The 1023148-nt window shown below is 37.4% G+C and overlaps 10 protein-coding genes, 1 long non-coding RNA gene, 1 other non-coding gene and 5 pseudogenes across 34 annotated transcripts; 8 read left to right on the forward strand and 9 right to left on the reverse strand.

The window, feature by feature from the left end:
* Positions 1-7905: 7905 nt before the first annotated feature.
* On the forward strand, positions 7906-177238 carry RAB3GAP1 (RAB3 GTPase activating protein catalytic subunit 1). Of its 3 annotated transcripts, XM_037850358.1 has the most exons (25): positions 7906-7968; positions 8075-8130; positions 14720-14795; positions 61242-61374; positions 71183-71261; positions 119227-119346; positions 120378-120543; positions 127490-127589; positions 140118-140199; positions 141726-141794; positions 142904-142977; positions 145184-145276; positions 145738-145907; positions 147851-147937; positions 148840-149012; positions 153661-153715; positions 153960-154331; positions 161114-161251; positions 164384-164611; positions 171423-171519; positions 171617-171720; positions 171855-171970; positions 173410-173512; positions 175909-175929; positions 176761-177238. In XM_037850358.1, the coding sequence occupies exons 1-25, from the start codon at positions 7951-7953 to the stop codon at positions 176995-176997; spliced, it is 2967 nt and encodes a 988-aa protein (XP_037706286.1). In that variant the 5' UTR covers positions 7906-7950; the 3' UTR covers positions 176998-177238. The 3 variants fall into 3 exon arrangements, with proteins under 3 accessions (XP_037706286.1, XP_037706287.1, XP_037706288.1); XM_037850359.1 differs by lacking the exon at positions 175909-175929; XM_037850360.1 differs by lacking the exons at positions 7906-7968; positions 8075-8130; positions 14720-14795; positions 61242-61374; positions 71183-71261 and adding an exon at positions 78674-82087.
* LOC119544813 (ubinuclein-1-like) lies at positions 80297-84525 on the reverse strand. 2 transcript variants are annotated; one of them, XM_037850357.1, is made up of 3 exons: positions 83877-84525; positions 80766-83784; positions 80297-80675 (listed from the first exon to the last, which is right to left on the reverse strand). In XM_037850357.1, exons 1-3 carry the CDS (start codon positions 84123-84125, stop codon positions 80626-80628), a joined length of 3318 nt encoding a protein of 1105 aa, XP_037706285.1. In that variant the 5' UTR covers positions 84126-84525; the 3' UTR covers positions 80297-80625. The 2 variants fall into 2 exon arrangements, with proteins under 2 accessions (XP_037706285.1, XP_037706284.1); XM_037850356.1 differs by having other exon boundaries at positions 80561-83784.
* On the reverse strand, positions 100858-103662 carry LOC119544816 (zinc finger and SCAN domain-containing protein 16-like). The gene is made up of 2 exons (XM_037850362.1): positions 102649-103662; positions 100858-101078 (listed from the first exon to the last, which is right to left on the reverse strand). Exons 1-2 carry the CDS (start codon positions 103580-103582, stop codon positions 101065-101067), a joined length of 948 nt encoding a protein of 315 aa, XP_037706290.1. The 5' UTR covers positions 103583-103662; the 3' UTR covers positions 100858-101064.
* On the reverse strand, positions 153440-183567 carry LOC119544817. 4 transcript variants are annotated; one of them, XR_005218923.1, is made up of 8 exons: positions 183319-183567; positions 183113-183194; positions 181603-181749; positions 180755-180940; positions 176943-177046; positions 170647-170663; positions 164768-164833; positions 153440-154675 (listed from the first exon to the last, which is right to left on the reverse strand). It is a non-coding gene; the product is annotated as an uncharacterized LOC119544817 (long non-coding RNA). The 4 variants fall into 4 exon arrangements; XR_005218924.1 differs by having other exon boundaries at positions 170493-170663; XR_005218922.1 differs by lacking the exon at positions 170647-170663.
* A 10370-nt stretch (positions 183568-193937) lies between these two features.
* On the reverse strand, positions 193938-556769 carry ZRANB3 (zinc finger RANBP2-type containing 3). Of its 6 annotated transcripts, none has more exons than XM_037850112.1 (21): positions 556740-556769; positions 522894-523052; positions 422622-422640; positions 394236-394414; positions 391283-391514; positions 360764-360849; positions 299478-299649; positions 298206-298340; positions 278475-278594; positions 276213-276332; positions 273359-273538; positions 272387-272539; positions 251895-252309; positions 248939-249136; positions 234361-234452; positions 228553-228654; positions 227284-227426; positions 209449-209559; positions 207954-208356; positions 196786-196917; positions 193938-194825 (listed from the first exon to the last, which is right to left on the reverse strand). In XM_037850112.1, the coding sequence occupies exons 2-21, from the start codon at positions 523043-523045 to the stop codon at positions 194709-194711; spliced, it is 3261 nt and encodes a 1086-aa protein (XP_037706040.1). In that variant the 5' UTR covers positions 523046-523052; positions 556740-556769; the 3' UTR covers positions 193938-194708. The 6 variants fall into 6 exon arrangements, with proteins under 6 accessions (XP_037706040.1, XP_037706038.1, XP_037706039.1 ...); XM_037850110.1 differs by lacking the exon at positions 556740-556769 and adding an exon at positions 556273-556315; XM_037850111.1 differs by lacking the exon at positions 556740-556769 and adding an exon at positions 556121-556190.
* Positions 294009-295627, reverse strand: LOC119544639 (annotated as a pseudogene).
* On the forward strand, positions 297178-297765 carry LOC119544640 (spindle and kinetochore-associated protein 2). Its single transcript, XM_037850115.1, has one exon. The coding sequence runs from the start codon at positions 297183-297185 to the stop codon at positions 297546-297548; it is 366 nt and encodes a 121-aa protein (XP_037706043.1). The 5' UTR covers positions 297178-297182; the 3' UTR covers positions 297549-297765.
* Positions 529042-529145, forward strand: LOC119545009. The gene has a single exon (XR_005219004.1). It is a non-coding gene; the product is annotated as a U6 spliceosomal RNA (small nuclear RNA).
* On the forward strand, positions 544927-545569 carry LOC119543685 (annotated as a pseudogene).
* Positions 556770-557066: 297 nt separating the features above from the next.
* Positions 557067-762318, forward strand: R3HDM1 (R3H domain containing 1). 10 transcript variants are annotated; one of them, XM_037848731.1, is made up of 28 exons: positions 557067-557219; positions 605726-605806; positions 645130-645332; positions 646695-646905; positions 657791-657832; positions 658314-658403; positions 662367-662478; positions 663572-663650; positions 670984-671043; positions 671127-671267; positions 674733-674841; positions 675297-675392; positions 677419-677456; positions 677543-677593; positions 677700-677926; positions 680039-680293; positions 682921-683072; positions 686216-686332; positions 688549-688842; positions 699176-699299; positions 712609-712763; positions 715866-716017; positions 743455-743558; positions 745583-745755; positions 751244-751388; positions 759546-759628; positions 760073-760157; positions 760914-762318. In XM_037848731.1, the coding sequence occupies exons 4-28, from the start codon at positions 646735-646737 to the stop codon at positions 761273-761275; spliced, it is 3417 nt and encodes a 1138-aa protein (XP_037704659.1). In that variant the 5' UTR covers positions 557067-557219; positions 605726-605806; positions 645130-645332; positions 646695-646734; the 3' UTR covers positions 761276-762318. The 10 variants fall into 10 exon arrangements, with proteins under 10 accessions (XP_037704659.1, XP_037704657.1, XP_037704655.1 ...); XM_037848727.1 differs by lacking the exons at positions 557067-557219; positions 605726-605806 and adding exons at positions 558922-559025; positions 633437-633692; XM_037848729.1 differs by lacking the exon at positions 605726-605806.
* Positions 578106-578786, reverse strand: LOC119543890 (annotated as a pseudogene).
* LOC119543686 (dolichol phosphate-mannose biosynthesis regulatory protein-like) lies at positions 605438-622145 on the reverse strand. Its single transcript, XM_037848627.1, has 3 exons — positions 622000-622145; positions 606327-606414; positions 605438-605599 (listed from the first exon to the last, which is right to left on the reverse strand). The coding sequence occupies exons 1-3, from the start codon at positions 622143-622145 to the stop codon at positions 605438-605440; spliced, it is 396 nt and encodes a 131-aa protein (XP_037704555.1).
* A 15345-nt stretch (positions 762319-777663) lies between the features above and the next one.
* On the forward strand, positions 777664-863450 carry UBXN4 (UBX domain protein 4). The gene is made up of 13 exons (XM_037849322.1): positions 777664-777817; positions 793743-793845; positions 796734-796762; positions 798088-798206; positions 798854-799031; positions 815435-815528; positions 849675-849729; positions 850516-850680; positions 851402-851529; positions 858364-858466; positions 860196-860327; positions 860872-861074; positions 862792-863450. Exons 1-13 carry the CDS (start codon positions 777736-777738, stop codon positions 862928-862930), a joined length of 1530 nt encoding a protein of 509 aa, XP_037705250.1. The 5' UTR covers positions 777664-777735; the 3' UTR covers positions 862931-863450.
* Positions 863451-877897: 14447 nt separating this feature from the next.
* Positions 877898-931883, reverse strand: LCT (lactase). 2 transcript variants are annotated; one of them, XM_037850157.1, is made up of 17 exons: positions 931244-931883; positions 921237-921316; positions 917227-917310; positions 914065-914167; positions 912770-912848; positions 908967-909690; positions 904728-905373; positions 901461-902999; positions 900494-900762; positions 899618-899908; positions 896956-897154; positions 895048-895250; positions 892994-893103; positions 890549-890683; positions 881105-881328; positions 879475-879705; positions 877898-878864 (listed from the first exon to the last, which is right to left on the reverse strand). In XM_037850157.1, the coding sequence occupies exons 1-17, from the start codon at positions 931881-931883 to the stop codon at positions 878644-878646; spliced, it is 5778 nt and encodes a 1925-aa protein (XP_037706085.1). In that variant the 3' UTR covers positions 877898-878643. The 2 variants fall into 2 exon arrangements, with proteins under 2 accessions (XP_037706085.1, XP_037706086.1); XM_037850158.1 differs by having other exon boundaries at positions 877899-878864; positions 879475-879702.
* On the forward strand, positions 919797-920688 carry LOC119544668 (annotated as a pseudogene).
* A 1769-nt stretch (positions 931884-933652) lies between the features above and the next one.
* MCM6 (minichromosome maintenance complex component 6) lies at positions 933653-983123 on the reverse strand. Of its 2 annotated transcripts, none has more exons than XM_037850228.1 (17): positions 982949-983120; positions 980735-980881; positions 979572-979682; positions 978028-978277; positions 975572-975737; positions 975164-975309; positions 974229-974379; positions 971122-971263; positions 967041-967182; positions 966175-966282; positions 965032-965187; positions 963277-963405; positions 961840-962001; positions 941344-941479; positions 940601-940756; positions 937083-937222; positions 933653-934166 (listed from the first exon to the last, which is right to left on the reverse strand). In XM_037850228.1, exons 1-17 carry the CDS (start codon positions 983053-983055, stop codon positions 934050-934052), a joined length of 2466 nt encoding a protein of 821 aa, XP_037706156.1. In that variant the 5' UTR covers positions 983056-983120; the 3' UTR covers positions 933653-934049. The 2 variants fall into 2 exon arrangements, 1 of the variants encoding a protein (XP_037706156.1); XR_005218911.1 differs by lacking the exon at positions 933653-934166 and adding an exon at positions 938030-938197 and having other exon boundaries at positions 937091-937222; positions 982949-983123.
* Positions 950182-951014, forward strand: LOC119544470 (annotated as a pseudogene).
* Positions 983124-1023148: the final 40025 nt, after the last annotated feature.

Genomic DNA, 1023148 nt, shown 5'->3' on the forward strand with positions numbered 1-1023148 from the left:
TAGTTTCTAGTGTATTAGAATAGCTAGAAGGAAACACCTGAATCTGTTGAACTTAATCCAGTGAACTTGATTCTTGATGATGATCTTATAACTATACAGTTTTTTTTTTGTTTTTTTTTAGTGCAGTGCCTTCTAATGTATTTTTTTTTAATTCAGTTTTAATGAAATATATTCACATACCATACAGTCATCCATGGTATATAATCAACTCTTCACAGTATGATCATATAGTCATACATTCATCACCACAATCTATTTCTGAACATTTTCCTTATATCAGAAAGAATCAGAATAAGAATAAAAAATAAAAGTAAAAAAGAACACCTAAACCATCCCCTCCATCCCACCCTATTTGTCATTTAGTTTTTATCCCCATTTTTCTACTCATCCATTCATGCACTAGATAAAGGGAATGTGATCTACAAGGTTTTCACAATCACACTGTCACCCCTTGTAATCTACATTATTATATAATTGTCTTCAGGAGTCTGGACTACTGGGTTGGAGTTTGGTAGTTTCAAGTATTTACTTCTAGTTATTCTAATACATTAAAACCTAAGAGCTGTTAACTATATAGTGCATAAGAATGTCCACCAGAGTGACCTCTCAACTCCATTTGAAATCTCTCAGCCACTGAAACTATTTCGTCTCATTTTGCATCCCCCTTTTGGTCAAGAAGATATTCTCAATCCCATGATGCCGGGTCCAGATTCATCCCTATAACTATATAGCCTTTAACATGTGACCGTGTGATTGTGAAAACCTGTGATTGATGCTCCCTTTTTCCAGTATATGGACAGATAAGTAACAAAATAAGGACATAAAATATATATATAAATAATAGGAGGGGGATGGGGGTATGAGATATTTTGGGTGTTCTTTTTTATTTTTATCTTTTTCTTTATTTTGAAGTAATGAAAATATTCTAAAATAAATTGTGGTGATGAACGCACAACTATATGATGATACTGTGAGCCACTGATTGCATACTTTGTATGGATTATATGGTGTGTGAATATATCTCAATAAAATTGCATTAAAAAAAAAAAGACCCATGCCAATTGAGTTGGGCCATACCTTAACTGTAGTAACCTCATCAAAATGTCCTGTTTACAATGGGTTCACACCCCACAGGAATGCATTAAGTTAAAGAACATGTTTTTCTGAGGTACATCTAGCTCCACACCACCACAATGGTCTAGGTGCAAGATCCTCTTCAGTTCATTAAACAGATCAGACTTTCCTATCTTAGAGCCTCTGGATTTGCTATTCCCTCTGCTTAGAAGTCTTCCCCACTCCCCATCTGGCTGCTTCCATCTTATCCTTCAGCTCTCCTCCAAGATTCTTCTCGTCAAGGTTACCTTTGACCTCCACTTTGCTCAATCCAATAATCAATTCTTTGTCTTGCTCTTATGAGACCAATCAGTGCTATTTGATCCCTTCCTTCCTCTTGAAACATTTTCTTTACTTGGCTTCCATAATATCACATTCTCCAAGTTTTGTTATACCTCACAGGTCATTTAAGTCTTTTTTTTTTTTTGATGTTTCCTCTTGTTTTTCCAACCCCTAGATGTTGGGATGTCCTAGGACACATTTCACAGACTACTCCATCTATACTTCCCAAATGATCTCATCTGGTCTAATTGCTACCACCTCCCAAGTTTATTCCTCTGGCTTGGACCGCTCCATTTAAGTTCTAAACCATATTACAAAGATTTCCATTTGGGTACCTTATAAGAAACTCAAACATGACATGTCCAAAAATGAATCTCGGATCTTCCTCAACCTCCACCACCACCCACAAGTTACTCCCTCCATCAACCCCCACTTCACCATCTTGGTAAATGGCAACACTGTCCTATTTTCTTTGGCCAAAACACCATGGAATCACATCTGAATCCCCTTGTTATTTCACACTTCCAGTCAAACAACAAATTCTATTGACTTTACCTTCAAAGTACACAGAGTCTTGGCTATATGCCAAAATGACCCAAAAGACAGATTAAAAGGGATCCCACAGGCCAAATCAGAAACAACTTGTGCTGGTTTGAATCTATTACTGCCCCCCCCCCCAACAAAGTCCATGTTCTTTAATGTAATCTTGTTGGGAGCCTACTTTTTAGTCTTTTGATTTGGTTAGAACCTTTTGATTGATTGTTTCCATGGAGATGTGACCCACTCAACTGTGGGACTTTGATTAAATTATTTCCATGGAGAGCTCAAGAGCTACAGATGCTGATGCTTGGAGACACTTGGAGATGCAGACAGAAGGACATTTGGAGATGCTAAGCTAAGAGATGGAGCCCAGAGTTTGCCCCGGAAAAGCTAAGAGGGGACTCCATATGCTTAGAGAGAAACACCCTAGAGGAAGAGGCAAAGATGTACAGGAGTGAAGACAGAAGCCCAGAGACATTTTGGAGAAAGCCATTTTGAAATACAATCCAGGAGCAAAGGACCAGCAGAGGCCAGCCATGTGCCTTCCTAGCTGACAGGGTGTTTCGGATGCCATCGGCCATTCTTCAGTGAAGGTATTCTCTTGTTGATGCCTTAGTTTGGACACTTTTATGGCCTCGGAACTGTAAATTTGTAACCTAATAAATCCCCATATAAAAGCCAATCCATTTCTGGTATTTTGTATAATGGCGGTATTAACAAACTGGAATACAACCTGAGCATTAAAATAAATATAGTGACAGATTATAGGTTTGCTAGGTTTCAAAGTACTTCCTCACAAGATACTTATTAATTATAAAAAGAAAAGAATACCATTAGAGTGGAGAAGCTGGGCAAATACCACCTTAATCAAGTGTTCAAAATGAGTGTTATTGATAATGGGGCAAATTGGTATCATGCACTCCCAAATAGGATGCAACGAGAACATGTCATTTCCATGATGTATCTTCCAAACATGCGTAACATGAATCTAATCATGAGGAAACATCAGAAAAACCCAACTGAGAGATGTCTACAAAATAACTGTCTTGTAATTGTTAAAATTTCAAGGTCATCATGGTCAAGAAATGACTGAAGATCATGTTAAGAATTAAGGAGACTCCCCCTGAGTACCTCTTTGTTGCTCAGATGTGGCCCTCTCTCTCTCTAACTGAGCCATCTCGACAGGTGAACTCGCTGCCCTCCCCCCTATGTGGGACCCGACTCCCAGGGTTGTAAATCTCCCTGGCAATGCAGAATTTGACTCCCAGGGAGGAATGTGGACCCGGCATCGTGGGACTGAGAGTATCTTCTTGACCAAAAGGGGGATGCAAAATAGACGAAATAGTTTCAATGGCTGAGAGATTTCAAATGGGTTGAGAGGTCACTCTGGTGGACATTCTTATGCACTATATAGGTAACACCTCTTAGGTTTTAATGTATTGGAATAGCTAGAAGTAAATACCTGAAACTACCAAACTCCAACCCAGCAGTCTGGACTCCTGAAGACAATTATATAACAATGTAGATTACAAGGGGTGACAATGTGATTGTGAAGACCTTGTGGATCACACCCCCTTTATCTAGTGTATGGATGAGTAGAAAAATGGGGATAAAAACTAAAGGACAAATGGGGTGGGATGGGGGGGATGATTTGGGTGTTCTTTTTTCACTTTTAGTTTTTATTCTTGTTCTGGTTCCTTCTGATGTAAGGAAAATGTTCAGAGATAGACTGTGGTGATGAATGCATAACTATGTTATCATACTGTGGACAGTGGATTGTATACCATGGATGATTGTATGGTGTGTGAACATATTTCAATAAAACTGAATTTAATTAAAAAAAAAAAAGAACTTAAAAAAAAAAAGAATTAAGGAGACTGAAGAGACATGTTAACTAAATGCAGTACATGATTCTGAACTGGATTTTTTTTCTATAAAAAATATTATTGGGACAATTGGCGAAACATGAATGAAATCTGAGGATTAGATGGTTTTGATGTTAATTTCCTGATTTTGTCACTCACATTGCAGTTATGAAGGAGAATATCTGTGTTCGTAGGATATAGACACTAAAGTATTTGGGGAGATGGGGTATCAGAGAAGCAATTTACTCTCAAGAGGTTCAGGGAAAAAGGGTTCTTTGTACCGCACTTGCAAATTTTCTGAAAGTTCATTATTGTTTCAAAAATAAAATAAAAAAGAAAGAAACACGAAAGAAAAAAGATATATACAAGTCGGATCCCTCTTTACTCCTTCCACTTTTATCACTCTGATATGAGTCACTATTTGAATATTGTAATGGATCCCAAATTACTTCTGACCTTGCCCATACAGAATATTCTCAATTTTGCATCTGGGATAATCTTTTTAAAAGTTAGATTATATTATCCCTTGGGTTAAAGCCCTCTAAATGGCTTCCCAGTTTACTTTGAGTAAAAGCCAAAATAGAGCGATAACCTACATATCCTTCCAAGCCCTGGCCCCTGATTACTCTCTGAATTCATGGACCACCATTCCAGCTACCCCTCTTGCTATTCTTCCCACAAGTCAGTCACAGCTCAGCACTGGTTATTTATTCTTTATTTGTCACCAGTTTACTAGAATGTAAGCTTCACAAGGTCAGGGACTTTGTTTTGTTCATTGCAGGCTTCCCAATGCTTACACCAGTGCCAGGAACATTGTCGGATTGCTATAGACTCAATCAATAATTAATCTAAACTATGACTTGAAATGAATGACTCAATCTTAGCCTAAATGTCTCTTCCTAGATCACCTGCTTTAGCATGGGTTGTCTTCCCCTTTTTATGCCTTATTGCAACCACTGACCTGTTCTCCTTCATAGTGATCCCCATCCTATAATTACCTGCCTGTTCAATTTCTTATTTATTGTCTGACAGTAACCTTGAGGAAGGGGCGGTCTTTTTCTGTATACTCCATGCCTTTCAAAATGCCTGTCATATAGAACATGCTCCATAAATGTTTGTGGAATGAATGGAAACCCTGCATAATAATCCTTTTGTTTTTGTTGTTTATTTAAAGATCATGGAAAGGTATTTTAATAGTTTACTGATACAGGTAGCACCTCTCCTTTCTGTTGGTACAGCAAATTTCTAGTTTTCCTACTAGAACCCGAGTTCCTTGAAGTCAGGAGCTATATCTAGTATATATCTTCAGATCCCCAGAGCCTAGTGACTGTCTTTCAGTGGTGTTTAATAACTGCTTGTGGATGAATGAAGGTGCAAGTTTAGACTGCTTGGGAAAGACTAATGCAGAAAGAAACCAAGACTAATGTACTGGACAGAAATTGAAAGAGCATTTACAGATAGGGTTCAAGACTTAGCACTGGCAAGTGCAGAATTCTTCTGACCTTTGGTACCCTCATCTGCATCACCAAATTTCTGATATCTCTAACAGTTATTTAAAAATCAAGTTTTTTTTTTTTTACTATTTTCTTAGTTTGTTTTTTTCATTTTTTTATTATATATATGTGATAGTTTCAAAGTGCGATTTAACAAGTAGTTAGAGAGCAAATTTCAAAGAATGTTATGGGTTATGGTACCATAGTTTCAGTTATTTCCTTATTGTGAAATACACACACACACACACACACATACACACACACACATACACATACAGAAAAGTGCTAACTTTCAAATTACAATTTAACAAGTAGCTATAGAGCTACCTTGTCTGTTGTATCCCTTTCTCTGGTTTAATCACTTTCCCAATCTTCAGGGAGGTCTAGGCAGTACCGCCCTAACTTGTTCATGTTGAAAACGGGTGTCGACATTATGGGAAAGGAGGACACATCTGGTTGATGTTCTTGAAGAGGTTGTTGCCTCTGGATTTTGGAACTTATTTGGCATAGGAACACTCTGGAGGATTTAATTTTCTGAAAAATAAGCTTAGTGAGTGAAACTTTTATAGAGTCTCTGATAGGGACGTGGGTATTCTTTAGGGTTTTTGGGACTACTGTTGATTCGGGCTTGTCATACTTTGGCCATTTGGGATATCTAGCTGAAGCTTGCATAGGAGTTACCTTCAGGATAGCCTCTTGACTCTATTTGAAATCTCTTAGCCACTGAAACTTTATTTTATTGCCTTTCTTTTCCTGTTTTTGGTCAAAAAAGGCATTCTCAATCCCTTGATTCCACAGTCAGGCTCATTCCTGAGATCGGTGTCTCTCGTCACCAGGGAGACTCACTCACCTGGGAGTCCTGTCCCACTTTGGGGGGAGTATGATGAATTTATTTGCAGGGTTGGCTTAGAGAAAGCAACAAAAGAGGTTCTCTGAAGGTGACTCCTAGGCATAACTATAGGTAGGCTTAGCCTCCCCTTTATAGCCATAAGTTTTACCTGAGCAAGCCTCAAAATTGAGGGCTTGACTTACTAAGTAAAGGATTCCTAATTTCACATAGCATATGTTCTGTCCAAAATAAACAATCAATGTCTCACATTACCTCTACTTAGTTCTATAATCATTATCACTCTCCATTTTAAACAATGCTTATGACCCAAAACACCTGAAAGCTTTTATCAGTCCTTAATTATTTATCCCCAAATCAAGGCTTTTTTATTGCTGCAGCTGTATTTCTTAGTTTCCTACCCCAAATATCCTCTTCAGGCTTGCAGAACTGAAATGAGATTCACTTTTTAAAATTTTAATTACAGAGTTAACAGTATCATAAACACGCATGTACCCATAACCTGGCGTAAACAACTAATCCACTCAAAGCCAAACTTTTTCATTCCTAGCTTCACCCACTTCGTCAATTCCATTATTTTGAAGCAAATTCCAGACATGGTATCTGTATTAGTTAGGGTTTTCTAGGGAAACAGAATCAATGAGAGGTGTCTCTATCAGATTTCTAAAAGTGACTCACACAACTGTAGGTATGCAGGATTCCAAATTCTGTAGAGCAGTCAGCAAACTGTCAGCTCCAAGGAAGATGTCCGATGAACTCCTCAGGAAATGAACTGGGATCTTTGACGAACGTGTTTGATGAACTCCTCAGGAAACGAACCGGAAACTTCCACGAACTCCTCAGGAAGCGCTTCACTGGGCAGCTGAAGAAGTGAAGGTCCTCCAACTGTCTTGCTTATAAGTCTTCAGCTGATTAATTGGATTAAATCCAGCCAATTGCATTCTCTCATTGTGCAAGACGCCCTTTGGTGAGTCCTCAGTCACAGCTGCAGTCAATTGACTGATGATTTAATCAGCCAGCCTGTTGGTCTACTAACCAGCCACAAATGTCCTCTCAGCAATTGTTAGGCCAGTGTTTGCTTGACCAGACAGCTGGGTACTATCACCTGGCCAAGATGACACATGAACCTAACCATCACAGTATCTTTTCATTTGTAAATTTCATTATTTATAAAATATAATTATTAACTGCTAGCTGACATCCCCTCTGTTCTTGGACTGCTTAAAAATGAAGCATTCATTGAACAACAAGTTGGTTTTTCCAGAACCCAGATAACTAGTAGAATTATTCCATCTTATGACTCGACAAAACTGGGTAAATTCTTTCGGGGGGTTTGGGGATAGGTGGGTATTACAGCCCCTACCTCAGTGCTTTGCAATCAATAAATAGTGAAGAAAAGCAAAGCCAATATGCTTTAGTTTTTTTAATACAATCTCATCCACGTGAGTCTAGGGCCTGTCCTTCCTACTTGTTTCTGTTCCCTTCCTGAACTCATTTCTCAACTTGCTATTTTAAAATTTTATTAAACCAACTAAAGTAGGGGGAGTTTGAGGGCCGACTAAGTTCCTCCTGCCCGGGGAACCGAGAACATTCTTTTTTTTTTTTTTTTTTTTTCCTTTTAAATCTTACAAATTCGGTTTGAGAGGACTTGCGCAAGCATAATTTGCTAACGGAGGCAGGGCTGCACTAAGTGGGCAGAGCTGCACTAAGTGGGCAGGGCTTAGCGGAGGCCCCGCCCTCTTCTTTTCGTTCCCTTGCCCTTTCTCTCTCCTTCCCGGCAGCCTTAGCGCCCGTCCCGGCGCTTTTCAAGATGGCGGCGGACAGCGAGGTGCGGTGTTGGCTCCTTTCCTAACTATCCCTGCCTCTGTGTTCGTTTTGTCCGCGTCAGCGTCCCGAGCTTAGTCTCTTACTTCTTCTCTTTCCCCTTCCCGCAGCCCGAGTCCGAAGTGTTTGAAATCACGGACTTCACCACTGCCTCGGAATGGGAAAGGTGAGTCACATCACTGGTTACTAGTATCTGGGCCGGCGTCACCCCACCGCTTCCGCAAACTAGACACAACACAGGTGAAGCCACTTTTGCATGAAAAGTAGGACCAGTGTAGCCTCCGGTGCTCCTCCGCAGCTTTTCTCTTGCCAGCTGTAACCCTCTTCCGCGTCTCGCGTCTGACAAGCGCCGGCCCGCCCGCATCAGCCAAATCCCCGAGACTCGGATTCTGAGAAAGTTTTATTTTATTTTCTCTACTCTCAAACCACTTTCCTTTTCCGAGGCTACCACTTGCGTTCCTATTTTCATTTCCCTTTGAAATTTATTTATTATAAGCAATAATTTCACAGCTGCTTTTCCTTTCGTTTACATTACATTTCAGGAGAAGGTCTTTCTTCGTAGTATTGTGGTTGTCTATCTGTCACACTCCCACTATCTCCATCCTGTCTTTTAGAATGGCCTTTTTAAAAAAAGTCGGCATATGGCTCTGGAACGCTTTGATTCAAGTTGTTATATTTTGGTGGATAATGTGCTCAGGCTTCTTGTGCCTACCAAACTCCACCGAAGAGCTGTCTGGGTGAAACTGTTGTATCACTGAAATTACTTGAAAGCCAAAGTTGTGGAGGAGTGATATCCTCAGTGGAGAAGTTTTTCTGTTCATTGGCACAAAAGCTTCAGTTTTCTGGGTATGGAGGTCTGTATTTAACTTATTGCAACATTTATAGTCTTTTCTGTATGGGAGAGAGAATTTGTGGATGCCATGTAATTAGATGCCATGGGCAATATAAAAAAATTCCTGGCGGAGTAATAGTTTAACCTGTTGTATCCCAACCTACTAAGAAAGTTGGTAAGGCATAATCCCACTGTGAAGGCTTTATTGATTAGGTAGAATGTGTCCAGAACTGTACTAAGAAAAAAACAAAAAGACTTGATGCATATATGTTTAAAAAACAAACAGCAAATAAGTAAATTGTAAACCAAGTGGTACTAACTATAAAAATAGAAGTTCAAATAAAGGTGAGATTGTTATGGACTACTGTTGTTGGACGTGTTTTCATAGAGAAGAGGAAATGAACTGGATCTTGAAAGTGGGAACGCGTAAGAAGGGACTGACATGAACAGAAAACACATAGGTGAAAATGAACTTTTGGAATTACATAAAGAAATATGTTTTTTACTGGAGTGAAGGCTATCTGTTGAAGGGAAATAAGGAAGAAGGTTTTAAGAAAGATGGGATCAGGTTATGGACAGCCTCCAAAGCTAAGTAAAGGAATCTAGGTTTGGTGCTTTTGGGCCAGGGATGCTCAAGTTTTAGTGGGCATCATAATCACAGATTGCAGGGCTTTACCCTCGGAGTTTCTGGTTCACTAGGTGTGTGGTGGGACCTGAAGATGTACCTTTCTGACAAGTTCCGAGGTGATTTGGCTGCTGCTGGTCAGGACACTTCACAAAGGAAGAACCACTGTTTTAGGCAATAGTGAGATAAATTTTAGAGTGAAAGATTTTAGTGGTGAAGTGATACAAGAATTGTTTCAGGAGATAAAGTAAAATTAAAGCCAGCGACTTGCTCATCTATAATTAGGATGGGAGAAAGGGAGGATGGAAGGGAGAATTGTAAGACATTTCAAAGAAGATTTAGATAGATAAACTGGATGAAATGTAGAATAGGAAACTGAAACATGCAGTAGCGGTTTCTTCCCTGAAAAATGAAGATAAAGTGGCAGAATGGGAAGAGGTCAGATTTGGACCTTTTGAGTTTGAAATAGTAACTCACTGACTTGAAGGGAGGTAGAAAAGTGTAACTCAAGTCTTGGGGGAGGAGAATGAGGAAACGTCAGGGTTTTGAATGGAGGAAAGATCACTTTCCCCTAGCTAGATATTTAAATTATCTTATATTAGAGTATTAAATCCTTAACTTCTCATACAGAAATAATTGTTACCACAGTTATCAGAACTGCCTTGAAGTAGGACATTTGCTTTTTGGCTTTTATGCTTTTGGTTCTAGAGTGAAACTTGTGTCTTATAATTCACGAGAAAATGTTGAAGACTTTGTGGTCGCTTAAATCTTGAGTTTATTGTTTGAATGAAAGGTCTTGTCCGTATATTATAAGCCATACGGACAACTTTGTTAAGAGAACTAAAGCCTATAACTCTTTTTATCATTTGTCCTTTGAGGAAATATTTATTGAGCACCCAAGTGTCAAACACAGTGCAGAACAGCAGGGATGTGGTGGTTTGTAAAAGCAGGTATGTTTCCTGCTCTTATGGAATATACAGTCTAGTAGAAAAGGCAGATATGAATCAAATAATGATACAAATGAGTCTGTAATTACAAAATGAAATAAGAGCTAGGAAGGGAAAGAATCCTGACCTTATAAGTGCATGTAACAAAGGAACATTATATAGAATGAGGAGTCAGAGCAAATAAACCTTTAAGATCTGAAGAGTGAGCTTTTAGGGGAAAAGTTATTAAATTTTTCTCCAAATCGCCATACTTATAGGATGGAGTCTATATTTTCTCTTTTAGATGGGTAGAATTCATGCAATAAGTATTTTAAGATGTTCCTTTTTTTAATGTGAGAGTTATATTACATTATTTTTATTATAATAGATTATTACTGTAGAATAAAAAAATTACTTGTAGTCTTACTAACAGAAGATAACTACTGTTTACATTTTGATGTTTTTCCTTCTAATCTGTGTGTGTTGTAGACTTTTTTGGATCAAACCATATCAATGCTTTTTATACTTTTTTCTTTTAATGTATGAATGCTTGTTTATTTTCTTAAACATTCTTCAGGACATGATCTTTAGTGGGTATGTATTAGTCCATTGAATAGATACACCATTACTAATTTAATTTAACAACTGTTTACTGCAGTTTAATGTTAATGTAGATTTAAGTTTTAACCTTCATAAATGCAGTGTACATTTTATATGCAAATTTTTGCCCACATAAGGATATATTTTTAAATTTATTTCTGTTTTGTAAACATGTTAATTTGTTTCAAGAACATTGATTTTCAAAACTGATCATTTTCATTTGACTCAACTCCCCCAAAGTGAATTAGTATATTAATTCTGCCTTTAATTTTAACGAAGACTAATTAGAGGGTTCAGTTGAATCATAATTTATCATTACTATGATTATTTTGCAACAGAAATGTAAATATTAATTTATAATGTTACAAAAGGAAAAATCTGATGCCTTTGAATATGATTTTTTAACACCACATGGTTTTATTTTTGTCACTGACAGTATGCACACACTGCAATTGCATCATTTTGTTTGATTTCCTTAAATATTATTTAAGTATACATTAAAAATATGTTTACATTTCAGAAATGTAACACATTAAAGAAGCCCTCTATAAACATAATCAATTTATTTTCCTGCTTCGTTTCATACATACATAACTTAATCTACAAAAGCATAAATAAAAACTATCAACTGGTAAGGTCTTGAAACGATACACAAATTTTGCTTGAATTAAGAGCCTGACAAAAGTGTTTTCTTTATATGATTTAATTAATGCACAGTTTTTGCAGTGTTTATTAGTCAAATGACTTATTGCCACAAGTTATTGTCTCCCAATCAGAACTGCCAATAATGGACCTTCCAGTGGATTTGATAAAGATGCCATTTGTTTAAAAACCCAAAATAGTCAAAAGACTAGATTTTTAACAGTAGAGAAATTACTAAGCTTCACTGAACCCACTTTAGCAAAAGTGAACAAAAGAATGCTACTAAAGAGTGAATGCTTGTTCTATCATTTAAATGTAAACTTAAGAAGTCTAAAATTTAGGAAACAATAAAATAGGATTAAATTCATATTAATCTTGTGAAAAATCTTCTATTGAGATTCTGTTACAGGAAGAGAATCAACACTTTCCTGACCTTTATTCAAGATTTACTATTTAAGCACCCAAATTACTTTTATGTAGTAAAATAAAAAAGGAGTTTCGCCTGTGACTTTCATTTTTTTAAAATAATTTTTTTGTTATGGAATGTAACATAGATAGATAGAAGTGGTAACTTTCCAAGTGCAACTTAAGTAGGTAGCAAATTTCAAAGAATGTTATGGGTTACAGTTCCAGTTTATTTCCTTATTGTGAAATATAACATATATGCAGAGAGGTAATAACTTTCAAAGTATAATTTAACAAGTAGTTATATAGGAAATTTCCAAAAATGTTACGAGTTACAGTACCATAGTTTCAGTTATTTTCTAATTGTGAGATAAAACTACAAAAAGGTGATAACTTTCAAATTACAATTTAACAAGTGGCTATAGAGCAAATTTCAAAGAATGCTATGGGTTAGAGTTCCACCATTTCAGTTCTTTCCTTCTAGCTATTCCAATACCCCAGCAACTAAGAAAAAGAAAATTATATAGAGATTCAGTATTCATAATCCTTTGTTAAATTCCATCTTATCTGTTGTTGCCCCTTCCTCTAGTTCAATCACTTTCCTGGTCTTTGGGGATGTCTAGGGAGTGACCACTCTAATTTGTTCTTGTTGAAAAGGGGTGTCTACATTATGGGAAAAGGGGACACATCTGGTTGATGTTCTTAAAGAGGCTATTGCCCTGTGTTTCATTTTATAAATTATTTTTTAGGCCTTAATTTGTGGGTTATAAAACTTAGAAAGTAAAACATTCTCATTAGATTTAAATGAATCAAAGTACAGATGGTACTAAGTTAAGTTACTGTCATTATTTTTAAAATCTAAGTTTCTGAAAGTTTTATTTTTCAGTAAAAAAAATGAACAGGTTCACTTTAACTGCCAGCCAAACTTTATGTTTATAAAACTAAATATTCTTTGTTAAAGAGATCACAAGAAATGCTTTCCATACTCTTATTTAAAAAAAAAATACCACAAATTCTGATGTATGTAATGAATCTAAAAAATTCACAAATGGTGGCTGAAATTTTGTCACTGTTCAGCCCAACACAACTTAAATCCACAATCATTATGCATAAGCAGTTCAAAATTAAAGTTTATAATAGAGATGTCAAGAAGTCATAACTACTACATCACTACTGAAGGCAGAGCAGATGTGCACATTTGATAGACTGCTTAGAAAATAAAGCTGTCATCAGAGCTGTAAATAAGGAATACATAAATACATACACAGCAATACCAAAGCATTAGGGCCATAAAAAAAAATAAGATGTGAAGTAAACACATTTCATTATTTTTAAAATCTAAGTTTCTGAAAGTTTCCACTGATTTATAAAACTATGGTTTTATAATTCTTTTAAAAAGGAAAATGATTCTACGCTGCTCCATGCAGTGATTTTGGTCTACATTCTTGACTACAATATAATCTTTAAATCCTCTTGCAGAGCTGGACATATCTCATCAGGGTTTCTCCAGAAAATCAACTTGTCATAGTTTCGGCAGCTGTAAGTCCTTGGGACGTTAGCCACCATAAATTCGCCTCAGTTTTCTTGGCAGTAAACTAATAGCCTCAGTAGTACATGTCACTGTTGTGACTAGTGCTTCGGTGGCCTTGTGAAGTTCCTTAATAACTGATGATAAGCTTTTGGGTTACTTGCTTGTTCACAAAGCCGTACACAAATAGAGTTTGCATATTTAAGCAGGTATTTAAAATTCTTGAAATCTCAAGCAGAACATCCATGGACTCCCGAACTGCATTCAGATTCACCGCTGGGGCTGCACCTGTGGTTGCCTCGCCAGTGTCGCTACTTCTGGCAGAACTCAGGCCTCTCTGCTGCCTTTGAATATAATTATTTGCCTTAATTTACCTGGGCAGTACTGTCTAAGTGTTTTAGGACAGCAGTATTGATGAAAGATTGCATCATACGTGTTAACTTATAAAAGTCAGCTTCTTAGAGTAATAGCAACTCTTATGAAAATGTTGTGTAATATGTATTTACCACTACCACTGAGATTTGACAAGTTTTCATATGCTGCTTTTGAACATGTTGCTAATCAAAATTCAGTTTTTTTTAATAGGTCTGCTTGATCATTAGATTTAGGTATTAGATAATAGTCTTTAAATCTGTTTGTCACTTGTTCCTTAAATCTTCTGGTCAGCTGTGCCTTAAAACTTGTTTTATTTTAATGAGTAGAATTTCCAAATAATGTGTTTTTTTGGGGGTGGGGTGGGAGGGATGGAATAAATCTGGGCATTCCTACATCTATTTAAAGGAAAAGTTGGTTTACAGTAGGTCAGTTTGGGCCAGAGGTAGATTATTGGTAGCATAATGATCTTTAATAGTATTTTAGTGTGTCAGTTTTTGTATCTATTCTTAATTTATGATATTTACTTTAATATAGGAAAATGTATTAACTCTTAATTTATATTTTATAGAAGGTAGAATGCCTTTGGATGTGCAGTCAACTTAAAAAAAAAAATCAAAATCTAAGAATTTTCAAGCTAAAGATTATTTCTGCTTTTATTCCCCATCTGTAAATTAGGTTAACAGTAGTAAACTTACTGAGCTTTCTCTGTGATAAAAATGTTAAAATAAAATAAAAAAAAAAATCCTTTTTAAAGAGCTCCTGTAACAGGAACTGATATGCTGTGTTATGTATTTAGAAAGTTCTTTTCCCCCTCTTTCCTAGGTTTATTTCAAAAGTTGAAGAAGTCTTGAATGACTGGAAACTAATTGGAAACTCTTTGGGAAAGCCACTTGAAAAGGTCAGAACTGTTTGCTGGTCTCTCTAAATGAGTATTTACCTTGAAACCTCGATTTTTAAACCCTTGCTGCGTTTGACACATTTTAATTAAATATTTTTTAAAGTTATATATAATTTATAAACATTATCAAATGGCATCTGGAAGTACTTGAATATGAATCTGTCGCAAATGTGAAACTTGTGAAATTTTTTTAAAATAATAAAGTTTTATATATATATAATATCATTCTTTGTGAGGGATTTTGTTATGTTTTTCCTGATGTTTCTCTCTTGCCTTTTCACTTAAATGCTAGCAAGTCTTTTTTCACAGATTTTTAGATAGAGAAATATTGGAATTACCAGCTTGTTGGCTTGAATATTTTTCTTAATTAATGAGAAAAAATCTTGGTCTTACAATTGACTTTCTGTAGATAGCTTTTTTATTCAATTTTTGTATTTTATGGTACCACTAATAGTATTGTTCCTTGCTCTTGTTCCTCTTCCCCTTTTTAAAACCTTATATGGATGCTTTGAGAATATTTAAGCATGAAAAATTATTCTACAAAATTGAAATGGGACTTTAATTCTAATCTAATTCTTAGGTATTGGTGTTTTTACTCATAAACCACATTGCAGAAGATGGTACTCTGAGAAGAACTAAATTTTTCTATTTAACTTAAGGGAACTAACATTTTGATAAGCTTATGTAGATGCTTAGTTTTTAATTAATATTTACCTTTGAAGTAAAATCAGTCATTTTTATTACAAAATTGTTATTAGCTCTACAGTTTACCCCTTTGCAAGGAACTCTGTTTTCACTATTTGCTTCTTAGAGTTTTTCAGCTTCCTGGTGATGTAAGCAGAACTATCAAAAAAGCTTTTCTTTATCCGTATAAATATGAGCAGAAAAAGTAACACTACATGTAGAAATCACGTATCATTTAAAGACTTAACTGAAATATATAGAGTAAATTGATTTACTGTTTTAAAATATTTTTACATTTACATTTTTGAATAAAGGGGAAATGTAAAGTTATCAAACAAAACTTTTTACTGCACTTATTGAAACAAATACATAGTGACAATCGATATGGAAGCCAGTAAGATTGAAGGCAAAACAAGCTGGATATAGCTGGAGTGGGAATTGATTTATGTTACAAAAAGAGAGCTAAACCGATGCTGTGAGTGCCGATATTATATTCCTTAATTCTTTATTTTACAAATATTTACTAAGTACCTGCTCTGTACAAGGTGTGAAGAAATAGTGAAATAAGATCTGTGCTGCCATAGAAATGCTAGTCAATTCTAGTGAGGGCACAAAGTAATAAAGAAGTAAATAAGATTAAAATTTTACATGCTTAATTCAATTTGGGGGTTTAAGTTGGGTAATGTGTCAGATTAATAGTGTATTGACAGGCATTTAATAGGGGCTAAAGAAGTTTTAGCTCTCCAAGGGGGAGAAGCCCCTCAGTAGATGGTAGTAAATGAGATAACCTGGAAAACAGCAGATTTCAAGGGGAGCTGTAACAATGATAAATAAGGTTAAAGAAAGCCTCAAGGATAGGCATTATTCAGCAAACAAAAGAAAGTTTGAAGAATGCCTTGATAAGAGATTTTAATTTATGTGAAGGATGTTGTTTACCAGATCTATTCCTTCACTGAAGGGATTTAAGAGAAGTGGTTTATTTAAAACCTTTAATTATTTCAAACATATACGAAATTAACAAAATAGGTTAATGAACCGCATGTATCCTTCACCCAGTTTCATGATTAATATTTTGCCATTATTGTTTCATTAAAACTCTCCCTGCCTCCCACCCACCCCATAGACCTTTTTCACAGTTTTGTTTTTAAGTAAAATTTACATATATTCTAATGCTCAAAACTTGACTGTTTGATTTTTTTTTTAATCATCATTTTATTGAGATATATTCACATACCACGCAGTCATACAAAACAAATTGTACTTTCGATTGTTTACAGTACCATTACATAGTTGTACATTCATCACCTAAATCAATCCCTGACACCTTCATTAGCACACACACAAAAATAACAAGAATAATAATTAGAGTGAAAAAGAGCAATTGAAGTAAAAAAGAACACTAGGTACCTTTGTCTGTTTGTTTGCTTCCCCTACTTTTCTACACATCCATCCATAAACTAGACAAAGTGGAGTTTGGTCCTTATGGCATTCCCAATCCCACTGTCACCCCTCATAAGCTACATTTTTATACAACTGTCTTCGAGATTCATGGGTTCTGGGTTGTAGTTTAATAGTTTCAGGTATCCACCACCAGCTACCCCAATTCTTTAGAACCTAAAAAGGTTGTCTAAAGTGTGCGTAAGAGTGCCCACCAGAGTGATCTCTCGGCTCGTTTTGGAATCTCTCTGCCACTGAAGCTTATTTCATTTCCTTTCACATCCCCGTTTTGGTCAAGAAGATGTTCTCCATCCCACGATGCCGGGTCTACATTCCTCCCCGGGAGTCATATTCCACGTTGCCAGGGAGATTCACTTCCCTGGGTGTCTGATCCCACGTAGGGGGGAGGGCAGTGATTTCACCTTTCAAGTTGGCTTAGCCAGAGAGAGAGGGCCACATCTGAGCAACAAAGAGGCATTCAGGAGGAGACTCTTAGGCACAAATACAGGGAGGCCTAGCCTCTCCTTTGCAGCAACCGTCTTCCCAAGGGTAAAACTTATGGTAGAGGGCTCAACCCATCAAACCACCAGTCCCCTATGTCTGTGGTCATGTTAGCAACCATGGAGGTGTGGTAGGCGAATACCCCTGCATTCTCCACAGGCTCCTCAAGGGGGCACTACATCGTTTTTTTTTTTTTTTTTTTTCCTTGTTTGTCTTTTTTCTTTTTTTTTTTTTTTTTTACTTTCCCTTCTTTTTTCAAATCAACTGTATGAAAAAAAAAGTTAAAAAGAAAACAAACATACAATAAAAGAACATTTCAAAGAGACCATAGCAAGGGAGTAAGAAAAAGACAACTAACCTAAGATAACTGCTTAACTTCCAACATGTTCCTACTTTACCCCAAGAAAGTTACATACTATAGCAACATTTCAGTGAACTTGTTCCTACTACATCCATCAGAAATTAACAGACCATAGTCATTTCTGGGCATCCCCAGAACGTTAAATAGCTTATCTGTTCTTCTTGGATTATTGTTCCCCCTTCCTTAATTGCTCTCTACTGCTAGTTCCCCTACATTCTACATTATAAACCATTTGTTTTACATTTTTCAAAGTTCACATTAGTGGTAGCATATAATATTTCTCTTTTTGTGCCTGGCTTATTTCGCTCAGCATTATGTCTTCAAGGTTCATCCATGTTGTCATATGTTTCACCAGATCGTTCCTTCTTACTGCCGCGTAGTATTCCATCGTGTGTATATACCACATTTTATTTATCCACTCATCTGTTGATGGACATTTGGGTTGTTTCCATCTCTTGGCAATTGTGAATAATGCTGCTATGAACACTGGCGTGCAGATATCTGTTCGTGTCACTGCTTTCCGATCTTCCGGGTATATCCCGAGAAGTGCAATCGCTGGATCGAATGGTAGCTCTATCTCTAGTTTTCTAAGGAACTGCCAGACTGACTTCCAGAGTGGCTGAACCATTATACAGTCCCACCAACAATGAATAAGAGTTCCAATTTCTCCACATCCCCTCCAGCATTTGTAGTTTCCTGTTTGTTTAATGGCAGCCATTCTAACCGGTGTTAGATGGTATCTCATTGTGGTCTTAATTTGCATCTCTCTAATAGCTAGTGAAGCTGAACATTTTTTCATGTGTTTCTTGGCCATTTGTATTTCCTCTTCAGAGAACTGTCTTTTCATATCTTTTGCCCATTTTATAATTGGGCTGTCTGTACTATTGTCCTTGAGTTGTAGGATTTCTTTGTATATGCAAGATATCAGTCTTTTGTCAGATACATGGTTTCCAAAAATTTTTTCCCATTGAGTTGGCTGCCTCTTTACCTTTTTGAGAAATTCCTTTGAGGTGCAGAAACTTCTAAGCTTGAGGAGTTCCCATTTATCTATTTTCTCTTTTGTTGCTTGTGCTTTGGGTGTAAAGTCTAGGAAGTGGCCTCCTAATACAAGGTCTTGAAGATGTTTTCCTACATTATCTTCTAGGAGTTTAATGGTACTTTCTTTTATATTGAGATCTTTGGTCCATTTTGAGTTAATTTTTGTGTAGGGGGTGAGGTAGGGGTCCTCTTTCATTCTTTTGGATATGGATATCCAACTCTCCCAGCCCCATTTGTTGAAAAGACCATTGTGGCTCAGTTCGGTGACTTTGGGGGCCTTATCAAAGATCAGTCAGCCATAGATCTGAGGGTCTATCTCTGAATTCTCAATTCGATTCCATTGATCTATATGTCTATCTTTGTGCCAGTACCATGCTGTTTTGGCAACTGTGGCTTTATAATAAGCTTCAAAGTCAGGGAGTGTAAGTCCTCCCACTTCGTTTTTCTTTTTTAAAGTGTCTTTAGCAATTCGAGGCATCTTCCCTTTCCAAATAAATTTGATAACTAGCTTTTCCAAGTCTGCAAAGTAGGTTGTTGGAATTTTGATTGGGATTGCATTGAATCTGTAGATGAGTTTGGGTAGAATTGACATCTTAATGACATTTAGCCTTCCTATCCATGAACATGGAATATTTTTCCATCTTTTAAGGTCCCCTTCTATTTCTTTTAGTAGAGTTATGTAGTTTTCTTTGTATAGGTCTTTTACATCTTTGGTTAAGTTGATTCCTAGGTACTTGATTTTTTTAGTTGCTATTGAAAATGGTATCTTTTTCTTGAGTGTCTCTTCAGTTTGTTCATTTCTAGCATATAGAAACATTACTGACTTATGTGCATTAATCTTGTATCCCGCTACTTTGCTAAATTTGTTTATTAGCTCTAGTTGGTGTATCGTTGATTTCTCAGGGTTTTCTAGATATAAGATCATATCATCTGCAAACAATGACAGTTTTACTTCTTCTTTTCCAATTTGGATGCCTTTTATTTCTTTGTCTTGCCGGATTGCCCTGGCTAGCACTTCCAGCACAATGTTGAATAACAGTGGTGATAGCGGGCATCCTTGTCTTGTTCCTGATCTTAGAGGGAAGGCTTTCAGTCTCTCACCATTGAGTACTATGCTGGCTGTGGGTTTTTCATATATGCTCTTTATCATGTTGAGGAAGTTTCCTTCAATTCCTACCTTTTGAAGTGTTTTTATCAAAAACGGATGTTGGATTTTGTCAAATGCTTTTTCAGCATCTATTGAGATGATCAATTGATTTTTCCCTTTCGAGTTTTTAATGTGTTGTAATACATTGATTGTTTTTCTTATGTTGAACCATCCTTGCATGCCTGGAATGAACCCCACTTGGTCATGGTGTATGATTTTTTTAATGTGTCTTTGGATTCGATTTGCAAGTATTTTGTTGAGGATTTTTGCATCTATATTCATTAGGGAGATTGGCCGGTAGTTTTCCTTTTTTGTAGCATCTTTGCCTGGTTTTGGTATTAGATTGATGTTAGCTTCATAAAATGAGTTAGGTAGTGTTCCATTTTTTTCAATGTTTTGAAAGAGTTTGAGTAAGATTGGTGTCAGTTCTTTCTGGAAAGTTTGGTAGAATTCCCCTGTGAAGCCATCTGGCCCTGGGCATTTATTTGTGGGAAGATTTTTGATGACTGATTGGATCTCTTTGCTTGTGATGGGTTGGTTGAGGTCTTCTATTTCTTCTCTGGTCAGTCTAGGTTGTTCATATGTTTCCAGGAAATTGTCCATTTCTTCTACATTATCCAGTTTGTTGCCATACAGTTGTTCATAATATCCTCTTATACTTTTTTTAATTTCTTCAGGATCTGCAGTTATGTCACCTTTTTCATTCATTATTTTGTTTATATGGGTCTTCTCTCTTTTTGATTTTGTCAGTCTAGCTAGGGGCTTGTCAATCTTGTTGATCTTCTCAAAGAACCAACTTTTGGTGATATTTATCCTTTCTATTGTTTTTTTGTTCTCTATGTCATTTATTTCTGCTTTAATCCTTGTTATTTCTTTTCTTGTACTTGGTTTAGGATTGGTTTGCTGTTCATTTTCTAGCTTCTTCAGTTGATCCATTAGTTCTTTGATTTTGGCTCTTTCTTCCTTTTTAATATATGCGTTTAGTGCTATAAATTTCCCCCTTATCACTGCTTTTGCTGCATCCCATAGGTTTTGGTATGTTGTGTTCTCATTTTCATTCGTCTCTATATATTTAGCAATTTCTCTTGCTATTTCTTCTTTAACCCACTGATTGTTTAGGAGTGTGTTGTTTAACCTCCAGGTATTTGTGAATTTTCTAAGTCTCTGATGGTTATTGACTTCTAATTGTATTCCATTGTGGTCAGAGAATGTGCTTTGAATAATTTCAATCTTTTTAAATTTATTGAGGCTTGTTTTATGTCCCAGCATATGATCTATTCTGGAGAAAGTTCCGTGAGCACTAGAAAAGTATGTGTATCCTGGTGATTTGGGATGTAATGTCCTGTAGATGTCTGTTAAATCTAATTCATTTATCAGATTGTTTAGGTTTTCAATTTCCTTATTGGTCTTCTGTCTGGTTGATCTATCTATAGGAGAGAGTGATGTGTTGAAGTCTCCCACAATTATTGTGGAAACATCAATTGCTTCCTTTAGTTTTGCCAATGTTTCTCTCATGTATTTTGTGGCACCTTGATTGGGTGCATAGACATTTACGATTGTTATTTCTTCTTGCTGAATTGCCCCTTTTATTAGTATGTAGTGGCCTTCTTTGTCTCTCAAAACATCCCTGCATTTGAAGTCTATTTTATCTGAGATTAATATTGCTACACCTGCTTTCTTTTGGCTGTAGCTTGCATGAAATATTTTTTTCCATCCTTTCACTTTCAGTTTCTTTGTGTCCCTGTGTCTAAGATGAGTCTCTTGTATGCAACATATTGATGGTTCATTTTTTTTGATCCATTCTGCGAATCTATATCTTTTAATTGGGGAGTTTAATCCATTTACATTCAACGTTAAAACCGTGAAGGCATTTCTTGAATCGGCCATCTTATCCTTTGGATTATGTTTGCCATATTTTTCCCTCTCTCTATTAATATCCTTTATTGTACCCATACCGAATCTCTTTAGTACTGAACCTTTCTCCAAGTCTCTCTGTCCTGTCTTTGTTTCTCTGTCTGTAGGGCTCCCTTTAGTATCTCCAGTAGGGCAGGTCTCTTGTTAGCAAATTCTCTCAGCATTTCTTTGTCTGTGAAAAATTTAAGCTCTCCCTCAAATTTGAAGGAGAGCTTTGCTGGATAAAGTATTCTTGGCTGGAAATTCCTCTCACTCAGAATTTTAAATATATCGTGCCACTGCCTTCTTGCCTCCATGGTGGCTGCTGAGTAGTCACTACTTAGTCTTATGCTGTTTCCTTTGTATGTGGTGAATTGCTTTTCTCTTGCTGCTTTCAGAACTTGCTCCTTCTCTTCTATGTTTGACAGTGTGATCAGTATATGTCTCGGAGTGGGTTTTTTTTGGATTTATTCTATTTGGAGTTCGCTGAGCATTTATGATTTGTGTATTTATGTTGTTTAGAAGATTTGGGAAGTTTTCCCCAACAATTTCTTTGAATACTCTTCCTAGACCTTTACCCTTTTCTTCCCCTTCTGGGACACCAATGAGTCTTATATTCGGACGTTTCATGTTATCTATCATATCCCTGAGGTCCATTTCGAGTTTTTCAATTTTTTTCCCCATTCTTTCTTTTATGTTTTCATTTTCCATTCTGTCATCTTCCAGGTCACTGATTCGTTGTTCAACTTCCTCTAGTCTTGTACTATGAGTGTCCAGAATCTTTTTAATTTGGTCAACAGTTTCTTTAATTTCCATAAGATCATCCATTTTTTTATTTAGTCTTGCAATGTCTTCTTTATGCTCTTCTAGGGTCTTCTTGATTTCCTTCATATCCCGTACTAGGGTCTCATTGTTCATCTTTAGTTCTTTGAGTAGCTGCTCTAGGTGTGTCTCTTCTGGTCTTTTGATTTGGGTGCTTGGGCTTGGGTTATCCATATCGTCTGGTTTTTTCATATGCTTTATAATTTTCTGTTGTTTTTGGCCTCGTGGCATTTGCTGACCTTGATAGGGTTCTTTTAGGGTTTGTAGACCAGTTGAAGTCCTTATCTCTAATTTATCAGATCTACAGCTTCGTGGAGTACACTTTCTCTAACTAACCAGCAGGTGGCGTCCACGAGCCACCTGTTCTCCACAAGCCAGATCTCCCCTGCTTAGCCTTTTTGGTGAGTGGGGGAGTGAGTCTTGTGGGGCCCAATTGGTGTCCCAAGCTTGCGTGTGTAGTTGGTGTTGCCTGCCCTGTATGTGGGGCGTGTTTCTGGGCAGTCGGGGAGGGGGGGGTGGCCCTAACAATCAAATCTCCCTGATGATCCTAGAGTTTTAAAGCTACTGCAATAGTCTAATCCTTCAGTTCAGTCCTGCCACAGTTTGTCTCTGCCACTGACCCACAAGTCTTTGGTATTGGCGTATGGCTCCTGAGACTTGCAAGTGGGCCCCTCTTCCAGGCTGTGCACCCCGGGTCCTCTGTTGAGGGATGACTGTGCTATGTCGCAGGTGAGTGCCGTCCCCCCAGGGCAGTTCTGGGCTGCTGGGCTGTGTTGGGAGGCTCCCAGTCTGCTCAAATGATGGCTGAATGGGGCTCTGTTAATTCACACTGCTCCCCCTTCCCAGCTCTGGGACATTCAGCTGAGGTTGCAGGGAAGGCGAATGTCCACGCCCAGTTTTGTGGTGTGTGCCTGTTACTTGAAGCACTTCCGTCACACTGGGTTGTCTGGGGCAGCTCTGGGCTATGGGGCTGGCGATGGGCAGGAGTGTTTCCTGTCCTCCAGGATGGTGGCTGTGAGCGGACACTCCCCTTTTCTTGGGAAGTTGTGTTGTTTGGTGAATTTTCTCAGCCACTGGATTATTGCCTTTTGTCTCAGAGCTCTCTTAGTTCTGCTCTTGACTTGACGTGCCCAAATTTCAATTCTTTGAAGCTTTCTGTATTGAGCTTCTTAGAGTAATTGTTTTAGAAAAAGCAAAAAGGATTTAAAAAAAAAAAAAAAACAAACAAAAAAACAAACAAACAAACAAACAAAAAAAAACGGCCCTCCTCAGAGATCTAATGGGTTATTGAAATGCTAATAGACAAAGCAACCAGGGCCATTAAGGAAAGGTGCCCAGGGCAGAGAGATCAGCCTTGCTTCGGGATTTGCATATGCGCCTCAAGGCCTGATCTCCGCCCTTCCCCTTTCTGTGTTCACCAGAACTCCAAAAATCCTCTGCTTTTATTTTGGAGTTTTTCGTGTTGTTTTTTTTTCTATGCCTGTCTCCTCTCTGCTGGGCTGGCTGCTCTCAGAGTCTCTGCTGTCTGGCCTCAGTCTATCTATGGTTGGAGTTTGAATCAGTAGAATGAGTTTCCGGTAAGAGCAGCCACTGCAATTCTCCCTTCTCCTTCCTGGAGCTGACAGCCCCTCCTCCCCCGGACTGAGCCTGGCAGGGAGGGGCGCGGGTCCCCTGGCCGCAAAAACTTACAGATTTCGCTGATCTCAGCAGTTCCACGTTTTCATGAGTGTTGTATGAAGTATGCCCAAAGACAGATTGCTCTGTGGTGTCCAGTCCACGCAGTTCCTGGCTTTTTACCTACTTTCCTGGAGGAGTAACTAAAACATACAGCTCACCAGTCTGCCATCTTGCCCCGCCTCCTTGACTGTTTGATTTTGACAGTCGGTTACAACTGTGTAACTCACACTCCTATAAAGCTGTGAGACATTTCATCACCCCATAAAAATCCCTAGTGATCTTTCCAGTAAATCCTCATGCTCCTTACTCCCCCTTCCCTCTCCCAGACATCTGTTGTTGTTTTTTTTTTTTTAAACCCTAGATTGCTTTTGCCTGCTCTCGGATTTCACATATATGGAATCACACTGTGTCTTCTCTTTGTTTCTGGCTTCTTTTACTCCTCATAATGTTTTCAACAGTCATCTAGGTTGTATTTTCTTTTTAATTCTGAATAGGATTCTGCTGCATGAATATACCAAAATTTGTTGTGCTTGATAGACATTTGGGTTGTGTCCAATTCCTGGCTATTATGAATAAAGCTGCCTTGTATGAGGCTTGTTTTTGGATATATGTTTTTATTTCTTTGGGGTAAATAGGTAGGAGGGGAAAAATTGGGTCAAAGGATGATTATGTATGGGTCAAATGTATGATTAACTGTAAGAAGCTGCTAATGCTATTTGTACCACTTTAACACCCCCCCCCCCGCCAACAATACATGACAATCTGGGTTGCTTCACATTCCTACCAACAACTGGTTATAATCAGTCTTCTAAAGTTTAGTCATTATAAGGGGTATGCAATTTGTAGTTTTGTTTGCATTTCTGTGATGAATAATTGATGTTGAATACTTTTGTCATGTGCTTATTAGCCATTTGTATATCTTTGTGAAATGTCTGTTCAAGTTCTTTAAAAAATGGGGTTGTCTTTATTGAATTGTAGGAGTTCTTTTAGCTGTTCCATAAATTCTGTTTTTAAGTTCTCTCTCAGATAGTTTTGCTAGGTTGTAAAGATATTCTTTTTGTATTCTTTTCTAGAAGCTTTATCATTTTAGCTTTTATTTAGGTCTGATCAGTTTCGAGCTAATATTTGAGTATGGTATGAGGTAGGCATGGTTCAAATTTTTTTGCATATGGATATCCTGTTGTTCTATTTGTTGAACCATTTGTTGAAAAGACTTCTTCCTCCATCGAGTTCTAGGACCATTTGTTGAAAAGACTTCTTTCTCCATCGAATTGCTTTGTGACCTTTGTCAAGCTGTTGATCCAAGGGATCTACTTCTGGAGTCCATTGTGTTTAATTATCTTAATTACTATGTAGTTTAGGGTTTCTTATGCTTGGCACTATTAAAATTTTGAACTGGTTTTGTTGTGGAGGGCTATCCTGTACATTGTGGAATATTTAACAGTGTGCCTGGCCTCTACTTAACTAGATACCAGTAGCACCCTCCCAATTTGACAGCCAAAAATGTCACCAAGCATTGTCAGATGTCTCCTGGTGGGCAATATTGCCACCAGTTGAGAACCACTGTATGGCTTTCTGGTAAACTCTAAAGCCAGGTAATGTAAATCCTCTAGGTTTTGCTGTTGTTCCCAAGATTATTTTGCCTATTCTAGGTTCTTTACATTTTGCTTATTCTAGGTTATTATTTTGGAATAAGCTTGTCAACTTCTATAAAAAAAGGATATTGCATTGAATTGATAGATTACTTTGGGGAGAAGTGACATTTTAACAGTCTTGTAACTTCCAGACATGTACGTGGTACATCTCCCTGTTTGTTTAGGCCATCTTTAATTTCTCTTATTAATGTTTTATAGTTTTTGGTGTAGAGGTCTAGCATGTCTTTTGTTAAATGTATTAATGAATTGTATATTGTGTGATGTAATTGTAATTGTTCAATTTTGTTTTCCAGTTGGTTATTACATAGAAATACAAAAAAATTTTGTATGTTGACTTTGTATCCTGAGACTTTGTTAAACTTACTCATTATTCATAAATTTTTTGTGAATTCTTTTGTATTTTCTGCATTAATAATCATGTTGTCTGCAAACAGAGACAATTTTTCTTATTACTTCTCAATATTTATACCATTTATTTCTTGTTGCTCTAACCAGGACCATCAGTAAAATGTTGAATGGAAGTGCTGAGAATGGATATCCTTGCCTGTCCCCCAATCTTAGGGGGGAAATGTTCAGTGTTTCAAAACTATGTTAACTGTAAGGTTTTCATAGATACTGTTCATCAAACTTGAAGAAATTCCTTTCTATTGTTAGTTTGTTGAAAAGTTGTTTTTTTTTTTAAATTGTGAATGGGTGTTTAATTTTTGCCGAATCTTTCTGCATCTATTGAGATAATCATATGGTTTGTCTTTTTTTTTTGTTCTGTGAATATGATGAATTATATTAATTTTTTTTTTGCCTTTTTCAAACTTAATTTTATTGAGATTGTTCGCATACCACACAATCATCCAAAGATCCAAAGTGCACAATCAGTTGCCCGCGGTACCATCATACAACTGTTCATCCATCAACACAATTAATTTTTTTTAATTTTTAGAACATTTTCATTACTCCAGAAAAGAAATAAAGACCAAAAAAAAAAAACCTCCTCAAATCCTCCCATACCCCTAACCATCCCTCCTCCATTCTTGACTCATAGTATTGGTATGATACATTTGTTACTGTTCATGAAAGAATGTTAAAATACTGCTAACTATAGTACATAGTCTGCAATAGGTATATTTTTTCCCTATATACTCCTCTATTATTAACTTCTGGTTATAGTGTCATATATTTGTTCTATTCATGAAAGAGATTTCTAATATTTCTACAGTTAATCACCGACATTGTCCACTACAAGATTCACTGTTTTATACGTTCCCATATTTTAACCTCCAACTTTCCTTCTGATGACATACATGACTCTAAGCTTCCCCTTTCCGCCACATTCACACACCATTGAGCACTGTTAGATATTCTCACAATAACGTGCTACTGTCACCTCTGTCCATTTCCAAACACTTAAGTTCAATGTAGTTAAACATTCTGTTCATAATAAGCAATCCCTCCCTATTCTTTAGCCTTGTTCTATATCCTGGTAACTTACATTTCATGTCTATGAGTTTACATATTATAATTAGTTCATATCAGTGAGACTGTACAATAGTTGTCCTTATGTCTGACTTACTTCACTCAATGTAGTGCCTTCAAGATTTATCAGCCCATTTTTTTTAAGATGGTTTTGTTCACCCACCATACATTCAATCAATGGTTCCCTGTATAATCATGTATTTTTGTATTCACCACCTTCACCACTATCTATATAACTACATCTCCATTTCTTCCACAAAGGAGAAAGAGTCAAAGAAGGTAGAGAGACAAAAGAAAAAGAAAGAAAAAAAAGTGACAGCTAAAAAGCAACAGAAGGAAAGACAGAATTAAACTAAAGTAGAATAAAAGAGTCAGACAACATCACCCATGCCAAATTTCCCATATCCCTTCCTTATATCCTCCTCTTATAGGCATTTAGCTTTGGTATATTGCCTTTGTTACATTAAAGGAAGTGTGATACAATGTTCTGTTAGCTATAGTCTCTGATTATTAAGTATCTTGGTATAAGTCTATTCAAATCTATTCTGTTTGGGTTATGCTGTGCTTCTTGGATCTGTAATTTTATATCTTTCGTAAGAGATGGGAAATTTTCATTGATTATTTCCTCTGTTATTTCTTCTGCTGCTTTTCCCTGTTCTTCTCCTTCTGGGACACTCATGACACATACATTCATGCGCTTCATGTTGTCATTCTGTTCCCTGAGATGATGTTCATATTTTTCCATTCTTTTCCCTATCTGTTCTTTTGTATGTAGGAATTCAGGTGTCTTGTTCTCCAGTTCCTGAGTGTTTTCTTCTGCCTCTTGAGATCTGCTGTTGTGTGTCTCCATTGTGTTTTTCATGTTTTGTGTTGTGCTTTTCATTTCCATAGATTCTGCCAGTTTTTTCAAACTTTCAGTTTCTACCTTATGTTTGCCCAATGTTTCCTTCATCTCTTTTGCCATTTCTTCCCTGTACTCATTGATTTGGTTTTGGGTTGATTTAGCATATTTCTTTGAAAATCTTTAATAGATATTTTCATTAAAGTGAAACAATATCTCAGCTGTAACTTGATTGAGGTGTAAGTTTGTTCCTTTGTCTGGGTCATGTTTTTGTTTTTCTTAGTGTAGTTTATAGTTTTCTGTTGTCTAGGCATCTGGTTTCCTTGGTTACCCCAATCAGATTTTCTCAGACCAGAATGGGTTCAGATCTCAGAATGGGGTTATATTCAGTTTCAGATTTCCCTGAGGGTGTGTCTTAGAGATTGACAGACTCTCCTGTGAGGTCTCTAGCCACTGTTGTTTTCCTAACCTGCCCAGTAGGTGGTGCCTGTCAGCCTGTCGCTACTGACTGGTGTAAGGGGGTGTGACCCCTTTAGTTTCTGTTTTGGCTGTTTTCCCCCAGGCTCTGGGGTCTGAGATCTGAAGGGAAGGGGCGGGAGTAGAGGTGAGCCCCACCTCCTTCCTCTTTGGGAAGATACACCCCTAGGGAGTTATCTTCTGCATTTGAATTGTTTCTTTGTCTCTCTGACTCTGTTATCTCCACCCTGTCTGGGTCAAAGCGCTGCAAACTGAAAATGGCTGAGGCTCTCTCCACTGGGCCACTCAGGTTGAAAGAGAGAAAAAGGGAAAGAAAGCCCCCTTTCAGAGCCAGCCCATGGCCCACAGTTTTGCCTGTCAGTCAGAGAGAACACCTGGTCTTCTGGGCTGCCTTTCCTGACACAGTTTTCTGGCTCTTTAAGGTCATTCGTCACTAAAAGCCTCTGTTTGCTTGTTGTAGGTTTGTCTGTGTTTGTATCTTGGATTCAGCAGTCCACATTTGTTAATTAAGATACCAGTTGGAGCTGGGCTGAGCTATATTTGCCTGCTCCTGACAGGGGCTGCTGATTTCTCCTACAGCAAGGTTTTGGAGCTCAGCCTGCCATGGCGGAAGGGATCTCCCAGCTTGGGTCTGTAGTTTTTACGTAGATTTTATGCTGTGATTTCAGCCATTCCACTGAATCCAGATTGGTGTACGATGTGTGAACAGTCATGGTTGGCCCCCAGAAGTTATTCCAGATTATTTAATAGTTGTTCCTAGTTGTTTGTTAGTTGCTCTAGGGGACTAACTAAATTCTACTCCTCTCTATGCCACCATCTTTCCCCTCCCACATTGATTGAGTTTTAAAATTAAGTATTTATTTTATTCAGGAAGGTGTAGGTTTACAGAAAAATCATGCAGGAAATACAGTGTTCCCATATATCCCCTTTCTCACACAGAGAGTTTCCCTGTTATTACCACTTTGCATTTTTGTGGTACCTTTGTGAAAATTGATGAAATAGTATTATCACAATTATATTTTAGTCTGTAGTTTAAATTTGGCTCCGCTGTGTTGTACAGTTCTATGGTTTTTCAGAATTTTTATTGTGGTAACATGTATACAACCTAAAATTTCCCATTTTAACTGCTTTCAAATATAAAATTCAGTGGTGTTAATTACATTCACAATGTTGGTGTTACCATCACCACCATGCATTACCAAAACTTCTCTGTCACTCCAAACGGAAACTCTGTACCAATTAAGCATTAACTCCCCAATTTCCCCACCCTACCCCTGCCCCGGTAATCAGTATTCTAGTTTCTGAATTTGCATATTCTAATTATTTTTATAAGTGAAGTCATACAGTATTTGTCCAAAAAGTTTGAAAACTTAGACAAAAAGCTACAAACATGTAGTCTCATCTTTCATGGCTAAACTCCTCTTCAGTTTCCACTTGCATTTGCCCAGTCTCGAGAGTCTTTGAAAATTGACTTTTTGTCCAGATTTATGTTTTTTATGGGAGGGAGGATTCATCTGACCAAGCTCCTTTGCTATTACCAGAAACCTGAAGTGTTGGGAGATGATTTTAAGAGGAGAGGAAATGATGGTCATTAAACATCACCTATGGTACTGTGCACTACAATGGGGACTTTGCTTGTTAAACTGTTTAATCCTTAGACAGATTTGAGTGATGAGGTAATACCCCCATTTTATAGATGAGAAATGAGTCTTTGGATGTTTCTAGTAATTTGCCCAAAGTCAGTCTGCCAATAGGTGATAATAAGTGAGATTAAATCTAGATCTCACTTGCCTTTAAAACCCATGTTATTTTTATTTTACTCTGCTATCTTTGGTTTCAGTGATTTAATCAAGTAAACAAAATTTCTCCGAGGATTTGAATAGGTTGGTAAAGCAGATTTTTGGAATTTTAGCATCTTGGGCTTAATAAAGTAGATCAAAGTCTAGAGTGGTTTGGGTATGAGCTGCTTGAAGGCTGGGGGACTAAGTAAATGAACTTTTAAATTCCTTTTAGCCGTGTAATTTCATTTTCTATGTAGCTACCAAAATTTACAGGTTTTTTAAATGAGATATTAAGTTTAGATACATCATGAACTGTTAATAGCACTGTTTAGTCAGTGTTATTGACTCTTATCCTACTGGAAAATTTATGGAAGAATCATTAACTTTAGAATATTAATAGAAGGATAATGACTATAGTAGTATTGACATGAGTTCAGATTTTTCATACCAGTAGGTTGGAATGACATACTTCAGTACTTAAAATTTAAAATAAATGTAAATAATGTGTTTTCGCTTTTAAGAGAAACTTTCCAAACTGAGTTATAAGAGCAGGACAAACTTGGGACTGGTATACTCATTATAAATAATTTAGATTCATTTGCATTTTTGTAGCACATTTAAATGTTTTATGGATTATTATGATGGGAAAGTGGTGATGTTTCTTGAAATTGGACAGTTGAAGACCAGACACTGATGAGAATGCAGAGTTTCTGTAATCCAAATGAGTGCAACATTGTGCTGCCCGTGACTTTTTTTTGGAATAGGACTATTTAAAATAAGGTTTATAGTCTTATTTTTTCTTCAACTTTTATTTTGCCTTTAAATAGTAACTATAGTGGCTATTTCTTCCTAGGATATTATACAGAAGGAAAAAAATCAGTATTTTATTATATTTCCTATTATTTTAAACTGTAAGTTTTTGAAGTTTGTTGTTGAAGTTTTTATAGTAATACAAAATGTCAGGATATATCTTTGAGAGGCAGCATAGCATAATGATGAAGAGTATGGGCCCCAAAGTCACACTGCTTATGTTGGAATTATTATTTTTATTATTGACACTCTACTTTAGAACTATTCACCAGAGGTTCTAAAATTATATTTGCTTTTAAGTGGAGGAGAATATAAGACGTTAAATTACTTAACTTTTTTTTTGCAGTGAAAATGATTTATTGTTTCCTTAGAGCACCTAACTGTTAAAGGATTAAAAAAAAAGCTTTATGTAATGTATTTTGGCTGAAATAACTCAGTTATAATCTGGGATAAATGAGGGATATTGGTATATACATGATAAGTTCTGTTATTTTCTGGTTATTATATTCTTATAAATTTTGAGACTTTTCTCTTACTGTCTAATTATAGCACATTTTCAATGTGGTAAGGAACATTATCAACAGACATTTTACTTTGAACTAAATTTGATACGGGATGTGTCATTAAAACAAATAGATGAACACAAAAATCTTTATAAACAAACAAAAAAGGACCTAGCTGAAGCCATTTACTCACTCATTGTAGATTCTATTTATGTAATAAAATTGTTCTGCAGCATAACTCTAAAGAACAATCAGAAATCCGCCACCTGAGCTATTCTAAGTTAATGCTTAATTTCATTACCTGATGCCTTAACTTATATTTTATTACTTAGCTCTGTATAGATCACATTTCTTTATGACAAGTGTGACAAAATATATTTTTAGCAAAAAAATAGATTTTCAAACCATTATCATTCATGGGGGAATTTTGGCAATTCATTCTCTGTTGCTATGACTTAACTTTTTTTCTCTCTCCAGCATACAGACAGAAGATATGCTCCAATACCATTAGTAATAATAGTCCTTTTCTAGTTCATTTATTAAATATGTAAAACACATTGTTTTGTACGTTGTATGTTCTCAGTAAACATTTGCTGATTGGTGGCCTCCACAGGATGTGTGATGTGGTGGTTTGAATGTATTATGTCCTCCCAAATGCCATTACTTTGATGCAGTCTTGTGTGGGCAGATGATTGGTGTTGATTAGATTGTAATTCTTTGAGTGTTTCCATGGAGATATGACCTACTCAACTGTAGGTGGTAACTCTGATTGGATAGTTTCCATTGAGGTGTGGCCCCACCCATTCAGCATGGGCCTTGATTGATTCACTGGAGCACTGTATAAGCTCAGGCAGAAGGAGCAATCTTGCTACAGCCAAGAGAGACACTTTGAAGAACGCACAGGAGCTGAGAGAGGAGCTTCAGCTTACAGAGACATTTTGGAGATGGCCTTTGAAAGCAGTCTTTTGCTCCGGAGAAGCTAAGAGAGGACAAACGCCCCAAGAGCAACTAAAAGTGACATTTTGAGGAGCTATAGCCTAGGGAGGAACGTCCTGGGAGGAAACCATTTTGAAACCAGAACTCTGGAGCAGACGCCAGCCACGTGCCTTCCCAGCTAACAGGTTTTCCGGATGCCATTGGCTGTCCTCCAGTGAAGGTACACCCAATTGTTGATGTGTTGCCTTGGACGCTTTATGGCCTTAAGACTGTAAATGTGTAACCAAATAAACGCCCTTTATAAAAGCCAATCCATTTCTGGTGTTTTGCATTCTGGCAGCATTAGCAAACTAGAACGTGTGATTAGCCCCTTGAACTTGTGTTCCCCACCTTTGCATAGTAAGATACACTATGTAAACAGATTACATTTACTTACCTGGAGTTTTTGTTAAAAGTATGGCGATAGTGGCATTTTCAAAAGCATTTTATTAAAGGTAGAAAGTCTTTTTTCCAGATGATCTGGTACTTTTTATAGTAAGTGTTGGTAATGAAATTTCTCTGATTTGAGTTTTGTAAATAACTATTTTTCTTTATTTTCTGTTTTTTTCCTTCTTTGATTCAATTAATATTCTAATGAATAATTTATGCACAGCACTTGGCAGGTTTTATGGATGAGTCATTTTCTAAAAGGGTTGTTGAGAATTTTGATTGCATTTTTATATGGAGGAAAATGTTTCCAGGCTAGAACACAAAACCTTTATTAAAATTTTCTTCCTATTTCTAGGACCATGTTGTAAGAGACCCTTCTTTATCCACTTCCGTTTATTTATTTGCCTTGTTAGTTCATTCATTCATTCATTCATTCATTTGCAAGTGCCCTTTATGCACCCAATATTGTTCCCCCACTTACTGTTTATCAGAACGATCTTCTCCTGCTACACTTCGTCATATCTGAATTGTTACATCCTTTACTCTTGCTCTGTGATAATTTTATACATTCCTCAGTTATCAGTGTTCTCTTTGTTATTCCCTCCATGAAAGGTAAAAACAATGACTTGGAGTTGTTCAGGCAGCTAATCCCAAGCCAGCTCTCTGAACTCTGAACTTGTTTAAAAAACTCATAGTGGAAGTTAGGTTTTCCCATGTTACTTGAATTGAAAGTTCAGCCGCCTTAAAGAATAATTAGGTCTTTGTGGACAGACATATATGTAATGGGTATTCTTAATTTGAAGTCTTGGGTCTCCTTAAATTACATATGCATGCTTACTTTTGAATGTGAATATGCATAATTTTGGGGGGAGATCTGTAGCTTTCATCACTAACTCAAAGGAGCCTAAGACCTAGAAAAACTTAAAAGCCACTGTTTTAAATTTTAACTTGTATGCATTCATTTATTATTTTTCTAGTTAACATATTTACTTTTGGTGGAATACATATGCAAAGGCTTACTGGAACATGAATTTTGGGGACAGTATATATGATGGAGATTGTTGGTCTGTGTGGTACCATTAGGAAGTAATAGCTTCCTCTTATCTGTTTGGGAAAAGGGGTGATAATTTTTAAGCTGGTGAAATTTGCCCTTAATATCTTCCTACCTACTTAGCCTTTTGTCAACTCCTGTTTATCCTGAACCTTGAGGCCCAGAGCCTCAAATTTTGCCAGCTTACAGGTTGAATGCTCCAAAATTACCTACTTCTTTCATTTGTTTCCTGTCTTTAGCCCCCATCTCTAAAATACAATGCTAATCTCTCTTTATTAAGTAGAATGCAGTCTTACTAATTTAATATTTGAATGGATGATATTCACTTGACCTTTCAGAGATTGTTTTAGTTCCATATTTTACTAAAATGATAAAGGAACATAAAAGTGAAATAGAAAGTGTTAATTTTCTAAGCTCAGAGCTCCTTATCTTAAGAAGGACTAAAGTTAGGCACAGAAACTGCTTTTGGGCTCCTAGCCTTGCATTCCTTTTCAGTATTTAGTTCCAATACCTGAAGTTTTTATTAGTTTTAAAAGAATCCTTATAGAATTTCAGAAAAATGAATGAAGGTAACTAAACATTTTTGGATTCTATGGAGAAATATTTTGGAGCAGAATTTGTATCATATGATCTAGGAGGTTGTTGTCCTATGGAGTGAACACTCCGAAATTGTTTTCACTGTCCTTTCATTTTTCTACATTTGAACCCAAAATCTTTCGATTACATTTATTTATTTTATTTATTTATTTATTTATTTTTTGAATTATTTTTTTTTAATCATCATTTTATTGAGATATATTCACATACCACGCAGTCATACAAAACAAATTGTACTTTCGATTGTTTACAGTACCATTACATAGTTGTACATTCATCACCTAAATCAATCCCTGACACCTTCATTAGCACACACACAAAAATAACAAGAATAATAATTAGAGTGAAAAAGAGCAATTGAAGTAAAAAAGAACACTGGGTACCTTTGTCTGTTTGTTTGCTTCCCCTACTTTTCTACACATCCATCCATAAACTAGACAAAGTGGAGTTTGGTCCTTATGGCATTCCCAATCCCACTGTCACCCCTCATAAGCTACATTTTTATACAACTGTCTTCAAGATTCATGGGTTCTGGGTTGTAGTTTAATAGTTTCAGGTATCCACCACCAGCTACCCCAATTCTTTAGAACCTAAAAAAGGTTGTCTAAAGTGTGCGTAAGAGTGCCCACCAGAGTGATCTCTCGGCTCGTTTTGGAATCTCTCTGCCACTGAAGCTTATTTCATTTCCTTTCACAGCCCCCTTTTGGTCAAGAAGATGTTCTCCATCCCACGATGCCGGGTCTACATTCCTCCCCGGGAGTCATATTCCACGTTGCCAGGGAGATTCACTTCCCTGGGTGTCTGATCCCACGTAGGGGGGAGGGCAGTGATTTCACCTTTCAAGTTGGCTTAGCCAGAGAGACAGGGCCACATCTGAGCAACAAAGAGGCATTCAGGAGGAGACTCTTAGGCACAAATACAGGGAGGCCTAGCCTCTCCTTTGCAGCAACCGTCTTCCCAAGGGTAAAACTTATGGTAGAGGGCTCAACCCATCAAACCACCAGTCCCCTATGTCTGTGGTCATGTTAGCAACCATGGAGGTGGGGTAGGCGAATACCCCTGCATTCTCCACAGGCTCCTCAAGGGGGCACTACATCTTTTTTTTTTTTTTTCCTTGTTTGTCTTTTTTCTTTTTTCTTTTTTTTTTTTTTAACTTTCCCTTCTTTTTTAAATCAATTGTATGAAAAAAAAAGTTAAAAAGAAAACAAACATACAATAAAAGAACATTTCAAAGAGACCATAACAAGGGAGTAAGAAAAAGACAACTAACCTAAGATAACTGCTTAACTTCCAACATGTTCCTACTTTACCCCAAGAAAGTTACATAATATAGCAACATTTCAGTGAACTTGTTCCTACTACATCCATCAGAAATTAACAGACCATAGTCATTTCTGGGCATCCCCAGAACGTTAAATAGCTTATCTGTTCTTCTTGGATTATTGTTCCCCCTTCCTTAATTGCTCTCTACTGCTAGTTCCCCTACATTCTACATTATAAACCATTTGTTTTACATTTTTCAAAGTTCACATTAGTGGTAGCATATAATATTTCTCTTTTTGTGCCTGGCTTATTTCGCTCAGCATTATGTCTTCAAGGTTCATCCATGTTGTCATATGTTTCACCAGATCGTTCCTTCTTAGTGCCGCGTAGTATTCCATCGTGTGTATATACCACTTTTTATTTATCCACTCATCTGTTGAAGGACATTTGGGTTGTTTCCATCTCTTGGCAATTGTGAATAATGCTGCTATGAACATTGGCGTGCAGATATCTGTTCGTGTTACTGCTTTCCGATCTTCCGGGTATATACCAAGAAGTGCAATCGCTGGATCGAATGGTAGCTCTATATCTAGTTTTCTAAGGAACTGCCAGACTGACTTCCAGAGTGGCTGAACCATTATACAGTCCCACCAACAATGAATAAGAGTTCCAATTTCTCCACATCCCCTCCAGCATTTGTAGTTTCCTGTTTGTTTAATGGCAGCCATTCTAACCGGTGTTAGATGGTATCTCATTGTGGTCTTAATTTGCATCTCTCTAATAGCTAGTGAAGCTGAACATTTTTTCATGTGTTTCTTGGCCATTTGTATTTCCTCTTCAGAGAACTGTCTTTTCATATCTTTTGCCCATTTTATAATTGGGCTGTCTGTACTATTGTCATTGAGTTGTAGGATTTCTTTGTATATGCAAGATATCAGTCTTTTGTCAGATACATGGTTTCCAAAATTTTTTTCCCATTGAGTTGGCTGCCTCTTTACCTTTTTGAGAAATTCCTTTGAGATGCAGAAACTTCTAAGCTTGAGGAGTTCCCATTTATCTATTTTCTCTTTTGTTGCTTGTGCTTTGGGTGTAAAGTCTAGGAAGTGGCCGCCTAATACAAGGTCTTGAAGATGTTTTCCTACATTATCTTCTAGGAGTTTTATGGTACTTTCTTTTATATTGAGATCTTTGGTCCATTTTGAGTTAATGTTTGTGTAGGGGGTGAGGTAGGGGTCCTCTTTCATTCTTTTGGATATGGATATCCAACTCTCCCAGCCCCATTTGTTGAAAAGACCATTATGGCTCAGTTCGGTGACTTTGGGGGCCTTATCAAAGATCAGTCGGCCATAGATCTGAGGGTCTATCTCTGAATTCTCAATTCGATTCCATTGATCTATATGTCTATCTTTGTGCCAGTACCATGCTGTTTTGGCAACTGTGGCTTTATAATAAGCTTCAAAGTCAGGGAGTGTAAGTCCTCCCACTTCGTTTTTCTTTTTTAGTGTGTCTTTAGCAATTCGAGGCATCTTCCCTTTCCAAATAAATTTGATAACTAGCTTTTCCAAGTCTGCAAAGTAGGTTGTTGGAATTTTGATTGGGATTGCATTGAATCTGTAGATGAGTTTGGGTAGAATTGACATCTTAATGACATTTAGCCTTCCTATCCATGAACATGGAATATTTTTCCATCTTTTAAGGTCCCCTTCTATTTCTTTTAGTAGAGTTATGTAGTTTTCTTTGTATAGGTCTTTTACATCTTTGGTTAAGTTTATTCCTAGGTACTTGATTTTTTTAGTTGCTATTGAAAATGGTATCTTTTTCTTGAGTGTCTCTTCAGTTTGTTCATTTCTAGCATATAGAAACATTACTGACTTATGTGCATTAATCTTGTATCCCGCTACTTTGCTAAATTTGTTTATTAGCTCTAGTAGGTGTATTGTTGATTTCTCAGGGTTTTCTAGATATAAGATCATATCATCTGCAAACAATGACAGTTTTACTTTTTCTTTTCCAATTTGGATGCCTTTTATTTCTTTGTGTTGCCGGATTGCCCTGGCTATCACTTCCAGCACAATGTTGAATAACAGTGGTGACAGCGGGCATCCTTGTCTTGTTCCTGATCTTAGAGGGAAGGCTTTCAGTCTTTCACCATTGAGTACTATGCTGGCTGTGGGTTTTTCATATATGCTCTTTATCATGTTGAGGAAGTTTCCTTCAATTCCTACCTTTTGAAGTGTTTTTATCAAAAAGGGATGTTGGATTTTGTCAAATGCTTTTTCAGCATCTATTGAGATGATCAATTGATTTTTCCCTTTCGAGTTTTTAATGTGTTGTAATACATTGATTGTTTTTCTTATGTTGAACCATCCTTGCATGCCTGGAATGAACCCCACTTGGTCATGGTGTATGATTTTTTTAATGTGTCTTTGGATTCGATTTGCAAGTATTTTGTTGAGGATTTTTGCATCTATATTCATTAGGGAGATTGGCCGGTAGTTTTCCTTTTTTGTAGCATCTTTGCCTGGTTTTGGTATTAGATTGATGTTAGCTTCATAAAATGAGTTAGGTAGTGTTCCATTTTTTTCAATGTTTTGAAAGCGTTTGAGTAAGATTGGTGTCAGTTCTTTCTGGAAAGATTGGTAGAATTCCCCTGTGAAGCCATCTGGCCCTGGGCATTTATTTGTGGGAAGATTTTTGATGACTGATTGGATCTCTTTGCTTGTGATGGGTTGGTTGAGGTCTTCTATTTCTTCTCTGGTCAGTCTAGGTTGTTCATATGTTTCCAGGAAATTGTCCATTTCTTCTACATTATCCAGTTTGTTGCCATACAGTTGTTCATAATATCCTCTTATAATTTCTTCAGGATCTGCAGTTATGTCACCTTTTTCATTCATTATTTTGTTTATATGGGTCTTCTCTCTTTTTGATTTTGTCAGTCTAGCTAGGGGCTTGTCAATCTTGTTGATCTTCTCAAAGAACCAACTTTTGGTGATATTTATCCTCTCTATTGTTTTTTTGTTCTCTATGTCATTTATTTCTGCTTTAATCCTTGTTATTTCTTTTCTTGTACTTGGTTTAGGATTGGTTTGCTGTTCATTTTCTAGCTTCTTCAGTTGATCCATTAGTTCTTTGATTTTGGCTCTTTCTTCCTTTTTAATATATGCGTTTAGTGCTATAAATTTCCCCCTTAGCACTGCTTTTGCTGCATCCCATAGGTTTTGGTATGTTGTGTTCTCATTTTCATTCGTCTCTATATATTTAGCAATTTCTCTTGCTATTTCTTCTTTAACCCACTGATTGTTTAGGAGTGTGTTGTTTAACCTCCAGGTATTTGTGAATTTTCTAAGTCTCTGATGGTTATTGACTTCTAATTGTATTCCATTGTGGTCAGAGAATGTGCTTTGAATAATTTCAATCTTTTTAAATTTATTGAGGCTTGTTTTATGTCCCAGCATATGATCTATTCTGGAGAAAGTTCCGTGAGCACTAGAAAAGTATGTGTATCCTGGTGATTTGGGATGTAATGTCCTGTAGATGTCTGTTAAATCTAATTCATTTATCAGATTGTTTAGGTTTTCAATTTCCTTATTGGTCTTCTGTCTGGTTGATCTATCTATAGGAGAGAGTGATGTGTTGAAGTCTCCCACAATTATTGTGGAAACATCAATTGCTTCCTTTAGTTTTGCCAGTGTTTCTCTCATGTATTTTGTGGCACCTTGATTGGGTGCATAGACATTTACGATTGTTATTTCTTCTTGCTGAATTGCCCCTTTTATTAGTATGTAGTGGCCTTCTTTGTCTCTCAAAACATCCCTGCATTTGAAGTCTATTTTATCTGAGATTAGTATTGCTACAACTGCTTTCTTTTGGCTGTAGCTTGCATGAAATATTTTTTTCCATCCTTTCACTTTCAGTTTCTTTGTGTCCCTGTGTCTAAGATGAGTCTCTTGTATGCAACATATTGATGGTTCATTTTTTTTGATCCATTCTGCGAATCTATATCTTTTAATTGGGGAGTTTAATCCATTTACATTCAACGTTAAAACCGTGAAGGCATTTCTTGAATCGGCCATCTTATCCTTTGGATTATGTTTGCCATATTTTTCCCTCTCTCTATTAATATCCTTTATTGTACCCATACCGAATCTCTTTAGTACTGAACCTTTCTCCAAGTGTCTCTGTCCTGTCTTTGTTTCTCTGTCTGTAGGGCTCCCTTTAGTATCTCCAGTAGGGCAGGTCTCTTGTTAGCAAATTCTCTCAGCATTTCTTTGTCTGTGAAAAATTTAAGCTCTCCCTCAAATTTGAAGGAGAGCTTTGCTGGATAAAGTATTCTTGGCTGGAAATTCCTCTCACTCAGAATTTTAAATATATCGTGCCACTGCCTTCTTGCCTCCATGGTGGCTGCTGAGTAGTCACTACTTAGTCTTATGCTGTTTCCTTTGTATGTGGTGAATTGCTTTTCTCTTGCTGCTTTCAGAACTTGCTCCTTCTCTTCTATGTTTGACAGTGTGATCAGTATATGTCTCGGAGTGGGTTTTTTTGGATTTATTCTATTTGGAGTTCGCTGAGCATTTATGATTTGTGTATTTATGTTGTTTAGAAGATTTGGGAAGTTTTCCCCAACAATTTCTTTGAATACTCTTCCTAGACCTTTACCCTTTTCTTCCCCTTCTGGGACACCAATGAGTCTTATATTCGGACGTTTCATGTTATCTATCATATCCCTGAGGTCCATTTCGAGTTTTTCAATTTTTTTCCCCATTCTTTCTTTTATGCTTTCATTTTCCATTCTGTCATCTTCCAGGTCACTGATTCGTTGTTCAACTTCCTCTAGTCTTGTACTATGAGTGTCCAGAATCTTTTTAATTTGGTCAACAGTTTCTTTAATTTCCATAAGATCATCCATTTTTTTATTTAGTCTTGCAATGTCTTCTTTATGCTCTTCTAGGGTCTTCTTGATTTCCTTCATATCCCGTACTATGGTCTCATTGTTCATCTTTAGTTCTTTGAGTAGCTGCTCTAGGTGCTGTGTCTCTTCTGGTCTTTTGATTTGGGTGCTTGGGCTTGGGTTATCCATATCGTCTGGTTTTTTCATATGCTTTATAATTTTCTGTTGTTTTTGGCCTCGTGGCATGTGCTGAACTTGATAGGGTTCTTTTATGGTTTGTAGACCAGTTGAAGTCCTTATCTCTAATTTATCAGATCTACAGCTTCGTGGAGTACACTTTCTCTAACTAACCAGCAGGTGGCGTCCACGAGCCACCTGTTCTCCACAAGCCAGATCTCCCCTGCTTAGTCTTTTTGGTTAGTGGGGGAGTGAGTCTTGTGGGGCCCAATTGGTGTACCAAGCTTGCGTGTGTAGTTGGTGTTGCCTGCCCTGTATGTGGAACGTGTTTCTGGGCAGTCGGGGAGGGGGGGTGGCCCTAACAATCAAATCTCCCTGATGATCCTAGAGTTGTAAAGCTGCTCCAATAGTCTAATCCTTCAGTTCAGTCCTGCCACAGTTTGTCTCTGCCACTGACCCACAAGTCTTTGGTATTGGCGTATGGCTCCTGAGACTTGCAAGTGGGCCCCTCTTCCAGGCTGTGCACCCCGGGTCCTCTGTTGAGGGATGACTGTGCTATGTCACAGGTGAGTGCCGTCCCCCCAGGGCAGTTCTGGGCTGCTGGGCTGTGTAGGGAGGCTCCCAGTCTGCTCAAATGATGGCTGAATGGGGCTTTGTTAATTCACACTGCTCCACCTTCCCAGCTCTGGGACATTCAGCTGAGGTTGCAGGGAAGGCTAATGTCCACGCCCAGTTTTGTGGTGTGTGCCTGTTATTTGAAGCACTTCCGTCACACTGGGTTGTCTGGGGCAGCTCTGGGCTATGGGGCTGGCGATGGGCAGGAGTGTTTCCTGTCCACCAGGATGGTGGCTGTGAGCGGACACCCCCCTTTTCTTGGGAAGTTGTGTTGTTTAGTGAATTTTCTCAGCCACTGGATTATTGCCTTTTGTCTCAGAGCTCTCTTAGTTCTGCTCTTGACTTGACGTGCCCAAATTGCAATTCTTTGAAGCTTTCTGTATTGAGCTTCTTAGAGTAATTGTTTTAGAAAAAGCAAAAAGGATTTAAAAAAAAAAAACAAAAAAAAAAAACGGCCCTCCTCAGAGATCTAATGGGTTATTGAAATGCTAATAGACAAAGCAACCAGGGCCATTAAGGAAAGGTGCACAGGGCAGAGAGATCAGCTTTGCTTCGGGATTTGCATATGCGCCTCAAGGCCTGAGCTCCGCCCTTCCCCTTTCTGTGTTCACCAGAACTCCAAAAATCCTCTGCTTTTATTTTGGAGTTTTTCGTGTTGTTTTTTTTCTATGGCTGTCTCCTCTCTGCTGGGCTGGCTGCTCTCAGAGTCTCTGGTGTCTGGTCTCAGTCTATCTATGGTTGGAGTTTGAATCAGTAGAATGAGTTTCCGATAAGAGCAGCCACTGCAATTCTCCCTTCTCCTTCCCGGAGCTGACAGCCCCTCCTCCCCCGGGACTGAGCCTGGCAGGGAGGGGCGCGGGTCCCCTGGCCGCAAAAACTTACAGATTTCGCTGATCTCAGCAGTTCCACGTTTTCATGAGTGTTGTATGAAGTATGCCCAAAGACAGATTGCTCTGTGGTGTCCAGTCCACGCAGTTCCTGGCTTTTTACCTACTTTCCTGGAGGAGTAACTAAAACTTACAGCTCACCAGTCTGCCATCTTGCCCCGCCTCCTCTACATTTATTTTTAAAACCCTTAATTACAAAATTAATGTTCAGTGTAAATAAATCAGATGATGTATGTATTTTTTAAGTGATAGTCCCCTCCTTATTACTTACCCCCATTTACTTTCTAGAGCTAACAACTTTTAGCAGTTTGCTGTTCTCTTTTAGATGCTTTTCTGTCCTTATATAGTTGTGTATATGCACTACATTTGAGAAAAGATGCCTTCACATTATGTATCTTGTATTGCAGCCATCTTATTAAAATTCAATTTTATTGAGATATATTCACATACCATGCAGTCATACAAAGCATACATTCAGTTCACAGGATCATTATATAGTTCTGTGTTCATCACCAAAATTAATTTTTGAACATTTTCATTACCACACACACAGAAATAATAAAAATAAAAAATAAAGTGAAAAAGAACAATTAAAGTAAAAAAGAATACTGTGTGCCTTTTTTTTGTCCCCATTTTTCTACTCATCCATCCATATACTGGACAAAGGGGAATGTGGTCCGTATGGTTTTCCCAGTCACATTGTCACCCTTCATAAGCTACATTTTTATATAATCGTCTTCAAGATTCAAGGGTTCTGGGTTGTAGTTGGATAGTTTCAGGTTACTGCTAGCTATTCCAATTCATTAGAACCTAACAAGGGTTGTCTATATTGTGCCTAAGAGTGCCCACCAGAGTGATCTCGGCTCGTTTTGGAATCTCTCTGCCTTTGAAACTTATTTCATTTCATTTCACATGCCCCTTTTGGTCAAGAAGATGTTCCCCATCCCATGATGCTGGTTCTAGATTCCTCCCTGGGAATCATAGTCCACGTTGCCAGGGAGATTTACTCCTCTGGGTATCAGATCCCATGTAGAGGGGGAGGGCAGTGATTTCACCTGCCAAGTTGTGCAGCCATTTTTTTGTTTAAAGTTTGTATCTTGTGGGCATCTTTCCAAGACACGGCATGGACATCTATCTCATTCTTTTAGTGGTTGCATTGTAATTCATTTTATGACCATATCATAAGGTATTTATACATATCCTCATTGAAAGATATTGGGTTCCCAGTTTTCACTGTTACATTACTATTGTAGTAAGCATTATTGTACATAACCTTGTATACTTATGTGAGAATTTCTGTAGCACAGATTCCTAAAAGTAGAATCATGGGGTCAAAGGGAATGTGATTTTTATTTTAACAGATATAGCCATGTTGTCTGCCAAAAAAGAATCGAACTGAATCAATTTGAACTCTGCTCACAGATAGTATATGAAAGCACCCGTTTCCCCATGCCTCCAAGACTTTATATTCTTTTTTGTTTTACTGGTTTGCATTGATGGTATTTTTTCCCCAATAGCATCCCATTTTTAACACCTTGCAAGGTTGACATTCATTTGTTCTCCCTCATGTAAAAATGTATTTGTACATTTTATCACAATTGTTGAGCACTGTAGGTTTCACTGAGTTATACAGTCCTAGTCTTTATTTTTCTTCTTTCCTTCTGGTTTCCCACATGCTCCTAACCTTCCTGTTTAAACCGTGATCACTGTCATCTTTGTTCAGCGTACTTACATTGCTGTGCTACCATCACCCAAAATTGTGTTCCAAGCCTCTTACTCCTGTCTTTTCCTTTCTTGTCTGTAGTGCTCCCTTTAGTGTTTCCTGTGGAGCAGGTATCTTGTTCACAAACTATGTCATTGTCTGTTTGTCAGAGAATATTTTAAACTCTCCCTCATATTTGAAAGACAGTTTTGCCGGATATAGGATTCTTGGTTGGCGGTTTTTCTCTTTCAGTATCTTAAATGTATCACCCCACTTCCTTCTTGCCTCCATGGTTTCTACTGAGAAATCCCCACATAGTCTTATCAAGCTTCCTTTGTTTGTGATGGATTGCTTTTCTCTTGCTGCTTTTAGGATTCTCTTTTTGTCTTTGATGTTTGATAATCTGATTATTAAGTGTCTTGGCGTAGGTCTATTCAGCTCTATTCTGTTTGGTGTATGCTGCACTTTTTGGATCTGTAATTTTATGTCTTTCATAAGAGATGGGAAATTTTCATTGATTATTTCCTTTATTATTGCTTCTGCCCCTTTTCCCTTCTTCTGGGACACCCATGACACATACATTCATGGGCTTCATGTTGTCATTCAATTCCCTGAGACGTTTGTCATATTTTTCCATTATTTTCCCTATCTTCTTTTGTGTATAGGATTTCAGGTGCCTTGTTCTCCAATTCCTGAGTGTTTTCTTCTGCCTCTTGAGATCTGCTGTTGTATGTCTCCGTTGTGTTTTTCATCTCTTGTGTTGTGCCTTTCATTTCCATAGATTCTGCCAGTTGTTTTTCAAACTTTTGATTTCTATCTTATGTTCACCCAGTGTTTTCTTTATAGCCTTCATCTCTTTTGTTATGTCTTCCTTGGACTCGTTGATTTGTTTTTTGATTGGATTTAGCGTATCTCTTTGAAAATCTTTAATAGATTGTTTCATTAAAGTGAAACAATATCTCAACTGTATCTTGATTGAGGTGTAAGATTGTTCCTTTGACTGGGCCATATCTTTGTTTTTCCTAGTATAGATTATAGTTTTCTGTTGTCTACCCATCTGGTTTCCTTGGTTACCCCAGTCAGATTTTCCCAGACCAGAACAGGTTCAGGTCTTAGAATTGGGTTATATTAAGGGTGTATCTTAGAGAAATGACAGACTTTCCTGTGAGGTTTCCAGTCTCTGTGTTTTTCCTAACCTGCCCAGCAGGTGGTGCCTGTAAGCCTGTCGCTCCTGACTGGTGTAAGAAGATGTTTTGGCTGTTTTCCCCCAGGCTCAGGGGTCTGAGTTCTGAAGGGAAAGCCAGCCCTAGAGCTGGGCCCCGCCTGCTTCCTCTTAGGGAAGATACACCCCCTAGAGAGTTATCTTCTGCATTTGAGTAGCTTCTTTGTCTCTGACTCTGTTATCTTCACCCTGTCTGGGTCAGAGTGCTGGGAACTGAAAATGGCTGAGGCACTCTCCACTGAACCACTCAGGTTAAAAAAGAGAGAAAGGTAAAGAAAGCCCCCTTTCAGAACCAGTTCATGGCCCTCTAGCTTTGCCTGTCAGTCAGAGAGCCCCTGGTCTTTCTGGCTCTTTAAGGTCAGTCATCTCTAAAAGCGTCTGTCTTGCTTGTTAGGGGTTTTGTCTATGTTTGTAGCTTGTGTTCAGCAGTTAATTAAAACCCCAGTTGGAGGTGAGCTGGGCTGTATTCACTGGCTCTGGGAATGCTGGTTTCTCCTACAGTGAGGGCTTTCAGCTCAGCCTGCTGTTTGAGGGAGGGGACTCCCAGCGTGGTTCTGCAGTTTTTACTTATAGATCTTATGCCGCGGTCTTAGCCATTCCACCCAATATAGGTTTATGTATGATGTGTGCACAGTCACAGTTGTCCCCCAGCAGTTGTTCCAGAATATTTACTAGCTGTTCTTGGTTATTTATCAATTGTTCCAGGGGACTAACTAAATTCCACTCTCTGTATGCCACCATCTTGCCCCTCCTGCCTACATTAGTTTTTTAAGGTAGCTTTATTGAGACATTAATTCACGGATCACACAGTTCACCCATTAAAGTGTACAATTAACTGGTTTTTAATATATTCACAGATACATGCAACCATCACCCAAGTCAGTTTTAGAACATTGCAGCACATCACAGATAAACCCTGGATCCCAGTCAAGATGGCAGAGTGAGAAGCTACAGGGCTCTGTTTGCCCACAAAAGTTTGAACAACCAGCAAGAACTGGCAGAATGATCTTTGTCAAAGCTCCAGAAAACAGTTAAAAGGCACATTTAAGTGCCTGTCTCTAAACTCTGAGATGCTGATCCCTTAGTGTATAACCTGATTGGTCTCTGAAACGATGCGTATCTCTGAGACACCTGAAACTCAGAGCTAGAGCTCGGCAGATATGAATGTCAGTATTAGTGCATACAGCAACTGTTGAAAAAAAAAGCTGAAAAAGAGCCCAGACTTCAATTAGTGATATGAATGAAGCAGATCTGGTTAAGACTAGGGCAAACCGGGCCAAAGGGTAAAGGTCGAAACTGACTGTGTCTTAAAACTTCAACTTCCATATGAGACCAAGGGAAGAGATGTCTATTTGGTGCAGGATCTATATTTTCTAAACAGTATAACTCTACAGTTGGTTTGTTCAAACACCACAATTACATGGAACTTTGAATAGGAAGTGAGATATGGTAGGTTAGTATAGATAAGAGTGAAATAGTGACACATCCCAAAGTAATTTGAGCAGATAATAAAACATATATTTACAGCCTCCCCCCCCCCCCCCGCCCCGAGTTGCTGGGGGAAGGTGCAGAAGTGTTGGACTTCCTCAACCGGACTGGTGTTGATGTTGTCACAAACATTGGGACTGGCACTTTGATGTGCTGAGCCCTTGATAGTGGGACTTGCCCTTATGAAGCTCGTTACTGCAAAGGAGAGGCTGAACTTGCATATAATTGTGCCTAAGAGTCTCCCCTTGAGTACCTCATTGTTGCTTAGATGTGGCCCTCTCTGTCTCTAACTGAGCCACCTCGGCAGGTGAACTCACTGCCCTCCCTGGTGCGTGGGACCTGACTCCCAGGGGTGTAAATCTCCCTGGCAACGAAGGATATGAGTCCCGGGGATGAATCTGGACCTGGCATCATGGGACTGAGAATATCTTCTTGACCAAAAGGGGGATGCAAAATGAGACAAAATAGTTTCAGTGGCTGAGAGATTTCAAATGGAGTCAACAGATCACTCTGGTGGAGATTCTTATGCACTATATAGATAACACCTCTTAGTTTTTAATGTATTTGAATAGCTAGAAGTAAATACCTGAAACTACCAAACTCCAATCCAGTAGTCTGGACTCCTGAAGATGATTATATAATAATGTAGATTACAAGGGGTGACAGTGTGATTGTGAAAATCTTGTGGATCACACTTCCTTTATCTAGTGCATGGATGGATGAGTAGAAAAATGGGGATAAAAACTAAATGACAAATAGGATGGGATGTGGGGGATGGTTTGGGTGTTCTTTTTTTACTTTCTTTTTTTATTCTTATTCTGATTCTTCTGATGTAAGGAAAATGTTCAGGAATAGATTGTGGTGGTGAACGCATAACTATATGATCGTACTGTGAATGGTTGATTGTATACCATGGATGATTGTATGGTATATGAATATATTTCAATAAAACTGAATTAAAAAAAAAGACACATTAAAAGTTAAGCATTGAATTAAGAAAAAGTCTGCTTAAAAGCAGTTGGATCTTGTGGAGCCTTGGCTGGTCCTTCCTCCACCCATCATCAGATCAGTGTCGTGATGGCCCAGGCTCACAGTGTGGATCTCTGAAACCAGTTTTGCAGGGAGCAGAGTAACCCTTGTGCACGTACTAGAAGCATGTATGTCTGGCCCAGTCTGTCTGGCGGTGGCCTGAGGGGCTTGCTGTCCTAGAAGTTGCCCTGCTTATGTAAGTTCGCTCACCCAAGCTTTCCTGTAGTATGCTGTGGGAGGGCAATCAAGTTGTGCTGCCTGAGACAAGGGATTGCTGATCATAGGGCATACAGTACTGTGCTCAGGACTGTAAGGAAACTGCTAGGAAAGAGGGTACATTCCTGTCCTTGTAAACAGGGGAATTCCCAGGGCTACATGCTTGTCCAAGACAAGACGTGTGCACAAAGCATCAGGGGGACTCCTATGCTTTAAGCTGAAACTACTCTCAAAATCATTGTATGAGCCCGAAAGGAAAGCACGTGCACAGGTCAGTCTTCAAAGACTGGGAATGGTGTTTCTTTTTCCTTTTTTTTTTTTTTTTTTTTTACATTAGCTCCTGGCATTCAAGGAAAGCTCTGTCATAACACTTAACTGGATACAAGCTGAAGGAACAGACTCCTCAGAGTCTAAAATTCCAACAATAACACATTAGAATATCAAAAAATGTCAAGGCTTCAACAAAATGATACAAAACTTATAAAGAAATGAGAACCAGTGACCCCAGGCAAAGAAGATTAAAGCTTTAGAAACTATCAAAGATGAGGACAGACCTGGGATAAACCAGAAAAAGACTTTTAAAACAGTTCTAATTATGCTCAAAGAGCTGAAGGAAAACATAGACAAGTAACTAAAGGAAATCAGGAAAACAGTAGATGAACACAAAGAGAATATTAATAGGAAGAGATGGGAATTATGAAAAGAAACCAAACAGCCAAAGATCACACAGTAACGGAACTTACAAATTCACTGGAGGGCTTGAATAGCAGATTGGAGCTGACAGAAGAATCAGAGAACTTGAAGATAAGACAATTGAAATCATTTAGTCTGAGAAGCAGAAAGAAGAAAGAATGAAGAAAAATGAACTGAGCCTCAGTAGCTTGTGGGACACCAGCAGACATACCAATACACATGTTGTGGTATTTCCAGGAGGAGAAGAAAGTGAAAGGGGCAGAGACAATAATCAAAGAAATAATGGCTGCCATCTTCCCAAATTTATCATCACTTAGCTGTACAATCCTTATCACTCTCCATTTTAAACAATTCTCATGACCCAAAACACCTTGTAGCTCCTGTCAGCCCTCAATTATTTGTCCCTAGTATTTGTGTAATACTAGTATGGTATTCCTATTAATTATAGTCCCTAGTATGTAATGTGTATATTTTTTCCATATACCCTTCTGTTGTCAACTCTCTGCATTAGTGTCATACCTTAGAAATATATCATGCAAGAATCTATATTTGTGGTGCTGATCTGTGGGAAACATGCCTTTAAACAACCACTTTCAATCCTATTCAACTTCATTACATCTCTGATATTTATAATCCCATTAAGAAACCATCATCACCCCTATTCATTACCATACTTTTGAATTACCATCGACATATCTGAACATATTCGATTATCATTCCCCCTCACTTGCTCATGTCTATTACTAGGTCCCCAATATTCTACATTATAATACATTGATTTTACCTTGTTCAGATAGTTCATAAAAGTGGCAATATACAATCTCTCTCCTTTTGTGTCTGACTTATTTCCCTCAGAATTATATTTCCAAGGTTCTTGCATGTTGCCATATGTTTCAGGACCTTGTTGCTTCTTACTGCTGCATTATATTCCATAGTATTTATATACCACATTTTGTTTATCCACTTGTCTGTTGAAGGACACTTGGATTGTTTCCATCTCTTGGCAATTATGAACAGTGCTGCTGTGAATATCGGTATACAAATGTCTGTTCATGTCACTGCTTTCGAATCTTCTGGGTATATGTCAAGAAGTGGAATTGCCAGATCATGGGGTAATTCAATATCTAGTTTTCTGAGAAGCTATCAAACTGTCTTCCAGAGGGGCTGTACCATTATACAGTTCTACCAGCAATGAATAAGGGTTCCAATTTTCCACAACCTCTCCAGCATTTGTAGTTTCCTCTTTGTTTGATGGCATCCATTCGTATTGGTGTGAGATGTTATCTCATTGTGGTCTTGATTTGCATCTCCCTAATAGCTGGTGAAGACGAACAATTTTGCTGTGTTTTTTACCCAGTTGTGTTTCCTCTTCATAGAAATGTCTTTTCATATATTTTGCCTATTTTATAATTGGGCTGTTTGTACTATTGTCATTGAGTTGTACCATTTCTTTATGTATGCAAGATATCAGTCTTATCAGATACATGGTTTCCAAAAATTTTCTCCCATTGCAATGGCTGCCCCTTCACCTTTTTGATAGATTCCTTTGAGGTACAGAAGCTTTTGATTTTGAGGAATTCCCATTTATCTGTTTTTTCTTTTGTTGCTTGTGCTTTGCATGTAAGATCTAAGAAGTGACCTCCTAATGCTAGGTCTTGAAGATGTTTTCCTACATTATCTTCTAGGAATTTTATGTTACTGTATCTTATATTGAGGTCTTTGATCCATTTGAGTTAATTTTTGTATACGGTGTGAGGTAGGGGTCCTCCTTCATTCTTTTTGTTATGGCTATCCAGTTCTCCCAGTTCCATTTGTTGAAGAGACTGTTCTGCTCCAGTTCATTGGATTTGTGGGCTTTATAAAAAATCAGTTAACTATGTATCTGGGGGTTTATTTCTGAACTCTCAGTTCAATTCTATTGATCAATATGTCTGTCTGTATGCCAATACCATGCTGTTTTGACCACTGTATCTTTATTATACTACGCTTCAAAGTCTGGAAGTGTAAGTCCTCCCACTTCAATCTTTCTTAAGATGCTTTTGACAATTTGAGGCCCCTTTTCCTTGCAAAATAACTAGCTTTTCCAAGTGTGCAAAGTAGGTTGTTGGAATTTTTATTGGAATTGCATTGAATCTGTGGATTAATTTGGGTAGAATTGACATTTTAACAATGTTTAGTCTTCCTATTCATGAGCATGAAATATTTTTCCACCTATTTAGGTCTTTTTCTATTTCTTTTAGTAAAAGATTGTAGTTTTCTGTGTAGAGGTCTTTTACGTCCTTGGTTAAGTTTATTCCTAGTTACTTGATTTTTTTTTAGTTGCTGTTGTGAATGGATTTTTTTTTTTTTTTATTGCTTCTTCAGTTAGCTCATTACTAGTGTATAGGAAGATTACCAACTTATGTGCATTAATCTTATATCCTGCCACTCTGTTGAATTTGTTTATTAGCTCAAGTAGCTTTGTGGTTGATTTCTCAGGGTTTCCTAAATATAAGATCCTATCATCTGCAAATAATGACAGTTTTACTTCTTCCTTTCTAATTTTGATACCTTTTATGTCTTTGTCTTGGCAGATTGCTCTAGCTAGAACTTCTAGCACAATGTTGAATAATAGAGGTGACAGTGGCCATCCTTGTCTTGTTTCCAATCTTAGGGGGAAGGCTTTCAGCCTCTCACTGTTGAGTACTGTGCTGGCTGTGGGTTTTCATATATGCCCTTTATCGTATTGAGGAAGTTTCCTTCAATTCCTACTTTTGAAGTGTTTTTATCAAAAAGGAATGTTGAATTTTATCAGATGTTTTTTCAGCATCTATTGAGATGATCATTTGATTTTTCCCTGTTGGTTTGTTAATGTGTTGAATTACATTAATTGATTTTCTTATGTTGAACAAAACTTGTATGCCAGGAATGAACCCCACTTGGTTGTGGTTTATAATTTTTTTAATGTGCCTTTGGATTCGATTTGCAAGTATTTTGTTTAGGATTTTTGCATCTATATTTATTAGGGAGATTGGCATATATTTTTCCTTTTTTTGTGGTATCTTTATCTGGTTTTGGTATCAGAGTGATATTAGCTACATAAAATGAGTTAGGTAGTGTTCCATTTTCTTCAATTTTTTAAAAGTGTTTGAGCAGAAATAGTGTCAGTTCTTTTTGGAAAGTTTGGTAAAATTCTCCTGTGAAGCCATCTGGTCCTGAGCTTTTATTGTAGGTAGATTTTTGATGACTGATTGAATCTGTTTGCTTGTGATTGGTTTGTTGAGGTCTTCTATTTCTTTGTGGATCAGTCTAGGATGTTCGTATGTTTCCGGGAAATTGTCCATTTCTTTTAAATTGTGTTGCTTGTTGGCATGCAGTTCATAGTATCTTGTTATGCTTTTTGTTATTTCTTTGGGATCTGTAGTAGTTATCTCCTTCTCTTATCTGTTTCTGTTTATTTGGGTCTTCTCTCTTTTTGACTTTGTCAGATCTGTCAATCTTTTTGATCTCGAAGAACCAACTTTTGGTTTTATTTATTCTTTTTTTGTTGTTGTTCTCCAGCTCATTGATTTCTGCTTTAATATTGGTTATTTCTTTTCATCTACTTGCTTTAGTGTTAGTTTGCTGATCATTCTCTAGCCTCTTCAGTTGTTCAGTTAGGTCTTTAGTTTTAGTACTTTCTTGCTTTTTGATATGTAAATTTAGAGCTATAAGTTTGCCTCTCAGCATTGCCTTTGCTGCATCGCATAGGTTTTGATATGTTGTGTTCTCAATTCCATTCGTCTCTAGAAATTTACTGATTTCTCTTGCAATTTCTTCTTTGACTCACTGGTTGTTTAGGAGTGTGTTGTTTAATCTCCATATGTTTGTGAAAGATCTGGTTCTTTGGTGGTTGTTGATTTCTGGTTGCATTCCATTGTGGTCAGGAATGTGCTTTGAATAATTTCAGTCTTTTTAAATTTATTAAGACTTGTTTTGTGCCTCAGCATATGATCTATCCTGGAAAACGTTCCATGGGCACTAGAGAAGAAGGTATATTCTGGTACTTTGGATGTAAGTACAATCTATATATGTCTGTTAGGTCTAATTAATTTATCATATTGTTTAAGTTCTCAATTTCCTTATTGGTCCTCTCTCTAGTTCTATCTATAGAAGAGAGTGGTGAATTGAAGTCCCCCATTGTTATTTTAGATGTGTCTATTGTTCCCTTCAGTTTAGCCAATGTTTTTCTCAGGTATTTTGGAGCTCGTTGATTGGGCACATGTGCTGGTTTCGATGTATTATGTCCCCCAAAACGCCATTATCTTTGATGTAATCTTGTGTGGGCAGATGTATTATTGTTGATTAGATTGTAATTCTTTGAGTGTTTCCTTGGAGATGTGACTCATGCAACTGTCAGTGATGACTCTGATTGGATAGTTTCCATGGAGGTGTGACCCCACCCATTCAGGGTGGGTCTGAATTAGTTCAGTGGAGCACTGTATAAGCTCAGACAGAAGGAGTGACATTGCTGCAGCCAAGAGGGACACTTTGAAGAATGCACAGAAGCCGAGAGAGGAGCTGCAGATGAGAGACAGTTTGAAGATGGCCGTTGAAAGCAGTCTTTTGCTCCAGAAAAGCTAAGAGAGGACAAACACCCCAAGAGCAACTAAGAGTGGCATTTTTGAGGAACTGCAGCCTAGAGAGGAACGTCCTGGGAGAAAGCCCTTTTGAAACCAGAACTTTGGAGCAGATGCCGGCCACATGCCTTCCCAGCTAACAGAGGTTTTCCGGACATCATTGGCCATCCTCCAGTGAAGGTACCCAATTGTTGATGTGTTACCTTGGACACTTTATGGCCTTAAGACTGTAACTGTGTAACCAAATAAACCCCCTTTTACAAAAGCCAATCCATCTCTGGTGTCTTGTGTTCTGGCAGCCTTAGCAAAGTAGAACAGCACATAAACATTTTATTTCTTCTTGATGAATTATCCCTTTTATTAATATATAGGGTCCTTCTTTGTCTCTTATGACCTCTTTGCATTTTAATTCTATTTTGTCCGATATTAGTATAGCTATCCCAGCTTTCTTTTGATTGCAGTTTGTATAGTATATTTTTTTCCATCCTTTCACTTTCATTCTCTTTGTGTCGCAGGGTCTAAGACAAGTCTCTTGTCAACAGCCGATCAATGGGTCATATTATTTAATCCATTCTACCAGTTTGTGTCTTTTAATTTGGAAAGTTTAATCCATTCACATCCAGAGTTATTACTGTGAAGGGAGTTCCTGAACCAGCCATCTTATCCTTTGGATTTTAGTTGTTAGATGTATTTTTTTTCCCTCTCTCTTTTTTTCCTTTAATAATGCTTCAGTTCTGTGTTCTTCTCTAGACCTCTCTCTCCTTTCTCCTTTGGTGGAACTCCTTTTAGTATTTCTTGCAGGGCAGGTTTCTTGTTAACAAATTCAGTGTTTCTTTGTGAAAATTTTAAATTTTCCCTCAATTTTGAAGGAGAGGTTTGCTGCATCAAGAATTCTCAGCTGGCAAGTTTTCTGTTTAAGAATCTGAAATATGTCATACCACCACCTTCTTGCCTCCATGGTGCCCGCTGAATAGTCAGTACTTAGTCTTATGTTGTCTCCCTTCTGTGTGGTGAATTGCTTCTCTCTTGCTGCTTTCAGAAGTTTCTCCTCCTCTTCACCATTTGACAATCTAATCAGTATATGTCTCGGAGTAGGTTTGTTTGGATTTATTCTGTTTGGAGTTCCTTGTGTATCTTTGATTTGTATGTTTATGTCATTTAGCATGTTTGAGAAGTTTTCCTCAACTGTTTCTTGAAGCACTCTTCCTAGCCATTTACCCTTCTCTTCTCTTTTTGGGACACCAGTGATATCTGTATTTGTTTGCTTCATAGTCATCATTTCTCTGAGATCCATTTAAAATTTTTTGTTTTTTTTCCCCATTTGTTCTTTTGTGTTTTCACATTCAGTTATCTGTCCTCAAGTTCACTTATCCTTCCTTCTGCCTCTTCAAATCTGCTGTTGTTTGTCTCTAGCATATATATATATATGTATATTTATATGTATATGTATATTTATTTTATATATATATTTCTTTTATTGAGGTTGTTCAGATACCATGCAACTATCCGAAGATCCAAAGTGTATAATCAGTTGCCCACGGCACCACCATACAGCTGTGCATCCATCAACACAATTTTTTTTTTTCAATTTTTAGAACATTTTCACTACTCCAGAAAAGAAAGAAAGACAAAAAAAAGGAAACTCAGATCCTCCCATACCCCTAACCAAGCCCCCCCCCCTCCATTATTGATTCATAGTTTTGGTATAGTACATTTATTACTGTTGATGAAAGAATGTTGAAATACTAACTGTAGTATATAGTTTGCAATAGGTATATATTTTTTCCCTATATGCCTCTATTATTAACCTCTAGTTATAGTGACATACATTTGTTCTAGTTTGTGAGAGAGATTTCTGCTATTTGTGTAGTTAATCATGGACATTGTCTACCCCAAAATTCACTGTTTTATACATTCCCATCTTTTAACCTCCAACTTTCCTTCTGGTGACATGCATGACTCTGAGCTTACCCTTTCCACCACCTTCACACATCTTTTAGCAGTGTTAGTTATTCTCATTACATGCTACCATCACCCCTGTCCATTTCCAAATATTTTAAGTTCACCCTAGTTGAACATTCTGCTCATGATAAATAACCGCTCCCCATTCTTTAGCCTCATTCTATATCCTGGTAGCTTGTATTTCCTATCTATGAGTTTACATATTATAATTAGTTCATATCAGTGAGACCCTGTAATATTTGTCTTTATGTGTCTGCCTTATTTCACTCAATATAGTGCCCTTAAAGTTTCTTCATCAACCCATTTCTTTTAAGATGGTTTTGTTCAAACATTATACATTTCGTCCTAAGTATCAATTGTTGGTTCCCTGTATAGTCACGTATTTATGTATTGAGCACCATCGCCACTCTATGTAGGACCTTTCTTCCACAAAGACGGAGGAAGAGTCAAAGAAGGCGGAGAGGGAAAAGAAAAAGGCAAGAGAGAGAAAAACAACCAACCAACCAAAAAAACTTGATAGCTAGAAGGTGACAAATGGAAAGATAGCATTTAACCTACAGTAGAATAAGGAGTCAGATAACATCACCAATGCCAGGAGTCCCATACCCTTCCCCTATTCCCCCCTCCCCGTATGCATCTAGCTTTGGTATATTGCTTTTGTTACGTTAAAGGAAGAGAAATACGTTTCTGTTAATTCTGGTCTCTAGTTTGCATTGATTATATTTTCCTCCCAATCCCACCCTATTTTTTACACCTTGCAGTGTTGACATTCATTTGTTCTACCTCATGTAAAAACATGCTTTTACCTTTTTTTTTTTTTTCCAATCGTTGAGCACCCTAGGTTTCCCTGAGTTACACAGTCCCAGTCTTGATTGTTTGTCTTTTGTTCTGGTGTCCCACATGATCCCAGCCTTTCTCTTTCAGCCATATTCACAGTCATCTTTGTTCAGTGTACTTACATTGCTGTGCTACTATCTCCCAAAATTGTTTTTCAAACCTCTCACTCCTGTCTTTTCCTTTCTGTTTGCAGTACTTCCTTTAGTGTTTCCTGTAGAGCAGGTATCTTGTTCACAAACTCTGTCATTGTCTGTTTGTCAGAGGATATTTTAAGCTTTCCCTCATATCTGAAGGATAGTTTTGCTAGATATAGGATTCTTGGTTGGTGGTTTTTCTCTTTCAGTATCTTAAATATATCACCCCACTTCCTTCTTGCCTCTGTGGTTTCTATTGAGAAATCCCCACATAGTCTTATCAAGCTTCCTATGTATATGATAGATCGCTTCTCTCTTGCTGCTTTCAGGATTCTCTCTTTATCTTTGATGTTTGATAATCTGATTATTAAGTGTCTTGGCATAGGCCTATTCAGATCTATTCTGTTTGGGGTATGCTGCTCTTCTTGGATCTGTAATTTTATGTCTTTCATAAGAGATGGGAAATTTTCATTGGTTATTTCCTCTGTTATTGCTTCTGTCCCTTTTCCCTTCTCTTCTCCTTCTGGGACACTAATGACACGTAAATTCTTGCTTTTCATTTTGTCTTTAAGTTCCTGGAGATGTTGCTCATATTTTTCCATTCTTTTCTCTATGTGTCGTTTTGTGTGTAGGCTTTCAGATCCCTTGTTCTCCAGTTCCTGAGTGTTTTCTTCTGCCTCTTGAGATCTGCTGTTGTATGTTTCCATTATGTCTTTCATCTCTTTGTTGTGCCTTTCATTTCCATAGATTCTGCCAGTTGGTTTTTCAACTTTGAATTTGTACCTTATGTACGTCCTGTGTTTTCATTGTATGGTTCAGCTCTTTCACCATATCTTCCCTAACGTTTTCAAATTGACTTATCATTAGTTGTTTCAATTCCTGCATCACAGTTGAAGTGCGAATTTGTTCCTCTGACCGGACCATAACCTCATTTTTCTTGGTGTAGGCTGTAGTTTTCTATTGTCTAGGCATGGTTTCCTTGGTTACCTAATCAGGCCTCCCCAGACCAGAATGGCCTAAGGTCTCAGAAGGAAGAAATATTCAGTATCTGGTTTCCCTGAGGGTGTGTCTTAGAAAATTGGTACACCCTCTGATGCCTCCGGTCACTGTGCTTTTCTGCCCAGCAGGTGGCGCCTGGTATCCTATAATTCTTGACTGGTGTAAGGAGGTGTGGCTCTTTTTCCCCAAGTTCTGAATGAAAGGCAGGTAGTAGAGCTGGGCCCCACCCCTTTCCTCCTAGAGAAGATAGACCCCCTATGTGGAGGTCATTAGCATTTCAGTGGTCTCTGTCTGCCTGTGCTATACCCTTGCCTGGGTCACAGAACTGGGAACTGAAAATGGTTGAGGCTTTCTCCACTGAGCTGAAAAAGGAACAGAGAGTCCCCTTCAGAGCTAGTCCGAGGTGACCCTCTGGCTCTGCAAGGTCAGTCATCACCCAAAGCCTCTGTCTACTTGTTGGGGTTTCATACCTTGTAGTGAGCAGTTCACACTCGCTAATTAATCCAGTTGGAGCTCAGCTGAGCTATATTTGCTTACTGGGAGAAAGCTTCTCTCTGGCACCAGGAGGCTTTGTAGCTCGGGCTGTGGGGGAGGGGTCTCCTGATTTGGATTGGCAGTTTTTACTTACAGATATTATGCTGTGATTGCGGGCATTCCTCCCAATTCAGGTTGGTGTATGGTGAGTGGACGGTCACGTTTGTCCCCCTGCAGTTATTCCGGATTATTTACTAGTTGTTTCTGGTTTTTTTAGTTGCTCCAGAGGGACTCCTTAGCTTCTTCTCCTCTCTATGCCGCCATCTTAGATCCTCCCTCTAGTATATTTTTAATTTGAGCCACAGTGTCTTTTATTTCCATAAGGTCTGTTATGGAAAGAGCAAATTAGCTCTTTCAGATTCTTCTTTATGGTCTTGTAGAGTCTTCTTGATTTTCTTTGTCTTTAGCCATGTCATTGAAATTTGGAGATTTGTTTGTACTTCTTTAATTAATTGCTGCAAATTTTGTGTCTCTTGTGGCTTTTTAATTTGTTCGTTTTGCCTAGCCATATCTTTTACTCCTTCAAGTGCTTTGTAATTTTCTGTTGGCCTTGGAGCATTTGTTTGTCTTGATAGGGTTATTTTGGAAATGCAGAATTATATGAGCATTTATGTATAATTTAGTTTGCTGGAGTGCCATTTCCCAATTCCACCAGCAGGTGGTGCTCTTGAGATACAGCTTCCTGGAGTGTAGTTTTCCTAACCTACCAGCAGGTGGTGCTCTCAAGTAGGTCTTCTGGAACTTCTCCTGTGTGATGGTCAGTGTCCAAACTGGATGGGGAACCGATCAGTGTACCGGATCTCTGTGTGTACTGGGTAATGCCTGTCCTGGGACTGTGATGCCGGCCCTGAGCAGGTAGTCAGGGAGTCCGATCAAGGGTACCCTGCAGATGGAGCGTGGGCCCTCCCTACTAGTTCTCTGCCTGCCTTGCTCCTGGGAGTCTCTGGGGTGTGGGTGGGAGCGGCCCCTGATCGCTTGTATGGCACTTGCCTCCTTCCCTGCTTCTCACTGTTGCCCTCCCCGTCGGACTTCCGTGGAGGGGGAGAGCAATCACTGCCCACCGGATCCTTCACAGGAGCTCCCTGCTGTCTCATTGTGGGCGATCACCCTCCAGCAGACTGTCAAGGTAGATGCACAGGAGTGGAGAGCTGCTGCTGCTCACTCTCTTGCCCGGTGATGGTTTTGCTGCTGCCAGGTGGGGTTGGGGGTGGCGGTCTGAGGCAGAACAAACTCAACTGGGTCCAGCTGCCATCTCTTCTCCGTTTTTTTTGTCAGTGTCACCTCCACGTACTGTGGGGGACCCTTTATGGCAGGTCACACTGAAACTGCAGTCCCTGATGTCCTCTCGTCCCTTTCTAGTTAGTTTCACGGAGGAGGAGAAGCCCGTTGCACCTCACCTATTCCACCATCTTCCTGGAAGTCCACTAGATTAATTTTGATGAACTAGAGTTATGTCTGCTTCTAAAAGTAAATATATGCCATACTGGAATTTGGTGTCCTGACTATACGAATTGAAGGAGGGAGATTATAGAGTTCTGTTTTTGAGTTGAGGTAAATTTTCTTGAAAAGTCTGTTTTGGGGACAATTCGGATGCCTTGACTTTATTGAAGATAAGCTATCTCTTTGAGATAGCTATTGGTAAGGTGGACATTAGTACCTTCAATCTAGTAGTAGTGTCAGACAAGGAACTCTATCATTTCAAAAGAACATTTCAAGCTTTACTTCAAGCTTGAAAAAGGGAATTATCTCATTTTCTATACTTCTCCCCCTTCCATACTTTTAGCCTTATCTGCTCTATAAGTTATTCTCCTAGCAAACCAAGCTGTTATGTACTAAATTATATTACTTATTGCAGCTTCAGACTTTTGTTGTAGGCCGCCATGTATGCCTTAATTTTACACAGGTTAACCTCACTTTAAGGAAAGCCCATATATAAACATCATTATTTGTCATATGTATCATACCTGGTGATTATTCTCCTAGTAAAAGGATTGCTGTTTGATGTATTTTGTAATAAGTTATCCCTAGGACATTTAAAATAAGATTCAACTTAATTTAGAATTGTAAATAACTTGCCAGGAAAATATATAACCATTCAAGTGTTATATATTAGTTACAGTCATGAAAATTTTTTTTTTTTTTTTTTTTTTTTTAGTTCAGTAAGTCACAGAATCACTGATTATATATTTTCTGTCTAGTTTGTAACTATCTCTTTACTTGATTGGTATTTCCTGCCTCATAGTGGTGCTATGCCGTAATGACTGTTTTATCTCTCCATGTAAAGAATAGTTATGGGATGTTAGAGGCCTGATGTTGGAAAATTCTCCTGTATGGTTATGATATATAAGTAATGGACTGTTTTGAACTCTTAATTAAAATATGTTTTCAAATAGTTCCTGTTGAAATGAAAAGATTTGAATGTTAAAGCTTGATAAAGCACTTTGCAGAAACTTCTTAAATAAATAATTGCTGTAGATCGTATTTCACTTGAATTGATTTTACAGACTGCTTCCTTTGGAAGCAGTTTCTGGTGTCCAGTAGTGCTGTGTGCTCTAATACATAGTGATACCAGGCTTGAGCTTTTTATAACAAAGGTTTATTTTATTGCCATGTCAGTTCTTAATTTAATACATTTATTAAGGACTTGTGAAATCTTATAAAATTGTGAAATTTAATCATTTTCTGTTAAAAAGTAACTATGGTAGAAATTCTGCTATTGACAGGAAGGTTTTTATTTGCATGTGAAAAGGTGTTGAATGTACTTTATATTCGTGATTCATATACTGACATCTTCCAGGAAAATTATTGGAATATTATATGTTTGTATGTTACTTGATAGTTAATAGTTTAGGAGAATTCTCTTTTTAAAGGATCACTGTGGTAAATCATTTATAAAGCAGTGTCCTGTTAGTTTTATTTACTTAAATATTCTTTTTCTTTTTTCTTTCATTATATAGAGCATAGCTATAGATCGAAACTTTTAGATTAATGGGCAGAGAAAGGGGAAAATCCCTGTAGTTAATAAATGTAATAAACATAAACATATTGAATACTTTAAAGTGAATATTCTTCCATTTTATTTTTAAATACAGGGTATATTTACTTCCTGCACCTGGGAAGAGAAATCAGATGAAATTTCCTTTGCTGATTTCAAGTTCTCAGTCACTCACCATCATCTTGTACAAGAGTCCAGTGACAAAGAAGGAAAAGATGAATTGGCAGAAGGTAAGTTTTTACTGCATATTTCTTAAGTTGACTTTTGAGAGTGTTTATCATTTTGGATCATGAATTTAGCTCTCTTAATTCAGCATTATCCTGTGGAAATGTTTTGCATGTGCAAAGTTGTTTCACTACCTCTGAAATAAGAGTGTAGTCTTTTCAGAGAAAGAATTACTGTGTCATTCACTTTAAGACAAATTAAGTCAGCACTTATTTATTGAGTAAATAACATGTGCTAGGAACTCTGCTAAGCCTTGTTGAACACAAACTTAAGAAACTTACTTTACATAAGGGAGGTAAGATCTATATTGAAATAACAATAATAGAATGGTAAGTGCCATCCCAAAGTACAGATAAAAGTCAACTGGAGGGAAAAAGATCACTTTTAATTGGAAGAATTCAGAGAACATGTTATAGAGAGTGAGGCAATTGAACTGGGCCTTGAAGGATTAAAACAAAGAAAATCTGTATTGATTATTTAGTGTGGTTTTAGCTTTGCCTCAAACTTTGGAGTCAGACCAAGTGGATTAAATTCTGGCTCTTATACTTATTGGCTACTTGATCTAAGTTTCTCATTTGTAAAATGAAGTAATACTAATTGGAGGGCTGTTGTGATGTTTTAATGAGATATTATACACAAGCATCTCTCCCATTAACCTGGCCTATTCTAGCTAATCAGTAAATGATTGCTATTAGGTCAAATCTTCCAAAATCTTCTGGTCCTGAGTTAGTGAACAAGGTATTGCATAAACATGAATTTTGGAGCTCTCAGTCAGATACACTTTTTTGTTCACTAAGAAAATAAATATGTAGAATATGTGTTGTTTTTCTTGTCAAAACAGATTTTTAAGTGTAGCTGTGAAATAGTCTTGCCTTTTTTTATGTAGAAATAGAATCGTATTACCTTTTCTATTATATATAGTTTTCTTCCAAACAAAACAGTGCGCATTTGTATTCAGATTCATAAACTAGGACATATATCATTACAGTGTATACACATGTGGAAGACTGTAGTGCAGGAAGTAAAATAATCAAAATATAAATAAGTGTACATTAGGAATAAGGGGATGAGGTAAATGTATGCAGTTGGTGGGAAATCTGATAGTAGTCCTGGGATGTCTGTTTCTAGCATTCCACTGATTAACGAAGGAAACTGTTCAAGATAGAGGATTTTTAAGTGCTCTTAATTTGAGGAAAGATCATACATGAAGGAAAAGCTGTTGTTGTAATAAGTTCTTTCTTTAAGAGGGTTTAAAACTAAAGGAAGCTTAGAATAAGTGTTTTTGAGATGAACATATGAAGGGGACTGTGATATAAGAAAAGATGAATATTTGAATTTAAGATCCTTAAGGCTTTATTGTTGCGTGTATGTTTGTACTATGTAGTTTTCTTTTCATTTGGATGTGTAAGTTATACAGAAGCCATCAACTCAGTTAATGTGCAGATACACATTTGTTTAAAAGTATATGTCATCAGAGGTCAGATTTGCGTGCTGCTCTGTTATTTAGTTGGAGTTGCTTATTGTTTTTAATTAAATAGAGAGTCAAGTCATTACTGTTCTCCTATTTATTCTTTTAGCAAATTAACAAAATATAAATATCTTAAGCAATTATAACTATATAGTACAAGGAAATGTTTTTGTTATGAACAGTTTAGATTACTTTTTATGCTTTGGATTATGCATTTATGAGTATAAATAATGATCATTGATATTAGTATTTTGTTATGAATACTGATTCAAGTGCTTAAAGATATATGGGTTAGAAGTTGTAAGCTGGTCAGAGGGGCCAAAAAAAGTTAACCATGGGAGGTGATATGAATTGATAGACTGCTAAATAGAATTTTTTTTCAATGTAATTTTGTTGAGATATATTAACACACCATACAGTCCATCTAAAGAATACAATCAGTGGCTCACAGTATCATTACGTAATCGTAAATTCATCACCACAATCAATTTTAGAACATTTTCATTACTACAAATATATATATATAAAAGGAAATCCAAAACATCCCACACCCCTATACACCCCTGTTGTTGTTGACCCCTGGTATTGGTGTGATACATTTGATACTATTGATGAAAGAATATTAAGATATTACTATTAATTATAGTCCATAGTTTGCAGTAGATGTACTTTTTCCCATGTACTACTTTAATGTTAACTCCTGGTAATAGTGTCATACATTTGTTCTAGTTCTTGACAGAACTTTTTTTTTTTTTTTTCATCTTCATTTTATTGAGATATATTCACATACCACGCAGTCATACAAAACAAATCGTACTTTCGATTGTTTACAGTACCATTACATAGTTGTACATTCATCACCTAAATCAATCCCTGACACCTTCATTAGCACACACACAAAAATAACAAGAATAATAATTAGAGTGAAAAAGAGCAATTGAAGTAAAAAAGAACACTGGGTACCTTTGTTTGTTTGGTTCCTTCCCCTATTTTTCTACTCATCCATCTATAAACTAGACAAAGTGGAGTGTGGTCCTTATGGCTTTCCCAATCCCATTTTGACAGAACTTTTTAATATTTGTACTGTTAATCACAGTCATCATCCACCACAAGATACACTGTGTTATACATTCCAATGTTTTAACCTCTAGCTTTCCTTCTGGTGACATACATGACTCTTGAACTACCCCTTTCAACCACATTCACACACAATTCAGCACTATTAATTATACTCACCATAATGTGCTGCTATCACCTGTATCTGTTTCCAAATGTTTAAATTCAACCTTTTTAAAAATTCTGCATTTATTAAGAAACTCGTCCCCATTCTCTGGCCTCATTCTATCATCTAGTAACCTGTATTCTAGATTTTATTTGTATGAGTCTACTTATTATAATTAGTTCATATTAGTGAGATCATACAATATTTGGCCTTTTGTGTCTGACTGACTTTACTCAACATAATGTCCTCAAGATTCATCCATTTTGTTGCATGCTTCAGGACTTGATTCCTTCTCACTGCTGAATAATATTCCATTGTATGTATATACCACATTTTGTTCCATTCATCCATTGATGGACACTTGCATTGTTTCCATCTGTTAGCAGTTGTGAATAATGCCAGTATGATCATTGATGTGCAAGTGTCTGTTTGCACCCTTGCTTTTAGATCTTCTCTGTATATACTGAGTAGCAGGATTGCCAGATCATAAGGCAACTCTGTACTTAGCCTTCTGAGGAACCTCCAAACTGTCTTCCACAGTGGCGGCACCACTTTACATTCCCATCAGCAGTGAGTAAGTGTTCCTTTTTCTCCACATCCCCTCCAACACTTGTAGTTTTCTGTTTGTTTGATAGCGGCCATTCAGGTAGGTGTGAAGTGATATCTCATTGTGGTTGCGATTTGCGTTTCCCTAATAGCTAGGGAAGATGAGCATCTTTTCATGTGCTTTTTAGTCATTTATATATTTCCTCTTTGGAAAAATGTCTTTTCATGTTTTGCCCATTTTTAAATTGGTTTGTCTTTATTGTTGAGTTATAACATTTCTTTATATATTATGGATATCAAACCCTTACCAGATATGTGGTTTCCAAATATTGTCTCCCTTTAAGTCGGCTGCCTGTCCATCCTTTTAACAAAGTCCTTTGAAACACAGAAGTATTCAGTTTTAAGGAGGTCCCATTTATTATTTTTTTTCTTTCATTGCTTGTGCTTTGGGTCTAAAGTCTAAGAAACTACCACCTATCACTAGATCTTGAAGATGTTTCCCTGTATATTCTTCTGGGAGTTTTATGGTACTGACTCTTACATTTTAGTCTTTGATCCATTTTGAATTAAGTTTTGTATAGGGTGTGAGATAATGGGTCCTCTTTCATTCTTTTGCATATGGATATCCAGTTCTCCCAACATCATTTATTGAAGAGACTGTTCTGTCTTAGTTGAATGGATTTGGGAACCTTGTCAGATATCAGTTTTGACGTAAATGTGAGGATCTATTTTTGAACTCGGTTTTATTCCATTGATCAATATGTTTTCTTTATGGCATTGTTTTGACCACTATGGTTTTATAATATGCTTTTAAGTCCAGAAACATGAGTCCTTTTACTTCATTCTTCTTTTTCAAGATGGTTTTGGTTATTTGAGGCCCCTTACCCTTCCAAATAAATTTGATAGTTAGCTTTTCCCTTTCTGCGTAGTAGGCTGTTGGAATTTTGATTGGTATTGCGTTGAATCTTTAGATCATTTTGGGTAGAATTGATATCTTATTGACATTTAGCCTTCCTGTCCATGAACATGGAATGTCTTTCTGCTTATTTAGGTCTTTGAACTCTTTTAGCAATGTTTTGTAGTCTTCTGTGTACAGGTCCTTTACATCCTTGGTTAAGTTTATTCCTAGATATTTGATTCTTTTAGTAGCTATTGTAAATAATATATTTTTTCTTGATAACCTCCTCAGATAGCTCCTTACTAGTGTATAGAAACCATACTGATTTTTGTTTGTTGATCTTGTATTCTGTGACTTTGATGAACTTGTTTTTTAGCTCAGGTAGCTTTGTTGTAGATTTTTCAGGATTTTCTGAATCCTGAAAAAAATCATATTGTTGGCAGATAGTGGAAGTTTTGCTTCTTCATTTCCAATTTGAATGCCTTTTATTTCTTTTTCTTTCCTAATTGCTCTAGCTAGAACTTCTAGCGCAATGTGAAATAACAGTGGTGACAGCGGGCATCCTTGTCTTGTACTTAATCTTAGAGGGAAAATTTCAGCCCCGCACTGTTGAGTACGACATTAGCTGTGGGTTTTTCATTTATGCTCTTTTTCATGTTGATGTAGTTTCCTTGTATTCCTACCTTTCAAAGTGTTTTTTTTTTTTTAAGAAAGGATGCTGAGTTTTTTCAGATGCCTTATCGACATCAATTTTGATGATTATCTGCTTTTTCCCCATTGACTTTTTTATGTGGTGTATTACAGTAACTGATTTTCTTGTGTTGAACCATCCTTGCATACCTGGAATAAAACCTACTTGATCATGGTGCATAATTTTTTTCATGTGCTGTTGGATTCAATTTGCAAGTTTTTTTTTGTTTGATTATTTGTTTTTGAGGATTTTTGCATCTATATTCATTAGAGTGATTGGTCTGTAACCAATCTCTGTAGTTTCTTTTCTTGTAGTATCTTTGTCAGGCTTTGGTATTAGGGTGATGTTGGCTTCATAGAATGAGTTAATTAGTGTTACATCTTGTTCAATTTTTTTGATGAGTATGAGCAGGAATGGTGATAATTCTTCTTGGAATGCTTGGTAAAATTTGCCTTTGAAGCTATCTGGTCCAGATTTTCTTTTGTTGGGAGATTTTTGATTGATTCATTCTCTTTACTTGTGATTGGTTTGTTGAGGTGTTTTATTTCTTCTGAAGTCAGTGTAGGTTGTTGATGTGTTTCTTGGAAGTTGTCCATTTCATTTAATTGTCTACTTTGTTGCCATACAGTTGTTCATAGTATCCTCTTATGATCTTTTTAATTTTCGGGGGTTTGTGGTCATAACCCCTTTCTCATTTTTAATTTTATTTGTTTTCGTCTTCTCTCTTTTTGTCTTTGTTCGTTTAGCTAAGGGTTTGTCAATTTTATTGATCTTCTCAAAAAACCAGTGTATGGTTTTATTGATCTCTATTGTTTTATTTATTTATTTTTCATTTCATTTAACTCCTCTAATCTTTGTTATTTCTATCGTTCTGCTTGCTTTAGGATTTGTTTGCTGTTCTTTCTCTAGGATCTCCAGTTGTTCAATTAGGTCTTTGGTTTTCGCTGTTCCTTTCTTTTGCAGTAGGCATTTAGGGCTATAAATTTCCATCTCAGCCTTGCCTTCGCTGCATCCTACAAGTTTTGGTATGTTGTGTACTCTTGTACATTTGTCTCGAGATACTTACTGATTTCTCTTGCAGTTTCTTGTTTGATCCACTGAATGTTTAAGAACATATTTAACCTCCATATATTTGTGAAATTTCTGGTTCTCCAGTTACTGATTTCCGGCTTCATTCTGTTATGATCAGAGCAAGTGCTTTGTATAATTTCAATCTTTTAAAATTTATTAAGGTCTGTTTTGTGCCTGTATGTGATCTATCTCGGAGAATGTTCCATAAGCACTTCAGAAGAATGTATTTCCTGCTGTTTTGGGGTGCAGGGTTCTATATATTGTCTGTTAGTTCTAGTTCACTGATCTTGTTATTTGGGTCTCTGTTTCCTTACTTATCTTCTGTTTAGATGTTCTATCTAATGAAGAGAGTGATGTATTGAAGCCTCCCACTGTTACTGTAGAGACATTATTACCCCTTTTAGTTTTGCCAGTGTTAGCTTTATGTACTTTAGGGTACCTTCATTAGGTGCATGTAATATTTATCATTGTTATTTCTTCTTGGTGAATTGCCCGTTTTATTAATATATAGTGTCCTTCATTGTCTCTTATAACATTTTTCATTTAAAGTCTGTTTTGCCTGATATTAGCATTGCTACTCCAGCTTGTTTTTGGTTACCGATTGTGTGGAATATCTTTTTCTATCCTTTCGCTTTCCACCTGTTTGGATCTTTGGGTCTCAAATAAATGAGTCTTTTGTAAACAGCATATAGGTGGATCATATATATGTATGTGTGTGTGTGTGTGTGTGTGTGTGTGTGTGTGTGTATGTATATTATCCATTCTGCCAATCTGTCTTTTGATTGAAGAGTTTAACATTCAGTGTTATTACTGTAAAAGCCATATTTACTTTGACCATTTTATTCTTTGACTTTTGTCATCTATCATTTTTCTCTCGACTTATCTTTCTTGTTACCCTTACTGATAACCATTATTTCTGTACTCTCCTCCTAGCCTCTCTCTCCTGTCTTTGTTTTTCAGCCAGCAGAACTTCCTTTAGTATTTCTTGCAGGGCAGGTGTCCTGTTAACAGACTCTCTCAGCTTTTGTTTAACTGTGAATATTTTAAACTCTCCCTCACTTTTGAAGGACAGCTTTACTGGATAAAGAATTCTTGGCTGACATTTTTTTTCTTTCAGTATCTTAAATATATCGTTCCATTGCCTTCTCGCTTCTGTGGTGTCTGATAAGAAGTCAGCACTTAGCTTTATGTGCCTCCCCTTGTATGTCGTGAATTGCTGTTTTCTTGCTGCTTTCAGGATTCTCTCTTTCTCTTTGGCGTTTGACAGTATGGTTAGTATGTGTCTTGGAGTGTGTCCATTCGGATTTATTGTATTTGGAGTACACTGGGCTTGTTTGATTTGAATATTTATAGCTTTTATAAAGATTGGGAAATTTTCAGCCATTATTACCTATAATGGTCTTCCTGTCCCTTTTTCCTTCTCTTTTCTTTCTTTGACACCTAGAATGTGTATGTGTGAGCCCTTTGTGTTGCCAGTCATTTTCCTGGGACCCAGCTCAAATTTTCCCGTTTTTTTTTTCCCCATTTGTTCTTTTGTGTGTTTGAATTAGGTTGCTTTGTCCTCTAGTTCACTGATCCTTTCTTTATCTCTTCAGATCTGCTGTTGGTTGTCTCTAGTATATTTTTAATTTCATCTGTGGTGTCTTTCATTTCTGTAAGATCCGCTGTTTTTCTGTGTATTCTTTCAAATTTTTCTTTATGTTCTTCTAGTGACTTCTTAATATCCTTTATCTCTGTAAGCATCTTGTTGAAATTATTTAGGAGATTTGTTTGAACATCTTGGATTAGTTGTTCCAAATTCTTTATCTCCTCCGACTTTTTAATTTGATCATTTGGCTTGTCTATATCTTCTTAATTCTTAATATGCCTTGTAATTTGTTGCTGGTTTCTGGGCATCTGATTATCTTGATTATTTTGAAGGTTGGTTTCCCTCTCTTTTCTAAGATTTTGTTGTTGATTAGGTTTATATTGAAAGTTTCCTGTGGCACTTAATTCATCAGTATTTCACAGCTAAACCAGGGCCAGGGTCCCACACAGGGGGTGCAGACCTGTTCCAAAGGGCCTTAGGGAGATGGTCAAGAAAGCAGCTTCTCAGATTGCACTTTCCCAGCCTTCACAGCAGTTGTCAATCTTCAGTAACGTATTCCCCACAACCCTGACTCTCCTAGGCTGCAGCAGTCAGCGGTCTGGGTCTGGGCTGGCAGGGTCCTGGGTGACCTGGAGCTGCCAATTTCAGGGGTAGGAGATGGGTGGTGGGAACTGCGGTGGAACTCAGTCACTCGCTGCAGCTTTTCTCTTTGTGGAAATAGTGCCGGCCAGCAGTTGGAACAGGATGGCTCTATGTCCCCAACTTTTCCCAAGGGAGGGTCTCCCTGTCTCACCCAGCCCACTGCAGACAGCTGGGTGAGAACCATGTGCAGCTGGAGCTGCTGGCCTCGGGTGGGGAATGGATGTGAGGCAGCACAGTGGAGATCAGTCTTCTGCTGCAGTTTCTCTGTTTCTGGAAATAATGTAGCTGTGGCTTCTGGGCTCCTGCATGAGAAGGGTCTAGGTTGCAGGACCAACAGTTGGACCAGGACTGCTGTGCATCTTGCCAGCTGGCAAGAACCAGGCCCACCCACAGCTGCTGGCCTCCCAGGTGGGGCCTGGGCACTGGGCTCTGCAGTGGAGAACAGTTTCTTGCCATAGTCTCTCTTTGTGGAAATAATGGTGCTGCGGGAACAATAGGGTTAACTTTGCTGGCCAGTGGTTGGAACAGAGCTGTGCCACATCTTGCCAGCCAGTGAGAACCAGGCTCATCCTCAGCTGCCGGCCTCAGGGGTGGAGGATGGGCACTGGGTACTGTGGTCAAGTTTACTCACCCCAATGTCTTAGTCATAGTTTCTCCATTTTTTTCATCCATCTCTTCCTTATATGTTGCAGTGGTTCTTCCCTGGTCTGCTGAGCCCCAGAACTGTTGGTTTGGACAGTTTCTACCTATTCTCTAGGTTGAAGAGTGATTTCTGCCTTTCCTTATTTCACCATCTTCCCAGGATTTCCCTAAATAGAATTTTGAAGAAAAAAGAAACAATGGGAGGGAAAGAAGATTAAATGAAAAATGGCTTTCTAGTATGGATAAGGAATTGTTTGAGTCACAACTTGGAGAAAGAAAAATAGTATAAGCACAGTTTAAGGAATGTGTCCTAGTTTGCTAATGCCGCCAGAGTGCAGAACAGCAGAAATGGATTGGCTTTTATAAAAGAGGGTTTATTTGGTTACACAGTTACAGTCTTAAGGCCATAAAGTGTCCAAGGTAACACATCAGTAATCCGGTACCTTCACTGGAGGATGGCCAGTGGTGTCCGGAAAACTTCTGTTAGCTGGGAAGGCACGTGGCTGGCGTCTGCTCCAAAGTTCTGGTTTCAAAATGGCTTTCTCCCAGGACGTTCCTCTCTAGCAAGCTTGCTCCTCTTCAGAACGTCACTCACAGCTGCACTGAGTTCCTTCTCTGAGTCAGCTCATTTATATCGCTCCACTGATCAAGGCCCACCCTGAATGGGTGGAGCCATGCCTCCATGGGAATATCTCATCAGAGTCATCACCCACAGCTGGGTAGGGCACATTCCAAGCAAATCTAATCAGCACCAAAACATCTGCCGCAGAAGACTACATCAAAGATAATGGCGTTTGGGGGACACAATACATTCAAACTGGCACAGAATGGCATATGTCTTTTTTAAAGACTGACTTTGTTTAAAGATTAAAGAGAGAGAGAGAAGTAACCCTCACCTCCACTCTCCGAACTAGCCCTAGAAACAAGTCTTTAAACAATTGCAAAACTATGTGGACTAGCAAGATATGTGTTTCCTCAAGGAATATTATAAAATTCTGCATTAGAATGAACATACTAACGTTGTCATTATCAACTGTTTTTATAGATGTAATTCCACAAGCTATGCAAGATTTGTTGTGTATGAACAACGACTTTCCTCCAAGAGCACACTGCCTAGTAAGATGGTATGTATACATTTGCTCGGGTATCTTCTTAGTATGTGTATTACTGAAGTCTCAAGACCATCCTCAGATTTGACAGTTCACTTGGAGGATTCACAGGAATCAGCGTATGGTTGTACTTAGGGCTATGGTTTATTACAGCAAAAGGATACAAAGCAAAATTAGCAAAGAGAAAAGGCCCATGGAGCAAAGGCCAGAGTAAACCAGGTGCAAGTTTCCAAGAGTCCTCCCAGTGGAGTCACACAGGGCCTGCTTAATTCCCCCAGCAAGAAGTTGTGACAACACATGCAAAGTGTCATCTATAAGGAAAGCTTATTGTAGGCTCAGTGCTAAGGGATTTTATTGACAGCGGATCATGTAGGTACCCTGTGACTAGCACATACCAAAATTCCAGACTCCTGGAAGAAAAGTGAGTGGTCAGCATCAGTTTAGTCACAGTGAGCCATTTTTATCAATTCCAGAAATGGTGGGAACCCTCCCGAAATCCAAGTTCCCAGATGCTAGCCGGTAGCCAACTTTGCAAGCAGGCCTGCTGTTAACTCTTTTCTGCACAGTATGTTTCATAATCTGGTGTACTGCCTAACTATAAATCTAATAACTAGCATAGAATACTTAATACTTATTGTTCCTTAACCGGCATTGAACACTCAATGCTTGTTGGAAATTGAATCGAAGTAAAATGTTGATCACAAACATTAGTTATGATAAAATTGAGTCTCACTTGTATCTAAATTGTAAAGGTGTTATATTAAGTATAAGAGGTATATCTTAATGAAAAGTGTCTTTGAACTTTATTTTTGGGGATGTGGGGAGAGTTAAAACATACCACCACCAAAATGGGCACATTATGAATGTACAGTCAAGAAAGGAGATCCAGTTGAATAAAGTTTATATACTGGTTTTAAAAACTCTGAACTTAATTTAAAAAAAATTTAAAATTCATTAAATTATCAGTTATTTTAATCTTTCCTGATTCTCTGCTGATCTTTTAAAATGTGAATGCGTACATTTTATGTGACTAAGTACACCAGAAAGTAATATGCTGGCACAGAGTATGGACTTTGCATATGTTCATTCATTCAATATTAATTGAACACCTACTCTTGAGCCAGGCACTGAGTCAGACAAAGTTAATGTTTAATTCCTAGCTATCTCTGAAATCTTGTACAAGTTCCTGAATTTCTCTGAGTTTGTTTGTAGATTGGTAAAGTCAGTAAAATAAATAATATCCACCTGTTAGGGTAGTTGTGAGGGTTAAATAGGGTTATAGCACATAGTATGAATGCTGTTATATAATTTCTGTTGAGCTTTTTCTTTTTTTTTATTCAATTTTATTGAGATATAGTCACATACCATGCAGTCATACAAAGCGTACAATCAGTTGTTCACAGTATCATCACATAATTGTGCGTTCATCACCAAAATCAATTTTTGAACATTTTCATTACCACACACACAGAAGTAATAAGAATAAAAATTAAAGTGAAAAAGAACAATTAAAGTGAAAAAGAACAATTAAAGTGAAAAAGAACAATTAAAGTAAAAAAGTACACTGGGTGCCTTTGTTTTTTTTTTTGCCCCCATTTTTCTGCTCATCCATCCATACACTGGACAAAGGGGAGCGTGATCCACATGGCCTTCCCAATCACATTGTCACCCCTCATAAGGTACATTTTTATACAACCGTCTTCAAGATTCAAGGGTTCTGAGTTGTAGTTTGATAGTTTCAGATATTTACTGCTAGCTATTCCAATTCATTAGAACCTAAAAAGGGTTGTCTATATTGTGTGTAAGAGTGCCCACCAGAGTGACCTCTCGGCTCCTTTTGGAATGTCTCAGCCACTGAAACTTATTTCATTTCATTTCACATCCCCCCCTTGGTCAAAAAGATATTCTCCATCCCATGATGCCAGGGCTAGATTCCTCCCCAGGAGTCATATTCCACATTGCCCGGGGATTTACACCCCTGGGTGTCAGATCCCACATAGTGGGGAGGGCAGTGATTTCACCTGCCAAGTTGGCTTAGCTAGAGAGAGAGGGCCACATCTGAGCAACGAAGAGGCATTCAGGAGGAGACACTTAGACACAATTGTAAGCAGGTCTGGCCTCTCCCTTGCAGCAACAGTCTTCCCAAGGGCAAGTCCTGTGGTAGAGGGCTCAGCCCATCAAGCCACCAGTCCCCTATGTCTGTGAGGACATCAGCAACCATTGAGGTGGGGAAGCCCAGCACCCCTGCCTTCTTCCCAAGCTCTGTTGAGCTTTTTAATATGTATTTTCTACAACTGTGTGTGGTGTATAGTTCATGGTTTAAAAATATTATATTTGTGTATTGATATAAATAACTTCTTAGGTTTTAAAACATCTTTCCATTTACTTGTTAAAAATTTTAAGTTGATATACAGTAAAATTGATTTTTTTAGTGACAAATTCTGTGAAAGTTAACATATATAGATTTTTATTACCACCACCACAATCAGGATATAGAACAGTTCCATAGCCCCCAAAAAACTCCCTCCTGCTGTGCCTTAGTAGTCATAGATTTCTCACATCCTTGTAACCCCTGGCAATTACTCTGTCATTATAGTTTAGTCTTTTGTGAGAAAATCATATAAATCTTTACTCCGTATATGCCTTTGAGATCCTTTGAAGTAGTCGTTTGTGTCAATCATTTGTTCCTTTTTATTGCTGAGTACTCTTTCATTGTAAGGATGTAGCACCATCTGTTCATTCATCTATTGAATGTTAGGATTGCTTCCACTTTTGGGTATTTATGAATATAGTTGTTACAAGTGTTTGATTACAGATTTTTGTGTGAATGTAGATTTTCAGTTCACTTAAGTAAATATCTAGAGTGGGATTGCTAAGCAATATGTTAAGTATATGTTTAACTTTATAAGAAAGTGTCAAACTGATGTCTAGCATGGCTATTACATTTTCATTCCCACCGACACTGTGTGTGAGTTCCATTTGCTCTGCATCCTCACCAATACTTGGTACTAACAGTATTTTTATTTTAGCTCTTCTAATAAGTGTGTAGTGATATCTTATTCTAGTTTTAATTTGAATTTTGAACATCTTTTCAAGTGCTTATTTGCCCATTATATATACTCTATGGTGAAGTGTCTAAGTCTTTAGCTCACTTATAAATTGGGTTGTTTTCTTTCTGTTCAGTTTTTCTTTCCTGTTAACTGTAGACTCTAGTTTACATTGATAGTATTTTTTTTCCCAATACCCCCCATTTTTAACACCTTGCAAGGTTGACATTCATTTGTTCTCCCTCATGTAAAAACATATTTGTACATTTTATCACAATCGTTGATCACGCTAGGTTTCACTAAGTTATATAATCCCAGTCTTTAACTTCCCTCTTTCCTTCTGGTGTCCCACATACCCCTAGCCTTCCTCTTTCAACCATAGTCACAGGTATCTCCTTTCAGTGTACTTACATTATTGTACTACCGTCACCCAAAATTTGGCTCCAGACCTCTCATTCCTGTCTTTTCCTATCTATCTTTAGTGCCCCCTTTAGTATTTCCTGTAGAGCAGGTATCTTGTTCACAAACTCGGTCATTGTCTGTTGGTCAGAGAATGTTTTAAGCTCTCCCTCATATTTGAAGGACAGTTTTGCTGGATATAAGATTCTTGGTTGGCGGTTTTCTTTTACAGTATCTTAAATATATCACACCACTTCCTTTTTCCATGGTTTCTACTGAGAAGTCTGCACAGTCTTATCAAGCTTCCCTTGTATGTGATGGATCGCTTTACTCTTGCTGCTTTCAGGATTCTCTGTTTGTCTTTGGTGTTTGGTAAGCTGATTAAGTGTCTTGGCATAGGTCTATTCAGATAGAAATTTTCAGTGATTATTTCCTCTATTATTGCTTCTGCCCCTTTTCCCTTCTCTTCTTTGGGACACCCGCGACATGTACATTCATGTGCTTCATGTTGTTGTTCAATTCCCTAAGACACTGCTTGTATTTTTCCATTCTTTTCCCTGTGTGTTCTTTTGTGTGTGATTTCAGGTGTCTTGTTCTCCAGTTCCTGAATGTTTTCTTCTTCCTCTTGAAATCTGTTGTATGTCTCCATTGTGTTTTTCATCTCTTGTGTTGTGCCTTTCGTTTTCATAGGTTCTGCCAGTTGTTTTTTCAAACTTTCATACTTTCGAGTTCTTCCTTATGTTCTCCCAGTGTTTTCTTTATATCCTTCATCTGTTTTTCCATATCTTTCCTCAACTCATTGAATTGATTTAGCATATTTATTTGAAGATCTTTAATTCGTTGTTTCAGTTCCTGTATCTCAGTTGAAGTGTAAGTTTGTTCCTTTGACTGGGCCATGTCTTCATTTTTCCTGGTGTGATTTGTAGTATTCTGTTGTCTAGGCATCTGGTTTCCTTGGCTACTCCAATCAGATTTTCCTAGACCAGAAGAGACTTGGGTCTCAGGAGGGGGCTATGTTCAGAATCAGGTTTCCCTGAGCGTGTGTCAAGATTGACACACTTTCCTGTGAGGCCTCTAGCTGCTGTGCTTCTCCTAACCTGTCCAGCAGGTGGCATCTGTCAGCTTGTCGCTCCCCCCTGGTGTAAAGAGGTGTGGTCCCTTTAATTCTCTGCTTAGGTTGTTTCTGGATTCTTTGTTTACCCCCAGCTCTGGGGTCTGAGTTCTGTCGGGAGGGCAGGTGCTTGAGCTGGGCCCCGCCTCCCTCCTCTTAGGGAAGATACACCCCCTCTTCTGCACTTCAATTACTCCTTTGTCTCTCTGACTCTGTCAGCTCCACCCCTGTCTGGGTCAGCATACCAAGAATTGAAAATGCTTGAGGCTTTCTCTTCTGAGCCACTAAGACTGAGAGAGGAAAAAAGGGGAAAGAAAGCCCCTTTTCAGAGCCAGTCTCCGGCCCCCCAGTTTCGACTGTTGGCCAGAGATAGTACCTGGTCTTATGTGCTCCTTTTCCTGAGACACAACTGTTTTCCAGTATCCTAAGCTTAGTCATTTCCAAAAGCCTCTGGATTTATTTTCTCTGTCATCCCTACCTCCTCTTCACTGGGAGTGACCTCAGGGTACTTTGCTGCTTGTTAGAGGTTTGCCTGTGTTTGTAGCTTGTGTTCAGCAGTCCGCATTTGTTAATTAAATCTCCAGTTGGAGCTATGTTGAGCTGTTTTTGCTTTCTCCTGGCAGGGACTGATTCTTTCACCTACAGTGAAGTTTTGCAGCTCAGCCTGCCAACAGGGGTGGGACAGGGGGGCGTGTGGGGGCTCCCAGCGCAGTTCTGCAGTTTTTACTTCCAGCTTTTATGCTGTGATCTCAGCCATTCCACCCATTCCAGACTGATGTACGGTATATGGACAGTCACGGTTTTTCCCCAGCAGTTGTTCCAGATCATTTGTTAATTGTTCCCGGCTATTTACTCTACTGTTCAGTTTTGAGAGTTCTTTATATATTTTGAGTACAAGTTATATTTCAGATGTGTGGTTTGCAGATATTTTTTCTCAGACTGTAGCTTATCTTTTTCTTCTCTTAGCAGTTTCTTTTCCAAAACTAAAATTTACAGATTTGATGAAGTTCAGTTTATCAATTTTCTAACTTTTGGCTCAGGTTTTGGTGTTATGTTTAAAATCTCTGCTTTGGTTCATAAAAGCTTTCTCCTATTGTTTTTAAATAACTTTAATTTTGGGACAATTTTATATTTATGGGAAAGCTGCAATACCCCTCACTCAGTTTTTACTTTTGTTATAGTACATTTTGTCAAAATTGACAGGTTAACATTGTACATTATTTAGCTAAACTTGATTTGACTAGTTTTCCATTAATGTCCATTTTCTGTTCTAGGATCCAGTCCAGGCTACCAAATTGCATTTATCATCATGTCTCCTTAGTTTCCTCTGGTCTTTCAGGGTTTCTTAGTCTTTCTATGTTTTTCATGGCTTTGACAGTTTTGAGGAGCACTGGGTTTCATATTTTGTAGAATATCCCTCAAATTGAATTTGTCTAGTGTTTTTCTCATCTTTAGCCTGGGATTATGGGTTTTTAGGGAAGAATATCACAGAGGTGATGTGCCCTTTTCATCTCATCATCTCAGAGGGTTCCTGCTATCAACATGACTCATTCCTGATGATGTTAACCTTGATCACCTGGACAGTTCTCCTGTTTTGTACTGAAAGTTTTGCCTTTTGATTTAGGTCTAGTAAACACTTCAGTTTAATTTTTGTGTAAGATATGAGGTGTACATCACAGCTCTTTTTTTTGCATATGGATATCCATTTATTCCAACACCATTTATTAAAGAATATCCTTTCTCTGTTGAATTGCTTTTACACCTTTATTTGCCCTTGTTGTGTAGGTCTATGTCTGGATGCTCTAGTTGGTTTCATTGACCTGTGTGTCTTCCCCTTATCAATACCATACTGTTTTTGTTTCTGTAGCTTTATAATAAGCCTTAAAATGGGATAATGTGATTCCTACCACTTTTTTCTTCTTTTTCAGAATTGTTTTAGCATTTCTCATTCCTTTGCTTTTCTGTTTGCATTTTAGAATTGGTTTATCTGTATCTGTAAAAAGTCCTGCTGGGATTTTGATTGTAATTGCCTTAAATCTGTAGATTAGTTGGGGAGACTGACATCTTTATTATCCTGAGTCTTCTATTTTATGAATGTGGTAGATGTCTCCAAGTCTCCAATTATTTAGGTTTTTTTTTTTTTTTTTTTGTCAGTGTTTTGTAGTTTTTAGCATACCAATCCTGAATGTTTTCTTAGAATTATACCTAAGTATTACTTTATTTTGTCTTTTTTTTTAAGGAGTTTTAAATGGTATTATTTTTAAAATTTTGGTTTTCCATTGTAGGAATATGATTGTTTTTTGTGCATTGATCTGGTACCCTGTGATGTTGCTAAACTCAATTATTAGTTCTAAGAGGTTGTAATTTTCTGGGTAGACAATTATGTTGTCTGTGAATAAGGATAGTTTTATTTCTTTCTTTCCAATCTCTCTCTTTCCCCCCGCCCCTTGTTTTTTTTCACTGGCTAGGACTTTCAGTAAAATATTTAATAGGAGTGGTGAGAGTGGTTTTCAGTAGGAAAACATATGCCATTAAGTATTTTGCTAACTGTAGGTTCTTCGTAGATGCTCTCTATCAGGTTGAGAAAATTTCCTTTTATTCCTAGTTTGCTGAGTTTTTATCGTGGATAGATATTGAATTTTTTTTTTTTTTTTTTTTGGAAACCTCAAAACAATTTATTGAGTTGCTTTATACAAGACTTAACAGTTTCCACACCACCCCCCAACACCAACATAGTAGCTGCACAAAAGCCACACCCCCTTTCACACCGGAGAAACGGCCACCCCCCCCAGGAAGTGCTCGGGGACTCTGCTGCACCCAGGAGATCCCCACAGCAGCCCCCAGGCCCGGAGCCCCCTCCACCCCACCCTCCGCTGCAGCCGTGGCCTGACGTTCTGCTTTGCCATGGCTGTTTAATCACTCACTCTCTCGTGACCACAAATAAAGCATGAACAAGAAAAAGAAATCTCAAACTCCCCATCAAAGAAACATTTCCCTGAGGCAAGAGGCATCACTAGATTCCTAAAAATGAGGGTATCTGCTTCAGCTGCACCCTCAGTGGTGGGTAGGCAGAGGGAGCACGGGGGAAAGGAGAGGACTGGTCTGGTGCCTGGGGTGCTTACGGGAGAGAAGCCTGGGGAGTCCCTGCCGCTCGGCACTCACGGATGGCCCCGCTCGGCTTTGCGCTCAGCCATACAAACCTCTTCTTTGGCTCTTTTGCTACTACCTAATACTATTCTGTAAACAAACTGGAAATCCAAGTTGCAAAAAATATATATAATAAAAGGATAAGGAATCCACTTAGCCCAATGTGAAACACTTATTGGTTCTTACATAAAAAAGATGTCAGAGCAGAGTCCTGGCTGAATAGCTGGAGATGGTCTTGGTCCCCTAGAGGGAAACAGAGACAGCCAGCAAACCTCTACACGAATTAGCAGTTACTGAGCATTGTAGCCTGTGAGTCAGTAACCAAAAGAGCTGTCAGTGTCTTCACACAGGCATACATTCTGAGGAAGCTGTTTACTCATCTTGTATTTGAAAAAACTTAGCTGGAGCAGCCAGTTCAAGCATACCTCACGGCACAGACTTCACAGGAGCAGGCAAATGCTCCCAAGTCCTTGAGAAATAGCCACCAGCCGAGTGTGAGTGGCTTGGTGATCTGGGAGCTCTGGAACAACACTCTCAGTCTCTGATCCATGTTCCGAGCTTGTCTGCATGTCACCCTAAGTTAACACAGACCCTGGGCATCAAGGCCTGTTTCCACACAGCAGGCGCTCCACGGAGGCCTGTTACTGCAGCTCTAAGAATGATTTCTAAGAATAGAACAAACCGGAATGTCTCTCCATGACCTGGAACCCCTCGGATCCATTGCTCACAAAGAGATGAAGAAGGGCTTTGGGGCTCTGGAGTCTACCTGCATAAACTCTGGGAAAACAAAACTGGGGCCCCGGCTGACTTGGGAACTGGGTTTTCAGGGCCCAGATGACCCTCAAGTCAGGACAGCACAGATTATAGTGTGCAACTGTAAAAAACTCAAAACTGGCTATGTCTTAAATACAGACATATCTTTAAAAAAGGTCTTCCTCTGACACACAGAGGGCTGAAACGGACGTGCTGTCTAATGCTGCTCCACCACAAAGGCACTGGAATTATGTCTTCCTGCAATACGACGTGCGAAGAACAGTCCCATTCTATCCAATGCGTTTAATGGTAATGATGAAAACTGAGCCAAAAATAAGTGTTTTTAAAAATCCTATCACAACTGTTGAATCTACAAAGATCTCTTCCCTAAAAGAGCTTCATTGTCATGTTCAGAGGAGAAACTGGCTCCCCACAATGAACACCCGTTAGGTGTTCTTGATATTTTTTCAAAGGGACAAGACTGGTTTCCCAGCTGCGGCTCTTGTCCTGCTGGGCTCACAGCCGGGGGGTCACACTGTGGCCAGAAGGGCCGTGAGATACCCTGACCAGATAAGGGGTCAGGCAGATTGAAAACACAAGGGTACGCGCTGCCACACCACGCTGCTCCCCTCCTCCCCCATCACAGCCCAGTGTCCCTGTCCCAGAGCTGCCCTTCTGACGATTGTCCAGCAACAGAGCCGCAAGGTGCGGAGCACCAGGTAAGGAAGTGCCTCCTGAGCAGCACGGGGCTGCTCCCTAGTTGAGGCACATCAGAAGTGCCAAGAAACACTCCACTCAAACTCACGCCTTCTCCAGAAGAAAGCCAACCGGCACCAAGAGCACAGTGAGAGGATCAGCATCTGAGCCTCCGTGTCCAGCCTCCACCCAGACCCGAGTCAGTCGAGCCTTTCTTCCAGAGGGGTCACAATTTCCGTGGTACACTGGGCCCTTTCCCATGAAGCTGAGAAGCATCTGGCAGACTCTGCGGGATATGGGTGGACAAGGCAGAGTGTGGGAGAGGCGCTGCGTGGTGCGGGCTGGGGTGCAAGCCAGCCAGAAGACTGTGGCTGAGGCCATGGTGGAAAGTCCCAGGGGCAGGCCCTGTGACGATGGCGTCCTTGGAGACCCCTGCTTTGGCAGAGGAGTCAGCACTGAAGGAGAGCACATGGAGAGGAAATGGGACAGGGGCTATAATGCCCAGAGAGTTCGAGTTCATGGCCCCAGGCAGCTTTGGGCTGCTGGACTTATAGGAAGGAGACAGCAGGTTTAAGGGAGAGGAGCTGGTCAGCAGCACAGCCCCACTGGTTCCTTTTGGCAAGGAGGTAGATGACGTCACGCTGCTCACCAAGGTGGGCTTCAGTGAGGAGGTCAGCAACTTTGCCACTCCTTGGGTCCCCCCACCAGAATCTCCATTTGGACCTCCCGGAGGTGCCACCAGCGTCAGCTTCTGGGAAACAGGTGGCTTTTTCACTGCTGAGCTTGGGCTGGGCCGGGTGGTGGGCTGTCCTGCAGAGGAAGGCTGCACACCTGGGAGCAGGTTCCCGGAAGCGGAGCCCTGGACTGGCACCCCTCCGGAGGGAGAGTTGCCCGAAGAAGCCCCGTGTTTGGAGAGTGAGCTGGCAAAGGGACTGTTCCTGTAGGGTGGTCCTGAAGCGCTGGCCGCATGCTGTTTTGCTGCATGGCTCAGGGGAGTGGAGGAGGAGGCTAGGTTCTTATGGGAGCCGCTGCTGGGGACTGGCGTGGCCCCCGAAGAGGCTGACGTGGAGGGATGGAAGCCCTGGCCTTTGGTGGCCGTCTTTACCAGCTGGAGGAGAGAACGATGACACTGCGGAGTGGGAGCCTTGGGGCCTTGGAGCTTACTGGCAAGCGGGGCTGGGGCAGTGAAGCTCTTCTGCTGTTGAGCGCCTGCGTGAAGGGCTTTAACTTGGGGGCCAGGGGCTGGAGCTGCCACCTGGGGTCCGTGAGGCGTCCGTGGCAAGCTGTGGTGCTTTGCCTTGGGCTGGTGCACCTCCGGCAGGCTCTTACTGACGGGAGCCTGACAGCACAGCTCTTTGTAGCCAGAACTCTCTGTTTTTTTCTCCTGAGAGGACTGCCCCAGTGCCAGAGCCTGTTCAGCCAGAAAATTGAGGGGTGACTGCAAGGAGCTAGAGGGTGGTGGAGCAGAAGGGTTGGGCTTTGGAAAGTTCCTTTTTTCTTCTGTACATGTAAGACCTGCGGCTTTTTCTACAGGTACTTTTGAGGGCAGAGGCGATGTGAACTCAGAGCCCCCACTTGTTCTGCTGTTCAACGCAGCCAGCTCCTTGGACACGGCTTCCAACGAGGAGGCTGAACTCTGGATTAAGTCTTCGTCCAGCGAGTCCTCCAGGTGGATGGGAGCAGGACTGGTGAGGCTGCCAGGGGCCTGCGATGAGAGCTCCCTGCTTGGGGCCCCGATGCTCAGGCCTCCTCCCTGATGTTCTGAAGGCAAAGCCACAGGGCCACTGATCTGGCCCGATGGGATGGAAACCTTTTTATCAGGCTTAGTGGATGATTCCTTCACTTTGATCTTTGAAGGGACCATTACTTTCTTCTTGGTCAGGATTGATGTCAGGTGCCTGTGGCCTCGTCTGCTCTCCTTGAACAGAGTCCTGGCCTGCATCCAGCCTTTGGGCCACAAAGGTTTGACTTCGGTGTCTAGAAACGCCTTCACGTAGTCCTCCAAAGACTGTGCCTTGCTCCTCTCCAGATCATAGCTCTCCAGTTTTAATTTCACCACTTGGCAGAGCAGCTCCCTGATCTCATCATTCCATTGGAATTTCTTCCGGGGTCCCATGAGCTGCCTGCCCCCCTTTTCTTCATCTTCTTCCTCGTCAGAACAAATCCGTTCTCTCTGCTCCTTGTCTTTCTCCTCTTCCAGCATCTTAGCAACCTTTGCTTGTGTGTGTGCCTGGCATTCGTCCTGGTACTTGGCCATCTGCTCTGGCATCGCCCTGCCAATGGCTTCTTTCAGCTTCTGGAGAGGTTCCTTCAGACGCCCGCCCTGCTCGTAGAGATGAAGTTTCCGAGCCCGTTTGACCAGAGTGTCCTTGCTGCAAGGTAGGAACGAAGCGAGATAGGCATATACTCCAGAGCGGATTTGGCTGCTCAGCTCCCGAGTCTGCACCTCTATGTCGAACAGGAGGCCGTTGATACCCTGGGTGAAGAACTTCTGTGTGCTCTCTCCCTCGGCAGCACGGGCGGCCTGAGCCAGTTCCTTAATGCGCTTCTCCAGGGGTGCTGTCAGGCCTTCGGGGAGGGCAGACGGCTGCCTGAACTCCTGGTCCAATCCCACCCCGAGGGAGTCGCTTTCATCGTCCATGTCACAGAAGGGGCTTCCTTCTGGAGACTCACTGAGCAGCTGCTCCAGGTCCAAATCAGTCAGCGAGTCCATGGCAGTGGCCGCCTGAAGCAAGTCATTGTCAGAAGTGGAGCCAAAGAGGGAAAGCAAGGGGTCGGAGGTGCCTTCCGATTCCCGCAGGCCATGTGCTTCCGCGGACGAGGCCATCACAGACTTATGCTCCTCATCCCTCTTTTTCTGAGCCTCTTTCTCCTTCTGAAATTTCTTTAACATCTCTTTAACGCTTAAAGCCCCAGAATATTTCTTTTTCTTCTTCTCCTTATTGGCATTGAGGGCTGTGAAGCCGGCTTTGGAAAACTTGGACTTTTTCGATTTCTTCTCCTTGTCATAAATGTCATCTTTTTTCTTCTTCTTTATCTTCTCACCACCTTCCTTCAACTTCCGCTTCTTTGGGGACTTTTTCTTCTTTTCTTTAATGAAGTCATCCTCAGATTCTGATGCTTGTCTAAACTGCAGGGTTCCTGAGTTAATGTAAAATCCTCCATACTTTGTAGTCAAAGAAGCAGGAACAAGCTCATCATATGCCTCAGAGTTATCGATGAAGGAATCAGATTCATCATAACCATACCCCATGTCAATCAAGTCCTGCATTCGGTCTTTTCTACGTTTCTTTCCACCATATTTTTCTTCAAATTTCCGGGCAAGGGCCTCCACTTTATGCCTTTCCTTTTCTTCATCATTGAAAGGATCCAAGAGGTCTGTCTTCTGTAAAGAGTCCATTTCCACAAAAAGTAAGTCATGAAAGACTCCCGCAATCCTATTCATAGAACCTTCACTGACCACTCAACACCTATAAACTTGTCTCCAGGCTGCAGGCCTCTCACTTTCCCTCGTAGATTTTTCACCAACTCTGGGTAGAAGAACTCTGGGCAGCGCTTGTGATCTGGTTCAAAGAGGGTGAGTGCGATTCGAACAGCTGCATCCGCCGGCTCCGAGTCCTGGTGCTGCTCTGCTCCCCCAGCCTCCTCCTTCCGGGATTTCTTCAAAAATGCCGGATTCAGAGAACCTGGGAGAGAGGTGAACTGGACTCTGTGGGGCTCCGACATGGCTACCGACAAGTCTTGGTGGTTGTCACTGCATGGCTTCTTTGTCCCCGGCGCCGGCTACAGCCCCGCGGGCCACGCGCGTCCCCCTGCGGCTGTCCTCATGCCGGACCGGGCCCCCGGGCTGCGGCGCGGCTAGCGACCGGCTCCCGAGCCATGGCTCCCGGCGGGCGGCCGGCCGGCGCCGCGGCCCATGGCCGGGCCCACGCGCGCCGCCGGCGAAGGCGAGAGCGCAGAAGTGCCGCCTCGGAGTCCGCGAAGCAACTCCGGGGACGGCGGGGCAGGCTGCCGGCGGGCGCCCTGGAGGAACCCGCTGCGCCGGACCCGCGCCCCGGACCGCTCGCTGCCCGAAAGCCGGCTGCGAGGGCGCGCCAGAGAAGCCAGGCGGCGGCAGGACGGACCCCCTCGCCCGTCGACGAGCGCGGCCCCCGGTCCCCAGCGCCGAGACGAAGAGGGACCGGGGCCTCCTGGGCTGCGGCCAAGCGGAGCCCGCCGCTCGCGGGACCCCCGGCTCCGGTGGCGCCGGCTTCCGGGCCGCACCGCGGTCTGTCAGGGGAGCTCCGGGCGCAGCGACGGAGCCGGTCGGCGCCTCAGGCTCGGGAATGGCCCCGCGGCCCGCGCGCGACTAACGGCCGAAACGGAAGCGCCGGAGGGGGAGGGCGCCGGTGTCCAGGGCCCCGGGGAGCGGGGCGGGCCTCAAGGCCGGCTCCCTCGCACGCTTGGCCGTCCGCACCGTCGTCGCCACCGCCGCCTCAGATCGCGGGTGTTTCGTTGTCACGAGCCGGAGCGGTGAGGAGAAGGCAGGGAAAGAGCCGGGAGTCTCCGGGATCCGGCTCGCGGAGACCGCGGCAACCGAGTCCAGATTTTGAATTTTGTTAAATGCTTTTCTTGCTTCAATTGATATTCTCATTTGGTTTTTCTTCTTTAGATATTTAATATGGTGGATTGCACTGGTAGATTTTTAGATCTTTATTCATCCTTTTATTCCCAGTATAAACCCTTCTTGTTCATAGTGTAATATTTTTAATTAATATTTTATAATATTGCAGCATTTGATACGCTGATGTTTTGTTGAGGACTTTAACTCTCTGTGTGGGGTATTAGTTTGTAGTTTCCTTACACTTTCTTTGTCTGGTTTGGTATTAGATAATGTTGGTGTACTGGTTTGGATGTATTATGTCCCCCAAAACGCCATTATCTTTGATGCAGTCTTGTGTGGGCAGGAAATGTATTGGTGTTGATTGGGTTGGAGACTTTTGATTGGATGTTTCTGTGGAGATGTGCTCACTCAGCTGTGGGTGAGATCTTTCATTGGATAATTTCCATGGAGATGTGGCCCTGCCCATTCATCATGGGCCTTGATTAGTTTACTGAAGCACTATATAAGCTCACACAGAAGGAGCAAACTTGCTACAGCCAAGAGAGACACTTTGTAGAACAGACAGGAGCTGAGAGAGGAGTTTCAGCTTACAGAAACATGTTGGAGACGGCCTTTGAAAGCAGACTTTTGCTCCAGAGAAGCTAAGAGATGACAGATGCCCCCAAGAGCAACTAAGAGTGACATTTTTGAGGAGCTGAAGCCTAGAGAGGAACATCCTGGGAAAAAGCCATTTTGAAACCAGAACTCTGGAGTAGATGCCAGCCACATGCCTTCCCCGCTAACAGAGGTTTTCAGACACCATTGACAATCCTTCAGTGAAGGTACCTGATTGCTGATGTATTACCTTGGACATTTTATGGCCTTAAGACTGTAACTGAGTAACCAAATAAATCCCCTTTTATAAAAGCCAATCCGTTTCTGGTATTTTGTATCCTGGCAGCATTAGCAAACTAGAACAGTTGGCCTCATAAATTTTGTTGGGAAGTGTTTCTTCCTTTTCTGTTCTGTGGAAGAGATTGTGTAAAATTGGTATTATCTCTTTAAATGTTTGGTAGAATTTGCCATTGATATAATCAGTTCACTGAGGTGGGACATTCCCTTTCAGGGCTTAGGCTTTGAGCAGAAGTTTCAAGTCCAGTTCCTTGCCTCATGTATGCCTATTTCCTGGCATGACATTCAAAACATTACGGCCTATGTACTGGTTTGGATTGATGGAAAGTCCATGCACAGACAATGCTTGAATAAATCTAAAGGATACAGAAGAAAGATGATGCATTTAGGATACATAATAGAGAGATTGATGACATCATCCAAAAGATAGACAGCTTTCTAGATCCAGTGCCTTATAAGGAAGTGCATAGTTGTGGACCATAATGTCTAAGAGATATTATGCTTCTGGAAGCATAATTTCCAGGCCTAACTTTGTTTGTATTTATCATGAGGCTGTTGGATTCTTGGACATAACATAACCTGGTTACATGCCAGATACCTCCTCCTCTGGGTATACCTCATCAATCTCAGAGTTATGTAATTCACATTATCACTGCTAGATTAAAATACATGGTATTTTCAGGCCTAAATAGCCTCCTCAGTCTATCACAGCATGGTCAAAGTATATTCCTAAACTTATTGTTGAATTACAATAAAGGTCAGTTGTGCGAACATCTCTGTGAATCGTACTAACAGGCTTTTAGCAGCTAAAAGGCTTATCCTGCAAACTCCCAACCATTAGGGCCTATATTAAGAGCTGATAATCTCCTGGGTTTCTTCAGTGTTGCCTTGCATTTTACTTCTACCCTTCAGTTCCCTCTTTGTTTCTGTCACCCAGGAATCTCCTTTTTATTCTTTGAAGTTTGGGTATGTATTTTTAAAACATTTTAATATTTTATCAGGCTTTTCTGCATGTTTTGGGGAAGTAGTCTGTGTCATGTCAATCTGTCATATTGTTGGAAGTTACATCCAGTTTTTTCTCGTTTGAGCTTTGTTAGATTAGAGAGCCAAATATCAAACTTTGAGAATTGTTTGAAAACTAGGTATATTAAAAGTGTATGTGCCGGAGATTTTTGGCAAGTAAGAAAAGGCATCAAATTGGAAAGGAAGAGTAAAACTCTCTATTTGCAGATTGCATAATTCTTAATATACAAAACCCCACATAACCCATAAGAAAACTACTAGAATGAATAAACAAATTCATCAAAGTGGCAGGCTCCATGAGTAACACACAAATATCAGTTGTGTTTCTATATACTAGCAAAGAATATTTTGAAATGAAAGTTTAAAAAAATGATGCTATTCACAATAGCTCCTAAAAGAATAAAGTACCCAGGAATAAATTTAACTAAGGAGGTGAAGGACCTGAACACAGAAAACTACAAAACGCTGCTGAGAGAAATTATAGACCTAAATAAATGGCAAGACATTCCATGAACAGAAAGATTTAATATTATTAAGATGCCAGTATCACCCAAAGCAATTTACAGATTCAATGCAATACCTGTCTAAATCCCAGCACCCCCCCCTTTTTTTTTTTTTTGCAAAAAATGGAAATTTTGATCCTCAAATTCATGTCGAACTGCAAGGGGCTTTGAATACAGAAATCAATAATGCAAAGGAAGAACAAAGTTGGAAGTCTTAAAACTTAGTACAAAGCCACAGTAATCAAAACAATGGTACTGGCATAAAAGTAGACATATAGACCAATGGAGTGGAATTGAGAATTCAGAGATAAACCATACATCTATGGTCAACCGAGTTTTGACAGAAGTGTCTGTTAAATACATTAATTGGGGGAAAAAAAGGTTTCTTCAACCAATGGTGCTGGGAAAGCTGGATATGCACGTGCAAATGAATAAAGTTGAGCTCCTACCTCAGAACATATACTAAGTTTACTCTAAATGGATCAAGGACCTAAACTTTAAAAGCTAAAGCCATGAAATTCCTAGAAGAAAACATGGGGATGGGTGGGTGGGAGTCTTTTTAACCATGGATTTGGATTAGATAAGACACCAAAAGCAAGAGCAACAGAAGAAAAAGTAGATAAAATGGATTTTGTCAAAATTAAAATTTTTTTATACATGAAGGGACACTGTCAAGAAAGTGAAAAAACCTGTGGAATGAGAGAAAACAATTGCTTAACCATGTGTGCTGGTTTGGATGTATTATGTCCCCCAGAATGCCATGTTCTTTGATACAATCTTGTGGGGCAGATGTATTAGTGTTGATTAGGTTGGAATCCTTTGATTGAGTGCTTCCATGGAGATGTGACCCACCCAACTGTAGATGATAACTCTGATTAGATAATTTCCATGGAGGTGTGGCCCCACCTATTCATCATGGGCCTTGATTACTTAACTGGAGCCGTATAAAAGCTCAGACAGAAGGAGCTTGCCACTGCAACTTACAGAGACATTTTGAAGATGGCCTTGAAAACAGAGTTTTGCTGATGCTTTGGAGGTACTAGTCCAGAGTTTGCCCCGACAAGCTGACACAGAGATTTTTGGAGAACACCATTTTGAAACACAACCTGGGAACAAGCAGACGCCAGCCAAGTGCCTTCCCAGCTAACAGGTTTTCTGGATGCCGGTGGCCTTTTTCCAGTGAAGGTACCTATTGTTGATGCCTTACCTTGGATACTTTATGTCCTCAAGACTGTAACCTTGTAACCAAATAAACCCTCTTTATAAAAGCCAATCTATTTCTGGTATTTTGCAAAACTGGCAGCATTAGCAAACCGAACACCATGTATCTGAGGATTTAATATCCAGAATATATAAAGAAGTGCTACAACTCAATAACAAAACGACAAAACACTCCACTAAAAAATGGGCAAATGACTTGAATAGAGATTTCTCCAAAAAAGATATACAACAGTCCAGAAAGCACATGAAAAACTGTTCAACATATTTCGTCATCAGGGAAATGTAAGCCAAAATTGTAATGAGATACTATTTCACACATATTCTAGTTTGCTAATGCTGCCTTTTTGAAAAACACCAGAAATGGATCAGCTTTTATAAAGGGGGTTTATTTGGTTGCAAAGTTACAGTCTTAAGGCCATAAAGTGTCCAAGGTAAATCATCAACAATCAGGTACCTTCAATGGAGAATGGGCAGTGGTGTCCAGAAAACCTCTATTAGCTGGGAAGGCACGTGGCCGGAGTCTGCTCCGGAGTTCTGGTTTCAAAATGGCTTTCTCTCAGGATATTCCTCTCTAGGCTTCACCTCCTCAAAAATGTCACTCTTAGTAGCTCTTGGGGCATTTGTCCTCTCTTAGCTTCTTTGGAGCAAAAGTCTGCTTTCAAAGGCTGTCTCCAAATGTCTCTGTAAGCTGAAGCTCCTCTTTCAGCTCCTGTGCATTGTTCAATGTGTCCCTCTTGGCTGTAGCAAGCTTGCTCCTTCTGTCTGAGCTTATATAGTGCTCCAGTAAACTAATCATGCTGAATGGGCAGGCCACACCTCCAAGGAATTAACCAGTGAAAGATCTTGCCCACAGTTAAGTGATCACATCTCCACAGAAACATGCAATCAAAAGTCTCCAAACCGATCAATACCAATACGTTTCCTGCCCACACAAGACTGCATCAAAGATAATGGTGTTTTGGGGGACATAATACATCCAAACCAGCACAACACACATTAGGATGACACTTACTAAATAAACAGAAAATAGTGGTCTTGGCAAAGATGTGGAAAAATTAGAATACTTATACACTCTGGGTGGGATTGTAAAATGTTGGCAACACCATGGAAGTCAGTTTGGCAGTTCCTCATAAAGTTGAAAATAGAATTACCATACAACTCTGTAAATCCCGTTTCTTGGTGTATACCCAAAGGCATTGAAAGCAGGGATTCAAACAGGTATTTGTATACCAGTGTTTACAGCAGCATTATTCACAATAGCCAAAAGGTAGAAGCGACCCAAGTGTCCATCAGCAGATCAATATATAAGCATAATGTGGTATATACACACAATGAAATATTATTCAGCCATGAAAAGGAATGAAGATCTGGTATATGGTATGATATGAATGAACCTTGAAGACATCATGTTGACAGAAGTGAGCTAGACAATAGAACATGAATATCGTATGATCTCACTTATATGAAATACCTAGAAGAAGCAAATTTCAGAGGGACAGATAGTAGATTATAGATTATCACGATCTGGGGAGGGAAGGGGAAGCGGGAGTTATTGCTAAATGACTAGATGCAGAGTTTGTATTTGAGGTGATAAAAAAGCTGGATTAATGGATGTTGGTGTTGGTAGCATAATATTGTGAATGTAATTAACACCACTGATTTGTACACTTGAAAGTGGTTAAAATGGGAAATTTTGAGTTTATGTATGATACTATAATAAAAGGTTTTTAGAAAAGTATTTTATTTTATTCAGCAAACATTACTTTTAAACATTTACAGTGAGTCAAACTCTGGGATACCAAGGTAAGAGGTGGTTCTTACCTCAGTAAGCTTTGAGGGTAGTTCGGTATCAAATAAAATAGACAACTATAGCACTGTATGCAAAATGTTCTAATGGAGAGCTGCACAAGGTTTGATGCAGACTCATAGGAGTTGCCCCTAATTTAGACACATCAGGTCAGAAAAATGTTTTCAGAGGAGGTGATACCTTATCTGAATCCTGACAGACAAATGAGAATAAATCTGATAAAATCAGGTAAAAAGATATTAAAGGCAGAAGGAAGAGCTTTAGTAGACGTAAGGATGCCTAAATGAACTTGAAAACTGCATGCAAGCCTTGAGTATAACAGCAGAGGGTTGGGAATGGAAAAAGATAGAAACAACTTGATATTGGGGTATTTTGGGTCTCATGTATACAGGACATCAAAAGTTGATTTCACAGTTTTCTCATACTTCAGTTTTTCTCTTAGAAATTTTTTTTTATGTTTTAATGCAATTTTATTGAGATATAATCACATAACATACAGTCATTCCAAGTGTACAGTCAGTTAACAGTATTGTCATATAGTTGTACATTGAGTGTACACCACAAAGTTTGAACAATTTCATTATCCAAAAAATAAAGATTAAAATAAAAAGGAACATCCCAAACATCCCATTCCCTTCCTCCCCTCCAGTGTTCATTTAATTTTTTTCAGCCAATTTATTTTTGACAAGTCTGGAAAGTCCACTCAATTGGGAAAGAATAATCTCTTCAACATATGGTACTAGGATAACTGGATATTCATACGCAAAAAAAAAAAAAAAAAAAAAAAAGAGGACTCCTCTCTCACACCATACACAAAAATTAACTCAAGATGGGTCGAAGACCTAAATATAAAATCCAGGACTATCAAACTCCAGAAAAAAACTATAGGGAAACATCTTCAGGTTCTTGTGTTAGATAGTGGTTTCGTAGACTTTACACTTAAACCATCAGCACCTAAAGAAAAAAATTGTTAAATGGGACCTTATCAAAATTAAAAACTTTTATGGATCAAAGGGTTTAACATGAAAGTGAAAAAAGAATCTACTCAGTGGAAGAAAATATTTGGAAACTACATATCCTCTAAGGGTTTAATATCCAGGATATATGAAGAAATCCTACAACTCAACAATAAAAAGATAAGCAACTCAATTAAAAAATGAGCAAAACACTTGAATAGATATTTCTCCAAAGGGGATACACAAATGACCAAAAACCACACGAAAAGATTCTCAATATCATTAGCTAATAGGTACATGCAAATCAGAACCACAGTGAGATACCATCTCACATTGAAGAGAATGGCTACTAGTTAAAAACAAGAAAAGTATAAGTGTTGGGGAGGATGTGGAGAAATAGGAACACTCAATTATTGCTGGTGGAAATGTAAAATGATGCAGCTGCTGTGGAAGACAGTTCGACAGTTCCTAAGAAAGCTAGGTATAGAATTACCATGTGACCCAGCAGGGACCTGAACAGATATTTGTGCACTGATGTTCATAATGGCATCATTCACATTGCCAAAAAATGGCAGCAATCCAAGTGTCCATCAACTGTTGAATGGATATACAAAATGTGGTATATACATATAATGGAACACTACTCAGCATTAAAAAAGAATAAAGCTCTGATGCATGCAAGAACATGGATGAACCTTGAAGATGTCAGGTTGTATGAAATAAGCCAGTCACAAAAGTACAAGTACTTTATGGTCTCACTGATACAAAATAATTAGAATAAGCAAACTCATAGAATCAGAATCTAGAATATAGGTTACCAGGGGCTAGGTTGGAGGTAGGGAATGGAGAGTTAATGTTTAAATTGTACAGAGTTTCTCTTTGGGTCTATTGTAAAATTTTGATAATAGGTGGTGGTAATGGTAACACAAAGTTGCAAATATAATTAATCATACTGAATTGTATATGTAAAAGGGAATTTTAGGCCATGTGTATGCTATTTGAATAAAAATTAAAAGAAAAAATCATCTAGGACCACGTTAACTACAGGGCAATAAAATTACAGTTTAACAAAAAAACAAAAAGGATGGTTTAAAATCTATGCCCATGGAAATAAGGACAGTGGAGCACTGCACTTTTGATCTGGTTAAGGAGAAATCAGTTAAAATGGAAATTACAAACCATTGCAAAATGAAAAGCATTAAGACCTATATGTATCAAAACCAGTGGGGTGTAGCCAAACTAGTATTCAGAGGAAAATGCATGGCCTTAAATGAATTTATTAGAAATCAAAATTGAAAACAAAGAAACTAAGCTTTCAAGAGTCTCGGTGAAAGCACACAAAATAAGCTCAAATGATAGTAAAAGAAAGTAATTAATAAAGTCAGTAATCAATGAAAGAAAATACAAAAAATAGAGTTGAGCAATACACAAAAAACAACTTCTTTGCAGTGACCAACAAATTAGACAAATGTTCTTTCTGATAAAAAGAGAGGGGAGACATAAATAATGATAGGAATAAGCTTCAGCTCCAGATTAAAATTTTTAACAAATAAATTTTCAAAACAGAAACAATTATTTGGTAGGCATTCATAAATTACCAAAATTGTGTAAGAAAAGGTATAGGAGTGGTATGGTCCAATAGCCATAGAAGAACGTGGAAGGGTAGTCAAAGATCTACCTTTAAAATTTGTTGCAGGCAGCCTCTAAAATGGCCCATAATAACACCTACTGGTATTCACACCCTTGTGTAATCTCCTCCCTTTGATGGTGGCTGGACTAGCAACTCACTTCTAGCCAATAGACTGCATTAAAAGTGATGGGATATTACTTTCAAGGTTAGGTTACAAAACAGTCACTCCTGTTTTGCTACATGACTCTCTCCCTTAGTGAAGCCAGGTTGTGAGCTGCCCTGGGGAGAGTTCCATCTGCCAAGGAACTGAGGGGAACTCTGGCCAACAGCCCATGAAGAACTGAAGTCTTGAGTCAGACAACCCACAGGAAATTGCATCTTGCCAACAGCCTCGTGAATGAGGTTGGAAATGTATCCTCCCTCTAGATAGCCCTAAGATGACTGAAATCCCAGCCAACACCCTGATTGCAGCCTGTGAGAGATCCATGCTTAGTTTCTTGATCTACAGAAATTATGAGTTAATAAATGTTTGTTGTTTTACACCATTAATTTGTTACACAGCAATATATAACTAATACAAAAGTAAGTCCCAGGCCCAGATGATTTTCTATATTATGTTAACACTTCCTGAGCATAGAAAAAGATGGATGGCTCTTCACCTTCATTTTGGAAGTTAGCCGAACTCTGATATCAAAGGTGGACAGGAAGAGGATATATGAAGAAGATGATAAGTGAATCACTTTACAAACACCCAAGAAAAAGTCATAAACAAACATTTAACAAGTGAAATCTAACAACATGGTAATTGAATATTAAATTGTAACCATGTAGAAATTACTTCCAAGAAAGTAATACTTAAAAAAAAATATATATATTTAGTACTTATTATGTACTAAATTTAGGCTCTATCGTAGGTACTTTACATGTATTTAGTGGTTTAACCTGCATAATAACCTAATCATGTAGCACCTATTGTTTAAACCCAATTATATATTTGATGAGACTGAAGGGGAGAAGTTACACAAGTCTCAGCATTACCCTGATGATAAAACCAGAACATTACAAGAAAGGAAAACTAAAAATGAATATCTCTTATGAATATAGATGCTAAAATTCTCAACAAAATATTAGCAAATGGAATCCAACAATATATTACTGAACCTTTCTCCATATCTCTCCTTTCTTTGTTTCTCTGTCGGTAGGGCTCCTTTTAGTATCTGAAGTAGGGCAGGTCTTTTATTAGCAAAATCTCTCAGCATTTGTCTGTCTGTGAAAAATTTAAGCTTTCCCTCAAATTTGAAGTAGAGTTTTGCTGGATAAAGAATTCTTGATTGGAAATTTTTCTCTCTCAATTTTAGATATGTCATGCCACTGCCTTCTCACCTCCATGGTGGCCGCTGAGTAGTACTACTTAGTCTTATGTTGTTTCCTTTGTATGTGGTGAATTGCTTTTCTCTTGCTGCTTTCAGAACTTGTTCCTTCTCTTCCGTATTTGACAGTGTGATCAGAATGTCTCAGAGTGGGTTTATTTGGATTTATGCTATTTGGAGTTTGCTGGGCATTTATGCTTTGTGTATTTATATTGTGTAGAAGGTTTGGGAAGTTTCCCCAACAATTTCTTTAAATACTCTTTCTAGACCTTTACCCTTCTCTTCCCTTTCTGGAATACCAGTGAGTCTTATATTTGGACATTTTATTTTATCTGTCACATCCCTGAGGTCCATTTCAATTTTTTCGATTTTTTCCCTTATTCTTTCTTTTGTTCTTTCATTTTCTGTTTTGTCCTCCTCCAGGTCACTGATTCGTTGTTCAGCTTCCTCTGGTCTTGTACTATGAGTATCCAGAATCTTTTTAATTTGGTCAACAGTTTCTTTTATTTCCATAAAATCATCTGTTTTTTTATTTAGTCTTGCAATTTCTTCTTTATGCTCTTCTGGGGTCTTCTTCGTGTCCTTTATATCCTGTGCCATGCTCTTGTTGTTTGTCTTTAGTTCTTTGATTAATTGCTGCAAGTACTTCATCTCCTCTGATCTTTTGATTTGGGTGTTTGGGTTTGGGTTATCTGTATTGTTTGTTTTTTTCATATGCTTTAAAATTTTCTGATGTTTTTGGCCTCTTGGCATTTGTTTAACTTGATAGGGTTCTTTTAAGACATGTAGGCTAATTCAAAGACTTATCTCTAATTTGTCAGATCTTCAGCTTGGTGGCATACTCTTTAACCAGCAGGTGGCATCCGTGAGCCACCTATTCCCCTCAAGCCAGTTCTCCCCAACTTTGTCTTTGTGGTGTGTGGGGGTCTGGTTCTTGTGGGGTTCCAATTGGTGTACCAAGTTTGGGTGTGTTGTTGGTGCTGTCCGCCCTGAATGTGGAGTGTGTGTCTGAGCGGTTAGGGAGGGAGGCAGTTTTAATAATCAAACCTCCCAGGTGTTCTGGAGATTTAAGGCTGTTGCAAGTCTAAACATTCATTTCAGTCTTGCCACAGATTGTCTCTGGCGCTGACTCACAAGTCCTTGGTATTGGTGTATGGTCCCTGGGATTTCCCAGTGGGTCCCTCTTCCAAGCTGTGTCCTCCTAGGGCCTCTGCAGAGGGAACGCTGTACTACATAATAGGTGAGCACTGTCCCCCAAGGGAAGTTCTGGGCTGCCGGCCTTGTAGGTGCGTTCCCAGCCTGCTGTAAGGATAGCTGTATGGGGTGTGTTAATTTCCCCCTTTTCGCAGAGCTCCGCATACCTAGCTCTGGGACAATTAGCTGTGAGTACGCGAAAGGCTATTGTCCATGCCCAATATTGTGGCATGTGTGTGTTGCTGGAAACACTTCTGTCATACTGGTTTTTTTGGCGTGGCTCTGGGCTGTGGCACCGGTGCTGAGCAGGAGCGTTTCCAGCCCACTGGGAAGATGGCTGTAAGGGGCATGGTTATTTTCCCCTTTTGGCTCCCCTCTGCCTTCCTCTTTCTGAGACAATTAGCAGTGGGTGTGCAAAAGGCTATCGTCCACGCCAGATGTTGAGACGTGGCACAGCCCGTTCCTGTCGTGCTTCACTGTGCGGTTCTGACTGCCGTATCCGCAACCGTTTTTGGGTTTTTTTACAAAAGAACTAGTCCGACTCCAAATGCCAACCTATGGTTTCCCCACATCACAGTGTGGCTACTCAGCAGGCTTATTCACTTGTTTCAGAAAGTAGACTCCCGGTTTCACCAAGTGCCCGGTCCCTGTGGATTTAGCAGACCTTGTCCAGCTGGTGCATCGCTGGAACTAGTGTTCTGGGTGACTTGCTGGCTTTTATCTAGTATGTTTCACGAAGGTGTTTTTTTACCCTGTCTCTCTTAGCCACCATCTTCTGGAAGTCCTCTAGAAAATTTTTATTGTAGTTGTTAAAAACGAAAATTCTTAACATTTTCATGGATACAAATTACTTTTCATGTTTCGTATCAACTAAAGAATAATATACAAAAGTTTTTCGTCTAGAAACACTGACTTAAAATTAAAGTCAATATGAAAACAATATTGGAACCTTATGTAAAATATTTATTTATACCATATATTTATGGTTCGTTTAGATTGACCCAGTCAGAATTAGATAAATTAACATATGAGGAAATACAATTTTGCTATTTATGTCAAATGCTAAATCTTGCCAGTTTATAAACTATTTTTATATCTTCTAGTTTACTTTTTGTACAAAGCACCTGTCAGATTGCCTGTAAACCTGTTTAATTTTTTTAAGGGTGTTTTATAAAAGTGGTCTTTAAAAAATATGTATGTATGATCAGCTTTATGGTCTAGGCAAGCTAATTGATCTTTTTTTTAAAATTCAGTTTTATTGAGATGTATTCACATACCATGCAGTCATCCGTGGTGTACAATCTGTTGTTCATAGTACCATTATATAGTTGTGCATTCATTACCACAATCCATTTTTGAACATTTTCATTACCACACACCAAAAAGAATAAGAATTAAAGTTAAAGTAAAAAAGAACACCCAGAACATCCCATTCCCCCCGTCGCTCCCTATTATTCATTTACTTTTTGTCCTCATTTTTCTATTCGTCTGTCCATACACTGTATAAAGGTTGTGGGAGCCACAGAATTTTCACACTCACACAGTCACCCAGTATAAGCTATATAGTTAAACCGTCGTCTTCAAGAATCAAAGCTACAGGGTTGCAGTTCAACAGTTTTAGGTATTTCCCTTCAGCTATTACAATACACTAAAAACTAAAAAAGGGTAACTATATAATGCATAAGAATAACCTCCAGAATCACCTCTTGACTCTCTTTGAGATCTCTCAGCCACTGAAACTTTATTTTGTTTCATTTGTCTTCCCCCTTTGGGTCCAAGAAGGCTTTCTCAATCCTACGACACCAGGGTCAAGCTCATCACCGGAGTCATATCCCCTGTTGCCAGGGAGACCCACACCCCTGGGAGTCATGTCCTACATAGTGGGGAGGGCAATGAATTTATCTGCAGAGTTGGCTTAGAGGCCACATCTGAGCAACAAAAGAGGTTCTCTGGGGGTGACTCTTAGGCACCATTTTAAGTAGGCTTAGCCTCTCCTTTGCAGCAACAAATGTCATAAGGGCCAGTCCCAATGTTGAGCGGTCGGCTTTCCAAATTGCTAGTTCCTAATGCTTGTGAGAATATCATCAATTCCCCAGGTGGGGAAATTTAATATTACCATGTTTTCCCCCAGTCCCTCAAGGGGGCTTTGCAAATACATTCTTATTCTTTGCCTAAATTACTCTGGGATGTATTGGGGCTCCACAACTAGCCTGTACAAACCAACCAGATTTCACTCCCTGTTGAATGTTCCATGTAATTATGTTGTTTGAATAAACTGACAAGTTAAATCATATAGTATGTTACAAACAATATAGATTTTTGCACCTAATAAATGTCTCTTCCTTTGGTCTCACTAAGAAGTTGAAGTTTTAAAAATGCCGTCAGTATCATCCTTTACCCTTTAATCTGATTTACCTTAGTCCTAACCAAGTCTATTTAGTTCATATCTGTAATTGAAGTCTTTTTTTTAAATATTCATTTTATTGAGACATACATACCACACAGTCATACAAAACAAATTGTACATTCGATTGTTCACAGCACCATTAGAGAGTTATACATTCATCACCAAAATCAGTCCCTGACACCTTCATTACCACACACACAAAAATAACAAGAATAATAATTAAAGTGAAAAAGAGCAATTAAAGTAAAAAAGAACACTGGGTGCCTTTGCCTGTTTGTTTGTTTGCTTCCTTCCCCTATTTTTCTACTCATCCATCCATAAACTAGACAAAGGGGAGTGTGGTCCTTATGGCTTTCCCAATCCGATTGTCACCCCCTCATAAGCTACATTTTTATACAATTGTCTTTGAGATTCATGGGTTCTGGGTGTTGTAGTTTGATAGTTTCAGGTATCTACTATCAGCTACGCCAGTTCGTTAGAATCTAAAAGGGGTTGTCTATATTGTGCATAAGAGTGCCCACCAGAGTGACCTCTCAGCTCCTTTTGGACTCTCTCTGCCACTGTAACTTATTTCATTTCCTTTCACATCCCCGTTCTGGTCAAGAAGATGTTCTCCATCCCATGATGCTGGGTCTACATTCCTCCCTGGGAGTCATATTCCACGTTGCCAGGGAGATTCATTCCCCTGGGTGTCAGATCCCACGTAGGGGGGAGGGCAGTGATTTCACCTTTCATGTTGGCTTAGCTAGAGAGAGAGGGCCACATCTGAGCAACAAAGAGGCATTTGGGAGGAGGATCTTAGGCACAATTATAGGGAGGCTTATCCTCTCCTTTGCAGCAACAGCCTTCCCAGGGGCAAGTCCTGTGGTAGAGGGCTCAACCCATCAAACCACCATTCCCCAAGTCTCTGGGCATGTTAGCTACCAACGAGGTGGGGCAGGCCAATACCCGTGCATTCTCCACCAGCTCCTCAAGGGGGCTCTGCATATTTTTTCCTTGTGTTTTTTTTTTTTAAACTTTTTGTTTCTAAATCAACTATGAAAAATAAAAAAAATTAAAAAAAAAATTAAAAAAAAACATGCAATAATAGAACATTTCAAAGAGACCATAACAAGGGAGTAAGAAAAAGACAACTAACCTACGATAACTGCTTTACTTCCAACATGTTCCTACTCTACCCCAAGAAAGTAACCTAATATAGCAACATTTCTGTGAACTTGTTCCTGCTATACCCATCAGAAATTAACAGACCATAGTCATTCCTGAGCATTCCCAGAACGTTAAATTTACCCATGATAGCTTATCGGTTCTTATTGGATTATTGTTCCCCCTTCCTTTATTACTCTCTGTCGCTAGTTCCACTACATTCTACATTATAAACCATTTGTTTTACATTTTTCAAAGTTCACATTAGTAGTAGCATATATTTCTCTTTTTGTGCCTGGCTTATTTCGCTCAGCATTATGTCTTCAAGGTTCATCCATGTTGTCATATGTTTCATGACATTGTGCCTTCTTACTGCCACATAGTATTCCATTGTGTGTATATACCACATTTTATTTATCCACTTCTCTGTTGAAGGACATTTGGGTTGTTTCCATCTCTTGGCAATTGTATGCTGGCATAATGCTGCTATGAACATACATGGCATGCAGATATCTGTTCGTGTCACTGCTTTCCGGTCTTCCGGGTATATACCGAGAAGTGCAATAGCTGGATGGAAGTGTAACTCTATATCTAGTTTTCTAAGGAACTGCCAGACTGACTTCCAATTGGCTGAACCATTATACAGTCCCACCAACAATGAATAAGAGTTCTAATTTCTCCACATCCCCTCCAGCATTTGTAGTTTCCTGTTTGTTTAATGGCAGCCATTCTAATAAGTGTGAGATGGTATCTCATTGTCGTCTTAATTTGCATCTCTCTAACAGCTAGTGAAGCTGAACATTTTTTCATGTGTTTCTTGGCCATTTGTATTTCCTCTTCAGAGAACCGCATTCATATCTTTTGCCCATTTTATAATTGGGCTGTTTGTATTATCGTCATTGAGTTGTAGGATTTCTTTATATATGCAAGATATCAGTCTTTTGTCAGATACATGGTTTCCAAAAGTTTTTTCCCATTGAGTTGGCTGCCTCTTTACTTTTTTGACAAATTCCTTTGAGGTACAGAAACTTCTAAGGTTGAGGAGTTCCCATTTATCTATTTTTTCTTTTGTTGCTTGTGCTTTGAGTGTAACGTCTAGGAAATGGCCGCCTAATACAAGGTCTTGAAGATGTTTTCCTACATTATCGTCTAGGAGTTTTATGGTACTTTCTTTTTTATTGAGCTCTTTCGTCCATTTTGAGTTAATTTTTGTTTAGGGTGTGAGGTAGAGGTCCTCTTTCATTCTTTTGGATATGGATATCCAACTCTTCCAGCCCCATTTGTTGAAAAGACCATTATGACCCAGTTCAGTGACTTTGGGGGCCTTATCAAAGATCAGTCGGCCATAGATCTGGGAGTCTATCTCCGAATTCTCAATTCGATTCCATTGATCTATATGTCTATCTTTGTGCCAGTACCATGCTGTTTTTTTTTTTTTTTTTTTTTAACATTAAAAAAGATCCTTTGTTTTAATTGTTTCAAATGCTTTGGACAATTGCTTAGATAATTATGCCATAAAACAGATGTTAGTGTGAAACTTGATGTTTTAAACATTTTTATCAGTTGGTGTATAACATTCAAAGTAAATTTACATTTTTGTTTTTAAAGGAGCATTATGCTCAAAAGATAATAAAAGTTCAGTTTATCTTGATGGTGTTGTAAGGAATGATTTAAGATTCACCTTGCTCTAGTAGCAGATATAAAAATGATTCTGATGGTTTTCCTGATCTCAAACACAATACAAAATACAGTGTGCATAATTAATATTGTCAAGTGATATGAAGAGATTAGATCACTTCTTTGCTGACTGTTTTGGTGATGGCTATTTCTAGAACCCACCAGGGAACCAGAGATTTTTGGGATCTTGATGGTTCTGTGAATTTGAAAGTGCTGGGTTTGTGGTCACAATTCCTGTCAATCTGTGAATTCTGAAATTAGGGATGTAAAACAATTGCAAATACATGAAATACTAATGCATTCAGAAGCCGAAAAGGAAACAAAACAAAATAAAACAAAAATCTGGATTATTCACTATCCTAAAGTATTGGTATCCTAAGAGTTCCAGTTTTTTATTAGTGTAGTGTATCTGACAGGGGATGCTACTCTTTAAAGGCAATCATACTCTTTTAATAGAGGGTAGGTGGTAATTTTAGTTTTCAATTTAGATTGGGTTATTGTATTTACTTTAATAATCATCTTCCTCCAATTATAGTATATGCCTTTTTTATCAGGCTGAAAAAAATGCCATGAAGTTATTACTAAATTATTTTCTTTTAGGGTGTTTGCATTTTATCTCCTGTTGCCATTGCAGTCTCCTCAGGTGTTTAGCTACCTTTCTGAACTCAGAGTCACATAAAATCAAGGCTGGAAGGTATCTTACCAGTGATTGATTTAGAACAGCAATGGCCACTAGAACTTTCTACGATGATAGACATGGTCAATATCTATGCTGTCCAATACAGTAGTCACTAGCTACACGTGCCTACTGAGAACTTGTAACGTGGTTAATGTGACTGAGGAACTGAATTTTCTATTTTATTTAATTTGAATAAATTTGAGTTTAAAATTAAATAGCCACAAATGCCTATGGCTACCATATTGGCCAGCACAGTTCTGGCTTAACCTCCTTCCATCTCCCTCCATTTACAATGACCTGAGACCCATAAAAGAAGTGTCTTATCCAAAGTTACAGATCCCTAACACTCTATTATCCCCCTTTCCAGCAGCTCCTGATAGTCAGTTAACTACTTTTTCTTCCATTTTAATGTTTTCCTCAGTCTGCTATCTTTTCTGATGGCTTCCTTTTTTTTTTTTCTTTTAAATCATTGGTCAAACAAAATTATCACACCCCCATTTGATAAAAAAAGGGATAAATATTTAGACTGTTATATAAGTAATGATGACAAACAAATCATTGGCATTGTTTTAGTTCTTAATTTCAAAAGCAGTTTTCATCTATTTTAATTCATCCTCACAACATACCTGCTATGTCTCTAATTTCATCTGCACTTTACAGAAGGGGAAAAGAAGGCAGAGAAAAAATTTTAATGTCTCTCTTAAAGTCATACACTGAGTGGTCAGGTTAAAAGGGGCTAGAGCAAAGAGAGATGGGATTTACTGTGTTTCAACTAGGAAACATTGACATCTTGGGCTGCAAGTGAACAGTATTGTCAGTGGACAAGGCTTTCTAAAATGGTAATTCTTAATTTCTCCCCCAAACTGAACTAATTTAGAAATAGAGAGAAATTTTACTCAGGTAGATTCTTGGATGCCAGGGAAGATTTAATAAAGATTTAAGCTTTGCCTACATTCAGGAAACTTACAAGATCTCTAAGGTAGATTGTCTGCTAACTGATTAGGCCTGAATATCTAAAGAACTTTTCATTCTTTCACCATATTAATAGTGCTTGTTTGCCGTATGAACTCTTTGATGTCGAATAAGGGCTGAACTTACGCGGAAGGGTCTCCCACACTCATCACATTCATAGGGTTTCTCACCTGTGTGGATTCTCTGATGCTGAATAAGACCTGTGCGTCCACTGAAATCTTTCCCACATTCTTTACATTTATAGGGTTTCATTCCAGTGTGTACTCTGTGATGTCCAATAAGATGTGAGCGTTGATTGAAGGCTTTTCCGCATTCATCACATTTATAGGGCTTCTCTCCAGTGTGAATTCTCCTGTGTTTACTAAGGTCTGAGCTTTGACTGAAACTTTTTCCACATTCATCACATTTATACCGTCTTCTTTCTCTCTGTTGCCACTCTAACCTGCCCTCACTTTCAATAGCAACTCTGGATTCAGGATGCTGAGGAACCTCTTTGTTAAATCTAATGTTTATCTCCTCAAGGAATTCCATGTCTTTGGGCATATCCTCCTTCTGGTTCAACTCTTCTTTCTTAGTCTTGGTTTTATCACCATTCCTTTGGGACTCCCTAGATTCCTGCTCCAGCTGGGTCTTCTTGGGATGGAGCTGGTCAGTCAGTGACTCATGTGGCTTTTCCAAGGGGACCAACTTGTCCAACAGTATATCCTGTCTTTCTGAATTGGCTGGGACCTGCTTTCGGGGTTCATCAAGCTCTCTCTCCAGATCCTCCAGCACAGTCACCGCCTCCTCTCCAGTCTCTGGATGGTGTGCTTGCACCCATGCTTGCAGGTCCCTGGGAAGAATGCTCAGGAACTGTTCTAGCACCAGCAGGTCTAAAATTTGCTCCTTGGTATAATACTCTGGCCTCAGCCATTGGCGGCAAAGCTCCCAGAGCTGGGTAAGAGCTTCACGGGGTCCAGGTGCATCCTGATAGCAGAGCTTCCTGAAGCGCTGCCTGAAGAGGTCTCTCCTGTGAGGACTGTACTTTTGTGAAACGGAGTAATGGTCCTCTACCTTTATCATCAGAAGTCCATTCTGTTCCTCAGGTTCCAGGGCTGTGGCCATTCCGGGCTTTGTTGTTGAGGAGATTAATCCTCTATCTGGAACTCACTAGCACGAAGAGGAACAGGTGCAACAGCTGGGGTCAGCTGGGCGCCCCGAACAAAAAAAAGCACCATGCTGTTTTGATAACTGTGGCTTTATAATAAGCTTCAAAGTCAGGGAGTGTAAGTCCTCCCACTTTGTTTTCCTTTTTTAGAGTGTCTTTAGCAATTCGAGGCATCTTCCCTTTCCAAATAAATTTGATAACTAGCTTTTCCAAGTCTGCAAAGTAGGTTGTTGGAATTTTGATTGGGATTGCATTGAATCTGTAGATGAGTTTGGGTAGAATTGACATCTTAATTACATTTAGCCTTCCTATCCATGAACATGGAATATTCTTCCATCTTTTAAGGTCCCCTTCTATTTCTTTTAGTAGGGTTATGTAGTTTTCTTTGTATAGGTCTTTTACATCTTTGGTTAAGTTTATTCCTGGGTACTTGATTTTTTTAGTTGCTATTGAAAATGGTATCTTTTTCTTGAGTGTCTCTTCAGTGTGTTCATTTCTAGCATATAGAAACATTACTGACTTTTGTGCATTAATCTTGTATCCCGCTACTTTGCTAAATTTGTTTCTTAGCTCTAGTAGCTGTATCATTGATTTCTCAGGGTTTTCTAGATATAAGATCATATCATCTGCAAACAATGACAGTTTTACTTCTGCCTCTCCAATTTGGATGCCTTTTATTTCTTTGTCTTGCCGGATTGCCCTGGCTAGCACTTCCAGCACAATGTTGAATAACAGTGGTGATAGCGGGCATCCTTGTCTTGTTCCTGATCTTAGAGGGAAGGCTTTCAGTCTCTCACCATTGAGTACTATGCTGGCTGTGGGTTTTTCATACATGCTCTTTATCATCTTGAGGAAGTTTCCTTCAATTCCTACCTTTTGAAGTGTTTTTATCAAAAAGGGATGTTGGATTTTGTCGAATACTTTTTCAGCATCTATTGAGATGATCATTTGATTTTTCCCTTTTGATTTGTTAATGTGTTGTAATAAATTGATTGATTTTCTTATGTTGAACCATCCTTGCATGCTTGGAATGAATCTCACTTGGTCATGGTGTATGATTTTTTTAATGTGCCTTTGGGTTCGATTGCAAGTATTTTCTGGAGGATTTGTGCATCTATATTCATTAGGGAGATTGGCTGGTAGTTTTCCTTTTTTGTAGTATCTTTGCCTGGTTTTGGTATTCGATTGATGTTAGCTTCATAAAACGAGTTAGGTAGTGTTCCATTTTCTTCAATGTTTTGAAAGAGTTTGAGTAAGATTGGTGTCAGTTCTTTCTGGAAAGTTTGGTAGAATTCCCCTGTGAAGCCATCTGGCCCTGGGCATTTATTTGTGGGAAGCTTTTTGATGAGTGTTTGGATCTCTTTGCTTGTGATGGGTTGGTTGAGGTCTTCTATTTCTTCTCTGGTCAGTCTAGGTTGTTCATATGTTTCCAGGAAATTGTCCATTTCCTGTACATTATCCAGTTTGTTGGCATACAGTTGTTCATAGTATCCTCTTACAATTTTTTAGAATATCTTTGGGCTCTTCAGTAATGTCACCTTTCTCAGTCATCATTTTGTTTATCTGGGTCTTCTCTCTTTTTGATGTTGTCAGTCTAGCTAGGGTCTTGTCAATCTTGTTGATCTTCTCAAAGAACCAATTTTTGGTGTTATTTATCCTCTCTATTGTTTTTTTGTTCTCTATGTCATTTATTTCTGCTTTAATCCTTGTTATTTCTTCTACTTCTTTTAGGATTGGTTTGCTGTTCATTTTCTAGCTTCTTCAGTTGATCCATTAGTTCTTTGATTTTGGCTCTTTCTTCCTTTTTAATATATGCATTTAGTGCTATAAATTTCCCCCTCAGTACCGCTTTTGCTGCATCCCATAGGTTTTGGTATGTTGTGTTCTCATTTTCATTCGTCTCTATATATTTAGCAATTTCTCTTGCTATTTCTTCTTTAACCCACTGATTGTTTAGGAGTGTGTTGTTTAACCTCTAGGTATTTGTGAATTTTCTAAGTCTCTGATGGTTATTGACTTTTAGTTGTATTCCATTGTGGTCAGAGAATGTGCTTTGAATAATTTCAATCTTTTTAAATTTATTGAGGCTTGTTTTATGTCCCAGCATATGATCTATTCTGGAGAAAGTTCCGTGAGCACTAGAGAAGAATGTGTATCCTGGTGATTTGGGATATACTTTTCTATATATGTCTATTAAATCCAATTCATTCATCAGATTGTTTAGGTTTTCAGTTTCCTTATTGGTCTTCTGTCTGGTTCATCTATCTATAGGAGAGAGTGATGTGTTGAAGTCTCCCACAATTATTGTGGAAACATCAATTGCTTCCTTTAGTTTTGCCAGTGTTTCTCTCATGTAATTTTTGGCACCTTGATTGGGTGCATAGACATTTACGATTGTTATTTCTTCTTGTTGAATTGCCCCTTTTATTAGTATGTAGTGGCCTTCTTTGTCTCTCAAAACATCCCTGCATTTAAAGTCTGTTTTATCTGAGATTAATATTGCTACACGTGCTTTCTTTTGGCTGTGGCTTCCATGGAATATTTTTTTCTATCCTTTCACTTTCAATTTCTTTGTGTCCCTGTGTCTACGATGAGTCTCTTGTATGCAACATATTGATGGTTCATTTTTTTGATCCATTCTGCGAATCTGTATCTTTTAATTGGGGAGTTTAATCCACTTAACATTCAACGTTATAACCGTGAAAACATTTCTTGAATCAACCATCTTAACCTTTGATTTATGTTTGTCATATGTATTTTTCTCTCTTGTCTATTAATATCCTTTAATGTACCCACACCAAATCTATTTAGTACTGAACCTTTCTCCATGTCTCTCTCTCCTTTCTTTGTTTCTCTGTCTGTAGGGCTCCCTTTAGTATCTGAAGTAGGGCAGGTCTCTTGTTAGCAAATTCTCTCAGCATTTGTTTGTCTGTGAAAAATTTAAGCTCTCCCTCAGATTTGAAGGAGAGCTTTGCTGGATAAAGTATTCTTGGTTGAAAACTTTCCTCACTCAGAATTTTAAATATGTCCTGCCAGTGTCTTCTCACCTCCATGGTGGCTGCTGAGTAGTCACTACTTAGTCTTATGCTGTTTCCTTTGTATGTGGTGAATTGCTTTCTTCTTGCTGCTTTCAGAACTTGCCCCTGCTCTTCCGTATTTGACAGTGGGATCAGAATATGTCTCGGAGTGGGTTTATTTGGATTTATTCTATTTGGAGTTCACTTGGCATTTATGATTTGTGTATTTATGGTGTTTAAAGAATTTGGGAAGTTTTTCCCAACAGTTTCTTTGAATACTCTTCATAGACCTTTACTCTTTTCTTCCCTTTCTGGAACACCAATGAGTCTTATATTGGGACGTTTTATATCATCTATCACATCCCCTGAGGTCCGTTTTGATTTTTTCGATTTTTTTCCCCATTCTTTCTTTTGTGCTTTCATTTTCAGTTCTGTCATCTTCCAGGTCACTGATTTGTTGTTCAACTTCCTCTAGTCTTGTACTGTGAGTGTCGAGAATCTTTTTAATTTGGTCAACAGTTTCTTTAATTTCCATAAGATCATTTGTTTTTTTATTTAGTCTTTCAATGTCTTTTTTATGCCCTTCTAGGGTCTTCTTGATGTCCTTTATATCCTGTGCCATGCTCTTCTTCATGTCCTTTATATCCCGTGCCATGGTCTCATCGTTCATCTTTAGTGCTTTGATTAGTTGTTCTAGGTACTGTGTCTCCTGTGATCTTTTGATTTGGGTGCTTGGGCTTGGGTTATCCATATCATCTGGTTTTTTCATATGCTTTAATATTTTCTGTTGTATTTGACCTCTTGGCATTGCGTAACTTGATAGGGTTCTTTTAGGATTTGTAGACCAGTTGAAATCCTTATCTAATTTGTCAGATCTACAGGCTTCGTGGAGTACACTTTCTCTAACCAGCAGGTGGCATCCATGAGCCTCCTGTTCCCCTCAAGCCAGTTGTCCCCCGCTTTGCCTTTGTGGTGAGTGGGGGCGTGAGTCTTGTGGGGTCCAGTTGGTGTATCAAGCTTGCGTGTGTGGTTGGTGTTGCCCGCCCTGTATATGGGGCTTGTGTCTGGGCAGTCAGGGAGGGGGGGACGGCTCTAACAATCAAATCTCTCTGGTGTTCCTGGAGTTTTAAAGCTGCTGCAGTAGTCTAACTCTTCAGTTCAGTCCTTCCACGGTTTGTCTCTGCCACTGACCCACAAGTCTTGGTATTGGCGTATGGCCCCTGAGACTTGCGAGTGGGTCCCTCTTCCAGGCCGTGCACCCCCTGGTCCTCTGTTGAGGGATGACTGTGCTATGTCACAGGTGAGTGCCGTCCCCCCAGGGCAGTTTTGGGCTGCTGGGCTGTGTAGGGAGGCTCCCAGTCTGCTGAAATGATGGCTGAATGGGGCTTTGTTAATTCACACTGCTCCACCTTCCCAACTCTGGGACAATCAGCTGAGGTTGCAGGGAAGGCTAATGTCCACCCCCAGTTTTGTGGTGTGTGCCTGTTATTTGAAGCACTTCCGTCACACTAGGTTGTCTGGGGCAGGTCCGGGCTATGGGGCTGGCGACGGGCAGGAGTGTTTCCTGTCCACCAGGATGATGGCTGTGTGCGGACACCCCCCTTTTCTTGGGAAGTTGTGGTGTTCAGTGAATTTTCTCAGCCACTGGATTATTGCCTTTTGTCTAAGAGCTCTTTTAGTTCTGCTCTTGTCTTGACCTGCCCAAATTGCAAGTCTTTGAGGCTGTCTGTATTGGGCTTCTTAGAGTAATTGTTTTAGAAAAAGAAAAAAAGATTAAAAAAAAAAAGGGGGCCCTCCTTGCAGATCTAATGGGTTATTGACATGCTAAGAGACAAAGCAATTAGGGCCATTAAGGAAAGGTCCATGGGGCAGAAAGATCAGTTTTTCTTCAGGATTTGCATATGAACCTCAGGGCCTGAGCTCTGCCCTTCCCCTTTCTATGTTCACCAGAACTCCAAAATGCTTTTGCTTTTCTTTTTGGGTTTTTCTTGCTGTTTTTTGCTATCCCTATCTTCTCTCTGCTGGGTTGGCTGCTCTCAGATTCTTTGCTGTCTGGTCTCAGTCTATCTGTGATTGGAGTTTGGATCTGTAGAATGAGTTTCCGATAAGAGCCACCACTGCAGTTCTCCCGTCTCGTTCCCAGCGCTGACGGCCCCTCCTCCCATGGGACTGAGCCTGGCAGGGAGAGGCTCGGGTCCCCTGGCCACAAAAACTTTCAGATTTTGCTGATCTCAGCAGTTCGACGTGTTCGTGAGTGTTGTGTGAAGTATGCCCAAAGTCAGATTGCTCTGCGGTGTCTAGTCCACACATTTCCTGGCTTTCTACCTACTTCCCTGGAGGAGTAACTAAAACATACACCTCACCAATCCGCCATCTTGCCCCACCCTCCTCTAATTGAAGTCTGATCTCTTTTTTCAGACTCCTTACGTTACTGTATGGGGTAATGCTGACATTCATAGCTGCCAGACTCTGGCTCTGAGTTTCAGGTATTATATAGATACCCAAAGTTCCAGGGTTTCCAGGTATTTTCTCTGATTGAGTCAGCTGTCTTTTCATCTTTTTTAGAAAGTTCTTTGATGCATTAAAGTATTCAGTTTGCGGAGGTTCCATTTTTCTATTTGTTCTTCTGTTGCTTGTGCTTTGGGTGTCAAGTCTAAGAAACCTCTGCCTACCACAAGATCTTGAAGATGCTTCTCTGCATTTTCTTCTCGAAATTTTGTGGTCCTAACTCTAATGTTTAGACATTTGATCCATTTTGAGTTAATTTTTGTATAAGGCATGAGATATGGGTCCTCTTTCATTCTTTTGGATATGGATATCCAGTTCTCCCAGCACAATATGTTGAAGAGAGAATGTGATATTTTTGAGAAACTAGTATTTTTGATTATTTATAAGGACATGTAAAATGTTTTCATTCTTTCAAAAGCAAGTGTTCATAGGGCTTCTGGTAATGGCAACGTGAAGTGAGTGGTCATTGATTCTTCTCTGCCAGAGAAAAAACACAAGTATAAAACAGGACAGAATTGTCAAAACCAACCATTTCTCGGCACTGAAAATTGCCCAAAGGCAGACAACAGAGTCAGAAAACTACTTAAACTTTAGTTACATTGTGTTCACATGTAAACTGTCTTCGGGCTGAGACATAGTGGCCAGTTTTTTTTTTTTTTTTAATTCAATTTCATTGAGATACATTCCCACACCACAGACTCATCTAAAGTGCACAATCAGCTGTTCACAGCACCACCACGCAGCTGTGCTTTCATCACCCCAATCCATTCTTTGAACAACCTCCTTGTACAAGAAAAAGTGAAAACAAAAATAAAAAATAACAGTAAAGAAGAACACCCAAAACACCTTCCCACCCCACTTCTCACCCAGTTTTTTGTCCCCATTTTTCCACCCATCCATCCACACACTGGACAAAGGGAGTGTGATCCACGAGGATTTCACAATCACACTATCACCTCCTGTAAGCCACTTTGCCATACAGTCATCTTCAAGAGTCAAGGCCACTGGGCTGCAGCTTGACAGCCTCAGGTATTCACTTCTAGCCATTCCAATGCATCAAAACCTAAAAAGGGCCATCTATACAGTACACAAGAATGCCCTGTGGTGGGCATTTTGAGGGCAGTTGATGTGTGGCCTTGAGACACTGCATTGCCTCTTTTGAAAGCCTGAGCCCGCTCCTCAGCTTTCTCCCTTCATCTCACAACCATATCCCCCAGTGAGAATGCTAATTCACCAGCTGCCTGCCTTGACAGATTCAATAACAAGGGGAAAGACAGTACAGAAATGAGGTGGCACTGTATAGAAGGTAACATGGAGCTGAGGAAAGCTAAGAGGGATGACCAGAAGCTGAAAGGGAGAAATGTCAGCTCATTTCCTAATGACACTACTTCTCCACTGCAGAAAACTGCAAAAACCAGGGCAGTGTAAATTGCTCTGGTTGTTGATGACATTGTCAAAGGCATAAATAGCAACAATTTGGAATGTCAGCTCCAAGCTATTCAAGTTGCTAGGAAACTGCTTTCTAGGGAAAAACAGCCCCCCAAAGACAACATAATCCACTTCTTGGGCAGAAGTAATTGTATTCCCCATTCTGTTTGAATCTACTTGGTTGCTCAGTAACATTGCTTCTAGGACATCATTACTGATCAAGGCTGTGGTAGAGGGAGGTGCTGTCCCAGCACTTATTTCTCTGTTGGCATCTTCTAATGCTCACGTCAGTAGACATGCAGTATGGGCTCTAGGAATCACTGTTGCTGAGGGCTTAGCTTTCTGAGACTTGGTTATCAAGTATGCTGCAGTTGATTCTTTGTTGGCTCTACTTATAGTTCCTGATATGTCATTTTTAGGATGTGGTTACTTTTGGAATCTTACCTGGACTCTTTCAGACCTTTGTTGAAACAAGAATCCTATACTCCCATTAGATGCTGTTGGGTATTCTTCATCTACTGTATCATAAAGATCCAGAAGTCCTACAGATGCATACCTGCTGGGCTATTTCCAACCTTACTGCTGGTGCAAATTAACATATTGAATAGGCTGTTGAACACAGAAGTTGCGCCCCAGCTTGTGAAACTTCTAGGAGGTACTAAATACCCATTGTGACTCCTATGCTAAGAGCCCTAGGGTGTGTTATCACTGGGACAGATGAGCAAACTCAAGTTGTAATAGATGCAGGAGCACTTGCCTTCTTTCCCAGCCTGCCAACAAACCCCAAAACTAGTATTCAAAAGGAAGCTTCATGGGCAGTGTTAAATAGCAGAGATGGCAGTCAGGACCAGATGTATCAAATAGTGAGTCGTGGATTAGTCCCATTCATCACTGACATTCTCCAAGGCAGATTTTAAGACACAAAAGGAAGCTGTATGGGTTGTGACCAAGTGTACAAATGGTAAAATAGTTCAGATTCTATACTTCGTCCATTGTGGCGTAATAGAACCATTGATGAGCATTTTCAGTGTGAAAGAAATAAAAGTTACTGTCATTATTCTGGGTGTCATTTCAAATATCTTTCAGGCTACTGAGAAACTAGGTGTAACTGAGAAACTTAGTACAGTGATTGAAGGAAGTGGAGGCTTGGGCATAATTGAAGCTCTTCTAAGCCATGAAAACAGAATCTGTGTACAAGCCTTCATTAAGCTTGACTGAGAAGTATTTCTCTGTAGAGGAAGAAGATCAGAATGTTGTGTCAGAAACTACCTCTGAGGGCTATAGCTTCCAAATTCAGACTGGTACTTCTGGAACTTTAACTTTCAGATTGTTCAGCTGAGGTGTAAAATTGTTTGTTGAGTGCTATGTTTGGTATAAGTGTGTCTTACTGTGTCTCTACTAAGAACTCTTTTTAAATGTGATTTGTTAATTAGCATTTTTTACAGTGAAACTGTACTTGAACAGCTCCAAACTGTTACACTCTATGACACCTAATAATAAGTTTTTTATTTCTATTTAGAATTTCCTATCTTGTGGTGTTCTGTAAATAAAGATTAAATTCTACTCTTTTCTTAAAAAAAAAATGAGAATGGGTACATGTAATGGGAGTCCCCACATGAAGAGAAAGGGTCAGGAAAAAATTTGACGAGGTGATGTCTAAATACTTCCTAAATTTGATGAAAACATTCCCTTAGGGATCCAGGAATCTCAGTGAACCCCAAGTAGAATAAACACCAAAGAAAAACACACCTAAATGTATTATTGTCAAACTGATGAAACCCAAATAGTAATAGGAGGTAGCTTTTTAGACCTTACACCCAAAGCACAAGCAACAAAAGAAAAAAATAGATAAATGGGAACTCCTCAAAATCAAAAGCTTCTGTGCCTCAAAAAACTTTGTCAAAAAGGTGAAGAGGTAGCCAACTCAATGAGAGAAAATATTTGGAAACCATGTATCTGATAAGAGACTGATATCCTGCATATATGAAGAAATCCTACTACTCATTGACAGTAGTAGAAATAGCCCAATTATAAAATGGGCAAAGATATGGAAAGGTATTTTTCCAAAGGGGAAATACAAATGGCTAACAAACACATGAAAAGATGTTCACGTTCACTAGCTATTAGGGAAATGCCAGTCAAATCCACAATGAGATACCACCTCACACCAATAAGAATGGCTGACATTAAACAAACAGGAAACAACGAATGCTGGCAAGGATGTGGAAAGATTGGAACTCATTCATTGCTGGTGGGAATGTATAATGGTATAGCTGCTGTGGAAGACAGGTTGCTGGTTTCTCAGAAAACTAGATATTGAATTACCCTGTGATCCAGCAATTCCATTTCTTGGTATATACCCAGAAGATTTGAAAGCAGTAACACAGACACATTTGTACACTGAAGTTCATAGCAGCTTTGTTCACAATTGCCAAGAGATTGAAACAATACAAGTGTCCTTCAACAGATGAGTAGATAAACAAAATGTGGTATATACATACTGTGGAATACTATGTAGCAGTAAGAAGGAACATAGTGCTGAAACATGGCAACATGGAGGAATCTTGAAGATATAATTCTGAGTGAAATAAGTCAGACGCAAAAGGAGAGATATTGTATGTTATTACTTCTATGAACTCTCTGAACAATGTAAAATCAGTGTCCTATAATGCAGAGTATTGGGGACCTAGTGATAGACAGAAGCTAGTGTGGGGGAATTATAATCTAATATGTTCAAATATGTTTGTTAAGATGGTGAATTCAAAGGTATGGGAATGGATAGAAATGATGATTGTTAATGGGATTATAAGTATCAGAGCTGTATTGAAGGTGAATAGGATTGAAAGGGGTTTTTTTAAAGGCATGTTTCCCACAGATCAGCACCACAAATATACATAGGTGCTTGCATGATATACTTCTAAGGTATGACACTAGTACAGACAGTTGAAAACAGAAGGGTATATGGGAAAAATCTACCCATTGCATATTATTGATTATGATTAATAGGAATACCATACTAGTATCACACACATAATGAAGACAAATAATTAAGGGCTGACAAAAGCTGAGAGGTGTTTTAGATCATGAGAATTGTTAAATAATCGAGAGTGATGAGGATTGTACAACTAAGTGATGATAATGTGAGATATTGATGGAATATCATGGACATAACTTACGCTATGTGAACTTAGGAACCCCCTGCTTTGTAAGTCAAGTCCTCAATCTTTTTTTTTTAAGTTTGATTTTATTGAGATATATTCACATACCATGTAGTCATACAAAGTGTACAGTCATTTGTTCACAGGACCATTATGTAGTTGTGTGTTCATCACCAAAGTTAATTTTTGAACATTTTCATTACCACACACAGAAAAATAATTAGAATAAAAATTAAAGTGAAAAAGAACAATCAAAATAAAAAAGATCACTGGATGCCTTTCTTGTTTTTCCCCATTTTTCTATTCATCCATCCATACACTGGACAAAGGGGAGTGTGGTCCATACGGCTTTTCCAATCACATTGTCACCCCTCTTGAGCTACATTTTTATACAATCGTCTTCAAGATTCAAGGGTTCTGGTATGTAGTTTGATAGTTGCAGGTATTTAGTGCTAGCTTTTCCAATCCATTAGATCCTAACAAGGGTCGTCTATATTGTGCGTAAGAGTGCCCACCAGAGTGACCTCTCAGCTTCTTTTGGAATCTCTCTGCCACTGAAGCTTATTTCATTTCCTCTCACATCCCCCTTTTGGTTAAGAAGATGTTCCTCATCCCACGATGCCGAGTCTAGATTCCTCTCCAGGAGTCATATTCCACGTTGCCAGGGAGACTGACTCCCTTGGGTGTCAGAAGGCCCTTGATCTTGAAGCTTGCTCAGGTGAAACTTACGATTGTAAAAGGGAGGCTAAGCCCACCTATAATTATGCTTAGGAGTCACCTCCGGAGAACTTCTTTTGTTGCTCAATTGTGGACTTTCTCGCTCTAAACCTAACTCTGCAAATAAATTCATCACCTTCCACCCCAACGTAGAACAAGACCCCCAGATGATTGAGTCCTCCTGGTGACATGGGACACAGATTCCAGTAATGAGCCTGACCCTGGCATCAAGGGATTGAGAATGCCTTTTTGACCAAAAGCGGGGGGAAAAAGGTAACAAAATAAGGTTTCAGTGGCTAAGAGAATTCTAAGAGAGTCAAGAGAATATCCTGGAGGTTATTCTTCTGTAAGCTTCACCTAGATATGCCAACTGACCACAGTATGATAAACCCAAGTCAACGGTACTCCCCCAAACCCGAAAGAATACCCGGAACCCCATTTGAGACCCTATAAAAGTTTCACTCACTAACAATAACAGGCCAGTGCTTGCTTGACCAGAAAGCTGGTAACCATTACCTGGCCATTACAGAAGGATATTCAGGTTTCTACGTTTTCACAGTTAAAAACTGTACATATATCTTTCTGCATTTGTATGAATATTTTTGTTTTATGTATAAATATATATATACACACACACATATACATACATATTTGGAATTAGTTTGAGGTTTGGGGATTTAAATAATGATATATTCTGCCCTTTGCCTTCCAAAAAATGTTTTTAAAGTTTATATACCACCTCCAGTGGAATTTTTCAACAGTTGCGAGCACTGAATCTTGTCAGTATTTTATATTTTTTGCCAACTTGGTAGGTAAACAGTGGTATCTTACTTTAATTTTCCTATCACTAGTGAGATGTTGAACATCTTTTAATATGTTCATTAGTGTTCTGGTTTGCTAATGCTGCTCATTATGTAAAACACCAGAAATGGATTGGCTTTTATAAAAGGGGGTTGATTTGGTTTCACATTTATAGTCTTTAAGGCCATAAAGTGTCAGCAATCAGGCACCTTCACTGGAGGATGGCGAATGGCGTCCTGAAAACCTCTGTTAGCTGGGAAGGCACGTGGCTGGTGTCTGCTCCAGAGTTCTGGTTTCAAAAAGGACATTCCTCTCTCAGCAACTCTGCATTTTTCAGAGTGTCCCTCTTGGCTATAGCAAGCTTGCTTCTTCTGTCTGAGCTTTTGTTAGGGCTCCAGTGAACCAATCAAGGCCCACGCTGAATGGGCGGGGCCATGCCTCCATGGAAATTATCCAGTAAGAGTTATCACCTACAGTTGGATGGGTCACATCTCCATGGAAACACTCAATCAAAGAATTACGATCTAATCAATACTGTCTGCCCACATAAGATTACATCAAAGATAATAGCGTTTTGGGAGATATAATACATTCAAACTGGCACAATTAGCGATTTATATTTCTTTTCTATTGAATGTTTGTTCATTGTTGCTTATTCTTTTAAACCTCCCTGCTTACTGTTTGTTTACTTGATAAAGGCATGGTGTCAAGCCTCAAGTAGATCTAATAGGGAAAGTAAATCATTGTCTTATATTGATGTTTTAAAAATCATAATAGAATTAAAACTCTAGAATTCAGAGAAGACATTTAGGTGGGGTGGTAGGGTGGCATTTGACGTACACCTACAAGGAATGGATCTAGCAGAATTTGGATATTCAGTGTTTCCAGTTAGAGGAAACAAAGATATAGGGGAAACAAGAAGCTATATTGTAGAAAAACAGAAAGCAGTTCAGTTGGGTTTATTTTTTTGTTAATGGGAGTATATACTGGCAGAAGTGTCCCCTCCCTCCCAAAAGGAGAGGTAGGTTGTGAAAACTATCAGTATTAAAAATACACATGTTCTTTTATCGAGCAATTTAGCTTCTACTTATAGAAATACACAGTTGCAGTATTGTTTGCAATAGCATAAAACTAGAAACAATGTACTGATGAGTTGGGGATTAGCCTTTGAAAAGGAGGTACAGAGAGGTACATATAGTATAATCATATGTGGGGGTGGAGTGAGTACAAGAACAGATAGAATTTTTTTGGAAGAATACCCACTAAAACTGTTGACAGTGGTTTCACTCTGGTGTGGGGAATGCCATTGGGGAATGTTCTCTCATTTTGTTTTGTTTTTTCCTTCTATGGACATTTAAAAAAAAAAAAAACTTTATATTTAGAAACCTTCAGAACTTAAAATGTATAGTTTTGGTTCTTTCCTTTATTTTGCTTCCTGTATGTAACTAATTTTGATTTCAGGGGTAGAAGAGTGGAGGCAAGGTGAGATGAAAAGAGACGTTTTTATCATGTAAACAATAAACAGATCATAGATTATACTGTTCCTTCTGTTTTTTGTCTTTATTTACTGCTATTTGGGGAATTTCTTGAGGAACAGTGTTCATAAAAATAAGCATTCCTAACTCTTTACATATCCTAACATTAAAATAAATTAAACAACAAGAAACATCTTTCATAAGTTTTTTTTTTTTTTTAAAGTATTAAGTAAAAATACATTGAGGAGGAGGAACAGAATGGCAAACTGTGGTGTATGCATACAGTGGAATATTGAGCAACTACGAGGAGTGAAGCTGTGAGATACACAACAAGGTGAATGGATCCTGTACACAGTATTTGAGTGAAGTATGCCAGAAATAAAGGCAAACACTATAATGCCTCACCAATATGGACTGACTACAATGTGTAAACTCAGAATTGAATCTTAGAACATAGCCTAACGTGGACATGATTATTGTAATAGTCCCTAGATTGTCAGCTCTTACAGCAGTCAACTGTGTTCCTGAATTGTAATGCCTGTCTCTAAACTCTGAGATGCTGATCCCTTAGTGTATAACCTGGTTGGTCTCTGGAACAATGCGTATCTCTGAGACACCTGAAACTCAGAGCTAGAGCTCGGCAGTTATGAATGTCAGTATTAGTGCATACAGCAACTATTTAAAAAAAAGCTGAAAAAGAGCCCGGACTTCAATTAGTGATATGAACAAAGCAGATCTGGTTAAGACTAGGGCAAACCGGGCCAAAGGGTAAAAGTTGAAACTGACTGTGTTTTAAAACTTCGACTTCCAAGTGAGGCCAAGGGAAGAGATGTCTATTTGGTGCAGGATCTGTATTTTTTAAACAGTATAACTCTACAGTCGGTTTGTTCAAACACCACAATTACATGGAACTTTGAATAGAAAGTGAGATACGGTAGGTTAGTATAGGTTAGAGTACAATAGTCACACACCCCAAAGTAATTTGGGCAGAGAATAAAAACTATATTTACAGCCCCCCCCCCCCCCCCGAGGAGCTGGGGAAAGGTGCAGAAGTGTTGGTCTTCCTCACCTGGACTGGTGTTGATGTTGTCACAAACATTGGGACTGGCACTTTGATGTGCTGAGCCCTTGATTGTGGGACTTGCCCTTATGAAGCTCATTACTGCAAAGGAGAGGCTAAACTGCATATAATGGTGCCTAAGTTTCCCCCTGAGTACTCAGATGCGGCCCTCTCTCTAACTGAGCCACCTTGGCAGGTGAACTCATTGCCCTCCCCACTACGTGGGACCCGACTCCCAGGGGTGTAATGCTCCCTGGCAACGCAGGATATGACTCCCGGGGATGAATCTGGACCCGGCATCGTGGAATTGAGAATATCTTCTTGACCAAAAGGGGGATGCAAAATGAGACGAAATAGTTTCAGTGGCTGAGAGATTTCAAATGGAGTCGAGAGGTCACTCTGGTGGACATTCTTATGTACTATATAGATAACACCTCTTAGGTTTTAATGTATTTGAATAGCTAGAAGTAAATACCTGAAACTACCAATCTCCTGAAGACGATTATATAATGTAGATTACAAGGGATGACGGTGTGATTGTGAAAACCCTGTGGATCACACTCCCTTTATCTAGTGTATGGATGGATGAGTAGAAAATGGGGATAAAAACTAAATGACAAATAGGGTGGGATGGGGGAGATGATTTGGGTGTTTTTACTTTTTTTTTTATTCTTATTCTGATTCTTTCTGATGTAAGGAAAATGTTCAGAGAGAGATTCGGGTGATGAATGCATAACTATATGATCATACTTTGAACAGTTGATTGTATACCATCGATGATTGTATGGTATGTGAATATATTTCAATAAAACTGAATTAAAAAAAATACATTGAGGAGTAGTTAGACTAATTTTCAGTAGGCAAGATTATGAACTTGTACTTATATCTTGGTAAAATTTGGTTGGAAATATGTAGCTTTTAAAAGACTTGACAATTAAATGAGACAACTAAGTCATCATTGTAAGATAGTTAAATAAAGAGTGAATTTTCTGATGATTTGTGACTTCTATCTAATAGAGTTATTGAGTTAAAGAATGTAAGCATTGCTTAATTAGGATACTTAATTGTGTTCTCACTTTTAGATAGCAGGAGGATACATAGAATGGTCATTATTTTCCTGCCATTTAGGAACTCTATTACAGAACTTTATCTTTCCATATGGGCAGAAATGATGTAGTCATTAATTAAAGCAAGATTGAGTGCTTGCTCTGTTTTATCTGAGAATCTTAACTTTTAAGACAAAACTATTATTTGATGTTATTTTGTCATTTCAGCAAATTGCTTCAAGTTTGTAAAGCTAGAGGTGAGATCATTGGTGAATAATGGAAGTGCTTCTCTAACAAAGGAAATTCTGTCTTTTTAGGTTAACTTGGCTAATTATGGATTTTTGTATTTTGAAGTTTTCCTCTATTTAACAGCATTGATTCCTTTTTTAAGGTATGGACTGCGTGAGTTCGTGGTGATTGCCCCTGCTGCAAACAGTGATGCTGTTCTCAGTGAATCGAAGTCCAATCTTCTTCTGAGTTCTGTTTCTATTGCTTTGGGAAATACTGGCTGGTAGGTGGGCATTTTGAAAAAATTATAGACAGTAAGGTTAGAAACTTTTAAATTAAAATTTATGAAGGAAAGCACTTGCTGAATAGTAATATTGTTATTACAATTAGAAACTTAGAATATATACTGGAAATTTGTTGTATAAGGACAAAATTAATGAAATCCTCACTATTTAGCATATAGTGACTTTCCTCAATAAGAGGAAAACTTATTGAAAATATTCAGTGTGTATTTAAGATGAAGAAGAAATTGGACTATCGTGCTTTGCTTTTCTAAAGTTTAGTTTATTTACGTTTTATTATAAAATCTAATTTTAAAACTTGAGGACTTTTAAGTAAATCTGTTTAAAAACTAATTTTCACATCGTTTTAGGCTCTTTTCTAAAATGGAAGTATTTAAGAACATGAAATTTGATTAAACACTATTATGCTATTTTGAGTTGTGTTTCCTTTGCATATGAAATAGACTAATAGACTCTAAATGTAAACTTACTGGAGAAAATTAATTTATTAGAGTGAATGTCCTTTGTAAATATCCTAAATGAATAATTTGGAGTCTTTTTTAAAAGGATGATTTAGAATATTTACTAATGTAACATTATTAGCTTGGGAAGGTATTTGTATCTGAATAGTGAAGTTAAAAACTATTATTTCACTACCATGTTGTTTTAATATGAATTATATATTACCTGTAAATCAGATTTTGTTATGAATTTGGGAAGACTAATATGATTTTTTTTCCTTTCAAGAAAAATTTCATTCTGCAATTTTATGAGCTTTAGCCACTTTTAAACAGTTTTTTGACTGAAGTGTCACTAGTTTAGTTTATTATTCTAAGGAGAAACGTTACCAGGAGTTGCTTCAATGTAAATACAAATCTGTATTTTTGACTAGCTCCTTGTTTAGTGCTTTTAAATATTTGAGATTAAAAAAATTTACCAATTAAACAACGTAACATCGGAAATTTTGGAGATTTTTGAGTTATTCAATGTTTAAGGAACTTGAGATTTATTCCCATTTAATTATATCTTGCAGTCAGGTGCCACTCTTTGTGCAAATACATCACAAATGGCGAAGAATGTATGTGGGAGAATGTCAGGGTCCTGGTGTCCGAACTGATTTTGAAATGGTTCATCTTCGAAAGGTGCCAAATCAGTATACTCATTTGTCAGGTCTGCTGGACATTTTCAAATCAAAGATTGTAAGTTGGCATGGATATTGTCCATCTTATCTGGGATCCAGATAAAAGTAGCAATTTGGTAATTTTATTTAGCATATAGTGACTTTTCTCTGTAATAATGATATTATTGCTTAAAAGAAGAAGAAATTAATTGACTTCATGAAGTACTGTGGATCTTTAAAGAAACAAAATATCCAATTGGATTTTGGTTCATTAATGGTAAAGAAAGGAAACTGAGTTTTTTTGTTGTTTTCTTCATTTTGTTGACATTTATCCATGATATCTCTTTCTATTCATGTTCTGTATTAGTAATATTGCCAGCCTCCGCAAATTCATAGGCTGCGGGGGGCACTTGCTTAGGGCTTTGAGCTAAGGGCTTTTGAGCTCCTTGAGGCCTGAATACCTTGGGTTCTGAATTACTTTGTTTGTTTTTCCAAGTCTTCATTTTATTTTTAAGGTTAATCTAGCTTATGGTCTATGACTGAGAGCATTAGGGCTAAAAGGGACATGCTAAATGTACTATTTGTCTTGTATTAAAAGATTATCACAGGGAGATGGAGGTTTGCTTGGTCTCTGTGGGAAAAATTAGGGTTTAAGTTGAGGAGCTAAGTGTGAATACGTCTACAAAAGAGAGCAAAGCCAGACATGCACGTGGCAGAGGGAATCCTCCATTTATAGAAATATTACCCTTAGGGTATAAGTTGCAAATTTAAAGTTGGGGTAGTTTTAATGCTAAAGTTGACATCATCTCAGTTAGGTCTAACTTGATTAACAGATTGACATCATGTGCCTCCTTATGTGTTTCATTGAAAAGTTTATATGATCACCTGTGTGGAATTCCTGCCAAAAAATATTTAACATAAATCAAAACATGAGAAAATAATCACATGTAGTCAAAGTGAGCCATATTGTGCAAACTAACTGATCTGGATGCTTTAAAACTGTCAGTATCGTGAGAGCAAAGCAAAGTCTGGGGAACTATCTAGATTAAAGGAGACTAAAGAGACATGACAGATACATGCATGCATGATCCTTGATTGGATCCTTGATCAAAACAAAATAGCTATGAAGGACACTATTGGGACAGTTTTAACATGGACTGTAAATTAGAAAATATATCAATGTTAAGTGTTTTGAGTATGATAATTGTGTTATGGTTTTGAGGATAATAATATCCTTGCTCTTAGGAATAAAATGCTAAAGTATTTAGGGGTGAATTGTGATTCCTGCAATTTACTTTCAAAAGGTTCGGCAAAAATGTTTTTTTAAAAGATATATATAGTATATGTATTATACTATATATAGTGAGAGAGTGTGCACAGATGTGCGAGAGAGAGAGAGAAGGGAGGGAGGGTGAGAGAGAGAGAAAGCAAATGTGGCAAAATGTTAGTAATTGGTGAAGTTGGTGAAAGGCATATGGGTGTTCATCATACTAGTTTTGTAGCCTTTCCAAAGACTTGAGAATTTTAAAAAGGAAAACATTTACAAAGGAAAAATTGCTGACATTTCTTTTTAAATAGATATTGTTTATTTGAAGGATATTTAGGATTAGGACTTAGTTTCATAAAAATATGTTTTAGTGTTGAAACCCTAAGTAGTGTAGTGGTAGGAATACCACCACCCAGATGAATTAGGTTGGCATAGAAAAAAAAAGTGATATTTATAACAGGTTAGGAAATTTAATGTCAGAGCTTCCTTTTAACCCTCAGTCCCTCTCCTCAAAATAACTACTATTACCAATTTCTTTGTGATTGTCTCCATTAAAAAAAAAAAATCAAAGAGTTACAGATATAGATGTAATTTTCTCTTCAAAAATTTCTGGGCTCCGAATGCCTTAAGTGCTTGCTTACTTCTACATGTGATATTTTGGGACATTTTTGAAAAGGAAATTGTGTTCATTTCTACTACATTAGTTTTCCTTTCCTCTATCCAGAAAATTTCAGTTATTTAAAAATTTTTTAGATCCAATTTCTGGTCACATGCAAGTATTAATACTTTCTTTCTTCTTAAATAAATATTAGTGTATGTTATTTTCATGGTTTTTTTGTGTCACTCATCTATGTAGTAAACTTCTCTTCTAGAACTTGGGACTACCCTGATCTGTGAAACCTGACTTAGATTTTGACCTTTTTCTGGTTGTAGTTTTAATAAAAAAGTGTTCTTAATTAGTTTATCCCATCATCTCTCAAAACTTTCACAAAACTCTACCAAAAATGAAACATCTCTCAAAATTGATTTGATGGGAATTGAACATAAAATAATTGAGATTGGTTTGGGTACTTTAGAGGTTTTATGTAGTTAAAACTACCCAATCTGTGAATCTTTTCTTCTGTTTTAAAAGAATGACTTTTTTTGGTTGTTTTCCAGATTCTCTTAATTTTTTAAGAAATTTTGTGTCTATGCTCGTGAAGGATATTGGACTTTTGTTTCTTTCTTATTAATACCTTTGGTTTGATATCAGAGAATGTTGGCTTCAAAAATACATGCCCTTCTCTATTTCTGAAAGAGTGTGTGTAAGATTGTTATTATTTCTTACTACATATTTGACAGAATTCGTCGTTGAAATCAGCTGGGCAAAGTTGTGGCAAAGTTTTAAGTTTCAAATTCAATCTCTTTAAAAAAGAATGATTTTTAAACATCTAGAAGAGCTCCAGGGCACTCATTCTTCACTGGCTTGTTTATTTCATTTTCACATAGATTTAATTATTTTTAAAGATTGCCTTCTTTTAAAAAAATTTTTATTTTGAAATACTTTCAAACTTACACGACAGTTGCAAAAATAATATAAACCCCAGACCTACTTCAACATACTTCTGTTCCCCCAGATGTCAAAATCTACCAATTTTAACTTTTTGTCATATTTTGCTGTATAACTGTAGCCAGCTATCCATCATTCTTTAGTCTGTCTGTCTGCTAATACATTTTCTGAACACTTGAATGTAGGTTGTGTATATCATGCTCCTTGAACTCTTAATACTGCCATGACATTCCCTAAGACCGTGGATATTCACTTAGGTATCCACCTTAAGTTCAGTTATCAAGTTCAAGATACTTGACATTGATATAAAGCTTACAGTCTACATTCCAATTTTTTAGTAGGTTCTAAGTCCTTTTGAATTGTCTCTCCTTTTTTAGATCTTATCCAGGATCATGTATTGCCTTTATTTGTCATAGTCTCTTTCGTTGCTCTTTCTTTATTTTTTATTGTGTGAACATACATACAACATAAATTTTCCCATCTCAGCCACTTCCAAGCATACCATTCTGTGGGAATAATCACATTCACTGTATTGCAGTACCTTCACCAACTTCCATTAATAAACTTTCCCAGCTCCTCAAACATATCCTATACCCGTTTTGCATTAACTCCCCACTCTCCCTGCCCTCCAACCCCTTGCATCCCATAATCTAACTTCTGTCTCTCATCAGCTTGTATATTCTCTGATGTTTTCTTTGTAGTTAACATGGGGCTTAAATTCAGCAGCCTAAATTTGCAACAATCTTACTTGCTTTGATACCAACTTAACTTCAATAGCATATATACACTGTCTTCCTATACCTCTTTGTCCCCTACCTTTATGTAGTACTTGTCACTAGTTACTTGTTAATACATTATGAGCCCCAAACCACTGATTTATCGGTACATTTTATTAATCTTTTAGATCCCATAGGAAGTAAAAAGTGAAGTTACAAATAAAAAATATGATAGTACTGGTATTTATATTTACCCGTGTTGTTACCCTTACTAATCTTAATTTCTTCATGCAGCTTTAATCTATTTTTTATTGTCCTTTCCTTTCAACCTCTATAACTCTCTTTAGCATCTCTTATAGAACTGGTGTAGTGGTGACAAACTACCTTAGCTTTTGTGGGAATGTTTTAATCTCTCCCTCATGTTTGAAGGACAGTTTTGCCAGATACTGGAATTCTTGGATGGAAGTTTTTTGCTCTCAGCAGTTTAAATATGTCATCCTACTGCCTTCTTGCCTCCATGGTTTGTGATGAGAAATCAGCATATAATCTTATTGAGGCTTCTTTGTATGTGACATATTTCTTCTCTCTTGCTGCTTTCAGAATTCTCTCTCTATCTTTGGCATTTGATAGTTTGATTATAACATGGCGTGTTATGGGTCTATTTGGGTTTTTCCTATTTGGAGTTCATTGAGCATCTTGGATGTTATTTTCATGTCTTTTGTTAAATTTGGGAAGTTGTCATTCATTATGTCTTCAAATATTCTCTCTGCCACTTTCTCTGTTTCTTCTCCTTCTGGGACTCCCACAGTGTGTTTATCGATATAGTTGATGGTGTCCCACAGGTTCCTCAGACTCTGTTCATTTTTCTTCATCCGTTCTTCTTTCTGCTCCTCAGACTGGATGATTTCAATTGTCATGTCTTCAGGTTCACTGATTCTTTCTTCTGCCAATTCCAATCTGCTGTTGAACTCCTCCAGGGAATTTTTATGTTCTGTTTCTGTGGTCTTCAGCTCTGTTTGATTTCTTCTCATGATTTCCATCTCTGTGTTGACCTTCTGTGAAAATCTATGATTTTCCTGATTTCCTTTAGGTCTTTGTCCATGTTTTCCTTTAGCTTTTTGAGCATATTTAGGACCATTTTTGAAAAGTCTTTATTTGGTATATCCCAGGTCTGGTCCTCCTCTTTGATGGTTTCTAGTACTTTAATCTTCTCCTTTGCCTGGCCATTGCTTCCTGCTTCTTGGTATGTTTTGTAACATTTTGTTGAAACCTGGATGTTTAGGTATTTTAATGTGTTATCATTGGAATTTAGACTCTAAGGTATCTGCTCCTTAAAGCTTCTATCCAGCTAATGTTATGACAGAGCTTTCCTTGAATGCCAGGGTTAACAACAATAACAAAGAAGCAATAAAGAGAACAGATCAGTCTGTGTGAGTGCTTGTCTTCAGGTGTTATCTATACATTGAGTTTGGAGAATATCTCCTGGCCAAAATGTAGGGGCCTCCTTGGTCCTTTCTGTGCATGTGTCTTGTCTTGGGCATGTGTGGTTTGACGTTAGGGATTTCCCCATTTGCACAGGTAAGAATACCCCCTCATTACTAGGATACAGTTTCCTCCTGGTCTGGGCACTACACTGTACATTCTCCATCCAACAGTTCCCTGTCTTGGGCATCCACTTGACTGCTGTCCCACAGAGATATTTGGGATTGCTCTGTGAGCCACCTTCTACACAAGTTCTTGGACTATGAGTCTCTCAAGCCACCACCAGACAAATTGGGCCAGTTGTACATGCTTTAGTATGTGTACGAGGGTTACTCTGCGCCCTTTGGAACCAGGACCAGGGATCCACACTGGGAGTACAGGCCAGTTCTGTACCGGGTAAGGGAAAGGGGAGGGACTAGCCAGGGTACCACATGATCCTATTTTATTTATGTAGTCTTTGGTCACCCTTTTACTACAGACCTTTAATTGTTCTATGGAATTCTCAGAAAGATGTTTCTACTAGTTCTTGCTGGTTGTTCAAAGCTTCTGTGACTGGGAGGAGTCCTGAAGCTTCTCCATCCACCATCTTGATTGGGGCAGGCCTCCTAGCTATTTCTTTTTGGTTATCTCTTTCTATATTTATTTACATTGGTAAGTGACTGGAACAGAGGTTATATGTCAAAGTGACCTTGTTTATGGTTTCTAGACCACTTGCACCTTTTTTTGGATAAACTCTGATTTGATCTCTGTTCCTGACTAAAAAGTTGATATATGTCCCGACCAGTCAGAATCCTACCTTGCTTTTCCAGTACACAGCAGCCCCAAATTGAACCAGGTTTTTCTTTGACAGCTACCTTAAATTGTGACTTCAGATTGAGTTTGCAGTTAGTTAAAGATACTAGTGAGTTTTATAGATGCTGCAGCTAAGCTAAATGCCACCCCCCCTTTTTTGCTACTCTGTAGTGTAGTCTGCTGACCAGCAGCATCAGCAGCAGTTAGAAACTTGTCAGACGCAAGGAGAACACTACTGACTCTGCATTTTCACTATATCCCTAGGCAGTTCCTATGTACATTCAAGTCCTAGTTCATATTAATGTAGGTTAAGTATTATGAAGGAAAGCTGCGATCATAGGATGTTTGGATGACAGTGTTAATTTTCATGATTTTTAATTAGTTTAAAAGTAAATCTAAGTTTTGTGTTGTTCACTGATTCATTATATAATCTCTTCTGCATGAGTGACTAGTTATTTATTTTAGTCTAAAATTCTGATTACTTATTTCAACTGTCTTGAGTTTGAATTCATTTTCTTTTTAAAAAAGCTGTCTTCCGCACCTTGTCTTACTTGAGAAGTGAACCACATTTTTTTTCACATTCAGCTTGTGTGAAGTGAATAGCAAAGAGTTATATCTGTGTAATTAAAATTATATAAAATACTTTGAAAGATCATTTTGCTTAATAGAATTTAATATCCCATTTCCATGTAGTAATTTAAGCAGCTTTTATATTAGAGTAAAAGTTAATTTGCTCTCTGGCATTGTTTCCAAAACTTTTTTTTTCCTGCACAACTTTTTCTTCAACTGAAAACATATAAACACACACACATACACATAAATATACAGTGATTCCTTCAAAGAGTTTACCTTCCCTTTTTTTTAAGACAGTCTAACATTTGCTAGAGGTACCCCTTTTGACAAGGTCTTCTCTTTTCTCTGATTCACCTTTTGTAAATTTTGAAAGATTCTGGTTTGTAAGAATTCATCCCATAAAAATGATTTCCTGACTTCTCCACATTTAGCTCTAATATGTAGTGACTTATTTTTCTTTTTTAATGGCTAGAATGTTGTGCTTTGTGAATACATGCTATTATTATCTAACACCATAATTTGCAAATCCAGGTTTCAAAAAGGTAGGTTTTTATCCATTGCCTATGTTTGAAATTTTGGTGTTGGAACTTACGTAGAACAAGTATAGCAGTATTTACATGGCATTGTCTCTGCATTTCTTTCCTAGGGATGTCCTTTAACTCCATTGCCTCCAGTTACTATTGCTATTCGGCTTACCTATGTTCTTCAGGATTGGCAGCAGTATTTTTGGCCTCAGCAACCCCCAGGTAAGATTTAGAACTATATTTAACTTATTGAATATAAATGGAAAAGTAAATGTACTCAGAAACTAAAATTATTTGACAGTTTGTTTCAATTGTTTTAAATTACAAATACTTGTAATTTTAAAAAAATGTAATATTGCAGATCTCATTGCTTTATCATTTTATTCCTTTTTTCTCTTATACAAGTTCTGTAGGTTGTTCTAGAGACAAAATTACTTTATATTGGACAATCTGTCTTTCAAAGCTAATATTATTTATATAACATCCCCTGTGGTGGAACATCATGTGCTGTAGATTAGTATGTAGTGAGTGACTAAAATGATTCTAGATTATAATAAGAGATTATAAAATGATTCTAGATTATAATAAGAGAAGCCACTCTTACATGCTGAGAAAATAGGTATAAGGAGAACTGTGTAGAGAATAGAATTTGAAGAAGGTAGGTAAATAAGGAAGGAAGCAGAGAAGAAAATAATTATGTGTATATACATACCCAGTTATGATGGGAAGAAGTGTAGAGTATTGTACTTTAACTTGCATCTTATAAAAGTGTAATTAAAATCAGTGTTCCTGTTATCATTGATACATTGATTTGTAGCCTATATAGGCTAGGCTGTGCTAGGGACACAAATGTGAATCAGGCATTACCTCAGTTCTAGAGAAACTCAGCCTGATGGGCATATAGCTTAATTAAGTAAGGTTTTGGATCCTGAGCATGTCTCTCACATATAACTGAAATTATATTCAATTGATTCTTTTTTTTAATTCATTTTTATTGAGATATATTCACATACCATGCAACAATCGATTCTTAATAAAGAAATTTATTACAAACTTATAGTTACAAGATTTTTAGTAGCCTGAAAACATTTTTCAGTCTACCTTCCCCAAAGAGAAATAAATTAAAATAATAATCTTTACTGTTTATTTTTGTTTCTAGTAATTGATTATATATAGGATTCAAAATAATGAATCAGAAGGCTTGGGTTGATGTTAAAATTAATATAGTACTTCCTTTTCTTTTGGCATTTATATGTACTACTATTGATATATTTTATGTACCACTGAAAATTTGTAACTCTAATGTATAATAAATGAAGTGCATCTAAAATATAGCAAAGGGAAATAAAAGCTAAGCTGAGTTTTATATTAGAAGAAGACTCAAATGTTTGTGTTGGCAGTTTTAGTTCAGACGTCTATACCCATTGGACAGTTTGTAGTCTGCTTCCACTTAGAAGTGTCCATTCTTAACTTCCTTGTACTTTTTTCCAAGGCTACTCTGTTACTGAGCAGTTTTAAGGATTTCCCAAGGTTGTATGGGAGGTTGGTCAAATAAGTAGCCCAAGAGCTAGAATCTTTGCGTTATAATTCTGATTGCCCTTAAGGCCTTTGTTAATGTTCTATTGCCCACTTTTAAAAATGGGGATTAAAATACTAGCCGTTCTCCGTCAGTGGACTGAGGGCAATATAAATTCTTAACATTTTTCTCTTAAGAGGAAAAGGGACTGAACATGTACTCTGGGCCAGATACTGTGCTTACCGTTTTTATATACTATTTCAGTTAATTCCCATTTTCTTATGAGACGGGTATTATCTTTCTTTTATAGAGTACACAACTGGCCCAAGATCATGCTGACAACAGATGATAAAGTTGGGATTTAAACACTGGGCAGACTGTAAATCCCATGTTCTTTTCCTCTCCAATGTTATTTCTCAACTTTTAATTTAGTTGAAATCTTTCTACAGTTTTATTTTAGTACTAATTTTTAACTTCCTGATTTCCCTAAATTTGCTTCACGTAAATTTTAGAGCTCTTAAATATATCTGGTAATAAAGCTAGTCATTGTAGCTTTTTTTTTTGTTTGCATCAATCTTTTTGTTTTGTTTTGTTTTGTTTTTTAATGCAATTTTATTGAGATATATTCACATAACATACAATCCTTCAAAGTGTACAATCAGTTGTTCATAGTTGTGCATTGATCACCACAATCTTTGAAAATTTTCATTACTCCAAAAAATAAAATAAAAATTAGAATAAAAAAGAACATCCAAAACTCCATTCCCCTCCTCCCCTCATTGTTCATTTACTTTTTTTTCATATTCATTGTTTTTTTAACTTATCAAAAAATTAAAAAAACAATAAAAAAATTTTCAAACAAAATCAAAACAAAGGCAGAAGAAAAAACAAATAACCTAAAATAACTATATTACTTCAAACATGTTCCTACCCTACCCCAAGAAAATAGACTACAACCCAAAAAAGGAACAAGAAAAACAAATAACCTGAAATAACTACATTTCTGTGCACTTGTTCCTACCATACATCCAGAAATTAATAAACCATATTTGTTCCTGAGCATTCCAAGAACATTACGTTTACCCTCCATAATTTATCTGTTCTTATCAGATTATCGTTCCCCCTTCAGTATTTGCTGTCTATCGCTAGGGCCCCTACCAATATAAAACATTTATTTTACATTTTTCAGTGTTCACGTTAGTGGTAATATACAATATTTCTCTTTTTGTGCCTGGCTTATTTCGCTCAGCATTATGTCTTCAAGGTTCATCCATGTTGTCATATGTTTCATGACATCATTCCTTCTTACTGCCGCATAGTATTCCATCGTGTGTATATACCACATTTTGTTTATCCACTCATCTGTTGAAGGGCATTTGGGTTGTTTCCATCTCTTGGCAACTGTAAATATTGCTGCCATGAACACTGGCATGCAGTTATCTGTTCGTGTCACTGCTTTCAGATCTTCCAGGTATATACCAAGAAGTTCCATTGCTGGATCGAAGAGTAACTCTGTATCTAGTTTTCTAAGGAACCACCAGACTGTCTTCCAGAGTGACTGTACCAGTATACAGCCCCATCAACAATGCATAAGAGTTCTAATTTCTCCACATCCTCTCCAGCATTTGTAGTTACCTGTTTGTTTAATGGCAGCCAATTAATAGGTGTGAGATGGTATCTCATTGTGGTCTTAATTTGCATCTCCCTAATAGCTAGTGAATATAAACATTTTTTTCATGTGGTTTTTGGCCGTTTGTATTTCCTCTTCAGAGAACTGTCTTTTCATATCTTTTGCCCATTTTATAATTGGGCTGTCTGTACTATCGTCATTGAGTTGTAGGATTTCTTTATATATGCAAGATATCAGTCTTTTGTTAGATGCATGGTTTCCAAATATTTTTCCCATTGAATTGGCTGCCTCTACACCTTTCTGACAAATTCCTTTGAGGTACAGAAGCTTTTAAGTTTGAGGAGTTCCCATTTATCTATTTTTTCTTTTGTTGCTTGTGCTGTGGGTGTAAGGTCTAGGAAGTGACCTCCTAATACAAGGTCTTGAAGATGTTTTCCTACATTATCTTCTAGGAGACATGGTACTGTCTCTTATATTGAGGTCTTCAATCCATTTTGAGTTAATTTTTGTGTAGGGTGAGGTAGAGTTCCTCTTTTATTCTTTTGGATATGGATATCCAGCTCTCCCAGCCCCATTTGTTGAATAGACTGTTATGATCCAGTTCACTGGTTTTGGGGGCCTTATCAAAGATCAGTCGGCCATAGATCTGGGGGTCTGTCTCTGAATTCTTAATTCAATTCCATTCATCGATATGTCTGTCTTTGTGCCAGTACCATGCTGTTTTGATAACTGTGGCTTTATAATAAGCTTCAAAGTCAGGGAGTGTAAGTCCTCCCACTTCGTTTTTCTTTTTTAGAATGTTTTTAGCAATTTGAGGCATCTTCCCCTTCCAAATAAATTTGATTGCTAGCTTTTCCAAGTCTGCAAAGTAGGTTGTTGGAATTTTGATAGGAATTGCATTGCATCTGTAGATGAGTTTGGGTAAATTGACATCTTAATGACATTTAGCCTTCCTATCCGTGAACAGGGAATATTTTTCCATCTTTTTAGGTCCCCTTCTATTTTTTTTAGTAAAGTTATGTAGTTTTCTATGTATAGGTTTTTTACATCCTTGGTTAAGATTATTCCCAGATACTTGATTTTTTTAGTTGCTATTGAGAATGGTATCTTTTTCTGTCTCTTCAGTTAGGTCATTTCTAGTATATAGGAACATTACAGACTTATGTGCATTAATCTTGTATCCCACTACTTTGCTATTATTAGGTCTAATAGGTGTGTTGTCGATTTCTCAGGGTTTTCCAGAGATAAGATCATTTTATCTGCAAATAATGACAGTTTTACTTCTTCCTTTCCAATTTGGATGCCTTTTATTTCTTTTTCTTGGCGATTGCTCTGGCTAGCACTTCTAGCACAATGTTGAATAACAGTGGTGACAGCGGGTATCCTTGTCTCGTTCCTGATCTTAGAGGGAAGGCTTTCTTTCAGTCTCTCACCATTGGCTGCTATGCTGGCTGTGGGTTTCTCATATATGCCCTGTATCATATTGAGGAAGTTTCCTTCAATTCCTACCTTTTGAAATGTTTTTATCAAAAAAGGATGCTGGGTTTTGTTGAATTATTTTTCAGCATATATTGAGATGATCATTTGAATTTTCCCTTTTGATTTGTTAATGTTTTGTATTATATTGATTGATTTTGTTATGTTGAACCATCCTTGCATGCCTGGAATGAACCCCACTTGGTCATGGTGTATGATTTTTTTAATGTGTCTTTGGATTCGATTTGCAAGTATTTTGTTGAGAATTTTTGCATGTATATTCATTAGGGAGGTTGGCCTGTAGTTTTCCTTTCTTGTGGCATCTTTACCTGGTTTTGGTATTAGAGTGATGTTAGCTCCATAAAATGAGTTAGGTAGTGTTCCATTTTCTTCAGTGTTTTGAATGAATTTAAGTAAGATAGATGTCAGTTCTTTTTGGAAAGTTTGGTAGAATTCCCCTGTGAAGTCATCTGGCCCTGGGCATTTATTTGTGGGAAGCTTTTTTATGATTGATTGGATCTTTTGCTTATGATTGGTTGGTTGAGGTCTTCTATTTCTTCTCTGGTCAGTCTGGCTTGTTCTTGTGTTTCCAGGAAATTGGCCATTTCCTCTACATTATCTAGTTTGTTGGCATACAGTTGTTCATAGTATTCTCTTACAATTTTTTAGATTTCTTTGGGATCCACAGTAATGTCCCCTCTCTCATTTTTTATTTTGTTTATTTCGGTCTTCTGTCTTTTTTATTTTGTCAGTCTAGCTAGGGACTTGTCAATCTTGTTGATCTTCTCAAAGAACCAACTTTTGGTGCTATTTATTTTACTGTTTTTTTTGTTCTTTATGTTATTTATTTCTACTTTAATCCTTGTTATTTCTTTTCTTCTATTTGGTTTAGGATTAGTTTGCTGTTCATTTTCTAGCTTCTTCAGTTGTTCCATTAATTCTTTGATTTTAGCTCTTTCTTCCTTTTTTAATTTATGCATTTAGAGCTTTAAATTTTCCCCTCAACACTGCCTTTGCTGCGTCCCATAAGGTTTTATATGTTGTATTCTCATTTGCATTTATTTCTATGTATTTAGCAATTCCTCTTGCTATTCTTCTTCAACCCACTGATTATTTAGGAGTGTGTTGTTTAACCTCCAGATATTTGTGACTTTTCTAAGTCTCTGATGGTTATTGACTTCTAATTGTATTCCATTGTGATCAGAGAATGTGCTTTGAATAATTTCAATGTTGTAAAACTTATTGAGGCTTGTTTTATGTCCCAGCATATGATCTATTCTGGAGAAAGTTCCATGAGCACTAGAGAAGAATGTGTATCCTGGTGATTTGGGATGTAGTGTTCTATATATGTCCCTTAATTCAGATTCATTTATCAGATTGTTTAAGTTTTCAGTTTCCTTATTGGTCCTCTGTCTTGTTGATTTATCTATAGGATAGAGTGATGTATTGAAGTCTCCCACAATTATTGTGGAAACATCTGTTGCTTTCCTTCAGGTTTGCCAGTGTTTGTCTCATGTATTTTGGGGCACCTTGATTGGGTGTATAGACATTTATGGTTGTTATTTCTTCTTGTTGAATTGTCCCTTTTATTAATATATAGTGACCTTTTTTGTCTCTTATAACATCCTTGCATTTAAAGTCTATTTTATCTGAGATTAATATTGCTACTCCTGCTTTCTTTTGGCTGTAGCTTGCATGGAATATTTTTTTCTACGCTTTCACTTTCAATTTCTTTATGTCCCTGTGTCTAAGATGAGTCTCTTGTAAGCAACATATTGATGGTTCATATTTTTAAAAAAATTTTTTTATTGAGATATTTCGCATACCACATAATTATCCAAAGATCCAAAGTGTGCCATCAGTTGTCCACAGTATGATCATACAGCTGTGCATCCATCACCACAATTTTTTTTTCTATTTTAAGAACCTTTTCATTACTGCAGAAAAGAAATAAAGACAAAAAAAAAAAAAAAAACAAGGAAATTCAGATCCTCCCATATGCCTAACCACCCCCTCTCCATTATTGATTCATAGTTTTGGTATAATACATTTGTTGCTATTGATGGAAGACTGTTAAAATACTACCAACTCTAGTATATGGTTTGCAATAGGTATATATTTTTCCTAAATGCCCCTCTAGTATTAAGTTCTAGTTATAGTATCATACATTTGTTCTATTTCATGAGAGAGATTTCTGATATTTGTACAGTTTCATGGACCTTGTCCCCCACAAGATTCACTGTTTTATACATTCCCATCTTTTAACTTCTAACTTTCCTTCTGGTGATATACTTGACTCTGAACTTACCTTTTCCACCCCATTCACACACCACTCATTACTGTTAAAGTTATTGTCACAATGTGCTACCATCACCTCTGTCCATTTCTAAGCATTTAAGTTCACCCTAGTTGCACATTCTGCTCATAATGAGCAACCGCTCCCCATTCTTTAGCCTTGTTATATATCCTGGTAACTTGTATTTCTTGTTTATGAGTTTACATATTAAAATTAGTTCATGTCAGTGAGACCCTGCAGTATTGGTCCTTCTGTGTCTGTCTTATTTCACTCAATATAGTGCCCTCAAAGTTTCTTCATCAACCCATTTTTTTTAAGATGATTTTGTTCACATACCATACATTCCATCCTAAGTAAACAATCTTTGGTTCCCTCTATAGCCACATATTTATGTGTTACCACCATCACCACTATCTCTATAAAGACATCTCCATTTCTTCCACAAAGAAGGAGGAAGAGTCAAAGAAGTTAAAGAAACAAAAAGAAAAAAGAAAGAGAGAAACAAGACAAAACAAAACAAAACATGATAGCTAGGAAGCAACAAAAGGAAAGATAGCATTAATCTAAAGTAGAATAAAGAGTCAGATACCACCACCAAGGCCAAGAGTCCCATACCCTTCCCATATGTTTCCCCCCCATATGCATTTAGCTTTGGTATATTACCTTTGTTACAGAAGGAAGCATAATGTTTCTGTTAATTATAGTCTCTAGTTTGCATTGATTATATTTTCCCCCAATCCCACCCTATTTTTAACACCTTGCAGTGTTGACATTCATTTATTCTATGTCACGTAAAAACATATTTGTACCTTTTATCACAATCATTGAGCAGCATAGGTTTCCCTGAGTTATACAGTTCCAGTCTTTATCTTTCCTCTTTTCTTCTGGTGTCCCACATGCTCCTAACCTAACCCTTTCAACCATATACTCACAGTCATCCTTATTCAGTGTTATTACATTGCTGTGCTACTGTCTTCCAATTGTTTTCCAAACCTCTCACTCTTGTCTTTTCCTTTCTGTCTGCAGTGCTCCCTTTAAATTTCCTGTAGAACAGTTATCTTGTTCACAAGCTCTTGTCATTGTCTGTTTGTCAGAGAATCTTTTAAACTCTCCCTTATATTTGAAGGACTGTTTTGCTGTATGTAGGATTCTTGGTTGGTGGTTTTTCTCTTTCAATATCTTAAATATGTCACACCATTTCCTTCTTGCCTCCTTAGTTTCTATTGAGAAATCTGCACATGGTCTTATTAAGCTTCCTTTGTATGTGACAGATCACTTTTCTCTTTCTGCTTTCAGGATTCTCTCTTGATCGTTGACGTTTGATAATCTGGTTATTAACTCTTGGCTTAGGCCTATTCAGATCTATTCCATTTGGGGTACTCTGAACTTCTTGAATCTGTAGTTTTATGTCTTTCATAAGAGATGGGAAATTTTTGTTGATTATTTCCTCTATTATTGCTTCTGCCCCTTTTCCCTTCCCTTTTCCTTCTGGGACACCAATGACATGTACAGTTCTGCATTTCGTGTTGTCATTTAATTCCTGGAGATGTTGCTCATATTTTTCCATTCTTTTCTCTATCTGTTCTTGTGTGTAAGCTTTCACGTGTCTTGTTCTCCAGTTCCTGAGTGTTTTTTCTGTCTCTTGAGGTCTGTTGTATGTTTCCATTGTGTCTTTCATCTCATGTGTTACGCCTTTTATTTCCATAGATTCTGCCAGTTTTTTTGAACTTTCAGTTTCTACCTTATGTATGCTCAGTGTTTCCGTTATATGCTTCATCTATTTTGCCATATCCTCTGTAAACTTTTTAAATTGATCTAGTATTAGTTGTTTCAATTCCTGTATCTCAGTTGAAGTGTAAGTTTGGTCCTTTGACTGGGCCATAACTTTGTTTTTCTTAGTGTAGGTTGTAGTTTTTTGTTGTCTAGACATCTGGTTTCCTTGGTTACCCCAATCAGGTTTTCCCAGACCAGAACAGGCTCTGGTCTCAGAAGGAGGCAGTAGTATCACATCTCCCTGAGGGTGTGTCTTAGAATATTGATTCACCCTGTGAGGTGCTTTTTTCCCCATCAGGTGGCGCTTGTTGGCTGGTAGCTCCAGACTGGTATATCGAGGTGTGGCCCTTGGTTGTTTTCCCCCAGGCTCTGGGATCTGGTTCTCAATGGAAGGCAGGTAGTAGAGCTGGGCCCCACCTCTTTCCTCTTAGTGAAGATATCCCCCTAGGAAGAGGTCATTAGCATTTGAATAGATGTGCTGTCTCCACCCTTGTCTGTGTCAGAGTGCTGGGAACTGAAAATGGCTGAGGCTTTCTCCACTGAGCCAAAAAAGGGACAGAAATCCCCCCTTCAGGGCCAGTTCATGGCCACCCTGTTTCACCCATCGGCCAGAGACAGCACCCAGTCCTCTGGGCCCCACCACCCTCCCAGGTCTCCAAGGTCAGTTGTCACCAAAAGCCTCTTACTGCTTGTTGGGGATTCATAGCTTGTATTGAGCTGTGCATGTTTGCTAATTAAAACCCCAGTTGCAGCTCAGTTGAGCTATGTTCACTTGCTCGGAGAGTGCTGCTCTCCAGCACCACGAGGCTTTGCAGTTCAGGCTGTGAGGGGAGGGGGCTCCTGGCTTAGATCCACGATTTTTACTTACAGATTTTATTCTGCAATCTCAGGCATTCCTCTCAATTCAGGTTGGTGTATGATTAGTGGACGGTCACTTTTGTCCTACCACAGTTATTTCGGATTATTTACCTGTTGTTCCTAGTTTATTAGTTCCAGGGGGACTAACTAGTTTCCATTCCTCTCTATGCCGCCATCTTAGACTCACTTCTCTGGTTCATAGCTTTTAATCCCTTCTGCCAATCTACATCTTTTAATTGGGGAGTTTAATCCATTCACATTCAGTGTTATTACTGTGAAGGCATTTCTTGACTCAGCCATCCTATCCATTGGTTTATGTTTGTCAGATATCTTTTTTCCCACTCTCTCTTTATTTCCTTTAACATACCCTTTCTAAATCTCTTTAATTATGAACTCTTCTCCATACCTCTTTCTCCTTTCTTTGTTTCTCTGACAGTAGAGCCCCCTTTTAGTATCTCAAGTAGGGCAGGTCTCTTGTTAGCAAATTCTCTTCAGCATTTGTTTGTGAAGATTTTAAGCTCTCCCTCAAATTTCAAGGAGAGCTTAGCTGGATAAAGAATTCATGGTTGGCAATTTTTCTGTTTCAGAATTTTAAATATGTCATACCACTGCCTTCTCACTTCCATGGTGGCCGCTGAGTAGTCACTGCTTAGTCTTATCTTGTTTCCCTTGTATGTGGTGAATTGCTTCTCTCTTGCTGCTTTCAGAACTTGTTCCCTCTCTTAAGCATTTGACAGTCTGATCAGAATATGTCTTAGAGTGGGTTTATTTGGATTTATTCTGTTTGGATTTCTTTGGGCGTCTATGATTTGCGTATCTATGTTGTTTAGAAGGGTTGGGAAGTTTTCCCCAACAATTTCTTTGAATACTCTTCCTAGACATTTACCCTTCTCTTCCCCTTCTGGAGCACCAATGATTCTTATATTTGCATGCTTTCTGTTGTCTATCATATCCCTGAGATACATTTTGATTTTTTTTCTCCATTCTTTCTTTTGTACTTTTATTTTCCTTTCTGCACTCTTCCAGTTCACTTATTCTTTCTTCAGCTTCCTCTAGTCTAGTACTGTGTGTATCCAGAATCTTTTAAATTTGATCAAGTTTCTTTTATTTACATAAGATTGTTTTCTTAAAATTTACACTTGCAAATTCTTCTTTATGCTCTTCTTGGGTCTTCTTCATGTCCTTTATATGCTGTACCATATTGTTGTTGTTTGTGATTACTTCTTTGATTAATTGTTCCAAGTACTGTGTCTCTTCTGATGTTTTGATTTGGGTACTTGGGTTTGGGTGATCCATATCATCTGGTTTCTTCATATGCTTTAAAAATTCTCTGTTGTCTTTGGCCTCTTGGCATTTGCTTATCTTTATAGGGTTCTTTTAGATTATGCAGGCTTATTTGAACAATTATCTATAATTTGTCAGAGCTATAGCTTGGTGGAGTGTACTTTCTCTAACTTACCAATAGATGGTGCCCCCAAGCCACCTATTACCCTCAAGCCAGTTCTCCCCACCTTCCTCTGTGTGGCAAGTGGGGGTCAGATTCTGTAGGGGTCCAATCAGTGCACCAAATTTCCGTGTGTAGTTGGTGCAGCCAGCCCTGAAACTGGGGAGTGTGCCCTTTGCAGTTAGGGAGGGAAGGCAGCTTTAAGACTCATCTCCCAGCCGTTCTGAGAGGCTTAATGCTGTTGCATGAGTCGAACCCTTTGGCTCAAACTCCCCACAGTCTCTCTGCTGTGGGCCCACAAGTCCCTAGGATTCATGTAGGGCCCTTGGGACTTCCATGCAGGACCCCGTCTCCAAGCCATGCCCTCCACAGGCCTCCATGAAGGGAAGACTGGGCAATGTCACAGGTGAGTGAAATCCTCTAGGGAAGCTCTCAGCCATCGTGTAGCGCAGGGGCATTCCCAGCCCACTGAGAAGATGGCTATACGGGACATGGTAATTTCCCCCTTCCACGGACCTCTGCCTTCCTAGCTCCAGGATAATTAGCTGCAGGTGTGCAAAAGGCTGTTGTCCACTCCAGATACTGAGGCGTGTGCCTGGGGCATGGAAGGCACTCTACACTGTGCTCGACTGCGTGGCTCTCGCTGCTGCATCTGCAGCTGCTTTTGGGGTTTTTAAACTAATCCGTCTCCAAATGCTGACTCCTGGTTTCTCCGGACTGTGTCATGGCTGCTGTTTCTCCAGCAGCCTCACTCACTTGTTTCTGAGCACAAACTCTTGGTTTCACCAAGTCCACAGCCCCTGTGGATTTAATGGACCTTGTCCAGCTGGTGCAATGCTGGAACTGGTATTCTGGTGCACTTTCTGTCTTTTACCTAGTGTTTTTCACAGAGAAGTGTTTTGCTCTATCATTCATAATCTGCCATCTTGGATCCTCCAGCATCATTCTTGAGTTGGAAAAATGGGATGAATTGACTTGAGAAAATTTATTGAATAAGTCTTTGAGTCATATAAAGTGACTAATTTTAATAAATTAGAGTGTAGATAATTGTCAAAAATTATTTTAGCAAATCTGGGGAGTGTTCATAACTCAACAGTAGATTTTAATTTAATTCATAGTATAGTGTGTATCATTACAAACAACCATCTATATTATTTCAAAGAGAAATAAATCCTCTTCATGTCTTTTAGAAGTGTTTATTACTTCTTTAGGAGGAGTAGAACCAAGTGGGGTGATTTACCCTCTAAATTCCCCTCTACTCTTACACACCAGTCATAATGGAAAGGAGTTTCTTTTCCGAACTTTAAATATTTACAGGTACTTTCAAGCAAAATACAGTTTTATTAATGATAGGAAATTTGCTATTCACAAATTCTTGATAGCAAAACTGATGAATGTAGGGTTGGTGATTTAATTTTCTTTTCGATAATATTAATCACATTCTTAGAAAATGAAAAATGTTTACAGAAATGTGTCTTAAGTAATATTTAAGACATCTGTCAAAAGGGGTAAAATGGAGAATGCGTGGCTTGAATGAAACATTGGATATATAGGAAATAAGGTGGTGTATTTACTATGTTGTTCTCATAGGAAGTCTTTTGTTCCTGATTGCTTGCTGTCTAACTTGCTATTTGCACAATATGTGTTGTATGCCCTTTTAAAGCTTTAATGTCCCAGAGGGCTTACCCTAAGTAGATAAAATACTTATTTGTCCTTTTTTTTTGGCCAAATAATGGAAAAACATTTCCTTTGTTTAGATATAGATGCCCTTGTAGGAGGAGAGGTTGGAGGCCTGGAATTTGGCAAGTTACCATTTGGTGCCTGTGAAGATCCTATTAGGTGAGAATTTCATTCTGTCATTTGAGTATGGGATTATTTCACTTTTAAATTTACAGTGATATTGCATTGTATTGATTAATGCTTTCTAAGACTGTAGCCTGTTGAAACAATGTAGGACTTGAAATAAAGACCTAACACCTAATAATATATAGATCTTTTTCACTGTAACTTAAGAAATAAAAGAGTTTTTAAAGTAATACATAAACTGTTTAGATTGCCATTTATTGATTAGTCATTATAGAAATGATTCTTGGTATATTTTTGGGGGGAAAATGTAAATATTGAAAAGTACAGAGAATATCACAAGCATTCATTTATTCATCACCCAGAATTAATAGCCCTTTACATTTTGTATTGGTGCAGAGTACTGGCCAAAAGAAAAGAATAGGCAACAGAGCCTGTACATGGTCCACAAAGCCTAAAATATTTACTATTTTGCCTTTTTAGAAAAAAGTTTACCAACCCCTAATGTCTAGTAATTTTTTTATTCAGATAAAATTAACAAACCATAAAATTTATGATTTAAAGTATACATTTCAGTGGTTGTTAGTATTCACAAAGTTGCACAACCATTATTACTATTTCCAGAATATATTCATCACCCCAAAAAGAAGCCCCATACCTGTTAGCAGTTGCTGCTCATTCTTCTCTCCTCCCAGCTCTTAGCAATTGCTAATTTGCTTTCTGTGTCTGTGAATTTACCGATTCTGTATATTTCATATAGAGTCAGAGAATATGTGGCCTTTTGTGTTTGACTTCTTTCATTTAATGTAAACATTTCAAGGTTAATTAATCTTATAGCATGAATTCATGTAGGACTTTCATTCTTTTTTAATTAATTTTTTTGTAGTTACATATATATGCCATAAAACTTGCCACTGTAACCACTTTTAAGTGTACAGGTCAATGGCATTGATTATATTTGCAATGTTATGTTACCATCACCACCTACCATAACCAAAACTTCTTCATATCTCAAAACAGGAACTCTGTATCCATTAAGCAATAACTCCTCTTTTCTCCTCTCCCCATGCCCTGGTAACCTCTAATCTGTTGTCTGTCTCCATGAATTTGACTATTCTAGATATTTCATATAAGTGGAATAATACAACATTTGCCCTTTTGTGTCTGACTTATTTCATTTAGCATATGCATAGTGTTGTCAAGTTTCATCCATATTGTAGCATATATCAGAACAGAACTTCATTCCATTTTATGAATGTATATAGCAAATTTTGTTTATCCATTCATCATCTGATTGATATTTGGGCTATTTCTAATTTTTTGACTACTGTGTATAACATGATTTTTTAATGTTTACAAAATGTTTACTTCATATGGGTGTATTACCATTTTGCCATACCAGTTGTTTTCAGTTTTATTGTATTAAAAATACCATTAGTTTTAACATACGTGTATGTACATATCTTCTTACTTAGGATAAATTTCTAGACGTATAATTGCTGAGTCAGAGAATATATGCAGTTTTAAAGCTCTTGGATATATTTTATGTTTGCTTATTTTAGTGAACTCCATTTAGCAACTACATGGCCTCACCTGACAGAAGGGATCATTGTGGATAATGATGTTTATTCGTAAGTATGTTAAGAGTAGTGCATTGAGATTCAGAAACTTCATTAGAATAAATTAACTGCTAAATGATTAGCAATTTTCCTTTTTTTTACATCACTTTCTGAAAAGGTTTATTTTTCTATTTTTAAAGATCACTTCTTTAGATAGTTTAATATGTAGTAGACTGTGGGGATGTGATCCTTAGGTCAGGGATAATGAGCAATCTGAATCTTTTTTGGTTTTAGCAAAATAGAGGCCTCTAAGTTTGGGATTCAGTGCGTAATTCTGTTGAACTTTACTGAGCTGGTAAGAAGCATTTCATGAAGTACTTATGAAGACATGAAGTTTATAAGAATGTTTTGGAATAATATCTGATCATAAATAGTAAAACATAAATATAAAACATCCATTCAAACACTCCTTGAACAGCAGCTTGAAAATTATAGCAAGAATTATCCAGGAACAATGTGGAGAAAGAAGGCAACTTATATAAGCACCTTCTCATGTTCGAGGCAGAACAGTGAGAAATAGAATACCTTTTCTTTTCCTAAGTTAAGTAAATTTGTTGTATTTGCTCATCATAATAAAAAACATGAGTGCTTAATTTAGAGAGGTTAAAAAGAAAAGAAAGTAAAGACCATGTATAATCCTATCACTTGAAATAGGAGTTAAAAAGGGTTTATTTTTCTACAATTTAAGTTATATGTTAATTTGCTGTATTCATTTAACATATTTTATCTTTTTATGTCAATAAATATAGCTCTGTGTTGTCATTTTTGAAATGGCTGAATTGTATTCCATTAATTGAATGTGCTATAATTTATTTATTTGGTAAAATAGGGCATTTTTGATCTTGTGCAAATTTCTGTAGTCTCTTTTTTTATTAATATAAAAAACAGATTCTTTATTTCTCATTCCTTTTTTATTGTTCTTTATATGTAATTCTCATTAAGTTTTATCACTATACATTACCTCTTCAGAATCATTTTTATGTTTTTTGATAAGTTTAAATTATTTGCTTTTATGCATTTTTGTCTAAGAAATTTTAAGAGATTTTATTTTATTTTTTAAAATCCATGAATCTTGCAAATTGTTATAATTAGGATCTTATGTTTACTGTTTTGTGTTTTAGTGATTTGGATCCTATTCAAGCTCCCCATTGGTCTGTTCGAGTTCGAAAAGCCGATAATCCTCAGTGTTTGCTAGGTAAGGTATATTGCATTCTTTTCCAGAGATACCACCACTCAGCTTATCTTCCGAATCAGGAACACTGTGTACATTCTTTTTTTCCTTCTTCTTCTTTTTTCTTTTTTTGTTTAAAAAAATATTTTTATTAGAGAAGTTGTAATAGAGTTCCTATATACCGCCCTATTATTAACACCTTGCATTGTTGTGGTATTTTGTTAAAATTCATGAAAGAACATTTTTATAATTGTACTGTTAACTGTAGTGCATCATTTACAATAGGGTGCACTGTGTTGTGCAGTCCTGTTTTTTTTTTTTTAATTTTTATTATAGTAATATATATGACCTAAAATTTCCCCTTTTAACAACATTTACTTATGTAATTCAGTGCTGTTAATTATGATCATGGTGTTGTGCTACCATGAATATGTATCCTTTATACTATATTTTACCTGCACAAAAAGGAATTTTTTTTTTACATTTATGACCTTGGTTAATATCATCTATACCATTTGTTTCTTTGATTTTTATATCTTTGCTAATTGAAGTGACTCTAATTAGCTCTTCAATAGCTCTAGCAGGATTTCCATCTTGTTTTTCAGTTTTAACCTGAAGAATTCTACACCTCAGAATTCTCCAGTATTTTCCCATTACTGGAGTTTTATTCTTTTGATGTTTTTGTGTTATTTCTTTACCTTCCTCCTGTGGTTTGCCTCTTCCATTCCAGTTAGTGGAGCCTTGTTTGATTTTTGTTGTCCCACTGGACCTGTGGAACATGATGGGAGGAGCACTGATTTTGACAGTCTGCACTGTAGCCCCTCTGTAGAGTTGTATCATCTCTGCAAGCTTATTTTCTGATATGAGAAAGGGGGTGAAAATAATCTTGCATACCTTACAGGTTCTTTGAAGAATCGTGAAATAACACAAATAGGAACTTTGAAAAACATCAGTTTTTCAAAATGTCAGCCGCTATTCAGATGGTCTTATTTTCGCACATGTGGAATTGTCTTTCCCTTCCCATTTTTGTTAGTGTATCTCCTGTGAAATCTTACGAACCCATCTCCTCAGTGTGCTTTTCCATTTTTTTCTGTTATCTTTACTGCATGTGGAAATATTTTCTTTATTTCTTGTGTTCATCTATGTCATCTTTACTCCATACCACCTGGTATATTATTATTCAACTGATGAGTCCCTGAATATTTTCTGATGATAGTAATGATGCATTTCTATAAAGCATTATTTTCTTGAGCTCTCTATTACTCATCTTACACTGTTCATCAAATGCTAATTAATTAGCACTTGCCATTTTTGTTAAGTATATATTCGGGAACACGGATGTTAAAAGGTAAAATTCCTGCCCTTGGTGGCTTAATCTAGGGCTTAAGGGAGAAAGTATAGGTTTGACATCAAGAACTTTGGAGTTTACAGATCTTGATTCAAATTCTAGATCCACCAGTTTGGGCAAAGTTTCTTAATCTCTTCAAGCCTCAATGTCCTTCTCAGTAAAACATACTTCATAGGGTTGTTGTGAGGATCAAATGGTGTGTGTAATAACAAAATAGATGATGAATTGTAAAGCTTAGATCTACTCTGTTGATTATTAATCAGTAATTTTAGTACTGATAGTTCTTATTAAGCTATAATTTCGTTGTGCAAACAAATCTCTTTGCAGCTGTTTTAGAGATGTCAAACTCCTTTCTCCCCTTATAATAATGACACAAAGCATACCATTAATATGTAGCAGAAGATGTGATAACTGTCAACTTGCATGATTTCTTAATACTCTAGAAAAACATCTTCAGAATTTCTTTTATATATTTTTTAATGGGTTCAAAATTCTAATAGGGTGGCATTTGGGAAAAGAATAATACTATATACATACTTAATCTGGTTACAGAACTTCACGGTAATAGATACTACTTCTCATTGGAGCACATAATAAGTGTTTAATATTATGTACAATTATTTTTGCCTTTTATTCTAGAGGAATTTCTAAGGAAAAAAAATTTTTAATATCCTGGGACATGGAAAACGGAGAATGAAGAACCAGTCTAACTTTAAAATAGGATTAATTTTTGGCTTCTCAACATGGAAAAACAGAGTTTTTTTTTATTTTTTCCCTACCGTATCTTAGTTAATAGCGTTTGTGAAGAGATAGGTACTTTAATGTATAGGACTGATTTCTTTCAGAGAAGTGTGAAAAATGAATAACTTTTTTTCCATGTAGGTGATTTTGTCAGTGAATTTTTTAAAGTTTGCCGTCGAAAGGAGTCAACTGATGAGATTCTTGGACGCTCCACATTTGAGGAAGAAGGAAGAGGTGACCTACTTTTTTTGTTGTTTAGGATCATTTTCAACTAAGCTTTTTATTTGGCACATTTTTCCAGCAACTTTTCATCTATTTTCTGATTTTGAATTAAGCTGGAGAAGCTAGTTTTAATGGACTAGACAGATGCCATTTCTATCCAGACTACAAACTGAGCTTAAGACATTAAGTGCATTTAATAAGCTCTTTCCAACAAAACTGCAGGATGTTTTGAAAAGCAGAATTTTAAAGGTTGGCCTTTGAAGTCCCTTGGGGAGAAATAATTTGCATGCAATATTTGTCATTCATGCTTGCATGTAAAGCTGAACCATGTGTATTAAAATTTTATAATTCTGAGACCATGTAACCCTGGTGGAAAGAGTGACTAAAATATTCTACACAGTCTTCGATTTACTCATCACTTTAACCTGCTAAGGTAAATAATACAATTTGTATGCATTCTGTTCTTTTTATAGAAATTGCTGATATAACTCATGCTTTGTCAAAGTTGACAGAGCCAGCACCAGTTCCAATTCACAAATTATCAGTTTCAAACATGGTACACACTGCAAAGAAGAAAATACAAAAACACAGAGGTGCAGAAGAGTCACCACTGAATAATGATGTCCTCAATACTATTCTCTTGGTAAGTAAATGTGTCTCTATATGCTTATATACCTAATCATTTATTCATCATATATTAAGTTCCTTCTATGTGGCAGGCACTGGATTTGGGAATATAAAATAAGTAAAACAGCAGGTCTCCACAGAGTGTTCCTAGTGTAGTGGGAAGGAGGAAAGTAAATTAGGAATTATAATACTAAGTTGCATATGAAAAGTCAGCAGAAGGGCTATGAGAGCACAGCAGAGGATGCATCTGTCGTTGTCTGGGCAGTAAGGATCAGGGAAGGTTTCGTAAAGAGGGGCACTTGAGCTGAATCTTGAAGAGAAGGCTTTAGAAGCAGGGGAATAGCAGAGGCTTGAGAGAGCGTATTGAGCACTTTGGTATATTGTAGGGTGTTTCCTTGGGAGTGGCCAGGAATGAGATTGAAGAGATAGCAAATAAACTGACATGCTGAAGCACTGGACTTTATTTTGCAATCTAATACAATTTTAAGCAGATGGTTGACGTGATTAGAATTGTCTTTTTGAAAGCTTCCTTTGACAACAATATAGAGAAAGTTTCATAGTGAGTACTAGAGGAGGGTAGAAATAGAGGTTTAGGATGGTGGAAAAGGGCCGAGCCTTGGAACCACACACACCAGGGCTTAATCCTGACTTAGTGCATGATTTTTATTAAGTTGTCTAAATTCAGTTTCCTTATCTATAAAAATGAGGCTAATAAAAACCTCATGAGATTTTTCATGAGTATTAAAGGATCTTCAGTTACACTGCCTGGCATATAATTGGCCTTGATAAATGAGAGCCACTTTTATTAGAATTGTAGTTATAATCTTTCTTCTGCCTATTTTTGCATTAAGACAATCCTGGGAAAAACCTTCCAAAGTAGTGTAATGAAAAAAAACACCAAACTTTGAAACTTGATGTTAATCTTACCTTGTCTGTCCATTTGTCTGAATAAGGTGCTCTTTTTGTATCTGTATGATATATATGGACAATGTTATCTAGCTTACACAATGGTATGAGAATAAGATAATGTTTGTAAATGTGCCTATTACTGGGTTTTGGCACATCATAGATCCTCTATTTAAAAAAAATATGTTGAGCATGGTCTGTAGTATGTATGCATAATAAAAGCAATTACGAGTCAGCAATACCACAAAACAGTTGGGAGGAAGAGCAATAAGAGGACTAAATATCAATTTCTGTGGATTAAGTTCCTTCTTAAGAATGTTGCCTTAGAGATTTTATTCAAATTATATAGCTCAGAGTCATAAACATTGAATTTTTTGTCCAAATCTGTGCCCATCAGAAATTTCTACCAGTAGCACCAAGTTAACACTTTGAGTCACTTAGAATGAGTAAGTAATTATGTATATAAATGAATGGAGTGACAAGAAGTTACTCACCATCACCACCTCATACCACCCCCACATACATTAACATATAAACAGAAGCCACGTGGAAAGATGCACTGGTTCTTATAGGTTTATGCTGCTTCCCGCTTTCTAAGGGTACTTCATTTAATGAAATTATGAGTCTTGAATAGCATATCTTTAGTCTTTCATATATGAAGATTTATGGATGTTGTAATTCTACAGAACCTCATGAATATATGGATGTTTTTAAGTTTTCTTTTACAGTTTTGCCTTTTTAATAATACATTTAAAAAATCTAATGGCTTTGGATGAGAACTGAAATAGCATTGGAGAGATTTCAGTTTTGCATTTTGTTCAGCTCACAGAATCAGATGGTTATTTTTCTCTTAAGAAAAATCTCTCTCTGAAATTGGCTAGTCACTGAAACCTTACATTCGAGTTAGATAGAACCAGCTGGCCAGCACAATGGGAACATTTCCATTGTTTTAACAGCAAAACCAGAAAAATGTCAAATAATGTCAGTATGATTTATAAATGTCAACAAAATAGGAAATTTGGTCTAACATATGAATATTTTCTTCTCTCCAAGTTCTTATTCCCTGATGCTGCTTCTGAGAAACTATTAGATGGAACTATTACAACAGACAATAATCCTCCATCAGACAGTGAAGAATATGTAAGTTGATTTGGAGTTCAGTATTAACATTTTATTAAAATGTAATAAATTTCTAGGAGTTTATTATATTTCTAATGTAGTAGCATAAGTTATCTTTTTATTTTACAAAGCAGCTCAGGAAAACTGAATGGAGATCATGGCCTCCACTCAGATAATGACCTGTTTTAGAACATTGGCCTAGATAGGTATTTTGAGTAGCAAGAGTTTTTCTGGAAACAGTGAAAAAATAGCATCAACATACTGTACATAGTTGTAGGATTTTCCTCAGATGTTGTGCAACATCAGTTCTCTGTATTTCAGAACTTTATTTCAGAACTAGAGAGTGAATGGAGAGCTCTTTAATGAAGTAAAATGTAGAATTTTCATGTTCCCCTTATCCAGAGGTCTTTGATAAGTGGAGAAATGAGAGCATTTAAAAGACACGGGTAGGGATACATTAAATTGTTTATAGTAGCTATTATTGAGAAGTAGATTTCATGAAGTGAGGGGAAAAGCAGAGGCTTATACATTTTTAGTTCATACAATTCTGATTTTATGTTGTTTTTTCTTTTTTCTTGTTTTTTTTTCTTTTTCTTTTTTTTTTTTTTTTACAATAAGTGTGTACTCCTTTTTAATTAAGAAAAGATTTTTAAAACAGTATGAAGTTTGGAATACATCTTAAAGATTTCAAACTATAACTTTAGCCTAACTAAACTATAGCTCATTTTTTTGATCCCTGTGGAAATCCTGAAAACAGAAATGCCTGAGAACAGTTAGGAAGTAATGTATTAGGCATTTGATAAAATCTAGTTTTGGTAGGCTAGGCTAATTTTAGTATTGAAATCTCTCCTACCCACTTTTTCATCATATATGTAAAAATGTTGTTAACAAGTTTTGCTTTGTTTCTGTTTTGTTAAATTTAGAATCTCTACAATCAGTTCAAATCTGCACCATCCGACAGTTTAACATACAAATTGGCTTTGTGTCTTTGTATGATCAATTTCTACCATGGAGGGTTGAAAGGAGTGGCACACCTCTGGCAGGAATTTGTTCTTGAAATGCGTTTCAGATGGGAAAACAACTTTCTGATTCCAGGGTAATAATTTGAATTTCAGTTTCTGGTTGTATAAATTGGACTTTGGTTTGTTAGCCGACATTTGACTTTTAACCCATTAATTCTTCCCTTCTAGGAAATCTGTCTTAAGAAAGTAGTAAGAAACATGGACATGATTTATGTAGAGGTATTCACTGCAGCAAATCTATCATAGGAAGAAAAAAAGGGAAACAACCTGAGTATCAAACAGTAAATGAATGTATAAATAAATTATATCTGTCTCTGATGGAATATTATGGAGCCATTACATATTTTTCCCCAAGAATCTTTTAATAATGTTCCTAATGTGTTGTCAAGTAGAACATAGTATTGCATATGCAGAGTGCTTTCAGTTATCCTAATATTTATGTATGGAAAAAATATTGGAAAGAGATGCAGCCAAGGGTTGACAGTGGCTTTTCCCTATGTTGAAAATTATATTTTTATTTTGTTTTTTATGTATTTCCCACATCTTCTGCAGTGACCATATATTTTGTAATTGTAGGGGAAACATCTTTGGAGTTCATTATAAGTAATTTTTTATAGTAATTTTTTGTGCATAAATCATATTGACGTTTCATTTAATAAGATAAATTTTAATTAGCGTATCTTTTGATATTGCCTAGGTCTGTGCTCATCTACCCATGCTAAGGGAAGATGTTGTGATATGAGTAATCAAAAATTGTGACTGATCCCAAAACATTTACTGTTATGTCATTTGCTAGTCTCTGCTTAACGAGATTCATTCTTAGGACTAACCAGTTTGTTCTGGAACTTACTAATTTAAGACGGATTTAGTAACATGTTGAATATGAGGGCATATCTTTGGCTGATTGCCTGGGAACCTCATGGTTTAGATCTAGAGGCAATCTGGAATGGAGACCCACTGGCTAAAGAGAGATGGAGAAGTTGGTTTTTATAGTGGAAATGCACACTAATAATTGAGATCTGAATGCATAGACAAATTTTTGTGTGTGTGTGGTGTGAAATACTGTATTTAACTTATTGAGGAAGGTTTAGAGACTTTTTCTTTCTGCATGTTTGTAGACATGGCCCCAAATCATAATGGGACATCTTTAAATTTCTTTTAGCTTAAGAGCATCACTAGTTTGCCATTATGTATTGAAGTATTGTATTATGTTTGTTGTTGTTGGTTTGTGTACCAAGAGGATACAACAGTGACTCTTTTTGATATTTTAGGCTTAGTTGTTCCCTCTCTGGAGCTCACTTACCTTAGCTATGGAAATCTAGTTTTGACTGTTTTTTAATTTTTTTTTTTTAATTTTGAAATAAATTCAAAGTTATAGGAACAGTTGCAAAAACAATACTAACCCCATACACAGAATTCCATCATACCCTGACTCCCCTCCCCCGATAGCCCAATCCACCAACTTTAACATGCTGTCACATCGCTATTTCTTTCCCTCCCTCCCTGTCTATCATCCATCATCTTTTGCTCTGTCTTCTGAACATGAGAGCTAGCTGCTCACACCCTTGAACAAACACTATAATTCACATATACACTTCCCATGAATAAGAACATTCTTTTATGCAATCCCATTAAGCACAGCTAAGAAGTACAAGAGATTCAACAATGATACAAAGCTTACATTCTATATTTCCTTTTCCTTATGTCTCAACTGTGACCCTCTGAGCCTCCTGTCTCATCCAGGTTCATCCTTGGCATTCAGTTGTCATCTATTTAGACTTTTTTTTTTTTTTCCAATTGTGGAAACATATATACAGCCTAAATCTTCCCATTCCACCCCCTCCCTAGCCTTCCATTAGTGGGATTAATCACATTTAGAATGTTGTAATGCTCTTTCCCACTGTCCATTACTAGAAATTTCCCTTCACCTCAAACAGCAACCCTACACTCATTTCTTAACTCCCCATTGCCCCTTCCCCCATTTCTCTTAACCAATACTCTACTTTTTATCTCTATGGTTATATTCTCTAATAATTTCTTTGTGTTCACTGTGGGGCTTAAAATTAACCTCTTAAATCCATAACAATCTTGTTTTTCTTTGATACCACCTTCATTTCATTCCCCCACCTTTATATAGTTGTCTAAAATTACATATTTTATGTTGAGTTCAAAACCACTGATTTGTCATTAGAGTTTGTGTATTTTATATCATGTAGGAAGTAAATAGTGGAGTTACAGTTCAAAATTATTGACTTCTGTTTGTATTCCATTGTTGTTGGAGAATGTGCTTTGAGTATATTCAATTTATTTATTTATTTATTTAATTTCTTGAGGCTTGTTTATGTCCTAGCTTATGGTCCCTTCTGGAGAAAGATCCGTGATCACTAGAGAAAAATGAGTGTCCTGGTGATTTGGGATGTATGGTACTATATATGTCTGTTAAAATTCTCTATATCTCTTTCTCCTTTCTTTGTTTCTCTGTTGGTAGGGCTCCTTTTAGAATCCGAAGTAGGGCAGGTCTTTTATTGGCAAAGTCTCTCAGCATTTGTTTGTCAGTGAAAAATTTAAGCTCTCCCTCAAATTCGAAGGAGAGTTTTGCTGGATAAAGTATTCTTGGTTGGAAATTTTTCTCTCTCAGAATTTTAAATATGTCATGCCACTGCCTTCTCGCCTCCATGGTGGCCGCTGAGTAGTCACAACTTAGTCTTATGTTGTTTCCTTTGTATGTGGTGAATTGCTTTTCTCTTGCTGCTTTCAGAACTTGCTCCTTCTCTTCAGTATTTGAGAGTCTGATCAGAATATGTCTCGGAGTGGATTTATTTGGATTTATTCTATTTGGAGTTTGCTGGGCATTTATGCTTTGTGTATTTATATTACGTAGAAGGTTGGGGAAGTTTTCCCCAACAATTTCTTTGAATACTCTTTGTAGACCTTTACCCTTCTCTTCTCCTTCTGGGATACCAATGAGTCTTAACTTTGGGCGTTTTATTTTATCTATCGTATCCCTGAGATCCATTTCGATTTTTTCGATTTTTTTCTCCATTCTTTCTTTTGTTCTTTCATTTTCTGTTCTGTGGACTTCTACGACACTGAGATGTTGTTCAGCTTCCTCTAATCTTGTGAATATCCAGAGTCTTTTTAATTTGGCCAACAGTTTCTTTTATTTCCATAAGATCTTCTATTTTTTTATTTACTCTTGCAATTTCTTCTTTATGCTCTTCTAGGGTCTTCTTTATGTTGCTTATATCCTGGGCCATGGTCTTCTTGATGTCCTTTAAATTCTTTGCCATGTTTTCATTCCTCGATTGTAGTTCTTTGATTAATTCTGCCAAGTACCGTGTGTCTTCTGATATCTTGATTTGTGTGTTTGGAGTTGGATTCTCCATATCGTCTGGTTTTATCATATGCATTAAGATTTTCTGTTGTTTTTGGCCTCTTGGCATTTGTTTTGCTTGACAGAGTTCTTTCAAGCTGTAAAAAAAAAAAAAGGGTATCGATCTAATTTTTCAGGAACACAGTTTGGTGACGTACACTTTCTCTAACTAACCAGCAGGTGGCATCTGTGAGTCACCTATCCCCTCAAGTCAGTTCTCAACCTTGTTCTCGCGGTGTGTGGGGAAGTGATCTTGTGGGGTTCAGTTGGAGAACTTAGTTTGGGTGTGTTGCTGGAGCCATCTGCCCTGAATGTGGGGCATGTGTACGGGTGGCCAGGGAGAAAGGGCAGCTTTAATATTCAAATCCCCCAGGTTCCCGGAGATTCAAGGCCTCCACAAGAGTCTAAGCCTTCATTTCATTTCAGCCCCAGACCCTCTCTCTCGCTGTCCCACAAACCACTGGACTTGGCTTAGCGTCCCTGGGTTCTCCGAGCGGGTCCCCCTTCCCAGCTGCAATCCTCCAGGAGCTAAGCCGAGGGAATGCCTTGCTACCTCACCAGTGCGCGCCATCCCTCAAGGGAAGCCCCAGACTGCCGGGCTGTGCAGCGGTGCTCTCAGCCTCAAGCAAAAATGGCCGAACGGGGCATCTCAGCCCCCTCCTCCTTGCACAGTTCCTCCTTTCCAGCTCCGGGACAACTGGCGGGGCTTTTGGCTATGGGCACGGCCCTGGGAAGGAGTTTATCCAGCCCTCTGGGAAGGCAGCGGCGAGCCGCGGGGTTTCTTTCAGCTTCCGGCTCTCCCCTCCGTTCCCCCGGCCCCGAGGGTATCTGCAGCGGACTATCCCCCAGGCCAGACACCGAGAGGCCAGCCCAGCCCCCTCTTGCTGTGTTTTACTGTGTGGTTCCCACTCCCGCAACTGCAGCCGCTCCTGGGTTTTTCCTTTTTTTTTTTTTTTTTTTTTTTTTTTTTAAAAAAAAGCCAGTCCATCTCCAAATGCCAAGCCCTGACTTCCCCACAATGCCGCACGGCTGCGGGTCTTCCAGCCAGCTTACTCACTCGTTTCAGAATGCAGACTCCTGGTTTCACCAAGTATACGGTCCCTGTGATACTAGCAGACCTCGTCCGGCTGGCGCATCGCTGTAACCAGTATTCTGGGTCACTTTCTGGTTTTTATCTAGTGTTTTTCATGGAGGTGTTTTTTGCCCTGTCTCACCTAGCCACCATCTTAGTTTCTCCTAGTTTTGACTTCTTAATAGTATGACTAAAAATTATGGTTGTATGAAAAATATGCATATGTGAAGCAATTTTATTAAAATTAAGCTCTTTTCCCACTTATTTTATTTGATAGATTAGCAAGTGGACCTCCAGATCTAAGATGTTGTTTACTGCATCAGAAACTACAGGTAAAGATTTCCTAAGGACATTATATAAATGTGGTCTTGATTTAATTGTCACTTATTCTAGGACTAAATGTAATAATGGATCATAGACTATTCTCATTGTGTTGTTGCAGGTTACTAGGAGAGTGTAATTCACAGCAAAGTCCTGAGGAAGGGTGGAGAATGAATATTAAATATTCAAGGAATGGATAGATTTTATTTTTACTGCAACTAATTGAAATATAAATGTTATTTTTATTTTCTTAAGATGTTAAATTGCTGTATTGAAAGAAAGAAGGCCCGTGATGAGGGGAGAAAGTCAACTACTTCAGATAATGTGACTAATATATATCTAGGGAATACTGGAAGAGCTGGAGAACAGTTGAGTGTTGATAATCTGAAAGATATAGATAAGGAAAAAGGAGAGATGGGAAAATCTTGGGATTCCTGGAGTGACAGTGAAGAAGAATTTTTTGAATGCCTAAGTGATACCGAAGAATTTAAGGGAAATGGACAAGAGAGTGGTAAGAAAGGAGGACTTAAGGAAACAGCAAATTTAAGGCCAGAAGGACGTCTCCATCAGCATGGGAAACTTACACTGCTACATAATGGAGAACCTCTCTACATTCCAGTAACCCAGGTACGACACAGACTGGCTTTTCAGAATTTAATTATTCTATTTTATTGTTTATATAATTTCATTTTAGTAGATGTAGCTTTTGGGTAGGGGCAATTGTTTAAAATTATGTTTCTGAAATTGAAAGATGTTTTGAAGTTAATATAGTGCCTCATGATGTGAAAGGTGATCTGTTATTTCTTAAACTTAGTGTTGAGTGCTCAAGTATCTCAAAAACAAAATCCAAAAATAAGAATGAACAAAATTGTTACAATAATTATGAGTATTAGTTTTTAACTGTTTTTTACTGTCATAACTGCAGTTTGAAGCCATTTTAACCATTGAGAAGAACAGCAACAACTCAGCACCTAAGTAAGAACAGAACAGTTTTTTTTTTAATTATTAGAGAAGTTGAAGGTTTACAGAAAACTCATGCAGAAAACAGAGTTCCCATATACAACCCCCCCCCCCACTTTTTCCTCTTATTGGTACCTTTGTTACAATTGATGAAACAGTTTTATAATTATACAATTAACCATAGTGTATAGTTTATATTAGGGTTCACTGTATTGTACAGTTCTATTTAAAAAAAAATTTATTCTAGTAACATATATACAATCTGAAACTTCCCCTTTTAACCATGTTCAAATATATAATTCTTTGGTGTTAATTATATTAATAGTGTTGTGCTATCATCCCCACCATCCATTACCAAAACGTTTCCATCACCCCAAACAGAAACTCGGTACCATTTAAGCATAACTCCCCATTCCCTACCCTGACCCCTGGTAACCTATATTCTAGATTCTGACCCTATGAATTTGTTTATTCTAATATTTCATTTAATGAGATCATACAATATTTTCAGTCATTAGACTTGCTCTCATTAGAATTACTCCAAGATATATGTGATTTTTTAAAATGTAAATAATATTTTAAATTTCATTTTCTGATTTTTTCCTGTGATACATATAGACAGTTGATTTTTGAGTATTGACCTTGGATCTAGCAGTCTTGCTACTTTCACTTATTATTTCCAGTAATTCTTTTGGGTTTTCTGTGTACACAATCATGTCATCTGTTAAAGAAAATTTTAATTTTGATTCTTTCACTCTTGATGCCCTTTAATTCTTTTTAATTTTTCCCCATATTGGGCTGGTTAGGTAACTTCCGGTACAGTGTTGAATAGTGGGCATTCTTGTCTTCTTTCCATCCGCATCAGGAAAGCTTTCAGTACTCACCATTGCCTAACACTCAGGGTGTCTGATGTAGATATCATTATGCATGTTTCTCTTCTTGTGGTTTGCTGAGTTTTTATCATTAACAGGCATTGCATTCTTTTTCTGCCTATTGAGGTAATCATATTATTCTCCTTTATTCTGTTAATGTGGTGAATTACATTGATTTTTGAGTGTTGAAACATCCTTGCATTCCTGGAATAAATCTCATGTGGGCACGATGTGGTACCCTTTTTATATTGCTAGATTTGATATGTTAATATTTTGTTTTGGATTTTTGTACCTGAGATACTGGCCTATAAATTTCCTTTCTTCTAATGTCCTTGTCAGGGAAGTGTCTCCTCTTTTTTACTATGCTCTGGAAGAATCTGTGTAAGGTTGGTGTTATTCCTTCTTTAAATGTTTGAGAAACTTTACCAGTGAAGCCACTCAGAACTTGGAATTTTGTTTGCAGGAATGCTTTTAATTATAGGCTTAATTTTAAATTAAATTTCTTTAATAGATATAGGACTGTTTTAATTTTTTTCCCCCAGTTCCAGGGCTCTCTCTTCCAGCTTACTAACTTACGTTTTTGCTGTATTCATATTGCTGACAGGGCGACACAGGAATGAGACACAGACACAAAGCTAAGAATTAAGGGAGCAGGGGGCCCACTTGCATCTCGTGCTAAGTGGACGACAGTGCAGCCTTGCTCCAGCTATTTATTTCAGAAGATCAGGTGTATATGCTAAAGGTGCTCAGGTGGGGGAGAGCCCACCAAATACTTATGTTTACATCAGGTGCATACAATCTAGGTTTAAGACAATGGTAGTCACAAGACACACATCTTTACAGGGCGGGCCTGCATGGCATTCTATGCAGGCCTGCAGCTCAGCATTCTAAGCCACCACCCCAGATATTCCTCAGGCAACATGGAAGACTCAGTTCCCCACATATTCATGTGTCTTTTTGAGTTTTTCTGGCTTGTTTCATTTTGCTTTGGGGGTTTAAATAATCACATTTTTTATTTCCAAGTTCTCGAAATGGTTCTTTTTCATGAAGAAACTGTTCTTTCATGTAAATGCAGTGTTTTCTGAATTTTCTGATTTTGATTTTCCATTGCACACAGGATGGTTACACTGACAAGTTACTGTTGATAATAAAGCTATTATTCTAAGCTTTATTTTAGAAAAGGTACTATTGTAGAGCAATAGTGGAGGTTTAGTTTAGTGGGGTTTGTTGTTTTGTTTTAACTGTCATGACTAACACAGAACTTTACTTAATTTTAAAATTATTTATTTTAGGCTTTATCAAACTTGTAAAGAATGGTATAGCATAATGGTTAGGAACACAGTCTGTGGGGTTGGATTGCCTGGGTTCAAATTCCATTTCTACTACTTACCAGCTGATTGATTTAGGGTAGTTATTTAACTTCTCTTTGTTTTAGTTTCTTCAGCCATAATATAGGTTCATGTAATAACTACATTATAAAGAAATTGTGAGGTTTAAATGAAATAGTACACATTAAGCAAATAACACAATGTCTACTCTAAAATAAGTACTGAATTTTTAGCTATTACTTTTCTGAGGAATTTTTCTTATGCAAGTGGCTAGCTAGTGCTATTTCTCAAGATGCAAGGATTTACTTAAAAGAATTTGTAACACATCTTTATATTTTGAAATGTATTCAGTTGATGAATTGTAATATTTGTACAATAGGATGTTTGGTTTCCTTTATGTCCCTCAACTTGGATTTTTTGACAGTATATGATTATCTGTTTAAAGAGTTGTGAATTTTAATGAATTTCCATTTATCTTGAAGTAGGTGATAATTTTAAACCTGGATTCTGTTTACTTTATTATCTATATTTATATTCTTTCTTAGGTGGTAGAACTTACAAGATTTGTTTCCTTGTTTGACAGCCTTTATGCTGTTTACTTCATTATTCTCCTTTAAAATTAAATTAGATCCTAGGCATTTCATTGTTAAATTTTAATTTTTGAACAGAATGTTCTAATGTTAGAATCAAGTGTGTAATCGTTCTGATCTTGTTGTGGAGCATGTGACTAGTATTGAGGTCTTTTGGTATGGGCCTGCATGTGGGGATCTAGCAGAAAGGAATTTCCATCCTGGCACCAGCACTTATTAACAGTATTGCTTGTAGAAGCAATGTTGCCTTTCTGAGCTTTGTTTTTCTCGCCTAAAAAAACAGTAATAGATTAGTTTGAATTTTCTAGACTTTTATGTAAATGGAATAAAGGTGTGCTTTCTTTTTTGTCTGCATTCTTTCAGCAAAATTATTTTGAGGTTCACGCATGTTGTTTATCAGTAGTTCATTCATTTTTATTGCTTAGTGGTTTTCTGTTGTATGAATATTTCATAGTTTGTTTATTCATTCACTCTTTGATGGATATTCTAGAAATAGGCGTAAGGGAAATCTTTGGGGGTAACCGATATTTTCATTATCTTGATTGTGGTGATGGTTTCAGGGGTGTGTGTGTGTATGTGTTTCTGTGTATGTATATGTCAAAACTTACCAGATTGTACGCTTTAAATTATTTTATCAATTAAACTTTTAAAAAGCTTAAGAAATTAAGTTGTCATATGATCAGTGCTTGTCAGGAGGAAAAAAATGAAAGTATTTCTATCTTGTTCCAGCATATTCCCAGTTTAAAACTCTGTTTAATAAACAAATATTGAATACTTAACTTTCTCTTCCCATGTTTTAATTAATAGTAGTTCCTATTTTTAGTGAGATAGTTACTTATTTGTTGTCCTGTTTGTGTTAATAGAGAGTCTGAGAAAGCGCTTCTGGAAGCTCAGACTTTCTCTTTCTTGAAATAAAAATAATGCTCTTTAATTTAGTGCTTTATTTTTTTTTCAAAAGTATATATCCCCCCCCCCCCCCCAGTGATTTTAGATGCTTAAATTTCCACATTCAAATTCATACCTCAAATCTGGAATAATTTAAACTTTTTTTTCCCAGCATGTATTATACATATTTAGAGATTAATTTTTATACCCTTACTTTTAGATAGAGCTGGGCAAAGTTTTAGTCCACTTCACTACCTTACATTAAAGTTAATTTTATTTGAATTATACCATTATATTTGTGCTTTTACAAAGTAGGTGGAATTCAAAATTATATTAGTTGAAACCCATATAATTTCATATGGTATCAGCTTATAATGTTCCATTAAAGTTGCCTGCTCCACTAAAACAAAACAAAACAGTAAGACTTTACATTGCTTCTTAAGGATTCAAACACTCTTAAACTAGTAGTTCTTAAAGTCAGTATCAGACAGATGTCCTGGATTCTCTTCTTGGTTTGCCTGGTGGTTTTGCTACTTGGTGATCTTGGGCAAGAAGCTTTATGCTCTGCAACTCAGTTTTATTGCTTGTAAAACCTCTGACTATCTCATAGGGATCACATCAGACGAGATACATGAGAAAGCTGTGGCATATTCAGAAGTGGTATATATGAAACTGTATGGTCATCATGCTGCTTGTGCTTAGTCTCCTCTTTACTACCGTGTTCCTCTTCACTTACATTTGGCTGAGATTCCCAGTGGGAGGCTTACTCAGCATCCTCTCATCCCTTCCTTCCTTCTCTCCTGTTCTGTGATTTCAGCACCCTAAGACAATGAAAAGTAGCTCCTTCTTAATAGAAAGAATAAAGGCTTCTGCTTTTGAGTTTATTGCTTCATAAGAGATTCATATAACTTGTGAACTTTACTGAGATATTTTGATAAAATAACAGTCATAGAGAAAACAGAATATACAGCTTTTAATATAACATTAAGTATTTTATCTTTGATTGCTACTGTTTATTAAGTACATGCAGGATTTATTCTTCACAACAACCCTATGATATAGCTTATATTATTATACTCATTATATTTGGAGAAAGAGAAGTTGAGCAGTTGCCCAAGGTCACATAGCTGGGATTCAAACACAGGCATATTGTCTCAGGATCCCAAGCTTTTAACCTATATGTATATTACTTTGCTGCTTATAATTCAATCCTGAGTTCAGTAAAGGCCCAGGCTATATTTTTGATGTGAGACTCCTGCTTGCTACTTGTCAGGTAATTAAAAGTAACACATGTTCATTGTAGAGAAATAAAATAAACACTCATAATTCCATAATCCAGAGATAATCATTGTTAGAATAGTTCCCTCCTGTTTTTTTTCTGTATTGAATCATTATTTTTCTACTGTTGACTATTCATATTCTTTCCACTTTTCACACTATTATAAATTATGCTGTGGTGATATTTCTAGAAGTGTAACTATTGGGTCAGGGGCATGATCATAAATGTTTCACATATATTGATTGCCAGACTGTTGTTCAGGAAGGTTTTACTCTTTATATTTTCTCCAGCAGTGTCTGACGTGCTCATTTTAGGTTTGACTGTTTCAAAAATGAGGATGAGAGAAATGTTCTGTTCTTTACTTTGTTGCTTATGTCTTGAATGCCATAGCTTTACCGTGCTTCTACTTTATTTCTGACAGGTACTTTTGTGAACAATTATTTATATTTAAGGCAGTGGTTCTCAACTGGGGAGGGATTTTGCCTCCCAGGGAACATTTGGCAATTTCTAGAATATTTTGGGGTTGTCACAAGGTGGGGTGTTACTACAAGTATCCATTAAGTAGAGGCTAGGGATGCTGCTAAACATCCCACAATGCATAGGACGGCTCCCCACAACAAGGAGTCACCCAGCAAAAAAGTCAGCAGGAACCCTGCTTTACATTAAGCCCCTGAAACCTAGAAGGAATCTATTTATTGACAAGATAATCTAAACACTTATTCCTTCTGCTAGGTTTTACCTTATTCTCATCTAGGAATAGAAATATTCATGTTTTTCTGGCTTTAACAAGAAAGCAGATAATCTTTCTGTTTCTTCATATTTCAAATGTAATATCTAATAGAATCAATTCTCAGAACTTCCCTAAGCCCCTTTGAACAGCTTTGAAATGTTTCGCTCTCTTAATAATTTTGTAGTTACATTTTCCTTGAGATTTGCCTTACCTGCTTCTTTATTTGGGATTACTACTAAAACATATAATGTTTCTGTCCTTAAAAACAAAAGCCTAAACTCATTACAACTCCTCTAACATCAGTTTTATTTATTTGGAGTTTTTTTGTTGGGTTTCATTTCATTTGCCTTTATTTTTATGTATTTCATTTTCTTTTCTCATTATTTATAATAAAAACCTTGTTGCAACTAGTAAAGACATAATAGGATTCTTAGGATTTCATTTCTTTACCATTAATAGTCAGGAAAATTTTCAGCAGACCCAAATCTCTGTCTTTTAGCTGTCAATCCTTGTGGAGAGAAACATGGCAATCTTATTAGAAGGAGAGCACTAGGTGGGGAGGGGGGTTGCTGAAAGTCATATTCATTCTTTTTAATTTATCACTTTTTAATGTAGGTTCTGAAAATTTTCCATTTCTGTGAAGTCTTTAAATACATATCTTGTGACTGCTAGAGCTGAAATATTGTCGTCTTTATTCTATTTTTATAGTTCTGCTTTTTCTAAAAAAAAGGCTATTCATGAGCTTTGTCCTTTTGTGCTTCACAGGAACCGGCACCTATGACAGAAGATCTGCTGGAAGAGCAGTCAGAGGTGTTAGCTAAATTGGGGACCTCAGCGGAAGGGGCCCACCTCCGAGCACGCATGCAGAGTGCCTGTTTGCTCTCAGACATGGAATCTTTTAAGGTGGGTCATACTTTCACAGCTCAGCAGTCTATTTTGAACTATTCCGGGATGAAACTCGAAAAGTCAGTCTACAAAGTGGCATGAAGGACTGAGTATCTTTTTTTATTAAGTGCTTTGATTTCATTAGTAGTTACAACAACACCCTATCACTATTCTCCAAAGGACATAGTCAAACTTGTTTCTTAAGTTTAATAAAAGAAAACCAATCTTTGTATAATAATTGAAAATTGAGAATTGAATCATTTCTATATGTATATTGCAATGGTTTCTTCCTTTGTGTGTTGTTCAGCCAATTTAATGCATGGCTTTTAGGAAACCCTTTAGAATATAATGTAGGTGACTTCATTCAACAAACTTTTGAGGGCCTATTGTGTGCCTTACACTGTGATTACATGAGTAAGAAATGGGTAATTATAGTATGTGTTGGGTTTTATTATGAAGGCAAGATAAAAGAAAGAGACTAACTTGATTGATTGGTCACAGAAGGTTTCTTAGAAGGTTGTCCTTTGGGATGAGTAGGCATTTGCCACCTGGAGAAGAATATTTTAGGCATAGATATAGATCTCTATCTAGAACACAGAGTGCTAACGTTTGGTTTCTTTTTAGACTGAAAACCTAGAAATGAAGGAAGAAGAAAGGACCTTTGTGCCTGAATTATATATTCCTGAAAGCAGAGGCAAATCTCATATTAAAAAAAAAAAAAAAAGCCGGTCGGGTAGCCTGCTGGGTTATAAGACAGCCCTTACCTATTTACCTGTTGGTGGTATACTAGGCCCAGCCTTTTCTCCATAACCACCTGCTGCCTGTGATGGCCTCCATATCTTCAATCCATAGTCCCCACTCATTCCTGCTTCTGTGCTAGGCGGTCCTGCCTGAGTCTGATTTTTCTCTGAAATACTTGTACTTACTTATAAAAGCATAAATAGCCCATGATCACCTATGCCACTTTCATCCTTCCCTGATAGCAGATTTAAGTGACAATAAAAGGGAGCTTTTTTATTCCCTATTTATTTCCCCCAACTTTACTAAAAGGAATAATCTTTAGAAAACCTCTTAGGGGCTGCATGTTTTTCTTAGAGACCAAAAAGGTATAGAAAATCTGTGAATTATCTTGTGCAATGAGACAAGAAATGAGATGTTTTTTTTTTAAAAAAAAAAGAAATTGGTGGCAGTGGATAAAGAAAAGCCAGTTGGCTTTCAGGGCATGTGTAAAAATCAAAAAGATAGAAAAGGGAATTGGCTCAGGGTGTGTCTGCACAATAGGAAGTACTAGACTCAGCAGTGGTGTTTCTTCACTTGACCCCTAGCTGCCTTCCTAATCTGTCCCTGTCCTGCCTCAGTGTCCCTGCAGAGGCATGAATAGGAGGAAGTTCTAAGTTGGGTATGTTTGCCCCTCAATGTAATTGCTTTAACACTCTGCTTCAGCAAAACTGTGCTTCAGTAGATCTTTTGTACTAACTTGGGCAGCTACAAATCTTTCATAGCATTGTTTTAATTAGAAAACTGGTTATATTTCAGATAGTCAACTTACACATCTGTCCCTGTATGGGAATTAGATAATATATTTAGGGAAATACACAGTCAGTCACTCTAAAATAGGTATGGTTGCCTTTCCCTTTTGTATAGGGATGACTTCGTATCAGGGGCCCTTGGTAGAGTCCCTAGAACTTTGGTTGGATGTGACTGAGGCACCTGTACTCAGAAAGAAAAGAAAACAAGCCACAGCTGAAGTGAGCCTTGGCCCAGAAGGAATGATTCTGGTGTGAAATATCTTTCTTTAACATAATCTATAATGTAGGAGTTGAATATTATTTTCTTTTTGATTAATTTGGCTCCGTTCACCGAAGGCCTTTCTCTAGTTTCCCAAGATGTTTTAGTGAGGTGTGTTGCCTGGTTCAGATCCATATCTTTCTACATGAATCCTGTGTCAGTGGGTGCCATGCAGTAACTGTCACCCATTGTATGCAGCTCACAGCAGTTCTCTGTTGCCATAGATCATGCCACAGGCCTTACAAGTTTATGTTACTGACAGTCAGTTAAGAACCCTCCTCTGATTCCTCATGTCCTCAGGGTCATTTCCTACACTTGGGGGATGTTTAAAGCTTGTAGCAGTGCGCTCAATAGGAGAAATTGGCAGTTTTGCCCTCCACATGTAAGACCGACCATTCTTATCATGTGATTTTCATTTTTGTCTAAGGTTAATTTAATTTTTAAAAAAGGAAAGAAAAATAACCCTCTTCTTAGCACTTCTTTATTATTGTTGGTATTACTTACTGTTGTAAGAAATTAAATATACTGCTTAATAAGCAAGAATATGATGTGCTATAGAATATAACATAAAGAATACGTTTTAACGTCTGTACACATATCCTTTGAGTACTAAGGGGATGATGCATTTACCCATCCATGGGACTCAACATGAATGCATTGTCTCCATGCCCTACCACTAACACTGCGAAGCCTCTTTTTTGCTCACTTTAAAGTTTTTGGCATACATCATCGTTAATTACATAGAATTATCCACTGAATAATACTTTTACCTAATTAGCTTGGTTTTCAGAAGGCTGAGAAACAATACTTTGAATTCTGATTCCTTAACAGCACAAAAACAATTTATATGATGGCAATCTGTTATATAAAGCACAAGTATTTGAGGGCTGAAAAGAACATTTTGGAGCTTAGTCAATATTTACTGCAGTACCAGTATTGATTTATTGAGGAAAAAGGGCAGAAATTTTCCACCATTGTGTTGTTGTTACTCTGATCATGTTATGTATTATTTAATTTACTTGATGAGATTCTTTTGATACTTACTCTAAGTACTGAGTAGTTATTACACTATATTACACTAAGTTATGTAACTTACCTGATTAAGAAAATTATTTTCATTTTACATCAAATTTTTATTTCCAAATTCATCAAATGAAAATGTTATTCTATAAAACAGCAAAAATTAAATGCTCTTTGTACTTTAACATCTGACCTGTTCTAAAGAGGACATCAAACTCATTTCATATATAAGACTGTAAAGACTAGATAGGCTTTTTGTGAAGGTGTGGTTTTGCTAACACAGGTTTATTTAGTAACCACTGGTTTTTATTTGATTCTGCTAAATGTTTTACCTTATTTTAGGCAGCTAATCCAGGTTGTTTTCTGGAAGATTTTGTGAGGTGGTATTCACCCCGGGATTACATTGAAGAGGAGGTGATTGATGAAACTGGCAAAGTAGTTCTGAAAGGAGAACTTAGTGCTCGAATGAAGATTCCGAGCAATATGTGGGTAGAGGCCTGGGAAACTGCGAAGCCAATTCCTGCTAGAAGGCAGAGGAGACTCTTTGATGATACACGGGAAGCAGAAAAGGTAATTGAGTCTCTCATACTAGAATTCTAATTATCATTCTAGCATTTTAATTCTAGTTATTATTCTGATTATTTTCATTTAATAGATACGAGATTTTAGGACTAGTTGCAAATACATCAAAGAAGAAAGCCATGAATACTCTGAGGGAATGCTTACCATTAGACTGTCTCATGGTACATGTCCAATGCCTTAAAAATGGGGATGTCCTTTGGCCCAGCAATTCTATTAACAAAAATTGAGGAAATAGTGAGAAGTACACAGTGTTCTGTATACAAGAATGTTCATTAAATTTCTGTAGTGTAAGAGTAGCAATAACCAAAGTTTCCAAAGGTAGTGCCTTTGTTCAATAAATATGTTACATCTCTTAGTGGACTAATTTGCCAGTATTTAAAAAACATTTCTAGGTCTGGAAAGTAGTAGCAGGTGCCTGATATCAAATTGCCCAACGTGGTCTTCCATCTTCTCCAGCCCCCAAATCCATAACAACAAGTAGAGCAAATGAATCCACAAATGATCCAGACCCATGCCTTCAGCATCACTAGGAGACAGAGAAATAAACCAAATTCTAACGGAGCACCCACTGCTCTAAGCTTGTACATGCAGAGAATGGGTTAGGGAGGCGTAAGGAGAAGATACAGCACACTGAGAGCACTCACAGTCACCCTTGAAAGAAAGATCCCAACACTAAGAGCCAGAGTACACGGGTTGGGCTTGGTAGTTCACAGCACTGACTACAGGGAGGTGGCCTCAAAGTAAGCAGGACTAGAAGTGGAGCACTGAGTCATTACCTTTGGGAGAATCAGATATATAGAGAAGGAATGATACCTCTTAGAAACAGGCAGTGATTGGAGAATAGGGATTAAGAGGGGAAAATTAAGGATCCTGCAGAAATGAAAGAGAAACAAGACATACCAGCCCCTCCCTTCCTCCATCATATATTAAAGAAACTGCAGAGAGCACTTTCAAACTGTGTATGAAATTACTATGACTAGAAAAGAGCAGACCACACTGATACAATAGTACTGAAAAAAAACCCCCAGAAAATGTGAATCAGATAACTTAAACTAAGGAAAGTATTTCCCAGTAAACTGACCATAAAGCAGAAGAAAACTGTAATGTAATACTTCAGACTAATTTAGATATCCTCAAATAAGCATGAGTGATAACTGAACATCATCTTTGTTAGAAATGTTAAAACCAAGACAAAAATGGACAAAAAAGAAAAAAAAATCCTAACTGATTTAACTTGGGATAGAAACGGAAGAAAAGGACAGAAGCATATTGAAAATGCAAGACTAAGTTATAAGAGGCCCAATGGAGACTAGATTTATATATAAATTTTTTTAAGAAATTTTATTTTGAGATAAATTCAAACTTACAGAAACAGTTGCAAAAACAGTACAAACCCCATACATAGAACTCCAGCATACCCTGACCCCCTTCCCCCAATACCCCGATCCAGCACCTTTAACATCCTGTCACACCACCATTTCTTTCTTTCTGCCCCTCTCTCCCTCCCTGTCATCCATAATCTATAGCTCTGTCCTCTGAGCAAGCTGCACACATCTTTGAACAAACAATATAATTCACATATACCTTTCCCATGGACAAGAACATTCTTTTATGCAATCCCATTAAGTGCAACTAAGAAGTTCAAGAAATTCAACATTGATACAAAGCTTACATTCTATATTTCCTTTTTTTTTTTTTTTTTTCACTTCAGTCCCGTCTGTGTCCCTTTGAGCCTCCTCTCCTCCATCCTCAGATCCCATCCAGGATCATCCTTAGCATTTAATTGTCATCTATTTAGACTGTTTTTTTTTTTTTTTTTTTTTTTTTTTCAATTGTGGAAACATATATACAGCCTAAATCTTCCCATTCCACCCCCTCCCTAGCATTTCATTAGTGGGATTAATCACATTTAGAATGTTACAATGCTATCACCTTCCCACCAACCATTTCTAGACGTTTCCTCTCACCCCAAATAGAAACCCTACACTCATTTTGTAACTCCCCATTGCCCCTTCCCCCACTTCTAGGAACCCCTACTCTACTTTTCATCTCTATGGTCATATTCTCTGATACTTTCTTTGTGTTTACTGTGGGGCTTAAATTTAACATCTTAAATCTGTAACAATCTTGTTTTTCTTTGATACCAACTTAACTTCAGTATGACACATAAACTATGTTCCTGTACTCATTCCCCCACCTTTATGTAGTTCTTGTCAAAAATTAGATATTTTACATTGAGTCCAAAACCACTGATTTATCATTACACTTTATGTATTTTAGATCCTGTAGGAAGTAAATAGTGGAGTTACAAATCAAAAATACAGTAGTACTGGTATTTATATTTACCATGTGATCTTTACTGGTAATCTTTATTTCTTCATGTAGTTTCAGTCAATTGTTTAGTGTCCCTTCCTTTCAGCCTGCTCAACTCCCTTTAGCATTTCTTACAGGACTTATCTACTGGTGGTGAAGTCCCTCAGCTTTTTTCTCTGTCGATAGGGCTCCCTGTAGTATTTGAAGTAGGGCAGGTCTTTTATTTAGCAAAATCTCTCAGCATTTGTTTGTCTGTGAAAAATTTAAGCTCTCCCTCAAATTTGAAGGAGAGTTTTGCTGGATAAAGTATTCTTGGTTGGAAATTTTTCTCTCTCAGAATTTTAAATATGTCATGCTACTGTCTTCTCGCCTCCATGGTGGCCGCTGAGTAGTCACTACTTAGTGTTATGTTGTTTTCTTTGTATGTGGTGAATTGCTTTTCTCTTGCTGCTTTCAGAACTTGCTCCTTCTCTTCAGTATTTGACAGTCTGATCAGAATATGTGTTGGAGTGGGTTTATTTGGATTTATTCTATTTGGAGTTTGCTGGGCATTTATGCTTTGTGTATTTATATTGTGTAGAAGGTTGGGGAAGTTTTCCCCAACAATTTCTTTGAATACTCTTTCTAGACCTTTACCCTTCTCTTCCCCTTCTGGGACACCAATGAGTTTTAAATTTGGACATTTTATTTTATCTATCATATCCCTGAGATCCATTTCGATTTTTTTCTCCATTCTTTCTTTTGTTCTTTCATTTTCTGTTCTGTGGTCCTCGAGGAGGCTGAGTCATTGTTCAGCTTCCTCTAATCTTGTCTTATGATTATCCAGAGTCTTTTTAATTTGGCCAACAGTTTCTTTTATTTCCATAAGATCTTCTATTTTTTTATTTACTCTAGCAATTTCTTCTTTTTGCTCCTCTAGGGTCTTCTTTATGTCCTTTATATCCTGTGCCATGCTCTTGTTGCCTGTCTGTAATTCTTTGATTAATTGTGCCAAGTACTGTGTGTCTTCTGATCTTTTGATTTGGGTGTTTGGGTTTGGGTTCTCCATATCATCTGGTTTTATCATATGCTTTAAGATTTTCTGTTGTTTTTGGCCTCTTGGCATTTGCTTTACTTGATCCCTAATTTGTCAGAACTGCAGCTTGGTGGCGTACACCTTCTCTAAATAACCAGCAGATGGCGTCTGTGAGTCGCCTATTCCCCTCAAGTCAGTTCTCCCCAACTTTGTCTTTGTGGTTTGTGGGGGTCTGATTTCTTGTGGGGTCCAATTGGTGCACCAAGTTTGGGTGTGTTGTTGGTGCTGTCCGCCCTGAATGTGGGGCGTGTATCTGAGCGGTTAGGGAGGCAGGGCAGCTTTAATAATCAAACCTCCCAGGTGTTCCCGGAGATTTAAGGCTGTTGTAGGAGCCTAAGCCTTCATTTCAGTCTTTCCACAGATTGTCTCTGCCACTGACCCTAAAGTCCTTGGTATTTGTGTAGGGTCCCTGGGATTTCCGAGCAGTTCCCCCTTCCCAGCTGTGCTCTTCCAGGACCTCTGCTGAGGGAAGGCTGCACCGCGTCACAAGTGTGCGCCGGCCCGCCTGCCAGGCTGTGCAGGGGCGCTCCCAGCCCGCTTCAGAGATGGTTGAATGGGACGCGTGAACTTCCCCCTTTTCGCACAACTCCGGGACAATCAGCTGTGGGTGCATTAAAGGCCACCGTCCACGGCTGATATTGTGGCGTGTGTGCAGTGCTGTGGGAAAGACTCCCTGTCACACTGGGTTTCTTGGCGCGGCTCTGGGCTGTGGGTCTGGCCCAGGGCAGGAGCACCCCCCACCCCCTCTGGGGAGATGGCTGCAAGGAATGCGTTTTTTTTCTCCTTTTGGCTCCCCTCTGCTCCCCTGGTCTCGAGACAATCAGCAGTGGGTGTGGGAAGGGGTATCCTCCATGCCAGACACCAAGGCATTAGCCCAGCCCGCTCCTGCCGTGCCTCACTGTGTTGCTCTCCCTGTCTTATCTGTAGCTGCTCCTGGGCTTTTTTTTTTTTTTTTAAAGTAGTCCATCTCCAAATGCCAGCCCACCGGTTCCCCACCGGACTTTCAGCTGGCTCACTTACTCATTTCAGAATGCAGGTTCCTGGTTTCACCAAATGCACGTTCCCTATGGATTTAGCAGACCTTGTCTGGCTGGTGCGATGCTGGAACTGGTGTTCTGGGTCACTTTCTGGTTTTTATCTAGTATTTTTCACAGACGTGTTTTTTTGCCCTGTCTCACCTAGCCACCATCTTAGGTTCTCCTATATATAATTTAATCAAAAGGCATTGAGGAAAGGCAGGAAAACTGCAAAGTGAATGAAAATGAGATAAAAATACAAGGAGTTGGAGAGGATGTAGTAGAAATGGAAGATAGGAAAAAAAGGAATATATCCTTTTTATTAGAGTCCTTGAAGAAGAAAAGTAAAACACTATAACAGAACTAATATTTAAAATTGTAATCTAAGAAAAGTTTTTGGAAATAAAAGAAAACCTGAATCTATACTTTCAAAGGGCTTATCAAATGTAGGGGAAAATTGACCAAGGAATATGAACTCTGAAATTTATCACTATAAAATGATTAAATCTTCAGGACCTCCAGGCAAAAAGATGAAATAACTTATAAGGACAAGGGAACTAGACAGGCATGAGATATATATGCAGCACAATACAAAGCAAAGCAATGTGGAGCAACATTTTCAAGAAATTTAAGGAAAAAGTGTGAACCAAGTATTTTATATCCAGTCAGAGATCAAGACTAAAGAAAAAGTTTTTCCTGAGTTTTGCACAAACAAATGTATACATGTGCCCTTCCTAAAGAATCCTGTAGAGCTACACTGTCCAATAGAACTTTCTGCAGTACTAGAAAGTTTTATATCTGTGCTATCCAGAATGGTAGCCAATGGCCACATTAGCTTTATGAGCACTTGAAATGTGGCTAGCATGACTGAGGAATTGAGTTTTTAAAATGGCCACCTGCAGCTAACGGCTACCTTATTTGAACAGCACTGTATAAGAGGGAGAACTTCATTCAACCAAGAGATGTCTAAAGGCAAAAGGACCCATGATAAACTTAATTGTAGAGCTAAGACTAAATCAAGGGTGGGAATGTGGGTAGAAGAAGAGTATGTAAAAATTATTATATATTTGGACAAAGTAGAAAGAATGCAACAAAAGGAACTGGGATGAGTAGGGACAGAGAATGGCTAATTCCATATTTAGGTATATACTTTAGGGAAACTGTTCTACATATGCACCAGAAATTAATTTATTAGAACATTATTTGTAATAGTCAAAAATGGGGAAAAAAACAAAATCCCATCATCATTAGAGCAACTTTTTAGTACAGCAGTGAAAACAAATCAATTCAGCAGGTAGCAAGATATGTGAATCTCAAAAACAATGCCGGATGAAAAAAGTCAATGAATATAAACAGAAGCGATCCATTTCTATAAAAGTCAAAACCAGTCAAAACTTAATATATTGTTTAGGGCTACAAACATATGTGAAAAAACTATTTAAAAAAAAAAAATACTATTATTTACCTCAGGTGCCGGGGGAGAGAGGGAGACTTGATCAGCAAGGGCGGCAGGACTTGAGAAAGACTGGTAGGGTTCTGTTTCTTAAGCTGGGTGGTAGGTAAAGAGGTGCTTCTCTTTTCTTTAAACTATTTATAAATGTTTTTGTATATATACTTACCACACAAATCTTTAAAGCTACAAAATAAAAACCCACCATGAATCATTAAGTGAACAAACCAAGTTACAAAACAGTATGTATAGTATCAATTTTTGTTGAGAAACTACATATGCATTTCTCTCTCTTGTGTTTAAATGGGCATAGAAACAAACCTGAGAGGAAAAATAAAAAATTATGTTGTTCCTTGGGAAATAAGATTTAAGGAGAATTTCTACATTATATTTCTCTGTATTTTTATAATTAGAAAAATAAGACCAAAAAAAAAAGGTGGAAGGTCACTAGCAATGTTTAGAAATACTGAGAAAAGCAGGTTGCAAAACAGTATTTTACATACTTATTGTTAGTGCACTTATTATATTATGTGTGTTCTGTCTTTACAAGTCTTGGAATGAAAATCCACCAGTGTTAACAATTGCTCTCTGTAGGTGGTATAATTTACAGATGGTTTTAATTTTCTTTGTGTTTTTTAAATTTGCATGTAATACATCTGTAACCAGAAAAAAAAGAATATTTGTCATGTAATAATGATTGCAGTTTTAAAAATGATTCTGTCTTAAAGATTGAATCTTAAAACTCCTAAGTGGTTTTGGTAGTACTAATTTGGGTGTAGTAACCACTTACTTGGATGAGTAGAGTAGTTCAGTACTCAGTTGAAAGGAGAGCTCTTTTCTCCCCTTACTATGGATGTGGTTCAGTAGTCCACAGGATTTTGTACTTATGTACATTCTTTGACACCTGTGCTGATCAGTAATGTAACTTCTTTGTGCCTCCTTCAGGTACTACACTACCTGGCAATCCAGAAACCTGCAGACCTTGCTCGGCACCTGTTACCTTGTGTAATTCATGCAGCTGTACTCAAGGTAAAGGAAGAAGGTAAATGTCTTATTTGATTAGTCATTAGTTCATTTTCAAAATGAAAGTATATTTTGCCTAACTTATTTAATGATCACGTTAATATTTTTAAAAATAGAAAGTGTGGAAAACATTTCTTCAGTAAAGAAGATTATAAAGCAGATAATATCCCATTCCAGTAAAGTTTTGCACTTTCCCAATCCAGAAGACAAGAAATTGGAAGTAAGTTTGACGTACTATCAGAATCTTGCCAAGTGTTTTCCCCACTTGGCAATAATTATTTTAAACATACATTTTTAAAAGTCTTTGCTTTTTTCCTGTCTTCTAATGTGTGTGTCTTCTTTTTCCACTGTTAGGAAATCATCCATCAAATTACTAATGTGGAAGCTACAATTGCTAGAGCCCGATCACTAAAAGCCAAGTTTGGAACTGAGAAATGTGAACTAGAGGAGGAAAAGGAAGATCTAGAAAGGTAATTGCTACTTGGATAACAGTTTTATCTGTACCAGTCTCTTTCAAAAAATTTTAATAGAATATTGAGATTCTTTTGTGGCATTCGTATATTGTTTGAAATAAGCATTGGCTATAGGCAGAGAAATATTATCATAGGATTTGACCTCTACTGTATTTCTGAGTTTTTGCCAGGTGTTTCCATTCCTTCCTACTTTTAGAAACAGTCCACCAGAGTCCTTTTTTCTAGGGATTTCTCTGTTTGCTCTTGGAGAGATGTGCTATCTGCAGTTTCCTATGGAGGAGCTATCAATTATGTTCCCCCAAGCTTTGCTTTCAGCATATGCTTTGAAACTATTTCTGCTCACTAATCCTAGTCAATTGTTTTATTTTAAACAACATTTGTGATATCTGAGGTGCATGTCTGATATACTTTGCAAATATGTTTTGAAAGAGTGACCAGATGGCCTTTCCCAGATGAAGCACATGATTGTGAGGCTTCTCCTCTCAGGCAGCCTGGCACTCATACCAGTCGAACCTCTGCCACTGTGAATCCCTGTCCATTTTTGCCCTTGGTACTTCAAAGGACAATGTTATTTTAATATGTGATGGAGAAAGTGTTTCCATTTATCTTGTTTAGCAGCCTGAATTAGTCATATTTTAAAAATTTGTCATCAGCTTTAAAAGTTCCACAAGAAAGGGCATTATTGATGCTAAATAATTAGTATCATATGATAAGGCATTTACTATAGCTTTGAACAAATTCTTGCTTGAATTTTGTCTTTCGTCAAGTGAAATTTTCTGCTAGCCTTTTTTGCTCTTGAAAATTCCTTCCATTTAAATGAGAAGAATAAACTCTAATCAAGGGAATCGTTTCCAAAGTAGCAGGAGGAATTGGTGAGCAGGTGGTACAGGCATGGGGTCTCTGTGCCCGTGACTGTTCTCTGTAGCACCACTAATTAGCTGTGCCTTCCTTGCAGTGCTTCCGGCACATCATGGCACAGATTGCAGTTGAGACTTTGCCTAGCAAAACATATATTTTAAGCATATACATACACACACATACACAAACACACAGAAAGCACTCAAAAGGACAAGAACTAGAAATATGGATCATTGCTTTGCTGGATAAATAAAACTGGGTATCTGTTGTCCCAAAGGGAAAAAAAAAGGTTATTTAGTGTAGCATTTTCTAAGCTTTTAGTTTGAGAAAAGATAGACTGAATATTTCTTCCTACACTTTGACAGAGACGCTTTTAAAAATTTTTATGAAAAGGCAGTAAAATTGTCTGTTGATTCATTCCAAATATCAGTCTATCCTATTATAAAATGTCCACTCCAGTCTTGTGAGGTTTAGCCAGTACCGATTTGAGGATTTTCCAACAAAATCAGTTTGGGAGGATTGACACCACGTAAACTGAGCAGATTGCTTTCCATCCTTTCACTACTTCTCTCTCCTAGGTTTGTAAGTTGCCTCCTGGAGCAGCCTGAAGTGTTAGTCATTGGTGCAGGAAGAGGACATGCTGGCAGGATTATTCACAAGTTGTTTGTGAGTGCTCAGAGGGTATGTGAAACCCCTTATTTACTGTATCGTGATCTCTCCTGACCTCTACTCAGTAAGATGCAGTTTTAACTTCCACACACAGCTGAGTGTAAACCTGGGCATTGGATTTGAACAATGAAGAAATATTGTCTCTTATTGCAGTTTTAAGTCTTTGAAAACCAATTTTCTTTGCTACAAGTGGTTTAAGTAAAATAAGTATATTTAAGGACCTAAATTTCAGCAATTAGAAGGATCTGAATTCATTGTCCTAGAAACTTGTAAGTGCTCAATTAGCCAAGGCCAGTGAGACATTAGAATTCAGTTTTAGCATCTTTAAATCCCATCTTCTATAGATGGATTCACAACTTAGCTTGAATTGTATTTGTAACTCTAATTATTCTTGTAATGGTGAAGAGATCTAAATTTAAAGATTTCCTAAAAAAGGAAGAGAAATATTTCAGATTTTTAGGACTATAAAACCTGTAGTATATGAAGCTTCAGCATAGAAAGATAGCCCAATTCGGAAATTATCTTTACCTCTAGTAGCGAAAGTGAAGATTTAACAAATATGTAGTACCTTCTGACTTCAAAAAATATTAAAGTTGAATTTTTATGAAGGTGAGATTAGTTACACTTGGTCCCAGTATTTTCTTAGTGGTAAACAAAGATCTTGATTACTGGTTAAGAGGCACTGTTATCCCAGAGATGAATCTTATTTCAGAGCTTATTAATATTAGAAACTGATAAAAGTGAAATAACAATAAATATAGGTTGCTGTATCTTGACATAGTGATGACACTGGAAGGACCTAGTGTTGAGGGTGTAATGCTCAGAGTCAAATAAGAAAAATAATTTTCATGGGTTTACACCTGGACTACTTCCTAATCCCCATTGACTCAGTCTGAAGTACATCTAGGAACAGATTCATGATCATGACTGAATACTCAATTTTTAGCTTTTGCTAAAAATTTATAGGGAAATTCTCTAAATTTAAGATTTTCAAGTTAAAAATTTTTTTTATTTCCTTATAAATTAGAGTTCTAGAAAACAATAGATAAGATGTGCTTTTATTTATTTTGCTTTTGTCTCTGGCATGAAACCGAAAACCTAGTTTGTTTTCACGTCCTCTGTAATATATTCATCAGCTATCTAGCCAGATGCTTACAAGTACATTTCTTTATTATCAGCAATATGAATTTTTTCTCATATTGTGAAAGCTCTTTTGACCATTTTTAAAAAAAATTGTGTGTTAAGGTTTAAAATCTCAAGTATTTATATTTTTAAAGCTGAAAAAAGTTACTTGTTTTGGACAATTAAGCAGAAATTTCCCCCAAAATGGAAACAGCCTTTTTTCCCCTAGAGTATAAGTAAAGTGTCATAAAATTTTTTGGGCAATACAGAAAATTATGAAGAAGAAATTAATTGCATAATTTCACTACCTACTGATGCTTGTTAAGATTTAACATTTAGTATAAATAGATACATGGATATTTTATAAAAACGATATTAATTATCCTTGCTTTCTACGTAATTGTTAAGATATCGTTCTACATCAGTAAATATGAGAGTACATCATCTTTTTAATGGCCCCATTGTATTTCATTATGCAAACAGCTTAATTCTTTGGTAACGAATATTTAAATTGTATCTTTATCACACATTATATATAATTTTAAGAGATTTCAAGCTTTCAAACCTTGTAGGGAATTTTTTAGTGAATTGGTACACTTTGTAATCCATAAAACAAACATCTGGTTGGTGCATTTTTAAACTCAGCTCTTAATGTGTGGCTAATATAAACTGCAAAAGTTTATTCATGTAACTTCATAATTAACTGATATACTTTATGTCCGTTTTACTAATACATCAAGATTTTTCACTGAATTTTTTATAGCATATGGGAGTTTTATATATTTAAAACTTCCTTAAAACTAAATTTTTAAGACACTTGATCATGTGATGTATATGCTTCTGTATGATATATACATATTTAAGTGGAATTCAGCAAATTGATGATTGGATTTTGCTTCAGTCTTGCTAAACTGAATAACTTAGATATCTATTCTTAAATTCTTTTGGATTATCTATTTTTGAAGCCATGAGCACCTTTTTTTAGCATCTTTATTTATTTAGTAGAAGAACAAAATTTTTATTATCTCATTTTCCCATTAAATGACACTTTGTACCTCACCTGTTGGATCATCAGATGCCTGAATAGTGGGATATGTCTGCTCTATTTGACAGCTAGGGTGTTGTGTGTGGTGTGACTTTGTCTTGATAGTCTTTTGCTAGGGTCATATTCCTTAATGTAGTGCATGCTGTCTCTGAAATAACCTTGAAATCTCTTGTCTAGCCCTTTTAAAATCATCTTGCTTGTTTCTCTTTCATCACTGTTTCTTTTCTCACCCTTTCTCAAGCTGACTGAATCTTCTGATGAGGTAACAAAATAGCCTTTGTCCCTCATAGTTTCTTGTTCCTTCCCATCCCTCTAACTTCATAAGGTCATTAAGACTAACCACCTCTTTGACAGTCTGGATTTGGCATACCTTTCTTGCTGATGTTCAGCATAACATGGTTTCATGTTTCCATTTTTTCGCAAACTTCTAGTATTGATTCAAAGAAACATAGTAATCACAGTTAAAAACGAAGACCCTAATTGACTCTGTCTTTTATGAAATTTTAATGAAAGTAGAAGATGCCTTTAATATTGGGAACTTCTCTTTCGTAGCTATTGCTAACATGGAACTTTGTCACTTCTGGATCATATTAGTGGTCCAGCAAAAAAAAAAAAAAAAAATCCGTTTCCCAGGTTGTAATTTGGTGAATGAACCTTAAAGAGAACTGAATTAAAGAACAGAGATAAAAATCATCTTTCTAGGCTCTGGAGAGCAATAACTCCTTACTGGAGTCAGGACATCAGACTTGGACTTGGGTCATTGCTAAAGAAATATATAGAAACCAGTGCAACCCCATCATCCCTTTTCATCAGCTATCTGAATATGGCCCTCACTTTTTCAAAGTATATTGCCTGACAGTCATTATCCTTCTGTCTCTTTCATGAATTTATTTTCCTCTGACTGCTCATGCAGTGTTTCAAGCTTGCATTTTTCTATGTTGTGTGTCTTGAGTAATCATAACATAGCTGACAGCATTACTGAGTACTATAGAACATTTTGATGTATATTAAAATGTGTATTCACCTGTCCTTCAAAACTATCTAAGTTCAGCATTTGAATCCCTCTTAAATTTAGCATTTGATTCTATTCAAGGCTGCAGCCATGGCTCCACCAGAGGAGGAACTGAAGAGAATGGGCTCCCCAGAAGAAAGAAGGCAGAATTCAGCGTCTGACTTCCCACCCCCTGCTGGCCGGGAAGTCATTTTGCGAACCACTGTGCCCCGCCCCGCCCCGTACTCCAAAGCCCTGCCCCAGAGGATGTATAGTGTTCTCACCAAAGAGGACTTTAGACTTGCAGGTGCCTTTTCATCAGATACCTCCTTCTTCTAATTCTTTTCTGTTACCTCATTTGTGGCTTCAGAGACAGTGCTGACTCCTTCTGTGGGAGGGAGGTTGTGCAGTCAGAACCTGAGAGGCCATGGAGAGGGTCCTGTCCAGTTGAATGATCTATAATCATACCAGCATCTGAAAGGTTTTCCAGTGCCAAGTTTGGGCTCTTTGTGTCTTGATGGGGCAGAGGGAATGGGCTTGAGCTATTAAAAGATTTCAGCTCCAAAGAGATGGCCTTTCTGTGGGGTGGGATGGGGGGTGGGGGCAGTGAGGCGAAGGGGACAAGAGCAAGCAGTGCTCACTGTACTCCCTCCAGTGGGATGGGGTTTATTGGACTCTTTTCTGTGACTGTCCTCTAGGCTACTGCCTTGGATTCATAGTCTGTGTAAACACTTAATGGTTATATTTATTATTACCAAGTATGCAAAATAGAATGTCTCTTAACTCAGATTTCTGGATATTTAGTGGTAGCTTCTATTCTCAAAATCTGTGTTTAAAAAATACTAAATGATATTCTGTTTATTCACTCACATGGTGGTCATCTTTATTGTACTAATTAACTTTTGATGAGCATTTTGAATATTCTAGGGGAAAACGTAGAATTTCATGTAGTTTTGTGTTTTTCCATGTAACTAAGTGTATTCCCTCTGATAAAACTATATATTTAATGTCATTGCAAATTAGTTTTATATGTATCTTTTTAAAGATATGTTTTTTTATTATTCGTTTTGCTTTTGGTTGCCATATAAGATTTCAACCTGTACATGGTTCCTCTCTTCTTGCTGTACAGCATGCATTCCATTTTTGTTGTTGCTGGCTGAATACTGTATTTAATGAAGTAGAGATGAGCACATGCTAAAAATATTAGCCTTGGTCCATACAGATTATCATGCAGTTAGTATAATTTGGTTTATGTGCTAATGTAATGAGTAGAGAATTAAATTTAATGTTTTACTTTCGTACTTTAGGGGATGTGTAGCACCTACTATAACAACAATATAGTTCTAGTTATAAGAGGATCAGGATTTATTATTAAGACTGTGTTGCTATATGACCTCTGTTTGGTAATCTTAAATTTATTTTTAAGCCTAAAATTCTACTTCAATCCAAAGTCAAAAATGCTTATACTGAAGCAAAAACCTTGCCTAGGTAACTTTAAATAATTAATAGAGCTGTGTAAACCCTGTGTTATATTATTTTTGTAAAAAAAAAAAAAGACAACAACCTATCTATATACATACATGTATAAATGAAGTAGGAATGCCCTGGTTGCTTACAGTGCTTTTGTCTGAGATGCTGGTCTTTATTGCAAGTGGCAAACCATACATGTGCAGGCCTGAAGAGTGACAAAATTGAAGAGGAAAATAGAAGATGTATTTTTCAAGTACAAAGTTTGTCTGCTTTCTAAAGAGGAAACTTCTTAATAACCAGGAAAAATTACGCAAAGAAGAGGATGGACTTTAAAAGAGCTTCGTGAATCTAATAAAAAGGCGAGTATTTCTTTGGTGGCTAATTTGCTCTTATTTTCCCCACTCAACTGGGCATTTCAAATTTTAATTCACTTAGTTTTGTGTTGTCTCAGATCTTCCTAAGTATTAGCAACCTACTGAATCTTGCCAAGCAAGGGTCTGAAGAACACTCTTCTCTGTCCCTTTTTTTTGTTAATGACAATTACCCCTTTTTACTTTTGTTATAGTTTTATGCTTGTTTATTTCACAGTCATTTTTAAGTGCCTACTTTGTATCAGGTACTTTAGTAGGCAGTGAGGGTAAAATTGAAACCCTCTTTTCAGTGACCTTCCCATCAGGTACGGAAGACAGCACGGCCATAGAAGGCAGCGTACAGTCAACTCAGCTGTATGAACTGGAGGTCCAGCATTCATCCTATAAATTCATCCATGTAACCACTGACAATAGAGAGTGATAAATGGAATAATAGTGGGTACAAGGTGTTTTAGGAGAGGTTTTTCACTCAGGCTTTGGTGATCAGGAATACCATCCCAGAGGAAGTGATTTCTAGATTGAGATGAGAAAATGAGTAGGAGCTGATAAAGGATTGGGGAGAGTAAAGTATGGTAAATTGTTTGCAAAGAACCCCAGTAATTCATGATTCTTGCATGCACGTCTCTATTTGTTGTGACTATATGGCTGCTCCAATCAAGCAGCAGAGCTTATTTCTCCACCCCTTGTATCTGGACATAGCCATGACCTTCTTTGGTCAGTGGGACATTAGCAAACATGAAACAGGCAGAGACTTGAAAAGTACTTGCACATTGGGGCTTGCCTTCTCTTCCTGTTGGGAACAGGGGAAGGATTGGAAGAGGTTTACAGGTGGAAGAAACAGAATGGACAAAAACCCAGAATAAAGAGAAAATGTGGTATGTTTAGGGAGTAACCAGCATTTCACTTCATCTGGAGTGCAGAAGTATGAGAGGGAAAGGACAAGAAATGAAGATGGTGAGGTAAACTGAGGCATTAGATTAAGATGTTCTGTGTAAGCCATAGCAGGCTATATCTTCAGGGCAGTGGTGAGTGCTGAAGGGTTTTAAGCAGGGGAGTGACATGGTGAGCTTTAGAAAGATTGCACTAGTGTAGTGCAAATGTAGTGGAGAGGCTGAGTGTATAAGAAAATTCAGATTTCTGTTCAGGTTTGAATTTTCAAAACTCTAAACATTTAAACATTTATTCTGTTCATTTCATTAGTTTGGCAAGTATTTACCATGTACCTACTATGTGCTGGGTACTGTTCTAGGCACTGGGAGTACAGCTGTTAACAAAACATAAAAAATGACCTTGCCCTCAAGGGTGGAGACTGATTGGGACACCAAATATAAATGGATTTTCTAAGGCAGGGAGAGGGCTTTTTAGATAGGTGATGAGGGACGGCATGGGAAGTGGTGGCATTTGGGCAGATGCGACCTGAGCGAAGTGAAGGAGCAGCCATGTGAATGTGTGGGAGATGATTCCAGACAGGAAATAGCAAATGTAAAGCCTTGAGATGGAAGTAAACTTTATTACTGGAGGAACAGAGAAGAGGCCAGTGTGGTTGGAGTAAGTGAAGGGAAGAGGGGTTGGAAATAAAGTCGGACAGTTGGGCAAGGGACAGATTACATAAAGCTTTAGGAGTTTGGATATGATTTGTTGATTGAAAGAAGTCAATGGAGAGTATAGAACAGGGCTGTGTTTGAAAAAATCACCATAGCTACTGTGTGGAGGGCATGGGACAGGAGGGTAAAATGTGGATAAGGGAACAAACATGGAGCCACTGTTCCATCTGTTTAAACCAGCAGACAGTCCTATCCACTGCCCTTACTCTAATTGCCAACCTTCTTGGCCAGGTTAATGGCTGGCAGTTGGCACTCAACAAATGCCAGATGAATGAGTGCCTCTCTGTTGTGTCTGAATCTTCTAGCCTCTAATCTTTGGCCATTGGACACAGTGAAACCAGAACATTTCAGAATATTAGCTCCTGAAAGCCAAAGGACTGCTGCCAGCATTTCTCTAGCTCTGAGATGTGGGACTTGGCATCAGACAATGAAACTGGACTTGGCTTTTGAAATGCAAAATAAAACGAGTCTATATTAGCATGACTTCTTTGCCAGGAGTTTTTCCGTTGGAACTTTGTGATTGTCTGACAAGTGGTCATGGATAAATCCCCGCAAAATGAACAGTCTCCCTACTGCATGGAACATTCCTGGGGTTAGCTCATCAGCTAAAGAAGGCGGTAGAACACAAAGAGCCCTACTTGGGCTGCCTACCTGAAGGGCCGGAAGATGGCCCAGGGCCCGGTGTCTGGGCTGTGCTCCTCTTCTCCTCTCCCGGGCGCCCGTCATCAGGCGAGGGCCTCCAGCAGCTCAGCAGAGATCCAGGTTCCAACTCAGAACATCCTCCTCCCTGCGGCTTCTCCATCAAATGAGCAGCTCTAAAGAACTTGAGTTTCTTCCCTACCAGGTTGGAAAAAAACTGAAGTTTCTTTCATGCAGAACCATAGAATATTGTTTATTGTTTCTAAGTTTTCAGGTTTGTCTTCGTCTTTGTCCCAGAATAAAATTGTTCCCTAAACCCTCTGTGAGCTTCCATTTCCTCCTCTGCCAAGTAGGTCCAAAAATAACTACTCAACCGGTTGTTTAAAGATCAAACAAGATATATTTGAAATGAAAAATGCCCAGCATGGTACAGGGAACTTAGTTGTTTCGTAAAGACAATTGTTCAAACTAACTTTGCTAAATGACACATGAATGATTAGCCGTCAGTATAAACTCCAGTTTAATGTGAGGATGCATCTAACCAGTGTTTGTGAGATGACTGCCTAAATGATCCCATAACAAGATTATTTTCTAAATCTACAACCGCATCAAATAAACTCCTTTCTTTTATTCCTTTTCTCTCCTTGAGTCACAGGCTTCAAGGAGGAAATTGCATACAAAGGATGAGGAGGTTTTGGTGACAGAAAGGGCTGGGGCTGGGACGTGAGGGCAGGGTTGTAGGGGTGTTCAGGCCAAGGGGGTTATTTGTGCTGAGACTTTGAGGCAGTGTTCAGTGTGGCTGGGGCAGAGTGTGAGTGAAGAGGCTGCAGAGGAAAGGGTGGTCAGCTCGAGAACCTCACCTGCCAGTTATGGAGTCCGGACCTTATTCTGTGAAAAATGGAGCAGCTCTGACAGGTTTCCAGTAGGGGGAGAGAGGGCACAAGGCTGGATACACCTGGCAGAGAGTTTGTGCAGTGATTCCAGCAAGAGTTGGCAGCAGCCTTGACCTGCGGAAGTGGCCGGGGAGAGAATCTTAAGAAGAAAAAACTGACAGGACTTGGTGAAGGCTGGATGTGGGCAGTGAAACCAGGGCAAATAATGGATGCCCAGCTACAAACCCTGAGGGATGCTGGCTCCTGGTCCAGAGTCTGGCACATAAACAGCTCAGCCTGCCAAGATGGAGCCCAGTGGCCAGAGCTGTTGCTCTCATTGCCCTCTCCACAGTGACCTGCCGCATTCCCAGTATGCAGACCCATGGTGGGATGATGTTACACAGGGAAGTACCTACGGCTAACAGCACTCAGTCTTCCCTGTTACCTGTCTGCTAGTGAAAAGGGGTCATACCAGAGGAGGGGAGTGAGCACTGCTGCTACTTACCTTTCCTTAAACAGCCTCTAAAACATTTGCTTATTTTAAACACTTGTTGGAAAAGTGACATTGGCTCCCAGCAGAGGCCAGTCAGACCTGGGTAATAAGTTAGGACATAGATCACAACTTTTCTTAAGTTCTTCAGCCAATTGACAGTTTGAGTAAATAATGACTTGCCAGTGCTATTTATTCACATTTTTTCTCAGCCCTATTTCTGGCCCAGCACACTTTATTTTTGTCCAAGTTATATAAGGAGGGAACTGCATTCTTAGTAACCCACTATCACACTCCTGTGCTATCATGCCTCCATGAAAAAAGGAAATATTTTTAGAGTGTGAATTTCCCAAACATTCTCAACTATTCTGGGACTGAAACCATAATGTCATGGAGGGAAATGACAGTGGGGAGAGGGCCCAGCCTGCTGCCTCCACCGAGGCTGAAACCTGATTTGCAGGGCTTCTGTCCTCCCCCGCCCCCCTGCACCAGTCCTGGCCCTTCTTGGCAAGTGGCAGGAGGTTCTTTTCCACAAAGGGATTCAGGAGCTTGGGAATATTCTTAATTGCTTTTCTTTATTCCTGTGGTTTCAGGCTGTTCAGTAGATTGAGAAAAACAACTCCAAGGAAGGAACCTTTCTTCTTAAGCACTCTCTAGGGACAGACTGAATTCCCTGTAGGAGACTAAAACCACTTTTAATAAGTTTGAAAAGCCCCTTCCCTGCCATTGGGAGGCTTGTGCAGCTTAATTGGATGTGGTGTAAGACGCAGCCAACCATGCTCAGTAAGGTGTGAGCTGAGCTGGTGCAGCCTTAATGGGATGTGAGTCTCCACTTAGCTGCAGGAGGTCCACAAAAGTACATATGCCCCCAAAGGCCCAGGTGTCTCAGGCCCTGTCATCTAGTGGACCTGTGTATTTCATTAGTTTATCGGATCCCTAGGAATCTCCTGGTTGAAAACTGCTTCTGGAAGATGGTGTACAACCAACTGGCAGGAAAAGTTGACCCACCTCTAGGTGTCTGAAGGCTGCTGCGAGGGGTCCAAGAAGGACCTATCTAGGCTGTAACGGAGGTAAATTAATTCCACAAGTCCTGTAAGAAAATCAGGATAAAATGAAGGTTTCATCTGAGACCTTTGCAAATATCTGAATGATTATATTAGGGTTCTCCAGAGAAACAACCAACAGGATAGAGAGACTAAAAAAATGGCTCTCACAATTTGGTGGCGGGCCAGTCTGAACTCCACAAGGCAGGCTGCAAGCTGGAAACTCCAACAAAGGTGATGTTGAAGTCTTCATCACCTGTTGAAGGTGATGTCTGAATTCCCCCAGGGAAGTGGGCTGGCTAGAAATACCAGCAAGAGCCAGTGTTGAAGTTGAGGCAGAAATTCTTCATCTGACCTCTGAAACCCTTGGTTCTGGCTTTTAAGACAGCTAACTGATTGGATGAGGAGATTACCCACGTTGCCAAGGGCAATCACTTTTGCTGACTGTAGATGCAACCAACTAATTGTGGATGCAAATTCCATAATGAAAAACCCTCACAGTAACAAGCAGGCCAGTTTTTCACCAAATAACTGGACACTATAACCTAGCCAAGTTGACACATGAAATTAACTATCACAATGATTTTAGAGCATATAATTTTTCCATAACTTAATAAACTCATTCAGAGTTTCTCAAACCTTAACAATGCAAGGTGCCTCTTAAAGGAACAAACTTCTTGCATACCCTGGCATTTGTCTTTGGATAACTCAGTAGTCCTGTGATAGAAATCTCAACTCTAAAGGTGGGCACCAGAATCTCTCTGCAGCTCTTACTTATAAGGTGCTCCCTTGAGCCAGAATAGTACATAAGCATTTTTATACATTATCATTGAAATGGAAAAATGCTTTTAAAAGAATCAAGAGAACTCAAAGATCCCTAAGACTACATCCTCAGACCCTGGGGTGTGGAAGGGAGGCCTGTGGAATCCAGATGGAAACACAGTAGGTTAGCTTGTTTAATGCTCACAATCTGAAAAATTAGTAACATCCAGCAGAAACCTTGTTCACATGCTCTCCGAGAGTCTACTGCTTATCAGATGGTCCTGCCCTGGGTGGTGCTCAGTCCTCAGCCTCCTTCTGTCCCTCTGTGAAGACGACAATTCAAAGTGTGTTTGTGATTGGCAGGTGAGCTCTCAGGGTCAGTGACAGGAGGCACTGAAGCCAGAGGGCCTCGCTACATCCATGGAGGTTTACAGGTTTAGTTCAGTTGCATGTCTAGGATGCACCCAACGGAGTCAGGATGAGTGGTCACTCGTCATGTGGCTGGGGCATGGGTTTAAATCGTGCCTGGAGGTGAGACGGCTAGTGAGTAAATTGGGCTGACCACCCAGCAGCTGCCTCTGGTGTGGACTATAGGCTCATTGTAAAAATTGGCCCTGTAAAGAAAGCTGGCTATGGCAGAGAAGGGATGTAATAAAATGATGGTACTGAGGAAAGAGAAATTTAGGGTAAATTAAAGAGTGGTTTTCAAATTTTTGGTTGGTTAGTGTTTTAGTTTGCTAATACTGCGGAATGCAAAACACCAGAGATGGATTGGCTTTTATAAAAAGGGGGTTTATTTGGCTACACAGTTACAGTCTTAAGGCCATAAAGTGTCCAAGGTAACACATCAGTAATTGGGTACCTTCACTGGAGGATGGCCAATGGGGTCCGGAAAACTTCTGTTAGCTGGGAAGGCACATGGCTGGCGTCTGCTCCAAAGTTCTGGTTTCAAAATGGCTTTCTCCCAGGACATTCCTCTCTAGCAAGCTTGCTTCTCTTCAAAACATCACTCACAGCTGCACTGAATGCCTTCTCTTTCAGTCAGGTCATTTATATGGCTCCACTGATCAAGGCCCACCCTGAATGGGTGGGGCCATGCCTCCATTGGAGTATCTCATCAGAGTCATCACCCACAGCTGGGTGGGGCACATTCCAAGCAAATCTAATCAATCAGCACCAAAACGTCTGCCCCACAAGACTACATCAAAGATAATGGCGTTTGGGGGACACAATACATTCAAACTGGCACAGTTAGTGACGTACTATATACTTTGACTATAATGTAGCATTAAGTGGCAGAACCTTATAAATAATTTAAGCTTGTATTTACATTAGGGGTCACTTATATTTTTCAGTTTTTACAGGGAAGTGATAGGTTACAGTGATTTAGTTGAGGTGTTCTGATTGCAAGGAATAGAGAGACCCACTAGCTAATGTAAGAATTCATGGGGAGTAATGAGGGCCTGCTCATTTGATGTCTAAAGTCCAGAGTTGGACCCTAACTCCTTGCATTTGGGGTCAGAAAGCTTGGGCATACTTGGCAGTCTGGAGGATTGTGTTTGGCTAAATCTGGTTAAGAAAACTTGTTAAATAAGACACAAAGAGTATAACCATAAAGGAAAACATTAATAAATTCGGCTACATCAATATTGAGGGCTTCTGCTCAATAAACACCATAAAGAATGTGAAGAGACAAGCTACAAACTGGAAATAGATAACTGCATATACAGAACCAACAAAGGATTAATGTCCAGAACATATTTCTTAAAATCCCTCCAGTGATCAGTAAGAAAAGATTAAATATCTAATAGGAAAACAGGCAAAAAAAAAAAAAAAAAAAAAAAAGAGTCATGAATAGGTCTATCACAGAAAAGGAAATAAATAAGAACAAGCAAAACACACCTGAGGAGATGTTCAAGTACATTAGTTATTTACGAAATGCAAATCAAAATCGCAATGAGAGCAGGTGACCGAGATGGCAGCATGGGACACTTTGGAGGTGCCCGCCAACAGAATCTTTGAACAACTAGAGAGAAGTGGCAGAGTCCCCTTCCTCTCAGCTGCAGAAAACAGTTAAAGGGCCACAGTAACTGGGAGAGCACCAAATCAAGAAATCACAACTTTAAAATGTTAGGAAAAGCTCATGGGAACCTTGCTGGCCCTCCCTTCCCAGTTCAGTGTGGAGCCGGCCTGGGCTCTCAGCTTGGGTCCCTGGCCTGATTCTGGAGAAAGAAGAGTAACTCCTACATGCACACTGGGGTGCCTGCATGTTGATGCCAATTCACTGGGTGGGGGGTGGCGGCCTAAAGACTAAACCAGGAAACTCCTCAGTGGCTCACTCTTCCAGAACTTGCCCTGCTAAAACACTGTAAGAACCAATCAGATCAAAGCAGCATGGGACAAAGAATTACCAGCTTTAATACCTCTACTCTGGAGGGTAGAGTAGTCTATTTGGATAAAAGGGGCAATTATACTCTGGTGAAAAGGGGAATTCCTAAAGCAATGAGAGCATTTGTAGGACAAGATGCATGCTCAGAAGAGAACAGAGAGGACCCTGTGCTTTCACATGAGGCTGATTTTCTTGGAAGGATGAAATGGACAAATTCCTAGAAACACACAAACCACCGACACTGACTCAGGAAGATACACAGGATCTCAAGAGACCAATAACTAGTAGAGAGATGGAATCAGTAATCAAAACCTCCCAATAAAGAAAAGCTGAGGACCAGATGGCTTCATATGGGAATTTTACCAAACAGTCCAAGAAGAAGTAACACCAATCCTGCTCAAAATTTTCCAAAACTGAAGAGGCGGAACACTCCCTACCTACTCTATGAGGCCATTATCACCCTAACAACAAAACAAAGATACATGAAAAGAAAATTATAGACCACAATCCCTAATGAATATAGAGGTGAAAATCCTCAACAAAATCCAGCAAATGGAATCCAACAAACAGCATATTAAAAAAATTATACACCTTGATCAAGTGGGATTTATCCTAAGTATGCAAGGGTATTTCAACATAAGAAAACCAATTAATGTAATATACCACATTAACAAATGAAGAAAGAAACCCACATCAATTTCTTCAATTGATGTAGAAAAGGTATTTGACAAAATCCCGGATCCCTTCTTGAAAAAAAACAAAAAAAAACAAACAAACAAACAAACAAAAAAACACACATGGAAAACTAGGAAAAGAAGAAAACTTCCTCAACCATGATAAAGGGCATATATGAAAACTTCAATGCTAACATCATACTCTTTGAGGAAAGACCAAAAGCTTTCCCTTTAAGATAAGGAACAAGACAAGGATGCCACTGTCACCACTGTTTTCAACATTGTACTGAAGGTTCCAGCCAGAGCAATTAGGCAAGAGAAAGAAATAAAAGGCATATAAAATGGAAAGGAAGAGGTGAAATTCCCTAACTGCAGATGACATGATCCTATACACAGAAAATCATGAAAGATCTACAAAAAACCTACTAGAACTAATAACTGAATTTAGCACAGTGTCTGGGTACAAGTTCAACATGCAAAAATCACTGCTAGTTCTATATACTAGTGATGAACAACATAAAGAAGAAATTAAGAAAAAATTCCATTTACAGTAACAACTAGGAGAATCAAATATCTTGGAATGCATCTAACCAAGGATATAAAGGATTTATTCACAGAAACAACAGAACATCACTAAAAGAAAGCAGAGAAGACCTAAACAAATGGAAGCATATACTGCATTCATGAATTGGAAGACTAAATATTGTTAAGATGTCAATTCTACCCAAAGAGATTTACAGATTCAACACAATCCCAATCAAAATTCCAACAGCCTTCTCTGCAAAAATGGAAAAGCCAGTCATCAAAAATCATTTTTAAGGGGAAGGGGCCCCAAATAGCCCAAACCATCTTAAAAAAAAGGAATGAAGTTGGAGGACTCACATTTTGCTATTTTAAAACTTAATACAAAACAACAGTGGTCAAAACAGCCTGGTACTGGTACAAGAACTGATATATAGACCATTGGAATTGAATTGAGAAGTTAAGAAACAGACCCTTACATCTGTGGTCATTTGGTTTTTGACAAGGGTGCCAAGTCTACTCCATTGGGAAAGAAGAGTCTCTTCAACAAATGTGCTGGGAAAGCTGGATATCCATATGCAAATGAATGAAAAAGGACCCATATCACAAACCATATATGAAAATTAATTCAAAATGGTTGAAAGACCTAAATATAAGAACCAGGACCATAAAACTCCCAAAAGAAGATGTGGGGAATCATCTTCAGGACCTTGTGGAAGACAATGGTCTCTTAGACTTTATGCCAAAAGCACAAGCAACAAAAGAAATAAATAGATAAATTAAACCTCATCAAAATTAAAGACTTTTGTGCATCAATGGACTTCATCATAAAGGAAAAAGTTTACTTACTGAGAGAAAATATTTGGCAACCACATATCCAATAAGGGTTTAATATCCAGGATATATAAAGAAATCCTACAATTCAACAACAAAAAGACGACAACCCAATTAAAAAATGGACAAAAGTCTTCAATAGACATTTCTCCAAAGAAGATACAAATGGCCAAAAAGCACACAAAAAGATGCTCAACATCATTACCCATTAGGGAAATGCAAATCAAAGCCATAACAAGATACCATATCATACCTACTAGAATGGCTACTACTTAAAAAACGGAAAATAACAAGTGCTGGAGAAGATGCAGAGAAATAGGAACACCCATCCACTATTGGTAGGAATGTAAAATGGTGCAGCTGCTGTGGAAGACAGATTGGCAGTTCCTCAGAAAGTTAAGAATACAATTATCACATGATCTGGCAATCACACTTATAGATATATACCCCAAAGAATTGAAAGCAAGGACTGGAGCAGATATTTGCACACTGATGTTCACAGCAGCATTACTTACAATTGCCAAAAGATGGAAGTAACCCAAATGTCCATCAACTGATTATTGGATAAACAAAATGGGACATGTATATACAATGTAATGTTATTCAGCTATAAGAAGGAATGAAGTTCTGATCCATGCAACAACATGGATTAATTTTGAAGACATCATGTTGAGTGAAATAAGCCAGACATAAAAGGACAAATACCGTTTGATCTCGCTGATATGAAATAATTAGAATGAGCAAATTCAAAGAGTCAGAATCCAAAATATATGTTACCAGGGGACAGGGTGGGGTAGGTAATATGGAAGCAATGCTTAAATTGTACAGTTTCTATTTGGGATGATGGAAAAGTTTTGGTAACGGAAAACCAACCATTTGGTAATCGGTGGTGGTGATGGTAGCACAACATTGTGAGCACAATTATATATTACATATATATTTGTGGTTAAAGGGGGAAATTTTAGGTTGAATATCTGTTACTAGAATAAAAATAAAAGTTAAAAACAACATAGGAATTGCTTTAGTTTCCTAGGCTGCTGAACCAATTACCTATGAAATGGGTTGGGTTAAACAATGGGAATTATTTCACTCACAGTTTTGAGGCTCAGAGAAACTCCAAATCAAGGCTTCATCAAGGCGATGCTTTCTCCCTGAAGGCTGTGGTGTTCTGGGCTGGCTGCTGGTGATCCTTAGTTCCTCTGTCACGTGGCAAGGAACATGGCAGCATCTCCTGTTCTCTTTCTTCTCTTCCTGATTCTGTTTCATCGTCCTGTTTTCTGTGGCTTTCTCTCTCTCTGCCTGAATTTCATTCTCTTATAAAGGATGCCAGTAATGGGATTAAGACCCATGCTGACTGATGTGGCCTGCCTCTCTCAGCCAACTCTGCAGGTGAACTCACTACCCTCCCCCCTATGCGGGACATGACTCCCAGGGGTGAGCCTGGACCTGGCATCATGGGATGGAGAAAGCCTTCTTGACCAAAAGGGGAAAGAGAAATGAAACAAAATAAAGTTTCAGTGGCTGAGAGATTTCAAATAGAGTTGAGAAGTCATTCTGGAGGTTATTCTTATGCATTATATAGATATTCCTTTTTAGTTTTTAGTGTATTGGAATAGCTAGAAGGAAATACCTGAAACTGTTGAACTTTAATCCAGTTCCCTTGATTCTTGAAAATGACTGTATAACTAAAAGCTATAGCTTTTACAGTGTGACTGTGTGATCTTGAAAACCTTGCAACTGACACTCCTTTTATCTAGTGTGTGGACAGATTAGTAAGAAAATTAAGACAATAAATAAGTAAATAATAGGGGGGAATAAGGGGTATGGGATGTCTTGGGTGTTCTTTTTTATTTTTATTCTTACTTTAATTTTTTTTGGAGTAATGAAAATGTTCAAAAATTGACTGTGGTGATGAATGCACAACTACATGGTGAGACCGTGAACTACTGATTGTACACTTTGGATGATTATCTGGTAGGTGAATATATTTCAATAAAATTGCATTTTAAGAAAAGATCCATGCTGATTGAGGTGGGACATACCTTAACTGAAGTAAGTTACAATGGGTTTACACCCACAGGAATGGATTAAATTTAAGCACATTTTTCTGGGGTACACAGAGCTTCAAACCACCACACTCCACCCTCTGGACCCAAAAAACATGTTCTTTCTATATATAAGCTACATTCACTCCATCACAATATCCCAATGCTGAGTATAAATGCTTAGTATAAAGTCTCATCAAAATTGGTTATGGGTGTAGTCAGTCCTGGGGCACAATTCCCCTCTGTCTGTGGACCCATGAAACCTAGAGAACAAATTATCTACTAACTTCCAATATACAATAGAGTGACAGGCATAGGATAAACATTCCTATTCCAATAGGGAAAAACTAGAGGGAAAACAGGGGTCATCCCTCCCAAACATTTCCAAAACCCCGCAGGGCATACTCCATTAGATTTCAAGGTCTGCGAGTCATCTATGGAACAATGTTTTGTCCTCCAAGCCTGAAGAAGTGGCAGTCTCGTGGTGAATTTAGAAGGCAGGAAGCATGAAAGGCCCGACCCTCATCCTCTACCTCTCTCTACTCAGCCCATCAACAGGGCTGGGGCTTTCTGTTCAGTCACTTTAGGTGCTAAGGAGACAGACACTTGGGCTGCTTTCTAAAGACAGGCCTAGGGTTCCTTCTCTCGTCTGTACGATGAGCCCAAGGGACCGTGGCCTGGTTTTGGGCTAAGCATCCTGCCTTCCAGGGTAGGTTAGGCTCCCACTTCGCTGAGTAAGAGCTGAGCCAGGGTCCAGACTGGACATGGTGGAACCTGGCACTGGAATGCTTGACTGTGGCTGCAGATCCACACCGCGCTTTCCTATTCTACTTCATTAATATTCCTCAAAACTGACATTTGATTTCCAGCTGACTCTCTTTTCTCAACTGCTTCCAGATTTGATGTGGGGAGGAAGGCATAAAGAATTATCACCTCTAAACCTTCCAATAACAGTTTTCAAAACAAAAATACATCATCAGCAGCATAGCAATGTTTCATGTATGTCTTTTTAAAATATCAATTTGATAAAAGTCAAGGCATAAGTTAAGTCATTCCTCTAGAGAATATTCTGTGGAAAGCAGGTAAGACATCATGCAGGCTTACACAGGTGGTTCTTAAGCTGAAGTGTAGCCATCTGGAGTTACAACCAAGAACAGTGGGTGTGTGGTATCTGTGTGCAAACTATATGTGCTGAGCACTTGCTAGTTACTATGATAGTATTTTCTTTAGCTCATTTTGTAGGCCAAGTCAAAACTTTGTGCATCTTTCTTAAAAAGACTTTGCCATATAGATAATATACAATTTGGGGTTTCTACAATCTAATGATAAAATCTGGTGGTAGAGAAGGCAGATGTGTAAGAGCAGAGAGACTGTGAAGTACAAATACTTTAACAAATGCAGAATAATTAACAATATTTTTAAGGCATTCCATATGTCAATTTCCAGAAAAAAGCTATAAATACAGAAAGGCAGGGGGTCGGAACCTAGAATGCATTTCAATATTGATAACATTTGCTGGTAGTAAATATGAACACAACTAGGGCAGCAAAATAACTTAACAATATAAAGCAAGTGACAAACTTGAGAAGGGATGGGACATTTTTCCAGTGATTGGGTATTTAAATAGATTTCTGCAGGGACTAGAAGCTCACAATTTTCCAGTTCAAAAGATTAAAAGGAAGAATGAGAGACAGGTCAATAATATGCAACAGGAAATGAGATATTATTTCTAAAATCTATTTCTGATGTTTGATATCCATGATTCCATATCCTATAAGTAAACATATTGTTCCAGTTTACTCTGAAGGGTTTAAAGACTGATCTTTTTTGACATATCAAGTGCTTCATACTTTCATTTCTAAAAAATAAATATTTCTAAAGAATAAATATTTTAAATGTTTCACTCAAGGATCTGGAGAAGAGATTCACTCTGTTAGCAAGGTAATCTGGGCAAAAAATCCTTTTTCCCATCCAGTTAAGAAAATGTAGAAAGGTATTCATTCATTTGTCACAGGAAAATCTCCCCAATACACATGAAACTGTGATTAATGCTGAAAATGGGTTTCTTTAAAAATCCCAAACCAAATCACTTCTATGGCTCTGGGGCTGCTAAAAGCAATTTTATGGGTCATCAGAGACTGTCTGCAGACGGCAAACACAAAAGAAAGCAAGACTGTGTGTGGTTCGGTCCGTGAGTCAGCCCTGCTCAGGGGGTCCTAACCACCCACAGCCAAATCAGCTCCGTGTCTCAGGTCGGGGAAAGGCACAGCCTCCGCTGCCCCCACGGCCTCATTTCTCAGCGCAGACAGTCTATGCTTCCGGAGTGCAAACACTCTCTGACTTGTTCCCCAGCCATCACTTCCTAGTTCTGTTCCCTGGATCAGAGCCTTTTCTTTTCTAAGGCTAAACTGCGCCTTGTAACTTCTTTGAGTCTTTTCAGAGCTGGGTCCATCCTTCTTCACTTAATCTATGGTAGCAACTGTCTTCCACCCTGTGGAGCATCCTGCTCTTCTCTTTCTGCACCCAGGCCTCGGATGCTTGCACTGACACTTTCCTTGTCCCTCTATCGCAAGCTTCCATTTACAATCCTTAGTAGCAGTTTCTCTTTCACAGTGTGACGATGAAAACCCAGCCTCCCTGAATTGCCCCAGCAGGATCTATCTACTGAAGTCTTTCCATTAGATCTCAATGTGCTGCAGAAGTAAAGTGGATCATATTAGGGAAGGCAGAGCAGGAAAGGATGGGGATGAGCCAGTCACCATCCTGGGTGCAAATGCTTGTTTTTCCTGACAACTTAATTGGTCTGACTTTTGAAACCTGGTGTAAAGAGAGACCATCTTCATGAACCATTTCCTCTCAAACCATCATAAATTGCCCACATTTGCAAACTTCCTCCCTAGAATTACTGTCTCTGTTTGATCAAAAAGCAAGCTACACTCAAATTTGACCTACTTAGAGCATACTTTCACTTGCAAACATCACATGCTGGAGGAAAGCCTGCAGGCTTCTCTGCTTTCAATCTTGCAGAATCCAAAGTTACCCTGGAAATGAGGCAGAAACCTGCAAAGAGCTTGAGCAGCAAAGCAGAAAGGAGGCCAAAGAAGGCCCAAATGAATTTATAAAATAAACACTATTTTATGTTACATGAGTTAATTATAAACTTAGACACAATTCTGGAAGGAAAATTCATGATTGTAGAATCTTTCTAAAAATAATTCCTTTATGTTGTAAAACACTGGCTGCTAAGTAAAACTGGAAAATGCTCAAGCTAATGAGGTTTACTTCAAAACAGTATTTACAAACAGTGCTGTCTGTGAATGTAATTCTTTCTTAGATCTGTATTTCTGAGCCTTAACCTCTCATGATTCTGACATATTGCAGGATTATGCCCTGGTTTTATTTCATGATTTTTTTTTTTAAATATAAATCACATTTTCATATTACCATTGTGCTTTTTAAAGTATATATCATCTGACCATGCTTTACTATAAAGTATTTGATCAACACAACTTTTTTAAAAAGAGGTACTGGAAGTAAACTTTTTAATGAGATAGGATTTTAAAAACAGAAAATGATAACCATGAGGCAAAGAGTGCTTTGATAGTAAGGCTAGTTTTATGCATTTCAAAAATAAAAATAAAATGAAGCTTAAAAACATTTACATATTATGTTTTCAGGTTTTTAATAGTTTCAAGAATTACTTTACCCAGAACTCCCAAATTGTTCACAAACCCCACAGGTATAATTAGCTTATTTTCAATAGCATCTTTTCAATAAAGATGGAAGGCTAACAAATTTAAAAAAAGCAACAACCTAAAATGTGTATCCCAAGCCCATTTTGGATGCATTCAGTGAGCAAAGATCTTCTGCATACCAGGCAGGGTGGTCATGCTTGGCCCAGAATTCCTGAATTAAGGATAATTTGTCTACAAAATGTCCCTTATGGGTATGCAATGTTCCATTTATAACTACAAAACAGTCCAAAATGAATACTAATCCAGCAGCATTTTTCAGGTGATCCAAAGTATATTTTTCAAACACAACTGATGCATAATACAGTGATTAAGGTATACCAGGTAGACATGCAGGCTTAACAGAGCCTTGCTGGACCACAATTGAGCATATGCTTAAAATCAACAAGACCTCAGAGTATTTAGTATTGTATCTCAGTTTCTATTAAGAAGTTTCAAAAGATATTTCACACCAAAAGTCCTCACTATAAAGTAAAGGGCATTGATTTCTTGATCATGATTCTGAAAAGTTTTGTTCTCACAAAATTAGACAAATATTTAAAAAATGTGATCAACTCTTCCACATAAACCATTTGCCATCCATTCAAGTATTTTTTACACTTGACAGCTTTACCAAAAATCGTGTGATGTCAGATCCATGCTTTGATGCTAGAGACTGTCTTCTCACCTGGCTCCTTTCTTTGGCTTGTTTGGCAGTTCTCTAAAAGTTAAAAAAATATTCACGCATATGTATGTTAGAAAAAAAGCCACTGGTTACGGAAGCTCAAAAACTCTATTTTGTCAGTCTGGAAACATCTGCCTGTCACCATACCCACTTGCAAGTGCTTTGCCATCTGGGGCTGTCTGGGGCTACCCACACCACAAGGCAGAGGAGCAGTAGCTCTGGTAAGTGCCCTGAGGGTCTAGGTTCATGAGGACGATTCTGAGGTGAAAACACACAGCTTTGGGGGCTGTCCTACCACCAGCTGAGACCATGAATGCGGGGGCTAGAAGAGGCCCTGATCCTTCTCATCCAAGTGGGAGCTCATACGGCACCTTGGGATTTTCCAGAGCACAGTAGGCAGAAGGCCCTCACTTCCTATTTTCTGGGCCTAGAGCCATTCCCAACTCAATAGCCAAGCCAATGCATAAAAACAAAATGAGATAGATCAGAACAGGGTTCCTTTTCTGCCTCCACAAGTAAAATTTTTCATAAAAATCTAAAAAAGGAATTATAAAACAGCCTGCATTTTTTTCACTATTTCATAATTCTCTTATAGGTCTTGAATTTGTACATAATTTGCACAGGTGAGAAATCAGATAGGTTTTTCCCAAATTTGAACTCCATGTGTGCAAGAAGTGATCTTGGTGGAAGGGGTAGGGAGATTTAAAACTAAAAATAAACAAATAAAAAAACACCTGCCTCTATGACACGATTCCATTTATGTAAAATTATATTTGTGAAGACATTGTGGAATCTAAAATATTAAAAGAAGGATAATAGGGAGCTCATTCAATACGGACAATGGCAAAGAATGTGAATGTTCTCAAAAGATTAAATACAACTGATGAGCGTTTTCTAAAAACATCAGTGTCTCTAGTAAACAAGCCTACAAACTGATGGCAGGGCATTTCTCTCCCACCACATTAGCGCTCACCGGTGAAGGCTGATGGACACGCTACTCTGCTGCCAAGGTGGGGGGAGCACCACAGGGTATGATCCTTTGGAAAACTGTTGCAATAAATTCCTACAGTTTCCAAAACATCCAAACACTTTGACTCAGCGATTTTATATCCTTTAAAGAAAGGACTCAAACTGTAGAAACAGTTTTGCATACAAAAAATGTCCTTGGCAGAATTATATAAGAGAGCACAAAATGGGAATGACTTGAATGCTCATCACTGTGAGAATGGGGAAGCAAACTGCAGTAGAATATTATGCAGAATATTATGCAGCCATTGTAGATGATGAACATTATGAATGGCTGGAGAACATGGGAAAATGTTTAAATCTTGCCATAAGTAAAAAAAAAGCTGGCTATAAAGTCACATACTGAATATATGCTTCTTTCTAAGATTATCTCAATAGGTAGGTTCTACTGTCTTTTGCTGGACTGCCTGTTAAACATTCATCCTGGTAGACAAATGATGTAGTAATAGATCATATCTCCCACTTTAAACAATAGGTAATTGCTCCATGATATACCAACATTAATGGGTTTCATACTTAGGCCAGCAGTGCAGTCTTTGCATGTTGGACGGATGGTCCTAGAGATAATTTATCAATGTTCTCAGATATTTTCAGGATGTCCTTACTAGAAATGCAAACATGACTCATTGACCCAATTCACCCCAATTCACCAAACTTCTGGTTTGTGGGCCTGGATCTCTTCTAGGCTATGCAATATATAAGATGTGTTCATTTTCTTTTAGGTCGTGGTGAAAATTTCCTCATCCTAAAATGAATTTTAAGGGAAATAGCTTCTCTTGCATCTGTGACTAAGAACTTACATAGGCCTCAAGATGAAACCCAAGCATTAGGTGACCACAGGAATAAAAAGCACCTCTCATTAGCCAGACCAGCGATATCGATTCATACATGTAATCTTCCACACCTATACACAAAATTTTCAGTCTGATTTCTCTGTGTGGAGTCAAACCCGTCTGTGGGCTTCACTGACCTCTCTGTGACAGACTGTACAGAGAGTCTGAAGGTTGTCCAGGGAGCACTGCCCTCCTCCACTGTAGACTGGCTTGATGTGATCCACCTGCCAGAAATGTCCTTCCCCTGGGTTTCTTATAATTTCATTTAGCTGCAATAAGAAAACAAGGTCAGCAATTTTCAACATACACTATGGGAATTGTTGGTTTTTGCATTGTGCAATATGTGTATACAGCAAAATCACAGGGAAAAATACATTAGGAAGGTTCTTTATAGCTTTTTATTGTGAGTGGGGAAAAAACCTCTGGGTTAACAATTTGAAGGCAACAAAATAGCCTTCTTAAAAAGTTTTTTTTTCCTTACCTCAACCATTTTGAAAAAATTTACAAGTAGAAAATACCCAAAATCCTGAAAGATTGGGAAAAATCAGTTGCTTTTGCACCTTTGGGTTAGTTTACACATTAAGTGAAACAAAACAGAAAAGAATAAGGACAAATTGGAAATTAATATCTTCTGAGTATTACTGACCCAAACAATCTTTTCATTGTTGAACTAAATGCACCTGTTATTTTTACCAGTGATGGTTTAAATATTAATAACTATCATCTGGGATTTTTATGCTATTCACCAAAAACTTTCCAAGTTACATGGACCGCAATGAAATTTCTAGAACAAATCTCTCTAACTTGCATATTTGGAATAAGCAAAGACAGCATGTAAAGCAGTCACTATTTAGGCCAGTCCATAAATACACATTTTATATTTAACCAATGATGCCCTATATTAAAATGAGATGTTATTTTAGCATTTTACCTGAGGTTATAAAACCAACTCAGACCGTAACAGTGCAATTGTTTGAATATCACAAAAATGAGTATGGAGGTCATTTTTATTTCCTTGGTCTTGGCAAGGAAGAAGTTATAATTGGCCAATTTCATGGCTGCTAGTTGTGGGAACCTTCGACATCGTTCTAAAGCACTGTTAAGAGCTTGTCAGACCAGCGGGGCGGTACGGTGACCTGGTCGATGGTGCTCGGCCCACAAGGGGCCCAGAGACTCCAAGAGTTAGCAGGCAAGCTGAAGCTGTGCACTGTATCCAGGTGCACTTTGTTACAGCTTGCCTTACGTTCTCCACCATACTGAACTTTCCAAATTCAATTAGAAGATACATACTGATTTATATTTTTCAGGTTGGTATTGTTATAAGAAACCACAAATGACAGTCTTGTGCATCAAGCAAATGGCATGTAGTCAGAAAAAAAAATCCATTTTGTTTCTGCCTTCTGTAACCAATTCCTTTGCTCTGACAGACTTTACGATCCAGAAGGTGCTTCTTTATTCTTCCCTAGTAGTTCTATAGCATATCACCTGGGCTACTCTCCAGCATTCTGAATTCACCTCTTGAAAGAAGCTCTCCCTCTCTGACTAGCCTTCCCAATCAGAGGCCTGAGGTGCTATGTATCCTCTGGGTACTTTTGTATTTGACATACATTTATGTTACTTCTGCATTCCTAGACAGGCTGCTTTGAAAATGTCCTTGAGTCGTTTCATCGTGTACCTTCTGGAAGCCTCTGCACAGGCAGCAGACAGGAACTGGAGCCTGGACAGCACCCCTACAAGGGAGGCAATATGATCCTCTACAATTAGACCAAAAAATCTTTCAGGAACTCTGGATATCATTAGAGAAATATAGTATTTCACCAGCTCTCAAAGACACTTTGCGGAAATGAGTATTAATTCGATTCTAATTCAGCAATACCAGGTAAATTAAAATATATGATTTATATAACTAGTAGGAATTTATCCAATATTTTAATGGGTCAAGAGTGATCCTTTTTAAAATTGTGGTAAAATATATATAATACATAAAATATAATGAAATGTAATATATAGCATAAAATTTGCCACCTTAACCATTTTTACGTGTACAATTCATGGCATTGATTACCTTCACAATCACCACTATCTATTTCCAAAATGTGTCACTGCTCCAAACAGAAACTCTACCTATTAAGCAGTCACTCCCCATTCCCCACCTCCTCTCAGCCCCTGCTCACCTTTAATCTACTTCTGCCTCTATGAATTTGCCAATTCTAGATATTTCATGTAAGTGGAATCATGCAAGATTTGTCCTTTTGTGCCTGGCTTGTTTCATTGGCATAATGTTTTAAAGTTTAATCCATGTTGTATGTATCCTGTGTCAGAACTTCAATCCTTTTCATGACTGAATAATATTCTATTATATGTATACACCACATTATTCATCTCTTGATAGACACCGGGTTGTTTGCACCTTTGGGCTATTGTGAATAATACTGCTATACACCTTGGTGTACAAGTACCCGTTTGAGAGGAGTAAGCCTTTTTAATTAAGCATGCTACAAAATCACACATTTTGCTGTAGTTTGAAATTTTGGAATGACTAGGTATTAAGATTAAAAATCCAACTAAGTTTTGGAAAGCCAAGTGAGTATCAATGATAGTGTGCTAAGAATAATATTTTGTCATAAATTGCTCTAGGATTACATTTTACAATGGAACGAACGTATCCAAGCACCTTCTATTGTAATGAACTATGTTTTTGAAGACTCTTGTCATTAATATTAACAACATGAAAAGTGGAACAACTAGACAAAAGGTTCCTCCTCATGCAACGTACCATCTGTTAAGATCTCTTCCCAAAGTAACTGAATCAGAATCTAATTAATCTTCTAGATCTTACAACCATTATTCAGGAAATATGAGAGGACAGAAGAACATGTTAAACAACACCATGAGGATACAGAAAGACAAATTCAGAATGTGGGAAATCCTACTGTCAAATGTTTCAGTTCCTTCAACAATCAGTGCTATACAATAAAGAAGGGAGGCGGGGCAAGATGGCGGACTGGTGAGCTGTATGTTTTAGTTACTCCTCCAGGAAAGTAGGTAGAAAGCCAGGAACTGCGTGGACTGGACACCACACAGCAATCTGACTTTGGGCATACTTCATACAACACTCATGAAAACGTGGAACTGCTGAGATCAGCGAAATCTGTGAGTTTCTGTGGCCAGGGGACCCGCACCCCTCCCTGCCAGGCTCAGTCCCATGGGAGGAGGGGCTGTCAGCTCCCGGAAGGAGAAGGGAGAACTGCAGTGGCAGCCATTATCGGAAACTCATTCTGCTGATCCAAACTCCAACCATAGATAGACTGAGACCAGACACCAGAGAATCTGAGAGCAGCCAGCCCAGCAGAGAGGAGACAGGCATAGAAAAAAACAACACGAAAAACTCCAAAATAAAAGCGGAGGATTTTTGGAGTTCTGGTGAACATAGAAAGGGGAAGGGCAGAGCTCAGGCCCTGAGGCTCATATGCAAATCCCGAAGAAAAGCTGATCTCTCTGCCCTGTGATCCTTTCCTTAATGGCCCTAATTGCTTTGAATCTTAGCATTTCAATAACCCGTTAGATCTCTGAGGAGGGCCCTTTTTTTTAATCCTTTTTTCTTTTTCTAAAACAATTACTCTAAGAAGCCCAGTACAGAAAGCTTCAAAGACTTGCAATTTGGGCAGGTCAAGACAAGAGCAGAACTAAGAGAGCTCTGAGACAAAAGGCAATAATCCAGTGGCTGAGAAAATTCACTAAACACCACAACTTCCCAAGAAAAGGGGGGTGTCCGCTCACAGCCATCATCCTGGTGGACAGGAAACACTCCTGCCCGTCGCCAGCCCCATAGCCCGGACCTGCCCCAGACAACCCAGTGTGACGGAAGTGCTTCAAATAACAGGCACACACCACAAAACTGGGCGTGGACATTAGCCTTCCCTGCAACCTCAGCTGATTGTCCCAGAGTTGGGAAGGTGGAGCAGTGTGAATTAACAAAGCCCCATTCAGCCATATTTCAGCAGACTGGGAGCCTCCCTACACAGCCCAGCAGCCCAGAACTGCCCTGGAGGGACGGCACTCACCTGTGACATAGCACAGTCATCCCTCAACAGAAGACCTGGGGTGCACAGCCTGGAAGAGGGGCCCACTTGCAAGTCTCAGGAGCTATACGCCAATACCAAGGACTTGTGGGTCAGTGGCAGAGACAAACTGTGGCAGGACTGAACTGAAGGATTAGACTATTGCAGCAGCTTTAAAACTCTAGGATCACCAGGGAGATTTGATTGTTAGAGCCACCCCCCCTCCCTGACTGCCCAGAAACACGCCCCATATACAGGGCGGGTAACACCAACTACACACGCAAGCTTGGTACACCAATTGGACCCAACAAGACTCACTCCCCCACTCACCAAAAAGGCTAAGCAGGGTAGAACTGGCTTGTGGAGAACAGGTGGCTCGTGGACGCCACCTGCTGGTTAGTTAGAGAAAGCGTACTCCACGAAGCTATAGATCTGATAAATTAGAGATAAGGACTTCAATTGGTCTACAAATCCTAAAAGAACCCTATCAAGTTCAGCAAATGCCAAGAGGCCAAAACCAACAGAAAATTATAAAGCATATGAAAAAACCAGACGATATGGATAACCCAAGCCCAAGCACCCAAATCAAAAGATCAGAAGAGACACAGCACCTAGAGCAGCTACTCAAAGAACTAAAGATGAACAATGAGACCATAGTACGGGATACAAAGGATATCAAGAAGACCCTAGAAGAGCATAAAGAAGACACTGCAAGACTAAATAAAAAAATGGATGATCTTATGGAAATTAAAGAAACTGTTGACCAAATTAAAAAGATTCTGGACACTCATAGTACAAGACTAGAGGAAGTTGAACAACGAATCAGTGACCTGGAAGATGACAGAATGGAAAATGAAAGCATAAAAGAAAGAATGCGGAAAAAAATTGAAAAAATCGAAACGGACCGCAGGGATATGATAGATAATATAAAACGTCCAAATATAAGACTCATTGGTGTTCCAGAAGGGGAAGAAAAGGGTAAAGGTCTAGGAAGAGTATTCAAAGAAATTGTTGGGGAAAACTTCCCAAATCTTCTAAACAACATAAATACACAAATCATAAATGCTCAGCGAACTCCAAATACAATAAATCCAAATAAACCCACTCCGAGACATATTCTGATCCCACTGTCGAACACAGAAGAGAAGGAGCAAGTTCTGAAAAGCAGCAAGAGAAAAGCAATTCACCACATACAAAGGAAACAGCATAAGACTAAGTAGTGACTACTCCGCAGCCACCATGGAGGCAAGAAGGCAGTGGCACGATATATTTAAAATTCTGAGTGAGAAAAATTTCCAACCAAGAATACTTTATCCAGCAAAGCTCTCCTTCAAATTTGAGGGAGAGCTTAAATTTTTCACAGACAAACAAATGCTGAGAGAATTTGCTAACAAGAGACCTGCCCTACTGGAGATACTCAAGGGAGCCCTACAGACAGAGAAACAAAGAAAGGACAGAGAGACTTGGAGAAAGGTTCAGTACTAAAGAGATTCGGTATGGGTACAATAAAGGATATTAATAGACAGAGGGGAAAAATATGACAAACATAAACCAAAGGATAAGATGGCTGATTCAAGAAATGCCTTCACGGTTATAACGTTGAATGTAAATGGATTAAACTCCCCAAGTAAAAGATATAGATTTGCAGAATGGATCAAAAAAAAAAATGAACCATCAATATGTTGCATACAAGAGACTCATCTTAGACACAGGGACACAAAGAAACTGAAAGTGAAAGGATGGAAAAAAATATTTCATGCAAGCTACAGCCAAAAGAAAGCAGGTGTAGCAATATTAATCTCAGATAAAATAGACTTTAAATGCAGGGATGTTTTGAGAGACAAAGAAGGCCACTACATACTAATAAAAGGGGCAATTCAACAAGAAGAAATAACAATCATAAATGCACCCAATCAAGGTGCCACAAAATACATGAGAGAAACACTGGCAAAACTAAAGGAAGCAATTGATGTTTCCACAATAATTGTGGGAGACTTCAACACATCACTCTCTCCTATAGATAGATCAACCAGACAGAAGACCAATAAGGAAATTGAAAACCTAAACAATCTGATAAATGAATTAGATTTAACAGATATATACAGGACATTACATCCCAAATCACCAGGATACACATACTTTTCTAGTGCTCACGGAACTTTCTCCAGAATAGATCATATGCTAGGACATAAACAAGCCTCAATAAATTTAAAAAGATTGAAATTATTCAAAGCACATTCTCTGACCACAATGGAATACAATTAGAAGTCAATAACCATCAGAGACTTAGAAAATTCACAAATACCTGGAGGTTAAACAACACACTCCTAAACAATCAGTGGGTTAACGAAGAAATAGCAAGAGAAATCGCTAAATATATAGAGACGAATGAAAATGAGAACACCAACATACCAAAACCTATGGGATGCAGCAAAAGCAGTGCTAAGGGGGAAATTTATAGCACTAAACGCATATATTAAAAAGGAAGAAAGAGCCAAAATCAAAGAACTAATGGATCAACTGAAGAAGCTAGAAAATGAACAGCAAACCAATCCTAAACCAAGTACAAGAAAAGAAATAACAAGGATTAAAGCAGAAATAAATGACATAGAGAACAAAAAAACAATAGAGAGGATAAATATCACCAAAAGTTGGTTCTTTGAGAAGATCAACAAGATTGACAAGCCCCTAGCTAGACTGACAAAATCAAAAAGAGAGAAGACCCATAGAAACAAAATAATGAATGAAAAAGGTGACATAACTGCAGATCCTGAAGAAATTAAAAAAATTATAAGAGGATACTATGAACAACTGTATGCCAACAAACTGGATAATGTAGAGGAAATGGACAATTTCCTGGAAACATATGAACAACCTAGACTGACCAGAGAAGAAATAGAAGACCTCAACCAACCCATCACAAGCAAAGAGATCCTATCAGTCATTAAAAATCTTCCCACAAATAAATGCCCAGGGCCAGATGGCTTCACAGGGGAATTCTACCAAACTTTCCAGAAAGAACTGACACCAATCTTACTCAAACTCTTTCAAAACATTGAAGAAAATGGAACACTACCTAACTCATTTTATGAAGCTAACATCAATTGAATACCAAAACCAGGCAAAGATGCTACAAAAAAGGAAAACTACCGGCCAATCTCCCTAATGAATATAGATGCAAAAATCCTCAACAAAATACTCAAAATGGATGAAAGATCTCAATATAAAAGAAAGTACCATAAAACTCCTAGAAGATAATGTGTCCAAAGACACATTAAAAAAATCATACACCATGACCAAGTGGGGTTAATTCCAGGCATGCAAGGATGGTTCAACATAAGAAAATCAATCAATGTATTACAAAACATTAACAAGTCAAAAGGGAAAAATCAATTGATCATCTCAATAGATGCTGAAAAAGCATTTGACAAAATCCAACATCCGTTTTTGATAAAAACACTTCAAAAGGTAGGAATTGAAGGAAACTTCCTCAAGATGATAAAGAGCATATATGAAAAACCCACAGCTAGCATAGTACTCAATGGTGAGAGACTGAAAGCCTTCCCTCTAAGATCAGGAACAAGACAAGGATGCCCGCTGTCACCACAGTTATTCAACATTGTGCTGGAAGTGCTAGCCAGGGCAATCCGGCAAGACAAAGAAATAAAAGGCATCCAAATTGCAAAAGAAGAAGTAAAACGGTCATTGTTTGCAGATGATATGATCTTATATTTAGAAAACCCTGAGAAATCGACGATACAGCTACTAGAGCTAATAAACAAATTTAGCAAAGTAGCGGGATACAAGATTAATGCACATAAGCCAGTAATGTTTCTATATGCTAGAAATGAACAAACTGAAGAGACACTCAAGAAAAAGATACCATTTTCAATAGCAACTAAAAAAATCAAGTAGCTAGGAATAAACTTAACCAAAGATGTAAAGGCCTATACAAAGAAAACTACATAACTCTACTAAAAGAAATAGAAGGGGACCTTAAAAGATGGAAAAATATTCCATGTTCATGGATAGGAAGACTAAATGTCATTAAGATGTCAATTCTACCCAAACTCATCTACAGATTCAATGCAATCCCAATCAAAATTCCAACAACCTACTCTGCAGACTTGGAAAAGCTAGTTATCAAATTTATTTGGAAAGGGAAGATGCCTCGAATTGCTAAAGACACTCTAAAAAAGAAAAACGAAGTGGGAGGACTTACACTCCCTGACTTTGAAGCTTATTATAAAGCCACAGTTGTCAAAACAGCATGGTACTGGCACAAAGATAGACATATAGATCAATGGAATCGAATTGAGAATTCAGAGATAGACCCTCAGATCTATGGCTGACTGATCTTCGATAAGGCCCGCAAAGTCACTGAACTGAGTCATAATGGTCTTTTCAACAAATGGGGCTGGGAGAGTTGGATATCCATATCCAAAACAATGAAAGAGGACCCCTACCTCACCCCCTACTCAAAATGGACCAAAGATCTCAATATAAAAGAAAGTACCATAAAACTCCTAGAAGATAGTGTAGGAAAACATCTTCAACACCTTGTATTATGCGGCCACTTCCTATACTTTACACCCAAAGCACAAGCAACAAAAGAAAAAATAGATAAATGGTAACTCCTCAAGCTTAGAAGTTTCTGCACCTCAAAGGAATTTCTCAAAAAGTTAAAGAGGCAGCCAACTCAATGGGCAAAAGTTTTTGGAAACCATGTATCTGACAAAAGACTGATATCTTGCATATATAAAGAAATCCTACAACTCAATGACAATAGTACAGACAGCCCAATTATAAAATGGGCAAAAGATATGAAAAGACAGTTCTCTGAAGAGGAAATACAAATGGCCAAGAAACACATGAAAAAATGTTCAGCTTCACTAGCTATTAGAGAGATGCAAATTAAGACCACAATGAGATACCATCTAACACCGATTAGAATGGCTGCCATTAAAGAAACAGGAAACTACAAATGCTGGAGGGGATGTGGAGAAATTGGAACTCTTATTCATTGTTGGTTGGACTGTATAATGGTTCAGCCACTCTGGAAGTCAGTCTGGCACTTCCTTGGAAAACTAGATATAGAGTTACCATTCGATCCAGCGATTGCACTTCTCGGTATATACCCGGAAGGTCGGAAAGCAGTGACACGAACAGATATCTGCACGCCAATGTTCATAGCAGCATTATTCACAATTGCCAAGCGATGGAAACAACCCAAATGTCCTTCAACAGATGAGTGGATAAATAAAATGTGGTATATACACACGATGGAATACTATACTGCAGTTAAGAAGGAACGATCTCGTGAAACATATGACAACATGGATGAACCTTGAAGACATAATGCTGAGCAAAATAAGCCAGGCACAAAAAGAGAAATATTATATGCTACCACTAATGTGAACTTTGAAAAATGTAAAACAAATGGTTTATAATGTAGAATGTAGGGGAACTAGCAATAGAGAGCAATTAAGGAACAGGGAACAATAATCCAAGAAGAACAGATAAGCTATTTAACGTTCTGGGGATGCCCAGGAATGACTATGGTCTGTTAATTTCTGATGGATATAGTAGGAACAAGTTCACAGAAATGTTGCTATATTAGGTAACTTTCTTGGGGTAAAGTAGGAACATGTTGGAAGTTAAGCAGTTATGTTAGGTTAGTTGTCTTTTTCTTACTCCCTTGTTACAGTCTCTTTGTAATGTTCTTTTATTGTATGTTTGTTTTCTTTTTAACTTTTTTTTCATACAGTTGATTTAAATAAGAAGGGAAAGTTAAAAAAAAAAAAAAGAAAAACAAGGAAAAAAATATGTAGTGCCCCCTTGAGGAGCCTGTGGAGAATGCAGGGGTATTGGCCTACCCAACCTCGATGGTTGCTAACATGACCACAGATATAGGAGACTGGTGGTTTGATGGGTTAAGCCCTCTACCATAGGTTTTACCCTTGGGAAGATGGTTGCTGCAAAGGAGAGGCTAGGCCTCCCTATAATTGTGCCTAAGAGCCTCCTCCCGAATGCCTCTTTGTTGCTCAGATGTGGCCCTGTCTCTCTAGCTAAGTCAACTTGAAAGGTGAAATCACTGCCCTCCCCCCTACATGGGATCAGACACCCAGGGTAGTGAATCTCCCTGGCAACGTGGAATATGACTCCCGGGGAGGAATGTAGACCTGGCATCGTGGGACGCAGAACATCTTCTTGACCAAAAGGGGGATGTGAAAGGAAATGAAATAAGCTTCAGTGGCAGAAAGATTCCAAAAGGAGCCCAGAGGTCACTCTGGTGGGCACTCTTACGCACACTTTAGACAACCCTTTTTAGGTTCTAAAGAATTGGGGTAGCTGGTGGTGGATACCTGAAACTATCAAACTACAACCCAGAACCCATGAATCTCGAAGACAATTGTATAAAAATGTAGCTTATGAGGGGTGACAATGGGATTGGGAAAGCCACAAGGACCACACTCCACTTTGTCTAGTTTATGGATGGATGAGTAGAAAAATAGGGGAAGGAAACAAACAGACAAAGGTACCCAGTATTCTTTTTTACTTCAACTGCTCTTTTTCACTTTAATTATTATTCTTGTTATTTTTGTGTGTGTGCTAATGAAGGTGTCAGGGATTGATTTAGGTGATGAATGTACAACTATGTAATGGTACTGTGAACAATCGAAAGTGCGATTTGTTTTGTATGACTGTGTGGTATGTGAATATATCTCAATAAAATGAAGATAAAAAAAAAATAAAGAGATGGGGTGCTGATATGGACTAAATGGAACTAAGAGGCATATAGACCAAATGCAATGTGCAGGGACATCTTTTGATGCTAATTTGAAAGAAGTAAGTATAAAAAGACATTTTTGAGACAACATGGGAAACAAAAAAAATGGACTTATTATTAAGGAATTATAATTGTGTTTGGTGTGATAATGGGTACCAGGATTATGGTTAAAAAAAAACAAGTCCTCATCTGTTATGTTGTCTGGGATTTGCTTTAAAATATTCCAGGAGAAAAAAAAGAAGTGAGGGGAGGGACTGATGAAACAAGAATGGCAAAATATTGATAATTGTTGGATCTGTGTGATAGGTAAACAGGTTCATTATTCTCTCTACTTTTATATATATATATTTAAAATTCCCAAATTAAATAGTTAACAAAGGAAGTTAGCAATTCAATATTGTTTACTCAGAACACTGCTGCTGTCCATCTGTCAGACGATTATATTATAATTTACCTGTTCTAATGGAAGTTTTGAGGTCCAGGTAATATCCAGAAAATTCTTCCTCTGACTTTTAGGAGCATCTCTCAGACGCAAAAAGAGTTCTTGTGCATTCAGATTACACAGCTGACACACGCCATGTTCAACCTCAAATACTTTGGCTCTCAGGTAACTGTTATGAGATCGAATCCAAAATTCCTCCTGACATTTTAGAGAGCAAAACCGTGAATCCCAAGCATTAACTTTACACTCTTGCTTGGTTGGGCAAGTGGGTTGCTGACAGTGCAGGCAAAGTGGATTTCCTTCATTATTCACAGCTTGCAAATAGCCTTTGGATGTAGAAGGTTTCACAAGGAGATCAGCTTGGGCTGTGCAGGGATTTAGAAATGGGACACAGGCTCCATCTTCAAGAAATTTTCTATAATTGAACAAAACATTTAGTAGGTAACTAATGAACAATTACTCTAGTGTGAATAGTTACTGCTTCAGTTAACAGTCCTCAAAGCTTCTATACTGATTAGCAGTAAACACAGGACCCACAGATTTTGTGATTCAGTGTGGAAAAGAAATAGCTTTAGTCAGCATTTTATATTCTATGCCAAGCAAAGGAGAGTGGTGTGTTAAAAAAAAAAAAACAACTGATTTGAATAGGAATATGTTACCTCTCATGGCAAGACAGATGCCTTCAGGTTAAACAACCAGAACTTGAAATATCAGGAAAGGTTAGAAAATGAGAAGTTATAAAATGCTTCTTCAGGCCAGGAAAGAACAAAGTGGCCACTCTAGACTAATGTAAAACCCCCGATTCTTAGTGGCCACCTGGTTCTCTGAGTGTGTTGGGTCATATACCTCATTAGAAGAGAGAGGCCATTACCAAGGTTCTAGGGTTGCTCTCTCCCAGCCTCTCTTCAGGACACAGTCTTCACATCAGTTAAGTGACAAAACAAAGTGGTTGACAGTGTTGATAGGGATTTGGACAGAAGAACTGCTGAGTATCGTGCCTCCTACAGATAAACTCCAAGCCGATCAAATTAAAATTAGAATTAGAACATGATAGGACATGTGTTCAATTTGTTAGAAGAAAGGAAAAAGTACAGTATTCATTTATACCAAAAGCCCTTTGTGGGAATTAACACAGCAGCCTTGCCTATTTCTCGCGGTTGATTGCTTGAAGGATTAAAAGAAAAACTTCCTATGATAGACAGAGCTCAAGACTGGGAAACAGAGCCCAGATCTTGACCTCAGGTCTGTTAGCACCGACCACCGGGGACTGGGATAAGTCGCTTACCCAATTGGTCCCAGTGTCTTTCCTCAACTCTAATTTCTAAATTAGATAATGAGGAGTTCATATGCCTCATGGAGTTAAGAGGACCAATTGGCTACTGTATTGTGAAAGCTCTTTGTAAACTGTAAAGCGGCCACACAAATGTAAGGCATTATCATAAAAATTCATACATAACTGTAAAGGAGTCGCCTTATTCCTACTGTGTCCCAGTAGTAAAATCCTTACTTGGTGGAAGGGTCCTGAGGTCTTGATTCCTTTGTGATCCGACGGACATGGCCCCCATCATTCTTCACCTTGTCCATTGAAGCTACGGCAACATCTTCCTTGGTTATGTACCTAAAATAATTACATGTTAAATAACAGTTTCGCTATTTCACGTTTGCATCATTCCTTGCAAAAGCAACAGGAAGAAAAGAAGACACAAGTCTACTCGTGTTGATTTACAAGTTAAGAAGTGGAATGCTAGCCTTTATCCTGGCTTCCGTTATGTGCAAAACATATTTCTGTGTTCCAAATTAGTTTCTCCAGGATTTATTTTTCTAAGAAATCCAAGAGTCCTTTGATATCTTTTGGACCATTTTCATTTAAGGGGAAAAAGGAGAGGGTACAGGAAGAAGAAATGGTCAAATGCACACACAACTCACAGCCTTAAGCAAACAGCTTTCCAAGCTGTCAGGAAATCTCGAACTGCATTTTTACCTCCCTCCTGGCTTCCCTTTAAGGTGTCTCTAAATCACCTTACTCAGTTATAATGGCGATATCACTGTATTTGGGTAAAGCAATTCTCTTTTTAGTTAATCAAGTTCAAGCACATCTTCCATAATCTTAAGGTTTTTTCCATTACTATGAGCCCATACACAGTTTATAGAATCTCCCACTCAAATAAAGCCACTCTTGATGTGGGAGTCAGAAGCTTATTATACAACACTATCAATAATACACAATGGTTTAGGGGACTTGAAGTAAAGAGGAAATTTATTCTGATTAAAGGTGATGGGAAATTTCAGCAGGTAAAATTCAATGACCCAATTAATTCCTTCTAATTAGCATGGCCCAGTTTCTCTGGTAGTTTATACCAATTGTAGATTTTTAAAAATTAGTTTAAACACTAATTTCTTTATATTTTTGAGTATTTCTTTATTTGGTAGCTTGACAGTAAATTAAAGTTAAATCACAATGGAATTGTGTCATTGTAGATAAAACTTTAGAAACTTGCTTTTGCCAAGGTGAATTTAATTATAAACAGATTTCCTTCTTTTTATAAGCTATTCTTATTAATTTTTTATTAGGATATACATGCACATGAGTTAAAATTTAAAAGGTGGACTCTAATATAAATGGTGAAGAGTTAAGTTTCTTTACCACTCCTATCCTTTAGCCATCTTGTGTCCTGCCTCAGAGTTACCTCTGTTGCCAAGGTTTTTTTTTCATTTATTTATTTTTTCCCTTCATCAGAGAAATTGTGGGTTTACAGCATGTGTAATATATAGGATTCCCATATGCCATTCCCCCCCACCAACACCTTGCACAGGTGTGGAACATTTGTTACAGCTGATGATAGCACATTTTAAAAATTGTACTGTTAGAGTCCATGGTTTAACTTAGGGTTCACTGTTTGTGTAGAGTAGTTCCATAGAATGTTTATTCTATTACCATATATACAATCTAACATTTCCCCCTTTAATCATATTCACATATATATTACAGTGCTGTTAATTACATTCACAATGTTGTGCTACCATCAGAAGCAGTTTATTTTTTTCTGTTATAGGTTTATAAATTAATATCTTTGCATCTTAATTGAAATATAATTTACATGCCATAAAACTCACCATCTGAAGTTTACAATTCAGTGGATTTTAGTATATTCACAAGGTTGTGCAACCATCAGTCAACACTCTCTAATCCCACAACATTTCCTTTACCCCCAAAAGAAGTCCTGTACCCATTATCAATCACTCCCAATTATGCCTGTACTTTTTAAAAACAAATAGTACATAGTAAACTCAATAACCTGCACCTTGCCCTTTTTACTTAAATATGCATCTCCAAGATTTTTCCCTATTAGTATATACAGAGTTGCCCTATTATCTTTAATGGCTGCATGTAACTCCATGATGTGGATAAACCCTGCAATATATCCAACCAGTCTCTGATTAATAGGCATTTAGGTCATTCCAGTCTTTACTATCACAAGCAATGCTGCAATGAATATGATCATACATGATATTTTATAAAAGTTAAGCATATATAAAATAAACTCCCAGAAGTATGGCTTGCTGGGTCAAAGGTTATGGTGCTTTAAATTTGGAAAGATCATGACAAATTATTCTCCTTTGAGTTTGTGCCAATGTACATGTCCACCAGCAATGCAGGAGAGTACCTGTTTCCTCACACTTTCACTAGGTATGTCAATAAAAAGGAATGTCATTAAAAAAAAAAACAACTCTGCTAATAGTGATGGGTACCTCATTATAGCTTTAAATTTGTGTTTCTCCTATTAAAAGTAAAGGTGGAAAAAGGTTTAGAGGAGGCAGGGCAAGATGGCAGACTGGTGAGCTGTATGTTTTAGTTACTCCTCCAGGAAAGTAGGTAGAAAGCCAGGAACTGCGTGGACTGGACACCACAGAGCAATCTGACTTTGGGCATACTTCATACAACACTCATGAAAACGTGGAACTGCTGAGATCAGTGAAATCTGTAAGTTTTTGCAGCCAGGGGACCCGCGCCCCTCCCTGCCAGGCTCAGTCCCGTGGGAGGAGGGGCTGTCAGCTCCGGGAAGCAGAAGGGAGAAGTGCAGTGGCAGCCCTTATCGGAAACTCATTCTACTGATCCAAAATCCAACCATAGATAGACTGAGACCAGACACCAGAGAATCTGAGAGCAGCCAGCCCAGCAGAGAGGAGACAGGCATAGAAAAAAAACAACACGAAAAACTCCAAAATAAAAGCGGAGGATTTTTGGAGTTCTGGTGAACATAGAAAGGGGAAGGGCCCTGAGGTGCATATGCAAATCCCGAAGAAAAGCTGATCTCTCTGCCCAGTGGACCTTTCCTTAATGGCCCTGGTTGCTTTGTCTCTTAGCATTTCAATAACCCATTAGATCTCTGAGGAGGGCCCGTTTTTTTTTCTTTTTTTTTTTTTAATCCTTTTTTCTTTTTCTAAAACAATTACTCTAAGAAGCCAATACAGAAAGCTTCAAAGACTTACTGTTTGGGCAGGTCAAGTCAAGAGCAGAACTAGGAGAGCTCTGAGACAAAACGCAATAATCCAGTGGCTGAGAAAATTCACTAAACACCACAACTTCCCAAGAAAAGGGGGGTGTCCGCTCACAGCCATCATCCTGGTGGACAGGAAACACTCCTGCCCATCGCCAGCCCCATAGCCCAGAACTGCCCCAGACAACCCAGTGTGACAGAAGCGCTTCAAATAACAGGCACACACCACAAAACTGGGCGTGGACATTAGCCTTCCCTGCAACCTCAGCTGATTGTCCCAGAGTTGGGAAGGTAGAGCAGTGTGAATTAACAAAGCCCCATTCAGCCATCATTTCAGCAGACTGGGATCCTCCCTACACAGCCCAGCAGCCCAGAACTGCCCTGGGGGGACGGCACTCACCTGTGACATAGCACAGTCATCCCTCAACAGAGGACCCGGGGTGCACGGCCTGGAAGAGGGGCCCACTTGCAAGTCTCTGGAGCCATACGCCAACACCAAGGAATTGTGGGTCAGTGGCAGAGACAAACTGTGGCAGGACTGAACTGAAGGATTAGACTATTGCAGCAGCTTTAAAAGTCTAGGATCACCAGGGAGATTTGATTGTTAGAGCCACCCCCCCCTCCCTGACTGCCCAGAAACACGCCCCATATACAGGGCAGGCAACACCAACTACACACGCAAGCTTGGTACACCAATTGGACCCAACAAGACTCACTCCCCCACTCACCAAAAAGGCTAAACAGGGGAGAATTGGCTTGTGGAGAACAGGTGGCTCGTGGACGCCACCTGCTGGTTAGTTAGAGAAAGTGTACTCCACGAAGCTGCAGATCTGATAAATTAGAGATAAGGACTTCAATTGGTCTACAAATACTAAAAGAACCCTATCAAGTTCAGCAAATGCCACGAGGCCAAAAACAACAGAAAATTATAAAGCATATGAAAAAACCAGACGATATGGATAACCCAAGCCCAAGCACCCAAATCAAAATCCAGAAGAGACACAGAACCTAGAGCAGCTACTCAAAGAACTAAAGATGAACAATGAGACCATAGTACGGGAGATAAAGGAAATCAAGAAGACCCTAGAAGAGCATAAAGAAGACATTGCAAGACTAAATAAAAAAATGGATGATCTTATGGAAATTAAAGAAACTGTTGACCAAATTAAAAAGATTCTGGACACTCATAGTACAAGACTAGAGGAAGCTGAACAACGAATCAGTGACCTGGAAGATGACAGAATGGAAAATGAAAGCATAAAAGAAAGAATGGGGAAAAAAATTGAAAAAATCGAAATGGACCTCAGGGATATGATAGATAATATGAAAAGTCCAAATATAAGACTCATTGGTGTCCCAGAAGGGGAAGAAAAGGGTAAAGGTCTAGGAAGAGTATTGAAAGAAATTGTTGGGGAAAACTTCCCAAATCTTCTAAACAACATAAATACACAAATCATAAATGCTCAGCGAACTCCAAATAGAATAAATCCAAATAAACCCACTCCGAGACATATACTGATCACACTATCAAACACAGAAGAGAAGGAGCAAGTTCTGAAAGCAGCAAGAGAAAAGCAATTCACCACATACAAAGGAAACAGCATAAGACTAAGTAGTGACTACTCAGCAGCCACCATGGAGGCAAGAAGGCAGTGGCACGATATATTTAAAATTCTGAGTGAGAAAAATTTCCAGCCAAGAATACTTTATCCAGCAAAGCTCTCCTTCAAATTTGAGGGAGAGCTTAAATTTTTCACAGACAAACAAATGCTGAGAGAATTTGCTAACAAGAGACCTGCCCTACTCGAGATACTAAAGGGAGCCCTACACACAGAGAAACAAAGAAAGGACAGAGAGACCTGGAGAAAGGTTCAGTACTAAAGAGATTCGGTATGGGTACAATAAAGGATATTAATAGACAGAGGGGAAAAATATGACAAACATAAACCAAAGGATAAGATGGCTGATTCAAGAAATGCCTTCACGGTTATAATGTTGAATGTAAATGGATTAAACTCCCCAATTAAAAGATATAGATTCGCAGAATGGATCAAAAAAAATGAACCATCAATATGTTGCATACAAGAGACTCATCTTAGACACAGGGACACAAAGAAACTGAAAGTGAAAGGATGGAAAAAAATATTTCATGCAAGCTACAGCCAAAAGAAAGCAGGTGTAGCAATATTAATCTCAGATAAAATAGACTTCAAATGCAGGGATGTTTTGAGAGACAAAGAAGGCCACTACGTACTAATAAAAGGGGCAATTCAGCAAGAAGAAATAACAATCGTAAATGTCTATGCACCCAACCAAGGTGCCACAAAATACATGAGAGAAACACTGGCAAAACTAAAGGAAGCAATTGATGTTTCCCCAATAATTGTGGGAGACTTCAACACATCACTCTCTCCTATAGATAGATCAACCAGACAGAAGACCAATAAGGAAATTGAAAACCTAAACAATCTGATAAATGAATTAGATTTAACAGACATATACAGGACATTACATCCCAAATCACCAGGATACACATACTTTTCTAGTGCTCACGGAACTTTCTCCAGAATAGATCATATGCTAGGACATAAACAAGCCTCAATAAATTTAAAAAGATTGAAATTATTCAAAGCACATTCTCTGACCACAATGGAATACAATTAGAAGTCAATAACCATCAGAGACTTAGAAAATTCACAAATACCTGGAGGTTAAACAACACACTCCTAAACAATCAGTGGGTTAACGAAGAAATAGCAAGAGAAATTGCTAAATATATAGAGACGAATGAAAATGAGAACACAACATACCAAAACCTATGGGATGCAGCAAAAGCAGTGCTAAGGGGGAAATTTATAGCACTAAACGCATATATTAAAAAGGAAGAAAGAGCCAAAATCAAAGAACTAATGGATCAACTGAAGAAGCTAGAAAATGAACAGCAAACCAATCCTAAACCAAGTACAAGAAAAGAAATAACAAGGATTAAAGCAGAAATAAATGACATAGAGAACAAAAAAACAATAGAGAGGATAAATATCACCAAAAGTTGGTTCTTTGAGAAGATCAACAAGATTGACAAGCCCCTAGCTAGACTGACAAAATCAAAAAGAGAGAAGACCCATAGAAACAAAATAATGAATGAAAAAGGTGACATAACTGCAGATCCTGAAGAAATTAAAAAAATTATAAGAGGATACTATGAACAACTGTATGCCAACAAACTGGATAATGTAGAGGAAATGGACAATTTCCTGGAAACATATGAACAACCTAGACTGACCAGAGAAGAAATAGAAGACCTCAATCAACCCATCACAAGCAAAGAGATCCAATCAGTCATCAAAAATCTTCCCACAAATAAATGCCCAGGGCCAGATGGCTTCACAGGGGAATTCTACCAAACTTCTTCAAGACCTTGTATTAGGTGGCCACTTCCTAGACTTTACACCCAAAGCACAAGCAACAAAAGAAAAAATAGATAAATGGGAACTCCTCAAGCTTAGAAGTTTCTGCACCTCAAAGGAATTTCTCAAAAAGGTAAAGAGGCAGCCAACTCAATGGGAAAAAATTTTTGGAAACCATGTATCTGACAAAAGACTGATATCTTGCATATATAAAGAAATCCTACAACTCAATGACAATAGTACAGTCGGCCCAATTATAAAATGGGCAAAAGATATGAAAAGACAGTTCTCTGAAGAGGAAATACAAATGGCCAAGAAACACATGAAAATATGTTCAGCTTCACTAGCTATTAGAGAGATGCAATTTAAGACCACAATGAGATACCATCTAACACCGGTTAGAATGGCTGCCATTAAACAAACAGGAAACTACAAATGCTGGAGGGGATGTGGAGAAATTGGAACTCTTATTCACTGTTGGTGGGACTGTATAATGGTTCAGCCACTCTGGAAGTCAGTCTGGCAGTTCCTTAGAAAACTAGATATAGAGCTACCATTCGATCCAGCGATTGCACTTCTCAGTATATACCCGGAAGATCGGAAAGCAGTGACACGAACAGATATCTGCACGCCAATGTTCATAGCAGCATTATTCACAATTGCCAAAAGATGGAAACAACCCAAATGTCCTTCAACAGATGAGTGGATAAATAAAATGTGGTATATACACACGATGGAATACTACGCGGCAGTAAGAAGGAACGATCTCGTGAAACATATGACAATATGGATGAACCTTGAAGACATAATGCTAAGTGAAATAAGCCAGGCACAAAAAGAGAAATATTATATGCTACCACTAATGTGAACTTTGAAAAATGTAAAACAAATGGCTTATAATGTAGAATGTAGGGGAACTAGCAATAGAGAGCAATTAAGGAACGGGGAACAATAATCCAAGAAGAACAGATAAGCTATTTAACGTTCTGGGGATGCCCAGGAATGACTATGGTCTGTTAATTTCTGATGGATATAGTAGGAGCAAGTTCACAGAAATGTTGCTATATTAGGTAACTTTCTTGGGGTAAAGTAGGAACATGTTGGAAGTTAAGCAGTTATCTTAGGTTAGTTGTCTTTTTCTTACTCCCTTGTTATGGTCTCTTTGAAATGTTCTTTTATTGTATGTTTGTTTTCTTTTTAACTTTTTCTTCATACAGTTGATTTAAAAAAGAAGGGAAAGTTAAAAAAAAAAAAAAAGGAAAAAAAAAAAAGATGCAGTGCCCCCTTGAGGAGCCTGTGGAGAATGCAGGGGTATTCGCCTACCCCACCTCCATGGTTGCTAAGATGACCACAGACATAGGGGACTGGTGGTTTGATGGGTTGAGCCCTCTACCACAGGTTTTACCCTTGGGAAGACGGTTGCTGCAAAGGAGAGGCTAGGCCTAAGAGCCTCCTCCCGAATGCCTCTTTGTTGCTCAGATGTGGCCCTGTCTCTCTAGCTAAGCCAACTTGAAAGGTGAAATCACTGCCCTCCCCACTACGTGGGATCAGACACCCAGGGGAGTGAATCTCCCTGGCAACGTGGAATATGACTCCCGGGGAGGAATGTAGACCTGGCATCGTGGGACGGAGAACATCTTCTTGACCAAAAGGGGGAGGTGAAAGGAAATGAAATAAGCTTCAGTGGCAGAGAGAATCCAAAAGGAGCCAAGAGGTCACTCTGGTGGGCACTCTTACGCACACTTTAGACAACCCTTTTTAGGTTCTAAAGAATTGGGGTAGCTGGTGGTGGATACCTGAAACTATCAAACTACAACCCAGAACCCATGAATCTCGAAGACAGTTGTATAAAAATGTAGCTTATGAGGGGTGACAAGGGGATTGGGAAAGCCATAAGGACCACACTCCACTTTGTCTAGTTTATGGATGGATGAGTAGAAAAATAGGGGAAGGAAACAAACAGACAAAGGTACCCAGTGTTCTTTTTTACTTCAATTGCTCTTTTTCACTCTAATTATTCTTCTTGTTATTCTTGTGTGTGTGCTAATGAAGGTGTCAGGGATTGATTTGGGTGATGAATGTACAACTATGTAATGGTACTGTGAACAATCGAAAGTACGATTTGTTTTGTATGACTGCGTGGTATATGAATATATCTCAATAAAATGAATATTAAAAAAAAAAAAAAAAAAAGACATAATGCTGAGCAAAATAAGCCAGGCACAAAAAGAGAGAGATTGTATGTTACCACTAATGTGAATTCTGTGAAAAATGTACAATGTTTTATACTGTAGAATTTAGGGGACCTAGAGATACCAATTAGTGGAGGGGGAATGATAATCTAATAAGAACAGATAAACTATGGAGGGTAATCTCAATGTTATGGGAATGCTCAGGAATGATTATGGTTTGTAAACTTTCTTGGATATAGTAAGATCATGTTGGAAGCAACAGAGTTATTTTAGGTTTTTTTTTTCTCTTATTCCTTTGTTTTCTTAGGGGTTGTTAATTTTCTTGGGGTATGGTAGGAACATGTTGGAAGCAAAGTAGTTATTTTAGGTTATTTGTTTTCCTTAATCCATTGCTTTGTTTGAAATGTTGTGGGGTTTTTTTGTTTGTTGTTTGCCTGTTTGTTTTTAATTTTTTGATAAACAAAGTTAAAAAATTGAAAAAAAATCAGTAGAAAAATGGGAGTAAAAACTAAATGACAAATAGGGTGGGATGGGGGGATGGTTTGGGTATTCTCTTTTCACTTTTATTTTTTATTCTTATTCTGATTCTTTCTGATGTAAGGAAAATGTTCAGAAATAGATTGTAGTGATGAACGCATAACTATATGATCATACTGTGAACAGTTGATTGTATACCATGGATGACTGTATGGTTTGTGAATATATTTCAATAAAACTGAATTAAAAAAAAAAAAAAAGGTTTAGAAGTGGAGACAGGATAATAAATCATGGGGTGATGTGGTACAGGATATTGGCCCCACCCAAAGATATCCATGTCCTGAACCTCAGAAACTGTGAATGTTACTTTAAATGGTAAAAGGGTTTTTTTCATATGACTGAGTTAAGGATCTTGAGAAGGGGACATTATCCTGGATTTTCTTGGTGGAACCAATGTCATAAAACTTGTCCTTATAAAAGAGAGGTGGGGAGTTAAGAGCCAAAGGAGTTGTGATGATGGAATCACAGATGAGAAAGAGATTGGAAGATGATACATTGCTGCCTTTGAGGATGGAGTAAAGGGCATGAGCCAAGGAATGAAGGTGACCTCTACAAGCAGTTAATGGCAAAGAAACATTCTCCACTAGAACCTCCAGAAGGAATGCTTAATTTTTACCCAGAGAGAAATGTTTTGAACTTCTGACCTCCATAATTATATTATAACCAACTTTTTTTAAGTCACCACATTTATGGCAATCTCTTATTGCAGCAATAGGTAACTAATAGGGGTGGTATATATTATTCCTACCTGTTTATGGGACAGAGGATTTTAATCATGCATGCTCTCTTCCAATCAGAGAAGTGAACATTTATCTCAGCTCCTAATCCAACTGCTAGAAAGTGGAAGGTTTGACTCTGATCCAAAAATATCAGGGACTGTATCATTAGCTATCAATTATCCAAATACATAGAATAAAAGTGTCATTTTCCTGTAACTGCTTTTTTCCTACTCCTCTTCAGGAGAACTTTATTAGAGTTCCACTAATCAAATTAAGTTCAGAAAATATATGATGCCTTAAGATGTAAATGCCTGTTGTGGTAGACAGAATAACAGTCCCCCAAACATGTCCACATCCTAATCCTTGTAGCCCATGTCACCTGTGACCAAAGGGACTTTGAAGATATAATTAGGGCTAAGAATCTTGAGATGGGGAAATTACCCTGGATTATCCTGGAGGATCCAATACATTATAATTACAAAAGCCCTTAGAGGTATAGTAAAGGCCCTAACAGCTGTTGCTGGCTTTGAGAAATGGAGCAAGAGGATCATGAGCTAACTACTGTTGGAACCTTTAGAAGCTGTGAACCACCCTCAGTTAATAGCCAACAAGAAATAGGGACCTTAGTCCTATAATGGCAAGGAATAAAATTCTGCCTACAGCCTGATTGAGCAAGGAAATGGACTCCTGGCTCCATTTCTTTGTCTCCCCTTAGTTTTAGCCTGGTGAGACCTATGTTGGATTTCTGTCCTAAACAACTGTAAGATAGATTGGTGCTAAGTCATTAAATTAGTGGAAATTTATTACTTCACTAATAGAAAACTAACAACCCCTTTTTAGTTTTAACAAACTAAGTGATAGTATAGGTTGGGTTTCCACAAAAGCCTCTTGTGATGTGGCCAGATCCTAGAAGATAGTGTTCATGTGATACATCTAGGGGAGTGGGACCACTGGCATCCAAGCACAGCACATGGCAGATGAGGTCATAGGGTCAGAAAGGATTTGAGGCACAGATACTGGCTGCTGAACAACCTAAAAAATAGAGTGAAATGAACATCACCTTTCACTGCATAGCATGATAACATCTACATTTATAGAAACACACTCAATGCTGTGATAATAGAGGATGGTTCAAAGGAGACTTAAGTCAAGCTTTGAGAATGGAGGCCTAGATTAAAAAAAAATATTTGAGGTTTGGAAAGAAAAGAACTTGATCTAAATTTCCTGGGAGTCATGTCTTCCAAAGAGATGCAAACTTGGTGAATTCTACTGTTGTGCCAGTTTGAATGTATTGTGTCCCCCAAATGCCATTATCTTTGTGGTCTTGTGTGGGGCAGACGTTTTTGGTGCTGGTTGGATTTGCTTGGAATGTGCCCCACCCAGCTGTGGGAGATGATTTTGATGAGATGTTCCCATGGAGGCATGGCCCCACCCATTGAGGGTGGGCCTTGATCAGTGGGGCTATATAAATGAGCTGACTCAAAGAGAGGGAAGAGAGTGCAGCTGGGAGTGGTGTTTTGAAGAGAAGCAAGCTTGCTAGAAAGGAACATCCTGGGAAAAAGCCATTTTGAGGCCGGAGCTTTGGAGCAGAAGCCAGCTGCCTTCCTAGCTAATAGAGGTTTTCCGGACACCACTGGCCGTCCTCCGGTGAAGGTACCCGACTGCTGAGGTGTTACCTTGGATGCTTTGTGGCCTTAAGACTGTAACTGTGTAGTGAAATAAACCCCCGTTTTATTAAAAAAAAAAAAAAAAAAGTAAAGGTGAATATCTTTTCATATGTTTGAATTTTCTACTTGGGTGTCTTTATTTCAAAAAGAAGTTAAACTACAGTGAATTCTTTCAGAGTTCCTCAACTTTTACTCTTTAGTTCCTAAACTTCTCTGCCCCCATTTCTTCAACCATTTTATTTGCTTGACAAAAACCTTTCCCTAAAGTATTTCTGTGGATTCTAAATGAATTCAAAAGCTTCCTAAGCTTTGAGGGGGAAAGGGATATTAAGCTTTGCCTCAGGTATTATTCGATGTTTAAAAGCTTAGAAACATAATTCAGTAATTTTAAAAGGTGCTCAGAAATCGATTGAGAGATCCAGGAGCTAAAAATAAATTCTTGCTTTCCCATAAGGCATTAGCATAAATTTTTGTAAACCACAAGAAACAGACCAATCAACCCCAAAGTAAGGGTTGACAACTTTCCAAACCCAGTTGCAAGTTACCAACATGTAATTTTCCATTGAGGTTTGCTAGGAACTTCCTATAAGTATATTAACTCTCAAAAGGATTATGGTAAATCCCAATTTTGACATATAGGAAAGGGAGAATGTTGTCAGGTAAACTAATTCCTGCATAAGGATGAAGACAGAAGATGGCAATTTTTGCAGGGCAAGAGGGGTGTGCCTTGGAAAGGGGCCAATACCATTGAAAACGATCCTGGGCTTTAGGTTGCTTATCTGCTTTGGAGATCAGCTGTGGCTACAGGTTAACTAGTTGGCAGCCTAAACCCAACAAAGCTCCAACTGAAACAGGTCTGCCTTTCAAAAGGGAATTCAGCCAGGAACTAAAACAATGGCTGGTGATCATGGCTTCCATTCACATTTAGGTGTGAGCTACTAAAAGCTGCCTAAAAGCTCTGAGTTTGCATGGGGTTTGCCAACTGGTGGATGCCACTGGAGATTAATCCAGTTGGAGATGTAGTCATTGCTTTTGGGAGAATCCCCAAATGTCTGAACCTAAATGTCTTTTTTCTGGGGCATTCAATTTTTTCAGAAATGAATTCTCTAATATGGGAAATAAATGTGGCTGCTGGCATTCTGGAAGCATAGCAAAAGAGTCTGGTGAGGTTAGTTTTCAATATAATTCTTTTCCTTTGATCTCCACTGAGTCTGGTGTTTCCAAGTCTGGAGCCTCTGTGGTTCAATTTCCAGGAAAATAGAAGGGAAATGGATCCAGCGTCTTAACTGCTCTGCATACAGACTTCCAATCACTGCTGTTATTCAGCCCCATCTTTCACATCTGCTTTCAGAAATACATGGTTACTCCAATTTACTGACATTTAACGGGGTTGCGCAGCAAGAATAAGGTGTTTCCTGATGGTATACCCCCTCTGCAGGTACACGGATTTCATATTTCTGGCTCTGCTAAATCATTTTCCCTAGAAGCCTGCCTTTCTTCCACCTCTCATCAATTTATTCACCAAGATCTCTCTCTATACCTCCTAAATACCTCTCCTCTTCATTTTCTTTCCCTTTTCCCCATTGCTAATGCCTTAATGCCTTGATAAAGTGCTCATATTTTTTTCCAGGGGTACTACAACAGTAGTCTTTTAACTTGTGTGGTAGGCAGAATTCTTAAGACGTCCCCCCACAATTCTTGTCCCCTGGTTATTCAACCAAACACTAATCTAGATACTGCTATAAAGGGACTCTGCATATATAATTAAGGTTACTAATGAAATGACCTTAACATAGGGCCGAGTACCTGGGTGAATTCAATGCATTCATACAACCTCTTATAAGCAGCAGCAGAAGACAGAAGAGTCAGAGAGATGAGGTAGAATGGGAAAGAACAGAGAATGAGGCAGAAGGGGAAGTCAGAAAGATACTAAGCATGAGAAGGATTCAAGGCACTGAGCTGGCTGTGAGATGCAGGAGCCCAGGGACTAGGACTGAAGCATGGCCTCTAAGAGGTAAGAGCAGCCCCCAGCTGGAAGTCAGCAAGGAAACTGGACCTCAGTCCTCCAACTGCAAGGAACTGAATTCTGCTAACAGACTGAATGAAGTTGGCACTGGATTCTTTCTAGAGCCTCTGGAAAAGAGCCCAGCCAGCTGACACTTTGATTTAGGCCTTGTCAAAGCCAGAGCGGAAAAGCTGGTGGTGACAGCTTGGACTTCTGACCGACAGAACTGTGAGATGATAAATCTGCATTGCTTTAATCTGCTAAACTTGTGGTAATTTGCTACGGCAACAATAGGAAACTAATAAAACTTGTTTCCCTACTTCCATTCTTGCTCTTTTCAATCTAATCTTTCAATTGCTGCCAGAATGAGCTCTAAAAAAATACAAATCTAATTATTTACTTCACTGCTTATTAATACAAGTTATATACTTATTATATCATCTACATAAATTATATAAATAACACTGTGTGTCTGACTTTGGATTGTACTGGTTTTGTGAGTCTACTTTGGCTTTTATACATGATCAACCATTTTTCTTAGGTGGCACCTTAAGTGGTCATCCATGTCTGATAGAGAAGGAATATGGGGAGGGTAATTCTAGAAATGGTTGGAGTGGGCTGTAAATTCAGTTAAGAAGGAAATTATGGTCATGCAAGAAAGAGAACACTAATACTTCACAAAGGCTGTGGTTGCAAAAATGAGAAAATGTAGAGGCTGGAAGAAGTATTGAGAAAAAATAGGCAGCATACTTTTTGACACGTGTGTATATATGTGTGTATGTGTGTGTGTGAATGTACATGTACAAATATATACACACATATTTTAAATACATTTTTATATAAAATAATACATGCTCATGGGAAAATTTCAACCAGTACAGAAGAGTTTAGGCAAGAGTCTAAAACTGGCAGCTAATGGCTAAATTCAACCGGTCAAAGGCCTTTTTTGACTCATATAGTATTTTTTTTTTAATCTGAATTTGAATGGCTTTAGAGAGGTCACACATTTCCCAATTTGCCATAGTCCCATCCCCATACCCCCTCATTTTCTAGTTTTACACCTGATCTCATCTATTCATTTATGGTTCCTGACTTGCCTTTAGGCACAGGACTTTGTGATCCTGGCATAAAGCATAAAGTAAAAGTCCCTACCACCTGTATAACCCCCAGCTACTATGCTTTAAAGCATAATTTCTCAACAGCAGCACCATTCACATTTTAACACAGGTCATTCTTGTTTGGGATTTAGTCCTGTTCATTGTAGGATTTTTGTAACGTCTTTAGCCTCTCCCCACTAGATGCCCCCAGCCATGACAGTCTAAATGTCTCCAGATATTGCCCCCTGTTCTGGTTTGCTAAAGCTGCTCTTACGCAAAATACCAGAAATGGATTGGCTTTTATAAAGGGGATTTATTAGGTTACACATTTACAGTTCTAAGGTCATAAAAATGTCCAAACTAAGGCATCAATAAGATGATACCTTCACTGAAGAAAGGCCACTGGTGTCCAGAACACCTCTGTCAGCTGGGAAGGCACATGCCTGGCATCCGCTGGCCCTTTGCTCCCGGGTTCTGGTTTCAAAATGGTGTCTCCAAAATGTCTCTGGGCTTCTGTCTCTCTTAGCTTCTCTCTCTCAGCTCCTGTGCATCCTTTGCTTATTCTCCCAGGGCATCTCTCTAAGCATCTGGAGGTCCTCTCAGCTTCTCCGTGACAAACTCTGGGCTTCATCTCTTAGCTTAGCATCTCCAAAGTTCTGTCTGCCTATCCAAGCGTCTGGGTCTGTGTCAGTCCCTAAGCTCTCTTAAGGACTCCAGTAAACTAATCAGGACCCACCTTGAATGGGCGGGATCACACCGCCATGAAAATAATCTAATCAAAAGGTCTCACCCACAGTTGGGCAGGCCACATCTCCATGGAAACAACCTAATCAAAAGATCTTACCCATAATAAGTCTGCACCCACAAGACTGGATTAAAAGAACATGGCTTTTGTAGGGGACATAATATATTTAAACCAGCACACCCCCTGTTGAGAATCACTGAGAACCAAGAAAACCTCTGGAAAGAATGTCTAAGGTATAGTTTCAGATACTTTGTCAATATTAGCAATCATATATATTTGTATCTCCATCCTTTTCTTTTTTCTTTTTAGAGAAGTTGTGGGTTTATGGAATAATCATGCATAAAATACAGGATTCCCATATGCCAACTCACCACTAACACCCTGCATTGGTATGGAATATTTGTTACAACTTATGATAGCACATTTTAAAAACTGTACTATTAATTAAAGTCCATGGCTTAACTTAGGGTTCACTGTTTGTGTGGTGTAGTTCCATGGATTTTTAAAAAAATTTTATTCTATTGCCATATATACAATCTAACATTTTCCCTTTTACATATATATATATATATATATACACACACACACACACATATATATACACACAATTTCCAACCTTTATTACAGTATTTTTACCCTTAAACAATCTATCATGAGTATCACCCTGTGATCTCACATACACACATATTATACCCCACATCCTGAAACAGCTGAAGACATTTTCACCGTATGGTGATATAATAATTTATTTAATCAGCCTTCCACCTACCCACACCCATTTGATGGATTTTTTTTCACCTGTGTGCAATGAAAAGGCTAGAGAACAGAGACCATAAGATGATGGAATGTAAATATGAGGAGAGATTAGAGGTATATGAAGACAGCAAGATATAAAAGGGCTTTCTCTGCTGATGCTGTTGTTTGGTTTGTTGCTTTGACAAGAACTGGAACATGGAATTTCTGCCCACTTTTCCTGACAATCCTTGCTTCATACTAGGGGAAGAGTCTACAGAGACTGGGGATTTGAGATCACACCAGGGAAAACCTGAGCTAGGTGAAGAAGATTGTGATGCCAGAAAGGAGAGAAAGTATACAGAAATTAGAAAGGAGCCTCTAATGATAAAAGCAAATGGTCACAAAGGTTCAACAGTTAACCTTTCCTTTGATTTGCTTTCCAGCCATGGGCATGATAGATACCTTCCACCATGAGGGTGGCGGTGCACTCAATTAGAACCAGTTCCCCTGTTGCGTGGCATCCAAAATTCATTCCACAGAAAGGAGAGGCTAAACTTGCATATGACTGTGCCTACAAGTATCCCGAGTACCTCTTTGTTGCTCAGATGTGGCCCTCTCTCTCTAACTAAGCTACCTCGGCAGGTGAACTCAATGCCTTCCCCCTATGTGGGACCTGACTCCCATGGTTGGAAATCTCCCTGGCAACGCAGGATATGACTCCTGGAGATGAATCTGGACCTGGCATCATGGGTTTGAGAACATCTTCTTGACCAAAAGGGGGATGCAAAATGAAACAAAATAAAGTTTCAGTGGCTGAGAGATTTCAAATGGAGTCGAGAGGTCACTCTGGTGGACATTCTTATGCACTATATAGATAACACCTCTTAGGTTTTAATGTACTGGAATAGTTAGAAGTAAATACCTGAAACTACCAAACTCCAACCCAGCAGTCTGGACTCCTGAAGACAATTATATAATAATGTAGATTACAAGGGGTGACAGTGTGATTGTGAAAACCTTGTGGATTGCAATCCCTTTATCTAGTGTATGGATGGATGAGTAAAAAATGGAGACAAAAACTAAACAAAAAATAGAGTGGGATGGGGGGATGATTTGGGTGTTCTTTTTTACTTTCATTTTTTATTCTTATTCTGATGTTCTTTTTTATTTTCATTTTTTATTCTTATTCTGATTATTTCTGATGTAAGGAAAACGTTCAAGAAACAGATTGGGGTGATGAATGCATAACTATATGATGGTACTGTGAAAGCTGATTGTACACCATGGATGACTGTATGGTATGTGAATATATTTCAATAAAACCGAATTTAATTAAAAAAATAATTCATGCCACAGGCACACAGGGCAGACAGGGTCCAGAGGAATGCTCTGATGTTCTAAGACGGAAACATCTTCCTGTTGTTAGTAAGTGTCCCAGGCTTGACAGGTCAGGGGTTGTACCAATCTGTGACTCTGGTCTTTGCTGATATGTGGGACTCACAGTAGGCAAGGTCTAGACATGCTGTTTGTTTGTTTGTTTTTTTTTTTTTAAGCACATTTGATAAAATTCAGAAAATATCTAGTTACGTTGCTATAAAATAAGTTGCCATTTTACCTATTATTTCCCCCTAACTCACTAGGATTTCTTCAGTGGTTACATAAAATGCCTCAGATCCCCTGTAGAAATGACTACAAAGAGTGATAAAAACACAAAACAGGAAAAGAATGACAACTGATACCTTTTGGTGCTATTTTGTTTGGTTTGTTGCTTTGTGATCTCTTCCAAAGCAAGAATTGGACTATGGAATAGTTGCCCACTTTTCCTGATAAGCCTTTGCTTCATGGCAGTTAGACTACTCCATTCTCGAGCAAACCTCAAAATCTGGTGGAAAATGAGATAATGCAAAGAGTTAACAGCTCACCAGGTATTTTTCTTTGAAAGTTAGGCTATTTACAACATCAAAAAACTAAACTTTTATTACATCCCCAAAATAGTCTTTTGGGGTCCACAGTGTAAAGCTTTCTTGAATTTGATGCAGCTTTCATATCTGTGTTGTGAAAGAGACCTCTTTCAGTCCACAGACTCTCTAAGGGCAAGTTCTACAGCACCCAGCATATCCGTTTTTACAAGAATAGGACCAAGAGCGGTAACCTGCTTAGTGAGCCTGTGTGAGACACGTGCAGCACAGTGGCCAAGGCAAAACTGGGTAACCTGGTACTGTGGTGGTGACAGAGCAGCCAGGTGGCATCTGACCACAGCTTTGTACCTGACTAAATTATACCCAAAGAACAATCAGTACATCTGGGAAATGTTAATTAGGGTTACATATAATCTTACTTATTAGTCAATTATATGTAACTGGCTATTTTCTGAGAATCAGAGAGTCATGATTAGTCACTGCTACCATTTCCTCTAAGATGGGTGTAGCACCCCCACAGGCAATGTTTCATTTCCACTGAAAGGGTAACAAAAGATCCTGAGTTTCTTGTAAAAATGGTACCTGCATGCTGGGTCTGTCTCTGTCCATGTTGACCCTTCTTAGCAATGAAGTAAATGGTCACAGCTCAGAATCAAGTTCTCCCTGGCTGGGACTTGGCCGGGAGCTGCACACTGGTGTTTCTGAAAATGTGCATGCCACCCAACATGGCATTATCCCTGCTTTCAGAATGTGTCATTGTTAGAACTTAACCTTAAAGGATAAAATGGGATTCTATCAGATACAAATATCACAGTTGCTAATCCTGTGAATGAGAAATTAAATGATGTGAGAATGATTCTATCCACAGAAACAGCAACTCTAGGTGTGATCATTTGCCAAGGAAACAGATTTCACATTTATTTTTAGTTCTGGGGTAATTAATAAGCACTGTCTGAATTGATTAAAACACAACCAGTGATTTGACTCTGCAATAGGCCATGAAGCACTCTGCTTTTATTAAAACCAAAAGGATCATTAAAGTTACTAAGCAAATATTTATTTCAAATAAATGCACAGGACTATTCTTACCAGTGAGCGATTTTGTTTTAGCTGAAAGCTTGCTGGTAAATCCTCCCAAAGGTCTAATTTTATATCCAAAGGAATGAAATTACAGTTCATCTGTTTCCCATCCTGATGATAGATTAGGAAAACATTATTAATCATTTTATCTATAGGCAGTAATAATTATTTTAAAAGAAAGAATATTATTATGGCATTATATTCCCAGTCTCCTACAAGATAAACTGAAGTGGCATATTTTAGACAGGGTCCACCCTAAACAGTTGCCCAGAAAGGCTGTGAGTCGAGGAGGAGACAGCAGACTCTGGGTTACCCTCCGCTGCCTCCACTGCCTTCTGGGATGCTGGGTACATCCTGCCCTGTCGTACTCTTCTCTAGTGCCTAATTTTAGAAATACGAGTCAAAAACAATGAAATGTGAACACTGAAAATCAATACAGAATAATATTATGCCTTGAAATTAGTCATAGTGTACTCATTCCAAAATTCATAAACTTCTTTATAATCACTGAAAAAATGTAAGTATAATATCAAATAAGCACATCAAGAAATAGTCTAAATCACCGCCTCCAAATGGGATAATACACCCCATCCATTGTCACGGGAGCAATGGAAGTGAGGAAAAGTAGAAAAAGCAATTTTACAGAAATGATTTTAAAATTTGCTCCTTGAAAGCTATATTGATCTGTGAGGACTGCTTGCCAATCGGACCTGAGACCCCTGACAACCTGGAGCATAAATGGAAAGTAAGCAGAACTGTGTTTAGGTCCCAATAATCAGCTGCACAATATCCTAAAATCTTCAGAGTAAAAAGTGCCATGTAGAGGGGTGGAGTTGGTTAAACACAAGTAGAGGTATTTCTTTTTAAAGGGGGGAAAATAAGCTCTGTATATGAAATTCTATTGTATCACCAATAGTTGTACTCCTTTTTCTCTCAGTCAAAGTGAAATGCAATAGTTCCCATAATACTTTAGGGGGAAAAATATGCAAAAAGTACTTACATGTTGATTAAGAGTTTAGATACATAATTGTTATTCTAAAAGCTGTATTAGACTTGGGATTCTGGCTGAAATGAACAGTTCTTTAGAGAACTACTAATACGACATAGGATGCTAAGTGTCTGTTATAGCTCTTTCTTTTAAGGAGTGTGCTTTTAGGGAGTGAACTAGGGATTTTAATCCAAATTTCTACTTCTAGAATTTACTTCAGTTCTTCTAAGTGAAAAGAGGAAGCTTCCATCTCAACTCTACTGTAGCTTGAAAAGACATGTATGCATTTCATTTGTGAGTGTCTTGTATTTAGAAAATTAACAGAGTGGTAACATTTTATGGTATTTAGAACAGTCATAAAAATGTACTTGAGACCATCAGCAGAGACCTCAAGAAGGTAAGGTGGCCTCTGCTACATAGGTTGGGTGGAAGAGCCAGAACACAAGCCTGCCAGGCTGTCAGCATAGTTTGACTTGGCAGCAGGCACACTCTCAGTACTATGACCCTGAGGCAGGGTTTTCTCTGAACAGAGCAAAACATTTCAAGAGTTTAAGTCTTCTGAGTCTCTGTGGTGTGCTCTGTCTGGAGTCCTGAAGCCCCTCAAGAAGGCATCTCCTTCTAAAGGGAATACTGTACTATTAAAAGGGAATACTGTGTTATTACACTGCACCCCATCTATGTATATTTTAATTTGGTTTAGTAGAAAACTTGACACTGAGAGTTTGGTCAGCTCCAACACAGCTGACAAGTTATCTTTAAAAACACATTTGTTCATCACTGCCCTCCCCCTACGTGGGACCTGACTCCCAGGGGTGTAAATCTCCCTGGCAACGCAGGATATGACTCCTGGGGATGAATCTGGACCTGGCATTGTGGGGTTGAAGATATCTTCTTGACCAAAAGGGGGATGCAAAATGAGACGAAATAGTTTCAGTGGCTGAGAGATTTAAAATGGAGTCAAGAGGTCGCTCTGGTGGACATTCTTATGCACTATATAGATAACACCTATTAGGTTTTTTTTTGTTTTTTTGTTTTTTTCATTTGAAAATATACCTTTTAGAAAAGTTAAAATGTGAAAAAGAAAAAACAATGTTTATCTTAAAATCAAAGATGTAGAACACATATGAGAATTAAAGAAGAGACATTTGCTTGTCAAAGGTTCTTTGATTACCTTATTTCAATTTCAAAGTAAAGGCCAGTGCATTATTGGTGCAGTCTTAAATAGCCAAAAGAAGTGTCTAAAGAGGCAGCTTTAAGGTTAAATGTCAACTAGCAGGACACCGAACTGACCTGGTGGCTGTGCCTCCGGATTTACCGCCAGTGTGTGTGAGACTCCGCTGCATCAGAACCACCCCTTGCTCACACAGGGCGGACTTTAGATCCTGGCTGGATTATTGCAAGAATCTCCACACTGGTTTCTCTACCTCCATCTTGCCATTCTACAGTCTGTTTTCCACACAGCAGCCCGAGTGATCACTGTTGTGCTACCATCTCCCAAAATTGTGTTCCAAACCACGCACTCCTGTCTTCTATCACCCTGTAGCGCTCCCTTTAGTACTTCCTGTAGGGCAGGTGTCTTGTTCACAAAGTCTCTCATTGTCTGTTTGTCAGAAAATATTTTGAGCCCTCCCTCATATCTGAAGGACAGCTTTGCTGGATACAGGATTCTTGGTTGGCGGTTTTTCTCTTTCAGTATCTTAAATATATCACACCACTTCCTTCTTGCCTCCATGGTTTCTGCTGAGAGATCCGCACATAGTCTTATGAAGCTTCCTTTGTATGTAATGGATCGCTTTTCTCTTGCTGCTTTCAGGAGTCTCTCTTTGTCTTTGACATTTGATAATCTGATTATTAAGTGTCTTGGCGTAGGCCTATTCATATCTCTTCTGTTTGGAGTACGCTGAGCTTCTTGGATCTGTACTTTTATGTCTTTCATAAGAGATGGGAAATTTTCATTAATTATTTCCTCTATTATTGCTTCTGCCCCTTTTCCCTTCTCTTCTCCTTCTGGGACACCAATGATACGTACATTATTGTACTTTGTTTCATCCTTGAGTTCCTGGAGACGTTGCTCATATTTTTTCATTCTTTTCTCCATCTGCTCCTTTGCGTGTAGGCTTTCAGGTGTTTTGTTCTCCAGTTCCTGAGTGTTTTCTTCTGCCTCTTGAGATCTGCTGTTGTATGTTTCCTTGTGTCTTTCATCTCGTGTTGTGCCTTTCATTTCCACAGATTCTACTAGTTGTTTTTTTGAACTTTTGATTTCTGCCGTATACATGTCCAGTGCTTCCTTTACAGCCTCTATCTCTTTTCCAATATCTTCTCTAAACTTTTTTATTTGATTTAGCATTAGTTTAAATTCCTGTATCTCAGTTGAAGTGTACGTTTGTTCCTTTGACTGGGCCATAACTTTGTTTTTCTTAGTGTAGGTTGCAATTTTCTGTTGTCTAGGCATGGTTTCCTTGGTTATCCAAATCAGGTTTTCCCAGACCAGAACAGGCTCAGGTCCCAGAGGGAAGAAATATTCAGTATCTGGTTTCCCTGAGGGTGTCTTAGAAAATTGCTCCACCCTGTGATGCCTCAAGTCACTGTGCTTTTCTGCCCAGCAGGTGATGCCTGTTAGCCTATAATTCTTGACTGGTGTGAGGAGGTATGGCCATGTTCCCCCAGGCTCTGGGGTCTGGTTCTGAATGGAAAGGGCCCCACCCCTTTCCTCCTAGAGAAGACAGACCCCTCAGGTGGAGGTCATTAGCATTTCAATGGTCTCACTCTCTGCTTGTGCTGTCTCCACCCTTCCCAGAGTCACAGCCCTGAAAACTGAAAATGACTGGGGCTTTCTCCACTGAGCCGAAAAAGAAACAGATAGTCCCCTTCAGACCCAGTCCAAGGCGACCCTCTGGCTCTCCAAGGTCAGTAGTCACCCAAAGCCTCTGTGTGTTTTTTGGGGATGCGTACCTGTAGTGAGCAGTTCACACTCGCTACTTAAAACCCCAGTTGGAGCTCAGCTGAGCTATATTCGCTTGCTGGGAGAGAGCTTCTCTCTGGCACCACGAGGCTTTGCAGCTCGGGCTATGGGGAGGGGGTCTCATGACTTGGATCCGCAGGTTTTACTTACAGATTTTATGCTGTGTTCTTGGGCATTCCTCCCAATTCAGGTTGGTGTATGATGAGTGGATGGTCTCGTTTGTCCCCCCGCAGTTATTCTGGATTATTTACTAGTTGTTTCTGGTTTTTTGTAGTTGTTTCCCTATTAGGTTTTAATGTATTGGAATAGCTAGAAGTAAATACCTAGAACTACCAAAGTCCAACCCAATAGTCTGGACTCCTGAAGATGATTGTATAATAATGTAGATTACAAGGGGTGACAGTGTGATTGTGAAAACCTTGTGGATCACACCCCCTTTATCTAGTGTATGGATGAGTAGAAAAATGGGGACAAAAACTAAATGACAAATAGGGTGGGATGAGGGGGGATGGTCTGGGTGTTCTTTTTTTACTTTTATTTTTTATTCTTATTCTGATTCTTTCTGATGTAAGGAAAATGTTCAGAAATAGATTGTGGTGATGAATGCATAACTATATGATCGTACTGTGAACAGTTGATTGTATACCATGGATGACTATGGTATGTGAATATATTTCAATAAAACTGAATAAAAAAAAAAACACATTCGCTCAATAACTAGATGGCCTATAAGTTTAAACAGTTAATGAATATTATTTTATTACATCTCTAAAGATTAGAAATTTGAAATTTTAGGCCAAACAAAAATATTCATAATCTCAGCAAAGTTTTCCTCAAATACTCAAACTAGTTACCTAGGTCAAAGATTCCTATATGGTCCCTGAAGGTCCAAAGATTCCTGTATGATCCTCAGAGGGTCCAAAAGGTCAAAAGTGTTTTTTTAATAATATTAAGACATGATTTGCCTACTTCACTCTCATTCTTTCTCGAGTGTATAGTGAAGTTTTCCAGAAGACACATGATGTCTGATAGGACAACAAATTGGATGCAGAAGCAGATATGAGAATTCAGCTGTCTTCTATTAAGATTTACTGTGAAAAATGTAAAACAATGCCATTCTTCTCACTAAATATTTAGAAAATATAATTATTTTTCATAAAAATATGCTATGTACATAAATATATAATGGGTTTATTATTTTTCAAAAGAATCAATAAATGAGTAATTTCTAGAGTTTCTATTTTAACTCTGAATACAGTAAATATCAGTAGCTATAACCCACATAAACAAAAGCTCTGTGGGGGTCCTCAATAATTTTTAAGAGTGCAAAGGGGTCCCAAGAGTAAAAAGTTTGAGCACTGCTAACCTCTAGGCTGTGGCAGGAGTGCGAGCAGTCATATGTCTAATGCTTCCTAGTTCACTTCCAGGGACAGGCAGGACCAGGCTTCTGTAGGGCTGCCGCTACTGCTAACTGCCAGCCCAGGAGCTGACATTCATTGTGGGTTTACTATGGGTAGCATCATGCTAAGTGCTTTTCACGAATTAGCTCATTCTATTCTTGCAACAACTCTTCTCCACATTTTACAGCTGAGGAAAATGAGGCACAGAGCAGTTAAGTAATGTGCCCAAGATTACACAGTTGGTAACAGAAAGATTTGAACTGAGATGGTCTAGCCCTGAAACCTATGTTCTTAACTACTAAGCAGTCTCACTGGCTTTAGATTTCACATGGGAATCTGAGAGTTAGCTTTCAATGGAGGAAAAAACTAGATATCTATCTCATCGTTAATAAAATTAAATATCTCCATTGAAACATGAAAAATGGAAGCCTTTTATATATTTCAACCTACAGGATCTGCATGCTTACCTTAGTATAGAGATGAATCCGGTCAGTATTCTTACTTGCACAGAACATTAAGATATCATACACTGGCAAAGTGTCGGAACTCTTCAACTCTTCTAATAAAGGAGACAAAAGAGAACTTGAAGGCTTATCTACCTTCTGTCCAAAATAGCTTATTTTAATCATTGGCTGGTTAGCATAACAAAATCACTATATCACAAGAATCAATATATTTGACAAAGAACATGTGACTGGGCTTGAAATAAAATTACTATGGTAAGCCATCTAACAGCATATCAGCTTATATGGTAGCTAGTTGCTTTTCATTTTTGCTAATGACCCAACATGATAAACAGACTCAGAATTAGTTGAAGAGACATGCATTAGGCATTAGGGAGAATTGCCCGATAGCAAGAATTGTTATTGGTCTTGAAAGAGTCTAGAATCTATCCCTTTTCCTAGAGTGGCTTTAAGTTGAAACTGAATGGGCACTGTTTTGATTATCAGCAGAAATACAGCTATGTTGGAAAGCCACTTAAATGTACAGCTTGTTGCCTCACATTCACAAAAGGAGGTGAGTGGACCAGCTTCTTTTCTGATAACCTCTTTTTATTTAACTCCTTTCTCAATTCCCACTGTGTAATATACAGTACTCTTTAGGAGAAATAGGGTTAGACTGAACCCAGGTCCAAATAATAATTACAGTTAACACTTATTGAGTACTTAAAATATGCCAGGTACTGTTAACATATTAACATACATTGACTCGCCCAGATTTTAAGCAACTCTCAGAATAAGTAGTGTGTTTTACAGATGAGGAAACTGAGGCACATTATCTTTCCCAAGATCACATGCTAGTAAGAGGATGTAAACCCAGTAATCTAGCTTCAGAGCCTGTGCTTTTAACCTCTGCAATAGTTCTTTAGTGATCTTTGAAAGTACTTTCCCAGCTCTAGAAATCTATGGCTTGTTTGCTATTCTACTTGACAATAGCATCATTATTATTTTTCTGGCCAAGGCATTGGCCACTTCACAAACTTGGTTTGTGGATTATTCCTGTATTTCATAAATCCAAAAATGCACATTTTTTTTCACTTTAACAGTTTATGTTTAAAGTTTTTCCCTTTAACATCTCTGAAACTGGCATATCTCACAGCCAATAATCATGACATCTTATAATCACCGCTGGCCAGGTGGCAGGTTTGAAGTAGCTGTCATTGCTTTAGCATGCATGGGCTTAGTCATAGCTGTTACACTGTCATCACTTCAATACTGCACTTGAGGTATATGTATTGTTTTTTTTTTTTTTTTTTTAATTGGGATTGTTCAGATATCATACAATTATCCAAAGATCCAAAGTGCACAATCAGTTGCCCCTGGTACCCTCATACACCTGTGCATCCATCACCACACTTAATTTTTGTTCAATTTTTAGAACCTTTTCATTACTCCAGACAAGAAATAAAGTGAAAGATGGAAAAAAAAAAAAAAAGAAAAAGAAAAGGAAACTTGAATCCTCCTATATCCCTAACCAACTCCCCTCAATTGTTGACTCGTACTGTTGGTATAGTATATTTGTTACCGTTTATGAAAGAATGTTGAAACACTACAAACTGTAGTATATAGTTTGCAATAGGTATATATTTCTTCCCTATATGCCCCTCTATTATAAACTTCTAGTTGTATTGTCATACATTTGTTCTGGTTCATGGAAGAGTTTTCTAATATTTGTACAGTTAATCATGGACATTGCCCACCACAGGATTCAGTTTTATACATTCCCATCTTTTGACCTCCAACTTTCCTTCTGGTGACATATATGACTCTAAGCTTCCTGTTTCCACCTCATTCACGTGCCATTCAGCACTGTTAGTTATTCTCACATCTTGCTACCGACACCTCTGTTCATTTCCAAACATTTAAGTTCATCCTAGTTGAACACTGTGCTCATACTAAGCAACCACTCCCCATTCTTAAGCCTCGTCCTATATCTTGGTACCGTATATTTCATGTCTGTGAGTTTACATATTATAGTTAGTTCTTATCAGTGAGACCCTGCAGTATTTGTCCTTCTATGTCTGGCTTATTTCACTCAGTATATTGCCCTTGAGGTTTTGACATCAACCCATTTCTTTTTTTTTTAAGATGGTTTTGTTCACACTCTATACATTCCATCATAAGTAAACAATCGATGGTTCTCTGTATGGTCACATATTTATGTGTTCAACACTATCTTTATAAGGGCATCTACATTTCTTCCACAAGGCAGGAGGGAGAGTCAAAGAAGGTAGAGAGGGAAAAGAAAGAGGAAAAAAATGACAGCCAGGAAGTAGCAAAAAGAAAAGCAACCCCAAATCGAAGTAGGGTAAAGAGTCAGACAACACCACCAATGTCAAGTGTCCAACACGCCTTCCCTATCCCCCCCATCTGCATTTACCTTGGTATATTGCCTTTGTTACATTAAAGGAAGCATAATACAATGATTGTGTTAGCTACAGTCTCTAGTTTACATTGATTGCATCCCTCTCCCAATGCCTCCCCATTTTTAACACCTTGCAAGGTTGACATTTGCTTGTTCTCCCTTGTAAAAGAACACATTTGTACATTTTATCACAATTGTTGAACACTCTAGATTTCACCAAGTTAGACAGTCCCAGTCTTTATCTTTCCTCCTTTCTTGTGGTGTCTCACATGCTCCCAATCTTCCTCTCTCAAACATATACATAGCTATCTTTGTTCAGTGTACTTACATTGCTGTGCTACCATCTCCCAAAATTGTGTTCCAAACCACGCACTCACGTCTTCTCCTATCACTCTGCAGTGTTCCCTTTAGTATTTCCTGTAGGGTGGGTGTCTTGTTCACAAAGTCTCTTATTGTCTGCTTCTCAGAAAATATTTTGAGCCCTCCCTCATATTTGAAGGACAGCTTTGCTGGATATAGGATTCTTGGTTGGCAGTTTTTCTCTTTCAGTATCTTAAATATATCACATCACTTCCTTCTTTCGTCCATGGTTTCTGCTGAGAGATCTGCACATAGTCTTATTAAGCTTCCTTTGTATGTGATGGATTGCTTTTCTCTTGCTGCTTTCAGGAGTCTCTCTTTGTCTTTGACATCTGATATTCTGATTATTAACTGTCTTGGCACAGGCCTATTCAGATCTATTCTGTTTGGAGTACGCTGTGCTTCTTGGATCTGTAATTTTATGTCTTTCATAAGAGATGGGAAATTTTCATTGATTATTTCCTCTATTATTGCCTCTGCCCCTTTTCCCTTCTCTTCTCCTTCTGGGACACCAATTATACGTAGACTGTTGTACTTTGTTTCATGTTTTTTTTTTTTTTTTAATCTTCACTTTACTGAGATATATTCACATACCATGCAGTCATACAAAACAAATTGTACATTCGATTGTTCACAGTACCATTACATAGTTGTACATTCATCACCTAAACCAATCCCTGACACCTTCATTAGCACACACACAAAAATAACAAGAATAATAATTAAAGTGAAAACGAGCAATTGAAGTAAAAAAGAACACTGGGTACCTTTGTCTGTTTGTTTCCTTCCCCTATTTTTCTACTCATTGATCCATAAACTAGACAAAGTGGAGTGTGGTCCTTATGGCTTTCCCAATCCCATTGTCACCCCTCATAAGCTACATTTTTATACAACTGTCTTCAAGATTCACGGGTTCTGGGCTGTAGTTTGATAGTTTCAGGTATCCACCACCAGCTACCCCAATTCTTTAGAACCTAAAAAGGGTTGTCTAAAGTGTGCGTAAGAGTGCCCACCAGAGTGACCTCTCGGCTCCTTTTGGAATCTCTCTGCCACTGAAGCTTATTTCATTTCCTTTCACATCCCCCTTTTGGTCAAGAAGATGTTCTCCATCCCACGATGCCAGGTCTACATTCCTCCCTGGGAGTCATATTCCACGCTGCCAGGGAGATTCACTCCCCTGGGTGTCTGATCCCACATAGGGGGGAGGGCAGTGATTTCACCTTTCAAGTTGGCTTAGCTAGAGAGAGAGGGCCACATCTGAGCAACAAAGAGGCATTCGGGAGGAGGCTCTTAGGCACAATTATAGGGAGGCCTAGCCTCTCCTTTGCAGCAATCGTCTTCCCAAGGGTAAAACCTATGGTAGAGGGCTCAACCCATCAAACCACCAGTCCCCTATGTCTGTGGTCATGTTAGCAACCATCGAGGTTGGGTAGGCCAATACCCCTGCATTCTCCACAGGCTCCTCAAGGGGGCACTACATATTTTTTTCCTTGTTTTTCTTTTTTTTTTTTTTAACTTTCCCTTCTTATTTAAATCAACTGTATGAAAAAAAAGTTAAAAAGAAAACAAACATACAATAAAAGAACATTACAAAGAGACTGTAACAAGGGAGTAAGAAAAAGACAACTAACCTAACATAACTGCTTAACTTCCAACATGTTCCTACTTTACCCCAAGAAAGTTACCTAATATAGCAACATTTCTGTGAACTTGTTCCTACTATATCCATCAGAAATTAACAGACCATAGTCATTCCTGGGCATCCCCAGAACGTTAAATAGCTTATCTGTTCTTCTTGGATTATTGTTCCCCGTTCCTTAATTGCTCTCTATTGCTAGTTCCCCTACATTCTACATTATAAACCATTTGTTTTACATTTTTCAAAGTTCACATTAGTGGTAGCATATAATATTTCTCTTTTTGTGCCTGGCTTATTTCGCTCAGCATTATGTCTTCAAGGTTCATCCATGTTGTCATATGTTTCACGAGATCGTTCCTTCTTACTGCAGTGTAGTATTCCATCGTGTGTATATACCACATTTTATTTATCCACTCATCTGTTGAAGGACATTTGGGTTGTTTCCATCTCTTGGCAATTGTGAATAATGCTGCTATAAACATTGGCGTGCAGATATCTGTTCGTGTCACTGCTTTCCGACCTTCCGGGTATATGCCGAGAAGTGCAATCGCTGGATCGAATGGTAACTCTATATCTAGTTTTCCAAGGAAGTGCCAGACTGACTTCCAGAGTGGCTGAACCATTATACAGTCCCACCAACAATGAATAAGAGTTCCAATTTCTCCACATCCCCTCCAGCATTTGTAGTTTCCTGTTTCTTTAATGGCAGCCATTCTAATCGGTGTTAGATGGTATCTCATTGTGGTCTTAATTTGCATCTCTGTAATAGCTAGTGAAGCTGAACATTTTTTCATGTGTTTCTTGGCCATTTGTATTTCCTCTTCAGAGAACTGTCTTTTCATATCTTTTGCCCATTTTATAATTGGGCTGTCTGTACTATTGTCATTGAGTTGTAGGATTTCTTTATATATGCAAGATATCAGTCTTTTGTCAGATACATGGTTTCCAAAAACTTTTGCCCATTGAGTTGGCGGCCTCTTTAACTTTTTGAGAAATTCCTTTGAGGTGCAGAAACTTCTAAGCTTCAGGAGTTCCCATTTGTCTATTTTTTCTTTTGTTGCTTGTGCTTTGGGTGTAAAGTCTAGGAAGTGGCCACCTAATACAAGGTCTTGAAGATGTTTTCCTACATTATCTTCTAGGAGTTTTATGTTACTTTCTTTTATATTGAGTTCTTTTGTCCATTTGGAGTTAATTTTTGTGTAGGGTGTGAGGTACAGGTCCTCTTTCATTCTTTTGGATATGGATATCCAACTCTCCCAGCCCCATTTGTTGAAAAGACCATTATGACTCAGTTCAGTGACTTTGGGTGCCTTATCAAAGATCAGTCGGCCATAGATCTGAGGGTCTATCTCTGAATTCTCAATTCGATTCCACTGATCTATATGTCTATCTTTGTGCCAGTACCATGCTGTTTTGGCAACTGTGGCTTTATAATAAGCTTCAAAGTCAGGGAGTGTAAGTCTTCCAACTTCGTTTTTCTTTTTTAGAGTGTCTTTAGCAATTCGAGGCATCTTCCCTTTCCAAATAAATTTGATAACTAGCTTTTCCAAGTCTGCAAAGTAGGTTGCTGGAATTTTGATTGGGATTGCATTGAATCTGTAGATGAGTTAGGGTAGAATTGACATCTTAATTACATTTAGCCTTCCTATCCATGAACATGGAATATTTTTCCATCTTTTAAGGTCCCCTTCTATTTCTTTTAGTAGAGTTATGTAGTTTTCTTTGTATAGGTCTTTTACATCTTTGGTTAAGTTTATTCCTAGGTACTTGATTTTTTTAGTTGCTATTGAAAATGGTATCTTTTTCTTGAGTGTCTCTTCTGTTTGTTCATTTCTAGCATATAGAAACATTACTGACTTATGTGCATTAATCTTGTATCCCGCTACTTTGCTAAATTTGTTTATTAGCTCTAGTAGCTGTATCGTCGATTTCTCAGGGTTTTCTAGATATAAGATCATATCATCTGCAAACAATGACAGTTTTACTTCTTCTTTTCCAGTTTGGATGCCTTTTATTTCTTTGTCTTGCCGGATTGCCCTGGCTAGCACTTCCAGCACAATGTTGAATAACAGTGGTGACAGCGGGCATCCTTGTCTTGTTCCTGATCTTAGAGGGAAGGCTTTCAGTCTCTCACCATTGAGTACTATGCTGGCTGTGGGTTTTTCATATATGCTCTTTATCATATTGAGGAAGTTTCCTTCAATTCCTACCTTTTGAAGTGTTTTTATCAAAAATGGATGTTGGATTTTGTCAAATGCTTTTTCAGCATCTATTGAGATGATCATTTGATTTTTCCCTTTTGACTTGTTAATGTGTTGTAATACATTGATTGATTTTCTTATGTTGAACCATCCTTGCATGCCTGGAATGAACCCCACTTGGTCATGGTGTATGATTTTTTTAATGTGTCTTTGGATTCGATTTGCAAGTATTTTGTTGAGGATTTTTGTATCTATATTCATTAGGGAGATTGGCCAGTAGTTTTCCTTTTTTGTAGCATCTTTGCCTGGTTTTGGTATTCGATTGATGTTAGCTTCATAAAATGAGTTAGGTGGTGTTCCATTTTCTTCAATGTTTTGAAAGATTTTGAGTAAGATTGGTGTCAGTTCTTTCTGGAAAGTTTGGTAGAATTCCCCTGTGAAGCCATCTGGCCCTGGGCATTTATTTGTGGGAAGATTTTTGATGACTGATTGGATCTCTTTGCTTGTGATGGGTTGATTGAGGTCTTCTATTTCTTCTCTGGTCAGTCTAGGTTGTTCATATGTTTCCAGGAAATTGTCCATTTCCTCTACATTATCCAGTTTGTTGCCATACAGTTGTTCATAGTATCCTCTTAAATTTTTTTTTAATTTCTTCAGGATCTGCAGTTATGTCACCTTTTTCATTCATTATTTTGTTTATATGGGTCTTCTCTCTTTTTGATTTTGTCAGTCTAGCTAGGGGCTTGTCAATCTTGTTGATCTTCTCAAAGAACCAACTTTTGGTGATATTTATCCTCTCTATAGTTTTTCTGTTCTCTATGTCATTTATTTCTGCTTTAATCCTTGTTATTTCTTTTCTTGTACTTGGTTTAGGATTGGTTTGCTGTTCATTTTCTAGCTTCTTCAGTTGATCCATTAGTTCTTTGATTTTGGCTCTTTCTTCCTTTTTAATATATGCGTTTAGTGCTATAAATTTCCCCCTTAGCACTGCTTTTGCTGCATCCCATAGGTTTTGGTATGTTGTGTTCTCATTTTCATTCGTCTCTATATATTTAGCAATTTCTCTTGCTATTTCTTCGTTAACCCACTGATTGTTTAGGAGTGTGTTGTTTAACCTCCAGGTATTTGTGAATTTTCTAAGTCTCTGATGGTTATTGACTTCTAATTGTATTCCATTGTGGTCAGAGAATGTGCTTTGAATAATTTCAATCTTTTTAAATTTATTGAGGCTTGTTTTATGTCCTAGCATATGATCTATTCTGGAGAAAGTTCTGTGAGCACTAGAAAAGTATGTGTATCCTGGTGATTTGGGATGTAAAGTCCTGTATATGTCTGTTAAATCTAATTCATTTATCAGATTGTTTAGGTTTTCAATTTCCTTATTGGTCTTCTGTCTGGTTGATCTATCTATAGGAGAGAGTGATGTGTTGAAGTCTCCCACAATTATTGTGGAAACATCAATTGCTTCCTTTAGTTTTGCCAGTGTTTCTCTCATGTATTTTGTGGCACCTTGATGGGGTGCATAGACATTTACGATTGTTATTTCTTCTTGCTGAATTGCCCCTTTTCTTAGTATGTAGTGGCCTTCTTTGTCTCTCAAAACATCCCTGCATTTAAAGTCTATTTTATCTGAGATTAATATTGCTACACCTGCTTTCTTTTGGCTACAGCTTGCATGAAATATTTTTTCCATCCTTTCACTTTCAGTTTCTTTGTGTCCCTGTGTCTAAGATGAGTCTCTTGTATGCAACATATTGATGGTTCATCTCTTTTTATCCATTCTGCGAATGTATATCTTTTACTTGGGGAGTTTAATCCATTTACATTCAACGTTATAACCGTGAAGTCATTTCTTGGATCAGCCATCTTATCCTTTGGTTTATGTTTGTCATATTTTTCCCCTCTCTCTATTAATATCCTTTATTGTACCCATACCGAATCTCTTTAGTACTGAACCTTTCTCCAAGTCTCTCTGTCCTTTCTTTGTTTCTCTGTCTGTAGGGCTCCCTTGAGTATCTCCAGTAGGGCAGGTCTCTTGTTAGCAAATTCTCTCAGCATTTGTTTGTCTGTGAAAAATTTAAGCTCTCCCTCAAATTTGAAGGAGAGCTTTGCTGGATAAAGTATTCTTGGTTGGAAATTTTTCTCACTCAGAATTTTAAATAAATCGTGCCACTGCCTTCTTGCGTCCGTGGTGGCTGCTGAGTAGTCACTACTTAGTCTTATGCTGTTTCCTTTGTATGTGGTGAATTGCTTTTCTCTTGCTGCTTTCAGAACTTGCTCCTTCTCTTCTGTGTTCGACAGTGTGATCAGAATATGTCTCGGAGTGGGTTTATTCGGTTTTATTCTATTTGGAGTTCGCTGAGCATTTATGATTTGTGTATTTATGTTGTTTAGAAGATTTGGGAAGTTTTCCCCAACAATTTCTTTGAATACTCTTCCTAGACCTTTACCCTTTTCTTCCCCTTCTGGAACACCAATGAGTCTTATATTTGGACGTTTTATATTATCTGTCATATCCCTGCGGTCCGTTTCGATTTTTTCAATTTTTTTCCGCATTCTTTCTTTTATGCTTTCATTTTCCATTCTGTCATCTTCCAGGTCACTGATTCGTTGTTCAACTTCCTCTAGTCTTGTACTATGAGTGTCCAGAATCTTTTTAATTTGGTCAACAGTTTCTTTAATTTCCATAAGATCATCCACTTTTTTATTTAGTCTTGCAATGTCTTCTTTATGCTCTTCTAGGGTCTTCTTGATATCCTTTGTATCCCGTACTATGGTCTCATTGTTCATCTTTAGTTCTTTGAGTAGCTGCTCTAGGTGCTGTGTCTCTTCTGTTCTTTTGATTTGGGTGTTTGGGCTTGGGTTATCCATATCGTCTGGTTTTTTCATATGCTTTATAATTTTCTGTTGTTTTTGGCCTCGTGGCATTTGCTGAACTTGATAGGGTTCTTTTAGGATTTGTAGACCAATTGAAGTCCTTATCTCTAATTTATCAGATCTATAGCTTCGTGGAGTACACTTTCTCTAACTAACCAGCAGGTGGCGTCCACGAGCCACCTGTTCTCCACAAGCCAGTTCTCCCCTGCTTAGCCTTTTTGGTGAGTGGGGGAGTGAGTCTTGTGGGGTCCAATTGGTGTACCACGCTTGCGTGTGTAGTTGGTGTTACCCGCCCTGTATATGGGGCGTGTTTCTGGGCAGTCAGGGAGGGGGGGTGGCTCTAACAATCAAATCTCCCTGGTGATCCTAGAGTTTTAAATCTGCTGCAATAGTCTAATCCTTCAGTTCAGTCCTGCCACAGTTTGTCTCTGCCACTGACCCACAAGTCCTTGGTATTGGCGTTTGACTCCTGAGACTTGCAAGTGGGCCCCTCTTCCAGGCTGTGCACCCCCGGTCCTCTGTTGAGGGATGACTGTGCTATGTCACAGGTGAGTGCCGTCCCTCCAGGGCAGTTCTGGGCTGCTGGGCTGTGTAGGGAGGCTCCCAGTCTGCCGAAATGATGGCTGAATGGGGCTTTGTTAATTCACACTGCTCCACGTTCCCAACTCTGGGACAATCAGCTGAGGTTGCAGGGAAGGCTAATGACCACACCCAGTTTTGTGGTTTGTGCCTGTTATTTGAAGCACTTCCGTCACACTGGGTTGTCTGGGGCAGCTCTGGGCTATGGGGCTGGCGACCGGCAGGAGTGTTTCCTGTCCACCAGGATGATGGCTGTGAGCGGACACCCCCCTTTTCTTGGGAAGTTGTGGTGTTTAGTGAATTTTCTCAGCCACTGGATTATTGCCTTTTGTCTCAGAGCTCTCTTAGTTCTGCTCTTGTCTTGACCTGCCCAAATTGCAAGTCTTTGAAGCTTTCTGTATTGGGCTTCTTAGAGTAATTGTTTTAGAAAAAGAAAAAAGGATTTAAAAGACAAAAAAAAAAAAAGTGCCCTCATCAGAGATCTAATGGGTTATTGAAATGCTAAGAGACAAAGCAATTAGGGCCATTAAGGAAAGGTCCACAGAACAGAGAGATCAGCTTTTCTTCAGGATTTGCATATGAGCCTCAGGGCCTGAGCTCTGCCCTTCCCCTTTCTATGTTTACCAGAACTCCAAAAATCCTCCGCTTTGATTCTGGAGTTTTTCGTGTTGTTTTTTTCTATGCCTGTCTCCTCTCTGCTGGGCTGGCTGCTCTCAGATTCTCTGGTGTCTGGACTGTCTATGGTTGGAGTTTGGATCAACAGAATGAGTTTCTGATAAGGGCTGCCACTGCAGTTCTCTTTTCTCCTTCCCGGAGCTGACAGCCCCTCCTCCCATGGGACTGAGCCTGGCAGGGAGGGGGTGCGGGCCCCCTGGCCACAAAAACTTGCAGATTTCGCTGATCTCAGCAGTTCCACGTTTTCATGAGTGTCGTATGAAGTATGCCCAAAGTCAGATTGCTCTGTGTTGTCCAGTCCATGCAGTTCCTGGCTTTCTACCTACTTTCCTGGAGGAGTAACTAAAACATACAGCTCACCAGTCCGCCATCTTGCCCCGCCTCACTGTTTCATGTTTAAGTTCCTGGAGACGTTGCTCATATTTTTTCATTCTTTCCTCCATCTGCTCCTTTGTGTGTAGGCTTTCAGGTGTTTTGTTCTCCAGGTCTTGAGTGTTTTCTTCTGCCTCTTGAGATCTGCTGTTGTACGTTTCCATTGTGTCTTTCATTTCCATATATTCTACTGGTTGTTTTTTTGAACTTCCAATTTCTGCCTTATATATACCCAGTGTTTTCTTTACAGCCTCTGTCTCTTTTGTGAAATATTCTCTAAACTCTTTGAATTTATTTTACATTAGTTGTTTAAATTCCTCTATCTCAGGTGAAGTGTACGTTTGTTCCTTTGACTGGGGCATAGCTTCGTTTTTCTTAGTGTAGGTTGTAGTTTTCTGTTGTCTAGGCATCTGACCTCCTAGGCCACCCCAATCAGGTTTTCCCACATGAGAACAGGCTCAGGTCACAGAAAGAGGTAATATTTCAGTATCTGGTTTCCCTGATGGCTCTTCTTAGAGGATTGAGACACCTGTGCTTTTCTGCCCGGCAGGTGCACCTGTCAGCCTGTCTCTGCCTGTGTAAGAGGGTGTGGCCTGTGGCTCTCCTCCCTCAGGCTTTGGGGTCTGGTTCCGGAAAGACTGAAAGACAGACAGTAGAGCTGGTCCCCTCCCTTTCCTCTTGGGAAGCTATGCCCCCTCCAGAGATGTCATTTGCATATCAATAAGTTCTTTGTTTCTGTGACTGTGCTGATTCAAGTGTTTTGGTTTTAAAATGTCTGAGGCTGTCTTTACTGGAAAGCGCTGTGAGCTGAGAACAGCTGAGGTTTTCTCCACAGAGAGAGAAAGGGGCAGAAAAACTCCCAGGTTCACCCGTCAGCGAGAGATAGCACCCAATCCTCTGGGCTCCCTATCCTGAGACAGATATGTCCCCCGATTCTCCCAAGGTCAGTTGTCACCAAAAGCCTCTGTCTGCTTGTTGAGAATTCGCTGTCTGTATTGAGTAGTTAATATTAAAAACTCACTTGGAGCTGGGCTGAGAGAGCGCACCGCGCGGCTTCTGTGAGGGAGGGGCTCTTGGCTCTCGGCTCTCGGGTCCGGCTCTCAGCGTGGGTTCGCAGTTTTACTTACAGATTTTATGCTGTGATCTTGGGCATTCCTCCCAATTCAGGTTGGTGGATGATGAGTGGACAGTCACGTCTGTCTCCCCGCTGTTATTCCAGGTTATTTACTAGTTTTTTGGTCATTTATGAATTGTTCCGGGGGGGGACTAAGTCTTCCACTCCTCTCTATGCCGCCATCTCCTCTGTCTCTCTCTATATGTATTGTTTTAACTACATATGTTGAGGTTAATTACCTTTAAAATTTCTTCAAAATTATTGAAATGAAATGTCATATACACCAAAAAGCTTAACACAGCAAATAAGTATCACTGAAAGAATAGTTAAAATTTAATATTTTCTTGCAAAGGAATAACTGAGTGTTTCATGGAACCTGAGAAGAATAGATCCCTGCAAGGGGAGGAAGGTGTTTTACATTTGGTTACTGTGATGTGCAAAGGGTTGCATGTTATGTGGCAAGCAAAGCAACTGAGGCAGGCTAAACAGTCAAATCCCTCAGGATAGATGAAAGGAATGTCAAAGCAACAGAGAGAGGTATGGCCCAGTCTGGACAAAGTTAAAGGATTGTATCATAATTTAATTGGCAGGGCTTTTTTCTTTCTTAACAGTACAGAAAATAAGAGTACTTCACAATCAGTGTGTCTTTAGAATTGAAGACCTATGGTTAATGCATTAATGCTTAAAGATCAGAAGTCATCCTCTAATAAAGCACTGAGAGAACAATTCCAACATCAGTTGATATTCATTCTTTGTAGCTAGTAGCTACTTTGGGGAACATGTTTCTCCTTTTAGTGTTTCCATAAAGTATAATTTAATGTTTGGATTCTAAAGATGCATCTTTTGAGGATACAGCCATTTATCCCAAACCCTAGAATTCAAGTTAGAACAAAATTCTTGCAGACTAGTATATATCACTCTGGTGTTCTAAGAGAGCACGTGTGGGTAGAACAAGCATTGTAACAGAGAGTGCCTCCTCTGTCTTCTTTCTGTTTCTCACGAGTATCTATATTACCAGGGAGATGTGAAACACAGCACTTGTGTGGAGTCAAAAAATAAAAAGAAAAGGAAGTGGATATATGCACAGGGGGAAATTCTGGCAGTGGATGAAGCTAATACAAATTTCACTAGCAGAATAGAATTTCTAAAGGTCTAGAGATTTCAAAAGGTATTTATGAGCTAACATTTGTCTTCATCAAGGGACTGATTTACAACTAACAAGCCAATAACAAGCCCCTTTCCCTGCTCTGGGACAGACTCATTCCCAGTCTGCTGTTCAGTTCACTGAGCCGTAGGCTGTCCTACAAGAGCTTCATCAGCACTGAGGGCTTTTTCACAGTAGGAACAAGGAAACTAGAGACACAAAAGAGTATACCCCACCTAAGGGGGTACTGTCTACTTAAAGGCCGCTAAAATTAATAGAACTAAACAGGATCCATTCCAAGATTACTGTTCGGGAAAACCTTGAGGAATTAGAGGGAAGGAAGGTGGAGGGAAAAGGAAAAGAGGATGCCTTGAGCTCAGAAATTCTTACATGAACATTTTGTTTTAAAGCTATGAATCTGACTCCAAATTATATCAGTGTTTAATAGCAACTAATGTATAAGGGAACTTTAACAGTCTCATCCCAACAATTTTGGGTTTGTTATAATGAGAACATCAGTCTGTGGGTTACTATGGTCACTAACTGAGTAATAAGGAAAATAATCCAAAAGTACTCACAATCTTTTGCCAGCTGGCCCATAAAAGACTGTGATGTATGACCTACAGGCTGGTATTTGCTAACCACCACAGCTATAAATAATGAATGGAATCAACCAACAAGTAAATAAATCCAAAATACTCCACAGTTGGCTCCAAAAGCAATCATGATTCATATAGCCTTAAAATTATGTTCCTTAAAAATATTTTCTTAAAAAAAAACTCCACCAAATTTTAAAATATCACAAGTAAATGTAACTAATTAAAAGAAATTCATATGTAAAGGATTAACAGTCTGCCAAGTGGCTGTTAACAATCTGCTGAACTTACTATATTGTCTAAAAGAACTTCCCAGACATCCCCAAAACAACATCCTGGCCGTGTGAATGGACTCAGCTTGGCTGAGGCTGGGTGAAAGACCTGGGGCGGCACACATAGCTACTCATCAGTTTTGTGTGTGTATGACATCTGAACACCAACAGACATACTCAGCTCTCCAGCCATCTGGTCTACAAGTATGTGGGTACAAATGGTTGGCATATTTAATATACGAGGGAATAAAAGGATGCTGGAACAAGGAAGGAAACTCAAATCTAATAAATATCTTATGTGTTAAAAAACATGGCTATTATTTAGACTGCAGAAATGGAAACAAGACTTACCATTACGTGGCTGGGGTGTGAGACCATCTTCCCCTTCAATTTTTGATGGCTCTTCCTTGCTCTCAGCCAATGGTTCAGCTTCTGACTGTGCAAGGGCTTGTTTTTCACAATCAAAGCTAGCTCCAACTCCTTTGGAGGTATCTTTCTGAGAACCATCCTTCCTATTTTTGTTTTTACCCTGGGTATGGTTGAGGCTATCTATTTGTTAAAACCAAACAAATAATTTATAGTTAAATTTAGATGCAGTCATTATTTACTTTAAGCCTTGTTAAAAAAAGTAGGGTAAAAAAAATCATAGCTAAGTCTTATAAAAAGAAAAAAGGAACAATGTTTGCTCATTCTTTCAAAACTTATTTATTGAGAGCTTACTACATGCCAGGTTCTATGTTCTTTCTAGGTGCTGGAAAGACAGCAAGGAACAAGATTAGTTAAGTCCCTGCTTCCTAGAGATTACATTCTAAGTGGCAGAGACAGACAATAACTGGGTAAACAAATAATCGCTGTCTTTTCAGATAAAGAGAATATAACAGGTTTTCTATGAGTAAGGGCTGGGGGACGGGAACACTAATTAGCAAAAGCCACCAGGGCACAGCTCTAGGACCAGGCTGGTTTGAGCTGCAAGCTGTTCATGAATCCCAAAAGCCTGGCTCAGGGGCCTATATTCTGGGATTAGACACTAAATGTTCCTGGCAGACAGTAGAAGGTTTTATGCAAAGGACTAATAATGATTTAAGTTTTTAAAGGCTCACTCTGGCTTTTTGTGTAGAGAAGGACTATAAGGGCGGTCAGAGAAGAAGGAGGGAGACTAACAGAGAGGCTAATGAGGTCTAGGAGAGAGATGATGGCTTTCAGTAAGACGGTATCAATGAAGATAAAATGGTTGGAACAAAGATACATTTTGGAGATTATACCAACAGAACTTGTCAATAGATGAAAGTGGTGAGTGAGGGAGGAATCAAGGACACTGCCTAGGTTTTAGCATGATGTAAGGAAGATGGAGGAGGAGATTTGGGTGTTAGAATGTGGTGGTGCAGGTGGTAAATCAATTCTATGATGACATATTAAGCTTAAGAACCCCATTAGAGACCCAGGTGGAACTGTTCCATAGGCTGCTGGATATATCCAGCCTGGAATTCATGTGAGAGATAAAAATCTGGGAGATATGAGCTATACGGTGATAAGTATAAACTACATATGTGAAGATAAGAACTAAGCAAAGGAAGAAGTGTTACAGAATGATAATAGTGCATTTGATATATACTATACCAAATTTTATCTAATGCAGTAGATAATAGACCAGCAACCTTTATAGGACTGCACTATTCAAACATTGCTCCTTTAATTTTTTTTATTCCCACGCTTTCTTCAAAGTATTATATGCAAGCATTGTTTAAATATTTAGGTGAATTAGAATTAATTCTGCTTCTCAGTACTTTTGGGGTACATCCAAATCAAGGTTGGAAATCACTATGTCAAATTATAACAAGTTAAACCTAATAATTATAACTTTTATATACAATAGTATCAGTTAGTTTGACTATATTTTTTTCTTAATTAGACTATCATATTCACAAAAGGTAGGGTTTTTTTTTGTTTGTTTTGTTTTGTTTTGTTTTAATTTTTAAGCTGCTTGTCAGCTTGCTTATAAGTCTAGGATCTTTCACTGTTGCCCTAGGTATCACAAAGGAAAAATCAAAACTTTAAAGCTCATATTATCTATGATTTTTTTTTGTTAAATCACTGAACTTACATACTTAATGTGAACTGGTACTATTTTATAGTCACACGATACTTTATTTTTACTGCTTATAGCAGTTGCAAATTAATGAGACGATACTAACTGTGACAGGGATCTTATATGGAACAAATTTTTGGTTCCAATTTAATTCATAGACAACAGGTGCTCATATTACAAATATAACTACCCAGATGGCAGACTTGTCAGTTTTGGTAGGAACACCCAGAACTGAAAGAGGAAAGACTCAGACGCTGATTACATTTTCCTTCAGATCAGAGCTAAGACAGAGAGGAGAGCAAGCAGATAGGAAGGAATTGCAATATCAGAGTGTGTACCTTAGTTGAATCTTTGTTAATATCAATACTCTGAAGAATTAAAGTATGATGGAAAACCAGAAACATACAATTATTACAACTCATAAAATAAAATGAGTATTTCTAGCTTCTAAAACTGTCAAACTAGGCATTTTTCATTACCATAAAAATCTCCTCTAAAATTAGAAACAAGAATACTAATGATGTTTCTTAAGATAACCATAAGCATTAATAACCATTTCAAAACCTAAAAATTAGAAAATGGCATACCATGCTACAAAAACATACCTCAAAAACTCATGATCTCTACCTTAAAAATAGTACATTTAGGGAAAGAATAAACTCATAAAACAGACATCAAATTGGCTCCTAAAAGAAGAAAATCTATAGAATAATTTCTGTGATTTGTCATGCAAAAATCATGGCACAATTTGTATATTTACCAGGCAAAGAAGCTACACTGGATTATTTTGCTATTTAAATATTTTTAAAAAATCTATAATTTCTTTAAAAACAAGTAATATCGACAAAGGAAAGAAAACAGCACATTTATGACTATAAGGCATATTTACTGCCATAGCAACAGAGCTTCTATTCCTGCCCACTGAAATCACATTCTGCTGACATTAATCAGAAATGTCCATTTGTGCCAAATTAATGCCATGTCACAGGCACTTGGGGATGCAAATTCTTGACAGAACTGGGACCTTTTCACATTCCAAAGGGGGATAAATTCACAGTCTTCACTATGGAAGTTCTTACTCCAGCTTCAAAGCTAAAGTCAATGCCGAGTCACACTAACATGATAGCAGCAGTCTTCTCTAAATGCAGCAGGGTGGCTACTTAAGTCATCTGAAGACACCACTGCCAGTCCCACCTCCATGGTTACCCACCATGTACTCACCAGCACGGCCTTGAGGATTCTCACACATTTCACAGTAAGGTAATACTGAACTATTGATAAAGGTGCAGAAACCACACTGCCAGCCTGTCCCAGGAAGGGATGGGGCAGGCGCCTGGGACTTGGCCTCTTGGACACCGTCCGTGAGTGGAGCTTTGGACTGTCTGGACCAGGATGGTTTCTCATCTGGAGGACTGCAGCAGTCATGGGTGGTGACTGACTTCACTCTTTTAGCTTCAGGTTCAAAATTACTTTCATAATCAGTGGTATCTCTTGCTGCTACTTTTGTAGGATCTGATGCCTCTACAGTATTTTTCTCCTGGAATATCTTTGATTCATCACAGGAGGTCACCAACTGTCTTTTCTTAGGTTGTGGTAAAAAGAATGATCGAATATCATGCTGCTTTTCTTTTTCAAACTAGGAAAAGCAAACAGTTATCAAATTAAGAAGCAATCTTATATGTTCTTCCTAAATGAAATAGCTTAACAAAATAGTTTCATTAATCATATTCCTTGTTCCTTTGAATATCTTTTTGGAAATGAATTCAATTATGTCATGCAACTTTTTTTTAGTGATTACTATATGCCAAGCACAGTCTCTGAGGTAGGCACTATTGTTATTCCATTGTTTCAGATGAGGAACCTGAAGCTTTAGAAAGGTTACATAATTTGCCTTGAGTGTTTATGTAATAAAAATACATTACTGATAAACTATCTGGTCTAGATGTATGTCAGAGAAACAAGCCAACTGTGTATTTAAATATTTCAAGTCAATCAAGAACCCAGAAAAATGCTTTCACACAAACTACAAATACAATTTTCATAAACATACATTATTCATATTAAAATTTTCTCTATACCTCAAAGCATCAAATAGCATTAAGGCTAATAATTTAACAGCCTGTTTAACAGACACATTCTAATAATTATCTTGTTGTCAAGAAATATATTTCTCTTTTCTATGAACAGCTACTTCATCTCATGTCTTTCATCTTCCTTTCAGCATGTAAATTTCAATCTCCCAATTAGAAAGGTAGGATATCTATCTCTACAACTGTTTAGCTACCAGGTAAAGTAAACAAAGGAGTTAATTTTATAGAAATTCTGCTAAAGGATGTATTGGGTAACATGTTGGACTGTCGCAGACTGCATTTGCAAAGAAGGCCACACCAATATCTATCCCATCTCACGTGCTGTTTTTCCAATGTGACACTGACATACCTCCTTTGAATAGTGCAACCTACGTCCCTTCCCTTGAACCTAAGTTAAGCTGTGTGACTTCTGAAGCTAGGTCATTAAAGGCAATATGGCTTCCACTTGGCTGGCAGTCTGTCCCTCCATCCCTCTTTCTTTCTCTCTCTCTTTTTTTTTTAACAGTTTTATTCACACACCATACAATCCATCCTAAGTGTACAATCAACGGCTCCTGGTATAATCACATAGTTATGCATTCACTATATGAGAACATTCTCATTTCTTCTGAAAAGAAAGGAAAAAAAAAATCCATATCCCCTATTATTGACATTTAGCCTTGGTGTAGTACTTTTGTTACAATTAATGAAAGAATATTACTTCACTGTTAACTACAGACCTTAGTTTGCATTAATTATATTTTTCCCATATGCTACCCCATTATTAACACCTTATAATAGTGATATACATTTGTCCTAGTTCACGTGAAAAATTTTTTATATTTGTACAATTAGCCACCGTTATTGTCCACTTTAGGTTTCGCTAAATTATACAGTCCTAGTTTTTATCCTCTAGCTTTCTTTTTGGTGACATATGTGACCCTTGCCTTCCTCTTTCAACCATACTCACAGTCAACTTTGTTCATTATACTTACAGCATTGTGCTACCTATGACACAGTATTGTGCTATTCTTTTCTGAACCTTTTATAATCAACCTTACTGACCTCTTTCTCTCAGGATGCCTGCCCTTGGAACCTAGCTAACATGTTGTGGGAAAGCCCAGAGCACACAGAGAGGCCATGTGCGGGTGTTCCAGCTGACAGTCCTAGAGAGGCCCCCAGGTGACAGCCAGCATCACCTGCTGTGCCAGTCTGAATGTATTGTGTCCCCCAAACGCCATTAACTTTGATGTAATCTTGTGTGGGCAGACGTTATCAGTTTTGATTAGATTTCCTCTAGTGTTTCTTTGGAGCTGCGCCCCACCCAGCTGAGGGTGATGACTCTGATTGGATATTTCCATGGAGGTGTGGCCCCACCCATTCATGGTGGGCCTTGATCAGTGGAGCCATATAAATGAGCTGACTGGCAGAGGGAACTCAGTACAGGTGTGAGTGATGTTTTGAAGAGGAGCTACAGCCAAGAGGGACACTTGGAAGAAAGCACAGGAGCTGTAGGCGAGAGACAGTTTGAAGACAGCTGTTGAAAGCAGACTCTTGTTCCAGAGAAGCTAAGAGAGGACGAATACCCCAAGTGCAGCTGAGAGTGACATTTTTGAGGAACTGTGGCCTAGAGAGGAACGTCCTGGGAGAAAGCCATTTTGAAACCGGAACTTTGGAGCAGACGCCAGCCACGTGCCTTCCCAGCTAACAGAGGTTTCCCAGACACCATTTGCCATCCTCCAGTGAAGGTACCCGATTGTTGATGTGTTACCTTGGACACTTTATGGCCTTAAGACTGTAACTGTGTAACCAAATAAACCCCCTTTTATAAAAGCCAACCCATCTCTGGTGTTCTGCATTTCGGCAGCATTAGCAAACTAGAACACCTGCCATAGTTTCAGCTGAATCATCCAGACTCTTCTGAGTCTTCCAGTCAAACAGAGAAAGGACGTTTCTGTTGTGCCTTCATTGAATTATTTACCCCCAGAAATCATAAGAGTTAATACATGGCTATTGACTTAAAGTCACTAAATTTTGGGGTAATTTGTTATGAAGGAATAGATAACTAAGACAGACTCTGCAGATAATGGTAGCAAAATACCATATATTTTAAAGCGATATTTTACATAATGAATCTTATCTGTACTTCTTAGTAATAGTACTCTGTAATAAGTACAGTTTAGGCTTTTCCTGTATTGGTAAAATTAAAATATATATTATCATAGGGAAAACGTTCCTTTGTCCCCATCCACTACCACCACCAATAATGTACAACTTTTATTTTGAATGCCTGTTATTTATACACACTCACATGCTGTGGAACTTGTGGAAGTTACAGAGTTTAGGTGAATATATAAAGGATGAAACAATTAACCATGAGAAAATTTTTTTAAATGATGCATAAGGAAAATTCTAAGAAGAGGATGAAGGAATGCAGAGATTAGTAGACTAATGGAGTTTGGTATTTTAAAAAAGGTAAAGAAACAAAGACAGTTAAACATTTAAAGAAAATGTTCTACTTGATATAATAGGACAGCAAAGAGGGCTTGCAGAACTTTGAAAATACTAGCAAACATTCAGCAAATATGAACCAATTCTATCAGGTATTCCTAGTTAAACCATGTTGATTTCATAAGGGAAGAAAACTTTCTGAGCCCTTGCATATCTGAAAATGACTTGATTTTGCCATCCCCTGTAATCAGCAGTTTTGCTGGACACATGATTCTCCTCAAATATTTAAAGGCATTATTCTATTTCTTCTGACATCCGGTCATGTTGATGAGAAGAATGATGTCAGTCTGACTGCTGTTCCTTTACAGACTACAAACTTTTTCTTCTTTTTAGAAGCTTTCAGAGCCTTCTTTTGATTTCTGTAGCTCTGAAATTTCACTATGATCTATATCTATATCCATATCATCTACATGCTTTTAAAAAAATCCTGCCTCAGACTCTAGCACACCTTATTAATTTTAGATAATATTAGTTTTAACTCTTGGAAATTTCTACCACTCTTTGATAGTTTCCTCCTCTTCATTTTCTCTTTTTTCTTTTTCTGGAATTCCTGTTAGTGGAATATTGGACCTAGACAGATGTTCCATGTCTCATCTTTTACTCTCATATTTTCCTTTTGTCTTTTTGCTCTCTAAAATCTGGGAAGTTTCTTCTACTTAATCTTTCAATCCTTCTGTAGAATTTAGTTTGGCAGTCATGTTTTTAATTTCTAAAATTTCCTTCTTGTTCCTTGTTCCTTTTTCACAGTATTCTGATCTTATTTATGTTTGCAATATCATTTCAAATCTGGCTTCTAATTAGGGTTTTTAAAAAGTTATTTTCTGGATCAGTTTTTGTATTCATAATTTTCTTGCTACAGATTTTCTCCTCAAATATCCAATGGCTTTTGATTATTGCTTCATATGTAGGATTGAAGAAGTAGGAAGGCTGCCTGGGAACCCAGGGTATATGAGGATTATCACTAAGAAGACTTGACAGGGCATACTGATTGAATGAGAGGGGTGAGAAAGATGCAGGGGTCCAGAGTGATTCTCAGGCTCCTACATTTCTGACTTGTAATCCTGTAGGGATGAGATTCTCAATTACTATAACAGGGAAAACAGGAAGATAAGCAGGCTCATTAGAAGGCAAAAAGAGAAAAGGAAATGAGTTCATTTTTGGACATGTGTGGGGACTGGTTGGATATACAAGGAAATAAGCTAGTCACAGGTCTGGTGTTCAAGAGAAAAACTGGATTAGGACATATGGGAGCCTCTGACATATAGAGGTGGTTAAAGCCTTATGTTTGGAGGTCATCACATGTGGACAGAGCAGGAAGTAAGAAAAGATGAAAGTCAAGGACAGAAAGCAGGAGAACAAAATCAAGGATGGAATGAGGAAAAGATACCCAGGAAGAAAACTAAAAAGGAAAAGTACGTGAGGTAGAAAAATCAGGAGAGTTGTGGCTTTGTGTGTGTGTTTTGGTTTTCCATTCATTGTGCTAGGTGTTCAATGGGCACTTTCAATCAAAAAAGCTCACATCCTTTAGTTCTGGGAAATTTTCTTATTTTTTCTTCCTCTTTCTCCTCTGTCTTTTCTTTTTGGAATGCCCATTAGGCAAAGAGCTTCCGAAATAATCATGTGATTTTCTTTCCTTTCCCTTCGATTTTCCATCTCTGTTTATTTGTTCTACTTTCTGAGTGATTTCCTCAACATTAGTTTCATTCTTTCTTTCTTTAATAATGATTTCTGGTATCACAGTTTTAATTTTAAGAGCTATTCCTTGTTCTCTGATTTTTCCCTTTTCCTGGTCTTGTTTCATGGGTGCAGTATCTTCTTTTATTTCTCTGTTGATGTTAATGGTAGTTTAGTTTTAGTCTTTTTTTTTTTTCCAAACCCCTTCTCTTGACTTGCATGTTTATTTTGTCTCTGTTTTCATGTTAGAGGCTTTCCTCAGTGCCTGGTGGCTTTCGCTATCTATTCGGATGTAAGAGTAAGACACTAAAACACTATTGGAAATGCCACATGGGAAACTTCACTGTAGGGCCATCAGTGACTGTTTTGTTGGGGCATCACTTTCAGTTGTTTTGTTTTTTGTTTTTTGCAGCTGATCTTCCTAATTAAACTATTTTTTTTTTTTAAGAATTTCTTTTACTATTTTAGCAATGACAAATTGTGGAAATAGCATCTGAGAAATCCTCATACAAGTTCTGGAGGCAGAGCTGGGAGTAAAGGTTAGCAGAGACTGACAGTAATCAGAAATTGATGCACATCTCTGCTACTATGAGGAATAACTCTCAGCCTACTGAAGTAATCAGTGTAGGTGCTATTCTGAAAACACATGCTACTTGGGTAACAATAAATTGAGAATTTAGAACATAAATCCTGAAAATGAGGATATGGGGGTAAAAGGAATCATTTTATATGATTTTGGAGAATCAAAAAAGACAAAAAGTAGCAATGACTTTAGCTAATGTTATAACAGCTAAATTGGACAATGATGAAAGTTGTCACAGGTAGTGAACCTTAAAAAAGAAAACCTTAAAAGATTTCTGGCCACAGGGATGCCAGAAGCTATAAGTCCTAATAAGAATAAAGATTTCCTCTGAGGTAATCAATTAGAAACCTGATCCATATTATCAGTTATGCTTTCTGATCTGGGTTGGCTGATGAGGTTTCTTTGACATCTGATAGGAAACAGGAAAAGGGAAAATCTCTCTGACACATCCTAACAATAATTATATACATTGGATGAGACTAGAGAAGGATTACTGGATTACAGAATAAAATTCTTAACTTGGGATTCATGGGCCTTTCACAAGATCTGGGATGGCTTTCAGAAGCCTAGAAAACCCCTGAAATTGTCTATAAAATGTTTTCTATATTGTATATGCAGTTTTCTTGGGAGTGGTTCTATTCTCTCTCCTTATTCTCAAAGGGATTCAAGATTCAACAAAGGTTAAGAGCCATTGAATTAGAATAACACTGTGGTCTTAATAGCTACATTTCTTTCCCTAATTTTACCTAGGTAAAGAGGGCTTGAGAGTTCATATGTGAATGTACACATGGACTGTGAACCTGTTTTAAAGGGGGAACAAATACATAAATTCTCTAAATACTTAATGGGAACCACCCTGGTCTCTCTAAAATAATAATTTGTGGACATAGAATACTACCATCACAGCAAATGAGTAACTTCTGTGTAGGCATGAAATGTGCTCACTTAGCTCATTTGTCTACTGTCACCGGAGTAGCCTCTCACAAGAACTAGCACAGGTAAAAAGTGAGAAACTACTGAGGAGGTGCGCAAAAGACAGCGTGTGGATTCTAATGACTAGGAATGTATAGGCGACCCACTGTACCGGCAGGACTCAAGGTGTGATACTCAGGTCAGTCTGAAACAAAACCTATACCCTAGATGTTCTGAGAAAGAGACATAGCACCATCAATTTATGGAGATTCCAGGAGATATTTAGGACATGTCTGGTTAAGAAAAGAAGAAACTGACTTTTAACAAGACACTGATTTGTAGTTACTACATATAAACGAAAAATTTTTGTATCTGCAAGATGCTTCTTACTTTTCTTCCTTTTTTACAAATTGTTTTATGAAGTAAAGTATCCACTTTTAGTAGAGATGGTGATACTGTTCCTAGAGAATTCACTGACTAAAGCATCTGAGAAAGAAAAGTAATTGTAAATAAAATGCTCCCCAAATAAACATTTATTTCCCCCAAAATATTAGATGCATCAATAATAGACTCCCCCGACCTTTAGAGGCAGGAGGAAGCTTCATCTGTGTCACCAAAATAGACCAGAATCCTCAATTACAACAGCCATGCTGTCAGTTAAATACTCAGAGCCCAGACTGTTTTGACAGATCTATGCTTTTAAAATTACTGACTTTATCAGCATTTCTTAGTAGGAAAGATGGGTAAGAAGACAAAAGACTAATAAAATATATTTTATGGGCTATAAAGTTTTGTTACTTAACAAGACAAAACTAAAGTCTTTTGTCTTTTCTAACTGCATTCTTTGCATCTAGAAAAAAGACTTTATCATAACAAAATTCACTATGACTATTTGTCCTTGTAAAGAATTAACCACATTGATGTGTGATAAATAAAGAACTGAAATGCAGCTGTTCTAGTTTGCTAATGCTGCCAGAATGCAAAACACCAGAAATGGATTGGCTTTTATAAATGGGGTTTATTTGGTTACACATTTACAGTCTTAAGGCCATAAAGTGTCCAAGGTAAGTCATCAATAATCGGGTATCTTCACTGGAGGATGGCCACTGGTGTCCGGAAAACCTCTGTTAGCTGGGAAGGCATGTGGCTGGTGTCTGCTCCAAAGTTCTGGTTTCAACATGGCTTTCTCCCAGAACATTCCTCTCTAGGCTGCAGTTCCTCAAAAATCTCACTCTCAGTTGCTCTTTCAGTGTTTGTCCTCTCTTAGCTTCTCTGGAGCAAGAGTCTGCTTTCAACAGCCGTCTTCAAACTGTCTCTCATCTGCAGCTACTCTCTCAGCTTCTGTGCATTCTTCAAAGTGTCCCTCTTGGCTGTAGCAAGCTCGCTCCTTCTGTCTGAGCTTATATAGTGTTCTAGTAAACTAATCAAGGCCCATGCTGAATGGGTGGGGCCACACCACCACGGAAATTATCCAATCAGAGTCATCACCCACAGTTGGGTGGGTTGCATCTCCATGGAAACACTCAAAGAATTACAAGCTAATCAACACTAATACGTCTGTCCACACAAGATTATATCAAAGATAATGGCATTTTAGGGCACATAATACATTCAAACCAGCACAGCAGGTGTTTCTAAATAGGAGGGTTAAACTAAGTCTACACTAATTTTTATTACAAGACTTATGTGAAAACTATAGCTAAGCCAACATGTCCATATCATAAGGAATGTGAAGGATAGAAGAACATATTCCTCTCTTCCATTATATAGTTAACACTATAAATATAGATGTTCCTTTTTGTAATTCAATATTGTTTTTGAAAAAAAAAAAGAAAAAATATTGCTTTTGGGGAGAAGTGCTGGGAATAAAAAGTGCAAAATGCTTAAGATGGCAAAATGTATGTTTTTATCTGAAGAGTTCAGGGACCTAATCTATTTGCTTTATTTTGTAGGAGGGTAAACTGCTGGTTTTTTAGAGACAAATCTCCCAGCCATGATAATAGGATTAAAAGTCTGTTACCAAACTGAAGGAGAGGAAAAGGAAATTTAGTAAAACTAATAAAAAACAGTAAAGCACTTCAAAGCCTGGAGCTATTCTAGCAAAGCACTCACCATCAACAAAAGGCACTGATGTTGGATTTAATAGACTGTGATCAAAGGGCAGCCATTCATGTCATTCATCTCCTATTCCTAAAAGAAGTAATAAAACCTCTTTTTTACAAGTGGGTAATTGGGAGATCTTGCTGGTCTCTTGAATGACAGACGATTGATGGCTGGTCATGCCACTGGAACTAAAAAGACTTCACTAACATATTTGTAAACAAGCCAAAAGCATGTGTTTTCAAAGGATATAGAGTGACAGAGATAGGGTTTTAGTCATTTAAATGAAAAAAGAGGATTTAAATTATCCTAAAAAAGAAAAGAATGACTGAATTTATCAGATTTTGCAAAATGTCCATTGCCACATATTTAAATAAAATTTTTTGACAGTGATCCTGACTTAGATACGAGTTTTTCTCTGTAGACACAGAGAAAACAAAACAAACAAACAAACAAAAACAGCACTCTGTTTAAAAAAGCAAAGTGGTAAAAAAAAAAGAAAATGTTACTACTTATTTTTAAAGATGACATCAAAAAGCTGTACATGCAAATGTCTCTGGGAAATGCCGTTTCTTCTAACAGGGACCATTAGAATGTACAGCAAAATGTTATATAATAAAATGTATAGATCATTGGAATGTGACTCAGTGCATTAAATTCATCAATCATTTTCTTGTGTGTGCCTATGTGCCATTATCTTTCTTAAGATGGAGGTCTGACTCCCAAATGCCTTTTCAACATCAGCTGAATGGTTCAGATGCTTCTCAAACTCAAGATGTCATGAATGAACCTTTTACCTCTGTCCTTAAGCCAGCTCTTCTCCAACCACCACAATTTCTCTTGGCTCTTCACTGCTTACCAAATTAACTGTAAAGTCCTCTACGATGAAACCTCTAGTTTTAGACTAAACTGGATAACCTCCTATTGCTTCAGTTTGTTCCCTCCTTACTTGTTTGTATGTCTTAGTTGTGGCATTTCCACTAAATGCCTGCTTCAGTTCTACCATTGAGTAAGAAAAAAGAGAAAACAGAAAGATAAAGAGTTTCATTTCTTGGGATAGGTATATTTGTGGGTGAATTCATTTATTTTTATTTGTTGGTAAAACAATTTTATATAATAAGTACTTTATTAAAATACATTAAAAAGAAAACAATCAATCCGATACCCTCAAAGCCTCTCTACGTTACCTTGTCCCTCCAAATAAATGTGATCTCGCTCACTTCACTTCCCTACAACTTTCTTTTTATATTGGTTGTGGTACAGCTTTTAAATATAGTTCTGGTTTTCATTTTATGTAGTTTTATGCACTTGACTTATTTTTCTACAATCTGCAACTTCCTTGAGGACAGCAAAAAGGAGGCTATCAGGTACAAAAAAAAGTTCCCACTTCCTGCTTCCTGTCAAGCCTTTCTCTCAAAGTCCTGGTACAATGACTATCACATAGTAAGTGTTTAATAACGTTAGTTCTTCCACTGATTCCTAGGAATTCTATGCTGTCTTTCTCTACTGAAACTGAGAAAGATAAAGGCCGCTTTTCAGTCAGCAGCCTTTCTGATATGGTTGGTCAGGCCCTCTGTCCAGAAGCTTCTCGACCACTATTCAGCAGGCCTTCTCCTGACTTTCTGAAGTGCCCATGTCCTCCCCTGGCTCACTCCCCTGCACTCTTCTGCCTATGTGCAGAAACACAGGGTTTCACCTCAAACCTCATTTTGCTGACTTCATCTCTGAAACATCTCTGAATTTTTCTTTTCTTCTCCACTGTTCTCCTAACCACTGTTGGGAGTTCAGGTGGAGTTCAGTGCCCCAGATCCCTTCTGGGGATCCCTGACAAAGGAGCCTTACAAATACCAACAGTGTTAGGGATAAAAAGGAACTGCCTTCATTAATAGATCTGTAAGTGCCTGATAGAACCACAGGAAAATTTTGGCAAAAGCTGTATTAAAGAACCCAGCTAAAACCCTAAGTGAAATGAGACTTCCTAGGCAGGGATGACGGCATGGCCTGCCAAGGCAGGCTGTCTCACTCTTACTGTGGAGACAGAAAGTGCAGGAGAGGCAGGGCTATGAGAGCACTCATCTTAAAGGCACAGTAATCCAGCAGCACTGAACTTGGGCTCTGAAATCTCAAGAGTAAAAACTCTTCCTCCAGGGACAGGGAGAGAAGCCCAGAGGGGCGATATGCATCTCACAAACACCAGCTAAACCGAAGTGAAGTGTTTCAATGTTCTATTCATTCCACAGATATTTACTGAGGGCCCACTAGGCACTAACTCTAAAGTTTATAGTATAGTATATGGTATGAGGGCTGACTCTGGAGCAGAAAGGCTTGGGTTCAAATTCCAGCTCTGTCACTTAGTGGCTGCATGAACTTGGGCAGATTACTTAGCCTTTCTGACCTTCAGTGGGACATGGCAACAGTTTCTGCCTCCTGGTGTTGCTGTAATTTTAAATAAGATCAGGAATTAAGGGCTTAGCATAGAGGTTGCACAGACAAATTACTATGTGTTAATTATTATTGAGTGTTATGAAGTCATAAAGGTCAACAAGACAATTAAATGCCTAATAATATCACAATGTGATGTAAGCTATGACAAATATTTGTATGTTTCTATTTGTAAGGATGAGACCACCCTCTTATCCTTATTATTAGGCTTTTATGTAGACTAATTACATAATACAGAGTGGTTTGAACTTCCGAAATAAATATTAAATAAATATCTAATTTAAGATTTGTTAGCCCTAAGGAACTAGTACTTTAGTATAATCAGAAATAAGGGATTTCAGACAAGAGATTTAGACTTCTCAAATACCACAGCTCCCTTGGTCATCTTTTTTCTCAAAGGAGAGAAGAACTCAAAGCCCAGGAGCAAAGCACCCAGGGGCACCCAGGGGCAGGAAGAGAGTCAGCAGGCCTGCACCCTGGTTCCCTAGCAGCTGAAGCCATCGTGCTCTTCTTCACCCTGCCATTCCATCACATTTTTTTTTTTTGGTACTACCACTTTTTCAATTCGACAATACATGGAAGAACAAAGTTATTTTTTATTTGCCTGTTTTAGCCCACAAAACAAACATTTCATACAGATGTTGGCATTTAATTAAAAATGCAAAATTTGTTTTGTAATTTAAGGGAATAGTTTTAAATTTCATATTTAATTTCACATATTATGAAATTTTAAAAATATAATGAAGAGCTCTCCTTCCCAACAATAAAGGGTATTTATACCAGACCAGCAATCATCTCATAAATCGTTAATGCAAATGTAGGTATCTGAAGTTAAATTTGCTTTGGGTGAAGAATGGTCTAGAAGCACATAAGGACAGAAGACCAGGGGAGCCAGGCCACAGCAGCCGGTTCTAAGGCAGGATTAGGAAGGTTGGCAACTAGGGAGAAAGGAAACTGAGATATACTGAACAAAGAACACCCAAAATGAAAATGGTAAGGAAAGCAGAGACTGCAGTGTGGGATGGAGCAAGAGTTGACAAGAAGTGACCAGGAGTAGCAGTTCTGTAGTAATTTGGGAACTACCTGGAGATCCATTCCAAAATGAAAAGAGATCTATTGCCTAAAGTAACAAAATGGAGGCAGGTCTGGCATACTGAGATTCTAAGAAGAAAAGCCAAGCAGAAAGAAGATTCATCCTAAGCAAGAGTGGGACTTGTAACCTACACTGTTAGAGTCCTTTCTTTTGCTCACCTATGAATCATTTATACACCAAGTTTCTCATAAGGTACTTTATGGTATATAATGGATGAAAGGTACCTTAGGAGCTAGATCTAGAAGCTGGAACTCAAATATCTGGATAAATTATGCTGATGATTGTTCATTAATGGAGATAAGGCTGAAGAGGTTAGGAAAAGGCCCTAGAGAGGTTAAGAGAAGGGGTCAAGTTTCCTACAGTAATAGAAAAGGAGAGGACACTCCTTATAAGGAAGCTTCAATCTGAATACTCCATTCAGTACATTTTATTGAGAAGCAACATTTAATCACTTGGAAATGACTATATACATTAATATAATTCAACCTTTCTCTCCTTCCATCTAGAGACCTATTTTTACCAACCAGTGGAAGCCATTGTAGAAAAATGAAAACACCTCAATCAAAAGAATACTTATAATGCATATTCAGAAATAGTAGAAGATAGAAGTAGAAAGAGATATCATGCACATTCAGAAGTAGACCAAGGGAAGAAGCTGAGAGAAACTGCACTGCATCTAAGGCAGTGACCCTGGCAACCAACTCCCAGGCAGGACTGGTTACAACTTGGCTGTGCAGAAGTATCTCTCCTTGTGGTAGATTTTTTTGTCTTAATTTGAGTTGCATTTCAATTTGAATTTCATTTGGCTTACTAAATCATTTCTTAAAAATGTAAATATATCAAAGATGGGTAAACAATTATGACTGATAGATCTGTGTGAGTTAGTTCTGTGCAGAGGTATTATTAAAAATATTTAACAAGTACAGCAGGGGCATTAGCCAATGTCAGTAGTCCTAGAGGCCCCATGCTATGCTGGATATTCACCCTTTAGTTTTGGGATCATAGGAAGGTCCAGAAAGCCCTAGTGATGGCGTGAAGGAATACAAAGAGGGGATTGAAGAAGCGGCTATTTATAAAACATTACAAAAATAGTTCAGTATTTCAACACCCATTACACTTATACCAGTACACACAAGTCGAATACGAACCCTGGTCTATGGATTTTTTAGTGAGCTGAGTAATGTGGTAGAAAGAGAATTCTGATTGGCAGAGAAGATAATGCAATTCCGCAGGGCAATGAGCCCCTGGGGAGAAAAAGTCAGCAGATACCAAAACTAATTGAGAAATTTTGTCCAGGACAATTTTTTTTCCCATTCTTCTCCTCCTCCTCTTCCCATCCACAGGTCTCCCTACCCCTAGGACCCATAATCATGCTAATATTAGGTTCTGGGGTCAATTTACAAAAAAAAAAAAAAAAAGAAAAATTGTCAAAAGCCCATATGCTACATTGACTTATTTGCCCAGAAACCAAAAGTCAATCAGCCTGGAACCCAATTTACTGAAGATCAATTTGCAAATTTACTAAATTCATTGTTATTCTAAAAATCATTTATAGAGTCCACAGCATTTTGAATGTGATGGATGGCAGGGTAAAGAAGACCATGATGGCATCAGCTGCTAGGGAACCAGGGTGTGGGCCTGGTGACTCTCTTCCTGCCCCTGCCTACTCCTGGCTGTTCTGCTCCTGGGCTTTGAGGCCTCCTCTCCTTTGAGACTCTCAGTCTTGCCTTACCTAGGGTTGATGGGCTGGCCCGAGTCCTGTGCTAACATACACAATCCCTTCTTCCTGCAGTGGAAGTCTCCACTCTTTGCCCAGCCCCCTTCATCTGCAGCAGCAGGGAGATGGGACACAGATAAAGGGAACATTCCTGAGAATGGTGATACCAAAGAAATATTCACATACTGTTAAAATCGTACAATTAGAACACGATAAACTTTTTAGTTAAACGGGATTTTTATAGTTATTGAAACGTGGTTAAATTTGACAAAATTGGAAGAATCCTAAAACTCCTAAAGGTTGGGAAAACATTTTTAAGGTTTTTAAAAAAGAATCAGAAAGAAAACAGGAACAGGAAAATTCCTGTATGAAATGCTGAAGTTTGGGCTAAATTTCCTTAGGACCTTTCAACAAATTGCACATTTCTTAAAATGTATGAGGGCGGTGGGTGTAAAGACAGAGAGTGATTAGAGGGCATGATCACCTAATCATTCAGAGCACATTTCACACGCTGGCCAAAAATAAACACACATAAACAAAGCAAAACAAATGATCTCTATATTGATAACACTCTGATTTATATTAAGACATGGAAGATAACACCTAACTCAGGGAAACAAAATTAGGTAATAGTGATTTTTGAAAATCTTTGTACATAAATATTTTTTTTCTTCAGATAACTTTTAAAAACAATTAACATGTTCTATTTTGCTAATGCTGCCAGAATGCAAAACACCAGAGATGGATCGGCTTTTATAAAGGGGGTTTATTTGGTTACACAGTTATAGTCTTAAGGCCATGTCCTAGTTTGCTAATGCTGCAGAATGCAAAACACCAGAGATGGATAAGCTTTTATAAAACGGGGGTTTATTTCACTACACAATTACAGTCTTAAGGCCACAAAGCGTCCAAGGTAACACATCAGCAATCGGGTACCCTCACCGGAGGATGGCCAATGGCCTCCGGAAAACCTCTGTTAGCTAGGAAGGAAGCTGGCATCTGCTCCAAAGCTCCGGCCTCAAAACGGCTTTCTCCCAGGACATTCCTCTCTAGCAAGCTTGCGCCTCTTCAAAACATCACTCCCAGCTGCACTCTCTTTTCTCCCCCCAAGTTAGCTCATTTATATAGCTCCACCGATCAAGGCCCACCCCGAATGGGTGGGGCCTCGCCTCCATGGGAACATCTCATCAGAATCATTGCCCACAGCTGGGTGGGGCACATTCCAAGCAAATCCAACCAGCACAAAACTTCTGCCCCACAAAACTACAAAGACAATGGCATTTGGGGGACACAATACATTCAAACTGGCACAGGCCATAAAGTGTTCAAGGTAACACATGAGCAATCAGGTACCTTCCTCTGGAGGATGGCCAATGGTGTCTGGAAAACCTCCGTTAACTGGGAAGGCACATGGCTGATGTCTGTTCCAAAGTTCTGGTTTGAAATGGCTTTTTCCCAGGATGTTCCTCTCTAGGTTGCAGTTCCTCAAAAATGTCACTCTCAGTCGCTCTTGGGGCGTTTGTCCTTTCTTAGCTTCTCTGGAGCAAAAGTCTGCTTTCAATCGCCATCTTCAAACTGTCTTTCATCTGCAGCTACTCTCTCAGCTTCTGTGCATTCCTCAAAGTGTCCCTCTTGGCTGTAGCTCCTCTTCAAAATTTGATTCCCAGCTGCTCTTGAAAATGTCACTCTCAGCTGCACTGAGTTCCTTCTGTCAGCTCATTTATATGGCTCCAGTGATTTAATTTAGACCTACCCTGAATGCGTGGGGTAACACCTCCATGGAAGATATCCAATCAGAGTCATCACCCACAGCTGGGTGGGGCGGTGCATCTCCAGGGAAATACTCAAAGGATTACAATCTAATCAACACTGATACCTCTGCCCACACAAGATTACATCAAAGATAATGGCGTTTTGGGGGACATAATACATTCAAACCAGCACACATGTATATGAGATGTGTTTCAGATTCTTAATTCCCATTTTAGAAACTCTTAAACATAGTTTGAAAGTTTAGGAATTTTAGAGAAAGAGTATCTAAAGATGATATTGCAGTTATATATTTTTAAATACCTAGAACATCTGATTTTTTTATTGACCAGAAGATAATATAATAAAAACTATTTAAGGGAAAATTATTACTTAAATTTTTAAAAAGTGGTAAAAATAATCCCACTATTTTTTAGTAATATTTGACAGAATGGCATTCTAGTAAACTAGCAAAAAACAAAACAAAACAAAATACACTTATTAGCACTCTGAATAAGCTACATTAAAAATTTAATAGGATTCCACACAAAAACTACGTTTTCATGGATCTAAACTTTACATTAAAATTTTAAAATTGCATTATGAGAAAAAGTGCAGTCTTTAATTTTATTCCTATAATTTCTGATCATTTCTTTGAAAAATTAAAATTAAATTCCCCATAACTCTTATATCATATTACCCAAAAAGAGATAGGAAAAAAAAAAAAAGCAGTTCAAATGACTATAAACTTCTCTGATATTTATTTCTTTTCAGTTTATATATGGTCTTCAAATATGACTTGTGGAGTGGGGGGAGGTTAAATACAGAACTGTGCAGAGAATATAAAACATCAATATATTCATCATTCAAAATTTACAAATACTAATATTGTAAAATTTACTTCTGATCCTTTTTTAAAATAAAAGAAAACATTTCTGATAAAGCTGACATCCCATTTTTACTCCTTCCCAGTCCTTGTTCTTCTCTTCCAGAGGCAACCAATATTATAAATTTGATACACATTCTTCCAGTCAATGTTTACATATTTTATTTCATATACATGCATTCATAAATACATAATATTAGTTTGTGTGCTATTTTAAAAATAACATAATATTTTCAAGATCTGGTCATGTCGATACATCTAAATCTAATTTATTCATGTTAACTTTTTTTGTTTTAATTCAGAAAGTACAAAAAGATACAAATGTAAACTTTTAAATAGTATCTCATGATATGATTATTTGTTGATTCACTCTCCAACTGACAGACATTTCCATTTTTTTGCATCTTAAAAAGTAATGCAATAAACATCCTTGTGCATGTATCCTTATACACATGTGTGAGACTATGTTCCTAGCAATAAAATTGTTAGTTGGAGGTGTGCCAGTTTGGATATATTATGTCCCCTCAAAATCATATACTTTAATGCAATCTTGTGGGGGCAGATTAATTAATCTTTTTGATTAGGGTGTGACCTCTTGAATGAATGTTTTCATGGAGATTTGGCCCCATCCAATCCTGATTGGTTTACTGGAGTCCTTTAAAAAGAGCCAGCACAGGCCCCGAGGCTTGCTGATGCTTTGAGATGCTAACCTAGAGTTTGCTCTGGAGAAGCTAAGAGAGGAAAAAATGCCCCAAGAGCAGCTGAGAGAGACTTTTGGAGAGACACTTGGGAGCTGACAGAGTTGCTCAGAGATGCTTGGAGTTGTGGACAGAAGGACATTTGGAGATGCTAAGCTAAGGATGCACAAGAGCAGGGAGGGAGTTGAAACACAACTTGGGACCAGCAGATGCCAGCCACATGCCTTCCCAGCTGACAAGAGGTGTTCTGGATGCCACTGGCCATTCTTCAGTGAAGGCATCCTCTTGTTGATGCCTTAGCTTGAACACTTTTATGGCCTCAGAACTGTAAATCTGTAACTTAATAAATCCCCTTTATAAAAATCAATCCATTTCTGGTATTTTGCATAACAGCAGCTTTAGCAAACCGGAACAGAGGACATCTTCATCTTTATTAATATTGCCTAATTGTTCCCCTAAGTGGTTATAAAAATTTATATTCCCTCCAAACAGTGTATGAGAGTTCCTGTTTCCCTACTTTGTGCTGTCAAATGTTTTCATTGTTGCTAATCCAATGGGTGTAAAATGGTACTCATTTTTGTTTTAATTTATTTTATTGAACACACACAATAAATAAATACAGCTGCTTATTTCTGCAAAAGATAAAAAGCAGGAAGGATTCAATCAGAAACTAATAAAAATGGTTACCTACAGGGAATGAATGGTAACAGAAATAGGAATGAGAGTAAGACTTGTCTGGATATACCTTTTTTATATAGTTTTGATTGAACTATTTAATTGTTTGAAATACTCAAAAAATAAAGTTAAACATAAAAAGGTTTAAAAAAGTAAATCCTAAACTTAAATACACACAGAAACAAATGAACCTAAATGCACATCAAAATTATAAGATAACCACATAGAAAAAAAGAATTAATTCAAGTAACTTTGAACATGATATCCTGACCTTCAGTGAGATATATCTGGAATTGCAAAGAAATCTTGAATTATACTCAGCAGTTGGTAATGGTATCGGTGTGGTAATTTTAAAAGTATTTTGCATGTATGAAGGATAGAGCAAATGAGTAAGTGTATTGATGATGTTAGGAACCAGGGTTCTTGTTGCATAAGGGAAATATAAACATTTATATTTGTATAGATATTTGGGGAAAGTAAGGAAGAACCTTGTGGTGCTGGATTTGAACTGGAAGGATTAGTATGAACTTACAACTAAAAATTACATGCACACACAATACATACACATATATATTTTTCTCTCCCTAAATGAGAATTTCTGCATATTAAACAAACTCAAAAGAAAACCAAGTTAGAAAAATATTTTTATAGCCCATAACTGACAAATATCTGATTTCCTTAATATAAAAAGAACATGTAAATCAACATGAAAATCATGAAACCACCAATGGAAAAACAGAGGTGCACATGGCATGTCAGAAAAAAAATTAAAAAGACCAACATATGAAACGATGCTTCTCTTTGCAATCAAAGAGAAATGTGAGTCAGGATAATAGGACAGTATCATTTACTAAGCATATTGTAAAAAAAATTTTAAAAATAAGACTGATAAAAGCCAATGTTAGCAAGGATGTGAGGAAATAGTCCCTCTCACATGATGTTAGTGGTGATGGGAATTGATACAACCATTTTGATCAGCAGTTCGCAACAATGATTAAAATTCCAAATGCATTTACCTTTGGACCTAACAAATTCTCTTTAGGAATTAACCTTATTGATATTCTCACAGAAATACAGAAAATTTTAAGTATAGCACTGCTTGCAACTAGAAAATAGAAAGATAAATCAGTGTTTTATTTAACATGTACATCCATCAGGGGCTGATCAAGTAAACAATGATTCAGGCATATAATCTAGCACTACATGATTGTTATAAGAATGAGGTAGACTTTTATATGCTGGTATGGAAAGATACTCAAGGCAGATTAAGTGAAAAAAATGCATGATGTAATTTCATGCATGTGTTTTAAAGTGCATACACACATACATACTTGTATATTTGTGTATATTCATAGGACATTTTATGAAAAAGAAGAAACTGTTAATAGCATACACATCTGTTTATACACACATATCTATCTATGCAAATGTGTATGTATACAGCTGTGCAAAGTGAAAAAGAGCTAGAAGCAATGACATCCCAGAGCAATTAAAAAAAAATTTCGATTTCTAAATACCATTCCACACTAAAAGGAACCAGGGTTCCTTAAAGAAATGGCCTGTTCTATATCTGAAACAAAGAAAATACAAGGTGAACCTGGAATATATTGCTTGCCAAGAAGTAAGAAAGCAATCAGAGAATTATGGGAACCTGTAAAAAAGGAATAGGAGCTAACTTAAAGGAACTTCCATTAGCCAGATCAGAGCTTTAATAAAAAAGGATTATAACACATTAAATAATTGATGATGATAACAATAACAATAATAATAGAATCTTCAAGTCTGCAGTGATTTTTTTTAAGTAGAGGAAGTAAAATTCTTCTTTACAGAAAAGTGTCAGCTAATAAGTATAGAAGGAATGATGAAATCAGAAAAACCACTATTTCGAAGCTAATTCAAGCAAAGTAAAACCACTGGGTAGAAGGTTTTGGGAATAGGACATTTGTGATCTCAAAGTATCATACCAGATTACTTGTTAAATGTAAAGGGAAAAAGGTACCTAATACAATTTGCCTTACTTTTTAGTGAGGCAGAGCTTCTTTTCCTGTTTATTGGCTATCTGGGTCTCCTCAGATGTTCACATTCTTTGCCTGTTTTTCTATTGGCTTGTGTTTTTACTAATTGGTTTGTATTACTTCTTTATATACTTTAGACATTCAATGCAAATACTTTCACTAAATCTGTGACTTGTTTATAGTACATTTTGTAGAACAATAGTTTTTTATTTTTCTATAGTCAAATATCTCCATCTTTTTCTTCATGGTTTGTGCATTTTGTGCCAAATTTAATGCATCCTTCTCTACCCTTGGGGTCATAAAGATAGCCTTGTATATTTTCTTCTGCAGGTTGGATCCTATTCAGCCGGTTTATCTAAGAAACTGAACAATGACTGCTAAAAACCAACTCTGTTGGAAGATACAAGCCAGTGCTGTAGCCTCCTTCTACCAATGTTATTTTTTGGTTCAAGGGGTTTTCCACATCTAGGTGAAGTCTCCCTCCCTTCAACAGCATGAATAATTGAGAATTGCTATTTAAAACAACACACGACACAGTTATAGTTTCAGGATACTAAACAGATAGAAAAAATAAGTCATATAAACTTACATGAGTGAACAAAATTTCATTCTTGAGCTCTTCAGAACTTTCACGTGGTGTCCAAGCTTCAGCAAATTTCAGGAAATCCCATTTTTCCTTATCAGTTTCCTCAGCCTGAAGTTGTTCCTTCCTACCATTCAAGGTGCTCCCTGTAACCTGAGCCTGTAAGGTTGATAAGCATGTGAATTTTACCACAGATCACCACTAAAAGCCATTTTAACTGCTGACATTCACTAAGCAATAACTTGACTTTGCACTGAAATCACAAGCTATCCACAAAGAGAATCATATTGTTTAACATATTATGGGCTTTGGTAAGATAATTATTCAAATTTACAATCAAAATACCAAATCAAAGATTCTCATGCTTAATGAGGAAAAGGTCTAACTAGAGAAGTTATACTATATGCTCTGGTCATGAAAACTTTTGTTGCAATATTTATATAATTTGAAATGTAACCTACATATGACTGGCCATTTGAATATCTACACCCCAGTGCTTGAAAACATGCTGTAATTCTTAGTCAAGTCCTTTCTATAAATTTCCTCAAGGTTGGGGAGAAGAGACAGCTGAAGGGACAGAGTAAACACTGTCCTTCCTACCTTTTCTAGAGTCTGGGTACAGGCTGTCATCTGTCCAGAATTAGTTGGGAACTCAAGAATCCTTCTGAGAAACAATTTATTCTTAGATCACGGAAGGGAGCTGTGGTTTGAAAGCATTATGGTTCTTTGCTAGCTGACACTATAATTCTAGCCTCTAAAGTGGTGGAAGCAGGGTTTGGAAGAGAGGAGGAATACATGTAAATGCATGCCTCTCTCTTTTACAGAGGACAGCAGGTAGGGCACTACTGATGGGAGCCTTATCTGAACTTGGTCTGTTGACTTGGTATAGTAAAGGAGCCTTTGCCAGAAACAATCAAGTTCAGCCCTAATTCATGCAGCCTATGGACCACAATGAGTAAGTTTAAATTCAAGCTTTACCTTGCGATTCAACATTCCCCACATAAGGGTGTCTAGAGTTCCATTCGCAATGAGGTAGTGAATATTCACAGAACTGCACTGCCCAATTCGGTGAGCACGGTCTTCTGCTTGTTTTATATGTCCAGGGTCCCAGTACAGTTCAGCAAATACAACATGAGTGGCAGCAGTAAATGTTAAACCCTAACCAAAGAAATTGTGATGCAAATAAACAGAACTTAATATAGAGCCACATATAATAAAGTTTTTCTGAACATGTTAAGTGGACAAGAGAACGCTGACTCAAAAAAAACCTACAAATCAATCTTTCATTTTAAGCCAAATTAAGAGAAATTTACTTCATGACAGGCAAACGACTGCTTATTGCAAGACAGCCAGGTGAACTAAAAACACAAAAACAAACAAACAAACAAAACCACATTTAAAAGGTAAAAAATCAACTTGAGATATATACACACACACACACACACACACACACACACACACACACACACACATAAAATCACCTCACCCTCAGGTAAAGACTGGATTCACATTACCAGTGGAAAACTGAATAAAATACATTAGAAACTAGAATATAATTTCTTACACATGGTATCCATAGCAACTAGGCAGAAAGCACCAATATCTTCTATTCATTTAATTCATACTGCCATGTTATAAAGCAAGAAAATCATGTCTTTAAGTCATACTGTTTTCTTCCTGTGAAATTTCTTGTTACATCCTGAACCCTAAAGTTTATTGCCATTTGTCTGTCTGTCTGTCTCTCTCTCTCTTTCTCTCTCTATATATAGAGCATTGTATTTTATGTGAGTTTGAAATAATAGGACATTAAAAATATTAATTATCTCATTTTGTAATCAATATACAAAATAATGCAAATCTCCTCAAACTAAAAATATGACGAAATGCATGATTTTAAAGCTGGAAGACTGACTGAAGTGTGAACCATGCTTATGCTATTGCCATTTAGAAGCAAATGATGTTAGGTGGTCTACAGAAATACTCACCATGCTTTGGGAGTATCATCTAATCCACACAGTGGTTTACATGCACTGGAACTTCTGTGAGTGACTTTTGTGGCTGCCTTTTAATATACATTGTTATTATAACTTAATATATTTTTATATCCCACAACAAAATCATACTAGCATTCACTAAATGGTGGCACTAGTCTCAAACTGAAAAACTCCCTGAAAAGCAGTCATTTTGGAACAATTGTTAAATGGAACAAAAACGATGGAGAGAGTCAAACAATCACCATGTTAAACTATGCTGCAATTTAGGAAAGGAAATTCCATATAACATTGGAGATAATGCTGAAAAAATAAGGAACAGTTTTTTAAGTATGTAAAAAGCATATACAAAAGAAGAAAAAGCATCATATGACCCTACAGGAATAAAGGGAAAATATACTGGCAAGATCAACATCACTCTAAGATGTTCCTAAACTACAGTGGAAGATATACAAGCAACAATAACACAGCCCTCTCTACTTTCCTTTATTCTTATGAAGATATTAGTCATCAAATACATGAATTTGAATTATACAAGGTCTTCAGGCATATAACCTTGAATAAAATGTGAGTGCCCTGTTCATTGTTAATTTTAAAAAGCCTTTTATCAAGCCATTCCCAGACTCTCCTGTGTGGCTTTCTCCTACATATCATTTCCCCTGCTATAAGTACTTTGTTTCTAATTTTAAAAACCCTTTTTTTGACAATATTCTTTATGGCTGGAATATTATAAAACTCAGATTCCTGGAAACTTAATCTAATGTGAGGGAAGTGTTGAGACAACCTTCATTTTGGTTAGAATTCCTAGTGAGTTCTACATCTGCCTCATTCTCATGGACTTGCTATATACATGTAATTTCACCTACGCCAACTAGGTGGGTAAAAGCAAATCCTTGAACCCTGGTCCAGATTCCAGAGTCCCCAGAAGTTGCCAGATTTGGCATGTACCAGGTTGAATGCACATCAGTACACTGAATTACTTTTCCCTACGTTAAATACTCTGGCTTAGATATTTATATCAAAACATTTTCGAATATTAGGCAGGAAAAAAGTCCAGAAGGATCCCCTCTCACGTAGTGTGCTTTCCCCAATATCTATTCTTTCCTTTTCCCTTTGAAACATAACACCTGACTTTTAGCAGTGATACCTGGAATAAAGATTACATTTGTAGCCTCCTTTTCTCTAGCCTGTTGCCTGGATTGCAGATGTGAGAGAAGAGCTCTAACAGCTATCTTAGATAAGAGCCACTAGGACTTAGATAAGAGATAGATACTAGGACTGGTGTAGCAGAAGGCTAGAAGGGGCCTACATCCTAATGATCTGTGGAACCACTGGGCTAGACTTGGACTGTCTACATGAGAGAATAAAACTTTGTGCCCTTAAGTTACTCTTAATTTGGGTTTTCATTTACTTGCATCCAAACCTAAACCTAACTGAAACATATGGGTAAGCCAAGGCAACTCCATAAAAAGTTCTGAGACAAGTTCTTTTCCCTCAGACCCTGATGAAACACAACAAAGTAGGGTAAATGCTATAAAAAAGGTATGAGAAAATTCTGTGTAAATGCAAAGAAAGGAAAAGGGTCTTTGAAAAATTTTGACCTTAATTAATCAGTTAATTTCAAATTAATTAAACTCTTCTAGGAAATTCTTTCCTTGGCAGTTTAGGAAGATTTGAATCAAAGATTTTGAGGCTTTCTATTATACTTCCTAGCACTCTCTTAAGTAGAATGAATATTTATTACACCAGATATCCAGATATAAATGTTATAATTGTGGATAATGCCCTTTTTATTATTTCAACAACATTTCATTATCCAATTTTGAGCTGAAGTTTCTTACCTGACCAGCAGCCTGAATGCTTAGGATAGCCACACGAGTATCAGGATCCTTTTGAAATTGATTAACTAGGTGTATTCTTTCTGAAGATGGAACACTTCCATCTATTCTAACGTAGCGAGTCTGGTGTTAACAAGGGAAACAGCAATGTTAGGAGAAGCTCCTATGTACCCATCTCATTTTATATATTTTGCATCTTATTTTTATGTTCACATTAAAAATGGAAATTGGTTACAATGACAGGCTGGTAAATGTTATATAAGAAGAATCTTAACCAAATTTCTCAACTTCTTATAACAATTTCTTCTTTTTTTAATCTTTTAAGCTACTTGAAGGTAGGATCTATGTCTAATTCATCTTTATACCATCAATGCCAAGGGCAATATCTTGCATATTAGAAGTGTCACTTATCTTTGCTGAATTAAGTTAAACGTGTCTCCAGTAAAATTCTGTGTAATCTGATATGCAAACTTTAAATGATAGATAAGACTAATTTTAAAGTTACAGGATCACAAACTGCAAACTAAAAACAATCCTGACATGCAAGAAAGGGGAAAGATGATTCTGCCCACATACTTTCCACATATAAAGGATTTATAAAGTTTAGTATATTTATTTCTGAACTATCTCAAATATTACTTGGGGAAAAATCTTTCTTAATCTATGATTTGAGTTGTCTTTTTTTCAAACTATTACACATAAAAGAAATACGTGATCATTTCCATTGAGGTGGGAACAAGACACGCATAGAAGTAGGGAAACGATAAAGGCAAAGCTGCTCAGAGCTCTCTTGAAGGATGAATAAGTTGAGAAAAGGAAGCAAACAGCATGTATTAGAAATAGCTAAAAAGAACTCATTACTCAACTTCTTAAAAACAAGTATAAGTTCTGGGTTTCAAATAGTTTCATTCATATGCGTACATCTTTGGAAAACTCAGCCTTAAATAGATGAATCACACAAATATTCACTTTTATAAAGGAATAGCCAAGTTAATGATTAAATAGAAAGTCCTTATTAACTTATTATGTCTTCAAAAAACAGATATAAATTGACCACTGATCCTTTTAATATCCATTAAGGGAGGCTATAAAATCCTCTGAGGGTCTTTCTGAAGAAAACACATTATCAGTCAGGCTAGGGAGGGTTTAGGAGAAATTCACCACTAATTCCATAACCACCTACACTGTTAACTCTTACTATGTTAAATGGCATCCTAAACACATCAGTGAAGACAGATTGCTATTATCTGAAGCAGTTCTAAGAGTTTTAAGGTATAATGGAATAGATTAGAAAATATTATAAATCTAACTATTCTTTAATCATTTAAAAATTATTTCTAAGGCTAATTAACTCTTCCTTGGAGGGTGTTTTTACAGGTACTATATGATAATCAATTAGAAAACATCTTTTAATGTACAGTACTTTATCATATTATAAATCTTTCTATGCAGGAAATGCTAGGATTACTTCTTTTATAATATTAATGAACATATTAGCTGATATTGAAAACATTGTACACAAAGATTAAGAAAAACATGACTTCAACTCTTCCATTTAGAAATCTACCTACTCAAGCAAGTATCTTTGCTTCTACATGTATATTAAGCTCAAATAATTTGCCAGGAAATTTATTTTAGCTGCTTCTGAGCCTCCCTAAAAGCTCTCAGCATTTAAAAAGAACAAATGGAAGACACTGTTACTGACAGGACTGTTAGATAACAAGGTGGATCTAAGAAGATGTTAATAAGGAGGCAGGTTTGGTGGAGTTAACGAGATAAATTACCTGGTCTATATGTTTCAAATTAATTAATAATCATATTCTGTAGAATGTTTGTTGTCTGTAAATTTAAAAAGTATGACTGAAGTTGGGCAATAAAATTGGCTGAATTAATTCTTCCTTTCCCCTCTACATCACCCACATTTAAGGCACCTTTGCATGTAGACAAAAATTTTAACTTTTAACTGACTGTACCCTCTCAAATGGTATACCCAGGAACAAAATCAGAGTTCACATTATAGTCTATTAAGGTAGCATATCTAATCAATAGAGATCATTTGATCAGTGTAAAATCCTAAGACTGACATAAAAGCGAAAATTTAATAGTGTATCATAATAATAGTATAATTTACAAAAGAAATATGAGTAATAATTTATATACCATCACCTAAAGAAGACAAAAAAGCTCAATTATAAGACTACAACTGTTGTTTAGCTATTAAATTCTACATTATAAAAAGTGTTTTTTTAAAAAATGGTAACATACCTTGTTTTCTATGACTGCTTCTGTGCAAGCTTGCAGCATGCTCAAATGGTGAGCAAAAACCAGAAATTTTAGTGAATCATTCTGAAGCATCATCTTAATATAATCTTTTACAGCACCTGCCTAAATATTAAAAGTTAAACCTTATTAATGTTGTAAAAATGTGTATTAAAATAATGTCATTTTCTTTTAATAAAGCAAGAGACTTCTTAAGAATCAATGTATTTCTATGAACTTTTAACTGCTTTGTTCACTAAGTAACCAAAGGAAGTACAAGTACACAGTTAAGAGGCCTGTGGTAGAAGAGGGACAAGAGGGTAAAAAACTCAGGGGACAAGCAATGGGGACTCCCAATTTCATAAGCCAAGCCCTTGATCTTAAGGTTGACCCTTATGAGAATTATTTCTGTAATGGCGAAGCTAAGCCTACTTACAAACGTGCCTAAGAGTCACACCCAGAGAGCCTCTTTTGCTGCTCAGATGTGGCCTAAGTCAAACTCTGTAAATAAACTCATAACCCTCCCCTCTACATGGGACATGATTCCCAGGGGTATAACTCCCCCTGGCAACATGGGACATGACTCCCGGGGATGAACCTGGCCCTGACATTGTGGGATTGACAATGCCTTCTTGACCAAAAGGGGGAAAAGAAATGTAACAAAATAAGGTTTCAGAGGCTGAGAGATTTCAAATAGAGTCAAAAGGTCATTCTGGAGATTACTCTTACTCAAGCTTCAATAGATATTGCAAACTTCCATGCTATGCCAAGCTCCAACCAACAGCATTCTTGATAATCCTAAAGAAAATCCAGGGCTCTATCTAAGACTCTAAAAAACTTTTACTTATTAAGTTTATTTTCCAGGAACTTAAAACTCCCAGATTGTTCCTTAGCTAGATAAGCCCTGAAACTTAGAAGTACCAGTTTCTCCCAAAACATCCACCAGCTGCATTCCCCTATACCATAGTATCGACACCCCTTTTCAACATGAAAAAATTAGAACCATTATTAGCAAATATCCCTGAAGATTGAGAGGATGAGCAAATGAGAGGGAGGAGTTATGACAGAGAGGTTAGGATTCAACAAATGATTAAGACTACAGAATCATTATATAGCTACTTTTTTTTTAGTTTTGGGTATATTAGAACAATCAGAAGGAAATACCTGAAACTGTGGAACTGCAACCCATACTATACTTTGAAATTTGCTCTATGACTACTTGTCAAACTGTACTTTGAAATTTATCACTTTTCTGCATATATGTTGTATTTCACAATAAAAAATGTTTTTTTTTTAAAACTGAGAGGTAAAAAAGAACAAGACAAATTAGGAGTTAAAACAAACAAACAAAAACAAAACAAGAAGAGTTTCCATGGAAAGGAGGTAGTCAAATAGGCTATATATGGCCCAGGAAGGGGTTGGTACTTTTGTTTAGAGGGAGATTTTCAAAAAAGTTCACATAGAAGACTAAAAAGAATAGAGCTAAGGAAAAAAAATTGAAGAAAAGAAAGCAGAAGTATTAAGAATAGCATATTTTTCAGGGAACACTGGAAAAAGGAGAATAAGAAAGCAGGTACTGAAGCTTAAGGATTAAGGAAAGTTGGTTTATGCCTTTTTAAAATTAAAATATAGGTAGGTTTACAAACAGGCAGTTAAAGGAGTAAATGGGTTAAGAGAAATGGAAAATGAGATTCAGCTTGTCTACGGGACAGAGACGGTCTTACAAGAGGCTGGAGTGATGGCATCAAGAGCACAGGAAGGAGCCTTCATATTGTTGGTGGAATGTAAAATGGTGCAGCTGCTGTAGAAAACAGTTTGGTGGTTCCTCAAGTTAAACCTAGAATTACCAAGTGACCCAGCAATTCCACTTCTAGATACATCACCAAGAGTTGAAAGCAGGGGCTTGCACAGATATTCGTGCACTGATGTTCACAGCAGCATTATTCACAATAGCCAAAAGTAGAAACAACCCAAGTGTCTACCAACAGATGAATGGTTACACAAAATATGGTAATATTACACAAAATAAGGAAATATTAGTAAGCCACAAATAGTTAATACAGTAGTTATACAATAGTTGATTCAGTGCAACAATGTTCCAGATCCTCTCTCCTCACATCCCACACAGGGTTAAACAGAGAGTAGCTGGAACAAAGGAACCCCACACATTGATGATAGTTGTATCTTACAGCAATTACAGGGATTAATTGAAAGTTATGTAATATACGCTGGGATCTGCCCCTCTCCCTCAGCCTTCTTATCTCCACAGGTCCCAAAACACACAGACTGGCTTATGCCCTCTAGGAGGGTAGAACAGAATCATAAAATTATTATTTTCTGGAGAAGAGAAAAGGCACTGACATTAGGGGTTCTCCAAGACATCCCAGCAAGATCACTCTTCATTGAAGACCATAGTCTACCAGTCACATCCACACACAGTTTCCAGCCAACGTTTAGTGTCTTCCTTGTAAATACAAACAAAGAGCCAAGGATCACCAGACATTTGTGGAAAGCATCCACTATGAACAGATCAACTACGCAGAGAGAAGAAACCAGAAGATAATTACATTTGTAAAACAAGAACAGGATGCTACAAAAAAAAGGAACTTTCAGAGGGAAAAAAGTACTCTTGGAAATTAAAAAGATAATAGCAGAAATTAAAAATTCACTGGTTTATGAAGTTGAAGAAATCTCCCAGTAAGTAGATGAAAACTAACAGAAAAAAACGAGAAAATTAAAGGACAAGAACACAAGGTCAATATATGAATAAGAGGACTTCCACAAAGCAATACAGAAAACAGAGGAAAGGAAATAAAAAAAAAAATGAAGAAAAAGTCACTGAACTGAAGGACCTGAGTTCCAAAATGGAACGGGTCTATTGAGAATCCTTCACAATGGATTAAAATGGACCCAGAGCAAGAAAACTGGGGGAATGTTCTTTCAGGGAGGGGGAGGAAAAGATTTTAAAAAATCAAACTAGGATAAAAATTTCAAGTGGCATTGGACTTCTCAACATTGATACTAGAAATTAGAAGGTAGAAGAATGCTGCCCTCAAAATTCTCTGGAAAAAAAACAAGATTTCTAACTAAGAATCCCACATCCAGACAAATTGAAAATCCAGTGTAAAGGTAGAATAAAGACATTTTCAAATATGGAAGGGCTCAAAAATTTTATCTCCAATGTAACCTTTGTTAGGATGCTCTGAAGAATGTGCTCCAGAAAACAAGGGAGTAAATGAGTAATGACAAGATCCAGGAAAGAGGGATTCATCACAAGGGAGAAATAAAGAAAACTGCTGAAATGAGAGGTCTGCAGCAGACCTAAAGAACAACAGTTCAAACTGGAACAGATCAGAAAGCTCCAGGGAATCTGCCTTAAGAAGATGAAATTAATGTAATACCTGATGTTTAAAGATATTGGAAGGATATGTAAATAACTAGGGGAGGATTTGAGAATGGATTAGTGGTAAGTACTAAGCAAGAGAAAAAAAAAGCTTGACAATAACTTGAAAGAAAACAAATGTATTGTGGAAGAAAGAAAACATATTTATAGTATATGACATTCTTCACCTATAAACACTGTATAGTTATAATAAGTAGTGAATATTGATCAAACCAAAATTAGTATGAGTTATTATAAAATTAGTAAAACTATAACTGATTGCCTATATATCTAGCTAGCTATAACTTTATTGAAAGGACAGGAATATGGGGAGGTACATGTGTGGAAAAGGCAGAGGAGTGAAAGAGCTAAAATTTTGCTTTTATATTAAGAAGCCAATTAATTACAGCTAAACTTGCAAATTGAAAGGTAATAAAATCAAGAAGCACTAAAAGCATGTTATTGAGGAATTTGAAGTAAATACTAGAAGAATCAACTAAAAGAATAAAAAAGTGGTGGCCTCTAGGGAATAAGGTTGGAATGACTTAATTTTCCTCTGCTTGCTAAACCACGATCATATGGAACTCTGATGATGATAATTTAAAAACTAAATAAAAAACATTAGAAAAGAAAAAAATATTAGGGGCATTTTAAAACCGAAAAGTACCTATTTAAAATTCATGCATTTGAATGTAAAATCGCAAGATTGGTTCAGCAAGCTATATTTATATGTCTAAATTTTCTAAACAATAGAAATTCATCACATAATGAGAATTAAGGACATTAAGAACTTTAGCCTTGAATTTCAGTGCCCCAGAAAGTTCAAATGAAGCCCACTCAAAACAAGGAGCTATAAATTCCAGACACGTCGTCATGGCAACTAAATCACTTTAATAAAATGCATATTTGCCTAAAGAGCTGTATTTACTGTGATTACCCTTTCAAAAAGTACATGCCAAGTTGGAATATTTTAAAGGTAAATTCATTTACTATCCATTCCAATTTACTAACTATACAATCATTATACTCCCTGTCCCAGATGCATTCCCCGCCTCCTCCCAAGCAAGTTGTTTCTACCAGAGACGTCCCCACCCCATCAACACCAGAGCTGCTGATGCCAAAGCCCAAAGGTCTCTCCCTCCCCCTCCTTCCTACCACTGCATCCTAAAGACTTAGTTATTATTATATTATATAGTTCAATTACATAATTGGCTAAACAGGCTCCTGGGACCTAACATAGCAAGTTAACCATCGTTTGTGATATTGTTTCTAGGAGTAAATGTGTTTAGAGTTCCAAAATCTCTAGCAACAAATGAACTTTTAGGATACAATCTCTTTGGTTGCGGACTGCATAGGTTTGCATTTAAAAATGGACTATACCTGAATTTTAACTATCTTAATTTGATTCTAATTAAAACTGTCACTGCATGGTCATATCTTAAAAGTTATCTGAGGGGGAAATTACTTGCAAACTATCTTAAGTTGATATTACATGGAGTGGCAGCTCCTCATGATGATCAGGATTTTGGTCTATGCAGGTTCAGGTTTCATAGAAGTTGCAGGAAACACATGTATTCACAACTCTATTTAACTGAAATAAGGCTGATAGCAATGCTTCTGGTACTTATGAGGCCTAATTTACATAATATTGAAGGCTACACACTATATCTCATTTAAAGAAATGCAGAAATGAAGAGATACATTTAATATTCAATTCTTATTTTTTTATGAAGTCCAATTTATCTATTTTTTTCTTTTATTATAAGCATGTGCTTTTGGCATATCTAAGAAATCACTGGCTAGTCCATAGCCATGAAGATTTACACTTACGTTTAGTTCTAAGGATTTTACAATTTTTGCTTTTTTTTTTCTGGAATCTTTTTTTTTATTACTCATTTGCCCATATATTGGGTAAAGGGAGTGTCAGTCATAAGGTTTCACAATCACACAGTCACATGTTAAAAGCTGTATCGTTATACAATTATCATGAATCAAGTCTACTGGATTATAGTTCAACAGGTTCAGGTATTTCTTTCTAGCTATTCTAATACACTAGAAGCGAAAAAGGAATATCTACATAATTCTTAAGAATAACCTCCAGAATGACTGCTCAACTCTATTTGAAATCTCTTAGCCACTGACATTTTATTTTCTTTCATTTCTTTTCCCCCTTTTGGTCACGAAGGCTTTCTCAATCCTGTGATGCCAGGGTCAGGCTCATCCCTGGGAGTCATGTCCCACGTTGCCAGGAAGACTTACACCTATGGGAGTCAGGCCCCGTGTATGGGATAGGGCAGTGAGTTTATTTGCAGAGTTGGCTGAGAGAGAAAGGCCACATCTTAGATTCAATTTAAGTTACGTTTTGCATATGGCATGAGGCAGAGGTCCAACTTCATTCTTTCGCACGTGGACATCCAGTTGCCCCAGCATGATTGTTAAAAAGACTACTCTTTCCCAGCTTAATTGTCTTAGCACCCTTCTCAAAAATCAATTGATTTTAAAAGTGAGGCTATATTTCTGGATTCTCAAATTTATTCCATTGATCCATAAGTTCATCCTCATGCAGTACCACACTATCTTGAATACTATAATTTGTTTTTAATATGCAATTTTCTTGAGGTATGTTCACGTACCAGATAATCATCCAAAGTGTATAATCTGGTTCACAGTATCATCATACAGTTGTGCATTTGTCACCAAAATCAATTTCTGAACATTCTCATTACTCCACAAAAAAATAAAAATAAAAATAAAAAAGAAAAGAACACTCCAAACATCCCATGCCCCTTATCCACCCCCCCCATTATTTACTTATTTTTTTGTCTTTGTTTTATTACTCATCTGTCCATACACTGGATAAAGGGAGCATCAGTCACAAGGTTTTTGCAATTACACAAGTCACACCTTATGAGTTATACACAACCATCTTCAAGAATCAAGACTACTGGATCATAGTTCAACAGTTTCAGGTATTTATTTCTAGCTATTACAATACACTAAAAACTAAAAAGGATATCTATATATAATGCATGAGAATAACCTCTAGAATGATCTCTCAACTCTGTCTGAAATCTCTCAGTCACTGAAACTCTTTTTTTGTTTCATTTCTCTTCCCCCTTTTGGTCTAAGGCGGCTTTCTCAATCCCACAAGCCAGGGCCAGGCTCATCCCTGGGAGTCATGTCCCACATAGCCAGAGAGACTTACACCCCTGGGAGTCATGTCCCATGTAAGGGAGAGGGCAGTGAGTTTACCTGTCGAGTTGGCTTAGAGAGTGAGGCCACATGTGAGCAACAAAAGAGGTTCTCTGGGGGTGACTCTCAGGCACAACTGTAAGTATGCTTAGCTTCTCCTTTGCAGTAACAAGCTTCATAAGGGCAAGCCCCAAGATCAAGGACTTGGTGTATTAAACTGGTAGTCCCCAATGCTTGCAAGAATATCAGGAATTCGCCAGGTAGGGAAGTTTAATATTTCCACATATTTCAAACATGTTCTTTAGCAATGTACGAATGTCTAGAGAATTTTCAAGGGGAACCCCTTGAGGCGATCTCTCATCCTCATCATTTATCTAGTTCACCTCATACTGCTTCTTATCATTTACTTATTTTGTGATAAATGATTTATCTTTTATCCTTTAAAGTTATTGTTAATGAGGAAAGGGAAGTACCAAAATAAAGGAGAATATGCATTTCTTATTCATTCTCTAGCACCCATGCCTGTAACCCACCACCAAAAAAAAAAAAAAAAAAAAAAAAGGCTAGAAATTTGTCTTCCACTATCACTTTCCCTTAGCCCATGGTTCTTATTTTAGAGATATTTTCTTATCTTTAGGCTTGTTTTATTTCCCTTATAAATATATTTGTAATCAGAAATCTAACATTTCTAATATATTTAACCTTTTCACACTGAGTCCACAAGCAGCCCATTATACACTGAGAAGTAAACAGCACCCTGAGAAGAAATATACCTGAGAAGTATACAATACCTTGAGAAGAAATCAATCACAGTTTAATCTCTTAACCAACAAGATTTTACAAAAAGAAACCAGAATCCTAAACTTTCCAGAAAACTAACATCCTTCCTTCCTCCCTTACTGTCCCGTCCTTTTCTTCCAATCAATCAATCAATCAATCATTTATTTTTGGCAAGGACAGATGAGACAGAACATTACCATGAATGACATACTCCTTTGGGTTTACTGAAATTTTGACAAAGTTACACAGTAAATCCAATAGTGTTATGGACTTAAATAAAAATAGTTTTCATGAAAGTTTATTTCATGTAAGTTTGACCATGCTCAAAACAGGTAATATAATTTTTAAAAACCAAAGTTAATTTTAAGAAAAATTCTCAATTCCTTCCTAAATTCTGTCTACTGATCATGTCAATAAGGCAATCTCTTTGTACTACTAAAAAAATAAAAAAGGCATAAATAAACCTTATTTGGCTGTTAAAAATTACCACACATAGAACATACAAACTTTTATTTGTATGTACCATCTCCAAGACTGTACAAAGATGGTGAAAAATCACAAATAGGGAAAAAGCATCACCTTAAATCCATGGTCACTACAAACATTAAACTTCTTCAGCTATCCTAGTGGATAATGGCTAATCTCAAAGACTCTGGAGCCAGACTGCCTGTGTTTGTATCCTGGCTCTATCATTTACAAGTTGAGAATCCTTGAGCAAGTCACTGAAACTTTGTGCTTCAGTTTCCCCATCTGTTAAAGGAGAAAAAAAGTACCTACACTCATAGGGCTGTGGTGAGAATTATCAGTACTCAAAATATGCATGGAACAGTGCTTGGCACATAGTAAACATTGTAAAAGTAGCTATAATTAACTAATACAGTTCTCTAGTCAGTTGCAAAAACAATTTCAACCTTTTCTACTTTCCTCAAAATCAGAGCCAATGCCTCCTTGCTGACTCTCAGTCTTCCCAATGCCCAGAGAAAGCAGAATTATCTGACAATCCATTATCTTTCCTTACTTTTCTTCATTCTCCATCCTTTCCTTTTATACCCAAAGAGGTAGCTCTCCTTTTCTCTATGGCAAATCCCCCCACCTGTAATTCCAAACTTTCCACTCCTGCCACCTCAAAAACTTTACACCACTCCTCCTTCTCTAGTAGATACTGCCTCAAGTTTCATAAAGCCTTCCTCCATTCCATGTCTCATACAGTTAAAATACTCTTTCCTCCTCTGAAATTGGTAACATTATTGTTTTATTTGCACTTTACTGATTATTACTGGTCATCTCCTTCCCAATGAATGGGAAGGAGATTGTACCAGTTCAGAGATAGAAATCTTTTCCTAAAATTCAGAAATGGCACAGGAAAAAGGACTCTTAAGTCTCATGATCCCAGTTGCTTTGCAGCAGGGATTACTGCCCTAACTTCAATTCATCACACTGTATATTATAAATACAATTCCACCTGTGTTAAACTGCTGAGGCAACTAAAGAGAGAACATATTTTGTGCATAATGGAAATGTGTTAAAGCAATTTTCCCTGTGGAAAGTTTCTAAGGCACAAGTAATGCTGCCATCCCCAAAGTGACAATAAATTTAAATTACGGGTTGGTATGAATCATTTTCATAGAAAAATAACTGGCACTCCTCTTAAAATGGGTTTCTCTAAAAAATGAATTATTGTTTTAATGTACCCAAAAATATTTGAGAATTGGCCAAACTATATATACTACTTATACCTGTGCTTTTGTTTTTTCTTTCTGGCGGAGTATCATACTTATCCTAAATCTAAAAAAACAACAACAAAAAACCAGCCCATTTTGTCCATATTACTCTGAACAAACACTACAAAGCAATAAAAATAGCAATATAGAAGAAGAAAAGTAATTTTCTTAATTATCTGAGATCCTCAATTACTGTGACTTTTCATCAGTAACACTGATTATTCTAGGCTCATTTAATTTGTTTAATTAGTCTATCATACTAGGCATTTAAGAAATACTGAAAAAGAGATCTCAAATTAATAATGTAATAACAAAACTAAGGAGATAATAACATACTTAAAACTTATGTAGCCTCTGTCTTCCTAAGAATTACAAGAACTTTCTTTGATGTCCTTGCAGGAAATCTCAAAAGGTGGACAGGCATAATTGTTTACATAGCACATGGATGATATGTCAATATCATAATTTTACTGTATACCACCATATAATATATTAAAAATTGTCATAGCAATATGACCTAATTCACTGATATGATTTAATTTGAAACACTGTCATTGTCTTCCCATCTCTTTAGAAGTATTATAAGATATGAGGAAAAGAAGAGAAAAGATTGTAGCAGAGGAAGAAATCTCCTATCCTGGAGATCCGTAAAAATAGGATCATTGGAGATCCATTAGTCTGGAAGGATTTAGGCACAACTGTTAGAGCAAATGAAGAGGACAGATAACCCTGCAAAGGTCCTAAATTAACAAAATTAATTCTGATCCACAATTAACAAACAGTATTAAAATAAAATCACATAAATGTATTCATTTCCTCAGAAGATCAGACAAAATACAAGACTTTATACTTTAAATATTAATTTAATACATTTATTATGGAGCCAGAGTCTTATATTCAGTACATACCACAAATAATGAAGAAGTCATTTTACTGTGGGTAAATAGTTGACTATTTATTTTTACTTTTTCCAACAGACTACAAGTTCCTAGAGAGGGGACACTGTCTCATTCACCATTCCTCCCTAGCACCAAGCATGATCCTTGCCACATAGGCACTCAATAAATATCTAATGAATAAGTCAGGAAAACACGTAGACAAAGAAAGGAAGCCAGGCAGTCAGTTGATCATGCTGGTGAATCAATGGTTATTCAACACTAGTATGAAGATAAAATAGAAACCAGTTCGTAAACTGTGGTATTTCAGAAGTCATTTATGAATTGGTTTGGGAGAATTCTGAATCACATTGTATTATAGAAATGTTAAACGTAATAGATAACTACCTACCTCCCTGAAAGCTTATTTGATCTATAAGGTAGGTAAATTGTATTACTTACAGTTTCTATAGACTCTTAACTACTAGATACCAATAACATTTCTGGGAAAAAAATGTATTAACAATTTCATTTTGGCAATGCCATTAACTAATTATTTCTGGGTACCACCCAGCAATAGGAATACACAGTTCCAATTTGCATCGGTGGTTGAAGACAGAGGTTCTAGTGGAAAAGGAATGAAAAATGACTAAAGACTCTAAGGAATTGGGGTGGGAGGGATTGGCCTTCTGCTGCCACCAACCTTTGGGAATATTATGCAATCTGAGGGCAACGGACTTTTTATCTCCTTTTTTTTTCTTCAAGGATCCTAGATATTAGGAGGCAACTTCCCACTTGCCAAAACCTCTTGCTTTTAACTAGGGTTTCTCATCACAGACAGGAAACTATCTAAAATGTTCTCATAAATATTCATCTCTCTTAAGCAGTCATTTCTATACTCAGTATTAAGTACAAAGAAGCCAAGCAAGCAAGCAAATAAACAAAAAACAAGAATAGTTATTAACTTTAAGAAAAACAACAGCTGTCAAAGAAAGGAAATATAATTATAGATCAACTGAGAAATGTTTAACAGAGTCATTATCCTGTAAACAATGAACACTTAGCAAACCAAAAATTATGATATGGGAAGATGGAGGAGGAGGAATGTATTGCAAATATTTTCTTCCAGTCTGAGCCTTGCATTTTCATTTTCATAATGGTGTCTTTTGTACCTCATAGGCCTTTTTTTTTTTTAACTCAAGTTTTAAAAATTTGAGTACCAATTATTTCCTTTAAGGTTTGTGCTTTTTGTTTCCTATCTAAAAAAATCTCCCTACTCAAAGGAAGTGAATATTTTCATGTATGTTTTCTACTACAACTTTCATATTTAAGTTTATAATTTCCGTCAAATTTACTTTTTTGTTTATGGTGTAAAATAATAGTCAAGCTTTATTTTTTCCTATGGATATCCAATTGTCCTAATACCATTAGTTGAAAAGACTATCATTTCCCAATTGAGTTATCTTGTCTCCTTTCCTAAGATCTATTGACAATCTGTGGGAGGGTTTATTTCTGGACACTGTTTCTTATTCATTAATCTACGTATCTATTCTTATACCAATCCCAAAGAGTCTTGATTACTGGAACTTTATAGTAAGTATATATCAAATAGTGGGAGTCTTCCAACTTTATTTAAAATTATTTTGGCTATAGTAAATTCTCTGCATTTCCACATAAATTTTACATCTACTTTGTCAATTTCTACAAAAATTTACATTCTATTGAATATTCTACTATTCTATCAAATATATAAATTAATTTACACACAACTGACATCTTAGCAAAACTGAATCTTCTGATCCACAAACATGGTCTATCTTCTCATTTATTTAAGTTTGCGTTACTTTCTCTAAACAATATTTTACAGTTTTCAGTCCGTGTATTTTGTTCAATTTATTCCAAAGCAGTTCGTGTGTTTCCATGCTACTGTAAATTGCATTTTTTAAATTTCAATTTCCAATTTTTCATTGCTAGTTTACAGAAATACAACTGATTTTTGTACATTGAACATGAATCCTGTTACCTTGATAAATTCATTACTTCTAATAGCCTTTTTGAAGTTTTCTTGGATTTTCTATGTAGACAAAGATGATGTCTAGACATTTTTACTTCTTTTTAAATCTGTATGAATTTTATTTCTTTTTCTAGCCTTATTGTACAGCTAAGACCACCAAATCTATGTTAAATAGAAGTTTGAGAGCAGACATCCTTGATTTGTTCCCAACCTTAGGGGAACAGCATTTAGTCATTCAATATTATTTTGATGTTAGTTGTAAATTTTTCAAAGACGCCTTTTATTGGGAAGAGAAAGTGCTTTCTATTCCAAGTTGGCTGAGAGGTTTTATCATGAATGGAGGTTGAATTTTGGCAAAAGCATTTATTGGGATAATCATATCATTTTCCTTATTTACTTTCTTGATGTGGTGAACTACAGTGATGGATTTATCCAATGTTAAACCAACCTTAGATTCCTGGTCTAAACAGATCAAATTAGATTCCTGGTATACAGAACAATCATGCATAAAATACAGGATTGCCATATACCATCCCACCACTAACACCTTGCATTGTTGTGGAACATTTGTTATAATTGATGACAGCACTTCTCCTATAATTGGACTATTTTTTTCAACAATAGTTACCTTTGTTACAATTGATGAAAGATTATTAAAATAGAACTATTAACTGTTGTCCATGTACATTAGGTATATTTTTCCTAAATACCACTCTATTATTAACACCTTGTATTAGTGTCATACATTTACCATTATTCATGAAAGAACATTCTTGTACTTGTATTATTAACTATAGTCCATCATCTGCAATAGGGTTCACTGTATTATATAATTCTATGTTTTATCTTTTAATTTTTATTCTGGTAACATATATGATCTAAAGTTTTCTCTTTAAACCACATTTACCTAGACAGTTCAGTGCTGTTAATTACACATAATAATGTGCTACCATCACCACCATCCATTTCCAAACTTTTATAATCAACTTATATAGAAATTCTGTATAAATTAATCATCAACACCCATTCTCTAACTCCAATCGATCCCCTAGTGACTTATATTCTAGATTCTAGCTCTATGACTTGGCTTATTCTAATTACTTCATATCAGTGAGATCATACAATATTTGTCCTCTTGTGTCTGGTTATTTTCACTCAATATGATGTCTTCAAGGTTCATCGAGGCTGTAGCATGTTTCTGACTTTGTTCCTTTACATGGCTGTATAATATTCCACTCATGTATATACTCCTATTTGCTAATACATTCATATGTTGATGGAACACTTGGGCTGCTTCCATATTTTGGCAATTGTGAATAATGCCACTATGAACGTCAGTGGGCAAATATCTGTTCATGTCCATCCTTTCAATTCTTTTGAGTACATACCTAGAAGTGGCTTCTTGGGTCATGATAATTCTATACTTAACTTTCTGAGGAACTGCCAAACTGTTTTCAACATTGATTGCACCATTTTATATTCCCACCAGAAATGAATGACTGTTCCTATTTCTACACGTACTCTTCAACACTTGCAGTTTTTAGTTGTTTTTTTTAATAATAGCCATTCTAGAGGGTGTGAAATGATATTTCATTTTGTTTTGATTTGTTTTTCCCTAATAACTAGTGATGTTGAGCATCTTTTCCTGTGCATTTTAGCCATTTGTATATGCTTTTTGGAGAAATGTCTATTCAAGTCTTTCACTCATTTTTAAATTCTCTTTTGAGTTGTAATATTCTTTATATATTCTGGATTTTCAAACCTTATTGGATACGTGTTTTTCAAACATTTTCTCCCATTGAGTAGGTTGTGTTTTTTCACTTTTGTGACAAAGTTCCAAAATGATACGCAAAAATTTTTACTTTTGAGGAGGTACCATTCATCCGTTTTTAATTTTACTGCTTGCACTTTGGGTATAGAGTCTAAGAAACCACTGCCCAATACAAGTTCCTGAAGATGCTACCCTACATTTTCTTCTAAAAGGTTTATAGTCCTAGCTCTTATATTTAGGTCCTTGATCCATTTTGAGTTAATTTTTGCATATGGTGTGAGATAGGGTCCTCTTTCATTGTTTTGAATATAGATATCCAATTCTCTCAACACCATTTGTTGAAGAGAATATTCTGTCCTAATTGGGTGGAATTGGCAGACTTAACAAAAAATCAATTGGCCACAGATGCAAACAAGGGTCCACTTCTGAACTATTAATTCAATTTCATTGGTTTATATATCTATCCTTGTGATACTACCATGCTGTTTTGACCACTGTAGCTTTGGAATACGCCTTAAAATCAGGAAGTGTGACTCCTCCAAATTCGTTCTTTTTCATGATGGTTCTACATATTGGATCCCATTACCCTTCCAAATAAATTTGATGGTTGGCTTTTCCATTTTTGCAAAGTAAGCTGTTGGAATTTTTATTGGGATTGCATTGAATCTGTAAATCATTTTGGGTAAAACTGACATCTTAATAAAATCAAGTTTTCCAATCCTTGAACACAGAATGTCCTGCCATTTATTTAGGTCTTTGATTTCTTTTAGCAATGTTTTATAGTTTTCCATGTATAAGTCCCTTACATCCTCAGTTAGATTTATTCCTAGATATACGATTCTTTTAGTTGCTATTGTAAATGGAATTTTTTCCTGTTTTCCTCCTCAGATTGCTCATTGCTAGTGTCTAGAAACACTACTGAATTTTGCTGTTGATTCTTGTTCACTGCTACTTTGCTGAATTCGTTTATTAGCTCTAGTCACTTTGTTGTAGTTTTTTTGGAGCTTCTATATATAGGATCATGTCATCTGCAAATCAGGCACAATCAGTATCTTGTGTGATTGAAAAAAAAAAAAAAGATTTGTCTAAGTTAGACAAGGAGGCCAAGGTCATAACCACAATGAGAACATGAGGCTAGATAGCTATGGGGCACAATGGATTCAAACTGAATGAAATGTTACATTAACTCACCTATCCTGTGTGTATCAGGATCTAACCTCTTGCAAACCTTATTCAGCATGGACTTGACAAACACTACTTACCATCTGCTTCTCTGACCACATGATAAAGGACAGTTAAGTTAATGCTTGAGTAAAAAAAGCCACATATTGTTGTACTATATGTAATTAGCAAGTTTCAATTATGAAAATGTTCCATAACTGAATTTCAACAATTCTCAAAAAACATTCCAAAATCCTCTAAGAGTTCTTAGGAAGATATAATACCTGGCATTCCCCTCCAAAACAGGAATTTAACTCTTCTTTGCGTTACTGTTGAATATCTGAAGTTAAATGTATATGATCTCATAATGAGTAACCTCAAAATTTTACTAACCTGCTAAATAAAACTGAAAGGACCACAGAAATTCCGAGATAACACCAAAATATTTATCTAGGATTATTAAAGAAAGGATAGCACTTTGGTAGCCTTTTCAGAAAAAAAATCCCAAATCTCACAAGGGTAAACATAAGCATGTGGCATTTTACATTGTACCAACTGCATTATAGTAACTCAACAAAAAAGCATAATTACCATAACTTCTTGTTGAACTTTATAAGTTGAAATGACATATTTGCCCTCAGCAGCTACCATTCCAAACCCCCGGGGTATTCTCTGGTGAGACAACCTGTACAATGACTGCTCGTTTAGAAACATTTCAGATCATTCCCATTTTCTTGAATCATAATTTGCTTTTTCACTTTCAGGTTTTTAAATTTTGCCCCTTCTCATACAGATGAAACCAGTCCTTCTACTGACAAATATACAACACTGTTCACTCCTAAATATTCTGTAAGATGACCAAATTCTGGCTTGTTTGCAATTAGCTCTTCTTTTGTGGAAATGTTTACTGCCATGCAGCACGGATATCTAATTGGCTCGGTGAGCCTACTCGAATGTACCTCCTTTACACCAGATTCCTTGAGTAATTTTATTATGGGAGAGATGGTACTGCCTCTCACAATAGAATCATCTACAAGAACATTTTTTTCCCCTATAAAACTCTGTGACAATACTTCATATTTTTTTGCAACACTAAGTTGTCTTAACCACATATTGGGCTGAATGAAGTTTCTTCCCACATAGTTTTTACACAGCACTTCTACATATGGAAGTGCACACTTTACTGTGTAACCAAGGGCGTACATTCTGGAACAGTGCTGATCAAATATGCAACCACAGTTGTTTTGATTCCCAACTACTAACTGCAATATCTTACCATGTAAACCATTTGGCCTTCAAATATACTATCTGGTATTGCAAAATAAACATATTCAAATGGACAAAAAGCCATTGGGCCATTGGATTTCCTTCAGACCTTGATATAGTATAAAGAGTTTGGACATTAAGTCTGGATATTTTCACAATTTCTCCAGGCAAGACTTCATGGTAGTATATTGCACAAATAGGTAAAAATCTTCAAGATTCTGAAGATACTATCCATCCTTCCATTTCTGAGAGTTTTTTTGCTTTTTCATTTATATCAGATACAGGAATAAGGCAACCAATGCATAGAGGCTGATTTCCATAAAGATCCTGGACAGCATAAGTAACACCTCTGTGCATGATAAGCAAGGAGTATACTATAGCGGCCTCCTTCATTAAGATTTTAATCCTTACTACCCATTCTTAGTGTTACCTCATTCCCAAGGAGGGTTATATGCCAGTAATTGAGTAATCATTTTACTACTGGAACTTGTTGACAGACCAACACAATGACACAGAATCTTTTTCCTTAATTGGATGCATTTACCCATTCACCATTTTTTGCCACTGCTAATTTCCCAAGAACTGTTTCAACAACAAAAGGCTGAAAATTTTCTAATTCAGTTTCCTGTATGTCCAATTTCAATATTTGAAGTAAATAATTTCTTTATTCACAGTTTCCTGTAGTGGCATACCTTATATGTCCAATTTCAAGATTTGAAGTATATAATTTCTTTAAATTGTTTTCATTAAAGATGTGATTTAAAAGACCCATACCCTTACAAGATCAACAGTAAAAATGTATCTTGTGTGTTTTGAATGTTGGCACTGTAATCCCATCGCTGGTCACAATGGCAGCACTCTCCTGAGTCCAGTGCTGCAGCCCCACAAGTCCCAGGGTGATCACATGTGGCACACCTAGCTGCATGGGCCACTCTCCCGAGGCGATGCAGCCCAACATGCCACATTCCTCTCAGATCCCCAACCCCTCCAGCTCCATGTCACTGCCAAAAGCACGTGGAGGGACATGCTGCCAAGCCTAGGCACAGGCACCAACCAGCAGCCCTTGGCCCATGTGTACCAAATGACAGTGGCAGTGGCTTCCTTCCCAGGGACGCAACCCTCACTACTCTGTTATGTTTCTTTTCATACTTCTTTATGCTTACGAATTATTTTTGTAATATCCTTTATCTCTATATTTTTTTCATCTCCTTGAACTGATTTAGGTGATTTGTTTGAATTTGAGTAGTTCAAAATTCTGCCTCTCCTCTGAAGCTTTAATTTGTTCTCTTGACTAAGCAATAGCTTCCTGTTTCTTAGTTTGGCTTGTAATATTTTGCTGATGTCTAGGCATCTGATTCTTGATGAGTTAATTCTGCAGGTTCATTTCTTCCTCTTGTCCAGGGTTTTGTTCTTGATTGGCTTTGTGTTAAGGATCTTCTTTGATGTCTGGTCCAACTTATTCCAGACCTTTGGAATAGCCCATGATTAATTGATCCAATTTTCGAAGCTCTTCTTCATCTGATTCGTGCCCTGCATGTATGGTACAATTTTTAAGACTGCACTTTCTGTGTAATTATTTCACCTCTAGGAGAAAGCTTTCTTCTTCTATTCCTTCTCCAGGAATCCTGATCTGTTCTGTTTGTTTCGTGTAGAATTTCCTATGCTTTTCATATGACTCAGCAGTCCAATTCTTAGGTATTTGACGAAGGGATAGCAGTTTTATTTATAATAGCCCAAGCTGGGAATACCCCAAATGTCCCTTTATTTAGGAAGGAATAAAAAAAAATTGTTTCCTATCCATACACTGGAATACTGCTCTGCAATACAAAGGAAAACACAAATGACATATGCAACAACCTGGATCAGTCTCAAAGGTTTACGCTAAGTGAAAGAAGCCACTTAGGTCATATGCTTTATGATTCCATTTTTGTGACATTCTGAAAAATGTAAAGTTATAGTGATAGAAAGTTGATCCATGATTGCTAAGGGCTAGAGATAGGTAGGAGAGAAATGACCGAAAAAGGGCATAAGAAAATTTTGGGGGGTGACGGAAATATTCTATATCTTGACTAAAGTGGTAACTACCTCACTGCATACATTTGTCAAGCCTCATCAAGCTATAAATCTTAAAAGATTAAATTGCCCTGTATGTAAATTATACCTCAATAAACCTCTCTTAAAAAGTATAAGGGTGACTGACAAGCTTAGATAAGGGATAGTGCTGATGGAAGCAATATTTTGTGACATTAATGGCAATGAATTGTAAACTTGAAGGTGGTTTAAAACTCTTATAATGTGTATACATATATATATATATTCATTTCTGCAATTTTTAAAAAAATTAACATCCCCCCACCCCCCAGTTTACTTTATAAAACTCTCAGAATTGTAAAAAGATGACATTCATTAGTATTTACACATTCTATCATGCTGGTTACAAAAACAAACAACATATGATGAATTTACTTGATTGTCACACTGAGATTTAAAAACTCTAACACCCTCTAAACTGCATGTTTAGACAAATAAAGAGAATGTGAGAACTATTCAACATGGAGGCGGAGGTAGATAAGCTGGAACTCATGTTCCAGAAAGCTGACTCTGATCTGGATTACATTCAATACAGGCTGGAATATGAAATCAAGACTAATCATCCTGATTCAATAGGCGAGAAAAATCCAATTATTCTCCTAAAGGAGTTGTCAGCAATAAAGTTTCGATATCAGACTTTGCATGCACGCTTTAAACCAGTTGCTGATGAGCAGAAAGAGACTAAGAGCCGCATTTGTGCTACTTTGAATAAGACTATGACCATGATACAAGAACTACAAAAGCAAGCAGACCTGGAGCTTTCACCACTGACTGAAGAAGAGAAAAGTGCAGCAGAACGATTAAAATCTCATATACCAGACTTGTGAAGAAATGGACTTGCAAAAGGGGACTCTAATGGAGAAGAGATCAGTTTACAGAGAGATTTAGGAAGGTGTCTTGTTATTACTTTCTGACTAGAGGTCAGGGAATGCTGGTGAGGGAGAAGAGGGTTTGTCTTGGGTGACTGTGTAATAATGCCTTTCATAAAAGAGGGCAGACATTGTATGAATAAAGTTCAGACGAAAGGAAGGAGCAGGAATAAAGGGATTTAAAAAATAAAAAAAAAAAAAAAAAATAAAGAGAATGTGAGTAGATCTACCTCCTTATGGAACTAGAAACACAATAGCAATTGAAAATGGTTGACTTAAAAAAAAAAGATTATTTTCATAACAATACAGTAAAATCATGCAAAAGGCTGATACTGATGGATATCTGTAAATCCTTTAAATGGGGAAATGTAAAACATATATTCTCCCTATAAGAAAGTACCCATATATTGGAAGAGATCAAAAGATGATAGATAACATGGATTCATTATACTATAGTTTAATGTGAATATGTCTGAATTTTTCCATAATCAAGAGTTTTAAAATTAATATCAAAGATATGTTACAATATGCAAATAAAGCTGCTTAAGTAAAAACTTTAAAGTGCATTAAATAATTAGCATCAAGAAAAATATATGATGGCCCAGCAATAAGTACCTTGGCAATAGCAGTTTGTTTAAACATGTGAGTAATCAACCCCATGACTTGTAAAGAGTGGCTACTCTTCTCAGTGGCACCTGAATTAGTGGTTCTTATTAATTTCTCCCACTCTTCAAGACTGGTATTCAGTTCCTACGTGGGAGAAAAATAACAAATTTAGAAATACAGCATAAAGAACACAACAATTAACCCGATAGTGACTCATGTGCTACTTTTTTTTTATATATAGAAAGACATGAAGAGAAAAAAAAGGAAAGATGCCAACATATTTGTATAAAAACCTCAATACAGAGATTAGTCAGTCACATGTTCTTGCTAGTCATAGAACTCAATGACAATCTGTGGGTAAACACAAAGCTTCTTTGTTAACATCATAAATCAAACAATTAGAGCTTCCTCTTAAGAGAAACATTTGGTAAAAGTAAAAATAATAATTTAAATATATAAAAAAGCAGGATGGTGAAAATGTATTTGGGGCAAAGCATTTTTATAATAAGAAATGATTTTAACAAACATTAAGCCTTGGGGAATACCAGTTTAAAAAAATGTAATATTATCATATACTGACTATTTTCTTTTTAATGCTAAAAAAGCATTAAAGAAAATCAGATCCTTACTTTAGAAATAACATATTGCTCAATGTTTACAAAATGCTTAGTCTAAACTTTTAAGATAGAAGAATGCAACACTTGTTGCTGGCAAAGCCATGTCCAGATTTGAAGAAATTACAGAGACTATTTAAGCCTTATACCTCCAAAAGTAAATGAAGATAAAGATTGGGTGAATACACTTTTAGATTTCTGATATAATAAGTTTCATATCTTACAACATAACCACACAGTATTATGAACTGTAGAATAGGGCTGCATCCAAATTATTCTAGAAGACAGCTATTGATATACTTTTTAAGAAATTTGGAGGAAGAAACACAACTTTTCTTATTAATTTTTGGGTTTCACAACTTAAATACTTCAAATTCTTAATACTAAATCTAAATGTTCTCTGTTGCAATTGAAGTGTTTTTTCCTGTATTCAGCAAAAATATTTTAATCACTAATATACAGTATTCTTTCATTTACTTGATGACTGAAATGAAATTTTTGTTACTCCCTTCCTAAAACGATAAAAAGCAAATTCACATGCTCTATTAATTAAACCTATTTTAAGTAGCACAGTTTTCCTTTTGTGAAATATGAAATATTTATTATCTTTAATAGTATAATTTAAAATGAATTTAAACATGGCATTAAATCAAACAAGGGTTCTCACCTTGGCTGCTGCTGAAGGAAGATCAAATGAAATACGCTGTCTAATTTTAGGGGGCAGCTGGGTTAAAACGTCATTCTTTAATCTTCTAATCATTATGTCACTTAACAACTGGTGAAGTTCATTAAGATTTGATGCTCCTCTATAATCCCACTGAGGTCTTTTACCAAAATATCTGTAAACATGAAGAAAAAGCATGTAGCAAAGCTGAATAATGGAATAAGAAAATAATTTATCTGGTATGTACTTCCTTTTAATGAAAAGGAACCATGACACTGCTTTTACTATTATTTCTGAATGCAAATTAGTTTCAAAAAGCTCAGTTGAGAAATAATAGTGAATAAGATTATATTCTACTCTCAACTACAGAAAATACTGAGTTAATACTAGGCTGAGATTTACTGATTTCTCTGAATTGCATTTGCTCAGTGTTTCTAAATGGGGGTGCCTTTGACATTTTGGGTAGATGATCACACATGACAGTATATTTAGCAAACTGAGCCCATATTCCATAACTGCCAATACACCAGCCAGTCATTGTAACAACCTGAAACACTGCAACCATTTTCCACTACACTGTAAGATTACATTATTCCCAATTGAGGTGTTAAGCACGGTAGAGTGATCACAAGGTGTATCGTTTCTTCCTTCAAAACTAATGGTTTGGGAGCAAAGGAGCTTTTTTAAAAAGACAAACACCCACTAGGAAAGAGAAAATGGGTGAGAAGACATCAGAGGATAAGCAATTTCAACAAATATTTAGAAGACAAAATGCAGACAGACAAGCTGTAACTGACTTGGCCAAAGACAGGAAGCTATAACTTAAAATGCTTGCAACAGGAACTTACCCTCTAGACTCACTAAAAGAATTAGGAATCCCCTGGTTGATTGCAATTCATATGCTTGTTATGAGTCAAGGTTTAGAGAACTCCTTTCTTAACCCCCCTTCTCTTTCAGCTAGAACTTGCACATAGAAGTGGCAGTGGTTCTAAAGAATGTTGGCAGTGTCGTCCACATACACATCTCACCGAATACCCAACCCCAGGTTTGGGGTACAAAGCAGAAATGATAAGGGGAGGGAGGGAGGACTGAAAGAGGTGCCACCTGTAAAATGCCCAGTCTCTTCATTAAATTTGATGGTAACTGTATTTTTCACATGTGAGAATTACCCTACAGTGGTTTTTCAGAAATAAATCACCTTTCCATTGGCAGAGAAAGGCTGTGTTGATGTGGTTCATGCTGAAGATAAAGAGGATCTGAACTGAGGTCATACCTGTGGGAAGAGCTGGGTATCAATTCAACGAGTGTTAAAGCAGTAGAGTCTCCAGGAAGTGGTAACTGACTGGATATCGGCAGTAAGATATGGGTAGCAGTTAGGATGACTTGTAGGTTTTAACTTGAGATTAAATCATAATCAACCAAGATTGAATCTACTGAGTGAAGAGAAGGCTTCAGGGGAAAATGGTAAGTAGAGTTCTGAATATGTTGACTTTAATGTGCTTACAGCACACAGACACGCTGAAGATCCTCAGTATAAGTGTTGGTTTGGATATCAGAGGAGTAGAGCAGTCTGACAATATAGATATCACATGAGTTTTAGAGCTGAAGCCAGAAAGGTGGATGAAATTGGTCAGAGATAGCAGGAAGAGTGAAAAGGAAAGAAGGCCATTTTGCTGCCTATAAATAATTTCTACTGTCTTCTGTAACAAAATTCCTTACAAAACATTTGGTTTCTTTTAATAGTATAATGAATTGGTGTAACATCACTGCAATTCATGAATTCATGCATGCTGAGGTAAAAGACAATAAAAAATTGTTTCAAAAATTGTTTTTGAAGGAAAAAATTTTAATTAATATACCTAATATTCAATAACAATACATCACCAATACAGTCAAATTATCAGAAATGAGTACAATAGTAAAGTGATTGGTTGACAGTCACTTATAAAAAGTGCACATCCATTTGTCATTTCCTGAAGGTTCATTATTACAAAATAAGAAAAAGTATATATATACTTAGCCTTTTCTTACACACATATTTAAAAATAAATTTAGTAAGAGAAATATGAGCAATGATCACCCCTCCCCCACATACCATAAGCCCCTATGGAGCATTAGTGTTCTTTAAAACACAGCTTGGAAAGACTATCTACACTAACTTTTCTCTCACACCCTAATTTTTCTGAGTTTAGATGGTTCTCATAAAATTTCACTAAATAACAAATTTGATGTCTATTTCTCTACTTAGTATCTAACACTGTCTCAATTATCAGCCCCAGATTCATAATCAAGAAGCTTATGAACATATGTTCTTACATGGTCTCATTTCTATTAATTTTTTGTTGAAATAACAATTTAATCCAGGGTGTTAAGTTGTATTGTTATTTACTTCCTGTGTATCCTACCATTTGAGGTAGACCCTTATAGTGTGTTCTTTGATATTAGTAAGAATGATGTACACTGTGAAAAAAAAAAAAAAGCTGACCAGGTTTTTTCTAACAGATCAATCTGTTCACCATATACTTTTTGCTGTAGCCACGAGAAGTTGCTTTTCACTAGACGGCTTTCTAATGCATTTAGCTACTGATTTTATTTTAAAACTTTACTAAAAAGTTTTTTAATCAAAGCAACACTTGCACATGGCTTTTTTTTCTTTTTGCTTTACATAAAGCATTTTTATTTTTTCTTATAAATTACTCATCATATTATATTAACAATTTCTGAGACCCAAAAGTTTTGCATTCTTCTCTGAACATCTCCTTATGAATACAACACTTTTGTTTTACACCACTGTCTCTTACTTAATTTTTCTCTGAATAAACCTTCTTCTTATTAAATTTTCTAACTTATGTGTCAATGCATTTATTTCTCCTCCTCCTTTTTTGGGGTACTATTTGGATAAAGAAGTACTTCATGCAAACAACATTTAATACAATTAAATCAGAAACAAACTTCTGAAAAAAGTTTTAGAAGCATTCTAAGTCTGGTCTTCAACAATCTTTGTTTTCATACAATCCTTTTTTGCTTTCTTTGGACTCTTTAACACTCAGTCCAAACCAGAACAACACAAAACATGAGTCCTGATGATAGAATAAAACTTCTATTTTGGCACAATAAGCACCTTTCTAATTACCTTTAGAATTGTGAACTTTAATCTACACTTACTGACGAAGCTCAAGTTGTAAATCTAATTACACAAAATTTAACCAAAAATATCTTAACATAGTAGAAAGTTGAAATGTTCCAACAAGAAAGAAATGAAATTTCACTTAGGTTGTCTAATTTGTTGGCATAGAGTTGTTCATAGTATCCTCTTATTATCATTTTATTTCTGTGGGGAAAATAGTAATGCTCCACCTCTCATTTCTTATTTTACTTATCTGTATCTTCTCTTTTTTTCATTGTCAGTCTAGCTAAGTGTTTGTCAATTTTATTGATCTTCTCAAAGAACTTTGCATTTTGTTTTTTCCCTCTGTTGTTTTTCTTCTCAATTTTATTTATCTTTGCTCTAATCTTTGTTATTTCTTTCCTTCTGCTTGATTTGGGACTAGTTTGTTGTTACTTTTCTAATTCCTCCAGGTGTGCAGTTAGTTCTTTTATTTTATCTCTTTCTTCTTTTTAAAATTAGCATTTAGGGCTATAAATTTTCCTCTCAGCACTGCTTTGCTGCATCCCATAAGTTTCGATATGTTACCCCAGATATTTACTGATTTCTCTGGCAATACCTTCTTTGACCCACTGATTGTTTAAGAGTGTGTTGTTTAACTTCCATATGTTTGTGAATTTTCCAGTTCTCTGCCTATTATTGATTTCCAGGTTCTTTATGATCAGTGTTCTTTCTACAATTTCATTTTAAATTTGTTGAGACCTGTTTTGTAACCCAATATGTGGTCTATCCTGGAGAATGGTCCATGAGAACTTGAGAAGAATGTATATCCTGCTGTTCTGGGATGTGATGTTCTGTATATGTCTGTTTCATCTATTTCATTTATCACATTATTCCAGTTCTCCATTTCCTTACTGAACCTCTGTTAGATGTTCCATCTATTGATGAGAATGATGTACTAAAGTCTCCAACTATTATTGTAGAGGAGTCCATTTCTCCCTTAAGTTTTGCCAGTGTTTGCCTCATGTATTTTGGGGTACCTCTGTTAGGTGCATAAATATTTATGACTGTTATTTCTTCTTGGTGGATTGCCCCTTTTATTAATATATAATGTCCTTCTTCATCTCTAATAACAGTCTTGCATATAAAGTCTATTTTGTTTTATAGGAGTATAGCTACCCCAGCTCTTTTTTGATTACTATTTGCATGGAACATCTTTTTCCAGCCTTTCAGTTTCAACCTATGTGTGTCCTTGGGTCTAAGGTGAGTCTCTTGTAGACAGCATATAAATTGATCATATTTCTTTTAATCCATTCTGCCAATCTTTGTCTTTTGATTGGAGAGTTTAATCAATTAAAATTCAATGTCATTGCTGTAAAGACAGTACTACTTCAACCATTCTATCCTTTGGCTTTCATATGTCATAACTGATTTTTGCCTCTCTTTTTACCCTTTTAGTTACACTTACTGATAATCTTCATTTCTACACTCTCCTCCATGCTTCTTTCTCCTGTCTTTTCTTTTCATCCTACAGAACTCCCTTTAGTATTTCTTATAAGGCAGGTCTTTCTTTTTTAGTAACTCTCTGTTTCTATTTATTTGTGAATATTTTAAACTCTCATTTTTTGAAGAATGGTTTGGGTGAAAAAAGAATTATTGGTTGACAGATTTTCTCTTTCAGAATCTTAAATATATCGCACCATTGCCTTCTCACCTCCATGGTTTCTGATGATGTATTGCCATTTAGTCTTATTGACCACCCTTTGTATGTGATGAATTGCTTTTCTCTTGCTGCTTTCAGAATTCCCCTTTATCTTTGGCATATGGCATTCTGGTTGGTGTGTGTCTTGGTGGAGCATTATTAGAATTTATTCCATTTAGAGTACATTGTACTTCTTGGGCATATATATTTATATCTTTCATAAGAGTTGGGAAATTTTGGTGATTATTTCCTCAAATGTTCTTTTGTCCCCCTTTCTCTTTTTTTCTCCTTTTGGTACACCCATACCCATACTTCATACATTTGTTCACTTTATGATGTCACTTAAATCCCTGAGACACTGCTCAATTTTTACTATTCTTTTCTCTATCTGTTCTCCTGACTGTATCATTTAAATTGTCCTGCCTTCTAGCTTGCTGATTCTTTCTTCTGCCTGTTCAAATATGATGTTGTATAACTTCAGTGTATTTTTAATCTGTTATTGTCTTTAATCCCCATAAATTGTTTCTTTTCATACTTTCAAATTGTTCTTTGTGTTCATGTATTGTCTTCTTAATAATATTTATTTCTTTATGCATATTTTCCTTCATCTCCTTGAATTGATTAAGGAGATTTGTTTGAGCTCTTCGGTTGGTTGTTCCAAATTGAGTTTCCTCTGAAGTTTTAATTTGTTCCCTTGACTGAACCATATCTTCCTCCTTCCTAGTATAGCTTATAATTTTCTGCTGATGTCTGTGCATCTGATTATGCTGATGGTTAACTGTGAAGATCATTTTCTTCCTCTTGTCTAGGGTTTTACTGTTGACTGGCTTTCTGTTAAGGCTCTTTTTTGATGGTTGGTCTAACTTATTCTGGGCCTTTAGAGTAGCACATTTTAAAATAATCAGATTTTCTCAGCTCTCCTTCATCTGATTCTTGTCCTGTATATGTGGTACAGTTTTTAAGATTGCACTTTTTGTGCAATTATTTCACCTCCAGGAGAAAGCTTCTTTTCCTCTGTTCCTTCTCCAGGAATCTTTATCTGTTCTGTTTGTTGTTCTCCCTAGCTCCTTCAATTTGTTTACTTTCTCTCCCTCCCTCAGTGTCCCCTTTTCCTTACACTTTTCATTTCTGGGACCCATCATGTCATACATCTCTTCTGTTCCTTTCCTCCCTTTTATTCTGCAAGGCCTCTGGTTTCTTCCCCTTTAGGGTATCCCACCCTCAGGAGCCAGATGGGATCAACCCAAAAAGGTGGGTTAATCCAGAAAGTTCATTTTGCATTTAGGTAGAACAGTCAACAGAAATTTGATTGAGTATGTGCACCTCTTGCCAACAGTTCTGCCCCAGTCTCTCTTTTTATTTTTCCCCTGGGGGCGTTTTATGGAGCATGATTCAGCAGCTTGTGTTCCACCCTGAGTCTCTGCAGACTTGAGTCCCTGTGCCTGGATATATGTGGGGTTCTAACCGACTGATGTGAATGACTCTATAGTCTGCATCCACAAGAGGGACCTAGGCCATGCTGCCTTTTTGTGACTCACAAGTTGGGCAGGACCAAGTGAGGGGGAGGGGTCAGGACTGGTGGGTCTAGAATGGAAATTTCCTATCTGATACTGGAGATTAGTTTTCTTTATCTTTAATTCAACAGTTGTGGAGTCCTCCAGTATCTATCATCTTCCAGAGTTCTAAGAAAGTGAGATTTGTCCTTTTATTAGCTGATTCTGAGGAGAGACATTTCCAGGAGATGACCTATATCACCATGTTGATGATGTCATTCCCAAATGCTGGGATCTTAGGGACTGGTTTCAGTCTGGAAAGCTTGCTCCTACCTGGGTCAGGTCATGGTCAGGTCAATTGCACCTGATGGTAATACCTTGATGCCAAAATCCTTGTGGTACTCTTCTGGGTACAGACTTTTATTGAGAAGTATTTTCAATGAACTTAAATGTCATTTATGTTCTGTAAAAATTCAGTATTCTATCCATACTATATGAGACAAGAAATTTCTTAAACACCTTTTGCACTTGCTTCCAAGGTCAGTTCAGGAGTGTTTCAGTTAGAGACCAGTGATAAAAAGCCAAAATTTTAACAGAAAGAATTGGTTGCACAAGTATTTGAGACCATGAAAAATTTTTCTCCTGTGTCTCAGACATATACCTCTTCATAGGACAGCTTGAAGGTTCATTCCAAATGACTTCATGGAAATTAGTTTTGAGGTCGGGAAAATGTCCAAATTAAAGCATAATCAAGGAGACGCTTTCTTCCCAAAGAACAGCCACAGCGATCCGTGGCTTCTCTGTCACGTGGTAAGGCATATGGAGGCATCTGCTGATCTCCCTTCTCTTCCGAGTTGCATTGTTTCAACTTCTTGCTACCGTGGCTTTCTCTGTACATGATTTTTTAAAAATCAAATATGAATCAGTTAAGTTTGGGCTTTTTGATAGGATATCCCTGCTTCATTTCATGAAAGAAAAATAAAGTTAAAAAATTTCTATTTGAAACAAAAAAACAAAAAACAAAAACAAAAGAAAATTCCTATTTGAGCACAAAAACAAAATAAAAATCTCTGTGGCACAGAAGGACAACAAAAACATAAAGAAAAGGCAGTGAGTCAAGAAATCAAGATTTTAGGAACAAAGCATTTTTTGCACAGTTTTAATATATACTGATATCTCCAGGAACTGTAACTACTGTTAACTCAAAGAAATACTGTACTTTATTTGAAACTTTACCCAGATTTGTTTGCCACTTTTGAAAATTATATCACTGACAGCAATGTCACTTGTGGTAGCTTAACTGCATACACACGCAACTGTAATGGCTTGCATTTGTATCTGACATGTTCACAATTCCATACATGTAACAAAATTCCATCAATTTTTAAAATTACATTTTTCACAATTCTGAAATTTACAGATGTGTGTCAGTCTGATTGCAGCATTTTTTTCTTTAGTGGTATGTAAAGTAATATTCCCTATTATAATCAATAAAGTCTTAGATTCAATAAACTCCACTCTATAAAACTTATTTAGTTCTTATTTTAAATTGTCCTATAGTGTAGTCATGTCTATATATTTACATATTAAAGCACATTATTTTATTACAGTTTGCTTTTATCTCTCCTTTATGTTGTACAGGCATTATATATCTATTTTTCATTGTATGTGGAGGTTGATTATTGTATCTATGGATTTCACTTCAGTATAAGAATGGTGTTCTAGTTTGCTAATGCTGCCAGAATGCAAAACACCAGAGATGGATTGGCTTTTATAAAAGCGGGTTTATTTGGTTACACAGTTACAGTCTTAAGGACATAAAGTGTCCAAGGTAACACATCAACAATTGGGTACCTTCACTGGAGGATGGCCAATGGTGTCTGGAAAACCTCTGTTAGCTGGGAAGGTACGTGGCTGGCGTCTGCTCCAAAGTTCTGGTTTCAAAATGGCTTTCTCCCAGGATGTTCCTCTCTAGGCTGCAGTTCCTCAAAAATGTCACTCTTAGTTGCACTTGGGATATCCTTTCTCAGCTTCTCCGGAGCAAGAGTCTGCTTTCAACGTCCGTCTTCAAACTGTGTCTCATCTGCAGCTCCTTTGCATTCTTCAGAGTGTCCTTCTTGGCTGTAGGTCCTCTTCAAAATGTCACTCACAGCTGCAGCGAGTTCCCTCTGCCCATCAGCTCATTTATATGGCTTCACTGCTCAAGGCCCACCCTGAATGGGTGGGGCCATGCCTCCATGGAAATATCTCATCAGAGTTATCACCTACAGTTGGGTGGGGCGCATTTCCATGCAAACAGCCTAATTCAAATGTTCCAACTTAATCCCCACTAACATGTCTGCCCCACAAGATCGCAACAAAGAATATGACTTTTTCTGGGGGACATAACACATTCAAACCAGCACAAATGGGAACAAAAAAGAACATTTAGTAAGAAAAGGGGGCATGAGGTTATAAGGTTAAGAAACACTGCTCTGCAGTATCACTGCTTCTGTGCTCATTATGCTTGTTTATAGCTATAAAGTACTTATGACTAAGTTATAGAGAAAAAAAATTTAATGATTATGTAATTCAACCTTCAATACAAAGTAAGAACAAGAATACAAAGAAATGAAATACAAAGAAAATGAAAACTCAGAAAGAGCAGTAAAGACAAAAGAAACAAAACCAACATACTGCAAGAAGATAAATGATGAAACTGTAATTGCCTTAAACTAGAAACCACAGGTATCCTGAAGGGTAACTGTAACAGGACATGCAAGACTACAAAGCCATCAAAATAACAAATAGTGACTCTTATCACTGTAAATAAGACGTAAAGAAATACCTCATAAGCTAAAGAGATTAAAAACAGAACTCCTTATAAAGTCAAAGTCCCTTCAGTGAAATAGCAAACATGGAGCCAATGCTCCTACAGGAAATACAGGGTTAGGTTCATGAGAGCTTTGGTTCAGATTTCCCCCAACCTGTCACTATATAATTCAGTTTTATGTGTGTTTCTGTTTAAAGACAGCTCATCTTTCGCTTTGTCCTTAAATTTGCATATAGTGGTTCCTTAGGAAGTTCTTTGTTTCAGAGCCTTTTAGAGATTGTCCCCACTTAACTCATCTACAAACAGTAACCCTGCCTTCAGAACATATTAGAGTAACAATTAAAGAAAGACTCCAACTAAAAATTTAAGGTAGTTTAATCACAACACCGGGAATTCAGGTAATTAGAGCTCATTAAATAAGGTGTTGATTCCTGTGCTCTGCCCAAGTCCACAGATGAACACAAAAGAGCAATGAGTATTGATTTTGGGGTAACAAATAAATATTTTTATCCCCCTTTCTGACTGTATATTATTAAACAAAGATATGTCCCAAAAGACATTTAATCAACATTAGCTTATGGTGACAGAACAGAAAGTTTATGGCCACACCAAATTAACTTTTTTTTCCTCTTTGGTGACCTCTTTATGTTGAAATACTTTCAAACCTACAGGATAGGTACAAAATAGTACAAACTCCAATCAGAGAACTCTAACATACCCCTACTTCCCTTCCACAGATAGCCAGATACACCAATTAAACATTTTGCCATTTTGCAACATCATTCTATTGAGCCATCTATCTGCCGTTTTGCCACATCCTTCTACTGAGCCATCTATCTCTCTGTCTACATATTATCAATACATTTTCTGAACCCTTGATTGTAGGTTGTATACATCATGCTCCATGAACATGTGATACTACCATGTATACCTTTTAAGAGTAAGGGTATTCACTTACGTAACTACGTAAAGCAGTTATCAAGTTAAAGAAATTTAACATTGATATATGAACCTTAGAGTCTATATTCCAATCTTTTCATATGTCCCAACAATGTCCTTTAGCCTCTTCTCTTCCCTTGCCGGATTCCAACCAAGACCATGTTTTGCATTTAATTGTCACTGTCTGTTTAGTTGCTCTTTCTTTCTTTCTTTTTTTTTTTTTTTTTATTGTGGGAACATCTAAACTACATACACTATCTCATTTCAACCACGCTCAAGCATACCATTCAATGGGATTAATCACATTTACAATGTTGTGGAACCCTTACCAGTTTCCAATACTTAAACTTTTCCGTCTCCCGAAAGAGAAACCCTACACTCATGCATTAACTCTCCATTCCTCCTGGTCCTGGCCCCTGGCAATTTATATTCTAATTTCTCTCTCTATGAGCTTGTATAGTTTCTGATTCTTTGTAGTTACCATGGGATTAAATTTAACATTCTAAGTCAATAACAATCTTGCTTGTTTTGATAACAACTTAACTTCAATAGTATACACAAAACTGTTTCTATTCCCCTCCATCACCCCACCTTTATGTAGTTCTTATCAGAATTTAAATGCTCATATCTTATGAACCCAAATCACTGATTTATCATTACATTTTTTAACATTTGCCTTTTACATCATATATTTGAAAAAAAATGGAGTTACAAACCAAAAATACAATAGTACTGACATTTAAATTTTCTTTTAGGTTTTTTATTTTTTTATTAAAGAAGTTGCAGAGTCATAGAAAAGTCATGCATAAAATACAGGGTTCCCATATACCACCCCATTATTAACACCTTGGATCAGTGTGGTATATTTGTTACAAGTGATAAAAGAACATTTTTATAACTGTACTATTAACTATAATCCATGGTTTACACGAGAGCTCACTATTTGTGTTATACAGTCCTGTTTATATTTAAAAATTTTTATTCTAGTAATATAAATAAAACTTGGAGAACTTAAGATGGCAGCTACGTGAGACAGGGCAAAAAAACACCTCTGTGAAAAATACTAGATAAAAACCAGAAAATGACCCAGAACACCACTTCCAGAGTACCACCAGCCAGACAAGGTCTGCTAAATCTACAGGGTGTGCATTTGGTGAAACCAGGAGTCTGCATTCTGAAATGAGTGAGTGAGTTGCTGAAAGTCCCTCGGCCACACTGCTGGGAAATGGTGGGTTGGTGTTTGGAGGTGGACTAGTTCTTAAAAAACAAACAAACAAACAAACAAAAAAACCCGGGAGCAGCTGCAGATACGATGGGGAGAGCCGCACAGTGAAGCATGGCGGAGACAGGCTGGGCAAACGCCTCGGTGTCTGGTGTGGAAGATACCCCTTCCCACACCTGCTGCTGACTGTCTCAGGCCCAGGGGAGCCAAAGGGAGAAAGAACCACACGACTTGCAGCCATCTTCCTGGCAGGCGGGGGACGCTCCTGCCCGGGGCTGGACCCGCAGCACAGAGCCGCGCCGGGAAGCCCAGTGCGACAGTGAGTCTTTCCTGCAGCACTGCGCACAAGCCACAGTGTCGGCCGTGGACAGTGGCCTTTAATACACCCATGGCTGATTGTCCAGGAGCTGGGAGGGCAGTGCTGTGCGGAAAGGGGGAAGTTAACACGTCCCATTCAACCATCTTTGAAGCGGGCTGGGAACGCCTCTGCACAGCCCGGCATCCCAGGGCTTCCCTGGAGGCCAGCATGCACTTGTGACGTGGCACAGCCTTCCCTCAGCAGAGGTCCTGGAAGAGCACAGCAGGAAGGGGGAACCACTCGGAAATCCCAGGGAACCTATGCCAATACCAAGGACTTGTGGGTCAGCGGCAGAGAACAGCCTTAAATCTCTGGGAACACCTGGGAGGTTTGATTATTAAAGCTGCCCTTCCTCCCTAACCACTCAGACACACGCCCCTCATTCAGGGCAGACAGCACGGATAACACACCCAAATTAACTGCTCCAATTGGACCCCACAAGAGTCAGATCCCCACACACCACAAAGACAAAGTTGGGGAGAACTGACTTGAGGGGAATAGGTGACTCATGGATGCCATCTCCTGGTTAGATAGAGAAAGTGTATGCCACCAAGCTGTAGTTCTGACAAATTAGAGATCAAGTAAAGCAAATGCCAAGAGGCCAAAAACAACAGAAAATCTTAAAGCATATGATAAAACCAGACGACATGGAGAACCCAAACCCAAACACCCAAATCAAAAGATCAGAAGACACACAGGACTTGGCACAATTAATCAAAGAACTACAGAGAGGCAATGAGAGCATGGCACAGGATACAAAAGACATAAAGAAGACCCTAGAGGAGCATAAAGAAGAAATTGCACGAGTAAATTAAAAAAATAGAAGATCTTATGGAAATTGAAGAAACTGTAGGCCAAATTAAAAAGACTCTGTATACTCATAATACAAGATTAGAGGAAGTTGAACAACAACTCAGCCTCCTTGAGGACCACAGAACAGAAAATGAAAGAACAAAAGAAAGAATGAGGAAAAAAATAAAAAAAAATTGAAATGGATCTCAGGGATAAGATAGATAAAATAAAATGTCCAAATTTAAGAATCATTGGTGTCCCAGAAGGGGAAGAGAAGGGTAAAGGTCTAGGAAGAGTATTCAGAGAAATTGTTGGGAAAAACTTCCCAAACCTTCTACACAATATAAATACACAAGGTATAAATGCCCAGCGAACTCCAAATAGAATAAATCCAAATAAACCCACTCCAACACATATTCTGATCAGACTGTCAAATACTGAAGAGAAGGAGCAAGTTCTGAAAGCAGCAAGAGAAAAGCAATTCACCACATATAAAGGAAACATTAGACTAAGTAGTGACTACTCAGCAGCCACCAGGGAAGAGAGAAAGCAGTGGCATGACATGTTTAAAATTCTGAGAGAAAACTTTCCAACCAAGAATACTTTATACTGCAAAACTCTCCTTCAAATTTGAGGGACAGCTTAAATTTTTCACAGACAAACAAATGCTGAGAGATTTTGCTAATAAAAGACCTGCCCTACTTCAGATACTAAAGGGAGCCCTACTGACAGAGAAACAAAGAAAGGAGAGAGAGACATAGAAAATTTTAACCGACATATATAGAATATTACATCCCAGGTCACTGGGACACACATTCTTCTCTGGTGATCATGGATCTTCCTCCAGAATGGACCATATGCTGGGACATAAAAACAAGCCTCAATAAATTAAAAAAAAAAAAATGAATTTGTTCAAAGCACATTCTCTGACCACAATGGAATACAAATAGAAGTCAATAACCATCAGAGACTTGGAGAATTCACAAACACCTGGAGGATAAAAATGAGGGGGAGATAAAAACATTCCTGGATAACCAAAAGCTGAGGGACTTCATCACCAGTAATCAGTCCTATAAGAAATGCTAAAAGGAGTTGAGCAGGCTGAAAGGAAGGGACACTAAACAATTGACTGAAACTACATGAAGAAATAAAGATTTCCAGTAAAGATCACATGGTAAATATAAATACCAGTACTACTGTATTTTTGATTTATAACTCCACTATTTACTTCCTACAGGATCTAAAATACATCAACTGTAAAAATCAGTGGTTTTAGACACAATGTAAAATACGTAATTTTTGACAACAACTACATAAAGGTGGGGGAATGATGGAGTATAGGAACATAGTTTATGTGTCATATTGAAGTTAAGTTGGTATGAAAGAAAAGCAAGATTGTTACAGATTTAAGATGTTAAATTTAAGCCCCATGGTAAACACAAAGAGTATCAGAGAATATGACCACAGAGATGAAAAGTAGAGTAGGGGTTCCGAAAAGTGGGGGAAGGGGCAATGGGGAGTTAAGAAAGGAGAGTAGGGTTTCTGTTTGGGGTGAAGGGAAACTTCTAGAAATGGATGGTGGGACGGTGATAGCATTGCAACATTCTAGATGTGATTAATCACACTAATGGAATGCTAGGGAGGGGTTGGAATGGGAAGATTTAGGCTATACATATGTTTTCACAATTGAAAAAAAAAAAGTTTAAATAGATGACAACTAAATGCCAAGGATGATCCTGGATGGTATCCGAGGATGGAGGAGAGGAGGCTCAAAGGGACACAGATGGGACACATACACACAAAAAAAGGAAATATAGAATGTAAGCTTTCTATCAATGTTGAATTTCTTGAACTTAGCTGCACTTAATGAGATTGCATAAAAGAATGTTCTTGTTCATTGGAAAGGTATATGTGAATTATATTGTTTGTTCAAAAATATGTGCAGCTTGCTCTCATATGTTCAGAGGACAGAGCAATAGATGATGGATGATAGATAGCGAGGGAGGGAGGGAGGGAGAGAGGGAGGGAAAGAAAGAAATGGTGGTGTGACAGGATGTTAAAGGTGGTGGATCGGGGTATCGGGGGAGAGTGGTCGGGGTATGATGGAATTCTATGTATGGGGTTTGTACTGGTTTTGCAACTCTTCCTGTAAGATTCAATTTATTTCAAAATAAAATTTATTAAATTTAAAATAAATAAATAAATAAAACCTAAAATCTCCCCTTTAACCATATTTAAATGTCTAAATCAGTGCTGTTAACTATGTTCACAAGGTTGTGCTACTATCACCACCATTCATTAACAACACTTTTCCATCAACCCAAATAGAAACACTGTACAATTTAAGCATTAACTCCCATTCCCCACTCCCACCCTGGCCTCTGACAACCTATATTCCAGATTCTGACTCTCTGAATTTGTTTATCCCAAATATTGCATATCAGCAAGATCATGCAATACTTGTCCTTTAATGTCTGGTTTATTTCATTCAACATGATGATTTCGAGGTTCACCCATGTGGTCACATGTATTAGAACTTCATTCCTGTATATGGCCTAATAATATTCCATTGTATGTATATATCACATTTTGTTTATCTATTCATCATCTGATGGACTCATGGGTTGCTTCCATCATTGGCAAGTGTGAATAATGCCACAATGATCATCAGTGTGTAAATATCTGTTTGAGTCCCTACATTCAATTCTTTTGGGTGTATATCTAGAAGTAGGATTGCTGGATCATACGATAATTCTGTACTTAACTTTCTCAAGAACTGCAAGACTGTATTCCACAGTGGCTGCACCATTTTACATTTCCACAAACAATGAATGAGGTTTCCTATTTCTCCACATCCTCTCCAACACTTTCTTCAATTTATTAATAGTAGCTATTCTAGTGCATGTGAAATGGTATTTCGTGGTTTTGATTTGTTTTTCCCTCATAGCTAATGATGTTGAACATCTTTTCATGTGCTTTTTGGCCAACTGTGTATCTTTTTTGGAGAAATGCATATTAAGGTCTTTTGCCCATTTTAAAATCAGGTTGTTGTCTTTCTGTTGTTGAGTTGTAGGATTTCTTTATATATTCTGGATAGTAAAGCCTTATTGGATATGTGGATTCCAAATATTTTCTCCCATTTAGTAGGTTGTCTTTTTGCTTTCAATTTTCTGTTAATGCCTACTTCCATATTTATTTATTTATTATTATTATTATTGCATTGTACCATTTTGAGTCCCTTCTCATTTGTTTCAAAATATATTTTTCAGGTATTTTCTTTGTGGTTACCATGGGGATAAAATATCACATTCTAAATCAACAATCATATTTGATTTGATATCAACTTATCTTCACTAGTACATACATATACTGTTTCTTTACCCCACTGTCCCCCTACCATTTTTTGTATTTATTATAATTATATACAGTTTATGTTCAAAACAATTTATGATTACTTTTTATGCATTTGCATTTTAACACCCATAAGATCTAAGAAGTGGAATTATATTAAAAAGATATAATACAACAGTACTGGCATTTGTAGTTACCTATACGGTTACTTTTATCAAAGGTCTTTATTTCTTTATGTTGCTTTGATCCACTATCCTTTTAGTCTGAAGAACTCCTTTTAGCATTGCTTGTAGGGGAGGTCTAGTGGTAATGAACTCCCTCAGCTTTTATTTATCTGGGAATATCTTAAACATTCCCTCATTTTTGAAAGAAACTCTTGCAAGATATAAAATCCTTCAATGTCAACTTTTTTCTTTTTCAGTATCTTAAATATTTCATACCACTGCCTTCTTGTCTTCATGGTTTCTGATGGGATACAGAGACTTAATCTTATTGGGACTCCCTTGTACATAACTTGGTCCTTTTCTCTTGTAGCTTTCAGCACTCTCTTCCTTGTCCTTGTCATTGGACAATTTGATAACTGTGCGTGTGGGCACGGTTCCCTTTGAATGTATCCTGCTTGGAGTTTGTTGGGCTTCTTGAATGTGCATATTTATGTTGTTCATTAAATTTGGGAAGTTTTCTGCCATTATTTCTTTGAATATTCCTTCTGTCTCTTTCTCTCTTTCTTGCCCTTCTGGGACTCCCATAAATGTGTATATTTGTATGCTTGATGGTGTCTCACAGGTTTCTTAGCTTCTGTTCATTCCTTTTTATTCTTTTTTTCACTCTGCTCCTAAGCCTGAATCATTTCAGTTGTCTTGTCTTTGAGATTACTGATTCTTTATTCTGTTACCCCCAATGTGCTATCTGAAACCATCTAGGGAAATTCTCATTTCACTTATTGTAGTGTTCTACTCCAGTATTTCTCCGGAGACTTTGCCATATTGTTCATTCTATGTTTTCCTCATAACCTTTAATTCTTTCTCTGTGTTGTATCTCCTTGAGCATATTGAGGATCATTTTTTTTTTTTTCCAAGTCTTTGGTAAGTCCAAAGTCTGGCCTTCTTCGTTGATGGTTTCTGTATTTTTATCTTGTTCTTTGCAATGGGCCACCATTTCCTGCTTCCTTGGTTGTCTTATAATCTTTTGTTGCACTCTGTACATTTTAATATTTTAGAGTGTTAACTCTGGAATTGAGACCCTGAGTTGTCTTCTCCTTAAGTTTGAATCCAGATAATGATATGATGGAGATTTTCTTGACTGTCAAGAACCAAACAAAACAAACCAAAGCAAAAACTGCCATTCACTGTCTTTGCAAATTGGCTCTGCCTTGGCTGGTTGTCTCCTTCAGAGCTTAACACTCCTATCAAAAAGACCATCCTGAGGCAAATGAGAAGTGCAGGGTCCTCTCTGTCTTATATGAACATGTGTGGAGCCAGAGCAATGGAGTCTGCTTCTTTCCCGGGGCTTTTACTTGCTAGAGGCTTTAGGAAGCCCTCATTGACAGTTTACAGGAGTTCTAATGAATGTCCTCTCTATTCCATTTGAAATAGACTTCTCCTTCCCATTCTTGATGCTCTTTTGATTGACTTAATGAAGTGTCTTTTGCCCCGGCCATTGAAACTTAACTGTTTCTCACACTGCCCCAGCTGTCTGCAAGCCATTCTTTCCCCTAAAGACAAACTCTGGGAGGGCAAGCCTGAAAGATGTTTCCCAGTCTCTCAGACTTACACCTGATACTTTGGCAATGATATACATGCACCCCAGTATGTACACAGAGCCACTATGCTCCCTCTGGAACAGTGCCAGGGACCCACAATGAGAGCACAAGCTGGCTCCACACTGCATTTTGGAGGGGGAAGGGAAGGGAGCAGCAAGGGTGCCAGAAGTTTCTTTTATGGTTTTTGAAGCTGTATTTTCTTGATTCTGCACTTGCCCCGTTAATGCAGCCCTTTAACTGTTTTCTATATTTTTGACTCTTAAAGACTCTTAAAGAGTCTTTAAGATTCTTCTATTGCCTTAGCCTGAGGGAGACTGCAACAATGGCTGTCCTCGGAGCTGACCCTCAGAGATGTGGGGTAGCTGATCAAAAGTAGAGATCTGGGGGCCTGCGAGGGGGAAGAAAGGTGGAGGGAACCGTGCGAGGTCCTGAGATTGGCGGCGGGGGTCGCCTCGAGAGACTGTTTTTGAGCTATGTGGAAAGGCAAAGGGCAGTGTATGAGAAGAATGGGAAGAGGATATGTACTCTGTCCAGCCCACCCTCCCCCTTGGCTTCCATAGTCCCAGTTGCTGATTCCTGGACAAGGGTGTACTCTCCCAGCCATAGTCTGGTGACCAGCTCCCTCTGCAGTCCTTCTTCAGCCTTGCTGTCCCAAACCTCCCGTTCACAAGCCCCCCAGCCTAGTACTTACAAGATGAATGTGGCCGCACAGTGCAATCCAAAGGAGATCATCATGCTCTCAGACTCTGATTACCTGGTCCCCCTCCCTCCCTCTCCACCTCCAAAATGTTTAGGAATAGCATTTGCAGGATGATGGGCAGCAGATGACTGCGGAAGGAAAGGACTGAGCTAATACCCTTTAGGTGATGTTTCTTTTTAAAAAACAAAAGCTTAAGTTTTACACAGAAACATTAATAAACAATAAAGTTTTTTTCTTATTGTTTAAAAAAAAAAAGTAGACATCTGTGATCACACCATAAACACACCTAGATTTTGGAGGTCTATGCCTCTATGTCACACCCTGGTACCAGCAAGCTGTGCCAGGAGCCTGAACTCCAGTCTCTACTGCTGCTAGTCATGAGGCTGGGGGAGGGGCGACGGTAGCCACTGCAGGGTGGGTGAAACTCACCGGTACTTACCACAGTTTGCCAGCCTCTTCCTCCTACTACCCCCTGGATGCTGCACAACTTTCCAGTAGAAGCAGTTGTTTCAAAGTAGTCAATTCATGTAGTTCCTGTCAGCTCAATAGTTGTTTTGGGGAAGGGAATGATTCCTACTCCATCATCTTCACACAACCCCCTTGACTAAACTGATTTTTGAGATGAAGAACTTTGGGATTTTGAGCATTCTGAGCAAGAATATGCCTCTCAGAAGACTGTACATGTCCAGTATAACGAGACATCTGAAACTGCAGGAGAAATCAGGGAGGCTGCTGATTCATTCAAGAGTATAGGAATTCAGATGCAGGTGAGACACGTACATGGGAGAGATGCCTTATGACCACTGCATTCATTCCCTATCAGTGAAGTTTTTTGATCCTGTGGAGTAGTGGATTCTGAAGCATTAGGAGCCAATTCAGTGAAAAGAAGTTAAAATGTTCAGAAGAGATGAAAGTTTTATGCTGCTTCAGCAGATAAAATATTATCAAAATTATCAAAATTATTGTGGCTCAAGATGAAAAGAGTCTGAATAAACTAAGGGCAAAGTAATTACCAAGACACAGTACCTCTAGAATTAGAGATCAAGATATGAATCCAAGAACTATTTTATGGCTATTGAGATAAACTTGGGGGGAGGAGGGAACAATTTAAAAATCTATCTGGATCTATGAAAATATGTTAATTCATGAAATTATTGAAAGTTATTATGGGAATTACTATCACTTATGCAAACCTAGAACTATGAATGTGAGTGTAAGCTCTTTAAGGGCAAGGCAAATGTATTATTCATGTTTGCATTCCTAGCACCTAGCATGATGCCTCACACTTAATAAATATTATTTTATGAATAAATGAATGGATGAACTGATTAATGAACATTCTCCACAGTTCCGGAGAATAGTTTAGATGTTAACTTCTTAAACATTTAAATGGTTCTTATATTAACGATGTTCAAATCTTTAATTCTAAACAGACAGACTATACTTTGGCATGATTATTGCTAGTGGTACAACATATCTGGGCATCGGTCAGGTACAAAAAAGGAACTTAGACATAAAGGAGATAAGGTCTTGTACCTGAGAGTTAAACTGTCAAAACACATACAATGAAATGATTAGTCATTGATAGCAACCAACAAGGAGAGCAGCAGCTAAAGAATGTGGGAAGGGACACATGATCAAACTTAGAAAATTAATTATATTTATCACTTTTTTTTCCTGAAGAAAACACTTTTAATATGAAGGAAAGGAATTTAAAATATATGACATAATAAGAATGAAGAGAAGAAAAGAGAAGAAAACAGAAGATAAGGATTTCAATAAAATTTTGGAAAGGGGAAATAAAGTAAGTACAAGGAATATTCTGGTTAAAACATGGCAAACTGAACACACTTATCCTCAATCAAAATGAGCACAAAGAAATAAGAAAGCATAAACTCACCAGAAACAAAGAGACTGGAAGGGAAACAATAGCAGCCAATGCAAATGTATTTCTTCAAGCAGAAAATATTAGGAACAAGCAATGTCAACTTATTTGTAGAGGCTAGAACAAAATAAAAAAACTGAACATCATGGATCTGAGTATCAGGAATCTCTGTACAACACTAGAACCTCTCAGGAATTGAAAGAATCAAGTGCCTTGAAAGGTGGGAGTAAGTATAGCAAGCATGGAAACCAAAAATAGGGCCATTGGTTGAAAGCCTATATCAGGAATGGTTATATGCTTAGATTCTATGGCATCATATTACAATCCCTCCCACAGGAGACCAGAGTTTTATTCTATAGAGAAGCTGAAAAAGGGAAGTCAAACCTAGTGAAGCCAGAGACAGAACGTGAGGGAGAGGTACCATATGGAAATTACAGGGAATTAGATAAAATCTACAAACTGAGCATTGAGAACATCACCCTTCTTCCCAATTCACATCATAAAAATGGTAGCCAGGTTTAAACCCCTGCAAAAGCACAGCAGGAGAAGAGAGGATAATTTTTTCTCTTTAAAAACTTAGAAGTCACAGAAAGAAACCACCACAACATGACATTTGGGGATTCTCCAATGAAAATCCCATACATTTCTAGCTGACAAGGTCTTCCAATCAGCTTTTTACAGCTTTTGTCTTAAATATGAGTGGAGGGTAAAGAATTACCAGGTATTGAAACCTGACTACAAGAAACCAAAACAAAGAGAAGAAAATGAGAACAGGAGGGGCAAGATGGTGGCACAGGAAGGAGTGGAATTTAGTTAGTCCCCTAGAGCAACTAGTAAATAGCCAGAAACAACTAAGAAATAGTCTGGAACAACTGATGGGGGGGACATCTGCCCAGACAACATCATACACTAGTCAGGAATGGGTCAAAAAGCTGAGATCACAGCATAGTACTGTAAGTAAAGCTCCCCAAACTGTGGAGCTGGCACGCCTTACCCACAGGCACAGGAGGCTGAGTTGAAAAACCTGGCTGTGGAACTGTGTGGACTGGACACCACAGAGCAATCTGACTGGGCATACTTCATACAACACTCATGAAAATGTGGAACTGCTGAGATCAGCGAAATCTGTAAGTTTTTGCGGCCAGGGGACCCGCGCCCTTCCCTGCCAGGCTCAGTCCCGTGGGAGGAGGGGCTGTCAGCTCCGGGAAGGAGAAGGGAGAACTGCAGTGGCAGCCCTTATCGGAAACTCATTCTACTGATCCAAACTCCAACCATAGATAGACTGAGACCAGACACCAGAGAATCTGAGAGCAGCCAGCACAGCAGAGAGGAGACAGGCATAGAAAAAAACAGCACGAAAAACTCCAAAATAAAAGCGGAGGATTTTTGGAGTTCTGGTGAACATAGAAAGGGGAAGGGCAGAGCTCAGGCCCTCAGGCTCATATGCAAATCCCGAAGAAAAGCTGATCTCTCTGCCCTGTGGAACTTTCCTTAATGGCCCTAATTGCTTTGTCTCTTAGCATATCAATAACCCATTAGATCTGTGAGGAGGGCCGTTTTTTTTTTTTTTTTTAATCCTTTTTCCTTTTTCTAAAACAATTACTCTAAGAAGCCCAATACAGAAAGCTTCAAAGACTTGCAATTTGGGCAGGTCAAGACAAGAGCAGAACAAAGAGAGCTCTGAGACAAAAGGCAATAATCCAGTGGCTGAGAAATTTCACTAAACACCACAACTTTCCAAGAAAAGGGGGGTGTCCGCTCACAGCCATCATCCTGGTGGACAGGAAACACTCCTGCCCATCGCCAGTCCCATAGCCCAGAGCTGCCCCAGACAATCCACTGTGACGGAAGTGCTTCAAATAACAGGCACAAACCACAAAACTGGGCGTGGACATTAGCCTTCCCTGAAACCTCAGCTGATTGTCCCAGAGTTGGGAAGGTGGAGCAGGGTGAATTAACAAAGACCCATTCAGCCATCAGTTCAGCAGACTGGGAGCCTCCCTACACAGCCCAGCAGCCCAGAATGGCCCTGGGGGGACGGCACTCACCTGTGACATAGCACAGTCATCCATCAACAGAGGACCAGGGGGTGCACGGCCTGGAAGAGGGACCCACTGGCAAGTCTCAGGAGCCATACGCCAATACCAAGGACTTGTGAGTCAGTGGCAGAGACAAACTGTGGCAGGACTGAACTGAAGGATTAGACTATTGCAGCAGCTTTAAAACTCTAGGATCACCAGGGACACTTGATTGTTAGAGCCACCCCCCCTCCCTGACTGCCCAGAAACACGCCCCATATACAGGGCAGGCAACATCAACTACACACGCAAGCTTGGTACAACAATTGGACCCCACAAGACTCACTCCCCCACTCACCAAAAAGGCTAAGCAGGGGAGAACTGGCTTGTAGAGAACAGGTGGCTCGTGGACGCCACCTGCTGGTTAGTTAGAGAAAGTGTACTCCACGAAGCTGTAATCTGATAAATTAGAGATAAAGACTTCAATTGGCCTACAAATCCTAAAAGAACCCTATCAAGTTCAGCAAATGCCAAGAGGCCAAAAACAACAGAAAATTATAAAGCATATGAAAAAACCAGACGATATGGATAACTCAAGCCCAAGCACCCAAATCAAAAGATCAGAAGAGACACAGCACCTAGAGCAGCTACTCAAAGAACTAAAGATGAACAATGAGACCACAGTATGGGATACAACGGAGATCAAGAAGATCCTAGAAGACCATAAAGAAGACATTGCAAGACTAAATAAAAAAATGGATGATCTTATGGAAATTAAAGAAACTGTTGACCAAATTAAAAAGATTCTGGACACTCATAGTACAAGATTAGAGGAAGTTGAACAACGAATCAGTGACCTGGAAGATGACAGAATGGAAAATGAAAGCATAAAAGAAAGAATGGGAAAAAAAATTGAAAAAATCGAAATGGACCTCAGGGATATGATAGATAATATAAAACGTCCCAATATAAGACTCATTGGTGTCCCAGAAGGGGAAGAAAAGGGTAAAGGTCTAGGAAGAGTATTCAAAGAAATTGTTGGGGAAAACTTCCCAAATCTTCTAAAGAACATCAATACACAAATCATAAATGCTCAGCGAACTCCAAATAGAATAAATCCAAATAAACCCACTCCGAGACATATTCTGATCATACTGTCAAACACGGAAGAGAAGGAGCAAGTTCTGAAAGCAGCAAGAGAAAAGCAATTCACCACATACAAAGGAAACAGCATAAGACTAAGTAGTGACTACTCAGCAGCCACCATGGAGGCGAGAAGGCAGTGGCACGATTTATTTAAAATTCTGAGTAAGAAAAATTTCCAACCAAGAATACTTTATCCAGCAAAGCTCTCCTTCAAATTTGAGGGAGAGCTTAAATTTTTCACAGACAAACAAATGCTGAGAGAATTTGCTAACAAGAGACCTGCCCTACTGGAGATACTAAAGGGAGCCCTACAGACAGAGAAACAAAGAAAGGACAGAGAGACTTGGAGAAAGGTTCAGTACTAAAGAGATTCGGTATGGGTACAATAAAGGATATTAATAGACAGAGGGGAAAAATATGACAAACATAAACCAAAGGATAAGATGGCTGATTCAAGAAATGCCTTCACGGTTATAACGTTGAATGTAAATGGATTAAACTCCCCAAGTAAAAGATATAGATTCGCAGAACGGATAAAAAAAAATGAACCATCAATATGTTGCATACAAGAGACTCATCTTAGACACAGGGACACAAAGAAACTGAAAGTGAAAGGATGGAAAAAAATATTTCATGCAAGCTACAGCCAAAAGAAAGCAGGTGCAGCAATATGAATCTCAGATAAAATAGACTTAAATGCAGGGATGTTTTGAGAGACAAAGAAGGCCACTACATACTAATAAAAGGCGCAATTCAACAAGAAGAAATAACAATCATAAATGTCTATGCACCCAATCAAGGTGCCACAAAGTACATGAGAGAAACACTGGCAAAACTAAAGGAAGCAATTGAGGTTTCCACAATAATTGTGGGAGACTTCAACACATCACTCTCTCCTATAGATAGATCAACTAGACAGAGGACCAATAAGGAAATTGAAAACCTAAACAATCTGATGAATGAATTAGATTTTACAGACATATACATAACATTACATGTCAAATCACCAGTATACACATACTTTTCTAGTGCTCACGGAACTTTCTCCAGAATAGATCATATGCTAGGACATAAAACAAGCCTCAGTAAATTTAAAAAGATTGAAATTATTCAAAGCACATTCTCTGACCACAATGGAATACAATTAGAAGTCAATAACCATCAGAGACTTAGAAAATTCACAAATACCTGGAGGTTAAACAACACACTCCTAAACAATCAGTGGGTTAACGAAGAAATAGCAAGAGAAATTGCTAAATATATAGAGACAAATGAAAATGAGAACACAACATACCAGAACTTATGGGATGCAGCAAAAGCAGTGCTGAGGGGGAAATTTATAGCACTAAACGCATATATTAAAAAGGAAGAAAGAGCCAAAATCAAAGAACTAATGGATCAACTGAAGAAGCTAGAAAATGAACAGCAAACCAATCCTAAACCAAGTACAAGAAAAGAAATAACAAGGATTAAAGCAGAAATAAATGACATAGAGAACAGAAAAACAATAGAGAGGATAAATATCACCAAAAGTTGGTTCTTTGAGAAGATCAACAAGATTGACAAGCCCCTAGCTAGACTGACAAAATCAAAAAGAGAGAAGACCCATAGAAACAAAATAATGAATGAAAAAGGTGACATAACTGCAGATCCTGAAGAAATTAAAAAAAATTATAAGAGGATACTATGAACAACTGTATGGCAACAAACTGGATAATGTAGAGGAAATGGACAATTTCCTGGAAACATATGAACAACCTAGACTGACCAGAGAAGAAATAGAAGACCTCAATCAACCCATCACAAGCAAAGAGATCCAATCAGTCAGCAAAAATCTTCCCACAAATAAATGCCCAGGGCCAGACGGCTTCACAGGGGAATTCTACCAAACTTTCCAGAAAGAACTGACACCAATCTTACTCAAACTCTTTCAAAACATTGAAGAAAATGGAATACTACCTAACTCATTTTCTGAAGCTAACATCAATCTAATACCAAAACCAGGCAAAGATGCTACAAAAAAGGAAAACTACCGGCCAATCTCCCTAATGAATACAGATGCAAAAATCCTCAACAAAACACTTGCAAATCGAATCCAAAGACACATTAAAAAAATCATACACCATGACCAAGTGGGGTTCATTCCAGGCATGCCAGGATGGTTCAACATAAGAAAATCAATCAATGTATTACAACACATTAACAAGTCAAAAGGGAAAAATCAAATGATCATCTCAATAGATGCTGAAAAAGCATTTGACAAAATCCAGCATCCCTTTTTGATAAAAATACTTCAAAAGGTAGGAACTGAAGGAAACTTCCTCAATATGATAAAGAGCATATATGAAAAACCCACAGCCAGCATAGTACTCAATGGTGAAAGACTGAAAGCCTCCCTCTAAGATCAGGAACAAGACAAGGATGCCCGCTGTCACCACTGTTATTCAACATTGTGCTGGAAGTGCTAGCCAGGGCAATCCGGCAACACAAAGAAATAAAAGGCATCCAAATTGGAAAAGAAGAAGTAAAACTGTCATTGTTTGCAGATGATATGATCTTATATCTGGAAATCCCTGAGAAATCAATGATACAGCTACTAGAGGTAATCAACAAATTTAGCAAAGTAGCGGGATACAAGATTAATGCACATAAGTCAGTAATGTTTCTATATGCTAGAAATGAACAAACTGAAGAGACACTCAAGAAAAAGATACCATTTTCAATAGCAACTAAAAAAATCAAGTACCTAGGAATAAACTTATCCAAAGATGTAAAAGACTTATACAAAGAAAACTACGTAACTCTACTAAAAGAAATAGAAGGGGACCTTAAAAGATGGAAAAATATTCCATGTTCATGGACAGGAAGGCTAAATGTCATTAAGATGTCAATTGTACCCAAACTCATCTATAGATTCAATGCAATCCCAATCAAAATTCCAACAACCTACTTTGCAGACTTGGAAAAGCTAGTTATCAAATTTATTTGGAAAGGGAAGATGCCTCGAATTGCTAAAGACACTCTAAAAAAGGAAAACAAAGTGGGAGGACTTACACTCCCTGACTTTGAAGCTTATTATAAAGCCACAGTTGTCAAAACAGCATGGTACTGGCACAAAGATAGACATATAGATCAATGGAATCGAATTGAGAATTCAGAGATAGACCCTCAGATCTATGGCCGACTGATCTTTGATAAGGCCCCCAAAGTCACTGAACTGAGTCATAATGGTCTTTTCAACAAATGGGGCTGGGAGAGTTGGATATCCATATCCAAAAGAATGAAAGAGGACCCCTACCTCACACCCTACACAAAAATTAACTCCAAATGGACCAAAGATCTCAGTATAAAAGAAAGTACAATAAAACTCCTAGAAGATAATGTAGGAAAACATCTTCAAGACCTTGTATTAGGAGGCCACTTCCTAGACTTTACACCCAAAGCACAAGCAACAAAAGAAAAGATAGATAAATGGGAACTCCTCAAGCTTACAAGTTTCTGCACCTCAAAGGAATGTCTCAAAAAGGTAAAGAGGCAGCCAACTCAATGGGAAAAAATTTTTGGAAACCATGTATCTGACAAAAGACTGATATCTTGCATATATAAAGAAATCTTACAACTCAATGACGATAGTATAGACAGCCCAATTATAAAATGGGCAAAAGATATGAAAAGACAGTTCTCTGTAGAGGAAATACAAATGGCCAAGAAACACATGAAAAAATGTTCAGCTTCACTAGCTATTAGAGAGATGCAAATTAAGACCACAGTGAGATACCATCTAACACCTATTAGAGTGGCTGCCATTAAACAAACAGGAAAGTACAAATGCTGGAGGGGATGTGGAGAAATTGGAACTCTTATTCATTGTTGGTGGGACTGTATAATGGTTCTGCCACTCTGGAAGTCAGTCTGGCAGTTCCTTAGAAACCTAGATACAGAGAATATGACTCCCGGGGAGGAATGTACACCTGGCATCGTGGGATGGAGAACATCTTCTTGACCAAAAGGGGGATATGAAAGGAAATGAAATAAGCTTCAGTAGCAGAGAGATTCCAAAAGGAGCCGAGAGGTCACTCTGGTGGGCACTCTTACGCACACTTTAGACAACCCTTTTTAGGTTCTAAAGAATTGGGGTAGCTGGTGATGGATTCCTGAAACTATCAAACTACAACCCAGAACCCATGAATCTTGAAGACAATTGTATAAAAATGTAGCTTATGAGGGGTGACAATGGGATTGGGAAAACCATGAGGACCACACTCCACTTTGTCTAGTTTATGGATGGATGAGTAGAAAAATAGGGGAAGGAAACAAACAAACAAACAGACAAAGGTACCCAGTGTTCTTTTTCACTTCAATTGCTCTTTTTCACTTTAATTATTATACTTATTATTTGTGTGTGTGTGCTAATGAAGGTGTCAGGGATTGATTTAGGTGATGAATGTACAACTATGTAATGGTACTGTGAACAATCGAATGTACGACTTGTTTTGTATGACTGCATGGTATGTGAATATACCTCAATAAAATGAAGATTAAAAAAAAAAAAAAGAAAAAAAAAAGAAAAACCTGGCTGTGGGAAAAAGAAGGAGTCCCTGCAGGAAGAAAGGGAATGTAGCTCAACCTAGTTCCAACTGCAGTTTTAATTAACAAATCTGGACTACTGAATAAATGCTATGATCAAGCAGGAAAGGAACCTGGAAGTTTATCCTGGCAGAGAGGAGACAGAGATATCAGAAAAAAAAAGAAAAAAAAAAACATAAAATAAATAAAAACAGAGGCTTTTGGAGTCTGCTGAGTTCAAAATACTGGAAAAGGGCTGTGTCCCAAGAAAAGGGGCACAAAGAAACAGGTACCAACTCCAATTCTTACCTAGTGAACTGGAGGGCTGGGGACTGCCTCTGAAAAGGGAACATCTTGCTATTCTCCATTTTTCCCCCTCATTCTAAGCAGCTCATTAGAGAAAGCCTAAGACAGTTTCAATTGCCAGCACTGATGAAGGCAAGGGTGGAGTGAAGATAGAGAGTGAAATAAACAACTCAAGTTTGGAGACAATTCCCTACAGGGCATATCTTCCCTACGAAAAGGAGGGGATAGGGTCCAGCTCAAGTGGTGGCCCTCCCTCAGAGAACTCAGACCCCAGACCCTGGGGAGTGGGGAACAGAAACAGCCTAAGCTTAGATTCTGACACCCTTGGTCTCCAGCTGGGACATGGACCACTGAGAATTAAATACACTATACTTATTTACTCAAGTATGAGAAGTGTCACCTTCTGGGCAGGATAGGAAAACCACAGAGTCTAGAGGCCTCACAGGCAAGAGTGACGATCTGCTGGGACTCAGCCTCAGGGAAACCTGATACTGAATACAGCCTCCTCCTGAGACCTGGGCATGTCTGGTCTGCAACAATCTGATTGGAGTACTCAAGGAAACCAGATGCCTAGACAACAAAAATTACTAATCACACTAGGAAAAACGAAGATATGACCCAGTCAAAAGAACAAACTTACACTTCAACTGAGATATAGGAATTGAAACAACTAATATTGATCAGCAAATCTCCTAAATCAATTCAAAAATCAAATCAATGAGTTGAGGGAAGATACGGGAAAAGAAACAAAGGATATAAAGAAGCCATTGGACAAACATAAGGAAGAACTCAAAAGTTTTAAAAACCAATTGGCAGAACTTATGGGAATGAAAGGACAATATAAGAGAACAAAAAACAAAACGGAGACAGACAACAGGAGACCTGAAGAGGCAGAAGAAAGGATTCATGAACTGGAGAACAGGACAGCTGAGATCCTACACACAAAAGAACAGATAGGGAAAAGAATTGAAAGACATGAAAAGGGTTTCAGGGAACTGAGTGACAACATGAAGAGCCTGAACATATGTGTCATGGGTGTTCTAGAAGGAGAAAAGAAGGGAAAAGAGGCAGAAAGAATAATGAAAGAAATGATCACTGAAAATTTCCCATCTGTTATGAAAGACTTAAAATTACAGATCTAAGAAGCACAGTGTACCCCAAACAGAATAAATCCAAGTAACCGACTCCAAGACACTTAATAACCAGATCATCAAATTTCAAAGACAAAGAGAGAATTCTGAAAGCAGCAAGAAGAAAGCGATCCATCACATACAAAGGAAGCTTGATAAGACTACAAGCAGACTTCTCAGTAGAAACCATGAGGGTGAGAAGGCAATGGTATGGTATATTTAAAATACTGAAGGAGAAAAACTACAAACCAAGAATTCTATATTTGGCAAAATTCTTCAAAAATCAGGGAGTTTAAAATATTTTCAGACAGACACTGAGAGAGTTTGTGAACAAGATACCTGCTCTACAAGAAATACTAAAGGGAGAACTATAGGCAGACAGGAAAAGACAGGAGACACAGTGTGCCAGTTTCAATGTATAATGGCCCCCCAAACACCATTATCTTTGATGAAATCTTGTGGGAGCATGCTTATTAGTGTTGATTAGGTTGAAACCTATTGGTTCAGTGTTTCCACGCAGACATGACTCAATCAACTGTGGGTGAGATCTTTCACTGGATTATTTCCATGGAAGTGTTGCCCCACCTATTCAGGGTGGGTCTTTATTGGATCATTGGAGTACTTTAAAAAGAGTCACACAGGCCCAGATGCAGAGCAATTGAGAGTGACATTTTGGAGATAGCTACAGCCAAGAGGGACACTTTGAAGAATGCACAGGAGCTGAGAGAGGAGCTGGAACACAACCTGGGATCAGCAGACACCAGCAACGTGCCTTCCCAGCTAATAGATGTTTCTGGACGCCATTGGCCTTCCTTCGGTGAAGGTATTTTTGTTGAAGCCATAGCTTGGACACTTTTATGGCCTTAAGATTGTAACTTTATAACAAAATAAACCCCCTTCATGAAAGCCAATCCATTTCTGGTGTTTTGCATTCCAGCAGCATTAGCAAACCAGAACAGAGGTTTAGAAAAGAGTGTACAAAAGAAGACTATCAGTAAGGGTAAAAGAGAGAGAGAAAGGAAAAATAAAAATAAAACAAGATGTGACATATAAAATCCAAAAGACAAAACGGTAGATAGTAGACATTATGTTGCGTGAAATAAGCCAGAAACAAAAGGACAGATACCATATGGTCTCACTAATATGGACTAACATTGATGAGCAAAATCTGAGAGTTGAGAACACAGGTTATCAGAAGACAGAAAAGAGGTTAGAGATCAGGCATTTGATGCTGAAGGAGTACAAAGGGTTCAACAGGATTGACTGTATAGATCCATAAATGGAATGGATAGCATAATAGTGTTTGAGGGTAACACAATACTGTTAGTACCCTGAACAAAGATGAGTGTGAGTACGGTTGAAAGAAGAAGGCTAATGGCAGGTATGACACCAGAAGGAAAGACAGACGATAAAGACTGAGATTGCATAACATAGCAAAACCTAGAGTGGTCAATGATGGTGATTAAATGTACAAATATAAAAATGTTTTTAAATGAGGGAGATCAAATGAATGTCAACATTGCAAGTGTTGAAAAGTGGATGGTATAAGGGGAAAAATACAATCAATGCAAACTACAGTCTACAGTTAACAATAATATTTTAAGATGTTTCAATTAATTGTAACAAAGGCAATATATCAAAGTTAAATGTCTATAAGAGAGGAATAAAGGGAGTGATATGGGGTTCTTGGTGGTGGTGAGGTTGTCTCACCTTTTCACTGTATTTATTTTTCTTTTTCTTCTGTCTTTTGTATTTTTATTCTTCATTTCTTTTCTACTTTCCTCTTTCTTTAGGGAAGAGATGAATGTCCTCATATAGATTGTGGCGGTGAATGCATAGCTATGTGACTATACTAGGAATCACTGATTGTTTATTTAGGGTAGATTATATGGTATGCAAAGAAAACTGTTAAAAAAAGAAACAAAGGTATACCAGCACTGGAGAAATGTAGAGAGAGGTATGTACCTATTCCCTGTTGGTAAGGAAGTAGAATGGCACAGCCTGGCAGGAGGGCAGTGTGGTGGTTCCACAGGAAGCTAACTATGGGGTTGCCATATGGTCCTGCAACCCCGTTATTGGAAGAACATAGAGCAGGGACATGCGTGGACATTGCACACTGGTGTATATGGTGGCAGTATTCACTATTCACAACAGATGGAGGTGACCTAAGGGTACATAGACTGATAACCGGAATGGTAAACTGTGATGTATACATACAATGGAATATCGAGCAGCGGCAAGAAGAAACAAAGTTGTGAGGTATGCAACTAGGTAAATGGAACTTGAGGACAGTATGTTGAGTGAAATAAGCCAGAATTGAAAAGACAAACATTATAATGCCTCACTAATATGAACTAACTAAAATGTAGAAACTCTGAGAATTGAATCTGAGAGCATAGGTTATCAGGGTAAGGCTTATGGTAAAGGCTCACAGATTGTAAGCTCTTACAGCAGTAACTTCTATTCATGAGTTGTAAGGGCTACTATCTCTAAATTCTGAGATGCTGAGCTGGTTAGTTCCTGTAACTTCAGGTATCTGTGTGACACCCAAAACTCAGAGCCAGAGTTCAGCAGCTATGAGTGTCAGCATTACCCCATACAGCAAATGTTTAAAAAGCTGAAAAAGAGATCAGACTTCAATTAGAGGTATGAACAAAATGGACTTGATTAGAACTAAGGTAAACCAGACTAAAGGGAAAAGGATGATATTGACTGTGTTTTAAAACCTCAAATTCTGTGTGAGACCAAAGGAAGAGATGTTTATTTGGTACAAAATCTATACTTTCTGTAGCATAATTTAACTTGTATGATCGATTTATTCAAACACCATAATTACATGAAACCTTGAATAGGGGGTGAGATCTGGTTAGTCCGTACAGGTTAGCATGAAACCCCAATATATCTCAGAGTAATTTGGGCAGAAAATAAAAAGTATTTGCAAAGACCCCTTGAGGGCTTGGGGAAAAATGTGGAAACATTAAATTTCCCCACTTGGGGAACTCCTGATATTCTTGCAAGCATTGGGGACTACCACTGCAGTAGGCCCAGTCCTCGATCTTGGGGCTTGCCCTTACGAACCTTTTTACTGGAAAGGAGAAGTCAAGCCTACTTATAGTGGTGCCTAAGAGTCACCCCCAGAGAACCTCTTTTGTTGCTCAGATGTGGCCTGTCTCTCCTTAAGCCCACTCGGGTGGTAAACTCACTGCCTTCCCTCCTATGTGTGACATGACGCCCAGGGGTGTAAATCTCCCTGGCAACATGGGACATGATGCCCGGGGATAAAACTGGACCCAGTATCTTGGGATTAAGGAAGCTGACCTGACTAAAAGGGGAAGAGAAATTTAACAAAATAAAGTTTCAATGGCTGAGAGATCTCAAATGGAGTTGAGAGGCCATTTTGGAGGTTATTCTTATGCATTATATAGATATCCCTTTTTATTTTTACTGTACTAGAATAGCTAGAAGGAAATACCAGAAACTATTGAACAGCAATCCAGTAACCTTGAAACTTCAACATGTTTGTATAACCTTATAACTTATATGGTGTGACTGTGTGATTGTGAAAACCTTGTGGCTCACACTCCCTTTATCCAGTGTACGGACAAATGAGTAGAAAAAAGGGGGACAAGAAGTAAATGAATAATAGGTGTTGGGGGGGTATGAGATGTTTTGGGTGTTCTTTTTCACTTTTATTTTTATTCTTATTCTTATTTTTGGAGTAATAAAAATGCTCAAAAAGTTGACTGTGGTGATGAATGCACTACTATGTGATGATACTTGTGAACAATTGATTGTACACTTTGGATCATTGTATGGTATGTGTATATTTATCAATAAAATTGCATTTAAAAAAGACAATGAAGAAAAGTGGATATAATTCAGAGAATAGAAGAAAAGTCAAAAACAAAAAATAAAAGAATACCCCCAAACACCCCAGAAACAATAAGCTATAATTATATCTTAAAGAATAAGAGGCAATAAAAAGTAGGACAGAGAATAAGATAGGGCTGTTAATAATATAAAATAATTTAGCTATTTCTTTAGATAAAAAACTCAACAGAAAGATTCGATGAAAAGGAAGAAATATCACAAAAAGTTGAAGAAGACAGAGGAGGAGGAGGAAGAGGAAGAGGAGGAAGAAGAAGAAAGTTAAAGGACCAATACATAAATCATAAGATTTGTAGAAAGAAAGATTAAAGGAAAGGAGAGGAAAATGTTAAAAATGAATAATTCCCAGACGTAAGCACTCAAGTTTAAATATTGAAAGGGAACAATTAATACGTAGCAAATGAAAAAAAAGGACCTTAACCCAGGCACATTTTTCTGAAATTAAAGAACAATGATGAAGGATGGACACTAAAACTTCCCGAGTAGGGGGAAAGAAACATACATGAAATATATAATGGATCAAAATTTTTAATGGCATGTAACTCTTCATAGCAACATTGTTCTTAGAAGGCAATGGAGCAATGTCTTCAATTACTTTATTAGAAATACAATGCTTATTAGAAGAAATGGAGCAATGCTTGAGGAAAAATGATTTCCAACAGAAACCTGTATCCAGTCACTTCATTAACCAAGTGAGAGATTATGTATAAACAGGAATTCAAGGATTTTGAAAACATACATTTTATGCACCTATTCTTAGATGTTACTGAGGGATATCCAAGAGAGCAGAATGGCAAAAGGAAATCCATAACGGCAGCTATGTATTATGCCTAAACAAAAAGTAGTCCAGACTGAAGCAGAACAAAAGGCTATAGGAAGAAGATCTCCAAATGGAAAAAAGAAAACAAAACAGGCTATTTTATGTGTATGTGTGTTTTTAAGACTTATTGGAGTTTTACATATCTGTTGGAATCTTTGCATAAAAAGAAATAGTGATGCCTCTTGTTGGGGATTGAATCATGTCCTCCACAAAAGGCATGTTCAAGTCCTAACCACTGCTCCTGTGGGCGTGAAACAATTTGTGAATAGAAACTTTGAAGATGCTGTTAGTTAAGCTATGCCCAGACTGAAGAAAGGTGGGCCATAATCCAGTGTAGCTGAAATCCTTATAAGGAAAAGAAATCAGACATGGAAAGAGAAAACCCATGGAGGATTAAATACAGAAGCAGGAAGTCAGCAGAACTCAAAGGAGAAAGAAGACAATGCCACGTGCACTGCCATGTGACAGAAAAGCCAAGGACCAAGGATAAAAGGCAGCCAGCCCCAGAATGCCATAGTCTTCATGGAGAAAGCATCGTCTTACTGATGCCTCAATTTTGGACTTCTCCTACCCTCTAATCTTGAGCCAATAAGTTCCTGTTGTCAAGCCAATCTATTGCTTGATATTTATTTTAGAAGCTAGGAAATGAAACAGTCATATATATATATATATATATATATATATATATATATATATATATAATGAAAAGATAAAGGAAATAATTAACCAGAAGATAAAAAGATGAGCAAGAAAGGAATAGTTAACTACTTGATTTATTAGAGAACAATAGTGTAAAACATACTGCATAGTAACTTACTTACAATGCTACATGCCCTGTAAAAATGATGTACTTTAGTTGTTCATATAGAAAGATGTACTAAAAATAGTGTTAAATGGAAAAAAAAACCAAAACAGTGTAGATGGACATGTATAGTATGGTCCTATTTATGAAAAATTACTTTATCTATGTATCTATGTGTCCATCCATCCACCTACCTACCTAGTCAACTATCAAGAGGGAAAGTCACCAAAACACATTGGTAGTGGTTATCCCTGGACAGTGAGATTTCTGTTCATTTTTACTTAACCTTTTAGTCTTTTCTCTATGTTTGATTTCTTAAAATAAGTATCAGACAGAGCAAAAGTCTCCTCTGTGAAAAATGCTAGATGAAGGACAGAAAGTGCTCCAGGATGGCAATTCCAGGGTTCCACTGGCTGGGCAGGGACATCTACATCCACAGTGAGTGTGTACTTGGAGAAACCGAGGGACTGTATTTAGAGATGGGTCAGTGTTTGGCCAGGAACACCACCAGGGAACAGGCAGCTAGAGCCAGCTGACGGAGCAGAGGGGAACAGCCTTCCATGCCCTGGACATCCTCCTCAGTACCTGGCATGGTGATAACTCTTCACAGACCTGCAGCCAAGAACCCCGTGGTAGGGACTGGCCAGCGAAGCAGGCAGATGATTGCAGAATGGGGTAGATTTTAACATGCTATGCAGCCATCTTTGTAGCTGGCTGGGAGCCAGCTCTTTGCAGCCCCGCAGCCAAGATCTTCCTTGGCGGAATTTGGGATTCGGCAGGTTTTGATGGCATCTGCTCCTCCCCCATGGAAGCCCACGGTATGCACAGTTTAGAGGCAGGAATGCCCCATGGACGTGCCAGGAGCACACCCCCCACAATCCCAGGGACTCATGGGCACCCAGCAGAGAAGGACTGTGGAGCATTTGAGCTGCAAGGTGAGACTTGCACCTCTGCAGCACCAGAGTACTCCGCCCGCAGCCCTGGAAACAGCTGGGACCACTGTGTCCTGAAGTGGACCCCTGCCAAACTGCATAGGGCACACTCCCCACTCACAACGCTGGTAGTTCTCAGTGCACACGGAAAATTGGTGCACTGATAGGACTTCCACATGGTTTGGACCTCCACTCAGTGCACAAAGTTGGGGAGAACTAGATTGAGGGTAAGAGGTGGCTCAAAAGTGCCATCTACTGGTAGGTCAGGAAAAGTGCACTATAAAATGCTGTAGCTCTGTCAAATTAGAGATAAATGCACATACTAAAAGAACCCCATCAAGATAAATAAATGCCAAGAAACGAAAAACAACAGAAAATTATAGAGCATACAAAAGAAATGGAAGATATGGATAACCCAAACATCCAAATAAAAAAGCCAGAGGAGACACAGAACTCGGAGCAATTAATCAAAGAAGAATACACAAACATTAGTATCATGCTTCAGGATATAAAAAACATGAAGAAGACCCTAGAAGAGCATAAAGAAGAATTTGCAAGACTGAATAAATAGCGGATCTTAAGGAAATAAAAGATATTGTTTATGAAATTTAAAAGATTCATGAGAAACATAACACCAGATTTCAAGAAGTGGTGGAATGAATTAGCATACTTGAAGATATGATGATGGAAAGTGAAAGCACAAAAAAATAACAAATGGCAAAAAAAAAAACCACAACAAATTTGAAATGGATCATAGGGAAATGATTGACAACATGAAGCACACAAATATAAGAGGAATCAGTGGTATTCAAGAAGGTGATGACAATAAAGGGCTAGGAAGAGTATTCAAAGACATTGTTGGGAAAACTTCCCAACCCTTCTAAATGGCATAAATATGGAAATCAAAGATGCCCACAAACTCCAAATAGAATAAATCCAAACAAACCCTCCATTATACATATTCTGCTCAGATTGTCAAATGCTGAAGAGAAGGAGAAAGTTCTGAAAGAAGAAAAAGAGAAGTGATTAACCACACACAAGGGAAACAACTTAAGACTAAGTTCTGAGTACCCAGCGGGTACCATCGAGGAGAGAAGGCAGTGGTATGACATATTTAAAATTATGAAAGAGAAAAATTGCCAGCCAAGAATTCCTCATCTAGCAAAACTCTCCTTCAAAATTGAGGGAGAGCTGAAAATTTTCAGACAAACAAATGCTGAGATAATTTGTTAACAAGAGACCTGCCCTACAAGAAATACTAAAGGGAGCTCTACTGGCTGAGAAATAAAGAAAGGAGAGAGAGGTCTGGAGCAGGGCACAGAGCTAAAGAGCTTTAGTAAGGGTAGCTAAAAGGAAATAGAGAGAAGGGAAAAAATACACCTGACAAATAAAAACCAAAGGATAAGATGGCTGATTCTAGAACTGCCTTTACAGATGTAACACTGACTGGGACAGATTAAACTCCTCAATTAAAAGATACAGATTGGCAGAATGGATTAAAAAAATGAACCATCAATATGTTGTTTACAAGAGACACATCTTAGACCCAGCAACACAAAGATATTGAAAGTGAAAGGATGAAAAAAATAATCCATGAAAGCTACAGCCAAAAGAAAGCAGAGGTAGCAATCCCAATTTCAGATAAAATAGACTTTAAATGCAAGGATGTCATAACAGACAAAGAAGGACACTATATACTAATAAAAGAGACAATTCATCAAGAAAAAATGAAAATCATAAATGCTTATGCACCCAGTCAAGGTGCTCCAAAGTACATGAGACAAACATTGGCAAAACTGAAGGAAGCAATAGATGTTTCCACAATAATCATAGGAGACTTCAATATACCACTCTCTCCTATAAATATATCAATCAGACAGAGGACCAGAAAGAAAACTGAGAACATAAACATTGTGATAAATGAATTACACTTAACAGACATATATAGAGAGCATTACATCCCAAATTACCAGGATATATATTCTTCTCTAGTGCTCATGGAAGTTTTTCAAGGATAGATCATATGCTGGGGCATAAAACAAGCCTCAATAAATTTAAAAAGATTGAAATTATTCAAAGCACATTCCCTATCACAGTAGAATACAACTAGAAGTCAATAACCATCAAAGATATAGAATATCCACAAATATCTGGAGGTTAAACAACGCATTCCTAAACAATCAGTGAGCCAAAGAAGAAATTGCAAGAGAAGTTGCTAAATATCTAGAGATGAATGAAAACGAGAATGCAACATATCAAACTTGTGGGATGCAGCGAAGATGGTACTGAGGGAAATTTATAGCTCTAAATGCATACATTAAAAAGGAAGAAAGAGCTAAAAATCAAAGAACTAATGGAACAATTGAAGAAGCGAGAAATGATCAGCAAACTAATCCTAAAGCAAGTATAAGAAAAGAAATACAAGGTTTAAAGCAGAAATAAATGATATGGAGAACAAAGAAAAAGAAAATAAATAAAAGCAAAAGTTGGTTCTTTGAGAAGGCCAAAAAGATTGAAAAACCCTTAGCTAGATGAACAAAGTAAAAAAGAGAGAAGACCCAAATAAACAAAATAATAAATGAGGGGAGAACATTACTGTGGATCCCAAAGAAATTTTAAAAAATCTTAAGAGATAGTATGAACAACTGTATGCCAACAAACTAGATAATTTAGAGGAAATAGAAAATTTTCTGGAAACACATGAACAACCTAGACTGAACAGAGAAGAAACAGAAGACCTCAACAAACCAATCACAAGCAAAGAGATCCAATCAGTCATCAAAAAGCTTCCTAAAAATAAAAGTCCAGGGCCAGATGCTTTCACAGGAGAACTCTACCAAATTTTCCAAAAAGAACTGACACCATTCCTACTTAAACTCTCTAAAAAAAATTGAAGAAAATGGAACACTACCAGACTCACTTTATAAAGTCAACATCACTCTAATACCAAAACAAGTTAAAGAGCTACAAGAAAGGAAAACTACAGGCCAAGCTCCCTAATGAATACAGACATAAAAATTCTCAACAAAATACTTGCAAATCAAATCCAAAGACACACTAAAAAAACATACACCATGACCAAGTGGAGTTCATCCCAGGCATGCATGGGTGGTTCAACATAAGAAAATCAATCAATGTAATATAACACATTAACAAATCAAAAAGGAAAAATCAAATGATCATTTCAATAGATGCTGGAAAAGCATTTGACAAAACTCAGCATCCTTTACGATAAAAACACTTCAAAAAGGTAGGAATTAAGGAAACCTCCTCAATATGATAAAGGTCATACATGAAAAACCCAAAGCCAGCATAGTACTCAATTGTGAGAGACTGAAAGCCTTCCCTCTAAGATCAGGAATGAGGAGGCCCGCTGTCACCGCTATTGTTCAACACTGTGCTAGAAGTTCTAGCCAGAGCAATCTGGCAAGACAAAGAAATAAAAGGCATCCAAAGAGGAAAGGAAGAAGTAAAACTGTCATTATTTCAGATGATAGGATCTCATATTTGGGAAACCCTGATAAATCAACAAGACAGTTACTTGAGCTAATAAAGAAATCTAGCAACATGGCAGGATACAATATTAACACACATGAGTCAGTAATGTTCCTATACACTAGAAATGACCTAACTGTTATCATATTTATTTGGAAGGAAAAGATGCCTCAAATTGCTAAAAACATTCTTAAAAGAAAAAAAAAAAAAAAAAAAAAAGAAGAAGTGGGAGGACTTACACTTCCTGACTTAGAAGCTTACTATAAAGCAACAATAGTCAACACACATGTTATTGACACAAAAATAGACATATTGATCAAATGACTCAAATTGAGAATTAGGAAATAGACCCCCAGATCTACAGTCAACGGATTTTGGACAAGCTCCCCAAAACCACTGAATTGGGACACAATAGTCTCTTCAACAAATGGGGCTGGTAGTGAAAGAGGACCCCTACCTCACACCCTATACAACAATTAACTCAAAGTGGGTCAAAGACCTCAATATAAGAGACAGTACCATAAAACTCAAGACCTAGTATTAGGAGGTTGCTTCTTAGACCTTACGCCCAAAGCACAAGCAATGAAAGAAAAAATATAAAAATGGGAACTCTTCAAAATTAAAAGCTTCTGCACCTCAAGGAATTTGTCAGAAAGGTAAAGAGACAGCCAACTAATGGGAGAAAATATTTGGAAACCATGTATCTGATAAGAGACTTATCAGATATATCTTGCATATATAAAGAAATCCTACAACTCAATGACAATAGTACAAACAGCCCAATTATAAAATGGGAAGAAGATACGGAAAGACATTTCTCTGAAGAGGAAATACAAATGGCTAAAAAGCACATGAAAAAATGTTCATTTTCACTAGCTAATAGGGAGATGCAAATCAAGACCACAATGAGATATCATCTCACACCAGTAAGAACAGCAGCCATTATACAAATAGGAAACTACAAATGCTGGAGAGAATGTGGAGAAATTGGAACTCTTATTCATTGTTGGTGGGACTGTATAATGGTATGGTCACTCTGGAAGAGTTTGGCCTTTCCTCAGAAAACTAGATATCGAGTTCCCCTATGATCCAGCAATTTCACTTTTTGGTATATACACAGAAGATCTGAAAGCAGTGACACAAACGGATATTTGCAAACTGATGTTCGTAGCGGCATTGTTTCCAATTGCCAAGAGATGGAAACAATCCAAACGTCCTTCAAGAGATGAGTGGGTAAACAAAATGTGGTATATACACATGATGGAATACCACACAGCAGTAAGAAGGAATGAGGTCCTAAAACGTTACAACATGGATGAAACTTGAAGACATAATACTGAGTAACGTAAGTCAGACACAAAAGGAGAGATATTGTATGTTACCACTAATGTGAACTCTGTTAAAAATGTAAAATTAGTGTCTTATAATGTAGAATATAGGGACCTAGAGATAGTCAAACCTTAGTGAAGAGGGAACAAGAATCTAATATGTACAGATATGATAATGAGGGTGATCTTAATGGTATGGGAATGGTCAAATGTGACTATGGCTTGTTAACGGGATTAAAAGTATCAGTAATGCACTGAAGGCAAACTTGTTCGTAAATGGTTGTTTAAAGGCATATAACCCACAAGTAGCACTACAAACCTAAATAAGCATTAGCATGATACACTTATAAGTTATGACACTGGTGCAGAGGGTTAACAACAGAGTGGTATGGAAAAACTACCCATTACGTATTAATGACTAAATTTAATAGGAATATCCTACCAACTCTATGCTAAGACTAGGGAGGAACCATTAGCAGCTGGTAAGAGCTCTGGGATGTATTAAATTATGATAATTGTCTAGTGATGATGATTATACAACTAAGTGAAGATAAAGTAAGAAACTGACTGTTTATCTTGGGATAGAATATATATTAAGTAAAGTTAGGAACCCATTACTTAATAAACCAAGTCCTTGACTTGAGGCTTGCTCTTATGAAATTTAGGGTTGTAAATAGGATGCTGAGCCCTTAAATAATTATGCCTAAGAGGCACCTCCAGGGAACCTTTTTTGTTGATCAGATGTGCCCTTTCTTTCTCTAAGCCCAACTTGGCAAATGAATTCATTAACCTTCCTACCACGAGGGACATGATTCACAGGGGAATGCATCTCCCTGGCGACATGGGACATGATTCCCAGGAATAAGCCTGGCCTTGGCAGCGAGGGATTGAAAATGTCTACTTGGCCAAAAGAGGGGAAACAGAAAAGCAACTAGCTAAGGCCACAGTGACTGAGACATCCCAAATAGAGTCGAGAGGCTATCCTGGAGGTTTCTCGTATGCAAACTCCCGCTAGACATTCCAAATGGCCACAGTATGCCATGTCCTTACCAAAAGTAGTCCCCAAATACCTAGGTCCCTACCTGACACTCTATAAAAGATGCACTCACTAAGTTTTATCTTTCGGAAACTTAAATCCAACTGAGTGTTCATATACCAGACAAGTCCTAAAACCCAGAGGCAACAGCCTCTTTAAGATCAACTATCAGATGCAGCCCCGTTCCCCATACTGTCAACACCCCTTTCAACACGAACAAATTAGGGTGCTCACTGCCTAGACACCCCTGAAGATGGAGAAAGAGATTAAGTGAAAGGAAGGGGTAGCAACAAGCAAGATCAGATTTAACAAAGGTTTATGAATACTGAAATTTTACATAATTAAATATCCTTTTTTTGGATGCTGGGGTATTGGAATGGCTGAAAGGAGGTAAATGACATGGTGGAACTGTAGCATATAGCATCCTTTGGGATTTACTCTATAGCTGCTCATTGAATTGTGCCTTGAAGGTCTTCACCTTTCTGTATATACACCTTGCATAAGGAAAGAACTGAAACTGTGGAACAGTAACCCATAATAGTTTTTGAAATTACCTATATGACTGCTTGTTGAGCTGTACATCAAGAGATGACACCTTTTTGCATGTATGTTATATTTTACAATAATGGAAATGGCTGAAGTTGTGGAACTGTGAAATTTGCCCTCTAACTTCTTGTGAAATCATACTTGAAAGTTTTCCCTGTTATGTATATATGATAAAGTTCACAACTGAAAAAACATAAGAAAAAAATAAGTACCCATCATTTTTCCAAAGCAATAAATTATCTTTGAATCAGTAAAAATACTTGTAAAGGAAAAGTAAACAACTTACAAAGAAAATGTTTAACCAAGGTTATGCTAAGTAAAATTTAGCAAATTATAACATTACATTTAGGTTAGATTGAAACTAAGAAAGAATTATTAGGTATAAGAACAAGTGTAGAAATTAAGAAGAAATAAAACAATTTACTTTAAATATTGTAGGACTGATATAACCACTGTTACAGTGCTATTTTTAAAGTTCTTACTCATATTATGTCCAAATCTACCTTTCCTATTGAATTCCACTCCTTGATACCAGTTTTTCCCTCTGAGACCACAAAAACAGAAGTCTAATTCCCTTAAAACATGTCAGATATTTAAATATTTAAAGACTTGTTCCCCCTAGGTCTTCTCTTTTTCAAATCCCTACAGGCTTCATAAGAGCAAGCACTGTCTTACTCATCTTCCTATCACTGGCAGCGCTTACATAATAAGACATATATTATTAAATATAGTGGGCAATCAATAATATTAGGCATTTGGAAAGCTAAATATGAGATATCCTCATTATTCTGATCACTCTTTCCTAGGTATGCTTCATTTGTTAACATGCTTCTTAAAATATTACTTTTAGTTCCCTCTCAGTTCCTTATACTCTGTCTCCAATGACCTTCAATCTGCTTCAACCACTCCACTCCCACAGCTATAACCCAGACCCACCTCTTAAATTCTGATACTTCACTCTCTACTACCCCATCCTCTAGCGCAATGCTCAATTATACCCACTATACTTTCTCACCAGGACCTTTCAATCAATCAACTGTTCCATACTTGAACCTGTTCTTACTAATATAGTTTAAATTCCCTTGTCCCAACTAAGCATCACAAGTTGTAGAAAAAAACCTCAACCTTGGATGGATCTAACTACCCATAAGCCGTCTTCGAGCCTGTACCCAGGCTTCTGGGCATTGTTGTTTGGGGAAACTGTATGTTAGAGCAGACTGACTCCACTATAATTCTCGAGTTGCTTATCTGAAATGAATATTCCGTGCTGCCTAACAATCCTACCAATTAATCGCATTGTTTCATTTACCCATTTTGGCAAAATTTCAAGCCATGTCAACATTCACCAAAACTTTAACCTTCCACTTTTCCATTTCTCTTAATATATGACTGCCCTCTTTTGCAGAAATCAGATGCAAATTCTCTCAATTTCCTGCCACTCCAGAAATTATGATATAGTCCCCAAAATACCATACTATGCAGACATAAGAAAGAATGAGAACATCCTTTATGTGTACAAAAAAAAGACAAGAATAAAGTACAAAACAATGCATATGTTTATAATATACTACTATCTGTGTAAAATATATGAATTTGCTTTAACATGAATACAGTGTCTGTGGAAAGATATTAAAAACTACATATAGGTGCTTATCGGGAGAGGAACTAAGGCAAATGAGAGATTTTTCAGTGTAGATACTCTTGTATAAGTTTAGAATTTTGAATCATGTGAAAATATTATCTTAAAAAATAAACAAAATAACAAAACGTATAAATCTGATCATGCATGTCTCTTTCATACTTTAAAACCCCACAATGCCTTTTTATTGCCATTGTGATGCAGAACAAGATTCTATAAAACATGATCCTTGTCTAATTCTGTCATTGCCTTGGCATCCTCTATGACTGATCTTTTAGTTCCTGAGAGGCATAGCCGTCTCCCTTGCTGAAGGCCTTAGTACAAAAATTCCCTGTTCCCAGAATACAAATAAACATCACTTCCTCAAAGGATGCCTCTTTTGGCCTCTGTGACTTGATTAGTTCACTCAGCTATATTCTGCCACAGCTTCCATTACTTCCCTTTTATGTCACTGTCACTACTGTAATTACCTGGCTAATATCTGTCTTGAAAAGATATTGAAGGCTGGCACTATGTACGTCTTGTTCATTAATACTTGATGAAAAGCACATGGCATGGCATATAACAGGTACCCTACACTGTCTATATTTTTGTATGAATATATTAATTCAAAATTAAACAACATTCCAGATGTAGTCTTATCAATGTGTGGAGTAGGACGATCCAGTCCTCTGGATACTTAAATGTATTTTTTTTTTTTTTTTTGAGAAATAAGGTATTCTTTGTTCTTAGAATATAATTCGTAAGCATATAAGCCATTCCCATATGGGTCCCCATCATAGAACACAGCAAGACTGGAACATATTATTATTACCTTAATTTTTTTAATCAGTTAAGACATCACTGACTTCTACCTTAGCTTAGGGTTACTCTAATGTGGAAGTCTTTTGGAACTAAACTATTGACAATAGGTGAGGATTTCTCACTTCTTCCACACAAAGTAGACTATCTAAGCACGACTGCACAATTTATACAATTAATTTTCATCTAGCTATCTTTCACACTTATCTTTCTCACATCCAATATATTAACTATTTCTCTCAGATTTGAACTGCTAACAAATGGAACAGACGTGACTTATATTTAGCCATGGGTAAGAACAACAAAGCAGGTAGTGGTAAGGATAAATTCAGTATAATTACATAAAAGACATGACTTGAAATTGACAAAGACCCATTAATTAACACTGTTTGGAAATGGCTATAATCAGTGTTTTTCCAACTCACAAAAATTTAGACAACCAATTCACCTACGAGGTGGAACTGGCAAGAAATATCAGTGGCAAAGAATGTTTAGAAAATATGACAAATTACTATTAAGATACGCTGGCATATTCTTAACCTTTAAGCCTGACATCAAGGAGAACAAAAATGTGTTCTCATAGTGTGCCTTCTGAAAGTGGCTGCTGATAACAGGATGCCTGGATGGATTATCTATTTGTCCACTTTTTCTGTGTCAAAGAATATTTATTCAAGTTGCCATTTCCTAAGTCTTGCTTACTGCCAGAAGTGGAAAAAAAGAAAAATAAGTGAAAGTCAAATAAATAGCAAGTCATTTTAACGACACCAGGTATCTATAAAATGAGGATGATCGCTGAAGTTTTTTCTAGCTCAAACAACTGAGCATTCAATGTGCTAATGGTTAACAAATGAATGTGCTTCCATCCCCAAATTATATTTGTGTTTATAGCTTCCTTTAAATATAACCCAGTAGAGTGACTGACATAAGGTAGTTTGGATATGGGATGCTTTGGCTGAGTAATACTTTCTCTATGCCTCTCAAATCAAACCAGGTAGGTGTTACCTATATCCTGACAACTCCACATTTGCATGATTATATTTCTGTTTGTCATTACTTAGGTATTTAATAAAGTTTATGAAGGCAAAGTTATATTTTCTTGCTCAAGTTTCACTTAACTTTATTTTGAATACAGTCATGACATTCAAATATAAAATATGGATCTGCAAAATTATGGTGTGAAAATGACACCTTCACAGCATCACAACATTATGGAAAAGATATAACATTCCACAGACCAAGTTAAAATGCCAGGAAGTGCACAAATCTAAATCAGAATATATGGAAACATAGTGTTTTCAAGGTAAAGAAGTAAAGGAAACACATAAAACTTTTGAAATGGAACCTGGAAGAAAATTCCTTTTGAGAAACATGATATTGATCTTGAAATGGCTTACTCAGGAAAATAGGAAATAGAACACAAGCTCCACAATCTTAAAGCATTTTCCAAAGATGAACGTTTCTTTGAATCAGTGCTTGAATTAATGAGCAATGAAGGAACGGGTATACCTTTCTGTTGTAACATGACAAGTCCTAATCAGAAAACAAAAAAGAAATGCTTTCTGACCATTTATTTTTTCCTACTCCCAAAAGGTAAATCTAGTAAATATGTTTGTTTCATGTAGGTAAACTTTTGACATTTACAGTACATGAGAATTGTAAATGAGGTCTTCCCAACAATACCTAACATAATGGCAAATAAGCCTATAATGGAAACAAAATGAATATTAATGAATGCTGTATCAATAACCTGATTTTGGCTGCAAGAAACTGAAACTCTTAGTTAAGATAATTTACATAACAAGAAAATTTATCAGCACTCATAATAGGGAATTCAGAATTCAGGCAGGCTAATGGATTGGTTGATTCCCAGTTCTTTTCACCTCTCCACTGCTATCCATAGAGCTCACCTTATCTAATCTCAATATCTTACACAATCAGAAGACAGCTGCTAGCAACAAGTAGTAAAATATGCTTCCTGTTCACACCAGGCTTAACAGCAAGAACCTTTATACCACACTTTGAAAATGAAGTCCTTCCTTTCAGCATGTGTGGGACACAACCAACCACAGACCAGTAAAAGTTGTCTGAAGAAAGCTATGTTTTAACTGGCTTAGACTGACCAGAAACCACCAATGAAATAGGTCAACGTCCCCTGAGCGCTATGAATATAAACTATGTGTACATAAATAAACCGCACACACACACACACACACACACACACACACACACCCCTATATGTGTGCCTAAACTAAGTCAGGATTCTATTTAGAACAAGGACAGAAGGCAGGGAACAAAGTGCTCACAAGTGCTACTGTTGACTTCTGAGAGGAAGGAAGGAACATTGATTTGTAGATTGTATTAAAGTCACTGTAATTTTCATTTCTATGCTTGATTTAAACAAGTAGCTAGAGAGCGAATTTCAAACAATACTATGGGTTACACTTCCACAGTTTCAGTTATTTCCTTATTGTGAAATATAACATGAATACAAAAAGATAATATCTTTCAAAATATGTTTTAAAAAGTAGTTATATAGGATATCTCCAAAGTTGTTATGAGTTACAATTCCATAGTTTCAGTTATTTCCTTATTGTGAAATTTAACATACATAGACTGCAGGTGGAACGATATTCCTTTTATGTATATATGTTATATTCTATGATAAGAAATATGATTTAAAAATCACTTGGTAGGGAGAACCTAACATGGCGGCTAGGTGATACAGGGCAAAAAAACACACCTCCGTGAAAAATACTAGATAAAAGCCTGAAAGTGACCCAGAACACCAGTTCCAGCGATGCACCAGCCAGACAAGGCCTGCTAAATCCACAGGGACCGTGCATTTGGTGAAACCAGGAGTCTGCATTCTGAAACGAGTGAGTAAGCTGGCTGAAAGTCCGGCGGCCATGCTGCAGTGTGACTGCAGGTTGGCATTTGGAGATGGACTAATTCTTTTTGGAAAAAAAAAAAAAAAAAACAAAAAACAAAAACCCGGGAGCGGCTGCAGATATGGCAGTGAGAACCACACAGTGAAGCACGGCAGGAGTGGGCTGTAGCCAATGCATCGGTGTCGGGTGTGGAGCATAGCTGTTCCCACACCCATTGCTGATTGTCTCGGGGCCAGGGGGACAAAGGGGAGCCAAAAAGAGAAAGAAACCATGCCCCTTGCATCCATCTCCCCAGTGGGCTGGAGACACTCCTGCCCGGGGACGGAGCCATAGCCCAGAGCCATGCCAAGAGTGTTTCCCACAGCATCTTGCACACGCTACAATATCGGCCGTGGACAGTGGTCTTTAGTGCATCCACAGCTAATTGTCCTGGAGCTGGGAAGGTGGAGCTGTGCGAAAAGGGGGAAATTAACACATCCCATTCAACCATATTTCAAGCAGGCTGGGAACGCCCCTGCATGGCACAGTGGCCCAGGGCTTCCCTGAAGGCTGGCGCACACTTGGGACACGGCACAGCCTTTCCTCAGCAGAGGTCCTGGAAGAGCACGGCTGGGAACGGGGACCCGCTCGGAAATCCCAGGGATCCTTGGTATTGACCAAGGACCTGTGGGTCAGCGGCAGAGACAATCTGTGGCAAGACTGAAATGAAGGCTCAGACTCTTGCAACAGCCTTAAATCTCTGGGAACACCAGAGAGGTTTGATTATTAAAGCTGCCCTGACTCTCTAACCACCCAGACACATGCTCCACATTAAGGGCGGACAGCATCAACAACACACCCAAACTTAGTGCACCAATTGAACCCCACAAGAACCAGAAACCCACACACCACAAAGACAAAGTTGGGGAGAACTGACTTGAGGGGAATAGGTGACTCGTGGACGCCATCTGCTGGTTAGTTAGAGAAAGTGTACGCCACCAACTTGTATTTCTGAAAAATTAGATTGGTATTTTTTTTTACAACTTGAAAGAACCCTATCAAGCAAAGCAAATGCCAAGAGGCCAAAAACAACAGAAAATCTTAATGCATATGATAAAACCAGACGATATGGAGAACCCAATCCCAAACATCAAAATCAAAATATCAGAAGAGACACAGTACTTGGCACAATTAATCAAAGAACTACAATCGAGGAACGAAAACATGGCACAGGATATAAAGGACATGAAGAAGACCATGGCACAGGATATAAGGGACATACAGAAAACCCTAGAAGAGCATAAAGAAGAAATTGCAAGAGTAAATAAAAAAATAGGAGATTTTATGGAAATAAAAGAAACTGTTGACCAAATTAAAAAGACTCCGGATACTCATAATACAAGATTAGAGGAAGCTGAACAATGACTAGTGTCCTAGAAGCCCACAGAACAGAAAACAAAAGAACAAAAGAAAGAATGGAGAAAAAAATTGAAAAAATTGAAATGGATCTCAGGGACATGATAGATAAAATAAAACATCCAAATTTAAGACTCATTGGTGTCCCAGAATGGGAAGAGAAGGGTAAAGGTTTAGAAAGAGTATTCAAGGAAACTGTTGGGGAAAACTTCCCTAACTTTCCACACAATATAAATACACAAAGCATAAATGCCCAGCAAACTCCAAATAGAATAAATCCAAATATACCCACTCCGAGACATATTCTGATCAGACTCTCAGATACTGAAGAGAAGGAGCAAGTTCTGAAAGCAGCAAGAGAAAAGCAATTCACCACATACAAAGGAAACAACATAAGACTAAGTTGTGACTACTCAGCGGCCACCATGGAGGAGAAAAGGCAGTGGCATGACATATTTAAAATTGAGAGACAAAAATTTCCAACCAAGAATATTTTATCCAGCAAAACTCTCCTTCAAATTTAAGGGAGAGCTTAAATTTTTCACAGACAAACAAATGCTGAGAGAATTTGCCAATAAAAGATCTACCCTACTTCAGATACTAAAGGGAGCCCTACTGACAGAGAAACAAAGAAAGGAGAAAGAGATATAGACAATTTTAACAGACATATATAGAATCTTACATCCCAAATCATCAGGATACTCATTTTTCTCTCGTGACCATGGATCTTTCTCCAGAATGGACCATATGCTGGGACACAAAACAAGCCTTAATAAATTAAAAAAAAAATTGAATATATTCAAAGCATATTGTCTGACCACAATGGAATACAAATAGAAGTCAATAATTTTTGAATAGTAACTCCACTATTTACTTCCTACATAATATAAAATACACAAACTCTAATGACAAATCAGTGGTTTTGAACTCAGTGTAAAATATGTAATTTTTGACCAGAACTATACAAAGGTGGCAGAATGGAGGAGTATAGGAACATAGTTTATGTGTCCTATTGAAGTTAAGTTCGTATCAAAGAAAAACAAGATTGTTATGGATTTAAGAGGTTAATTTTAAGCCCCACGGTAAACACAGAGAAATTAGCAGAGAATATGACTACAAAGATGAAAAGTAGAGTATGGGTTAAGAGAAATGGGGGAAGGGGCAATTGGAAGTTAAGAAATGAGTGTAGGGTTGCTGTTTGAAGTGAAGGGAAATTTCTAGTAATGGATGGTAGGAAGGAGATAGCATCACAACATTCTAAATGTGATTAATCCCACTAATGGAATGCTAGGGAGGGGGTGGAATGGGAAGATTTAGGCTGTATATATGTTTCCACAATTGGGGAAAAAAAAAAAAAAAGAAAAAGGCAGTCTAAATAGATGACAATTGAATGCCAAGGATGACCCTGGATGGGATCTGAGGATGGAGGACAGGAGGCTCAAAGGAACACAGTTGAGACAGAAGGAAAAAAAAAAAAAAAAAAGGAAATATAGAATGTAAGCTTTGTATCAATGTTGAATCTCTTGTACTTCTTAGCTGTGTTTAATGGCATTGCATAAAAGAATGTTCTTATTCATGGGAATTGTATATGTGAATTACAGTGTTTGTTCAAGGATGTGTGCAGCTAGCTCTCATATGTTCAGAAGACAGAGTAATAGATGATGGATGATAGATAGGGAGGGAGGGAGGGAGGGAAAGAAATAGCAGTGTGACAGCATATTTTTTTTTAATTCAGTTTTATTGAAATATATTCACAAACCATACAGTCATCCATGGTATACAATCAACTGTTCACAGTATGATCATATAGTTAAGTGTTCATCACCACAATCTATTTCTGAACATTTTCCTTACATCAGAAAGAATCAGAATAAGAATAAAAAATCAAAGTGAAAAGAGAATACCCAAACCATCCCCCCATCCCACCCTATTTGTCATTTAGTTTTTACTCCCATTTTTCTACTGATTTTTTTTCAATTTTTTAACTTTGTTTATCAAAAAATTAAAAACAAACAGGCAAACAACAACCAAAAAAACCCCACAACATTTCAAACAAAGCAATGGATTAAGGAAAACAAATAACCTAAAATAACTACTTTGCTTCCAATATGTTCCTACCATACCCCAAGAAAATTAATAAACCATGTCCAAACAGAGGAGTAAGAAAAACAAATCATCTAAAATAACTACATTGCTTCCAACATGTTCCTACCATACCCCAAGAAAATTAACAACCCCTAAGAAAACAAAGGAATAAGAGAAAAAAAAAAAACCTAAAATAACTCTATTGCTTCCAACATGATCTTACTATATCCAAGAAAGTTTACAAACCATAATCATTCCTGAGCATTCCCATAACATTGAGATTACCCTCCATAGTTTATCTGTTCTTATTAGATTATCATTCCCCCTCCACTAATTGGTATCTCTAGGTCCCCTACATTCTACAGTATAAAACATTGTACATTTTTCACAGAATTCACATTGGTGGTAACATACAATATTTCTCTTTTTGTGCCTGGCTTATTTTGCTCAGCATTATGTCTTTTTTTTTTTTTTTTTTAATCTTCATTTTATTGAGATATATTCATATACCACGCAGTCATACATAACAAATCATACTTTCGATTGTTCACAGTACCATTACATAGTGGTACATTCATCACCCAAATCAATCCCTGACACCTTCATTAGCACACACACAAGAATAACAAGAATAATAATTAGAGTGAAAAGGAGCAATTGAAGTAAAAAAGAACACTGGGTACCTTTGTCTGTTTGTTTCCTTCCCCTATTTTTCTACTCATCCATCCATAAACTAGACAAAGTGGAGTGTGGTCCTTATGGCTTTCCCAATCCCCTGTGACAGCATATTAAAGTTGCTGGATTGGGGTATCGGGGCAGGGGGGTCAGGGAATGCTGGAGTTCTGTGTATGGGGTTTGTATTGTTTTTGCAACTGTTCCTATAACTGAATTTATTTCACGATAAAATAAAAAAATATATATATATATATATATACACACAAATATGTGTATATATGTATGCATTTGTATGTATATAACATATAGATTTTGAAGAACATACATGATCAAGTATATATAATAAACTTGAATTTTTAAAAACATTTTTAAGTGCTTTATTGCAATATAATTCATATACCACACAATTCACTCATTTAAAGAGTACAACTGAATGGTTTTTAGTATGTAGTAATGTATCTGATTTTTGCATATTCATCATCTATCTTGTAATCTTAAACTAACTTAGTTCTAGGAGGTTTTTAGAGATTTTCCAAGGTTTTGTTTTTTTTTTTTTCCATATAGACTTATCTTGTCTACGATACCTAGAAATAAAGTTTTATTTCTTCCTTTCCAATGACATCTATTTTTTTTCTTTTGTTAGTGCACATGCTAGAACCTCCAGAAAGAAAAATGTTGAGAAGTGATGAGAATGGGGATTCTTGTCTTATTCATGATCTTCAGGGAAAAGCTTTTTATCTTTCAGTTTTAAACATGATGTTAGCTATCAGTCTGAGGAAGTTCACGTCTACTCCTAGTTTGTTGAGAGGTTTTTTGTTTGTTTTTGTTTTTAAACCAGGAATGGATGTTAGGGTTTTTTTGTTTTTTTGTTTTTTGTTTTTTTTTATGTTAGGTTTTAACAAAAGCTTTTTGACTTGTACCCATTGAGATGATACCATGATTTTTCTTTCTCAGTCTGTTAATATGGTGAATTACATTGATTTTTAATGCAGTTTTACTGAGATATTTTCACACATCATATAAACCATTCAAAGAATACAATCACTAGCTCAAAAAATCATCACACAGTTGTGCATACACCCCCATGATCAACTTCAGAATGTTTTCATTACTCCAAAAAGAGATAAAAATAAAAAAGAAAACCCAAATCCTTCCCTACCCCTTATCCCTCTCCCCCATTATTGACCCACAGTATTGGTATGGTACATTTGTTACTGTTGATGAAAGAATATTAACATATTATTAACTATAGTCCATAGTTTGCAACAGATAAATTTTTCCCATATACCTCTCTATTATTGATTCCTTGTAATAGTGTCATACATTTATTTGTTCTAGTCCATGAAAGAACATTTTTATATCGTGCAGTTAATCATGGACATTGTCCACCAAGAGATTCAGTGTTATACATTCTCATGTTTTAACTTCCAATTTTCCTTATGACACACGACTCTAAACTTTCCCTTTCTACCACATTCGCATAGAATTCAGTACTGTTAATTATTCTCACAATAATGTGCTACCGTCACTTCTTTCCATTTGCAAACATTTAGGTTCAATGTAGACATTAACTGATTTTTGAATGCTAAAACAACTTTGCTTCACAGGGATAAACCACACCTGATCACAGTGTATTAATGTTTGTATATATTGTTAGATTTGATTTGCAAAAAATTTGTTAAGAATTTTTGCATCTATATTCATGAAGGATTTGGGTCTTAATTTTCTGTGATTGTCTTTTTCTGGTTTTGGTGTCAAAGTAGTGCTGGCCACACAGATTGAGTTAGAAAAATTTTCTTCTCTTTCTAATTCCTGGATGTGTTGTGAAGAACTGGTATTATCAAATGTTTAGTAGAATTCACCAGTGAAACCATCTGGATTTGGGGTTTTATTCGGGGGGAGGTATTTAAATTCAATTTCAATTTTTAGTAGATATCTAAAGTATACTATATTTATTACTAAAGTATATTTTAGTATAAACTTCACTAGTTTGTGTGTTGCAAAGAATTTGTTCATTTCATGCAAGTTGTCCAATTTATTGACATAGCATTGCTCATAGTATTTCCTATTATCCTTTTAATATCTGTAGAATATCTACTTGGTGTCAACTCTCTCAATCTGGGTATTAGCAATTTGTGTTTACTATCTTAAATTTTCCTGCTCAGTCTGACTAGAATTTTCAAAAATTGATTGATTTTCTGAACGTACCAGCTTTTGTTCTTCCTGTTCTTTATTGCTTTTCTGTTTTCTATTCCTTTCATTTACATTCTAATCTTTATTATTTCCTTTCTTTTGCTTAATTGGGTGTAAATTTGCTCTTCTTTCTTTAGTTTCCTAAGGTGGAAGCTGGGGACATTTATACCAGACCTTTTGTCTAATATAGTCATTCAGTGATATAAATATACCCCCCTAAGTACAGTGTGCCCATTTGGATGTATTATGGCTCCCAAAATGTCATTATCTTTGATGAAATCTTGTGGGGGCAGATTGATTAATCTGTTTGACTAGAGTGTGAGCTTTTGAATAGATGTTTCCATGGAGATATGACTCAATCAACTATGGGTGAGAACTTTGATTGGATAATTTCTATGGATGTGTTACCTACCCATTCAGGGTGGGTCTTTATTAAATCACTGGAGTCCCATAAAAAGAGTTCACAGACAGAAGGAGCTCAGAGCAACTGAGAGTGACACTTTGAAGAGGAGCTGCAGCTAAGAGAGGACAAAATGCCCCAAGAGAAACATTTTGGAGAACGCCATTTTAAAACACAACCTAGGAGCAAGCGGACGCCAGCCATGTGCCTTCTGAGCTAACAGAGGTTTTCCAGCTGCCAACGGCCATCCTTCAGTGAAGGTACCCTATGATTGATGCCCTGCTGTGGACTCTTTATGGCATTAGACTGTAACTTTGTAACCAAATAAGCCCCATTTATAAAAGCCAATCCATTTCTGGTAATTTTGCATAAAGGCAGCATTAGTAAATCAGAACATACAACTTTAGCTGCATCCCACAATTAAAAAAATACATATATTTTAATGACATGTATACAAGCTAAGCGCTCCCTCTTTAGCCACATTCAGATCTAAAATTCAATGGTGTTCATTACCTTCACAATGTTGTGCTACCATCACCATCATCCATTACCAAAACTTTTTTATGACACCAAATGGAAATTCTGCACTAATTAAGCTTTAATTCCCTATTTCCTACCTCTATTCCTAGCCCCTAGTAACCTGCATTCTAGTTCCTGACTCTATAGATTTGCTTATTCTAATTATTTCATATCAGTGAGATCATACAATATTTGTCCTATTGTGTCTGGCTTATTTCACTCAACATGACGTCTTCAAGGTTTATCCATGTTGTCACATGTATCAGATTTCATTCCTTTTCAAAGCTTCATAATATTCCACTGAATGTATATACCCCAATTTGCTCATGTATTCATCTGTTGATGGACACTTCGGTTGCTTTCATCTCTTGGCAACTGTGAATAATAACACCATGAACATCGGTGTGCAAATATTTGTTTAAGTCCCTGCTTTCAATTCTTTGGAGTACATACCTAGAAGTGACTTGCTGGTTCATATGGTAATTCCATACTTAACTTTCTCAGGAACTGCCAAGCTCTTTTCAACATTGGCTGCACCATTTTACATTCCCACCAACAATGAATGAGTGCCATTTCTCCACATCCTCTCTAACACTTCTTTTTGTTTTATTAATAGTAGCCATTCTTATGAGTGTGAAGTGGTATCTCATGGTGGTTGTTGTTTGCATTTCCCTAATGGCTAATGACGCTGAACATCTTTTCATGTGCTTTATGGCTATTTGTATATCTTCTTTGGAAAAATGCTTTTTCAAGTCTTTTGCCCATTTTTTGATTGGGTTATCTTTTTGTTGTTGAGTTGAAGGATTTCTTTATAAACTCTGAATATTAAACCTTTATCAGATATGGGATTCCAAATATTTTCTCCCATCCTCTAGGCTCTCTTTTGACTTTCATGATGAAATCCTTTAATGCAAAAAAGTTCTTAACTTTGATGAGGTCCTATTATCTTTTTTTTTCCTTTAAAATTTGTGCTTTTGGCATAAAGCCTAAGAAACCATTGCCTAGCTCGAGGTACTGAAGATGCTTCCTTATGTTGTCTTCTGGAATTTTTATATTCCTGGTTATTATATTTAGGTTTTTCAAATGTGTTGATTTAATCTTTGTATATGGCATCATAGAGTTCTCTCTTCATTCTTTTGCACATGGATGCCCAGTTTCCCCAGCACCATTTGTTGAAGAGACTAGTCTTTCCCAATGGAGGAGATTTGGCACCCTTGCCAAAAATCAACTGGTCATAGATATGAGGGTATATTTCAGAGCTCTCAGTTTATCCAAAGGTCTATACATTTGTCCTTGTACCAGCACCATGCTGTTTTGGCCACTTGTAGCTTTGTAACAAGATTTAAAACAGGGAACTGTAAGCCTCCAACTTCATTTTTTTTGAAGATGGATTGAGATATTCAGGGACGCTTACTGTTCCAAATAATTTGATGACTGGCTCTCCTATTTGTGAAATGAAGGCTGCTGGAATTTTGATTGGGATTGTGTTGAATCTGTAACTGGCTTTGGGTGGAGGTGGTATCTCAATAGTATTTAGTCTTCCAATCCATAAATGTAGACTGTCCTTCCATTTATTTAGATTTTCTTTGATTTCTTTCAGTGATGTCTTGTAATTTGTCAAGTATAAGACCTTTATACCCTTGGTCAAATTTATTCCTAAACATTTGATTCTTTCAGGTCCTACTGTATATGGAAGGACCTAAATTTTCTTGATTTCCTCTTCAGATTGTTAATTATAAGTGTATAGAAATACCACTGATTTTTGTGTCTTGATATATCCTGCCACTTTGCTGAATTCATTTATTAGCCCTAGCAGCATGGTTTTGGACTTTTCAGGATTTGTATAAATAAGATCATGTCTTCTACAGATAGGAAAAATTTTACTTCTTCCTTTCCAATTTGGATGCCTGTCATTTCTTTTTCTTCCTTAATTGCTCTGGCTAGAACTTCCAATACAATGTTGAACAGCACTGGTGACCACAGGCATCCTTGTCTTGTCCCAGATCTTAGAGGGAAAATTTTCAGTCTTTCACCATTAAGTATAAACTTAGTGGTGGGTTTTTCATATGTGCCCGTTATTGCATTGAGGAAATTTCTTTCTATTCCTAGTTTTCTAAATGTTTCCATCAAGAGAGGTGCTGGAATTTGTTAAATGCCTTTTCTTCATGAACTGAGATGACCGTGTGTTTTTTCTCCTTTGTTCTGTTAATGTGGTGTATTACATTAACTGGTTTTCTTCTGTTGAAACACATTTGCATATCTGGGATAAAACCCAACTTGATCATGGTGTATAATTCTTTTAATGTGCTTTTGGGATTTGATTTGTTAATTTTTTGCATCAATATTCATAAGGAATATTGGTCTGCAATTATAGAATATAATTATTATATTAATTGTTCTCAGAATATTTGCTTTTTGCACATGTGCTGACTGACATAGTATTTTAACAAACTTTCCAATATTTGCAACTTTAATAGGTGTAAAATCATGTAATTCTTGCAGTTTCAACTTGAATTTCTCTATGAGTGAGATTTATATATTTAAAACCAATTTTTTTATTTCTTTTCTGGTCAACTGTATGCTTAAATTTTCTTGTCCATTTTTCTTAGTTGTTGAAATCAGCCCTTCTTTCTAATTTGCAACATGCAAAGAATTTTTCCTCAGTTACATATTTGTCTATTACTCTGAATGCAGTATATTCTAAAAGGCAGTGAAATTTAAATTTTTATGCAGTGAAATGTATCGACTGTTTATGATTTTCCTACACTTAAGTTATAAGAGAATTTCTCTATGTTTTATTTATAGTTTTATTTAATAATGCTTAAGCATTTGATTAATCTGAAATTTATTTTGGTGTGAGAAGAAGAAAGGATTCTTTTCTCTTTCCCCAATACTTTATTTTTTCATTTCTGTCTTGTTTATTTTCTCATATGATATTTAGAATTAATTTTCTAAGAGAAAAAGCATTTTTTGCTGGATGTATTATATCTATAGATAAATTCAGACAAAAGTGAAATCTCTAAGTTTTCTCATTAGAGCATACGCTTCTTAAATTTCTTTTGTCTTCTTTTTACATCTGTGATGGTTAGGTTCATGTGTCAACTTGGCCAGGTGATGGTACCCAGGTTTCTGGTCAAGCAAGCACTAGCCTAACCATTACTGCAAGGACATTTGTGGCTGGTTAATAAACCAGAAGGCTGGTTTATAAAATCATCATTCAATTGGCTGCAGCTGTGACTGATGACATCAGTGAAGGGTGTGTCTTCCACAATGAGAGAATGCAATCAGCTGGATTTAATCCAATCAGTTGAAGACTTTTAAGGAAGACAGATAGAGGACCCTCACTTCTTCTTCGGCTGACCAGCAAAGCATTTCCTAAGGAGTTCATTGACGTTGCCAGTTCGTTTCTTGAGGAGTCCATCGAACACATTTATCGGAGTTGCCAGTTTGCAGCCTGAGGAGTTCATTGAACATCTTCATTGGAGTTGCCAGTCTGCCGCCTGCCCTACAGAATTTGGACTCGTGCATACCCACAGTTGTGTGAGACAGTTTTATAAATCTTATATTTATAGATATCTCTATTTGATTCTTTTTCCCTAGAGAAACCTAACTCATACAACATCCTTAAGTAGAATTTTTTTTAATTAAATTCAGTTTTATTGAAATATATTCACATTACCATACAGTCATCCATGGTGTACAATCCACTGTTCACAGTACCATCCTATAGTTATGCATTCAGCACGACAATCTATTTCTGAACATTTTCCTTACATCAGAAAGAATCAGAATAAGAATAAAAAATAAAAGTAAAAAAGAACACCTAAATCATCTCCCCCATCCCACCCTATTTTTCATTTAGTTTTGTCCCATTTTTCTACTCATCCATCCATACACTAGACAAAGGGAGTGTGATCCACAAAGTTTTCACAATCACACTGTCACCCCTTGTAATCTACATTGCTATATAGTCATCTACAGAAGTCCAGGTTGGAGTTTGATAGTTTCAGGTATTTACTTCTAGCTATTCCAATATATTAAAACCTAAGAGGTGTTATCTATATAGTGCATAAGAATGTCCACCAGAGTGACCTCTCAACTCCATTTGAAATCTCTCAGCCACTGAAACTTTATTTCATTTCATTTCGCATCCCCCTTTTGGTCAAGAAGATATTCTGAATCCCACGATGCCAGGTCTAGATTCATCCCCGGGAGTCATATCCTGCGTTGCCAGGGAGATTTACACCGCTGGGAGTCGGGTCCCACATAGCAGGGAGGGCAGTGAGTTCACTTGCCGAGGTGGCTCATTTAGATAGACAGAGGGCCACATCTGAGCAACCAAGAGGTATTAAGTAGAATTTTTACGTTTTCCACATATAGATCTTGCAAATTTTCTTTTAGGTTTATTCTTTCATGGTATATAGTTTTGTTGCTATTGTAAATAGGATCTTTTTCTTAATTATATTTTAAAACTTTAGTTATTTGTGTCAAGAAAGATACCTGACATTTTAATGTTAACCTTATACTAGGATAACTTAATGAATTCTCTTTTATTTTGAACATTTTTTGATTGATTCTCTTGGGTTTTCCAAATAAATAATATTAATAGCAAATAAGGATAATTTTGCCTTTTTCTTTCCAATTTTTACCTTTCTTTTTCTCTTTAGTAACTGAATTGATTAGTACCTCCAGAATAAAGCTACACTGTGATGATAATGAACACTTCTGCCGTGATTTTACTTGTTTCATGTGGTAGTGGCTTTGGGGTTGAAATTAACACACACACACACAGACGTACAAAAATATACACACACATATAAAAAGATACATATTATATGAGTGTATATATATGTATATACACACAAATATATACCCTAAATTTATTAAAATCTTTAATCAAAGATGCAAACTTTTAATTTAGATGATCAAATGACTTCCTAATATTAGGACATGCATTTAATTCCTGATATGAATGCCATTTGCAAATAGTTAATACATTAGGTTTTTTAATGAGTTCCTGCATTCTACTGGCTAATATTTAGGATTTCTGCATCTATAGTGATAAGTAGAATGGTCTCTGGTTTTCTTTTTTGGGTGATATCTTGTCTGAATTTGGAGTCAATGTTAGAAGGGTACATACAAACAATCTGGAAGGATTCTTTCTATCTCTGCTCAGAACCACTTTAAAAAGCACCAGAACACCATGACCATGCCTGATTATTTTAGGGAATTGCAAAAAAAGAAAAAAGGAAAAACAAAAAAGACATATTGGGGGAAAAATGAGCAACCTCTATCACATAAAAGTAGTAATTTCTATACTACATAAAAATTTCCAATATACCAATAAGAAAAGAAAGCCAATAAATTTAGTAGAAAGAAGAGCAAAGGACATAAATAGAAAATTGAGAGAAAAAGAAGGACAAATGATTGCATTTAGTGACATAAAAATACAAAGCTATTAAAATTGTCATCACATTGGTAGGAATAAAATAGCTTATATTTCAACGTTTACAAGATATGGGGAAACAATCTTATACACTGTGATGGAAACATAAGTTGGTACAAGTTCTGTGACGCATGATCTGAAAAATATCTGTAAAATAAAAATACACATATGCCTTTTCACCCAGCAATTTCACTTCTATTAACTTACCTTACAGACGTGTTCCCTTTTATAAAACATGAAATATTATAATAGCTGATAATTATTGAATGCTAACTATGTACCATTCACTGTTCAAGCCCTTTATAAATACTAGCTAATTTAAGTCTCACAAAAAAATCTCTGTGGAAGGCATAACTTCCTCAGTTTTACAAGCCAAAGAAACTAAGCTATGGGGAGGTAAAACCGAAGATAAAACAAGGGTCTTTTAGCTGTAAAGTCCCATGCTCTTAACCATATACCACCTTACAACATGTGCAAGGATATTTTTTTTATTGATGAGTTATAAGCAATAGGTATAAATTACAAATTAATAGTAGACTGTACCAATAATTTATAGTTTAACCACACAGTACTATACTGCAGAGCATTTAAAAAGAACATTGAAGCTCTTTAAGTAACTGATACAGAAGGCTCACCAATGTGTACTGGGTGAAGAAAGCAAACTGCAGAACAATGTGTAGACTATACCACTGTATGTGTAGAAATAAAATGAAACAAATACAAATATAATACGTATAGACTATCTCTAGAAGGATCTACAAGAAACTGCTAATATTGGTTATTTGGGAAGGGAAACCGTTAGCTGGGAGATAGGCATGGAAGGGACATTTACTTTTTACTTTTGTACAATGGTACATATTTATGCAGTTAATACAAATTAATTAAATAATTAAAAAATAAAATAAGTGGAAAGCAAAAAATAAAAGGAAAAAGCTTTTCCATTACCTATTGCTTTATTTATTCTACATATAGGTAATCCACGTAAGATTTTACTTGAAGAAATGATTCCATACCTATCACAAGTTTAAAAAATACTGGACCAAAGAATAACAAAGATTAATGATCACAGTAAAAACGGGAGGATCAAAGCTCACAGAAAATACTTTGTCATACCTGATATGTGCATTACAGTATCTTTTGGCATAATCAGTCCATGTTCCAAATTTTTGTGGAAAGAGAGCTTCAATTTGCATGAAAAGCTGTAACAAAACAAGTTTTCTCAAAATGATGTCATGTTTTCAAGTAAATCATTACTATTATCATAAAACAAGTTAATAAAATAGTAAAGAGAAAATCTACGTCTTCCTCCTCAAGCCCCCTCCATTCACCCCACACTGCATTCCTGCCATCCTGTTCTTCAGAGATAACTGTTATCCACTTCTTAAACAAACAAATACACATTTGCCTATACTAGGCCTATAGAAGCATATGTATATATTCCTTTCTATTCACATGAATAGGATAATATTATACATACTATTACACAGCTAGAATTTTTCCCTACAAAATTTGTCAGATACCTTTAAAATACATATTTATCTATTTTTACTTGGTATTAAAATTATATAGGCAACATATTATGACAATAAACCATTGTTTAAAGTGTGAATAGCAATCCATTATTATGTAGATGTATTGTAAAATATTTAACAAATCTCCTGATAATGCACTTACAGGTGTATCTAGCTTTTATGCAGTTACAAATTTAATAACTTTGTGTAACTCTCTGGGTATGCATATAAGAATATTTGTAGGTTTATGTATCTAAATCTATATTTACATATATAACTATCCATCTATCTGAATTTATGTTAGATAGGTTGTTGGATATGTTTTTAGAAATAGATAGCTGAGTTAAAAGGAATATTCTTTTTAAAGTGTGAGAGATGTTACCATGTTGCCCAGTAAAAAGACTGTCCCAATTCACAGTCTCATCAATAGCATCATAATTTTTTTTCAGTTTTACCACTCTTATAGTCTGCACATGGTGGTAGCTCACTATTATTTGAATATAATTTTTAATGTAACAGTTTTATTAATATGAAACACATATCCTAAAGTTCATGCTTTTAAAGTGTACAATTTGATGGTTTTTAATATATTTATAAAGTTGAGTATCAATCACTGCTATCTAATTCCAGAACATTCTTATCCCCCAAATGGTACCCTATCCATTATCAGTCATTTCCCATACCCTCTCCCCCTGCCCTGGGCAACCACTAATCTACTTTCTATCTCTTATAGATTCGTCTATTCTGGACATTTCATGTAAATGGAATCATGTAATATGTGGCCTTTTGTGACAAGTTGCCTTACTTAGTATAATGTTTTCAAATTTTACCCATGCTATAGCATGGATTAGTACATCCCTTGTTATAGCCACGTAATATTCCATTGCGTAGATAGATATACCACATTTTGTGTATCCCTTCCTCAGTTGATGGGCATATGGTTGTTTCCCACTTTTTGCCTATTATGAGTAAACATAAACACCCACATTCAATTTTTATGTGGACATCTGTTTTCATTTCTTTAGGGATAGTATTACTCAGTCATGGGGTAACTCTATGTTTAATCAGTTGAGGAGATGCCAGACTGTTTCCTAAAGTGGCAGCACCATATTACATTCCTACAAGGAATGTATGAGGGTTCCGATTTATTTACATCCCTGCCAACATTTGTCATTGTCTCATTTTTTAAATTATACCCATCCAAATGGGCATAAAGTGCAGGAATAGAAGAGACATAGAAAACAGACATAAATCCAGCTATATAAATAATATCATTAGATAGGAATGTATTAAACAATCCAATCAAAAGCAAAGATTGACAGACTAAGTAAAGGAAAAAGATCCAGATAATCCTTCTCTAGCTTCTCTGGGATATACGCTTTGGATTCAAAGATACACACTAGTTTAAAGAGAAACGTTGGAAAATAAATATCATGAAAGAAGATATACCATGAAAACAGCAACCATAAGCAAGCTGAACTAGATATACTAGTATCAGATAAAATGGACTCTAAAAAAAAAATATTACTGGCAATAAAGAGGGGCAGTTTACAATGATAAAATCCCTCAGGAATTTTATAAACTTAAAAGAGGGCCTATAATAAATGAAACAAAAACTGACTAAACTGAAGTGAGAAATAGACAATTCAATAACAATATTTGGAGAATTTAATATTCTGTGTTCAATAAGGGATATCAGAGGGAAATAGAAGAGTAGAACAACAATATAAACCAACCAGACCTAACAGATATCTATAGAATATTCCACACAACAACAGAATAAACATTTTCTCAAATGAACATTCAACATTCTCCAGGATAAATGTTACACTAGTGCATAAAAGAAACCTAAAAAGATTTAAAAGGATAGAAATCACATGAGGTATGTCTCCAACAAAACGGAAAAGAAATTAGAAAAGAATAATAGAAATAAATTTGTTATATTCACAAATATGAGGAAATTGAAAACCACACTCCTAAATAACCAGTGGGTCAAAGGAGAAATCACAAGACTTTGAGAAGAATGAAACTGAAGACATAACATAACTTATGGGATATAACAACAGAAGTACTAAGAGGGATATTTATACCTGTAAATGCCTATATTAAAACAAATCAATAACCTAACTTTAAACCTAAAAGACTGGAAAAAGGAGGTGAAACTAAATCCAAAGCAAACAGAAGAAAGGGCATTATAAAGATTAGAATAGAAATTAACAAATAAACAAAAGAGACAATGGAAAAACAATAAAGAAAATCAACAAAAATAAGTTGGTTCTTTGAAAGATCAAAAAATGGACAAAAGTTAGCTAGACTTTTTTGAGAAAGAAAAAAAAGAGGGAGGATGAAAATTACTAAAATTAGGAATTAAAGAGGGGACATTACTACCAAGCATATTGAATTAATAGAAGAATTAAAGGAGTACTGTGAACAACTGTATGCCAATAAATTAGATAACTTAGATAAAATGGATACATTCCCAGAAAGATACAACCTACTGCAGTTGACTTAAGAAACAACAAACAATCTCAATAGACCTATAACAAGTGAAGAGATTTAATTAGTAATCAAAAAAACTACTAAATTAGAAAAGCCTAGACCGAGATGGCTTCACTACTGAATTCTGCCAAACATTTACAGATAAATTAATACCAATTCTTCACAATCTTTTCCAAAAAGTAAGAATTAGAGGGAACATTTTCAAAATCATTCTAAGAGTCTAGTTTTACCTCAATACCAAAACCAAAACAAAAAACAAAACAAAACAAAATTGAAAGAAAATAAAAATATTCCAGACTTCTGTGGACCATGATGGTAAGATGTTCTAGGGTTCTGGCACCCACAGAATCTTTGAACAATTCACAAAAACTGGTGGAGACATCTTCCTGACAACTCTAATAAACAGTTAAAGAACTGCAGAAACTGTATGAGAGCCAAAACAAGAAAACACAATTTAAAAGTGGTAGGAGAAGCTCATAGAGTAATTGCAGGTCCTTCTCCCATCTCTTTCCTGCCAAATGTGGAGGCAGTATGCACTCTCATCGTGGGTCTCTGGCCCTGGTCCAGAGGGAACAGAGTACCCACTATGAGCTTACTGAGGAAACTGTATGTTGGAGCCAATCTGTCAGGTGGCAGCAAGCATGAAAGACTGAACCTGGACACTCTTCTTTGGCTTGGCTTCGCAGGACTTGCCTTATAGGCAGAAGCATCTGGCAAACAACTAAACCAGTGTAAAGAAAATCAATGGGGCAAACGAATACTGCTTCAAGACATTCAACCGGGCATCCTGGAGGAGGGGAAAGCCTATTGTAAAGGAAGTAGAGGGGCATTCTGGTCACAGTGAAATGGGGGAATTCTTAAGGTCAGCAGTTCATGCCCAGGACAAGATGTATGCTCAAGAAAGACAGAGAGGACACCGAGCTTTTGAATAGGGATGATCTTGGTAGGAGGGCTAAACTCTGAAGGAGAGCACCAGCCAATATAAAATCAATTTGCAAAGAATGAAATGTGTTTTTTACTTTGGTTTGTTGTTTTTGTTAGCAAACGGCATTCAAAGAAAGCTCTGTCATATCACTACCTGGATACAAACTTAAGGAACAAAAAGCTCAGAGACTAAATGCCAGAATAAACAGTTTAAAGTGTTAAAACATACAGTGTACAGAAAAGATTCAAGTCAAAAACAAGAAACAGGAAATGATGGCCTATCCAAAGAACAAGATAAAATTTCAGAAATCATCATCAAAGAACACCAAACTTTGGACATGCCAGAAAAAACTTTTAAAACACAATGTGAATATGACCACAGAGCAAAGGAATACGTGGAGAAAGAAATAAACAGTCCTCAGGAAAACAATAAATGCACAAAATGAGAATCTCAGTAAAGAGAGAGACAGTATAAAAAGGAACCAAAAAGCAACACTAGAGTTGAAGACAAAATAACTGAAATAAAGATTCCGTACATGGCTTCAACAACAAATTAGATTGGACAGAAAATAATCAGTGAACTCTAAGACAAGACAATGGAAATTAGGCACTCTGAGAAAATGAAAAAAAAAAAAGGAATGAAGAAAAGTGAACAGGAGGCGGGGCAAGATGGCAGACTGGTGAGCTGTAAGTTTTAGTTACTCCTCCAGGAAAGTAGGTAAAAAGCCAGGAACTGCGTGGACTGGACACCACAGAGCAATCTATCTTTGGGCATACTTCATACAACACTCATGAAAACGTGGAACTGCTGAGATCAGCGAAATCTGTAAGTCTTTGCGGCCAGGGGACCCGCGCCCCTCCCTGCCAGGCTCAGTCCCGGGGGAGGAGGGGCTGTCAGCTCCGGGAAGGAGAAGGGAGGACTGCAGTGGCTGCTCTTATCGAAAACTCATTCTACTGATTCAAACTCCAACCATAGATAGACTGAGACCAGACACCAGAGACTCTGAGAGCAGCCAGCCCAGCAGAGAGGAGACAGGCATAGAAAAAAAACAACACGAAAAACTCCAAAATAAAAGCGGAGGATTTTTGGAGTTCTGGTGAACACAGAAAGGGGAAGGGCGGAGCTCAGGCCTTGAGGCGCATATGCAAATCCCGAAGCAAAGCTGATCTCTCTGCCCTGTGCACCTTTCCTTAATGGCCCTGGTTGCTTTGTCTATTAGCATTTCAATAACCCATTAGATCTCTGAGGAGGGCCGTTTTTTTTTTTTTTTTTTTTAAATCCTTTTTCCTTTTTCAAAAACAATTACTCTAAGAAGCTCAATACAGAAAGCTTCAAAGAATTGCAATTTGGGCACGTCAAGTCAAGAGCAGAACTAAGAGAGCTCTGAGACAAAAGGCAATAATCCAGTGGCTGAGAAAATTCACTAAACAACACAACTTCCCAAGAAAAGGGGGGTGTCCGCTCACAGCCACCATCCTGGTGGACAGGAAACACTCCTGCCCATCACCAGCCCCATAGCCCAGAGCTGCCCCAGACAACCCAGTGTGACGGAAGTGCTTTAAGTAACAGGCACACACCACAAAACTGGGCGTGGACATTAGCCTTCCCTGCAACCTCAGCTGAATGTCCCAGAGCTGGGAAGGTGGAGCAGTGTGAATTAACAAAGCCCCATTCAGCCATCATTTGAGCAGACTGGGAGCCTCCCTACACAGCCCAGCAGCCCAGAACTGCCTGGGGGGACAGCACTCACCTGTGACATAGCACAGTCATCCGTCAACAGAGGACCCGGGGTGCACAGCCTGGAAGAGGGGCCCACTTGCAAGTCTCAGGAGCCATACGCCAATACCAAAGACTTGTGGGTCAGTGGCAGAGACAAACTGTGGCAGGACTGAACTGAAGGATTAGACTATTGCAGCAGCTTTAAAACTCTAGGATCATCAAGGAGATTTGATTGTTAGGGCCACCCCCCCTCCCCGACTGCCCAGAAACACGCCCCACATAAAGGGCAGGCAACACCAACTACACACGCAAGCTTGGTACACCAATTGGGCCCCACAAGACTCACTCCCCCACTCACCAAAAAAGGCTAAGCAGGGGAGATCTGGCTTGTGGAGAACAGGTGGCTCGTGGACGCCACCTGCTGGTTAGTTAGAGAAAGTGTACTCCACGAAGCTGTAGATCTGATAAATTAGAGATAAGGACTTCAACTGGTCTACAAACCCTAAAAGAACCCTATCAAGTTCAGCAAATGCCACGAGGCCAAAAACAACAGAAAATTATAAAGCATATGAAAAAACCAGACGATATGGATAACCCAAGCCCAAGCACCCAAATCAAAAGACCAGAAGAGACACAGCACCTAGAGCAGCTACTCAAAGAACTAAAGATGAACAATGAGACCATAGTACGGGATATGAAGGAAATCAAGAAGACCCTAGAAGAGCATAAAGAAGACATTGCAAGACTAAATAAAAAAATGGATGATCTTATGGAAATTAAAGAAACTGTTGACCAAATTAAAAAGATTCTGGACACTCATAGTACAAGACTAGAGGAAGTTGAACAACGAATCAGTGACCTGGAAGATGACAGAATGGAAAATGAAAGCATAAAAGAAAGAATGGGGAAAAAAATTGAAAAAATCGAAATGGACCTCAGGGATATGATAGATAATATGAAACGTCCAAATATAAGACTCATTGGTGTCCCAGAAGGGGAAGAAAAGGGTAAAGGTCTAGGAAGAGTATTCAAAGAAATTGTTGGGGAAAACTTCCCAAATCTTCTAAACAACATAAATACACAAATCATAAATGCTCAGCGAACTCCAAATAGAATAAATTCAAATAAACCCACTGCGAGACATATACTGATCACACTGTCAAACATAGAAGAGAAGGAGCAAGTTCTGAAAGCAGCAAGAGAAAAGCAATTCAACACATACAAAGGAAACAGCATAAGACTAAGTAGTGACTACTCAGCAGCCACCATGGAGGCAAGAAGGCAGTGGCACGATATATTTAAAATTCTGAGTGAGAGGAATTTCCAGCCAAGAATACTTTATCCAGCAAAGCTCTCCTTCAAATTTGAGGGAGAGCTTAAATTTTTCACAGACAAAGAAATGCTGAGAGAATTTGCTAACAAGAGACCTGCCCTACTGGAGATACTAAAGGGAGCCCTACAGACAGAGAAACAAAGACAGGACAGAGAGACTTGGAGAAAGGTTCAGTACTAAAGAGATTCGGTATGGGTACAATAAAGGATATTAATAGAGAGAGGGAAAAATATGGCAAACATAATCCAAAGGATAAGATGGCCGATTCAAGAAATGCCTTCACGGTTTTAACGTTGAATGTAAATGGATTAAACTCCCCAATTAAAAGATATAGATTCGCAGAATGGATCAAAAAAAATGAACCATCAATATGTTGCATACAAGAGACTCATCTTAGACACAGGGACACAAAGAAACTGAAAGTGAAAGGATGGAAAAAAATATTTCATGCAAGCTACAGCCAAAAGAAAGCAGGTGTAGCAATATTAATCTCAGATAAAATAGACTTCAAATGCAGGGATGTTTTGAGAGACAAAGAAGGCCACTACATACTAATAAAAGGGGCAATTCAGCAAGAAGAAATAACAATCGTAAATGTCTATGCACCCAATCAAGGTGCCACAAAATACATGAGAGAAACACTGGCAAAACTAAAGGAAACAATTGATGTTTCCACAATAATTGTGGGAGACTTCAACACATCACTCTCTCCTATAGATAGATCAACCAGACAGAAGACCAATAAGGAAATTGAAAACCTAAACAATCTGATAAATGAATTAGATTTAACAGACATCTACAGGACATTACATCCCAAATCACCAGGATACACATACTTTTCTAGTGCTCACGGAACTTTCTCCAGAATAGATCATATGCTGGGACATAAAACAAGCCTCAATAAATTTAAAAAGATTGAAATTATTCAAAGCACATTCTCTGACCACAATGGAATACAATTAGAAGTCAATAACCATCAGAGACTTAGAAAATTCACAAATACCTGGAGGTTAAACAACACACTCCTAAACAATCAGTGGGTTAAAGAAGAAATAGCAAGAGAAATCGCTAAATATATAGAGACGAATGAAAATGAGAACACAACATACCAAAACCTATGGGATGCAGCAAAAGCAGTGCTAAGGGGGAAATTTATAGCACTAAACGCATATATTAAAAAGGAAGAAAGAGCCAAAATCAAAGAACTAATGGATCAACTGAAGAAGCTAGAAAATGAACAGCAAACCAATCCTAAACCAAGTACAAGAAAAGAAATAACAAGGATTAAAGCAGAAATAAATGACATAGAGAACAGAAAAACAATAGAGAGGATAAATATCACCAAAAGTTGGTTCTTTGAGAAGATCAACAAGATTGACAAGCCCCTAGCTAGACTGACAAAATCAAAAAGAGAGAAGACCCATATAAACAAAATAATGAATGAAAAAGGTGACATAACTGCAGATCCTGAAGAAATTAAAAAAATTATAAGAGGATATTATGAACAACTGTATGGCAACAAACTGGATAATGTAGAAGAAATGGACAATTTCCTGGAAACATATGAACAAACTAGACTGACCAGAGAAGAAATAGAAGACCTCAACCAACCCATCACAAGCAAAGAGATCCAATCAGTCATCAAAAATCTTCCCACAAATAAATGCCCAGGGCCAGATGGCTTCACAGGGGAATTCTACCAAACTTTCCAGAAAGAACTGACACCAATCTTACTCAAACTCTTTCAAAACATTGAAAAAAATGGAACACTACCTAACTCATTTTATGAAGCTAACATCAATCTAATACCAAAACCAGGCAAAGATGCTACAAAAAAGGAAAACTACCGGCCAATCTCCCTAATGAATATAGATGCAAAAATCCTCAACAAAATACTTGCAAATCGAATCCAAAGACACATTAAAAAAATCATACACCATGACCAAGTGGGGTTCATTCCAGGCATGCAAGGATGGTTCAACATAAGAAAAACAATCAATGTATTACAACACATTAAAAACTCGAAAGGGAAAAATCAATTGATCATCTCAATAGATGCTGAAAAAGCATTTGACAAAATCCAACATCCCTTTTTGATAAAAACACTTCAAAAGGTAGGAATTGAAGGAAACTTCCTCAACGTGATAAAGAGCATATGTGAAAAACCCACAGCCAGCATAGTACTCAATGGTGAGAGACTGAAATCATTCCCTCTAAGATCAGGAACAAGACAAGGATGCCCGCTGTCACCACTGTTATTCAACATTGTGCTGGAAGTGCTAGCCAGGGCAATTCGGCAACACAAAGAAATAAAAGGCATCCAAATTGGAAAAGAAGAAGTAAAACTGTCATTGTTTGCAGATGATATGATCTTATATCTAGAAAACCCTGAGAAATCAACGATACACCTACTAGAGCTAATAAACAAATTTAGCAAAGTAGCGGGATACAAGATTAACGCACATAAGTCAGTAATGTTTCTATATGCTAGAAATGAACAAACTGAAGAGACACTCAAGAAAAAGATACCATTTTCAATAGCAACTAAAAAAATCAAGTACCTAGGAATAAACTTAACCAAAGATGTAAAAGACCTATACAAAGAAAACTACATAACTCTACTAAAAGAAATAGAAGGGGACCTTAAAAGATGGAAAAATATTCCATGTTCATGGATAGGAAGGCTAAATGTCATTAAGATGTCAATTCTACCCAAACTCATCTACAGATTCAATGCAATCCCAATCAAAATTCCAACAACCTACTTTGCAGACTTGGAAAAGCTAGTTATCAAATTTATTTGGAAAGGGAAGATGCCTCGAATTGCTAAAGACACTCTAAAAAAGAAAAACGAAGTGGGAGGACTTACACTCCCTGACTTTGAAGCTTATTATAAAGCCACAGTTGCCAAAACAGCATGGTACTGGCACAAAGATAGACATATAGATCAATGGAATCGAATTGAGAATTCAGAGATAGACCCTCAGATCTATGGCCGACTGATCTTTGATAAGGCCCCCAAAGTCACCGAACTGAGCCATAATGGTCTTTTCAACAAATGGGGCTGGGAGAGTTGGATATCCATATCCAAAAGAATGAAAGAGGACCCCTACCTCACCCCCTACACAAAAATTAACTCCAAATGGACCAAAGATCTCAATATAAAAGAAAGTACCATAAAACTCCTAGAAGATAATGTAGGAAAACATCTTCAAGACCTTGTATTAGGAGGCCACTTCCTAGACTTTACACCCAAAGCACAAGCAACAAAAGAGAAAATAGATAAATGGGAACTCCTCAAGCTTAGAAGTTTCTGCACCTCAAAGGAATTTCACAAAAAGGTAAAGAGGCAGCCAACTCAATGGGAAAAAATTTTTGGAAACCATGTATCTGACAAAAGACTGATATCTTGCATATACAAAGAAATCCTACAACTCAATGACAATAGTACAGACAGCCCAATTATAAAATGGGCAAAAGATATGAAAAGACAGTTCTCTGAAGAGGAAATACAAATGGCCAAGAAACACATGAAAAAATGTTCAGCTTCACTAGCTATTAGAGAGATGCAAATTAAGACCACAATGAGATACCATCTAACACCGGTTAGAATGGCTGCCATTAAACAAACAGGAAACTACAAATGCTGGAGGGGATGTGGAGAAATTGGAACTCTTATTCATTGTTGGTGGGACTGTATAATGGTTCAGCCACTCTGGAATTCAGTCTGGCAGTTCCTTAGAAAACTAGATATAGAGCTACCATTCGATCCAGCGATTGCACTTCTCGGTATATACCCGGAAGATCGGAAAGCAGTGACACGAACAGATATCTGCACACCAATGTTCATAGCAGCATTATTCACAATTGCCAAGAGATGGAAACAACCCAAATGTCCTTCAACAGATGAGTGGATAAATAAAATGTGGTATATACACACGATGGAATATTATGCGGCAGTAAGAAGGAACGATCTGGTGAAACATATGACAACATGGATGAACCTTGAAGACATAATGCTGAGCGAAATAAGCCAGGCACAAAAAGAGAAATATTATATGCTACCACTAATGTGAACTTTGAAAAATGTAAAACAAATGGTTTATAATGTAGAATGTAGGGGAACTAGCAGTAGAGAGCAATTAAGGAAGGGGGAACAATAATCCAAGAAGAACAGATGGGCTGTTTGGCGTTCTGGGGATGCCCAGGGATGACTGTGGTCTGTTAGTTTCTGATGGATGTACTGGGAACGGGTTCACTGAAATGTTGCTATATTATGTAACTTTCTTGGGGTAAAGTAGGAACATGTTGGAAGTTAAGCAGTTATCTTAGGTTAGTTGTCTTTTTCTTACTCCCTTGTTATGGTCTCTTTGAAATGTTCTTTTATTGTATGTTTGTTTTCTTTTTAACTTTTTTTTACATACAGTTGATTTAAAAAAGAAGGGAAAGTTAAAAAGAAAAAAAAAAAAGAAAAAAGACAAACAAGGAAAAAAAAAAAAAGATGTAGTGCCCCCTTGAGGAGCCTGTGGAGAATGCAGGGGTATTCGCCTACCCCACCTCCATGGTTGCTAACATGACCACAGACATAGGGGACTGGTGGTTTGATGGGTTGAGCCCTCTGCCATGGGTTTTACCCTTGGGAGGGCGGTTGCTGCAGGGGAGAGGCTACGCCTCCCTGTATTTGTGCCTAAGAGTCTCCTCCTGAATGCCTCTTTGTTGCTCAGATGTGGCCCTCTCTCTCTGGCTAAGCCAACTTGAAAGGTGAAATCACTGCCCTCCCCCCTACGTGGGATCAGACACCCAGGGGAGTGAATCTCCCTGGTAACGTGGAATATGACTCCCGGGGAGGAATGTAGACCTGGCATCGTGGGATGGAGAACATCTTCTTGACCAAAAGGGGGATGTGAAAGGAAATGAAATAAGCTTCAGTGGCAGAGAGATTCCAAAACGAGCCGAGAGATCACTCTGGTGGGCACTCTTACGCACACTTTAGACAACCTTTTTTAGGTTCTAAAGAATTGGGGTAGCTGGTGGTGGATACCTGAAACTATTAAACTACAACCCAGAACCCATGAATCTCGAAGACAGTTGTATAAAAATGTAGCTTATGAGGGGTGACAGTGGGATTGGGAATGCCATAAGGACCAAACTCCACTTTGTCTAGTTTATGGATGGATGTGTAGAAAAGTAGGGGAAGGAAACAAACAGACAAAGGTACCCAGTGTTCTTTTTTACTTCAATTGCTCTTTTTCACTCTAATTATTATTCTTGTTATTTTTGTGTGTGTGCTAATGAAGGTGTCAGGGATTGATTTAGATGATGAATGTACAACTATGTAATGGTACTGTAAACAATCGAAAGTACAATTTGTTTTGTATGACTGCGTGGTATGTGAATATATCTCAATAAAATGATGATAAAAAAAAAAAAAAAAAGTGAACAGAGCTAAGAGACCTGTGGGACACCATTAAGCATGCCAACATTCACATTATCGGAGTCCCACAAGGAAAAGAAAGAAAGAAAAAGGGCAGAAGGAATATTCAAAGAAAAGATGGCAGAGAACTTCCCAAATGAATGACAGAAATAAATACATTCAAGACAAACTCAGACAGGATAAACTCAAAGAGAAACACATTTAGGCACGTTATCATCAAACTGCAGAATGCCAAAAACAAAGAGCATTCCAAAAGCTTCAAGAGAAAAGGATGTTCAGAGGTGGCCCAATAAGAGTAAATGCAGGACTCGGGCAAGATGGCAGCATAGAGAGGAGTGGAAGGTAAGTAGTCCCCCTGGAACAATTACAAAAAACCAGAAACAACTAGTAAATAATCCAGAATAACTGCGGGGGGACAAACGAGACCATCCACTCATCATACACCAACCTGAATTGGGAGGAATGCCCAAGAACACAGCATAAAATCTGTAAGTAAAACCTGCGGAACCAAGTCGTGAGACCCCCTCCCCCATAGCCCGAGCTGCAGAGCCTCGTGGTGCCAGAGAGAAGCTCTCTCCCAGCAAGCGAATATAGCTCAGCTGAGCTCCAACTGGGGTTTTAAGTAGCGAGTGTGAACTGCTCACTACAGGTACGCTTCCCAAAAACAGACAGAGGCTTTGGGTGACAACTGACCTGGGAGAGCCGGAGGGTCGCCTTGGACTGGGTCTGAAGGGGACTGTTTCTTTTTTGACTCAGTGGAGAAAGCCCCAGTCATTTTCAGTTTCCAGGGCTGTGACTCTAGGAAGGGTGGAGACACCACAAGCAGAGAGCGAGACCATTGAAATGCTAATAACCTCCACCTAGGGGGTCTGTCTTCTCTAGGAGGAAAGGGGTGGGGCCCTTTCCATTCAGAAGCAGACCCCAGAGCCTGGGGGAACACCGCCATACCGCCTCACATCAGTCAAGAATTATAGGCTGACAGGCGTCACCTGCTGGGCAGAAAAGCACAGTGACCCGAGGCATCAAAGGGTGGAGCAATTTTCTAAGACACACCCGCAGGGAAACCAGATACTGAATATTTCTTCCCTCTGGGACCTGAACCTGTTCTGGTCTGGGAAAACCTGATTTGGATAACCAAGGAAACCATGCCTAGACAACAGAAAATTACAACCTACACTAAGAAAAACAAAGTTATGGTCCAGTCAAAGGAACAAACGTACACTTCAACTGAGATACAGGAATTTAAACAAATAATGCTAACTCAGTTCAAAAAGTTTAGAGAAGATATTGCAAAAGAGATAGAGGCTGTAAAGGAAGCACTGGACATGTATACGGCAGAAATCAAAAGTTCAAAAAAACAACTAGAAGAATCTATGGAAATGAAAGGCACAACACAAGAGATGAAAGACACAATGGAAACATACAACAGCAGATCTCAAGAGGCAAAAGAAAACACCCAGGAAATGGAGAACAAAACACCTGAAAGCCTACACACAAAGGAGCAGATGGAGAAAAGAATGAAAAAATATGAGCAACGTCTCCGGGAACTCAAGGATGAAACAAAGTACAATAATGTACGTATCATTGGTGTCCCAGAAGGAGAAGAGAAGGGAAAGGGGGCAGAAGCAATAATAGAGGAAATAATTAATGAAAATTTCCCATCTCTTATGAAAGACATAAAATTACAGACCCAAGAAGCGCAGCGTACTCCAAACAGAAGAGATATGAATAGGCCTACAACAAGACACTTAATAACCAGATTATCAAATGTCAAAGACAAAGAGAGAATCCTGAAAGCAGCAAGAGAAAAGCGATCCATTACATACAAAGGAAGCTTCATAAGACTATGTGCAGATTTCTCAGCAGAAACCATGGAGGCAAGAAGGAAGTGGTGTGATATATTTAAGATACTGAAAGAGAAAAACTGCCAACCAAGAATCCTGTATCCAGCAAAGCTGTCCTTCAAATATGAGGGAGATCTCAAAATATTTTCTGACAAACAGAGAATGAGATACTTTGTGAACAAGACACCTGTCCTACAGGAAATACTAAAGGGAGCACTACAGGGTGATAGAAGACAAGAGTGCGTGGTTTGGAACACAATTTTGGGAGATGGTAGCACAACAATGTAAGTACACTGAACAAAGGTAACTATGAATACGGTTGAGAGAGGAAGGTGGGGAGCATGTGAGACACCACAAGAAAGGAGGAAAGATAAAGACTGGGACTGTGTAACTTGGTGAAATCTAGAGTATTCAACAATTGTGATAAAATGTACAAATATGTTCTTTTACGAGGGAGAACAAGCAAATGTCAACCTTGCAAGGTGTTAAAAATGGGGAGGCATTGGGGGAGGGATGCAATCAGCATAAACTAGAGACTGTAACTAATAGAATCATTGTATTATGCTTCCTTTAATGTAGCAAAGGTGATATACCAAGGTGAATGCAGATAAGAGCGGGGGGGGAGGCATGTTAGACACTTGACATTGGTGGTATTGTCTGATTCTTTATTCTACTTTGATTTAAGGTTATTTTTCCTTTTGCTGCTTCCTAGCTGTCATTTGTTTTTTCCTCTTTCTTTTGCCTCTCTCCCTTCTTTGACTCTCCCTCCTGCCTTGTGGAAGAAATGTAGATGTTCTTATATAGATAGTGGTGAAGGTGGTGAACACATATATGTATGACCATGCAGAAAACCATCGATTACTTACTTGGGATGGAATGTATGGTGAGTGAACAAAACCATATTAAAAAAAAAAACGGGTTGATGACAAAACCTCGAGGGCAATATACTGAGTGAAATAAGCCAGACACATTAGGACAATTATTACAGGGTCTCACTGACAGGAACTAATTATAATATGTAAACTCATAGACAGAAATATAAGGTACCAAGATAAAGGACGAGGCTTAAGAATGGGGAGTGGTTGCTTAATACGAGGAGAATGTTGAATTAGGATGAACTCAAATGTTTGGAAATGAACAGGGGTGTTGGTAGCAAGATGTAAGAATAACTAACAGCACCGAATGGTGTGTGAATGAGGTGGAAAGGGGAAGCTCAGAGTCATGTATGTCACCAGAAGGAAAGTTGGAGGTCAAAAGATGGGAATGTATAAGACTGAATCCTATGGTGGGCAATGTTCATGATCAACTGTACAAATACTAGAAATCACTTCCATGAACCAGAACAAATGTATGACAATACAATTAGAAGTTAATAATAGAGGGACATATAGGGAAGAACTATATACCTATTACAAACTATATACTACAGTTAGTAGTATTTCAACATTTTTTCATAAACAGTAACAAATGTACTATATCAATACTACGAGTCAACAATTGAGGTGGGTTGGTTAGGGATAGTGGAGGATTAGAGTTTCCTTTTCTTTTTTTCTTTTTTCATCTTTCACTTTATTTCTTGTCTGGAGTAATGAAAAGTTTCTAAAAATTGAACAAAAATTAAGTGTGATGGATGCACAGTTGTACGAGGGTACCCAGGGGCAAGTGATTGTACACTTTGGATCTTTGGATAATTGTATGGTATCTGAACAATCTCAATAAAAATGAAAAAAAAAAAAAAGATAAGGAAAAAAAATCATATTATTTTAAATACATTTTTGCAACACGATAAAAATCATTTGCACATCTTATATTAAAGCTTTACTAGCTACACGTATTTATTCCATTTTTCTAAATAATGTATTCTTATTTTCAACTAAAAGTACTGTTAATTTTGACAGCTTGAAATCTGAAGTAAATCAATCTGTATTAATTAAAAAAAAAAAAAGGGTAGCTGCCCCTTTGAAAACATCAAATGACCTCATGCAAGAATGCCTTTTAAACCCTATGAAATGTTGTACACATTAATTGCTAAAATAAAAATGATTTGGCATACAGTCAAAAAAAAAAAAAAAAAAAAAAAGTAAATGCAGATTTCTTACCAGAACCCATGGAGACAAGAAGTGCTGAAAGCAAATAATTGCCTATCACAAATATCATGCAAGATTGTCACTCAAAACTGAAGGAGAGATTAAGACATCCCCAGATAAACAAAAGCTGAGGGAACATGTTACCACTAGATCTGCACTATTAGCAATTCTAAAAGGAATTGTTCAGATTATCCTTTGTTTTTCATTAACAAATTACTAAAGGGAAACTGGCAACACGTAGAAAGGATTACATACCATGAGCTAATGGGATTTATCTCAGGAATGCAATGTTAATTTAACATCTGAAAATCAAGTAACCAGATCAACAGAGTATAGGACAAAAGCCACACGATTTTCTCAAGAGAGACAGAAAAGTATTTGAAGAAATTCAATATATAGTCATGATAAAAACACAGAGCAATGTAGAAATGTAAAGGAACTTTCTGAACCTGAAAACAGGCATCTATGAAAAACTCACAGCTAACATCATACTTAATGATTAAGGACTGAATGCTTTCCCCCTAAGGTTAGGAAAGAATCAAAAACACCTGTTCTTGCTACTTTCAATTCAACATTGTATTGGTGGTTTTAGCCAGGGCAATTAGCTAAAAAAAATGAATGAATGAATGAATGAATGAATGAAGGCATATTGCAAAGGAAGAAGTAAAACTATTCCCACCTACACATGCCATGATCTTGTATACAAAAATTCCTGAGTGTACTAAAAGTTACTAGAACTAATTAGATTGCAGGATAACATGATCAATACACAAATAACAATCATATTTCTATACACTAACAATGAACAATCCAAAATAAAATTAAGAAAACAATCCTATTTACAATAGCGGAAAAAACAGTAAAATGCTTAGGAATAAACCTAACAAAAGAAGCATAAAAGTCATACTCTGAAAACTAAAAAACACTTTGGGGAAAAATTAAAGAAGACCTAAATAAACAGAAAGATATTCCATGTTCACGGACTGGAATACTTAATGTTGCTAAGATGTCATTAATCCACAAACTGTTCTTCAGATTCAATGCAATTCTTTAAAAATCCAAGCTGACTTCTTCACAAAGATTCAAAAGTTCATCAAAACATTTAAATGGAAATTCAAGAGACCCAGATTACTCAAAACAATCTTGAAAAAGAAGAACAAGATTGGAGGGCTTACACTTTCGCAATTTCAAAACTTACTTGGATTTTTTTTTTAAATGTTAACAAATTTCTCATATTCCTTAATTGACTTCCTGTGAATCCAAAGTAATCACTGTTCTTCTTCCTTCCTTTATTCTCTCTCTCTCTCTCTCTCTCTACCTCTCTCTCTCTCTCTCCCCTCTCTTAAATAATATGATTTGGTTTGGTTAAAAGAAGTGTTAACCCAGATGAACAGCTTCTTTTTTCAGTAAACCAATGTGTGTTCTGATATCTGAAATGTAAGCCAGCAAAGAAGGCTAACAAGACATATATGCTTTTAAACACTTTAAAGCATTACACTGTTTATTTTTCCAAGACAGAAATTCTCTATATGCTTAACGAAATCTTCATACAAAACTAATACTTCAATCCTGTAAGACTGGTTAGCTCACTTTAGATTTAGTGTTAAACAACATTTTTTAATCAGTAAGCAAGTTCACATTTTTCCAGGAATTAACTTTTCTATTACATGAGCAGTGGCAACTACAATCACTTACTTCTCAGCTTTAAAAATGCTTTATGGAGGCGGGGCAAGATGGCAGACTGGTGAGCTGTATGTTTTAGTTACTCCTCCAGGAAAGTAGGTAGAAAGCCAGGAACTGCGTGGACTGGACACCACAGAGCAATCTGACTTTGGACATACTTCATACAACACTCACGGAAACGTGGAACTGCTGAGATCAGCGAAATCTGTACGTTTTTGCGGCCAGGGGACCCGCACCCCTCCCTGCCAGGCTCAGTCCCCTGGGAGGAGGGGCTGTCAGCTCCGGGAAGGAGAAGGGAGAACTGCAGTGGCAACCCTTATCGGAAACTCATTCTACTGATCCAATCTCCAACCACAGATAGACTGAGACCAGACACCAGAGAATCTGAGAGCAGCCAGCCCAGCAGAGAGGAGACAGGCATAGAAAAAAAACAACACGAAAAACCCCAAAATAAAAGCGGAGGATTTTTGGAGTTCTGGTGAACATAGAAAGGGGAAGGGCCCTGAGGCGCATATGCAAATCCCGAAGAAAAGCTGATCTCTCTACCCTGTGGACCTTTCCTTAATGGCCCTGGTTGCTTTGTCTCTTAGCATTTCAATAACCCATTAGATATCTGAGGAGGGCCCGTTTTTTTTTTTTTTTTAACCTTTTTTCTTTTTCTAAAACAATTACTCTAAGAAGCCCAATACAGAAAGCTTCAAAGACTTGCTATTTGGGCAGGTCAAGTCAAGAGCAGAACTAGGAGAGCTCTGAGACAAAACGCAATAATCCAGTGGCTGAGAAAATTCACTAAACACCACAACTTCCCAAGAAAAGGGGGGTGTCCGCTCACAGCCATCATCCTGGTAGACAGGAAACACTCCTGCCCATCGCCAGCCCCATAGCCCAGAACTGCCCCAGACAACCCAGTGTGACGGAAGTGCTTCAAATAACAGGCACACACCACAAAACTGGGCGTGGACATTAGCCTTCCCTGCAACCTCAGCTGATTGTCCCAGAGTTGGGAAGGTAGAGCAGTGTGAATTAACAAAGCCCCATTCAGCCATCATTTCAGCAGACTGGGAGCCTCCCTACACAGCCCAGCAGCCCAGAACTGCCCTGGGGGGACGGCACCCACCTGTGACATAGCACAGTCATCCCTCAACAGAGGACCCGGGGTGCACAGCCTGGAAGAGGGGCCCACTTGCAAGTCTCAGGAGCCATACGCCAATACCAAGGACTTGTGGGTCAGTGGCAGAGACAAACTGTGGCAGGACTGAACTGAAGGATTAGACTATTGCAGCAGCTTTAAAACTCTAGGATCACCAGGGAGATGTGATTGTTAGAGCCACCCCCCCCCTCCCTGACTGCCCAGAAACACGCCCCATATACAGGGCAGGTAACACCAACTACACACGCAAGCTTGGTACACCAATTGGACCCCAAAAGACTCACTCCCCCACTCACCAAAAAGGCTAAGCAGGGGAGAACTGGCTTCTGGAGAACAGGTGGCTCGTGGACGCCACCTGCTGGTTAGTTACAGAAAGTGTACTCCATGAAGCTGTAGATCTGATAAATTAGAGATAAGGACTTCAATTGGTCTACAAATCCTAAAAGAACCCTATCAAGTTCAGCAAATGCCACGAGGCCAAAAACAACAGAAAATTATAAAGCATATGAAAAAACCAGACGATATGGATAACCCAAGCCCAAGCACCCAAATCAAAAGACCAGAAGAGACACAGCACCTAGAACAGCTACTCAAAGAACTAAAGATGAACAATGAGACCACAGTACGGGAGATAAAGGAAATCTAGAAGACCCTAGAAGAGCATAAAGAAGACATTGCAAGATTAAATAAAAAAATGGATGATCTTATGGAAATTAAAGAAACTGTTGACCAAATTAAAAAGATTCTGGACACTCATAGTACAAGACTAGAGGAAGTTGAACAACGAATCAGTGACCTCGAAGATGACAGAATGGAAAATGAAAGCATAAAAGAAAGAATGCGGAAAAAAATTGAAAAAATCGAAATGGACCTCAGGGATATGATAGATAATATGAAACGTCCAAATATAAGACTCATTGGTGTCCCAGAAGGGGAAGAAAAGGGTAAAGGTCTAGGAAGAGTATTGAAAGAAATTGTTGGGGAAAACTTCCCAAATCTTCTAAACAACATAAATACACAAACCATAAATGCTCAGCGAACCCCAAATAGAAAAAATCCAAATAAACCCACTCCGAGACATATACTGATCACACTATCAAACACAGAAGAGAAGGAGCAAGTTCTGAAAGCAGCAAGAGAAAAGCAATTCACCACATACAAAGGAAACAGCATAAGACTAAGTAGTGACTACTCAGCAGCCACCATGGAGGCAAGAAGGCAGTGGCACGATATATTTAAAATTCTGAGTGAGAAAAATTTCCAGCCAAGAATACTTTATCCAGCAAAGCTCTCCTTCAAATTTGAGGGAGAGCTTAAATTTTTCACAGACAAACAAATGCTGAGAGAATTTGCTAACAAGAGACCTGCCCTACTGGAGATACTAAAGGGAGCCCTACAGACAGAGAAACAAAGAAAGGACAGAGAGACTTGGAGAAAGGTTCAGTACTAAAGAGATTCGGTATGGGTACAATAAAGGATATTAATAGACAGAGGGGAAAAATATGACAAACATAAACCAAAGGATAAGATGGCTGATTCAAGAAATGCCTTCACGGTTATAATGTTGAATGTAAATGGATTAAACTCCCCAAGTAAAAGATATAGATTTGCAGAATGGATCAAAAAAACTGAACCATCAATATGTTGCATACAAGAGACTCATCTTAGACACAGGGACACAAAGAAACTGAAAGTGAAAGGATGGAAAAAAATATTTCATGCAAGCTGTAGCCAAAAGAAAGCAGGTGTAGCAATATTAATCTCAGATAAAATAGACTTCAAATGCAGGGATGTTTTGAGAGACAAAGAAGGCCACTACATACTAATAAAAGGGGCAATTCAGCAAGAAGAAAGAACAATCGTAAATGTCTATGCACCCAACCAAGGTGCCACAAAATACATGAGAGAAACACTGGCAAAACTAAAGGAAGCAATTGAGGTTTCCACAATAATTGTGGGAGACTTCAACACATCTCTCTCTCCTATAGATAGATCAACCAGACAGAAGACCAATAAGGAAATTGAAAACCTAAACAATCTGATAAATGAATTAGATTTAACAGACATATACAGGACATTACATCCCAAATTACCAGGATACACATACTTTTCTAGTGCTCACGGAACTTTCTCCAGAATAGATCATATGCTGGGACATAAAACAAGCCTCAATAAATTTAAAAAGATTGAAATTATTCAAAGCACATTCTCTGACCACAATGGAATACAATTAGAAGACAATAACCATCAGAGACTTAGAAAATTCACAAATACCTGGAGGTTATATGTTACAAAAAATATGTTACAAAAAAGGAAAACTACCGGCCAATCTCCCTAATGAATATAGATGCAAAAATCCTCAACAAAATACTTGCAAATCGCATCCAAAGACACATTAAAAAAATCATACACCATGACCAAGTGGGGTTTATTCCAGGCATGCAAGGATGGTTCAACACAAGAAAATCAATCAATGTATTACAACACATTAACAAGTCAAAAGGGAAAAATCAATTGATCATCTCAATAGATGCTGAAAAAGCATTTGACAAAATCCAACATCCCTTTTTGATAAAAACACTTCAAAAGGTAGGAATTGAAGGAAACTTCCTCAACATGATAAAGAGCATATATGAAAAACCCATAGCCAGCATAGTACTCAATGGTGAGAGACTGAAAGCCTTCCCTCTAAGATCAGGAACAAGATAAGGATGCCCGCTGTCACCACTGTTATTCAACATTGTGCTGGAAGTGCTAGCCAGGGCAATCCGGCAAGACAAAGAAATAAAAGGCATCCAAATTGGAAAAGAAGAAGTAAAACTGTCATTGTTTGCAGATGATATGATCTTATATCTAGAAAACCCTGAGAAATCGACGATACAGCTACTAGAGCTAATAAACAAATTTAGCAAAGTAGCGGGATACAAGGTTAATGCACATGAGTCAGTAATGTTTCTATATGCTAGAAATGAACAAACTGAAGAGACACTCAAGAAAAAGATACCATTTTCAATAGCAACTAAAAAAATCAAGTACCTAGGAATAAACTTAACCAAAGATGTAAAAGACCTATACAAAGAAAACTACATAACTCTACTAAAAGAAATAGAAGGGGACCTTAAAAGATGGAAAAATATTCCATGTTCATGGATAGGAAGGCTAAATGTCATTAAGATGTCAATTCTACCCAAACTCATCTACAGATTCAATGCAATCCCAATCAAAATTCCAACAACCTACTTTGCAGACTTGGAAAAGCTAGTTATCAAATTTATTTGGAAAGGGAAGATGCCTCGAATTGCTAAAGACACTCTAAAAAAGAAAAACGAAGTGGGAGGACTTACACTCCCTGACTTTGAAGCTTATTATAAAGCCACAGTTGCCAAAACAGCATGGTACTGGCACAAAGATAGACATATAGATCAATGGAATCGAATTGAGAATTCGGAGATAGACCTTCAGATCTATGGCCGACTGATCTTTGATAAGGCCCCCAAAGTCACTGAACTGAGTCATAATGGTCTTTTCAACAAATGGGGCTGGAGAGTTGGATATCCATATCCAAAAGAATGAAAGAGGACCCCTACCTCACCCCCTACACAAAAATTAACTCCAAATGGACCAAAGATCTCAATATAAAAGAAAGTACCATAAAACTCCTAGAAGATAATGTAGGAAAACATCTTCAAGACCTTTTATTAGGCGGCCACTTCCTAGACTTTACACCCAAAGCACAAGCAACAAAAGAGAAAATAGATAAATGGGAACTCCTCAAGCTTAGAAGTTTCTGCACCTCAAAGGAATTTCTCAAAAAGGTAAAGAGGCAGCCAACTGAATGGGAAAAAATTTTTGGAAACCATGTATCTGACAAAAGACTGATATCTTGCATATATAAAGAAATCCTACAACTCAATGACAATAGTACAGTCGGCCCAATTATAAAATGGGCAAAAGATATGAAAAGACAGTTCTCTGAAGAGGAAATACAAATGGCCAAGAAACACATGAAAAAATGTTCAGCTTCACTAGCTATTAGAGAGATGCAAATTAAGACCACAATGAGATACCATCTAACACCGGTTAGAATGGCTGTCATTAAACAAACAGGAAACTACAAATGCTGGAGGGGATGTGGAGAAATTGGAACTCTTATTCACTGTTGGTGGGACTGTATAATGGTTCAGCCACTCTGGAAGTCAGTCTGGCAGTTCCTTAGAAAACTAGATATAGAGTTACCATTCGATCCAGCGATTGCACTTCTTGGTATATACCCGGAAGATCGGAAAGCAGTGACACGAACAGATATCTGCACGCCAATGTTCATAGCAGCATTATTCACAATTGCCAAAAGATGGAAACAACCCAAATGTCCTTCAACAGATGAGTGGATAAATAAAAGTGGTATATAGACACGATGGAATACTACACGGCAGTAAGAAGGAACAATCTCGTGAAATATATGACAACATGGATGAACCTCGAAGACATAATGGTGAGCGAAATAAGCCAGGCACAAAAAGAGAAATATTTTATGCTACCACTTATGTGAGCTTTGAAAAATGTAAAACGATTTATAATGTAGAATGTAGATTGTAGGGGAACTAGCAATAGAGAGCAATTAAGGAAGGGGGAACAATAATCCAAGAACAGATAAGCTATTTAACGTTCTGGGGATGCCCAGGAATGACTATGGTCTGTTAATTTCTGATGGATATAGTAGGAGCAAGTTCACAGAAATGTTGCTATATTAGGTAACTTTCTTGGGGTAAAGTAGGAACATGTTGGAAGTTAAGCAGTTATCTTAGGTTAGTTGTCTTTTTCTTACTCCCTTGTTATGGTCTCTTTGAAATGTTCTTTTATTGTATGTTTGTTTTCTTTTTAACTTTTTTTTCATACAGTTGATTTAAAAAAGAAGGGAAAGTTAAAAAAAAAAAAAAAAAGGAAAAAAAATAGATGCAGTGCCCCCTTGAGGAGCCTGTGGAGAATGCAGGGGTATTCGCCTACCCCACCTCCATGGTTGCTAAGATGACCACAGACATAGGGAACTGGTGGTTTGATGGGTTGAGCCCTCTACCACAGGTTTTACCCTTGGGAAGACGGTTGCTGCAAAGGAGAGGCTAGGCCTCCCTATGGTTGTGCCTAAGAGCCTCCTCCTCAATGCCTCTTTGTTGCTCAGATGTAGCTCTGTCTCTCTAGCTAAGCCAACTTGAACGGTGAAATCACTGCCCTCCCCCCTACGTGGGATCAGACACCCAGGGGAGTGAATCTCCCTGGCAACGTGGAATATGACTCCTGGGGAGGAATGTAGACCTGGCATCGTGGGACGGAGAACATCTTCTTGACCAAAAGGGGGATGTGAAAGGAAATGAAATAAGCTTCAGTGGCAGAGAGAATCCAAAAGGAGCCAAGAGGTCACTCTGGTGGGCACTCTTACGCACACTTTAGACAACCCTTTTTAGGTTCTAAAGAATTGGGGTAGCTGGTGGTGGATACCTGAAACTATCAAACTACAACCCAGAACCCATGAATCTCGAAGACAGTTGTATAAAAATGTAGCTTATGAGGGGTGACAAGGGGATTGGGAAAGCCATAAGGACCACACTCCACTTTGTCTAGTTTATGGATGGATGAGTAGAAAAATAGGGGAAGGAAACAAACAGACAAAGGTACCCAGTGTTCTTTTTTACTTCAATTGCTCTTTTTCACTCTAATTATTATTCTTGTTATTCTTGTGTGTGTGCTAATGAAGGTGTCAGGGATTGATTTGGGTGATGAATGTACAACTATGTAATGGTACTGTGAACAATCGAAAGTACGATTTGTTTTGTATGACTGCGTGGTATATGAATATATCTCAATAAAATGAAGATTAAAAAAAAAAAAAAAAAAAAAGACATAATGCTGAGCAAAATAAGCCAGGCACAAAAAGAGAGATATTGTATGTTACCACTAATGTGAATTCTGTGAAAAATGTACAATGTTTTATACTGTAGAATGTAGGGGACCTAGAGATACCAATTAGTGGAGGGGGAATGATAATCTAATAAGAACAGATAAACTATGGAGGGTAATCTCAAGGTTATGGGAATGCTCAGGAATGACTATGGTTTGTAAACTTTCTTGGATATAGTAAGATCATGTTGGAAGCAATAGAGTTATTTTAGGTTTTTTTTTCTCTTATTCCTTTGTTTTCTTAGGGGTTGTTAATTTTCTTGGGGTATGGTAGGAACATGTTGGAAGCAATGTAGTTATTTTAGATGATTTGTTTTTCTTACTCCTCTGTTTGGACATGGTTTATTAATTTTCTTGGGGTATGGTAGGAACATATTGGAAGCAAAGTAGTTATTTTAGGTTATTTGTTTTCCTTAATCCATTGCTTTGTTTGAAATGTTGTGGGGTTTTTTTGGTTGTTGTTTGCCTGTTTGTTTTTTAATTTTTTGATAAACAAAGTTAAAAAATTGAAAAAAAATCAGTAGAAAAATGGGAGTAAAAACTAAATGACAAATAGGGTGGGATAGGGGGATTGTTTGGGTATTCTCTTTTCACTTTTATTTTTTATTCTTATTCTGATTCTTTCTGATGTAAGGAAAATGTTCAGAAATAGATTGTGGTGATGAACGCATAACTATATGATCATACTGTGAACAGTTGATTGTATACCATGAATGACTGTATGGTTTGTGAATATATTTCAATAAAACTGAATTAAAAAAAAATGCTTTATGGACTGTGAAGAATGCTTACTGAAAACTGAGAGAAGGGGTCTTAACAGCATTTTGAATCAGACAGCAAATAGTTTTAACATCATAATCATTAATCAAGGCACAATTGCAGACTTGAATAAGCACAGAGTTCAGTAGCTGGAAGTAAAGGTTTGCATCCCATTCCTTAATTTTATAGCCATTGAACCTCCAAGAGCCTGAATGTCCTCAGGATAAAGTGGGTGTAGAAAGGATTTAATGGGATAATATATGCAAAATTGCCTTTAAAACTATAAAATAGTCACAAAAATTAGTTATTTAATGGGAAATGCTTCCTTTTATGTGAAAAACACATTTTCCCTCAGTTATTCTACATATTTATTATAATCTACACTTTCTTATTTTTTCAGAAAACACCTGATTTCCAGTTTGTGTACTTAGATCACTAAACTGATGGAAAGAAAATTTTGTCCAAATATATACTTCCAGAAAGGGCAAGATTTATAATTCTGTCCATACTCACAGCAAAATCATTATCAAGAAACAATTCTTAAACTTTTAATTGCTTAAGTAAGTCAGTTAAGAAACTGATTCAGAAGTTGGTTGGATGATGGCAGATGGACAGAATGGGTGGTCTGTGAAGTCAGAGTATGGATAATTAATATGTATTAATATGCATTTACCAGCTGCTTAAAGATCCTAAGGTTCAAAATTGTTGTATCTATGCATACATTCAATTTAACAAGTTTTCTGGATACACAATATTCAAATATCAACTGCATTTTGAAACATGATTAATATAACAATTAGAAATACAATAGCAACAAGAATTATGAACTTCCTATAAATAAATCTAATGTAGATGTGCAAGTCCACTGGGGAAAAAATTATGGAACTTCTTTTAAAAGAAATTAAATGGAGAAAGGTGTTACATACGTTTCTGAATCTGAAGACTGATACTATATTATAAAGATGTCAACTCCCCCCAAATTGATACACAGATTTAATGCAACTTAAAATCTGAACAGAAACTTCTGTGGAACTGGATAAACCAATAAACCAATATGCAAGAACAAAGTCCCAAGAATATCAAAGACACTACTAAAGAAGTGCAATATTAAGACTTACAAACTATACTAATTACCTTATTTCATTGATTCTAAGATGTACCTTTTATCACATTTTCACATCTATGTAAAATATTTAACATCTATGAAATTGGGATGCATCTTAAGATCAACTGTCTTTTTCAATAGCTGTTGGCCAGGCAAACGGAGTCACAGCAGCTTATGTTGTTGTCTCCTTGACTGATTTAAAAGCATTACTGGTATAATACATATTGAGTTTAATGCAGTTTAAAAATGTCTCCAAAAAGATTATATAATGATTCAGCATTGAAATGAAAAATTTTTGTGTACCCAAAAAATATGGAAAAGGAAGAGCAGGGAGTAAATTAGATATTAGTGAAAGAATCAAAGTAAAACTAGTATGTTTTAAGAGAGTTAAGAATGAAGGACATCCAAAAGTAGATGAAACTATGTTATATTTTATTCCTGAATTGTCTGTCATGGGTGAAGCAAGGACCAAAGGTAGGAGATTTGCCAAATCCCTTTGTGGTAGGCAGAATAATCACTCCCAAAGAACCTGTAAACCTGTGAATATGTTACCTTACATGTGCAAAGGGACTTAGCAGATGTGATGAAGGTTAAGGACCTTGAAATGGGGATATTATCCTGAATTATCCAGGAGTTTCCAATCTAATCACATAAATCCCTAAAAGTAGAAGAGAAAGACAGAAGAGTGGGTCAGAGAAATGACAATGTGACAAGCTTACAGCCATCAAGAAAAGAGACCTTGGTTCTACAACCACAAGGAACTGAATTCTGCCAACAATCCAAAGGAACAGGAAACAGATTCTCCCTTAAGGCCGCCAGAAAGGAACAGCCTGCAGACACCCTGATTTTAGCCCAGTGAGATCTATGTCAGACTCCTGAACCACAGATCTGTAAATTAGTAAATTTGCGTTGTTTAAAGCCACTAAATTTGTGGTAATATTTTTATTGCAACAATAGAAAACCAATATACCCTTGAAATAGATAAAAGAAATTTCTAAGGAATAAGATGTATTCTACAGAATTAAGGAATTATGTCAGTGTCATTGACAACATTTTTTCCGTTTTGGTGATTCATAAAAAAAAAAAAAGACCAATTGATCTTTCAATTGATTTCTTAAATTTAAAGAAAATTCCACAAAGAAGAAACTAAATGAATTAATACAAAGATTAGCAATAGACCCAATGCATATAAGGAAACTTGATTTATCAACACAGTGTGCATTGCTGATAATTAGGGAAATGAAAGATCATCCAATAAATGGGATGAGACAACTGGTTTATCCAAATTATAAAAAAAAAAAAGAAGTTGAATCTCTACCTCATAATGAAATTTTAATTCAGGTGAATTAAATATTTTAATGTGACAGCAAAATTCTGAAACTTTTTGGGAGAAAACATAGGAAAATATCTTCATGACCTTGAGGTAAAGAAGATTTTTTAAAACAAGACTCAGAATGGATAAATTATAAAGGAAAATATTAATAAATACGACTAAATTAAATTTAAGAACTTTTATTCATCAGAATATACCAGAAAAGTAGTAGAAAAAATAAGCTAAAAATATGAGAAGATATTGGCAAAACATATATAACTTTGTATTAGCATTCAAAATGTATAAAGAGCTTTTATGAATTAGGCAGAAAAAGACAACCCAATAGAAAAATGGACAAATTACATGAAAAGGCATTTCACAAAGAGGAAAAATGAAGATTCCACAAACACGAACATATGATCAGTCTTGACTGGAATATGAAGATGGTACAACCACTTCAGTAAACAATTTGGCATTACCTAGTGTAGCTGAGCATCAATCAACACATCTGCTCTTCTCTGAAGTATATTTACTTGAGAAAAACCCTTACACATATGTTCTAGGAGACATGGACAAGATAGTCATAGCAGCACTGTTTGTTAACAGCAGTAGACCAAAAATAATTCAAATGTCAATCAACAGTAGAATAAATAAAATGTCATAGTCATATAAGGGAGTACTATGTAACATAAAAATAAATGAATAATGGCTTTTTTGTGTCATTACTGACAAATGCCAGAATCAAAATACTGAAAGAAGAAAGTCATAAGGACATTGAGACAGTATGATTCCATCTGCCTGAGAATTAAACATAAGCAAAATGAAACAATAAATGGTTTAGGGATATATATACACAGGTGATACATCTATAAAGAAAAGTTAGGAAATTATTCATATCAGATTCTGAATAAGAGGTAGATTTACTGTAAAGCTAACAATGCTTTCGCTTCAGGGCTCATTTTAATGGGCCTTCCAAGGCTCTAGACCCAATTTGGAATTTATAATTTTATATTCTTTTTCTTAAAGAACCCCAAACCACTGAAGTGAGTAACATAAGGATCTACAAAAACCTGGATTTACCCTTGCTAAGAATAGTAGCTACTCTGGGTAAGGGGTAAAAGTACTAGAATGTAACCGCAGTGAGGGACACAAGGGCCTCTGTTGTATTAGCAGTGTTCTGTTTCTTATACAAGGTAATAAGTAGGTGAGTATTCATTTATGTTATCATTTAAAATATACGTATCTTTCATATATTCTCATTCATGAAAGATACATTTCATAACATTTTTTTAAAAAAGGTAAAATTAGCCCTATTATTCAACAACATAATTTTGGAGTATAGCATCAATAAACTACTTGGAGCCCACTCTCTCACTTCCAGTGGGGGATCAAAGAGTAAAAAAAGAAACAAAAAAGGTAAAACAGAGCACTTTATTATCACTATGTATATACTGTATGTGTATCCCAGAAGATTTCCAGGGTGGAGCTCAAAATCAGAGCCTAGGTAACACTAGTGGGATAAAGCTGTTTCCCAGACTTGGCGTAAAAATTAATAGCTACCATATGCTGAATGCTATGTGCCAGGGCACAGGGCTAGGCACTTTACAAGCGTCATTTCCTTTAATTCTCAAAACAGCTCTACAGGACACCAAGCCCATGTTTTTTCCTCTACTCAGTGTTCAAATACTGAGGGCTTCCATGGGGAACACTGATCCTTACAGACTCTTTAAGGGTTTCTCCATCATTTCTCCTTCCCAACCCTTTAACCACTCCATACCCCACCCATCTCTTTGAGTGCTAAAAGCTAAATGGGGTATCAAACGAATGCCTAATTCCTCCATTCTAAGTAGATACTCCATCTGGTTTGCAGACAAGCCATAGCTCCTCCCTACCTTCCCAAACATGAATCTTGAAGTGAAAGAGGAACAAAGAGAAGCTCTATATGTGCAATATTAAAGAAATAAAGTACATTCAGCCCCAATCCTGAGGTGCTTATCATGTAAAATAGAAAGGACAAATGAAGAGTAAGAACATAGAAGAACCACAAGAAAACAAATGTGAAAAACATTACAAAGTTGTACTAAATATGAATATCTTATAATAGAAGTAAAAACTATTTTTTGTATGTATCTACAAACATTTCTCAGGTTTACATGTAAATAGACAGGAACAATCATAGTAAAAGATATATTTAACATTAAGAGCTATCTAAAAATTCCCAATTTCCCCTTCTGGCATTTAAGACATCTAATTTGAAATCACAAAATAGGTGACTGATTCAATTTTTTTTTTAAGCCCAAAGTATAAGGATTTTAATACCTCTTCAGGCCTTCCCAAAGCTGGAGTTCCTGTCAGAAGAATGGCTCGTGTGGCTTTCTGTACTAATGGCAATAAAATCTTGCTGCGGGTGGCATTTCTGGACTTTATGTAGTGCGATTCATCTAGTATAACTACTTCGAAGTTCTCATTATTCAGTGCATCTATCAAAGTCTTTGCATCTGCGGTTAAAAGACCATAACCCAGCACTGTCACTTTGCTGGTTGATATTCTCCTAGAAAAGAAAAATCCATGTATTTTAGCAATATACCAGTAACCAATTTATCATAAACAATATAAAACTCTTTAAAAAAGAAATACAAAGGAGAAGAAAGAAGAAATGGGGAATAATAGAAGATGGTACTCCTACTGAAATCCAATTTCTCTTAACATTTTTATGGTCTCCAAACATGATAAATCAGAATCCAAAATTTAAAACTTTTGTTAACCAAAACCAAATTTTGGGTTATATGGTGTTTGGAAGATTTTGACATTCAGCAAGCCACATTTTACTAGGATAAGAATATTATTCTCAGGATATTTGTTTCCATGCATCTAGGAACAACCTTAAAATGAAGACTCAAATATCAACTGACTCCTGAACAAAACCTTCCCCCAAAATGTAGGGTAGCAGTGTTTCTCAACCAGGGTGCTATTGGTATTTGGGACAGGGCAATACTTAGTATTTCAGGGCAGTGTAGTGCACTGCAGGGTATTTCACATTCCTGGTCCCACCTACCCATCAAAGGCCAATAGAGTCCCTCAGTAATAGGACGATGAAAATTAGTCCTGACCCTGGAGTGATGAGATGTGGGAAGATGAAGGGGTTCTGCCCCAGGTAGAGAACCAATGAGCTAAAGTGATCCCTTATCTTCTGAACCATCACTACAATTTATATATCTATGATATTATTTATCATAATGTATTGAAATTATTTTTTACATATTTATCTCCCTTATATAATGAAATTGGTAAGGGCAGAGAATGTGTCTTATTCATCTTTGTATATACAGTACTGGGCTCCCAATTAAAGTTTGTAGAATGAAATGATTAGAAAATTAAATGCACAAACATTAAAAGAGAAATCACTTTTGCATTTTCTACATCTGGTAAAAATGCAGGACAAAGTCAGTCTTCTGTAGTTTTCTACCCTCTAATAGAAAAGACAGAGCCCATAGTAGGTGGTACCAACATGGTAACTACATTTTAAGCCCTGGATAAATCTACTTAATACAGAGATTTATTATTTTCTTACTGTGCTCAAGAAAAGTCTGCAAAAGAAAAGTTCAGGGTTAATATTACTAAATAACTAAATATACAGAAGACAGGGCTTTCAAGGCCACTACAGCAGTCTCTATAGCTTCAATCCTGCCACCTCCTGAGTAGTGAATAGTCCTAGCATAACTAACATGCCAGAGGAAGTATATGTATTTGTAGTTAAAAAAAAAAAAAAAAAACATTGACAAATGTTGGTATATACCTAAAGCTATGTTCCATTAAATATCTGGAAGACATCAAGTAAGTTTTCCTGCCCTTAGCTGACATCCTGCAAAAAAATTACACTCTGGGATTGTTGTCCTTTCTAATATATCACAAGTGTTATTCAAATAAAAATATTAGCCACTATGTAAATCCAAGAATGTATTTCCAAAATAATAATGAAAATTATATGACATAATGTTATTAAAAATTATAGAGGAGAAATATTTTCAGAAAATATAAATGTAAACATTCAAATAACAGCTAATTGAAAATGTTACAGAGGCTTTTATAAATTTTGTATTCTCCACATTTTTAAATTTTTTTTATTATTATTCATTTTATTGAGCTATATTCACATACCATGCAGTCATACAAAACAAATCGTACATTTGATTGTCCACAGTACCATTATGTAGTTGTACATTCATTACCAAAATCAATCCCCGACACCCTCATTACCACACGCACAAAAATAACCAGAATCACATTTTTAAATTTTTAAATTTTATACAGTGATACTGGAGGGGAGGAGTTTTATTTATAATTATTTTCCACATTTTATTTTGTTGATGCGAATAGTGTCCAAATTTCCTTGGGTTCATAAAGACTATTTTTTTGAATTATGGTATTAAGGTTGAAAGAGAAAAGACACTGTCTATAGTTTGTCTGGATTCTCCCCCCACATTCACAAAGGCCAACATTACTTCTACAAATGTTTGTTATGTTATCAGTCTTAGAGAATACAATACAGTACAATAATAACCCAATAAACAATTCTCAAGAATTAACAGACATTTATTTTAGGTAAATGCATAGCTTTACACTTAAGGCTCAGAAACTGGTAGTTTTATATCACTTTAAGCAAGATCATTTTTAATGATTCACCTTGATACACAACATAATAACTTATCAATATTCAAATTGATTGACTTATTCCAAAGGTTGGGAAACAAAATGAGTAAAAACGCTTGCTTTACTATGATTGATTTTTAGAGTAAAGAACTCAGATAACACAAAACAAGTATTTTTAAGATATAAAATATTAAAATTATAAATTAATATAAAGAAAATAAAACTTGCTAATACTAATTTTTAGTCATACATAAAACTTGAATAAAAGTTCACAAAACCTCAATCTATTTCATTGAGAAGTTGTGAAATTTATTTCTGAACCCTAAAATAGTCAGTTTTAAGTATATTTAAGGTATATATAAAATAGGTATATTGCATACATCTCTAAAAGTATATATACTCCACATTTACTTTTAAATACATTATAAAGAAACATACTGTTGGACTGTAAACAAGTTTTCTTGGAAAATAATTCACATTAAAACCATTTAAAAGAAAATTTTTCTTACTACCCTCAACTCTAAAATATGATTTGTAGTCACATTTCATTTCAAATATGGGTATATTCTAAATAGAAACAAGAAAGTCTTTCTTTTTTTTTTAAAAGATAAAACGTTCTTACCCAACATCAGTTTTACTCTGAATAACATTGATTTCTTCTGGACCCAGCTCTGGGATCCATTTCTCTATTTCTTCTGTCCAAGGGTACCTCAGAGATGAAGGGACCACTATTAAAAGAGGCCATTCTTCTTTATAGAAGTAAGCGACTGCAATTGCCTGGATTGTTTTTCCTAGTCCCATCTAAATTTTAAAAACAACAACAAAAATAAAAAAATTAAGAAAAGCTAAAATACTTTGAAAAAATATTTATCAAATATTTTATTTGTGGGTACTATATCAAGATAATTTTTCAATATATATATAAAAATCTATTGGATTACATTGTTAATTAAAAGCTCAGGATCACTATGACTTGAAAAGCAAATCATATTATTTTCAAACCATTTGTGTTTGGAATTAAAGAAGGAAAATGACCCCCAATTTTGAATATGAGACATTCTGATTTTACATAAGTTAGTTTGGTAAAGCTAAATGTGTAGCATTTATAATTTCTCCTCTCAGAGAACACAAAAGTAAATGCCTTATTTATCCAGCACAAATCACGTCATTTTAAAGCTAGAATAAACCCTGACTCATGCACATTTTACAAAAGAAGAAATAGGCATAGAAAAGTTAAATTGTTTGTTCAACTTAACAGTTAATTGGATGCAAAACTAGTATGAGAGCCCATATCTTTGGTGTTTTCTCACTTGTTTTTACACTATACTGTCCCACGTCTAAGCTGCATCTGTTTTTAAAGTAGTCATAAATGAATGTTTATAGGTAACAGTTTTGCTCATTTTAAGCCAAAAAAAAAAAAAAAAAAAAACTGGGGACAACCCAAATGTCCTTCAACTGGAGCACTGATAAAGAAAATGTGGTATTATCCATACAATAGAATACCACCCAACAATAAACATGCAATGTACTATTGCTCTACACAACAATACAAACGAATGGCAAATGCATTTTGCTAAAAGAAAGCAGACTCAAAAAAGCTACATTTTATATGGTACCATTTGTATCTCATTTTGGAATAGGCAAAACAATGGGGACAAAAAGCAGATCACTGGGTGTCAGGAACTGGGGGTGAGAGGAGGGGAGGAGCAAGAGGGAACTTTTGGGGATGACAGAGCTATTCTGGATCTTGACTGTGGTGTGATCACTAGATTCTGGCATCAACCTGATTCCAAAGCAGCAAAAATTTAACAATTACAGATTTTATACTAGGCTTGGGATCACTTGGGTTGCTACTCTCCCACCAAAACTTGGAAAATGAGCACAATTCCACAAACTGAACCTGGTTTTATTTTCTGTGTGTGGACTATTTCACTAACTTTCTGCCATGAGACACTGATTTCGTTTCCTGCTGTGTTATATAACCCATTGTCTCAATTTCAATTTTCCTAGAATTGGGGGTCTTTTTGTTTCCTTAATATTATAGGAAGAAGGATTTTTCCTCTGGGACCCAGATTCCATCACTGGGTCCTTTCCATCTTCTTGCTAAATTTACTTGGTGCCAATCACATGTCTACTTACTTTTTTGCACCACATGTATTCTGTTCTATGTCGACCTGCCAGGCCTACTGATGAATCTCTCAGCCAAAGACTTGATAAAATATTTGTCAAGAATTCTCTACCCTGACAAAGCTTGATGCAAATATCCCTTATCGAAATTTCCTACTATTATCTGTTACTGAGTTTAGGGCTGTAGGCCTTGAATAAGCATATATGGAAATGGAACTCGGAACAATAGGTAGAAAAAAGATAGTAGGGAAAACAGGTTTGGATAAGGATTGAGGGAGAGAGGAGGAACTGGCAGGAGAACAGGAGTAGTCCTGGTGTTTGAAAGGCTAGCCTAAGTAGAAATTTGGATATTTTTTGACTTCCAGTTTCCTAATACTCTTATGTCTATCTGCTATTATACCCACTGAATGAGTTCTTAATTTCAAATGATATTTTTCATTTCTAAAATAGAATCTAAAAATAGTTCTAAAATTAGAAACTTTAAAAAAATTTAATTTTTTTTAAAAAATTAAGTACTATTGAAATTTTCAATCTCTTCATCTATTTTGTCTACTTTTTTTTTTTTTTTTGGAGCAATGACAATGTCCTTGATTTTCTTGAGTAAAATAATCACAGTTATTTTAAAGTCCTTCTTGAATAACTGTCAGTCTCCTTCCACTCCCTACATTTTCTCTTGTTTTTCAGTCTTTTTGGTCCTATTTTTTTTCAGCATCCCTGTATTTTCTAATTGGATCAAAAGTATTAGGGATGAAAAAATTATAGAAGCTTATCATGGTGTTCTCTTTCTCCAAAGGGGGTTAGATTAAGTTTTCTTCTTCTTGTTTCCAGCTAACTTACTCTTTCCTAATAACTAAAAAATTATGACTGCCTTTCAAGAACTAAAGTATTAAATTTAAAACATTAAGGATCAATTAAAAAATAAGCAGCAATCTTAAAAACAAAAAATAGTTCCCAAGCTAAGAAGTATTAAGTATATATAAAACTCAGGAAGGATTAATCTATGTGAGAAGATGGTGTGTTGAAAAAAAGGGTAAGTAGTGGAAGCAAAGAAAAGGGCGTAACAATACATTTGACTTCATTTTTTTATGTTTGACTGCTGACATTTTTCAAGCCCCATCAGTACCCTTTCCTCGTCTGCCCCAAATCTGAACAAGCTGATAAGAAAGCCTGGGAGTTACCTCCTCTGGCACAGTGGGAAGTTCAAACCACTCAAGTCCTGGCCTGTTTCATGAGAACCCTTACCCTAGCTCCATCTCAAATCACAATAAAAACCAAGTCAGTCTTCTCTCCTTGCTCTCTCAAATCATTTTCAGACCGGTCTGGATGCCTGCCCTGTTCTTCTTAGAAAGCCTCATTATCTGAATAATAAACCTTTTCATACCCTCTTTATGCATGTGTGGTATCATTAGCTTTGACATCCAAACCAAATTTTTAATTTCAGGGTAGAAGGGTTCATCCTGCCGCTGCAGGGTAACTTCACAAAGTAAAAGCCATTTCTCAATATACATTAATAAATTGGCATTGTGATTTGTATGAAAGGTATTCCTTGAGCTTTGTAACCTACAGAAAAATCCCAGAATCCAATCAACTTTGCATCACTGAAAAGAATGAATTTCTAAATCTGCATATACCTAAGGATCATACCCTATACTTTCAGAGAATTTACCTCGAAAATGACACTAATCAGTTTTTATCCAGTTATCCTTCCTGATAGAATCCCTTCAGTTAATAGATCATGTAGTTAAATGAACACAGGTGATTTCTGGAAATCAGAAAAATATTTATCAACATGATATAAAGCATTTAGTTGCTAACATTATTTCCTAGTATTTCTTGTTCCACTTTTGACCATTATCAAATAGAAGATAATATTTGATGCTTCAAACTAGGGGGGAAAAAAAAATATATATATATATATATATACACACACACATTACTGTAATATTATGCTCCCTTTGAGGAAAGAAATGATGTATAGATAGCATAGTATAGCTGAGTTCTAGATACAATTTGTAAACAGGAAGATAATCATCTAGGACTATTTTTTCCCTAGAAATAAATTTTTAAAACATGCACTTCAATTTCAGTATTTTGAGAAGAATTTAAAGTAGCATAACATTCAATTATAAAAGCAGTAACACACTTCAAGTAATTTAGATATACAGAAATAAGTACACTCAATAGGTGGCCCAAAGCCCTGGGTTCTAACTAAAATGGAGTTTGTTAAAGTGGAACCCTCCAGTGTTTCATCACAATCAAGGCTAAATCACCTATTTAAAACCAAAGCATTGTCTCAATAAGAGTACAATTGTCTAGTTAGCTACATAAGAATTAAACAGAGTACTTTTATTTCAAGTGTACATTTTATCAATGTTTTCAAAATAGTAAATCACCAATTTATATTGGAGAATAATTCTAGATTTTCTAAACGTCTATATCCACAAAATTATTAATAGCAATTAAATAACAATGATCCTAACTGGATACATAGAATTTCGGTTTCAGTTTTCTGTGTTGTGATTGCCTATTTATACAGCAGTTTATATACATATGTATCACAGAAAACGCCAGCTGTTTGCTAAGATTTTGCAACTGGAATATTTTCTAGTTTTAAAGTTATAACCAGCTTTTGTCTTTTAGGAATGGGCTGCCTATAGGTTCTAGAACAAACTGCTTTGGAGGACCCCTTTAGGTGTACAGATTTAACGACTTAGTGAGGATCTAAATTAAGTAAAGAAACCTAAATATGGAAACTTCAGATCAAAAGCCTATGTTCTATTTATTAGCAATAAGTCGACGTACGTTTTACCAGAACTTTATTCTTGTTCTTGTAAATTGTTATAATGCTTTTCCTACAGGGAGGTTAGATTATATATTTGAAAATTATTTGTTTTTAGAAGAGGGTTGTGTGTGTGTGTGTGTGTGTGTGTGTGTGTGTGTGTGTGTGTATGTTCTTGTCTCATAGGAGCTTGTGAGCAGGGAACAGACCACGGGGCTATGAGATACAGGCACAATCTTCTCTTCAGTAAGCTGAAGAGCCACACTTTGGGAAATGTACCATCATAATTCCCTGAGGGTGTCTGGCTCTCCTTTGTGGATAGAAACAGGCTTTCTCCTGCCTGGAAGGCGCTGGGACCATTTGAAGGTAGAAAGGAAGTGGGCCTTAGAGAGGAGCAGGATGGGTCAGAGAAACTTCTCATTCTAAAGACATGATATTGAATTGGGAATGGTAGCAGCACTCAAGTAGGCCTGAATTCCAAAGCACGGCTTAAGAGATACCCACTAGGGGCTAGTAAGAAATGAAGCAGTGAGATGGCCCTAAAATGGACAGAGAGGCAGGACTGCAACAAACGTGCTTTAAAAATAGTCATTCTTAGTAATAGTTAAATGTTAGGCTTTAATGTACTTTTATTCTCCCCATGTCTGTAGAATAGTGTTATCAAAAGTTAGAGCTTTACAAGTGGGATAAAAAGTTATCAAAGGTGAACATAAGTAAAGGGTATATGGAGGTTCTTTGTACTATTTATATTACTGCAATTCTTCTGTGAGTTGAAATTATTCCAAAATTAAACACTGAAAAATAAAAGTATAGCTCTACAATCCAGTTTAAATTGTACTGGAGAGAATTACAGGGAACCTGTCCTATTCTTCAAAAGGAGTGGACAATAGAAAATGGCACTAAATTGTTCCAGACAGTGTGAAAAAAGGCAAACTTCCAAATTCTTTCTAAAAGTAAACATAACTCTGATACTAAAACATGAAAGGCATCACAAAAAATAACCCAAAGAACAATTTCACATGTGAATATTGCTACAAACATTTTTAAGTAGACTATTAGAATATATAATTCAACAGATCATTAAAAGAACAATAATTTATCATGACAAAGAAGAGTTCAAGTACAAGAATAAAAGACTGGTCAACACAAGAAAGTCTATTACTATAATTCATAATATTAACAGATCAAAGGAAAAATGCAATATGATCATCTTTAGATGCTGAAAAGGCAACTGACAAAATTCAGTTTTCATTTGTGACAAAAGCCCTTTCTTAACTAATAAAAAAAGGATAATATCTTCACACAGGAAAAATTATGATTCTCAACTAAAAAGGTTATATCATGCTTAATGGAGAAAAGGCATACCTATTAATATCAGAAACAGGAAGAGAAATGAAAGATGTAAATACCAGCAGAGTAGGAAAAAAGGTATTAGTTTCAGATGTGATGACCAAATACCTAGAAATCAAAAATAATCAAGAGAAAAATGATTACTACTATTAAAAGAATTTAGGTAAGTGGCTAGTTCCAAATTATGATGAAAGACATTTGGAATTTATGAAGGAATAGTAAAAACAGAGAATGAAACAGAAGAGAGTACAGGGACAGTGCAAATTTATGAGAATTGAGTATATGATAAAAATGGCAATTTAAGTCAATTGGAAAAAGACGGTTTAGTTGATAAATGCTACTGAGAAATTTGACTAACCATTTGGAAAATAATACAACTGGTCTCTACCTGATCACTCACTATAAAACTATCTCCAGGTGGACTAAATATTTAAATGTTAAAAAGGGACATATTGTCAAAGGAACAAACTTACACTTCAACTGAGATACAGGAATTGAAACAACTAATGCTACATCAATTCAAGAAGTTTAGAGAAGATATGGCAAAAGAGATAAAAGCTATAAAGAAAACACTGGGCATACATAAGGCAGAAATTGAAAGTTCAAAAAAACAACTGGCAGGGTCTATGGAAATGAAAGGCACAACACAAGAGGGGAGGAAACAGGGCAACTGAGACACACGGTGGCTTCTCAGGGCAGCAGAGATCAGTTTGCTGAAGGATGGTTCTTCACAAGGAAAGGTGGAGACAGGGTGGGGTGCTGACTCTAGCTCTTAATTGGTGAATTTGGGGTGCTAGACCCAAGCTCTGATCAGCAACATTTTAAACAACCCATTAAAGAAAGCAGCTGGGGCCTCCATTTCAAGCCTACCCCTGGGGGAGGAGGAAACATGGCTGACTGAGAGACACACTGACTTCTCAGTGTGGTGGAGAGAGGTTTGCTGTGAGGCAGCTCTTCCCCAGGAAAAGGGGGGGTGGGGGTGGGGCAAGGCTGGGCACCAACTCTGACTTTTCATCAATTTGGAGTGCTGAATTACAGCTCCAAGACAACAGCTACAGTCTGGATCAGCCAAGAACAGAAAGTAGCTGGCAGCCTCTGTTTCAACCCTGCCTCTAACAGGGGTAGAAGTGGGACTGATTGAGAGACATAATAACCTCTCAGGGTGGCAAGGACAAATTGCTGAAGGGTGGCTCAAACCAAAGAAAAGGGGGACAAAAGGCCCAGCACAGTTTGCAGCTGTTGCATAGAGAATTCAGATCCTAGGATTCAAGAAACAGTTTTGACTCACACTAGCAAAAAGCAGCTGACAACCTGTCTCAACCATGTACCCAGTGGGTATGGAGTCAGCTGAAAATTAAAGGCACAGAACAACTTTAGGATTATGGGGAACAGTTGGCTGAAGAGCACCATCTGCTGGGCAGGACAGGAAAGCACAAAATCAGTAGACATCAAAGAGACAATTGGGTTCCCTGCTGGGTAACCTCCCCAGGGCACTTTGGAACTGATCTACACCCCCTTTGTGGGCCCTGGCCCTGTCTTCACTGGGAAAAACTGCTTTGGGTAGGTTCTCTCTTGGGGGAACCTTCCTCCTAGAATTAGCCCTCCAGGAAAAAGTAGCTAGAAATAATGAGAAGAGTGTTAGAAACACGTAGAGGCAAACCAAAAATAAACAGAACAGATCAACATTCCTGGAGGAGAAAGAGAGAAAAGGAATCTTTCTTCCTTATCATGAAACAATTGCACAAATAGTGCAATCTCAAAAATCAGACCATATACGCAGGGCAAGAATCAAATAAATAAGAGCTGAGAAAAATCGGATCAGTAAAACACGAGCTATTCTAAAGGTTTAGAACAAGTTAACCTAAGTGTCAAAAAAGAGTTACAGCACAAAGCCAATTAACAAGAAACCCTTGGCAAGACAGAGAAATTGACTTCCAAAATAAAATCATTGAGAAAAGTAGATGCCTAGACATGAGCAAAAACAATCACAAGCCTACTAAGAAACATGAAATTATGGCCCAATAAAATGAACCAACAAAAATTTCAGGCAAGATACAGGAGTTGAAACAACTAATGATGTTCAAATAAATTTCCTAAATCAATTCAAGGAGATAAAGGAAAATGGTGAAGAATTCAAAAGCATGGAAAAAAAAAAAAAAGAAAAAAAAAGCAGAACTTAACAGAGGATAGGATATTTGAAATATTATAGACAAAAGGACAGAGAAAAGAATGGAAAATTTTGAGCAGGGTCTCAGGAATTAAATGACAACAGGAAGCATACAAATATATGTGTCATAGGTGTCCCAGAAGGGGATAAGACGGGAAAAGAGGCAGAAAGAATATTTGAGGAACTAATGGTCAAAAATTTTCCAACTCTTACAAAAAACATCAATAAACAGGTCCAAGAAGTGCAACAGACTCCAAACAGAATAAATCCAAATAGACCAACTCCATATCAGTTAGTAATCAGACTGTGTGCTGGTTTGAAACTCCTATGTACCCGAGGAAGACTATGTTCTTTAATGCTATCTTGTGGGGGCAGACTTACCACAGGTGGGATCTTCTGTTTAGGCTGTTTCCATGGAGATGTAACCCACCCAACTGTGAGTTTTGATTGGCTTATTTCCATGGGGATGTGACCCTGACCATTCAGGGTGAGTCTTAATTAGTTTACTGGAGCCCTGTAAGAGAGCTCACAGACAGAAGCAGCTCAGAAAAGCTGAGAGAGACATTTTGGAGAGAAGCTAAGATATGTAATCCAGAGTTTGCCCCCAGGAGAAGCTAGGTGCTGACACAGATGCAGATCCATGGAGATTCAGAAAGAAAGATGTTTGGAGATGCTAAGCTAAGTGAGGAAGCCTAGAGTTTGCCCTGGAGAAGCTAAGAGAGGACCCCCAGACACTTAGAGAGAAACACCCTGGGAGAACAAGCATGGATGCACAGGATTTGAAAGACAGCAGCTAAGAGAGACAGAATCCCAGAGAAAATTTGGAAAAAGCCATTTGAAACCAGAACCCAGTAGCAAAGGACCAGCAGACACCAGCCATGTACATTCCCAGTTGACAGTGGTGTTCTGGATGCCATCAGCCTATCTTTAGTGAAGTATCCTCTTGTTGATGCCTTAGTTTAGATACTTGTATGGCCTTAGAACTGTAAATGTGCAACCCAATAAATCCCCTTTATAAAAGCCAATCCATTTCTGGTATTTTGCATAATGGCAGCTTTAGCAAACTGGAATAGACTGTCAAATGCCAAAGACAAAATTCTCTGAAAGCAGAGAATTCTGAAAGCAGCAAGAGAAAAGCAATTCATTACATACAACGGAAGCTCAATAAGACTAAGTGCCGATTTCTCATCAGAAATCATGGAGGCAAGAAGACTGTGGTATGATATATTGAAGATACTGTAAGAAAAACTGCCGACGAAGAATTAGTTATCCGACAAAACTGTCCTTCAAAAATGAGGGAGAGATCCCTTTGGGTATAACCTGGTCGATCCCTGGAACTTTGGGTATCTGTGTGTCAACTGAAACTCAGAGCTAGAACTCAGCAGATATGAATGTCAGTATTAGCACATATACCAACTGTTAAAAAAGCTGAAAAAGAGTCCAGACTTCAACTAGAGATATGGATGAAGGAGATGTGGTTAGGACTAGGGCAAATCGGGCCAAATGGTAAAGGACAATACTGACTGCGGTTTACAACTTCAAATTCCATGTGAGACCAAGGGAAGAGATGTTTAGTTGGTACACGATCTATATTTCCTAAATAATCTAATTCGTACAGGTTGTTAAAATACCATAATTACATGCAACTTTTAATTAGGAAGTAAGACCTAGTAGGTTTGCATAGGTTAGTGTGAAAAAGAGACACATTCCGAGGTAATTTGGACAGAGAATAAAAATACATATGAAGGCTCCCCCTGAGGAGCTGGGGGAAAATGCAGAAATGTTGGGCTTCCTCACCTGGATCATTGTAGACGTTCTCACAAACATTGAGGACTGGTGGTTTGAAGTGCCAAGCCCCCATCAGGGAACTTGCCCTTACGAAGCTCGTTACTGCAAAGGAGAGGCTAAACCTGCTTATAATTGTGCCTAAGAATCTCCCCTAGAGTACTTCTTTGTTGCTCAAATGTGGTCCTCTCTCTCTAGCTAAGCCAAATCGTGGGTGAACTCACTGCCCTCCCCTCTACATGGGATCTGACACCCAGGGGTATAAATCTCCCTGGCAACATGGGATATGACTCCTGGGGATGAATCTGGGATTGAGAACATCTTGACCGAAAGGGGGATGAGAAATGAAACGAAATAAAGTTTCAGTCGGAGAGATTCCAGATGGAGTTGAGAGGTCACTCTGGTGAGCATTCTTATACACTATATAGATAACCCTTTTTAGGCTTTAATGCATTGGAATAGCTAGAAGTAGATACCTGAAACTATCAAACTGCAACCCAGTTAGCCTTGACTCTTGAAGACGATTGTATAGCAATGTAGCTTACAAGGGGTGACAGTGTGATTGTGAAAACCTAGTGGATTGCTCTCCCTTTATCCAGTGTATGGATGGATGAGTAGAAAAATGGGGACAAAAAACTAAATGAAAAATAGGGTGGGGGGGATGATTTGGGTGTTCTTTTTTACTTTTTTTTTTTTTATTCTTATTTTCACTTATTCTGATACAAGGAAAATGTTCAAAAAATAGATTGGCGTGATGAATGCACAACTATATGATGGTACTGTGAACAACTGTACACTCTGGATGAGTGTATGGTATATGACTATATCTCAATAAAATTGAACTTAAAAAAAATGACGGAGAGTTTAGAATATCCACAGATAAACAGAAGCTGAGAACGTTTGTTTTCCTATAAGAGATCTGCCTTACAGGAAATACTAAAGGAAGTTCTACAGCCTGATAGAAAAAGACACGAGAGAGAGGTTTGGAGGAGAGTATAGAAATGAAGAAAATCAGTAAGGTTAACTAAAAGGGTATAAAAAGAGACAAAAATAAGATACGACATATAAAAGTCAAAGATAAAATGGTTGAAGAAAATACTGCCTTTACAGTAAAAACACGGAATGTTAATGGATGAAAATCCCCAAAAGACACAGACTGACAGAATGGATTAAAAAAATAATATCTATCTATATGCTGTCTACAAGAGATTCACCTTAGACCCAAAGATACAAATAGACTGAAAGTGAAAGGTTAGAAAAAGATATCCAAAGCAAACATTAACCACAAAAAAACGGGGATAGCTATACTAATATTGGACAAAAGACTTCAAATGCAAAACGGTTAAAAGAGATGAAGAAGACTATATATTAATAAAAGGGGACAATCTACCAGAGGATATAATAATCATAAATATTTATGCACCTAAACAGGTTGCCCCAAAATACCTGAGGCAAATATTGGCAACATTGAAGGGGGAAACAGATGTCTCTACAGTAATAGTTAAGAGAATTCAATATACCACTCTCATTAAAAAATAAAAAAGATCAAAAGAGGATACTATAAGCAACTGAATGTTTTATATTTTTCAAAGGAGTAAGTGGAAAGATGTATAAGGAATAATTCACGTGTTTCCAGGGAATAACTATTTCACTCAGAAAGAGAAAGAACTGTAAATTCATTTGGGGCACCAACCCACAAAATTCTCATTCAATAGATCTGAGCTTTTAAAATAAGGACCTCTAAATGATTCTGATGTGGGTGGTTCTCAGACTGTATTTTGAGAATTATTTTGCTAATCATTAAACCTTAAGGAAAAAAACCTTAAAATACTTAGCCCAATTTTGGGCCATTTTCTCCTCAGGAGAAAAAAATAAAGATGAAACCAGAATTAATAATTCCAGGATTTATTTTTGAGCTTCTTAATCATTTCTGGGGTATCCTTTTTCTTGACTGATCTTCAATTACAATTCCAAGACACTATATGCTCAGTGCTTTCTTCTTTGCAATATGGTATTTAGCATAATTTAAAGAAGTAAAGAATTTTGGCTTCTAATCATGCAATCTATTCAGATGAACAAGCTATTTTAATAGAAAAAGGTTAATTTCAGAAGTTTAATAAAGGATCTAAAAGAGAATCAAATAATTTGTACATTGTTCTATCTGTGGCTGCAGGTAATCATTATAGTTAAGACTCTGATCAAAACAACTATTTAACAATTAGAAGAATAAATAACATTTATCACTAAAATATGTAGTTGTAATGAAAACAAAGAATTCAAATACAATCAATTCTTAAAGAAAAGAAAACAGTATGAAAGATACAAAATTGTCCATGTTGTATAACAATAACACTGGGAATTTACTGACCACAAATATAAACAAAGTGGTCTTTCATCAGTATATTAAAATAAGGATTAGTAAATCAAGTATAAACAGTGAACATCTGAATTTGCCACAAAAGATCATAGATCAGCTCAGCTAGAGATTCTGTACAAGGAAAGATGAATGAATCTCTTGCTTAGCAGTGCAAATAATTACAATGTGTGCTGTATATCCTTTTTATGTGTCAACTCTATAATAATTTGAAGACAACACTGAGAATTAAGAATAAAGCATCTCATGATGAAATTCAGATCAGTATATTAAAATATTTTCTTCAGTGATAAAACGGCACATGAAAATTGTGGGGGATGTGAAGCAAATACACAAGGTCACCACTTGGGATAAAAGGAAACTCAATTCTGCTTCCCAAATAAGGGATCATATGCAAATCCATCAAAAGCTTCATATAGAATTTTTTTTGCATTACTGTAGGATGCTTTCAGTTGAACAAATACTTGGATTTATTTCTCAATTCATATAGCAAATACTTTAGAATACTAAAAAAGAAATCTCAGTCCAGTGATCTTGGAAAAAATTAATTATGTAATGTGAGGGATTCAATGCTCAGATTCAGAACTGAGATCTTTAAAGATCAATCTTACATATATATTACAGGAAGTAGAAAAGAAGCCTTCAAAGGAAACGCTTTTAAAAGGAAAAATATGAATTAACTTATTTAAATGGTTATATAAAAGAAAGAAATAAGCAAGGAAAAATAAAATGCTAATTAATCACATCCTCTATCAGTTGACAAAATGCCAATATTGACTAAAAATGGGGCCCTAATGAGCTGGGTAGGTAGTTTTCAAATATTAAAAAGTAAAGGATGGCCACCATAGCCTGAGGTTAGGCTGGAGTATTATTTGCAGAAAAGGAAACAAGACTGTGAATTAAATAAGGCTGCAAAATCAATTAGTAGTTCTAAGAAAAAGATATGAATGTTATCAAAACAGCTTAGAAAATCAGTAAAAAAAAAAAGCGGACTATCAAGGAATAAGAAAGAGAAAATCATCAATGCTTTTAAAGAACTTAATACACAAAAACTAAATTTTCTACGATTAGAGGATATTTGCAGAGATTATTTTTGTCTATAAAGCCCCACTCCATATCAAGACAGATATTCCTGGGTCCATACTATATAGTTTTCCTCTCTAGAGCAGAATTTGTAGAAGTTGCTTCTAAATTAGATATAGCTGTAGATAATTTCTCTTACAATGCAACTTCACCATGAACCGCAAGGCAGTATTACAGCAAGGTGAAATATATTTGGTTTGACATTTATATTGGTTAGGGATGCCCCTTGTTTTTCCAATATAACTAAATATATAATTGGATAGCAGCTCTGTTCTTTTTCTACCCTTTTAGCATAATAATTGCACTAATTTTCTTAAACAAGTCTATCTGCAAAATAGGCTCAAAAGTACATAGCCCATCAATTACTTAAGGAATTCCATTATAATCCATAAAAAAGAAATGAAATGTCAAAATTATGATAATGGCATCATATACTATCCACAGTCCTCATTTATTAAATATTATCCATGTCAAAATAAAAAATTGACTCAATTTGTGAAGCCATTTGATTAGAAAAAAATGTAATACATCTGAACTTCAGAAAATTTAATGAAACTATCATATAAGAAAATCTCCCTAAGAAATAAATTTAAATTGGGTTAAGAAGCAAAATAAATGTTACTTGCAAAGTATTAATGAACATGAAATAAACAATAAATACTGAAAGTTAGCCTATATGGGGAAGATGCATATATTAAGAACTACCCTGGGCTTTTAATGAAATATAGTGGAATTAAAAGTAGTGAAAATAATTCATTAAATTAAAAGGTAAAGCTATATGTCATAAACTAAGTTAAAGAAAATAACAATATTAAAAAATATTAGAATAAAAAAGTTCATCTGGAATAAATGTTAGAATAAAATAACTAAGAATTCATATATATATTCATATATATATGAATTATGATATACTGTAAAATAATATAAAATATGGATTTTAAATGGAAAAAAAGTGGATTTAAAAGTGACAGAAATATTCAGCAGATGGTTCATTTATCTTTTCTAATATTACATTCATTAATAGCCTTGGCACCAATATTAATATAGAGAAAGAACCATTTCATTTTCCCTCACTTAGGACAGGGAAGAAAAAGGCCACGGAGCAGCAAAAATGAGGAATAAGAAAACCTATAAAAAGCAGACACCCAACTTAAAATAGCCTAAAAGCTTTAAGTAAAGGGCCTAACCTGTCCCAGTAGTTGATAACCTTGGGTAACTGAAGAAAGGTTAAATTATACTCAGTGTGCAATGTTTAAAGAAGCAAGAATATATGAAGTACGTTTGAAAATGTCTTCCTTTCAAAATGTTATGAAAAAAAAAAATGGGTGTCTTGCTGTCCTAAATACTTTGATTCTCTAGAAATATCTCATACCCTATAGGTTTAAACACATAAAATTTCAAAAAAGCATTAAATATTGCCATCATAAAAAGTATATTCCAGTTTAGCTTTGTAAATTAACTTTAAAGAGCTTCAAAGAAGAAGTATGAGAAGATTAAACTTGCAGAAAATGCCAAAGATTGAATCATTTTACTGAAAACTTTCAGATCCTGGATGAGTAAAATTAGATAAAGGTTAAATAACATACACACTACACATCACTGTAACATACAAAAAGAATACAAAGAAGCTAAGAATCTAGAATAGCATTTTTTAAACTTTTAAAAATAATGTTAACCTTTCTCAAATAAAACATTACCCAACATAAAGCAGAAAAGTAAGGCTTGCAAACCGTGGAGTGTTGGCCTGGTCAAGAAATTCTTCAGTCTTCTTTTCTGTCAATGCTGGTTTTCTACTTACTTCTACACAGCCTACCATAAATCTATCTCCTCCACATAGCCTTCTCCACTTAATAAAGACGGAATTAATGGTTCCTTCTGCAACAGTGCCACAGAATTGATATTGTAAACTTCATTTTCAACATTTCCAGTACCCTATATTTTTCATATGAACACAGAATACATATAACCCCACCCTTCCTTGACTAGAATGAAAGCTTGATGAAGAGCATGTTTCTGAACCCAAACTCCTAACAATTTATTAAATAGAAGACTCTCAATGGTGTTTATTTGTTGAATACAGTAGTAAATGTTGGTTTCATCAGTGGCTAAAGGAAAAATGCCTTAATGTTCATGCCTGGAGAAATATGATCTAGACTGTTAACAATCCCTAAATTCTGTGGAAACTTAAGCACATTACTCAAAAAGGAAAAACATATTATGGGGCAACTTTTAACTTCACCCCCCACTCCTGTTTTAAAACAATTTCTATTCATTACAAACATTCCATTTAATAAACTACACAATGCATTCGAAAGTGTAAATGTATAATAACAGTGCCTTAGGGTCAGAGGATGGTATTACTGCTTTGTGCCTTCCAAATGCTCATTTGAATTGTAAACATTATATTCCAGGAATATGCTCTCTGACTCTATCTTGCTAGTGTTTACCTCAGGATAGCTGTCACCTCTGCTTTTCATTTTGAATTTTGTCCAACGCTATTGAGAGAACATCGCAATAACCCAGCTGTGCAAAACAGCAGGAGCCCTGAAAAAATTTATATGAGCCTTCAAAGAAATCAGGATAAAGTTCTTCTTTAAAACTCAAAATGAAACCAATTGCATTTGTACTTTGCTGGTGTTCAAGACAAAAAACTTCAGGCTGAGTGATTACTTGAACTCCCTGGGAAAGCAGAAGGATTCTATGTCAGATATGCTAACGAAGTTTTAAAAAGAGATCTCCACTCCCCAAATCCCTCTTAAAGTAATCTTTTCTTCATTACTCACAAGCCTAGAATAATGGGAGGTGGATTGGAGGGGAGGGGCATGGAATTGATTCAAAGTACTTGTAACTTGCAGACAAAAGGCCACTCTTATTCAGGTGAAGAGATGTTTCTTGACTAGCTCAGATGGTCTCAACTCAACAACAATAACAGTAACTCTAGTACATAGTGGCTGCTTTCCTTTGTTTAATTCTGGCCATTGTAAAGCAGAGTGAACACTTTCTAATCGAGGACAGCATTACCCTAACACGACAAGCAGATAAAGACATTAAAAGTGAGCAAAACTACAGAACATATCTCTCAAGCATAAGAAACAAAATATCCTGAACACAGTATTAGCAAACCAAATCCAACAATGTATTAAAAAAAGGACACACCATGACTAAATGGGATTTATTCCAGGTATGAAAGGTTGGTTCAACATTCAAAAATCAATGTGGGGGACAACCTAAGATGGCGGCCAGGAGACAAGGCAAAAAAACACCTCTGTGAAAAATACTAGATAAAAGCCAGAAAGTGACCCAGAACACCAGTTCCAGTGATGCACCAGCTGGACAAGCTCTGCTAAATCCTCAGGGACCGTGCACTTGGTGAAACTGGGAGTCTGCATTCTGAAATAGTGAGTAAGACACTGAACGTCTGGCAGCCATGCTGTGGTGTGGGGAAAACGTGGGTTGGTGTTTGGAGGTGGACTAGTTCTTTTTTAAAAAAACCCAAAAGTGGCTGCAGATACGGCAGCGAGAACCACACAGTGAAGCACAGCAGGAAAGGGGTGTGCGAATGCCTCAATATCTGGCGTGGAAGATAGCCTTTGACGCACCCACTGCTAGTTGTCTCGGAGCGAGGAGGGTAGAGGTGAGCCAAAAGGGGAAAAAAAACCACGCCTCTTGCAGCCCTTTTCCCAACAGGCTGGGAACGCTTCTGCCCAGTGCCTGCGCCACAGCCCAGAGCCGCGCCAAGGGACCCAGTGTGACAGGAAGTGTTTCCGGCAACACCGCACACACGCCACAATATTGGGCATTGACAATAAACTTTTGCGCACCCACAGCTAATTGTCCTGGAGCTGGGAAGGCAGAGCTGTGCGAAAAGGGGGAAATTAACACGCCCCATTCAGCCATCTTTACAGCAGGCTGGGAACGCCCCTGCATGGCCCAGCAACCCAGGGCTTCCCTTGAGGGACAGCACGCACTTGTGACATAGCACAGCACAGCCTTCCCACAGCAGAGGCCCTAGAAAGGCATGGCTGGGAAGAGGAACCCACCTGGAAATCCCAGGGATCCTACGCCAATACCAAGGACTTGTGGGTCAGCAGCAGAGACAATCGGTGGCGAGACTGAAATGAAGGTTTAGACTCTTGCAACAGCCTTAAATCTCCAGGAACACCTGGGAGGTTTGATTATTAAAGCTGCCCTGCTTCCCTAACAGCTCAGACACATGCCACACATTCAGGGCAGACAGCACCAAGGACACACCCAAACTTGGTGCACCAATTGGACCCCACAAGAACCAGACCCCCATACACCACAAAGACAAAGCTGGGGAGAACTGACTTGAGGGGAATAGGTGACTCATGGACGCCATCTGCTGGTTAGTTAGAGAACGTGTACGCCACCAAGCTGTAGAGCTGACAAATTAGAGATTGGTGTCTGAATGACCTTTCATATCCTAAAAGAACCCTATCAAGTAAAGCAAATGTCAAGAGGCCAAAAACAACAGAAAATTTTAAAGCATATGAAAAAAACAGACAATATGGAGAACCCAAACCCAAACACCCAAATCAAAAGATCAGAGGAGACACAGTACTGGGAGCAGTTAATCAAAGAACTAAAGAAAAACAATGACAAGATGGCACAGGATATAAAGGACATGAAGAAGAGCATGGCACAGGATATAAAGGACATACAGAAGACCCTAGAAGAGCATAAAAAAGAAATTGCAAGAGTAAATAAAAAATAGATGATCTCATGGAAATAAAAGAAACTGTTAACCAAATTAAAAAGATTCTGGATACTCATAGTACAAGACTAAAGGAAGCTGAACAACGACTCAGCGACCTCAAGAACCACAGAACAGAAAATGAAAGAACAAAAGAAAGAATGGGAAAACAATCAAAAAAATTGAAATGGATCTCAAGGATAAGAGAGATAAAATAAAACGTCCAAATTTAAGACTCATTGGTGTCCCAGAAGGGGAAGAGAAGGGTAAGGAGTCTAGTATAGTAGAAAGAGTACTCAAAGAAATTGTTGGGGAAAACTTCCCAAACATTCTACACAATATAAATACACAAAGCATAAATGCCCAGCAAACTCCAAATAGAATAAATCCAAATAAACCCACTCCAACACATATTCTGATCAGACTGTCAAATACTGAAGAAAAGGAGCAAGTTCTGAAAGCAGCAAGAGAAAAGCAATTCACCACATACAAAGAAAACAACATAAGACTAAGTAGTGACTACTCAGAGGCCACCATGGAGGCGAGAAGGCAGTGGCAGGATATATTTAAAATTATCAGAGAGAAAAATTTCCAACCAAGAATACTTTATCCAGCAAAACTCTCCTTCAAATTTGAGGGAGAGCTTAAATTTTTCACAGACAAACAAATGCTGAGAGATTTTGCTAATAAAAGACCTGCCCTACTTCAGATACTAAAGGGAGCCCTACAGACAGAGAAACAAAGAAAGGAGAGAGAGATATAGAGAATTTTAACAGACATATATAGAACATTACATTCCAAATTACCAGGATACACATTCTTCTCTAGTGATCACGGAACTTTCTCCAGAATAGACCATAGGCTGGGACATAAAACAAGCCTGAATAAATTTAAAAAAACTGAATTTATTCAAAGCACATTCTCTGACCACAATGGAATACAAGTAGAAGTCAATAAGCATCAGAGACTTAGAAAATTCACAAACACCTGGAGGTTAAAAATGAGGGGGACATGAAAACATTCCTGGATAATCAAAAGCTGAGGGACTTCATCACCAGTAGATCAGTCCTGTAAGAAATGCTAAAGGGAAGAGCAGGCTGAAAGGAAGGGACACTAAACAATTGACTGAAACCACATGAAGAAATAAAGATTTCCAGTAAAGATCATATGGTAAATATAAATACCAATACTACTGTATTTTTGATTTGTAACTCTACTATTTACTTCCTACAGGATCTAAACTACATAAAGTGTAATGATAAATCAGTGGTTTTGGACTCAATGTAAAATATGTAATTTTTGACAAGAACTATATAAAGACGGGGGAATGGAGGAGTATAGGAACATAGTTTATGTGTCCTATTGAAGTTAAGTTGGTATCAAAGAAAACAAGATTGTTATAGACTTAAGATGCTAAATTTAAGCCCTACGGTAAACACAAAGAAAGTATCAGAGAATATGATCATAGAGATGAAAAGTAGAGTATGGGTTATGAGAAGTGGGGGAAGGGGCAATGGGAGTTAATAAGAAATGAGTGTAGCGTTTCTGTTTGGGGTGAAGGGAAATTTCTAGTAATGGTTGGTGGGAAGGTGATGGCATTGCAACATTGTGAATGTGATTAATCCCACTAAATGGAATGCTTGGGAGAGGTTGGAAACGGAAGATTTATGCTGTATATATGTTTCCACAATGGGAAAAAAAAACAGTCTAAATAGATTATGGCAATTAAATGCCACAGATGATCCTGGATGAGATCTAAGAATAGAGGAGAAAAGGCTCAAAAGGACAGAATGGGATGTAAGGAAAAATGAAATATAGAATGTAAGCTTTACATCAATGTTAAATTTCTTGAACTTAACTACACTTAATGTGATTACATAAATGAATATTCTTGTTCATAGGAAATGTATATGTGAATTATATTATTTGTTCAAGGATGGGTGCAACTTGCTCTCATATGTTCAGAAGACAGCAATAGACAATGGATGATAGACATGGAGGGAGCAAGGGAGGGAAGGAAAGAAAGAAATGGTAAAGTGACAAAATATTAAAGTTGGTAGATTGGGGTATCAGTGGAGGGGGGTTGGGGTATGCTGGAGTTCTGTATATGGGGTTTGTATTATTTTTGCACCTGTTACTGCAAGTTTGAATTTATTTCAAAATAAAAATTAAAAAAAAAAATCACTGTGGTGATGCGATCCACCACATCAACAGACCAAAGAATAAAAAACATATGATCATTATCAATTAATGCAGAAAAAGAATCTGACAAAAATCCAAACCCATTCATGATAAAAACTCTCAGAAAATAGGACAGACGAAATTCCTCAGTTTGATAAAGAATATCTACAAAACACCTATAGCTAACATCATTCTTTTTTTATAAAGTTTTATTCACACACCATATAACATCATTCTTAACAGTGAAAAACTGAATGCTTTCCCCCCTAAAATTGTGAACAAGGCAAAGATGTCCGCTCCCATCACTCCAATCAACATCACATGGAAAGTACTAGCTGGAGCAGTCAGAAAAAAAAAGGAAACAGAAAGTATACAGATTATAGAGGAAGAAATAAAACTATCAATTCACAGATGACATGATTGCCTACGTAAAAAATCCCATCCTTACACGCCTGGGATGTACCTCACTTGGTCATGGTGTATGATTTTTTTAACGTGTCTTTGGATTCAGTTTGCAAGTATTTTGTTGAGAATGTTTGCATCTATATTCATTAGGGAGATTAGCCTGTAGTTTTCCTTTCTCGTAGCATCTTTACCTAGTTTTGGTATTAGAGTAATGGTAGCTTCATAAAATGAGTTAGGTAGTGTTCCATTTTCTTCAAAGTTTTGAAAGAGTTTAAGTAAGATTGGTGTAGTTCTTTTGAAAAGCTTGGTAGAATCTCCTGTGAAGCCATCTGGCCCTGGGCATTTATTTGTGCAGCTTTTTGATGACTAATTGGATCTCTCCGCTTGTGATTGGTTGGTTGAGGTCTTCTACTTCTTCTCTGGTCAGTGTGGGTTGTTCATGTGTTTCCAGGAAATTGTCCATTTCCTCTACATTATCTAGTTTGTTGGCATACAGTTGTTCATAGTATCCTCTTATAATTTTTAAAATTTCTTCAGGACCCACAGTAATGGCACCTCTCTTATTATTTTGTTTATTTGGACGTTTTCTCTGTTTGATTTTGTCAGTCTAGTTAGGGGCTTGTCAATCTTGTTGATCTTCTCAAAGAACCAACTTTTGGTGCTATTTATTCTATTTTATTTTATTTTATTTTATTTTATTTGTTCTCTATGTCATTTATTTCTGCTCTAATCCTTGTTATTTCTTTTCTTCTACTTGGTTTAGGATTAGTTTGCTGTTCATTTTCTAGCTTCTTCAGTTGTTCCATTACTTCTTTGATTTTAGCTCTTCCTTCTTGATGTACGCATTTAGAGCTATAAATATCCCCCTCAATACCGCCTTTGCTGCATCCCATAAGTTTTCATATGTCGTGTTCTCATTTTCATTCATCTCTATATATTTAGCAATTTCTCATGCTATTTCTTCTTTAACCTACTGATTGTTTAGGAGTGTGTTGTTTAACCTCCAGATATTTGTGACTTTCTTAAGTCTCTGATGGTTATTGACTTCTTCTGATTGTATTCCATTGTGGTCAGAGAATGTGCTTTGAATCATATCAATCTTTTTAAATTTATTGAAGCTTGTTTTATGGCCTAGCATAAGATCTATTCTGGAGAAAGTTCCGTGAGCACTAGAGAAGAATGTGTATCCTGGTGATTTGGGATGTAATATTCTATATATGTCTGTTAAGTCAAATTCATTTATCAGATTGTTTAGGTTTTCAGTTTCCTTATTGGTCATCTGTCTGGTTGATCTATCCATAGGAGTGACTGCTGTATTGAAGTCTCCCACAATTATTGTGGAAACATCTATTGCTTCTTTCAGTTTTGCCAATGTTTGTCTCATGTATTTTGGGGTACCTTGATTGGGTGCACAGACATTTATGATTGTTATATCTTCTTGGGATTGTCCCTTTTATTAGTATATAGTAACCCTTGTCTCTTGAAACATCCTTGAATTTAAAATCTATTTTATCTGAGATTAATATTGCTACTCCTGCTTTCTTTTGGTGGTAACTTGCATGGAATACTTTTTTCCATCCTTTCACTTTCAATTTCCTCTGTCTCTGAGTCTAAGATGAGTGTCTTGTAAACAACTACTGGTGGTTCATAATTTTTAATCGTTTCTGCCAATCTATATCTTTTAGTTGGGGAGTTTAATCCATTCACATTCAATGTCATTGCTGAAAAGGCATTTCTTGAATCAGCCAGCCTATCCTTTGGTTTTTATTTGTCAGATATATTTTTTTCCCTCTCTCTCTTTATTTCCTTTAACGTACCCTTACTAAATCTCTTTAGTTCTGAACCCTTCTCCATACCTCTCTCTTTCTTTGTTTCTCTGCTGGTAGGGCTCCCTTTAGTATCTTTTTTAGAACAGGTCTCTTGTTAACCAATTCTCTCAGCATTTGTTTGTCTGTGAAGATTTTAAGCTCTCCTTCAAATGTGAAGGAGAGATTTGCTGGATAAAGAATTCCTGGTTGGCAGTTTTTCTCTTTTAGAATTTAAATATGTCATACCATTGCCTTCTCACCTCCATGGTGGCATTTCCCTTGTATATGGTAAATTACTTCTCTCTTGCTTCTTTCAGAACTTGCTCCTTCTCTTCAGCATTTGACAATCTGATCAGAATATGTCTTGGAGTGGGTTTATTTGGATTTATGCTGCTTGGAGTTTGCTGGGAGTCTATGATTTGCATATTTATGTTGTTTAGAAGGCCTGGGAAGTTTTCCCCAACAATTTCTTTGAGTACTCTTTCTACTATACTAGACTCCTTACCCTTCTCTTCCCCTTCTGGGACACCAATGAGTCTTATATTTGCGTGCTTCATGTTGTCCATCATATCCGTTTTCAATTTTTTTCTCCATTCTTTAGTACTTTCACTTTCCAGCCTGGACTCTTCCAGTTTGCTTATTCTTTCCTCAACTTCTTAGTACTTTCACTTTCTAGCCTGGACTCTTCCAGTTTGATTATTCTTTCCTCAACTTCCTCTAATCTAGTATTGCGTGTATCCAGAATCTTTTTAATTTGATCAAGTTTCTTTTATTTCCATAAGATCTTCTATTTTTTTAATTTACTCTTGCAAATTCTTCATTTTGCTTTTCTAGGGTCTTCTTCATGTCCTTTATATCCTGTGCCATGAACTCATTGTTTGTGATTACTTCTTTGATTAACTGCTCCAAGTACTGTGTCCTCTGATTTTTTGATTTGGGTGTTTGGGTTTGGGTTATCCATATCTTCCGGTTTCCTCACATGCTTTAAAATTTTCTGTTGTTTTTGGCCTCTTGGCATTTGCTTATCTTGACAGGGTTCTTTTAGGGAATGCAGGCTTATTTGAACAATTATCTATAATCTGTCAGAGCTACAGCTTGGTGGAGTGCACTTTCCCTAACTTACCAGCAGGTAGTGCCCCGGAGCCACCTACAACCCTCAAGCCAGTTCTCCTCAACTTCATCTATGCGGCGAGTGGGGGCCTGAATCTTGTGGGGGTCCAGTCAGTGCGCCAAATTTCCGTGTGCAGTTAGTACAGCCAGACTTGAAGGTGGGGGGTGTGCCCTGTGCAGTTAGGGAGGGAAGGCAGCTTTACAACTCAACTCTCCCAGCTATTTCTGGAGACTTAAAGCTATTGCAGGAGTCCAACCCTTCAGCTTAGACTCCCCACAGTCTCTCTCTGCTGAGGGACCGCAAGTCCCTGGTACTGGTGTAGGGACTTCTGTGCAGGACCCGACTCCAAGCCGTGCACTCCGTGGGCATCCATGGAGAAAGACTATGCAATGTCACAGGCAAGCGGAATCTGCAAGGGAAGCCCTCGGTTGCGGCGCTGCACAGGGGCATTCCCAGCCCGCTGAGAAGATGGTTGTATGGGGAGTGGTAACTTCCCTTTTCTGCGGACCTCCACCTTCCCAGCTCTAGGACAATTAGCTGCAGCTGTGCAAATGGCTATTGTCCATGACAGATACTGAGGCGGGGGCCTGGGGCATGGAAAGCACACCCCACCACACTTGACTGTGCGGCGTAACTCTGGACCGCAGCACCTCGCAGAGGTGTTCCCAGCCCGCCGAAAAGACAGCTGTACGGGGCGTGGTAATTTCCCACTTCCATGGACCTCCACCTTCCCAGCTCCCAGAAAATTAGCTGTGGGTGTGCAAAAGGCTATCGTCCACGCCAGATACTGAGGCGGGTGCCCAGGGCATACAAAGCACCCCTCACTGCACTCAACTGCATGGCTCTCGCTGCCAGATCCGTAGCTACTTTTGCAGTTTTTAAACTAACCCGCCTCCAAACGCTGACCCCAGTTTTCTCCCCACTGTGGCATGGCTACCATTTCCCCAGCAGCTTCACTCACTCATTTCCAAATGCAACCTCTAGGTTTCACCAAGTGCACAGTCATTGTGGATGTAACAGACCTTGCCCAGCCAATACAACCCTGGAACTGGTATTCTGGAGCACTTTCTGTCTTTTATCTAGTTTTTTTCATGAAGATGTAATTTGCTGTGTCTCTCCTAATCCACCATCCTCCCCCAACTGCAGTTTTAATTAGAAATTTGGACTACTGAATACAAGCTACAAGCACATATAAACCCAGAGCAAGCAGGAAAGCACCCTGCTTTATAAATAAATAAATAAATAAATAAATAAATAAATAAATAAATAAATAAAAAACAGAGGCTTTTGGAGAGATCTGAGCACAGAATACTGGAAAATGGCTGTGTCCCAAGAAAAGGGGCACAGATAACCGGGTATCAATACGTGTCAACTGGCAAAACAGAGGGACTGGGGACTGGCTCTGAAAAGGGACTTTCTTTCTTTTTCCATTTTTTTTTTTTTGTCTCCCATTCCAAGTAGCTCATTAGAGAAAGCCTCAGATATTTTCAATTGTCAGCCCTGACCCAGACAATGGAGGAGTTAAGAGAGTCAGAGAGACAAAGGAGGAATTTAAGTGTACCAGATAACTCCCCGAAGGTTGTATCTTCCTGAAGAAAAGGGAGGCAGGGCCCAACTCAAGTGGCTGCCCTCCCTCAGAGAACTCAGATCCCAGGGCCTGGGTTGAGGGTAGGGGAACCAGAGAAAACTTAAACTTGGCTTCTCACGCTCTCAGCCCCTGGCCAGGACAGGGTCCACTGAGAATTAAAGGGCCACACCTCTTCACATGACGGGGAGCAGTGGGCTGACATGTGCCACCTGCTGGGCAGGAAATGAAAAGCACGGAGTCTAGAGCCTTCACAGGAAGGTCTGGCAACCTTAAGAGTGTCACCCACAGGGACACCTGATACTGAATACAGCCTTCTCTGGAGACCTGGGCCTGTCTGGTCTGGGAAAATCTGATTGGGGTAATCTAGGACACCAGATGCCTAGACAACAAAAAATTATATGTCACATTAGGAAAAACAAAGACATGGCCCAGTCAAAGGAACAAACTTACACTTCAACTGAGATATAGGAATTGAAATAACTAATCAAAGATCTTCAAATAAATATGCTAAATCAATTCAAAAATCAAATCAACGAGTTGAGGGAAGATATGGCAAAAGAGATGAAAGAAAGAAGACATTGGGCAAACATAAGGAAGAACTCAAAAGTTTGAAAAAAAACAATTAGCAGAACTTATGGGAATGAAAGGCACAATAGAAGAGCTGCAAAACTTCCTCTTTGAAGAGGAAGAAGAAAGGATTCATGAACTGGAGGACGGGACAGCTGAAATCCTACACACAAAAGAACAGATAGGGAAAAGAATAGAAAAATATTAGCAGTGTATCAGGGAACTTAAAGACAAGATGAAGCACATGAATATACATGTCAGGGGTGCCCCAGAAGGAGAAGAGAAGGGAAAAGGAGCAGAAAGAATAATGGAAGAAATGATCAATGAAAATTTCCCATCTGTTATGAAAGACTTAAAATTACAGATCCAAAATGCACAGCATACCACAAACAGAATAGGTCTGAGTAGACTGACTCCAACTTGGGAGCCAGATTACTTGGGATCAAATATCAGCTTCAAGTATGTTCTAGCTGCATGTTCTTGGGCAATTTATTTAACTTCTCTATGCCTTAGCTCTCTTGGTTATCTGAAGCATGGTTACAAAATTGAAATACACAGTGATTACATAATAAATAGAATTAAACAGAATTCAGATAATCATTCCAAGTTTTAAGTTAATAACAATCTTATATAAAATAGATAGATTATATAATTCTACATAGACTGAATAAATTAGAAAAAGACAGTGGTGGAAATATACTAAAACAATGCAGAGTAATGAACACCAGTGAAGGAAGACATTTATTTCTAAAAGCTAGGGAAGAACCATCGCAGCAGATAGCTAAATTACACAATACTGCAAGTGGGTATTCAAGCATCTAAAAGAAAAAAAAAGTAGGTTCAATAACACAGCTGTAAAATTGTTCTTCTAAGGCTTTTAACTATCTGATGAGTCAACTATTCATCATATCAAAATATATGTTTTACTCTAAAAATCAGAAAGTGCTTGATCTTCGAATATAAGTTACATTTCATTCTCTGACAAAAAAATTTTGTGATAGGATCAAGGAAAAGAAACCAGTATTAGGAAACGGAATGAGAGTCAAAACAGAGTTCATATAACAAACATGCAAGTTTTACCTACTTCAGAACTTTTAATTTACTAAATTTCACCCACACCAGCTCGGTGAGATTCCATAATAAATCATTTCAAGTCTACCGCTAACAGAAGATGATGTTAGTGGCTGTAAGCTGTGATCTTAGACTTACACATCATATCGTTTGTTTCTGTCACCTAGTTTTTGAACTCGTGTGTACAACTAAGAGTAGTGCTTTCTTACTTAACAGTATTGATAGGATTTAATGTCATGAACCCCGTGAGGTCAAATATTTGTAAAATCAATGAGTCTTCAAAATACTGATGAAAAAAGAGATGTAATTATGATGGAAACAAAAGAGGAGATCTAAAAAAGAGGAAATGTTAAATCGTTCTTTCCAAAATAAGAAACATTTTGAGAAAAGAAAACAAATCGCTCAGCAGGTGAAAACTGCTATTTGATTGTAAACAATGAGATAAGAAAAGGCAATTGACATACTGTAAAAACTCTTGCTAACTAATGGTTCATCATGACCTTTACTTACCCATTAGTCTAATATTAACCAGTGAGAAGATAGGAATTTGTCAAAGAATTAAGGTGATCAAGTTTTTATCTCAACCCATGGATTATTTTATAGATTTAAGGCCCATTCAAATCTCTACGACATCAAAGAGAAGAACAAGGTAGCAATGGTGTACCATAGCTGTTATGACTTGCTTGTGGAGATCACCAAGGATAGTGCTATTTTTAAAATACACTTCCAGTGCATATAGAACTGGTTCATTTTGGAAAATTATACACATATCATATATATCAATATAATAGATAAATCATATGATACATATATATAATCTATATATGTAAAAGGAAATGGTTATACCTAGTTTTAAGGTTTTGAAAGATGAGCTTATATTCCTATTTGGTGAAAACCTATTTTCCGGTGACTAAAAACATAAACTTCTTTTAGTCATTATGGACTCTCAAATTAAAAGTTTAGGAAAAGCCTTTTGGAACTCGTTGGATTCCGAAAGAGAAATTTTAGTAACTGCTTCCCATGTCTATGTCTTATATCTTCATTTATATTGTTAAGGTCTTCACAGACAATGACTATATTTCAGATTATAACATCTATTCTAAATAAATGCCTATCTCAATCTTTTTGAGTAGCATTCATATTGTACCCTTATTTACTTTTCTTAAAGAAGAGACTGTGGTGAGGAACCATTGATAGGAGTCTATATGTCACTAAGACTAAAGAGAATTAATTGGAGAATGTTCTTATGATTTAACTTCTATTTTTTTTTAAACTCAGTGTCCATTTTCTTCACTTCTAATATATTCTGAAATGTCTTTTTAGTTGTAATTTTTAAAGAAGTCATAAAAAACAGGAACATATTTCTTAAACTGACATTAATAATTAGACATTATTGACTTACGTTTCTCTGAGAATGCATATAAAGAGTATCTAATTCACACAAGAACCTCCATTTTAGTGAGAAAACCTGACTATGCCTACATACAAATTATGTCAAATTGTGTAATGATAATAATATACTCTTTTAACACTATGTTGCATACTGACAGTAAACAATCCTACATTACCTTTAAGGCAAACTCTTTAAAATTTACCAAGCAGAATTATGACAGTATTATAAAAAAGAGCTCAACTTTGGGGCTATTTTCGATGCACATTAATGCATCTTAGGCCAAAAATATAAAGTTTCAGATTACTAGTGTTAATATTAACGAATGTTACACACACACACACACACACACATTCTCTCACTCTCTCCTCCCCTTCTCCTTTTTGTTTTCCTCTTTCTCTCTCCATATATACAAACATGTGGAAAGAGAGAGTGTGCATCAAAAATAGTAAACACTCAAAACTTGATTGTAGAACTTTTAAAGATAAAAACCATGAAAAACACTTACTTCATCAGCTACCATACACCTGGAAAATATAAAAATAAAACCAAATTAATTGCATAATCATAAGAAGTCATCCATTTTTATAGTTTTATAGTTCTTATTAAATAGCTTGCCACAAAATAGTTTACCTTTGCTAAAGTACCAAGCCAGAGAGGTGTTTGTTTCTACACGTGCCTGATGTATATGACTCTCCAGATGCCAAAAGAATATGGCTATGTGGGAGAGTTAGAGATTCAGATTGCTATTCCCCATTGCCCATCCACAGAGATAGCAACAATGACCCTTCAAAAATGCGTCCAAAATAGCAAATGACTGTACCAATGGCTTCCCTCCTCATGCCTAAATATTAAGATTGGTCTTCCCTAGAGAGTAGAAAAATGCTACATTAAAGTACAAGAAAAAAAAAGTGTCAACCACATGAGCATAAGTTATTCATATAATTACATATGCTATGCCATGTACGCTAAATCTATTTTCAAGCTGAATTTTAGTTTCAACTATTATTTTGCTAAACTTTCCCTTCTCTATTCTTATTAACCTACAGGATCAAATTCAATCCACTGAAAATTGAGGAGAGAGGACATAAACTGAGGTCCTAAGTAGAAGTAAAGGCAAAGAACAGGGGAAAGAATAGCAAGGATGGTCAGGATCACCGGGGCTCCCTTAGAGACACTGAGTGCATCATAAGGAGAAAAACCAAACTCTTAACTGAAGAGATTTCCAGGCACCCTAGAAAAATACTACAATATTATAAAAATTGGCAAAGAATAAAGTCTCTATTTCTATTTTTTTCTTCCTTTATTCTCAGTGGTCTTGACATTATATAATTTTATAAGGTTTCTTTTAATATAAACTACAAATTAAGACTCTGGTGAAATACATTTTCTAGGACCAAATTATAGGTAAAATAGAACTTACATCCTCAAACAAGAAAGATGCCAGGTAAACTAATAAGTAGGTATATGGAAAATATCAAATACAGATACTTTACAACTAGAGTTTTAAAATTCAGCTCCATTTTCTTCATATCTAATATATTTTGAAATGTATAAGTGTCAAATGTAAGTGCATGTTTTAACTGAAGTTTATGTAAAACATTTATTACATTCTTTGTAAAACAAGCCTGGATGTTCCTAATTGCCAAGAGACGGAAACAATCCAAGTGTCCTTCAACAGACGAGTGGCTAAACAAAATGCGGTGTATTCATATGATGGAATATTATGCAGCAGTAAGAAGCAACAAGGTCTTGAAGCATAGGGCAACATGGATGAACCTTGAAGATATAATTCTGCGTGTAATAACTCACACACAAAAGGAGAGATATTGTATGTTACCACTACTATGAACTATCTGAACAATGTAAAATAAATGTCTTATAAGAATATTGAGGACCTGGTGATTGACAGTAGCTAGTGAGGGGGGAATGATAATCTAATACGTTCAGATATATTAATGATGGTGAATTCAAAGGTATGATAATGGATAGGGGTGATGATTGTTAAACTTAAATCCTTCAGAGTTCTCCTATGCCAGCCAAGTCCCAAAACCCAGAGGCAATAGCCTCTTCTAGAACATCAACCAGATATGTCCCCTTTGCTCATAAAGTTGGCACCCCTTTTCAACATGAATAGGTTAGGGTGGTCATTGCCTAGACACACCTAAAGATAGGGAAAGTGATTAAACTAGACAAAGGTAGCAACAGACAAGAAGGAATTTAACAAAGAATTATGAATACTGAATCTTTATATAATTTGCTTTTCCTTAGTTGCTAGGGTTTTAGAATAGATAGAAGGAAAGAATTGAAATGGTGGAACTGTAACCCATAACATCATTTGAAATTTGTTCTATAGCTATTTGTTAAATTGTAATTTGAAAGCTATACCTTTTAGTATACATGTTATATTTCACAATAAGGAAATAACTGAAACTATGGTACTGTAACTCATAATAAGTTTGGAAATTTCATATATATCTACTTGTTAAGTCATACTTTGAAAAAAATCACCTTTTTGTATATATCTTATATTTCATAATAAGGAAATAGCTGAAACTGCACAGTTGTAACCTATAATATTCTTTGAAATTTGCTAACTACTTGTTAAATTGTACTTGGAAACTTATACTTCTATGTATATATGTTATATTCTACAATAAAACACATGAGAAAAATAAATAAAACAAAAAAAAGGAACAATTTGCAAACAAGAAGAAGTTTGGAAATTAAAAAAACCACAAAGCAATACTCTGAAAAAAAATGTTGCTGTTTTTTTTTTCTGTGAAGATTGATGTGCATATCTATTTTTCATTTTAAAATCCAAGTCAAATTTGGTAAAGATGTCACTTGAAGTGTGTATTATTTAATCAGTGCCTACAATGTATCCAGAACTGTTTTGGAGATGGAGCAGTGAATAAAAGCTTCTATCCTCATGAAGGGTTACAGGTAAAAAAGACAATAAACAAATAAATATACGAATCAAATGGTGATTAAGTGCTTGGAAGAAAACTAAAACAGGTTAACATGGAATATGTGATGTAGGAAAGGAAGGAGTTATTTTACAGACTAGTTAGGAAAAGTGTCTCTGATCAGGCAATTTCAACAGATTTGGGTAAGACACGATTTAAAAAGGAAGGGAACCATGAGGAAATCTGGGGAAAGCATATTCTGGATATAGTGATCAGCAATTGGAAAGGCCCTGAGATGAGACAGTTCTGTGTACTTATGGAAGAGCAAGGACACCAATTTGTTGGAGTGCAGGGAGCAAGAGGAAAGTGGTAGAAAATAAAGCTGGAAAGGCAGGTGAGGACCTGATCATGTAAAGTCTTAAAAGCAATGACATGAAGTTTGGATTTTCTTTAAATCCTCTGGAGAGAAGTAACATTTTACCTTTTAAAAAGATTATTCTAGCTGATGGGGAATAAACTGCAGAGAGTAAGAGCAAAAGCATGAAGAGCAGTCAGGAGGCCAATGCAGCAGACCAGGAAAGAAGCAATGATGTTTATACATGAGTGGTAGAGGTGGAATTGGTGAAAAGAGGTCATAAAAATAGAACCAATAGGATTTGCTGGTCAGTTGGGACATGGGATATAAAAGTGTGAGAGAAAAGTTGAAAATGACTCATAAGACATTGGCTTAGGAAACTGAAAAATGGTGGCAGCATTCATTGAGACAGGAAAGATTAGAAGAGGAGCAAGTTTGGGGGGTGACAATCAAAAGTTCAGTTCAGACATGGTAACTTTGTGATATCTATCAGATATTCAAGTCGAACTGATGAGTATGCCATTGGATTTGTGAGTCAGGAGTATGGAGGAGTAGTAGGGGCTGGAGATATAATAAATTTGAGAGTCATCAGCATATAAAATTACATTGGAATGGGTGAGAATCCAGGGTATAAAGAAACATGATAATCAGAATGGCTTGTTCCCCCTTATGGCCACCTCCAAATTCCTCAACGTTTTAAAGTTAAGCAACTGCTGAGACCTGCAGGATACTGGATATTGGGTAGGGCTCTGGTGAAATACATTCAGAGAGAACCAATTTGCAGCTAAATTGCTAATTGACTGAAAGCAGCATTCAACCCCTACGCAAAAACCAGAACATTGGAATAGCTTGGGTTTCAGGATCTGAGGACCTTAGGGTTAAGAACAGCTCTCTGAAAATGCCGGGTTTTCCTAACACAGGTGGCTCTTCCTTAATTTAGAAACTGGGAGGGTTCAAGTAGATCAGAAAGCATCAGGCTTCCTCCAAATATCTCCAGTGGGGCTGAATATCCTTAAACTTGAAGTACTATCAGTATTAACCCATACGGCAACTGATGAAAAAGCTGAAAAAGAGTTCAGACTTTAATTAGAGATATGAATGAAGAGGATCTGGTTAGGACTAAGGCAAATCAGGCACAAGGGCAAAGGATGATACTGCTTGGGTTTTACAACTACAACTTTTATGCGAGACCAAGGGAGGAGATGTCTATTTGGTGCTGAATCTATATTTTCTGTATCACATTAGATAATTTAACTTGTATGATCAGTTTGTTTGAATATCATAGGTGCATGGAGTGGTGAATGGGAAGTGGGATTTGGTGAGTTTGTACAGGCTGGGGTGAAATCCCGATACATTCCAGAGTGATATGGGCAGAGAGTAAAAGTGTATTTGTAGGGATCCCTGAGGAAGTGGGGAGAAATGCAGAAATGTTGGACTTCCCCACCTCAGTTATTGCTGATTTTCCCGCAAACATTGAGGACTGCCAATTTAGCGGGCTGAGCCCTCGATCTGGGGGCTTTCCCTAGTAAGACTAGTTGCTGCAAGGGAGAGGCTAAGCCTATTTACGACTGTGCCTAGGAGTCTCTCCCAGAGAGCCTCTTTCTTGCTCAGATGTGCCCCCCCCCAAGCCCACTCAGCAGGTGAGCTCACTACCCTCCCCACTACATGGGATGTGACACCCAGGGGTGTGAATCCCTCTGGCAACGTGGGAAATGACTCCTGGAGATGAGCCTGGACCCAGCATTGTGGGATTGAGTGGATCTTCTTGACCAAAAGGGGGAAGAGAGATGAAACAAAATAAGGTTCCAGTGGCTGAGAGATTTCAGATGGAGTCGAGAGGTCACTCTGGAGGGTATTCCTATGTGCTACATAGATATCACTTGTTAGTTTTTAGTGTGTTGGAATGGCTAGAGGGAAATACCCGAAGCTATCAAACTGCAACCCAGTGACTTTGATTCCTGAAGACAACTGTATAACTATGTAGCTTGCACAGTGTGACTGTGTGATTGTGAAAACCTTGTGGCTCTCACTTCCTTTATCCAGTGTATGGAGATGAGTGGAAAAATAGGGACAAATATTAGATGAAGAATAGGGTGGGATGGAGGGGACGGAAACATTTAAGTGTCTTTTTTGCTTTAATTTTTATTTTGGAGTAAGGAAAAAGTTCAAAAATTGATTCTGGTGATGAACACACAAATGTATGACAGTGCTGTGAATAACTACAATGTGGATGAATGCAGGGTGTGTGAATATATCTCAATTAAACTGTACTAAAAAAAGTAAATGAACAATAGGGTGAGGAGGGGAATGGGATGTTTTGGATGTTCTTTTTTTATTTTAATCTTTATTTTTTTATTGAATAATGTAAATGTTCAAAGTTTGTGGTGATAAATACACAACTGTATGGTGATATTCTGAACAACTGATTGTATACTTTGAATGATTTTATGTTATGTGATTATATCTCAATAAAATTGCATTTAAAAAAAACAACAACAACAACTTTAAGCACTATGCTTTCTTCCACTCTGGGATTCCTTTTGTTAAGGACAGCTCAGCAATCAGACCTGATTTCCAATGAGCTGTTGAGAACAATAACTCATCAAGCAAGAGGCCGCAACATTTGAAAGATTGATCACAAAACATATCCAGTGAAAGAAGTGGCAAAGATGAAAGACAAACACCTACACAAAAATTTTAAGAGCAAGCAAGGTAATGCTAATGCAAAATGCATGAACACACACACACACACACAGACATCCTAGAGCTCAAAATCAAGATTTTCAATCTAAAATGAGTAAATGAATTAAAGAAGATGATCGGTATTGATATCTGAATAAGTAGATTAGAACTTCAAGCGTAAGGTTGATGTCAACACAATGAACAGAAAATTAAAGAAACGGAAACAGTGGAAAAGAAAGGAGGCTTGAACGACAGATCAGAAGACCTAATATGTGAAAAACAAGTATCTGAATGGAGAAAAGGAACTAGATGGAGAAGAGGCAATGTTCCGGTTTGCTAAGGCTGCCATTAAGCAAAATAGCAGAAATGGATCGGCTTTTATAAAGGGGGTTTACTTGGTTACAAAATTACATTCTTAAGGCCATAAAGTGTCCAAGGTAATGCATCAACAATTGGATACCTTCACTGGAGGATGGCCAATGGCGTCCGGAAAATCTCTATTAGCTGGGAAGGCACGTGGCTGGTGTCTGCTCCGGAGTTCTGGTTTCAAAATGGCTTTCTCCCAAGACGTTCCTCTCTAGGCTGCAGTTCCTCAAAAATGTCACTCTTAGTTGCTCTTATGGGAGTTTGTCCTCTCTTAGCCTCTCCGGACCAAAGGTCTGCTTTCAAAAGCCATCTCCAAAATGTCTCTATAAACTGATCTCCTCTCTCAGCTCCTGTGAAATCTGTTCCGGTTTGCTAATGCTTCACTGAAGGGCAGCCACTGGCGTCCGGAAAACCTCTGTTAGCTCAGAAGGCATGTGGCTGGCATCCCCTTGCTCCCAGGCTGCGTTTCAAAATGGCGTTCTCCAAAGCGTTGCTCTTGGGGCATTTTGTTCTCTCTTAGTTGCAGCTCCTCTTCAGAATGTCACTCTTAGTTCCTCTCAGCTCTCTGTGCGTTCTTCAAAGCACCCCTGTGGCTGTAGCAAGCTCACTCTTTCTGTCTGACCTCTAGTAAACTAATCAAGGCCCAAAATGAATGGGCAGGGCAACACCTCCATGGAAATTATCTAATCAGAGTTATCACCTACAGTTGGGTGGAGCACATCTCCATGGGAACACTCAAAGAATTACAATGTAATCAACACTAAATACATCTGCCCCTACAAGATTGCATCAAAGAACATGGCATTTTGGGGAACACAGTACATCCAAACCAGCACAGGCAATAATTGGATAAATAATAAAGGAAAGTTTATCTGGGTTGAAGAAATACCTCAAACTGCTAATTGAAAAGGATAACCAAGTTCCAGGTTGACTGAAGAGAAGAGACAAAATACCTGCTCATATCCTGTAAAATTCATAAATTCTTAAAAATAAAGAGAAAATCTTATGTGTCCAGATAGAAAGACCAATTACCCATAAAGGAAAAAAAAATAGGTCACTGGACTTATTAACCTGAAAACAATGGAAGAGGATTAGACTATTTGAAAGGAGTAGAACTCATGAATCTTATATCTAGCTGAAGTAGCCACTATAAAAAAAACGAGATGGCAAAAAGTCAGGCTAACCAAGATCTCTAAGAATATACCACGCAAGCACACTATCTGAGGAAAAATACTTGAGAAAATACCCTAATCAGTCAATAAATGCATCTGAACATAGATTCAAGATAGGGGAAGATGAAAACAAAATCTGGTTAGAAAGGAAGCGTGATATGTGAGAATTTAATGGGTGATATGGATTCTAAATAAGGACACTAGAAGCAGAAGGGATACATTCTGAAAATCTGAATATGCAAAATTGAAGGGAGGTGAGGAAGGACAGAAAGTGCTAAAGAAAAGTATTTTAAAACAGAATAGCAAATAGATGATATGCAAAGTCAGAAGACTAGATGAGATCACATAGGAAATAAGAGTATAGGGAGAAGAGAATAGAGCTATAGACTGAGCCCTGGAGTACTACAGTAATTAGAGGTCATGAAGAAGAGGATCCAGAAAAGGAAACTGCAACAGAATGTCCAGTGATGTAGAAAGACAACAGAAGAACATGATGCCCTAAAAGCCAAATAAAGAAACTGTTTCAACAAAGAGGAATGAACAACTAGAGCAAATGCTGCTGGGCACTCGGGTAAAATGAGGACTGAGAATTGAACATTTGATTTGACGAGAGTAACTTTAATGGACTGTTGGGGACTCCTCATTTGAATGGCTTCAAGAAAGAATGGAAGGAGAGGAAAGAGAGTGAAAAATAGGATCAAGATAAGATATTTTTAAGATAGAAGTGTACAGATAACCCAATAAATCTCTTATTGATAATATGAGTATGACATCTGGCTGGCAGATATAAATGCGGATCAGTACCTTGGGAATCAACTCAAGGCTATGAATAAAAATGAGAGTAGCTATGCAGAAGATGATAAAAGAAGTAGAAATGAAGGAAATCTCATGTGTAAACTGTAGAAACAGGAGAGAGATTTTTTTCATGGATAGAAACTTGGAAAACATTCTCATTTAGAAGGCAAAGGGAAAAAGCTTTAAGTATTCAAGGAGGAGGAGAACAAGGATTAAGGTTTAAGAAGTCCACAAAGACACTGGAAAGGATGAGTGCTAAAAGATCACCATTTTAAGTTATTAGCAGGTCACTTTAAGCACTATGCAAAAGAGCTTAAGGACAATGTAGGGGTGAAAAATGGAGGCAACAGATATGGAATAGTCAAAAAGAAAAGAAAGACTAAAAATAGGGCAATAGCTACAGCACATAATTGGAAACCTGAATAGTGGAGAGGGAATCAAAAAATCAGAGATGACTGACAGAGACTTTAACATGCTACTATAATTTAAAATGGAAAATACGGCCAACACAATTTTTCACTCAATAGAAATTTTAATTTGATTGAAACTACTTTGTAAAGGAGGTGCTGCCCATATCACAGTTATCCATGGAAATAAAAATAGCTTTTTCCCTCAGTGGGAAATGGCAAAAAGTATCCAAGTTCTAGGGTCTTTAACCCACAGTTAAAAAGAAAACTTCTTTCATCAACACTATCCATTGTACTTGCCAAATCTAGTTTGGTGTGCCAGCGGCCACACAATTCTATTTGAATTTTACAAGCAGTTTAGTTTAGTTTTCCCTTCCTACAAAACATATATATATATATATATATATATATATATATATACACACACACACACACACATATATGTGTGTGTGTGTGTGTATAATATTCTTTGTTCCAAATTTATTGTTAATTACTTGAATTATAATTTTTCCAGCTTAGCCACAGACATAAAAAAGTAACTTCATTTCACTGAGTTGTTTCCAGAAACTTGAGGCTCCTCACATTAATCATCCACTTCAAATATCAAGACATACATATTCCACGTTTCCAGCAGCCATATCATTGGATGTATGCGCACAGTGATTGCTACTTTTAATCCAAATTTTGAGAGTTAGAAAACAGAAAACTGAACGGCATCATATTTCGCAGAGAATCACTATATACATCAGCTAAATTGTATTCGAAGACCCACAAAACTGAACAATGCATATTAATCTGAAGCTTTTCTCAAATTACTTTACAATAAAAAACCACCTCTTCTACCTTTAAAATGCCTATCTCTTTTGAATAAATATATCTACAAGAAAACAGCAGAAGTCTCCAAGATAATATATTGATTACACTGAAAATTTAATGAGGTGTACAGATATGAGACAATTGCTCTTATTTTGTTTTGAATCCTAAGTAGAGGCTAGGAATGGGTACCTGGAAACAGGATATGCTTAGTCAATTACAATGTATATTTATTTAACCCTCAGAGTTGGGCACTTACCCCAGGGAATACTGTCCTTTTGAACATACTTGTAACTGCGCATTAGTAGGAATCAAACACAACCTATTCTTTAATATGGTATATTTAGCCAATGTTAACTTAATTAACATTAATTAAACTCTACCTATTGTCCTCTACAGACCACATTACAGGGATTCTGGGTTCAGTGGACCCATTCACACATCTTTTCCAGTCACTGTAATTTTTTAAAATACTTTTCCCCATAAATGAAAAAGTTTAATATTTTTAAATGTCCTTGTTTTATTTTTTAACTTTAATTTTATTTATTTTTTTGTATTGGTGACATATTTACACATACATGATTCAAGAAGTACAAAAGTGGAAAGTAACCCTCCAATTCCTATTCCTCAAAGGTGTTTCATGTATTGGCCTTGGAGGCAACAAAATTGCCCATTTCTTGGGTAGCCTCCCAAAATACTCTCTATGTATACAAACTATTTTATATATGTCACAAATAATTACATATGATTTACATCTTTTCCGATCTTGTTTAAAATTCCCAAAGTATACAAAATAGGATTGTGACATCATGAAAAATAAGAAAATGAAAAAAAATCTGGTTGAAAATGAGAAAAAATTTCTTTTTTCCACTGATTTGGAAAATGGCAAGTACATGTCAGGAAAACCTCAGCTTCAATTCTCATCTTGCTGGGCCTATTCAAGGAGTCTGGGAAAGAACCACAGCCTACTGGAAAAGATCTGGGCCTACAAGATGTTCCTGATTCTCCTCCTCGCTCTTTCCTCTCTGACTCTTTCCCTGGTGCCTCCTCCTCTGCCCAATTTCTTTGGTGTTCAATCTTGAATCATATTTCCCTTCTTGCTCCACCTAAATTCCTAAGGATATCATCCATTCTCCTGGTTTTAAATACCACCCATATACAAGTAATAAATCAGTACCTGAGGCGGGGCAAGATGGCGGACTAATGAGCTGTATGTTTTAGTTACTCCTCCAGGAAAGTAGGTAGAAAGCCAGGAACTGTGTGGACTGGACACCACAGAGCAATCTGACTTTGGGCATACTTCATACGACACTCATGAAAACGTGGAACTGCTGAGATCAGCGAAATCTGTAAGTTTTTGTGGCCTGGGGACCCGCACCCCTCCCTGCCAGGCTCAGTCCCATGGGAGGAGGGGCTGTCAGCTCAAGGAAGGAGAAGGGAGAACTGCAGTGGCAGCCCTTATCAAAAATTCATTCTACTGATCCAAACTCCAACCATAGATAGACTGTGACCAGACACCAGAGAATCTGAGAGCAGCCAGCCCAGCAGAGAGGAGACAGGCATAGAAAAAAACAACACGAAAAACTCCAAAATAAAAGCAGAAGATTTTTGGAGTTCTGGTGAAAATAGAAAGGGGAAGGGCAGAGCTCAGGCCCTGAAGCTCATATGCAAATCCCGAAGAAAAGCTGATCTCCCTGCCCTGTGCACCTTTCCTTAATGGCCCTAATTGCTTTGTCTCTTAGCATTTCAATAACCCATTAGATCTCTGATGAGGGCCCTTTTTTTTTAATCCTTTTTTCTTTTTCTAAAACAATTACTCTAAGAAGCCCAGTACACAAAGCTTCAAAGACTTGCAATTTGGGCAGGTCAAGACAAGAGCAGAACTAAGAGAGCTCTGAGACAAAAGGCAATAATCCAGTGGCTGAGAAAATTCACTTAACACCACAACTTCCCAAGAAAAGGGGGGTGTCCGCTCACAGCCATCATCCTGGTGGACAGGAAACACTCCTGCCTGTCGCCAGCCCCATAGCCCAGAGCTGCCCCAGACAACCCAGTGTGATGGAAGTGCTTCAAATAACAGGCACAAACTACAAAACTGGGTGTGGTCATTAGCCTTCCCTGCAACCTCAGCTGATTGTCCCAGAGTTGGGAAGGTGGATCAGTGTGAATTAACAAAGCCCCATTCAGCCATCATTTCAGCAGACTGGGAGCCTCCCTACACAGCCCAGCAGCCCAGAACTGCCCTGGAGGGACGGGACTCACATGTGACATAGCACAGTCATCCCTCAACAGAGGACCGGGGGTGCACAGCCTGGAAGAGGGGCCCACTTGCAAGTCTCAGGAGCCATACGCCAATACCAAGGACTTGTGGATCAGTGGCAGAGACAAACTGTGGCAGGACTGAACTGAAGGATTAGACTATTGCAGCAGCTTTAAAACTCTAGGATCACCAGGGAGATTTGATTGTTAGAGCCACCCCCCCTCCCTGACTGCCCAGAAACACGCCCTATACAGGGCAGGCAACACCAACTACACACGCAAGCTTGGTACACCAATTGGACCCAACAAGACTCACTCCCCCACTCACCAAAAAGGATAAGCAGGGGAGAACTGGCTTGTGGAGAACAGGTGGCTCGTGGACGCCACCTGCTGGTTAGTTAGAGAAAGTGTACTCCACGAAGCTGTAGATCTGATAAATTAGAGATAAGGACTTCAATTGGTCTACAAATCCTAAAAGAACCCTATCAAGTTCAGCAAATGCCAAGAGGCCAAAAACAACAGAAAATTATAAAGCATATGAAAAAACCAGACGATATGGATAACCCAAGCCCAAGCACCCAAATCAAAAGATCAGAAGAGACACAGCACCTAGAGAAGCTACTCAAAGAACTAAAGATGAACAATGAGACCATAGTACGGGATACAAAGGAGATCAAGAAGACCCTAGAAGAGCATAAAGAAGACATTGCAAGACTAAATAAAAAAATGGATGATCTTATGGAAATTAAAGAAACTGTTGACCAAATTAAAAAGATTCTGGACACTCATAGTACAAGACTAGAGGAAGTTGAACAACGAATCAGTGACCTGGAAGATGACAGAATGGAAAATGAAAGCATAAAAGAAAGAATGGGGAAAAAAATAGAAAAAATAGAAATGGACCTCAGGGATATGACAGATAATATGAAACGTCCGAATATAAGACTTATTGGTGTTCCAGAAGGGGAAGAAAAGGGTAAAGGTCTAGGAAGAGTATTCAAAGAAATTGTTGGGGAAAACTTCCCAAATCTTCTAAACAACATAAATACACAAATCATAAATGCTCAGCGAACTCCAAATAGAATAAATCCAAATAAACCCACTCCGAGACATATTCTGATCACACTGTCAAACACAGAAGAGAAGGAGCAAGTTCTGAAAGCAGCAAGAGAAAAGCAATTCACCACATACAAAGGAAACAGCATAAGACTAAGTAGTGACTACTCAGCAGCCACCATGGAGGCAAGAAGGCAGTGGCACGATATATTTAAAATTCTGAGTGAGAAAAATTTCCAGCCAAGAATACTTTATCCAGCAAAGCTCTCCTTCAAATTTGAGGGACAGCTTAAATTTTTCACAGACAAACAAATGCTGAGAGAATTTGCTAACAAGAGACCTGCCCTACTGGAGATACTCAAGGGAGCCCTACAGACAGAGAAACAAAGAAAGGACAGAGAGACTTGGAGAAAGGTTCAGTACTAAAGAGATTCGGTATGGATACAATAAAGGATATTAATAGAGAGAGGGGAAAAATATGACAAACATAAACCAAAGGATAAGATGGCTGATTCAAGAAATGCCTTCACGGTTATAACGTTGAACGTAAATGGATTAAACTCCCCAAGTAAAAGGTATAGATTTGCAGAATGGATCAAAAAAAATGAACCATCAATATGTTGCATACAAGAGACTCATCTTAGACACAGGGACACAAAGAAACTGAAAGTGAAAGGATGGAAAAAAATATTTCATGCAAGCTACAGCCAAAAGAAAGCAGCTGTAGCAATATTAATCTCAGATAAAATAGACTTTAAATGCAGAGATGTTTTGCGAGACAAAGAAGGCCACTACATACTAATAAAAGGGGCAATTTAACAAGAAGAAATAACAATCGTAAATGTGTATGCACCCAATCAAGGTGCCACAAAATACATGAGAGAAACACTGGCAAAACTAAAGGAAGCAATTGATGTTTCCACAATAATTGTGGGAGACTTCAACACATCACTCTCTCCTATAGATAGATCAACCAGACAGAAGACCAATAAGGAAACTGAAAATCTAAACAATCTGATAAATGAATTAGATTTAACAGACATATACAGGACATTACATCCCAAATCACCAGGATACACATACTTTTTTAGGGCTCATGGAACTCTCTCCAGAATAGATCATATGCTGGGACATAAAACAAACCTCAATAAATTTAAAAAGATTGAAATTATTCAAAGCATATTCTCTGACCACAATGGAATACAATTAGAAGTCAATAACCATCAGAGACTTAGAAAATTCACAAATACCTGGAGGTTAAACAACACACTCCTAAACAATCAGTGGGTTAAAGAAGAAATAGCAAGAGAAATTGCTAAATATATAGAGACGAATGAAAATGAGAACACAACATACCAAAACCTATGGGATGCAGCAAAAGCAGTGCTAAGGGGGAAATTTATAGCACTAAACGCATATATTAAAAAGGAAGAAAGAGCCAAAATCAAAGAACTAATGGATCAACTGAAGAAGCTAGAAAATGAACAGCAAACCAATCCTAAACCAAGTACAAGAAAAGAAATAACAAGGATTAAAGCCGAAATAAATGACATAGAGAACAAAAAAACAATAGACAGGATAAATATCACCAAAAGTTGGTTCTTTGAGAAGATCAACAAGATTGACAAGCCCCTAGCTAGACTGACAAAATCAAAAAGAGAGAAGACCCATAGAAACAAAATAATGAATGAAAAAGGTGACATAACTGCAGATCCTGAAGAAATTTAAAAAATTATAAGAGGATACTATGAACAACTGTATGGCAACAAACTGGATAATGTAGAGGAAATGGACAATTTCCTGGAAACATATGAACAACCTAGACTGACCAGAGAAGAAATAGAAGACCTCAACCAACCCATCACAAGCAAAGAGATCCAATCAGTCAGCAAAAATCTTCCCACAAATAAATGCCCAGGGCCAGACGGCTTCACAGGGGAATTCTACCAAACTTTCCAGAAAGAACTGACACCAATCTTACTCAAACTCTTTCAAAACATTGAAGAAAATGGAACACTACCTAACTCATTTTATGAAGCTAACATCAATCTGATACCAAAACCAGGGAAAGATGCTACAAAAAAGGAAAACTACCGGCCAATCTCCCTAATGAATACAGATGCAAAAATCCTCAACAAAATACTTGCAAATCGAATCCAAAGACACATTAAAAAAATCACACACCATGACCAAGTGGGGTTCATTCCAGGCATGCAAGGATGGTTCAACATAAGAAAATCAATCAATGTATTACAACACATTAACAAGTCAAAAGGGAAAAATCAATTGATCATCTCAATAGATGCTGAAAAAGCATTTGACAAAATCCAACATCCGTTTTTGATAAAAACACTTCAAAAGGTAGGAATTGAAGGAAACTTCCTCAACATGATAAAGAGCATATATGAAAAACCCACAGCCAGCATAGTACTCAATGGTGAGAGACTGAAAGCCTTCCCTCTAAGATCAGGAACAAGACAAGTATGCCTGCTGTCAGCACTGTTATTCAACATTGTGCTGGAAGTGCTAGCCAGGGCAATCCGGCAAGACAAAGAAATAAAAGGCATCCAAATTGGAAAAGAAGAAGTAAAACTGTCATTGTTTGCAGACGATATGATCTTATATCTAGAAAACCCTGAGAAATCGACGATACAGATACTAGAGCTAATCAACAAATTTAGCAAAGTAGCGGGATACAAGATTAATGCACATAAGTCAGTAATGTTTCTATATGCTAGAAATGAGCAAACTGAAGAGACACTCAAGAAAATCAAGTACCTAGGAATAAACTTAACCAAAGATGTAAAAGACCTATACAAAGAAAACTACATAACTCTACTAAAAGAAATAGAAGGGGACCTTAAAAGATGGAAAAATATTCCATGTTCATGGATAGGAAGGCTAAATGTCATTAAGATGTCAATTCTACCCAAACTCATCTACAGATTCAATGCAATCCCAATCAAAATTCCAACAACCTACTTTGCAGACTTGGAAAAGCTAGTTATCAAATTTATTTGGAAAGGGAAGATGCCTCGAATTGCTAAAGACACTCTAAAAAAGAAAAACAAAGTGGGAGGACTTACACTCCCTGACTTTGAAGCTTATTATAAAGCCACACTTGCCAAACAGCATGGTACTGGCACAAAGATAGACATACAGATCAATGGAATCGAATTGAGAATTCAGAGATAGACCCTCAGATCTATGGCCGACAGATCTTTGATAAGGCTCCCAAAGTCACTGAACTGAGTCATAATGGTCTTTTCAACAAATGGGGCTGGGAGAGTTGGATATCCATATCCAAAAGAATGAAAGAGGACCCCTACCTCACCCCCTACACAAAAATTAACTCCAAATGGACCAAAGATCTCAATATAAAAGAAAGTACCATAAAACTCCTAGAAGATAATGTAGGAAAACATCTTCAAGACCTTGTATTAGGCGGCCACTTCCTAGACTTTCCACCCAAAGCACAAGCAACAAAAGAAAAAATAGATAAATGGTAACTCCTAAACCTTAGAAGTTTCTGCACCTCAAAGGAATTTCTCAAAAAGGTAAAGAGGCAGCCAACTCAATGGGAAAAAATTTTTGGAAACCATGTATCTGACAAAAGACTGATACCTTGCATATATAAAGAAATCCTACAACTCAATGACAATAGTACAGACAGCCCAATTATAAAATGGGCAAAAGATATGAAAAGACAGTTCTCTGAAGAGGAAATACAAATGGCCAAGAAACACATGAAAAAATGTTCAGCTTCACTAGCTATTAGAGAGATGCAAATTAAGACCACAATGAGATACCATCTAACACCTATTAGAATGGCTGCCATTAAAGAAACAGGAAACTACAAATGCTGGAGGGGATGTGGAGAAATTGGAACTCTTATTCACTGTTGGTGGGACTGTATAATGGTTCAGCCACTCTGGAAGTCAATCTGGCAGTTCCTTAGAAAACTAGGAATAAAGTTACCATTCGATCCAGCGATTGCACTTCTTGGTATATACCCGGAAGATCGGAAAGCAGTGACACGAACAGATATCTGCACGCCAATGTTCATAGCAGCATTATTCACAATTGCCAAGAGATGGAAACAACCCAAATGTCCTTCAACAGATGAGTGGATAAATAAAATGTGGTATATACACACGATGGAATACTACGCGGCAGTAAGAAGGAACGATCTCGTGAAACATATGACAACATGGATGAACCTTGAAGACATAATGCTGAGCGAAATAAGCCAGGCACAAAAAGAGAAATATTATATGCTACCACTAATGTGAACTTTGAAAAATGTAAAACAAATGGTTTATAATGTAGAATGTAGGGGAACTAGCAATAGAGAGCAATTAAGGAAGGGGGAACAATAATCCAAGAAGAACAGATAAGCTATTTAACGTTCTGGGGATGCCCAGGAATGACTATGGTCTGTTAATTTCTGATGGATATAGTAGGAGCAAGTTCACAGAAATGTTGCTATATTAGGTAACTTTCTTGGGGTAAAGTAGGAACATGTTGGAAGTTAAGCAGTTATCTTAGGTTAGTTGTCTTTTTCTTACTCCGTTGTTATGGTTTCTTTGAAATGTTCTTTTATTGTATATTTGTTTTCTTTTTAACTTTTTTTTCATACAGTTGATTTAAAAAAGAAGGGAAAGTTAAAAAAAAAAAAAAGAAAAACAAGGAAAAAAAAGATGTAGTGCCCCCTTGAGGAGCCTGTGGAGAATGCAGGGGCATTGGCGTACCCCACCTCAATGGTTGCTAACATGACCACAGACATAGGGGCCTGGTAGTTTGATGGGTTGAGCCCTCTACCATAGGTTTTACCCTGGGGAAGATGGTTGCTGCAAAGGAGAAGCTAGGCCTCCGTATGATTGTGCCTAAGAGCCTCCTCCTCAATGCCTCTTTGTTGCTCAGATGTGGCCCTCTCTCTCTGGCTAAGCCAACTTGAAAGGTGAAATCACTGCCCTCCCCCCTACGTGGGATCAGACACCCAGGGGAGTGAATCTCCCTGGCAACATGGAATATGACTCCTGGGGAGGAATGTAGACCTGGCATCGTGGGATGGAGAACATCTTCTTGACCAAAAGGGGGATGTGAAAGGAAATGAAATAAGCTTCAGTGGCAGAGAGATTCCAAAAGGAGCCGAGAGGTCACTCTGGTGGGCACTCTTATGCACACTTTAGACAACCCTTTTTAGGTTCTAAAGAATTGGGGTAGCTGGTGGTGGATACCTGAAACTATCAAACTACAACCCAGAACCCATGAATCTCGAAGACAACTGCACAAAAATGTAGCTTATGAGGGGTGACAATGGGATTGGGAAAGCCATAAGGACCACACTCCACTTTGTCTAGTTTATGGATGGATGAGTAGAAAAATAGGGGAAGGAAACAAACAGACAAAGGTACCCAGTGTTCTTTTTTACTTCAATTGCTCTTTTTCACTCTAATTATTATTATTGTTATTTTTGTGTGTGTGTTAAGGAAGGTGTCAGGGATTGATTTAGGTGATGAATGTACAACTATGTAATGGTACTGTGAACAATCGAAAGTGCGATTTGTTTTGTATGACTGTGTGGTATGTGAATATATCTCAATAAAATGATTAAAAAAAAAAAAATCTGTACCTAAGGCTTTTTTAGCATATGCTCCATATATCGACATTTGAAACCTCCTTTTAGATTTTTTTTTTCTGGATAATCTAATGATATTATAACATAAAATGCATGTTGATGTTGGAAACTAAAGTGAATTATGCCCCGGATAAACAAAACAGTCTCTAAAGGGATTATTTAAATAATTGATTGGAGTCTGTGACTCTGCCTCTTGGGTCAGAAATTTCAGTTTAAAATAAATGGTATAAAACAATATTATTTATTTTGGTTGTATATCAAATTAGACTGTTTTAATTTTGTAAAAGTGTAAAGCATTGCTTTTATTTCCAAGCATCAATTATAAATATCCTAGACCTCTGGCTTCTTGGTCTCAACCTGTTTTATGAAAGCAACTAGGCTAGGGAAGCTGAGCTGTGATCAAACGAAGTAGATGGAAATAGAAAGGTAGCATAAAAACTTTATTGTTATGATGATGATGATGATAAGTACTGTTAACTATAAAACAAAATAAGTATGTTCACAATCAGTGAATAAATACTGGCAACAGATATAGGGGAGCTGCAGAGGATAGGGGCTTTAAATCTAGTCATTATAAACTAAAGGAAGTGTAAATGACTTTAAAAATTAGTTTTATAAACACTGTTTCCATTAGGATGCTTTTGAGTGTCAAGAAAAGAAACTCAACTAAAAATGGCTTAATCACTAAAAGGAATTAATATAACAAGAAATACAGGAGTGGGATGGTTCCACAGTTGGTTAATTCAGCAGCCTACTGATGTCATCTTTCTACTCTGCCATCCTTGGCAGTGCCAGACATCACATCCTTATCCACCAATGTTCAGAAGTGCACCCAAAGAAATCTAGGGTCTTTTAATAGGGGCAGAAAAGAAGAAAGGCTTTAGGTTAGATGACTCAAATCTGCTAAATATGTTATATCTTTGAAGAACGAGTTGAAATAACATTAAGTATTTTTAGTTCTTTTTACCCATTATGAAATACCAGCCACATACAGGAAGGACATAAGGGCATATAATAATTTCAAGGTACCTAAGAAATGTAGAGAAGTGTGAATAAATCCTTTGTGTATACAAAAAAAAAAACAAAAAAAAAAAAACAAAAAACAAAAAAACTAATTTTAAAAGGAAATTGGTTTTTATGTTCATGAGCTTTAAAAAAATTTAGGCAGTTGATAATAATATCTTGAAAATATTATGCTTCATTAGTCTGACTTCATTAATACAAAATTGCCCTATAACTTTTTCCAATAAAGAGCAAAACAAGAAATATTCTCTTCATCCTCCTAGACAGCTTAGAAAAAAAGGTGCCTCTCAGCTGTTTTGAGAGAATTCTTATTATTTTCAGGACGTATAATAATTCCCACTGAGCCATTATTTCACATATTAGCTTTTACCTAATTATTTATTCTTGTTTATAAAATCGCAGGTCAAAAAAGTTGATTGGTCCTGCAGCAATTAGTGGACAATTTTAAGGGTTTAGACAATAACACATAATAGACTATTTTGGAGCTGAAAAAAAAAATACAGTTTATATTAAAAAGTAAGTCACAATTCTGCTTGATCTGGCCTGAAGTGATTTTATAAGTAGTAAAAATGATTTAAAGTACTAAAATTGCTTCATTAATAGAGATATGTGCACCATTGCTACTTAAATGTTGAGTGGATAACCTAGACAGAGGAATAAGTTAAATAGTTTTACAGCAGATTGAGACCTCTTTCAGAATACAGAATACTAACCTTTTGTTTACTAATTACTATTTGGCCTGTTTTGGGGGTTTATTGAAATACATGGTAATAAAACCTGAGTTCTATTATAGTCCATACTATATCTGGAGGAGATGTGAGGTACATTAGGGCAAGTATGTATCAAAAACTGTTTTTCAATATCAATAACCACCAAGTACACATTATACATTTAGTCATTCAACAAACATACCTTTGAGTGCCATTCATGTCGCTAGGCCCTTAGTCTGAGTGAGAGGCAAGCATGTAAACAAATAAGTGGATGAAACATTACTGATGTTATAGCAGAAGTTTGTTCAAGGTGCAGATAGTAATGCACAAGAGAAGGAGGAGTCATTTCTATCCAAATCTTCAATAAAGGTTTAATGGAGGAAGACCATGAAAAGCTGAAAGAATGGCTGGATTCAAAGTTAATACCTCTGTATTATCCTAGAACAGGTCCTCACGCCTGAGTAATTGTAAGACTCTTTTCAAAGGAAAAAAGTAATCTCCAAAACCCTACAGCTTATTTAATTTTTTTAGTTATGTGAATTATGTACAAACCTAAACAATACATAGGACTTTTCTTCTCTCACTTAACAGGAAGTTTGGACTTAGGTAGGCAAGTCTGGAGCAGCAACCAAGGATGTCAATGCCACATCGCCTGCAATCTTCTTGTTCTTTCCTTGATGTAGATCACAAGCTAGCTTTTACAGTTCCAGATTTGGCATCACTGGTTGATGCAGGAAGAAAAAAGGAAAAGGACAAAAGAGTATGGGCCTGCTAAGTCGAACCTATTTTAACAAGCTTTCCCAGAATCCCTGATCAACATCTCATTGGCTGTACTGTATCACATGACCTGCAAAGTGTAAAATATTTACTATCTGGCCCTTTACAGAAAGTTTGCCAACCCCTGCCTTATAATATATCCATGAACCATCTTTTAAGAAATAGTGACCTGAAAGAAATCTCCAGTACAGTGCTGAAGGTTTGATAAATAAAACTCTTTTATTAAAAGTGGATAAAGACACAAAACGCAGACTTATCAGAACAGTGAACACACAGAGTCCATACCAACAGGATGTAATTTAATAGGAATAAGTTCAAAGTCCTATGCTTGGGTGCAAAAGCTTAATTCTTAGAACTTGAGAATTGAGGAAATGAAAATAATGGTTGAAAGAGAAATCATCCATCATTCACAGAAAGAGCTATAATATTGAAGAGATTGCCAGAGGAACAAAAAGTTAGTCTCCAAGTTATAGAATCTTGTATTTTACTACCCTGGCAAAAAAACTGAGATCTCTTTCTTTCAAAAGCATCTTATCAGCACTCTTCACAAATAGATTCAAACCAAAACTCAATTATAAGTGAATAAAACAATATTCAACAACATAACATTTTTGCTATAACATTTTGCCATCACCATCCCGTGACCTACTGTGCCTAAAGAAAATCTGTTCTCTAATCTGGCATGCCCCTTTCTTAAGAATATAAATTGCATGCCTATAAAAAGCCCATCTAAGAGTGGGGTGTGATAATCAATCAACACCAGTTTACAAGTGCTCACCCTCAATCCTTCCTCTGTGCAGCTTCGTAAATAATTCTTACTCTAAAACCTTGAGTATGTGATCTTATTTCCCAAAACATGGTTCCTATTTTAAAAATCTGGGAATTTTAGTTGATGGTACACAGTCAACTGCTCAATGAACCCATGAAAAAAATGAACACTATCTGAGGTTGTAATTTTATAAACACTGTATTTCTGATCCATATGCACGTATGTTCATAAATCCATAGCTCTGTAGAAGGATACATAAGAAGATGGTTACACTGGTTACTTTGGGGAAGGGACTGGGAGACTAGGAGACAGAGGAAGGGAAACTTTTCACTATATTCTCTTTTGTGCCATTTAAATGTTGTTCCAATGTATTACCACTCAAGTAAATAAATGTATTTTTTAAATAAATATAGTTTTAAACCTTTATCTTTTCCAGAATCATCTTCAAACCTAGCTTTATGTCCTTCTCAATTGTACTATCAGTAAAGAGGCATTCTCTGGGCACAAAATAACTCACCAATGCAACTGTGACAAGCCAAAGACTCAATAAGTATACCCAACATAGTGTGATTAGCAGGTTTTCATCAATTTAGGGATGAAATACTTTAGGGAAAATACTTTAAGTTGTTGACTGGGTCCATAAAAGCCAGTCATTTTATATAAAAACTAAAAATCCAAGGAGAAATGACAGCAAAAGAAGTGATGAGAAAAGATAAAAGGAGAGAAGAGTATGGGCAAAAGGATACAGTAAAAAGAGTAGCAGAGAGCTCAATACTCTTAACAGTGTTAAACAAGAGCCAGAAACTAAGAGATGAAATTAAGAACAGCCCTGCAGAATGTGGATGGCAAATGTCCATGATCCTTATTGCTGCAGCCCTCAAAAGATACCAAAAGCATTTATATGCAAGGTATGGGGGAAACAGCAACATACGAAAACAGTAACCCTGAAGATGTCTGTCTTCTCTATGTATATTTTTTGGGGAGTGAGAAGTAGGAAAAGTGTCAAATGCTAACTTAAGCATCATACTTAGAGGACTATAAAGCAGCAGTGTATCACACTGAAAGCACAACAACCAGCACATTTCAAGAGGGCAGCAAGGGACAGGCACGAGAAACACACTATATCCGCATGTGTAATCACAAGTACTAATAGAAGAAATAATAGCTTTAAGCATCAAAAACCATCAAATTAGATTGGAGTCTTGGCTGAGAAATTAAGAAAGATTTCTGATTAAAGAGAGGTCTGAAGAAGGTAGAGAGCTATGTGTACATGTTCACACTGCCTTCTTTAAGTAGAAATCTTTTTTATTTCTTCAACAGAGTATAGCCATCTGTGCTGGTTTGAAGCTGTTATGTAACCCAGAAAAGGCCATGTTCTTTTAATCCATTATTGTGGGTGCAGATTTGCTGTGGGTGGGACCCTTCGATTAGGTTCTTTCAATTGTGATATGATCCACCCAATTCAAGGTGGGTCTTAATCCTTTACTGGAGTTCTTTATGAAAGGATAAAGGACAGAAAAAAACCAGAGAACTCAGAGAGAAAAACAACCACAGAAACCAAAAGGGCCACTGAAACCAGAACCTAAAAGCAACGAAACCCAGGAGAGAAAGACCAGCAGATGCCAGTCATGTGCCTTCCCACATGACAGAGGTGTCCCAGATGCCAGCAGCCTTTCTTCAGAGAAATGCCTTAATTTGGACATTTTCACGGCTTTAGAAATGTAAAATTGTAAGCTAATAAACCCCCTTTGTAAAAGCTAACCCAATTCTGGTATACTGCATTTTGGCAGCTTTAGCTGACCAAAACACCATCTTAAAATGACAATGAAGGGATTCTCTTAAAAAAGACATAAACCCACAAGGACAGCAGGAGAAAACAGTATGCAAATTTCAGAAGATGGAAAACAGATGAACATCTGACACTTGTCAGTTGTCTTAGCAGATCTGAGAAGCTGAATACTTCTTCAGCGGTGGAGAAAGCTGCAAAGCAACCTGACTGGCACCGAAGAACTGCTAAAGAGTTCTGAAAGTGGCAAGACAGATACCTCTTTAAGAGGGGGTGAAGTGGGGAAGAATGACTTATTAAAAGTTTATGAAGAAATAAGACATCCAGATCCCCTACTGAATTCATTGCCTTCTCACATCCCACCAGAAGTCTGAATTTATTCTTTGGAGAGGGTAAAACAGAGGGTCTCTGGACCAGGCACAGTGGATGGCGGGGGTATGAACTCAAAATACGGGGATTAGATAAAAGCTTACAAATGAAATGCTGAGAACTGCCTGGCTTCTTTCCTCACTTGGCTCCCAGAATACTGACAGCTAAGCTTATACATTTCAGGCAGAAGCCTGAAAGCATCTTTTATGGAGAATTTAACAAATCCACAAAAAAAGTATCTAAATATACTATCCCCAGGAGTACTCCTAAGAGAACAGCTCAGCCAAATAACCCTACAGTGAAGATCACCACAGTCAGCAAAAACCCCCAACCCCATTCAGTCAAGGTGCTTCTGACCACCTTTTTACTGTTCTGCTCTTAAACCCAAATGGTCAGATGGATTACTAGACATTTTAAAACAGCTAATAATACAAAAGACAGAATTCAAAACACACAGGAAAAAAAAAAGGACACTGGAGGAAACAGTGACTAGAGAGGAAAAAACTCAACAAAAGTTGTCGTTAATTTACCTCAGAGACTCTGAGGTAAATTAACGACAACTTTTGTTGTCTCATTGATAAAGCAAAAACATATGCCAGTAAGAGGAAATATTCAGAGAATGAAAAAGAGCTCTTAGAAATTAAAAGTATAATAGCACAGATTAAAAGTTCAACAGAATTTCCCAACTAAAGGAAATGAGTTCCCATACTGAATGGGCCCAGCCAGTGCCATGTACAAAGTATGACAATAGCCCCTACACCAAAGACACCACTGTGAAATTTCAGAACAATAAAGACAAAAAGGAGAACCTAAAAGCTTAAAAGAACAGATTTCATACAAAAGATTTTCTTTTATACAAAAGATTTCATACAAAAGATCAAGTATCAGAATAAGAACTTTAGGAAGCTAGAAGAAAATGGAGCCTACAAAAGCAACAGACATAAATAAGGATTCAAGAAACTAGAATACAGTGGAATAATACCTACAAATTCTGTGGAAAACCATTTTCAGAATAGGATTTTACACCTAGTCAAGATATCAATTAAATATTAGGGCAGAATCAAAACATTTTAAGACATGCAAGGTCTCAAAAGTATTTATCTTCAATGCATTCTTAGCTTTGGAAATTCAACACAACAGAGTTGAATAAATTCTCCAGGATGGTGGTGAAAAAAGAATCCAAGCCAACAGCTAGGCATCATGCCCAGACAGCAACCAACCCATACTGAAAAAAAGAGCGATATCTCTAAGACAATAAAAATGACAGAAGATCTAATGTGTCTGAATATATTGAGAAGTGTATACAAATACGGCAGAGACTGAAGTTGAATTAATGAAGAGGGCATAAATAACTAAATATGCTAATAAGCCAATTTTCATATTCCACAATGGGTATTCAATAGATAATACCTAAAACTGGAAAAATCAAAAAGTCTCAGCATTAGCACTTTATTGAGATATTGTGTATATAGCCAGAGACTTAAAGAGTTGAAAGTGATACCTCTGGGGGATGGAAAATTGTAGGGAGGAAGGCAAGGGGAGATTACAGGGTAGTTGTTTTTCATAGTGAGCCTTATAGAGAGTTCGATTCAACTCAGTTCAACAAATTTTATGAGTTCCTAATAGATGATAAGTTCTGAAGATACAAAGATATCCTAAGATAAAGAATTGCAGAGCATATGGAGGCTTAGTACAGATTAAAATGTGACCATCTCTTTAAAAAGATGAAGGAAGGATTTTCACATAAAATAGAAGGGTATAAATCTTATTCTGGAAGGCATAAATAGGACCAATGTGCAGAAATTATAGATAGAAAAAAATCAGCTCAATAATAGGGCTTTCTCATCAAAAGAAAAACAACAAATTTCTAGATTTACTATAGAGTTACAAAAATCAAGACAATATAGTATTTGCGTAAGAACAGACATATAGCTCAATGGAACAGTCAAGAGATATAGCCACATATATGGTCAATTGGTTTTCAACAAATGTGCTAAGGTAATTTGGTGGGGAAAGGGCAGTCTTTTCAACAAATAGTGCTAGAATAATTGGACATCTATATGGAAAAGGAAAGCAAAATGAAACCTTCAATCCATACTCATACCTTATACATAAACTAAATCAAAATGGATCACAGAACTATATGTAAGAGCTAAAACCATAAACTTCTGGAAGAAAACATAGGAAAAAAAATCCTTGTGAGTTTGGGTTAGGTTTTTTCTTTAGATAGAAAACAAAAAGCACAAAGTATTGAAAAACTGACAAATTGGGCCTCATCAAAATTAACTTCAGCTTTTCAAAAGATACAGCTAATACAAGCCACAGCTGAGAAAAAATACATGCAAAGAACATCGCTGATAAAGAACTTGTATCCAAAATACCTAAATAATCCTTACAATGTAATAATAATAAGACAGACATTCCATGCTTAAAAATGGGCAGAAGATTTGAATGGACACTTGACCAACAAAAATGTTCAGATGGCCAGTAAGCACACAAAAACATGCTCAACATTATTCGTCATCCAGGAACTGCAAATTAAAACCACAATGACAAACCACAACACACCTACCAGAATGACCAAAATTTTTAAAAGATTCTGCAGAGCAAATGGAACCCTCATATCTTTGCTGGTGGGAATGCAAAATATCCACCAACTGATGAATGGAAAAATAAATTGTGGTACATCCATATAATCAAATACAATAACACAATAAAAAGAAATGACACATGCTACAATGTTGATCAAGTTTGAAAGCATTTTGTTAGTGAAAGAAACCAGCCATAAAATACTATATAACATATGATTCCCTTTATAGGACAGTCTGGAAAATGTGAAACTATTTGGACAGAAATGAGATCAGTCATGAAGAGTTAGAGATGGGGGGAGGGGATTGACTACAAAAGAGCAGGAAAGAACTTCCTGGGATGATGGAATTTGTTTCCATTTTGATTTTGGTGGTGGTTAAACAAATGTATAAATTTATCTAAAGCCACTGACCTACACACTTCAAAAGGATGTATTTACTGTATGTAAACTGTACCTCAACAAACCTGACTTTAAACAGTATTTTAATAAATCATTACTATATGAAAGATAAAGATGTCAGCATGATGTAAATTATTGTGATTATTTATAAAGCTAATAAAAGTCACCGTGTCCTTCTACATAGTCAACTAATTTTTTAAGATGAGACAGTCATTTTGCCTTAAGAATTAAAAAATTAGCAAGAGGATGTTAAAATATAGAAATATAAAGCTATTAGGAAGTCAAGGATACAAAAATAACACAAATGAAATGAGCATCTCTCTACTACACAATTGGGATTTTTTTCAATTGTCAAAATAATCCCAAACAGATCATAACAAAAAATAAGAATTCAGCCATTTCTAGAGGAATTTTATTTTTAAAATTCACTGAAATATATGAAACATATGAAAATGTTTTTTTTTTTTAGTGCTTTCAACAATTTCCAGTTTTATTAGGTGAAGGTACTTGACCACCTGGACTTATCACAATTATGGATACCAGACATGTTCACAGGTAGTAACACTGGGCACTTAGATAGATCTTAACTTTTAAACCATCTATTTTGTCATCCCTTCCTCTCCCCCAGTACCCCAAAGAGGAATGTCTGAAAAGTCAGAACGTCTTTAACAAACCCAGAAGGCACCAAAAGGAATTTCACATTTCCCAGAGGCAGGAAAGAATGTTCTATGTCACTGTCTCAAGTGTACCATGGGAAGATGCCTCCCTAACACGAAAAAGCCATAGTTATTTGGCATTAAGAGTTTATGCCTCTGTAAAATAAGGCCAAACTAGACTGAAGTGCTTATTTCCTTCCTGCTTTGAGCAGAAGTCCTTTGGTGAAACAGAACACTGAATAGTTTACAGCTGGGGAGACTATCAGGTGCCCAGCATTTGTGGCCTAACTTGTATACCCTGGGCTGGAATTCTGGTAGATCTAGGAAAACTGAGGCAGATCACAGGGGATTCCATGGGGATAAAGACAAACGAACCTCCTGAGATAGATGAGAACTTAACATAAAGTAAGAGTTAAATAAGCAGTTGATCTATGATCAGACCCAATGGACTTTCTCCTTCTGGGAGTACCCAAGGTAGGTTTACCTTGAGGTAGAAGTTTAAAATTCTCAGACTCCAATTAAAAACACTAGATGAATTTGGCAAACAAAGACAATTAGAGTGGGAAATTAGAGTGGGAAACTGATCCAGGGCAACCTTAAGCAGGGATGACCATGAGGGAACATATGTTGTTCATGGTTTCCATATGAAAAGTGGAGATGAGTCACTTACCCATTTATTAGTCTGTAGAGATACTTTAGCAAAGGAAACAAAGTCAAATAGCAGCCCCCCAAAATGAAATAGCAAGGTTACGATACACAAAGAGAAGACTGAATGCTGTAAAGGCTGATGAGGTAAATCAGAATAAAACTAGGATTAAAGAGGAGCTAGTCCAACAAGTGGCCTGATTTTAAAATGGAATTCTAATAGCTCTTCAAGAGGAGAGCCAGAAGTAAACTGCAGGTCCTGAAATGCTGGTGTGTGGGCAACTGGAGGGATAGTTCAGCACCTAACTGCAGGAGCACAAACCACCAGCTAAAATGATGCCATAGCATATCTCGAAACATAGGGCTAGAGGTGAAAAATTTTAAGGACAGAATTTGCCATTTAGCTCAAGTATCAGAATTAAAGCTTGTAACTGCATACTGTTTGATTATATTCCCCCACTGCTGGGAAACCTGGAGAGGCATAGGTTAATTTATACATAGCCAGGGCTTTACCATCACAGATCCTGTTTTGCCATTTTATGTTGTGTACTTCACAAGCCAAACTATGCATTTCTCCAAGGGTAGAATTTGGAAAACAATTTGTCAGTTCCTCAGAAAGCTAAGTATAGAATTACCGTATGACCTTGCAATCCCACTACTAGGTATACACCCCAAAGAATTGAAAGCAGGGACTCAGACAGATATCTGCATACCAGTGTTCAAAGAAAAATTATGCACAATAACCAAGAGAGCTACCCAAATGTCCATCAGTGGATGAACAAATAAAATGTGGTATATACTCACCAAGACTGTTTTTCTTTCTCTTGACCAAGCTACCAGCTAGCCTTACTCCTTGCACACCACTACGCACTCCCTTCCCCATTCCTGACTACCTTGAAATTAAGTTGGCAGCTGGGGGACTGCAGAAAAAAACAAAGACTGCAGGAATATAAAAGGAAAAAAAGGCATCTTCAGACCTTAACTATTATAAAGATTAAACTTGCCCCCAAACATCTCTTCCACTCCCCCTCTCCGTCTCCCTTCTCCCTGGCTAACCAGGTGCCTGAGAGGCTCCTAACTGGATAGTCCTTTACCTCTCTCACCCTCTCTCCCACCCTTATAGACTCCAGGTGGCCTAATTATCACGAAGGAAAACATTTGGAACCAAGTGGTCCTAATCACAACCTCACTAAATCACTGCAACCATCCCAGTGCTCAACCTCCCCTACTAACTTCCAGTGCTTTTCCTCCAACCCACTCTGAGCCTTCAAAAAGCTGGATATCCTTTGTTTTAATGGAGTTGAGTTCTACTTTTTTCCTCTGCTTAGCAGTCCCCGAATAAAGTCATCCTTGCCTGTTTAACATCGTTCAGTGCAGTTTTTTTTTTGACAGTACCTGGGAAAATGCTATTCAGTCATACAAAGGGAATCATGTTCTGATGTATGCAACAACATGGATGGATCTTGAAGACATCACATTCAGTGAAATAAGCTAGACACAAAGGGGTAAATACTATATGGTATCTAGAATACGCAAACTTACAAAGGGAGAAATCAGAATACAAGTTAAGGGGGCAGGGATGGGGTGGGAAATGGGGAATTAATGCTTAATTTATAGAGTTTCTGTTTGGGATGAAGTTCCTTTAACATGGTTAAAATGGGAAATTTAATGTTGTATATAAGTTACCACAAAAAAAAAAAAAAAACAAAAACACAGAACTGTACAATACAAAGAGTAAACCCTAATGTAAACTGTGGACTTTAGTTATAATTTAATTATTTAGTTATAATAATTTTGGTTCATCAATTATAATAAATGTACCACAATAATGAAAAATATTAATATGGAAAAGCATGGGAGGAGGGGGGAATTTGGGAACTCTACTTTCTGCAATTTTCTGTAAATCTACAACTGCTCTAAAACAAATTTAAAAAAAGGTTGATGAATTAGTGCATGACTCATTAACTCAGAAAGAACCTGAAGAAGAGAGTCACAAGTTACATATGCATTCTTAAAACCACACATGAGATTTTTGTAAATGAAAAGTTAATTTCTTACTTGTTTTCATAATCATTTAATATTAGATTGCATCTTGTGAACTTTAACAAACAGTGATAACTTTCAAAGTACAATTTAACAAGTAGTTAGCAAATTTCAAAAATGTCATGGGGCACAGTTCCACAACTTCAGCTATTTCCATTGTAAAATATACATACAGCTCAACAAGCAGTTATATAGGTAATTTCAAAGGCTGTTATAGGTTACAGTTTCACAGTTTCAGTTCTCTCCTTATTATGAAATACAGGGTATATACAGAAAGGTAAAGACTTTCAAAGAACAATTCAATGAGTAGCTAGCTATTCAAAGGATGTTATAGGTTACCATTCTACCATGTCATTTACCTCCTTCCAGCTATTCCAACATGTTTTTAAATTGGAATTCTAAACAGCAATGAGAACAAACAAGCTACAACTATATATGAACAGGATGAATTTCACAAATATAATATTGAGCAAATGAAGCCAGACACAAATGAGTGCATAAAGCATGTTTCCATTTACATAATGTTCAAAAGTGGGAAAAAAAAATGGTGTTCAAAGTCAGAAGAGTGGTTGTTGGTGGGAGAAGTGACTGGAGGAAGCATACCCTGGACTTCTAGGATTTTGGCAATATTTATTCCTTGACCTGAATGTTGATTATATACGAGTATCCTTTTTGTGAAAAATTCACAGAGTTTTCCACTTAGGATACGGACACTTTTCTGTGTACATTACACTTCAGTAAAAAGTTTGCTTGAAAAAATCAATGAGAGTTCCTAAAAGAATCTTTTTTTAAAAAAAGTTTACAATTGTTTTTGAATGCAAAATAACTACACCCTAATTTACTGATTTTATAAATTTGGTCCTCATTTAAAAAATCTTACTATAAAAAAAGATTAGGGAACAATACATTTATATCCATTATTTTAAAAAAAATCATTAAACTTCATGTGCATAGATTTTTTTTAAAAAAGCACATAGTACAGAAGAGCTTATAACCAAGAGCACTAGTCCCTCCCAACCCCCAACCCTCCTAACCCTCAGTCCCAGTACATCTCCTTAAAGGCAAACTTTACTAATATGCTTATTTTGCAATTTTATTATTCATCAATTTTGGATATTATCTACTGAATTTTGTGGAAACAGAATCATAAACTCCAATTCTTTTATTTTGGGCTGACTAGAAAAGTATCTCTGAGGTCAGAAAACTTAGTAGTTGTTAATGAAGAACCTTCACAACCAGGAGACTGTTATTTTTTAAAGCTTCCCAGGGAATTCTAATGCACAGCCAAGGTTGATAAGGGCTGAGTCCGAGAAGAAAACTGCTGGAATATATTTACATTACTATTACTATTAAATTTAAAACAAATTCATAGTTATTTTGTACCTTGCATTTAAAAAGTTGTTTCTCCGTAAGTCATTTCGAAAGAAAGACAAATGACTACTGTGAAATACTGAAAGATTTGTTTTCATAGTTCCAAGCACTGCTGAATTGTAACTTTGTGACTAAAATATTTGTTAGGGGAAACCACATTTGACAAAATGTTGTTTGTAGAAAACCATGTTTATTCACATAAATGTAAAATATGCCAAAGGAAGTTGATTTTAACTTTCTGATAACAATTTATTCACAGTGATCTCACTGATCTAGCACTAACTAATGCAATCTATATAAAAATTTTGTCGATTCTCATAAAATTAGGAACCTGACTAAAGGAATATCTCCCCCTTGCAAGAAAATAAAATGACTAACACATTAACTTTGAAACAAATGCAGAATCCTGATTTGTTACAACATCCCATTATGAAAGATTTGACTTCCCACAAAGAAAGATTTGGCCTACTTCCAGCACCCTCCCACTTCACTGCCTTCTTTTTTCCCAAAGAAGATAGTAATATGAGTGATCTACTACTCATTACATTAGTAAGTTAAAGAATAAATTTAAGCTTCTAGTCCCATGGAATTTATACCTCTGGTTTTCAAATGTGGCTCCATATTGGAATCACCTGGCACACCTAAAACAAAAAAAATGATGCCTACATCCCACCCTCAGATTTTGATTCAATTTATGAAGGTTTCAACAGCCTCCCGGGTGATTTTCTTTTTAATTTTTAATTCTGAAATAATTTAAAACTTACAGATCAATTGTAAAAATAATACAAAAATAATATAAGAGCACTCCAATATATGCAGATACAGAAATTTAACAGCATTTAACATTTTGCCACATTTATTTTATGACTATCTATCTTCTAAACATTTGAAAGTAGGTTGTATACATCATGTTCCTTGAACACTTAATACTCTCATGTTTATCTCCTAAGAAAAAGGATGTTCACTTAGTTAACCACCTTCAGGGCAACTATCAAGTTTAAGAACATTAACATTGACATACAGCTTAGAGTTTATCCTCCAATTTTCTAATATGTATAAGTAATATACTCTTGATCTTTTCTCCTCCATTATTAGATCCATTATTAGAATCATGTATTGCATTTGCTATTGTCCTTTAGTCTCTTTTTATATTTTTTCTGTGATAACATATATCCAAAATAAAATTTCCTAAGCATACCATTCAATGGGATTAATCACATTCACAATACTATTACCTTCATCATCACCTATACCAAAGCTTTCCCATCACCCCAAACAGAAACCCTGCATCCTATTCTCTCATCTCCCTATCACCCTCCTACCCAGGCAAACTAATCTACTTTCTGATACTACAAATTTGCACATTCTAGTTCTTTCATATAAATGGAAACATACAATATTTGTCCTTTTGTTTCTGGCTTATTTCAATAAACATGATACCTTCAAGACTTATCCATGTTGTAGCATGGATCAGAACTTCTTTTCATGGCTGAATAATATTACATTGTAGATACATGCCACATTTTCTTTATCCATTCATCTGTTAATGGACATTTGGGTTACTTCTACCTTTTGGCTATAGTGAATAATGCTGCTATGAACAATGATGTACAAATATTCTTTTCAAGTCTCTGCTTCCATTTCTTTACAGTATGTACTTAGAAGTGAAATTACCAGGTCAGATGGTTGTTCTATGTTTAACTTTTGAGGCACTGCCAAAATGTTTTCCACAGTAGCTGCACCATGTTAAATTCCCAACAACCATGTATGAAGGTAACTATTTCTCCTCATCTTGCCAGCATTTGTTATTTTCCAGTTTTTAAAATAATAGCCATTCTAGTGAGCATGAGGTGGTATCTCACTTGACTTTGATTTGCGTTCCCCTAGTGGCTAATGGTGGTGAGCACCTTTTCATGTGCTTATTGACTATTTGCATATCTTATTTGCAGAAGTATCTATTCAAGACTTTGCCTATTTTTAAGTTAGGTCGTATTTTGTTGTTGAGGCAGGTGATTTTAATATGTAACGAAGTTTGAGAACTACTATACTCAGTAACTCTGTCTCTCTACTATACAGAATGAGGATTTTGGTAGCAGCCATCCTGGTCCCTCACAACTTCTGTTATCTCTACTCTGGTTTTTACATTTTTCAAGTTAATAAATTTATGTTATAACCTATAACAATGATTAAGACTTCCATACTTTGCATATAAAACTAGTTCAAGAAAGAAATTTAAAAATAAGTATGAGGAGGCGGGGCAAGATGGCGGACTGGTGAGCTGTATGTTTTAGTTACTCCTCCAGGAAAGTAGATAGAAAACCAGGAACTGTGTGGACTGGACACCACAGAGCAATCTGACTTTGGGCATACTTCATACAACACTCATGAAAATGTGGAACTGCTGAGATCAGCGAAATCTGTAAGTTTCTGTGGCCAGGGGACCCGCACCCCTCCCTGCTAGGCTCAGTCCCGTGGGAGGAGGGGCTGTCAGCTCCGGGAAGGAGAAGGGAGAACTGCAGTGGCAGCCCTTATCGGAAACTCATTCTACTGATCCAAACTCCAACCATAGGTAGACTGAGACCAGACACCAGAGAATCTGAGAGCAGCCAGCCCAGCAGAGAGGAGATAGGCATTGAAAAAATCAGCACAAAAAACTCCAAAATAAAAGCGGAGGATTTTTGGAGTTCTGGTGAACATAGAAAGGGGAAGGGCAGAGCTCAGGCCCTGAGGCTCATATGCAAATCCCGAAGAAAAGCTGATCTCTCTGCTCTCTGGACCTTTCCTTAATGGCCCTAATTGCTTTGTCTCTTAGCATTTCAATAACCCATTAGATCTGTGAGGAGGACCCTTTTTTTTTTTTTTAATCCTTTTTTCTTTTTCTAAAACAATTACTCTAAGAAGGCCAATACAGAAAGCTTCAAAGACTTGCAATTTGGGCAGGTCAAGACAAGAGCAGAACCAAGAGAGCTCTGAGACAAAAGGCAATAATCCAGTGGCTGAGAAAATTCACTAAACACCACAACTTCCCAAGAAAAGGGGGGTGTCCGCTCACAGCCATCATCTGGTGGACAGGAAACACCCCTGCCCATCGTCAGCCCCATAGCCCAGAGCTGCCCCAAACAACCCAGTGTGACAGAACTGATTCAAATAACAGGCACACACCACAAAACTGGGCGTGGACATTAGCCTTCCCTGCAACTTCAGCTGATTGTCCCAGAGTTCGGAAGGTGGAGCAGTATGAATTAACAAAGCCCCATTCAGCCATCATTTCAGCAGACTGGGAGCCTCCCTACACAGCCCAGCAGCCCAGAACCGCCCTGGGGGGACGGCACTCACCTGTGACATAGCACAGTCATCCCTCAACAGAGGACCAGGGGGTGCACGGCCTGGAAGAGGGACCCACTGGCAAGTCTCAGGAGCCATACGCCAATACCAAGTACTTGTGGGTCAGTGGCAGAGACAAACTGTGGCAGGACTGAACTGAAGGATTAGACTATTGCAGCAGCTTTAAAACTCCAGGAATACCAGGGAGATTTGATTGTTAGAGCCACCCCCCCTGCCGGACTGCTCAGAAACACGCCCCATATACAGGGCGGGCAACACCAACTACACACGCAAGCTTGGTACACCAATTGGACCCCACAAGACTCACTCCCCCACTCACCACAAAGGCAAAGCAGGGGAGAACTGCCTTGTGGAGAACAGGTGGCTCATGGATGCCACCTGCTGGTTAGTTAGAGAAAGTGTACTCCACGAAGCTGTAGATCTGATAAATTAGAGATAAGGACTTCAATTGGTCTACAAATACGAAAAGAACCCCATCAAGTTAAGCAAATGCCAAGAGGCCAAAAACAACAGAAAATTATAAAGCATATGAAAAAACCAGACGATATAGATAACCCAAGCCCAAGCACCCAAATCAAAATATCAGAAGAGACACAGCACCTAGAGCAGCTACTCAAAGAACTAAAGATGAACAATGAGACCATAGTACGGGATACAAAGGATATCAAGAAGACCCTAGAAGAGCATAAAGAAGACATTGCAGGACTAAATAAAAAAATGGATGATCTTATGGAAATTAAAGAAACTGTTGACCAAATTAAAAAGATTCTGGACACTCATAGTACAAGACTAGAGGAAACTGAACAACGAATCAGTGACCTGGAAGATGACAGAATGGAAAATAAAAGCATAAAAGAAAGAATGGGGAAAAAATTGAAAAAATTGAAATGGACCTCAGGGATATGATAGATAATATAAAACGTCCCAATATAAGACTCACTGGTGTTCCAGAAGGGGAAGAAAAGGGTAAAGGTCTAGGAAGAGTATTCAAAGAAATTGTTGGGGAAAACTTCCCAAATCTTCTAAACAACATAAATACACAAATCATAAATGCTCAGCGAACTCCGAATAGAATAAATCCAAATAAACCCACTCTAAGACATATTCTGATCACACTGTCAAACATGGAAGAGAAGGAGCAAGTTCTGAAAGCAGCAAGAGAAAAGCAATTCACCACATACAAAGGAAACAGCATAAGACTAAGTAGTGACTACTCAGCAGCCACCATGGAGGCGAGAAGGCAGTGGCACGATATATTTAAAATTCTGAGTGAGAAAAATCTCCAACCAAGAATACTTTATTCAGAAAAGCTCTCCTTCAAATTTGAGGGAGAGCTTAAATTTTTCACAGACAAACAAATTCTGAGAGAATTTGCTAACAAGAGACCTGCCCTACTGGAGATACTAAAGGGAGCCCTACAGACAGAGAAACAAAGACAGGACAGAGAGACTTGGAGAAAGGTTCAGTACTAAAGAGATTCGGTATGGGTACAATAAAGGATATTAATAGACAGAGGGGAAAAATATATATGACAAACATAAACCAAAGTAAGATGGCTGATTCAAGAAACGCCTTCACGGTTATAACGTTGAATGTAAATGGATTAAACTCCCCAATTAAAAGATATAGATTTGCAGAATGGATCAAAAAAAATGAACCATCAATATGTTGCATACAAGAGACTCATCTTAGACACAGGGACACAAAGAAATTGAAAGTGAAAGGATGGAAAAAAATATTTCATGCAAGCTGTAGCCAAAAGAAAGCAGGTGTAGCAATATTAATCTCAGATAAAATAGACTTTAAATGCAGGGATATTTTGTGAGACAAAGAAGGCCACTACATACTAATAAAAGGGGCAATTCAACAAGAAGAAATAACAATCATAAATGTCTATGCACCCAATCAAGGTGTCACAAAATACATGAGAGAAACACTGGCAAAACTAAAGGAAGCAATTGATGTTTCCACAATAATTGTGGGAGACTTCAACACATCACTCTCTCCTATAGATAGATCAACCAGACAGAAGACCAGTAAGGAAATTGAAAACCTAAACAATCTGATAAATGAATTAGATTTAACAGACATATACAGAAATGAAACAAAATAAAGTTTCATGAGTAAGAGATTTCAAATAGAGTCGAGAGGTCATTTTGGAGATTATTCTTATATTATTTAGATACCCCTTTTTAGTTTCTAGTGTAATAGAACAGCTAGAAGGAAATACCTGCATCTGTTGAACTGTAATCCAGTACACTTGATTCTTCATGATTATTGTACAACTATATAGCTCTTACCGTGGGACCATGTGATTGTTAAAACCTCGTGGCTGACACTCCATTTATCCAGTGTATGGGAAGATGAGTAATAAAATGAAGACAAAAATATCTATAAATAATAGGGGGGGTAAAGGGTATGGATGCTTTGGGTGTTCTTTTTTATTTTTATTTTCTTACCTTGGAGTAATGAAAATGTACTAAAATTGATTGTGGTGATGAATGCACAACTATATGATGATACTGTGAGCCACGGATTGTATACTTTGGATGCATTATATGGTATGTGAATATCTCAATAAAATCACATTAAAAAAAAAAAAAAGATGACTGCATCCCCTTCCACCAACTGACTGTAACTGCATGAGAAGCCATGAAGGAGAACTTCTTAGCTTAAAGTTGGTCAACTCCCAGAACCATGAGAGAGAATAATACAATGAATGTTATTTTAAGAGTTGTATTTAGCCACTAAACTTTGGGGCAATTTATGGTATAGCAATAGGTAATCAGACAATAACAATCAAGGAGCACCTGATCTGGGCCAGGCACTGTGCCAAGTGCTTTACAAGTATCATTCCATTTCTTCTGTACAACTATTTAATGAGTAGGTATATTATCTACATTTTATGATGAGCAAAATGAGGTTAACAAAGGTTAAATGAGACTGTGAGTGGTACAGATGACACAAATCAGAATCTCTCTTACTCCAAAGTTGTTTTTTACATTAAAATGTAATAATAAAAATAACTGTAATTTGAGAGCTTATATGCTAAGCACTGTTCAAAACACTTTACATGTACTAACTTTTTAATCCTCACAAACACCTATAATGTAGGAACTATTTTTATTTTTCTTTTATAGAATAGGAGACTGAAGCATAGAGAGACTGCTGAAGGTCAAAGAGCTAACAAGTGAAAGAGCCAACATTTAAACTGAGACAATTAAGCTTCATATAATGTAAAATGCTTTATATTATTCTTACAGTTGCAGAAAATTAAAGAAAGAGTTCCAGCCAAGATAGAGTAACAGAAACTAGATTTATACCCCTGCGTGAAAAACCAAAAATATGAGCAAAACAAATTAAACAACAGTTCTTAAGACATTGGACACGAGGCAACAGAGGACAATGATTCTTGAAAGACAGAAATCAAATAACGTGAGCCCTATGAGTGACAAAGCTTACCACCTGGAAAAAACTTCCAGGGGAAACCCAGGTAGAGCCAGGTAGTCTCTCTGAGTTGAGAAGACAGAGCTGGAAGTCTGGGGCAGTCAAGGAGACTCAAGTTCAAAGGAGAGCTCTCCAAATACAGAACTCCAGAGATCTGCAGAGGGTCCCCTTTGAGTCTTTAGCTTAGTACTGATTAGTGCATATCTGTGAGCAAACTACTCAAGTCCAGGGAAAGAACAACCTGAAAAATTGGAGGAAACAATATCCAGATAGGGAAAAGTTCTTGCTCATAATTCACAGGACACTGGGTACTCATCAGTGTTTTGCCTTTGTAATGGGGCATAATTAGCCCTAGACTAAACGCTGCTTTGCTCCCACCTGACAAAACTTAAAAATCAATATTCAAAAGGATCAAACTGTTTCCAAATCCTAGAACAAAGCTTAATATTCCTAAGAATATAAAAATATCCAGCACATACATGGTAAAATTCACAATGTCTGGCAAGCAATAAAAAACTACCAGCCACACAAAGAATCAGGAATCTATGACCCAGAATGAGGAGAAAAATCAATCAAAACCAACAGAATTAGTGGACAAGGACTTTAAAACAGTTATTATAACTGCATTGCATATGTTAAAGAAGCTACAGAAATGACTAGACATTAGTACAGAAATGCAAGGTATCAAAAACACCCAAATTGAACTTCTAGAGGTAAAAACTACAATAAGGCAGTAAGAACGATATATATAATCAGAAAATTTTATGAGGAAATACTCAAGAGATCTATTCTAATCCCTTAATATTAAAAACAAAATAAACAAATAAAACCACCCTGTGTTAAATTCAACAGTATTACTAATGGTCTATTTTCTAAGTTGGATTGTAGGTTGACACATATCGTTTTATTATTTTCCTTTCTTAGACACAATACCTTACCTGTATTCTTTTCAATGTAATCAAATATTTCCTAATTTTAAAAAGGAAGAAAAAGGGATAAGAAGGGGAAAGAAAAATACTGTTCAAGAGTGGTTAAATCACTTCCTCAATGCCAGATACCTAATTAGTATTAGAACAAAACCTAGAACACAAGTGTCCTAACTCCTAGTCTAATAGTCATTTTAGTTTGGGGATTATAATCTAGGTTTCTTGAATCCATTTTTCTGCCAACAATATTTCTTATAGTCATCCCCTGAGTAATTGAGAAAAAAAGAAAAAAAGAGATCATGATTTTTTCTTATATACATGACAGATTCCGAGATTCTCACTATTCAGAGGGTCATAATATTGTAACAATGAAATTGGTAATTATGCAGGAAACATAAATCATGAGATATTTTGGGTGGCAGTGCCATCAATATGCTATTCACCCATCTCTCCATCTTGTTTTAATATATTTTCATCTTATTCAGACAGTGTTAGTGTTCCCACTTGTCCAAAGTAAAGTTTGAGGCTCAAACCAAAGGAAAAAGAAAGACACATACCCTGGCCAGAGAAGAAATGAGTATTATTATAAATTCTATGTCTTATTATCATTATTCTGTCAAGGAAAGGCCCTGAAAAAAGAAACCAGGATCCCCTGCTCCACTGAGGAATGACATTTGTCTCTACGTTTAAAAAAAAAGTTACTTTGTATGTATACTTGCTTTTAAAAATCTGAAAAAAATAAAGATTTAAAAAAAAAGACAGTTTCCACCCAGTTCCAGTGGCATAATGTACCTATAAATTCTTATGAAGCAAACTTTGTATCAATGTAGTCAATCTTAGCAAAACCCATGCTGAATGACAACAGTATCCGGTGTGCCAACTGTGAAAACAACTCAGAAAAAGAAATCTGCAAGTTTATTTATTTACACTATTTTGACAGTGATTATAAAATTTTTAAAAAATTAAAACTAGAAAGAATTTCATGTATTAAACCTTTACTTGACTCACCTCAAACATTAAAGTCTAAAACTCTGGCCCTCAAATCTTTTTTCTGCCTTCATCATTCTCATGGCACTTCACTTCTCTCAATAACACTTCTCTTTACACAGAGTCACTGGCGACTGAGGGGGAACATACCCGAATATTCAGAAGGTAAGAAGGTGATGAATTGGGGGGATTGGGGGAAAGAGGGAATTGGAATGTTTCTCCTGACTGGCCAAGAATTAGTATTTCACAGTTTTTATATATATGGACCCCAAGAGTCCCTACCCCAATGAAACTTTTTAGTTTTTCTGGCTACAAACGTAAATAGCAAATTGACCAAATGGCCAATGACGTTTAAACCTGCAACTTTCGCCCCATCCAGAACCATTGTAAAGTAGGTAATACTTCTAAGTTTCTGCCCGATGATACTTTACATAAAATAAACTCTGGTAAGTTTATTTCCATAAGGACTCTGGTATGTGAGTAAAGCAATTTTCTCATTTACTTCAAAAGTATTAGGTATAGAATTTAATAAAATATGCGTCTTGTCCCAGTAAGGGGCAATAAAGGACAAGAACCAAATTCAATTAAGTATTCTATTTTTGCCTTAAAACACACGTAAATCATATATAATACAAATTATAATCCTATAGAGCTGTATCGTCCAATATGGTAGTTACTAGCCACATGTGACTAATTTTAAATCTAAATTAATTAAAATTAAATTAAAAATTCAGTCCTTCAATCACACTAGCCACACATTAAGTTCTCCAGGGCCATAGCAGCTAGTGGGTACTGTATTGGATAGCAGCAGACACAGAATATTTATGTCATCACAGAAAGCTCTATCAGATAGCAATAGAGAATAGGCCTGAAAATGATCATTGAGGCTCATATTTCCATTAAGAAGAAGTGCAAAACGTACATGTGATTATCTTCATCACTCCTGGTTAGCCTATGTATATATATCCTGTTCTACATCACACATAAATAAAAATGGCAGACAACTCCTGATTTGACCTTCACAACAAAGTAAGTGGTAAACCAAATGTCTATAAGTTAGGTTTGGTGAAAGTTCATAAAGTAGGTTTTTAGCTATAGATAATCAATGTTCATATGATAGTAGACAATTGGATTAAAGCTCAGTAGCACAAGTATGGATCAAAAATGGTGAGCTTATAAACTGAATCCACCTGCACTGACCAAATAGCTCTGAATATGCTCTTTGGCATTGGGATGGGATGAAAAGATTGACTTTTTAAGGTCAAACTATTCAAATAGGAGTTTTGCCACTGTCTGGCTGAGAAAACTTAAATTCACTGAGCCCCAGGTTCCTCATTAGTAAAACAGACAATAGTATGTCTCAAAAGATTGTTGGAAGAACTAAATAATTTAAAACATGTAAATCATTTATCAGAGTCTCTGGGAAAGGTAAAAATTCAATAAACATTCCTAGCCTGGAAAAGATTACAACAGTAAGTAAATTAAAAAGTTTGGAGGTAGGGGATAGATTTTGACTATTTCTAAAGAACATCAAAGGGAATTGGATATAAATTCATATTGGAAGGCAAATGCAATTTAAAGTAGAATAAAAATATGTATTACCTCATTAATTTAAGCTTCAGACTTACACCCTCAACACAAATGAATAAACTGCTGTGCCTCTAATAAACATTTTAAGGACTAAGTAAAACCATAAAGTTACTGAAAAACACTTTTCCCAGCAAATCTTGTTTAGGAGCCTTCTTTACATAGGTTGATCACTAATTCTCCAAAGTTCCCTATTGTGCCAGTTTGAATGTATTATGTCCCCAAAACGCCATTATCTTTGATGCAATCTTGTGGGGCAGACATTTTAGTGCTGATTAGATTGGAATTCTTTGAGTGTTTCCATGGAATGTGCCCCACCCAACTGTAGGTGATAACTGACTAGATATTTCCATGGAGGCGTGGCCCCACCCATTCAGGGTGGGCCTTGATCAGTGGAGCCATATAAATGAGCCAACAGGTAGACGGAACGCAGTGCAGCTGTGAGTGATGTTTTGAAGAGGAGCCACAGCCAAGAGGGACACTTTGAAGAAAGCACAGGAGCTGTAGATGAGAGACAGTTTGAAGACGGCCGTTTGAAGCAGACTCTTGCTCCAGAGAAGCTAAGAGAGGACAAACGCCCCAAAAGCAACTGTGAGTGACATTTTTGAGGAACTGCAGCCTAGAGAGGAACATCCTGGGAGAAAGCCATTTTGAAACCAGAACTTTGGAGCAGACGCCAGCCACGTGCCTTCCAAGCTAACGGAGGTTTTCTGGATGCCATTGGCCATCCTTCAGTGAAGGTACCTGATTGCTGATGTGTTGCCTTGGACACTTTATGGCCTTAAGACTGTAACTGTGTAACCAAATAAACCCCCTTTTATAAAAGCCAATCCATCTCTGGTATTTTGCATTCTGGCAGCATTAACAAACTAGAACACCTATAAATGACACCCCCAAGGTCACTTCAAAAACTTGTCCCTAACGGCTGCATTCAGCTATAGAAATAATCTATGGCTTACAATTCCATGTAACTAAGAAGGTACACAGGCACAAGCATATATAGTACTTAGAGCCATGGTGTGGTAGCCTATTCTCAAGCAGCTTTCATGTTATAGTATCCTCTCTTTACTGATTCCTTTCCTTAATTGTCTATTGTTCTCTTTTCCCTAACTCATTCACAGACAAATCCTCCTTTATCAGAGGAAACTAATTGAAATATTATGGGAACTGAAGTATTTAAGGTTAAATCAATATAAATCTGTGATTGGCTTTTTTAAAAAATATAGTGTCAGTGTAGAGCTTGGAGGGTATATTTGGTTGCTAACTGTTGAAACTGGGTGATTGGTCCCTAGAGGCTCATTATACCATTCCTCTCCTTTTATATATAGTGAAAAGATCTATATTAAACATTTAAGACAATGTGATGGGACGATACATTGGTAACTACAAATTTTTTATTCAGTGACTTGTAATATTCTTGTCTTTCCAGAAAATGCATTAAGTCTTGCTCACAACTGCCAATTACCCTTCCCTTGCTTTTCCTTCTTTTCCTCCACAAAAAATGTATCAGGTTTCTCTTGATTGACAGAAGTATACCTTAGCACTGCCACAGAAACTGACTATGGAATCAGAAGCTTGGAAACTAACTTTAATTTAGAGGCAATCAAGTATTTTGACTTTGAAGGGAAAAGTTCCAAGTCTATTCATCTATAAAACAATAATACATCTTGCAGTTAGTTACATCTGTGAAAGATGCAAATATCCACCGAACTGGTGATTTCAGGAAATGAAGAAGACAAAGAAAAGTTAAACTGTAAAATCTACAAGTGCTATGGTTAATTTCAACAGATGGGTTAAAGCAATTCATAAAAACAAATTGAGCAGTTATTACTTTGACATAAACCTACAAAAAAGGGTTTCTCAGAGGAAAATGGGCTTTTGTTTGCTCCCTTCAGAAAGCATGGGTCCTGAGGTAAACCATATAGCCAAATAAGTTCCACCTCTTTTTGCTCTTCTTCTTCCTTAATAGCTCCAGAATCCTCAAATGTTTTCAGAACCAGGGTGACAACATCAGTGGTGGCAGGTGGGGCAATGTAGAGGCCCCGGAATCCATGTCACACTGTTCTCCTGAGAGTGGAGGCTCCAAAGAGGAAGTATGGCTTGTGGAAGGAGTTGCTTTGGCCCCAGGTACTTTCTGGAATTTCACATTATTTGCTAACATTTGAAAATGAGATTATTTTACAAAAAAATCTTTGAAAAACTGAGAGCTGGCAAGTTGGACAGGTTCTCTGGCATGGAATAATTAGCAGCTGTTCCCCTGATATATGAGGCATGCATTACTTTGAAATCAACTAGCCACACTTGTGTTTTCTACCTAAGGAATGAAAGCTAGTTTCAATGAAAGTTGAGAGGTAGTTTTGAAGAGCATCTATAGTAAGAAAGCTAACAAGGACACATGCTTATTTCACAGGTTGGACATGCCAGTCATCTAACTCCTGTGGTATAAGGAACATTCTTCAATTTAGTATTTTAATAGCTGACAAGAGCTACCAAATGGGAGTCTGTTCAGCTTGCTGTGACACCATTTCTGGTTCAAAAGAAAACTACACAACCTACTTCCATACCACGTAGAAGTTCTGTACTTTGGGCAGGCAGGATGAACTCTAAAACAGCCTCAACCTGGACTGCATACTAGTACCAGAAGGACTCAAACCAGGCTGGGAGAATGCAATTCTGTCCACAGGAGAGCAGAAGGAGAATAGAATCAAAGGTTAGAACTAGAATGGCATCCCCAGAGCCAGCACAGTTCCTGGCACATGGTAGGTACTCTGTAAAGGAATGCTGCAGGCATGATGAACCTCTTTATTGAGCTGATGAAGAAAAAGAATCCTAAGCAGACTTATCTAAGGATGCCCAGGAAAACAATAGTGCAGATTCAGAAATCCTTAGTTCTGATCCTGTGTTAAGTTCATGTAACCATTTCCCCCTTAACTGGCAGTTACCTAAGGCTGTCATCATCCTACCCATCTGTTCCTATGACAACTTAATGAAATCTATATACAGAAGTACAAGTCTGAGTTATTTAACATTTATTTTTAACTTTGCATACATATTCAGTTCCATATTTGGAAACTGATTCAATCCACAAAAAGAAAAAAACAGGAATTCAAAAAAATATGAAATGTCATTGCTCCATTTGTTCACCAAGTTCCCTCTGGAATAGCCAGTCTGATTACATCCGGCAAATGATAACTAACTGTCACTTGACCTGAATGTTCAGACTTTAGAAGGTTTTCATTAAAACATTCCTAACTGAGGAAAAATAAAAATAAAAAAGAATGCCCTGATATAATTTTAAAATAAGGCAATCAAAATGTAAGTTAAAAAGGAAATAATATTCATTCTCAGAGTATTTAGCCTACCATATCATATATATTTACTGAGTAGAAAAATATTAAACTTAATGGTTCTGTCTAATACATATCTTGAAGACCAAGCAGTTGGCAATATAATTTAGATATTTTAAGATGAATATACACTGAATACTGAGGACTCAAAACTCTTGCCAGAACAAAAACCAAAACATGAAGAATGAAGAAAACTATTGTAAGAAGAAAGATTTTTGGATTGCAGAGGGTCAGGCATGATAACAATCTACAAATACCTATAAGAGCATTACCACAACAGTATTAATAAGTTGCTGAAATGGGAGGCAGTATGGAGTGGTGGAAAGAATAATAAACTATGAGTTAAGAACCTACATTTGGGATTTCCACCTTACCACCAAGAGCTGTGATTGAGATCCTGGATAAATCACTTAACTTCCATGGGTCTCAGTTCTCTTTCCTATTAAATGGTCAATGGTAGTCTATAAGGATCCTTCAGCTTTAGAATTCTGTGATTCTGTGATCTGAAAAGTTATTCCATCTAAAAGCACTTAAACGGAGAACCTAAGATGACAGCTAGGTGAGACAGGGCAAAAAAACACCTCCGTGAAAAATAACTACATAAAAATCAGAAAGTGACTCAGAACACCAGTACCAGAATACCACCAGCCAGACAAGGTCTGCTAAATCTATAGGGACCGTGCATTTGGTGAAACCAGGAGTCTGCATTCTGAAATGAGTGAGTGAGTCGGCTGAAAGTCCCTCAGCCATGCTGCAGTGTGGGGAAATGGTGGGTTGGTGTTTGGAGACGGACTAGTTCTTTAAAAAAAAAAAAACAACAAAAGCTTGGGAGCAGCTGCAGATACGACGGGGAGAGCCCCACAGTGAAGCATGGCAGGAGTGGGCTGGGCTAACCCTCGGTATCTGGTGTGGAGGATACCCCTTCCCACACCCGCTGTCTCAGGCCCAGGGGAGCAAAGGGCAGCCAAAAGGAGAAAGGACTGCACGACTTGCAGCCATCTCCCTGGTGGGCAGGGGACACTCCTGCCCAGGGCCGGACCCGCAGCCAGAGCCGCGTCGGGAAGCCCAGTGTGACGGGGAGTCTTTCCCACAGCACTGCGCACACACCACAGGGTCACCCGTGGACAGGGGCCTTTAATACACCCACGGCTGATTGTCCCGGAGCTGGGAGGGAGGTGCTGTGCAGAAAGTGGGAAGTTAACGCATCCCATTCAACCATCTTTGAAGCAGGCTGGGATCGCCCCTGCACGGCCTGGCATCCCAGGTCTTCCCTGGCGGCCAGCGCACACTTGTGATGTGGCACAGCCTTCCCTCAGCAGAGGTCCTGGAAGAGCACAGCAGGAAGGGGGAACCACTCGGAAATCCCAGGGAAACTACGCCAATACCAAGGACTTGTGGGTGAGTGGCAGAGAACAGCCTTAAATTTCCGGGAACACCTGGGTGGTTTGATTATTAAAGCTGCCCTTCCTCCCTAACCACTCAGACACACACCCCTCATTCAGGGCAGACAGAACCGACAACACACCCAAATTAAGTGCACCAATTGGACCCCACAAGTCAGATCCACACACACCACAAAAACAAAGTTGGGGAGAATTGACTTGAGGGGAATAGGTGACTCACGGACGCCATCTGCTGGTTAGATAGATAAAGTGTACGTCACCAAGCTGCAGTTCTGACAAATTAGAGATCAAGCAAAGCAAATGCCAAGAGGCCGAAAACAACAGAAAATCTTAAAGCACATGATAAAACCAAACGATATGGAGAACCCAAACCCAAACAACCAAATCAAAAGATCAGAAGAGACACAGTGCTTGGCGCAATTAATCAAAGAACTACAGACAGGCAACGAAAGCATGGCATGGGATATAAAGGACATGAAGAAGAGCATGGCACAGGATATAAAAGTCATAAAGAAGGAGACACTAAGATGGCAGCTAGCTGAGACAGGGCGAAAAAACGCCTCCACAAAAAATACTAGCTAAAAACCAGAAAGTGACCCAGAATACCGGTTACAGCAATGCGCCACCTGGACGAGGGCTCCTAGCTCCAGAGAGGCTGTATATTTGGTGAAACCGGGAGTCGGGATTCTGAAACGAGTGAGTAAGCTGGCTGGAAGACCCACAGCCATGCGGCGGTCTGGGGAAGCCAGGGTTCAACGTTTGGAGACCGGCTGGCTCCTTTAAAAAAAAAAAAAAAAAAAAGGGAAAAACCCAGGAGCGGCTGCAGCTGCAATTGTGGGAACCACGCAGTAAAACACAGCAAGAGGGGGCTGACCTAGCCTCTCGGTCTCTGGCCTGGAGGATAGCCCACTGCAGATAGATACCCTTGGGTCTGGGGGAACACAAGGGAGATCCGGAAGCAGAAAGAAACCCCACGGCTAGTAGTTGGCCCCCTGGAGGGCTGGATAAAATCCCGCCTGGGGCCGTTGCCCACAGCCCAGAGCCCTGCCAGTTGTCCCAGAGCTGGGAAGGAGAAAATGTGTGAGGAAGAGGGGGCTGAGACACCCCATTCAGCCATTTTTGCTTCCGGCTGAGAGCGCGCCACTGCATGGCCCGGCAGCCCGGGGCTTCCCTTGAGGGATGGTGCGCACTGGTGACGTAGCATGGCATTCCTTCAGCTGAGCTCCTGGAGGATCACGGCTGGGAGGCGGGACCCGCTCGGAGAACCCAGGGATGCTAAGCCAAGTCCGGTGGTTGTGGATCAGCGAGAGAGGGTCTGGGGCTGAACTGAAATGAAGGCTTAGACTCTTGCTGTGGCCTTGAATCTCTGGAAACCTGGGGGATTTGAACATTAAAACTGCCCTTCCTCCCTGGCCACCCGTACACACGCCCCACATTCAGGGCAGACAGCTCCAGCAACACACCCAAACTGAGTTCTCCAACTGAACCCACAAGAATCATTTCCCCACACACCGCAGGAACAAGGTTGAGAACTAACTTGAGGGATATAGGTGACTAACAGACGCCGTCTGCTAGTTAGTTAGAGAAAATGTACGTCACCAAACTGTGTTTCTGAAAAATTAGATTGATATCCCTTTTTTTTTTTTTTTTACAACTTGAAAGAACCCTATCAAGCAAAACAAATGCCAAGAGGCCAAAAACAACAGAAGATCTTAATGCATATGATAAAAGCAGACGATATGGAGAATCCAACTCCAAACACACAAATCAAGATATCGAGAGATACACAGTACCTCGCAAAATTAATCAAAGAACTACAATCGAGGAACGAAAACATGGCAAAGGATTTAAAGGACATCAAGAAGACCATGGCCCAAGATATAAGTGACATAAAGAAGACCCTAGAAGAGAATAAAGAAGACATTGCAAGAGTAAATAAAAAAATAGAAGACTTTATGGAAATAAAAGAAACTGTTGGCCAAATTAAAAAGACTCTGGATACTCATAATACAAGATTAGGGGAAGTTGAACAATGACTCAGTGTCCTAGAGGACCACAAAACAGAAAATGAAAGAACAAAAGAAAGAATGGGGAAAAAAATCAAAAAAATTGAAATGGATCTCAGGGATACGACAGATAAAATAAAACGTACAAATTTAAGACTCATTGGTGTCCCAGAAGGGGAAGAGAAGGGTAAAGGTCTAGAAAGAGTATTCAAAGAAATTGTTGGGGAAAACTTCCCAAACCTTCTACACAATATAAATACACAAAGCATAAATGCCCAGCGAACTCCAAATAGAATAAATCCAAATAAACCCATTCCAAGACATATTCTGATCAGACTGTCAAATACTGAAGAGAAGGAGCAAGTTCTGAAAGCAGCAAGAGAAAAGCAACTCACCACATACAAAGGAAACAACATAAGACTAAGTAGTGACTACTCAGCAGTCACCATGGAGGTGAGAAGGCAGTGGCATGACATATTTAAAATTCTGAGAGAGAAGAATTAACAACCAAGAATACTTTATCCAGCAAAGTTCTACTTCAAATTTGAGGGAGAACTTAAATTTTTCACAGACAAACAAATGCTGGGAGATTTTGCTAATAAAAGGCCTGCCCTACTTCAGATACTACAGGGAGCCCTACAGACAGAGAAACAAAGAAAGGAGAGAGAGATGTGGAGAAAGGTTCAGTACTAAATAGATTCAATATTGGTTCATTAAAGGACATTAAAAGAGAGGGGGAAAAATATATCTGACAAACATAAACCACCAAAGGTTAGGATCGCTGATTCAAGAAATGCCTTCACAGTAATAACATTGAATGTAAATGGATTAAACTCCCCAATTAAAAAATATAGATTGGCATAATGGATCAAAAAATATGAACAATCAGTATGTTGCAGACAAGAAACTCATCTTAAACACAGGGACACAAAGAAAATGAAAGTGAAAGGATAGAAAAAATATTTCATGCAAGCTACAGCCAAAAGAAAGCAGGAGTAGCAATATTAATCTCAGATAAAATAGACTTTAAATGCCAGGATGTTATGAGACAAAGAAGGCCACTACATACTAATAAAAGGGGCAATTCAACAAGAAGAAATAACAATCATAAATGTTTATGCACTCAATCAAGGTGCCACAAAGTACATGAGACAAACATTGGCAAAACTAAAGGAAGCAATGGATGTTTCCACAATAATTGTGGGAGACTTCAACACATCACTGTCTCCTATAGATAGATCAACCAGACAGAAGACCAATAAGGAAATTGAAAACCTAAACAATCTGATAAATGAATTTGATTTAACAGACATATATAGAACATCACATCCCAAATCACCAGGATACACATTCACCTCTAGTGATCACGGAACTTTCTCCAGAATAGACCATATGCTGGGCCATAAAACAAGCCTCAGTAAATTAAAAAAAAAATGAAATTCTTCAAAGCACATTCTCTGACAACAATGGAATACAATTAGAAGTCAATAACCATCAGAGACCTAGAAAATTCACAAACACCTGGAGGTTAAACAATATACTCCTAAAATAAATGGTTTATAATATAGAATGTAGGGTAACTACCAATAGAGAGCAATTAATGAAGGGGGAACAATAACCCAATAAGAACAAATAAGGTATCGTGGGTAAATTTAACGTTCTGGGAATGCCCAGGAATGACTACAGTTTGTTAATTTCTGATGGGTATGGTAGGAACAAGTTCACAGAAATGTTGCTATATTAGGTTATTGTCTTGGGGTAGAGTAGGAACATGTCGGAAGTAAAGTAGTTATTTTAGGTTAGTTCTCTTTTTCTTACTCCCTTCTTATGGTTTGTTTGAAATGTTTTTTACTGTAAATCTTTCTTTAAAAAATTTTCTTTCTGATATAGTTAATTAAAAAAAGAGTTAATGACAATCAATGCAACATATGATACTGGAGTGGATCTAAGAACGGAGGAGAAAAGCTCAAAGGGGGCATAAGGAAAAATTGGAATATAGAATTTAAGCTTTATATCCATATTAATTTTCTTGAATTAACTGCAGTTAAGTTCATGACATAAGTGAATATCCTTGTTTCTAGGAAATGTACATGGAAGTGTTATGAGTTCAAGGAGAATGATATACGCAACCTGCTCTCAAATGTTCAGAAGATGATAAATGGGTAGATAGATAATTGATAGAAAGATAATAGATATAGTTGAAAGAAAGAGGCAGGGGGAGGGAGGGAGGGAAGGAGGGAGAGAGGAAGGAAGGCAGGAAGGCAGGAAGGCAGGAAGGCAGGAAGGCAGGAAGGAAGGAAGGAAGGAAGGAAGGAAGGAAGGAAACAGAAAGAAAGGTACTGCCAAGGTAGCAAAATGTAAAATTGTTAGATAAGGAAATCTGGGGGTGGGGGGGTGTTGGAGTTCTCTATATGGGGTTTGTATTCTATTTGCAACTGTCCTATATGTTTGAAATTATTTCAAAATAAAAGTTAAAAAAAAAACAAAAAACAAGTAACTGCTCATTCATTCAAGTTTTATCATGTGTTTGCAGCAATTTGGTCACATTTTCAGTCTCCACTTCTAACTGTAGTTCTCTTGCTGTTTTCACCACATCTGCAGTTAATTTCTCCACTGAGGTCTTGAACCCCTCAAAGTCATCCATGAGGACTGCAATAAACTTATTCCAAATTCCTGTTAATGGTGCTATTTTGACCTCCTCCCAAGAATCACGAATGTTCCTAATGGCATCTGGAATGATGAATCCTTTTTAGAAGATTTTAAATTTACTTTGCCCAGATTCATTATAGGAATCATGATGTATGTCAGCTATAGCCTTAGGAAATGTATTTTTTACATAATAAGACTTGAAAGTCAAAAGGACTCCTTCATTCATGGGCTGCAGAATGGATCTTGTGTTTGCAGGCATGTAAACAACATTCATCTCATTGCACATCTCCATCAGAGTTCTTGGATGACCAGGTCATTGCTAATTCCTTTTGAAAGGAATCTTTTTTGAGCAGTCAGTCTCAAAAGTGGGCTTAAAATATTCAGTAAACTATTTTGTAAATAGATACGCTGTAATCAGGCTTTCTTGTTCCATTTATATAGGAAGCACAGGTAGAATAACTTTCACATAATTCTTAAGGGCCCTAGAATTTTTGGAATGGTAAATGAGCACTTGCTTCAACTTCAAGTCACCAGCTCCATTAGCCCCTGTGCTGGTTTGGATGTATTATGTCCCCCAAAACACCATTATCTCTGATGCAGTCTTGTGCGGGCAGGAAACGTACTGGTGTTGATCCAGCTAGAGACTTTTGATTGAACGTTTCCATGGAGATGTGACCACTCAGTTGAGGGTGAGATCTTTCATTGGATAATTTCCATGGAAGCGTGGCCCTGCCCATTGAGCATCGGCCTTGATTAGTTTTCTAGAGTACTATATAAGCTCAGACAGAAGAACAAGCTTGCTACAGCCAAGAGGGACACTTTGAAGAATGCACAGAAGCTGAGAGAGTAGCTGCAGATTAGAGACAGTTTGAAGATGGCCTTTGAAAGCTCACTCTTGCTTTGGAGAAGCTAAGAGAGGAAAAACACCCCAAGAGCAACTGAGAGTGACATTTTGAAGAGGAGCTGTGGCCTAGAGAAGAACGTCCTGGGAGAAAGCCATTTTGAAAGCAGAACTTTGGAGCAGACGCCAGTCACCTGCCTTCCCAGCTAACAGAAGTTTTCTGGACGCCATTGGCCGTCCTCCCATGAAGGTACCCGATTGTTGACGCATAACCTTGGATACTTTATGGCCTTAAGACTGTAACTCTGTAACCAAATAAACCCCCTTTATAGAAGCCAATCCATTTCTGCTGTTTTGCATTCCGGCAGCATTAGCAAACTAGAACAGCCCCTAACAAGATAGTCAGCCTGTCCTATTAAGTCTGAAGCCAGGTATTCACTTCTCCTCTCTAGCTATAAAAGCCCGAGATGGCATCTTCTTCCAATAGAAGGCTGTTTCATACAAATTGAAAATCTCATCAGAAACCACAGAGGAAATAGGGCAGTGGTAGAGTATATTTAAGATACTGAAAGAGAAAAACTACCAGACAAGAATTCTCTATCCAGCAAAGCTGTCCTTCAAAAATGAGGGAGAGTTTAAAATATTCAAAGATAAATAGAAGCTGAGGGAGTTCATTAACAAGAGACCTGCCCTACGAGAAATATTAAAGGTAGTTCTACCAGCTGAAAAGAAAAGACAGGAGAGAGGTTTGGAGAAGAGTACAGAAATGAAGATTTTCAGCAAGGGTAATTAAACGGATAAAAAGAGATCTGACAGAGGTGGGGCAAGATGGTGGAGTGGTGAGGAGCAGAATTTTGTCTCTCCCCTAGAGCAACGGGCAATTACCCAAGAACTATATGAAACAGTATTTTCGGGGTCTCCAGTAACCAGTCACACACTGGACACAAGTTTGGAATTGGAGGAAAAGCTGAGATCGCAGCGAACATTGTAAGTTCCCCAGACCAGGGGTCTGGCGCCCTTCCCCACCCAGACCTCACAGACTGTCTTGCTGTGGGATCCCTGAAAGGGGGGAGAAAAAAAACCAAAAAACAGAAATCTGCTGAGGGCAAGAAAGGAGGCTCAACCCAGCCTCAACTGCAGAATTAATTAACAAATTAATTAACTAATTTTGGGAGCTGGGGTGCTAAAGAAGGGCTGGGCTCCAAGAAGTGGGGGCACGTAAAAGCGGGCACCCATTCCCAGACTCCAAAAAAGCCATTTTTTTCCCCCTATATTTTGTCCCTTCTGGCTTCTCACTGATCCCTTATCTTTTTGCATTTCAATAGCCCCCAGCAGGGGTGGAACTGAAGCTGTTGGAGAGTAATTATCAAACAATAGCCCAAAGTATATCTTTAAATGCTCTATTCTGACACTGACAAAATTTCCAGGCTGGGGAAAGACTTTTAAAAGAGACTCTTTTTTTTTTTTCTTTTTTCTTTTTCTTATTTTTCTTTTCTATTTTTTTTTAATCTAAAAGTAATATATGTGGTTATTTTCTATCCGAAAGCCCAGGTTGAGGGACTAGGCTGGGCTTGGGGGGAGACACAGTACCCACAGAGTCTTTGAGTTCCATATTCACTGCTGAAGGTCTCCACCCCCATCTTTAATTGGCAACTCAGGCTGACCAAGGAATCTACCTAGAGAGGCCCTAAAGAGGAGAGTGGACAAGGGAATAGTGCCCCTGAAAGACAACTGGAGTTCTGAAGACTGGGAGAGTGGAGGGAGGTCCAGCTCAACTGGCAGTCCTCCTTCTGGGAACTCAGATCCCAGGGGCTAGAATTCAGATTCTGGCTTCAGTCAGCCACGCCCCCAACAGGATCAGAGTCACCAGGAGAACTAAAGTCTACATACCTCCTTACACTGGTGGGGGAGCTGGGGGCTGGCAAGTGCCACCTGCTGGACAGGACAGGAAAAGCACCAATTCTAAAGGCCTCATAGGAGGGTCTCATTCTCAGGAAAACTCCATACCCTCCCAATGAGACCTGGGCCTCACTAGACTGGGAAAATCTGACTAGGGTCGACCATATCTGAGGAGACCCACTCACAAAAAGGTTACATAGAGGCAGAGCAAGAAACAGAAAAGACAAGAGGGGAAAATTTCTGATCAACTAAATAGAATCTAAGTTAGAGGTCTAGAATAAGTTGAAGTGAATAACAGAGGCCAGAGAACAAAACCAACCAACAAGAAAACCACTAGGTAAAAGATAGAAAATAAGCTCCAAAATAAACTAATCAAGAAAATCAGATGCCTAGACAACTTAAGATAACAAGCCATACCAGGAAACACGAAAACATGGACCAGCCAAAGGAACAAACTAATAGCTCAGCTGAGACACAGGAGTGGAGGCAACTAATGCTAAATAAATTCGATGAAATGAAGGACGATATAGCAAAAGAGCTGAAGGATATAAAGAAGACACTGGATGACCATAAAGAAGAATTCATAAACTTAAAAAAACAAATGGCAGAACTCGTGGGAATGAAGGCCACAATGGAGGAGATGAAAAACACAATGGAGGGACACAACAGTAGATTTCAACAGGCAGAAGAAAGGATCAGTGAACTGGAAGACAGGTCATTCGAATTCATACACACAAAAGAACAGATGGTGAAAAAAATGAAAAAAATATGAGCAGGGTCTTAGGGAGCTGAGTGACAACATGAAACGCAAAATATACGTGTTATGACTATCCCAGAAGGAAAAGAGAGGGGAAAGGGGCAGAAAGAGTAATAGAAGACATATTCACTGAAAATTTCCCAACTCTTACAAAAGATAGAAAATTAGAGATTCAAGAAGTACAACATACCCCAAATAGAATAGATCCCAACAGACCTACTCCAAGACACTTACTAGTCAGATTGTCCAATGTCAAAGACAAAGAGAGGATTCTGAAAGCAGCAAGAGAAAAGCGATCCATCACACACAAGGGAAAGTCGATAACACTATGTACAGATTTCTCTGCAGAAACCATGGAGGCAAGAAGACAGTGGCATGATATATTTAAGATACTGAAAGAGAAAAACTGCCAACCAAGAATTCTATATCCAGCAAAACTTTCCTTCAAAAATGAGGGAGAGATTAAAACATTTTCAGACAAACAGACACTGAGAGAGTTTGTGAATAAGAGACCGGCACTACAAGAAATACTAAAGGGAGTGCTACAGGCTGATAGGAAAAGACAGGAGAGAGAGAGTTGGAGAAGAGTGCAGAAATGAAGATTATCAGGAAAGGTAAAAGGAGAGGAAAAAATAAGGTATGACATATAAATTCCAAAAAACAAAATGGTAGTAGAAAGTACTGCCCTTACAGTAATAACACTAAATGTAAATAGATTAAACTCCCCAATAAAAAGACACAGACTGGCAGAATGGATTAAAAAACAGGACCCATCTATATGCTCTCTACAAGAAACTCACTTTAGACACAAGGACAAACATAGACTGAAAGTGAAAGGTTGGAAAAAGATATTTCATGCAAACAACAACCAGAAAAAAGCGGGAGTAGCTATATTAATATCAGACAAGTCAGACTTCAAAAGCGAAACAATTAAAAGAGACAAAGAAGGACACTATATATTAATAAAAGGGTCAATTCATCAAGAAAACATAACAATCATAAATATTTATGCACCAAGCCAGAATGCCCCAAAATTCATGAGGCAAACGCTGCAATCACTGAAAGGAGAAATAGATACCTCTACAATAATAGTTGGAGACTTCAATACACCACTCTCATCAATGGATAGAACATCTAGACAGAGGATCACTAAAGAAACAGGGATGTTGAATTGTATGATAAATGAACTAGACTTGACAGACATTTATAGAACACTACATCCAACAACAGCAGGATACACTTTTTTCTCAAGTGCTCATGGAACATTCTCTAGGATAGACCACATGTTGGGTCACAAAGCAAGTCTCAACAAATTTAAAAATGTTGATACTATACAAAACACTTTCTCAGACCACAATGGAATGAAGTTGGAAATAAATAAAAGGCAGAAGGTCATAAAATTCACAAACATATGGAGGCTAAACAACACCCTCTTAGAAAACCAGTGGGTAAAGGAAGAAATTACAAGAGAAATTAGTAAATGCCTCAAGGCAAATGACAATGAAAACACAACTTATCAAAACTTATGGGATGCAGCAAAGGTGGTGCTAAGAGGGAAATTTATTGCCCTAAATGCCTATATTAAAAGAGAAGAGAGAGCAAAAATTGAAGAGTTAACTGCTCATCTGGAGGAATTAGAGAAAGAACAGCAAACTAACCCCAAAGCAAGCAGAAGGGAAGAAATAACAAAGATTAGAGCAGAAATAAATGCAATTGAGAACAGGAAAACAATAGAGAGAATCAACAAAACCAGAAGTTGGTTCTTTGAGAAAATCAATAAAATCGATGGACCCCTGGCTAGGCTAACAAAAAAAAAGAGAGAGCAGATGCAAATAAATGCAATCAGAAATGGGAAAGGAAATATAACTACCGACCCTGCAGAAATTAAGGAGATAGTGAGAAGATACTATGAGCAACTATATGCTAATAAACTAGACAACTTAGATGAAATGGACAACTTCCTAGAAAAGCATAAACAACCAACATTAACTCAAGAAGAAATAGATGACCTCAACAAACCAATCTCAAGTAAAGAGATTGAGTCACTCATCAAAAAGCTCCCAAAAAGGAAAAGCCCAGGACCAGATGGTTTCACATGTGAATTCTACCAAGCATTCAAGAACGAATTAGTATCAGTACTGCTCAAACTCTTCAAAAAAATTGAAGAAGAGGGAAAGCTACCTCTTTCTATGAAGCCAACATCACCCTAATACCAAAACCAGACAAAGATACTACAAAAAAAGAAAATTATAGACCAATTTCTTTAATGAATATAGATGCAAAAATCCTCAACAAAATACTCGCAAATCGAATCCAGCAGCACATTAAAAGAATTACACATCACGACCAGGTGGGATTTATTCCAGGTATGCGAGGCTGGTTCAACACAAGAAAATCAATTAATGTAATACACCACATCAATAAATCAAAGCAGAAGAACCACATGATCATCTCGATTGATGCAGAAAAGGCATCTGACAAAATTCAACATCCTTTCCTGATGAAAACACTTCAAAGGATAGGAATAGAAGGGAACTTTTTCAATATGATAAAAGCAATATATGAAAAACCCACAGCTAACATCACACTCAATGGGGAGAGACTGAAAGCTTTTCCTCTAAGGTCAGGAACAAGACAGGGATGCCCACTATCACCATTGTTATTCAACATTGTGCTGGAAGTTCTAGCTAGGGCAATGAGGCAAGAAAAAGAAATAAAAGGCATCCAAATTGGAGAGGAAGAAGTAAAACTTTCACTATTTGCAGATGACATGATTCTATATGTAGGAAATCCAGAAAAATCTACAGCAAAGCTACTAGAACTAGTCAATGAATACAGCATAGTAGCAGGCTACAAGATCAACACACAAAAATCTGTAGTGTTCCTATACACAAGCAATGGGCAACAAGAGGAGGAAATCAAGAAAAAAATCCCATTTACAATAGCAACCAAAAGAATCAAGTATTTAGGAATAAACTTAACCAAGGACACAAAAGACCTTTACATAGAAAACTATAAGAAACTGCTAAATAAAATTGAACAAGACCTGAAAAAATGGAAGAACATACCATGTTCATGGATTGGAAGACTAAATATAGTTAAGATGGCAATTTTACCTAAACTGATTTACAGATTCAATGCAATACCAATTCAAATCCCAACAACTTACTTTACAGAAATAGAAAAACCAATAACTAAATTTATTTGAAAGGGTAAGGTGCCCCGAATAGCCAAAAAGATCTTGAGAAAGAGGAATGAAGTGGGAGGTCTCACACTACCTGACTTTGAAGCATATTACAAAGCTACAGTGCTCAAAACAGCATGGTACTGGCATAAGGACAGATATACTGATCAATGGAATCGAATTGAGTGTTCAGAAGTAGACTCTCACATCTATGGACAACTGATCTTTGATAAGGCAGTGAAGCCGAAGCAACTGGGAAAGAGCAGCCTGTTCAATAAATGGTGCTTGGAGAACTGGATATCCATTTCCAAAAGAATGAAAGAGGATGTCTATTTCACACCTTATACCAAAATTAACTCAAAGTGGATCAAAGACCTGAACATTAGCACCAAGACCATAAAACTCTTAGAAGAAAATGTAGGGCAAAAGGTGGTTTCTTAGACCTCACACCCAAGGCGCGAGCAACCAAAGAACAAATAGACAAATGGGATCTCCTCAAAATTAAACACTTTTGTACATCAAAAGACTCTGTCAGAAAAGTAAAAAGGCAACCTACACAATGGGAGATAATATTTGGAAACCACATATCAGATAAGGGTTTAATATCCCGAATATATAAAGGAATCCTGCATCTCAATAACAGAAAGACAAACAATCCAATTAAAAAATGGGCAAAAGACATGAACAGACATTCTTCTGAAGAGGAAATACAAATGGCTCAAAAGCATATGAAAAAATGCTCAACTTCACTGGCTATTAAGGAAATGCAAATCAAAACCACAATGAGATATCGTCTCACACCTACCAGAATGGCCATTATCCAAAAAACAGAAAATGACAAGTGCTGGAGAGGATATGGAGAAAGAGGCACACTTATTCATTGTTGGTGGGAATGTAGAATGGTGCAACCACTCTGGAAAACAGTATGGAGGTTCCTCAGGAAGCTAAATATAGATTTGCCATATGACCCAGCTATTCCATTGCTCGGTATATACTCAGAGGAACTGAAACTTAAGACACAAACAGACATTTGTAAACCGGTGTTTATTGCAGCATTATTCACAATTGCCAAGAGATGGAAACAGCCCAAATGTCCATCAAAGGACGAGTGGATAAACAAACTGTGGTATATACACATGATGGAATATTATGCAGCTGTAAGACAGAACAAAGACATGGATCATGTAATAATGTGGATGAACCTTGAGGACATTATGTTGAGTGAAGTTAGCCAGAAACAAAAGGACAGATTCTGTATGGTATCACTAATATGAACAGACATTAATGAACAAACTTTGGGAGTTAAAAGCTGACAACACAGGTGACCAGGAGACAGAAAGAGGGCAGAGATCAGCCATTTGATGCTGAAGGACTACAGAATGTTTAGGATTGATTGCATAGATCCAGAAATAGGTAGCATAATACTGTGTGATGGTAGCACGGTATTGTAAGTACACTGAACAAAGATGTCTGTGAGTAAAGCTGAAAGAGGTGGGATAGGAGAATGTATGACACCAGAGGTAAAGATAGATGATAAAGACTGGGACTGTATAACGTGGCAAAAACTGGAGTGGCCAATGACTGTTACTAAATATACAAATATAAAAATGTTTTTGCATGTGGGAAAGCAAATGAATGTCAACCATGTAGAAATATGAAAAGGGGATGGTATTCAGGAAAAAACATAATCAAAGCAAACTGGAGTCCATAGTCAACAGTAACATTGTAATATACCCCCATTAAATGTAACAAAGGCAATATGCCAATGCTAAATGTATATGAGAGGGGGATATAGGGGAGGAATATGGGATTCTTGGTAGCGGTGTTATTTGCTGTCCTTACTAGTGTATTGTATTGTATGACATGTTATTTTTTTTTTTATCATTTTTTTCTTATTGCTAAAAAAAAATTTTCTTTCTTACAGTAATCAGTATGTTCAAGTGCTGATTGTGGTGATAAATGTACAACTTTATGATGATACCATGAACAACTGATTGTACACTGTGGATAAATGTATGGTATGTGAATATAACTCTATAAAATTGTAGGAAAATATACATATAGGAGTAAAAGTGTTGGAGAAAACATGGTGAGAGGGATGATGCCTCACCAATATGGACTAATTACAATGTGTAAACTCAGAATTGAATCTTAGAACATAGCCTAATGTGGACATAATAATTGTAATACTCCCTAGATTGTAAGCTCTTACAGCAGTTAACTCTATCCCTGAATTGTAAAGCCTATCTCTAAACTTTGAGATGCTGATCCCCTAGCGTATAACCTGATTGGTCTCTGGAACAATGCATATCTCTGAGACACCTGAAACTCAGAGCTAGAGCTCGGCAGATATGAATGTCAGTATTAGTGCATACAGCCACTGTGAAAAAAAAAAGAAAAAAAAACTGAAAAAGAGCCCAGACTTCAATTAGTGATATGAATGAAGCAGGTCTGGTTAAGACCAGGGCAAGCCAGGCCAAAGGGTAAAGGTTGAAACTGATTGTGTTTTAAAACTTCAACTTCCATATGAGACCAAGGGAATACATATCTATTTGGTACAGGATCTAAATTTTCTAAATGGTACAACTCTACAGTCAATTTGTTCAAATACCACAATTGCATGGAACTTTGAATAGAAAGTGAGATACGGTAGGTTAGTATAGGCTGGAGTGAAATAGTGACACATCCCAGAATAATTTGGGCAGATAATAAAAAATATATTTACAGCCTCCCCCTCCCCAGCCCCGAGAATCTGGGGGAAGGTGTGGATGTGTTGGACATCCTCACCTGGACTGGTGTTGATGTTGTCACAAACATTGGGACTGGAGGTTTGATGTGCTGAGCCCTAGAACATGGGACTTGCCCTTATGAAGCTCATTACCACAAAGGAGAGTCTAAACTTGCATGTAATGGTGCCTAAGAGTCTCCCCCTGAGTACCTCTTTGTTGCTCAGATGTGGCCCTCTCTCTCTCTAACTGAGCCATCTCGACAGGTGAACTTGCTGCCCTCCCCCCTGCGTGGGACCCAAACTCCCAGAGGTGTAAATCTCCCTGGCAATGCAGAATATGACTCCCGAGGATGAAGGTGGACCCGGCATCGTGGGACTGAGAGTATCTTCTTGACCAAAAGGGGGATGCAAAATGAGATGAAATAGTTTCAGTGGCTGAGAGATTTCAAATGGAGTCGAGAGGTCACTCTGGTGGACATTCTTATGCACTATATAGATAACACCTCTTAGGTTTTAATGTATTGGAATAGCTAGAAGTAAATACCTGAAACTACCAAACTCCAACCCAGCAGTCTGGACTCCTGAAGACAATTATATAATAATGTAGATTACAAGGGGTGACAGTGTGATTGTGAAGACCTTGTGGATCACACCCCCTTTATCTAGTGTATGGATGAGTAGAAAAATGGGGATAAAAACTAAAGGACAAATGGGGCGGGATGGGGGGATGATTTGGGTGTTCTTTTTTCACTTTTATTTTTTATTCTTGTTCTGGTTCTTTCTGATGTAAGGAAAATGTTCAGAGATAGATTGTGGTGATGAACGCATAACTATGTTATCATACTGTGGACAGTGGACTGTATACCATGGATGATTGTATGGTGTGTGAATGTATTTCAATAAAACTGAATTTAATTAAAAAAAAAAAAAAGAGATCTGACAAATAAAAGCCAAAAGATAAAATGGCTGAAGTAAATACTGCTCCTATAATAACACTGAATGTTAATGTATCAAACTCCCCAATCGAAGACACAGATTGGCAGAATGGATTTAAAAAATGGGACACCTATACGGTGTTTATATGAGACACATTTTAGACCCAAAGATACAAATAGGTTAAAAGTGAAAGGATGGAAAAAGATATTCTATGCAAGCAGTAACCAAAAAAGAAAGCTGGGGTAGATATACTAATATCAAACAAAATAGATTTTAAATATAAAAATGTTATAAGAGACAAAGAAGGATATTATATATTAATAAATATGTCAATTCATCAAGAGGAAACAATCATCAATATCTATGCACCTAAGGCAAAACTTGGCAAATAATGGGAGACTTCAACAAACCCCTCTCTTCAATAGATAGACCATCAAAACAGGGAATCAGTAAGGAAACTTTCATAAAATGATAAACGAACTAGACATAACAGACATATATAGAACATTGCACCCCAAAACAGCAGGATATACATTCTTCTCAAGTGCTCATGGAAAGTTCTCCATCATAGATCACATGTTGGGGCACAAAACAGGTCTTAATAAATTTTAAAAGATTAAAATTATACAAAGCAGTTTCTCTGATAATAATGGAATGAAACTGGAAATCAGCAACAACCAGAGAACTGGAAAATTCACAAATATATGAAGGTTCAACAACATGCTCTTAAACAATCAGTGAGTCAAAGAAGAAATTGCAAGAGAAATTAGTAAATATCTTAAGACAAATGAAAATGAATACACAACATATCAAAACTTAAGGGATGCAGCAAAGGCAGTGCTCAGAGGGAAATCTATAACCGAAAACACATTAAACACAATCAAAAGGAAGAAAGACCTAAAGTCAAAGCCTTAACGGAACATCTGGAGAAACTAGAGAAAGAACAGTAAACTAATCCCAAAGCAAGCAGAAGGAAACAAATAACAAAGATTAGAGGGAAAATAAATGAAATTGAGAATAACAACAAAAATACAGACCCTCAATAAAACCAAAAGTTGGCTTTGAAAAGGTCAATAAAATCGAAAAACCCAAAGCTAGACTGACAAAGACAAGAAAGAGAAAATACAAATAAATAAAATCAGAAATTAGTGGGGGGCATTACCACAGACACTGTAGAAATAAAAAAGATCACAAGAGGATACTGTTAACAACTGTACACCAACAAAATACACAACTTAGATGAAATGAACAATTTCGAAGAAACACACAAACAACCTACACTGACTCCGGAAGAAACAGCAGACCTCAGTAAACCAATCACAAGTAAAGAAATTGAAATGGTCATGTAAAACCTCACAAAAAATAAAATCCTAGGACCAGCTGGCTTCTCAGATGAATTCTACCAAGCACTCCAAGAAGAATTAATACCAATCCTCCTCAAACACTTCCAGAAAATGGAAGAAGAGGGAACACTACCTAACTCATTCTATGAAGCCATCACCACCCTAATACCTAAGAAAGATACTACAGGAAAAGAAAACTACAGACCAATCTTTCTAATGAATATAGATGCAAAAATCCTCAATAAAATACTTGCAAATTGAATCCAACAAGCACATTAAAGAAATTATACACCATGACCAAGTGGGTTTTATTCCAGGTATGCAATAGTGGTTCAACAAAAGAAAATCAACTAATGTAATACACCACATTAAAAAGTCGAAAGGGAAAAACAGCATGATCCTATCGATTGATGCAGAAAAGGCATTTGCAAAATCCAGCATCTCTTCTTGATAAAAACACTTCGAAAGGTAGGAGTCAAAGGCAAGTTCCTCAACACAGTTATAGATGGCATATATGAAAACCCACAGGTAACACTGTACTCAGTGATGAACAATGATCTGACGGTTCCTCAGAAAGCTAAGTACAGGGTTGCATTATGATCCAGTGATCCCACTACTAGGTATATACACAGAAGAAATGAAAGCAAGGACATGAACAGTCTTTTGCTCACCAATATTCTTAGAGGCATTATTCAGTTGCCAAAAGATGGAAACAACACAAGTGTCCATCAACTGATGAATGGATAAACGTGGTATACATATACAAAGAAATATTATTCAGCAATAAGAAGGAATGAAGTCCTGAAGCACACAATAACATGGATGAACCTCGAGGATATTATGTTGAGTGAAATAAGTCAGACACAAAAGGACAAATATTGTATAAGCTCACTAATATGAACTAATTATAATATGTAAACTCATAGTCAGAATCTAGAATATTGGTTACCAGGAGATAGCAGGAGGCTAGAGAATGGGGAGAGACTGCTTAAGATATGCAGAATTTTTAACTAGGTTGAATATAAAAGAGAGGAAATGGATAGAAGTGATAGAAGCACATTATTGTGAGCATACTTAACATTGCTGAATTGTGTGTGAATGTGGTTGATAGGGGAAGTTTAGCATCATGTATGTCACCAGAAGGAAAGCCAGAGGTTAAAACATGGGACTGTATAACTCAGTAAGTCTTGTGGTAGATGATGACTGTGATTAACAGTATAAATATAAAAAAAAATTCCTCCATGAACTAGAACAAACTATTACATGAATAGAATTCCTATTACAAGGAGTTAAAAATAGAGTCGTACATGAGGAAAAACGCACCTACTGTAAACTATGGACAATAGTTAATAGTAGTATCTTAATATTCTTTCATCAACAGTAGCAAATGTACCACACCAATGCTGGAGATCAGTGATTGGGGGGGAAGAGGGGAATGGGATGTTTTGGGTTTTCTTTTCTTTTCTTTTCTTTTTTTTTTTTTTGAGTAATGACAATTTTCTAAAATTGATTGCAGTGATGAATGCACAATTATGTGATGATACCGTGAGCCACTGATTGCATACTCTGGATACATTGTATTGTGTGTGAATGTTTCACAACAGAATTGCATTTTTAAGTGGAATTGTTGGTCTTCTCCACCTGGATTATTACTGACATTCTCACAAACATTTGAGGACTAACAATTGAGTAGGACGAGCCCTCAATCTTGGGGCTTGCCCTTATGAAGCTTGTTACTGTAAAGGAAAGGCTAAGCCTACTTATAATTGTGCCTAAATCTCCCCCAGAGAACCTCTTTGTTGCTCAGATATGGCCCTCTCTCTCTCTCTCTAAGCCCACTAAGCAGGGGAACTCACTGCCCTCCCCCCGACATGGGACTTGACTCCCAGGGCTGTAAATCTCCCTGGCAACGTGGGACATGACTCCTGGGGATGAGCCTGGATCTGGCATTGTGGAATTGAGAAAATCTTCTTGACCAAAAGGGGGAAGCAAAATGAAACAAAATAAAGTTTCAGTGGCTGAGAGATTTCAAATGGAGCTAAGAGGTCACTCTGCAGGGCACTCTTATGCACTATATAGATATCCCTTTTTAGTTTTTATGTGTTAGAATAGCTAGAAGGAAATACCTGAAACTGTCAAACTGCAACCCAGTAGCCTTGATGCTTGATGACGACTGTATAACTATGTAGCTTACACAGTGTGACTGTATGATTGTGAAAACCTTATGGCTCACACTTCCTTTATCTAGCACATGCGTAGATGCATAGAAAAAACTAAATGAAAAATAGAGTGGGATTGGCGGGTGGTGGAATGCTTTGGGTGTTCATTTTTACTTTCATTTTTAATTCTTATTTTTATTCTTTTTGTAGTAAGGAAATTGTTCAAAAATTTATTTGGGTGATAAATGCACAACTATATGATGGTATTGTGAACAGTAGATTGTACACTGTGGATGATTCTATGATATGCGAATATATCTCAATAAAACCAAATTTTTTTTTTTTAATGCATTTTTTAAAACTGGAGCCAAAAGACTTGCTTGATGCAGGGTCACCACAGACCTTCAATTTGTAAAAAACACAGCATCTGTAAAGTGCAATAAAGTGAAGAACAATAAAACAATGTATGTCTGTAGTTAATTTTTCATTACAAAGTTGCAGTTAATCCAGGCTTTTAATCCCTCCATTTCCCTCTTTAATCCTTCTATTACCCACTCTTCAATTATTTTATCATTCATTAGTACCTGCACTAATGCTTAGCAGTAATCAGAGATGACTGGAAACTTTGATCAATACAAATATTACTTGATAAATGCTCTTATTATTGCAAAGTTTTATTTAAAGAGTGTTGGGGATAAAATCATGTCCCCCACAAAAGGCATGTTCAGGTCCCAACCCCTGGTCCTGTGAATGTGAATCCATTTGTAAATAGGACCTTTGAAGATGTTTTAAAGTGTGCCCAAACTGATGAGAGTGGACATTAATCCAATGTGTCCTTATAAGCAAAGGCAAATGGACACAGACAGAGAAGCCACAGGCAGCAGCCAGAAGCTAGAAGTCAACGGAAGCCAGAAGAGAAAGGAAAAGATACAACCATGTGCATTTTCAAGTGACAGGAAAGCTAACGGACCCCTAAGAATGCCAGCCAGCCAGAAGATAACTGACTCCCAGAAGAAGCAAGCCTTCCAGCCTCTGGAGCCGTGAACCAATAAATTCCTGTTGTTAAAGCCAACCCATTGTATGGCATTTGTTTTAGCAGCTAGGAAACCAAACAAAGAGCAAGTAAACATGCTTAAAATCATCTTCTGCAATAATATGTGCATTCTTCTAATATATGACATTTCCCTGAACTGAACTCTTAAACACTGTATTCCTTTTATCTGAAATGATCCTAGTTCCACTCACATTTTTTTTTTTTTTTAGGATATAGTCACCATTTATTGACCACCCACATGCCAGACACTAACTCCCTGAAAAGCATTCTCAGGAACCCCTTGCTCCATGTTTCCATCTTTAATCAGTATGTCCTCTAAACCTTGAACATACTTCCACAGTAACATCTATCTCACGGTAATAAAATTTATTTACATATGTTCTGCTACTAGACTGTGACTTTCTTGAAGATTAAGACAATGTCTTATTCATGTCTGCATTCCAAGAGCCTCTCTCTGTGCCCAAAATACACAGCCAATCAATGAATATTTATTTGAGTAGGCTCCCCCTAAAAAAAATAAGATGTTTGGACCTCGATTTCAGGAACCCTGATTTAAGAAATAAAGCCTAATTATATGAAAACATCATTCCAATTAAGATTTATTACGAGAAATGAGTAGTTTTGCTTATAGAACTTACTTCTTATCTTTAAGACAAAAAAATAAAATTAAAAATTTTCGTAGATCTGACAGACATATTGGCAAACAATGATTTAGTAGAGAGATCCAAGGGTAAATTTTTATAAATAGTTTCAATTCTACTTCTATCTCTGATATAGGCGAACCTGAGAAACTCACGAAGAACTGTTTAGGTCAACATGTCTATATGCATACAGTTGGAGTAATATCTAAAGTGAACTGACAGAAATTAAAGTGTAAATTATGAAAAATAAACAAGCTATATTAATCCAAGGAATGATCACCATAAATACAAGTACAACTAATTATAATTCAAAATTAAACCTCTGAAATCCCTGTTCATCAAATTAATTTCTCACTGACTAAGGAAAGGCTCCAAAACAAATTACAGATCGATATTTTTCTACATTTTCAACAGTCTAATTAAAATACACACTCAAATACAGCTATACATATATAGAGATATACATACGTGATATACTTATTTATCACAGAACTAGGATTTACTTAAAATGCTTTATATGTCACTGTTTACTAAAGCAAATTAGTTCATAAAAACACTGATCACAGTTTTCAGTTATAAGAAAATTCTACGATACATAACTATTTGGTCAAAAGAGTTATTTTAAACTATCAGAGTTAAGAACACGATTAATGATTTAAAATTCATTTGCTTAAATCTGGAAGACATCACCATAAAAATCAAAATAGGATTTAGTTTGAATAGAACTCCATTTTGAGAAGCTGAACAGGACAAACAGCCTTGAAAACTTGTGAGGTTTTTTTTTTTTTTTTTTTTGGAAATGTGGATCAAGACAGACATGTAATGAAACAGAAGGGAAATACATGCCAGATATGTAACACAAACAAAATAGAGAAGAAAAAAGATTTCTGTACAAATGCAAATGTATTATGGTTATAGCAGGAGAAATTGAAGAATAGGGATTTTGTCAAACAGACCTAGGTTCAAATTCCAATTCTTCCTTTGGTGGGGAAGTTACTTTACATCTTGCAGCCACAGCTTTCTCATTGAAAAGAGAACACCACCACCATCACAAAGATCTTGTAGTAATTAAATTACATAAAATGGAAGTGTCTTGCAAATGGCCTGTTTCATAGCGAGAGCTGCCCTTCTGTTTTCAAATGGTGTTTACATTCTTATCAACAAAATAGGAGCTTTTTTTTTAAAGCACAGTAGTAGTTAACATTATCAATTTGAGAAAAGAAAGTGGCTTAAAGGGGAATGAGAACTCCAATAAAACAACAAAGCTTCATTTGCATGGGGTGAAAAAAGGAAGCATTCTTTAAAAAACAAAGAAAAAACAAAACAAAATAAAATTTGTGAAACACAATCAAAACTAATACAGTGAGGAACATTCAACATGTTACTATGTGAAAAAAATTCATTGAAGTTTTACTATCAAATACACTGAATATGAGATATGAACATTCTTATAAAATACACTGTTTTCATCAGTTAAAACAGCGTAAACATTAGTTGTTTATCAAGACCTAGAATACTATTTGCTACATTATTTTACTTGTATTTACATAGGACTTTACAAATATTCTAAAATACTCCAAAAGTAGATGGACTTTATTCTCTTGAGTTTAACTAGTTAAAAAAACTGAAGCATAAAGAAGTTAATTACTGCAAATACTGAATCAAGCTCTTTTGTTCTATGAACAATGATTTTTAAATGACAAAAAAATGTTATTTCGCTATGTTTTAACGGAAAGACATTCACCAAGACAATGAAAGAAATTATAGAGATTTTTTTTAATGAATAAAGCTCCATTAAGCAGCCTGCTGGAACATGGTGTAAAGAGAAACGGCACATACTGCCTTTTTCTAGTGTGGGCGTCCTGGTATTCTTGAGATTTTTAACCCACTCATATGAGTCAATTTTTATATAACACTATAATATATAATTTCCCTCCTACTCACAAGCCAACACTTCAGAGATAACATCTTACCATGATTTATTTAAGGAATATGGTAACTTGGAACATTTTAATATTTTATAAAATGTGCAAACAACCAAATTATTACTGTCAGTAACAAACTCTTTGGTTTCCAAAGAAGCATTCCAATGTTTCAATACTGTAACAGTTTGGGGGAAGATGTTAAGAATATATGTATTTGTTTAACTGTAATTAATATCATGATTTTATTTAAAAATCTAGGTATTTTATACATAGAAAAAATCAAGTAATTAAGCAGTGATTTAGTAATTCTGTATTAATGGTGTAGTATTTCTGTTAAGTATTAAGGATCAAGAACAGAGAGTAGGATTGATTTAGTTTTCTTCACAGTGCATCAAATACCTCATTTCTGAAGGATTATTGAAAGGGTATATGTAAAATCAGCATACCACAAATATAAAGGAAACATCCAGATCTTTTTTGTTGTTTATGCTAAAATTCTTCTACTTATAACATTACTGGAACACAGTGGTTCCATGACTAGACTTTGAAAATCACTATTAATTCTGGGACATTTTCTATTAGATTATTTATCACGATGAGACAACTTTAGTTTTCTTTCATTAGAAGGTAATATCCCAAAGGAAACAAGAAAAGCAGGTAAGAATGAAGGGATGCAATTTTAAAAGCATATAGATGCAAGAGTGCAACTCTTCCCTTAGAGACTAGCAGCATTATGAAGAGAAGCACTAACTTTATATCTGATGGGAAACTAATTTAAAATAAAAAATACTGTAGAAGGAGATGAACTCATGTACATGAATCATTTCTACCTTCTAGAGTCTATTTAAATTATATATGACCTGTTTAAAGTTCAAAGTGTTCCACATAGCCCAGGGATATCATTTCAAAATGCCTGCACTGCTGCTATGTGACTTTTTTTTCCAGGTCTTTAACCACGAATCTATGGTATAACAGAATGCCATGTCAGTTGTAACATACAGCTGCAATAATCTAATGGAAGACAGCAGGGTAGAAAGAGCACCCGCCTTAGTGTCAAACAGAAATAGGTCCAAATCTCAGTTTCCTCTTTTATAAGGCTTCAAAAAAAATTACCTTGAGAGTTAAGCAAAATAGGCTATTAATAAATTTGTTATAAATGAACTTCTTTGAGCTTAAATTCTTTTACGGGTAAAAGAGATCAAGTTAATAACTGTATGCCATGTAGGATTCTACCCTTATTTATGTACAGCTTCTAGCATATAACAGATGCTTTCTTGAATTAAATTCACTTGCTTATTCATCTGTATGCCGCAAGAAAGTACCACTCAATATTACTAGTACAGTAATACATTTTAAAGTGTCAAACAATCCAACAGCAGTATTCTTAGTAATAGCAACTCATTTTCCATTTAAAAAAAAACTAAAATGAATATATGTTTACATACCAATAGTATAAAAATGTTTACCTATGATCAAAGAATTTAGGATGGGAAAAGGACATTCACTTACTGTTCTAGTTTGCTAATGCTGCTGGAAAGCAAACCACCAGAGATGGGTTGGCTTTTATAAAAGGGGGTTTATTTGGTTACACAGTTACAGTCTTAAGGCCATAAAGTGTCCAAGGTAACACATCAGCAATCGGGTACCTTCACTGGAGGATGGCCAATGGTCTGGAAAACCTCTGTTAGCTGGGAAGGCACATGGCTGGCGTCTGCTCCAAAGTTCTGGTTTCAAAATGGCTTTCTCCCAGGAATAGGCTTCAGTTTCTCCCCAAAATGTCACTCTCAGTTGCTCTTCAAAATGTCACTCACAGCTACACTGAGTTCCTTCTGTTTGCCAGCTCATTTATATGGCTCCACTGATCAAGGCCCACCCTGAATGGGTGGTGCCACACCTCCATGGAAATTATCTCATCAGAGTCATCCTCTACAGTTGGGTGGGGTGCATTTCCATGCAAACAACCTAAACCAAACGTTCCAACTTAATCCCCAGTAATATGTCTGCCCCATAAGATTACATCAAAGAATATGGCTTTTTCTGGGGGACATAATACAGTCAAACCAACACATTCCACCCTCTGGACCCCAGAAAAACATATTCTTTCCAAATACAAAATACATTCATCTCATCACAATATCACAGAAACTTAAATCATTTCAGTAACAATAGTTAAGTACAAAGATTCCATCAAAATCAATTATAGGAGTGGTCAGTTCTAAGGCATAATTTTTCTTTACCTGTGGATCTGTGAACTTAGAACAAGTTATGTGCTTCCAATATACAAAGGAGGGACATTCATAGGATAAACATTCCCATTGCCATAAGGAGAAAGAGTAAGGAAAACAGGGTTAACAGGACCAAAACAGTTCCTAAAACCCACAGGACAAACTCCATTAGATTTCAAAGTCTGAGAGTCATTTACAAAACAACGTTGCATCCTTGGGGCTTGAGAGAGCAAGACTCTAACCCTTCCTAAGGGCCTTTGTTGCAGCCCTTTCCTCTCCAAACGCTTGGGTGAGTGCTCCAACACTTACTAATCAATTTTATGGTACTAATAAGACACTATTACCACTATCCACATAATAGTCATTATGAGTACCAAGTAGCAGTCTACATATAATAGAACCCAGAAGGAAATGTACAATTACCTTTGACTCAGAACAGTAATATCCTAAATAATAGGGGAAAAGAGAAAAGTAAGAAAAAGAGTAATAGGGAAGTATCACATTAAATTTTTAAATATGTTTTTTATCACTAGGAAAGTCAACAACGTTATTCTGGTGCCTACAAATAGATAATGGTGTCTTAATAAGTGTCTTAATAAAGATCAGTGTCAAAGATTTCTGGTACTGGCTATGACAACACCATTAGGTACTCTTTCTTGGTTGGCCCCCAGGTGGCAGTGTGGCCCAGAGCAGTAGATATCACTTTCTCAGCTTGAGCTCCTTACTTACCCAATACAAAACATCCCATTTTATAAAGGAACCTTACTTACATGATTGACAGGTTTATTTACAGAAACTAATCTATGATGCTAAAATCAAGAGTAATTAGTTTCATTCCAGTTAGAATAAAGAAGGTAAATTCAATGGATTCTATCACGTTTGACTCAACCCAATTCTAGTCCTGATTTTCCTCTTAAACAGAATGGACACTTGGTTTGTTAATTTTCTTGTGGTATGTTAGGAACATGTTGGAAGCAATGTAGTTCTTTTAGTTACTTGTTTTTCCTTATTCCTTTGTTTGGGTTTTGTTTGAAATTTTTTTTATTGTTTGTTTTTTAATTTTTTGATAAATTAAAAAAAAATGGATATTAAAACATTTTCAAGAACACCTATGTCTTGGTTTCTATATAGTTCATTTACCATGATGAGCTGAAGGGGAAATATTTAAGAGTCAGAAGTTATTTGTTCCATGATAGAAATCTTAAAGAGTAACAAGAAACAAAGGTATTGCATACACACTAGTGAAGTATCAAATGCCATCACACCCAAAATTGAGATTCAGCTCAAAATAATGTTACCCTGATACCACAAACCACAAACAACAAACATCCATTCACACACTGCAACTTAGAGCAGGATACATGGCCATCTGCATTTAAGAATTGTGGCATTTACCCTGCATGTCAGATGTTGGTTTCCTCCCTTTCCAAAGATGGAATCAACTATTCACTATTCCAGTGACTGGTTTTAATAGCTACTAAAAGCAATAACTACTGATCAATGTAAATTCTTATGTATTGTGTCACTATTTCCCAATTCTAGTTTGTCACTAGAAAAAAAGATCATTTATTGATAAAAACCTGCTCATCTTCCACATACAACACAATCTAATCAAGTATAATCTCTGAGTCTCTACTTACTCATTAAGAATTCACTTAACATCAGAGCAGAGTTGCTGTCTAAGTTTGCCAGGGTTCTATAACAAACACCATTAGTTGGTTGGTTTAAAACAATAGGAATTTATTGGCTCGTAGTTTTAAAGGAAAGGAGTCCAAAATCAAGGTGTTGGCAGGATCAGGTTTTCTCCAAAGTCTGTAGTGTCTGATGGTGGTTTGCTATCGATCCAAAAACCAATCTCTGCCTCCGTCACATGGCAATATGTCTTCTGTGTCTTCTTCTGGCTTTTACTGACTGGCTGCATCCAAGTTTCCTCTTCCTTTAAGGACTCTAGTCATAATGACTAAGGCCTACCCTGATTCAGTTTGGCCTCATCTTAATACTTACAATGAGTTCACACCAACAGGACTAGGAGTTAGGACTTGAACATTTCTTTGTGGGGAACATGATTAAGTCTACCACAGTCACTTTGTCTTTACTACCAGAGTATCTCCTTCTTGCCTTCCATCTCCTTCTCTGTCATTTAGGATGCCTGAGATTTCCAGAGATAATTCATCTACTCGTATTATTTAAATAATTACTTCACAATAATTAAATGTAATACTTTGTAACTATTTCCTTTAAACTGGGCATCATATTATCATCTCCAATTTTACAGAGTTTTAGGAATATGCCCATGATTATAATAGAAAAGGTAGAACATATGGAATCTGGGGTCCAGCTATGTTCCTCCTGATCCACCTCTGTGTTATTAAGTACATAGCACTGTGCTAGGCACCACATAGACACTTTCTGGAAGGGGCAGACTTTAAAGTCTTAGTTTATTTCATTTGGTTTTTTAAAGGATTCATGAAAATATATGACGTGCTGGTGTATACTTAACTTTACCATAGACTGTTACTTTCTATTAAAATAAATTGCAGTTAAACCAAGGGAAAATTAAAGAGTTGAATAACACAAACTTACAAAAAAAACAATTATACCTATAAATTTGCTGATGTAAAAGCTAACAGGCCAATCAAATGCAATATGTGGACCTTGATTGGGTATTGATTTGAACAAACTACCACTGCAAAGAGCTTTTGAGATAAATAGGGAAAATTTAATATATGGACTCTATATTAGATAGATTGAGGAATTGTCTTTAATTTTTTAGCTGTAGTAATGGCATTATGATCATGTTTTCTTAAAAAGACCTTATTTGTTAGAGACAAAAACTGAAGTGTTTACAGGTAAAATATACTATCTTGCATTTACTTTAAAATACTCCAGGAGAAAAAGGTTTGTAGGCAGATGGAAGGAAAGCAAATAACCAATAACTGGAAAAATGTTCATAATTATCAAAGCTGGGTGATAACCCATGGGGGTTCCTTATATTATTCTCTTTACATTAGTATACATTTGAAAAAAATATAATAAAAATGTTTAAATAATATTTAAAGTAATACATTATAAAAATGTTCTTTCTGGTACAAAACTTTGGGTAACTGTTACAAAAGTCAGTTGAGATGACATGGTGGAACTGTAATATATAACATGTTTTGAAATTTGCTCTATAGCTATTATTATACTTTGAAAGTTATCACATTTCTGTATAAATGTTATATTTCACAATAAGGAAATAACTGAAATGGTGAAACTATAACCCATAACATTCTTTAAAATTTGCTCTCTGACTACTTGTTAAATCATACTCTGAAAGCTATCACTTTTCTTATATATGTCATATTTCACAATTAAACAAATGTAAAAATAAAGAAAAGTCAGTTGAGAGAGAACCCATAAATCCAGTACTCAGCTCTCCATATATAATGACATAAACTTGTTTTACTGTTTCAAACTCTTACATATTTGTTTATAAATCATCACCATTTTTAATTAGTGGTGATTTTAAATTCAGTGTTAATTTTAATTTTATTTGCTGTGAAGTATAGAATCTATACCTACATACAAAGTAGGATGAATACATATATGTAACATGCAAATTACCCAAAAGGTGATTAAAGGGGGAAAAAAAACCATATTCTGTCCTAATTCCCTGGAAGTAATTTCTCAAAATATAGGTAGTTACACCGCTTATTCTCTATTTGCTCCCGCCTACTGATTATTCCCTTGACACCTGTCTTCAAACTAGGTTTGCTGATGGAGATACCAGCTGGGGATTAGAGGCTGAGAGGAGAAAATGGCAAAGGAAGTTTAGGTAGTGGCTGGTACAGAAGCACAGGTGCTGCTTACCTCTTACCTCTGTAAGACATCCACTAAAATCTCTTATCCTGATGGAATTGACTAATAAAGTGATATAAGAAAAGAGAGTTCAACCTGGACATATGTGTGTATACATTTTTTTTCTCAGTTTTTATTAAGAATTGATTTGCTTCCTTTTTGATAAAGTAGATAAAATATAACTATTTCAACAGTTGTAGTATATACGTATGTTTGTGTGTATATATAAAAGCAAAGCACATCTATTTTAATATTTTTGGTAAACTTTTTATTCAAGTATAACAATTACAGGAACTTTTGCAAATCTTAAGTGTACAGCTTGATGAATTTTTAGAAAGTGAAAGTTACATTTATGTAACCAGCACCCAAATCAAGAAACAGGATATTATAAGCACCCCCAGAAACCTTCCTTGTGCCTGCTTCCATTCATAATTTTCCCCACTGCCTGATTTCTAACACCATCAATTAGTATGTTATATATACTTTATATAAATGGTAGTATATAAATTAGTACCATAAATATTACTTATATAAACAAACATATATACTTAACATATGTACTCTTTTATGTCTGCTTCTTATACTAAGCATTATCTTTGTAACATTTATCCATGCTATTAGAGTAGCTGCAGTTTGTTCATTCTCACTGCTGTAAACTTTTCATTATGTGAATATACCACAATTTATTTTCTATTCTACTGTTAATGGACTTTTGGATTTCAGCTATTATGAATAGTGTTGCTGTGAACATTATTTTGTTGAACTAATGTGCTGGTTTGGATATATTATATCCCCCAAGAAAAAGCCATGGTTTTTTAATCCAATATCATGGGATATTGGGATTAGGTTGTTTCCATAGAGTTGTGATCCACCCAATTGTGAGTGACACCTCTGATTGAATGTTTCCATGGAGATGTTGCCCCTCCCATTCGACATGTGCCTTGATTAGTTCACTGGAGTCTTATAAAGGGGCTTACAAACAGAAGGACTTCATAATAGCTGCAGCTTTGAGAGTCGTTTTGAAGATGGCCATTGAAAGCTGATACTGACATTTTGGAGAACGCCATTTTGAGATGCAACCTGGAAGCAAGCAGACACTAGCCACGTGCCTTCAGAGCTAACAGAGGTTTTCTGAACACCATTGGCCATCCTTCAGCGAAGGCACCCTATTGTTGATGCCGTAGCTTGGACACTATTATGGTCTTAAGACTGAAACTTTATAAAAGCCAATCCATTTCTGGTATTTTGCATTCTGGCAGCATTAGCAAACTGGAACAACTAATATATGCATTGCTGTGGCTATATACCAAGGGGTTAGATTACTGGTTCTCAGAACATACATATGTTTAGCTATAATAGATAGATACTGCCATACAGTTCTCCAAAGTAGTTGTGAGAATTTCCTCTCCTAACAGTAGTGTAGAATAGTTACAGTTGTTTCATCTTTCTTGGTATCGTCATTTTTTAAAAAACTTCAGTCATTATCGTAGGTGTACAGTGGTATTGTAATTTCACTCATAGGTATATACCCAACATAAATTAGTATATTTTTGTTCATCAGTGCACTTTTAACATGGTTCCTCAAATTCGCAAGCTGAGAAACAATAAGAGGTAAATTGTGGTAGGTAATTGTAAGAGATAAAAAGTCAGATAAACTGGAAGTTTTATCTAAACCAAAAGCAGCAGAATAATGATAATTGAAAATAAACATGGAAAGAACTTGTAGATCATTAAATTCATCTATTAAAATGTACACCTATTTATGTCTGCATCACCAACACTTTTGGACTTTGATAGCCAAATCTCTTGAAGAATACACAACACACCCTCTCTCTAGATACTCTAAAAGGGTACTCCCTTCTTGAAGAGGGGGAAAACAATTACATTATTCTATAACTCAAATTAATACTGCCTAGAATGCCAAGATACAGTTTTCATGAATTACATTCTCAGAGTCTATGAAACTAATAAGTAAGTTTTTATGAATTATTTCTTCTGGCTTTTTTACACTTCCAGGTTCACTCATATTTTTACCTAATCATTCTTAGTTAATTAAGTGGTAATTTATGACCCAACATTAAAATAACGAAGAATTTTCTTACAACTAAACCACTAGTTGTTTCAATATTTTTGTTCATTGAAGCAAAAATTTAATCTACATTCAACTAAATGAGTAAGAATTATAACACTACAAAAGGAACATACCTAAATGGGTAATATAAAGGAAAACTTTTAAATTTTAACAAAGAAAACAATGAAAGGAATTAAGTTGTCATCAAGTGATACCTTTAGAGAATGCAAATTACTAACAAAATCTTCTCTTATTCTTTTTTGCAAAAGCCTTAAACACCACAAAGTCTGCTCTTCCCCTTACACCCAGCATAATTAAAACAAATTGTTCTGCCAGGATTTCCAGAAGAAATGACATACACTTTATGTCAGAGCATCATCTACACAAAGAGCTTCAACTAATGATGATGGTAACCCAGTGCACAATGACAGTGTACAATGCTAAGCTTAATAATTCATTCAGTGACAGGCTTTTTACATCTCATCAGACGTGAATAAGTTAATGACAAATATCAAACCATCTTCTTGTTTAATTGTACACTAAAAATTTCATATATTGGTAAGCTTGAAATTATTTTCAACCATGTATATTCACAGGTACACATATCCAGACATAAATACATGTACATAAACAATCATTTAATAAATACCTTAGTGATATACCTAACACTGAGTTTGGTGGAACAGAGATTCAAAAATTTAATGCACGGTAAGTATTATCTTTGAAAAAACTAGAAGACATTTGAAACTTTCAAATGACAAACAAGAGCATGGGTTAGCAAAAGGAGTAAATATTATTTTTCTTAAAAAAAGCTGAAGGAATATGAACTAGAAAGAACACTTTAGGTTATACTTCTCAAAGACATAAAACAAAAGAACAGGACACAGTTCCAAAGTGAGGAGGACACCTGGGTTGAAAATTCAAGAGTCCCTTCTTTGCAATAACACAAGAGGATAGGTAGACTGGCAACCAGAGAATCGCGAGGCCTAGTCTTTCTCCCCGGAGAAGCACAGGAGGCAAGGCTCAATGACAAACTCCAAACCCAGGAAGCAGTCAGTTAAGGGAGTAGGAATGAGAGGCAGGAGGAGGAGTGAGAGACTACATATCAATTTCTTTTAACTCAGGAGAGAGAATCAAAATAAATCACTTACATACAAAAATAATGCCATAAAGAGAACAAGTGCTAGTTTAGAACACTGCTCTCATTCTTCCCCAGATGATTCTTCCACAAAAAGAGGTTCAGGAAAAATGTTCCCCATTGAGGAGGAGCAATTGTTTTGTTTTTAAAATTAAGGCTACAAATAAAAAGGTGGAAAGAAAAGGAAGATTAAAAAAACACATATCTAAAGCAGATGAAAACTGTAGTCAGATATTTTTCTATAAATTTAGACTTAAAGAAGCAATCACCTCTATGATACAAGAAACATAAAGCAGAGGTATAGAAGCTCAAGAAATTTATGAAGAAATGAAATGTGGACTGACAGGTCAGAGAAGTAAAAGGAAAATAAACACCACTGAAATGAAGACCAATGGAAGCAGCACAGGAGTGAACAAGCACTGCTGGAAACACAGTAAAGTATATAAAACACAGGACTGAAAAGGAAATTTTCAATGGGAATGAATAAAGATCAAAAAAAGATTAGAGAAAAATAAATTAATAAAAAGAGAATATGAATGATACAGACAACAGACTAAGAAGAATGAACAAATATATGCATATTTGGTGTTTCAAGGAAGGAAACCAAAATAATAGAATTGAAAAATTGTGCTCAATATAATTCAGGAAAAGTTTCTCTACAGACAAAGGGTCAAGAATAGCCAAGGAAATTTGGAATAACACAGCTGGACAATTCCCACTACCTGATAACAAGATAACTCTTAAAAAGCTACAATTATTAAGAAGTGTAATTTTGACACAAAGACTGTCAAACAGATAGATGAACAGAATAAAGAATATAAAGAGTCTATAACTGCACTGTCCAATATGGTAGTCACAAGCGACATACGGCTATTTAAATTTAAATTAAAATTAGACAAAATTAAAAATTCAGTCCTCAGTTGCACTAGTCACATTTTAAGTGCTTAATAGCCACATGTAGGTAACAGCTAATAGCTATGTGCATTGGACAGTACCTATTCAGAACATTTCCATTACCACAAAAAGTTCTCTTAGCTCTACTGCAGAAAGATGTACAAATAAAATTATTTATGACAAAGGAAACTCCATATTGCAAGGAAAACTTGGGTTTATCAATAAATTATAACTAGAACTTTGAGCCATTAGCATCACATTTTCACAAACTAAAGAATGATTCTAACCCAAAGAAAATAGGAAAGATCTCAGTACAAAGTAAATGGAAGTTCTTAGACTGAATGAATTTAGCTTTACAAAGAGCTCACTCCTTATTTCCCCATTGCTACATACATTCATATTTTGTTAGGACTGGTCAAAAGTCCAAGGAAAAGTATTTGGAAATTACTCTGGCATCTCAACTCCAAAAGTCACAAGTATGAAATATCAAAAAAGCTAAGTCTGTAAAGTAGGTTTTTAAAGAAGGGGAAGCTGACAAAGATGGCATCTGTGACTGAAATCTTCAAGATATTAAGAAACACTGAACTTCTGAATACAGAACTGGAAAATACAGTTGTTCTAACTGTAATGAAAGCAATGAAATATACAGAAGTATTGTCCAGGTTGGAAAAATTGAGACAATGCACACATAAGATAAAAGCACCAGATAGATACACTTAAGTATAAATACCCGTAAATACAAGTGCATATGAAAGGAACAAACAAACATGAAACAATATAGATGAATCTTAAAAACATTATGCTGAGTAAAAGAAGTCACACAAAAAACTACATACTGTTAAGATTCCATTCATATAAAGTTCTATAACAGGCAAAACAAATCTGTGGTTTAAAAAAACATAACGTAGTAAAGGGGGAATGATAATGTAACATGTACACATATGATAATGAGGATGAGCTTAATGGTATGGGAATGGTCAGGTGTGACTATGGATTGTTTATGGGATTATAAGTATCAGTGATGCATTGAAGGTGAACATGACCGTAAATGGTTGTTTAAAGACATGTAACCCGCAAAATAGCACCACAAACCTAAAAAAAAGTATTAGCATGATACACTTCCAAATTATGACACCAGTGCAGAGGGTTAACAACAGAGTGGTATATGGAAAGACCACCCATTACACATTATAGAATATATTTAAAAGGAATATCTTACTAACAATATACTAATACTACGGATGAATAATTAGCCACTAAGCGCTCTAGGATGTATTATGATAATTGTTTAAAGTTGAGAGTGATGATGATTTACAACTAAGTGAAAATAACGTAAGAAACTGACCGTTTATCTTGGGAGAGAATATATATTAAGTGAAATTAGTAACCCACTACTTAATAAATCAGGCCCTTGACTTGAGACTTGCTCTTGTCAATCTTAGGGTTGTTAATTGGAGGCTGAACCGTCCAATAATTATGCTTAACAGGCACCTCCAGGGAACCTCTTATGTTGCTCAGATGTGGCCTTTCTCTCTCAAAGCCCAACTTGGCAAATAAATTCATTACCCTCCCCTGCCACGAGGGACATGACTCCCAGGGGAATGAATCTACCTGGCAATGTGGGACAGGATTCCCAAAATGAGCCTGGCCTCAGCAGCAAGGGATTGAAAATAGAGTTGAGAGGCTATCCTAGTGGTTTCTTTTATGAAAGCTCCAGCAAGACATCCCAAATGACCACAGTATGCCATGCCATATCTAATACCTAGGTCCCTACCTGAGATTCTATAAAAGACTCACTCACTAAGTTTTTTTCTCAGAAACTTACATCCACCAGAGCATTCCTATGCCAGACAAGTCCTAAAACCCAGAGGCAATAGCCTCTTTACAACAACAATCAGATGCAGCCTCCTTCCCCATACTGTCAACACTCCATTTCAATATGAACAACTTGGGGGGGGGGGTGTCACAGCCTGGACACACCTGAAGATGGAGAAAGAGATTAAATGAGAAGAAGGTGTAGTAACAAACAAGATAAGATTTAACAAAGGTCTATGAATACTGAAACTTTAGAAATATAAATATATATATAAATATATATATACACACACACACACAGACGCTGGGATGTTGGAATAGCTAGAAGGAGGTAAATGACACAGAACTGTAACCTATAACATTCTTTGAAATTTGTTCTACAGCTTCTCATTGAACTGTGCTTTGCAAGTCTTCACCTTTCTGTATATACCCTGTATTTCATAAGGAAAGAACTAAAACTGTGGAACTGTAACCCATAACAATTTTTGAAATTACCAATGGTTCCGTTTTACTAATGCTGCCGTTAAGCAAAATACCAAAAAATGGATTGCCTTTTATAAAGGGGGTTTATTTGGTTACACAGTTACAGTCATAAGGCCATAAAGTGTCCAAGGTAAGGCATCCTTCACTGAAGGATGGCCACTGGTGACCAGAAAACCTGTTATCTCGGAAGGCACGTGGCTGGCGTCTGCTTGCTCCTAGGTTACATTTCCTAATGGCGTTCTCCAAAATGTTGATTTGGGGGCATTTTGTCCTCTCTTAGCTGCAGCTCCTCTTCAAAATGCCACTCTCAGTTGCTCTGAGGTCCTTCTGTCTGTGAATTCCTTTGTATGACTCCAGTGATCCAATTAACACCCACCCTGAATGGGCAGGGTAACACCTCCATGGAAATTATTCAATCCAACGTTTCACTCACAGTTGATTGAGTCACATCTCCATGGAAACACTCAAAGGATTCCAATCTAATCAACACTAATACATCTGCCCCCACAAGACTGTATCAAAGAATATGGCTTTTGGAGGGACATAATATATCCAAACTAGCATACCTATTTAACTGCTTGTTGAGCTGAACATCAAAAGTTAACACCTTTCTGTGTGTATATTATATTTTACAATAATGGACATAACTGAAGTTGTGGAACTGTGACCCATAAGTCTTTGAAATTTGCTCTCTACCTACCTGTTAAATCATACTTTGAAAGTTTTCACTGTTATGTTAGAGTTCACAATATGTTAAAGTACACAATAAAAAAATGCATTAAGAAAAATCAGATCAACCAAATGAAAACTATGGATTTTAGTTAATAATATCATTATAGCTTCCTCTTCCCATAAGCGGCCAAGGTGATCTCCGAAAATGGTTCACTTATCAGTTGACCCAGAAAACCCCCCAAATCATGCAAATGAAGAGGTTCAAATCTTCATGTTCACTTGGTGGCCCAAAAACACCTGAGAAACTGCGCAGGCCATCAAGGGTATGCATATTCAAAAGGCCACCAAGTAGAATTATATTGTTCGTTTAAGGATGTGTGCAGCCTGCTCTTATATGTTCAGAAGACAGAGCAATAGATGATGGATGATAAATAGGGAGGGAGGGAAACAAAGAAATGGTGGTGTGATAGGATGTTAAAGTTAGTGGGTCGGCGTATTGGGGGAGGGGGGTCAGGGTATGCTGGAGTTCTGTGTATGGGGTTTGTATTGTTTTTGCAACTGTTCCTGTAAGTTTCAATTTATTTCAAAATAAAACTAAAAAAAAAAAAAAAAGCGGCCACCAAGTATGTGAAAGATGCCACTTTACAGAAGCAATGTGTGCCATTCCATCATTACAACAGTGGTGGTGGTAGGTATGCCCAGGCTAAACAGTGGGGTTGGATGCAGGGTTGGTGGCCCAAAAGGAGTGCTGAATTTTTGTTGCACATGCTTAAAAACACAAAAAATAATCCTGAACTTAAGGGTATAGATGTAGATTCTCTGGTAATTGAGCACATACAGCTGAACAAAGCCCCCAAGATGCAGCACCATACTTACAGAGCTCATAGTCAGATTGACCCATACATGAGCTACCCCTGCCACACTGACATGATCCTTATTGAAAAAGAACAAATCGTTCCTAAACCAGAAGAGGAGGCTGCACAGAAGAAAAAGACATCCCAGAAGAAAGTGAAGAAACAAAAACTTATGGCTCAGGAATAAATTCATCATAATATAAGTGCAAATTAGAGTAAAAAAATAACATAATTGTAATAATATTGGTTCCTCAATTTTAACAACTGTAGCACAATAATGGAAAATGTTAATAATAGGTAAAACTGGAGGGGGGAGTTATATAGGAGCTCTGTACTTTGTGCATGACTTTTCAGCGAACCCACATCTCTTGTAAAACAATAAATTTTAAAACAGAAAAAAAAAAAAGAAAAAAAAATCAGATCAATGGTTGCCTGTGAGTATAGGGATTGACTGGGAAAAAGCAAGAGGGAAATTTCTGGGATGGTGGGATGATGACAAATAAACATTTGGCAAGATTTGTGTATTTCATCAATTTAGCCTCAACAGGAAAAAAAATGTAAACAAATACGAACTTCGGTTAATCATACAATGATGTCTGCAAATTACTTTGAAATGAATGAAAATATAAGATGGATTTATCTGATGTATGAATACAGATATAGGATAAATATATGATAAAGTAAGCATGATAAAATGATAATGGTAATATGTTATGGGTAATGGATCTACACATGTTCACTGCAACATTCTTTCAACATTGTTCTGTGTAGGAAATTTTTCAGATAAAATATTGGGGAAAAGTGTGTGGCACATATGACTAAGAGGCTATGGGGATAGACTATGGGAAGAAGGCAGAGTAGGAAGCTCCAATATTCAGTCTTTCCACCAGAACAACTATTAAACAGGTAGGAAATGTCTGAAACGGCTATTTTAGAACTCCAGAGGCGATTAGAACACTGTGTGGCATCCAGGGAAGACCAAGAGGAAGAAGCTGTAAATTAAGTAAAGACCAGTAAATTGCTAACCAGGCACTGGCAGTTACCAGTTTATATCCTCCACTCTCACAGCAGGCCACTGTGGGGTCCAGCCTCTAGCTGGACAGAAAGACATAATCACTGACCATGGTTTTTGATTAGCAAATTCAGATCGCTGGGGCCTGGATCTGAGAGGCGCCAATGTTCCAAACTGCCTCGGAAAAAAATGGTGGCAGAGGACACTTAAAAATGCTACACTTCCTCAGGGCTGTAGGGGACAGTAAGTTCAGGGACTACAGTAGCTAGGCAGGTAAAGAAAGTTAAGCTTTGGAAAGCCATGGATCAAGCTACTAATACCTTTCCTGATCCCCTCTCCAGGGCAATTTGGAGCCACCCTTTGTCAGTTCCTTGCCCTGTTTCTGCTGAGAACTTGGGAAATTCCTCTCCAGCATGTCCCCCTCTTCCCAGAATTCCCACCCCCCCTCCCCAAGAGAAAGCAGTTTGGAGAGAAGGAAAGGAGTAAAAGAAACTATAAAGGCAGACAGCTGGGAGCAAAGGCTTGACTGCTTTAAACACCTATAAACAGGGTAACTCCAAAACGACTAACAAGTATAGGCCCAGGACAAGACACAAACCAAGAAAAGACAGGGAAGACTCTATATTCTGTATTCACCTTGAGCAGACCCTCCTGATAGGAGGGTTGAAGCTCAGGAAAATTTCTGCCTTATCATCAGCAGTTTACAAAATCAAGAAACAGACATCTCAGGGAATAAATCCCTGAGTTAACATTTTAAAATAGTAAAATGTATAGTGTGCAACAAAGGAATGCAAGACAGGAAATGATGACCCATCCAAACAAAGAGGATAAAGATCCAGAAAATAACAGTGAAGAAGACCAGATATGGACATACCAAACAAAACTTAAGAAAAAAAATGATCTAAAAATGCTAAAGGAGATGAAGAAAAAAAAAAAAAAAACAGAGAAAGAAGTAAAGGATATCAGGAAAACAATGACAGAGCAATACAAAAATCTTAGGAAAGATATGGAAGATTTAAAAAAAAACTAAATGGAACTCCTGGAGTTGAAGACCACAATAACTAAAATGAAAAATTACCAGGAGTGTTTCAAGAGCAGAATGGAGCTGGCAGAAGAAGGAATCAGCAAACTCGAAGACAAGAAAATGAGTCAGGCTGAGGAGCAAAAAGTAAAAAGATTATGAAAAGCTAAAATAGCCTAAGACATCTCTAGTACATCATCAAACATACCAATATACACATTATGGGAGTCCAAGAGAAGAAGTAATGAAAGGAACAGAAGAAATATTCAAGGAAATAATGACAAACAACTTCCCAAACTTGGCAGAAGACATGAATATGCACATCCAAGAAGGCCAGAGATCAGTAAACAGGGTAAACAAGAAGAAAAATACACTCCAACATATATTGATCATGCTATCGAATGCAAAGAACAGGGAGAGAGTTCTGAAAGCTGCAAGTGAAAAGCAGTGTGTTACTTCCAAGGGAACCCCAATTAGATTGAGTGCCGATTTCTCATCAGAAACCATGAAGGCAAAAAAGCAGCAGGTTCAAATGAAGTGTTAAAAGAAAACAATTGTCAACCAAGAATTTTATATTCAGTGACACTTTCTTTCAAAAATGAGAGACAGATTAAAACACTCCCAGATAAACAAAAGCCAAGGCAGTTCATCACCATTAGACATACTCTACATGCAATGCTAAATGGAGTTCCTCAGACCGAAAGGAAAGGACACTAGGCAGTGGTTCAAAGCAGCATAAAGACTACCAGAAAACGTAACCATTCGAGTAATTAAAAATGACAGTAATATTGAATTGTACTGTTTGGTATGTAACTCCACCTCTTACTTCCTACAGGTGCTAAAATGCAAATGCATAAAAAGAAATGAAAAATTTATGGTTTTAGACATACGACGTAATAAGACATAAATGGTAATATGTACAAAAAAAAGGTGGGGAAACAGAGGAGAACAAGAAAAGTCTATGTGCACTATGTGTGATATTGAAGTCAAGTTAGTATCAAACCAAATATGATTTTGGTTTGAGTTTATATATATTTAAGACTTTAAGTTTTAGCCCTCTGGCAAACAAAAGGAAAATATATGAAAAATATATTCAGATAGAAGGTGGCACTTGTGATGGTTAGGTTCATGTGTCAGCTTGGCCAGGTGATGGTACCCAGGTGTCTGGTCAAGCAAGCACTGGCCTACAAGGACATTTGTGGCTGGTTAATAAACCAGAAGGCTGGTTTATTAAATCATCAGTCAATTGGCTGCAGCTGTGACTGATTACATCAACCAATGTTTCTTCCACAATGAGAGAATGCAATCAGCTGAATTCAATCCAATCATTTGAAGACTTTTAAGCTAGACAGACAGAGGACCTTCACTTCTTCAGCTAACCAGCAAAGCATTTCCTGAGGAATTCATTTTGAAGTTTCCAGTTCATTCCTGAGGAGTTCATCCAACACATTCATCAAAGTTGTCAGTTCGCTACCTGAGGAGTTCATCGAACATCTTCCTGGGAGTTGCCAGTGTGCTGCCTGACCTACGGAATTTGAACTCATGCATACCTAGAGTTGTGTGAGACACTTTTATAAAATCTTATATTTATAGATACCTCTTGTTGATTCTGTTTCCCTAGAGAATCCTAATATAGCACTTGATATATTAGAACACAAAAAATCAAATAAATATAAAAGTAGGCATTAAAGAGAAAATTGAGAGATGAAAAAGGTATGACTTGCAAAGCCTAAATTGCAGAATGGCAGAAGAAAGTCCTGAATTATCAGGAGCGATTTTAAATGTAAACAGATTGAACTTTCCAATTAAAAAGCAAAGATGGCAGAATGGATAAAAAAGCATGGTCCAACTATATGCTGTATGCAAGAAAATCACTTTAAATTCAAAGACACCAGTAGGTTGAGAGTGAAAGGATGGAAAAAAATATACCATGCAAGTAGTAATCAAAATACAGCTGGGGTAGCTGTAATAATATCAACTAAAATACACTTTAAGTCAAAAACAGTTATGAGAGACAAAGACAGTCATCATATACTGATAAAGGGAATGTTACAATTATAAATATGCATGCAACTAACAGCAGAGAACCAAAATATATGAAGCAAATACTGACAGCTTTGAAAGATGATTCTACATTAATAGAAGACTTTAATAGCATTCAATAATGGATAGAACATCTAGTCACAAGATCAATAAGGAAATAGAAGACATGAATGATACTCAGTACCAACTAGACCTAACAGACATATATAGAATACTTCATCCAACAACTGAACAAACATTCTTCTTGAGTGCACATGGACCACTCTCCAGGACAGGCCATATTTAGGCAACATAACAAGTGTCAATAAATTCAAAACTATTGAAAGGATACAATGAGAGAAACTAAGATGGCGGCTAGGTGAGACAGGGCAAAAAAACACCTCCATGAAAAACACTAGATAAAAACCAGAAAGTGACCCAGAATACGGGTATCAGTGATGTGCCAGCTGGATGAGGTCTGCTAGTACCACAGGGGCCGAATACTTGGTGAAACCAGGAGTCTGCATTCTGAAACGAGTGAGTAAGCTGGCTGGAAGATCCGCAACTGCACTGTGGTGTGGAGAAGCCAGGGGTTGGCATTTGGAGACCGACTGGTTCTTCTAAAAAAAAAAAAAAAGGGAAAAACCCAGGAGCGGCTGCAGTTATGACAGTGGGAACCACACAGTAAAACACAGCACAAGAGGGCTGAGCCGGCCTCTCGGTGTCTGGCCTGGAGGATAGCCCACTGCAGACACCCTCAGAGTCAGGGGAGTGGAGGGGAGAGCCGGAAGCAGAAAGAAACCCTGAGGCTTGCAGCTGGCTCCCTGGAGGGCTGGATAAACTCCTGCCCGGGGCCGTGCCCACAGCCCAGAGCCCCGCCAGTTGTCCCGGAGCTGGGAAGGAGGAACTGTGCGAGGAGAGGGGGGGTTGAGAAACCCCGTTCAGCCATCTTTGCATCAGGCTGAGAGCGCCCCTGCACGGCCCAGTGGCCGGGGGATTCCCTTGAGGGATGGAGCACACTGGTGATGTAGCACAGCATTCCCTCAGCAGAGATCCTGGAAGATCACAGCTGAGAAAGGGGGCCCGCTCGGAAAACTCAGGGATGCTACGCCAAGTCCGGTGGTTTGTGGGTCAGCGAGAGAGAGGATCTGGGGCTGAACTGAAATGGAGGCTTAGACTCTTGCGGCAGCCTTGAATCTCCGGGAACCCGGGGGATTTGAATATTAAAGCTGCCCTTCCTTCCTGGACACCGCGACACACACCCCACATTCAGGGCAGTTGGCTCCAGCAACACACCCAAACTGAGTTCACCAACTGAACCCCACAAGAATCATTTCCCCACACACCGCAGGAACAAGGTGGAGGAGAACTGACTGGAGGGGTATAGGTCACTCGCAGATACCATCTGCTGGTCAGTTAGAGAAAGTGTACGCCACCAACTTGTAGTTCTGAAAAATTAGACTGGTATCTTTTTTTTACAACTTGAGAGAAGCCTATGAAGCAAAACAAATGCCAATAGGCCAAAAACAACAGAAAATCTTAAAGCATATGATAAAACCAGAGAATATGGAGAACCCAATTCCAAACTCCCAAATCAAAATATCAGAAGAGACAAAGTACTTGGCGCAATTAATCCAAGAACTAAAATCAAGGAACAAAAACATGGCAAAGGATTTAAAGGACATCAAGAAGACCATGGCCCAGCATATAAGCAACATAAAGAAGACCCTAGAAGAGCATAAAGAAGACATTGCAAGAGTAAATAAAAAAATAGAAGATCTTATGGAAATAAAGGAAACTGTTGGCCAAATTAAAAAGACTCTGGATACTCACAATACAAGAATAGAGGAAGCTGAACAATGTCTCAGTGTCCTAGAAGTCCACAGAACAGAAAATGAAAGAACAAAAGAAAGAATGGAGAAAAAAATCGAAAAAATCGAAATGGATCTCAGGGATACGATAGATAAAATAAAACGTCCAAACTTAAGACTCATTGGTGTCCCAGAAGGGGAAGAGAAGAGTAAAGTTCTAGAAAGAGTATTCAAAGAAATTGTTGGCGAAAACTTCCCCAACCTTCTACACAATATAAATACACAAAGCATAAATGCCCAGCGAACTCCAAATAGAATAAATCCAAATAAACCCACTCCGAGAAATATTCTGATCAGATTCTCAAACACTGAAGAGAAGGAGCAAGTTCTGAAAGCAACAAGAGAAAAGCAATTCACCACATACAAAGGAAACAACATAAGACTAAGTTGTGACTACTCAGCGGCCACCGTGGAGACGAGAAGGCAGTGGCATGACATATTTAAAATTCTGAGAGAGAAAAATTTCCAACCAAGAATATTTTATCCAGCAAAACTCTCCTTCAAATTTAAGGGAGAGCTTAAATTTTTCACAGACAAACAAATGCTGAGAGACTTTGCCAATAATAGACCTGCTCTACTTCAGATACTAAACGGAGCCCTACCGACAGAGAAACAAAGAAAGGAGAGAGAGACATAGAGAATTTTAACAGACATATATAGAACCTTACATCCCAAATCACCAGGACACTCATTTTTCTCTAGTGATCAAGGATCTTTCTCCAGAAGGGACCATAAGCTGGGACATAAAACAAGCCTCAAGAAATTAAAAAAATAAAAATTGAATATACTCAAGGCACATCCTCCAACCACAATGGAATACAAATAGAAGACAGTAATTTTTGAATTGTAACTCCACTATTTAATTCCTACATGATATAAAATACACAAAGTCTAATGACAAATCAGTGGTATTGAACTCAACGTAAAATATGTAATTTTAGACAACTATATAAAGGTGGGGGAATGGAGGAGTATAGGAATATAGCTTATGTGTCCTATTGAAGTGAAGGTGGTATCAAAGAAAAACAAGATTGTTGTGGATTTAAGAGGTTAATTTTAAGCCCCACAGTAAACACAAAGAAATTATCAGAGAATATGACCATAGAGATGAAAAGTAGAGTATGGGTTAAGAGAAATGGGGGAAGGAGCAATGGGGAGTTAAGAAATGAGTGTAGGGTTGCTGTTTGAGGTGAAGGGAAATTACTAGTAATGGATGGTGGGAAAGAGCATTACAACATTCTAAATGTGATTAATCCCACTAATGGAATGATAGGGAGGGGGTGGAATGGGAAGATTTAGGCTGTATATATATTTCCACAATTGAAAAATAAATAAATAAATAAAAAAGACAGTCTAAATAGATGACAATTCAATGCCAAGGATGACCCTGGATGGGATCAGAGGATGTAGGACAGGAGGCTCAAAGGGACACAGCTGAGACATAAGGAAAAGGAAATATAGAACGTAAGCTTTGTATCATTGTTGAATCTCTTGTACTTCTTAGCTGTGCTTAATGGGATTGCATAAAAGAATGTTCTTGTTCATGGGAAGTGTATATGTGAATTATAGTGTTTGTTCAAGGATGTGTGTAGCTAGCTCTCATATGTTCAGAAGACAGCAATAGATGATGGATGATAGATAGGGAGGGAGGGAGGGAAAGAAATAGCAATGGGACAGCATGTTAAAGTTGGTGGATTGGGGTATTGGGGGAGGGGGGTCAGTGTATGCTGGAGTTCTGTTTATGGGGTTTGTATTGTTTTTGCAACTGTTCCTATAATGATGAATTTATTTCAAAATAAAAAAAAAGTGATAAAAAAGAAAAGATACAATGTGTCTTTTCCAATCATGAAAGAATTAATCACAGAAGGAGAAATGAAAAATTCAAAATATGTAGAAATTAAACATATTCTTAAACAAACATTGGGTTAAAGAGGAAATCACAAGGGAAATTAGGAACAGTCTTGAGATGAATTAAAGTAAAAATGCAACATATCAAAACTTATGAGATGGAAAAAGGCAGTACTGAGAGGGAAATTTATAGCTCAAAATGCATACATTAAAAAAGAAGAAAGATTTCAATTCAGAGACCTAACCTCAAATCTAGAAGAAGTAGGAAAAAAAGAGCAAACTAAATGCAAAGCAAACAGAAGGCAGAAGGAGGGAAACAATAAAGATAAGAGAAAATATAAACAAAATAGAGAACCACAACAGCAACAAAACAATAGAGAGAAAAAAAGAATGCACCATACTAACGCAAACTGTTAATAATAGGGAACACTGTGTGTATGTGGAGGTGTGTATGGGAACTCTGTACTTTCTGTGTAATTTTTCTGTAAACCTACATCTTCTCTAAAAAACAGTCTATGAACTAAAAATGTACAAAACAAAACAAAACAAAAAAACTATAGAGAGAAAGAACAAAAAAACGAAAGTTGGTTCCTGGAAAAGGTCAATAAAATTGACAAAACTTTAGCTACACTAACAAAGAAAAAAAGAGACAGGATACAAATAACAAAAATCAGTGACGAAAAAGGAGACATTACTACTGACCACATTGATATGAAAAGGATTATAAGAGGATACTACAGACAACTGTACACCCATAAATCAGATAAACTAAATGAAATGGACAAATTCTAAAGAAAACACACACACACACACACACACACACACACACACACAACCTGCACTGACTCAAGATGAAATAAAAGATCTCAACAAACCAATTACTAGTATGGAGATGAATCAGTCAACAAAAACTTACCAACAAATACGGACTAACTACAATGGGTAAACTCAGAATTGAACCTTAGAGCACAGCTTATCAGGGGAATGCTTATTTTAACGGCCCCTAGATTGTAAGCTGCTACATCAGTCACATCTATTCCTGAATTGTAATGGCTATTTCCAGATTCTGAAATGCTGATCCCTTTGTGTATAACCTGATCAATCTCTGGAACTTTGGGTATCTGTGTGACACCTGAAACTCAGAGCTAGACCCCGGCAGATATGAATGTCAGTATTAGCACATATAGCAATTGTTTAAAAAGCTGAAAAAGAGTCCAGACTTCATCTAGAGACATGAATGGAGCAGATGTGGTTAGGACTAAAGCAAACCGAGCCAAAGGGTAAAAGACAATACTAACTGTGTTTTAAAACTTCAAATTCCATGTGAGATCAAGGAAAGAGATGTTTAGTTGGTGGAAGATCTGTATTTCCTAAACAATTTAACTCATACAGTTTGTTCAAATACCATAATTACATGGAACTTTTAATAAGAAGTGAGATCTGGTAGGTTTGCATAGGTTAGTGTGAAATAGAGACACATCCAAAGTAATTTGGACAGAGAATAAAAATATATATGCCAGGCCCCCCTGAGGAGTGGGGAAAAATGAACAGGTGTCGGGGTTCCTCACCTGGATTGTTGCTGATGTTCTCAGAAACATTGAGGACTGGCAGTTTGATGTGCTGAGCCCTCTATCACGAGACTTGCCCTTATGAAGCTCCTTACTACAAAGGAAAGGCTAAACCTGCATGTATAATTGTGCCTAAGAGTCTCCCCCTGAGTACCTCTTTGTCATTCAGATGTGCCCCTCTCTCTAGCTAAGCCAACCCGGGGTGGTGAACTCACTGTCCTCCCCACTACATGGAATCTGACACCCAGGGGTGTAAATCTCCCTGACAACAAGGGACATGATTCCTGGGGATGAATGTGAACCTGACATCATGGGATTGAGAACATCTTGACCAAAAGGGGGATGAGAAATAAAACGAAATAAAGTTTCAGTGGCTGAGAGATTCCAAATGGTGCCGAGAGGTCACTGGTGGGCATTCTTATGGACTATATAGGTAACCCTTTTTAAGTTATAATGCATTGGAATAGCTAGAAGTAAATACCTGAAACTATCAAACTGCAACCCAGTAGCCTTAACTCTTAAAGACAAGTGTACAGCTATGTAGCTTACATGGAGTGACAGTGATTGTGAAAGCCTTATGGATCATACTCCCTTTACCCAGTGTATGGATGGATGAGTAGAAAAATGGGGACCAAAAACTAAATGAAAAAAAAGGGTGGGGGGGGGTGATTTGGTTGTTCTTTTTTACCTTCATTTTTTTGTTCTTATTTTCATTTTTTCTGGTATAAGGAAAAAGTTCAAAAAAATAGATTAGAGTGATGAATGCACAACTATCTGATGGTATCGTGAACTGACTGCACACTTTGGATGACTGTATGGTATGTGAATATATCTTAATAAAATTGAATTAAAAAAAAAAAAAACTCAAAAACCTACCAAGAAACCAAAGGCCAGGCTGACAAAAAAAGCCCTAGGTTTCACAGGGGAATTCTACCAAAAATTCCCAAAAAACTTAACTCCAATTCTACTCAAACCCTACAGAAAAACTGAAGAGGAGGGAACACTCCCTAATTCATTCTATGAGGCAAACATCATACTCATACTAAACCCAGAAAAACATAACACAAGAAAAAAAAATTAAAGACCAATATCTCTTATAAATATGGATGCAAAAATCCTCAACAAAATATTAGCAAAATGAATCCAATAGCAAACTGAAAGAATTATACACCATGATCAAGTGGGATTTATCTGTAGCATGCAAGGTTAGTTCAACACAAGAAAATCACTTACTGTAATACCACATTAAAAGAATGAAGGGAAAAAATTACATGATCTTCTTGACTGACGCAGAAAAGATGTTTGACAAAATCCAGCACCCCCTTTTGTGATTACTTCTTTGATTAATTGCTCCAAGTTCTGTGTCTCCTCTGGTTTTTTGATTTGAGTGTTTGGGTTATCCATATGTTCTGGTTTCTTCAAATGCTTTAAATTTTTCTGTTGTTTTTGGCCTCTTGGCATTTCCTTATCTTGATAGGGTTCTTTTAGGATATGCAGACTTATGTGAACAATTACCTATAATTTGACAGAGCTACAGCTTGGTGGAATGCACTTTCTATGACCTACCAGCAAATGGCACTCCTAAGCCACCTCTTACCTTCAAGCCAGTTCTCCCCAAATTTGTCTGTGCAGCGAGTGGGGGTCCAAACCTTGTGAAGATCTAATCAATGCACCTATTCTCCGCGTGCAGTTGGGACTGCCAGCGCTGAGGGTGGGGGCCATATCCTGTGCAGTTAGGCGGGAAGACAGCTTTCAGGCCCAGTACTCCCAGTCACTCCCAGGGCTGCGGCTGGAATACCCTGGGCCTGTAGCTAACATCTAACCCTTTAGCTCAGATTCCCTACAGTCCCTCTCTGCTGTGGGCCCACAAGTCCCTGGAATTGGTGTAGGGCTGTTGGCACTTCCGTGCAGGACACTGGCCTCTAGGTTATGCACTCAGCAGGCTTCTGTGGAGGATGATTGTGCACGGTCACAGGCAAGCAGAATCCCTAAAGGAAACTCTTGGCCGCAGCACCCCGCAGGGGCATCTCCCAACCCACTGAAAAGATGACTGTATGGGGCGTGGGAACTTCCCATTTCTGTAGTCCTCCGCCTGCTGCAGCAGCCCATTCCTGGCTTGGGGACTGTTAGCTGCAAGTGTGTGAAGGGCTATCACCCATGCCAGATACTGAGGCAGGTGCCCAGTGTGTGGAAGGTACTCCCCACCAAGCTCGACTGCAGCTCTCGCTGCCTGCTCCCGGGCCCCCACTTTGCAGATTTTTAAACTAACCCACCTCCAAATGCTATCCCTAGGTTTTTCCTCACCATGGCACGGCTCGGCTTGGCTGCCATTTGCCCAGCAGCCTCAAAGACTCACATGATTCTGAATGCAGTCTCTCAGTTTCTCCAAATGCACAGTCACTGTGGATGCAGAAGACCTTGCCTAGCCAGTGGAACCCTGAAACTGCTCTTCTGGAGCACTTTCTGTCTTCGAATTAGTGTTTTCATGAAGGAGAATTCTGCTCTATCTCTCCTAATCTGCCACCTTGGATCCTCTTCAAGCACCTCCTTTTGATAACAACACATAGAACACTAAAAACAAGGAAATTTTCTCAGCATGATCAAGAGCATATATAAAAAGCCCAAAGTTAACCGTTATACTCTACGGTGAAAGACTGAAAGCTTTCCCTCTAAGATCTGGAACAAGACAAGTATGCCCACTGTCACCACTGTTATTCAACATTATACTGAAAGTTCTTGCCAAAGTAGTTCAGCAAGAAAAAGAAAGAAATCAGAAATCAGAAAGTAAGAAGTAAAACTTTCACTATTTGCAGATGACATGATCCTATATAGAGAAAATCCTGAAAAATCTACAAGAAAGCTAACAGAGCTAACAAATGGGGTCAGTAATACAGCAGGATACAAGATGAACACTCAAAAATCAACACTGTTTCTAAAAAGTAGTAATGAACAATCTGAGGAGGAAATCAAGGAAAAAATTCCATTCATGATAGCAATTATAAGAATCAAATATCTAGGAATAAATTTAACCAAACACATAATGGAATTGCACACAGAAAACTACAAATCTTTGCTAAAAGAAATCAAAGAAGACCTAAATACACAGAAAGACATTCAATGTTCATGCACGGACTGGAAGACTAAGTACTGCTGAGATGTCCATCTTACCCAAAGCAATTTGTAGATTCAATGCAATCCCAATCAAAATTCCAACAACCTTCTTTGAAGAAATGGAAAAGTCAATCATTAAATTCATATGGAAGGGTAAAGGGCCCAGAATAGCCAAAGATATTTTAGAAAAGAATGAAGTTGGGGGACTGACACTTTCCAATATTAAATCTTATTACAAAGCCACAGTAATCAGAACAGCTAGGAATTGAAGGAAACTTCCTCAATATGATAAAGGGCATATATGAAAAACCCACGGCTAGTATAGTACTCAATGGTGAGAGACTGAAAGCCTTCCCTCTAAGATAAGGAACAAGACAAGGATGCCCACTGTCATCACTATTATACAACATTGTGCTAGAAGTTGTATCCAGAGCAACACGGCAAGACAAAGAAATAAAAGGTATCCCAACTGGAAACAAAGAAGCAAAACTGTCATTATTTGCAAATGATATGATCTTATACTTGGAAAACCCTGAGAAATCAATGACACACCTAACTGAGCTAATAAATTCAGCAAAGTGGCAGGATATAAGATCAATGCACATAAGACAGTAATGTTCCTATACAGTAGAAATAACATAACTGAAGAGACACTCAAGAAAAAGATTCCATTCTCAAAAGCAACTAAAAAATTAAGTACCTACGAATAAACTTGACAAAGGATGTAAAAGACATCTACACAGAAAATTACATAACTCTACTAGAAGAAATAAAGGGGACGTAAAGAAATGGAGAGATATTCCGTGTTCATAGACAGGAAGGCTAAACATTGTTAAGACATCAATCCTACCTAAACTGATCTACAGATTCAATGCAATTGCTACCAAAATTCCAACACTCAACTTTGCAGACTAGGAAAAGCTAGTAATCAAATTTATTTTGAAAGGAAAGATGCCTTGAATTGCTAAAAACCTTCTAAAAAAGAAAAAAGAAGTGGGAGGTCTTCGACTCCCTGATGTTGAAGCTTATTATAAAGCCACAGTAGTCAAAACAGCATGGTACTGGCACAAAGATAGACATATTGATCAATGAAATCGAATTAAGAATTCGGAGATAGACGCCCAGATCTACAGTAAACTGATCTCTAAGAAGGCTCCCAAAACCACTGAGCTGGGATTAACAGTCTATTCAACAAACGGGGCTGGAAAAGCAGGACAGCCATACCCAAAACAATGAAAGAGGACCCCTACCTCACACCCTACACAAAAATTAACTCAAAATGGATTAAAGACCTCAATACAAGAGACAGTACCATAAAATTCCTAGAAGATAATGTAGTGAAACATCTTCAAGACCTTGTATTAGGAGGTCACTTCTTAGACCTTACACCCAAAGCATAAGCAACAGAAGAACAGTCTCTTCAACAAATGGGGCCGGGAGAACTGGATATCTATATCCAAAAGAAGATACAAAAATAAACTCAGTGCCCTGCACACTCCTCATGCCCTCCTTCTGCTCTCTGCACCCTACCCACATGTCCCCAAGGGTTTCCTTTGAGTTTGACTGCAAGCAAGCCCCTCATTGTTGTCCCCAATACCTTCATTTCATTTTTTTAGAAGCTCATGAGGTCAGGAAGATGGCAGAGTAAGTAAGGCAGAACTGGCTTCTCCTCCATTAGAATAGCTAGAATGGGATCAGAGGACACCAGGGACCAAAGTTCCGGGGTGTGACCAGCCATAGAGGGTCCCCACAGTCTATGGAGGGGACACCAAACAAAAACCAAGGACAGACAGTGGCTGGAGGGTAGCAGTGAGTGAGTTCCCCATAGGGACAACCCCCCTGCCCCAGGGCAGAAGCAGCAAAACTGCCACTGGGCGAGAGAGTAAGCAGCAGCTCTCCACTCCCGTCCACCTACCTTGACGATTTGCTGGGGGGTGATCCTCCAGCCAGACAGTGGGGAGCTCCCGTGAGAGAACCTAGTGGGTGGCGACTGCTCTCCCCTCATGGAAGTGTGGGGGGGGGGGTGCAACAGCAAGAAGGGGTAATGGAAGAGGTATCATACCAGCGATCAGGAGCCCCTTCCACACCCCAGAGATGCAGGGGCACAAGGCAGGCAGAGAACCGGCAGCAGAGTCCACATTCTACCTGTGGGGTACCCATGATCGGACTGTCTGCCTACCTGCCTGTGGCCCACATTGTAGCCCCAGGACCAGGATTCCCCAGAGCATGGAGATCCAGTGTACTAATTGGTTCCCCACCTGCTTTGGACTGTGCCCACTGCATAGAAGTTTGGGGAAGACCTACTTGAGAGCTCCACCTGCTGGTAGGTCACGGAAACTGCACTCCAGCAAGCTGTACCTCAGGAGTGTGACCTGCTGGTAGAATTGGGAAACTGCACTCCAGCAAACCAAACTATATGTAAATGCTCAATTAACTCTGCACTTCCCAAAAAACCCTATCAAGACAAGCAAATGCCCCAAAGCCAACAGAAAATTAGAAGCACTTAAAGGATATAGAAAGACATGGACAAGCCAAATGAACAAAAAGCCGCAAGAGACACAAAATTTGGAGCAATTACTCAAAGATGAAAATACAAACATCAATATTATGGCTCAGGATATAAAGGACATGAAGAAGACATTAGAAGAGCATAAAGAAGTAGATCTTATTGAACTAAAAAATACTGTTGAACAAATTAAAAATATTCTTGAGACACATAACACCAGATTTGAGGAAGTATAGGAATGAATAAGGGGACAGAAAGTGAAAGTACAAAAGAACAAATGGTGAAAGAAATTGAAAAATTTGAAATGCAGCTCAAGGAAATGATGGACAACATGAAGCACACAAATGTAAGAGTCACTGGTGTTCCAGAAGGGGAAGAGAATAGTAAAGGGCTAGGATGGGCATTCAAAAAAACTGTGGGGGGAAACTTCCCAACCCTTCTAAACAACATGAATATGCAAATTAAAGAGGCCCAATGAACTCCAAATAGAATAAATCCAAATAAACCTACTATGAGACATATACTGATTAGAATGTCAAATGCTGAAGAGTAGGATAAACTTCTGAAAGCAGCAAGAGAGAAGCAATTCACCATTTACAAGAGACACAACATAAGAGTAAGTACTGGCTGCTCAGCAGGGATCATGGAGGCAAGAAGGCAGTGGTATGACATATTTCAGATTTGGAAAGAGAAAAATTGCCAGCCAAGAATTCTTCATCCAGCAAAGCTCTCCTTCAAAATTGAGGGAGAGTTTTAAATTTTCACAAACAAATGCTGAGAGAATTTGTTAACAAGAGGCCTACCCTGCAAGAAGGGAGCGCTACCAATGCAAAAAAAAAGGAAGGAGAGAGAGTTCTGTTGACGAGCACAGAACTAAAGATTTACTAGTAAGGGTAACTTAAAGGAAAAACAGACAGAGGGAAAAAAATAGATCTGATAACTAAAAACCAAAGGATAAGATGACTGGTTCAAGAACTCCCTTCACAGTAATAATTTAGAATGTCAAAAGATTAAACTCTCCAATTAAAAGCAGACTGGTAGAATGGATTAAAAAATATGACCCAGTGATATACTGTTTACAAGAGACTCATTTTAGATCCTGTGACAGAAAGAGACTGAAAGCGAAAGGATGGAAAAAAATATTCCATGCAAACTGCAATCAAAAGAAAGCTGGGATAGCTATACTAATATCAGACAAAATAGACTTTAAATGCAAAGATGTCATAAGATACAAAGAAGGACTCTATATATTAATAAAAGGGATAATTCACCAAGAAGAAATCAATTATAAATGTTGATGTACTCAATCAAGGAGTGGTATATACAAACGACAGAATACTATGCAGCAATAAGAAGGAATGAGGTTGTGAAACATATGACAAATGACAACATGGATGAAACTTGAAGACATAACGCTGAGTGAAATAAGCCAGACACAAAAGGCAAGATATTGAATATTACCACTAATGTGAATTCTGTGAAAAATGTAATATAACAAAAATCAACTCAAAATGGATCAACAACCTAAATGTAAGAGCCAGAACATCAAACTCCTAGGAGAAACCTATGGAAGCATCTTCAGGGCCTCGTGTTACGCAATAGTTTCCTGGACAGTCTCCCCAAAGCACAGCAACAAAAGAAAAAAATATATAAATGGGACCTCATGAAAATTAAAAACTTCTTTATCTCAAAGAAATTTATCATGAAAGTAAAAACACAAATACAAAATGAGAGAAAATATTTCAAAACCACATATCTGATAAAGATTTAATATCCAGAATATATAAAGAAATTCTTAGAATTAACTTGACAAAAGAAGACAGACACAAAAGACCAAATAGTATATGCTCTCACTGTTACAAAATAATTAGTATTAGCAAACTCATACAGTCAGAATCTAGAATATAGGTTATCAGGGGACAAGGTGGGGATAAGAAAAGGGAAGTTAAGATTTAAAATGTATAGGGCTTCTATTTGGAATGATGGAAATGACTTGGTAATGGATGGTGATGATGGCAGCACAACATTATGAATGTAATTAACAATAATGCAATATGTGTCTGAATCTGATTAAAAGGGGAAATTTTAGATTGTATATATAATAGAATAAAAAATATTTTTAAATCCATACACAGTGAACCTGGTACTATAACCATGCAGGTTTTATAAAACATGTACTATAGTTACTAGTACAATTATAAAATATTCTTTCATCAATTGTAACAAATGTACCACACCAATGGAAGGTGTTAATAATAGGATGATATATGGGAAATCTCTATTTTATGTATGATTGTCCTATAAACTAATAACTTCTCTAATAAAAAAAAGGGAGAGGGGACTATGGAACCAAAACAATACTATCCTTAAAAGTATAACAAACCATGTAGTGGACCAATTTGATGGATGAGATCATATACATATCACGAAGTTTGAGAAGTAAAGAAATATAAACAATATTAGAAGTCATCTTCCAGAGGTTGCTATCTAAGGTGAAAACTGAGATTAACTGTAACATATTAAAGAATGAGCAGATATGGCAACCCAAATACTAAAGATAACCAAAGATAGCTTCTTAAGAAATAAGAATTGCATCAATATACTTCAACCTGAAGTATAAGTCAATCACAGTAAATGGATGAAGGTAACGTAGTGATGATCAATTCTACTAAAAGACTGGTTCGCAAAGACCTTTGAAAAACGTGTATCAGTGAATAATAACCTGGCTTTTTATCTGGACTGTCACCTGAACACTATACTTACAGAACGGCAGGTATAGCTCACTGAGTTCTTTTGGGATCTTTACTAAATATTCCTTAAAATTTACTTGTTCCTTGTTCTAAATACACAATAAATTGAAAAATCTTCTATTTTTAATTCCTGATTCTAAGAAAGGGTGCCTATATGTCATCATAAATATGATAGCAAGAGGACAAAGACAATGCTCCACTTTAAGATAAATAATTTGAAATTCTACTTACACACACAGACACACACACTCAAATATATATTTTTTTTATACACTTGCCAGGAATTTAACATTTTTAGCATTCTTTTAAATAAATACTTTACCTGCCATTTCTTCTGAGGGCAAAAGAGATGCCATCCTTCTGGAAAGGAAGCAGCTTTGCTCTTAGTTTGTCAGGCAAATAATCCAGCTGTTTATCAGATTCACAAGAAAAGTGAGGTTTAAGAGACTTTTTTATGTTATGAATTCTAGGCATGTTGATCCTAAAAAGAGAAAACACAAAAAAGGGTAGGGTGGTGAGACAGTTATTACTAAGTGTGTTATAGAATCACATATACTAATATTAAAGTAATTATAAATAGCCTTCATATACTGTCAATATAGATGCACACTGGTTAAATCATGTCCACAGAATAAGTGACTAAGAAAATTCAAAGCACGGAGTCCAAAAGCAATTACTTAATGTATTATCTAGGAACTAAACTAATCCTTTATTTCATTTTGAGCCATAATATAGCCGTATCCCTCTTTTAAGCTTTTACTAAAAGTTATAAATTAACTATATTTTTACAAATTAAATAATTTTAAAAATAATGGAGGAATTTGCTACAAAACAATAAGTCTTTTTAAAACTGACCCTTTTACAGATTTCATATAACACCTCAGATTTTCTGAGATGGGTTAAATCTGCACTTAAAGAATTCCAAAATGCAAAGACATTAACTCCAAATTTATATTAAGTAAGTTAATTCAACAATAATAAATATGATTGATTTTTAAATACTGAAATTAATTCCTTTCAAACAGCTGAATCCACAGTACGGTATAAACTGTGCCTGATTAGCTCAGTCCTCTCCACTGGGTTTCCACAGATGTAATTTCATTTTTTTAATGTATAAAAATTTCATTTATCTGTAAATTCTTATAACTCTGCAAGAAAAAGTCTTATTAAACCAATACAGTATAATTTTTCTCTAATATTATTTTGCACCTTTCCATCTGTTTTATATAGTCTCATTCCGTCTATAACAAGTTTGCTCTTTCTCAATTATTTATAGACTTACAAAACTTGAACAAAAAAACTAGTCAACCTCTGAGCCCACTGTCTAAGAATCTGAAGAATTAAACAAGTATTTATTCATAACAAATAGGAACTACATGCTATGATCTAAAGAAGCAAGGTCCATGCCTTCACAGGGCTTCATTCTTCATTAATCAGAGATTAGTGTTCCTATGGGGAAGGAATTAAGAGGGCAATGGCCACTTTGGGTTGGGTCTTTTTAAGAGTGAAATTTGACTTAAAGTCTGTGTTCAAAATAGGGAAAAGAGCATACCAGGCAGAGAGCATTAGAGCAATACACCATTAGCCACATGTGGCCATTTAAATTTAATTAAAATTAAATAAAATAAAAATTCAGTTCCTCAGGCTCACCAGCCTTGTTTCAAGTGTTCATTGGTAACATATGGCTAGTGACTACCATATTGAACACTGCAGATATGAAAGATTTCCATCTTCACTGAAAGGAGGGTTTGAAGCAGGGGAGTAATATGATCTGGCTTACATTTCAGAAACAACCACTAGGCACAAAGTCACTAATGGAAAGACAGGACATGAATGTTCCTATAGGACTTGGCCAGTAGACAAAGCCCCCAGCTCAGCAGGCAATTGGATTTAGAAATGTTCTATTGCACAGACAGGTCTAAACAAAGTCGTCATAAACACGAAGGTCCTCATAAACACCTTGCAACAAAAAAAAACAAACTGAGCAAAGAACAGAGAATGCCTCAAAGGTACAAGAGTAGAAGCAGGAAAACAGCTATCAGGCTGTAAAAGACAAGGCAAGAATCATCTTTGCTAATAGAAATAGACACATTTGGCATATGTATAAGAGGTAAAGCAAGCAGGACTTGCTGATGGAGAATATGTGGAGATTGAGGGAAATTGGGATTCAAGACATGGATCTCCTGCAATGGAGTTAGTGCTACATAGCAATTTACTAATATAGTGAAAAGAATGGAAGAAATGGATTGGGAAAGATAAAATGAGTAGATCTTTTAGAAATAAATAAAGTTCAACATGGTGATAAAACATCCAAATAGAAATGTCATGCAGACTTGGATATATATTTTGCAGAAAGAGAAAAGACAATTATCAAATTTATTTGGAAGGATAAGGGGCCATGAATAGCCAAAAACTTCTTGAAAAAGAAGAACAAAGTTGGAGGACTCCCACTTCCTGACTTTCAAGCATATTACATAGCTACAATGGTCAACAAAGCAAAACAGCATGACAGATATATTGACCAATGAAATCAACTGAGAGTTAAGAAATAGACTCTCATATCTATGGCCAATTGACTTTTGACAAGGCTGCAAATTCCACCCAACTGGATAAACATACTTTTTCCAACAAGTGGTGTTGGGAGAAGTGGATATTCATGTGTAAAAGAATGAAAGAGGACTCCTATCTCACACCATACACAAAAATTTACTCAAAATGGATCAAAGACCTAAACATCAGAACTAGGACAATACTATAGAAGAAAATTAGGGAAGCATCTTTAAGATCTTGTGGTAGGCAATGGTTTCTTAGACTTTACACCCAAAGCACAAGCAATTAAAGAAAAAATAGATGAGAACTCCTCAAAATTAAAAACTTTTGCGTATCAAAGGAATTTGTCTCAAAAGTGAAAAGACAGCCTATGGGAGAAAACATTTGGAAATCACATATCTGATAAAGGTTTAACATCCAGAATATATACAGAAATCCTACAATTCAACAATAAAAAGACAAACACCCAACTTAAAAATGGGAAAAAGACTTGAATAGAGAGACTCTTCTCCAAAGACAAAATACAAATGCATAAAAAGGTACATAAAAAGATGCTCAACAACCCTAGCGATTAGGGAAATCAAATCAAAACCACAGTAAGATATCATTTCACACCGACCAGAATGACCACTGTGAAAAAAACAGAAAACTACACGTTTTGGAGAGGATATGGAGAAACAACAACACTCATTTATTGCTGGTGGTAATGTAAAATGGTACAGCTGCTGTAAAATACAGTTTGGCAGTTCCCCAGGAAGCAGAGTATAGAACCGCTATATGATCAAGCAATCCCATTACTAGGTATATACCCAGAAGAACTGAAAGCAGGGACTTGAACAGATATTTGAACTCTGATGTTCATAGAAGCATTATTCACAATTGCCAAAAGATGGAAGCAACCCAAGTGTCCACCAACTCATGAATGCATAAACAGAATGTGGTATTCACATATGATGGAATATTACTCAGCCATAAAAAGGAATGTGGCCCTAATGCATGCAACAACATGGATAAACCCTGAAGCCATCATGTTGAGTGAAATAACCCAGACACAAAACAACATATATTGTATGAGCTCACTGTTATTAACTAAGTGCATTAAGCAAACTCAAAGAGTTAGAATCTAGACTATAGGTTACCAGGAGATAGACTGGGTTTAAAAAATGTGGAGTTGATGCTTAATTTGTACAGAATTTCTATTTAGGCTCATTGATGATGAAGGTTTGGAAATGGATGATGGTGATAACAGCACTGAACTATACAGGGGAAACTTTGGGATGTATGTATTATAGAATAAAAATTACAAGATAAAACATAGGACAGTACAACACAGTGAACCCTGTTGTAGACAATGGACTATAGTTTATAGTACAAGTAAAAGAATGATCTTTGATGAATTATAATATAATACTAACACAACATGTTAATAAAAGGGAATATATGGGGAAAATACACCTAATGTAAATTATGGATGAGGGATAATAGTAAAATTTTAATAATCTTTCATCAATTGTAACAAAAGTAACTACTGTTAAAAAAGTACAATTATTTTTTAAAATGCTATCATCAATCATCATAAGTGTTCCACACCAATGGAAGATGTTGAGGATGGGGTGGTGTATAGGAACCCTGTATTTCACGCATGATTGTTTTGTAAACCCACAACTTCTCTAATTATATATATATATATATATATATATATATGAGGGATTAGACATTTCCTATAAAACAAAACCTGAGAGACTTCACCACCAACACAAGACCAGCCCAACAAGAAATGATAATGTGAGTTCTGCCTGTTGATAGGAAAGCACACTAGATAACTGAATGAAGCCACATGAAGAAATAACAATGTTCAATAAGATAATGACGTGTAAATGTAAATACCAGTACTATTGTAGTTTTTATTTGTAACTCTACCTTTTACTTCATATAGGATCTAAATGACAAATACATAAAATGTAATGATAATTTAATGGTTTTGGACTCAAATATATAAATATGTAATTTGTGACAAGAACTACATAAAGGTGGGGGAGAAAGGGGTACAGGAATATGGCTTAAGTATGCTCTGGAATTTAAGTTGGTATCAAAGTAAATGAGATGGCTATAGATTTAGGATATTAAACTTAATCCCCATGGTAACCACCAAAAAAAAAAAAAAAATCAAAGAATATGCAAACTCATAAAGTCAGAAAATAGAATACAGGTTACCAGTGGTCGGATTCAGTGTGAATGGGGATTTAATGCAAAATGAGTATGGGATTTCCGTTTGGAGTAAAGGAAAAGTTCTAGTAACAGATGGTGGTTAGGATACTGCAACATTCTGAATATGATTAATCCCACTGAATGGTACACTTGAAAGGGGCTGGTATAGGAAAATTTATATTGTATGTAAGTTATCAAAATTAAAAAAGAGAAAGATAAATGGATGATGTCAATTAATGCAATATATGATTCTGGCTGGGGTCTAAGAATGGAGGAGAAAAGGCAAAAAGGAGATTATTGGAACCCATTAGAAAAAATTGGAATATACAATGTAAATTTATATCAATGTAATCACTTAAGGTGATTATGTAAGTGAATATCCCTGTTAGTAGGAAATGTACATAGAAATATTACGTATTCAAGGATATGATGTATGCAACCTTCTCTTAAATGTTCAGAAAATAGATAGGGAGATAAAGATGGATAGACAGACAGACAGATAATGTTAAGACAAATGTGGCAAAATTTGTTTCAGATTTCTTGCAGTTTTCTGTATATAATTTATATTATTTGACAACTGTTCTGTAAGTTTTAAATTACTTCCAAATAGAGAGTTTAAAAACAGAGAAAAAAAAAGACTCACCCACCCCCCACCAATTCACTTCACACCCACTAGGACAGCTGCTATTATCAAAATATATATATAGGTGATGATGTGGAGAAACTGGATTCCTATTACACTGTTGGTGGGATTGTAAAATGGTGCAGTCACTATGAAAATCAGTTTGGTGGTTCCTCAGCAATTGAATATGGAATTACCATATGACCCAGCAATCCCACTTTTTGGTATATATCCAAAAGAACTGAAGGCAGGGACTCAAACAGCTATTTTTATACCAATATTATAACACCATTATTCACAGTAGCTAAAAGGTGGAAACAATCCCAGTGTCCATCAACTGATGAATGAATAAAATGTGGTGTGTGTGTGTATATATATATATATATATATATATATATATATACACATACACATACACACACACACACACACACACACACACACACACACAATGGAATATTATTATTAGTCACCCTTAAAAAGGAATAAAGTTCTGATACATGCTACACCCTGGATGCAGCTTGAAGAAGACATTATGTTGACTGAAATGAGCCAGACACAAAAAGGCAAATACCAAATGATCTCACTTATATGAAATAAACTAGAATAAGCAAATTTAGAGAGACAGAGAGTAGATTAAAGGGTACCAGAGGTGGGGATGGAGGTGAAGGAAATGGACAGTTATTGCTTAATGGGTACAGAGTTTGTTTGAAGTGATGAACAAGTCTGGGTAATAGATGTAGGTGATGGTAACATAATATCACTGAATTGTACACTTAAATGAGGTTAAAATGAGAAATTTTGAGTTTATATATTTTACTAGAATAAAAAGTTATAAACAAACAACCAACAAACTTCCCTGACTTAAAAATACCAATGAATACTGAAAGCTTCAGACAACGAGGTCCAGAAAGATAAAACTCCAAGATCATGCAGCTAGTGCCAAAGGCAAGGCATAAATCTGGACATTAGTTCAGTTTTTACCACAGGAAGGTACCATCTCTGCCTCAGGGGTAAATCCCTAGGAAAAAGTCTATTAAAAATACTCAAAATATTTACCCTGCAAAGAGTCATAGTTAAAAAATAATCAGTGCTCACTTCAGCAGCACATATACTAAAATTGGAGTGATACAGAGAGCAGCATGGCCATTGTGCAAGGACAACTCACAAATTCTGGAAGTGTTCCATATCTTTGGGTTTGGTACTATTTTTGCAACTGCTTCGTAAGTTTGAAATGATTTCAAAATAAAAATGTAAAGGAAAAAAATCACATGAAAAGCCAATCAACGTATGAAGATCTGGCAGTCAGGACTTCTGCAACTAAAGAGAAAATTTAAAAATCAATGAGCACAATAGGAAATAAGAGAGTGTGCCAGTTTGGATGTATTATGTCCCACAAGAAAAAACCATGATCTTTTAATCCAATCTCTTGGGATATTGGGATTAGGTTGTTTCCATGGAGATGTGACCCACCCAACTATGAGTGACACCTTTGGTTAGGGTGTGACGTCTGGTTGAATGTTTCCATGGAGGTGTGGCTCTACCCATTCAGCATGGGTCTTAATGAAATCACCAGAGTACTTTGAAAAGAGCCACACAGGTGCAGACATTTGCTGCAGCTGAGAGACACATTTTGAAGATGGCAGTTGGAAGCTGACACTGACATTTTGGAGAACGCCATTTTGAAACACAACCCGGGAGCAAGCAGATGCCAGCCATGTGACTTCCCAGCTAACAGAGGTTTTCCGGACACCATCGGTGTTCTTCATTTGATGCCTTACCTTGGAAACTTAATGGCCTTAAGACCGTAACTTTGTAACCAAATAAACCCCCTTTATAGAAGCCAATCCATTTCTGCTATTTTGCAAATGGCAGGGTTAGCAAACCGGAATAGAGAGACTCTTGGAAAAATTGACGAAAGCTTCAGTAATTTTTTGGAGAAAACAGCTCTCTAGAACCAAATTACAAAAGTCAAATATGAAGTAAAGAAATGTTTATCATGCTATCATTTTATAAGAAAATGCCAAAACTAAATTCATGTGACTCATTCTTTGTCCCCCAAATTAGTGTGTAATGTAATCTAAATGTTGTTAAATAGAAAAGTGGGAAAAAAAAAAAACTAAAATACAAGTACATTTCTGAAAAAAAAATTAACCATACAACTAACTGCCTGAATTTTATTCATCCATACATTGGAAAAATACATATTTGGGTATCCACATGTAGCAGACACTGTGCTAGGCTCTGGGCATATCATAGTAAAGAAGACAGATATACTGTTGGAAAAAATACTATAGAGGATGTACTGGATATTAAGGGAGTATATAAGGAGAGACTCTTCATTCAGATTTGGGGATGCTGGAAGGCTTACTAGAGTAACAGACATCAAAGCTGACATAAAGAATAAACAGACATTAATCAGACTTGAAGTGATCAAAGAGTATTTTAAGAAGACAGTATAGTATATATAAAGGCCCTGAATAGGAGGGCAAAGGAAGAGAGCTAGAATTTTCAGTTTTCACTTTACTGTACCTATCAGTATATCACTCCCACCCCTTAAATCACTTTTTTCACTTAGATTCTGGAATAACCACACCCTCATGATTTTCTTCTTACCTCACTAGTAGTTCCCTCTCAGTCTAAATTTCCTGGTTCTTCTTCATTTCCCTGTCCTCTTAAGGTAGGAATGACCCAGTTCTTAGTATCCTTCCTTTCTCTATCTCTTATCAATATCATTAATTTCATGGCTTTAACTATTATTTCTATACCACTGACTTCCAGGTCTCTCCCAAACTTCAGACTTATCTATCTAATCAGGCATCTCTCTGTGGGCAGTCTAATGGGCACTCACAGTTAAGTCTAAAACTGAACCTCAGATATGCCCCCCAAACCCTGTGTAATTCATAGCCTTACCTATCTCATCCTTCCAGTTGCCCATACCACTAGACTTAAAGTAATCCTTGACTCCTCTCTTTGTCTCATACTGCACATCCAATCCATCAGTAACTCCTGTTAACTTTATATTCAAAATATATCCAGAATCCTACCATATCACTTATTAAAATTCCTCATTGGCTCCCTATTTCACTCAGATAAAAGCCAGACCTAACAATGGCTTACAAGCCCTTAAACAACTAGCCCCCAGCTTCCATGTCCTTTCCATCTCACTATTCCTCTCTCTCACACTGACCTCCTTGGATGTTCTTGTCTTAGGACTTCACAATAGCTGGTCCCTTTGCCTATCACACTCTTCCCCCAGATATCTGCATGGATACTTCCCTTGCTTCCTTTAAGAGTTTTTGCTCAAATTTTACTTCCTCCACGAAAACTTAACTTAACCAGCTTATTTAAAATTGAAACTCCCTATCTCTCTTCCCCTCTCTACTTTTGCTTTCTTGATAGACTTATCATCTTATAAAATACTATACAATTTACTTAATTATTATGCTTTTTGTTTATTGTCTCTCCCTCTCCCACTGGGGTATAAGCTCCAGGTGTACTCCAAGCATCCAGAACAGTGCCAGGCACTAAGCACTCAATATTATTCATTACATTAAAGCTTCAAAGGATAATGAGACCATGTTTAGAGAGTTCAGAGGTAGAAAAGTTTCTAGGGATGAGAAAGTATGAAGTGAGGCTGTGGGAATGCATGGCTTTATTAGTATGGAAATGAAGTTCACTGGAGATGTAGCAGCCCAAGAACTAATAAACTAGTATGTTAAGTCAGTTGGGTTATATGTTTACATGTTGCAGTCTTTCTAGGGAGGCAGAAAGACAGTAAGCCAGGTTCAAGTTATAGGAAATTGCAGACACATTTTGACAAGGAGTTAATATTATAGCAGGTTTATTAAATATGGATTACGGCTCCAGAGAATACCCTAGAAAGTTTTGAGACATAGTCAGCCCATGTAGGGAAATTTTTTCTTAATACATAGTGTCAAGGAAATCTGCTCAATTTAAAAACAAATTCATTTGAACTAGACAAATAATTATTTTAAAATTCATCTTGGCCAACCAAAAATTATGAATGGAAATGGACCTGATGACTATGGCAGTTTGGTTACATAGACCCAATCAGTAAATGTGAAAATGAATTATTTTATACAAATCTTGGTTGATTTCACAATAACAAATAAGATCTATTACTCATTATTCCCTTCTCCTTTAATTGGGGTCTAGAGGCTAATAATCTCAGTAAATAATTTTCCCAAAGGTTAGGTATAAAGTTAGTACTGAAGTCATCATGTAGTAATATAAGTAATTTCAAGTTCCTTATTGGAAATATGAATTAGACTTCAATAAATTCCAAGTTCACTACAAGTGGTGAAACTAGGAGATATATTGGACACCTCTGCTTTAAAGGATATGGATTTCAGAAATTACATACTTACAGAAAAATCAAACTGTTGTAATTATGAACAGAAAAAGTATTCAATGGAGACAGCTACTAATCTACTTAAATATTTTTAACGTGATTACACAAAAAGTCATTAAAAAGTAAATGTAATCAATCATGAAAACACTTCAGATCCGATCAGAACATTGGAATGTATCTCATACTGTAATATACTGAATACCTTCATAACAAAGCACATTACATTTTCATGTTTATATCTGATATAATTCTATTTGTATACATTGTCAGTAAATTGCAACCTAAATTTAATAAACTGAAATGACACTTGAAGTAAAATTGAATATTATTAAAAAAATAAGAAATCAACTTTAGTAAGTTATAAAATTACCTAATACTTTAAATAACACTTATTATGGGCTTTTAAAACTTCCACATCTAACAACCAATTACATTAAAAGCAGGGACACTAAAATTTTTCATCCTATAGACGACTGTTTTCAGAATAATGATAAAATAACTCCCATTTACTGGGTGATCTCTTTCTAGGGAGCACTATACTAGAAAATTTTAGAAAATCTCTTGTATTTCTCAAAAAAAAAAACAAAAAAACCCCACAAAGACAAGTATTATTATCTTCATTGCCAAGGACAAGAAAATTGTGGTTCACAGATGTTAAATAATTTCACAAGGTTACTCAACTAGCCACTGGTGACAAAAAGCCTAGAACTTAAATTGGTCTAATTTAACTCTGAATTTTTGCCAACATGGAATAACACTGCCTCTCAAAATCAGTCCTTCAGGACTCCAAAATTAAAAAGTCAAGCCCACAATCTTGGGGCTTACCCTTATGAAACTTATTCCCGCAAAGGAGAGGCTAAGCCTACTTCTAATTATGCCTAAGAGTCACTCCCAGGCAACCTCTTTTGTTCCTCAGATGTGGCCTGTCTCTCTCTCAACCAACCTGCAAATAAACTCACTATCCTCCCTCCTACATGGGACATATCTCCCAGGGGCGTAAATCTCCCTGGTAATGTGGGACATGACTACCAAAGTTGAGCCTGACCCTCATATCATGGGATTGAGAATGCCTTCTTCACCAAAAGGGGGAAAAGAAATGAAACAAAATAAATTTCAGTAGCTAACAGATTTCAGATAGAGTCAAGAGGTCATTCTGAAGGTTATTCTTATGCATTATATTGATAATTCCTTTTTAGTTTCTAGGGTATTATAATAGCTAAAAGGAAATACCTGAATCTGTTGAACTGTAATTCAGTAGACTTGATTCTTGATGATGACTGTATAACTATATAGCTTTTATTGTGTTACAGTATGATTGCAAAAACCTTGTGACTGACATTCCCTTTATCCAGTGTATGAGCAGATGAGTAATAAAATAAACACCAAAAAAAATTAAATATATATATAAGTATACATACACACACACACACACATATGAATATATATAAAATAAGGGGGGATAAGAGGTATGGTATGTTTGAGTATTTTTATTCTTTATTTTCAAATAATGAAAATGTTCTAAAATTGATTGCAGCAATGAATGCACAACTACATGATGACACTATAAGCAACTGACTGTATACTTTGGATGAATTACATGGTGTGTGAATATATTTCAATGAAAGTGCATTAAAAAAAGTCAGTCTTTCAACAAATACTTACTAAGCACCTATTATATGTCAGAATTCTGTAGATACCAGTGATACAAAGATAAATTTGAACCTTTGTATCTTCAGCTCAGAACCCTGTCTAGGGAGGAAATGAGAGCTATAAACAAATAACTGCAATACAACATGGCAGGTAAAATGAAACAAGTATACATAAGTGGTAGTGTGGACTCTGGGCAGGGTAGTAAGCAATCTAAGAAGGTTTCAAGGAAAAACATAGTACTTGGTACGTGTTAAAAATATCACTAAATATTTTATGGAACACAAGTGGAAATTTCAATAGTGGAGTCTGAAGATGGACATTCAGGATAAAGATATCCAGGGAGAAGGAAGTCACATTTCAAAGTTAGTATAAATAAAGAATAAAATGCTCATAAGTTGTGGTAAAGAAGTGAAAAAGGGCTGTGAATGCCATGCTGAGTTTTTAATTTACTCTGTAAAGAATTGGGAAACTTTGCTTGATTTTAATCTATTTTCCAAAGATTATCTTGTCAAATTCGGAAATTTTTTAGAGAGCGATGGGGGGAGATCAGTGAGCACAATCTTTTAAAAGGCTGCAAGAAATAGACGAGGTAGTATGACTTATAATCTCTGAGCTTCAGGCCTGACATGTGGGTGTCTCACACACATTTATTTCAGTTTAAAATATCTAAAATCAAAGTGTTGATCTCTCCACCAAATATGTGTGTTTCCTGCCCACACTCTCAGTAAATAGTATAACCATGCAAATTACTCAAATAAATAACCTGAGTTTCATCCTTGATTTCAAATTTTACTTTAGCCCTGAAAATGAATATACCAATTTTTATTATCCCCGAATATACTGCAAATTCACCCATTTTTCTCCATTTCTATTCCATCACCGATCCTAACCCGTAATCACCATTCAAGCGGAATATAGCAATAGCTCCCATCTGGACTTCCCCAGATTTTCCTTAATATCAGTTGATTTCCTCACAGCATTTTTATAATTGGTGATTATTTTTATCCATTTAGTTGATTTTTCTCTCCCTCCCATTAGAATGCCTTCATAATGTCAGGGATCATAGACTGTCTAGTTTATTGGGGCTTACTTCAACACTCTGGAATCTAGCACTAGCCTGGTCAACTAAAACAACAACAATAAAATCCAATATATACTTGCTATGTGCCAGGCACTGTTTTTAGTGCTTTACATATATGAAGTCATTTAATCCTTACAATAGCCTCTAAGATATGTACTCTTTATTATCTCACCTTCACAGATATGGAAATTGAGGCAAAGAATGATTAACTTGCCTACCCAAGGTCACACAACTAGTAAACGGCAGAACCAGAAATTTGACCCAGGCAGCCTATAGCTCACCCTCTTGACAATTATGTAGTATCTCTTTCAGTAGACGATAAGTAAATATTTCCAGAACAAATAAAGCAGTTAGATAGAGAATACAGTAAGGAGGAGCTAATTAAGGGTAATTATTATGGATTAAAATTTGGGATGTGTGGCAGTAACATCATCAAGATGGCAATGTAGACGAAGGAAGAATACAGAGTTGCAGGACTCAATCTTCTTCCCCAAACAGCTAGGGGACAGCAAGAAATGGTCTGAAACAACTGTTCTCGTGCTCCAGAAACCAGGGGAGTACTGTACAGCATCCAGGGAAGAGCAGGATGAAGACACTGAGAAACTTCAGTGACAATCTGTGACTAACTCATTTGGCCACAGCTCCTGGTGCCCATCACCGACTCTTGAGGCAAGCAGCTTTGGGTTGGCAGGTCCCTCCCTGGCAGGCTGCTACAGACTGGGAGGGCCCCAGAAGCCCATCTCCCAAAGAACAGAGGGGGACATGGTCCAGTACTGAGCCAGCTATTATATAGAGAATTTACACCGATGGATCCAGCTGCTTTAGTCTGTCCCAGACAGGTACCACTGGCCCATTGTTTCCATCCACATCAGAGGCAGAGATGCCAAGGGGTTAAAAATACCCTATCTTCTTAGGGCTGCAGGGAATAGGTTGTGGAAAAGTGCCATTTGGTGGGCAGGCCAGGAAAGTGCACCTTTGGGGAGCCATCAAAAAGGTTTCTTAGCAAAGAGGGATGGATATCTGTTTGACAAGCCAAGTAAGTGCAACTGTAAAAAAGATTTTTTAGATGTCTTCACTGACCCTCTTCCCAGGACCTTTTGGAAGTGGTCTGTATCCCCAGCTTGGGTCCCTGGCCCCCTTTTGGATGGGAAATACTGATGAACCAAGTGTCAAAGAAGAGCCTTAAGACAAACCCAATCAACAACAAAATCGTAGACAAGAAAGAAACTGACCATCAGAATAATCTCATCAAGATAATAAGGTACCTAGATATCAGGAAAAAATTACAAGACATACTAAGAAACCATAAGAAATGGCCGAGTCAAAGGAACAAATTAAAATGTCAGAAGAGATACAGAATTTGGAACAATTAATCAAAGATGAACTCAAGGAGAAGAAGGAAAATACAGCTAAACAGGTAAATGATGCTAAGAAGCCAATGGGTAAAGTATACAAAGAAAAATAACAACTTATAGGACTGAAAGTCACAATAGATGAGATTAAAAATACACTAGAGGCAAAAAATACGCAAAGTGGTGGCAGTAGAAAGCATCAGCAACCTAGAAGATAGAGATCCAAAACTGAACAGACAAAAGAACAGAGAAAAAAATGGAAAAATCTGAGCAAGGTGTCAGGTAATTGAATGCCAGCACAAAGTGCACAAACTACACGTCATGCACATCCCAGAAGGGGAAGAGAAAGAAAAAGGAGTGGAAAGAATATATGACGAAAACAGAAGAAAACTTCCCAACTCTTAAGAGAGATATAAATATGCATATCCAAGAAGTGTAATGTACTCTGAACACAATAAATCCAAATACACTTACCCCAAGACCAATCAGACTGTTAACAGCTGAAGATAAAGAGGGAATTCTGAATGCAGCAAGAGAAAAGTAACCCATCACATAAAAGGGACACTCAATAAGTCTAACTGCTGATTTCTCATCAGAAACCATGGGAGCGAGAAGGTAGGGGTATGATATATTTAAGATACTAAAAGAGAAAAACTGCCAGCCAAGAATTCTTTATCTGGCAAAAATATCCTTCAAAAACAAGGGAGAATTTTAAACATTCACAGATAAAAGAAACTGACAGAGTTCAATATCAAGAGACCTGCCCTACAAGAAATACTAAAGGGAGTATTTCTATCCTACAGGCTGAATAGAAAAAAAAAAAGAGAGAGAGAGGCTTGGAAGAGAGTGTAGAAATGAAGATTATCAGTAAAGGTAACTAAAAGAGTAAAAAGAGAGACAAAAACAAGATATGACAAAAAATGCCAAGGATAAAATAGTTGAAGCAAGTACTGCCTAAACAGTAATATCACTGACTATCAATGGATTAAACCCCCCAGTCAAAAGACAAAGACTGACAGAATGGATAAAAAAATATGAGTCATCTATATGCTGTCTACAACAGACTCACCTTAAACCCAATGATAAAAACAGTATCAAGGGAAAGGCTGGAAAAAGATATTCCACAGAAACAGTAACCAAAAAAGAGCTGGGTAGCTATACTACTATCAAACAAAATAGATTTAAATGCAAAACTGTTATAAGAAGACAAATTAAGGACATTATATATTAATAAAAATGGCAATCACCCAGAAGAAATAAAAATCATAAATACTTATGCACCTAACCAAGGTGCCCCAAAATATGAGGCAGAATCTGTCAAAACTGAAGGGAGAAGTAGATGTCTCTACAATTACAGTGGGAGACTTCAATACACCGCTGTCATCAATAAATAGACCCTGTAGAGAGAGGATCAATTAGGAAACAGTGAATTTGATAATATGAGAAATGAATTAGACCTAATAGACATATACAGAACATTGCACCCCAAAAGAGCAAGATACACATTCTTCTCAATAGCTCATGGATGATTCTCAAGGATAAATGACATGTTGGATCACAAAACAAGTCTCAATATATTTAAATAGATTGAAATTATACAAAACAATTTCTCTGATAACAACAATGGAATAAAGCTGGAAATGAATAAAAGGCAAAAAACTGGAAAATTCACAAATATATGGAGGGTAAACAACACACTCTTAAACAGTCGGGGTGAAAGAAGAAACTGCAAGAGAAATCAGTAAATATCAAATATCTCAAAATGAACAAAAATGAGCACAACAAATCAAATCTTATGGGTTGCAATGAAAGCAGTGCTGACAGCAAATTTATAGCCCAAGATACCTAAATTAAAGAAGGGAGAAAGAGCTAAAAGCAAAGACCTAACTGCAAACCTGGAAGAACGCAAAAAGGGACAGAAAACTATTCTGAAACAATCAAAAGGACAGAAATAACAAAGATTAGAGCACAAATAAGTAAAAGTGACAATAAAAAGACAATAGAATCAACAAAACCAGAAGTCGGTTCTTTGAGAACGTCAATAAATTTGACAGACTCTAAGATAGATTGACAAAGGAAAAAAGAGAGATAATGCAAATAAATAAAATCTAAGAGGGAGGTTGCTACTGACCCCACAGAAATAAAAAAGATCATAAGATACAATGAATAACTGTATGTAAATAAATTACACAACCTACATGAAATGGACAAATTCCTAGGAACACATGACCAACCTACACTGACTCCAGAAGAAATAGAAGACCTCAACAAACCAATCACAAGAGATTGAAGCAGTCATCAAAAACATCCCAAGTTCCCCACCTGTGTTATTCCTGATATTCTCACAAACACTGAGGACTACCAATTTAGGAGACTGAGCCCTTGATCTGGGGGTTTCCCATATGAAGCCTGTTACTGCAAGGGAGAGGATAAGCCTACCTATAATTGTGCCTAAGAGTATCCCTCAGAGAAACTTTTTGTTGCTCAGATGTGGCCTGTCTCTCTCTAAGCCTACTCAGCAGGTAAACTCCCTGTCCTTCCCCCTACATGGGAGAGACTCCCAGGGATGTAAATCTCCCTGGCAACGCAGAACATGACTCCCAGGGATAAGCCTGGGCCCAGCATCACAAGATTGAGAAAATCTTCTTGACCAAAAGGGGGAAGAGAGATGAAATAAAATAAGTTTTCAGTGGCTGAGAGATTTAAAATGGAGTCAAGAGGTCACTCTGCAGGGTATTCTTATGCGCTATTGACAATTGTATAACTATGTAGTTTACATGGTGTGACTGTGAAAACCTTGTGGCTCACACTCCATTTATCCAGTATTTGGACAGATGAGTAGAAAAATGGGGACAAAAATTAAATGAAAAATAGGGGGAGATGGGGGGATGGAATGTTTTAGGTGTTCTTTTATGCTTTCATTTATTATTATTTTTTTAGAGTAAGGAAAATGTTCAAAAATTGATTCTGTTGATGAATGCAGAACTATATGATGGTACTGTGAATAACTGATTGTATACAGTGGATGATTGTAGGGTATGTGGATATATCTCAATAAAACGGCATAAAAAAAACAAAACAGCAACAATAAAAAACAAACCTCCCAACATAGAAAAGCCCAGGACCAGGTGGATTCACAGGTGCATTCTACTAATCATTCCAAGAGGACTTAATACTGATCCTGCTCAAACTCTTGAAAAAAATTGAAGAGGAGGGAACATTAGCCAACTCATTCTATGAGACCAATATCATCCTAATACCAAAGCCAGTAAAAGATACAAGAAAAGAAAATTACATACCAATATCTCTTAAGAATATACATGCAAAATACTCAACAAAATACTTGCAAATCAAATCCAAAAGTATATTAAAAGAATTTAACCCTATGATCAAGTGGGTTTTATCCCAGGTATGCAAGGGTGGTTTAACAAAAGAAAATCAATTAATGTAATATAGCACATTGACAAAATAAAGGCAAAAAGCCACATGATCATCTTGCTTGATGCAGAAAAGTCATGTGACAAAACCCAGCATCGTTTCTTCATGAAAACACTTTGAAAAATAGGAACAGAAGGAAACTTTCTCAACATGATAAAACGCATATATGAAAAACCCACAGCTAACATCATACTCAATGGTGAAAAACTGGAAGTTTTCCCTCTAAGATCTGAAACAAGACAAGGATGCCCACTGTCACCACTGTTATTCAACATTGTGCAGGAAGTTCTAGCCAGAGCAGTTAGTCAAGAACAAGAAATAAAAGGCATCCAAACTGGAAAGGAAGAAGTAGAACACTCATCAGCTGCAGCTAACATGATCCTATCTTTAGAAAGTGCCAAAAAAATCTACAACAAAGCTACTAAAGCTAATAAATAAGTTCAACAAAGTGGCAGGGTACAAGATCAACACCCCAAAATCAGTAGTGTTTCTATACACTAGTAATAAACAATCTGAGGAGGAAATCAAGAAAAAAATTCCATTTCCATTAGCAACTAAAAGAATCAAATATCTAGGAATAAATTCAACCAAGGACATAAAGGACTTGTACACAGAAAACTACATAACATTCCTAAGAGAAATCAAAGAACATCTAAGTAAATGGAAGGATATTCCATGTTCATGGATTGGAAGACTAAAAATATATAAGATGTCAACTGTACCCAAATTGATTTACAGACTCAATGCAATCCATATCAAAATTCCAACAGTCTACTATGAAGAAAAGGAAAAGCCAATTATAAAATATATTTGAACTGGCATTAAAATATATTACAAATATTCAGTGGTCAAAACAGAATGGTACTGGCATAAAGATAGATATATTGATCAATGGAACCAAATTGAGAGTTCAGAAATAAATCTGCACATAAGAGCCAGGACCATGAAACTCCTAGAAGAAAATACAGGGAAGCATCTTCAAGATCTTGTGGTAGGCAGACGTTTCTTAGTCTTGACACTGAAAGCACAAGCAACAAAAGAAAAAAATAGGTAAATAGGACCTCCTCAAAACTGAATATTTTTGTGCTTCTAAGGACTTTATTAAAAAAAGGTGAAAAGGCAGTCTACTCAATGGGAGAAAACATTTGCAAATCACATACCTGATAAGGGTTTACTATCCAGAATAGATAAAGAAATCCAATTCAATTAATAAAAACACAAACAACCCAATTTAAAAATGGGAAAATGACTTGAGTAGACATTTCTCCAAAGACGAAGGACAAATGGCTAAAAAGCAAATAAAAAGATGCTCAACATCACTAGCTATCAAGGAAATAGAAATCAAAAGAATAAGGAGATAACAATTCACATACACTAGAATAGCCACTATTTGTCACAGAAAACTTCAAGCATTGTCAAGGATGCAAAGAAATAGGAAAACTCATTCACTGCTGGTGAGAATGTAAAATGGTACAGTTGCTGTGGAAGACAGTTTGGCGGTTCCTCTGGAAGCCAAGCATAGAAATGCCATATGATCCAGCAATCCCATACTATGTATATACTCAGAAGAACTGAAAGCAGGGATGATTTGCACACTGATGTTCAAAGCAGCATTGTTCACAATTGCCAGAAGATGGAAATAACTCAAGTGCTCATCAACTGATGAATGGATAAACATATGATGGAATATTATACATCTGTAAGAAGAAATGAATTTCTGATGCATGCACAACGTGGATAAACCTTGAGGACGTTATGACTGAAATAAGCCAAACACAAATGGACAAATATTATATGATCTCACTAACATGAACTAAACATAGTAACCAAACTCATGGAGTTAATACTTAGAATATAGGTTACCAGAAGATAGAATGAGAATAGAGAATGGGAGCTGATGCTTAATTAGTGCAGAATTTTTAATAAGGTGATTGTAAATATTTATAAATGGATAGAGGTGACAGTAGCACTTTATGGTGAATGTAATTAACAGCACTGCATCGTGTGTGAGTGTGGTTGAAAGGGGGAAGTTTGGGGTCATGTATGTCACTAGAAGGTGAGGTAAAGGATGAACATGAGACTGTATAACATAGTGAACCCTGTTGTGTAAGATGAAGGTGGCTAACGGTACAAATATAAGAGTGTCCTTTCATGAAATAAAACAAATGTATATCACTATTGCAAGATGTTAATAATAGGGTAGTATATGGGGAAAAATACACCTAATGTAAGCTATGGATAATAGTTAACAGTAATATTATAGTATCCTTCCATCAACTGTAACAAACACACCAAACCAATGCTAAGTGTCAATAACAGTGGGACATAAGTAGTACTGAATTCTTTTCAGAGCAATGAAAATGTTCTAAAATTGACTGTGGTGATGAAAGCACAACTCTGTGATTATACTGAAAGCCACTGATAGTACATGTTGGATGTTGTGGGAATAAAACTGCTTTAATAAAAAAGTATTAAAATTTAAAAAAAAAGATAGCATAAGACATCATGGTAAATGTTCCTCTTAGAAACAGCAAAATAAACGGCAGAATCAACTATCTCAAAATTCTGAAAGATGATTGAGACTCAAGAACAATTCAACAAATCTGAATGGGGGGTGGGATGGTAAAAGAGTGATGGGACACATTTACCAGTCTGAGACCTTCCCACACGCATGGAGCTGCATGGCAATTTGTGCAACTCATGGCAGTGGTGGCTCCACAGGCCGGTGGCATTCTAATGCAGTTCCCAGAATACCAACCCAACCAAACTACCACACAGTAGTTTGAAGGCCCACACACATTTAAACGCAAGTCCCGTAGGCAAGAGTTGACCCACGGTGTCAATTTGTTGGTCTCAAGCATTCAATCAAAAGTCCCTGAGGATGGATTGACTTGCCGTGGCAGTCTAGCAACCCAGGCACATTCTCAAAGTACCCAGGAGCCTGACTACTAATGCACCAAAGAAAAAATATTGGGTGTCTTTGTACATCAACCCCTCTGGCTTTGTGGAAGACAGACTCGGGGCACAAGTATGGGTCAACTAATGTGAAAATTTCTGGGGTAGAAAACCTGTGTGGAAAGGGGAAGCTGAGCTGTGAAGGGCAGTGCAGACCCAGTACTGAAAACTGGAGTAAAAAGGTAGACCAGAGCGCAGGAGTAGAGCTGAGCTGACTGTAGCTGCTGGGGAAGAAAAACTACATAAAAACAAAGAGGACACCATGAGACTCTGAGTGGAGGAGCTGGGGAAAGGAAATCCTCTCTTGGAGGGAAAACAGTCAAATATACTAGGGGATTTCTAAAAGTCATCGTGCCAGTTTGAATCTGTAAAGTACCCCATAAAAAGCCATGTCCTTTAATGCAATCTTGTAGATGCAGATGTATTGTGGGTAGGATTTTTTGATTAGGTTGTTTCCATGGAGAGGTGACCTATCCAATTGTGGGTGAGACCTTTTGACTGGATTGTGGGTTAGACCTTTTGATTGGATTATTTCCATGGAGATGTGACCCAGCCAATTTAGGGTGGGACTTAATTAGTTTCCTGGCATCCTCTATGGGAGGATAAAAGGTAGAGACATTTTGAAGAGAGCTCAGAGACAGACAGAAAATGCCTAGAGACATTTTGGAGACAGCTGTTGAAACCAGAGCTGACACAGACCCAGATGCTTGGAAATGCAGACAGAAAGATGTCTGGAGAAGCTAAGGTAAGAGATGAAGCCCCGAGTTTGCCCCAGAGAGGCTAAATGACAATATAGAGACACTTAAGGAGAAAGCTACTGGAATCAGAAGCGGAAAGCAAAGCAAGCTGAGAGCAAATGGCCTCAGAGCTGTAAATGCAGCCAACCGGAAGGCACTGTGCACATCCAGGGCAAGACTCAGGGTCAGAGAGACCTGAGAAGAACAAGACTGTTAACCATGGGAAATTTGAAAGTTTCAGTACAAATTGTACCAAGCAATTGAAGAAGAACATTAATGAATAGCCAAACTACAATAAAACCTTAGGTAAGAGGGAGATTCTGACTTTCAGAGTTGACACATCAAAATACTCAAATGCCCAAATAGCAATAAAACATCACAAGTCATACAAAGAAATGGGAAGAGATGGCCTATTCAAAGGAACAATTAAGAGAACACAGGAAGCACACACATTGGAACAACTAATCAAAAACATTAAGTCAGCTCTCCTGAATGAGTTCAATGAGCTAAAGGAAAACATGGACATAGAACTAAAGGAAATCCAGAAGACAATGCAGGAACAAAAAGAAGAATTCAAAATTTTAAAAAGGAATTAAACAGAACATTTGAGGATGAAAACTATAATAATGGAGATTAAAAATACAATAGAGACAATCAACAGCAGAGTGGAATAGGCAGAAAAAGGAATCAGCAAACTAGAAGAACAGGACAATTAAAATCATATGCCCTGTATAATTGTGCCTAAGAGTCTCCCCCTGAGTACCTCTTTGTTGCTCAGATGTGGCCCTCTCCCTCTCTCTAACTGAGCCACCTCGGCAGGTGAACTCACTGCCCTCCCCCCATGTGGGACCTGACTCCCAGGGTGTAAATCTCCCTGGCAACACAGGACATAACTCCCAAGGATGAGCCTGGACCCGGCATCATGGGACTGAGAAAGTCTTGACTGAAAGGGAAAAATGAAATGAAACAAAATAAGGTTTCACTGGAATTGAGAGGTCATTCTGGAGGGTATTCTTATGCACTATATAGATATCCCTTTTTAGTTTTTAGTGTATTGGAATAGTTGGAAGGAAATACCTGAAACTGTTGAACCAGTAGCCTTGATTCTTGAAGATGACTGTATAACTATGTAGCTCACACAGTGCGACTGTGTGATTGTGAAAACCTTTTGGCTCACATTCCCTTTATCCGGTGTATGGACAGATGACTACAAAATAGGAACAAAAATTAAATAAATAATAGGGGGTATGGAAGGGATGGGGTATTTTGGATGTTCTTCTTTACTTGTATTTTTATTCTTATTTTAATTTTCTTTCTTTCTTTTTTTTTTTTTTTCTCGAGTAATGAAAACATTCAAAAATTGATTTTGGCCTTTGGCGCTGCTATCGCAGCCATGAATATGCTCAGGCTTCAGAAGAGGCTCACCCCCAGCATCCTCCGCTGTGGCAAAAGGAAAGTTTGATTGGACCCCAATGAGACCAATGAAATGGCCAATGCCAACTCCAGTCAGCAGATTCAAAAGCTGATCAAAGATGGGCTGATCACCCTCAAGCCAGTGGCTGTCCATTCCCAGGCTCGATGCTGGAAAAACACCTTGGCCCACCGGAAGGGCAGGCATATGGGTATACGTAAGCGAAAGGGTACTGCCAATGCTTGAATGCCTGAGAAGGTAACCCAGATGAGGAGGATGAGAATTCTGTGCCAGCTGCTTGGAAGATACCGTGAATCCAAGAAGACCAACCACCACATGTATCATAGACTGTACCTGAAGGTGAAAGGGAATGTGTTCAAGAGCAAGCGGATTCTCATGGAACACATCTGCAAGCTGAAGGCAGACAAGTCCTGCAAGAAGCTCTTGCCTGACCAGGCTAAGGCCCACAAATCCAAGACCAAGGAGGCTCGCAAGCACCATGAGGAGTGGTTCCAGGACAAGAAAGAGGAGATTATCAAGACTCTAGTCAAAGGAGGAAGAGACCAAGAAAAAAAGTTCCCCTTCTCTACTGTACATAGTGGCCTCAGCAATTATATAGCTGAACCATTCAATAAATCAAGCCTTTATCTGAAAAAAAAAAAAAAAAAAGATTTTGGTGATGAATGCACAACTATATGAGGGCACTGTGAACTGACTGTACACTGTGGATGACTGTAAGGGTATGTGAATATATCTCAATAAACCTGAATTGTGGGGGGGGGGGGGGTACAAAATCTTCCCAACAAAGAAAAGTCTAGGACCAGGGAGCTTCCCTGGTGTTCTACCAAACATGCAAAGAATTAACATCAAGAGGAAAGAATGCTTCCTAATAAGTCTATGAGGCCAACACTAACTAATACCAAAAAAAGTTTAAAGACATCACAGGACAAGAAAACTATAGACCAATTTCTCTTATGAACATAGATGTAAAAATCCTCAAGGAAAAACTAGCAAATTGAATCAAACAGCATATTAAATAAATTATACATCATGACCAAGTGGGATTTATCCCAGGAATGCAAGGGTGGTTCAATATAGGAAAAGCAATTACTGTAATATACCACATTAACAGAATGAAGGGAAAAAAATCATACAATCATCCCAATTGATGCTGAAAGGGTATGTGACAAAATCCAACATCCTTTTAAGAGAAAAAAACTCAGAAAAATAGTACTGGAAGGTATCCTCCTCAACATAATAAAGGGGATATATGAAAACCCTAGAGCTAATATTTATTCAATAGTTAAAGACTAAAAGTCTTCCCTCTGAGGTCAGGAACAAGATAAGGATACCTGATTTCACCACTCCTTTTCAACATTATATTGGAAATCCTTGCAGAGCATTTAGGCAAGAAAAAGAAATAAAAGGCATCCAAATTGGAAAGGAGTAAAACTATGTTTATTTGCAGATGTAATGATTCTTTATATACACAATCCCAAAGAATCTACAAGAAAATTACTAGAACTGGTAAATAATTTCAGCAAAGTTGCAGCCTACAAGCAAAAATCAGTTGTACTTCTATACACCAGTAAAGAATATTCTGAATGGAAATTATTTAAAAATTCCATTCACAATAGCTCCTAAAATAACAAAACACCTGGAAATAAATTTAACCAAGGAAGTAAAGGACTTTTATACTGAACACTACACAGCACTGCCAAAAGAAATTAAATAAGACCTAAATTAACAGAGAGAAATCCCATGTTCATGGATAAGATGTTTATCCATGAACATCATATCATTATGATGTCAGTATTACCCAAAGCAATCTACAGATGAAATGCAATTCTTATCAGAATCCCAGCAGCCCTTTTTTGCAGAAACGGAAAAGTCATCCTCAAATTCATATGGAATTGCATGGGCCCCAAAGAGCCAAATCAATATTGCAAAGAAAGAACAAAGCTGGAGGTCTCACACTTCCTGATTTGAAAACTTACTAAAAAGTAATCAAGACAATGGTACTGTCATAAAGATACAGACATAGAGACCAGTGGGATAGAAGTGAGAGTTCAGGAATAAACCCATTTATCTAAGGCTAACTGAATTCTGACAATGGTTCCAAGTACAAGAATTGGGGAAATAACAGTCTCTTCAAGAAACAGTGCTTGGAAAACTGAACAGACACTTGCAAAAGAATGTTAGACCTTTAACTCACATCATATACAAAAATTAACTCTAAATGGGTCAAGGGCTTAAACATACGGACGAAAGCCATAAAACTCCTAGAAGAAAGCATAAGGGATGAAACTTCATAACCTTTGTTCTGTTTGTTTGTTTGGTTTTTCTCCTGATACTGGGCAGTATTAATGCTCTACTGTGGTAATGTAGGCTTCTTTTTTTTTTTTTTTAAACAGTTTTATTCACATACCATACACTCTATCCAAAGTATACAATCAGTGGCTCTCATTGTAATCAGAGTTGTGCATTCACTACCATAATCAGCTTGAGAACATTCTCATTCTTCCAGGGGGAAAAAAAATCCCATACCTCCTATACCCCCCATTATTGATGCTTAGCTACAGTATCATACCTTTGTTACAATTGATGAAAGAATATTACAATGTTACTGTTAACTATAGACTTCAGTTTGCATTAATTGTATTTTCACATATACCACCCTATTACCAACACCTTGTAATAGCAAAGTACATTTGCTCTAGTTCATGTAAGAACTTTCTTATATTTGTACAATTAACCACAGTCATTGTTCACAACAGGTTTTGCTATATTATACAGTCCCACGTTTCATCCTCTAGCTTTCTTTGTAGTGATGTACACGACCCTAGACTTCCCCTTTCAACCATACTCACACTCAGCACTGTTAAGCACAGTCACAGTAATGTGCTGCCATCATCTCTATTAATTTCAAAACATTTACAATCAACCTTATTAAAAATTCAGTATACATTAAACTTCATCTGTCCATTCTCTACCTTCTTTCTATATCCTGGTAACCTATCTTTAGATTTTAACTCCCAGAGTTTGCTCATTATAATTAGTCCATATTAGTGAATTCATACAATATTTTTCCTCTTCTCTCTGGCTTATTTCACTCAACATGAGGTCCTGAAGATTCATCCACGTTGTTGCATGCATCAGGACTTCATCCCCTCTTACAGCTGAATAATATTCCATCGTATGTATATAGAACAGTTTGTTTATCCACTCATTAACTGATGGACATGAGCTGTTTCCATCTTTTGGCAACTGTGAATAATGCTGATATGAACTTGGGATGCAAATGTCTATGCACATCTCTGCTTTCAGTTCTTCTGAAATACCTAGTAATGGGACTGCTGGATCATATGGCAGTTCTATACTTAGCTTCCTGAAGAACCACTAAACTACCTTCCAAAGCAGCTGCACCATACTACACTCCCACCAGCAGAGAATAACTGTTCCTATTTCCATAACCTTTGTTTTGGCAGCGATTTTTTTAATATATGACACCAAAAGCACAAGCAACAAAAGAAAAAATTGATAAAATGGATGTTGCCAAAATTTTAAACTTTTGTATGTCAAAGGGCACTATCAAGAAAGTGAAAAGATAACCCATAGAATGGGAGAAAACAATGATGAATCATGTATCTGATAAGGGTTTAATAGCTAGAATCTATAAAGAACTGCTACAATCTAACAATGAAAATGCAAATAATCCAATTAAAACATGGGCAAAGGACTTATATAGACATTTCTCCAAAGATATACAAATGGCCCATAAGCACAGGAAAAGATGCTAAACATCTTCTGTCATCAGAGACATAAATGCAAATCAAAGCCACAATGAGATACCACTCCACACCCACTATGATGGCTTTTATTAAGGAAACAGAAAATAATGAGTGTCGGAGAGGATAAGGTGAGATGGTACCGTAGTATAGCGCAGCCACTATGTCAATTAGTGTAACAGTTCCTCAGAAAGTTGAACACAGAATTACTATTAAACCCAATAATCCCAGTATATACCCCAAAAAAGCAAAAGCAGATATTGGCATGCCAATATTTACTGCAGCATTATTAACAATAACAAAAAGATGGAAGCAACCCAAGTGTCTATCAACAGATGAATGAATAAACAATGTGTTATACAAAAACAACAAAACATTTTTCAGCCATAAAATGTAATGAAGCTCTGATGCATTCTATAACATGGATAAAGCTTGAAGACATCATGTTCAGTGAAATAAGTCAAACACAAAATGACAAATAGTGTATGATCACAAAAAGACAAATTATACCAAATAACTAGAAGAAGGAACCTTCATGGAGACAAATAATAGTTTATAGATACCAGGGGTAGGGATGGGGAGTTATGGGCGGGTACTTATAGCTCAATGGGTGAAGAATTTCTGTTTGAAGTTATGAAAATGTAGGGGTAATAGATATTAGTGATATTAGCACAATATTGGGAATTAATAAATACTACTGAATTTTATACTTGAATGTGGTTGAAATGTAAAATTTTGAGTTGTATATTTCTAACTACAATACAAAGTTTTTTTTAATAATTGGGGATGGGTTGAATATGAAGTCCTTGGAAAGACTGTGAGGTACAATGGGATTAATCAGTATATGTTAGATAAACATTGGAAAGTCATCAGGTTCTACTGAAATACACATATAAAATGCAAGGCTCTGTAAGAAAGGGGATTATATAATTTAAAAATATAAAATGTTCTCTTAAACTGTAACCATTTAGGTCTATTTCTGTAACAAAAAATATTTTTTTAAAAAGGACAGCATGACCCATTGAGCCTTGATGGTACATACAAAAAATCCATATTGTTAATAAGAAATTAAATACTTCCATTTCTTTAACATGTAGGATTCTGTTTCTGTATAAATGTCAAACCTAAATTTTGTTAAAATATAAAAGTTCAGGGATTTATTCTTAATTTGATAAAATATTTCCAAAATTCATCTACTACAATACAAGAAAATTTGAGAATGACAAGAAAATTTCTGAAATAGGAGAGTGGAAAGATACTTTTCCTCCTAAATATCAAAGCATGTTATAAAGTTACAGAAATTAAGATTATATGTATGGTACAAGTCAAAGATAAGACAGATCAATGAAAGAGTCTAAAACAAAACCAAGTATATATGGAAATTGTAAATATGAGAAATATGACATTTCAATTCATTAGGTAGGGGAGATTCAATAAATCGTGTTGGGACAACTTACTAGCCTTTAAAACAATAAAGGATGATTTTTACTTTGTTTCTTATACCAAAGAAATTATAGATAATTATAAAATTAAATGAAAAAAAATATATATATAATGCCTACCACAGTGTTGCTTATAATAGTAAGCGGAAACAACGTAAAAGTCCATCAGCAGAGAATTCGTTACGTCAGAGACATACAATGAAATACAAGGTAGCCATCGAAAATAATATTGATATTCATTCAACATTATTCAATATTATTATTATTGAATGAAAACATACTCACAGCCTACTGTTGAGTGAAAAAATAAAAAGTTTACAAAAAACCAAAGCAGCATGACACCATCCATACCTGAGTATATACTATGTGTAAAAAGATATATCTTTAAGGATGCTTGCTAAAATTTAACAGTGGTTATCTCTGTGTAATAGGATTGCAGATAACTTTTACTTTCTACTTTATATTTTCCTATATTTTTAAATACAATGAACATAAATCATACTTATAATCTGGAAATTAAAAAAAAAAACTATATCATTTGCAATGAAAAGAAATAGTTTGGGTGATGAGTCATTAAGAAGGCTGCATTCTAGTTAACAATGGACATAATTATAAGAGCAACTTTAAAAAGCCACGTCTATACTTCAAAAGAGGCATGCTTATTGGCACCAGTGTCTGAAGTACGAAGCCTAATATATTTTGTTTAATGCCAATGTTGTTCCAAAAAGAAAGGAAAGTAAACTTAATCTGATTTTTGGTAGAAGCACAGGAAATCTATTATATTTATCCTCATCCAGCTTTCACCACTGTAATAGTGCAGGCATTGGTTCTTTTTCTCTTGGACTCTCAAACTGCCCCAAGGTGAGCAAGCTGCCTCCAGTCTACTTCTCATTTATCCTTTCTACCCAAGATTGCAACACAAAAGGCAATGTGGTGGTTGTTTTAAGTGTCAACTTGGCTAGACTATAGTACTGAAATATTCAAACAACAGAACCTAGGTGTTGCTGTAAAGATATTTTGTAGATGTGGTTAATATCTACACTCAGTTGTCTTTAAGGAGATTATCTTGATAATGTAAGTGGATCTCACCCCACCAGTTGAAAGGCCTTAAGAGGAAAACTCAGGTTTCCCTCAGCAAAACTGAAGAAGAAGAAATTCTGCTCAAGACAGCAACATCAGCTCCTGCCAGTTTCCTGCCCTACAAATTTCCGACTTTGTCAGCCCCCACAACTGCATAAGCCAATTCCTTGAAATAAATCTCTTTACTGGTTCAGATTGTCTGGAGAATTCACTGAAATGAAAGATACAGGGGAAACAGGGTGGACTTTCTCCAAATGCAGAATGCTTGCCTCATGAAGGCTGTTAAATTAAAAATTTTAAGAACACTGTGCTGCACAAATTTAGCAAGTCTCTGCACTGGATGTAAAGGTGACTGGACTACCAGTTTTAGACTCTATGTTGTTGCCAGAGCGTTCAACACTTAAATGTGGTCTATAGTGTTCCCATTGCCTACAGTGGTACTTCCAAAGTATGATGGCAACTGAGTCAGAATCGCACAGCAGGGAGCATAAATCTGCATTTTTAGGAAGCACACTAAAGTTAAAATAGATTTTATCTTACAGGAAAAAATAAATCCAAATGTCTTAGCATGGCACATAGGCTCTATCAGAACTGCCTCATCTTACGCCCATCTTCATACTATGTTCTGTGATGCCATGAAGTCTTTGCACCTGGTCACAAACTCAAATTAATGAGAAGCTATCCAAAATATTTAATTGGGGTGATACTCAAAATATTTAACAGCTAATATGGCACAGTATGGTAGAAGGATTGACAGAATTAGAAAACTACCATGTTGCCCAATTTTTAAAAATGGATTCATATAATTCCTCCTAATGGCTCAGTCCTAAATCCTAAAAAAAATTAGGTGAACTGAGTATCCCCACAGTATCTAAGTAGCACCCCAGAAATTATCTGCTAATCACATAAAGACAAAAAGGTATCTTGACAGTGGAAAGATCTGTCATCATCCTAAGCAAATAAGCAAACATAGGATCACTAATGCTAAAACAAACTGTCATTATGTACCTCCAGATAGGATGCAATCAATGTAAAGTGCACAGCGTCAACTATGAAGTATTTTTCCCAAAATACTGTTCAACTTGAATCTAATCAAGCCTTTAGAGCTAACATAGTTTATAGGACATACACTGATACTTCACAGCTTCAACAATATAAGGAAACAATCAGTCAAATCCAAAGTGGGATAATCTACAAAACAGGTCGTTCCCAGTAAAATGAGGACAATGACAACCTCTCAGAGAAGTTATGGAAGTTAAATCAAATTACGAATATCAAACTGCTTACCATAGTGTCTGACACATAATCAATAAATGTCAGCTATTACTATCATTGGGTATGCACTTCTTGTCTCCTAGGCTAGAAAATAAGCTTCTCAAAACAGATAACGTTTTCCTAAACACCACCCACAGCAGCTCTGCAGCAAGAAGCACATAAAACACATTTAATAACTATCCAGTGACCAGCAATAATAGAAAGCCTTCCAATAGAAGCATGAACAATGAAGCGCTGGTAAATTTTTAAAACCAGAGGAGACCTTAACAAACATAACATAATCCAAACCCATCATTTTATAATAAGGAATCTGCAGTTATGTGCCAATTGCATATCATTCCAAATAACATGATTACAGAAGAGAATATGATAACATGTATAATGAAGAGGGAGGGATTTTTCAGTTTTAGTTCTATATCTAATTACTAATCTCTACTCACTAACAGCAAATAAAAGTATTAACTTTCTGTCCCTACCTCACAAGACTGCTTTTAGGATTCAATACACAAAAGCATAATCAAACTCCTTCTATTGTGTCAAACTAGTGGAACTTTTCTAATCCCACATATTAACTCACCTAACATAAGTATTAATCTTATTCTGTATGAAGTGTTATGGCCCAACTTAGTGATGTGCTAGAGATGGCCCATACCAGCTTATAAGCGCTGACTGCTAACTTTTCGAGAATTTTACATAATGGTTATTAATCAGCCATTATTAAAAATTAAATTAGATAAGGTACATTTAAATAAATTATATACTTTTAAAGTAATAAATATTCAAAACTCATCACTTACTAATTCCTCCATTTTACTATTATCTAGCTGCTTCAGGTCATTTATGTCTCTTTTATCTGTATGGTAGAGAAACTATATAATAATATATTATGTAATAATGTACATCTCTTCCCAACTCAGCACTCAGCAGTCATTTGGTAGTTTATAATCAGCCATGATGGAAGTATTTACAAAATGGAAATAGGCAAATTTCAAATTTTTTGCAGAGCTGGCTGTTAAACATTTACCAGCACACCACTATTCCAACCCATAATGAACTTACTTAAAAGGAACTTACTTAAGACATGTAAAACAAGTGCTATTAAGCATTAAAGATAGGAAAAATGTAAGTCCTGGTTTTCCAGGGTGTATATCTGGTTTATATCTGCTGTGGATCAATTAACAAATGCTAATTATTTTTGCCAACCTCCCTTTCACTCTTGAAAATGACCCAGATTGTATGATAAATTACTTATTTGGTGATCCTAGTTTTAGGTGCTTGACAGAAAAATGTACAGGGTAGAGGAGGGCTCAAAAGGAGTGACCACTGGTTTCAGAATCCAGGGATGGAATTTTATGTTCTTCCTCAAAGTAAATGTCGAGAGCAGTGTTATGAGCAGTGGTTAAGAGCTCAGAAATAGGATGGACTCAGATATAAATCTCAGTTTCAAAATTTACTGATTAAGAGTCTCAGGCATAAACTCTTGTACCTCACTGAAAACCAATCTCTTCAATTATAAAAAGACAGACAAAAAATAGCATGCTGCAAAGTAAATGTACTTAAAGCACTTAACATCCCACCTATCTCACAGGAAACACAATAAAATTGTGGCCATCACAACTATTTACAGGCTTGATTTACACTGGAAGAGCTCAGGATAGAAAACTAAAACTCCGTATAAGTCTATATTACTAAACTATCTCTGAAAATCCTAACTGCATCAAAAAGCAACAGTTAAAGCTTTACTTGAGACCCACAACTTGGGTGAAAAGTATGGTTATGTTCCTAAATCTAGAAGGATTACACTATAAAATTTATCATTTCATCGGTACATAAACATGATTTCCAAGTATTGGAGAGAGATTAGGGCTTCAGTAAAAATAACAGAAAGAAAAAATATGGAGGCATAATGGAAAGAGACCAAATAAACACACATAACATGACTAAAGAAGACTTCTCTGAATTTAGGGAGGAATTAAAAGAACAGGTAACGTCATCATTAATTTTACTGGCCTCTTCCTCACAAGGTTTGGACAAGGAGCCTGGCTTTTTTGGCACTGCCCAAACCCAAAGCCTAGAAGTGTCTAATTTAATGCGTAATAGTGCTCAATAAATATTTATAAGATGATTCTCGAGAGAAAAGTCCCAGTAAAATGATGGAGAAAAGTGAGTAAAAATTTATCTGAGAAAGTCTCAGCTAAAATAACGGGGAAAAGAGATATATCCTGAAAGTTTCAACCAAAAATGATGATGGGGAAACTAGAGTTGAGAATGAAGGGCATCAGGCTTGAGGAGGGAAGGCCTTTTCTGATAACTTGAGTATTTCCTTTATTCAATGAGTTTCCCAAGGTACTTCGAAGGGATCGTCTAATAGCATTTATGGTCAATCCTGCATCACGAATGGGGCAAAACTAGAGTCTAAGGTGCTAAGTTTATTAGGTTATGGGCTCCCAAATCTTTAGGATGATGACTCAAGTGTTTCAGGAAAGCATTACTCAAGAAACATATGTTGATGGGGGCATTCCTGAGCATCAAACCTTAAGACCCTACCTCTCCCCTAGCAAGCCCTTCCCTGGCTTTCTTCTTTCAAAGCAACCTATGCAGACCTTTGCAAAAGTGGGAGGAGTTAGCTCAGAACATCCGAGCCCGTTCTTTTTTTTTTCTTTAAATCTTCATTTTATTGAGATATATTCACATACCACGCAGTCATACAAAACAAATCGTACATTCGATTGTTCACAGTACCATTACATAGTTGTATATTCATCACCTAAATCAATCCCTGACACCTTCATTAGCACACACACAAAAATAACAAGAATAATAATTAAAGTGAAAAAGAGCAATTAAAGTAAAAAAGAACACTGGGTACCTTTGTCTGTTTGTTTGTTTCCTTCCCCTATTTATCTACTCATCCATCCATAAACTAGACAAAGGGGAGTGTTGTCCTTATTGGCTTTCCCAATCCCATTGTCACCCCTCATAAGCTACATTTTTACACAATCGTCTTCGAGATTCATGGGTTCTGGGTTGTAGTTTGATAGTTTCAGGTATTTACTGCTAGCTATTCCAGTTCATTAGAACCTAAAAAGGGTTGTCTATATTGTGCATAAGAGTGCCCAACAGAGTGACCTCTTGGCTCCTTTTGGAATCTCTCTGCCACTGAAACTTATTTCATTTCCTTTCACATCCCCCTTTTGGTCAAGAAGATGTTCTCCATCCCACGATGACAGGTCTACATTCCTCCCCAGGAGTCATATTCCACATTGCCAGGGAGATTCACTCCCCTGGGTGTCTGATCCCACGTAGGGAGGAGGGCAGTGATTTCACCTTTCAAGTTGACGAGCCCGTTCTTTATAGTCAGTATACAGAGCACCCTCTACAAATATCTGGGTATACTATAATCGAGAGCAGGCCAAGAAACAAGAAATATGGGACTCCGGGATTGATATCTAGGGGTCGACAGTGGCATAATGTTCTTGGGAACTAACACCATCCCACTTAACCTACTATTTCTTAAAAGGCAATATAATCTACCACGAAAGAAGCCATCCACTTGCCCGCCACGCCGCTCCGAGACGGCCACACCTGAGTGTATTCGCTGCAGAATCTTCAACTCCCGCCACAGATTTAGGGTGTGTCCGCCCCCAAGCGGAAATGACGTTGAAGGGACAAACTGAAAGTAAGAGTTCTAATAACCAGGAATCTAAAAGCCGTATGATGTTAATGAAACTACTAACCTCTCCCTCTATCACTGCTCTTATCTGTTAGGGCTGCGAAAAGGGTTTACCACAGGCTTTGACGACACTAGTTCCCCGCCCCAACTCCAAATCTTCCAAAACTTTGTCCCTTCCCATTGGCCAAGGAGGCGGTACCAGCGCCTCTGAGAGCTACAATTCCCGCCAAGCCCCGCGGGAAGTAAAGGGAGGCAAAGGGTATGGGTGTAGGCAAAGCACGATGGGAACTGTAGTCCCTGCAGGCCAGAGGACGATCGCTCCCCCCTCAGCCAGAGGCTGGAGAAACCAGGTGTTCAGCCTATAACCCGTTACCCTAAGGTTAGGAGCCAAATCCTTAAGCAGCATTCCTCATTTCCCCCACATGGATAATGAAAACGAGCTCCTTGACGCAAAGCACCATAAATATTCCCTAAAAATCTATATATATTTTAATAGCTCCTGCTCAGCGAAGACTCCCCAAACTCCCCTACCTCAGGTTCCACCAACTCGTGGGAAAAGGTGGCCCTTTTACAAGTGGGCAAAATGGCTGTCCTTCTAGTTTTATCATTGGTTGTCTTTTGCGTCCCTCAAGGGCGGATCTATGCCACGGATTGGTCCTTTTCCCCTTAAGGGTGGAGGAAGACTTGGCAGGGCTCTCCCGCGGCCGGGGAGGAGCTAAAGGGGGTGGAGAGAAAGGCGTTTTTTCAAGAGTGATTGGACTATTCTCATGTCACTCCATGGATGTACAACCTATGATTAGTCGGCTTCCCCTCGAAAAGAACGGGGGGCGGGGCTAGTGCGTGGTGGGAAGAGGCGGGATTCTGCCAGTCGCGGCTGCCGCTGGAGCCGGTGTCCGGGCTGGTGATGGGGTTAATTCCCTATCGTAAGACTCTTACTTGCACCCACCCAGCCCCGCCGTCGTCCCGCCGCGCCGCGCTCCAACCGCCTCCTCCTCCTCCTCAGTAACGCGGGTAAGAGATGCCCTCCCCTCCCCCCTTCAGCTCCCCGGGAATAACGCGCCTCGCTCCCCTCCCCCGCCCGCCAACCGGTAGCGCTAACGGAGCAGGAGGCAGGCAGGGGAGAGATGTGGTGTGTGAGAAGGTGGCCTTCCCCGCCGAGCCGCCGTCTCTCCAGCCAGGGCCCCCCCGAGGTCCCGCAACTGCTACCAGCCCGCCAGAAGCTCGGGTTCCAAGGCAGCCCGGCGTGCCTGGCCCGCTGCTGCGGCTGCAGCTGCAAACACTGCCTTCTGCCCACCGCCCCCACTCGGGGGCCATGTGAAAAGCAAACCCCTCGAGGCCTAGCGGAGGAGGCAGGCGAAAGATTCCCGTGTCCCTGCCATGGCTGCTGCTGGTGGTGCTGCTGATGCTACTACAGCTGCTCTTGCAGCCCCAGGGACTCGGGAACCAGCCACAGAAGGCCTGGCAGGAGCGGGTGCCCTGCGTGCTTCTGCTCTCCTGGCCTTGCACGGGGAGACTTTTCAGAATGGGAGGCTGCTGTCTTACCTACCTCTAGAAGGGCTTCTTTTAGAAAGGAAATAAGGCATTCCTACTGGTTGATGAAATTGAGTACATTTTGCCTGTGGTACCAGAAAAAGCACAATGGAGATATTAAAAAAAAAAAAAAAAAAAAAAAAAAGTTTAGTGATTGTCAGTGTCACGGACCCCGGAGATCAGATTTACACATATCATGATCGATTCTTAGACTGTCCTCAAAAAATCCCTAGGTGTTTGAAGGTTTTTTTGGTTATTGGGTGCAGAGGAATGCCTCTGCTCTTTGCGCTGGCTTTCATAAAGAAACTTAAATTGTTAAGTTTATCATGTCCCGTGTTTAATTGTTCTGGGTTAGCAAGTCAACTAAGCAGTGAAAAGGTGCTTTCCGAAATAGTAATTTAATAAATAGCAAAATGATTTTTCTAGTAAAAATTTTCAGAAAAAACAATTCTTTTATTTATTTCTCTCAGTTGTAGTTTGCCTAATTGTATCTTGGAAGAAACCGTTTGCTTTTAGTTTATGACACTGATTACAAAAACTTGTAAGTAGTGAAAAGATGGTTAAAGTCAAATTGGAAGTCCTCCCATTTATAATATTTGTAGCAGTAAGATAGATTTAATATTTTATAGAGTAGGATACCAGTATGACTAGAGTAAATTGGACGTGCCTCAGTTTAACAAAATTTAACAAAACCTTGTATATTTGGCTATTGATGGGTATTCCTTTATTACCTGGACACATTTTGATTGAGAGCTCATCTTTCCAAATACTGCTTTTTGCTTTTTTGCCTGGGAGAATATATCCTTAAATAAAGGATTCTGTAATCTGGAATAGATATGCCTGTAATCAGAAATAAAATTCTAGGACCATTTCTGAGACTTAGTCATTACCATAATAGTCTTGGGCTTTAAAGAAATATCTGAGGTTTAACTTTCAGACCATTTCTTCAGGATCTGAGAAGATTATACTAGTGCCTCTGCTCTCCCTGGCACTAGTTTACTGTTTTTCTATTTTATATAACTAATGTAGTTAGCTATAGAATTGATATAGATCTGTGGTTTCAGAACCTGGATGAAACTTGCGTGTGTATTAAAAGAAGAAATATACAACTTTTGAAGGAAACTCCCTCAGCCCTCCACAAAGTACCCATAGCATAACATGGCTCAACACTGTGTTTTCCAAAACTTGTTGGTTGATTGAAAAATTATACAGCCAATGGTTTCACATCTTACATGCTTCATGTACAGAAGATCTGATGGGAAACAGATTTATCAAGTCTCTTACAAGGTATGGAATCCATCTCTGAGCCTCAATTTAATTTCTTCACCTCTAAAATGGGAATGATAATGCTTAACTCATGGGATTGTGAGGATTAGAGATAAAGCATATAAAGTCAAGTGGTGGGTTTCATTAAATATTAACTATTGTTATTTTCTTACATATTAAAATTATGAGTTGCATATATAGGGTGTTGTTGCAGCCCCATAATATGTTCTGTTGGTGGGAGTACTACTGGACTGTTTATTTACATAGTGACTTAAAAAAATTCAATTTGCAACTAACCGTTTTTGAAGCAAAAGATAAGTGGGAAATTTGTCATCCAGTACAAGAGTTCTTTATCTTATGAAGATTTTTTGGTTTTGAATTCAATTGCAAGTGTTTGTGGAATATATTTCAAATTGTTATCTCAAATAAAAAAGCATACTACATGTTGTAGTGGCAAATTATTGTAATATTTAAATTTTCTTTAGCTGATAAATGTTTCAAGATCTAGTTTCTTATGGTTCCTATCCATGTCCATTGTAGAGCACAGTCTACAGGCAGCTACACTTGAAATCTTTAATACAGAGTTTAGCTTAAACAAGTGATTTGAATTCATTATGGCCATATGCTGGCTACAGTTTTGTTGCTGTTTTTTTCAACTCTTTATTTATTAACATTTGAGTGTTTCTGTAAAGCAACAAGCAAGACACACTGTTCATTTCTCCTCCCAGCCAATTTTGAAAATATACTGGGTTCTCACACATAATGGTGTCCTTGGAGTTTGTACCGACAGACAAATATACTGTTAGCATAAAATCAGTGTTATATGAAGACTTCCTGATAGTTATGCCTGGCAAGGGTTCAGGGCAGATGTACCTTCCGCTGAATAAAGAGCTTAGGTGGATAATGTTATGGCGGACCTCCCAAGTTACTGAACCCAATACAGTAGAGTGCTCCTCCAACAGAGCTTTAGGTGGCAGCAGTATTGGGAAATCTAAGAAAATTGCAATAGGCTTTTTCAGATATTATGCAGAAGTCCCATGCTTTGCCAAGGAATAAAAGAGGTTTCGTTCTCATGGCCTATTAGTATATGTAATTGCACCTATTTGCATTAATGTTGAGTTTTAATTCCTCAGAAATAAACAGTGAGAATTGATAACAATTTTTATTTTTTCCATTCTTGAAAATGCCACAATAATAAACACTTAAGGCTTGATGGGTTTGTAATATTTTGTTGCTATTTGAATTAGCAAATTTCACTATTAACACTTTCCATAATCTATTTAAATATGCTGGGCAGTCCTTGCATCAAGTAGGTATGGTTACAAATGGCAATGAGTTTTTCAAGTAGATCTTGCAGTTCCGAACCACAGAATCAGTACTCTGTCGTTATAGTTACACTTGCATGCAGGGGTGATTATTACTTAAAACTTAATATAACTAAACTAAGTTGGCTGTTGTAAAGGGAGGAGAACATTTTTTGTCAGTACAGTAATCGTGTTTTTAAAAATAAAATAATCTTCCCCTTAATCCCTGTGAATTTTGATGTTCACTTGTAATACAGATGATACAAAGAATCAAACCATATAATTAAACAAAATTTTATCGAGTTAAATTTACTTCCCAAATAAAGAATAATTACATAATTAAGCTAATTTGCTTATACCTGATAAGAAGTGGGCATGTGCATATGTGTATACTTTGCAGAATTTAATGCAATTAGTCATTGGCTGAGGGTTGAGATAAGAGACAAGTTATTTGCCATGGCTAAAAAGCTAGTTCTCTACTTTATTTTCCAGCAAACTAGTTTTGTAACCAGATTTTATCATGTAATAGATTGCTTTTTCTTACTGGTTTGCTTTTTCTTACCTGTTGTCTCCGCACACATCCATTAACTTAAAATTTTTTCCTGTGAATTTTGAATGCCTGCACTTTAGGATCTTTGTTCCCTCTGTCATCTTAATTGTAAACTGCCCCACAACCCCCAGCTTAATTGTAGATTTGTAACTTACCTTTTTCATTATTTCTACATGTAAGCTTATTTCTCTAGACAAGTTGTGAATTTTTTGAGACTTATTTCATGCATACTATATGACATAGTATGCTTAAATGATAGCTCATATGGCCTGCTTGACTCATGTTTTCATGTACAACTCTGTGTAACTACATACCTCCAAAAGAAAGTAAGTAGGTAAGGAAAATTGCATTTGTTTTTATTCTTGACCCTTCCTTCTTAAAAAGCAATGATCTGGTACTGTCTGGCCTAAGAAATGGTCTTTAACTTTTCTCATCTTTAATTTGATCAATGACATAGATAGAAGTTACTGTTATGACTAGTTGTGCAATTAACTTCACTAACCTGCCTTACTTCTGCATGAAGAGTTCCATAATTGATGTAAAATATCACCTTACAGTGTAAAGTAGAAGTTTAACTAACTTCAAATTTACCTTGCTGCCTTGGCCCTTATTGGTGAGGGAAATTCTGGAATTTAAAAAGAAAATTAATTTGTGAAATGAAAAATCTCTGTACATGTGTGCAGAGAAATGGCTTAAGTGAGGATAAGACTATAAATAGAAAGCTATCATTTTAAATATCCTCTTGGGAAAGAGGCTTGCTTGTTGCAGAATTGCTACATTTAAAAACAAATACCTGTTTTTAAACAACCATGTTCTATAAAATACCAGTTATGTATTTCATAGAGTTCTTTTGTGTTGTTTTTAGTAACCCACCCTCACATTTCTCTTCACACGATAGAAATACCTTTACTCCACATATATCCAAGCTGCACATTCGATTTTCATTTTGTGGACCATGTCTTCCTTAAATCCCAATTCTATTCTCATTTTCCTTTTAATGCTTTCTCACCCCTTTTCATATAAACTAGAAAGAATCTTGATATCAGTCATCTATGTTATTTACTGTCAAATTGATATGATTTTGTCAAAATGCTTGTACATTATTAAACTAGGTACCTATGTTTTAGGCTTATTTATATGGATAAGATGAAATAATATGTTTTATCCCCTTGTTAAAGACATATCAACCATCAAGCCGGCAGGTGAGAATAATTTGAGGAAAGAGGGTAACATGAGTGCTTGTTAAATCACACCATAGTTACTGTGTGACCATACACCTTTTAATAATTTTTAAATGTATTTTAAAGCAGTGAGGGAGGAATGAGAGGGGGTCAGAAGTAAAAATGTAGACCACCAACATGAGGAGGATACACCTTCAGTGATGTTGACAGCCCTGTTCTCTGTTGGGAATGGCTCTTTCTCTTCCAAGATTGCCAGGTGCTTTCTAGTTTATAACTTCAATTGATATTTTAGGATATTTTAAATTGTAACAATCTTTTAGTGAGGTCCTGGAGCATATTTTCTCTACCTTTTTTTTTCCTGCTTCTAGTAATGAAGTTTCCACTAATTAAATCTTCAAATGTAATACTTCCTACAACCATACAATCCCAAATTTTAGAGCTACCTAAGAGATTACCTGATACAAGTTGTTGATTTTATATGTGAAGAGAGAAGATAGAGTTTGGAACAAAAAAGGATTCTTTGAAATAGTAAACTAAATGTATTGCAGCATATAACATTTAAGAACTTTGGAGTATTCTTTTAGCTATTTTTTTTTTCCAAAAAAAAAAAAAAAACAACAACAAAAACTGGCTTGAATCTACTCTATTAAATATTTTATTTTTACACAATATTTATTCAGCTAATGTGTTTTGTACTCATTCTTTCAGTTTCAGATTAGGCTAAATCAGGGTAGTTTTCTAGTTTTGCCTTTAGCATTATTGTAAAATTAATTTTGAAATCCTGATACATAAAAGAGAGTGCTGATGGAAGAAGCAGGTCTCCTTGCACTTAAGGTCTCCCCTGAGGGTAATTCTGTGCAACTCTAGGTCTCCCTAAAACAGTTTGAAGACCATGAATTAGATTAACGATACATTATGCACATAGAGATGACAAGGAAAGAAATTCAGGTGTGAAAGTACAGAATTTGGAAATTTGAGGCCTATAAATTACTGCCATTGCTACTCACTTCATTGACAGAATTTCTAGCAGAATCTTATTGTGTAGTGGTTCTCTTAACTTTCTTTGGTCTGAGGACCCCTTTATACTCTTAAAAATCATTGATGACTCCAAAGAGCTTTTGTTTATATGAGTCATATCTGTTAATATTTAACATACTGGAAATTAAAATTGATCTTTTTTTTAATATAGCAGCTTTGTTAAGATATGAGTAACACACCACCCAGTTGACCTATTTAAAGTGTACAGTTCATTGGTTTTTAGTACATTCACACTGTTGTGCAACCACCACCACAATCAATTTTACAATATTTTCAGCCCTCCCGAAAGAAACCCTGTACTCATTAGCAGCCACTCTCCATCCATCCTTCTCCCCCGCACCACCCTAGATAGATGCAATCACTGATCTACTTTCTGCCTATCTTGAACATTTTATATAAATGAAATTACATAATATATGGTCTTTGTGACTGACTTCTTTCACTTAGCATGTTCTTCTAATTCAATTTTATTGAGATATACTCACGTACCATATAATCCTCCAAAGTGTACAGTTGTTCATAGTATCATCATCTTTCATTCTTTGAACATTTTCATTACTCCAAAAAATAAAAATTAAAATAAGAAAGAACATCCGAAACATTCCATTCCCCTCCTCCCCGTTGTTCATTTACTTATTTGCTTTTTTTAACTCTCATTCATTGTTTTTTTTAACTTTATCAAAAAATTTACAGAACAGTTTCAAACAAAACCTAAACAAAGGAATAAGAAAAAACAAATAACCCAAAATAACTACATTGCTTCCAACATGTTCCTACCATATCCCAAGAAAATTAACAAACTATAAACAAGGAAATAAGAAAAACAAATAACCTAAAATAACTACATTGCTGCCAACTTGTTCCTACCATACCCCCAAAAATTAACATACCATAGTCGTTCCTGAGCATTCCCATAACATTAAGTTTACCCTCCATAACTTACCTGTTTTTATTAGATTGTCTTCCCCACAGTTAATTTTTCAACATTTTCATTACCACAAAAAAGAATAAGAATAAAAATGAAGTAAAAAAGAAGACCCAAAACATCTCATCCCCTCCATCCCTCCCTATTCATTTACTTTTTGTGCCCATTTTTCTACTAAAGAGATACCTATATAATGCATAAGAATAATCTCCAGAAGGTCCTCTTGACTCCATCTGAAATCTCTCAGCCACTGAAACTTTATTTTGTTTGATTTCTCTTAGCGTAATGTTTTCAAGGTACATTCATGCTGTAGCATGTTTCAGTACTTCATGTTATTGCTGAATAATACTCCATTGTATGGATATACCACATTTTTTAAATCCATTCATCAGTTGATGGATATTTGAATTGGCTTGTTTTAGTTTTCCAATTGCTAAGACAAACCATACATACAAGGGATGGTTTAAACAAAGCGAATTTATTGGCTCACAGTCTTGATGCTAGGAGAAGTCCAAAACTGAGGGTCAGCAAGGAAATACTTTCTTCCTGAAGACTGTTGTGTTCTGGAGCTGGCTGCCAGTGATGCTTGGTTCTTGGCTTTTCTGTCACATGGCAGGGCACATGGCAGCCTCTCCCAGCTTTTCTCCCCATCTGCTTTTGTTCTACCTATCAAGGACTCCAGAAATCTGGATTGAAGCCCGACCTGATTGAGAGGGACCACAGTTTATCTGCAGTAACATCTTGAGAATGGACCAAGACCAGGAACTTGTCCAAACTTGGGTAGACAAGTCAGTCCAGCACAGATCCACTTTTGAGCTGTTAAGGATAATACTGCTGTGAGCATTCACGTACAAGTTTTCCTGTGGATGTAAGTTTTCATTTGTCTTGTGTATACAGCTAGGAGTGAAATTGCTGAATCATATGGTAACTATTTTTAGCCACTGGAGGAACTGCCAAACTGTTTTCCAAAGTGGCCACACCATTTTACATTCTCCCCACCACTGTATGAGTGTTCTAGTTTCTCTACATCCTCACCAATACGTGTTATTCTCTGTCTCTTTTTTTATGCCATCCTAGTGGATGTGAAGTTGCATCTCATGGTGGGGTTTTGTTTTTTGTTTTTTTTGTTTTTTTTTGCTTTCGTGCTCATTTTTTAAAAATTGAGTTTTATTGAGAAATATTCACACACCATACAGTCATCCACAGCGTACAATCAGTTGTTCACAGTACCATCATATAGCTGTGCATTCACCACCACAATCAATTTTTGAACATTTTCCTTACTCCAAAAAAAAAAAAAAAAAGAAAAGTAAAAAAGAAAACCTAAAACATTCCATCCCTGCCATCCCACCCTATTTTTCATTTAATTTTTGTCCACATTTTTCTACTCATCTGTCCATACACTGGGTAAAGGGAGTGGGAGCCACAGAGTCCTCACAATCACACAATAACACTGTGTAATCAGTTTTCGCAATCACACAGCCACACCGTGTAAGCTACGTATTTATACAGTCATCTTCAAGAGTCAAGGCTACTGGGTTGCAAATCGACAGTTTCAGGTATTTCCTTCTAGGTATTCCATTACAGTAAAAACTAAAAAGGGGTTTCTGTATAGTGCATAAGAATATGCTGCAGAGTAACTTTTTGACTCCATCCGAAATCTCTCAGCCAGTGAAACTTTATTTTGTTTCATTTTTCTTCCCCCTTTTGGTCAAGATTTTCTCAGTCCCATGATGCGGGGTCTAGGCTCATCCCCGGGAGTCATGTCCCTCGTTGCCAGGGCGATTTACACCCCTGGGATTCATGTCCCATGTAGGGCGGAGGGTGGTGAGTTCACCTGCTGAGTCAGTGTAGAGAGAAGCCACGTCTGAACAGCAAAAGGTTCTCTGGGGGACACTCTTAGGCACAATTTTAAGTAGGCTTAGTTTCTCCTTTGCAGTAGCAAGCTTCATGAGGGCAAGCCCCAAGATCAAGGGCTCAGCCTACTAAATTGGTAGTCTTCAGTGTTTGTGAGAATATCAGTAGTAACCTAGGTGGGGAAATTGAATGTTTCTGCATTTTTCCCCAGTTCCTCAGGGGGGCCTCATGGTGGTTTTGATTTGCATTTTTGCAATGACTAATGGTTTTGAGCATCTTTTCATCTCCTTACTTGCCATTTGTATATCTTCTTTGGAGACGTGTCTAGCCAGATTCTTTGCCTATTTTTAAATTGGGTTGTTTGTCTTTTTATTACTGAGTTGTAGGTGTTCTTTATATATTTTAGATGTAAGTGCCTTGTCAGAGACATGTCTTGCAATATTTTCTCCCATTTTGCGTGTAGATATCCAACCCTTTGTTTAAAAGATTGTTCGTAGTTGTTTTCTCCTGGAACCATTGTCAAAAATCATTTGACCATAAATGTGGGTTTCTTTTTTCTGTGCTCTGAATTCTATTTCATTGATTTATATGCCAGTCATTATGCTAGTACCGCAGTGTTTTGATGACTGTAGCTTTGTAGTAAGTTTTAAAATCAGTGAGTCCCCCAACCTAGTTCTTTTTCAAAGTTGTTTTGGGTATTCTGCCCTTTTAACTACAGATCATAGTAGAACAAATAAACTAAAGAGGAGGGCCAAAAAGCAAAGTGAAAGGATTCCTCCAAAATGGAGAAAGTAAAATTAATACCTTCTTTAAAACCAGTTGTCACCTCCCTCCAATCCTGCTGTTAACTGTTGAAAATTGAAGGAAACTGCAAAAATTCTGCTTCAAATTACAGTGATGCTTTAGCATGTATTTTTCCTATTAACATTTAAACTTAAATGACAAAATCCTTAATGATTCTGTAAATACTGAACCAAAAGATGCTTAAAGTTCTAAAAAACAAATTCTACTAAGACTATATCATTACAGTTCTAACTTTAGTTTATCTGCAAAGCTGAAGTAGTATGATTATTGCTTTGCAGGACATGAAATGTATAGATTCATAAGCATTCATTCAGCAAATATTTCTTGAAAACTTACTATGTGCCCTACACTGATGATACAAAACAGAGAGAGTCCTTCCCTTCATGGGTCCTATTTTCTAGTGGGTGAGACAAAGAAATAAAATAAGTAAAAAATACAGTGTCAGGTAGAAATTAATGCAATGAAGAAAAACAAAGCAGAGTGAGACATTAGAGATGGATGGAATGGGGTATAGGGTCTGTTTTTAAGAGAGAAACTGACCTTTTAAAAGGTAACATTTGAACAAACACCTGAATGAAGTGAGGAAGTGAGAGAACAAGGCATGAGATACGTGCAGGAAGAACATTCTGAGTGGAAGAAACAGAAATACAGAAACCATCAGCTGGGAGCATATTTGGATAAAGATGGAAATACACTGTTTACTGAAGTTCAGCTGTTAGTTGAAGGCAGATAGGATTTAAAGGAACAAGTACAGAAAGAACATTTGGAGGTGTGTGTGTGGGGCTGTCAGCTAGACATATTAGCTAAATGAATCACCTGTAGTAGAGCGTCTTAATACCAAACATAATGGATCTTAGAGGACGCTTGCAAAATATAAACCTCAGTTGTTGTTTTTTTAATTTTTAAACTTTTTATCAAAAAATTTTAAAAAACACACATTTCAAACAAAACAATGGATTAAGAAAAACAAATAGGAGAACCTAAGATGGCGGCTAGGTGAGACAGGGCAAAAAAACACCTCCGTGAAAAATACTAGATAAAAGCCAGAAAGTGACCCAGAACATCAGTTCCAGCGATGCACCAGCTGGACAAGGTCTGCTAAATCCACAGGGACTGTGCATTTGGTGAAACCAGGAGTCTGCATTCTGAAACGAGTGAGTGAGCCAGCTGAAAGTCCGGCGGCCATGCTGCGGTGTGGGGAAACTGTGCATTGGCACTTGGAGACAAACTAGTTCTTTAAAAAAAAAGGAAAAAAGCCAGAAGCGGCTGCAGTTACGACAGTGAGAACCGCTCAGTGAAGCACGGCAGGAGCAGGCTGTGCCAACCTCTCATGTCCGGCATGGAGGATAGCCCACTGCTGATTGCCTCACGGCCAGGGGGGCAGAGGGGAGCCAAAAGGAGAAAGAAACCACGCCCTAGGCAGCCATCTCCCTGGCGGGCTGGGAACGCTCCTGCCCAGGGCCAGAGCTATAGCCCAGAGCCACACCAGGAAACCCAGTGTGACGGGGAGTGTCTCCCACAGCACCGCACACACGCCACAATATCGACCGTGGACAGTGGCCTTTAGTGCACCCACAGCTAATTGTCCTGGAGCTGGGAACTCGGAGCTGTGCGAAAAGGGGGAAATTAACACGCCCCTGGGAATGCCCCTGCACGGCCCAGCAGCCCAGGGCTTCCCTGGTGGGCTGGCATGCACTTGTGACGTGGCACAGCCTTCCCTCAGCAGAGGTCCTGGGAGAGCACGGCTAAGAAGGGGGGCCCACTTGGAAATCCCAGGGACCCTACGCCAATACCAAGGACTTGTGGGTCAGCGGCAGAGACAATCTGTGACAAGACTGAAATGAAGGCTTAGACTCTTGCAACAGCCTTAAATCTCCGGGAACACCTGGGAAGTTTGATTATTAAAGCTGCCCTGCCTCCCTAACCACCCAGACACACACCCCACATTCAGGGCAGACAGCACCAACAACACACCCAAACTTAGTGCACCAGTTGAACCCCACAAGAACCAGATCCCCACGTACCACAAAGACAAAGTTGGGGAGAACGGACTTGAGGGAAATAGGTGACTCGCGGACGCCATCTGCTGGTTAGTTAGAGAAAGTGTACGCCACCAAGCTGTAGAGCTGACAAATTAGAGATCGGTATTTTTTTATATCCAGAAAGAACTCTATCAAGTAAAGCAAATGCCTAGAGGCCAAAAACGACAGAAAATTTTAAAGCATATGATAAAACCAGACGATATGGAGAACCCAAACCCAAACACCCAAATCAAAAGCTCGGAAGAGACACAGTACTTGGCGCAATTAATCAAAGAACTAAAGTCAAACAACGAGAGCATGGCACAGGATATAAAGGACATAAAGAAGACCCTAGAACAACATAAAGAAGAAATTGCCAGAGTAAATAAAAGAATAGAAGATCTTATGGAAATAAAAGAAACTGTTGGCCAAATTAAAAAGACTCTGGATACTCATAATACAAGATTAGAGGAAGTTGAACAACGACTCAGCATCCTTGAGGACCACAGAACGGAAAATGAAAGAACAAAAGAAAGAATGGGGAAAAAAATCAAAAAAATTGAAATGGGTCTCAGGGATATGATAGATAAAATGTCCAAATTTAAGACTCATTGGTGTCCCAGAAGGGGAAGAGAAGAGTAAAGGTCTAGGAAGAGTATTCAAGGAAATTGTTGGGGAAAACTTCCCAAACCTTCTACACAATATAAATACACAAAGCATAAATGCCCAGCGAACTCCAAATAGAATAAATCCAAATAAACGCACTCCAACACATATTCTGATCAGACTGTCAAATACTGAAGAGAAGGGGCAAGTTCTGAAAGCTGCAAGAGAACAGCAATTCACCACACACAAAGGAAACAACATAAGACTAAGTAGTGACTACTCAGCGGCCACCATGGAGGTGAGAAGGCAGTGGCATGACGTATTTAAAATTCTGAGAGAGAAAAATTTCCAACCAAGAATACTTTATCCAACAAAACTCCTTTAAATTTGAGGGAGAGCTTAAATTTTGCACAGACAGGCAAATGCTGAGAGGTTTTGCTGATGAAAGACCTGCCCTACTTCATATACGAAAGGGAACCCTACCGACAGAGAAACAAAGAAAGGAGAGAGATATAAAGAAATTTCACAGACATATATAGAACGTTACATTCCAAATCACCAGGACACACATTCTTTAGTGATCATGGTTTTTTCTCCAGAATAGACCATATGCTGGGACATAAAACAAGCCTCAATAAAATTAAAAAAAAAAATTGAATATATTCAAAGCACATTCTCTGACCACAATGGAATACAAATAGAAGTCAATAACATCAGAGACTTAGAAAATTCATAAACACCTGGAGGGTAAAAATGAGGGGGAGATGAAAACATTCCCAGATAATCAAAAGCTGAGGGACTTCACCACCAGTAAATCAGTCCTATAAGAAATGCTAAAAGGAATTGAGCAGGCTGAAAGGACGGGACACTAATCAATTGACTAAAACCACATGAAGAAATAAAGATTTCCAGTAAAGATCATATGGTAACTATAAATACCAATACTACTGTATTTTTTATTTGTAGCTCTACTCTTTACTTCCTATAGGATCTAAAATACATAAACTGTAATGATAAATCAGTGGTTTTGGACTCAATGTAAACTATGTAATTTTTGACAAGAACTACATAAAGGTGGGGGAATGGAGTAGTATAGGAACATAGTTTACATGTCCTATTGAAGGTAAGTTGGTATCAAAGAAAAACAAGATTTTTATAGATTGAGGATGTTAAATTTAAGCCCCACGGTAAACACAAAAGAAAGTATCAGAGAATATGACCATAGAGATGAAAAGTAGAGTATAGGTTATGAGAAGTGGGGGAAGGGGCAATGGGGAGTTAAGAAATGAGTGTAGGGTTTCTGTTTGGTATGAAGGGAAATTTCTAGTAATGGATGTTGGAAGATGATAGCATTGCAACATTCTAAATGTGATTAATCCCACTAATAGAATGCTAGAGAAGGGTTGGAATGGGAAGATTTAGGCCATATATATGTTTCCACAATTGAAAAAAAAAAAAAAAAAGCGTCTAAATAGATAATGACAATTAAATGCCAAGGATGATCCTGGATGGGATCTAAGGATAGAGGAGAGGAGGCTCAAAGGGACACAGTTGGGACATAAGAGAAAAAAAAAAAAGGAAATATAGACTCTAAGCTTTGTATCAGTGTTGAATTTCTTGAACTTCTTAAAGCTGTGCTTAATGGGATTGAATAAAAGAATGTTCTTGTTCATGGGAAATGTATATGTGAATTATATTGTTTGTTCAAGGATGTGTGCAGCTTGCTCTCATATGTTCAGAAGACAGCAATAGATGATGGATGATAGGGAGGGAGGGAGGGAAAGAAAGAAATGGTGTGACATGATGTTAAAGTTGGTGTATCGGGGTATCTGGAGGAGGGTCGGGATATGCTGGAGTTCTGTGGATGGGGTTTGTATTTGTTTTTGCAACTGTTCCTGTAAGTTTGAATTTATTTCAAAATAAAATTTAAAGATAAATAAATAGATAAATAAATAAAAATAAAGTTGCCAAATTCAAAAAAAAAAAAAAATTTTGCTTCTCTTACCCAGAGGGTAGCAATTCACACCTCAGCACTCTACTGGGAAATTGCCTAAATTAAAGAAATAACAGGGATGCTTTATGGTTATTGTATTGTTAATATTTAGTTACCAGCATGGCTGTGGAGTGCTTTAGTCATCTGCTATCTAACCTCCCTCACACAGGAGGGCCAAGCCATCACCACCCCCACGCACGGCTGCTCTAATTGGGACTACGGTCACTCTCAGAATTCTCTGGGAAAATCATAGAATTCTCTGTTCACCATTTTTACATAGCTCAAAACAGGTAAAAAATGAAAGAAAAAAAAAAGCCTGCATAAAGAAAAGCAGAGATGAACCCAAAAAGATGCCTGAGCATACAGTGAGAAAGGAAGAAGACAAAAAAAAAAAAAAAGAAGAAAAACAAATAACCTAAAATAACCACTTTGCTTCCAGCATTAAACCTCAGCTCTTTAGTCACTACATATCCACAGTTTCCTGTCTTCTCACTGCTAAACCAAAGATTTTTTATACAAAATTACCTGCATTTAGATCAACTGATAAATCTTTGTGTTGAAATGTGAAAAGTCATCTGGTCCATCCTCAGTGGTTCTCAAGGATCTGTCAGGAGCAGTCATCTGGGCACCTCTTCTAAAGTTGCCTGCTTTTTCAGTTTCCTTCATCCAGGGGTTACAGAATTTGGGGGGTGAGGGAGGATGCTGCCTTGCTCGTGCCTTTTTAGCAAGCTTCCTGGGTTCTGACATGGCACAGAAATTAGGCAGATAATCATCTAGCCTTTGCTTGAATTGTTCTAGTGACAAGAGTGCATTCCTAAGGGAATTTTTGTCCCTACTTTATATTTCTTCATTTCAGGGTTTACAGATAACCAGATAATTTTTTTGATACTAGCAGAGAAGATGTAGACAGGGGAGAGGAAATCACAGTGGTCTCAGACACAAGGGAGATGTTATAAAGAGGCATCAGTATCAGTGTCACCTTTTGTTTCCTCCCTCCCCCCACTAGAGAGTAGAAACTGAGGTTTTTAGGAATGGGAGAATTTCCCTTCCCAGGCCCAAGACCCTCCTGTTTGGCCAGTTTTCCTAAATAATGGAAAGAGAAGAATAACCCTATAAATGCCATCAGTAGGTGTTTCTCTCCCCTTCATGCTCTTCCTGGCTGTTCAACGCCCTCAGTAGACTTCCTGGGTTGTCTTCCATATTGTTGGTGACTGAGAAGTTAGATCCAGTCCTCAAAGCACGTTTGATCCCATCCCAAGTACCAGGCAATCAGATGTAAATATCTTTGTGACTAGATTTTGTCTCCTTCAAGGTGGTATGACCACAGGAAAGAAATTTTAAAAGCCTGTTTTTAGGGCATTTTTCATCATGACCAAGTTGATTGGTGAAAATGAATTTTAGTGTTTTACCCTTAGGTAATTTTGCCAACTTCTAGGTTTTTTAAAGTCAAACATACTTCATGTTTGACAGATTGTAAACTCTTTTTTAAAACATTTTTTTCTCTGATCTGGAGAACTGAGCCAGTGTTGAATTTTTTTTTTTTTTTTTGTAGGTGTACATTTTAATTGTTTTTTCTTTATTAGAGAAATTGTGGGTTTACAGAAAAATCATTAAAAAAATATAGGATTCCCATCTACCACCCCATTACTAACACCTTGCGTTGGTGTGGAACATTTGTCACAATTGATAGCACATTTTTATAATTGTACTGTTAATTATACTCCATGGTTTAACCCAAGGTTCACTGTTTGTGTAGTACAGTTCCATGTTTCTGTTTTAAAATTTTATTTCTGTTACCACTTAAGTAATCTAACATTTCCCCTTTTAATCACATTCAGATAAATATTTCAGTGCTGTTAAATATATTCACAGTATTTTGCTCCCATCACCACCATCCATTATCAGAACATTTCCATCATTCCAGATAGGGACTCTGTATAATTTAAGCCTTAAAATACCCCATCCTCCCCCATCCCCTGGTAACCTAGATTCAAGATTTTGACTCAGAAAGTTTGCTTATTCTAATTGTTTCAAATCAGTGAGATCATATGATATTTATCCTTTTGGGTCTGGCTTATTTCACACAACATGATGTTCTCAGGGTTTCTCCATGTTGTCACATGTATCAGAACTTCATTCCCTTTTACAGCTGAATAATATTCCATTGCATGTATACACCACATTTTTGTTATTCGTCAGTTGATGACCACTTGGGTTGCTTCCGTCTTTTGGTAACTGTGAACAGTGCCGCTATGAACATCACTGTGCAAATACCTCAGGTCCCTGCTTTCAGTTCTTTTGGATATATATCTAGTTAGTGGGATTGCTGGGTCATACGGTAGTTCTATACTTACTTTTCTGAGGAACTGCCAAACTGTCTTCCATACTGGCTGCATCATTTTACATTTCCACTGGCAATGCATGAGTGTTCCTAGTTCTCCTCGTTGTCTCCAACACTTGTTTCTGTCTTGATGAAATGACCTCCTTTATCCCTGGTAACAGTCTTTGCTTTGAAATCTTTGTCTGATGTTAAAATTAGCCACTCTTATTTTTATTAGTATTATCATGGTATATCGTCATTTTACCATTAATCCATTTATATCTTTGCATTTGAAGTATGAGTTTTGTAGGCAGCAAACAGTTGGGTTTTGCTGTATTATACAATCTGAAAATCTCTGTCTCTAAATTTAGACTATTTTACATTTAATGTGATTGTTAATAGTTACATTTAAGTCTCCCGTTTTTCTATTTTCAATTTGTCCCATCAGTTTTTTGTCCACTTTCTTCTCCTTTTCTGCTTTATTTTGGTTTAATTGAATATTTTTAATATTCCATTTGCTCTCCTTTGTTAGCTGCTTAGCTATAACTGTTTTATTAATTTAGTGGTTGTTTTAGGGTTTATAGCATACATCTTTGAATTTCTGCAGCCTACGTTTAAATAACAGTACATCACTTTAGATGTAATACAAGACCCTAAAGATAGCATATGTCCATTTCTATACCACATTGCTATTATTTTATTTTTTTAAACACTCAATTATCTTTTAAAGAGATTGAAGTGATTTTTTAAAACCTTGTCTGTTTACCCATGTAGTTACCATTTCTGGTGCTCTTGATTTCTTTGTATAGAGCCACCTTTCCAACTGGTATTGTCCTTCTATCTGAGGGCCTACCTTTACTGTTTCTTGTGGTGTGAGAATAATGTTGATAGATTCTTTCAGCTTCTGTATATCTGAAAAAATCTTTATTATACATTAATATTAGAAAGATAGTTTTTCAGCATATAGAATTCAGTACTTTAATTTCTTCAATCCACTGTCAGTTCACTTGTATTATTTCTGGTGAGAAATCTGGTAGCATTCTTATCTTTGTGCTACTGTATATAACATGACTTTTTTTTTTTTTTTTTTTTTAACTGTGTCTGCTTTTAAGATTTTCTTTTTATAACTGGTTTTGAACTGTTTGATCATGATGTGCTTTAATACAGTTTTTGTCATATTTCTTGTGCTTGTTGAGCTTTTCAATTCTGTCAGTTTATAGTTTTCACTAAATTTGAAAAAGTTTTGGTTATTTCTTCAAATATTTTTTTTCTTTTCAGCCTCTCAGTTACATTTCTGTTAAGCCATGTCAAATTCACTAATTTTCGCCTACAATGTCTAATCTGCCACTAATCCCATCAGTGTGTTTTTCATCTCTAGTATAGTTTTTATCTCCTAAATTTGATTTAGGTATTTTTATATATTTTATGTCTCCATTTAACTGTACGTGTTGAATATTACTACATTAAAAATGAACTCTTTGGAAAGTTTATATCCTTTTTCAGAAGTTTTTTTTTTTTTTAATCAAAATAGTATATGCATAAAAATCAAAACAATGCAGAGAATCTGTGATTGATTATCGTTCCCTTATCTACTGGTTTATTATCAGGATTCATGAGTTGGAATGTTCCTAGCACCAAAAATCAAATGGATTCTCTTTTATGCTTTATCAATTGCTCAAAATCATGTCACATTTTTATTTGTTACAGATTGGGTCATAACTTTCATTTAATTTTTTCCCTTTTCCTTGTCTTTCTTTTTTTCTGGTTGATAAACAGTAATGTACCATCACCATATGCTCAAGGTTATCCAATCTCTATTTAAGGGACTCCTCTTTCCCTCAGAGATTTTCTCCTGAATTCTTCTATCCTGCTCACAGCTCATCCTGAGATGTCCCTTCACTGTTTTCCTGGATTGAATCACTGGTGGTTCATATGGATTCTTTCTCTTTCTTGGTTTTTGCACTCATTTTGCAAGATAATAGCCTGAGGTATTTTTCCAGGAAGGATTGCTTAGGAAGTAATTTTTTTGAGACCTTCTATGCCTGATAATGTCTATTCTGCCATCATATCTGATTGATAGTATAGAATGCTAAATTCACAATCATTTTCCCCTAGTACTTAGACATAGCTCTGATGGCTTCTAGTATGTTAGTTGCCTGATGGCTTCTAGTATGTTAGTTGCTGTTGAGAGATCTGTTGCCAATCTGATTTTCCATTTTAGTTTGAGATTTTCCAAGCATTTACAAAATTTGAAAGATTACTCAGTCTATAATCATTAGCATTTTTTTCTATTTCTTTGATCCCATATGTATTCATCAGTCCATCTTATTTTTTTTATATATTTCAAGGTAAGATGGACAATATCAGTGTAGTTCACTCTTAAACTCTTTGGCGTGGATGTTATTAATAAGAATTCAATATTTAGTTATTTTTTCAAATAGATATTTATACAGAAAAATGTACAAACCATAAATGTAGTATTCGATGAGTTTTTAACAAATTGTATACATCCCTGTAATCCATGCATCTGTCAAGGTACAAAACATTACCATAACCCAGAAAATTCCATCATTCTTTTTCCCAGTCTCCAGTCTCACCCCTCAAGAAGCAACAACCAGAAATTCTGATGCCTTTCCACATACATTAGCTTTTTCTGCTCTAGAGTTTGTATAAATGTAATAAAAAAAATTGTTCTCTTTTATGTAAGACTTCTTTCACTCAACCTGTTTTTCAGATGTATTTGGTTCCTTTTTATCAGAGAATAGTATTTTGTTGTATAAATATGCAGTTCATTTTTTCAATCCCCTGGTGATGGGCATTTGTGCTCTTTGTTCCTGGTGAATTTTTTTGTAATTGAAGGGAAATTCACATAACATTAAATTAATGATTTTAACAAGAACAATTCAGTGGTATTTAGTACATCCACAATGTTGTGCAACCACCGGCTCTATCCAGTTCCCAGATACATTTAATCACCACTAAAGGAATTCCCATACACAATAAGCAGTTGTGCCCTATTCCCTCCTCCCTCTAGCTACTACATCCAGTGATCAGCATGCTGTCTCATTGGATAGTTCATAAAAATGGGATGATACAATATGTTACCTTTTGTGCCTTGACTTCTTTCATTTAGTATATTTTTGAAGTTTATCAACATTTTAGCATGTTTCAGAACTTCATTCCCTTTTTTTTCTTTCTTTATTAGAGAAGTTGTGGGTTTACAGAACACTCATGCATAAAATATAGGATTCCCATATACCACCCTTTTATTAACACCTTGCATTGGTGTGGAACATTTGTTACAACAGACAAAAGCACGTTTTAATAATGGTACTATTAATTATAGTCCATGTTTTAACTTAGAGTTCACTGTGCAGTGCAGATCAACACTGGGTTTTGAGTCGAGTCTGTCACATAATAACGGCATCACCTTGAGGAACTGAGTTTGCTATGACAGAGTTTTTCTCATGTGCCTCAATTCCTTCCCCCATAATGCTGCTCTAGAGAACAGAAATAATGTCACACAAGTGGGGTCAAGTCCTACAAACAAAATACCTGTTCCAGAAGTTACCTGTATTAATTCCCACCAAATCTAAAATTCAGGTTTAGGAGGAAGAGGATGGTGCTAAAACAGTAGTCTCTTTCTCTACTAAGACGAGGCAGTCAGACAGACTCGAGTTAAAATTCCAGCTCTGCCATGTATCAGCTGCAAGACCCTGGACAGCATCTAGCGGTCATCTAAGGAAAACATAGGCAGTAGGAGGAAGAAAAGACCTTTGTGAAAAGATTTAGGCCTAGTGCACAGTAACTTCCGCAAACCCTTAGTTTCCTTTCTTTTCTGACTGCTAAAGCTAATAAAATTATTGTCTCAATAAAATTGTAAAACTTTTATAGAAGACAGATAATGGAAAATGGCTCTTTTCTAGGGACCTCAGTAAGAAGTTTACTCTTTCAACCTATTAACGTGTAGTGCCTTGCAAACAAACAAACAGATAATTACAATTAGATCCACATAAACCTTTTGTTTTAATAAACAGAATTTTCATGGCTTAGATTTTAAATCACATTTACAGGTAAGGAAAACTAGGCCCCAAACAGGTAACAATGAAGCTACTACAGCTGGAAGGAATGTATGCCCCACGTGCGTTTTAGACTTAAAAGACAGAGCATACCAAATATGTCATTCTCTAGACTAGATGACAAGAGCTGGAGAAGAGTGGAAGACTCAGGGTAGTTCCTGCAACCGTCATCCAATCCCTTACCCTTTGCTGAGAGTTATTTAATTTTAAATGAACTAGAGGTAGGCTCCTGGTCATTTTAAGAGAAACTTTCTCCCACTGTTAATAATTGGGCCAAGGGTATTAGCTACAGGAGGTTATTCCACTGATAAGTACAATATTAGAACAGCAAAGAGGAGGTTACATAGATAATCATGGTTCTTTAAATATCAGAAACTTCCATATCATAGCAGAAGAGTGGAATGAATTCTACCTCCCAAAGGCTTAGTCCAAAAACTTCCTGTTAGCATTTGCACCAAACAAGGCTCCCCGTACTTCTGGCATCATCTGCTGGGCCATGAGATCCAGCCAGCTTTCTAGAGTATTAGAAACCTTTATTTTACCATCTCCACTATAGACCTCAACACCACCAGCTATATCCTCAGGCAGGTAGGCCTCCTGATCAGTTTGGACATCAATATCTTTTTTGGTGGCAATTTTGTACATAGGAATCGCTTTTTGCACCGCCGCCTCTACCAGAGGGAAATCCTGTTTCCTGCAACAAATAATCATTCAGGGCTCCAGCAGCTGGTACAAACCTTGGAGGACCAGTCCGTCCAGCAGCACTTGGTACCTGGTTGTATCTTTTCCCACCTTGCTGAGTCTCTGCTTTGGTTCATTTAGTAGGTCTATGACAAGGTCATCTCTAGTTCTGAGGACTTGGAGCCTTGCTTGATTCATCAGATTGGACATCTGAATCTTCTTTTGCTGTTCAATCTGTTTTTCTTTCTTCTCATAGTATTCCATAATCTTCAGTCTTTGGGTTTGTACAAGACAACCTTTCTCAATGTTAAACTCTTCTTCTGCCTCTGCATCTATTTATTCTGGTTTCTCATTAGCTTCCTGTTCAGTGAAAGCCATCATGTGTTTAATCTGCTTTTGCATGTTAGCATCGCTGAGGGCCATGGCAAGGTGATGCCAGCTGGGTGGGGAAGAGCCTCAAGTTTAGATCTGAATAGGGTAGTGGGAGGAATGGGAGAAGAAACCCCAGCGCAGTGCTTGGCTTCCTTTGCTTTATCTCATTCCTTTTTATGGCTGAGTAATATTCCATTGTATGTGTTACTGCAGTTCGTTTATCCATTCATCTGAGCTGTTCCCATCTTTAGGCTGTTGTGAATAGTGCTGCTCTTGACATACGTGTACATGTATTTGAGTACCACTTTTCAGTTCTTTGGGGGTATATACTTCAGAGTGGAATTGCTGGGTCATATGGCAATTCTGTTTTTAACTTTAGAGGAACGTTCAAACTCACAGGAGAATTTGAGAATAAGTGATGTTTTCAATTAGAAATACCTACTAACATGCTCTATAGTGTACAAAAATCCATTTGTTAGTCCTTCATTTCCTCATCTTTATTACATTCCTTCCTAGCTTTTGAAATTTTGTTAATTAATATAAAATTAAGTTACAACTTTTGTTGAGAATACTGTCAAACTTTGTATGATTCCTGCTCTTAGTAATATTAAAGAGCAAGTTGGGAGATAATTTAAAATCATTCCTTTTTTAAAAAGTTTTGGACGTTCTGTGGAAACTTTAAAATTAACCTGTTTTTCCTAATCCATTGCTTGACTTTGGTGTTTTATAATTAGGGGTAACTAGGTGTGTATTTTTCCTAGAGGTTAGCATTTACAGCATATAGTCATTGACTTTTGGAGGTGAAAGACAGTTTTAAAGAACATATTAGTTTGATGTTAACTTTGTATCCAAAGAAGCATGGCTTTTCATATATGAATGGATTTTTGTTTTTTAATGAAGATTGCTATTCGTCACTTCTACTTGACCTCATTTTGGAATGGCAGTTTGTATTTCTAAGACCCAGATTTAAAATCTTACATTCGTTATCTAGAGGGTCTTTTAACGCTCTAAACTTTTGTTAAGTCTGTATGATAAACTGAGAATGAAATTTTCTGGTTGCTCTTCAAATTACAGCAACAATATTTTCCTCATGTACCATCCAGTGTACACATTCCACAGATTTTTGTGTTTTGCTTTCCTTTTTAATGAATGCTGATTTTCATATATAACTAAAACAAGAAAAGAATAAAGTATTTTTAGTCTAATATTCAAGCTGTATTTGTGGCATGTGAAAAATACTTTATGGGTTTTCTATGATACAAAATTGCATACTGGCTACACACGACTTTATTTTGCTGTCACCTTACTACTGAAATGGAGATATTGTTTGTGAAGTCTTGACAAGATCAGAAAAATGGTTACTAATTAAATTGCTTCTGTCCTTAAAGACATAGCTCTCTGCCTTTAAAAAGCTCACAACTTAGTGGAGATCCATTTGAGTCAAAATTTCAATATCAGAAATAACTGTAGCTTCCACTTTTATTCTTTTCTCCTCCTCCCTGTCTTCATCTTCTTTCTCCTCATCTTTGGATAAATTTGCCTAAGGCTAGGACAGGGTGAATGAAGCTGTGTAGAAGAAGGAGCAGGAGTCTCAAGGGGTTGTCTTTTTAATTAAATTTATGGGGCTCCAAGGATTACCCTCTCCTTGTAAATGTACTATAGGGAGCCAAGTACAAGTTGGTGAGCTGTAAGCATTCACTGAATTGCTTATACATTTTCATAAGCTATCATAAAATCTGAATAGAAGTGTTTTTTTCCTTTTCTCATTTCTCATACAACTCATCACCTAGCACTCTTTGCTTCAGAGATATTAAATTATTTACCCTAAGTTACATAACCACTTAATGCCCAGCCAGTACTTTAACATGAACCTCTAAACTCCAAGCCCAACTTTGTAATACCGGGTATAAATCATTTTAGGAATTAATCAGTTCAATTAATGTGTCATTCTTTAGGCTGAGAATTTAATGGAGGCAAGTTTATTGGGGAATATTTCAAAATCAGCCTCTTGTCAGACTTTTTACATTAGGGCCCTATACTTCTTCAAGACTTTGTGTTATTCCTAGAATTGCCAGTTACTTGGAGGTAATTACTTCTGTACTTAGAAGAACTTCCCTATGGCCAGGTAGCTGAGGTAATCTCTGATTTACTCACTGATCCCAGTTTTAAGACAAAACCTGGGGACAGTATAGTGATTCCCTGCTACACTGTCATTAAAAATTTTATACATCAAACATGGTGGCTTTTTCCATGCTTTTTTGTTTGTTTGTTGTTTTTGTGTTATTCAGCTGCCTTCCTATTTTTATGAAACTCTTCTTCTGGTGAAGGGAAAGAGGAAAAGAATCATCTTTTTTTTTTTACTTTTAAATTTTTATTGGGAGTGTTCAGATACCATACAATCATCCAAAGATCCAAAGTGCACAATCATTTGCCCCCGGCACCCTCACACAGCTGTGCATCCATCACCACACTTAATTTTTGTTCAATTTTTAGAACCTTTTCATTACTCCAGTCAAGAAATAAAGTGAAAGATGAAAACAGAAACAAAAAAAAAAAAAAGGAGACTCAAATCCTCCCATATCCTTAACCAACCCCCCTCAATTGTTGACTCGTAGTGTTGGTATAGTACATTTGTTACTGTTTATGACAGAACGTTGAAATACTACTAACTGTAGTATATAGTTTGCAATAGGTATATATTTCTTCCCTATATGCCCCTCTATTATTAACTTCTAATTGTATTGTCATACCTTTGTTCTGGTTCATGGAAGAGATTTCTAATATTTGTACAGTTAATCATGGACATTACCCACCATAGGATTCAGTTTTATACATTCCCATCTTTTGACCTCCAACTTTCCTTCTGGTGACAAATAGGACTCTGTGCTTCCCCTTTCTACCTCATTCACGCACCATTCGGCACTGTTAGTTATTCTCACATCTTGCTACTGACACCTCTGTTCATTTCCAAACGTTTAAGTTCATCCTAGTTGAACATTCTGCTCATACTAAGCAACCACTCACCATTCTTGAGCCTTATTCTATATCTTGGTACCTTATATTTCATGTCTATGAGTTTACATATTATAATTAGTTCCTATCAGTGAGACCTTGCAATATTTGTCCTTATGTGACTGTCTTATTTCACTCAGTATATTGCTCTCAAGGTTTTGTCATTGACCCTTTTTTTTTTTAAGATGGTTTTGTTCACACACCATACATTCCATCCTAAGTAAACAATCGATGGTTCTCTGTATGACAGCCTATTTATGTGTTCACCACCTTCACCACTATCGATATAAGGGCATCTGCATTTCTTCCACAAGGCAGGAGGGAGAGTCAAAGTAGAGAGGCAAAAGAAAGAGGAAAAAAAATGACAGATAGGAAGCAGCAAAAGGAAAAATAACCTTAAATCAAAGTAGAATAAAGAATCAGACAATACCACCAATGTCAAGTGTCTAACAAAGTCTCTCATTGTCTGTTTGTCAGAAAATATTTTGAGTTCTCCCTCATATTTGAAGGACAGCTTTGCTGGATAAAGGATTCTTGGTTGGCGGTTTTTCTCTTTCAGTATCTTAAATATATCACACCACTTCCTTCTTGCCTCCATGGTTTCTGCTGAGAGATCCACACATAGTCTTATTAAGCTTTCTTTGTATGTGATGGATTGCTTTTCTCTTGCTTCTTTCAGGATGCTCTCTTTGTCTTTGACATTTGATAATCTGATTATTCAGTGTCTTGGCAGAGACCTATTCAGATCTCTTCTGTTTGGAGAATGCTGTGCTTCTTGGATCTGTAATTTTATGTCTTAAAGAGATGGGAAATTTTCATTGACTATTTCCTCTATTATTGCCTCTGCCCCTTTTCCCTTCTCTTCTCCTTCTGGGACACCAATGATACGTACATTCTTGTACTTTGTTTCATCCTTAAGTTCCCGAGACATTGCTCATATTTTTTCATTCTTTTCTCCATCTGCTCCTTTGCGTGTAGGCTTACAGGTGTTTTGTTCTCCAGTTCTTGAGTGTTTTCTTCTGCCTCTTGGGATCTGCTATTGTATGTTTCCTTTGTGTCTTTCATCTCTTGTGTTGTGCCTTTCATTTCCATAGATTCTGCTAGTTTTTTTGAACTTTCGATTTCTGCCTTATGTATGCCCAGTGTTGTCTTTACAGCCTCTATCTCTTTTTTGAAATCTTCTCTAAACTTTTTGAATTGATTTAGCATTTGTTTAAATTCCTGTATCTCAGTTGAGGTGTACGTTTGTTCCTTTGACTGGGCCATAACTTCTGTTTTTCTTAGTGTAGTTTGTAGTTTTCTGTTGACTAGGCATCTGACCTCGTAGGCCACCTCGATCAGGTTTTCCCAGACGAGAACAGGCTCAGGTCACAGGAGGAGGAAATATTCAGTATCTGGCTTCCCTGATGGTTTGTCTTAGAGGATTGATATACCTGTGCTTTGCTGCCCAGCAGGTGCACCTGTCAGCCTGTCACCGGCTGGTGTAAGAGGGTGTGGCCTGTGGCTCTCCTCCCCCAGGCTTTGAGGTCTGGTTCTGGTAAGGCAGGCAGTAGAGCTGGGCCCCTCCCTTTCCTCTTGGGAAGCTATGCCCCCTCCAGAGGGGTCATCTGCATATCAGTAAGTTCTTTGTTTCTCTGACTCTGCTGATCAAAATGTTTCTATTTTAAAATGGCTGAGGCGGAGGGCGGGGCAAGATGGCAGACTGGTGAGCTGTATGTTTTAGTTACTCCTCCAGGAAAGTAGGTAAAAAGCCAGGAACTGCGTGGACTGGACACCACAGAGCAATCTGTCTTTGGGCATACTTCATACAACACTCATGAAAACGTGGAACTGCTGAGATCAGCGAAATCTGTAAGTTTTTGCGGCCAGGGGACCCGCGCCCCTCCCTGCCAGGCTCAGTCCCGGGGGAGGAGGGGCTGTCAGCTCCGGGAAGGAGAAGGGAGAATTGCAGTGGCTGCTCTTATCGGAAACTCATTCTACTGATTCAAACTCCAACCATAGATAGACTGAGACCAGACACCAGAGACTCTGAGAGCAGCCAGCCCAGCAGAGAGGAGACAGGCATAGAAAAAAAACAACACGAAAAACTCCAAAATAAAAGCAGAGGATTTTTGGAGTTCTGGTGAACACAGAAAGGGGAAGGGCGGAGATCAGGCCTTGAGGCTCATATGCAAATCCCGAAGCAAAGCTGATCTCTCTGCCCTGTGCACCTTTCCTTAATGGCCCTGGTTGCTTTGTCTATTAGCATTTCAATAACCCATTAGATCTCTGAGGAGGGCCGTTTTTTTGTTTTTTTTTTTTGTTTTTTTTTTTTTGTTTTTTTTTAAATCCTTTTTGCTTTTTCTAAAACAATTACTCTAAGAAGCTCAATACAGAAAGCTTCAAAGAATTGAAATTTGGGCACGTCAAGTCAAGAGCAGAACTAAGAGAGCTCTGAGACAAAAGGCAATATTCCAGTGGCTGAGAAAATTCACTAAACAACACAACTTCCCAAGAAAAGGGGGGTGTCCGCTCACAGCCACCATCCTGGTGGACAGGAAACACTCCTGCCCATCGCCAGCCCCATAGCCCAGAGCTGCCCCAGACAACCCAGTGTGACGGAAGTGCTTCAAATAACAGGCACACACCACAAAACTGGGCGTGGACATTAGCCTTCCCTGCAACCTCAGCTGAATGTCCCAGAGCTGGGAAGGGGGAGCAGTGTGAATTAACAGAGCCCCATTCAGCCATCATTTGAGCAGACTGGGAGCCTCCCAACACAGCCCAGCAGCCCAGAACTGCCCTGGGGGGACGGCACTCACCTGTGACATAGCACAGTCATCCCTCAACAGAGGACCCGGGGTGCACAGCCTGGAAGAGGGGCCCACTTGCAAGTCTCAGGAGCCATACGCCAATACCAAAGACTTGTGGGTCAGTGGCAGAGACAAACTGTGGCAGGACTGAACTGAAGGATTAGACTTTTACAGCAGCTTTAAAACTCTAGGATCATCAGGGAGATTTGATTGTTAGGGCCACCCCCCCTCCCCGACTGCCCAGAAACACGCCCCACATACAGGGCAGGCAACACCAACTACACACGCAAGCTTGGTACACCAATTGGGCCCCACAAGACTCACTCCCCCACTCACCAAAAAGGCTAAGCAGGGGAGATCTGGCTTGTGGAGAACAGGTGGCTCGTGGACGCCACCTGCTGGTTAGTTAGAGAAAGTGTACTCCACGAAGCTGTAGATCTGATAAATTAGAGATAAGGACTTCAACTGGTCTACAAACCCTAAAAGAACCCTATCAAGTTCAGCAAATGCCACGAGGCCAAAAACAACAGAAAATTATAAAGCATATGAAAAAACCAGACGATATGGATAACCCAAGCCCAAGCACCCAAATCAAAAGACCAGAAGAGACACACCACCTAGAGCAGCTACTCAAAGAACTAAAGATGAACAATGAGACCCTAGTACGGGATATGAAGGAAATCAAGAAGACCCTAGAAGAGCATAAAGAAGACATTGCAAGACTAAATAAAGAAATGGATGATCTTATGGAAATTAAAGAAACTGTTGACCAAATTAAAAAGATTCTGGACACTCATAGTACAAGACTAGAGGAAGTTGAACAACGAATCAGTGACCTGGAAGATGACAGAATGGAAAATGAAAGCATAAAAGAAAGAATGGGGAAAAAAATTGAAAAACTCGAAATGGACCTCAGGGATATGATAGATAATATGAAACGTCCGAATATAAGACTCATTGGTGTCCCAGAAGGGGAAGAAAAGGGTAAAGGTCTAGGAAGAGTATTCAAAGAAATTGTTGGGGAAAACTTCCCAAATCTTCTAAACAACATAAATACACAAATCATAAATGCTCAGCGAACTCCAAATAGAATAAATCCAAAAAAACCCACTCCGAGACATATACTGATCACACTGTCAAACATAGAAGAGAAGGAGCAAGTTCTGAAAGCAGCAAGAGAAAAGCAATTCACCACATACAAAGGAAACAGCATAAGACTAAGTAGTGACTACTCAGCAGCCACCATGGAGGCAAGAAGGCAGTGGCACGATATATTTAAAATTCTGAGTGAGAGGAATTTCCAGCCAAGAATACTTTATCCAGCAAAGCTCTCCTTCAAATTTGAGGGAGAGCTTAAATTTTTCACAGACAAAGAAATGCTGAGAGAATCTGCTAACAAGAGACCTGCCCTACTGGAGATACTAAAGGGAGCCCTACAGACAGAGAAACAAAGACAGGACAGAGAGACCTGGAGAAAGGTTCAGTACTAAAGAGATTCGGTATGGGTACAATAAAGGATATTAATAGAGAGAGGGAAAAATATGGCAAACATAATCCAAAGGATAAGATGGCCGATTCAAGAAATGCCTTCACGGTTTTAACGTTGAATGTAAATGGATTAAACTCCCCAATTAAAAGATATAGATTCGCAGAATGGATCAAAAAAAATGAACCATCAATATGTTGCATACAAGAGACTCATCTTAGACACAGGGACACAAAGAAACTGAAAGTGAAAGGATGGAAAAAAATATTTCATGCAAGCTACAGCCAAAAGAAAGCAGGTGTAGCAATATTAATCTCAGATAAAATAGACTTCAAATGCAGGGATGTTTTGAGAGACAAAGAAGGCCACTACATACTAATAAAAGGGGCAATTCAGCAAGAAGAAATAACAATCGTAAATGTCTATGCACCCAATCAAGGTGCCACAAAATACATGAGAGAAACATTGGCAAAACTAAAGGAAGCAATTGATGTTTCCACAATAATTGTGGGAGACTTCAACACATCACTCTCTCCTATAGATAGATCAACCAGACAGAAGACCAATAAGGAAATTGAAAACCTAAACAATCTGATAAATGAATTAGATTTAACAGACATCTACAGGACATTACATCCCAAATCACCAGGATACACATACTTTTCTACTGCTCACGGAACTTTCTCCAGAATAGATCATATGCTGGGACATAAAACAACCCTCAATAAATTTAAAAAGATTGAAATTATTCAAAGCACATTCTCTGACCACAATGGAATACAATTAGAAGTCAATAACCATCAGAGACTTAGAAAATTCACAAATACCTGGAGGTTAAACAACACACTCCTAAACAATCAGTGGGTTAAAGAAGAAATAGCAAGAGAAATTGCTAAATATATAGAGACGAATGAAAATGAGAACACAACATACCAAAACCTATGGGATGCAGCAAAAGCAGTGCTAAGGGGGAAATTTATAGCACTAAACGCATATATTAAAAAGGAAGAAAGAGCCAAAATCAAAGAACTAATGGATCAACTGAAGAAGCTAGAAAATGAACAGCAAACCAATCCTAAACCAAGTACAAGAAAAGAAATAACAAGGATTAAAGCAGAAATAAATGACATAGAGAACAAAAAAACAATAAAGAAGATAAATATCACCAAAAGTTGGTTCTTTGAGAAGATCAACAAGATTGACAAGCCCCTAGCTAGACTGACAAAATCAAAAAGAGAGAAAACCCATATAAACAAAATAATGAATGAAAAAGGTGACATAACTGCAGATCCTGAAGAAATTAAAAACATTATAAGAGGATATTATGAACAACTGTATGGCAACAAACTGGATAATGTAGAAGAAATGGACAATTTCCTGGAAACATATGAACAACCTAGACTGACCAGAGAAGAAATAGAAGACCTCAACCAACCCATCACAAGCAAAGAGATCCAATCAGTCATCAAAAATCTTCCCACAAATAAATGCCCAGGGCCAGATGGCTTCACAGGGGAATTCTACCAAACTTTCCAGAAAGAACTGACACCAATCTTACTCAAACTCTTTCAAAACATTGAAAAAAATGGAACACTACCTAACTCATTTTATGAAGCTAACATCAATCTAATACCAAAACCAGGCAAAGATGCTACAAAAAAGGAAAACTACCGGCCAATCTCCCTAATGAATATAGATGCAAAAATCCTCAACAAAATACTTGCAAATCGAATCCAAAGACACATTAAAAAAATCATACACCATGACCAAGTGGGGTTCATTCCAGGCATGCAAGGATGGTTCAACATAAGAAAAACAATCAATGTATTACAACACATTAAAAACTCGAAAGGGAAAAATCAATTGATCATCTCAATAGATGCTGAAAAAGCATTTGACAAAATCCAACATCCCTTTTTGATAAAAACACTTCAAAAGGTAGGAATTGAAGGAAACTTCCTCAACATGATAAAGAGCATATATGAAAAACCCACAGCCAGCATAGTACTCAATGGTGAGAGACTGAAAGCCTTCCCTCTAAGATCAGGAACAAGACAAGGATGCCCGCTGTCACCACTGTTATTCAACATTGTGCTGGAAGTGCTAGCCAGGGCAATCCGGCAAGACAAAGAAATAAAAGGCATCCAAATTGGAAAAGAAGAAGTAAAACTGTCATTGTTTGCAGATGATATGATCTTATATCTAGAAAACCCTGAGAAATCGACGATACACCTACTAGAGCTAATAAACAAATTTAGCAAAGTAGCGGGATACAAGATTAATGCACATAAGTCAGTAATGTTTCTATATGCTAGAAATGAACAAACTGAAGAGACACTCAAGAAAAAGATACCATTTTCAGTAGCAACTAAAAAAATCAAGTACCTAGGAATAAACTTAACCAAAGATGTAAAAGACCTATACAAAGAAAACTACATAACTCTACTAAAAGAAATAGAAGGGGACCTTAAAAGATGGAAAAATATTCCATGTTCATGGATAGGAAGGCTAAATGTCATTAAGATGTCAATTCTACCCAAACTCATCTACAGATTCAATGCAATCCCAATCAAAATTCCAACAACCTACTTTGCAGACTTGGAAAAGCTAGTTATCAAATTTATTTGGAAAGGGAAGATGCCTCGAATTGCTAAAGACACTCTAAAAAAGAAAAACGAAGTGGGAGGACTCACACTCCCTGACTTTGAAGCTTATTATAAAGCCACAGTTGCCAAAACAGCATGGTACTGGCACAAAGATAGACATATAGATCAATGGAATCGAATTGAGAATTCAGAGATAGACCCTCAGATCTATGGCCGACTGATCTTTGATAAGGCCCCCAAAGTCACCGAACTGAGCCATAATGGTCTTTTCAACAAATGGGGCTGGGAGAGTTGGATATCCATATCCAAAAGAATGAAAGAGGACCCCTACCTCACCCCCTACACAAAAATTAACTCAAAATGGACCAAAGATCTCAATATAAAAGAAAGTACCATAAAACTCCTAGAAGATAATGTAGGAAAACATCTTCAAGACCTTGTATTAGGAGGCCACTTCCTAGACTTTACACCCAAAGCACAAGCAACAAAAGAGAAAATAGATAAATGGGAACTCCTCAAGCTTAGAAGTTTCTGCACCTCAAAGGAATCTCTCAAAAAGGTAAAGAGGCAGCCAACTCAATGGGAAAAAATTTTTGGAAACCATGTATGTGACAAAAGACTGATATCTTGCATATACAAAGAAATCCTACAACTCAATGACAATAGTACAGACAGCCCAATTATAAAATGGGCAAAAGATATGAAAAGACAGTTCTCTGAAGAGGAAATACAAATGGCCAAGAAACACATGAAAAAATGTTCAGCTTCACTAGCTATTAGAGAGATGCAAATTAAGACCACAATGAGATACCATCTAACACCGGTTAGAATGGCTGCCATTAAACAAACAGGAAACTACAAATGCTGGAGGGGATGTGGAGAAATTGGAACTCTTATTCATTGTTGGTGGGACTGTATAATGGTTCAGCCACTCTGGAAGTCAGTCTGGCAGTTCCTTAGAAAACTAGATATAGAGCTACCATTCAATTCAGCGATTGCACTTCTCGGTATATACCCGGAAGATCGGAAAGCAGTGACACGAACAGATATCTGCACGCCAATGTTCATAGCAGCATTATTCACAATTCCCAAGAGATGGAAACAACCCAAATGTCCTTCAACAGATGAGTGGATAAATAAAATGTGGTATATACACACGATGGAATACTACGCGGCAGTAAGAAGGAACGATCTGGTGAAACATATGACAACATGGATGAACCTTGAAGACATAATGCTGAGCGAAATAAGCCAGGCACAAAAAGAGAAATATTATATGCTACCACTAATGTGAACTTTGAAAAATGTAAAACAAATGGTTTATAATGTAGAATGTAGGGGAACTAGCAGTAGAGAGCAATTAAGGAAGGGGGAACAATAATCCAAGAAGAACAGATAAGCTATTTAACGTTCTGGGGATGCCCAGAAATGACTATGGTCTGTTAATTTCTGATGGATGTAGTAGGAACAAGTTCACTGAAATGTTGCTATATTATGTAACTTTCTTGGGGTAAAGTAGGAACATGTTGGAAGTTAAGCAGTTATCTTAGGTTAGTTGTCTTTTTCTTACTCCCTTGTTATGGTCTCTTTGAAATGTTCTTTTATTGTATGTTTGTTTTCTTTTTAACTTTTTTTTTCATACAGTTGATTTAGAAAAGAAGGGAAAGTTAAAAAAAAAGAAAAGAAAAGAAAAAAGACAAACAAGGAAAAAAAAAAAAAAAGATGTAGTGCCCCCTTGAGGAGCCTGTGGAGAATGCAGGGGTATTTGCCTACCCCACCTTCATGGTTGCTAACATGACCACAGACATAGGGGACTGGTGGTTTGATGGGTTGAGCCCTCTACCATAAGTTTTACCCTTGGGAAGACGGTTGCTGCAAAGGAGAGGCTAGGCCTCCCTGTATTTGTGCCTAAGAGTCTCCTCCTGAATGCCTCTTTGTTGCTCAGATGTGGCCCTCTCTCTCTGGCTAAGCCAACTTGAAAGGTGAAATCACTGCCCTCCCCCCTACGTGGGATCAGACACCCAGGGAAGTGAATCTCCCTGGCAACGTGGAATATGACTCCCGGGGAGGAATGTAGACCCGGCATCGTGGGATGGAGAACATCTTCTTGACCAAAAGGGGGATGTGAAAGGAAATGAAATAAGCTTCAGTGGCAGAGAGATTCCAAAACGAGCCGAGAGATCACTCTGGTGGGCACTCTTACGCACACTTTAGACAACCTTTTTTAGGTTCTAAAGAATTGGGGTAGCTGGTGGTGGATACCTGAAACTATTAAACTACAACCCAGAACCCATGAATCTTGAAGACAGTTGTATAAAAATGTAGCTTATGAGGGGTGACAGTGGGATTGGGAATGCCATAAGGACCAAACTCCACTTTGTCTAGTTTATGGATGGATGTGTAGAAAAGTAGGGGAAGCAAACAAACAAAGGTACCCAGTGTTCTTTTTTACTTCAATTGCTCTTTTTCACTCTAATTATTATTCTTGTTATTTTTGTGTGTGTGCTAATGAAGGTGTCAGGGATTGATTTAGGTGATGAATGTACAACTATGTAATGGTACTGTAAACAATCGAAAGTACAATTTGTTTTGTATGACTGCGTGGTATGTGAATATATCTCAATAAAATGATGATTAAAAAAAAAAAAAAAAGGAAAGCTAGAGGATAAAACATGGAACTGTATAAAACAGTGAACCCTGTTGTGGATGATGACTGTGATTAATAGTACAAATATAAAAATGTTCTTCCATGAACTAGAACAAATGTACATCACTATTACAAGGTGTTAATAATAGAGTGGTATGTGGGGAAAATATAAGTAATGCAAAATATGGACTATATTTAACAGTAATATTTTAATATTGTTTCATCAATTGTAAAAAAAAAGGTACCATAACAATACTAAGTGTCAATAATGAGGGGTATAATGGCTATGGGATTTTTCTTTTTGGATCAATGAAAATGTTCTCAAATTGATTGTGGTGATAAATGCACAACTCTGTGCTTACTCTGAAAGCCACTGATTGCACACTTGGATGGACTGTATGGTGTGTGAATAAACTGTTAACAAAAATAAATAAATAAATAAATAAATGGAGTTCAGGAAAAAAAATAAATAAATAAATAAATAAAATAAAATGGCTGAGGCTTTCTTTAGTGCAAAGAGCTGCGGGCTGAAAATGGCTGAGGTTTTCTCCACAGAGAGATACTCTGGGCTCCCCGTCCTGAGACATATATGTCCCCCAACTCTCCCACGGTCAGTTGTCACCAAAAGCCTTTGTGTGCTTGTTGGGGATTCGCTGTCTGTATTGAGCGTTTAATATTAAAACCCCAGTTGGAGCTGGGCTGAGAGAGTGCTGCTCTCTAGCACCGCGAGGCTTCCGTGAGGGAGGGGCTCTTAGCTCTCAGCGTGGGTCCGCAGTTTTTACTTACAGATTTTATGTTGCGATCTCGGGCGTTCCTCCCAATTCAGGTTGGTGGATGATGAGTGGACAGTCACGTTTGTCTCCCCGAAGTTATTCCAGGTTATTTACTCGTTTTTTGGTCATTTATGAATTGTGCCAGGGGGAGACTAGCAGTCTTCCACTCCTCTCTATGCTGCCATCTTAGTTCCTCCTCTCAATAATTATCTTTTAACATTAAAAAAAATTATGAGAACTGGAGAGAAAATAATACCAAGGTTGGTAAAAACAGCCTATGTTTTTGAAATTTTGTTAAACATATCTATGGTGATATTTTGTTATCACCTGCACTTTGAAAAAAACAATATATGACTTTATCCAGTGATTGATTTAATTAAACTGGTTTCAAACCTCATGCAGTAAAACGAATATACTAGGCTAATAGGAGATCCAGACTGATGTAGAGCCTTTTTTCCTCATGGAAGATTAGAAACAAAAATTAAGAGGGGAGAGACAGTGATTGCTTTGCACTAACAGCAGTAACTGATGGCTGAAATCAGGGAAGGAAGTGGAATTATAAAAAGCATGTATCAAGTAGTTAAAAACACAACTATCTGGGGCCATTTAGTGTAAGAGTAAAGTGCCCAAGTACTTACTAAAAAACCCATGAAGGCTACTATTGCAGCAGGATAATTTATTTTGTTTTTAAGAGAATAGTGAATAAAAGTATGAAACAATCATCTGAAAAATTGACTATGCCAAATTATAAGACATTACCCAATAATGGAGTGTGCATTAAAAATTAAATCACATTGAATTTTTGCACGTGGTAATTGATATTTATTTCAAACCCACCTTAGCCAAGTTCAGTGCAATTTATAGTTTAGTCCTTTTGCATTGTGAGATACTAGGTGAAGGTCATCAAATGAAGTTCCTGGAATTACTGCATGTTGAGGTCAGGGGGATATATCTTCCTGGTTCTGTAGCTTTTTTAATTATTTGGGATACATGTCAAAAATAGTTGTTAAACTGATTTGAAATTGTTTTTCATTATGAGTTTTATATTTTAACTCAAATGCTTATTTTTATATTGGCTATGATGGATCATTTACTGATGCTGTTATTTATAACTGTATTGTAAAGGAACCTGGGCTACTCAGGGCTTGCTAATTGCAAAATTGAAAAATTAGCATAAATTGTCCATGAGCTAACTGAAAAATAATTTTAAATTCTTTGATAAAGAGTTTGTTTTGCAAGGATTTTTGCTTTCAGCACTGTGAGATTTAATGGTAAGGAAATAGACATTGTAATAATTATGAAAGGATCCCTGCCTTTCTTTTAAGTTGATGATCTTATCTAATCCAAAATTTAAGTTCTTCATTGTATAGGATAAGTCAACCCAGTCATGGCTCCAGAATTTCTATATAGGAGTAGTTTGAAAGTGACATCCTGGTTGCTGGGCTAGCTGCATTTTCATGGCAAGGATACTATGTTTGTTTAGATTGTGAATTAATTATGGGTAGCTTTGAGGGAAGTTACTTGAGATTTTGGGCCCTTAAAAATCCCTGGTCACCTCTTGGCACTACTTTGAGATTAGCGTTCGTGACTGTCATGACTTGAAAAAAGCACAGTTTTAAAAAATGAGTAAATTCTTCCTAGTTTTGTAAACCAGGATGTATTTTTTAAATGAAGTAAGTTTATGAAATAAAACATTTTTTCTGTTGTTTTCCTTTATATTTGAAATACTCTTCTGAACTAAAGTTTTGCCAAACTGGAGAAATTCAGTATTATTTAATACAGAAATGAAGTACAGCACTTGATTTCCTTTTTATAAGAAGAGACTTGTCCTTTTCAGGATCACAGTACATGTATGCTTTCGCAAAAGTCAAACAGCAGTGATTTGCAGAAATCTTCGACAGGTCTAGGTTAGCAATAATGTTTCTAACTCATAGCCAATGAAATGTGGAGTATGCAGAAATCGCAGTGAAAGGCACTTCGCTGGCATCTGCTTGCTCCCAGGTTGCATTTCAAAATGGCCTTCTCCAAAATGTCTGCATCAGCTTCCAACAGCCGTCTTTAAAATGTCTGTCTCACCTATGGCTAGCTATGAGGTCCTTCTATCTGAGCTTTTATAGAGCTCCACTGAACTAATCAAGGCCTTCGCTGAATGGGCGTGGCCACACCTCCATGGAAATACTGAACCAATAGGTTCCAACGTAATCCAAACTAATATGTCTGCCCCTACAAGATTGCATTAAAGAATATAGCTTTTTCTGTGGGACATAATATATACAAACCAGCACAAAACCCCATACCCATTAGCAGTTATTCTCTGTCTTCCTCACTTCTCACCCGTCCAGCCCTAAGCAACCACTAATCTACTTCTGTCTTTATACATTTGCCTGTTCTGGACATTCCATGTAAATGGAATCATACAATATGTGCTCTTCTGTGACTGCTTTCTTTCACTTGGCATAATGTTTTCAAGGTTCATCCACGTTATCAGTATCTCACTCGTTTTTATAGCCTAATAATATTCCCTTACGTGTGTTACCAGAGTTCCCTTCCAGGCTCACTTTCTCGTAGCAAGAAGGAATTCAAGGATGAGACAAGCAGGTATAAGCAAGTGAGAAAAGTTTTTTGAAGAGGACAGAACTTACACGCTCGAGGGTTGACCATGAGCTAGGTTGTTTGGCATTTGGGTTTTTAGTAGATCAAACAAGGGGAGGTAGGATTAGAACTATTGGTACATTGTGGTTGGTTAGTAGGCGTTCAAATTAAATATTGCAAGTTAGGCTGTTGCAATTGGTTGTCTATGCATTCTTGTGATTGTTTAGTAAACATGTAAATTAATGTTTGTAAGTAAGCTATTGCTATAGGCTGAATAAACATTCAAATTAATGATTGTAAACCAGTTATTGTGGTTGGTCCATGCCCTGTGGTTGAACAACATATCCTGCTTTGTTCAGCCTTCGTGGGTTTCAGGAACCTGATTGTATCACCGGATGCTCCTCACGCCCTGCACATGTCCGAAGGCACCTCAGATCCTGCAAGACATTTTCCTATCTCTAACCTGCCTCAGCATGGCTGTGTATATTGTTTATCCTTTCATCGGTTGTTGGATATTTGGGTTATTTCCGCGTTTTGACTGTATTTTGAATACATTGCTTTGAACATTCGTGTGCAGGTTTTTTGTGTGAATGTGTGTTTTCATTTCTCTTGGATATGTACCTAGCAGTAAAGTTATTGTATCATATGGTAGGTATGTTTAACCATTTCAGGAACTGTAAAACTGTTTTCCTAAGTGGCTGCACCATTTTGCATTCACAGTATGCATATGCCAGCAACATAAGAGTTTCTGTTTCTTAACATCCTTGCCAAAGCTTGCTGCTGTCTGTATTTTTTAGTATAACCATCTTGGTAGGTATGAAGTGATATCTCATGGTTTTGATTTGCATTTCCCTTTAATGACTAAAGATGTTGAGTATCTTCTCATGTGCTTATTATTGGCTAATGCACATTTTATGTGGACTCTGATATTTAGATGTTGTTTGTGTAACTGTTAGCCACTCTAAATTTTTTCAGTATTTGGGTCTTATATTCCATATAAAATACAGGTATACGTATGTGAATATATCAAAGGCCTAGCTGTAAGTCATTTTGGACAGTTGGAGAGGTACTGATTCATCAGTGTTTCCCAAACTTATAGAGTAGCACGAGTTTGTCTAGGACAATACTAGTTTATTCCGGTTTATTCTCAGTTTATTGATAAAGGGCCTCCTTTTACTCTTAGTAATGCCCTAAATTTTATGGCCATCCTACTGACAAGTTACCTAGGGTACTTATTTATATGCACACTTAAAACCTACTAAATCAGAATCTCTAATAAAACCGCCTGTTTTTAGTAATTTCAAGGTCAGACGCATTTGTAATATATTATTCTAGCAGAATGCTAGTGTTGCTCTGTAACCCAAAACTCATCGTTTTTGTGGGACAATGCATTCCCAGTTCAAATTGGGGAGCAATAATCTCAGCTGATAGCCTAGCATCACCATCTACCTAAACTGATGATAGCGGAGGAGTATTTCTCCAGACACACGTTGGACAGGCTTGGGGCAGGGCGTGGGAGGGGTTTTCACAAAGGAAAGTGGGATAATTTTCTGCAAAGGAGTAGGGTAGGAATTTATGAAAATATTCATCATACCTGAGAAAGAGGAGCAAGACTTAACAGGGAAGAAGAGAGAAGTGGAAGAAGCATTTTCAGATTCTGAGGCTATGCTAGAAGGGAAATAGAGTGGTATTGTAGGGTTTTATTTATTTGGGGGGGTCACTGGGATTTGAAAATGTTCACACATATGGTGTTTTGTAACTCAAGCATTTGTAAGATACCTATAGGAGTGTCAGAGATGCCAGTCTGAGTGATAAGATATTTTTTGCTAATTGTATAATTTTGTGATTAAGATGAAAGAATACTTATGACTTGGTATAAAATAAGTTATCTGCACTAATTATTTGTGGAGGGACTTATACTGAGTCATTCCCATTTGCTCATTTGATTACCTTTTAGAACCAAGGGCACATAGTTAAGAAACTGCTAGAAAGGTAGGAATTTATCTGTATCCCTGCGTAGCTATTGGTTCATGGTATCTCCTTTAGCCAGGAACTAGAACCAATTGTTCTGTGGACTGTAATACCAACCAACACTGACTTAAATTATCTATGCCATAATATTTCATCCACAAACTCTTTGGATGGGAGAGGAATTTTTTTTAAAAGGTTCATTTAATTATAATTGACTTACAATAAACTGCATGGATTTAAAGTGTACATTTTGGGGAGACACTGTTCTGTTTGTTTTTTTAATTAATCGGTGTGGCAAGTCTGGCATTATAATTTGTCTTCCAAACATACCACAACTGAGTGGAGAAATGAAATGCCCTGTTAAATGAATTTAGCTTGAGGACAAATGTCATGAATTATCCACAGAAATAAGATTTATATTGGATTACTAAGATTTACTTGTCCATATTTATAGAGCAGGTGCTTTCTCTCTCAAATTCTACAAAAGCCAGTAACTTCAGGTTTGTCTTGAAAGAATAAGAGGAAATAATATGTGCCAAGTGAACGGCCTGGAATAATAAATGCTTGAGAAACCCAAAAGTATAAGAAATGACTGGACTGAAAGGTGAGAGACGGTTGGTTGTGAGGAAAAAGTAGACCGTGAAATAGGTAAAGATGATAGGAAGAAGAAACTGTGTGCTGGAGTTTGAGCTAGAATTTAGAAAATAGAAGTGATTCACTAGGCAGAAATAGTGGAAGGGCATGCTCACTAAAGAGAAGGCCCTGGGGAGCGCAGGGGGGAAAGGGGAGTGGTCTCACTTGGCTCCAGTGTGGGGTGGGTGAGTAGAAACAACTGTGCAAAGTGGGTTCCGGTAAGATTGTAGCATCTTAAATGCCAAGCTAAAGGATTTGAATTGTATCTTTTAAGCCAAAGGGGAGCTGCTGAAGCTTTTTTGAGCAAGGTAGTGCCCCTACAAGTTTCATTGCCTTATTTAGTGAAATTTGTTACTAGGGCTGCCTGTTTCTTGAAGCATTTGTAATGTCACCTTTGCTTCTTTATGCTTTTAACCTTTTTTCCTTTCATACTTCTGTTGTGGTTATCAGGAAATTGACTCTAAAATTCTTTTAAAGTCAACCTGTCACCTCGTCATTTTTCTAAATAATATCAACTCTCTTTACTTAGTAATGCCAGTTAGAAAATATGACTTTTCAGGAAATAGGAATCCTGGGCAACATAAAGAGCCTTGAACGATTCAAAGACATTGGATCTTTGCATATGATGGTCCAAGTGTATAGTGTCTCATTACTCTTTTGACTTTTATTTTAAAAGATAAATTTAGAAATTAAAGCAAATTCAGCTTAAGAAAATTATCTTTTATATTTGGAACGTCATGAAGGATTACCAGAGTTTAAAAGTGTAAACTTAAGATGAGAACATGAAGGTCCCAAGAGTATTTTTTAACTCTCATCCCCCTTTTCATTAATATTGTAACTCAGGTATACAAAAAAAAAAAAAAAAAAAAAGTTTTTAAAAATATGAAGAAATAAACACAAGCAGTTCAACTGTTTACCTTAAACTCCAATTCGTAACCACAAGTGTAGAAATACTTTATTTTTAAAGGGTTGTGGAGATTTAATAATGCTGTTCCTTTCAAGGTAGTATTTTAAACCCACCTGCAATCACTTCATCTCATCTCGGATTATGTGTGCTTTTAACATTTTTAGGTCTTTAATTTTACTTGTTCATTTTCTATCTTTCTGCTCTTTTTTCCCAGTGAATTGACAATTCCTCAGAAGTGACACTTTGCATAATTTTCATTTAATTTCTTGAGGAAGAAATAATAAGCATTTAAGGCTCTCTAATATGGTTCTGCTATAAAGTTGATTCATTTGTTCTGTCAGCCATTCCTTGAAAAAATATCTAGTAAATACCTGCCACATGTTAAGCCCTGGACTAGGCTTTGGGAATACAAAAATCAATGATTTGGACTGTTGCCCTGGAAGAGCATTACCACGTGATAAATTCCCTAGAAAAAGCTATAGTGAAAGTGTAAACAAAGTGCGGTAAGAGCACATAATGAGCAATTAAAGGCAGCAGCTTCCTTCCTTAATTCTTACCTCACTGTTTTCAACCTTGTGCTCCATTCAAATCAGGCAACTCAGTGTTCCCTAAAATCCTCATGAAGTTTCTTATCACCGAGCCTTCTATTGAAATAACTTTACTAATCCATCCTACCTTTGTTATGTATGTCAAAATTCTTCATATTCCATAACCTGTTCTTAAAAGCCAGTTTCCTTTTGAAACATGCCCCAGAAGTACTCTCTCCCATCTATTCTGTCCTCTCTGTATTTGTCATTTTCATAACACTTACTACTTTATACCCTGTTTTATGCATAGTTTGTTGTGTGTACAACCCCTCCCTCCACTCCTACCTGCCTTCCCTCTACCCCCCTTCAATTAGACACCACTCTGTTTTAAAATTAGGGATTCTGTTTTTGTGTTTTACCATCAACAGTCTTTAGCCTCAGTTTCCACTGCTCAAACAAAAAACAACAACAAAAAACCCTGAAATCAAGGACTTTGTCAGCTGGTCATGATACCTGAAACACCATTGTACTTGATAAATGTTTGAAGATTCAAATGTAACTAGACCTCTTGTATTGATAAGAGAAGTAGAGAGCAGATTTATAACTCTAGAATACCCCAAATATGTAGTAATGAAGGAACTCCCCTTTTACAAATTCAGACATACTCACCTTCAAGATATTTCTCACATCTTTGAATAGGATAAAATTCCTTTCCCTTGGCTTAATTACAACTTCAATAAGAAATGAATGCCTGGTAGATAACCTTTGTTAAATGACCTGATGGCTCATTTCTTATTGGCCTGATGTCCATATTGCAATTAATGCTAGTCATTATTTTAACTGCTGCTTTCAACACTAGCATTAAATCAATTTGACCAGGAACACTAAACTTTCCTTATCTTTCCTGATATTCTAATTTTTTTTCTCCCTACTGAGGCAAGGCTTCAACAGACTTGACTGTTTCACAATTTCTGCCTTTAGCTTTGACTGGAGTTGTTCCTTGACTCTGTAATCCTTTTAATTATCTCTTTTGTATTTCCAGGACTTCTGTTTACAGTTGCCATTTCTCCTGTCTTTAAGCCCCCTTGCCACCTCCTATTCTTATTTTTAGTTGACCTGCTTTCCTATCTTATGGAAAGGATGGGGTTACTTAAATAGCCATGAATACTTAAAAGTCTATCTCAGTGCCCATTCTTTTTTTTTCTGCCAGTCTCAGGTGAAGAGATTGTCCTTCAAATCTACCCCTTCAACTAACTTTAGATTGTGTTGATCCTTAATTATCTACCAGAGACTGTGATAGGATTTCTAGGAGTCACAATTATGAGTTGGATATAATTCTTGCCCTTAAGAAGCTTACTCTGACCTGCGTTCAGGAGCTTCTCATTTCCTGCCACCTGCATGATTAGGTCTCATCCTTATCATTTCTTCATTTGTTTTACATTCCTAGAAGTAGAGAATTTTAAAACAGGAAGGAGAAAGATCATTTTCCTTCAAGAAGGTAAAAGGAAGGAGTTCTCTCCAATTATATCTTCCCTTTACTCCCGTTTGATAAGATTTCTGTTAGTATTTTATGCCTCTAAGGTGTAGGGTGGCAGAAAGAAAAGGATGAAGATCCCTGCTGTGGTAAGGATTCCATTTCTCTTATTAACTCTTAACTGTTCAGCCAATCTTAAATCCAGTATTAATATATATAAATATCTAAGTATATTAATACATAAATATATTAGTATGTTGTTACATGTTATATATTGTATAATATATTTATATGTGATATAATATATGTATATCATACCATTCTCTATCTGTATACAATTTCTTATTGGTATGTGTTACTACTATATAGCTAATGTGTGCTTTCTTGTTTACTTTCTTCGTGTACTCCTAAACCTAAGTCAAGAAACATCTTAATACTTTGGGTGGTTGCAAATGTTTTTGTTTTTTTTGTTTTGTTGTGTTTTTTTTTTTTTAATTAGCTTTTTTGGACTTCAGTTTTAAACATACTTTAAAAAAAAGTCAGATCCCATTATTATTTAATGACACCTTAAATGTGCTAAAATGTAGTATACATGTAACTAGATGCCGAAATACCAAATAATTCATAAAGTATTAATATAATGAAGAGTACTGGTATCTTTTTCTTAGCAACAATTGAAGCTGTTTATCTCAAATATAATTAGATACTGTATCACCTTTAGCTGTTTTCAGATAACAAGTTAGACATATGCAAAAATTTTCATTGTATTGTGGTTTGCAGTCAATTCTTATTAAACCAATGAAAGAATATAGTATAACTACAGATTCTTGAGTCTAAATTAGAATTCCCTCTTAATAGATGAAGTCAATTTTAAGAAGCATTATAAAGTTATAATTGAATTTTCCAGATTTACAACTCAGTCATAATAAGGGTCAAAGTATCAGTCATCTAAGGAATTTTGTACTAAAATTCTGATACTTGTGTCAGTTGGCTATTTTATAAATAATTTAGTCTACACATTGGGATAAGTTCATTCTTGCTTTTAAGGTCTTATCATTTTTAGTCTTCAAACATTTTCTCTTTATGTTGTTTATTGGGGGAAAAAAAACCAACCGTCACCAAAGTACAACAAAAAGTAAGGTAGTAGATGAAGTAAGTAAAAGTCAGTGAAACATAAAGCTTTTTTTTTCTTTTACGAGTAATATTTCTCTAAGAGAATCTCCACTCCATGTTTTTTTAAATATTTCTCAGTCAATTGCAAATAATACTTGTGGCCTTACTAATTGACATCCTTAGCAGAACTTTTCTTTAAGGATTTCCTTCTAAAACTCAAAATACAATTAAGCAAGACTTAGAGGTACTACCTTTTAATCCACTTCCATTTTTAAATTGCTTGTTTAATCCTTAAAACTAGAATACTTTTATCTATGGTGTTCATAATTTTGCAATGTCACTTGTCATCTTTTTTTTCATTCCTTAATACCATTCTGATATTTTGTCCCCTGAAACGTCTTGGGATGTTAGAAAAATCACTGGGTTTGTTTTACATTTCTTCTGATGTCTTTGATTTTTATAGTTTTGCTATTGATCCTTGACGAAAAGTACTTTTACATATGTTATTACATCATCAATTTATAGATACTTCTGCTGAGCCTCTCCGGCCTTCTCATTTCCCTACCTCCTCCCACACTATGATGTGCCTTTTGATATTTTAGACACTCATTGTCTTGTCTCTTACACTAGTTGGTCTATCTGTTCCCATGAATGTTTGAAGTATACCATCACGAATCCCTTTATCTTTTTGAAATGTGGAACTAAATATAGCTTTCTCAAAGTAATATATTGGTGAACTTTGTTTAGAAGTTTAGTTATGTATTTCAGTTGGTTCTTACCTGATTTCTCTTCCCTTCTTCCCTATTTTGGCTATTGACAATTGATTATTAGTATCTTCTTAGTTGTGGTGTGCCCGGGAGATTGTTGACTCTTTCAAAAAATTTTTTTCAGTTTTCCTAGTCTAATATCATATTCTGATATGATTAATTTCCCTTTAAAAAGGAATTTAATGTTCAATGTGAGTTTTTAAATGTTCTCTGTTTCATTTATATAGTTTTTTATTATGCCTGAGAGGTTGGTATAGGACAGATATGTTGACTTCAGTGTTAGTTTTTTGGGGGGCATATCTTTAATTGTGAACTAATTTTTTAAAGCTTGATATGTTTCTGTAAATGAAATCTTACCAAGTAGTAAAACATTTGCTTGCTAAATTAAAGGAAAAAGAGATACTCTTACGTATGTCTTTTAATACATCCCATAGATAATGCTGGACAGCCTTTAGAATATTTCACTATCGTCATGGATAATTGAACTTGCAGTTATTCCATAACGTAATTAATTCTGTAAGAAGTGTTGAGATTTTGAAATGACCAAATTATCAAGTTTCCCCTGCAGTGATAGTTTAGAACTTACTTGATTTTTATTTACAAAGTTAGTACTCATACTTATTTTTCTGCAAAACCTGACAATTCTGTTCCAAATCACTCAGTTATTAAAATTTCAAGTTTTTATGATTCTTAGTAACAGTGTAGACATACTAAAACTTGAAGACTGTGTAAACTAAATAATTTAATCTAGACATGCTGCAGATAATATTTAGATTCCTTTGTCTAAGCTGTAACTCAAAAATAAAGTATTTTTACTGTGATCCCTGGCTGTGATATTTTTATACATGTCTTTCTGAATCAGTTTCATTAAAGCCATTTCATTAAATTTATGCTAAAATGAAAATTTATTGTTGAAATATTTAGAATCATAGAATCTTTGTTAGAATAAAAAATAATTGGTATAGACTTGAATTGCTCACTTCTACTCAGTTCTCTTCTGGTTCCTGCCCAAAAGCTGCAGTTAGGTGGTACCGTCTGACTGGTTCTGGTCTTTGGACGGAAGAGATTATCAAGGAAACTTCGTGCTGAGATGGCAGAGCCGCTTATAGAAAGAAATCAGGAGCCACACTACAGAAGCAGCATGAATCTGAGTTACTACTCCATGGAAGCCAATAACCCTAGAGCAGGAGTCAGCAGACTTCTTCGTTAAAAGACCAGACAGTAAATAGTTCAGGCTTTCCAGGTCACATTCCATCTCTGTCACATATTCTTCTTTGTTTGCATTTTTGCCATTTTGTATTTTCACAACCCTTTAAAAATGTAAAAACCACACTTAGCTCAAGGGACATTAAAAGAAACAGGCCATGGGTCATAGTTTACCAACCCCAATATTAGAGAGTCACCTGAGTGACATCAAAAGTGGAGTATAAAGGCAGAAGTCTTTGTATTAAGACAGGAGTTTGAGGGGTTAATTATCACAGCCTAACTTAAGAAAACAAGATAATCTCATCTGACTGCCCATCCCCACCAGATTTCTGAAGAATGCTTCCTACTGCATGCTCCATGAGACAGCCTATACTATTGTTGGACAGCATTAAGAAGTTTTTCTCTTTTTAGTGAGCTCTCTTTACCTAGTGGTTCCAGAGCTGCCTTTGGATATAGTCTACACCATACTTTTCATTATTCTGTCTTAAAATATCTGAAAACTATCTTGGTTTTCAGGTCTCCTCTTGTTCTGTTGTTTTTTTTTTTTTTTTTTTTTAAACTAAATATCCCTAATTCTGTGATATGGTTTCTAGACTTTTAGTCTAGCCAACCTGGTGACCAGACTGCTAGATGAACTTTATCAGTATTCCTTCAATATTTTGCTTCCTTTATGAAAAGATGTGGTTGGTAATTCAGAGTAGAGAAGAAAGATACCTCCCCTGAACAAAAAGCCATGCCTATAGTTGGATTAATTTTTTTAATCATTTTATTGCTTTGTACTAGGTTGACAGTCTTTGTTCCAGTTTGCTAATGCTGCCTTTTGCAAAGCACCAGAAATGGGTCGGCTTTGGTAAAGGGGGTTTATTTCTTTACAAAGTTACAGTCTTAAGGGCAGAAAGTGTCCAAGATTCCTTCATTTATTCCTTAGAACCAACAAAAAGTCTTTGGAATGATACTTGGGCCCTCTGAAACCATAGCATAGGAAATACTTCATGAATTTGTGTGTCGTCCTTCTAGGGGGCCATGTAATCTCTGTATTCTGAATTTTAGGTTTAGACTGCCAAAGCCCACATAAAAATTGCCTTTTAAATTTAAAGCAAAGGAAAACTCTCTGTTCTGAAGACTTTCATACATTTTCTCATTTTCTGAGAATGAGAATTGTATACCTTTTTTTTTTCCCTTTTGCCCTTGCTGCTATGACACTCATCCACATTTGATCTTCAGTCAAGTATCTGTAGTAGCTATTTTGGTTAGCATGCCTTCCTTTCTATGAGTGTGATTTTATATAATTTTGTTGTATACGGTTGCTCTTTGTTAGCCATCTTATCATTTTTGTAAATATATTGGGTATAAAATCGTAACAGATACTTTGCTGGCTCTGAATAAACAGGGAGTAGGTGGGAGAAGTATTCAAAGTCCAGTAGACTTTTTTTTTTTTCAATTTTGAAATAATTTCAAACTTAGAGAACATTTGGAGAAATAATATGAAACCTATTCATAGTACTCCAGCAGATACCCAGAGTACTCCCCTGCCCAGATACCCAGATTCACCAACTTTTTTTTTTTTCCATGATCAATGTTTATTGTTAAACTCTCCAGACAGCCCAGCTCTGAGGCCTGGGGCTGGGAAGAGAAGAGAAGTGGTCAGTCTGGGGACCCAGTGTGGCCACCCTAATGTGCTCTGGTACCTGGCAGTGATCCTGGGCTGTCATTCCTTCCCCTAGGCTCTCTGGGTCTAGAAGGGTCGGGGACTGTGTCAGGCTCAGGAAAACTGCTTTCATGAAGGAGCAGAGCATGATGGGGAGAGACTGTATGTTGCCTCAGAGCCTGTTAAGTCCAACATGAAGCATGTGAAAAGAGGGCAACTGAGGTAAGAGAGTAGAACCTAGAGGAAAAAGTGGCAGGGAGTCTAAAGGTGAGGTGGGGGGAACCATCATCTTTCTGGTCCTGTGCCAGAAGGTGATGAGAATGAGACTTCCAGGTGCCCCTCACCCCTGGCTTCTGGAAGGGTGAGCAGGGGAGGAATAGGGCTGTGGTCAGGGGTGAGTTGTACACTGCTCCATCCCATGTGATGTCTGCAAGGCAGCCAAGCTTGAGAGGCTTCAGTGTCTGGACCAGTCCTGCTGGCTCCCATCCTTTGTCCCTGCCGTGAAGGGCAGCAGGGAAAGGGCACGCTGCCTCCTCCTCATTGGGCCTTCACTGAGCTTTCTTGGACACATTCTGGTTCTTCAGCATCACATAGGTGATGGACACTCCCACAAACAGGAGCAGTAGGAGGCCTGCAGCCAGTGGGATGGCAACAGCATAGGCTCGGAGTAGGAAATACTTGTGGATGACATGCTGGCTCTCAATGAATGGCTCCTTCATCCAAGAGGCTGACTCCATTCAGGGCACTGGGATGGCATCTGCTTTTCTTTAAGATGATGGCATTTTGGATTTCTTGGTTTGTTTCCTTCTTTCATTTATTTAATGGCTGTTTACTAGGCACTGGCTTGGTGGCTGCTCTGGGTTGGTGCTGGGGACTTGGCAGCAAACAGAAGACAAGGGACTCATGGCTTGGCAGAGGTAAGGGGTAAATGAGGAATTCTCCAGTGATTCCCAACCTGGGGCCCAAGGTCCTCATTACTAACATTTTTCTCCAAAGGACACCAAGTTGTACAAGATTTTGCCTTCCAAACACACTGCACTTAGTAAGCAATAACCAACATATTCTCCCGTAAGGAAAAAAAAAAATCATAAAGCCCTCACAAAATCCTTTGGCACTGGCCATACTCAGGAGCCAGAAGAATAATCAGAACTACTAGAATTCCCATCAAAGGCAAAGCAACTCAGGAACAGGGCTTGACAGTGTAGTGGTAAGCATGAGACCTTGGGCCAGAACCTACTCCCTGTGCCTCAGCGCTCTCATCTATAAAATGGGGACATCACTAGGATCTTCCTCATAGTGTGGCTTTGGAGATTTAACCAGATAAGACAGGTAAAGCATCTAGCCTGGGCCTGACACATGGTAGCTGCTTAAACAGTGTTAGGTGGGCTTCAGGTTCCGAGGGTACGGAGAAGTAAGCAGGGGGCAAGGGAGATGCACCAGGAGAGCCACCCAGATGGTGTAGTAGGTGACAGTGACAAGGACGAGTCCCACCACATGATCTGTTCCTGTGACCCTTTCCCCGCCACTGTACCGTGAGAGCAGCAAGCCCCCAACTTTTAATATTTAACCACATCTGCCTTTCTTTCCTTCCTACCTACCTACCTATTAATCTTCTAAACATTTCAGAGTAGGTTGTATTCATCGTGTTCCTTGAACATTTAATACTTTCATGTACATTTCTTGAGAACAACTGTATATAACTTATATAACTACCTTTTAAGAACAGTTATCAAGTGCAAGCAATTTGACATTGATACAAAGCTTGCAGTCTATATTCCATTTCTTTCATATGTCCCAATATTGTTCTATTGGACCTTTTCTCCTTTATTATTCATTCCAATCCAGGATCATGGATTGCATTTAATTATTACTGTCTCTTTAGTCACTCTTTTTGTTTTATTATTAAATTGTGTTGACATATACAACATAAGCTGTCCCATCTTAACCACTCTCACGCATACCATTCAGTTGGATTAATCCCATTCACAGTGTTGCACTACACCTCACTACCATCAATTACCATAACTCCCCCACCACCCCATACAGAAATATCCACCCATTATGCAGTTAACCCCACATTCCTCTTGCCTCCTGCCCCTGGTAACATGTATTCTACTTTGTGTCTCTGAATTTACAAATTCTAGTTATTTCATAAAAGTGAAATCATACAATATTTGTCCTTTTGTGTCTCAATTATTTCACTATATATGGTATCTTCACAATTTACCTATGTTGTCGTATGTATCAGAACACCATTCCTTTTTAATGGCTGAATAATATTCCAGGTTCTTTATATACCACATTTTGTTTATCCTTTCATCCTTTGATGAACACGTGGGTTGCTTTTGGCTATTGTGAATAATGCTGCTGTGAACATTGTTGTACAGATACTTATTCAAGTCCCTACTTTCAGTTCTTTTGAACTAGAAGCAGAAGTTCCAGGATGTGTAGAAATTCTATACTTGACTTTCTCAGGAACCATCAAACTGTTTTCCACAGCATCAGCACCATTTCCAGTGGCCTTTTATAACCCAAGTGTAGGGAGAGAAGACCAATCATTAAAAATAATTAGCTACATATACCAGCCTTAAAGTAATTTATAATGCTTACACTTTGACTCTTTATTATATCTCATCCTGCATATTTTGTATCTCTACTTTGGTGGCAATTTAGTTATTGAGCATTTGCTTACTATATACAAAGTATTGTGCTTAGAAATGAGGTGAGTGAGATATTGATCCTGCCTTGCAAATGGTGAATAAAACAGTTAAAAAATTTCCCATAGTACAAAACAGAGGAAATCTTGGTCACGTTTCCCATAAGTACAGGACCAAATATGTAGATTTTTTTTGATATTTTAATAAATAAATAGCTATTATACATTCATAGCAGACAAATAAGAAAATAGAGATCAGCAAAAATATGAAAAACAAGCTACCAGTAAATTACTACCACCCCGAGAAAACCATTGTTGACATTTGGTTATATATCTTTCCAGATTTTTAAAAATATATTTTCCACTTTCCCTGGCAAATAGTTGTCACTAACTACAGTTATTCCCTTTTTTTTTTTCTTTTTAACGCGAATCATCAGGTCATACTCAACATATTCTTATAGTATGGTTTGTTTTGTTTCATCTGAAATGTCATCATTTAGCTGCCACTAAATGAATTTGTGCAGCAACATTTTATTCAGTGTATTAAAATTTATTCAGCCAGTCCTGTAGTGTTTACAGTTTTTCCACTCTTCTGAACAGTTCTATAATGCTGTAAAGTACATTCTGATGCTTTCTTTAGGGCAGAATTCCATTACATGGTCTTTTCTGGATCATAGAATATACTCAGTTTAGATACATCTAAATTTACCTCCAAAGAGTTTGAACCATTTTTCACTCCCACCAACAGACCCTACTCGTCCTTGACAGAGTTCTCTTCTGTCCTTACCAGTTAAAAATGCTGCCTAGTTTTCATTGCTTTTCTTTAATCAAAAATCTTTAATTTCTTTTCTGTGAAATACCTATTTATGTTCTTTGGCTTTTTCTTATAGGTATGTTCATCTTTTTCTTCATTATTTACAAAATAAAAAATGCTCTTTAGTAATTATTGAGTTACTACTAGAAATTACTACCCAAAACTAAAGTTGTTTCTTTGCAGCTTCAACAGTAAGAACAAACTAGATTACTTCTTTGTGCATTAAAAAGTTGATGTATTTGAAACCAATTCTTATATAGGTATAGAAAAATTGAGAACATTCTTAAATAATTTATGATTCAGATATCACTCTTTTGTTTTACTTTATCTGAAAGGCCATCCTGAGCAACTTCTACTATCTGTGAGCTGACTCACCTCTTGAACTAGATAGAATACTAGATTGATTGATTGATTGATTTGTAAACTTGGCAATTATTTTGGAATACCTGAATCTGGAATATATATAAAATTCCTGTTTTATTTTACAGTGTTTTCTTTATTAGAAAGGACATGAGAGAGGATAAGAATGATACTGCCAAAAGACCTCACAGAATATCATTCATGTTAGTGAAATTACTCAACTCTAGTATTTAGGACCTTAGCTTTGAAAACTGAAAAATTTTATTTTTGAAACTCATGAAGTAAAACAAGTATATGGTCATATATGTTAATGAAGTTTACAGATGTATAATTACACTGTGTGTGTGTGCAGCCACATGCACATGTATGCTTAATTTCCACCCCCAAAAGTTTAATCTTATTACTAGTGAGGATATGGGGTTAATGGATCACTGCTTACCTGATGTACCACCAAGAATGGTAAAGCTAATATTCTTCCTGCAAGAGCTGAGTATCCAAGAATATGTCAAGATGCAGCTAGTATAGCTTCCCTTTTAAAAAGTAAACTGAGCTCTTTATATTTTTAATGTCTAAGCTGATGTGGTACTCACAACAGCTCCTTCTCATTGACAATTTAAACCATGCCCAGGAATCGTTTACTTCTCTTGTTTCAGGATATATTCCTGGATGCAGTTTTTCTGTCTTCTGATTTTCCTCTTTTCCCTTTGAAATAGAATTCAGCGTTGATGAAAATTCAACAATACTTTTTAATTATTGTTATAAAAAGAAACCTTATTTAAAGGGAATATTGGTGACCTGGTGGAAGGAAGAGATAAGGAATCACTACTTGGCTGCAAGGGAACAATCTTCACATAGCAAACAGGCTTAAGTGGGTAAGAGGTCAATCCTGGGATTTCTCTGCCCTAAAAGCCAAAGAATGTACAGTGGGACCAGCCAAGGGAAGATTTCCTCCACCGCTGCCCCCATCTAGGTCACCTCACCTCTGCATACCCAGTTGCTCAAGCCAGAAACATGGGCGTCGTATTTATCTTCCCTACCTCCCCAACACCAGTCCATTCACTCATCAAGTCCTGCATATTTCACTTTGGATACTCTTTTTTATTTCTACGGGCTTAATATTCAGGAGCATAGGGGCCAGGTTTGCCCTCCTCTGTACCACAAAACGATACTTTATGGGGGGGAGCACTTAGAACATATTGCCTGTCATCTAGTAGGCCTTTATAAGTATTGGCTCTTGCTCTTTTTGCTGTTTTTGTTCACAAATTAGAAAAATCTATTTCCTCAAATGATGGATATGAATATATTAATTATAAATAGCTCTTTTATTTAATAACACATTGGAGATGACTCAGTTTAAGACTTAAGCAATTAAATATCCTTATTCTCTGTCATTGTACACATATGTTCCACCAGCTGATGATGGATTAATTCTCTGACCTTTTGTAGCTGCACAAGTTAAATGATCTGGGTGTTGAATGTTGTATAAGGCCATAAAACATTTTCTTAAATATTACTTTAAATGTGTGATTTAAATGTCTTTAAATTTAAATGATTTTTTTAGGAATGCATAAGCATATACTGCCTTCCACTTTCTAGCCCATGTATTTGGCAAAATAATTATCTTTTATTTGTTTGTGGTTAGTGATTAAGTTACTGCATTATAGTTGGTTTCCTTCAGTGTCTGGGAAATCTATTTTGTATAATTTGATTATCAGCTCACAAAGGTAGCATCAGCACCTTGGAAAACTAGCTCGTATACCCGAACGGACAGAAAATTCTTTTGCCAAAAAAAACAGTAATTTATCGATTGTTATGTTGCCCATACCTAGTATAAGAATCCATTTCACTTTACAGCTGAGGGGCTAGGATAAACAATAGTTATCCCAAAGTTGTGGAAATTAGCATGAGAATAAAGAATTCAGGTAATCCCGATATTGTACAGATTAGGATAATAAAGCAAGCCCCTTGCCAATATGCCAGAAGCCTTATTGCTCTTGAATGCCATCAATTTTCATTTCCCTGTTCTTTAGTCTTTGATTAGGCTTTGTTGTTTAATTTTCAAAACTGCTTTCATTATGTGTGTTCTTTGTGGCCTAATAGCCTTCAGGAAGATTAACTTAGACATTCATTGTATGAAAAGCTACATTTCAACCCCTCAGAAAAGTCAGTATATACTTTATTAGTATTCTTTGACTCAACATCTCCTGAGCCCAAAGATACGTTGTTCTTTAACATGGTTCATACTACCAGAAATTCCTTGAGTTGGTACATAACTTTTAGTTGATGAGGAGTATTAAAATGTTTGTTGGAAATTGTTTTAAAAGTTGTCAAATACAGGTAAGTTGGACTTCGTCAAAATTTAAAACTTTTGGATTTCAAGGGTACCACCAAGAAAATGAAAAGAACACCTATAGCAAAGAAGAAAATATTTGCAAGTGATTTATCTGGTAAGGGATTTGTATACAGAATACATAAAGAAACTCTTAAAATAATAAAAAGACAACCCAATTTTTTAAAATGAGCAAAGGCTCTCAGACATTTCTTCAGATAAGGTATACAAATGGTCTATAAGCACATGAAAAGATGTTCAACATCATTAGCCTTTAGTAAAATGCAAATCAGAGCCACAATAAGAAATTACTTCTCACCTACTAGGATAGATAAAATCAGAGAGATAGCTGATAAAATGTGTGAGCCAAGATGTGGAGAAATCTGAACCCTCATACATTGCTGGTAGGAACGAAAATGGTGCAGCTGCCTTGGAAAACAGTCTGGCAGTCCCTCAAACAGTTAAACAAAGTTAACATATGTTCCAGCAATTCCACTCTTAGGTATATACCCAAAAGAAATTAAAACATATGCCCACTCAAAATGTGTACAAAATGTTGATAGCAGCATTATGCAAAATAGCCAAAAGGTGGAAATAACCCAAGTGACCAAAACAATGAATAAACAAAATGGGATATATTCATATGCTGGAATATTTTATATGGCAATACAAAGAAATGAAGTACTGACGTGTGCTGCAACACGGATGAACCGTAGGAACATTGTGCTGAATGAAAGTAGCCAATCACAAAAAGCCACATATTGTATAATTAAAGACATACCTCATTTTATTGTGATGCACTTCATTGCACTTCACATATACTGCATTTTTTTTTTTTCAAATTGAAGTTTTATGGCAACCCTGCATCAAGCAAGTCTTTCAGTAGCATTTTTCCAACAGCATGTACTCACTTCGTGTCTATTTGTCACATTTTAGTTAAGGTATGTACACTATTTTTTTAGACATAATGCTGTTGCCCACTTACAGACTACTATAGTGTAAACATAACTTTTATTTGCGCTGGGAATTAAAAAAATTTGTATGACTCAGTTTGTTTGATATTTACTTTATTGTGGTCTGGAACCAAACCTACAATATCTCCAAGGAATACCTGTACTTTTCTATGAAATGTCCAGAATAAGCAAATCTGTAGAGACTAGATTAGTGGTTGCCTGTGACTGGGTGAGAAATGGAGACATTTAGGGAGTGATGGCTAAAAGGTAAAGGATTTCTTTTGGGGGTTGTGAATATGTTCAAAAGTTGACTGTGGTACTGGTTACACAGCTCTGGATTTATTAAAATTTTTTGAGTTGTACTTTAGATGACTGAATTAAAATGTTATGTGAATTATCTCAATAAATCTGTTACAACAAAATTAAGTCAAGGAGGTCTTCCAGATAACTGAAGACAGAGGTGGCCATTTTGCTACTGCCTCCCAATTTTCCTCCAAAAAATATAGAACAATAAAAAGGGAAGAATAAATCTTTACAAAATCTGGAGGCAGCATAATTTGAAGAAAATTCTAAAAGGTAAAAGTAGCTGTAAGTAAAAAGAGAAAAGTCACCAAATCCCAGTATACATTCTCACCCTACTTCTGCCTGCGACAAGATTTTGTGGCAAGCAAAGGCAGACAAGTAAAAGTGGGAGAAAGAGAGGGAGGCTAGCCTTATCTAATCAGTCAGGCATAAAGTCCACCCTAAGTCTGAAAATTCTGAAAAAAAGTATCCAAATACTTTCAAAGGAAAATATATAGCAGTTAAAACATTTATCTGTAAAAAATGAAAATAAGTGAAGTAAATTTCCAGCTAAAAACAAAGCAGAAAAACAGCAAAGTAAACCTGAAGAGTCATAAGGAAGGAAATTTTTTTAAAGAAAAGCAGAAATGAGGTAGAAAATAGAAAAACAATTGACATAAATCTATATTCTGAATTTTTATAAGTAAATTATCAAAATAGACAAGCCACTAGCTAACTTGATTGTATAAATGGGGAAAGTACAAATATGTGAAATAAGAAATAAAAAGGGGAATAATAGCCTTTGAAAATAAATTTTTTTTAAATGTTTTAAATCACAGTTAACTACATTACAGATCTCATTGCAATTAATTTGAAAACCTAGATAAAATGAATAATTTCCTAGGGAAATACAGATTATCAAAAATGACCCCATAGGATTTGGAAAGTTTAAACAAGCCGATTTTTCATAGAAGAAATAAAGAATGTTATTAAGAAATTATCTCACACAAAGGCATCAGGCTCAGATGGCTTCACACAGAGGGATTCTACCAAACCTTCAAAGACCAGATAATCCCACTATGCCTTAAATTGTTTCACAGCACTGAAAATGATAGAAAACTTCCTAATTCTTTTCATGAAGGAAATGTAATATTGATAACCTAGTAAAAACAGTACCAAAAAAGGAAGAAAATTACAAACCAATATACCTCACAAATATCAGTGCAGAAATACTAAATAACGGTAGTAGTGTTATTATTAAGAAATACCAGATATCAAAACATATACTATAAAACTTCTATAATTAAAACTGTATGCTGCTGGCAAATAAAAAAAAACAAATAGATCACTGGAATTGAAAGCCCAGAAAAGGACCCAAGTGCAAATTGAAATGATAAAGGTGGCATCTCACATCACTGGGGTAGAGATTTTTTAATAAATGGTATGGGGATTTGTGGGTAGCCGTTTGGAAAAAAGGTAAAGTTAGATCAACATCTTGCCCCATGCACAAGAATAAACTCGATCCAAACACTTGTACAACAGTGTTCATAGCATTATTCATAATAGCAAAAAAGTGGAAACAACCCAAATGTCCATCAATTGAATGGATAAACAAAATGTAGTGTATTTGTACAATGGAATATTATATAACAATCAAAAGGAACAAGATTACTTTTTGGAGTGATGATAATGTTTTAAAATTGATTGTGATGATGGTTGCGCACCCTATGAATATAAAAGCCATTGCACAACCTTTCGAATACACTAAAAGGCCGTTGAATTGTAAGCTTTAAATGGATGAATTGTATGCTATGTGAATTATATCTCACAGCTGTGAACAGCTTTAAATAGAAGGAAGGAAGGGAGGGAGAACACCATACAAATACTAAAAGAAAATGTGACTTTTCTAGTTTTCCTCCTTACCTTTGAAGTGACTCAAAATCCAGAGACAATAAAACATTATTAAAGTTGATTAAATAAAGTAGAAAAATATGCATGGGAAGGAATACCTGAAAAATGTCAAAAGACAGCTGACAAACTGGAGAAGATATTTAAATAAATACCACAGATCTATATGTATCCCTAAAATATGAAGAACTGTTAACCAAAAAGAGAATGGACCAAAGACCTGATAGAAAAAAATGAAGAAAAGACAAAAACGGAGAACTCATGATGTAAAAATGGCCCTTAAACATAAAAAATGTTTTAAGTTCCGTTAAAATTAGAGGAATACAAATGAGAACACATATCTACCATTTCTTCCATATCACATTCTTTTTTAAGACTGTGGGGAAGTAGGCACCCTCACACACTTGCTGGTGGAAATTTAGACTGGCACAGCCCTTCTGGAGAGGGATTTATCAATGCCTACCAGAACTATCTATGCATTCATCTTTTTTTTTTTTTTTTTTTTTTGTGGAATATAGTATATATACATACAAGTGATAACTTTCCAAGTGCAATTTAACAAGTAGTTAGCAAATGTCAGAGAATGTTACGGGTTACAGTTTCACAGATACAGTTATTTCCTTATTAGGAAAAATGACATATATACAAAAAGGGATAGGTTTCAAATTACAATTTAACAAGTAGCTATCAAGCAAATTTCAAAGAACATTTTGGGTTACAGTTCCACCATTTCAGTTCTTGTCTTCTAGCTATTCCAAAACCCTAGCAACCCAGAAAAAGAAAATTATGTAGAGATTCAGTATTCATAATGCTTTGTGAAATACCATCTTGTCTGTTACTACCCCTTCCTCTAGTTTAATCACTTTCCCAGTCTTCAGGGATGTCTAAGACCACCCTAACTTGTTCATGTTGAAAAGGGGTGTTGACATTGTGGGAAAAAGGGACACAATTGGTTGATGTTTGTGACGAGGCTGTTGGCTCTGGGTTTTGGGACTTACCTGGGATAGGAGCTCTCTGGAGGATTTAAATTTCTGAAGAATAAACTTAGTGAGTAAAACTATTATAGAGTCTCAGATAGGGACCTGGGTCTTCTTTAGGATTTGGGGGACTACTTGGGCTTATCATACTGTGACCACTTGGGATATCTAGTTGAAGCTTGTATAGGTGTAACCTCCAGGACAGCCTTTCGACTATTTGAAATCTCTTAGTCACTGAAACCTTATTTTGTTGCCTTTCTTTCCCCCTTTTGGTCAAAAAGTTATTCTCAACCCCTCCATGCCAGGTCAGGCTCATTTCCAGAATCCGTGTCTCATGGTGCCAGGGAGACTCTCGTACCTGGGGAGTCTTGTTCTACAGCGGTGGCAGGTTGATGAATTTATTTGCAGAGTTGGGCTTGGAGGGAGAAAGTCCACATTGAGCAACAAAAGAGGTTCTCTGGAGGTGACTCCTAGGCATAATTATAGGTGGGCTTAGACTCCCCTTTACAACCATAAGTTTCATGAGAGCAAGTCTCAAGATTTGTGGGCTTGATTTATAAAGTAGGGGGTTCCTAAGTTCACATAGGATATGTTCCATCCACAATAATCAATCAAGATCTCACATTATCATCACTTAGTTATATAGTCCTCATCACTCTCCATTTTAAATAGTTCTCATGACCCAAAACACTCCATAGTTCTTTTCAGCCCTTAATTATTTGTCCCTAGTGTTGGTGTGATACTAATAAGGTATTTCTATTAATTATAGTCCTCTGTATGCAATAGGTAGATTTTTCCCATATACCACTCTGTTGTCTATTCTGTGTACCAGTGTCATACCTTAGAAGTATATCATGCAAGCATCTTTCTATATTTGTAGTGTTGACCTGTGGGATTTGTGCCTTTAAACAGCCCCTTTCAGTGCTGTTCACCTTCAATGCAGCTCTGACACTTAGAATCTCATTAACAGTCATCACCCCTATCCATTCCCATACCTTTAAATTCACCCTTATTAATATATCTGAACATAATAGGTTATCATTCCCCCTTCACTAGCTTCCGTCTGTCTCTAGGTCCACATTATTCTACATTATAAATCATTGATTTTACATTGTTCGGGGCTTCATTGTAGTGGTAACAAACAGTATCTCTCCTTTTGTGTCTGATTTATTACACTCAGTGTTATATCTGCAAGGTACATCCATGTTGCCATAAGTTTAAGGACCTTATTCCTTTTTACTGCTGCATAGTATTCCATCCTGTGGATATACCACATTTTGTGTATCCACCCATCTGTTGAAAGACTTGTAGATCATTTCCATCTCTTGGCAATTGTGGCAAATGCTGCTATGAACATCAGTGTGCAAATACCTGTTTGTGTCACTACTTTCAGATCTTGTTATATACCAAGAAGTGAAATTGCCGGATGATAGGGTAATTCAATATCTAGTCTTCCACAACTGTCTTCCACAACAGCTGTACTGTTAATACTGTCCCACCAGAAATGAATTAGAGTTCCAATTTCTCCACATCTTCTACAGCATTTGTTGTTTCCTGTTTGTTTAATGGCAGCCATTCTTATTGGTGTGAGATGGTGTCTCGTGGTTTTGATTTGCATTTCCCTAGTAACTAGTGAATATGAACATTTTTTCACGCTGTTTTTAAGACGATTTTGTATTTCCTTTCGAAAAGTGCCTTTTTATATCTTTTGCCCATTTTATAATTTAGCTGTTTATACTATTGTTTCTGAGTTGTATATTTTCTTTATATAGGCAAGATATCAGTCTTATCAGATATATGGTTTCCAAATATTTTTTCCCATTGTGTTGGTTGCCTCTTCACCTTTTTTGACAAAGCCTTGTGTGGCACAGAATCTTTTGATTTTGAAGAGTTCCCATTTATCTATTTTTGTTGTTGCTTGTGCTTTGGGTGTAAGCTACCTCCTATTACTAGGTCTCGAAAATGTTTCCCTGTAGTATCTTCTAACAGTTCTATTGTGCTGTGTCGTATATGGAGGCCTTTGATCCACTTTAAGTTAATTTTTTTATAGGTTGTGAGGTAGGGGTCTTTTTTCGTTCTTTTGGATATGGATATCCGGTTATCCCAGCCCCATTTGTTGAAGAGACTGTTCTGCCCCAGTTCGGTGGACTTGGGGACTGTGCCAGTTTGGATGTATTATGTTCCCCAAAACACCATGTTCTTTGATGCAGTCTTGTGGGGGCAGATTTATTAATGTTGATTAGATTGAAATTCTTTGATCGAGTGTTTCCATGGAGATGTAAATCATCTATGAGTGAAATGTTTGATTGGGTAATTTCCATGGATGTGTTACCCCATCCATTCAGGGTGGGTGTTAATCGGATCACTGGAGTTGTATAAAAGAGTTCACAGACAGAAGGACCTCAGGGCAACTGAGTGACATTTTGAAGAGGAGCTGTAGCTTAGAGATACATTTTGAAGACGGCCGGTGAAAGCTGACACTTTGGAGACCACCATTTTGAAAAGCAGCCTGGAAGCAAGCAGACGCCAGCCACGTGCCTTCTCAGCTAACAGAGGTTTTCCGGATGCCAATTGCCTTTCTCCAGTGAAGGTACCCTATTGTTGGTTCCTTACCTTGGACACTTTAGAGCCTTAAGACTGTAACTTTGTAACCGAATAAACCCCCTTTATAAAAGCCAATCCATTTCTGGTGTTTTGCGAAATGGCAGCATTAGCAAACCGGAACAGAGGCCTTATAAAAAATCAGTCAACCGTAGATTAGGGGATCTGTTTCCAAACTGTCAATTTGATTCCATTAATCAATATGTTTGTCTTTGTGCCAATGCCATGCTGTTTTGACCACTGACTTTATACTAGGCTTCAGCGTCTGGAAGAGTAAGTCCTCCCACTTTGTTCTTTTTTACGATGTTTTTGGAAATTCAAGGCCCCTTTCCCTTCCACATAAATTTGATAATATCTTTTCCAAGTCTGCAAAGTAGATTATTGGAATTTTGATTGGAATTGAGTTCATTCTTAATGTCATTTAGCCTTCCTATCCATGAACATGGAATATTTTTCTACCTTTTTAGGACCCCTTTGATTTCTTTTAGTAACAATTAGTAATTTTCTATGTAGGTTTCTTTTACATCCTTGGTCAAATTTATTCCTATGTACTTGATTTTTTTAGTTGCTATTGTAAGGGAATTTTTTTTTTTATTGCTTCTTCAGTTAGGTCATTACTAGCGTATAGGAGCATTACTGACTTATGTGCATTAATCTTGTATTCCACCACTCTGCCAAAGTTATTAGCTTAAGTAGCTTTGTCATCAATTTCTCAGCATTTTCCAAATATAAAATCATACGATCTGAAAATAATGACAGTGTTACTTCTTCTTTTCCAGTTTGGATTCCTTTTATATCTTTTTTTGTGTGTGTGTGAATTGCTCTGCCTAGAAGTTCTAGTGCAATACTGAATAATAGAAATGACAGTGGGCATGCTTGTCTCATTCCTGATCTTAGGGCGAAGGCTTTCAGCCTCTCACCATTATTATACTGGCTGTGGGTTTTTGGTATATGCCCTTTATCATTGGGGACGGTTCCTTCAATTCCTATTTTTGAAGAGTTTATATCAAACAGGGATGTTGAATTTTGTCAAATGCATTTTCACCATCTATGAAGATGATCATTTGATTTTTCCCTTTTGATTTGTTAATGTTTTGTATTACATTAATTGAGTTTCTAATGTTGAAGCACCCTTGCATGCCAGAAATGAACCCCACTTTGTCATGGTGTATAATTGTTCTCATGTGCCTCTGGATTCAGTTTGCAAGTATTTTGTTGAGAATTTTTGCATCTGTATTCATTAGGGAGATCGGCATATAGTTTTCCTTTTTTGTAGTATCTTTATCTGGTTTTGGTATTAGAGTGATAATTAGCTTCATAAAATGTGTTAGGTAGTGTTTCTTTTTCTTCAAATTTTTGAAAGTATTTGAGCAGGAAAGGTGTTACTTCTTTTTGGAAAGTTTGGTAAAATTCCCCTGTGAGGCCATCTGGCCCTGGGCTTTTATTTGTAGATAGATTTTTGATGAATGATTGGATCTCTTTGCTTGTGATTGGTTTCTTGAGGTCTTCTGTTTTTTCTCAGGCCAGTCTAGGTTGTTCATGTGTTTCCAGGAAATTGTCCATTTCCTCTAAATTGTCTAGCTTGTTGGCATACAATTGTTCATAGTATCCTCTTATAACTCTTTTTATTTCTTCAGGATCCATAGTAATTACCTTGCTCTCATTTCTGATTCTGTTTATTTGGTCTTCTTTCTTTTTGGCTTTGTCGGTCTAGCTAAGGGTCTGTCAATCTTGTTGATCTTCTCAAAGCACCAACTTTTGGTTTTATTTGTTCTCTGTATTTGTGTGTGTGTATGTGTGTGTGTGTGTGTGTGTGTGTGTGTGTGTTTCCTCTCTAACTCATTTATTTCTGTTTTTATCTTTGTTACTTCTTGTCTTCAACTTGCTTTAGTATCCCTAACCTGATAATTCTCTGGCTTCTTCAGTTGTTCACTTAGATCTTTGGTTTTAGCTCTTTCTTGCTTATTGATATGTGCATTTAGAGCCAGAAATTTCCCTCTCAGTACCACCTTCGTTGCATCCCATAGGTTTTGATATGTTGTGTTTTCATTTCATTCCTCTCTAGATATTTAGCAATTTCTCTTGCAATTTCTTCTTTGACCCACTGGTTGTTTAGGAGTATGTTGTTTAACGTCCGTATATTTATGTAACATCTGGTTCTTTGGTGGTCGATTTCTAGTTGTATTCCATTATGGTCAGAGAATGTGCTTTGAATAATTTCAGTCTTTTTAAATTTATTAAGATTTGTGCCTTAACATATGTACTATCACGGAGAACGATCCGTGAGCGCTAGAGAATGTGTATGCTGATACTTGGGGATGTAACAGTCATTATATGTTTGTTAAGTCTTAATTCAGTTATCATATTGTTTAGTTTTTTAGTTTCCTTATTGGTCCTCTGTCTAGTTCCATCTGTAGAAGAGATTGGTGTATTGAAGTCTCCCACTGTTATTGTAGAAATGTCTATTGCTTCCTTCAGTTTAACCAATGTTTGTTTCACGTACTTTGGAGCTCCTTGATTGGGTGCATAAACATTTATGATTGTCATTTCTTCTTGATGAATTGTCCCTTTTATTAATATGTAGTGTCCTTCTTTGTCTCTTATGACTTCTTTGCATTTAAAATATAAATTGTTTGATATTATATGGCTACCCCTGCTTTCTTTTGGTTGTAGCTTGTGTAGAATACTTTTTCCATCCTTTCCGTTTCAGTCTTTTTGTGTCACAGGGTCTGTGATGAGTCTTTTGGAAACAGCCTATCAAAACATCATACTTTTTAATCCATTCTACCAGTCTGTATCTTTTAATTGGAGATTTTAATACATTCACTTCGTAGTTATTGCTGTGAAGGGAGTTCTTGAGCCAGCCATCTTTTCCTATGGTTTTTATTTATCAGTTCTATTTTTTCCCTCTCTCTCTTTTTTTTCTTTTAAGTTACCCTTACTAATACTCTTCAGTTCTGTGTCCTTCTCAAGAGCTCTCTCTCCTGTCTTTTTTCCTCAGCTGGTAGAGCTCCCTTTAACATTTCTTTCAGGGCAGGTCTCTTGTTAACAGATTCTCTCAGCATTTATTTTGTCTGAAAATTTTAAAGTCACCCTCAATTTTGAAGGAGAGCTTAGCTGGATAAAGAATTCTTGGCAGACAGTTTTCTCTTCCAGATTCTTAAATATGTTGTACCACTGCTTTCTTGCCTCCATGGTTCACACTGAGTAGTCAGTGCTTCATCTTAGGTTTTTTTTTCCCCTTGTGTGTGGTGAATCCCTTCTCTCTTGCTGCTTTTAGAAGTTTCTCCTGTTCACATTTGACCATCTGATCAGTGTATGTCTGTGTGGGTTTATTTGGATTTATTGTATTTGGAGTTTGTTGGGCATATTTGATTTGCATATTTTTGTTTAGAAGGGTTGGGAAGTTTTCCCCAGCTCTGTCTTGAAGTGCTCTTCCTAACCCTTTATTCCTCTCTTCTCCTTCTGGGACACCAATGATTCTTATCTTTGTGTGGTTCATATTGTCCATCATTTCTCTGAGACCTATTGCACGTTTTTCAATTTTTTTTAACACATTCAATTGTCATGTCCTCTAGTTCAGTTATCCTTTCTTCTGCCTTTTTAAAACTGTTGTGTCTCTAATATATTTTTAATTTGACCACTGGTGGTATCTTTTATTTCTATAAGCTCTGCTGTTTTTTTATTTAGTCTTTCAAATTCTTCTTCATGTTCTTCTAGTCTTTTTGATGTCCTTTATGTCTTTAGCCATCTGATTGAAGTTGTTCTGGAGGTTTGTGTGTACTTCTTCAGTTGCTCCAAATTTTTCTCTCTTCTGGCTTGTTAATTTATTTGTCTTTTCCATACCTTCTTGGTTCTTCAAGTGCTTTATCATTTTCTGTTTGCTTTGGGGCATTTGCTTATCTTGGTGGATTATTTGGGAAATGCAGGATTATTTAAGCATTTATATATAATTTGGCAGAGCTACAGCTTGTTGGAGTATACTTTCTCTGTCCTGCTGGCGGATGGCACTCTTGAGCCTGCCCTTTCTCTCAAACCAGCTTTCCCTCAATTTCATCTGTACACTGGGTGGAGTCATACTGAGTGGGAATCCAATCTGCACCATTTCTCCATGTCCAGTGGGGTCTCCCTACCCTGGAGGTGTGATGTGAGCCCTGTGCTGTTTGGCAGAGAATCTCCTGAAGGGCACCCTCCAGCTCAGACATGCCCAACTCCCTGCCTGCCATGTACCCGTGAGCCTCTGGTGTGGGAGAGGCTCCTGGTGCTTTCATCTTGTGCCATCTCCTATCCCCGCTTCTTGCCTGTGCACCCCGCCCCCGGACTTCTGTGGGGGTAGATGCTACCCGCCGGGTTCCCTCACGTGAGCATCTGGCCATGTTGCTGTGGAGGATTATCTTCCCAGTTAATTGTTAAGGTGGGTGCACGGGAGTGGAGGCAAGCCGCTACTCACTCCCTTTCCCAGGAGGCAGTCCTGTCCAAAAAAACTCACCTCCTCCACCTACGCACAGTTTCTCCACCACTCATACCCCAAAACCACGGTCCCAGGCTTCCTCTGGCCCCTCTTGAATGGTTACAGCATGCAGGGCTGCCCAGGTGCTGCCAAAATGCCAGCACAATTTTAAAAGTCATTCTCAGAAGGGGCTGAAGCTGCTGGTTGCTCCCACTCCCTGCCAGTTGCATTAATTTTTTTTTTTTAAGGGGAAATTTACTTTTTATTTTAACTTATTTTGAAATAACTTCAAACCTACAGGAATGTTGCAAAAATAATACCAAAACAATACACAGAACTACAATATACCCCCTTATCCAAATACCCAGATTTACCAATTTTTAGCATTTTGCACCATTTATTATATCATTCTTTCTATCTATCTGTACTTCTGTTATCTAAACATTTGAGTGTAGGTTACACACATGTTCCTAAACTTTTTTTTTTCAGCCATTTCCATTATTGTAAAATATTACATGCATACAGAAAGGTGTCATCTCTCAGTGTACAGCTCAACAAGCAGTCATTGTAGGTATTTTCAAAAGTTGTTATGGGTTACAGTTCCACAATTTCAGTTCTTTCCTTATTATTGCATTAATCTTTGACTCAGCCATCCCATTTCAAGGAATCTTTTCTAAAGATACACCTCCATGTGCCTAAGGCTGTTCATTCTGGGAGTATTTCTAATTGGAAAGTACTGAGATAGCCTAAATGCCCAGACAGGAAATTGATTGAGTAAACTGTGGTACAACCACACACTGGAGTACAATGCAGCTGTAAGAAAGAATGAGGCCTCCTCTCCTATGTAGGACATGACTCTCCCAGGGGTGTAAGTCTTCCTGGCAACGTGGGACATGACTCACATGGTTGAACCTGGCCCTGGCATCATTGCATTAAGAATGCCTTCTTGAGCAAAAGAGGAAAAAGAAATAGTTTCAGTGACTAGGCGATTTCAGATGTATTCAGGAGGTCATTCTGGAGGTTACTCTTATGTAAGCTTCAGCCAGATATTGCAGATTGCAAGAGTATGCCAAGCCCCAACCAACAGTATTCCTGAAAATCCTAAAGAATACCCTGGGCTCTATCTAAGACTCTATAAATATATTTTAGTAAGTTTATTTTTTCAGAAACTTAAGGCCTCCAGATTGTTCCAATGCCAAATAAGCCCTGAAACCCAGAGGTACCAGTCTCTCCAAGAACATCAACCAGTTCCATTCCTCTGCCACATAAGGTCGACACCCCTTTCCAGCACAAAGAACCTAAAATGGCCATTGCTCAGATATCCCTGAAGATTGAGAGAATGATCAGATGATCAAGTGAAGAACTGTAACTGAGAAATTAGGATTTGACAAATGATTATTACTACCAACTCATTATGCAGATAGTTCTTTTTAGTTTCTAGTGTATCAGAATAGCCAGAAGGAAATACGTGAAATTGTTGAACTGTAATCCAATAGACGTGATCTTTGATAATAATTGTATATCTGTATAGCTTTTATCATGTGACCATTTGATTGTAAAAACCATGTGACCGACACTCCCTTTATCTAATTTATGGGTAGAGTTATAAAATAGACAAGCATGAAAAAATAGTAATAAGTCAGGAATATGGGGGGGAAATACCCCTACATAAACTATGGACAATAGTAATAGTACTACTTTAATAATCTTTCATCAGTTGTAACAAATGTAACCAGTGTTAAAAAAAATAGTACAATTACAAAAAAGTTGTTGTCAATTGTAACAGATTTTCACCACCAATGCAAGTGTTGGTGGTGGGGTGGTATATAGGAATTCTGTATTTTATGCCTTATTGTTCTGTAAACCCACGAGTTCTCTAATTAAAGGAAAAAAAAAGAATGAGGAAGATCTCTGAACTGTTATGGTACAATTAAGTGAGGGGAAATTAAAGTACAAAAAGAGTCTCTGTAGTATACTACTCTTCCTGTAGGAAGGGAGATTTATACACATGTATCTGCTTATTTATGCAAAAGAAATACAGCAATGATAAATCAGAAACTAATGAGATTAGTTTCCCTACAGGGGATGGGATGTTAGAGATGAGAGGGAGGTGACACTTCTCTGAGTATATTCTTCTGTACGGTTCTGATTCATAGAAATCCAAGCAAGAAATAATGTTGGCCTATGTTAGGGTATTGGTGGTGGGGGGTGGAGCCCAGAGATATTTAGGAAGTTGTTTGTATGACCCATGAAGACAAGGTTAGTCTTGTGGGCCATTAGATCCCACCCATAGCAGGGCAGCACTTGTGAATCCTGCATTACACTCATGACTCCAATTCTATTTACTGCCTATGGAGCATCGTACCTTAACTGTAATTACTTGATGCTTTATACCTACAATTATCTGTGGAATCTATGAGGGTGGAACTTCGGAAGTCTCATTGGTTGCAAAAGGTTGATTCAGTTCATCTGACTAACTGGGGAATATCTCCATCTGTCTTCACATCTCTAGAATCTTCCCTCTGTGACATGTTCAGTTGAAGAAGATGATTTGGGGTTATTTGCTTGCCTTCTTGTTGGTTTATTCCTATTTGGTGGGTGATGGGCTAGGGCTGATGGGAAATTCATTATTGTTCTGCCTCTGTATCAGTTTCCATGCCGAATTTCCTACTTTTTATAGTGGCATCACCATTCGTTTAGTTATCCAAGTTTTAAAATGTTTTGTTATCTTTGATTAGCCTTCTCTTTCATTGCCTCAGTCATGTATAACTTGCCAGTTTTGCTTTGAAGTAGCTCTTCACTGTCTTCATTCTTTCCCAGCCAACAGTACAATGCCAGCTCTTGTCACCTTATATTTAGATTAGTATAAGAACCCCTCAGTTTACATTCTTAATTTTTTGCCTCAACTTAGATTCACAAAGAATTATCAGTTATCTTGATGAATTGACTTTTTCCTCAGAATTGAAAGTATTAAATGAAAAAATAGATGAGTGCTTTGTAAATATATATTCCCAGTTCTTGATTTATTCCCTTCTTTTTTCTAAGTCTTTCAATTCTTAGCTCTCCTGTTTGATTTTAAAGGTCTATCATAATATCACTATTTATTTAGCCTAAATTTTCTACACAGAGGTAGTAGTATGCTAATTAAAAGTAAAACGCCTGTAGAATATAAATCTAGCCTTGCATCTTTGTCTAACATTCCCAAGGGCAAATCACTTAGTTTCTTTGAGCCTTTATCTTTTCAGCTTTAAAACAAGAGTAATAATCTCACTTTTAGGGTTATTATTATGAGGACTAATTAAATTAAACTTATAAATACTACTTGGCAAATTACATGTTATATTTTTTTGTGAAGACATATTGGTAACAAATAAAAGCATATTAATGTTAATCTTAGGTGATCAGTACTGAGGACTAATACATATTTTTACTGTAATTGCACAGATTTATTAAATCAGGCAAGAAGTGCACTGAATCATGAAGTACTTTCAGTTAATGAAAGAAAATCTCAGGTGAAGCACATGTTAAAAAATGCTGTATGACATCTTAATATGAGTACTAAAATAGCTGGCAACTCATTATGATAGGACCTTTTTTAAAAAAAAAAAAAAAACTCTCCAGGAGTGAACTTAATGGTTCACAAGGTGAAAGGAATACATCCCATGAATGACATAATTCCTTCATGTTTATGTTACCCATCTTTGAAATTAATAGAACTCAGTAAGAGCAGACAAGCCAGCAGGTTAGGCCATGTTAACAATTGGGTCATTTCTAAATAATGTGTAATAGAAACTGGTATATACCTTGATTAGATAGTTTAATGTAAAACCATCAGTGGCCATGTTGCTTTACTTCCAAGCTTTTGTTTCCAGGACTATAAAATAAGTTATGGGCTAGGTGGTGTTTCTGAGGTCCTTCCCAACTGTAAAATTCTGTTGTTTTATAAACAAAAAAGCATTTTCCTAAAGATGTATAATACATGTAATTAATGCCACTGAATTGTGTACTTAAAGATGATTAAAATGAGAGATGTTACATTGTATATATGTTACCACAATAAATAAAATAAGCATATTACTAAGATGATTATGGCAATTTCATTTAGAAGAGTGAAAAACTGAATTTAAAAAGAAAAAATGCATATTATATACTGTAAATTGAAGTATTTACCAAGCTGAGATTCAAGATTTTTGTACTTTTTTTGTTTATTGACATTTTTTGGGAATCAGTGTTTTCATTGAGTGTATTATTCTGACTGAAAAATGAAAATAGACTACCAGAATGAAGTTCTTACATCCTTTTATGTTATTGTAACTTCATGATCAATTTAAGTAGCAAAACCCTAAGGGAATGAGGGAAACTTCCAGGGTTCACATGCTTTGGTCATTTGGTGTTCCCTGAGCTGTCATCTTGGATGCCTGGCACAGGATGGCATTCGGAGACACTGGCTCACTCAGCATGGCTAAGTGATTCGGGGGACTGGGCAGGCAGTAGTGGAAAGAATCTTCACCTTAGTGATCCACTGCATCCTATTCTTCATACTTCATAATGATGTATTTTTACTTCAAATTACAGAATTTTCAAAAGTGAATGTAGTGTGAAGAGCAGTGCTGCTGTATATTATTCTCTCTGCTCCATCTCCCTTCTATAACATAAAAAAAGTTATGGTATTTTGGTTTTATAAAATGTATATTACAATTCAGTTATTTTCCCTAAATAAAATATTTTAGAATAGGTTTTGAGCTAGAAAATTGGTTGGGAGGGTCGCTGAAAATGAGTACTTTTTAAGCTTGTGGTTCATCTGGTAAGTTTTTTCATCATAGTAATATGATAGGAAATTTATGCACACCTGAACAATGGTGGTTAAGCCCGGAAAAGTACACAAATGAGAATTACTCAGATGTATCTCTCACAAATACCAATGTATAAAGATACCTAAAACTTCTGATTGCTCAGAAGTGCCAAAAAGATTAATTTTACACTGGGTAAAAAATTTTGCCAAGAACACTATATGCAAAGGGTTAAAATTTTTGTAGCACAAAGGCTCCTGTAAATCAGTAAGAAAAGACAATCTGAAAGAAAAATAGGCAAAAGATGTGAAAGGCAATTTATAAAAGAAACACAAATAGCCATCAAACATATCAAAATGTTAAACCTCCTTGGTGGCTGGGAAAATGCAAATTAAAATAAGAGATAACTTTTTAATCCTGTGTGTTGGTAAAACTTAAAGATTGTTAACATCCAGTGTTGATGAGTGGTAGGAAAAATGATCATTCACATATACTTGGTTAGGGTATAAATTGGTACAGTCTGAATGGAGAGCAGGTTTCTAGTGACAGCATCTAAATTGTTCATACCCTTTAACGATGCATTTATAATGGAACTCCTAATCTGTTCTACAGAATTATGTCTATATGTGTTCAAAGTCACACTGAAAGTCCACTGCATTGTGTAGCATCATTGAAGTAGTGAAAATTGGAAACAAACTAAACGTCCATCAATACGGGAAGGGTTCAATAATAGAAACCCACAGAGTGAAATGCAATTAGACATTTAAAAGGAATCTGTAGATCTATGTGTTTTTTTTTTTTCTGATACTTTATTGTATGTTCTGGTTTGCTAATGCTGCCAGAATGTGAAACACCAGAAATGGATTGGATTTTATGAAAGGGGGTTTATTTGGTTACAAAGTTACAGTCTTAAGGCCATGGAGCATCCAAGGTAAGTCATCAACAATCGGGTATCTTCACTGGAGGATGGCCAGTGGGGTCTGGAAAACCTCTGTTAGCCAGAACAGCATGTGGCTAGTGTCTGCTTCAAGGTTTTTGTTTCAAAATGGCTTTCTCCCAGTCCTCTCTAGGCTGCAGTTCTTCAAAAATGTCACTTCTCAGTTGCTCATGGGGTGCTTGTCCTCTTTGAGCTTCTGCAGAGCAAGCGTCTTCAAACTGTCTCTCATCTGCAGCTGCTCTGTCAGTTTCCGTTCATTCTTCCGAGTGTCCCTCTTGGCTGTAGCTCCTCTCCAGAATGTCACTCTCAACTGCACTGAGTTCCTTCTGTTTGTCAGCTCATTTATATGGCTCCAGTGATTTAATTTAGACCCACCCTGAATGAATGGGTGGGGTAACACCTCCATGGAAATTATCGATTCAGAGTCATCACCCACAGTTGGGTGGGGCGCATCTCCACAGAAACACTCAAAGAATTACAATCTAATCAACACTGATACGTCTGCCAACACAAGATTACATCAAAGATAATGGCATTTTGGGGGACATAATACATTACAGCTCCTAAATTGTTCTACAGAATTATGTCTATATGTGTTCAAAGTCACACTCACAGTCCACTGCAATGTGTAGCATCATTGAAGTAGTGAAAAATTGGAAACAAACTAAATGTCCATCAATAAGGGAAGGGTTCAATAATAGAAACCCACAGAGTGAAATACAATTAGACGTTTAAAAGGAATCTGTAGATCTGTTTTTTTTTATTCTGATATATATTATTGTATTTAACTTTTTTTTTCATGTTCCAGTAAAACTTTATTTACAAAAACAGGCATTTTTATTTCTCTCATGGGCCACAGTTTGCTGATCCCTATGTAAAAGTTTCAAAATCCCCAAGCAGCTTTAAGTATTAGGCAAAATCTTTACAGTAAATGTCTAGCACAGAGTAAATCCTTAATACATGGTGACTAGTGGTATTTGGGAGCTCTTGCCAAAGTAGTTGAGTTTTTGTTTGTTTTTTGTTTTTTTTTTTTGTTTTTTTAATTAAGATTTATTCACATACCATACAATCCTCCAAAGTATATAATCAAATGTTCAAAAAATAGATAGGGGTGATGAATGAACAACTATATGATGTTAATGAGATGTATGTTTGTTAAAACATAATGACAAAAGCGAGTTGCCAAATAAATATGCGTATGTTTTATATACACAGACTAACCTGAACTCTACAGCAGATAACCTATGAAGTGGGATTAGACGGAAATTGGGGTAGATGGATCTTCCTTTTTAATATATATGGTTTTATGTTGCTGCTATTTTTTATGAGAATACATTTCTTGTTTTATATATATTCAATTTTATTGAGATATATTCACATACCATACATTCGTCCAAAGTATGCAATCAGTTGTTCACATTACATATATTTCTTTTTTAATGAGAAAATATTAAGGGCTTAGAGTTTAGCATGATTCATTTAACATAGAATTCAAATGAGATAATCTGCCAAAAGAAAAGGGAAAATAAAATGTGTTCATTACTCGCAACAGTAGTGTAGTGGTGGGCTGAATAGTGTCCCCCCAATACTCAAGTCCATTCAGAACCCCAAAACATATCCTTATTTGTAAAATGGTCTTTGCACATGTTATTAAGATAAGAATCAAAATGAGATCATACTGGATTAGGGTAGGCCCTCAATCCAATAGAAGAGCCCTTAGAAGAAACAGAAAAGGATGCTCAGAGACACAGGGAAGAAGGCCCTGTGAAGATGGAGGCAGAGATTGGAGCTGTGCTCCCACAAGCCAGGGGGCACCAGGAGCCACCAGAAGCTGGAAGAGGCAAGCAAGTATCCTCCCCTAAAGCCTTCAGAAGGGGCATGGCCTGCTGATATCTTCATTTCACCAAAGCTGTGAAGGAATAAATTTATTTTAAGCAGCCACATTTGGTAATTTGTGTAGCAGGCAGGCAGCCCTAGGGCAGGCAGCAGCCTAGGAAATTAATACAAGGAGAAAGAATAGGAAGAGCTCTGATGAATAAAAGTTGACACAGTTGTAAGTAATACATATTATCTAGTATGTTACCATATTGAATTTAGGCATAGGTGCAATAATTATTTTTTTCCCATTCTGCAGAATTATCAGACATGAGGGGAGAATAGGATTGTAGCAAATGGCTCAAAACCTATGCAGTTTTGTAAATAGCAATAATAAAAAAAACAATTCTAATAAAAGTACTACCAGAGTTTCATACATGTGCTAGATTCCTAATATATTTTTTTTAAATGCCGTAGCAAATATAGGTCTTTACTTCAAAAAGAAAAGGGAAGGAGGCCTGTTGGAAAGGGTTGAACAGAAAAGTTTAAGGGTGGTATGAAGAACACTTGAATACCCTTCTCCTTGCCTTCACCAATTCTTTGTGTTTTGTCACATTTATATTCTCCCCTCTCCCTCCCCCTCCCCCTCTCCCTCCCTCTTCCTCGTGTGTGTGTGTGTGTGTGTGTGTGTGTGTGTGTGTGTGTGTGTGTATCACTGGTATATTTCCATCGTACCCAAGAAATTTAACATTGATGCAATATTATCACCTCCATATTGTAGTGGTATTTCAACACTTGTTCCACAGCTCTTTGGAAAATCCAGAATCTAATCATCTGTAACATTGTATTTAGTTGTCATGTACCCAGTCTTCTGTAATTTGGCCTTTTTTTTTTTTTTCCTTTCATAATACATTTCTGTAGTTCAAGCTAGCTGTCTTACAGAAGTTCCCACAGTCTGGAGTTGTCTGATTGTTTCCTCTCTGTTAGATCGGGATTAAATATTTTCAGAGGAATACTACCTAGGTGATTTTTTTCCCCATTTCACTACATCAGGAGGCATAAAATGTCAACTTGTCCTGTTATTGGTGATGTTAAATTTGATCACGTGGTTATGGTAGTATCTGCTTGATAACTTTTTCTCTTTTAAATGAAAAGTGATCAGTGAATAGCTTGTTCAGCAACATTCTTTCACACAATAGGTTTCATCATCTATTCATGATCTTTGCCAGAATCAGTTATTAAATTAGTGGTTACAAAATTCTGATTTTCTACCTGTAAGAGTTATATGAAATTTCTAAAAACTTAATTCCCATAAGATGGCACTTGGATTTTATGTTCATTTGTTCTTTTTATTTAGATTGTCTTAGGAAATGTGTGAGAGAATTAGGTTCAAATTTTGTTTTCACCTTTAAAGGCATTACACGTAAAAAGTCCCATAAGAGCAAAGGCCCCAGAAAAACTAAGAAGAAAGTTTATTAGTAGTCACTAATTAGATTTAGACAATTAAATTTCTATTAGACCCGTAGTTGCCCCAGTTCCTGTAACTCAAGTGGGAATTACCTTTTTACCTTATAACTACACTTAAACACTGTCTTAAATAGAGTCTGTGTGCTTCTGATTTTGGCAAGGTAGCTGCTCAGCATTCTAAAAAGTATAGTGTGAAGTTGTAGATTAAAGCAAAAAAGTTAAACCTCATTAATTCAGATTTCTCTTATTAGGCATTTATTCTTTGAAAGTTTCATTCATTGTCTGGAATGTTTTCAGCACATACCCAAGACATCGTGATTCACACTGAACACTTGTAGGGTCGGGACAGAACTGACTAGGGTGGCATTCAAAAAGAATATTGAAGATAAGGTTCTTTGTCTTATTAGCAAGTTGTAGATTGTTCCTAAATTAAGGGTTCATTGTCACTGGAATTCACTATCAACAATATCTGAGTCTTATTCCTTTAGAATTAGAGGGAGGCCTCTATTTGACAGTAATAAAACTACATTTTACAATATTTTAATTAAGATTCTTCATAAATTCAGAATTGAAATTATAAGATCTAAAAATTTCTGGATCTCAGAAAGAAATAGAATAATTTGAAATGTTATCTTGCCTATATACAAGTGGATTTATCCTGAACCTTCTAACTAGTAGAAATATTCAGTTGTTTTTGCCACATCATAAGCAGATTGCTTCGTTATTCTGTTTCAGTTTGTCCATCTGTTTCAAAACCAGCTTTTATTGCAGTTTTACAGAAAAGCTGCCTTGAAATTATGTTTCTCATAAGTAACAAAAGATTTTATCTGAGAAAACGTTTTTACCCTTTGATGGAAGCAGTAACCATTTATGGAGAAGTCAGGGACTTGGGTATATAATTTTTTTTTTTTTTTTTTTTTTTTTTTTTTGATTCTCAGATCAGTACTTGATTTTTACCTCTTACAAATATGTCGGTACAAAAAATGCAGGGAATGGTAAAGAAGTGAAAACTGAAGAATTAAGAATGTGGGGAAAATTTTAAGTAAATCATAGTACCAGGGTGAAATCTCTCAGACACAATATAACTGTTAATGCCTGCCTTATTGCATTTGTTGTTTGAATAACCAGGTACAATTTTGTGGATTTATGTATTTTTTTAACATGTCTTTATTTTCAAAAAAGCAGTAATGTATTTTGAAGCTGTAATATAAAGTTATTGGCTTTTTGTTTGGGTGTTTGCCATACTGATATACAGAGCAGAGCACTGCTGATCTGTTATACTGTAGAGTTATATAAATCCCAGAAGACTTATTAACCTTTCAGTGCAGAGAAAAGTAGTATTTCTGGTTTGTGGTATACATTTTTTCTTGGAATAGTTCAGGTAATATATAGCATTGTCTGATGGGATTCTTACAGCATTCCTGTCATGCTTAGTGAAAGTATGATCTTTATTTCACAAGATGGGAAACAAAGACACATGCCTTTACCCAGTTATCACAGAAAGCAATGGATAGAATCCGAAAACACACTTGCCTGGTTATACAGCATTTTGTCCAATAGACACAATCAGTTTTCTATGGTTTTCTTCATTTTATTTTGTGTTCTTATTTGGAGCATTGCATTCTTTTATTTTGGTTCTGGTCCATTTCTTTTAAGTTCACCACTTGAGCTAATTTAGCCAACAAGCTTCTGACACGAGGCAGAATTTTCCTCTTGATCGCAGCTCTAATGCTGTCTTCGTCTGTTGGTATCAAGAAGTAACACACTTGCCAGAATAAGCCAGCTTATTTTAATTTTAGCAAAAACAAATTAAGAAATAAAGAACTGAACTCTTAATGCATTTTCTTTCTTTGTGACAAATAAGTCAGTTTGAAGATAAAAAACCTGTCATGAGATGACAGCTATTGTAGAAAGATTGTCTTTTCTCTTAGGCTTTTTGTATTGACATGAAAACTGTCAGAGAGTGTTATTTAAAAATTGATATATTACCTATGCCTAGATTCTGTACATTTTGTTCTTTGGGGAGTTACAGAAAAATGTAATTAACTCAACTTTTTTCATTTGGTCCTGGGAGGTCAGGCAATAAAATTTTATAGCAAGAAATCTCAAAAATCCTGACAGTCATTGCACATTCACAGTTTCATGGGTTTTTGCATCATTGCTTCTGAATTGCTAATGAGAGCTCAATATAGCTTTGATGCATTTCAGATATTCTGGGTGGTGACTGGCCAGAGTGTTACTGACATCACAACATACAGCTGTTGACTTTCTATTGTCTCTGAGTCCTCAGCAAGTGCTTTAGACTGCTCTAGCAGTGATCTCCAAATGCCTGACTGACTAAATCAGCTGACTGCTTGTGCGGTGAGCTCCTCAGAGGAGCAATGCAGAGCATCAGTTTACAGATATTATGGAAAGTACATCATCAGTAACTCTATATGATGAAGCAAGTACCAGTACAATGAAGGTATGTGACTCTTAATTCTTTGGTAGATGTGTAGAAAAAGGAATTAAATATATGAAGAATTATCCATGTTCAGTTAGTAGCATAATTTGCCAGAGTATGTTTGATAAAATCCTTATTGTGCCCAAAATGAGAGCATTTTTTAAAACGTTTTTTCTTTGTTTAGGAGTAGGAGTCGTTTACTTTGCAGCTGTAGTACCAGTTTCTTCTCCCCTACCCTTGCTATATTGCTTATACCCTGTTGACAGAAAGATTTACCTGTGTGCTCATTGGTATTTGTGCGTAGCAGAACAAATTGTCAGTTGAAAAAATGACTTCTCTTTCAGGTCTGTCTTTAAATAGATATACTGTATAAGATGGCTTGGTCAGACTTGAAAATTTCGTTGTGGAACAAATACAGTGTAAATGAGACTTTTTGGAAATTAAGATACTAAGAATCTTTGAAGAGTCATGTTAATTTTTGTACCCTTTTTGGGGGGAAGAGGTAGAATAATTTTTAAAGTGGTTAAAATAGAGCAAAACCTATAACTGTAGTTGTTTATGATTAGCATAATTACATTTATTGAAAAAGTGCAAATGCCTATCAAGCTATGTAATTTTGAGGAGTATCTGATTTCTATTATACAGCTGGAAACTTGACATCTACCTCTATATTTTATATGATTCTTCAAAACTGGAATCTCACCAGATAGGTGATTCTGAATAACTAAAGACTGTCCGTTAGTATGTAAATGAATTGTTTATAAGGTTTTTGAGAGTTTTGCTTGCTTTTTCCTGGAATTAGCTGAAATTTTTACCAGTATTTGGAATTGCCATGACATTTTCAACCCCCTCCCCCAATCATGAAACAATTACTTTGATCTTAAGAAATAACTCATCTCTCCTTGAGAGGAGATAGGAGGAAACTCACTGAATGTCTCTTATTAATGCTGAACATCATCACTTGTCTTTCTTTTGTCTCTTACTGATTCCCAACTGTGTAAGTAATTAGGGTCATGAAAATATTAATAGTTATCTTTAAAATTAGAATCTTTTATCAGATGCATCACTTCAACCTAATGCCAGGAGACTTTCATCATAATTTCCATTTTAAGCTTCAGATTTTCTTTTCATTTAAATTTTATAATGAGGACTACACAGGAGAAAAATTTAAATAAGCAGCCAATATGCTCTACTCTGCCTTCAACTGCTTTCATCCATTCTTTATCACATTCCACTTTTCTTTTTCATACCTTTTGTTTTTTCCGTTTCTTCTTTTCTCTTCTTTCTTTAGTTTTATGTTTGTGTCTTTCTGGCTTTTTCTTTTTTCTGCCTTTCTGTGTGTCTCTTTCTGAGTGTTTGTCTCCTTCTCTCCCCTCCAGCCCTGGTGTCTCTCCCACTCAGTCTTTCTCAGCCTTTCTCCCTTTCTGTCCTTCTACCTGGTGTCTCAGGGTGTCTCTCTCTCTCTCCCTCTCTGACCAAATCTTTCTCTCTTTCCTTCTCTGCCCATCTAGCCCTTTTCCTCTCTCCTTCCATCTCTCCCTCTCTGTGTTTGTCTCTTCCTATCCCTCTGTTTCTCTGTCCACCTTTCCCCCTCCTTTTGTCTGTTTTCCTCAGAGCTCCTTCCTCCCTGTTTCTTTCTGTCTGTCCCCTCTACCGTTTCCTTCTCCCACTCGCACCCTCCTCCTCCTCTGCGCCTTTCCTTTCTCCCTTCCCTGTCCCTCCTTGCGTCTCGCCCAGTCTCCCTTTCTGCCCTTCTCTCTGTTCTCTCTCTTTTTGCCTCCATCCCTCCCTTTCTTACTTTGCACCCTTTCCCTCCTCGCCCCCAGGTCTTTCTCTCTCTTTCCTATCCAGTCTTCACTCACATACAGCTCTCCAAATTTTCATTCTCATGTCATACATGTTTTCAGCTTTCATTGGTACCTAGAGTTTGCACTTGACTGTAAATGTTTTCGATTAATGAATAACAGTTACTGGTTGCAATCCTTGGTTTTTCTAGGAGAGACTTTTAAGTGAGAAGCCATATTTTAAATAAGCAGGTTTTACCCTTTGCTCAATTTTTTAATTTTTAGAAACCTATGGCTGAGACTTTATAAGTAGATTGAAAATATCCCATATTGAAATCTTCATTGAAAATGTTTTGTTCGTCTTCCAAAGATATAAGTTTTAGGCAATTAAAAGGGAATTATTTTTCTGTTAAAAGATTTTTCTTTTGATTTTTCATATTTTTAGAAAGCAGTTTTTTAACTTTTGACTTTTTGGAATGTTTAAGATAATATCCCACTTCATTATTAATATTCCAGGTAATGGGATAACTTTTTTTTTTTCATACTTACACAGTGTTTTATACCATTCTGTATTTTCTAAATGCATTACAGTGGATATATTTTGGGTTGTTTTGTTTTCTTTTGTTTTTAACTTTTTATTTTGAAATAATTAGATTCATAGGAAGTTGCAGAAAAATAGTACAAAGATGTCCTGTGTACTTTTTTTTAAATTTTTTAACATTTTTAAATTTTTCTCAAGATTTTGTATCTTGTTTCTGAGTATTTAAAATAGTTCCATGAGCAAAAGTTCACTTGGCATTTACCTGTTGAGGTAATCACAAACCTTAATAAGTCAGATATTGTTTTCATTTTATTTAGTAAAGCAGATTAAGACAGCAATTTGATGAAGGCATAGTATATTTTAATAGCTCCATGGTATCATGTTTACTAGCATAGAGCTATAAGAGAAGAAAGGTAACTTTACAAATAACAAGGTATATATGTAAAAGTGTTCAAGAAGCAAAGAAAGATGTGTAAGTTGAAAATCTTTTCAGAGCTGAGTTAAATGTCACTTTCACATACAGCTCTCTCTCCTCTGAAATTATGTAACACTAGTTTCTGTATTCTTTTGGTGTCTCTACTGTTTTTGTGTAGTTCTCTTTTCTGCTATATAATCAGACCCCTGGTTGTGTATGTGTGTGTGCAAAATTTGTATTATGCATGTAGTTTTTTTGTTTGTTTGTTTTTGTTTTTTTCAAATGCATACTATTAGAATTTTATTTAGTTAAACACAATATCGTTTATTTTTTTCAGTTTATTTTATTCTATTTTTTTAATAATTCAATTTTATTGAGATATCTTCACATATCATGCAGTCACACAAAGCATACAATCAGTTGTTCACAGTACCACCATATAGTTGTGCGTCCATCACCAAAATTAATTTTTGAACATTTTCATTACCACACACACAAAAGTAATAAGAATAAAAATTAAAGTGAAAAAGAACAATTAAAATAAAAAAGAACACTGGGTGCTTTTTTTTTTTTTTGCCTCCATTTTTCTACTCATCCATCCATATACTGGACAAAGGGGAGTATGATCCACATGTCTTTCCCAATCCCATTGTCACCCCTCATAAGCTACATTTTTATACAATGGTCTTCAAGATTCAGGGGTTCTGGGTTGCAGTTTGATAGTTTCAGGTGTTTACTGCTAGCTATTCCAATTTATTAGAACCTACAAAGGGTTATCTATATTGTGCGTTAAGAGTGCCCACCAGAGTGACCCCTCTGCTCCTTTTCGAATCTCTCAGCCACTGAAACTTATTTCATTTCATTTCATGTAGTTTTATTATAAAACAAGAATATAAAAAATATAAAACAAGGCTTCTGGAGAACTAAGATACCCCTAAAAACCACATACAAAACTGTGTCTGTGGACATACATTTGTGAGTAAGCATATGTAGGAGTGCTACATTTCTGGGGTTAGAGTCTTTGAATTTATTAAGATTCTTGAGAGAGATCCTTTTATAGTCTAAAAATGATTAAGAATCACTGCCTTATTTGTCTGTAAATCATTAGTCTGCTGTGTTGATCTTAAATGTCCTCTTAAGGTCAACCTCTTATTAGTTTATTTTCAAATGCTTAGAAGGGTATATGGTCTCCTCCTAGAACACCAGGCATTTCCACAGAAATCACATGCAGTGTTTTTTTGAGTAGTTTAAAAATGTGCATTGACATTACCAAGCACATCCTATGTCAGACTACAAATACAGGAACATTAGAGAGAATGGGATGTTTTAACATCCCAGTACTTTCAAAGTGCTAGCTAAACCACCACTTCATTTAACCAGGTAGAAGATGAATGACAACAAATATTATTTAAGACCGCATGCTCCTGTTGAGCTTCAATTTAAAAAAGCATAGCTAGGATATAATGAAAGAAACCCATTAAAACATCAAATCTTAAGTGTGAGACCATTTAAATAAATTCATTTTTTGTGCAAAGCCATAGGAGTTTGAGCCAGTTACATTGGGCAGAACCTTAAGTACTTTAAAGAGAAGTTATGTCTGCTTACCTGACAAGTGTGTAGTGTGAGTTTCTAGAGACCATGATGTTTGCAGCATTGCTTACCTTGCCTGCAGCATCGTCACACTTGAAAAGTGTAACAACCTTTTATAGAGATTATGAAGATAGATGATGGCAGCTGAAAGACAACACCTGTTCAACCTCAAGCTCTTTTTTAAGCTATTTTTACTGACCACAAAATGCTCTTTGATTAAAAGAAGAAATAAAATATTTTCGAGCCCCCCTGCCCAAAAGAAGCCTTAGGTGCTTTCTTGAGAGAGCACTGTGATCCTGTGTTAGAAAGAATGTAGCTGGCAATTCAAGAAGCGAAGGGTGGCACATTAGTAGTTTTGAAACAGAATGTCTGCCAATTGTAATCTAAATTAAAATTGTATAAAGAAATGATCTTTGGCATAAGAGAAAATGGGTCATGTTAGATCTACTGATTCAGATGCTAAAGAATATGAAATTTCACAGATTGATGAAATACATTAAGCCATCAAAGAATCTTTGAATGGATTAGAAAGATGTGCCAGGAGTCTAGTGTGAGTTTTGCCAAAACTCTTTGATGATGGAGCTTTGAACTTTTAAGGCCCTCAAACGATTTTCATTGTGACCCTATGATAAGAATGAAATGCTAGTCATGGGTAAAAAGTACATAAAGATCAAGTAAAATAAAATTTTGAAGTGAAGATAACACTACATGAGAGTCTAGTTATAATACCATAAAAACTGAAAGTTTCTTACAGAATAGCCTAGAACGTGCCACAGTCAAAAGCCTATGCTTGCTCATTGATGGCGTTAGAAAATGACTGACAAAAGAAACTGCAATTATGCCTATGGTAATATCCAACTTTGTGAACTATCAAAACTACAGACTTTATCATGCTATGAAGCTAGCACAAAATATCTTAGTAAAGAATGTAATGCATGAGACTAGACTTTGCAAAAGGTTGACATCTTATTTTCTGATTATTGGTAATGTCTTTGGTGTTGTATATTAGGAAAGTAATTTACTTTTCTGGTTATTATTTACAAGAGAAAGCTCTGAAGTCAAGATGATGTTTCTCCCTCTAACCAGTTCCCTCTAGGCTGTTCTGAGTAGATAATATACTATTAAAGAATAAATTTTAATCAATTCAAACTCAGTATGGGGAAAAAAACCTACATTCTCTTTTCTTTCATGCCCAGTATCTTAAGCACTCTCTCATACCCTCATTATCTATAGCTCACATTCCAGGATTCTAAACCTTTTGGATATGCTCTGTTGTTTATTTCCTGAAGTCTGTTATGATGATAAATCCAGTCTTTTTGTCTCCCACATGGTCTTTATAGAAGATTTCATTATATGCCAGGAGATCATATTACAACCTGATTTATTTATTCCAGTTCTGCATTTAACACATACATAGGGAACTTCCGGTATAATCCTGGATAGGTTCAGAATTAAGACAAAATACCACATTTAACCCTCACTTGTACAATATTAGGGGATGACTAATATAGCCTTTGGGTATAAAGTTCCATTAATGGCTCTGGCTTATATACTGTTGTCTCTTTCCTTCATCTGCCATCTCTAAACCCCTTCAGAATCTTACCAACTTTTCCCCAGGATTCTTCAGCTATCACCTGTGAGCACATAAACAGTGCTTCCATGTTCTTAGAATTTCATCCTTTTCCGGCTCACTTCACACAGCCACCGTTACTAGTGCTTGCCATGAATTTGCTCATGTCCTTGCCAAAGGTCCCATCTCTTAGCACTCCCAACATTATTAGTCTTAGATGTTAGTCTTAGTTAGATTCTCTAGAATCTTCTGTGCACCAGCACCAACCCATCCTCAGAAGAGTGAGGCACGTACCCCAACCCCTCCCTCCCCACCTCTATTTGAGGCTTGGCCTCGTGGGTACCATGAGGTACCACTTCTGCCCTCCTTTGGGTCTCTAATGAAAACACTCCCGGTAGCTTCTGCTTTGATTCCAGCTAGGACCCTAGCTACTTTAAGATAATATGTAGAGTTCTTTTAGTACTCTAGCATTCCTAATCTCCAACTTTTTACATTTTGATTTGGCATTATTAGTTAGGCTCATAAGCTACTATACCATACAGTGATGTAAGCTACATCTGGAAATGGCTGTGAAAGGACATTTGGCCTGTGGCCACAGTAACATCAGAGCTGTCTTATTTACATGACTCCCATTGCAGTGACCTCAAAGTGTTATTGAAACCCTGGTCTTCTTGTGGTCTACAGGCTTCACCCCAAAGGGACTATGCATGTTGGTATTGCCCCTTCTTGGCTCACTCACTGCTCTATCCAAATCTCACAGCCACCCCCACCTACCTCACTTCTAGCAAATAACCTCAATTTTCTAGGTAAAATATAACAAGTTTATTAGGTGTGAATTCCTTCCATTTCTGAGGACAGTAAATACTTCTAAGGCTTATCCTTCCATTTGTGTTCTGGCTCCATTGCTTCATTTCTTCCCACTTATTCAGATTTTCATTCTCAGTCTCATCCATCTTCCCTCCTAAACCTTCAGCCCCTCCCACCTTTCTCTTCTGGCTTCTTTTTGACCTCCACACTTTCATCCTGACCATCTTCCCCTAAGTTAACATCTGCTAACCTTTATCTGCCTTCCCACCTCTTAATGGTTGGGTGTTCTTAGGTATTCTTTCCCTAGCTCAGGCTTCCTCTTCTTCATGGGATCAAGACTAAACTAAACTTCTGATTGTAACTTCATATATCCACCCATTGATACTATTCATCCTGTCATTTATTTTTAGAGCATTTTTTATGAAAACTGTCAAAACAAAAAAAAATAAATAAAAAAGAAGGCATTATGATAGACACACAGTACATACCACCCAGAATTAACAAATGCTACCCTTTGTTATATTTGCTACAGATCTTTTTTTAAAGAAATAAAATATCAAAGATACGGTTGAAGTCCCTTGTTTCTCATCTGAATCCTATTCCTTTCCATTCCCTGGGGTAACTACTAACATAAAATAGGTGTGTCCCTGTTCTGGTTTGCTAATGCTGCCAGAATGTGAAACACCGGAGATGGAATGGCTTTTATAAAGGAGTTTATTTCGTCTTAAGACCATAAAGTGTCCATCAGCAGTAGGGTACCTTCACTGGAGAAAGGCCATTGGCATCTGGAAAACCTCTGTTAGGTGGGACAGCATGTGGCTGGCATCTGTTGCTTCCAGGTTGCGTTTCAAAATGGTGTTCTCCAGAATGTCTCTTTGTCAGCTTCTCAGGGCAAACTCTGGGCTAGTACCTCCAAAATATCAACAGAACTCTGCTTTCAATGGCCGTCTTCAAAATGTTGCTCTGAAGTTGCAACTCCTCTCTCTGCTCCTGTGCATTCTTCAAAGTGTCCCTCTTGGCTGTAGCAAGCTCTCTCCTTCTGTCTGAGCTTATATAGGACTCCAGTAAACTAATCAAGGCCCGTGTTGAATGGGCAGGGCCACACCTCCATGGAAATTATCCAATCAGAGTTATCACCTACAGTTGGGTGGGTCATATCTCCATGGAAACACTCAAAGAATTACAATCTAATCAAAACTAATACATATGTCTGCCCACACAAGATTGCATCAAAGAATATGGCATTTTGGGGGACATAATACATTCAAACTGGCACAGTCCCCTTCTCATCCCATTTTTAATTTTTATGAAAATTGCTTCATAATGTAGAGATCATTCTGCAATTTGCTATTTTCACTAAACATTCTAACATTCTTTTGGATATTTACATTGATACATACAACTTTAGTTCTTTCATTTTAATTGTTTTATAGTATTCCACAAATGAGTATACCAGTTACATTTGTTTCTTTGATCAAATTTCTCTATTGAAATTTTAGTCTTTCCCAACCTTTACATGTTCCCTCATGCACATATGTGAGTGTAGATCCAGAGGTGGAAATACTGGGTCATGGGATATTTGGAATTTAAATTTCACTTGGTATCACAAATTATTTTCTAAAGTGTTTTCTGAAGTGGACTCACAGTGTTTGGGAGTCCTCATTCCCATGTCCTTGCCAACTCTAGATGTTATCAAATTTTTGTCTTCAACCTCAGTTTATACGCTGTATTTCAGTTAAGTGGTTGTCTTTTTCCTATTCTCCCCAGTTCTCTACTCAGAATGCAGCACGTTCATGGAACACCTTGCCTCTCCATACACTTTTTTCCTAAAAGAAATTTGTGTCATAGTCCTAAAGACTCCTCTAATAAATTATTCCCTAACATTCTTTAACCTATCAAAAATCAGTCCCCCTCTTTCACTGTCCTCTTAAAACGTTTCTGTATTTGTTAGTAACTGTCATTTTTAACTTCCTTTATTTTTAACAAATTCTTGCATACAGTAGTTTTTCTTTCTCTTCCTTCTTCCCCCTTCTTCCTACCCCCAAAGCCCCCAAGTAAGCAGATAGAAAGTTTACTGAGTACACATGTGAGGAGACATGTGGCACGCGTTCTCAAAAGAAAAGAGGCGAGAGGACCAGGAGCTCTGGGAGCAATTAGCTTTTATTGCTTTTTAGCTTTACTTACTCCCTTACTCCCTTCCTTGTTTGAGGCCCTTCTCCTACTCTCCCTTCTCTTTAGGAGGTGCATGGTGGTAGATAGTACATTTGGGCATGTCACCTGCTATGGGTGGTGTTTGTAGGTTTCCCCCATCTTTTTAAATACAACCAGTACTCTTGTTGCAGCCATGCAGCTATATCACTTTCTGCAGTTAGTACATATTTCTTGAAGACAGTAGCTGTTTAAAAATCACATAGACATTTAGCATTATACAGTGTTGGTGCTTATATTCTTGTTCAAGTGACTGATAAATGATTGTGAAAATGTGAATTTCCACTATTTCTAAATACAGCATAAAGTTTTCCTTGCCTTTTACTTTAGAGGTCTTGCTCAATTGATTATGTCAATTTATAACCTTAGGGAGAAGCTGTTATTTGATGGTTTCATGCATTTTATTTCTTTTATCTGTGTCTGCCTTTTATGTCTAAGGGAAGAAACATGGCATTTTATCCATCCAGTGAAAAGGCATCAAATAAGTTGGTGGTCATAAAGGAAGAACAGTACATTGTGCTTTGCCAAATTCTGTTCATATAACTTCAATAATGTAACATTTTTTCTCTCCATATTCACATGAATAGTACTTTATTTTACCTATAGGACTCAGATTTCTTTCCTACACATAAATTAACAAATCATTTTTTAATATTTTGTTAACTTTGAGTAAATTGATCTTGAGTGTGGTTAAAATATTTTTATTTTGTAACTCTTCAACTCTTTTGTGCTACAAAACCAAAACTTAGGCCCCAGGCATAATAATTGAGTCTTTTGAATTATCAGTATCAATCTTGCAATTTGTTTACTGAAAATCTTATCTGAAATTTTCACTAGAGATGCTACTAGGCCATAGACTGCATATACTAGTCTGTCTGACTAGATGTTCATTCTAATTTTGCCAGTCTTTCTTACCTTGAGGAAGGTACTTAAATTAACTGTGCATACTTGTTGTTTGTAAACTGCCAAGCTTTACACTTCCTTAGCCATCAACTATGAATTCTAATTGCCACCCAGGTTCACATAGTTTGATACTCATGGTCACAAGAGATGGGAAGATGCAGATAAATTGGATGGTTATATATTAACCTGGGAGTTCTGATAGATAAGTAGTAATTAGCCCTACTGACCATTTATTTGAGTTAAATAGCGCTTTGTTGTACATAAACAACACATAATTCCTGTCCATGTGAAAGATAAGATTGCTTTCTATCTTGAACACAGTGTTGAATTAGCATGTTTTAAGTACACTTGAATTAAAGGTGTGCTATAAACACAAATTGCCTCTTTTCCTGGTACAGATGAGTGGTATGTGCATTGTGGGTAAGGGTCTTTTTATAGTTGTTTACTTGCTTTGGGGTATTCACTTGTACCAAATAAATACAAAATACTTTTTAGAAAGATGACATGAAGATAATTTTGGCCTTGATTTTTCAGATATCATTAAGAATTAGTCTAACCTTTATAGACATTTGTTTTTACAGGCAATATGGGTTTCTTTGAAACTCTTGAATGGCTTATTATAGCCTTTTGTTCCATTGTACTTTTAAGAATCTAGTGTATGATTATTGTTCAAAATTAGTCTTCTTTTTTTTATTCATTTTATTGAGATATATTCACATACCACGCAGTCATACAAAACAAATCATACATTTGATTGTTCACAGTACCATTACATAGTTGTACATTCATCACCAAAATCAATCCCTGACACCTTCATTACCACACACACAAAAATAACAAGAATAGTAATTAAAGTGGAAAAGAGCAATTAAAGTAAAAAAGAACACTGGGTGCCTTTGTCTGTTTGTTTTGTTTTTCCTTCCCCCATTTTTCTACTCATCCATCCATAAACTAGACAAAGGGGAATGTGGTCCATATGGCTTTCCCAGTCCCTCTGTCACTCCTCATAAGCTACATTTTTATACAATCGTCTTCAAGATTCATGGGTTCTGGGTTGTAGTTTGATAGTTTCAGGTATCTACCGCCAGCTAGCCCAATTCATTAGAACCTAAAAAGGGTTGTCTATATTGTGCATAAGAGTGCCCACCAGAGTGACCTCTCAGCTCCTTTTGGAATTTCTCTGCCACTGAAGCTTACTTCGCTTCCTTTCACAAAATTAGTCTTCTTAATTTCATTAAATTGCAATTCTGGAAGAAAATTCGAGACATCTTAATTCTTGGAAGTCAAGAGTTCCTAGTTGTGATCTTGGGCAAACCCTTTTTTTCCTTATTTATAAAATGAAAATAATAATATCTCCTTTAGGATGCTGACCATGTACTAGGTTTTCATTAGATACTGGTTCTCTGTCTTTGGTCTCCCTTCTGCTTTTGCTTTTCCTGCTTTTACTAGACCGTGGTGACTTACTCAGCTCACATAATTATTACATGTTAGAATTAGTCGTAACTCAGTGTTCTGTCTCTTGTTAGGACAAGAAAATAATAAAATCCCTGACAGTAATATTTTTAATTTCTGAATTAGTGTGGAGTGTTACATTTCTCTTGAACGTTTTGTTAAAATATTATGTTTTATTTTCATTTTAGGCCACTGAAAGGTATGATATATTTGATCCAAGACAGTCCATTTCTGTCCAGAAATCTACAGTGGTGACAAGGACATGGGACTCCTTCTGCCAGATTCCAGATGGTTCAATACAGTTGACATCCTGGCTGACAACTGTGAAAAGGAACCTTGGATTATTGATTTTTGTGGGACACCACAATCCCAAATCCATAGAACACATCAGGTAATACTCTCCTGTCACTTCAGAGAATCACACCCCTTTTCCTTTCCAAATATTACCATAAAGATCAAAAAGCCAGAGTATTTTTAAGTAAACCCTCATTTCCCTTTGCAACCTTATAAACATGTTTTCAGAATGAACCAATTAACTTTGATATGGAATATTAATTAAGCGTACATGTTTTATAGCCAGTTTACCTCTGCCTTTAGAATTTGTTTCTCTTTGGCTGTTTCTTTTTAATTTCAAATATATATTTATGGATTCCTGAAATTATTTAGATATTTAATTGCAAAACATTCTTTCAGGAAAAGAATTCCTAGATTTTCCCAGATTGATATTGAAAAGACAAGTTCTACTGTTTTACCCCAACCTTCACCCCAGGATATTATTATGAAAATTTGTAGAGATACAGAGAACTTGAAAGAATTTTACAATGAATACCCATATAGCACCCCTAGATTCTAACATTAATGTTTTACAATACTTGTTTTATCTTATAATTGTCCGTCTGTCTGTCCCTCTTATTTACCCATCAATCCATCTGTTTTCTTAATGTGTATTTCAAAATAAGTTATTGGCATCAATTTCTGCTTTTTTTGACACATTTCTCCTAAGATGACAAGTATCTCTAGGCTAATCTCTAATACATTCCTATTTGATACCCAGTGTACAGTCTCTAGTATTTTTCTTAAACACACTAATGACATGAAATATATTGGAATCTTATGTATTTGATCTCCTATGGATTCCACATCCTAAGTCCTCTGGTTAACACGTTATTAGACATCAACTCACATATATAGGAGAGTTTTCAATACTTCATTCATATTGCTGAACAGAACTGTTAACCCAAATTCCTAAGTGTGTTTTGTATGGAACATGGCAACTTATTTTTTAAATTATTCCCTTTCAGGATTGGAGGGTAATTTAGGAAACTTGGAATTTTAGGAAGCCAGATGAAAGCTATGATCAGAAAATAATCTTCTCACAGAATGATACTCAAAATATCCCAATAGAGAAAAAGGTTTTTTAATATCATCTAAATATATATGTATAGCTCTCCAACCCTTACCTTCCATCTTTATCTGGCTCATTTCTTAATGTTTCTTAAGAACTTTCGGAAGTTATATGTGTATCATGTCAACTTGTACCCTTGTTACAGTTTTTATCTCAGTGTATTATGATTATTTTTATTTGAACATATCTACCACTAAACTGTGTACTCCTTGAAAGCAAGAATTTTGCTTCTGTTTATGTATACTCAACATTATTCCTAGAACATAGAAGGTACTCAGGAAATATTGTATAGTGAATGACTGGAAGAAATGTTTCAAAATACATTAAATTTTTTTTTCTCTTCCTAAGGCTTCAAGTTCCGTGTAGAATTCTAAAATAACCTTTGCTAATGAGGATGTCTGATACTGTTACTGTGCAAGATGAAACTGAAACAATGAAGGATTTGAAGGCAGAAGTGAAGGATTCAACCAGAGTTGAAAATCTTATCAAATCAGAAAACTATGGGAAGATTTTGGCAGAAAAGAATGAATGTTGTTTTGACAACAATATTGATTTGCAGGTAAACAGGATTTTCTCCCTGTCTAAAAGTACTAAATATTCACTATATAGTTATACTTATTCTCACACTAAACTCACTTTTCAGAATTCTGAAAGGGTCAGCATGACCCTTTGGACCCTTTGGAACATGCTCACCTGCTGGTTTTTGAGCCCTCTGGAGTTGGCTTGTTTTGAGTCTCGCTCTTTGATTTACTTATATCATACAATAAAAATTTTTAATTTTATGTGGCCAATATGTTTTCTGTGGCTTTCTACCTTTTCATCCCATCCTGTCCCTAACTACCACTGCTGTGAGACTTCAGAATTTAACCTAAGAGGAGAGAGAAATAGAGAGATTAAAGCTGTAGAAATTCTGTTGGCAAAAGCAATCCTCAGAGGAAGCAGTTAATCAACCATGACTGGGAAAACTTGAGAGATTGGTAAAAAAAAACAGCTCCACTTAAGGCTTTTGATGCTATGCATATGTGATGACTTAAAATTAACCACTGAACAAGGCTTTTAATTACAGACATAGATAGACATTGATTAGTTGGTTAACAGATTTAAGATAGGTAAAAATGGTTTTAAGTTGTACTTCTAGTATTCATTTCTTTAAGAGTATTCCAGTTTTTATTTCTGCATAACAAATTACCCCAAAAACAAAGGGCTAACAATTTTAAAGTAATATTTTTTATATACCTCATGGTTTTGTGGGTCAGGACACGAGGCAGGGTTTAGCTGAGTGAATCATCTATTCCAGAAGGCATCAAAAGAGGTCCTTTGGCAATATTTGGTTGGCAGATGTGCTGGTCTGCAGAGTCCAAGCCTGCTTCACTCATATGTTTGGCACTTTAGCATGAATGGTTGGAATGCTGGGTTCGGCTGCAACTAGGAGCTCCTACCCATGGTCTCTCCAGCCTGTCTGGCTCAGGGTTGTCAGACTTTTTACAAGGCAGCTTAGGAGAGCCAAGGGAAGCTGCAAGCCTTCTTACCACCCAGCCTTGGAAGTCCCAGAACCTTATTTCTGCTGTCTTTTGATCACGCAAGTCAATAAGGCTAGCTCATATTCAAGCAAAGGAGAATGAGAGTCCACCTTTCAGTAGGAAAGAATTTGTAGCCACGTTTAACCTACCACGAAAAGTTATCCTAAAATACTAATTTTAATATTAATGTTTTACTTAGACTTAATGAATAAAGAATTCTATCTTTTCTAATTTCTGTCCTTTCTACATTGAAAGCTGCAAGCCAAATATTACAGCTTCACTTATTTCCTTACATACTTATTTATTTATTTTGGATTGATAAAGAAGGCTCTTTTAAAGGTTATCTCTTTTCTTCATTCAATCAAAAATTTTTACTCCCTGTCATGCTTCAGACACTGTCTTAGAAATGAAAGCAATTTCTGCACTACAAAAGCTTTGGCCTCACTGATTAAGTATAGTCAAGTGGTAATTATCTAAGCAATTGGGAGGAATAACATATTTGTTTTTTTCTAGTCATTTTTAGTAACAGCACTTTTTTAAAGAAAAACTGCCATGCCTGTAATCACTCATACTCACTGATGGCAGTGTGCCAGTATCCGGATTGAAACAGAGAAAATTTTCTCAAATTCTATTGCATTCATGATTAAAATAATAAAATATTTCATTTTAGTCTCTGCTATACCTAGTGTTCACTTTCCCAGGTAATGCTTATCAACAAGCAGTTGGCTTGGATCACAGCAGTTTTTACCACATCTGTTGTGTTGCCCTTGGCAGTGAGCAGGACATTCTGATGACCATGATCACATCATGGCCCAGTAGATTGTACTACAGGGTATTCATGTATTCCCCAAACATTTATCAAAAGCCTACTCTTCGCCAAGGAAATACTGCAGTAGGCAAAAATGGGTATGTTCTCTGGCCTGGTGTTCCTTATAGCATGGTGACTGTAGAGTTGGGAGGAGGGAAAAAAGAGAATATGAGAAATCATTTTATGTTAGTCCATTGAATGCTATATTCATTTGGTAGATGTTTGTTAAGAATAACAATAATTGTAATAGTCCCTAGATTGTAAGCTCTTACAGCAGTTAACTCTATCCCTGAATTGTAAGGCCTTTCTCTAAACTTTGAGATGCTGATCCCCTAGCATATGTTGTCACAAACATTGGGACTGGCGGTTTGATGTGCTGAGCCCTCGAGCATGGGACTTGCCCTTATGAAGCTCATTACCACAAAGGAGAGTCTAAACTTGTATGTAATGGTGCCTAAGAGTCTCCCCCTGAGTACCTCTTTGTTGCTCAGATGTGGCCCTCTCTCTCTCTAACTGAGCCATCTCGACAGGTGAACTCGCTGCCCTCCCCCCTACGTGGGACCCAACTCCCAGGGGTGTAAATCTCCCTGGCAACGCAGAGTATGACTCCCGGGGATGAATGTGGACCCGGCATCGTGGGACTGAAAGTATCTTGTTGACCAAAAGGGGGATGCAAAATGAGACGAAATAGTTTCAGTGGCTGAGAGATTCCAAATGGAGTCGAGAGGTCACTCTGGTGGACATTCTTATGCACTATATAGATAACACCTCTTAGGCTTTAATGTATTGGAATAGCTAGAAGTAAATACCTGAAACTACCAAACTCCAACCCAGCAGTCTGGACTCCTGAAGACAATTATATAATAATGTAGATTACAAGGGGTGACAGTGTGATTGTGAAGACCTTGTGGATCACACCCCCTTTAGCTAGTGTATGGATGAGTGGAGGAATGGGGATAAAAACTAAAGGACAAATGGGGTGGGATGGGGGGATGATTTGGGTGTTTTTTTTCACTTTTATTTTTTATTCTTGTTCTGGTTCTTTCTGATGTAAGGAAAATGTTCAGAGATAGACTGTGGTGATGAACGCATAACTATGTTATCATACTGTGGACAGTGGATTGTATATCATGGATGATTGTATGGTGTATGAATGTATTTCAATAAAACTGAATTTAATTAAAAAAAAAAAAAAGAATTTACCGTATGTAAGAACATTTACTCTGCTTTTTGTGTGTTGGTGCCAAGATGGCTCCAACTAAGATACTTTGCAAGGAGCTTAAAGTCAAAATAACTTAAACAGGAAAGGTTTAAGTAATGGGAATTAGGAATGGAGTTAGATAAAACTAGTAAGTAATTTTTTCCTATGTTTTCATTTAATATAATGTAAAAGAAAGTCAGCTGTTTTCAGCATGAGCCTGTAATGGAATGTCTTGTTAATAAGAGTCTGGTTAATACGGAGTTACCTTTTAACATAATTTAGAGTTAACTATTATGAAATGACTGTTTTCTAACATACTGCTAGACATTTAGCTTTCAGATTTCATCTTCCTTTGGTACCTTACAAAGTACTGCCTGAAGGTTGTCACTTAAATATAAACTATTATTTTTACTCATAAATTTGGATGTGTGTGCCAATTAATATAGATTTCCTACTGAGAAATTTTGAATAAACCAGCTACTAACTTCATTTGAGTAGAATATTAAGTTGTTCTCCATTTACTTCTCTTTCATTCTGAAAATAAGTGGCCATGAATATAACTTAACTTAGGTCTGTTATCTTGTTTCAGCATGGTAATACTTAAAGTGACTTGGGAAAAGGGAAAACATTCACCTTCCAAAAGAGGCAGACATTTCATCTATTGCCAAGCCTTATTTTCCTCATCATCCCTTGAATATTTGATTTAGAAAAAGTAAATATGAAATGAAGAGATGTCACAGCTTCTTTAATATGGTGATCATTTTCTCCTGTCTTAAGGATAATAGTTTCATAAAAAATAATTTCATCAGACTAGAGAGGCCAGCAGACATTGGACTTTACTTTCTGTGGTTACAAACAGAGATTAACTCATAGACCCCCTTTGCAATTTCTTTTATAACTAACTCTGTTTGTATGGCTCTTTCTACTCTTTAAGAAGGTTAGCTGTGTTTTTATTCAAGGTTTTGTTTTGAACCATAATCTTTTATGTAAGGTTTAGAATTATTTTCTTGAGAATCTGACTTTTTTTTCAAGTGCTTTAAGAGCTAATTCTAAATTGATCTGTTTACATTAAGCTGAACGCCAAGTAGTTGACTTTCTCACATAATTGCCATTGAGCTGTTTTGAATTGTTCGTTATGGTCCAGAATATTAACTGTGCGAAGGGTTTTTATTTATAAGTTTTCTACTACCACACACTGTTCCTACTGAGAATCTTCAGGAAATTTCTAGACTTTCTACGATTATGAAGTATATGGAAGATTGGGGCAGTGGAGTGTCAGGTTTCTAAATCCAGAAACCTGGATTGTTGTTGTTGTTGTTGTTGTTAGAGTACAAGTATCCCTAATCTTTAACATTCCAAAAAGAAAATTTATGTTTGATTTAGTTATCTGTGTATAATTAATTTATGTAGTCTCCATGGATTTTTGTCAAGGATAGACTTTTCAGATTAAAATTTAAGATAAATTATGTGTTGATTTTTTGTGGTCATTTATTTGAAATATAAAGTAGAGGATCCTGTGTCCTCTTTACTTATTAAAGGTTTAAACTTACCTTTCCCATTATTTTACAGTTGTATCTTTATGTTTAAACTTACCTTTCCCATTATTTTACAGTTGTATCTTTATATTTGACCAAATGCTTTGTGCGACGATGTTCCCCTGTACGTATGTGTAAAATAACCAAAGCATATTTCAGAGCAGTTCAAACAGTACCATCTCTCCACAAACTACTTACTGAATGATAGGGATGGACTTGGTTAACCACTAAGCCTAGTGTGCCAGAATGCATAACAGCTTTTGACATATCCAAGCGAATTTTCCACGCACAGGAACAGTTGAAGTAGGTGTTTAGGATACTGTTTCTGTGGTAAGCTTTTGATAATTAAGACGAGAGTCTTATATCGCCCAAGTTAGTTCCAATTCATCTATTAAAAAAATAATAATCTGTAGGTCAAGAAAGCAATGACAATACAATAAGGTTATTACTAAAACTCAGTACAGGCCCCACTTCTTCATCAGTGAAGGCAGTGGGCAACAAATTTCTTAATTGGTGGAACATGCAAAGAAGTTTCTTTATAAAAGATTAAATAGGAATTTCTCTCTATGAGATCATGCTAATCATAACCTCAATTATTTTCCTAGTTATGTAATAAAGATGAAAATGATGTGTGTAATATATGTGGTACATAGTTAATGCCTTATAAAAGGTAGATGCTATTAGTAATATCATTATAATCACCACATAGTTGTTACTAATTATTAGCAGTAAAACAACTATTTGGCTTCTCAAATTTGCCCCTTTACTATCATGCAAAAGAGATTTTTCCCCAGAAATGAAATAAAATTAAAACTATTTCTTAACATGTGCTGACAAAAATTTCAAAGTAATATTTTTGTTTGTTTATATTCCACTCCCTATCTGTATACTATGCTTTCATTATCTTTTATTAGTATTCAATGACTTTGACTTTTAAAAACTCATAATTCACTTGCTTTCGTATACTTACTAAAATTATTTATAGAATTTGGTACTCTTTCTTTTTAACTGGGAGCATATAAAAGTTGTTCACTATCTCTTATAGTTGTAGAAATGCTTGTACATACCATTTTTACTTGTTCCAGTAATTTTCATGTATTTGAACAGTAGGATTTGGAGATCCTCTTTTCATTTATTATAAGGGGTAACTGCAAACCAGAGAATCTGTAACTTTCTCTAGTGACTTTTCTTAGTCTAAGATTCAGACATTCAGACTTTTACTGCTGTGCTCTATGGCTGAAACTGTTAAATGGTAAATCAGATTAGTAATTGGAGTTGATCTGTCAGTCAATTGATTTAAAATAAAGTCAGCTCTCCTGACTCAGAAAACTTTTGCTCTAGTGAAAATTAGCAGCCTGGCATGTTTTTTCTTTGTTTTCTTTGGGTTTTGTGAGTGTGTGTGTGTAGTTATGTTTTAAAATTTTTATTCTAGTAACATATATATAACTTAAAATTTCTCCTTTTGACCACATTCAAGTGTATAATTCAGTGATGTTAATATAAACATTAACATATTGTAAAACTCCTATCACCGCCATACATTACCAAAAGTTTCCATCACCCCAAACAGAAACTCTGTACCAGTGCTTAAGCATTAGCTCCCCATTCCCTATCCTCATCCCAGCCACTGGTAAGCTCTATTTTAGTTTTGGACTATACATTTGCTTATTTCTGATTATTAACAAATAATACAGTATTTGGAATTTTGTATCTGGCTTATTTCACTCAACATGTTGTCCTCAAGGTTCATCCATGTGGTTGCATATATCAGAACTTTCTTCCTTTTTACAGCTGAATAATATTACAGTGTATGCATAGACCACATTTTCTATATCTACTCATTGGTTGATGAACAGTTGGGTTGTCTCTACCTTTTAGCAATTGTTAAGTAATGCTGCTGTGAGCCCAAGTGTTCAAATATCTGTTAGATCCCTTTTTTCAATTCTTTTGGGTATATTATGGAAGTGGGACTGCAAGGTCATAAAGTATTTCTATGTTCAACTTTCTGAGGAATTGCCAAACTGTCTTCTACAGTGGCTGCACCATTTTGCATTCCCACCAATGATGAACAAGTGTTCCTGTTTCTTCATATCCTCCCCAACATTTGTTTTTCTTTCTGTTTCTTTAGTAGTAGCCATTCCAGTGAATATGAAATGGTATCTCATTTGTGGTTTTGGTTTGCATTTCCATAATGGTTAATGATGTTGACCACCTTTTCACCTACTTATTGGCCATTTATATATCTTCCTTGGAGAAACGTCTATTCAGGTATTTTGCTCATTTTTTTATTGGGTTGTTTATCTTTTTGTTGTTGAGTTGTAGGACTTCTTTATATATTCTGGATATTTAGCCCTCTGTAGTTTCCAAATACCTTCTGCCATTCTGTAGGTTGTCTTTTTACTTTTATTGTAAAATCCTTTGAAGCACTAAAGTTTTTAATTTTGCTAAAGTCTCATTTATCTATTTTTTTCTTTTGTTGCTCATGCTTTGGTGTAAAGTTTAAGAAACCATAGCCTAACACAGGATCCTGAAGATGCTTCCCTATGTTTTTTCTAGAAGTTTTATAGTTTTAGTTCTTCTATTTAGGTCTTTGATGCATTTTCAGTTAATTCTTGTATGTATAGGTCCAGTTTTCCCATCATCTTTTGTTGAAGAGACTATTCTTTCCCCTTTGAGTGGATTCGGTACCGTGTCAGAAATTAGTTAGTTAGCCAGAGGTATGAGGATTTATTTCTGAACTCTTAATTTGATTCCATTAGTCTATATGTCTCTCCTTGCGCTAGTACCATACTGTTTTGGTTACTGTAACTTTGTAATAATTTTTTAAATCAGAAAATGTGAGTCTTCCTTTTTCTTTCTTCTTTTCTTCTTCAGGGCCTGTTCCCCTTCCATATAAATTTGTTGAGTAGCTTTTTCCATTTCTGCAAAGAATGTGTTGGAATATTGAAAGGGAATTCATGGAATCTATAAATTATTTTTGGTAGAAGTGACATCTTAACAATGTTTAGTTTTTACTGCTCCTGACCTTTTGACAGACACTTAAAAACAATTAATTCATTATCTCCTCCCACATAATTACCATAAACCCGTTACCTAGAAAAGTATTTGAGTATTAATAGGTTCTTCAAGGTACAGTAAAAACCTTAGTTGAAAGGCTTCCACCATTACAATTTATTTTGTTGTTAATAATTATAAATTGCAAATAAAAATGATCCCGTTTTTGAAATAAGTCAGATTTTCTCTTAATTGAGAGATCTGATTGGTGGTTATTTTTATGTTAATACACAGTTAAATTCATAAAGATTTTTCTGTTCTTCCTAGCAGTACATAAAAACATCTCAAGGTTAATGACTTAGTACTTTAGTTTTTCTTTCCTTTTTTTCTTTTATAATAAAAAAACTTTAAACAGAACTAACCCATACTTAGCATTACAAAGATATGCAAAGAAAATTAATGAAAATATTAAACCAAAAGAGGCCATGTATGATAAGCAAATTAGCATGAGAAAACAAAACCTGTGTACCAATACTTGATATTAAGTTGACTAGATAGATTTAGTTTTTTCTTAACTTTTGTTATTAGTTGTAAAGCCCTCTGGTTTGGGGTAGCAATTGAGATTCTGAGTAATGTTTTGTGTGTCTTTTCACAGCTATATTCCAAAAAAATTTTAGATCTGCTCAAAGTTTCTTTATTGTAAAAGAAAAGGCAAAATACTTGAAATCATTAACCAGGTTTGTTTTTCTTTGCTCCCAAAGTTGATCTGTAAAGGCAGTATATGGAAAAGCAGTCTCAGTTTCATTGTAATTTAAAGCATAACCACTCAAATGGTTATGATGATGGGTGTGATTTTTAAGTATTATAATGAGGTATAGGTCACTTATGTGTTAAAGTCTAAGCTACTGTGCATGTCAGGTGGGCCCATTTTGGTTAGATCCAGCTTTGGTTATCAAGATAACTTTGGGCTTGGTGTGGGTTAGTTCTGGGCTGACCCAGGACCCTTCATTAATAAACATTAGGGGCTGTCTTGAGTGATCATAAGACTAAAGTCGAGAAACCAGCTAAAATGGGTACAAGTGGTTAGTTGCAAGGTTTTTACAATCACAGAGGGGACAAGATAAAGGCTATACAGTCATTATCAGAGATCAAGGCAGTTGGATTACAGTTCAAAGATTTCAGGTATTTCCCTGTGTCTACTCAGATAAACCAGAAAGTAAAAAGGAATGATTCAGTAATCATAATCATCCCTTAAATCCTAACTTCTCAGTTACACTTGAGACCAGGAACTGTCTTATAGCCAGTGCCTCGCATGGTATTTGGTTTATAGCAGGGACTCAGAAAATATTAATTAAATGAAGTCAAGTTAATTAAGATCTTTTAATCTCTGTGTCTTCATCTTTATAGGTGCCTCATAAATTAAAACTGAGATAGATAATGCACATGTAGGTTCTAGAATATTCTAAAGCATTATTACAGGGACAACACACAAAATCCGTATTTTATAGATTTTATTTTAAAGTTAAAAGTTAGCATCTGAAATCATAAGTAACTCAAGTCTCACGGCTGGCAAGCAGGGAACTCTGACACTGGTCTTCTGGCATCTTAGATTCTTAACCTTCGATAATCTATTACACTTACAGAGTTCTTTAGGGTTTACAAAGCCCTTTTTTTTTCTGGTTTTTCACTGAATCTTTTCAAAAACCTGTGAATTAGTACAAGTAGGAACTTTCATACAGATAAGAGGACACAGATAATTTAACCAGTCACCTACTAATAAGAAAGCAAAGCCAGAAATTTAAATAATTAAATTTCTGCATACCAATACAACTTTACTGTACACGTCTTTTATTTAAAAACTTCAGTAGGAAGTTTTGTACCATGGATACTTAGAAGTACAAGAGATTGAAGCAGAAGGTAAGAGTAAATCATAAATTCTTTTCCTTTCTGCTCCATTAGGGCTCATTTATTAGTGTGCATTTGCTAGTATTTATCTGTTGCTTTTTTCCGCGTTATTTTCCTCTTTGAAACCTTGACTCTCTGGTGGCATGACTTCTTTTACTTCTGTCATTTGATACACATGACTTACAATTAAAATTCTCTTGAACAAATCAAAGGAAAGAGGAAGTAGAAATATATGGCAGTACCAGTATGCAGTTCTCTTAAGCAACACAGCCCTGTGTAACTGTGCACACATACACATCATTTTCTTCTCTATAAGAAATGAAAAGTGATTTTCTTTGTTTTTCACTTTCCTTTTGTTGTTGTTAATTTGTAGTTTGCATAATCCAGGGTAAAAATCCTAAGAATATAATGCTTCTTATTCTTCAAGAACTTCAGACTGGAGGGGCTTCTAAGACACATTTAGTACCATATAGGCTGTCATTTCTGTTAGCTCTGTTAGGGAGGCTTATTTGGATGTTAGAATGAGATGTTGGCTGTTTTTTTGCTTGTTTTGTTTTGTTGGGGTTTGGGGGGGGTTTGGGGGGGGTTGGTTTTTTGTTTTGGTTTTTTTTTTTTTGGTTTTTATGTGGAGTATGATAGTCTATGTATTAAGGAGTTTTTATCTGTTTTACTTTTGGTATCAGATTTGCAACCTGGCTTTTACGTGTATAGCCAATAGATACCTGGACCCTGTATTGTTTGAGGTTTGTGTTTGGAGAGGTGTTGGAAGGAAATGGGGGAGGGGGTGGAGAAGAGAGTTTAAAAACTATCTGGCTCTGATTTGCAGAAATTTCAGCTTGTTTCCCAAACCAAAGCCTGGGATCACACACTAGAGCCAGTTTACTTCATGCTGAAAATATATATCAGAACTCTGCCCTCTTTTCTTCATTTCTGCTTCATTTCCTTACCCCAGACCTGGTGAACAGGGTTCCATCACTGATAAACTGGTGGTGCCCTTCATACAGGCACTTCATACAGTATTGAAAAGGCTCTGTAGACATGTAGTTGTACTCTGACTCCAGCTGCATTTGAAGCATTCTCCTTAGTAGGTTTGGAACTTTTCTGAGCCCAGCTACTTAAAACTCCTCAGTTTTTTTTCTAGCCTTGACTAAACTGTTATGTATTATAAAATACTAAAGAAGCATATTTTATTTTGCTATTATCTAAGAAGTTTCAGTATATGTTCCATTTAGCTCGATTACCACAGGAATTGTGGCTATTTGCACTTAAAGGAAAACACCAGTCCCTCAGAAGCATTTTAGAGAATCTTTTGCCAGTGTTCTGGGAGAAATCATTACCCTTTTACTGAAACCAACTTTGATTTCTTCATATTCCATACTTTTTATACACAGATAGTTTCTCTTTGGTTTAGATTTGTGAATTAAGAAGCAAATTCTCTGTTTCGGTATGAAATTTAATACAACTCTTTCTTGTATATTCAGCGCCCATTGCAGTCATTTGGACAGACAGGAAAAAGGTCTAAGGTATAGTAAATATTTTGGTGTGCTGGCATGCCAAGAGCCTTCCTTCATGCTCGATGAATCCTTGTCTTCATATAGCACTGCATTTGGTTTAGTTTTGTCATATTTTGTTTGGGGCAGAAAGCTTATTTTGTTTTATTTGGGGTTTTTGTCTTGCCTAGTCGCTTTTGTGCATTGCTTTTTTTATATCTTTGATGGTTCTTTATGGAGAAAATAGCTTTCTTAACCATTCTTTGGGTTATAAATTGGAATTATTCCCATTCTTGCTATTGCTATAATTTTCAAATCTGCAATTGTTTGTTTTCTCTCGCAACAAAGGAATTTAGTGGTGCTTAATGATCTATTTAACTTGCACATTTCAACTAGTTTTATACATGACAGAAACTATTTATTAAAAAAAAGTTTAAGAAGCACTCTCTAGGGGGCTTTTAGATGTGCCCTAGATTTGTGAAATGTAGTGTTAATTTTAAATACTTCTCTTTAGTCAAGCTCAAAGTTAAAGCTAGTTCGGAGCCTTGCAGTGTGTGAAGAATCTCCACCACCCCCTGCAGCAGAGATAACACAGGAGAACCAGGTAAAAATTATATATAATTTAACACATGGTTGGAATAAACCTGCCTCCTGGAGATTTTTCAATAAGGTTTAAATAAAAGTTGTGTGTGTTCGTTGTTTTCACCAAATGAACTTATTTGATGATAGATATAGGTGAAAAATTGGAAGAACCTCGTTGCTTCATTCTAAGGGCTTAGAAGCAATGATTCTCTTCTTGAAAAACTTAGGGATCATATAATTAACTGGGAATGTAGCTTAAACAGAATTATAGATCTTATTGAAAAATATGTAGTAAAGTAGTACTTTCCAGTGAACGTACTTGTGGTTAAATTTGTTCTTTGAGTTTTAACTATTAGAAATTTATCAAGCACCTCCTGGGTGAAGAGGAAACTATCTAGACTTCCACTTGATGTATTTACTTAACCTGAATGCATGGTGAAACCAGATTTCACATTAGTGTGGCTCTTTCATAGTTTGTCTAATACTTCTAATTACTCTTCTGTCTTCGGTTATAAGTATAGAGGTGAGGTTGCAAACAGTTTGTTTGCCTTTTATCTCTCTTTTAATGCTATCACTTTTTTGTTAATCTCAGCTTGAGCTTTATCTCATGTGATATTGGATATTTATTCATAAATATTCTTGGACCTCCTACCATGTTTGTCAGTGATAACTTTGACTGTTAGTGGCTTATTCTACTTTCTAAGAGTTTGAGCAGTGTAAATGCTTCTGTATCCCACCAGTTAGTTCAAAGAAGTGACACATCTTTGTGGTCAATTTAAGAAACCATGACTGATTGTGCAACTTTTTTTTTTTTAAATAAATGCCAATTATACATTGGTGATTCAAGCAAAACTCTATATACTTTCCTTAAATTAAAAGGTGATGCCCTCAGAAGCCTAGTATACATACTGAAGATAATTGTCACTGATTTAGAATATGTTCTCTTTTTTTAAAAGCATTAATAATCTTAGTTTCTAAAATGCATGGTGAAGGAGAGTTTATAATAGGTTATTTGTATTTTTAAAATCTACTTAAAAATCTGTTTCCTTTGAAATTTGTTCAAGTGTTAGGAACATAGGGTTCAAAATTTATTTGTGATTTTTTAAAAATTTTACTTACATAGATAAAAGAGAGCTGTATTTATTTTATAAAAGAGAGATATTTTAGCTATAAAATGAGTTTTCTATAGCAAAAAGCAGAAATAGAGTCAAATATTATTTTATTTTACTAAGTACTATTGCCTGGAGAACATTTTAAAATGTTAGCCTTTGGCTTTTGCATGGTTATTGATAACTCTGGAGAGTTACTCATTTGGAGAAAAATTCCATAAAATTGGGTTTTGAAATAGAAGTTTTTAAACACTATCTTTTGTACAGTACAAAGAATACACCTATTCAAGGCAGAGCAATTGTCATTACAATGTGATTTTTGAAAATCAGTTTCTTCATTCAGTTGACCAAAAATGGTACATCATTAGCCTCATTTTATAATATTTAGTCCAAGAAGATTAAAGAAAGAAGAAAGGTTAGACATTCGCAAGATTATTAATGCAGAAAAAGTGCATCCTTTTTTGAGAAAAACTGTAACATGGTTTTTAGTTTTATTCAGTACACTCTCCTTATCTAAAAAATGTTGGGGGGAAATTCTTACTGCACTACATAAATTTGGCTAGTGAAAATTTATGTGAGAAAAATTATGTGGTATCAGGTGTATATGTTGTATATTAATGTATACATTATTGATCAAGGATAATTTTTGCATTTATCATCCAAATAGTTGTTGTATCAGATGATAAGTAGACTAGTTATGTCAGAATTAGATATTTCACTTTATACTTTCTTTCCCTCTCAAAGAGTTTCCCTTGAATAGAATAATTTTTTTTTCTTTTGGCTAATAACCCATTATTACCCCTCTGAACAAAAAATATATCTTTTAGTAGAAAGTCTTTTTTTTCCAAGCCTTGAATTAACTAAATTACATTTGAATGGGAATTGGAAAATAAATTATTTCTCATGAAATGTGCTAGTAACTGATTCTTGAGTGTAGAGACAACTTTCCCAGTAATTTGCTTGCTTCAGAATGAGATGTTTGAGACATTAATCTGAGAGAAAACTCGTTGAAGGACAATGAAAGAAGTGCCACTTGTATCTGATGAGAGCTTGTAATAGGAAAGTGACCTCAAAAAAGGTGTCAATGACAGAATGAAAAGTAAAGGAATTACAGCTTCCTATGGAGATTTTGCTATCATTCCAGGTATTTATAGTCAGAGAGTTTATATATAAGGACTAAGACGTTTAAAATATGCCTCATTTATTTACTACGGAAAGGAAGGCCAGTATATTAGCTTACTAGACACTTAAAATGCAGTTCATCTTATAAAATAATTGATATCTGTCATTAAAATGTATGGCATTTTTAATAGGAAAAGAAATGTGTGGATTTTGAGGGCTTTGGGAGGAGAATTTAGCAATGAAATCTGATAATCATGTAAATTCCTGATAGTAAAGGTGTAAGAGAAGATAGTGTGAAACCTTTTCTCCCAACATGAATTCTGTAGGGTTATCTTTGAGTAACTGGAATAGAATCTGAAAATCAGGAAAACTTTTAAATACCCTTTCTGAAAAATAGTTCTGAATTTATTTTTAAATATCCAGTTTACAATTATGAAAGAATAAGGAAAATGTGTTAGAAAATGAATCATAATGAGAAAAATGACTGTTTAATGAATTTATGAAGTTGCCAGTGTCTTTGGTAAGCAAGACAAGGGAAAGCGTAAAGCAAAGGGTTCATCATTCTAGAGAATATTGACATTGCATAGTATTTGTCCTATATTCTGAGCACAGATTTCAACTGCAATGGAATGGGAAGCAAGACTGAAAAGAGATAAAAATAGCTTGTAGCAGTTATACAGGAAAAAAACTTATTTGATCTGAAATCCTGTCAAAAATTATCTTTAGAAAAATGATGGGGGGGGGGGTGGGAGTTCAGTAGAAATCCTACTGCTTGCAAATTTGAGAGTCCTGAAATTTATATCCTTTTTGCTACTGACTTATTGCCCCTACCATCGCTGCCACCCCGTTCCCGGAACAGCTAATCATTTATCTTATTGATGTCTTCGTCACTAGAGAGCATCAGTATAATTTAAGTTTAAAATAGGCTACGCCTTTATCTTCAGTAAAAATGCTCTGGAGATTATTCTACCTTTATTTATAACTTTGCCTAAGTAAACAGTGCTATGTGATTTTTACCTTTTCAGACTACATATTATTAATTTCTTTGGGTTCTGAAATTACATATAAAAATATTGATATTAAAATAAATTGTTGAATTAGTTCTCCTTTTCAGTCTTTTAGAATTATGATTATTTCACAGTTAAACATTTCATATCTGGAAGGAAAACAATCTTGTCTGAAACCTTTCTAAAGCAATTTTGTGTTGATTAAAAGAAGAACAATGAAATATAAATTACAAATACAAAATAAAGTAATGTGTCATTGGTTTCGAAAAATTTTTTGTATGGCAGGGGAGTGAAGGCATATGAGATTATAGTGGATATTCAAAAATATTTGTTATTAATTATTGACTTGATACTCAAACATTTCTGTCGTCGTGCTGATAATTACCATGTGTTTAATGGTGAAGGCATCTCCAATTGCAAAAATAGGTTGAGAAGACCTTGATCTGATCCTTCAAGGGTTTTACAAAGAAGTACATTTAAACCATTACAGAGAATATTTCCTCGAATAATTTGAGGATATTTCTCAACTGATATGTTCAACCAAAAACATTAATTTTCAGATTTCCTACGAAGAGTTTGATAAAAGTGATAAAATATTTTTAAGTGTGAGGTATATAATTAAGTAAAATTTAAAAATTCATTTCCTTTTTTTCTTCTGGTTTTATGTTACTCAGAAACAGTAAGCATGTGCTATCAGCTGTATCACTTTATATTTTCATTGAATAACTGATTTTTACCTTTCAACAGGAAAAAATTCAGATCCAGTTAACACAATCATTTGAAAAAGAGGAGCCCTCAAAAGATGAAGCAGAAAAAGAAAAAGCCAGTGATAAGTTGCCCAGAAAAATGTTATCAAGAGGTTTGCAGTTTATTTGTTTTTTTTTTTTAAACAAAATTTTACTTTCACTGTCAGTAATTCCATTCCATCGTTTACCCCTCAAATAGTTATAGATAACATGTCTGAATTTTAAAAATGGTACAGAACCGACTGAAGGGATGATGGGCATAGTCATCTGTACAAACTGGCATAACACAGTTCTGCATATCAGTAAGATGCTTCAGCAACAACCAAAAAATGGCAATGTGTACCAGAGTCACTGAGGGAGAGAAGAGTCTTGATCTCTTATAGTCTGCCTCTCATTTTGAAATACTGGAATCACTCTAATTTGTGTGTTGATCCCACTAAATATATTATTACTCTTTGATTCCTTATGATGCAAAAATCTGATGCCACAATATTTAGTGTCCATTAAGACTATTCCGTGAAGCCCTATATGTTTATTTTTCATAACTTTCTGAGGGTCTTCACCATCACCTAGCATCATGGTTCAATAAAAAATGCTTTCTTAATTTATAAACCCAGTTATGTTTACCAGTACTGTAAATGGCATAGGATATTACATTTAGAGGGAACAAATCTGAATATTTGAACAAATATTTCGAAAGCAAGCCTTCAGTGATAAATATAATAAAAATCTGAGTAAGTAAATTATTCTTTGACAACTGCAATTCCTATCTACCTCCAAATTACTGCCTCTGCTTACAATCATAACCGAACTAAGCTGTCTTAATTTGCTACAAATGAGGTTCATTGTCTATGTCATTGCCCTTTCCACTTAAGGAGGAATTTTTGAACATGAAGATTATGGTGAGTATATAATAGGAACTTTCAAGAATTCAAAGTAAATTATACTGGTACATGTGAGAGATTCATTTTTTTTTTTTTTTTTAAGAATGTGCATGTGTATGCAGCTATGTAAACACATGACATGGAGCATTATATGGGACCAGAAGGTCACCTGAGTTCAACATAAATTCCCTTTGACAACCTTGTCAATTTTTTTTTCAATGTGGGGCATCTCATTTCATTTAAGATACGCGTCATGTATAAAAGGGAAAGGGATTTGCTTTCAAACAGCTTTATACTGGGTTTTTGTGTTATTGTTTTTTAGATTCCAGTCAAGAATACACTGATTCAACTGGCATAGATCTACATGAATTTTTAGTAAATACATTAAAAAACAATCCCAGGTAAAAATTAAATTTATAAGGTTTACATTGCTTCTAGAGTACCATAATTTTGCTATATACGTTTTCATACTGAGTATTAGTAATAAGATTGCAGATATTTGAAGTACACCAGAGACATTTTTGTTTCTTAGGGCTAAGATGTTGTTGGTATACTATGTGCACATGTATAAATATTTTTTTGCATTATGCATGTCCCCAGGATGTAAGAGTAATTCATATTTTCTGTAGGAATTTTGGGAAATACAGAATCACCAAGTTATTTTGGCTCTCAGTTGAAATTTTACTCACAGGAAAAACAGAGAAAAATATATACCTCACCATAATGCACCCAGACAAAAATTTGTAAAATAATTCTTTAGCTTAGTGCAGAATTTTTATTCCTTCTTGCTGAGTTTATAAACCTTCAACCCAAATCTCTTTAAAGTGCTTGAGTTGGTACTTTAATAGTGAAATCTTTTGTTTTGCCAGGGTCCTAGGATGATTAGTTTTTAACTTTTTGGCAGGTCATTCACTCCTTCAAGGCATTCTCCCCACACTTTATGGGGTAAAAGACTCCAAGGTTAAGAATCCCTCCTTTAGGTATTAGCCTCCGATGGTGGTAGGTGTTTAACATGCTTTGAAATAAAAGTAGAACCGTTTCATTGGGCATGTGCACATAGAAGATAGTGTACACAACTCTCTTGAGCATCCCTGAGGATTGTATTTATTTTCATTCAGGATTTATTGTATTTTTATACCATCTTGATTTTCTGTTTTGCATTTAGCATAAATTCTGAAGGGAGAACCACCAAAATGAAGTCGTCTCTTTGTAAAAGGGGCTGAAATAATTATAGGTATGGAGTGAGGGAGAAAGACAATTCTGCATGTCATTTTTTTTTTTTCAGTTCAAATTTATTTTTCAGTGGTTCCAACAAAAACTCAAATTCATTAGTCCATTAAACAGGCCTTTATTGATCATCTACCCTGTGTCAAACATTATACTAAACATTGTAGATATAAAGATAAACAAGACATAGATAGTCCTTGACCCTAAAGTATTCACCATCTGGGTGCTAGAAAAAGAAACATGGCATACAATTAAAATAGAATAAATGTTATAAATGAAGGTTTTCAAGGTGCTATAGAAAAAGAGAGGAGGCCCTAACCTATGTTTGAGAGGATACAGGAAGGCTTTACTGAGAAATAAATGCCTGAGCTTGAGCTGATTCTTGGTCTCTGGGGGCTTTAAGTGGGAACTGTCCACACAGAAGCTGGGAAAGACACTGCAGGTAGAAGAGCATTACCAAAGCCCAGCAGTGTGAGAGAGGCAGTTATATTCAAGAAGACGAGGTTGTATACTCTGGCTCTAGAAGGGCAGCATGTAGCAAGTGGTCCTGGAAAGTGCCATGGGGAAGATGTTGGTGAGGTGGGAAGGATAGATCATATCCAATTGTTCTCAGTATAGGATTGTACTACCACCCTTGGGCTGTGAGGAAATGTGCAGGGATGTTTTTGTTTGTCTTCCCTAGAATACTACTGGGGAGCTAGAGATGTTAAAAAGACCTGCAGGACAGTTATGCATGGTGAAAAATCGTCTTACCTGAAATGCCAATAGTGCACCGATTGAGAAATACTATATCATGCAAAGTTGAGGAGTAGTTACAGGATTTAAATAGTATAATACCATACAGATAATGCACTTTAGGAAAATTACTTTAGCAATGAGAAGCCAGGACTGTGATTAAAAGGAAGCTGGTTAGGCAACCATAGAGAGGAATAAAGAGGAAAGGATACATATGAAAGATATTTAAGTGGTAAAAGTATAGTTTGAGGTACCTGAAGTACAGCCAGGAGGTGAGGTCTGTCAGCAGTTAAAAGGCTCTAGTTTTCAAGTGAATGAGCCAGACTAGAGTTACAGTTTCAGAAATCATCAGTAGAGTTGAAGCTTGCTATAGATGGGATTGTCCAGAAAGATGAGATAAATGGCAAGAACAAAATTACATGGAAACAGTATTTAAAAGGTGGAGGAAAATAAAGAGACTGAGTTCTAAAGACAGTAGAAGAACCACGTGAACATTTGTCCTAGAAGTTAATCAATGGGGAGCAGTTTCAGAGAAGACAAGGTAACGGAGGGAATGAAAAAAGAGAATTATCAAAAACAGCATTAAGTTGGGAATTTAGGAAGTCATTGGCGGCTGCTTTAACAAGTCATTTATTTGGACTAGAATGGTGGAAAGCAGAACACAGTAGATTTGAGGAGTAAGTGGGAATTTAGGAAATACATAGTGTGAGTAAAACGAAGTAGAATCCTAAACAGAATTTTTCCTTCCTCTGATCCTGCAGAAGAGGCATCAGCAAGGGGAAACAATTAGAAATCCATTTTTATGCATTCCAAATTATTTTTCTTCTCTTCATTTCTCTGTTTTCCTCTATAAGTGCAAAAAAATATATAAGCTATCTGCACATGTACTTTTTTTAAAGTGTACTTTTCAACTGTTTTTAGTATATTCACAGATATATGCAGCTGTCACCCAATTTTAAATCTCAGAAAGAAACCCCATCCCTTTAGATATTATCACCTTTTACTCCATCCTACCCCTTCCCACCCAGCCCTAAGCAACCACTGTTCTACTTTCTGGCCATATAGATTTGCCTATTTTGTACACTTCCTATAATGTATATGAAATCGTATAATATATGGTCTTTTGTGACTGCTTTCACTTAGTATATTATTTTGAAGGCTCATTCATGTTGTAAAGCACATAGCCAAATGCCACAAAATTTCTAATAACAATTGCCCACTAAATCTTTCAATATTGAGCATTGCTCAGAGAATTCTATTAGATGTTAAGCAGGTTTATTGTTAGTGATATTAAAACTTAGTAAACTTTTACATTCTCAATGGTTTTCACTTCAGATTTTATTCTTCAGATCATTAAAGTTTTATCTTGTTCTCAGCCCAGTAAATAAGCTTAGTTTCAGATGTTAAGTAATGTTATCTGGAATTTCTGTTTGCAAGAAATATTTTCAAAGTCTACACTAACTACAGTAGTTACTAAGATATATAACTCAGGGACATGTAGGCATCCTTGATAGAGATTACACTCACTGACATAATTTTATACACATTAATTGTACACCCATTTTGCATAAATCCTATATGTAGTAAAGAAAATGGATAATACAAGTTAACCATATTATATAAGTATTAAAGGGGAGCAGCTGCATGGATTAATTCTGAGAATGAGTATTTCAAAAGTAATTTGTTTCTCTGAGGAACAGCATGTACTTGTTCAGTTATAAATATCTTGTAACATTATTTTTGTTGGAGGTAAAGTTTGTCATTTTACTTTTTATCTATTGCAGAGATTTGACCAATGGCGTATGGAACGTACAGAACAGATAAAAACATTGTTGTTTGCTTTTTTATTTACTACTGATGTGTCAGCCACACACATTCTTTACAGTTAATTCTGATGTAATAACTAGAAACTATTAACTGAAAGATTTGTTGCATGCTCATTTTAACTTCAGGTTGTAGTTTATTAAAGACTAGTTTAATGATTGAGATCCTTTTTGTTATTTCTCTAATACTAAACAACACATTGATTAATTTTAAATATTATACAATAGCAATTCAATATTTGTATGTACTTTTTGATGGTTTTGGTTCATGTGCTAAACATTAATATGCCTTAGGAAAAGTAATTCGTGAATCCATTAGTTCAAGTCCACTAAAAGTTCTCATATAAAGGATTATTAATTTTTAACTTAAGACCATTAACAAAATAACTTCGTTTACAGACTGGAAAATTTGGAAGCTTAGACGACGCTACCGTGGATATAAGGCAGGAAGTATAAATCTCAGGACCTTAGGAAAGTTGGCAGCCTTTTTCTCTGAGAAAGTTTTACTAAAGGCAGAGAGTTTAGTTTAAATATTAAGCAGTCCAGATTTTAATAGAAAAATCCTCTGCAGTCCATAGATCTGCATGTCTCAGAAAGCTGAATTTGTATCATCGCCTAGTAAAATTTTTAGATTCTGTTTTCTTTCATGGAGACAAAAGAAATTCCTTTTGATTGGCAGTACATTCAGCAAAGGACATTTCATATATGTAATAACTGCTATTTTGCACAAACAGAAAACCAATTTATTTTTTTTCTTGCAATTTTATTAAGTTATAGTCACATACCATAAATCATCCAAAATGTACAATTACTTCACAGTACCATCACATAGTTGTGCATTCATCACCACAGTCAATTTTTGGACATTTTCATTACTACCAAGAAAAAAAAGAAGAAGAAAAATAAAAGTAAAACAACCCATCCCCCCATCCCCCCACATCTCCCATTATTCATTTACTTTTTTGTCCCCATTGTTCTACTCATCTGTCCATACACTGGATAAAGGGAGCATGAGCCACACAGTTTTCTGCAATCACACGGTCACACCATTTACGCTATATAGTTATACAATCATCTTCAAGAATCATGGCTACTGGGTTGCAGTTCAACAATTTCAGGTATTTCCTTCTAGCTATTTTAATACACTAAAAACTTAAAGGAGATAGCTATATAATGCTGAAGAATAACTTCCAGAATGACCTCTCAACTCCGTTTGAAATCTCTCAGTCCCTGAAACTTTTTGTTTCATTTCTCTTCCCCCTTTTGGTCAAGAAGGCTTTCTCAATTCCACAATACTGGGCTTATCTCCAGAAGTTATGTCCTACATTGCCAGAGAGTTTACATCCCTGAGAGTCATGTCCCCACATAGGGGGTAGGGCAGCAAGTCTACCTGCTGAGTTGGCTTAGAGAAAGAGGCCACATCTGAGCAACATAGGAGGTTCTCTGGGGGTGACTCTTAGGCACAATTATAAGTAGGCTTAGCCTCTCTAGAAAACCAGTTTATATGCATTTGAACTTGTTTGTGTACTGTGAATCTGCTATTACATAGCCATAATCTCTTTGGATCTTTTCTAAGAGGAAAAATTTCCTTTGCAGCTGTGGCAAGTTAATTGAGAAACTCTGCACCTTCCTCTAATACAGTCTAGTATCAGACTCAGAAAATAAACCTTGCTTCATCTTACCTTCTTACCCTTATTTTCCATTTACCCTTTTTTCTTAATGAAAGGAAATATTTGTTCTTCCTGGTGACTAGTTTCTATTTCTATAAGCTATCTGCCTATAGATTGTTTTTTTTTTTTTTGTAAGACCATAAATAAAATAGTTCACAAAATTTACTAAAAAGTGTATCATTTCATGATAAACTGCCACAGTACATTAGCAGAAAAAGTGATCTTATAGTTAAGTAAAGAAATCCTTTTTTGGTAGAAACCTTTTATAAAGTAAAAATTCTCCATCCTCTCCCAAAAATTTAAGGTGAAAAAAGAATATTAAAAGACCTTCTGGGTGAAGTAATTTGATTAATTCATCATTTGCAAAATGTATTTGTTGATCCCCCTCTGTATCAAATTGTCCAAGTAACTATGTAATTATAATTGTGATAAATACTATGAAACAAAGAAAGTGTCAAAGAAACAGGTTCTTGAGGGAGTTCTAGGCAAAGGAAACAGCAAGTTCAAGAAGCATCATACAGGAAGGATCTTGGCAGTTTCAGTGACAAGCCAGGATTGCAAGTTTTGTGAGTAAGGGGCAGAAGACGAGGCTGAAGAGGTGGATGAGGGCCAGATCATGCCTGCCTTGTAGGCCACATTGCAAATGTTCACCTCTGATCTAAGAGCACTGGGAAACCCGTGGCAAGGGATTGACATGTAGTCATTTACCTGTCAAGAGATCATTAAGGATACTCCAGGTAGAACAGATTAGGAGGACACAAGGGAAGATACAGGGAGACCATACACTACTATTATAGTAGTCAAGCCAAAGGTTATGATTGCTTTGATCTAGTTTGGCAATGGAAATAGAAGAAAAGATAGAAAATAACAAATATTTGCAATAGTAATTAACTGGATGGGGGGTTAGTTAAAGGATAGTAACAGCCCTAAAATTTTCATGTTTCTAGTATGATATGCTGTTTTTAGGATGATAGGTGGTGTCACTTGCTGAGATGAGGAATAACAAAGAAGAATCAAGTTTGGGAGCAAAAATGGATGTTGCTAGAATTTATGTCAAATTGTAATCCACTTTGCAGCTTTGGGTTTGAAATCTCCAGGTAGACAACTTTTCCCTTGGTTTTTCAACCAATGTAAGAATGTAAGATAACTATTTGTTTAATGAATGAAGGGGGGAAAGGTTTTACTAGTTTTATGAAGATTCCTTTTGTAATTTAGAAGGTAGATCAAACTCAGGGCTAATACATAGATTTTGAGGCAATCTAAGCAGGAAGTACCGTGTCCTTTAATAGAATTTGAGAGGAATCTACAATATACTGTTTATTTTGGAGCGAAACCTTAATCTCTTAGCGTCGTTTTCTTGATCTGTAAAATTTGGGGGATCTCTAAAGCAACTACTACCTTTGAGGTTCTCTGTTTTTTTCACATGTACATGAAATTTCCATACTCTCTTGGCAATGTTCTTGGTGTTTGAGCAAGGAGATCCTTTGGGGAGTGGTACTATTAATTTTGTTGCAGCCTAAGTGCACTAAATAGAACTCTAGTGGTCTAAAGGAGTACATGTAGGTACTCCCTAGAGTCCTTATTTATTTTATATGTTGGAGGTCTTTGGTTCATTTTTATTTGTATGTAAAAAGTCCCCAAAGCCTTAAGAAGAAAAATTAGTGGTTTACCGAATGAACTGACAAGTCTTCTCCCCCTAATTCAGAAGTTAGAATGTAGTTCATGTTTCTCTGCCATAGTCCCGTCTACATCCTGACACTGGATTCCCATGGGATCCTTCCTGTTGTTACTGACATTGCATGTTCTTTAGAGGACTGTTTCTATGGAGTTCAGCACAACAAGGTCATGTTCCTGCTCCCTCTCATCATTACTCAGTGAGGAAGTAAAGACTAATACATTCTTATTATACATATATTTACACAGCAGCCTCCAATATGGTGTTACTTAACAGATGAAAATGCATCTGTTTTAAGATTAGCCACATGTTAATAATGGTTGAAGTTCAGTGATGGGTCCATCAAGGTTCATTACACTGTCCTCTCTACATTTGTCTATGTTTAAGAATTTCCACAATAAAAAGTTAAACTTGAAAGGTCATCTTTCATTTCTTCTAAAACATTACTTTTTCATAAAGCCTGTAAATATTATAGCATCAATCTTCAAAAGCCCTCAATGTACAGTTTTTAGGAAAAAATTTAGCTATATAATTTCATAACTTTTTGACATTTATGATTTCAGTGTTAAGTTTTATATATAAGAATGTTCATATTTTGTTTCAGGGACAGAATGATGCTGCTGAAATTGGAACAAGAAATTTTAGATTTCATTGGTAATAATGAGTAAGTCCTGACATTTAGCAAGAAAAGAAATTGTCGTCATAGTTCTCCTTGACTTACTAAATTGGTTTTTCTTATACCTCTAGGTCTCCACGTAAAAAATTCCCCCCAATGACATCTTACCATAGGATGTTATTACACAGAGTAGCTGCTTACTTTGGATTAGACCACAATGTTGATCAGAGTGGGAAGTCTGTCATAGTAAACAAAACTAGCAATACAAGAATGTAAGTGTCAAGAGAGGTAGATGTATGTTATTATCTGTATAATAATACTTTATCTTTCTACAGCATCTTTTATCTGAGGTTCTTAAAAGGTTTAGAAGCCTAATTAAGCTTCTTAATGACCTTATGTGATAGGACCAAAAAATACACTTAGCTCATTCAAACAGTAGACACCAGCCTGGACTCATATAAGGCAGATGAATGAGCACTGTGGCACATGGTTGCAAAAAATAAATGAAAAAGAGAACATGATATTGCTGATGTTTGATAATCATTCTCTTGTGGATTTTTGATTAAATAATGTAATTATATAGCTATGGCCAGCCTCAAGGAAATTTGTGAAAACAAGCAGAATTTGTCTTCTACACTCTCCTATTTAATTAATCCTTTTCAGCTTACTACCCTTTCCTCCTCTTTTTGCTCCTTTCCTCCTACAAATCTCAGTAATTTGAGACTGTGGGCTAATTCAATATTATTTATAATGTTGTGTCCTCCTTCTGAGCTATGTATAATTTACCGAGGAATTTTGTAAGGGTGTGTGAGGAACATTTTTGCTTTAATAATCAGTGCTGATATTTGGGAGCAAAGGTTCAATCCAAAAGCCCCTAATGTTGTGACACATAAGTAGCCGCCACTTCTGTGTATTTGTAAGGTTCATCCTAAAGCAAGTAGTTGACTTCAGCTAAAATTTGTAATTGGTGGTGATCTGCTTATTCAAAGAATTTTCTATATCAAATTCATAAATGGCAGCAATGAAATTATAGTAATGAGCAGCAATAAACTTTCTTTTCATTTCATTATTTTTCTGCTTCTCCTGTAGCCATGCATCTCTCAGGGTCTTGTCTATGAGCCAGTTTACATGGTTATATTAAATTCATCTATGTCCTTTCTGTTATAATGGCCTTTACTCTTAAAACTGCCATATTGCTTGCTGGATCTAAGTTGGCTTTTCCCAGTTCAAATAGTTTTTCATCAACTAAATAGGTATATTTTTATTTTTTAATGATTATTAATGAAGACAATTGTCTTTGAGAGGGATTCTTTATTCCTTTAGGTATTGTTGCCTGAAAATATGAACCTGGTTTAATATTCATCTGCCTATCCTTTAGTCTTTTTAAAATATCCTCATCAATTAGGACTTTTTCCTAAATAAGTGATATCATGACTAAAGTAGGAAAGTAACCATTAAGATATGAGCTGAACTAAAAGTAAATAGAACTCTTGATTCATTTAACCAGTACCTTTCAACATTACTCAGAGCTGCTGGATACCCAAGTATGTGTACATTAGCAGGCATTTCAACTAACATTTCGACTGGTAACTCTCTAAGGTTTTCAATACAGTGTAACCTCAGTTATTTGAATGCTGTGAATGAAGCCAGAAAGGTCTAGGGTTTTCTTTATCAAGGTAATCGCAAGTTTAGCTAATTTGTGATTTTGTGATCTATTAAAGAAGTAGGGGTCAATAACATAATTATAACTGAGATTTCAGATCATTGAAGTTACACTGTATTCTCATTTCATATCTTCTGGGATATAAAGAAGGTTGTAAATCAGAAAACCTTAGAGATCTGCTCCACATTGAATAAAACCAAACTTACCTTTTCCTCATAGGCAGATTACCCGCTCCAGCCTTGAACCAGTGGTGTTCTGGATGTCAACAACCTGGTGTCCACTGGGGTGTCTCAATGGAGCGGGAAGTTGGCGATTGCAGGGCAGTAAATTCAGGCACCTATAAAACAAAGAGGTAAGACAGTCTTAAGGTTAGCTGAAATGCCTGCCAATGCTATTTGGTTTGGGAATCCAGCTGCTCTTAGAAAAGTTGCCAGGCCCTTGGTTAAATCTTATGGTTCCTTTGTAATAACATAATCTCTCACACAGGGACACATTCCTTGAATGAGAAAGTGTGACATTGAACAGCTACTAAAAATAGTTGATAAGAGTAAATTGGGCAGTCAGTGAACAAAAATAACAGCATACTGCCATGATCACAGCCAAGCAAGATGATCTTTTAGACCTCTAAAGAAAGCAATCCCTTTCTCATCAGTTTAGTCACAAAGCCGTTTTTACTCTTTTTTTTTTCCCCTCCTGCTTTACTTCTGTATTATAAAAGGAGATATGTTCTCTGTTTCAGTTATCTAAGTCTTCTTTAAAGATAGATTTCTTTAGCTTGCTCAGATAATTCTCATTTTTAAATCTCAGTTTGCATAATTTTACAGGAGGCAGATTCAGTATTTTGTTGAATATTTACTATGTTAAAACAAGTATTTATAAGTGTTACTTGGATACTATATGCTGAAAATACAATTACTCAGATTTATTTTGTTGAGAAATTTATTTAGGATATTCACATATTATGTGATTATTTATTTGAACTATATGAAAAAATACCAGGGATTCAATAAGATTTTCTTTATAGCCTCTAAATATATTTTATATATCATATTTTGCAAGAATAATTCCAATTTCTTAATAGGATAATATTAAATCACAGGAGTTTTGAATGAATTATTATGTTAAAGTTGAGAATATATTTTGGGAGGTGAAATTTTATATAATTTTGATTTTCCAAGCACTGCAATCTTGAAGACCAGTCACTATAAAGTATTCTGTTAAGATTTTGTAATCATTACTTGAGATCAAAACTTTAACTTCCAAAAATGTACTTCTCTTTTCTAACCTGTTTCAGTTAATATAAAACAATACTGCACCCTGCTGTAATAAAGAATTCTTGGTAACTTGCATGTATTTTGAAGTAGTCTCTTAGTTAATTCAACCACAGAATATTTGATTACTTTCAATTTTATAACACCAAACCAAGAGTTTATAACATCAAACCAGGAGTGTGACATATAAGATACAATGCTATACTTTCTGCTGTGTCCCAGAATTTTTTTCTTAGATTTAGAGGAGGAAATGGAAGGGGAATAAATTGGCTTTGAGTCTAACAGACTTGGTCTCCAGCCATGGCTTAGTCATATACTTGCCCTGTGACCTCGCACAGTTGCTTAAACCATTTAAATCTCAGTTCTCTCAATAGTAATTTATAATAATGACAAGCTTCTGCTGTGTGTTTACTCTTCTAAGTGCTGAACGTGTATTAATTCATTTCATCTTCAGAACAACCCTATGAAGTAGGTACATTATTCCCATTTTACAAACATGGAAAACTGGGGAATGGAGAGGTTAAGTAACTTGTGCAAGGCTCAAAGCAAATAACTGGTAAAACTGGATTTTTTTAACCTGAGCAGTCTAGCTCCAGAATCTGCACTGTATTAGATACTGCCTTTTAACCATAACATGAGATAATTAATATTTTCCCATAAGATTATTGCGAGGAATGAGATAACTTAAGTATCTATTAATGCTATTAATAAATAGAAACTTTTCTTTTCATAAAATTTAACTGTGTTTACTTTTTTTGTAAATATTGTTTATCTTTTTTGTTCCTTTGGGTTTTTTTTTTTAGACCTGATCAGAAATTTAATGAACATATTAAGGATGATAAAGGTGAAGACTTTCAGAAACGATACATTCTCAAGAGAGATAACTCTAGCTTTGACAAAGATGATAACCAGGTAACCTAGAACTATTAGAGCATTTTTTTTTTTTCATCAAACCGCCAATCCCAGGGTTTGTGACAACATCAACACCAGTCCAGATGAGGAAGTCTAACACTTCTGCACCTTCCCCCAGCTCCTCGGGGCGGGGGGCAGGGAGCTGTAAATATATTTTTTATTCTCTGCCCAAATTACTTTGGGATGTGTCACTATTTCACTCTAACCTACACCAACCCACTGTATCTCACTTCCTATTCAAAGCTCCATGCAGTCGTGGTGTTTGGACAAACAGACTGTAGAATTATACTGTTTAGAAAATATAGATCCTGCACCAAATAGACATCTCTTCCCTTGGTCTCACATGGAAGTTGAAGTTTTAAAACACAGTCAGTTTCAACCTTTAGAGCGTTTTATAAGTGCAGGATAATATCAGTAGCTCATTTTTCTAGGATCTATTTTTATTTTTTCTTCAGATGAGAATACGATTGAAAGATGACAGAAGAAGCAAATCTATAGAAGAAAGAGAAGAAGAGTACCAGAGAGCTAGAGATCGAATATTTTCCCAAGATGTATGTATTAAATTATATTCAAGTCTTTATATTAGAATTTATGCTAATTGCTTTGAGGGGTCTTACTTGCACTTTAATCAATTGATCACATTTATTTTTAACCATGTTTGTTACATATAAAGTCACCTTTTAGAAATATTGAGGTCTGTCTTATTCATGTTAATTTAATAGTTTACAAAGTATGACATTGTAACAGTTATATAAAACTTGGAAAAAGAGACAACAAGGATTATTGAAAAAATATTGGATGAAGTATATAGATTTTGTGATTTATTTTTTTGCTTCCATACTTCTGACACATTTGAGATTTTTAGAACATTGGTCAGTGCCTACAAAATCATATACTCTAAACCCTACTTATTAGTGGACTTTTGAGAAATAACTTATTCTTCTTTTAAAATAAAGCTAATTGATTTTTTAGATTAATATTTATTTTCTACTTCATAAGTAATTAAATAAGAAATCTTTTAAATGTCTAGATATTTTATGGATATATGCCAAAAGAGAATCAGATTGCTTTTACCAACATTTGTCAAGCACCTGTTCTTTGCAATACTAGGTACTATTTAAGGGTATTTGAATGTATTTAATGTGAGTTACACTGCCACAAACAGATCATCAGTTAAGGATTTATGACATTCATTCAACAAATGTAATAGCACCTACATATAGTAGGTGCCATGCAGGGCACTGGAGAATATGTCTGTGGACAGTTAAAATAATCTATCCCTTCATAGCAACCCTATGTGCAGATAGTGCCATTGTTTCTCTTTTACACACAGATAAGGGAACTGAGGCTCTAGGAGGCTAACTAGCCCAAGGTTACATGCCTAGAAAATGGCGGAATTGGGATTTAAACCCAGGTTTACTGACCTCAGAGCCTAAACTAGACCAATTTCTCTCTCTAGTTTATAGGATATATAAGGCCTCTGCCTTTGATAAAGATATAGACATGGGGGGATAATAGGGAACCCAGGAGAGAAACATTGCAAAGTATGGGAAACAGCAATGAAGCACCACAGAGTTGAGTTCTAAGTAAAGGAACAGTGTTTGCAGAGGGTTTGCTGTGAAGAACTCAGTACATGTGAAGAATTGAAAGATTCCGAGTTAGCTGGATTATAACCTGGGTTGTAGAAGAAGTGAGGGTAGTTTAGAATGGAGTTGTAAGTGGGCCCACTTAAGTGAAAGCCAGTTAAGGTGGTTGGACGTTTGGCTAGACCAGGGTTCAGAAAACCTTTTCTGTAAAAGGGCCAGATCATGAATATTTTAGATTTTTCAAGCTATTCAGTCTATCTCAGCTTCTCAGTTCTGCCATATAGAGTTAAAAGTAGACCTAGACAATATGGCTGTGTTCCAGTAAAACTTATCTGTAAAAACAGGTGTCTTGCCATGTTTGCTGAACCCTGTTCTAGAGTATTGGGGCACCATCAAGGAAGGAATAGGTGCAGTCAGACTGACATTTTAGAGAAAGGGCTCTGGCTTCTGTTGTATAAAAATGGATAAAAGGGGTAAAAACCGGTAGCTGGAAAACTAGTTAAAAGAGTCATGAAATATCCAAACAAAAACGCTGGTGGCCTGGTGTTGGTTAATAGCACTAGAGGAGTTTGACAGTAAGTTCCATTAAGGCATATCTGCTTGTTGAATGCTGTATCCACAGCCAAAATACCAGTGAACAAATATTTGTTGACCAGTCTGCAGACTGGTGAATACTTTGATTATATGATCCTAAAAATGGCCTTACTTGTTTAGAAGAGAATATTTGAATTTTGGATTAATTTGGACCACAAAAACAAATGGCTTCAAAAAGTACATCTGTTAGAAGTAAACATAGTATCTCCAAACCAAAAAAAAATTCTATTATCATTTATTTGTGTTCCCTTATCACCATTTTGAATTTTTTTGAAGGGGGGTGTGCTTTTTAAAAATATTGTACATGTCCATTGATTTTTGTTATCATCATTGGTTTACACACAGCATTATGTAGTTGATAAAAGCTCAACTTTTTGTATCTATTCTTTCTTTCTAGTCCCTGTGTTCCCAAGAGAATTATATTATTGACAAAAGGTGAGGGGAAATTTGTTGATGTTTGTTTCAGTAATTGTGTGACTAATACTAATAAAAATTGAAATGTCTTATTGAAATGCCAACAGAATCCAAGATGAGGATGGTAGTGGTACCCAGCAAAGACGCCAGATATTTAGGTATTGAAAGCACATTTTCAATACAGTTTTGGAAAATCGAAACATTTTTTTTTCTTCTTTCTTTTTTCCCCAATTAGCTTTTCAAAGTTTTATTTCTAAATTACAGAGTTAATAAAGATGCTTCAGGGAGATCAACAAATAGTCATCAAAGCAGCACTGAGAATGAGCTGAAGTACTCGGAACCTCGACCCTGGAGCAGCACAGATTCAGATAGCTCTCTCCGAAACTTAAAGCCTGCTGTAACCAAAGCCAGCAGCTTCAGTGGAATTTCAGTGCTAACAAGAGGTGATAGTTCTGGAAGCAACAAAAGCATAGGCAGGCTTTCAAAAACAGGTATAAGTTTCTACCTAGAATTGTGCAATCAAAACATTAGTTTTCCTAATTTTCATGTCTTAGCTCTTTATTTAATATATGACTTCTAGTTATCCTAAAGTGTAAAATTCCTACAGTAGTGTAGGATCCAAAGTACTTAAGGGATAAGGAATATGTAGTTTGACCATTAGGATTCATTCACTGTCCTGGAGACACATTTACAAATATCACTTAAAATAAAAATGTTAATAAAATTTTTAACTTTTATTTTATGTGATATAAATGTAGTAATCAGGTTGGTTCAGTGAAATTTCATTTCTTATTTGAATCCCCAAAGATGATAGGAAATTCTTAATTGCTTAGTTATAGCTGGAAGGCATGGTTTCTAACCTTAGGAGTATTTAACATTGATTGCATTTCCCAGCTAATACTGTTGATTATTGATTGCATTCTTCATGATAAAGTCCTTCGTTTGCCGTTGAAAAAATGAGTAGAATTGCTGAAAAGTTCTTGAGGAATTTAAAAACCACAGAAAAATGTTATGATATAATTATTATAAATGCCTGGAAATATAAACAACATATTCATTCTCCTAGAGTCTTTGTTTAAATACATTGGTTCATAACATGTTTTCTCTCTTTATTTTCACTGACTGGCTTCAATGCTGAAGAAGCACAAGTCTCTTTTAGGATCCTTGCAGATCTTTATTTTTATCCCAAAATAGCCATAAAAGTCAGCAGATATGGCTCTCTCTCCTTAGCCTATTTGGTTTAGCCTAGACATATGGTTTTGTGCAGATAAGAATTGAGGCTAAAGATGTATATTTGAAGGTGACAGTATTTTTTAACGCTTTAAATGTCAAGGTTTATGAATTCACTTGTTACCTTTTTTACTTACCATTGTAGGTTCTGAAAATGTAGTGTGTATGATAGGATATTGTTAATGATAGGTAAAATTTTTTGAATACAAGAAATATGCATTTATCTGAAAAATGGCCACTAGGTTATTAACATAACAAGAAAAAACTACTGATGTATCATGAGAAAATCCTTAAACATATTGCTGAATTTAAACATTTTAAGAACATTTACGACTTATTTATAATCTGTTTTATATTTAGAGATGAAAAGAAATATATCCTTTTAATAGGAAAAAGTGACTTTTTTTCAATGCTATCATTCTTGTCAGTAGTCATTTTGGCACAACTTAAAATAGAAGTTATTATTCCTTGGACAGCAGTTTATATAGTGTATCACATTTGTTTATTTCACTCATTAAAGATTAATTCTCCATTCCAGAGTCAACTCTGTTATTCAGAAGCTAAATAACCATATGCATTATCTAAATCTTCCTCACTTTGTCTTATTGTCCACCTTTAGCCATTATGCTGAAAATCTGTGGCAATTTCCCTCAATGTGTAATAAAAAATAAAGTAAATCGCAGGCATGAAAGCAGTTAAAAACTAAATAAAAATTAATTTATTAAGTGCAGTGAGAAATAATTTTAAGTTGATGCTGATATAAGTACATAAAATATTTTTCATGTTATCATGCCCCCTGATATGATTTAAAAACTTGGAAGTTGACTTTACAGTATAAGAAGATGCAGAAATGAAATTCTGCAGTGAAACTTGTCAATTGTTTCTCTTAATAGAGAATTTATCATTTCTGTTATTTCCTACACTACTCTTAATCTCTCTGTGTTCTTATAGATAAGGGGTTTCTGATGTAAGAGGTTTTGGGCATTTGGATATGCTAAATTCTTTTTCCTGGGGGAAAATTGTAATCTGTATATTCCTAGGTGTTAATCTAAAAGGTAAAACGTACATAACTTTGTTCTTTTGGGAATGTGGGTAATGTGCTTTCTTGGTGGCTGTCTGTGGCTGATACTATTATAAACTTGCTTAAGTTGCATGCTTTGGCTATGACTTCTCTGACAACTTATGTGATCAGTTTGCTGATTATACTTGTTCATGGTGGGGAGGGGAAGCAATATTGCAAAGTAAGTGAAAAACAGCCAATGCTTTTATGTGGTAACTGCATGTTATGCAATGTGAATTTTATTGTTATATTTTTAAAAGCTGCGTTTTTATATAAGGTTTAAAAAATCCATTTTTCATTACTCCTCCCCTAGGTTCTGAGTCTTCTGGTAGTGTAGGGTCATCTACGGGCTCTCTTTCTCACATCCAGCAGCCTCTTCCAGGTGCAGCTCTCAGCCAGTCTTCTCATGGCACACCTGTCGTCTATCCAACTGTCAGCACTCATAGTTCTCTTTCCTTTGATGGTGGCCTAAATGGGCAAGTGGCATCTCCTAGCACTAGCTTCTTTTTGCTTCCCTTGGAAGCGGCAGGCATACCACCTGGCAGTATTCTGATCAACCCACAAACAGGTTGGTATCCAGAAAAAGGTGTTTATTTCCATTCAGAAATCAGGATTTATCTAAAAATTGAAGGATACTTATTAAATGTATTGTGTATATGTGTATTGTTAGATTTTTATTTTTCATGAATAATTAGCATTTTCCTTAGAATTTTAGCGAAAACATGCTAGAAAATGTTAAAGACTTATCTACATCTGAAATTATTTTCCCCATTGTGTATCTATGATGATTTCTTCTAGGCTAAACAATGGCCTAACTATGATTAAAGAATAACTTATTTCCTATAAATGAGATAGCTACTTTGAAAGAGCTTTATTTGATACAACAATTTTATTCTGGGGAAAAATTTAGGAAGAAGGAGAAAGTAAGGAGTTCTTATTTGTTATATAATGAAGGGGGAAAACTATTACCAATTGCCCTTCTGAATATAGTGATTGTTTTCTACTGAGGAAAAACCAAAGGACATCTTATTATTACTAAAAGAAAATGGGTAATAATTGTGAATTAATATTGAGAACACATTCTTGTTCTTGACAATTAGCTAATAACTTACATTTATTGAGCGTACACTGTGTGCCATGTACTGTGTTAGGTGCTTTAAATACATTATTTATTTACAACCCAGTTAGGTTGGTGAAATCCCCATTTTATAGATTAGGAAACCAACTGCAGCCATAATAGGTTTCACTGTGTTGATGGGCAAAATAGGGAATTGGCATTATAAAGAAAATATGATCTTTTAAAAGATCACCATAATTCTTGGCCTCTATCCAAAATAACATAGTCCAGTCATTTGGTAAGATAATGAAAACAATCCAGGATCTTTTGATAATTTTCCTTGGCTGATGTGAACACATCATAAGGGCAGACGTTGGGTGAGATAGATACAGATCGAGAGTATCAAGGTTCTGAGTATCCCTGGAATTTTCCTTTTGTTTCTAGTATAGAAAAACCACAGTGTGGAACATATTACCTTCAGGTTTCATTTGCATGTCTTTTTCAAGATAAAGTACTGAAATATTTGTTTCTATTCTAAGAATTGAATTATCATAACTTATTTTTCAGAAATTAATTCTTTTTTGCTTAATGACATTTAACTTCTTATCCTTCAGGTCTATTGTATTACTATTCCTTTTCTCTTACAGCAAGATATAAGATTATTTAATATTTTACTATTATATTTTCTACTATTTCCTTCAAAATGCATTTGTTGATATTTTAATAACATGAAAGATTCTGTTGGGTAGAAAGTGATAGAGAAGTTCATCAGACCTGAATTTGAATTTTTAAATGAATCTAAAAGTGATCTCTTTGGCTTTTTAGACAGTGTTACAACACTTCTAGCTTTTTTCAGACAGCCCTTAAGTTTTTTTAAAAACTCCTTCTACCCAAATCTGCTCTACCTTTTTTTAAATTCAAAATTAATTAATAATCAAAAATATTCAGCATGACTGCTTATTGTTTGATTATTGTTTTGACTGGGTATTTGGTTTTTGTTATCTGTAGTCATTATGTAATCATCAGAAACTAATTGATAGTAATAATTTTACTTTGGAGGATCTTTCCTACTTGATTGCAATGGAATAGTTTGGTCTTCCCTCTCAAATATTGTTTATATCATGTCATAAGTTTCCTCAAAAAAAAAAAAAAAAAAAAATCTGGAGAAGGGTTTACCATAGAAGAAAAACTACTTAAGAAGCCATTATTCAGTCAAATTTCTCTATGTTCTTCTGTATTCTTCCCATTCTAAATTGGTGTCCTAGTCCAATAGGCAGTTTTTTTCATGTAGTCCTTTTCTTCCTCTCTCTTTTTCTTTATTAATATCCTAAAATATAGTAAGGAAAAGTACTAATCTTTGAATCTATTTATATCTACATTGAAAAAAGTCTAGAAGAAGATAACCTAAAATATTGACTAACATTATGGGGAATTTATTTTCTTTTTGATCTGTATTTGTGCATTGTTTTCCTACAATAAAAATGTTACTTTTTATAGTAAGAAAATACTGTTGAGACTATATGTATATAGAGTAAAATTTATTATACTTAGTTACTTAAAATAGCCTTCTTTTTTTCCCAATAATTAGTTAGTAAAGAACAAATCCTCAGAATCAATACTGAAGTTCTCTTGAGTTTTTTCTCTCATCTATGAACAATGCTGGAATTAAAAATAAATTATTTACAAATTCACAAAGTTGAAGGTGTAAAAGCAGGACCCTGCCATCAAGTTCATAATTTGAAGTTCGAAGCTGTCAGTTATTTTAATTTCCATTCAGTTTTAATGTTATTTACATAAATGCAATGTGGTCTACAAATTAGATATTTTCTACTACCTAATAAAGAATAATAATTTTCCATTACCTCAAGGTCGAGTGTTTTCTCTTTAAACTAAAATTTGCTACAGCCCTGCAGGACCATAATCTTATAACTGAATCCCTTGGGCAAAAAGAATTCAGAGTCTCTAGGATTTTAGGCAAATGCAAATCTTAAGTTTTCAGAGCCTTGGGGATTTTGGAACTGTAGATAAGGAATTGTGGATGAAGGGTTGTAGATGTTCTATAAACTGTTAGTAGAACAACATATTTTCTTTTCACTCTCTATTGTAAATTATATTTTCCTCCTTTTTAAATTTTTCAGGCCAGCCCTTCATAAACCCAGATGGGAGTCCAGTTGTGTACAATCCTCCTATGACTCAGCAACCAGTTAGAACCCAAGTGCCTGGACCTCCACAACCACCTCTGCCACCCCCACCACCTCAACAACAAGCAGCTAATCACATTTTCTCACAGGTGCACATATCCACGATTACATAATGCTAAGTTCACCTGCCTTTGCATATTTGGGACTAATATCACTAATTATAATTAAGATAGCCCACGTAAGTATCTCTTAGAACTTTTATATTCTGCCACCAGTGACTTTCCAGTCACTACTCATAAGAAAAGAGAATGCCTTCAAAGGCTTTTCGGCTAATATATACTGAATATATATTGGAAACAAGGGAGTTTTTGGTCTCATGAGCCTATCTGGTGAGTATTTTATCCCTGTTTCACAATAGCAAGAAATACAGGAGAAAAGCAATTAAAGTAGAAATAAGATTGTTCATTCACCACCCCAATCCCCCACCGCTTTCCCACCTAGTCAACAGAGTGAACTGTTTTAAGATTCAACAGATCAAGCAATTAGAGGAAACAGAATGGGTTGCTCAGGTTCTACCAGGTATTCGCCACCCCATGTACACTTTGAAAGGTAAAGACAAAGTAGGGTGAGAGAATTTCCAGAAGTGCTCTTAATAATACCTTTAATTTGTGTCAACATTTAGGGTTTATACATACGTTTTCACTTTTAGTCTTTTTCCCAAGAAAGTTGTTATCCATCTTTGAAGAACTTGGTTATAACCTGAGTAAAAGTAAAACTCTTTTACTTTCATTCTAACTTTTATAAGGTATGTAACATCAAAAACAACTGAGTACAGTTGGTACACTCCTTTTATTTCTCCAGTAAGGTTCTCTAAATATTGTACTGGTGAGAACATGCACAGTAATTTCTTATGATGTGTATATAGTAATAAACTTATACTGGAGAAATTTCATTAGTTTTCCTCACAAATTATATCATCTGTGTTGCATGAGTGAAAGATGTATGAGCAGTTTGATAAAGTTGTCATGTATTGTGAAAGTCATGAGACGAATTATATCTCTGGCATTTAAGACCCCTATTACAGTGGAAGGCAGTTTATTTAAAGTAGAAAGACTTGAAGGTTTTTGATGCACTTATAAGACAGTGCAAATGAGGTCATATATGTAGAGGAGATTGCCTGAAACTATTTCCAGAGAGTCCCATATACCCTTTCTCAACACCATTTGATTATATATACTGAGGTACACCTTAGACTACATAAAAGGCCTTCCTTGGCCGCCTCTGCCATGGCTTCCTCTTAATTTTCTGCTGTCATGCAGTTTTCTTTGCAGTGCTGTGTATTTGTTTATCTGTTTGACCCGGAGCTTTATTGGACTGGTTTTCATTTGGTTTCATTTTTATTAAACTTGGTGGAAATAATGATAGCCTGGCAACTTTTAAAAGTTCTGAGGATTGATTTATGGATGTATATTTTAGATAGGTTGATTGAAAGAATTTCATCTGATTTAGCTATAAGAAACAATCCTAAATGAAGGTGTAAGCTAGTTAGTTTGAAAACAGATGCCTTAATGAACTATAATTTGAAGTCTTGGGGTATGCGTCAAACTCCATGACTGCTTTTCCTGATGTTTTGGGTGTTTCCGATAAATGCAATGAACGTATTATGCTCCATAACTATCTTTTGCACACTCTGAGGTATTCATCCATAAAATTTCAAATAGCCAAACAAAATAAATAATGCTACGATTTGCAAAGCCTTCAGATGAGCTATGTTTTGAGGCAAGTCACAACTGAGATAGGTCAAGGAAGTGCCAGGGCTTTTTCTTTTCTAAGTGGTGTCAGAATCTCACTTTCATCAGTCTTCTAGCCCACAGTTGCTTATTACCATTTGACACTCTGGGATACATTAATTCTTACCCTTGGTGCTAATGGTACTCATTTCTTTTATCCCCCAGTAGACTAAAGCTTTTGTTTCATCTGCCAATTACACAGTAGGTTGAGTTTTCTGGAAGAAAGTTGTCTTAATGGTTTTCTGACTTAACACATCAAGTAGGCTGTACTTACGAGTACTAAAGCTACTGCACTTCGTTTAGTGTGGCACATGCTGTCATCCCTTAGGAAGCTTGCTTATTTCTATTTTTGAAGTTTGTGAGGAACCAAAGGCCACTCTACAGATTATTCATCTTTTATTTTTTAGCTTTTACTTTAATTCTCATTTTTTGCTGGATTCTAGGCTAATCTAAGCTTTTCATTTTTGAGCAACCGTTGTGTTGTTTTGGCAGTAAAAGTACATCTTATCATTATACATCTTATTTTGCATAAGGAGTTCTCTTTATTTAGATTATTCCCTGACCAATCACTCAGTGAGTTTATTTTGCACTTTAAAAGCCTTTTCTTTGGAGATATTCAGAGCGAGATTAATGAGTATACATTTTAACCAAAAGTAATAGTTTTTGTCAGATAAGATTACCTGGGTTCCTCCACTGCTTGCTTATCTGGCTGTCAACAAGTCATTCAACACTCCTCAGCCTGAAATGCAGTATTCCAGTAGTAGCCAAAAATTTCAAGTAACTAGTTTCTTGGCTTTTAACATGTACTCTTATAATAAAAATGTTGAGTTACACGGAAAATGTGTTCATCTTTTCATCTTCCTTACATAAAAGAGGTGTTCATGTTTGTGTATGTGCATACGTGCCTGTATGTATATATGTGGTATCCTTTAAGCTGTTATTCTTAATGGTACCCACAGTACATTTTTCTTAAAAAATTGCTAAAATTTATGAACTTTGGTCCCAAAAGAATATTTAGTTGTGCCTTATTAAACGAAAAGGGTAATTGGCATCGACATTGTATAATCTGTTACTGCCTTATTACCACAAGAATTAATGAACTAGTTTTATTATTTAGTGTTATAGCTAAATTGGCAGCCCCATCATAAAATGAAGAAGTAAGGATAAGGAATTTTACTGAGTTAACCCAGAGGTCTTAGATAAATAATAGGATTTGAAAAGCCTAAATTCCCTGTTTCAATTCTGTGATAAAGAAGTATTTTTATTTCAAAAAAAAAAAACCATTATCCTTCTAATTATGTGATAAATTTAGACATGCATATGTTTTGAAGAGTTTTACTATGTAGAGTTTCTTCATTTAGTATTTTTATTGTCTCTTATATTGTTATATTTAAGATGGCTTTATAAATGTAGTTTAACCAGTTGCCAAAAAGAAAAAAAAAAAGTATAATTTCCACTTTATGCAATTCTCATTTTATTCTAACATTAACATTGTTTGCCAGCCTGTTATTCTTCAGCCTGTTCGGCCTCTGCAGTCCTCTTCACAGCCTGTTCAGTACTCTACAGCCCCTTACCCATCCCCGCTCCTGCCAGTCTCACCCACCCAGCAATACACCGTGGTACTATATCTCTATTCACCTCCTGCGTTGTTTCTGTGGGCAAATGTGTGATGAATGCTCATGAATGTAATTATGTAATATGATTTTTTCTGTGACTTTTAAAGTTAGGGGTACATATTTACAGAAAAATATTTCTAACAGGTATTTGAATTCAATTAATTTATTCTGCCCTACAAAATATTTGTCACATTGGGTTATTGTAGTAATTGTTTGAATCCTAACCTTTTCCTGCTTTTACCTAATGAAATAATCTTCAGGTTGCCTATTATAGCCCTAAGATGTGTTAACAACTTCTCTTAACAAGAACATTACAGGTTCTGTGCAATCTGGGATGTCAGCTTTCACCTGGGTTTAAGCTTTCTATTCTCTCCACAACACCTTGGTCCAGTAGACCCAATACCAATTATTAGGGTGAATTGGAGGTTAACGCTGCATAGGACTTCGTCTTAAGTCTGTTTCCAAAGAACTCTAGATATTTAATCTGTGCCTATAAAGTAAGGGTACCTCTTTTAATACAAAGTATGCCCCCAAGTTATACCTCTCAGTAAGATGCTACCACTGCCACATATTAGCTGTTTGACCTCTGCAGTTATGTTAGTACATTAAACAACAATGTAGAGAACCTCCTGCATAGTGCCCAGCACGAAGTAACTATTCAAAAATGTTACCTTTCCATAAAATGAGTCTCCTTAAAAATCTATATGCTTTTCCCAGTGATGCTGTTATTATTCACACTGAATGGCCATCACATTTTGAAACTGCTTTCCATATCAGATTACAAGCTTTTTTAGAAGCATTTTGTTTTATTGGGAGTGTTTTTGTTTTGAACTGAGGGCAGCCTTCTTCACTTAGCCTTGGCTCTGAATGATTTTCAGAAATCACTTCCAGTCTGAAAAAGTGAAGTTTATAAGCATTGAGAAGGTTAATAATAACATCCAAAAAAGAATAGCAAATTAGATGTAAAAATGTTTTGAAAAATGGCACATCACTGGAATAAGAAAATGACTTTTTTCCAAAGTGACTCTGACAGTGTTGTGTAGATGTGGTACCTCTTTTAGAAATATTTGGCTGTATTACTTTGTAATTATACCTAGGAGGTTTGTTTTTCCTTTAGAGCCATTTATCAATCAGGCTAGGGTACTAGAATATATCAGAGTCACCATTCGGGAAGAGTGAAACCATGTATTTTCATCATTAAATTAGGTCCCCCTTTTCAGTCTCTTCTCCATAGTCTTGATATACTTTGTAAAAATCAGCAGACTATGGAAATTATAGTCACCTTTGATCTGACAGCTTAATTGCTGCAGTTTTGTAAGTCACCTTTTTTCACACTTGACGTCTTAAAATCTGGTATATATATTGTTGCCATCTGTGGCTCCTTGGGAGTAGGGGAATTCCATTTTAACCTCTTATTGTCATTTTAGTAATTTTTCTAGACCAGTAAGAGCTGTTAAATGCAATCATCTTTATGCTGTTGAGTTAGAGAAACATTTGTCAGACAGCATGTAAATTATAATCCCCATCTTAGTTGGATACCACTGGCTGCTCACCAAGTAGCAAAAGCAATAGGAAACTGTCATTTAAATTACATTTTTCCAACATCTGACTCCAGGAACAGACTGAAAAACACTAGGGAAGAATAGAATTTATGGCCAGATTATTTGGGGAAGATTAGAGAGAGGACAGGGTAGGTGGATTTTGTACATTTTATTTAATTTCTGCAAGTAATTTAGATCTTATGCAAAGATGCATAAGCCTGACTCTTCTAGGAAGGAAGTATTTAAAATAAAGAGTAATTAGTAACTTATTTATTACCTGGTCTTTGAAGTCCTTTCAGAAAATGCTAACTGTATAATATAAAAATGCTCAATTTCACTTACACATCCTGCTGGCATACTGTGCCTTTAATCTTCATTTACAAAAATACATTTTTCATTTTCTTTTTAATGTGAAATGTTGTGTACCCTACTCTTCTGCATGTTATACATTTTTATTAGATATAGTTTAAAAATAATTTGTAATGACAGCATTATAATTTTTTTCTTATCTTCATTTTTATTTTCTTGAAATTGTTCTATTAAAGCATGTCTGTTGTAAATACATACAATGAATGTACTACTGCAGTTTGTTCTCAAATATGTGAAGTATTTCTCTTTGATTGGTTTGGCCTATGTTTAGAAGGCTCTCTGATTTCTGACCTTTCCCTTTTTTAACAGGACAACCTTGGATCTCAGTTTAGCCACATGACTCTTGCCCGCCAGCCGTCTGCTGATGGCTCTGACCCTCATGCCACCATGTTCCAGTCCACTGTTGTTCTTCAGTCCCCACAGCAGTCTGGTTATATCATGGCAGCAGCCCCCCTGCCACATCCTCCACTGCCCCCGCCCCCTCCTCCTCCCCCCCTCCCACCTGGGCAGCCCATCCCCACCGCTGGTTATCCTGCCTCCAGTCATCCCATCAGCCAGGCCATGCTCCAGCCGCAGGGGTACATTCAGCAGCCCTCACCACAGGTACATCACCTTTTCATCCTTTCTCTCTTGAGGGAGGCTCTCATTTTAGATTGGTTTTAATTTCAGAAAGCTTGTTTTTCAATTCACATAGAAAATTGTTGAGTGTGTAAACCAAACATGTAGTCATCTTCCCTCCTCTGGAGATTTTCAGGCATATCCTAACAACCACGTATCAGGTAAACACTTCAGTTGGGTAAGGTTAAACTGTGTAACATTTTTAGTTTCTTTCTGATTCTGAGAGTTGTTTGTTCAGATTAGCTGAAGGGAAACAAAATAGGGAGGGTAAAGCACTATGAAAATAAAATGTTGCATTGTAAGAAGAAATCAAAAAATTGAAGAGTTATTCATACTACTCCTATATGATGTGTGTGTATGTCTGTACAAATCAATTTGATTGAGATAAAATTTACTTATAATAAAATGCACCTATTTGAAAATGAATTTCAATGAAATTTTGACAGTTATATGTAGGTATGTTACTACCACCCCATCAAAATAATAGAACATTTTTATCATGCCCAAAAGCTGCCTTTGGGAAAACAGTTTAGCAGTTTCTCAAAAAGTTAAACATAGAATTACCATATGACCTGGCAAGTCTCTTCCCAAAAGAATGGAAAACAGGGATTTTTACAGGTACTTGTACACAAATGTTAATAGAAGCATTATTAGCAGTAACTGAATAATAGGTCTATTCATCTGTCTGTCAACAGATGAATAAACAAAATGTGGTATGTACATACTATGGAATATTACTCAGCCATAAAAAGGAATGAAGTTTGATACATACTACAACACAGAAGAACTTTAAATTCATTATGTTGAAGAAAATAAGCCAGACACCAAAGGACAAATATCATATGATTCAAATATTAGTTATCAATATTCAAATATTGATTGTCAAATAGCTAGAATAAGAAAATTCATAGAATCAGAAACCATACTACAAGTTACCAGGAGCTGGGGTGAGATAGGGAATGTGGAGTTAATGCTTAATTGGTTCAGAATTTCTGTTGGGGTGATGAAAAAAGCATTGGTAATGGATGGTGGTGATGGTAGCACAACGTTGTGAATATAATTAATACCACTGAATTGTACTCTTAGCAGTGGAAACGGAAAATTTTGTTATTTATGTTGCTGTAATGATTTTTAAAAAAAAGAAGAAAAGGAAAAGGCTCCCTTGTGTCTCTTTGCTGTCAGTTGCCCCTACCCCTAACCCCAGGCAACCATTGATCTGCTTTATGTCCCTAAAAATTACTTTTGTCTTTTCTAAAATTTTGTGTAAATGTAATCATATAGCATGTACTCTCCTGTGTCTGGTTTCTTTCACATAGCGTACAACTTTTGAGATTCATCTGTTGTTGCATTCATCCATAATTTATTCTGTTTTATTGCTGAGTAGTATTCCATTGTGTGTATATAACACAATACGCTTATCTGTTTACTTCTTGTTGGGTGTTCAATTTGTCGGCAGTTTTTTAGTATTGCAAATAAAAGTTCCATGAACATTTGAGTACAGGTTTTTGTATAGGCATATGATTTCATTTCGCTTGGTTAAATACCCATGAATGAGCTTGCTGGGTCAGATGGTAAGTTTATGTTTGATTTTATAGGAAACTTATCGAAGTGTTTTAATAAGTGGCTTCAGCCTTGGTAGCAAGGGATTAAAAATGCCTACTTTACCAAATGGGGAAAAAGAAGGGTAAAAAAAATAAGGTTACAGTGAGTAAGAGATCCCAAATAGAGTTGAGAGGCTATCCTGGAGGTTTATCTTATGCAAGCTCCAGCTAGATATCTCAAATGACTACAGCATGCCATGCCCTTACCAAAAGTAGTCCCGAAATACCTAGATCCCTACCTGAGATTCTATGAAAGATGCTCTCACTAAGCTTTCTCTCTCAGAAACTTAAATCCACCAGAGTATTCCTATGCCAGACAAGTCCCAAAACCCAGAGGCAACAGGCTCTTTAAGAACAACAGTCAGATGCAGCCCCCTTCCCCGTACTGTCAACATCCCCTTTCAATATGAACAAGTTAGGGTTGTCACTGCCTAGACACCCCTGAAGATCAAGAAAGAGATTAAGTGAGAGAAAGGGGTAGCAACAGACAAGGTAAGATTTAACAAAGCATTATGAAACTTTATTTAAATATATATATATATATATTTTGGATTCTAGAGTATTAGAATAGCTAGAAGGAAATAACTGAAATGGTGAAACTGTAACCTATAACATTCTTTGGAATTTGCTCTATAGCTATTAGTTTACCTTTCTGTACTTACCCTATATTTCATAATGAAAGAACTGAAACTGTAGAACTGTAAACCATAACAGTTTTTGAAATTACCTATATAACTGCTTATATGTTGAAAGTTAACACCTTTCTGTATGTATGTTATATTTTTAAATAATAGAAATAACTGAAATTATGAACTGTAACCCATAACAGTCTTCAAAATTTGCTTTCTAACTACTTGTTAAATTGTACTTTGAAAGTTATCACTGTTACATATATACATTAAAGTTCACAATTTTAAAAAATGCATTAAAAGAAGTGGTTTCAACACTGCATTCTCACTAGCAGTGTATGAAAGTTACAGTTCTACATCGTTGTCAACAGTTGATAATATCAGTCTTTTACATTTTAGCCATTCTAATAGGTGCATAGTCGCATCTCGTATCATTTCCTAAGTGACTGTGAGAATGTTTTCATGTACTTTTTGGTCATTTGTATATCTTCTTTTGTGAAGTGTCTTTTCAGATCTGTTTTTTTAAACTGGGTTATTAAACTCCTTATTGATTTTTAAGAGTTTGTTATGTGGTCTGGATACAGGTTCTTTATCAGTATGTGTATTGCATATATTTTATTCCCATCTGTAGCTGGATCATTCATTCATTTTCTTAATGGTGTCTTTCAAAAAACAAATGTTTTGTGGTTTTGTTTTCTTTAACTCCTATTTATCAGTTTTTTGTCTTTTATGGCTGGTGCTTTTTGTGCCCTATCTGAAATCATTTCTAACACAAAATTACAAAGATGATTTCAGTTGTTTTCTTTTAGAAATTCATGTGTGAGGTAAGAGTCAAGGTTCCATTTTTTTTTTTTTTTCCTAAATAGATACCCAGTTAGTCCAGCCTCATATGTTGGGGGATAGGAAAAGGGGTGGGGAGGGGGATTGTCCTTTCTCTGCTTAATTACCTTGCAGCTTGGTTGAAGAAAAGAACTTGGTCAAAAGTGAATTGACCATATACATTGATCTTTTCTGGATTCTCTTCTATTACACTGATCAATATGTCTATTCTTACATCACTTCCACATTGTCTTGATTACTGTAGCCTTATAGTAAGTCCTAAATTCATGCAGTGAAAGTTCCCCAACTTCCTTCTTTTTTTTCAAAATTGTTTGCTCTATTCTTGGTCTTTCGCATTTTCACATAAATTTTAGATTTAGCCTTTCAGTAGTTCTGAAAATACTAAAGAATACCTAGGTCCTTAACTGAGACTCTATAAAAATTTCACTCACTAAGTTTACTTTTCAGAAACTCAAATCCTCTAGAGTGTTCCTATGCCAGAAAAGTCCCAAAACCCAGAGGCAACAGCCTCTTCAAGAACATCAACCTGATGCATCCCCCTTCCCCTAATGTCAATACCCCGTTTCAATATGAACAAGTTAGGGTAGTCACTGCCCAGATATCCCTAAAGACTGAAACAGTGATCAAACGAGAGAGAGGGATAGCAACAGACAAGATAGGATGTAACAAAGGATTACAAATACTGAATCTTTATATAAATTTTTTTTTTTGGAGATGCTAGGGTACTAGAATAGCTAGAAGGAAATAACTGACATGGTGGAACTGTAATCTGTAACATTCTTTGAAATTTCCTTTATAGCTTCCTGTTAAATTGTAGTTTGAAAGTTACCACCTTTCTGTATGTATGTTATATTTCACAATGAGGAAATAACTGACATGGTGGAACTGTAACCCATAACATTCTTTGAAATTTGCTAACTACTTGTTAAATCGTACTTTGAAAGTTATCACTTTTCTGTATACATGTTATATTTCACAATAAAATTGTAAAAAAAAAAAATTTAACTCTTCCCATGCAGAAACATGTTATCTCTCTCCAGTTATTTAGATCTTCCTTAATTTTTCTCAACAGTATTTTTTAGTTTCCATTTTACAGGTGTTCCACATACTTCTTAAATTTATCTCTAATTTGTGCTTTTAGATGCTATTATATAGGGGATTATTTTTAAGTTTCATTTTCTTTTTGTTTGTAGTTAATATGTAGAAATCATTGATTTTTGTATATTGATCTTATATCCTGTGAACATTCTAAATTCAGTTATTAATTCTAGTTGTCTTTTTGTAGACTGCTTAGGATTTTCTACATGCAAAGTCATTTCTGCATTCATGATCCTTTCCAAATCTGTATGCCATTTATTTCTTTTTCTTGCCTTTTTGCACTAGCCATGACCTCCAGTACAATGCTGAATAGAAGTTTTGAAACTAAACATTCTTGTCTTTTATCCAATCTTAAGGGGAAAACACTATTAAGTGCGATGTTTGTCATTTATGCCCTGTTCCTACCTTGCAGTCAGTCTTTACTGTGAATGGATATTGACTTTGTGAAATGTTTTTTCTGCACCTACTGAGGTGATCATGTGATTTTTCTCCTTTATTCTTTTAATTATGTGTATTACATTGACTGCCTTTTGAACAATAAACTAACATTGCATTCCTGGAACAGACACCATTTGGTCATGATATAGTACTTTTCCTATAAATTTCTGGATTTGATTTGCCTTTATTAAGAATTTTTACATCTGTGTTCGTACAGGAATCTGGTCTATAGTTTGTAGTTGTCTGGTTTTAGTGTCTGGCTGGTACTGGTTTCAAAATGAGTTCTTCCATCCTTTATTGTCTAAAGGAATTTGTGTAGAATTGATGTTATTACTTCTTATTTGCTAGAATTCACCAAGAAGCTATCTGGGCCTGGAGTTTTTTTAGGGGATTGGAGGAAAAGTTTGTAATTCATTTTTTTAATTCATTTTATTGAGATATATTCACATACCATGCAGTCATACAAAACAAAGCGTACATTTAATTGTTCACAGTATCGTTACATAGTTGTGCATTCATCACCAAAATCAATCCCTGACACCTTCACTACCACACACACAAAAATAACAAGAAGAATAATTAAAGTGAAAAAGAGCAGTTAAAGTAAAAAAGAACACCGGGTGCCTTTGTTTGTTTGTTTGTTTGTTTGTTTGTTTGTTTCCTTCCCCCATTTTTCTACTCATCCATCCATAAACTAGACAAAGGGGTGTGTGGTGCATATGGCTTTCCCAGTCACATTGTCACCCCTCATAAGCTACATTTTTATACAATTGTCTTCAAGATTCATGGGTTCTGGGTTGTAGTTTGATAGTTTCAGGTATTTACTGCTAGCTATTCCAATTCATTAGAACCTGAAAAGCGTTGTCTATATTGTGCGTAAGAGTGCCCACCAGAGTGACCTCTCGGCTCCTTTTGGAATCTCTCTGCCACTGAAGCTTGTTTCATTTCCTTTCATGTCCCCGCTTTGGTCAAGAAGATGTTCTCCATCCCACGATGCAGGGTCTAGATTCCTCCCCAGAAGTCATATTCCACGTTGCCAAGGAGATTCACTGCCCTGGGTGTCAGATCCCACGTAGTGAGGAGGGCAGTGATTTCACCTGCCAAGTTGGCTTAGCTAGAGAGAGAGGGCCACATCTGAGCAACAAAGAGGCATTTGGGAGGAGGCTCTTAGGCACAATTATAGGGAGGCCTAGCCTCTCCTTTGCAGCAACAGTCTTCCCAAGGGCAAGTCCTGTGGTAGAGGGCTCAGCCCATCAAACCACCAGTCCCCTATGTCTGACTACATCAGCAGCCATTGAGGTGGGGAAACCCAACACCCCTGCATTCTTCACCAGCTTGGAGGAAAGGTTTTTAAATTACAAATATGGATTCAATTTCCTTGATAGAGGGCTATTTCTCTTTCCTATTTTCATATCAGATTTGGCAGTTTGTGTCTTTCAAGGAATTTGTCCGTTTCATCTAAGCTGTTGAATGTATGGGCAATAAAGTTTTTAATATCTTCTTATTATACTTTTAATATCTTCAGGATCTGTAGTGGTATTGACTCTTCAGTTTCTGGTATTATTATTCTTTGTCTTCACTGTTTTCCTTTATCAGTTCAGCTAGAGATTTATCAATTTTATTGATCTTAGAGAACTAACTTATAGTTTCATTAACTTTCTCTATTATTTCATTTTCTATTTCAGTGACTTCTGCTTTTATCATTACTATTTTCTGTTTAACTTAATTTTGATTTGTTCCTTTGTTTCTAGCTTATTGAGGTAGGAGCATAGGTCATTGATATATATATATTTTTTCTTTTCTAATATATGTTTTTACGCTCAAAATTTCCCTCTAGATACCATTTTAGCTACAGTCCACAAATTCGAATGTGTTATGTTTTTGTTATCATTTAATTCAAAATATTATCTAACTTTTTCTGACTTCTTTTTTGAACCATGGTTATTTAGAAGTGCGTTTTTTAATTTCCAATTATCTGGGGATTTTCTAGATACCATATCTTTACTATTTCTGTTTTAGTTTGTGTGGTTGAAGAATTAAGATTTCAGTGTTTTGGAATCTGTTGATTGTTGGTTTATTATCTAGCATGCAGTCTTTCCTTAGGGAATGTTCTACTTAAATTTGTATTCTATTGTTTTTGTATTTAGTATTCAAATGTCAGTTGGATCAAAGTGGTTGATAGCGTCCTTCACATCTTCTGCAATCTTATGGGTTGAATTCTGCCCCACAAAAAGACATATTCAAGTCCTAACCTGTGGTCCTGTGAATATGATTTTATTTAGAAATAGATTTTTGAAGATGTTATTAGTTAAGATGAGGCCAAACTAGATTGGGGTGGGTCCTAATCCAATTTTAACTGGTGTCCTTGTAAGAATAGGAAAATTGGACACAGAACACAGACATACACAGGGGGAAATGCCATGTGACAACAGAAGATTGAAGCCCAAGAATTACTGGCCACCACTGGAAGCTAAGAGAGAAGCTGGAACAGATTCTTCCATACTGATTTCAGAGGGAGCATGGCCTTTCTCAATCTTGAATTTGGAATTCAAACCTCCAGAACTGTGAAACAGTGAATTTCTGTTGTTTTTATCCATCCAATTTGTAGTATTTTGTTATAGCAGAGTTGGGAAAATAAGACAGTTTTTGGTACCAGGAAGTGGGGTTCTGCTCTAACAAATACCTAAAAATGTGCAGGTGGCTTTGGAATTGGGTAATGGGTAGAAGCTGGAAGAATTTTGAGGTGCTTAATAGAAAAAGTCTATATTATCTTGAAGAATGTTGGTAGAAACATGGATGTTAAACATGCTTCTGGTGAGGGCATAGAAGGAAATGATGAATGTACTGTTGGAAGATGAAGGAAAGCCGGTCATTTTCATAAGTGGCAGAGAACTTGGCAGAATTGTGTTCCAATATCAGGTGGAAGTCAGAACTTGTAAATGAACCTGGATATTTAGTTGAGAAGATTTGGAAACAGTGTAGTGTGTGCGCCTGGTTTCTCTTTGCTGCTTATACCACAATATGAGAGGAAAGAGATAAACTGAGGAATTGATTTTTAAGCCAAAAGGAACTAGCTAATGATGATTTGGAAAATTCTCAGCCTATCTAGCTATCATCCTCTGGAAACAGGGCCAAAGGTGTGCCTGGGCAAATGTTTGCTGAAGAGATTAGGCTTGTTGCTCTGATCCTGTCAACCATCTCAGCAAAACCCAGGAATGGAGGTGTAGTTATTCAGGAAAGATCTGTGGAGGACCCTGTTGTCTGATGACTTACACCCCCATGAATCACAGAAGAAGAAATGAAGAAATATTGAATCCAAGATCAGAGCCGAGGATTCAGAATTCTGTGTCAAAGGGACCTCCTCAGAGCAAGAGGGCTGGGCTACCACCCTAGTGTTTGGAGAAAGCAAAGCCACTGCCACCCTTGCAAGCCTGGACTACAGAGCATCAAACCACAGAAGATTATTGTCAGGCCTTGAAAGTGAATAGAATTTGTCCTGCTGGATGTAGGACTGATGATCCATTTTTTCCTTCCAGTTTCTCCCGTTTGGAATGGGAATGTCTGTCATATGCTGCCCCAACACTGTATTTTGGAAACATAACTAGTCTTCTCGGTTTCACAGATCCACATGAAGAGGAATTTTGCCTGAAGATGGACCATACCCATAATAGATTTAGATGAGATCTTGGCCTTAGAGTTGATGCTGGAATGATGAAGATGTTGGGATGTTGGAATGGGGTGAATGCATTTTGCACAAGGGCCGGACGTGATTTGGGGGGACCAGAAGGCAGATTATTTTGTTGTTTTAAGCCTTCCAGTTTGTGGTATTGTTACAGCAGCCCTAGGAAAAAGACATGTATCTTTACTTATTTTTTGTCCAGTTGTCCTATCAATAAATGATAATGGATTTGTCTATTTCCGCCCTTCAGTTCTGTCAGTTTTGACAGTATTTTGAGGCTATCTTAGGCGCATATACATTTATAATTATTGTATCTTCCTGAAATATTGACTAATATAATTATGAAGTGTTCCTCTTGGTCTCTAGTATTATTTCTTGTCTTGAAATCTCTTGTCTGATACTAATATGGCAACTTCAGCATTCTTTTGATTAGCGTTTAAGTGGCATGTCTTTTTCCAACTTTTATAAAATGTGTCTTTTAAGTACAGCATGTAATTGAGTTTTGTCTTTGTATTTAATCTGACAGTCTCACTTCTAATTGGAGTGGTCTCTTCATATTTAATATAATTTTGACATGGTTGGATTTTGATGTATCTTTTACTATTTTCTATTTGCCCTATCTGTATTTTGTAAATATATGCTTCCTTTCCTGCCTTCTTTTGTATTATTTGAACTTTTTAAATATTTCATTCTATTTCCATCTATAGCCCTTTTATTTTTGCACGTGCACATGTGTATGTATGTGGTTCTCCAGGGACTCTGATATGTATCTTTAGCTTATCACTATCTACTTTGAGTTAATATTGGAACTGCAGGTAAAATGGTACATCTGTAAGAGTTAAATTCCATTTACCCCTTTCCAATCCTTTGTGCTACTGCTGTCATACGTATTGCATCTATATATGTTACAAACCCAAAATATAATGTTATAATTTTTGCTCTAAGATGTGATGTCTTTTTTTTTTTTAAGAGAAAAAAAGAATATATTATTTTTAGGCATACACACACACCAAAAGGTATAATAATAGATAAGATCTGGAATCAAGAGTCCCCTATCAGTTGCTGATACCTCTAAGAAAAATTGAGGAATTCTTAATGTACTACGTCTATTCTGATGTTTCAAGGAGTAAATGTGCAGTAAATTTCAGAGATTCTTGGCTTAAAACTGCTCAAGGAATTCTGTATCTTGTTGATTTCCAGATGGGAAGGGCACTCTTAAGATCTCCGTAGATTTCTGTTCTTTTTCATAGTAACCCATTCAGAAGAGCAGAACTTCGGGGTGAGGATGGGAGTAACAAGAACCTCTTAAACTTAATTTACTACATAGCTGTACAAAACTGGTCAGATAAATTTGAGATTCACAGCTTATATGAATAACAATGGAAGGAAAAATAAATCAAGCCAGTCTTATTGGCATTTTACTTTGCATTGGAAATATGGAAAAAACTTGAAGAATGGAGCCGATGCAGAACTGTCCATGAGTGTGGAAATGGATAAACAGATTTATTTATACAACAGAATGCTGTTTAGCGTGTTTCATTGTCTCATCAAACAATGCTAATTGCAAAAAAAGCCAAGAAGTCTGTGTACAAGAGTACCATTAATATAAATTTAAAAATACCAAGCAGTACAATGTTTATGGATAACAGATGCATAATAAAAGTTTAAAAACATTTATGGGAATTATACATACCAACTACAGGATGATGGTTTTTCTGTGAAAGGAAGCACCAAGGGATGGTGGGGTGGGCCTTTAGCTACATCCGTGGTGTTTGGTTTTGTAAAAGAGAGAGAAGGATCTGAAACAAATATGGCAAAAAGTGGGCTCATGCGTGGATGTCTTTTTTATGTATACTGTATGTTTGAAATATTTTTAAAGTTTTTTTCAATTAAATTTAAAACTAAGGAAGTCCATTTTCACAGGGATGGTTCTGGGAAGAATTATTACTGATTACACTCTTAATATTCCTCACAGGAAAAAATATCTCTTGCAATTGAAACTGGTCTTTTTCTCTCAAAACCTGTAACCCTAGATGCCAGCCTGTTACTGTGCTCCAAGCCACTGTCACTCCAGTCAACCTCAGTATCGCCCAATCTCTTCTGTCCATTACAATTCACATCTAAACCAGCCACTGCCACAACCTGCACACCAGACAGGTGAGTCGTATGTCTTATGCCATGAATTCTTAGCCATGGCTATTGCGTTTTCCATCCAACTTTATTTCAGTCTTACTATTAAATACTACCAAACTCAGTCTGTCAAGGACCTTAGTTATGTACATACATGATATGCAAACTAGTGAGAGTCAAAGAGTGGACAAATCTTAGCATCCTCCAGAGATAGCCATGCTGTCAGGTTTAAATGGTAAAGGATGAGGATCCATAATAAGATTCTGCCAGGTGGAGCAGCATGGAAAGCAGCTGCCTTTTTCCTCCCTGTTGCTGTCATTGAAGCTCTCTTTGCAGCCTGGTAATCCACCTGTGGTAACAGCAGAAGCGAGGCTTCCCCAGTGAAAGTTGAGAAGTCTTCTTAATGGCTAACCAGAAGCAAGGATTAAAAAAACCTAACTTGAATGAACAGCTCTAGTACAGTGATGATATTTTTGAAGTCTTAGTCTTAGTAGGAATGCTTTCAAAAGGAATAATGTTCTTAAATATCTTTTCTGTGTTTTCTTTTTCAGTTTGTTGATTGTTTAGTGAAAAGTGACTTAAACCAAATATAGTCTAATACTAGGCATGTAAAATATGTTGACATCATTCTTTTCCTTTTCCCTTGTTCACACTTTCTTCAAGCATTCAGTGAAAACAATTGGGATCTCAGTGTGAAAAACCATCTTACTAATTTTACCAATCCCATTTCTCCATATACTTCCCACCTAGATACGTAATTCTGTCCCAGATCTTTAATTAAGGTATTTATACAGCCTTCCAAAACTCTAGAAGATGAAGTAGAAAATTTTTTATTGGTTTCTTTGGAGGTTTTTTAGCTGTTTGTCACTATTGGAGGCTCTCAAGACTATGTCAGTGAGACTCCCTGAGGCAGCGTAACCTTCCACCTCCACAGTGATGAATTACCGCTCTTAATACCGTATGAAACTAAAGTGTTTCCTACAACTTCCAGGAGAAACACCTTCCACCAGATGATCTGATCAGAAGTGTTCTTGCTTCTCCTTGCTTGTGTCAAGTCTTTACTGATCATTGCAACTCACCAATTTCCTTTACCAGATGTGATTCTTATTCATCACCCTACAAGGGAACATCCAGGACACTTATCTGTTAACCTTGGGAGTTGTTTTTCTGTTGAGTGTTTAGGTTCTTTTCTTTTTTATATTGCTGATTCCATATTAGGTGTGTGACACATGTTCTTCCAAAGAATATTGACGGCAGACATTGATCGTAATAGTTAAGTTACAATTTATCCTCTGCCTCAAATATGGCACCCTTTAGTTTCAGGTTTACCTGAAGTTTAATAATTTAGTCCTTATCAAGTAATGTACACTAGCATATGCTCTAATTTTGAAAGACATCAAATTGTTCTTTATACATGGGACCAAGATTTTAGTCATGACATTGCTCATTGGCTTTAAATATATTGTTGTTTCATTCTAATAGAAATTATTTTCTGAGTTTTTCTGAGCCTCAAGTTACTGACTTTTCATATGGCTTTGTCTTGACTTTTGTCTTCTAAAATTATGATAGAAATTATAGTTGATGTCCATGATGTTAAAAAAGAAATTTACCTTCACTCAGTCAAATAACTTTGTGTCATTGAATTAACTTAAGCCATATTAATGAGTGCCAGTGTCCTGTGTGCATATATGTGTGAGCTTATTAGTTTTATTGTTTTCCATAGCTAAATTTTTATTCCTCTCCATGTTCAAACCACTTACAAAACTAACACTTTTAATCACAAGTAGGACCAAATGCATTTCTGCAAAATTGTTCCCACTTGATGGTAAACAACTGAAAATGGTATTCCTCCTGATTGAGAGCCAGTATATCCATGTAACAGACAGTGTGTGTTTATCTTCAGTGATATTTTTAGAGGTGGGGTTTTTTCTAATTTTAGTTGGGATGAGAAGGAAGGAAACAATAAACCAGATTGCACCTGGATTGCAGGCACCGACTGCTGTCCCAGAAAACAGTCATGTCTTTGGATGGTTTTTGACATCATGTTTAACTCCTGCAAGTCAGTCGTAATATAATGCTTTTTGTAAGTAGAATTTGTCCTTTCAGTTATTTTATGTAGTACCCTTTTAATTTGCAGCTTCAGCTAATTGAATCTCATTCCATTTGAAGACTGAAAGAAATAAATCCTCAAAGCATCCTTACCTAAAAGGAAAAGAAATTTTGTTATACTATTAAGTTTAGTAAAACATTTCCCTTTAACAAAATCTCTAATAATGCCAACTATTATGTTGGTAATTATTGAACCTTTTTATAGAATTGGAGGAAAATGTACTCTTAAAAGTTGTGATCTAAAGACTTTTATAGTTAGCTAATGGCTATTTTTTATGTCAGAATTTACAGAAGTTTGTTTTTATTCTTGTGTGTATGCTAATAGAAAAGTAAAATGCTCTAGAAAATATACAAGGTGGGTTTTTTTTATGGATTTATAGCAATTTCCATTTCAGAATTTACATTTTATACATGAACATAATGCTTTCTGGGTTTCTTTTTTGCATTTTTTCCTTATATTTTCCTACAATCCACCATTCCAGTCTTATTAAAATAAGAAACAATTTGTCACATCACTTACATTTTTTTTTCTTGTCAAACACTTGGTCACCCCTCAAAGTGTCAAGAAGCATGTTGTTTTCCATTGCTACAGAAAAGGGTGAAAATAATTATTTCACAAAACAATTGAAGACAACAATAGATTTGTAACTTTTCTTCACTGTGGTACAAATAATCATTGTTAAATTTTAAATATGAATTTAAAGAAATTTTGCCCTAAATTAAAAGCCCCATTTGAGTCTAAGTATTATTCTTAGCTAAAGTATGGGCAACAGAAATACAGAATTTCCTACTATTTTTACCTATTGGTACAAAAGCAGGGTTGGGGAAATATTCAAAGGATAAAATGCCCTGGTCTTCCATCCATTTGTGCTAGCAGACTACAATAGTATTGATTTCCTCCTCCATATATTATGGAAACTGAATTGAAATCAGTACTGACATTACTGCCAGGGGAATGAATATACCATATTTTGCTATCAATATGAAACTACTGACCATGGGATTCAAAACAAGGTTGATTCAACCCATACCAACAGAAATAGAAGAAATTCTGGCAACCTAAGGCATCTTGGACACTGCATTGTATAACATTTAAGAATAACAAAATAGGAATCAGAATCCTGGCAGCCGTTAGTTGTGTTTAACAGGTGTTAAGCGTATCACTTAAGCCTCTGGGTTTCAGTTTACTTGCTTGCAAAGTAAGTGGGTTTCCTGTATTGTCTTTTGAAGCCACTGTGCACTTCAAAATTTCATGACTCTGTGTGTTGGTCTCATGTGAGTCATTTTTAGATTCAGAAAGTGTGGGATATTAGAGAGTTGGTCTTCAGAAGCTTAGCGTTGTACTGTCAATAACTGGAGTCTTACAAGCAATTATTTAAAAATATCTGGTTACTTGCTAGTTGCAATAATAGTGATTTATTTACTTAACCCTTTAATAAAATTTATAGTTTGTACACTATAAAGTATACTACATACAAGTAGCTTTGTAAACCATAAAAAAAACTTTTCCCACAGGGAGTAATTATAGTAAAGATTTTAGTTTTATGAGGCCTTGGCTTTTTCTGTGTAGCTGCCTTCATTCTTATGACTCTTTTGAAAAGTTTGCAGCTTCACCATCTATGTTTAATATTTTGCAATAATTGGCCTTGTTCTTGAGCTGTTGGATTCGGGGCCGTAGCACTGTCTGAGAGGTTTACATTTCTCACAGTGAACCGGTCTCTTTTTCAGCTGCTTCCTGGCTTCTTTTTACTCAGGTCTCCACTGCTTTTTTCTTTTAATGCTGTTTTAAGGTTAACATTTACTTATATTTTCCATTAATTGCATTGCCTTTTAATCATGCATCATAACTCAGAAATAGGGATTTGAATTTAAATGACAACCTTGGCTTAACATAATTCACTTTTTAAAAATTTGTGGAAGCTATTGCCTTAATTTCCTTTCCAGAGCAGATTTGAATGTCAGATTCAGTTTGGTTTGGAGCTTATCTAAAAAGTTTAATGTCTTAAGCATGCCAAACTCATTAGCAGAAGTCAAGTTCATCTTTTTCCCTCTTGCTACAGTTTTGCAACCAGTCAATAAATTCAAAAAGTACCAATACATTATTTCTTCAGTCTTAGCTTTCCAACTAACTTGTAACCATGTGTTTACAAATTGATTAAGCTTCGTTACCAGCAGGCTATGGTAGGGGCCTCAGAGCCACACCACAGGAGAAACATTTTTGGATAAATACTCTGTAGGATGCACAGAATATTGGCAGCCTTGCGGGACTCAGATTTTAAAGAAAATAGGATGTAAAAAAGGTAAAGAATGAGAAAATGGCCCTATTGGGAAGCAGAGGAGGGGATGCATTGAATAGGGGATTTAATTATGTCGGATAGGGACTCTAGGCACAAACTCTGTAGTTTCTTTATCAAGGACTTTCAACCCAAATAGGAGGAATTTTGTACTTGTATTGCTAGGTGGTTATCCGTGGTTTTTATTTGTTGAGTCTGTGAGCATTTCTTAGTATTGTATGAGCAGCACAGATTCAGGCATTGTATAGTACCTATAGATCCGCCTATTTCCCTTTTCGCTTCTCCATTAATCTGCTGCCCTGAAATCTGGAGCCAGATATATCTGGTAAGTACCCACGGATTTCCTTGAATTATATAGTCTTCCATAGGATAGTCATTTAAATAGCTATAAGTTATAGCCTCTGTGTAGTTGTTTTTATTAGAAATGTTTTTTGGGTGTGTATGTTTCAGGTGCAGCAGTGAGAGCACAGGAGATGATAGAGGAGAAGGGTTAGTGAAGGTATTAAGGCAATTGTGTCTTGAAATTCACTGAAGGACTGGCCTTAGTTTAATTTGCCTGCTTACTAAAATACTACCATAGACGTAAGACAGACCAGGATTATAAATTTGAGATTTTGATGGTTTGGTAACAATTCTCACAAGTTGTCTTACCAATATATACCTCTCTACAAAGAAATTTAGAGTTAGCAAAATGGCATATTTTTTAATTAAAAAAAAAAAAAACCCTACCCTTACATTGCTTCTGCTGCACAAGTTCCAGTCTTTTAAAATACATATATTAATGTTGCTGTTAAGAGAAATAAACTTAGATTTATGACTATTCTGATTAAGCAGTTCTTCAGTTCTTTTTATTGTATTTCTGATTATGTCTAATCCATCTTATTAAGAATGCTTTTCTTTAACAGAGATGCTAGTTCAGGTCACCTATACAGAATAAAGGTAGCCTGTTAAAAACTTGTGCAGTGCTTTTCTGCTGAGTCCTGTATTTCCTTCTCGTTCTTTTCTCTGTTAAAGTGAAAGTTAAAAATAGAATATTCGGAGGCCTCCAGGGAAGTGCCTGAGCCATCAATTTATATTGTCCTAGTTCTCTCAGCCTGCAGAATTGATTGTGCTTTCCTCTGAACATGCTGGAAGAAATGGGAAAATACTGCAATATTGCAGTCTTGTAACAATAGAGAATAACAATGTTAAATAACACCCATATTGAGAATATGGATGTTTATTCTGTTGTTCGGTATAATTTACCATTGGCATTGATTGCTTTACAAAATAGATGCTTTCCCACAATGTTGACACAAATTTCTTTAAAAAGTTATCCTGTTTTCCTCTCACTTCCAGGTTAAATCCAGATATATCACATGAAGAATTTTTTTTCTTTTAAATCTCCATAATACTGATGCACCCTTTTCAGTGAATAAAGAATAATTTAGGTATTAGCCAAGTTGGTGATACACTGACTGTCAAAATACTGGAAATACTCTTCTTACATTGTTTTTTTAAACCTAATGGTATTTTTCCTTCTCTAGGAATCTGCTTCATCCTTCCTAACCCTCAGCCTTCTCCAACTCTTTTCCAGATCATTGGATTTTTTTCTTACACTTGGCTATCTTCAGATTATGCTTTTAAGACTGTGAGAGCTATGTTCCCCTCTTCCTTTTGTCTGAATAATTAGATAATGAACCTGAAACACAGTGCCACTTCTGATAAGTGCCACTCTAACATTTTATGCTTAGCAGCCTGAAATTCCTTCATTTAAAAGGTTCAGAGGAACTTGTGAGCTTCTTGAACAATTATTTTAAATGTAAACCTTATTAAGCAAGTATACATAAAATGAGACATTCCAGTAATCAGATGATTCCTTATTTTTATGTTGATACTAAAGTATTTTATTAACAATTTTTCCTGCGTAGACAGCAGTGAGCTTCTTACCTTTGACTGGATTAGCAGAATAATGTGGAGGGTAATTGTGAATTTTACTTTTTCAGTGCTTTTGCCACGGGGTATTTCTAGATTTGTTAGTGATTATAGGAACTTGAATCAACACAGGTCTCCCTGTCTCATTTCATTAGAAAAAGTCCAATAATCTTTTAGCAGCCTTTAATACTCTGCTCTGTATTCCAAACATATTCCAAAATGATATGTTTTTCAACCAGTTAGTTGGTTTTTGTTTGTTTGTTGTAATTATCATTGCAGTGAGTGGTCAAACCTCTCATGCTGATTTCTGGAAAACCAGTTCAAGTCCCTGTCCTAATGCCAGTAGAATTTCCCTCCTGGTGTACCAGTCATACAGAGTACCAAATATAAAAGGATGCCTTTAATTGTGATAGCCTTAGAAAGGTTCCCCAGGCCCTGATGGCTTCCTGCCCAGTGTGGTTCATTAAACAAGCACACCTGGTGGGTTTTCCTGCCTCAGATGAAAAAATGAATGGAAAGCTACTCAGTATATGGAAAAGAGCCATTGCTTCACAGAACTTCAGGACTTCAACCGTGAAACAGAACAGCTCCCCGTGGACACAAGGCGTGCAAGTTAAAGCTGGCATTGTCCCAGTGGGTCGAGTCTGACTACTTGGCAAAGCATTCTGACTTCTGTGGAGAAGAGCACCAACATCCAAGAAACCCTAACATATAACTTCAATCAGTTCATGATAGTTTTGCTAGAGAAATCTTGATGTTATCTGATCTAGACAATGGCAACACTTTACATTTTGAGCAAAGGCAGTCTTTGAGGCAAACAGCAAAGCTAAATTCTAAAGAGGAACATAGCAGACTGAGAGATACAGAGCCAAGGGACATGGGACCGGAGCCTTCCCTTTCCTAGTTGTTTTTTTTTTTTTTTAATAATTCGATTTTATTGAGATATATTCACATAGCATGCAGTCATACAAAGTGTACAATCAGTTGTTCACAGTACCATTATATAGTTGTGCATCATTCATCACCAAAATTAATTTTTGAACATTTTCATTATCACATATGCAAAAGTAATAGGAATAAAAATTAAAGTGAAAAAGAACAATTAAAGTAAAAAAGAACACTAGGTGTTTTTTTGTTTTGTTTTTGTTTTTGCCCCCATTTTTCTACTCATCCATCCATATGCTCGACAAAGGGGAGTGTGATCCACATGGATTTCCCAATCACATTGTCACTCCTCATAAGCTACATTGTTATACAGTCATCTTCAGGATTCAGGGGTTCTGAGTTGTAATTTAATAGTTTCGGGTATTTACCGCTAGCTGTTCCAAGTCAGTAGAACCTAAAAAGGATGGTCTATATTGTGCGTAAGAGTGCCCACCAGAGTGACCTCTCAGATCCTTTTGGAATTTCTCTGCCACTGAGGCTTACTTCATTCCCTTTCACATCCCCTTTTTGATCAAGAAGATATTCTCCATCCCACGATGCCGGGTCTGGATTCCTCCCCGGGAGTCATATTCCACATTGCCAGGGGAACTTACACCCCAGGGTGTCCAATCCAGTTGTTCTATACATGTGAAGTCTAATGATGATAAAGCGAAGAAATGTAACCTTGCAATACAGAGGTCACAAAAACGATGCATCTTGGGAGTAATGGGCAGATCCTTGACGGAGAGACCCTCCCAAATAGAGGACATTATGGGCTAACTATATAATAAACTCTTATACCTGGTCTTTTGTAGCCCCCAACTTCATATGGCTACCAACTGAACTAACTGCTGAACAACCTTCCACCCTGATTCCTATCTAGATAGCAATGCTTATACTCCAAAATAATCTTTAATTCAAATGAACATTTTCCTGATTGATTGATCGTATATTACAGTAATTCTTTGTTTTCCTATAATTTCATTGACATGGGACTGAAGGTATATTAAACTGCTGTAGAAGTCTTCATTAACTAAAATTCTAAGCAAATGGAAAGAGGCCAGGTATTATTGTAGTGCCCTTTCTGTTTCAACATTTGTCTATGAAAAGTCTTTCTAAAGTAAACTTTGGAATCATACTGCTATGTTCAAATCCCATCTACACCATTTGCCAGATGGTGGCCTTGGACAAGGTATGAATTTCTCTGTGCTTTTGTTTCCTCAACTGAAGAATGGGGATAACAGTTGAACCTGTTTCATAAAATGGTGAGCACTAAATGAGTTAAAATATGTAAAGTGCTTAGACCGGTGCCTGAAATCTAATAAATGTTATATGAATGCTAGCTATTAATATTATCTTGTAGTGCCATTGAAGAAATGATAATTATTTAGTATTTTGTATGATAAGACAGAGGAATTTGGGGCTGAATTTGTGTTTGGCCTGAATTCCAGAGTAGATGTGAGGCTGACATAGTTTATCCAAAAAGAAATCTTTTTGTCTTTTTAACTTCTTGACATACGTTTTCTTCCTTAAAATGCAAGAGAGGGTTCAGATTAGTTGAGTTCTTTTCTCATCTTTTGATTACTTAACTTGAGGTCTAAGTATGTTTTCAGAAAATTTATTTAAATACTTCCTTCCCATAGCTATGTAAAATCCCTCTTGATCGGATATGGAAATGTGGCACATGGAAAAAAGTTTTGAAATGTGTCATTATGATCCCATTTTTATAAATAATGAAAATGGGTATTATGTTGTTATATGTGCATAGAAAATAAGGTAGCCATTTATATGACATGCAAATAGTGATTATCTGAGTGTGGTTTTTTACAAGGGATTTTTTTCTTTCGTGTTTTTTTTTTATATTTTCCAAATTTTCTGCCATGAATCTATTTTATAATTAAGTAAAACCTTATAATTAAGATTGTACTTATTTTTGATATAATGTTTTCAAATTTATAACTTGAATAATATATGGCATAAAATTAGTGTCTCAGCTTTTGAATTCTAAGAGTATAAATATTTTATCTCATGGCTCTATTTCTTTACCGTTCTTATGTTAAGATTTAAATTTTTTTTTTTGCCTTTGTTACGTTTAATGGAAGCATATTACAATGTTACTGTTGACCACAGACTCCAGTGTGCTTTGATTGTGTTTTTTTTTTCCCCAAATACCACCCCATTTTCAACATTTTGCATGGTTGACATTCAGTTGTTCTCCCACATGCAAGAACATTTTTATATTTGTTCATTTAGTAACAGTCATTGGCCACTCCAGTTTTTGCCAAGTTATACAGTCCCAGTCTTTATCATCTATCTTTACCTCTAGTGTCATACATTCCCCTATCCCACCTCTTTCAGCCTTACTCACAGACATCTTTGTTCAGTGTACTTGCAATATTGTGCTACCATCACACAGTATTATGCTATTTCTGGATCTATACAGTCAATCCTGCTGAACATTCTGTAGTCCATCAACATCAAATGCCTGATCTCTACCCTCTTTCTATCTCCTGGTAGCCTGTGTTACCAGCTTAAATATGTTTTTAATGTCCACTTTTTTTCATAAGAATTCAGATAATGCCTGCATTTCAAACTTTACATATTAGATGAAACCAAAACAATTTTGTGTCCTTCCATATCATTTAAGCACTGATGTTAGTTACATGAAATCTGTGATTCAGCTGCTGTGCGGTTTCATTGGAAAGGCTTAATGAGGGAACCATGGATTCCAGATTGATGTGATTTATCTTCACGAGATTGTTTCATCTTAATGAAGAGGCGATTATAGGCATTTAATCTTATTTGTAAGTGTGTTACCTTCAAACTTAAATTCAGCTTTTTGCTATCAGAAGCCATTCACTAAATTTGGACACTGATTAACTGGACATTTTCAGTCAGCCTGTTGGAACATAATAAGTTTCTGGTTTTGTGTAAAATCATATACTATTTTGGTTCAATTCTGTTAAGAATATGTTTTTCCCTGTGGTTCATTCAGCAGGTGTAAATATTGAGTACTTACTTTTTTGCATAGCCACTGATAGTTCGTAAGGGTTTGTTTGTCTTAGAAGGGGGATCAGGTTAATGTTTCTGCCGTCAATCTTAAAAGTGCACCATTTCAGGCTTTTTTAAAGGCATACACAAGCCATGAGGCAACAATTAAAAAGAAAAGTTTCGTTATCTTTGGAGATCTTTTAAGCTTGTCATTCTTACTTTTAATAGCTCTACTGTAAGTTTTTCATTATTCAAGAGCATGTTCCCAATTTATTTATGCTACTTATTATGAATGAAATACTAATGCTGGTCATTTTTATACTTTCACAATCTTTAAATTCTAGAACTTCCTACTAGATTTCATCGCTCTTCTATTTACAAAGCCTTTTGTTCTCCACCAGTGTTCTATTCCACCTTCCTCTTCCACTTTTCATTCCTACATGCCTTACATCTAGCCACTCCTGTCTACTCCCTGTTACTCAAATATATTGTGTATTTGTGTGTGTGTGTGTTTTAACCTTATCCTGGGGAGGTCTTTTCTTTTTCTTTCTTTCTGTTCGAATGTCTCTACCTCTGTTAACGTCAATCAGATTTAACTTCTCTCTCTTATTTCATAGGATTCTATTTACACTGCTAGCTATTCTCATACATTGTCATGGCTAAGAATGCCTAATTTCAAAAATAGGAACCATGTCATAATCATCTTATCATCCAGCTGATGCATCATCTGCTCAACAGTGTCTTTTTATAAACCCTGTAACAAATGACCAGTTGCTGGGGTCACATGTTTTAGATTTCATCATATGTTGTCACATTCAAAATGTGCCTTGTTTTCATGTAGGGATATATAACAATTTAGTAGGTATGAATATTAAAGGAAATTAGATCTCATTAAGGAATCTAAAATACCGTTGGAAATTTACTAATGCAAATTTTATATAGTAGTATCCAGGTGACTCAATATTAGCCCACTATGATATGGAATCTGTATCTGTTTATTGAAAGCCTTCTGTGTCAGACCTTTTTTTCATAAAAGAGAGAATTTTGGGGTAGAAGCTTCCAGGTAGATCTCCAAAAACTGGTAGATTTGGATAGATAAGGGAATCAGTACTACATTTGCACATAAATTGGAAAATTTTTTGACGCTTTCTTTGAAGACAGTCTGTAACTTTGAATATTCTTTGAATAAACTGCAATAATAATATGCAAATACTTTCTTAAGGGAATGTGACTATTTAAGTCAAAGATTACGTGAGATTATGTTACAGTGAATTTTGCCAGATATCCACGTTTTTCCCCTATTTCAGTGGACTATAATTCTGACAAATTCTTTTAAGAATTTGTTTTCCCATTCTCCAGAGCAAAGGGCTTGTCCAAATTCTGTGTCTGCTATATATGCTTGTGTGTGTGTGTGTATGTGTTGAGAGGTGGCATTTCCAGCAAAAGAAAAAAGTTTCCTATTCTCATCCCATTTATATTCCTATCTTCTGTTTTCCTGGGACTAGAAAGGTGTGAATGTATGTTTCGAGGTATTTGGAATTTGAGTATGAATTTGAAGTACTCTGTCATTTGATGAACAGGAGACAAGGTTGACAATTGTGTGTTATATTAAGAGCAAAAAAGAAGTTTGTTCTATTTCTTTACCTGCCTACAAGTTTATTATCAAATCACTTTTATTACAAATAAGGACTAGAATATACATTTAAAACATGGGCATAACACACTGTTGCCAGAGAAATAACATTATTTTATAAAACCTTCACTGTTTCGATCAATTAACTATAACTGGGTTTTTACTTTGTCATTATTAATGTATTCGTTTCCAGATATACTTTGTATTTATATATTTAGAGAAGGCTAATGCTAGGTTTTGTTCAATTATTTAGTCATTGAGCAGAATCGTTGAGGCTTCTAGGCAACTACAGTGATGCTGTTGCCTATAGTCAATAGCTTAAATAGGATCTTTGCAGTTTCTACTGCTTTAGGAATTTATAAAAATGGAAATGAAAACTGATGTATATAAGATAGCAAAGTATATGTGTGGTATTATCAAGGAAAATTATTTCACTGTCCTTTTAGTTGCTGGACTATGTATAGGTAGTTCTGTAGCTCCGATTATCTTTGCAGAAAACTTTCAAATACCCTGAGGCTAGGTGGTTAGTTACTTTAATCCAATTTCATTTAAAAAAAAAAAATTGTGATAGCTTCTATTAATTTACATGAGTTTTTAGCTAACTGGCTTACCTAAATGAGTCCTCTTAGGATCAGGCAACAAAATACAATTCATATTTTTATTTAAATAAAGTGATAAGTTCACTTGATAAAAATATACTCTTACTACTTAAAATTACCAATAGTGTTTTCAGCTTAGGGACCATTGTCCCTTAGGTGTTTATCTGTGACTTCAGCAAGTTTATTTAATCTCTTTAAGGATCTGTTTTTGTGTGAAATGAAGTTAATAATATAGTGAGGAAATAATCTGGTAAATTACTGAATAACTCCATTTGCCTTATATATAAAGGTTCATATGTTAGTGTGATTTTTCAAAGATGCAACCATTTTAAAGGTTCCCCCCCTCTTTTTCTTTTTTCTTTTTTTTTTTTTTTCCTTCTTTTTCTCACAGTGAGTCCAATTTCATGGGCATGCAACCTCTGCAGTCACACAAGTGTCCTGACCTTGAGTTAAGAATCTGTTGATACCATCTTGAAATTCTTAATTTTTTGACAAGGGGCCCTGCATTTTCCTTTTGTTGGTCCCCAACAACTCATTGTCATGATAGATTATACTACACATTGCATAGTAATTGTCCTGCATAAACCAAGTCAATGAATTTCCTCACGTGAAGAGATATAACAAATTCTCTTTGTTCACAGATTCTATTTGAAAGTATTTTAGGAAAAAAAAAAAAGAACAGTAATTGACAAGTAACCTGCATAGTAAACTTCTTACATTAGCTATCATAATAGAGGGTTTTGGGGGATTTGCTGTTTAAACAAAATTCTGTGGTTTTAGAACACAAAAGTACTTGCTTAAAATACAAAAACAACCTATTAGATGCAATTAATTAAATTTAAAGTGAAGTTTAACTCATTGTGCCATTGCAGGTTTTCAAGTTATGGCCAACCAGCAGCAAAACTACCAAGGAGTAGTTGGAGTTCAGCAACCCCCGAGTCAGAGCCTCATCGGTGGCCAGCCCAACAACATTGGAAATCAGATTCAGGGAGTTGTCATCCCCTATCCTTCAGTGCCATCCTATCAGGTATGTTGTCATTCCTAGAGATTTTGGTTTGGAGGAGGTTTTGAATAGTAACAGTGCATCTCCTCTTTATACAGGAAAAATGTATCTGGAACAACTTTGTAGTCTTTATTGTTTTAAGAGTTTTATTGGTTGTTAGCAGCTTTGTTTTATCCTCGTTTTATTGCTTTATTCATTTGTTATGAATATTTGGGGGAAAAAACATCAGAACCACATTAATATTGGCAAGTAAATTTTGTCTGGGATGGCCTGTGCTTCCAACTAAGTACTAAGTATGTAAGTGAGCAACTTACTCTGTTCTTCAGCTGCATAGAAAGTCTCCTTTGTGGAAAGAATAGAGTGGAGGGAAAATAGAGGTCTAGGGAATAGGTACTTGAAATAGTGAGATATAGTTCAGACCGTCAAACTATGCTTATAGAATAAGGAAGAGTGTGCAGTTTCCCATGCTGGATACTACTGATTTTTTTCCCCATCTTGATCCCAAAAAAGGATTTTGTCATGTATTTTAAATATCATGGATTTTCATTTGTAGTTCTAAAGCCTGTCATTTAAGAAATAGCTTATCATTTAATACATGTCAGATGGCTTTCATGTAAAATGACAACAAATCAGCCACATTTTCTAAAATTTCTTTTAATTTCCTTCATCTTTCTGGAATAACTTGTAAGTGGGTTTGTTTTGTTAGCCTCCTGGTTTTCCCTAGCTGAGTCTAATGTTAAAAAGTACAAGAAGACTATTTTCATTCATCTCAACAAGGAAAAAGCAATCTAATTGGGAAGATAAAATATACCCAAATATTATCTAATGCATGTAGACAAGTTGGTGATGATATACAGGCCAGTAACTGAGGGGATCATGAAATAAAGCTGTTGAAGACTTAATACAGAAGCTCTTCATGGAAATATGTGGGTATAAATTAGTTGGCATTCTGGGGAGAGGGAAGGGTATGAGCAAAGGTGTGAGCAAATTCCGTATAATTCCAGAAAATTAAAATGTAAAATGTAGAATTGCCAAGGGTTATTGAACACTTAAGAACATGTCTAGTTTTAAAGTCCTTTGATAATGGAAAGCAACTAAGAAAAAAAAAAGATGCATTGGAAAGTAGATTTTGCATCTTTCTTTTCTTCCACATACTCCCATCCTAATGCTTTACTCGATACCCTCCCTGCTTGACCCTAGGCACTTGAGACTTTGCCCTTCCCCACCTTTCCCCATAGCTAGGCATTAGACAGGATCAGCACAGATCCAAGAACTCTCCCTTCTGGTCATGCCACCTAGTCCAATACATGGCTGGATGCTAAAGATTCAAATTAAAAAGATCTGCCCTTGACATTTAGGGACTCACAGTCTAGTAAGAGAAATATAATTTTTAATATATTGTAACATTATTAGTGAAGTTTTAAAACATAGAGCTAGATATTGAAAATATTTCAGTATTGTAATGTGTTTTTCATGGTACTTCATATAATCCTCTGGGTGAACGATTGAGGAAGGATTCTTCTGACCAGCAGGGAATGGCAGCCTGCTTTATACTTCCTACTACATTTGGCAGACAAGTTCAGTGGTGATAAAGTGTAATCTCAAAAGTCAGAAAAGTCATCTTTCCTTAGAATGTATTCTCTGGCTGTGCATTCTCAGTGTTCCCTCTCTTTTTTGGTACTTTTGTTTTATTCTTACTAGTTACATATTTATTCCAGTAGTTTGAACTGTCTAGATTGAGCTGTGTCATTTCCTCTGGATCTGCCCTACACGTGTATTAACTTAGATACAATCAAAAATAATAATCTCAGAATGTTACATTGCCTCCATAGACAAAAAGACTGAAATATGTCATATTACATAGAGTTAGATAAATCCAACCAGTGATTTTCTATTTGCTATAATTGAGCCAAGATAGAGTAATGAAGAGATTACTGTGTATTTTGAGAGGACTAGTTGTATTTCAGAAACATGTCATTTAGGCAAGACTTAGAAATTCATCATTGACTTAGAAATCACAGAGCCAGGTATCAGGTATAGAGAATAGTGAAGTGGTTAAAGAGCTAAGGCTCTGTAGCTGGAGGGCATGGCATCCGATCCTGGCCTTCCTACTAACTAGCTATAAAACCGTGGACAAGTTACTTAACCTCAATTTCCCCATCTATAAAACAGAGATGATAAAAGTACCTTTTTAGGGTCATTATGAAAACAAGGAGATACTTAGAACAAACCTGGTAGAACAAGGAAGTAAGTACTCAATCATGTTGACCATCATAATCATCAGTATTACTACTACTACCATTAGTGCTAGTATGACTAACATCATCACCATCACTGAGAAGCTTTTATATTGGCTTTATTTGCCAAAGTCACTGTAATTCAACTTTTATATTGTGGCACATTTGTAAATTAAGAACTCATTATTCCTGTGTGGTTTCTATTTTAGAAAGTGTAGAAACTAGAGAATTGAAGGACCCATTATGCCCATGCAGTTTCGATATAGGTAATATAAAAAGCAGAAAATTAAAGGATCCACCGTTCATCAAATGCCTACTGTGTCAGATCTTTAAATGTGCTGTCTCCTAATGAAGATCTACCTCCCCAGTGATAGAAGTGGCATTCCCATTGTTTCAGATAAGGGATTGAAGGTTCTCAGAACAGTTAAACCATTTATCCCACGTAACATAGTAAAAGTAATAGAGCTGATACCACATCTAGATCCCAAGCTCCAAAGCTCAAACTCTTTCTGATCCATTGTACTATGCTGACACTCTCCTTGAGTTTTACTTAGCTCTGCCTAAAGCAAACTTTTACTGTTTCTATGTCAAATGAAAACAGTTTCTTTTTAAAAATAACTTCTATTTAAGGGCATAAATCTTATCTTTTTTTTAGACTCCAATTCATCTAGCCTAATGTACAATTGATAAATGCTAGCAAAAAACAATAGCTGACTCAAGAGAACATAGAAATAACATGGTACTGCTGTGGCTAACTTATCAGGAAAGCTAACTGGCATTTTAGGTTATTCTAACTACTCATACTTTGAAAGTTTATGGAGACTGCAGACTTAAACATTTGCAAGATTTTGAAGAACTTTTTCCCCTTAAATTGTCTTTCAAATTTTAGGTTTCACTGCCTCAAGGTTCTCAAGAAATTGCCCATCAGACTTATCAACAGCCTATTCTGTTTCCTAATCAATCTAGTCAAGGATCTGTACCCACAACGGGAATGCCAGTTTACTATAGTATCATTCCACCTGGTCAACAAAATAATTTAAGGTAAGTATGACTAAGAATCCTGATCCTCCAGCTTCTCATTGTTTATCAGAACCATGGTCTATTGGTAATTTTAAAGTTGTATAAGAGGCATTATCTTAGATCATTCTTAATGTAAAATAGGAAAACTATGATGCAGTCTATTTTTCTAATATTTCTACTAACAAAATCAGTATAAGCAAAACATTCCGTATGTAAACTACAGGAAAATCATATCTTTTCTCATGTGCCTAAAAATTAAGCCAATCTCCTTTTACTCACCCAAATGGAGTAATAGTTGGCCATAGGCCTTGGGGTTTAGAGCATTTGTTTGTTGAAAATATTCAGGTTTTTTGTAGAGTATGGGAAGAATGTGTTTCCTCTATCTAATTTCAGTAGTAAGATACCTTGCTGAAATTTTTTTAGACTCTGGGGAATTTAATTTTCATCAGTTAAGGGGAGGAGGTATATAAAAGAAGTAAAAGGTAGTAATTCAAAGCAAGTTATAAAGTATTTCATTAGATACTGCAACTTGAAGAGCAGAATCTTCTTTGAAAAGCCTAATGTGTTAATAATAATCTTCCCTTGTACTGATACCTTTAGTCGAAGTTGTTAGGAATATATTACAAAGCCTCTTCTTTATTCTTCATGACACCCCTTTAAAGGTGCCAGGGGGGTAGCTGTGCTCTTTATAAGATTGGGGACCTGAATTATAATTGCTGATAAGAAGTTGTTGTTACCCAGTTGTGATTACAGATGACATTTGGGTGTGGAGAAGGGATTGACATACTTGATTCATTGAAATCAGCTTTGAAAAAATGCGAACTTGCTTCTCGTTTTGTTGTCATAATTCCCCCAGAGGAACTCACATATTTCCCCTCTCTTTCTGACTCTGGCTGCCAGTATTTGGGCATATGATCGAAGAGGCCTAGGTTTCTTAAGTGGCATGTTGATTGTGAATTTCACAGGAAGCTTTGGAGTTTTTTTTCTTATATTTATACCCAGCTCTTTTGAGGTAAAGCTGCTACACAACAAAAATAGAAATGTGTACTGGGTTACGTTTCCTATTTCCCACGTTGCATGAGTTTTGAATTATATAAATAAGGAGAAAATACTCTATCTTAGCCTCTTTTTGTAATTTTTTATAAGTTTGGAATCTATAATGTCAATTGTTAAAGGAAGAAGTAGAGGATGTAAAAATTGCTCAGTTGTCTGCTTTTTGTACCAAAGTCTAACTTTTGTTTATGTTTAAAGAATTATCAACATAATCATTCCTCTGTAGGGCAGAGACTGAGAGAAATAGGTATTACTTAATACGAGGACTTCTGGTAATCAAAAGACACCCTTTTTTCTAAGTTACTTCAGTAGGCCTGTATGCTGGGAAGAGGGGCTTTCATGAGGAAAGGAGATGAACTATGCAGGATGGCCTAGGCTCTAAAACTTTTCCACATTTGTTATATTTATCATTCTCTTGAAACACAAAGATCATGCTTAACTTCTCAGTGCCCCAGCAGTGGCACTCGGAGGTCAGAGAGCACAAGTCTATATTCCCTGCTATATTCAGCCTTATTTAAACATGCAGGGGTGGTGACAGAACCCACAGAGCTGTCTGGTAGGTGCTGATGACTACAAATTAGAAGTGTAGTTTTAGTCCATGGACCTGCTTCTACAAAGAAAATTAAGATTCAGAGAGCTAGTCTTGGCCTGAAGAATAGGCTGGAGCACAACAGTTAGGACATGGGTGAGAGTCCCCATCAGCCTCCAGCTGGAATCTTGAGGGAAAAGTCTGACAGTTTGGGGGTGTGACCCAAATGAGGCTGTTAAATTTAAGGGAATTTTAAGGTTTTCAGTAGTGATTGATCACTGTGTAACAAACTGGTGGCATTTGTCTATTCCAACTAAAGATTACCAGTGTGAGAAATGGAACAAGTGGTACATAAAAAGCAGGGAATGTGCATCCTCTCAAACTTGATCCTAAGACCTCTGGATTACTTATTTGATAGGAAGTCAAGTCATTTACAAAATATAGCAGTATTTAATAGCCAGATCTCTATAGTATTTCAAATTTACTTGGAACTATCACTTGAAGACTCACTATTGCTATTTATTTTTGATCAAATAATTGAATTACTATTTAAGGGCTAATATATAGAGACCATTCCTTCAAAAATCTAGATGTAGTAGCTTATATAAATTATACTTTATCTTACATATGCCAGTGTATTTACATAAAGAGCAGAGATTTCTGTGTGTACTCAAGCACCTAGAACAGAGCCTGGCCCAGATTAGTTCGGTACAACCTTAATGAATGAACACACTTCTTAATAGCAAAGACCAGTTCGCACATGTATTTTACTTACATGTTATTATCATTTATGTACTATAATATTGGCCTTTGTTGTGCTTGTTATGTTTACTTACTTCAAAATTTTTTCCATTAACATTTTTTATCATGGTAACATACATGTACAATTTCCCACTTTAACCATTTAAGTGTACAGTTCGGTGGTGTCACATTCACAATGGTGTGCTTCCGTCACCACCATCCATTACCAGAACTTTTTCATCACTCCAAACAAAAACTACCCAGTAAGTGTTAACTCCCCATTCCCTACCCCCAGCCCCCAGCTCCCAACCTCTGGTAACTTCAATCTACTTTCTGTCTCTGTTTTATACAGTGGCTGCATCATTTTACATTCCTACCAAGGGTGGGTATGAGGTTTCCAGTTTTCTTTGCATCTTCCCCGGCACTTGTTATTTTCCTTTTATTTAAATAGTAGCTGAAGGGCTACAGGTATGATATGGTATCTCCTTGTTGTTTCAATATCCATGTCCCTTGTGACGAATCCCAAGCATTTTTTAATGTGTTTGTTGGCCATTATGTCTTTTGATACACAAAAGTTTTAATTTTGATGAAGTCCAATTTATATTTTCTTTTGTTGCTTGTGTTTTTGGTATTGTATCTAAGAAATCATTGCCAAATTCAGCATAATGAAGATTTTCCCCTATGTTTTCTTTTAAGAGTTTTTTTATTTTTAGCTCTTACATGTAGGTCAGTGATACATTTTGTGTTAATACTTATACATGGTATGAGGTAGGGGTTCATCTTCATTTTTGCATGTGGATATTGACTTTTCCCAGCACTGTTTGTGGAAGAGACTATTCGTTCCTTATTCAGTGTATTTGGCACTCTTTGTCTAAAATCACTTGTCCATAAATATGTGGGTTTATTTCTTGACTGTCAGTTCTATTCCATGGGTCTTTGTGACTGTCTTATGTCAGTATCACCCTGTTTGATTCCTGTAACTTTGTAGTAAGTTTTGAGATCAGGTAGTCTGTGACCTCCAACTTTGTTCTTCTTTGTCAAAATTGTTAGCTATCCAAGGCATCTTGTAGATCCATGTGAATTTGAGGATTTGGCTTTCCCAATTCTGGAAAAAAAAAAATAGCTGCTAGGATTTCGATAGGGATTACATTGAATCTATAGATCGCTTTGGGTAGTATTGACATCTTAACAATATTTAAGTCTTCGAATCCATGAACATAGGATGTCTTTCCTTTTATTTAGATGTTTTTAAATTCCTTTCAGCAATGTTTTGTAGTTTTCAATATACAAATCTTTTACTTCTTTGGTTAAATTTATTCCTAGATATTTTACTCATTTACATCCTGTTATAAATGGACTTGTTTTCTTAATTTCCATTTTGACTTATTCATTACTGGTGTTTAGCATTTTTAAAATTACAGACTACCTGATGGTTGTTGAAACAATTGAAGCAATACAAAGATGTGTAAAAGAAAACCTTATCATTGTCCACCACTCCAGGTAACCAGGCTAGTAGGCTTTCTGTCACATTGATCTTCTGCCCATTCAAACATATACACGTATAAAATACGCAGATACAGGAATTGGCTGATAGGTTTTAGTGATATACACATTTTCTTTCATTTTTTCCCTTAAGAATACATTGCGAACATCAGGTTAGCAGATATTTGTTATTATTTTTTATCTTTTTGGGGGGTGGGGGTAGTAGATATTAATCTGAAACATTCTGTTTTTATTTTTCATTTCTTCACATAATACAAAGTATACATATACAAAACATAATTTTGTATAAATGGGAACATGTCCTAAAGGTCAGCAATTTTCTTCTTGTTTGTTTTTGTTTTTTTTTGGTTTTAATGTCCCCCCTCCCGAACCCATTCCAGTTGGATCACTTCCCAAACCTGTACAAGCTAGAATAACTCATGTTTCTACCCCGGTTTTTAGCTTTCTTACTGTTTTCCTTATACCTAATCACATACTAACATAGATTCAGATGTGGAAACATGAAAAAGATTGAGAGCACACATATGAAATTAAATTTATGAATAGTTTTACATATAAAATGCCTACAGCTTGTTTTTATACTACCTTATTATGTCTGACGTATGATGAGAGACTTTAGTCCAGTCACAGATTTTAAGTGATAGACTGCATTTTGTTTCTGCCAGCTTACATTTGTTTGTTTATTGTACCACACTGTGCTTATAACTGCATGCCTGATGAATCAGTCTTCTGCCGTTTTCTCTGAAATCCAAATGTGTGCTATATTCCTTGGGGCTCTCACTGATCTGACATCAGGTCTTGAGATGGTCCAAATTGGTTTTCAGATAACTAAATTTTGTGCCATTAGGCATTAGTTATCAGATAGCCTGATGTGGTTAGAAAGAACCTGGTCTTTGGAATCAAACAAACTTGTCATCAATCCTTTGTGACCTTGGGCAAGTTACTTCGCTTCTTTGTGCCTTTGTTTTCTCATTTGTAAAATAGGAATAATACCTCCCAGGATTGCTGTGAGGAACCATAAACACGTAAGCCTGGTCTATAGGAGGAACTCAAATTCCCATTCCTTTAATTATAAAACTGTGTAAGGAAATCATACTAAAGTATACTGAAAATAATTAAACTTTATTGTTGACTCAGAGCCATATTGTTTTGCATTAATGACTATATTATGCCCACAGTGTGTTGAAATGTGTTAGTATCTTTCCTCGCTCTCACTTATTGTCAGTAAAGCAGCTTTAAATCTGCAGTGGAGTTTTGAGGACTGGGTTTTAAAAAACGCAGGCAGTGAATCAGAGCCTGGAGGTTTCTGTGATGAAAACAGTGTATGGTATCTTCTTCAAGACATCTGTTTTTAGCAGTTCACATGCCTGTAGTGCTTACCTGCTTTTGAGCTCTGTTCCACATTGTGGAAGTGGCTGGATACTTAACAGAAAAGTAAATAAGAAAGCTGGAAAGAGCTGTAGAATATCATTAGTTTGTCCTTAAAAGAGCAAATATTTTTATTTTGGGTGGTGTTCCCATTTAGACTGAAAATAATAGTATGCAAAGTTCTTTGCTGTGATTTTTTTCTTTTCTGATATACCTGTGTTTTCTGTGTAACCAGAATCTACATCTTTGTTCTTTTCTGATGTGTCAAACCAATACTTCTTCAAAGACATTCCCTTATTTGGATTTAAGGAAATTTATTTCTTTTTTTACTTCACCGAATTTACAATCTGCACATTACGCAAACACTCAGCCGAGGGAGGTGGGGAGGGATATTTATCATATTAACTCTTTAGAGTTTACTTACATAAAGAATAGTGTGTTTTTTGTGCCTAACACTGTATTAGGCACTCTAAAGATATCTGAATGCATTAACAATGTAAGAGTTTGTGTTGTTACTGAGATTTAATCATTTCCTGTGCTAAGTCTTACTAAATGATATTCAAGTAAAGAGTATAAAGTTTGGGTAGTCTGTATTTAGCCTTTATTTTAGAGAACACTAAATATTTGCTTTTCTTCACAATTCCAACGACTTAATCCAACGTGAATTTCCTATTTATTTATATTTAGATATGGAAAAAAAGATAGGATGGAGTCCTTATCCTTGGTAAGCTACAGTTTTTATGAAAAGCTAAACTTAGGCATATGAAACCATAAGAAAATAATGCAAGATAAATATAAGAAAGAGCTAATTTGAGAGAATAAGGAACAGAATATGTCTAGATGCTAAGCATTTTGCTAGCCTAATGGGTTGTAACTAGTATTGTAGTTTGTGCAACGTTTTCTTTACCGTCACCTTCCTTCCTACTAAAATGGTGCTTTTGCTTCTGAAAGTTTAGAAATGCAAATAATGCCTTTCTTCCAATTTGTCCCAAGTTTTTACATTTCTAGAACCTCACTTATCTTTACCATGTCCCTCTGAAAAAGGGTAAGATTATGTATTTATTTTTATTTACATATATAAAAGACTATGAGACAACAAAAAGTAATAAGACTATGAGACAACAGAAAGTAACTACAGAATTTACATATATGAAACTATGAGGCAATGAAAAGTAACTGTAGAATAAGGCCTGAACTCTTATTTCCTAATTTCTAGCACCCTCCGTTATTAATATAGAGTCCACCAATGATGCAGTCATGGCAGCATGTTAGCAGTCTTAAAAATGCCAGTCATGTGCCCTTGTGGGGCTCATTACTGCAAAGGAAAGTTAAACTTGCATATAATTGTGTCTAAGAGTCTCCCCCTGAGTACCTCTTTGTTGCTCAGATGTGGCCCTCTCTCTCTCTCTGAGCCACCTCAGCAGGTGAACTCACTGCCCTCCCCGCTACGTGGGACCTGACTCCCAGGGGTGTAAATCTCCCTGGCAACTCAGGATATGACTCCTGGGGATGAATCTGCACCCGGCATCCTGGGATTCAGAACATCTTGATCAAAAGCGGGGTGTGAAATGAAACGAAATACTTTCAGTGGCTGAGAGATTTCAAGTGGAGTCGAGAGGTCACTCTGGTGGACATTCTTATGTACTATATAGATAACACCTCTTAGGTTTTAATGTATTGGAATAGCTAGAAGTAAATACCTGAAACAACCAAACTCCAATCCACTAGTCTGAACTCCTGAAGACGATTGTATAATAATGTAGATTACCATGGGTGACAGTGAGATTGTGAAGGCCTTGTGAATCACACTCCCATTGTCTAGTGTGTGGATGGATGGGTAGAAAAGTGGGGACAAAAACTAAATGACAAATAGGGTGGGATGGGGGGGGGTTTGGGTGTCCTTTTTTTACTTTTATTTTTTATTCTTATTCTGATTCTTTCTGATGTAAGGAAAATGTTCGGAAGTAGATTGTGGTGATGAATGCATAACTATGTGATCGTACTGTGAACAGTTGATTGTATACCATGGATGATTGTATGGTATGTGAATATATTTCAATAACTGAATTAAAAAAAAAAAATGCCAGTCATAGATCCCCCACCCAGTGTATCCTCATTTAATTAGCCTGGACTTAGTCTTAAGCCTCAACATCATTATTTTTAAAAACTCCAGCTGGTAATAGGCAGCAATAGTTGAGAACCACTGACCTACACTAACCAGCCCTCTATTCTGGTTTTCATACATAGATTTCAGTCATGCATCAGTAGCCACAAACAGGTAATATTTTGCACATTTGCAATAAAGTCATTATGCCTCCATTTGTCATTTTTTATTAGTTTTCATCCAAGATACATTGTCCCAAGTAAAAGCTGTGTAAATGACTCCATACCAACAAGTATTAAAAAATCTTTATTGTCAGATGAAAAGTGTATCATCAAGTTTAAACTTACAGAGTCCTGGTCCAAACAGTCTTATGTTTTTCTAAATGGTCTTCACTCCATTACCAGATTATAAGAAGAAGAAAGATTCCTATAAAAACCCTAAATGAGCCTTTGCTTTGAAAAATGTCTTGCTTAGCTTGGGTTGCTTAGCAACTTCATTTTCTTGAAGAGGTTCCTTGTACAGAAAAGTAGAATTTGAATTATTTTTACTTTTTGAACAACCTTTCTGTTTGTATTTGGACTGGTTTGTGTTCTTACCTGTGACTAAGATTCTTCAAAAGTGGCAAGCTGGAATAATAATATCCTCAAAATGCTTTCATTTTAGTGGCTTTTTCTCCTTTTTTGCCTTTCATTTTTCCTATATTTATTTTAAAATTCAGAAGGATAATATATGTTTATCTTTGATCTGTAATCTCAAAAGGCTAGCATATTTTGAGAGGAAAGTCTTGAAGAAACCGTATCCTTTATATTTTAAGACCTTTTTAAAAAGAGCTTTACGCAATCTTTATGAAATAATGAAAAGAAAAATCTGCCTTTAAGTTTTTCACTTTTCTTCTTCCCACACTCTGTTTTTCCTGATTTTTGTATCCTAGTATTTCCCCAGTGTCCCCTTTGTTCTACTAATACTTTCTTGCACTCATTTTATTTTTCTTTTGAAGCTTTAACTCTTGCATATTGAGCTTTTTTGTTTGCCTCAGCCATCCTTTAAAATGATTGTCGATAATAAAGTCTGTCCATGTGAATCATATCTTTTAGGGAAGTTTCATTTCTGCTGTTACAACACCTACTCCAGGGAAATAAGGTATAGTAAGAATGTTACGTTCAGAAGTAAAACACTGGCTTTTCAGAACATTCATTTCATCTTCAGTGGATGTAACCATTGCTTTTTCATTTGGTAGCATGTATTTATCAGCAAAAATCATTAGTAAAGTAAATTTTATTGGCAAAAAGGATCTTAAATGGGAAGGAAGGGAAAGGATGCTGTGGCTATTTTTTTTTATCTTTTTTTTTTATTTTTTAGAGCAGTTGGTAGGTTTATAGAGCGTACACAATTCTCATACCATCACCACTACACCCACACAGTTTTCCTTATTAACATTTTACATTAGTGGGGTAGATTTTTTATAGTTGATGAACCAATTTTATTATATTTATCAAATACAGTCCATAATTTACATTAGGGTTCACTTTGTGTTGTACCACTTGATTTTTTATTTAATTTTTATTGTGATAATATATGTACAACATAAAATTTCCCATTTTAACCACTTTCTAGTATACAATTCAGTGGTGTCAATTCCATTCACAGCATTGTGTTACCATCAGTACCATCCATTACCAAAACTTTTCCGTGGTTCCAAACAGAAACTCTGTACCAATTAAGCATTAATTCACCATTCCCTACCCCACCCTTGCCCCTGGTAGCTTGTATTCTAAATTCTGACTACATGATTTTCATATTGTAATTATTTCATGTAAGTGAGATCACACAAATTTGTCCTTTTGTGTTTGGCTTACTTCATTCAACGTGCTATCTTCAAGGTTCCTCCATGTTGTCACACGTATCAGAATTTCATTCATTTTTGTGGTTGAGTAATATTCAATTGTATGTATATACCACATTTTGTTTATCCATTCGTCTGTTGGTGGACACTTGGGTTGCTTCTATCTTTTGGTAATTGTGAATAATGCCACTATGAACATTGGTGTGCAAATGTCTGAGTCCCTGCTTTCATTCTTTTGGGTATATACCTAGAAGTGGGATTGCCAGGTCATGTAATAATTCTATATTTAAGTTTTTGAGGAATTGCAAAAACTGTTTTCCACAGCAGCTTCTCCATTGTACATTGCTATCAAAAATGCCACAAGGATTTTCACATCTTCAACAACACTCATTTATTTTCTATTTTTTTATTTTTTTATAAAAGCCATTCTAGTTGGTGTAAGTTAGCATCTCATTGTGGTTTTGATTTGCATTTCCAAAATGGCTAATATGTTGAGCATCTTTTCATGTGTTTTTTGGCCATTTGTGTATCTTTTTTTGCAGGAGTGTCAATTCAAATCCTTTGCCATTGTTTTATTGGGTTATTTGTCTCTTTGTTGTTGAGTTATAAGAATTCTTTATATATTCTGGATATTAAACCCTTATCAGATACATGGTTTCCAAATATTTTCTCCCAATCTGTAGATTGTCTTTTCATCTTCTTGATAACATCCTTGAAGCAAACAAGTTTTTAATTTTGCCTAAGTCCCATTTAACTATTTTTTCTTTTGTTGCTTGTGCTATGGGTATAAAGTCTAAGAATCCATTGCTAATACATGTTTCTGAACATACTGTGCTGTTTTCTTCTAGGAGTTTTATAGTTTTAGGTCTTTGATTCATTTTGCATTCACTTTGTATATGGTGTGAGGTAGGAGTCCAGTTTTGTTCTTTTCTGTAACTATTTCATTTTCATGAACCCACTGAAACTAGGTGAGCATGATATTTGGATCAGAATAATGATAATATTTAAATAGGTAATTTTACATGCAAAAATAGGTAATTTTTCATGCAAAAAGCTCTTCATTTTATGCATCAGTAAACTAATCATACAGGGTACTTGTGAGAAACTCTCAGTGCGTTTCTATTATTGAAAACTATTCAAAATAATTCTACATCTGTATTTTGTTTACTGAAATGGTCTTTTCTTTCTTTACCTTGCTTGGGTCTTTATGGTTATACATGTAAAATATAGTCTGTAGAAAATTTGGAAATACAAAAAAATTTCAGAATGTAAAAAAGTATGAAAAAGCAAATCAACTACAACCTCACCTAGAGATAATCACCATTAAATTTTGGTGCACTACATGAGTCATTTTGGAATGCGTAAATATAGATGAACTTTGTTAGGCATTATATATTTTAAACATTGTATTTTCTACATTTTTAATTGCATAAGTCATAGGTTCTAGTTTAGAAAAATTAAGTAAAAGATTAAAATTTGACTCGATTAACCCACTGCCCTTTTTTCTGGAAAACAATTATTCATAGCATACTCACTGTTTAGAGTTTGCAGTCTTTCTAGCACTTTTACTACTTTTAAATAGATACATGAAAAACTGGTTTCGGGAGGGAAGATTAGTGTTTTAGTTTTGATGTGTAGAAATTACGGATTTTTTGTGGGTGTTGCTGTGAATTTTTCTACATATATGGAATCTTACTGTAGTTTTATTCTGCAACTTGCTCTTTTTTTCTTTTTTTTTTTTTCTTTTTTTTTTTTTTTCTTAAATGTAATGCTTCAAAGGTCAGGCTAAGAAATTTGTATTTTATTTTCTAAATAACAAGTAACTATTTTTTCTGAAATATGAATGTATATGATGAAGTCTGTCTTTTTTTAAAAAAGTTCAATAGCAGTGCTTGAGAAGGATTTGAAGTGGGTAGAGAACAAAAGCATAAAGAATATTGGTAATATTAGAGATGAGGATTAAGAAAAGTTTTGAGATATCTTGCTGGAAAATGTCCCACTAGCAACAATAAAGTACGGGAATTGAGATAAGAGTAATTAGATATTGTTTATTTTAACAGACCTACTAGATCTAGGTTAGCAAGCTTTTCCTGTAAAGGACCAATAATAAATATATTAGATTTTACACGTCAAGATATAAAAGTGTGTATATTATTTAGTTATTTATATAAGAAGAAAAAATAAATATCCACAAAACTTTTATTGACAGAATTGTAAATATAATAATAATTAAGTGTGATTTTTAAAATACAGGTTTTCTATTGAGAAGAGTGGAATTATTTTGGAGGAGATAACATTTTATTTATTTGGAATTCAAAGTTAGCTTTCTCTGTCATCAAATTGATTGCAATTTTCATCTGTAAAAACCATTCTTAGCTTGTAGGCCATACAAAAATATTTAGTAGATCCAATTCAGCCCACAGGCCATAGTTTTCCAGCCCCTGTACTACATGATTAATAGCCAGCCACGAAACACCAAGAGTAAATGGTCTGACATCAGAAAACCATCATCATAACATGGAAACCAACCTACAAGGAGATTTCAAAGATTCACAGTTGAATGTTGTTGGGAAGCATGAAGACCATTAAGAGGGAAAAACACCAACTATGAAAAGAGGAGGGCATGTGTAACCTTCAAGATAATATGTGTTAGAAGCCAGATTAAAGAACTCCAGGAAAGAAACAAGTTAAAGTTAAGTTTTGAACACATAGGTAAATATCCTTATTCTTAGGAAACGTGCATGGCAGTATTAAGGTTCCAAGGAGCATGCAATATTCAACCTCTATTTAAGTGTTTAGAAAAGGTAGATTATAGATAGATTCATAGATAGATGCACAGATGGATGGATGAAAAGATAGATGGACTGAATGATGAATAAATAGCTAGAATGTTATGGCAATGTGGCAAAACGTTAAAATTGGTGGGTTTGGGTATCTGAGTAGTAAAGGGTTATGTTGGAGTTCTCTGTATGGGGATTGTATTACTTTTGTAACTTTCTTGTGAGATTATAAGTATTTCAAAGTAAAAATTTAAATTAAAAAAAAAAAAGAACCCAAGACAGGGAAAGGAGCACTCGAAAGAAACGGGCAGAACAATTGTTGGAGATCACAGAGGGACAGGAATAGTTTGTGTTCCTAGCAGCCAATATCAAAACCACATAATACATGGGTAATGGGGTAAAGGACTTAAAAGGAGATTGTCTCAGTAAAGGGGGAGAATTAGCCCTAGATAATGAGTTACTCTGGTCCTTAGTGAAAAAGCTTAAACGCCATGCTCAAAAGAATTAAATTGTTTCCAGATAACTTAACTGTGACCTAGAATAAAAGCTCAAGAATATCCAACACCCAAAAAAGTTAAATTCACAATGCCTTGCAGCCAATCAAAAATGACAATGTACATAAAGAAACAGGAGACTAAAATCCAAATGAGGAAAGTAAAACAATCAAGATAGACTCTGCTGGAGAGAAAAAAGGACCAAAATAAAAGTGAGTGCCTCTTTGTTGCTCAGATGTGGCCCTCTCTCTCTAACTAAGCCACCTCAGCAGGTGATCTCACTGCCCTCACCCCTACGTGGGTCCACTCTCCCAGGGGTGTAAATCTCCCTGGCAATGCAGGATATGACTCCCAGGGATGAATCTGGACCTGACATCGTAGGATTGAGAATATCTTCTTGACCAAAAGGGGGATGTGAAATGAAATGAAAGAAAGCTTCAGTGGCTGAGAGATTTCAAATGGAGTTGAGAGGTCACTCTGGTGGACATTCTTACGCACTATATGGATAACACTTTTTAGGTTTTAATGTATGGGAATAGCTAGAAGTAAATACCTGAAACTACCGAACTCCAACCCAGTAGCCTTGACTCTTGAAGACGATTATATAACAATGTAGCTTACAAGGGGTGACAGTGTGATTGTGAAAACCCTGTGGATCGTACTTCCTTTATCCACTGTAGAGATGGATGAGTGGAAAAATGGGGACAATCTAAATGAAAAATAGGGTGGGATGGGGGGGATTATTTGGGTGTTCTTTTTTACTTTTATTTTTTATTCTTATTCTGATTCTGGTATAAGGAAAATGTTCAAAAATAGATTGAGGTGATTAATGCACAACTATGTGATGGTACTGTGAACAGTTGATTGTACACTTTGGATGATTGTATGGTATGTGAATATATCTCAATAAAACTGAATTTTAAAAAAAAGTGAGCAGAGCATCAGTGCTCTCTAAGGGGGCTAGTTACATGTATAATTGACTCCTTGAAAGAGAGGAAAGGAAGGAACAAAAATATTTGAATAAATAATGACTGAAAAATTTTTAAATTTGATGACAAGTATAAACCCACAGATCCAAAAAGTTCAACCAACCCCAGGCAAATAAAGCATGAAGAAAATAGCTTAAAAATTTATAAAGAAAAAATCTTAAAGCTGGCCAGAGAAAAAGACATATTGTATAGAGAGGAACAAAGATAAGAATGGCATCAGACTTCTTCTTAGAAACAATGCAAGCCAGAAAACAGTGGCGTAACATCTATATTTAAAGTGGTGAAAGAAAAAAAAAATTAAAATTCTATACCAGTAAAAATATTTTTCAGAAACAGAAGTGAAAGAATTTTTCAAACATGCAAAAGCTGAAAGGATTCGTCAACAGCAGACCTGTTCTACAAGAAATGTTAAAGGTGGTCTTGCAAACAGAAGGAAAATGATACCAGATGGACACTGGCTCTATATAGAAGGAAAAAAATGAAAAGGGAAGCAAAAGCTGTCTTGAAAACCATGTATCTGACAAAGGACTGCATGGAGAAAATATAAAGAATTCTCAAATGTCAATTTAAAAGAAACCACTTTGGAAAAGTATTAGTCCTTTAAAATGTTAACCATATACCTACCATATGACCCAACTATTGCACTTCTAAGTGTTTACCCAAGAGATATGAAAGCATATGTCCACATACTCAAAAGTCTTGGGCACAAGTGCTCATAGCAGCTTTATTGTAAAAGCTAAAAACTGGAACCAACCCATATGTCCAGAAATAGGTGAATACATTAAAGAAATTGTTAAATATTCATCAGTTGATTTATTTGGCAATAAAAAGGATGAACTATTGATGCACACAACAACATGGATGAATCTCATAATTATTCTGAGTGAAAAAAGCTAGACCAAAAAAAGAGTATATACTGTATGATTCCATTTATCTAAAATTCACAAAAATGCAATGTAATTTCTGGTTATAGGAAGCAGATCAGTGGTTGCCTGCAGACAACTAGGAGATAAGGAGGAAGGACAAGAGCGATTACCAAGGGGCACAAGGCAACTTTTGGGGGTGGTGACGTCTTATGATACAAACATATGCCAGAAGTCTTCAAATTTTATGTTAAGTGTACAGAAAAATTTTAATACTAACATATCATTAGAAACAAGAATGTATTAAATCAATATAAAAAACATCTATTTCATCAAAATCATAGTTTAGAGTATTAGGGAAAAGAATATACCACAGGGATAAAGGTAGACTCACACTAAACACTAACTGATTTTAGAACCTGTTACAGAATTATTTTGAAAATGAAAATTTTAAATGTAATCAAAGAATTTTTTTAAAAATCCACAAGGATAACTCTTAACAACATATGTAAAACCTCTGTGCAGAAAACCATAAAACATTATTGAGAGGAACTAAAGAATACCTAAGTAATTGGGTATATTTACCATGTTCATTGCTTTGAAAACCCAGTAATGCCCATTTCCCCCAAAGTATAGGTTCAGTGAAATCCCAATTAAGTTCCCAGTAGTTTTTGTCTATTTTTGTTATGGTGTTATGGTTCTTTTTTGTTTGTTTTGGTTTTTGTTTTGTGGAACATTTAAATTGATATTGAAGTTTAAGTCCTTAGCACAGAGCTGAGAATAGCGAAGACCCCATTGAAAAAGACAATAGTAGGAGGAGGACTTGTCCTACCAATTACCAAGATTTATTATAAAGCCACAGTAATTAATACAATATGGTGCCGGTCCAAGGAAGGAGGACTAAAACAGAATAACAAGCCCAGAAACTAAGTCACAAGGTATTTAATTAATAAGAAAGGTGGCACTACATAGAGTATGGATTTCTCATTAATTGGTGTTAGGACAGTTGGATTCATATGTGAGGGGTGGATGAAACTTGACTACTGTCAGCTCATGTCAGAAACAAAAATCAATTCTAGATGGATGAGGCTTCCAGTTGTGTAAAGCTAAACAATAAAGTGTCTTGGAATATCAAATAGATGATTTATCTTTATTACCTCAGGGTAGGGAAAGATTTCTTAAATAGAACGTAAGATGCTCTGACCATAAAGAAAAAGATTTATCAATAGGACTACATTAAAATTAAGAACTTATGTTAATAAAAATACACCTTTCAAAGGAAGCCACAAAGTGTGAGACTTTAGTTGCAACACATAAAACAATCAAAACGCTCATTGTTGGTAACAGTGCTAGAAGGAAAATAAATTCGTACAACCATTTTTTAAAACAGTGAGATTTTATCTTCTAATGTTGTAGGCATGCACACCTTATGTTTTAGCAGTTTTGCTTCTAGGTTTATACCTTCCAACTGGTCCACAACCTGTGTCCTGTAAGCCAAGTATGGCTCACAAGCTTAAGGATTTTTTTCCCCCCATTTTTAAAGGATTATTTTATTTTATTTTATTTTATTTTTAATTTTTTATGAAACAGCTTTATTGAGATTTAATTCACACCCCATATAATTCACCCATTTAAAATGTACATTTCAGTGTTTTTTTCTTTAGTATATTACAGACATCTATTGCCACAATCAATTTTAAGATATTATCAAGATCCCAGAAAGAAACGGGATCCCCATTAGCAGTCGCTCCCCATTCCCCGTCCTCTGAGCCCTGAGGTACCCCGAATCCCCTTCCTGTTCTCTATGGACTTGCCCTCTCTGGACATTTCATATAAATGGAATCATATAATATGAGGCCTCTTGTCACTGGCTTCTTCCACTCAGCACCATCTCTTCAAGGTTTATCCAGGTTGTAGCAATGTCATAACTTCATTCCTTTTCTGGCTGAATAATATTCCATTGTGGGGATATGCCATATTTGTTTATCCATTCATCTGTTGATGGACAGTTCAATGTGATTTTTTTCCCCAAAGGGAAACCAATATATATTTTTTACAGTTCCATTAAATACTGTTTTTTTTAATTAGAGAAGTTATGAGTTTACAGAAAAATCGTGCATAAAACATGGAGTTCCCATGTACCACCTTGCATTAGTGCGGTACATTTTTGTTGCAATTGATGAAAGAACATCTTTATAATTGTACTATTAACTATAGTCCATCGTTTACAATAGGGCTCACTGTGTTGCACAGTACTATGTTGTTTTTTTTGTTTTGTTTTGTTTTTTTATCTTCATTTTATTGAGATATATTCACATACCACGCAGTCATACAAAACAAATCGTACTTTCGATTGTTCACAGTACCATTACATAGTTGTACATTCATCATCTAAATCAATCCCTGACACCTTCGTTAGCACACACACAAAAATAACAAGAATAATTATTAGAGTGAAAAAGAGCAATTGAAGTAAAAAAGAACACTGGGTACCTTTGTCTGTTTGTTTCCTTCCCCTATTTTTCTACTCATCCATCCATAAACTAGACAAAGTGGAGTGTGGTCCTTATGGCTTTCCCAATCCCATTGTCACCCCTCATAAGCTACATTTTTATACAACTGTCTTTGAGATTCTTGGGTTCTGGGTTGTAGTTTGATAGTTTCAGGTATCCACCACCAGCTACCCCAATTCTTTAGAACCTAAAAAGGGTTGTCTAAAGTGTGCGTAAGAGTGCCCACCAGAGTGGCCTCTCGGCTCCTTTTGGAATCTCTCTGCTACTGAAGCTTATTTCACTTCCTTTCACATCCCCCTTTTGGTCAAGAAGATGTTCTCCATCCCACGATGCCAGGTCTACATTCCTCCCCGGGAGTCATATTCCACGTTGCCAGGGAGATTCACTCCCCTGGGTGTCTGATCCCTAAAGGATTATTTTAAAAATCAAAGAAGAAAGTAGAACAAGAGACCAAACATGTCCTGCAAAGCCTAAAATATTTATTAGCTGGCCAATCACAGAAAAAGTTTGCCAGCCTCTGTCTTAAAAAATTCTTTACACATGTACCAGAGGCATGTATATGAATGTTTATTGCAGTAATGATTAACATAATACTGGAAACAACCCGAATAGAGTAGAATAGAATGAATAAATATATTATGGTATATTCACTCATCTAATCATTCATTTATTTATTCTAATAATTCATTCATTTATTCTAATAATTTCTTAGAATACTCCTTAGGATTTTCTGTATACAAGATCGTGTCATGTGCCATGTGAGATAGCTTTACCATCTCCCTCCCAATTTGGATACATTTTTTTTTCTTTTTTAAATTTTATTTTGAAATAAATTCAAACTTACAGGAACAGTTGTAAAAACAATACAAACCCCATACACAGAACTCCAGCATACCCCAACCCCCCTCTCCCAATACCCTGATCCACCAACTTTAACACCCTGTCACACCACCATTTCTTTCTTTCCCTATCTATCATCCATCATCTATTGCTCTGTCTTCTGAACATGAGAGCAAGCTGCACACATCCTTGAACAAACAATATAATTCACATATGCATTTCCCATGAACAAGAACATTCTTTTTTATGCAATCCCATTATGCGCAGCTAACAAGTTCAAGAAATTCAACATTGATACAAAGCTTACATTCTGTATTTCCCTTTTTTTTTTTTTTCTTATGTTCCAACTGTGTCCCTTTGAGCCTCCTCTCCTCTATCCTCAGATCCCATCCAGGATCATCCTTGGCATTTAATTGTCATTATCTATTTAGACTGTCGTTTTTTTTTTTTTCCCCCACTTGTGGAAACATATATACAGCCTAAATCTTCCCATTCCAACCCCTCCCTAGCATTCCACTAGTGGGATTAATCACACTTGGAATGTTGCAATGCGATCACCTTCCCACCATGCATTACTAGAAATTTCCCTTCACCCAAAACAGAAACCCTACACTCATTTCTTAACTCCCCATTGCCCCTTCCCCCACTTCTTGTAACCCATACTCTACTTTTTATCTCTGTGGTCATATTTTCTTGATACTTTCTTTGTGTTTACCTTGGGGCTTAAATTTAACCTCTTAAATCTATAACAATCTTGTTTTTCTTTCATACCAACTTAACTTCAATATGACACATAAACTATGTTCCTATACTCCTCCATTCCCCCACCTTTATGTAGTTCTTGTCAAAAATTACATATTTTACATTGAGTCCAAAACCACTGATTTATCATTACAGTTTATTTTAGATCCTGTGGGAAGTTAATAGTGGACTTACAAATCAAAAATACAGTGGTATTGGTATTTATAATTACCATGTGATCTTTACTGGAAATCTTTATTTCTTCATGTGGTTTCAGTCAATTGTTTAGTGTCCCTTCCTTTCAGCCTGCACAATTCCCTTTAGCGTTTCTTATAGGGCTGATGTACTGGTGATGAAGTCCCTCAGCTTTTGATTTTCCGGGAATGTTTTCATCTCCCCCTCATTTTTAACCTCCAGTGTTTGTGAATTTTCTAAGTCTCTGATGGTTTATTGACTTCTATTTGTATTCCATTGAGGTCAGAGAATGTGCTTTGAATAAATTCAATTTTTTTAAAATTTATTGAGGCTTGTTTTATGTCCCAGCATATGGTCTATTCTGGAGAAAGATCCGTGATCACTAGAGAAGAATGTGTGTCCTGGTGATTTAGGATGTAATGTTCTATTTATGTCTGTTAAATTTCTCTATATCTCTCTCTCCTTTCTTTGTTTCTCTGTCGGTAGGGCTCCCTTTAGTATCTGAAGTAGGGCAGGTCTTTTATTAGCAAAATCTCTCAGCATTTGTTTGTCTGTGAAAAATTTAAGCTCTCCCTCAAATTTGAAAGAGAGTTTTGCTGGATAAAGTATTTTTGGTTAGAAGTTTTTCTCTCTTAGAATTTTATGTATGTCATGCCACTGCCTTCTCGCCTCCTTGGTGGCCTCTGAGTAGTCACTTCTTAGTCTTATGTTGTTTCCTTTGTGTGTGGTAAATTGCTCTTCTCTTGCTGCTTTCAGAACTTCCTCCTTCTCTTCAGTATTTCACAGTCTGATTGGAATATATCTTGGAGTGGGTTTATTTGGATTTATTCTATTTGGAGTTCACTGGGCATTTATACTTTGTGTATTTATATTGTGTAGAAGGTTTGGGAAGTTTTCCCCAACAATTTCTTTGAATACTCTTTCTAGACCTTTACCCTTGTCTTCCCCTTCTGGGACACCAATGAGTCTTAAATTTGGACGTTTCATTTTATCTGTCATATCCCTGAGATCCATTTCAATGTTTTTGATTTTTTCCCCATTCTTTCTTTTGTTCTTTCATTTTCTGTTCTGTGGTCCTCAAGGACGCTGAGTCGTTGTTCAGCTTCCTCTAGTCTTGTACTATGAGTATCCAGAATCTTTTTAATTTGGTCAACCGTTTCTTTTAGTTCCATAAGATCTTCTAGTTTTTTATTTACTCTTGCAATTTCTTATTTATGCTCTTCTAGGGTCTTCATTTCTTTTATATTGTGTGCCATGCTCTCATTGTTTGTCTTTAGTTCTTTGATTTATTGCGCCAAGTACTTGGTCTCCTCTGATCTTTTGATTTGGGTGTTTGGGTTTGGGTTCTCCATATCGTCTGGTTTTATCATATGCTTTAAGATTTTCTGTTGTTTTTGGCCTCTTGGCATTTGCTGTACTTGATAAAGTTCTTTCAGAATATGAAAAACACCAGTCTCTAATTTGTCAGATCCACAGCTTGGTGGCATAGTCTTTCTCTAACTAACCAGCAGATGGCGTCCGCAAGTCACCTATTCCCCTCAAGTCAGTTCTCCCCGACTTTGTCTTTGTGGTGTGTGGGGGTCTGATTCTTGTGGGGTTCAATTTGTGCACCAAGTTTGGGTGTATTTTTGGTGCTGTCTGCCTTGAATGAGGGGCATGTGTCTGAGAGGTTAGGGAGGCAGGGCAGCTTTAATAATCAAACCTCCCAAGTGTTCCTGGAGATTTAAGGCTGTTGCAAGAGTCTAAGCCTTCATTTCCATCTTGCCACAGATTGTCTCTGCCGCTAACCCACAAGTCCTTGGTATTGGCGTAGGGTCCCTGGGATTTCCGAGCGGGTCTCCCTTCTCATCCATGCTCTTCCAGGACCTCTGCTGGGGGAAGGCTGTGCCACTTTACAAGTGTGCGCTGGCCCTCCGGGGAAGCCCTGGGCCACTGGGCTGTGCAGGGGCATTCCCAGCCTGCTGTAACGATGGCTGAATAGGGTATGTTAATTCCCCCTTTTCACACAGCTCCACCTTCCTAGCTCCGGGACAATTAGCTGCGGGTGCACTAAAGGCCACTGTCCATGGCCTGTACTGTGGCGTGTGCGTGGTGCTGTGGGAAACACTCCCTGTCACACTGGGACCCTTGGCGCGGCTCTGGGTTGTGACCCCAGCCCGCCGGGAAGATGGCTGCACGGGGCGCAGTTTCTTTCTCCTTTTGGCTCCCCTCTGCCCTCCTGGCTCCGAGACAATTAGCAGCGGGTGTGGGAAGGGCTAACTTCCACACCAGATACTGAGGCGTTGGCACAGCCCATTCCTGCCATGCTTCACTGCGCGGTTTCTCACCGCTGTATCAGCAGCTGCTCCCCGGTTTGTCTGTTTGTTTGTTGTTGTTTTTTTAAACTAGTCCATCTCCAATGCCAACCCAAGGCTTCCCCACACCGCAGCATGGCCACCGGACTTTCAGCTGGCTCACTCACTTGTTTCAGAACGCAGACGCCTGGTTTCACCAAATGCATGGTCCCTGTGGATTTAGCAGACCTTGTCTGGATGATGCGACGCTGGAACTGGTATTCTGGGTCACTTTCTGGCTTTTATCTAGTATTTTTCACAGAGGTGTTTTTTTGCCCTGTCTCACCTAGCTGCCACCTTAGGTCCTCCTGGATGCATTTCATATCTTTTTCTTGCCTAGTTTTCCTAGCTAGAACCACCAGTACAGTGTTGAATAGAAGTGGCAAGAGTGGACATTCTTATCTTGTTCCTGATTTTAAGGGGAAAGCACTTAGTCTTTCACAGTTAAGTATGACATTAGCTGTGAGTTTCTCATAGATACCCTTTATCATATTGAGGAAGTTTCCTTCTAATCTAGTTTTTATCGTGAAAGGGTATTGGCTTTTCTAAAATGCTTATTCTACATGTATTAAGATGATCATGTGATATTTGTTCTTTAATTGCCTAGTTTGAGGACTCCATTTTAAATTCACTGAGTGTATACACAACTGAGCAGAAATCAACAGCCCAGCATGAAAACCCCTTACTCAAAAAATAAGCATTGTTCGCATAGGAAGCATAATGATTTGGCTTGTGGTGGTGCAATTTTTGTGTTTGGATTAGAGGAAGGCAACAAGAGGGAGGTGACTCACAACAGCTCTGAAATTTAACCCAATCCTGCCTCTGGGTTTCTCATGAAACTTGGATCATAGAGCAACCTGAGAACTCTGTGCCATCCTTCTGGCCTATGGTGACCAGTTAGAAAAGTGATCAGGTTAGAGCAGAGGAGTCATTGAACCTGAAACCAGAAATTTCAGAAGTTATGAGAATTTTCTCCTCACAAATATGCTCTGTGGTAATATTAGAATTCCTATAATAATGAATCTGATGGTACTGTGCAGTACGTAGCACCATATCCTCTATTTTGATTTCTTTAATGAACAACATCTAAGAAGGTATAATAAAAGAATGGAAAGTAAGCTTTTGTAATGCAAATTTGGCATTCTCCATCTTGATGTCTTCAGTAGTTTCAGAACTGCTATGGCTTTTTACATCTTTCTCTAAGGTGTATAATAATTAAAGAAATAATGAAAGATATTGGCCTTTTTTCAGGCTTCTGGATCTGTCTTTCCAAGAAAATTATCGCAATTGATCTCTTTTTTTTCAGCATAGGATGATTGTTGTTTTATTAATGGTCAATGGTAATTGGCTAAAATCAGATTGGGAAAGAACATCCATTTAAGAGGACACATTTTTGAGTCAAAAACCATGAAATGATTCTATTTTGGCATTCTTTCCATTGAAATTGTATTTAAAAGATTGGATGAAACATTAGAGTAATGGTGTGCACGTTCTTCAGCTGTGGGATATAGAAAGCTAAGCGTTGTCCTTGGTGTCAGTAACAATTTTATTATCTCCGTCTAAGAGCAGACTTAAGAAGTAGCTAAATTATAGCCAAAAAGAACAGCTTAGGATCAGCCATAATGAACTAAAATTATTGTTTGGCAGATGATTTCTGTAGTTAAATGAACCACTAAGTGGTATGTCCAACAGGTCCACTAATGCAGCTGCTTGATGACAGCTGGCTCATCCTGATGGGCCAATCAGAATATGGCCCTTCTCAAAATCAACCATTCTTCCAGGAGCATTGGAGACATTTTTGGTTGATTGTGTTTGATAATACCTGCCCTTACAGTTTGTCAATCAAAAGGCATCTTTTTCATGAACTGTGTGGTATAGACCATTGGGTCTCACACAAATACTTGTTTAAGTTCTTAGAAAATTCAGAGCTCATTTTTTTTAATGCAATTTTATTGAGATATATTCACACAACATACAGTCCTTCAAAGTGCACAACAGAGCTCATTTTTAAGGAAAATATTAGCCCACCTTCAGGTACTTCTGCATCCTACCTATTTATTAAATGGAAAATAATCCTCTCTGTGCAAGATCACCAGCCCAGCCCCTACATTTCCTCGAAAAGTGTGAATTATCTCGAATCATGTAGAAAAACACTGGATTCCTCTATTATTAACTAACTACATGCTTTAAATTCATCATAGAATAGAATTATAATATGTCTGTAATTTAGCACCTGCCAGAGGCTTAAATGCTTCCTTCCTTTATCATCCTAGTAGAGTTGTATAATCCTCTGGGTTCACCACTTTAATTAGCTGCCAGTAAGCACAAAACCAGATCTAGTGTTCCCTGGAAGCAACACTCATATATCACGTGTTTCTGCTTCCATCTTTTTTCCTTCTTCTTGTAAATATTTTCTTTTCTCTATTTTTGATTCATATTCATTTTTTTTTCATATTTCACATTTGGCTGTTGGAGAGCTCTAAATGAATATTTCTATAATTTGAAGTATTTAACCCAGACAAATTGGGCATTAGCATTTAAGGGAAAACCAATAAAAGTTTTATTTGACATTAATTGAAGGTATAGTTTGGTCAAATTCTGGTTAGTTGAGACTTTATTTTTACTGTCCTAAATATATACCCTTGTCACAAAAATAAATAAGGAAGAAATCACCTCCGCTTGCAGAAAGTTTATGAGGCAGAAAACTAATAATTTTTTTCCAGAGATAGCAAGCCTAACTTAAGAGTCTGACCCTTAAATGAATTGAAGGTTTATATTGCAGAATATCAGTATAACCATCTCCAGATGGCCATGCTGTAACATCTGCTGAAGCTTTCTGAAGCAGATTCAGATTATTATTGAAATTAAATCCATGATATAATCTTTAAAAGCCAAACTTTTTTGTCTGTTTTCACAGGGTATTTTTTGTGTTTATTTTTTATAATTACAGAATGTATGCAGGCTTCTTTGGAAAATCTAAAAAGGTGTAAATGAGTAACAATCAGTCGTGTTCCTACTACCCTAAGTTAACCACTGTTGGCAGCTTAATATTTTTCTCTCGGTCTTCTTTCTTTTCATATATAGTTTTAACATAGTTGAGATCCTACTGCATATAGTTTATTCATTTGACATAGTAGGTATTTTGTTATGTCATTAAAAATTTCTTTGTAAATGTATTTTTTCTGATATACTGTTCCGTTTTATGTACATAAAATAATTTAGCCTATTGCAGAACATTTAAATCATAAACATTTTTTCACTTTATTGAACCATCTTGAGAGCAGCTTTAATTCCTTCTCTGATATAGAGTCCTCAAAGGGGAATTACTAGATAAAAGATTTTTAAGGTATTTCTAATCACATTGGTACTGACTTTTTCATTATTGCACATTTCATAAATGGTGACATACCTCATTTTAATGTGGATCTGTAATTATTAAAGACATAACATTTTTGTGTTTGACTATCTGTATTGTGCTCTATTTGGCCACGTCTTTTATCATAGAGCTCCTTCATTAAAGTTGGAAGATGGTATTTTACTATTTTAAAACCTGCTTTCATAAACATTATTTTTGAACCTCACAGTATTCTTATAAGTTTGCTGAGACAGGTGTTAATACATGTTTACTGATGAGAGTGCTGAAGTTCATATTCAAATAACATTTATGAAGTTCATATTTAAGTAATATGTTCAAATTTACACAGCAAATAGAAAGTAGAGTTTGTACTCAAACCCACGCTGCCTTCTGACACAGAATCCCTAGTGTTAGGCCAAGTATTAAATATCAGTGATACAATGTAACATCAATTGAATTTGCAAGAATATCTAGTGAATGTGGCTTAATAACAAGCATTAATTACCATTTGTACTATGGTGTATCATATAGACTACCATGATCTAATCAGAATGGTATCTGCTATACCTTAAAAAGCCAGTTAAAGCACTCCTGAGGGGTCATATGACATAAAAAATTTCTTCACATTTTAGTAGACTGCATAGATTTCTGATATAAAAAACATATAATGTGTTTGCCATTTTTTGCATCATGGCTTTGATATTCCAAAACACAAGAATGAAGAAATAAGTGACTGGAGAAAAGGGGAGTTTCTACCTTATGAATAATCATAGAACACTGTAGGAATAGGATGAACACTATAGAAACCCAAAAGAAGAAACTCATTGGATATCTTATAATGCCATTCATCAATATCCAGTGATCTATAGAGAGGCATTTCTTAGCTATTTGACAGACTTCACCATACAGTGAAAAGAGGCAGCTCCTGAAAAGTTTTGCAAAACAGTTGGTATAAGTGGCAAGACTAATTTCTGTGCAGTGGACTTTAATACCTTGATTTTATTCTAATTGGTTTTAATTTACACATTCTTGGTTTTAATTCAGAACTATTTGGAAAGTTTGGGACCAAAGGGGCTCATGTTAATAATATTTTATTTTCTTATTTGGAGGTAGAATATGAACTTCTTCAAGGACCAAGCCTGGATTTTTACTTTTAAAAGTTCCTTTCTTTCTATTTCTTTTTTTTTTTTTTCTTTCTGAGTTATTTATACAAATATATGTATCTTTAAAGTGAGAGTGGTATTTAAAGGCTGACTCATGCTTTTCTATTCTGTAATGTGTTCTCATTCTGCCTTTGTAGAATGCAAATTAGATGATAATTGAAAATAAGAATGTCCCTTGAAGTGTCTGTCTCTTGAGGGAGTTCAGTAGAATCCTGGAACACAGTTTTATAATTCTAAAACTCTATTTTTATTTATTTACATAAAGGGTAATCTAGTGCTAGAAAACTGGTTTATACTCATTAAAACTAAAGCCCGCTAGATTGGTAAACCGGAGTAGCAGTTTATCGCATAGTGGTATTGGGATACTCATCTCAGTGACCTGAATATTCTTTACCCCATTTAGGATACCTTCTATCCCTGTGCCATAGAACTTGAGTGAGCCATTGGACTGTGCTTAAAGAACCACTTCAGGGTGGTGCCCTGCATGGTCTCAGGGAGCTCACTTAATGTTCTCAGTAGCATCTGTTAAGTTGCATCATTTCCACAGGTAGCTAATATTCAAATAATGCATTCCAGTCCTAGTTAACATTCAGTTTCAGAAAGCACTGTTTTTACATTTTGTCTTACATGGTCCAAAATCTCTTTCTATGATATCCTCCCTTTACATTCCTCCTTTTCTCCTTTTTATTAAACTGCACTGAGTTACTGACTCTAAAAAACAGTAAAACTTTACTAGTTCTTATTAATTAGGGAATTTTCAGGCTGAAGTAGAGAATCATTTAACTTTTTAAAATGGACATTTTTTAAATGTACATTTAAGTAGTCAGCAGTGTACTGAACCCCCATGTACCCATCACTTAGCTTTAACATGTATTAGCTAATAACTAATCTGTTTTCATCCAAACCCTACTTCTTCCCTATCCCATATTATTTTGAAATAAATCCAAAATAAATTATTCTGTTCATAATATTTCAGTATAAATAACTCTAAAAGGTCTTTAAAAATAATCATTTATTTCACAAATACAGAAAATTTAACAATAATTTCTTAATTTCATTAAATATCCCATTAGTATTTGTATTTCCAACTATCCTGCAAATATTTCTCATGTTGTACACTCTCATGTTGTAGTTCGCCATAGTCTAGATTTTCCTGATTGCATCGTGTGTTGTTTAACATTTCCCGCATATTCTCTATAATTTGAAAGTTTAATCTAAAGTAGTATTTTTAGTATAACTGTGAGATGCAAGTGTAAAAAGTTGTTCAAGCTAGATTAAGAAATATTGCTTTTTCTAAAGAGGGCTTAAATGAATTAAAAAAGACTAATTGGCAATTAATAGGGTTTTATATATTAAGATTTCTAATTAATTGAAAATTCTCAGAAACAATTTAAAGAATCACTCTGATTTTACACTATTATCCTGGAGGAATTTTCTAAACAGAAAACTGTAAGAGGCATATTATGACAAATCTCATATTATGTTGAGTCTCAAAGACTGTTCAAAAAATACAGCAATAACTTAATGGTTTTACACTAACAGCCATTTCTTTTCTTCAGTATTTACTGAAAATTTGTCAGAATCATGTTCTATTATTTCCTTTATTTTTAAGTAGTACATTCTGTAAGAAATAAAATATTTTCTGGGTCTCATCATTGTCAAACTACATTTCTCTTTTCTAAAATATAGCACAGTGAGTTCCAAAAATTTATCATTGTACTTAGTAAAAGCTAATTTTGTTCTTTTAAAAACAATTATTTGAGCAATATAAAGCCCAAATACATAATATGTTGCAAAATTACTAAAATGGTGGAATTAGGAGTTGTTTTTTTCCTTATTTTTAAAAATCAATGTTATTGCCTTAAATATAAAGAGATTTCTGTATAATAAAGTATTTATAATCCACAAAGTATTCGAATTGACTTTTACTGCTAACTTATTTGAAATTGTATTTAAATAAATTTTTTAGACCGTTCATTCAAAAATCTTTACAGTCCTCTCCGTCTCATTGTGCTGTGATTTTTGTGTTTGTTTGATTTTATTCCCCATAGCTCATCAATAGGTTACTTGCAACATCCAGGATCAGAACAAGTACAGTTTCCTCGAACTACTTCACCATGCAATTCCCAACAGCTTCAAAGTCACCACTGTGCAGGTATGAATAGATAACTGAAAAAACAAAGGGGGGAATGGTTTGTCCATCTGAAAAGTAGTAAATTAAGTTCCTTAGGCATTTCTAGAAGAAGTTTCTCAACTTGTTATGTGCCAAGGCATAGCCAGGATATTAAGGGTGCCGTACTAATTCAGGGTTAACATGTTCAGTCCACTCCTTTGACTTGTACTACTACTTCCACACTGCTGTCCTGATTTTCCTCCTTCAGGCTCTCCTTTCCTGCTCATATTCTCTGGGGTCCTGTCCTAGTTCCTCCTCTTATTACTCTTCAAGCTTTTTCTGGGTGATCCAACCACTCTGAATTCTTTTAACCAGTGTTTTTTTGCCAGTACCTCCCAAGTCTTATTTTTGCTGAAACAAAACCATATAGTTGACTGCCTGCTGGACATCCCTATCCAGATGTCCAAGGCAGACTCAGTATTTTCCCCAACTTCCTCCTCCTCCTGCATTCCTTACCTCACCTTCCACCTAGAGACCAAGGCAGAAATTTCAAAGTCAAAACAAATTCCCTTCTATCCTCCTCTTTCACATTCATGCATTGTAAGCTCCTCAAATCTGATACCTTCTTTCTTTCTCCACTGCTGGTACTTTTGGCTAATTTATTTCATGACTTATTTGCAATGGTCTCTTAACTGATTTGTTTGTCTCACGTTCCCTCTTCCCCCAACTTTCCTCCTCCCAAACACTCACACACACACTCACACTCCATCTCAAAATTTTTTGGAACATAATCATTGCTCTGAATAAAAAACTTAGATTTCCCATCTGGACTCCCTAGAAAGCAAACCTCCTATTTATAGTTACATGCTCAAGTCTTACAGAACTTTGTTTCCAGAATACTCCACACTTTTTCATGCCAAAACTGCCTTTGCACCTAATATTCCTTCTGCCTGGAATGCCCTTCCACCATCTTTCTGTTTGCAAAAATCCTTCTCATCCTTAAAATTTGACTCAAAGATCACCTCTTCCCCAGTCCTAAAGACAAACATTTTTAGAACACCGTATTTTATTGTAATAATATGTTGACAATAGTCTTAAGCTCCTGGAAAAACACAGTCAGTAAATGGTTATCAAGTAAATGACTAATACTGGCTGCATGCAGCATGAGCTGTAATGACCAAGGAGAACTTCGCGATGTCCCTAAGCTCTTCTAAGTTTTGCCTAGAAAGTTCAGTCGGTTCCATTTCTAGGGAGCTGGAAACTACCATTATGGTTACAGTTACTACAGTGTAAGCTATGGTCCTGAAGACAGGGCACAGGATTGCTTCCTCACACAGACGAGGTTAGTGGCAGATGAAGTACATGCCTAATGCTAGTACTGCTGAGGTGCTAGTACACAAGAGAAGTAAATAAGGTAAGATAGATATAACCTGTTTATCTGTACTGTGCAATTAGCAAAGTGCTTTTACACACGTGATCTTACAGCTCTCTCTAGAGGCAGCCAGGAAGGCCTCCCTAGCCTCAGTTTCCAGGTAAGAAAACATAAGTAAAAAAACATTAAATAATTTTCCCAGAGTTATAGGATATTTCAGGATACTAAAATTGTACATTCTGGCTCCCATGTCCCATTCTTTTTTCCACTACATGAAATTTATTTACTAATTCACTTTCTATCAGTGTTTCTGTCAGATATTAATTTTTTCCCAGAGATATTATGTGTGTTCAAAATAATCCCTGTTTTAAAATCAATTCATTTTAAAAAGTAAGCCCCTTTGCAGATTATATCTACTAGATCCTGCAGGAGGTAAATGGCTTTCCTCAGTAACTACAGGCCTCTTACTTACTTTTAGGTGAAATGAGGTGTTTATGTCTGTGGAGTCAATTTTAACGCCTTTTCTTAAGCACACATTGCTTATAGCATGAAACACTAGAGCTTAAATCTGGCTTACATATCTAATGGTAAAATTTTGTTCAGAACTGTAAAATTATTGCCCTTATCCTAGTGTTCAGAAAGGCCAGCTAATTGCTAAGCATACTGATTGCGGTGGCCTCATTCTGTTTTTCAGCTGTGCCACCTCCGCCCCCTGGTGGAGGGGTGGTGATGATGCAGCTCAGCGTACCAAACAACCCACAGTCTCGTGCCCACTCGCCTCCCCAGTGGAAACAAAACAAGTACTACTGTGACCACCAGAGGGGACAGAAGTGTGTGGAATTTAGCAATGTTGACAATATTGTCCAGGTATGGTGCCTCCTTTGTTCGTTATCATTTTGAAATTTGACAACATTTTAGTTACATAATAAGATTGACCTATAAGACTTAACACCGAGTTTGAAATCTTCTTATGCAAATTAGTAAAGAAGTTTGAACATCTCTATATCCAGATTTTTTTTTAATATTTCAGTATCATTTTCCAACTTCTGCATGTCCAAACGTTTTTTAACTTAAAAAATCATGAGAGATAGACTCTATCTAAAATTTGATAAAGAGAAAGAATCAAGCCTTTTTCCTGTCATTCTCAGATGAACTATATTTTAAGGTAACCAAATAGTTGATAAGGGAATGTTCTTCATCATACAAGAAATCCAAGTAGTAAATGCAGAGCAATGGAAGAATTTGAAAATGACTGATTTGTAACCCTATTGCTATACTGGATCAAGGCACATATCATTGGCACATGCTGAAAACACTAATTAAATGGTGTACGGGGAACTGGAAAATGGATGGATTAGGCAGACAACACTTGAACCCACTGATCAATGGTTGCATCCCTGATTGGGGCAACCAAGCATTATTTGCCTCCAAATGTGGTATGTAAAGAGGTATGCAGCATTATCAGTGATTAATAAAAAATTGAGCCTGGGTATAATCAAGCCTGTAAGTCTAGCTACTAATTTACTAGGAAATATGAAAAGAAAAAGAAATTCATGATACCATAGATATTTTACTGACAGATTGGCCTGCTTTTTTAAAACAAATGGCATTTTTAATAAGGGGAGTGGGGCAGTTACAGCTTAAAAAAGAGACTCGATGTATTACGGTAAGATGCAACATCGGGATCTTGTGTGGCTGTTTATCAGTCAGAAGAAATTTTTGAAGAAAAAAGATATTTAAGTATGTTAATTTTATGGTATGATAATGATGTATTTTAAATAATAGTTCTCTATTACAAACATTTATATACTGAAATAGGGAAATGATGTGATAGCTGAGATTTGCTTTAAATACTTCAGGAAAACAAAGCAGGAGGGATACAGTTGAAGCTGGATGGTGACTACATGAAAAGTTCATTGTACTCCTCTCTGCTATTTTAATTGATTGAAATTTTAAAAGGTTTTGAAAAAATATTTTCAATACATGACAAATTCATAGCAGAATAAAGGATCAAAAGTCATTTATAAACTAGTTCAAAATCTAAATGGCCATTACACAGATGAATATATAAAAATATTTTTATTCTATATGATTTGGAAAATTTAAGGAGAATAACAATTTGCAGTGTTAGCAAAGATGCAGTTAGAAGCTTTCTTGTACATTCTTGGTGGTAGTGTAAAATGTGTACACGTCTATTTGGAGTACATTTTGGTAATATTTTTCAAAATGTACAAGGGGCATAACCTTTGATCTGCAAATCCATTTTTAGAAATTGGCCCATTAAAAATTGTGGCACAAGCATACAAAAAGACATGTACACAGACATTTCTTGCTTCCCTGTTGTAACATTGAAAAATGGAAATAGCTTCAATCTTCATCAATAGGTAACTGGTTAAATAAATTACTGGTACCATTCAGGAAAATTCCCTGAAGTATACCTATTAACAATAATGAGATACATCTATCATCCAGATCATGGTTTCTAAATACCATTTGCCACTTAAAGGAACCAGGAGAAATGACTGCTGCCAGTTTTGGAGCAAGGAAAGTACAAATTGAGCTTGGAACATCTTGCTGTGCCAGAAAGTAAAGAAGTACTCAAAGAATGAATAGGACATGTCAAAGGATACAGGATTAGACATGGAGTCTTTATGCATCAGAATAATGATAGAAATGAATGATAATTCACAGAATAAAATAATAACCTATGAGTCCACACAGATATAAATAAATGAAAGCATAAGTGGGAGAGAGTTACGGGAAGATGGTGGATTAGGAGAGGCAGAAGAAAATTCTCCTCCATGACAAACACTAGATAAAGGACAGAAAGCACTCTAGAACAGCATTTCCAGGGTCCTACCAGCTTGGCAGGGACTTCTACACCCATAGTGAGTGTGTACTCAGAGAAGCCAAGAGACTGTGTTCAAAACCAGTGAGTTTGCAGCCCAGGACGCCACCAGGGAATAGACAGTTGGAGCAGAAGGACGAGCACAGAGGGGAGCAGGTTTCCATGCACCCTGCACCCTCCTCAGCACTTGGCTCATGTGATAACCCTTCAGAGACCCATGGCCAAGAGCCCCCTTGCCAGGGACTGACATTTGGAGCAGGCCAACGAGCACAGAGGGGGCAGGTTTCCATGCCCTGTACAGCCATCTTTGCAATTGGCTGGGCAGACAACCCTGCACAGCCCTGTGGTGAAGAGTTTCCTTGAGGGAATTCAGGATTCAGCAGGCTTTGTACACAGCCTAGGGGCCAGGGTGCCACACAGAAGTGCCAGGAGCCCTCTCCCAATCCCAGGGACTTGTGGGTGCATGGCAGACAGGGGCTGTGGGGAATCTGAGCTGGAGGGTGAGACATACAGCTCTGCAGCCCCAGAGTATTCCACCCGCAGCTCCAGGAATGTCTGGGACCAGTTTCCTAGAGAGGACTCCCTGCCAACCTGCACAGGGCACACCCCCACCCACAGGGCTGGCAGACCCCAGTGCACACGGAAAATTGGTGCACTGATTTGACCTCCACAAGGTTTGGACCCCCACTCAGTGCATAGAAAAAGTTGAGGGAGAACTGGCTTGAGTGTAAGAAGTGGCTGAAGAACACTATTTGCTGGTCTTCAGGGAAAGTGCATTCCACCAAGGTGGAGCTCTGCAAAAATATAGTTAAATGTTCAAATAATCCTGCATATACTAAAAGAACTCTATCAAGATAAGCAAATGCCAAGAGGCCAAGAACAGCAGAATATTATAAATCATATGAAGAAACCAGAAGATACAGATAGCCCAAACAACCAAATTTAAAAGAGGAGACACAGAACTTGGAGCAATTAATCAAAGATGTAATCACAAACACCAATATCATGGCTCAGGATATAAAGGACATGAAGAATACCCTAGAAGAGCATAAAGAAGAATTTGTAAGAGTAAATAAGAAAATAGAGATCTTATGGAAAAGAAGATACTGTTGATCAAATTTAAAATATTCTTAAGAGACACAACAGCAGATTTAAAGAGGTAGAGGAATGAATTAGCGAACTCGAAGACAGGATGATGGAATATGAAAGCACAAAATAATGAATGATGAAAAAAAATTAGAAATTTGAGATGAATCTCAGAGAAATGATAGACAACATGAAGCACACAAATATAAGACTTACTGGTGTTCCAGAAGGTGAAGAGAAGAATAAAGGACTGAGAAGAGTATTCTAAGACATTGTTGGGGAAAACTTCCCAGCCCTTCTAAATGACATAAATATGCAAATCAAAGAAGTCCAGTGAACTCCAAATAAAATAAATCCAAATAAACCCACTCCAAGACATATTCTGATCACAATGTCAAATGCTGAAGAGAAGGAGAAAGTTCTGAAAGCAACAAGGGAGAAGCAGTTCACCACATAGGGAAACAACATAAGACTTAAGTAGTGACTACTCAGTGCACACCATGGAGGTGAGAAGGAAGTGATATGTCATATTTAAAATTCTGAAAGAGAAAAATTGCCAGTCAAGAATTCTTTATCCAGCAAAGCTCTCCTTCAAAATTGAGGGAGAGCTTAAAATTTTCACAAACAAATGCTGAGAGAGGATTTGTTAACAAAAGGCCTACCCTATAAGAAATACTAAAGGGAGCTCTACTGGCTGAGAAAAAAAAAGGAGAGGGAGGCCTGGAGAAGGGCTCAGAACTGAAGGGCATTAGTAAGGGCAATTTAAAGGAAATAAAGAGAAAGTGGGCAAAAATAGATCTGACAAATAAAAATCAAAGGATAAGATGGCTGATTCAAGAACTGCCTTCACAGTAATAACAATAAATGTGACTAGATTAAACTCCCCAATTAAAAGATAAAGAATGGTAGAATGGATTTAAAATAGGAACCATAAATATGCTGTTTACATAGAGACTCATCTTGGACCCAGCAACACAGAGATTAAAAGTGAAAGGATGCATGGATGATTGTATGGTATGTGGAGAAATTGATTAGGTCAGAGGAAGGGGTAGCAACAAACAAGATTTAACAAAGGTCTATGAATACTGAAACTTTAGAGATATATATATATTTTTAGGTGCTGGGGGTTTGGAATCGCTAGAAGCAGGTAAATGATATGATGGAACTGTAACCTTTAACATCCTTTGAAATTTGCTCTAAAGTATTCGTTGAATTGTGCTTTGAACATCTTCACCTTTCTGTATATACCCTATATTGCATGATAAGGAAAGAACTGAAACTGTGGAACTGTAACCCATAACAGTTTTTGAAATTACCTATATAACTGCTTGTTGAGCTGTACAAAGTGATCAAAGTAAACATTACCAGTACTGTGATGTAAATGGACATCAAGTTCCTCTTGATGTGATGCATTGAAAAAGAGGCATCACCTCTGGTATTCGTTCCCAGGATGCTCATCATGAATTTATTGATGAGGAGAAGACAGACAAATCCAACTGAGGGAAATTCTAAACCACTTCGGCAGGTGATCTCACTACCCATCCCCCACCCCCCACGTGGGACCTGACTGAAACTGTGGAACTTACCTTTATAAAATAGTCTTCAGAAACTGATGTTCAAAATGTCAAAGTCATGAAAAAAGAAAGACTGATGCTCTGTTCCAGATTAAAGATTAAAGAAACATGACAACCGAGAGCAGTACTTGATTCTAGACTAGATTCTGGAATAGAAGCAGAAATTTTTCTTTTACCAAAAAGGACGTTAGTAGGTCAATTGATAAAATCTGAGTAAAGTCTATAAATTAGGATATCATAGTGTTAATTTCCTGATTTTGATCAGATTTTCCACCGATTTTGATCTGTGGTTTCATAAGAAAATGTCCTTAGTTTTGGGAAATAGACACAAAATATTTCTGGATTAAGAGACATTATGTGTGCAACTCACTCTCAAACAGTTCAGGAAAAAAATAGGAGTGAAAGCAAATGTAATATGATGTTAACATTTGGGAGCTCTGGGAATTCTTTGCACTATTTTGGTAGTTATTCTCTAAAGATGAAATTGTTAGGAAATAAAATATTAAAATAAAACAACATTTAATGTGAAAAAAATAAGGTAAATGTTTATATTCTCTCATGGAAAAGTATCTATAATTTTGTTAAGGTATAAAAACAAATTACAAAAATAGGATCTATAATCTGTTCCCATTTTTGTAAAAACTGTATGTGTAAACACATATGCATAGAAACAGTGCCGTCAGTGTTTCTTTTTGGGAGTTAGAGATTTTATATTTCTATAATGGTTGGGATTTTTACAAAAAAATACATATTTGTTATCAGAAATAAAAAATGTTTATTAATAAGGAAATTTGCAAAAAGCCTGTCTAAAATACTGACCCATTTTCTTAATGTATTGTAATTACAGCACAGCCCTCAACTCAGTAGTCCCATTATTTCACCAGCTCAGTCACCAGCACCAGCTCAGCTGTCTACCCTGAAAACTGTACGTCCCTCCGGCCCACCACTTTCGATCATGCCCCACTTTTCTAGACCTTTTGTCCCTGGACAAGGTAAGTATGCATGAAACTAGCCCCACAGAATTTTAAGACATCCATTCCCAGTTACTCTATAATTTACCTTGGTTCTACTACTGCTGCCTTTCATTTTCCTATCAGGACTGCATTTTCACCTCCAACAAGGCATATGAGACTCATTTCATTTGTGAAACTTTGTAATTTTCACTTGCACTTTATTGCTAAACACTAGAAACAGCTTGATTCTGAGAAAGCTATTTTTAAAGATGAGATCACAGCTAAGTTGAGATCGAAAAGCTGCTTTTCACAGAGAAAATGATCTGATAATTATTGTCATTTGATAATTACTTTAAATGATAAAACTAAATAAGTTAACTTATCCTTAGAATCCTAATAACACATTTTTCTATATTTGTTCTCTATTTCTAGTTTCTTTATTAAGTAATAAATATCAAGAATTTATTTAGCAACCATTAATTAATTGATGGCATACTGTGTCCCTGATGTAAAAAGATGAATAAGGTGAAGTCCTCACCCTTATCAACCTTCAGTCTAGTATGAGGAATAGGTATTTATGGGTGATTAAAAAATAATATGGAAATCATTCATTTTATTTCCTAGAATTTATCCTAAGGATAATGCACACAAAGAAAAATGCACAGAAGAATCCTGTGGCAAAAAATTCAAAATCAACCTAAATTTCATTCAGTAAGGATTGGCTAAATTATGGTAAATGCATAAAAGGAATACTATGCGGTTGTCTAAGCCCCATGTTTTAAAGAATCTTTTAAAAGGGAAATAGTCACAAAATGATGAATGATTTTAACAGATTACACAGACATTTCACAAAAGAAGATATACAAACAACCCAATAAGCCCTTGAAAAGGCGTTTGTGCCAGTTTGGATCTATTATGTCCCCCAAAAAGCCATATTCTTTAATGCAATCTTGTGGGGGTCAGAGTTATTAATCTTTTTGATTAGGGTGTGACCTCTTGATTGAATGTTTCCATGGAGATTTGACTGCACCCAATCAGGGTAGGTCTTGATTAGTTTACTGGAGTCCTTTAAAGGGAGCTCACAGAGGGCAGACAGACGAAAACACCCTGGGATATGCTAAGCCAAGACACACAGATGTTAGATGATTGGAAGCTGGCAGAGATGTTGCTGATTCTTAGAGATGTTTGGAATTGTGGACAGAAGGACATTTGGAGACACTAAGCTAAGGGCGCACAGGAGCTGACTGAGGAGCTGAAACTCAACCCCAGACCAGCAGACACCAGCCACATGCCTTCCCAGCTGACAGAGGTGTTCTGGATGCCATCGGACGTTCTTTAGTGAAGGTATCTTCTTGTTGATGCCTTAGTTTGAACACTTTTATGGCCTCAGGACTGTAAATTTGTAACCAAATAAACCCCCTTTATAAAAGGCTATCCATTTCTGATATTTTGCATAATGGCAGCATTAACAAACTGGAACAGTGTTCAACGTCATTAGCCATTACAGAAATGACTATTAAAATCAGAATGAGATAATACTTCATACCCACTAGAATAGCTTAAATCAGAAAGACCAACAGCACCAAGTGTTGGTGAAGATATGAAGCAACTAAAACTCTCACACAGTGGTGGTGGCAGTATAAAATGATACAACCACTTTGGGAAAAGGTGGTAGTTTCATACAAAGTTAATGACTTACCATACAACCCAGCAATTCCATTCCTGGCTATTTAATCAAGAGAAATGAAAACATATCCACACAGACTTGTACAAGAATATTCATAACAACTTTTTTGTAATAGCCCAAACTGGACATGACCCAAATGTCCATCAACAGGAGAACAAATAAATTGCAGTATATCCTCACTGTGGAAAATCACTCAGCAATAGAAAAGATCCAACAAGCTACTGACACAGATGTATCTCAGAGTCACTGTGCTAACCAGCAAACAAACCAGACACAAAATGAAAGCCTACTGTACAGTTTCAATTATATGAAATTCAGCTACAGGCACATCTAGTGTATGATGTTAGAAATCAGATAGCTTTGAGGGTAGAGGGTAGAATTGACTGGAAGGAAAATTTTTAGGTTATAGAAATGTTCTATATCTTAGTAGGGTCGTGGTTATACAGGTTTGTAAAATTTTTCAAAATTCATCAAACTCTTTATCTGCATTTTATTGTATGTAAATTACATTTCAGTTTTCTTAGTGTTGGCAGGATACACAACACATGCATATATAGAGCAAAGACTGAAAAGACATACACCAAAATATTAACAGTTTTACAAACCTTTAGATAGAATGAGAAACAGAGAAGATGCAAATATAAAATCAGGAATGAAAGGGGAGATGTTACTACCAACCCCACAGAAATAAAATGGATTATAAGAAGATATTAAGAACAGTTGCACAAATTAGATAACCTAGATGAAATGGACAAATTCCTAGAAGCACACAAACTTCCTACACTGACTTAAGAAGAAACAGACAATCTCAGTGGACCAATTACAAAGAGATTGAAATAATAATCAAAAAGTTCCCAGCAAAGAAAAGCCCAGGACCAGGTGGCTTCACTGCTGACTTCCACCAAACATACCAAGAAGAATAAACACCAACCCTGCTCAAACTCTTCCAAAAAATTGAAGAGGAGAAAACACCTCCCTGCTCATTCTGTGGTCAGCATTACCCTGATCCAAAGCCAAATAAGGATATCACAAGACAAGAAAATTACATGCCAATATCCCTCATAAATATAGATGCAAAAATCCTCAAGAAAATACTAGTAAACTGAATCAAATAGCACATTAGAAAAATTATACATCATGATCAAGTGGGATTTATCCCAGGTATGCAAGGGTGGTTCAACATAAGAAAATCAATTAACACTATACACCACATTAATAGAATGAAGGGAAGAAAAACACATGATTATCTCAATTGATGCAGAAAAGGCATCTGACAAAATCTAGCACTTTTTGGTAAAAACACTTAGAAAACTAGGAAGAGAAGGAAACAAACATCCTTTAGGGCATGTATGAAAACCCACAGCTAACACTTTACTCCGTGGTGAAAAACTGAAAGCTTTCCCTGGAAGATCAAGAACAAGTGTAGGATTCCCACTGTCACCACAGTTACTCAACATTTTACTGAAAGTTCTACCCAGAGCAATTAGGCAAGAAAAAGAAAGAAATGGCATTCAAATAGAAAAGTAAGAAGGAACGTTCTCCCTCTTTGAAGATGATGTGATCTTATATGAAGAGAATCCTGAAAAATCCACAACAAAGTTGCTAGAGCTAATAAATGAATTGAGAAAAGTGACAGGGTATAAGATCAACAGCTAAAAATCAGTGGTGTTTCTATATATACTAGTAATGAACAATCTGAAGAGGACATCAAGATAACAATTCCATTTACAACAGCAACTAAAAGAATCAGAAATCTATGACCAGATTTAACCAAGGATGTAAAGGACTTGTACATGGAAAATGATAAACCACTGCTAAGAGAAATTAAAGAACTAAATAGAGGGACATTCCATGTGCATGGATTGGAAAACTAATTATTGTTATGTAAATTCTACCCAATGAAATATACAGATTCAATGCAATTCCAATAAAAATTCCAACAGACTTCTTTACGAAATGGAAAAGCCTATCATCAAATTCATGTGGAAGTGTCAGCAGCTGTTGAAGCCAAAACCATCTTGAAAGAAAGGAACAAGGTTGAAGGATTCAATGTCGCAGCATTAAAACTAATTACATCCAAGTGTCTATCACCCGATGAATGGATAAACAAAATGTGGTATATACATATGGTACGATATTACTTAGCTCTAAGAAGGAATGAAGTCCTGAAGCATGCATGCAACAACATGGATCAACCTTGACATAATGCTGAGTGAAATAAGTCAGACACAGGACAAATACTGTGTAAATTCACTAATATGAGCTAATTATAATATGTAAACTCATAATCATAAAACTTAGAATGTAGGTTACCAAGAGAGAGAATGAGGCTAGAGAGTGGGAAGCAGTTGCCTAATATGAACAGAATTTCTAATTAGATTGAAGTTACATGTTTGGAAATGGATAGAAGTGACACAGTCACTTGTTATTGGGATTATAAATAATAGTGCTGAATTGTAGGTGAACATGCTTGAAAGGGGTTTTTTAGGGTCATGTATGTCACCAGAATGAAAGCTAGAGGTTAAAATATAGGAATGTATAACAGAATGAACCTTGTGATGAATGATGTTTATGATTAACACTACAAATATAAGTTCTTTCATGAAATAGAACAAAGGTACAACACTTATACAAAGAGTTAATAACAGAGTGGTATACAGTGGAAAACAACTACCTATTGCAAACTACAGACTATAGTTAATGGTACTATATTAATATTCTTTCATCAACAGTAACAAATGTACCACACCAATACTGGATGTCAGTAATAGGGGGGATAAGTGGTATGGGGTGTTTTAGATTTTCTCTTTTTATGTCTATTTGTTATTTTTCTTTTTGGAGTCATGAAAATGTTCTGAAATTCATTATAATGATGACTGAACAACTAGTATTGATGTGTACTTTGGATGGATTATACAGTGTGTGAATTTATCTCAAAACTTGCAGTTTAAAAAAATTTATTATAAAGCTACAGTAATCAAAATGGCATGGTACTGGCACAAGAACAGACATAGAGACCAATGGAATCGAATTGCGAGTTCAGAAATAAACCCTCACACCTTTGGCCAAAGGATCTTTGACAGGGGTGCCAAGTCCACTCAGTGGGGAAAGAAGAGTCTCTTCAGCACATGGTGCTGGGAGAGCTGGATAGCCATGTGCAAAAGAATGACGGTGGACCCCTAACTCAGAATATACAAAAATTAACTCAAAATGGATCAAAGATGTAAATATAAGAACCAAAACTAAAAAACTCAGACAAGGGGACATAGGGAAACATTTTCAGGACATTGTGTTAGGCAGTGGTTTCTTAGATGTTACACCAAAAGCACAAACCACAAAAGAAAAAAGTAATGGGACTTCATCAAAATTTTAAACTTTTGCCTATCAAAGCACTTTACCCAGGAAGTAAAAAGCTTACGGAATGGGAGAAAATAAAGAAATCCCACAACTCAACAACAAAAACTCAATTAAAAAATGGGAAAAGGACTTGAATAGAAATTTCTCTGTAGAAGATATACAAATAGCTAATAATTACATGAAAAGATGCTCAGCATCATTAGCCATCAGGGAAATGCAAATCAAAACTACAGGATACTATCTCATGCCCACTAGAATGGCTACTGTTAATAAACAGTAAATATTAAGTGTTGAAGAGGATGTGGAGAAATAGGAACACTCGTACATTGTTGGTGGTCTGATAAGTGATTCCTCAGAAAGTTAAGTATAGAATTACCATGGAACCCAGCAATCCAGCTTCTAGGTACATACAAAAGAAATGAAAGCAGGGGCTTGAACAGGTATTTGCACTTGATGTTCATAGTAATATTATTCACATTTCCCAAAAGGTAGAAGCAACCCAGTTGTCAAACATCAGATGAATGGATAAACAAAACGTGATATATACATACAAGGATTATTATTCATCCATACAAAGGAATGAAGTTCTAAAGCATGCTACAGAGTGGATGAACCTTGAAAACATCATGTTGAGTGAAATAAGCCAGACACAAAAGAACAAATACTGTATGATCTCGCATACATGAAATAAACAGAATATGCAAATTCATAAAGTCAGAAACTAGAATACATGTTACCAGTGGCAGCGGGGTGGGGGGTTGCGCGTAATGGGGAGTTAACGTTTAATGGGTACTGAGTTTCTGTTTGGGGCCATGGAAAAGTTTTGGCAATAGATGATGGTAATGGAGGCACAGCTTTGTGAACATAATTAACACTGATGAATTGTATATTTGGAAAGGTAAAAAGGAAAATTAGGTTGCATACATGTGTGCCATACACTCAAAAAATATCCCATAGAATTGTACAACACACAGAGAGAACTCTAATGTAAACAGGGGGCTAAATTAACACCATAATTATAATGTTTCATCAGTCGTAACAAATGTACCAACTAATACAAAATGTTAATAGGGAAAACTGTGTTCAAGAGGTGGGTATGTGTACTTTCTGCATGATTTTTCTGTAAACCCTTATTAGGTACAGCTCTAATAGAAAAAAATCATATCTTCTGAAAATTTTCCATTGGTTTCCAAATCTAAGAATAAAATCCAACTCCTTACCAAGACTTTAAAATATATATGTGTGTATATACATATATATATATATATATATATATATATATATAAGCAGTGATGAGATTACCAAGGTAGTTTTTATTTTCTCCTTTTCAATTCTCTATTTCCAAATTTCTACAAAGCCCCTGGGAGACGGGGCATGGCCAAAATGGGGCCGTCATGCAGCACACATTCCCAGGAAACCTGGTGCTAAACCATTCATAGACTGTCACCTGCTTCTGGGTCAGGGTTTCCTGCAAAGCAGAGCAGCTACACATTGCGATCTGTTCAGAGTTAGCCCTCGAAACAAAGGTTTGTAAACAACAACAACAAAAGAAAAATTTCTACAAAACCAATCACTTTGGTAATCTAGTAAAATAAAGCATGTTGTAAAAAATAAATTGAAAGTTTGTGTGGCAATACAGTAAAAGAGCCACATGGTCTAATATTAATTGTCCCAAGAGGAGCGCCTGCTAGCCCTGTCTGTCAGGAAGGGTATCTGGTCTCCAGTTAGAGCTAACTACAATCTCATCACCATCTTTGTCAAGAGTACTGTTCCACAGGAGTCAGGCTTAGGTGTACTTGTCCAAGAGTTCGCCAGAATTTTTATCCAACTTTCCTTATATTCTCTTGATACTGTTTTTGAGCCTTACTAATTTTTTAACTTCATTATTGTTACACTGAACTTTTGACTTCTTTGCCATGGATTTTTATTCATTGTCACACTTCACATCACATCTCTGATCTCAGAGATCCTATCCGTGCCCTTCAACTAGAACTTGGGAGGGACGGAGTATGTCATGGGGGTGTCCTGCCGAGGAGCTGCCTAAACATCTTCACAGGTTAATCAGGAAAGAGCCCCATGTAGTAGTAGGAAGTCCACACCTTGCTTCTCTCTGTTATAAAGCTATCAGGAGAAGAGGGTTAAGATTTCTTGAAGGTGCTTTCCTAGCATCTCCTCATAACCCTCCTCCAAATACAGAATGTGGTTAAAATGGGAATGTAATACAAATGAAAATATTATTCTCCAGGACAAATTTTTTCAGTCAGCATTTATTAAGCCCTTACCATTTGATGACTTCAGGCTCTCCTGAGTGAAAGAAAATAATTGGAAGATCTTCATCCTGACTACCCCCCACTTTTTTATTTAGAAATGGGACGGTTCTTTTCATGAGTAACAAGAACTGTGCCAGTCTTTCAAAGTTATAAATACAAATTTCCATTTAAAGAGAAATTAAAAGCAGACCTAGGACTTAGAATATAAATATGCTAGATGATTAAACTGTGTAAAAATGTGTGTGTGAGTATATGTAAATGTATACATGCATGTACTTATAGTAATTGATAATGAATTTGGAAAGATACAGAGCTTAATGTTTATCTAGGTTTTTCTTCCCCTGAAATGTAAATTAATTTGTAATCATGGAAAGACGCGATTTTTAGGATCACAAGTGGGTAGAATACGTGTTATAAATATTTTGGTGGATTTCATATGAGATGTTAAGATTTTGTGTCAAAAAATTTTCTCAGACTCTTTCTCATCCACATCTTCCTTTTTTTTTTAACCTTCCATTAACATCCACTTTTTAAAAGTTTACTTAATTTTTTAGATAATACATTGACGCTTCAAAAATCAACAAATATTTAAAAGAATACAGATTTATCTCTCTCCATTCTGTTCCCTATCCTCCCAGTTCCCACCACTCATCCTTCTTCAAAAGCACTTAGTCTTCAATCCTTTCAGAAATTTACTCCAATTATTTAAAGGATTTATGAAAATGGTTAATTTTTTTAAATGTCAGTACCTATACTTGTTTTATTCTGCCAAATATATTTTCTCCTCCTTCTTTTAATTTTGAACAACTTAAGAAAACTCTGGCAAATAAATTTAGGACTGAGTAGAGAAAAAGCTAAAAATATTTTTTTATTGGCTTTCAGGAGATGCCAGGTATCCATTACTTGGCCAGCCACTGCAGTACAACCCTCCTGCTCTTCTGCACGGACACATTCCAAACCAACAGGTGTGAAAGCCAGCTGCCCCACCTCCTAGGCTTTGCTGGTAGAACATCACACTCCTTGCTCAGCGTGGGGTAGGCACCCCTGGGCCCACCTGTTGGAGCCACGCAAAGGAGAGCTCTGTGCCTCCGCCAGCTTGTGTATAAATGTTAGTCCCTGACTCACTGAGGACAGCAAGGGAGAAGATGGTGCACTGCATGGCTGAGCAGTAATTCACTAGTGCTGCGCAGAGGTGTGGCTGGGAGGTTAGGGTCCCGCTGCTTATGGTCATGAGGGAAGGAAGTGCCATTGCCACAGAAGCAGAATTCAGAAGGCCTGGGAATGTTTTTTTTTTCCCTGCTGAAGTACAAAACCCAGACTGAGTATGTATATGTATTAAGTTTTTAAACATTATGAACAAAATTTTCAGTATTATTAACCTTGTTTCTCATCTGTTTTTGGGTTTCCAGGGTCACACTGGCAACAGGCATGGAAACCGAGGAAGGAAACAAGCTAAAAAGGCTGCATCCACTGACCTTGGAGCTGGAGAAGCAGGTGTGTCCCTGAGGGGCAACTGAATGTGGTTCTAAAACTGTTGACTAGTTTGACAGTCATTAAAAATATACCATACCACAGAAAGGGTTTTTCCTCTACCTAGAGTCTCCGCAAAAGCTACAGGATATTATGCTGTCTGGAACTTAGGGTTCTCAGATATGTTCTTTTAATTCTGTCTCATTTCAGGTTGAGGCTATTGGAAAGGTACAGGTGGGTTTAGGAAAAGCAAAGGGTTCACAGGAAAAAAAGGTGTGTGAGAGGAACAGTTAGAATGAACTATTTTCCAGAATAACTCTTTGCCTCTATTTTCTTCAAAAAACACAGCAGTACATGGAGGTAGTCTGAATGAACAAATATGTTGCCGTCCTATGGTAAAGTGCTTTCAAGTATGTACTTTAACTTTCTATACACAATAACCTTGAGGTGATTAGGGCAAGTGCTGTTATTTTTATTTTACAATGGGAACGTTAAATTCAGAAAACTCTGCCTGTCACATACCTAACTGAGGGAAGACACTGTCCAGGGCTGGTATTGTGCCTGCAGTTGCTATTGAAGACCTTGAAATCAGTAGGTAGTTCTACACCCTTTGCCTAAGAGTTAAATGAAAATAATCTAAAAGATGACCAAAACAATTACAATTCTGTAGATTTGAATGGTTTTGGAAAATTCTGTTCATTTCCTGTATCATATTTGGGTACTTTTTACCCACCTTTTTGGTAACAGGCATGTATTAATCCTACAATTTTTTCATTCTAGTGGTTGGGAAAGTTTTGGAAATTACTGAACTACCAGACGGAATTACACGCACAGAAGCCGAGAAGCTTTTTGGAGAACTCTTTAAAATTGGCGCTAAGATCCGGTGGCTCCGGGACCCGCAGTCCCAGCCCCAGCTGCGTCGTCACCCCCTCTGCTGTGGCAGCGGGGACAACACTGTCAACCCTGAACGCTCTAAACCCAGTGACTTGGCCTCCACATACACCGTCTTAGCCACATTCCCCTCCATTTCAGCTGCACAGAATGCACTGAAGAAACAAATTAACTCAGTTAACAAGTTTAAGCTGAGAACAAGCAAGAAGCACTATGACTTTCACATTTTGGAAAGGGCAAGTTCTCAGTAACACAAGCACCTTTGGACCCTCTGCCTTTATGATTACCCTGTCCTCTTCCATCTTTGATTGGCTTGGTATTCGGAGCTTCTGTTGACATTATAGAGACTCCTAGGACGTGTGTTTATGGCATTATAGCTTTTGAAGAAAGGCCAGTGATCCAGCAAAGAGGGAAAAAAGATGCATTTTGCCTCTAATGACTGTAGGAATCCACATCGGAATGATACAGAGTTAGCAGCTGTTTCTGAGGAAATGCTGTTCAAATGCCTCCCAACTTTTATAGTTATTTTGTTTTGTATTTCTGAATTCTTGTATCAGATCCAAAGCTCTATTGTACAGCAAATTATTGTTCAAAATGATTACAACCAGTTGCAACCTGTATTTCTTTTTGCGGCCAGCACATTGTGACCCAACTTAGAATTTGGAGAAAAAAAAGAATGCAGGAGTGGAATAACCAAGTCAAAACCATTTACTGTCTTATTTGGAGGGTGGGGGATGACCAAGGAGCACCCACAAATAAAAGATTACTCATCCCCTAAATCTCTAAACACTGAAACCATTTCCATAAAATACAAAACTCCCGCATAAGGTCTTTTCCTTATTCATTTAGGTAGTATCAGTATTAAGTGTCAAGTAAATTATGTTCTTAATGCCCCTTAATTAAACCACTTAGATTCCAATGGGAATAGGAAGTCATTCTGAGCAGGAAAATACTTGCACTTCATTTTTTCCTAAGTGTCTCTCCAGTAACCAAATGCCACTTATTTGCATTCCCCTCCTTGTGGATCCTATTTTTAGTCACCTGAGGAAATGCATTTGATGAGTGCTGGAAACTTCTTCAGTGGTTTAAAATTTGTTTTCATTGTTTGCAGCGGATCACTGGACATCAAAGATTCATTGCACTTACGAAACGGAACCTTTTTTTCAATTTCTGTGTAATTTGCAAGGCTGTACAATGTGTGCTGATGCAAGCCTTTTTCAGTTCAAGAGAATAAATGTTTACAAATATAGATTCATTTTGTCTTTTTTAAATTAAAAATGCCTTTTTAAAAGAGTTTATGTTTTGGAGACTTAATAAACCTGTATTGTAGGTTTCAATTTCAGACTTACAGAAGATGAAAGACAGTAAACCACCTCATTTTACAAATGTCCTAAAAATTACTCCTTTCTCTTCTGTGGGTATGATTTGTTATGGGTACAGTTCATGTTACTTTGTACTTTCATAAAATTAATACTAATCAGTTGTGGATGATTTGGAGAATGTGCGCACATCAGACAACTAAAAGTAGAACATTGTTTGCTTTGGTAACGAATTTGTGTTTTTAGCCTCTATATTGATCACCTAGTTGTCTAGTTCTTTCCCCACTTGTTAGCCAAGCAAAGTCAAACTGCTTGGAAATATAAAAGGTGGGGGTCTGCCATCTGCAGTTTGTCTGGAGACCAGTTTGCTTCAAGCCCAGGCTAGGGATTTACTTTGGAAGTGAAAAGCAACAGGTATTATCAGACCCTGGTGCAGATATTCATTCACTCTAGAGCATGTGCAAGTCCCACTTGGCCCCAGAGATTCCCAGGCCTCCCCACAAGGTGGCACAACCACATTATGAATACCCAACTTCTGGGATCAAAAGTTGGAGCTGCCTTAGAACCATGTACAATTGACAAGTCTTACCCAAGGGAAGGAGTAAGAATGAGAAATACGATAATCATTCTCTTCCAAGGCCTGACATTTTTTTTTCCCTAGAAAAAGTCAAAGATGAAGAAGACATGTAATTAAGGCCACATTACAACAAGAATTATTCTTCAGTCATGCACGGGAATGGAGACAAGCTGCAATCCATGGTTTATTTCAATCAGTTTCTCTGAATACTATCTAAATCCTAAAGTTGGAATTCTGGTAAATCTGAGGGTTTTTGTTGGTTTGTTGGTTGGTTTTTAAGCTTTTTTATTTTGAAATATTTTCAAACTTATAGGACAGTTGTAAAAATAGTACAAAACCCATACAGAGAATTCCAACATATACACCCCCACACACATACATATCCAGATCCACCATTTTAACATTTTGCCACATTTGCCGTATCATTCTACCCAGCCATCCAACCTTCCATCCATCCATCTGCCTATCTATCCATCTGTTTTCTGAGCATTTGAGAATAGGTCATATACATCATGCTCCTTGAATATGTCCATGTACAATTCCTAAGAACAAGGATATATTCACTTATATAACCACCTTAAGTATGGTTATCAAGTTCAAGAAATTTAACACTGATATAATGCTTAGAGGCTATATTCCAATTTTTCCATATATCTTGGTAATGTGTTTTTGAGTCTTTTTTACTAGATCCCATCCAGTATCGTGTATTACATTCAATTGTCATTGTCTCTTTAGTTGCTTTTTTTAAAACTGTGGAAGTATATACATAATATAAACTTTCCCATCTCAACCATTCTCAAGCACACATTAATTCTGTGGGATTAATGACATTCACAGTGCTGCACTACCCACACCACCATCCATTACTAGAACTTTCCCATCACCCCAAACGGAAACCCTATACCCATTATACATTAATACCCCTGCTTTCTGTATTCTAGTTTGTCTAGCTATTTCATGTAAGTGGAATCATACAACATCTGTCCCTTTCTGCTTGACATATTTCACTCAGCATGTTACCTTAAAGGTTCATCCGTGTAGTGGCATATATGAAACGTCATTCCTTTTATAGGCTGAGTAATACAGCATTTTATGTGTAAACCACATTTTGTTATCCATTCATCTGTTGATGGATGTTTGGGTTTTTTCCACCTTTTGGCAATTGTGAATAATGCTGCTATGAACCTTGATGCACAAATATCTGTCCACGTCCCTGCTTTCAATCCTTTTTGTAAACCCAAATTTTTGCTTTAGACTTTGTTTACCCTGTGGGAGTTGGATACTGCCCAGAGGAGATGAATAAGAAACTAAAGCTTAAAAAGATCAGAGGCTATTTTAAAGCCAACCCTTAGCCACAACCACCCATTCCCTGAAAATCATATTAAAATTAATGAAATGGATGACAGCCTTACACATTCACTAGTAGGTATGTTGCCCTGTTATTTTTGATCTTCTAGAATCTTATTTCCACTGTATAAAAATGGTTGAGGTGGTGGAGATCACACACAAGAAGCATTTAAGATGTGATCTGGCCCAGTCTTCAAACCTTTCTAAGGACACCTCAGACATCCCAGAGTCCTGGCAGCAATCCTTCCTATAATGGGTTTTCCCAAAGTAATAACCATATTTAGGGGCACATGCTACTTTTACCAATAAAATGCCAATATTAGCTCCAACAGCCCCCTTTGGGAAGGGTAGAGTTCGTGTCGTAACTGTCACTTCTCTATATATCAGAAAGCTGAGAATGTGGTATATGGTTTTTAAGCCCTTAGTCTGTGAAGAACATTGATATATTGGGTATATTTATGAATCTAGAGCACGAAGTATTCTTGCCATGGTGCCAAAGGCAATTGAAAATAATTAGCTTGTCATTTGAGCTGACAACAAAATAGAGATCTGAACCCTCTCCCTAAGCCAAGAAAATACTTTTCTTATCCGCCAGGCAAGGACCTGTGGCCTGTGAACAGCTTACAAGTTTCTGAATAGAATCCACAGTTCCTGAGTGGTATGGGAAGAGTTAAGCCAACACATCCACAGCTACGTCAGGTAGCAGCTGGGAGTTGGACACTTCCATGTCCTGCTCAACAACAGAAAAAAATGCAAGGACAAAAGCATCAGAGGCCAGCCATGGGGACTTATGAAGGGGGCTAGAACCCCATGGTAACAGATAATGGGCTATGGTATATCTGTATCTCACCTTTTACTAGTGCCCAGTGCAGTGCATGGAGGTGCTCTATACATGCTGACATTCAAAGTTGGCCCATGTTCATTGGAATCAAGAAAACCTGAGGCTCATGTCATGCACACAATCTGCCCGCAGACACTCCTCAGCTTAAAAAAGAAGTGGATATGTCTGCCCTTTAATCCACCCCCATGCCCACATATGCTCTGGCTGCATATTGCATATTTGTGAATTATTTTCCCCCTTAGTGTCTTCACTTGCATTCATTTCAGTTTGATTTCACCATCATAAGAAAAAGTGGGGGGAGGGGCATGTTAAAGAAAAAACAATACAATCTTCTTAATCAGAAAACAGAAAGATGATAAAACTCAGATGTTGGTCTTTTAGGAGGGGAAAAGCATTGAAATATATAAACCATTAGCTACCATACTACAAGAAAAGAAGAAAAAAAAAAAAAAAGGAGGAAAACACTTTCAGTTATCTATTGTTAATTAACAAACTACCCAAAACTTAGTGCTTTAAAGAAACAATCCTGTGGGTCAGGAATTTGCGCAGGGCCCAAAGAGGAGAGCTTGGCTGTGTTCCATGTAACATCAGCTGCAGTCAGCTGGAGCTAGGCTAGAAGGTTCAAAATGGCCTTACATGTCTGGAATCTGGGGACTTGGTGTCAGCTACAATGCCAAGTTCTTCACATGTACACTCCTTCCTCTAGGTGTCTCTTCCTCCAAGGTGGGTCCCTGTCCAGGTGGCCTCTGTCTCCAGGGGCATAGCCAGGACTTCTTTCCATAGCAGCTGGGCTTCCAAGAATAAGAGGGGGGAGGCTACCTTAATAAAGATGGTGGTTTGAGATGTTTCAGGATTCTATTCCCCAAAGTAGCTTTGATAAACCAGCAAGAACTGGCAGAAACATCTTTCTAAAAGCTCCAGAAAGCAGTTGAAGGATTGCAGTAATAAGGTAAGTTCCGAATCAAGAAAAAGTCCATTTGGAAGCACTCCCAAGAATTTCCTGTTTCCCTGGCTGGCCCTTCCCCCACTCCTCATTGGTTCGGTGCAGAGCTGGCCTGCAATCCCAGTGAGGGTCCCTGGTTTCAGTTCTGGAGAGGCAGAGTAACCCTTGTGCACATATCTGGAGCATGTACACCCAGTCTGTCTGGTGGTGGCCCGAGAGACTCGCTGTCCCACAGCTTGCCCTGCATGTAGAAGGCAGCTCACTGAGCTCTCCTACAGAATGCTGTGGGGAGAGCAAGCAGGTCGTGCTACTTGGGGCAAGGGATTTCTGGCTGTAGGACACACAGTGCAGTGCCCTGGATCATGAAACCAGGAGCCCTTACATTTTGGCCTGGAGCAATTCAGCTATTTCATAAACTCATTGTATGGATAAGCCCTGAAGGAGAGCACTCACACAGGTCAATCTGCCAAGACTGGGAAAGGTGTTTTCTTTTTTACCTACTTAATTTTTTTTTTTTTTTTTTTTTTTTTTTTGTTACCTTCTGGCATTCAAGGAAAGCTGAGTCATAACATTAGCTGGATACATTAGCTGGATACAAGCTTAAGGAACAGGCACCTCAGAGTCTAAATTCCAGCAATAACACATTAAATTTCACAATGCCAAGGTTGCAACAAAGGATTACAAAACAAAGAAACAGGAAGGGATGGTCCAGGCAAAAAAGATTAAAGCATTAGAAGCCATCAATAAGAAGGATCAGACCTGACACATTCCAGACAAAGACTTGTTTTTAAATAGTCCTAAATATTCTAAAAAGAGTCAAAGGAAAACATGGATAAAAAACTAAAGGAAATCAGGAAAATGATCAATGAACACAAGGAGAATATCAAAAAAAGTTGGAAAATGAAAATGAACCAAACAGAGCTGAAGACCATAATAACAGAAATTTAAAATTCAGTAGAGAGGTTCAATAGCAGATTGGAGCTGACAGAAGAAAGAATCAGTGAATTTGAAGATAAGACTATTGAAACCATCCAATCTGAGGAGCAGAAAGAGGATAAAATGAAGAAAATTAAACAATCTGAGGAATGTGTGGGACACCATCAAGCATACTAGTATATGCATTGTGGTGGTCTTGGAAGGAGACGAAAGAGAGGAACACAATATTTAAATAAATAATGGCTGAAAACTTCCCAAATTTAATGAAAGATAAGAATTTACACATCCAAGATGCTCAGTGAACTCCAAACAGGATAAATCCAAATAGATGCCATATTATCTAATCAAATCGTCAAAGAGAGATTTCTAAAAACCGCAAGAGTGAAGCAACATGTTACATACAGGAAGCCTCAGTAAGATTAAATGCTGATTTCTCACCAGAAACTATGGAGGCCAGAAGGCAGTGGGAAGACATATTTAAAATGCTGAAAAGAAACAAAAATATCAAACAGGAATTCTATATCCAGCAAAACTGTCTTATAAAAATTAGGGAGAGGTGATACTGTGAACAATAGATTGTATGCTTTGTATGACTGCATGGTATGTGAATATATCCCAACAAAATTGAATTATTAAAAAAAATTAGGGAGATATTAAGACATTCCAAAATAAACAAAAGCTGAGGGATGTCATCACCACTAGACCTGTTCTATAAGAATTTAAAGTAGACTCAAACAGATATTTTCACACCAATGTTCAAAGCAGCCTTATTAAAAATTCCCAAAAGATGGAAGCAATCCAAGTGTCCCAACAATCAATGAATGAATAAATAAAATGTGTTTTATCATATAATGGAATATATTCAGCTGTGAAAAGGAACAAAGCTCTGATACATGCAACAACATGGATTCTTTTTTAACATGATAAAAATAAATATTTCAAACTAAAAACAGCATTATGCAGAAGAGAAAAACACTAGACACTTTCCCACTAACAATAAGAACAAACAACTTCACCATAACCACCATGATTTAACATTGTTTTGAAATACCAGCCAAAGGAAAGTGTATCTCACTGGAATTCTGGAGGTAAAAATTTAATACTATGTGAAAATTTTGTAATCATAAATTTAGAAAACCCAAGATAATTAACTGAAAAACTATTACACACAATAAGAGAATTCAGTAAGGTGGTTGTTCTAAATTAATATTTAGACATTAATAGTCTTCACAAGTACAAATAGTAATGAGTTAGAAATATAATGGATTTTACCAAGTCATTTCTCCCAAAATAGATAATTAAAGGGAAATAATTAAATATTTATGTTGACTTGTCTGTAGGATCTGCTTATTCAGGGAAACCAAACAGCCCTGTGGTAGTTTGAAGCTGTTTGTACCCCAGAAAAAAGCATGTTCTTTTCACCCATTCCTGTGGGTGAATATCTGTTGCAGATGGAACCTTTTGATTAGGTTATTTCACTTGAGGCCTCATACCACCTCAAGACATTTGTACTTGGAATGCTCTTCCCCTGAAGAGCCTGGCCTGGTCATATAAATGTCATTTCAAAACAGAGGCCTTTATTAGCTACTCAGTCTAACATAGACCCCACCCCCAATCTTCTACATCATGTTTCAATTTTCTGCATATTATTATCAGTATCAGATAGTTTGTTTTCAGTCTGCCATTAGATGATAAATTCCACAAGATTGATCTTGTCTGTCTTGCTTGTTGCTACATTCCCATGTACCTAGTAGTTGTTCAACAAATACATGTTGATTATTTAATGACAAACAAAACATCAGAAGAATCCAAGCTTCCAGACCTGGTCATTTTGCTAGTCTGGAGTGCTCCTATTAAATGATATCAAGAGATGAGAGTCAGCTGGAATAGCAGCATGATTCAACTGCTCTGGCTGTCTCAGCCCTGAGGTTAATTCCTTATTGGATGGGGGTGGGGGGTCTTCAGAGGTGGGCTGGTCAGTTACAAGGGGAAATGGAATAATCAGCACTAAAGGAATGTGTCTCAAACTTTAATGTGCATATAACTTACCTGGATATCTTGCTGAAATGCAGATCCTGGTTCAGTGGGGCTTGCGAGTCTGAGTTTCTAACAAGCTCCCAAGATGATGCTGCAAGTCCTCAGGCCACACTTAGTTACAAAGCACTAAGGCATCCCCATTATCAGAAAAATAAAGTACAGGCTCGAGTTGGGTCTTAACGCAGTCCTCAGAGAAGGACATTATTATTCTAGGTGCTTGGTTAACTCCACATGGAAAATGGAAGAAGCAAGCTACTTCTTCAAATAACTCAAAGACTAAAGCCAGAAAAACACTCATTTTGTAGTTTCGACCCTACAATGTCCATGTCACATCAGCACAAAAATCCATGAGTTCCATTTTCTTAACTCTTCCTTTCTATTCTGCCACTCTAGTTTGACCCTTTAGCATTCACTCCTTGATTACTGCAGCAACCTCCCAACTGGTATACTTGCCTACAATTTCTCCTTCCCTCTCTTCCATTCCACCTATCTAAATATTATCTGTGCTTCATGCATGAAGAACCACCTGATTACTCAAGGTTACTGAGACTTTTAAAAGACATTTATAACATCTAATGCTTATTGATACTTACTGTGTGCTAGGCATCGTCTTAAAGGCTTTATAATGCTTACTGTTTCAAAAACCCCAACTCAAAGGGGCTACAGTAAGTGAATTTACTAGTTCGCTATAATTGAAAAGACCTGGGGTAGATGTTTTTGGATCCAGGGGGCTCTGCAGTATCATTAGAATGCACTCTTCCTTCATCTGGAGGTTATTCTGTTCTTTGTTGGCTTTATGTAGACAAGGTCTTCCCATTAAGTAACAAGAGGGCAACCAGCAGACGCAATTTATATCCTATTCTCTTAGTTACCCCAATGAAGAAGAATGGCTCTTTCCCAGTAATTCCTACAAAAATCCTGAAATTGATTGTCACTAGTCTGGCTTGGTTCAAGGGACCTCTCTGAACCCATAATGGTGTTCAGGAAAAATGAATTGTCCAGTCGCTTACCTTCAAAGGACAAGGATAAAGGCAGCACCACCCAGACTATGTAGACAGAGAATGACTGCTAAAGAGAGGGAGACTGGAATGCTGTGGTCAGAAGATGGAGTGAACACTGGACAGGCAGAAAAACAGATGTCTACACCAAATTCATCAGCTCATTTCATTCATAAAATAAACATTTGATTTAATGCATGAATGTTCTGTAAACTCACAGCTTCTCTAATAACAAGGAAAAGCCCACAAATTTTGAGGCCAACATAATGAGCGACATTTTACTAAAGCTTAGATTAAACAACATGCTCTTAAGTCATTTCATTAGGTTTAGAACTTCAAAGACTGCTCCCTAAACTCTGTACCCCCTTCTTAATTTTGTATAGCACAGTTTATACTCTACTATATGACTTATTTGGTTTTGATCATATACTGTTGGATATTCCTCCATGTAAACATTTTATTCCAACTCCTAAAGCTGTGCTACCCAGGAACAGTAGGCACTAGCTACATGTAGCTATTTAAATTTAATTAATTAAAATTAAATTTAAAAATCCGGTTCCTCAATTGCACTAGCCACATTCCAAGGGCTCAGTAGTCATTTGAATATTGAATAAAACAGATGTAGAACATACCCATCATTGCAGAAAGTACTATCAAATAACACTGTCCTAAGAAATCGGGGTGAAGTCTTGTATATCATTGATGTCCCATAGAAACTTACATTCCGTAGATTCCGCATAGATGTTGATTAATAAAAAACCATAATATAGTGAAAATCAAGTGTGGACTATATGATTTAAAAGTAGAAATTCAAAAGAATTCAGAGAGATGATGATGTAGGCTAAAATAGTCAATTTGTCATCTTACCTACCTTTGGTAACATAGAACAGTGTAGTGTCTAAAGTCTCTAGTCACTTCTCACTCGGATAACGACAGTAGTGTCCTGACCGCTCTCTCAATATGCTCTCTCACTCCTTTTACCATCTTACTCTCACTCTACCTCTATGGCCAGTGTGGCCTTTTAAAATGCCACTCTCATCATGACGCTTTCCTGTTTAACACCGTTTAATGACTTCACCATCCATCCAAAATCCTGAACAAGCCATGGTCTCCTGTCGCTGGGGTTCTACATAAGGTGATTCTCTGTCTGTAATTCTCATTCTCCCCATCTGTGGCAGAGATTCATTAGTTTTTGTTTGTTTGTTTGTTTGTTTACCAAATTGTGGGGGTCTCTCTTCCCTGGCAAATAACAGACTAGGTTTTCCCGCTCCCTGAACCTAGGTGGAGACATGTAACTGAGTTTTGGCCAGTGAAATGTGAGCAGAAATGATGTTGTGCCCTTCCAGGCATGGTGCTTAAAGCTTTCTGATATTCTCTCTGCCCTTGCTAATCAGAGTTGAGACTGGGGACCAGCAGTTATCACTATTACCAGAGAGCTTGTTGCCAATTCAGAATCTCAGGTCCCACCCCAGACCTACTGAATTTGAATGTGTTTTTAACAAGATCTCCAGGTACTCTGTGGACATATTGAAATTTGCTTGTTGGCTGCATGCAGAGGATCTAATGGAGATCTCCAGGATCACAAGGAAAGGAAGAGGCACTGGATGAGAAGATTCTGAATTCCTGAATGACTGTATGGCGCAAAGCTACTTGTATCAGGTAAAACCCACCACTGCCACACATACCTTCCCACATCTCTGACTGGCATTAGTCTGAAAAATACACCTTTGTTGCTAAGCCAGTGAAATTTCGGAATTGTATATGTCTGGATATAACTTACCCTCTGCCTAGAACATTTATGCTTCTTACTCTACCTTCCAAACTTTTCCTGGTTAATTTGAATTCATGCTTCAGATCACCCGGTATCATTTCCTTCAAGTAGCCTTCTCTTCCTCTACTAGAGTTCCTGACTTCAGTCCTCCAGACTAGGTCATTTTTGCCTGTAATAAACTCTAATAATATCCTTTACTTCCTCTTCAAAGCATTTATCACAATGGTAATTATATGAATAATCGGAAAATTGTTTAATGTTTTTCTATCCATCAGAATGTAATCTTCAGGGGCAGAGAAAATGTCTCTCACTCTCGTTTACAAATACATCCCAATACCTACCATTGCCTGGCTCAGTAAATACCTGTCGAGTGATTAAATGAAAAAATGATCTGGCTGAGTCAAATGCTCTGAATCTTGGAGGGTATCTATAACTACATATCTCTATATATACCTATTTCTCTTAAGCATGGTTTTGGCAGGCAGAAATAATGTCTAACATTTGTCAAGCAGTTAATTACTATATGCCCAGCACTTACTAAACACCTACCTGGGTCCTTATTTAATCATCACACTAGCCCTAAAGGGTAAGTTCTGTTATTACCCCAGTATACTAAACTGAAGTCTCAGAGGTAACCTGCCCAAGTTGCACAGCTAGTAACTAGTGATGGAGATATGTAAACTGGCAGGTTGACTCCAGAGTTCATGGACTTAACTATTGATGCTTCTGCCTCAAGCTTTGTTAATGTAGTGATTACTATTTTTTGTCTTATTCACCTCGATCTATACAAGAAGTCAGAGAGTAGTGCCATCCTCTTTTTACATTTGAAAATCTGATTGTTGTGAATGAAGTTTGGAACATAGTCAAATGTTTGTTCCTTCTTTCATTTTACATTTTATGTGCATGCATGAGCCTTATATAGCAACAAAACTATTATCTTACTGGTCTATCACTGAGAAATGTTGCTCTGTATAATCAGATTCCTTCTTTCCACTTTTCAATCTTGCATTCCAGAAACGGCAAAAACACAGTAATATTCTTCCTTTACGTGTTTTTTATATAAATGTTTTTGCAATGTATAAGTCATACAGCCTCCTCTGGTGGTAGTTTATATGGAACAAAAAAATCTATCTGTTAAAAAATGCATGGTATGGGACTTCATATTTTGAGGTGATGTTGCCAACTGAGCTTCAGTACGAAATGCATTTTGAATTCTTTTTCAAGTAATGGTAAAGGGTTGGCATGGAATGATTCACCTTCTAAGGAATAGTGGAATATATTAGAATGACTTAAGTTAAGAATTCAGTTTGTGGAGTATTTTTATGTGTGCAAATTTTTTTGTTTACTCCATTTTTTCCTTTCTGCATTCACTTTCCTCTCCATCCAGTTTAGGTGATAGGTTATATCACATTACTCACTCAATTGCTAATCTTTAAAATTCCCTTGTTCCTTTGTTCTTTCACATACCACCTAGCAACCACAAGCCTGGATAAAGTCAAGTATCCACTTTCTCAGTACCTGAACCCCAGAGACTCAGGGACTGTATGACCACTGGAGAAGATCACACATTTGGGTAAACTTAGGGTTAACAATTTCACCTGGCCCTCACCACTGCCTGGCACACCAACTAATTTTCCCTCATTCACTTGGCCTCCAACACTCAACAACATTGTTTCAAACCTTGCCCACTATCCACTAGGAGCCAATTTCCTTACCTCCCCTCTCACTCTCGGTAAAAGACCTTTCCTTCATAGGGAAAAGTTAAGCCTTCAGATGAAAACTTCCTCAACTTTTGTCCTGAAATTTATAAACTTATTTACAGCCAAACTCATTTTTCCTTTCCTCTTCCTGTTAAAAAAGTAAAGAGTCTTTCCCACCTGTGCTCTGGATCCCATCCCAGTTTGTTTAGAATGATGGTGATCACAAGAAGCAAGAGCCAATTTACAGAGGCCTAAACAATGAGGACAGTTGTTATCTCACAAAACAGGAAGTATGGAGACTGCATAGATCTAGGGTTGGTTCCAGAGCTCTGTGATGTCACAGTAGATTCAAATTCTTTCCATATTCCAATCTACCATTCTCAGAGCATTGGCAATGCCTACCCTCATGGCCATAAGATGGCTGCAGCAGTACAAGGCATCATAGACACACAACCACAAAGAAGGGTCATGTTTTCTTCCATGTGTCTCCTTTTATTAGAAAGACTTTTCCTACCAGTGCCCCAAACCCACCCCCCTCCCCAGCCCTTCCCACAAAGTCCCACTGGCTGCGAGGGAAAATTTTAAAAGCAAGTGTATAGCAGTTTTCGCCTCACAGTAGAAAGTGACTCTACCAGCAAGGAATAATGGGGTTTGTTATGGAAGAATGATCATAGGTGGGCTAGCAACAGTATTTGGTATATCCTATGACCTTTCCAACATTGATAAGGGCCTCCCTCTTTCCTGTGAATTCAACCTCTCTAAGACTAGCTTTTATTGGCAGTTAATCTTGTAAAAGTTTCTCCAATCTATAAAAAGACTTTTTTTCCAATCTAAATCTCTGTCCAGCTAATGTCCTTTCTGTATCCTTCCCTTCATACTTATTGACTCTCTTTCTTTATCTCCCCTCACTCTTCAACCAAATGCCATCTGGCTACCACAAAGAACCCACCAAAACTATTCTTGCTAAGCTTCTAATCACCTCTATTGTTGCTAAAGACAGTGGATACTTTAAATGTCTTCTTAACCCAACAGCAGCATTCATTGTAGAGTCTTATCACTCCCTTCTTTTCAAAACTCTTACTAGCCTCGACTTCCTTAGTATCACATTTTACCATTTCCCTCCACTCTACCTAGCCCCCACTGCTCCTTCTTGAGTATAATTTATTGGTTTATACTTTTGTGTACAACCCTACAAATGTTGAGAGCCTTAAGATCTCAATCATATACCCTTGTCTCATCTTACTCTGTACAATCTCCTCTTTAAATGATAGCATGCTCCAGAGCCTCAATTATTCCCTGTATGCAGAGGAATCTTAGATTCCCATCTGTAGTTAAGAACTGTTTTCTAAGCGCCAAACCTATTATCTATCTCCTACTTAACACCTCCACTTGAACTCCAAACATGTCTAATACTGGACTTACAATATTTATATTCCTGTCTTGCTTTTTTTAATGTACAGTTTTTAAGTCACTACCAACTTTCATACAATTTCACAAGACAGAGACCCAAAATCCCTTAATTCCTCTTCAACCTTCATATTTAATCAATCAACAAAACTTGTTGGTCTACCTCCAAAATATAACAAAAGCATTCACTTCTCCATCATTCTTGTACATGGACAATCGCCTCTTAACCTGACATTTCACATTCATTCATTCATTCCTTCTTGCAATTAATTCTCCACATAGCAGCCAATATGGCTACAACTGAAAATGCAAATCTTGTATGTTACCCATCTGTTTAAAATTCTTCAGGGTTTGTTGTGGTTTGAAGCTGTTATGTACTCCAGAAAATGCCAGGTTCTTTTAATCCATTCCTGGGGATGCAGATCTGTTGTGGGTGGCACCCTTTGGTTAGGTTATTTCAATTGAGATATGACCCAGCCCACTTGAAGTGGGTCTTAATACTTTTACTGGAGTCCTTTATGAGAGGATAAAGGATAGAAAAAGTTGAGAGAGCTTAGAGAGAGAAAAGCCCCAGAGATGCTAAGAGAGGACCCACAGAAGTTTGGAGAGGAGGCCACTGGAACCAGGAGCTGAAAGCAATGAAGCCAGGAGTGAAGGATGAGCAGATGCTGGCCATGTGTCTTGCTATCTGTCAGAGGAACCCAGATAGAAGCAGCCTTTCTTCAGAGAAGGTATCTTCCTCTTGATGCCTTAATTTGGACATTTTTATGGCCTAAGAACTGTAAATTGTAAGTTAATAAATCCTTATTTTAAAAGCCAATCCATTTCTGGTATATTGCATTCTGGCAGCTGTAGCAAACCAAAACACTGCTTTTCTATAATCTTTAGAAAACTGTCCAAAATCCTTAAAATGATTTCCAAAGCCTGTATGAGCTTATCCTTGCTTATTTTTCCAGCCTCAGTTGCACCACATTACCTTTCCATGTTCTACCAAAACTGGACATTTTTCAGTTCAAGTGTTCTGTGCTTTCTTGCTTCAGTCTTCACAATACTGTTCCCTTTGTTTGGAATAGTCTTCTCTTCATCTTCCACCTAGCTAGATTTCTCTTAAAATGTCATTTCCTCAAGAGGCTTTTCTGACCCCATCAGTACATGTTTGGTCCCCTGAATTTCCCCTCTTGTGGCAGTCATCATCACAATTACTGTTCAGTGTCTGCCTTCCTCACTAGACTGGATAGTCTACAGGGGCCTTATCTGTCTGGGTCACCTCCTTATACCTCAGTGACATGTATAATGCCTAGCTCATAGTAGATGAATAATAAATGTTTAATGAATGAATGGAAGGCTAGGAATGATTCTTATAATATTTAGTCCTAATATGAGACATAGTTCTACTGGAAGAATTTACAGGTTTAAGTTAAAGAAGTCCACTTAAAGTTGATGTGAAAGATCAACCCCAATACTTCCTAAGGAATGGTGTGCTATATAAGTAACAACTGTGTGTAATCAGCATTATATTTCCATTTAAAATTATGCTATATGAGATCCTGGATTGGGAAAAGAGTAAATAAAAATTTACTGTGGTTCTGTTAGCTATTTTTAGGTAAACTAATTGTGGAAAAGGGTTATGTTCACTTCCATAATCCTGCAAAGATTGTCAAATGGTTGCACTGTAGAAGATATATTTAACTGATGTGGAATGAATAACAGCATAGGCAACTTTCAAGAAACCATACAAGCCCTTAGCTAATATCTATGAGAGTACACTGTTTCATGAAAATATTACATATGAATCAGTTTTCATTTTAATGGCAACCAACAATCAAGTGACATATCTTGATTATAGGACATTCTCACATAAAATTGGAAACAAAATCATTATCTATTCTCTGACTTTGTATTACTATAGCATGTATCTGGAAAACAAATAATTTTCTATTCTATGCTTTTGTGTTACTTTGAAAGCTCTGTAGCAAAAGCATATCTAGTGCTTTGAGGTTCTGTAATGATCCCTAGCTAATGCCTAGGAAACTCCTGAGGGCCTGCACTCTACCAGTATCTCCCCTCCGGCAAATGGGCTGTATATATATATATATATATTACAGAAAGTGACTGATGCGTTTTTTATCCTACCCTTTCTTCAAGGTTGGGCTGATAATTAAGGTCAGTAGAAATCAAAGTTTTCAAATTAATCCCTACAAAGCCCATTTAATTCAATGCGGAGACTCCTATCTCACACAATGGCCTCTAATGATAATCGAGACATCTTCCCTCATTAGGCAGAGTCCGACTGGGGCTGGGGACGATTTTCTGCACATTTAAGGTCTCAGTGAGGCCGAGGATAACATCTTCCTGTCAATGAGGACCACTTCTCCTCCCTTTTATAAATTTTATTTCGTGACTCTCACTACTACCTTCTTTAGCCGTGCCCCGGAAATCACAGTCACCGTTTCCACAATATGGAGGAGAACGAGCCTAAGAAGACTACAATTCCCGTCGTGCCTCTTGGCGTGGTCGCCGTCGCGCCATAGCGGTTAGGCAGCCTTCCCACTACCTGATTCCACTTCCTGAATTGCGGAGCGCGCGCGCGCACTGACTTGCCAACGAGACAAGGAGCCGGGACCGTGCACGATGGTGACGTGTGACGTCACACGCCGCGCCCGCGCGTACCAAGGGGCGCTTCCGGGCGTGTGCGCGTGTGCGGAGCCGGAGGCGGGGGCCGGACCATCTCGGGCTGCGGGGTTGCGCAGCCGGACTAAGGGGGGAGGGCGGGGCCAGCTGCAGGACCGCGGCGGCGTCGACACACCTAGTGAGCGCCTAAGCTGGGGGAGAGCGATGCTGTGGTTCCAGGGCTCCGTTTCGGCCGCCATCTCTTTGGCCAAGAGGAGTGGCTCGGTCTTCGTGGTGTTCGTGGCAGGTGAAGGGGACGGGGGCTGAGTTGCGGCTGGGACTCCCCCTCCGGCCTATCTTCACCCTTTTCTCTACCTCAGCCGTCCGTCCGCCTTGCTCGAGGCGCGGGCACCTCTAACCTCACAGAGCCGGGGCTGCGCCTTCGACTCCACGCCGCCGGACAGCCCCAACCCTGCTGCGTTCCGCACGGAGGCCTTGCAGTTCCCATTCCAGGGCTCCCTCCAGGCACCAGTTCCCCCCTCCCCCCAGCTTTTCCTCCATGCACCGAAAGGCCCAGGCTGCTTACCCCCTGTTTCCCAATCCTTCCCCCCTCAGTCCTCGTCGGTTTGGGACACACCAGGCCTGACCCCCACTGCCGGCTTTTCCTAGCACCTTCCGGGCCTCGTCTCCAAAGCGCGCCAAGCCGTCAGTTCCTCCCTGCGCGGGCGAGGAGAGGCGGCGGGCAGGCCCTCGCTTCCCAGCCCGGCTGGTCCCGGCCGAGACCCTCACAGACTCCTTCCCAGGGCTGCCTAGAGAGCTCTCTGTGCTTGGGGGCCCACTTGGGGATGCCTTAACACCCGTTTAGTTCCTAGGGTTAGGTAGAGTAGGGACGGAGAGTCAAGCAGTTGGGTTCCTAATTAGTTGTGAACTGTCAGGAATAAAGCTGTGTCAGCGGTAAACAACAAAGAGAAACTACTTGATGTTGATGCTGCTCACGGTTGCTGGTGTTAGTATGTACCGAATCACAAACTTTTAAGCTTTATATAGGTTTGATTTTTTTTTTTTTTGACAGTTTTGGGGAAATCTAATGTGGAGCAATTACTTTGGTGCAGGTTGATTTTTTACCATTTACTTAAAAGAAGTAGGCTTTCTGTTCTTAATTCTTCCGTTTGTTGCCTTCCTAGTCTAAAACCTACATAGTTTCGAGAGCGTCTGCTAACTCGACCATATGTTGCTCTGGGTTATTTTGCTCTACAGTCCTTACTACTGAAATCTAGATTTCTTGTAAACTTTTTACTTCTGTGGTTTTATTAATTGTCATTACATGAACCAAATCAGTGTTTGTGATTTCTGTTAATTTGAGGTGTATTATTTCTTCAATTTATTCGTGTTTAATAACCGTTTGCTCGTAATTCACTAATGTCTCTTCGGAGACTAGGTAATAGTTCTGTACGTGTATGCAGTGCAGTGAAGAACAAGTTAAATTTGAAGCTTATAATTATTTTAATTTATACTAAATTTTTAGCCCAGTGCTATTAATTGGAACAGTTTGAGTAGTTTAGGTTCCTTTAAACTACTGTTTTGGAGTTATGTTATTCTTTATATAAGTGCTGAAATCCTGTAAGAAAAAAAAATGGATTAAAAAAAGAAAAGGAATGTTAAATGACACAAATGCTTATTAAAAGTTTTATGACATTTTAAGCTGTCCGTTTTTTTCACTTAAAATCTCAGTTGATCCTTTTGGTAGGTAGAACAGATTTTAGTATCCCCATTTTATAGAAGAGGAAACTTAGGTCCATAGTTGTTAGTGACATGCATGTTGGTTATAAAAGGGATTTACATCTTATGTCTTAACAGTCACATTTTTTTTAGCAGTTTCAAAACTTTCTTGCATTTTTATTTCTTGAGGGAAAATGAACAGTTGTAGACTGTTAGGTAATTATTAAGTTGGTGTATTAATCAGGAAACCTAGGATTATGGTAGTTACATGTTTAAACAAAAACATGATTTATGGTGTGGAAACATTTCTAGAAATCATTCTTGTGGTCATCGGTTAATTTGAAAAAAAGAAATGCTGGATTTAAGTAACATTTGGAAACCCATTTGGAAATATTAATACAAATTATTACAAGACTAAAATAAAGGTTTAGGTCTTGTACTTTGTAAAATATACATTTTTTAATGAAATTTTTACTGATGGGCATGTTTTAGATGCATTTATAATCTTAATGACTCTTGAATGTTTGCAGAAAGACTGTTAACAGCCTGACAAAGGAGTCTGTCCATTGATTTGTTTCAAAATTGTTGGCTCTTCAACAGTTTTAGCAAATTAATCCCCAAGACTAAGTATAAGTAGTGTTAGTGTCACTCCAGGAATAAGTAGATATTGGACTCGGGAAACTGCAATACTTACAGATTGTCTAGAGGTCTTTTCATAACTTTGAAGAATACAGCCAGATCTCAAGGTTTTCTTATATGAGACCTCCACAAAAATATGGGAATAACATATTCGCTCTGGAAAAATTAAAGATAACTTGATAGCTGGAAGGAGTGGTATCAAGGGTACACTGGTTCGTGTAAGTTTTCATATGGTAAACATTTTAGGCAAGCTGTTTATATTTAGTGAAAGTTCTTTGAATAAATTAAAGAATATTGGAGAACTGATGTTAAGAGACTGGAGAGATTACTACTGGTTTGGCCAGCAAATTAACAAAGAGTTTCAAACTATTGTAGCCATGTAAATTGAAGAAAAGATTTTGATTTAATTCCTTGGAAGGTAGAATAATCTGCCAAGGAACCTGAAGCAAAGGTTTCTGTTCTCTACTGACTAGTTTTGTTTCTGGGCTAAAAATTTTTAATGACAGATGCCATTTACTGCCTCTTTTGGTTAAAATAGACCACAAAAACCTTCAGATTCTTAGCAGTTGGGGTTATCTGGGTGGAAGGACTGACTGACTGACTGAGTGTACTAATGCTAGCATCTGCAACTCTGCTTCTGAGTTCTGTATTCTGTTCAGGTGCTTTTACTTTGCATGTTTCTCATTCTGCCAGGAATAAGTTTCTTCCTACAATCTTGAGCCCATCTAACTCCATAGCATATTTCATAATTTGATTAGAAATAAATGAAAAATGCTGAAGGTAATTAATGATCCTACTCACTTAGTAGTAGGTATTAAAAATGGTCTCATTAAGTTGAGTAGTTCCATTCAGCCTTGTGCCCCCCCCCACCAGTGAAGCAGCTGCTGCCACCACTAGGTTGAGTCATGGACGGAGACTGCCCAGAGGGGATATGACATTCGGGACCCTGACTGGTACAGAATAGGTGAGAGTGAGAGACATCAACCCCACAAAAAAGCAAATCCGTACTCCTGGTTGCCTAATTGACATCCCCACTTGCATACCTCACAGGATTCTCAAACCTAAAAGTATGTTTACTTTTAGGTTTTTCTCCTCCAGTCTACCACATTTCAGTAAATGGCACTACTGTCCATCGGTTGGATAAACCGTAAGTGTAGGTGTCTTTAACTCAACTCTTCTAGTTCCACTTAAGTCCTTACCTGTTCCATTCTAAGTCCTGATAATTTGCCTACCAAGTCTAGAAGTATATCCTGAATCCATCCACTTTATCTCTGTAGCAACCATGATATTCCAAGCCACAATCGTATCTCACCTGTATCACTGACGTTGCCTCCAAACTGATCTCCATAATTTCATGCTTACTCCTTTGCAACCAAATTGCCAGGCAGTGACCAAAACTTAAAAAAAAAAATTAAAAAAAAAAAAAAATCTATGTCATTTCCTTGCTTATTTTCATTATACTTAGAAAACAACAACAAAAAACAATCCAGCCATATTAGTCATAGCTTACAAAGCTCTGCGTGATTTGGCCCCTGTTTAAATCTTCTATCTCATTTTGTGTTCCCTATTGTACATGACACTCGAAGTCACACAGGCCTTCCCCTAAAAGTTCCAAGCATATTCTAGCCTCGTGGACTTTGCACACATATTCCTTTTGCTTGGTGAGCTCTTCTGCCTCTTAGCATGGCTTAGCCCTTTCATCCTTTGTGTCTTTCCTTAAATGTCACCTCAGGACTTCCCTGGTCCAAAGAGGTCTCATTATTTTCTCTCCTACTTTTTCCTCATAGTATTTATTACTGTAATAACTTATTTATGGTTATGTATTTCTGTAATTTTTCCCCCTACTATTAGATTTTAAGCTCTGTTGAGGGCAGATACTGTCTTGTTTGTTTTATATTTAGTGTATAGCCCAGTGTCTGGCACATAAGTACTCAAAAAATATTGGATGTATGAAAGAAAGAATGAATGAAAAGGATCCCACACTTCCCAAAGCTTTCTATGAGAAGTGTTTGTAGTAAGAATATGACATTGAGTCATTTACGTGGGATTTTTCTCTTCATCCCATAGTTTCTGAAGACACGTAGAAGGATCTCACTGCAAATGGTAGTTTTCCCTCATTGTCCTTCAACATTTAGGAGTCTGCCAATGGGGCATTCTTTTTGGCCATGGTATGTGGATACATTATAGTCCTTGTTTACTTTTTTTTTTAAACTCTTTTTTTGAAATAATTTTAAACTAACAGGACAGTTGCAAAAATAATACAAACCCTATACAGAGAACTGCAACATACTCCCACACCCCAGTTACCTAGCTCCAACAATTTTAACATTTTGCTGCCTTTGCCCTATTTCATCTATTTTTTTATCTATTTTCTGAACATTTGAGAGTAGGTTGCATGCATCATAATCCTTGAACATCTGCTATTGCATTGTACATTTCCTGTGAACAAGGGTATTCACATATGTAATCACCTTAAGTTCAAGAAATTTAACATTGATATAAGGCTTACATTCTATATTGCAGTTTTTTTTTTTTGTTTGTTTGTTTTTTAGCATTTTAACACATAATGCTTTCTTTTGAACATGCTGGAAACCAATTTGTCATATATTCATGTCATCCCAATGCTTATCATTTTGCCTGTTACATTTTTAGGAGGTCCACACCAGTGATAAATCTTGAAAGCCTATGAATGGCTGTTTGTTTTTTTTTATTTAGTGACTTACTTTTTAACTGAATGGTTTCATCAGTTTGGATGGCATTACAATGTTTTCTATTATTTTTGTTTGTCTGTTTTTAAACATTTTTTGTGAAATGTATATTGTATTGCACTTTTTTATGCTCCAAAAATATCCTTTTGAGTCTTTTCTCCTCTATTCTTAGATCTCATCCAGTATCATGTATGCATTTAGTTGTCATCTCATTGGTTTCTTTTTCTCTGTTTTTTTTTTTTTTCAGTTTTGGAAACATATATACAACTTTAATCTTCCATCCCAGCCCCTCTCAAGCATACCATTGAGTGGGATTGGTCACTTTCAAAGTGTTGAAGTATCCTTATCATCATCCAATACTATAACAGTCCTTTCACACAAACAGAAACCCTACACCCCATTTTGCATTAACTCCTCAGTTCCCCTGCCCCCCACCCCTGTTAAAACTTGTACTCTACTTTCTGTCTCAATGAGTGTATACATTTTCTGATCTTCTTTGTAGTTACCATGAAACTTAAATAACATCCTAAAATCTATAAGTTTCTTTTCTTTGATACCAGCTTAACAACTTAGCTTACATAAACTATGTACTTATTCCCCTTTGCCCCTCCACTTTTATGAAGTTCTTGTCACAGATTACATTTTTATACATTATGAGCCCCAAACCACTGAGTTCTCATCACATTTTGTGCATTTGTGTAGATCCTGTAGGAAGTAAATACAATGGTAATGGTATTTATTTACCCATGTTTTAACCTTCACTGGAGAACTTTATTTCTCCTTGTGGCTTTGATCTGTTGTCTACTGTCCTTTCCTTTCAACTTTCAGAACTCTATTTAGCATTTGTTATAGGGCTGGTGTAGTGGTGACAAAGTTTGTCAGCTTTTGTTTATATGGGAGTGTCTTAATCTCTCCCTCAATTTTGAAACAGTTTTTCTGGATATAGAATTATTGGTTGGTATTTTTGGCTTTCAGTACTTTAGCTATGTCTTCCCACTGCCTTCTTGCCTCCATGATTTCCAGTAAGAAATCTACATTTAATCTTATTCAGGCTCCCTTGTATGTGGTACACTACTTCTCTCTTGTGGCTTTCAGAATTCTCTTTATCTTCGGCATTCAGCAGTTTTATTACATGGTACAGTTTGGGTGTATTTGGGTTTATCCTGTTTGGAGTTTTTGAGCATTTTGCATGTGTATACTTGTTTTCAGCTATTATTTCTTTGAGTGTTCTCTCTGCTCCTTTCTGTCTTCTCTGTCAGAAAGGTGTGCTTGGTGGTGTCCCACAGGTTCCTCAGACTCTGTTCACTTTTCTTCTTTCCTTTTTCTCTCCTCAGACTGGATGATTTCAATAGTTTTATCTTCAAGTTCACTGATAGTTTCTTCTGCCAGCTCAAATGTGTTTTTGAAACCCTCTAGAGAATTTTTAATTTCTGTTATCATGGTTTTAGCGCTGTTTGGTTCCTTTTCATAATTTTTATCTCTGTTGATATTCTCTATGTTCATATATCATTTTTCTTATTTCCTTTAATTCTTTCTCCATATTTTCCTTTAGCTCTTTGAGTATACTTAGGACCATTTTCTTAGTTTTTGTCTGGAATGTCCCACATTTTATCCTCCTCATTGATGGTTTCTAATGCTCTAATTCTCTCTCTCTTGCCTGGGCCGTCGCTTCCTGTTTCTTTATATGTTCTGTAATCCTTTGTTGAAACCTTGACATTTTGATATGTTAGTGTGTTATCACTGGGATTTAGATTCCGAGGTGTCTGTTCCTTAAGCTTGTATCCAGCAAGTGTTATGAGTGAGCTTTCTTTCAGTGCCAGGAATTAACAAAACAAACAAACAAACCAAAAATACCTTTTTCAGTCCTTCAGGATTGACCTGTGTAAATGCTCTCCTTCAGGGCTTATCCATATAATGAATTTGAAGACTAGTTCCAGGCCAAAGTATAGGGGCCTCCCTGTTCATTTCTGCATATTCCTCTTGTCTTGGGCGTGGGCATGGGGCCCTAGGAATTCCTGCATGGAATTGAATGCAAATGTCCCCTCTTTCCTATGAAACAGTTTCCGCATGTTCCTTTGCACTGCATTATATGTCTTAAAGCCAGCAATCCCTTGCCCCAGACAGCATGATTTGGCTGCTCTCCCAGAGCATTTTGTAGGAGAGCTCAGTGAGCTGCCTTCTGCATGCAGGGCCGGATCTGGGACCTGAAGTCCCTCAGGCCACCACCATGCCAATGGGGGCAGACCTACATGCTCCCAGGACCAGGGATCTACACTGGGGGCATGGGCCAGTTCTGTGCCAAGCTGATGAGGGGGTTGGGGAGGGGCCAGCCGGGGTACCCCAGGATCCTAGATCCTACTGCTTTTAAGTGGTCTTTTTGACTGGATGTTCACCATGTTACCACAGTCCTTTTTTTTATTTTTTTATTTCTATTTTTATTTTTTTTTACTGCAGAACTGTTTTCTGGAGCTTTGAGAAAGATATTTCTGCCAGTGCTTTGCTGGTTGTTTCCCGTTTACTTTTCCATGGCCACATTTCTCCAGGCTCTATTCCTGGATCTCATCTCATGCAAAATATATTCAAATATGCAGTATTAGAGTCTAGTATTACAGATATGTCAAGATACTGTCCCATTGTCTATATGATTGCAGAAACTTAGCTATTCATTCCACAAAATATTTATTGAGTACTTATTTTATGCCAGGTACTGGCTGTATACCAGGTTCTTTTGTGGGCATTTGAGTTACATCAGTAAATAAAACGTAAAAATTTCTTATCTTAATGGAGCCTTTATTCTAGATGGGGGAGACAGATAATAAACATAATAAGTAAAGCACATAGCATTTTTTAATGCAGTTTTTTTGAGATTATATTCACATACCAGAACATACCATTTTAAAAGGTGATAAGTATTACAGGAAAAGGAAAAAAAAGAGCAGCAGATAGGAAGCTTTCGGCATGTTAGAAGGGTGTCATTTTGAAGTGGGTGATGAGGGAGATCCCTATTGAGAAGATGTCTCAGTTTGCCATGTCTGCTGTAACAGATACCACAGATGATTGGCTTCAACCACAGGAATTTGTCTCTCAGTCTTAGAGGCTAGAAGTCCAAAATGAAGGTGTTGGCAGGATCGTGCTTTCTTTGAAGTCTGGTGTTCTGGTGGTGGCTTACCAACAGTCTGTAAATCTCTACCTCTATAACATGGCCATCTGTTTTCTTTGTCCTTTTCACTTATACTTATTCTGCATCCAAATTTCCTCTGCTTATAAGGACTCCAGTCACTTTGCATTAAGGCCCACCCACCCTGATTTAGGTCAGCCTCATCTTAATAGGATCTTCAGAGATCCTATTTACACATGGGTTCACATCCATAATACTAGAGGTTAAGACTTGAACATGTCTTTGTAGGGGACATGATTTAATCCATAATAGAAGGTGATACTTGAGCAAAGAGCAAAGACTTAAGGAAGTTGAGAGTTAACCACGTAGATATCTGGGGGAAGAACATTTCAGGCAGAAGACTTTAAATCAGGAGCATGTGTTTCTTTTTTGAGGAATAGCAAGGAAGCCAGTGTGGCTGAAGCAGAATGAGGGAAAAAGTAATAGGAAATGAGATCAAAGAGATAACTGGAGGCCTGATATGTTGGGCTTTATGGGCTATTGTAAAGACTTCTGCTTTTACTCAGAAAAATGTGGAACAGTTCTAGAATTTGAGCAGAAAGGTGATGTGATCTGATTTTCTTTTAAAAGAAAGTTGCTATGTGTGCCAGCTTGAATATATTGTGTCCCCCAAATGCCATTATCTTTGATGTAATCTTGTGTGGGCAGAAGTTATCAGTGTTGATTAGATTGTAATTCTTTGAGTGTTCCTGTGGAGATGTGCCCCACCCAGCTGTGGGTGATAACTCTGATTGGATAATTTCCATGGAGGTGTTGCTCCGCCCATTCGGGGTGGGTCTAAGTTGAGTCACTGGAGCCACATAAATGAGCTGACGGACAGGGGGAGCTCAGTGCAGCTGTGAGTGATGTTTTGAGGAGCAGCTACAGCCAAGAGGGACGCTTTGAAGAAAGCACAGAAGCCACAGATGAGAGTTTGAAGACTGCCGCTGAAAGCAGACTCTCGCTCCAGATAAGCTAAGAGAAGACAAATACCCCAAGTGCAGCTGAGAGTGACATTTTTGAGGAACTGCAGCCTAAAGAGGAACGTCCTGGGAGAAAGCTATTTTGAAACCAGTACTTTGGAGCAGACGCCAGCCACGTGCCTTCCCAGCTAGCAGAGGTTTTCTGGACACCATTGGCCATCCACCAGTGAAGGTACCCAATTGCTGATGTGTTACCTTGGACACTTTACGTCCTTAAGACTGTAGCTGTGTAACCAAATAAACCCCCTTTTATAAAAGCCATTCCATCTCTGGTGTTTTGCATTCTGGCAGCATTAGCAAGCTAGAACAGATTTTGGTACCGGGAGTGGGTGCTTTTGCTGCTGAGTTATTAAATACCAAACATGTTGGAGCAGCTTTTTAAATGGATAGGGGAAGGGGGAGAAACCAAGATGGCGGCTAAGTGAGACAGGGCTAAGGAACACCTCCATGGAAAACACTGGATAAGGACCAGAGAGTGACCTAGATTACCGGTTACAGCGATGTGCCAGCTGGACGAGATCTGCTAGTTCCCAGGGGCTGTATACTTGGTGAAACTGGGAGTCTGCATTATGAAACAAGTGAGTAAGCTGGCTGGAAGTCCCGCAGCTGTGCAGCGATCCGGGGAAGCCAGGGTTTAGCATTTGGAGACCAGCGGGCTCTTTTAATAAAACAAAAAAAAAGGAAAACCCAGGAGCGGCTGCAGGTGCGATCGTGGGAAACACGCAGTAAAACACAGCAAGAGGGGGCTGGGCCGGCCTCTCGGTTTCAGGCCTGGAAGATAGCCCGCTGCAGATATCCCAGGGGCCGGGGGAACAGAGCGGAGAGCCAGAAGCTGAAAGAATCCCCGCGGCTAGCTGCTCTTTCCCGGGAGGGCTGGATAAACTCCTGCCTGGGGCCGTACCCACAGCCCAGAGCCCTGCTAGTTGTCCTGGAGCTGGGAAGGAGGAACTGTGCGAGGAGGGGGGTGAGGAGACTCCCCGTTCGGCCATTTTTGCATAAGGCTGAAAGTGAGCCAGCTCGGCCCAGTGGCCCCGGGTTTCCCTTGAGGGATGGCGCGCATTGATGACGTAGCACGGCATTCACTCAGCAGAGGTCCTGGAGGAGCGCGGCTGGGCGGGGGGGACCCGCTCGGAGATCCCAGGGATCCGACGCCAAGTCCAGTGGTTTGTGGGACAGCGAGAGAGAGGGGCTGGGGCTGAAATGAAATGAAGGCTTGGACTCTTGCGGCAGCCTTGAATCTCCGGGAACCGGGGGGATTTGAATATTGAGGCTGTCCTTCCTTCCTGACCACCCGTACAAGCGCCCCGCATTCAGGGTGGACAGCTCCAGCAACACACCCAGGCTGAGTTCTCCAGCTGTACCCCACAAGAATCATTTCCCCACTCACTGCGGGGACAAGGTGGAGAACTGACTTGAGAGGTATAGGTGACTCACAGATGCCATCTGCTGGTTAGTTAGAGAAAGTGTATGTCACCAAACAGTGTTTCTGAAAAATTAAATAGGTTTTTTTTTTACAAATTAAAAGAACCCTGTCAAGCAGAGCAAATGCCAAGAGGCCAAAAACAACAGAAAATCTCAATGCATATGATAAAACCAGACGATATGGAGAATCCAACTCCAAACACACAAATCAAGTTATCAGAAGAAACAAAGTTCCTCGCAGAATTAATCAAAGAAATACAATCAAGGAACGAAAACATGGCAAAGGATTTAAAGGACATCAAGAAGACCATGGCCCAGGATATAAGCTACATAAAGAAGACCCTAGAAGAGCATAAAGAAGACATTGCAAGAGTAAATAAAAAACAGAAGATCTTATGGAAATAAAAGAAACTGTTGGCCAAATTAAAAAGACTCTGGATATTTACAATGCAAGACTAGAGGAAGCTGAACAACATCTTCATGTCCTAGAAGCCCACAGAACAGAAAATGAAAGAACAAAAGAAAGAATGGAGAAAAAAATCGAAAAAATCAAAATGGATCTCAGGGATACGATAGATAAAATAAAACGTCCAAACTTAAGACTCATTGGTGTCCCAGAAGGGGAAGAGAAGGGTAAAGGTCTAGAAAGAGTATTCAAAAGAAATTGTTGGGGAAAACTTCCCCAACTTTCTACACAATATAAATACACAAAGCATAAAAGCCCAGCGAATTCCAAATAGAATAAATCCAAATAAACCCACTCCGAGACATATTCTGATCAGACTCTCAAATACTGAAGAGAAGGAGCAAGTTCTGAAAGCAGCAAGAGAAAAGCAATTCACCACATACAAAGGAAACAACATAAGACTAAGTTGTGACTACTCAGCGGCCACCATGGAGGTGAGAAGGCAGTGGCATGACATATTTAAAATTCTGAGAGAGAAAAATTTCCAACCAAGAATACTTTATCCGGTAAAACTCTCCTTCAAATTCAAGGGAGAGCTTAAATTTTTCACAGACAAACAAATCCTGAGAGACTTTGCCAATAAAAGACCTGCCCTATTTCAGATTCTAAAGGGAACCCTACCAACAGAGAAACAACAGAAAGAAGAAAGAGATACAGAGAATTTTAACAGAAATATATAGTACCTTACATCCCAAAGCACCAGGGCACTCATTTTGCTCTAGTGATCACAGATCTTTCTCCAGAAGGGACCATAAGCTGGGACATAAAACAAGCCTCAGGAAATTAAAAAAAAAAAAAAAATTGAATATACTCAAAGCACATTCTCCAACCACAATGGAATACAAATAGAAGTAAATAATTTTTGAACTGTAACTCCACTATTTACTTCCTACATGATATAAATTACACAAAACCTAATGACAAATCAGTGGTTTTGAACTCTGTAAAATATGTAATTTTAGACAACTATATAAAGGTGGAGGAATGGAGGAGTATAGGAACATAGTTTATGTGTCCTATTGAAGTGGAGGTGGTATCAAAGAAAAACAAGATTGATATGGATTTAAGAGGTTAATTTTAACCCCCACAGCAAACACAAAGAAACTATCAGAGAACATAACCATAGAGATGAAATGTAGAGTTCGGGTTAAGAGAAATGGGGGAAGGGACAATGGGAAGTTAAGAAATGAGGGTGGAGTTGCTGTTTGAGGTGAAGGGAAATTTCTAGTAATGGATGGTGGGAAAGAGCATTACAACATTCTAAAGGTGATTAATCCCACTAATGGAAGGCTAGGGAGGGGGTGGAATGGGAAGATTTAGGCTGTATATATGTTCCCACAACTGAAAAAAAAAGAAGACAGTCTAAATAGATGATTGAATGCCAAGGATGAACTTGGATGGAATTGGAGGATAGAGGACAGGTGGCTCAAAGGGACACAGTTGAGACATAAGGTAAAGGAAATACAGAATGTAAGCTTTGTATCATTGTTGAATCTCTTGTACTTCTTAGCTGCGCTTAATGGGATTGCATAAAAGAATGTTCTTGTTCATGGGAAGTGTATATGTGAATTATAGTGTATGTTCAAGGATGTGTGCAGCTAGCTCTCATAGGTTCAGAAGACAGAGCAATAGATGATGGATGATAGGGAGGAAATAGCTATGTGACATCATGTTAAGGTTGGTGGATTGAGCTATCGGGGGGGGTCAGGGTAGGATGGAATTCTTTGTATGGTGTTAGTATTGTTTTTGCAACTGTTCCTGTAACTTTGAATTTATTTCAAAATAAAAAAAAAACTATAAAAAAATAATAAATGTATGGGGGAAAATTCTGGAAGAATTGTGAGGAGCTTGATAGAAAAGGCCTAAACTGCTTTGAAGCGACTGTGGAAATATGGACTCTAAAGATACTTCTGATGAGGTCTTGAACAGAAATGAATGTGTTATTGCAAACTGAAAGAAAGGTGATCCTTGTTTTAAAGTGGCAGAGAATTTGGCAAAACTGAGTCCTGGTGTAAGATGGAAAGAAAAATTTGAAAGTGACAACCTAGAATACTTAGCTGAGGAGATCTCCAGACTACATGTGGAGGATATACCCTGGTTTCTCCTTGTAGCTTATAGTAAAATGTGAGCGGAGAGAGATAAACTTAGAACTGAACTCTTGGGTTCAAAGAAACCAGAAGCTGATGGCTTGGAAAATTACGGGCTTCCAGGGGGTGGAGTTCCAGAAGCTACAGCCCAACATAAGGATGTAACCAAACGTGGAACCCAGCCACCATTTCAGTACAAGCCAAGATTGGAAAAGAAGTTAAGCAGAAAGGATTTGTGGGAAGTCCTATTATCTGACGGCTTTGACCGCTGTGTGCTTCATGCAAAACCAAGAGAATTTTTGCGAGATCTTTATAGACAGAGATGATGCTGGTCTGGACTGGAGGAGACAGACAAAGAACAAATGGAAGGAAAAATTTCTTTAAAGACAGAGCCATGGAGGTTGAGGTCTGGAGTCAAGAGGTTTCGGGTTGGGAGAGTGGAGTAGCCCACACGCATGGAAAGGGTGAGTTTGCCCTGGAGGTCGAGGGTGGGCCTTCCACCTCGATGCTCGGAAAATATTCTGGCACCCAAAGCCCCAAAGTGGGTGGAGCACGTTCCCAGGGGATTGGGGAGAGCCTGGCTGCCACCACACTGTTCTCAAGGGATTGAGTGTGTGCCCCGGAGATGGAAGGGAATCCGGGAGCTGCCCGGATGTTTGAGGAGGGTGGTGCTGAGAAGGTGGTTTCCCCAATGTGTGGATATGTTGGAGCACTCACCCAAGCATTTGGAGAGGTGCCACAAAGGCCCTTAGGAAGGGTTAGACTCCCGCTCTCTCAAGCCCCAAGGATGCAACATCATTCTGTAAATGACTCTCAGACTTTGAAATCCAATGGAGTTTGTCCTGCGAGTTTTAGGAACTGTTTTGGTCCTGTGAACCCTGTTTTCCTTACTGTTTTTCCTTATGGCAGTGGGAATGGTTGTCCTATGAATGTCCCTCCTTTGTGTATTGGAAGCACATAACTTGTTGTAAGTTCACAGATCCACAGCTAAAGGAAAATTATGCCTTACAACCGACCACACCTATAATTGATTTTGATGGAATTTTGTACTTAACTATTGTTACTGAAATGATTTAAGTTTCTGTGATATTGTTGTGGGATGAATGTATTTTGTGTATGGAAAGATAATGTCATTTTGGGGTCCAGGGGGTAGAATGTGCCAGTTTGAATATATTGTGTCCCGCAAATGCTGTTATCTTTGATGTACTCTTGTGTGGGCAGACGTTATCAGTGTTAATTAGATTGTAATTCTTTGAGTGTCTGTGGAGATGCGCCCCACCCAGCTGTGGGTGATGACTCTGATTGGGTAATTTCCATGGAGGTGTTGCTCCGCCCATTCGGGGTGGGTCTAAGTTGAGTCACTGGAACCATATAAATGAGCTGACGAACAGGGAGAACTCATTGCAGCTGTGAGTGATGTTTTGAGGAGCAGCTATAGCCAAGAGGGACGCTTTGAAGAAAGCACAGGAGCCACAGATGAGAGAGAGTTTGAAGACGGCTGCTGAAAGCAGACTCTTGCCCCAGAGAAGCTAAGAGAGGACAGATACCCCAAGTGCAGCTGAGAGTGACATTTTTGAGGAACTGCAGCCTAAAGAGGAACGTCCTGGGAGAAAGCCATTTTGAAACCAGTACTTTGGAGCAGACGCCAGCCACGTGCCTTCCCAGCTAGCAGAGGTTTTCTGGACACCATTGGCCATCCTTCAGTGAAGGTACCCGATTGCTGATGTGTTACCTTGGACACTTTATGTCCTTAAGACTGTAACTGTGTAACCAAATAAACCCCCTTTTATAAAAGCCATTCCATCTCTGGTGTTTTGCATTCTGGCACCATTAGCAAACTAGAACACTATGTTAAGAATAGACTAAGTTAGAGATCAGTTGGGAGGCTATTGCAGTAGGTAGGCAAGATTTGGTGGTTGTTGCAGTGAAAGTGGTGAGAAATAGTCGTATTCTGGATACATTTTGAAGGTAAAATCATTTGAAGGTATGGATAACTAAGGTTTTTTACTTCAGAATTGAGAAGATGGAGTTAGCATAAACTGAGATGGGGAAGGCTATGGGTAGATTGGGGATAGATGGAGAAAACAAGCTTACTAAAGAGAAGAAATTATTTCTTTTTGTTAAACTAAAAATGTGGCCTTAAAACATTTTTTTAAAATCTGTGAATTGGCAAAGCTTGCTCACCTTTGAGAAAGCACTTAACTCCGTTAACCTCAGAAACATTTTTCAATGACTCACTCAGGTAAGTTTTCTTTTGCCCACTAGTAAGTGGTTATGTTGTCTAGACATTATAAATCTAAACTTGAAATAATCTCTTGATAGGTGTAACTTGTAAAACATTTTTTTACTGAGGTATGACATGCAGTGTGGTGTACATATATAAAGTGAATAGCTCAGTAAGTTTTTACAAATGAATGTATCTGTGACATTGTCATCCAGGTCAAGTTGTAGAATAATTGGAGCACTGCAGAAGGCTTCTTCATGCTCTTTCCTAATAATAGCCCTCCCCATTACCACCAAGGCAGCCCCTATGCTGAATTCTGTCACCATAGGTTAGTTTTGGTTCATCATAACTATTATAAAACAATAATTAGTATACCTACAGTAAAAGACAATTTCAAAACTGCAACCAGAAGTGCACCTGCCTTTATATATCATGAAAGAATTTTGGAGAATAAATGCTGTAGTGTGGAGGACATTGCAGTCCTCAACAAAAAGATGCTACATAAAGAAACGGTATTGTATTTTTATTTTCTAAGTACATTTCTTTGTACTCATGACTTATTTTTGTGATGCTATTTGCATCATAATTTGAAGTCTTATAGAAATTACTTTGATTAATTTAAATAGCATTTCATTTTTCATTGCTCTTATCTCAGTAATACATGCACTCACTTTTCATTTTATGGAAGAATTCAGTTTTCAAATTTAGGAGAAAGTTGTATTTGTGGAATTATATTTTATCTTGAAATTTCAGATTTCCAGGGAATAGAATTTATAATCAGCAGATTTTGGCTTTATGTTGTTAAGGATTGTTGAAATATTTTACAGGTGATGATGAGCAGTCTACACAGATGGCTGCAAGTTGGGAAGATGAGAAAGTGACAGAAGCATCCGCACACAGTTTTGTTGCTATTAGAATTGATACCAAAAGGTTTGCTTATGTTTTAATATTTCATTAATGTTTTACATTATAATCCTGGCCTTTCGTTGTGATTTATGGTGATGCTTTTGGACTATCAGAATGTCAGTGTTACATTTTTGGATGTCTGCAGCATATTGGAGACTTAAATTCTTACTGCCATTTTCCAAATTCATTATTTCCTCCTGGAAAAAAAAAAAAAAAAGTCGAGTTCTCCTAGTCTACCAAGTAGCTATGTGGCATGTACCAGGATGCAAGAAGAACTGTGATTCCCCAGCTCCCAAGAACTTGGAAATAGCTGTAAATTATATATTGAGTATCTCTGAAAAGTTGGTTATTCACTTTTTTGAATCTTATTTTTGGAAATCGGGATATTTATAGGTTTCTCACAGTACTTGACATCCCCAAGTCTGTTTTGCTTTTCCACCTCCCCCACCCCCTTTTTAAACTTTTTATTACGGAAAATTTCAAACATATACAAAAGCAATTGAACAGTATAACGATCCCTATGTTGCCAGCAGCTTCAATAATTATCAACACATGGCCAGTCTTGTTTTATCTATAACCCGTCTAGTTCAACTCATTCCATATAATTTTGAAACAAATCCCAGACATTGTATTTCATCTATAAATATTTCAATATATCTCTGAAACATAAGGATTCTTAATTTTTTAATATAGCTGTATTACTTCAGAAACATTTCCTTAATATCACCAAATATATAGTTAGTGTTCAAATTTTCAAGTTTTATTAGTTATAACTTTATTTTTATATATAACTTGTTATAGTTTGTTAGGTTCAAAATCCGAGAGGTTCTGATTATGACTGATTGATCTCTCTCAATCTGTAGGATACCCTTCCTTTCATTGACCCGTCCTCTGATCTTTCTTTTTTTTTCCTTGCAATGTATTTTTTTAAGAAAACAGGTCATTTGTTTCATAGTTTCCAACAGTCTGGATTTTGTTGATTGCATCCCTGTTAGTGTAATTTAATTGTTCCTCTGTCCTCTGTTTCCTATAAACTGTTAGATCTTGAGACTTGAACAGATTCAGGTTTAATTTTTTTCTCAAGATTATTTCATTGGTGGTGGCATCTTTCATTAATGCATATAATATCTTGTCTCTCTTTTATGATGTTAGCAGCTGTCAGCGATCAATGCCTAGAGACATTAATTCATTAGCAATTGCAAAATGATACCCCATCCTTTTTGAAATTGATGATATCAGAATGAATAGTGTGTTTCAAATTGCTCTTAAGATTAAAATATTCAGAAATTTACCTATGGGTTTGTTACATTTTTTTATTTAAAAAATTTCCATATTGACAAAAAAGTCATAAAACAAATCATATTTCAGCCTGCCTCATAAAATATTTAATTATTGAATTTTACACTTACTGAAAGGTAATTGTGTTGTTTTTTTTTTTAAAGGAGTATCTTTTTTTTTTTTATTAAAATATTGAAATACATTCACACACCATACAATCATCCATGATATACAATCCACTGTCCACAGTATGATAACATAGTTATGCATTCATCACCACAATCTATCTCTGAACATTTTCGTTACTCAAAAAGAACCAGAACAAGAATAAAAGATAAAAGTGAAAAAAGAACACCCAAATCATCCCCCCATCCCACCCCATTTGTCCTTTAGTTTTTATCCCCATTCCTCCACTCATCCATACACTAGCTAAAGGGGGTGTGATCCACAAGGTCTTCACAATCACACTGTCACCCTAAAGGAGTATCGTTTTAATGGATATCATATTCTATTTATATTGCCCATTGTCTTCCAGAACACCTTTTAGGGTCAAGAATGGCAGGTGGAATATATGAGTTTATTGGGAATGTGGAAGAAATAAGAATTTCAGAATTTTTGAAATTATATACAGGCTGATTTATTTAGCATTTTAAAACAGACTTTCCATTACCAGATGTATGGATACTGTATATAAGGATGGCTGATATTTGTTTCAGTATGCACTACCTCCTAATAAAATCAAATCTGTCTTTTAAATTACGAAAATAAAATTTTGCTTGTTATGTAATAATAACGAAAATACGTAATGTTCTGGGAATATTTTATTTGTTTATATATGGATACTGTGTGTTGAAAATATATTGGTAGGAAATGCATCAAAGGTTTATGATAGTTATTTCTGAGGGTAGGATTCTAGGTAATTTTGTTCTCTATACTTTCCTATATTTTCAAATGTTTTTACAATAATCATTCTTTGTATTCAGAAAAAAAGAAATTCTAGTTCTTGGAAACATTAATTTGATTCTTGGAATTATTCATCCATGTTGAGTAATATCTTATTTGCATTATAATATGAAGTCTCTATCTCAATGCTGTCCCTAACTAATCAAGAAAATATATTTATATTTATTTTCCTCCCCATTTTTTAAAAAATGGTATCATTTTAACACTTTTCTGCCCTTTTTTCTTTTCCATGGTTGCATAATTATTTTTTTATTGGAGGATATTTAGGTTGTTTTAAAACCTTTGTTATTACATATTATTGTTATCACATGCACACGTAGGCCATAGGAATTAATATCTTCTTATTATAGATGAATATATTGTATTCTGGCATATCTAATTGCTGCTGGGGGAACAACATGGCAACTAATTCTGTAATATAGCATCCAGATCCAGCTACTAGTTTGTGGATTGCAAGAGCAAGTGATTTTTAATCTGAAAATTATAAAATGAACAAACTGAAGACGGTCTGGTGAAAAAAGAATTACATTTTTCTTAGGGCTGTGAAAGGAATAGGTAGTTTCTGAGAAATAACTTGTGACTGGTACAGTATGTTTTTATAAAACCAACTCAGCATTTGGAAAACAGTTGCATTCATCTACTTTTTTTTTTTGTTTTATTTTGTTTTACAGTGAAGCCTGCCTACAATTTTCACAAATCTGTATCCTTTCAGTGAAGAACCAATTTTAAATGTCTTCAGTTAGAGGATTTACCTTTCTTTTGTTTAATTCATGAAATTTAGAAATTACTCAAATAAGAAAAAGGAGTTTTTTATTGTAAATATCTGAAAAGCAATATGGAGCAGTTTGGATGGATTGTTAGAAGTAACAATGGCAAGAAGCACCTGGTAGTGAGAGCATGCAATAAATCATAAATCATTTCACATATACAGGCAAAATGATATGATAGTTGAATTTTTTTCTTTTTCTTTTACTCTTTTAAAAAAAGTTTATTGTGATAATGTACATACAACATAAAATTTCCCATTTTAACCATTTTCGTGTATATAATTTAGTGGTATTAATTATATTCATAATTTGTGCTACCATCCCCACTATCAGTTACAAAATTTTTCCATCACCTCAAACAGAAACTCTTCCCGTTAAGGATTAATTCTCAGTCCCGCCCCCCTCATAGCTTGTAATCTACTTTCTGTCTCTATGAATTTGCATATTCTAGTTATATCATATAAGTGAAATCATATAATATTTGTCCTTTCGTTTCTGGCCTGTTTCACACAACATGATGTCTTCAAGGTTCGTCCATTTGTAGCATGTCTCAGAACTACATTATTTTTTTAATTGTTTTATTCAGATGTATTCATGTACCATACAGTCATCCACAGTGTACAGTCAGTTGTTCACAATATTATCGTGTAGTTGTGCTTCATCACCACAATCAATTTTGGACATTTTCATTACTCCAAAAAAAAAAAAAAAAAGTAAAAATGAGAATAAAAATAGAACTAAAAAAGAACACCTAAAACATCCTATCTTTCCCATCCCACCTTATTATTCAATTAATTTTTATCCCCATTTTTCTACTCATCTGTCCATACACTGGATAAAGGGAGTGTATGCCACAAGATTTTCATAATTACAGAGTCACACCATGTAGGATATATAGTTATACAATTGTCTTCAAGAATCAAGATTACCAGGTTACAAGAACTGCATTCATTTTAATGGAATATACTATTTATGTATATGCCACATTTAAAAAAAAATCCATTCATTCATAAATGGACACTTGGGTTGCTCTTACTTTTTGTCTGTCAGGAATAATGCTGCAGTGAACATTGATGTACAGTTATCTGTTCGAGTCCCTTCTGGGTCACATGGTAATTCATTATGTAAGTTACTTGTTGAAATTATTTCTTAAACATGAAGTTCACAAATATAGTTTCTTTTGCTCTGCTATCAATAGTGTGTCATAAATTTTTCTGCTTATTTCATATAAATTTTTTGACTTAATTAAAATGTATAGATCCTGTAGTGTGTGTTCCATCCAGTTTCTTTATTGGAGACAGTGGAATTCCCTTGGAAGTAATAGCAGGAAGTGTTTCTGCAGATGAACTTGTTACCAGAATTCACAAAGTCCAACAGGTGAGGAGGAATAGAACTGTTCTTTACATGAACATGGAAAAACAATATGTCAGGAATTTGGTATTGGAATATTTTTTGAACCCTTCTGTATATTCAGGAACCTGCCAGAGCCATTAAACTTTCAAGATAATTGGATTGATTTTGAAAACAGCATTATGAAGTTAGAGGTTCTTATACTTAAAACTTAAGTGATGACTTACTCACCCTTCTCTTGTCTTCTCTCATCCCCAGCCACATAATGCACATCATCACTTTTTTTGCCTGGGAAAATTGTTGTCACATTTTGGCCCTAATGGTATATTGCTTGGCATATTTTAAGGACCCTGCACTGAGTAATTTCTCAATTGCATCCTTTTGATTTCTTTTGGAAAGAAGTGGATCTGAATGGGCAAATGATTAATTCAGCTTGTAACTTTTTATTTAAATTTTAATTTGAAGGGTAATAAACACTGTGCTATAAAAATCTTCTTTTTATGCTCTTGCTAGCTTAGTTTAATTCCATAATGTGATTTTCATCCAGTTGGAGAGTACAGTATTTCTTCCTCCTGTAGAATATAAATTGGTTTAACTAGTATTTTGATCTCATTCTGCCATGGCAAATTTATACTCTTCTTTGTTAATTAAATTCCCATTCCTTTTCTTTCTAGATGCACTCATTAAAAGGTGATACATCGGTTGAAAATGGGAACCAATCAGAAAGTTCAGTTTCTACTCTATCCACCTCATTTGAACCTAACAGCACTTGTGAAGACTCTCAGTCCAGAAATACAGAACTTTGCAAGAGACTACCTACTTCTCCTGATACAAAGTTAGATACTGCAGCAGGTAAATTTTGAATGTACCCTTTTGGATGCAATAGACTCCTTCACTTCATTTAAAAATGGAGATTATGGATTAATAGCCTTAAAAATAAACATATTGCCTGGTTTTTCTTCAGATCATTTAACTTTAAGGGTTGTCTTAAATGTATCTGTGTATCATTTAGTGGCAGGAGAGGATGAATATAGGTAATACTCCCTTCAAACCCAGGTAGTCAACAGTCTAGAACACTTGATCTGTAATGTCTGCTACTATGCAGGGAAAGTCATTATACACCTAGGATTTTTTCTTTTTTTTTTTTTTTTTCAATAACAATAGTGATAATATATTTATGATAATCATGTTTATTGTTATTGTTGATTTATACTTTGCGTTTGCTTTATCTGGTAATATATAAAGATATACTTTGAAATAGTCTTCTTCACTTAGAGTAAATTAGACCTTAAGCTCAGGTAAGTGGGGAAGATCACTGCTTCATTTATTTTTCTATAGGTATATACCTCCTGGAGCACAACAGCTTTTTTTTTTTCCTAGATACCACGTTTTTAAAATTCATTTATCAGTTGAGGGGCGTTTAGGTTGCTTTTTTAATTGTAGAATCATATATACATAGGAGTAATAACTTTCCAAGTGCAATTTAACAAGTAGTTAGAGGGCAAATTTCAAAGAATATTGTGGGTTACAGTTCCACAGTTTCAGTTATTTCCTCATTATGAAATATAGCATATACACACAGGTAATATCTTTCAAAGTATGATTTAACAAGTAGGTATACAGGAAATTTCCAAAGCTGTTACGAGTTACAGTACCTTAGTTTCAGTTATTTCCTTACTATGAAATTTAACATATATACAAAAAGGTATAGCTTTCAGATTACAATTTGAGAAATAGCTATAGAGCAAATTTCAAAGGATGCTATGTGTTACAGTTCCACCATTTCAGTTCTTTCCTTCTAGCTATTCTAGTATCCTAGCAACTAAGAAAAAGAAGATTATATAAAGATTCAGTATCCATAATCCTTTGTTTGACTCCATCTTGTCTGTTGCTCCCCTTCCTCTAGTTTAATCACTTTCCCAATCATCAGGGATGTCTAGGCAGTGATCACCCTAACTGTTCATGTTGAAAAGGGAGGTCAGCTTTATGAGCAAATGGGACACATCTAGTTGATGTTCTTGAAGAGGCTATTATGGCCTCTGGGTTTTGAGACTTAGCTGTCATAGGAGCACTCTAAAGGATTTAAGTTTCTGAAGAAAAAACTTAGTGATTGAAACTTTTATAGAGTCTCAGATAGGGATCCAGGTATTCTTTTTTTTTTTTTTTTTTTTACCTTATTTTTATTTTTATTTTTTTTTAATCTTCATTTTATTGAGATATATTCACATACCACGCAGTCATACAAAACAAATCGTACTTTCGATTGTTTACAGTACCATTACATAGTGATACATTCATCACCCAAATCAATCCCTGACACCTTCATTAGCACACACACAAAAATAACAAGAATAATAATTAGAGTGAAAAAGAGCAATTGAAGTAAAAAAGAACACTGGGTACCTTTGTCTGTTTGTTTCCTTCCCCTATTTTTCTACTCATCCATCCATAAACTAGACAAAGTGGAGTGTGGTCCTTATGGCTTTCCCAATCCCGTTGTCACCCCTCATAAGCTACATTTTTATACAACTGTCTTCGAGATTCATGGGTTCTGGGTTGTAGTTTGATAGTTTCAGGTATCCACCACCAGCTACCCCAATTCTTTAGAACCTAAAAAGGGTTGTCTAAAGTGTGCATAAGAGTGCCCACCAGAGTGACCTCTCGGCTCTTTTTGGAATCTCTCTGCCACTGAAGCTTATTTCATTTCCTTTCACATCCCCCTTTTGGTCAAGAAGATGTTCTCCGTCCCACGATGCCAGGTCTACATCCTTCCCCGGGAGTCGTATTCCACTTTGCCAGGGAGATTCACTCCCCTGGGTGTCTGATCCCACGTAGGGGGGAGGGCAGTGATTTCACCTTTCAAGTTGGCTTAGCTAGAGAGACAGGGCCACATCTGAACAACAAAGAGGCATTCGGGAGGAGGCTCTTAGGCACAACCATAGGGAGGCCTAGCCTCTCCTTTGCAGCAACCGTCTTCCCAAGGGTAAAACCTGTGGTAGAGGGCTCAACCCATCGAACCACCAGTCCCCTATGTCTGTGGTCATGTTAGCAACCATGGAGGTGGGGTAGGCGAATACCCCTGCATTCTCCACAGGCTCCTCAAGGGGGCACTACATCTTTTTTTTCCCTTGTTTTTCTTTCTTTCTTTTTTTTTTTTTTTTAACTTTCCCTTCTTTTTTAAATCAACTGTATGAAAAAAAAAGTTAAAAAGAAAACAAACATACAATAAAAGAACATTTCAAAGAGACCATAACAAGGGAGTAAGAAAAAGACAACTAACCTAAGATAACTGCTTAACTTCCAACATGTTCCTACTTTACCCCAAGAAAGTTACCTAATATAGCAACATTTCTGTGAACTTGCTCCTACTATATCCATCAGAAATTAACAGACCATAGTCATTCCTGGGCATCCCCAGAACGTTAAATAGCTTATCTGTTCTTCTTGGATTATTGTTCCCCCTTCCGTAATTGCTCTCTATTGCTAGTTCCCCTACATTCTACATTCTACATTATAAATCGTTTTACATTTTTCAAAGCTCACATAAGTGGTAGCATAAAATATTTCTCTTTTTGTGCCTGGCTTATTTCGCTCACCATTATGTCTTCGAGGTTCATCCATGTTGTCATATATTTCACGAGATTGTTCCTTCTTACTGCCGTGTAGTATTCCATCGTGTCTGTATACCACTTTTATTTATCCACTCATCTGTTGAAGGACATTTGGGTTGTTTCCATCTTTTGGCAATTGTGAATAATGCTGCTATGAACATTGGCGTGCAGATATCTGTTCGTGTCACTGCTTTCCGATCTTCCGGGTATATACCGAGAAGTGCAATCGCTGGATCGAATGGTAACTCTATATCTAGTTTTCTAAGGAACTGCCAGACTGACTTCCAGAGTGGCTGAACCATTATACAGTCCCACCAACAGTGAATAAGAGTTCCAGTTTCTCCACATCCCCTCCAGCATTTGTAGTTTCCTGTTTGTTTAATGGCAGCCATTCTAACCAGTGTTAGATGGTATCTCATTGTGGTCTTAATTTGCATCTCTCTAATAGCTAGTGAAGCTGAACATTTTTTCATGTGTTTCTTGGCCATTTGTATTTCCTCTTCAGAGAACTGTCTTTTCATATCTTGTGCCCATTTTATAATTGGGCCGACTGTACTATTGTCATTGAGTTGTAGGATTTCTTTATATATGCAAGATATCAGTCTTTTGTCAGATACATGGTTTCCAAAAATTTTTTCCCATTGAGTTGGCTGCCTCTTTACCTTTTTGAGAAATTCCTTTGAGGTGCAGAAACTTCTAAGCTTGATGAGTTCCCATTTATCTATTTTCTCTTTTGTTGCTTGTGCTTTGGGTGTAAAGTCTAGGAAGTGGCCGCCTAATACAAGGTCTTGAAGATGTTTTCCTACATTATCTTCTAGGAGTTTTATGGTACTTTCTTTTATATTGAGATCTTTGGTCCATTTTGAGTTAATTTTTGTGTAGGGTGTGAGGTAGGGGTCCTCTTTCATTCTTTTGGATATGGATATCCAACTCTCCCAGCCCCATTTGTTGAAAAGACCATTATGACTCAGTTCAGTGACTTAGAAAGATCAAAGATCAGTCGGCCATAGATCTGAGGGTCTATCTCCAAATTCTCAATTCGATTCCATTGATCTATATGTCTATCTTTGTGCCAGTACCATGCTGTTTTGGCAACTGTGGCTTTATAATAAGCTTCAAAGTCAGGGAGTGTAAGTCCTCCCACTTCGTTTTTCTTTTTTAGAGTGTCTTTAGCAATTTGAGGCATCTTCCCTTTCCAAATAAATTTGATAACTAGCTTTTCCAAGTCTGCAAAGTAGGTTGTTGGAATTTTGATTGGGATTGCGTTGAATCTGTAGATGAGTTTGGGTAGAATTGACATCTTAATGACATTTAGCCTTCCTATCCATGAACATGGAATATTTTTCCATCTTTTAAGGTCCCCTTCTATTTCTTTTAGTAGAGTTATGTAGTTTTCTTTGTATAGGTCTTTTACATCTTTGGTTAAGTTGATTCCTAGGTACTTGATTTTTTTAGTTGCTATTGAAAATGGTATCTTTTTCTTGAGTGTCTCTTCAGTTTGTTCATTTCTAGCATATAGAAACATTACTGACTTATGTGCATTAACCTTGTATCCCGCTACTTTGCTAAATTTGTTTATTAGCTCTAGTAGCTGTATCGTCGATTTCTCAGGGTTTTCCAGATATAAGATCATATCATCTGCAAACAATGACAGTTTTACTTCTTCTTTTCCAATTTGGATGGATGCCTTTTATTTCTTTGTCTTGCCGGATTGCCCTGGCTAGCACTTCCAGCACAATGTTGAATAACCGTGGTGACAGCGGGCATCCTTGTCTTGTTCCTGATCTTAGAGGGAAGGCTTTCAGTCTCTCACCATTGAGTACTATGCTGGCTGTGGGTTTTTCATATATGCTCTTTATCATGTTGAGGAAGTTTCCTTCAATTCCTACCTTTTGAAGTGTTTTTATCAAAAACGGATGTTGGATTTTGTCAAATGCTTTTTCAGCATCTATTGAGATGATCAATTGATTTTTCCCTTTTGACTTGTTAATGTGTTGTAATACATTGATTGATTTTCTTATGTTGAACCATCCTTGCATGCCTGGAATAAACCCTACTTGGTCATGGTGTATGATTTTTTTAATGTGTCTTTGGATTCGATTTGCAAGTATTTTGTTGAGGATTTTTGCATCTATATTCATTAGGGAGATTGGCCAGTAGTTTTCCTTTTTTGTAACATCTTTGCCTGGTTTTGGTATTAGATTGATGTTAGCTTCATAAAATGAGTTAGGTAGTGTTCCATTTTCTTCAATGTTTTGAAAGAGTTTGAGTAAGATTGGTGTCAGTTCTTTCTGGAAAGTTTGGTAGAATTCCCCTGTGAAGCCATCTGGCCCTGGGCATTTATTTGTGGGAAGATTTTTGATGACTGATTGGATCTCTTTGCTTGTGATGGGTTGGCTGAGGTCTTCTATTTCTTCTCTGGTTAGTCTAGGTTGTTCATATGTTTCCAGGAAATTGTCCATTTCCTCTACATTATCCAGTTTGTTGCCATACAGTTGTTCATAGTATCCTCTTATAATTTTTTTAATTTCTTCAGGATCTGCAGTTATGTCACCTTTTTCATTCATTATTTTGTTTATATGGGTCTTCTCTCTTTTTGATTTTGTCAGTCTAGCTAGGGGCTTGTCAATCTTGTTGATCTTCTCAAAGAACCAACTTTTGGTGATATTTATCCTCTCTATTGTTTTGTTGTTCTTTATGTCATTTATTTCTGCTTTAATCCTTGTTATTTCTTTTCTTGTACTTGGTTTAGGATTGGTTTGCTGTTCATTTTCTAGCTTCTTCAGTTGATCCATTAGTTCTTTGATTTTGGCTCTTTCTTCCTTTTTATTATATGCGTTTAGTGCTATAAATTTCCCCCTTAGCACTGCTTTTGCTGCATCCCATAGGTTTTGGTATGTTGTGTTCTCATTTTCCTTCGTCTCTATATATTTAGCAATTTCTCTTGCTATTTCTTCTTTAACCCACTGATTGTTTAGCAGTGTGTTGTTTAACCTCCAGGTATTTGTGAATTTTCTAAGTCTCTGATGGTTATTGACTTCTAATTGTATTCCATTGTGGTCAGAGAATGTGCTTTGAATAATTTCAATCTTTTTAAATTTATTGAGGCTTGTTTTATGTCCCAGCATATGATCTATTCTGGAGAAAATTCCATGAGCACTAGAAAAGTATGTGTATTCTGGTGATTTGGGATGTAATGTCCTGTATATGTCTGTTAAATCTAATTCATTTATCAGATTGTTTAGGTTTTCAATTTCCTTATTGGTCTTCTGTCTGGTTGATCTATCTATAGGAGAGAGTGATGTGTTGAAGTGTCCCACAATTATTGTGGAAACATCAATTGCTTCCTTTAGTTTTGCCAGTGTTTCTCTCATGTATTTTGTGGCACCTTGATTGGGTGCATAGACATTTACGATTGTTATTTCTTCTTGCTGAATTGCCCCTTTTATTAGTATGTAGTGGCCTTCTTTGTCTCTCAAAACATCCCTGCATTTGAAGTCTATTTTATCTGAGATTAATATTGCTACACCTGCTTTCTTTTGGCTGTAGCTTGCATGAAATATTTTTTTCCATCCTTTCACTTTCAGTTTCTTTGTGTCCCTGTGTCTAAGATGAGTCTCTTGTATGCAACATATTGATGGTTCATTTTTTTTGATCCATTCTGCGAATCTATATCTTTTAATTGGGGAGTTTAATCCATTTACATTCAACGTTATAACCATGAAGGCATTTCTTGCATCAGCCATCTTATCCTTTGGTTTATGTTTGTCGTATTTTTCCCCTCTGTCTATTAATATCCTTTATTGTACCCATACCGAATCTCTTTAGTACTGAACCTTTCTCCAAGTCTCTCTGTCCTTTCTTTGTTTCTCTGTCTGTAGGGCTCCCTTTAGTATCTCCAGTAGGGCAGGTCTCTTGTTAGCAAATTCTCTCAGCATTTGTTTGTCTGTGAAAAATTTAAGCTCTCCCTCAAATTTGAAGGAGAGCTTTGCTGGATAAAGTATTCTTGGCTGGAAATTTTTCTCACTCAGTATTTTAAATATATCGTGCCACTGCCTTCTTGCCTCCATGGTGGCTGCTGAGTAGTCACTACTTAGTCTTATGCTGTTTCCTTTGTATGTGGTGAATTGCTTTTCTCTTGCTGCTTTCAGAACTTGCTCCTTCTCTTCTGTGTTTGACAGTGTGATTAGTATATGTCTTGGAGTGGGTTTATTTGGATTTATTCTATTTGGAGTTCGCTGAGCATTTATGATTTGTGTATTTATGTTGTTTAGAAGATTTGGGAAGTTTTCCCCAACAGTTTCTTTGAATACTCTTCCTAGACCTTTACCCTTTTCTTCCCCTTCTGAGACACCAATGAGTCTTATATTTGGACGTTTCATATTATCTATCATATCCCTGAGGTCCATTTCGATTTTTTCAATTTTTTTCCCCATTCTTTCTTTTATGGTTTCATTTTCCCTTCTATCATCTTCCAGGTCACTGATTCGTTGTTCAACTTCCTCTAGTCTTGTACTGTGAGTGTCCAGAATCTTTTTAATTTGGTCAACAGTTTCTTTAATTTCCATAAGATCATCCATTTTTTTATTTAGTCTTGCAATGTCTTCTTTATGCTCTTCTAGGGTCTTCTTGATTTCCTTTGTCTCCCGTACTATGATCTCATTGTTCATCTTTAGTTCTTTGAGTAGCTGCTCTAGGTGCTGTGTCTCTTCGGATCTTTTGATTTGGGTGCTTGGGCTTGGGTTATCCATATCGTCTGGTTTTTTCATATGCTTTATAATTTTCTGTTGTTTTTGGCCTCGTGGCATTTGCTGAACTTGATAGGGTTCTTTTAGGATTTGTAGACCAATTGAAGTCCTTATCTCTAATTTATCAGATCTACAGCTTCGTGGAGTACACTTTCTCTAACTAACCAGCAGGTGGCGTCCACGAGCCACCTGTTCTCCACAAGCCAGTTCTCCCCTGCTTAGCCTTTTTGGTGAGTGGGGGAGTGAGTCTTGTGGGGTCCAATTGGTGTACCAAGCTTGCGTGTGTAGTTGGTGTTGCCTGCCCTGTATATGGGGCGTGTTTTTGGGCAGTCAGGGAGTGGGGGGTGGCTCTAAGAATCAAATCTCCCTGGTGATCCTAGAGTTTTAAAGCTGCTGCAATAGTCTAATCCTTCAGTTCAGTCCTGCCACAGTTTGTCTCTGCCACTGACCCACAAGTCCTTGGTATTGGCGTATGGCTCCTGAGACTTGCAAGTGGGCCCCTCTTCCAGGCCGTGCACCCTGGGTCCTCTGTTGAGGGATGACTGTGCTATGTCACAGGTGAGTGCCGTCCCCCCAGGGCAGTTCTGGGCTGCTGGGCTGTTTAGGGAGGCTCCCAGTCTGCTGAAATGATGGCTGAATGGGGCTTTGTTAATTCACACTGCTCTACCTTCCCAACTCTGGGACAATCAGCTGAGGTTGCAGGGAAGGCTAATGTCCACGCCCAGTTTTGTGGTGTGTGCCTGTTATTTGAAGCACTTCCGTCACACTGGGTTGTCTGGCGCAGTTCTGGGCTATGGGGCTGGCGATGGGCAGGAGTGTTTCCTGTCCACCAAGATGATGGCTATGAGCGGACACCCCCCTTTTCTTGGGAAGTTGGGGTGTTTAGTGAATTTTCTCAGCCACTGGATTATTGCGTTTTGTCTGAGAGCTCTCCTAGTTCTGCTCTTGACTTGACCTGCCCAAATTGTAAGTCTTTGAAGCTTTCTGTATTGGGCTTCTTAGAGTAATTGTTTTAGAAAAAGAAAAAAGGATTAAAAAAAAAAAAAAAAAAAAAGGGCCCTCCTCAGAGATCTAATGGGTTATTGAAATGCTAAGAGACAAAGCAATTAGGGCCATTAAGGAAAGGTCCACAGGGCAGAGAGATCAGCTTTTCTTCGGGATTTGCATATGCGCCTCAGGGCCTGAGCTCGGGCCTGGGCTCTGCCCTTCCCCTTTCTATGTTCACCAGAACTCCAAAAATCCTCCGCTTTTATTTTGGAGTTTTTCGTGTTGTTTTTTTTCTATGCCTGTCTCCTCTCTGCTGGGCTGGCTGCTCTCAGATTCTCTGGTGTCTGGTCTCTGTCTGTCTATGGTTGGAGTTTGGATCAGCAGAATGAGTTTCCGAGAAGGGCTGCCACTGCAGTTGTCCCTTCTCCTTCCCGGAGCTGACAGCCCCTCCTCCCACGGGACTGAGCCTGGCAGGGAGGGGAGCGGGTCCCCTGGCCACAAAAACTTACAGATTTCGCTGATCTCAGCAGTTCCACGTTTTCATGAGTGTTGTATGAAGTATGCCCAAAGTCAGATTGCTCTGTGGTGTCCAGTCCACGCAGTTCCTGGTTTTCTACCTACTTTCCTGGAGAAGTAACTAAAACATACAGCTCACCAGTCCGCCATCTTGCCCCGCCTCCCCAGGTATTCTTTAAGGTTTTCAGGACTACTGTTGATTTGGGCCTATCATATTGTGGTCATTTGGCATATCTAGGTGAAGCTTGCACAGGAGTAACCTCCAGGACAGCCTCTTAATTCTATTTGAGTCTCTTAGTCATTAAAACCTTATTTTGTTGTCTTTCTTTTCCTCTTTTGTTAAAAAAGGCATTCTCAATCCCTTGATGCCAGGGTCAAGGTCATTCCTGGAATCCATGTCCCAGGTCTCCAGGAATGCTCATTCATCTTGGGGGTCCTGTGCCATGTTGGGGGCAGGATGATGAATTTATTTGTGAAGTTAGGCTTAGATAGAGAAAGTCCACATTTGAGCAAGAGATTCTCTGGAGTTGACTCCTAGGCAGGCTTAGCCTACCCTTTACAACCATAAATTTCACCTGAGCGTGCCTCAACATTGAGGGCTTGACTTATAAAGTAGGGGGTCCTAAGTTCATATAGCATATGTTATGTCTATTTTAAACCATCCGTAGCTCACATTATCCTCACTTACTTGTACAATCCTCATCACTCTCCATTTTAAACAATTCTCATGACCCAAAACAGTTCTCATGACCCAAAACATGGGGCTGTTGTCAGCCCTTAATTATTTGTCCCTAGTATTTGTGTAATACTAGTATGGTATTCCTATTAATTATAGTCCCTAGTATGCAATATGTAGATTTTTCCCATATACCCTTCTGTTATCAACTCTCTGTGCTAGTGTCATACCTTAGAAGTATATCATGCAAGCACCTGTCTAAATTTGTGGTGCTGATCTCTGGGAAACATGCTTTAAACAATTCCTTTCAATCTGATTCCCCTTCAGTTCAACTCTGATACTTATAATCCCATTAATAATCGTCACCCCTATCCATTACCATACCTTTGAATTTATCATCATTAACATATCTGAACATATTACGTTATCATTCCCCCTCACTAGCTTTTGTCTCTCACTAGATTGCCAATATTCTGTATTATAAGATACTGAATTTACATTGTTCAAATGGTTCATAGAAGTGGTAAGATACAGTATCTCTCCATTTATATCTTGACTTATTTCATGTTGGCATGTTTCAGGACCTTGGTGTTTCTTACTGCTGCATGGTATTCCATCGTATATATTTACCACATTTTGTTTGTCTGTTGAAGGACACTTGGATTATTTCTATCTCTTGGCAATTGTGAACAATGCTGCTATGAATATTGGTGTACAAATCTCTGTTCGTTTCATTGCTTTCAAATGTTATGGGTATATACAGAAAAGTGGATCCGGGTCATAGGGTAATTCAATTTTTGAACATTTTCATTACCACACACACAAAAGCAGTAAGAATAAAAATTAAAGTGAAAAAGAACAATTAAAGTTAAAAAGAATGCTGAGTGTTTTTGTTTTTTTGTTGTTGTTTTTTGCCCCCGTTTTTCTATTCATCCATCCATACTGTGCCAGTTTGAATATATTGTGTCCCCCAAACGCCATTATCTTTGATGTAGTCTTGTGTGGGCAGATGTTATCAGTGTTGATTAGATTTGAGTGTTTCTTTGGAATACACCCCACCCAACTGTGGGTGATGACCGTGACTGGATAATTTCCATGGAGGTGTTGCTCCACCCATTCAGGGTGGGTCTAAGTTGATCAGTGAAGCCATATAAATGAACTGACATAACAGAAGGAACTCAGTGCAGCTGTGAGTGACATTTTGAAGAGGAGCAAACTTGCTAGAGAGGAATGTCCTGGGAGAAAGCCATTTTGAAACCAGAACTTTGGAGCAGATGCCAGCCATGTGCCTTCCCAGCTAACAGAGGTTTTCCGGATGCCATTGGCCATCCTCCAGTGAAGCATTAGCAAACTAGAACGCATACACTGGACAAAGGGGAATGCGATCCACATGGCTTTCCCAACCACACTGTCACCCCTCATAAGCTACATTGTTAGACAGTCGTCTTCAAGATTCAAGGGTTCTGGGTTGTAATTTGATAGTTTCAGGTATTTACTGCTAGCTATTCCAATTCATTAGAACCTAATAACGGTTATCTATATTGTGCATAAGAGTGCCCACTAGAGTGACCTCTCGGCTCCTTTTGGAATCTCTCAGCCACTGAAACTTATTTCATTTTGTTTCACACCACCCTTTTGGTCAAGAAGATCTTCTCCATCCCACGATGCCAGGTGCGGATTCATCCCCTAGAGTCATATCCAAGCATACAATTCAGTGTTTATAATTATATCCACAATGTTGTGCTGCCGTCACTATCCTTTACAAAACTTCTTCCATCACCCCAAACAGAAACTCTGTACCCAGTAATCAAAACCTTGCCATTTGCATTCTCCCCACCCCCGCCCCGATAATCTGTAATCTACTTTTTCTGTGAATTTGCATATTCTAATTATTTCATATGTGAGATTATACAGTATTTGTCTATTTGCTTATGGCTTATTTTACTCAACACGATGTCTTCAGGGTTCATGCATGTTATAGCATGTATCAGAGCTTCATTACTTTTTAGGGCTGAATAATACTCCATTGTTTATATATACCACATTTTGTTTATCCACTCACCATTCATGAACAGTTGGTTTGCTTCCACGTTTTGGCTATCATGAATAATGCTGCTATGAAAATTAGTGCACAGTTACCTGTTCATGCCCTGCTTTCCATTCTTTTGGCTATATTCTAGAAGTAGGATTGCATAGTTACATGGTAACTGTATACGTAATTTTCTGAGGAACCACCAGACTTCTCCACAGTGGCCGTACTGTGTTACATTCCCATGAATAATGAACAAGGGTTCTTATTTCTCTGCATTGTTATCAATACTTGGTATTTTTCTTTTTTCCCCCCCAAAATAACCATGCTAGTGGGTATTAAGTGTTACTTCATCTTGGTTTTTGTTTCCTGTCCCTAATGGATGATGATGTTGAACATTTTTTCATGTGCCTATTGGCCGTTTATATATCTTCTTTGGCAAAATGTCTGTTCAAGTACTTTGCCCATTTTAAAGTTGGGTTGTTTTTTGTTGTTGAGTTGTACAATTTCTTTATATATTCTGGATATTAATCCTATGTTTAATATATGGTTTACAAAGATTTCCTCCATTTCTGTAGGTTTTTAAAATTTCACTTTCTTAATAATATCCTTTGATGCAAAAAAGTTTCTAATTCTCATGTATCTGTTTTTTCTTTTGTTGCTCCTGCTTTCAGTATAAAGTCTAAGAATCTGTTGCCTTAAAACAAGGTCCTGGAGACATTTCCCTATGTTTTCCTCTAAGATTTTTTTGGTTTTTAGCTCTTATATGTAAGTTGATCCATTTGAGTTAATTTTTGTATATGGTGTGAGATACAGGTCCACCTTCCTTCTTTGGCTTGTGTATATCCAATTTTTCAAGCACCATTTGTAAAGAGACTATTTTTTCTTCTCTAGTTGAGTTGACTTGTCAAAAATAAGTTGACTGTAGATGTGAGGGTTCACTGCTGAACTCTCGAATCAGTTCCTTTTTTTTATGTCTGTCCTTGTATCAGAACCACACTGTTTTGATTACTGTAGCTTTGTAGTAAGTTTTGAAATCAAAAAGTGTGTCTTCCAACTTTGTTTTTCCTTTTCAAGATGGTTTTAGCTAATCAGGCTCCTTGTCTTTCCATGTGAATTTGATGATTGGTTTTTCCTGTCTGTGAAGAAGGCTGTTGGGATTTTGATTGGAATTGCATTGAAATCTGTGAGTTGCTTTGGGTAGTATTGACATTTTGATAATATTTATCTTACATTCCAGGAACATGGAATGTCTTTCCATTTATTCAGGTCTTTAATTTCTTTCAGTAATGTTTTGTAGTTTTCCACATGTAAGTCCTTTTCATCCTTGGTTAAATTTACTCCTACATTATTTTATTTTAGTTGCTATTGTAAGTGGAATTGTTTTCTTGATTTCCTCTAAGGATTGTTCATTGCGTGTTGATCTTGTATCCCTCCACTTTGCTGAATTTGTTTATTAGCTCTAGTAGCTTTCTTGTAGAGTCTTATGGATTTTCTGTACATAGAATCATGTCACTGTGAGTAGAGAAGGGTTTACTTCTTTCCAATTTGGATGCCTTTTTTTCTTGTCTCTCTTCTGTCTTCTGTCTTCTCCCTTTCCTTCCTTTCCTTACCCTAATTGCTATGGCTAGAAATTCCAGTACAGTTTTGAATAACAGTGGTGTGAGTGGGTATCCTTGTGTTGTTCCTGATCATAGGCAAAGCTTTCAGTCTTTCTGCATTAAGTAGAATGTTAGTTGTGGGGTTTTTTCATGTATACCTTTTATCATGTTTGAGGAAGTTCCTTTCTATTCCTATTTTTCTGAATGTTTTATCAAGAATGGGTGCTAGATTTTGTCAGATGCCTTTTCTGTATCAGTTGAGATGATAATGTGGTTTTATTTCCCTTCATTACATTAATTAATTTTCTTATGTTGAAATAGCCTTGCATTCCTAGGATAAATCCTACTTGGTTGTGGTGTATAATCCTTATAATGTGCTGTTAGATTTAGTTTGCTAGTTGAGGGTTTTTTGCATCGCATCTGTATTCATAAACAATACTGGTCTATAATTTTCTTTTCTTGGCATCTTTAACTAACTTTGGTATTAGTGTGATGCTGGCCTCATAGAATGAGTTCTGATGTATTCCTTCCTATTCAGTTTTTTTTGGAAGAGTTTGGGCAATATGGTGTGAACTCTTTTTGAAATGTTGGTAAAATTCACCCGTGAAGCCATCTGGTCTTGTACTTTATTGGGAGGTTTTGAATCCTGATTCAAGCTCTTTATTTGTTATTGGTATTGAGATCATCTGTTTCTTTTTGAGTCCATTTAGGTAATTTGTGTGTTCCTAGGGTATTTGTCCATTTCAACTAAGTTATCTAATTTATTTGTGTACAGTTGTTCTTAGTATCCTTTTTATTTTGGTGGAGCTGGTAGTAATGTCCCCCCTCTCATTTCTCATTTTAGTTATTTGCATCCTTTCCCCCACCCCCATTTTTTTGTTTGTTTGTTTGTTTTTTGTTTTATTGCCAGTGTAGCTAAAGGCTTGTCAATTTTACTGATCTTTTCAAAGAACCAACTTTTGGTTTTGTTGATTTTCTCCATTGTTCAACTGTTTTGTATTTCATTTATTTCCACTGTAATCTTTATTATTTCCTTCCTTCTGCTGACTTTGGGTTTTGTTTGCTCATCATCATCTTCTTCCTCTATGTGTGAGGTTAGGTCTCTGATTTGAGATTCTGCTTTTTTTTTATTGTGAGTATTTAAATCTGTACATTTCCTCTTTTGGGTACTGCCTTTACTGCATCCCATGAGTTTTTGGTATTTTGTGTTTTCATTTTCATTTGCCTCAAGATACTCCCTGTTTTCCTACATTTTATTTATTAAAGAAAGGTAGTTAATTTCTTACTGAACAAATGTTGGCTGCCAGTGGTCACCAGTACTTATCCAAGGGTTGCATTCATTGGTGTGCTGGTAAATGTTTGACAGCTCTCTGAAAAAAAGAAAGCCCTTTTTGTAGCATTTGCTAATTTCTAAGGTATAACTGTTCCCACTATGGCTTATATCAAGCCACTTAGATAACACCACTGAATGCAGAGTTTGGTAAGGATGTGCACCGTCAACTCTTGTGTGGTGGTGTAAGACAGCTTCAGAGCACTACTGATAGCATTTCCCTCATTTAATTTGTTAAAGTGATGGGTTTCTTAGATTGTTAACTTTTTTCCCTTTTCCCTCTTCCCTCAAATTTTGGAACTATCTGCCTATTTCTTGTTATTTGTGATTTCTCAAAGACATCAACCTTGATTCTGTGATCTTCAAGTTCTTTCACAATACAGTATTTGGTAGCCAATTATATAGGTTAGCACATGTATTTAAGGCTCTTAGGTGATCTCTGTCTGACATTTTTGGGCTTAAATTTCATCTCATTAATTATTCATTTTCTGTTCTTTGAAGCTTAAAAGTCAATGAGGAGGGTAGAACCCAAATAGATGAGGTATAATTCTGTTACTTTGACTATTATACCAGTTTCCAAAGAAGTGGGCATACTCGTACTTTGTTCATCATCTTATATTGGACTTAATGAATGCTTTTTGGTTGTTATTACCTTTTTTCACACTCATTCATTCTGTCTCTTAACGTTGTTCTAATCATTTTTACAGGTTTAAAAATATTCCAGAAATCATAGGTCTAAAATTCCTTAAACATAACAGGAGATAGTTAAGAATAGCAAAGTTATAAGAATTACTTAGTAATAATAATTATTTCTCCTAGTATTATAATAACTAAAGCACTTACTATGTGCCAGTCTTTGTACAAAGTTCCAAGCACTTCACTTTTACTCATATAATTCTCACAACAACCCTTTGAGGTTATTATTCCCATTTTCCAGATGAGGTCCAGAGAGGTGAAGTAACTTACCAAAGTGACAGAATCAGGACTTGAACCCAGGGTTTGTAAAGAAGAATCAAATTGATAATGAATGGTAAGGAAGAAAAGACAGGTTCTAGGCATAGATCAAAGAAACACCAGACCATAGATGTCCTTTAGATAAAATTCTATCCTTTAGGAAGTCCTTAAAAGAATGCTAGTATGAATATAAAGAGCCTCTAAGGAGTCACACTGGTTGGCTTAAGCAGATCTACTGGACCAACTTAAGTCTGGAACCATACCCAGAATCAAATTTGGCTTCTAGAGCTGCGTTATTCAATACTGCAGCCACGGCCATTTGTGGCTATTTAAATTAAAATTAATGAAAATTGCGTACAATTAAGAATTCATTCCCTCAGCTGCATTAGCACTATTTCAGATGCTCAGAATCCATATGTGGCTAATGGTGACCATTTTGGACTGCATCGATATTGGACAGCTCTGCTTTAGAATCAAGCCTACCCATGGCCAAGCACACTTATTCTATTTTTGCTATTCCCCCTTCTGTCAGGTTATTTGATAATTTTTCATATTTTACCTCTGACCATCACCTTGGTGGCTGTCAACTGGATAACTGCCTTATATCTAATTTATGCCTTATTTCATCCAGATCCAAACTTCGGGATTAGTAATAGCTCAGTTCTTACCTCTTGTTCCATTCCTAGGGAAAATATGTAATGTTTAAGAAACAAGATTAGTAATAAATGTTGTAACCCAGATTTACTTTTAAAAATTAGCATTAATTGCCATATTCTCTTATTTCTTGTTATTTAATAATTAAGGAGGAGAAAGTTCAGGCCATGCTACTCTTTCTCAGGATCCTGGTGGATGTTCAAATCAGACACCTGAAGAGGACCTCACCATCAGAGTGGAAAGGTTTGCTCTTATTTTATCAAATAGCATTTTGTTAAAAAAAAAAATAGCATTAATTTTCATAAAAGCTAAAAGTGTACAAATGAAGTTTCAGAATTCTGGGTTGAAATTTTTGATCTCCTAACCAAGCTATTTGTATCCATATAGATAACAATCTGCAAAGTTAGGCTTTTCCATATCTGTGAATGGAGTCATCAGTCAACTGTAGGTCTGGTTATTCTACGTTTTGATACATGTGTGTTTTTATCACTACTACTTTTATCTATCTATGCCATAGGAAAATAGACTTCAAATGGCAAGATCTTCAGATAATTTTATGACTATACTGAGCCTGGGTTCTGCATAAGTGGGTGTCTACTGTCATTTTTAAAAAACTGTTTAGTCTGATAATCAGATACAAATTTCAGAGTTTTCATTGTTTCTAGTTTAATATTTTTAATGATATAGTAATTTTCAATTCGTAAAGTTTTAAGCTATGTTTCTTAAAATCTGTGTAAGCTGTGAATGGTTAATGGGTAATCAGGATTTTTTTTTTTTTTTTTTCAAATAACACAATGTTTATTGATAGATAGATACAAGTATATAAAACCAGGGCATGAACATGATTTGATAAATTAAGTAGAGTTAATTTCAATACTGTAATAAGAGGGACCAAGCCAAATTCTCAACATTTGTTTACAACCACAAAAACCACTGCAAGGGCATTAACAGTATCTCAAAACTGATCGGTTTGTGCAAAGTAAACTATGTTTCTTTTAAAAAGACTTGTGCACTTGCTCAGGCTCAAGGATATTAAAATCTAGCACATAAAGCCTATTACTAGAGATAAATAGAGACGGAGGGAGAATGGAAAACAGCAGTGGGGAGGGAAGACGGAGGAAGGAGTTTGGGATGGCTCCCAGCTCTCAGCTCAGAGGAGTCCCTGCTGCAGCCACCCCCTGTACCCATCACCACCTCTATAGAGCTTCAACTTGCTGCTGGACTCAGGAATATTTTTTATCCTGACTTAAACCACTTGTGTTATATGGAAGTGAAAAAATTTCTTAGGTTCTTTTCTCTATCACGTAGCTTCTATGGGGAAATAAACTTCAGAAAGATTGCTGACATTGCATTTTTGAGTTCACCCATGACTCAAGAAAGATCAGCTTCATTTCAGCAAAACCTAGATTCTGATTGTTCTGTACATTCTGTACAGGAGTAGAGGCAGGGCCAGGACTTTGAGATGAAAATCAGGTTAGATCCTCTCACAATGGTGAGGGAAGGACATAAGGTTAGAAGAAGAGGAGCAGGGAACCAAGGTTCCCAGGGGTACATCCTCTTTCATTTCTTTCTGTTCTGCTAACACCCAGCCCCAGTGCTGCTGCACACTCTTTCTAATACCACTCTGGAGTGAAGTGAAAATAAAATATCTGGAAAAGCGTTTAGGGAGAAGGAAGGAAAAAATACCGAGTAGTGTTGGGCGGGGTAGTTTCAGGTACTATTTAGTCGCATTGGGAATGGGGAGTTTCTGTGGCTCTGTTTCTTTCTTAATAGCTTCCATTCTTATGTAAGGGAATTTCAGCTGGAATTTCAGCCTGTATGGTAGTACAAATACATTTATACCATTTAAATTAACAGTTTTTGTATATACATACAGTGGGTGTCTGTAGTTTGAGTCAATTGAAGAGTCTCAGACATACACCATAATGTTTATACTAATATCTATGAAAGAGGAATTGTGGATTTCTTTTTCCTTTGCTCTGTTCTGAGGTTGCCAGTTTCTTCAGTGTGTGCATTATTACTTTTATAATTAGCCCTCATTGAGTTCTGTTACTCTTTTTTTTTTTTTTTTTAAGTTTTATTCACACACCATGCAGTCCATCCAAAATGTACAATAAATGGCTGTTGGTGTAATCACATAGTTAGGCATTCACCACCACACTCAATTTGAGAGCATTCTCATTGCTCCAGAAAAATAAATCACATACCGCTTATACTCCCAATTATTCTGTTTTATTTCTTTTTAATATTTAGTAGTTGTTTTTTAATGCAGTTTTATTGAAATGTATTCACACATCATATATATAATCCATCCAAGTATAAATCACTCATTCACAATATCATCACATAGTTGTGCATGATCAATTTTAGAACATTTTCATTACTACAGAAAATGAAATAAAAATAAAAAAGAAAACCCAAAACATTCCATATCCCTTATGCCCTCCTATTATTGACCTCTAGAATTAATGTGGCACTTTTGTTACTATTCAAGAAAGAAAACTAAGATATTACTGTTAACTGTATTCCATAGTTTGCAATAGGTACATTTTCCCCCCATATACTACTCCATTATTAACTCCTTATAATAGTGTCGTATATTTGTTCTAGTTCATGAAAGAATTTTTTTAGATTTGTGTGGTTAATCACAGTCATAGATAACCACAATTGTAGCAAGTGCAAGCTACTTCTATTCTAGGCTGATCTACACTATAGTTGTTCTCTTGGAGCTGGAATTCAGCACTCTGAATTTGTCGATCAAAAGCTGGAGTCAGTATCTCGTCCTGCACCCCCTTTTCCTGGGGAAGAGCTGTCCCTCAGCAATCCTCTCCACATTTCCCTGAGAAGTCACTCCTCTCTAGGTTAGCCCTGCTTCATTGCCTGCCAGGGGCAGGCTTGAAAAGGTGGCTGCCAGCTGCTTTCTTTAATGGGTTGTTTAAAAATGTAGCTGCTCTCGGAGCTGGAATCCAGCACTCCAAATTCACCAATCCATAGCTGGAGCCCTGTCCTGTCTGTCTCCCCCTTTTCTTGGGGAAGAGCCATCCTTCAGCAAACTGATCACCTCCCTGAAAAGCCCTGTTTCCTAGGAAGAGGGCGAGGGGCACTTGACCAGGCACTCCTTGTGGCTTTTGGTTACCAAAGTCAGACTGCTGGGTACCAGCTCTGAGCACAAGTAAATTTACAACTCAACCATGACAGAAAGAACCCTGGAGGTTTTGTTTCAACCTCATTCCCAGCAGGGGAGGAAACTGGGTAGAGAGAGACAGTAGCTTCTTGGGCACCCACTTTAATTTTAGCCCATAAATTCCCGTGGTATAATCTGATATTTATAGCATTTATAGCATTTATAGCATTTTGTAATACCAATATTCTTGCATTTTTATCTCAGTGTAGTATTTATAAATATATTTTCATACAAATGAAAAATTAAGCCTTAAAACTTGAGTGTAAGATACTAACTTTCCTTTCAGGCTATAACATCTATTTACAGAGACCAGGGTTTTGGAAAATTAATTACTCTACCCTATGTCCTAGGCTATTGACTCATCTAGCTTTAAGGAAAAGTAATTTTGTTGGGAAACATTTCAGTTGAGCTCATCAAATTGATGTCATTTAGCTCAGAAACTCATCCTATCCTGTGCATAATAAGAACATAGTTTTTCAGTTTTGAACTATCTTTCAGTGAAGGAAGTTTTTTAATTGACTGTTTTTAGAACAGTTTTAGGTTACAGAAATTAAAAAGTTCTAATATACATCTATTCTCCCCCACCCCACAAAGTTTCCCCTTATTATTAACTACTAGCATTAGTAGGGGACATTTGTTATAGTTTTTAAACCAATATTGATAGATTATTATCAATTAAGCTTCATAATTTATGTTAGGGTTCACGCTGTAGTACACAGTTCTCTGGGTTGTGACAAATGCACGTCATGAATCCACCATTTCGGTATCATACAGAATGGTTTCACTGTCCTCAACGTATGTCTACTCCACTATTCATCCTCTCCCCCTTCCCTGAACCTCTGGCAGCTACTATCTTTTTGCTTTCTCTATAGGTTTGTATTTTCCTGAATGTCATATAGTTGGAATCATACAGTGATGTAGCCTTTCGGACTGGCTTCTTTCACTTAGCAATATGCATTTAAAATTCCTTCATGTCTGTTCATGGTTTGCTACCTAATCTCTTTAAAAAAAAAAACAAACAAAATTTTATTTTGAAAAGGCAGAACATTATGTTGTTTAAAAATCAGAATGAAATAAGAAGCATATACAGAAAATGTTCTTTCCACCTCTCCTTAGATAACCATTTTATCAGTTTCTTGTTTATAGGCAGCAGCATTTCTAAAACGTACTTCTAAAATGTTTATATTGAAAACTGTAAAGTACCATCTGTGTTCAAAGAGGCAATAAAAAATAACTGATTTTTTAAAAACATAAAAATAACTGAGTGGTTGTTCTGATAAGCTACTTTTTCTAGAGATAATCTAAGCATTTGCTGAAAACAACTTCATTTTTATCCTCTCTGAGTAGATTTCACTTATGCTTTCTGCTTCAATTTAAAAAAAAAATTTTTTTTTAATTGAGATTGTTCACATACCATACAATTATCCAAAGATGCAAAGCGTACAATCAGTTGCCCGTGGTACCATCACGCAGCTTGGCATCCATCACCACAATTAATGTTTTTTCAATTTTTAGAACATTTTCATTACTCCAGAAAAGAAAGAAAGGCACACAAAAAAAGGAAACTCAGATCCTCCCATACTCCTAACCATCCTCCCTCCATTATTGATTCATAGTATTGGTATAGTACATTTGTTAATGTTGATGAAAGAATGTTAAAATACTAACTGTAGTACATAGTTTGCAATAGGTATATTTTTTCCTATATGCCCCTCTATTAATAACTTCTAGTTATAGTGTCATACATTTGTTCTAGTTCATGAGAGAGATTTCTAATATTTGTACAGTTAATCACGGACATTGTCCATCACAATATTCACTGTTTTATACATTCCCATCTTTTAACCTCCAACTTTCCTTCTGGTGACATACATGACTGAGCTTCCCCTTTCCACCACATTCACATACCGTTCAGCACTGTCAGTTGTTCTCACAACATGCTGCCATCACCTCTGTCCATTTCCAAATGTTTAAGCTCACCCTAGTTGAATGTTCTGCTCATACTAAGCAGCCGCTCCCCATTCTTTGGCCTCGTTCTATATCCTGATAACTTAACATTTCATGTCTGTGAGTTTACATATTATAATTGGTTCATATCAGTGAGACCTTGCAATATTTGTCCTCATGTGTCTGTCTTATTTCACTCAGTACAGTGCCCTCAGGTTTTCTTCATCAACCCATTTTTTTAAAGACAGTTTTGTTCACACACCATACATTCCATCCTAAGTAAACAATCGATGGTTCCCTGTATAGTCATGTATTTATGTATTCCCCACCATTGCCGCTATCTATATAAGGACACCTTCATTTATTCCACAAAGGAGGAGGAAGAGTCAAAGAAGATAGAGAGATGAGAAAAAGAAAAGAAGAGAGAAATAAAACAAAACATGACAGCTAGGAAACAACAAAAGGAAAGATAGCATTAAACTAAAGTAGAATAAAGAGACAGCATCACCAATGCCAAGAGTCCCATAGCCTTCCCCTGTGTCTCCCCCCCATATGCATTTAGTGTTGGTATATTGCCTATATTATATTAAAGGAAGCATAATACACTGTTTCTGTTAACTGTAGTCTCTAGTTTGCATTGATTGTCTTTTCCCCCATCCCACCCTTTTTTTTAACACCTTGCAATGTTGACATTTATTTGTTCTTCCTCATGTAAAAACATATTTGTACCTGTTATTACAATTGTTGAGTACCCTAGATTTCACTGAGTTATACAGTCTCAGTCTTTAGCTTTCCTCTTTCCTTCTGGTGTCCCACATGTTCCTAACCATCCTCAACCATACTCACAGTCATCTTTGTTCAGTGTACTTACATTGCTGTGCTACTGTCTCCCAAAATTGTGTTCCAAACCTCTCACTCCTGTCTCTTCCTTTCTGTCTGCATTGCTTCCTTTAGTGTTTCCTGTAGAGCAGGTATCTTGTTCACAAACTCTGTCATTGTCTGTTTGTCAGAGAATCTCTTAAGCTCTTCCTCATATTTGAAGGACAGTTTTGCCAGATATAGGATTGTTGGTTGGTGGTTTTTCTCTTTCACTATCTTAAATACATCACCCCATTCCTTCTTGCCTCCGTGGTTTCTATGCTAATCTCTTTTTATCACTGAATCATATGCTGTGGTATGGATGTACCACCATTTATCCATTCATTTTTTGAAGGATATCTTGGTTGCTTTCAGTTTTTAGTAATTATAAATCTGCTATAAACATTCGTGTGCAGGTTTTTGTGTAGGCTTTTCAACTTGTAAACTTAATTTTGTTTTTAACAATAACAAATGCATTTATTCCATTACATCAAAACTGTTAAAAAAGTGGATTTAACTTCGTTTCTCATTTGTGCAGGTTTTACTCCATCCTGGGGTTTTTTTTGTTTTTGTCATTGTTAACATTTTTTATTGTGAAATATAACATATATATAGAAAAGTGAACTTTCAAAGTACAATTTAACAAGTAGTTATATGGGAAATTTCAAAGAATGTTATGGGTTACAGTTCCACAGTTTCAGTTATTTCCTTATTGTGAAATATAACATATACAGAACAATGATAACTTTCAAAGTATGAGTTTATGAGTAATTATAGAGCAAATTTCAAAGAATGTTATGGGTTACAGTTCCACCATTTCAGTTATTTCTTTCTAGCTATTCTAATACCCTAGCAAATAAAAATAAAAAATAAAAAACCCCACATTTATATAAATATTCAGTATCCATAACCCCTTGTTAAATCCTGTCTTGTGTTGCCACCCCTTCTTCTCATTTAATCACTTTCTCAACCTTCAGGGATGTCTAGGCAGTGCCACACTAACTTCTTCATATTGAAAAGAAGTATCAACATTATGGGAAAAGGGGATGCATCTGGTTGATGTTCTTGAAGAGGCTGTTACCTCTGGGTTTTGCGATTTATCTGGCATAGGAACACACTGGAGAATTTAAGTTTCTGAAAAATAAACTTACTGAGTGAAACTTTTATAGAGTCTCAGATAGGGACCAGAGTGTTCTTTAGGGTTTTGGGGATGACTGTTGATTTGGGCTTGTCCTACTGTGGCCATTTGGCATAGCTAGCTGAATTTTGCACAGGAGTAACCTCCAGGATAGCCTCTCGACCCTATTTGAAATCTCTTAGCCACTGAAACCTTATTTTTATTACCTTTCTTTTCCCCTTTTTGGTCAAGAAGTCACTCTCTATACCTCAATACCTGGACCATATTCATTCCTGGGATCCATGTCTCGCATTGCCAGGGAGACTCACTTACCTGGGATTCATGTCCCACGTTGGGGGTTGGTGATGAATTTATTTGCAGAGTTGGGCTTAGAGAGAGAAAGGCTACATCTGAGCAACAAAAGAAGTTCTCTGAAGGTGACTCCTAGGGAGAATTATAGGTAGCCTTAGCCTTCCTTTCACAGCATATGTTTCACAAGAGCAAGCCTCAAGATCGAGGGCTTGACTTATAAAACTTCATATAGCATATATTCTGTCCAAGACAATCAATGTCTCACATTATCTTCACTTAGTTATACAGTCATCACTCAATTGTAAACAATTATCACGACTCCAAATACCCTGAAGCTCTTATGAGCCCCTAATTATTTATCCCTAGTGATACTAGTAAAGTATCCCTATTAAATATACTCCTTTAAATGCAATAGGTAGTTTTTCCCATATACCACTCTGTTGTTACTCTTTGTACCATTGTCATACCTTAGAAGAATAACATGCAAGCACTTGTTTATATTTGTAGTGCTAACCTGTGGGATCCATGCCTTTAAACAACTACTTTTGATCATGTTTTCCTTCAATGCAGCACTGATAGTTATAATCCCATTAACAAACAGTCATCTCTCCTGTGCATTCCCATACCTTTAAGTTCACCCTCATTAACATATTAAATTATCATTCCCCCTTCACTAGCTTCTAACTATCTCTAGGGTCCCTATAGTCTTCATTATAAGACATTGGTTTTACATTGTTCAGGAAGTTCACATTTGTGGTAACATACAGTATCTCTCCTTTTGTGTCTGAGATATTTCACTCAGCATTATGTCTTCAGGGTTCTTCCATGTTATGTTTCAGGACCACGTTCCTTCTTACATCTGTTTAGTGTTCTGTTGTATATACCACATTTTGTTTATCCACTCATCTGTTGAAGGATGGTTGGATTGTTTCCATCTCTTGGTAATTGTGAACAATGCTGCTAAGAAAATCAGTGTGCAAATGTCTGTTTGTGTCACTGCTTTCAGAATTTCTGAGTATATACTGAGAAGTGGAATTGCCAGATCATACGGTAACTCGATATCTTTGTTTTCTGAGCAGCTGCTGAGCTGTCTTCCACAACAGCTGTACCATTATACATTCCCACCAGTAGTGAATAAGAGTTCCGATTTCTCTACATCCTCTCCAGTGTTTGTAGCTTCCTGTTTGTTTAATAGCAGCCATTTTTATTTGTGTGAGATGATACCTCATTGTGATTTTGATTTGCATTTCCTTAAATACCTGGTGAAGGTGAGCATCCTTTTCATGTGTATTTTAGCCCTTTGTATTTCTTCTTCGTAAAAATGTCTTTTCATGGCTTTTGCCCATTTTATAATTGGGCTGTTATCACTATTGTCCTTGAGTTGTAGGATTTCTTTATATATCCTGGATATCAGTCTGTTATCAAATATGTGGTATCCAAATATTTTCTCCCATTTTGTTGTTTGCATCTTCACCTTTTTGACGAAATCCTTGGAGGCTAGAAGGTTTTGATTTTGAGGAGTTCCCATTATCTTTTTTTTCTTTCATTGTTAGTGGTTTGGGTGTAAGGCCTAAGAAGCTATCTCCTATTAGTAGGTCTTAAAGATGTTTCCCTATATTACCTTCTAGGAGTTTTACTGTACTATCTTTTATATTGAGGTCTTTGATCCACTTTGAGTTAATTTTTTGTGTAGGGACTGAGGTAAGGGTCCTCTTTCATTCTTTTGGATATGGATATCCAGTTCTCCCAGCCCCATTTGTTGAAGAGACTGCTTTGTTCCACTTCCGTGGATTTGGGGACCTTATCAGTGACCAGTCAACCATAGATCTGAGGGTCTATTTCCAAATTCTCAATTCTATTCCATTGGTCAATATGTCTGTCTTTGTGCCAATACCATGGTGTTTTGACTACTGTGGCTTTATAGTAAGCTTCAATGTCAGGAAGTGTAAGTCCTCCCACTTCATTTTTCCTTTTCAGAATGTTTTTAGCAATTCAAGGCATCTTTCCCTTCCAAATAAATTTGATAACTACCTTTTCCAAGTCTGCAAAGTAGGTTGTTGGAATTTTGATTAGAATTGCATTGAATCTGTACATGAGTTTGGGTAAGAATGGCATCTTAACAACATTTAGCCTTCCTATCCATGAACACGAATATTTTTCCATTTCTTTAGGGCCCCTTCTATTTTTTTTAGTAAAGTAATATAATTTTCTCTGTGTAGGTCTTTTACATCCTTGGTTAAGTTTATTCCTAGGTAGATTTTTTAGTTGCTATTGAGAAAGGAATTTTTTTCTTGAATGTCTCTTCAGTTAGATCATTTGTAGTGTATAGGAACATTACTGACTTATGTGCATTAATCTTGTATCCCACCACTTTGCTAAATTTGTTTATTAGCTCAAGTAGCTGTGTCATCGATTTCTTAGTTTTCCAAATATAAGATCATATCATCTGCAAATAATGACAATTTACTTCTTCCTTTCCAATTTGGATGCCTTTTATTTCTTTGTCTTGCCGAATTGCTCTGACTAGAACTGCTGACTGGTCTAGTAATGATGACATTGGGCATCCTTGTCTCGTTCTTGATCTTGGATGGAATGCTTTCAGCCTCCCACTATTGAGTAATATGCCAGCTGTGTGTTTTTCATATATGCCGTTTATTACATGAGGAAGTTACCTTCAATTACTACCTTTTAAAGTCTTTTTATCTTTCTATCAAAAAAGGATGCTGAATTTTGTGGAATGCTTTTTCAGCATCTTTTGGGATGATCATTTGATTTTCCCTTTTGATTTCTCAATGTGTTGTATTACGTTGATTAATTTTCTTATGTTGAACCATCCTTGCATGCATGGAATGAACTCCACTTGGTCATGGTGTATGATTTTTTTAAATGTGTCTTTGGATTTGATTTGCAAGTATTTTGTTGCGAATTTTTGCATCTGTATTCATAAGGGAGATTGGCCTGTAGTTTCTTTCTTATAGCATCTTTACCTGCTTTTGGTATTAGAGTGGTGTTGGCTTCATAAAATAAGTTAGGTAGTGTTCCATTTTCTTCAGTTTTTTGAAAGAATTTACAATTGGTGTCAGTTCTTTTTGGAATGTTTGATAGAATTCCCCTGTGAAGCCATCTGGCCCTGGGCTTTTATCTGTGGGAAGCTTTTTGATAGACTGATTGGATCTCTTTCCTTGTGATTGGTTTGTTGAGGTCTTCTCTTTATCCTCTGGTCAGTTTAGGTTGTTCATGTGTTTCCAGGAAATTATCCATTTCCTCTAAATTAGTTTGTTGGCGTCCAGTTGTTCATAGTATCCTCTTACGATTTTTTAAATTGCTTTGGGATCCGCAGTAATGACCCCTCTCTCACTTATTTTGTTTATTTGGGTATTCTCTCTTTTTCATTTTGTCAGTCTAGCTAAGGGCTTGCCAATCTTGTTGATCTTCTCACAGAACCAAATTTTGGCTTTATTTATTCTATTATAGTTTTTTTTTTTTTGTTCTGTATATCATTTCTGCTTTAATCCTTGTTATTTCTTTTTTTGTACTTGGTTTAGGATTAGTTTGCTGTTGATTTTCTAGCTTCTTCAGTTGTTCCATTAGTTCTTTGATCTTATCTTTCTTCCTTTTTAATATATGCATGTAGAGCTATACAATACTGTCTTTGCTGTATCCCCTGAGTTTTGATATGTTGTGTTTTCGTATTCATTCATCTCTAGATATTTAGCAGTTTCTCCTGCATTTTCTTCTTTAACGCACTGATTGTTTAAGAGTGTGTTGTTTAACATCCTGATATTTTTTATTTTCTAGATCTTTGATGGTTATTGACTTGTTGTATTCCACTGTGATCAGAGAATGTGCTTTGATTAATTTTAGTCTTTCTAAATTCAATGAGGCTTGTTTTATGCCCCAGCAAATGATGTATCCTGGAGAAAGTTCTGTGAGCTCTAGAGAAGAATGTGTATCCTGATGATTTGGGGTGTATTGCTCTATATATGTCTGTTAAGTCTAATTCATTTATCACATTGTTTAGGTTCTCAGTTTCCTTACTGGTCCTCTTTCTGGTTGATCTATATATAGGGGGGGAGTGATGTATTGAAGTCTCCCACAATTATTGTGGAAACATCTATTACTTCCTTCAGTTTTGCCAATGTTTGTCTCGTGTACTTTGGAGCACCTCAGTTAGGTGCATAAACATTTATGAATGTTATTTCTTCTTGTTGAATTGTCCCTTTTCTTAGTATATAGTGTCCTCTTTGTCTCTTATGACATCCTTGCATTTAAAGTCTGTTTTATTTGAGATTAATATTGCTATCTCTCCTTTCTTTTGGCTGTAGTGGGTGTGGAATAATTTTGTCCATCCTTTCATTTTCAATTTCTTTGTGTCTCTGGGTCTAAGATGAGTCTCTTATAAGCAACATATTAATGCTTCATATTTTTTAATCCATTCTGCCAATCTGTATCTTTTAATTGGGGAGTTTAGTCCATTCACATTCTGTGTTATTACTGTGAAGGCAGTTCTTGAATCAGCCATCTTCTCCTTTCACTAGACATGATGTCTTCAAGGTTCATACATGTTATCACATGTACCAGAACTTCATTCCATTTTACGGCTGTGTAATATTCCACTGTGTGTTTATACCACATTTTATTTATCCGTTCTTTGGTTGATGGACATTTGAATTGCTTCCATTGAGTGGTTTTCTTCTTTTTTTAATCAGTTTTACTACGATAAATTCACGTAATACCATACAATCCTTCTAAAGTGTACAGTGTCTTCTAGTATTTTCACAAAGTTGTGTATCCATAATGGATTTTATAACCTTTTCACCCTGAAGAAACGTCACTGTGTTATACAGTCCTATGTTTCATCCTCTGGCTTTCTTTCTAATGACATACATGACCCTAAACTTCCCCTTTCAACAGCAGTTGCACCCACATGTCATCGTTATTAGTTAACACTAACTATAATGTGTTCCCATCACCTCCATCCATTTCAAAACATTTACAATCAACCTTATTACATATTCTGCACAATTTAAGCATCAGCTCTCCATTCTCTGCCCTTATTCTGCTTTCTGGTGACCTGTGTTCTAGATATTAACACCATTAGTTTGCTAGTTATATTTAGTTCATATTAGTGAGGTCATACAATATTTTTCCACTTTGCTGAACTTATTTATTAAGTCTAGTAGCTTTGGTTAGATTTTTTTTGACTTTCTATGTAAAGGATCATATCCTTTGCAAATAGTGTAAGTGGTATGTCTTCCTTTCCAATTTGGATGCCTTTTTTTTCTTTTTGCCTAACTGCTCTAGATAGAACTTCTAACTACAGTGTTGAATTACAGTGGTGACAGTCGGAATTCTTGTCTTGTTCTCTTATCTCAACTAGAAAGCTTTCAGTCTTTCATCATTGAGTATGATGTTAGCTGTGGGTTTTTCATATATACCCTTTATTGTTGAGAATGTTTCCTTCTGTTCCTATATTTCAAATTGTTTTTATCAAGATGTGATGCTGGATTTTGTCAAATGCCTTTTCTATGTCAATTGAGATAATTTTATGGTTTTTCCCCTTCTATTTGTAATGTGGTGTATTATATTAATTGATATTCTTGTGTTTAACCACCATTGCATACCTGGGATGAAACCTACTTGATCATTGTTCTAGTTTGCTAATGCTGCTGGAATGCAAACCACCAGAAATGGATCAGCTGTTTTAAGGGGGTTTATTTGGTTACAAAGTTAAAGTCTAAGGCCATAAAGTGTTCAAGATAAGTCATCAACAGGCGGGTAAATTCATTGAAGGATGGCCAAATGGTGTCCGGAAAACCTCTGTTATCTGTGAAGGCAAGTGGCTGGCGTCTGCTCCAGAGTTCTGGTTTCAAAATGGCTTTCTCCCAGGACTTTCTTCTCTAGGCTGCAGTTCCTCAAAAATGTCATCCTTAGTTGCTCTTGAGGCGTTTGTCCTCTCTTAGTTTCTCAGGAGCAAGAGTCTGCTTTCAATGGCCGTCTTCAAACTGTCTCTCATCTACAGCTGCTCTCTCAGCTTCTGTGCATTCTTCAAAGTGTCCCTCTTGGCTGTAGCTCCTCTTAAAAATGTCACTCTCAGCTGTACTGAGTTGCTTCTGTTCGTCAGCTCATTTATGTGGCTCCAGTGATTTAATTTAGACCCACCCTGAATGGGGGGATGATACCTCTATGGAAATTAGCCAGTTAGAGTCATCACCCACAATTGGGTGGGGTGCATTTCCATGCAAACAACCTAATCCAAACATTCCAACTTAATCCCCACTAATATGTCTGACCCACAAGATTGCATCAAAGATTATGGCTTTTTCTGGGCGACATAATGCATTCAAACCGGCACAATCATGGTATGTAATTCTTTTAGTGTGTAATTGGATTCAATTTTGAAGTATTTTACTGAGGATTTTTGCACTTATATTCATTAGAGGGATCAGTGTACAATTTTCCTTTCTTGAACCATCTTTATCTGATTTTGGTATCAAGGTGATTTTGGCTTTATAGAATGAGTTAGGTAGTGTTCCCTCCTTGTCAGTTTTCTGGAAGAGTTTGTACATGATTGGTATTAATTATTTTTGGAATGATTAGTGGAATTCACCTGTGAAGCCATCTTGTCCTGGGCTTTCCTTTGCTGGGAGATTTTTGATGACTGTTTGAAAGTTATTGGTTTGTTGAGATCTGTTTCTTCTGGAGTCATTGTGGGTTGTTTGTGTGTTTGTAGGAAATTGTCCATTTCATTTCAGTTGTCTAGTTTGTTGGTATACAGTTGTTCATGGTATCCTCTTATGATCTTTTTAATTTCTGTAGCATCACTAGTAAGGCCTCCCCCCCCTTTTCTGATTTTATTTGCATCTCTCTCTCTTTTTCTTTGTCAGTCTAGCTGAGGGCTTGTCAATTTTGTTGATCTTCTCAGGGAACTAACTTTGTTTTTGTTGATTCTTTAATTTTTGCTTTCCATTTCATTTCTGTTCTAAACTTAATTATTTCTTTGTGCTTGCTTTTTTACTAGTTTGTTGTTCTTTTTCTTGTTCCTCCAGGTATGTAGTTAGGTCTTCGATTTTAGCTCTTTCTTTTTAACATAGGTTTAGGGCTATATATTTCCCTCTCAACACTGTCTTTACTGTATCCCATAATTTTAATATGTTGTGTTCTCATTTTCATTTATCTCGAAATATTTACTGGTTTCTCTTGAAATTTCTTCTTTGATCCACTGATAAAGAGTGTTTTTTAACTTCCCTAAATTTGCACATTTTCCAGTCCTCTGCCTGTTATTGACTTCCAGGTTCATTCCATTATGGTCAGAGAAAGTGCTTTGTATCTTTTATAACTTATTGAAACCTGTTTTATGACCCAGCATGTGGTCTGTTTTAGAGAATGATCCATGAACACTTGAGAAGAAGGTATATACTGCAGTTGTGGGGTGCAATATTCTGTAATTGTCTTGGTTAGGTCTAGTTCATTTATGATATTATTCAAGTTCTTTCTTTCCTTATTCATCCTCTGTCTACATGTTCTATTAATGAGAGTGGTATAGTGAAGTCTCCAATTACTATTGTTCAGACATCTCTTTCCCCCTTCAGTGTTACCAGTGTTTGCCTCATATATTTTGGGGCACCTTGGTTAGGTGCTTAAATGTTTATTTTATTGGTATTTCTTCTTGGTGTGTTGCTCCTTTTGTTCATATATAACGTCCTTCTTTGTCTCTTATAAATGCTTTGCATTTAAAGTCTATTTTGTCTGATACTAATGTAGCTACCCCAGCTCTTTTTGAATATTGTCTTTTTCTGTCCTTTCACTTTCATCCTGTTTATATCCTTAGATCTGAGGTGAGTCTCTTGTTGACATCATATAGATGGCTTATATTTTTTCCTCCATTCTGCCAATTTGTGTCTTTTGATCGGGTTTAATCCATTAACTTTCAGTGTTATTACTCTAAAGGCAGTATTTACTTCAACCATTTTATCCTTTAATTTTGATATGTCATATTTTATTATTTCTTTTTTTACTTTTCAGTTACCTGTTCTGATAATCTTCATTTCTACACCCTCCTGCAAACCTCTCTCACTTTGTCCTTTCAGCCTGCAGTTCCCTCTTTAGTTTTTGTTGTGAGGTACATCTCTTGTTAACAATTCTCTCAGCTTCCACTTATCTGTGAGTATCTTAAACTCACCCTCATTTTTGAAGGACAGTTTTGCCAGATAGAGAATTCTTGGCCAGCAGTTTTTCTCTTTCAGTATCTTGAATATACCATATCGTTGCCTTCTTGTCTCCATGGTTTTTGATGAGAAATTGGAACTTAGTCTTTTCAGACATCTCTTGTATGTAATGAATCACTTTCTTTTGCTGCTTTCAGAATTCTCTCTCTGTGTTTGGCATTGAGCATTCTGCTTAGTATGTGTCTTGGAACAGTTGGTTTGGATTTATTCACTTTGGGGTTCGTTGTGCTTCTTGGGCCTGGATTTCAGTGCCTTTCACACCAGTTGGGAAGTTCTCGGTCATTATTTCCTCAAATGTTCCTTCTGCCTCTTTTCCTTTTCTTCTCCTTTTGGGACACCTATATTGCAAATATTTGTGCTCTTCCGGTTGTCAGCCAATTTCCAGAGACCATTCTCAACAATTCACATTCTCTGACTGTTCTTTTGTCTGTTCAAATTCTTATGCTCTGTCTTCTAGCTTGCTGATCCCTTCTTCAGCCTGTTCAAATTTTCTGTCAAGTGTTTCTAGTGTATTTTTAATTCCATCTATTATGACTTTCATTTCCATAAGATCTGTTTTTTTCTTGGCATGTTTTCAAATTCTTCTTCATTCTCACCCACTTTCTTCTTAATATCCTTTATTTAATCTTCTCTTTGAATTTGTTTAGGAGACTTGTTTGAAAATCTTTGATCAGTTGTTCCAGATTCTGTATTTCCTCCAACTTGTTGATTTGCTCCTTTGAGACATATTTCCCTGTTTCTTAATTTGCTTCTTTGGGCCGTATCTTCCTGTTTCTTAATATGACTTGCTATTTTTTGCTGATTTGGGGGCATCGGATTATCTTGGTGGGTTTACTCTGAAGATCAGAGTCTCTCTCTTGCCACAGTTTTTGTTGTTGTTTGAGTTTGTGTTAATGCTCTTCTGTGACACTTGATTTGTCAATATTACCTGACCAGGGCTGCGCCTGGGGCCCACGAAAGGGTGCATTCCACAGGGCTCTAGGGAGAAGGTCAAGTAAGGATGCTTAAAAGTCTTTAATTCTGTTCCCCAAGTATATACTTTCCTGGCCTGCCCAGCAGATGATGCTCCTTAGCAACCTATTCCCCTCAGTGCTCAGAAGGCAGGTTCTTCTTATCTCTGTGCTGATTCCAGATAGTGGTGTAGCCACGCCCTGTGGCTTGGGTTGAAACCATTGGTGGTCCCATCAGTCCCAATTTTCTAGCCAAAAGTGACCCTCCCTGATCTTGGGAGAATGGATCCACTGCCCTTTCAGTCTGGAGCTGCCCACCCAACAGAGACTGGAGAACTGGATACTTTCTGCCCCAAGAGTGGTGGATGGGCACCAGGAACCGGGCTGAGGGAGGTTACTCATGATGACCCCCCACGGCTTTGCTCTGTCTTGATTCCACACTTTCCTGGGTGTTGTAGAGCATTCCCCTTGATATCCAGAGCCCCAGGTCTGTTATGGGCAGTTTCTGCCTGACCCCTAGTATATTTCTGGAGAGAAGTGAGCCCAGGCTCTCCCTAATTGGCCATCTTGGATCTTTCCCTCTCCCTAGCGTTTTCATTTAAAAATTTTCAAACATAAAAGCAAAAGTTGAATGAATAGTATAATGAATGGTTTTTTTTTTCTGAGTTATCTAAAAGATGCCGACAGTATTTTGTTTCACCCCTTAATACTTCACTGTGTATCTCCTAAGAATAAAGAAATTTTCAGAGAGTAGCAAAAATTATTATCACATTTAAGAAATTGTAAATGAACCAGTATTCATAGTGGTATTATTCACAGTAGCCAACAGGTGGAAACAAGTTCTTATCCATCAACAGATTAATGTAAAACAAAACTGTGGTATGTCCATACAATGGAATACTATTGGGTATAAAAAAAAAAATGAAGGGAAACTGACACGAGACAGACAAAATGGCTCCCGACTGTTGGGATTCTTGTCAGTGATTAGCTGCCGCCATGCCAAAAGGATTGCACCCCTCTTATTGAAAAGTGCCCAGGAAGCCTCTTTGAAGTCCCAGGTCAGTCTCAAGCCATAATTCCCAAAGAAGCCTAGTCCGATGCATTTGAGAGAGCTTTCTTTCCCAGACCAGAATTTACTAACACTAAGAGCTGGACAGTCTTAGGAAGAGGAGAGCAAGTTTGCATGGGAAGATGATTCACATGGGTGAGCCTTCTGGGAAATGTAGTTCAGAGCAGGAAAAGTGGTGGATAGATCATCAGAAATTCAATTTGATTTCTCTTAAAGTTAAGCCTGTGCCTGTGCCTGGCCACACCCAGGATAGTTCCAGTTCCAATACACAGGTGCAGACGTCCTGAGTCGTCATTTTGGCCTTTGTTCTGTGTGTAACATTCAGGTGCTGTATTATTTCCCCATTTACTAGTGTGCAGGGTTTGAGCACCCAAGCATGCTGAGTCAACTCTGCTACACACTTACGTGCACAGATACGTATAGATGTGCTAGTACATCTGTATGATAAATTCCAGAATTGGAAGTACTGAAATATAAGTTAAATGTATTTGTAATTTTGACAGAAAGCAAATTGCTATACAAAGACATTAAACCAATTTACGGTCGTACAAAAAATGGATGAAAGTGCCTTTTCTCCATCTGACTATATAGTTCATTTATTCAGCAAATATGTATTGAATGCTAATTATATAATAGCCACTCAAGATATATCAGTAAGCAAAATGAACAGTAATCCCTGCTTTCAAGATTACAGTGTACTATTGCCAGGGTGTAGATAGTGAAGAGAGACAATAACCAAATACATAAAATATACATGAACTCAGATGGTGATAAATGGTATGAAAACAGTCAAGTTGGTACAGAAATAAATGCATGTCTGCTGTATTTAACTGAAGGTCCTTGTTGACTGTTTTGGTCATTTTACTTCCTATTTGGTCATCTTACTCAGATTGGCTTGATTTTGTTTTCTCATCTTTTTATCATATTTGCCACATGCCTGCTGCATACCCTCTTAGTTTTGCTGATTTCTAATATGTTTACGATTACCTATAAAAGTTGGTAAAGCTGCATGTATCCATGAATGTCAGCTTTTGCCCAAATAGAATCTTTCTTCTCAGCAACTAAGAGAGAGTGTATTTGTACTTCAAATTTCTTTCACACTGGAAAACTAAGCCTAAAACCAGAATCAATTCCAGAAAGCACATATCTAAAATTTTATTAATAAAATTGTGATGAAAATATGTTCAAGTGAAGATTTACTGGGTGCTATGTTCCAGGCACTTTTTTGGTTTACACCTATTTTCTTTGTACTCCATTAATAGAAGAAGTATAAGACACTAAGGAGCAGAAAGAACAGCATAACAAAAGGCTTCTGAGTGAAGTTACATCTGCTTCCACAACAGTACAGGCTTAAGATGAAAACAGAGAATGTAAGAAAGTTGGGAAAGTATTTTCTTTGACTGTGGACATTGTTTCCTCAAAGTAATGTCTCTTTGAATGTGACTTCTCTTTGAAAGAATTCACATCATGCTTAGCTAAGCACAAGGGAAAATGAATGAATACAATGAGTTTTGCCATAGTTTGTCCCACATAGTAATCATCCCCTTTAAATGTGATGAGTGTGAAGGTCTTCTGCTGGAAATTCAACCTCACTAGATACCTGAGGATTAATACTCGAGAGAAGCCAGTTGGATTTAATGAATGTGGGAAAGTTATATTCACATTAAAAAAACCATGTAAGAGTAAAATCCTGCATGTAAGGAATATTGGAAATCCTTCAGCTGGGCATTAAGTATCATTAAGCATGAGAATATTCACACATAAATTAGTATTGTAATGATCATGGGAATACTTTTATCTGAAGCAAAACTTAATGGAGTGTGAGAAAATTTGTACCAGAGAGAAACTATATGAGTGTTCTGAATATAGTAAGTCTGCTCTTTACAGTCATCTTTTACTCCCCATTTGAAAAGCCTTACAGGGGAATAAGCCTGTAAATGTAATATGGGAGAGCTTTCAACCTGATAGAAAACCTCTGTATTCAACAGAAAGTTCATACTGGAGAGAAATCATATATATGTGGGAAAGTTTTAATTCAAATGTCAAATCTTAGACACAAGAGATTTCATACTAGAAAGAAACCCTGTGCGTAAAAGGAATGTGAAAAAGCCTTTAGTCACAAACACATCTCACAGAACATAAGAAAACTCACAGTGGACAGAAAGAATATGAATGTAAAGAATGTGGAAAAGCCTTCAGCCAAAAACTATACCTCATTAAACATCAGAACATTCATACTGGAGAAAAACTATATATGCAAGGAATGCGGAAAAGCCTTCAACCAGAAGGAAGACCTCATTTCCTATCAGAGAATCCATACTGGAAAGAAGCCTTATGAATGTGATGGATGTGGGAAAGCTTTCATTCAGAAATCAAGCCTCATTACACACCAGGGAAGACATATTGGAGAGAAACCCTTAATATGTGAGGAATGTGGGAAAGCCTTCAGTGGCAAATCAAATCTCACTGAACATGAGAAAATTCATTTGGAGAGAAACCTTAAAAATGTGGTGAATGTGCAACAGCCTTCAGCCAGAGGCAGTATCTCATTAAACATTACAACATTCATTCTGGAGAGAAACCCTATGAATGTAGTAAGTGCGGAAAAACCTTTCCTCAAACCACAACACTTGGACATGTGAGAATTCATACAGGTGATAAACATGAGTGTAAGGTGTGTGGGAAAGCATTCTCTCAAAGTTCATCTCTTACTGTGCATGTTAGTAATACAGGTGAGAAACTTTATGGTTGTGATGATTGTGGTGTGGAAAAGCCTTTTCTCAGTTCTCAACTCTTACGCTTTACGAGAATCCCTACAGATGAGAAGCCTTATCAGTGTAGTGTATGTGGAAAAGCTTTTAGCTAGAAGTGACAACACATTAGACATCAGAGAATTCATACTCATTGAAAATGGTATCAATTAGAAGAAATACTTCAGCAGATCTCATAGCACATTAGAAAATTCACTCTAAAACAAAATGTCATGATGTAGATTACAAGGGGTGACTGTGATTGTGAAAACCTGTGGATCACACTCCCTTTATTTAGCATATGGATGGATGAGTAGAAAAATGGGGACAAAAACTAAATGAAAGCTAGGGTGGGATGGGGGGGATGATTTGGGTGTTCTTCTTTACTTTTATTTTTTGTTGTTATTCTGATTCTTTCTGATGTAAGGAAAATGTTGAGAAATAGATTGTGGTGATGGATGCATAACTATATGATGGTACTGTGAGCATGGATTGTACACTATGGATGACTGTATGGTATGTGAATATATTTCAATATAACTGAAAAAAAAAAAAAACCTCCAAAAAAACAACAACACAAAATGTCATGAATGTGGGAAAGCCTTAAAAAAGAATCCCGGTACTTATAGCCAAGAATTTTTATGAGAAGAAAGAGTAATAAAGTGGAAATGTGTCCTACACAAAGTCATAGCATACGTTATTATTGTTGGACTTTTAGAAGCTTTCTGATTTAAAGGCAGAAACAAGTATGGATCCTCCTGTACCTCCACTGGTAAACATGGTCCTGAATGGAGAGTCTAAATAGTGTGGTAAAATGAAAGAAAAAGTGGTATAAAAATCAGAAAGAAAGAGACAAAATTACCATGGTTAGGTAATATGATACCCTACATAAAGCTCTAATTATTAAAATTTTTTGGTATTGATGCATTAGTTATGTGGAATAGAATATGTTGTCAAGAAACATGCCCATGAATTTGTGGGAAAGGAATGTAATAGCCACCAGTAAGGGAATGAGTGTATAAAGGGTGTTGTATTTGCACAACAGAAAATTGTAGAACCCTTAAATAAGGCAAAACAACTGTATATATTAGCAATGTATATATTATACACTTGCACATGTATTTATTAGCAAGAAATTATTGCAAGCATTTGAGTGAAAAATCAAGTCTCAGAATGATGCATATACTATGCTACATTTTTGTAAGTTTGAATACAACACTAACAAGGAAAAAAAAAGAATGAATTTCTAATACGTGCTACAACATGAATGAACTTGAAAACATTTTGCTAATTGAAAAAAGCCAGACCTAGAGAAATATTTTATGATTCTATTTATATGAAATACTAAGAACAAGCAAATTCAGAAACAGAAACTAAGTTAAGAGGTTACGGGGCTAGGGGGAAGCGAACACACAGTTCTTGTTTAATGAGCAAAGAGTTTCTGTTTTAGGTGATGACAAATTTTAGTAATGGAAGGTGGAAACAGTAGCACAACATTGCAAAAGTAATGCCAGTGAAATGCACACTTAAAAATGCTTAAATGGTATGTGTTACATTATATATATGTAATTTCTAAACATATTTAGAAAAATAGAAAATAAAAATTGTTACAGTAAGATTATCTAAAACAGTCTATATTGGAATTCCTCCTTTTGTATCCTTTATATTTCCCCCCTGTCTCTGGATGATTGTGTTTGGTTTGGTTTCTGTTAATCTACAACATTTCCCTTGATTTCTTTTTTTTTTAAATTCAGTTTTATTGAGATATATTCACATACCATACAATCACCCATGGTGTACAATCAGCTGTTCACAGTGCCATCATACAGTTGTGCATCCATTACTCCAATCAGTTTTTTTTTTTTCATTTTTATTGAGATTGTTCAGATACCATACAATTATCCAAAGATCCAAAGTGTACAATCACTTGCCCCTGAGTACCCTCATACAGCTGTGCATCCATCACACTTAATTTTTGTTCAATTTTTAGAAACTTTTCATTATTCCAGACAAGAAATAAAGTGAAAGATGAAAAAAGAAAAAAAGAAAAGGAAACTCTAAACCTCCCCTATCCCTAACCAACCCCCCTCAATTGTTGACTCCTAGTATTGATATAGTATGTTTGTTACGGTTTATGAAAAAATGTTGAAATACTACTAACTGTAGTATATAGTTTGTAATAGTATATAGTTCTTCCCTATATACCCCTCTATTATTAATTTCTAATTGTATTGTCATACATTTGTTCTGGTTCATGAAGTGATTTCTAGTATTTGTACAGTTGATCATGGACATTGCCCACCATAGGATTCAGTTTTATACATTTCCATCTTTTGACCTCCAACTTTCCTTCTGGTGACATATATGACTCTGAGCTTCCCCTTTCCACCTCATTCACACACCATTCGGCGCTGTTAGTTACTCTCACGTCTTGCTACCAACACCCCTGTTCATTTTCAAACATTTAAGTTCATCCTAATTGAACATTCTGCTCATACTAAGCAAGAGCATCTACATTTCTTCCACAAGGCAGGAGGGAGAGTCAAAGAAGGTAGAGAGGCAAAAGAAAGAGAAAACAAAAAAAATGACAGCTAGGAAGCAGCAAAAGGAAAAATAACCTTAAATCAAAGTAGAATAAAGAATCAGACAATACCACCAATGTCAAGTGTCTAACAAAGTCTCTCATTGTCTGTTTGTCAGAAAATATTTTGAGCTCTCCCTCATATTTGAAGGACAGCTTTGCTGGATACAGGATTCTTGGTTGGTGGTTTTTCTCTTTCACTATCTTAAATATATCACACCACTTCCTTCTTGCCTCCATGGTTTCTGCTGAGAGATCCGCACATGTTCTTATTAAGCTTCTTTGTATGTAATGGATTGCTTTTCTCTTGCTGCTTTCAGGATTCTCTCTTTGTCTTTGACATTTGATAATCTGATTATTAAGTGTCTTGGCGTAGGCCTATTCATATCTCTTCTGTTTGGAGTACACTGCGCTTCTTGGATCTGTGATTTTATGTTTTTCATAAGAGATGGGAAATTTTCATTAATTATTTCCTCTATTATAGCTTCTGCCCCCTTTCCCTTCTCTTCTCCTTCTGGGACACCAATGATACGTACATTATTGTACTTTGTTTCATCCTTGAGTCCCCGAGATGTTGCTCATATTTTTTCATTCTTTTCTCCATCTGCTCCTTTGCGTGTAGGCTTTCAGGTGTTTTGTTCTCCAGTTCCTGAGTGTTTTCTTCTGCCTCTTGAGATCTGCTGTAGTATGTTTCCATTGTGTCTTTCATCTCTTGTGTTGTGCCTTTCATTTCCATAGATTCTACTAGTAGGTTTTTTGAACTTTTGATTTCTGCCGTATACATGTCCGGTGCTTCCTTTACAGCCTCTATCTCTTTTCCAATATCTTCTCTAAACTTTTTGAACTGATTTAGCATTAGTTGTTTAAATTCCTGTATCTCAGTTGAAGTGTACGTTTGTTCCTTTGACTGGGCCATAACTTTTTTTTCTTAGTGTAGGTTGTAATTTTCTGTTGTCTAGGCATGGTTTCCTTGGTTATCCAAATCAGGTTTTCCCAGACCAGAACAGGCTCAGGTCCCAGAGGGAAGAAATATTCAGTATCTGGTTTCCCTGCCGGTGTGTCTTAGAAAATTGCTCCACCCTGTGATGCCTCGGGTCACTGTGCTTTTCTGCCCAGCAGGTGATGCCTGTCAGCCTATAATTCTTGACTGGTGTGAGGAGGTATGGCTGTGTTCCCCCAGGCTCTGGGGTCTGGTTCTGAATGGAAAGGGCCCCACCCCTTTCCTCCTAGAGAAGACAGACCCCTCAGGTGGAGGTCATTAGCATTTCAATGGTCTCGCTCTCTGCTTGTGGTGTCTCCACCCTTCCTAGAGTCACAGCCCTGGAAACTGAAAATGACTGGGGCTTTCTCCACTGAGCCAAAAAAGAAACAGATAGTCCCCTTCAGACCCAGTCCAAGGGAACCCTCCGGCTCTCCCAGGTCAGTCATCACCCAAAGCCTCTGTCTGTTTTTTTGGGGCTGCGTACCTGTAGTGAGCAGTTCATACTCGCTACTTAAAACCCCAGTTGGAGCTCAGCTGAGCTGTATTCGCTTGCTGGGAGGAAGCTTCTCTCTGGCACCATGAGGCTTTGCAGCTCGGGCTATGGGGGAGGGGGTCTCCCAACCTGGTTCTGCAGGTTTTACTTACAGATTTTATGCTGTGTTCTCGGGCATTCCTCCCAATTCAGGTTGGTGTATGATGAGTGGATGGTCTCGTTTGTCCCCCCGCAGTTATTCTGGATTATTTACTAGTTGTTTCTGGTTTTTTGTAGTTGTTCCAGGGGGACTACTTAGCTTCCACTCCTCTCTATGCCGCCATCTTGCCCGAGCTCCGATTTCTTTTTATTTATTCACTTTTGTTTTGTTTTTGTTTTTATGTTTCAAGATGTTTGCTTTTTTTTTTTTTTAAGAGTCTAGACTAGTTGTTTCCACAGTAGCATTTGGTATAGTCTTTCGTTCCATCATTAGTTGATCTAGATTAAACTTTGGTAAGAACAGTACCCAGGGAGTGTTTTGTCTTTTCTCGTTACATCAAGAACAGCTGATATCAGGTATATTCATTATTAGTAAAATTGTTTGATCATTTGGTTAAGATTAAGGTGTCTGTCAGATTTTTCCATTATAAAGCCACTGTTTTCTCTTTCTAATTAATAAGTAATGAGTGATACTTTGCAACGGTGAATATTCTGTTCCTTTGAAACTCAGAACCAGTGATTTTGAATCCATTGATTTTTTTTTTTTAAAAGAAACAACTTCATTGAGATATAATTCACATGCCATTTGGTTAACCGTATAAAGTATGCAAGCCGATGGTTTTTAGTATCTTCACAAATAGGTGCACCTATCTCCACAGTGATTTTACAACATTTTTGTTGCCTCACAAACTGTCTATCTTTAAATTTATCACCTCCCTTTCCCCAACCCACCCATCCCCACCCTTGCAGCTTTAACCAGCCACTAACCTACCTTCTGTCTCTATAGATTTCCCTGTTCTAGATATTCATATGAATAGAATCATATAATATGGTATTTTGTAATTGGCTTTTTTTAGGCTAATATTTTCAGAGTTCATCCATGTCATAGATGTGCTTCATTCCTTTTTATGGCTGAATATTAGTCCATTGAATGGATATGCCACATTGTGTTTATTGAGCCACTGATGGTCATTTGATTGCTTCTACCCTTTGGCTGTTGTGAATAATGCCACTATACATTCATGTACAAGTTTCTGTGTGGACATATGTTTTCATTTCTCTTAGATAAATACCAAGGCATGGAATTGCTGGGTCAGAGTGTGTTCTAAGGCGGCTGGACCATTTTTATATTCCCACTGGCAAAGATCCACTTTCTCCACATCTTCATCAACACTTGTTCCTATCATTTTTATTTTAGCCTTCCTAGTAGGTGTGAAGTGGTATCTCATTGTGGTTGTGATTTGCATTTCTCTGATGACTAATGATGTTGAGTATATTGTCATTGCCAGTTGGATATCTTCCTTTGAGAAATGTCTATTAGGATCCTTTGCCCATTTTTTAAGTGGGTTATTTGTCTTTTATTAGTGAGTTGTAGGAGTTCTTCATGTATTCTATATGCAAGTCCTTTATCAGATAAGATGACATGTAGCTATTTTCTTCCATTCTTTGGTAATCTTTTCACTTTCTTGATGGTGTCCTTTGAAACACAAAAGTTTGTTTTAATTTTGATGATGTCTAATTTATTTTTTCTTTGTTGTTCAGATTTTTGTTGTCATATATTAAGAATCCTTTGTCCAATCCAAGGTCATGAAGATATACCCCTATGTTTTCTTGTAAGAGTTTTATGGATTTAGCCCCTCTGATCCATTTTAGTTGATTTTTGTGTATGGTTTGAGGTAGGGGTTCAATGTTATTCTTTTGCAAGCACATCCATTTTTATCTGAGTCAGTTATTTCGTTGTCATTATAAAATGGTGATTTTTATTTCTAGTGTATTTATTCCATCTTCATTTATTAGCTAATATTCATGTGTATAGAAGAGCTTTGATACACCTCCCCTCATCTTTCATCCCCCCACTTTTTTTTTACCAGTGCCGTAGATTTCTTCTTAGGGCCCCTCTCAATTAGTGCTTCCCGTCCAAGGATAAAACCACTATCCTGAATCCAACACCATAGATTAGTTTTGCTTGTTTGAACTTTTTAATGGAGTCATACCACAGGTACTGTTTTTGCAATTCAGCTCTTTTGCTCAGTATTGTATTTGTGAAGCTCATCTGTGTTGTTGCATGTGACAGAAGTTGAAACAGTCTCTTTGTATTTTGTCTTTTTGGCTATACCATAACTTATCCATTCTACCATTGACGGATATTTAAATTGTTTTCAGTTTTGGGCTATTAATAATAGGGCTGCTGTGAACATTTTCACATGTGTCTTGTTGAATGTATGTATTTCTTTTGAGATATCTAGAAATGGAGATTTTTAAGTTATAGGTACTGGCCAAACAGTTTTCCAAGTAGTCATGCCAGTTCATACTCCCCTCAGCAGTAAGACCTTTTATGTGTCCTTTACTGTTGTTTGTTTGTTTGTTTGTTTGTTTGTTTCGAGGTTATGAGTTATGCCATTTAATATCTTTGATGAATACTTTTTGGCCGGCGTGCATTCACAAGATTATCAGAGTATCTCCCCCAATGCCATCCAACCTCAATATCAGAGTCATGTCCTCAGGCCTCTCGGGGTCCAGGTGGTTCTTGCCTCTGCAGTCCTTTCCAGTGACTCCACCAAGTCCTTGGTACTTCAGAGTCAGAGCGGGAAGTGGCAGGGCAGGAAGGTGGGTGATTTCCCGGTGTGCTCTGTAGTCTTCTGTTGAGCAAAGTGGTCGTGTAAAAGGGAGCACCTGGGCTTTCCAAGCAGGGAAAATGATGTGATCTTTTTTTTGTTTTTCCTTGCAATTTTATTGATAATATAATGACATACCATAAAATCATCCAGTGTTCAGTCATTGTTCACGTTATCATATAGTTGTGTATTCATCACTGTAATCAATTTTTGAACATTTCCATTACTCCAAAAAAAGTAACAAAAAGAAAAATAATAATAAAAATAGAGGACACCTAAAACATCCCATCCCTCCCATCCCATGCTATTATTCATTTACTTTTTTTGTCCCCATTTTTTTCTCTCATCTGTTCATACACTAGATAAAAGGAGTATGAACCACAAAGTTTTCACAATCACATGGTCACACCATATAAGCTATATAGTTTATACACTCGTCTTCAAGAATCAAGGCTGTTGGGTTGCAGTTCAGCAGTTTCAGGTATTTCCTTCTAGCTATTCTAATACACTAAAAACTAAAAAGAGATGTCTGTATAATGCGTCAGAAAGACCTCTCAACTCCATTTGAAATCTCTTAGCCACTGAAACTTCGTTTCATTTCTCTTCCCCCTTTTGGTTCAGAATGCTTTCTCAATCCCATGATGCCAGGTCCAAACTTATCCTTAGGAGTAATGTCCCATGTTGCCAGGGAAATTTATACCCCTTGAAGTCATTTCACATAGTGGGGAGGGCAGCAAGTCCATCTGTCCTGTTGGCTTAGAGAGAGATGCCACATCTGAGAAACAAAAGAGATTCTCTAGGGGTGACTCTTAGGCACAATTATAAGCAGGCTTAACCTCTCCTTTGCAGTAACAGGCTTCATAAGGGCAAGCCCGAAGATCAAGGGCTTGGCCTAAACTGGTAGTCCCCAGTGCTTGTGAGAATATCATGAATTCCCCAGGTGGGGAAGATTAGTAGTTCTACATTTTTCTCTAGTCCCTGAAGGGGACTTTTCAAATTCTTTTTTATCCTCTGCCCAAATTACTCTGGGAAGTATTGGGGCTTCACACTAATCTGTACAAACCAACCAGATCTCACTCCCTACTCAGAGTTTTCCATGTAATTATGGTGTTTGAATAAACTGACCCTACAAGTTAAATTATCTAATGTACTACAGAAAATAAAGATTTTCTACCAAATAAGCATCTCTACCTTTGGTCTTTCACGAAAGTTGAAGTTTTAAAATATAGTCAATATTATCCTTTACCCTTTAGTCTGATTTACCTTATTCCTAACCAAGGCCATTTCGTCCATAACTCTAATTGAAATTTGATCTCTTTTTCAGCTTCTTTAACATTTGCTGTATGGGACAGTGTTAATGTTCACATTCATAGCTGCTGAACTCTAGCTCTGAGTCTCAGGTGTCACACAGATACCCAAAGTTCTGGGGACTGACCAGGTTATACACAAGATCTCAGCATCTCAGAATCTAGAAATAACTTAAAACTCAAGAATAGATATACCTGTTGAAAGAGCTTATAATCTAGGGACCATTACAGTAAGCATGCCACTGATAGCCTATGTTCTCATATTAATTCTCAGAGTTTGCACATTATAGTTGTTCTATATTATGAGGTGTTATGTCTGTCTTTTTGTTTCTGGCTTATTTCATGCAACATACAGTCTTCAAGGTCCATTTACCTAGTTGCATACCTCACAACTTCATTTCTTCTTGCAGCTGCTCAATATTCCATTGTATGTGTACACCACAGTTCACCATTCTGTTTAACAGTCAGTGTGCCCTTAGGCCATCTCCATCCATTGCGAATTGTGAATACTACTGGCATAAACACTGGTGTGCAAAGGTCCATTCATGCCCCTGCTCTCAGTTCTTCCAAGTATATACCCAATAATGGAGTTGTAGGACCATATGCCAACCCCATACTTAGCTTCCTGTGGAGCCACCATACTGCCCTCCACATGGGCTGTACCATTCTACTTCTCCATCAGCAGTGAATAAGTACATCCCTCTCTCCACATTTTCTTCAGCTCTTGTATTCCTCTTATTTTTTTTAACATTCCATCCTAAGTAAACAATTAGTGGTTCCTGGTATAATCATATATATATATATATATATATATATATATGCATTCACCACCACAATCTATATGCTGGCATTTCCATTTCTGATAGCTCCCTTCTTCTTCACTTTGGCATTTGTAGGTTCCTTTTCCCATCCATACCCTCCTCCAGAGCTCCGAACAAGTCAGGGTTATCCTTCTTTTTTGCGGAATATATAGGGAGAAGTGGTCAGTAGCTGTTTACATTGCCATGTTGATGATGTCACCTGGTTGATGTGGTCTTGACCTTTCTACTGTGTTTTAATCCGTTACTTTTACTATTCTTCTTGGTGCTACAGTTGCCCCAAATTTGGCTAGTGGAATCCCCTTAATGCTGGCTCTTCTGTTCTTTTGACATGTCCCTTGATTCTTTGAGCACTCACTTGCTTTCAGGCACAAGTTATTCAGCTGAGTTTTAACAAGTGCTTACACATGTGTAACCCAATCCACATTAAAAAGTACCATTATTTATATTTTTTCTCTAATTTAGAGATAATTCATGTGATAAAATTCACTGTTTAAAAGTGTGTAATTCACTGGTTTTGGTATATTCACAAAATTGTGCAGCCATCCTAATTCCAGAAACATTGGTTTTTGGTTTTTCCCAGACCTCTTCTCTGGTGTTTTTGTTTTGTTTTGTTTTGTTTTTTTCAGTAAGCACTACCCTTCTCCCATTCCCTCTCCCATGGTAACTCCTAATCTGCTTCCTATCTCTGAATTTGCTATTTCTAGTCATCTCTTATAAGTGATTTTGTAAATATTTTGTTCTTGTATTTCTTGCTGATTCAATAAAGCATAATGTTTTCAGACTTCTCCCATGTTGAAGCAAGTCTCATAACTCATAATTTTTTCTTACGGCAGAATAATATTCCATTATGTGTATGTACCACATTTTGTTTATTGATTCATTTGTTGATGGACACTTGGATTGTTTCCAGACTTTGACTGTTGTGAATAATGCAGCTATAAAGATTGGTGTACAAGTATCTGTTTATAACCCTGTTTTTGCTCTTTTTGTGTATATACCCAGAAAAGGGGTTGCCAGGTCAAATTGTAATTCTTCATTTAACTTTTTGAAGAACCACCGTATTGCTTTCCGCAGTGGCTACACCATTTTACATTCCCACCAGCAATGCACTAGAGTTCCAATTTCTCTGCATCCTCTTCAGTGTTTATTTTTGTTTATTTTTGTTTTTTTTTAATAATAGCCATTCTTTGTGTGATGTCATATCTCATTGTAGTTCTAATTTCTGTTTTCTTAATGGCTAATGATGTTGAGCTTTTCTTCTGTTTATTGGCCATTTGTATACCTTCTTTGGAGAAAATGTCTGTTCAAGTCCTTTGCCCATTTTAAAATTGGATTGTCTTTTTGTTGTTGAGTTGTTGGAGTTCTTTATATATTCTGGATATTGAAACCCTTTTCCAATATATGGTTTGAAACTGTTTTCTCCCATTCTATAGATTGTTTTTTCACTTTCTTGATAATTTCCTTTGGTGCACAAATGTTTAATTTTGATTAAATCAAATTTATCGTTTCTTTTGTTGCTCATGTTTTTGCTGTAGTATCTAATTCATAGGCAAATCTCAGGTCACAAAGTTTTCCCTTATGTTATCTTCTAAGGTCTTAAATATATTTAAGTCCTTGATCCATTTTGAGTTAATTTTTGTATACAGTGTGAGGTAGGGTTCTAACTTGATTCTTCTTCATTTGCCTATCCAGTTTTCCCAGTATCATTTTTTGATGAGACTATTCTTTCCCCTCTGCATGTACTTAGCACTCTTATCAAAAATAAATTGGCCATCTTTGTCTTAGCCAACTCTGCAAATAAACTCACTACCCTCCTCCTATGTGGGACATGACCCCTAGGGATGTGCCTGGCCCTGGCATTGTGGGATTGAGAATGCCATCTTGACCAAAAGGGGGAAAGTAATAAAATAAAGTTTCAGTGGCTAAGAGATGTCAGATAGAGTCAAGAGGTCATTCTGGAGATTACTCTTATGCATTATATAGATATTCCTTTTTAGTTTCTGGGGTATTAGAATAGCTAGAAGGAAATACCAAAATCTATTGAACTTTAATCCAATAGACTTGATTCTTGATGATTGTATAATATATAGCTTTTATTGTATGTCCATGTGATTGTGAAAACCTTGTGACTGACACTCCCTTTACCCAGCGTATATACACCTGAGTAAATAAATAAAGACAAAAAATATATGTAAATAATATGGGGGAATAAGGGATATGGAATGTTTTTGGTGTTCTTTTTTATGTTTATTTTTTTCTTTATTTTGGAGTAATGAAAATGTTCTAAAATTGATTGTGACGGTGAATGCATGACTATATGATGATACTGGGAACCATTGATTGTATTCTTTGGATGGATTATATAGTGTGTGAATATATTGCCCATAAAATTGTATTAAAGATAAATAAGTTGGCAATAGATGTATGTGTCTATTTCTGAAGTTTCAGTTTTGTTCTAACATTAATTTTTCATCATATTTTTATTGTATAATATAACATATATACATAAAAGTGTTAACCTTCCAGGTGTAATTTAACTAGTAAGCAAATTTCAAAGAATATTATAAGTTATAATTCTGCAGTTTCAGTTATTTCCTTATGAAATATAACATGTACAAAAAGGTAAAGTCTTTAAAAGTATGGTCTAACAAATGCATATATAGGAAATTTCCAAAGTTATTATGAGTTATAGTACCATAGTTTCAGTTATTTCATTATTGTGAAATTTAACATGTATATAAAAAGGTACAGCTTTCAAATTACAATTTAACAAGCAGCTATAGAACAAATTTCAAAGGATGCTATGGGTACAGTTCCACCATTTCAATTCTTTCCTTCTAACTATTCTAATACCCTAGCAATTAAGGAAAAGAAAATTATATAAATATTCAGTATTCATAATCCTTTGTTAAATTCCATCTTGTCTGTTGCTACCCTTTCCTCTAGTCTAATCACTTTCCCTACCTTTTGGGATGTGTAGGCAGTGACCACTGTAACCTGTTCATGTTGAAAAGGGGTGTCAACCTTATGAGCAAAGGGGACACATCTAGTTGATGTTCTTGAAGAGGCTGTTGCCTCTGGGTTTTGGGACTTAGCTGGCATAGGAGCACTCTGAAGAATTTAAGTTTCTGTATTTGTGGTGCTGATCTGTGAGAAACATGCCTTTAAACAACCCCTTTCATTCCTATTTGCCTTGGAGTACAGCTCTGAAACTTAGAATAATCCCATTAACAAACAACCATCACTCCTATCCATTACCATACCTTTGAATTCATCAACATATCTGAACACCAGTGATTCTTACATTTGTGCGCTTCATGTTATCCATCATTTCCCTGAGATCCATTTCAGATTTTTTTATTTTTTTCACCATTCCTTTTGTGCTTTCACTTTCCATTACTCTGTCATCAAGGTCGCTAATTTGTTCCTCTACTTCTTCAAATCTGGTATTATATGTCTCAAGAATATTTTTAATTTGATCAACAGTATCTTATTTCCATTAGAGCTGCTATTTTTTAATTTACCCTTGAAAATTCTTCTTTATGCTCTTCTAGGGTCATTTTTATGTCCTTTAATATCCTGAGCCATAATATTGATATTTATGGGTACTTCTTTGACTAATCACTCCAAATTATTTGTCTCTTCCAGCTCTTTAATTTGTTCATTTGGCTTATTCATATTTTCTGTATCCTTCAATTGCTTTGTAATTTTTTGCTGGCTTCAGGGGATTTGCTTATCTTGATAGGGTTATTTTGGGAAGTGCAGAATTGAGCATTTATATATAATTTGGTTTGCTGGAGTGCAGTTTCCCTAGCCTACCAGCAGATGGTGCCCTCAAGGCATAGCTTGCTTGAGTGCAGTTTCCATAACTTACTAGCAGGTGGTGCTCTCAAGTAGGTCTTCCATGAACTTCTTGTGGTGGGCAGAGTCCAAATTGGGTGGGGAACCAATCAGTGCACCAGATCTCCATGTGCTGTGGGGAATCCTGGTCCTGGGACTGCATTGTGGGCCCTGAGCAGGTAGGCTTGGAGCCTGATCCAGGGCACCCCGCAGGTGGGATGTGGGCGTTGCCTGCCAGTTCTTTGCCTGCCTTGTGCCCACTAGTCTCTGGGTATGGGAGGGACTCGCAATCACTGGTATGGCGTCTCTGGGTTCCCTCATGGGAGCTCCCCGCTGTCTGGCTGTGCAGGGTCACCCCCCAGCAAACTGACAAGGTAGGTGGACAGTAGTGGAGAGCCACTGCTCACTCCCTTGCCCAGTAGGGTTTTGCTTCTGCCAGCCTAGGGGCTGGGAGGGTGGTCTGGACAAGGAACGTACTCACCGCCTCCCTCCAGCCACCGTCTCTCCTCTGTTTTTGTTGGTGTCCACTCCTTCAACTGTGGGGGACCTCTTTGGCTGATCACAGCCTGAAACCACGGTCCCCAGTGTCCTCCAGCCCCTTTCTAGTTACTCTGACAGAGAAGAAGCTTGTTCCGCCTCATCTACTCTTCCATCTTCCCAGAAGTCTCCCAACATTAATTTCTGATTGATGAACTTCTTACAGTTGGGAACCAGATTAGTATAGTTTGGTATTAATAGTTTTGTTTTGTTTTTTTTTAATTTATTTCTGACAAATTTGTGTTAGATTGCTATTTAAGTCTATGTAAGGAATAAGGCATTTCTAAGTTACTAATATATATATTTGTTTGAAAACTCATTTGTATATTTTAAAATCAGTATCAGATACACCAGCCCAAAGAAAGTGGAAAGGTAAAGGTTAGGTAGGAGGTAAAGCACTTAGAGATGAAATTAGGCTTCTGATGAGCGCCCATTGACTCATATATAGCTTTGCAGATCAGGGATGGGGCAGATTAAGTTGTGCTATGCCTCCAGTAGACATTGGTGTCTACATTTTTCCAGTTGCTTTTACTTAAAAAAAGCTCCTAAATGTATTAGTATGAAGTCTCAGTAGTGTATTTTTTTTTTTTTTAAACACAGACTAACCAAAAAACTTGAAGAAAGGAGAGAAGAGAAAAGGAAAGAAGAAGAACAGGTAGTATTCATGTACTTAGCATTGTTTTACTCTTCCAATATGTAAAGGATTGTTTGATTGTTCTATTCAATTTGACAGACCTATGATAGCTTCCTAAGTTGCAGATTTGTAAAAGAGAATTATCTGTTGTCTTTTGTAGGATCATGGTGTATATTTTTTACATTCTTTTTGTAAATTGTTAGGAATCGATTGGATCTTTCCCACTGCATTGATTGGATCTTTCCCACTGCATTGATTTCGTTTCCACCAAGAATCAAGGGGCTGAGCTATAATTTTTTGGTTTGAGGCACAAGATCAAATTTTTAGTTCCTTTTTCTGAAAAAGAAATACATAGAAATTTTGCTGAGGTTTTTTCTCTCAATTTGCTGTATTGTAGCTCACTGTTCATTTTCCTCACCATGTATACCTAAAGTGCCTCATCTCTCTGGAGTTTTAATATAGGAAGATTATCATTTCTTCAGGCCAATTAAATGATTGCCTTATTGGCTTTGGACAGTAATATATTCATCTTAAAAAACAAAGATCTGTAATTTTACTTGCTTTCAAATTATACCAACCACCTCATAATCTTAACAGATCTATTTGCAGAAATTCATAAATTGATAGACATGGGGCCATTAACCATGCTGTTAATAAACTCTCTACTAAGACCCTTACATTTTAAGATGTTGTTTTATTCTTTTAGCTGATCCCTATAATCAGTTTTGCCTACATTCAAAATAATATCTGGATCATACTATCAAATTATGTTTTTAGCTCATAGGACTTATTTTCTCTTTTATTCAGAGAGAGATTAAGAAGGAAATTGAGAGGAGGAAAACTGGAAAAGAAATGTTGGATTATAAAAGAAAGCAAGAGGAAGAATTAACAAAAAGAATGTTAGAGGAAAGAAACAGAGAAAAGGCTGAAGATAGGGCAGCTCGAGAGCGTATAAAACAGCAGATCGCATTGGTGAGTATTATGTTTAGTGCTTTACCCCAGGACATTTGCACAATTGTTTTCTCTTGCATAGTGGCTTTGATTTACTATAAGACAGTGTACACAAAAATAGTAGATTTAATTGACTCAGAGTACTGATTTTCAGCTTCCTTTTATTAGAAATTGTGCATTGAGTTAAGATACAGTTTGACTCTTTCGATTTTTTTTGCAAAGTAATTTTTCTCCATGTTATGTATTGAATTTTATCAAAGTAGTCAGAAGATTGCTTTCAGCATCTCTGTAGAAAACAAGCTAAGAACTGGCTACCTAGCAGTCCCCTTTAGAAACGAAAACACTTTTGTGTGACATTCAAAGGATTGAGACACATCACTGAGGCTTAGCATGGTTTTGCAAAAATTGCTTCTAGAATAAGCAGTTGTAATACGTATGAAAACCATACCTGCCTCAATATCGTTTCCTCATTTGTTCATTCAGCAGATATTTATTGCTCATCTACTATGTGCCAGACCTTGTTTGTGTGCCAAATCAGTTCTTTGAATGTTTAGTAATAACTTCAGGCCCCTGACAGTTGGTTAAACCAAAAATACCAGATCCAGAATGATAAACTATTGTTCACAAATAACTTTAAGGAATTTTGTGCTTATCTGTTTTTGTTTCTTAACTTGTGTTTGGAAATGTGTGAATAGGTCATTCTGGCAGTGAAAGATAATTGGTGCCCACACTTGTTTTAAAGGACCGTGCAGAGAGGGCTGCTCGTTTTGCAAAAACAAAGGAAGAAGTAAACATTGCTAAATCTGCTGCCTTGCTGGCCAAACAGACAGAAATGGAAGTCAAGAGGGAATCTTATGCAAGAGAAAGAAGGTACTTTATTTCATGCTAAGACATCTATGTGTAAATGGGGGCTGAGGAGAACAATGGTTGTGGTGGTCTGTTTTTTAGCAATAATATATGGCATAGTCAATTCAAGGATGTAATTGACTAGTGTGGCAGCTGCCAATAGTGTTTATCATTGAATATGAATTCATTTCATTGAATTGAATATAACAGTACTAAATACCTTTTAAAAGGGCATAAAAATCTGTTTTCAAAAGAAGAAAGTACATGTTCCAAAATGATTATACTAATTATCTTATGTGTGTTAGAATCCTGTATTGTAAATGTCAGAATACCAATTCAAATATGATTAAGCAGGATGGGAATGCATTGGTTCTACCATTGGGCAATCCACAGGTGAATTTGGTTAGGTTACCTAGATATAGGGATCTTTAGGATGTTATTAGGACTTCTTCCCCCCCCCACCTCCCCCCCACCCCTTTCCACCTTGGTTCCTTCTGTTTTTGCTTAATTCTCATAAAACACTCTACATGGTGTCAGGAAAGTTTAGGGCCTTCTGGCACCTTCAGGATCTTGCTCTCATCATCCAAAGGAGAAAAGATTAATCCTGTTTCTTTCAAAGCCCATTATCAGTCACTGCAGAGAATTCTGCTTAGCCTTAATTGGGTCTTGTGGACACTGCCAGATTAATCACTGGGTCCGCTGTATGGGCTCTCTGCCCATCCTCATGGTGAAGGAGGTGACAGAAATGTGAGTGATAATCATACCAGAATAGAATGACATGTAGCAGAGGAGAGGAAATTCCCAAAACAAAAATGTGTTGCAAAGACTTAAAAAAAAAAAATCAGATTTCTATACATCCTGCTAGTTGGATTATAGTTAATGTTTATTTTTCTCTCTTTGCTTTTCTGCATTTTCCATAATGGACAGTTTAAAAGCATTAACTTTTGTAATCAGAAAAATGACTTTTAAAAAACTATTTTCCAAAATGTGTTATAATACTTAGAAATAAATTTAACAAAAGTGCTGTAGGACATGGACTCTGAAAACTATAAAACAGTGCTGAAAAAATTAAGTCTCAATAAATGGAAAGATATTCCATCTTTATAGGTCTAAGTGAGAGGACTTAATGTTGTTAAGATGTTAATAATACCCAAACTGATTTATAGGTTGATCGCAATCTATCATATTTGTAGATGATTTTTTTTTGTGCTACTGACTTTATTCATGAATTTATAATGGAACTCAAAATAGCAAAGAACATGAAAAAATTCAGATTGATATCAACAAAATACATCAGAGAATACATCTATTTTTCATATAGCTAAAAAAAATGCCTTAAATGCACATATGAGAATATAAGTATTCTTCATCTTGTGGAACTTCAAGGTAGTGGAGATTTCTTCAATACAGTTTATCAGAAAAGCTCATATTACTCTAAAATACATACAATTCAAAAGAAATAAAAATGTAACTGATAAAATATTTATCATTTCATGGCCAATCTTCTTGGTAAAGTGCTACTTTTATACTGAAAAAGACAATTAGTAAAGATTAAAAGTTTTAAAATGCTGAAACATCATTCTGAATGTGTTAAAAATTTTTCTTCGGTATCCACAATGTTCGTCACATATGTCCCCACTATGAGGCCTTAAACACTATTTTATAATTAGGAAAAAAATCTTTTAGTTCAGATTATTTCCTGGAAGTTAAAAATAACTACATCATTGCTAAATAAAGCTTTTCATGATTCAAGAGTATATTAGACTTGGGAAACTATTTTCCGTTGTTTTAAATATGATCTTTGGTTTCAAGTTGTCCTGATATCCCTTTTAGTTGGATGGTTGTGGTTAGTAAAGTATTCATAAAACAGCATACTAGCTTCATTAGGACCATAAAAGCAAATTGCATCAACAGCCTAATATAGCAAGATGAATTCCCTGAAATCCACAACTGGCATGTTAAGTGTTGAGGGAAGTCAGTGTTGCTGAGGAGTAACTCATCTTTCTTCAACGACCTACATCAATTCATTAATGGCATTAGCCATTGAGTCATTTGGAAATAAGTCTGTTGAGAGGAAACTAGTTGGAAAAATCTGAATAAAGGCACACAGGTGCAACTCTTAAGTAGATAAATAAGACCAACTAAACTGCATATGCAAGCATGGATGTGTCTGCCCCAAGCATATAAACACATCTCATGTTTATAGGTTGAATATTTTCACTGCATAGTTTCCACCAATTGGAAGAACCTTGTGCCTGTGGGCATGCATATTCCATAGGTCAGAACTAGCTAGTGGTTTTCCAGAATTGATGAAACTTTGATTGATGCGAAAACTGGCCTTTCCCTAAAATGAAACTTCTGAGGTTTTAAACCCATAGAACAAAGGGACAAAATAACACTGGAAACTCTAAGAAGTCAGAGTGAATCCCAGAAAGGAGATGCTCAATTTCATAACTGAAGGCTGCTGCTGATCTCTTCTCTCTCTCCTTGAATAATCAAATGCAAATACCTTTTACCAATGGCAGCCTCCAAGTCCCACAAAAAATCAAGTAATGCCCCCTTAAGGAGCACTTCCATCAGCACAAACTACCTGCTGGGGTGCATCAGAGTTGAGCATAGTGTGTAACTGATTCTTTTGCATGATTGACAATCTGATCATAACACATATGTGGATGCAAAAGGCCAAGCAAGAATAGCAAAGACAATTTTGAAAAAGAACAAAGTTTGAGGACTTGAACTTGACGATTTCAAAACTTACTACAAAACTAGAGTAATCCAGACAGTGTGATAGTGCCATAGGATAGATGTATACTATACCAGTAGAATTAAGTGTCCAGAAATAAACCATTACATTTATGATCAGTTGGCTTTATTTTAAATCATTTTAACTTGCTTTCTTTTTTCCCTCCTTTTTTGTTATTAGAGTAATGGTAGGTTTGTGAAAAATCATGCAGAAAGCACAGAATTTGCATATATCACTCCCACAACTGTATACAGTTTTCCCTATTATTGTCATTTTGCCGTAATTACAATTCATGGGACTTTTGTTACAATTAATAAACCAGTACCATAATTATATTATTGAGGACAGTGCATAGTTTACATTATGGTTCACTCTTTGTGTTGTAAAGTACTACAGGTTTTAATTTTTTTATTTTCACTCTGGTGACATATATACAACATAAAATTTCCCATTTTAACCATTTTTCAAGTATATGATGCAGTGGTATTAATTACCTTCACAGTGTTGTTCTATTATCACCAACATTCATTACAAAAACTTTTCCATACACCAAATGGAATAGTTGGGGGCATGTGTTTTTATCCATTATGCGAATTTCTGCCTTTTGACTGAGGAGTTTGATTGATTTACATTTAAAGTAACTATGCTATAATGCAGGACTTTCTTCTGCCATTTTGTTACTTGACTATTTTAAGTTTATACCCTTTTTTCCCTAAATTCTTCCAGTACCACCTATTCTTGTTTTTATTTGAGCTTTTATAGTGAACCATTTTGAGTCTCTCTGTGTACAGTATATTTTTCATTTAATAACCTTATTTTATATTTTTCAGATCTTTTTTTCTTGTGGTTACCTTGGGGCTGAAATTTAACATCCTAAGTCTAAACAGTGTCATTTGATTTGATACCAACATAACTTCAATGACGTGTATAATCTATGTTCCCATACCTTTCTGTCCCCCCCAAATTTTTGTTTTTCTTGTCATCTTTATGCTTTGTGTCCAGAACCATAGATTTATCCTTGCTTTTATATGCATTTGCATTTTAGAACTTGTAAGAGGTAAAAAAAAAAAAATGTGGTTACATACCAAAAATGCAGCATAATAGTACTGGCATTTATAATTACCCATGTAATTACCTTCGCTGGAGGTCTTTATTTCTTTATGGCACTTTGTGTTATCTGTGTCCTTCCCTTTCTTTTTTAGTGTGTGTTTTTTTTTTTCCATTTTTTTATTTTGTACTTTAACATATATACATAACGGCGATAAGTTTCAATGTATGATTTCACAACTAGTTAGAGAGCAAATATCAAAGCACGTCATGGGTCACAGTTCCACAACTTCAGCCATCTCTATTGTAAACTAATGTAACATACATATAGAAAGGTGTCATCTCTCGATGTACAGCTCAACAAGCAGTCATATAGATAATTTCAAAAACTGTTATGTGTTACAGTTCCACAATTTCAGTTCTTTCCTTATTATGCAATACAGGGTATATACAGAAGGGTGAAAACCTTCAAGGCACAATTCAACGAGCAGCTATAGAGCAAATCCCAAGGGATACTATAGACTACAGGTCCACCATGTCATTGACCTCCTTCCAGCCATTCCATCATCCCAGCATCCAAAAATGTATATATAATTATATAAAGTTTCAGTATTCATAGACCTTTGTTCAGTCTTATCTTGTTTGTTGCTACTACTTCCTCTTTGTTCTGTCTTACAGCTGTGTAATATTCCATTGTATGTATATACCACAGTTTGTTTATCCACTCGTCCATTGATGGGCATCTGGGCTGTTTCCATTTCTTGGCAATTGTGAATGATGCTGCTATAAAACATCAGTTTATAAATGTCCATTTGTGTCTTAGCAGACACAGCAGCTTCTTCAATAAATGATGTTTGGAGAACTGGATAGCCATATCCAAAACAATGAAAGAGGACTCCTTTCTCACACCTTATAGAAAAATTAACTCAAAATGGATTAAGGCTCTAAACATTAGCACTAAGAGCATAAGACTTTTAGAAGAAAATGTAGGGATATATCTCAAGGGTTTTGTGATAGGGCATGGTTTCCTAAACCTTACACCTAAAGCACAAGCAAGCAAAGAAGAAAAAGATAAATGGGATCTCCTGGAAATTAAACACTTTTGTACATCAAAGGACTTTGTCAGAAAAGTAAAAAGGCAGTCTGTGCAATGGGAGACAATATTTGGAAACCACATATCAGATAAGGGTTTACTATCCAGAATATATAAACAGATCCTACAATTCAATGAGAGAAAGACAACCCAATTTAAAAATGGGCAAAAGACATGGATATATACTTTTCTGAAGAGGAAATACAAATGGCTCAAAAACTTATGAAAAGATGCTCAATTTCACTGGCTATCAGGGAAATGCAAATCAAAACCACAATGAAATACCATCTCACACCTACCAGAATGGTCATTATCCAAAAAAAAAAAACCAGAAAATGGCAAGTGCTGGAGAGAATGTGGAGAAAGAGGCACACTCATTCACTGTTGGTGGGAATGTAGAATGGTACAGCCACTCTGGAAGGCAGTGTGGCAGTTCCTCAGGAAGCCACATATAAAATTGTGATATGATCCAGCCATTCCATTGCTAGATATATACCCAGAGGAACTGAAAGCTAAGACACAGACAGACATTTGTAAACCGATGTTTATAGTGGCCTCATTCATGATCCCATAAGTTTTGATATGTTTTATTTTCATTTTCATTCGTTTCTAGATATTTAGCAATTTTCTCTTACAATTTCTTCTTTGACCCACTGATTATTTAGGAGTATGTTTTTTAACGTCCAGATCTTTGAAGTTTATTGACTTCTAGTTGCCATCTATTACCTATTTTTTATGCAAGCCTCCTTACATTTATTGTAATAAAAGACAATAATAATGTTCATTTGGAAAAAACAGGCAACACAAGAAAAAGATAAATAGGGCCTCATGAAAATTCAGAACTCTTATGAATCAAGGGACTTTATCAAGAAAGTGAAAAGACAGCCTACAAAATGGGAAAAAATATTTGTTAGGGGTTTAATATCCAGAATATATAAAGAACTTATACAATGCCACAATAAAAAAGCAACCCATTAAAATGGACTAAGGACTTGGATAGCCATTTATCTGAAGAAGATATACAAAAGGCCAATTAGTACAAGAAAAGATGTTCAACATCATCAGCCATTAGAAAAATGAGTCAAAATTACCATGAGATATTACTTCATACCCAGTACAATGGCTATTATTTAAAAAAACAAAATAATAAATATTGGCAAAGATGTGGAGAAATTGAAACTGTAGTGCTTTATTGATGGGAATGTAAAAAGGTGCAGCTACTATGGAAAAGTTTGGCAGTTCCTCATAAAGCTAAACATTAGAGTTACCATATGACCCAGCATTTACACTCGTAAGTACAGAGTCATAAGAATTTAAAACATTTGTCTGCATAAAAATTTGCGTGCAAATATTCATAGCTACATTATTCATATTAGCCCCAAAGTGATGAAAGCCCAGATGTCTGTCAGTTGGTGAATGGATAAACAAAATGGGGTATGTCCCATATAATGGAGTCTTATTCAGCAATAAAAAGGAAGTAACGATAGATGCTACAATATGGATGAACCTTGAAAATGTTACGCTAAATGAAAGAAGCCATTTACAGAAAGTCACGTATTATATGATTCCATTTATGTGAAATGTCCAGAATAGACAAATTCGTAGAGACAGAAAGTAGATTAATGGTTGCCAGGAGCAGGGGGATGGAGAAATGGGGAGCGATTGCTGGTGGACACAGGATTTCCTTTTGGGGTGATAAAATATTCTGTAATTTTATAGTGGTTGGTGATCGTCAGAAAACTCTGAATGTACTAAAACCACTGAACTGTATACTTATACAAGTGAATTTTCTGTTATGTAAATGATATCCGTAAAGCTGTTATTAAAAATAAAAATATAATGGAAAACATTTGTCTTTGTGGGAAAAACACTATAGTCTTTGTTCATCTTTGCTTCCATTTTCTCTAACCTTTAATGTTACTGTTAGAGAATATATAGAAATACTTGTACTGACTTTAATTTTCTTTTTTCATAGCACTATTGCAAGAATTCAGTTCCGTCTTCCTGATGGCTCTTCCTTTACAAATCAGTTCCCTTCTGATGCTCCATTAGAAGAGGCAAGGCAGTTTGCTGCACAGGTAGATTATGTCTTGAATTGTGGGAAAGATAAATAGATAGGTTATTGAAATGTAGGAGGTGAATTTTCAAAGCAGAACTTGAAGAATGTGAATAAATTGTAACATCCTCAGAAGGGGCTCACAAGACATCTATGGGATATCTTGGAGATTCCGTCATGTATTAGTGCCTAATGGAAAGAGCTTATCTGCTGGTTGTGCAGAAATGGATATTTGCTGTTATTGTACAGTAGTCTCCGGCAACTTTTCTTACTGATTAGTTCATTCAGCTGGAGGAGTGAAAAGCAAGTTTCCCAAAGGTCCAACATGAGGCATTTGTCCCACTCATGTATAACAGGATGTAATTTTTGATTCTCTCTCTCCATATTTTCTGTGGGTTATGTAGAACATTGAGGCTTGTCACTTTTCCACTTATTGTCCAAGCCTAAAAATCAATAATCCTTACTTGGAAGTTAATATTTCCTTCAGGAATTTATTTCCAGAGGTGGTTTTACTCAAAATCTGAATGGGATGTGAGATATTCTATCTTAGACAATAAGATGTAAGGGTAATTTCCAATTAGTTCATTATTCTCTGATTGATTTCTTATTCAAAATGGATTCTGGGCATTAGGTGTCTGTGAAGATCTAGGCTTATCATATGTAGTCGTACTTTTCTCATATATAACTTCAAGGCTAAAAGTAGGGTGTTGGGTTCAGATCTCTTCACTAGACTTCTTGTCTCTGTTTAGTCTCTTACCTCATATAACAGTTCCCAAGAGAAGGACACTTGAAAAGCTAGCTGCCTTCCTTCACTGGTGAGCTGGGCTGAACAATGTAAAAACTTATTTTAAGAAACTTTTTCCTAAGCTTTATACTAGAACCAAGCCTAGATAGCCTCTTTAATTCTTCTTTTGTCTTGGTGCCTCACCTTTGCCTCCCAAGATGGGATACCCACTGCCTATTTCTTAGTATTTTTGCCACAGGTAAGTGAAGAGGGGAGATCTTTGATTATATTTGTCCTGTTAAGCCTTCACTTCACTTCACTACAGTGGCCTAATTTTGTATTTTTGGATGTCTGTCTGTTAAAGTGAAGATAGTGTTATGTATGTGACAGCAGTTTTAAAAAAAATTGCAAAAAACAGGTATTAGTCTCTTTCTTTGGCATCTAAGGAAAGAAGAAACAGTTATAAGATTTTAAAAGTATCAGTTACTTAAAATTGTAAAAGTGATGGTGATGCTGCCCAGTGTAGGTTCTTGGATCTACAATTATATATGTGGTATTGATTGACTATGAACCATTTGTGCCTTGAGACTAGGAGGAGGCTAAATCTCAAGTTCTAAATATGAAGAAAATACTGTTCTATTCTGGATTTTTAAGAAGTACCTATAATCCAAATGTGTATTTGTTATATTTAAGTTTGCCAAAGGATAGTGAAAATCCTAACGACTGAACTGCAGTCATACTTTAAGGAAATAAATAATTGCTCATTTTTATTCAGTTTATGTACTTTATATGATTTTAGGAACTATATTTCTTGCTATTTGGTAGTCATTTTTGAGTTATAGAACCTTTTAAAAATTTGGATTCAATAGCTTTTCATCTACTTTTTGAAGCAGAGAGCCTTTTAAAATGTTTTTCGAATTTATATTTATATGAACTTTTAAAATTAAGGCAATTTTAATAAAAGCAGTCACTTTGTATGTAATGTAACATCTTCATAAAAGCTTTAAAATTTATTGTTATATTACAGACTGTTGGCAACACTTATGGCAATTTTTCATTAGCTACCATGTTTCCCAGGAGGGAATTTACCAAGGAAGACTATAAAAAGAAATTACTGGATTTGGAACTTGCCCCAAGTGCTTCAGTGGTATTGTTGCCAGTATGTGTGTGTGTGTATATCTATATATATTTATTATTATTATTATTATTATTATTATTATTATTGGTTTCATATTCCTGTTTGTTCTATTCTTGATCATTTCTCTGAATTAGTGGGAGGGAAAGAAAAAGATGTACTGGGGGTAATTAAAATCCAAATTATCCAAAAACATTAGCTCATTCTATTCCAATATCTTGTACTTTACATAATCATATTGCTAATATTATTTGTGAGGCAATAAATAGTATTAACTTTGAATTTATTTTTCCTCACTTCACTTTATGTACAGAAAATGACCAGTAGTGGCAAGTTTATATCTTGTTGTCTTGAAGTTGTTAATTATATTATAAAAGTTCAATTTTTTTAACTATAGGTGGTTCATTTCACCAATAAGAACTACTTTCTAGTTTGTATATTGTGGTTAATCCTTAAAAAGCCAGAGCTCCAGGAGTTCCCAGCAGTTTATATACACTTGAAAAACAGCAAAAGATGGTAATTTTACCTTCTTGCAGTAAACCAAAGTCAACAGGACCTTCTTTTCTAGGCAGGAAGACCAACTACATCCGTGGTACCCTCTTCTAGTGGAGACATTTGGACATTGTTGGGGGCAGTACTTTACCCATTCCTTGCCATCTGGAGATTGATTAGCAATTTCTTATTTAGTAATCCTCCTCCTGCACAGAATTCTGTGAGAACAGCATCGTCAGAACCCTCAAACCCTGCATCATCTGGCAACTCAGGGAAAAGGTATCTGTGTTTTCCCCATTTGCAGAAATACTTTGTTAATGACCAATACCAAAAGGGCTATCCCTTATTCAAAATGAAGAATTTTGTTATGGGTACTTTGCTTTCTTTCTGTGTATCCCTTCCTTAGTCCCCACTTTGGAGGAAAGAAAACAACGTTCTGAAATGTTATCATATCTTCTCCTTGGGAAGCTCACGACTTGAGTTTTCACAGCCATCTTTCTAAAACCTATTCCATGTAAAGCAACTTCACCTCTGGTTTTTTTTGTTCACTGAATGTTTTTATTCTGTATCTGTAACAAGGCAGATTCCACCCACCCCACCCCCCAGGTATAAATAATTCTTTCTTGCTAGCCATGTTTTGCCTGAACAGAGATTTCATTCCATTAATTGCTCACAGTTGTCCTGCATAATTTCTTTAGAGGAATCATTGTGCTCTAGGTAATTTTAATCCTGGTTGTTGGTTGATGGTCATCTCTCATCATTCAAAGAAAGATCAAACTGAGGAAACTGGATTTTTTTTTTTTTTAATGGTGTTTCCTTCTGTGAATTTACTTTGGTCAAGTCCCTTAACCAAAAGGTCCTAATTTTTTTCCAGATATCAAAGGTTAGTACAGCAGTATAGACCACATTGACCATTTTAGCCCATACCTCTGTTTGTTAAGATTGTGCATATTTAAAATTATCAGAAATATATCAGGAAATATTTTCCTAGAAGGTGAGATTATATTCCTTTGTAATAATTAAATAGGAGTATTATTATTATATGTACCTACTACTGTAAAACTGTTAGGCCTTTATAGCAAATCCTCACACCAGTCCTCTGGTAGGTAATGAAAATCTTGCCTCTGTCTACCATCAGAAGGGAGATCCCTGGCCTTGTGTCCTGTTGATTCTGTAGGCAATGATTTAACTAAGCTCTGCAATTAGGCTGATTTAACCTTTATCTTGGTTTGTTTCTTAAGTATTAGGCAGGAAAACCAGTTATATCCATAGTACATTTCTCAGGTGGGGATAAAGAGAAATTCTTGTCTCTGGTCTTGGAATAGCATTTAAACTAAGCCTTGTTAACACTGAATTTTAGAATTATTGCTGAGCAGTGAGTGGAAGCATAGACGTAAATCTAAGAGAGGAAAGCTTTCAATTCCACTATTATTTTTCAGCTTTTTTTCTCCCCTCTAGTATTAAAGGATTCTGTTAGCTTAAATTTCATCCCTGTTTACTTCCCATTTTCAAATGAGGAAGTCCTGTTTGTTCTTAACTGTTTATTTTAAATGAGTCATTCTTAAAGATTTTGAAAGGATTAAAAACTGGCTAATTGACTATTTCTGTCAGACTATGAATGGACCTTTGGTTAGCCTCCAAGGTGCTGTGTAAGTTGTACATGTTTTAGTAGACATATCAACTTGCATAAATAAAAAAGGAAATATTAGTTAGCAAATGGTCCCACTTTTCTAAAATTTGGTACATTGTCAAGAAACACACAGAAATGGAAAATATTATTTGGCTGGATTGACTTGGTGAACAGATGAAGCCAGACACTAATAAAGTCTACTACTGCATTAGTAGGTATAATTATCTCCCATGGACTTTCATTATCCTAGGTAGAGTTAAAAGTAAAGTACAGTTGCCTACAATAATGGAAATTTAAAAGAAAATACTTTGTGTTACTATTTTCATTTTATATAGTCTTCCTTTTCTCTTTCTTCTGTTTTATCAGGGAACAAGTTAGAAAAAGAGTGCTGGAAAAGCGTGGGGAAGACTTTAAAAAGGAAGGGAAGATATATAGATTGAGGACTCAAGATGATGGTGAAGATGAAAACAACACTTGGAATGGAAATTCTACTCAACAGATGTAGTGTGACAAGTGTGATATGTGCAATAATCATTGTTTCTCTTATGATTTAATTCAACTAAAATTCTACTGGAGAAGTAGGACTGCTTTATGTTTTCCGACTGATCTATAAAGTGTCTCTTTATTCTTGTTTAGTGGTATGGGTTAAAGTTGTGTAACTGAAAAAGTCAAGAGAGAAAATAACTGGCTCCTAGATCCTTGCATATGGTAACAAACTGCTAGAAGCCTAAAATAATCAAAAGATCTGACTCAGCGTCCCTTCATCAGCTTTCTTATTCAGTATTTTATATACTTATTAGCCCCATGCTCTCAGCTGACATGTTTTGCTTCAAGCTATTTTGCTCCAAAACTGTTAAGCCCCATAAAATAACTGATATGTCACTGAGTAATTTGAATGAGTCAGAATATTCTAATTAGCCAATCAGATGATAATTTGTTTAACTTTTCTCTTTTTGCTCATCAGCTGCAAGCAAAATCTTGTAGTTTTTAATCTTAAACACTGAATAAAAAATCTTTTCCATAAATCAGAATGATCTTATTTTTTTTTCAAGGTTTGTTATCCTTGCATTTTTTTCTTGCACAGGGCTCAGTTGAAGTCCTATATCTCAGATCGCCACCCCACCCTTCTTCCCAAAGTACTGCCCTGGAGCTATCTCAGGAAAGAAACTGGCTGCTTTACCCTAAATATCATTAAAGGAAGAAATTTTCTGGTGCACATTGATGCTAATTTCTGTCTCTCCTAAGTCAGTGAAACATCATTTTGTTTGTATACTATTATGGTCTGTCTTCTCATCATATGCAAAACAACTGCTAGCACACAATCCATTTCTCTTTCACCTGTACACTGAAGTTTTGGCCTGGAATAAACATACTTTAAGGACTTCACCTCTAGTGTAAGATGAGAAGTATAGAATAAAGATAATGTCTTTTCCTTATTAGGTTATTTTTAATAATTTAAAAAAGATTCTTAATCTGACTTATATGCTGCTTTAACACCATATTTTTTGTTAGTGGAGATCAGAGAACTAATGTTTGAAAAATAAGTAAGCTTGACAGTTTCTCTTTTAACTCTCTGTTTTTAGATTGGAAGATACCTATCACTTTTGAGTGAACATATGGAAGGACTCTGACTTTATTTTGTAATGAAATTTTTGCATAGGAGGCTTTCTGTTTTTCACCTATGAAATAACAATGACTTCTAAAAATGGTAATAGTTAATGTTGGCAAGGGGAACAGTGAGACAGGCTATGCTCTTGGTAGGAGTGAAGACCAGAGCAGTTTCTGAAAAACAATATTTTTCATATACCTTCAACATTTCACACTCTTTGATCCAATAATTTTTTTTTCTACGGAGTGATCTTAAATGCAGAAAAAGTTTAGGTATAAGTGTATTCATTAAGCATTACTTATTTTATTTAAGAACTGGAAACTCTCTAAATGCCTTTTATAGGAACAATTAATTTTTGAAGAAGAGAAATGTTACAATACTATTTCAATTCAATTTAACATGTTTAATAAGTACCTATTAATGGTTTAACATGTTTAATGAGAAAAAGCAGGATACAGAGCTATAAGTACTGTATGAACTCAGCTTTGTAAACACATTTTATATATAGATATTATATGTTAATATATATATAAAGGGAAAAGAAAATACACCAAAACATAATAATTATGTGATTTTAGAGGTTTTTTGCTTTATACATTTTTTTTGCATAATAGGTTTTCCTGATATTCTGTAACAGCCATATCATTCCTTTAAAAAAAAAAGAAACAAACCATCAGTCACACCACTTAAGTAAAGGTTTGTCATCTTTAAATAAATATAGTAATATCTAATTAAACAAAAAGCCTGTCAAGTAGGTGTGACTCTACTAATAACTACTAGAAATACATTTGCAAATACTTTGTGTACCTCAAGTCATTTTGACTTGGAAAGAAATCAGGTAAATAAACCAAAAGTCTTAAAGAATTGTACATAAAAGAGCAGTTCATAATCTTTGAATAGATTTTCTCAATTTTATATTTTTAAAGAGTATACCTGCTAAAAAAATTCAAAACCGTATAAGAAGACCATAAGATGAAAATTAATTCTTGCATTTTACCCCTAGTACTATTCCCCAGAGGTATAAAGCATTAACAGATTCTTATGTAATTATCAGGAAAAATTAATGCACATATAAGAAATATATAATCTGCATTTAAATAAATGGGATCATATTATGTATACTCCCCATGCAGCTGCTTTTTTACTTAGTCTTGGTGATCTTCCCTGTTGACACATTGCTGTGGCATTCTTATCAACAGCTGCACAGCATTCTAATTTATTGTACCTCAAGTTTATTATCCAGTTCTCTGGTGGGGGACATTAAGGTTATTACAAATTCTTTGTTTTTGTTTTTCTCTTGAAAGCATTGCTACAGTGAACATCCTTGGGAAGGTATCCTCTTAATTGTGAAAATATACCCATAGGATACATTTGTATAACTTTGTAAGGCAAAGCATGTTTGCAGTTTGGATTATGAAAGATGGTGTCGATGCCTCCTCCAAAGGATGTATGAATTTACACCCCTGCCAACAGTGGTTGAGAATGCTTATTTCCCTGCACCCTTGCCAACACTCTATTCATACTTTTTCATCTTTGTCAAAATGGTAGCTGAAAAATTGTTTTGCTTTGTGTTTATCACAAATGTAGCTGAGCATCTTTTAATGTTATTCATCAGTTTATTTTCTGAGATTGTGTGTTTGCCTTTTTTTCTGAGATGTGTTTGTCAGTTTTTATTGTGTTTTTTTTTTTCTAAGAAATCCAAATATATGAAGAAAATTACCCTTTGTCTAGCATATAATTTCTGTTTGTCTTTTGATGATGAGTATTTTTTTTTTTCTGCCATATTTATGTGGTCCCATTCATCACTGTTTTTATTTATGACTTCCTGGTTTGTAGTCTGGTTTATACATTACTCACTTCAAAAATTAATTTTTAAAAATTTGCCCATATATCCTAGTGTTCTTATGGTTTCAATTTTCATATTTAGAACTGCTATCCAAGGAAGGTATCTGGTTCCCCATCCTGTACTAACATCTTTAAGAGCTAACCTATTTACCCTCCACCTTTCATGAAATAATACATCTTTTTACCTGAGTTGGCATGCCATCTTTGCCACATACTTCATTCCCAAATGAAATTGTGTATAAGTCTAGGCTCTCTTTTCATTTATTGATCTATTCTCTGCTACCAAATTACTTAAATAACTAATCTTATAATATGTTTTGATATGCTTTTTTCCCCAGAATTATCCTGTTCTCCCTTTTATTTAAAATGTGAAATTTTACATTATGCATAATCCCCCCAAATTTGTTGTTTTATATTGAATTTTACTGAATTTTGAGATTAATTTTGGTATAATTGACAGCTTAAAGGACAAAGTCGTGCCTTTAATATCAGTTTTAGACACCTGCTCCTGCCCCTGTGTATCCGATAAACTTTTAATATCTGTTGGCTAGAGAAACAAGCTTATGCACCACAAGTCCTTGACTGCCTGGTTGGGGCTTGCTGCAGTAGAACATTTTGACAGGAATCTGCTACAGACATGATTCAGGTAAGGAATGCTTAAACCGAAAATTCCAAGCATGAATCACCCTTTTAAAACCAGCCAGAAATTTTCTTTAAAATTCTCCAAGATATCTAGAAACAATATTTGGGCCAAATACATTTTTAAGTGTTTCTCTCAGCACATTCAAGGAGAATTGGTGAAGACCACATCTTTTAATGGTCCCACCACTATTATGGTTATGGTTGTGAAAGGAGCAGGTGTCCTTTCTGTTCTGTCTTCAAAATGTGCTTGGAGAAGACAGTGAGACATGGTCCTTGGCCTCAGGAAGCTAATAGCAGAGAAAAAGAAAGTAGAGGAAGGAGTCTGGGAGTTCAGGAAAACCACCCAGAGGAGGATGTACATTATTTGAGCTGAGACTTGAAGGTGTTTCCAAAAGAAAATAGCATTTATTTACAAAGACACCAAGGAATATGGCATGGTCAGGGACCTTCATGCAGTTCAGAACTACCACAAATTGGAAGAGGAAGAAGGGAAGCAAAGTAAGTGAACTGACCTCAGATCACATGGGCCTTATGGGCCATGCTTGAGTCCTTAGAAATTGTTCTGTAGACAGTGGGGAGCCAAGGAGGGACATAAAAGATGGCACTAGGGGAAGATAAAGGGTAATTCAAAGGTCATCTCTTTCTGTATACTATAGTAGCTCTACCTCAGAGAATAAAAGGTTAAGTAGAAAGCCTTGGTTTTGTGGGAAAGTTAAAGTGGAAGCCCCCAATGGCTTGTGTGACCTCATAACTTCTATTGAACTTACTTGAGGAGAAGCAGCAGTAGAGGGCTAGACACTCAACAAAACCATGTTTTCCTCAATAGTTTTATTGAGATACAATTCACATGCCGTACAATTCATTCAAAGTGCAAATTTCAGTGATTTTTAAGTATATTCACAGCTATCTGCAACCACCACTGTAGTCAATTTTAAAACATATTTATCACACACACAAAAAACCCATATGCTTTAGAAACCTCCTTTGCCCTCCCACCCCAGCCCTAACAACTCTACTTTCTGTCTCTGTAGATTTCTCTGTTATGAACTTTCGTAAGTGGAATCCTACAGGATGTGGTCTTTGTGTCTGGTTTCTTTCACTTTGCATGTTTTCATCCATCCATATTGTAGCATGTATTGGTAGTTCATTCCTTTTTGTGGCTGAATAATATTCTATATAGACCACATTTTGTTTGCCCATTTGTCTGTTGATAGACACTTGGGTTGTTTTCACCATTTGTCTGTTATGAATAATGCTGTTATAAACATTCATATACAAGTTCCTGTGTAGACATATGTTGTCGTTTCTCTTGGGTATGTACCTAGGAGTGGAATTGCTGGGTCATATGATAACTATGTTTATGTTTAATCATTTGAGAAACTACCTGACTGTTTTCCAAAGTGGCTGAACCATTTTACATTCCACCAGCAGTGTATGAGCATTCCACTTTCTCCACATCCTCACCAACAGTTATCTTTTTTATTCTAGCTATCCTAATGGGTGTGAAATTGTATCTCATGGTTAAGATTTTCATTTCTCTGATAATGACGCTGAGCATCCTTGAAGAAATGCCTTTCCAAAACCTGTGCCTCTTTAAAATTGGGTTGTCTTTTTATTACTGAGTTGTAAGAATTCTTTATGCTATATACAAGTCCCTTAGATATATGATTTACAACTATTTTTTCTCATTCTTTGTGTTGTCTTTTTACTTTCTTGGTGGCGTCCTTTTAAACACAAGTTTTTAATTTTGATTAAGTCCGATTTATTTTTTCTATTGTTGCTTGTGCTTTTGTTGTCATAAGAATTCTTTGCTACATCCAAGATGATGAAGATTTACACATTTTCTTCTAAGATTTTGCTCATACATTTAAGTCTGATCCATTTGAGCTCATTTATATATATGCTGCGAGAGGACAGTCTAACTTCATTCTTTGCATGTGACTGTGCAGTTGTTCTGACAAATGGTTTTGGCACCCTCATCAAATATTTATTTCTGGACCCTCAATTCGATTCCTTTGGTCTGTATGTCTATCCTTGTGCCAGTATCACACATATTTTTTTTTAAGATGCAATTTAATTGAGATATATTCACACAGCATATAACCCATCCAAAGTATACAATCAGTGGCTCACAGTATCATCATATAATTGTGTATTCATCACAATTATAGAACATTTTCATTATGCTAAAAATAAAAAACACCCCCAAACATCCCATACCCATTATCCCCTCATTATTATTATTTTTTATTACTCATCTGCCCATACACTTGATAAAGGGAGTGTCATTCACAAGGTTTTCAGAATCACATGGTCATACAAGAAAAGCTATATAGTTATACAGTCGTTATCAAGAATCAAGTTGACTGGATTACAGTCAACAGTTTTAGGTATAATAAAGGGGGGGGAATGGGTATGGGTTGTTTTGGGTGTCCTTTTTTATTTTTGAGTAATGAAAATGTTATGATGATACTGTGAGCCACTGATTGTATATTTTGATGGATTATATGGTGTGTGAATATATCTCAATAAAATTGCATTAAAAAAGAATGATGTTAGCTCTGGTTTTTTTGTAGATGCCCTTTATTGAATTGAGGAACTTCCCTTCTATTCCTATTTTGTTGAGTGTTTTTATCATGAAAGGGTATTGGGTTATGTGAAATAATTTTTTTGCATGTATGTAGATAATCATGTAATCTTTTTTTTTATCCAATTGATAGGATGTAATGCAGTTGATTTTCAGATGTTAAACCAGCTGTATTCCTGGGGAAAAATCCCACTGGGTCATGGTGCCTAATTCTTTTTATGTGTTGCTGGATTTGGTTTATTAGTGTTTTGTTAAAGGTTTTTATGTCCATATTCATAACAGATGTTGGCCTTTGCATGGTTTTGGTATTAGGGTAATAGTGGCCTCATAAAGTGAGTTGGGAAGTGTTCCCTCTTCTATTTTTTTGAAGAGTGTGAAAAATTGGTATTAATCCTCTTTGAATGTTTGGTAGAATACAAAAGTGAAGCCATATGAGCAAGGGCTTTTCTTTGTCAGTAGTTTTTTTAATCACTGAATTGTTTCATTTGTTATAGGTCTATTCACATTGTCTGTTTTTTCTTGGGTCAGTTGTGGAAGTTGATGTCTTTCTACGAATATGTCCATTTCATCTAAGTTTTCAAATTTTTTTGGCTACAGTTGTTCATAGTATTCTTTATAATCCTTTTTATTAATCTCTAATGTTATTACTAGATCCCCTCTTTCATTTCTGATTCTAGTAATTTGTCTTCTCTCCATCTTTTTTTTCTTTGTTAGTCTAGCTAGAGATTTATCAGTTTTATTGATCTTTTCAAAGAACCAATATTTGGTTTTTCTTTATCGTTTTTCTGTTTTTTTTTTTAACTTCCACTATAATCTTTTTTTAACTTCCACTATAATCTTTTTTATTTCTTTCCTTCTGCCTGCTTTAAATTTAGTTTGAGCTTTTTTCCAGGGACTTATGTGGAAGGTTATTGGTTCTTATTTACAGCTATAAATTTCTCTCTAAGCACTGCTTTAGTTTCATTCATCTTATCATCTTTTCTCATTTCCCTTTTGACTGGTTCATTGACCTATTGGTTATTTAAGAGTATGTTTAATTTCCATGTTTGTGTTTCCTAAACTTTTCCCTATTACTGATTTCTAATTTCATTCCATTGTGATCAGAGAACCAATTTTTTATTATATTGTCCTTTTAAATTTATTGAGGTTTGTTTTATGGTCCACTGTATGGTGTATCCTTGAGAATATTACATGTGCATCTGAGAAGAATGTATATTCTATTGTTATTGGGTGGAGTGTTCTATTGCTGTCAGGTTTAGTTGGTTTATAGTATCATTCAAGTTTTCTATTTCCTTGTTGATTACCTTTCTCATTGTTCCATCCATTATTAAAAGTGAGGTATTGAAACTGCCAATGATTATTGCTGAATTGTGTCCCTCTTCCCTTAATTTCTTTCCGTTTTTACTCCATATGTTTTGTTGCTGTTTTTGGGTTGATGTATGGTTATAATTGTTATATCTTCCTGATGGATTGACACTTTTATCAATATATAATGTTCCTCTTTATCTCTAATAATATTTATCACACTTTTCCTGTGGTTGCTGTTCACATGATATATCTTTTTCCATTCTTTTACTTTAGTCTGTTTGTATCTTTGAATCTAAGGTGTGTCTCCTGGAGACAACATATAGTTGGATCAAGTTTTTTTTTAATCCAGTCTGACAATTTGAACAATGAATAAATGTTTAAATGATTCATCTTTAATGTTACTATTGATACAGTTGGGTTAACATAATCAAATTGTAGCCTCTTCCCCAGAATAGTTTCTTTTTTATTTAACTTGAATATAGTTGTTTTTCTTATGATAGAAGTTGTAGAAAAATCATGTAGAATACACAAACTTCCCATATACCCCCCCTTATTATTAACACTTTGCATTAGTGGTACCATCCACTACTGCAACTTTTCCATCACTCCAAACAAATTCTGTACCAATTAAGCATTAACTCCCCATTCTCTACCCTGGCCCCTGGTAACCTACCCTGTAATTTCTGACACTATGAAATTGCTTGTTCTAATTGTTTCCTATTAATGAGATCATACAATATTTGTCCTTTTGTGTCTGGCTTATTTCACTCAACGTCTCCAAAGTTCATGTTGTTGCATGTATCAGAACTTCATTGCCTTTTAAGGCTAAATAATATTCCATTGTGTGTAGGGACCACATTTCGTTTGTCCAAGCAATTGTTGGACCCTTAGTTGCTTCCTTCTTTTGGCAGCTGTGAATAGTGTCATTACGAACATCTGAATGCAAATATCTGTTCAAGTCCCTGCTTTTAATTCTTTGGGGCATATACCTAGAAGTGGGATTGCCAGGTCATAATGGTAATTCTATACTTAACTTTCAGAGGAACCACCAAACTTTTCTATAGTGGTTGCACCATTTTACATTCACAACAATGAAGAATGAGTTCCTATTTCTCCGTATCCTCTCCACTTGTTATTTTCATTTTTTAATAGCCATTCTAGTGGGTGTGAAATATCTCATTGTGGTTTTGATTTGCTTTTCCTTAATGACTTAATGATTTTGAGCATTTTTCATGTGCTTTTGGCCATTTGTATATCTTCTTTGGAGAAATGTCTATTCAAGTCTTTTGCCCATTTAAAAAAAATTTTTTTTAATTCAGTTTTATTGAGATATATTCACATATCATACAATCATCCGTGGTGTACAATCAGCTGTTCACACTACCATCATATAGTTGTGCATTCATCACCCCAGTCTATTTTTTGAACATTTTCCTTATACCAGAAAAAATTAAAATAAGAATAAAAAATAAAAGTAGAAAAGAAAACCCAAATTACCACCACTCCTGCCTCCCACCCTATTTTTCATTTAGTTTTTGTCCCTATTTTTCTACTCATCCATCCATACACTGGATAATGGGAGTGTGATCCACAAGGCTTTCACAGTCCCAATGTAAGCTACATTGTTACAGAATTGTCTTCAAGAGTCAGGGCTACCCGGTTGGAGTTGATAGTTTGAGGTATTTACTTCTAGGTACTCCAATACCTTAAAACCTAAAAAGGGTTATCTGTATAGTGCCTAAGAGTGCCCACCAGAATGACCTCTCAATTCCAATTGGAATCTCTCAGCTGCTGAAGCTTTATTTTGTTATATTTTGTATCCCCCTTTTGGTTAAGATGTTCTCAATCCCACAATGTCAGGTGCACATTCATCCTTGGGAGTCATCCTGCATTGCCAGGGAGATTTACACCCCTAGGAGTCAGGTCCCATGTAGGGGGGAATTGCCCATTTTTAAGACTTTTTGTTGTTCAGTTATAGGATTTCTTTATGTACCCTGAATATTAAACCTTTATTGGATATGTGCGTTCCAAATATTTTTTCACATTCTGTAGGTTATATTTTTATTTTCCTGATAAAATGCTTTCATGCACAAAAGCTTTTTATTTTGATGAAGTACCATCCATCTGTTTTGTTTTGTTTGTTCTTTTGTTGCTTATGCTTTTGGTGTAAAGTCTAAGAAACCACTGCCTAAGACAAGGTCCTGAAGATGCTTCCCTATGTTTTCTTCTAGGAGTTTTATACTTGTGGTTCTTATATTTCGATCTTTGATTCATTTTGAGTTAACTTTTGTATATGGATATCCAATTTCCCAGCACCGTTTGTTGAAGAGACTATTCTTTCCCAATTGTGTGGACTTGGCAGCCTTGTCAAAAATCAATTGGCCATAGATGTGAGGATTGATTTCTGAACTCTCAGTTCAATTCCATTGGTTTGTATGTCCATCCTTGCGGCAGTAGCATGCTGTTGTGACTAGTGTGGCTTTGTAATAAGTTTTAAAATGGGGAAGTGAGTCCTCCAACTTTGTTCTTTTTCATGAGGTCTTTGGCTATTTTGAACTTCAACCCTTGCCCTTCAATATCAATTTGATGATTTATTTACCATTTCCAAAAAAAGTAATGCTGGGATTTGAGTTGAGGTTGTGTTGAATTTATAAATCGCTTTGGGTAGAATTGACAACAATATTTAGCCTTCCAATCCATAAAAATAGAATGTCTTTCCATTTATATAGGTCTTTGATTTCTTTTAGAAATATTTTGTAGTTTTCCATGTACAAGTCCTTTCTATCCTTGGTTAAATTTATTTCTAGATATTTGATACTTTTAGTTGCTTTTGTAATTGGAATTTTTTTTTATGTCCTCTTCAGATTGTTCATTACTAATATGTAGAAACACCATCAAATTTTGCATGCTGGTCTTTGCTAAATTAGTTTATTAGCTCTAGTAGTTTTGTTGTGGATTTTTCAGGATTTTCTACATATAGGATCATGTCTTCTGCAAATAATAAAAGTTTTAATTCTCTTCCAATGTGGATGTCGTTGATTTTTTTTTATTACCTAATTGCTCTGGCCAGAACTTTCAGAAATGTTGAATAATAGCAGTGACAGTGGGCATCCTTGTCTAGTTCCAGATCTTAGAAGGAAAGTGTTCTTTCACCATTGAGTATGACATTACTGGTGGATTTTTCATATATGCCCTTTATCATGTTGAGGAAGTTTTCCTTCTATTCCTGTTTTCCAAGTGTTCTTATTAAGAAGGGATGCAGAATTTTATCAAATGCCTTTCTGCGTCAATTGAAATCAGGTGTTTTTCCCCCCTCATTCTGTTAAGATGGTTTCTAGGAAATTATGCATTTCATCTAAGTTATCTAGTTTGTTGGTGTACCATTGTTCATAGTATTCTTTCTTTTATTTCTTCATGGTCTGTGGTAATTACCCCCCTCTCATTTCTGTTTTTATTTGCATTGTTTCTATTTATCTGTCAGTCTAGCTAAGGATTTGTTAGTTTTGAACCAACTTTTGATTTTACTGATTCTCTTTATTATTTTTTTGTTCTCCATTTCATTTATTTCCAGTCTAATCTTTGTTATTTCTTTCTTTCTGCTTGCTTTGGGATGAGTTTGCTGCTATTTTTCTAGTTTCTCCAGGTGTTCAGTTAGGTCTTAGGTTTTAGCTCTTTCTTCCCTTTTAATGCAGGCATTTAGGGCTATAAATTTCCCACTCAGTACTGCCTTTGCAGCATCCCATAAGTTTTGATACATTGTGCTCTCATTTTTTGTTTTCATTCTTTTCGAGGTATTTACTGATTTCTCTTGCAATTTCTTCTTTGAACCACTGATTGCTTAACCTCCAGGTATTTATGAATTTTCCAGTTCCCCTGCTGTTACTGATTTCCACCTTCATTCCATTCTGATCCATTATGAGAAAGCGCTTTAATTCCAGTCTTTTAAAATTTCTTAAGACCTGTTTTATGCCCCAGCATGTGGTCTACCCTAGGGAATGATACATGAGCACTTGAGAAGGTGCAATGTTCTGTATGTCTTTTAGGTCTTGTTCATTTATCACATTTAGGTTCTCTGTTTCATTGATCCTCTGTTTAGATGTCCTATCTATTGAAGAGAATGGTGTGTTGAAGTCTCCCACTATTATTGTAGGATGTCTATTACTCCATTTTTGCCAATGTTTGCCTCATGCTTTGGGGCACCTTGAGTGGGTACATAGATACTTATGGTTGTTATTCTCTTGCATAGCTACCACTTTTATTAATATATATATAGTGTCCTTCTTTGTCTCATAACATTTTTGCATTTAAAGTATTTTATCTGATATTATAGCTACTCCAGCTTCTTTTGGTTACTGCTTGTGTGGAATTTATTTTTCAGTCCTTCACTTTCATCCTATTCGTATCTTTGGGTCTAAAATGAGTCTCTTGTAAACAGCATATAGATGCATCATATATATATTTTTTAATCCATTCTGCCAATCTGTGTCTTTTGATTGGGGAGTTTAATCCATTAACATCCAATGTTATATTGTTAAAGCAGTCCTTCAACCATTTTATTCTTTGGCTTTTATGTGCCAGGTATTTTTTTTCCTCTCTTTCTCTTTTTATCCTTTTAGTTACCCTTACTGACAGTCTTCATTTCTGTACTGTACTGCAAGCCTCTCCTGTCTTTTCTTTTCAGCCAGCTGAATTCCCTTTAGTATTTCCTGTAGAGCAAGCCTCTTGTTAATGAACTCTTTCAGCTTCTGTTTATCTGTGAATGTTTTAAACTCTCCCTTATTTTTTTTTGCAGTTTTTTTAAATATAATTTCATTGAGATACATTCATACACCATCCAAGCCATCCAAAGTATATAAAGTGTTTCACAGTATCATCACATAGTTGTACATTCACCACCATGATCAATTCTAAAACATTTGCATTACTCCAGAAAAAGAAATAAAAAGAACCCCCCAAACATCCCATATCCCTTATCCCCCCATTATTAACCCCTAGTATTGCACTCCACACAATTTTAAGACTTACAGTAAAGGGAGGTTAACAATAAAGGTAGGTCATTGTCAGAGATAGATATATAGATCAGAGGAATCTCCCTCATTTTTGAAGGACAGTTTTGCTGGATACAGAATTCTTAGCTGGTAGTTTTTCTTTTCAGTATCTTAAATATATTGTACCACTGCCCCCTCACTGCCATGGTATCTGATGAGAAATCAACATGTAGTTTCTTTGGTTTCCATTGTGTGCGGTGAGTCACTTTTCTCTTGCTGCTTTCAGAATATTCTCTTTTGGCATTTGATAGTATGATTAGTATGTGTTTTGGAGTGGGTCTGTTTGGATTTATTCTGTTTGGAGTATGTTGGGTTTCTTAGATTTGCATATTTTTGTATTTTATAAGGGTTGGGAAATTTTCAGCCATTATTTCCTCAGATATTCCTGCTGGTCCTTTTCCCTTCTCTTCTCCTTCTGGAACACCCATGATGCATCTGTTTGTGCATTTCATGTTGTCAGTCATTTTTCTGAGAGTCTGCTCAGATTTTTCCTTTTTTTCCTCCATTTGTTCTTTTGTCTGTTTCTTTCTTTTTTTTAATCTTCATTTTATTGAGATATATTCACATACCACGCAGTCATACAAAACAAATTGTACATTCGATTGTTCACAGTACCATTACATAGTTGTACATTCATCACCTTAATCAATCCCTGACACCTTCATTAGCACACACACAAAAATAACAAGAATAATAAAGTGAAAAAGAGCAATCGAAGTAAAAAAGAACACTGGGTACCTTTGTCTGTTTGTTTGTTTGTTTCCTTCCCCTATTTTTCTACTCATCCATCCATAAACTAGACAAAGTGGAGTGTGTTCCTTATGGCTTTCCCAATCCCATTGTCACCCCTCATAAGCTCCATTTTTATACAATTGTCTTCAAGATTCATGAGTTCTGGGTTGTAGTTTGATAGTTTCAGGTATCCACCACCAGCTACCCCAATTCTTTAGAACCTAAAAAGGGTTGTCTAAATTGTGCGTAAGAGTGCCCACCAGAGTGACCTCTCGGCTCCTTTTGCTTTGTCTTCTAGTTTTCTTATCCTTTCTACTGCCTCTTCAAATCGGCTGTTGTGTGTCTTTAGTAAATTTTTAATTTCATCTACAGTGTCTTTCATTTCTGTGAAATCTGTTATTTTTCTATGTATTCTTTCAAATTCTTTGTCACCTAGTATCTTCTGATCATTATTTATCTCTTTAGCCACCTCATTGAATTTGTTTGAACATGTTTGCTTAGTTGTTCCAAATTCTGTGTCTCCTCCAACTTTTTATTTTGTTCCATTGACTGGGCCAATTTTCCTATGTTTTAGTATGCCTTGTGATTTTCTTGATACTCGCTCATCTTGATGGATGTATTCTGATGTTTGGTTTCTCTCTCTAGGATTTTGTTGTTGCTTGGTTTTGTATTTAGGCACTTTTTTGACAGTTTGCTCTTTGGTGTTTTCTAGTCAAAACAGGGCTGGGTTCCCATGCAGGTGCCATAGATCAGCACTAATGGGCCTTGGGATAGGATCTGGAAAGACGCCAATAGCCCTTCTTTTTTCCTTCATTTTTTGGCCTGCCAAGCAGTTAGCGCTCTTCGGCTATCTATTTTACTTCTGGAGCCATTGAAACAGTGGTGCCTGGCAGCATCTGACTGGGAGGAGCTGAAACTGCAGGATCCTGTGTTTTCATTTCACCAGGCAATACCTGGCTCAGTGTTGGGTTGTGTCCCCTTCTGAACTTGGTAGATGACTCCCGTGACTGTCCCAGTCTGCACCTGCCCAACAGGCAGGGATTGGGCTGCCTGCTGCTGCCTCTTTCAAGGGTGGGTGATGCGTACTAGGAGCAGCAGAAGGAAACACAGCCTCTGAACATGGTTTCTCGGTTCCTTCATTCCACACTTCTGAGCATTGTACTGTCTCCCCTGTTCCCTGGATTCCCAAATGGTTGAGTTGGACAGCTTCTGCCTAGCTACTCGCTGCTTTAGGGAAAGAAGTACGTTCTGCCATTCCTTCCCTAATCCTCCATTTTGGAAGCTCCTTCTTGGGGCCCTCTTTTATTCAGCACTCCTCAGTGGCTTGTGTTCTGCCCTGGGTCTCTATGGACTTAGCTCCCTGTGTCTGGATATGTGTGGGGACCTAAATCACTGCTGTGAGGCTTTTTTAAAATCTGGATCCTGCCCCACCACTGCCTCTGGGTGTTCCCCAAACTATGAGGGGCTGAGTGAGGGGAAAGAAAGGAAGGGAAGGGCCCAACCAGGACAGAAGTTTCCTACTTATATTTTTCTCTTTCTTTGAGTCAGTGTTTGTGGAATCCTTCTCCAGTCTCTGTCTTCCTCTAGAGTTCTAAACAAGGGAGATTTGTCCTTTTTATCACTGAATCTCAGGAGGGTTTTCAGGGGGTGTCTGACCATGTTGATGACATCATCCCCATCTATGATTTTTAAAGCTGTGTTTTTCTTGATTTTGTACTCTCTCAGTTACTGCAACCCTTTAACTGTTTGTTTTTTTTTTTTGGTTTGTTTGTTTTTGCTTTTTTGGAATTTTGAGAAGATATCTCTGCCACTTTTTGCTAATTGTTTAAAGATTCTGCCAAGGACTGGCACTCTGGAAGCTGTTAACAGCACCATCTTGGTTGACCTGAATTCCTAGAAGTATCTTCATTTCCTATTTCTCTAGTACCATTTCTGAAACCTTTCAATGGTTGTTTTAAAAATAATTTTCACCAGTTTCACTACAAAGTGGATCAGCAAATCTCCTCACACTGTGAGTACCATTTTGATTTTCTGCTAAACATGAGGTGTGAGATTAGTAAAAAGCTTGAAGATTGGGCGGGAGATATAACAGCAGCCCAGAGCTGATTTCTTATAAAAAGCATTGCTATGGTTGTTACTCATTTTATCCACCTTTACATACTGAAACCTGTACCTGCCTCATTTATTGCCTCAGAGAACCACAAAAAGTTCCACTGGCAGGCCTCTCTAATGCACTCATTTGCAATAACGGGTAAGATGCATATACATTTCCATTTTAATCAGAGACTTAAAATTCTTTAATCTGCAACACTGCACAAGGCCTTTAAGAAGAAGAAGAAGGTGAGAATAGGCAGAATTCTAAGATCATAAAAGAGTTTTCAGGCTGGCAAAGGTATACAACAAAACTAGGCCTACTTCACGAACTTTGGGAGGTGGTAGCTTGAGGGTTAGAATGAAGAAATGTGACTCAATTCCTGCTGGCTTGGTTGTGTTTTCCTTTGCTTAGAACGCCTACAGTATTTGTATGACAGAAATGCCACGCCACAGACTCCAAGGAGGACAAGAGAAAAAAGTATGTACAGAGCTGTTTGTGCTTCTGTTGTCCCTAGTGTTAGCCCTAGGAACCAAATCTTCTGCTCTCTCACGGGGCTGACAGTGGGTCCATCACCTAGGAGAGGACAACAAAGGATGGGTTACACTCTGGATATGTATTAATCTATATTAAGCCCTAATAGATACTTGGAGTGTAGAGTCTACAAATGTACCCCAAGTCAGCAAAGCCAGACTGAGTTCATTGCCAAAGGTGAAAATACTCATCTTTCATCATGTATTATGTGCCTCTGAATGAAGGTAAGCAATTTTATTTTAAGCACCTGTATCCAATTGGATACTTCTCTTACATTTGTGTAATAATTTATACTTTTCTGGTCATTCAGTAAATATTAGGCATCTACATTGTGTCAGGAACTGTATATGCACAGTCATTTTATTTGATCCTTGCAGCTTCCCAGAGGCATTTGCCTAATGTCTTGCCCAAGGTCACAGCATGTTAGTGGTAGAGTTAGAAGAATCTAGACCTGCTTGTTCCCAGACCAGGGCTCTAGTTTCTAGGTGTATCATTTGTTGTTATATCAAAGAATGCCTGGCACATTCAAAGGAAATAAATATTGGTTGAATGAATGAAGGGGACGGAGAGACAGGGAGGAGTGTAATAAACCTGAAGAAAATATTCTGGAAAAGGCTCCTTTTCCAGCCCCTCCCCCAGAGCAACCTCTCACCTTCTGGCTGCAGACATCGGTGAGGCCCCACAGCAGGGTCAGGAAAGCCATTGCACCGCACTATGGAGGCATAGAACTTGGCTGATTCCTTGGGGATTCTTGGCAGAGAAGGGTCCGTATAGTTCACAAAATGCAGACCAAACTGCTCTGCAAAGCCTGTGGCCCACTCAAAGTTGTCCATCACGCTCCAAACCGTGTATCCTCGAAGGTCCACCTTATCCTGCACAGCTGCTGAACACAGAGGCCTGGGCGTGAGCATTCCTTATCTGGTGCACATGTTTCTACCAGGCCCAATGAAGCCACGTTTGCCCAGGGCTCTCCCACAGTCCACACCTGCCAGATCATGGTGCCTCTAATTTTAGCTTTTTGAAAGAGCAGCCCCATCCTTTGGATGTGTTAATTGTTAGCTGGTCCTCGGTGGCTGGAGCTGCAGAGCCCCAAGTATCTTTCTAGAAAGGCTCGCCCAAAATGGGAGTCGATAACTGCACAGATTAAATTAGTCCTACTGGGACATGGACTGTCCTCTGTTGTGCATCTCAGAATATTGGTCTTGGTCAGTACCTTAGAATATTAATACTCCCAATAGAAAATATTTGGTTTTGGGTAGAAAAGCTTTTCACAGAAATAGGATTTTTTATCATTTCCTTTGGCTGGCACATTGTACATAGTCTTTTTTTAAAAAATAATTTACTGAGGTAAAATTCACATAACATAAAATGAACCATTTTAAAGTGAACAACTCTGTGGCATTTATTATACTCATGCTGTTGTACAACCACCACTGCTCACTGCTATTTGGTTCCGAAACATTTCCATCACTCCAAGGTAAAAACCCCATACCCAGCCCCTGGCAACCACCAATCTGCTTTTTACATCTACTCTGCATATTTCATATGAATGGAATGATATAATATGTGGCCTTTTGTACTTGGCTTCTTTCACTCAGCATGATGTTTTGGAGGTTTATCCACATTGTAGCTTTAATCAGTACTTCATTCCTTTTAATGGCTGAAAAATGTTCCATTGAATGTATATGTCACACTTTGTCCATCTATTCCTGTGATGATGGGCATGTGGGCTGTTACCGCATTTTGGCTATTGTGACTAGTGCTCCTATGGACATACCTGTGCACATACTTGTTTGACTACTTGTTGTCAATTCTCTTGGGTATATACCTGCTCAGTCTCTGTTATTCAGCATTATTTACCATTCTCTTCTCTGAGTCCCATCCCAAATTGTCCTTCTGAGTTGAGTGTTACAAACTTTTACTTGGAAAACAAGACCCTGCAGAGAACCACCCGTCTATCCTTCCTGGACCCCTGACAGCCTCAGGATGGTGCTGCTATTCAGCGACATCAGAGAAGATGAAGGGGAGCAAACCACTCAGGCCAGGAAATGAGGCCTAGCTGCTATCAGGCAACTGGCTTTGCTTGCTGAGCTTAGATCAAAGAGGGAAAAAACTTAAAATGCTGCCCCAAATAGGCAAATACCCAATAGGAGGGCAACTTCATCTTTCTCTTGTTACTGTGGCACTTGGGCTCATCGAAGCAGCACTACCCTGCTGCTTATGTTAGCAGATATTTCCAGTGGTGAAAGGTGCATGTCAAGGGATGGTGGGGCCTATGATACCTTTGAGTGCCTCGTTGATGTAACTGCGGAGGTAGTAAATCCTTGCAGTGTCTTTGAGGTCTACTTCTCCCCGCTGGGATACTCCATTCTCCGTGACATAAATTGGAGGACTGTTGTACTCTTCCTTCAACCAGTTCAGGATCCTCCTGAAGCCAAAAGGTGTCATTTTCAGCCAGAAGGAGCCAGAATCTGGCCAAGATCGATCTGTGATGGAGGCAACTCCCCTAGTAGTTCAAAGAACAAAGGTTAGGAGATTCTGGTCAGCAAAGACAGAAGTACGGAGAAGTTTATGGCATCTTTGTGGGCATGTATCTAACCACCCCCTGGTGCAGTATGGAACCAGCCTGTATTGTCATTGTGGGTCCCTGCCCTGTTCCAGAGGGAGCAGAGTAACCCCTATGCACACATGCTGGGGTGCCTGTATGTTGGTATCAGCCTATCAGGTAGGTAGCCTGAAGGACTGAACCAGGACACTCATTTCTGGCTCACTGTTCAAGAACTTGCCTTGCACACAGAAGCAGCTTGCAGGAGCTAAAACCATGGAAGAAACAATCAAATCGAAGCAGCCTGGGGCAAAAATTACTGGCTTCAAGGCAGGCACTAGAGCATCTAAACAAGGAAAAGTCTATTTCATAGGGAAAACAGGGGATATCCAAATCCCTGTAAATGGGTGAAACGCTAAGATCACAAGTGCCTGCCCAGGACTGGATACATGCTCAGCAAAAAAGCAGAGGACCCTGTCCTTTCTTCTTAGGCAAACCTTCTTAGTAGGAGGGCTAAACTCTGAAGGAGAGCACCAACCAAAATAGACCAATTTTCAAAGAAAGTGAAAAAATGTTTTTATGCATTGGTTTGTTTGCTTTTGTTAGCTCTTGTCACATAACTATGTCATATTACTAACTGCATAAAAACTTAAGGAAAAGACACCTTAGGGAATAAATTCGAGAATTAACACATAAAAAAATGTACATTGTGCAACAAAAGTTACAAGATAAAGAAACAAGCAATGATGGCTTATCTAAAGGAACAAGATAAAACTTCAGAAACCATCAGCAAAAAACATGAGACATTGGACATACCCTACATATCATATATACATACCCACACAACACACATACATACGCTCAGAGACCTAAAGGAAAATACAAATAACCAAAAGACATAGATAATAAAGTCATGAAAATTATATATGATCAAACAGAAGATCAGCAGAAGATTTGAGTAGCAAGCAAGAACTGGCAGAAACATCTTTATAAAATCTCCAAAAAACAGATAAAGGATTGCAGTAATGGGGCGAGTGCAAGATCAGTAAAAAGCGTTGGCTGGCCCCTCCCACAGCACCTCACTGGCTCATGGTAGAGCAGCCCATGCTTTCAGTACGGATCCCTGTTCATGGTTCAAAGGGAGCAAAGTAGCCCTCCAGAGTAACCCTGGAAGTATGTCTCGCCCCATCTGTTTGGTGTTGGCTGAGGGACTGGCTGCCTTAGACCTTGTGTTGAATGGAGATGGCAGCTTATTGAACTCTCCCTACAGCATCCTCTAGGAGAATAGTCAAATCATACTGCCTGGAGCAAGGAACCATTGGCTGTAGGACATACAGTACACTGTCCAGGGCCATGAGGTAATTGTTTCCTAGGGAAAGGGGAACATTTATATCAATGAAAACAGGAATTCCCAGGGCCATACACGCATGCCCAAGATAAGAGGCATGTGCACAAAGGACCAGGGAGGGCCCTGTGCTTTGACCTGGAGCTGTTCTCCAAACTCATTGTGGGTAAGCTGTAAAGGAGAGCACTTGAACAATCAGCAGAGACTGGGAAGGTGCTTTCTTTCCCCCTCCTTCTTCATTCCTCTTTTTCTTGTCCTTTTTCTTCTCTTCTTCCTTCTCAAAGTCTAAATTCCAAAGAAACAGGAAATGATGGCCCAAGAAAGGAGAAGATTAAAGCATTTGAAACCACCAAGAGAAGGACAAAACCTGAAACATACCACTTTTTAAAAAATGGTCCTAAATATGCTCAAAGAGCTAAAGGAAAACAGGAAAATAAAAGATGAACACAAGGAGAATTATTATAGAGAGATGGAAATTATGAAAAGAAACCAAACAAACAGAACTGAAGACCACAAGTGACAGAAATTAAAAATTCCCTAGAGATGACCAACAGCATATTGGAGCTTTCAGAACAATCAGTGAAACTGAACATAAGACAACAGAAATCATCTGGTCTGAGGAGCAGAAAGAAGAAAGAAGAAAAGTGAACAGAGCCTGAGGAACCCATGGGACACTGTCAAGCACACTCTGCATTATGGGAGCCCCTGAAGGAAAAGAAAGGAAGGGGCAGAAAGAACATTCAAAGAAATAATGTCTGAAAACTTCATAAATTTAACAGAAGACACTACTATACACATCCAAGATGCTCGAAAACTCAAAACAGGATAAATCCAAGTAGATCCATATCTTGTCATGTTATAACCAAACTATTAAAGGCCAAAGATATAGAGAGAATTCTGAAAGACACAAAAGAGAGGCAATGTGTCACATACAAGGGAGCCTCAATAAGATTAGGTGTGATTTCTCATCAGAAATCATGTAACAAACCAAGTGAGAAGACATATTTAAAGTGCCGGAACAAACAGAAAACAAAAAAAGCAACCAAGAATTATGCATCCAGCAAAACTGTCTTTCAAAAATGAGGGAGGGAGACTCAGGCAAGATGGCGGCATAGAGAGGAGTGGAAGCTAAGTAGTCCCCCTGGAACAACTACAAAAAACCAGAAACAACTAGTAAATAATCCAGAATAACTGCGGGGGGACAAACGAGACCATCCACTCATCATACACCAACCTGAATTGGGAGGAATGCCCGAGAACACAGCATAAAATCTGTAAGTAAAACCTGCGGAACCAAGTCGTGAGACTCCCTCCCCCATAGCCCGAGCTGCAGAGCCTCGTGGTGCCAGAGAGAAGCTCTCTCCCAGCAAGCGAATATAGCTCAGCTGAGCTCCAACTGGGGTTTTAAGTAGCGAGTGTGAACTGCTCACTACAGGTATGCGTCCCCAAAAACAGACAGAGGCTTTGGGTGACGACTGACCTGGGAGAGCCGGAGGGTTGCCTTGGACTGGGTCTGAAGGGGACTATCTGTTTCTTTTTTGGCTCAGTGGAGAAAGCCCCAGTCATTTTCAGTTTCCAGGGCTGTGACTCTAGGAAGGGTGGAGACACCACAAGCAGAGAGCAAGACCATTGAAATGCTAATGACCTCCACCTGAGGGGTCTGTCTTCTCTAGGAGGAAAGGGGTGGGGCCCTTTCCATTCAGAACCAGACCCCAGAGCCTGGGGGAACACGGCCATACCTCCTCACACCAGTCAAGAATTATAGGCTAACAGGCGTCACCTGCTGGGCAGAAAAGCACAGTGACCTGAGGCATCAAAGTGTGGAGCAATTTTCTAAGACACACCTGCAGGGAAACCAGATACTGAATATTTCTTCCCTCTGGGACCTGAGCCTGTTCTGGTCTGGGAAAACCTGATTTGGATAACCAAGGAAACCATGCCTAGACAACAGAAAATTACAACCTACACTAAGAAAAACAAAGTTATAGCCCAAAGGAACAAACGTACACTTCAACTGAGATACAGGAATTTAAACAACTAATGCTAAATCAGTTCAAAAAGTTTAGAGAAGATATTGCAAAAGAGATAGAGGCTGTAAAGGAAGCACTGGACATGTATACGGCAGAAATCAAAAGTTCAAAAAAACAACTAGAAGAATCTATGGAAATGAAAGGCACAACACAGGAGATGAAAGAAACAATGGAAACATACAACAGCAGATCTCAAGAGGCAGAAGAAAACATCCAGGAACTGGAGAACAAAACACCTGAAAGCCTACACGCAAAGGAGCAGATGGAGAAAAGAATGAAAAAATATGAGCAACGTCTCTGGGAACTCAAGGATGAAACAAACTACAATAATGTACATATCATGGTGTCCCAGAAGGAGAAGAGAAGGGAAAGGGGGCAGAAGAAATAATAGAGGAAATAATTAATGAAAATTTCCCATCTCTTATGAAAGACATAAAATTACAGATCCAAGAAGCGCAGCGTACTCCAAACAGAAGAGATATGACTAGGCCTACGCCAAGACACTTAATAATCAGATTATCAAATGTCAAAGACAAAGAGAGAATCCTGAAATCAGCAAGAGAAAAGTGATCCATTACATACAAAGGAAGCTTCATAAGACTATGTGCGGATCTCTCAGCAGAAACCATGGAGGCAAGAAGGAAGTGGTGTGATATATTTAAGATACTGAAAGCGAAAAACCGCCAACCAAGAATCCTGTATCCAGCAAAGCTGTCCTTCAAATATGAGGGAGATCTCAAAATATTTTCTGACAAACAGACAATGAGAGACTTTGTGAACAAGACACCTGTCCTACAGGAAATACTAAAGGGAGCACTACAGGGTGATAGAAGACAGGAGTGCGTGGTTTGGAACACAATTTTGGGAGATGGTAGCACAACAATGTAAGTACACTGAACAAAGGTAACTATGAATACGGTTGAGAGAGGAAGGTGGGGAGCATGTGAGACACCACAAGAAAGGAGGAAAGATAAAGACTGGGACTGTGTAACTTGGTGAAATCTAGAGTATTCAACAATTGTGATAAAATGTACAAATATGTTCTTTTACGAGGGAGAACAAGCAAATGTCAACCTTGCAAGGTGTTAAAAATGGGGAGGCATTGGGGGAGGGATGCAATCAGCATAAACTAGAGACTGTAACTAATAGAATCATTGTATTATGCTTCCTTTAATGTAGCAAAGGTGATATACCAAGGTGAATGCAGATAAGAGGGGGCGATAGGGGAGGCATGTTAGACACTTGACATTGGTGGTATTGTCTGATTCTTTATTCTACTTTGATTTAAGGTTATTTTTCCTTTTGCTGCTTCCTAGCTGTCATTTTCTTTTTTTTCCTCTTTCTTTTGCCTCTCTCCCTTCTTTGACTCTCCCTCCTGCCTTGTGGAAGAAATGTAGATGCTCTTATATAGATAGTGGTGAAGGTGGTGAACACATAAATGTATGACCATGCAGAAAACCATTGATTATTTACTTGGGATGGAATGTATGGTGAGTGAACAAAACCATATTAAAAAAAAAATGGGTTGATGACAAAACCTCGAGGGCAATATACTGAGTGAAATAAGCCAGACACATTAGGACAATTATTACAGGGTCTCACTGACAGGAACTAATAATAATATGTAAACTCATAGACATGAAATATAAGGTACCAAGATATAGGACGAGGCTTAAGAATCGGGAGTGGTTGCTTAATATGAGGAAAATGTTGGATTAGGATGAACTCAAATGTTTGGAAATGAACAGGGGTGTTGGTAGCAAGATGTGAGAATAACTAACAGCGCCGAATGGTGTGTGAATGAGGTGGAAAGGGGAAGCTCAGAGTCATATATGTCACCAGAAGGAAAGCTGGAGGTCAAAAGATGGGAATGTATAAAACTGAATCCTATGGTGGGCAATGTCCATAATCAACTGTACAAATACTAGAAATCACTCCCATGAACCAGAACAAATGTATGACAATACAATTAGAAGTTAATAATAGAGGGGCATATAGGGAAGAACTATATACCTATTACAAACTATATACTACAGTTAGTATTTCAACATTTTTTCATCAACAGTAACAAATGTACTATATCAATACTACGAGTCAACAATTGAGGGGGGTTGGTTAGGGATAGTGGAGATTAGAGTTTCCTTTTCTTTTTTTCTTTTTTTCATCTTTCACTTTATTTCTTGTCCGGAGTAATGAAAAGTTTCTAAAAATTGAACAAAAATTAAGTGTGATGGATGCACAGCTGTATGAGGGTACCCAGGGGCAAGTGATTGTACACTTTGGATCTTTGGATAATTGTATGGTATCTGAACAATCTCAATAAAAATGAAAAAAAAAAAAAAAAAAATGAGGGAGGATACTGCCCCCTATGTGGGACCTGACTCCCAGGGGTGTAAATCTCCCTGGCAATGCAAGATATGACACCCAGGGATGAGTCTGAACCCAGCAACACGGGATTGAGAATACCTTCTTGACCAAAAGGGGGATGTGAGATGAAGTGAAGCTTCGGCTGAGAGATTTCAAATGGAGTCAAGAGGTCACTCTGGGGGACATTCTTACACACTATATAGATAACCCTCTTTAGGTTTTAATGTATTGGAATAGCTAGAAGTAAATATCTGAAACTATCAAACTCCAACCCAGTAGACTTGACTCTTGAAGATGAGTCTATAACAATGTAGCTTACAAGGGGTGATGGCGTGATTGTGAAAATCATGTGGATTGCACTTCCTTTATCCAGTGTATGGATGGATAAGTAGAAAAATGGGGACAAAAACTAAATGAAAAATAGGGTGGGATGGGGGGGATGATTTGGTGGTTCTTTTTTTACTTTTATTTTGTATTCTTATTCTTTCTGGTGTAAGGAAAATGTTCAAAAATAGATATGGTGATGAATGCGTAACTATATGATGGTACTGTGAACAGCTGATTGAATACCATGGATAACTGTATGGTATGTGAATATATCTCAATAAAACTTGAATTTAATTTAAAAAAAAAAGTACACATTTCATTACTCCAGAAAAGAAATAAAAATAAAAAAGAAAACCCTAATCGTCCCAATACCACTTATCCCTCCCACCCCCCATTATCGACCCATAGTATTGGTCGATCGTATTGATACATTCGTTACTGTTGATGAAAGAATATTAAAATATTACTGTCGACTATAGTCCATAGTTTGCAATAGGTATATTTTTTCCCATATACCGCTCTAATGAAAATGTTCTAAAATAATTGATCATGGGGATGTATGCACAACTATGTGATGATACTGTGGCCCATGATAGTATACTGCAAATGGTTTGTGTGATGTGTGACTATATCTCAATAAAAGTGCATTTAAAAAAAAAAATGAGGGACAATAGAGAACCTCTTTGTTGCTCAGATGTGGCCTTTCTCTTTCTAAGCACACTAGGCAGAAATACTAACAGGTTTTCCACCAGCTGAAAAAAAAAAGGAGAGCAAGGTCTGGAAAAGGGCATAGAACTGAAGAATATTAATAAGGGTAACTTAGAGGAAAAAACAGAGGGGGGAGTATAGATTCAACAAATAAAAACCAAAAGATAAGATGGGTGGTTCAAGAACTGCCTTTATAGTAATAACTTTGAATGTGAATGAGTTAAACTTCCCAATTAAAAGATACAGACTGGCAGAACCGATTAAAAAGTATGACTCATCGATATGCTGTTTACAATAGACTCATCTTAGACCCAGCAACACAAAGAAATTGAAAGTGAAAGGATGGGAAAAAAATTCCAGACAAGCTGCAGCCAAAACAAAGCAGGGGTAGCTATACTAATATCAGACAAAAAAGACTTGACTTTGAATGCAAAGAGACAAAGAAAAACACTGTATGTTAATAAAAGGGGTGATCCACCAAGAAGAAATAACAATCATAAATGTTTATCACCCAATCAGGGAGCTCCACAGTACATAAGACAAACATTGGCAAAACTGAAGGGAGCAATAGAGTTTCGACAATAATCATGGGAGAATTCAATACACTACTTTCTTCTATAAATAGAACTAGACAGAGGACCAATAAGGAAATTGAGAATGTAAACAATGTGATAAATGAATTATACTTAATAGACGTATATAAATTGTTGAATCTCAAATTACACATTCTTCTCTAGGGTGCATGGAATGTTCTCCAGAATAGATCATATGGTGGGGCACAAAACAAGTCTCAACAAATTTAAAAATATTGAAATTATTCAAAGCACATTCTCTGACCACAGTGAAATGCAGCTGGAAATCGATAACCACCAAAGAACTAGAACTTTCACAAAAATATGAAGGTATAACAACACACTGCTAAACAATCAGTGGGACATCTTACGGGATGTGGCGAAGGCAGTGCTGAAAGGGAAATTTATAGCCCTAAATGCAGACATTTCGGAAGAAAGAGCTAAAACCAAAGACCTAACTGAACAACTGAAGAAGCCGTAGAATGAACAGGAAACAAACCCTAAAGCAAGTAGAAGAAAAGATAATTGTTTAAAATTGAGAGTGCTGATGATTGTATAAGTAAGTGAAGATGATGTGAGACACTGATTGTTTATCTTGGACAGAATATATGTTACGTGAAATTAGGAACCCCCTGTTTTAAGTCAGGCCCTCAATGTTGGGGTTTGCTCTTGTGAAACTTATGACTGTAAAAGGGAGGCTAAGCCTATCTATAATTATGACTAAGAGTCACTTCCAGAGAACATCTTTTGTTGCTCAGATGTGTCCTTTCTCTTTCTAAGCCCAACTCTGCAAATAAACTCATTACCACCCCCCACCTCCCATGTAGGACATGACTCCCAGGGGATTGAGTCTCCCTGGCAATGTGGGACACGACTCCCAGGAATGAGCCTGGCCCTGGCACTGATGGATATAGAGTGCCTTCTTGACCAGAAAGGGGAAAAGAAAGGTAACAAAATAAGGTTTCAGTGGCTGAGATTTCAACTAGAGTCAAGAGGCTGTCCTGGAGGTTACTTCTGTGCAAGCTTCAGCTAGATATCCCAAATGACCACAGTATACCAAACCCAAATCAACAGTGTTCCTGAAAATCCTGAAGTACACCCAGTTCTCTTTTTGGAGACTCTATAAAAATTTCATTCACCAAGTTTACTTCTCAGAAACTTAAATCCTTCAGAGTGTTCCTATGCCAGATAAGTCCCCAAACCCAGAGGCAACAGCCTCTTCAAGAACGTCAACCATATATCCCCCTTCCCCATAATGTCAGCACCCCTTTTCAATATGAACAAGTTAGGGTGGTCACTGCCCAGATATCCCTGATTGACACTGACAAATGAAAGGGAGGAGTAGCAACAGATAAGGTGTGATTTAACAAAGGATTACAAATACTGAATCTTTATATAAATATATACCAATATTAGTCTCTAGGTTATTAGAACACCTAGAAGGAAATAACTGACATCGTAGAACTGTAACCCCTAACATTCTTTGAAATTTGCTCTATAACTACTTGTTTAATTGTACTTTGAAAGTTATCACTTTTCTGTATATATATTTCACAATAAAAAATGTTTTTTAAAAAAAAATCCAAACATGTCTGTCTTAATGGGAACCACCTTGGAAATCCTAGCCCTGTATCACACTCAAATTGATGGAGATTTTATTGGGCTCTCTGGAGTCGGTGAGCAGCATGCAAACCCTGGTATCTAAGGCATGAGGCACAAAGCTCTGAGGCTGGGCAGGCCTTGAAGGGAGAGCTGGGAAAAGGGCAGCTTTCTTTCCTTTCCAAGGCTGATCCAGGTGCCGTGTGGTGAAGCTTACCTGTCTGCAGGCTTACCTGTCTGCATCAAAGGAGGAGATCAAAGAGGAATAGTCAAGGTTGTAGGCCAGGACAGTGGTGTAGTGATTGAACCCAAAAAAGTCGTAGGTGCCATTGATCCTCCTTTTCTCACTCTCTGTAAATTCCGGGAGCCTGGGTGGAAGGAGCCATTAAGGACATGGGGCTTCAGGAACAATCATGCTTTGAGACGAGAATGTACTGGGGTGGTGTGTGGGGAACGCTCTAAAGGGCAGGTGCTTGGCCACAGCTGGGGACCAAAGGCCAGTGACAAAGAGAGGCCCCTCTGGGTGGTGCAAAATTCTCTTGAGATTCCTCCTACGTGGATTGTAAACCTCACTTCACTCTGTGGTTGTAAGACCCTCTTTTCCAGTTGGCAAAATGAAACAAGTTACCCTTTTCTAAACTTCCCCTTCAGGACTACACACACACACACGCGTGTGCACGTGTGCAAGCATGTTATTTTTATTTCCTTCAAACATTAACAAATACAAGTATGCATATACATATCTGAGGGAAATACCCTGAGACTATTCCTTTATGTTCACAAGGTTATATCTTTTATCATTTGATTTTCCATATTCTGTTACAAGCCACTGTTTTGTGGCTGTTGTTTGTTTAGGTGTGCCTCTTTTCTCCAAAATCTATCCTTATTAGTGTGGGAAATTCTTTTACAAATAAAATATACAGAACTTTTTGAGGTTTGGACTTCTCTGCTTACATGATTTTGTTGCACTTTGGTTTTTTGCCTTGTAGGCAGAGCATTTTCTCAGGTATTTTCTCTCATTTCGGAGACTGTTCTGTACAATTTGATCAACATGAACCTGTGCGCAGCACTGCTAGGTTGGCTTCAGCCAAACCCTGACCACATGTGAAAGCTGAGTAGGAAGGATGGAGACCCTAATTGCCTCTGGTGTCGCCCTGCCTAGAGATGGCTTCATCTTGATCCTTTGCTTTCTACTACCATTAACTTGAGGGAATCAAAGCCTTCCCTCCCTGGGGTTTGTAAAATACTGGGAGAAAACTCAAGCCTAGTACATATGCTCCTCACTCCTTGCTAAAGAGCCAGCAGGGACTCTTCAAGGGCTGTGAAACTAAGATGAAATATGTTTGCCTGGCCTCAGGACCCTCCACAATGTACCCTTGCCCTGATTTTTCCTTTGTCCCGTTTCTCAGCAGGCTCCCTTCACCGACATCTCGCCAGTCTTCCCACACTCATCTGCATGCACCATACTCATTTCTACCTCTAGGCCTTTGCTCATGCCCCTTCACCTTGGATGGCCCAGATCACTGATGTTCTGCCTATTCATGAAGTCTCCTGGGTCTACCCAGCCCACCCTAATCTCTTCTTCTGAGTTGTCTTTGCACTGAAGAAATTGGAGAATAACATTCCATGGACTACTGAGGGTTATTGTCTTCCCAGCTGGTCAGTTCCTTCAGGAGTTAGACTTGGTATCCTCTCCTTATGGGGACCCCACAGGGCCAGGCCCTAACCTGGCCACATGGTCGACTTGTAGTAAACGTGTGTCAATGTTCTGGAATGTTTGCTTGCTTATTAGAGACCCGAGTTGGCAGATCAGGACTTGCCCCAATCAGGCCAGGATGTGTGTTGTAAGGTTGGGATCCATTATTCAATCCTCATAGCTGGGCTATATGGGGGCATTTAGGGGAAAGTCTCAGACTATTAGGAATTCATGCCTTCTGAGTACCTTTTATTCTCCACTGTTAATGGTCACTTGAGTTACCTTAGAGTTGGGGGTATGTTCCCATAAGGCCAGTGGCTATCACTCTGTCCCCTTCCACACATCACACCTCTAATCCTAGCTATATGACTTAAACTTAGTGTGGGCCCTCAAGTTAGAATGCCTGGTTTCAAGTCCCTATCACTTAATAGCTGAGGGACCTGCCCGAAGCTTTGCACCTCCACATCAGTTTACTCATATTGAAAACAGGAATAAAAGTTTCAATAAGAAACTGATAAATGTTATTGACGCTACTACTTTCTTGACAAGAGGGATGGGGCCAGGAAGATGGGATGCATCGGTGCAAACCATCACTTCCTACTGGCCAAATGATTAAAAGCACATGCCTGGAAATGACCCATTGCCATCCACACTGACTCATAGGATGATGGCAAATTTGTCCTCAGAGTTGCTTAGCAAAGTTGCTTAGAGGTGGGTGCCCTTGAGACAGAGTTCCTGGATGTTCTGAAGAATAACAACTTAATAGCAACTGCCTTTGTGAAGCACAGAGCAGTGTGAGGTCTTGGGCTAAGAGCTTTACACACACGATCATGTTTAATCTTCCAAGGGAGCAAGGAATCTCTGAGATAAAGTGACTTGCCTAAGACGCCTACCCATTGTACTGCCTACCCAGCAGCCTTAGCTTGGTACCACAGACCAGACCTCTGACCCTCCTGGCTGAGTGTAGGCACCAGGATCTTACCGAGATTTGCTGAGACCTGCAGCAAAGCTCCTGTCATGGATCCGTGTCTTCATCACCTCATGATAATCTCCATTCTTGAAAATAGGATGTGCAAACCAGCCTCCCATAAACTGTGGGTAGGGGTGGGGGAACAGTCAGCCTCAGTTAGCAGGTAGGCGGACCAAGACACAGCAACATTCCTGCTCAGAAGTCCCTGATCTTACAGGGCCCGCTTTCTCCCCAACCCCAAAGTTCCGCTCTCATTTTTCTGCAGTTGTTTGCACGCTGCAGCTTAAATCCCAGTTTTTTTCATCTGTGTTTGTTTCCTTAACTGCAAACTCACTGAGGGCAGGGTCATGTTCCTAGTAAATCCATCTTGGGGTGAGATGAACTGAACTGAGTGCTGGCCCTGGTGTGTTCTGCAGAAGAAGAAGCCAGGCCATGAGCCTTCAGGCCCATGATTCCCCTCTTTCCACAGAGCAATGGCCAGCAGAGACTTTTTTGAAGCAACATCCTGGTCCTTCCTGTTCAAAGTGCTGAAGCGTCAACCAGAACATTCTGGGGAGAACTAAGTAGCAAGCAACGATGTCCAGGCAAAGGATAATTCTTCATGGGCTTTGGCTTCATGGCCCTAAAGATAATTCTTCATGGGCTTTGGATTCATGAGGCTTTTCAACCTGTTTTCTTTAGTAAGGTCTAGGTCATCCTTACCCATATGTAAAATACATGGCCCCCTTAAATGCTCTGTGCTGGGGTTCCTGAGAGGCTTCTTTGTCTCTCCATACCCCCCCCTTCACCCACAGCTAATGCCTGAAATGTGGGGTAGGGGTAGCCTTCCATTCCACAGTCAGAGATAGGCCTTGAAATGCACATATCCTGATATAAAAGAGGCTCAAATGCACTCTAAGGTAACAAACGAGATTTTTTCACAGAAGCTGATTTTAATAGGGGATATGTCTATCATCATCCTGGGATGCACTTTCAGTTCTTAAGTGCCTCAGTCTAATGATACTACAGCCTAACGTTTCCTGGGGTTTGGTAGTATGATTCCAGTAAAACAAATTATTGCTTTAATTCACCAGATTACATCCTTTGAGTCTGAAAGGACAGATGCATTTTTTTTTTTGGCACCAATTCTTTTTCCCAGCTGGCTAGCAAACTGGAAAATTAGGCTCTTGTTTTGCATTTACTAATTTGACCACCTCTGTCAAGCTCTCTTCAAAAGAGTTTGGCAAACCAAGTCTCCCCAAGAGAGTCAAGTGCCACAATCTGCCAGGCTCCTCCACAGAGCCCAAAGTGGGAGCCTGCCTGGAGAGACAGAGAGAGAGAGATGCTACCCTTTCTTTCCTGATATTTAAAAAAAAAAATGGGTGGTGTGGAGGGTGCCTTCTAAACTCTTTAGAGACACTAGCATAGCCAGGGAAAAGCAATGCCATGACCAAGGGCTCTTCTCCTCCCTCTCTCCTCTTGTCAGAGAGGCTCAGATTGAAATAAGAGTGGGCCTCTTGGCACCTGTTTACCAGTGTCTCTTCTGCCTAGGGAGTAGCAGTGGGCAAAATTCCTGGACAAAATGTGCATGTCCTTATGTTAAAGTCACAGAACTGAAAAGTAAGAGCTAAAACTAATGAGTTTCACAGAACTTGAGGCCCCAAATTTAAGGAATTCTTAGGCTGGAGTAAATAAAATTAGATGACAACACCTACAGGTGAAAAAGGACATTATTTTACTATAGTAAAACCACAGAAATTGAAGAGATGAATTTCTTTCTATTAATTACCTTGAAACCAATGTTAAGGCTTACAAGTACAAATAATTTTTTTAAGACTTTAAAAAAAAACAACTCCCAAAGAACTTATTGTTTTCATCACAACAAACTTGTGAGGTGGATAGGGCATTTCCATTTCATAAAGAGAAACATGAACAAAAAGTTATTTTTCCAAGCTCAGAGAATCAAGTAAAAACAAAATTGGACCTAGATCCTAAATCTTTGATTCACCCTCTAATTCTATTTGCATTAACTCATGATAGGAAGGGGAAACGGGCAAGAGTAATAGTGCCCACAGGGGAAAACAGACCTGCACGTATCTCCTGGCTGCCTCCACATCCTCCTGGTTGGAGGGGTCTCTGGGCTCAGCCCAGTCGCTGCTGATGGTGATGGAAATCACCCCACCTTGACTGGCACGGTACACATCGTTGTACAGATGCCAGGCCTCAGCGTGTGCCTTTATTAGGTTGTGGCCAACAGTGTAGGGCGCAGTGCCGGGCCTAAAGGAGATTCCTGGAAACATACACGTGGATGTCAGTGGAGGAAGAATGGGGCCACGAGTGTTACTCCTTGCCTACAGATGTCTGCTGTACGTTTGGGAGAAATGGTATAGATTTTGGAGTTAAGAAGACTAGAATTCAAATCCTGACTCTACCTCTTATAGGCTGGCTACGGAACTTGAGTAATTCAGCCTTTCAGTTTCTTCCTCAGTAAAATGGGCAGTACAAAGTTCTTGTCAGAAGGAAATGAACAGCATATGTGAAGCACCTGGCACTATGTCTGGTAGAGAGAAGGCACTTCATGAATGTTGGTTTCTGTTACTCCTGTCCCAGAAGAGTAGCTCATATGTTTACAAAGTACCCAGAACAGTATGTGCCTCAGAAGCTGACATCCTGGAGCTCTTTGGGAGCCCATTGTGAAATTAGGGTTTGAGATACAGCTGATGCTAGTGGCTGACTCAAGAGATTTCTTGGGAGCAAATGTTATAAGAAAGATCCCCTTTTGCGTGTTGAAGGGATGGCAAACCAAAATGCCAACCTAGTATCAAAGGGAGATACATCTGATAATGAGATCCCCCCATGGCTCTTTTTAGCATTTACATGTACTTCCAAAGAATCACACAGATAAATATAAATGTATGCTTATAAGCCCAGAACTGGAAAATGGATGGAAAAAATGGACGATTCTCAAGAGGCAAGAACAGGTCCACAATCCCTTATTCAAAACACTTAGGGTCACATGTGTTTTGGAATTAAATTTTTTTTATATTTTGGAAAAGGAATAAGTTGCATATAATATATGTTACACATTGTATAACACCCAGCAGGCTCAGGTTAGCTCTGCATAAATAAGCATGCTAATATCTCTACAGCAGAACTTAAAAATCAGTCACATAAAATGGGATAGACTGTGACAGATTGAATCATGTCCCCCTAAAAGATATGTTCAAGTCCTAACCCCTGGCCCTGTGGGTATGGACTTATTTGTAAACAGATTTTTGAAGACACGATTTAGATGAGGCCAAACTGAATCAGGCAGCCCTTAATTTAATATGACCAGAGTCCTTATAAGCAAAGGAAACTTGGACACGAAAATAGAACATGTGACAGAGAACTGCCAGCAAGCCACCACCAGAATGCTACACATTCTGGAAAAAGCACATTTTGGATTTCTAGCTACCAAACTGATAGCCGATATTCCTGCTGTTTAAGCCAACCAATCCATAGCATTTGTCACAGCAGTAAGCCAACCAATCCATAGCATTTGTCACAGCAGCCCTTGCAAACTACGACAAAGACCATAAATAACCTCATGTTGGTTCAAGTCAGGTTTCATTATTATTCGACGAGCTTAGGTCAGCCAAATTATCAGAACCTTCTGGAGTTTGGAATTGCAGAGAACAGACTGTGGACCTATGCAACCTGATAAATGTCCTTTCCCACGTCTACTAGCCCCTGCCCCTGATCTCAAGGAGCTTCCCATCTGAGGCAGGTAAGAGTCAGAGAGCAAAACTTAAGGCCAGTTTGAGGTATTGGTATGTGAAGTTCATGTTTGCCAAAAGTGGTGTCAGAAGAGAAAACCTCAAGTGGCCTTGGATGTGCAGGAGTAGGGTTTCTGAGGAGGGGCTTTCTTGACGCTGCCACCCAGATTTCATACCTGCATGGCTCTAAGAAAGCCGCACACTAAAGAGCTGACAAGTCAAACCTGGGCCCTTTACCTGGAGCTGCTGTACCGTAGCCATAGCCCTGGGTAGCAATGACAAAGGGCTCATTCAGTGTGATCCAGAACTTCACCTTGTCTCCTAGCCTCTGGAAGAGCACATTTGCATACTCTTTGAACCGCTGGACAATGGTTTCATTCTCCCAGCCTCCAACATCCTGCAGCGCCTGGGGCAGGTCCCAGTGGTAAATGGTCACCTGTGAAAAAGCCAGATCAGCAGATCCATCAATCTTGCTTTCCAGGACTGGCCTCCCTTAGGAAATGTCTTTCCTTGGGATGCCATTGACATTAGAAAAGCCAACTTAAAGGTATACTGCTAAATCTGAGAATGAATTAACACAAAAAAGGCTCAGAGATGTTTTGTCTTTGGGGAGAGGGGAAGAGCAGCAGCTCTGAAGGGTGAGAGAATCACACTCAGGATCAGAACAGCCTGGGTTTGGATCCGGCTGTTCCTTGCCGGCTGAGTGACCTTGGGCCTAGCACTAACACCGCCATCTCATAGAATCATTGTGAGACCCAAATCACATGAGAACACAGGAAAAGTGGGCAACATCCTAGGAGATCTTCAGTACGTGATGGCTATAGTCAGGGACTGGAAAGGTTAGTACTTTAGAACCTCCTGGATAAAATGCACAGAAAGTCTGAAGGTCTGAGAATCCCAGGGCAGAAACCTGTAAAGGGACACTCCAAAGGGCATCACCAAATGTGGCTGGAGTTCTTTCCTGTGGCACAGGGAAACGCATCTTTTGTGAAGGGGTCTCCTCTGGCTGCATCCACGTGGTGGCCTTTCTTCTCTCCTGGCCTTCCCTCACACGACCCCGACAGAGCCCACCTCGCCAAGCCGGGCTCTCCACTGTCCTGAGCCCTGCCTGGGCCACTAAAATCTTCAGCTCAGGCCCAAGACGTTCCCTTTGCCTGAAATGCCCTTCCCCTGCCTCCCCACCCATCCAAATACTTCTCTTTGTTCAAGACCCACACCCTCCGAAAGCTTTCCCTGGCCACAGCATCTTTCTTCTCCGTTGTGTCAGGGCCTTCCAGCTCTACAACGTTTGGCCCTGAGGTGTGAGCTCTCTGATGTTGTTCTGTGATGAATCTCACTGCCCACATACTCCGTGAGGTACTGGAAGACAATTCTGCTGTTCTCTCCCCCGTCACTCACAGAGATCATCACAATAAACGTTGCATGGGTTGATTTGTTCATGCCAGTATTATCAGTGAGAGGAGATAGTACTTTTATTTGGAAAAGCTATGTTTGGGGGGGGGGGGAGGCAGAGAAAGTGGGAGGTTGTAATGTGGGGGTTATGCTTTGGTTGACGTACATAATCTCCATTTACTATGGCAGAGGAAACGAATAATTTTCAGTGCTTTATTATAAATGGCCCAGGGGAAAAGGAAATGTGTTCTTGGGTTCCCAGGTAAAATTTATGAAATTTGGGTGACAGAAAAATTAAGCCCACACATGAGTTTCTATACCACTGTTCACAATAATTTATGGCTTAAAAACACATGCACTTTTACCCAGAAATTCTGCTCCTAGGACTGTACCCTACAGATAAACTTTCACACACATGAAATGTATATCTATAGCTCTCAGTGTAGTATTGGTTAAATAATGCCCAGAATAGGCAAATCTGTAGAGAGAAAAAGTAGATTAGTGGTTGCCCTAGGGCTGGGAGGGGAGGAGTTGAGGGGAGGAAATGGGGAGAGGCTGCTAATGGGTACAGGGTTTTTTTGGGGGTGACAAAAACATTCTAAATTTGGATTGTGGTGATGGTTGCACAACTTTTTGAATATACTAAAACCCATAGAATTATACACTTTAAAAGGATGAATTGTATGATATATGAATTATATTTCAATAAAGCTATTACTTTAAAAAAAAGTACTCATAGGGAACACCTCATAGGGTTATTGTGAGAAAAATTACACAATGCCTATACAGGGTTAGCACAGTGCCTGGTCCATGGTAGACAATCAATAAACGTTATCTTCAATAATAATAATGATAACAACAATGATAAAATATAGTTGATATCATTATAGCATATATCATATAAACAATAATAATTTGATATAATCTAGCAAATTTACTGTATTGGTTAAATAGTAAAAGAGTGGAAATATCCTAAATGTCCATCAACAGGGAATTAATTAAAGATGTATGGTAAAAACAGAGTTCCATATAACTGTTAAAAAAAAAAAAAAAGGAAGGAAGAAAGAATGAGGCAACTATGTACCAATATGGAAAGATCTGTAAGAAATATTATTAAATAAAAGCAAGTACCAAATAGTATGCATGGTATGATACAATTATGAAAAAAGAGGGGGAAAGGGAATATATACACATATACACATAAACACATACACACAGACATAAACACATCTGTTTACTTAAATATGCAAAAGCAGTATACACAAGAAACTAGCAAGCTTAGTTGCCTGTAGGGAGGGTAACTGGATGACTTGGGGTCATGGATGGGAAGGAAACTTTTCTCTGAAGACCCTTTAATGCTTTTTGAATTCTGAACCATGTGAATGTATCGTCAATTCAAAACTTCCAATTTAGAAACAGCATTCTGTTTACACACTAAGAGTGGCCCCTAGCCCAGTTGGTTTTCCTCACGTGGGCCTGACTAATCCATGCCATGGCCCACCCTCACCTGGGGCTTGATGTTAGCAGCCAGCAGGGCGTCGATGAGCCGCACATAGTAAGTCAAGCCTGCTTCACTGATGTACTTTGTAGTTCCATCAGGGAGGATGCGAGACCAGGAGACAGAAAAGCGATAGTGGGACACAGCCAGGTTCTGTAGAGCTACCAGATCCTCAGCAATCTTGTGGTAACTGTCACAGGCCACGTCTCCAGTGTCATCATTCTCAATCTTCAGTGGTGTGTGGGAAAACGTGTCCCAAATACTGAGTCCCTTGCCGTCTGCTCTCCATGCACCTTCGATCTCAAGAAAACAAAACATGGGCTAATTAAGTCATTCGGCCAAGCCACTTACAGGTTCCTTAGCCTTCCTCTCAGCAGGTGAGTCCCAAGTCAGGACATAAGTCAGCATCACCTTCTCTGAGAGCCCTCTCTGACCACCTCTGACTTCTGAACTTCCACAGCTTTATGTACATACCTTCTGAACACACATGGCACCATCACACTGTGATGAGCAATTGTCTGCTTGTTGCCTGGCTTCCCACAGACTGTGAGGTCCAGGCATTGCATCTTTCATTTTGGTGTCCCAGTCATTAGTGCAGCAGTGCCCAGAGAATGATGGGTATTCAGTGAAGTTTTGAATGAACAACACTCCAACCCTCAATTGTAACCCAGTGACATCAGATTCCCCCATAGCACCCTGCACTCACCCTCCCACAGGGCAATCAAGGTCTAATGAAATCCTTGCTTCATGCACCTGTCCTCCCAGTAGCCAATGAGGGGGGAGTGGGCGAGCTTGGCTTAATCCCCTGTGCTTCCTGTCCTAGCCTAGAGACTGAAACACAGTAGATATAAATACATGTTTGCTGAATTGCATAGAACTCCTCACCTGATATGCAGCAGAAGCTGCACTCCAGATGAAACCCTCGGGAAATTGTCCATACAGAAATTCATCTTCCTTGGGCAGTGGCATGCCATTGTTGGTAATGATCTCTGTGTAGTATGTGGCAGAGGCTCTTGCTGTTCGAGGTCTACTCAAGTCATTGAAATCAACGTGGTACAGTCCAAACTTGACTGTGTAGCCATTCAGCCACTCAAAGCTGTCCATCAGAGACCATGCCACATATCCCCGAAGGTCTACACCGTCGAGCCTGTAGGCTGGGAACATTCCAGAGGGAGCAAAGAGGAGAGACTTACCCCTTGAGGCAGGATCTCCACAAAGCCCAGCCAGCTGCTGGCTCCTCAACTCAAGAAAATATTTCAAACCCATTAATTTCTGCATACAAGCAATGTATGCTATGATTGATAAACAGACCATCGCTATTATCTTTCTTTTTGTTGACACCAATGACTCCACGGCAAGAATTAATGACTGATCTTTACCAAATCAAATTATTTTGTTGGCATAAAGGGACATGTCTCAACACCAAGAATCTTGGCCCATCTTCACACTTTGGAAGTTACTCACAGTAGTGTGTATCAGAGAAGAGTTTCTTGCTCTGGGGTCCACAGAACCCATCAGAATATAAGCTCAATTAGGGCTGAAATTTATGTTTTATTCACTACTGTATCTCCAGCACCAAAATAGAGCCTGTTACATAGTAGTTGATCAATAAATCTTTCCTGGACAAAAAAGTCTTGTGGGGACTGTGTATAAACATTTGTGCTTTTCTCTAAAGAGATGACCATAGGTTTTTTTCAGCTTCTCAAAGGGATATATAACACCAAAACAGGTAAAGAATTTTGTATTTAGGGCACAGGAGAGAGACTTGTTGATGGTTTGCAAACCACTCTGCAAAATGCTTTAGGCAGATGACATTTGAAAATTTTATAAGGGGGTATGAACCTTCACTTACCTTTCAAAGCTTCATTGATGTAGGTTTTGTGGTAAAATATTCTATCAGTGTCCTCCATTTTGGGATTTGTCAGCCCCACTCCATTTTCAGTTATGTAAATGGGGACATCGCCATACTCTTCTTTGATCCAGTTCAGCAGTCTTCGCATCCCCCAGGGTACAGCTCTGTCCAAGGCTGTAGAAGGCCACGAAGAGTCCTCTTCCTCAGACATCTCCATGTCATATTCGTAGGAAGGAGGGTTTAGCCTGGGTGTTTTATGCCTCACGATTCTGGAAGAATAGGTGTTGAGGCAGAAGACATCAGCCGTAGCCCTAATGTACCTCTTCTCTTCTTCAGTGAAGCTTGGCAGGCGGGAAGCAGGTAAATGCTGTAGTTCACTCCTGTTCCCCACTTTCCACTTCATGGCATCCGGATAGTCTCCGTTTCTGAAAATGGGGTGGGCAAACCAGCCCAGGGAGAACTGCAACATTCGGTCAGCCGCTTCCACATCTCTTGGGATCCCAGGAGACTTGGGCTCTGCCCAGTGTGCACTAAGGCTCAATGAAATTACCCCCTGCTGCTTCTGCCGGTATTTCTCATCATATGTGTGATAGACTCTGGCATGAGCTTTGATGACTGCATGGCCAATCTTGTAAGGTGCCCAGCCTGGGTCCTTCACATTTGGGGGAAAAGCCCCTGAGCCATAACCCAGCCATGCTTGGTACATGGGCTCATTAAATGTCATCCAGAACTTAACTCTGTCACCAAAGGTCTGGAAACAAAAGTCCGCATAGCTGTCAAACAACTCGATCAAGGAAGGATTATCCCAGCCTCCAATATCCTGCAGGGCTTGGGGCAGGTCCCCGTGAAACAGAGTCACCATGGGAGAGATGTTGCTTGCCACCAAGCCATCGATCAGCTTGTTGTAATAATCAACACCATGGCTGTTGATAGAACTGTTTCTCCCAGTTGGGAAAATCCGGGACCAGGAGATAGAGAAGCGATAGGCTTTCACTTTCAGAGCTCGAAGCATATTCAGATCGGCATCCAATCTGTTGTAGCTGTCACAGGCTATGTCTCCTGTGGCATTGTCTTTCACAGTGTTCCCTGGTGTGTGGGTAAAGTTATCCCAAATGCTGGGGCCTTTGCCATCAGTATCCCAAGCTCCTTCAATCTGATAGGCTGACGAGGACACACCCCACAGAAAGTCATCCCAGAACGTGCCATGGTAGAACAAATCTCTTTCAAACTTAGGTTGGTTAGAGAACTTTTCCCAAACTACTTTTGCCTTGGAGGGGACCTCAGAAGAATATGTGAAGGTTTTAATTTTGGAGGGGAAGTTTTGTGGCAGTCTATTTACTACCTTGGTGAGGAAACCATTCTTTTCAATGATGCTGGTGAAAAAGTAGGCAGATTTCCTGGGAGTCCTTGGCTTGCTGCTGTCATCAAAGTTGACATGGTACAGCCCAAACCTCTGACTGTAACCAGAGGGACCTTCAAAGCCGTCAATGAGGGAACGAGCAACATAAGAACGAACATCCACTAAGTCCTCCTTGATAGCTGTGAAGGAAAAAAAAAACTCAGAATTATTTTAAAGTCTCTATTACTGTGGTTGCTTTTCAAGTTTTCCTTTGACTTGAAAGTTTGGGAGGTGACTTGGGCTAACCAAAAAAAAGGTAAGTCTTTTTTCCCCCTCAGAATGAATAAAAGGAACATCCATAAGATCCCCAAATCATCAAACCACTTCCAAGGCCATAAATTTCAATCCAAAGGAGCATCCTTGTCTTAAAACGAAAAAGAGAAAATGTGTTTCATCTGATAGCATCAGAACTCCTTGGTTTTATGATGAATATATGCTATTTAACTTTTTAAAAATACACTTTTTACCTCCTTGTTTACATTTAGTAATACTGTCACAAAATGATCACACATTCCATGTTTAAAAAGAGAAATAAAGCCTAAAGAAATGTATTCTTAGACTCATGTAGTTTCCCAAACCACAATCTAGAGAATCAACCAAAAACCAGGGCCAAAGCATGGCAATAGCTAGGGGCTCCAATTTGGAGCCAGCAAAGTGTTAAGCCTGGCTTTTATTAGACAATACAGCCTTTCAACAAACATATTAATTGTATAAAAGGTATGGAAAGTTGCTCAATCACTCAATAAATTACGTATTAAACACTTACTTTGCCCCATACCCATGCTACCTGGAGACTCAGAGATAAATCAAAGCTTCTTAGCTTAGTAGGCAGAATGAAGCACTGAACCCTGGTTCCACTCACTGGCTGTTTGGATGCATCACTTAAACTCTCAGAGCATCAGAGTTCTCAGTTGTCCAATGAGGGTAATACCTGCTTCTACCTGCATACGGCTGTTTCAAGGATCACAGGAGATAAAGTCTTAAAGGGTTCTGAAGATTATGAATTTAGAGAATTGTAACCTCAGTGCTAAGGAGAGTACAACAGAAGTATAACAGAGGGTCTCTGACCGCACAAACAGGCATGGTGAATATGTAGGCCATGGGTCTTCATTCCTTACTTCAGTGTCCTTGTAGGTATTAAATCAACTCTTTCTTTCTGAATTTAGACAATACCTTGAAACTCTCTCAACACAGCCCTCTAGGCATATGACTATAACTAGCTACTATCAATTGATTAGGACTGACATGTGAGATGAAACCTATTTGCCATCTTTTTACTTGGAATAAAAAGACATATGAAACAGTATGTTAGGTAAGAATGAGACTGGAATGTAGATTTCATGGCCAGTTAAAGGAGATAGAGATCAAAGTGGTTGAAGGAATGAGGGAAAATTTTATAGTTCAAGCCTCATCTGAAGTGTCCTCATGCCATCCTGTAAAGCTCTTTTCACACTACATTGTAATTTTCTGTGTCCCTCTGTAGAATCTGAGTTCCCTATGGGAAAGGGCAATATTTGTTCAATATGGTACCCTTATTGCCTTGTACAATTTCTGGCACGTAAAAGGTACTCAATAAATAATTATTAAATAAATGAATTAAATGATGATGAGCCCTGATGAATGGGTAGGACTTAGATGGGCAGAAGGTAGAAGGGAAGCTTTCTAGGGAACAAGAACATAGGGGCAAAGATGTGAGGCCTTTGGAAGAGAGAGTTCGGAGCTGATGTGAGGGACTTTTGCTAGTTCCACCAATACAACTTTTTGCTTCATTTTCTTGAGAGAATGTCTTTGAGCCATGAAGCAACACTGAAGGCTTGGAGGAAATGCACTACCCACCTTCCAGTCACCAGCACATCTCTCATTCTTACCCTTAAGCACTTCGTTGATATATTGATTGAAGTAGTCTACTCTCAAAGAGTCATCAAGGAGATTTTCACCTTCTCCAATGGGCATGCCATTCCCAGCCAGGTAGATTGGAACTTTTCCTCTTGCGTATTCCAAGGTTACAAACTGCAACAGCCTCCTTATACCCCAGGGTACCACCCGGATCCAAGGGGATGAGGTGTGAGGCCATGCAGGGTCCATGTGTTGGGAGAAGCCTCCGATGGTATCATAGCTGGGGTGGCAGGTGTCTTGCTGGGCCTCACTGATAAGGCGGGAGGTGTAATGGGACAGACCCAGAAAGTCTGCTGAGTCTTTCAGAAGCTTCTTCTCTGTCTCAGTGAATTCAGGGAGTTGGGCCACAGGGCCAGGGCACTGTTTGTTCATCTGTTGAATCTGGGCCCTCAGGGCTTCTGGGTAATCCCCATCCACAAAGATGGGGTGTGCAAACCAACCCAGCATGAAGTGCAAGAAGCGCTCAGAGGCTCTCAGGTCCTCGGGCCTCTCTGGGGACAGGGGTTCTGCCCAGTCGGAGTTCAGCACAATGCCCACGCGCCCCTGCTGCTGTGCACGATGGTGGCTGTTGTAGTGGTGCCAAGCTCTGGCGTGAGCCTTGAGGACCAAGTGAGCTACCTTGAGAGGAAGAAAGAAGGAAATAATAGTGCTTAGTAACAACAATGACAACATGAATAACATGAACAAGTCAACAAGAACATCAATAAAAAGTCAACAGCCAAGCCAACTCCGGACTCCTTGGTTTTATGTTGAATGTTATTTAACATATATGAATATATGAACTCACTGCCCTCCTCTCTACATGGGATGTGACTCCCAGGGGTGTAACTCTCCCTGGCAACACAGGATATGACTCCCAGGGATGAATCTAGACCCGGCATCTTGGGATTGAGAACATCTTCCTGACAAAAAAGGGAGAAGCAAAATGAAATCAAAGAAATTTTCAGTGGCTGAGAGATTTCAAATGGAGTTGAGAGGTCACTCTGGTGGACATTCTTATGCACTTTATAGATAACACTTTTTAGGTTTTAATGTATCGTAGTAGCTAGAAGTAAATTCCTGAAACTGTCAAACTCCAACCCAGTAGCCTTGACTCTTGAAGATGACTGTGTAACAATGTAGCTTACAAGGGGTGACAGTGTGATTGTGAAAACCTTGTGGATCGTACTCCCTTTATCCAGTGTATGGATGGATAAGTAGAAAAATGGGGACAAAAACTAAATGAAAAATACAGTGGGATGGGGGGGATGATTTGGGTGTTCTTTTTTACTTTTATTTTTTATTCTTATTCTTATTCTTTCTGGTGTAAGGAAAATGTTCAAAAATAGATTCGGGTGATGAATACACAACTATATGATGGTACTGTATACTGTGATGGTTAGGTTCATATGTCATCTTGGCCAGGTCATAGTACCCAGCTGTCTGGTCAAGCAAACACTGGCCTAACAATTGCTGTGAGGATGTTTGTGGCTGGTTAATAAACCAACGGGCTGGTTTATTAAATCATCAGTCAATAGGCTGCAGCTGTGACTGATGACTCAACGAAGGGCATGTCTTCCACAATGAGAGAATGCAGTTGGCTGAATTTAATCCAATCAGTTAGTTGAAGACTTTCAAGCAAGACTGATAAAGGACCTTCACTTCTTCTTCAGCTGCCCAGCAAAGCATTTCCTGAGCAGTTCGTCGAAGGTGCCAGTTCATTTCCTGAGGAGTTCATCGAATATGTTCGTCGAAGATCCCAGTTCATTTCCTGAGGAGTTTGTTGAAGTTGCCAGTTTGTTTCCTGAGTTCATCAAACATCTTCATTGGAGTTGCCAGTTTGCTGACTGCCCTATGGAATTTGGACTCATGCATACCCACAGTTGCATGAGTCACTTTTATAACTCTTATATTCATAGATATCTCTTATTGATTCTGTTTCCCTAGAGAACCCTAACTAATACATATACCATGGATGATTGTATGGTATATGAATATATCTCAATAAAACCAAATTTAATTATAAAAAAAAAGTGAACAGCTAACATCAACACCAACGTTTTCACTGATGTCAACAACATCAACACCAAAGTCAGCAACGTCAATAAAAAATCATCACAATGTCCCTAACATTGACAAGATTGGCAAGTAAATAACAATGTCAACAACGACAATAACAACTGATGTGTATCAAGCCCCTTGTTGTAATCCTCACAACAAGCTCATGTGGCAGGTACAATTATTATTACCAGTTAACAGATGAGGAAAACAAGATCCAGAGAGGTAAAATATCTAGCCATAATGCTCATAGTCAGGAAAGGGTAGGGTGAGGAAACAAAACCCTGGCAGCCTGACTCCTGGCCTGTGGTGTCATTCGCAATGTTATTCTGTCTCTGTCCCTGAATGCTTGTTGACCGATAAATCTGTGGGAGGAAATTATTTTGGTTAACCCACAAGGGAGAGGAGCATTCTTTCTAGCCTATTTAATGAAATCTAAGACATGAAAAATCATAACCAGGACTCTCTTTGTAGACTTAACTCACAGTCTTACAAATCAAGAAATTTCTTGGTGAAACATCACAGGAAAATGGGGATAAAGTGGGGGCTATCTGGAGTGTAATGAGCCTGGACTTGAGTCTTGGCTCTGCCACTAACTTGCTAGTAAATTCAGACCATCTTCTCTTTCAATTTCAGCTTCTTTGTCTGCAAGAAGCAAGTACTTATGGCTCCACCTGGGAGGATTAAATGAGATAATGTAAATATAAAACACTAAACAGAAGCTTGGAGTGCAGGAGGCAACTTGCTAAATTTAGCTCCCTGTCCTTTTTATCATATCAAGATGGCACTAGACTTTTAAAGAATTTCACATCAAAATATGCACCCCCAAAATACAACTCCTAGCTTCTTCTCACTTCCCAGATGTTAGTCCTCAATTGAGTACTAAACTCCAATGGCAAACCGCACTGTTTTCCAAAAGGCAGCACTGCGTCCCTTCAAAACAAGTCAGTCAGTGTCAGGCAAGGTACTCAACGGAATGTTATGCTACCATTGGAAACAGTCATTGGGACCAGAAAAGTGTTAACACAATGTATAATTTATACTCGATATTCTAGTTCTTCCTAATTGTATACATTTTCAATTGTTTTCTAATTTTATTTTGTGTTAGTATCATCTCCCTCAAAGGATTGTAACATAGCATAGGTCATACATCCTCCTTAACACCTGGCACAGGGCACAGAAAATAATCTAATTTCAGAATAGAACCCAAGTGGTGTAGGGGAAAAGCCAGTCTAACATTTCCATTCTGAAGAATGTTGCCTGGGAAAGATGATGGATCTTCAGGGAGATTTTGAAGTAAAAGGAAAATGATGGAAAAGGACCTACATTAAGCCATTTTTCATTGTGTTCCCCAACATCCACGCAATACCCTGATTGCCCTTGGGAAACCAATCCCTCCCCTGCTCTCAGCCAGTGTGTTAGAAGGCAGAGCAATCAGTGCACCAGTCCTCTAGTCCCAGCCAGTGATGGGTTCAGGGACAGGCATGCATCCCATGCAGAGACGATGAGGAACAGGGAGAATTTACTGGGAACACAAGAACAGAGGGTGAGCTTGGTCAACTTCTCTCCTGGTGGCCTTTAAATACAAAAGTGGGGCTCCTTACATCTGGCTACCAGGTGGCCCAATAATAAAGCAAATGAGGAGAACAAGAAGGGGAGAGAAATTAGGTCATGGTGACAAAGTTTGTGCTTTTTTCAAGCCCCAAAATGATCAAGCCACAACCAAGACTTTTCAGTCTCCTGAACTCATACATTCCCTTCTTGCTTAAGTTAGTTTGGATTGGGTTTTCTGTCACTTGCAACTAGGAGTTCTAGCTGACCCAAAGAACTTGCGTTGGTTTCAAGTAGACTTGACTCCTGGCTCAAATCCTGCTTCGAACTGCTAAACCACTAGGGATGCTATCATGACCAAATTTGTCTCTCCTCTCTGAACCCCAAGTCTCTATCCATCAGTGCTGATCTGAGGATGTAATAAATAATTTTTTCTAAAGTGCTAGCACAGAGTTTGCACAAAATAGGTGATTAACAATTTATCATCCCTTCCTTGCCTCTGCTTTTCTTTAAAGGACAAAAAGTAAAGTTTTGCTAATAGGAAGAAGACAGATAAAACGACTTTCTCCCAGCCAAAGACCTTTCTTCTTCTAATTAGTAGGATTTGTAAGGATGGGAAATACCTTAAAAGAAGCCACTCCTGGGTCAGAGATGCCTGGTGCGTGTTGGCCGGTGCCATAGCCTGCATAGCTTATCACCCACGGCTCATGGAAGGTCACCCACAGCTTCACACGGTCCCCAAAAGTGGAGAAGCAGAAGGCTGCATAGTCCAGAAAGGCCCCCACCACGCTCTCATTCTGCCACCCTCCGAGATCCTGCAGGGCCTGAGGCAGGTCCCAGTGGAACAAGGTCACCATGGGCTCAATGTGTGAGTCCAGCAGGCTGTTGATCAGCTTATTGTAATAGGCGACACCTCGGAGGCTGGGGCTGCTCTTAAGCCCTGTGGGGAAGATCCGGGACCAGGAGATGGAGAACTTGTAGACCTGAGCTCGGAGGCCGCGGAGCAGGGCAACGTCATAGTCCACCTTGTGGTAACTGTCACTGGCCACCTGTGGCGTCACCTGGCCCGTGGTGGCGTTCCGGCGCCCGAGTAGGTCCCAGATGCTTGGTCCCCTTCCACCCTCGGCCCAGCCTCCTTCCACGCTAAAAGCTCCCGTGGAGACACCCCAGAGAAAGCCTTCAGGGAACACATCCTGCAGGAAAGTATCCCTTTCTGCCCGGGACTGGTTAGCGAACATTTCCCAGACTCGCTGGTAGGCTGAGGCGGGCGACACAGAGCCAAGCGCCGTCTCGTGGTCCTGCTGGCCAGTGGGAAGGATCGGGCTGTCAGTCAGAGAACAGGCGTCACTGCAGGGTTGAAAGGACATCAAGGGACATAATAACTAACGACTCTGTGAGTTACAACAGACCCATACTGAAGAAAAATTACAATGTGCTTAATCAGTAAAGGTTCCACAAACACTGGGATGAAAGCCATATCCACAAAGTCACAGACAGGAAGTGACTGGTAGGTGAGAAAATTATTATTATTATTACCCCTGCTTAGATGACTTACTGTCACTCACATGAGCAAAATACCATAATAATTCCTCTGTTCTCTGTATTAGAGCTTGTTTAAATTGTGTGTTTAGTTCTGGTGCCAAACTTTAATTTATTATTTATAAGATATAACTAATGATGATGATGATGATGATGTTTGAGCCTCTATTCTATGCTGGCTACTATGATAAGAATTTATGTGTATTATTTAATTTTCGTCACAAAATCATGAGATCAAAAGCCTCCACATGAGGAAACTGAGACTCAGAGAAATGAGTAACTTCTCTAGAAACACACAGATTGCAAGTTGTGGAGCACAGAGCCTGTACTTCTAACCACTGTACCACTACATATATGTGGCAGATTTGTAGATGTTTCTGAATGTATAAAACTGAAGCAAAATTTTCTCATAAAAGTACCAATCCTTACTACATGCACACTTTGAAAGTCTCTATTTTATTCTAGTCTGTTTCTCTCCCTCCTTCCCTCTCTCCTTTCCCTTCCTTCCTTCCTTTTTTTTTTTTTTGAAGGTGTTTACAAATCTTTGCCTTGATTTCACCATCCACTAACAATCATGCCCTGCAGGTTAGAAAGCATTATACCATAGCATGCTGCAAATTACGCCCAGCAGAGGGCAACCATGAGGAGGGCTGGCAGAAGGGGCATTTTGTTGGGAGAAGAGAACATACCAGGAGGTAGAGTACAAGAGCATCTCCCTGTTCAAGGACCATCATGTGGATTGGGAGCTCCTTACACTAAGTTGGCCCAAGGTGCAGAACTGGCAGAAGTGATAGAGAAGCAGAGACCTTGGGCAAGTTACCTGGCCCTCTGTGCCTCAGTTCCTTATATGAAAAAGCAGATAATGATAGTTAAGTACCTCAGGGTTGCTGTGAAGAACTTGAGCTGTTTAAACAGGCAGGAAGCCCCCACAACACGGACACTGCAGAGAGCACTCCCTCCCATAGAGTGAAGCCTGTCTGGAGACAGGCCCTGCAGGGCACCTTCCAAACCTAAGCACCTCCTGTTTTACTAAACACCAGCTCACTCACATTTGCTAGACTAGAAGGAGGAGGGGAAATGATGATTTAAAGCTGTGGATTAGCCAAAAAATATGTCCAACTAGAGAACAACCAAGGATGTAGGTGATGTCCACTCGAGCACAGCCTCAGCTGCACTTAACCCTCACTCTGACCCTACTCCACTGCTCCTGACCCTGGCTCTGTCCTCCTGGCTTTGACGAAAAGGGGAAATTAGAACTTGCTGTATAGGCTTTGGAGCTGGGAGTCCTGGGTTTGCCTAACTTCGGAAGTGATTTAGCAGACTGAAGCCTCAATCGCTATGGCTAGTCCTGCCAAGTACTGACCACTATGTCAGTACTTGGAGCTGACCACTATGCTCCGAGCCACTTCAGGTATCCCAGTGCTGTGTCTCCCGCCACACTCAGTCTGCTGTTAGAGTCACTGGTGAGCCTTACTGTGCCCTCTGAGGTCTAAGATTCTCAAGGGAGAATCTATGTTAGTCCTTTCTAAATTCCCTCCAGCTGCCCCTGCAACCAGCAGTTCTCCACTACTGCTCATGAGTAGGGACCCAGGTGTTAGTTTAATGTAAGCCAAGGTTGGAACTGAGCTTCAAGCAAAGCCCCAATAGGTCAAGGTGTTAGGGAGAGACCCTTGGAGCTGGTATCACTTATGTCATCTCCTGGGTTTATCACTGACCTCTCTGGGTAGTCATTTTATTAAAGATTCTTGAATTTTCTTTTCTGACAAGAGATAGCCCAGCCTTCCTCAGATGACTCTAGGAGCGATCAAGAAGCAAATCCGACCTATTGCCATCTTGTGGTGTTCGCACGCCTACCCAGAGCCTGACACACAGCTGCTCTGTGTCTACTGATTTGAATGAACTGCTGACTTTGCATAGAGAAGACTGAACAATGGGAGGAGATTATGTCTCAGGAATGCTGAGAACTGGAAAAGAAGTACAAGAAGAGGTGGTGACACCTGAAATTTATGCCCCTGGACAGAGCTGTATTAGAAGTGTCTGAGGTGAATGACAAGGACAGCTCTAGCCGAAGGTCTGGGAAGCCAAATGGTTGCCTCCCAGCCTCTGTCTTTCCTTAACACACGTGCCAGAAGTTCACGTGTACAGTGAGCTCCCGTGGAGCGCTGAGGGTGCTATGTACTTGCCAGTGTTGGGAGTACTCTCCTACTTGAGAAACACATAGGAATGTGGGTGTGAGAGCAATGTAATTATAGGAATAATCTTAAATCTGCTCTATTCTTTTTTTGAAGTTAATTATTTACAAAGTTCTATACTTCAAAGATTTGGTAAAAGATTATTTGCAACCTTACCACAGATTAAAACCTCTTTCTTGAGAACATCATTGAATTAAGATCAAGTAGGTACAATTCTACCTACACTGCTCTGCTACAATAGCGGGCTTTCCTATTATGCTGTCTCCTCATGGGGTAGCGGTGCCTATTTTACCTCAGAAATGAGTACAGAGAACTCACTTCACCAACTCAGATCATAGAACTTCAGTGAGATGGTCAGAACACTCTAACCCAACCCTCTCTTCCACAAGCTCACATTGCCTCCAACAAGATCTTAAACTAGCAGGCAGGCATTCAAATCCCAGTTCTACTAGCTGTGTGCACTTGGGCCAACTGCAAGGAGAGAAAGCCAGGATAGTACAGGGTCCAGAGGAAGACTCAGGGAGAGATGGGTTCTTCCTACTCTCTTCTCTTGAGGCTTCATCTCCCATCTATCAAATGACCGTAATAAATACACTGCCCTGAGAGGCAAATGGTAATGACATTACACGTGAGAAAAACAGCAGAGTATTTTACAAATACAGTTATTAATAGTTGAACAGGAGCTCTAACATTACCTTTTCTTGGAACTTGATGAACAACTCAGAAATGCATTAATATCAAACCCAATGGTGAGCACTTCATCTTTATTTATGGCTGTAAGAGAAGAAGTTCAGTTAACTCTACCTAAAGCAAACCAAGATCATGCATGCCTGCAATCACTAGTTTTTCTCACTTATACAACATACCAAAATCCAAGCCATGGTTTCAAGCCCCTCTGGAAGATACCATTTCCTTCCTGGGCTAAGGATTTAAGGCAGTCAAGAGATTTCTACCTATTTCGACTTGGAGCAGTGGTTCTCAAAGTGAGTGTGGATCAGCATCGCTTGCTGGGCTGGTTAAAACACAGCTGCTGGGCCTCACTTCCAGAGTTTCTGGCTCAGTAGGCTTGGGGTGGAGTCTGAGAATTTCCATTTCTAACAAGTTCCCATGTGATGCTAATACTGCTGGTCTGGGAACCCCACTTTGAGAACCAGTGCTTTAGAAGAACTCAAACATCAGAAAGGGGTGGAATTCAAGTAACAGAAACCATGCCACTGAAGTTGAGGTTTATGAAGTGGTATCTGTGGATGGGGCTTCATGAGGACTGTGAAGCCCATTCCAGTGTGTGGGAGGGGTTACAGGTGGCAGAAAGGGCACTGCTGGGCCCTGCTCCCACACTCTGACCTTACAGGGTGATGGAAACTGAGTATCAGGGCACTTAGGGATGTTTTATGGGCTCAGCCCTTCAGATTCTCTGCTGACTTGGCCCCCAGTCCTTGATGCCTTAACAGACCCCCCCCAACTGGACCAGGAACAGTCTCCCGATCCATAGCCAACCAATCAGATTCACGCTCAGGAATTTGAACTGAGGTACTGAGATCATGCCTGAGTTATGGATCAGGTGCCTGCCAGGGCCAGGTGCAAGCCACGGTAATGGGGAACTGGGGCCATGGGTAAGCAGAGGCTGGGAGAGAGAGAGAGGCACGAGGCAGCCCCTTTTGAGGGGACAGAGAGACCCTGAAGGGAGGGAAATGGAAGGGAAGAGAAAGGCCAAAAGCAAGTCTCCTGCTTACAAATGACAACTGAGGCCTGAATTTTTATTTCCATATGAGCTGGACATCTTTGTACAGAACCTCTCTTCTTCCTTGGATCAATGGGAGCTGGTTGCAAGGGACCATCAGTGGGAAGGCCTAGGGCACTAACCCTCATGATGTATGGCTGGTTGTCAGATCCCCCCACCTTCCTTTAGTACTCCAGGTTTTCAAGACTGCTCTCCATTGAGCGAGTACGCCGAATGTCATTCAAAACCTGTCCAATAATCATCACTCACCTTCGAAAAGGCTGAATAGCAGCTTGGCTGGGTCCTTCTGGGTGGAGGGGCAGTCCTGGAGTTTTAGGTTGAAAACAAATACTTTCACTTTTGGTTCAATGGTCTAAAAAAGATAAAGGCCAACAAATGAACTTCAGCTTCTTAGAATGTTGTTAACAGGGACAGATTTCCAAGATGAGAAGCTACAAACACTCAATCTGACTTTGGAAATGACCTTTAGGCATCTCGAGTTAATAAAAGAACTGACTCTAGGCTCTGAGGAAGAAAGATCTACACTTTTCAGTAACACAGATCATCCCCACCCCATCGAGGGAGTATCTTCACCTCTTCCTTTCATCTCAGGCTTACAGAACACCTCTTAGTGCAGACACTATGTTAAAACCACGAACAAGGCAGCCTGCTCACCTCAGGAGCCCTGTATTACTAAAAGCCTTATCAAGGTATGACCATCATGATATTTATGAATGAAATGATATGTCTGGGGTTTGCTTCAAAGTAAGCTGGTTTGGGGTGGGGAGAAGATAGAAATATAGATGAAACAAGATCAGCAATGAGTTGATAGCTTCTAAAGCTGAGGATGGCTTCATAGGGGCTCATTATACTTTGGGAGACATTTGACATTTTCCAACTTGAAAGGAGCCATCATCATTAAAACTGGAGCAGATGCAATCAACTCCACCTCCCACCCCACCCCCATTTCTAGCCATTTCAGTGATAAGGGAAATATCTCTAGGCTGGCATGTTGTTTGTCTTCACATCATATTACTTTTTTGAGGGGCCAGACGGGTTGGCCATTTTTACCATGCCAGCTTTTTGCTCCTCTGAGCAGTTAAAGGCTACTGAGAGATAACAATAACAACTACTTAAAAAAGGAGCCAGACACATTCTTTCTTTTCTCATGACCACCTTAATAATATCCCTTCTTTATAAAAGAGGTGTTGGAGGCTCTGAGAAGCTAAGTTGCCCATGACACACAGTTGGTAGAGCTATGACTCCACACAATCCTGCTCTTGCCCTGCCTCGTCAATGCATGAGCTCCAAACACTCGTAAGGAACGGAGAAGTTTTTGCTTCCTGAAAGATCAATAAGCAATGGTGGCAGCCTGTGATATCCTGTCTTGCCTTCTGCTTACTGGGTGAGCAGAGCCTTTTCTGGTAAGTGGGATGTGCAACCCCTTGTGCCAAACTCAGTATTCATGGATGTGCTGTAGGCTCTTTCCTAGAGGTGCTGGGTCTGAGGATGTTCGCCACTGCCCTAAAACACCTGTGTGCAATGTTCAGTGCCAGGTGAAGGCCCTGAGGTTCAGAGAGGGCAGGCAGGTGCTCTAGGGAGGGGGGATGGGAATGGATGGGAGCACTGCCTCTGCCCTCTTCCCTTGCAGCCCATGAGAAGAGGCCCCTTCAAGGGCAGGGGTAGAGAAGGGGCAACTGTGATGTGGAGGAAGGATAAATTTGGAAGGAAGCTGTAGATGGAATGGTTCAGGCTCTGGTAACCCAACTCAGCCCCCCACCTCGAGGAGTACTCAGCTGTTCCACCTGTCCTAGGTGTGGTATCTGCAGGTGGGAAATGCTATCAGGCTGCTATGATCCCAGAAAGATCTAGCTCAGTTAGACATGTGGCATCGTTTCCTCAGTGCTGTGTGATCAGAGTTGTAATTGTGAATTTGGGGGGCTGCATCTGAGCTGTCAAGTTCTACATCTGGAACTGAATTTCTACTCAAAGAAATAAAAGCAATAAAGAAGAGTTGCAGGGTATATAATAAATGGTTGCTAAGTTGGTCCATGAAAAGTTTTACTATTTGACTAGCCAGCTATGAACTGAGAGTTCGCAGCTTTATCCAGACAGAGGGGAGGAGGTTTTCTTGAAAATGTTTTGATGTAACAAAGAGAAACACTATAAACCACATCCTCAAGCACAAGTCTTGCCAATTCTCCTGTTGACTGGCTCTCTGAGGCATGCCATGTCTACATAACTGAGATGGTTTTAAAATGTCAACAGTGTATGAACCCATTAGCTTAGCAACAAGTTCTGGTTTAATTCCTCAAGGAGGACAAAAGACAGATTTAGTCACCAGCGGCATAAGCAGACCCTAAAGGCATTACAGTCCTATCCTAAGACTCAGAAATCTTGTCAGCATGACCACAAGTGCAGGCTCTGGGTGGCAAGCAAGTTCAGGTTCAGGTGATCAGGTGTTTACAAAAACAACTAAAATCATATGTGATTTAAAAATATGACACCCTTATAATAATGTACCTGACTTATTATTTTGGAGAGGTGACATAGTGTCTTATAATGAGAATGCCCTGATTCAAATCCCATTGACATTCACTCCCCAAGGTCTGTCTTCAGGTGTGCTTTAAGGATTAGAGATAATGTAGGGAATAAAGTGTCTAATCCAGTGCCTTGTATATAGCAAGCACTAAAATCACAGAGTAGCTACTACTAAAATGTCTTGTGGAACCATATATTGTTTTTGGTAACTGTGGGTAGGAAATGCTATTGGGCATCTTATTATTTGTAAATAACAAAAGTAATGGTGTCTGTCTGTGTCAACTGGAAACACAGTCATTGGGATTGGACATGGGGGTGAAAGTCGAGAGGAAGGGCTGTGTGCCCAAACCTACAGAAGCAAGAGGAAAAGCATGCGTGAATTCTGGTGATCAGAATTGAATTAATCACAGCCTAGGAGAGGGGCCTAACAGTTGGGTAGGAGGTTCCTAATGGACTTCCCTCTGGGTGGGAGCTGGGTCAGATCATTAGACCCAAATAAAACAACACTGGGTACAGGAAGGAGAGTCCAAAGTTACAGAAGGTCCCCAGAGATGGTTTCTGATTTGGTAGCGTGGATGTGAAATGTCTTTTTAAACTCAAAATGAACACTGGAATTTTGATTCTCAATAGATTTCTACACAAGGGAACAGAAGAGCCATGTAAATATTTACCTTAATAAGATAACCCTCATTATCCTTTCTAGGAAAGACTGCCTAACACTCCAATGTTCTCTAGTGATGCTTTCAATGGAAATCTCCCAAGATGCAACCCAGCAGGTCTTCTGACTGTTGATGGAAGTTCAGTTTATGCATTAGTTGAAATGTTAAATGTCTAATACACCCTCTGGAACCTTCACCATTCATCAACAATATAGAAAATGGCTCAAATTACCTGCAATTTACTCAGCTTCTGTGGTAAACTCGCCTCACTTTGGCATTCATAAGACAAGTCAAGAGAGAGGAAATCGATCGAGTCCTAGAAATAAGTAAATAGGGTCATTATAGCAGAAGCAATTACAAGACAAAAACTCCTTAGAAGAGTTCTTTTCTTTTTCTTGTTTTTGTTCCCCTTATTGCTAAACGGAATCTTCCAAAGCAGAATTTTCCAAGAGAAAAGCAGTCAGGGAGAAGCTGGAGATGGGAGTGAAAATGTGTGTGGGGTGCCTACATGTTTGGGAATACATCACGTAGGTGCTCAGCAAAGTACTAGGTACACAGTCAGCACTCAATAAATGTGTACAATTGAATGTATGCATGAGTAAGTGAATGAGGTACTGTGTATCAGAAACGTTGGATTCCCACCAATGTAGATGAGTAGTAAGGAAACCAGAGACCAGCGCTGCCTCCAGCCAGCACCTTCCCCATGGCTGGTATTGTTTTCACTGGCTGGCCCTCACATTTTGCCAGGACAGAAGTGAGGAAGGAGTCCTTAGCCACCTAGGAGTTTCACAATGATCTCTGCAAACCCTACTAGGTTTTGGGATTTTGTTTTAATTTCAGACCAGTCACTGGCTTCTTTCAGTCCATCCCAGTTAGCTCTAGCCTGACCCATTTTATTAGCTCACAAATAAATCCCTCATCCGCTCTCCAATTAAGGGCATACCCCTCTGTCCCCCACCCACCCTCCACCCCACCCCAGTCTCTGCCCTGCATAAGTTCTAAAACCATCAGGTTCCGAAATCTAAACACATAAAGACGTCACTGATTCCCGTCCTGCTTCCCTCAGCGAGCCTGGCTGGTGGCGCCCTTGTCCTGATCAGATCATTGCCTGTCTTTTCCTCACATAGATCACCTGTTCCCTCAGGATAAGGACCAGGGATAATGGCATTTGGTGACAAGTAAGTGCACTGTGGACTTTGATTCACCAGTGGCTCCCTATAGCTTTCCCAATCAAGTTACCAAATACTCAGCACACTCATGTCACTCTGGCAAGTACAACTCAAACCTTCCCTTACCCACCCTCCTCAGTTCTTGCTTTTGTTTGGCATTCTGGGGCAACATAATCACTGAGTTTCTGCTCTTGAAAGTCACTGTACTGGATACTGCTGGGGATTCACATGTAAAGATGAGTAAGAGCCACAGAAGCTTACAATTTAACAGGGATGGTTAAGTAAATAAAACAATTACAGTAAGAAAAGGCAGAAAGTTAATAGAAGTGCTATAAGAAAAGTCTAACCAGTGGTTCTGAAATTGGTGGGGATTAGAATCACCTGAGAATTTGGGAAGACCAGGAAGGCCCAGCTTCTGTTCCACCAACATTAAGCCTTGATGTCCGTGTTCTTTATTAGCTCTTCAGGTGATTCTTATACAGACCAAAGCTTGGGAATCACTAGTCTCAACAAATGATGGGGTCCCAAGGCAGGGAAGACCACATTGGGTTCAGCTGAGCAAGGGTATATCATTAAGCAAGGCCTCCTGATGGAGAGCACATTCACGTGGACATTAAGGAATGGGCAGAATTTTGTTGGACAATTTGAGGAAGAACAGGAGGGGACTGGAAGGACTCCTGAGTAGGGAATGCAGGAAGTAGGAAGAAGGCATTGCACATACACTAGGGAACAACTGGAAGTGAGATCAGGAGAGGGAAAGCTGCACTCTGAAGGCCTCAAGGAATTTATACTGATTCAGGGGAGAGTGGCTTCCCAGCAGGGAATTGATCAGAACTGCACTTTTGGAAAATTAACCCATAAATATTGAATGGTATGGATTGGGGCAGAAAGACCAGTTCAAGTGCTCCTGCACTGATCTGCACTTTGATCTCCTGAGTTAGACCCTATGGGGAAGAACTTGAGTAGATTTCTGATAGCAGTTATCTCCCCTTGTAAATTGATTTATATGGCATTCAGACCACACAATCAGCTTTTGGTTATCCAGACCTTATCATATTTGGATTTTAAATTCCTGAACTTGTACAACTCAAGACTGGACTCTGGCCATGTGGGGCCCCATCCCAGTATAGATACCACTGGGCAGAGTGATATCTCTACAGCATTTTGTCAATGCTGCAGAACTAGGACAATGAGCTATTATTTGATGGCTTTCAACCCTGCCCAGAAACCACCGTTCCTGAGCCAAAGCTGTTTTATTCTCAGATGCTTTAATTTTTCTTTTTAAAATTTATTTAAAAGTTATAGTGGCCTCACTCGCTTGCCGACCCGCAGGCAGCTACTGGGCACGGGTCGGGATGCCCACAGAGATGGGATACTTAGTTATCACTATTGTCTCCAGAAGACAGAACCTAAAAGACACTAATAGGATGAAATTGGGAAAGATACATATAAAAAAAAAGCTACCATCAGGCCCAGATGGTGTTACAGTGAAACACATTTTCAGAACACCAGGAGACAGTTTTTACTGTCCCTTTATCCCCATCCATGACTGTGCTAAGCTGCATTCAGATTAAGTCACACTGCTTCCAGCCCTCTGTCAAAGGTTAAAAAAAATCCTTCATGAAGAAGAAAGTTCTTAAGCAACATGAAGGATTCAGAAGCCCATGACAAGAGGCCACTGAGCATAACATCTTCAAAATGAGATATATCACTTCATATTACAAATGTTTATGAAATGGAGCATTACTTGTGTGGCTGTTGTGCAGCTTTCAACAATATAGCAATCACTTTTCCTATTCAGAAGGTCTCCTGGCAACAGCTATATGGAATCCAAACCGAGGACACAACACTTCAGTTGAGGAGGGATGGATTCTGAAACTCGTGGAATCCTTCCCCCATTAATGCAGAGGACAACTACACTGACCCTTATATTTGGCCTGTATAAGGATTTTACTTGCCTTCTCAGTAAGCATGCCAGCACCCCAGAGTTTGTAACTTGTAGCATGGCAGCAGTACTTGCAGGGACAACAGAAGCGATTTTCACTCCGTTTAAGAGTTCAAACATTGCTTCAAGACCACAAGCATGACAAATTCACAAACACTTATCAGGCTTTCAGGACACTTAAATACCATGGACTTGGAAAGTATTAGTGAGGCTTGGTGTGCATTCTTTTCCAAGTGGATTCAGCAGTGTCCTTTTTTTGGTCTTTAAGGTCCCATTAAAGAGTATTTGCCTCGTGCAACAAATCACAGTGCTCACTTGGTCAATGATTTTATCTGTGGAGGGCTATTGGATGCTATGTTGGGATTCTTGTTTTTTCCATGTAATGTTGTAAAGACTCATGTGCAGTCTCAGACTAGTGAGGCATTTCAATCTTTCCCCAAGTTTTTCAAAAAAATCTGGCTAGAACAGGATAGGAAGTCTGCAAACTTTTTCAGAGGTACCCGTCTGAATTACCATCAGTCCCTCATTATCTTGGGGCATCATCAGTGTGACTTATCAGTTCATGTTAAAGGTTATATGAAAGAATCATTAGTTAAGTACCATTTATCAACCAGACCTAAGAAGAATGCAGTCTGGTCTGGTTCCTAATCAGCCACATACAAGTTGGTATCATAAGTCCAGGGTACAGTGAACTATGGGCAAAACTGTTTTAAGTACCAAGAACAAAATAAAAGGTTTCAAAAGGAAAAAAAAAAAAAATTATAATCAGAGGAGATAGAAACCAGGATAGGTATTCTAGGTGAATGTCCTTCACCTTATTATCTGTTCTGCTATGAAGTGCCCTCTCCTTTAATAAACTATCTTATTTTCTTTTAATCAAAAGTCAGAGCAAGCAAAGGCCTTTGGTATCTTCATTTGGCAAGCTGACACTTGGCCAAGCAAAAGCTGGGGACTACAACAAAAGAGATTTTGTTTCTAAAAAGTAATCATGAATCTAGAAAATGCATACCATTCAGAAGAGGCATTTAAATTCTCAAGCCAACAGACAAAAATCTCTCTTCTTTTTGTAAAACTAAAATTGCAACTTTCCTCAGCTATTATAGATGCTATTTCTTATGCTGTCATCACCTTGGCAAGCGCAGACAGGGATGGCTCTAGCAGGAACGCAGGGATCTCTTCAGCTCGTAGGACAACAGAGAGCCTTCCACCTGAAACCAACCAGAGAGGCAGGTGAGCGAGGGCAGGAGCTCTGACTGCAAACACCACTTGGAGAATCATTTCCTACAAACTTTTTTATTAGATGCTCACCTACTTAGGAAGGATTTCTGAAAAAATCACTAACATGACTTTATCCTCACTGAAAGATTTTAGAAAACAAGGTGGCTATATAAAAATGCTGTCTCTTTGGAGACTGTTTCATATAAATCAGGCCAGTGAAATGCAGAACACTTGTAAAAGTTTGGAAAGCATAAAAGCAGTTAGCCTGCCTTGCTACCAGCAATGCAAAAAAGGCAGTGAAAGAACTCCTTTATAAACTTCTTTTAAGGCAGGGGTGCTCTCAGGAAGCTGCTATTATATTGGTCTTTATTCATCATACAAGCATCTATTCAGCCCTGACTGCACTGAGAGAAAACAAAGGGAAACTTGCAATGTGTATCCACTTGCTTTGACATTTGATCACACTGATTCTCAAACTTTTGTGTGAGTCAGAATCATTGTTGTGCTTGTTAAGAACCCCAATTACTAGTTCCACCCTCTGAGATTTGGATTCAGCACACTGGGGTGGGGCCAGGAATGTAGAGTATAACAAGCTTCCCAAGTGATTCTGATGCTGTGGTCCTCAGACCAAAATCTGAGAAACACTCATGGAGTGGGGGGTGAAACCACCACTACCAACAACAAAAGAGTTTATTTTTATAAACATAAAACTTTGAAATCCTCTGAGCATGGATTATTACTTGGAGACATTTAGTCCTCATTCTGTTAAGATTTCATGTTTTCCAGTTGTTTAAGATTGTGCCAGATGGATCCATTTCACCTTCCTGAGATTTTCAGCCTTCAGCATATCATCACATCAGCACACACGGACCACACGCTGTACTTAACATTCAAAAATGCGCAGCTTAGTATCATCTCTGGACCAATGAAATGAATCATAGGTACGATTAGTTCTTAAATACAACTAACCCACAAATCATTTCTATTTGACTTTTCAAGCTGTTTCTATAATTAGTGAACAAGTGTATAAATTCCAGAAATTCTCATATCATACCAAAAAAAAAAAAAACAAACCCAATATGGTTTGCAAGATGAGCGTAAACTATGCTTCTCGTAATACAAAGAAAAAATGGTCAATGACTTAAAACTAGATTCTCTAAGTTTGCATTTCACATTTTCTATGTGACTGAAAGAATATCCTTTACCCTAGTATTTGTTCTGCTGTGAAGTGATTGCTCCTTTAATAAACTGTCTTATTCTCTTTTACTCAAAAGTCAGAGCAAAGGGGTTAACTGCTCTGGGTTAAGATAATTTATCCTGTAATTTTACTGGATATGGTTAAAGATAGGTATTTGTGTCCCTAGAAGTCAAAACCAGTATTTGTTGTGAGGATTGACTGTGGTTAGCCTCTAGAAAATCAACGCATAGCACCGAGGTAAGTTCATGTCCCTTAAGTCATCGCTGGAACTCTGGGGTGTCAAAGCATGTCTCACAGACCTCACTGAAAGATAAACTCATCCTTTTCCATCACAAAGGAAAGTCATTCCTCCAAAAACCACTGCAGTTCTTACACTGTAAAATAGATGCTTCCCTTTTACCCCAAATGCTTCAAGAAAACTAATTTGACCAGTATTGAACTGCTAATATCCATGCTTCAAGCCACGGTTGCCAGGGGTGAGATGGGGTGGGGACTGTTACCCTGCAGTGTGTCCCAGTGTTAGGCAATTCTTACTATTCTCTTTTCTGTCCCCCTCCTCTCTTCCCATCTGTAACTCCCTGCCAAGGATCGTCTCTCACTTCTGAATCCTCCTCAGTGACAGCACACTGAATGCATCAAAAGGAGTTTTATAACAACAAACACAGAAAGATAAAAGAACTTTTAAAAGTGTTGATCAGGGAGAGTATATTTCCCCACTTCTTCAGCGTGGGCTGTGCATAGTGACTTTCTTTTAAAGAGTATAGCATGGAAAGCAGTGGGGTGGGGTGCATATCTTCATAGTGGAGACACCATTCAAATACTAATTCAGCCAGTGGTCAAGGTCAACATCAACAGTGATAGATCATTTTGACAGCATGTGTGTGACGAAAATGGCATTTTACCTCTGTGGCCATCCTCCCCAAAAAACCCATAACCCCAGTCTCATCATGACAAAAACATCTGAATATTCCAATAGAGGGGTGTCCTACAAATATCTGACCAGTACTCATCAAAACTGTCAGGGTTATGGAAAACAAGGAAAGTCGGGAAACTGTCATAGCCAAGAGAAGCCTTAAGACACATAATGACTAAATGTAATGTGGTTTCCTGGATGGGATTCTGGAACAGAAAAAAAGACATCAAGGAAAATCTAAGGAAATCTGAATTATTTATGGACTTCAGTTAATAATACATCAATGTTGGTTCATTAATTATAATAAATGTATCATATTAATGTAAATTGTTAATAATAGGGGAAACTGTGTGCAAAGGGGGGTACAGTATATGGGAACTCTACTATCTGTTTAATTTTTCTGTAAATCTAAAACTGTTCTAAAAATAAAGACCATTAGTTTTTTAAAAGTGTTGATTTTTTAAAAAAGGGGAAAAAAATCTTAGAATCTAAGAATGGCTTTCATTTTTTGCAGATTATCAGAAAAATGACTCCCCAAAGAATGGGTGTGGTGAAGATGCACCAGAGAGGGAAGAGAGATGAAAACATCTGGAAACTATAAATTCTAAAGTTATAGAATATACATTCAAGTGACTGTAAAACGTGCCATTAAAAAAAACATACTATCCTTGCCAAAGTACACTTGGCAATTAAATAGCAGAGCTGGGGTTTGTATCCAAGTAGTCTAGCTCTACATCTTGATAAAAAATTATAATGCAATATTAATCAAAAGTGCAACTCTATTTACCAGTCACAGTAGAGGCACAAAGTGGGAAACTCTGCTTGGATGGTACTAAGGATTTAAGGAAGGGAAGAAGCCTGGGCAGGGCCCTGAGGAAAGGGGAGGAGGAGTTTGTCTCATAACCTGGTGTTGGAGCAACAGAGCCTTCAAAGCAGAGGCAAGAAACTTGCTATCAGAGAGAGAGAACTAAGCAGGAAAGTGGCCAGAAAATTGGAAGGAGAGCTGGAAGGCTGGGTTGTGGGAAGGAGATTTGGCTCCTCCTTTTGGAACGGCAATAACCACTTCAGATCCAGGGGCCATGGCAAGGAACCAAGAAAAAACAAGGCCAAGAGCCATACCTGAGGCACTGCACAGTCATCCCACATGGCTGGGTCTCCCAGGCAGAGGGGAAGTGGAGAAGAGAGACAAGCATCTGGCAACCCCAGCCCCACACTCCTCTTCGGGCTTAAAATCAGTGGGGCATCTAGGGTGGGGGTAGTACTGGGTTCTTTATGAGGGAGGAACAATTTATCCAGACTGACCTTTAGAAACAAACAAGACAAAAACAAAAACACCAACATGCTATAATCCTTTCCAACCTGGTCCCAGCAGAATGGCTCCCCCAAAGAAGGGCCATTCTGCTATCAACCAGGTGGTGACCAGGGAGTACATGATGGGCATTCACAACTCATTCATGGAGTGGGCTTCAAGAAGCACACCCCTTGGGCACTCAAAGAGATCCGGAAATTTGCCATGAAAGAGATGGGAATGCCACATGTGCACATTGACCCAGAGATCAGGAATGACCCCTACTATATCCATGTATGTTATCCAGAAAACATAAGATTCATCAAGCATGTTCTATACAATGGTTACCTTTGTACCTGTCACCACTTTCAAAAACCTACAGGCAGGTTTTGAAAACAAAAAATACTACGAGAAAATTAACAACTCCAGTTCATCAGAGATTCCATAAGGAAAATGAAAGTCAAGCCAAAAGAAGATATTGTCAACACACATAACCAGTACAGATTAAATTCAAGATATATAAAGAACTCCTACAAGAAAAAGACAACTCAACAGGAGAGACAACAGGCAGGGGAGGGGGGTGTGGGGACAGCAGGAACTCTTAATACATTGCTGTGGGAATTTCAATTGGTGAAACCACAGTGGATGAAAAATTTACATAACTCTCAAAGCTAACCGTTTGTATACCCCATGATTAAAAATTGTTCATGTATATACCTAAGAGAAACTCTTATACATACACAAAAAAACACGTACAAAAACCTTTCACAGCAGCAATGTTCATAACGTCAAAAATGTGAAAATAACTCAAATGCCCATAAGCAGGATAATGGACTAATATTACACAGCAGTGAAAAAGAATGAACTATATAGTTATATTCAACAGCATGGATAAGTCTTGAAAACAATTTTGAGTGAAAATTTATAGAAGACTACAAAAGTACAATACTATTTTCTAGTGCTCAAAAACAAGCAAAATTTAACAATATATTGTTTAAGCACACATGCATCTGCAATAGAAATTATATTTGTATAATTTGATAATTTACAAAAGTAATGGGCATCACATGAGATAAACACCAGAATGGCTAAAATAGACAAGACTGACAATGCCAAATGTTGGTGAGGATGTGGGGCTACTGGGAAGCTCATTCACTGCTGGTGGGAGCATAAAGTGGCACAATTACTTTGGAAAACTGTTGGACAGTTTCTTAACAAGTTAAACACATGTCTGCCCTTTGATCCAGCAATTCTACTCCTAGGTATTTATCCAAGAGAAATGAAAACACATGTCCACAAAAAAATTTTGTAAGAATGTTCAAGCAGATTTATTCATGATAATGATAATGTATAAATAAGCTGTGCTATAGCCATACAGTGGAACACTACTCAGAAATAAAAAGGAACAAACCATTAATACATGCAACAACATGAATGAATTTCAAAAGCATGCTGAATGAAAGCAGACAAAAATAGACATACTATATGGGTCTCACTAATCTGAACTAACATTAATGAGCAAACTTTGAGAGTTAAAGCAGAGAACACAGGTTATCAGGAGTTAGAAAGAGGATAGAGAGCGGGCATTTGATGCTGAAGGAGTACAGAATATTTAATGGGATTGATTGTATGGATCCAGAAATGGATAGCACAAGCACTATTCTGTGTGATGGTAGCACAATATTGTAAGTACAATGAACAAAGATAACTGTGAGTACAGTTGAAAAAGGAAGGCTAGGGGCATGTAAGACATCAGAATGAGAGATAGAAGATGAACACTGGGACTGAATAACTTCGTGAAACCTAGAGTGGTCAATGATGATGATTAAATGTACAAACAGAAAAATGTTTTACATGAGGGGGAACAAATGAATGTCAACTTTGCAAGGTGTTGAAGATGGGATGGTATTGGTGAAAAATATAATCAATGCAAACCAGAGTCTATAGTTAACAGTAACATTGTAATATGCTTCCATTAATTGTAACAAAAACAACATACCAATGCAAAATGTCTATAAGAGGGGGATATAAGTGAGGGGTATGGGATTCTTGGTGGTGGTAGTAGTAGTGTCTGAACTTTTTATCATATTTTATTTATTTTTTTATTATTTTTCTCTTTTTTGAAGTAATGTGTTCAAGGGCTGACTGTGGTGATGAATGCACAACTATATGATGACACTGTGAACAACTGATTGTACACTGTATCCCACAGTGTACAATCAATGGTATATGAATATACCTCTATAAAATTGCAGGGGAAAAAAAATAAAAAGAGGGGTACAAGTGCTTGAGAAAATGTGGAGAGAGGAATGTTCCCATTCACTGTTGGTGGGGAAGTAGAATGGTGCAGCCCATCTGGAGGGCAGTATGGTGATTCCACAAGAAGCTAAGTATGGGGTTGCCATAAGGTTCTGCAACCCCCTTATTGAATATATACTTAGAACTGAGAGCAGGGATCTGAATGGACATTTGTACCCTGGTGTTTATGGTGGCAGTATTCACTATTTGCAATGGATGTAGGTGGCCTAAGGGTACATTGATGAACAATGGTGAATTTTGGTGTGTGCATACAATAGAATATTGAGCGACTGCAAAAAGGAATGAAGTTGTGAAGCATGCAACTAGGTGAATGGACCTTGAGGACAGCATTTTGAATGAAATAAGCCAGAAACCAAAAGACAAACATTATAATGCCTCACTAATACAGATAACTATAATGTGCACTAACTCTGAGAATTGAATCTTAAGAGCATAGGTTATCAGGGGGAGTCTTAAAGGTCCCTAGATTGTATGACATTACAGCCGTCACAGCTATTCCTTAGTTGTAATGGTTATTTTCGAATTCTGAGATGCTGAGCTCTTTGGGTAAAACCTGTCTGGTCTCTGGAACTTCGGGTATCTGTGTGACACCTGAGTCTCAGAGCTAGAGTTCAGCAGCTATGAATGTCAGTATTATCCCGTACAATACTGTTAAAAAAAGCTGAAAAAGAGTTCAGACTTCAATTAGAGGTATGAATGAAGCTGATCTGGTTAGGACTAAGGCAAATCAGACTAAAGGGTAAAGGATGATATTGACAGTGTTCTAAAACTTCAACTTCTGACGGTGTTGTAAAACTTCAAAGCCGCTCAATATTCTCTCCAAAGGAAGAGATGTTTATTTGGTGCAAAGTCTTTATTTTCTGAAGCACGCTATATAATTTAACTTGTATGGTCAGTTTATTCAAACACCATAATTACATGAACTTTGAATACGGAGTGAGATACGATTGGTTTGTACAGGTTAGTGTGAAGCCCCAATACATTGCAAAGTAAGTTGGACAGAGAATAAAAATGTATTTGCAAAGCCTACTTGAGGGACTAGGGGAAAATATGCAATTATTAAACTTCCCCACCTGGGGAAGTACTAATATTCTCACTAGCACTGGAGACTACCTATTTAGAAGGCCAAGCCCTCGATCTTAGGGCTTGCCCTTAATAAAGCTTGTTACTGAAAAAGAGAGGCTAAGCCTATTTATAATTGTGCCTAAGAATCACCCCCAGAGAACCTCTTCTGTTGCTCAGATGTGGCCTCTCTCTCTAAGCCACCTTGGCAGGTAAACTCACTGCCCTACCCTCTAAGTGGGATTTGACTCCCAGGGGCGTAAATCTCCCTGGCAACGTGGGTCATGACTCCCAGGAATGAGCCTGGAGCTGGCATCATGTGATTGAGAAAGACTTCTGGACCAAAAGAGGGGCGAGAAATGAAACAAAATGAAGTTTCAGTGGCTGAGAATTTCAAACGGAGTTGAGAAGTCATTCTGGAGGTTATTCTTATGTGCTATATAGATAATCCCTTTTTAGTTTTTAGTGTATTAGAATAGCTAGAAGGAAATACCTGAAACTGCTGAACTGCAACCCAGTAGCCTTGATTCTTGAAGATGATTGTATACTATATAGCTTACACGGTGTGACTGTGTGATTGTGAAAACCTTGTGGCTCACACTCACCTTTTATCCAGTGTATGGACAGAAGAAAAATGGAGACAAAAATTAAATGAATAATGGGGGGAGGTGTGATGGGGGATGGGGCGTTTTGGGTGTTCTTTTTTACTTGTATTTTTATTATTTTTATTTTTTGGTAAGTAATGAAAATATTCAAAAATTGATTGTGATGAATGCACAACTATACGATGGTACTGTGAACAACTGATTGCACACTGTGGATGACTGTATGGTACATGAATATATATCAATAAAACAGAAATAACAAAAAAAAAGATGTACTAGATGATTCCATTTTTATCTATGGTGATAGAAATCAGATTAAAGTTTGCTTCCAAGACTCTGAATTGATTAGGAAGGGGAATGAGGAAATTTTCCGACATGATGATTAACGTCATAATTTTATAGGGGTTATAAAGGAATATGCATTTCTCAAAACTGGTCAAACTATAAAATCAAGATCTATGCATTTTGCCTTATGTAAATCATACCTGACAAAAAAAATTCTTAGAGAAAAATTCAGAGCTGCATTTTATATTATTTTCTAATTGGCAGCAAATGATTCTTTAATGTAATTTTTTTTTAATGCAATGCATGTGCTTTATTTGCTCAAGTATCAACTTCTCTGAACATAAAAAAATAAAAAATTGTATTTAAAATATTTGGCCCCGTATCAATAGTCATTGTGGGTACCAAAGGTGAAAAAAAGACATGGAATGATCAACAGAATATTTAGCACAGTGGTAACATAGGGTGGGGGAATGCTGGGATTACAGCCAACACACATCTCTCTATATCTGCTTAATTTCCCCAAATAGGGCTTTCCAAAGAATCCAGTTTCAAATCCTGCAACTGGCCTCACCTCCTACCACTCTTCTCTTACCTCACCAACCTCTAGGCACTGGGCTTCTTTCTGCCCCCACTGCAGGGGCTTTGCACACCTTCCCTTTGCCTGGGATCGTTCTTTTCCAGGTCTTTTCGTGGCTTGCTCCACCATTCATTCAAGTCTGCAAAAACGGTAGCTCAAGAGAAACCTTGCTGAACAACACTACCTAAAATGGCTCCCCATATAGCCTTGCCATGACTTTTTTTAACATAGGAAAAAGCTTTTGGCTCTCTATAATCAAATACATGTAAATTAAGACTACAAAGAGAGAACAGTTTTAGCTATAAAATTAGAAATCATAAAACAATTCTAACATTGAAAACTGGTAACGATGTTATTTGGTCGTCACATGGCATTCTCCCATCTATGTCCAAATTTCCTTTTTTTTTTTTTTTTGAGTTCTGTTGGAGATATTCACATGCCATGTGGTCCATCCAAAGAGGATAATCAATGGCTTTTAGTATGGTCATAGATTTGTGTGTTCATCACCATAGTCAAATTTGGAACATTTTCATTTCTCCAAAAAAATGCAGACCCCTTAGTAGGTACCTCTCAATCCCTCTATCCTTCCCCAGTCCTACATAACCGCTTGTCTAATTCTGTCGTGCTAGATTTATTTATATTTACATTTTATATAAATGGAATATGTTAAAAAAAAACGAGTAGAGTGGGGTTAGAAGAGCAATTTTATAACAGCTGGCATAAACTCTCTCAACTTTTACGGAAAATAATTTAACAAAATGATTTAAACTTTAAGGACGTACATTTCCTTAACCTTAACCCAGTAAGTTTAATTTTAGGAATCTATCTGAAGGAATTTATCAGGAGGTAGGCAAGGATTTATACATATGAATGTTCATTGTAACATAATTTGTAATTGTGAAAATTAGCATATACTTATATGTAAAAAGTGGACAAATACTTTAAACTTCATAATCCACTAATATGATGGGAACCATTGAAAATCATGCTTCCAAAGCACTGAAGAGAATATATCCATAAAATATGTTAAGTTAAAGTAGAATATACAAGTATGCCTATTCTAGATACTATATATATATATATATATATAAATATTTGTAGTATATAATAAGAATGGTTGTATAGTCCAAAATTGGTTCTCAGAATTGGTATATCTCAGAATCACCTGGAAAGTTTATTCAAATCCTACCCAGATCTACTAAATCAAAATCTCAAATTATCTTTGCACCATGAATACGGACAATTACAATTAAGTTCTTACCACCACTTTATCTATGAATTTATCTCCCTTGCTAATATGTAGGCTCCAGCCGGAATGCATGAATTGCTCTGTATAAGGGGGAAGCATAGGGAGAAGGAAGGCAATCTTGTGGCCTCAGAATAGTCAGGGAGGCAGGACAATTGAAGGGAAAAAGGGCAGAAAAATAACAGGGTGATTGCACAGACAGATTGGAAAAAAGGCCTAAGGGCTAGTTTTCAAGGGAGATGCTCGGTGATACAAACCACCCTTTCCTTTCTTTATCAGGAAATCTTCAATACAGTATCAATTTCTCACTAATGTCTAGATATGACAGGACTATTGACAGTGAGGGGGAAAAGAGGCTGATGAGGATGGAGGAAGAGAGGTGGAAACTACAGTGGGTTGGCAGCTATGGTCCATGCTTACTCACCCTGAGAAGCAAATTTTTCATGGTAAATCTTATAGGCTTTTCTGTGGGCATTATTGAGGGTCTGGAGACGTGAAGCTCTTGATTCCTGGTGGGGAAGTTCCGAAATCACCTCCTCCAAGTCACTAAAAGTGAACCAGATGCCAACAAGATCCCCAAAATAATAGAAGGCAAATGTGGCATAATCAGCGAAGAGGTCAGCAAAGACTTCACTTCCCTGGACAGCGCTGGCAGGCAGGGTTTGGTGGTGCAGAACGACCAGGGGCTGAAGCTGTGCAGCCAACAGGGCCTCCAGGAGTCTTCGGTAGCACTGCACAGTTTCCTGGTCTGGATTTTTGGAGCTTCCTGCAGGGAGAAGTTGTGCCCATGGCAGAAGTACTTTATAATGGGAGATCTTACTGGCATGAACACTGCTGAAGTATTCTGGCAGGGAAGCAGGCAGAGGCTGGTGACAAACATAAATAACCTTGTCACCTGCTACAAAATTAGAATCCTGGTTTCCCAGGGGACCACTCAGCTTGTGCAGCAAGTCATTGGTTAGAGGACCAGCTGCTGAAATGAAATTTCCATCTGATTCCCAGTCTAACCCCCAGCACAAAAAACTTAGGAGGACAATGAAGACAAAATTCCAAGCCAGGTCCATTTTCAAGGAACTGATAGGAGGTATGTGAAATCCCCACTTTTTAAACTACGGTTGAGGTTGTAAAATAAGTGATTATTAACACTTAATATGTAACTTTCTTATCTATGATAATGAAATCAGTACATGGTTCTCCAGTGCAATATTTAGTACTTTAAAGACATTAAGAGATAATATGAAAGCATCAAATTTTCCATTGTTCTTTCCTATAAACTATTTAAAATGTTTACATAAAAGAAAATGCCTAACCAAAATTTTTTACCCTTTAAAAATAAGTAAACAACCAATACATTTTGTAAAAGATTGAACATCATAAAAAGTTGAAAAACTTGCAAAATCCTCTTCACCCACTCCCTCTCCCCCCTCCCCTATCCTTAGGGTAACCACTTTCAACAATGTGATTCCTTTCAGTTAGGTCTACCTTATTTGTGTATCCAGTCTAGCTGTGTCACCATTTATATATCCGTTACTGACAGACATCTGTTGAGATTTGGTTGAAATGCATTAAATATATAAAGCAATTAACAACTTGCAGTATTATATTCCCAGTAAGGAACATGCTGTCTATCCACTTACTCCTGAATACCATTTTCCAATTTTCTTCATAGACATCTCATACATGCTCCGTCATCTGTTAACCAATTCACCTCCCTGAGTACCACATGGAAGGGGTGTGGTGTGTAGAAATAAAAGCACTTATCCAGACCTTACAGGAATGGCCTCACCTTGCTCTGGAGTCCCCACTCTCACAAATTTGGGAGGAAAGGACACATTTAGCAATTGAAGGAACTTATTTTTCCTTGGTTTAAATTTCTTCTTTGGGTAAATATTTGATCAAATTAAAGTTCAGATTTCTATCAGGACTGTTTCCTTTCAAAGGACCTCCCCATTTCATTTTCCTTGTCCCGCAGGGTCGTGTCCGGAGATGTTCTTCCTAATAAAACTGGGAGAGGACTCTCTTGCCATCTTCTGGATCTTCCCTGGAATGCCCTTCTTCTAGCCTGTAACTGAATGACCTACCAGGTGACCCCTACCTGGTATTTGTCTTACGCTGCCATGCCCCAACCCCCTCTGCAGTAAGGCTGACATCCTGCATCCCCAGGTTTCCCCAACCCAATGTCAAGGCCTCTCCTAGGCTACTCTACTAATGAAGAATACGCGTTTGACAGCAGTTTATACCCTTCATCTGCTGTGTAACCTCTCTATCCATTTCCAGCCCCAAATCGTTTTTCAAATGATCTTTAATACAAACCAGAAGAAAGTGAAAAGTTACGTAAACTCACATATCACATACAAACGCATTCTCTAACAGTCCTGCAGGGCCCCAGGATGCCATCTGTTGTTGAAAGCGGCACTAGCAGAAACTGCTACATCATGAACACATTGATCATAGTAAGCTTCAGGAACTCTCAGCATCATAAAAGGTAATAATTTCCCTGGAAGAGAGCCATAAAATTTGGGGACAGCTTGTAATAAAGAAAATGACATATTTCTCTTAAAAAAGCACTTGGAAAACATTTCTGAGAAATTACTCTTAGGGCACAGAAGTTAGAAAATCTATTAGAGTATTGGGAAAAAGGGCCAAACAAACCTTTTGTTTTTATAAAACACTTAAAAACTAAAACAAAAAACTCGAAGTAACCTTGAAAATTCATCTCCAAGGCCTCTTAGCCTTCATACTTACCACAATGCCATATTTCCGTCCTCTCACCCCAGATTAAACAAAAAGGGTCAAAGTAATAATCAGAGCGGAGTAGAAACAAAACCAACAATCATAGAACAATTCATTTTATTTTGAAATAGAGCAGTAGTTACCAATTGAAAAAAGATACAACATACCACAAAAAGAATGGACCTTTTTCTACACATGAAGACAAAGGTCTTAGCTACCAAAACTACGTATTATTGGGTCCCAATGTGATTTGGAGAAGAGGCACACTAAAGGTTAAGTGCTGAAGCCTGTATTGGTATAAAAGCATATGAAAGGAATGTGACAACTGAACCATCAACTCGGTTCTTGTTTATAAAAAAAAATCTTCCTGCAGCCTCACTCCCAGAAACATTACTCTCACTAGCAGAGCTCCTTCCAGGCTCCAGGCCAAGAGGAAGAGTCTTGCTGATGTTTACCACTTCCCAGTTTTTCAGCTCTGGTCAGTTCCTTTCAGTATCTCAATCTTCAAGTAAGTAGTTAGGGTTAACTACCAAGTAGGGATCTTCTCCATAGCTTTCACTTCCATCTGTGGAGCCTTTCAATCCAGCTTGGGTGAGCTCAATGAGAACATGATCCTGTGAAACAAAAACATTTACCCTCAGAACTCTCACAGTATTATAAAAATGCCCAGATACATAAGAATGTTTGCTACTGACATTTTCTTTCATTTCACTCAAGAAACTCCTACAAAAAAACTACCTTCAAATTACTATCAATATTCTTCTAAAACTTTCTTCCCATTTGGATGCTGACCTTTTCATACCATAAACCCTTTCTGAAAGATTAAGATATATGAGCTCAATAAACATTGTGACTTCAATAAGGTTTTCTGGCACATTATATCAAGTGCTGTAAATATAACTTTGAAAAGGGCAGGAATAATTGTATTTTTAAGACTGTACAAAATCCTCTGATATTTAAGTCTGTTTAATTTCTCTCAATATTATTTGTTAATTTTTAATTACTACCCACCAAATTCTTTCATAAACTACCCAATTCTAATTCAGTTTGAAGTAAAATCTAAAGATAATTCATCTGGAAATTTTTTTACCCTGAGCTAATAAAAAAAGCAGAACATGACATTTTGCTTAAAATCTTGATTATAAGTTTCAAGCCTCCTATATAGCTATAGGTCAGTGCAGTCTAAAATCTATAAATAAGGACTCCTAGCCAAGCCCAAATAAAGAAATACTGATTTGATCCTAAGGTTAGAAAACCATACAGCATAAGTACAAATACTACTAAGAGGGGGTGGACACTTTCAAGCACTCCCTCTATGTAACATCGTCTTCACAAAAGCACATCTAATCAGCTCAGTATAAACTCTCTGGTCTTCTGTGACGAGCTAGTGCAGGTGGTAGGCCAAACTTAAAAATATATCCCAAACTTAGACCAATCAGCTTCACAGTGAGCTCCACAGTCTCAAGGTGGATTTTTTGCATAGGCCATGTATCTCCCACTGATCTGAAAGAACACTAGGGAAGAGCTGGCTTGGTACAAGCACGTTTCCCATTCCTAGAAAGACAACTCTGAGCATGTACCACCTCAATCAAGCTTTACTTCCAAACATATTACTTATTAAATACCTATCTAAGCATCTGTTCTCTTCCTCCCTACCCCAAGAACACACTCCTGTAATCATACACTGATATACCCCCATAGGTAAATAGGTTTTCAGATGGCACAATCCTGATTTGTGACGTCTACAATATTTCTATGGTGAACACTGTGGAGTAAACTGGCTTGATGGTTGAACTGCTGCCATTTGAGCAGGGAAGTTCAATCATTCAACAACAACTTGATCCCTCTATGTGCCAGGGACCACTATAGGTCCTTAGGATACAATGGCTAACAAAACAAAGTCCCTACCCTCATGGAGCTTGCATTCTAATGGGGAGACAAACTGAACACCTAAATGAAGAATATACCACCAGGCAGTGACAAGCACTATGAAGAAAAATAAAGCAGGTTAAAGGGTTGACAAAAGAGCAGGCACTATTTCAGACAGGCTAGGCAAGAAGGGCCTCTGTGAGGAGGTAACATTTGAGCAGACAAATATCTGGAGCATGGAGGGATCTGAGAAAAGAGACAAAAGGCAGGTGCAAAAGTCCTCATCCTTATTGTGTCTAGGGAAACAGGGAAGGAGAAGAGTGATATAATGAGAAAGAGGTGGAAAGGTGCTAGATTATGTAGGGTTCTGGAGGCCATTATAGGGAGCCTGGATTTCATTTTAAATGTGAAGGAAGTAATGGAAGGTAACGGATCAGGGCAGTACAACGATTTATGTTTTAAAAAGATCTATTAAACAGGAAGCAAATACAAAAGAGGACAGTTGGAGGCTCCTGCAGAAGTCCAGGAGTCCAGGCACAGCGGCTTATGTGGAAATGGTGAAGGCAGTAAATAGAGAAGGGAAAATAACACACACGTTGAAGGCAGGGCTCACAGGACTTGCTGCTGAAGAGGGGGAATTATGAGGGGGAAAGTGAAATCAAGAAAATGAGGATGACTCCAAGGTGTTTATTCTATAGCAGCTGAGCAAATGAGAACGGGATGGGTAGGCGTGGGGGTGGGAGGCAACTGTTTCTTAATGTTCACATCGTGAGATGCCTGTTAGTTTGCAAGTAGGCAGTTGGCTGTATACCTCTGGAGTTTAGAAGAGAGTTGAGGGCTGGGAATACAAATTTGGGAGTCATCAGCAGACATGTTTAAATTCATAAAACCAAGTAAGATCATTTAGGTAATGAGTGTAAAGAGAAAAGAGGTCTGAAGACTGAACACAGTACACTCCATTTAAGAAGTGAGAAGAGAAAGATTCAGGAAAAGAGACTAAGAAGGAACAGCCAGTTATAAAGTAAAAAAATCCAAGAGAACATGGTAACTCAGAAGCTGAGTAAAGAAAGTATTTCTAGGAGAGATCAACTGACAAATGCTGCCAACAGGTTAAGTACTGAGTAGGATCAACTGATTTGTAACAGAGTTAACAAGAGTGTGAGGAGGGGAAATGGAGCATTTAAGTACAGACAAGTCTTTTTAGGAATTCTGCTATAAGGGGAGATACAGAATTGAGGTATTGGCCATAGAGGGGCAGAACTGAGATCCTCCATAAATTTTTATGCTGACAGGAATTATCTAGCAAAGAGCAGATAACTGGTGAAGAAGAGGGAATAAGCCAGAAGATGCTTGAAGGTTTAGTTATTACAAAGAGAATATGTAGCTGATGAGGAGTAGAGTGGAAACCAAAGGTTAAAAACAACCAAACAGCAAGACCCCATCACCCTCCTTCCCAGATTTAACCTAAGTTATGCTCATATTAGCAGAGGAAATATGTCATTTACTTGTGCTTAATTCTTCCTGTTTTACCAGTAATTCTGATACCCCAACGATTCAAAATAAATGAACCTCAAGAAACAGTTCACTAAGGAACCTATGCAGATGTAAGCCATGAATTCCCTCCCTCATTAAAATTTGAGCAAGTGCAGTTCTGTACATACATAGTGTGTGAGCCGATGAATGACTTTCTCTATGATTCTCTTTTTATTTATAAGTTCCTCTTCAGAGTCTATTTCTGACTCAATTTCCTTCAAGTACCAGTTAACAAGCTCACTCCTCTTTAATGCAGACTCATCCTCTTCTGCAACAAAAAAATACATTTTAAAAGGATTAAATTATTTCTCTAGCAAATTGTACTATCCTTGGAGTCTGAATACATAAGATAATGTATAAATTAGATAACCGTCAACTGGCAAAAAGTATCTCTACTGAAATAAGGTTTCTAATGTTCCAACGTAAGCCTGAAATAACCTATCATATTACTTGTATTAAAGCATGCCTTATTTTTATCCTGAAGATGAGAAAACCTAATGAAATAGAGATAACAAGCAAATTTCTTAAAGCTACTAAGATTTCAAAGCCTTTCTTTCATCTCCATACATTTCACCACAACAGCAAGTGAAAGCATAAATTAGGAAAGCAATGCAAATAAAAAAAAAAAAAACAAAAAAAAAACAAACAAACCCCATTATTTTTCCTCTGGAAATGGGAAGACTATGCAATTAGGTCAATTGAGAAGTAAAATTCAAGGATGTTCACTCAAAAAGTTAACAATTTATTCTAGCAAGGGTTACCAATACCAAATTAACTCTCTGCGTCCCAAAATTCCAAGGTAAAGCTTTAACAAGAAAACTTGGGACTCAGATAATAGTGTGACAGTTACAGAAATAAAGTGCAATAAAAGAAAACTTTACACAGTCTTCATTCTAGAAACTGCTGACAATACTGCAAAATCAAAGCAGAAAAATTCTAGCTTTACTGGTGACGATGGCTTTGAAAAGTTTTATTACGGCTGTATCAAAATTTCAGTGGTTTATCAAAATGCTCTTGGATAAGTGACCTTCTTGGTTTAAAGCTCTGTTCCCTGTGCTAGAAAAGAGCTGTGTACCTCAAGGTTGAGAATTAACAGCTCACTTGGCCAGGTCAACAGTATCTTTTTTCTTTCTCTTTTTTTAAGGACAAGAAGACACAGTAGAATTTATCTGTTGAATGCAGACAGTGTCTAGGTGCTAATCATATTTTTGCCCATCAGTGGTTCACCATGTCTAAAACATTGCTGCACAAGGGACAGAGAATGGAACACAATGTGAATATAAGAATATGACACACACCATCCCACTGCCCCAAATCTCTTTATGTGAGAAGGGAAAAGGGTACAACCTGACTCTGTCCTAGTAGACTCTTTGTTGCCTCCTCTTTGCTCACTAGTCTACAGTCCCCAGGGGAACAAGGGCAAAAACTACAGGGCTCAAAACTTCAGTAAGCTAAGACAGTCTCCAGTGTTCTCTTCCTCCACAGCAGATCAGACACCACGAAGATAGAATACACCCAGAAGTCAGCATACTGAGTTATCCTTGGGACTTTTAAATAAGAATTACCCAATAGTTAGCCATCAACAGAATTTAAGTTCATAGTCCTTGATTTAATCATTTTCCCTCTGCTTTAAGGCTAACCATAGGCTGATAAAAATTGAAATAGTGTGGTCAAGCATGTGGTACTAGTGTCCAGATACCATACAATACCTAAGGAGAGATGAATATTTTATTCCTTTTCCATCTGTTTTAAATAAATCCATGTAAGGGGTAGTAATTTTACATCTATAACAACAATTGTAATGGGGGAAGGAAAACAAACGAAGGCACCCAGTGTTCTTTTTTACTTTAATTGCTCTTTTTCACTTTAATTTTTATTCTTGTTATTTTTGTGTGTGTGATAATGAAGGTGTCAAGGATTGATTTTGGTGATGAATGCACAACTATGTAATGGTACTGTGAACAACTGAATGTACGCTTTGTTTTGTATGACTGCATGGTATGTGAATGTATCTCAATAAAATGAATTAAAAAAAAATTCCTTTGAATTGCCAACCTATCTCCTTTAATAAATGAAATGTTAAAATATTGCCATTTCCCAGGGATTTTGTATGTTATTACTTGTAAAAGAAAAGAAAAATCATTCAATATGTCCCTTTAGGTAAATTCCAATCCAATATTTAGTAATACCAAGTTTGCTCAAAATGTTTGTGGGTAATGTTGGTCCACCTAGCATGAATGTCAGAAATCAGTTTCTTTGCCATACTCAATGCTCGCTAGTCAAAAGGGAAATAAATATTTTATTTTTCCATAATTATGCTAAAGTTGTTCTATCTATCAGGTTTAAATAAAAAGTGTCTGGCTCAATTTAAAGAGTTTACCTAAGGTGTCAAAAAAAAAAAAAGTAAGTTCTTTTTTATGTTATTGGATCTCAAAATCTACTTCAAAAATATTATTATTATTTTTTTTAATCTTCATTTTATTGAGATATAGTCACATACCACGCAGTCATACAAAACAAATCGTACATTTGATTGTTCACAGTACCATTACATAGTTGTACATTCATCACCTAAATCAATCCCTGACACCTTCGTTAGCACACACACAAAAATAATAAGAATAATAATTAAAGTGAAAAAGAGCAATTGAAGTAAAAAAGAACACTGGGTACCTTTGTCTGTTTGTTTGTTTGTTTCCTTCCCCTATTTTTCTACTCATCCATCCATAAACTAGACAAAGTGGAGTGTGGTCCTTATGGTTTTCCCAATCCCATTGTCACTCCTCATAAGCTACATTTTTATACAATTGTCTTCGAGATTCATGGGTTCTGGGTTGTAGTTTGATAGTTTCAGGTATCAACCACCAGCTACCCCAATTCTTTAGAACCTAAAAAGGGTTGTCTAAATTGTGCATAAGAGTGCCCACCAGAGTGACCTCTCGGCTCCTTTTGGAATCTCTCTGCTACTGAAGCTTATTTCATTTCCTTTCACATCCCCCTTTTGGTCAAGAAGATGTTCTCCGTCCCACGATGCCAGGTCTACATTCCTCCCCAGGAGTCATATTCCACGTTGCCAGGGAGATTCACTCTCCTGGGTGTCTGATCCCATGTAGGGGGGAGGGCAGTGATTTCACCTTTCAAGTTGGCTTAGCTAGAGAGAGAGGGCCACATCTGAGCAACAAAGAGGCATTCGGGAGGAGGCTCTTAGGCACAATTATAGGGAGGCCTAGCCTCTCCTTTGCAGCAACCGTCTTCCCAAGGGTAAAACCTACGGTAGAGGGCTCAACCCATCAAACCACCAGTTCCCTATGTCTGTGGTCATGTTAGCAACCATTGAGGTGGGGTAGGCTCCTCAAGGGGGCACTACATACTTTTTTCCTGTTTTTTTTTAATTCAAAAATATTATTAATTTAGTTTAAGATGTAAACAAAAATGACGGCTAAATCCACACTGTAATTGTGGGAAAAGGTCAAGGTTAGTAAGTATGCTGATAATCTGTAGATTTTCTTTGCTAAAATGAACTTGTCTAACAGTTTATAATCCCCTCAGACTGAACAATTACAATAGTTAGCAATAAGAAGTGGTTTATGCAAATACAGCTTACGTAAGTGACTGATCATGGAAGCAGAACAGGTAATGGTCTCACCTTCTTCCATCCTCCTGAGGTGAAGCACAATGAGGTTAGAGATTCGGCAGTACTCAGAGAAGCCCAGTCTTAAGGAAGCTTTGGGAACAGAAATTTGGTTTATGTCTTCACTGTGGCCATTGATTCCATTCACAGGAGTCGGACTGTCAGCATGACCTAGGTGAAAAATAAACCATCTGAATCTTGTTTTTGTGCCTCCAACATTCCCCCATCGATGTTTATATATATATACTACTTATATTCTAATACTGATTTCAAAACGAGCATATAATACACAGTATTTATAATGTCACAAGTAAATTGTAAGTAAGTTTGTAAGTGCTTCTAGTAAAGCCAAACTAATGTGGAAGGAATGTGAAGGATGGGAGATACAAAGATTTCAAGTTCCAAAAATGAATTTGCAGTATTATGTACAAAATAGAAAATTCTAGTATTTAATTGTTCTAATGTATCTGAAAATGTTTGTAAGTCAAAAGCAAAATAACACTACAAAAAAGAGTAGAGGCCAGGGGACAGTCCACCATTTATCACCATTTCACTACTTTCTTTCATGTATGTATTTATTTTATGTCAACAATTCATTTGTATTTTAACTTGCAAACAGTTAATACAATTTAATATCCATTTCCCCCCTTATGCTACACAGACTCCATAACCATCAATAAGTATACTTTTACCAAGAACATTTGAAGAGAACTTTTTGGTCTCTAACTCCAGAACAGTCATAAAAACAAACAGCTCACCATTAATACCACCTGGGCCTTCATCTACCTCCATCTGGGTCTCTTCCTCTTGATCTAGATTGACATCAGGTGTTTCCACACGGATGATTGATTTATTCAGTAACCGGAAAGCTTCCTTCACATGTTTAGGTTGGACCTAAACCAATCAAGATGATGTAATAAGCTAGTCTTCTTGATACACCAGATTTTCTCCAGTGTCTCTCCCTCACTCCCATCATTTCTCTCACTCACTCAAATGCACATGCAAAATACAAGATAGTATCATACACTCAGTCAACAGAGTGGTAAAAATGACTGACAAAGCCAAGTGTTGGTAAGAATAGAGAACAACTCTCACTTACTGCTGGTGGGAATGCTACTTTAGAAAATGGTTTGACAATATTTATTAAACTGAACAGATACACAACCTATAACCCAACAATTTCACTCTTAGGTATTCACCCCAGAGAAATGTGAAAATATATGTTTTGATGACATGGAGGAAGATGAATGGCTGCATGACTCAGGGAATACCAAGAAGGAGGGCCAGAGAACACTGAGATCCTCCCCTCTGGGAAGCGACCAGCAGTCACACCACACGTGACCAAGTATAAGCAGACCTGTGTGCTGGGTACCGGAGGCCTCCAGGCAGCAATGTGTGCCCCTGTGATGGTGGAGCTGGAGCGGGAGACAGATCCCCTGCTCATCATCATCAAAGATCCTCATTATCATTCACAGGTACCTGCCAGATCAGAACTATGAAGACTGGGGGCTCCGGGCTCATCATCACTGACTACTGGAGGCATTTTCCTGACCCTGACCCATTCTCAATATCTATTCTTACATTCTTTATATCTGTAAATAATAAAATATTTAACTTTTCAACAAAAAAACAAAAATTGAAAGAGATTAAGACATTCCTAGATAAACAAAAGTTTAGAGTTCATCACCACTAGACCAGCTCTAAAGGAGATGCTAAAGAAGAATTATGAGGGTTGAAAGTAAAGGACAACAGACAACAGATCAAAGCCACATAAAGAACTAATGATCTCTGTTGAAAGTAACAACATGGATAAATATAAATGTCAGTACTATTACAGTTTTGGTTTGTAACTCTGTTGTTTACTTCCTACAGGATCTAAAAGGCAAATGCATAAAATGTAATGAGAAATTGGTGGTTTTGGGCTTATACTGTATAAGCATGCAATTTGTGCCAAGAACTACATAAAGGTGGGGGGATGGAAGGATATAGGAACATAGTCTGTGTATACTATTGACATTAAGTTGGTATCAAAACAAATGAGACCATTATAGACTTAGGTTGTTAAATGCAAATTCACAGAGACAGAAATCAGAGTACAGGTTGCCAGGAATGGTAGAAGAAATGGGAAGTTAATGCATAATGGATGTAAGGTTTCTGTTTAGGGAGATGGGAAAGTTTTAGTAATGGAAGGTGGTGAGAGTACTGCAATATTGTGAATGTGATTAATCCCGATGAAGGTTACTCTTGGGAGCGGTTGATATGGGAAAGCTTATATTGTATATATGTTCCCACAATTAAAAAAAAAGGAACGAGCAACTAAAGGGAAAATGACAATAAGTGCAATACATGATCCTCAATGGAACTGACCAAGGGAGGAGAAAAGGCTCAAAGAGACATTATTGGGATCTAAGAGAAAATTCAAATACACACTTTAAGCTAAGTCTCAATATTAAATATCTTGAACTTGACAACTGCACTTAAGGTGGCTACATAAGTCAATATCCTTGTTCTCAGGAAATATATCTGGCAGTATTAAATGTTCTAGGAGCATGGTGTATACAATCTACACTCAAGTATTCAGAAATTTTGGGTTGATAAGATGGAAAACAGGTATGGCAAACGTGGCAAAATGATAAAAGTGGTGCATCTGGGTATCTGTGGGGAGAAGGAGGAGTACATTGGAGCTCTCTGTATGGGGTTTGTATTATTTCTGTAACTGTCCTGTAAGTTTGAAAGTACTTCAAAATATAATTAAACAAATAAACAAACAAACCCTAACTGATCGTGGTAGAAGCCAGAATGATGGTTATCGTTAGAGGAGGAAAGGAATAACCATAAGGAAGTATAAGGAGGGGCCTTGGGGTGCTGGTAATGTTTTATTTAGTTCTATTCAGGTATCCTCACTGTGTATTAACTGAGCTGTACACTTGTGATTTGTATGTAGTTCTGTATGTTTTCCTTCACCAAAAGTTCACTTGAATGAAAAATGAAATTTCTATAATTTTTGAAACAGGAAATTGCTTTAAGGCTTTTCATAAATTACCAACAGTCTCTAAATCTACAAGTTGATTAACCAACTGAGCTCTATAACAACAGATAAACCGCAGAACCTAAGATGACGGCTAGGTGAGACAGGGCAAAAAAACATCTCCGTGAAAAATACTAGATAAAAAACAGAAAGTGACCCAGAACACCAGTTCCAGTGATGCACCAGCCAGACAAGGTCTGCTAAACCCACAGGGACCATGCATTTGGTGAAACCGGGAGTCTGCATTCTGAAATGAGTGAGTGAGCCAGCTGAAACTCCGGCAGCTGCACTGCAGTGTGGGGAAACGGTGGGTTGGCGTTTGGAGACGGACTACTTCTTTCAAAAACAAACAAACAAACCCGGGAGTGGCTGCGGATATGATGGGAGAACCGTGCAGTGAAGCACGGTAGGAGCGGGCTGGGCCAAGGCCTCAGTGTCTGGCATGGAGGATAGCCCTTCCCACACCTGCTGCTGATTGTCTCAGGACCAGGGGAGCAGAGGGGAGCCAAAAGGAGAAAGAAACCGCATCCCTTGCAGCCATCTCCCCAGTGGGCTGGGGACACTCCTGCCCGGGGCCAGATCCACAGCCCAGAGCCGTGCCAAGAAACCCAATGTGTCAGGGAGTCTTTCCCGCAGCACCGCGCACACGCCACAATATCAGTCGTGGACAGTGGCCTTTGGTGCATCCACAACTAATTGTCCTGGAGCTGGGAAGGCGGAGCTGTGAGAAAAGGGGAAAATTAACACACCCCATTCAACCGTCTTTAAAGTAGGCTGGGAACACCCCTGCACGGCCCGGTGGCCCACGGCTTCCCTAGCGGGCCAGCGTGCACTTGTGACGTGGCACAACCTCCCCTCAGCAGAGGTCCTGAAGAGCACGCGTGAGAAGGGGAACCTGCTCAGAAATCCCAGGGACCCTATGCCAATACCAAGAACTTGTGGATCAGCGGCAGAGACAATCTGTGGCAAGACTGAAATGAAGGCTTAGGCTTTTGCAACAGCTTTAAATCTCTGCGAACACCTGGGAAGTTTGATTATTAAAGCTGCCCTGCCTCCCTAACCACTCAGACACATGCCCCACATTCAAGGCAGACAGCACCAACAACACACCCAAATTTAGTGCACCAATTGAACTCCACAAGAATCAGATCCCCACACACCACAAAGACAAAGTTGGGGAGAACTGACTTGAGGAGAATAGGTGACTCACAGACACCATCTGCTGGTTAGTTAGAGAAAGTGTACTCCACCAAGCTGTAGTTCTGACAAATTAGAGATCAAGTAAAGCAAATGCCAAGAGGCCAAAAACAACAGAAAATCTTAAAGCATATGATAAAACCAGACGATATGGAGAACCCAAACCAAAACACCCAAATCAAAAGATCAGAAGAGACACATTACTTGGCACAATTAATCAAAGAACTAAAGACAGACAACAAGAGCATGGCACAGGATATAAAGGACATGAAGAAGACCCTAGAACAGCATAAAGAAGAAATTGCAAGAGTAAATAAAAAAATAGAAGATCTTATGGAAATAAAAGAAACTGTTGGCCAAATTAGAAAGACTCTGGATACTCATAATACAAGATTAGAGGAAGCTGAACGACAACTCAGCCTCCTCGAGGATCACAGAATGGAAAATGAAAGAACAAAAGAAAGAATGGGGAAAAAAATCGAAAAAAAAATCTAAATGGATCTCAGGGATATGATAGATAAAACAAAATGTTCGTACATAAGAATCATTGGTGTCCCAGAAGGGGAAGAGAAGGGTAAAGGTCTAGAAAGAGTATTCAAAGAAATTGTTGGGGAAAACTTCCCAAACCTTCTACACAATATAAATACACAAAGCATAAATGCCCAGCGAACTCCAAACAGAATAAACCCAAATAAACCCACTCTAAGACATATTCTGATCAGACTATCAAATACTGAAGAGAAGGCGCAAGTTCTGACAGCAGCAAGAGAAAAGCAATTCACCACATACAAAGGAAACAACATAAGACTAAGTAATGACTACTCAGCAGCCACCATGGAGGCGAGAAGGCAGTGGCATGACATATTTAAAATTCTGAGAGAAAAATTTCCAACCAAGAATACTTTATCCAGCAAAACTCTCCTTCAAATTTGAGGGAGAGCTTAAATTTTTCCCAAAGGCTGAGAGATTGTGCTAATAAAAGACCTGCCCTATTCAGATACTAAAGGGAGCCCTACCGACAGAGAAACAAAGAAAGGAGAGAGAGATATAGAGAATTTTAACAGACATATATAGAACATTACATCCCAGGTCACCGGGACACGCATTCTTCTCTAGCGATCACAGATCTTTCTCCAGAAAGGACCGTATGCTGGGACATAAAACAAGCCTCAATAAATTAAAAAAAAAAAAAAAAAAAAAAAAAATTGAATTTGTTCAAAGCACATTCTCTGACCACAATGGAATACAAACAGAAGTCAATAACCATCAGAGACTTGGAGAATTCACAAGCACGTGGAGGGCAAAAATGAGGGGGAGATGAAAACATTCCCGGATAATCAAAAGCTGAGGGACTTCATCACCAGTACATCAGTCCTATAAGAAAGGCTAAAGGGAGCTGAGCAGGCTGAAAGGAAGGGACACTAAACAATTGACTGAAACTATGTGAAGAAATAAAGATTTCCAGTAAAGATCACATGGTAAATATAAATATCAATACTACGGTATTTTTGATTTGTAACTCCACTATTTACTTCCTACAGGATCTAAAATACATAAACTGTAATGATAAATCAGTAGTTTTGGACTCAATGTAAAATATGTAATTTTTTGACAAAAACTCCATAAAAGTGGGGGAAAGATCGAGTATGGGAACATAGTTCGTGTGTCCTATTGAAGTTAAGTTGGTATCAAAGAAAACCAAGATTGTTATAGATTTAAGAGGTTAAATTTAAGCCCCACGGTAAACACAAAGAAAGTATCAAGAGAATCCAACCACAGAGATGAAAAGTAAAGAAGGGGTTCCGAGAAGTGGGGGAAGGGGCAATGGGGAGTTAAGAAATGAGTGTAGGGTTTCTGTTTGGGGTGAAGGGAAATTTCTAGTAATGGATGGTGGGAAAGAGCATTACAACATTCTAAAGATGATTAATCCCACTAATGGAATGCTAAGGAGGGAGTGGAATGGGAAGATTTAGGCTGTATATATGTTTCCACAATTGAAAGAAAAAAAAAAAGACAGTCTAAATAGATGACAATTGAATGCCAAGGATGAGCCTGGATGGGATTGGAGGATGGAGGAGAGGAGGCTCAAAGGGACACAGTTGAGACATAAGGAAAAAGAAATATAGAATGTAAGCTTTGTATCAATGTTGAATTTCTTGAACTTCTTAGCTGCGCTTAACGGGATTGCATAAAAGAATGTTCTTGTTCATGGGAAAGGTATATGTGAATTATTGTTTGTTCAAAGATGTGTGCAGCTAGCTCTCATACATTCAGAGGACAGAGCAATAGATGATGGATGATAGGGAGGAAGGGAGAGAGGGAGGGAAAGAAAGAAACGGTGTGACACAGTGTTAAAGTTGGTGGATCGGGGTATCGGGGGAGGGGGTTGGGGTATGCTGGAGTTCTACGTATGGGGTTTGTACTGTTTTTGCAACTGTTTCTGTAAGTTTGAATGTATTTCAAAATAAAATTGAAAAAAAAAAACAAAACAAAACAGATGAACCAGTAGAGCACCTGGTTTTTTTGTTACACAAAAGGAGTTTATATCTGTATTAAATAATAGTCCAAGGTGGGTGTTGCAGATCAACAGGCAGGGATGGTGGAGGGTTCTTCCTCCATGCTGTTAATTGGAGATTCACGCTGTTGATATTAAACTCAAAGAGTTAATATCTAGAATATAGAATATAACATCTTCATCATGAAGCTACCATGGTTATCTGGGGGATTATCAACCCAGTCAGCAAATAACTTGGAGGACCACTTTGGGAGTTCTCTATAGTTCAGGCCAAGAAGACTATTTAACTTCTTTGATACTTAGTTTTTACATCTATGAAACAGAACTGATACCACTGATTTCACAGTGTTAAATGGATAATGTATGTGAAAATTCTGGGTAAATAGCAGCTGTCTGATCAATCAAGGTTCTTTTTCTTCTTATGCTTATTCAAGGATCTTCAAAGTCCTTCTCTCCAGAGAAAAAAGCTTTGTTCAGAGTTGGGTGAGGTCTGTGATTGACTAGAGCAGACCTTACATCAAGGCTACCGCAGAGCAGGTAGGTAAACATGGACCATTCAAGAAGGAAGAGGGTCTGGTAAATGACAGTTAGTAACTAATACTCAGCTGCAATGTCAGTGAGGGTAGGGGTTGTGAAGAATAGAGCAAACAAGAGCCCAGGCCCATTCTACAGAGGTAGCTGCTATCCTGCTCCAGCCAACTGGCAGAACACCGTTTGTTATACATTACTACCTTCAAGAAATGTCAGGTTTTAAGAAGAGTTAATACCAAGACATATCCTAGTAAACTAACTGGTTTGTAAAAATGAAGAATACTTTAGCCAAACAAAAAGATCAAGTTGCTTAAGGGGAAAAATTAAAAATCAAGATCTGGCCTGAGATTTCTCCAATGCAACAATAAAAAATGCCAAACCACAGGAGAAAACTCACAAGGAAAGAAGGTAGAACTCAAGGTTTTAGATCAAACCGGCTGTCTTTTAGGTAAAGGCTACAAGGAAATCACCTCAGGGAACACTGTTCCCATAAACTATTCTTCAAGAGAAGTCAAATTTCAATAAAGTAGAAGATGATGTAAGAAATAATGGCAAAATGAACTCCACTGAACCCTGAATATATTTAGCTATAATACTAAGACTAAACAAATGTAGAGATTAGAGCAACAGAATTAATGTGGAAGACTTCTGGGAAGATGGCGGAATAAGAATTTGCAGGGCTCTCTCCTCTTCCCAAAAAAGTGAGTGAATAGGCAGAAACTGCCTGAAACAACTGTTCTGGGGTTCTGGAGACCAGGAGAGTACTGCACAGCATCCAGGGAAGAGCGGGATGAAGAGACTCAGAAATTACGGTGACAGACTGTGAAAACCTTGCTTGGCCCGGCTCCTGGTAGCTACCTCCTAGCCTCAGGGCAAGCAGCTTGGGTCTGCCCGGTCCCTGCCTGGTGGGCTGCTGCAGACTGTGAGGGTCAAAGAAATCCTCCACAAGAACAGAGGACAGGGCCCTGTACCAACCCACCGACTGGCTGGCAAACTTAGACCAATGGGTCAGGCTAAAAATACCCTGCCTTCTTAGGGTTGCTGGGTTTAGGTTGCTGAAGAGCATCACCTGCTGGGCATGCCAGAAAAGTACAACCTTGGGGAGCTGGGAAAAAAAAAAGGCTTTTGGGCTTCTTTGCTGACCTTCTCCTAAGGAGCCTTTGGAATTGTTCTGCGCCCCCAGCATGGGTCCCTGGCCCTGTTTTGGCTAGGAAATACTAATAAACAAAGTGTGAAAGAAAAGCCTTAACAAAATGCAATCAACAACAAAATTCTAGATGAGAGAAATCAATCTTTTGGAATAATCTCATCAAGCAAAATCAGATGTCCAGCTATCAGTAAAAAACTACAAGCCATATTAACCAACAGGAAGATATGGCCCAGTCAAAGGAACAAATTAAACAGTCACAGGAAATACAGAAATTGGAACTAATCAAAAATGTTCAAACAAATCTCCTAAATCAATTCAGGAGATGAAGGAAAATATATCTAACGAGACAAAGGATATTAAGAAGACACTGGGTGAACATAAGAATGAAAGCATGCAAAGAAAAATAACAGAACTTATGGGAATGAAAGACAATAGATGAGATTATAAATATGCTAGGGCACACTACAGCATATATGAACAGGCAGAAGAAAGGATGATCAAGCTAGAAGACAGGGCATCCAAAATCAAACCAGCAGAAAAACAGATTGAGAAAAAAATGGAAAAAACTGAACAGGGTCTCAAGGAATTGAATGACAGCATGAAGAGCACAAACATACACATCATGGGTATCCCAAGAGAAGAGAAGGGAAAGAGGGTAGAAAGAATATTTGAAGAAATAATGGCCGAAAACTTTCCAACTCGTACAAAAGAGCTAAATATATACATCCAAGAAGTGCAACACATTACAAAAGAATAAATTTGAAAAGACCAACTCCAAGACACATACTGATCAGACTGTCAACTGCCAAAGATAAAGAAAGAATTCTGAAAGCAAGACAAAAGCGATCCATCACGTATAAGGGATGCTCAATAAGTCTAAGTGCAGATTTTTCATCAGAAACCATGGAAGTGAGAAGGCAGTAGTATGATATATTTAAGGTAATGAAAGAGAAAAACTGCCAGCCAAGACTCCTTTATCTGGCAAAATGCCCTTCAAAAATAAGGGAGAGTTTAAAATAACCAAAGATTAATAGAAGCTGAGGGAGTTTGTTAACCAGAGACCACCCCTACAAGAAATACTAAACGGGAGCCTGGGCAGCCAAGCCAGGGTGCCACAGAGAGTGGGTGAGTCCCTGGGGTGGCAGAGCAGTGGCTGAAATTGGGATTGTGGTGCCATGAGGATGGGGCTACTACTGGCATGGCACTCGGGGGCCCTTGTTGAGGGAGGGCACTATCGTGGCACACACAATTGCTATGAGGTGCTCAGAGCAAGCCATTCGGTGAACAAGGCAGAGATTGTGTGGGCCTACTGCGAGCTGACCCAGTGCTACCACACCAACCGCAACCAGCTCAAGACCGGCATCAAGGGTTCTGGGCAGACACCTCAGAAAGCCAAGGAAGCCTTCCTGCTGATGACGACTGCCTACAAGTCACTCAAGAAACACAAACAGATTATGACTACATGCTGGATCACCCTCAAGAGTTCCACAGCCATCACTACCATTACCACAGCAGACACTTAGCCCTGAAAGCGGATGTGAAAGTTCTGATTTTGTCCAGTGTGTGTGCTATTTCAGTTTTTAAGCTGGTAGAATAGCTACAATAAGGCAATCAGCTACCCATAGTGCCCAAATACCATTTCCAAGCTATGGAAATCGCCAAGCAACACGGACTGCTCAAAAAAGCCACAGAAAAAGACAGAAACAAAAAGTCCAAAGACGAAACACATGACAAGGAGGAGAACATCATAAAGAACATTATAAAAAAGTAAAACTGATATTAAAAAGAGGCTATCAAAAATCCCAAATTCGTCATCTTCTCCTGTTTCAAATTATCTTAGCTCCATTTCACCTGTGCTCAGTCTGTAGATTATATAGTTGATGGGTCTATAATTTTAACATCAAAAGCAAAGAATATGAGGAGGAGACTGTATATTATATGTTAATCTATAAAGGTGTCAAAGACTCAGTTTGATAGTCTAGAAAATCATCAGAAAGAAACTTCTTAAATAGTGGAAATGACCCTAGGTGGAAGAGATACAGGAGATGGATGAAGAATGAAGGTCCTGGGGTTAACATTTGTGTATGACTGAAGAATGCTAGAATGCTACTATGCCAAACCTTACTTGTAACATTATTTTCATAACTCAATTATTTTAACATGTATTAACTGCTCCTCAGCAGTAACTAAAATTCCTCAAGTATCTGATAAACAGAATGATGCAGAAGCAAGCAACCCAATTAAAAAAATGGGCAAAAGACTTGAATAGACATTTTTCTAAGGGGGTTAAACAAATGGTTAAAAAGAACATTAAGATGGACAACAAAGATGGCGGCACAGAGAGGAGTGGAAGACTGCCAGTCCCCCTGGAACAATTCATAAATGACCAAAAAACTAGCAAATAACCTGGAACAACTGCAGGGAGACAAACGTTGACTGTCCACTCATCACACACCAACCTGATTGGGAGAAATGCCTGAAATCGCAGCATAAAATCTGTAAGGAAACCTGTGGACCCGCACTGAGAGCCGAGAGCCCCTCCCTCACAGAAGCCTCCCGGTGCTAGAGAGCAGCACTCTCTCAGCCCAGCTCCAACTGGGGTTTTAATGTTAACTGCTTAATACAGACAGCAAATACCCAACAAGCAGACAGAGGCTTTTGATGATGACTGACCTTGGGAGTGTCAGGGGACTTATCTGTCTCAGGACAGGGAGCCCCAAGGATTGGCTGCTATCTCTGGCTGACAGGTAAATCTGGGAGCTTCCTATCCCATTCTCTCTGAGGCAACCTGGGTGACTCAGTGGAGAAGCCTCAGCCATTTTCAGCCCGTGTGCTTTGCAGTCAAGCCTCAGCCATTTTACAATCACAGCACTCAAACCAGCAAGATCAGAGAAACAAAGAATCTATTTATATGCAAATGACCTCTCTGGAGGAGGCATAGCTTCCCAAGAGGAAAGGGAGGGGCCCAGCTCATCTATCTTCCTTACACTGGGAAACAGACCCCAGAGCCTGGGGGAGGAGAGCCACAGGCCACACCCCTTTACACCAGCCCACAACAGGCTGACAGGCACACCTGTCGGGCAGAAAAGCACAGGTGTGTCAGTCCTCTAAGAAAAACCATCAGGGAAACCAGATATTGAATATTTCCTCCTTCTGTGACCTGAGCCTGTTCTCATCTGAGAAAACCTGACTGGGGTGGCCTAGGAGGTCAGATGCCTAGACAACAGAAAACTACAACCTACACTAAGAAAAACAAAGTTATGGCCCAGTCAAAGGAACAAACTTACACTTCAGCTGAGATACAGGAATTCAAACTAATGCTAAATCAATTCAAAAAGTTCAGAGAAGATATGGCAAGAGCGATAAAGGCAGTGTTTATGAAAACACTAGGCGTACATAAGGCAGAAATCGAAAGTTCAAAAAAACAACTAGCACAATCTATGGAAATGAAAGGCACAACACAAGACAAAAGACACAATGGAAACATACAACAGCAGATCTCAAGAGGCAGAAGAAAACACTCAGGAACTAGAGAATAAAACACCTGAAAGCCTACACGCAAAGGAGCAGATGGAGAAAAGAATGAAAAAATATGAGCAACGTCTCCAGGAACTTAAGGACAAATGGAAATACAAGAATATATGTATCACTGGTGTCCCAGAAGAAGGGAAGGGAAAAGGGGAAGAAGCAATAATAGAGGAAATAATCAATGAAAATTCCCCATCTCTTATGAAAGACATAAAATTACAGATCCAAAGAGCACAGAGTACTCCAAACAGAACAGATCTGAATAGGCCTACGCCAAGACACTTAATAATCAGATTATCAAAAGTCAAAGACAAAGAGAATCCTGAAAGCAGCAAGAGAAAAGCAATCCATCACATATAAAGGAAACTTAATAAGACTATGTGCAGATCTCTCAGCAGAAACCATGGAGGCAAGAAGGAAGTGGTGTGATGTATTTAAGATACTGAAAGAGAAAAACCGCCAACCAAGAATCCTATATCCAGCGAAAATGTCCTTCAAATATGAGGGAGAGCTCAAAATATTTCCCGACAAACAGACAATGAAAGACTCTGTGAACAAGACACCTGCCCTAGAGGAAATACTAAAGGGAGGACTACAGACTGATAGGAGAAGACAGCAGTGAGTATGGAACACAATTTTGGGAGATGGTAGCACAGCAATGTAAGTACACTGAACAAAGATAACTATGAATATGGTTGAGAGGAAGGTTAGGAACATGTGAGACACCAGAAGAAAGGAGGAAAGATAAAGACTGGGACTGTGTAACTCGGTGAAATCTAGAGTGTTCAACAATTGTGATTAAAATGTACAAATAGGTTCTTTCACGAGGGAGAATAAGCAAATGTCAACCTTGCAAGGTGTTAAAAATGGGGAGGCATTGAGGGAGGGATGCAACCAACATAAGCTAGAGATTGTAACTAACAGAATCATTGTATTAAGCTCCCTTTAATGTAACAAAGGCAATATACCAAGGTAAATGCAGATGGGGGGGGGATAGGGGAGGCGTGTGAGACACTTGACATTGGTGGTGTTGCTGACTCTTTATTCTACTTTGATTTAAGGTTATCTTTCCTTTTGCTGCTTCCTGTCATTTTTTTTTCCTCTTTCTTTTTTCTTTTTCTTTTGTCTCTCTACCCTCCTTGATTCTTCTTCCTGCTTTGTGGAAGAAATGTAGATGCCCTTATATAGATAGTGGTGAAGGTGGTAAACACATAAATATATGACTATACAGGGTACCATCAATTGTTTACTTAGGATGGAATGTATGGCATGTGAACAAAACCATCTTAAAAAAAAAAAAAAAAAAATGGGTTGATGACGAAAACTTGAGGGCAATATACTGAGTGAAATAAGCCAGACACATAAGGACAAATATTGCAGGGTCTCACAGATAGGAACTAATTATAATATGTAAACTCACAGACATGAAATAAAAGGTACCAAGATATAGTACAAGGCTAAAGAACAGGGAGCAGTTGCTTAGTAAGAGCAGAATGTTCAACTAAGATGAACTTAAATGTCTGGAGATGAACAGAAGTGTCAGTAGCAAAATGTGAGAATAACAGTGCTGAATGGTGCGTGGATGAGGTGGAAAGGGGAAGCTCAGAGTTATATATGTAAACAGAAGGAAAGCGGGAGGTCAAAAGATGGGAATGTATAAAATTGAATACTATGGTGGACAATGTCTGTGATTAACTGTACAAATATTAGAAATCTCTTCCATGAACCAGAACAAATGTATAATACAACAAATTAATAATAGAGAGGCATATAGGGAAAAAATATATACCTATTTCAAACTATATACTACAGTTAGTAGTATTTCAATGTTCTTTCACAAACAGTAACAAATGTACTACACACCAATACTATGAGTCAACAATGGAGGGGGGTTGGTTAGGGATATGGGAGGATTTGAGTTTCCTTTTTTTTCCCTCTTCGTCTTTTGCTTTATTTCTCGTCTGGAGTAATGAAAAGTCTCTAAAAATTGAACAAAAATTAAGTGTGGTGATGGATGCACAGCTGTATGAGGGTACTGGGGGCACCTGATTGTACACTTTGGATCTTTGGATAATTGTATGGTATGTGAACAATCTCAATAAAAAAATTAAAAAAAAAAAAAAACATTAAAAGATGCTCAACATCACTAGCTACTAGGGAGATGTAAATCAAAATCACAATGATAGAATGGCCACTATTAAACAAACAAAATACTATAAGTGTTGGAGAGGATGTGGAGAAATAGGAATACTCACTCACTGCTGGAAGGAATGTAAAATGGTACAGTTGGTGTGGAAGACAGTTTGGCGGGTCCTCAGGAAGCTAAGTATAAGAACTGCCACTTGATCCAGCAATTCCACTACTAGGTATATGCTCAGAACTGAAAGCAGGGATGCAAACAGACATTTGCACAACGATGTTCAGAGGCATTATTTACAACTGCTAAAAGATGGAAGCAACCCAAGTGTCCATCAATTGATTAACAGGCAAACAAAATGTGGTACTTACATACAATGGAATATTATTCAGCTGTAAGGAAAAATGAAGTCCTGATGCATGCAACAATGTGGATGAACCTTAAGAACATTATGTTGAGTGAAATAAGCTAGACACAAAAGGACAGATATTGTCTGATTTCACTAATATGAACTAAATATAACAGGCAAACTGAGAGTTATTATCTAGAATATATGTTACCAGATGATAGAATAAGAGTAAAGAACGGAGAGCTGATGCTTAATTTGTGCAGAATTTTTAACAAGGTTGATTGTAAATGTTTAGAAATAGATAGAGGTGATGGTAGTCTATTATTGTGAGTGTAATTAACTGAATTATGCGTGTGATTTGTAGTTGAAAAGAGAAATTTAAGGTCATGTATGTCACTAGAAGGAAAGCTACAGAATGCAACATGGAACTCAACATGGCAAACTCTGTTGTGGATGACGAAGGTGGTTAATAGTACAAATATAAGAATGCTCTTCCATGAACTAGAACAAATATATGCCGCTATTACAAGGTGTTAATAATATAGCGGTATATGGAAAAAACACACCCAATGCAAACTATGGAGTATAATTAACAGTATTATTATGATATTCTTCCATCAATTATAACAAAAGTATCACACCAATGCTAAGTGTGACCAATAGGGGAGGTATTAGGGGTATGGGGTTTTTCTTTTTGGAGCAATGAAAATGTTCTAAAATTGATGGTGGTGATGAAAACACAACTTTGATTATATGGAGAGCCACTGAATGTATACATTGGATGGATTGTATGGTATGTGAATAAAACTCCTTTAAACAATTAAAAAAAAATTCAAGGTATTATGGACTGAATTGTGACCCTCAAAAAGATATGTTGAAGTCCTAATCCTAATCCCATGAATGTGACCCTATTTGGAGGTAGACTTTTGAAGATGTTGTTGGTTAAAAAAGGCCAAAGTATTATGGTAGGTCTAATCCAAAATGATTGGTGTCTTTATAACAATAGGAAAATTGGAGACAGACAGAGAGGAGAACAATTCGGATGAGTGTGGCAGAGAACACCGTGGACTGCTGGCCAGTCACCGCCAGAAGCCAGGAAAGAGGCATGGAACAGATTCTTCTCTACAGACTTCAGTAGAAGCATGGCCCTGCTACACTTTGATTTTGAACTTCTAGCCTACAGAATTGAGGTAATACATTTTTTTTTTTAAGCCACCCAGTTTGTAGTACTTTGTTATAGCCGACCTAGAAAACTAAGACACATTGTTAATGTTATATGCCCCGATGATAAAGAAACAACTAATACATTTGCTGATTGCCTCATCTGTAATAGATGGGAGTCAAAAATGATAAATCAAATGATGGACACATAATCAAATGATAGATACATAAGCATATTTGACTTATATGTACACACACACACACACACACACACACACACAGATAAAACCATGTGCACAGAAAATAGAGAACATGTCTTCCTTTAATGTGCCCGTGGAACATTTATGAAAATCAACATTAGGTTACAAAGAAAGCATCCATAAATTCCAAAAAACAAAATCTAAATTTAGAAATGTAGTATTTTCTAATCACAAGGTAATAAAATTAAAACAAACAAAAACACGTCTAACTATATATTAATGAACTCCCTTAACTCTTAGACATGGAAATTTTCTAGGAAAATATAACTTACCAAAACCAACCCAAGAAGAGAGAGAATTATTTCTATGAAGCAATATACCCTGGTACCAAAACAAAGGCTGCAAAAACAGAACAAACAAAAAACACCCAGGACCAATTTCATCCATGACTACTGTTTCAAAAATTCAAAAATTAAAAAAAAAAAAAAGGCAAATAGAAGCCAGAGCCATTAAAAGACTAAGTGGAACTTATTCCAGGAATAAAAGGATGATTTAATAATAGGAAGTCTATTAATATAATTTTTCATATTAATTGATCTAAGGAGAAAAAGATCATGATGAATCTATAGTGCTTCTTGATAAAAGCACTTAAGATAGGAATAACAAAGGTATACTTTCTTTTGATAAAAATATACCTCATCTTAGCCACAAAGCCAGTCAGGAACAAACAAGGATACCCAATGTCATCACTATTATTAAACATTGTATTGCAACGATAAAAGCAAAAGCAATTTGTGGGTACGAAATAAAATGATTAAAAATCAAGGTTATTTTTTAAAAATTTTTGACAAAGGTGCCAAGCCCATTCAATAGGAAAAGAACAGACTCTTCAACCAACAGTGCTGGGAAAACAGGATTTCCACATGCAAAAAATGTTGAACCCCCTGCCTCATCAAATACAAAAGCTAACTCAAAAAGGATCAAGTGCCTAAATAGAAGAGCTAAAACTATAAAATTCTTAGAAGAAAATATAGGAGGAAATCTTCATGACCTTGGATTTGGCAATGGAGTCTTTAAAATGAGACAAAAGCCTGAACAACCAAAGAAAAAACTGATAAATGGAACGTCATCAAAATTAAAATCTTTGAGTGCATCAAAGGACATTAACAAAAAAGTGAAAAGAGCCTACAGGATGGGAGAAAATAGTTGCAAATCATATATCTGATACGGGGTTTAATCTCCAGAATATATAAAGAACACCTACAACTCATCAACAAAAAGATGACAACCCAATTAATAAATGGGCAAAGGGACCTCAACAGACATTTCTCCAAAGAGGATATGAATATGCCAGATAAAAGAAAAACAAATATTTTATGATCTCACTTATATGAAATAATTAGAATATGCAAATTCATAAAGTCAGAAACAAGAACACAGGGTAGCAGGGGCCTGGGTGTGGATAGGGAATGAGGAGTTAATGCTTATTTGGTACTGACTTTCTGTTTAGAATGATGAAAAAGTTTTGGTAATAAATGGTGGTGACGGAAGCACAACATTGTGAATGTAATTAACACCAATGAATTGTATATTTGAAAGTGGTTAGAAAGGGAATCTTAGGTTTTGTATGCTACTCAAATAAAAATTTTAAAACACAATAGAAGTATACAACACAGTGAACCCTAATATAAATGATGGACTATAGTTAAGAGTATAACCATAATAGTATTGTTTCCTCCATTCTAACAAAAGTACCACACTAGTGCAAAGTATTTAATAGGGAAAACTGTGTGTGTGGGGGAGGGGGGTTGGAAAGGGTGTATATGGGCATCTGAACTTTCTGCAAGAATTTTCTGTAAACCAACAACTGCTCTAATTAAGAAAAAGGAAAATAACAAGTGTTGACAAAGATGTGTGAAGTTGGAAGCTTCCTGCAATGTTGTGGGAATGTAATACAGTATACCTCAGTCGCTATGGAAAACAGTGCAGCAGCTCCTCAAAAAGTTAAACACAGAATCACCATATGACCCAGCAATCCCACTACTGGGTATATACCCAAAAGAATCTAAAGCAGGGATTCAGACAGACACCTGTACACCAATGTTCCATAGCAGCAATATTCACAATAGCAAAAAGGTGGAAACTACCTGAGTGTCCATCAACATGAATGGATAAACAAAAAGTGGAATATACATACAATGGAGCATTATTCAGCCATTAAGAGGAATAAAGTACTGATACATGGATCAACCATGAAAACATTATGCTAAGTCAAACAAGCCAGATACAAAAGGACAAATATTGCACAACTTCATTTACATGAAATAAATTCAGAGATACAAAAAATAGATTAGAGATTACCAGGGACTGGAGAGAGGGGGAATGGGGAGTTACTGCTTAATGGGTACACATTTTCTGTTGAGGGTGATCAAAATATGCTGGTAATTGATGGAGGTATGGTCATATAACACTGTAAATGTATTAATGCCCCTGAAAAAAAAAAAGCAAATTTCATGTTACATATATGTGACCACATACAAAAAAAATTGAAAAAGGTCTTTTTCAAAAGAGTGAAAACAAGAATAAATACCATTATATCATTTGCAGATAGGAATATATGGAAAACCAAGATACTCAAATGAAAGCCTACTAAAAACAGTAAGTGTTTTCAGTAAGGTACAAAATTAACATTAAAAAATTAATAGTTGACAGAAAAATAACAACTGGTTGGAAGATAAAATTAGGGAAGACTATGTACAATACCAAGAAAAATGACAAAATGACAAGAAGTAAATTCAATAAGAAACATACAACTATCTGAAGGTAAGTTTAAAACACTGAGTGAAACAAATATCGTATGACTCTGCTTAAATGAAATAAGCAAACTCAGAGACAGAAAGTAGATTAGAGATTATTAGAGAGGGGAGGAAAGAATGAGGAGTTACTGCTTAATGGGTACAGAGTTCCCATTAAGTAGAACACTAATGATGTTTGTGGTTGTCATCAGACCTATTCACAAATGTTAGATTTTCTCATTCTGTGCACCTGGTAGGAAGGCACTTTGTTACTTGGGTATTTCTCCTGCCAATGAAACATGAGCATAAGTGACAGGTCATTTCTGGACAGAAGATTAAGAAACAGATTAAGATTAAGATTAAGAGACACTCTCTCACTTTTTTCCCCTGTCTTCTGTGATCATGAAAGCGTATGTCAAGATACAGTATTCACATCAGCTTGAATCTGAGTGACATGAAGAAAGCCCCCTTGTTGACTTAAACGGACATGTAACATAAGAAAAAAATAAATGTTTCTGTTCTAAGCAGTAAGATTTTCACAGTAGCATAACCTAGCCTACTCTAGCTGCTATAATGTTCTTGGATAGGAAAAACCATCATAAAGATGTGACTTCTCCAAGTTAATATATAAATTTAATGTGATCCCAATTAAAAAAAGTGTTTTTTTTAACTAAGTAAAGCTGATTTTTAAGTTCATAACAGAAAGATCAAGGTGGAACTAGCCCTACATTTAAAATATATTAATATACTCCACTGACAAAATATTGTGTTACCAAAGCACAAGGAGCTGATACAGACCAACAGAACAGAATACAAAGTACAGAAAGAGATCCTAAAAAACACAAGAATTTAATATATAATAAAGGCATATCAGAAGTGTGGAAAAGATGGATGGTTCAATAAATGGTGTTGGAACAACTAGGAAACTCACTGAAAAGGAATCAAATGAGATTAATTACCTCATATTTTGCAGCAGATAAATACCAAATGTTTGGATGACTTAAGTGTAAACAATGCACTCATGTAAGTGCTAGTGGAAATCATGGGAGAATAACTTTATAATCTTAAAAGTGAGGAAGACCTTTCTAATAAAATAACAGAGTAAGTACATAAACAATAAAATCTTCATTGGCATACACTATTAGAAGCAAAGAAAAAAATAAAACACACACTAGGAATATCTGCCACTCATATTGCAGACAAAATTCCCCTAATATGCAAAGAACTGCTACAAACCTGTAACAAAAAGGCCAACAAGCCAAGAGAAAAACGACTGAAAAGACTGAACATAAATAGAAATAGAAACGGCCCTTAAATATATGAAAAGATGCTCAATTTCATTTAGAAAGGAATATATTCGTGTGTGTACATACATGTTTATTTACTTTCAAATCATGCGAATTTGCTACCTAAAGACTAATTAAGAACAAAATAAAAATCTATTAAGACAGATTGCTTTAAGACACTTATCAATTTTATGAAACTTAAGGAAACATCAGAAAGAAAAATGTTAGCACAGTATCAAAGAATTCCGCCCCATCCCCCACCATGACCTATTCTTTCTCTGCAGATTCCACTACATTCCTCCAGATACCCTAGACTCCTGCTGAACTTTCCACTTCATTCTAGAATGTCCTTTTCCCAAGGTCCCTTAATATCTAAATTTTACATACTCCTCAGTTTAACACTGCTTAAACCTTCAGTTCAAATGCTAATACTTCGATAAACCCTCCCCCTTCTTTAGCAAGTAATCAATTGATCTCCATACTTGCTTGTGATTCTCTACCATAATATTCTCCCTCTCATTTTTTATATGCTTAATTAAATTTACATTATGCTCTGACCAGATTAGAAGCAATGGAAGGCAGAACTCTCTTATTCATCTCTTATCCCACAAAGATGTCCAATAAATGTTAGGTGAATCAAAGATCAAATAAGATAAAGTACAAGTAATCTGCAAATAGTAAAACATTTTATCAGAGAATTTGAAAACAAACAAACAAAAGGCTAAAAAAGATAATCTGTGTGATAGAAATGGTGACAAGTTAGAACAGTGGAAGCTACTTCTGGGTGAGGGAAGTAAGACTAAAAAGGGATACAAGAAGTTTTCCGGGATGATGAAAATGTTCTGTTATCTTGAGTTAGCTGGTCACAAGGGTATATCCACTTGTAAAAAGTTGTCAAACTGTACATTTTCCTATATGTAAGTTATACTTCAGACATACTACAAAAAAAATACAACCCAATGAGATGTAATGGTGGAACCCAGGTCTCAAAAAAGAATTTAAAAACCATATATTATACAGACCTAAGAGAGTTCCCTTTGAGGCCAGGGCCTATGTACATTATCATACCTGTATGCAGAATCCAGAGGTCTAGCACATAACAGGGTATCAATAAATTTTTATTCAATTAATAGTATTAATGGTAACTCACTCTACATGCATACTATAATCTATAATACAATCTTTCTACTCAAAAAATGCCTGACAACAACCATTTTATTGAGAGAAATCACAAGGTCATGTTTCCTATGAGCACTAAACAGTTAAATAAAAATAAACCTGCAGTGAATGCTAATACATCGCATACCAAAGATGAAAGCATCCACATGAACCAATAAATTTCTTTTTCCTCTCATCACATTAAATTGACTTAGATACCTCATCACAGCAGTGCATCCGGGCCATTGCTTCAGAGAGACGGATCATGCTCTCAAGCTGTCGCACCGTGATCCTCCATGAAGACTTGGTTACTCCAGAACCATCCCTCTGACGGAGACGTTTATACTGCTCCACAATGAAGTCCTCTGACTCTTTAGAAATCTATCAGAACATCACTGAAGTCAGAGAAGCATTTCTACTTAAGAGTTTACTGTTGAAGTGAATGAACCCATCTTCATGTAAACAGCCGTCCAATTCTGGGGCATCACACTGAATCAAGAGGTCAAAACTTTGAAGCCAGTGACAATGAATTATTACTGACAGAGCCTTCTGAAAGAAACTAATACTTAGGAGGCCTGTGAATTCCATGCATTAATTTTACAAACATGAAAACAAGGCTTACTAACTAAAGACACCTGATAGGCTGACTCAATGGGATAGAATGTAATGCTTTCATATCTCAGTATGTCAAGCTCATTAAATTAATGCGATTCTTGAGGCTGCTAATTAATTCATGTTGTTAATATTAACAACCATCAAAACAAGGCATACAAAAGAATCCTCAGTTTTTCAGAGCAAAGAACACGGCTTATTAAGGGAGTATGCCAAGGCCACAGAGACCAGGCATGGAAAGTAGATGCCTCCTCATAAAAAACTGATCCATAAACCTTACGAATTTTAAATGACTCACAATGCTTCTTCCAGGAGAGCCAAACCCATTATCATGGATAATCAAGTGACAGTGATGATTAATTAAAATTTAACAATAAGTCTCACAAGTCAAGTCAACCAATAGTATAAAAATATCAAATAGAATCAAACAAAATTTTTTCATTTTGTATGCTGTTTTAGGAAAATGCCAAACAAACAAAAAATCCCAGATGCATTATGGAGATTTATTTAAAAAATAAATTTCCAGATGAGTACCCTGGAGCTAGTATCGATTCAGTCTAATGAACTATATCAATTTCTGTAAAACAGTAATTCATGTTCATCACAATGACCTAGAGCAATGTAAATTTTTCCTCAGATTAAGATTCAGGAGCATTCAGCAAACTACTAATTTAAGGTACATACATAAAAATTTCAGAATCCCCAGGAATAATAGTTGAAAATAAAAGAACGTTCTAGTTTATTCAGTTTTATTCAAAACTGTTCCCGGTAAAAATATTATTGGATAAAATAAATTTCCAGGAAAACAAAATTCCATGAATAAAACAAATAGAATTATTCAGGTTTTAAAACATAATTTTCTTTTTTTCAACCTCTTCTAATGAAGAAACAACTGGCTATTCAAAAAAGAAGTTTCAAAACTCATGTAGTTACACAACAAAAAACAACCACCAAGTATAGGTGCAGTTAATTTCCAAATCATTTGTTTAAATCCCACTCTAACATACTTACTATTCTCTATCCCAGTACAAAAGGGCAGAATACCTTGGGCTTAAACTGTCTTGCAAAGAGAAGATATCTCCTGATGTCATCAAGAGAATAGACACGATCAATAGAGTCCTCAATTCTTGAATGCAGGTCCACTATACGCCTGGCTATAGCATAATCTGTAACCTAATTCAAAACAAGATCACTTTGGTCAGTCACAGCAATATTATCCAGACTATAAGAAATGATGTGAACCTAAAAGCAAGTTAATATGCTACTAAAGTATTATTAGGTGGCAAGTTTCTAAGGAAAGTTTATTAACAGTCTGATTTAAAATCAAAATCTTAAATTGCCCCACTGTAAGAATACACCTGAAGAAATTAACTTGGACTTTAATAACAGAGCAACTAATATTTATAGGGCTCTCAGTATACGGTATGCATTGCTGCCTAGTTTGTGAGTAGAAGTATAAACTCAAGTAATCTTCACAGAACTCTTATTAACGAGGTAATACTCTTATCCCCATTGTACGGATGACCAAGTTGAGGCCCAGGAACGTTAAATAACTTGTCCAAGATCACAGTACGTAGCGGAGCTAGGATTTGAACACTCCAGCTTCAGCATCTGTGCTCTCAGCCACATTATAATGCCTCTCATGAATGTGTAAAGATAATCACCAAAGAACTGTTTATAACACTGAAAAAAACAACATACTAAAAACATGCAACTTACTCTCAAACAGTTCAGGAAAAAATGTATGGACAGACATAAAGAGCAAATGAAAAAGCAAATGGGGCAAAATGTTAATAGGTGAATCGGGTAAAAGGCATATGGTTGTTCTATGAGCTATTCTGTTCCTTAGAAAGTTTGAAATTATTTCCCTGTAAATCTGAAATTATTTCCAAGTAAAATAAAATTTAAGTGTCCCCCAAAACATTTTAAAAGTTTGTAAGATCATCTCTCCTGCTCCCTAAATCAACTTAATGAGCCATGCACAATCAGAAACAGACAAGTATCAGAGGACTCAGTTAGCTGGAGGTTAGATGAATACTTAAAACATATTTGTGAAGGGAAAAAAACAAAGCAAAATATGGAAGACAGTTTTTACTTAAATACTGTTTAAAGTTCTATGGTAAGCAAAAGATCTGTACTGTGCCTAATATAATGTAGAAAACTTATGCCTACAGTATTAGCTCTTACAGACTGTTATTTAGTAGAATTCTTGTGCATATCTGAGCTGGGCAATGTTGTTAATAAATAACTAACTCTAAATATAAATAACTAATATTTAGCATGTTAGAATCCAAATAAATTCACAATTTTAAACTGCTAACTTAAAACCATCACACAGGGGAAAAATGTGATATAGGTTCAACAATCTGATGGAAAGAAAATAGGAAGAAAAAAGACTTGAGGTTTTTTTTTTAAATTTCCTTTGCATCTCAATTTTTTCAAGCTGACTGATAAAACTAAGAAACAAAACTGAAAATTCTTAATAAAACCCCTAACAAAAGAATGGCTGTGAGTTAACAGTAATTGTTTCCTTCCTTTTTCTTTTAAGCATAACCAACAACAAAAACAAGCTTGATAATCCTCAGTAAAATGAAGTGGGACCATCGATTCAGGTGACTTTGTTCTGAGTTGCTTAATAAATCCCTTTGCCCAAAACTAGGCCACCATGAGACAAATGACAGATCAGTGCAAATATGTGCACCAGCTGTTCAGCAATGTATCTTGCAGTCTTGTCTTACTGAATTATTCAAATTGGAAAAAAAAAAAATGGATGCTAAGAGTAATAGCTCATGTGATTACCTCATTACATTCATCCACAAGTATAAAGAAGAGATCAAATCGGGACATGATGGGAGCTGACAGATTTATATTCTGTTTCAACGATTTAGACCTGTCATAGTGTCCACTGACTGGATTTGCTGCTGCCAAAATGGATGTCCTGGCATTCAGAGTAGCCTGATCACAAAACAAAGTATTAACAGGTTTTAAAAGACAACTGGACTGACCAATAAACTTATGATAAAATGCTCAATATCTCTCATAATTAACTAAATGCAAACCAAAATAACAAGAGAACCACTTCTTCAACTACTGATCATCAAAATTAAAGTCTGATAATATATATTGCAGCAAACTCCCATATGATATTGGTGGTATGATGTGCACACTCTTTGAACCAGCAATTTCTTGTTAGGAATTTACCTTGCAGGTAGGTACAAGAAGATGTATTTATGAGAATTATTTCTGCATTACTGTCTGTAATACAAAAGACTGTGCATGTCAATACATAGGAGTCTGATGAACAAACGGGGTGCATACAACTGAATACCATGGAGTAATAATAAACCACGGTTGATTAGTATGTGCTGGTATGCAAAGATTGCCGAAATAAAATTATGAAGTTGAAGGCAAGGAACAAAACCACATGTATTCTTCTTATTTATGTATAAAATACATTCCTGAAAGGAACATAAGAAACCCAAACCAGTAGATATCTGTGGTTGGGAGACGCAGTGGAACATTTCACTTTTTAATTTATACTTTTGCATACTGTTTAAATTTCTCTTAATTATTTGAATGCATTACTTTTATTTTTCAAAAAGTTAGGATTCTCTCTAACGTTAGTTATAATCCTTATTAATTACTCTCATTTAGAAAAATCTATCTTTGGTTATTTTTGTTACAATTGGAAACACCCCTTATCAAAGAATATAGAAACTTTGTACATGGAAATTACTTTTGTCATAGCAACATATTTTTATACAATACCCTAAACAGCACCTATAGTTTGGATTATAAATTTTCAGGCCTACATTTTCCATGTTAATGAATAGCAATGAATTTAATGAATACTAATGAATTTTATCCAGGAGATATTCATTAGTCTAGTGCTTCATTAATACACAAGGCATAAAGCAATGGAATAGAAGTGGACACACATACCTTCACTCCTGCTTTAGTGATGGAGATGGTCTGCTGTTCCATAGCTTCATGAATAGCAACTTGATCCCGCAAATCCATCTTATCAAATTCATCAATACAACATACACCCTGTAACCAAACAGATCTGGCATTTAAAAAAAACTGCCTTTCAGATGTAAAATGAGAAAGAAGTAAACTCAAAAAGTTTGCTAACACAGAGAACTTTCCTTTCTCTAAACAACTGGAAGACAGTTTGGTACAGATTCCTAATTCTCTCTAGTAGAGCAAGACAGTTCAATAGATCCCAGAGCTCTAAAGAACCAAACATTTTGATTCATTTTAAATTAAGAACTAAAGTAAAAACATACAGGCACTTAATGCACCTTTATTCAATGACAGAACATTGTGTAAACCTTAGTGTCAAGGCATTTCAAGTCACTTCAGCATTGATTCTGGGTTGGGGAAGTGAAGGGTGTGGATGGAGCATAACTAAGAATTTAACCATGTATACCTACAACTTATATGAATCCAAAGATCTAATTATGTCAAATACATGCAAACTGCAATATCTGTGAGGAAAGAACAAAACAGCAGCCCTCTTACACTTCTCAGTGTTTACACAAATTCATAGAGGTGTCATGGTCTGGAAAGGAAAAAATGCTAGGAAGTACTATTTGCAGCAACCATAGATTTTCAGGGTAGGTAACACATTCTAGAGAGGTTCAGCAAGTGCTGATTAATGATAATCTCAATTAAATTCTAGATTAATAAAATTTATCAATTATTTACTAAAGGATGTTTTGTTTAAAAAAAAAAACACCTTTTTTAACAGCAACTTTAACCTTTATAAAACAGTAGGTATATCCAAGAATGTAAAACGTTCTTACATTATCAGCCAGCATCAATGCTCCAGCCTCAATGACAAACTCATGAGATTCTTCATCTCTCACAACGGCTGCTGTTAAGCCAGCAGCACTGGAGGCTTTGCCACTGGTATAGACAGCTCTGGGGCTGAACTCCTCCACATGCCTGTGCAAGATGATCATAGAAACAGCTATTAATATGTGACTACAAAGAACCTTTTTCCAGGAATATCAGCTGACAGGAATTACATCAATTAAGAGTTTAAATTTTTGTTCAAGAACATATGAGAAGCATTAAGCATAAGCAATTCACAGAGACATGCCAGAGACCCAAATGGGAAGGCTTATCTCCCTTGGTCTTCTAAATGGATTTAAATTCATTCCTCTCAAATGGCAAGGTGAAGTTAACACATGACAAAAAACATGAATTTTAAAAGGAGTCTTTAATAAAAAGTTTAGCCACAGTGATCTATTAGAAGGCGCTGCAACAAGAAAGCAAAACAAAACTAGATTTGGGACTCATCCCAGAAATGAAAGCTTGGTTTACAATCAAAAAGTCAATATATTATACCATTATTAATAGAATAAAGAACCACCACCACAGGACCATCTCAGTAGATGATAAGTATTTGACAAAATCAAACACCCTTTCATGATAAAAGCACTCAACAAACTAGGAATAGGAGACTTTCCTCAACCAGACAAAAGGTACCTATTAGAAAAGACACACACACACACACACACAGCTAACTTCATACTTAATGGTGAAAGACTGGATGCTTTCTTCTAATATCAGGAACAAGACTAGGATGTCCACTCTCACTATCTCTCTGTTCAATACTGTACTGGAGGCTCTAGCCAGAGCGATTCAGCAAGAATAAACAAAAGGCATCCAGGTTCGAAAGGAAGAAACTTTATTTATTGTAGATGACATGATCTTGTATACAGAAAATCGTAAGGAATCCACTAAAAAACTATTACAGCTAGTAACGGAATTTAGCAAGGTTCAGCAAGATCAATATAGAAAAATCAACTATTATTTCTGTACACTTTCAATAAATAATCCAAAAATGAAATTAAAAAAATAACCCCACCCACAATTATATCAAAATAATAAAACACTTAGGAATAAATGTAATGAAGTGCAAAGCTTATATTCTGAAAACTACACAACACTGTTGAAAGAAATTAAACACCTAAATAAATAAACATCTCATATTCATGGATTGGAAAACAATATTGTTAAAAAGCTAATACTCCTCAAATCGACCTAGGATTCAATGCAATCTCTATCCAAATCCCAACTGGCATCTTTGTAGAAACTGAAAAGTTGACCCTAAAATTTATATAGAAATTCAAGGAACTCAGAATAGCCAAAATAATCTGGAACAGAACAGATCTGGAAGACACACCTCATGATTTCAAAACTTACACAAAAGTATGGTAATCAAGACAGTGTGGTACTGGCATAAGGGATAAACATATGCATTGGTGGAAGAAAATTGAGAGTCTACAAATAAACCTAATGTTTATGGTTGGTTGATTTTCAACAAGGACACCAAGACAATTCAATGGGGAAAGAACAGTCTTCTCAACAAATGGTATTGGGATAACTGGATATCCATAAGCACAAGAATGAAGGTGGAGCTCTACCTCACACCAAATATAAAAATTAACTCAAAATAGACCAAAGACCTAAATGTAAGAGCTAGAAAACTATAGAATTCTTAGAAGAAAACAAAGGCATAAATTTTCAAATGATTTCTCAGTTATGATGCCAAAACACAAGCAATAAAATGTTAAGTAGTTAAACTGAACTTCCATCAAAATTAAAAACTTTCGTGCTTCAGAGGACACGATCAAGAAAGTGAAAAGTTGGCTATTTATATGGCTACTATTTCTACTGCTGTTAGGAGGCACAGACAGTGTGCTGGTTTGAATCTATTATGTACCCTACAAAAGCCATGTTCTTTAATGTAATCTTGTGGAGGTAGACTTATTAGTCTTTTGATTAGGGTGGGACCTTTTAATTAGGTTGTTTCCATGGAGATGTGGCCCATCCAACTGTAGGTAGGGCCTTTTGATTAGATCATTTCCATGGAGTTGTGACCCCACCCAGTGATTAGTTCACTGGAATACTTTAAGAGCTCTGTGAGAGAAGGAGCGCAGAGAAGGTGAGACAGACATTTTGGAGAGAAACCAAGATATGTAATTCAGAGTCTGCCCCCGGGAGAAGTTAAGAGCCAACACGGAACCAAATGCTTGGCAATGCAGACAGAAAGATGTCTACAAATGCTAAGCTAAGAGATGAAGCCCAGAGTTTACCCCAGAGAAGCTAAGAGAGGACTCCCAGACACTTAAGACAGAAATGCCCGAGGAAAACCAAGCAGACAGCTGAGAGAATCTAAGAGAGACAGAAGCGCAGAGACAACTGGAAAAAGCCATTTTGAAATACACCCGAGAACAGACGCCAGCCACGTGCCTTCCAAGCTGTGACGTACTCAGGAAGCCATCAGCCTTTCTTCAGTGATGGTATCCCACTTGTTGATGCCTTAGTTTAGACACTTTTATGGCCTAAGAACTGTAAATTTGTAATCTAATAAATTCGGTTTTTAAAAGCCAATCCATTTCTGGTATTGTGCTTAAAAGCAGCTCTAGCAAACTCGAACAGCCAGTAAATAAAAAATGTTCTCAAGTCTGAGCTGCCACTAAATTTAGACTATGAATCACACCATTCCATAGGTCAAAAATTTTTAAACATTTTACATACAATAGGCTTAAATGTGGGGCAGGCATCAGTGGTGGGGGGGGGAGTACAGGAAAGTGAAGCAACAAAGACTAAGGGAAAATAGTTGAAAGCATATATTAATGACACATACATAAAATAAAGAATTCTTATAACTTGATGAAGATTAAAAATAACCAAATTAAAATGGACGAGGAATCTGAACAGACATTTCTTAATAAAGATGTTTAAAGAAATATACAGATTTACATGCCAGAGGCAACAATGTAATACATCTTTTTTGGGGGGTTGGGAGATGAAGAGGGCATGAGAGGGAAGAAAAATTACTTTTCACATAGACCATTATCTTTAAATCTAAAACTCATTCTCTGATATACTTGAGGGAGATAATATTCAATCATAAAATTCCAAACCAAGTAAAAATGTTTTATATTATGGAACAGTGGCATGTTACTAATTTCCAGAATGAATAAAGTAAAGGCAGCTTGATATAGTACAAAGAGAACTGGTTTTGCAGTCAAACACATCCATGTTCTAATACTCATGGCTCAGTGTCACTGGCCAACCACAAGAAGTTGAGCAAATGACTAAGGCTCAAAGGGGATTTATTTCCCTCTGAAAAAAGAGGGAACACCAGGCACATAGCAGGTGTTCAAAAATGGCTGCTATTATTTTGAGCTCCAAGAGTAACTAAGTACTAATAGCTTCTAAAAATAAGCAAAATTTTCTAAAGTAATATTCATGCTGATGATATTAGCATAAAATTTCTCATCCTCATAGCATTGCTTCTGGAAAACATGTCCTTGGTTTAGAACCTTAAAGATGTCTGCTTCTTAATAGTCTCAGCAATCCTATATCTAAGAATCTATCTGAATGAAACAAACAAAAGAAAATCCAAAACTACACCTAACCCATTCTGTTAAATCATCCAACAACAGGACAACGGAAACGATTCTGCAAGCTATTGTATACCAATAAAAAATGACAATTGTGAAAATAAAGAAACATGGAAAAATGTTTAGGGTAAATTAAAATTAAAAATACGTATGCTGTAATTTGCAATTATGAAAATACATATTCAAACATCCAAAGACTTGAAGATATTATACAAAGTTTACAAGAGTTATATGTAGGACTGAGAATATATGTAATCTTTCTCTTTCCTAAAAAATGTTTATATGCTATGTTCTACTAAAAAAAAGTAAGGTGTATTTAATCTAAGAGGGTTACATATTCAACAAGGTCTTAATTTACACTCCTCCCCTCTATTATAGGCATATTAAGTTCACTCCTGGTAACACAGAAAGCCTGGAGCTATGCATAGTTTTTCCTGCTGTATTAATTCAGGCAAACACTTACTTCAGAAACTGGCTCTTAGCTGTACTTGGGTCACCAACAATGCAAACATTTATATCCCCTCGAAGAGAGGTCCCTTCACCTGTTGTCTTTGGAACACCACCAAAGAGCATCAGCAGGACACCCCGTTTTACCTCATCATTGCCTAAAATGAAAAGAAGCTACAGATAAAAAACGCATGGAATTTTTCAACAAGAAATTAATCAATTTCATAGAAAACTACAAAGGCATGTTTACCAATCAATAGAACGAATACTCTCCTCTACATGGGACCTAATTCCCAGGGTTGAAAATCCCCCTGGCAACGCAGGATATGACTGCACACCCGGCATCGTGGGATTGAGAACATCTTCTTGACCAAAAGGGGGATGCAAAATGAAACGAAATAAAGCTTCAGTGGCTGAGAGAATTCAAATGGAGTTGACAGGTCACTCTGGTAGACATTCTTATGCACTATATAGATAATACTTTTTAGGTTTTAATGTACCTGAAATTATCAAACCCCAACCCAGTGGCCTTGACTCTTGAAGACGATTGTATGATAATGTAGCTTACAAGGAGCGACAGGGTGATTCTGAAAACCTTCTGGATCACACTCCTTTTATCTAGTGTATGGATGGATGAGTAGAAAAATGGGGGCAAAAAACTAAAGGAAAAATAGGGCGGGAGGGTACAATTTAGGTGTTCTTTTTTCCCTTTTTTTTTTAATTCTTATTATCACTTTTTCTGGTACAAGGAAAATGTTAAAAAAAATAGATTGGGGTGATCAATGAACAACTATATGATGGTAATGTGATCAACTGATTGTATATTTTGGATGATTGTATGGTGTATGAATAAACCTTCATGAAAAAAAAGAATACATGAGGCACTACATACAAAAAAAAACCCTACAGTAAAAATATCTGGCTTCTAAAACATTGATTCTTGCTCTGTGAACTTAAAAGTTATGTAACTACCATTACAATGTCTTCACCTATGTTGCAGATGTCAGATGCCAATGCTCTTCATTCTAAGTGTCTTTTCTTGCCAACAGTCTATCAATGGGCAAAGTTCAAGTCCCTCTTCCTACACAAAGCCTCTCTCAATGCCCTAGTCCTCCAAAGACCTCTCCCCATAAACGAACTATGTCCACCACTACAGTCTACCACATTTGCTAGTTCTTTCTAATAGCAGGTCTTGCAGTTCATTCAAGAGTAACTAGTTTCTTTAGTATCACCCATAGTAACCAATAAATCTGATTGAACCTGATATGGATTAAATAAGACACTGAATGCAACTTACAGCTGCTTTTTTTCTAAGAAGTGCTCATAAATCCAATGTAAGAATGAAATGCATAATTAAAAAGAAAAAAAAAAAGCAAAGCACACTGGATGTTTGGAAATGTGCATTAAAAGAACACTTTGCTTAGCTAATTATTATGACTGTGCACTCAACCAACAAAGTACTAGGCATATGTGCCGGTTTGAATGTATTGTGTCCCCCAAATGCCATTATCTTTGTGGTCTTGTGGGACAGACGTTTTGGTGCTGGTTAGATTTGCTTGGAATGTGCCCCACCCAGCTGTGGGTGGTGACTTTGGTGGGATACTCCCATGGAGGTGTGACCCCACCCACTCAGGGTGGGCCTTGATCAGTGGAGCCATATGAAAGTGCTGGCTGAAGGAGATGGGACTGAGTGCAGCTGTGAGTGGAACTTGAAGAGGAGCAAGCTTGCTAGAGAGGAACGTCCTGGGAGAAAGCCATTTTGAAACCAGAACGTTGGAGCAGACGCCAGCCACGTGCCTTCCCAGCTAACAGAGGTTTTCCGGACGCCATTTGCCATCCTCCAGTGAAGGTACCCGATTGTTGATGTGTTACCTTGGACACTTTATGGCCTTAAGACTGTAACTGTATAGCCAAATAAACCCCCTTTTTATATAAGCCAATCCATCTCTGGTGTTTTGCATTCCGCAGCATTAGCAAACTAGGACAGCATATTTACACAACTCATTCCTTAAAAGTAGAAAATCTATTTCACAAATAAAACTTCTCTGACTCACGACATATTAAACAAAATGTGTTAGGATTGTGGTGGTTTTAAAATACATCCACAAATTTTTTGATACTCCTCCCCTTGACTATGGGCTGGACTTAAGAGACTTGCTTCTAGCAAACAGCATATGGTGGGAGTGAAGGTGTTAACTTCTGACACTAGTTCATGAAACACATTACACTTTTTCTTTGCTTTGTGCTCTTCACTAACTGCCATGTCTTGAACTCAAACAGCCCTATAGAGAAGTCCATGTGATAAGGAAATGAGGCCTATGACCCTTAACACTAATTTGCAAGGCATGTACACTACTGAGTCTTCTTGAAAGCAGATCCTCCGGCCCCAGTGGAGACTTCAGGTGACTGCAGCCCCAGGTGATATCTTGAGACATCCTCAAAACCCTGAGCCAGAACCACCCAGCTAAGTCTCTCCCAAATTCCTGATCCAGTGACTGTGAAATAATAACTCTTTGTTACTTTAAGCTGCTAAGTTTTGGAGTAATTTGTTACACAGCAATAACTTATGAGGGGAGGGGGGAATGACAACAAGGATTTTAACATTAAGTATTTCAGTTCAGTCCACTGATGAAATATTTACAGTGAAAAAAGATTAATCTTACGTGATTAAAAATATATATGTAAAATAAATACCCAGAATCTTATGAGCTCTTGCCACAATCCAAATTGGGTATGAAAGAAATGGACAAATATAAGGGTAAAAAGCATAAGCATAGACAATCTAATCATATAATCTTTCAAACACCAAGTCACGAAATCGTGAAAGAGACTGACAAAGGCATAGGTGTAGTACAAGTATCCAAAAAATATCATGAAATCTCCATCTCTGAAAGTTAAAAGAAAAACAAAATCAGGAAATTAATTTAGCATATGAGAATGTACTAAAGGGCAGTTCTGCCCTAAGGCCAGGAAAAGGAGACTAGATTACAGTTCAAGACAAGGATCCTTGTAAACCCACCTAAGACTTTCACGACCTTCTGCATCCTTTAAGAAATCATTTACTGTTATTTACAATCATTATTTTGATTTCAAGCTTATGCCACGAATAGAAAGGATTCTTACCATGTATCGTAGGGAACAGGCTAGTACAAAGATTGTGGTACAGATTTTTATCTTGACTCATTTCAAACACTTTCTCCCACTCCTTCACAGTCATTTGGTTCTTAATGCTCTCAGCTGTCTGTTCCTCATCTCTGAGCTCTTTCCCACCAAACTGAGGAGTGGAGGAGAAGAGAGAAACTGTTAGCTTAGAGGCAGCCAAAATAACATGACAGAGAAGGAACTTCACTACAAGCAAAATATAACCTAGGAGGTCAAATTCAGATTCTGTTGACAACAAAGGGCTTTTTTTCCAAATCCCCAAACTAGTAAGGCCTTTAATAATCAAGATTAAGAATTTGTCATTGGTCCAGTGAATTAAAAAAAAAGTTACCACCACTTTCTTTTGCTGTTTAAAATGAATCTAAACGCTCAAGAGATGAGCCATAGCAGAATATTAATTACCAATACAAAGAAAATGAAGTAATAGGATATAATGTTCACCCTTTTTCTAATACTGAACTATTTTCCAAACTCTTTCCCAGTGCTTTCACATTCAGGACACAGAATCAAGTTAACTGAACAACTATAATGCCAGGGATCCACTGCTCTCAGAAAGACTAATTTTCTTTACCTCCCAGATTAATAAATCTTTTTACTTGTACTTCCTCCAAGAGTGTGACAGAGGAACTGCAATACTTTTAACAACAACCTGTACAATTTATACCAATGCACTTAAAGTGCTGTGCTCTTAGGTATGAAACAAATAAACTTTTCCTCAAGGTCAGAAAGATAGACATGAAAAGACTTGGTTTTAAAACTAAAAAATCCAATCTCAGCCCAATGCCCTACCATTAACTTGAATTAATAATCACTCAGATGTTTCAGAAGCCTAGTACTTTGTGGCAGCCTCATGGGAGGTCTTTCTCAAGATTTCACATTCTATTAAGAAGACTTACCCTTGGGTTCGTTGGTGCTACAAAGCAAGCAAGAAAGACCAGTCTATAAGAAAGGTCTCTAACACCAAGGGCCCGGAGTCCTCGAATGCCCTCTGTCTCATATCCATCAACACCACTGACACGAGAATCAGTTTCTGCACGTGCTCCTAAAAGATTGAAAAATAGTTGTTTCACAGCCAACTCAAATATTGAAGGTGCTGAGAACAAAAATTGCTTAAATATATGAAACTTATTTAGGTTTCGGAAACTTTTAGAACAGTACCTTTTGTAGCAAAATCAATTCACTTTTGTTATAATCATATACCCTCTGATTGGTAATCAAAAAGAGGCAACAAAGATGCAAGAAGCTAGATTCTTTACAGATCAGATGAGGGACAAGTTGTCAAGTTTGAGCAACAGACTATCCACCTGGTGTGCTAAGCTTGGAGACATCAGGCACAACAATCAGCATCCCTGTAAAGTCACACTTGTCACCAGCTTGAGCAGACTCCACAGCTTCAGCCCTCAAGATCACTTCTAAACTGCGGGGAATACTCCCTCGAGGAAGTTCAGCTTGAGTCTCCTGAATACGAACCTGTAACAAAGACAAAGTATTGGCCAAAAATGAGAAGAGATCCCTTTCAAATGACCTACAATCTAAATCAAACGTCATAAATACTGATTTCTATACTGTTTTTCTGATTGCAGACTTTTAACACACGTCAATGTTCATCCTAAAAATTCCGTACCCTAAAACTGCTTTTAGTCTAATAGTTAAATTTGTTTAGTGATAGCTTCTAAAAAACATTTTATTCTCATTAAAAAAGTACTGTTAAAAAAAAATACTGTCTCTTTATTTGTCTGTTTTCTTTATCTGTTCTCTGTTCCATCTTTCCCTAACCTTTTCAGGGGAATTTTATGAGAAATTTCAATCATATCTTTATAACCTCTATTTCTATGCAACAGTTTTTAAAGTTACTTACACAGAAACATGAAGTGTCTTTTCTTGTTGTTTTTTTTTTTACTGTATCATTTGAAAGAAGTTGTAAGCACCAAAAACACTTTACCCTAAATACTTCAGGGAATTTAGGTTCCGAAAAAAGAACCACCTCCTATGTAATTACAAAACCATTACAATACCCAAGAGAATGAAATAATATTTAATTCCATAAAATATATCTTTTATGATCTAGTTCATCTTCAAATTCTACAACTGTCAAGGATATCCTTTATCACAGCTCTTATCTTTTCCCCAAACCAGAATCCAATCTAGAGTCACACTTTGTATCTGGTTGTTCTGTGTTCTTTTTAAAATATAACCTATCTCTTACCCAAAGCTGTAGGCAGAATATGTGCTTCTTATAAACTATTAGATTAATATAAGAAAACTAAGAAATATAAACCAACTTGACTATTATTTAGTTTAGTTTGATACCAATTATCCCATGCTTAAGTCCTTAAACTGCTTCAACTTTGCTTTCCTCTTTGCACATCCCCAAAATTACTAAGTCCTGCTGGGATTTGAGACTTCCTCTTCATTCTTACTATTACATATCACCTCTTGCCCAGAAAACTATAACTGCCTAACTATAATTAGTCTCATTAATACTACACAAGTGTTCCATTAATCTTCCTTAAAACAAAACAAAATAAAATAAACCAGTCAAATCCTCTTAAAATACATTTCTACTACTTATTAAGACAGGTTTAAATCCTCAGCCTGAAATTTAAAGCTCCAATAACCTTGAAACCTCTTACTAAATGATCTCCAATTTGGCTCTTGTATTGTGTGCTAGTTTGAATCTACTATGTACCCCCAGAAAAGCCATGTTCTTTTAATCCAATCTTGTGGGGGCAGACCTATTGTGGTTGGGACCTTCTGATTAGATTACTTCCATGGAGATGCGACCCCATCCATTCAAGGTAGGTCTTAATTAGTTAACTGGAGTCCTTAAGAGAGCTCAGGGAAAGAGCTCAGAACCAACACAGACCCAGATGCTTAGAGAAGCTCAGAGACATTTTAGAGAGAAGCTAAAATATCCAGAGTTTGACCCCAAAGAAGCAAGGAGGCCCTATAGGAGCCAAGAAAAGCTAAGAGACACTTGGACAGAAACAACCTGGGAGAAACAAGCAGAGAGGGGAGAGAAGCTAAAATATGTAATCTAGAGTTTGCCCCCAGGAGAAGCAAGGACTCACAGGAGCTGAGACAGAAGTCCAGAGACATTCTGGAAAAAGCCACTAAAACCAGAAGCTAAACCCAGGAGAGAAGGTTCAGCAGAGCCAGCAATGTGCCTTCCCATGTGACAAGAGGAACCCTGGATGCCATCGGCTTTCCTCAGAAAAAGTATTGCCCTGTTGGTGCCTTTATTTGGACAGTTTCATGGCCTTGGAACTGTAAGTCTGTGAACTAATACCCCCCCCCCCCATTGTAAATGCCAAACCATTTCTGGTATTTTGCATTCTGGCAGCTTTAGCAAACTGGATCATATTACAATCATGATAATCCTTATTGTTACTAACAAACATCAAGTCCATCCTGGCTCCTGACTTCTATTCATGTCTTCCTCCCTCCTATCCACCAATTCAAACCTTACACTAACAAGTCTCTCTTTCTCAAAGGATTTAACCCCAATTCATGATAATAATAAAGGCTACCTGCTTATTCTTCGACAAATTTTGTCAGTCTGAAAGAAATTCCAATCTAAGTTATTAAAGGTTAAAACACATTTATATACTGACAATTAGTTTTTGGCTTAAATCTATAACCACATTTGATGATGTGTGAATTTATGTAAAAACTATGTTTAACACTGCCTAAATAAAAGCTATTTCAAGAGCCTAGACATGAATTAGCAGAGGATGGATGTGACAAACAGAATATATACCTTTTGAAAATCAACAAATCGAGACTTGTTTGTATCCAGCAAGAATCTCCTCCTGTTGGCACAAACTGGATTCCGGCAGATGTTTGGTTGTGTGTATTTAAACTGCTGTTCTACATCCTTGATCACTGTCTGACAGTCCAAGCACAGGAAAGTTCCACTCACAAGCTCTGGGTGGACTGGGTGAGTCCGTACCACCTGCCCACTGATGCGAGTGAGCAAACCAATTCTGGATGAAGTGAGTTCTCGAATTCTGTTTAAGTACAAGAGTACGCTAGTAAAGACTCATTTCCCAACCAAAAAAAATCTGTTTTAATGAGAAAGTATCCAATGGTAATTTAAGCTTAAAAAAAAAAAAAAAAAAAATCAAGACACAAGGCATTTCTTGGATTTTCCTACATTCATGATCTATTCAACAGGCTCATTCCTAAATTATACAACATACATGCATTCACGGCAACAAAATAAATGAATAAATATGAAAAACTAAATGAAGAACAGTAAAGAAACAAAAATTAAATCAAAATACCACTTTCCCCCCACCTTCAAATGTTAAAATGTTGTTAATATTTACAGTTGAGGACTGAGTGAGAAATTATCACAATCATACTCTGCCGCTGAAGAGAATAAATCAGTGAACATTTTCTGGAAGCCTCTGAATGCTAATATGTCTTTAACCCAACAAGTCTACTTCTGGAATTTATGTTAAGGATAATTCCATTTTTATCTCATATGAAAATTTTTAAATAAGCAGGTATTACTTTCATAATAAAGTTATCACAGAAAAAAGTTTTATCCTCAGAAGCCTCTGAAATATTTCCTTTATTTCACAAATCAGTGGGACCCATTTTACATTAAATAACCTGGTAATTTTATAAAGTAATTACAGTAGTTTGTTTTCAAAATATTAAACTATCACTTAAATTTCTTTCCGTAAATGTTTTCCTTAAATAGGTGCTAAAGGGGAAAACTTTTTACAAGTTCTGCCATTTCAACTCTGACAAAAATTTTCAAAGATTCAGGAATTTGTCACTGTTCTCAGTTTCCATATTTCTTTATTCGACTATTTTGCCAAACTTTCCTAAAACATGACAATTCTGAGAATCTGCTTCACTTTACTTATTTCCCATTCCATCCCCATAGAAAAACATGTTTTTCCTAAACTAATCTCTCTGGAAAACTGGGTGGAACTCTTAAAAAGTCACCTCCTATAAAAAGTGTCTGGCAAGGCAGTATTTTTATTTCTAGTATTTTTCAGCACTAATATACAGTACTCTTTTCACAATACTTGTCACTATCAATCATGAAAAAAAAAGAGAAAGTAATCACAACCAACCTACAGTTTACATGATTTAGGTGTAAAACCTAAGCAAAAGAATTTACATATGAGAAAACTGAGGCCCAAAGAGGTATAAGTGATTTGTGTGACATTAACAACCAGCTAACAGCAGATCTAGGACTACAACCTCCTTAGTTCTCTGTCTGCAAATTAAGTGATGCCTACATTATTTGGTGAATTCTTTATCTTCCAAAGAAAGGTTTCTTACTTGTGTCTGGTAGGCAGATCTTGGAACGCAACATAAAAATCCTTAGCAGGAGGGATTTCTTTACGGTCTTTAACAAAGGTTTTCAAGGCCCGACAGAGGTAAGGGTAAACCCTGCAAAAGAAATAAAACAACAAAAAAAATCAACTGATGTCTTAAACAGGCCTACAAAGCCCTCTTTCAATGCTTGCCAACAGCTGAGACCAAGGAATTTCATCTGATTACAAGCAAGTCCTAGAAGTTACCTAAATGGACACTTCCTCAGTTTAGGAGCCTCTTTCAATCATCTGCTATCCACCACAAATAGATCTATTCCATAACAGAAACACCAAAGATAAAACGCTGTACCTGAGTATATACTATCTGTAAATATTTTTTAGCACTCATACTGCAGGCCATCCGTCCAAGATGCCTCTAGCTGAACAATCACCTTGTCAGTACTCAATATGTGAGTACTCAATACTGCAAGTTTTATCTGGGCTTTAGTTACATATAGCAAAGTACTCTCCAGTTCAGCATCAAGACTTAGTATATTTTTTTTTTGTTTCATTCATGACTGATAAGAAATCAAGACAGAGGAATTGTATAGCAATATGAGAGGAAACTGGCAGAAATGTTCTGTTTGGCAACACTAAAGTGTTTATTTCCGCTTGATAGATTTAAGTTATTTAATCCAAGATACAAAGATTTGTGTACAAAGATGTTTCCTGCAGTATATTTAAAAAAAAAAAATTAAACTTTAAGGGAATGGGAGGTACAGTAATGCCACTGATGTAAAGATAGACCCGATGCAAGAAGGACCCACACAAACACATACTGTCTTTTTCAAAGTACCTACTGGGGTGGGAGGATCAAATGAATGACAGCAATAGCGTTAAATGCTTGACACAAAGTAAGTGATCCTCTTAAAACCTGAGAAAACTACATAGAAGGCAAAGGTTTTCAACTCGTGTGAAGAACACTCAGCTCCACAAAGGCCGAGAGTCCAGAGCAGTACTAAAATGACCACAGATGGTATCAAAAGGGCCTCCCCTCCAAGGAGGTAAGTAACTGTGACAACTGTCACTTGCCTGCCTCACAAGTGAACATTTCCAGACCAAGGAGAGCTGGCTTCACAGGCCTCCACCCCTATTCAAAGTAAAGAAGATTAATTAATACACCCATACCTATAGAACTCCTCTTGTATGGTGGTGGAAAGTTGCTGGTTAAATTGCTCCAGGTCCACAAAACTCACAACCAATGTGTTTCTCTCAGGACGAATCAGCTCCTCTGCCAACTGCAAGTACTTTATTTCTCCATCGCTGCTCTGGAACCTGCAGATACATGCACATCAGATTAAGTTAAGGAAAAGAGGGGCAGTAAAAAGATAGCTCAGTGTATTTAAATGTTGTCTGGCTTTAGAGTCAGAAGCTACTGATTCCTCTAAACCTGTTTCCTTTTTCTTTTTTTTTAAGTACTCATTTTTTTTTAACAGATAAGAACATATCTCATAAAACTGCTATTATTCTATGAGAGAATGCATGAAACATAAGAAAATTGGGTCCTTGGGTTTCCTGAATTTCCTGACTAGAATGTGGTCAATAATTATTAACTATTATTATTCAAATGTTCAATCAAGAAATCCAGGTTAAAGCCGAAAGACCTAATTTTCCTACAAAATTTGACATCTGACAAAAAGATTAGTTGATCTAAGAATCAGAATAAAAATAAATGAAGTGCTTCACTGTCTAAGACCTCAGGAAAAAGATACACACATACATGCACATGAGCTGGTGAATTTTTTTCTCAAAATGTATATTACACTTTTTAACATAATATGCAGATTAACTATAAGAATCAATCCCACCTTCAAATACAGCATGTTCTAACTCTGTTAAATATTTATTGAACAACATGTATGTGCAAAGTGCTTGCCAGAGATTTCTGAAGCTGAAAATAAGAGTTGTTTCTACCCTAGAGTTTACACTCTTAGAGACAGAATACTGAGAAAAGGAAGTGTTCCTACTAAAGAGAGGTACAAAAAATGTGCTGTTAGTATAAATAATTCTGCCTAACAGAAAGGGTTCCTACATATAAAAGTGTCACTGGAATTCAGCCTTGAAAGATGCTAAAACTTTTAAAGAAAAACAGAGGTGGTGGATACATTGCTATAAATGTTTGCAATTATTTTAACATCTCAAAAAGATACAGGAGTATAGGTGACAACCAGAACTAGTTGTGGGAAATAAAACTGGAAGAGAGGCTTTGAAAATTTTGGACTTTATTCCATAGCAACAATTCAACATTCCATAGCAAGAATTTTCAATTCTTGAAAAGTTTGCTTTTCAAGAAAAACTTTTTTTTTTTTTTTTTCAACGAAGTACAAGGACTTGGTTCATTGCCATCCCCATATCTAGCAGCATGGTAAAGTGAAGGAACTTAAATTTGTTGAAACAACACATATATTGAGGACCTTCATGATGTGGTGTGTAGGTGGTGGTAAGGATGGGACTCACATTCAAAATGAGTGGCTGTCAGGTAAATAAAAATAAAAGTAGCTACATTACCAGAAATATATGGGAAATGGTAACCCTGGGAGTATTAGGGAAGGTATTAGTGCTACCTGAAAGGGTCATAAAGGCTTCAAAAAGGAGATATGGGTCGTTAGCTGGGCTTTAAGGGTGAGTAGCTGTCAGGCAGAGAATCTAACACTGTCAAAAGTAGGGATACATAAATCATAATTTTAAGTATGTCAGAATTTCATGCAACATTCCGAAATCCTGGAGGCAGCCGAGTCGATACTCTTAGGGAGAGCAGTGATCTATCTGTACTGTAAGAAAGGTTAACACTGCTACCGGTGTGGAGAAAAATCAGCGAGTGGAGTTATGGGAGGCCAGGAACCTAGAAGTCTACTGGAAAAGGAGTGGAAGGGTGAAGAAAGGAGGGGAACAAAGAGGAAAAGAGGTGGGGGCAGGAAGAAATAAATCAGGCAGAATGGTGGCTACGTTCAGCCTCCTCCTTTCAGCAAGGCAGGGCTCATCCCCCACCCGAGCATCTGGGTAACAACAGAGATCCACTCTCGCTCTGATCCTTTCATCTCTAGTGGTCCAAGGGGAGCCAGGGACCTCGGTGCCCCCAACACCAGTCTCCTGGCTGGCTGTTCAGTTAGGGTTCTGCCTCTCACTCGACCCCGCTGAGCCGTGTGGCCCAGCTGGACAAACTGCTTAACCCCATTGAACCTCCGTTTCTACAGCGGTAACAAGTTTCTGCATCGGCTCCCGAACCCGCGCGCCCAGCCCAGGCCGGGAGCGGGGAGGAGCCGCGCGGGGAAGTTCCGCGAGGAGGGGCGCCCCCGGGACGGTGTGCGCACGGCCGGGGGAGGCCCAGGCCCGCCGACTTACTCTTCCAAGAAGTCCAGGAAGAGTTTCTGGCACTTCTCGGCCACCTCGTCGCGGACTTCCAGGTGCTGCGAGCCAGCACTCGGCTCCGCGGCCGCCGCGAGATCCATCGCTGCCTAGTGCTGAGGCGCCGCCGCCGCCACACTTGTCCACCACGAGCCGCTTCTCCCCGAACGCTGCAGCTTTGCGCGCGCCGAAGCCTCTTCCGCCTTGCCCCCCAGTCGAAACGGGGAGGCCGGAGCCAATAGTGGCGCAGGAGCTCGGGGATTTCGCGCCAAACCTGTCCAATGAGCGGCGAGTTCTCTCGTAGCTCCTCCCGCTGGGCGAGGATTTCGCGCCAAATGCAAAGAGCTTCTGGAGAAAGCTGGGGCTTTGCTTTTGCGCCTGCGCAATCTGGGCGTGTCTTGGCTTCTTGAGGTAAACTTTTGAGAACTCGGTTCTTTTTCCGTGTGATTAGTCAGGTGTTCCTCAAATCATTCCACTGATATTAACTGGGCAATAAAAATAAAGTTCTATGGGAGAGAAAAATAAGTGAGATTCAACCTTCCCTACTTGAACTGTCCGGTTGGAAGTAATAAGCTGTAAACCACCGGATAAAACCTGTAGAAGAAAAAAAAACTAGTTTTAAGAAATTGTAGCAGAGCTTAAAAAAAAAAGGTGTGTGAACTGTTCGCGGTGGTTGGCAATTACTTAGATCAATGCTGACTGGGGAAAATGAGCGAAGTGTTTGACACCTGGAATTAATCCCTTTTTTAAAACGCGCGCTTGTCTTGCGTCCTGGTAGCCATCTTTCTCTGACTCGTTTCACTCAGTTTTTCAGTCTCTTCAGCTGTTGCCTGTTATCTCCTTTGCAGGCTCCCCTTCTTCAGCGAATCCCGCGAATATTCTGGTTCCAGAGTCCTCTTCTCCCGTGAAGGGCGCCCTTAGTTTCTTCGCACTGATGACTTACAAAGCTGTATTGTCAGCCGTCACTTTTTTCTGGGCTTCCAGGAGATTATGAGAAGTCTGGACCACTTCCATATTTCGAAGCTTCCAGTATGTTAAAAGAGATTTTTAGCGGGGAATGGAATGTTTTGGAAGTTTTTTTCTTTTAATCTTTATTTTATTTTTTGGATAATGAAACAAAGTTTGATTGTGATGATGAATGCACAACTGTATGACAATACTGTGAACAATTGTACACTCTGATGATTGTATATGATTACATCTCAATAAAATTGCATAAAAATGTATTCAGAGCATAATTTAAAAAAAAAAAAAGATTTTTAAATGCCAGATAGGGTGATGACAGTTTAGTAATTGTTGTTTTCTAAACATTGGGTGTTTTATTTCTGCTTTTTTCAGTAAGTATAATAATAAGCATAGATTAAGTCATTGTGCCTATTTACCCTATTTAACCCTCCCAACTCTTTCTTTTTTAAATTTAGTAATTGTTTAACACACATATACAAATACAGTCTTCTCAAAGATATTTAAAAGGTTTGGCAAAAATGCTACTTGCTGGGGCACTGCAGTTTATCTGTGATAGTGTGTATTACCTCATTTGAAGGTGATGGGAACTTGAGGCTCTGTATCCCCCAGCCCTTACCAGCTCCAGACTGTATATCCACCTATAAATTAGACATCCCCCACGTGTATCTATTGCAGTAACCTCAAACTCAACTGCTTCCTGGATATTTGCAATCTCAGTGCCCTAAAAATATATTCACAAACTATCCAGAAGCAATTTGCTGACCAGATCCTGCCTCACCCTTTCAAAAGGTCTCTCTTTTCTTTCCCATTTTTCCTTTCCTCACTTCTCTTCCTCCTCTATCCTTTGTAGATTCCCCAGAACTCAAGTCCCATGTGCAGGAGGAAAAGACCAAACATCAGCGACAGGCAGAGTTCCAGGCTCATCTACAGCTGCGTTCTCTGAGAAACTCAGGACAAAGCCCTGCTCCCATTACCTCCTGTTGCTTCAAGGTGAGCCTCCATTGCCTCACAAGAATTGAGGCTATAGCTCCCAGTCTGGGACTTGGTCAGTCCCTCTGGGACCTCTTCCCAAGGAGGTAATGTCATTCCTTTTCTCAGGGTTTACTGTATGCCTCATATATACATTGTCATCTGCTTGAGCTTACCATGCCACTGTCTTCTGGGGGTTCCGATAAGAGTTTCCAGTGCCAGCAGCAAGTGAGGAAGCATCAGAGGTCATCTGGATTTATCTCATGAAGAAGAATTAGAATCTTTACTGGGAACTGAGTGAGAGGTGGAGATAGGGGAGGGTAGAAGAGGACACTTGGAAAAATTTTGCAGCTGGAAAATACAGAGCTCCTAAGTATCTTAAATCTTTCTACATCTCTCCATCCCCATGATTAATCATTTTGTTTAGGCCATCATCCACTTTCATGCAGATTCCTGCAATTCAGTCACCTCTCTAGTCTCTCTGCTTAGACTTGTCCACCATCCAATCCATTCTCCACTCTGCAGCAAGACTAATCTTTCTCAAATATGAATCTGGGCCTCTGGTTAATATGGCAGATTGTAGTGGTCTTTTTCTATTGTCTTTTGCAATCCTACAAAAATGACAGTAAATGAATAAAATCAAGTATCAACAAAAGGAGAGGGATAGAAGACAACAGTAGACAGATAGTAATCAAATTTCGGAAGATGGAAAAGGAGACATGGATGGTAACTGCACAGATGAGAAAGCTGAAATCTGTATCTTCAGAAGGCAGCCTTTGAGAAGGGCCTGACAGCCAGGGTAACAACCAGTATGCACTTGTACAGTTGTACATATTACAGTGCAGTATTGAAAATAGTTTCTTACAATTTGGTAAATTGCTACAGCCCTGAGCCTACCCCAACCCCACCCTGCCATGCCACTCTGCCACCCATCACTCCGATTCTTCCCCAGGGACCCCCACCCCAAGATCTCACAATCCAGCAGGTAAGGGAGCAATGCCTGCCCAGACCCCACTTCAGTTCAGTGGCCTGCATTCATTCTGATTGTTGCTGCCTTGTCATGCCAGTTGATAAATATTTTTATCTCAGCACTGCACTGAACCTAGAAAGGTTCAAGAATTGGGGGCACCATGTGTGGGAGGAAGCCTGATAAAGGGAGGGACTAAAATCAAGTATCCAATTGCAAGACTGTTGGAAGCTTTGGGATCTTCACACTGTGGTATGGGGACACTTCCCAAGGGGTATGATGCATATGGATGAAGTTTAAGGGAGTCAATTTCCAGACCCTCAGCTTACACATCCGTTTTTTCTGGCATCAACTTTTCTCATCTTCCTTCTCACAATGCCTTTCTCCCTCTCAAAAAGAAGGGCATACTCATCACTTATCCCCCAAATTACTTTTTTTTTAAGTGCTTTTCTCTGAGATGTAAAGGTGTAAAGTTTTTTTGTTTGTTTGTTTTTTTGGTGAAGCCTCCTTTAACGATTAAAGAGGGCACCATAAACTCACTCTATTTCAGGCATGTTTCTGTTAAGGGTGAAGCAGGATAGTAGAAATAGAGTACTTTGGTCCTTGTTGGGATGATCTGAAATCAGGTATTTTGTAGACTTAAAATGTGTGCAGTGATGTATGGCACCAGAGGGAAAGATAAAGTATAAAAACTGGGACTGTATAACTTGGCAAAACCTACAGTGGACAATGATGGTGATTAATTGTGCAAATATAAGAAAGTTTTTATATGAACAAGAACAAATGTATGTTACTATTATAAGGTGATAAAAATGGGATGGTATATGGAAAAAATATAATTAATGCAAACTAGGGTCTATAGTTAAGAGTAATGTTGTAATATTCTTTCATTAATTGTAACAAAGGCAATATACCAAAGCTAAATGTCAACAAGAGGGGGAATGTATAACTATGTGATACCAGGAGACATTGATTGTACACTTAGGATGGATTTATGGGGCCTGAATAAAACTGTTTAAAAAAAAATAAATAGAAAACTACAAGTACTAGAGAAGATGTGGAGAAAGAGGTATACTTATTCACTGTTGGTAGGGAAGTAGAATGGTACAGCCCCTCTGGAGGGCAGTATGGCGGTTCCCCGGGAAGCTAAATATAGGGTTGCCATATGATCCCGTAATCCCATTTTTAGATACATACTCGGAAGAACTGAAAGCAGGGACACGAATCGATATTTGCACACTGATGTTTATGGCAGCATTATTCACGATTGCCAATGGATGGTGGTGGCCCAAGGGTCCATCAATTGACGAGTGGATGGAGGAACTGTGGTGTATATATACGATGGAATAGTCGGTGGCTGCAGAAAAGAATGAAGTCATGAGCCATGCAACAAGGTGAATGAACCTTGAGGATGTTATGTTGTGCACAATAAGCCAGAATGAAAAGGACAAATATTGTTTGGTCTCACTATTGTAAACTAACTATAATGAGCAAACTCTGAGAATTAAATGTGAGAGCATAGGTTACCAGGAGATAGAAAGTGAGCAGAAATTGGGCTATCATTTACTAAGGAGTACAGAATGTTCATTAAGGTTCATTGTATAGGCTCAGAAATGAATAGCACAATAGTGTGTGATGGTAGCACAATACTGTAAATGTAATTAACAAAGCGGAGTGTGAGTATGGTGGAAAGAGGAAGGTTAGAGATGTGTATGTCACCTGAAGGAAAGCTAGAGGATAAAAACTGGGACTATAACTTAGTGAAACCCAGAGTGGACAATGATGGTGGTTAATTTTATAAATATAAGACAGTTGTTATGTGAACTAAAACAAACATGTCACTATTACAAGGTGTTAAGAATAGGGCATTACATGGGATAAAAATAAAATTAATGTAAACTAAGGTGTGTTGTTAACAGTAATATTGTAATATTCTTTCATTAATTGTACCAAAGGCACTGTACCAAAGCTAAATGTCAATAAGAGGGGTATATAAAAGATATGGGAATTTTTTCTTTGGATGAAATGAGAATGTTCTCATACAGACTACAGTGGTGAATGCATAACTATGTGATTATACCAAGAGCCATTGATTTGTACACTCAGGATGGATTATATGGTGTGTGAATAAAACTGTTTAAAAAATGTGTGCAGTGAGATTCATGGCAGTTTTTATTTGCTGACTTCACCCCTTCCATCCCCCAAATTTTGTAAAAAAAAAAAAATCAGACACCACCACCATCTGCTGAAGTAAATGTGTTCTGCAACTCAGCTGTAATTAGGGCTGGCAGTTGGAGATTGGTGGAACACTGATATTATGAAGAGCATCATGTATCTGCCACCTGGGAGGAGAGACCTAGAAGGATATGAATGCACCTGAAAGAAACTAGGGGCCAAGGCATGACTTGATGGCAGAGTTTTTCTGTGTGTTAAAAAATTTTTTATTAGAGAAGTTGTGGGTTTACATACCAATCATGCATAAAATATCGTCTTCCCATACACCACCCCACCACCAACACCTTGCATTGGTGTGGAACAATTGTTACAATTGATGGTAGCACTTTTTTGTAATTGTACTACATTTTTTAAACAGTAGTTACCTTTGTTACAATTGAAAAATTATTAAAATAGTACTATTAACTATTGTCCATAGTTTACATTAGGTGATTTTTTTCATATACCACCCTATTATTAACACCTTGAGGTAGTGTCATACATTTCTCATAATTCATGAAAGAACATCCTAACACTTGCACTATTAACTATAGACCATTGTCTACAATAGGATTCACTGTACTTTATCTTATCTTTTAATTTTTATTAAATTTTTAATAACATATATGACCTAAGGTTTCCCTTTTTAACCACATTCATCTATTTAATTTAGTGCTGTGGTAGGACTTCCAGGAAGATGGCGGAGTAGGTGAGGCGGAACCAGTTTTTCCTCCACAAATGAAACTAAATTACATCACATTTTTATTTCAGTTCTTCTGGGTATTTACCTGGTAGTGGAATTGCCAGGTCATGTGGTAATTCCATACTGAGCTTCCTGAGGAACTCTCAAACTATCTTGTACAGCAGCTGTATCATTTTTACATTTCTACCAGCAATGTATGAGTGTTCCTATTTCTACATATCCTCTCCAACAACACTTGTAATGTTTAGTTTTTTTTTAACAGTAGCCACTCTAGTAGGTGTGAAATATCTCATTTTAGTTTTGATTTGCATTTCCCTAATAGATAGTGATGTCAAGCATCTCTTCATGTGCTTTTTAGCCATTTGCATAACCTCTTTGGAGAAATGTCTTTTCAAGTCTTTTGCCCATTTTTAAATTGGGCTTTTTGTCTTTTATTGTTGAGTGTAGGATTTCTTATATAATCTGGATATTAAACCCTTATCATATATGTAGTTTCCAAATCTTTTCTCCCATTGAGTAGGTTGTCTTTTCACTTCCATGACAAAGTCCTTTGATGCACAAAAGCTTTTAATTTTCAGAGGGCCCATTTATCTATTTTTTCTTTCATTTCTTGTGCTTTGGGTGTAAAGTCTGAGAAACCATTGCCTTCCACAAGATCTTGAAGATACTTTTCCACATTTTCTTCTAGGGGTTTTATGGTACTGGGTCTTATATTTAAGTCATTGATCCATTTTGAGTTAATTTTTGTATAGCGTGTGAGATAGGGATCCTCTTTCATTCTTTTGCATATGATATCCAATTCTCCCAGCACCATGTGTTGAAGAGATTATATTTTCCTAATTGAGTGGACTTGGCAGCCTTGTCAAAAATCTATTGGCCGTAGATATGAAGGTCTATGTCTGAACTCCCAATTAGATTCCATTCATCAATATATCTACCCTTGGGCCAGTACCATGCTGTTTTGACCATTGTTACTTTGTAATATGCTTTAAAGTCAGGAAGTATGAGCGCTCCAACGTTGTTCTTCTTTTTCAAGATGGTTGTAGCTGTTCAGGACCTCTTTCCCCTTAAATATATTGGATATTTGGCTTTTCCATTTCTGCAAAGAAGGCTGTTAGAATTTTGACTGGGTTTATTTTGGACCTGTAAATCAATTTAGGTAGGATTGATATCTTTACAATATTTAGTCTTCCAATCCTTGAACATGGAATGTCCTTCCATTTATTTAGTTCTTCTTTTATTTCTTGGCAATGTTTTGTAGTTTTCTGTGTACATGTCCTTTATATCCCTGGTTAAATCTATCCCTAGAGATTCCTTCTTTTATTTGCTATTGTAAATAGAATTTTTTTTCTTGATTTCCTGCTCAGATTGTTCATTTCTTGTGTACAGAAACACCACTGATTTTTGCATGCTGATCTTGTACCCCACCACTTTGCTGAATTTGTTTATTAGCTCTAGTAGTTTGCTGTAAATTTTTTGGGACTTTCTATATATAAGCTCATGTCATCTGCAACTAGTGAAAGTTTTACTTCTTCCTTTTTGATTTGGATGCCTTTATTTCTTCTCCTTGTCCAACTGCTCTGGCTAGAATGTCCAGCATAATGTTTAATAACAATGGTGACAGTGGGCATCCTTGTCTTGTTCCAGATCTTAGAGGGAAAGTTTTCAGTCTTTAATCGTTGAGTATGATGTTACCTGTGGGTTTTTCATATATGCCCTTTAGCATGTCTGTTCCTGTTTTTCAAAGTGTTTTTATCAAGAAAGCGTGCTGGATTTGGTCAAATGCCTTTTCTGTATCAATCAAAATGATCATGTGTTTTTCTCCCTTTGTTTTGTTAATGTGGTGTATTACATTAATTGATTTTCTTGTGTTGAACCCCCTTGCACAGCTGGGATAAAACCCATTTGAACATGGTGTTTAATTCTTTTAGTGCTGTTGGATTTAATTTGCAAGTATTTTATTGAGGATTTTTGCATCTATATTCATAAGATAAATTGGTCTGTAATTTTCTTTTCTTGTAGTATCTTTATCAGGCTTTGGTATCAGGGTGATGTCGGCCTTATAGAATGAGTTAGAGTTTCTTCCTCTTCAATTTTTTTGGAAGAGTTTGAGCAGGGTTGGTATTAATTCTTCTTGGAATGACTGGTAGAATTCACCTATGAAGCCATCTGGTCCTGGGCTTTTCTTTGTTGGGAAGTTTTTGATGACTGATTCAATCTCTTTACTTATAAGAGATCTAATGAAGTTTTCTGTTTCTTCTCGAGTCAGTGTAGGTTGTTTGTGTGTTTCTAGGAATTTGTGCTGTTCATCTAGGTTGTCTAATTTGTTGGCATACAGTTGTTCATAGTATCCTCTTATGATCTATTTTATTTCTGTGGGGTCAGTAGTAATGTGCCTCCTCTCATTTCTGATTTTATTCATTTGGATCATCTCTCTTTTTTTCTTTATCAGTCTTACTAAGGGTTTGCTAATTTTAATGGTCTTTCCAAAGAACCAGCTTTGGTTTTGTTAATTCTATTGTTTTTATTTTATTCTCAATTTCATTTATTTATGCTCTAATCTTTTTTTATTTCTCTCCTTCTGCTTTCTTTGGGATTAGTTTGCTGTTCTTTTTCTAGTTCTTCCAGGTGTTCAGTTAGGTCTTTGATTTTAGCTCTTCTTTTTTAATGTAAGTATGTAGAGCTATAAATTTCCCTCAGCACTGCCTTCACTGAATCCCATAAGTTTTGATATGTTGTGCTCTCATTTTCATTCATCTCAAGATACTTCCTGATTTCCCTTGCAATTTCTTCTTTAGCCCACTGTTTAAAAGTGTGTTGCTTAACCTCCATATATTTGTGGATTTTCCAGTTGTCCACCTGCTATTGATTTCCAGCTTCATTGCATTACGGTCAGAGAAGATGCTTTGTATTCTACTTCCTAGAACATCTGGATGAAAGCTTTAACTTACATCCAGAAAGAACTTTGGTTCTTTTGGAAACTGAGAGATCAATTAGAAGGAAGTGACACTCCAGTATGGGAAAACTATATAGAAGTTTATTTGTCCCATGTAATTACCAGTGTTAAAAACTACACAGGTGTAGTTTTGCTTCATTGCCCTTATAATTTGCTATTCTTTAGCAGAAACTTGAAAAACATGTACCACTCTTTGCCTGGGCTTATAAAGAGATTTTTATTCCCCACTATTCCAGGGCCCTAGAAAAGTCAGGAGTACCCAGAGACTGCTCCCTGGGTGAGAAGCAGCAAGTGCAGGAGACTGACCCACAGTTCCCAAGGTGGGAGCAGGCCCTATGGAAGGATGATGATACAGTGGTGTGAATGTTTAACCACCAGCACTAACTCCTGTTATTACTGTTTCTTCATTCAAGTTGTTTAATGTTTGCTTCACCATATCAATCTGTCCTGCTTTCAGCTTCCCCAGGCTCCATTTTCACAAACATTATGTATATTTCACATACAACAAGCCTGGGGAGGGGGGAACCAACATATTTAAGGAAACTACTGTAAACAGATGCTGTGTTGGAGCCAAGTCATGCTGCTAACTAGTGGCAGTGTGTTGATTCAAGTGCTGCTCTCCCAGTGTCCAGCCTCTCAGGCAATCTGCACTGCTTTCCTTTGGCCATTCTTGCCCTGGTAATACGCTACCAATGCCTTGGAAATGCATCTAATGCTTTTCCTACCTATAGAAAAAACTATAATTTATAATTTAACACAAAACTTATAGATTGTAATTTAATACAAAGCAGTATTTAATACTCATATTGTTTCCTTTGCAGGATTAATCTAAGCAGTGATAATTTAGAGGGGATATTTAACAATCATCTTCCTGAAAACATCTCTTCCCCATCACCTGCCACACGGTTTGAAATTTCTGTTAAAGGTGCATTGGGTTAAAGAATTACAGAGACTTCTAAGTGTCCCAGGAAATTCTCCCAATGAAGTGTCTATTGTTTGAGAGTCCCCAGACCCTGACAGTTATCATTCTGGGGACGCTTATTAATACATGTCCCCTCTCATTTTGGGACCTTCTCTTTACTCTATCAAGCTATCTCTGCTTAACTTTTGGGAGATTCCATCTGCAGCCCATAGTGTTGTTTCAGTCTAGTATGCATCCTTCTATCCTCAGCAGAAATCTGGAGTTACTCAAACTAGAAATAACACCATGGGATCCCCAGGAGGATAGTCCAGGGTGGGTGTGAGCCCTCCAGGTTTGAGCCCCTGGTGAGGTCTTTTAATTCATCAGAGTGAGCTGCAGATATGCTTCTCTTTCCTCCCTCAGTTCAAAACATGCATGTGTACATAACCTTCCCCACCACATTTTCCCAAGGCAAACATTAATCCTTAGTGATTATACATTTTATATCTATGCAGAGGAAGAGAAATGTTTCCCTAACTGCCCTTTAATTTGCAACATCACTTCTGCTGACAAAGACCTGCACAAAGTGTGAGATTTCAATTTACAAAGGCCTGATTAAGCAGTTCTTCTATGAGCTGCCACCCTCCTTCCCAGTCTCTGTGTATGCATATGCTGAGGAGGAAAAGACTATTGTTTTTTCCATTATGTTTAATAAAAATGGGCTCATATACTATTCTGCAACTTTATTTTTTTCATTCAATAATATATTCCTTGGGCATCCTGTTTTTATATCAAGAGATACATTTTTCTTTCTAATGATTGTGACATTCAGTCATATGGCTGTACTGTAATTGGTTTAAACAAACCTCTACTAATGAATATTTAGGTTATTTCCTCCCTCTTCCTCCCTCCCCCCATTAGAAGCAACAGTGCAATGAACATCTTTCTATGTGTGTATTTCTGGAGGATATATTTCCAGAAGAGCTGATCCTGGGTCAAAGTATATGACTATTTTACAGTTCGATAAACTGCCAAATTGTTTTTTGATAAGGTTGAACCAATCTATTCTCTTACCAAAACACATGGCATTTTAATTTTAAATGAAATGAGAACCTTAAGCCAAATGGATACAGTTCTAACCTTAGAATTACAGGCTTCATACTGTTGGTGGGTGTGATGGTTAGGTTCATGTGCCAGCTTGGCAAGGTGATGGTGCCCAGGTGTCTGGTCAAGCAAGCACTGGCCTAACTATTACTGCAAGGACAATTGTGGCTGGTTAATAAACCAGAAGGCTGGTTTATTAAATCATCAGTCAATTTATTGCATCTGTGGCTGAGTACATCAAGTACCTCTGTACTGAGGGTCATGAAATCAAATTGTACAGGTGAAGAAAACACACAGAATTGTGCTCTTTTTAATCTAATGTTTGACCTGACTTTATGTATTTTTGTGAAAAGGCAAAACCTGAAAACATCAAGAAGGGAGTGTCTTCCATAATGAGATAATTCAATCATCTCAATTTAACCCAATCAGTTGAAGACTTTTAAGGGAGAAGAGAGAGAACTTTCACTTTTTCAGCCAGCCAGCCTCTCCTGGGGAGTTCATTGAAGACATTTATTGGAGTTGCCAGCTTGCTGCCTGCCCTGCAGAATTTGGACTTGTGCATCCCCAAAGTTGTGTGAGACACTTTTATAAAATCTCTTACTATTTACAAATATCTCCTGTTGGTTCTGTTTCCCTAGAGAAACCTAATACAGTGAGGAAAGATTATTTGGACATTAGAGGCTTGGTGCCTCTAAAATCCCAACAATCCTCAAGCTTTGCTCCATTAGCTCATTTATTTTATCCTACAACAAATATTAACTAAGGACCTTCTATGTGTCATGTTCTATGATAGATGCTGGTGATACTGCAGTGAACAAAACAGACAAGTGTCCCTGCCTTTCATGGGGCTTCTAGTCTAGGGACCAGGCACACTGGTGACCACTGATGAGAGAGTAATTCATTCCTTCTTGATACTGCGCCTCAACCAGGTAAATTGTTCCTGTTGTAGTTCAGAGCCCAATAATTACCCAGCATTTCACAGAAAGATAAAACCCATCTCCTTGAGCTTGAGATTTTAAAAAAAAATTTCACAGCCCATTCTCAAAGACATTAAAGACACTGCTCATATGCAGGGGTGTCAGGCTCCACAGGTATTGGGGTTGATGACCCTGGAGACTCATCCTAGGCATAGCATACTGGTGAGTTACAAGTAGTTCACGTGCAACCAAATGAACCACTTCTCTGATCCGCATGCAAACCCACCAAGTTATTCTGAGGTAATTAAAAAAAAAAAAAACAAAAAACAGAAAAGAGCCTGTGCTGCTCTAAGGAGTTACAGAGGGGAATGCCTCAATGACAGCAACTTTTAGAAAGCATTTAGTTGTACAGTATGTGAAGGCAACAAGGATAGCCAATCTGATTCCTAGCATGACTAACTGAATGTCTGAGGGTATGGCCTGTGTGGGTTGTGCTGGTATGTTTTTAATTAACAGGAATGAAGAGTACTCTGTGCTTCTCCTAGCTCCTTCTCTGATGGACCTCAGTGTGTGGATTCTGTCCTTCAGTCTTTGGTGTGTTTGAGGTATCCTGCAGCGGTAGCCAGTTTTGTAGACAAGGATGCTTAGAAGCTTAAAACTTAATGATGGAGGCAGGAAAAGAACACAACTACCACATGCAGAGTAATATGAAAGTATACCAAAATATATAAAGTATAGTGACATAAAAATATAAACTAGAAATGGATGATCCTATTTAGGATATGTTCTGTTAAAAGAGAGAATCTATTTGGAGGGAAAAATCCACTGAGTCCTTATTTTATAGTAACTTATAATGTTAACAATTTCAAGTTAATACACATTTATTGAAGAAAAGCAGGAATGCATACAAGCAAAAAGGACAATAAAAACCACCCCAAATTCTACCATGCAGAAATATTATTTGTTAACATTTTGGTGATGTATATCCTTCCACATGAAACATATTATTGTATAAGCTGCATTTCCTTAACTTAATTTATCATGAACATCTTTTAAGTTGATAGATTTATTTCTGTATTATTTTAGTGGCTATACATATTACTATAGAATCCATGAAGTGTATTTTTTTGTTTTAAAATTTAATTTTATTGATATATATTCACATACCATACAATCATCCACAGTGTACAATAAATAGTTCACAGTACCATTATATAGTTGTACATTCATCACCACATTCAATTTTTGAATTTTCATTAACCCCCCCCAAAATAAAAATAAGAATAAAAATTAAGTAGAAAAGACAACCCAAAATATCCCACCCCGCCCATCCCTACCTATTATTCATTTACTTTTTGTCCCCATTTTTCTGTTCATCTATCCATATACTGGATAAAGGGAGTATGAGCCACAAGGTTTTCGCAATCACATGGTCACACGGTGTAAGTGATATAGTAAATCATCTTCAAGAATCAAGGCTACTGGGTTGTAGTTCAACAGTTTCAGGTATTTCTTCTAACTATTCCAACACACTAAAAACTAAAAAGGGATATCTATATAACACATATTAATAACCTCCAGAAATAACCTCTCTGCTCCATTTGAATCTCTCAGCCACTGAAATTTTGTTTCATTTCTCTTCCCCCTTTTGGTCCAAGAAGGCTTTCTCAATTCCATGATGCCAGGGCCAAGTTCATCCCCACGAGTCATGTCCCATGTTGCCAGGGAGATTTACACCTCTGGGAGTCATGTCCCACATAGTGGGGAGGGCAGTGAGTTCACCTGCAGAGTTGGCTTAGAGAGAGGGGCCACATCTGAACAACAAAAGAGGTTCTCTGGGGGTGACTTTTAGGCACAATTATAAGTTGGCTTAGCCTCTCCTTTGCAGTAACAAGCTGCATGAAGTGTATTTTTGCAAGTTTAATTTAAATCTTTAGATAATTCATTGATGAGGAATTAATGAGTCAAGGTGAAAAACATTTTAGATATCTTGATACATGTTACCAAACTATCCTCCAGGTAAGTTGTACACTCTTTACCAGCATTATGATGGTGCCATTGCAATATTTTTCCTCCTTGCAAATTTGAACAGGGAAAAATGAGACCACATTTAATTTTTACATATATTCTAATACTTCCCTAGGGCACCTTACCAGCTTTCAATACATACAGTTCAGCAGATTGAACTAATCCTGCATTTCTTTGTTTCATTGTGACTCATACAAGGGTGCTCTCTCCTGTTGTATTTCACAGAGAGGGTACAGACGCCGAGACTGCATCTTCCTCATTCTTAGTCCTCAGAAACGGATTCTGACACAGGGATCTGTCTGCAAGAGACTCAAGAATCAATGCCTAGGGGGAAGGCAGAATAAAGATAGCATGACTGGGTCATTGGAGAAGTTGAACTGTGATGCAGTTTCAACAAAGACCTCAGATGACCTCAGGGAACTTTAGATGGGTTGACCCTTCATAGTTGCCCTAAATTGAGACCAGAGGACTGAGTCTTTGACCCCAACATCAACTGGTCATTGGATGCAAGCTGCCCTTGGGGAGGAATGTAATTCTGGGTGAAGCAGCTTCTTTGGGTTAAGGGAATTTCCTAGAGAGGGATTACCTGTGAGCCATCAACAGCCAACACTGCCAGCAGCTGGGGGGGAATGAGGTCCTGAAGAGAGTACTGGATGCTATGATGCAGCATCCAGTACAGTCCACATTTGTACCCCTCAGATCCACTTGCTTTGTATAGTGAGTCCACTGCATCTGGGAACAGCTCCTTCAGACCCCTACTTGACCTCTTCCCAGGGCAATTTTCAAAAGGAAAGTTGGTGGATGAAATACAACCCTCGCAGCTGGAGTTGATCTTGAAGCTACAAACTGATACTCTTCATGACTTCCTCCTCTACCAACCATTCTAGGTTCCCCTCACTCTCAGCCAGCACCTTTGCTGGTTAAGGTAGCTTGCTTGGTGGGGGTGACAGAGATCTTCACTACCAAGGAACCTGAGATTCTGGTCACCATTCCTTTCTCAGGCCATTGCTTGTACATTTGCCCATTTACTGTCAAAATTGGTCAGTGGTTGTATGAGGAGATTTCCTACTGGATTACCTGGTGTCAAACATGTTTTTCCCTCATTGCACAATAGCAGCCCTACCTCATTATGATGATCAGGTCAATTAAACCTTCCAACATGGTGACTATTCCTTGATTGCTAGTTTCTGGCATGAAGAGCTTGAAGTGGCCAAGCAGCAGCTGTAGCTTCAAGTTTAAAGGGGCTTTTACTCTGTCTCCTGGTAAAAGTGTTCACCCTTAGATCCATGGAGTCTCCAGTTGTGGGGAAGGAAGCACAACTTTCCCCAACAGATCACTGGAAGAGAGGGTGCGCAAGGCCACTCCTACTTCAACCTCTTGTATCCAACACATGTATTCTACCTCCTGGGACCATGCATCTTATGATTGTTGATCTAAGGTATGTACTACATCCTAGAGGTGGCACCCCCTCCTTGTATAATAACATCTCCAACCTGGCACCTTGGATGAGCCTTCAAAAAGCCCTTCTATCACTCTATAATGCTTGAAGCTTCTCGGTGGTGCAGTATGAGATAGGATCAGTGTATCTACTGCTTTCCTGTAAAGTGGTTCTTATTCTGAGCTGTTGTGTGGAATTCAATATTGGTAAATCAAACTTTTAAGCCCCTGGATAATGGTGGTAGATGAGGCCTTGCAGGTAGGAAAGGAAAACCCATTCCTAGAATGTGCTGAGTCTGCTCAACGTGAATTGCTGCTCCTTCCAAGGTGGAAGGATTTTCTGGTTTGCTAATGCTGCCACTATGCAAAATACCAGAAATGGATTGGCTTTTATAAATGGGGTTTATTCGGTTATAAAGTTACAATCTTAAGACCATAAAAGTGTCAAAGGCATCAATAATAGGGTACCTACACTGAAGAACACCAATAGTGTCTGGAAAACCTCTGTCAGATGGGAAGGCACATGGCTGGTATCTGCTTCAGGGTTCTGGTTTCAAAATGGCTTTCTCCCAGGATGTTTCTCTCTAAGCACCTGAGTGTGTTCTCTTAATGTCTCCTCGGCAAACTCTGAGCTAACCAAAGTCTACTTTCAACAGCCATCTCCAAAATGTCTCTCTCAGCTGCAGCACTGAGCCTTCTGTCTGAGCTCTTATAGGGCTCCAGTAAACTAATCAAGACTCATGCTGAATGGGTGGGGCCACATCTGGGAATAATTCAATCATTTATCACCTATAGTTGGGTAAGTCACATCTCCATGGAAATATTCAACAAAGAGGTCACACTCTAATCAGAAAGATTAATCAATCTGCCCCACAAGATTGTATTAAAGAATATGGCTTTTTCTGGGGGATATAATATATCCAAACTGGCATTAAGGGTCCCATGTAATCAACTTTCTAAAAAGTGAATGGTTGGTGTCCTTGAGGGATAGTGCCATACTGGGGACATAATGTTGGTCTCTGTTGCTGTCAGATATGACATTTTGCAGTGAGAATAACTGGTGAGTGGAAACTCACACTATTGGTCCCATAGCCTCCATCCCTGCCACCTGGGTACTCTGGCCCACTGTGCCAGCCTTGTGTTGCCCAATGACAGACGGGCTGACATCAACTGGCCAAGTCAATCTGCCTACCAGTGCCTTTTCCATGGTGGATATTCTTAGGTGGACATTAATGTGTGATACTGTCTTTTGTGCCTACTCCCATAGGTCCATCTATATGCCTTTTCTGCAAACCTCCTTACCCCCAAACTTCCAATATTTCCCTTTCCAGGCATCTGACTAATCAGCCTAACCATTCACCAATGCCCATGAATTTATGTATATTTTTACATTGGACCATTGTCCATTGAAAGGATTTCAAGTCTTTCAGGGCCATCCTTGAGTGGTGGTAGTGCAACAGCAGCACCCACTTACTAAGTGAACTCAACCATGAATCAAATTTATGACCCCTTTCTCCTCTGCCAGCTGGTCTTAAGGCAGCTTCCTTTGCCCTCTTTCCCCAAAATGTGACAGTAAGTTTGAGCTGAAGAGAAGCATTGAAGCAACACTGGAGGTAACATGGGACTCTGGGACTCGTGAATATGCAGCTTTCCTGGGCCCTTTCATACTTACGCCCAGTCCCAGATGTACATGTATATCTTATGACATATTGCTTTTGACTACAAAGCCACTGATATTCTATGGTCAGGTGCCCTGTTTCGACCAGGGCCCTGTAGCAAGCCAGGGGCTGGTGGTTTTGTGTGTGTGTGTGTGTGTGCTTGTTTGCTTCCTTTTTTTGAGATATATTCACATACCATACAATCATCCACAGTGCACAATCAGTTGTTCACAGTACCATCATATAGTTGTGCATTTATCACCTCAATGAACTTTTGAATATTTTCATTACTCCAAAAAAATAAAAACAGGAATAAAAATAACAGTAAAAAAGAACACCCAACTCCCCACCCCCCATTATTCATTTAAAAAATTATGTCCCTATTTTTCTACTCATCTGTCCATACACTGGATAAAGGAAGTGTGAGCAACAAGGTTTTCACCATCACACTGTCACACTGTGTAAGCTATATAGTTATACAATTGTCTTCGAGAATCAAGGCTACTGGGTTGTAGTTCAACAGCTTCAGGTATTTCCTTCTAGCTATTCCAGTACACTAAAAACTAAAATGTCATAACCTTCAGAATGACCTTTCAACTCCATCTGAAATCTCTTAGCCACTGAAACTTTATTTTGTTTCATTTCTCTTCCCCTTTTCGGTCAAGAAGGCTTTCTCAATCCCACAATGCCAGGTTCAGGCTCATCCCTGGGAGTCATGTCCCACACTGCCAAGAAGATTTATACCCCTGGGAGTCATGTCCCACGTAGTGGGGAGGACAATGGATTTACCTGCTGAGTTGACTTAGAGAGAGAGGCCATATCTGAGCAACAAAAGAGGTTCTCTGGGGGTGACTCTTAGGCACAATTATAAGTAGGCTTAGCCTCTCCTTTGAAGTAACAAGCTTCGTAAGGACAAGCCCCAAGATCAAGGGCTCAGCCTACTAAATTGTTAGCCCCCAATGCTTGTGAGAATATCATTAATTCCCCAGGTGGGGAAATTTAATATTTCTACAATTTCCCCCAGTCCCTCAAGGGGGCTTTGCAAATACATTTTTATTCTCTGTCCAAATTATGTTGGGATGTATCAGGGCTTCATGCTAACTTGTACAAATCAACTAGATCTCACTCCCTATTCAAAGTTCCATGTAATTATGGTATTTAAATAAACTGACCTTACAAGTTAAATTATATAGTGTGCTACAGAAACTATAGATTTTTCAACAAATAAACATCTCATCCTTTGATCTCACACAGAGTTGAAGTTTTAGAACACTGTCAATATCGTGCTTTACCCTTTAGTCTGATTTGCCTTAGTCCTAACCAGATCAGCTTCATTCATATCTCTATTTGAAGTCTGAACTCTTTTTCAGCTTTTATAACAGTTGCTGTATGGGGAATACTGACATTCACAGCTGCCGAACTCTACCTCTGAGTCTCATGTATCATACAGATACCTGAAGTTCCAGGGACTGACCTTATACACAAAGAGCTCAACATCTCAGAATTTAGAAATAACCATTACAACTCACGAATAGATGCGACTGCTGTAAAAGCTTACAATCTGGGGACCTTCACAATAAGCCTTCCAGGGGCTCTTTTTTGAATGATGTATAGTAATCTGCTGCAGATGATACAGTCTTACTCCAGAACCCAAGTGGTTCTTTTCCCACCACAGATACAACTAGTACCATAGGATATGCTGCTTGAAACACAGCCCAGACATGTTTAAGAGCCCATTCCTGTTCTAGGCACCACTCAAATCCAGCAATGTTCCATGCCAGCTGGTAGGTGGTCAGGGCAGTATTCTGTGAAGGTTTTATTCAATAGTAATTAGTTTTATGTATTCTAGGTTTGGAAAGTGAAAAGAAATTAGGAAATTATTATTAGTGTCACACTTTTTGAATGTCACAAAAAAGTGGGGCATCCATAAATTTGCTATTAAGGAAATCTCCCTTTAATCCTCTTTCATAAAACCAGCACTGTACATTCTGCAGGAACTGCTGTAGAAACTATCAGAGCAAGGTAAGGAATTCCAGAGAGCAGATTTTCCCTTAGGGTGCCTTTCTATGACAGGTTTTTTTTAAACATTCAAGAAACGTTTTAGGAGATGATCCAAGATGGTGGATGAGGAGAGACAGAGCAAAATTCTCCTCCATGAAAAACACTAGATAAAAGACAGAAAGTACTCCAGAACAGCAGTTCCAGGGTTCCTCCGGCTGGGCAGGGACTTCTATACCCATAGTGAGTATGCACTTGGAGAAACTGAGAGGCTGTGTTTAGAGATGGGTCAGTGTTCAGCCCAGAACACCACCAGGGAATGCGTGGCTGGAGCCGGCTGATGGTGGGAGGGGAGTGACCTTCCACATACTGGGCAACCTCCTCAGTTCATGGCATGGGCAATAACCCTTCACAGACCTGTGGCCAAAAGTCCCTGAGCCTGGGACTGGCCGTTGGAAGAAGCAGGCAATCGTGGAAGGGCATAGCTATCCATGTCCTGTGTAGCCATTTTGCAGCTGGCTGGGAGACAACCCTTCACAGCCCAAGGGCTAAGAGCTTCCTTGAGGGAATTCAGGATTCAGTGGGCTTGAGATGGCATCCACTCTTCCTCCATGGAGGCCTGTGGTGTTCATAGCCTAGGGGCTGGGGTGCTGCACAGAAGTGCCAGGAGCCCTACCCTAATCCCAGGAACTTGTGGGTACACAGCAGAGAGGAATTGTGGGACATGTGGGCTGGAAGGTGAGACATGCAGCTCTGCAGCCCCAGAGTACATAGTACTCCACCCACAGCCCCGGGAACGGCTGGGACCACTGCCCTGGAGCAGACTCCCTGCCAAACTGCACAGGGTACACCCCCCACCCACAGGGTTGGCAGTCCCCAGGGCACAAGGAAAATTAGTGCACTGATTGGACCTCCACATGGTTTGGACCCGCATTCAGTGCATAGATGAAGTTGGGGAGAACTGGCTTGAGGGTAAGATGTGACTCAGGAGCGTCATCTGCTGGTAGGTCAGGGAAAGTGCACTCCACAAAGCTGTAGCTCTGCAAAATTATAGATAAATGTCCAAATAAGCCTACCTATCCTAAAAGAACTCCATCAAGATAAGCAAATGCCAAGAGGCCAAAAAACAGCAGAAAATTATAAAGCATATGAAGAAACCAGAAGATATGGATAACCCAAACATTCAAATTAAAAAGCCACAGGAGACACAGAACTTGGAGCAATTAATCAAAAAAGTACACACAAACATCAATATCATGGCTCAGGATATAAAGGGCATGAAGACCCTAGAAGAGCATAAAGAAGGGTTTTCAACAGTAAATTTAAAAAGCAGATCTTATGGAAATAAAAGATACTGTTGATCAAATTAAACATATTCTTGAGACACATAACACCAGATTTGAAGAGGAAGAGGTAAGAATTAGCAGTGAACACAAAAGAACAAATGCTGAAAAAAACTGAAAAAATTGAAATGGACCTCAGGGAAATGATGGACAACATGAATGAAGCACACAAATATAAGAATCACTGGTGTTCAAGAAGGGTAAGAGAAGAGTAAAGGGCTAGGAAGAGTATTTGAAGACATTATTGGGGAAAACTTCCCAACCCTTCTAAATGACATAAATATGCAAATCAAAGATGCCCAAGAAACTCCAAATAGACATAAATCCATAAATCCAAATAAACCCATTCCGAGACATATTTTGATCAGACTGTCAAATGCTGAAGAGAAGGAAAGAGTTCTGAAAGCAGCAAGGGAGAAGTGATTCACTAAATACAAGGGAAATAACATAAGACTAAGTACTACCTACTCAGTGGTACTTCTTGTCATGGAGGCAAAAAGGCAGCGGTATGACATATTTCAAATTCTGAAAGAGAAACACTGCCAGCCAAGAATTCTTTATCCAGCAAGACTTTCCTTCAAAATTGAGGGAGTGCTTAAAATTTTCACAGACAAACAAATGCTGAGAGGATTTGTTAACAAGAGACCTGTCCTACAAGAAATACTAAAGGGAGCTCTACTGGCTGAGAAAAAAAGAAAGGAGAGAGAGGTCTGGAGAAGGGCACAGAACTGAAAAGTTTTAGTAAGGGTAACTTAAAGGAAATAGACAGAGAAGAAAAAATACCTCTGACAAATAAAAACCAAAGGATAAGATGGCTGATTCACGAACCGCCTTCACAGTAATAACACTGAATGTGAAAGGATTCCCCAATTAAAAGATACAGACTGGCAGAATGGCCTAAAAAATATGAAGCATCAGTATGTTGTTTACAAGAGATTCATCTTAGACCCAGTGACACAAAGAAACTGAAATTGAAAGGATGGAAAAAAATATTCTGTGCAAGCTACAGCCAAAAGAAAACAGGGGTAGCAATACTAATTTCAGATAAAATAGACTTTAAATGCAATGAAGTCATAAGAGACAAAGGTCACTATATACTAATAAAAGGGACAATTCAACAAGAAATGATAACCATGTCTATGAACCCAATCAAGGTGCCCCCAAAACACATGAGACAAACATTGGCAAAAATGAAGGAAGCAACAGATGTTTCCACAATAATTGTGGGAGACTTCAATACGTCACTCTCTCTTATAGATAGATCAACCAGACAGAGGACCAATAAGGAAATTGAGAACCTAAACAATGAGATAAACAAATTATAGACTTAACAAACATATATAGAGGATTATATCCCAAATTACCAGGATATACGTTCTTCACTAATGCTCATGGAACTTTCTCCAGGATATATCATATGCTGGGGCATAAAACAAGCCTCAATAAATTAAAAAAGACTGAAATTATTCAAAACTCATTCTCTGACCACAGTGGAATGCAACTAGAAGTCAACAGCCATCTAAGATCTAGAACATTCACAATTATCTGGAGGTTAAAAAACACACTCCTAAACAATCAGTGGCTCAAAGACGAAATTGCAAGAGAAATTGCTAAATATCTAGAGACAAATGAAAATAAGAACACAACATATAAAAATTTATGGGATGCAGTGAAGGAGGTATTCTGGGAAAATTTTATAGCTCTAAATTAATACATTAAAAAGGAAGAAAGAACTAAAATTAAAAAACTAATAGAACAACTGAAGAAGCGAGAAAATGAACAGCAAACTAATCCTAAAGCAAGTAGAAGAAAAGAAATAACAAGAATTAAAGCAGAAATAAATGACATGGAGAACAAGAAACAAACAAACAAATAAGCAAACAATAGAGAGAATAAATAAAACCAAAAGCTGGTTCTTTGAGAAGATCAACAAGATTGAAAAACCCTTAGCCAGAATGACAAAATAAAAAAGAGAGAAGACCCAAATAAACAAAATAATAAATGAGAGTGGGGACATTACTGTGGCTCCCAAAGAAATTTAAAAAATCATAAGAGGATATTATGAACAACTGTATACCAACAAACAAGATAATTTAGAAGAAATGGATAATTTCCAGGAAACACGAACAACCTAGACTGACCAGAAAAGAAATAGAAGACTTCAACAAACCAATAACAATCCAAGAGATCCAGTCAGTCATCAAAAAGCTTCCTACAAATAAAAGCCCAGGGCCAGATGGCTTCACAGGGGAAATTCTACCAAACCTTCCAAAAAGAACTGATACCAATTCTACTTAAACTCTTCAAAAACTTGAGGAAAACAGAACACTATGTAATTCATTTTATGAAGCCAACATCACTCTAATACCAAAACCATTAACATGCTACAAGAAAGGAAATCTCCCTGATGAATATAGATGCAAACTTTCTCAACAAAACACTTGCAAATCAAATCCAAAGACACATTAAACAAATCATACACAGGTGGGGCAAGATGGTGGAGCAGATGGGAGGCAGGCACTGGGCACCCCGACAACTTCCCTGTGTGTGGTAATATAGATCTGCTGGCTTCCAGTGGTCCTCTGTTTTGCCTTGCACCTTCTGGACTGTCCAGCAGATGGCACTGCTTCGCCTCCGAGCACAGGCTGGGTCTACACGGGTGAACCGAAACTGCGAGATTCCTATGCCGTCACTTTGCCAGCCAAAATTTGGCTCGATGTGGGGTTCCACCTGTGGCTGAGTACTGCTTCAGCTGACCCAGCACTCCAGCCATCCCCAAGGCGAGGAAACGGCCAACAACTGCTGCTTCCTTCAAGGGTGGGGGAAGGGTTTTCAGACCCAGATCTGGAAATGCCGTCTCTGTCCGTTTTCTCAGTCTTTTTGTCCTTCACTGAGCTGGACCTTGAAATGTCCTCCTCTGACACCTGGCTCTTTAAACAGTGGGGGTATGTCTCACTGCTGTGGGAAATTTAAAAATCTGTGTTCCTGGTGGGAGGGTCCCATCTGCTGATTTTGTGCCTTTCCCACATGGAGACTGAGTGAGGGGGAGAAGAGGGGACTGGCTGGTCTGGGACGGAAGATTCCTACCTGATATTTCTTCTCTTTCTTCAATTTGGCATCTGCAGGGTCCTCCCCCAGTCTATATCCTCCTTCAGAGTTGCAAACAATTCAGAATTGTCCTATTTTTCATAGCAACTCTGGAGAGGAGTTTCAGTTAGCTGTTTATGTTGCCATGTTAATCACTTCCAGGCCTTCAGTTTTTTTCTTTTTTTAAAATTCAGTTTTATTGAGATAGATTCACATACCATACAATCATCCACAATGCACAATCAACTGTTCACAATACCATCACATAGTTGTGTATTCATCACCTCCATCAATTTTTGAACATTTTTCTTACTCCAAAAAGAATGAAAAAAACAATAAAAATAAAAGGAAAAGAGAACACCCAAAGCATTCCATTACTCCCATCCCACTCCATTTTTCACTTAGTTTTTGTCCCCACTTTTCCACTCATCTGGATAAAGGGAGTGTGAGCCATAAGGTTTCACAATTACAGTCACACCATGTAAATTGCATAGTTATGTAAACATCCTCAAGAATCAAGGCTACTGGGTTGCAGTTCGACAGTTTCAGGTATTTCCTTCTAGCTATTCCAGTACACTAAAAACTAAAAAGGGATATAACTATGTAGCGCATAAGAATGCCTTCCAGGCCTTCAGTTTTAAAGGCTCCATCTTTATGCCCATCTAAACTTACAGTTTGAGATGAATACATGTTAAAAATAATACCGTTTTCGGGGGCAAGATGGCAGAGTGGTGAAGAGCAGAATTTCGTCTCTCCCCTAGAGTAGCTGGCAATTGCTCAAGAACTCTATGGAGCAGTGTTTTCGGGGTCTCCAGTAACCAGTCACACATTGGACACAAGTTTGGAATTGGAGGAAAAGCTGAGATCACAGCGAGCATTGGCGCGCCTCCCCACCCAGACCTCACAGACTGTCTTGCTGCTGGCTCCCTGAAAGGAGGGAAAAAAAAACAAAAAAACAGCAATCTGCTGAGGGCAAGAAGGGAGGCTCAACCCAGCCTCAACTGCAGAATTAATTAACAAATTAATTAACTAACTTTGGGAGCTAGGGTGCTAAAGAAGGGCTGGACTCCGAGAAGTGGGGGCACTTAAAAGTGGGCACCCATTCCCTGACTCCAAAAAAGCCATTTTTTTTTCCCCTACATTTTGTCCCTTCTGGCTTCTCACTGATCCCTTATCTTTTTGCATTTCAATAGCCCCCAGCAGGGGTGGAACTGAAGCAGTTGGAGAGTAATTATCAGACAATAGCCCAAAGCATATCTTTAAATGCCCTAGTCTGACACTGACAAAACTTCCAGGCTGGGGAAAGACTTTTAAAAGAGACTCTTTTTTTTTTCTTGATTTCTTTTCTTTTTTTTTTTTTTAAATCTAAAAGTAATATATGTGGTTATTTTCTATAGGAAAGCCCAGGTTGAGGGACTAGGCTGGGCTTGGGGGAGACAGAGTACCCACAGTGTCTTTGAACTCCGTATTCACTACTGAAGGCCTCCACCCCCGTCTTTAATTGGCAGCTCAGGCTGACCAAGGAATCTACCTGGAGAGGCCCCAAAGAGGAGAGAGGAGAAGGGAATAGTGCCCCTGAGAGACAACTGGAGTTCTGAGGACTGGGAGAGTGGAGGGAGGTCCAGCTCAACTGGCAGTCCTCCTTCTGGGAACTCAGACCCCAGGGGCTGGAATTCAGATTCCGGCCTCAGTCAGCCAAGCCCCCAACAGGATCAGAGTCACCAGGAGAACTAAAGTAGAATACCTCCTTACACTGGTGGGGGAGCTGGGGGCTGGCAAGTGCCACCTGCTGGACAGGACAGGAAAAGCACCAATTCTAAAGGCCTCATAGGAGGGTGTCATTCTCAGGAAAACTCCATACCCTCCAATGAGACCTGGGCCTCACGAGACTGGGAAAATCTGACTAGGGTCGACCATATCTGAGGAGACCCACTCACAAAAAGGTTACATAGAGGCAGAGCAAGAAACAGAAAAGACAAGAGGGGAAAAATTCTGATCAACTAAATGGAATCTAAGTTAGAGGTCTAAAATAAGTTGAACTGAATAACAGAGGCCAGAGAACAAAGCCAACCAACAATAAAACCACTAGGTAAAAGACAGAAAACAAGCTCCAAAATAAACTAATCAAGAAAATCAGATGCCTAGACAACTTAAGATAACAAGCCATACCAGGAAACACGAAAACATGGACCAGCCAAAGGAACAAACTAATAGCTCAGCTGAGACACAGGAGTGGAGGCAACTAATGCTAAATAAATTTGATGAAATGAAGGAAGATATAGCAAAAGAGCTGAAGGATATTGGCTGACCATAAAGAAGAATTCATAAACTTAAAAAAACAAATGGCAGAACTCATGGGAATGAAGGCCACAGTGGAGGAGATGAAAAACACAATGGAGGGACGCAACAGTAGATCTGAACAGGCAGAAGAAAGGATCAGTGAACTGGAAGACAGGTCATTTGAATTCATACACACAAAAGAACAGATGGTGAAAAAAATAGAAAAATATGAGCAGGGTCTTAGGGAGCTGAGTGACTACATGAAACGCACAAATATACGTGTTATGGGTATCCCAGAAGGAAAAGAGAGGGGAAAAGGGGCAGAAAGAGTAATAGAAAACATATTCACTGAAAATTTCCCAACTCTTATAAAAGACAGTAAATTAGAGATTCAAGAAGTACAACGTACCCCAAATAGAATAGATCCCAATAGACCTACTCCAAGACACTTACTGGTCAGATTGTCCAATGTCAAAGACAAAGAGAGGATTCTGAAAGCAGCAAGAGAAAAGCAATCCATCACATACAAGAGAAGGTCAATAAGACTATGTACAGATTTCTCTGCAGAAACCATGGAGGCAAGAAGACAGTGGCATGATCTTTTAAGATACTGAAAGAGAAAAACTGCCAACCAAGAATTCTATATCCAGCAAAACTTTCCTTCAAAAATGAGGGAGAGAGGAAAACATTTTCAGACAAACAGACACTGAGAGAGTTTGTGAATAAGAGACCGGCACTATAAGAAATACTAAAGGGAGTGCTACAGGCTGATAGGAAAAGACAGGAGAGAGAGAGTTGGAGAAGAGTGCACAAATGAAGATTATCAGGAAAGGTAAAAGGAGAGGAAAAAATAAGATATGACATATAAATTCCAAAAAACAAAATGGTAGTAGAAAGTACTGCCCTTACAGTAATAACACTAAATGTAAATGGATTAAACTCCCCAATAAAAAGACACAGACTGGCAGAATGGATTAAAAAACAGGACCCATTTATATGCTGTTTACAAGAAACTCACTTTAGACACAAGTACAAACATAGACTGAAAGTGAAAGGTTGGAAAAAGATATTTCTTGCAAACAACAACCGGAAAAAAGCGGGAGTAGCTATATTAATATCAGACAAGTCAGACTTCAAAAGCGAAACAATTAAAAGAGACAAAGAAGGACACTATATGTTAATAAAAGGGTCAATTCATCAAGAAAACGTAACAGTCATAAATATTTATGCACCAAACCAGAATGCCCCAAAATTCATGAGGCAAACATTGCGATCACTGAAAGGAGAAATAGACACCTCTACAATAATAGTTGGAGACTTCAATACACCACTCTCATCAATGGATAGAACATCTAGACAGAGGATCACTAAAGAAACAGAGATGTTGAATTGTATGATAAATAAACTAGACTTGACAGACATTTATAGAACACTACATCCAACAACAGCAGGATACACTTTTTTCTCAAGTGCTCATGGAACATTCTCTAGGACAGACCACATGTTGGGTCACAAAGCAAGTCTCAACAAATTTAAAAATATTGATATTATACAAAACACTTTCTCAGACCACAATGGAATGAAGTTGGAAATAAATAAAAGGCAGAAGGTCATAAAATTCACAAACATATGGAGGCTAAACAACACCCTCTTGGAAAACCAGTGGATAAAGGAAGAAATTACAAGAGAAATTACCTATAATTAAATACCTTGAGGCAAATGACAATGAAAACACAACTTATCAAAACTTATGGGATGCAGCAAAGGCGGTGCTGAGAGGGAAATTTATTGCCCTAAATGCCTATATTAAAAGAGAAGAGAGAGCAAAAATTGAAGAGTTAACTGCTCACCTGGAGGAATTAGAGAAAGAACAGCAAACTAACCCCAAAGCAAGCAGAAGGGAAGAAATAACAAAGATTAGAGCAGAAATAAATGCAATTGAGAACAGGAAAACAATAGAGAGAGTCAACAAAACCAGAAGTTGGTTCTTTGAGAAAATCAATAAAATCGATGGACTGCTGGCTAGGCTAACAAAAAAAAAGAGAGAGCAGATGCAAATAAATGCAATCAGAAATGGGAAAGGAAATATAACTACCGACCCTGCAGAAATTAAGGAGATAATGAGAAGATACTATGAGCAACTATATGCTAATAAACTAGACAACTTAGATGAAATGGACAACTTCCTAGAAAAGCATAAACAACCAACATTAACTCAAGAAGAAATAGATGACCTCAACAAACCAATCACAAGTAAAGAGATAGAGTCAGTCATCAAAAAGCTCCCAAAAAGGAAAAGCCCAGGACCAGATAGTTTCACATGTGAATTCTACCAAGCATTCAAGAACGAATTAGCACCAATCCTGCTCAATCTCTTCAAAAAAATTGAAGAAGAGGGAAAGCTACCTAACTCTTTCTATGAAGCCATCATCACCCTAATACCAAAACCAGGCAAAGATACTACAAAAAAAGAAAATTATAGACCAATTTCTTTAATGAATATAGACGCAAAAATCCTCAACAAAATACTCACAAATAGAATCCAGCAGCACATTAAAAGAATTATACACCACGACCAGGTGGGATTTATTCCAGGTATGCGAGGCTGGTTCAACACAAGAAAATCAGTTAATGTAATACACCACATCAATAAATCAAAGCAGAAGAACCACATGATCATCTCGATTGATGCAGAAAAGGCATCTGACAAAATTCAACATCCTTTCCTGATGAAAACACTTCAAAGGATAGGAATAGAAGGGAACTTTTTCAATATGATAAAGGCAATATATGAAAAACCCACAGCTAACATCACACTCAATGGGGAGAGACTGAAAGCTTTTCCTCTAAGATCAGGAACAAGACAGGGATGCCCACTATCACCACTGTTATTCAACATTGTGCTGGAAGTTCTAGCTAGAGCAATTAGGCAAGAAAAAGAAATAAAAGGCATCCAAATTGGAGAGGAAGAAGTAAAACTTTCACTATTTGCAGATGACATGATTCAATATGTAGGAAATCCAGAAAAATCTACAGCAAAGCTACTAGAACTAGTCAATGAATACAGCATAGTAGCAGGCTACAAGATCAACACGCAAAAATCTGTAGTGTTCCTATACACAAGTAATGTGCAACAAGAGGAGGAAATCAAGAAAAAAATCCCATTTACAATAGCAACCAAAAGAATCAAGCATTTAGGAATAAACTTAACCAAGGACACAAAAGACCTTTACATAGCAAACTATAAGAAACTGCTAAATAAAATTGAACAAGACCTGAAAAAATGGAAGAACATACCATGTTCATGGATTGGAAGACTAAATATAGTTAAGATGGCAATTTTACCTAAACTGATTTACAGATTCAATGCAATACCAATTCAAATCCCAACAACTTACTTTACAGAAATAGAAAAACCAATAACTAAATTTATTTGGAAGGGTAAGGTGCCCCGAGTAGCCAAAAATATCTTGAGAAAGAGGAATGAAGTGGGAGGTCTCACACTACCTGACTTTGAAGCATATTACAAAGCTACAGTGCTCAAAACAGCATGGTCCTGGCATAAGGACAGATATACTGATCAATGGAATTGAATTGAGTGTTGAGAAGTAGACCCTTACATCTACGGACAACTGATCTTTGATAAGGCAGTGAAGCTGAAGCAACTGGGAAAGAGCAGCCTGTTCAATAAATGGTGTTTGGAGAACTGGATATCCATTTCCAAAAGAATGAAAGAGGATGCCCATCTCACACCTTATACCAAAATTAACTCAAAGTGGATCAAAGACCTGAACATTAGCACCAAGACCATAAAACTCTTAGAAGAAAATGTAGGGCAATATCTTAAAGATCTTGTGAAAGGAGGTGGTTTCTTAGACCTCACACCCAAGGCACGAGCAACCAAAGAACAAATAGACAAATGGGATCTCCTCAAAATTAAACACTTTTGTACATCAAAGGACTTTGTCAGAAAAGTAAAAAGGCAACCTACACAATGGGAGATGATATTTGGAAACCACATATCAGATAAGGGTTTAATATCCCAAATATATAAAGGAATCCTGCATCTCAGTAACAGAAAGACAAACAATCCAATTAAAAAATGGGCAAAAGACATGAACAGACATTTTTCTGAAGAGGAAATACAAATGGCTCAAAAGCATATGAAAAAATGCTCAACTTCACTGGCTATTAAGGAAATGCAAATCAAAACCACAATGAGATATCATCTCACACCTACCAGAATGGCCATTATCCAAAAAACAGAAAATGACAAGTGCTGGAGAGGATGTGGAGAAAGAGGCACACTTATTCATTGTTGGTGGGAATGTAGAATGGTGCAACCACTCTGGAAGACAGTATGGAGGTTCCTCAGGAAGCTAAATATAGATTTGCCATATGACCCAGCTATTCCATTGCTCGGTATATACTCAGAGGAACTGAAACTTAAGACACAAACAGACATCTGTAAACCGATGTTTATTGCAGCATTATTCACAATTGCCAAGAGATGGAAACAGCCCAAATGTCCATCAAAGGACGAGTGGATAAACAAACTGTGGTATATACACATGATGGAATATTATGCAGCTGTAAGACAGAACAAAGACATGGATCATGTAATACTGTGGATGAACCTTGAGGACATTATGTTGAGTGAAGTTAGCCAGAAACAAAAGGACAGATTCTGTATGGTCTCACTAATATGAACAGACATTAATGAACAAACTTTGGGAGTTAAAAGCTGACAACACAGGTGACCAGGAGATAGAAAGAGGGCAGAGATCAGCCATTTGATGCTGAAGGACTACAGAATGTTTAGGATTGATTGCATAGATCCAGAAATAGATAGCATAATACTGTGTGATGGTAGCACGGTATTGTAAGTACACTGAACAAAGATGTCTGTGAGTAAAGCTGAAAGAGGTGGGATAGGAGAATGTATGACACCAGAGGTAAAGATAGATGATAAAGACTGGGAGTGTATAACGTGGCAAAAACTGGAGTGGCCAATGACTAAATATACAAATATAAAAATGTTTTTGCATGTGGGAAAGCAAATGAATGTCAACCATGTAGAAAATTGAAAAAGGGATCGTATTCAGGAAAAAACATAATCAAAGCAAACTGGAGTCTATGGTCAACAGTAACATTGTAATATACCTCCATTAAATGTAACAAAGGCAATATGCCAATGCTAAATGTATATGAGAGGGGGATATAGGGGAGGAATATGGGATTCTTGGTAGTGGTGTTATTTGCTGTCCTTAGTAGTATATTGTATTGTATGACATGTTATTTTTCTTTTTATCGTTTTTTCTTATTGCTAAAAAAAAAAAAACAACACAATTTTTCTTGTAGTAATCAGTGTGTTCAAGTGCTGATTGTGGTGATAAATGTACAACTTTATGATGATACCATGAACAACTGATTGTACACTGTGGATAAATGTATGGTATGTGAATATAACTCTATAAAATTGTAGGAAAATATATATACAGGAGTAAAAGTGTTGGAGAAAACATGGTGAGAGGGATGATGCCTCACCAATATGGACTAACTACAATGTGTAAACTCAGAATTGAATCTTAGAACATAGCCTAACGTGGACACAATAATTGCAATAGTCCCTAGATTGTAAGCTCTTACAGCAGTTAACTCTATTCCTGAATTGTAAGGCCTATCTCTAAACTTTGAGATGCTGATTCCCTAGCGTATAACCGATTGGTCTCTGGAACAATGCATATCTCTGAGACACCTGAAACTCAGAGCTAGAGCTCAGCAGATATGAACGTCAGTATTAGTGCATACAGCCAGTCAAAAAAAAAAAAAAAACAAAGCTGAAAAAGAGCCCAGACTTCAATTAGTGATATGAATGAAGCAGGTCTGGTTAAGACCAGGGCAAGCCAGGCCAAAGGATAAAGGATGAAACTGATTGTGTGTTTTTTTTTTTTTTTTTTTTAATCATTTTATTGAGATATATTCACATACCACGCAGTCATACAAAACAAATCGTACATTCGATTGTTTACAGTACCATTATATAGTTGTACATTCATCACCTAAATCAATCCCTGACACCTTCATTAGCACACACACAAAAATAACAAGAATAATTAGAGTGAAAAAGAGCAATTGAAGTAAAAAAGAACACTGGATACCTTTGTCTGTTTGTTTCCTTCCCCAATTTTTCTACTCATCCATCCATAAACTAGACAAAGTGGAGTGTGGTCCTTATGGCTTTCCCAATCCCATTGTCACCCCTCATAAGCTACATTTTTATACATCTGTCTTCGAGATTCATGGGTTCTGGGTTGTAGTTTGATAGTTTCAGGTATCCACCACCAGCTACCCCAATTCTTTAGAACCTAAAAAGGGTTGTCTAAAGTGTGCGTAAGAGTGCCCACCAGAGTGACCTCTCGGCTCATTTTGGAATCTCTCTGCCACTGAAGCTTATTTCATTTCCTTTCACATCCCCCTTTTGGTCAAGAAGATGTTCTCCGTCCCACGATGCCAGGTCTACATTCCTCCCCGGGAGTCATATTCCACGTTGCCAGGGAGATTCACTCCCCTGGGTGTCTGATCCCACGTAGGGGGGAGGGCAGTGATTTCACCTTTCAAGTTGGCTTAGCCAGAGAGAGAGGGCCACATCTGAGCAACAAAGAGGCATTCAGGAGGAGACTCTTAGGCACAAATATAGGGAGGCCTAGCCTCTCCTTTGCAGCAACCGTCTTCTCAAGGGTAAAACTTATGGTAGAGGGCTCAACCCATCAAACCACCAGTCCCCTATGTCTGTGGTCATGTTAGCAACCATGGAGGTGGGGTAGGCGAATACCCCTGCATTCTCCACAGGCTCCTCAAGGGGGCACTACATCATTTTTTTTTCCTTGTTTTTCTTTCTTTTTTTTTTTTTTTAACTTTCCCTTCTTTTTTAAATCAACTGTATGAAAAAAAAGTTAAAAAGAAAACAAACATACAATAAAAGAACATTTCAAAGAGACCATAACAAGGGAGTAAGAAAAAGACAACTAACCTAAGATAACTGCTTAACTTCCAACATGTTCCTACTTTACCCCAAGAAAGTTACATAATATAGCAACCTTTCTGTGAACTTGTTCCTACTATATCCATCAGAAATTAACAGACCATAGTCATTTCTGGGCATCCCCAGAACGTTAAAAAGCTTATCTGTTCTTCTTGGATTATTGTTCCCCCTTCCTTAATTACTCTCTACTGCTAGTTCCCCTACATTCTACATTATAAACCATTTGTTTTACATTTTTGAAAGTTCACATTAGTGGTAGCATATAATATTTCTCTTTTTGTGCCTGGCTTATTTCGCTCAGCATTATGTCTTCAAGGTTCATCCATGTTGTCATATGTTTCACGAGATCGTTCCTTCTTACTGCCGCGTAGTATTGCATCGTGTGTATATACCACATTTTATTTATCCACTCATCTGTTGAAGGACATTTGGGTTGTTTCCATCTCTTGGCAATTGTGAATAATGCTGCTATGAACATTGGCGTGCAGATATCTGTTCGTGTCACTGCTTTCCGATCTTCCGGGTATATACCGAGAAGTGCAATTGCCGGATTGAATGGTAGCTCTATATCTAGTTTTCTAAGGAACTGCCAGACTGACTTCCAGAGTGGCTGAACCATTATACAGTCCCACCAACTGTGAATAAGAGTTCCAATTTCTCCACATCCCCTCCAGCATTTGTAGTTTCCTGTTTGTTTAATGGCAGCCATTCTAACCGGTGTTAGATGGTATCTCATTGTGGTTTTAATTTGCATCTCTCTAATAGCTAGTGAAGCTGAACATTTTTTCATGTGTTTCTTGGCCATTTGTATTTCCTCTTCAGAGAACTGTCTTTTCATATCTTTTGCCCATTTTATAATTGGGCTGTCTGTACTATTGTCATTGAGTTGTAGGATTTCTTTGTATATGCAAGATTTCAGTCTTTTGTCAGATACATGGTTACCAAAAATTTTTTCCCATTGAGTTGGCTGCCTCTTTACCTTTTTGAGAAATTCCTTTGAGGTGCAGAAACTTCTAAACTCGAGGAGTTCCCATTTATCTGTTTTCTCTTTTGTTGCTTGTGCTTTGGGTGTAAAGTCTAGGAAGTGGCCGCCTAATACAAGGTCTTGAAGATGCTTTCCTACATTATCTTCTAGGAGTTTTATGGTACTTTCTTTTATATTGAGATCTTTGGTCCATTTTGAGTTAATTTTTGTGTAGGGGGTGAGGTAGGGGTCCTCTTTCATTCTTTTGGATATGGATATCCAACTCTCCCAGCCCCATTTGTTGAAAAGACCATTATGGCTCAGTTCGGTGACTTTGGGGGCCTTATCAAAGATCAGTCGGCCATAGATCTGAGGGTCTATCTCTGAATTCTCAATTCGATTCCATTGATCTATATGTCTATCTTTGTGCCAGTACCATGCTGTTTTGGCAACTGTGGCTTTATAATAAGCTTCAAAGTCAGGGAGTGTAAGTCCTCCCACTTCGTTTTTCTTTTTTAGAGTGTCTTTAGCAATTCAAGGCATCTTCCCTTTCCAAATAAATTTGATAACTAGCTTTTCCAAGTCTGCAAAGTAGGTTGTTGGAATTTTGATTGGGATTGCATTGAATCTGTAGATGAGTTTGGGTAGAATTGACATCTTAATGACATTTAGCCTTCCTATCCATGAACATGGAATATTTTTCCATCTTTTAAGGTCCCCTTCTATTTCTTTTAGTAGAGTTATGTAGTTTTCTTTGTATAGGTCTTTTACATCTTTGGTTAAGTTGATTCCTAGGTACTTGATTTTTTTAGTTGCTATTGAAAATGGTATCTTTTTCTTGAGTGTCTCTTCAGTTTGTTCATTTCTAGCATATAGAAACATTACTGACTTATGTGCATTAATCTTGTATCCCGCTACTTTGCTAAATTTGTTTATTAGCTCTAGTAGGTGTATCGTCGATTTCTCAGGGTTTTCTAGATATAAGATCATATCATCTGCAAACAATGACAGTTTTACTTCTTCTTTTCCAATTTGGATGCCTTTTATTTCTTTGTCTTGCCGGACTGCCCTGGCTAGCACTTCCAGCACAATGTTGAATAACAGTGGTGACAGCGGGCATCCTTGTCTTGTTCCTGATCTTAGAGGGAAGGCTTTCAGTCTCTCACCATTGAGTACTATGCTGGCTGTGGGTTTTTCATATATGCTCTTTATCATGTTGAGGAAGTTTCCTTCAATTCCTACCTTTTGAAGTGTTTTTATCAAAAACGGATGTTGGATTTTGTCAAATGCTTTTTCAGCATCTATTGAGATGATCAATTGATTTTTCCCTTTCGAGTTTTTAATGTGTTGTAATACATTGATTGTTTTTCTTATGTTGAACCATCCCTGCATGCCTGGAATGAACCCCACTTGGTCATGGTGTATGATTTTTTTAATGTGTCTTTGGATTCGAATTGCAAGTATTTTGTTGAGGATTTTTGCAACTATATTCATTAGGGAGATTGGCCGGTAGTTTTCCTTTTTTGTAGCATCTTTGCCTGGTTTTGGTATTAGATTGATGTTAGCTTCATAAAATGAGTTAGGTAGTGTTCCATTTTCTTCAATGTTTTGAAAGAGTTTGAGTAAGATTGGTGTCAGTTCTTTCTGGAAAGTTTGGTAGAATTCCCCTGTGAAGCCATCTGGCCCTGGGCATTTATTTGTGGGAAGATTTTTGATGACTGATTGGATCTCTTTGCTTGTGATGGGTTGGTTGAGGTCTTCTATTTCTTTTCTGGTCAGTCTAGGTTGTTCATATGTTTCCAGGAAATTGTCCATTTCTTCTACATTGTCCAGTTTATTGCCATACAGTTGTTCATAATATCCTCTTATAATTTTTTTAATTTCTTCAGGATCTGCAGTTATGTCACCTTTTTCATTCATTATTTTGTTTCTATGGGTCTTCTCTCTTTTTGATTTTGTCAGTCTAGCTAGGGGCTTGTCAATCTTGTTGATCTTCTCAAAGAACCAACTTTTGGTGATATTTATCCTCTCTATTGTTTTCTTGTTCTCTATGTCATTTATTTCTGCTTTAATCCTTGTTATTTCTTTTCTTCTACTTGGTTTAGGATTGGGTTGCTGTTCATTTTCTAGCTTCTTCAGTTGATCCATTAGTTCTTTGATTTTGGCTCTTTCTTCCTTTTTAATATATGCGTTTAGTGCTATAAATTTCCCCCTTAGCACTGCTTTTGCTGCATCCCATAGGTTTTGGTATGTTGTGTTCTCATTTTCGTTCGTCTCTATATATTTAGCAATTTCTCTTGCTATTTCTTCTTTAACCCACTGATTGTTTAGGAGTGTGTTGTTTAACCTCCAGGTATTTGTGAATTTTCTAAGTCTCTGATGGTTATTGACTTCTAATTGTATTCCATTGTGGTCAGAGAATGTGCTTTGAATGATTTCAATCTTTTTAAATTTATTGAGGCTTGTTTTATGTCCCAGCATATGATCTATTCTGGAGAAAGTTCCGTGAGCACTAGAAAAGTATGTGTATCCTGGTGATTTGGGATGTAATGTCCTGTATATGTCTGTTAAATCTAATTCATTTATCAGATTGTTTAGGTTTTCAATTTCCTTATTGGTCTTCTGTCCGGTTGATCTATCTATAGGAGAGAGTGATGTGTTGAAGTCTCCCACAATTATTGTGGAAACATCAATTGCTTCCTTTAGTTTTGCCAGTGTTTCTCTCATGTATTTTGTGGCACCTTGATTGGGTGCATAGACATTTATGATTGTTATTTCTTCTTGCTGAATTGCCCCTTTTATTAGTATGTAGTGGCCTTCTTTGTCTCTCAAAACATCCCTGCATTTGAAGTCTATTTTATCTGAGATTAATATTGCTACACCTGCTTTCTTTTGGCTGTAGCTTGCATGAAATATTTTTTTCCATCCTTTCACTTTCAGTTTCTTTGTGTCCCTATGTCTAAGATGAGTCTCTTGTATGCAACATATTGATGGTTCATTTTTTTTGATCCATTCTGCGAATCTATATCTTTTAATTGGGGAGTTTAATCCATTTACATTCAACGTTATAACCGTGAAGGCATTTCTTGTATCAGCCATCTTATCCTTTGGTTTATGTTTGCCATATTTTTCCCCTCTCTCTATTAATATCCTTTATTGTACCCATACCGAATCTCTTTAGTACTGAACCTTTCTCCAAGACTCTCTGTCCTGTCTTTGTTTCTCTGTCTGTAGGGCTCCCTTTAGTATCTCCAGTAGGGCAGGTCTCTTGTTAGCAAATTCTCTCAGCATTTGTTTGTCTGTGAAAAATTTAAGCTCTCCCTCAAATTTGAAGGAGAGCTTTGCTGGATAAAGTATTCTTGGCTGGAAGTTTTTCTCACTCAGAATTTTAAATATATCGTGCCACTGCCTTCTCGCCTCCATGGTGGCTGCTGAGTAGTCACTACTTAGTCTTATGCTGTTTCCTTTGTATGTGGTGAATTGCTTTTCTCTTGCTGCTTTCAGAACTTGCTCCTTCTCTTCTGTGTTTGACAGTGTGATCAGTATATGTCTTGGAGTGGGTTTATTTGGATTTATTCTATTTGGAGTTCGCTGAGCATTTATGATTTGTGTATTTATGTTGTTTAGAAGATTTGGGAAGTTTTCCCCAACAATTTCTTTGAATACTCTTCCTAGACCTTTACCCTTTTCTTTCCCTTCTGGGACACCAATGAGTCTTATATTTGGACGTTTCATATTATCTATCATATCCCTGAGGTCCATTTCGATTTTTTCAATTTTTTTCCCCATTCTTTCTTTTATGCTTTCATTTTCCATTCTGTCATCTTCCAGGTCACTGATTCGTTGTTCAGCTTCCTCTAGTCTTGTACTATGAGTGTCCAGAATCTTTTTAATTTGGTCAACAGTTTCTTTAATTTCCATAAGATCATCCATTTTTTTATTTAGTCTTGCAATGTCTTCTTTATGCTCTTCTAGAGTCTTCTTGATTTCCTTCATATCCCGTACTATGGTCTCATTGTTCATCTTTAGTTCTTTGAGTAGCTGCTCTAGGTGCTGTGTCTCTTCTGGTCTTTTGATTTGGGTGCTTGGGCTTGGGTTATCCATATCGTCTGGTTTTTTCATATGCTTTATAATTTTCTGTTGTTTTTGGCCTCGTGGCATTTGCTGAACTTGATAGGGTTCTTTTAGGGTTTGTAGACCTATTGAAGTCCTTATCTCTAATTTATCAGATCTACAGCTTCGTGGAGTACACTTTCTCTAACTAACCAGCAGGTGGCGTCCACGAGCCACCTGTTCTCCACAAGCCAGTTCTCCCCTGCTTAGCCTTTTTGGTGAGTGGGGGAGTGAGTCTTGTGGGGCCCAATTGGTGTACCAAGCTTGCGTGTGTAGTTGGTGTTGCCTGCCCTGTATGTGGGGCGTGTTTCTGGGCAGTCGGGGAGGGGAGTGGCCCTAACAATCAAATCTCCCTGGTGATCTTAGAGTTTTAAAGCTGGTGCAATAGTCTAATCCTTCAGTTCAGTCCTGCCACAGTTTGTCTCTGCCACTGACCCACAAGTCCTTGGTATTGGCGTATGGCTCCTGAGACTTGCAAGTGGGCCCCTCTTCCAGGCTGTGCACCCCGGGTCCTCTGTTGAGGGATGACTGTGCTATGTCACAGGTGAGTGCCGTCCCCTCAGGGCAGTTCTGGGCTGCTGGGCTGTGTAGGGAGACTCCCAGTCTGCTCAAATGATGGCTGAATGGGGCTTTGTTAATTCACACTGCTCCACCTTCCCAACTCTGGGACAATCAGCTGAGGTTGCAGGGAAGGCTAATGTCCACGCCCAGTTTTGTGGTGTGTGCCTGTTATTTGAAGCCCTTCCGTCACACTGGGTTGTCTGGGGCAGCTCTGGGCTATGAGGCTGGCGATGGGCAGGAGTGTTTCCTGTCCACCAGGATGGTGGCTGTGAGCGGACACCCCCGTTTTCTTGGGAAGTTGTGGTGTTTAGTGAATTTTCTCAGCCACTGAATTATTGCCTTTTGTCTCAGAGCTCTCTTAGTTCTGCTCTTGACTTGATGTGCCCAAATTGAAAGTCTTTGAAGCTTTCTGTATTGGGCTTCTTAGAGTAATTGTTTTAGAAAAAGAAAAAAGGATTTAAAAAAAAAAAAAAAAAAAAAAAAAGGGTCCTCCTCAGAGATCTAATGGGTTATTGAAATGCTAAGAGACAAAGCAACCAGGGCCATTAAGGAAAGGTCCACAGGGCAGAGAGATCGGCTTTTCTTCGGGATTTGCATATGCGCCTTAGGGCCTGAGCTCCGCCCTTCCCCTTTCTGTGTTCACCAGAACTCTAAAAATCCTCTGCTTTTATTTTGGAGTTTTTCGTGTTTTTTTTTTTTTTTCTATGCCTGTCTCCTCTCTGCTGGGCTGGCTGCTCACAGATTCTCTGGTGTCTGGTCTCTGTCTATCTATGGTTGGAGTCTGGATCAGTAGAATGAGTTTCCGATAAGAGCAGCCACTGCAGTTCTCCCTTCTCCTTCCCGGAGCTGACAGCCCCTCCTCCCACGGGACTGAGCCTGGCAGGGAGGGGCGCGGGTCCCCTGGCCACCAAAACTTACAGATTTCGCTGATCTCAGCAGTTCGACATTTTCATGAGTGTTGTATGAAGTATGCCCAAAGACAGATTGCTCTGTGGTGTCCAGTCCACGCAGTTCCTGGCTTTCTACCTACTTTCCTGGAGGAGTAACTAAAACATACAGCTCACCAGTCTTCCATCTTGCCCCGCCTCTGAAACTGACTGTGTTTTAAAACTTCAACTTTCACATGAGACCAAGGGAATAAATGTCTATTTGGTACAGGATCTAAATTTTCTAAACGGTACAACTCTACAGTCGATTTGTTCAAACACCACAATTGCATGGAACTTTGAATAGGAAGTGAGATATGGTAGGTTAGTATAGGCTGGAGTGAAATAGTGACACACCCTAGAGTAATTTGGGCAGATAATAAAAAACATATTTACAGCCTCCCCCTCCCCAGCCCCGAGGATCTGGGGGAAGGTGCGGATGTGTTGGACATCCTCGCCTGGACTGGTGTTGATGTTGTCACAAACATTGGGACTGGTGGTTTGATGTGCTGAGCCCTCGAGCAAGGGACTTGCCCATATGAAGCTCATTACCACAAAGGAGTGTCTAAAGTTGTATGTAATGGTGCCTAAGAGTCTCCCCCTGAGTACCTCTTTGTTGCTCAGATGTGGCCCTCTCTCTCTCTAACTGAGCCATCTCGACAGGTGAACTCACTGCACTCCCCCCTACGTGGGACCCGACTCCCAGGGGTGTAAATCTCCCTGGCAACGCAGAGTATGACTCCCGGGGATGAATGTGGACCTGGCATCGTGGGACTCAGAGTATCTTCTTGAACAAAAGGGGGATGCAAAATGAGACGAAATAGTTTCAGTGGCTGAGAGATTCCAAATGGAGTCGAGAGGTCACTCTGGTGGACATTCTTATGCACTATATAGATAACGCCTCTTAGGCTTTAATGTATTGGAATAGCTAGAAGTAAATACCTGAAACTACCAAATTCCAACCCAGCAGTCTGGACTCCTGAAGACAATTATATAATAATGTAGATTACAAGGGGTGACAGTGTGATTGTGAAGACCTTGTGGATCACACCCCCTTTAT

The sequence above is a fragment of the Choloepus didactylus genome, chromosome 9 (assembly GCF_015220235.1).
Source record: "Choloepus didactylus isolate mChoDid1 chromosome 9, mChoDid1.pri, whole genome shotgun sequence".
NCBI lineage: Eukaryota > Metazoa > Chordata > Mammalia > Pilosa > Megalonychidae > Choloepus > Choloepus didactylus.

Bases quoted from the DNA above. Each gene is read 5' to 3' on its own strand.
- LOC119544813 (XM_037850356.1), bottom strand. From the start codon at position 84,125: ATGTCGGAGCCCCACAGAGTCCAGTTCACCTCTCTCCCAGGTTCTCTG. The intron at 83,785-83,876 runs TTTATAGGTGTT...GACTCTTTACAG, and splicing joins GCCTGCAGCCTGGAGACAAG to AAGACAGACCTCTTGGATCC.
- LOC119544816 (XM_037850362.1), bottom strand. From the start codon at position 103,582: ATGGCCACAGCCCTGGAACCTGAGGAACAGAATGGACTTCTGATGATA.
- MCM6 (XM_037850228.1), bottom strand. From the start codon at position 983,055: ATGGATCTCGCGGCGGCCGCGGAGCCGAGTGCTGGCTCGCAGCACCTG. The intron at 979,683-980,734 runs GTATGGGTGTAT...TTTCTTTTGCAG, and splicing joins ATACAAGAGGAGTTCTATAG to GGTTTACCCTTACCTCTGTC. The intron at 974,380-975,163 runs GTAAGTCTTCTT...TCCACTCCTCAG, and splicing joins TAGCACCAACGAACCCAAGG to TTTGGTGGGAAAGAGCTCAG.
- LCT (XM_037850157.1), bottom strand. From the start codon at position 931,883: ATGGACCTGGCTTGGAATTTTGTCTTCATTGTCCTCCTAAGTTTTTTG. The intron at 917,311-921,236 runs GTGATGACAGCA...ACTTATTTCTAG, and splicing joins CCCTGTCTGCGCTTGCCAAG to GACTCGATCGATTTCCTCTC. The intron at 890,684-892,993 runs GTAAGATCCTGG...CCTTCCACCCAG, and splicing joins GCAGGTCTCAGCAAATCTCG to GCTCCCGGAATTTACAGAGA.
- UBXN4 (XM_037849322.1), top strand. From the start codon at position 777,736: ATGCTGTGGTTCCAGGGCTCCGTTTCGGCCGCCATCTCTTTGGCCAAG. The intron at 796,763-798,087 runs GTATCCTTTCAG...TAAAATGTATAG, and splicing joins CCTACAATTTTCACAAATCT to ATCCTGTAGTGTGTGTTCCA. The intron at 858,467-860,195 runs GTAGATTATGTC...GTTATATTACAG, and splicing joins CAAGGCAGTTTGCTGCACAG to ACTGTTGGCAACACTTATGG.
- LOC119544640 (XM_037850115.1), top strand. From the start codon at position 297,183: ATGGAGGCGGAGGTAGATAAGCTGGAACTCATGTTCCAGAAAGCTGAC.
- ZRANB3 (XM_037850112.1), bottom strand. From the start codon at position 523,045: ATGCCTAGAATTCATAACATAAAAAAGTCTCTTAAACCTCACTTTTCT. The intron at 276,333-278,474 runs GTATGTTACCAT...TGTTAACACCAG, and splicing joins AAGCAGTCATAGAAAACAAG to ACTCGCTACGTTAGAATAGA. The intron at 249,137-251,894 runs GTGAGTACATGG...TTTAACAAATAG, and splicing joins GAATCCTCAAGGCCGTGCTG to ATAGCCTCAACCATACCCAG.
- R3HDM1 (XM_037848731.1), top strand. From the start codon at position 646,735: ATGAGGATGTCTGATACTGTTACTGTGCAAGATGAAACTGAAACAATG. The intron at 646,906-657,790 runs GTAAACAGGATT...TTGTATATTCAG, and splicing joins ACAACAATATTGATTTGCAG to CGCCCATTGCAGTCATTTGG. The intron at 699,300-712,608 runs GTGAGTCGTATG...GTGCCATTGCAG, and splicing joins ACAACCTGCACACCAGACAG to GTTTTCAAGTTATGGCCAAC.
- LOC119543686 (XM_037848627.1), bottom strand. From the start codon at position 622,145: ATGGCCAGATGCTCACGTGAGGGAACCCGGCGGGTAGCATCTACCCCC. The intron at 606,415-621,999 runs GTACATGGCAGG...CTCACGGTACAG, and splicing joins CCCACACCAGAGGCTCACGG to TGGCGGGGAAAGGGTCACAG. The intron at 605,600-606,326 runs GTGCATCTCCCT...TGGATGAAGGAG, and splicing joins CCATCTGGGTGGCTCTCCTG to CCATTCATTGAGAGCCAGCA.
- RAB3GAP1 (XM_037850358.1), top strand. The intron at 140,200-141,725 runs GTGAGAATTTCA...TGCTTATTTTAG, and splicing joins GCCTGTGAAGATCCTATTAG to TGAACTCCATTTAGCAACTA. The intron at 171,971-173,409 runs GTAATTGCTACT...TCTCTCTCCTAG, and splicing joins GAAAAGGAAGATCTAGAAAG to GTTTGTAAGTTGCCTCCTGG.